This window comes from Oryctolagus cuniculus, chromosome 7, assembly GCF_964237555.1.
Source record: "Oryctolagus cuniculus chromosome 7, mOryCun1.1, whole genome shotgun sequence".
NCBI classification, from domain to species: Eukaryota; Metazoa; Chordata; class Mammalia; order Lagomorpha; family Leporidae; genus Oryctolagus; species Oryctolagus cuniculus.
Window position 1 is genome coordinate 142,059,007 of NC_091438.1, and position 995,661 is coordinate 143,054,667.

General features: G+C 51.4%; 8 protein-coding genes, 6 long non-coding RNA genes, 2 other non-coding genes and 1 pseudogene across 87 annotated transcripts; 11 read left to right on the forward strand and 6 right to left on the reverse strand.

Moving 5' to 3' along the window:
* The first annotated feature begins 55,281 nt into the window (after window positions 1-55,281).
* Window positions 55,282-55,383, forward strand: LOC127493806 (U6 spliceosomal RNA). The gene has a single exon (XR_007924347.1). It is a non-coding gene; the product is annotated as a U6 spliceosomal RNA (small nuclear RNA).
* Window positions 55,384-358,434: 303,051 nt separating this feature from the next.
* Window positions 358,435-360,941, forward strand: LOC138850327 (uncharacterized). Its single transcript, XR_011390042.1, has 2 exons — window positions 358,435-358,496; window positions 360,418-360,941. It is a non-coding gene; the product is annotated as an uncharacterized lncRNA (long non-coding RNA).
* Window positions 360,942-363,250: 2,309 nt separating this feature from the next.
* PTPRU (protein tyrosine phosphatase receptor type U) lies at window positions 363,251-450,254 on the reverse strand. 6 transcript variants are annotated; one of them, XM_051856778.2, is made up of 32 exons: window positions 450,057-450,254; window positions 434,076-434,207; window positions 431,608-431,879; window positions 431,082-431,163; window positions 430,878-430,993; window positions 430,560-430,734; window positions 430,002-430,295; window positions 416,265-416,573; window positions 406,141-406,250; window positions 405,702-405,903; window positions 405,359-405,461; window positions 401,989-402,262; window positions 401,411-401,447; window positions 400,529-400,667; window positions 395,694-395,723; window positions 393,367-393,524; window positions 385,145-385,335; window positions 384,405-384,480; window positions 383,926-384,002; window positions 382,345-382,362; window positions 376,792-376,828; window positions 376,061-376,158; window positions 375,858-375,974; window positions 374,940-375,094; window positions 372,065-372,200; window positions 371,574-371,723; window positions 369,519-369,692; window positions 366,873-367,013; window positions 365,420-365,545; window positions 365,164-365,321; window positions 364,619-364,754; window positions 363,251-364,410 (listed from the first exon to the last, which is right to left on the reverse strand). In XM_051856778.2, exons 1-32 carry the CDS (start codon window positions 450,127-450,129, stop codon window positions 364,348-364,350), a joined length of 4,359 nt encoding a protein of 1,452 aa, XP_051712738.1. In that variant the 5' UTR covers window positions 450,130-450,254; the 3' UTR covers window positions 363,251-364,347. The 6 variants fall into 6 exon arrangements, with proteins under 6 accessions (XP_051712738.1, XP_069935003.1, XP_051712740.1 ...); XM_070078902.1 differs by lacking the exon at window positions 395,694-395,723 and adding an exon at window positions 399,699-399,803; XM_051856780.2 differs by lacking the exon at window positions 395,694-395,723.
* Window positions 430,104-434,081, forward strand: LOC127493487 (uncharacterized). Its single transcript, XR_011390809.1, has 3 exons — window positions 430,104-430,242; window positions 430,544-431,871; window positions 432,109-434,081. It is a non-coding gene; the product is annotated as an uncharacterized lncRNA (long non-coding RNA).
* Window positions 450,255-454,962: 4,708 nt separating the features above from the next.
* Window positions 454,963-485,658, forward strand: MECR (mitochondrial trans-2-enoyl-CoA reductase). Of its 3 annotated transcripts, none has more exons than XM_002716066.5 (10): window positions 454,963-455,185; window positions 469,846-469,943; window positions 470,360-470,491; window positions 476,790-476,933; window positions 480,092-480,194; window positions 480,987-481,089; window positions 482,645-482,718; window positions 484,594-484,654; window positions 484,789-484,861; window positions 485,329-485,658. In XM_002716066.5, exons 1-10 carry the CDS (start codon window positions 454,971-454,973, stop codon window positions 485,484-485,486), a joined length of 1,161 nt encoding a protein of 386 aa, XP_002716112.5. In that variant the 5' UTR covers window positions 454,963-454,970; the 3' UTR covers window positions 485,487-485,658. The 3 variants fall into 3 exon arrangements, with proteins under 3 accessions (XP_002716112.5, XP_017202017.3, XP_069935008.1); XM_070078907.1 differs by lacking the exon at window positions 454,963-455,185 and adding an exon at window positions 461,119-461,137; XM_017346528.3 differs by lacking the exon at window positions 476,790-476,933 and having other exon boundaries at window positions 454,970-455,185.
* On the forward strand, window positions 465,450-465,568 carry LOC127493852 (small nucleolar RNA SNORA32). Its single transcript, XR_007924390.1, has one exon. It is a non-coding gene; the product is annotated as a small nucleolar RNA SNORA32 (small nucleolar RNA).
* Window positions 481,357-492,417, reverse strand: LOC127493643 (uncharacterized). The gene is made up of 2 exons (XR_007924110.2): window positions 492,173-492,417; window positions 481,357-481,746 (listed from the first exon to the last, which is right to left on the reverse strand). It is a non-coding gene; the product is annotated as an uncharacterized lncRNA (long non-coding RNA).
* Window positions 492,418-492,550: 133 nt separating this feature from the next.
* SRSF4 (serine and arginine rich splicing factor 4) lies at window positions 492,551-522,360 on the forward strand. Of its 6 annotated transcripts, XM_070078905.1 has the most exons (9): window positions 492,690-492,899; window positions 504,138-504,436; window positions 505,195-505,377; window positions 506,027-506,200; window positions 510,918-511,060; window positions 511,946-512,058; window positions 516,468-516,682; window positions 520,507-520,596; window positions 520,829-522,360. In XM_070078905.1, the coding sequence occupies exons 4-9, from the start codon at window positions 506,079-506,081 to the stop codon at window positions 521,700-521,702; spliced, it is 1,557 nt and encodes a 518-aa protein (XP_069935006.1). In that variant the 5' UTR covers window positions 492,690-492,899; window positions 504,138-504,436; window positions 505,195-505,377; window positions 506,027-506,078; the 3' UTR covers window positions 521,703-522,360. The 6 variants fall into 6 exon arrangements, with proteins under 6 accessions (XP_051714018.2, XP_069935004.1, XP_051714016.2 ...); XM_070078903.1 differs by having other exon boundaries at window positions 492,649-492,899; window positions 504,138-505,377; XM_051858057.2 differs by lacking the exon at window positions 504,138-504,436 and having other exon boundaries at window positions 492,666-492,899.
* A 5,044-nt stretch (window positions 522,361-527,404) lies between these two features.
* On the forward strand, window positions 527,405-528,929 carry LOC108177739 (keratin, type I cytoskeletal 18 pseudogene; annotated as a pseudogene).
* A 13,382-nt stretch (window positions 528,930-542,311) lies between these two features.
* TMEM200B (transmembrane protein 200B) lies at window positions 542,312-546,676 on the forward strand. Of its 3 annotated transcripts, none has more exons than XM_070078951.1 (3): window positions 542,422-542,546; window positions 543,869-543,953; window positions 544,450-546,676. In XM_070078951.1, the coding sequence occupies exon 3, from the start codon at window positions 544,470-544,472 to the stop codon at window positions 545,391-545,393; it is 924 nt and encodes a 307-aa protein (XP_069935052.1). In that variant the 5' UTR covers window positions 542,422-542,546; window positions 543,869-543,953; window positions 544,450-544,469; the 3' UTR covers window positions 545,394-546,676. The 3 variants fall into 3 exon arrangements, with proteins under 3 accessions (XP_008264077.3, XP_069935052.1, XP_051714048.2); XM_051858088.2 differs by lacking the exon at window positions 542,422-542,546 and adding an exon at window positions 543,081-543,221; XM_008265855.4 differs by lacking the exon at window positions 543,869-543,953 and having other exon boundaries at window positions 542,312-542,546.
* A 453-nt stretch (window positions 546,677-547,129) lies between these two features.
* Window positions 547,130-778,928, reverse strand: EPB41 (erythrocyte membrane protein band 4.1). 50 transcript variants are annotated; one of them, XM_070078913.1, is made up of 22 exons: window positions 778,764-778,928; window positions 675,204-675,664; window positions 671,360-671,569; window positions 668,265-668,369; window positions 654,224-654,266; window positions 645,221-645,296; window positions 641,207-641,425; window positions 631,832-631,919; window positions 628,435-628,587; window positions 624,597-624,694; window positions 622,123-622,295; window positions 607,572-607,765; window positions 603,594-603,650; window positions 603,391-603,432; window positions 602,430-602,492; window positions 596,774-596,950; window positions 564,897-565,346; window positions 563,550-563,678; window positions 554,225-554,326; window positions 552,761-552,841; window positions 549,851-549,955; window positions 547,130-549,194 (listed from the first exon to the last, which is right to left on the reverse strand). In XM_070078913.1, the coding sequence occupies exons 3-21, from the start codon at window positions 671,411-671,413 to the stop codon at window positions 549,857-549,859; spliced, it is 2,403 nt and encodes an 800-aa protein (XP_069935014.1). In that variant the 5' UTR covers window positions 671,414-671,569; window positions 675,204-675,664; window positions 778,764-778,928; the 3' UTR covers window positions 547,130-549,194; window positions 549,851-549,856. The 50 variants fall into 50 exon arrangements, with proteins under 50 accessions (XP_069935014.1, XP_017202023.2, XP_069935038.1 ...); XM_017346534.3 differs by having other exon boundaries at window positions 607,572-607,768; XM_070078937.1 differs by lacking the exon at window positions 564,897-565,346 and adding an exon at window positions 594,795-594,830 and having other exon boundaries at window positions 607,572-607,768.
* On the forward strand, window positions 778,048-785,289 carry LOC138850694 (uncharacterized). The gene is made up of 2 exons (XR_011390811.1): window positions 778,048-778,184; window positions 784,777-785,289. It is a non-coding gene; the product is annotated as an uncharacterized lncRNA (long non-coding RNA).
* A 7,662-nt stretch (window positions 785,290-792,951) lies between these two features.
* OPRD1 (opioid receptor delta 1) lies at window positions 792,952-838,381 on the reverse strand. Its single transcript, XM_002716071.5, has 3 exons — window positions 837,919-838,381; window positions 801,907-802,256; window positions 792,952-798,562 (listed from the first exon to the last, which is right to left on the reverse strand). Exons 1-3 carry the CDS (start codon window positions 838,143-838,145, stop codon window positions 798,018-798,020), a joined length of 1,122 nt encoding a protein of 373 aa, XP_002716117.1. The 5' UTR covers window positions 838,146-838,381; the 3' UTR covers window positions 792,952-798,017.
* Window positions 838,382-872,393: 34,012 nt separating this feature from the next.
* LOC138850695 (uncharacterized) lies at window positions 872,394-884,790 on the forward strand. The gene is made up of 2 exons (XR_011390812.1): window positions 872,394-880,904; window positions 881,086-884,790. It is a non-coding gene; the product is annotated as an uncharacterized lncRNA (long non-coding RNA).
* YTHDF2 (YTH N6-methyladenosine RNA binding protein F2) lies at window positions 884,387-918,609 on the reverse strand. The gene is made up of 5 exons (XM_002716072.5): window positions 918,244-918,609; window positions 917,722-917,746; window positions 917,083-917,162; window positions 912,678-914,261; window positions 884,387-885,226 (listed from the first exon to the last, which is right to left on the reverse strand). Exons 1-5 carry the CDS (start codon window positions 918,268-918,270, stop codon window positions 885,203-885,205), a joined length of 1,740 nt encoding a protein of 579 aa, XP_002716118.5. The 5' UTR covers window positions 918,271-918,609; the 3' UTR covers window positions 884,387-885,202.
* A 14,533-nt stretch (window positions 918,610-933,142) lies between these two features.
* On the reverse strand, window positions 933,143-982,906 carry GMEB1 (glucocorticoid modulatory element binding protein 1). Of its 9 annotated transcripts, none has more exons than XM_051858083.2 (10): window positions 982,789-982,906; window positions 973,248-973,405; window positions 957,319-957,401; window positions 956,511-956,635; window positions 953,912-954,015; window positions 946,779-946,936; window positions 945,301-945,432; window positions 944,178-944,315; window positions 939,801-939,923; window positions 933,143-935,459 (listed from the first exon to the last, which is right to left on the reverse strand). In XM_051858083.2, the coding sequence occupies exons 2-10, from the start codon at window positions 973,373-973,375 to the stop codon at window positions 934,759-934,761; spliced, it is 1,692 nt and encodes a 563-aa protein (XP_051714043.1). In that variant the 5' UTR covers window positions 973,376-973,405; window positions 982,789-982,906; the 3' UTR covers window positions 933,143-934,758. The 9 variants fall into 9 exon arrangements, with proteins under 9 accessions (XP_051714043.1, XP_051714039.1, XP_069935061.1 ...); XM_051858079.1 differs by having other exon boundaries at window positions 957,319-957,431; window positions 982,789-982,903; XM_070078960.1 differs by having other exon boundaries at window positions 973,248-973,402; window positions 982,789-982,900.
* LOC127493644 (uncharacterized) lies at window positions 982,822-984,001 on the forward strand. Its single transcript, XR_007924111.2, has 2 exons — window positions 982,822-983,431; window positions 983,528-984,001. It is a non-coding gene; the product is annotated as an uncharacterized lncRNA (long non-coding RNA).
* Window positions 984,002-995,661: the final 11,660 nt, after the last annotated feature.

Consider the following 995,661-nt stretch of genomic DNA (forward strand, 5'->3'; position numbering starts at 1 on the left):
GGGCTCATCCTCTGCCTGCAGTGCCAACATTCCATATGGGCACCAGTTCGAGTCCTGGCTGCTCCACTCCCAATCCAGCTCTCTGCTATGGCCTGGGAAAGCAGTGGAGGATGGCCCAAGTCCTTGGGCCCCTGCACCCACGTGGGAGACCTGGAAGAAGTTCCTGGCTCCTGGCCTCAGATCGGCGCAGCTCTGGCCATTGCAGCCATTTGGGGAGTGAACCAGCAGTTGGAAGACCTTTCTCTCTGTCTCTACCTCTCCTTGTCTGTAACTCTACCTCTCAAATAAATAAATAAAATCTTTAAAAAGGGGGGGGGCAGATTCGGAGTAATAATCATCTGCTGTCACAAACATAAAGCCACGGTCCTCCGTGGACTCCGAAGCACTCCAGCGCGGTCATGTAAGCAGGGGGAGAGAATGAAGACCCGGCAGCTCCACCTCCTCGCATGGCCTCTGCTAGGGCTTTGCTGCGTTCCCTTGCAACATGCACATGGGTTCCCACACTCAAACACAGCCTACAGTATGCAGAAAAACGGACAGATCCTGCTCTATGTGCTCTCGCAGACTTTCACTTCATCTCATTTCGTGAGCTTTCTCCTGCATGATTGAATATTCTTTGCAGACCAGGGGCTTCACAAACATTCCTAGGTGGTGCCCTGCATCGCCTGGGCACACAGCCGCCTCCACGGCGGGAGCTGCTGCCCGCGGGTGGCTGCTCTGCATCTCCAGTGAGGCTTCTCTGAGCTGAAACGTGTGTCAGTGCAAAACACACAGCAGGGTTTGAGAACCTGGCCCCTACTACTCATTTTTCTACTGATTACACAAATGAAATGATATCTTGGACATAGTGGGTTAAACCAGATGCATTCTCAAAATTAATTTCACCTGTCTCTCTTTACCTTCTTAATACGCCTACAAGAAATTAAAATTTCCACGCATGGCTTGCTGCTGTGGTTTGCATTACATTCTGCTGCGATTGGATGGCACCGATCCAGACAGTCCACTCCGGTTAGACACTTAAGCTCTTTAAGATTTCGTTCCTCTGTAAACGACGCCACCAGGGATCACAAGACAGGAAGAGCTGCCGCGGGCTGAGCTGCATACCAAGCACTTCCCCTGCGTGGCCTCGCGCGCACCCCAAGCGTCCCTCTCTGGATGGTACAGGTGCTGTCCCCATTGACAGAGGGGACACCAGGGCTCAGAGATGCCAGGAACTTGCTCAGGCTTGCAGACCTGAGCGGCTGCTTAAGTTGGCGGAGCCAGGACTAAACTCCAGATCTGATGGATTCTCACGGTTTTTACCGAGCTCCCCCGGTGCGGCTCTCTCTCCTCCCTGCCTAGGGATTGATTCCTGGAAGCCGGCGTCCCAGGTCAGAGGGCTTCTCTTTTCCTGCTCTCAGGGCATTTTAGCAACACATCATCCAGGAAGAAGGCACTGGGTGAAAACACAAACAAGAGTGCATTGAGTGCACCCTCATCCACGGGCGTCCACTGTGAGCTGAGCACTGTTCCGTGCACGGGCAGCCACCTCGGACGACACAGGCAGCACTCTGCCCCGCCCCCCGGGCTCACGCTGGGGTCAAGAGGCAGCCCCCAGGCTGAAAGGGAGGGAAGGCATGAAGAGGGGACCCATATTCTCAGACTCACCAAAGTCTGCACGGGAAGTGAACCGGGCAGTGGGCTGTGAACCGGGCGGTGATTCCCCAGAGAATCCCAGAGAAGGTGGCCTCGGCCTGAGCCCCCAAGACCAGGAAGGAGCACTGGGGGAAGCAGTTCTAGGCAGGGGATTGGGCAAAGGCGCAGAAGCCAAGGCCGGACTCTGCTCTCAGTGAGAGGCCCCGGGAGAAGCCCCGGCTCCCTGGACGCAGTACCTGGGTTCAAGTCCTGGCTCTGCTCCCAACTCCAGCTTCCGCTGTGCACCCTGGGAGGCAGCCGTGGGGACTCAAGTGCTTGGGTCCCTGCCCCCCAAGGTGGGAGGCCCAGACAGGACTCCCAGCTCCAGGGCAGCACGGAAAGTGAACCAGAGAATGGGAGATTCTCATTCTTTCCCTCCCCCTCCCCCCTCCCCCTCCCACTCTGCCTTTCTCTCTCCCTCTCTCTCTCCCCTCCGCAAAATAAAACATGTAACTTTTAAACATATTTTTAAAAAGAAAAGATCTCTTTTAGAAAAGAATTAGGAATAAATATTAACTGTGTAATTAACATTTATTTAAAATAAGAAACGAATTCACAATAAATTAAGGATTTAAAAGCTGGAAATTACCAAAAAAATAATAATCACAGAATGCAGGGGGAAAATCACACGACGTTTCCAAATTGGCCTCCCTCGCAGCTCCACGCTCCTGGCAATGGCGTAGTAATATCATTTTACCGCAGAGAGCAGAGAGATAACTTAGTTTTTTCTCTAGCAGAGTTTGATGGAAATTGATTTTCTATTATTGATGCTTTAAGGAATGGTTTCTTTTCATCATTGCCATTTGTTTGTGATAATGTCCTGTGCATCTTCAGGAGGGTTGTGAGATTGGGGAAAACCTCTTCATATGGCAGCCGCAGGGTTTCGGGGCGATCCTTGAGTTAAGGATGCCCACTGGGCGCTAGGGCCCCTCCCAGGCCTTAAAGGGGCCCAGGCCTTGACTCAGAAGCTGAAGTCACCGTCAACTCCATCTACCTGGAGGGGTTTGCAGGGGAGGGAAGGCACCACCCTGCTGATTACTCTGCAGAGGACGGACCATGGGGCAGCCAAGCAGCTGGGCCACGGACAGGGCAACATGACCAGAAGAGGAGGGCGCATTCCGGGAACGTCTGGAGCTGGCCCGGGAGAAAGAGGCCTCCAGGGTGCCCCGGGACGAGGGCTTTGCCCCACCGCAGCCTGGATTGGCCTGGCCACTTGGTGCTTCTCTTTCTTCATTGTGGTTGGAGCCCCGGGTCGCGGCTGCTCTCCCCGCACCCCTTCCTCTCTTTGCTGCCAGAGGCCTTTGGATCTGCAGGAACCAGAGCCTCTGCGCACAGGTAGAGTGAGGATGGAGGAGGAGAAGCAGGCCTGGGATGCAGGCAGAGCAAAGAGGGGCATGCAGCTCAGCCTGGCATCTGACAGAGGACTGGTTTTCCACGTAGGCTGCAGAGAGAATTCCAGCAGGGAGCTAGGCCGGAGGCTGCAGAGGCCAGAGGCTCATTCCACCCAGAAGAGAGGGGACGGGGTGGCTGCCCAGGGTCCAGAAGCCGGGCCCAAGCACACAGCCGCAGGCGCACCGTGCAGTTTGGACATGGGCCTGCTGGTGGCAGGGGAGCTCCGTCTGTCACGCTCCAGGGAGTAAAGACGTGGCCATGAGGCTGCTGGGCCCATCACATGCAGGAGGAGCCTTAGCCGTGCGTGCAGGTTGGCCAAGCGGACGGGCCCACGTCAAGCCGGGACTGGCATCATGGGGAGTGAGCTTCCGAGGGAGGCTCCGGCCGCTGTGGTTCCTCTGTGCTTCGCTGCTGGGCTCTTGACTCGGAGCACCTGGCACCCGTGCCCAACACAAGCTCCTGGCCAGCCGAGTGGCATCCAGGACGACGCAGGGGCTGACGAGAGGGGCTCTGGGCCAGGAGCAACCGTCCTGAGCCTCTCAAGGACGTTAGGTCTGGTGTGGGTCAGTGCTGCTTTTCCCATCTTTATGCGGCTTTGGTTCTAAGAGCAGGGAAAGTTAGTCAATAAACAAATCAAAGAGGAGGATCTCCGCAGAGCACCAAGGACAGAAGGAATGGTAAGGCCAGGCCAAGGGCAGCGGGGACGCAGAGGGTGTGGGAAAGATGAGCTGCTCACTCCCGAGGTGGGCCTGACTTCAGAAAGGAGAGGAAGTCAGCTCTGCACGTGGGGTGCACCTGCTGACAGCAGCAGGTGCCAAGGTCAAGGCGGGAGCTTCCTGGAGGAGCCAGGGGACCGTGGGGGTGGATCGGTGGGAGCACAGGCAGAAGAACAGGGAGAGGGAGGAGGGTGCAGAGTCATCCGCCGAGTCCAGGGTGCAGAGGGCTCCAGCGGCCTGAGTGTGAGCGGGAGTCCCGGCAGGGTTTGGACGCAGAGGAATGAGACGACTTAAGGGAGAGCGGAGCAAGGGAGAGAGGGAGGCTGGCCATGGGGCAGCTGCCATCGTCCAGGCTGGAACTGTGGTCCCCGGTGTCCATGTGGCATGGACCAGGGCGGGAGCAAAACAGGGGCAGGAAAGGGAGGGGCTCTGGACACAAGCTGAGATGGAGCCAACAAGATCTGCAGGAGGAGTCCTCATGGGACGGGAAAGAAACGCAGCCGTCAGGGCCGGCGCGCTAGCACTGGGAGCACCAGTTTGTCGGGAAACAAGAAGTGGAGCCACACTGGGAGCACTGGACTGAGAGGCCTGGCAGCGACCTTTTGATCTGCGGGAGGAGAGGGGACGAGGAGGACTGGCTGCAGGGGATCTACTGCCCCATTCAAGGCGGCCGGGGTGGGGGCCAAGGAGGTTTCAGGCTAGAAAGCCGTCGTCACGGTCCACCCCTGGTGCCTGGGTCAGACCAAAATGAAGAGACCAGCAGAAGGGGCAGGGTGGACGCGAGGTCACAGCAGCCAGCCTGGGACTCTGTGAGGTTTTCCGAGAGCCGCTCTAAATCCTTGAGCACCAAAACCCGAGGCAGCATCATCCCTCTCCCTGCCACAGAGGGAACGAAAGGTCTGGGGTGAAAACGTTTGCAGGACAAACCCAGGCTGAAACCAAGGACCGCCCTGCTTCCGGCTTCTTCTGCTCCAGACAACTGGTCCTGTTCAGAAACAACTGAGAGTCCACAGGAACCCTCACGAGAACTGGCGCAGCGCCTCCGAGCGGGAGAAAAGAAGCGAGAGAAGGTACCTGATGAACTTGACCGTGCGAGAGGCGTTACCCACAAACAGGAAGCTGCCTCCCTCGATTAACACAGGACCAAGAGAGCCACGGCCCCGGGAAGAGTTCCATTGATGAGAATTAGAAGTGCAGAGAGAGGAAACGTGAGCTGCATCCCTGAAGAAAGACACGGACAAAATTAATGAGAGCATCTCAGAAATTCGTCAGTAAACACGAAGGGAGCCTGCATCAGGAAGGCAGGAAATCGGTCTCGGGAAAGCACCCGAAGAAAAGCCGAAAAGAACAAAGCTGTGGCAACGAGCAGACGGGTTCCTCACCTGCCCCGCAGCCCAGGCCCGGCTTGTCGTGGTCGCGCTGAGGGCCGTATCCAGGCGGGCTGTGGCAGCAGGTGCACCACCCTAGGGGTCTCACCTGCAGGGACCTGTTCCACTCCGACAAGGCTGCCTTGAACCCACTTCACAGAAGCCCGAGCTGCAGCCCCTCGTGCACTGGCCAGAGGATTTCATAGCCGCAGCGGCACTCGGGGAGTTCATGGCTTATAGCATGGCCAAAACAGGAGTTGGGATAGCTAGGGACGAATGGCTCGGGCACGTCACAGATTCCTCTGTTGTCCTGGAAATCCCATGGATGACCACTGCCACCCCATCAGGAGAAAAATAACTGTAGGAAAGATCTGCTCTTCAAATACATCATGTGTGACGTGGGTGTCCCCAGGTCTGTAGCCTGCCCCCACACCTGGGAACCGGGCAGGGAAGGAGGCCCACTGAACCCCATCGAGCCAGCGCAGGGACATTCTCGGGGAGCGGGAGGAGAGGAGGGAGAGACATCAGGTGACAGGGGCCTCAGGGGAAGTGCCCCTCCCACACTGTGGCACCTGCCCAGCGTGAGTCAGACTCCATGGCTCTGAGCTCAGGGTAGAGTTGCCTCAACTGGGGTTGGCATGGGGAGCAGGGAATCAGATGGGGCTCCTGGGAACTATGGGCTGTGGGGTGTCTGGGCCATGTGGACTGTGGGGGATCCTGTGCCTGGCTGGAAGACTGCCTGCCTAGCCTATGCAGGAGGTCAAGAAGGCATGGCACACCATGCCCCCCGGGAAAAACCCTGGTCAAGGACTCAGCACACTGAGATCCCCATATATGACCTGACTGCTGGCAGGCAGCAGGGCTCACAGGCTCATTTCCCCCACCTCCGCTTCCTGTTGAGGGGCCTTGTAATTGTCAACTAGGTAAACAGCTCCAGGGTGTGGCCCAGACCCATAAGACCACCTGGAAGGCTACCTGGACTATGTGACCTTCAAGCTGACTGGAAAACCATACTGGTGCCAGCATCGGCTTTATCCTACAGAATTAGTGTTGCTCCCCTGAGCTAGCTACTCCTCTTTGCCTGCCCTATAAAAGCTTGTGCCTAACTGCTAATAAATGGAAATGTTCACCGAAACTGTCTCGGGTGCTTCTTGTCAAAGAACGCTGTTGCCTCACCATCCCGACAGTGTGGGCCTCGCAGGATGAGCCCACAGTGGACAACACCTCCTGGCCCCTGCACTCACAGCCTGCGTTCTGGAGAGAGATTAGGAAGCCATAAGGCCTCAGCCCCACATTCTACCTGGCACCCCCAGCTTGCCCAGGCGTCCCCTGCACCTGCTCCATGGGACTCCCTGGGGAGGGACATTGCAGAACTCACCCCACCCCCCATCCCCTCCGCCCCTCCTCCCTGCCTCCCACTCCCCGCCCTCCATCCTTACCTCCCCTCTCCCCTCTCCCTCTCCTCCCCATCTCCCCCCTCCTCCTCCTGGGCCTGGGGTTCATCCTCAGAGCCTCAGAACACTCTCCAGGCCTCCGACACTTCCTGTCTGGAATTGAACATTCCCTATTTCTCTCTCCCAGAGTGGGGGAATGTGCCCTTCAGGAGGTGAAATGTGGGGGTGGAGCTGGCTCTGGACCTGGGCAGGACTCTTGGAAGCGCTCGGCTGTTGCAGCAGGGTCCTGTTTTCCTGCTTGCTTCATTGGGTCCATTCATTCTTCAGGTCCAGCTCCCAACCTCCGAGGCCTGAGCCACAGCCCAGCCGTCCTGACACCTTGCTCGCCAGATCCAGCCTTCAATCCTGGTGTCCCGCTTCATATACGGCCCCCGTCCAGGCTTCAGGCTCAGCCGGTGGTGTTGGGGCGCTCACCTCAGGTCCCAAAATCTGTAAGCCAGCTCAGGGGCCTGAAGAGGCCGGCTGAGGTCAAGGGCAAACCCGCACCTGGCCGCAGTTCCCCATTATCGCCACCAGGTGGTGCGAGGGAGGCGGCAGGGGCAGCGAGGGGCAGCGAGGGTCCGCTCTGCCCCCAGGGGAAGCCTCCTCCAGCCTTCCTGGAAGATGGCAGAGGGAAGAGAAGATGCGCAGTGGAGAAAATATTTCTGGGCCTTTCCTGAAAGAGCAGGTCTGGCTTATTTCTGCAGCTGGTGGGCGAGGGCAGCTGGGGACTCCACCCATCACCCACAGGTAAGAGCAGGTGCAGTGACCTGGCAATGTTTTCCACAGCACGGTCGTCAGGGGCCCAGCACCCTCCTGCAGTGGGTAACCTGGGAGCCTCCCAGGGCAGCTGCCGCCTGGCTCCAGTTTCTTCCTCTCGCCCCACAGGTTGCCCGGGGTCTGCCCGCGCCCCCTACATTGAAGTGCTCGGAGGAAATATGCCTGGAAGCGGAAGTCCCATAGGACAGAGGCACAGCTTGAATGGGGGTGTGGTGGGGGAGGGGTCTCAGTGCTCTCTGTCCTTGGAGGAGGGTCCACGGAGACTCATCTCGCTGTGGAAACCAACACTCCCTGCTCAAAGCTCTCAAAACACTCCTGCGCTTTACAGGAGAGCTGGGATTTCCACCTGGGTGGGCCCCAGCCTCTGCCCCAGCCTTGCCTCTCCCCACCTCACTCCCCTCCATAATCTGATCCACCCACACCTGCCTCCTCATCATGCTGACCACCTCTGATCCACCCACACCTGCCTCCTCATCACGCTGACCACCTACCCCAGGGCCTTTGCACACTCAGTTCCCTGCACCTGGAATGCACTCGGAAGCAGTTCATCTCCCAGTGCTCAGCTCCAACAGCACCTGTCTGGGGGGTGCTCCCTACCCACAGCACTGTGTTCTTCTACCTTGCAGCTCTGAGTCTCAGTCTCACATGGGCTGGTACAATTTTCCCCCTCTCCCCCATTGAAATTTGGCCTTTGGAAGGACAAAGTGCCTGCGTTCTCACTGGCTGCTGTGTCCCATCCCCCAGCGTGATGTCAACACAGAGCAGGTGCCCAGTGAAGCCTGGGAGAAGGGCAGTGTGCCTGCAGGCCTTTGCAGTGGGCACTGGGGAGGGACAGGGCGCCAGCCGGGGAAGGAGCACCCATGTCCATGAAGCTCCCCTCTCTCACAGGTGGTCTTGCCAGCCTGGGGGATCCCAGAGCCGAGACCAGAATGTCCCACTGAGAGCCAAAGCGGCGTCAGAAAAGAGGCAAAGCCAGGAAAGCAGAAAGGACGCTCCCAGAGAAGGGAGGGGAGACTTTGGGACAGACCCCAGGCAGCCCCCCACTGCCAGCCACACCCCAGTACACAGACACACCTCCCCTGCCACCCCCCCCCCCCCCAGTTCGCAGGCGTGTCGGCCTGAGGCAGTCTCTTCTCTCCTGCCAATGTTAGCTGCAGGTGTGTCCGCAGCTGCCTGGAGCAGTGGCTACAATTCCCAGCTTCCCCTGCAGTAACATGAGGGCATGTGGCTAAGTTCTGCCCATGGGCCTTGAGCAAAAGTCATGTGTGTGTGCACATGTGTGCACGTGTGTGTGTGTGTGCACGCCTCTGCATTGTGCCCTTAAAGTAAAGACTGTGCCGCCCATGCCCTCGTCTCCCTCTGGCTGGATTGTGGCCATGGCTCAGGACTGGAGGGGTGATGAGACGGAAGGGTGAGGTCAGGACAGAGGACACCAGTGTCGCTCCCTGAGAAATAAATCTTCTTTGTTCTTCTGCTCTTGCTAAACCACCTGCTATGTTGGGCTTTGTTTCCCGTCTCATCATAATGGGTTGATCAAGGCCATCGGCAGCTTTCCTGGAATCGCTGAAGTCTCTGGCATTTCCTGAACTCTCTGGAGTACGTCCGTGAAGCGCCTGTGTATCCGTCTAACCTACAGGTCGCATGCGGCTGCTTGGGATCCGTGTGCGTCTCTGTCGAGGAGGTTAGGGCTCCAGAAGACCAAGGGCTCTGGGACACTCACTGGGAAATCACCTCAAGCGTCGGTCCCCGCCAGGACTCCAAGACGCAGCAGAAATGACCAAGCTGGGAGGAGGCCGGTCACATGGCCACGGGGAGACGTCCTTGCCAGCCACGCCTCGGTCCCTGCCTGGGCATGGGATTCCAGAGGTCCCGGCCAAGAGCATCAGAGGTTTTCCAGCCTACCCTGCACCTCTCTGCTCAACAAGAGCCCCGGGCACCCACATCCCCTCCCAGCTCGCGGGACCCTGCTGGGCTCCTCTCTTCATGGCCCTTGCTCATTCCTCTGGGGGGAGCTCTCACTTCCCTGGTGACCCTGAACTTGAGTGCCTGAAGCTTCTGCTTTGGTGGGGCTGCTCCATCCCTCAGTGACTGAGAGGATACCGATAGCATCTCCCTTGTGAACTTGACCTTTAAGGCAACCTCCGAGCATCCCGGAATGGACGGAGACCCGCTGTCAGTCCCATGTTCTAGGTAGCGGTTCAGTGTGGGAGTTTCTTGGATGCATGCTACGGTGCTGAACCTGCGTTGACCAGAGCTGCTTGCTGGTTAGCAAGGACTCCTCCAGGGCTCAGCTCCCCTGGGGAGGCCTTCGTGGATCTGCCCTGACCCCCAGGCCTGTCCTGGGTGCCCACCCACAGCCCCAGTCCCCCACCCTTTCCGTTCTGCGGGTGGCTCCTCTGTGCCTCCGTGAAGGCGGAGTCCTTGTTTCCTCACTCTTCCGTTCGCCCAGGGACTTGCCCGAAGTCACACCTACATAGCTGGCGCTCCACATACGCTCTGAATGAATGCATGAATGGACGGGAGCTGCTGCCTGGCCACGCCCCCCCACACTGTGCACATGCGCAGTGGCCGCGTGGCCCCGCCCCCAGGCGCTTCCTCTCTGGTTGGTTCGCCCACTCTCCTGCGGTTCTTTGCTGAGCACCTGCTAAGCGCTGGGCCCCCTGCTAGGTGCTGGGGTCTGCTGGGGAGAAAGCAGGTGTGGTCCTGCCACAGAGCGCACACGACGCCTGTGACACGACGGCTGCCTCTCCCGCCGCCGCATTTGCGGGTCCAGGAGGGGTCAGGGAGCGGCCTGGATTGGCACCTGCCCGAGCCAGGACTCCCAGGGAGCCACTGTGTCCACGTGGCCTCCGCTCTGGGCCTCAGCTCCGCATGTGCACAAGGCGCTGTGAGGAGCAGTGGGGAGGGAGGGCGCGTGGAGCCCGTGGCCGTGGCCCCGGCCTGGACCAGGGAGCGCATCGGTGTTTGCTCTGGTTGGTGTCAGCAAGGACTCTTTGTCCACGCGGCAGACGGGAACTAGTAGCCTCTCCCCCCAGGGCACCGGGGTCTCCCTTGGAGATGCCCCTCCCAGACAGCACCCCGGAGAATTCTGCGCCTCCCCTCTTCTCAGTTGCCGTGGGTGAGGGCGCATCTGGCCCGTAGAGCAGAGGAGGGACACACAGGGGCAGGGGGTGGGGGTAGCGGTCAGGGGCAGCTGCTTCCCGGGACCTTGCCCACCACAGCACAGAGGGCGCCCTCGGAGCAGGTGGCCCAGGGGCCACGTCCTCCTGACCACAGGGCACATTCCGGCCACCAATAAGTCCAATGTTCGGATATCAGTGGCCTGCAAGGACACTTTCCTGAAATGCAGCAGTAATAAAAGAGAAAAATGGACCGGCTCGTGCCAGATAAGCATGGCCAGAGACATAATCAGGCCGCTCCCGCCCCTAGCTGGGTGCTGGCGGCCGAGGGCCCTGCCCAGGTCACTCAGCAGCCCCGGGTGGATGGACTTCCTGGGAGCCGCCGGCGCACTCCCCATCCAGCCTCTATTTAGATTCTGTCAAGATCACCGCTCCTCATCGCCATGGCCACGGCGGGGAGGCAGACGCCACGCGGGGTGGCACGATGGAATATTGATTCATCAGCACTTACACAGAAGACAGGTCCCTTTCCCGTGAACCAGCTGTGCCCAGCTGCCCGAGACCTCCCAGGGCCTGGTTTCCATGGCAACTTGCTGAGCCACTGGTGTCACATCCAAGGAGCGGAGCGCGCAGGTGCAGGCACTAGGAGGTAAGGCATGGTCAGGGGGCAAGGGCCGGTGGCCTGGGATCCTCATCTGGAAACCGGGAACGCAGGGCACAGCACTATCGGACTCTCGCTTTCTGGTATTTATGGTTCTCAAATATTTGAATTCTTTAAAATAGACGTAGTTTCCATGTGGCAAGAAAAGAAAGCACAGTGATGATCCAAATACGGAAAATTCAGAATCAAGCAGGGGACTCCTGAGAGGCAGTGAGGGTTAGAGAAGAGAAGACGGTGTCCACGGCCTAGGGCCAGGCTCGTGCTGGGCGCCCAGTGCCTGTGCCCGGGCTGCTCCTGACGGCTGGGGCTCAGCTGCTGGAGACAGGGCTTCCTGGCAGGGTGTGCGGCTTCGGGCACGTGGCTCAGCCCCTCCTCCCTTCTAGTCAGCACTGTCCTCGAAGTGGCAGCCAGCGCAATTCCCCAAAAAACAGGGGGAAGAGGAACGCATCCACATTGGAAAGAGAGATGTGGAACTATCTCTTGTCACAGAGGACATAATCTTGAATATAGAGAATTGTAACGATTCCACAGCAGGGAATAAAACTATTAGAATGAGTGAATGAGTACAGCTAGGTTGTAAGGCCTAGGAACAATCTACAAAAATCAGGGGTCAGCACTGTGGTGTATTGTGTACATTCACCACCTGCAGCACCTACATTCCCATATGGGTGCCGGTTCAAGTCCCTGCTGCTCCACTTCCTATCCAGCTCCCTGCTCCCTGCCTGAGAAAGCAGTGGAAGATGGCCCAAGCGCTTGGATCCCTGCACCCGGAAGAAGCTCCTGGCTCCTGGCTTCAGGTCAGCTCAGTCCAGTGCTTGCAGCCATTTGGGGAGTGAACCAGTGGATGGAAGACCTCTCTCTCTCTCTGTCTCTCCCTCTGCCTCTCTGTAACTCTGCCTTTCAAATAAATAAATATTTTTTAAAAATAAATATAATTAATTTTTGAATATTTATTTGAAAGGCAAAGTTAGAGAGAGAGAGAGAGAGAGAGAGAGGTCTTCTGTCCACTGGTTCACTCCCCAGATGGCTGCAAGCACTGGACTGAGCTGACCTGAAGCCAGGAGCTTCTTCCGGGTCTCTCACACGGGTACAAGGGCACAAAGACTTGGGCCTTATGTTGCTGCTTTCCCAAGTCATAGCTGAGAGCTGGATCAGAAATGGAGCAGCCAGGACTCGTCTATATGGGATGCCAGCATTGCAGGTGGCAGCTTTACCTGTTACACCACAGCACCGATCCCCAGATATATTTCTATACAGAGGTAGTGAACAACCTGAAAAGTAAAGCAGAAAAACAATTCCGTTTGCAATTGTGCCAAAAACAATTAAATTTACAAATAAAGGTAATTTATGGTCAGTTAGTTTTGAAAAGGATGCCGAGATAATCAATGGAGAAAGAATAGTCACTTCAACCAGTGGTACTGTGTGGGGAGCAATTCGGACTAGACTAAGTTACTGGAATTAAGACTTATTCTATGCCTCTGCTCTCCCACAATATGGCGCTGAGAAGGGAGAAACAGCTTCTACACAGCTGCCTACAGTTCAACCAATAAACTGTAGGACCTACTCCTGATTGGAGGAGAGCAGCGTACTCGGCATGTGGGTAGCAGAGTTGGGATTGGTGGAAGAGGACTATAAAGGAGGAGAGAGACAACATGCACCGGGAACATCTATCTGAAGGAACACCTGTGCAGCCCCCGAGAGAGCCGGCCGGCGGTGTGCCGCTCCCCCGCGGAAGTGGGGAAAGTGGCAGGGGGAACCGCCTTTCCACGGAGGTGGAAGGGACGGTAGCCAACCCGGGAAGAACCAGCAGCAAACCCGGGAAGGGCCGAGCAGACAAAAGAACAGCGCAGGGTCCTGTGTCGTTCCTCCATGAAGAGGGGGAGCGACAGTACTGGTGAGAGGTTTGATCCCTACCTCACACAACATCCACAACTCAAAATGGACCACGGAGCACATGTTAAGTGTCAAAATTATAAAGCTTCTAGAAGAAAACATGAGAATAAGTCTTTGTTACCTTGGCTTAGGCAATGACTTTTTATTTACAATACCACAAGCACAAAGAATGGATTCATTAATTTTTTTTAATGTGCTTTGCAGAACAGCATCTAGGGGATGGCGCTGTGGTGCAGTAGGTTAATCCTCTGCCTGTGGTGCCAGCATCCCATATGGGCGCCGGTTCTAGTCCCGGCTGCCCCTCTTCCCATCCAGCTCTCTGCTATGGCCTGGGATAGCAGTGGAAGATGGCCCAAGTCCTTGGGCCCTTCCACCCGCATGGGAAATAGGGAAGAGGCACCTGGCTCCTGGCTTCGGTTCGGCATAGCTCTGGCCGTTGTGGCCATTTGAGGAGTGAACCATTGGATGGAAGACCTCTCCCTCAGTCTCTCCCTCTCTCTGTCTGTAACTCTATCTCTCAAATAAATAAATAAAATGTTAAAAAAAAGAACAGCATCAAGAAAATGAAAAGGCAACCTGCAGAATGCAAGAAAATATTTGCAAATCATGTATGTGCCAAGGAGTGGTGTCCAGAATATATACAAAATTCTTACAACTCAACAAATAACCGCTTTTCCAATGGGCAAAGGATTTAAAGGGCTATTTCTCCAGAGAAGGGCTATAAATGGCCAATAATCACACGGAAAGATATTCAGCATCATTAGTCACTGGGAAAATGCAAATCGCAGCCACAGTGGGACACCGCGTCACAGGCAGCAGGCTGGCTGGCCAGGACGCAGGGAAAGGAGAATTCTCACGCGTCGGTCGGTAGTGGGGCGGGGGAGCGGCGCAGCTGTTCCGGAAATGAGCTTGGCAGGGCCGCGCGGCGCTCACCACACGGTGACGTGAGACCTGGGGTCCCGCTGCAGAGCGCGTGCAAGGGGAGGGGAAACATGTCCACAGAAACACACGCACACACACACACGTTCCTGGGAGCGTTGCTCATAACGGTGAGAACACTGGAAACTGCTGAACTGACCCATCAAACGAGGAGTGGGAAAATAAGACACGCATGGCTTGAATACCGGGACCTGAAGTGCCTGGCACCAGAAGCGTTTCAGATTTCAGATTTTGGATAGCTTGTACGTTCCTAATGAGATACCTTGGGGCCGGTATTCACAGCAAATCATGAAATTCATTTGTTCCACACACATAGCCAGAAGGTCATTTTTATAGACCATTTTTAGTGCACTCGTCACATGAGGTCAGGGGTGGAACTTACCGCCTGGTCTCGTGTTGGTGCTTACAGTTTTGAAACTCAGATTTTCTTTTTTTTTTTTTTTAAGATTTATTTATTTACTTGAAAGTCAGAGTTACACAGAAGGAGAGGCAGAGAAAGAGAGAGAGAGAGGTCTTCCATCCACTGGTTCACTCCCCAACTGGCCTCAATAGCTGGAGCTGAGCTGATTCGAAGCCAGGAGGCAGGAGCTTTTCCTGGGTTTCCCACATGGGTGCAGGGGCCCAAGGGCTTGGGCCACCTTCCATTGCTTTTCCCAGGCCATAGCAGAGGGCTGGATCAGAAGTGGAGCAGCCAGGGCACGAACCGGTGTCCATATGGGATGCCGACACCGCAGGCGGCGGCTTTACCCGCTATGCCACAGCTCTGGCCCAGATCTCATAATAAGGTTTCTCTGGGAGAGTATTCGACCATATAAAGGGGGGAGCCCTGAGACGTGCTCAGAGTGCGCTGAGTGACACAACCCAGTCACCGCAAACCCCGCACGGCGCAGTTCCATTTGTACACAGCACACGCAACAGGCGACTGCAGAGAAACTGGAGAGAGGCGGGTGGGGAGGGGGGAAGGGGCTGCTCACGGTATGGTACGGGGCTTTTGGGGGATGAATGTTCCCAATCAGACAGCGGTGGCGGCTGCACAGCCTCGGGAGTGCACTGAAGCCCCCTAGTATGTGATTTAGAGGAGCGACTTCACGGCTGCACCTTCTAGCTCTGGGAAGTGAATTTTTACGAGGCACAGCAACACTCCCTTGTCCTGCCAATTGCAGCCCCTGGAACCCGGCTCGTGGATCGCTGCACCTTGGGAAGGCGGCCGGTGTCTGCAGCGCCGCTCAGCTTCTCCTGAGTCGTTCACTCACCCATTCATTCGTTCGGTCTCCCGACCAGTCAGGAACATTTGTAAGCCACAGCCAGTGCACTGGGAGCTCTCTCTGGCCAATGGGGCCACGCAGGAACAGGCGTGTTCCGGGCAGTGGCTTGTCTGAACGTTCCCAGGGACAGCGAGGGAGCCCCAGAGGGAGGTGACAGTGAACTCAGCCACAGAGCATTCACGGTCAGGCACAGTGGGAGAAAGGGCGCTCCAGGCGGCAGGCACAGCAGGTGCTGCTCAGGGGCTTGCGGGCATCTGGCCTTTCCAAGGAAGGGTGCAGGTCCGGATGCTGGAGCATGGGGCGTGGTTTAAGGGGTGGATTAAGGGGTGAGAGTGAGAGTGCGAGGGTGGGCGTCCGGGGGTCCTTCTCCCCGTCTTCTCTGGGTGCTTGCAGGACCCCATCTGAGCTGTAACGACGGCCCCACTTACTCTTCCCTCTGCCCACAGCACGGCTGCCTGCTCTGGACAGGAACCTCCGCCGCCTTCTAGAGCGCACGCCACCTGGGCCACCCCCCTCCCAGGCTCCCCTCAGCATTCCCCGAACCCTCAAGGCAGAGCCCAATCCATTCTCCAAAGGTGAGCACTGCATCTTATTCATTCGTTTTTTGTTTTTCTTAAATTTTCAGAATCTACCCTGAGGCTCAGTGCATCACTGATATCTAGGTGATTCCAAGTGAAGCCATGTCCATCGGGAGCCTGTGGAGTGACAGGCAGAACACAGCAGTCACCAGCCGTGACCCTGGACTAGTGGCACAACCTTTGTGCACCCCGCTTTCTATGCCCATAGCCTGGGGGTGACAATCCACTGGGTGGGTACTGGCTCTGCAAGTGTTCGCTGAGTAGCTACTACATGCCTAGCTCAGGCAGAGGACGTGGCGCGGGCCTCCCTGCAGGTGGTCAGCAGTCCAGCAGGGCCAGGGCACAGGGCACAAAGATGGTGCTTAGTCGTAAAATAGCACATGACGGCGAGGCGTGGCTGATGGCCCCACACTTTGGAAAACTGCAATGAAGCAGCCACATGCAGCAGGCGGCTGCTGAGCCAGGCAGACAGCGGTGACTCCTCCTTCTCGATGGCCCAGTCCCCACTTCCTTCCCAGCAGTGAGGGGAGGCACAGAAGGCGACCTCAGGGACTTCCTGCTTCCTGGGATGGAGACGCAGCTCCAGCCCAGCCCAGCCTCCCTCTCTCTGGGCTCAACAGCCACCACCACCCCAGCCACACAGGCCATCTCGGAGGGCATGCTCCCTCCCACCCCAGGGCCTTTGCACGCATTCTGCCCTCCAGCAGGGGCGACTTCTCTTTCTGCCTAGTTAGGGCCTGGGTTTGTTTAAGATCTATTTATTTATTTGGAGAGCAGAGTGACAGCGAAAGAGGAAGATACAGAGAGAGAAAGATCTTGTGTCCTCTGGTTCACGCCCTGAATGGCCACAACAGTCAGGGCTAGACTAGGCCACAGCCAGGCGCCAGGGGCTCCTGCCAGCCAGGTCTCCCATGTGGGTGGCAGAAACTGAAGTATTTGAGCCATCCATCACCTGCTACCTCCCGATGCACTGGCAGAGAGGTGAATGGGGAGCACAGAGCAGCCAGGATGCGAGCCGCACTCTGACATGGGATGCAGGCATCCTGAGCATGGGCTTAGCCCACTGCACTAGCACACCTGCCCACAGGGAACCACCCTGTGGGTCCCCAAGTAACTAAGTGCCCCGGGAGATGAAGGAAGTGCAGGGTCCCTGCCTGGCTGGCCGAGGAGAACCAAGGCTGTGACAAGGCGCCACTCCCCTCACCTGGGCCACGCCTTCTCAGCCTTGCTCCAGGATCCTTCCTTCAGAGCTTAGGCCTAAGACGCCTGCCCGCCTCGCTCACGCAGCCCATGGCGGGGCTGGGAGCCTCCCCTTCCCCACAGCTACCCCTCTGCTCTGCGGGCAGCTGACACCCAGGAGCGCGGGAGGCCTCTGCTTTGGCGGGCGGGGTTTGGAGGCAGTCTGGAGGGGGCTTGCTGAGCTGTCTGCAGCGGGCCGCAGCTTCCAAGGGGCTCTCCCCTAAAAGCCGGCGCTGGGACAGGGGTGGCAGCGCCAGCTTCCCCTCTGAGCTCAGCCCCTGTCTTCCTGACTTAGGCTCCCCGCTTGGAATGGGACAGAACCAGAGCAGAAAGGAAAGGTGCTCTCAAGGCTGCTCCCAGGGCAGGAACACAAACCGTGGGCCTCTGGGGTGCACAGCGCTTCCAAGGAGCCCTCTGCAATCCCCCGCGGAGGGCGGGCTTTCTTCCTGCTGGGAGGCATCCCTCTGTCCTCACTACTGCAGCTGCCTCCGCCCCCTCCCTCCCCCCGCCACCCTGTGTTTATACAAGGGGGTTCTTCAAAAAAGCTCACAAAAGATGTGAGTTATGTAAAAGTGGCTTGGATTTCAAACCTTTTTGCACCAGAATAAAATTGTCTCCTAATTTCACTTGCCACACACTTTTTGGAGCCCCATCGTGTATATACACACATATGGCCGATGGATGCACACATATGTGTGTGTACACACATATGTATACACAATGAGTCATTATGTACAATTTCTGCGTTTAAAAACTTTCCTGCTTGGGGCCAGTGCTGTGGCGTAACGGGTAAAGCCGCTGCCTGCAGTGCCAGCATCCCTTATGGGCGCCAGTTCAAATTCCAGCTGCTCCACTTCCAATCCAGCTCTCTGCTGTGGCCTGGGAAAGCAGTAGAAGATGGCCCAAGTCCTTGGGCCCCTGCACCCACGTGGGAAAAGCTCCTAGCTCCTGGCTTCAGATAGGCCCAGCTGATGAAAGATCTCTCTCTCACTTCCTCTCTCACTTCCTCTCTCTCCCTCTCTCTCTCTCTCTCTCTCTGTCCTTCTCTCTCTGTAACTACCTTTCAAAGAAATCAATACACCTTTAAAAAAAAAACTCTCCCACTTGCTAAAGTGTATTTGTAATCCAAAAATTGATAACCTCACAGCATAAAGCAGAGAGAACTTTGAGTCCCCAGAGGCGTAAATTCCCAGCTGGGGTCAGCCAGGGTGTGGCACCGCCTTCCCGTCTCAAGTCCTCTGCTAGGAGCCGCGGCCTCCGCACAGCCAACCCAGTGCTGTGGTGGGCCCTTTCCTGCTCTGTGCAAATGAGTTTGCTGCTTCCAGAAGCTCCCACGTGCTGCCGAGGTCCTGGCCATCATTCCGGAACACAGGGGGCTGCAAAGCTCATCGGTCGTTTGGACATGAGTTCAGGTGCGGATGCTGGTGAGTTCAATGCCAACGCGTCGTCTAAGTGTTTTTGTTCCAACAGAAACTTTCCTAAAACGAGGCTGTGCACCGATCAGCTCATTCTGTCAAAAGGGTCGCTGCGTCACGACTCACCCACCAGCTGCGCAGTGAGTTTCTGCGCACCAGTGTCAATGAGCCATTGCGGTAGGTGTGGGGGAAAGCGACCGCTGGCGATGTGCAACACCTTTGCGTGAGCTGATTCTCCATCTGAGATGTCTTCACTGAGATGTCTCGTTATACTGCGCAAATAAGCAAAGATCAGCCGGAGGAGGAAACGAAAGGCTGTTTATTCTGAGCTCACTGGAGCAAGGGAGGCGGCCGCCATCACTTGCATTTTGGCTGAGACTCCAAGGCACACAGAGGAGCAGGAAAGCAGAGGAGCAGCCAAGAGGAACCACCTCGGCTGTGGCCTGGTTGGAGGCTGTTGGGTGGGGAGCTGGGCACCAGCTCACCAGTACTGGGGCATCTCATGTGGCTGGCTAGGGTCCTGTGTGTGGGTTTCTCTACTCTACTTGGAGGCACAGAGCAAAATGAAGAAAGCTGTCGGGGACCAACCAAGTCCTGGGGTATGCATGAATGTTGAAGATATTCCTAACTTCCCAAGTTATTGCTAGAGAGAGCAGTGTGGCTTCCAGCAGCTCTGGTTTACAACAGGTCGGCTTCCTGGGTTTGATAGGTTTCCTGAGCCGATTGCTACAGGTTGCGGGTCAAAAGGTCTATTTTTATGCATGGTGTGGTCACCAACCAGTGCTGGTCCCCTCTGCAGGGAGAGACCTCAATCCAGGGTCCTTGGTGCATGCAGTGACAAGGAGCCAAAAACGAAGCTGCAGTTGAGTGCGAAGCTGATTCAAGGCCAAAGACCTGAGAAGCAGGAGCAAGGCTTGCAAAGCGGTGTCGGCCCCGGAGGGCAGCTCTGCCACAGGGCAGAAAGCCCTGGGAGGTGGGTGAGACCATGGACCGAAGGAAGATTCAGGCTTCTCCTGGACACAGCCGCCATCTCTCAGAGCCTGGGCGCCACCTGTATTTCTTTCTTTTATGGTTGGTGTTTCCTGTCATGGTGGCCAGCAGGTGGCAACCAGCTGGCCAGGGGTCATGGAGGCAGCCAGCTGGGATCCAGCTGGTTCTGAGCGGTCAGCCTGAGCAGGACCTCTGACCTCAAGGCAGCCTGTTCTCCCAGACTCCTGGCTCCAGCCTGGCCCAGGCCCAGGCCCGATTGTTGTAGGCATTTAGAGACTGAACCAGTGGATGGAAGCTCCCTCTCCTCTCTCTCTCTGTTTTTTTCTCTCTCTTACTCTGCTTTTCAAGTAAATAAGTAAAGTTTATAAAAGAACAAAAGATCAACAATGTTAGGGTGGGGTGTGGCGTTCCCCTGGGACAAGGGACATCTGAGTTGCCTACTGGCCGCCCAGGTGGACGGCTGATTGGGCAGTTGGATGTAGGAGCCTTGGGATCAAGGAAGGGCCCAGGCTGAGGCTGGAATCTGGGAGCCATCAGCGCAGACAGGGCCTGTAAGGCCCCCGGGTCTGGCGAGGCCCCCAGGAAGTGAGGCAGAATAAGGAGAGGAGGACCCGACTTGGAGCCCAGAGACAGCAGGAGGTTTGCTACCAGCAGCCGAGAAGGAAACGGAGGAGAGGCCAGGGAGGCAGGAGGAAAAGCAGGCGTGGACAGGATCCTGGGAACCGGGTGGGGCGGTGTGTGGTGGGGGTCCAGGAGGAGGGAGCAGGGGACTGAGAGGACACCTGCGGCCGAGCACCAGCTGTGACAGCAGCGGTCACTTTCCCAAGAGTAGTTTGGGATGCGGAGGTGAGGGTGAAGTCCCGCTGTGAGCGAGTCAGAGGATCAAGGGGACGGGAGCGCAGAGCAGTTTCAGAGGCTGGACTGAAAGGGCGAAGCAAGGCGAGGCATTTGTAGCAGGAGAGGGTCTTATTTTGCTGCTCCGTCTGCTTTGTTCTTTGTGCTTGTAAGAACACATGGTGGCATGTTTGCACACGGATGGGTGGGATCCCGGGCGAGGGGGGACTTTGATGGTGCAGGAGGGAGGGAGGGTTGCTGGGCGAGGTGCGTGAGCAGACAGGAAAGGATGGGATCTCATGCTCAAATGGCCTTGGAGAGAGACAGATGAGTCTCAGACCCACGCTGCCCCTCCCCGCGGGTCTCCTAACAAGGTGCGCATCCTTCCAGATCCTTCATCTGGGCACAAACCAAGATGGATAGAGTGGTTTTTGCCTCGTGCTGTTCCTATTTTTCAAACTTGTTTTTGCTATTCAAAAATATGTCATGGATCTCTGCCCATGGCAGTGCACAGAAAACGAACTCGGGCTTTGGCATGGCTGCTTAGTATTCAGTAGGACGGACGGCCCATTATTTATTTAGCCCATCTCCTGTTGTTGGGCATTTAGGTTGTCTCCAATGTTTCCTTTGGCTTTTTATTTTCTGCTATTACAAATCACGCTAGAGAGCACCTCCTTGCATAAATGCATGCATATTCTTCAACTTTTCAGAATCACAGAGCTCTTGAAGTCAAATCGCTGGGTCAAAAGACAGGTGCATTTTGAATGTGACAGTCACTGCTCAAGTGTCCTCCACAGCGATTCCTTCAGAAAGCATCCCCACTTGCGGTGCGGGAGTGTGGGTGACATGTTTAATAGCAGGCTTGTTTCAAGTGCAATTCACCCTTAAAGTGGTGGCAGGAACACAGCTGATAAACCACAGCTCCCTCCTCCCCACGCTGCAGGAACCTGCTCCCCCAACCCTGGCTGCTCTGGGGAGCACTGGGGCAGACAAAGGGGGCAGGGCTCAGACTGGGGGAGCTGCTGGGTGCTCAGGGCAGGGCGGTGGGCGCAGCCACGCTCAGCCTCCCACCACCCGTTCCCAGCAGCCAGTGGGCCCACAGTGCGGATCCAGGGAGATGGGGAGGATGGGAATGCGGGAATCACACGTGCACGGGAGAGACCACAGCCCACCCAAGGACATTACTGGAAGGCTGGCCCTCCGCAACGGCCACACCACCTGTAGGGGAGAAAAATAAGCCCCCAGTCTGTTCACACCTCTGTGGGCGGCCTTTCCTGGCTCCTGGAGTGTTGGCCCACGCCTTCCGCAAACACCAGGTAGCCGCTCTGGGTTTCTCTTTGTTCCGGTGGTAAAATGAGCCCACAGAACCAAGAGTTTGTTCTACAAGAGTTTAGATTTACAGCTTGGCCAAAAGCATACAGAAGACCCCGGTGTACCCTTCCCCCGTGTATCTCAGATGCTGGCGTCTTAGACATCCGGGGTTCTTTTGTTAAAGCTGGAGACAGCAGCGGTGCGCCACGGCCACTGAACTCAGGAGTCTCCTGGGGCTTCACTAAGTTTCCTCTGACACCCTTTCTCTGGCCCTGGGTCCCTGTCGGGATTCTGCCTCGGCTTCGTCCGTCCCGGGTCTCCCTGCCGCCCTCTGCTCTGGGTCCGAGTCTCCGAGGTTCTGTGCCCCCTGTTCCCCGTGTCTGGAGGAGCACAGGGCAGGGGCTTTGGGGGATGCCCTTCCGTATGGCTCGGCCTGGTGTTGTCTTCACGGACATCACAGGGCTGTGAGCTGAGGGCAGGAGTCGCCCGGAGGAGAGGGCCCTGCTCCTGACATCGGACCAGGTGACAGGTGCCCTCAGGGGACTCCTCACCGCGACCTTGGCTTCCACGACCTGCTTGTGTTTGGCCAGCTTTCCCTGGGCCTCCACCCCTGCCCTTCCCACGCTCTGTGCTCTTGGCAAAGCCAGTCAGGAGGCCCCCACGCTGGTGCAGGTTAGGGAGTTAGGGAGTCAGCCCCCACAGCCTAAAGGCTTTGCAAGTCTTCTGTCAGCAACATTGTATTTACTTATTTACTTATCTGCCAGTGTAGGCTCATGGATACCTACTGTGTGCTTTAAGTTAGAATCCAGGGCTTGGCTGTCTATTCTGCTACTTAAATCAGTTCAGGCTCCTGGGTCCCTTTGGCCCACCCCCTATGTTTTGCATTTTAAGGGCTTCTTAGCTTTCATCACTACACAATGCTCCAGACTCCTCCTGTGCGTCCCCTTCCTGGGACATAGAACCAGCCGTTCCTCTAAGGATCTGTGGTTCTTTTTGTTAGAGAAGAGGATCAGAAACTGGTCTCTGGGCGCTAGACCAAGGGGCATTGAAGTAGCTTCACTGGGATTCTAGACTTACGATGGGAGCACTCAAGTCACCAGACTGGTGTTGGCCTCTTCTCTCTGCTTTCTAATCATAGATTTCTGCCCCTTGTTCCCCCACCCCCCCAACTCAGTAGAAGGCACCTATGAGTTTTCACCATTAACTAGTAAAATAGTACCGAGAAATTTTTTTTTAAGATTTTTAAAAATTTTTAATTTATTTATTTATTTGAGACGTAGGGTTACAGACAGTGAGAGGGAGAAACAGAGAGAAAGGTCTTCCGTCCACTGGTTCACTCCCCAAATGGCCGCTAGGGCCAGCGTTGCGCCGATCCAAAGCCAGGAGTCAGGTGCTTCTTCAGGGTTTCCCACATGGGTGCAGGGGCCCAGGGACTTGGGCCATCTTCTACTGCTTCCCCAGGCCAAAGAAGAGAGCTGGATCAGAAGTGGAGCAGCTGGGACTAGAACCGGCACCCATATGGGATGCTGGCACCGCAGGCAGAGGATTAACCTACTGCCCCACGGCGCCGGCCCATACCCAGAATTCTCTTTGCGGAAACTCCAACATCCCATCTCTGCTCACATAACTTGTGTGGGGGAGGGTAACTACACCCCTAACTCAAGTGCTGAGCTCTGATTAACTTAAGACAGTTGGGGCATTCCATGCCTTTGGTCTCTGATGGATGCAGAGCTGGGCCTGTGGCCCTGGGGATCCATGGGGGTTGGGGCCAGGATATTTGATCTGTTACTGGATAGCAGAAAAAAAAGGATTCTTAAATGTGTTAAAAATGCTAGGAAAGAGTTTATTCAAGATAATTGCAGTAGGGAAGAGGGACTGAACTCAGCTCCAAGCACAGCAAAGACAGGTAGGGGTTTCTAGGCCAAGGAGCAGAGGGAAGGACCAGTGCACAGGACCCCTGGGAGGAGGCTGAGTAGGTACTGAGGGTAGGGATTCTTGCTAAGGACAGGCCAAGACGGAGGCTGGCAGAGAAGAGGGCTCAGAGCACCTGACTCAAGTCTGGCCAAGGAGGGAGTCTCTGCCAGGGGGCGGGGAGTCTCTCTGGGGCTGGAAACCTCGTGACAGCCGGGAAGAGGGTGCCCGGAAGTGGCTCTGCATGGAGGAGTCGTGCTAACTACGGAGAAGGAAAAGTGTTTCCTGGAGCATCCTGGGAGCACCTGAATCAAGCTACACCTGAAGGCCACCCCACTCCTGAGCTATTCGATAGCACAAATTCACGCCTTTATCAGTTGGCAATAAAAAACCAACAGATAGAAACTGATAGGAACGGGCTGCCCTCTTTCTCTTTCTCTGCGAGTGTGAGTCCACCTCCCACTGCCCCTCTGTCCCTTCCTCTTCCCAGAAAACTGGAGTCACCCAGAGCCACCCAGGCATGTTTAAGGGCAAGGACACTTAGCCTCAGACGCTGTGTAGCCCCGTCCCCGCCTTGTGTCGGCGCTAGGGGTTCTCCATGTGACCTGCCTCCCTCTGGCCAGAAGCTGACTCAGATGGCCAGGCGTGGGACAGAGAAAGCATCACACAGAATCATAGCGCCAAGGCCTGAGCTGGGAGAAGTCTAAAGGGACCCAGTAGATGAAGCTGTCATTGCACAGCTTCCCGCTAACCCAGAGAGGGCGCTGTTGCCACCACCCGCGGATCTAGAGACTGGTCCAGGGCCCCCGATTCCTGACTCGGAGCTCGCCGCTCTTTCTATTCCACATGCTGTTCCCCACAGACTAAATGTCCCCACCCCTTTCTCTTTGCCACCCCCACGGTTCTTGCAAGACGTGATCTGAAGCAGGGACCACCCCCAGTCTGCTTTGAAATGTCCATGGCACACGAGACCCCCCCCCCAGGTGCCCCCATCATGGCCTGCACTTCTCCAATGTGCCTCTCGTCCCCCAGTCCCTCTGCCACTGTCGCAGGAACAGTCCTCACATCTGGATTCTGCATCCTGCCGGTCGCCCGCCCCACCACCCTCCGCAGCCTTGTGGGACCGTGGCTCATCCCTGTCCCTGTAGGGAGAGTGTGGAGACATTGGAAGCAATCTCTGTAAGAGCTGGAGCTTTCCACCTCTGTCCAGGGTGTCCCGAAGTCGTTCCCCCTCGCCAGGGTCAGGGACACGCTCAAGGCAGAACATCCATTGTCCCATGTGTTTGGGAAAAGCTGCAGATGGCCTGGTTCTCAGAGCCTTGATGCAGCTGGAAGAGGAAGCCATGCATCTTCATGGCTGTTCGCCCAAGGGATGGCCAGCGGGGTGGCAGGACCGCTGGCAGAGCTGTCCCAGCTGAAGGACAAGGAGGACAGTGTTGGCCTCCAGTGCCCAGCCGTCACCAGCTGTGGTCCCAAGCATCAGCTCCCAGGTGCGCTGACCAGAGGGAGCACCAAGGGTGCGTGCCATCAGGGACTCAGCCAGTGCGGAGCAGGGAGTTGGAGGGCAGGAACCAGGGGCATCTCCTTCATACCCTGGTCCCTGCAGCCCAGCCTGTGTCTGAGCTGGGGAGCTGAGCCAGGGACACTGCGTCTCCTCTTAGATTGGTGCACTGGGCCACACCCCAGTGCCATCAGGATCTCCCCTCGTCACCCAACCCCAGGGCCCCATGAAGGGTGCAGCAGCTCCCACCTGCTGGCACTGCCTGGCCTGTGAGGCCTCCTCTCCCTGGTCACCAGATCTGTGCGGGCTCAGTTTTTCACTCCTAGTGTGGGGGGTCCCAGAGCCTTCCCGCCCACCCTGCTGGGACAGCCTCACCCACATCCTTGTTTTTCCAGACTTGGAAATGCTGCACCCACCCCTTCCCCTCTGCCCCCGTCTGCAGAGACAGGGTTCCCGTCACCTGAAGATGCACCAGCACATTGCGATCCCTGCACCTCCCCCGGCCTGTCTAGCTGTCATGAGCCCAGAGCTCCTGATGAGGGGACGTGCGGACTGAGCCCCGCGCCCCGGCTGTGCCCAGCGCCAGGTTGTGCAGGGGCCTCGGCCGCACTCCCAGACCCTGATGGGCTGACTCGGTGATGATGAGTTCATTATGTCTGCAGTGCGTCTTCCTCCCCTAGGCCTTGCAGTAGTTACACGGAGGTGTGAGATTAAGAATGACTTACGGAGGCTGAAAGCGCTGGGGGGAAGATCTCAGTGGCTGGAATGCTGGGCCCAGCTTGGAGCTACAGCCCAGGCTCTGACCCACTCCGACCCCTGCGCTGACCACTGCATGCACTGCCCCTCCCCCCCAGCTCCATGTGTGCAGTTTCAGGGCTCCTCTCGCAGCCGCCAGGGAGGAAGAGGCTGATTGAGTTGCCAGCCCCATCTGTGGGTGAGGAAACAGGCCCAGAGAGGGGAGCATTTGCCCAAAGCCATGCAGCAGGGGCGCGGCCGAGCCTGGGTGGGAGGTCCTGTGTGCTGACTCCTCCTCCAGGGCTCTCTCCCTGCTCCCCACTCCCAGCCTCCCTGGGGAAGGTGCAGAGGTGAGGCTGGGGCCTCTGCTCCCCTGCAGTGGAGGAGCCTGCACATCTCACGGTCTCCCCCTGCTGGCCCAGCCCCTCCCTCTAGGCCAGACCACGCCCCCTCTAGGGACAGACCACGCCCCCTTTCTCCCTGCAGACCTGGGGGACTGCAGAGGCTGTGTTCCCAGTGCAGTGCAGAGCTTGGCTCCTGGCAAAGGCCTGTTCTCCCCTGGACTCAGGGATGCCTGGCAGGCCCAGCCTGGTCTGGACCCTGTGTCCAGCTCGGTCTGCAAGCGACTCTGTTCTTTTCAAAGCCTTTGCCTTTTCTTTGAACCCAGCCCCAGGCCTTCCCAGCAGAGCAAACCCTGTGTCTGTGGTTTCTGACCACTCCTGACAGCGTCATGACCTGGCCCGCTACACGGCTGTGTGCTACTTAGCACCTGCTGGGACCTGGTCTCTGGATTCTGTCCACACTCGTGAATCTCACTAGCAGGTGCCTCCCGCTGCTTCAAAGCCAGCAGCCCTGCAAAGCTCCCCGGGAAGGGGCAGCAAAACCAGGCCAGCCCCCCCGGCACCTCTGCCTGGCTCTTCTCCAACCGGGCAGCAGGTCTGGAAAGTTCCGACGAGAGCTGAGGGTCAAGGCAGAGGGCAGGAGCCCCTGCCCCAGCTGCCCTCCACCTGCAGGGGCTGGGCGACAGCCCACAGTGGAGCCAGGGCCATGGCAGCACCCTGAGGGCCCCGTGGTCTCGGGGGGCTGCTCAGGTGTGGGCTGCGGGAGGGTGAAGGTTGTTCTTCCGAGACCTGCGTGTTGCCTGTCCAGCTGTGTCTTTAGCGGTTGTGGTGGATGCCCGGAGACCACCCATGTCCCGGAGGCGCCCACTCTTCCTGAGTCTCCAGGCTGCCTGTGGCCCAGCACAGGCTGGCCCCAGTGAACGTCCACAGACTGAGCATCTAGGTGGCCTGCACCCCATACCCTGCCTCCTTGTGTGGGGGAGAGCAGGTGTCCAGAGGCCACAGCTGGGTACCCGTCTCGGGCCAGACATCTCTACCCACCCTCCCCTTGCCCTTCCGGCCCGTTAGGAAGCCCAGGGCTCTTCACTGCTCCATAGCGCAGGTGTCCGGCACGCGGCTTCTCTCCGCTTGATTAGAGTGTAATCCACTTAGGGCTCTCTGATGGCTACGTTATGTCTCACAGGAAGGTCAGTTCCAAGAAAACACTTAGAGTCCGAGGAAATTAGACCTATTAAGAAGTGAGAAGTGGCCAGTCATGCGGAGTGTGATGGGAATCGGGCAGGCATTCTGCCCGGGGGGCCCTGCCTGGGCTTCGACGGCCGGTTCATGAGCCCCCATGTTTTCTTTATCCCCAGCAGCTGAAGCTCAGCGTCCTGTCTGAGTCCAGAGAGGGCAATCAGAGTCCAGAGCAGCTCAGGCCCTGCAGTGGACAGAAAAGCCCTCCCCACCACGGGGTCTCTGTGGCTGCAGCCTCTGGTCCCCACAGCCCCCAGGCCTGACAGGGCCCAGGGCCCCATCGGCTGCCCAGGGCCGTGGGGAGGGAAGAGGCCTGACAGCACTGCCCATCTAGGTTCTGAACAGATAGAGATCATTTCCTAAGGCCCAGAGAGAGGAGCAGGACTGGCCCCCAACCCCCCCACTTCTAGAACATTCCAAAGATTCTACATGCTGGAGAAGGCCCTGCTGGACAGCTTCAACCCTTGCAAGCCTTCCCTTGGGCACAGTGAGGACAGTTACTTCCCCTCCCCCACCCCCAGCAGTCCTTCCTGCTTTTTCTTATAAAGCTTTTGTTGAATAAATATACATTTCATAGGTACAGCTTTAGGAATGTAGTGGTTCTTCCTCCATACCCCCCACCCCCACTCCCATCGCACCTCCTACTCCCTCTGCCATCCCATTCAAGAAGACATTCTGAACCATTCTGAGCCGTCTCCCTCGGACTTTGCCTCTTCGGTTCCCCTCGCCTTGAGCACTGTGAGCGCTGTGTGTCTTTACGGAGCCTGCTTCTCTGACCAAGCTCGGTTTCTCCTTTCACTTCGCCTGACAAAGTCAGTCTCCCCACCAGCCAGCTCAGGATGGAGAGAAGCCCACAGCAGGTGTTTTCCTGGTGCCCGGAGTTTGCAGCGAAAGCGAACGGGGTCCAGGCACCAAGGCCAGCAGGGAAATCGTGGCCCTTGAGGCCACACTGTCCCAGGTGTGCATCACAGCCGATCACCAGGCAGCTCGGAGCCTCCGCTGCCTCGCCGGGCTCACGGGGCTGAGAGCACCCGCCCTCTGGGGTGATTTTCTTTGCAGTCATGAGTGAGAGCTTCCGTGCGCTCCTCCATCTGCCTGCCCGGCATGCTGCCCTCCCTCACGGATCAGTGGTGAGAGGCCTCGGGCTGGGCTGGGATTCTGGAAGGCTGGATGTGGGGATTTCTACTTTTCGTTCTCTTAACTCAACCTTAGACTATGGCTCTGGCGGATGGGCCCGTTGCACAGGGAAAGGCCGACGGGCCCAGTGCACACCCACAAGTCACCTCTCGCGTGCCTGCGCCTGGGTGTCTTCTGCACCACGCCCAGCGGTTCCTGCTTCTGTCTCCAGACCCCTCCTGCTGTCTTCTGCTCCCGCCTCCTGTCCTGGGCTCTCCCCAGTGCTCACCGGTCATCTCGTCTACTCAGCTACGAACACCTGATGTAGGGGATCATGCCACAGCCAGGTCTCTCTCAGAGTAGCGGGCCCTCGGGAAGTGTGTGTGGACCGTGCGGTTCAGGGCTGGAGGTCAGCTCAGCTCCTCTGCCTTCCTCCTGCCTGGTGCCTCACAAGGATCCAATCCAGCTGGAGGGACCCGAGCTTCCTGAGTCTGGCTGTGACCTTGCCCTTGTTCGCTCCTTTGACCCTCCCTGCATGCCTGTGGGGTTGGCAGTGCTCATCCCATGTGGATGACGAAGGAGCTGAGACAAAGCACTGACAGCCTCGGAGCTCACGGCCACCGCCTTCCTGAGCCATGTTGAAGTCATGGTCGCCTTGGCTGCCTGCTCTGAGCTCTTTCTGCCAGCTACACCCCACGTGTCCCAGAGAGGGGCTCAGGAGGGTGCTGGACACAGAGCCCCAGGGGCCAGAGGTGGGGCTGGGAGCACCCCCCATGGGGTGGCTGTCTCCATGCCCCCATGAGCCCAGTGACATCGGGCAAGTCACTTAACCCCTCCGAGCCTCCGTTGCCGCCTCGTGGTCCCGGGCCCTAAACGCCCATCAGGCTGGGTTTCTGTGAAGGCTGAAGAGCCCAATGCTTGTGTCGGAGCCCAGCACAGCCCTGGGCTCGGGACAGAGGTGCTGCGGCCGAAGCCCGTCGCTGGGAGAGGCTTGGACTGGGCCCTGGGCTCTGAGGCCCGCCCTCACGTTTCAGGGGCTGCTTTGGTCTGTTTTCTGTTGCTGTCAGCAAACTTTCAGAGAGCAGGTGATGTACAAAGAACAGCAGTTGATGTGGCTCCTGCTTCTGGGGGCTGGGATGTGCAGGAACACAGTGCGGGCGTCTGGCGAGGGCCTCGTGCTGCGTGGCAGCGTGGCAGAGTCCACGGGCTGCAGGGCCAGCACGCGGCTGCAATGCTCCGCCTCTCTCTTGGTAGTCGCTGAGGCCCTCCTGGGGCCCCACACACCTCCCAAATGCCACGCCTCCAATGCCAGGAGCACCTGCATTGGGGAGGAAGTTTTCAACACATGAACTTCTGGGGAGCAGCATAGGAGAAGCTAACCCAGCTTCTGTCCCCCAAAGGCCCACGTGCTGAGAGCTCCCCCTCCCAGAGTGCTGCCGCTGTGGACCAGGCAGGGCGACAGGTCCCCTGAGGGCGCTGCTCTCTCCTGGACAGCCCCTGGGCGGTTCTCCTAAGACAGGTGTTGGAAAAGCCCGAGCTTGGCCCCAGCCAGCCTCTCTCTGGCTTCCTGCATCTCGCTCATTCCCCACGTGGCCGTGACCATGTGCAGCTGCCCCAGGGCCAGCATGATGACTCGCGAGCTGCTCTGACTGAAGATGGCAGCCTCCATCATGCTGATGCAGTGACACGCAGGTGACCGAAGGCAGTGACCCCGGGATACTGTACCTGGAACCACAGGGTCTCAGCAGGGAGCAGATGCCGGAGGTTCCAGGCAGTCTGCTGGGAGAGCCAAGACCAGCGACTCCTGAGCTGAGGGCCCCGGGTAACCCAAAGACTGATTTCCCTGCACGACTTGACCGGTGAGTCCAGCCCCATGCATTTTTCTGACCAGAGACTTCCTCTGATTTTGTGTCATTCTCCCCATGGGCACTCAGCCGCTGCCAGCCCAGGGCCACACTCCTTCCTGCCAGGCTCAGTTGAGTACCCTCCCCACACCCTCCCTGCACCCCTCTCGCTGGCTGGCTAAATGACAGGGACCCCGTCTGAGAGCCAGGCCAGACGGTTTGTTGTACTCATAGGAATGGGTAGGGGTGTGGAGGGCTCACAGGAGGCAGAGCTGTGGACTAGGGGAGACCAGGCGGCTCTGCCAGTGACGCAGCAGGAGACAGTGGCGGCGGGGGGGGGGGGGGGGGGCGCAAGATCCTTCCCCGCCGCAGGGTTGAGGGCTGGGTTACAGGCCGGCACAGCAGCTCGCACACAGTAGGTCCTCAGGGGGCGGCCGCTGCTCAGTGAGGATGCTGGCGCTGCGACTTCTGAAATGCACACTCTCAGCACCCTGGCCCTGTGTCTCTTGGCCCAGTGGCTGTGTCCTGTCTCTCCAAAGGGGCCCAAATGGACAAAGGTCCGGCTGCAAAGACAAGTTGACGTTGCCCTGCAGGGTGCCTACTTCCAGCAGGAGGGGATTCCCTGGTGTGGGAGGCAAGGTCTGTGCAGTGCAGAAAGACGGGGTCAGCCAGTGACAAAGCACCTTTCACAGGGACAGCGCGGGCTACGTGACTCCGGCCATTAGTGGGAGAGAAGTGGAGCTGAGGCGTCGAAGTACAGGCGGTGACCTGAGTCCTCCCAGCTCGCACTCTCCTCCTGTAATCTCGCTTCTCCGCGGTGTTGTAAGGGGCGTCGCTACATCAGTTGCATACCACGCTCCCGCCCTGACAGATCACACGCATTTCTCTTGGAGCAAAACTGACAGCCGCTTTGGATCAGCAAACGTGGTGTTTAAGTACGAGTGTCGGTGGGCGGGATGTGGTGGGGGGAGTTCTAGAAAGAGAAGAGCCCCAGGGCGAATCAGCCTGGAGCTTCTCACAGGCAGCAGCTTCCCGCTTGTTGGTTTTGTTCTTCCTGCAAGGTCAGAGCAGCAAGGTCAACATCACCCCAGTGGGGGGGGGGGGCGTGTCTCAGCGGGGGGCGGGGGGCGGGGGGCCAGGGCTGGGTGCCCCCCTGAGTGGGGGTCGGGCTCTCCCCGCGCCAGCAGGGTCATCTCAAGCCGGTTGTTTCCCTTGTTTAGGTCTCAGTTGGCCCGATGCGTAAAAACAAAACCATGGAGGCAGTGGACGTGGAACCCTCCTTCCTGGTGGGACGCTGGAAACTCGAGGGAGGCCCGGGTGAAGGGGGATCCGTGAGCAAGGGAGGCCCGGGTGAAGGGGGATCCTTGGTCAGGGTGGGGGAAGGCGGCCGGAAATCCGTCCTTGCAGCCCTTTCAAACATCACCTCCACCAAGTAGTCCAAGGCCAACTTCCAGCCAGCAGCCCCCTGCATGTCTCTGACCAGAGACTTCCTCTGATGCCCAGTGCGGCACAACTGAACTCCAGGAATTACAACTCTCCAGGCAAAACCTCCCAAGGAATGACTGAAGGAAGTTGGTGTATAAATAGCCCAGCTCCCTCCCCGATGGTGTGGTCACCCTGAACCGCGTGCGTGGCGTGGGCTGCCTGGTTTCCCCGTCTGCCTCACGTGTCGTCCTCCGCTGTGTAAGTGGCTCCCTCCGACAGCTGTACTGCGCAGGCTCCCCCACCTGGCTCTTCTCTCCCTGCCCTCGGGGCCCCTACCATTGGCAGGTAACGGAGAGCAGGCAGGGAGCCCTTCCCTCCAGGTGTGCAGTGAGCGATCCAGAATGAAGACAGCAAGGGGGAGCGCAGAGGGCACTGCAGGAGCCCGGCAGGCGGCCGCGGTCTGCTCGGCCTTGCTGCGGGCTCTGTGAGCTGAGCACCTGTGCTGCGTGGACTTCCCTCCATGTGTGCTTCACCTTACTCCGTAGGAACACATGTGCTTGGAGAAAGAACGTAGGCATTTCTGTTTGCAATGTGTGTGTACTTATTTATTTGAAAGACAGGGGAGAGAGAGTAAGAGAGAGAGAGAGAGAGAGAGAGAGATCTTCCATATGCTGTTCCCCTCCCCAGATACCCACAACAGGCAGGGCTGGGCCAGGCTAAAGCCAGGCGTGGGGGACTCTGTGTCCCAAGTGGGTGCCAGGCATCCGAGCCCTTGAGTCACCGCCTGCTGCCTGCCCGGTGGGCAGCACCTCAGTATGGTGTGGGGGCGTCTCAAGGGGCATCTCGATTCCGTGCCGAACACCCGCCCCCAAAAGCAGGCTCTTCCTGCCAAGAGGCTCAGAATATTCTGGAAGAGTGACGGTGGCAGGAATCTCCCAGAACAGACACCCAAAACACAAAGGACTGTGACAATGAAGTTAATAGTTAATTAGGGAGCACAAGCTTTCACAGATAAGCTGGTTCATTAGAAAATACATAAAGCATCCAATAAAGCAATGCCGCGGGGGAGGACGGATGACTGTGTGAATGAAACCACTGCAGTGAACTTGCAGGTTGGGGAGCGAAGCAAGTAAAGGGTGAGAGATGAGCCCCTGGGGGCTGAGCCCAGCGTGGAAGGCACAGATGGGCCGCGGGCGCGAAGGGAAGGCACGAGCGGATGGGCACGCGAGTGAACCAAGGACGGGACCAGCCCGAGTGAACGAAAACCTGAGGGCAGGCAGCGGGGGGAACGCACCGATCTGGAAATGTAAGAAACGCGCCAAGGGGCAAGGGCGCAAATCCGTGCGTGACCAAGGGGCCCAGTGGGAGTCATGTAAAGACCAGAGGGTTGCAGCTGCCCAGAAGGCCGTGTGCCGGCTCCGGGCTGAGGTCTGGCAAATGGGCTGTGAGAGAGCTCCCGACAGTGACAGTGAGGGCGGTGACCACCGAGTGTATTTAAAAGCAGGTGAGTTCCCAGTGTCAGCGAGGGGAGGGGGCAGGCGCCCCCTGGGACACCCACTCCAGCAGAGAGAGCAGCACGGAACACGGAAGTGACTTCTGCTGTCTCAGGTCACAATCGCCTATTCCTATGTAGCAAACGTCACGTACATAATCGTTTTAACAATTATGATTTTAATAATCAATATGTAAATAACACATTTTCATTGTCTTATGAGATGCACCTAATGCAGCTGTCTGAGGTCCCCTCAGAGCAACCATGTTGGATGAGCAGACGTCCTTCTCTGTGAGTCCTCCTGTCGCCTGTCCCCTCATCCCATCTTCCAGCACTCTGCAGCATCACTCGCTCCCTGGGCTCTGTCAGTGGCCATCCCTTCCTGTCCCTGCCCGTCCCTTCCTGTCCCTGCCCGTCCCTGCTTGTCCCCACCTGTCCCTGCCTATCACCACCTGTCCCACTCTCCCGCTCACTCTCTGACACCTGCTGGCCAGAGGCTCTGGGCATGGCTACTGCGATGCAGCCACAGAAGTACCCGGGCTTGGAGTGAGGACAGGACACATCTCCAGGTCCCCCCACTGACCCTGATGTAGGCGAGAGGGGACACTGGCCTGAGTCCCAGGGGGCACCTGGAGCTAGGGGAGACTCCAGTCCCCCAACAACCACACTGACACCGCCCCTGTGTCCCTGGCGTGGACGGAGCCCTCTGTCGGGTCTGCCTCCATGGTCCTGGCCTCCTCCCCCTGCAGAAGGCTAAGCGGTCAGCTCACTGGACCGTTTCTCACTCCAGACACCAGAAACTACCTGCAGGCCAGAGACTCGTGTGCAGGGTCCGGCTGGGGCACCGTCCCCATCCATGTCCTCTCTCCCAACTGCCTTCACTTCTTGGCCCAGCACCCGCTTCTGGCTGGGGCCACAGTCAGCCCCTCCCCCATCAGGCCGGCCAGCGTGAGTGGGAGTGGGGGCACCAGTGTAAGAGGGAGGCGGGGGTCGGTCCCAAGGGCCTGGACCCGGACACCGAGGAGAGGCATGTGGGGCAGGAGAGCAGGCAGGAGGTGCAGCAGCAGCCGGTTCTGTGTCGTGGACCCAGTAGTGCCTTTGTCCAGGGCTCAGGAGTCTGGAGGTGACCCCAGTGGGCCCTGGGAGCCAGGGAGTCCCCTTGGGGTCCGTCATCTGAAAGAGCCTCCAGTGGTCCCAGGGCCTCCACGTCCCCCACCTCAGCCGATAGTGCTGGGCGCAGAGACCCCGAGACCGTCCCCAGCTGGTCACCTCCTTGGCTCCACCCAGCAGGCTCATTCTGCCTTGGACTCCTCACCCCTGCACTCCCACCTGCAGTGCAGGCAAGAGCCACGGATCCCCAGCATCAGCCCTGCAGACAGCCCCAGCCGCATGCACCTAGCAGCACTGTGTGCGGGGACAGCACCCAGGGCGCACAGCTTCATCTCCGCCAGCCTCGCAAGCGCCCTGCACCACCAGGCACAGGTCAGGAAGCTGAGGCCCAGAGAGGTGACGTCAGCTACTCCAGGTCACAGGGTGGACAGCGGCCGGAGCGTCAGGGACCCCAGGCCATGTCCAGGCTCAGCTGTACCCAGTGTGAGCCCCCAGCCAGCCTCTCCCCCATGGTCTCAGCTCCCTCATCACAAACTGAACAGCACAGTGGTCCCTGCCCCATGTTGGGAGGGCTGCTGGGGACAGTGTACAGTGCAGTGACACCGGGCAGAGTAACCTGGTGACAGTGACAGAACTGCTCTCCTGTGGGGATCACTGAATTTGTTCCTGTCAGTTGCTCTGAAATGGACGGTGCCATTGCAGCCTTTTATTTAAAAACTTTTTTTAAGGTTTTATTTATTTATTTGAGAAGTAGAGTTACAGAAAGAGGAGAGACAGAGAGAAAGATTTTCCATCAGCTGGTTCACTCCCCAAATGGCCACAACAGCAGGAGCTGGGCTGATCAAAAGCTAGGATCCAGGAGCTTCTTCTGGGTCTCCTATGCAGGTGCAGGGGCCCAAGTACTTGGGTCATCCTCCGCTGCTTTCCCAGGCCAATAACAGAGAGCAGAATCAGAAGAGGAGCAGCTGAGACATGAACCAGCACCCATATGGGATGCCATTGCCATAGGCAGGGGCTTAGCCAACAATACCACAGCACCGGCCCCGTAACAGCCTAGTTGAAGACAAGGAAACTGAGGACCTGGGGTGGAGTCGTTCACTAACATCACAAGAGCAGAGCCAGGCTCCTTCCATCTTATTTGTCCTCTTTTTTTAAAAAAGATGTATTTATTTATTTCAAAAACAGGACGAGAGTGAGAGAGAGCTCTTCCATCCATTGATCCATTCTCCAAATGGCCACAACCGCTAGAGCTGGGCCAGATTGAAGCCAGGAGCCAGTAACTCCAAGCAGGTTTCCCATGTGGTTGGCAGGGGCTCAAGCACGTAGGCCATCTTCTGCTGCCTTCCCAGGCGCATTAGCAGGGAGCTGGATTGGACTATGGAGCAGCCAAGACTCAGACCAGCACTCAGCCTAACCCTCCTCACCACAACCCTGCCCCCCGATTCTGCTTTGTCTGCCCTCGCTTTTCCCCTTGCTTTGTTCTTTACTTTTGCTCCCACACTCTTTCTCCCGTTCACTTCATTGGTCGAGTATTCCTGGTTGCCTCTTTGGTTTTGGCCACCTGCATTCTATGTCTCTCTATTTATAGCCATAACTCAACCTAACAAAGTCTCTCTCCCCTCCTGGAGAACACCCAGGCTTTAACCCTGATCCCCTTCCCCCTCGTGTTGGTTTTGAAAGAGGCTGTGACTCCGCCTCCTTCTACACCTCCCCTGACTCCTCCCCCACAACTGCTCCTCCTACTTGGTGAGTGCCAGCTTGACCCTGGCCGTGCCTGCTGGCCAGCCGTTGTCCCGCCCCTTGCTCTAGCTCTGGCATTCCTGAAGTGCTCTTCATTGATTCCTTGGGCAGCAACTCCCGAGCAGGAGCTGTTTCCATCTAGAAGTGTCTGGTTACCCCTCTCTGTCACGTGATGGTGTGCCCAGCACTATGTAACCACTGTGGTCCCTTGGCGTGCAAAGCAGCCTCCCATTGTTTTCTGGTCTCCAGTGTTGCTGCTGGCCCGTCTGCTGTCAGTCTAACAGTCTTAGCTGTGACCTGGCCTTTCTCTACTTGCCTTCTTTCCTTTCAATGTGAATCTCTGTTTATTATAACTAAAAGCTCATTCATACTCCAATCTGGTCACAACCTTCCCACAAAGGATAGCTGCTTCTAACACTGTATATATTAATTTGCTGTTTCAGGACTTTTTATAAATATAGTATACGTTATGATTTGCATTTATGAATAAATATATGTTCTCATTTGCATCTGGATTTTTTTCTCAACATTATGTTTTAATTATAGTTTATAGGTTCCCACTGATATATATATATATATACACACATATATACATGCATACATATGTATAGGTAGATCTATGTATAGATTTAAATATAATTCATTTTGGGGTCGGCACTGTGATATAGCAGATAAAGCTGCCTCTTGCAGTGTTGGCATCCCATATGAGCACCGGTTGGAGTCCCAGCTGCTTCCCTTCTGATCCAGCTCTCTGCTATGGCCTGGGAAAGCAGTAGGGGATGGGCCAAGTCCTTGGGCCCCTACATCCACATGGGAAACCCAGAAGAAGCTCTAGGCTCCTGGCTTCAGATTAGTGCAACTCCAGTGCACTCTGGGGAGTGAACCAGTGGATGGAAAACCCCTCTTTCACTCTCTCTGCCTCTCTGTAACTCTGCCTTTCAAATAAATAAATAGATCTTTAAAAATAAATAAATATAGTTCATTTTATATCCTTAGTAGTATTAGAATTTATTGAATCCAAAAATCATCTTTTGTGAATTCTAGAAAATTCTTGGTCCTTACTGATTTAAGTATTGCCTCTTCCATGCTTTCTTTTCTTATCTTCTAGAACACTTACCTCGTATGAGTCAGATCAATGTTCTAATCCAATGTCTCTTAATTCCACTTTCAGACTTTCCAGCAATTTGCATTTTTGACCTGGAAAGTTTCTTTTTGTTAATGTTCCTGTCCACTCTTTTTTCTCAGGCTTTGCCTAATCTTCTACTTTATTCATTTCTTCAACACTTGGCTTTTATTTCAGATGATCCATTTCACTTTGAGGGGGATATCTCACTTGTCCGTGTTTCTGACCTTTATTCATAATATCCGTCTATGCTTTTGATGCTGCCTTTCTTTCATGTCTTTATTTTCTGCATACTTATCTTAGAGCTTCCCTTAAATTATTCTATTATTTGAGGTTCTCTGGATTCGCTTCCTGTTCTTCCTTCTGCTAACTTTTCTTTAAAGATACATTTGTTTATTTGAAAGTCAGAGTTCCACAGAGAGAGAAGGAGAGGCAGAGAGAGAGAGAGAGAGAGAGAAAGGTCTTCCATCCACTGGTTCACTCGCCTATTGGCCGCAATGGCTGGAGCTACACCAATCTGAAGCCAGGAGCCAGGAGCTTCCTCCAGGTCTCCCACGTGGGTGCAGGGGACCCAGCACTTGGGCCATCTTCTACTGCTTTTCCAGGCCATAGCAGAGAGCTGGATTGGAAGAGGAGTAGCCAGGACTCAAACCGGCGCCCATATGGAATGCCGGCATTGCACGTGGCAGCCTCATCCACTAGGCCACAGCACCGGCCCCTGTTTTGCTAACCTTTATGCACAGTACCCAGTCTTCATTTTGGAACTGTGGGTGTTGAGCTCCCGTGTGCCGGGGTCTCATCCACGGAGTCCTGTGTAGGCTGTCTCCCTGCTGAGCTGCTCCAGGGCTGCTGCCTCACATGTCCCAGAAGCATCACCATCAGCCTGGGACTGAAATAAAACTTGTCAATCAAACCCCACGCTCAAGGGGAGCACAGGCCTGGGTCTATGGGTTCCCAGGGGTCATCCCTCCCTCGGTGCTCCGGAACGGAAGTTTTTAATCCAAGCTTTCACTGGGGACGGACCTTCTCAAAGTCCAGCTCCGCATGGAGACCAACTACCCAACCCCTGGCTCTCACGGGAACGAGGCCTCCTTCAGGGCTCTGAGGGTGTGAAACCCAAGCCCTTGCGTTACCAAGACTCACAACCCACATTTACACACCTCACCCAGAAACACTTCCTCTCCACACTTTCCCTCTTGGCTGCGTTTAACCAAATGCTGCTATGGTTCATGGAAAAGATTCCAGGACCAGAAGTCAGGACTGCATCTCCGGGCTGGGTGGGTCCCTGCTCTGCTCACCCCTTCTGGGCTCGTCTGAGGATTTCAGGGGTCTTCTGGGGGCAGGTGTCCAGGGCAGGGGCGGGGAAGACCTGGATATAAAGAGTCCCAAAGGATGCAGGGATGACGCCAGGGCGGAACCAACCAGCCCCTGGGTGGAATGAAGTTTTCCCTCAATATTGTATTGGTAATAATTAGCATCTAACAGCTAGCACATGCTGAGGGCTTCGTGTTATGAGGGCTTTTGGCTATCAAACGACCTCAGAAGGAGCATCCTAAGATTGTCCCCATTTTGCAGGTGAAGAAACTGAAGCCCAGAACAGGTGAGTTCATTGGAGAGAGGGAGCTGCGGGTGGATGGCTCAGGGATCCCAGTTCACTGCTGTTTGGCCGCAGTCAGCTGTGCAGCCTTGGACCAGTCACTCAGACTCCGCCTCTGTAAAACGGGACATGGGGTCTGACCTTGCAGGCTCCCAGCAGGGGCTGCAGAGACCCCAGCGTGCCCTCCTTCCTCGAAGCTGGGGTCAGCACCACGCCTCCTCCAGCCAGCTCTGGGCAGGCACAGGGGTAGGATGCCCCCCTAGGGAGCGAGGGGCTGGCTGAGCCACCTTCTGGGAAACACCCCACAGTCTGTGGGTGGGTCACAGACAGCCTGGGGATCTGGATCCCTGTGGGGCTGCTGGGGCCCACGGCCACCCAGCAGGGGGCAGCGCACACTCAGGGGGCCAGCCTGGCGTCTCCCAGCTGAGCCGCTGAGCTCCCGCAGATGAGGCCGGCCTCCCCAGCACCAGCATTCCTTTGATGACTTCCTAATGAAAACCACATTTTCTTCCAGGATGGAATTATATTGTCAGTAGTTAATTATCACTTGTTAAACAAGCGTGTGCCTGGATTGCGGGTTTCATTTCCACACAGGTTTGTAGACTTCTCTCTCTGCTATTCATGAGGGCTTGCTGAGAAAGAGACACTCGGTGTTGGAAAGGGAGCTCCTTAACGCAGATCCTTCAAATACACGGGTTTCCTTGCCTTTGAATGGGGACTTGCGTAAGGACCAGGGAGACGCACTGCCTGTTGAACCAGCAGGAGGCGAGGTGGGGTGGGGGCCGGGTCAGGGAGTCCAGGGCGATCGGGGAGCTTGAGGGAGCTGGAACAGCGGCCCAGGCAGCCCTGCCGGTCCCCCCTCTCCGGGTTTCGTCTCTGCTTCCCTGTGTTTCTGCTTCCTTCTGCAGCCGCGTCTTCCCACAACTGCTCCTGGTGCAGCCGGGACCCTCACCTCCACCCCTGTCACAGCCAGCCAAGGGGAGGGGCCGGGCCCAGCTCATGTCCCCATGCAGCTACCGACTCGCCGGCACCCTGGGCAAACCCTTAGCCTCACATGTCTGTCTCGGCCTCTAGGACCGACTCCTGCCTTGCACAGTATCTTAGGTGTGGATGCACGGCCCCATGCGGGCTCGGCAAGGAAGGGCTGCCGTGGCCGTGGCTGTGGCCGTGGCCGTGGCTGCTGGGGGTGGTTATTTCGCTGACACCAGCAGCAGCCACAGCAGCAGCCACCGAACTCCCTCCTAGGGGGACTGGAAACGGTGAAAGACATGGTGGTGTGGGTGGCCACAGGAGCTGCCGCAGGCGCCGTGCGAGTGATCCCGGTGCAGACGGGTGGACCTCACTGCTTTCACTTTCACTTGCATTTATTGATCCGAGAGAGAGGAGAGACCGAGAGACAGAACTCTCACCCACCGGTTCAGGCCTCAGAAGCCCCCCACGGAGAACCGAGGCTCCAGCTGAGAACTCAAGCCCAGTGTCCCCTGTGGGTGGCAGGGATGCAACTACTTGAGCCATCTCGGCCACCCGTTGCAGCTGCCTCCCAGGGTCTGAATTAGCAGGAAGCTGCAATCAGGAGCCTGAGCCAGGACTCGAACCGAAGCCAGACGCTCTGACGGGTGGCACAGGTGTCTTAGCTGGCATCCTAACCGCTAGGCCAACTGCCCGCCACAGCCTCGCCTCCTTGCCACGGGGACGAACTGAGGTCGCGATGGCCGGTGCATGGCAGCTGCACAGTGAAGGCTGCTGCGCTCTCCAGCACCACCTCCCGACTCCGGCAGCACAGGGGAAACGTCCGGTGAGGGGAGGAAGGGAGGGGAATGGGTGTCCTTTGGGGCGAAAGTGGTGTCATTTAACTGAAAGCACTCCGCTCACATCTGGGAAGCATAGGCTGTTAGGATCCTTAGCTTTCCAAGTTCAGGGTGAAGCACGGGGCTGGGGAGGGGAGAGGGAGGCTGGGGCGCAGGAAGCTGGCGAGAGGGCGCACTGAGGAGTGGGCAGGCCCTCGGCCGCCTTGTGTGCAGCTCCAGTTCTAAGTGATGCTAGCAGAGTTCTCTTTCTCATCCCGTTTGCTGTTTGGGAGAGGCTCCCCATGGCCGCTGCAAGCACAGGTGCGTGGTCAGCTCCCCTGGGGATCTTAACAAAATGCATCTCCCAGCTAAGCAAAAAAGAGGAAGGGGGAGGATCTGGGGAGCCAGTGCGAGCAGAGACGCGGGGTCTTGACCGTGCCCCAGAGGTCCCAGAGCGAGAAGGGAAGACCCGTCCCTTGGCCTCTGTGGGGATGCTCCCGGTGGCTCCAGTGGCTGTGCCCAGTTAGGAGGGCGTGGCCCAGTCCCTCGCTGCATAGCAGCTTCCTCCGTGGATGGGTTGTGACCTCTGCTCCACCTTAATGGCCCAGGCAACTGCGAGCAGAGCAGGCAGACCCTGTTCACAGTCCTCAGCAAACCCAGATTTGTCCCCCAGGTTCCCACGACCCTGTGCTCTGTCCTGTCACTCCCTCTCCCACCTCACAGTACGAGGGCAGGTGGGCTTGCTGAAGGAGACCAGAAGGACCTGCAGGTGCCGGGAGGTGCAGAGGTAGACAGGTGCAAAGGCTCAGAGGTTGCTGGCAGAGCGGCCAAGGTGACTGGGTCTTCTGGAACGGGCGAGCTGCTGTGGCAGCTGAGGCTGCAGAGGTGGGCAGGGCCAGACTGCGGAGGGAGGGCAAGGCCAGGTAGGTGACTCCCCCAAGAGCCACAGGAAGCCAACACAGGGCATGAGCTGTGCTTTTAAAGCTCCCCCTAGTGGCCACGTGGAGAATGGGCATCTGAAGCAGGAGAGAGGCCCCTCTGGGCAGGCTGGGCGGGTCAGGGCTGCAGGGCAGCGGGGCAACGAGGAGACTTGGGAGGGGGACATGCTGGGAGTGGGTGCTTTGTGAAAATGTGGGTGAAGGGGAGGAGGACGGAGGATGAGCTCGAGCCTACGGTTACCCCAGGCAGCAGGATGGCGGGCAGGTGACCCTCTTGCCCTAATGGACACCCATGTGCCCTTTCTGGACCTCTCTGAAGCCGCGTCACACCTGCGTGAGAGCTGAGACCCAGCCCTGGACTAGACGGAGCCAGTGGGGAGACCTGACCCCACCCATGTTTAGCCGTGGTCAGCCAGCGGGCCAGGCCACTGAGCAAGGCCAGGACACCACTGCTGTAGAAGCAGAGGGCTTCTCACTGAGGCCGGGGATGCCCACCTGCACTGCGCCAGGGCCCAAGCCCCTCACCTCTGCAGGCGCCCGCTGAGAGGGGCTAGGGCAGGAGCTGTCCCAGGCCAAGGGAAGACGCAGGACCCAGCAGACAAAGCCCTGTACAGGCGCAGAGTCTAGAAGGAGAAGCGCATAGGGCGGGCACTGGGGGTGGAGTCACCGAGGCCTTGGGACAGGGGAAGGGGCTGGGTCACAGCTGTAAGTAGGGCACCCGGGAGGGCCCTCAGAGCCAGGGACACTGGGGCGGGCAAGGACCTGAGGGAAGGGAAGGAGGGAGCGGGGCAGCCGCTGGGAGGACAGGACAGAGGCGCAGCTGGATGTGGGCAGGGCCGGGGGCAGGTGGGGAGGGAGGGGCCGGGCTGGGAGCAGGAGGCAGCTCTTGGTGGCTCTGAAGCACAGGGTCTCACTGCAGCTTTTTTTTTCTTAACTTTGCACTATTTTACTGAGTATTCCTTTTTTATTCTTTTAAAGATTTTATTTTATTTATTTGAGAGGTAGAGTTACAGACAGTGAGAGGGAGAGACAGAGAGAAAGGTTATCACTCCGCTGGTTCACTCCCCAGATGGCTGCAACGGTGACAGCTGCACCGATCTGAATCCAGGAGCTTCTTCCAGGTCTCCCATGCGGGTGCAGAGGCCCAAGGTCTTGGCCATCTTCTACTGCTTTCCCAGGCCACAGCAGAGAGCTGGACTGGAAGAGGAGCAGCCAGGACTAGAACTGGCCCTATATGGGATGCCGGCGCCACAGGAGGAGGATTAACCAAGTGAGCCACGGCGCCGGCCCTACTGAGTATTTTTTTTATAGGGGAAAGACTCCAGAATGAAATTCATAGCCTGAAACCTGAAATTATCCAAATTTCAGCGGTCGGAGTTCAGTGTCCAGGAAGAGGTGAGGAGGTCAGCTGGGCGGCATGGGGTCGGAAGGCCCCGAGCCGGGGATGCCCCAGGCCACAGCCGGGGCCACAGCCGGGCTCCCGGGAGGCCCTCCTTGCGGACCGAACCAGCAGCAAGAGCGAGAAGCAAACTTTGTGGTTTCAGGGGCTGGGGGAGGTGTGCACACCATCGCCCAGCGATGCTGCCACCTGTGCCATAGGCCCTAGCATGTCAAGCGCTGCCTTGGTATCTCTGCACCCCAGAAACCTGGCTGGGAGTTCCCTGCCCCCGCAGGCATGCCCCCACCCAGCTAGACCCCGCTTGCTCAGCCAGCCCAGTGGTGTGCCACCTGCTTCTCACCAATTAACTCACCAGTTAACACCCTCCCCTGGGAAGCCCCCCACTGTGGCCCTGGGGGACCTGCCAGGTTCCCCTCCCTGGGGCTGTGAGCACATATGACTAATCATTACATCCGGGCAGCAACAGGGGTGTGAGTGCCCTCTCGGGAACAGGAAGTGAGCTCCCATGGGAAACAAATCCTGCAAATGTGCACTCCGACGTGGATGGGGAGAGGCGCCCGGACGTGAGCGGCTGGGGAAGGGGGACGCCAGAGATGGGCACCAAGGCCTCAGTCTCAGCTTGGGCTTTCCAACAGCTATGCGTCCCTCACGCTAACAGAAAGCTCCACGTGATGGACGAGAACGCCTGGGCCGGCGGGGCGGCCTGGCCCCTCACTGCACCTCCCGCTCCCTGCTCGCCGGCTCCGGCTTCACTCAGCATCTGTCCCGCCCAATTAGCCCCGATTATGGGTCGTTTTGTTCCCTAATTGTCCGCCCTGCGTAGCTTAGCAGGGTCGCAGCCCATCTCTAACGGGTAATTCAGCGTGTCTCGGTCTCCACTCCTTCATCTCTAGTGCAGCGGCGGCAGAAAGGGGGTCTCCAGCGGCCCCTGGACACAGATGCCCCTGCAGGGGCTGGAATAATCCGAGCTGGCCCTGGTCTGGCCCTGCGGGCTGCCGAGCCCCGTGCTGAGCGCCTGGCGTGCGTCGGTCACTTCCCTCCCGCAGCGCCCAGGAAGGGGCCCTGGTGTCGGCCCCACCCCCACCCCACTCCCCCCTTTTACGGATGAAGATGCTGAAGCTCAGCTCAGAGAGGCTGAGAAACTCACCCAAGGTTGCTCAGCTCAGGAGCGGTGGGGCCGGGCCGGGACCCCAGGCGGTCTGGTGCCCGAGCCCTGCTCCTCCTGCTGTGCTGAGCGCCGGCCTTTCCTGTGCCAGGGGCTTGGTGCGCAGAGGCCGGGCCGCGGTCACCTGCAGCAGGGGACAAGGATGGCGGCGACAGTGACCGTGCCTTGAGGGCTCACGGCGGGCCCTGGAGTCCTCTCTCCGTCCCGCGCAGCAGAGACCACCTCAGTCTCCACGTTCAGGCGAGGGTCCTGGGCACAGAGGGGCCCCGTGTTTTTCCCAGAGTCCTATCTCCCGGGGCCCCGCCAGCTGCCTGCCACCACTTCACTTTGTCAAACCCTTGCAACAACTCGACGTCCTCAGAGGCACTGTGCCCATTCTACAGAGGAGACAAATGGGGCTCAGAAAGGTTAGGTAACTTGCCTGAGGTCTCACAGCAAGGAAGCGGCAGAGTCCAGACCGTACATCCGAACCATTCAGAGCCTGTGGTCTGACCCCTGGGAGACACTGTCTGGGCCCCAGAGCAGCTCCTCCATCAGGGAATGGAGGCAAAATGGACCGAAGTTCTGGAGAGGCCCCAGGGATGGACACCCAGGTGGCGTCCCGAGAGCAGGAGCGCTCAGAGGAGGAGAGGAGGAGCCCGGTGTGAACGCTTGCCCACAGCGGCCCAGGAGGTGACACTGCGCAGCCGCAGCAGCTCTGACCACTGCACAGAGGCCCCTCAGGCACAGTCGGGAGCTGGTGGCCTCCTCAGCCCTAGGGGCCAGGACTCCCCGGGAGTTTAAGGCCGACGGAGTGGCCTGCAGTCATGGCCAACATCCCGTGCCAACCACCAACTCCAGTGTGGCGAGGGTTCCAGAAGCTGGCTGGGTCATCACTTCAAAAGGAAGCGGAGGGCCCCGGCCAGGGGCTGCCCGGGCATTCCAGGGGCAGGTGTCTCTTCCAAGGCTCCCTGGAGGCTCCCTTGGCGGAGGACGAGAGCTGGAACCCACTCGGCATCACTGGGTGATGGAAGGTTAATATCGCCGGACATCACGGGAGCAAAGCTGGGGGTGGGAGTCAGAGTCACCACGTGGGGGGTCCCAGAGCAGGAACGGGGCGACACCAGCCCTTGAGGCAGCACCATGGGCCCGTGGAGTGACACGAGCGGGGGCTGGCAGCACCTGCAGCACAGACGCAGGGGCTGCCTGGGAGCCCTGGGGCTACTCCCGTGCCCCGCTCAGACCTGGGGACCTGGAGCCCTTCATGAAGGAGCAGGTGAACACCAAACGGCGAGAGCTCCGGGCTCCACTGTGGGCGGCACACGCCGTGTAGACACCACGCAGTACAGCTGTAGTGTCCAGGCTGCATGGAAGCCTCCGAAATCTCCAGACCCCAGAGGGCTCAGAAGCAGCCCCATGGCAGGCCCTGTGCCAGCAGGACTGGCCAGTATGTCCCCAGTACCGACTCGGAGCCAATGCACAAGACAGCTGACGAGTGGGAAGAAGAGAGCGCGAAGAATTCATGGAACTCCAGAGGCAGCGGCAGGGGACTGGCCTTGGAGGAGGAGATGACAGTCGAGGCCCTTGCCCTGGGGGCCAGGGCCCCTGCTTCCCCGACCCAGCCTTCTGGGGCACTGGGGGTCGCAGGCAAGCAGTACAGCCTGGTACGGAAGCTGTGCCGGGCTCGTGGTCTCGCCTCCAGCGTGCCCCATCTGCCACCCAGCTGGGAGTTCCGCAGGCGTGCGGAGGAGGCGAGGCCCATCCTGGCACCCGAGGTGCTGGCACAGGCCTATGGAGTGCGGGTGGGGGTGCAGCAGGCAACAGGAGGCCTCTGGGTCCCGAGCAGAGCAGGGCTGGGAAACCTGAGCTGGGCAGAGGAGCCCCCAGAGGAAGCTAACGGGGCTCATCTCTGGCCAACACCTGGAAGCTCCCTCCAGTGAGACTGGGGTGTACCTCACTCCCACCCCACCCCCTCCTTTGTCCCCAGCGCCCCCAACACAGCGGTTTCTACCCAGCGCTGGGGAGTGGGGGCTGCGCAGCCTCAGTGCCTCCCTCCTCCCCGACCTTGCTGCAGACCCCACGCACCAGGCCCCATGGGCCGCTCTTGCCCACTGCACCCCCAGCCTCTCTTTCCTGAGCCCCTCAACCCACTCCAGCCACACAGGAGGCCTCCTGTGTCAGGACCTGGGCACACCCTTCTCCCTCTGCCCCTACAGGCGACCCTTCTTCCCCTTCCCTCCCCCAGCTCCTTCCACCAGGCTGCACCTGCCTGAGCACCAGGCGGGCAGGGCCATGCGCAGGGCATCACAGCCCGAATGGAGAGACCATTCGCTAGCTGGGGCTCCCGCACCATGCGCCTCCCAGCCCTGGGGCCCAGCTCAGCAGCCACGCGATGCGGGAGTGAATGACTCACTCGGGGAGCTGGGGACGCAGGCTGGTGGGTGCAGGGTCCCAGCACTCAGGTCCCATGGGAGGAGGTGCGCTGGGGTCTGGAAGGAAGGTCAGACCTCACGTGGAAGGGGACAGGGCCTGCGCTGGCTGCTCTGCCAGAGCTCAGGTGTCCAGCTCAGCCGGAGGCCCTGGGCACCAGGGACACAGACCTAGGCAGCCAGAGGCTGGGGGCGGAACCCCGGAACTGGCACAGGGCAGGAACCGGGAATCCCCCAGGGCCCGGCTGAAGGCAGATCCCAGATCTTTAAGCCCCAAGCCTGAGGTTCCAGTCCAGGCCCCCGTCCCGCTGGCTGTGGGGGTTCCCTAGGTCCCTGTCCCGCTCGGAGCTGCCCTGTCCTTGTCCATCATATGGAGCTGATTCCACTTGCACAGTGCAGAGGTCAAGGTGAAGCTCAAGGAAGCCAGCCCTGTGAGGTGCATCCCAAAGGACTCAGAGCCACGCAAGTGCCCCAAATCCCCGAGCTTGCACCCTTTGCACCCACAACTGCGCATTGCTCTCCTCCAAGAGAGCCCTCCTCCCTGCAAACCCCATGAGGCCGTGGTGAACGCGTGTGGCTGTCCCCGCTTCCTCACTCACAGAACAGCGGGCCCAGAGCTGGCGGGAGCAGCCAGGCCTGGCATCCAACACTTTCTCCTGAGATTGTTTTAGGGGTGCATGTGTGACCCAGACCTGGCCGTTGAGGTGCCAGGAGAAATCTCTTGGGAGACAACCCCTTCTAGAAAGCATATTTTCCCAATGAGATGTCCCCCTAAAAAGCACCCCCCTTTCTGTTCCTTCTCATCCTGTTCTTGACTGGGATGCTGTGGAGTGAGCATGTGATATTCGGAGCTGGAGCAGTCATCCTGTGAACAAAAGGCAATGAGGAAGGTAAAAAGACAACCCAGGTAAGGGTGACAGAAAGGAGAAGGGTGCCTGCTCGACCCCAGACTCAGCTCCCTCCAAACATTTGGGGCATCGTCAGGGTGTATCTCCACACCTCCAGCCACTCCAGCTGGGTCTCCTGTCTCTTGGTACCCAGCACATCCTAACTGACAAAAGCACCCAGTGGGTCCTGCACCTGCCTCTCAGCGCCAGCAACACATGGGTGGGGTCCTAGCCGCTTGCCTCCTCGCCCACCCTCCCCCGAGTCACACCCCAGGTTTTTGTCCTGCCGAGCTCTGGGGCCCCAGGGTGTCACACAGGTCACAGCCCACAGTGAACGCAAATGACCAGGAGCCAGAGCCCATGGATGAACGGATGAGCAAAGGAAAGGAATGCGACGGACATCAGAGCTCTGCAAACACGAGACGGGCTCCTGCAGGTCCGCGGAGGCGGCATGGGAGCAGGTGCTGCGGTGGGAACAGGGACAGCAGCCTGGGCTCCAGCAGGAAGGAGGGCTGAGCTGGCCCCAGGACAGAGGCCAGGGCTGTGACGTCCACTCCACCTCCGACCCCCGGTGGCATCCAGTGCCTCTGTCCCTTCCCCGCACCCTGAGAGACCGTGCTTTGTGCCCTGTCATTTTCTCCCTAAAAAACAAAAAAATTAGCGTGAGTCGCCACAAGTCACCTCCCTGCGGGCCGGCGGCCATCTTGGCCGAGAGGCGGGGCAGGTGCGGGAGGGGCGGGGGGCGGGCGGAGAAACCCTCCAGGGCCCGCAGGCTTTCACACCGGCTCCGGGTTGCACAGAGGAGACTGAAATAAAGGATCCTTTCCGGTGAAATCTGCCAGCAGAGCTAGAGACGTGCCTGGGCGTCAAGGAATCTGACAGAACTCATTTTCCCGCAGACAAGCGAGAAATCAAGGCCCTGAACCCAGCGCTGCCCCTCAGGGGGCTCTGTGAACGCCTTCCCGCCGCTGCGGCTTTCCCAGGGCAGAGAGCCAGGCTCTGCAAAACCCAGGAGCCTTGCTGCTGCTGCTGCTGCCCCAGGACAGCTCACGTGCTGGTGCCGGGCAGGGCCCTGGGAGCAGGTGCAGGCCAGAGCCCTAGCGCAGCTCGGCCCCGCCCCCATCGGCCCCCAGCCGTAGAGAGCGCCAGGACGGTGTAGCATGTCTTCATTCCTCAGTGTTCTGTGCTGCCCTGGTCTCTGACCGGAGGCCCTCCAGGTGCTGGCATTGGACGCGGCACTTGCACCTGCACCCACGGGTGGGGGACCGTCTGAGGTGTGCCCGGGCTTTGGTCAGATCCCGCAGCAATGGGCACTGTGCTCCGTGCTAGACACCGGCAGCCACCGGCAGCAGGTCCAGCTGGACCGCCGTCAGGCAGAGCCGGCCCAGGGTGGGTGCAGCCAGGGAGGCTCTGGGCAGCTGCACAGAGGAGACAGCTGGGGCCAGCTGGGGCCCAGGGACCAATCATGGCCCTTTGTCCAGTGGAGACGGCGACTTGGGCAGCCCTGTGCCACACCCCTGAGGAGAGACCCCTCCTCCCCAGGTCAGGAGGAGTGAAGCTTGGGAGTCCTCTGTCTGCTTGCGTCACTGCTGTGTCCAGCCCATCGTGGATGGTCAACAAGAGTGTGATGAATGGATGAATGGGTGAATGAATGAATGAGTATCTTCCCACCAGCAGCGTAGCACCAGCAGCCACAAGAGGTGGTTTTGTTTCTCTCTAATTTTATTTATTTGAAAGACAGAGACAGAGAGAGCTTCCATCTGCTGGTTCAGTCGCCAAATGGCCTCAACAGCTGGGGCTGGGCCAGGCGGAAGCCAGGCGACAGGAGCTCCATGGTGGTCACCCACGTGGGAGCCAGGGACCCAAATGCTGAGCCCCCGTTTGCTTCCTCCCAAGCATATGGGCAGGGAGCTGGATTGGAAGTGTGGAGCAGTCGGGACTCAAATCAGACACTCTGATATGGGGGACGAGGGTACTGCAAGTGGCAGCCGGACCAGTGACGTCGCCACGCTGCTGCCCCAGGAGGTGCTGGTTAAATGGATCAGTCAAGGTCAGCAAACGTCCTCAATAGCCAGGGTGATTGGAAGCTGAAGCCAGAAGCCATGGTCGGGGGAGGGGGAGGGGTCAGTAGCCTGCAGTCCTGTGGCCCCGATGGCTGGAGCAGCAGCTGCTCTTGTGAGAGTTGGGGGTCTTGTCCTCCCCCCACCTGCTCATACCTGAGCCCACTTCATCACCCCGCCCTCACCCCCACCACCTGGCAATGGCCACAGGTGTAACTGGGACGCACTGGGGCTTGCATGTGGCCTCGCCCCCAATGGGACTGATGAAGCTGCCGCGTGGCCGGCTCAGCAGCCGGGCAGCCAGGGGAGGGCTCTGCTGGAGGCTGCAGCGGGCTTCCTGCCTGCGCCGCCCCTGGGCTGCACTTGCTCCCCTGGCCTGTGGTGGGCCCTGACCACAGCACCTGCCTCCTGAGGGGCCCTGGACTCCCAGGCTCAGAGTCACCGGAGCTCCCCCTGCAGGGCTCCGTATCCAGTCTGCCAGTCTCCAGGTCCCCAGGGCACGGGCCAGAGCAGCTTTGAGACCCCAGTCCCCGCACAGCAGAGAGTCCCCACCGATGCAGACAGGGCGCGCTGGAGACCCGAGAGAGGCAGATGGGAATCCCAGGCGCTGGGCTCCCGGCAGGTGCTGCCCCGCCCCCTCCTGCCCCAGACCCAGGAGAGGCCAGCCAGGAGTCACAAGCCCCGAGCAGTGTCCAGAGGCCTTCAGCGTCTTACTCCCCATGTGGCTGGAGCTGTGGGTGGAGGGAAGGCAGAGTAAAGATAGGAAAGGGCTCCCCTCCTGGAGGCAGGAGGTCTCCGAGCTGAGGTCACAGACTTAAGATCTCAACTGAGATCCCAGAAGGCTGCCTGGAGGAGGTGTGATTGGAGCTAGGCCCAAAGGGAAGATGGGATTAAGTCCAGGGCTCATGGAAAAGGAGTATAGGTAAGTGGGGAAGACATCTCCTGGCAGAGGTCTCGGCTTCAGAGGATGCAAGGTGGCTTGTGGGAACACAGCTGTTCCAGGGAGCCAGCAGCCCAGGGAGGCGGGGAGGATGGTGGAGAGAGAACGGGAGGCTACAGAGCAGAGGGGTCATGACCTCCCTTTCCAAACTGGTGGGCTCTGCTGCAGCTGACCCTGAGTGGGGGTGGCTTTGGAGGGAACAGGGACACCTCCCCCCATCCCTGCTGCCCAGACCTCCCTCCCTACCTCCCAAATGCAGCCTCAGCACCAGCCTGGGCTGGGAGGGGCCAGTGAGGCTGGGGCCTCCCCCAGAGGCACTCCAGGCCCATTACATGGTCTTGACACATGGGACGGCATCGGCTGTGCCAGGATCAGGGTCGATGCCTCCGCAGGCCGTGCCCTTGACCAGCGTCCCCCCGAGCATCCGATGCTCCACCCTCGCCAGTCACCCAGCAGCCTCCACAGCCATGCCCCGGCCTGTCCCCTTCCGCCTGGGCATCAGGTGCCTGTGGGCTCCCTCCCAGCTCCTCCCCCAGGCTCCCAGGTTTCCGGCCCCTGCTGTGCAATCTCGCAGAGCCCCCGTGCCCTCTGTCCCAGCCTCCTCCTCAGAACACGGCAGCGGGCTGGCTGCTGTCACTGCTAGCATGCCCCGCCCCTGCCCCCACCCTCTCCTGCACCCCAACTCTGCACCCAGCCCCACAGGCCCCGGCTCACAGAGGTTTTGGGGTGAGCCCTCAGGGAGGGCCGTGCTCCTCAGTGCTCCCTGGAAGCCGGAATTGTCCCCGAGGCCCAAAGGGATGCGGCCCTCAGCCTGGGCGACTCCAGTCTCCTTCAGTGCGTAGCTTGACCGGGCAGTCCAGTGCCAAGGAGGCCCCTCCTCACTGCCGTTTGCTTGGGCCTCTGCCACCACGTGGGAGACCCAGAAGAAGCTCCTGGCCATTGAGGCCATCTGGGGCCAGTGGATGGAAGACTCTCTCTCTCTCTCTCTCTCTCTCTCTCTCTCTCTCTCTCTCTCTCTTCTCTCTCTGTAACCCTATCTAGCCCTGGGCTCTGCCCTGGGTCCCCGCTCCTGGAATGCACCCCCCATCCTCCCCACCTCCTGGAACTCAGGTCACCTCCTCCATGAAGCCTTCTCTGATTCCCTCGGGTGCTGACTTTGCTTGTCCCTCCCTCTGACAGGCTGGTGTCAGTCACCACGGGACCAGGAGCTGCTCCAGGGGATGGAGATTGTCTTCCTCTTTCCCCGATGCTGGGAGCCAGCCCGGCACACAGTAGGTGACAGCCTGGCCTGGGTGAAGGAATGACCATCACCGCCTCCCTTCACTGAGCGCATAGGCGGCACCGGGCTGAGCGGCTCACAGGCACCGTCTCTTCTCCTGCCTCCACCCCTCGCAGCGCACTGACCTTTGCCCGCGCGGCACAGGGGGAAACTGAGGCTGGGGGAGGTTGAGTCCCTTGCCTGGTCATGCAGTGGGCGCTCCCTGCTCCCCCACCCTGCCTGTGCCCTCCCCCCCAGCTGAGCCCAGCTTCCTGGCCAGGGCGCCCCTGCAGATCCAGCCACCCACCGGGGCTGCCTGCGACTGCGTGTGCTGAGCGCTGCTAAGGGCTGCTCACAGCCACTCTGGAGCACCCAGAGGGACCCCTGGAGGAGGGGGTGCCCGGGGGTCTCTGCACCCGCAGGAAGCCCTCGCAGTCCCACGTGGACACCCCTCCCCATCACCAGTGAGACCCCTCCCTGGCCCGCACAGACGCTGGCCGGTCTCTGTCCTCGGCCCCGGGGGCGTGGTTGTCACTCACAGGATTCAGGCTGCAGAGGTGGGGCTGTGGGGTCCCAGGGTCCCCAGGAGCAGGGGCCAGGTGGGGGCGCTCCCCTCCCAGGGATGCTGGGGAGGGAGGGAGCGCAGACAAAGAGAAGGGGAAACAGGGAGACGCCAGGGAGATTAATCCACCCTCAGACATGAAAGAAATATGTTCAATTATTTTTTATTGCGTTGCATGTGAATGTGTACGCCGCCCTCGGCCGCCTGGAAGCCTCGGATTACCCAGAGAGAGAGCACAGCCGAGATGAGAGAATTAAAAACGCAGACAGGAAATGCTCCTGAAATCGGCATCGCGGGGGGAGAAATAAAGCCAGACTGAGACCAGAGACCCCACTTGGCTCCGAGGCCCTGCCAGCCCTGACCCCGGGTCCCTGTGGCCATGCGGCCAGGCCCACACTGGCCCCAGCCGGGTTGTCCTGTTCAGTGAGCATCAGGAGAGACTCAGGGCACAGAGGACCAGGCTGGAGTCTTGAACCTGCCCCTACATGCTGTGTGACTTTGGGAAGGTCACTGACCCTCTCTGAGCCTCTTTCCCCAGGGGAGAAACAAGATGACTGAGCCAGGGAAAGGGGAGCTGGGAGCCGCACCCTGGGGCTGCCGTCTCCCCAGCAGCGGGCTTGGGTGGCCCGGGATCCACGGGTGTGGGAGGAACCTGGGGAGGAAGGGCGGGTCTGCTGAGCACCTCTGTCGTTCCCCGTTCCCCGGAGTCATCTCTGTGAGATTTCTGCCTGCCCCTCGCACCCACTCTCAGGAGAGACCCTGGAATCCTGTCCCACTGCTCTGTGGATGTCAACGGGGGCGGGGGGCAGGGAGCAGGTGCCTGCCTCCTGGGGGCAGCGCCCTCCCTCTTCAATAAAAGGGGCACCAAGTGGGCATGAAGAGACACCCAGAGGAAAGGATCTTGAAGGGAGGCGATGGGGAGGGGGCTTCCTAGAGCCATAGGTGCCTGGAGGGTGATCGGGTGATCAGGTGATCCCACCCACCCTAAAGGCCAGAGAGGTTCAGGAGCCGTGTGCAAAACGGAGACACTGGTGCCCTGTGTATGTGTGTGTGTGAGTGATGGAGATCACTCATCCACTGGTTCACGCCCAAATCCCCCCAATAGCTAGGGTTAGGCCAGGCCAAAGCCAGCAGCCTGCAGCTCAATCCAGACCTCCCACATGGGTGACAGGGACCCAAGCCCTGACCGTCGCCTGCTGCCTCCCAGGACGCACAGTACAGGAAGCCAGAGTGGAGAGAGGCGCTGGGACTCAGGCCGGGGCACTCCGTATTGGTCTGCAGGCGCACGGCTGTGCCAGACCCCCCAGCCGAAGGAACACAGGGAAGGGCAGGACTAACAAGGCTCCCACATTCCCCAACAAGCTCTCCTGATACCTTCGGAAGCAACACAGACTCTTTTGAAAGGGATGAAAAGGAGCAAACTACACCACCGAGAACCCCAACTCCATCTAAAGGACGAAGACCGCGCCGCTACAGCATCTGTGAGCTCCGGCTTTCTCTGCTCCCTCCTGCTTCTCTGGCGAGCAGCCACTGACACCGGAGCCCCAGCGCATGCCTGCCAGCGCAGGTCCCGCCCACTCCAGGTCACTGCTTCTGCCTGGGGGTCTCGGCTCCATGCCCTGGTGGGTGCCCACCGAGGGGCTTCACGGCCCAGCGTCTGCACACCTGGACTCTACGGGAACCCAGCAGTCCTGAGTCCCACCCCAGCTCTGCAACCTGCCATTGGGGCTGAGCTCAGGAGGCCAACCTTGTGCCTCAGTTACTCATCTCTAAAATGGGCGTCAGAACAGCGCCTACCTCGTGGTCTCTTTGAAGGATTTAATGAAGCAATGCCGGCGAAGCCCTCAGCCTGGGCCTGGCGCCCCGTGGCATTCCCACCATGCCAGGGGGCGCCTCTGTGTCCTCACGGTTTCATGGTTCCAAAGGGAGGCTGTGGAGGACGACGAGGCAAGCCGCAGACTGGGAGGACGGGCTCGCGTCTCGTGAAAGTACACGAGAACTCCTGACGCTCCCCCGTGGGAAACAAACAGCTCATTTAAGGAGTGCTCCAACAGGGCAGGCCTCCGCCTAGCGGCTACCATGCCAACTAGGACAGCCCTGTCTCGCACGGCGCTGCCCGGGTTAGGTTCTCGCCTCTGGCTCCCGACTCCAGCAGACCCTGGGAGGCAGCAGTGACGGCTCAGGCAGCTGGGTCCCTGCCGCGCAGGTGGGAGACCTGGAGTGAGCTCGCAGCTCCCAGAGGCAGCCCAGCCTGGCCTCCCAGACGGGACTCGGAGAACACTTCAGGGTGAGCCAGCAGATGGAAGACCTCTCTCTCTCTCTCTCTCTCTCTCTCTCTCTCACTCTCTCTCTCTCTCTCTCTGCATCTCAGACAAATAAATCACTTTTTTTTTTTTTAAAGAAAATACTTATGGCCAGCGCCGTGGCTTAATAGGCTAATCCTCTGCCTTGCGGCGCCGGCACACGGGGTTCTCGTCCTGGTCGGGGCGCCGGATTCTGTCCCGGTTGCCCCTCTTCCAGGCCAGCTCTCTGCTGTGGCCCAGGAGTGCAGTGGAGGACGGCCCAAGTACTTGGGCCCTGCACCCCGTGGGAGACCAGGATAAGTACCTGGCTCCTGCCATCGGATCAGCGCGGTGCACCGGCCACAGCGTGCTGGCCGCGGCGGCCGTTGGAAGGTGAACCAACAGCAAAAGGAAGACCTTTCTCTCTGTCTCTCTCTCTCACTGTCCACTCTGCCTGTCAAAAGGAAAGGAAAGGAAAGGAAAGGAAAGGAAAGGAAAGGAAAGGAAAGGAAAGGAAAGGAAAGGAAAGGAAAGGAAAGGAAAGGAAAGGAAAGGAAAGGAAAAGAAAGGAAAAGAAAGGAAAGGAAAAAGAAAATACTTATGTGTTCACTTCTGCACTCATATGAGAGACCTGGAAGAAGCTCCTGGCTCCTGGCTTCAGATTGGCCCAGCCCCAGCTGTTGGAGCTATTTGGAGAGTGAACGAATGGATGGAAGACCTCCCCCACCCCCGTCTCTCCCTTCCCCCTCGTCTCTCTCTGTCTCTCTCTCTCTCTCTCAATCTCTCCCTCTTTGTAACTCTGCCTTTCAAATAAACAAATCTTTTTTAAAAACCTGTACACTAAAATTGGGCCAATACAGAGAAGATTAGCGACTCTGTTCAAGGAGGACATGCAAATTCATGAAGCATTCCATATTTTTGGCAACATGTTGAAATTTGTTAATTAAAAAATTTAGTTTTTGAATTTAAGAAAATAAGAAATATGCCAGAGACCTCACAAAGCACTCAGCATGGAAGATTCGCAGGTGGCAAACGAGCACTGTGAGGAGACAGTCCCCACCACGGCCTCCGGGGAGCGCCAGCTACCGCAGAGGCACCACTGCACAGCTGCTGGAAGTGGCCAAAGCCAGAACCCCGACAGCACCAGGCGCCAGTGGGAGCTGGAGAAGCAGGAACTCTGGACACACGCCTGCCATGGAGGACACACGCCTGCCATGGAGGATACATGCCTGCCATGGAGGACACTCGCCTGCCATGGAGGACACCCGCCTGTCATGGAGGACACTCACCTGTCATGGTGGACACACACCTGTCATGGTGGACACATGCCTGTCATGGAGGACACACGCCTGTCATAGCAGGCACACACCTGTCATGGTGGGCACTCACCTGTCATGGAGGACACATGCCTGTCATGGTGGGCACATGCCTGCCATGGAGGACACACACCTGCCATGGAGGACACACACCTGCCATGGAGGACACACACCTATCATGGTGGACACATGCCTGTCATAGCAGGCACACACCTGTCATGGAGGACACATGTCTGTCATGGTGGATACACACCTGCCATGGAGGACACACACCTGTCATGGAGGACACACGCCTGCCATGGGGGACGCACGCCTGCCATAGAGGACACATGCCTGCCATGGTGACCACATGCCTGTCATGGAGGACACACGCCTGCCATGGAGGACACATGCTTGCCATGGAGGACACACGCCTGTCATGGAGGACACACGCCTGTCATGGCAGACACATGCTGTTACACGTTCATCTAAACTCACAGAATGTACAACGCTAAGAGTGAAGCCCAGTGTAAAGTGCAGACATGGAGTGATGGCCGTTCTAATGAGAGCCCCACTCTGGGGGCTGTGCATGTGTGGGGCTGGGGGCTACGTGGGACAGTCCCTTCTTCTGCTCAGCTTTGCTGTGAACCTGCCTACAACAGTGCTAACACAAGAGTGGAATGTGTCTTACAAAGGAGAGTAGTCGTGTGTTCAAGTCTCTCAGTGAAAGCTGACTGCACTGCTGCACACGTTTCCAGCCGTCCTTGGCATTATTCACGCTCCTGGGAGTGGCTGCAGGCACACACTGGAGAGGGAAGGAGGGGTCTGCCTGCCCTTCTGAGGAAGCTGGGACACTCTCTTCCCACGAGCGTGGAGGAAGAGGGTCTCGATTTATCCTCCTGCTTGGAAACAAGCAAAAGCAACAAAGAGTAGTCCGCAAGACACTGAGCGCAGGTGACGCTGACGGACAGGGGCCCAGGACCGCTGCAGCTTCACGGTCCTGGGAGGGAGACTGGGGGGCAGTGGACTTCCTGAATTGAGACGAGGGCGCTGAAGGCCCCAGGAGATAAGGCAGCTGGGTTTCTCGGGACACAGCGCAGTCACACGTGTGGGATTTCAGCATTGCGTGAGCCTCGCAGAGCACACTCCCTCAAGCGCAGAGGGCGACGGCGTCACTAAGAAGACAATCTTACGGGACCACCCTGTGCGTGTGGTCCATTGTTAACCAAAACACGATGCAGCTCCTGACTACTGTAGAGGACTGCAGAGAGAGTGGGGTGGGGGCTGGGGGGGTACAGAGAGATGGGGAGAGAGAGAGATGGGGGGTGGGGGGAGACAGAGAGGGGGAGAGAGGAGGGGTGGGGAGAGCTCTTGGTGCACAGCTGTGAAGAAGACAGCCGAGGAGGTCTGAAGGAGGAAACAGCACCCAGTGTTTGCCCCGAGCTGGGCACTGGGCTGTCTCGCTGTCTAGGCCAGGAAGCATCCCCGAATCACCCAGCATCAGGTGGCGCACTCTTGTGTCAGGAGCGGGGAAAATTGGCCCCAAGCTCAATGCTGCTCCTAGCAGTGGTTAAGGGAATGCCCAACCGCTCAAGCCATTTCTAGGCAGCTTAACTACAGATCAAAACAAAGCTTAAAAATACATGTTAGGCTTCAAAAATATCCATTACCCGTCAAGGTCAAATGGAGAATGTCTAGCACCCGATTCAAGGTCATCAGACTGTAAAGCAGTGAAACATGGCCCATGGTGAGAGCAATGGTCACCCAAAGCTGACCCTGAACTGACAGAGAGATTCACTTTTGCAGGCAAAGGCATTAGACTGCTGTTAGTACTGTATTCCATGTGTCCACAAGTTAGGTAGAGATATGGAAACTATCAAGAAGAGACGGGTGAAATTGAAGGCATGGCAATAGAAACTATCCAAGACGAAACACACAGAGAGAAAAGAATTTTATAAAGACGAACAGAAGCATCGGTGAACTGTGAGGTGGCCTCAGGACGGCTGATGCACAGTTGCTGTGGTCATTCCACTTTCAACGACTCCAGCTACTCATGGTCAAGTGTCATCTGAAAATATTCGATGGAAACTCTAAGCATAAGCAATGCGTATTTTTTAAAGTGCATGCCACTTTGAGCAGTGGACAAAATCTCACACTGTCCCTCTCCACGATACCCAGAACCTGAATGATCCTAGTTGGGTGTGTACATACCACACCCTTTGTCCACACTGTGTCCACACTGTACAGAACATCCCCTGCAGGTGACCAGGGTGGACCCCCTCCCAGCCCTGCCTGGGCCGACTTGGTGGGGAGGAGCTGAGCTGGGGAGAACTGTGTCTCCCACCCCCAACCCTCCCCACTGCAGCCGGCCCCGCTGTGCCACGTCCACTACCGCCCAGGCCGGAAGACTGGGCCCCAGGTGTGTCAAGCGCACACGCGTGAAGCCCTGCATGGGGGGTGTGCATGGGAGAATGTGGACAAGCGTGATACGAAGCCCAGGACATGGCTGCACTGGCGGGGAGCATCTTCTTCCCAAGGCCCCAGTCTGAACCCAGGACATCACGCATGTCAGAGGTCTCGCGTCGGCAAGCCCACAGTACATGCAGCGTCCCGAGGTGTATGCTGGGGCGGGAAGGGCCAGCTCTGTGTGTCCATCTGCTGTTGGCCACCTGCCATCCACAGCTCTGCAGTCATGGGGTGGCCCCACTGGGCTCCCCAACACCCAGGACCCGCGGCCCATTAACCATTAGTCACTTAGCAGCCATCTTGGATATCAGAGCAACTGTAGACCTGGGCTCAAATGACCCTGATTTTTTTTTTTTAATTAATTGTACAAAGCACAAGAGTGATGATGCTAGTGATTCAGTTATGCCAAAGAGAGACTGTTACACGCTTCCTTTAAGTGAAAATGTGAAAATTCTTGACTTAATAAAGAAAAAAATCTTACACTGAGATTACTAAGATCTGTGGTAAGAACAAATCTTCCATGCATGAAACTATAAATAAGGAAAAAGCAATGTATGCTCGCTTTGCTATCAACCTTCAAACTGCAAAAGTTATGACCACAGTGTGTGATAAACGTTTAGTCAAGATGGAAAAGGCATTAAGCTATGGGCTTCACACTATCTGCGGCTTCAGGCATCTGGGGCGGGGAGGGGGTATTGGAATGCACTCCTTGTGGGAAAAAGGAGAACCCTGTAATTCAAGTCCCTAATGAAGAGAAGTGAGAGAGAGTGGGTGTGGGGAGCAACTGAGACTAGACTAAGTTACTGGAATTAAGAGTTATTCTGTGCATCTGCTATCCCACAATATGGCACTGAGGGAGCAAACAACCTCTACACAGCTGCCTCATCAGTTTGACGAGCTGCAGGAGCTGATCCTGCTCCTGATTGGAGGAGAGCAGCATGCTCAGTGTGTGGGTAGCAGAGTTGGGGTTGGTGGAAGAGGACTATAAAGGAGGAGAGAGACAACATGCACCGGGAACACCTGAGGAACATCTGAGCAGCCCCCGAGATAGCCGGCCGGTGGTGTGCCACTCCTCCGCGGAAGCGGGGAAAGCGGCAGGGGGTGCCACCCCTCCACGGAGGTGGAGGGGCCGGCAGCTAACCCAGGAAGAGCAGGGCAAAAAGAACAGCGCAGGGTCTAGTGTCGTTCTTCTGCGAATGGGGGAGCGACAAGTGGGAGCAGAAAAAATACTTAAACAAATTTTTAAAAATTTGATGAAATCTCTAAACCCAGAGATCCAAGAATCTCAACAAATTCCAAGCACAAGAATCAAGAAGGAAACTATAACAAAGCACATTATATCCTAATTTCTTAAGGTCAGTGATTAAGAGATCCTAAAAGCCAACAAAAAAAAAAAAAAAAAAAAAAAAAAAAAAAAACTTCAAGTACCAAGGAACAAATATAACAATGGCAGCCAATTTCTCTTCAGAAACACAGAAGGCAGTGAGGCAGCATTCTTAAAATACTGAAAGCGAAAAAACAGTCTGTGAATCTATTATCCTATAACCAGTGAAAAGATCTTTCCAAGGGAAGGTGAAATAAAAACTTTTTCAGACTCATAAATATTCTCCATGCAAGGAATGCTAATGAAAGTCCTTCAGGCAGAAACAAAATGATCCCATGTGGAAAATGAATATACACAAAAGAATAAGGGGCACACAAAATGTAAGGTTTTTCTCTTATTGTTTAAATGACTTTAAAAGTTCATTAAAACACACACAAAGGGGTGAACCTATAACCTCATATCCAGTGAAAATTATATTTAAAGCAAAATACCATTTACAATAGTTCCAGGAAAATTTAAATATAAATGGAAGACTTAGATATAAATCTAATAAAATGAATATAGTAGCTATATATTGAAAACCACAAAATGGTATTGAAAGAAATAAAAAAGACCAATATCAATGTGAAGATATACTATGTTCATGGATTGGAAGACTCAACAGAGTAAGAACTCAATCTATCCCAAAGTGATCCTTAGACTCAATGCAATACCAATTAAAATTTGAAAAGAGGGGGCCTGGCGCTGTGGCAGCAGGTAAAAGCCCTGGCCTGAAGCACCAGCAACCCACACAGGCGCTGGTCTGAGACCCAGCTGCTCCACTTCTGATCCAGCTCTCCACTATGGCCTGGGAAAGCAGTAGAAGATGGCCCAAGTCCTTGGGCCCCTGCACCTGCGTGGGAGACCTGGAGGAGCCTCCTGGCTCCTGGCTTCAGATTGGCGCAGCTCCAGCTATTGCAGCCAATTGGGGAGTGAACTATCGGATGGAAAACCTCTCTCTCTCTCTCTCTCTGCCTCTCCTCTCTCTGTGTGTAACTCCGACTTTCAAATAAATAAATAAATCTTGAAAAAATTTGAAAACAAATCTTTGGATGAAGACGTTAATTCTAAAATTTATATAAAAGAACAAAGGAAGTGGAATAAGCAAGTTTTAAAGAAAGAACAAAGTTGGAGGAATTACACACCTCTGTTTTAAGTCTTACATGAAGCTACAGTAATGCAGACAATATGGTTCTGGCAGAGACGGACATATAAGTAAACCAGTGCAACAGGGCAAACACTGTGGCACGGTGAGTTACGCCACCATTTGTGATGCCTGCTTCCCATATCAGAGTGCCTGTTTGAGTCCCAGATCCTCTACTTCTGATCCATCTCCTTACCAACACATCCTAAGAGTCAGTGGATGATGGCTCAAGTGCTTGAGCTCCTGCCACCCATGCAGGAGACCTAGATGGAGTTCCAGACTCCTGGTTTTGGCCTGGCCAAATCCTGCTTTTGCCAGCATTTGGGAAATGAACCAATAGATGGAAGATATTTCTCTCTCTCTCCTCTCTCTGTTCTTCTCTTTCAAGCAGATGAAAATAAATATTTTTTTAAATAAAAAAAAATCAGTGAAAAGAAATAGACAGTCCAGAATAGGCGCACACAAATGCAGCCGTTTGATTTTTGGCAAGGATGCTGAAGAAGAAAATCTTGACCTAAACCTCACTCTTTACAGGAGACTCATTCAAATAGATCTTAGGTTCAGACCGAAAACAAAATTTTTAGAACAAAATATATTTGTGACCTGAGTTTCAATGAAAAGCTCTTACAAATGACAACAAAACACAATGCATAAAGGAAACAAGTGATAACTGGACTCCACCAAAATTTATAAATTTTGTTCTTCCAAAGACACTGCCAGGACAATGAAGAGATAAGGTACCAAGGAGGGCAGGGGAAATATTTGTAAACAAAAAGATTTGTAGGCAGAATATCAAAGTTCAACTGTAAGAAAGTAAAGAACTCAGCCAAGATACAAGAAAATGCATTTCCAGAGGGATGAACAAATAGACAAATGGAAGAGAGCAGAGAATCCAGAAACAGGTGCAACAAAAGCATGCCCACTGATTATTTGACATGATACAAAGGTAAATCAATGGAGAAAGAAAGAGTCCTTCCAACCAGTGGTGCTGGGCCAACTGAACACTCATAGGCAAAAATGTGAACCTCATCCTAAACCTCACACTTTAGACAAAAATCAACTTAAAATGTATCACATATTTAAATTAGTATTTATTTACTGTTAATTGATTGGAAAGTCAGAGAGAGAGAGAGAGAGAGAGAGAGATTCTATCTACTGATTTACTCTTCAAATGCCCACTGGACAAGCACTGGACCAGGGCTTGACCAGGCCAAAACCAGGAGCCCAGAACTCAATCTGGGTCTCTTAACACAGGTGACAAGAATCCCACCACTTGAGCTATCACTACTGTCTCCTGGGGTGCTTAGTAACACAGAGCTGGAATGGGAAGTGGAACCAGACTGGAACCCAGGCCCTTCAATATGGAACGCTAGGGTCCCGAGGAGTGCCTTAACTGCTTCATCCAACGCCCACCCTGGATCACGCATTTAAATGTAAAATGTAAAGCTATAAGTTTTTTCAAGACTTATTTATTTATTCGAAAGGTAGAGTTAAAGAGATAAGTAGAGACAGACAGAGAAGTCTTTTCATCTATCAGTTCACTTTCCAAATGGCCACAACAGCAGGGCTCTGCCAGGCTGAAGCCAGGAGCTTCTTCTGTGTCTCCGCATGGGTACAGGAGTCCAGGGACTTGAGCCATCCTCCACTGCCTTCCCAGGTACATCAGCTCGGAGCTGGATCAGAAGTGGAGCAACTGAGACTCAAACCAGCACCCATATGGGATGCCCACACTGCATGCTGTGGCTTAACCCACTATGCCACAGCACCAGCCCCAAACTATAAAATTTTTAGAAAACAATATAGGAAACAAATTTTTAGGATCTAGGTGCAGGCAAAGAGTTCTTAGACTGGAAACCAATCTATGAAAAGAAAAGTGGATGCACTGACTTCATCAAAATTAAAAACTTGTGCTCTTCAGAAGATTTCATTAAGGGATGAAAAGACCAGCTACAGAGCAAGAGAAAATATTGGCAAACCACACATTCAACAGGGGACTAGTGTCTAGAATATGTAAAAACTCTCAAAACACAATAGTCAAATAAGAACACAGCCATCCAATGAGAAAATAAGTAGAAGTCATTTCACAAATATGCATAGACAGATGGCACATAAGCACACGGAAGATGATCCACTCGGAACTACGGACTGAAACCACCGTGACACCACTATGCACCTGTTGGAATGATGACAATAAAATACCAAATGCCAGCAAAGAAGCAGGCAGGTAAAACTTCTCCACGCTGCGACTGGAATGCAAAATGGTGCAGCCACTGTGGAAAATGCTGTGGCTGGTCCCCATAAAGTTCCGCATAGCATATACTTGCTGTGTGACCCAGGAATCCCACCAACAGCACAGACAAAGGCGCAATCACCTGGAGGCACTTCAATACCTTTTCTCAATTATTGATAAAGCAAGTAGCCAGGAAATCAAGAAGTACACAGAAGATTTGAACAACGTTATGAGCCAGATCGACCTAAACCAACATTTTACATCATACCCAGCAAAGTGCACAGTGGACAGAGAACCTTCCGTGCCGACCCTGGACTGTCGAAGAAATGTGAAAGGGTTCAAGATATCTGACCGCATCTTCTGACCTCCGTGGAAAGACTTAGAATTCAGCAACAGAAAGGCGTCTGGGAAAATGTCCAAATATCTGGAAATTGAATATAGCACACTTCTAAAACACCCTTGAGCCAAAGATGGAATCAACAGAGAAATTAAAAAGTGGCTTTGAAGTGAATGAAGGTGAAAATACAATTTATGGGATGCTCCTGAGGGGAGCTTGTAGCACTAAACATCTGCATGGGAGAAGGAGAAAGATCTCAGATGAATGACTTCAGTGTCTATGTTTATAAATGAGGGAAAGACCAGTCAAACCCCTACTCAGCAGAAGGGGGCAGGAACACATGACAGAGCAGAAATCTAGCAGAGGGAAACAGACAGGCAATACAGCTCAGCAACAGCTGGTTCTTTAACAGAGATTCACCTCTAGGCAAATGGTGCAAGAATAAGAGAGAGAGAGATAAACTGCCAATATCTGTGGGGAGCAACTCGGACTAGACTAAGTTACTGGAATTAAGACTTATTCTATACATCTGCTCTCCCACAATATGGCGCTGGGAGAGGAGTAAAAACAACTTTTACACAGCTGCCTCCAGTTCGACCAATAACCTCCAGGAGCTGATCCTGCTCCTGATTGGAGGAGAGCAGCATACTCGGCATGTGGGTAGCAGAGTTGGGATTGGTGGAAGAGGACTATAAAGGAGGAGAGAGACAACATACACCAGGAACATCTAAGGGGACCATCCGGATAACATCTGAGCAGCCCCCGAGAGAGCCGGCCGGCGGTGTGCCACTCCCCCGTGGAAGTGGGGAAAGTGGCAGGGGGAGCCGCCCTTCCACGGAGGTGGAAGGATTGGCAGCCAACCCGGGAAGGACCAGCAGCAAACCCGGGAAGGGCCGAGCAGACGAAAGAACAGCGCAGGGTTCAGTGTCGTTCCTCCGCGAAGAGGGGGAGCGACAAATATCAGAGGGAACAACATGACATCATATAGATCCTGAAAATACAGGAATCGTAACCAGGGGTTTATAAACAACTTGAACAAAATGGGCAACTTCCTGGAAGACACAAACTCCGAAAGCCAAGCAAGAAGAAGTAGACATTGCAGGCATTTTTAAGTTGAAAATGTAATGTCCAGTCCCAAACTGTTCCACTTGAGAACTTTACTAATTATTGAAGGAACAAATGATGCCAATTGCACACAAGCATTCCCCACCTCATTCTGCCTGTCAGGCCAGCGTCACCTGGATAGCAAAACAAAAGACGTTCCAAGAGAGGAAAGTCACAGACCAATGTCCCCCAGGGACCCAAGATGCACAAATTTCATAAAAGTGGTTTAACAAGTCAAATCTATTGGGACTGTAAAGAAGGGATATACACATCAAGATGAATCTGGATTTGTCCCAGGAAAACACGAGTCATTTCCCACTTGAAAACCATGGAAAGTCAGCATTTTAAGGAACTGACAAAAAGAGAAATTAAATGACCATCACAAATATAGCACTTTTTTTTTCCTACAAAATCCACCATTAGTTAATTCTAAAAACGGTCAGCCAACTAGGAGCTCCCTGAAGCTGCCGAAGGGCATTTATGAGCCACGCCAGCTGGCATCATCCTCAGTAACGAAGTCTTACTGAGCTCAGGAACAGGAGCAAGAGGACTCCTCTCCCTGCTTCTGTATGGATCTGCACCCGTGGTTCTGGGTGAGATAAGACGGCAAGAAGAAGAAGAGCCAAAGGCAATGAAATCAGAGAGGAAGAAATGAAAGTCCTTGCTCACAGATGTCATGATCGCCATTCAAGAAAAATCTAATGAGCTCCACAGGAAAAGCAGTAGAGCAAACAACGGGGTTCGGCAAGACTGCAAAATAAAAGATCGATACACGAGAATCAATTGTATTTCTACATACTAGCAATGAAAGCCAGACATTAAACTCAAAAACACTATTTACAATAGCATCAAAAACAAAACAAAATACCCAGGAATAGATCTGTCCCTAAGATTAAGTGGGCTAAAACTTGAACTCTGTAAACCATAGAACATTGTTGAGAGAAACTGGAGACTTAAGTCAGTAGAAATCCCGCCCACCATATACTTGGCTGGAAGATTCCACACTGCATCTCAAGATGTGACTCACCCCAAACGATCAATACATTGGACATGCTCACAAGTAAAAATTGACAAAATGAGTCTAAAAAATCATACGGAAATACAAAGGACCTGGAGTGATCAAAAAGAAGAAATGTGGAAGGCTGGCACTCTGTGCTCTCAAGACTTCGTGAAGAGTTTCAGCGACTGGGGCCAGCACTGGGGAGTACTAGGCTCCCCCCATAGGAGCACCAATTTGTACTCTTGGCTCCTGGCTTCAGATCAGCCCAGCTCAGGCCACTGTGGCTGTGTGGGAGCCGAACTAGTAGATGGAAGACCTCTTTCTCTGTCTACCTCTCAAATAAATAAATAGAAACTTAAAAAAAAAAGTTTCAGTGTAGCTTTGATGGAAAGACATATACGCTGATCAATGTTAGGGAATATACAGCCTAGAAGAAAACCACACATATGTGGACAACTGATTTTCTATATACGTGAAAAGGGAACTCAGGGGAAATCATCAAATCTTCAGTAGAGTCTTAATGACAAACTGAGCTGAAAAATTGGACAATCATAGGCAAAATCAGAATCTTAATGCCACCAATATATACAAAAATTAACTCAAAATGTTTTACAGGCCTGAATTCAAAACCTAAAGTCATTAAACTTCTAGAAAAAAATAGGAAAGATAGTTAAGACCTTGGATTAGACAAAGATTTCTTAGCTACAACCCCAAAAGCACATCCACAAAAGAAGAAATTGACAAATAGGATTTTATCCAAACTAAGAACTTTGGCTTTGCAAAACTATTGATAAGAAAAGCACAGAGTAGGAAAAAGTATTCACATATCAGACAGTTAATCTATTTATGAATGCATTTACGAAACAAAAAAAAAATCTGAAACTTCAAAAATCAAAAAAGTAACAATCCCATAAAAATGGTCCGAGAGTTGTAACAGAAGCGTCCCCGAAACAGGAAGAAAGGATGGCAAGGAAGTGGATGGAAAGACTGGGACGCCGTCAGAGGCGGCGGGAAACCCGAGCCCCAGGACCCCAGGCTGCAGCCGCCAATGCGGAGGACCCGAAGCTGGCACGCGGAGCCATACAGAGGCGGAGGAGAGCCGGTTCTTAAAACCCTAAGCACCTTCCTACCACTTGAACCGTTCGTTCTCTGTATCCGTCTGGAAGTGAAGAACGCGTCTGCGCATGCCAACCAGCTCGGCCATAAACGTCTACGGCAGTTCTATCCGAAACAGCCCTGAACTGGAATCAACTCAGGTGTCCGTGAGCAGGCGCGCATCCCTGCCACGGGTGACAAGAAATGAGCTCAGCTCGTGCCAGACCCAACACGGATCGAACTCAGACTCCTCATGCCACCCGACAGAGATCAAGCCAGCGCAGCAGCACCGAGGCACGCACTGCGGTGGGATGGGAGGGTTCAAAGGGGTGCAAGGGAGGTCTGGGGCGAGGGCTTTGCCCGCACCTGGATGGTGGCTGTGACTTGATGGATGGATACATGCAGGGGGTCTTCAAAATATTCGGGGAATGAATGAAAGCTCTACGCATGGATTTCAAAAATATTTGCACTGAAAGAAACTTAGCTTTTAATATCGCCTCCCGCCAACTTTTTAAATTGTCCTCTCACATCAAACTCACTAAATTGTATGCTTTAAATTCAAGCGTCTATTGTCACATCCTCATAAAAACACACATAAAATTGAAAATGGAAAGGACTGCGGGCGGCCACCAGCTGCCTCTGACAAGCACCACCCAGACCCCGCGTGCTGGCTGGCGCTCGCTCCTCCTGGCCGACGCACACGTCCAGCAGCCTCCAGCTCTCATTCCGAGAAAAGCGCTTCAAATTCCACAGGTGCAATTATGGAGCAGGGCATGGAAAATGAGCAAGGCCCTCGGAGCGCAAGACAGGCCAAGGCGGTCCCTCCCCACCAGGGCACGGACGCCTCCGGGGACCAGGCAGCAGGTTGGTGACAAGTGTTCTTTTATTGCTCACTCAAGCCCTGTAATTTAATATAGTTTTGACATTTCTCCAGCTGAGTGGCAGCCAGAACTTCAGCTGCATTAAATAAGGTGGATAAAAACCAGAGCAAAGGGCACCGAGACCTTGCCTCCTTGTCACTTTGCAACCAGTTCTGCTAGAGTTCAGCTGGCATGGACATGGGAGGGATGGAGGGATGGAGGGAAGGAGAGAGGGAGAGGGAGAGAGAGAGAGAGAGACCCATGACACTGCCTCTCACTTGTGAGTCAGTGGTTCCGTGGCAGGCAGTTTGGCCCAAGGGCAGCCAGGCAGGTGCCAGGAGCCTCGCCCACCTGTGCAGAGGGGACCCCGACCTCCGGCAGTGGCTCCAGTCCCACGCTCTGAACACCTGCTATGTGCTGGGCTGGGTGCATAGGACACAGCAATGAACTAGACGGAGAGGTCCCTACCCTCACAGCAACACCTGATAACAGCAGGAGTGAGTGAGAGTCCTGTGTGCTCCCCCTGCCCAGCGCTGAACCAACCTAGAGCTCTGGTCCAGGGCCCTGGGGGAATTCCGGGTGCCTGAAGACCCCTGTGGCTATCCCACTGTCCCTCCCATTGTCTTCTCTGCTGGACCCCAAGCCCACAAGACCAGAAGTTTCTGATGAATCCCTGAAGGAACAAGTGAATGAGTGAATGAATGAGTGACCAAACCTCCGAGGCTGTACCTACTGAGAAAGAGCCGGGGCCAAGGAGCAGGCGGACTTGCGCTCCGGGAGCCTCTACTTTCCCTCCTGTGCCGTGGCAGGAGATGTGGGGGAGGGCCCGGGCCTCTGCACACCAGCACCCATGACGCCAGCACGGTGAGCATCGGGGCTCACGCTCCATCTCAATGAGAGGTGGCAGATCTAGCCTCAGCTCCCTCCTCCCTTAGTGTCTCCCTGCGTCCCTACTCCTCAAGTCAGTGGTGCCGGCCAGCCAGGGGGTTGTGCAGGGAGGGGCCGCCCAGGGGAGACACAGCCACAGATGGGAGCCCTGGCTTCATCGTTCATATGTGGGACCAAGGGCTCAGGGCAGAGGGCGCTGCACCTGCCCCCTTCCCACCATCAGGAAGGTGGAGGAGGGGGCAGGGAGCTGCCAGCATCTGCCCCGGAGGAGCCTCCCTAATGGCTGCCTGACAGGTGGAGAAAGTGAGGCAGAGGAGGGGGCTCCACACAGGGAGCCCCACAGGGAGCTCCCTCCCACCCACCCCCCACCTCCACCCCAACCATCAGCCACCACCCCACCCGAGCCAGTTCTTTGCCTGCACTAAGTCCTCATTGGTTAGGGCTCTGTGTTGGGAGGAAGAGGAAAAAGGCCAGTGCGGGGCATCCCCCGGAAGGGCGGAGTGTAGGAATGCAGAGGAGGAAGGCACCCTTTCATTTGGTGGGTTTCGCCCGATTCCAGCATCCCCCCATCAGAGCACTCGGAAGTCCCAGCTCCACCCCCTGACTCCAGCTTCCTGCTAGCGCGACCTGGAAGGCAGCAGGTGATGTCTCCACAACGGGCTCCTGCCACCCCGGTTGGAGGCCCAGATTGTGTTCTGGGCACCTGGGGTCAGCCTGGCTCAGCCCCAGCAGCTGTGGGCATTTGGGGACAGAGCCAGGGCATGAGCAGTCCTCCCTATGGATACTGGCTCCCACCTGGTCCCTAACAGGGGTGCCTGTCCTGAGGCCCCAGCAGCCCTGGTGGCCCCTCCATTCCTTCTGCAAATCAGGCCCAGCCCCTCCACCAGGCAGCCACAGGGCTTCTTCACCGGAGTAGCAGCTCCAGGAATAACAAAGGCGTGCATGCGCAGTCCTGTGCTACGTTCATCAGTTATTTCCTCATTTAACCCTCTCAGCAGCCCTCAGAAGCACAGATTCCGAGTGAATTTGCTGCGAATCCATTTAGCAAATAGGGGATTCATCAAACGACCAATCTACCAAAAATCGGCTTGCTCCGTGATCTGTTCCGTGCCCAGTGGTGGGCGTGGACCCAAGCCTGGGGCTGGGCCCAGAGTGGCAGAAGCAGAGGCCAGACAGTAACCGCAAGGGGCAGGGCCAGGACAGGCAGCAACTGTGCAGGCAGGGAGCCCTGCCTGGGGGACCTGCTTCCCAACCGTGGGCCCCTCAGACAGCAAACCGAGGGCCAGAGCTCAGACCGCCCACGGAGGGGCCCCGGCTGGTGCAGAGGCCCCGGGATTGAGGGCCACCTGGGTGCTGATGTGATGTGCCGTGGGGGGAGGGAGGGTGGTTATGAGGATGAATGGCGATGTGTGAGTCGTTTAGGACAGCCAGGGTACGGGAAGAAATCCACGTTTGCTGCCTGCCTCCTACGTGCCAGGGACCACATCAGACAGTGTCTGAGAATGAGGGTAACTGGCAAAGCACGTGGGAGTCCAGCCTGGGACGCGGTGCCCGCCTGCCTCAGAGCCACGGGGACAGAGCTGAGAGCGCATGCCCGTGGGGCCTGGAGGCCAGGGACCCCCTCTCTCCCGGGGTGGGGAGGAGGCACAGGTGCTGGGCTCTAGCAGGCAGGGGAGAAAGGCCCACTGAGCTGCTCATGGCCAGCGCTGGGGTAAGCGAGGCCCGGTGGCCTCCCAGGGGCTCTGGGGAGGCTTCTCCACTCGGGGGTCTTCACCTTGCCTGCTCGGAGCTCAGCCTTCAGGGAGAGCGGAGCCTGCAGCTCGGAGGGCAGAGCCAGAAAGGCATAGGGCAGACACTTTTTGAAAGATTTTATTTCTTTAGCTTCATTTTATTTGAAAAGCAGAGAGAGAGAGGGATCCCATCTCCTGGTTCAGTCACCTGCTGCCTGCTGGAGTGTGCATTAATGGGAAACTGGGATCGGAGGCAGAGCCAGGACTCGAACTCAAGGACTCTGATACGAGATACGGGCATCCCGGGCAGCAGCTTCACCTGTGCCCCAACTGCCCGCCCAGCGCTGTTCTGCTTCCCCCGCACGGCCTCCTGGGGTGGGTGCCAGCAACATCCCTATTTGGCATCTAAGAGGTGCTACAGCTTACCCAAGGCCATCGCCTCCCCCTTGCGGGGAGTCAGAAAATGAACGCAGGCGCTCTGGCTCCGGGGCCCCGCACACATCACTGTCACCCCTGCCTCCCCTGCGACGTGGGCGTGGTTGTACACAGACCGTGCAGATGAGGGGACAGAGGCTGAGATGGTGTAGTGGAGGTGCAGGCACGGCCTTAACTCCCTTGCACACTCGACTCCGCCAGTCCCCCGAATGCCCTGAGTGTGAGTAGCAGTGCTGGCCCATTCCACAGAAAAGGCAACCAAGGCTCAGGTCAGGTAAATGACTCGACTAAAGCCCCACGGCTGAGACGTCGTGGAGTCGGGGTCGGGATCCAGGTCCACGTGACTCCAGTGACCCCAGGAGGCTCCGTCCCCTTCTCCACGCGCTTCACCCGGGTCACAGGGGGTCCCGCCATGACCACCAAGCTGTGGACCCTCCCTCCCCTTCCTTCCTGCGCCCACTTCTCCCCTCCTGCAGCTGAGACCCCAGGAGCTGCTCCTCCCTCCCCTCTTCCCCTCCCCCCTGCATGCTGATCACACCTGGAGAACGTACCCCTCCCAGACCTGAAGCCTACCCACCTGCTGTGGGTCCACTTCTCTGAGTTCCCCTGGACCCCTCCCCTCCCCTCCACCTCCTTGACCCTTGCTCGCCTCTCATCCCCCATGCACTTCCTCGCCCGCCCGTCTGCACTGGCCCTGCTTCCCGCCTCCTGGTGCAAGGCGACCTCTGCGGGAGATTTCCTGCACTCCCATCAGGGACCCACCCTCCGGCCTGCCACCGCGCCCTCACCCTCTGCCCTCTCCATTATTCAGAGGACTCCTCCCCACCTGGTCTATGTGCTGAACTCCTATTCATCCGTCAATACCCAACTACAGGTCTCCTTCTCAGCAAAATCCCCCTGCCCTCTCCCATCCCCATGAGTAAGCATCCCCCCTCCCCTGCTCCGAGCCACCTGACTTCCTCTGTGGGGTCTGTAATCTAGAGCCTGCAATGGACGCTCCCTTGTGCGTGCGTTCCCGTCCGGCTGCATGGCTGAGTTTATGGCACAGACCCTGGGCGGGCGAGTGGAGCCTCAGCCCACTCGGGGCACTGTGGGCCCTGCCCCAGGCAGCGAGGGGCTTAAGGATGGTGGAGCAGACTTTCTTGTTCACCTGTGTGACCTGGCTGCAGGCAGAGACTGGCACTTGGGACCCAGGAGACGAAGGTGTCCCGGGTCTGGGAGCGGCATTCTCCCCGCCTCTGCGTGGAACCCAAGTTCAGCTCTGCGTCTGCAGGAGGGGAGAGAGCAGCCGCACCCCAGGGCCTGCAGCTTGCCCGCAGGATGGTCTCTGCGCGCCTGACTCTCCATCGCCCCCCAGCACGGGTCTGCCACCCCCCTCCATTCCCTATAGAGCAGGAGGCCCCGGCTCCACCTGGTACCGGCTGCATGTCCATCCCCCGGCCGCGAGGCCCACGCACAGGCAGAGGCCGTGACCACCCAGCCAGGAGCGCCCTTTCCCCACCAGCCCCCCACCAGCCCCTGCTGTCCCAGGCAGGCACCTGCCCTCAGCCTGGCCTCTTGTCGCCTGGGGGAAGGGTGGGAGGGCTGCCCTGGTATCAGCCCTGCACCTTGGAGGGGCAGAGCCTGGCTGCAGGGAGCCTCGTGAGCACCCAGACGCACCTGCTCTCCCTGCCCACATCTGCACGCAGGACACGGAGAGCCTGGCGGTACATTTTATTTTCTTTGAACAAATCAACTTTCCACCACCACGTGGAGAGCAGAATGCGTCCAGAGAGCAGAGGTCCAGAGACAAAAATCCAATTCCGCCGGCGTTATTGGTCTCACCCATGGTCAGCCACCTGCTGTCCCCTCTGTCCCCTCCCAGGGATCCCCTGAGCCCCAGCAGCGAGTTCTCAACTCCCTGTGCCCCCACCTCCCGGGCTGAATGGACCCCTCCTCTCTCCTCTCATTTTCTTCTCTCTCCCTCTCTCTCTCATCCTTCCTGGCTGATTACAATCTGAGAACAGGCAAACACAATTTCAGAGTGATGCTGTCTTATTAATTAGGATTTAGTTCCTTTATCACACAGCTCTGAGACGGAGGGTTTTTTTTTTTTTTTTTTCCAAAGCGACAGGCACGGGCAGTCATTACCATTTCCTGCTCTCCGGGAAGCAGGATGAAACCCAGGGTGTGGGTTTCTTTTTCAGGAGCCCCAGCATGGGAAAGCCAGGGAGCCTGGCCCGCGGATTAGCAGGTGCCACCCCAGGCAGAGCAGAAATTCCGAGGAAATGGGGGTTGCCAAGCTGAGAGAGCGAGGGGGTGCCCTGAGCCCGGACAGAGGGGACCCAGGGACAGGGGCTGGGAGGAGCCTGGCCCCCTGCCGAGGTGGTTGATGCCCTGGGCTGTGGAAGGTGGGGAAGGAGGAGGAAGAGGGCACTTGGCCTGCTTTGCAAAACCTTCCCATGGGGCTTCCCCTGTAGCCGACGGGAACCCAGAGCCCAGGCCTGCAGAGCTGGCCGTGTGGGGCACCGTGCCACTGCCCACCCTGTGCCACAGAAGCCTCCCCGGAAACAGCCCTGAGCTGGCCCGGCCTGAGCCCCTGGGAGCTGGCCCGGGGCTGGGTGGGGCTTCCCAGGCTGCGCAGGCCCAGGCTCTGGCTGGGCACTCCCAGCCTCTCCCAGTGCGGGGCTCCGTGCCGCCACCCCCACCTCCAGGACCAAAGGGCCACGGCCCCGCAGGCTTTGCGGGTTCGATATCCGTGCCTGTGCTAGGCAGGGGATCCGGAGGGCAGGGACCTGCTGCCTCGCCAGGGGCTGACAGCGCCCGGCTCCCCAGGAGTGTGCAAGGTGGGGGGAGGAGGGAAGTCTCTCACCTGTGAGCTGCTGGCATCCTGGTCCTCCCGGAGCTCACAGGGGGTGGGGCAGACAGAGAGCAAACACTCACAAGATGCAGAAATGACACAGCGCAGCATGGCCGGGCAGGGGCGTGGGGCCCCGCGGTGGAGCCCGAGAGCCTGGCCAAGAACCTGGACTTTAAGCAAAGCTACGTCCTCTTGCTCACCATCACCCCGTCCCCATTTACAGATGAGGCTCAGAGAGGGTGAGCATGGGCCCTGGGTCACACAGCATGAGGTGGACGCAGGGTGTCGGCGAGGATCCCCCCCTCGGCCATGTTGTAAGCCCCATACGCATTACGTCAGAGGGTCCCTGCACCAGACCTGTGACAAGATACATTCCCCACGTAAGCCATGGGGAGACAGACCCAGGCAACCAAGGCAAGGAGCCTCAGAGCCAGGATTCAAACCCTCCATGAGCTGCCACTCAAAAGGAAGCCACATCTGGCCCCAAAGTGGGGTCTCAGGCAGCCTGGTGGGAGCCAGCAGCTCTGCTCAGAGACCTGGGCTCAGTGCCAGATCCAGGAGTTGAGTGAAACTTCAGGAAACCTGGTGCAAGAGTGCGGGCAATAGCATGATTCACTGTAGGAGGATAAAGAAAGGGACTTCCTGAGGCCTGAGCCATAGACAGACCCCACCCCACCCCTAGATCACAGCTGGGCCCAGGGGCACCTGGTTCATGGCCAAAAGGATCTCACTTGGCCCCTTGGGAGAGAGGCAGCTGGGGTCCCAGATGTCAGCCCCCCCCCATACAGACACTCATCACCACCAGCAGCCCCCATGTACACACTCGGCTCCACCCCCTACCTGCCTGGAGGAGGGAAATGGGGTGACCTCACAGCCTCTTGGGGTGCTGAGGCTTGGATGGGAGAGGAGTGGGAAGAGTCAGGGCCAGGCCCGGGGCACCCGTCAGTCTGTGGCCTGCAGCCTTGTGGCCCAGCTGGGCGCCTCCTGCAGGTGCTGGCCTCAGGGCCTGTGGCCAGCGGGAACAGAGGGGCTCCCTCCCGCACCCCGCCGCAAGCCGGCCTCCCAGTGCTCACAACGCAAGGTGCTGCTCCGCCGTCTGGAGCCCCAGCAGGCCCGGCACCTGGCGCCCTGCCCCTTATGTGGTGGGGAGGGGAGGGATTTTTCTCCTGGGGGAGGGAACAGAGCCCCGGGGGGCGGGGCAGGGTGCAGCTGCTTGCCCACCACGCAGCAGACAGCACGGAGCTGGCGTCACCCCCAGCCCTGGGACCGCGACCGCAGGGTCTTGGTTCTCCCCAGGGTGCCTGGGGAGGCCTCTGGGTCAGAGCTCGACTGGAGAAGGAGCCCCAGAGCGACTGAATGGGGCACACTTGATAGCAGGACTGAGGACAGGAGGAGGAGGCGGGGCTCCCGGGAGGTGAGGGCCCTGCCTGGTGCCCAGGGCTGAGGAGGACCAGCGTGGAGGGGGCCCTCCCGAGGCTGGGGTCCGGGGTTGCTGGGGTTCCTGTGGAGCCGGACACAGTGCGGGCAAGGGACCCCTCTCTGAGCCCAGGCAAAGGGGTGCGCGGCGCTGGTGCTGGTGGAGGCGTCCGGTGGGCCACAGTGCAGTGGCCACAGGTCCAGGTGGGCTGCCAGGTGGCAGAGGGACCGCGGCGCCTGGCTGCAAGGCTGGGGCTAGGCCCCACCTAATGCTTCTCCCCCACATATTCACTCCCGGTAGGGAAAGCAGCAACTGGAACAAGGAGAGGCTGGAGGGAGCCCTGGGCCCTGCGAGCAGAGGCCCCTTCCTCCGCGGCGTCCCGCCAGCGCCCTCTACTGTCCAAAGCTTAATAATGCCGCCCGGCCCGCTGCTGTGGTCTGGTCCAACCCCAGGAGCAAGGGACTCCCCAGGGAGGGGGAGCTGAGCGCAAGAGCAGCAAACCCGGGTCTGCGAGCCTGGCCCGCTGCCTGCTGTCGTGTGGCCCGCCGGCGAGGGAGGGTTTTCTACCATTGTTATATGATTGAAAGATAATCGGAGGAAGAGTGATCGTCCCATAGGTGCCTGTACTGTGAGAGGCGCGTGCGCACAGACGCTTTGCAGCCCTCAGCTAAAGCTTGTGGTGACCGGCGCCGCGGCCCACTAGGCTAATCCTCCGCCTGCGGCGCAGGCACTCCGGGTTCTAGTCCCGGTCGGGGCGCCGGATTCTGTCCCAGTTGCCCCTCTTCCAGGCCAGCTCTCTGCTATGGCCCGGGAGTGCAGTGGAGGATGGCCCAAGTGCTTGGGCCCTGCACCCCATGGGAGACCAGAAGCACCTGGCTCCTGCCTTCAAGTCAGTGCGGTGCGCCGGCCAGCCATTGGAGGGTGAACCAACGGCAAAGGAAAACCTTTCTCTCTCTCTCTCTCACTGTCCACTCTGCCTGTCAAAAAAAAATAAATAAATAAAAAAGCTTGTGGTAGGCTGTTTGCCTCATGGTCACCGGGTGCCTACACTGGCCCCCAGGCCTGACGTATGGATTCCGTGGCCGCAGGTAACACGCAAGCCCCCCCCCCCCCCCCGTCGCCCTCACTGGCCCAGCTCCTCGGCGGGAGCCCCTGGAGACCCTCAGACAACCCCTGGGAATGAGAGGTTCTGGAGGACGACAGGGCGGGGGTGCAAACTGTTCTCCAAGGAACTCGGTTGGCTTGTAGGACCTGCCCCGTGCCCCAGGTCACTACCTCTGGGAGCCTCTGGGGGAAGAGGCTCAGGGGACCAGATGCCGCTGATGGGCCTCGACTGGCAGCGATGAAACCAGCTCCCTCCCACCAGCTCGGAGCCGACTCCCGGTGCTGAGGACTGGAGCCAGCCCCCGCCACCTGAGCCAGCCACACACCCGCCGTGCCAGGTCCATCCTCTTCCAAGCGCTCCACCCCGAAGCCTCAGACACCTTCCTGCCCCTCTTGCCTGGTCTCTGGAACCCATTCCGCAGATGGGGAGACTGAGGCCCAGAAAGGTTCACCAAACTAACAGCAAAAAGGAGGTGGAGGTAGAAGGGAATTCCGAAGGAGTGGCGCTCCCTCATCTGTCATGCCTTCGGCTACTTCTGGACTTCGCCAAGTCTCCATCCAATAGCTGTAAAACCCTCAGCACCCTCACTACACCCTGTACCTAGCCCACGGGTGTCTGCAAAATGGGTCTGTAACACAGATCGCCGCGACGTACGAGAAAATCCATGTCAAGGGCCTTGACAAGGGCGCCCTGATCCAAAGCCCCAGCTGTGGTGTCCCGGTGAGCACAGCGGCCCCTCCCCTCCCACGGCCTATGCGCCCGCGGAGCTCCCACTCGGGAGAGGAGAGGCAGGGTCTCTCGGCTGGAAGCCCCCGAGCGGCTCCTGTCTGCTGGATTAATTGTATCCAGGCCTGGAGCAGATGGGAGAGATGTCGCTCCTCCCCCTCCGTTTTTCACACGGCTTTGGTCCAGGAGATCACTGTGTAATTAAAGGAGAAGACACGCAGAACAGCCCTCTTAGATGAACCACACCGTCTCCTAATGAATGACCTTTCCCAAGGTCAAACCCTTCTTGGAACCTGGGAACCGGGTTGCTGCCGGGCGAAGATTCCCATTATAGTCCAGACCCAAAGAGGAAGAGAAACGTGCATATCAACCAGCACCAAAATCAGACGAGAGATCGGTTGCTTAGACGCGTGGCGGCTGCCCCGGGAGACGCTGGTCTCACTTCTCCTGGTGCTTCTCCCTGACCTGTGCTAATCAAAGCGCAAGCAGAGGGCTTCCCAAGGACCCGGAGCCGACACGGGGCCGGGGGGGGGGGGGGGGACAGCAGGCGTCTGGGTGTGAGGGATCCTAAGACGGTGCCTGCTGCCACCTCAGAGCCTGCAGAGACAGGGCTGATCCCCCAACGCAGGGAACAGCATGACCCAAGGGGAGGCCAGCACAAGGCAGGTGCAGGGATGAGGGCAGCAGGGACCTCCGCACAGGTCGGGTCCCACAGAAGCAGAGTCTGAGATGGGACAGGGAGATTTGAGACAGTCGAGGGTGCACACTCAGAAGGAAAACCCGGGGGGCAGTCAGGGCAGGCTCAGCCTGAGCCCCGGGGGAGCTCGGGAGCACAGGTGGGATCCCCCTGCCAGCCAGGGATTGGCTGAGGCCCTCCTGGGGAGAGGTGAAATCTTCCAGGTGTCCCCAGGTGAGCTGCTGCCAGCTCTGTTCAGCCCGGGCCGATGCTGCAGAATAAGGTCTGGCTGCAGGAGGCAGTCAGGGCTCTGGGCAGGGCCCAGGGCGTCTCCTCCAGTTGCCCTGACAACTCCTGCCGCAGCAGTGAGTGACGCATGGAGACTCCGCCCTCCCAGTGCCATTTTCCTTGGGAACAGCCGCACAGCCTTTTCCCTGGTCTTAAAGTAATCAGGCCCCCAGCCCAGGCTCAGGAAGGAGGGGCAGAGTGCCAGGCCTTGCCCGTCAGAGTCTGTGTCCCCTAGGCACAGTGACTGGTCCCGGCACGGGAACAGAGGTGGGTGGCAGCTGTGGAGCGCGTGGTTTCTTGTGCAGTGACTTAATGAGAGGTTGTCGGGGGGCAGGCGGAGGCAGCCGGAAAGCAGTGCACGTTTGCATTGCCTCCAGTTTCGGGTTGATACAAATAAAAGCACCGTGGCCCTGCTGGTAGCGGATGGCTTATGGCCGTGTTTTTCGTGCCTCGTGACTGGGGAAACAGCTGGAACCGTGAGGTCACGCACAGGATGCGTTTAAGTCTGGAAGAGGCTGCCAGGCTGCATCCCGCAGTGGGCGCACCTGCCAGGCTGCCGCCAGTCATGGGGGAGACGCAGGGTCCCCCCCGCCGTTCCTGGCACCTGGTAGCCGTGTTGGTGGGGGTATGGGACCTCGTGGCGGCTGTCCTTGGCGTTGCCCCAGTAGCTAGGAAGACTGCGTGCCTTGCCATGAGCAATCGGCCATCACAAATCTACCCTGAGGTTCCCAGAGGAGTATTAGGACCATCTCTATGACTTTTCCTAAGGAAATCCCGTGCCTCCATGGGGTCGAGCCTCTTGCTACACATCTGGGCGTCTTTTTGTGACCCAATAGTAGTGCTATTGCTCCTGCTCCTTTTTCTCGTGGTGGTACAACTGCCTTGGAAGTGGTGAACTGCACACCCTTCAGGCGCCGGCCAAGCTTGGGTCTGGGAGCATTCTGGCGTTGGTTTCTGCCCTCTGGATGCACTCGGGTTTGAGAGCCCAGGAGATGGGAAAGCATGGAGGGAAAAGGGATCTTTCCTCATCTGCCAAGAGGGCACAGGCAGAGAATGGTCACTCTGCAGCCATGAACACATCACTCTCTCAATCCTTGGGGCCACCCTGAGGTCGGTGAGATCACCCCTTGTTCCATCTTACGAGAGGAAACTGAGGCACACAGGGCTCATCTAACTCAACATAGGTCATCCTGGCCTTCAAGGCTGTGTTCCCAGCCCCAACTTCACCCTGTCTCCACTACAACCTTGAAGATGACCCTGAACATTGATTGACACATGTCTGCCAAGGGCGGGTCCCTGTCCTGGCGCACAGTTGTGCTCAGTAACTGCTGGTTGGGGTTCAGACTCCACCCTGCACTCTGGGGACACGGATCTCCCGGAAGCAGGGCTGCCCTCCGGGGGCTCCCAGTCCATGGGGAGGATGCGCAGGGAACCATTGCTCACAGCACAGGGACCAGAGCTGGCACTGGAGGGGCTCAGGGGCCATGGGAACCAAGATGGAGAGGTGGGGACAGCAGAGGAGAAAGCAGCAGGTGCCAGGGTGCCTGGTGGTGAGAAGAGAGGTGGCAGCTGGGTGGGGGTATGGAGTCACGGGGGCATTTGAGGAATGAGCCAGGACTAGATGGGGGGGGGGGGTGAGTCAGCGTCCCCCGGGAGCTCCTAATCCACTCTGCAACCGCTTTAACCACTTTCTTCCGTGGGCACGGGGGCTTTCACGGTGAGGACTGCAGGCCATGGAGGGCAGTCCTGTCCTTTCTCCGGCTGAGCCTCCGCACCCTGCCTCTCCCTCCTCCCCCACTCCTCCCCTGAGGCAGTTCCTGCACTAAATGATGAAGCAGCCTCATTATGGGAGCTTCCAGCTCATTAACTGGCAAGGTGGGGAGGAGGGAGGGAGCACTCTCAGCAGAGAGCTCTAGCCAAGAGTAACCCCCTCCCCCCGGGCTGCAAGGGGCTGGAGGAGCACCGGAGAGCTGTCCTGAGACCCCTGGTCTGTGCGTCCCGCTCACCAGGAAAGGTCAGCCCCGCCAGCTCCCCCTCGGAGACCCTTGTGAGACCATGCAGGTCATGGGCTCCGAGGGGGGGCTGCTAGGGGCGGCAGAGGGCGCCTGGCAGGCGGGGGATCAGGAGGGCTCCCCTACTGGCCACGAGCCCCAGCGCAGCCTGGGCTCCTCTTCCCAGGCACCTCCGTGCAGGTGCACATGGGGGCCTGGCAGGGTTGGGGCAGGCCTGCGGAAGGGCCACGGGAATGGTGGTGGCCAGCCGCTGGCTCTGGACTCTGTCCTCGTGGTGAAAGACAGAGAAGCAGAGACAACCGTGGAACCCCACTGGCCACGGCCAGGCAGAGACTGGGCTCCATCCTGGTGCCTGAGCTGCCCAAACAGAGCCTGGGGCACAGGCCACCTGCTCCTCAGCTCCAGGGGTGAAGGGAGGGGGGGGGAAGAGGGGGCCCAGGGGTCCTTGCCCCTCCCACCTGCAGGACAATGGGGAACATGGGAGGGGAGGGAAGCTCTTTTAGGCAGAGGGGCAGAGTGAGTGAGCAAAGGCCAAGAGGTAGAAGTGCAGATGGCGTAAGGGGACGTGAGGAGGCAGTATGTGGACGGGGTGAAGGACAGATGTTGCCACCTGTAGGGGTTGTGTCGGCCTCACATCCAGCTGGGCACAGAGGCCTGGGGAACACCGAGGACCCGACGGCTGGGGACGGGCGAGGCAGCCAGGCTGGGGGTGACACTGCAGGTGGAACAGCCGGCCTGGAGCCCGGGTCTGGGGATGCCCGTGGTTGTCCAGGGAAAGAGAGCTCAGCAGGGGGTCAGGGCCAGATTAAGAGGTTGTGATGGAGCCCCTGAGGATCCGCCTGCCCATCTGCTCTGACTCTGGGGCTCAGGGTTCCAGCGCGGGGCAATGTGGGTAATGCGGAGTCCCCTGCAGGCCCCCCTCAGAAAGGCAGGCGTTTGCAAGGGGTGGGTTTCTCAGTGCTTTTCATAGAGGGCAGCTGGAACCTCAGGACACCCTGGAACCCACAGCCTAGCCTCGCAGACTCCTGGAGTTCCACAAACCCCAAATCTGGATCCTAAGAATCTCAGAATTTATCCCGATGGAGGTCAGATCCCTGCCGTGGGAGCTGCCGGCAGGTTGGAGTTTCCGGTCTAACAGACTCACTTTCAAAATACAGAAAACACTTAAACAGCCCCCAGGACATGGAGCAGGTGAGGGCTGAGCAGCACTGGGGGCTCCTGTAGCCCCTCCCCCACACTCCACAACAGGCAGCCCTGGCACCCTGTGGGCCACACACTTGAACTGAGGGATGAGGATGCTGAGGTGCTGAGGGGCCACACACCTGCTCAAGGTCAACAGGGAGCCCGAGGCAGAGCCGGCCCCACCCCCTGCCCCACCCCACCTGGGCTCCGACTGCTGCTACCAGGCTGGCCCACAGGCCAGTTGGCGCTAGATCCCAGGGCTGCTGGGAGCAGAGAAGTGAGGTGCAGGAGGCAGATGAGGTGGAGAGACAGACTGCTGGGCAGGGCACCTTTCGACCCTGGCCCACGGCCCTGCCCGGGAGGACGGAAGACCTAGCACAGGCAGAGCGGGGGCGTGGGCTGTAGGAGGCTCCAAGCTCTGAGGTTCCCCTGTCCCCGTCTTGGCAAAGCTTCTAATACAAAGTCTGTAAATCGCCAAGTGCAGGGTGAGCGCTGGTGCCAGGAGCTGTGACTGCGCCAGGAGCGCGCCAGCCGCTGAGCGCCCAGCGAGCCTGCTCTGTGCCGGCGCTCAGGGTCCACCAGAGACCCTGGATCCCGCCTGGATCCTGACCCTGAGGCGGATCCACTTCCCTTTTCCAGTGTGAGAAAACCGTCATTAAAGCCACCTTCCCGGACGCTGCACGCCCCATCAGAGTGCCTGGGTTCAAGTCCCAGCTCCGCCTCCAATCCCAGCTTCCTGCTAATGCACACCCTGGGGGCAGCAGGTGAGGACTGAGTACCTGGGTCCCTGCCCCTCATGTGGGAGACTAAGATTGAGTTCTGGCTTCCTGGCTTTGGCCTGGCCCAGTTTTGGTGGTTGTGGGCACTTGGGGAGTGAATCAGTGGATGGAAGATCTTTGTCTCTGTCTTTCTGCCTTTCAAATAAATAGAAATAAAGAAGCAAAATTAATTGCTAAACTTTCTTTAAAAAATAAATAAAAGGAAAGCAACTTGGCCGTGTGAGTCAGTTGGTAGGGGTTGGGGCCAAATTTCAAGTCCAGCATACAGCAGGGGCTTTGCAGGTCCCAGCAGGGGGCCTTAGTGGGGGTGGGGTGCAGAGGGCTCCAGGGGAGGAATCTTATCTTGGCAATGGGGATGGTGGTATTCAGAATTAGACCTCTACCACTGCAGAGAGAGGACTGGCGGCCTGGGGCCGAGGTGGGTGGAGGAAGGGAGGCTGCCATCAGCCCAGCAGAGGTGGCCTGGACTCAGTTCTCACCACGGATTCCTCACTGCAGCCTGCGAAGTAGGAGCTGTTATCACTCCCATTTTACTGATGGGAAGACTGAGGCTCGGAGAGGTGAAGGGACTGGTCAGAGGTCACAGGAGTTGTTAAAGCTGGGGTTACAGTTCAGGCCCCTGGCTGACTCCATGACCTGCCAGTGCTACTCTGCCTCTGTCTTCCCTTACTCTGGAAGCCTTCCAGAACACTCTCCCCATGCCTGGTCCCTCCCCTGCAGAGCCCAGAGGACGGCAGGTCTCTCACCTGCTCCTCCAGGACCTGTCACTCAGGTCGCTGTTTCCCCGCCCCAGCTTTCCCGGCAGCCACCTCTGCATCCTGCACCCGAGCCCACGCGGCTGTCACAGAACCGCTGACCAGGCAGCTCTCCCTCCCGCGTTCCCCACGCGGTTCATTTGTGAGCCTGCAGAACCTCTGGCAGTGTCTGTGCTCAGTTCCACCCACGCAACCTCACGCCGGGATCAGCGGGTCCCTCCTGGCCCCTGCTCCTGGGGACCTGGGCTGTGTCTGTGTAGACCAGGAGCCCCGCTGGGGACAGAGCCCCGTGTGCGTGGGAGGTGGCCGCCCAGGCCAGCAGCACTTGGTAAAGGTCCTCTCGGGCTGTCACTGAGCCCACTGGGCCAGCTGTCAGCTGGACGGGGCCTCTGTCTGCCCTGGGGTTCGCTGGGGTCTGGCCTGTCCCTCCCGCTGTCCCCTCCCCCATCTCTCTCGTTGTTCCTGTCCCTTCCCTCTCTCTTTCTTCCTCTTCTTCCTCCCTCTCTGCTTCCTCCTTAAGTACCTTAAGTACTCCTTAAGTACTCCTTAAGTCCCCTCTCTAGGTGGTCAAGGTCATGGCCACAGAACCTTTCCCCCACCTGACCCCCGATGGCTCTTTGGCCCTGTCCTGGGCCACAGGGAGGGTGGTGCCCAGAACTGCCCTGGGCAGTTCAGCCGTCTCTCGCTCGGGCTGGGAGGGCTGTGCCCACCTCGGTGCACAGCAGCAGTGGTCTCGGCGTGGACACAGCTGTCTTAGCACAGGAAGCACACGTGGTCCTGGTGCCCAGAGGTCATTGTGTCCTGCCCCTGCCCCCTGCAGCTCTGGAGTCCAGGGCAGGCTCGCTGGAGTTTGCTGCCTGGGAGACGCCTGCATTGGTCGCCTCACCCCGTGGGTGATCATGGTCCCTGAACCCTCGTACCCTGGAAATGCTTTCTTGGGTCTGTCCTGTGTCCTGCATGCTGGGGGCTGAGCACGTGATCGGCTGTCTCCTCTTGAGCCTTCCGTGTGGCTGGGGCCCTGGGGTTCTTCTCCAGCCTCCACGGGGTCCCAAGTTGCTTCCCCCTCTCTTGGTTCTTGGCCCCTTGCTCCCTGAGCTGCGTTCCCCTGTTCTCACTCCCACCTCCCCCCTAGCTCCTCTGGGGTCCCCACTGCCGTTCCTCCCTATGGAGCTGGGCCTGAGTGGGGGGTGCCTCGCACTTCCCCCACTGTTGCTCTGGGAGGGGCTGGGCTTCCGGCAGTGGTGGGAACATGGACCCCACGTGGATTTCTTTGCGAGCCCGCGTGGTCCTTGGTGGGGCTGTCCTGGGGTGATGGAGTACGACGGAGCCCAGGCTGCAGTTTGCTCTGTGCCCAGGGCACTCCTGACCACGGCTGGGCCAGACCCTCCGCTGTGGAGGGGCACGTGGCGTCCCCACTGCGGGAGAAAGGGCTCCCGGGGCAGGTGTCTCAGAGGACAGGGGTGGGGTGGGGGGTGACGTGCTGGGGCTGGGGCTGCCTTCCTCCTGGCTTGGGGTTCAGCGAGGGTGGCTCTGCTGTGACACAGGTCAGGCCCAGGGACTTTTCTGCCCATTTCCTGAGCACCTGGGGCCAGTGAGAGTTAGGGTCAGGGTCCCAGCCGAGGTCACTGTGCCCGTCCCTTGCTGCCAGCAGAGGTCTCAGGCAGGGACCCTGCCAGCCCTGTTTGGGTCTGGTGAGTGAAGGATGGAGGCAGAGCCCCCTCCCCATGCAGAGATGCTTCCAGAACAGCCGTCTGCACCTGGTCCCAAGGCCCCTCACTGCTGGGCCTCCCCACCCACCTCTGGCCGCTGTCCAGCCTCGCACAGCACCTGTGTGCCCCGTGGCTCCCCATGCAGGAAGCCGGTGAACATGACCAAGGCCACCGTCAACTACCGCCAGGAGAAGACACACATGATGAGCGCCGTGGACCGGAGCTTCACGGACCAGAGCACCCTGCAGGAGGACGAGCGCCTGGGCCTGAGCTTCATGGACGCCCTCGGCTACAGCCCGCGGGGTGAGTGTGGCCCCTGCCCCTGCCTCGGGGCTCCGCAGCTGAGCCAGGGGATGGAAGCCCCGGGGCCCTCCTCACATCAGGTGGGTCCTGCAGCTCCCTGACCCCAAGTGGAAGCATCCATTGAGCTCCTGCTGGATGCTGCCCTGGCACTGGAGGTGCAGGAAAGCACGGGAGGTGGGGAGATCTTTGTGTTGGTTGGGGTGGGGGCTTGCCAGGAGCTGTGCAGGAGTAAGGGGGACACAGGGATGCTCGTCCAGGAGCAAGTGCTCAGTGCTGCTGTGTGGACAGAGGCATCAGAGGCCTCGCCACTCCAGCTGCTGTGAGGGACAGATGCTGAGCCACACAGCCCTGGGCTTGCCTCCTACATCCTCTGTCAGCAGTGTGCCACGTTGCTGAAATCCCTTGGGTGTCCGTTTCCTCGTCTGTAAAATGGGTACACACCACAGAGCCTCCATGAGGACCAAGTGAGACTGTGCACGTAGGTCATGTGATGCAGTGCCTGACTCCAGAAACCACTGTGTGAACACAGTGTGCGCGGTAAACCCTGTGCAGGGAGCTTGGATCCATTGCTGCTTTCACTCTCTCCTTTTTACGATGCCATTTTTGATCTATATGAAAATTCCATATTGCAAAATGCAGCTGATGAAGCACAGTCATAAAGTAACCTGCCACGACCCCGAGCTGGGGGAGCCCCCAGGGGATCCTCCACAGCGCCCCCCAGCGGGCACCGCTGTCCTCCGACTGGTGTTTCTCCACACAAGCGTCGTGCAGTTTCACTTGTGTGGGACCTTTGTAAAAAATGCCCTCACTGTGTGCCTGTTCTCAACATCATTTCTAGATAGCCACGTGGGCCCCCGGCTGCTGGGCTCTGCTCACTGTGCTGGCCTTGGTGCCGCACCAGGGGGATGCACCACAGTCCCACAGTCCACACATCTGCCTGTGGCACTGTGCCTGCTTGCTCTGTTTCTGTTTGCTTTCTTTGTTGTTGTTGTTGTTGTTTATTTGACAGGTAGAGTCACAGAGTCATAGACAGTGAGAGGGAGAGAGACAGAGAGAAAGGTCTTCCTTCTGTCGGTTCACTCCCCAGATGGCCGCTACGGCCAGAGCTGTGCCGATCCGAAGCCAGGATCCAGGTGCTTCCTCCTGGTCTCCCATGCAGGTGCAGGGCCCAAGCACTTGGGCCATCCTCCACTGCCCTCCCTGGCCACAGCAGAGAGCTGGACTGGAAGAGGAGCAACCGGGACTAGAACTGGCATCCATATGGGATGCTGGCGCCACAGGCGGAGGATTAACCAACTGAGCCATGGCGCCCGCCCCCCTTCTTTGTTGTTGTTGTCATTGCCAAGGCTGCGGTGAGCACTCCCCTGCAAGTCTCCCTGTGTGCTGACAGGAGAGTCCCTGGGGTATGTTCTAGAAGGCTCCTGGAGGGTGTTGCTGCTCAGCTTTACAGACAGTGCAAACGTGCGTGGCTGCATCTCCTGCTCCTCTCTGCAGAGGTGTCTAAGCATTTCTGTGGCTCCACATCCAGACCCAGCTTCGTCAGGCTTCTAAGTTTTTTGCCAGAAGAGTGGGTGTAAAATGAGAATTCTGTGTTCATAATTTTCATTTCCCCGATGACAGTGAAACGAAACATATTTTCAAATGATTATTGGCAGCTGGGCTGCTTCTGTGAAATGCCTGAGCATGTCTTTATCTAATTTCCCATTGTTTGTTTGGTGCTCGCCTAGTGATTTTTAACGGTCTTTTATCCATTTAGTAGATTGATTACACGTTGCAAATATCTCTTTCCCATTTGAGGCTTTCCTTCCACCTTTTTTGTAGACTTTGAATGAACAGCATGTCTTTGCAGTAATGCAGTCAAATTTTTTGATCTTTTCCTTTTGTGGTTTGCACTTTTAGTGCCTTGATGAAGAAACTCTTCCCTCCTCAAGGTCATAAAAATAGTCTATTATTTTCTTCCACAATGTTTGAAGCCTTGCATTTCACATTCAGAGCTCGATCCATCTGGAGTAGATTTCTGTGGTGTTCTGAGTTGGGGATTTGATTTGTTCTCCCATATGGACAGTCCATGCTTGCAGCCAAGAGCGTCTTCCCCAACTGGTCTCCAATGACAGCTCTGTCACAGGCACCCTCCGCATGCACCTGGGTCTGTTTCCTGGTCTTCTGCTCTCGTCCACTGATTTTTTGATTAGATCGATATACTAAGGCTAATCCCGTGGCTTGAGTGTCTTGACATCTGCAACGGCAAGACACCTGCCTTTCTCTTGGCTATGTCTCCCTTGATTCTACTTATTATAAATTTTATAATCAGCTTGTCAAGTTCCTTGAAGCATGCTACTGAGATCTTGACTGGAATGTTTCTAAATCGATAAAACTATTGAAGGAAAGCTGTCATGTTTGCAAGAGTCAGTCTTCTCATCTACGCATATAATAGACCTCTCCACATTGAGGTCTTGACTACCTTTCAGTAATTTTTCTGGAAATGCTTTGAACATTTTTATTTGACATGTTTTCTGTTGATATGGCAAAAATCACTGATAGGTTTTCTGTGTTAATTGATCCTTAAATTCTTGAGATAAACCAAATTTGGTAATGCACAATTATGTTTCAGTAAGTTAACAATACAGCAACTTCATAGCATTAATGACTTTTACAATGTGGTCATAAGAAGAATTGGAATTACAATTTTTTTCTTATAACACCCTCTTCTATTTTTCACTTTGAAAATTATACTAGTCTTACTGAATCCGCAGGGAGTTCTACCTTTCTATGTAATTTCTAGAAGTCTGGAATGATGTGTCCTTTGAAAGTTTGTGGGAACTCATCTGTAAAGGGATGGTTTCAAAATTTTCATTCAATTCATTTACATTAGCAGGGACTATGCAGTATTTCCATCTCTTTTGAGTCAGTTTTAGTAAGCTACACTTTTGTAGGACGATGTCCACATAATCTAAGTGTCAAGTTTCTTGGCATGCTCTAATTCATCATACTGCCATTCTGTGTTATCCCTCCCTCTGTTAGTGTCCCCCATTAGATTTCCAACAGCCCTTCACAGAGGTCATTACCAACTTCTCAACTTGCAAATGAAGAAACAAAAGGTCAGGATGGGCAGTTGTGCACCCAGGCTGCCCACATGGGAAGTGACAGCACCAGGATTCAGAGGGCTCTATTTCCAAGTTACAGCCCCATGCGGTATCCACTGCCTTGCAGAATGGGTAGGATTCACACAGACACTGCTGGGAAGGACAGGCATCCAAGCTGAGGAACAGCAAATGCAAATGCCAGCAGTGGACAGGAACAGGGGGCACGGCGAGGTCTGAGGGGGCTGGAGGGCACGGCGAGGTCTGAGGGGGCTGGTGGACAGGAATGGGGGACACGGCAAGGTCTGAGGGGGCTGGTGGACAGGAACGGGGGCATGGCGAGGTCTGAGGGGGCTGGTTCTCTGTGCGTGTGGAAGGCAGGGGAGGTTGGGGGCAGCAAGATGCAGTCCTGCTGTTGAGTCTTGCTCCAGTGCTTGCAGCAGGGGCGACACAGACCTTGCCCCCAAGAGTCCCTGTGTCTCACTGTAGGGACAGAGCTGACTCAGGGGAGGTGGGGCCAGACAATTTGACACTGATGGGGACCATGAGTGCTGCGGGAGTTCTGAGAAGAGATGGTGGGAGCAGGGAGATCAGGCAGGCTGGCCTCAGGATACAGGGCTTGGACTGAGACTGGCAGGATGTGACTGGAGAGCAGGTGAGGGAACTGAAGGCAGGAGGCAGAACATGGCCGAGGGGTGGCATCAGGGAAAAGAAAGGGCTTTGGGGACCAGTGTGGAGCCCCAGCCCTTCCTGCTCCTGTCTCCATGTGGCACCCACGGGCCCAGCCCCTGCCTTTTCTCCCACGAGCAGCAGAAGTGAGGTCGAGCTCTTGGACTTGGCGCCTGGGCAATTGCACAAGACCCCGTGATCAGCAGGGCCTTGTACTTGGTGAGGTGCTGCTATCGCCACTCTGCAATTCTTAATAATTTCATCTTTGAACTTGAGATTTCTAAGTCAACTTCAAAGGGGCAATGGACAATGCGCATGAGCCAAGGAGATGAACATTCCACACGTGTCTGCTACTCCTTGCTGCCCTGTGGGCATCAGAGTTCATGATGCCCCCTGAGCACAGAATCCCAGTACACCCAGCATGCATGGGAATTCCAGATACCACTGCCTATCTGTTGGAATGGACGACATCAGCAAATGAACAGAAAATGACAAGTGTTGGCAAGGGTGTGCAAAAAGTACCACCATTGTGTGTGGTTCCTGTGGAAAACTGTATGTCAGTCCCTCAAAAACGTCAACACAAAATCACGATATGAAAACCACCCTATGATCCAGTAATTCCACTTCTGGGTATGCACCCTAAAGATCTGAAAGCGAGGACTCGAATGCTCGGTGCAGTGCTGTTCGCCATAACCACAAGGGGGAAGCGACCCAAGGTTATCCACAGAGGAAGGAGCCCCGCGGCCCACACAGTGAAATGCCGCTCAGTCTGAGAAAGGGAAGAGAGGCGCCGGAGTGCAGGTGCAGGCATGCTGGGTCCTGACCGCTACTCCACGCCTGCTCTGGCTGGCTGCTGGTGCACCCTGGGAGGCAGTGGGTGATGGCTCTCCAGTGCTCGTGCCCCTGCCACCCGCGTGGGAGAATCAGGATGGTGGACTATGAACCTAGAGATTTTTGAGATCATCAACCCTTGAGCTCAATCCAGGAAGTCCCGTCTAGGATGAAGGCGTATGGAGATTCTTATATCAGTTTGAAAAGTTGAAAGAATGTATTAGTGGTAGATGCTCATTGCAGGAAATTTGGGAAGCATAAAAAAAAAAGAAAAAATCAAGATCCCTTGCAATCCGGCATGAGATAATGGCTCTTGGTATCTGTGATACCTCCCCTCATAACCTCATTGCTCCCAGGGGTATAGACACAAAGTTGGAATATATAGCGCTTTTTTCTCTAGCTCTTAATGCATAAGCGCTTTCCAAACATAAAGCACCCTTACAAGTTTCATTTGGACAATATTCTTTATTCAAATATTGTGTGACAGCTCAATCTGCCGCCACAGTTCAGCCAATCTGCCGTGGTTTGGCATGGAGATGGTCCCGGCATTCGGCTGTCATGAAAGATTCTACGACCAGCAACTCTGCACAGAGACCTCTGTTGCCATCCTTGCCTCTTTCCTTTGGAGACAATTCTAATGTCACTGGGTCAAAGGGCATGGGTGGCTTTAGTACTCTGGACTCCAATGGTCAAATCACCCTCCCGGAAAGCTGGCCTGGGTCCCCTGGGGCCTGAGAGCATCCTCAAGCGGTGTCTCCAGCCAGGCTTCAGCGTCCTCACTCTGACTTCCCTGCCTTAGCCTCTTCTCCTCCGGCTCCCTTGGGAAACACAATAAAGCAGGTTCTATTCGGAAATAATTATGTATTTATCTGAAAGTGTTTTTAAAAGTCAACATAATTACTCCAGCCCCATTAAGTTTAATTGGCAGTAAATTATGCATCTGGTGTAGAGCAAGGATTGCTCTGCTGGGTGGAGTGGAGATCGGGCTTGGGTATTTACAACAAGAGTGACAATGACAGCGCCAGCTGGGTGAGTGGTATCAGGTTGTTCCCAAGGAAGGTGCTACTCCCAGGTGGGGCGCTCTGGGACCTTGAAGCTCTGGAATTGCACCAACACCCTGGCCGACACTGGGGACTGAGTGTAGCAGCTATCCCTTGCTGCGTAACAAATTACCCCCAAAATCTTAGTAGCTGGAAGCAGTAATATTTACTGTCCTGCAGTCCCAGTGGGAGTGGTGCAGCTCAGCAGCCCTGGCTCAAGGTCTCTCTGGAAGCTGTGACCAAGGTGTCCAGCAGGGCTGCTGCATGTGACAAGGCTTGAAGCATCCACAGAGCTGCCTCACGCCGGGGGAGACCACCAGTCTTCCCATAGCGCAACCTCAGAAGTGTCACACCACCATTTCCCCCCTGTCATCCAGCCTACCTCCATGACAGTGAATACAAGGGGCAAGGATCCTTGGGAGCCACCTGCAGGGCTCCAGGGCTCACGACAGAGGAGACAGGGAGGAGGCGGTGGCCTTTGGGTCACCAGGCAGATGGAAGTCCAGGCTCTGGCAGGTGTGAGGGGCTGCAAGGCTGGAGCTGAAGACGTCAGCGTGGGCAAGCGCCGAGGAGTCGGCCTCAGTCACGCCGTGTTCTGATGCCATCCTCCTGACCCCAGAGCCACCCGGAAGTGGCAGCAGCAGGGGGTTGACACAGCCAGGCTCACCTCTGGGGAGACCCACTCCTGCTGCCTTAGGGAGAGGGATAGGACGCAGAGGTTCAGGGGTGTCAGGGCGATGAGTGATGGCCGAAGCACACAGGGTGACGCCTGTGGCTCCTCGCCACTTCTGCTTCAGCTGCAGCTGTCACGCCAGGGTCCTGACAGCTCCCTCTTCAGACACCTGCTCCCCAACAGCTCTACCCTGGGCCTCTCCAGTGCCCGGAAGTGTGACCCGTCCGGGGCAGGGACTCAACACCCCAGGCGTGCCTCTCACCAGGAGGCAGGCAAGTGGGGGAGTAAATGCACAGCCTCCCTCCGAGGGACCGTCTGAGCCGCGTGCCACACTGTGCCTCAGACTGTTCCATGGCGGACTGAGCCTGCAGTGCCACCTGCTCTTGGGTTCAGTCTTTCTTCTCCTTTGCTGCCCCCACTGTCCCCCTCCTCACCAGAGCTCTGGGATCCCTGTCCAAGTAAAGCCGCTGTGCCGTGGGAGGAGCCACGCGCAGACAGCAGGGTCAGTGCAGAGCGATGATAGGGTGGGGTGGAGTAGAGCGGACAGCCTGCGGGAAGTGGGGACTGGGGTTGCACAGGAGGTGGAGGAGCCTGGAAGGGTCAGCAGGTGGCCGGTGCTCCCTTTCGCTCACTCGCACCTGTGTGTGTACAAACGTTTGATGCACACCCAGGCGTGCACACCCAGCAGGCATCTCAACAGAGGAGACCACGTTCCTATTGCTTCTACAGTGTCTGGGGCCCAGTGGCCACCAGTCTCACCCCTTACCCCACTCCATTCTCGGGGGTGCTCCATGCCCCCCACTTCTGAGTGTTCCTGAATTTCAAAGAAGTGGGAGCAGCTGGTTAGTTTCTGGCTTCTCTCCCTGCACACCGTGCCATCAAGGTTCCTGGAGGCTGCACCTGTGTTAGGAGTCCCTCCTTTCTTGGTGCACAGGCCTCAGAGTGGTCATCGCTTCAATTCCCAGGTTTGGGGCTGTTACACATAAAGACGCTAAGGAAATGTCAGTAGGAGTCCATTTGCGGGATGAGAATTTTCATTACTTTTTGGGAAATACTTAAAGGTGAAGTTGGTGGGACATGGTATTGTGCATTTCACTTTATAAGAAATTGCCAAATTGTTTTACCAAATAGCTGTATCATTGTACACTCTCAGAAGCAATAATTACCATTTTTATTTTTAACTCATGCATAAAAATTGCATATATGAAAGGGCTTCAAAAAGCTCATGGGAAATTCAGAATATTTTTAATTCGTTTTGCATGAATTTTTTAGAAGATTTATTTATTTATTTGAAATGCAGAGTAGGCAGAGGCAGAGAGAAAGAGATAGAGAGAGAAAAAGGTCTTCCATCCACTGGTTCACTCCCCAGATGGCCCCAGATCAGCTGGGCTGATCTGAAGCCAGGAGCCAGGAGCTTCTTCAGGTCTCCCACACTGGTACAGGGGCCCAAGCACTTTGGCCATCTTCTCCTGCTTTCCCAGGCACATTAGCAGGGAGCTAGATCTGAAATGAAGCAGCCAGGGCTCAAACCAGTGCCCATATGAGATGCTAGCCCTGCAGATGGCAGCTTTACCTGCTATGCCACAGCGCTGGTCCCATGAAATTTGTTAACCCCTTCATGTTCATGAGGTATCACGTAACATCTCGATGCAGGTGCATATTGTGCAGTGTTTAATTCAGGGTCAGCATAACTTTCTCCTCAAATATTTGTCACTTGGTGGTTCAGCCATGCTTTATTGAGTTGTTTGTGCTTTTAGTATCTATCTGTACATCTGTAGGTAGTGTACATATGGTATGTAAGAATTCTGTGGCAGACTAGGCAGTGTGGCTAGCTCCTCCCAGCCTGTGGCTTGTGGCTTCGCTTTCTCAATCCTGTCTCTTGAAGAGAAAAAGTCTTTAGTTTTGATAAAGGACATTTTATCTTTTTTTTCTATTAGTGTTTTTTGTGTCCCATTTTAGAAATGTTTCCTACTCCCAAATTCTTGAGATGCTCTGCACTTTTTAATCTGCAAAGTGTTAGTTTTTGCACTTAGGTCTGTGATCCACCTCAGGTTAACTCCTGAGTATGGTGTTAGGCAGGGGGCTGCACCGGGAGCTTCCACAGGGACTCCAACCAGTGCAGCAGCTTCTGCTGAAAACGCGAACGTTTCTCTCCCTGAGCTAAGGCATGATGATCACTTGTGTGACCTCTTTTCAACATCTCTGTTCTGTTCCATTGACCTAGTTGCCCATTTTCACTCTGTTTTGATCACCATAACCTTAGTCTTGAAACCAAGTAATGTGCGCCCTCGAAGTCTGCTCACTTTTCTAAGACTGTCTTGGTTTCCACATCTCTCTCCCAGCCCTTTTATTTTTTTTTTAAAGAGATTTATTTGTTTATTAGAAAAGCAGAGTTACAGAGAGGCAGAGAGAGATCAATCTTCCCTCTTCTATTTCACTCTCCAAATGCCCACAATAGCCAGAGCAAGACCAGACTAAAGCCAGGAGCAAGGAACTCCATCTGGGCCTCCCATGTGGGTGCAGGGGCCCAAGCACTTGGGCCAGCCTCTGCTGCCTTCTCAGGTGCATCAGCAGGGAGCTGCATTGAAAACCGAGAGCCGGGACTTGAAGCAGCGCTCCAGTAGGGATGCCAGCATTCCACACAGCAGCTTAGCCTGCTGCACCACAACACCCACTTCTCCTATTGGTTTCTCGTTTGTCATTTTTCTCACAGCCTTGTTAGGATTTTATATCAAGGTAATGGTGGTTCCGTATCAACTTGTAAGTAGTTCCTCTTTATTATCTAAAAAAAATTTGCACAAGGCTAGTATGGTTTTTGACTTAAATGTTGGATAAAATTCAGTGGGAAAGCCTGGAACTTTCATGTGGAAATGCTTTATATTACACATTAAAATTGTAATTGTATAGGGCGGTTCGGAGCTTCGATTCCTTCTGCTCCTTCTGACAGGTTGCATTTCTCAAGAAACTGGCTCACTGCATTGACGTTGTTGAATTTATTTGCATGAAATTGCTCGCAGCACAATCTTTTCTTACAACCTATTGATGACGGTGCTATCCAAGTGATGTCTCCTTTTTCTTTTTCTAATTTTCCTTGTTTTTGTTATTGTTGGACACAGAGGCTTATTAATTCCATTCTTTTCAGAGAACTAGATTCTGGCTTCATTCATATTCTCTGTGGTTTGCCTGATTTGTGCTTTTTCCCATTCTTTCTCTGACTAAAGAAACAGATTATTGATTTTAAACCTTTTTTTAAAAAAATTTCAATGTAAGTATTTTGACCTCAATAATCCACTCTAAGGATTCTTTTCTTTTTTAAAGATTTATTTTACTTATTTGAAAGACAGAGTTACAGAGAGAGGTAGAGACAGAGAGAGAGGGCTTCCATCCTCTGGTTCACTCCTCAGATGGCCACGACGGCTGGAGCTGCGCCGATCCAAAGCCAGGAGCCAGGAGCTTCTTCTGGGTCTCCCACAAGGGCGCAGGGTCCCAAGGACTTGGGCCATCTTCTACTGCTTTCCCAGGCCATAGCAGAGAGCTGGATCAGAAGAGGAGCAGCCAGGTCTTGAGCCAGCACCCATATGGGATGCCAGCACTTAAGCCCAGGGCTTTAACCTGCTGCGCCACAGCGCCAGCCCCACTAAGGATTCTTTTTATTGGTCCCACACATTTTGACCAGTTGCACTTCTATCTCTATTTAGATCAAAACATTTCCTAATCTCTCTTGTGATTTCTTCACTGACTCACAGTCAGTTATACAGATGTGCGCTGTTTAATTTCCAAATATTGTGAGGTTTTCAGATGCATTATTTTCTTCAATTTCTAATTCAATTCTATCGTAATAAGAGAAAACACTTTCTACATATTTCAGTTCTTTTAAACTTATTAATACATATTCTACAGCCCAATGCCTGGTCTGTGTGGGTGCATATCTCACGTATACTTAAAAAACAGAACCATTGGCAAATGCCAAATGAGGTTTCATCTCCATGTCAACTAGTCTAAGAGCACAGGGCTGTCTGGTGGGACAGGACCAGGCCTCTGTACTCCGATCTCCTGAGCCTGGCAGTGCCCATCGCATGGTCCCACCCCAAGCTGAACGAGTGAGGAAGTGGCAGGCACACATCCCCGGGGCACTGGGACTCAGGGACACACCAACATGCAGAGCGAGAGTCACAGGCACAGACCCATAGGAGAAGGTAGGAAGGCACAGACCCACAGGCCATGCGTGCGCAGGTGCTCAGGCACACACGGAGGCTCAGGGCCACGAAGAGGTCCACACAACACTCAGCCAACCCAGACACATGCCTTCAAAGACACAGAGACACCAGCACGGCAGACAAACCCTGTGCCCAAGTAGCCCTCTCAGACTCCAACCCACGGACACAAACACATGAATACAAAAACTCATACACAAACGCATCAGATAGGCACAGACATACAGACATCACAACGTAGGGGACAAACACAGGCACACACACCTATAACGCAGCAATGGACACTGAAAGACACAGCTCTGCAACCAGGGAGCGCCAACTATAGAAAAACCCAGAAACAGAATAGATGAAGGGACAGGTTCACTCAATGAACCACGAAGAGATACCTACAAAGATGAGAGTGCACACACACGCGCACACACACAGTCATACAGCACTCAGACATGCCCACACCTGGGATCCTGTGCCTCACATACATGTCCCCAACCACACACACACTCTCCTGCCCTGGACACATGGAAGCCTGCAGACATAAATGGATCTGCACACAGACACACAGACCCCAGCACGCTTTCCCACCCAGCCGTAGAGGCAGTCTGGGGCAATGGCAGCCCGCAGGCAGGCAGAGGCATCCCCTGCAGGAGGGGAGCAGGAACCTGGCGCATCTGGAACAGAGCAGGTGACTTCCCAGTCCTGCCCCTGCCTTTGAAGAGGAGATGAGCAAGGCTGAAGCTGCTCCCTGGTGTTCTGGGTCTCCCCTGGGCTGTGTGGCTGGAATCCCTGGGGGTGGGGGAGGAAGCTTCTGCCATCCAGCGGCAGTCACAGCCCACAGTGCTCTTTCTGGCCCTGCAGGATGGGGACCTCCTGCCGTGGCCCCTGCACTTTGCCCCTCCAGCCCGTGCTCCCAGGGGCCCAGTAAGCCCAGTCCAATCCCCAGCTGTGGAAGCTGTTTGCATGGTCAGGGCGAGAGCCCGACACCACTCCTAGGCCGGGGGCTCTCTGAGCCATTACTTTGCTGGGTGCTTGGTCGCCTTCAAGGGCACCTGAGAGTCCCCAGCATCTTGTATTTATTTACCTGTTGACGGCCCCTTCCTGACTCTGAGCTCGGGGCTCATCTGCCACAGCCTGGGCTGCGTCCCCGGTCGCTCCGGCTGAGCCTGGCGCAGAGCAGGGCCTCACAGAAGCCTGGAACTGATGGGATGAGTGAGCGTGTGGGGCTGAGCTCCAGCTGCAGTCTGTACACAGCTCTTCAAGGAGTTCATGGAAGACGCATATTAGGAAAAAGCCACGCGTGGACTTCAGAATGTCGGCACCAAAACAAAAATTCTTTATTTTTTCAAGTTTTATTTATTCGAAAACAGAGCAAGAAAGAGAGAGAGAGAGAGAGAGAGAGAGAGATCTTCCATCCACCATTTCACATCCCCCCCCAACAAATGCCTACAGCAGCCAGGGCTGGGCCAGGCTGACCAAAGCCAGGACCCAAGAACCCCGTCCAGGTCTCCCACAAGAAAGGCAAGGAGCCAAGCGCTTGAGCCATCACTGCTGCCTCCCAGGGTGTTCAACAGCAGGAAGCTGGATCAGAAGCAGAGCGGGACTCAGCCTAGGCACTCCAGCATGGGTGTAGGTACTCCAAGCAGTGCCTTAACTGCTTAACTCAAGTGCCCGCCCCTAAAGTTATCTTTTAAGTCCACTTACCACAAACCTACTGAAGTCCCCTCATACTCAAGCGCACCCCACTTATCCAGAAACCAGGCACCCGGCAGCCTCGGAGCTGGAATCATAGAGCAAACTCAAAAGCCCTGGAGCTACCAAAGGGCAAACCACAAGACCAAGTTCCCAAAGATAAATCACATTACTCTCGATAATCCTTATTTTAATTAGAAGTGCCTCTGTCATGTCCTCACTCCGAGATCTGGCTGCCCACCCAGGGCGGGTGAGGGACAGGAAGCGGGGTGGGGGTGGGGGCTGCCGGAGGGAGGGGCACTGGCACCAGCGAAGAAACAGCTGCAGGCCCGGGAGACTGGGCCCGCAGGAAAGCAGGAGCAGGGACTCCAGGAGGGGCCTCTTTCCTGGATTCTAACCAGCTGGGAATGGGAGCCTGGGTGATCCGGCTTCTGCATGTGAGGATGCGCTCATGTTTGTGTGTTTGTGTGTACATGCATGTGTGTGTGTGCTCATGGGCGCCCAGCAGCCCTCGGCATGCAAGGTGCATTTCTCACCCATCTGTGAAACCCTCTGTGCAGCGTACAAGGCACGTATACTGCTCCCATTTACAGGTGGAAAAACTGAGGCACAGAAGCCGTGTATCATCCAGTAGGAGGAGACCTGAGCCACCACTCAGTGACCTTGGCCTGTGTCTGCCCCCGTCTCTGAGCCTGTTCTCCTGGACACAAAATGAGGGCAGAGCGCCTGCCTGTCGCCAAGTTAGGTGAGAAGTTGGGTGGGAAGTCTCTGCACAAGCTGAGTCAACAGTAGATGCTCGAGCAATGGGAGCTGGGGGCAAGCTGAGCACACAGTAGGTGCCTAAGCCATAGGAGCCGTGGTGAAGAAAACCACTTCCCCCAAGTCCCAGAGGTGAGGCAAGGGCCCCTGTTTCCTAATCCTGAGCCCAGCACTGCAGGACGCTGGACTGCAGGCCTGAGGAGGAGAGGCCGAGCGCAACCCTCCATGTGGGGTTGTGCATGCTGGGCCCCGGCACCCACCTGCCGCGCTCCACGGGGACACAGCTGCCCCACCTCAGCCACCTGTAACAGCGCAGCCCACTAAGGCAGTGGCTGTCCGCTAGGAGTGGGAGGCTTTTTCACGCTGAACAGAGCCTGAGCCTGTCTCAGTGTCCTCCCGGTTCTGAACGAGGACAGCCTGCAGTTGTCCCAGACCCTGGACCAGAGGCACCAGGGTTTGCTGACAGCAGGGATGAGCGGACCCTTCCTGCACGAGGCTCCAGGGAGTGTCCCCAGCTGCGAGGCCACCCTGGGGAGCGAGGCCTGGCTCTAAGGCTCTCTGGGAGCTGGGCCTCCTTGGTCTGCTGCGGCTGCAGCTCCCACTGCCCTTTACAAACCGCTGATTAAACTCTCACAGCACAGGCCTCCCCGTGGTCCCACACAGCTCAGGCCCCAGCAGGCAGCTCTGCAGGGCCCCGCCCCGGGGCCACCTCCTGGAGTGGTGAGCAGGTGCCTGAGGGGCAGGAGGGAGGAGGGGGCTGAAGCACTGGCCCCGCCCCCACCCCAGGACTGATTTGAGAGTAGAGCTCTGCACAGCCGAGTGTCTTCAGGCTACTCCGTCACCCTCACTGTTTGCCGGCTTCCTGCAGGGTGGAGAGGCTGGGGGCTCCATCCACCAGTGGAGCCTGGGGTCTTTTCCAAGAGGGGGCAATGTGATCTTGACCTCCCTCTGTCTCCTGCTGGGACCACGTGTGGCTGGGTGGGGAGGCCCCTGTGGAGCAGAGGGGAGCACGGGCCCTGGTTGAGCCAACAGAGAGGGGGTGCCTGTCACCCAGCGTCCCCTAGACACCAGCACTGCCCTGGGACTCCACACGCAGCATCCCCTGCACCAGCCTCACAGCTACCGTGCATGGAGGGGGTGTCGCCCCCACTTCTCAGCTGATGACACTAAGGCTCCCAGGGGCACCAGGTCCCGGCCGGGCTGAACTTAGACATGTCCAGTTCCAAATCCCAAACTCACAGGCAGAGAGCCCCAGAGGGTGGCCTCGCCTTGACCCTCACTCCTCCTCCTGTCTCCCCTCACAGATCTCCCCCTCCTCCACCCAAATCCTACCCAGCTCAAGGCCTGGCTCCTCCAGGAAGCCTTCCCTGATGCCCTACAGTCAAACCCCAGTGACCACACAGCCAGGCCTCGTTCAATTTCCCAACAGCTTCAGACCAGGGCATTAGCTCATCTCATTACCTCACCAGCTTAAACCGCAGGTGCTGGGGGCTGACATGGAGCCAGGTGCTGTGGGGGCTGCAGAGGAGACAGGAATGAACCCCGGCTGTGCCCTACAGATGCCCCTCCTGTGCCTGGGGGGACCCCATGTGTGGCCCCAGGTGGGAGCTCTGCCCCGTCTGACAGATGAGGGAATTGAGGCCCAGAGATTGGGATGAAGCTGCTCAGGGTCCCACAGAGAGCCCACGGCTGGGATTCAAAGCCAGGTCTCCAGGTGCCCCTGTGCCTTACACTGAGTCCCAGAGTGCAGCATGGGATGGTGCATTGTGGGTTCTTTGCTGGGATCTACCTGCGAAGGGGTGTGGGGGTGGCTGCCCTACAGGCTGCTAATCATTTCCCCCTTAAAAAACTCTCTGCTTACCAACACAATCCGGTTCACAGGTCTGTAAACCAGCCAGAGTGTCAGAGCTCACAGGAGGTCATGGCGGCTGCCATTTCTGGAAATCCCTTCCATAGATCACCTGCAGAGGGGCTGGCAGTTCTCTCCTCTAGACCACATCCCAGCAGGGTGGCCTGGTCACCAGGGGGAGGCAGGAGGGCACCGGGAGGTTGGAGGGTGGGAATAGCAGACCCCTCTGGTCCTGTGGGTCAGCTGCCCGGGCCTCTGAGCTCAGTTTTGTCCCTGAGCTCCCAGTGTGCAGACTGGCACCAGCAGAAGCCCTGGTATGAGCAAGGAGGACACCTGCTGGCCTCCATTGCAGCCCCTCTTTCTGCCAGCATCTCGGGGCTCCCTGCACAGGCACAGAGCTCCTTGGGGTGCCAGTTATGTCCAGCTGCCTCACACCTCAGCTCTGCTAGCCCTGCTGGCCCTTCTCCCTGGAGCTGCTTCCTCTACCCTTCACTTGCCTAATTCCTACACACCCTGATACCTCTACTTGGGTCTCCCTCCTCCAGGAAGCATGAACTCACTCCAGGAGAGGATTGAGCCCCTCCTTGGGGTTCCCACAGCTGCTGGAGAGGGAGGGCAGGTCCACCTGTTGTCCCCTCCCCTTACTACCCCTGACAGTAGCTCCTCAGGGGCAGAGACAGCCTCTGAGACAGCCCAGAACCTGAGAATACCCCAAGGGGAGGCATCTGTCAATGCAAGTTGGGTGTGGGGTTCTGGCTGCTGTGCCTTCTCCAGCTCACAACTGTGGGGCCAGGTTCCAGGGCAGCAGAGGAGCCCAAGACTGGTGGGAAAGAGTGGGAGCAAGATGACCATCCCGCATCAGTCTTCTGGCACGTGTCCAAAACTACCAGGTTCCTTCTACCATAAAAGTGTTGGTGAGGGGTGGAGGTGGGGACAAGTCCAGGAAATCTGGCCAAGTAGCTCAGGGATTCTTGGAGAGATTGATTCCTGGCCACCTGTTCTGAGTCATCCCAGACTTCTGGGGCTCTACCTGTGACTGACAGTCACCATCAGAGCCATGGTGGACACTGCCCAGCCCAGCCTCAGCAGCTGCCCTTCACCACAGCAGGAGGGTGTGGGGGCTCCATCCCTAAACCCTGGGACTCCTCACCAATCATCACCCTGGGATTCACCCTCTGTGCCAGACGTCTTGTGGACACCATCACCAAGCTCCCCTCTGCCACTGCCACCCGCACTCACCTCACAGTCATTGAGCCAGTCCTGTATCTGCCACTGCTCTGGCCCCAGGAGTGCAGCAGACAGCACAGCAGACAAAACACCTGCCTCCTTGCTGCTGACAATTCATAGGGAGAGATATACAAGTAACACCAAGTGAAGAAATACCAAGAAGGCTTAGTGTGATGGGTGCTCGGAAGAAAATGGGACAGGAGCACATGCAGAAAGGGACTTTCTCTGTCTTTGGCCAGCAGCCATCATTACCCCTGGGGCTTCCTCAGGGGCCTCCTGGCCTCCAAATTTGTCCTCTGAGATCCATATGTGGTCATGTCAGTTCCTCACTGAACACTTGCCAATGGCTCCTGGATATGACAGAATTAAAATCCCCCAACTTGGCTCATAAGATCCTGGCCATGGCCTTGTCCACCCCCAGACTCATTTAGTGACAACATCTGTTGTTGAATTCAACACTCCATCCTAACAGGTCAGATGCTGATGCAGAGGTTGATGGTGTGTCCTGGATCCAGACTACAGGCAGGCTCTGGGATGTCTCAGAGGCTGCCTCCGCCCCTGAGGAGCTCCTGGACCCTGGCAGTAAGGGGAGGGGACAACAGGTGGACCTGCCATCACTCTCCAGCAGCTGTGGGGACCTTGAGGAGGGGTGCTATCCTCTTATGAAGTGAGGAAATGCTTCCTGGAGGAGGGAGACCTGAGCAGAGTTATCAAGGATGTGTAGGAATTAGATTAGACCTAGCAAGCAACGTTAGAGGTAAGAGATGACTTTGAAGTAGACCCTGCAGAGCCTCCTATGTTATGCTTAGACCTTGACTAATGTGTCCCCTACCTCCTTTATCTCCCCAAATTGGCCATAGCTGTTTGGGGGCAGTGAATATGTCTTTCTCTTCTCTTAAGCTCAGAGGTGAATAAAAACTCAATGGGTGGGGAAAAAAAAAACAATAGAAATGTGACTTAGCAATACAACTATTGGGTCAGGACTCATCTTGAGCATCTCCTGGGAAAAGGAGTGACCTGGTATCAAGATGAAATGCGCAAGTATTACCAAAAGTGGCCAGAACCAAGGGGGCCAAGTTCAAGAAAAACACTGAGGTCAGCAGGAGCTCTGTAGAGCTAGACTCCAGCACCCTGGAGAGCTCCAAAGGTGCTTCATGGTCTCCAAGTCCTGTGTTGGGGGCTACTCACTAGGTTTTGTCCTCTAGGTGGGATTATCTTCTTGCTAAAGAAACTTGCTCTTCCAACTGTACTCTGTGGCCAAGGAGGCATAGACTGCGGGGTCAGACTCCCGGTGCACAGACTGTGGATCTGCCGCTAACAAGTTGGGTAAACTCCTCCCTATGCCTTTGGTTCCTATGTCTGGCAAATGAAGACACTAAGGGTGCCTACTTTGTGGAGTTGTACTGGGAGTTCCATGAGGTGATGAGAATATTGAAGTCAGACTAGACACAGATGCATGGCAAGTGCTTCGAGAAGTGAGTCATCATCATCACTATTATCCTCAAGAGCTTATCTACACAACAGAGTAGGGCCTGTGTTTGGAAGGTATTCATGCTCCCAAGGTCTGAAACCATGTTTGGGAGTGTGGGTTTTCTTTGGGGGTGGGGGACGAAGATATTGGCATGTTTGAGGGGGTAACAAAAGCCAATCCAGGGTCTTAATACCAACTGTTTTTTTTTTTATTTTTTTTTTTTGACAGGCAGAGTGGACAGTGAGAGAGAGAGACAGAGAGAAAGGTCTTCCTTTGCCGTTGGTTCACCCTCCAATGGCCGCCGCGGCCGGCGCGCTGCGGCCGGCGCACCGCGCTGATCCGATGGCAGGAGCCAGGAGCCAGGTGCTTTTCCTGGTCTCCCATGGGGTGCAGGGCCCAAGCACCTGGGCCATCCTCCACTGCACTCCCTGGCCACAGCAGAGGGCTGGCTTGGAAGAGGGACAACCGGGACAGAATCCGGCGCCCCGACCGGGACTAGAACCCGGTGTGCCGGCGCCGCTAGGCGGAGGATTAGCCTAGTGAGCCGCGGCGCCGGCCCAATACCAACTGTTTTAATGAGCTGTGCTGATTTACTGAGTCACAACCTCTCTGAACTCCTCCCTCATATGAAAATAAGACCTGATTTTATCTATTTTCTTTTCTTATATATCCTTTCTCTTCTCTCCCTCCCTGTATTCCTAGCTTCTTTCCATGAAAATATGTTCATGTGTTACGCGGCTGATTATAAACAAGATATATGGAGACATTCCACCATGTGGCATTTAGGGGCCTTTGCAGCCCTAACTGTCCCAGGTTCAGTGACTCTCAGCCTCTCAGTCTAGGCAATGTTTGAAATATTTGTTTATTTATTTGAACAGCAGAGTTTGCAAAGAGAGAGAGAGAGAGGGAGAAAGGCAGAAAGCTTTCATCTGCTGGTCCACTTCCCAGATGGCTGTCACAAACAGAGCTGGGCCAGGCTGAAGCCATGAGTCAGGATCTCCTTCAAGGACTCCCAAGTGAGGCCAGAGCCTAAGGACTTGGGCCATCCTCGCTGCTCTCTAAGGCCAGTAAGAGAAAATATCACCAGCAGAGAGCTGGATTGGAAGTGGAGCAGTCGGGACTCAAACAGGTGCCCATATGGGATGCTGGCGTCACAGGTAGCAGCTGTACAGACTACGTCACAACACTGCTCCCCTGTGAAAACATTGAACTGTGAAAAGAAGCAAGGCCTTTGGGAGGGCCATGGGGGACTCCTAGTGATGGGAGTCAGATGTCTTTGCTTTGGCTACTTCCGGTCCTTCACTCCCTAACCTGGGCCCCCACTCTCTCCTAGCTTATGCCCAGGTGCCAGGCCCCTGCACCCCGACACACAGCCTTCCCTTCTGCAGAAAAGCCAGTGTTCTCACAGGCCATCCTTCTTCCCTCCACAGGGCCTCAACCTACAGTGGTACTTCGAAAGGTCCCTGGAAGGGGGAATCAAAAGACACTGCCCAATTTCCACTAAAACTGTGCCATTCCACTGAAACTGTAGGAATAAGCAGGAATCAGCAAGGGGAACCGGGAAGGGAAGCGAAAGATAGCTTTTCAAAATGTTTCATTCTGCCCAGCGTCTTTTTCTCTTGCACTCAAATGTTCCCAGCCAGGACAATAAGAGAAAATATCAGGCACTTTTGCTAAGCTCTCAGCAAAGAAGTGTGATGAGCCTGGAGCTGCCTGTGGCCAACTCCCACCCAGAGTGTGGAACCTCCCTGAGATAAAACTGATGCAGAAGGACTAATCTAAGTGATGGAAGGGAACGCCTTGGTCCCGGCATCCATGCAGGAGGTGAAAAAGCCAGCTAATCGCCCCTCCCTGTCCACTCATGCTTCTGCATTTCATTTCAGTAGTTCTGAGCTGGGGTTCTGCCTCTGGCCCCGCTGTGTGATACCACACCTTCCCATTAAAGGGAGAGAAGTATGAGGGCAAAAGCACAGGGAAAATGGAACACAAAGATAGTTTTATTTTGGTGCATAAGATTTTGTGAATCCATGCACACCAGGGGTCTTCACAAAGTTCATGAAAAAGTGGATATTATGAAAAAGCTGTGCAGGGAGACAGGACCCCATATCATCCCTCGTGGTGCCCCAGCGCCCTTCGTGCCTCGCGCCAACACCACCTGCGGCCTCACTTTTCCAGCGGCAACAGTGAGGCCCCCCCGCCCCTGCCTGCCACACGAGGAGGCTTTGCAGAGTGAAATGTTCAATCATAATAGGATCCCATCTCTCCCGCCCCCTTCCTTGCTCTCTCCCTCCTTCCTTTCCCACCCTCTCCCCTCATTCCAGGCCTCCCTCATCCTCCCTGCGCCTCCCCTCTGCCTGCCTCTACCCCACACTGTCTCCTCCCCCTTCCCGCTCCCCACCCCCAGCTAATTAAATGATAGCACGGAACATGTTTCATTTGCATTTGGCTCGGAGGCCTCAGTGCCTTCGGCTGCATGTTCATTAAATGGCTCTGTGTAGAGGATGTAATGAACCGATTTGATTAGCGCTGCCGTCTCTGCCCATCCTGGGGACCATTACACATTCACTGGGAAGAAAGAGAACCGCAAACCTCAGCTGACAATGCTCGGCGTTTGGAGTGAGGAGGTGGAAGAGGGCCTGGCTCTGACTCAGGAGAGGACCTGGGCAGCCCGGGGCCTGAGCTCTCTTTCTTGGGGTCAGGGGGAAGCTGAGGTTAGGTGCAGTTGGCCCCTGAAGTGACAGCACCCTGGTCACTGAATGTCGGAGGTCCCCTTGGCCTTGACTAGGGTCCAAGACTCCTGGCAGTGGCTACGGCAGTGGGTCCTGAGGTCACCTCTGTACCATGCACGGTCTGCAGGGAGGTGACTGGCTCACCAGCCAGGTCACCGTTGTGTTACACATCTGTGCTGCTGTGATTATGATGACAGTGAGCTATGCTGCAAGGCACCATGGAAGAGTGTTCTGCGAGCATGCGACCTGGTGTCTTTCCTCGTGGTCTCGGTGAGTGACAGTGACTGCACCAGCCCCGTGCAGGGGGCCCTGGACCTGGTGTTTAGCAACATGATCTCATTCAGCTCTCACAAGAAGCAGACAAGCACGGGATGGCTATTAGCCCCAAAGAGAACTAAGGCTCAGAGAACGGCACATCCAAGGCCATGTAGCCAGGGGCAGGGCACTCAGAACCCAGGTCTCCCACCTGAGGACCCTCCCACTTCCCCCTGGGTGCTCGGTTGAAAAGGGCAGCTCACAGCGGGTAGGATGCCGGCACATGATTTCATCAGTGCTAAGGAACGCACCCAGAACTTACAGCCCACTGCTGTGGGCTCTGCAGATTGCTCGGCTCCCTCTGCAGGAGGAACTTGAACCTGGTCTTTAAAAGCATCTGGTTTGAGGCCATGAGTGATGTGTGTAGGTACGGAGGCCTTGGGGAAAGGGGATTGTATGCATACGAGGGAGTGGGCATTGGATCTGGGGTTCTGAGGGCAGTAATTGCTCTGAGCCCTGACTCTGCCTAAAACTTGTTGAGTGACAAACGAGAATTGTAACACAGAATAACTAGCACTGGGCTCCTGGTGCGCATCAGGGTTTGGACAGCAGTGAATACAACAGATGAGAAATAGGTGACATTCAGGGTGGGGTGGACTCACGATGCCTTATTCCGCCTTGGGCTCCGTTTACCCACTGGTAGGGGGCAGGCTGGAGTCTCTGCAGCCAGGTCACAAGTCCAGGGGCCGAGCAGCTAACACAGTGACAATTGCAAGCAGGCGGGGCCATGGAGAGCTGGAGTTCCCAGCTGGAGGCTGTGCACCCCTGCTCCAGCGACTGCTGCTGAGTGAACGGCGGGGGGCTTCTCTGATGTGGTTGGATGTGAAATATTTAGACTTCTAAAGTTTGTCAACAAGCACACATATGTGCGTGTGCATACACATATATGTGCTGGTGGGGCGGGGTTTAGAACAGGGGAATGGCCTGGCAGACCCCAGAGGAAACCGTGAGGTCTTTAACAGACCACACGGACACAAAGGCGGCCTGCAGGGCTCTGCAGGGGCCACCAGGAGAAAAGACCAGAGAGCAGCCATGGAACTGAAAAGCACACACAAACCTGGAAAGCTAACGCCAGTGGGACTTCACCTTCACCTAGGAGGGAGGCGCTGTGATCCCCCTGTAAAGATAAGAACACTGAGCCCTAGAGAGGTCTGGTGGCTTCCTGCAGCCCCCAGAACTGGCCCAAGCCAGCCAGGACTGACTGCCCCAGCCAGGCTCCCAGCTCCACCCCTCATGGGGCGGGGCTACGGCTCCCTGGATCCGCCCTCTGTGGAGGAGGTGCCCTGCTCAGCAGGTGCACAGGCTTCACCCACGCCCCTCCCTCCACCGGCTCAGCAGCCATCACCCCCACTTCACAGGTCAGAAGGCGACAGAGGGCTGCCGGTACTGCCCAGGGCCAGCCTGGATCTTAGGTTCTGCTGGGTTCTGGCAGGTCCCGCTCCAAACCCCCTCTTTAGGGCGCCAGGCCTCTGGTTTCTGATCCTGCCTTCCCGGGCAGTGGAGCTCACTAGGGTCCTTCGGCTCATGATGGACCCTTCCCACTCACTGCCACCCAGTTCTGGGCCCAGCTGTGCCCCAGACAGGTCAGGCCCTCATCAGCTAACAAGGTCAGCGCCCTGTAGTCCCCCCAGGTTACTAGAAACCAGACAGCTGGAAGCGTTCTGCTGGCCCCCACCCCCGCAGCAGAACCTCAGGCCATAGAGGCCCCTTGCTGGGCCAAGGGCCCCTTCCAATAGCAAGAGCCAAGAACGTACAACCAGGGCAGTGCCATGGCTCATGCATCCCCGGGCTCACGCGGCGCCGTCTGCACCCAAGGCCCAGCCAGTCTGCTCCTCCCACGGAGGCCTGGGTGGGGCCGGCCTCTCCAGCTGCGGTGGAGGCAGAACCTGCCGGAAGAAAGCCCAGAAGCCAAGTGTGGCCGTGGCAGGCAGGGACTCCAACCCAGGCCTTAGTGAGGGGTAGGCCCACCACTCTCCCCACCACATGGTCTAGGTTTGCTCTGCACTGTGTGGGGACCCTGGGGCTCTCTCCACTGCTGTTTGTCAGCCCCCCATTTACCTCCCAAGCACCCCCAGGCACCAGGCAGATCCCTGGAAGAGGGGAGCCCCAGTGAGCTCCAGCCTTCGAGGAGGTGGGGCCTAGACCTCCCGGGGAGAAGCAGGATCCCCCACAGAGCGGATCCCCTGGCCTCTCGGTGATCACAGGTGTGGGGGGCCCCCTCCTCCCTGGAAGCCTGTGCAGCACCGGCAGACCTGGACTCACGGGACCTGCCGGGGGTAAGGACAGCCACTGAGGGATCTTTGCCCTCGCCTGCTGCCCCCAGGGCATTGGACCAGATGATTCCTGGGATCCCCACCACCCTGACCTTCTGTGTCCTCCTGCCCAGGTGTCTGGGGGCAGCTGCAGCAAAGGGTCTGGGGCTCAGGGATGGAGGCTGCAGAGGGCGGGGCATTTGGTGGAGTAGGCGGGGTCGGTGGTGACAGAGGAGGGGGCTCCCAGCAGGGGCCCTGGGCCAGGGCAGCTGGGAGAAGGCAGAGGGGTGGGACTCAGACCCCCGGACAGGAGTCAGGCCCTGGGTCAGGCCTGGGTCTGCTCCCCACTTGCTGTGTGACCCTGGGCAAGTCACACAGCCTCTCTGGGGATGCTGCATGTGTACTGGAGAGGATGACTCCCACCCTCGATGGGGGGCTGTTGGGAGAACTGGCAGAGGTCAAGGAGGGAAAAGCCAGCTGGGAAGGCTGTAGGAACGCACAGTGGGTGTGGCCTGGGCCTCTCCTCCCACCTCTGCTCCCAGCCTCTTGGTGATTGGTTGGTCAGGCCCTGGTGTCCCCACCCCTGAGAGCCTTACTGATTGGAGAAGGTGGGGGCTTTATGCAAATGAAGCTGCTTCCTCCTCCCCAAGGCCATCTCCCCAAGCCTCACAGACTAGGCACTGGCTTGTTTCCAGAGTGGTGGCTGCAGTCCTGGACAGCGTTTGGTCTCTCATCCAAGAGCAGGAAGGCTCTGTCTGTCCCTCACCCTGTCTGTCCCTCCCCCCCTGGATGCTGTTGCTCTGGGCCCTATCACTTCCTGCCCCACCCAAGCCCCCTGACTGGCTGTGTGACCTTGGGGGAGTCACTCCACCTCTCTGGGCCTCAGTCCCCGGCTCTGTGACATGGGGATAAGCACGCCTACATCAGGGCTCTGTCCTGTTTCTCTTTACTTCCTTGGAATCCTGAAACAAGTATTTCTTGGGAGCCTCCCACATGTTGGGGGTGACAGAGGGGGCAGCAGAGGAGAGACCCTGCTCTCTCAGAGCCCCGTCGGGAGGGACTGCAGGTGGCCGCGGTGAGGAGCCGGCTGGGAAGACGGCATGAAGTTGCTGAGAGCCTTGAATATTCGGGGGGGGGGTACACTGCTGCACCCCAGGGCAGTAAAGCTACACAGAGGATCGGCAGCAGAGCCCAGGCCTGCCCGACCTGCAGAATGACCTGTGGCCGCAGCTGGGGGGCTGGAGGCTTGCACCTGCTCCGTCCCACCCAGAAGCCAGTGGTGAGCGCCTTACCAGATTCTGAATTATGATCATCACCCGAGCCATCGCATTGCTGCTATCAACAATTAAAATGAAGCAGCTCTGCTTTGCCTATCTCTGCTACAGTTTTAAATCATCGCAGGCCAGGAAACAAGAGCTAGGATGAGGAGGTCCCTGGGAGGCCTGCATGCAGGGAGAACCAGGATGTAAAGATGTGCATGCGTGTGCACAAGGCTGTGTGTGTGCACTCGCATGTGTGTATATGAGCAGGTGTACCCACAGGTGCATATGTGTGTGAGTGCCTGTGCGTGTGACTGCATGAGTGTGCCTGAGGCTGTGCCCACAAGCGTGTGTTTGTGTGAACATGCAGGGAGGGGCAGGAAGAGGAGTGAGGTGACAAGATGCAGGCAGCATCCTGTCAGGATGCCAGGTGAGCAGGTTGCACTTTACTATTTTATTGTTGGCCATAGGGAGCTATGGATGGTTTTTGAGCAGGAGCCAGATATATTCTCTAATGAACTGGCTCACAGGATAATGGTGACTGACAAATCCAAATCTGTAGTGTGGCCTGGCAGGTGAAGACCCAAGAGAGTGCCCAGGGCAGATGCAGTTGGGGCATCTCCCCTCACCGGGGAAGCCCAGTCTTTGTGTTCTAGCCAGGCCTGGCTGCACATGGCCAGGGAGGGGGGCAGTCTGCTTACTCAAGGCTCACTGGTCCAGTGTTCATCTCAGCAAAGACACATTCAAGTAGCCACTAAGATTGACCAGCACAAGGCTTGGCCCCCAGAATAACAAGATGGGGCTGGCACTGTGGCGTAGCGGGTAAAGCTGCAGCCTGCAGCACCAGCATCCCCTGTGGGTGCTAGTTCATCTCCTGGCTGCTCCACTTACGATCCAGCTCCCTGCTCATGCACCTGGGAAAGCAGTAGAAGATGGCCCAGCTGCTTGGGCCCCTGAACCCATGTGGGAGACCTGGAAGAAGCTCCTGGCTCCTGGCTTTGGATTGGCCCAGCTCCAGCTGTTGTGGGTTAGGACTGGGAGACTCCTGGTGCTGCCTCTACCCCCACTCTGGCTTCTCTCTCCTCTCATCCTTGTCTGGACCCCCTTCTTCTTCCTACCCCCGACTCTTGATTCTGCAAAAATGGGACCGGGAAGCTGGTGAATTGTCTGGGTCTGGATTTGCCGAGTGAAGAGGCCAAGTGGACGACCCCTTCTTCCACCCCGTTACCCACCCAGTGACATCATCGGACGACTCCCTCACTTCCACCCCCTTTGTCATCAGAAATGATGACTGGATGGCCACCAGAAACGCCTCTTTCCCATACTAGCTTCACCCAGGGTGTCAACCCCTCAGGCACCCGGGGTCCTCCCTGGATGTCTGTGCTCGGAATTCCAGCAGGGGTCCCTGACCCAGACCCTCTGGCCCTTGTGCAACCTTTCACTTGCACAAGGGTCAGCACATTCAGTTCTCCTTGGCAGTACAGCTTTGAGGTTGGGAAAACGGGCCCAGAGGGTCTCCCTTCTGCCTGGGCAGGAGGAGCAGCAAGTGACAAGGTCCTATGACCTTCCAAGCAGATCTGTGGAGCTCCCCTGGGAGGATTGCTCTTCCTCTCCCCACCCCCACTGCAGAAAAGAGACCTTTGGCCCAACTTGAGGGAGAATGGGGACTGACAAATCCACTCACACACATATGCACCTGTTGATACACCTGCTCATATACACACATGCGAGTGCACACACACAGCCTTGTGCACACGCATGCACATCTTTACATCCTGGTTCTCCCTGCATGCAGGCCTCCCAGGGACCTCCTCATCCTAGCTCTTGTTTCCTGGCCTGCGATGATTTAAAACTGTAGCAGAGATAGGCAAAGCGGAGCTGCTTCATTTTAATTGTTGATAGCAGCAATGCGATGGCTCGGGTGATGATCATAATTCAGAAGCTGGAAATTTTGGGGGGAAAAATTTCTCCTCCCTCCCCCCAAAGCTGATGCAGGATGCAATGTTGATAAATCACACAGTAACGATGCAGAGTGAAAGAAGCCAGACAAAAAATGAACATTCTGTGTTCTTCCACTGTGAGTAACTCTGCATGATCTAGAGCAAGGAGAGGCAGAGGAGCACTGGCCTGGGTGCCTGGGAAGGTGTGAGGGAGGGATCACACAATGATTGCAGTTTGTCCAAATGTATCCGATTGTATGGGTTTGGAGTGCAGTCTCTATGTCAATTACACTTCAAAAAAAATACATTGTTAAATGTAAGTTGTAACTTCAACCAGGAGTGAATCATTATCAGTCAATTCTATTTCAGTAAAGCAGTGAAAAATCAATACACAAAAATCTGCTTTCAGGGCCAGGGTTGTGGCACAGCAGGTTCAGCTGCTGCTTTCGACATGGACATCCCAAATGAGTGCTCCGATCCAGCTGTCTGCGAGTGCTCCTGGGAGACTAGGAGAAGACGGCCCAGGAGAGCCCAATGGAGTCACTGAAGAAGTGAACCACTGGATGGAAGATCTCTCTCTCTCTCTCTCTCTCTCTCTAAAAGATTTATTTATTTGAAAGGCAGAGTTAGAGAGAGAGAGAGAGAGAGAGAGAGAGAGAGAGAGAGAGAAAGGTCTTCCATCGAATGGTTCACTCCCCAGATGGCTGCAACAGCCAGAGCTGAAGCCAGGAGCCAGGAGCCTCTTCTGGGTCTCCTACATTGGTGTAGGGGCCCAAGGACTTGGTCCATCTTCCACTGCTTTCCCATGCCATAGCAGAGAGCTGGATTGCAAGTGGAGCACCCGGGACTCGAACCAGTACCCATATGGGATGCTGGCACTACAGGTGGCGGCTTTACCCACTACGCCACAGTGCCTGCCCCAAACTCTCTCTTTCTATGACTCTCCCTCTCTCTGTGTAATTCTGCCTTTCAAATAAATAGGTAAGCATTAAAAAAACCTCTGCTTTGCAGTGTGTCTTCCTTCAGTAAGTTCCATCCTGGCCCCCGGCAGGTACCTGAGCAGATGTGTTCCCCTGCAGTGAGCCGTTAGGATGCTGAGCTGGGCTTCCTATGAACATCTGTACCTTCAGGCCTTCTCCAGGAGGGCAGGTGCTGCCCGTGAGATGCACATATTTGCAGTCTTGCTGTTGGCTCCTTTGCCAAAGCACCTCTTCCTCTGTCCGAGGACCCTGGAGGGGCTCACAGTGTGGCTTCCCCTGGCCACCTGCTCTGTACTGGGTACCCACAAATACTCGTCCTGTTCCATCTACATAGGAGCCCTGTAACCTAGCTTCTCAGCATGTTTGTGGGTGATGAAACTAAGACCACAGAGGTGAAGGAACACAGCTGAGGCTCCCAGCTAGGACGAGGTGGAGCCAGGATCCCCACCCTCACTCCATCAGTGGTGACACGCATATCCCCCATGAACACCCTAGGCTGCACGCACCTCCTCTACTCTGCCCTCAGCAGCGAGGGCCTGAGCGTGGGCCACATGGGGAGACACCACCCATGCTTTTAAGATGCAGTGAGGAAAGGCGAGGCCCAGGCCAAGCCATCACTTCTTCCTTCTCTGCTTTAGACAATGGGAGCTCTCGTCCATGCATCTGCTCGGGGAAGATCGACCAAGAATGACAGGTGTGTGAAATACATAAACTTCTGGGAAACTGTGGCTCTTAAAAGTGAACTAATTGTCCATGTGGACTGCTGCCAGGTGTGAGTGTGTAAGGCCAGGCCATTCCATGGGGCAGGTGCATTGCTCAGGATTTCCATTTCCAGCTGCAGTGCTCACGGTGGTGAAGCTGGCCTGGCTGGATATGTCAGGAACCCGAAAAGAACTCCCTGCACCTCCCACCTATCTGGGTGGATGTAGCGGGAGGCTAGGGGAGGCCAAGGTTTCAGATGCTCCTCCCTTGAGCCTGGATCCTTTTTCTTTTTTCTTTTTAAAAGATTTTATTTATTTGTTTGAGAGACAGAGTTACAGAGAGAGGAAGAGACAAAGAGAAAGGTCTTCCATCCGCTGGTTCATTTTCCTGATAGCTGCAATGGCCTGAGCTGGGCCGATCCGAAGCCAGGAGCCAGGCGCTTCTTCTGGGTCTCCCACACAAGTGCAGGGGCCCAAGCACTTGGGCCATCTTCTACTGCTTTCTCAGGCCACAGCAGAGAGCTGAATTGGAAAAGGAGCAGCCAGGACTAGAACCAGTGCCCATATGGGGTGCTGGTGCCACAGCCTTAGCCCACTGCACCACAGCACCAACCTTGAGCATGGACCCTTTCTCTGCCCAACTCCACCTTTGGGGCTCGTAGTCCAGCTCTGGTCCTGTCTTTATATATATATACATACACACACACACATATATATATATATAAATGTATACATATATATCTTTATACATATGTAGATAGATAGATATAGATATAGATTTATTTTATTTATTTGAAAGTCAGAGAGAGAGAGAGAGAGAGAGAGAGAGAGAGAGAGAGAGAGAGATCTTCCATCTGCTGGTTCACTCCCCAAATGGTTGCAATGGCCAGGGCTGAGCCAGGCTGAAGCCAGGAGCCAGGAGCTTCTTCCAGGTCTCCCACGTAGGTGCAGGGGGCCAAGTACTTGGGCCATCTTCTGCTGCTTTCCCAGGCCATAGCAGAGAGCTGGATTGGAAGTGGAGCAGCCAGGACACAAACTGGCATCCACACAGAATGCTGGCACTGCAGGCAGCAGCATAACCCATTATGCCACAGCACCAGCCTCTGGTCCTATCTTGACCTTTGTCAATGGCCTTGACTTTGGATCTGTGAGTTTTGCTCTCCATAATGGCCTGTCCAGCCTCTTGTGTCCTGTCCACTGCAGACCCAGGTAGATGGTAAGCAAAGAAGGGGCTGGATTTCACAGCATCATCCTTTGGGGGGCAGGGTAAAAGGGAGCCTTGTCCTGGGTCCCACACTGGAGGACTCCATGCTTCTCCCTGTGGGACACAGGACACAGCTGAAGAAAGGTGCCCATCTGAGACAAGGACGCTTCTCATACGTTCAGCCTCAGCCTCGGTTTGGTTACCCAAGACCCCGCGAGTCTCTGCCCACATGGCCTGGGCCCCTCTTCATGGGTAAATCGGAGCTCTGGAGAACACCCTGGGCCCGAGGGCAGGCTGGGCTCAGCTCTCTGCAGAGTTTCTGGCAGGTGTTTAGACACACTCAGTGCATGTGTGAGGCCTCTTGTGCTATTTGGAGCTAGGTGTGGGAAGACAGGGAGGAGCTGACAACCAAGGCCAAGGCCAGTTCTTGTCTAAAATAGATCTCCTATTTTTATAACAAACCTAGCTTCCCAGTCCATCACAGCGGCATGTGAGTAAGGAGAGCAGAACTGGATGCATTTCATGCGATGGTGAGATTTATGCCTGTAAAGTCCCGTGTGCGATTCGGGCATCCATTTGTGCTCTTGCCTTGGTCCCTCCAATGAGGGACCTGAGCGCCTCCTGGACATGGGAACTGGGCTCAGCCCGAGGGGTCACGGGGCAGAAGCACCACCAGCGGCTGCTTCCTGGGCACGTTGCCAGGACTGGGAGGTCAGCGCGGCCTGGTGTGGCCTGGTCCACTTCGATCAAGAAGTCCCCTGCAGGGCTATGCACAGGCCCGAGGTCCCCCCACCAAGGGCACCCTCAGCACTGTCCTTCCGAGATTTGTGGGGCTCCGCCTCATGCCCCCACAGTCTTATCTGTCTTCACAACCACCCTGGGAGGGGGCACCATCATTCCCCATTGCTCAGGGACTGGCACTGAGGCCCAGAGAGGTAAAGACACCTCCCTGGGTCCCATTGGCACCATATGCACCCCTCCCCCATTTTGCTCCAGACCACAGCCCCTTCCAGGGCAGGAAAAAGTCCTGAGCTGCCGCCTAGAGCTGGGGTGGGCAGGGGAGGGCCCTAGAGACAGCAGAGGGAGGTCTGAGTCACTCCTGGGTGCACCTGGGACAGGCAGTGTTCAGTGCAGGGGCACAGGTGGGAGTCTCCACCATGGCCGCCCCAAGCCCTCTCCTTGCTCAGCCTCGCAGGCCCGAGGGCCTCCCCTCAGCCCTCCAGGAGGCTCCAGCCCCTCCCTCCTGCTCCCTCCTCTGGCAGCTTTTCTCCTGCAGTGGGAAGATGCCCAGCCCTGGGCCCATGAGTCTGGCTCCACTGATCCCAGAGAAATACCTGTTCCCTCCACGTGTCCATCCGTCAAATCCCAGGGGAGACTTGGAGTGGCAGATGCTGAGTCATGTACCCTCCCCCAGTGGGATGGGAGGGGGGGTCTGGCTCCCCACCAGGGATTCCACTGGCTGAAGAGGGAAGTGGGGACCCCCGATATGACCTGGGCGCCTTGCTCCATAGGACCCTGGGAGACCAGGGCGTCCTGGGCAACTGCAGCCCCTCATGCCCAGGGAAGCTGCCAGTGAAGTCCCTTAGCCCATCTCAGGTTCAAGGGGTTCAGGGGCTATGCTTCATGGGAAAAGTGGGAACCCCTTCTCAAGTCAGCTGCCCCAGCTCTCCACTTGTGGCAGAAAGGGGTGGACTGGAGGCTGGGCCTCGACCCCCACCATGGTCCCATTGGCCCCCAGGCACAGCCAAGTGTCCCAGGGGCTTTCAAGGCTGCAGTAGGTTCTCCAGCCCAGGTGAATACTCAACAGGAAGAAGGTGCTTATGACAGGGACTGGGGAGCCTGGGATTCACCAGCCAGCCAGTCCCAGGAGGAACCAATCAGCAGGGAGCACTAGTCCAATGGACCAATCAGGTATATTCATTTGTCCAGGTACTCTTGGGCTGATTACTGTCATGGGCTCCTAATAGGAGACAGGTGAGCTGGAAGTAGGGCTACGTCCAGGATCCCAGTGACCTTGGGCCTCAAGCTGCCTCCCCACAGAGGTGCAGCCAAGGGGTCCCCACCAGAGGCTAACAGAGCAGGTGGCCAATCTTGGGCATTCAGCCCCCAGATCTGTGAGCACCACAAACCTCTTTCCTTTATAAAACACCCGGTCTCGGGTGTTTGGATAAAGCAACAGCAAACCGACTGACACACCTGCCCACCATGCAAAGGACAAGTGGCCTCCCCCCGGGCGGGGCCCTCTGCAGCATGGCAGCCGAGCTCAGGGGCAACAGCTTTGTGCAGGGGGCACCAGACCCCGGCAGCGGCACAGCTCTGGGGTCAGCCGCCTGAGCTTTTTATAGTTCCTAATTCCTAACCGCTTCCACTAGGCCCCGCCCCTTAAAGGTTCTGCCACCTGCAGACATCACCACTGTGAGGACCAAGGTCCCCAAACGGGAGCCCTGTGAGACACACTGAGCTCCAACCCAGACCACAGCAGTAGGACGTGGGAGAGTGTGGGGTGGGCGGCCTGACAGATCGTGGAGTGTTGGTCTACTCTGGACAGTAGACACGGGTTCCTGAGAGGGGAGCCATGGTGACAGCTCCCCTGCTGACCTCTCACCAATGGGGACACGGGCATTAGTGGGGAGAAGGAACTGTTGCAACCTCTTGGGGACGTTGCCTCTGGGTCTCTGTCTCACTCAGGGAGCCCGTTGCCCATTCATTTATTCACCCATTCCATATGTTTGTGTCCTAAGCACTGTGAATAGAATGTTCCCTGCCTCCACTAAACCTATATTCCGGGAAAGTGGCCAAGGTAACTAGACAAACAAATGAGTATATAAAGAGAAACCACAATGCAGATTACTGAGGGAACAAAATACGGAAGGGCCCAATGTGACAGAAAAGTGTCAGAGGAGCAGCCAGGCAGAAAGGAAGGGAAAGAGCTTTCCTGAATGTCAGGGGCTGCCTGTGCAAAGGCCCTGAGGCAGGAAGGATCCTGGGCATCATGGGAACAGAGTCCACTGGGAGACTGGGATGAGGCTGGAAACCCAGTCAGGACCAGGTCCAGCAAGACCATGCTGGCTCTTCCAAGGGAAGTACCACTGTATTCACCTCCAGGAAGGTTCTATTCTCCCAACATGGATCAGAACTTCTTGCCTGAACAAATCAACTATGCCCAGAGCGTAGGTCCTGATGTATTCATGAGAAAGGTTCTGGGGGTCAGCACTGTGGCACAGCTGGTTAAGCCACTGCTTGCAATGCCTGCATCCAGAAATGGAAAACTGGTTCAAGTCCCAACCACCCTGCTTCCTACCCAGCTCCCTGCTCATGCACCTGGGAAAACAGCAGAGGATGGCCCAAGCACTTGGGCTCCTGCTACCCACATGGGAGACCCAGCTGGATTTCTTTTGCTTCAGCCTGGCCCAGCCCTCCATTTGGGAAGTGAACCAATGGATGGAAGATTCATTCTCTCTCTCTCCCTCCCCCCCCTTTTGAAATAAATAAATCTTAAACAAAAAGAAAGATTCCAAGATTCTGAAATGAGCGAGTGGATGGATCAGGATAAAGGCAAAGCTGGGGCCACACTTCTTTAGGGCTGCTCTCAGTTTTCCCTATCCATTTTCCAAGGGGTTCCGAGAGGTTAGGTAACTTTCCTGAGGTCAAACAGCCAAACTGCAGACCTTCCAAAGCTGAGCCCAGAACTCTCCCTCTTCCCTTTGCTCAGCTGTTACAGTGCTGCGAGGCTTGGTGCAGGATTTCTTTCCCAAAGGAAACTGCCCGCCTCAGCCGTTCCAGCATTCCTGGAAGGACTATGGGCATGTGTGCGTGGGCCCTTCTGGGCTGCTGCTCCTTTGGTGAGTGAGCTGGTCACATGGAGGGAGGAAGGGCACAGTTCCTGGACCACCGAAGTGGTTGTGTCTTCCACAGCCAAATCCCAGGCCACTTTGTCGGCAAGGGAGCAGTGGAAAGGTTTGTGCATCGTCTCTGTAGGTGTGAGCTGTGCCTTCTCAGACAAGTGTACCAACTTCTCTAAGTCCATCCTTGTATTTACAACACACAGGGCTGAACTGTGCATAATAACATGCAAACGCCAGCTATCATATCACCTGGCACTCAAGTCATCACGTGTGGTTCCCTTCCCTCACTACCAGACCTTAGGAGCATTTCTGCCTGTCCCTAGGAACAGCCTATTAGAGCCCCATGCCAGCTCAGAGAGGAACAAACTGGATCCAAGCTAAAAAATAGTCTAAGTGGAGAGCAGCAGAGGCTTCTATGGCAACCAGCTTTTAGCAAGTTGCTGTGGGAACCCCTGCGGCTGCTCTTGGGGGCAGGAGGTGGGGAGAGGCAGTGGCCAGAGTCAATCAGAGACAGAGCCCCACTCTGATCATGTGGGCCAAGGACCCCAAAGGACCACATCATGCGAGCTGGAGTGGGTTAGGGACAGGTGAGTTACAGGGGAAGGACAGAGGCTGGAGGGAATTTAAGGCCAGCGGGCTCTCATTTGCAGAAATGACACATCCCGCTTCAGCACCATGGACAGAGCCTGCACCCTGGTGGCGCCTCTGGAGAAAAAGCAGGAAGGGATCAGAAGCCCTGGCGGCACCAAGAGAAAGCCCAGGTCATGAGTGAGAATTCGCCTGGCCAAGCCCGCTGTGGCCAGACAGACTTCACACCTGCAGTCATTAGCTGGATAGGGAAAGAAATGGAAGTGGGGCCAGCAATTCAGAGTTCTTGCCGCCAGCACCTGCCCTTAGCACTGGCTCCTCTCTGACCTTGAGGGTCACCCCCTGCAGTATGAGATTCCCCCGCTTGAGGATGAGGGTGCTGCAGCATCAATGACCCCTGGTGAGCTCTCACCCAGCACACTCCAGGAACCTAAAGACATTGCAACCCCTCCGGAAATGTGCTCCTTCTCACACCCAGCCTCCTGGCCTTGTAGACAAGGCTTCTGGCCACGCTTCTTGCACCAGCCCAGTAGCACTGGACAGCAGGACCCCTCACTCTGGCTCCCTCTGCTCCTTAGTCACATTGCTCTTCCCCTCATCTTGCTGGGACCAGGAAGGTCCAGCCCACAGACCCTTCTGATGGGCAGCCAGGGCCTGGGCAGCATGTGGAGCTGTGCTGGAGCCCCACTGCTCACCCACTGCAGGATCTGGGAGGTGCTGTTTTCCTGCTTCCCTTCATTTGATATCGAATGCCAGCCCCAGTGAGTCCCCGGGGTGGCCTCTGCACACCCAGCAACTCCTCACTGTGGCTCCTTCTCTATCTCCCTAACAGCAGATGTGACAGTCATTGGCTCACAGTCCTCCTCTCACATCTCTTCCTGATGGATTTGCTGGCATGAATTATGCCCTCAGCTTCTTGCTATGATTGACATTGAAATGACCAATAGTCTGTGAACTCACAACTGGTCGGTACTCAGCCAATGCAGTAATGCCCGCCCTCATTAATGTAATGAAAAGGTGTTAGCTGTACTGCTTCACACCTGGGTCTCTATGTCTGTCCTGACCTCTGTCCACTTGGACAGACTCATTTCTATCTATCTCCTCATTTTATAAATTGGCAAACTGAAACCCAGAGAGGGGAACAGACTTGCTCTGCATCATGCAGCAAGTGAGAAACAGAGCTGGTACCACATGGCAGCCTCTCTGATTCCCGGGCCAGCATCTTTAACTCAGTGTTAGGCAGAAGCCTGTAGACCAGCCCGGCGTAGTCACTGGATTTTATCACAGTCCTGCCCTGCCTGCCTTGCAGAGAAACACAGGGGCTGGAGTTGTCTGGGTTAGGGCTGATTCCCAGCTCCGCCCCTCCCCTAACTCCATCACAGTGCAGGCTTGGGTCATGCTGTTTTCTCTGCAACCCCTTTCCTCCTTAAATGATTTTTGTGGGACACGGGTGCCAGATTCTGGACATGCATGGGGTGTCCAAACACTCCACAGGGCATAAACGCCCACGTGGGCTGTGCAGCTGGGCCAGCCTCACCCTGTGAGCAGCTGCTTCAGTTCCCCAACCACAATTTTAATTGCTCCTCCAGAAACCAAAGAAAGGCAGATCCATTCATTTGCAGAGACACTCTTTCTTGGGTTCCATTATCACTGTCTGCAGACAGAAGGTTCTTCTGGGTGTTCCTGGATGAGCTCCAACGTCCAGCAAAACAAAGCTATCCCTCACCACTGTGGGGAACCTTTAATTCTGCCAAGGGCCATTGGGATATTTATACCAACATTCACAGGCCATACAAAGTTATCAACTTAAAAATGAGCCAGCTACAGATGGATTGAATTTCAAGGGTCACCTGCAGTTTCCTTGGCAGGGCCAGACCAGATGATTTTGCAGGCTTTATACAGGCTAATCTTCCTGGGAAAGCAGTAGATGGCCCAAGTGCTTGGGCCCCTGCACACACATGGAAGACCCAGAAGAATCTCCTAGCTCCTGGCTTTGTATCAGCCCAGCTCTAGCCATCACAGCCATTTGGGGAGTGAACAAGTGAATAGAAAACCCCTCTCTCTCCCTCTCCCTCTCCCTCTCCCTCTCCCTCTCCCTCTCCCTCTCTATAACTCTACCTTTTAAGTAAATAAATGACACAGAGACTAAGAAAAAAATTAATCAATGAAATGAAGAGCTGATTTTTTGTAAAGATAAACAAAACTGACAAACCCTTAACTAGACGAAGAAAAAAAAAATAGAGAAGTTCCAAATAAATAAAATCAGTGATGAAAAGGAGACATTACAACTGACAGCAAACACAAGGGATTATTAGACTGTAATGAACAATTATAAGGCAATAGATTTGTTAGCTTAGCAGTAAAAGATAAACCCATGGAGACATGCACCTTACCAAGGTTGAATCTAAAAAGAAACAGAATACCTAGACAGTCCAGAGAGGAATAGTGAGATTGAATCTATCATAAAATGTCTCCCATGAAAGAAAAGCCCAGAGGCCGGCGCCAAGGCTTAATAGGCCAATCCTCCACCTAGCGGCACTGGCACACCAGGTTCTAGTCCTGGTCAGGGCGCCGGATTCTGTCCCGGTTGCCCCTCTTCCAGGCCAGCTCTCTGCTGTGGCCTGGGAAGGCAGTGGAGGATGGCCCAAGTGCTTGGGCCCTGCACCCCATGGGAGACCAGGAGAAGCACCTGGCTTCTGCCTTCAGTTCAGCGCGGTGCACCGGCCGCAGCGCGCCAGCCATGGCAGCCATTGGAGGGTGAACCAATGGCAAAAGGAAGACCTTTCTCTCTGTCTCTCTCTCTCACTATACACTCTGCCTGTCAAAAAAAAGAAAAAAGAAAAAAAAAGAAAAGCCCAGAGCCAGATGACTTCACCATCAAATCCTACTATACATTTGAGGACAGTTAAATTATTCCAAAAAATAGAAGGGGAGGTAATTCTTCCAAACTCATTCTCTGAGGCTGGTATTACATTGAAACCAAAACCAGACAAAGATACAAGAAGAAAAGAAAGCTACAGGCCAACATCCTTGATGAACATAGTGCTGAAACCCTCAACAAAATACTGTCGAACTGAATCCAAGAGCACATTAAAATATTTTTCGCCGTGATCACAGGACTCACCCCAGGCATGCAAAGATGGTTAAACATATGCAAATAATGTGATGTACCCTAGCAACAGAAGGAAGGACAGATGTCACCTGGTCATCTCAATGGGTGCAGAAAATGCGTCTGATGATACCCAGCGTTCCTGCATGAGCAAACCTTGAGTAAGCTGTGAATGGGAGGAATGCACTTCAACACAGAAGAGGCTGCACATCAGAAGCCAGCAGCTAATGTCACATGGGACAGAGAAAAGCTGACGGCGTTCTCTCCAAGATCGGGAATAAGACCAGGATGCCCACCTTCACCACTTTCATTTGGTGTAGTTCCTGAATCTTAGCCAGAGTGATCAGACAGAGAAAGACATAAGTTATCCAAATCGTAAAGGAGGAAGTTGTCTCTGCAGGTGACATGATCTCTTTTTTTAAAAAAATTTATTTATTTATTTGAAAGACAGAGTTACACAAAGAGGAGGAGCAGAGAGAGAGGTCTTCCATCCACTGGTTCACTCCCCAGTTGACCACAACAGCCAGAGCTGTGCCAATCTGAAACCAGGAGCCAGTAGCTTCTTCCAGGTCTCCCACTTGGGTGAAGGGGCCCAAGGACTTATGCCATCTTGTACTGCTTTCCCAGGCCATAGCAGGGAGCTGGATCGAAAGAGGAGCAGCCGGGACTAGAACCAGCGCCTATGGTGACATGATCTTGACTCCAACAAGACCATGAGAACTAACAAATGAATTCAGCCAAGTTTCAGGACACAAAATCAATGTAAAAATCTGCAGCATTGTTATACACCAATAGCGAATCAGCTGCAAAATAAATCAAGAAAGCAATCCCATTTCTAATAGCTACAAAATGTCCAAATAAAATACCTGGGAAGAAGCTTAACCAAGGAGGTGAAAGGTCTCTATAATGAAGACTGCGGAACATGAATGAAATTGAAGAGGACACAAAGAAACAGGGAGACGGCACTCACGTGTATCTGCATGTCCAAAGCGATTCACAGATTCACTGAAATCCCTGTGCAAATGCCAATGACGTTTTTCATAGAAATAGAAAAGAAACAAAAAAAGTACTAAAAAAGAAGAAAACTATAAAATACTAAAATTTGCATGGAACCACAGTATCACAAATAGTCAAAGCAATCTTGAGCAAAACCAAACAAAGCAGGAGGCACTATGCTACCTGAATTTATCTCAAAGCTACAATAACTAAAACAACACATAATGAGCATAAAAGCAGATTTGTGAACAAAAGGAACAGAATAGAGACCCCAGAATTAAACCCAGCCAACTGATCCAAGGTGCTGAGAACATGGGCTGGAAAAGTCTAACAGCCTTGTCAATAAATGGTGGTGGATAAGCTGGATATCCACCTGCTAAGGACTGAAACTAGACCCGTACCTCGCACGCGTGCAGCAATCAACTAGGCACAGATGAAAGACACAAACACGAGACCTGAAACGTTGAAGCTATTACAAGAAAGCATAGGGGAAGTTCTATAGGACGTTGGCATGAACAAGGATTTTTTTGATCAGACCCCAAAGCATCGGAAACAAAAGAAGAAATGTCCAATGGGATCTCCTCCAAGAGCTTCCGCACAACAAAGAAAGGAACGGAGAGAGTGAAGGCACAAGTCATGGTGGGACGACACATCTGCAAGGGACGCACCTGACCAGGAGCTCGTAGTCAGACTACATAAGGAATTCAAGCAACTCAAGAACAGAACACGATGATCTAGCTTGAAAATGGGCAACAGACTTAGACATTTCTCAAAGGGAAACATGCAAATGACCTACAGGTAAACAAAAGCTATGCTCAGCGTCACTACCCGTCAGGGAAACGTAAATCAGAACCACAGCAAGATAGCACCTCACTCGGCTAGCACGGCCAATATCAGAAACCTGAAGATGACAAGCGCCAGCCAGGATGCGCGGGAAGGCGGCTTCTTGCATGTTGTTGGCAGGGCCGTACGTGAGTACTTCCATTGTGGGAAGGCAGTGTGGAGGTTTCCACAAAATCCAAAACAAGAACTCCCACGCAATCCAGCAACTCCACTCCTGGGCACACACCCGCGGGAGACGGACTCGCGCTGCAGAAGAGACGGCTGCACTCATTGTCCAGCAGTGTTCACAACAGCCAAGACGTGACAGCCACCTGAGTGTCCAGCCAGTGCCAAATGGGCAAAGAGGGCGTGGTGCACACGCACGCTGCAGGGCAATCCTGCTCAGCCGTGAGGGTGGCGTCTTGTCATCTGGACAGTAAGGACGGGACTGCAGGCCACTGTGCTAGCCAGGTACGCCAGGGCAAGTAGTGCACCATCTCACTCCCGTGTGAAGTCCAAGCAGTGGACCCCATGGAAGCTCGGGGTATAATCATGGTTGGCAGCGGCTGGGACGAGCAGGTGGGGGGAGGGAGGGAAGCAGAAGGTTGATTAATGGGAGCTAAGTCATAATCAATAGGCATAAGAAATTCTGCAGTTCTGTTGCTCAGTCAGGTGGTTCCAGATAGTAATAACATACTGTATATTTCTCTTTAAAAAAGCAAGAGGAAAGGATAAGTATAAAGAAATGTAAACACTGGCAGAGATCAGACACTATGCAGTGTATTCATGTAGAGAAACCCCACATGGCACCCAGTAACCATGAACAACTTGTATGTGTCGGTTAAAAATAATCTTTAGAAAATATAGCATGTAATACATTTTTAAAAGAGCAGAACCAGACCAGTTCACATCACCCTCTGAGCCAGCCCAGCAGCACGTGGCATTAACAAACGTCCACTGAATGGACCCACAGGGGCACTGGGATACACATCAGGAGACCCGCAGATGTCTCTGAGGGCTGGGAACAGTGACAGAGGTGGCCCAAACCCTGGTCCCAGCCTGGGCAGGCAGGCAGGGAGCACCGTGCGCTTGGCTAGAATTTGTCCCAGGCCCTCTGATCAGAGTGGAGCCCCCTCTAGAGGGAGAGGAGAGCAGAGCTGTCCTCTGGCCTCAGCGGGACTCCGCCTCTGTGCCGGGCTGATTGGCTCCATCACCTGTCAGGGCAGACCTCCCCCCTCCCCAGAGGGCTGCAGGACCACCCAGAGGCAAGGGCAGCGGCTTCCTGGGAGCAGGTGTTTCTCTTCTGCTCCCCAAAAGCCACTCTGTCCCTGGACTCGGCTGCTCCTGCCACCCACACGGGCTCCCCCTGCCTGAACGCCCTGCAGGAGCCCCCTCCTCCACAGCCTGCGCCTGCACCTGCCCTCCTGTCTCTGCTGGGGGCAGGGGCCAGGGAGATCTTGTTTTTCAAAATGCCCTTGGACATTCTGGTCCCAGAACAAAAGGCTCATTTCAACTCTGCCACGCCCCGACGTGTCTGTCATGTCAGGACCATCTGTCCCATTCCAGAAGAGCTGTGTGTATCCTCTCTCCTTCTCCATCTCTCTCTGTCTCTCTGTCCCTCGCCGTCCAACCCAATGTCAGGACCATCTGTCCCCTCGCAGAGGGATCATCAAGCAATATTTCAACACACGGAACCACAGCGCCTGGCCCTCTGTTCTCTGCACAGAACAAGGGCAGTCACCAGAGCTGCGTGTGACCAGCTTGGGTCTGGCTCAGCGCTAAAGTCTCCTCTGCCTGCCTTCCAAGCTTCAGATACAAGGTCCCTTTATGTCACCTCTGTGGAGGACCTGGCTGGAGAGGGGCGAGGGGGGCTTGGGCAGTGGACTGACCATCAGGGCTGAAGGAGACACCCAGGGAGTGGACAGGCACCTGGTGCTGGGGGAGGGGCCACACAGGCAGCAGACAGGTGCAGGGGCTGCCAGAGCTTGGCTGGTGTCTTGGCCTCAATGCTCATGGCTGCAGAGCTGGGGTGCAGCTTGCCTGGCACTCATTGAAGGGGTGGTGACTGCACCCCCTCCCCACTGCCTTGCTTATGGACTCGGAGAGAGGGCGCAGGGGTGATCAGCACCATGGCCAAGAAAGCATGGTTCCAGTGATGAAGGTGATGGTGGCTTCCTGTTCCATCCCCCGGGTAGCCCATGAGGCAGGTGTCACCAGTGAGGAGTCCGATGATTGTCCCCGGCATTAGCTGCAGGGCAGAGTGCCCGTTTCTTAGTCACAGGAGACACTGGTACTTAAACCTGCGTGTCCGGCTTCAAAGCCCAGCCAGATAGCCTGGTGCGCCCACGGGGCACAGCTGCCTCCTGCACTGGTCCCTGGCTGGGAGCTCTGGGTCGCAGTGGGGGGCGTTCACCAGCTCCTGTTTGCCGGCCCAAAGTGGAGCTGACGACCATGCAGAGGGGCCCTCTCCCGGGGCAACGTCAGGATCTTGTGGGCTGCCAGGGCGCTGGTCTCCTGAGCCTGGAGCTGCTTGCCATCCCGCAGACACCTGGGGCAGGTGTGGCTTGGTTCTGGGGTCCCAGCACCCAGGGCAAGTGAGCGCCAGGGCTCTGCATGGCAGCCTCCCCTCCAAAGGAGCCCCTCCCGGGCCTGCGGCTCCCAAGTTCACTGGTCCTGGTCTGTTTCGGGGGTGGCCGAGCCTCTGCTCTGCCCTCTGCTGCTGACCAGGCCCTGACCCTTGAGCCACTTCCTGACCTCCGGACCTCTCTGCCCCTTGCTGGACATTTCTCTGTGAAAGTTCGTCCCATAGCAGCCTGCAGCCTGGGGAAGCGGGCTGTGGGAGCGGGCACCTCTGGGCAGCTGAGTCCTTGGGTACTGGCTGGGTCAGGTCCCTCACTGTACCCCTCACAATGCCCGTCCAGCATGGACACATCAGATCCATAGACACGGTGGGACGGATGGAATCTTGGAGGGGGTCAGAGGTCATGTACTTGACAATGAAGGGGAAAGAGGAGAGAGGAGAAAACTGGTTCCTTAGCCCTGCCTTCCCACTGGATCCAAACACAGCAAGCCCCTTCCCCTCTCTGGCCTCAGTTTCCCCCTAGGGGCCACAACAGGGGTGGAGCAGAAGGCCACTGACAGGCGGGCGCGGGAGTCTGCTGCGAGCTTCTCCAGTCACTCGGACAAAAGCAGCAGAAACCGAGCAGTGGTTATGGCTGTGAGCTCAGGGCTCGGACAGCCCTGCAGCGCATCCAAGCGGCACTCGGAATTTCGGACAAAGTTTCCCTGGGCCTCAGTTTCCTTATCTGCACATTGGGGGCCAGGCAATGGGGAAGGCAGGAAGCAGGCTATGCAGAGCCTCATGCTGTGCTCCATTGTCTGGGGGGGTGCTCCTCCTCCCCAGGGGCGACGGTGGTGATGATTACAGTGTTGCTGGTGCTGTTGACAACTACCATGCTCCCACCTGCCCCTCTGTCCTGAAGACCCCGGAAGCTTCTGTCCCATCCCAGCTGTTCCTGAGAGTCCCTCATCCACAGGGACATGGAGTTGGACAGCACCACCCACAGGGCTGAGCAGGTCAGCCCCTTCATGCGCAGTGGAGGAAATGGGCTTGTCCAGGGTCACACGTCCAAATGAGAGCACTCAGGGGGTTCGGCCCTGCCCAGTCCTGGTCATGTCCCACCCTCAGCTGTTGGGCTCCTCCCCCCTGGCCCCCAGACCCTCTCTCTGCTGCTCAGGCTGCCACGTGGATTTCCTGTGCAGGCAGAGGTGTGAGATGGAGCAAGACTGATGGAGAAGTCAACACCCAGTGCGCATCAGCAGATGGGCACTGAGTGGCGGCCCCCCATGAAGACGTGGGCCAGACCCCCCAAATGTCAGCACCTGCAGAGGCAAACCAAGTCCTTCATCCCCGCCCCTCCTGGTTCCGAGCTCTGGAGATGAGCGCACATAGGGGACAGGCAGGCTCCCCGAGGTCACAGGCCAGGCAGCGCCAGGACCGGGACAAGAGCCCATCCAAAGCGGCTTCCACACGCCACCCTGCCCCACGGGCTGCCACGACACTGCCAGGGCCGTGTCAGCACCAAGGGTGCCTCCTGCATGTGGGTGCCCGCGTTGTATAAAACAACGCCAGGTGGAGGGTGCCATCACAGCCCCCGGAGGAGCCCAAGCCTGTGAGATGGGGACCCTGGAAGCCCTCAGACGGGCACGCCGTAATTAACTCTTCCACGGTTTTATTTTTTTTTATGCATCCTGATAAATGCCATCTGTGAAAACCAATGGGCACTTTCTGTACTTAATGCATAATAACTGGTCGTATAAATCGCAATTATCCCTGTAAATCTACATAAAAGACCCAGGTTTAAAGGCATTCAGGATTTATTAATAAAGTGCCAGCTGGAGCCGTGCTAACCTGCTTGCTTCAAGCCAACTTTCATTTTCAAAGGATGCATTTCTGTGCCACACACGGGTGAGCAGGAGGGAGTCTGAGGGTCCCCACTGCACTCAGGGGCAAGGCCCAGCTCCTCCACGTGGCTCTGAGGTCCCTCGGGTCCAGCCCCTTTCTCTGCCTTCTCAATCCCTGATCTGCTCCCCACCCCAAGCCCTCAAGGACCCACTTGCTGTCCTGCTGATGTGTCCCACTCACTGCTCCCACCCCTGGGCCTTTACACGAGCTCTTGCCTCCACCCTGAACACTCCTCCCCCCTCAGACCCCCCCGGGCCTCTAGGTCTCCACAGGGAAGTCCCCAACTGCCCCACACTGAGAGGGGGCGCCCTCTGAGCTCCCACAGTCCATGCGCTCATCCTCATTGTAGAACTGGCTGCTCTGAACATCCCACCCTTTCCTCCATCGCCTCCCCCATCTGACTTAGGGCAGTCTGATGGCAGAGGTCATCTCCCTCAGTTCTGTAGCCTCAGGATCAGGCCTGGCCCAGTCAGGGGCTTCAGTGTCATGGGCTGAGGGGTGGAGAATGTCAGGTAAGCGGAGCGTGGAGGGACAGTGTGTCCCAGTGGTTACCAGGGTGACCACCTCTATTCCCCCCGCCCCACACTCCCATCAGCTGAGACAGTGGCAGACACTGGCTACTGGAGAGGGTGGTCCTGACCCAGCTGTGAGCAGTGAGTTTGACTGGTTCCCGCCATGGTGATCTCACCTCCTTGGGCAGCAACCGGCCCGGGATTGCTATGTCCATGCAGCAAAATTCTCATTCATGCCACCCAATCGCTGGGAAGGCTTCTAGGAGAGATTTGCTTTCCTGAGTGAAACAGACAGACTCAATATGTACAATTCTATTTAAAAAAAAAAAAAGATGTATTTATCTATTTGAAAGGCAGGGTTACAGAGAGAGAGAGAGGGAGAGAGAATCTTCCATCCACTGGTTCGCTCCTCAAATGGTTGCAATAGCCAGGGCTGGGCCAGGGCTGGGCCAGGGCTGGGCCAGGCCACGCCAGAAGCTTGGAATCCCAGGTGGGCCTCCCACATGCATGGCAGGGGCCCAGGCACCTGGACCATCATCTGCTGCCTTCCCAGGCATCGAAGCAGCTGGGACTCAGACCAGCGTGCTGATATGGGACGTCTGCATCACAACGCCGGCACTGGTACAACTCTCTTATCTTTTGCCAAAACTCTTTCCACTGCCTATTCTCCCGATGTGATGTCTGCAGCTGTAGCAGCCACTGCATGACCATGAGGTACAAACCCCAGGGCAATGTGCTATGTACTGAAGACGGCGGAGCACGTGGAGGGTCTCAAGAGCTGGGCCAAGGCCAGGAGTCACCCACATCCACACCTCTTTCAGGGTAAGGAAAACATACAGCTAGTTTTTCAAGCCAGTGTCTGCAGATTCCTCACGGCTGAGCTCAGCTTGGACTGATACGAACAGCCCTCAGGTCAAGTCGCTGCTCTGACCTTGACCAGCTCAGTGACCTAGGAGCAGGAGTTAGCACACCCATCCTTACGTTCCCAAAATGCAACCCTCTGGGGCTGTTATCATGGAGTTGATGATGCCTCCTGCTGCAGAGATGGGCGGCCCAGTGGGAGCCCAGGCGGGGGGTCTGGGAGGCCACCCCAGAGCAGAAGGGGCATTCCCTGGGCTGCACTGTGGGGATCTGGCTTTCGGGTCTATTGTCAAATAAGGGAACCCAGGGGGTCCTTTGCCTCCTGGAGCTCGGTCTCCTCTCCTGTGCTCTGGGACAGGAGGCGCTGAGTCCGCCTCACTCGGGATGAAGTGAGTGACGCACATCCAGAGCGAATCGCGTGCCGACGACAGTCTAAGCAGCTAGCGTGAATGGTCTCCCTCAATTCTCATCACGTTCCTGTCAGGTAAGGTCTCCTATTAGCACACCCCACTTTGCAAACGTGACCATCTTGGCGCGAAGAGGTTAAGGAACCTGCTCTGGGGCACACAGCTGGGGAGTGGCAGAGGGGAGAGGGGAAGCCAGGCAGTGAGAGGCCAGAGCTCACACTCCTGCCGCTGGGCTAAGCCAGCCTGGCACACAGCAGGTGCTCAGTAAACCTCCACTGAGTGCATGAATGGATACCAGATGTGCTCAGGGCCGCGTGGGCTTCCAGGCAGCCGCTGCCCCCACCGCCTTGGTTGGGAGGGGTGCTGAAGAGCCCATTGCACTCCCAGCCCCCATCCCAGCTCCCACCCCACACCGAGGCAGGGTCTACACTCCCAGGCATCACTGGGCTCCGCGCGGCTCACCCAGCAGACACTGTCTTGGCTCCTTCTGTGAATTCGTTTGCTGCCTTGTTAACTTTCATTACTTATTGATTTTCAGCAACCTAACCCGGCCCCGTCTATTCAGATCTGCTCAGAGAAGTAGAAGCCACGCAGCAGCGGGAGAAGCGGAGAGAGAAATTCTGGGACCAGGAGAGCCGGGGGAGGGAGCTGCCATCCGGAGGAGTGGCTGGGGTGAGCTCGGCCTCTCCTGGGTGACCTGAGGACCTCACCATCCTGAGGGCCATGCAGGGAGTGTCAGGGTGGAGGCCCCAGCAGTGGGGGGACAGGACGGTGGTCACAGGACACCCCTTCTTTCTCACATGAGGAGCCAGACCTGGGGCAGCTCCGGCACTTGTCTAGGGCTCAGTCACGCAGTGTAGATGGAGCTGAGAGCCCAGGTCTGAGTCCCCGTCCCCAGCCTTCATACCACACTCTGGCTGAGGGAGCTCTCATGGTGGTGGGGGGTCAGCCTTTGTGGGGGCCCCCAAGAGGGAGGGGCTGGGAAGCTTGGTAGAGCAGGAAGAGCCCTGTCCTGGGCGTGGACACCTGCCCCCCCACCAAGCTCCTGTTGTGGAGCAGGGACCTGGGCAAGTCCTTCACCTCCCTGGACTTGGTTTCTTCCTCTGGGAAGGGAGAATCAGCTGCTGCCCTTGGGGTGCTGGGGAGGAAGCTGGAAATGAGGGCTCCTCGCAAAGTGCTCCCTGCCCGGGGCCTTGGGCCCACAGGTGATGATGATGATGATGGTGATGGTGATGGTGATGATGATAGAGGTCGTGGCGGTGACAGAGGAGGAAGACACAGGTGGGAAAATGGGCAATCCCTGACCCGCACGCCTAATTAGCCCTCCCCATGACTCCTCCTACAGAGCGCCAACCCCAGCTGCTGTCCCCTCTCCTGTGCTGTGGGGGGGTGACCTCTGACCCTCACTGGATGGGCATTTCCGAAGCTGCACAGACTGGGTCTGCTTCACTCACAGCACCGCGCTCTGCGTCACACAACAGGTGCACACCGGGCATCTGTCCAGCGACCTGGCAGGAGGCGAAGCAGCAGGAATCAGCCCCTCTGCGGCCCCTGATCCTGGAAGGGCCATGGGCTGCTCTCCCCACACTGCTCCCCAAGAAGGGCTGGGAATCCCCTGGACCCTTCCTCTCAGGGTTCAGACTTCCAGGCCCTGCTGCCCGGGTGGTGGCCGCTCATGCTCCCGGCAGCTGGGGCGCGCAGCTTTGTGGTGACCTTGACCTTCTCTGGTGAGGAGGCACTGTTCCCCCTGCTCTCCATGCAGAACACAGCAGGGGGCGTGAGTTCCCAGTCTTGTCAGACTTCAAGGATGCCCAGGATGTCCAGTGTGAGCTCCACTGGGTGTCCCCAGGAGCCCTCAGAGAGCTGCAGACTCCACCACCCCCAGTCTCCCAGGAGCTGGCTGGGAGGAGGCTGAGCAGGGAGCCCCTGCCCTCTGCCCCGCCCTCTGGGGCTTGGACCCCTACCCCGCTGCCCTCCCCTGGGTGATGCTGCACCCCAAGTGCTCACATCTGTGCTCTCTACTCCCCAGCCCTGCAGTTTGTGAAGGGGTTGTGAACCTCACTGGAGGCCCCGGTATCTGCAGGGGCCGCCCGCCCTCCTGCGGCCAGCGGGGACAGGGTGGGGACAGGGACAGGGTGGGGGTGCCTGCTCTGCTGAGCACTGGGACCTCAGAGTTCATCTCATCTCTCATTTGACTGACAGTTGGGAGCCAAGATTAGAGGGCAGCAATGGCAGTGTGGTGCCAGGCACCCTTCTGAGGGAGGGAGGGAGGGAGGGAGGTCATTTGGCTGGGGCGTCCTGGGGCCCAGGGTCAGGGCAGCAGACAGGCATCTCTCCACACTTCAATGAAGGAACTCAGATCAGAGAGGTGAAGCAGCTTGCTTGAGGCCACACAGCAGCTTGACAGCAAAGCTAGGCCCAGAAATCTGCTCCTTCCAGGACAGGGCCCTGCCCAGATATGAACCCTTCCTGGGGGTGGGGGTGGGGGAAGGGTTTGCTGGTGGGGACTGGCCCACGTGAGGGCAGAGCATATCCAGCCAGGTGTACTCTGTGAAGACGGGGCCTGGTTTTCTGTTGCATCTGCTGGGTCTGGCATATAACAGGTGCTCAATAAGTGTCTACTTCCTGTAGAACCCCCAGGGTTCCCCAAGGGCTGCTGGGAGCACTTGCTGTGGCACTCGCTTGTCCTCCCCACAGCCGGGGACAGTCTCCCAAGCCCCAGTGCTCCATCCCTTAGGGGGGGTCCCTGGCATAGCTTCCCAGGCTCCTGGCCTTCCAGCCCTCCCCCACCTGCTTGCACCCTGTGCCCCCCAGGCTGCTCAGACTGCCATCCCCGTAGGCGGGGCTCTGCTACCAACCTGCAGCCTGGTCCTCCGCAAAGAGCCTCGCAGACACCCCTGGCCAGCCAGTCGCTCTGACCCAAAGGCCAAGCACCTGGGCACCCGGGGAAGCAGACGTGTCCAGCCCCGGTGCCTGCTGGTGCCCTGGGGGTAAACAGCGCTGGGCCGGCTATCGGCAACCCCTCCACCCAGCGGAGCTGACACCCCAAATCCACCCCATGTGTGTCCATCACCGTGGCTGCCCACAGACGGAGAAATGGACAAACAAAAGGTGACGCGCACACGCAATGAGGTGTTCTTTCACCTGAAGGAGGGAGGGAGTGCCGACACAGGCTACAGCGGGGGCAACTTGGGAGCATTATGTGCAACAAGCCAGTCACCGCAGGACAGAAACTGGGATTCCCGCCCGCCGGCCTGGGCGCGGTCACGGCAGGGTGGCGGTGTGCAGGGGCTGGGGAGGAGAGGACGGAGAATGGATGCCTGGGGCTCCTTAAGGGCTGGAGACGCCGTGGTGTTGTTTGCACCACAGCGGCAATGTACTGGAAACTCGGGCCCGGGGCTCAGGCAGGGCCCCGCCAAGCCGCAGTGTGCTCCTCCGTGCAGTGGGGCAGCGCCCGGAGCCCGAGCAGAACCACAGGACCAGCTCGCTGGCTCCCCCTTCCTCTGCTCTACATCCCCTTGGATGCACGAGCGGACCTGAAACAACCGCGTGGGCGAAGCCCGCCACGTGAGGGCGCCCGGCCAGCCTGCCGGCGGGGCCCGGCTCCCAGGCCGCCCTGGCTCCACACAGGCAAGGAAGCGCCAGCGAATCCGCCCCGCGGCTGGGATACGACCGAGCTGGGATCGGCACCGAGCCGCCGGGGCCCCGCGTTCTCCGTGGGGGAGGTCCGGGAATGGCTTCCGGGAGCTAGGAGTTCCGCAAGGAGCGCCAGGGTCCAACTCTGGGAGACCCCAGCCAACCGCCCCCGGCCCCGCCCCGTTATCCAGGCCCCGCCTCCAGACCTAGCACCCCGCCCTGGCACAGCCCCTCCCAGCCACCCCGGCCCCGCCTCGGCCCCGCCCCCAGGCTCACGCAAGTGGCCTAGGCCACGCCCCTGCCCAGGCGTGTTTGTGGCGAGCCCTCTGAGCCCTGGAAGGGAGCAGGAAATGATTCATCCTCTCTCCCAGCCCGGGTACACACGGACGCTTTATTAATGTTTACTCGCCGGCCGCTCGGAGGGCCACAGCCGCCACCCGCGGGGCAGACTGGAGTGGAGGAGGAGCCCTGCCCCGGCGAGGTGGTGGTCGAGGGCGTGGGGGGTGGGGAGAGGCGGTCACCCGAGGAGGACCGGAGGCCGCCTGGCCACAGCGGGGCTCTTCGCGCAACATCCCTGGGAGGGGGCCGTGCCCCTTGCGGGAGCCTTGGGTCCCCCTTCAAGTGGGCACATCCGGCTCCCCGGGCTGGGAAGGGGTCACCCGTGCTGCTGCCCGCCGCCCCCCACAGGGGCGCCACCCCCTCGCAGGCTCTCTCCGCCTCCAGCCCGGAGGAAGCTCTAGCTGGCAGCCCTGCTGACAGCTGTCACTCGCGGCCGTGACTGCGGCTCCCTCCCTCCCGCGCGTGTCCCGCAAGCTCACTTTGCCTTTATTAAGCAGTTTATTGACAGCTGAAGAATACTGAGGCCAAGCTCTCTGCTGTGGCCCGGGAGTGCAGTGGAGGATGGCCCAAGTACTTGGGCCCTGCACCCCATGGGAGACCAGGAGAAGTACCTGGCTCCTGCCATCGGATCAGCGCGGTGCGCCGGCCGCGGCGGCCATTGGAGGGTGAAACAACGGCAAAAAAGGAAGACCTTTCTCTGTCTCTCTCTCTCACTGTCCACTCTGCCTGTAAAAAAAAAAAAAAGAATACTGAGGCCGGAAGGCAAGGGGAGATTGGGTAAACCGCGACAGCTCCCGGCCCCTCCGTGGTTCCCCAGGCCAGCCGTGGTGGGACAGGAGGCAGAGGCTGGAGGGCAAAGGGGCTGTGCGGGGACCCTGGCTGGAGCAGGGGCAGCGAGACTCAGCTGGGTGGGTGCATCGTGGTCACCAGGCTTCCTCCTCAGCACAAGCACCGTAGGGGGCCCTGGGGTTCCACTGTGGCCACAGCCCCAGCCTCCGGGAAACCATGAGGGAGAAGACAGACAAGTAAACCCAAAGCACAGGGGACCGTGAGCATTCGTTAAAGGGATTCTTCATCTGGGCTTGGCAACCTAGGAAGGCTCCCTGGAGGAAGCGGTGTCTCACCTGAGACCTGAAATTAGCAACGTACAGTTCTGGCCTCTTCAGGGAGAAAGACTGTGCTGGTACTTGGGTTGTTACAGGTGGGGACAGGGCTGGGGTTGACACCAGCATCAGCCCACAGCAGCCAGGTCTCAGAGCAGGGGCCCAGCTACTGCCCCTGTGGTGTGCAAGATCAGCTGGCCCAAGTCCGGAGATTCTGGCCTCTCTTCTCTAAAGTGTGTGTGTGTCCATGTGAGTGTGTGCATGAGGGTGTGTGTACCCATGAGTGTGAGCGAGTGTGAACACATGAGAGTGTGTGTGTCATTGCTTGGCAATGCATGTACCCATGTTAGCATGTGTGCATGTGTGTATGTGTCACTGTGTGTCTGCATGCATGTGTGCGTGTGTGTGCCCACCCTGGAGACTGAAGGGCGGCCGTGGGAAGTTTCCAGCTGAGGGTGATGCAGAGAGGAAGGACAGCGAGCCGGGTGGGGGAGAAACAGGGAGGCCCAAGGGCGGAGCCTGGGTTCCCGGTCCCTCCTGAAGCCCCCACCCTCCAACCCCTTTGCATTCGAGAGTCAGGGGTCCTTACAGCAGGCCCCTTCCCTGCTACTGAGCAGATTCTACTTCTTGTGACCCCAGCGAGGAAGAAGAATGGGGGGTCAGGGGCGACCAGAGCTATCGTGGGGGAGCGGGCCTCAGGGGGATCGCTGAGCAGGGCAGGGCCCACACACCTGGGCTCGGGGGTTTCCTCCCCCATGGTTCCCCCACCTCTGTTATTAGTCACCCTTTCTCCCCCATTTCTCTTCCTTATCCCCTCCTCCGATGCCCCCTCCCTTTCTCTCTGGCCCCCTCCCCACCTCCAAGCACCTGCTGGTTCCTCCACGCAATACTTATGAAAGCCTGCAGTGCCAACTTCAGGCCACATCCAAGGGGACACTGGGCCAGGGTCTCTGCCTCCCAGGGCACATGGTCAGGTGTTACCCACCAGGATGTCCCAGGCTCCGCCTCCCCGCCCCTACCCACTCTGGGCCAATGCTGGCATAGGTGCCAGCTGTCTCCGTATCCCTGAACAACCGTCATTACCAGCCGAGTGTGGCTCCCCAGGGACCAGGCGCCAGAACGGATGAGTTGAATAACAGAATCCCTTCCTTGGCTCAGCCCTGCCCTCAGGGGCCCGGCCCTAGGATGCCAGCGGCTCTGACGTCTCAGACAGGGGAGCCAGCGGGAGAGCAGCTCCGGGCCCAGGGGACCTGGCTTCTGCCCATTTGCTTGTTCAGTCTCCCGCTGTGCCCAGTAGGGCTCTGGGAGCAGGGACACAGGTGAAAGAGACAGAAATGCAGCACTTTAAGTCCACGGTATCTTTAAATCACGGATTTTTGGAAACAAGATCTTGGGAGCTGAAGTTACAGGGAACTCAGATGCCCACTCCCGGCTCCATCGTCCACCCGCTGATGTCTTTGGGCACTGACTTAATCTGTCTGTGCCTCAGTTTCCCTTTTTTTGTTAAGTGGGGACAATAAGACTTTGGGTTTTTTTTGTTTTGTTTTTTAAAGATTTATTTATTTATTTGAAAGAGTTACACAGAGAGAGAAGGAGAGGCAGAGAGAGAGAGAGAGAGGTCTTTCATCCGCTGGTTCACTCCCCAGTTGGCCACAATGACCAGAGCTGAGCTGAGCTGAAGCCAGGAGCCAGGAGCTTCTTCCAGATCTCCTATGTGGGCACAGGGGCCCAAGGACTTGGGCCATCTTCTACTGCTTTCCCAGGCCAGAGCAGAGAGCTGGATTGGAAGTGGAGCAGCCGGGTCTCGAACCAGCGCCCATATGGGATGCGGTCACTACAGGCAGCAGCTTTACCCAATACGCCACAGGGCCAGCCCAGACACTAAGACTTAAATTAACCTAGTGCACCTTCTCTTGTAATACAGCCTAACCAGTACCCATCCCCCACCACCCAGCTTCTGAGTAAGAGGCCATTCAACCTTGGCTGGATCCCTCCTCAGGGGAGCTGCCACACCCACAGGAAGTCACCTTTGATGACTCCCAAACCTGTGGACCCCAGATCCTGGTGCTGGCCTCTTCCACACCCACACAGCCATGGGGGCCCAGCCTCTTCTCCCAGGTGGCCTGATGCAGCCCTGCTCCATCCAGCTCCTCCTTCCTCCCTTCCCTAGCGCCCAGATTTCCTGGCAGCTCTGCCCACCTGCCTTCCTCCGACAAAAGCATTCTTTCATCCTCCTGAAGACCAGAGGGTGTGCACTTTGTAAAGGAAGCCGGGAGAAGGCAACAGTGAACCTAAAGCCTCAGGTATTCCCTGGCATCCCCTGGGACAGGTGGATGCGGCGGGGGTGTTCAGCAGCCGCACCCCAGAAGCACAACGCCCATGGCCGCTGCCTCGGCTGGGCTGCTCCCCTTCCTCCCCGTGCCCCAGGGAGGAGCTCTGCTGACATCAGCACCCCTGCGGGGAGCAAGCCGAGCATCCCACTGCAGTCGCCGCGTACCCAGCACCAGCAACTCCCAGCTTTGCTCCAGGGGCTCCGGGACGGGGCACCTCTGAGCAAGCTGGGGCATCTGCAAGGCTCCCATCACCGCAGGAGGCTTCTTCGGGCTGGACAAAGTGGGGGTCATTGCCAAATTGGGCTTGTGACTGTCTGACTTTCCCTAAAGGGGGCGCTTGAGCTGTTACCATGGAACCAGTGGTCTGGGGAGACAGAGAGAAGCAGCAATTGGCTTACTCTGGGAATTCGTTGAGAGTCTGGGCTGGTTCCCTGTCTCTAAATGGTTTCTTGTTCCCCTCCTCTTCTCTGCCTCTGAAGCCAAGACTCCATGCACAGGAGTTCACAAGACAAGGCTGCTGGAGCCAGACTGGACCTGAATGTGAAGAGATCCAGCCTGCATGGGGCTTGGGAAGATGGGGAAGAAGGAACAGCATGGAGATAGGCTCACGGAGGGAAGGGACAACCCAAGGCCCAGCCCCCTCTTATCCCTGCCCTCACCCACTTTATGTTGCAGGTGCAGTGGGTGGCCCCAGCTCCTCCCTCCATGCCCCGGGCCTTTGCACATGCTGCTCCCCTGTGCTAGGAATGCCCTCCTCCCTCCTGGTCAAGGCCCCTTCATCCTCCAGCACAGACCCCTCCTCTGGGTCCTCTTCTGAGACTGCTCACCCCCCCCCCACTTCCCCATGCTCCCCGTCCCACCATCATGCTTGTGAGACTTTCCCAGCCCCAGATCCTCTTACTGCTGGAAGCTCCTTCCTCCAACAAACCAAACCTATTAAACTTCCGCATTTCATCAGTGTTCTCCACTCTTGGATGGAACTGTGGAAGAGCCAAGTAGAGCGGAAAGTGGCTCAGGGACAATGTTACACTTTGTAGACATTTAATTAAACATGTAGCAATTGCAATGTTGCCGCTTTCTGTTTATATTTTAATCCCACAACCTTTTTCAGGTCCTCAACATTTTTCCTAGACCTGCAAGAACTAGGAGGTCCTGGCACCGTGCCCAGAGCAGAACAGGTGATGGAGAGGACAGGAGAGAACATTCTCTCCCAGAGCCAGGGTCTCCTTTGAGCCCTGCACTGTACCATGTGCTGATGTGCCCATTACCTCTGTCAGGGTTCTTCCCTGGATGCAGTAGGGATCATGTCTTGGCATTTCCTTTTTTAATTTATTTGGTTCATTTGAAAGTCAGAGAAACAAAGAGAAAGTCAGAGACAGACAGACAGAGATCTCCTACCCTCTGGATCACTCCCCAGAACACCTGCCGCAGCCAGGGCAGGGCCAGCCTGAAGCCAGGAGCCAGGAACTCTGTCTGGGCCTCCCACATGGATGGCAGGAGCTCATGTACTTTAGACATCACCGCTCCCTCCCAAGGTGTGCATTAGCAGGAATTACTGGACAGGGAAGTAGAAGCGGGCCGTGAACTCAGGCGCTCCTAGGTAGGGTGCGGTGTCCGAAGCAGCACCCTAACCACAGTGCCACACACTCACTCCAGTCTTCTGTTTCTTCACCCCACGAGCTCTGCCCCGGGCCAGGCACAGGGAAGACCCCTGATGTCCTGAGAGAAAGCGAGCCTGCCCACAGCCACCTCCGGCAGAGCCGGCCCGTAAGAACCGCCGGTGAACCGCTGGATGTCAGAGTCCAGGGGTGTGGGGGTGGACTTGGTGAGCCCAGGCCAAGTGGATGGGACAGCTGTAAACAGTCTCCCGCTCTGACTCAGTGGCTCTGCACACCTGTGACAGATCCCACAGCCCAGGGAACTGAGAGCGTGCAGAGGTGCGGTGGCTCACGGTCCTGAGGCCCGGAAGTCCAAGATCAAGTTGCTGGTGTCTGGCTAGGGCCTTCCTGGCATCATGTGGTGGGACGGCGAGGCGGGAGCCCTCTTGTGAAGCAGGTGGCCCACCTGTGAAGGCAGAGCCCTCCTGGCCTCACCTCTTAAAGGCCCCAGCTCCTAATACCATCGATCAGCAATCAGCTTTCAACTCAGGTTCTGCAGGGGGAGGACGTGTCAGTTGCGCTCAGTCCCTTAGACCTGGATTTGGGTGTACCCAGGCCATGTCACATCAAACCCTGAAAAGAGGCCTTCCTATCCCCCACAGGCTAATGTCCACCAGCCCTCCAGACTCTTCCTGGCTGGCCTTCCCTGCCCCCTCTGCACTCCCATTTCATACCACTGTCTGCCGTCACCACATGATCAGGCTCTTTGTTAGGTGACCTGATGCTCCCATTTGACATGAAAGCTGTGCCTTATCCCAGGGAGCACAGAGAGGTTGGACAAAGCTGGGCACAGCAACAGCGGGATGGCAGGAGGCTGACAGCACCAGGAGCCAGTGTCTCCACATCCTAACCTGGCCAACCTAGCCTCAGTTTCCACATCTGCACAATGGATGCGTGTGTCCAACCACCACGTCCAGCAAACAAAAACAGAAGGGAAGTGGCCGCTCAGAGGTGCTGTGTGCCCACAGCTCACGCAGCTATGATGTCAGTGCCCAGGGCTCTCCGTCCTCCATTCTCGCCCTCACCCACCCCCCTCACCAGTGGCGAGGCCAGGGATTTTTCCCCGCCAAGCCTCAGCTTTCTCATCTGCAGACTGGGGATAATGATGTTCTCTTGCAGGCTTCCCTTCAGCGTTCGCAGCCTTGTGTTTAAAGGGCCTGGCACCCAGCACCTCCCATGACCTGGTACTTACCATGCAGCGGTGACTTGAGCAGCACGAGTAGGAGACGAGAGTTGATTAAAGAAAGACACGACCCACGGGAGAAAGGGCGGGCTGACCGCACGCCTGTGCTCCCTCCCATGCTTTGCTACTCTTCCTGACCCCCCTCCCCCCCGCCAGGAGGGGCTCCAGGGAGCTCCTGAGGAAGCCTGGAGGGGAAAGCACTGCCTCCCCCCTGGCTCCCCCCCCACCCCGCTGGCCTTGCTTCTGTAGGGGATCTGAGAGGGCTGCCTGGTCCTGCTCGCGGTCCCTCCCCAGCGCTAGGGCTGGAGCATGGAGGATGGGAGCTGTGTGGGCAGGGACAGGCGGGGCTCCACCCTCTGGCTTGTTAGTGGGTGACCCTGCACCAGCCCTGCTCTGAGCCTAAGCTCTTCTGCTGATCTCATTAGCATCACTGAGAATTACGCGACATGGCCCTGGAGGGAGCCTGCTCCCCAGAGAGCCTTCCAGAACTAATACTGATTAAATATGAAAGGGTTTCTCTGTTCAGGGCCCAGAGTGTTGGAGGCGCAAACCAAAGCTGGAGCTGTAATTGCGGCCTCTGATCACGCAGCATGCCGTTTCCCAAACAATGGAATGGATTGAGATGGACTGGACTGGACTGGATGGGACTGGACTGGAGCGGAATCCACCCATGCCATCCCACGGGTGAAAACAACTCACAACACTCTGGGGTGTTTGTGCTGCAGGAACACAAGCATTTTTTCTTTATTCCCCTCCCATTCTTGGGATTCTTCTGCCTCATCCAGGGAATCTGCTGTGCAGCGCCCCATGCTAGAAATGCCCTGGGCACAGGGGTGAGGAATAAAGTAGCCGAGAGGGAGGCATTTAGCCAAGTGGTTAGGTTGCTGCTTGGGACTCCTGCATCCCATACCCCAGGACACTCCATGTGCCTGCTCCAGCTTCCTGCTAATGAACTTGGGAGGCAGTGGCTGGTGGACTACTGTCACCCAAGCGGGAGAGCCAGGTGGAGTCTCAGGCTCTGGCCTGGCCCAGCCCTGGCTACTGCGAGCATTCGATAGATTGAAGATGTGTGTGCTCGCTCTCTCTCGCTCTCTCTCTGCCTTTCAAATAAAATGAGAGGGAAAATGCCCCCAGAAATAAACAAGTCAGATAAGGCTCGACTTTCCTGGTGCTCGGGGTCAAAGCAGACACATGATCCTTCAAGGAAAATCCCAATGATGAGTGCTGCCACATGAGGACAGCGAGGGAGCCACACACAGGAGACAAACGAGGGGGCTGGGGGGGGGCGTGGTGGCAGGCTTCTCAGGAGCTGAGGTATAAGGGGAGGGCCTGCACCTGCTGCTGTTCCCCTGCCTGGAGGGACGCTCCCTAGGGACCCCACGGCTCCCCCCTGCATGCATGCCAGTGTTGGCCACGACCCCACCTTCCCAGGCCCCTGCCACGCTGCCCACATCCCTGTGCCACACACCGAGTCCATCTGGTCTCCGCGATCATGGTTCCCCTCCTCACTAGAAGACATGCCTCCCACAGTGGCCTGTGGCTTTCTCTCTGTCACATCCCCTGTTCTGGGCACGGAGCAGGGTTTATTCACTACATGGCGAGTGCATGAATGAGCGTACTCAGGCTCGGGACACAGCCCTTATCCTTAGAGCACAGGGAGTCCCCCACAGCAGAGCCAGGTTGAGATGGACTGGCACACAAGCAAAAGGCCAGGAGGTCCTGCAGATGCGTGCCACTGGGGCCCGGAACAGAGTGGCTGGGGAGAGGCTGCAGGGAGTGAGGAGGAAAGGGGGACACCCACAGAGGGGGCTTCACATCCCGTGGGCCCGGTGGAGTGTTGGGGAACCTGGGGCAGGGGCAGGGTGCAAGCCGACATCCCGATGTTGACCGCCAGTGCGGAAGGGAGACACACGGCAGCGTGACCCTGAGAGCACAGAGAGAGGTTCAGTTTTGGCACAAGCAGCAAGGTGGGGGCCTGTGCCAGCCACACTCACACAACAGCACCCAGGACGACCCCCAGGATGGGGACGGGGCTGGAAGGAGATGAGTGGTCCACTTGGCCTTGTGCGCTGAGAAAGCACAAGGAGCCACTGCCCACACCAGAGCCTCCCTGATTTTCATCAAAATCCTTGAGGGGGGGGTGGTCAAGGAATCAGCACTGTCACTGCCCTCCTCCCCCAATCCCAGGCACGGATCTCCCAGCTGACACCCCAGGCCGGGGCCCACCTGTGAGGATCCTGTCATCCTGGCTCACCTGTAACAGGCACAGCCCTGGGGGAGGGGGGAGGAGCCAGCCCAAGGCTGTCCCTTCCCAGAGGCAGGGTCAGGGTGGGGGTAGGGCTCAGCCCAGCCACATGGCCTATTGCCATGGAAACGGCTGGCCCTAAGCAGAGGTCCCTAACCCAGGCTCCAGCACCCAGAGCAGGGTCCACCAGGCAGGGTCTCAGCCCCTGGGATCTGTCATTGTCCCACTGTGCAGGTGGATGTGACCCCTCTCGGCTTCAGACTCCCCAGGACAGGGGACCCAGGCCACTTCTAGACAGCCTATCCTGTCACCACAGGTCCTGCGGCAGAGGCAAAAACAGCAGAGCTCTGCTCAGCATCTTTGGGCTTGGAGGCCTCCACGGCTGGGACTGGAAACTGAGGCTGCCTGGGAGAGGCCCAGGAAGGACCCAGGACTTCGAGCTCGGAACAGACCTGCAGGCCTGGGGCTCAAGTTGCCCCTTTCGCTGCAGGAGAGCCTAGGCCTCAGGGGGTGGGCAGTGCCCTCTCAGCCCCCAGCATCAACTTCCCCCACGACCTCCAAAGCCCTGAGCCCTGGCCAAACCTTCAGGGCTGCCGTTGTCTCCTGCCTCCTCCCAGGCAGGCAGGCGCCAGGCTGGTCAAGTCCATGTAGCCCAGGGTCTGCCGGCTTCCAGACAACACACGGACCCGCCCTCTGTGAGGCAGCCAGCGCCACCCGAGCCCCCTGCAGCTGGGGCTGTGACTCCAGGGGCGGGGGCAGGACAGTGTTTTGTGCAGTCTGGACTTTTTTTTTTTTGACAAGTAGAGTTACAGACAGTGAGAGAGAGAGAGAGAGAGAGAAAGGTCTTTCTTCTGTTGGTTCACTCCCCAAATGTCCGCTAGGGCTGGCGTTGTGCCAGGTGCTTCTTCCTGGTCTCCCATGTGGGTGCAGGGGCCCAGGCACCTGTGCCATCCTCCACTGCACTCCTGGGCCACAGCAGAGAGCTGGACTGGAAGAGGAGCAACCGGGATTAGAACCCGGTGCTCATATGGGATGCCGGTGCCTCAGGTGGAGGATTAACCAAGTGAGCCATGGCGCCGGCCCCTTGGATTTTTCACGGTGTTTCCAGTGCCCAGAGGGGAGCGATTGGAGGAGGCGCCAGGAGAGTCACAGCTTCAAGAGTCCTCGGAGCCAGCTCAGCAGGTGGACACCGCCCCGAGACCGTGGCAGCCACTTAGGGTGTTGGCCCCGTGACCATCATGGGCTGGGGAGGTTGATCCAGCAACGCTGAGAACCCTGCAGCAAGAGAACTGGGGGGCCCAAGGCCAGCAGGCTAAGTGTGAGAAGCTGTAACTCAATCTCACAAACTTAAATCAAATGAGCTCTAGCCTCCAGGCTCAATGAATTCCTACAGTCCGCACTGCAAAGTGAAGAGCAGAGAAAGCTACCCTGACCCCTGTCCCCTGACCTCTGACCCGGCCTAAGCCAGCCTTGCTTGCCTTCCTTCCCTATGGCTCAGCTCCAAACCTTGGACTCAACACTCCGGGGCCAACACCCCTGCCTGCAGGCCCCAGCTCTGTCTGCACCTCCCACAAACAGATGCACATGTGGGGCCCAGGAGCGGCACATGGGCACCAAGAGAAACGCCCACAGGAGCCGGGAAGTAGGCTCAGGTCAGTCAGGAGAGGATTCTGGGACTGGGGGTGGGAAACCAGGAGCTGGAGCAGGAGCCCCTGAAGCCTGGGTCCTGGCAGAACTCCCACGCTCAGGGTTGAAGTGTGCAGGTGGACAGAATGCAGGGCAGCAGTGCGGCTGCATTCCAGTACGAGGGCATTGGGACATCTGGGGCCGGAAATGTCTGAGGTCTGAGATGGGGCAAGGGGTGAGGGTGTGGTGGAGATGGAGGGGAGCTCCAGAAGTCGTTGGCAGGAGCAGGCAGTGCCTGTGGCCTCAGGGAGGAGAGTCACAGCGCCCCCTGTGGAATTGGGGTGCGCAGGTGCATCAGGGCAACACGGAGACAGGCAGGAGGCAGAGGAGCAGCTGGTGGGGAGATGAAAGTCCAGAAGGAGGCCATGGCCACCCCGAGGGCAGCGGATGCAGGAGCCCAGACTGAGAGGTCCACGAAGTAGGAGTGAGTGTCCTGCTCAGCACTGTGAGTGCAGCACTTGGGACACAGGGGTACCTCCCGGTCCCTCCATAGAGACCACAGCTCAGGAAGAGGCTGGCAGCAGTGGGAGACCAGAGACCATCACCAGCCCTGTGGACAGTGGGTAGGGCTCCCTGGCTGCAGGCAGTGGAAGAGCAGGGGCGGGAGGGAGAGAGTCTGTCCAGCCGCCGTCGCTGGCTGCACCCTGACCCTGCCTAAAAGCAATGGTGGCTCAATCAATGTCCTGCCTCTGACCAGTGCCACCTGCACCTCCCTCCTCCCAGCAGAGAGCGGCCAGTCTTCCAGGGCTCCAGAGGAGGGGCTGCTGGAAGGCAAGGGGGAGTCCCTGGCCCTGGACAATCATAGTGACTCAGTACTGACAGCTCTGACAGTCATTCCAACAAAGCCCACTGGGAGAGCAGTGGCTGGGGCAGTCCTCTCATCCTGGGGGTGAGGAGGGGCTGTGGACTTTGACCTTGACCGTGGGGTAAGATTATGATAGGCAGAGATGGGGTATGGTGGGGGAGTGGGACAAAGTGGAAGAAGACAACAGGTGATGGTGTGTGTTCAGGGTGCTGTGGGCCAGGTGCAGTAGACAAGGCTGGAATTGGAAAAGGGGACTCTAGAGACATAGCAAGGGCCAGCAGGGGACAAAGCTGGGAGATCTGGAATGGGAATAGGGACCGAGACAGGCGCTCGCCTGTGGCCCAGGCTGGGCCAAGCTTCACGGCAGATGTATGGGTTTAGAATGCAGATCCTGCCTCTCAAGCCTAAGAGCTCTGAGCCTGCATTGAGGTTAAGAACAAAATCATAATTTCCTGAAGCTTTGGAAACTTAGGGAAGCTTATAATCAAGATAATTGAATTATTGGATCTCAGAGTCTTGGTTTATAAAATGACAGTGATTGTGAGTCTTAGATTGTTTCAGGGTCTCTCTCTCTCTCTCTCTCTCTCTCTCTCTCTCTCTCTCTCATACACACACACACACATTCCTATATGACAGTGTACACACTGTACACATTATGTCTCCATGACAACCCTGGGAAGCAGGGCCATCATCCTGCCTGAGTTTCCAGGTGACGACAGCGAGGCTCAGGGAGGCGGGCCGGTGGCTGAAGGTGACACAGGTGCAGGCCACGTGGCCAGGCCTCCCCAGGGCGCTCAGCCAGAAAGCCCTGCCCTCAGCCTCTGGGCTGCTCTGCCTCCTGCGGGGCCCCCTGCTGAGTGCTCACCTGGCCTCTGTGTTCCTGCAGCCGGGGGAGCTCAGGACCCCCCCCCCAGGGCCGCCCCCGCCCCAGCTGTGGCCACGTGGCTCCTTCCAGGGCTTCTGCCCCTGGGCCCCACAGCTGCCCCGGGAAGCCCCGCAGAAGGCAAACCTCCACCCAGGCCCCTGTGGGGAGAGGGAGCCACTGCCCCAGGTGGAGCCGCGCTGGCACCGGGGACGAGAGTGGGGTGAGGAGAGTCCCAGACGCGCCCGACCTCGGGAGGGGGTCACCCAGAGAGGGGACAGCAGAGCGGACACAGGAGAACCAAGCCCGAGCCCTGGCCAGAGCCGTGGCATGGATCTGATTCAGAACCACGGCCCCCACAGGCAGGATGGGGCCTGATGAGCCCGGAGTCATCAGCGCCGCCTGGGGCTCCATCTCCCTGCAAACGCACTCAGGATCAGGTGCTGCGCTGTCTCCTCCCCATGGCTCCCGAGTGAGACACTGTCACCTGGGGGGGGGGCACTGCAGCCCCCACCCTGCGGGGAGGAGGGGCAGCAGAAACAGAATGGGAGGACGGGGAAGGCACAGGGTAGGACCTCCAGGCAGGACCCTCAGGCACAGCTGAGTCTACACATGACCAGGGTCCTAGTGACAGTGGCTGACAGTGACAGGCCGAGAATGGCCAAGAGCCCCGGGTCCCGCACATCCTCCCACATTCCCGGGGCAGCAGGGACCATGACTGCCGGTGCCCAGAGAAGCTCAGAGAGGGGTAGGCACTTGCCCAAGGCCTGTGGCTGGGGAGGAGCTGACCAAGGTGTGGAGCCCGGAGATGTGGGGCTCCCGGGCCCTAGCTCTCACTCAGGGTGCTGCCCAGTTTCTCCCAGGCTGCTGGCTGGGAGGGCCTTGGACACCCAACTCCTGGAAGCTCTCAGGCCCCCAGGGTGTCCACCCTTGCTTCTGTGTGCTGAGCTGGGCGGCAAAGCCCAGTGGCTCTGAGCGCAGCTCCACATCAGAGTCTCCTGGGGGCTTTCAGTGACACCAAGCCCGGGCCACACCAGGCCAGTGGAGCCTAGGAATCCAGACTAAAAGTCCTGCCCAACAACCCAACTGCTGGTGAGGATATGGAGCAGCAGGACACCGCACATGCCCCTGGTGGGAGCAGGCAGTGGCACAGGTGCCCTGGAGGACTGTTGGCAGCATCTGACCAGGTGCTTCCCAACTGAGCTGCCCGCATGAGCCCACGAGAACCCGCATGTGAACCTCACAGCAGCTGCAATCACAATGCCAAGGACCGAAAGCGACCCCGGTGCCTTCAGCAGGTGCACAGAGACACCCGGACATCAGCAGGATGGAAGTAAGTTACTGAGGAGTGGGAAAGAGTGAATGAACAAGGTGCACAGGCACGGATGAGTCACACACAGATTGCTAAGGGACAGGTTACATGAACGACATCCTGGGAGGAGGAAAAATGATGGAGGAGCCCACCAGGTCAGCCAGGGGCCTGGGAAGCAGGGAGGACTGGAGAGGTCGGGCGCGGGAGACAGTGTGGCCAACAAGCCTATCCTGTACGTGCTCTAATGGTGGCTAAGTGATCCGATGCATTTGCCTAAAACCATGGAGATTTACAGCACCTAGAGAGAACTTTAATGCAAGCAGATTTTTTTCAAAGATCATTTCAGAGGTCAGGGGGCCCCTGGATGGGATGGATATTGAGACAAACGGATCTGACCACAATACAAATGGATGAGACCACCTCAATGAAGCAGGGGACAGAAAGGAAGCTGACCTGTGTCACTTCGGGAATGAGTGGTGTTTTCAGACTATGGACAAAAAGAACTGCACGTAAGCCCTGTGCTGCGGCTGATAAAGCTGCTTCCCCTGGGGTGTGGGTTCATGACATGTGTTAGGGGATAACAGTTATGCACACAGATGGCAGTGGTGGGAGCTGGCTTGTCCCTGCTGGAGCGCAGGGCTCTAGACAAACAGGGAAGGAGGCTCAAGCGGCCCCTGGGGTGACTGGTCAGAGCTGGGGGTGGCAGCATGGACTTGTGGCTCAGACAGATACAGATGTGCACACTCAGAAATGTCGGAACACATGCGGATATGCATGGGCTGCATACAGAGGTCTCTTTCCCCACTCTGTGACCCAAGAGGGCCTGGAAACCATGGCACCACCAGAGCCGAGAGCACATTCACCATCCAAATTCCCAGTTTCGGCAACCATTCCCCAGTAAGACAAATGGAGGATTCTAGGACAGGGTGAGACATGTGCAAGGTGAGCTCAGGCATGGCTTTTAGTGCCAGAATATAAAGATGCACTCAAAAAAAGAAAAAAGAATCTGCGGTGAAATGGCATAGCCAAGGTACATGGGAGTCAGCTGATAGAGCTCAACAGCCAGAGCTGGAACAACCTGAGTCGAATAAATACAGTAGTATTGTATGACATGAGCACACACAGACCCCTGTTGAAAATAATCAGGTAGGTAGGTAGGTAGATAGATAGATAAATGGATGGGTAGGTAGATACATAAATGCGTACAAAGGATTAATGGATGGATGGGTAGGTAGGCGCATATATAAATATGTATATATATAGACAGGTGGATGGATAGATACATTAATTGATGGACAGATACTAGAAACATACATATATATGTATATACATATATGGATGGATAGATACATAGGTGGATGGACAGACAGGTGCTAGCTAGATAGGTATACACTTACATAAATGGATGGGTGCGTAGATAGTTACATGGATGGATAGATAGACAGACAGACACACAGGCAGACTGGTTGTTAGACTGATAGATATATGAGCAAAGGCAGACCTTCCTTGCCAAAGAACTCCAAGTAATTGTGTAGAACGTGTAATGTTATCTGTCTCATTCCTGATATTGATAACTGGTGTCTTCTCTCACTCTCTTTTTTCCTGATCAATATATCTAGAAGTTTATCGATATTATTGATCTTCTCAAAGAATCACCTTTGGTCTCATTGATTTTCTCCATTGTCTTTCTCCTCTGACTTTCTCCCTGAGACTTCCCTGCTACCTACGTTGGATTTAACTGACTCTTGTGTTCTGTTTCTTGAGGGGGATGCTGAGCCCACTGAGCCATTACTTCTTTTTTTATAAAAGATTTATTTATTTATTTGAAAGGCAGAGTTACACAGAGAGAGAAGGAGAGGCAGAGAGAGAGAGAGGTCTTCCGTCCACTGATTCATTCCCCAGATGGCAGCAACAGCCAGAGCTGGGCTTTTCCGAAGCCAGGTCTCCCACATGGGTGCAGGGATCCAAGGACTTGGGCCATCTTCCACTGCTTTTCCAGGCCATAGCAGAGAGCTGGATCAGAAGTGGAGCAGCTAGAACTCAGTCACTCATATGGGATGCTGGCACTGCAGGCAGCAGCTTTACCCACTACACCACAGCGCTGGACCCCACTACTTGTTCTCTAACGTCAGCATTTTGTACTACAAATTTCCCACACATTTTGGTATGTTGCATTTTCCTTGCCTTCCGGTGAAAAGTACTGTCTAATCCCTTTCTGATGTGTTCTGTGGCACATGAGTTACTCAGACGCACGCTGTTTCCCCTGGAAGTACCGGGAGACCTGACGGTGCTGTCATGGGCGAGGGCACACTTGGTGCCGCGGCTCCCCTGCCTTTGCTGAGACGCCCTCCAAGGACCCAGTTGGGGGAGGGTGTTCTCCACCGTCTGGGGGGCGTGTCTGGGCTGACCATGTGGATCAAGTCTCTCCGTCCTGATGGCTTGCACTCTGCTTGTTCTGCGGCTCCTGAGAGACAGCTGCTGAAGCCTCTAACTGTGGGCTTGTCTGTTTCCCCTTGCAGTTCTGTCCAGTGTTGTTTCGTAAACTTCGAGTGCTGTCACTGGGTCCAGGAACATTTAGAGTTGCTACATCCCCTTGGCAGATCGACGCTGTGGCTGGGTTTATCTCTGATACAGTTTTCTCAGAAGCCTACCTTGTCAGCCACCCCAGCTTTCTCACCAGACGATATGAATGTTACCTGATTGGGTGATATAATATAATATAATATAATATAATATAATATAATATAATATAATATAATATAATCTCTGTTGTATTGTTATGTTATGTATGTATATTAAAGGTTTATTTATTTGAAAGGCAGAGTGACAGAAAGGGAGGAAGAAAGAGAAGAAAGAAGTTCCACCCACTGGTTCACTCCCCTTGGCCACAAAAGCCAAGGCTGGGCCAGGCTAAAGCCAGGACCCCAGAACTCCATCTGAGTCTCTGATGTAGGTGGCTCAAGTCCATGAGCCATCTTCCACTACTTTTTCCAGGAGCATTATCAGAGAGCTGGATCAGAAGAGGGGCAGCCAGGAATCAGCATCCCAAGATGAGATACAGATGTCACAAACCGAAAACTACTTAATCCTCTGTGCCACAGTGCCAGCCCCAGGTACTGGATACTTTTGTCTAGCTGGACATAGTCTAGAGCTGTGTGATCCTGGGTGGGGGGTCTTCTTAGATGAGACCACAGCAGTTCTCAGTCTAGGATTTCCCCTGAACTGAGGCAAGACCCCTCTCTGTCTCCCCAGGTTCTCTCTCTCTCTCTCTCTCTCTCTCTCTCTCTCTCTCTCTCCCTCCCTCTCTCCAGCCCTCTCCTCTGGTACTATGTGCCATAAGGTCCACCCATGGAGTCTTCTGCAATCCTGGCTCCCTCTCTTCAACTCTGGGACCCCACTGGCTCCTCCTGGGTCCTCCCGCCTCTCGCAGGGCTGTGAGCCAGGCCAGTTGTGGGGCTTGCTTCAGTGTTCTGTGGCCTGAGACCTGGTGTCTTTTTTTTTTTTTTTTTTTTTTTGGACAGGCAGAGTAGACAGTGAGAGAGAGAGACAGAGAGAAAGGTCTTCCTTTGCCGTTGGTTCCCCCCCATCCCGCAATGGCCGTTGTGGCCGGCGCACCACGCTGATCCGAAGCCAGGAGCCAGGTGCTTCTCCTGGTCTCCCATGCAGGTGCAGGGCCCAAGGACTTGGGCCATCCTCCACTGCATTCCCGTGCCACAGCAGAGAGCTGGCCTGGAAGAGGGGCAACTGGGACAGAATCCGGCGCCCCGACCGGGACTAGAACCCGGTGTGCCGGCGCCGCAGGCGAAGGATTAGCCTAGTGAGTCCAGGCGCCGGCGGAGACCTGGTGTCTTACAGACCACTCTTTTCTATATTTTGCCAGGATGGTGTTGGGGGTGGAGGGACTCCAATCCCTATTACTCCATCCTGCCTGGAAGAGGAACTCCCTGCGGCTGGAGCCACTCTGAGAGCCTGGTTCGGATGGAGAAGCCAAGGCTCTGAGTGCAGTACGTGTCCTGGGTACGCAGCAGGCTGGGGAGTGCAGCACCTGCATCGCCCCACCCACGGGCTGCTCGTCAGCGCTCAGGGCAATTTCTTGTAGAGACAGCAGCCAGGGAGTGACGAGGAAGCAGACATTGCTCTCAGCGCACATCCGCAGCAACTCAGAGTGGGGGCTCCTGACGGACTCTCTCCTCCCCTCCCCTCACGGCGTGGGGCGTGCTCCCCCCTCTCTTCCCACTACCTCGGTGCAGCCCAGGGCTGGGTCACTGGGGGGTCCCCTGACCACTCCCACAGCAGAGGGCAGACCCAACCTCCCAGCCCCACGTTCACAGCTATGGTCCAGCCAATGATGGTGATGATGGTGACGATGGTGATGACAGCTTCTTGGGTGTGAGGCCTCTGTGGGAGCAGAGCCTCATCGAGAACCAGGTGGGAGGCTTCCCGCCCCTGCCGCAGCAGAAAACGGGCTCTTGCTTCTCCCCTCCCCCGAGACAGGAAGCATGCTTGACTGCGCCTGTGGCTGTGAGGCTTGGCTTTGGGTGAGGAAGGGTCTTGGAGCTGAGAAGGTTTTCATATTTTTAATAATTATATTATTTATTTATTTAATTTATTTGAGAGACAAAGAGAAAAAGGCAGAGACATCTCCCATCCACTGGTTCACTCCCCAAATACCCACAGGAGCCAGGAACTCCATCCAGGTCTCCCATGTGGGTGGCATGGTACTTCAGCCATCACCTACTGTCCCCGGGGTAGACATTGGCAGGAAGCTGGAATCATAAGGAGAGGCAGGACTTGACCCTAGGCACTCTGATCTGGGATGTGGGTGTCCTGGGGTTCATTCCTTGTGCCATGGGAAGGTGTCTCTCCTTGTCCTGACCTGGCATTCTCCTGACCACCCCAGCAAATAGCTGGGGAGTGAATGCGGACTCCCCGTGGGTCTGGGGGCACCTGATAACACTGAGCACCGCCAGCCCACGCGGCCCCCATGGCCTCTCCTTCCGGGATCCCCTGCCAGCAGCCCTTCTCCCTCTCCACCCTGCCAAAGCTGGCACTGTCCCTGGTGCTGCCGTTCGTCCCTAGACTTGTGCCTCTTTGGACTCCCGTTTCCTGGCTGCCTCCCAAGCCCAGCCCTCCTATGGGCTTCAGAGAAGTGATGATTTTGTAAATGACCTGGGCTTTTTCTCATTTTTCTCCTTGTCTCCCTTGGGTCCTTCCACAGCCGGAGTAGAAGCGGAAATTCACGGGAAGACCCGGGGAGTAAACAGAGTGTCGAGAGCCTGAGCAAAGGTTGGAGGCAGCATAATGAGGTGGCAGTGGTTTTCCTTTGCAAAGGTCACCTTGTCAGTTCAGTGGTCAACAAATATTTGCTGAGCACGCATTGCCTGCCAGTCACTGCTCTGGACGGCAGAGGAGCTGCAGACAGGGAGGTGACTGTGGCCGGCAAGTGGGGGGAGAGCAGCCCCAGGCCACACACTGAGTGAGCAGAGCTGGGAGGGGACCCGCTTCTCGACTGCTCGCTCAGGGCCACCCCCACTCCCACCCCCAGCTGCCTTTCACTGTGGGCGTGGCTGCAAGCCCCTGTTCATCAGCCTGCTGGGCTTGGGCGCTGCGACTCCAAAAGACAACAGGAAATCATCAGGCCAGATGCGAAGGGAGCAACCGGCGCTGGAAAGTGCGTGGTGAGACTGGTGTCCTCGCACACGCCAGAAACCTGGGAAGGCAGCGCTCTGCTGCAGCGAAGCCTCAGTGGGAACCGATCTGAGGGCGTGGTCAGGGATGGGGCAGGGCTGCTGCCTGCAGATGTTTGTTGTGGCCTGGTTGTCACAGGGAAAGGCAGTGGCTGCAGCACCCCCTCTCCCACCGTGAAGGGTGAGAGAGTATACTGTGGAGCACCCCCAAGAGGGGCTGTTCTGGAGCCGTTGGCCTCGTCCATCAGTACCTACAGTGCACATCCAGAAGGCCAGGGGACAGCACTGACAGTGACAGTGACAGAGAGAGAGAGTGACACTCTCCACGTGCTAGTACACTCCCCAAATGGCCTCAACAGCTGTGGCTGGGCAAGGCTGACGCCAGGAGCCAGGAACTCCATCTGCATCTCCCAGATGCAGGGCCCGAGGACTGGGCCATCTTCCGCTGCTTTCCCAGGTGCATTATCAGGGAGCTGGATGGGAAGTAGAGCACCAGGACCGGAGCGAGCGCCCCCGTGTGGCAGGCTGGGGGCCGTGGTGGCAGCCTGCCCCCCTGCACCACAACACCAGCCCCTTCAGCCCAAAGCACTCGCTCTGCACCTGTTGCTTTGCTCGGGGCTCTTCCCAGGATTTGGCTCATTTAGCCCAAACGGGCCAATGTGGAAGGAAACGAGGCATGAGAAGTGAAGTGACATGTCCCATGCACGCAGCTCAGAGAGCCCAAGCTGGCATTTGAACTCAGATCTGGAAGACTCTGGCCTCAGTCCCAGGGTTACCATGGTGCCACACCCCAGAGTGTCTACATGCTCCATCTAGGGCGTCGACTGACACTCTCCTGACTGTCCTGACAAGCTGGGGTCCAAGCAAAACTGGGTCTGTGTTCCTGCTTAGCTACATCTACCTGCTTCCTCACCCAAAACACACATGCACACACACACACATACACACACATGCACACGTGCACACACGAACCACCCCGTATGCATTCACACGGACACACACAGTATGCACACACATACATGCACAAATACACATGTGTGCATACACATACACACACAGAAACCCCCACATGTGTACACAGACTTGCAAGCACACACAAACCTCCTATATATATATACACCCTGACATACAGTATGCACATGCATACACACAGACACACATATATACAGATGCACACATGTATGCATACACACACAAACCCCCATGTGCATGCACAGACACACAAACACACTCACAGTCCTCAGAGCTCCTGGATGTGTGCCGTTGGGCAGCCCTGTGACTGTCTCATGGCCCCAGCCCTGCTCGTGCCCATCCATCACCTTCCACAGAAGGCAAACGCCGAGGCAGGAGCAGCCAGGAGCCATCACCCAAGGGCTCCCTCCCTGACCTGCTAGTAAATTGTCCTTTGTTCCGTCAGTCCTGGGTGCGCTGTCCCAGCCTGGGGTACAGGGGCTCTGGGGAGACACACGTGGCAAGCACGCTCACGAGGTCTCCCTGGAGTTTATCTCCCCCGCCCTGAGCACGCGGATTCGCATCCACTCTTGTTTGGAAGGATCTGGGTGTTCTCATCTGAAATGTGGCACAGCGGCTGAGCGGGGAGGAGGTGGAGGGAGCAGAATCGCCAGTCAACCTCGTGTGCCGCCGTCCCTCCCCACCCCCGCCACCTGCACCTGCCTCCCGTGGGGCTGTGGAACAGAGGCTGGACTGGGTGCACGCTGGTGTGAGCGCCTTCCCAGCAGGCCTCTCCCTGTCCCTGTCAGCCTGTGCCGACGGCACAGGTGAGAGCAGAGAGAATCTGAATCAACTCTGTTTGTGTTTGTCTTTTACTCCACAGCCCTGCGGGTGGGGGTAGTCAGTCAGCAGTCCCATGTGATAGAGGAAACTGAGGCACAGACAGCAAGCTTTTTACTACCCGGAGGGACCCACTTAAGGAAAGGACATTGAAGCCTAGCTCTGGTTTAACTGTGGCAAAGTCCCTGACCTGTGCTATGTCACAAAATAGATTCCTTTAAAAATTTTTTTTTAAGATTTATTTTATTTATTTGAAAAATAGAGTTACGGAGATAGAAACAGAGAGAGAGATAAAGAGGTCCTCCATCTGCCAACTTACTCCCCAAATGGCTGCAATGTCTGGAGCTGAACTGATCTGAAGCCAGGAGCCAGGAGCTTCTTCCAGGTCTCCCATGTGGATGCAGGGGCCCAAAGATTGGACCATCTTCCCACTGCTTTCCCAGGTGCATTAGCAGGAAGTTGGATCAGAAGAAGAGGAGCCAGGACTCAAACTGGTGATCCTATGGGGTGCCAGTGCTGCATGTTAGGGCTTTAACCCACTGAGCCACAGTGCTGGCCCCACAAAATAGATTCTTGAGGAGTTGGCATTGTGGCATAGCAGCACCTGTGATGCCGGCTTCCCAAATGGGCGCCAGTTTGTATCCTGACTGTTCCACTTCTGATCCCACTCCCTGGTAATGGCCTGGGAAAGCAGCAGAAGATGCCCCAAGTGCTTGGGCCCCTGCACCCATGTGGGAGACCCAGATGAAGTTCCTGGCCCCTGGCTTCAGCCTGGACCAGCCCTGGCCATTGCAGCCATCTAAAAAGTGAACCAGCAGATGGAAGATCTCTATCTCTCTGTCTCTCTCTGCCCCCCCTTCTCTGTAACTCTGACTTGCAAATGAATAAACACATCTTTTTAAAAAATATATTTCTTGAGACGCAGACAGTGAGGAGTTGGGGTGAGGGGTGATTCTTAGAGGTCATCGGGAGGCGGAGGGGAAGGAAGCAGGTGGAGGAGAGGCAGTCAGCCGGATGGGGCTAGGGAGGGTGTGGCCCAGAGAGCAGGGGTCCGGCAGAACTGGCCGCCCAGACTGTGGGCTCCCTAGAAGTGAGCTCGTGGTGGCACAAGCAGAACCAAGGGGCACAGGGCAGGATGAGTAGGCCGGGAAGGTGGAGGTGCCAGACATCTGAGTGGCCTCTCCTTGTCTCTCACAGTCCACCCCAGTGCAGCGCCCACCCATACCCCCACTTACAGAACTCCTGGAAGAACTTTCTCAAGCACTCCAGGGGCCCGCCCTGCCTCCTAGGGAGAGTCTCCAAAGGAGGGAGCGGGGCTGGCCCAGCCAGGACTTGCCAGGGCTAACGCCGCCCTCCCCTGCCTACCTAGGTCTCGTGCATGCTCCATGGCCTCTCTGGGGGTTTACCTGGTCACCCTGCCCCTCTCAGGCACAGCTATGGCACCAGCCCATTTTGTCAGTTTGTGCAGAGAATGTCAAAACTATCCAGGGCTGCACCTCATCCTTGCTACCCCCACCAGCCCGCTGACCCTACCCCATCACCCTTTTGCCTGCCAGCCCCAGGATACCAGAAACTCAAAGCACCCAGCCAGCCAACAGGGTATCCCTGGGCTCTTACTTTTGTGCCCTCTAAGCACACAGAGCCCAGAGTTTGCCGAGGGGAGAATCTGAAGCCCCTCTCTCCCCATCCTGTAGAGAGACACTTTGGGTTCTACCTGTGTTTCTTTTCTTTTATTCTCTTTTCTATTTTTTTTTAAGATTTATTTGAAAGGCAGAGTTACAGAGAGGCAGGGGGAGAGACAGAGAGAGAGAGAGGGCTTCCATCCACTCATTCACTCCCCAAATAACAGCCAGGGCTGTGCCAATCTGAAGCCAGGGGCCAGGAGCTTCTTCTACTGCTTTCCCAGGCCATAGTGGAAGTGGAATAGCCGGGACTTGAACCGGCACCCATATGGGATGCCGGCACTGCAGGCGGTGGCTTTACCCACTATACCACAGCGCCACCCCCGACCCTGTGTTTCTTACACCTGTGCGTTCTCACTGGGAACACATCCTTTTATAAAAGCCTTCCATGTGACCTGCAGGTCACGGTTGTTCCCTGCTATCCAAAGGGGGTTGTTTCCAGGACCTGCCCCGCCCCCTGCTACAGATCCCAAATCCCACAATGTTCCAGTAAACAGCACAGAACGACATCTTCCTGTATGCCCTGAATCACCTCCAGGTTCCTTATCATGGCAAACCAGGTGCAGACCATGTGAGCAGTTGCCACACTGTGCTGTTTAGAGAATAACAAGAACAGAGGTGCGCACCTGTTAGAACAGGCACGATTTTTAAAAGTGTCTTCCGGCCCTGCAAAGTTGAATCCGTAGATGTGGAACCCGCAGGTGAGGAGTCAGCTTTCTCTGTTGCTGGGCTGCAGCCGGCCACTCCGTAAAGCTGGCAGCTCTGGGGGTGATCACCACCGCAGAGCCCTTGGCCATGAGCCCGGCCCTGCTTCGTTCTGCTGCACGGCGGGTGCCCTGGTCTGACGCACTGTTCTGCGGGTCCCACACCAGTGGCCATACTCTCCACAAGGCCTTCCGTAGTGGTACTGCTCTGCCTGCACCCTGTAGGCAGAAAGGAAATGCCTCCCGGGTATCCATCCCAATCCCTGGGAGAACGAACCCCAGGGCCCTGTGCGGGCAGCATGCGGCCCTGCTGCTGGCAGGTTGGCTTGCAGAAGCAGCAGGGGCAGGTCAGGCGTGGCGGGCAGACTCCACGCTGCGGCCACCTCTGCCTCGCCAGCTCCGGGGGCTGGCGGTGCAGGCCGATGGCAAGTGGGCGGGTCGTCCCTGAGTTGCTTAGCTGTTCTTCCTGGTGGGCGGAGGGGGGGGCTCCCTCTGGTGAGCATGAGCATGTGATACAAGGATCCGGGCACCTGCTGAGCGCTTACCGTGCATGAGGTGCGAAGAGTTTCACATCTGTTTGTTCCTTCAGGGTGAGACAGGAACTCTCATCATCCCCATTTTACAGGTGGGGAAACTGAGGCACAGAAAGGGGCAAGTACTTTGTCCAAGGCTGCTCAGCCTGGGAGTGGAAGAGCCAGGCTTCGAACGCAGGCATCGGCCCCCCAGGCAGAGCCCTGACCTGCGGGCTCCTCTGAGCTCCCCGAAAAGTCGTGGCCCTGCTTCCTTCTCCCCGCAGCAGATGCCTCGCACCCGATGCTCCTCCATGGGTTAGAGCGGACACAGCGTTGGGGGCACCATGGCCAGGGGTGAGGCTGCTGTGCAGGGCAGAGCCTCCAAGGCTGGGGGTGCCTCCGGCCGGGCAGGGGATGCTCCTTGAGCCTCTGCTGTGTGACAGCACCTGCGCTGGGGCTTCCTCTTCTCCCCTTGTGGGCTCAGTGGGGCCAGGGGTCAAGTGCGGAATGACACCCCGGTGGGTCTTACAAAGCAATGCAAGGGAGTCTGTGATGGGGTGGAGGGTGGGGAGGCTCTGACAGGGCTGGAGAACTTCCCAGAGGAGGGGACTCCGGAGTGAGCTCACAGACCTAGAAACAGCCTCGCTGGACGTCGTGAATGGGCCAGGAGTGCTGGACATTGCGAATGGCCCAGGAGAGCTGGCAGAATCCCGCAAGCCGGGATCTGACGCAGTGTTACACGGCTTTACGCGTCTGTTCGCTGCAGACTCTCAGAATTAGAGATTTCAGATTCTGGGAGTCAAGGACCCCCAGGCTCTCAGCAGCTGAGGTCCCCGCCGTGAGCTTTGCTGCTGGAGAAGCAGCCGGGCACCTGCCCTGGGGGAGCTGGCTCTCCCCCTCCCCGGCTCCAGCGGAACCCAGAACCCAGGTGTATGCGGTGTCTGCAGCTCAGAGAAGGTAAATTTATTCTGTGTTCCCAGCACCAAGCCCTCACCTTATCTGCTCGCTCTTGTCTCAGAATAAATATTAGGCGACAAGTTGGAGGAGCTCGCCTGTGTGTGCACGCGCTAAACTCATCCAGGCAGGCTTTCACAGCAGCGCCCATCTTACTTCCACTGCAGGGGGCACTGGGGGCTGGGCGCTGGTGTCCTGCCGAAGGGACTGGAAGCAACCCTTGTGAGCAGAGGGCGAGCGGGGGCCTCCGTCAGAGAGGGCCGTTTCCTACCAGATGTCTGGGGGTCTCTGCAGGACCCCACGTTGGAGCTCACTAGGGCTGATGTGGGCACTCCCACAGAAGGGTGGGAGAGGCAGGCAGTGCAATCAGACCCCCTGCTGGGTTCCCAAGTCCTGCAGAGCTTGGCTCTCCCTGTACCAGCCCTGCCAGCGCTGCCATCTTTAAGCCACTTCACCTCCCACCTCCCTGAGATCGGCTTCTTGTGTTTGCCTTTTTTTTTTTTTTTAAGAAAAGATTTATTGCTTCATTTATTTGAAAGATGGAATGACAGAGAGAGAGAGAGAGAGAGAGAGAGAGAGAGAGATCATCAATCCACTGGTTCACTCCCCAAAAGGCTGAAAGGGTGAGCGCTGGGCCAGGCCAAAGCCAGGAGCGCCATCCTGGCCTCCCACATGGGTGCAGGGGCTCAAATACTTGGGCCAGCCTCTGCTGCTTTCCCAGGTGCACCAGCGGGGAGCTGGAGTGGAAGGAGAACAGCAGGGACTCATCCAATACAGGATGCCAGCGTTGCAAGAGGCAGTTTAACCCGCTGCACTACCACGCCAGCCCCAGGCTCGGTTCCTCTTGTGTATGTCTTTATTAAAAAGACTATCCAGGGGCCGCACCATGGCACAGTGGAGCCGGCATTCCATATGTGTGCCAGTTCAGGTCCCAGCTGCTCCACTTCCTATCCAGCTCTCTGCTACGGCCTGGGAAAGCAGTAGAAGATGGCCCAGGTACCTGGGCCCCTGCACCCATGTGGGAGACCAGGAAGAAGCTCCTGGCTCCTGACTTTAGATCAGTGCAGCTCCAGCCATTGCAGCTACATTTGGGGAGTGAACCATCAGAAGGAAGACCTTTTTTTCTGTTTCTCTCTCACTGTCTATAACTCTACTTCTCAAATAAGTACATAAAATCTTTAAAAAAAAAAAGACTATTCATTGTCACACCCTTCATTAGCACTACAGCTCACTGAGTATACATACAATAAATATTCACACTTAATGAAGAGGAGAGGGTCAACATTGCTACCAGCGCGTCAGCCTCAGCATCTCCTGAGGCGCTCTTTTAGGCATCTTTTTGTTTAAAAAAGAGAGACTTATTTATTTATTTATTTATTTATTTATTTGAAAGGCAGAATTAGAGAGAGAGAAAGAGAGAGACATAGACAGAGGGAGAGAGATCTTCTATCCACTAGTTCACTCCTCAGATGGCAGCAATGGCCAGGGCTGGGCCAGGCTGATGCCAGGAGCCAGGAGCCTCCGCTGGGTCTCCCACGTGAGTGGCAGGGGCCCAAGCTCTCGAGCCATCTGCTGCTGTTTTTCCCAGGCCGGTAGCAGGGAGCTGGCTCGGAAGCCGGCTATAAACACTGCACCACAATGCTGGCCCCTGCGCTAGACATCTTAGCTTCTTTTAAAGGGTAATTCCAGGTCAGAAAATAGTTCAAGAAGATGAAAACAGTAGGTTTTCCTAGAATCACAGGACTCTCCCGTGAGGAGATGTCTATTTCTGTGGGCAGACATCAAACGATAGGGATGTGAAATCTGCAGCCGATTTCCTCCAGAACATTCGCGCGGCGGTGAACGAAGTCTCCCGTGTCAGCGCGTCTCCGGAGGGGCCGCAGCACAAACACGGGCTGCACGTCTTGTCCATCACACGCTTTTCATCTGCCGTCTCCCCAGCCCTTTTGAAATCTCTCACCTTGGACAAACATGTAGCGCACCTGATCTGCAAGCAGCGTCACTGGGTTTGAGCGCCACCGGCACCTCTGGCTGGTTATAGAGAGATTAGCTTTAAAGTCTTTATTTATTCCATGTAAGGACCGAAAAACAAAGTCAAACAAGATGCAGGAAACCTAGAGGGGAAACAGGCAAAGAGATCCTTCTTCCCAACCGTTTCCTCTGTGAGTTTTAGAATGAGAATAATTGGCATAAAACAAGCGCTCGTTCTCTGATTGTTTTTGGTCTTAATAAGTTGTTTCCAAGAAGAGGGGACCTACGTTGCCAGTTCAAATGAAAAGGAGCCCACCGTGGCCAAATTCAAGTCATGCGAGCTGAACGTGGATGTGGGGGCAGCCTGGGGCTCTTCACCCTGCAGGACCCACGGCAGAATGCTTGTAGTCGCTGCGCTGTGGGACTTTGGGAACCTCGGCCCCATGCTTTATTTTTTTTTTTTTAAGATTTGTTTATTTATTAGAGAGGTAGAGTTACAGATAGAGACAGACAGAGAGAGAGACAGAAAGGTCTTCCATTCACTGGTTCACCCCCTCCCTGCCCATGGACCCCCCGAGGGCCTCTCTGTGCTGTGGGGATGGCCCCTGGTGAGAACCACACCTGTCCAGCCCGGACCTCTCTGCCAGCCAGGCACTTTGCTCTGGTCGCTGCAGGTGGGGAAGTGGAGGCATGGCAGGGCCGGCCCACCTGCTCTCGAGAGACTGCGCCCTGATTCGCTGTTGGTGCGCGTTTTCTTCCCGCTTCTTCCCTTCGGTTTTGTTTCTTCTCCTTGCTAAGCAGCTGGCAATTTCGGTACCCGTCTTCTAATTTTCCCCACACTCAGGTCAAGCCTGCGCGCCTGTAGCACAGGGGAGAGAATCAGGCGATGTTTGCTCTGCGGGACCGGAGCTGGGACAGCTGCCCTGGGATAGGGAAGGGGAGCCTGGGAGTCCAGGGGTTGCTGAGGGCTGGCTGGGGCCTCTCATTCTCCAGGCACTGGGACCCTGGGCAGCCCGGAGGGGCTGGGGTCGCTCTCTCCTGTGGTCTGGGTTTTTCCTCCCTCCTGGCAGTTTAAAGGTTAAAATCCCAGGGAAGCTGGGCATCTTTGATCTTCTCTTTTTGCCCCCCCCCCACAAGCTTTGCTTCAGCCTCCCCTTCCGCCTTCTTGCTGTCAGCCACTCCGCCCTCCCCTGGCAAAGGCTGTGGGGTTGCTTCCAGGCTCTTGGGATTGCAAGAGTGCTTCCTGGACCAGGAGGGGATCCCAGGGGGATCTGGGAGGGGGAGGGGAGCTCTCAGCCCCACTCAACAGGGTTGGCTGCCCACGCCCCAAGAAGGGGCGATAGAGGAGGGGGGCTCCCTGTGTCTCCCACCCCAGCAGGTGTTTCTAGAGCCCCTGCTGCATGCCAGGCAATGTCAGCACCGAGATAGGATGACGGTCGCCACTGCGCTGCGGAGCTGACAGCTGGGGAGACCAGGGTGTGTCGCGCCAAGTGCGCCTCCTGGACGTAAATGCTGTTCACCTGTAGACAATGAAGACAAGGGGTCTCTCTGACTCCCTCTGTTCTCCTGAAGAGCAGGACAGAGATTCACAAAGTCTTCGCGTGTCCGTGCCCCTGCTGCACACACGAGTGACCGCCCCTTCCATCCGGGTCCCCCAGGAGTCCATGCAGCCTGCACATCATGGGCGCCCTTCCCATGTGTTTCCCTCCCCCCAGTTTCCCGCCTCTGCTTCCCTTTCTTCTGCCACTTTGCGAAACTTCACCGTCGTCCTTTGTGGAAATCCTTTTAGGACAGATTCCCCCCACCCCCCCAATGTGGAGAGCTGTCCCACAGTGCCCCCTGCGTGCACATGCCTGCCTGCTCTCCTCTTCTGACCCTACCCCAGAGGTGCAGGAGTCTGCCCAAGTGGGGACCTAGGAGGGCGAGGAAATGGTGCTTTCTGGCCTAGTGAGGGAGACGTGGCATGGTCTATGTGGCATGGTCTGCGCTACTTGCTACGGAGAAGGGGAAGTGGGGGAGGCCAGGAGGGGGTTGGGGGTGAGCCATTGGGGGTTGGGCTGCACCTGCAACAGAGGGAGTCAGAGCAAGCCTCTGGGAGCAAGGTGTGGGGCGCACCCAGCAGATATCGGGAGGGTGCAAGGGGCAGAGGCCAACAGCGAGAGCAAGGGTCCTGGGGTGGGAAGGTGCCGGAGTGTCTGGGGGGAGGCAAGGCGGGGGGGAGGAATGGGAGGAAAGGAGGCAGCGGGGGAAGCAAGAGTTAGACTGCAGAGGGCTTTGGGGGTCCCTTGGAGGAGCTGGGCGCTGCCCCAGGACTTGAGCAGCAGGGTAAATGATGTGACTTCTGTGTCAAAAGATCCTTTAGACACGAATGGAAGAAGAAGCTGCTGGTGGCCCAGGGGCAAAGCAGGCGATATGTTGGGGGGGAGGCAGAGAGGAGATGGGGCTGTAGAGGGGGTTCACAGGACTGCCAAGTGGCCGTGGCTTGGTTGAAAGAGGGGGGCCGAGGTGACCCTCAGGTCTGGGGCCTGAGCCACAAGGATGGGGTTTCCCAAGCTGCCCTGCACAGGACCCCTCCCACGGGACCTCTCCCCCAACCTCAGCAGTCACCGGCCTTGAGGAGTTGCCCCTCCCTGAACCCGAGCATACAGCCACACTCTGGGCCACTGGCGCTGCGGCCGTGGGTGGGGCAGAGAGAGAGCCCACGTCCAGGAGTGGTGGCGAGGCCTAAGTGAATTCATCCCCTTGGGTAGATCAGGGGGCCAGCAGGTGCAGACATGCCTGCTAGGAGAAGGCCAGCTCGAGGGGTGCCTGACAGGTGCTTCCTTTCAGGGCCTGGCAGAGGCCCCGGTCCCTCTCACAGACTCCCCTCTTCTCTAAACCCCTGGGCGTATGTGTGTCTCTGTGCGTGTAAAAAACATGTGTGCACATGTATGTATCTGTGTGTACATGTGTAGCCGCATGCATATACATGTATGTGCATGTGTGTAGTTTGTGTTCATGTGTGTGCGTGCTTGTGTCTGTGTGCATGTGTGTACATACACCTATCTCCGTGTGGGTGTACACATGTATGCATGCGTGTGCACATGTGTGTGCTTGTGTCTGTGTATGTGCATGTGTGTGTGCATTCTTGTGCCCCAATCACACAGGCAGAGGGCACGTTCTGGTGTGCTCCACCTTGTGCCTGGCGTGGGAAAACAGTCATTTGCCCAAGGTCACAAGGCTCAGATGGCAGGCAGGCTCCTCGCAGGCCTCTGTGCTGAGGCCCACACTCCTGCCCCGCCCCACAGAGCAGGAGAGAAGTCAGGGAAGCAAGAGGCCAGCAGGGGCTGGAGGCATCAGGGAGGGTTTCCTGGAGTTGGGACCCCAGCTGGACCCTGGAGGACAACCAAGAGGGGAGGAGCCTGAGGGAAGAGGGAACAGGTGCTCTGAACGTGAGCGAGGAGCGCTGTGCCTGTGGGGCAGCAGGGTCTCCAGAGGGCTCCCAGGAGGCCGCCAGCCGCGACAACCCTGGCTCAGGGCCTCATCAGCAGTGAGCTACACCACCCACCGCAGTCCCCGTTCCGGTGTGAATTCCTGGGGCAGGCGGTGCCCCCAGAAACTGGAAACTCCCCTTCCATAGGCCGCGGGCACAGCAGCATTGAGCACCTCCCCTCCCTGCGCTGCTTCGAAGCCTTGTTCGCATACAGTGAGCCCGCACGAGTGTCCATGCGAAGCCCCCAGTGGCGCACAGGGCCGCTAGGTTCACTAGCTCAGGCATGGGCAGGAGCCCCGATGGATTCTCTGCAGGATCCGCTCTCCATTAAGGCCCAGGAAGCTGAGTGAGCGAGGCCTTTGAGTCCCCATGCCCCCGCCCGCCCTCTGACAAGCGCCTACCCAGGGGGCTCAGGCGAGGGCTCCCGGCAAGGCACCCTTGGGGGTCTGCCTGTCCTGGGGGACAAGCGCACTGATAGAGGGAGACCCCGCAGCCTGAGGGTGGCCTCGCATCGCAGTGTCCATGCCAGCACTGGCCCCTCACCCAGCCCCACTCCCAGGGCCTCAGAAGGGAGCCACGCACGGAGGGGGGCGAGGGGGACGGAGCCACATCTTTGTCTTTATCCCGTGTCATCTTCCTTCACCCCGGGAAGCTTGGAGCGGCTTCCTGGCCTGTGCCCTTGGGGAGCTCAGAGACCTTGGAAGCGAGGTAGGGGGTGGGGGCAGGACTCAGGGCCCGGCTTCAGAGCTCAGAACCAGAGCCAGAGGCGGCGAAGAGCCTCGGCAGCTACAAGGCACGAGAATGAGGGCTCAGGCACGTGACCTAGCAGTTAAGACGCTGGTGTCACGCTGTGACGCAGCGGGTAAAGCCGCCGCCTGCAGTGCCGGCATCCCATATGGGTGCTGGTTCGAGTCCCAGCTGCTCCACTTCCAATCCAGCTCTCTGCTGTGGCCTGGGAAAGCAGTGGAAGATGGCCCAAGTGCTTGGGCCCTTGTACCAGTGTGGGAGACCCAGAAGAAGCTCCTGGCTCCTGGCTCCTGGCTCCTGGCTTCAGATCAGCCCAGCTCCAGCCATTGTGGCCATTTGGGGAGCGAACCAGCACAGATAGAAGAACTCTCTCTCTCTCTCTCTCTCTCTCTCTCTCTCGGTCTCTGCCTCTCTGTAACTCTGCCTTTCAAATAAATAAATAAATCTTAAAAAAAAAAAAAAAAAGACACCCGTGTCCCAGACTGGGTGCCTGGGTTTCGTTCCTGCTCTGGCTCCTGAGTTCAGCTTCTTGCACTTCTGGGAAGTGAACCAGTAGATGGGAGCACACCCGCTCTCCTGCACGCTCGCTGGCTCTCTGTCTCCTGGCTTCTCAAATCACACACACACACACACACACACGCCCACACACACACACACACACATGCACACACGCACACACACACATGCACACGCCCACACACGCACACACACACACACATGCACACACGCACACACACACACACATGCACACACGCACACACACACGCACACGCCCACACACGCACATTTCAACTGATCACACGGTGACCCGGGGCATTTCCCTTTCATCAGGATCAAGTCCTGGCCCCCTGAGTAGATCTGAGAGCTCTCAGCGCTGAGCCGGATGCAGGCAGCAGAAGCCAGGAGAATCCCAGTGTCCGGGCCCGGGGATGAGCAGAGGCTCCCAATGGGGCCTGCCCAGTCTCTCCTCAGGAAACTGGAGTCCCTGCCTCTCCCAGCAGGCATCAAGAGGGCTGCAGGCCAGGCCCCACCCTCTGCCAGGAAGCCACTGCACTGCCTGCCCTCTGGACAGAGCGCCCAGTGCCTGGGGTAGCAGGTGAGGTCCCAGCACTGTGTGGGACCTGCTGGCTTCTACGTCCCGGCATCTCCTGACTCAGGGTGGTGCCTGGCCAAGGGCATCACCTGGAGGCCTTTAGAATGCAGAATGCCAGGCCCACCCCAACCCAAACCCAGACCAGCTGCTAAATGCGCAGGAGACTTTTCCTGGGGGCCAATGACAGCCAGAGACACAGCTGCAAGGGAACAAGGGAGACAGTGACCTGGAGGCTGGAAGCAGGTGGCCTCAGGTCAGGGCTGCCCCTCTGTCTCTGTTGGGACCTCCTCTGCCCTGCCTGCCAGTCCCTCCTGCCTTGAGCAGGAGCCAAGAACTTTGTCCGGGTCTCCCACGCAGGCGCAGGGGCCCTAGGATTTGGGCCACCTTCTACTGCTTTTCCAGGCCGCAGCAGAGAGCTGGACCAGAAGTGGAGCAGCAGAGACTTGAACCAGCGCCCATATGGGATACTGGCACAGCAGGCAGCAGCTTTACCCACTCCGAGGACTGCTCCCCGACTGGCTGGGGAGGGACCCCTCCCCACGTGGGAGCTTCAGGCTGTGTGAATCCATGGCGTTTGCAACCTCCTGCTAATTCAGGAGCCATCATCCTGCGAGCCCAGCTCCAAAGCCCTGGGATCATTGCACTTTCACCTGTGGCTCTCAAAGTTTAGGCAAGGGTGTGGAGAGAGGGTGAGGGCGGCTCGGGGACCCTGTTCCCCGAGGAGGAGGAATCGCTGCCCTGCTGGGCCATGAGGGCTGTGGTGCGAGGTGCAGCCGGCTCCGAGCCCCATGAGAACCATCTGAGGTCGGCGTCATCAGCCCTACTGCACAGGTGTGGAACCGAGACCCAGATAAATCACAGAATTTGCCTCTGTTAGCTTTGCACACAGCGGGACCCCCTGAGGCATCGGTGCCGTCCACTGGAGGAGGCCTGCCCTCTCCCCTCCCTTCTCAGGCCCTTCCCCAAGTCCGGGAAAGCTCAGACCTGCAGAGGAGGCTGGGGGTGATGGCGGGGGGTGGGGGGCAGCACAGATCTGGCATGCTCCACACTCCATCATGGGCTGGTTATGTGACCCCGTGTGACCTGAACAATAAAACCTGTCCCTTCTCCATGCCGGGACTCAGGATCCCCACCCCCTCCAGGAACCCTGAGCTGCTCCTCCCACCCCCGCCACAGAGAGTTTCTCCGGAGAATATCTTTACTTTGCAAGGCATAGGGCGTCAGTGTGATTTGGGTCAGATATAGCAACCAGGGCAGGGTTTGGAATTTGCCCCGCAGATCTCTGCTGTCTTGTTTCTGGAGTGAAATTAACTCGGGAGAAAATCCCAGCACTGTCACTTGCCAACCGCGTGACATCACCCTGTCACCGCGCTATGCCCACCTGTGCTCGTTCACAAACCCAGATGCGAATGGAATCACCCTCACATATTATTTTAAAAATGACCAAAGTACAACAGCTCTTAGCACCAAGCTGTGAGACAAAACGCTAAGCATAGCTGAGACTTATCTTTAAAAGCCTGTTGAAGCGGCAAACGTATGACTCTGAAACACCAGCATCACCACCAAGATACCCAGCAAGCACTGGGCGTAAAGTTTCCTTGGGCCTGTGACCTGCAGAGGTGCTGCTGACCCCACTCTGCTTCCAAGCACTCACCATCTGCTTAAAGAATTTTACATTATTTATTTAAAAGGCAGAGTCACAGAGACAGAGAGGAGAGAAGGAGAGAGGGAGAGGGAGAGGAGGAGGGGGAGGGGGAGGGAGAGATATTCCATTCCATTCACTGGTTCACTCACCAAATGACCAAAACAGCCAAGGCTGGGCCAGGCCAAAGCCAGGTCTTCCACGTGGGTGCAGGAGCCCAAGCATTAGGTCATCTTCAGCTGCTTTCCCAGGCTCATTAGCAGGGAGCTGGCTGATCTGCTTTTTTAACACTAGAGTTTGCACGTTCCCAGATTGTATATAATGGAAACTATACACTATACCATGCATAATCTTTTTGTCTGGCTTCTTTCACTCTGTATAATTATTTTGAAATTTATTCATCATGTTGCAAGTACCAACAGCTCATTTTTCTTTTGTTTATAAATGGCTCTGTCTTGAATGGGTACCGCCCAGTCTGTTCAAAGCATCAGTGACACTGTTGACGAGTGCCTGGGTTGTCTCGAGTCTTGAACGATGAAGACAGACAGAGGACCGTGAACACGTGGGGACAATTTCCCTCTCACTTCTGCCTGTGTGACATCTCACAGTTATAAGTGACATTTCAGTCCTCGTTCAGTTCAGGATGTGTCACTGTTTCCCTTCGCATTTCGTCTTTGCAGCGCGGTGTGTTATTTTGTTTCTAGACATTTGGGGATTTTCTAGATATCTCTCTGTTATTGATGTTTCACTTAATGCTGTTGTAATTAGAGAACATGCTCTGTATCACTTGAGTTTCTCTGAAACTGTTTGTTTTAGGGAGCCCAGAAATGCACCTGTCTTGGTCAGCACTCTGTGCGTCCTTGGGAAGGATGTGCGTCCTGTTGCTGCCTGCAGAGAGTTCTAGAAAAGCCAGTTAGGTCACGTTTGTGGCTGGCGTGGTCCCAGTCTTCTATATCCCTACTAATTTTCTGCTTGTTCTTTTCATTAGTGAGCAAGAGGCGGTGCAGTCTGCATCCCATTGTGATGTGTTTGTTTCTCCTTGAAGTATTATTCACTTTCCTTCATGAATGTTGAGTCTTTGCCTCCAGGTTTGTAAACACTTTGGAATGATACCTCCTCTTGAGTTCACATCTGCATCATTAGGAAATGACCCTTGTATCCCCCCTTTATCCCAATAACATTGTTTGTGTTGAAAGCTACCATACCTTTTGTTGATTTGAGCATACTTTGCCAAGGTCATGGAAAATGGAATTAAAAATAAGTTCAGGAGCACACATTTGATCTGGACGTGAGAGCCCAGCTGAGACACCCACATCCCACATCAGAGTTCTATCTCACTCCCAACTCCAGCTTCCTGTCAATGTGTACCCTGGGAGGCGGCAGACGATGGCTGCCTTGGGTCCCTGCTACCCACGGAGAGGCCTGGATCGGGCTCTGGGTTCCTGGCTTCAGCCTAGTCCAGCCCCAACCGCTGCAAGGTTTGGGGAGTGAACAGGGAGGTGAGAGCTCTTTTCTTTCCTCTCTGCCTCTGAAATTTTTAAAAAGTCTGTTTATGGTGCAAAATACTCTAAAATCCATGCAATATATTCTTCATATTACTCCTTTTCCATGAACTTTTGGAAGTTATTCTCTAACAGAAAGTTCAGGTTTCTTTTGACTAATGTTAAAGGGTATAATATATTTTTCAGTTAATTTCAGGTTTTCTTTCAGTTATTTTTCAGATAATTTCTTTTTTTAAGATTTATTTATTTATTTGAAAGTCATAGCTACCCAGAGAGAGGAGAGGCAGAGAGAGAGAGAGAGAGAGAGAGAGGTCTTCCATCCTCTGGTTCACTCCCCAGTTGGCTGCAACAGACAGAGCTGCACCAATCCGAAGCCAGGAGCCAGGAGCTTCTTCCAGGTCTCCCATGCAGATGCAGGGGCCCAAGGACTTAGGCCATCTTCTGCTGCTTTCCCAGGCCATAGCAGAGAGCTGGATGGGAAGTGGAGCAGCCAGGTCTCGAACCAGTGCCCATATGAGATGCTGGCACTGTAGGCCAGGGAGTTAACCTGCTGCACCATAGCATCGGCCCCTATTTTTCAGATAATTTCAACATATTTCTATCATCATTCTTAAATTGTGCTTCTTGGGGTGAGGATTTGGCACAGCAGTTGGGCCGCCACCTGAAATGCCCACACTCTGTCTCAGAGTATCTGTGTTCAAGGTCCTGCTGATGGGCACCCTGGGAGGCAGCAGTGATAGCTCAAGTCCTTGGGTCCCTGCCACCCACCTGGGAGACCCAGATGGAGTTCCCGGCTTATGGCTTCCGTCCGGCCCAGCCCTGGCTGTTGTGGGGCGTTTGGGGAGTGAACCAACAGATGAAAGATATTTGTCCCTCTCCCTCCTTCCCTCTCTCCCCCCTTCTCCCTCTATTTCTCTCTCCCTCTCTCTGCTTTACAAATAAAATGAAAATGAATTTTAAAAACCTAAAAGGGGTTCTTGTTGACAGCCCATCGTCTCCAACACCAAATCTCTGCCTTTTAAGCAGGTCTGTTTAGAGGGCGCCTCCCGCGGCTGGGTTTAGACTTGCCCACTGCTGGTCATTTCCTGTTCCCATCTGTTCTTTGTTCCCATTCCCCTGGTTTTCCTTGATTTCCTCTGTAAGTGACTTTTATGACTCCATTTCATCTCCTTTGTTTGCTTCTTCATTGCCTCTCTTTGTTTCGTTCTTGAGGTCTTTGCTTGAGGGTTTACCACAGACATTTTTAGCCCATCACAGCCCATTTTCTTTTTTTTTTTTTTCTTAGAGATTTATTTATTCATTTCAGTCAGAGTTACACACAGAAAGGAGAGGGAGAGGGAGAGAGAGAGAGAGGTCATCCATCCACTGGTTTACTCCTCAAGTGGCTGCAACGTCTAGAGCCGCGCCTATCCGAAGCCAGGAGCTTCTTCCAGGTCTCCCACACTGGTGCAGAGGCTAAAGGACTTGGGCCATCTTCTACTGCCTTCCCAGGCCACAGCAGAAGTGGAGCAGCGGGGACTCAAACTGACACCCATATGGGATGCCGGCACTGCAGGTGGAGGATTTACCTGCTATGCTACAGCATTAGCCTCACAGCCTTTTTTTTTTTTTTCTTTCTTTTTTTTTTTGACAGGCAGAGTTAGACATGAGAGAGAGAGAGAGAAAGGTCTTCCTTCCGTTGGCTCACCCCCCAAATGGCTGCTACAGACGGTGCTGCGCCAATCCGAAGCCAGGAGCCAGGTGCTTCCTCCTTGTCTCTCATGCGGGTGCAGGGCCCAAGCACTTGGGTCATCCTCCACTGCACTCCCAGGTCACAGCAGAGAACTGGACTGGAAGAGAAGCAACTGGGACAGAACCAGCTCCCCAACCGGGACAAGAACCCGGGGTGCCGGCGCCACAGGTGGAGGATTAGCCTAGTGAGCCGCGGCGCTGGCCACAGCCCATTTTCAAAGGCTCTTGCACCAGTTCGTATTTAGTGTGAGAAACTCACAATAGCCCCTCCCAGTCTTAATGCCAAAATCAGCATACTTTTACTTCTAGATTACAAATAGGAAACAGCCAATTATCTTTTTTTTTTTTTTTTTTTTTTTGACAGGCAGAGTGGACAGTGAGAGAGAGAAACAGAGAGAAAGGTCTTCCTTTGCCGTTGATTCACCCTCCAATGGTGGCCGTGGCCAGTGCACTTTGGCCAGCACACCACGCTGATCCAATGGCAGGAGCCAGGTACCTATCCTGGTCTCCCATGGGGTGCAGGGCCCAAGCACCTGGGCCATCCTCCACTGCACTCCCTGGCCACAGCAGAGGGCTGGCCTGGAAGAGGGGCAACCGGGACAGAATCCGGCGCCCCGACCGGGACTAGAACCCGGTGTGCCAGCGCCGCAAGGCGGAGGATTAGCCTAGTGAGCCGCGGCGCCGGCCCAGCCAATTATCTTTTAAAAAGATATAAACCACGAGAAAAATGTCTCTTCTATTTAGCACACAGTTATCACTCAAAGTTCTGTTTTCCTAAGTGCCGGGATCCACAGGAGGAGCCTTTACAAAGGTCATGGGACATGGGATTATAATATAAGTTTATTTTTGTGAAAAATGATTGTGAAATCCCACATATGAGAAGCCTTTAAAAGTTCATGAAAAATGCCAATTATGAAAATATACAAATTTCAGGCCGGCGCCGCGGCTCACTAGGCTAATCCTCCGCCTTGCGGGGCCTGCACTCTGGGTTCTAGTCCCGGTCGGGGCACCGGATTCTGTCCCGGTTGCCCCTCTTCCAGGCCAACTCTCTGCTGTGGCCAGGGAGTGCAGTGGAGGATGGCCCAAGTGCTTGGGCCCTGCACCCCATAGGAGACCAGGAGGAAGCACCTGGTTCCTGGCTCCTACCATCGGATCAGCGTGGTGTGCCGGCCACAGAACGCCAGCCGTGGCGGCCATTGGAGGGTGAACCAATGGCAAAGGAAGACCTTTCTCTCTGTCTCTCTCTCTCACTGTCCACTCTGCCTGTCAAAAAATTTAAAAAAAGAAAATATACAAATTTCAAATATTTTCACACTGAAATAAACTTATCTCTTATTTCCAATTTTCATGAACTTTTCCGAGTGCCCTCAATGTTTCCCTGTGGTGTTCTCCTTAGCCCAGCTTTGGCATCTCTTACAGAGCGTACCATCTAGCGATGAATCCTTTCAACTACTGTGCATCTGTATTTAACAATTTGTTTTATTTATTTGAAAGGCAAAGTGAGAGAGAGAGAGAGAGAGAGAGAGGGAGAGAGAGAGAGAGAGAGAGAGAGAGAGAGAATCTTGCATCCACTGCTTCACTCCTCAAATGGTAGCAATGGCCATGGCTGGGCCATGTCAAAGCCAAGAGCCCAGAACTCCATTCAGGTCTCCCACATGGGCGGCAGGGGCCCAAGAATTTGAGCCATCTTCTGCTGCTTTCCCAGGTGCATTAGCAGGGAGCTGGATCGGAAGTGGAGCAGCCAGGACTCAATCTTGTGCTCAGATACAGGATGCCAGCATCGCCAGTGGCAGCTTCACCAGCATGCTCCCCAGCTTCCGTGTGTCTGAAAACAGCTTGGTGTGGCTTCCGCTGTGACCTGTGTTTGGCACCTGCAGCCTTCCCTCTACAGGTGCTCCACTGCCCTCTGGCTGCCATCGTCTGAGCCAGGAATCTGCTGTCTTCCTTGTTTTTGCTCTTTTCTAAGTGATGTGTCTCCTCCCTCCGGTTGTTTCTCAGGTTTCTGTGTACCACTGGCTTTGAGAGTTTTATGGTATTAAGCCTTGGTGTAATTTTTTTATACTTCTTGTACTTGAGATTTGTTGAACTTCTTGGATTTAAGGCTTTAGATTAGTCAGCAAATGTGGGAAAAATTATATCATTCGTCTTTTTAAGTATTTTTCTTATGCCGCCTCTTGCTCCAGTGACACACATAACAAACAGCTTGAAGTTTTCCTACAGCTCTCTGATGGTCTGTTCATTTTTTATAATATTTTTCTCTGTGTGCTTAATTTCAAATAATCTTGTTACTGGTGGCAAGAAACTGTGGGTTCCTTCTCACCAGCAGAGTTACAAATTATAGTTAAGAGAAAAGAAAATAAGGAGAGTGAAACAAAAGTTCACTGAAATACATTCCAAGGAGTAACAGGCCAGTTGAGAGAAAACATCCCATCCTTTCTTCCTGGTTTGGGGCATTTAGACCTAAGGTATGAGCGGCATTGACTAGTGCTGTGGCCATGACACTCATGATTGGCATTTGTGATTGACATCTGGGGGTTGCATACCTTTGGGGTCTCTGCACATATAGAGAATAATTCTCTGGTTGAGTTTGGGAGCTGAATGCTACACACTCACTCACATACACACACAGAGAAAGAAGAGAGAGAGAGAGAGAGAGAGAGAGACTGCCCATCAGGGCAGGCCTAACAGAATTTTAGGGCAACACTTGGCTGGTGGGCAAGACCAGCAAGGGGTTAGGCCCAGGGCTGGCACCTGGACTCTGCTCACTTTTTAACAAGTTAAACCACAATGTGGGTGGTCTTGGGTATGTCCCAGTAGAGAGCAGGATCCTTGGGTCCACCCTGGAGGAGGGTCTTGTGGCCTCTCACCAGTCGCCCATGTCTGATTACCTGCCTGATAATCTGTAATGTAAAAGTGACCAGCCTGGGGCAGGTATACTGTCTGCAGTTAAGATACCAGTTAGGACACTTCTGCTCCACATCACAGCACCCAGCTTCAGCTCCTGATTCCAGCTTCCTGCCGACACACACCCTGGGAGCAGCGGTGATGGCTCAAGCAGCTGGGTGCCTGCCACCCAGAGACCTGGATTGCATTCCTGGCTCCCAGCTTTGACCCCCAGTCATTGCAGGCATTTGGGGAGAGAACCAACAGGTGGGAGCTCACTCTTTCTTTCTCTCTCTCCCCTTCCCCCCTCCCTCTCAAATAAATAAATATTCTGAAAGTTATTACCCAGTCATTTTTTCTGGGATGCCTGCCATTGCGGCTGCCCAGTGTGATGTGCATCTCACATGTTGTCATTTTCCTCCCCAGAAGCTCAATTTCAGCTTCTATCACATCTCTCAAGGCTCAGCTTATGATTCGCGATCTTTTTCCTGCATTTCTGAACACATGAAGTAATTTTATAACTGTGATACTCTTCTTGTCTGTTAATTATATCATTTGTGTCAGATCTGTGTCGGTTTTGATGGACTGATTTTTATACACTCTATCGATCATATTTTCCTGCTTTTTGCTGGCCTAAAATTTTTTGATTGAATGCTACACATTGTGATTTTCATCTTTGGGGGGGCCACTCAATATCTGTGCCCTTGCACACACTCTTCAACTTTGTTCTGGGGCATAGTTAAGTGACATGGGTGTGTGGTTTTAAAGTCCGGTTGAAGCGATTATTAAATATGAATGGAGCAGCATTTAGGCTAAGGCCAAGTCTCCCCCTCCCTGCCCATGACTGCTTTGTCTTTCCACTCTCCTTGGTGAGAGTGAGAACCTTGTGAGTTTTGGGGTTATCCCACCAGCCTGCTTGGCCATCTTCTGTCTCCCAGCCTCAGGCAGTTTTTTCACATCACATGGGGACCAGTCCGCAGATCAAGACTGGAGCAGCGCCCAGCAAATCTTCACTGTCGCTCCATGTAATTCATCTGTTCTCGTCGCTGAGAACCCAACTGCCTCACCTTCCCCACGTTATAGCTCAGTCTCCTCCACTCAGGAACACAGGTGGACTCTGCTGGGTTCCCCTCCCAGCCCCGGCCGATGCCTCTGCCCCAGAAGTGATCTCTGGAAACCAGAGCTGTCCCCTATCTCTCATACAGCTGTCCCCTATGGCCCGGTGCCTAATTTTGCCCATTTGTTAGTTGTCACGGGCAGGCTGCTGAGTGTAACCCTGTTACCCCATCTTGGCTGGAAGCAGAATTCTTACTAACATTTCTTGGGCATTTCTATGCCAGGCACTGTTCACAACTCTTGTATTAAATCACTTTGTCTTCATGGCACATTATGAAGCTGGGACCCCCTATCCCCAATTTACAGAAGGGGAAACTGAGGGCTAAGATGTGGAGTTACTGCTATATCTTCAGAGCTGGTAAATGTGCAGTCAGGATTCTGACCTGGACAAGATGCTCCAAAGCCTAGCTCTCCACCCTACCCTGGTGCCTGCCCCAAGTTCACGGGCAGCACTTCCCACGGGCAGTTCTCCTACATAGGAAACAGCTCCCCCAGGTGCTAGAAAATACTGTTGCTTCCCCAGGCAGACTCTGACAACAGAAGTGCAGCTGTGCCTGTGATGTGTGTCCTCTCTCAGTGGGCCCTTAACAAAGTAGCTACCACTGCTGTGGCCCATGTTACCACTGTCACCCCCACAGCCACTCCACCAGTGACTCGGGACGTCTGTACCCACTAGCAAGTCAGGAAAATGCACCTGGGGCTCGGCTGCAAGTTCCCCCTGGGGCTCCTGCTCTGGGGACTGAGCCAGGCCACCTCTGATGCCCTTTCAACCAGGAGCTCCCGGTAAGGAGAGGGTCCTCCCAGCCTGCTCTGGGTCACCAAGGAGTGAGGCTGGGATCTCGAGGCCAAACAGATCTGCTGTCCTCCCTCTGTCCCTTTAGGTGACCCTGAAGCCGTCCCACACCCTGTGGGGTAAACAGTCATTCGGGTAACTTGCAGCTCTCATCAGATGCCTGCAAAGTTAACACTTATTTTAGTATTTTTAAGGATTTATTTATTTATTTGAAAGAGTTACACAAAGAGAGAAGGAGAGGCAGAGAGAGACAGAGGTCTTCCATCCACTGGTTCACTCCCCAATTGGCTGCAACGGCCAGAACTGCACCAATCTGAAACCAGGAACCAGGAGCTTTCTCTGGGTCTCCCACGTGGGTGCAGGGGCCCAAGGACTCAGGCCATCTTCTCCTGCTTTCCCAGGCCATAGCAGAGAGCTGGATCAGAAGTGGAGCAGCCAGGACTCAAACTGGCTCCCATACGGGATGCCGGTGCCGCAGGCAGAGGTTTAGCCCGCTACATCACAGCGCTGGCCCCAGGCCGTCATTTTATTAGCCGTCTCCACCTGTCTCATGACGTGACAGCCCCTGACCACCCTTAATCTGGGGTTTGTCCTCCGCTTCCTTCGGCCTCGTGCCCTCCTTCGATGGCCGGTTCCTGCCCACTGCAGGGCGCAGAAACAGAGACATACTGGGAGCGTTGGCTTCGTAGCCTTTGGGGTTAGAGACACAGAGGCTCAAAGCCCAGATTTTGTTGAGCCCTTTGACCCCAAGCCTCAGCCTTTTCACTGACAGATGTTGGGGGGGGGTTACAGTGTTTGCCCGTGGTTCAGGTTAAGCCAGATCGCTGAGGAAGGGTCTAGCCCAGTGCCAGGGTGACAGCCGCAGCCAACGCCCGCCGGCCCCATGATCTTGGATGGTTGTCCTCTATCTCTGAACCTCGGTTTCCTCATTTGCCAAACAGGGAAAAAACGCTGATTTCCTTCACAGTTCTGTGGAAAGTTGACGCGAAATCGCGCATCCCCTGGATCCCGACATCACTCACCTCAGCCCCTTGCAGGCCAGGGGGCCCCTCCCGCCCTTAGCGTCCCATCCTTTGCAGCCCCAGGTTCTGGGGGGGGGGGGGGCTGGGGCAAGGGTTCTCCATGCCTGTCGCAGAGCAGACTGGGCGGCCCCGCCATAGGCACGGGCTCCGTGCTTCCCTCACTCCCCGTGAGGCCACGCAGCCTGCCCCTGTGGGAACAGCAGTATCCTCTCTCATTTCTCTGGTGCTCCATCTAACTGAAGTCATTACCCGGAGGCCTCCTGGCATTTATAGAAACAACCTCACAATACGGCCACCACCGTCTGTGCAGGCGGAACTATGTTCTCCCTGGCATTCCATGCATGCTGCACATGTTTATTTTAAAACCAAGTGGCTCAGCCAGCACCGCGGCTCACTAGGCTAATCCTCCACCACTTGGGGGGTGAACCAACGGAAAAAGGAAGACCTTTCTCTCTGTCTCACTGTCTAACTCTGCCTGTCAAAAAAAAAAAAAAAAAAAAGGCCAGCGCCGCGGCTCACTAGGCTAATCCTCCGCCTGTGGCACCGGCACACCAGGTTCTAGTCCCAGTGGGGGCACCAGATTCTGTCCTGGTTGCTCCTCTTCCAGGCCAGCTCTCTGCTGTGGTCCGGGAGTGCAGTGGAGAATGGCCCAAGTGCTTGGGCCCTGCACCCGTGTGGGAGACCAGGAGAAGCACCTGGCTCCTGGCTTCGGATCAGCGCAGTGTGCTGGCCACAGCGGCCATTGGAGGGTGAACCAACAGAAAAGGAAGACCTTTCTCTCTGTCTCTCTCTCTCTCTCTCTCACTGTCCACTCTGCCTGTCAAAAAAAAAAAATGGCTCACAGCTATGAGACACACGGGAGACTCCACCCCAGCAGACAGGGGCCCCACACATGTCCTGACATAGCACATTTCAGACAGTCAGGGCTCATGTCCAGTGCCCCATCTGGTCCTGGGGCTCTGAGTCAGCTGACATGAACTCTGGGATCTTCCGAGGCAACCACCATGCAAGATCACAGTGTTTCCTGAGCACATACCATGTACACTCACTGACCCATTTAGCAGATGAGAAAACCGAGGCCCAGAAAGGTAAAATAACCCATCCATGGTCTCACAACCTGTAAATTTGAACTCAAGTCCCCAGGTTCAAAGCCAGCACTAGAGACACTGAAACGAAGTCCAAACTCCTCAACCTGGCACAGAAAGTCAACCCTCTCCTCTTTACCTGTGCAAAGTAGCTGGGAGGATGGTGGGGTGGGGGAAGGATGGCTGGGGGAAAACACGGGGAATCTGCCCCCTCCTGGACACGAAACACACTGCAGGGTCCTGCCCCGTGGGAATGCTCTGAGCTCTGGAGTCTGTTGACGCCCTCACTTTTTCCAGGTCAAGGGTGGGTGGGAAATCACTGCACATTCCCTGCCGCGCAGCGTGCATCCGGCAGCTGTGCACCTGTTCCTGGAGCAGTTCACACACTGCTGGGGGGGCCACCCTGGGCAGAGAGGGCTCTTGCCCTCCAATCTTGGGGATCTCCTCGCTGCTTCTGACCACAGAGGCACCAAGAGGCAGGGGCACTGTTGCTGCACCTCCCCCGTGATTGCAAGGCTCTGTCCTGGCTAAGGTGAGCACCAGGGGATTTAAAGAGCCAGCACCATTCTTCCATTTCAGTTTCCTCTTTTTCTTCCTTTGGAGAAACACCCATTAAAGACCAGGACACTCAAAACCAGCTAAGTATTCAGGGAAAACTAGTGAGTCATACAGACTCAGTGAAAGACTCAGAAAAGACGCAAAGGAGCTTAAGTGTGCACCTCCCTCTGATCCTCAGCAGAGAGACAGCCTAGAACAATTTTTTAAAAATTTAGAAAAACCAGAAGACAGCATTGCAGAAAAATTGGGGACAAAAAACTACAAGGTATGTAGAAAACAAATAGCAAAATGATGGAGGTAAGCTCCTTTTCATCAGTTATTACTTTAGGTGTAAACAGATTAAACTTTCCAGCCAAAAGACAGAGATTGGCAGAATGAATGAGACACGACCCAACCGTATGCTGTCCACAAGAGACTCACGTTTGATCGAAAGACACAAATCATTGAAAGTGAAAGGAGTAGGCCGGCGCTGTGTCTCACTAGGCTAATCCTCCGCCTGCGGCGCCAGCACTCCGGGTTCTAGTCCCGGTCGCGGCGCCAGATTCTGTCCCAATTGCTCCTCTTCCAGGCCAGCTCTCTGCTGTGGCCAGGGAGTGCAGTGGAGGATGGCCCAAGTGCTTGGGCCCTGCACCCGCATGGGAGACTAGGAGGATGCACCTGGCTCCTGGCTTCGGATCGGCGCTGCGCGCTGGTTGTAGCAGCCATTTGGGGGGTGAACCAACGGAAGGAAGACCTTTCTCTGTCTCTCTCTCACTGTCTAACTCTGCCTGTCAAAAAAAAAAAAAGTGAAAGGAGGAGAAAAGCCATCCCATTTAAATAGGAACCAAAAGGCAGTAGGGGTGGCTATACTAACATCAGACATGATCAACTTTGAATCCAAAAATGGCCAACAAAGGCATTACCTATTACTAAAATTTCAATATGGGAGATTCCATCATGGTGTAGCAGGTAAAGCCACTGCCTGTGACACCATCATCCCATATGGACACCAGTTCATATCCAAACTAGCTTGCTGCTAATGACCTGGGAAAAGCAGTGTAGGATGGCCCAAGTGTTCAGGTCCCTGCCACCCACGTGGGAGACCTGTAAGAAGTTCTTGGCTCCCAGCTTCGGCTTGACCCAGCCCTGCCTTTTGTAGCCACCTGGGGAGTGAACCAGAGGATGGAAGACCTCTCTCTCTCTCTCTCTCTCTCTCTCTCTCGCTCTGTGACTCACTTCCTAACTCGTCCTATGAGGCCAGTACAACCCTTGTACAAAGCCATCTACGAGAAAAGAAAACTACAAGTCCATTCCCCTTATGAGCTTCAATGCAAAGGTCCTCAACGAGATACCAGCAAACTGAATTCAGCAGCAGGCTGAAGGGACCAGACACCGTGAGCAAGTGGCATTTATCCCTGGGATGCAGGAGCAGCTGGACACAGGGAAGTTGATGAGGACACCCCAGCACCTTGACAGAGGGAGGAGGAAAACCACACGAGCCTCTCAGCTGCTGTGGAAACACCACCCTGTCGGGGGGCAGACACTGGAAACTAAGAAGAGCACGGAGCTGCTGCAGCGTGATGAAAGCCATAGCTCTGTTTTTACAAATAGAGTGGGCGTTTACTCTAGTGGTTAAGATGCCTGCATCCCACATGGGAGTGCTTAGGTTCAAGTCCCGGCTCCAGCTCCCGGCTCCAGTTTCCTGCTAGTAGAGCTCCTGGGAGGTAGCAGTAAAGCTCAAGTATGGTGTTTCTGCTGCCCTTGGGAGACCTGAACTGCATCCCCATCTCCTGGCTTTGGGCTCTGCCCAGCTCCGACTGTGGCTGACATCTGGGAAGTAAACTGGCAGATGCAAGTGCTGGCTCTCCTCCTCCTCCTCCTCCTCCTCCTCCTCTTCTTCTTCTTCTTCTCTCTCTCTCTCCCCCCCCCTCCAATTCCCTCTCTCTCCTGCCAACAAATAAAAAACAGTAAAGCCCATCACAGAGGCAGACATCTGGCTCAGTGGTCAAGACATCACTCATCCCACATCCAAGTTCTTGGTTCTGGTCCTGGCTCTGCTCTTGAGTCCAGCTTCCTGCTAATGTACACCCTGGGGAGTGGCATTGAAGGCTCGAGTGAGTGTATCCCTGCTGCACACATGACAGACTCATGGAATTTTTGGCTCCAGGCCTCAGTGTTGCCCAGCCCTGGCTGTTGCTGACATTTGGACAAAGAACCAATGGATGGAAGTTTCTCTCTCTCTCTCTCCCTCTCTCTCTCTCTCTCTCCCTCTCTCTCTCTCTCCCTCTCTCTCTCTCTCTCTCCCTCTCCCTCTCTCTCCCTTCTCAAATAAAATAAATATTTTAAAAATACAAAATCCGCAGTAAGATCATGCTCAATGATGAGAGACTGATGTATTTTCCTCTAAGAGCCTCACTTTTGCAACTTCTACTCAACAGAGTACTGAAGTAGTAGCCAAATCCATTGGCTAGAAAAAGAAACAAAAGACTTTCAAAATATCAAGGAGGAAGCAAAATGTTCTCCGTTAACATTTGATGTGACCGTACATATAGAAGATTTTAAATATTTCAACATACAACTGTTAGAATGAATAAACAAACTCAGCAAGGTAGTGGGACAGCACAAAATTCACTGTGCTTCCCCACACAAACAATGAACAATATGGAAGAGGAGTAACAAAAATAATCCATTGACAGCAACATCAATAGGAATAAAGTACTTAGGAATTAGTTGAACTGAGGAGGTGAATGGCTTGTACAATGAAAATAATGCATTACTGGGAAAAAAAAAAAAAAACGAGGCTAAAGAACTGGAAATGGACCCCATGTTCATGGGTCAAAAGACTCAATACGGTGAGGCTGTCAGTACTGCCCAGAACAACCTGCAGATCCAACACAATCCCTATAGAAATTCCAAGAAAAAAATTGCAAAAATTAAAAAACATCCTACAATTCATACAGACCCTTGAGGGGCCCCAACAGCCTGTGCCATCTTGAAAAATGAAGAGCAAAGCCGGAAGACTCACTTTCCTGCTGGGCAAAGGCAGAAGAGGCCCATCCGGGCTCCTCTCCCAGGGCTGTGGCTCTGGCATCTGAGGATGGCTGCCTCCTGTGGCCCCACAGTGCTGGCTCCCAAGATCAGCCGGAGGTGCCATCCACCCCTTGTTGGTTTCCCCTCGACTTGGCCACACCTTGCTCGATGACACTTCCTGCAGCTGCCCTCTCCCGTTTGCCCCCCACTCCCTGCTGAGCCCCTGGCTGATACCCTGCATCCCATGTTGAGAGCTCAGATTTCACTTTAAAGTGAACCGGGAACCAGCCCACTAGGAAGTTTCAGCAAGGAGGGGCCAACCCTGGCTGCCATGGAAATGAATGGGAAGAGGCAAGAATGAATCACTGCTGTGTCCAGGCAGGTTTAGTGCTGTTTGCTGCAAGGTGGAGGCCATAGAGACAGGAGCCAAGCCAGACAGGACCAGTAGCTTCAGTTACTCAACCTGTGCATTCTAAGTGCCTTGTCCAAGGTTCTGAATTCCCCAACAAACAGAAAACTGGGTGGTGGGAATCAAGAATCCTGCTTCAAGCAGGGTTAGGGGCCTTTAGTGTGCGGGAGTGGTCCTCTGGGGTTTAAGAAGGCAGGGTGCAGTGGGGCATCAGTGCGGGGGGGCCAGGAGCTGCTCCAGGTCTTGGGGAAGACTGAGCAGGGAAGCCGGGAGCCCACAGAGTGCTGCAGCCCTGTGCAGCCTGCACCTGCGGGAAGGGCCCTGAGGCTCTGCACCAGCAGCGATAGCCCTGTCTCATGGCTTCAGCGTCCCTCTCAGTGGGAGGCGCTGGGCATGGCAGGGACAGGACAGAGCCATGACAGACAGCCCTCCATTACTGCTTGGTGGGAAGAATCCAGATCAGCACCCCAGATTCCAATATAAGTACCCAGTCCTGTTCCAAGTCCCCTCTACCCTCCAGCTCTGGGGAGAAGAGGCAGTGGCGTTGGGGCATCTGGGGCTGGCATGGAAGCCACGAGTGAAGGCAACTTTTCCAGACTCACCAGTTTTGTACAGAAGAGGTGTTAGCTGTGGGATGCTGCGGCAAGTCGCTTAACCAACCTAGATCTCACTTATCTTGTCAGAGAAATGAGTCAGTGCCCACCTCACAACATTGTTGTGTGATCCAATTGAGATGACGCATGCCAAGGTCAAGTGCTGTGCCTGGCACTCAGCAGGGTGAGGTCTGTCTCCAGCTCAGAGAACTCTGCCCTGATGGTTCTTCCTAGAACCCAGCACCCGTGTGACAGCCCTCAACAGTCCCGTACCTGCCTCCATTCCCTGTGGGGACACTCATGGCATGGGGCAGAGTCCTGGCCAGATGGGGGTATTTCTTTCCTGAGTAACAGCCTCACACTGGGACCTTCCCCCCTGTACCCCCGGCCTCAGCAGCCTGCGGGGTCCCTCAGGAAGCCCTGAAACCTGGTGGCTCCGAGAGCTGCAGTGGGAGGCAGGACCCAGCGTGGGTCAGGACCCACTGGGCCCCAGGACTCGCTGGAGCCTCCAGCATCCCCATCCCTCGGAGAGTGTGCGTGGGCAGAGGCCATGTGCCTGCAGTGCCAGGCCGCCCCAGGGAGCCAGACGCCCACCTAGAGACCAAGAATAGACCCACCCAGCGCCACTGTGTAAGCGTGGAGCGGCCGTGGCTCTGCTCCACAGCTGTCAGCGCCCGGGGTGATTAGAATACTGGAAACGCCCTCATTATCTCTCCCAGGCCTCGGCGCCCCTGGAGACTTGGATGTTTCTGGAAGATGCATTTGTCACGGGCTATTGTGCGGATCCGTGTCTGACCCATTTAACAATGTGATTATGCACGTGTGTGGTCCTCACCCCCACCTGAGCGCTCGGATGTGGCTGTTATTGGACCCAGAAAGTCAGCTGAGGGCTCCAAGTGCCCCCACTGCCTGGGAGGGTCAGAGGCCGGTCCAGGGTGGGGGAGGGGGCTGGGCGTCCTTGTGCTGGGGGCTGCAAGGCACTCGGGAAGCAGCCCAGTTAGTGAGGGAATAAGCCGGGGGTGCCCGAGAAAGACCCGAGTCCTGGCTCAGTCGTTCCAGCGGGGCTCACTGAGACCCTACTACGTGCAGGCCAATGTGGGGCTCAGTGTGCAGACAGGGATCCTGCCCCCCGGGAGCCAAAGCGCTGGAGCAGGGAGGCGGGGAGAGACAGGTAAGCGATGCATGGCAGGATCATTCCAGGCAGGGATAGGTGCTGGGAGAACGGGGACTCCAGGTTGGGGCGGGCCCTGCCCGATGCATGGCAGGGTGGGGGGGTTCCCTGAGGTCCTTCTGAGAAGGACTGAGGGCTGAGACCTCAGTGGGAGTTCAAGAACAGAGCACTTAATTCTGCCTGGTGGGGAGGGAAGGTTCCAGAGAGGAAGCGCCTGGTCTGCTCCCAGTGGGTGCGTGAAATGGCTGAGGCAGGAGCGAGGCAGAGGAGTGCAGCCGGACAGGACGCAGGCGCAAAGATCCAGAGGCTGCAGCTTCCTTACACGTTGGGGAAATGAGCATGCAGCTCTGAGTGGAGTGTCTGGGGCCCCACAGCTGACCAACCTCCAAGGTGGCACCAAAGAGAGATGGGACTTTCTCCCAAGGCGAGGGGCACTGTGCACAGGTTACCCGTGACCCCTCGGAGCTCGTGCAGCCAGATGTTTCCATGAGTGAAAACTGGAGATGAATAAACCAGTCCTCAAATAGACTTGGGTGTCATAAGTCCTGGAGTTCACAGAGACCGACGTGGGAGACGGAGCTTTAGTAGCCGGGGCTCCCTCCCGTGGCGCCCGCACACGGAAGGATGCAGCCAGGGCCACGACCTCCACTCTGCACCTCTGCGGCCTCACCACGCAGCCCTGCCCGCCCCCAAGTGCCAGCAGCACCCACACCTGACTCCTGGCCCAGCACCCTCAGGAGCCACCCCAGACCGGGTCAGCCTCCTCCCCTCCTGGTTCCGATCAGCCCGGCCAGGCTTCTCCCTGGGAGCGGGAGGCGCTGCTTTCTCTGCCGCGCTCCACATCAGAAGGACCTGCGACTCTCACAGCAGGCGGCAGGGAAGTTTTCCCAGAGTTTCAGCCCCTTTGATGGGAAGTGGGCCTGATGAATCATTGAGATGCTGGGCTTCCTGGGGACGGAGCTGTGCGGGGAGCTGCCCCAGTTCCTAAAGCAGAGACAGCGGAAGTGAGAGGAGCTTCCGCCTATGGAGGGTTCAGGGACAGCGAGGGGAAGCGGCGGGAGGGGCTGGGGGCTGGGGGTGGCTGGCAAGGCAGGTGCAGGCAGGGGACCGTGGAAATATATAATCAGGCAATTAGTGATTAGGAGAGGGCTCTGCCCTCAGATGGACGTGGGAATGAAGCTCCTTGTTGTGCACATGACACAAGCTCAAAGCCAGCTCACCCTCGTTCATCCACATGGCCAGAGAAATGGACACCAAGGTGGAAGACAACACCAAGCTTACAGCCCCCCAGCAAGGGGCCCCAGAGGAGAGAGGGACTCTTCTCCATGCTCCTGAGAGAAAGGCATCTGCCTGGCTTGAACCGTGAGCCGACCCTGCACCGGCCATGGCTGTCTCAGGGATGGGGTGCTGTGGTTGGTCACTTCCGGTCACATATTCACCTGTGCAGGAAGGGAGGTCTCTGTAACACGACTGGAACCGCTGAGAGTGGAGAGCTGGGAGGCAGGGTGGGGGAAGTGCTGCTGGTCACGTGGCCGAGCTTTCAAAGCCTTCATGACCCCACCCCAGGCTCCCTGTGCCGCCCATCCGGCACCCATCCCTGTGCAGTGCTCGCCATCCCAGCACCCCAGGGTCCTGAATGCCGTGGCCTTTTCCCCTCTGTGCCTTGCCCGTGTGCTCCCGCAGCCTTGGATGACTTCTTCCACCACCACGGTAAACTGCATTTTTTTAGGAATCAGCTAACCCTCCCCTCTTGCCCTCAGCGTGCCTTGCCCACTTTGCCTCTGCTCACAGCCTCACACTCCACCCGACACCAGAGTGTGCACTCCCGCGGGCCAGAGTCCTTGTCCGTCTTGGTCCTGGGGGCATCCAGATGCCCAAAACAGTGGTTGCCATTTGGCCAGGACTCTTACCAAAAGCTCGGTCCCTGTCCCTGGTGCTGACTTAAAATAACGACCAGGCTTGAGGGTGAAGGAAACGGAGTTTAATCTATCGATAGGTGAGGAGGTAACAGACCTTCCATCTCAGAAACTACTGCCCTCCTGAATGGGGGTGTCTGGTGTTTTTAAGGAGGCTGCAAGGAAGGAGGGGTCAGAAATCCAGGGAACAAAGCACAGGGAAGGCTACATGTTGGCCTCCAGCCAGGGGATAAGGGGCTGGCTGGAGTCACAGTGGTCATTTGGTCCAATTACCTGTTTAGCTCACGTCGGTCAACAATGCTGCCTTCTTCAGGGAATTTTTCTGATGGCCAAGTGGACATCAGTCAGTCTGGGGGCTACAGGGAGGGGTGGTCACTTTCTGTCTCGGGCTGGAATCCACCTAAACAAAACCCAGCGAGACAGACAATCTGCCCACCAAGGTGTTATCTGTTGGAGAAGGAAATGACCTCATGAGTCCGGTGATGAGGATCCTTGCCGGGCCAGCCAGGCCACTCCCTCAGTCCAGTGGGTGCAGCTGAGGGAGGCTGGGAGCATGACACCTGCCAGGATCTCGCCTCGGTATTCAAGGCACTGTTTGGGGACTTGGTTTTAACACAATGAGTGGATGAATGAGAGGTGCAATGAATTTCTGTTTTCCCCAACTCCAGCCTTGCCCATGCTGCTTTCCAATAATGCTTGTTAAATCAACAGATGGATGTAGGAAGTATAGCAGAAATGAAATAACAGAATGTAGCATGAGCCAGCCACGAGGTTCATCTTGGCTTGGTCCAACAAGTTTTCTTGAGTCACCAAAAGCTTGCAAATGGCCTGTTAGTTGCATTCCAAGGACTGCCTCGTTTTCTGGACATTGCCATTCAGAAATTCACCACCTGAAATGATTTCGTGATAGAAGAAGACCATGAGCTTATTTAGCAGATGACAAAACTGAGACTCAGAGAGAGGGACGAGGATCCAGCAGACTCGTGTGTGGTCGGGAGATGACCCTGGACAAGGAGCCAGTTTGCTCTAATTCATCACAGCCCTGACCCCAGCACCCGGAATCTACTTTCAGAATCTGCTATCTGCTACAGGGTTAGTACAGCTTTTCTAGAGAGGGTCGGGAAGTAGTAACAAAGTAACAAAGCTGTAGCTGTGGTAGCCAGAATGTTGTCTGTGCTTTCTGGGGCTGGGGCCGGGTAGGAATCACTTCACTCCTGTACAGCAGCCCCAGGAGGTGGGCACTACTGTTAGCCCCATTTTCCAGATGAGGACAGTGAGGCTTAGATCGTGAAGCACCCTGCCTGCAAGTCACCCAGGGGACAGTGCGGGGGTGTGGGGCAGGGCAGCCTGGCCATGGGCGTCAAAGCGTTTCTGGGACAAGTCCACTCCTGGGGATTTCTGAGGAAACGTCCACGCCCAGGGACCGATGCTTCTGTCGAGCGACCTTCGTGTCTCAGGACTGCCAGGCCACAAGGTGCCTCCTGGCCCCAGTCTGAAGTTCAAGCCCCCAAGTGGCTGTGTATTTACTGCAGGTACTGTGGCCCAGGGGACCTGGTTTGCAGGCAGACAAGGATGAGGGGACAGGAAGGCGCAGGTGCTGAAAAGGCAGAACACTCAAGGCTGCCCTGGGCAGGGAGGGGCGGGGGGGAGGAGGACAAGAGGCCCAGGCCCCCTCACCCACCGCCTCTCTCCCCAGAGCAGGGGACTCTCTGTCCCTGCTCTGGGTGGGGGGAGGGGAGTCCTGGGGGGTCCTGGAGCGCCTTTACCATTCTCACCTCACCTGATTCCATTCCCCGAGACTTTAAGGAGCACGAAGTTCCCCAGCCTCCACTTTCTGCTGACTCGCTCACTCTTTTCTTTTCCATTTCCTAAAATGTCAAGTAGGTCTTTTCTAGAAGCAGTGAGTGGGAACAAAGAGGACTGGAGGATAATTTTATCCCATTTAAGGATCACCTGGAGCGAACGGGAAGCAACAGACGCACCAGGCCATCCCCGGCTCACTCTGCTGGCTCCCCCGGCCCCGCGAGCAGAGGCAGGCTTGGGAGCTCAGCCCCAGGGTGGGGGAACCCCTCCGCCAGGGCTGCCTGGGAGCCACGCCAAGCTGGCCAAGACGTGCTGCGTGAGAGGCTCTGGTGGTCAAGCCTTAGCCAGAGCCACTGCCAGCAGCCACTCTGTGATGACAGACGGCCGTCTCACCTCGGTGCTTTGGCCAGGGCTACTCCCCGCATGCCTCCCATGCCCCCTGAGATGAGGCCAGGCTCTGACGGGTCAGCGGAGGAAACCCACTAGAATAGCAGGGCCAGGAGCTGCCTGAGTCTCTGACGCAGGATGGCGAGGACCCTAAACTCTCCAAGAGTGCTGCTCCCTCCTGGGAGGACCAGCAGGGCTGCAGAGGGAGCCCGGCCTCCCAGGATCGTCTCCTGGGCTTTGGGGCTCTGCAGCAACCAGCAGGCTGGGGCCCCTGCAGTCACCCCGAACAGTGGGCGCTCTCATTGCCCAAACACCATGGAGGTGCTGAACGCTGTATAAGGCATTGTTGATTTTCATATCACAGTGATTAATTGGGAATTCTCAGGTCGCAAGCACTCACATCACAACTTCAAATCGTTGAACCTAGCACATCCCTTGGGTCGTCTCCATGGTAGCCCTTTTTCCTGGACTCCACAGGCCTCCCTGCACCGGCCTTGTGGTCCTGCTCCTGGTTAGAGATGAGCTTGCAGCCTGGGCCAAGAGAGAAGGCAGAGCAGGGCTTGGAGTGTGCAGAAGCGGCCTGGGCGCAGGGAGTGGCCCTGGCCAAAGCCACAGGGCTGAGATGGGCAGCACGAGTACTCCACGGAGCTGGAAAGCAAAGGAGGGCGCGTGGAAAGGAGACAGGCGGGGGCCTGCAGGGGGTGGGCATGGACAGACTGAGAGGAAAATCTATTCTGGACACTAATGATTGTCCCCTTACCCCGTCGTGTGCTTCCTCTGAGTAGGTCCATGGTGGAGTTGTCAGATTTAGCAGACGAAGTTGTATGATGGACCCTCAGTTACAGAATGTCAGTGAAACAATGAGCAACCCTTTAGCCCCAGTCTGCCCCCCGGTGCCGCGGGCACTGATCGAAAACTGTACTCACTGCTCTTGTGGATTCAGATGCGACTGGGTGCCCAGTACTTTACCTGCAGCTGCACTTGCAGGCTCGGAGCAGGGCGAGAGGAGTGAGTGCGACACTGATGAAAGGCAGGCCAGGGCTGCTCAGGGCTGGCCAGGGACACAGGTTTGCTCAAGTGGCTGGCATCTTTGCAGGGAGGGGGGGGAGGGACAGGCAACTTTAGCCTCAAAAGTGTCCCCTCCCAAGTTTGCAAGTTAGCAGGTGAGGTTTCTTTGTAAGATTTATTTATTTATTTGAAAGTCAGTTACAGAGAGAGAGGGAATGAGAGACAGAGAGAGCATCTTCCATCCGCTGTTTCACTCCCCAAATGGCGACAGCAGCCAGAGCTGGGTCAGTTGAAAGCCAGGAGCCAGGAGCTTCTTCTTGGTCTCCCACACAGGTGCAGGGGCCCCAGCACCTGGGCCATCTTCTGCTGCTGCCCATATGCAATAGCAGGGAGCGGGATCGGAAGTGGAGCAGCCGGGGCTTGAACCAGCGCCAATGCAAGATGCCAGCAGTACAGAGGGTTAGGTTTCACAGGCTGTGCCGCAGCCCCAGCAGGTGGATTTTTTAAGGTGGATGGGGAGCTGAGGAAGGTGTCCCACAGGAGTCTAGTGTTGTCCCTGACAGCGCTCGGTGAGGCCTCGTTGACAGGCAGCTCGGCTGTTTGGGCTGTAAATTTCCTTCTCCTCTGAGGTCTGCTGTCTCAGCCACTTCCCACAGTCATCGATCCAGGCCTCACGTCGTGCCGACCACCGTGGGCCAGATGGCTTAGCCACTTCGGCTTTCTCAAGGCCAGTCTCTGGAATCTTCCAGCAAGGGTGATATGTCTGTTGAATTGAACAGACACTGTAACTAGCCACATGAGCGGAAGTGAGCTCTTGCCAAGGAGAATGTGACAAGGAAACACAGATGTCCAGCCCAGGGGGGCCCGGCCCTCCCCCAGGGGCCAGCCGTGTGGCTTTGGCCACTGACGCATTCCGCTTTGGGGAAATCCTTATCCAATTCTGTTTGAAAACCAGCATCAGACGTCGAATAATGTTGAGGTATACGTCGAACCATTGCAGACTTCCTCTGGCAAGGGCCAGATTTGTTATTCATTACAAATATTTTGGTATGGACTGTAAATATTTTCGACTTTGTGGATCGTATTGTCTCTGCAGGAACTGCTCGGCTCTGCAGTACACAAGCACGCGTGGCTGTGCTCCAACAAAGTTTATTTACCGATCCAGACTATGCAGCCAGATAAGGTCCCTGGGCTACAGTCTGTTGACCCCTGGCCTGGGTGCTGGGCCCACTCAGCGCTGGCTCTGTGTCCTGGGCACAGAGATGTCTGTCTCCCTTAGAGGGCCCCTGGCTGGGGACCTGAGCCCACTGGGTTACAAGAGGGCAGGGATCAGCTTGCCTTCCCTCCTGACTCCTGGGTCTCTGGAGACTCCCCCACCCCAAGATGAACCAGCTGGAACCTCAACATCTTGCCAGATTCAGAGTTGGTGGCCCGTCCTACCAGAGACACCCTGTGCCTGGGTCACACGTCCCAGGGGGAAGACAGCTGCTGTTCCACCCACTTCCACCTGGAAGGACAGGCGTTTCATTTTCATTGTCCAGGGCTCCAGGCCCTTTGAGACCCTGCACCCTGCCACGTCTTCAGCCTCATGTGGTGGACAGTGCCCTGATTCACTCACTCTCACGCAGAGAACAGGTGCCAGCTCAGTGCCCGAGGCCCAGGGCCTCCTGGCGGGAAACTTGCCCAGAACTTCGAATGTCTTTAACCCCCTGTGGATGGCTTCTCCCACCCATACCCCGCCCCATCTCTCTGCACCCAGCACAGGGCATCAGTGTCCCAGGACTGAGTTGGAGGCCAAGGTGAAGGCAGGGCAGGGGGCGTGGCTATGTGGTGCAGGGGGCGGGGATGCCAGTGGCTCTGAGCAACAGCGGATCTGTATTTCCCGGGGACACTGGAGTCGAAGATCAGTGATGCTTCTGGACGCTTTGTGCAGTCCCCGGGGGCAGCTGGGCCTGGTGAGAAGCCCGCAGAGAGGCCGCACAGACGGCGCCACTGAGCCAGACACTGGCCGCGCAGGCCCCGCGCCGCTTCCAAGGTGAGGCTGATGCTGACTCCCATTGGCCTCTGGGGGCAGGGCCTCGCGGGGAGGTGACTCCTCTCTGGGGACTTGGAGTCCCCCGCAGCCAGGCTCTGAACTTTGCAGACCACAGTGTGGGAGAGGAGGATGGCGCCCCCTGGCTTCCTCCTGAGCGTGGCTGTCAGGGCTGCGTGTGCTTTGGGCGTGGACTTCCCTGGCCTCCATATCCTCATCTGGAAAATGGGGCCTCACTAGGGGCTGGCTCTGAGGATTTGATGATTTGACTGATGCAAGCGCATTGACACAAAGCAAATGCTCACCTCAGTGGACGGGAGGCCAGGGCTCCCTCTGCGAGCGTCCCAAATGCCAGGCGCTAGGTTTTCATACACACTTCCCATCAACGTGAAGACCCCTTGGTCAGCACGGAGTGCAGCATTTATGCACCAAAATCAAGTTTTGTTGTACTTGCATTTTCCATGAGCTTTCTGGAGCACACTCGCACTGGGACCCCCCTGCCTGACCCTGTTTCAACCTCCCAGCAACCTTAGGAAGTGTGATTTCATCCACACCGAGGAGCGAGCTTAGACCAGTGTCAGGTGCACTTCCACCGAGGAAGGGCAGGGCTGGGCTGCAGGCTCAGATCTGCCGGGTGCCTGGATCCGCATCTCTCTGGGGTTTCCCGCCTCAATGGCTGCTGCTGCAGCTCCTCCCGCGGCTACTCCTCCCACCTCATCACAGGGCTCCTCCTCCCTCCCCAGGGACCCCCCTCCCATCTCTGCCCAGCACCTGGCGGCCCTTCTCTCTCCCTGGCATCTCCCTGGTCCTCACACTCACCGTGGCCGTAGCATTGACTGTCTGCCCCCCAGCGTCTCACTGTGGCCTCACGGCAGCTTCACCGTGTTCTCTGACAGTTGTGAGAGGCACCATGGTTCAGAGAGAAGAGGACCCAGCTCCCAGCCAGACAAGCCTGGAGTTCAGTTCCAGTCCAGCAACATACATGGAAGTTGCTAGAATCAAAAGGAGTCTCTGTTCAACCTTGGACTGCTGCCGCCCTCGTCATGAGTGCGGGGGGACAGTGGGGAAGGGCATTGTTTCACCTTTAGAACGCCCCCTGCCCCAACCTCTCTGCCCACGCCCCTGCTTTCCTGTGGCCCACACTCCCTCGCAGGGCCCTGGGGTCCGGGAGCAGCAGCAGCCACCTGGGAGACTCTCCGAGTGCTGTGAGGCCCGACCCTGCCAGCACTACCAGTGCCATCAATTCATGGAGTTTCTGACTCTCGGTCCCTTGGGATAATTATGTCAGCCAAGCCCCAGGGCCCGCGGGGGAACAAAGTCAGCACAGGCGCCCGCTCGGCTGCAGACAGAGTGGAGGGGGCATGAGGAGGGCTCACACCGCAGTGCTGGGGTGGTCACACATGTTGCCAAATATGTGCCCATCCCCCACTTCCTTCCAGTCATGGCAGGGCTGTCTTCCTGTGCCCCTGTGGCCCTGTGGGACCTCGTGCACAATCAGTTCTGGATGGTGAGCTGTGTGAGCAGAAGTGCCACGTGTCCCTTCCCTGTGCAGCATTTCAGGAGCCTGTAGGGGCCATGCTGAGCACAGCCACCCCCACCCAGCCCCCGGTGCGCCTGTTGGATTAGCAGGAAACGAGGACTGGGTTCTGTAAGCCCCTGTGGTGTGGGCTGTTTGTCACTGCCGCACCACCTCTCTGATCCTGACCTATACAGTGCTTGGCATGTGATTGGCTACTGAATTTTCCTTTTTTAAAAGATTTATTTTATTTATTTGAAAGGCAGGGTCACCGAGAGGGGAGAGAAAGAGAGAGAAAGCAATCCTTCATTTGCTCCCTAACTGGCCACTTCAGCCAGGGCTGGGCCAGGTGAAAGCCAGGAGCCTGGAACTCCATGCAGGTCTCCCACGTCGGTGCAGGGGCCCAAGCACTTGGCCCGTCTTCTGCTGCTTTCCCAGGAGCACTAGTAGCGAGCTCCAATATGGGGTGCACAGTGGCTTAACCCGCTGTGCCACAGGCCCTGGCTGCTGAGTTAAGTGCATGAGGGAGGCAGCAGCGGGGACAGAAGGCCCTGGCCTGGCTGTGGAGAGGACGGCTCAGTGACGGGCAGGCCCCCTGCTCCGTGTCAGAAACTGGCGAGTGTAGCTGGGCACGCCACCGGAGAAGTCGGACAGAGGGAACTGCCTGCTCAGCGGTTGAGAACAAGAGCCCTAGCGTGGGTTGTCTCAGCCCGGCTGTGGCCTTGGGTGAGTCCCTTAGCCTCTCTGCTGTCACCTCAGCTGTAACAGAGAGGAGGAGACTCACCTGGGCAGGTTTTCAACAGGCTTAAGTGAGAAGGCGCTTGAGGGGGCGCAGGTGGACAGCTGGCACCCCCTGGCTCAGGGAGGCCAGGACCGCGCACGGGACAGTCCAGCCTGTTGAGCGCTCGTTGTCCTTGTCTATCTGTACTGGAGTGATCACATGTCTAGAAAAGCACAGAGAATAAAGAGTGAGTGAGAAGAAGGCACCAAGGCGACACTGTGCCCCCAGGAAGAGCAGAGACCCGGGACACCACCAGGCACGGCTCAAGACCCGGCACTGCCATTTTCTCATCACGTAACCGGGGGTCCCAATGTCCTCATCTGTGAAATGGGGACAATAAGGAGACCTCGCCGGTGGAGGCTGTGCAGGTGAGACGCTGGGTGCTGGAGGAGGACACGGCTCAGAGCAGACCCAGGTGAGAACAGGGTTGTCGGACTGCAGCTGCTAGGTCGGCCCATTTCCATGGCGAACCCAGATGGGGCGCACAGGGTCTTCCTGAGAATGGGGGGTGGGGGAGATGCAGTCCTGTGTTTACAGAGGACTTTTTGAGATATGTATTTATTTATTTATTTATTTATTTGTGAGACAGTGAGAAATCGCCCATCTGCTGCTCCACTCCCCGAATGCCCGCAGTGGCCAGGGTGGAAGCCTGGAGTTCTACACAACCCAGGTCTCCCATTGTGGGTGGCAGGGACCCCACGCCTGGACCTCCACCACTGCCTGCAGGGACCTGCCTTAGCAGGAAGCTGGAATCAGGGAGCAGAGCCAGGACTCGAACCCAGGAATGGTGATCTTGGATTCAGGCATTCTAATCAACACCTTAGCCACCAGGCCAAACTCCTGCCCCCGGGGTTTTGATCCTGGAGAAGCATCAGCGGCCAGGGCCGAGGCCCGGGTGCCCCCGTCCCCAGGGAGACAATGTCAGCACCTTCCACGGGCTCCACAGGGAGGAGCCACAACAAAGCAAAAGGGCCCTGGTTTGCATCTGCCAGGGGAGAACCCTGACCTCCGCTTCCCGACTTGGCATTCAAGGCCCTGCAGGCCCTGCCTCACGAGCCCTTGGCCCTGGCAGGACCCTTTGCCCTCACACCTCCCTGCTCCTGGCCCCCTGGTCACCTGCCAGTGGCCTCTCTCTTCGCAGTCCCTGGCTCGCTCTCCTGGGCTCTCCAGGAAGCAGCTCAGAGAGACCCTGCCCTCCTTGTCCACCTCCCCGGTCCCCGAGGCCCTGTGAACGGGCACGGTGGTTCTCTTTAATCAGCTCATCCTGGGCTCAGATGGAGGCTCTGCTACTGCCTGGCCCTGCGTTTTTGGGTGGCTCAAGCCCTCCGGGACTCCGCCTCCCAGGGAAAGGGTTGAGCCCCTAAAAGGCAGTCAGGTGTGGAGGCAGCAACAAGACAGCTGCTCCACGGGGAGGAGAAATGGCACCTCCCACCAAGTCGTTCGAGGCCACAGTCGCGGGCGCTGCAGGAGCACAGGGCAACTGCACCACAGTAGGCGATTCAGGGCAGTGCACGCCGCATGTGCAACGGCCCTGAGCCCCTCCCAGCACGGGGATCGCAGGAGTAGAGGTGCCCAGACGTCCATGGACACGGTGGGCCGCCAGCTATGCCGAGGTGAAGCAAGGCGCCCAGTAGCGGCAACAGCACCACAGGAATGACAGCATTGGCCCGGCCGAGCCCGTACACCTGGGCCCAGGGAGGGTCTCACCTCCCACCGCCAGCGCCAACACTACAACCCGAGCCGGAAGCTGTGGGAAGGAGACGGACAAAAAGCCCTGCCTGAGTGGAGCTCCCATTCTGGCCGTGACAATGACCTCCTCACACGTCCTAGTTCCAGAATGCAAGCTTTGAGTTCAGGCAATGGGTCTGCCTTCCTCGGGCGCAGGCTTGTGCTGGCACACCGTAGACACCTTCTGGTTTAACAAGGGAAGTCCTTGAGCTCCTGTTTGCCTGGCACCTCTCACTCCTGGACCAGACTGTGACTATCAAAAACGCTGTTCTAAGGCCCAGAGAGGGGAAGCGATTTTCCCAGAGCTGCACAGCAGCAAGGTCTCCACCCAGCCAGGACTGGAACAAGAGCACTGGCTCTCAGTGCAAGGCAGCTCCCGCTCATATCCACTCGGCGTGAAACAGCGAGGTCAGTAGAGTGCAGAGACAGTTTATCCCTCCCAAAATAACTGAAAAATCAGTAACAGAAGACATTACCCAAATGTCGAGAGACAGAAGCACCTCGTCAGCGCGCCAGGCGCACACACGTAAACAGGAAGGCAGCTCCGGCCCGGCAGGCATTGGCTGAGCTGGCCCCGAGGGTGCCGCCACGCCGAGTGGGAGATCACGCACAGCGAGCGTCAGACGCAGCAAAGGACAAAGCCTGCGTCGTCTGATCAAGGTGTCAACCCAGCCTCTCTCCCAGAAAACCCCCTCCGCTTTTCCTCTAAGGGAGAGACGGGCCACATCTCCTGTCTTAGGGGACAGGTGCTGAGCGAGAAAAGAAAGCGGCGCAGAAGCGGGAGGAAAACACAACACCCGTGAGAATGAGTGCGACAAAACCATGGGCAACTGGGCCTTCGCCCCCAAGCCCAGCCGGGTGCCTGCTCCCCACCACCCGCTGCCTCCGCGCCCCGCTGCGCTGCCAGCAGACCAGGGGCGTGCGATGCCTGCTCAGCTCCACACCCAGCCTCTGTGGAATCCTGCCCAGGAAGGAGCGCCGGCCGAGGGCTTCTCACACAGGCGCTGCTGTGTCCCAGGGTCACAGGCATTGAACGCGGAGTGTGCCATGCCTCTGGCGGGGGACCTCAGCCCAGCTGCCCTGCCTCATCGCCCAGCTCCGGGGCTCCATGGACAGGGCCCGGATGAGGGTCTGCAGGTCTGTGCACCAATCCTGCCCCTTCTCCCTATGCCCTGTTTGTCCTTCACTCGTCCCTTGGAGCCTCAGTTTTCTTGTCTATAAAATGGGGATAGTGCTGCAGGATGGGCATAAGGATGAGGTGAGGGTACTTAGCAAACGCTCAGTAAACACTGCTTCTCCCCTCCCCTTCTGTCCCCTGATTGGAGGAATAACACCTGCCCGCTGCAGAAACTCATCTGCTGGGATAGCCACAGAACTAGGAAGACACGTGTGGTCTTACAAGGCAGAGGGATCCTGCAGTCATGATTAAGGTCATGGATCTCACAGTGGGAAGTGGGCCCACTCCGATCATATGAGCACTTAAAAGCAGAAGGGGTGGGCGTGCTGGGGCAGGGGTGAAGCTGCTGCCTGTGGCACCTGCATCCATAAGGGCACTGATCCGAGTCCCAGCTGCTCCACTTCTGATCCAGCTCCCTGGATCAGATATGCACCTGGGAAGGCAGTGGAAGGTGGGCCCCTGCACCCACGTGGGAGACCCCCAAGGAGTTTCAGGCTCCCGGCTTCAGCACGGAGCACACCCTGGCCATTGCAGCCATTTTGGAGTGAACCAAATGGTTCACTGGGACCTGCATCGGACTTCCGATTTGTGCGAGATCTGTAAACGCAACAAGGGAAGAGGAACACACCTTCCCAGAGGGCTGGGGCTGGCGGGGAGGGCACTGTGGGATTTGGCCTCGCAGTTAGGACCCCCACATCCCACATCAGAGCATCTGGGTTCAAGGCCTGGCTCTGGCTCCTGACTCCAGCTTCCTGCTAGAGCGGATCCTGGGAGGCAGCCGTGATGGCTTCAGTAATTAGGTCCTGCCACCCATGCGGGAGACCCGGATCGAGTTCCAGGCTCCTGACCTCGGCCTCAGCCCAGCCCCGGCTGTTGCAAGAGAACCTGCAGATTGGGAGTGACCTGGCAGATGGGAGCCCAAGCTCTGTGTGTGTCTCTCTCTGTCTCTTAAACAAATACTTTTTTTTAAACTGAGTAATACAGCTTCCCCCTCTGCCCAAACTCTCAGTGCAAACTCGGCTGCAGACACAGGAATGTGCTGACCACTTCCAGACCCAGACTCTTTCCAGGCAGATGCCTCAAGGCTTCCTTCCATCTGTAGAACTCTTACTCACCCTGCAAAGCCCATCACACAATTTCCCCACTCCCCGCAGGACTCCTGGGCCAGGACAGGCCCAAACGAGCAGTGCCTGCAGTGTTGCTGCTCCCCACGCCATGATCTGCAGGTCCACAGCACCCACTTCCCTGCAGCTCCCTGAACCTCAGCCATTCCAGCAGGCACCCAGCCCTGCTCGGGGCCCCAGGGGCCAGGCCTGCTGCAACAAGGAGCGCGAGTCTACCCCAGGGCTTGGGCAGCAGGGTTCGCCCCGTCGGCTGCAGCAGCAGTGAAGGGGACGGCTTGCTTTCCATCTGCCTGGCTCCCGAGTTTGGGGGTGGAGGAGACCACAGGTGCTTCTATGGAACCCCAGCAGCGGGCCTGAGACACCCCTCATGGATGCCTGCTCCTCGCCGTCCCCACCGTGGCTGCCAAGCTCTGGTCTCACCTGAACCTTTGCAGGCAGCCAGCGTCTCCGCCCTGTGCACCGGCACCAAAACCCAGCTGACATAAAACAGGAAGTAAGTTCCGCAGCCACAGGTGGAGGTGCAAACTGCGCTCAGCTTTCAAGCCCCCTCCCCACTTCCTCCTGCTGCTGCTCCAGCCTCCGGCGCTGCTTCCTCCTCCCAGATCCTAAACTGCACCCATGACACTCGCTGCCCTGCACGGAGACTGCACATCCTGCCCCTCAGCCCCCCGGGGCCTCCCCCTTCCCTGTCAGCAGCCCAGGAGTGACCCCTGTCCTGCACCCCATCAAGACAGCGGCTTCTCTGTGCCCCAACAACAGCCTTTACTGGGATGGTCCACGGGGCCCCCACGGGCGAGCCCCCAGGGCCGGAGAAGGGCGTGTCTCCTCTGGGTCCTCAGGGCTCCCCCAGCCCCCGACTCTGCATCTTGTGTGGAGTCTCCAAGGCCCCCAGACTGCACACGCACACGCCCAGCTCTTGTGCTCCCCCTGCAAACCCACTGCGCTTCCAGGCTCCCTCCCTGCTGCGTGAACTGGGCTCCGGGCGTCTACCCCAGCGTGGAGGCCCCGCCCTCGGCTCACAGCCCTGGAAGCTGAGTGATCCACCTGCCCCTCTGCCCCAACTCTCAGTCCCTGGCTGCAAGCTTCTAGAGCCCGCAGAGGGCAGAGAGGAAGCAGCAGCAGCGGCACTGTCCTGCGTGCCTGCGTGCCTGCGAGGAGGGCCAGGCCCATAGATCTTCAATGAGGAGCCCAGGAGGCCTCCAGCGGGCCTCTGGCTGGGACTCAAACCGCCCGGGGTCAGGAATGATGAGTTCCATTCAAAGGCACGGTGACCTCTGCGAACAGCGCCACACATCAGAGCCTCCCACGCCTCCCACGGCTCCCTCCTGATCCATGGATGTGCGGAATCAGGGGGAGCCAGGGTGCCCAGGGGAGCCTAGTGCCGGCAGGGTGGGCACAAAGCCGGGGGGTGTCTCTCTCTCTCTCGCACACACACACACCCATGCACATGTATGCACACGCATGTACACGCATGTACATGCACATGCACATACATGCACACACGCATGCCAGCACATCCACACACGTAACCCTCCTGAACGCACTAACCTGGCAGCATACGCAGCTGAGTGCCTACGACGTGCGGGGCGCAGCTCCAGGAGCAGAACCGGGCTGACGGAGGCCCACTTTACTCGGCAGCTCCAAGTCCCTTCCCCCTGCCCTCAGGGGCACTGGTGACTCAGGAGTCCTGGTGGCCACAGCATCCACGTATGTCCCTGGCAGGGTAGGACACATGAGCCATGGGCTGCAAGGGACACACACCGGGCGGGCATCCCGGCTCCGGCACACAGGGGGCAGTGTCACCCGGGCAGGTGGCTCTCCTGCTCTGAGCCTTATGTCCCGACCCTCGGATGAGGAGCGTGACCCCCAGCACAGATCAGCAGAATGAATCCCCCCAGAGACAAAGTCCCGGGTGGCTCAGCACACGGGGGTCTCCCCCAGTCCCCCAGCCCTGCCCAGGCCACTGTCAGGGCCCCCCCCCAAGCATCTTTCCAGCCCCACTAGGACTCATGAAATGCGGTGTGGAGGAGGAGGTGGGGCAGTCAGTCCTGCTTCCCTGGGGAACCCCAGCCCACCGGGCCCTGTCTGCCCTGGGAGGGGCGGAGCCTCTCGCTGACTGACAGCTGGGCCGTCCATCTGCTGGCTCCCAGAGCCCAGTGTTTCCTGAGGCCTCTGAGGGGGGAGCCTCGCTCTGTGAGGGCTGAGGGGCTAAGGGGTTGAGCCCCCACCTCCCCAGGCACCCAGATCCCAGGCTGGGGCAAGGGTCAGTCTCAGCTGTGTGAAGTGGGGTGGGAGGATTTTCTGCTCCTAGGTTGTGCAGGGAATAGGAATTCCCACTTCTGGGGGTGGGGGGGGGATCCAGAGAAGGCAGCAGGGGTGGAGCCCTGGGAGCCGGGGAGGGTGGGGCCGGTTCCGCAGCAGCCACTGGCTCCTAGGAAACTGATCCTCAGGCGCCAGCCACAGCCAGGCTTGCTGCTCCTGGTGAACAATGGGGAGGGAGCTCAGGTGGTCCAGGAAGGCCTCTAGGTGGAGGTGGCCTTTGAGTGAGACGGTCATAGAACCATCTCTGGGTTAGATCCTCCAGTCCAAGGTCACCACCTGGAATCCCCCAGGGGCCCGGGGATCACTGGGCAGGCAGAAGGAGCCCAGCAGGGTCCACTGGTTCAGGCTCAGCCTCTGAGCCAGGGGTGAGAAGCGGGGTGGGGCGGGGCGGTTGTCAATGCCAGGCGGAAGCTGGCCGCTGTCTCAGCAGAAAGGGAAACCCGATCTCCAGGTGTAGAATCTCAATTTGTAAACGCCATCAGCTTGTTAGATTTCTTCAAAAGACATTTAGAGGGAAACAAAGTATATTTGCCAACCAGACGTGTCTTGCAGCTGTCCCCTGAGGCACGTGATGGGGGCAGCCCCTCGCCTGCCCTGGGGGTGGCGCTGAGTCTTCCCTTGTTGGGGGGGACCTTGAGTGAAGAATCTCTCTCTCTCTCTCTCTCACTCTCTCTCTCTCTCCCTCTCCCTCCCTCTCTCTCTCTCCCCCTTCCTCTCTCTCTTCCTCTCTCTATCTCTCTCTCTCTCTATCTCCACCACCCTCCCTCCACCCCTTCAATCAGGCTCAGCATCTGCCCTCTGCCCCCTCCCCAGCCACCACCTCTGCCTCTTCCCCCCTCCCCCTTCCCCGCCTCCCCCCTCCCCCAGCCTGGGGTTTATTTTCAGAACCTCAGAATCCTTCCCAAGCCCCTGACATTTCCTCTTTGGAATTAGAATGTTTTCTCTTCCTTCTCCCCAGAGTGAGGCTGCTGGGTGAGCTCTCCCCAGGGAAACCCGGCCCTCCTGGAGGCGGAGCGCAGGGGGCAGAGCCAGCTCGGGTCGGCCCAGCCCCAGTCCTGCCAACCAGCGATTATTAGGCACCCACTGGGCACCCGGCCCTGATGCGAGCCGCAGTGTTCAGGCCGCTCCGGGCCCCTGTGCAGTGGGGCTGCCTGTGCCAGGTGCATGAGCCAAGGCTGGGGGAGGAGGGATCATGATCTGTGCTCAGGGAGCGAGGAAGGGGCAGAGCCAGGGTGACACCCACCCCTCCCTGATGCAAGCTCCGTCTCTTTCCTCCGTGCCCCGCCCTCGGGCTTCATGGAGCGCAGATGGGAAACTGATGCTCAGAGAAGCCAGTGTCCCGCCTCTCGGATGCTCAGCGGACCACCACTGGCGGCGCCCTCTCCCTCCCCTGCCTCGGGTCCGGCCGCCACCTTGCAGGTGTCACCAGGCGGGGGATGGGGGCTGAGCATCACAGCAGCTGCAGAGGTCAAGATGATTGACAGGATGGGGGTGACTGTCGGGAGATTGTCCGTGCAGAAGGCACAAAGCCGGGGAACAGCGGTCAGCGTGAGTCAGAACTCTCACACTGCGGCCAGCTCCTCCCACAGCTCCCAAAACCCATTCGGCTCTGGATGCCCCCTTGGCCTCTGCCCCAGGAAGGCTCAGACCCACCCTTTGTGGATGAGGACAGCGATGCTCAAAGAAGCGAGGCCAGACCTAGGGCAACTCAGCTACTGAAAGCAGAGGCCAGCAGGGGCCCCACGCTGGCTGGCGAGCAGCTCCCAGGGCCAGGGGTCCCAGCTGCACCGGACACACTCCACAGCCACCCTCCTTGCTCTGCTGCAGGTGACGGGAGCGTGGCACTGTAAACGCCTCTCCTTTGATGCAAGGTGTCATGAACAGAGGGGCCTGGGAGGAAGCTACCAGCGTGCGGCAGGTGGGAGGTGTCCTCGTGCCCGCTGCAGGGGTGCAGCACTCAGCAGGAGGCCTAGGAGGCCCCCACAAAGTCTCCAGCTGCCCCACAGGTGCCCACGATCGGACCCTCCACGCCCCATCCTCTCGCGAGCTCCCCCACCTGCTGACTCTTGCCTGCGGACCAGCTGAAAGTGAGCCTCGAGCAGCTTTCTCTGCCACTGGCATAAGGGGGAGGGAACAGCTGTGGCTTGAATAGGATATGAGTCCCAGATGCACGCACTAGGTCAAGGCCCAAAGTCAGGGACTGAAGGCGAACAGGTGGTGACGGCTTCACCCAGTCTTGGTATCTAGGAGATGGGGCTGGCAGCAGGGCCCTCGCATCATGGGGGCCGTGCCCGTGGAAGCCGGTCCTCACGGAGGGTGGATATGGAAGCCTGAGCCGGCCCAGCTGCCCTCTGCTTCTGGCTCTCCCAGGACAGTTCCTCCAGGCACTGAGCCAGTGCTGCCTCACCACACCCCAACCCCCTGCCCGGGGCCCGCTGTGGCCTGCGAGCCTGTAGAGCAGTGGGCGCGGCTGGGTCCCCTCCTCCCTGAGTAGCGGTCCCAGGGACTTGGGAAGGGAAGGCTCCAGACAAAACGGATGGGGCCAGGGCGGGTCTCCGAGTTCTTGCTCCTTCCCTGGCTCTCTCACCTCACCCCTGCAGGCAGCAGGTGCTCCCTGCCTTTGCTTGTCCTGGGCTTCCTCGCCTGCTATGGTCTAGAAGTTGTTGGCTAGGTAGCGGTCATTTATATTCAAACTTCCCTGGTCGAACTCCGGACGTTTCTGTCTCCTGAGGGACTCCTTCCTGCTGCAGGAGAGAAGTGACCCCAGGAGAGGCCCCGGGACAAAGACGCCATCGTGACATTGGCCGGGGTCACAGCTTTGGCCTTGAGCAGTGCTGAGCTCTTTCAGAATGGGAGGTGGGTGCTGGTGATTGACAGTAGACAGCGGTGGGGGTCACCTCCCCGGGGATGGAAGGGACGAAGCAGCAGGGGGCACCTGGAGCACAGGGCCACTCTTTGGGAGTGGGGCAGGGGGGAGGGGACCACTGTGCCAGGAATGAGGGGACAGGTGCCACCGACTGCCCTGTTCTCCTGAAACTCAGCTCTGAGAGCCGGAGACCGTGACAGTCCTTACGAAGTCTTAGTTCTTAAAGCCACAGGACAGACAGTGTAGAATCAAACACAGTGAAACGGAGCAGACCAAAGATCATGGTGTGCATAGAATTCGCTCATCAGAAAACCCCGCCTCCACCCTCAAAGAAGAACAAGCGAGAGGGGGAAACCGAGGCAGAAGCTTCTGGACAATGCTGCCAAGCAGATGACGCTCCTGTTTCAAGGGGGAACGGGGAGAAGGGGAGCGAGAAGTCCCCATCCCCCAGTTATAACATGACATCAGTGGTGGTCACATGGATGCAGCTGAAGCCCCACCCAGGCCCCGCCCATGGCCAGTGCGGCCTTCTCCTCTCCTGCACTTGGGCCAGCGGTGGTGAATACAAGGGAAGAGGAAGGGCAGACAGAGTGTTTGGCCCACTCCCAGGCCTGCTCACCCCACACCTTCCTGGAATGGGACGAGTGGCTTCCCACAAGAGGAAGCGTGCCGGCTCGTTGTGCCCTGGGAGGATTGATGGCTCCCTTTTGATGCCAAGCTTCCAAGTGGAGAGAGCATCTCCCTCCACCCGTGCCCCCGGCACAGCCACTGCAGAGGAAGGCTCTGAGCCATCTCCACTCAGACCTCAAAGTCAGGGTGTGGTCGGGTTCAAGGCCAGGTTCAAGGTCGGGGTCAAGGTCGGGTTCAAGGCTGCAGCCAGTGCCCTGCTCTGTGTTCTCTTTCCTAGCCCGTGGGCCGCTCTGGGAGCCCAGGGAACCAAGACACCTCCACCTTCAGTGGAGTGAGAAAGAACCGCAGCGGCTTTGGCTCTTCCTGGGAGTCAAGGAGGGTCTGGTGGACGGCCCGGTGACGGGGCCGGACTTCCCCTCTGTGATGCCCCCAGTGCTCCAGCCTCACTCCATCTGCACCAGCCCAGTGGCCTCCCGGCCATGCCGACCTGCCACCCCAGGGCCTTAGTGCGTGCTGTTTATGTGAGTGCAGTGCTTTTTTCCCTCCCCTCTTACCTGAGCAACTTTTATTCATCCTGACCGCTTCCCACAGCCATGAGTGCACGTGTGCTTGTGACGGATTTCCCTATCGTCTGCTCTCACTATAGCAAGCCCCAGCTGGGCAAGGACCATACCTGATTCTTCTCTCTATCAAACCTCCGGCATCTAGCATGGCACCTGCCACATGTATTTAATAAATATTGAGTGAGTGAATACATGAACAGAGTTTCAACCCTGGTTACCACAGAGTCGAGGCTCTGCCAGTGTAGACATAGCCAGTTAGGTAAACATTCGGGTGGCCTTACCAGCTCAGAGGAATATAAACAAGCAAGTGGGTTGCAAGATCCAAATAAGGCAGCCTCAGAACCACAAGGCCAAGAGTCAAGATTGGAAAGACCGAGGAGACTGGAGGCCTTGGGATAGGGAGGGGGCAAGGGTGGAGAGGACAGAGGGACCCGTCCGCTTGCCCCCCAACTGCCAGCCTCACCCCTGCCCCCAACAGCACTCCCCTTCCCCCACAGTCTGCCAGCGACCCCTCAACAGGTTCTCCCTCCCCACCTCCTCCTCCTCCTGATCTGAACCTCGATCACAGCTTTGCACTCGGCCGTTTAGCAAGGCCGGGAAGCCTTCCTCTCAGCCCACCCCAACCACCTGAAGCTGGGCATGCCCGTGGTCCAAGCCAGGAAGGAACAGGGAAAGGTAGGGGCAGGCAGGGGATGACGGTCACGGCCAGCGGCTGGCCAGGAGCCCACCCCTCCCGGGACCAGGACCGCTCTCGGCAGGCGGCCCCCTCACCACAGAGCTGGCTCAGGCCCTGCCACCAGGCCTCACAGAGCCATCAGACAAATCACTATGTAGATAAGGGTGTGTGTGTGTGTGTGTGTGTGTGTGTTGGGGGAGGGGCTTAGGTGACATCTTGCTGATGGCCAAGGGCAGTAAAAGAGAAGAATGGGTCAGCTCACTCTCAGTCAGCTCTGCCAGAGAGGTAACGATGCCACTGCTGGCGCTGCTGGCAGAGGCACCTGCCCGGGTCATCCATCAGACCTGTGAGCCCCTCCGTGGTCCACTGGCAACAGCACTGCTTAGATTAGTCCAGATCTCTGCTGTCCTCCACCCTGCCTGCGTGGCGAAGCAGCCGCCTCCCCACGTGGCCCCACTGAGTACTGATATGCTGGCACCGACTCAGAAGCAAACTCCCCACAAGTGAGCTCCCGGGGCTGCTCCGGGCCTGGGTTTCCCCCATCACTGAGCTGCTGCTGTCCCATCAGACAAGCAGAGAGCGCAGCTTCCTGCTCCTAGGGAGTAAGTCTGTTTCATATTGACAGTGCCCCAAGCCTCAGTTTCCTCATCTGTAAAATGGGACTAAAGGGACAAGCTGATGGATGCTCCCACTTTCTCTAATGCTGGAAATCTTTTTAAATGAACATGTAGTTCTCTTCTATGGAGGGAAACTAAGCCACATGGAAATCCATAGATAAAAAGAAGGTCCAGGCCGGCGCTGCGGCTATCACTAGGCTAATCCTCCGCCTGCAGTGCCAGCACCCCGGGTTCTAGTCCCAGCTGGGGCGCCAGTTCTGTCCTGGTTGCTCCTCTTCCAGTCCAGCTCTCTGCTGTGGCCCGGGAAGGCAGTGGAGGATGGCCCAAGTGCTTGGGCCCCTGCACCCACGTGGGAGACCCAGAAGAAGCTCCTGGCTCCTGGCTTCGGATTGGTGCAGCTCCCGCCATTGCTGCCAATTGGGGAGTGAACCAGCAGATGAAGACCTCTCTCTGTCTCTCTTTCTCTCTCTCTCTGCCTCTTCTTCTCTCTGTGTGTAGCTCTGACTTTCAAATAAATAAATAAATCTTTAAAAAAAAAGAAAAGAAAAAGACTCCTGCAATGCTGCAACCCATACAGGAGCACCAGTTTAAGTCCCTGCTGTTCCACTTCCTTTCCAGCTTCCTGCTAATGCACCTGGGAAGTCACTAGATGATGGCCCAAGTGCTCGGGGCCCTGCCACCCACATGGGAGACCCAGGGGGAGTCCTGGCTCCAGGTCTCAGCCTGGCCCAGCCCTGGCTGCTGCAGGCATTCGGGGAGTGAACCAGTGGATAGAAAATTGATCTCGCTGTGTCTCTGAGTGTGTATGCGTCTGTCACTCTGCCTTTCAAACAAATAATCTGAGAGAGAGAGAGCACGCACTGGCGATGGCCCCCGCACAGGGACACACGGTAACTGGTCACTAGTGTCAGTGCACGCAGTGTTCACCCCACGAGCCCCTCCCAGGTCTCACTCTGGCTGCCCTGTCTCCCAGCCCTGGGGCTGCCACTCCCCACCTGTGCACCAGGCCCTTGACTCTGCCCCGAGAACCTGAGCAGCTTTAGCCCAGCCGTGCGCCCAGTGACAAGCCCGGCACGCGCTGCAGGTAAACCATGCTGCTGGGACAGGACCCTCTCACCTGCGGCCCAGCGCCACTGAGCCTCAGCCGCAGCCCTGCTCTGCGGCCACCCCTCCCCCGCCAAGGGTGCCCAGCCCCAGCCTGCCGCTCTGTCCCAAGCCCCACCCCCGAGCCTCAGCCCTGTGTCTGCGTGCAGCAGACCCCAGGGTCTCTTCCTCTGTATCCCACCCTTCCCAGCTCGCCTGTCAGACGGCCTGGGCGCAGAGTTGGTGCGGGGCTGCCTGGACCCTGGACGGCTACAAGCTGGTGGCAGCACCCTGGGAATCAAAGCTCATCCTCCCACCCGCTTCCCTCCACCCAGGCCCCCTGCTGGCCTGAGTCCCAGCAAAATGGGCCAAGGTGAGGCCGCTGCTTTCTCGTCTCCGCCCACTCTCAGAATGCGGCAACTTCTAGGAAAAAGCAGCCAAGAGGCGACAATAACGGAGGTTTAAGTCTAAGTCCCAGCTTCAGACATCTAAAATAAGCCACAGGCACAGGGCACCCATGGGGGCGCTATAAATATGAGGACACTTGGGGGGACGTACAATACACGCAGGGCAGGACTGACGCACTGAAAGCACAGACCTCGTCCAGGTCCGGGAGCAGGGCTCCTGCTAAGCAGACGGTCACGGCCAAGGGCTGCGAGGCTCCGCCTCTCACGCCGCTGATTCTCCCCAGATGAGCTCCACAGCCCTGCAATCCCCGTCAAAATCCCCCCGCCCCTGGCTTTTTTTTTTTTTTTTTTTTTTAGAAATTGACACTCGCTGACCCTAGAATGTATATGAAAGGCAAAGGAGCAGGAACGGGAGACAACTCGGAAGAAGAACGAATCAGAGGACTTCCCCGCCTTTCTGAGTCCCTCCAGGACGCTGTGATCCAGAGCGCGCGGCACCGGCGCAGGACAGGTGCGCAGAGCCGCGGAGAGGAACGAGAGTTCGACACCCAGCTCTTCGGTTTACAGCCAATTGCTTCTCAGCAAAGACACCAAGACCATTCACGCAGGGAAAAGACAGTCAACCCACAGTGCCAGGCCAAGTGGACATCCACTCAGCTCGCACTGTGTGACTGCAAACCACTGACCTCCTCCCTGCCGCCCCCGCCCCCGCCCTCAGCGGGACGCTGAGCACCTGCTGGTCTAGCCTCTGCCCCTCCCCAGTCACCTCTGTGGGGCAATGAGCACCTGCTGGTCTAGCCTCTGCCCCACCCCAGTCACCTCCATGGGGCACTGAGCACCTGCTGGTCTAGCCTCTGCCCCTCCCCAGTCACTTCCATGGGGCGCTGAGCACCTGCTGGTCTAGCCCCTTCACCCCCACCCCCTCCCCAGCCAGAAAGGCTTCAGTGCTGTCACAAGGCTTCCTGAGGTCAGGGACACCACGCGACACCTAGAGGGCTCCCACCCGAATGAACGACACAGGAAGAAGCCCCTGTACCGCTGAGTCCCCGCTCAATCCGTAAGGGCACAAAGTGTCTCCCGATCCGGCCACGTTTCCTGTCCACCCGGCCCTGGAGCCCCGCACGTGTGTCGCCCAGACAAACCCCGCGTCCTCCCTGGAGCACCTTCTTCACTTGCCCTTCTCAGTCCGTGCACCAAAAGTCACTCAGAATGGATCCAAAATGGCAAGCGCTAAGACTACGATTTTCCAGGAGAAAACAAAGCATGATCCATTAAAGTAAAAAAATCAGTAAATTACTCTACAAAATTCAAAGCTTTCATGTCAAAGGTCACCCTTAGGAAAATGGAAAGACAGTCTCAGACGGGGAGGACCTACTTGTCAATTACAGATCCGATCGATTTGTATCCCAAGTGAACCAAGTACATTTGCGATCTGATAATAACACAATTTTTTAAAATGGGCAGCACACTAGGGTAGACATTTTACCAAAGAAGGTCTACAGATGGTTAAGTTTATCTTGTAAAATAAGCCCACGTAGGCCGGCTAACCAGACAGCAAGGAGTCCATCCATGCCACCACTTTAATGGCTTTAGTTTTTCAAAAGGCAGAATCAAGTGTTGTGAAGGAGACGGTGACCATGACGCAGGAGTTCTCACAGGAGCACAGAGAGGCTGCTGGGAAGGTAAAACAATGGAATCAAACTTGCCGGAAGACCCAGCCGCTCAACACCCAGGAGTCTCCCAAGAGAAATGCGAAGGCGCAGCCACGGAGGGATTGACACGCAAACCTTCATAATAGCCGATATGCAAAATTACCCCAGCCAGCCACCCCCGTGCGGGATGCCCACACACTGTAGCTGCTTAGTGAAACAGGGCAGCAGCAACAAGACCTGAAATACTAGCGCAGGCTGCACACAGGTGCACCTCGGACACGTGGGGCTGAGAGGCCCACGCAAAAGACCACGTGCAGGAGGCCTGCCCCATGCAGGACACAACCGTGAGGGCAAACAGAGAGCAGACCAGCAACTGCAGCGGGTGGGGGGAGGAGCCACTGCCCCCGGATGCAAGGACGGGGAGACAGAGATGGCCACTGCTCCACTCAGGTAGCGCTGCCCAACTCCACAAGGTTAATAGAGATCACTCAACTGCACTCTGAAAACAGGTGGAGTTTATTGTGAATCATAACTCAATAAAACTTAATTAGGGACCAGGGCTGTGGCATAGCTGATAAGGCCGCCGCCTGCAGTGTCAGCATCCTGATCGAGCTCTGCCATGATCTGGGAGAGCAGTGGAGGAGGGCCCACGTGCTTGGACCCTGCACCCGCGTGGGAGACCCAGAAGAAGCTCCTGGCTCCCAGCATCAGCCTGGCTCAGCCCTGGCTCTTGTGGGCATTTGGGGAGGGAACCGGACAATGGAAGAAGATCTTTCTCTCTATTTTTCTCTTGCTTCTTTTCAAATAAAATAAAAATAAGTAAATAAATATTTTAAACTAGTTTTTTAAAAAGAATAAAGTAATGGTATCTTCTCTCACCACTCACACTGTCCTAGAAGCCCTAATAGTGGAATGAGAATAGAAAAGTAAATGGTATAAATAGTAGAAAGGAAGAAATTAAATTATTCCTCATGGTATGATTAGCTACAAAGTCCTACAATTTTTGCCCAACAAACTCCACCTAGAACTAACAAATGAGGATAGCAAAGTCACAGGACACAAGATCAATACACAAAGCCCAATTGATCTAACGATCTAAATAGAAGAGCTATCCCACGGATTTAATCATGGATTAAAAGACTCAGTGTCGATGTCGGAGTCAGTGGGGGATGGATTTGGCGCAGCAGTTAAGGGGCCCCTTGGGAAGCCCCACATTGCATACTGGAGGCCCGGGTTCAAGTGCTGACTCCTCCACTTCTGATCCAGTTTCCCACTGACACGTACCCTGGAAAGCAACAGATGATGGCTCAAGTGCCTGGGCCCCCGCCACCCACCTGAGGGACCTGGATTAACTTTCCAGCTCCTGGCTTTGACCTGGCCCAGCCCTGGATGGGGGAGATCTAGACTGAACCAGGAGATGGGGAAGATAGATCTCTCTCTCTCTCCCTTCCTCTCTCCCTCTCTCTCTCTCTTCCAAATAAAATAAATAAAATTTGAAAAGACTAAACGCTGTTAAGATGTCACTTCTTCCCAGCTTGCTGTATAGATCAATGCAACACCAAAGTCCCAGTAAAATATTCTGCAGACAGTGACAAATTGGTTTTTAAATGTACGTGGAAAAGCAAAGGAGCCAGAACAGCGGCCGTGGTAATGAAGAAGAAGAAAGTTGAAGGATTTGCACAATCCAATTTCAAGACTGACTACAGCGCTGTAGTAATCAGGAGAGCAGAGGCAGACACGGAGATCAATGGCTCAGCCTGAGAATCCCGAGGCAGACTCACCGTCAACTGTTCTTTTTACAAAGGAGCAAAACAATTCAGCAGAGATGAGAGGCTTGTCAGCAAACGGTCCCAGAACAACCGGACTTCCACATGCACTAATAATAATAAGTGAGCCTGGGCACAGGCCTTCCAGGGTTCATGAAAACAGATTCAAAACTGGACACAGGTAAGATACAAAACCATTAACTGTCGAGAGGAAGGTGTCGAAAAAATCTAAGTGACCTTGAATTTGGCAATAAGATTATAGGTGAAATGTGGTAAAGCAGGAAGCATGGATAAGTATTTAAAAGTTGGATTTTAGAAACTTTTAAAATTGTGATGAGAAACACATTTAAAATGGGGAGGGAAAGGAGTCAGCGCTGGGGCAATGGGGGTAAAGCCCCCATCTGAGGTGCTGACATCCCATATGGGTGCCGGTTCGAGTCCCGGCTGCTCCACTTCTAATTCAGCTCTCTGCTATGGCCTGGGAAAGCAGTAGGAGATGGCCCAAGTGCTTGGGCCCCTGCACCCACATGGGAAACCCTGAGGAAGCTCCTGGTTCTTGACTTTGTTCTGGCCCAATCCCAGTGAACCAGCAGAGGGAAGATCGCTTTCTGTTTCTTCCACCTTACCCTGCCCTTCAAATAAATAAAAAATAAATGTAAAGAAGAGTAAAAATAAATAAATAAAATGAGGGAAAAAATGCAGAGATTAGAAGAAAATATTTGCAATACAAAAATCTAGCAAAGGATTTGAATCCAAAACCCACAAAGAACTCTTAAAATCCAACAATAAGAAAGCAACCCAATTTTAAATGGAAATAAGATCTGAACAGACTCTCCACCAAAAAAAGTCTGCAGATGGCAAGTGAGCATATGAAAGAATGCCCCCCTGCGTTCGTCATTGGGGAACTGGGGGCAAGGGTGTGGACCCACGGGAGCACTCACTCAGCACCCGGCGATGCAAATGATGCGGCCGTTTTGGAAAACAGTCTGGCAGTTTTCCCTAGGATTGGATATTATTCACCAACAAAAACAAGTGAGCTGTCAAGCCTGAAAAAAAAAAAAAAAAAAAAAAAGGTGGTGATGGGAGATGGGGCCAGTGCTGTTGTACAGCAGAGAAAGGCACCGCCTGCAGCGCCCGCATTCCCTATGGACTGCAGTTCAAGTCCCGGCTGCTGCACTTCGATCCAGCTCTCTGCTGTGGCCTGGGAAAGCAGAAGAGGGCGGTTCCTACCACCATGTGGGTGATCTGGATCTGGCTTTGGTGTGGCCCAGCCCTGGTTATTGCACCCACCAGGAAAGTGACCTGTAGATGGACGATACCTGCCCCCCACTCTGTAGTTCTGACTTTCAAATGAATACATAAATTTTTTTGGCTTAGGTCCTTGGGCGTCTGAACCCATTTGGGAGACCCCGATGAAACTCCTGGCTTCGAGCCATTGTGGTCATTTGGGGAGTGAACCTGCAGATGGAAGATCTCTCGCTCTACCTCTCTCTCTCTCTCTCTGTAATTCTGCCTTTTGAATAAGTGAAATTAATCTTTAAAATTAATTGGTGACTTTTAAATACAAATTGCAAGAGAAAGGAGCCTACCGTGATTCTACCCATACGACATTCCGGAAAAGACAAAGCTACGGAGATGACGCTCACTCAGCTTCCTCGTCACGCAGAGCTGCCCGTCCGCAGGCCGCCTCGGACCTGCCAGAGAGAGGACGCCGGGCTTCCCTCGCACACTGCGCTCCCGCGGGCATCCCTTCACCCCCGTTACCCGAGAGGAAACTCAGAGTCACTTTTTAAAAATATTATGCATTGATTTGAAAGGCAGAGAAAGAGAGAGAAGTCTTCCATCTGCTGGTTCACTCCCCAGATGCCTACACGGTCCCTGGCTGGGGCCAATGCCAGAGTGAGCTCAGTCCAGGTCTCCCACGTGGCTGCAGGAACCCAGTCTCTTGAGCCAGCACACGGCCTCCAGGGGCTGCACCAGCAGGATGCTGGAGTCGGGAGCATGGGCCAAGGCCCTCCTCCTTCTGCCTTTGATGGAGACTGTCAGGCCCCAAGTCTCTCCCTCAGCCTGCGCCGCCTCTGTCTTCCCTTTGATGCTATTATCTCACCTATGAGGGAGGGGCATGGGGTAAGGCCGTGTGGGGCCCCAGTCACGAAGACTCGGGGTCTCAGTGATGGACTCTATGCTGAGAGTCACAGCATCTGGCAGGTGCCAACCAAGCAAAGTCACAGCCATGTACTCACAGAGCCCGGACAGCCCCGGGCCCACACGGCTGTTAGGTAAGGAACGCATTGCACCCATCCCTGACCAATCAAAGGAAAGCCAGGAGCAGCGCGGACCAAGGGGCTGACCCTGAGCTGATCAAGAACTGCTCAGCCCCAGCTTGGCAAGTCCACCACCCTACTCCCTCAGGGAACTGAGCGCGTACTGCCGGGCTCCTCGCTCTGTGCGTCGTAAAATCAGCTCCCAGACCAAGCCCCCAGTCTCCTAGCCTCCCTCCCTTAGCTTAAAGTGCCCTTGCTCTGCCTTTGGATAGCAAAGCAAGCACTTGCTAAAAACTCACTGAGGGGCCTGTGCTGTGGCAGAACAGGTTAAGCCACGGCCTGCAGTGCTGGCATCCCGTATGAGCACTGGTTCGAGTCCCCGCTACCCTGTTTCTGATCCAGCTCCCTGCCAATGCATCTGGGAAATACAGCAGAAGATGGCCCAAGGGACCAGCATGGTAGTGTAGCCCGCAACATCAGCATCCCATATGGATGCCAGTTCGTGTCCTGGATGCTCCATTTCCAATCCAGTTGCCTGTTAATGGCCTGGGGAAAACAGCAGAAGATGGCCCAAGTGCCTGGACCCGTGCTAACCACATGGGAGACCTAATCTTGGCTCCTGGCTTCAGCCTGGCCCAGCCCTGGCCATTGTGGCCATCTGGGGAGTGAACCAGCAGATGGAAGACCTCTCTCACTCTCTCCCTCCTTCTCTTTCTGTAACTCTGTCTTTCAAATAAACAAATAAATCTTTAAAAAGAGAAGGCCCAAGTAGTTGGGTCACTGCCACCCACATGGGAGACCCAGATGGAATTCCAGACTCCTGGCTTCAGCCTGGCCTAGCTCAAGTCATTGTGGCTATTCAAGGAGTGAAACAGTGGACAGAAGATCTCTCTCCATCTGTCTCTCTTTCTCTGTAACTCTGCCTTCCAAATAAATCTTTAAAAGATTAGATTAAATTAACTCATTGGCTTGAGACAGTGGCATAGTCCAGCCAACTCAGCAAGATTCTAATCATCAGAGGTCATTTGCTTCTCCAACGGATACCCTGATGGTTGGTATTGTCCCAAGGGGCTTCTTTTGGAGAAATTTCAGGTCCAGGACAGAAAGTACCAATGCCCCACACTGACAAGCCCACTCGGCCATCATAGAAATCCCCTGAAGAACACAGTATCGCTGAGCGGCCAAAGGGAGGCCACGAGCACTGACCAACCAGGAGTCCAGCCGCGTGCTGAACGAGCACCCCTCATCCCAAACTCACCCCATGAGAGCCTTCACTCCTATCCCCTCAGGAGCCCGGAGCTCCATGCCTGCGTTGCAGGAGGCTCCGGGTCTTGTCCTCCTCTGGGTTGTTGGTTACGCAAACTCAAAGACCGAGGAGCATGGACAAGGAAGAGTGTGCAAAGCGAGGGGAGTTTATTGGCAAAGCAGAGGCAGTAAAAGCTCCCACGGGGCCCAGAGGGAGGGAAGCACTGAGGGCTGCCTGTCCTGTTGAGGGGTTTATAGGCCATAAGGGGGCGCTCTCACGCCTGGTCCTGCGGAGGCATTGGGAAGTGAGGGTTTTGATTAGTGAACTGGGTGAAAAGTTAAGTCTCCAACTGAGACTCCATAAAAACAACAAGAAAGATATGAAATGCTCCCCCCCCCAAAAAAAAATGCATGAAGTTCCTGTCGCCTAGGGCAGTCAGAGCAGCACAGAGACCCTTGGTTAAAGGAGTAGCACTGTCCTCAACACGCTTCGCAGAAGCCGCCTGCTCAATTTGTCTCAGGTCTGACTCATCTCTGGATGGTGCCGAGGGCCCCTGGGCCTGTCTGCCTAGCCAGAAGTCTGTCTCTACCACTGGCTGCCCGGCTCCTGGCTCCGTGTCTTAAAGGAGACTCCTCCCTTCCTCCACCTCCCTAACAACAGTGCTTGGCTGTCTGCATGTCAGGTGAGCGGATCCAGTTTGGGGTTCTACAGCACCGCCTTGACCAGTTTTAGGAGTTGTTCCACGTCACTCTTCCTTTCTTCTCATGCAGGACGGGCAGGGACTCAGCGAGGGACGGAGCTGAGGACTGCCAATGCCCGAGCCCCGAGCTGACCCAGCAGGGCTGAAGACTCCCACACCCACTCCTCCTGGAGCAGCTAAGCCTCCCTTTCCGACAGGCTCTGGAGGCAGTGACCGCTTCCTGGAGACCACCCCAGGGCCACCCTACCTAAACCCCGCCTCCTCTGAATCTTCAGTCAGGCCCTGTACCAAGCCCCACCCCTTACGGTATACGAAGCTCCACCCCAGCCTGGGTGTGAGGGTGCCTGCACTCGTGTCTGAGTGTGCACTGCCCCTTTGCCTTTCAACAAATCCTGCCTCTCCGCTCACCTCCGCCTATGTTCACTTTCGTCTCCCTACACTCAGGAAGATAAGAACTTGAACCAAGTCGAGCTGGCTGGGCAGGGGTGTCTCTCCAAGCCCAGCTGGGGCTCTTGATCCCCACGACATAATCTGGGGTTCCCTACCTACCCCCACAACCTTTCCACAACCCCCATGTCAGCAATTGGCTTGCAGCACATCAAACAAGTGGACCCAGGTTTGGGGGTTCTGCAGCAAAATCTGCCAGCCAGGTCTGGGGGTGCTATACGTGGAGTCAGGTGTGGAACACGGCACTCCAATACGGGAAGCAGGCATCTGCGCGGCCGAGCCCAAGGCCAGTCCAGGAGTCACAGTAGGACTCCCTCGCCCGCGCCCGCAACTGCCAGCCTCTCACCGGGCCTGGCGTCACTATCTCCAAAATGCCTCTCAGATTCACCTGCATGGCTGCATTTCTGTGCTGGCTCCCCTACACCCAGCCCCATCATCTCTGGGCAGCACCACGTGTCCTAGCTGGCGTCCCTGCGGTCTCTGTGGCCGGCCCCACTCACCAGCCACTACGATGCTGGAACGGCGGTTCTGATCACATCTGCCCTCTTCCTCCAGGCTCTCCAGTTTTGTCCTGCGTCTCTCGACTTGCAGAGCGCGTCGCCCAAGAACACGTCAGCTGACCCATCTCTCTGGGTCAACTCTTGGCACAACCTGTCTCCACCCTGGCCTCTGTCCTCGCCGACCATGTTGTGTTTCTTCTCACCACAGGGCCTTTGCACATGCCGCTCGCGCCTCTACAATCAGTTGTTCCAAACATTTTCTACCCCAGTCATTTCAGCTGCCCTCTGGGCTCATTGGCCCAGGTCCACACTCCTGCAAGAAAATAAATGAGACTTCTGCCGCCCCTGCAACAGTAGACGTGCGGGAAGGGCCCCAAGGAGGGAGACCTCTTGAAGCCAAGGAAGCACAGGCTGTGTGCAGGTGGGGTTCCTGGAAACCGAGCAGGCCCAGCTCACGCCTCACTTGCCGGCTCCGAGACTCGTTTTCATTTGCTTTTGATGGTGGCTTCAAAGGCTGTCAGGTCAAAGTGTCACCCAGCGGTGTAACTTCGGCGCGAGATGCCCAGCGGTGGCAGAAGGGCCCCGAGCAGCTGCTCCCCCTCCCATCTTGCAGCCACTTCCTGAGGCAGACCCCAGCACCCCTCCTTCCTGCTGTGGGGATCGGCTTGTGCAGCTGGGGTGCTGGCTGAATTGCCTCTGGCGGCAGCTTTCCAGGGAAGGTCCTCCCAGCTTCCGGCGTGGGGGAGCCGGCGGCATGCGCTACCTTTCAGGCATGCGCATTCATCACCACCTTTCCCCCACTGCGGTGCCAAGCACTGCACCTGCCTCTGAGGAGCCACGTGGGGGACACGTGGGCTGCATCGCCCGGCGCTTGGCAGAGGGCTGGGGCGTGGCCTTCAGGGCTGCACTGGGGCAGGAAGGAAGCCCGCTCAGGAACCAGGGAGGTGCCCTGGAGGCCCCTGGGGTGCTCAGCGCTCCTCGGAAGGCTGCGGCAAGTCCTTTCCTAAACGCTGCCTAGCATAGCCTGTGCTTAGTTCAGAGGGCCGTTCATCCACATGTATGTGCACAGGTGCACACGTGTGTGTGTGTGTGTGTGTGTGTGTGATGTATAAGGGTGACGTATGCGTTTTCTAGGAGGGGAGGAAGGAATGGAAGAAGGGAGGCAGAGAGAAAGAAGGGAGCAAAAATCAGGAAGGAGAGAGGGCAGCAAGAGGAAGGGCATCGGTCAGAAGCAAAGCCCGGAAGGCAGGGGCTCAGCTGAAACGGGGATTTGGGAGTTGTAAGTCTGGGAAAGCAGAGGGAGGCCTCGGGTCTGGCGGCAGGGAGTAGGCATTAGACCTGGCGCCCTGGAACAGTCTGGGCTGATAGGTGAAGGAGCCAACAAGGGAGCGGTACAGTAGAAGCAATAAGGTGGTCAGAGGGAAGGAAAACACAGGAGCCAGGGGGTCCCCGGAGCCTCGGGCAGACAGGGCTCCCTAGGGGAGGAGTGGGCAGCTGCGCCAAGTACACACACACTGAGCATCATTGAAAGCTGGCCGGAGGAGCCAGCATTGTAGTGCAGCAGGTAAAGCTGCCATCTGCAGCGCCGGCATCCCCTATGTGCGCTGGCTCAAGTCCCGGCTGCTCCACTTCCGATCCAGCTCCCTGCTAATGTGCCTGGGAAAGCAGCGGAGGATGGGCCAGGTGCTTGGGCCCCTGCACCAGCGTGGGGGACCTGGAAGAAGCACCTGGCTCCTGGCTTCAGATCAGCCCAGCTCCAGCTGTTGCAGCCATTTGGAAAGTGAACCAGCAGACAGAAGACCTCTCTCTCTCTCTCTCTCTCTCCCTCTATCTTTCAAATAACAACATAAATGTAAAAAAAAAAAAAAAAGGTTGACCACTAACCCAATGCCCCAGTGGGTGGGGACGTCGGAATGTGAGGGGTGATAACCTAGGTGCAGTGGAGTGAGGAGGAAGCAGCCAGGGAAATGGCTGGGGGGAAGATGAGCCACCTGGGTTTGAATAAAGAGAGCAGGTGGTTGGAGAAAGCGAGTGGTGTGCCCAAGGCCCTGAGCTCCAAATATGGGTGATTCTGGGCTTCACGCACAGGCAGACATCTGCAAGGCCATGCACCTGCTTTGGGACAGGCTCTGGGAAGCTGAGACCCTCGGGCTGGGGGCATTCTCACTCCGCTTGTGTGAGATCACCAGTGCAGAACAGCCTCTCCCCTCCACTTCCTTGTCAGTGCTCCCTCCCTCCCTCGCTCCTCCCTGGAGTGCACCCAGGCCCCGTTCACTCTGTCCTGCACCTGTTGGAAAACTCATCCCAAACTGACGAAAGGGCATCCTCCACGCTTTGTCTTCACTCTTGAGCTACAGCCCAAGGCGCTGGCCAGAGTGCACCCTGGGAACATCTAGGTGGCAAAGAGCAAGAGGAGGGGCTGTCGTATTCCCTTGGTTCCACTGGGTCAGATGCCCCTTCTGAGCCAACCACTGTAGCTAGAAAGATCCATTGCCCAGAGTTCCTTCAGGCACCCGTCCCTTGGCCCACCCTGAGCTGTGGGTGGAGCCCCACCCACAGAGTGGGATAGGAGTGGTCCACAGACAGAAGTCAGCACCCAGGCAGGCAGCCTGGTCCCTGGAGCCCTCAAATGTGGTGCTGAGAGCAAGTCGCTAATGGAAGGCATCTGTGCAGTGCGGGTGCTGATTTCTCCTCCTTGCTCCCACGCTGGTGACTTTTCTTGCTCTTCCTTGAGGCTGGGAATCCAAGCCCTTCTCTCTCACCATTGAAAATGGGCCAGGGCTGTGGTGTAGAGGGTAAAGCCGCTGCCTGCAGTGCCAGCATCCCATATGGGCGCTGGTTCAAGTCTCTGCTGTGGCCTGGGAAAGCAGAAGAAGATGGCCCAAGAGCTTGGGCTCCTGAACCCACGTGGGAGACCAGGAAGAAGCTCCTGGTTCCTGGCTCTGGATCAGCTCAGCTCTGGCCATTGCGGTCATTTGGGGGGAGTGAACCAGAAAGTGGAATAGCTCTCTCTCTCTTCTCTCTTTCTCTCTCTCTCTCTGCCTCTGCCTCTCTGTAACTCTACCTTTCAAATAAATAAATACTAAGAAAAAGAAAAGAAAATGGGCCTTTGGAGGCTATGGGCCAGTCCTCTCACTGTCCTTGGCGGAGACCTCGGATGTGGCCTTCTGGCCTGCCCTTCCCGCATGCACCTGTTCAGAGCTTGAGATGGAAGATCCGGGAGAGTTGATGCTGGTTGCTGAGGTGGGTGGCACTGGGTGACCTTAGAGGCACAGCAGGAGGGTGGAGCCACCCAGTGCCTTGGTGGTGGTGGCAGGTACCCAAGCTAACATCAGTGACACACCTGCTCAGAACTCAGTAGGCACACATGCTCACAAACAAGTGCAAGGGAGAACCGGGATGCTGGCAATCAGACCAGTGGGTTGCAGTATCAGCCTGTGGCTTCACAAAGTGTTAGCGCTGGGGAAACTGTGGAGGGTACGTGGGACCTCCCTGTTGTCTTTCTTTCTTTTCATTAAGGTTGTGAATTCTCCTGCAAGTGTGAAGAGTAGTTCTGAGCTGGGTGCTTGGCACAGGACCCTTTTCACTGTCACCTGGCATCCTGGGTGGGGCTTCCAGTGGACCCAGATGAGGGAGGATCCTACTCAGGTCAAATTCTGGGGTCCAGCCGAGGGCAATGGAGAAATTCTGGGTTTGGGTCTCCTCCTGGGTGGGGCCTTGAGGAACCTGGCTGCCTGTGTGCTGCTCCCGGCCCTGGGGTTCCCACCAGGAGCCCTCCTCCTCCCTCTTGGAAAACTGCTGCTTTGATTGACAGCTGCATGCAGAGAGGAGAGGCCCCTATTATTTCTCACGTTTCACAGGACTCTACTGATATCTCAAAGTCAAAAGGATAATTTAAATAATAAAATAAATGTATGCAGGAGGGAACAGTAGATAAGCCAAACACCACCAATCTCACGGCGCCTCTGCGGGAAGGCAGGGATGAGCACCACGGGGGCAGTGGCCCAGGACAGCCTGCGCAAGGTGCATGGTGGGCATCCATTCCTTCTCGCGCGATTTAGGGATGTGGCGTGGCTTTGTGATTCTGGCCACGCTTTGTAGACAACTGTTGTGGCTGAGGTCGGGGAAGCTCCAGCGGCTGTTAACTGGTAGCAACCACGAGGAGCAACGCTTCTCTGACAAACTGGAGTCCAGACCCTGGGCCTGAAGAGTTAAAATTGTATATGTGTGGGTGTAAAAAGTTAAGCTTAAGCTTACAGGTTTAAACCTTCCTGGTACAGCTGTAAAAATAAGACAGAGTGAAGTAGCACCTTGACAGTAGGGACTCCATTTTGGAGCACTTGAGACTCCATTCTGAGAAAGCACCCCCCACACACACACCGTGAGACTCTGGTCTGAAACTATGATCTCAAATAGTCGGACAATAGCAGTGCACTACATCACCCTTGGCAATGCACAAAAACCCCCTAGCATGATTGCTCAAGCTTAAAAGTAGAAAGGTTGCACCTGGGTTACCTGGGCTAATAATAAAGATGTGATTTGTCTGTGTCTTACATTAATGTCAAGTCCTAATTGCTAATTGTAATATTGTAACTGGTATTGTCAAGATTATAATAAATATTAATTTCACTTAGGTTTTAGGTTATGTTGACCCCAGTAACCATATACTCTCTTTTGATTTTATGTACTCTCTTTTGATTTTAGCAACTGTGTATAGCAACCGTGCATAGCAACCATGTATTCCCCCCTTCCCGGTTTTGCAGTTTTTGCCTTTATAAACCCTAACCTTTGGTTATTCGGGGCTGCTCTGTTCATGTATGGTCAGACAGCCCCAGCATGCTGGATAATCAATAAATCTTTAACCCTTTGCTGGTTGCATCAGAGAAAAGTCTCTTGGAGTCGTTCCTCGGGCGGTGGGCTTTTTCAGACTCTAACAGGCCCAAGCACCTATTCTGCCTTCCACGGGCTCTGCCAAGGGGCGAGGGTGGGACAGTCCCTCTGGTGCGCAGAGCCGAGTGGGGCAGGCTCTGCAGACATAGCGGTAGCGGGGGGTGCGGGGAGCGGGGGCCAGGTCAGGGTCAGTGCGGAAGGGGAGCATGAATGCAGCTTGGGTTGACATCACTACAGCGCCAGGGACGCGCCCACCGCCACGTGCGGCTCACTGCACGCCAGGCTTGGGTACACAGTAATTCTATGTAACCTATGTTACATAAGGCTATGTAATTCTCACAGCCATCTCGCAGCAAGGGACTGCTCTGAACCCATTTTACAGCCGAGGGAGCTGAGACCTTGAGAAGCTAAGGAACTGGCCCAGCTCACAGCTTGGATCTAAATCCCAGGACTTGACCTGTGACCTGCCCCAGCCCTGCCCCTCCCCCACTGCGTCCATTTCTACAGTTGCTGGGGTTCATCTCACAGCCACCTGGAAGGGAGCGGCTCATTGATGAGGACATGGAGGCCCAGAAAGGGGAGGCGACTTCCCCAAAATCTCACAGCAGGGAAGCGGCAGAGCCCGGGGTTGGAAGCCCTGTGTAGTGGCCTCCTCCTCCAGGGTTCCCTCCCAGCAACACACTCCCCACAACAGCAGTCAGGGAAAGGCACAGTCCGCACCCCCCGCCCCGGGCGATGATTCTCAGGCTCACAGAGGAGTGTCCACGCCACAGGGGCTCCCTCTGCTGGCCCAGCCCCTCCCTCAAAGTCTACCACATGCCCCCTTTCTTCCCGCACAGCCCGGAGCTGCACCTTCCTGGATTGCAGCTTTAAGGATCACCTTCCAGGAGAGGATCCGCGAGGGGAGCTCGAAAGACCGCGTGCGGCCACTGAAGGCGCCGGCCCGCCTTGCAGTCCTGCAGCAGCCGCCCTGGCCCGTGTGACTCCCAGGGCCTGCTGGGAATGTGTGGCTCTGAGGAGGGAGGTGTGGCCTCAGCACTCTGTCAAGGATCTGCTCCCTGCCTCACCCAGTGTCTCGGGACCTCATTCCCCCATTGGGGGCCCCTCCCCACCTCCACTCTCGAGGCAAAGCCAGCAGCCCCAGGAGGGGACTGGAGAGTGGCTCAGATACCCCTTGTCCCAGAGAGGGGCAGAGCCGGCGGGGACAGGAGCAGGGGACGCCATGCCACACAGCAGAGACAGAGATTTGGGCTGCAGCCCTGCTGGGGTGGCGACTCAGGCTAGCCACGCCTCAGCCCTGCACTTCCCCCACCCCCACAAGGCTGTTTCAGGCGCCTTGTTTTGCTCCCGCTTGCTCAAGTGCAGCTCATTGAAGGCTCTCAGATGGTTATTTCCGTCTCCAAAATGTCCTTTAGATGGAAAGATCAATCCCAAGAAAACACAGTCTGGGGAAGTCGGATCCATTAGCACGTGCTAAGTGGCCAATCAGCGACATTTGCAACCAGGGCTAAGATGAGGCTCTTTGCTCGCTCCTCCTGGGATTTCATTTTGGAGCTCCTGGAAGATGATGGAGAGGGAGGCGACGGCTCTGTGCAGTCCGAGGAGGGGACGCTCTGAGATCGACCCTGGGATGGGGGCTCTGCTCCTCAGAGAGAGATTCCAGGCACGGGGAGGCCCTGCTGGTGTGCATGTGGGCGGCGTGAGTGTGGAAGCCTGGGGCATCGCCCTGGCACCCAGCTCACTGGGAAAGGCCCGTCAGCCAGGAACTGTGCTTGCACGGCCACTGCCGAGGAGGAGAGAGGGCCAGGCACTTGTTCTCCCAGATAAACAGCAGTCTGGACTCCAAAAGATCCAGCCTCGTCTGATGAGAGAAGCCATCTACAGAAATAACACGCCACGCCGTCGGCTCCCAGACCCTGGGGTCTCTTCTGTGCCCAAACCCACGGCAGGGCTCTGACCCTCAGGATGACCCAGCAGGTTATGGGGGCGATGACCCCAGCTTACAGATAAGGAAACAGAGCGTCAGAGAGGAGTGACCTTGCCACCCAAGTTGCAATTCAAACCCAGGCCTGCCTGATGCCTGGGCACCTCACTTGCACACCCCCCAGGACGGGGAGCTCAGCCCCTCTGTCTCTGGACAGCCCTGCCTCTGGATCACATGGGTGACACCTGCTTCCTCGCCTGTGTGCAGCCCTTTCTGTGCCCAAGGACGGCTCTTGGGAGCTGGGTTGAGCCTAGCAGTTCGGATCCCCACAAACCACATCAGAGTATCTGGGTTCAATTCCTGGCTCTGGCTCCTGACTCCGGCTTCCTGCTGGTGCAGACCCTGGGAGGCGGTGATGAGAGCACGAATGAAGGTGCTCCTGCCACCCACGTGGGAGACCTGGATTCTGTTTCCTGCTTCCAGCCAGGCCCTACAACCCCCCGGAATTCCTGTTTAAATAGCCCAGCCCTCCTGCCAAGCGCAAGGCCCCGCACCCCTTTTGCACTGTCTGTCTGGAGGTCTGTCCCGGTCACAGCCTCCGCCAGCCCCAGGATCCAGCAGGGCCCCGGGCCTGGTTTCTCATTTGCAGTAGTGTAGGCGCTTTCTGAACGAGGGGACGACAGCACAGACACGGGCTCGGTCGCGGACACTGCGGTGAGTTCTCTGCTCCCGGCCCTGCTCAGCTGATTCCTGACGGAAATCGGCCCTCTGCTCCACAGCTGGACATCAGAACAGTGAGACTATTTTGCCCCTAAAGGGAAAACTGCAGTGTGAGGGGCACAAAACAAAGGGCACAGGCGGAAAATGCCTGATGCACTGCCCACTCGCTGCCATTGGCAGGCTAACAGGCACGCCCACCACCCTGTCTCCCACACTCCTTTATGATCCCGCTCGCCTGTCCTTCTCTTCCTCCCTCCCCACTCCGGGACAACCATGGATCTGCTTTCTGTCACCACGGGCTGGTTCGGATTTCTTAGAATCGCATGTACTTCGTGCCTGGTTTCCATGTAATGATCGGAGCTGCCTCCGTGCTGCTGCGGGTGTCCCAGTTATCTTACGGCTGAATGGTGTCTCCTTGGTGGAGGAATGGAAAGCCAGGATCATAAGGTTCATGTTCACTTTTGAAGAAACTGTCAAATAATCCTCCAAAGGGGTTGGACCATTTGGGGGCAGGCATTTGGATCACAGGGAAGCCCCTGCTTGAAGTGCCTGGTTCAAGTCCCAGCTACTTCACTTCTTATCCGATTTCCTGCTAATGTACATCCTTCAGGACAGCAGGTGATGGCCCAAGTAATTGGGTCCCTGCCACTCCTGTGGGAGACCCAGATGGAGTTTCAGGCTCCTGGCTTCAGCCCGTCTGAGTCCTGGCTATTGCAGGCACTTGGGGAACCAACCAGCAGACGGAAGATCTCTGTGTCCTCTCTCTCTCTCTCTCTCAAACAAAATGAAAGTAAATAACTACAATATTTTTTAAAATTTTATTTATTTATTTGAGCTGTGGAGCTACAGACAGAGAGAGACAGAGAAAGGGGTCTTCCATCCTCTGGTTCTCTCCCCAAGTGGTCACAACAATCGCAGCTGGGCCGATCTCAAGCCAGGAGCCAGAAGCTTCTTCCAGGTCTCCCATGTGGGCGCAGAGGCCCAAACATTTGGGCCATCTTCTGCTGCTTCCCCAGGCATAGCAGAGAGCTGGATCGGCAGAGGAGCAGCCGGGACTCGAACCGGTGCCCGTATGGGATGCTAGCACCACAGGCAGAGGCTTAGCCTGCTACACCACAGCGCTGGCCCCCAAACAAAAATTTAAAAAATCACTAGTTCCTCCACATCCTGGACAAAACTTGATATGATCATTTTTTTAAAAAATTCCAGCCATGCTAATACCTCAGGTATAGGGAGGTGTCTCGTTGTGGTTCTAACCTGTGTCTTCCTAATGAATAATGATGGTCAACATTCTCCATGCACTTGTTTATTTGTCACTTGCATATCTATCTTCTTGATGAAGTGTTCAAATCCTTTTTATTGGTCATTTGCTTTGATAATTCACATAATCTGCATCTAAATACATCATCATGTACGATTTGTACATACTTTCTTCCAATATATGGATTGTATTTTATTCCTCTTAACAGTGTCTCTCAAAGAGGCAGGATTTTTAATCTTTATGAAACCAATCCATAAATGTTCTCTTTATCATTCATGCTTCTGGTGTCACAGCCTGGAAAGCTTTGCCTGACCCAGCGTCACAGACTTTCTTCTTCGTGTTTAGGTCGATGGTTGACTGCGAGGTGAGTATTTAGGTGCTGTTAAAATACGACTGCTTTCTCTCCCCTTTGCAAGCGAGGACCCAATTGTGCCAGCAGCACTGGCTGAGAAAACTCTCTGCCCGGAGCCGCCTCCGCACCCCTGTCAAAAGGCAGCTGTGTGTGTGGCCTGTTTCTCCACTTCCCGTCCTGCTGCACTTCTCTCCTTTTGCACATTTCTGCCAATAATCCGGGAGTCTTGAAATCAGTGCGAATCCTCAACCATATTGCCTTGGCCACTCTAGGTCTCTGGCATTTTCCCAAAGAATCTTAAAACCAGCTTGGAAGCGCCGCGGCAGAGGCGCCCCACCTTGTCTGCGGCCTGTCTCAGGAGGCCTCAGCAGTCAGGCCACACTGGCGGGTGCACGGTGGGCAGCTGGGTCCGCAGGGTCACGGCCCCGGGTCTGGAAGGGCCTCTCTGTTCCAAAGAGCCCACTCTGCGTCCAGTCTCTCCTGGCTTCAGTGGTGCGGAGCGTGGGCCCAGAGCCCACGAGCAACAACCCTTGAGCAACTTTCGGCCATCAAAGGGGTTCCAGTGACCCCAGAAGGCACGAGGAGAGGGTGCCAGGACCTCCTTAACCGAGGGGTCCCTCAGGGCCCCTCCCCCCCGGGAGAGCCTGCTGCTTGTAATCTGGAAGCAACATCTGTAAGTGAGGAGTGCGCCGCCAGAGCCCAAGTGGACTACACGGTGCTGGCCTCGTGTGTCTTTGGTGGGTGTGCAGGGAGTCCCCTGGAGGCGGGTGCCTTTAATGTGACATCACACCCGGGCTCCTGGGGATAGGCGCACGCAGTAAAGGGCTTGGCTGCGAGGGGTGTGGACGACGCCAAAGCTGTCCGGGTCCCCGCCTGGGCACCTGGAAAAGGCGGTGACTGCAACCTGCAGCCCCAGGGCTGTGGAGGAAGCACCGAGCGTGGCACCTGGGCCAGACCTCTGACAGCCAACTATTGACCGGCTGCCGATGGGACAGCGTCAATCATTTGAATAATGGCTACTGGGTATGGGGGCCCCACAGCATTAAGGGCACCATGAGGTGCCCTTTAGTTAGGCCAGGTTTGAATATAGGCAGACAGGTGACACGGAGAGGCGGTGAGACGGGCACTGCTGCGTTAACAGGGCTTTATGCCGTGCACTTTAACCCTGGAAGGCCTGGGGTTAGCCGACATTAGCCCTTCTCACTGGGAGGCTCTGTGGGGTCCCATTTATCAAGTCAGTTTCAAAATACCAAAGATTTATTTTACTTTTAATGTATTATTCATTCGTGTGTTCGAGCGTCCATGCCCAGTATGGGAGGCCGGAGAGCCATGGGCGCTGTGGGTGCGGCGCATTGAGGCATGGGTGACGCTGATCTGTGCCGCAGTCAGCCACTTTGCAAAGATCACTGGGGACACCAGTTTAAATCTGGGGTGTCGCTCCCCCTCTTCATGGAGGAACGACACTAAGCCCTGCCTAGGCTTCATATCCGAGTCACGGCACCATTATGTCGCTCCCCCTCTTCGTGGAGGAACGACACAGGACCCTGCGCTGTTCTTTCGTCTGCTCGGCCCTCCCCGGGTTTGCTGCTGGTTCTTCCCGGGTTGGCTACTATCCCTTCCACCTCCGTGGAAGGGCAGTTCCCCCTGGCCACATTCCCCACTTCCGCAGGGGAGCGGCACACCGCCGGCCGGCTTTCTCGGGGGCTGCACAGGTGTTCCTTCAGCTAGATGTTCCCCTTAGATGTTCCCCGGTGCATGCCGTCTCTCTCCTCCTTTATAGTCCTCCTCTGCCAATCCTAACTCGGCTGCCCACATGCCGAGTACACTGCTCTCCAATCAGGAGCAAGTCCTACAGTTTATTGGTTGAACTGGAGGCAGCTGTGCGGAAGCTGTTTACTTCTCTCCCAGCGCCATATTGTGGGAGAGCAGATGCATAGAATAAGTCTTAATTCCAGTAACTCAGTCTAGTCCGGTTTGCTCCCCACACTGGGGGGCTCCCCAAGCGTAACTGCGCCTGAGCCCCAGTGTGGTGCCCGCGAGGTCTTGCCGCTTGAGGCATTTTAGCAAATGCTGAAGTTACTCTGGACCCGGGTCACAGAAGCACAAGCAACCAACAGCACTCTTTTCGTCCAGTAGGTTTTCTTTTGGATTACAATGTATTTTATATGTGCGATTATTATCATATACAGCGTGTGTCATACACGTAAGGAACTTGAGACCCTCGGACCTGCGTGCAGAAGTGTGCGTGTGTGGCTGCATTATCTACGCCCACACAAGAGTACCTGGGAAAATCGGTGGAGAAATGGAATAAAAAATAAGCTTATTTTGGTTCCAGAAAACATCGAAATCCATGCATAGGTTTTTCTCACAATATGCATTTCCATGTATGTCTTGAAGACCCCTCATACACCTGGATTTCAAAAAATTTGCCCCAAAAGAAACTCACGGGTCAGATCCCTTCTCCGTAGTTTGACGCGCCCTCTCGCGCATGCGTATACGCACGTGTGTGTAGCTTACCCGGTTACCTTTTCTTCCCTGTGTTGGCGCTTTCTTGTCCCTTGCGCGCTCACGCTCCTCTTTTGTCTGTTTTAAGCTTCTCGCCCTGAGGCCCAGTGTCTCGTCTCATCCATCTCTGGCTAAGAAGAGGAAAGGGGGCGGGGGAGGAGCCTGCTGCGGGCTGCTCCCGGGACCCCTGCCTCCCCGCCCCAGCTTTGGTTTTTCTCGAACAAACCGGGCCGGGCCACTGGACAGCAGGTGTTTGTCCTTTCCTGTGTCCCCGTCCCCCTTCGCCTTCCTTTCCCATTCCCTGCTCCTGTTTTTCTGTCTGCCCTGGTGCTGAGCTGCCGACTCGCCAGGAGCCTGTGCGTGAGGGCGGCCTCCCTGGCCGGTGCAGGGGTTCTCTTCTGAGAGCTGTGACTTCACCACTCACCCTTTGCCATCGGTGTGAACTCTGTGTACCGACGGGCAACACCAGCCAAGAGAGCCTGGGCACACCAGTTAGATAGTCTCCAATATTTTTTATTAATTAAACCATAACCCTGGGGGCTTTGAAGTGAGCTGGAAACCTGTTTCCCACGTTAAAAAATTTTACTATCATTGTTTATTTGAAAGGCAGAGAGACAGAAAGAGATCTACCTACTGACTCACTCCCCAGATGCCCACCACAGCCAGGCCAAAGTCAGGAGCCAGGAGCTCCATCCCAGGTCTCCCACGTGGGTGGCAGGGACCCAAGGACTTGAGCCATCACCTGCTGCCTCCCAGGGTGCACATTAGCAGGAAGCTGGAATGGGATCCGGAACCAAGACTTGAACCCAGACCCTCCAGTATAGGATGTGGGCATCCCATGGGTAGCTCACTGCGGGGCCAAACACCCACCCTCTTCTCCCATTTTTTTTTTCTTTTTTGAACATTGAGCCAGTTCTCCGAGGATGGGACCTTTTAAATCCCACTGGGTAGGACACGGGACAGACTGAGACAGCAGCGACAGACAATAGCAAAGACCTCTGCTGAACCACAGCGCCTGCAGGTGCCACAGTCCCCGTTGTTCATGGCCACAGCTAGATTACCCTGAGAGAAGCTGCTTGGGGGGAAGCTGGTTGGTTGCAGCTCATGGTTCTGGAAGTTCACAGTCCAAGGTCAGCTGACCCTGTAGTTCTCCCATATTGGAGTGCCTCGATTCTAGTTCTGCCTCTGCCCAATCCAGCTGCCTGCTGATGCCAGCTCTGGGAGGCAGCAGGTGACGGCTGATGTACCTGGGCCTCTGCCACCCATCGGGGAGAGAAACCCAGATTGAGTTCTGGCCTGGTTTCAGCACGACCCAGTCCCGGCTGCTGCAGGCATTTGCGGAGTGAACCGAGGGATAGAAGACCTCTCTCTCTCTCTCTCTCTCTCTCTCTCTCCTGCGGCTCTGCCTTTCAAGTAAGTGAGCTTCATCTTCATGGTAAAGATGAGTCTGGGATGGCCTGCTGTCAGTTCAGAGACAGAGAAGAGCCGTCTCGGCCGAGGGCAGGGGAAGCCAGCCAGCCCCCTGCCAGCCCGCAAGCCGCCGGCAGACACACGAGCCCACCCAGCTGAGATCAACCAAACCCCAGACTCCCGCGCTCAACAGATGCCCTTGTTTCCAGCCGGTCAGGTTGTGGCTGGTTTGTCAGACAGCAACAGCCGGCGCACCGCACCTCCCGGGGATGCCGAGACCTGGCAGCGTTTGGTCCAGCATCTTGACTCTTCCCGGTTCTCTCTCCACCACCACGCTTGTTCCTGACATCCCAGGGGTGTTCCTCTTGGGCCTTGAGAGACTGTAACTGAATTGCTAGAACCAATTTCCCTTTCCAGGGCGGCCTTTTCGTAACCACTTGAGAAACATTTAAAGTAGGCCTGTTCTAAGAGGGCACTTCAAAATGCTCGGGGGAAAGAGAATTAAAAAATAAATTGAGGCAGGCATTCGGCTTGGTGTTTGAAACACCAGTTAGGACACCTGCGCCCATCTCAGGGCCTGGGTATGAGCATCGGCTCTGCCTCCTGATCCCAGCTTCCTGCTAACGCACAGCCTGGGAGGCAGCAGGTGATGGCTCAAGGACTTGGGTCCCTGCCACCCACCTGGGAGACCTGGACTGAGTTTCGGGCTCCTGGTTTCACCTTGGCCCAGTCCTGGCCATTGCAGGCATTCAGGAGAATGAATGAGCAAGTAGAAGGGTTTTTTGTTTGGTGTGTGTGTGTGTGTGTATGTGTGTCTCCAATTGAAATAATGCAATGCTTTTTTTAGAAAGAGAAATTTATTTTGGTACAAATTTTTTTTTAAATCCACTCCTAGTTTCCCCACAACTCATATTTTCCATAAACTTTTTCAAGAGTCCTCCTATGCATGGATTTTACATTCTTTGCAGCAAAATAAAGCTTGGTTCTGTTTTCCACAAACTTTATGAAGTACCCATATATGTCCTAGGCATAGAGTAACAGATAATGAATAAGACAGACACAGGACCTGGCACCATGGAAATTACAGATGTAAGAGTGGAAGAACTGCAGGAATCACTCAAGCGGAATGAAACCCAGGGTTTTATCCAGCATTTGTGTCATTCAGCAGATGGAATACTCCAGTCTGCAGCCTCACTCTCAGCCAGAGTGTCCAGTGCCCTCGAAATGACACAGCAGGTGCTCACAGAGAGGGGACTGCCCAGCCAGCCTCGCCCTCTGAGGTGGGAGCACCACTCCAGTTCACAGGGGTTGCTGCAAGGCTGTGCCAGGACCCCTGGGCTTGTGCCAAGGTAGAGACACATGGCGGCAGGGCCTGCTCCCCCCCCCCCCCAGGCCCTGCCCACAGATGCTCAGGGAGGGAGAGAGGCCGGCAGCAGGTGTTTTCCAGAAGCCTGGAATTTGCAGGGAAAGCAGCTCCAGTGGGACCTACTGAGAGAGGCACCATGCTGGTGCCCTTGGACCAGACAGGCCCAAGTGTGAGTGCCAGCTCCCAGGAGCTGAGTGACCCTAGGCCATAATCATATAGCAGCCTTGGTTCCCTCACCCACCACATGGGGCTCAGAACCACCCCTCCCAGGGATGGGCAGTAGCAAATGGGATTATGCGAATGATCAGATCAGCCTGCCAGAATCTGTTTCCTTTCCCCCAGTCAGGTTCTGGTTGTGGGGACTGCATCCTTGCAGGGGAAGAAAAGCGATTTCCCCAGGGCAAAAAGTGGCTCCGCAGCGGCTGGGACTCCCTGTCTCTCTGCAGGAGGTGGAACCTGCACAGCCAGGGGCTGCCCCTCCTCCCGCACCTAAACAGCTCAAACAAATAGGGAACTGGAAAGCGCCCCGCCCCCGCCCCTGCCCAGGCCCCGCACTCTGCTGCACCGAGTGCTCTGCTTCTCAGAAGCCAGCAGCAGAGTGCACAGCACTGGGGGTGGGAGCAGGCCCGCCACAGTTGCCAAAATTTCTGTTACTGAACGCTCAGTTCCTGGCCCTGGTGCCAAATAAAAATGTTGAGGACAAGACTTGAGGGTGAAGCAAAGAGGAAGATTAACCCACCACACAGCAGATCTCCGAGTCTGGAGAGCTACCGCCCCCACCCTGAATGAGGGTATTTGGGGTTTTTAAGGAAGTTGGGAGGATCAGGGAGCTGAGAACAAGGACACAAAAGAGGGGTGGCTGCACGCTGGCCTCCGGCCAGGCAATGAGGGGATGCCCGGAGGCACGATGGCCATTTGGTTCAGTTACGTGTTCAGCTGTGTCCAAGATCCTGGTTGGTCAGTGATGCTGTATTGCTCAGGGGATGTTCACCGGGGCTAGGGGAGCTTCGGGGCTTTCCACCCTGGGCTTGGAGTTGCCTGCCTGGGGCTGCCCTAAAAATAATCCCTGGAGACAGCACCGATCCTTGCATTAGGTGTTATCTATTGGAGAAGAGCTGACCTCGTGGGTCCAGTGGCTAGCTCCTTGTGGAGGCTGGCGTCCCACGCCCCCTGTTCACTGAGTTGAGCTAAGAGCTTGGGAGACTGGGGGCTGGTGGTGTCCAGCATCTGAGTTCAAGGCAGCATCTGGGGGCTCAGATTCTCTCTGACCTTCCCAACCTCCCTCCTCTTTCAAAGACTAAATACAGCTCCCTCCCCCTGGGCCCACCCTGAGTTGTGGCTCCTCCCTTGGCCATGGGCCTCTCATGAGCAGTCAGTGACACCGGAACTAATCCTCGAAAGGAAGACGGCAGCCACCGACAACTCCTCTTCTGCCCCCTCCGTCAGCTCCTCCGCGCCCGTCTCATGACAGCCCAGTGCATTTGCAGAGCGCCTGATGGTGGGCCGGCTGCCTCTGGGGACCACTGTGCGCCCCTGTCATGATATTCGCAGTCTGTGACGTCAGCCCTGTGCTCGGGCTAACATGCTGAACTCAACGAGCCTTTGCTTTCTGTTAGGAACGCCCGAGGAAGCGTGTGTGCTCCCGATGGGCGAAGCGGGGGAGCAGATTCATCCTGGCTGTGAACACGCTGACTCAGCAACGGAACCCAGCCTGCTGCTGCTGCTTCAGGTATGGGCTAGACCTGAATTAATGTGAGCTTAAATTGTCATTTTTTTAATTTATTTTATTTTATTTGAAAGGCAGAGTTACAGAAAGAGAGAGACAGACACACAGAGGAGGGGGGGGAGAGAGAGAGAGAGAGAGGTCTTCCATCCTCTGGTTCACTCCCCAAATGGCCGCAATGGCTGGGGCTGGGCCAGGCCAAAGTTAGCAGCCAGGAGCTTCTTCCAGGTCTCCCACATGCATGCAGGGGTCCAAGCACTTGGGCTGTCTTCCTCTGTTTTCCCAGTTGCATTATTAGGGAGCTGGATTAGAAGTGGAGCAGCCAGGACTTGAACAAATGGCCACACAGGATGCCAGCACTACAGGCAATTGCCCAACCCATTACACCACAGAGCCGGCCCCAGATACTCATTTCTTAGACAGGAACAAGAGGATTTGTGATTTGTTCTTCGCTCAGTGATTTGTTCTTCGCTCACTTGTCTGTGTCCCTCCCCACCACCAGCTCCAGCTCCAAGGACCAGCACCCGATGTGGCATGGGGGTGAGGTGCTGACAACGAGCAGCAGGAGAGGTCAGGGTGGGACAGGGAAGCTCTCAGGAGATGACAGAGGACAGAGCAGGGAGCCCAGCTGGCTGGTGCTGTGGTTACCAGCTTTGCAGGGTTCACTGTTGTGGCCCCCGAGTCTAGCACCTACTGGGCACTCACTGCTGTTTGTTGAATGATTAAAGCAGAGCCAGCCCAAAATACTTGAGCCGGGTAGGGGTCAGCTTCTTGTTCCTCCCTCTAAGAAATGAGTATTTGGGCCAGCTCCGGCCACTTGGCCAGCGGGTCCCCCCACGTCACCCTCCCCTGGTCATTTAGTCACTCTCAGCTGTGAGCTGATGGCCAGCATTCATTTCTCCCCCCAGGAGTGAGCTCCAGAACCGTCCCAGCTCAAGGGCTTCCTCTGACCCCTTTCCATATGCCCTTTGCTTGTTCTGTAACCAAAATTCACCCTGCACAAGTCCAGCCCCATTTCCATGGCTTTCAGAATGGGAGGGTGTGCCGTGGAATGAAGGAGGTTTTGTAGGCAAAAAGCGGTTTGTTTCAGACTTCCCCTCCAGCCACTGAAAGAAGGCAGGCAAGTTCCCTACTGCTCTGAAGCTACCTTCCTTATGATCTGGCAACAGAACTGCGTTCTTTATTGGGTCACTAAATGGGCTAAATAAGCCACAGGCATAAACCAACACTGTGTGTGTCCAGTGACTCAAAGCAGGGCTGACGCCAGCAGCACCTCCCAGGATGTTGCCTTCCAGCTTCTTTAATTCTGTCTTCCTGGCTGCTGGTCTGTTCTGCAGCCCAGCTCATCCCAGGTTGAGGCTGAGCCATGGGGTTCTCCTGCCCTTTCTGACCCAAGCTTTTTGCCTTCCTGGCCTCCCACCCTGTTAATTGTACTTGCTCACCAAGGGTCCTGGAGGCCAGCCCATGTAAGGTCTTGGATAATAACCTGACTGCAGCTCACAGAATCCAAGGATCTTCCTCCTCTCCATCATAGGAAGAAACCAAGGCTAATGGAGAGAGCTTGGTTTCAGTGTCATTTCTACTGGGTCACCCACACTTACGACAGACACAGCCTCATTGTCTTCAGTGAGAAAACAAAACCACCAAGTCACCGCCCACAATGCCATCCTGTCTCCAAAGAGCCCTGCCATTCGCAGTCTCCAAGTGGGGGAGGGCACACTTGGGAGCGGTGGGTGGGATGGAACAGATGGTGATGCTAGCGTGGTGGAGTGAAGCTCTGAAGCCAGTCGTGCCTTCCACCTCTTGGTATTGGAGGCTGGTGGTGGGGGACCAACACAGTCTCCTGTTCAGCACCTTGGACAGCAGATGCTATTGCCCTGCGTTCCAAATGCCAGCTTCCATTTGTGTTTTTTAGGACTCAAGGAATTCAACATGAATGTAGTGGGGAGGAAGCTCAGAGACTACCCTCCTTCATCTACAGATAAAGAAATCCCAGGCAATAAAAATACCAGCTGTGTGCCTTCTTGGATGAAACGCTAGAACTTCTCTCTGGAAGCCACAGCACCCCTAAATCCTGTGACCCCAGGATGCCTGCTTTGAGGTGCAGTGGCTTCTACATCCTGAATCCTGTCCCCACGTGGGCAGTAGGGGTTGGGGAATTTGAACACTGCCCACCATATTTTGCCACGCAAGTATTTCACTCTCATAGGTAGGAGATGCTTGATGAGTGGGTTTTCAGAATGGCCAGATTTCTTGGCACTAGACCAAGTGAATGAAGAGAGTATGTTAGATATTTCTTTATCAGGCACCTCAAGAAGCACTGACATAGTGTTCTAGACAAGAAAGTGCCTCCCAGATTCAGGAATGTTCCGCTGGCCATGCTGAGGTTCTCGTTCCGTTCAACCTCCATCACTTTACAGAGGAAGGAACCAAGGCCATGGGGAGAGATGGACTTGCTCAGGCTTCGTCTGTGAGTCAGCGGCAGAGCCAGAGCAAGAACCAAGGTCAGTATTTTGTCCCCAGGCAATTGCCAGCTGAGGATATGGACCTAAAGCATTTCGGTCCCATCCCTGACCCACAAAGCCAGCTCTGGGATGGCAACAGCAAACAGAAGCAGTGACGCTGCTGCCAGTGTTGGCCGCTCCACACAATTTATTCTCTCTCTGCACAGCAGCTCCCGAAGTCATCCTGGTGCAGGCTCCAAGTTCAAGATGAGGTCAGCCAGGCAGAAACACCCTTCACAGGTGGAGGTGGAAGACGAGATTCACGCGTGGTCATAGCAACCCCCAAACCAGTCCTCTTCCCCCCTGTGCCAAGGCCCTCAGTGCCAGCCTTACTCTGCCCACGACCTCACCCTGCCTCACCCACCCCGGGCACAGCAGTCTTTCTAGGACATCAGATGTCTTTCTAGGACATCAGTGTCACTCAAAGATTTGGTAGAAGTCTTTTTTTTTTAATCTAAGCAAACATAAATATAGTATTGAATGGAGTGAAAATGAACACAGCTTTGTTAAAGCTAAGAGATGAGTTCTCAACATGCTGTGTTCTCTGGTGTCCAGTTTCTCCCCAGGCATTCATCAGAGGCCCCGAGAGCATCACTACCCTTGTCCTAAGGGGGCTTCATAGAAACAATTCAGGAGCCTGCATGGCCCTCAGTACTGACCAACACGGAGGACCATCCACACCCTCTCCCCCGCCACGTGATCACAAACGTTCTGAACCACGAGTCCATCTAGGGAGGACATCACAGGCCACAGGGGCCACAAGTGCAGAGGCCTGGGGGTTCCTTGAGAGTTTGCAGGGGGCATGAGTGTCTGGGGCATTGTGGGGGGGGGTGCACTGAGGGGGTGAAGTCAGAAAGGTTGCAGAATGCAGAGGACCAGAGGGTGAAGGGAGCCATGGAAGGTGTGGGAGAGGTGGCACTTGCATTTGTAAAGAGTCTGTCCTGCTGCTCAGTGAACAGGAGACCACAGCAGGCAAGAGTGGAATCAGGGAGGCGCCGACGCTCCTGCAGCCCAGGTAGAGGTGGCTGTGACCAACCTGGGGTTTAAACTAATATGCATTTTAGGGCTGTGGTAAGGGGTCTACATAACAAATAATAATGAAATGGAAAAATACCCAGCACATAGTAGGGCCTCAGGAGGTAACAGCTATTATTGTTATCAGTTAATGGGTTAATGATAAATGAGCTCCCTGGCTGGCCTCACCTCCCTGTGGCCAGCAGCTCTGGGCAGACCCTCAGAGGGAGTTGAGGGAGTTGAAAAGGCAAAACAAAAAAGGCCCCCGCCTGCAAAGGGAAATTGCTGGTGACCCAGCGCTGGCGGAGCCTCATGCCCAGGTCACCCCCGCCCCCAGCAGAGAGAGGTTTGCCTCCTTCATGAAACAGCCACATCGCACAGGTTCCACGAGCACCCAAACCACACACACCTGTATCTTCCAGGGCCCACACTTCACATCACAGACTGGGTAATTCAGAGAAAAAAGAAATTGATTTTGGACAATTCTAGAGGTCAGGAAGTGCAAGATCAAAGGGCTTTGTGTGGCTGGGGCCCTCTTGCTACCTTGTAACCTTGTAACTCAGGGGCGAGAGAAGGAGGGGCCAGCCCAGGTCTCTCTTCTCTCGTAGAAAGTCACTCATGCACCGTGGGGCCCCACACCACTGACCTCATCCAAACCTAATACTTCCCAAAGCCTCTCCCTCCAAACACCGCGGATACATGGATTTGAGGACTGGACTTCCAATGCATGAACCTTGGGAACACACTCAGATCACAGCCAAAGGCAACCTGTAAAAATTATTTCCTCTTTCTTGGCTTAAAAATTAAATAAAAAGCTGGGAAAACACACACACACACACACACACACACTGAACTCTCCCAAATCAAACCCTTTCTTCTGCAACAAACTTTCTGGAGTCAGTAAATCTTTTTTATATTTTTTTTATTTTTTATTTATTTTTTTTTGACAGGCAGAGTGGACAGTGAGAGAGAGAGACAGAGAGAAAGGTCTTCCTTTGCCGTTGGTTCACCCTCCAATGGCCGCCGCGGCTGGCGCGCTGCGGCCAGCGCACCGCGCTGATCCGATGGCAGGAGCCAGGAGCCAGGTGCTTTTCCTGGTCTCCAATGGGGTGCAGGGCCCAAGCACCTGGGCCATCCTCCACTGCACTCCCTGGCCACAGCAGAGAGCTGGCCTGGAAGAGGGGCAACCGGGACAGAATCCGGTGCCCCAACCGGGACTAGAACCCGGTGTGCCGGCGCCGCTAGGCGGAGGATTAGCCTAGTGAGCCGCGGCGCCGGCCCTGGAGTCAGTAAATCTTAAAAATAAATAAGGACAGTGCCGGCGCCGCGGCTCACTAGGCTAATCCTCCGCCTTGCGGCGCCGGCACACCGGGTTCTAGTCCCGGTTGGGGCACCGGATTCTGTCCCGGTTGCCCCTCTTCCAGGCCAGCTCTCTGCTGTGGCCAGGGTGTGCAGTGGAGGATGGCCCAAGTGCTTGGGCCCTGCACCCCATGGGAGACCAGGAGACGCACCTGGCTCCTGCCATTGGATCAGCGCGATGCGCCAGCTGCAGCGTACTGGCCGCGGTGGCCATTGGAGGGTGAACCAACGGCAAAAAGGAAGACCTTTTTCTCTGTCTCTCTCTCTCACTGTCCACTCTGCCTGTCAAAAAATAAAAAAAAAAATAAATAAACAAATAAATAAATAAATAAGGACACTGTCAAGCAGGGTAACTCTTCTTTCTTGGTCTGGGCGCTAACTCCACAGGTACGTTCAACTTCAGCGAGTCCTTGCAGCCATCCACGTGTGGTGTGTGCTCTCTTCTATGTATATCTTCTATTACATTGAGAGGAGATGGAAGAGGTTACAGCTGGGCAGGTGGATAAGGTATTGGTTCCCACTCTCAGAAAGAGAAAATGAGTGTGAAAAACTGTGTGCAAGGCTGCTTCCTGGAAAACCCACTAGGCACCCACCAGGAGTTTGTTTCTGAGAAACAGATAGATGCTAGCAAAGTATGAGCCAAGCTCAAAAACCTCTGAGCTGCAAAAGTATCTGGCTCATTGCTGCAAACTCCTCATTAAAAAAAAAAGAGTTGGCTGGGGCCGGCGCTGTGACGAAGTGGGTAGAGCTGCCGCCTGCAGTGCAGGGATCCCATATGGGCACCAGTTCAAGTCCTTGCTGCTCCACTTCTAATCCAGCTCTCTGTTTTGGCCTGGGAAAGCAGTGGGAGGTGGCCCAAGTCCTTGGGTCTCTGCACCAGTGTGGGAGATCCTGGCTCCTGGCTTCAGATCGGCACAGCTCCAGTCATTGCAGCCATCTGGGGAGTGATCCAGTGGATGGAAGACCTCTCTCTCTCTCTCTCTCTCTCTCTCTCTCTCTCTCTGCCTCTCCTATCTCTGTGTAACTCTGACTTTCAAATAAATAAATCTTAAAAAAAAAAAGTTATCTGACAGCAGCTAACTAACCCTATGATTGGCTGAGACCTTACCTTCAGGACTGACATCTTAGCCAGCCAATCACAAGTCCCCATTTACGGGGCCTGTGCTGTGGTGCAACAGGTTAATGCCCTGTCCTGAAGTGCCAGCATCCCATACGGGTGCTGGTTGGAAACTCAGCTGCTCCACTTCCAATCCAGCTCTCTGCTATGGCCCGGGAGGGCAGTGGAAGATGGCCCAGGTGCTTGGGTCCCTGCACCAGCGTGGGAGACCTGGAGGAAGCTCCTGGCTCCTGGCTTCAGATCAGCTCAGCTCTGGCCGTTGCGGTCATTTGGGGAGTGAACCAGCAGATGGAAGACATCTCTCTCTCTCTCTCTCTCTCTCTCTCTCTGTGTGTGTGTGTGTGTCTAACTCAAGTAAATAAATAAATCTTTTTTAAAAAAAAGTCCCCATTTACGAAGAAAAAACTCTGTCCCAAAACGAACCAAATGGCTTCCTCCCCCAGCAGCGCCTCTCAGTGTTGAGTCTTTCCTGCCTTTTCCTTTGACAATAAACTCTCTTTCTTGTATGTGACTCTCCTTCTCCCTCAGTGTGGGACAGAGCCCAGTCAGAACACACCGGAATTCCTGCATCAATGTGATGCTGAATTGAAAGTTTGCTGTAAAGATAAGCCCCAGGCCCCTTGTGTCTGAAAGGCTCAGAAAATGCCGACGGGTATGGCCGCAGGACACAGGAGACACACCTAACACATCGTCTGGGAACACCTCTCACAGCTGAACGCTGAATGAATGAACAGTCATAGCCAGTGAATGAACCAAGAGATGTCGGACCAGGGACAGAGGTGATGAATGAACCAAGGGATGACGGACCCGTGACAGAGGTGATGAATGGAAGAGCACACTTGTGAGTGAGAAGTGGGTGAATCAGTGAGATGGGGGAGGGAGGTGAAGAGATCACGGGTTGTCTGAGGAACTGAATACATAAATGGACAAGCGGGGATGAATAAACCAAGGTGTGCAGCAAGGCAGAAATGAACGAGAGATGAGCGTGTGGGTAAATGAATGGAAGGAGCAGTGGATGAATAGGGAGAAACAGATCAAAGTGGTGAATGAAGGAATTTAAAGGCAACAAGTAAATGAGTGCTATCCAAACACAGAGAGGAATAGTGGTCCAGTGAGTTCTGGCTGGCGTGAGGGGCAGTGACAGGTAGACCAGAAAACTCCAGTCTCAGCTAACAAGCATGTTCCTTTCAGACAAGGTTCCTTTCCTATCAAAGATCTACTTACTTACGCATTTATTTGGAAGGCAGAGGGACAGAGAGGGAGAAACAGAGATCTTCCACCTGCTGGTTCCCTCCCCAAATGACTGCAACAGGCCAGGGCTGGGCCAGGCCAAAGCCAGGAGCCAGGAGCTCCACCCAGGTCTCCCACACGGGTGGCATGGGCCCAGGCACTAGGGTCATCTTCTGCTGCCTTCCCAGGCGCTGTCACAGTGAGCTAGACCAGAAGTGGGGTTGTGGGATTCGAACTGGCACTCCCATATGGGTTGCTGGCGTCCCGGGCAGAGGCTTCAGCTGCTGCACCACAATGCCCACCTCCGAGGGAAGATGCCTAAAGTGACTTCAAAGGGGATGTAGTAAAATGACTGAACAAATTCCGAGTACGCACTCGCTCCCCAGGATTAACTTCTTTTCCTAAGGATGTTGCAGACAAATGCCTATTGTGTAGCAGAACCCCAGAATGATTTTAATAATCATGATTTAAATAACACATTTCCACCGTTGCCTGACAAATTAACCTCCCGGGGCTGTCATCCCTGTGGGAGGGGGGAGGCGTGGGGAAGGGGCTGAGGCTGACCTCAGGTAAGGGACTCAGAACACCGGCGCCCAGGATATCTGATGTCCCCCACCCCATCTGGGCCTGGGGTGTCCCCAAATTCCTCTGTGTCCTCTGTGTCCCCAAATTCCCGACTTCACGAGAATGTCGGGAGCGCCCCCTGCAGGCCGGGAGCAGAGTCAGTGTCAGCCTCGCCCAGCCCCAGACTGAGGGCCGGGATTCAACCTCAGCGCATGCTCCGCCCCCAGCGCTACGCCCCGGCAGACTGTAGGTGCTGGGAAATGCGGGCCGAGGGGGCGAATGAAGCTTATCATACACGCTGTGCTTTACGAACTGCCTGTGTGAACAAAAGATGGCCGGGTAAGCACACAGGTGGCTCAGCCCCCGTCTCACGGACCGGCTGTCCCTCAGCCTCAGCCCGACTCTGCCCTGTGCTGCCTCCTGGCTGACGCCCAGGCCGTGCAGAGGGCGCTGCTAGGCCGCCCAGGCCTGGATACGGAGCAAGCACCAGTGGGGTCGGAATGAGGGGCCCGAGGCTCTGCTCTGCAGAGTCGGTGAGTAACAGCCCCACCACTCCTCCCAGGACAGGACAGCGACAGGGTCCCACAGGGACCTCGCCAGCCGACCCCACGCCACCGCCGCTGTCCAGCCTGTGGACTCCATGCTGTGAATCCCGCCTGCACCTGGGATGGGGAGTCTCTGCCTCCCGAAGAGGAGAGCTGGCAAAGGGCCCCGAGGCGTGGGAGCTTCCACCTTCTTCACCTTGCCCTTGACCCTGACAGATTGCTCTTAGAGGAAGAACTTTTCAAAAGAAGAGGGCGTTGGCGTTGTAGTGCCGCAGGCTTAGCTGCCGCGTATCAGAGCACCAGTTCGAGTCCCAGCTACTCTGCTTCTAAGCCAGCTTCCTGCTGATGCACCGCGGGAGGCAGCAGGTGACAGCCCAGCTCTTCAGGCCCCTGCCATCCACGTGGGAGACCTGGATAGTTCCGGACTCCTGGCTTTGTCCTGGCCCAGCCCTAGCTTGTGCAGGCATTTAGGGAGTGAACCAGTGTATAGATCTCTGTCTCTCTCTGTCTCTTTCTCACTCTGTTACTCTGCCTTTCAAAGAAATGAACGTTTTTTATAAAGCAGTTATAGGGACCCACATTCAGTGCAATGATTAAGTTGCTGCTTAGGATGCTCACATCCCCTACCAGTTTAAATCCCAGCAACTCTGCTTCTGGTCCGGCTCCCTGCTAATGTGCCTGGGAGGCTGCAGAGGATGGCCCAATGGCCCAAGTGCTTGGGCTCCTGCCACTTGTGAAGTCTGGGCTCCTGGCTTTGGCCCGCCCAGTCCTGGCTGTTGCAGTCATCTGGGGAGTGAACCAGAAGATGGAAAATCTCTCTCTCTCTCTCTCTCTCTCTCACTGTGTGTGTGTGTCACTCTGCCTTTCAAGTAGATGAAAATAAACACTTAAAAAATAAAAGGAAGAGAAAGGGAAGTGGCTCCCATGCAATGAGGTCGGGATCCTTCCACACGCTGAGACGCGGGCCGGGGCAGTGCCTGCTTCTCACTGCTGGCTCCCTCAGTCTAAGTGGTTGGAGGCTCTGGTGGTTAGTGAGGCCAGAATCGCCGAGTCTCAGATGTCGGTCCTCAGGGGAGTCCGACCTTACCTCACCTGCTCTGCATGCCACAGAGCCGAGAAACGACTACAGATTAAAAGGAGATGAAAGGGAAGGAGCCACCGGTTCTGCCAGAGGGGGACACGAGGTGGGCATGACGTCCGTTAGACAGACGAGTTACAGAACAGCCAGAGACTGGGGGACCCCACGGACCAGGCTCGGCTCTGTGTATTTTTAAGATTTATTAATTTATTTAACAGAGTGACAGAGAAACAGGAAGAGCCACAGAGAAGAGAGAGCTTCCATCCACTGGTTCACTCCCTAAATAGCTGGAGATAGACCAGGCCAAAGCCAGGAGCCTAGAACTCCGTCCAGTCTCCCATGTGGGCAGCAGGGGCCTAGGAACTTGGGCCATCTTCTGCTGCCTTCCCAGGTGCATTAGCAGGGAGCTGGATTGGAAGCAAAGCAGCCGGGACTCCAACCAGTGCTCATATGGCTTAAACCACTAAGCCACAACACTAGCCCCTGCTCTGTGTATTAACTATGCAATTCTCATGACAATTTCATGGCCGAAGTCCCACTGTTACCCCCATTATACAGATGAGAAAATTGAGGCACAGAAAAGTGGGATTGCTCAGAGGAAAGGGAAGTGGGCAGGGAGTGTGCACAGACCTGGGAGTCAGACAGTCTCCTTCTCTCCTTGTGTATCCTCCCCAGCTGAGTGTCCTTGAACAAATGAGCCCATACCCCAGAGCCTCGGTTTCCTTCTCTGGACAATGGGGGTGGGGTGGGCTATGTCCCCTGTAGGATCTGGGGTGTGGTAGGGACTGGAGAGATGAGATGTCTGTCTTCTTTCCTGGAGCTGGGGTCACAGCCACGCACTCCAGCAGGTGGCTCTGGGCACATGCAGGCTGGTGGCTGAGGCTGGCCCCTTAGCCAGAGCCACACAGGCTGAGTCACCTCCCAGGGGCTGGGTCCATGAGGCACAGATGACCCCAGGACCCTGTATTCCAATGCTGCTTCCAGGACCCAGGACCCAGCCCACCGGAGTGCGGCAGACACACAGTAGCCACCACACAATAGCACAGGAACAGACTTCCCAGTGGAGTCCAGCACCCAGGTAAATAGCCGAAGGGTAGGACGCCTGGATCAGCCGGCAGGTGCAGGTTCCTCCCCAGATCCCACCAGACTGCTCGCTGTAGTCAGTGCCATGTCTTGTTTTCCCAGCAGCCCTGGGTGAGGATTCTCCCACATCCTCACTGATACCTCTTACCTGCAGTCTTTTCCGAGCCGGCTGGTCTCCAGGTGCACGCCGACGGCATCGCGCTGTAGCTTTAATTTGCATTTCCTTGCTGAGTAATGGCGTGGAGCATCTTTGCTCCTGCTCTGTGGCCATTCATACGTCTTCTTTGATTGCTTTTTAATGGAAACTATGTCTGCATCCAGACTGAAATGATGTTGTCAGCAGTTAATTATCACTTGTCAACAAGTGTGTGCCCGGGTTGCGGGCTTCATTTTCGTGTAAGTTTCCACACACCTCGTTCCTCTTATTTGACAAGTCCCTTCTGAGAAAGAGATATTCATTGTTGGAAACGATGATTTTTTTAAGCCATTTTTAAAAATAAGTAGGTTTCCTTGGTGTCTGGAAGTATAGGAAAGCATCAAGTCCAGCTCAGGCAAAGAGCAGTGGAGTGGGGGGGTTGCTTTGGCACAGAAGTGTAAGTTGCCGCTTGGGACACCACATCCCGTATCAGAGTGTCCAGTTCAAGTCCTCCCTACTGCACTTCCAATCCCACTTCCTGCTGATGCCCCTCCTGGAGGCAGCAGATAATGGTCCACGTACTTGGGCCCCTCCCACTCACATGGGAGATCTGGATGGAGTTCTGGCTCCTGGCTTGAGCCTGGCCCAGCCCTGGCTGTTGCAAACATTTGGGGAGTGAACCAGCAGAGGGAAGTGTCAGGAGGTAGCTGGGTCCAGGTTCTTGAATCAAAAGCAGGAAGGAATTCAAGGACAAGACATAGGCAAGGTTCAGCAGAGAAGCATGGTTTGTTTGCATGCAAAGAGGAAGTACACACTCCAGGAGTGCAGGCAAGCTCAAGAGAGAGCCGCACGCCACGGCGTCTGAGTCCATCCCTTTATAAATCTGGAAGCACAGGGCGTGGTGTCTGGGCGGAATTTAATTGAATGTCATAAGGAGCAGAGTCTGGGGTGAGGCTTGATGCCACTCATTCCCTTGTCCTGCTTTGGAAATCTCGGAAGTGTCAGATGCATGATGGGAGAAGGAGTGTCAGCCGTGGTAATTTTATCCCAGTGGAATTATAATGAGCCAAAGGTCATTGCCTTTACATCGTCGGCAACCATACTGGATGTTTTTGGCCAGTGCCGGTTCTCAGTGGAGGTTTCACGGAAGCCACAGGTCCACAGTGAGGCGGAGCTCAGGGAGGGGCTGGCGGCCTCAGGTCCCCCTTGCTTAGCTACTACCCACCCATGTCAGATGATCGCTGGCTCACTCACTCTCTTGATCTGTCCTCTCTCTCTCTTTCTCTCTTTCAAATAAGATGAAAATAACTAAATAAAAAGTTTTAAAAAGAGAGACAAGTCGTGTGTGGTTGTGTACTATACGTGCTGCAGGATTTGGGTTCAGGGTTTGGAGCAGGCCTCACCAGAGCCTGGAACTGGGACCTGGAGCCCCTGCTGGGACCCCAGACAGCCACTTGCCTGCCCACTCCACCCTGAGCCCCCCGGGGCTTCTCCCTCCGCACCTGTGGCAGCCTCTCCAAGCCAGTTTCTCTGCTCCTCACCTCTTGCTGCCAGAATGGCCGACCCCTCACCCTTGAGATCCCAGGCCCTCAGGTCAAGGGCTGCAGAGCCTGACCTGATGGATGGGTCATATCTTCGTCACCTTCACTTGCCAGTGCCCTGGGAAATCCTCAGCCAGGGGCCCCTGCACCTTCGAGCAGAGCCAAGTCCTGTCTAGCCTGGTGGCACATGTGCTGCACCTGCGGCCACACAAGTATAGCTCTGTAGTCCCACACAGGCACCCCCTCCCGTCACCAGTGGAGACCCCTCCCTGGCCCACATGGACAGACGCTGGCAGGTCTCTGTCCTCGGCCCCGGGGGCATGGTTGTCACTCACAGGATTCGGGCTGCAGAGGTGGGGCCGCGGGGCCCCTGGGTCCCTAGGAGCAGGGGCCGGGGGGTGGGGCGCTCCCCTCCCAGGGATGCTGGGGAGGGAGGGAGCGCAGACAAAGAGAAGGGGAAACAGGGAGACGCCAGGGAGATTAATCCACCCTCAGACATGAAAGAAATATGTGCAATTATTTTTTATTGCATTGCATGTGAATGTGCACGCCGCCCTCGGCCGCCTGGAAGCCTCGGATTACCCAGAGAGAGAGCACAGCCGAGATGAGAGAATTAAAAACGCAGACAGGAAATGCTCCTGAAATCGGCATCGCTGGGGGAGAAATAAAAGCCAGACAGAGACCCCACTTGGCTCCCAGAAGGGCCTGCAGGCGAACCTGCAGCGAAGGGTGCAGCCAGGTCAGAACCACCCGCCTTCCTCCCAGCGCCCCCTCACAGCAGCCCTGACACCCCGTGCCCGGCACCCCCATGGGAGGCCCTGGAAGGCCCCTCTGACTGCAGCTGATGGGGGACAGCCGGTGCCTGGGCTCCCAAGGCAGTGTCTTCCATTTCAGAGAACAGGGAGGGTGCACAGGGCCAGGAATCAGGGAAGGGACCCCAGGTCACAGCCAGTGACCGTGTGCGCGTGCGTGCGTGTGTCTCTGTTTCTGTGTGCAAGTGCCCAGGAACAGTGCACACTAAACAGCCACTCCGCCATGCTTTAAATATATATATGACCAAATGACCAAAAATAGCCAGGGCTGGGCCAGGCAGAAGCCAGGAGCCAGGAACTTCCTCCAGTCTCCTACGCTGGTGCAGGGACCCAAGCACATGGGCCATCTTCCACTGCTCTCCCAGGCGCATCAGCAGGGAGCTGGATCAGAAGCAGAGCAGCTGGGACTCAAACCAGTGGCGTCACAGGCAGTGGCTTAATCTGCCGCTCCGCAACGCTGGCCCCTCAACTGTGCTTTTTAAAGCCTGGTGCCAGAGACTTCACTGGAGGACCCTTGAGCTGGCCTGAGCCCAGCCCCTGAATGGACGCCACACACCACACAGCCATGGTCCAGGCTGGAGTCTGAGTCTGGCCCTTTGTGTCCCCAGCTTGGGGTGGGAGGTCACGCCCCTTCTCCGAGCTGTGGCTCCCCCACTGTGAGATGGGGAGGAAGATGGAGACCTGAGACACGGTCGGGGCTACGCAGGCTCCATTCTTCTGCTTCCCATGTCCAAAGCTACAACTGCCCTCCACAGGGGATGGCACCATCAGTCCTACTGTGCATGTGGGGAAACTGAGGCTCCAACTGGGGAAATTCCTTGTTCGAGCTCAGCCAGGAAGGGAGAGGCAGGATCCGAATGCAGTGCTTCTGGCCCCAGGGTTCCCACGCTCGCCGCTGCTTGGGTGGCTCTGAGGACCTCTGGGCTGAGGTGATGCGTGGACTCTGCCACTCTGACATGCTGTTGAACGGCCCGACGCGGTCACCTGCTATGGGACAGAGAGTTTGAGCCTCACAGGTACAGCTGTTCCCAAAGAGGGGTTGAAGTCAGAATCCAGGGCTGAGGGGCCTTAGGTAATCAGGGCCGGCTTCCTGGAGGGGTGGTCCTGCACATGGAAGGCAGAAGTGGGAAGGCCTGGCCAGCACCTAGGCCAGGGAAGGTGTTGGGGAGATCTTGGGTCTCCCAGGGCTCCCTTCAGACTGCAGGCAGGTTTCTCCAGTCCCTTACTTGGCTGGAAAGCCTCAGACCTGTGGCTCGGTCGCTGTCACCTTGGCGGATTTCTCTCTGTAGCTGGGAGGCTGCACGCTTTCTCTGCTTTCAGGGTCCAGGTTTCATCAGTCGGTGCCTCAAGGCCTGTAACCTGTAACCAGGAGTGAGCTGGGACTTTCCCCAGTGCTAGGGGCCTGGCCTTCCGCGTGACCCGGCTGGGAACTCCCTCAGCAGGCGCCGCTGAATTCCAGCTGGAAGCATTGCCCGTGCTCTTTGCTGGGGGCTGGAGTCAGGGTGGAGCGCTGCCTTCCGGGCCTGCTGAGTGCCCTCCCTGTGTGGTCCCCACTGCAGACACCCGAGCCCGGTGCCCGGCAGCTGACAGCGGCTCCACATCCCAGCTCCTCCTGTGCGGGTAGCCCCGCCCTCGCGGGGGCTCAGTGCACAAACACCCCCAGAGCAGGTCAGAGCGCCCCGGACAGAGTCTCTGGACTCCTACCATGAGGCGTCGTTGCCCGCAAGCTTTCATTGAGCACCAACTGTTTGCCCAGCCCTGTGCTAAACCTGGACAGAAAGGATTCTGAACAAGAACGGGTCCCGGGCCTCCCCTCACTGAGGGTCAAGTGCAGACTCCTTTCCATGGCCACAGAGGTGTGTGGCCTGGCCCCCACCCACCCCCGCCCATTCTCTCTCCCCTCTCCCAGGCTCTCTATTGTCCCTCTGCCCCCAGAAATCAGTGGACACACAGGTGCAAAGTCCACCCTGTTAGGCAAGATCCTAACCCAACACGGGCCGGGGTGGGGCTCCCTGCAAAGGAACACGCCCTCCTGGGGACCCCAGCTCCCCAGACCTGGCTTCTGTCCTGCGTCACCAGGGCCAGACACCACTGGGGACAAAGAGCAGTGACAGCAGCTGCACAGTCCCGGCTAGGGCATGGGAGACGAGACCTGGCCACGTCTAGTGTGGAGCCACCTGCCCCGGCTTCCCACAGGAGGCCCCATCTCTGGGTCAAACCCGCCAGCGCCATCCCCATCAGCTGCCTTGGCTGTTCTGAAGGACCAGAGCTGCCTCACGCCCACCCGGGTGGACAGGGCCAGGCTTCTGTTCCAGGGCCCAGGTGATTCCCCATGAACCCTGTGGGACCTGCTTGGGTTCCAGAATGGAAAAGCAGAGGCCCCGTGCGTCTGGGAGTAGAGATTTGGGAGGCCCCGGGCACGGTGCTTCACATTCCAGGGAAACCCTGGGCCAGCTCTCAGCAGCAGCAGCAGCCCCATCACCAGCCCTGGTGAGTTTAAAACAGGATCGCACATCCCTTGGCTTCTCTGCCCACGGGCAAGTGCAGCCTGTGCCCCTTCCCCCGGCAGGGGGGAGAGCTGGGACTGCTTTGGCCCAGAGGGGACAGTGGAAGCTGAAGCCCAAGTGAGAAGTACAGCGACACACTGGGAGATCGCCCCAGCTACCCGGGAAGACCCAGCCTGCCCAGGTTCAAGGGCAGGGGAGGAGACTCCTTCCATCACGTGTGTCCTTTATCCATTCATCCACTGATGGACTCCTGGCTTGATTCTGTCTCTTGCCTATTGCTGATGTGCTGTAATGGGGGTGGGAGAGCGAGAATCTCTTTCTTGTGCAGGTTTCATTTCCTTGGGGTCAGCTGGGACAGCTGGGTCACGTGGCAGACCTGTTCTCCATCCTGACTGCCCTAAGATTCAGTCCACCAAGAGTGCATAGCCTAAGGGTGGCCTTTGCTTCACATCCCTGTCAGCATTTGTTACTTTTTGTTTTTTTTTTTTTTTAAATAGCCATTCTAACTGGCAGGTGACGGGACCTCACTCTGGTTCCATCCGCATTTCCCTGATGGCCAGTGATAGCCAGCACTTTTTGTGAATTTTCTGATCATTTGTATTTCTTCTTCTGTGAAATTTCTATCCAATCTTTTGTTCATTTCTTCTTTTTTTAAGAATTATTTTTATTTATTTGAAAGTCAGAGTTACACAGAAAGAGAATGAGAAGAGAGAGAAAGAGGTCTTCCATTCCGCTGGTTCACTCCCCAAATGACCGCAATGATCAGCTGAGCTGATCTGAAGCCGGGAGCCTCTTCTAGGTCTCCCATGTGGGTGCAGGGGCCCAAGGATTTGGGCCATCTTCTCCTGCTTTCCCAGGCCATAGCAGAGAGCTGGATCAGAAGTGGAGCAGCCGGGACTAGAACCAGTGCCCATATGGGATGCTGGTGCTGCAGGTTGGGGCTTTAACCCACTGCGCCACAGCGCCAAGCCCTTTTGCTAATTTCTTAACTGGGGTTGCTTAGTATTTGTGGTTGAGGGTTTTTTGTTTTTTGGTGTTTTTTTTTTCCGTTCCTTCTATATTCTGGGTATTGATCCTTTGCCAGATAAATAATTTTCTTTCTTTTTTTTTTTTTTTTTTGACAGGCAGAGTGGACAGTGAGAGAGAGAGAGAGAGAGAAAGGTCTTCCTTTGCCGTTGGTTCACCCTCCAATGGCCGCCGCGGACGGCACACCGCGCTGATCCAAAGGCAGGAGCCAGGTGCTTCTCTTGGTCTCCCATGGGGTGCAGGGCCCAAGCACTTGGGCCATCCTCCACTGCCTTCCCGGGCCACAGCAGAGAGCTGGCCTGGAAGAGGGGCAACCGGGAAAGAATCCGGTGCCCTGACCAGGACTAGAACCTGGTGTGCCGGCGCCGCAAGGTGGAGGATTAGCCTATTGAGCCGCGGCGCCGGCCCAGATAAATAATTTTCAAACATTCCCTCCTATTCTGTTGGTTGTCTCTTCAGTCTGTTCATTGTTCCTGCGGCTGTGCCTAAACTTCCGAGTTTAACATAATCCCGTCTCTCTAGCTTTGCTCTTGCTGCTTAGGCTTTTGGAGTCTTATCCAAAGCCTTGCTGCCTATGCCAGTGTCGTAGAGCGCTCCCCGTGTGCTTTCATTTCATAGTCTGGTCTTGCATTTCGACCCTTGATGCGTTCTGGGTTGGTGCTTATAGAAGGAGGGAGGCGGGGGGTCTGGTTTCCATCTGTTGTGTGTGGACAGCCAGTCTCCCCCCGCCGGTTTATTGAAGTCTGGCTGTGCATGCAGGGATTCCTGCCTGCGGTTTCTGTTCCGTTCCCTTCGTCTGTGGACCTGTTCTCACAGCAGTGCCTTGCTGGTCAGGCCCCAGCAGCTCAGTGTGGCACGGTGCTGCCTGCAACAGTGGTGCTGTTACCAGAGAAGCAAAGGGTTCTTGTCTTCGCGCAAGAAAGAATTCAAGCGTGAGACAGAGAGCAGGGGAAAGCATCACAGCAAGGTTTATTAGGGTAGGGACATCCATAAGAACGGATGGGCACCTCTCCAGACAGGCCCTGAGAGAGAGTGCAAAGTTAACATCTAGGCTGGGGCTTTGAAGGGGATGGGTCTTGCCTTCCCTCCCCTTCTCCTGCTCCTCCTAACAAAGGACTTGTGGGATGTAAATATGAAAAATTCCTTTCTGAGTTAGCAGACAGGGGAAGCCTGGCTGGCATCGTCGCCCCGCTTTAGAGGAAGGAGGGTAGAAGGGGCAGGACGTTCGAAGTGCAGATATTGGGCTGCCCCTGGAAGGTTGTCGGGATGACTTTGAGACGCAGATGCTGGACCTACATGTCAATTCCTTGGGCCTTTGTCACACATACATAAGCTCGTTTCTGACTTCCTACCTAACAGTGCCTCCAGCTTTGCTCCTCTTGTTCAAGTTTGCTGTGGCTGTGGTGAGTCTTCGGTGTCCCCATACTTGTTTAATGGCATAGGTATGTCTGTGGGGATTGCATTGAATCTGTTCATGGCACTGGGTAGTTTGGACATTTGAACAATGGGAATTCTTCCCACCCGTGAACATGCAGGTCTTTCCATTATTTGATGTCCTGTTCAATGGCTTCCATAAGTATTTTTGTAATTTTTATTGCAATGCTTTTCGTACCCTTGGTTAAATTTATTCCTGGCATCTTATATTTTGTAGCTATTGTGAATGAGATTGCTCTTATGATTTCTTTCTCAGCAAGTTTGTTATTGGTGGATAAAAGCGGTATTGATTTTTGCATGTCGATATTGTGTGCTGCAACTTCACTGAATTAGTTTCTCGGTGTCGACAGTCTCTAAATGGAGTCTTTCAGCTTTTCCAGACCCAGAATCATGACGTGGGGAATAGTTTGGTTTTTTCCTCTCCTAAGTGTGTGCCTTTTATTTCTTTCTCTTGCCTATTTGTTTCTCCTACAACTTCCAGTACCATATGGAACAAGAGCCGTGAGAGTGGACTTCCTTAGCTGCTCCAGATCTAGAGAGAACGCTTTCAGCTTTTCCCCATTCACTGTGATGTTGCCTGGGAGGTGTCATTATAACCTTCATGGTAAGGTATGTTCCCTCTAGCCCTAGTATGTTCACGGTTGGTTTTAGTTTTTCTAATCATGAACGGGTGTTGAATGTTATTGAATGCTTTTCTGCGCCTTCTGAGATGATCACTCTTTTTATCCCTCGTGCTGTTGATGTGATATATTACATTTATTGATCTGCAGGGGTTGAACCATCCCTGCATCCCTGGGATAAATCCCATTCAGTGAGGGTGAATGATTGTTTTGATGTGTTGTGGAATTTGATTTACTAGTATTTAGTCGAGAATTCTTGCATCTGTGTTCATCAGGGATGTCAGCCTACAGGTTTTTTTGTGGGGTCTTTGTTGTTGTTGTTGTTGTTGTAGTGTCCTTTTCTGGTTTGGGAATCTAGGTGACACTGGCAGTTTTAGGTGACTTTGTAAGCACCCCCTCCCTTTCAATGCTTTGGAATAGTTTGAGAGGCATCCACGTTAGTTCTTCAACGTCTGATCAAGTTCTGCAGCAAAGCGGTGTGGCCCTGCTGGACCTTGCGGGAGACTTTCAATGGCTGGTTCAACCTTGACACCAATTATTTGTCTGCTTGGCTTTCCTATGTCTTCGTGGCTTAATTTGGGCAAGTTATATGCATCCAGAAATATATATAGTTTGTCTCAGGTTTTCCAATTTGTTGGAATACAGTTGTTCATGGCAGTCCCTAATGGTTCTTTGTATTTCTGTTGTATTTGTTGTAATGTCTCTTTTTTAATCCTTTATTTTATTAATTTGAGCTTGCTTTTTTCCCCCCTTTGGCTAAAGGTTTATCAATTCTGTTTAATTTTTGAAAAAACCAACTCTTCATTTCATTCCATTAGTTTTGTATCATTTTTGTAGTTTCTACTTCATTTACTTCTGCTCTGATTTTTACTATTTCTTTCTTCCTACTGGCTTTGGGTCTCATTTCTTCATGTTTTTCTAGGTCACCACTAAATTGCTTCCTCAGTGTCTTCCTTGTTTTTGGATGTTGGCACTTACTACTATTCACTTTCCTTTTAGTACAGCTTTTGCTGCATCCCTAAGTCCTGGTATGTTGTGTTTCCATATTCATTAGTTTTGAGGAATGTTAAAATTCCACTTTTGGGGCCGGCATTGTGGCATAGCAGGTTAACACCCTGGCCTGAAGTGCCAGCATCCCATATGGGTGCCGGTTGGAGACCTGGCTGCTCCACTTCCCATCCAGCTCTCTGCTATAGCCTGGGAAAACAGTAGAGGATGGCCCAGGCCCTTGGGCCCCTGCACCCACTGTGGGAGACCTGGAAGAAGCTCCTGGCTCCTGGCTTTGGATCAGTGAAGCTCCGGCCATTGCGACAATTGTGGAGTGAACCAGCAGATGGAAGACATCTCTCTCTCTCTCTCTCTCTCTCTCTCTGTCTCTCTGCCTCTCCTCTCTCTGTGTAACTCTGACTTTCAAATAAATAAATAAATCTTTTTTAAAAATTCCACTTTTGATTTCTGCAATAACCCATTCTTAATTCATGAGCATGTTGTTCAGTCTCCATGTATTTGTACAATTTATGCAATTTCTTTTGTTATTGATTTCTGATTTTACACTATTGTGGTCAGAAAGATGCCTGATACGACTTGAGCCTTTTTAAGTTAGCTGAGACTTACTTGGTGGCCTAACATATGGCCTACCCTTGAGAACGTCCCATGTTCTGGTGGGAAGGATGTGCACTCTGCCACCGTGGGACGGAATGTGCTGTTCGTGTGCATTGAATCTACAGTGTACATTAACCCCAGCATTTCTTTGTTGATTTTTGGGCTGGATGATCTCCCTGATTAGCTGCAACAGCCGGAGCTGCGCCAATCCAAAGCCAGGAGCCAGGCGCTTCCTCCAGGTCTCCCATGTGGGTACAGAGGCCCAAAGATTTAGACCATCTTCCACTGCTTTCCCAGGCCTTAGCACAGAGCTAGGTCGGAAGTGGAGCAGCCAGGACTCGAACCGGCACCCGTATGGGATGCCGGCACTTGCGGGCAGTGGCTTTACCCCCTACGCCACAGCACCAGCCCCCATCTTCATTCTTTTTTTATTTACGATGTTCTCTGTTTCCCTGACCGTCTTCAAGTCTCCCTTCAGCTTGATCTAGCCTTTCATCTACATTTTTGTGTGATTACTGAGCTCTGCCTCGCTCAGACCTTGAATGATTCTTTCTCAAGCTCTCTGACTTCCCCAGATGCTCACTCACATCGTGCATCGCCTCCCTGCTCCATTGGACTGCGCGTTTGTGCTCTCTTGTGCCAACTTGAGTATCCTTAACATCATGCTCTGAATTCACCACCAGGTGTCCCATGGGTCCCTCTTTCTGTAGAGTCTGATCTTAAAGCCTGACCGTGCTCCTGTGGGACCATGATGTTGCCCGGTGTGTTCAGACTTCGTGTGATCCACTTTGGTGGATCAGTGGTCCCTCTCACTGTTAAAGGCTGAGGTGTATCTTTGGGTGCCAGCTGGGTAGCTTCTTCGGCTTTATTTCCAGTTGGATACTGAAGTATAAGTCCCTGGATCTTCTTCCACCATTAATGATGGCAGTGACAGCAGGGGCACGTGGGGCCTGGTGGCAGTGGTACCTGGGGCCATGTGTGCTCTGCCACCTGTGTCCACCAAATCCAGGACTGGCCATGGTGGGGCTGGAGCCCAGAGGGTCAACAAGGCCCCAACAGACTGGGGATGGGAGTCCCACAGCCCAGGTCGGAGTGTGCAACCAACCACATGCCCCACCAAAGCTGGAGTGGCTCAGGTCACAGTGGGACTGGAGTCTGGGGAACTCAGAAAAGTGGGACCCTGTGGAAGAGTAGAGCTGCACACCCCATGCAGGTGCACACCAACTGCACCCATCAGAACTGGAATGACTTCAGGCTGCACTGGGGCTGGAATCAGCAGCACTCGCCAAACCCTGCTAGAGAAAGGAGCCATGCAGCCCAGATGAGTGTGTGCCACCAAACACCCCAGCAAAGTCACAGGGCTCAGGTGGAGGTGGGGCTAGGGCTCTGGGCACTCACCAAAGCCAAGGCTCACTGGAGAAGGAAGCTGTGCAGCCTGGCAGATACACAAGACCAACCGCACCCACAGCACTGGGGTTGGGCTCAGAGGCACATGTTGAATCTAAGGCATGCTGGAGAAGGAGGTGCGCAGCCCAGTGGGCATGCGTGACCAAACACACTCCCCAGGGCTAGGGCAGGTCCAGGTTGCACTGGGCTGGAGTCAAGGGTGCTCACCGAAGATGAGGCAGGCTGGAGGAGGGAGTTGTGCAATCCAGATGAGGAGACGCCACCGACTGCACTCACCAAAGCTGCTGCGAGCTGCGGCTGTACCGGGGCTGGAGTCAAGGGTGCTCACCAAAGCCAAGGCCAGTGGGAGAAGGGAGCTAGATGCTGGCAGGTGTGCCCAACCGCTGCACCCACTGACACTGGGGCTGGAGGCTGGGGACAGCAAAGTCGGACATCACGCAGCTCAGGCAGCAGTTCCTGAGCGGCCATGGCCCCTGGAGCCCAGTGAGCTCGGGGAGTGAGTCTTGGTGGGGCCACGGCTGGCATGCAGTGCCCCGAGGGAAAGAAGGGAGTGCAGGGATGGGGGGGCAGCCTCGAACCCACAGAGCCAAGTGCCCTGGCTTCTAAGGTTCTGGGAGCAGGGCCCACGTGCTGCAGGGAGCCATGTGCCCTGCGTGGTGAGGCCACTGCTTGGGCTGAGGAGTAGGGGCCGCTATTGCCTCCAGGACGGACTTTTGCTGATGTGGCAGGACTGTCTGTGGGCCCCCAGGATTGAGAATGAGCAGAGCCTTTGGTCCCCTAGGGCAGTGTGGGCTCCAACAGCGACTTCTTCCCAAGACAGGGTCCCGCGGGGAGTTCTTCCTCTGAAGCAGAGATACCAAGTGGGCCGCAGGCAGGTCCTGGTGACGGCAGTGCTGTCACTGTCCCGGAGCTGGGGGCTGTTGGGGCTCTCCCGCTTGCCCCAGCTGGTGCCCTGAGTACCCCCACCCCACTGCAGTGGGGCTAAGGTCTCAGCCGGTGCACTTTGCTCCTTGCTGTATGCGGCTGCAGCCACACACCACAGAGTGCAGCCGTCCATTTGTTACTTTGTTTCTGTCTGCGGACCTGGAGGCTTACCCGGCAGCCCCATGCAGGCATCTTGGAGCTCCTCTCACCGCCCCAGGTCCTCAACTCCTAATGCTATTTCACTGGAGGCTAGATTCCAACAGCTGAATCAGGCAGGGAGAGGAGCACGGACAGGAGCCTCAGAGCACAGCAGAGATCTTCCACAATCCACCGGCACCTACAGGGCTTTGTATCAGGCTTGCCTAAATTCTCAAGGGTCTGCTAGCTGAGGGCACCAAAACCGATTACATAGTGGCCCAGGAGAAGGAGTGAGGTCCGAGAAGACAATGGGAGCCCCCACTAGCCCCTCGTGGAAAGGGGAAGAGGGCAGGTGGCCCAAGGAGGAAGAGGCACCGGGGCAGTTCACTCCCATTTCCCAGATGAAGAAACTGAGGACCCCAGAGCACAGGCGCTTGCCCAATGTCATACTGTGCTCGGGAGGCCATTCTGCTCTAACCACCAGGCTACACAGTCTCAGGCTGCAGACTTGGGAGACCCTGTGTGGGGCAGGGGTGCTGCAGGGTCAGGGGCAGTGGTGGAGGGAGGAGAGGGGAGTGGCACAGCACTCTCAGAAGGCCTGGCTGTGTGAGAGTCTCCAGGACGTGCGGGTTGCATAAGGGGAATGACTCGAAGCTTCCGATCCTTACAATCAAAGCCAGTGCCAGCAAGTGACTCCCAGTAGTGGAAGTGTTTGCTCGGGAAATCGAGGGGGCAGCAAACACTTGACAAAGTAATCAAGCACTCACGGTGCACGCGCCGGCTATGCCACCCGCCAAGCTGCTCCCGAGTGGCTCCCTGTCCTCAGGGTGAGATGAGGTCGCTGCGCTGTGTTTGTTGTGCGAGCAAATAAGAGTGAGAGAATCAAGGAAAAGGCAGAGAGAGATGGGGTCAGGGGTAGGTGACCTTGGAAACCACTGAGTAAAACCCCCTTGGTTTACAGGTGGGGAAACTGAGGCCCAGAGAGGGCAAGAGACCTGCCCAAAGGCACACAGTAGGCTGCAGGCCGAGGGCGGTCAAGGCTACCTCCAGCACACCTGGCTGAGTGCAGGGTGGAGGTCACGGGGTGGTGGGTGGGCTCCAGCAGGTGAGGAGGAGGAAACAGACTCAGGGAGGGGAGGAGCCTTGCTCAAGGTCCCCAGCATCTTTTCATGGGCTGCGCTGCCGTCCTGGCTTCAGCCGTGGGAGTGGGAGAGTCAGGAGGAGATCCCCAGAGGCACGGGAAGCTTTCCAGGCTGGGGGAGGAGGCCCCGAGGGGGTCCTGCCTGTGGCTGGGTCAGCCCTCCACATGGCGAGCCAAAGCCCGGCTCCGCACAGCCCGGATGGCCAAAGGATGCATTGTTCACGCTACCGAGAGGGCGAGCCAAGCTGGGGTCTCTTCCACGTGTCTGCCAGGCTCCACCCACGCTGTCGGTGCCCTAGAGGCTGACCCATGTGGGTCACCCCTGTTGTCCCCATGCTTCCCACCCATGGGGCACACTCCAGGGACCCTGCAGGGAGAGAAGAGTCTGACCAAGGAGCTTGGTGCCTCTCTCCCCAGGCAGGACCTCAGCACCCTGGGGTGGTGCTTCTCCCTCTCCCTTCCCTTCCCAGGTCCTCCTCCCCACCCTGAGCCACCTCGCACCACCAGGGGAAAGACAGACACTCTGGGTCATGGGGAAAAGTCTGATCAGTTCCCCTGATGTCAGATGTCCTGACATCTCATCGGCTTTGACCTGATTATGTGCCCGACCCATGGCCCTCTGGCTCCAGCCCTTGGGCCTCACCTTGGAGCTGTGAATGGGTGTCCTGCCCAGAGACAGGACTGAGAGAGGAAGGAGGGGAGCTGGAAGAGGGCTGGAGGGGCTGGCAGAGTGAGGCAGCCACCGGGAAGCTGTTGTGATGGCCCCGGGTGGGTGCTGATCGGGCCTGGCCCAGGCCGGGCTGGAGCGGTGAGAAGAGGAACCAGGAAGAAAAGAGCGCGTGTCCACTCCTGCACCCCAAGGGCTGGGGGAGGCCTGGGATTCCAGAGCTGGCCCCATGTGGCCCAGGGTCTACCTCCCAGGGGCCTTCCCAGCCCACGTGGACGGATGCACAGCAGCTGCAGGAAGTGCACCTGCAGAGAGGGGCCCAGTAGCCACCCACACCCGCACTCCCAGCCAGGATCATGGGGCCAGGGCCGAGGGGGCAAGGGAGGGAACTGAACACACAGATGCCCGTGAGACAGTTGAGGATCCGCCGTGAAGACAGACGGCCGCACAGGATGGGGAAGCCTGAGCCCACCCAGGCTCTGTAGCCCCAGGCAAGTTACCGGGTCTCCTACAGGCCAACTCTGAGGGAGGTGGATCCCTGACAGCAGGAAGGAGGAGGAGACACTCCTTGCCCTGGGCCCAACTCATCCAGCAAAAAGGAACCCCAGCGCGTCCCGGGCGATCCAGGCATCAGACACCATGTGAGCCTCAGCCTCTAGGCGTTTTGTTGAGACCCGTGTGTAAACCGCGACCAGAACATCTGGGGCAGGTATCTGGCACCTGGTCAGCAGGGGACGCTGGAGGTAGCACAGCAGGGTGTCTCAGTAGCTCTACCCTGCGTCCCCACAAACACCCAGGGACCTTGGTCACCGGCAGGTGACCGCTGCCCACTACAGATCCCTGGTAAGGGAGGTGGCCTTGGCCTGCAGACGCTCTCCCTGCCTCCCTGCCCCAGTGACCCCACTACACGCCACAGCGCCGGCCCACTCCAGGACACCCTGGAACCAAACTCCTCTCACAGGCTCGCCAGGTAGCACCACCTCATAGTCCCGTCTCAGCCTGCATCCCCTAACAGCAGCTTGGGAGAGGCACAGCTTAAATAGCGTGTTCAAGGGGGGGCAAGCTGGCCCCACAGGTGCATCCCCCATCATGGAAAGGGTGTGGCCACTCCTTAGGGTCCTGGCACCTCTTCTCCACCACCAGCAGGGGCTGTTTTTGGCCCCCTGGAGCTGCCAGCTCCTGGTTCCAGGAAGTCCCTGAGGGTGTCTGGGAGTGGCTTGCTAATGACCAAACAGTCAACTGCTGGTGTCCACTGGGCGGCTGGCCAGCCCGGACGACAACACTGGGAGCCAGGGCCTGTGACCACAGGAGCCAACCTGCAAGCCATCAGCCCTACCCCAAACCAGACATTTGTCACCAGCTCTTCTGGTCCAGCTCCAGGGTGGTGACTAACTGGCAAATTAGGGACTCCCTGCTGTGGACCTGGAAGCCCTGGGAAGCCATTGTCACCACCAACAGGACGCTTTTTAAAAATATTTATTATATTAATTTGAAAGGCTGAGAGTCAGAGAGGGAGAGGGAGAGATCTTCCATCCACTGGTTCACTCCCCAAATGGCTACAACAGTCAGGGCTGGGCCAGGATAAAGCTAGGAGCCTGGAACTCCATCCGGGTCTCCCACATGGGTGCAGGACCTGGATCAGAAGTGGAGCAGCCAGGACGTGTGCTGGTGCCCATACGTGCAGCCCCTGTCCAAGGTGGAGACAACCCACTGTGCCACAGTGCTGGCCTCCCAACAGGGCACGTCTAAGCCCTGTGGATGCCACACTCGCCTGAGACTGGACGGAGCAGGCGGTCAGCATCGCTAGCGGCAGCCATCACTGGACTGCACCCGGCAGTCCTGCACGGTACCTGCCAGGCCTGAAAAACAGGGCTCTGTCTGCATGCCAGGGAGGGGCCTTGGCAACTTCCTGTCCCTTGTAAGAAGCCAAGCCTTGCTGCGTGCCTGCTACAGTGTTTGCTGCTCACTCAAAAACTCTTGGACCCTGAGCCCTGCCCCCTGCCCCAGCACAGCTGCATCCTGGGTGGCCTCCTCCCTAGGCTGTCACTTTGCCCTGTGGGAGCTGGGGTGAGGGGCTCAGGGGCACTGGTGCCAGTCCCGCTGTTTGCTGTGTGTATGTAAGAAGCCGCCTGTTCTGCTCGCCTCTGCTCAGTTGATTTAGGACCCCCGGTGGCAGGCTGCTCCCTGCATCCCCTGCGGTCAGGGTTCTTCCAGGCACAGCACAGAGAAGGGGCAGCTCCTACAAGAAGGGTCCTAGGACAGCAACTCCGAGTCCCTGCCCCGAGGTTCCTTCTCCACCCATCTGTTGGCTCTGCTTCTCTCTGCCTCCTTCTGCAAAGTAGCTCAGCCTCTCTAGCCATACCCCATGAGCACAGGGAAGGTGGCCCCAAGCAGGGCTTCCAGGCCCACGAGCCCCAGGCCAGGAGTTTGTCCCAGATCAGCCTGTCTCAGCCGATCACGGTGTCTCAGAATGGAATGCTCTGATTGGCCTAGCCTAGGGCACAGGCCAACCCTGGGCCAGCTCAGGTAAGGTGAGGTTAAGGAAAGGAGAGATCCCCAAATCACAAGGAGCCATTGCCAAGTTCTCACAGAGGGGAAGTCAGTGCGTTCCTAGAAAGGGGGAGTGGCTTTCTAGAAAGGTAGACATCCCACACACCTGGCCCATTCCTCCTCGCTCCGCACACCGGGCCCATTCCCGATGGACCTCCAAGACTCCACGCAGAGGCGAGACTTTCCTTTGGCTCAGCAGTCAAGACACTGCCTGGGATACCTGCATTCCGTGTTGAGTGCCTGAGTCGTAGTCCCAGCTCCACTTCCAATTCCAGCTCCCTGCTAATGCGTAGCCTGCAACACAGTAGGTTTTGGCTCAAGTACTTGGATCCCTGCCACCCATGTGGGACCCTCAGATTTTGTTCCAGGCTCCTGGCTTCTGCCTGGCCCAGCCCCCAGTGTTGTAGGCATTTGGAGAGTGAACTGGCAGATGGGATGGGAGGTATTTCTCTCTTCTCTCTCTCTCTCTTTCTTCTCTCTCTCTCTCTCTCTCTCTCTCAGGGTGTGTGTGTGTGTGTGTGTGTGTGTGTGTTTCTCTCTCTCTGTCTTTCTCTCTCTCATAGATAAATAAAATGAAATGAGACAGCCCAGACTTCACCACTGCCAGAAGTCTTCCCCATCTCTGCTCAGACTCAGCCTGAAGCTCCTCTTAGGTGTCCCAAGTGCATCCTGCACCTGCACTGTCACAGCGCCGGCCAGCTGGTGTGACACGTCTGCCCCACTGGGCTGACCCCCAGGGGACGGGGGCTGTCTCAAGGGCTGCACACAGTCAGCACAAGGGGGAAGGTGGCTTTCGACACTTCTCTCCTAAAGGCCCCCACCCACGAGCTGTGTGTCACCAGAGGCTGTCCTCAAACATGGCCACAGATGGCGACCACAGCGAGAGGGACACCCCCGCCCACCCACCCCTCCTGGTGCTTGCTATTTGCTCAAACAACCACGTGGGCTGCAGCCCGCGTCTCCCCAGCCTCCTAGAGCCCAGCTCAGCCTGGAAAACCCTTCCACTCAGCAATTTCACATCAACATTAGTTTTTTGTTTTTGTTTTGTTTTGTTTTGTTTTGAATCACTCCAGTGTGCACAGAATGCTTATTACAGTACTTTCGAGAGAGAGAGAGAGAGAGAAAAGGAAACCAGGTAAATAGCCATTGATGGAGGCACACTGCTGGGACAGAGGGAGGAGGGAAAGTGACCGCAAACGCCACATGCCTTGTGCGAGGGAGCGCGGCAGCGCCTCCTATCCCCGGCAGCGCACAGCGCCACAGTCTCGTGCCTTGGAATGCACGGGGCGAACACTCACAGCAAAGGTACGTGTGCACGTACAGAAGTGCGCATTCAGGCTCCTTTAGAATCGCGCTGATAACGACGGGCAGCGGGGAGGAGACGGCAACTGGAGGTGCTGGTGCAGGAGGCGAGAACAGAGGCGCTTCTGTCTCAGTGTTGGAATCAACAGTCACCAGACCGCCTGCATGCAGCACCCGTGCCATGTAGCACCATTTGAAAGGGATGGAGAGGCCAGCACTGCGGCTCACTAGGCTAATCCTCCGCCTGCGGCGCTGGCACACCGGGTTCTAGGCCCGGTTGGGGCGCCGGATCCTATCCCGGTTGCCCCTCTTCCAGGCCAGCTCTCTGCTGTGGCCCGGGAGTGCAGTGGAGGATGGCCCAAGTGCTAGGGCCCTGCACCCCATGGGAGACCAGGATAAGTACCTGGCTCCTGCCATCAGATCAGCGCGGTGCGCCGGCCGCAGCAGCCATTGGAGGGTGAACCAATGGCAAAGGAAGACCTTTCTCTCTGTCTCTCTCTCTCTCTCACTGTCCACTCTGCCTGTCAAAAAAAAAAAAAAAAAAAGGATGGAGAAGCTCACTGTGATGTGGCCGCGACAGCAGAAAAGCCAAAGCCAAAACGACCTCCATATTGATCTAAGGGGGGGAAACAAAATGACGGTGGCGCCTATAGCAGCAGAGTCCCAGGCAGCCAGCATCCAGGCGGAAAGGTCAAATGGAGCAGCGGCTGGAGAAACGGGCATCTTGTGCAACCCCATTTCTGTAAGAGAAAGTTTAGAACGTGCAGTACAGAGTGTCTCCTCTACAGTGTGGGCTTTGGCATGGCACGGAACAGGAGCTACATCCCACGGTGACAGTCACCAACTGGTGGCTTAGATGCGTCCCTCCATGTCTCAAGGCCCATTAGCCCGTCTTGCTGGCAAGAACAGAAGCCACCTCCTGGGCTCCTGGAGGGCCTATGGATCGGATGCATCCAAAGTGCTGCCCCAGCAAAGGCAAGGGAGGGAACTCGCGTGCTGCTGTTGGCAGTGCCTTGCGTGGGAAGCGGAATCTGTCCTTTCCGTCTCTCTGAGCTGTAATTGAAATGCACACAGCTGCACATTTAAAGGGCAAAGCTTGGTACGCTTTCAGACCCCACAACAGCACCACGGTCCAGACAATGAACAGAGCCACGGCCGCCGACAGCGCCCCTCCCACACCTGATAATGCCTCCCCCTGCTTTCTACCCCGAAGCAAACTGGGATCTGCTTCCGCCGCTACGGATGGGCTTGTGTTTCCTGGAATTTAACATAAATGAGCTCACGCAGTGTGAATGCTTCTTCATCGGGCTCCTTCCACGCGGCGTAATTATTTGGTGACTTTAAGTCGTGTTGAGAAATGCATGGGAGTGCCTTCATTTTTATTGCTGAGTACTATTCCATTAGCAGGTGTATATAAATCTCCTGTCAGATTTGTCCCTAAGTAGTCCATATTGTGTGCCATTGTAAATGAGATTTTTAATTAAATTTCTGATTGCTCATTATCACTGGAATGATACTTTCACATTTGTTAAAATGGTGACTCATACGGATGCTTCTTGACTATGCATGGGAATACACTGTCTATTAAACTGTAGTATCTGTTTCATCTTGAGTATGTTCGGTAATCTAGATCTTTCGGAGAACCGCTCCGCTCCGTCTAAGCCCCTGAGGTGACGAGGGTGTGCATCGAGTTGTTCTCAGCGGTGCCGCGTTTCACTCGTACTTCCCACGTGCTCAACACCCTGACGCTGGTGGATTTGTGCTCCCTCTCTCCCTCTCTCCCTCCCCCACTTCATTGGCCTGATGAGAAATTTTCCAATTTTCTTTGTATTTTCCAAGGACTCTCGGTTTCACCGACTCTGTTGATTACCTGCTTTCAACGTCGCTGACTTATGCTCGGATTTGCACTTTCGTCCCTTTGGCCAACTCATTCTTCCTTCTGTCCAGCCTCAGTCTCTACTTTCTCAAGGCTGCAGATGCCTAGATCTTTCTCCTTTTGGCTTTTTGGGAGTGAGGAAGATCTTTTTTGTTTGAAAACATTATGGAAAAAGCAGGAGAAAATAGTCTCTGTAAGACCAGCCTCGTGGGCCGGCGCCGCAGCTCACTAGGCTAATCCTCCACCTTGCGGCGCCGGCACACCGGGTTCTAGTCCCGGTCGGGGCTCCGGATTCTGTCCTGGTTGCCCCTCTTCAAGGCCAGCTCTCTGCTGTGGCCAGGGAGTGCAGTGGAGGATGGCCCAAGTCCTTGGGCCCTGCACCCCATGGGAGACCAGGATCCCGCCTGCCACTCACCAAGCCGAGCGAGCCAGGACAAGTCAGTCCGTCCCTTGGGAACGCAGATGCCTGTCGGGAAAAGTGGGAGTAGCCATGTCCACGTAGAGGTCAGTGCAGGGCTGATGGGGCGTGGCTGGTACCTGGCACACAGCAAGTGCTCAGTGAACCTCGGCCACCACCTCTCCCCGATGAAGCCAAAGCCGCACAAACTCACTGAGTTGCATCCAATCCAAAACTAACCCAAGAGGCTTCTGAATGAAGCCTTTGTTGGAGCAACCGTGGACTCCTCCAGCCCTGCTCCTTCAAGGACCCACAGGCAGCCTGGGACCCACCCCTCGCCCTTCCACCGAGGCCCCCAGCCCTGCATGGTTTGTGTGGTTTTGTGCAGCCACAGGCTACATCCATTACACAGAACAAACTTTCCAGGCTGCTCAAATCCCAGTAAAAAAAAAAAAAAAAAAAAAAAAAAAAAAAAAATTCTCCCCCAGAGAAATGGCTGCACAGCAAAGTCACTCATCAAACACTCACTGCACTGTGGGACAGGAAGAGGGGACGGGGACTCACTGAGGGAGCAGTGGCCCCATCATTAGGGCGAGGGAAGCTGGCGCTTCCTACAGCGATGCTGTGGGTGGTGCTTGGTGAGCCCGGCTTCCTCGGCCCCACCCCACCCCATTATGATCCCCATTGCAGAGATGGGGATGGGGACAGGCAGGCCCTGGAGCTGAAGGGACTCAGCCAAGGTCACACACGGCAGGAAGAGGAGGGCCAGGACTAAAACCTGGTCCCTCCAGCTCCCGGCCCTGCCCCTTTCTCCCCACTCTGCTGGGAACGCAGAAGATTTACCATTGGAAAGGCAATCAAGGAATCAGCCCCGCCCAGGCCCACACTCCCACACTCTGGATTCAGGCCAGCCCTCTGCTCATTTGCATAGATTTGCATGCCGTGTCTCCAGAGGTCTCATGTATAGGCAATAAAATCCATTAATTAGTGCAACCAGCCAGAGAATGCTCAGTTGCAGAATGCACTTTTCCAAAGGGAAAAATGGAATGGATTTTGGGGGAAAAAATTATCTCTTTCCTCGCCCTAGGTGCAATAGGATTGACCCTAAATCAGGCTCTGCTTCCACCAGCCACACCTCCCTGTCCAAGTGAGATTTTCAGGGAAAAGATTTAAGGGAGAACAGCTTAGCTGTGGATGTAGATGACATAGATGTGGACACATGCATAGATGTAGGTGACCTCTGCTCCCCACGAACTCACCAGAAGCAGGGCCTCCTCCCAGCCCAGAGCCTCCAGGGTGCTCAGACCCCCTCCCAGGGGTGAAGTCTGCAGAATGAGGCAGGGGGTCAGCTCTGACCTGCCCTCCAGGATCCACCCATTAACACCCAGTCCCTGAGCCACCAGGGAGGGAGAGGCAGGGCAGGGAGCTCGGGGAGTTGAGGCCCAGATGAACTCACCCCAAGTTTTCTCTAACAAAGACACGGAAGTGGGCACAGTTGTTCACAGGGAGGCCAGAGCCACGCATGGGCTGGGAGTGCCTGTCCCTCCTCTGGGCAATGACTAGAGGGTGGAGCTGAGCCAGGATGGACACAAGGTGGCCCTGTACACTGAAGGGGAGGAGCCATCACTGTGGGTAGGGAAGCCCAGGGCTGGGAGGAGACGCCTACCCCCTTCCAGGCATGAAGCTCCGCCCCCACATCCCAACACTCCAGGAACGCTGCATGCCGCTCCCCGCTCCCCGAGCTCCCAATGTGCTCCTGGCTCAGCCTTCACACAGGCTGTTCCCTCCACCCGGCATACGCTTCCCACCTCTTCCCTGTCTGGGGAGATCCGGATCAACAGCCCTGCAGGGCCGAGGACGGAGGCCGGGGAGGCGCCGCCCTTGTCCTGACCTCTGCCGAGGGCCCTGCTGAGAGGTGAGAGCACTCAGCGAGCACCATGCAGCCTGGCACCGACCACACCCGCAGGGGTGGGGGACTCAGCCCATTGCACAGGTGGAGAAACCGAGGCTCTGAGACACTGAGAAACCTGTTCAAAGTCACCCAGAGGTCAGTGGCAGGGATGGGTTAATGGACAGGGGGCCCAGACCAGCCTCATCCACTTATCCCTTGCTCTGGGCGCCCTCTGACTCCAGGAAAAGGCCTCACTCCTTCCTCCCCACGCCCCACGCCCTGGGTGCTCGGCCCAGGGCTCCAAGCTCCAGTCGTTGACTCCACGCCCCCTCCTTTTCTTCGTGGCTGCCTGGCTCCGCCCCTGACGGGTCCCTCCTCCAGGACAGGAGCCGGCTGCATTCCTGCCTTGCTCATTTAGGGGAACTGGAGTGGGTTGGGTTGAGCCGAGTGCCCCATCCCACTCCCATGTCTTAGAGGCCGACTCTGCCCTGGAGGGAGACGGACCCCCTGTGGCCAGGGGTCGAGCTGTGCTTGTCCAGGTTAAGCTTCTGAGTTGGTGCCCTGGTCGCTTCTCTACCGGTCAGCTCCTCATGGAGGAAGGGCCAGCACAGAGGAGTGGGAGAGTCACGTGGGGACACATTTGGGTTCTGCAGCAGCGAGATCTGCCCAGCAACGGGACAGGTGGCTCCGTCAGGTGGTGAGCTCCCCATCCCTTCTAGAGTTCAAGTTCCTGCTCTCAGGACAGTGCAGGGAGGGCCTGCTGCAGCACTGTGGGGGTTGGGCCAGGGCGGCTTCCTTTGCTGAGCACAGGCCCAGGCTGTGGGTTTCATTCTGTGATTCCTCTGGTGAGATGCCAAGACTTCTCCAGAGATTCCTGAATGTTGAGATTTTCAGGTCTATACAAATGATTCTGTGATTCTAGAATTCTGGGAGAGACCAGATGCTCAGATTCTGAGATTGGAAAACGAGGAGAGCGCCTCTGAGCTGTGAGAGATGCTCAGGTTCCAAAGCTCCGTGCCTGGCAGGTGCAGTGGGCGGGGCCGCAAGATCCTTAGGGATGGAAAGGCCACAAGAGGGCGTTGGGCCCAGGGCTCCAAGCTCCTCACTGCCAGTCTTCAACTCCACGCCCCCTCCTCACCTACGCCCTGTGTTCTCTCCTGCTCAGGACCTCCAAGCTGAGTGGGCTCCAGGCCCGGAAGCCCCCAGAGGCACAAGCCCAGGAGCCCAGCACACCCCTGAGATCAGATGCAAGTTGGGGTGCTCACCATACACTCCTCTTCCCCCCACAAAAGAAGCTGCAGGAACCCACCCAGAGCAGAATTTCAGGCTCTGAGCCACCCCAGGAAGAGATGCCCTCTGTCCGGGTGCCAAGGGCACAAAGGCAGGAAACCACAAAAGGGAGCAGAACCTTCCAGAAAGGCGACCACATCCCCAACAGTGGGTGACCCTGTGCCTGGCTGGGAGCCTGCCTGCCTAGCCCATGCAGGAGGTTAAGAGGGCACACCATGCCCCCCCCAAGGACCCTCTGACCTGACTGCTGGCAGGCGACAGGAGCTCCAGGCACATTTCCCCTACCCCACCCCCCACCCCGCTTCCTGCTGAGGGGCCTTGTAATTGTCAATCGGGTAAACAGTGTTAGGGTTTTCGACCCTAACAACAACCAAGACCAGCTGAGCAAGGAAAGAGCTTTAATAGGGTGAAGAACTGTGGGGAGCAGCCTCAGGGGGAGAGCAGCCAGGGGCTCTATAGGGAACTTGTGTGGAGGGAGGAGGGAGGAGGGAGATGGGTGGGAGATGACTTGGAGTGGCAGGGCCGGACAAAGGGCTGTGGGATGCAGGCTGGAGCAGCTGGAGAGGATCCCAGATAACAGGGGGTCCCTGACACAGGAGCCCCCGGGGCTGCCTGATTCACAGCCGGGGCAGTGACAGGGACCGGAGGCACAGGGCGTTTCCCTGATTTGCAGCTGGGACAAACTGGGCACAATGAGGCTCTCCAGGTGCATGGCACCTCTGTGTTTTTGTTTTCCTGACCCCAGGAAAGAGCGGGGCAGATGTCTTGGACCCATGTGGATTCAAGACTGTCACAAACAGCTCCCAGGTGTGGCCCAGACCCGTGAGGACCACCTGGATGGCTACGTAGGCCACTCAACCTTCAAGCTGATTGGAGAAGAGAAGAGACGCCATTGTTGGCTTTATCCCACAGAATTAGTCTTGCCCTGAACTAGCCACGCCCTTCTTTGCTTGCCCTGACTTCAAATTTCAGTTCCACCCCCGGTGCCTAGGCAAGTCCCACACAGTTGAATCTCCTCGAATGTCTGTGAAATGTTCAGCCACCTCCCTGTCCAGAGCCCTGCACACATCCGTCTGCCTCTGTGCCTCTGACTATAAAATGGGCCTAGAAAACACATCACCATGGGGTTCCATCAGGAGATCTCCATAGAGCCCTTGGGACGTAGCAGGTGACCAGGAAACATCAGCTGGGTAGAGGAGCAAGGCCACAGGGACCCGGAGCGTCAGGTCTGCATCGCCTGCCACCACGTGAGCTCCGCGAGCCCGGCCTCCCAGCCACGAGGCCGCTCCAGAGAGGAGGCGGGCAGGGTCCCCGCGCCCAGAGGCCCCTGAGCAGCTCCTGTCTTCTGCTGTGTTAATTGCCTTGCATCCGGAACAGATGGAGTAGTGGGACTTCCCCGCCGCCACCGCATTCTTCCTGGCGCTTTGGTCCAGGAGATAACTGTGTAATTAAAAGAGAGAAATGCAAAATAATCCTCTTAGTGGGAACTGAGCACCCTCCCTATGTGGTGAGGCTACAAATGAACTGTAATCGGCAAGACAGACCCTCCATTGAAACACAGTAACAAATTCACAACCAGGCCAAGAGGTTCCCAGGGCCTGGGAGAAGAGGAAAGTGTATATTAATTAGCTTAATGTTTTATCTATACGGAAATCAAGGAAACAAAAATATTGGTAGCGAGGCAATTTGCTGTCTGCCGATAGACTGGCTGCCCAGGGGAGACGCTAGTTTGCTTTTTCCTACGATTTGTTTATAACTTCCTGTTAATCAAACCCAGAGCAGACAGAGCTGTGGAGATGACATAGGGAGGAGAGATTTCACGAGGACCTGGAACAGACTGTGGGAAGAATTGGGAGAAGCGGTGGCAGGGGTTTGCAGGGTGCTGGCTCCTGCTTCCTCCAAGCCTGGCACCATGGTCCGGCCAAAATCTGCCCCCCACCAAGAGAGTGGAGGTGACCCCCAGAACAGCAGGTGCAGAGGGGAGGCTGATCTTGGCCAGGATTCGGGGTAGGGTGGTCTCCCTGGAAGCAAGAGGCTGAGATGGGGTTGCATGGGAAGATGTAGGATTACTGAGGGCATATTCATAAAGAAAGTGGTCAAAACATGAAGTGCACAGTGGATATCACCAGGGCTGGGAGCTGCCTGCACCCAAGTTTATAGCCACAGTCATCTGAAACAATGTGACGGACAAGATGGACCAAACCGACACAGGGCCCCGCTGCACAGGCAATCACCCAGAAAGCCCAGATTGTGGGGGCGTAACTCCACCCAAGTGCAAAGGCGGCAGAAGCAGGAAAGCCCGCGGGGTGGCTTGGTCCACGGCTGCCAGTCTGAGTTCCTCAGGGACTGCTGGTGTAACTCCCGCAGTCCGGAGGCCAGCAGCCTGGAGGCTGAAGTCCAGGCCAACAGCAGACTCGGGTTCGCAGCCAGACACCTGCCAGCCTTCTGTCCTTGTTCTCTCTGTGCGCTGGCTGGTCAGATGGTGGTGGCCATCTACACTGAGAGCGACCTTCCCCACACAGGCTCCTCCCGCGCGTGCACTGATCTCCTCTGGGAACTCCCTCACAGACATACCCAGAACAACCACTCTGCCTCACACGACACCTGTCCTGCCCACCTACACCTGGATAGGCACTGATGCCCACCCAGAACCGGGCTTTCTCCCGCTCCGAGCAAGCCTTTTTCTCCCAGTGGGAATCATGGTTTTCAGGATTTGGGCTTCCGGGATTTCATCATTTGAGCTCTTAGTCTTTAGGAGGGGTGATTTCCAAGATGGTGGACTTTGGGGGGCAGGGTTGGTCTTTGAGGATTTCAGACTTCAGGATGGTGATGTTTGGGAGGTCTCCGCCCACCCAGCACCCAAGACTCACCTCTGACAATGGCTCCTTATTTTCCATGAGGAAATACTGAGCAGCCCTCTTAGTTCTTGGGGATCCTTCAGAAATCATTCCACCTGGGGCCAGTGCTGTGGTCTAGTCAGTAAAGCCGCCACTTGCAGCGCTGGCATCCTATGCGGGCACCAGTTCCAGGCCCAGCTGCTCCACTTCTGATCCAGCTCCCTGCTAATGCACCTGGGAAAGCAGCAGAGGATGATCCAAGTTCTTGGGCCCCTGCACCACGTGGAAGACCTGGAAGAAGCTCCTGGCTCCTGGCTTCAGCCTGGCCCAGTCCCAGTCATTGCAGCTATTTGGGGAGTGAACCAGCAGATGAAAGACAGCTCTCTCTCGCTCTCTCTCTCTCCCCACCCCCAGCCCCCTAACTCTGTCTTTCAAATAATAAATATTCCTCAATTAAAAAAAAAAAACGGAAGGAAGGAAGAGAGGAAGGGAGGGAGGATGGGAAGTGGAGGGAAGGGGAGGGGAAAGGAGGGAAGAGGAGGGGAGGGAAGAAGAAATCACTCCACCCCAGGATGGAGAGGTGTCAGGACTCCAGGCCTGGCCAGTCACCAAGGACACCCCTCCCACCTGCCACAATGATTGGTTCAAGGATGAGCACATGACCCAATCCAAGCCAATGAGGCTGAATTCTGGGACTAGCTGTGGACTTTGGAGACCACAGCATGTGAGCGTGCAACCACAGGGCCATTGGAAAAGGAGGCCTGTCCTTGTGCAAGACCAACACGGTTGAGCCCAGAACCAGGAAGGGGCAGAGCCCCGAGGACAGCGCATCAGTGACAAAGCTTTCTTCTCCCCCATCTCCTTGATTTCTTTATCTATACTCAAATGTATAAATATAAGCTGTTTCAGATCAATTTAAAAAGATATAAAAATAGTTTGATTCACACTGCAATGCAGGGTAATCTTGAATTAAAATGTGAGGCTGAAGGCGAATTCTGTGCCCCAGGCACCAGACATTAATGCAATTATTTTATACATATTACTTGAAACCTCACGACCCTCCCTATGAGATAGGGTCCACTACTCCCCCCAAACCAATATTACTCTCAAGCAGCCAATCCTCTACCCTGATACAGAAACAGACAAAGCCAGCACACTCCTGCCTGCCTGTATTTTAGATTTCAATCTGTATGCACCTGCGCTGTTTTGAGTGTGTCTCTTCATAGAGCACCTGCAGTGGTTGCTCTAGGGATTACACGATTTCAGTTATCCAGGGTCAACTGTGATCCGAAAATAGTAACCAGAGAATTCTAGAAATGAACAACTCTTAAGATTCAAACTGAGCACTCTTCTGAGTGGTGTGATGAAAGTTCACGCCGCCCTGTGACATCCTGCCCCGGAGCAGTGCGCCCACACAGCCTGCGCTCCCCACCCCACCCCGTCCCTCTGCAGTCTTCTCCGTGCCCACACTGAGTGGGACAGCAGCACAGTCCTGAGTTGGGGTTAGGGCCACCACGATCTCAGGCAGCCACTGGGGGTCTTGTGTCCCCCATGGATAAGGGGGCCTACTGGACACACCTGCCCTTTGCCCTTTCTCACTCACAACACGGACATCTCGCTATTTCTTCTACACAGAGTTGATACAGCCACACTGGATGGTGGTAGGATGCTTGATTCGACCATCAGACACGATTTAGGAAACTGAAGAGGAGGAGTCTGTCAGACTTGCCCATATTTGCGCTTAGTGTGTCCTCTGCCCCTCCTGGTGTTCCAGGACCTTCCTGTGCGGTTTCGTCTCTGTTTAGAGAACACATCTAGCCATTCTTTCAGGGTCGTCTTGCCAGCAACAGATTTGCTTTTCTCCATCTGAGAATGTCTTCATTTCCTTCTCATTCATAAAGGATATCTCCAGTGAATATAAGTCGCTCCACTTCCCCCATGCTGCTTTTCACGCTTCCATTGCCTTGCCAGGGCGTCTGCTGTCCTGTTTGCGTCAGGAGGATCCTCGGTAGCTTCCCGAACCATCTCTGTGATGACGGCTGCCAGCCACGGCTCGTCAGGTCAGCATTTCATCCGTCCCGACTTCGGCATCTGCTGCTTCTCTCCCCTCGCTCAAGCTGGGATTCTCCTGTTCTTGATGTAAGGAGTGGCTCTTGTGCTTGGTGTATTCCAGACACTTTTAATATCACAGGACCTTGGATTCTATTTGTTTTATGTTTACCAGCCGTTGTAGCAACACAGCCAAAGTAACGTGCATGCTCAGCTTCCCCAGACCTGCCTGCAAAATGGGGTGCCAGCTCCACCGCTGTTGCCTGCTCATGGAACACCGGGGAAGGAGGAAGCTGGGGGCTGGCTCACCCGCTTGGTTATTATCAGGTGAAGGCAGGATCTCAGCTTCCCCTTAGGCTCTGCAGACATCAAGGGAGGGGCAGGGGCAGGAAGGAAGCAGGAAGACCAACAGGTGTGCTGGCCAGCGCCCCCCGCCCCCACCTTCACACTGGCAGCAGAGGGCGGAGGCAGAGTTTCTCTCTGGACTCAAGGAGGCATCCGCATGGATGCCTGCCTCGCTTCGCCATGGCCATATGCAGGTGGGGTGGTGGCTCAGCCCCTGCCTGGACACGCTGACTCCACCCTGGCTCCATGCCTACTCAGCTGGGGCAGGAGTAGGGCAGGATGGAACATCTGCTGCCTGCTCAATCCTCCTGAAAATGCAGGGCTGGAGGAGTGGAGAGTGAGCTTTTTTTTTTTTTTTTTTTTAATATGTGTTCTACTGTGGTGTAGCAGGTAAAGCCTCTGCCTGCAGTGCCAGCATCCCACATAGGTGCTGGTTCAAGTCCTGGCTGCTCCACTTCTGATCCAGCTCCCTGCTGATGCACTTTGGAAAGCATTAGAAGATGGCCCAAGGACTTGGGCCCCTGCACCCATGTGGGGGGCCCAGAAAAAGCTCCTGGCTCCCGGCTCCTGGCTCTGGATCAGCACAATTCTGGCTGTTGCAGCCATCTGGGGAGTGAACCAGCGGGTGAAAGACCTCTCTCTCTCTGCCTCTGCCTCTCTGTAACTCTGCCTTTCAAAAAAGAAAAAATAAATTAATTAACTAAAATCTGTGTTTACTTATTTGAAAGGCAGAAACAGAGGAAGAGATCTTCCATCAATAGGTAGAGGTGGGCCAGGTTGAAACCAGGAGCCAGGAGCTCCATCTGGGTCTCCCACATGGGTGGAAGGAACCCACGCACTTGAGCCATCATTGGCTGCCTCCCAGGTACTTTAGCAGGAAGCTGGATCAGAAGCGGAGGCAGAACTTGGGATGTGGATTCCCAAACGGTGGCTGAACTCACTGACCATGTCACCCTCCCTCAGAAAAAGCGTGTTCTGTAGGTGGTTGGCTGGAGTAAGGCAGACTTTTTTTTTTTAAGATTTATTTTTATTTATTTGAAAGTTATTTGAAAGTACAGAGAGAGAGAGACAGAGAGGGAGATCTTCCATTCACTGGTTCACTCCCCAAATGGCCACAACAGCATGGACTGGGCAAGGCCAAAGCAAGAACCTGGAACACCATCTGGGTCCCCCACGTGGGTGCAGGGGCCCAAGCACTTGGACCATCTTCCTCTGCTTTTCCAGGTGCTTTAGGAGGGAGCTGGATCAGAAGTGGAACAGCCAGGACTTGAACCAGCGCCCATATGGGTGCATACATTACAGGTAGCAACTTAACCTGCTGTGTCACAATGCCAGTCCCCCCTAGGTATCTTAATGTCACTCTTGGATGGGACAAGAGAAGCTCACAGAGCAGGTCCCCATGACACACTTCCATGGCAACCTTTGGCCCCAGTGGCACCATCCATCACTGTTGTATCTATTTCTATGTGCAGGCTCACGCATGTCTGTGTGTGTGTGTTAACATGTGCAGCGCGTGTCCTCCACTAGGACCTGTTCCCATCCCGAGAGGGTCTGAGCACAGGCAGAGCACGGAGCCTGAGAAGGGAGCAGCAAGAAGCCAGGAGCGCAGGGCCTGAGCGGCAGGGCTGCTCGGCGTAGGAGACCAGATGGGGCCTCTGCAGTGGTCACTTCAGGACAGCGGCGCCAGACAGGCCACACTTGGAGCTTGTGGGGCAGAGGGACAGTCGGGGGACAAAGCCCTGGGCCAGGCTGTTTGGTGGATTTTCCCAGAGCAGGGAGGAAGCAGTGGCTGTAGAGGGAGGTGTGGGCGTAGACAACACAGCTCGGTGGGCGGAAGAGAAGATGAGGAGACCCACAAGGGATGCAGGGCCTGCTCTGACCTGGCGTTTAGGAAGATCTCCTGCCTGCCGTGATAGCGTGGCCACGGGGATGTCCAAATGCTGCACGAGAGGTGGCGTTGGACGCCCTGAGTGGGGTGAGCGAGAGGGGCTCGGTGGCAGCATCTGGGACAGAGGGCTGTGCACCTGCTAAGCGGCCTGAGGGAGGCAGTGGGACTGGGTGTGGAAAGCATCGGGCACAACAGGTGCCCCCATCGGAATCTGCTTCTCCCCTCCCGGGGGCCCCTGCACGCTCCTCCCCGTCCCTCTCAAATAAATAAATAAACAGTAAACTTCCTTCATTCACTCACGCACTGCTTCATCAGCTGTGTACAGAGGCCCACACCGCTCCAAGCACCACGCGGGCACGGAGGCCTCAGTGGCGAGGACAGCAGGCCAGTGGTCAGCTCCTCCGTGGCTTACAGGAGAAAGAAACCAAAATACTTCACCCCAGATACAAAAGATGGTGAAGCTGGAGGCCAGCGCTGTGATGTAGTGGGTAAAGCCACCGCATGCAGTACCGACATCCCATATGGGCGCCGGTCCTATTCCCTGCTGCTCCACTTCCCATCCAGCTCTCTGCTATGGCCTGGGAAAGCAGAAGATGGCCCAAGTCCGTGGGCCCCTGCACCTGTGTGGGAGACCCGGAAGAAGCTCCTGGCTCCTGGCTTCGGATCAGCGCAGCTCCAGCCATTGCAGCCAATTGGGGAGTGAACTATTAAATGGAAGACCTCTCTCTATCTCTCTCTCTCTCTCTCTATCTCTCTCTCTCTCTGCCTCTCCTCTCTCTGTGTGTAACTCTGACTTGCAAATAGATGAATAAATATTAAAAAAAAAAAAAAAGGTGGTGAAGCCGAAGGCAGTTAGATGCAGGGAGCTCCCTGCCTGAAAGCAGGACGGAGACGACTCCCAGAGGCAGCCGCTCCCTGGCCTCCTCCACTTCCGCCCTCCTGGCAGGTGTGAACTCACCTCCCTTCTTTAAGATTGATTGATTATGTGAAAGGCAGAGTCACAGAGAGAGAGGGACAGACAGACAGACAGAGAGGTCCTCCATCCTCTGGTTCACTTCCCAAATGGCCGCAACGGCCAGGGCTAGGCCAGGCCGAAGCCAGGAACTTATGTCTCTGAGCCATTGCAGCTGGTCAGAGGCTGTGCTGACCTCAGAACAAATCCACCACCGTCCCCCTGGTCTGGCCCTGGAGCCCGTGGCCCACGTGCACTTGTATGTGTTGAGGGGGGAGAGAAGGGAGCTGAAATGACCTCTCCCCACAGTGCAGAGGACACTCGGGTCCCCAGGAGTCCGTTCTCTGGCCAGGACCCACCACATCCTGGGTGCTTCCTTTGGGCCCAGCCTTGGGCTCACTTCTTTCTGCAGAATCCTCACAACCTGTGAAGTAGGAGCTGTTATCACGCCCATTTTACTGATGGGAAGACTGAGGCTCGGAGAAGTGAAGGGACTTGTCAGAGGTCACAGGAGGTGTCAGAGCTGGGGTCACAGCCCAGGCCCCTGGCTGACTCCACGACCTGCTGGTGCTACTCTGCTTTTTGTCTTCCCTTACTCCAGAGGTCCTCTCAGGCCTGTAACTCAGCCTGCTGGGCCGGCTGTCGGCTGGACGGGGCCTCTGTCTGCCCTGGGGTTTGCTGGGGTCTGGCCTGTCCCTCCCGCTGTCCCCTCCCCCATCTCTCTTTGTTACTGTCCCTTCCCTCTTTCTTCCTCCTTCTCTGCTTCCTCCTGATCGTCTTCCCCTCTCTAGGTGATCAAGGTCACGGCCACAGAACCTTTCCCCCACCTGACCCCTGATGGCTCTTTGGCCCTGTCCTGGGCCACAGGGAGGGTGGTGCCCAGAGCTGCCCTGGGCAGATCAGCCATCTCTCGCTCGGGCTGAGAGGGCCGTGCACTGAGGTGCACAGCAGCAGTGGTCTCGGCGTGGACACAGCTGTCTTAGCACAGGAAGCACACGTGGTCCTGGTGCCCAGAGGTCATCGTGTCCTGCCCCTGCCCCCTGTGGCTTTGGAGTCCAGGGCAGGCTCACTGGAGTTTGCTGCCTGGGAGACGCCTGCACTGGCCTCCCTGTTGCCAGGGACGGCCAGAGGCCCTGAGCCCTCAAACCCAGAAGTGTTTCTCAGGTTTTCCCTGTATATCCTGCATGCTGGGGACCCAGCAGGTGACCAGCTGTCTCTTCTCCAGCCTCTGCTACGGTTCAGCCCCTTGAGTTCTCCTCCAGCCTTGACAGGGTCCCACATGGGCTCCCCTCTGCCCACTGCTTGACCCCTTCACTGCTTGGCCCCTTGCTCCTGGAGCACACCTTGGTGGTTCCATTGGTTCACTCCCCAAATGGCCGCTACGGCCGGCGCACTGCGCCGATCCGAAGCAGGAGCCAGGTGCTTCCTCCTGGTCTCCCATGTGGGTGCAGGGGCCCAAGCACTTGGGCCATCCTCCACTGCCTTTCCGGGCCACAGCAGAGAGCTGGACTGGAAGAGGAGCAACCAGGACAGGATCCGGCGCCCCGACCGGGATTAGAACCTGGGGTGCCGGTGCCGCAGGCGGAGGATTAGCCAAGTGAGCCACAGTGCCAGCCCAGTTCCCCCCTCTTCTCCCAGGTTCCTCTGGAGTCACAGGCGGTGGTCCTTACCTACAAAGCTGGGCCTGGGGGTTTGGGCCATGCAGCGCCCTTGCCCAGCTCTGCCCCCAACACCACATGGGCTGATGGGAGGTGGCATGAAAATGGACCGTGTCTGGTTTCTGTTCTGAGCCATTTGCTGCTGGGGGACGTTGGCATGGGACCAAGGAGGCCAGGTCAGGGCTCAGGCCCTGCCCACGGAAGCTCCCTCTCTGTCACTCGGCAGACTCCTGGTCAGGAAGCAGGTGGAAGGACAGGTTCACACAGGCCAGCCCATCCCTCCTGGGGAGGAGTCAGCGGAGAACACAGGAGGGCTGGAGCCGGGGACCTGCTGGGCATGGAGTGGCCAGCCAGCACCCTGCCTTGGCGGCTGTCTCCTGTGACACCAGATGAGGCCCAGAGTGAACTTTATCCCCAGCAGCCAAGACCCTGGAGCCCCCAGGAAGCCCCCTGAGTTCCATCCCTTGCCACCAGCAGAGGTCTCAGGCAGAGACCCTGCCAGCCCTGTTTGGGTCTGCTGAGAGAAGGATGGAGGCTGAGCCCCCTCCCCATCCAGAGACACTTCTAGAACAGCCGTCTGCACCTGGTCCCAAGACCCCTGACTACTGGGCCTCCCCACCCACATCTGGCCGCTGTCCAGCCTGGCACATCACCTGTGTGCCCCATAGCTCCCCCTGCAGGACGCTGGTGAACATGACTAATTCCCAATAGAGGAGACCGCATGATGGGCACCATGAACCTGAGCTTCATGGACCAGAGCACCCTGCAGGAGGATGGGCGCGTGGATCTGAGCTTCGTGGACGCCCACGACTACAGCCCGCAGGGTGAGTGCGGCCCCTGCCCCTGCCTCACGGGCCTAGGGCTCTTCACTGAGCCAACCAGACCAAGCCCTCCGAGACCCGCTGCTCCCTGGGTGAGACATTGAGATACACCCAAAACTGAGACAGCCATTGTGCGCCTGCCGGCCCTGCACCGGCAGCAGAAACCCGGGGGAAGCACAGGCGGAGTCCAGGCAGATTTTACACAATCAGTGCTGAGACACACACTCGGACAGAGGAAAGCAGTGAGCCATCGTCAGCCTTCTGTGGGGTTCCGGTGCCACCCAACAAATGTTAAAGCAGGCTTGAACTGTTTCCAAGTAATGCAATTGTGTCCCACAACAAAGCTCCAGGATATTTACAAAAGCAAAACCACTTTGCCTCCAACTAAAATAAAATAAAAAAGAAGCAGAAAAATAGGAGAAGTAACGGGAAGAAAACCCTCCCCACCGAAACGGGGCCAGGCCACAGCGCAGATCAAAGCTGGGGACTTGCAACACTGGGGCCGTGTCCAGGGAACAGGGAGGGACCTCAGCGCCTCGGTCTGCCTTCCCCACCTCCCACCCATGGTCCAGACCCCTCCCCGTCCTTTCTTCTCCAAGGCGTAGAGACCCAACCTCACAGCTTAAGTTTGAAAAGCACATTCATTTTGACATTTCTTCAAGATACAACTTTTTATAATGAGCCTCACAAACACAGTCAGAACTCAGATTTGGATTCTACTGCGATTGTCCAATAAAGGAATCAAGGCTTCCTGGAGAAATGGCTGATTCTAGATTTTTTACAAATTTATTTGAAAGGCAAATTGACAGGGAAGCAGACATACAGAGAGAGAACTTCCCCCCACTGGTTCACTCCCCACATGGCTGCTATGGTGAGGGCTGGGCCAGGTCAGAGCCAGGAGGCAGGAACTGCAGCGGGGTCTCCCATGAGGGTGCAGGGCCCAAGCTCGTGGGTTACCTTCTGCTGCCCTCTCAGGCTCATTAGCAGGGAGCTGGATCCGAAGTGGAGAAACCAGGACTTGAACTGCCACTCTGATGGCGAGTGCTGGCGTCACAGCGGCCTGTTTCACCTGCTGCACCACAGCACCCACCCTAAAATGGCTGCTCCTAAGACTGGGTTGGGAAACACACAGGATGAGCCCAGGGCATCTTGTAGTGCCAGAAAATGAGCAGGAAGTGCTAAGTCCACACGCGCACGATGAGGGGAAGGTATCAGAGGGATGCAGGAGCCACCCGAATGCTTGCAGTGCCCAAAACCAGAAAACAATGTGCAACAGAGTAAGTAGTGTCAGACTACACCCCAAGTATGAAATAAATGCCCGTGCCCATGGTCACCTAAATAAATGATTGACTAAGTGAATAGGGGAGAACGCACGTACCTCCCTTGCAGAAAAACTCCAAATAACTCAGCTTAGCACTCATGGAAGTAGCATAGGCTGCATAGAGTGACTCCCTTCTAAAGACAGCAGAACAGGGGCCAGCACTGTGGCGGAGCAGGTAAAGCCACCGCCTGCAGCGCCAGCATCCTATATGGGTGTTCATCTGAGACCCGGCTGCTCCATTTCCAGTCCAGCTCCCTGCTAATGCGCCTGAGAAAGCAGCAGAAGATGGTCCAAGTCCTTGGACGCCTGCACCTGCGTGGGAGACCTGGAAGAAGCTCCTGGCTCCTGACTTTAGATGGGCACAGCTCTGATCATTGTGGCCAACTGGGGAGTGAACCAGCAGATGGAAGATTCTCTTTCTCTCTCCCTCTCCCACTGTCTCTCTGTAACTCTGCCTTTCAAATAAATAAATCTTTTTAAAAAAATGAACAGCTAACACACCTGAGGGTGTGGGAAAACTGAAACCTTCAAGTGCTGTGTACAGAGCACTTGAATGTAAAGTGGTTAAAGCTGTGAATTATATTTCAACTCTAGAAACTCCCATCGAGGGCCATTCTACAAACTCTCTGACCAGCAAGTGGCACAACTATCAAGTTCATGAAAATAAGGGGTTTGTGGGGCTTTCACTGCCTCCTGGGACACCTGCATCCCAAATCAGAGCTTCAGGTTGAGTCCCAACTGCTCCTCTTCCTATACAGCTCCTTGCTAATGCGCCTGGGGAAGCAGCAGATATGGTCCATGTGCCTGGACCCCTGCCGCCCACATAGGAGACCCGGGTGGAGTGCCCGGCTCCTGGCATCAGCCTGGCCCAGTCCTAGCTGTTGCAGCCATTGGGGAGTGAATCAGTGATGAAAGATCTCCCTCTCTCTCTCTCTCTCTCTCCCTCTCTCTCTCTCTCCCTCCCTCCCCCCTCCCCCACTGCCTCCATCTCAAATAAAACTCACCAGAAACCTGTGCCACGCTCTCTGCCGTGCCTCTGTGTTACTCCATGTGCAAAGCAATCCGCTCCGCACAGACCACGGCCTTGGCAGGAGCAACGCTGGTGACCACACAGCAACACCGCTCTCCAGCCAGCCTGTAACCGTGCCGGCTTCCCAGGGCGAATGCGGCCTTAATTCAAGGGCATCTCCCACAATTCCAGACGGCTGATGGGTTTGTAGACGGAGGTTTGTGCTGTTGCAGCACCATGTGGCCAGTCCCTTCCCCGGAATCCAGCAGGCTTTCGGCCCCGCTCGCTCGTGTGGCAGCCTCTCCCCCTCCTCACCTGTTTCTCCCCCAGCCCCCTGCCCCGCCCATGGGAACTTGGGCTTTCAGGATTTCCTCATTGAAGATTTTAGTCTTTCAGGCTTCAGCATTCGGGATTCTAGAATTCAGGACTGGATCTTGCAGGGATAGGAGTGGCACTGAGAATGAGGAGAACGGGGGGGGCAGATGCTGGCAGAGGGTTAGACTGGGCCTTCGGGTGCCCATACCCCATACGGGAACACCGCGCTGGGTCCCGGCTGCTCTGCTTCCGATCCAGCTTCCTGCTACCTCGCAGGGGAGGCAGCTGATGATGGCTCAGGTACTTGGGCCTCTGCCTCCCACGTGGGAAGAACCGGATGGAACTTCTGGATCCTGCTCTCAGGGTGGCCCACCCTTGGCTGTAACAGGCATTTGGGGAGTGAACCAACAGATGCAAGATCTCTTTCTCTCTCTCTGCCTTTCAAATAAATAAATAAATCTTGAAAAAGAAGAAATATCTTTAAAACTGCCACAGCCAAGACAAACCCCAGGAGACAAGAGGATTCGGCACAGATTGCAGTCTTACAACAGAAAAAAAAACCATGAAGTTCAAGGCTGGGCACTCTGAATCAAGTGCAGACTTCAGTTGACGAGAGGTAGCAGCATCGGCTCAGCGTTTGCGAGGAGTGTGCCACACTCAGTCACAGGGGAAGCTGGGGTGCACTGGAGCTCTCTGTACTGTCTTTACAGCCTGTCTATAAATCCAAGTCTGTTCTCAAATAAAGAGCTTGTCAGTGTAAAAAGTGATGAACCGACCCAGGCAGGCAAGGAGGATCTGGCTGGGATTCTCCCCAACTATTGCAACGCGAGCCTCTCACCCCAAGGCACCCTCAGAAAACCCCAGGGCCCCCCGAGCCCAGGAGGTGCCAGTGGGTTGTCAAGTCAGGGCCAGGGGCACTCGGGGAAGCCCGAACAACGGGGTTCCGGAGTCAGACAGGCCTGGGTGCCTCTTGCTCGCTGTGTGGTCAGCACAGCCCCCTTCCTGGGCGCAGGGTGGGCAGAGCCGAGAGCAGTGTCACCAGTCGTCGTCCTGTCCCCGCCTGCCCTCCCGCCAGCTGTGCGTGCAGAGCGTCTCCTGCTGTCCTTGGCCTCAGCAGGGAAGCTGCCCAGAGCTGGCTCAGCCCTTGACCTTGTCCTGTTCTGGTGGTGCTCTTTGCCCGCTGTCTGAGCGCCGAGCGTTCCAGTGCTCCAAGGAGCCCCCTCACCACTGGACAGCCAGCACAGCTCCCACGAAGAGTGGAGAAGCCCTAGTCTCCCCAGCCCGCTCTCCCGAGCTCCCAAGAGCCTTTGGAGCCGGAGCACGGCTGCGCTTCCTGTGCTGGCTGTAGGTGCCTCCTGCTTTCCTGTGCTGGTCCAGGCATCCCACAACACGAGATTAAAGACAGGGCAGGCTCCCCGCTTGTCAGTGCCCCCTCCGCTGAGGAGCTGCGCCCGGCGGCCTGGGCTCAGGAGATTTCTGACATTACAAGTCTAATCAGAACACCAACAGCTGTGAACGGCCGCCCCTCACGGGATGCCAACAACAGACTGTGCGCTTCGCATGCTGCACCTTATGAATGAGACGATTAACTGTGTAATTAATAGCCACATCTCTCGGGATAGGATCCTCACTAGACATGCATGAAGCCAGAGGTGCAGAACGGTTGGTAGCCTTCCGAGGACACAGCCCCAGGAGGCAGCAGCTCTGCGATTCAGGCTCCACACTGAGACTCAGGCTCCCCGTGTACCTAATCCTGAGTCCTGGCTCTCAAACACTGCCTCGCCCAGCCTTCCTAAAGATGTTCTGTGAAATGAAACTTGGTAAAGGAGCATGGGACATTGCTGCTTGCTCTGTCCACATGGAAATTCACCTGCCCAGTATTGGGGTGGAAGTCCTGCGACGCCCTGTATTTGTCTAAACTGGAACTTCCCTAACTCATTGTTAAAGACTGACCAAGTCCTCTGGCTTAATTTGTAAAGGAGCTACCACGCCATCACCTTGCCTAGGTAGTGTTCTAGGCTGGGACTCAAAGCCTTGTCCTTAAGGGACGGGGGCAATGCAGAGGGGGGCTTAACCCGCCGTGCCACAGCGCGGGGCCCAGAAAGCTGTTTTCAAACCCCAGGCAATAGACAACTCAGACTGTGATCCTGGAGCAGAGAGGGGCGGGCGCGCAGGGCATTGTGAACCTCCTGTCTGCCCCCCTGGCAGAGGCCGCCTGGCCGACAACGGAAACGCTGGCGCTCGGGGCAGGCTTGTCACCAGGTGCCTTGTGCCGTCTGCAGGGAGGGTGGAGGGGAAGCTCATTTGGATTCGTTTGTCTCTGAATGGCTGTGATTGCAGGGCCTTGTCCGTGTTCCAGATTGTTCCCTGGAAAAGAGGGAGGCAGGAGGCTGTCCTGGGTCCTGCTGAGTGCTGCCCCCTGCAGGCAGCACATGGACGCCTCCCAGGGTGGGGTGAGGGTGTCACAGGATCCCAGTGTGGCAGGGCCGCAGGGGCCCTCGGAGGTCACGTGATCTAGGGAACACCCCCCCCACCCCCAGGGGAAGGGGCTTGCCCAGAGTCCCAGGAGGGCCTTGCCAGGCTGCAGGCTCCCATGTCCAGCCTCCGGCACATGGGCTGCAATGCCAGTGCTCTCCAGGCTGGCTGTGTGTGTGGCAGGAACCCCTCTGTCTCCCCCTCCCTGCAGGCCAGCAGCCTCCTGGGGGGCTCTTGGTACCACACAGGGCAGCTGTACCCCCAATGCGTGTGGCCAGCCTCCCACAGCGCATCCAGCGAATGGACAGTAGACGGCTACGGCTTCAAGCAGGATGCAAGGTGCACGCTCAGCCCCACTGCCGCCAGCACACCCACTGGGCCGCGCCTGCTGCCTGCTTGTCAAGAGTCCTGACTCTGTGCTGACCCCAGTGTGACTCTGGTCATCAACCTCATCATTTCTGTTTGACCTTGACCCTGAACCTCAACCCCATTGCCCCCTGACCTGAGCTCTCTCACCCTCACTTTGACTCATTGCAGGCTCTATGAGAACACTGACCCTGACCCTCAGTCTCTCCTAGTCTGAGGCTGACCTTGCCTCCTGCACTTTGACCTTGAACCGTAGCCTCACACTTATCTAAGTGTCGATGACCAGAATCTGACCATCATGCTGCAATTTCTCTGGCTTTGTCCTCCTTTCAACCCTCGTCACTTCTGTCTCCTCCCCTTCCTGGTTAAGGTAAACACCGTGACCTTCCCTCGAGCCGGCCCTCGTGGGCCCTGACCCCAGCCCTTCCTGTGGCTCGGCCCCCAGCCCCCGTCCCCCTCCCCAGCCACAGACCACTTTCCTTCTTCCCCGAGCTCCTCTGAAGGCTGGGATGCTGTGAACAAGAAACAGCTCCGAGCTACCCGGTCTGTGGGTCCCAAGGAAGGGCCTGGGCCCCCGCCCCCACCCCCACCCCGAGCAGGGGATGAACTGAGCCTGCCCCACCGGCCGATGCCCAGCGCCTCGGTTTCCCTGTCGGTTCTCTGGAAGGTGCAGCCTGCTCTGACCACCTCAGGCGTCTCTGAGCTGAGGGCTTCTGTGAGCACTCACTTGTCCCCAGTGGCGATGCTGGCGTTGAAGGGACACCTTGACAGTAGGGACTCCAATTTAGAGCACCTGAGACTCTGGTCTGAAACTATGATGGAAAACTCAGAGGTGAACAGTACTCGGACAATAACAGCACACTGCTTCCCACTTGGCAGAGCACAGACACTCCCCAGCATGGTCGCTCAAGCTTAAAACAGGCTGCACCTGGGTTCACATTAACATAATTCGTCTACTGTCAAAAGTGTAATTGATATTATTTTCTCATAGGCCTTAGGTCAGCTTGACCCTGGTAACCATGGATCCCCCCAGCCTAGCAACCATGTATTCCCTCCCCTCCTTGTGGCTTTTGCCTTTATAAACCCTGCCACTTTGAGCTGCGGGTCAAGAGTTCTTTAGGGCATGAGCCCGCTCTCCATCGCTGGCAATAAAAGACTGTGGTCACATTTATCAATGTGCAGTGCTCCTGTCTGCACTTGCTCAGGCACGGCAATGTGCTCCTCTTTAAGACGGGACTCCGGGCCTTCTGCCTCCCCCCACACATACCCCAGAAGCCTCTGTCCACGGGTGGTGGGGGGGTGCCCAGACCCACAGCCTGACTCTCGCTAATCCATGGGCTCCATGGGTTCACCACTGACGGCTGGGAAGAAAAGCGAGTGTCTGGGGCCGAGCATCCCCGCAGGCCCAGGGCCACAGATCCGACTCCCATAATAGGGTTTACCACGCAGCGCAAGATGAACCAGCAGCTCAGGTACAGAGGCGGCAGCCGGGCTCTGAGCCATCGGGGGGCTCAGTGTGAAGCCACAGAGCTGGGGCTCTCCAGTCTCCTGGCCCTGCCTTGTGCTCCTGCCCCCAACGCAGTCCATCCCACAGAGGGCCTCCGAGCACACCTGGCTCAGGGACACCAGTGCCCGTGGCGATGGCCGCCAGTCCCCCAGTGCTGGCTCTGCTGTGTCCCTGGCGAGCTCTCTCCTCCCGAGTTTGCCTGCCTGGCCTGGTGAATACCACGTCGCACCAGGAAAGCTCAGGGCGCGGAGTTAGTAAGTGGCGCAGCTGAGATTTCTACTCTTCTAACTCCAAAGCCGACACACACCCCGTCACCTTCCAGGTCATATAAACAGAGGTCTAAAAAAGGAAGGTGAGCGTCTGCACTCCCACTCTGCCGTGCTGAGGTGACTCCAAGAGGATCCCAAGTGGATTAAATCTATCCCAAAGGCAGGGCCTCTGGATGGAAGGGAACGCGAGAGCGAGGTCACAGCGACTAGTTAATTAGTTCAAGAAGTGACCACTGGGATTCCATTAGGTGCTACGCCATTTTCTAAGTGCCGGAGATTCTAAGGGTGACGACAAACACATGGGCCTGTTGTTCCGAAAGAAGAAGGCGAAGCCGGATTCTGAGCAGATCACCGACCCCTCCCCTTCAGATGCTTCAGATTCCTGCACAGACAGAGCCTGGAAACCGGGCTTGGGCCATGGAACTTCCCGCAGGAAGTGCCTGGATGCTGGTGGGAGGGGAATCCCTTCTGACTTTTTATTTAAGATTTATTTATTTATATGAAAGAGTTACGGGGTGGCAGGAGAGAGAGGAAGAAGGAGAGAGAGAATCATCCATCCACTGGTTCACTCCTCAAGTGGCCACAAAAGACAGGGTTGAACCAGGCCAAAGCGAGGAGCCAAGAGCTTCATGCGGATCCTCCACGCAGGTGCAGGGGCCCAAGCACTTGGTTCATCCTCCACTGCTTTCCCAGGCCATTGGCAGGGAACTGGATGGGAAGTGGAGCAGCCGGGATGCAAACTAGCCGGCCTCACTGCTCTACCTGCTACACCACAGCGCCAGCCCCACTCCTTCTGATTTAAATCTGCTTACAAAATAGCAAGAGCTGTTTGCTGCATCCATTTTTTTTTTTTAGAACATGAGAAGCAGAAAGGAAGGGGCAGGCAATGAAGATGCCCACATCCAGGGCAGAGCGCCCGGCTTGGATGCCCAGCTCAGGCTGCTGACCTGGGCTTCCTGCTCCTGCCGGCCCTGAGAGGCAGCGGTGGGGCCTCAAATAGGTGGGTTCCTGACACCCACGGGAGAGGCCTGGGCTGAGCTCCTGGCTCTGGGCTTTGGCCCAGCCCAGTCTCAGCCTTGCCTGCATTTGGAGAGTTCACCAGCGGATGGCATCTCTCTCCCTCTCAAATGACAAACCTCTTAAGAAATAGAAAATAAAATCGAAACTCCTGTTAATCCCGAGATGAAAGCCTGCTGGTGTTTCTGAGAGTTCCTTTCCTGGGTATATTTAGAAAGTAGTTTATATCCACATCTATATGTCGCTTTTTTTTTCTCTTGCTGTTTATTTTATCAGCAGTTTCCCAGTGTGAGTCACTTGTCGCCTGTCTCCTTGTTAGTGGCTACGTTCCGCCACGTGGCTGCTCTGTTACTGAGGGGCTGACCCCTGGGGCTGGCACTGGAACTGTGCCACAGCAAACGACACCAGGGGACCAAGCCCTCCTGTGACTGCATCTTAGTCTCGGATTATCCCTGATGCCGGGGTCTTGTCAGGTCAAAGGGTGCAGGCGTTCAGAAGCGACTTTTACCAGGTTGCTTGGCCAGATGGCTGGCCTGAGTGCTCCTGGCCTTGTGGGGTCCGAGCATCCTCAGACGGGTGTCCCAGCACGTGCCCCACCTCGGCCTGCGGCACTGGCATTCCATACAGGCTCCAGTCCCAGTGCCGGCTGCTCCACTTCTCATCCAGCTCCCTGCTAATGCACCTGGGAAAAACAGTGGAGGACGCCTCAGGTGCTTGGGCCTCTGCCACCCTCGTGGGAGACCTGGAAGAAGTCTCAGCCTGGCCCATCTGGACAGTGAACCAGCAGATGGAAGATCCCTCTCTCTGCCCCCCCCCTCTCTAACTTTGCCTTTCAAATAAATACATACATCTTTATATGACTGCTGATGATTTGCACTACAGAAAGAGTGACCCTCAAAAATGTGCTAAGAACTCCAGGCACAGAAAACCACAGAGTACATCATTCCTTCTTGTAAAACGTCTAGAAAAGGCAACCGATAGGGACAGGAAGTGAATTCGTGATTGCCTGGAGATGGAGGTGGGGAGAACCCCAGGGAGGACCTGGACCCGGAGCTGCCACTGACTGTGGTGACAGCTGCCCATGCAAGGAACTTACTGGAAAACCACTGGTTGTTCTCTTAAAGGGAGCACCCGCTACCCTGGGGCTGATGGCAAGGCGGGAGTGCAGCCTGTGGGCGGGCGCGTGTCTCGCCGCTGCTTCAGAAGCCCCTAGCAGGACAGCAAGGCTGAAAGCACACAGGGGAAAGGCCTGGATGCTGCCAGACCTGACCTCGTGGCTTCAGGTCCTGTGAGCCAGGAACTTCCATCCTGCTGCTGGCTTAAGCCAGTTTGAGTTTCTTTCAATTAGAAACTTCCTGACCAAGGCTGATTCCATTGACTAACCCTGAGAGGTGTCGGATTTCACCTCCTCCTGTGTGTTCTGCACAAAGAGCTCCCTTGGTTGGGCAGAAACCTGAGGTGGAGCCAGCAGTGACTTCCGTCCCCCTGGCTAGGAAGCGCAGAGCCGCGAGTGGAAGCCAGCCGCGTCTGAGCTCGCAGCCTGCCCCCCGGCCCTGGACTAGGCTGCCTCTCCCAGCACCAGGGCGCGGCTCAGAGTACACGCCTGCCTGGGGACTGGAACTTTCTTTGCTGACCCCCAGACACCCTCAGAGGAGCAGGAGTGAACCAAGGCTGTGGCTCCGTCCTCCTGGGCACCACCCCATCCCGGGCAATCAACTCCCCCCTTCTCCCGGGGGCACCCCGCTGTCCTCCCTGACCACAGCTGAGGCTCCTGTTGGTGGCTGTGCCTCCCTCTGAGGCTCTGCCTGGAGTCCTCTCTGCGCAGACAGTGGCCTCCCGTCATGCCCACTCCACAGCCAGGCCCCGGGCCCGGTGGGGCAGCTCGTTACCCCCGCCTGGACTGAGCTTTCCCTGTGCTGCTTTCAAGACTCCAGCCGCGCCACCCCCCCACCGCCGCCATAATGGCTCTTCCCAGGTGTCAGGTTGAAGGATGTTTAGCACTTAAATCCGGGAACTTTGAGTAGGCATTGTGCCCTGCTTCACGTGGGTGGGGCTCATCTGAGCAGGTGAAGGCCTGAGCAGCCCCCGGCCGACGCCCTCTCTCCGCACCCTCGGCTCTCCTGGTTCTCCGCAGTCAACCCGCACCACACGACCCGGACTCGCCAGCTCCACCAGGGCCGGAGCCAATCCTTGCAACAGATTCCTACAGAGACGCACGCTGTGGGGAGGGGGGAAGACCCTGATCAATAACACTGTCCCTGCCCCAGAGCCCAGGGGCTGGCACTCAGCAGGGAGCCCCCCACAGCCAGCTGTCTGGGGGGGTTGGAGACCACACCTGTGCTGAGTCCTGCTCTCCTCTCTCCCCCTGCCTTAAACCACTTCTCAGGGGTCCTCCCCGGGCCCCCGCTCCTGGGAAGCCAAGCTGAGCTCACTGAGAGCGGGAACGACTCCCAGATGGGCTTATGGGCCGGCCTCTGTCCCTGGGGCAGGACCATGACGGTCCCCGAGGACACCAACGTGAAGCAGCAGGGCCCTCATTCAGACATCAGGGTCACAGTGAGGGGAGGGGACACGGGTGGGGCGGCTGCTGGCTGGCCGGGGTCTCCGGCCCAGAAGAGGACTGGGCTGAGTAGTCAGAAGGAGCCTGGAGTTAGAGGCTGGGGTTGAGCAGCACTAACACGTTGGAGACCGGAAGTTGCTGACATGACCAGCAATGGGAACCTCCCTGCCGGTATCGGGGAGACAGCCACCTCCTTCCTGCCGCAGCCGGACGCCAGGCCGGGCCCTCAGGCAACAGCGGCCGGCCTTCCGAGGGTGACTCCTGGCCCTGATGGGACAGCATGATCCTGAAACTTGGGAGGGGGTGTCTAGATGAATAGACTTGAGAATCCAGACTGCCCCAGCCCCCCAGAGGCCACACCCCTTCCACACCAAGGTGAAGGCCCCCTGCGGGCAGACTGCAGAGGCATCTGATGAAGCAGGCTTGGTAAAACAGCATAGCATCAGGCCCGACCCCCACCTAGGCCCCCTGCCCGGGTACCGCGTGTCCCCAGGGAGGACAGCATATACCCGCCGGCTGCACGGGCCAGCAGGAGCCAGGCAGGCTGGCCGGAAGTGGATCGTGGGGGCACTGCATGAAGGAGGGCAGGCTGGAAGGCTGGGTGGGGAGGTCCGTGGGGCTGTCCCGGAACCGGGTGGCGGGCGCTCCGGGAAGGGCCAGGGGTGTTACCGTGCCTGCGGAGTGACTGATGCTGCAAACAGCCACTTGCCCTGAGCAGAGCGCTGTGGCCGACTGCGGAGGAAGGGCTCCGAAGGAGCAGGCGGGCTACAGACAGGATGCGACGCAGGCCCAGGAAGCCGAGGCTGCCAGCCTCTGGCCCACTGGGACGGGAGCTGCCTCTCTCTCTCTCTCTCTCTCTCGCTCTCGCTCTCGCTCTCTCTCGTGCTGAGCACAGTACCAGCCTGTCCTGTGTCTTCCCAACCTGTCCTCGCCTGCAGTGAGTGTTAGAAGGACCTTCCAGGCTCTGCTGTTAGCAGAGATGAGAAGACCCCTCCCCCACTGAGGCAGGCCCCTGGGAAATTCTGGCTCCCCCAGGTCTCTCCTCATTGTCAGCTGGGAGCTGCACCCTCCTGCGTCTGCAGCAGCAGAGTCCCTGGGAGATGGCACGTTTGCTCCCACCTCACCCCCACTGTTTGCCAGCTACCTGCAGGGTGGAGGGGCTTGAGGCTCCACCCACCAGTAGAGCCTGGGGTCTTCTCCAAGGGGGACCGTGTGTCCTTGGCTTCCCCATGTCTCCTGCTGGGAGCACGTGTGGCCAGGTGGGGAGGCCCCTGTGGGACAGAGAGGGGCAGAGAACTTGGCTGAGCCAACAGAGGGGAGGGGTGCCTGTCACCCAGTGTCCCCTGGACACCAGCACTGCCCTGGGATCCTCACCCAGCATCCCCTGCACCAGCCTCACAGCTACCGAGTGTGAAGGGGGTGTCGCCCCCACTTCTCAGCTGACAACACTGAGGCCACCAGGTGCACAGGGTCCTGTCCTGGCTGAGCACCTGCCTGCCCCCTTTCTGAACAGGGGTTAGTTGATCTCTTTTTGTATATAATTTATTTATTTACTTGAAAGGCAGAGAGAGAGAGAGGGAGAGAAAGAGAGAGAGAGATCTCCCATCCTCTGGTTCATTCCTCAAATGGCCTCAATGGCTGGGGCTGGCATGGTCTGGAGGCCAGGAGCCAGGAGCTTCCTCCAGCTCTCCCAATTAGGTGCAGGGGCCCAAGGACTTGGGCCATCTTCTACTGTTTTCCCAGGCACATTAGCAGGGGGCTGGATTGGAAATGGAACAGCCAGGACTCGAGCCAGCACCCATAAGGGATGCTGGCACCACAGGTAGCCGTTTTACCTGCTATACCACAGCACCAGCCCCAACTAACCTTTTTAAAAAGCCTATTTATTGGGCACCGGTTTGAGTCCCAGCTGCTCTGCTTCTGGTCCAGCTCTCTGCTGTGGCCTGGGAAAGCAGTAGAAGATGGTCCAAGTCCTTGGGGCCCTGCACCCACGTGGGAGACCTGGAGGAAGCTCCTGGCTCCTGGCTTCGGATGGGCATGGCTCTCGCAGTAGCAGCCATCTGGGGAGTGAACCAGCGGATAGAAGACCAACCTCTACCACTCTCTCTCTCTCTCTCTCTCTCTGCCTCTGCCTCTTTGTAGCTCTGCCTTTCAAATAAATAATCTTTAAAAACAAAAACAAAACAAAAAAGCCTATTTATTTATTTGAAAGGTAGAGTGATAGAGAAGGCAGAGAGACATCTTCTATCCCCAAACTGCTCATTGCCTACACCAGCTGGGGTGGGTCAGGCTCCATTGGGTCTCCCACATGGATGCAGGGGTCCAGGGACCTGGGCCATCCTCTGCTGCCTCCCAGGCACATTAGCAGGGGTCTGGATCAGAAGTGGAGGTGCGACTCGATCCCAGGCCCTCCAAGGCAGGAGGCGGGCGCCCCGCAGCAGCTTCACCACGCCTGCCCTGGATTAATCTCTCTTTCAGCTTCAGCCTCCAAGTCTTCTCCGTTCTACTGCCTGCCCTGGGCTGCTGCTCCTCGCCAGCTAAATTCTCCAAGAAATGTGACAGGACCAGATGGTGGGCACCGATCCCAAGTGGCGGGAAGGGGAGGGCCCGGGCCTGGCGTTGGACGATGGATCCCATCCGTCACTTGGAGCTGGTAATGACCTTCCCCGCAGAGGTGCCGCCACAGGAGAGCGGCGTGTGTGCACCGTGTGTCTGAGCGCACAACGGGGGCCGCAAATCCTCTCCACCTTCCCAGACCTGGGCCCGGGCTGCTGCAGTGAGCTTCCAGGTTGCCGACAGAGGTTACTCACCAGCATCCGCTGAGACGGCTGGGGCAGCTCAGGTTGAAAGGGAATCAGGGGTGGGGGGAGAGGGGAGGGGAGGGGAGGGAAAATTAAATCCCAAGATGCCGCAGCCAGAGAGTTCCCTGAAAAACTGAGTCTGTCTCTCTCTGGATGGGGAAACAGGAGCCCTGAGACGTCCTCATGGGGACCATGCCAGGTGGAGAGTCACCGAGTACCCGCAGAACAGAGAGGGGCCCAGCACTGAGGCCAAAGCCCAGAGTCCAGGACTTGGTGCTGAGCCTCAGGGGGTGTGACTGCCACAGGTCAGGGCTGATCCAGGGCTCGGGCAGCCTCAGTCCTGAGGGGTGGGAGGCAGAGGGTTGTGGGGGCTCTGCTGTGACCCCTTTCCACAGGCAAAGCTCACGGGCCAGGCTGAGCCAGCACAGGGCATCAGGTGCCTCCCAGGCGCTCTCTGAATTCCTTAGGCAGCAGCGCCAAATGCCCTGGCATTTTGCCTGCTGCCTTCCTGGAACCACGTCCCCATCCCTGGTGATGGCAAAAGGGGGCTCTGGGATTCAGGACACACACAAGACCTGAGGTTTGTGCAGTGACCGCTGGCTGCCCGGGGAGGCCAGCCCCTCACACCTCCCTGGGCCTGACCCCAGTGCTGTAACCCTCCCAGGCGCGGGAGGCGCCCTCCAGTCAGTCATGGGATGGTCCAGGCTTGCAAATCAGACAGACCCGGTTCAATGGCTGGTGGGGTGACCATGGGTAAGTCCCTCACGTGGGGGACACACGTGTTCCACAGACAGGCCCCACACTGGGCTCCAGGGCATTGGGGGTGCCCCAGTACCACTCCTATCCTCAGAGAAATCTGTCTCCTTCAGTTCATCCAATCAGAAGTCAGCAAGCTCCGGGAGCAGAGCCCGGGAGGAAGGGTTCAGGACACAGGAGCATTAGCACCCTGCGAAGGCTCTGAGGTTCCCATCTGTGCCTGCAAGGTCTCAAAGCCAGGTACGGAAGGGCGGCTCTGGCCCTACCTCACTGGCCAAGCCTTGCTGAGGTGGGGCAGCCGCTGGGAGAGGGGTCGGACCGCAGCCAGGAGGGCAGGAGCCACAGCAGCCCTGTGGAAAGAGGCAGTCACAGCTCTGGGAGGGCTGCGCTGTCTCTCAGAGACGGCCACGGCCCCACCCCCGGGCATCTGGACCACAAAAAGCCACACCCTTGACCTCCAAAGCCTTCTTCTCCTCTCAGCCAGCTGGACTCCTGCAGGAGGACCCGGGAGGCCGAGGGAGTTGCACCGTGTGTGTGTGTGTGTGTGTGTGCATGTGTGCACATGTGCACACGCACGTGTGCTGGGGAAGGAGCTGCAGTGACCGCACTGCTTCCTGTCCGTCACTTTCAGGGGAACAGAGTGAGCGTGGTGGAAGCTCCCTGGGACCATCACTGAGGCAAGCTTGGACAAGGGACTGTGGATGCGACCCCGGGCACAGCTGGGGCAGGGCAAGGGTTACACAGCGCACTTCCAGCGCATGTTCCCTGCTTCTCCGTCTGCTGAGGACAGGTCCCTGTCCAGGCCACCTGTGGCCTGGGGCACTGACAGCCTGGCGCTGTCATCCCCAGCCCTCCCGGCTCAGCCTCCACACCTCCTGGGGGCAGAGACCGGGAGTGGGTGCAAGGTGCATAGCGGGTGGGAAGGGATGGGCAGAGCCTGCGGGGGGCTGGGGCCGACCTGCTCCGGAGGATCTGTGGGGTGGCAGGGCCCCTTCCCTCATCCCCAGTACCTGCTTTTGGATTGGAAGAGGGACACATGGGACTCAGCACTCAGAACCGTGGAGTCCCAGCCCAGGGCCCAGCAGGACAACTCCAGCCCAGAATATGGAATGCAGAGTCCAGCACCTTGGGTGAGAGCTGAAAAGCTCAGAACCACAGAAGCTCCAGGTAGAGCCCAGCGTTCCACACCCCCACAGGCAGCACCCTTGGTCCCAGAGACAGGGAGTCGGGAACAGCGTGTAAGAGACCCCGAACCCACAACCAGCGGCCCTAGAGCAGACTCCGGGGCCCTCAGCCTCCTACACCCTCGCAGCGCCTTCCAGGCCCCCTTTGTGCGCTCTCCTCCAGGAAGCCCTCCTGAGGCCCCAGCTAGGCAAGGCCCTCCTTCCCCTGCACCCTCCACTCTGCCTTCCAGGACCCTGAGCTGCTGTCCATGCCTGACCCCCTGCAGCCACGCCCCACCCCTGCCCTGGCCTGGGTGACCCAGCCCTTGCTCGTGGTACACACTCAAGGCATGTGTGTGGACTGAATTCTTGAATCGTGTCTTGTAGCACACGCTTCCTGGGGTCACACGATGTATCTGGTAAATTCCAGACAAGCTCTCAAGGCTCCTGGTGCCGAGCCCAGGGCTCTGTGCCTGGAAGACTGAGAGGCTGGCACCGAACGCCACCATGTCTGTGGCTTTATAGCATCTCCACTGTTGTCAGCTTCACCTCGAAACCCTCAAAAGTTTGGGTGAGGCTCCATCTGGGAGTAGGGTGATGACAGTAGGCTGCCCGGAGGAGGCGGCACTTCAGCGTGCAGGAAGCTGTGTGCGTCAGAGGAGAGCCAGTGCAAAGGCCCAGAAGCAGGAAATGCACCTGTGCTGAGAGACTCCAGGTGGAGGGAGATCACGGAGACAAAGGGGACGGCGGGAGGTCCCACGCTGTCCCAGGGGCCAGGCCTTCCCTGGACGGACTCCCGTATTAGCTAATCTAACTCTCCAGCTCCCTGAGGAGGTGGGCACTTCCACGTCTGTGTTAGAAAGGAGGAAGCTGAGGCCTGCAGGTGACCCGCTGAGCTCACGCAGGAGCTGAGGGCGGGGCCCAAGCCCCGGCGGTCACCATGCAGCGCCCCGCACCTGCGCCCCGACCCCCACCACTTCTTCTCGGCACAGCTGCAGGAATGAGCAGAGGCTTCCTCCAGCTCCGTGCACCATGGCCACGGTGACAGCCGAGCGCCCGTCTTCCCGTTCTCTGTGGACCCCGTGGGGTCAGAGTGGTCGCCTGTACCCTCCAGCACACACCACAGTGAGCAGCACAGAGAAGGGGTTTGCTGTCCTTTCGTCTCCAGTGGGAACATGGAGCCCACGCAGCACTGCTCTCCCCATGGGGGGATTCGGGGGTCAAGTCCAAGACCAGGGCCCCTCTCTCCTCCTTGCCAGCCCTCCCTTCCTCTCCCCGCTCCTTGGTCCTCCCTGCCCCCGCCCCGACACCCCGGCCCCTCTCTCTGCCTCTACCCTACCTCTCTCCCCATCCCCTCCAGCTAACCAAGGGATGCACATTTGGCTCAGGAGCCAAGGAGGGCCCATGGGGAGAGATGGAACAATCTGATTTTACTGTAGCTCGTTCCCCCAGACAATTGTGTGTTTATTGGGCAAAAAGAACCATGGACCTCAGCCAAGAGTGCCTGGGCCTGAGAGGTGGCCGAGGGAGGGAGGGAGGGAGGGCCCGTCTCTGACTCCCTGAGGGCCTGGGAGGCCGACTTCTCTTGCTGGGTGAGGGACAGGTAATGAAGCTGGACCCAAGTCATTCCAGAACTCCTGTCACTACAACACTGCTGTAGCCTGCTGGTCAGAAATCCCCTCTCGGGGCCAGCACTGTGGCCAGCAGCTTAAGCCGCCACTTGGGACACCTGCATCCCACACTAGAGCTCTGGTTCAAGTCCAGCTGCTCTGCTTCCAATCCGGCTCTTTGCCAACGCACCCTGGGAAGACAGCGGACACGGTCCAAGTGCTTGAGTTCCCTGCACACCTGCGTGGGAAACCCGGCTGGCGTTCCCGGCACCTGGCTTCAGCCAGGAGTGAACCTGTGTGTGGAGTGAACCAGTGGCTGGAAGATTCCTCCCCACCCGCTCTCTCTGCCTTTCAGATAAATATATGCTTTGAATTTTTTTTAAAAGAGCCCCCATGGGCTTTGATCAGAGCCAGAACATGGTCATCAGACTCCTGGGAAGAGTATTAGAAGGATGCCCAAGTCTGTCCCTTGTACGCCCAGCTCTGTCTGCAGACGGAACCCTGCCACGGAGCAGACCCCGCGCTGTGAGTCTGTGGTTCTAACAGCCACGGGATCCCTTCGTAGCCCTGCAGAACTCTGGGTGGCTGCTGTCCGTAGTGCGTTTCCTCAGTGGTTGGTGCTGAACGGTAGCAGCTGTAGTGCTAGTGTAGTAACAGCAGCCGCCATCCATTGAGAAATAACCCGCGTCCTGGGTGCTGGGCTCGGGGTGTAGCAGATGATCGCATTTCATCCTCACGGCGGCTGCGGTGGCGGGTGAGGGGCGGGGCGTTAATTTTATTCCCCTGTGATGGGGGAGGAAACTGAGGCTTCGGAGCACCGAGACCAAGACGCTGCACGTCGGACGACGCAGGGCCAAGATCCCGGAGGCTGGGACAGAGGACGCGGAGCAGGGCGCCCCCGACCACCGCATCGTGAGACACGTTCCGGTTCACGGAGGAGCGGCCAGGGAGAGCGGAGCTGAAGGGACGGCGCTGAGAAGGGAGGGGCGCCACAGTCAGCTCTCGGGACGGAATTGCAAAAGGAGAGGGAAAACCTGACCTGGAGGGCGGAGGCAGGGGCACGCGGGGATCAGCTGAGCAGAGGCACGCATGCCTCTAGGGCAACTGTTAAGCTCTGGAGAAGGGCCGACCCGGAGGATCGGGGTGATGGGGTGACCGCGGCCAGTGCTCACGCAGGGCTGGAGGGGCGCCTGCAGCCGCCTGCCAGGCTGCAGAACATCCTGGCTCACACGGGACTGAGCAAAATACGCAGAAGGGTCTTCCCTGGAACCCAAAACTTTATAGAATGTCCTCAAGAAAACACAGGAAAAAACTTCAGCAACTTTGGGTTAGGCAAGTATTTCTTAGATGCAGTTGTCAAAAGCAGAGTTCACAGAAGAACTACTTGATAAATTAGACTTCATCAGAACTAAAAATTTTCTGGGTCAGATGTTGTGGTGCAGTGGGCTAAGCTGCCACCTCCCATGCCGGCATCCCATGTGGGTGCCAGTTCGAGTCCTGGCTGCTCCACTTCTGATCCAGCTTCCTGCTAATGCACACGGGAAAGCAGAGGAAGATGGCCCAAGTGCTTGGGTCCCCGTTACCCACATCAGAGACCTGGATGGAGGTCCAGGCTGCTGCCTTCAGCTCGGATCACCCCGGGCTGTTGTAGCCACTTGGAGAGGGAAGCATCAGATAGATTGTGTGTGTTTGTGTGTGTGTGTATGTGTGTGTGTGTGTTTATCTTGCCTTTCAAATAATAAAATCTTTTTTATAAACTTCTCTCCAGAAGTCACTGCCAAGAGAATAAAACCAACAAGCCATATGTGTGGAGGTGGAGGGGAGGTCGTGGTGGAGGTGAGGGTGGCAGAGCAGCCCCCAGAGGAAACCATGGAGGGCTGCCGCAGTCCTTGGAGCCACACAGGCAGCCTGCAGGGGGCTAAGGAGCGGAGAGAAAAGGCTGGACGCTGACCACCGCCAACACCGCAGTAAATGGGGGGCATGTGGCCCAGTGGTTTAAGTCTCCGCTTGGGGCACCCTCATCCCTCTCGGAGCTGCTCCACTTCCGATCCAGCTCCCTGCTAATGCTCCCAGGAAGGCAGCAGCTAATGGCGCAAGTGCTTGGGCCCCTGTCATCCATGCGGGAGACCCCAGTGGGGTTTCTAGCTCCTGCCTTTGGCCTGGCCCAGCCCTGACTACCACAGGCATTTGGAGGGTGAGTCAGTGGATGACAAATCTTGCTCACTCTCTCTTCCTTTCAAATAAAATTAAAAATAATTGAAATTTTTACAATCAATTTATTTTTCAAAAGATTTATTTATTTTATTTGAAAGTCAGAGTTACAAAGAGAGACAAGGAGACACAGAGAGATGGAGATCTCCCACCCACTGGTTCACTCCCCAGATGGCTACAATGGCCAGGGCTGGGCCAGGCCACAGCCAGGAGCCAGGAGCCTCACCAGGGTCTCCCATGTGCGTGCAGGGGTCCAAGCACCTGGGCCATCTTCTGCTGCTTTTCCAGGTGCACTAGCAGGAAGCTGAATGGGAAGTGGAACAGCTGGGTCTCTAACCAGCGTCCATATGGGATGCCAGCATCGCAGGCGGTGGCTTAACCCACTATGCCACAGCGCAGGCCCCTACAATCAATTTAAAAAATTCACCATTTGGCTGACTTTGTGCCTGGCTCTGCTATAAAAAACTCTTTATGAAGATGACTTCACAGCGACCCTGTGAAAGAGGCACTGTTATTGCCCCATTTCACAGAAAAGAAAACCAAGGCTCAGAGCGGTCAGCCTGCTTCCTCACAGGGCTCGCGGAGGCCAGGCCAGGGCTGAGTCCCGCAGTGGAGCGCCCGTTTCCACACCTGCCCCGGCTCGGCCCTTCCCGGAGCGGTCCTCTGTGGCCGGCACAACAGTGCCCTGGCTCCCCTCACGCCAGATCGCTTAGCCTGTGCAGCAATCACACGGGGAGCACCCGCGGTCCCCACTTCATAGGTAAGAAGACTGAGGCGCACGACTTGCCCAGGACCAGACCAGGTTTCTGGTGGCCCCGCTCCAAAGCCTTCACCTCCCAACACCGTCCCCGCCTCTGGCTCCTGACTTCAGCCTCCTGCTAATGTCGACCCGGAGAGGCAGGAATGATGGCTCAAGTGATGGGGTCCCTGCCACCCACGTGCGAGACGTGGATTGGGTTCCTGGCCCTACCCTCGTGCAAACCTCATTGCCCAGGGAGGCAGTTGTCACGCAGCCCATTATGAGACATACCCATTCTGCAGATGAGGAAACTGAGGCCCAGAGAGGTTAAGTGACCTGCCCAAGGCCACACAGGTTGGCTTGTGGTGGGGCAAATATTCAAATCCAGGCCCCTGGTGAGCCTGAAGCCCATCTTCCTCTGCCCAACCACACAGTGTCTTGGGTTGTTCACTTGTGGGGCACCTTGTTGCCCCACCCCCACCCCCAGCCAACAGGCAGTTCCCTGGGGTAGAGGAGCCTCAGTGAGCTCCAGCCTTCGAGGAGGCGGGGCCGAGACCTCCCGGGGAAAAGCAGGATCCCCCGCAGAGCGGATCCCCCGGGCCTCTCGGTGATCACAGGTGCAGGGGGCCCCCTCCTCCCCGGAAGCCTGTGCAGCACCGGCAGACCTGGACTCACGGGACCTGCCAGGGGTAAGGACGGCCACTGAGGGATCTTTGCCCTCAACTGCTGCCCCCAGGGCATTGGACCAGATGATTCCTGGGGTCCCCACCGCCCTGACATTCTGTGTCCTCCTGCCCAGGTGTCTGGGGGCGGCTGCAGCAAAGGGTCTGGGGCTCAGGAATGGAGGCTGCGGAGGGCGGGGCACTTGGTGGAGCGGGCGGGGCCAGTGGTGACAGAGGAGGGGGCTCCCAGCAGGGGCCCTGGGCCAGGGCAGCTGGGAGGAAGGCAGAGGGGTGGGACTCAGACCCCTGGACAGGAGTCAGGGCCTGGGTCGGCCTGGGTCTGCTCCCCACTTGCTGTGTGACCCTGGGCAAGTCACACAGCCTCTCTGGGGATGCTGCGTGTGTAGTGGAGAGGAGGACTCCCGCCCTCGATGGGGGGCTGCTGTCGGGAGGACTGGCAGAGGTCAGAGGGCAGGGCCTGGCCTGCTCCACCCACCTCTGCTCCCAGCCCCCTGGATGTTGGCCAGGCCCTGGTATTTGTGCCCCCAGAGCTTTGCTGATTGGAGGAGGTAGGACCTTTATGCAAACGAGAGTGCTCTCTCTCTTTGTCCCTCCCCCTCTTAGGACTCCCAGGCGGTGGCTGGTGCATCCCCAGGATCCACGAAGCTGCCCAGCCCTCTCAGTGACCTTCCCCGCCTCATCCCTGCCCCCTAGGAGCTGTGCAGCCTTGGGTGAGCCCCTCACCTCTCTGGGCCTCTGTGACATGGGGATAAGCATGCCTAGCTTGTGGTCTGTTCTGTTCACCTACACCTCTTTGGAGTCCTGAATATTTAATCTTTAATACTCCTGGGGAACCACCTGTACGCCAGGCGCTGGTAAGGGTGCTGAGGACACAGTGGGTAGGCAGTGGATCTGAGGCTCTGGCCTCTCGGAGTTTCCATGGCAGTGCGTGGTCAGCGAGGAGCTGGCTGGAAGGCATTGGCAGGTGGCCAAGAGCCACACCAGCGCAGAGGGGGTGGGTGACACTCCAAGTCACACTGTGGGTCAGAGGCAGAGCCCAGGCCAGCCTGGCCCCAGAGCACACCCAGGACATAAGCCGGTGATGGGACCTACCCTGCGGGGGTCTGGACCCACGACCCAGCGAGGTCACCCCTCCTGCAGGGACACCGGGCCCCCCCCAAGCACCAGCTCCTGGGTGGGGGCCGAGACCTCCCGGCTCCTCCTCTCCTCTGGGGCCCAGCCAAGGGCTCCTGAGCTGCGCAGGGGGAGGAGCCGCCCTCACCTGCCTCTTCCCCATCCTTGTCACCCTGTCCTCTCCTAAGTGTCCGGCAGATGTCCCTTGGACCCTGGGGAAGGCCTGGTGCTGGATCTTGGCATCAGAATTCGGTTCATTCATCAACCCACAGCAGTACCCCCCCCACACACACACACACAGCAGCAGAAGTTTTAATTATCCTGATTACCACTTGCAACGTTGCTTTCCTGGCACTGATTAATGAAAGAAGATCTGGCTCTGCTTTCTCTCTCCCCAGCTCTAAGTCGGCTGGCGAGTTCCACAGCAAGGGCCGGTAAGCCGGGCCCCCGCGGGGTCCTGCAGGGAGGAGGCTGGGGGGCAGTGTGCATGACGTGGAGACACACGGTGGGGGTGGGACCCTCGTGTGTGTGAGTCAGCAGTGTGCACGGGCCGGTGCTGTGCGATGCCTGGGTGGCAGGAGGAAGTGGCCCCCTGCCGGGGCAGGTGCGGTCAGTGACAGCCGATGCCCGGAGGGTACCTGGGGGTGGGTCTGCCCCCGGGGGTAGCAGCGGGGGCCCTGGAAGCAGGTAGGCCCTGTGCCTGCTTCCTGGCAGCTCCTTCCTTTCTCCAAGCCTCTGTGTCCTCAGCCCCAGCGGGACACGGCAGTCTTGCGAGGATAGTCGCGGGCATTACTGAGGTAGGGCTGTGCACTCCAGTGGGCGCTCAGGGGGGCTTCCCCAGGAGCGCCGGTGACAGGCTGGGGGCACAGTGCAGTGACCATGAGCCGGGTCCCGGCGTCCAGGTGACAGCGCCCAGGCATTGGGTTTGCCTAGGTGTTGGGTGGGGGGAGCAGCCAGCCTCTTCTCCAGGTGCCAGAAGTGCACCTGTGGAGCCTCTGCCCGCAGGGTGGGGAGGCACAGCCGTCACTGAGCACCTACTGTGTGCATGCACCAGTGCCTGCCCCTGCTCCTACCCCCCACCAGGCTACTGCTGCCCCCACTGTACAGAGGGGGAAACTGAGGCTCGGAGCTTGAGTGCCCTTGTCCTGGGGTGGGTCAGGGCCCTCTGGGAGAGATCAGTCCCTGCAGGTTCACAGAGACCTGAGCACACACTGTCCTGTCACACACCACCTGCAAGAGGGTCCCTCTCCGGGGGGCAGCCCCCTCCCCAGTGCAGGATGCAGCTGGGGGAGGTGAGGACCCCTCTCCGACAGGTGGGCCCTGGGGCAGAGCTGCCAAGAGCACCCCTCCTCCCCGGCCCAGTGGTGGAAGGCCCAATCTATCCCCTCCCCGTACCCAGTGGCTTCACAGCCAGGGCTGGGTGCCCCCTGATGCTGCCTCCACTCCCGCAGGACCCGCCCTCCTGTCCTCGCCTCCCCACACCCACCCCTGTTCTGGACCCCGCACTCATCCGGATCCAGCAGAAGCCCGGCTCAGGTCTCGGGCGCTGAGTCGCCCAATGGGGAAGCTGGGTAGGCGACCCCGCTTCCGCTCCGCCGCCCGCCCTAATGTCATCTGCCACTTTCCAGTGACTTTTCAATTCCTTTACCATCAGAAATGATTAAATTTCCAGCATAAACACCGCTTTACCAAACCGAGTTAATCACGGCCAGGAGGGGTACGCAGGCCCCGCGCTCTGTAGACCGCGCAGGCGCAACCCCTGGGGTCCTCACCGAGGCCCCTGGGGGCCGGCGGGGGCTCCGAGTCCCTTGGGCACCAGGAGCTCCCTAGGGGGTCACGAAGCCACGCCCCTCGGCCCTGCTGCAGCCTTTTCCTGCTGGGAGTCCAGAGCGGAGGCGAGAGTGGAGGAGAGTCCCGGCTGGACCTCCCACACCCCCGCCCCGGGCACAGCTGGGGGCACCTGTCCCTCGTCCCCACCCCGGCTCCTTCTGCCCAGGTCCCCGTGGCCATCAGGGCGAGGTGCGGAGTGTCCAGGGCTGGACACTTTCCAGGCCGCTACCATCCTGGGCTCCTGCAGGCACAGGCGGTCCCGGTGACCACGGAGCCCACAGAGCCCTAGCCCCCACCCCGCCCCCAGCCCAGGCCGTCGCCCCTCCCCACCGGGGTCGCTGGCTCAGTCCAAGCTCAGCTGGAGGCTCCCGCTTCTCCTTCCCGACCTCAGCCACGGCGCAGCCCCAGCCCCTTGACTCCAGCTCCCAGGGGCCTCCCCTCTCACACACCTGCCGCCGGCGTCATGGTCTCAAAATGCGAACAGGTCCCGTCACTTCCGGGCTCGAACCCCTCTGGCCTCCCTCTGCTCTCAGAACCCCCCACCCTTTCGCGGCCTGTGAGGACTGGTGCCCCCGCCCTGCCACTGGGTCCCCCAGGACTCTCCTCACCAATCCCCCTCCTGGAGGGGCCTGGGCCTTTCTGACCTCAGGTTAGACATCCCACCTGGGGGCCAGAGCCGAGGGCCCCCCGAGCCGCAGGCTGAGATGTGGGGACGACAGCCCAAGGATCACAGAGGCAGGGGGTGCTGGGAAGGGATCAGCTGGCCTGGGTGGGGCAGAATCCAGGAGCCACAGTTCTGGGAGGAGCTTGTGGGTGGCTCCTTCCCAGCCACGCCCCTAGGAAGTGGCTCTGTAGTTCAGACAGATCTGTGTGACCTGGGCTGAAGGCGCTGTGACCCTGGCAGGACTCTCAGTCTCTCTCCCCGTCGGTGGGGCTCTGCAACAATCCAGGGGAACCCGCCACAGCACCCCCACCCCCCGTACACACACACCTGGGGAGATCCCGGGAGGCCTCTCCAAGGCGACAGCACCTGAGCACTCCCTGCCTCTGGGCCCTGGGAACTTGGGCCCTGTCTCCAGCTGTCCCCATTCTTCCCTGCCAGGGTCTCTGTCCCTGATGGTTTCCCCCTCCCCATCTCCCCTGGGCCCCCCATCCCTCCCCACCCCCAGCAGGGCAGCCAGGCCGGAGCTGACGATCAGCGTTGGCTTTGTCGGGCCAGCCTGCAGTTCCCTGCAGCGTCTTCGCAAGGTTCATGGAAGATGAATTATCAGGAAAGTAGATCATGAGAAACTAGGCATGCACTTCCAAAATTGTTTGCACCACCATCAACTTATCTTTTAATTCCATTTTTTCCCTGAACTTTTTTAATGTCTCTGTTCTTTTTTAAATTTTTATGTATTTATTTTCATTGTATTTGAAAGGTTAGGGAGTGGGGAACAGAGGCAGACAGACAAATCTTCCGTCTGCTGGCTCACTCCCCAAATGTTTGCAACATCTGGGCCCAGGCCAGGTGGAAGCCAGGAGCCCAGAACTCAGTCGGAGTCTTCCCACGTGGGCTCTCACCGCTGCCTTCCAGGGTGTGCGTGAACACACAGCTGGATCCGCAGCTGGGCCAGGACTCACACCTGGGCGCTCTGATGGGGCCGCAGGTGTCCCCACGGCATCTCAGCCACAGCCACGGTGCCAAACGCCTGCCCACCATCCTCCTCCTCCTCCCCAGTGCTTGGGGTGGGCGCTATGACGGCTCCCATTTGCAGACAAGGAGACTGAGGTAGAGAGTGAGGGGGCTCATCCAAGGCTACTCCCAGCCGCTGAGAGACTCAGAGCTGGCAGGTCCAAGGAGTCTCCGGGAAACTCACGGAAAATGCATGCTATGCAGAACTGCGCACAGTTTCAGAAATGCCTGCACGCGCAATAAGCTTACCTTTTAACGCCGCTTGTACGTGAGCTCTGTGGAGTCCTCTCACACGTGCAGATGGGCCAGCCTCTGAGCCCCACTCTAACCACTGCCCGGCTCTGCCTCGGGCAGCAGCTGCAGGTGCACCTGGGGAGAATGAGACAGCAAGGACCACAAGGGCACCCTCTTCTGTTTAGCACTGCTACTGGAGGGCAAGTCCATTTGGACTCAAGTGGTACTGCTTAAAAATAAACAGGGGCGAGTGCTCTGGCGTAGCGGGGAAAGCTCCCGCCTGTGACGCTGGCATCCCATATGGGTGCTGGCTCACGTACCAACTGCTCCTCTTCTGATCCAGCTTCCTGCTAATGCGCCTGGGAAAGCAGCAGAAGATGACTCAAGTGCTTGGGCCCCTGCAGCCACATGGGAGACCCAGATGAAGCTTCTGGCTCCTGGTTTCAGCCTGGTCCATTGTGGCCACTTGAAGAGTGAATCAGAGGATGGAAGATCTCTCCCTCCCTCTCTCTCTGCTTCTTTCTTTCTTTCTTTCTTTCTTTCTTTCTTTCTTTCTTTCTTTTTTTTTTTTTACAGGCAGAGTGGACAGTGAGAGAGACAGAGAGAAAGGTCTTCCTGGTTCACCCCCCAATGGCCACTTCAGCCGGCACACCACGCTGATCCAAAGCCAGGAGCCAGGTGCTTCCCCTGGTCTCCCATGCAGGTGCAGGGCCCAAGCACTTGGGCCATCCTCCACTGCACTCCCATCCCAGGCCACAGCAGAGAGCTGGACTGGAAGAGGAACAACCAGGACAGAATCTGGAGCCCCGACCAGGACTAGAACCCAGAGTGCCGGCGCCACAAGCAGAGGATTAGCCTATTGAGCCACGGCGCCAGCCTCTCTGCTTCTTTATTTCTGTCTCCCTCTCTCTCCATCGCTCTGCCTTTCAAACAAATAAATCAACTTTAAAGAAAAAGAGCTCCTCCCTGGCCAGGGGCAGAACCAGCCCTCTGCAGGCTGTAGACCAACAGTGAACAACAAACTCATGCACTTAGTGAGTGCCCGCTGTGTGCCCAGCCCTGTTCTAACAGCCTTACATCTGTTTATTGCTCTAAGTCCCACGACAATCCCAGTGGAAAACCTGGACTATGAGCCCGGCAAGGGAACAGTTGGCAGTGCTCACCGCTAACCTACAGATGGGGAAACAGGCCCAAGAATGGAGGAGATGCTCAGAGACAGACCGCTGGGTTGGGGACCAGAGCCTGCATTCAGACAAGCCCCCCGGGTGATTCTGGGGCATCACAGGAGTGGGAAACCCTAGCAGGTGGGCTCAGGAAGACCCAGGTCCCACTCTGTCTCCCCAGCAGGTTGGTGACCTCAGGATCTGGCTTCATTTCTCGGAACCACAGTTTCCCCAACAGTGCCTTGAATAGTTGGGTGTTCAAGACCACAGAGGCAAGTGCCTGAAACACCGCATGGCACGGCAAGGGGTGGAGAACTGGCGGCTTCCTTGTGAATATCATCACCCAGTGATGGGCAGGAGGCCACACTGGCAATGCTCACTCTCTCTCCACCCCCACCTCAGGGCCTTTGCACATGCAGTCCCCTCTGCTGGAATGCCCTTGCTCCCTTCTAGAGTTCAACCCCCAAGGAAAGTCCCTGCCCCTGGTAGCACTTACCCTGGAGAATAATTATCTAGAGAGTGATTTACTAATGGCCCTCCTGGCTAGACGCTCACCTCCAGAAGATGGCCATATTGATAACCCAGCACCCAGCACTCAGCACCCACACAGTGCCTGGCCCCTGCACAGTGCTGAGTAAGAGTTGGGGGAAGGAACAGAGCTAACGTGGAAGCAGATGCACAAAGCAGCTCCTTAGGAAAGCGTCTCCCAGAGGGCACTGACCCCAGGCAACAGCAGGCACCGCCTCCCTCCCCCAGGTGCCCACATCCACCACTGCTAAGTAACTGTCCGGCTTGGAGGAGTTAATATCCCAAGCCCCTGGGTTCTGCAGGGCTGGCCTGCTTGACAGAGCACCATAATTAAGCCCTGTGTGGGGAGGAGCAGGCTGCTGGTGGAGGACTCCCCCACCCCTACTCTAGGGAAGACAAGGGAGCCCCTTATTCTCCCTGAGCCACCACATCCCCCCTCCCTTCCTCTTCGCACTTGAAGAAGGGGCCCAGAGAGGGGAGGTGATGGGCCCCAGGACACACAGCTGTTTAGCGATGGAGACGGACCCAGGCCCTGCTGGGTGACTGAACGCAGGCCCGGCTTTCAGAGTCCCTGAGCATCCCCTACCTTCCTGGGATCCCCTGCACAAGCTCTGCCTGCACACTTCTCTCAGAGCCCGCCTCCCGTCCCCTTCCTCCCAGGCCTGTGAAGGGTCTCAGGTCACAGAAGCAGCCCTGGGGGAGCTGCAACCCTGCAAAGCCCTTAGAAAGGAGAAGACTCATGCTCACTTCCTGTTTCACAACTTTCCATTAATTTACCCACTCACCTATCGATCCATCCACCCACCCACCCATCCATCCATCCATCCACCCATACACCCATACACCCACCCACCCATTCACCCACCCACCCATCCACCCGTCCATCCACCCACCCATCCACCCATTCACCCACCCATCCATCAGTCAACCCATCTGCCCACTCATCTACCCACTCATCCATCCGACAAACACGTGATGAGCAGTTGCTTTTGGCCAGGGACTAGACCAGGCTCTGGGACAGAGCAGTGGGCAGAGAGCCGTCATTCTTCCCCTCAAGGAGCCCACATGGTAATGGGGACTGGGGATGGATGCTTAAAGCTCCAACCTACTACGGGGCATGCCAGGTGGTGATGAGGGCTGGGACCCAGAACGCTGAGAAGGGGCAGGGGAAGGGGGGCACTCGGAAGAGGTGAGGACGCTTCAGCTGAGACCTGGAGGGGTGGCAGAGCTGCACTGTCCAGGGGTGGGGGGCAGGGTGGGCAGCGGGTCGTTATTAGTAGCACCCCTCTGCTCACCCAGCTCACCCCAGTGGGCTGATGAGCTGCGCGGTCACTTTTCCTCATGGGGTTTGGGAAGCTCCTGTGCACACGTCCTGAACTTGAAGGCAGCACACAGTAGGTGGTCGGGGCGTCCTGAACTCCAAGGTCGCCATCAAGGTCGTCTTCACCGGTGCTTCCCACTCACTCCCTGTTCTGAGGGCTCTGAAACTTCAAGCAAGAAGTATTGGGGTGAACACCGCCCTGCCCCGTGGAGCTGCCCCACCCGGGGGATGCGGGCGCCACGGAGCACCCTGGGCCCTTCCTGGGACAGGGGCGCTGCGGGAGATGCGCAGGCGTGGCGTCGATCCCCCGGCTTCCCGCACCACGCAGACTGGGAGGCAGCGCGGGCTGTTCTTGGCCCTCAAGGCCTCATTCATTATGATAATTGGCACCTTCGCAGATGTCTGCCGTGTGACGCCTGCTCTGGGGACAAAAGGTTCCAGTAATTCTGTTGGAACAGCACTCTCCAAGCAATATGTTCTGCATTTGGACCGCGAGCAAAACAGTTTATTTTTCAGAACACTGGCGCTCGGCCGCACTTGCGCCCCCTCCTGGACGGTCTCAGATGTTGCAGAGCTGCAGGGCTGGGGATCAGATGTGCGGCGCTGGGGTGGGCTGAGAGCGCCAGGTCTAGGGAGGCCGTTTGCAATCCCCTGGGGACTCTCACCTCTGCCCTCATTTCCTCCTGGTCCGTGAGGTCGCATAACTGAGCAGGGGACTTCACCAGCTCACAATCCCCCACCCCCTGTGTGCCCCTGACTCGCGTCTCACACAGGGATCTTTGTGTAGCCCAAGCTCCGGAACAGGGCCTGGCCCAGGGTAAGTGCTTAAAATGAGCGTCCTCGGGGGGAATGCTTGGTGCACGGGTAAGTTGGAGAGCCTGGGTTCGAGTCCCAGCTCGGCTTCGGATCCAGCTTCCTGCCCCTGCACACCCTGGGAGGGAGCAGGTGATGGCTCCGGGACTTGGTCCCTGCCCCCCACATGGGACACTTGGACTGAGTTCCTGTCTCTTGTCTTTGCCCTGGCCCTGGCTGATTCAGGCATCCGGGGAGTGAACAAGAGAATGAGCAAACCCTCTCCCTGTCGCTTCGCCTTTCCAGTGAGATGAAAATGAATAAATGGACACATTTGTGTTCCAATGTGACCTCCTTAAGAGGAGCAGCCTGGGCACACAGGTGCCCGCCGGGTGCCGGCACATGTCCAGCCCTGCTCGGGCTCACCTCATCCTCACGCCAGCTCTGAGGGTGGCTGCGGGACCCCAGCTGGCGTGTCTGTCAATCGTAGGCGCGTCTCCCGGATCCACGCCCTTGACCCTCACAGAGCCCCTCCAGGTGGGCATTGTTCACTCACACTCTACAGATAGCTCCAGTCCCTCAACTTCCCGCTACAGGAGACTTGGGTCTGACAGAACGTTCTGGAACCCTGAGTCCAAGGTCCCTGGATGACAATGGTGTTTTTTTAAGAGCAACTTTGTACCAGCCACACACACTTCCTCATCTGCGCCGCCTGGTGTAACCCCCACAGCAGCCGCAGGGGTCCTCTTTCTCTCTGCAGGTGCCGGGGAAGAAACTGAGGCACGGAGATGTTGGGCTCTTGGCTCCGAGCCACCCACCCTGCCCTCTCACTGTGCCGGCTTCGCGGCTGCCCCAGGGCTGGGCAGTGGGTAAGGCCGGGGCTGCCCTGAGCAAAGCCAGGACGAGGAACCACGAGGAACCACGGCCAAAGGCCAGATGTGGACGCGACGCACCGCACCGGCTCTGAAAGCGGGGTGGGGGGTGGGGGTGGGGGGTGCCCTGGGGCGGAGCCGGGACGCAGCCCCGAGGCCCCACTTAGAAGCTGTTCCTTATTTTGAATCTATTTGCTCTGTAAATTTTCCCGTGGCCTTTGGCCAAAATTAATAGAATTCTGACCCCGGAAAGCTAAAAGCACTTGGGAATGAGGAGCCTGGAGCCCCGGCGCAACCTTTGGGCGAGGACAAGGTGACCGCGGAGGGGGCCACTTCCCTCCCCGCTCCTCCCCCAGGTCCCCATTAACCTCCCGGCCCCTCGTCCTGACCTGCAGACACCCAGGGAGAGCGAGGGGCCGAGAGGCAGGGCTTTGCCAGGGGGGCTCCCAGCACGGGGCCCAGGGCGCAGGCAGAGCCGCTGCAGCCTTGCCCGCCCACCGTCAGCTACTCCAGCTACTCCAGCCGGGGGCGGGGCGGCCGGGAGCAGGGAGCCGAGAGCCGCTGCCTACTTGACGCAGTCACGGTGGGCCTCCGTGTGTCGGGGTTCACAGCACCCTGGAACTTTGGGCAGCACACACCACGACATGCCCTGGTACCCCGGCCACAGCACAGGCCCCAGCCGTGGCAGGATGGCGTTCCCAGCACCGCGGTGTTCGCCGCCGCCGCGGGTTCTCGCTGTTTCCCTGTCCTGCGCTCTGGAAGCTTCCGCACGCCAAGCCGCCGTCCATGCTGGCGCGCACAGTGGCTTAGGCTCCAGGCTCTCGAGGGGCCTCCCTCCCTGTTCTCACAGGACTTGGAGACGGGCTCACCTCTGGCTGACCACAAGGAGAAGAAAGTCCAGGAAAAGGGGCTGTAGGGCCCAGCCCATCGCTGGCCTGACTCCCTGCCCTCCTCGTGGCCCCGTGGGACCCTGGCCTCCGACCCCCCTGGATCAGCTCAGCAGCTCCTGCTGGGTGGGGGAGTGGGGGGGGCTGGCTGAGGGGGGCAGTCTCAGAGCGCAGGGACGCTGTCCCTGTGCTATCCACGTCCCCTGTCCCACGTCCTCCACCAAACCACCAGGACGTTCCAGCAACTGCCTGTGGCACTCCATCTCAGGGCATCCGCTCGGCCTTGCCTAGGGTGGGTGAGGTCTCAGAGGACGCACGCCCCAGGCTGGGGAGCCAGAGGCAGGGGCTGCACCGGCGGACGGAACTGCAGTGCCTGCGCAGGTGACCGGTTCTGCCATGGGCTTCGCACTGAAGATGCGGAGCCCGCCTGGCTGAGTGGCGCTGGGCCAAGCCTCGCATTCCGGCTTCAGTGTTCTTGTTTGTAAGGATCCCACGGCGGGGGGGGGGGGGGGGGGGGGTGGTATTGGGACGCTGGCATCCTGCAGCGGAGTGCCCAATTCCAGCTTCCTGCCCGTGCTGGGAGGAGGCGTAAGTACTTGAGTCCCTGCCACTGATGTGGGAGACATGGATGGAGTTCCTGGCTCCCAGCTTTGGCCTGACCCAGTCCTGGCTGTCTCAGGCATCTGGGGAAGGAACCAGCAGAATTTTTAAAAACGTTAAGGCTCCCAGCAGCAGCTTGCTAGGGTTTTGTGGCTGTAAGCATCACGTACCCAGACCACACCCATGAGCGGAGTGTGTGTGCCCAGCCTCCCCCAGAGCCCACGTCCTCTCGATTCAGCACAGCCCGGGATCTGGGCCCATCCGTCTCCTGTTCCACGCAGTCCAGGGTCCTGAGCCGGGGCTGCACTCCAGGCCCCAGCTGATTAGGGCAGGGCGTTAACATGGCTGGAGTCACTGGCTCAGAAATGGAAGGAGATGCCAGCGGGGAATGCTGGGACCGAGGCGCAGGCTCTTTGCCTCAAAATTGAACCCAGGGAAACCAAGGAGGCGGACGCAGCCGTCTTGCCGCCACGTGGTGTCTGAGGACGGAGGAGAGAAGGAGGTCTCCAGAGGAGACTCCCGGAGAGACAGATGCCATGGTTTGAGCTCCTGATCAAGCCATTCCTGCAGTCCAGCTCGTTCCCGTTCCAGTTGCTATGCCAACACCTCCCCTTTGTGCGGAAGCCGGCATCTGCAACCAAAAGCACCGAACCAGACCTTGCGTGCTGCTGCTGCGGTGCCATCATGCGCTCAGGACCCAGTGTCCCCTTCGGCACAGCGGCAGGGCCAAGCCTGGCAGTCTCCAGGGGCCCAGCTCTGACCTGGTGGGGTTCTAAGGAGCCCGAGCACCAGGCAAGGTGTGGTGCTCTCAGAAAAACCCAGGGCTGGGCCTTTCTCGCTCAGTCCCCGGGGAAGCTGGGACGCCAATCACAAACGGATCCCAACAAAGACAAGTCAATCACGCTGGCGCCCCCCGCTCCTGCTGAGGGATTTGGTTCAGGAAAAACCAAGCCAGGGAGGGAAAAAGAACTAAGAACTTCCTTCTGAAGCTGGGATTGCTAAGAACGGGGGAGGCCCTGGTGGTGATACCGGCTCCCATGAATCCTCTCTCGGTATTGTAAAACGTGTTCTTATCCACCTGTACCTGCCCAAGGCACAGGGCAGGACGGGGGGCCCAGGGATAAAGAGCAGCCCAGAGAGACTAAGCGGCTCACCTGAGGTCACACAGCCATTACAGGGCTAGCCCAGGGCTTCAGCCCCCTCCACGTGCTGCATCTCCAGTCTCCGCCGACAGCTCTGCTGCCCCGGCTCGGGGGCTCAAGAGTGGCTGAGTTGAAGGTACCTGCCTCTGGGTGCCCACACGGCTGCAGGTGGACTCCACTGCTGTCACCACCGGGGCTCCCCGGGGCCTGGCAGGGAGGAGAGGGGTGGCCGTGGCCTCCTGGCTAGGAATGTGTGTGTTGGGGCCCCCTGTAGGATGGCCACTGGGGACGGTCCCCACGCTCCAGGTCAGGCACTCCAGGAGTGGCCACGTGGGTCTGCTCTGCAGAGAGCACCTGCTCCACAACAGCTGAGTCCCTCCAGGGCCTCAACTCCCGTCAAAGACCTTGGCCGTGACGTGGGGGCCCCTGCCCAATCCCAGGCCTCATGGGCCCCAGCCTCAGCTGAGCCAACCTGTCAGCCCCAGGCCTCGTCCATCGCCAGGAGGGCCAAGAGGGCAGCGGAAGCCCCAGGAGTCCTGGGTTCGGGCAACACAGCACCTCATCCTCCACTCAAAATTAAACATTTGCTGCTCACCCCGGGGCTCCCAGCTCGCTCCTCCTCCTGAAGCCCCCAGGATCTTCCTGTATTTTGTGCTAAGATGTATCCTGAGGGGCTGGCATTGTAGTGTAGCAGGTTAAGCCTCTACCTGCAGTGCGTCATCCCACATGGACACCGGTTCTAGTACCAGCTGCTCCACTTCTGATCCAGCTCTCTGCTATGGCCTGGGAAAGCAGTAGAGGATGGCCCAAGTCCTTGGGCCCCTGCACCTGCATGGGAGACCCAGAGGAAGCTCCTGGTTCCTGGCTTCGGCCTGGCCCAGCCCTGGCCATTGTGGCCATCTGGGGAATGAACAAGAGGATAGAAGACCTCTCTCTCTCTCTCTCTCTCTCTCTCTCTCTCTCTCTCCTATCTTTCTCTCTGTAAATTTGACTTTCAAACAAATAAGTAAATCCTTTTTTTAAAGATTTATTTATTTACTTTGAAAGTCAGAGTTACACAGACAGGAGAGGGGGAGAGAGAGAGAGAGAGAGAGGTCTTCTATCCGCTGGTTCACTCCCCAATTGGCTGCAACGGCCAGAGCTGCACCAATCCAAAGCCAGGAGCCAGGAGCTTCCTCCGGGTCTCCCACGGAGGTGCAGGGGCCAAAGAGTTTGGGCCATCCTCCACTGTTTTCCCCAGGCCATAGCAGGGAGCTGGATCGGAAGTGAAGCAGCCAGGTCTTGAACCGGTCCCCATGTGGGATGACGCACTGCAGGTAGAGGCTTTAACCTGCTGCACCACAGCGCCAGGAATAAGTAAATCTTTAAAAAAAAAAAAAAAAAGATATCTCTCAATACCACTGACTTTTGTCAGACACCAGCTTTGATTTCATTGAGCAAAGATAATCCAACTGAAACAGTAAAAGGAATGGATTTTGACTTTGTAAACACAGCCAGTGTATAGTACAAAAAGTTTAATCATAAACAAGTGCTATCCCAACAAAGATTTTTTATTTAGTGAATGTCATCCTGGCTGCCTCTGTGAACACATGTACACACTGGAAGGAGAGAGAGAGAGAGAGAGAGAAATGAGGAAAAATGAAAGCATAGTCCCTACCTGGGGTTTCCATAAAACAATAGTGGATAGAATCTTATTTAATAGAAGAATTGGAATCGGCGTGAAATTGAAAAGGCTAACTTTAGTTAAATGCTGTTTCACAAAAGATTTTTCCCCCTAAAAACACTTTTACAATAAGGAAGAAAAAAACTTGAAAACTCTTCAGCTGCCGTGGTCATCCTTTTGGAGGATAACGTCTGCCTGGATTTGGGACCGAATGTGCTGACTCCCTGGTAATACAGCTGGGAGGCCAGGAGCGTTCCCGGAGCCGCCATCGCCTCTCCAGGTTTGCACTCTGCCACCACCATGCTCCTGGCACTCAGGGCACTTCTGCATTCAACTGGAACCAGTTCTAGGCCAGGATACTCCTCCCTTTCTTCTTTCCTCCCTTCCTCCCTTCTTTCTAATTTTTTTTAAATTTTATTTGAGAAGCAGAAGGAGAGAGGACCTCTCTCCCATCCTCTGGTTCACTTCCTGGGTGCCTGCAACAGCCAGGAGCCCAGAAGTCCATCCAAGTGTCCCGTCTGGGAGGCAGGGGCCCAGGACTCGGACCATGATCTGCCGCCTGCCGGGGGGAGCAGGAGCCAGAAGCCAGAGTTTGGAGCCAGGGAGGCTCTGTGGTAGGGATGCAGGCACCCCAGGCGGCACCTGGCCCACTGTGCCGAAACCTGCTCCACCTTAACTTTTTTTTTCAATTTGACAGATAGAGTTAGCAGTGAGAGAGAGAGACAGAGAGAAAGGTCTTCCCTCCGTTTGTTCACCCCCCAAGTGGCCGCTACGGCGGTGCTGTGCCGATCCGAAGCAGGAGCCAGGTGCTTCCTCCTGGTCTCCCATGTGGGTGCAGGGGCCCAAGCACTTGGGCCATCCTCCACTGCTCTCCTGGGGCACAGCAGAGAGCTGGACTGAAAGAGGGGCAACCGGGACTAGAACCCGGGGCCTATATGGGATGCCGGCGCCGCAGGCAGAGGATTAACCAAGTGAGCCATGGCACTGGCCCCTTCCACCTTAACTTTTAAGCCCCTCCTTGCCTTCCCTGTATTCTCTCAAACGTGACATTTCTGTGACTCGAGCTTCTTTCCTGGACAGATCCCTGAGCCCTCTGTACGCTTGGGAATGTCCCCATTGCTGGGGAGAAGAACCAGGGCCTCCGTCTCTCCCTCGGAGCCTGGGGCCCAGTGCCACCGCCTTCCAGTGTCAAGGAGGAGACGTTCGCATCCTCACCCCCCACCTGTGCCGCGGCTGTGGTGCAGGGTGACTGGGCACACCTTCTGATCTGAAAGCGCAAATCTTCCTTCCCAGGCTTGTCGTGGAGCCGGTATTCTTCCCGCGGTCACGTGCGCGCTCCTCACTGCAGCTTCCTGTCGAGACTTGGATTTGAATGCGTCGTCAGCATCTCCACGCGCCTTGTCCCACGGGATGCTCCCTCCCTGGACACCTTTGTCTGCCCTCTATGCCTCTCCTCGCTCTAGTCTTTGGCCAAATAAGCAAAGGTTCTCCTTCCCGCTAATGCCGAGTGGCTTTCCGGAGCTCAGCCACCACGCAGCGGAGCCCTGCTACTGTTGGCGCTCCTTTTATGATTTTATTCACTTGGGTTCATTTTATTTGAAAGGCAGAGAGCACAGAATGAGATCTTCTGTCTGCTGGTTCACTCCCCAGATGCCTGCCATGGCCAGGGCTGAAGCCGGGAGCCCAGAGCTCAATCCGGGAATCTGAGGACTTGAGCCACCACCTGCTACTACCCAGGGTGCGTATTAGCAGGAGGCAGGACTGAAGGTGGAGCAAGGTCGTAGACGGCCTTACTCTGATGGGGGGGTGGCCCAAGGAGTGGCTTAAGCACCCCACAAAACACATGTCCTTATCTGTGGGTGTTTCAAATGTGGGTTTAATCTCTTCCCCCTCCCTCCCTCAGCCCACCCTCCCCCTTGTCTCATCTCCCTTTCTACCTATCTGTCCACCCATATTTCATCTCATTCCTAAGAACAGCCCACTTGACGCTCTCATGTGCAATGATTTTGTAACCCCTCCTGTCCACCCTCGTCTTTCCCGAGTTTGTTGACGGAGTCACGCGTCACCCAGCAGCGGCTGCAGCCGTGACTGAGCAGCAGGTGTCTTCCCTGTGTCTCTGGGCTGTGTTTGCTTCATCTGCCTTTGTTTCTGTTTCTGTTCCCTTTCTCCCCTCTCCCAGCCTCTATGCATAGTTGATGTGTCGGTTTCTTCTTTTTAATAGATTTATTTATTAGAACGGCAGAGAGGAAGAGAGAGAGAGACTTTCATCCACTGATTCACTCCCCAAATAGCCACATCAGCCTGGGCTGGCCAGGAGCCAGGAGCTTCATCGGGTCTCCCAGAGCCCAAGCACTCAGGCCATCTTCCCAAGTGCATTAGCAGGGAGCTGGATAAGAAGAGGAACAGCCAGGACTCGAACCAGCACCCATAAGGGATGTTGGTGCTGCAGGCTGTGACTTTCCCCACTACGCCACAAAGCTGGCCCCAGTCGGTTTCCTCTTAGCCCATCTTGGAGTGAGGCCGGCTCTCTGTGGGAGGCCGGGGCAGCCTCTTGGAGTCACTGACCGTCTCTTGCCGCATCAGTCACTCCCTCGGCCGTGAGCCCGGCAGCCAGGGTGGCCCCTGCAGAGCCCCTCAGGGAGCCTCGTGTGGCCGGCGGTGCTGCACACCAAGGGTTCTGGGCTGGAGTCTCTGGTCTGGGCCACTTGGGATGCAGCCCTCCAGGCCCCGCCTTCGCTGTCGGGGATGCTGTGTCTCCTGCGTTCGGGTCTAGAGGGCGCAGTATCTGCGGGAAGCCTTCAGGGTCTGTGCTTTGGAGCTGTGGTCATTTCTGGCGTCCATATACAGATAAGGAGAGGGGCCGGTGCTGTGGCATAGCAGACTAAGCCTCCGCCTGCCGTGCTGGCATCCCATAAGGGGGCCACTTCAAGTTCCAGCTGCTCCACTTCCGATCCAGCTCCCTGCTGATGGCCTGGGAAAACAGTGGAAAATGGCCCAAGTCCTTGGGCCCCTGCACCAGTGTGGGAGACCTGGAAGAAGCTCCTGGCCCCTGCTTTCGAATGCGCCCAGGCCCGCCCTTTGCAGCCATTTGGGGAGTGAACCAGCAGATGCAAGACCTCTCTCTCTCTCTCTCTCTCTCTCTCTCTCTCCCTCTGTAACTCTGCCTCTCAAATAAATCAATAACTCTTTTTTAAAAAAATAAAGGGAGAAATGTATTTCCTCTATTTTCTGTATTTTTGTAGTTGCTGCCTTTGGTTCATTTTGAGAGGGGGTTGGATCCCAATGTCAGATGCCATCATTTTTACCTGGAAGTTAAACGCTTTCTCTCCCCGGTAAGTGAGCGAGACTGTGCCACCCTGGGCGGGATCTTCGCGGCAGCCGGGCTGGCAGCCCGAGGGCCAGGGCCTGAGCACAGAGCGGGCTCCGTGGTCATCTGCGGTAAGAGCAGATGGTCCTCACGGCGGCCCTGCTCTGCCTCTGGGCCCAGTCCTGACGTGGCATGAAACGGATGAGACTCCCACGGCAGGCGCACTCGCACTGAGGCCTTGAGTCATGACCTGAGGCAGATGTCACTAACCGATCCCAGCACTCCTCTCCCTGCCCCCTGCATCTCTTCCAGACATCAGCACCGCACGCCATCACCCGCTGACGGCCACCGCAAGTGACCTGCCACCCGTCGGCCTCCACCCAACTAGCAAGTCTCCAGTGACATCAAACACTGGCAGAGGAGGCAGATAGATCCCAGCTGAGTCCGAACTCTGTGGTTGCTGGCAGGCTGCTTACTCCCCTGAGCCTCAACTTTCCCAGCTGTAAAATGGGTATCATTGTTACCACACAAGGTTACTGACGAGGCCACCTGGAAGAGTGCACGTTATAGACTGCAAAAGAACGCTCGGAACCTAGCAGCTTGAACAGTAAGCACTTTGTTTAGTGCATGCGTCCCTGGCACGCCTGCTGGGGGGAGGGGTGCGTTTGGGCTGGACAAGCTCCGCTGGTCTCAGCTGGACTCGCTCTTCCGTCTGGGGTCAGCTGCAGCTGGCCAGTCTCCAGGGACCTTTCTCGCATGCATAAGGCTGAGCCTGCTGTCACCTGGGGCCATGGGGGTGAGGTCACAGGGTCCCTCCTCCTCTGCAGGCTGGCCCAGGCTTGTTCCCATGGCGGCAACAAGGACCAGGACCCTGAGATGGCCTGTCGTCTGAGGCCGCAGCCCCACCCCTCTGTCAGTGACAGCCCAAGCTGCCTACACGCAGGCGGCTCCGAGCTGAATCCTCACAGTGACACTGGGAGAATGGAGACCAGGCAGAGATGGTGGCAAGACCAGCTGTGTCTGGAGTAGTGGGGCAGCTTCAAGGTCAAGTCCGGGAGTGGCGCGGGAGGAGGTCAGGCCCCAAGTTCCCAGCCGGGGAGACCTCAGCCCGAGAGCCTTAAGCTGCTTCCCTCAGCCTGGTCCCTTGGTGTGCACCACCATTGACTCTTCTCGCTCTTCCCAACAATGTCATCCCCGCCTGCTCCTGCCTGTGACGCCCTGGGGTGCTAGGCCAGCATCAGGCACCGATGGGCGCCACATCAATGTTGCTGGCCTGACGCTGGCACAGACAGGAGGCCTGAGACCTGCAGTTAGGAAACACCACAGCCCAGATACGGGCTGGAGAACACACAAAGGCCCAGCCGGGCAGTCACCCCCAAGGGCCCCACGCTGGCTGCTGACGCCTGTGGCTGATCTGAACAGTGGCACACCCCATTAGCAAAGGCTCCAAAGAAGAAATGGATAGGGCCATTGCTGTGGCATAGGGGGTAAAGCCGCAGCCTGCAGGGCCAGCATCCCATATGGGTGCCAGTTCTAGTCCCGGCTGCTCCACTTCTGATCCAGCTCCCTGCTAGTGTGCCTGGGAAAACAGCGGAAGATGGCCCAAGTGCTTGGGCCCCTGCACCCGCCTGGGAGACCCTGAGGAGGCTCCTGGCTCCTGGCTTCGGATTGGCCCAGTTCTGGTAATGGCAGCCACTTTGGGAGTGAACCAGTAGATGGAAGACCTCTCTCTCTGCCTCTGTCTCTCTGTAACTCTGCCTTTCAAATAAATAAATAAATAAATCAAAGAAGGAGAAGAAGAAGGAGGAGGAGGAGGAGGAGGAGGAGGGAGGGAGGGAGGGAGGGAGGGAGGGAGGGAGAAGAAGAGGAGGCGAAAAAGAAAAAATGGGCAGAGGCCAGCTGAGGACACTGCCAAGGCTTTGAGCAAGTGTGGACCAGGAGGACGAGGCAGAACAGCAAGTGCTCACCCGAGCACTGGGTAGAAGACAGAACCACAGCCTTATTGGCTGGAATCAGTAGCCACGCTGGGCCCCAGGGCACTCTCCCTGGGAGCTCTGCACCTCCTCACTGTCCAGCAATGTCTCGGTTAATTTCCTACCCCGCCTCCCTTCTGATTGGTTAGCGCCCTGGGTCTACTGCTAGGTAGACAGCCTGCCTCTCACCCTGCTTAAGAGGCTGTTGTTGCCTGCCGGGCACGCACCTCACCTGCCTCTCTCAGAGTTACGGTTGCTTCACCTGCCTTTGGGGAACCACTGCCACCCCTCAAAGTCCCTGTAGCTTGGGTTCCAAGAGTCTGGTGCACAAAGCACCCAATCCCCTGGTCAGAGTGATTGGCTTAGCAGTGGACCCAGGAATCAGCAGTAACCTAGGAAATTCTCTCCGGGGACTTCGGGGAATCACTGAGTTTGTGTTCAGCTGGGATTTCTAGGGGTCTCCAGAGCAGGCAGGCCCGCCTGGGACGCAAGTGAGAAAGGGGAAACCAAGCCAAGTTCCAGGGAGAAGAAGGATTCCTTCCTTGAGCACCTGGATCCAACCATACCTGAAATTCCCCCCAGAATTTTCACTTAATGCCCCTATAATTATAATCAAAAGGGTCCTGACTTGCACAGTTATTGTTCCATGAATTATGGTTCCGTGCAATAACGCGTCTACGGTCGCATACCTGGTCACGCGTGGGGATGCGGGTGCAAATCCCGCCGTCTCTGACAGTGACAGTCTTCCAGCAGAGCTGCGAGCTGGGGCCGAGGGAACAGACCAGCAGGCCGTGCGCGAGATTCAATTTGCAGAAATCACTCACTGAGGCAATTTCATCCGAGGCGGCCCAAATTGCAGGCAATCGCCACGATTTCCCGGAATCGTCACCATCGCCTCCCAAGGCCAGCGTGTCCGCGGACCGTGACAGTCCTGTTATCAGGCTTGGCAGGACACAAGCTGTTGCTGGGACTGCCGGTCCAAATAGGCAGCAAGGTGTCAGAGAAGGTAATTTCCCTCCCTCCCACTTCCTGGGGAGCAGCTCTCCTGCTGCCGGGGGCTGTCTGGTGGGAGCTGGGGGGTCCCCAGCTCAAATGAACCCTGACAGGTCATCATTCCCCAGGACAGCAGGTGATCAGCAGGAGGAGCAGCCTTGTCTCCACCAGCCCCCGAGGAGTCTTGCTGGAAGGGGTTCGAATCCGTGCAGGTGTGGGGGTGAGCCTCCCGGTGCTGGGGATCCTCTTCCTGCCTGAGCCCCGGAGCCTGGTCTTTGCAGCTCATGGACTAAGGACTGGAGGTCAAGGTGAAGCTGAGACCATGACCCCTGAGGGACCCCCTGGTCTGTCCTCCTTGAGGGAGGGTAAATGTCCCACTCAGCGCGGCTCCTCGGGTCCCCCCACGCCAGCGCCCATGGCAGGCTGGGTCCCTTCTGAGTGGCTGACTTAGAGGAAAACCAGTGGACCTGGAGGCCCTCATTTCACAGATGGGGAAACTGAGGCCAGCACAGAACCCAGAGCTTCCTCGCAGTCTAGTGTTGGAACAGCTCCCACCAGCTTCGGAGTCAGTGTGTGGGGTGATCATGTGTCTCTCTCTGTCCAGGACAGCTCAGCCCATGCCCACTCCCCGGGTGTAATCATTCACAATGCTCCCTTCCACTCTGAGAACGCCCCCATTTGGACAAGGCGTCCAGGGTCCCCTCTGGGGGTGGTCTCCGCAGAGGAAGGGGGCCGACCCCTGAGTGCCTGAGGCAAGTGTCCAAAGGTTCGCCTCCACCATCTGACCTGCACGCAGCTCCTTTAATCACCCTCAGCAACTGGGTGTGGGGGAAGACAGCCAATGGGTGCCAGACCACAGAAATGTTGAAATTATCCAAGATCTAAAACGTTCCGTGACGTCAGGGAAAACTTTCTTAGAACAAAGGGAAATGCAGAGATTCTCAGCACAGGCACATAAGCTAACGAAAAAGAAGCAAGTAGGGAGCGGACATTCGGTCAGTCTGATCACTAAGCTGCCCGTCTCCCACACTGGGTGCTTGGGTTCAAATCCCAGCTGCAGCGCCTGACTCCAATTTCCTGCTTGGGAGGCAGCAGTGATAGTTCAAGGACTTGGGCCCCTGACACACATATGGGAGATCAGTGTGGGATTCCTGGCTCTAGGCATCAGCCTCTCTCAGCCTCGACTGTTGTGGCCATTTGGAGAGCGAAACAGCAGATGGCAGATCTGTCTCTCTCCCTGCGTCTCCCCCACCCTGGCCCAACCTTTGAAATAAGTACATTAAGGAAAACCACGGCTAGATATATAAATAACTGAATATCAAACATAAAATCTTGAAAGCAGCTATAGAAAGACGGCACATCGCCGGCACTGCGGCTCACTAGGCTAATCCTCCGCCTAGCGGCGCCGGCACACCAGGTTCTAGTCCCGGTTGGGGCACCGGATTCTGTCCCGGTTGCCACTCTTCCAGGCCAGCTCTCTGCTGTGGCCAGGGAGTGCAGTGGAGGATGGCCCAGGTGCTTGGGCCCTGCACCCCATGGGAGACCAGGAAAAGCACCTGGCTCCTGGCTCCTGCCATCGGATCAGCGTGGTGCGCTGGCCGCAGCGCACCGGCCGAGGCGGCCATTGGAGGGTGAACCAACGGCAAAGGAAGACCTTTCTCTCTCTCTCTCTCTCACTGTCCACTCTGCCTGTCAAAAACAAACAAACAAAAAAAAAAGACGGCACATCATCTTTGGGTGGGGCGGGGATTCTTCAGAAGGCTACAGCTTTCTAACTGTGATCCACAGAGCCCGCGAACACTCGGACATGTTTAAGCTATCCAAAGAAAAAGGGCTCTCAGTGCCGAAATCTCTGTCTACTGGAAAATATCCCTCAGGAATGCAAGCAAAAGGCAGAGCACCTCAGCTCAGGAAAACGGGCAGAATCTGTCAGCAGCGAACCTTTTCTGAAAGAAATGCTGAAGGGAGCTCTCCAGACGGAAGGGAAACTTAGACCCTCGGGAAGGAGGAAGAGTGAGAGACTGACAGCCAGCTGCACAGAAGCAGTGAATGTCATTCTCCCCTTCGTTCTTAGTTCTGCACAGGGTACGTCAACATCCATGGAGAAAACGAAATGATAAGATACATTTATTTGGGGGCAGAAAAAATGTGAAATCATGCATACAAGGGAGGCTTCAAAGCATTCATGGAAATGCATATTGTGAAAAACTATGCATGGATTTCAGAGATTTTTTGCACCAAAATAAACGTATCTTTTAGTTCCATTCCATTTTTCTATGAATTTTTCAAAGTACCATCTTGTGTCAGCTGAAAGCAAAAAATAGAACATTACTTGGTGGGACTGACCGTGCACATACTTATAACATACTTGACAACCATAACACAAGTAAGCAAATAAAGGAACTGATAGGACTGTGAAATTTTAAATTTCACTTGAAGTGGTAAAATGATTTTAAGTAGACTGTTAAGTATATACATGGTTACATATAGATACTATAATCCGCAGAGAACCAAGAACATCCATTCAAGGAGATACAGTGAGAAGGCCAATGTAGGGATTGAAATAGTAACTGGGACCATGTTGTGGTGCTGCAGGTGAAGCTACCTCTTGCTAAACCAGCTCCCAGAACAGAGCACGGCTTCGAGTCCCTGCTCCACCTCCTGTCAGCCCCCTGCTGATGCTCCCGGGAAAGCAGTAGAGGATGACCCAAGTGCTTGGGCCTCCGCCACCCACGTGGGAGACCCAGAAGAAGCTCCTGACTCCTGGCTTTGGCCTGGCCCAGCCCTGGGCATTGTGGCCATTTGGGTAATGAACCAGAAGACAGAGGATCTCTTTCTCCCCCTATCTCTGTCACTCTGCCTTTTAAATAAGTACAAATCAATCTTTTTTAGAAAAACAAATAATGAAAATCTCTAGGAATGGGCATTTGGCCTAGTGGTTCAGATGCCAACGAGGGCGCCCACATCCAACATCAGAGCGCCTGAGCTCAGCTCCTGGCGTCAGTCCTGACTCCAGCTCCCTGCCCCTGCAGACGGTGGGAGGCAGCAGCACTGGCTCCAGTGACCGGGTTCCTGCCACCCCGGAGGGGGACCTGATTGGGCCCCCACGCACAGCTTCCAACCCAACTGCGGCCTCTGTTGGTGTTTGGGGTGCAAGCTAATAGATGGGAGTTTCTCTCTCTCTCTCTCTCTCTCTCTCACTCTTTCAAATAAATAAAGCAATGTAAACCAAAGTATAAAGATATACTATATAAATACCAAGACAAAGAAGGCTGGATTGACTCTAAATATCAGATAAAAAAAAGTTACTGGAGATAAAACACAACATTACATCATGACAAAAGGTCAATTTACCAAAAAGACATAGCAATCCTAAATATGTGAGCTCCAGAACAGATGAGGCAGAAGCCTACAGAACTGTAAGGAGAAGCAAAGAAATCAGTTTTAGTTGGAGACCTTAACACTCTCTTTATAATTGATAGAACAAGTGGATAAATCAGCAGAGATGGAACTCAACAACCCTACCAATCAACTTGACCAAATTGTCATTTAGAGACTACGCAGCAACAACAGAAAAGGTATCTATGTCTACATGCACACAGAGCATTTAACAAGATGGACGCCACCCGGGGTCGTAAAGCAGAGCAATAAAGTGCAAAGAATTGGAAAGTCAAGTCTGCTCCCTGACCAGAACGCAATTAAACGACAAATCAATGACCGAATGAGACTTTGAGGTTCCCCAACACCTGGCACCCAGTGACACACTTCTCAATAGTCTCTGAACCAAAGAAGTCTAGGGTAAGCCAGAAAAGGTTTTTAACTTAATTTGAAGCATAATTTAAATTGATAGGATGTATCTAACACTGTGCATGTAGGAATTTTGTGTTAAGTGCTTATATTAACGGAAAGAGAAAGGTCTTCAATCAATAATCGAAACAGTTGCATTAAGAAAGTAGAAAATCAAGAGCAAAATAAGCCCAAAGAAAGAAGAAGGAAGGCAATAACAAAAATAAGAGCAGAAATAAATGAAATTGGAATCAAAAATAGAGGGGGAAACATAACAAAACCAAAACATGGTTCATTGGAAAAGTCAAATCAGTGGACAAACCTGTGCTCAGGGTTACCAGGAGTGAAGAAGAGAAGCGACACCATTACCAATATAAAAATGAAATCCAAGACCTCATCATTGGCCCCACAGACATTAAAATGAGAGCAAATGAATCATGTTATGCCCACAAATCTGACAACTTAGATGAAATGGACCAACTCCATGAAAGATACAAACTCTGAAAGCTCACTCAAGAGGAGAGCTGACCTGAGCAGCCCCACATCTACACAACAGTTCTGTGCCGCGGAGCCCAGCTGCCGCCTGCAGTGCAGGAATCCCACCCCGCAGCACCGGCTGGAGCCCCAGCTGCTCGGCTTCCAACCAGCTCCCCGCAACTGTGCCCAGGAAGGCAGTGAGGATGGGCTCCTGGCTTCAGCCTGGACCACCCCCAGCCGCTGAGGCCATCTGCAGAATGAATGAACATGGAACATATCTCTTTCTCATTCTCTCTCTCTCCCTCTCTCTCTCCCCACTTAAAATAAATGAATAAATCTTTATTCTAAAAATAAATTAGGGGCCGGTGCTGTAGCTCAATAGGCTAATCCTCCACCTTGCGGCGCCGGCACACCAGGTTCTAGTCCTGGTCAGGGCGCCGGATTCTGTCCCAGTTGCCCCTCTTCCAGGCCAGCTCTCTGCTGTGGGCCGGGAAGGCAGTGGAGGATGGCCCAAGTGCTTGGGCCCCTGCACCCACATGGGAGACCAGGAGGAAGCACCTGGCTCCTGGCTTCAGATTGGCGTAGCTCTGGCCGCAGCGGCCGTTTGGGGGGTGAACCAAAAGAAGGAAGACCTTTCTCTCTGTCTCTCTCTCTCATTGTGTAACTCTATCTGTCAAATAAAAATAAATAAATAAATAAAAAGAAATTAAATTTGTGGTCTAAGGATCTCCCAAAAAAAAAGAAAATTCCAGGAACAAATGGTTTCATTGGGAAATTCTACTAACGTTTAAGGAACGCAATACCAATTCTATACGATCTCTTCCAGAACATAGAAGAGGAGGGAACATTTCCTACCATGCTTAATTTGTTTAAGACTTATTTATTTGAAAATAAGAGTTACACACAGAGAGAAGGAGAGGCAGAGAGAGAGAGAGAGAGAGAGAGAGAGAGAGGTCTTCTATCCACTGGTGCACTCCCCACTTGGCCGCAACAGCAGGCAGCGGCTTTACCTGCTACACCACAGCACCGGCTCCCTTAGCAGACTTTATAAGGTCAGCATTTTCATGATAACAAAACCAAACAAAGACCATAAAAGAAAAGAAACTGGGACTGGTGCTGTGGCATAGTGGACTAAGACCCTGCCTACGGTACTGGCATCCCATATGAGAGCCAGCTTGTGTCTCGGCTGCTGCTCTTCCAATCCAGCTCCCTGCTATGGCCTGGGAAAGCAGCAGAGGATGGCCCAAGTGCTTGGGCCCCTGCACCCGTGTGGGAGATGGAAGAAGTTCCTGGCTCCTGGCTCCAGATCAGGCCAGCTCTGGCCATTGGGCCATATGGGGAGTGAACCCGCAGATGGAAGACCTTTCTCTCTGTCTGTAACTCTACCTCTCAAATAAATAAATAAAATATTAAAAAAAAAAAAAGAGGGGCTGACACTGGCACAGCAGGTTAACTCCCTGGCCTGAAGCGCTGGCATCCCATATGGGCACCAGTTCAAGATCCTGCTGCTCCACTTCCGATCCAGCTCTCTTTCATGGCCTAGGAAAGCAGTAGAAGATGGTCCAAGTCCTTGGATCCTTGCAACTGCATGGGAGACTTGGAAGAAGCTCCTGGTTCATGGCTTCGGATCAGCACAGCTCCAGCCGTTGCAGCCAATTGGGGAGTGAACCTTCAGATGGAAGACCTCTCTCTCTCTCTTTCTCTATCTCTTTCTCTCTCTGCCTATCCTCTCTCTGTGTAACCCTTTCAAATAAATAAATGAATATTTTTAAAAAAAGAAACTAAGGGGGCTGGCGCTGTGGTGCAGCAGGTTAAAGCCCTAGCCTGAGCGCCAGCATCCCATATGGGCACCGGTTCTAGTCCTGGCTGCTCCTCTTTCTGTCCAGCTCTCTGCTACGGCCTGGGAAAGCAGTGGAAGATGGCCCAAGTCCTTGGGCCCCTGCATCCACATGGGAGACCCAGAAGAAGCTCCTGGCTCCTGCCTTCGGATCAGCGCAGCTCCAGCCGTTATGGCCATCTGGGGAGTGAACTAGTGGATGGAAGACCTCTCTCTCTGTCTCTACCTCTCTCTGTAGCTCTATCTTTCAAGTAAATAAAATAAATCTTTAAAAAAAAAGAAACTAAGGTCATAATAGCCCTTATGAATATAGAAGTAAAAATATTAGCAAATAAAGTCCAAGAATATATAATAAGAATACCTCATGACCTATTTTATCTCAGCAAAATAAAAACTGGTTGAAATGTGAGACTCAACTACTATAATCCATCACATCAACAGACCAATGAAGAAAAAGCACATGATGGTAACAGGTACAGAAAAGCGTTTAACAAAATTCAATATCTTCTCATAACAAATAAACAAATCCTTTCTACAAAGTAGGAGTAGAAAGGAACTTCCCCAGCCAGGCAAAGGACACCTACAGACAGTTTGTAGCTAGCGTTGAGCTGCACAGTGAGACACTGGAGGCATCCTGCTGAGCTGAGGACAGGCAAGGGTGACTGCTGTCATGACTCTCACTCAGCATGGTCCTAAAAACCCCAGCCAGTCCAACAAGGCACTTTTTTTTTATTAAGACAGTTAGATTGGAAAGGAGTAAATAAAGCTGCCCCTACTGCCAAGTGACATGATCGCCCTGTAGAAAATCCCAAAGAATCTACAAAAATAGCTCCTGGAACTCAGAAGTTGCAGCAAGAACATAGGCTATAAGACTCACATACAAAAATCTCTGTGCACTGCAATGAATGCCTGGATACCAAAAATTGTAAAACAGAACCATTTACAATAGCTCCAAAAATTAGAAATTCTTAGGTATAAATCTAACAGAACACATACCAGATCTATATGCTTAAAACTATCCCCCCCCAAAAAAAATGATGATGGAAATCAAGGAACATCTAAATAAATAGAGAGTATACCACGTTCATGGATTAGAAGCCTCAGTAGTATTAGTACATGTTATGGGTTGAATAGGACTTGTCGCTCCAAAACTCATAAGATGTTTAAACTCTGATATGTTAAAATTGATGGTTGATGGAAGAAGAGAGGAGACTCAATGTAGTTATGGCCTCTGAGAGGTGGGTCTGGTGGGAAGACTTTAGGTCACACTTGGAGAGTTATCCTCATAGGAGCGTTGATTATTGGAGTTCAAATTCTACCTGCTGAGCTTCTCTGTGTGTTTCCCAGCTCATTATGTGGTCACTCCTCCGCAGCTGCCAACGCAAGCTCCCACCAGACACCAGACTGTGAAGCATCCAATCCCGAACCGTGACTGCCAGTCTATTTCCAGCTGAAATGGTCTTGTCTTTTCCAAGAAGCTCCTCTCAGGTGTTTTAGTTAAAGTAATGAGCAGTAGACGAATACAATATGTTAGTTCTCCCCAAATTGATCTAGAGATTTAACACAATCACAAGAGAGGTGGAAGAACATGTTCAAGATTTTGCAACTGCCAAGTAGCAGAGATGGGAATGAACCCCTGTCCTGTGTTTCCAAAGAGTTTTCTCTCGCCACTGATTCCTGGACGTCTCCATGTGGAAGTCCCAGGGATGAGACAGGAGAAAGGGCTGGTGCTGTAGGGGCAGAAACCGATGAGTCTAGGCCAAGGCCAAGTCCTTTGAACTTTCACTTAAAATTGTGATCCTGTGACATAGTTACCTTGGCTTTAATAACACATGCCTTATATTCACCACGGGTAAGGGAATGTTTGTGTCTGTCGTGGTACAGATCCTAGGGGTAAGCCTGCCCTGGGTTGAGAGTCCCAGAATAGACTTCCTTCCATTCCCAGTGGTGGGAGGAGACTTGCAGGGGCAGGGGCAGGGGTAGGGGCAGGGCAGACTGCCCTGCTCTTGGGAGCACAGCAGAATTCAGCATAGGAGGAAGGGCAGTGTCTGGGTGTCACCCACCAGCACCAGGAGCACAGACCTGAGGATTGAGCCTAGAAAGCCCGGGGAAATATTCTGGGCTCTGACAGCTCCACCGTACAAAGAGAGAGAGAGAGAGAGAGAGAGAGAGAGAGATGGGTAAAGTGAGGCCCAGCGAGGGAAGGGGCCCTGTCCAAAGTCACCCAGAGATGCAGCAGCTGAATCCTGGCCAGAACCTTATCTCCTCCAGCCCAGTCCAGGACTCTTCCCACCCGCAGCCCAGCCCTGGGCCTCGGTGGCCTCACTGCTGCTGACCAGAGCTGGGTAGTTATGGGCTCTGGCTGTCCCAGTTCTCACAGGTCAGGGGTGGGAGGGAAGAGAGGGGTCAAGGCCAGCTCACTGGACCCTGCTTGAATTTTTGTCGTCACAATCCTTCCTGGAGATAGGTTCAGGCTGATAGAGGCTGGGACCAATGGGGTCCCACAGCTTTCTGGGGAAGGCTGCCCTGAGCTGAGCCCTGGAGCACACTGGGCAAGAACAAGAGCTCCTCGGTGCCGAAGGCAGGTGGACCCAGCAGACAGTAAAAGCTTTGCCCTTGAGCTTGGCAGGGAGACACCAGGCCCCGCCAGGAAACCAGTGACGGCACCAGGGAGAGCCAGTTCCAGTTCAGCACTTCGTCTGCAGACCATGGCTCCCTCGCTGCTTACGACGTCCCACATGGGGAACGGAGGCTCCGAGAGAAGTCAGGCGTAAGATTTGAGGTGGGTCTGTTTGCTCCCAACCCGTGGCCCTTTGATCTCAAAGATCTGGGGCTCTCTCCACTCTCCCAGACTGCAGCAGAATCTGGCTCCCAGACTGTGCCGTAACAACCTGGAAATCTCCTAGAAATACAGACCTCGGATCGCTCTTGAAAAACCAGGCCTTGGGGGCCCTGCGTGCTAGAAGTCCTGCACTGCAACAGTCACCAGGAGTCAAGTTCATCATCAAGAGCAGCACAGGGCTGGGACCTGCGCAATGAGGGAATCGCCTTGGCGAACCCGTGTGAAGGGCTTGGCAGGGCCCGGCTCCCAGGAAGAGAGGCCGCTGTGCTAGCTCCTGTTCCCACCTCCTCGTCCTGTACACCCCTGACTCCCCCTCACTCCCTTATAGGACCCGCCCACTCCCATCCGCTTAGAGCATGCAGCCGCTACATCTCCGGGGCCATGGCCCAGCCCAGAAAGATTCAGGCCGGAAGGGGCGGGACTCAGCCGAGGGTGGGAAGTGTCCAGGCCAGTGCTCTCAAGGTGAGGGCTGTGCAGGATTCGGCCTCCAGCCTGTGTGTCTGAAACTGCTCCTCTGCACCTGGGGGCTCCCATCTGCCAGGCCTCTACCCCACGGGTGGCCAGGGGTCCCCCAGGGCTGACAGGGGCAGAGGCCCTGGAGGACCCGCCTGGATCCTGGAGTGGCACCTGCACGTCGCTGAGCACTGGCACGTGGCCTCCCTCTCAGGGCTCCAGCTCTGGGCTCTCACCGGGAGCTCCCTGCCAGGGGAGGAGGATGCCCCCTGCTCTGCTGTCCCCAGGACCATCTGTTCCCACGGGTAGGGTGGTAGCAACAGCCCGTCAGCTCCCACGGTCACTGTCAATGGAGCCAAGCAGGGGGCCTGGGCGAACTTGGAGAGAGAAGATTGATTTTCAGATTATCTCCCAATCCATACTTGTCAAGGAAGAAAAAAGACCTAAACACTCGTGAAATTAAGTCAAATGAGTTTCTGGATGCTCAATAGCTCCTCTCGCACCCGGGGAGGGGCTGATGAATGAGGCGCCACGTGTGGGCTCACCCGCTGCTCCCTCCGACTGCCCACGCATCTCCGCAGCCAACAGAGATTTATCGTGCCCCTACTGTGTGCCTGGCCCTGTGCCTGGTGCAAGAACCTAGGGATGAGTACAGACACCGCCCCTTGCTCCTGGACCGCCTGAGCAGCGGGAACAGGCAGGTGCCTCTCAGCAGTGAATGCTGTGCCGGGGGAAGCACAGGGCTCCAAGGGAGTGGGCAGAGAGGACTTCCTGGAGGAGGCTGGGCTCTGCAGTTCCAGCACCAGTGAGCGGGGCCGCGGCTGGGCCACATGCGGGAGGAGAGCGGCGCAGAGGCACGGGAGGGTTGTGATCAGCAGGGTGTCGGGCGTGATCTGATTTGCTTCGGGGCTGCTGTGGGGATGAGTGTTTGGAGGACAGGGACATCTACCCCCTGCAGGCGCCAGGAACGGAGGTCTCGGAGGTCTCGTGCAGGTATGCGGGATTCCTAGCCCCCAGGCGTGCCTTGCTGGGCTGCCAGCACACGGCAGTGAGCAAGAACACCCCGCCCACCCGGCCAGGCCCCTCCTGACCGCCTGCAGCTCCTCCCCCAGCTCCTCTGCTTCCCCCTTACCGGGCCCCCCTCATCTTTCCAACGTACAGTGTGTTTACTCTCTTACTGGATTTGCCGTTGGCTGCTGCTGCTGCTGGGCGCACACACACACACACACACACACACACGTGGGAATGTGTGCACCGGGGCAGCAAGGGCTTGGATGTGATGATCTGTCCTTCAATGCATCACCAGCACCTGGAACAGTGCCCAGCACTTATATGTACTCAGTAAATGTTTGTTGAGTGAATGACTGACGGCCGACCTCGTCACCATGACCATCACCCACGAGAAGGAGGAGGCAGCTGGCTGTCGGGAGTCACTGACAGCTGTCTGTTTGTCCCTTCCAGGAGACACCTCTGTAGAGGATCCAGCGCCACCTCTTACAGACCAGACTCACCGTCTGGTCTGTGATACGCAGTGTCCCATCTGAGAAACAGGACTTGGAACGCTACACTGGCCCCAGGTGACCTCAGGCTGTCCACAGCCGAAGCCACAGTGGCACCCTCACTACAGACCCAAGGCAGAGCCTGTCCCCCAGTGGGTGCTGGGACTGGAGCCTGGCAGGTGCGGGCCGCTGCCCCAGGTGTGAATCGCGGACAAGCCCAGATCGGGGCTGGAGGGCAGCAGCTGCTGGTGGGACCCGATGAGAAGAAGATGGAGAGGGGTGACCAGAGACCAGGGTCTCCCAAAAACCACAGGGAGCAAGTGAGCCCCGCAGACTCCAGGGCCGGGGTGGGCAGCAAGTCCCTGCCACGCGGCCTCTGACGCCAGCCCAGCACGGGCCGGCCGCTGTGTGCAGCGCTCTCGCCCTCCCTTCTCTGGGCAGAAGCCCTCTTCTGTGACTGTCCTGATTGGGCCAGGGAAAGCTGAATTCTCACCGCCAAGGGGGGCAGGGAGCAGGGAGCAGGGAGCAGGGCGGGCTGGTCTCTTCCCCTCCCTGAGGGAGCGGTGAACACTCAGGGCGGTGCCTCCCAGACTTTGCCCCCAGAACTAGACCAGCACAGGGACTGCTCCCTGGGTTCAAATCCTGGCAATACCAGTTACTACCAAGCATGCGTTGGCCTCAGTTTCTCCATCTGTAAAATGGCATAGGATCATACAGATGCTCTTTGTCTTACAGTGAGATGACATCCTGATACAGTAATTAAAAACATTTGAAGTCAAAGATGCGGTTTTTTACACCTAACCCAGCAAACGTCCCAGCTGCGTAGCAGTGGCTCGCCCCGGGGACCACGCAGCTCCGTGTCAGTGCCCGGCATCGCGAGAGCGCCATGCAGCGAACACCAGCAGCCCAGGGAAAGGACTCTGGTTCCAAACTCAGTGCATGCTTTCACTCTCACACCAGGGCAAAGTCGAAAACCCCGAGTCCAGCCCTTTAAATTCGGGGGTTGTCTGTACCTACCCTGAAGGTTGCTGAGAGGATAAAGTGAGTTAACACGCTTAGAACAGTGTGTGTGAGCGGTCTACAGATGGTTAAAAGATAATCAAGTGGGCCCGGCACTGTGGCCCAGATAGTTCAGCCGCCACTTGCAACTCCGGCATCCCATATCAAGCACAGCTTCAGGTCCCGGCCGCTCCACTTCCCATCCAGCTCCCTGCTAATGCACCTGAGAAAGCAGCAGAAGATGGCCCAAGTGCTTGGACCCCTGCACCCACGTGGGAGACCAAGAAGAAGCTCCTGGCTCCTGGCTTTGGATCAGCGCAGCTCCAGCCGTTATGGCCATCTGGGGAGTGAACCAGTGGATGGAAGACCTCTCTCTCAGTCTCTACCTCTCTCTGTAGCTCTGTCTTTCAAATAAATAAAATAAATCTTTAAATATATATTATATATAAAACCATGTCCTTTCGTTTTTAACAAAGAAGAGATTACACTACACCTATTTTTTTTATTTTTTAGCAAGCTGAGCACAGAGGTTTGGGGATTTTTTTTTTTTTTTTTTTGGACAGGCAGAGTGGACAGTGAGAGAGACAGAGAGAAAGGTCTTCCTTTGCCGTTGGTTCACCCTCCAATGGCCTCCACAGCCAGCGCACTGCGGCCGGTGCACCGCGCTGATCCGATGGCAGGAGCCAGGTACTTATTTATTTAAAAGGCAGAGTTACAGACAGAGGAGAGACAGAGATAATCTTCCATCCACTGGTTCACTCCCCAAATATCTGCAAAGAGCCAGGCTGGGCCAATTCGAAGGCAGGAGCCAGGAGCTCCTTCTGAGTCTCCCACATGGTTGCAGGGGACCAAGGACTTGGGTCATCTTCCACTGCTTTCCCAGGGCTGCCGTCACCATCTTCCTCACTGCCACTGTGACTGCCATCCTCATAGGCACAAGACTGAGCCTTGGGGACGTGATCTGCCTCGGGCCACCCCCAGGACGCACCACACTGGAATCCAAGCCCCAGCCAATCTGGCCCACAGGTGCCCTCTCTCCACATACCAAGCAGGAAGCCCCAAGTCCCGTGTCTGTGGCAGACAGGTCCAGAGAGGGAGAGAGACATGCCTAGAGTCACACAGCAGGAGGGGCAGGAGGAGCCCAGGCCTCCCTCCTGGCCTTTTACAGGAAGACCCCTGGAGCCCGCAGTAGTCCTGGTCACCTGCGCCAAGGGGAGCCCGCTTGGCCACCACCACCAGCGGCTCCTGTCCCTGTCCCCTCCCCCTCCCCCACCTCTTCTGCTGTTGACTTAACCTGCGGCTTTGCAGTGGATCGCCTCACAGTAAATCTCTATTTTAATCTCCCGTCGGGTCAGCCAGCCTGTCTTTTTATTAGGACATAAAGAAAGCAGACCCTTGAGGCTGCGCGGAGGCCGGCGCTGGGGGCTGGGCGGTGGGAGGTGCAGGCTGGAGGAGCCCCTCAGGCCCGGCCATGAAGAAGGTGTGGGAGTAATTTCCAGACGACAGGCACGCAGCCGATCTCCGCGAGACGCAGCGCTGCAATAACCTCGGCTTCGCCGCCGGAGCGCCAAGAGAGACTTTCAATGACAGCAATCGGCTCGGCGGCGCTGGCTGGGCCGGGAGACCCGGGCTGCCCACCCGAGGCCGCGTACAGGCTGAGCTGCCGGCAGCCAGCCAGGCCCTCTCTGGGCCACAGCACCATCACCACCAGTTGGGGGTGACCCGTCCACGTGGCCAGCGAGGCTCACAAAGAAGTGCCACCGGAAGCCGGCGCCGCGGCTCACTAGGCTAATCCTCCGCCTTGCGGCGCCGGCACACCGGGTTCTAGTCCCGGTCGGGGCACCGGATTCTGTCCCGGTTGCCCCTCTTCCAGGCCAGTCCTCTGCTGTGGCCAGGGAGTGCAGTGGAGGATGGCCCAGGTGCTTGGGCCCTGCACCCCATGGGAGACCAGGAAAAGCACCTGGCTCCTGGCTCCTGCCATCGGATCAGCGCTGTGCGCCGGCCGCAGCGGCCATTGGAGGGTGAACCAACGGCAAAGGAAGACCTTTCTCCCTGTCTCTCTCTCTCTCACTGTCCACTCTGCCTGTAAAAAAAAAAAAAAAAAAAAAAAAAAAAAAAAGAAGTGCCACCGGAGACCCCCGAGAGCCCCGGAGGTCGGCAGGGGAAAGAGCACTAACGGAATCAGGAGTCTTGGAGCCCCCACCCCAGCCTGGATGACCACGTGCTGTGTGGACTCTTCCCTTCGTGGGGCCCCGCCTTTAAACCGGGGACGAGCCGGACACGAGTGTCTTCTCCAGTGTTCCAGGCTCTGGGGGTGCAGCCTTGCAGGGGGCCTCGGCCCGGCTGCCCACCGCCCCTCCCCACTGCTCCCACTCCGCGTGCCCCTGCCTTTTTCACCACCACCCCCTCCCCGGAAGCCCCGTCTGGCAGCGGCTGTCCAGATGCCCAGGGAAATATTTCCTTGCCTCTCAGTCCGTGCAGAGAATGGAGTTTCTGCCTCCAGGTGGCGACATCATCCCCTGTTCCTGTCCTGAATCGCAGTACAAAAACCACAAAAACCAGAGGCTCCTAGGGCGCCTTCCCAGGGCTGTGCTTGGCAAAGAGGTGGCAATTGAGACTAACGACACCACCAGGGGTTCCACTGCTGACCATGGCGCTCTGCCCATCTGAGCACCGCACCTGCTGCAAGCCAGCCCCACATTCGTGCAGGTACTGCTCACAACAGCCTGTGGGAAAGAAACTAGCACCCCCATTTTACAGATGAGGAAACTGAGGCCCAAAGCAGCCCAGATGGCTGGAAGAAAGCCCAGCCAGGAGACGGCCAGACACGCCGGTCCTTGGAGCCTCAGAATGGCCCATGACGCAGCCCCCAGCACCTCTGCTTTCCCGGACTGTCCGTGGCTTTCTCCCGTGAGGCCCAGAGGCAGGCTCGGGAGCAGCGGGGTGAACAGATGTGGGTTCCAAAGGCCGAAGCCCGTCCCCGCCTAGGCCCAGAGCTCCCCCTGAGCTCTCCCTACCCAGAGCAGCCCCCGTCCTACTGGGGTCACCCTGGGAGTTAGCCCCCATCCTATTGCCAGGAGGGCAGGGAGCACCGGGCACACCCTGGGTATGAGCCGGGCACACCCTGGGGGTCAGGCAGCTTCTTCATGGCACAGAGCAGCCCAAAGACCTGGCGACCCCGAGAAGGAAAGCCCCTGTGATTGACGGCTCTTAGTGCAGGGAGCTGCCAGTGCCTTCCCGGCCAGGGCAGGGACAGCTGGGACGGGCTTCCTTCCTTGTTCCCGGCCAGCCCCCAGGGACCACTCCCCTGCTTCAGAGATGATCATGACCTCAACAAGGAAAGCACGGAGCTGACTTCCGGGCTGTCCTGAGATGGAGGGGGCCGGGAGGGGGCAAGGAGCCGCCAGGGCGTCAGGCAGTTCTGGGACCCTGGGCAGGGGAGTGAACTCACGGCCTCAAACAACCCCCACCGCCCACCCCGGAGCCTCAGTTTTCACGACAGTAAATGGGACCGGCGACCTGAGCTCTCGGCCACGGTGGCCATGGTGAGAATGAAGTGAGGACACTTGGTGGGGCTTTGCTTGCTCCTGATGGGAAGCCGTGGCGTGACCCGGAGGGCGGGCGCAGCAAGGCAGTGAGCAGCCAGAGGGTACACACACGCGGCGGCTCTGCAGCCCTGCCTGCCCTGTGGGGCTCGGGCCGGGCCCCTCAGCGGGGTGCTGGCTCTCCACCCCCTTCCCCACACCCAGGGCGCCTGCTCCGCCTCTGTGCCTGGGCCAAAGCAAAACAGACACCTGGAGCCTGGCCAGCACCCAGCTGCTGCCCGGAGAAGGGCCGGGCGCCCGGGCAGCAGGAAGGAGCTGGGAGGGAGGCCAGAAGCCAGCAGGGACACCGGGCCTGTGAGTGTGTGTGAGTGTGTGCATGTGTGAGTGTGTGTGTGAGAGTGGGAGAAAGCTAGAGACACACACACAAGAACACCGAGGGAGAGACACACACAGGAAGTCCACCTGGCCTGCGTGCCTCCCCATCCGTGCCTTGGGCGCCCCTCTGAGCCCCAGTTCCCCTCCCTGGGGCATGGGCTAGTGCCCCCAGCGAGGGGAAGATGCGAGAGCAGAGACCAGGGGTGTCGGGGCCTGCTGGGCGCCTGGCCCAAGAGCAGCTCACCCCTCATGCCCAGCCCACTGGGCTGCCCTGGGGGACCCACATTGGCATGCACAGTTGAGCCCCGTGCCGGCTCCTCACTGGCCTGTCCGGGCCACTCGTGGCCCTTCCACCTGCTCGCTGGGGGCCCAGGCACTGCCCGGCCCCTGCAGCTCAGCCCCTCCTCTGTGCGCCCGGGGCTCGGTGACTGGACACGAGCAGGTGCTCAGCCGACGGTGATGGTAGCTCTCTTGTCACTTACTCCCCATGCTCGGGGAAGGGTTTGTGGGTGATCAGTCAGCTGGGGGACTGTGTCCAGGCCACCTGGGGTCTTGTGACACCGCTGTCGCCCCTCCAAAACACCGGGGCTGCTTCCCGCAGGTCATGTCTTGGTCAACACTGTGAGTCTCGCGCCCAGCATCACAGCTCTCCAGAGACCGGAGCGAGGGCCCTAAGGAGAGCTCGGGCCTGTGGCCCTGGGCAGCTCCAGGGACGCTGCACCTACCCTCAGCACAGGAGGTCCCAGCCCAGCCCGCACAGAGGTGGTCACAGAGGTGGGGGCTGGGGTCCCACTGCAGGGTCACCGCCACCTACACGGACATGCAAGGGCTGCGTGGCAATAGCAGTTCAGACCTTCCTGAGCACACAGTAGGTGCTCAGCAGGGGTTGTTGAATGAATGAGTGAACAAATGAAGGACGTCCCGTTTGCAGAAGTGACTTGGTTCCCAGAATGCCCCTGTGGGCTGGGGAGGGTTGCTATCCCTACCTGCTAGACAAAGTGACGCCTTCCAGGGAGTGGAGGCTCAGAGAGGTTAAGTGACCCATGCAAGGACACACAGCAGCAGCTGGCCCAGGAGCCCTGAGTTCAGCTCTCCTTTGACAGACAGAGATGCACAGACGCAGAGAGCAAGTGACGAGCCCGGGGGCGTGGGCCAGGCTGCCACCAGCACCTCTGCCCCCAAGCCCCTGTGAGCCCCCACCCCTGCTCCCAGCCCAGGCCTGTGACAGCCCTGGTCCCAGCCACACCCCGCTCTCAGCCATGGGCGACCACGTCTGGAGCCTGCCAGGCCAGTGCAGCCTCGAGGTCCCGAGAGACGCCCTCCTGCCCTATCCCCATGAATGCTCAGAGAACAGGGGCGCCCCCTTCAGACGCTCCCGGAAGCAGCCGCGGCCCCTCCTGACACTGTTCTGGACCCCAGGCCTCAGCGCCCCGTGGTGAGCAGCCCCTCTGTGCGCACGGTCACCCCAGGGCGGCCCCTGAGTCCTGACTTCTGTTGATTGTCGTGCCCCACACCGTGTCTGGGCATCCAGTTTGACAGAAATGGATGCACTGAATCTTTACAACAGCCCCCGTTCTCCTAACAAGGAGACAGATTCAGAGAGGTTACGTTTCTGGCCCAAGGTCACACAGCAAAAAGCAAGACAGTGCTGACTCCGGCTCTGTGGGACAGGAGACTCGGGGCTCCCCTGGGATTCACGACCTGCTCCTTTCCTGATGACCAGCTGAGAGCCGCCTGCCTGTGCAAAAACGGATTCCTCCTTCCTTGGAACCAGAGCCCCCCAGCCCCAGTCTCCTGGATTTCATGTTGGCACAGCATGGGGGAGGGGAGCGGGAGAACAGGGGGGAGGGAAAAGGTCGCTGATCTCTAGAGAAATGGGAACAGAGACACTAAAGTGAGGTGCATGCCCCCCACACACCCAGAGAGAGAAACACACACACACACCCCGGAGAGAGAGAAACACACACAACACACACACATACACACACACACACCCCGGAGAGAGACACACACACAACACACATGTGAGCTGCATGCCCACACACACACACACACCCCACCCCAGAGAAACACACACAACACACATGTGAACTGCATGCTCACACACACCACACACACATACCCCAGAGAGAGAAACACACACAACACACATGTGAGCTGCATGCTTGCTCTCTCTCACACACACACACACACGCGCGCACGCACATACACACCCCACCCCAGAGAGAGAGAAGCACACACGAGGGAAGATGAGAGAATGCACACGACCAGAAATGCAAGGGAGGGGGAGCGAAAGGAGCGCAGACTCACACTGGGGAGGAAAAACAAAGAACATGAACTACCCAGAGGGAGCGAGCAAGAAAAACACACACAGATTGAAAGACGCAAAAACACACATATGGGGGCTTCCAGAAGTTTATGGAAATGTGATTTATGCAGAAACCATGCATGGATTTCAAAACTTTTTCACAAAAATAAACTTAATTCCATTTTCCATAAACTTCTTGAAGTCCCCTTGCACACACACGAAGATGGAGCCGCATGATAAGATGTCAGTTAGAAAGAGACCGGGAGGACGGGTGACAGGACAGAAGGAGACGGGGTGGGGGGGCAGAGAGGGGCTTCAGTGCAGGCAGGCAGAGGCATCGGGAACAGCGTCAGCTCAGGGAAGAGTGGCAGACAGAGTGGCAGAAAAGCTGGACTGAGACAGAAGAGAGACGGTGGGGCAGGAGTGGACAGAGAGCAGGTGCACCCGGGAGTGGGAGTGAGAAGCCAGGCACAGAGGTGCGCAGCTGGCCCGGCTGGTGAGAAACTGAAAACCAAATGGGTGAACAGGGCTGGCGCTGTGGCATAGGAGGCTAAGCCTCTGCCTGCAACCCTGGCATCCAATATGGATGCTGGTTCGAGTCCCGGATGTTTTGCTTCTGATCCAGCTCCCTGCTGAGGGCCTGGGAAAGCAGTGGAGGATGGGCCCCTGCACCCATGTGGGAGACCTGGAAGAAGCTCCTGGCTCCTGGCTTTGGCCTGGCCCAGCCATTTGGAGAGTAAAGCAGAGGATGGAAGACCTCCCTCTCTGCCTGTACCTCCCCCTCTCTCTGGGACTCTGCGTTTCAAACAAAATAAAATAAATCTTTGAAAAAAAATAAAGGCAGATGGGGGTGTTCAGTCAACACTGGCTCGCTTTTGTTTTTTGAACTGGGAAAGTCTGGAAGCTACAGAAAGATAGGCAGAAGTGAGGCGTCTACAGCAAGACTCAGCCAAGAAGCAAGGGCCTGGGCAGGGAAAGATGGCTCCGGCTGGGTCAGGGGTGACTTCGACGGCTTTTGAACCAGACCTCAGAGATGCAGAATCTCCACTGACAGGGAAAAGGTGGAGATGGACAAAGGGCACGGCCTCTTGGCAGAGGGTCTGGCGCAGTGAGGGCAGGGAGGCGGGGAGGTGGAGACTGTCTGGCTTGGCAGGGAGGGGCTGTCTGGTAGAACACTCCCACTTCACAGATGGGAAACTGAGGCCCAGAAACCTCCAGTGACTTGTCCAACCCCACCTAGCATTCGAACCCAGGCCGGAGTGACTCAGGGCTCCTCCCCCCCAACCCCGTGCCAAGCTGCCGGCCAGCCCCTTGGGCGTAAAGGCGGAGACTGGACCTGCAGAAGCTGTTATCACAGCGGAAGCCCCAGAAGCCAAGCCCCGGGCAGGAGGATGTGCTGTGGTTCCTGGAGCCAGGGTCAGTGCCCACCACTCAGCACGCGGTGGCGCGTTCTTGCAGCCTGCACTTAGCAGGCGATGCTGCTCAGAGAGGGAGTCCCCCTGTGGCCTGGGGGTTCACCCCCTCAGGGCTGTGTGCCAGCCCAGGAGAGGTTCCCATGAGCCTCAGGGAGATTCCTGGCCCTGGGGTTGCAACTGGGATTGTTCATCTGTGGCTTATGAGTGAAAGGCAGACTCAGGGAAATTGCAGTAGTCAAGGCTTGGTCAAATTCAGTGTTACAAACCCACACGTATGTGATTGCAGTCCCGTGGCTCTGGGTATAATCCCGTAGGACCCCCGAGGAGGTAGAGCTGACAGCTGAGCCCATCATTCCCCTCGCCCCCCCAGCTTCCTGGATGCATTTGCACCCACGCAGGGCAGCGGGGAGCAGACACCTGGAGACCCCTGTGAAAGGGACCAGGGAACAGGAGTGCGGCAGGGGAACGCCACTGTTGGCGTAAACCAGGCCATACAGAGTGAAACTGGCAGTGCCTTGAGCAGACAATTCCTAGAGCTAGAGCTTCCCGGCCTTTTGGCCATGATCAAGTACACAGCTGTCTAGATCTAAGGGAGAAAAAGGACCCCAGGGCACGGGCGATGGACCCGCAGCTAACACGCCGCTCAGCACGCTTCAGCCCACATCAGATACGTGGTTCAAGGTCCAGCTCCAGCTCCCACTTCCAGCTTCCTGCCAGGCAGACCCTGGGAAGTAGCAGGCGATGGCCACTGCTGTCCACGTGGGCAGTCCAGGCTGAGCGCCCAGCTCCCAGCTGCAGCAGCTACATGGCCAGTGTGGGCATTTGAGGCATGACCAGTGCACGGACTCCCACAAGCTCACTCGTTCTCTCTCTCTCTCTCTCTTTCAAATAAATTCTGTGTGAAGGGGCTGCAGGAAGGTAGCCACAGTTCCCAACTATGTTCAAGAGCAAGTCTTCCTAGGCAGGGTTGGGGTTGGGCCCCCTCCGGCCCGGAGCTCACGGCTGCCTCTGTCTCCCACGGACTGCATGTGCGGCAGGGACTCCAGGTGCTGACCCCAGTGGTCAGGCAGCTGTGACCTCACCTCTCAACCTGCTGCCTCCAGCACACAGGGAGGTCACCATGGGTGCAGCAAGCGCCACCTCCACGGTGCATCCCGGAGGCTCACTGGGGAGGGCACAGTGCGTCTGGCCCTGGCGCGGCACCATTCGCACGGGTGTGATGTTGTGAACACCTGCCGGAGACAGCCCTAGTATCGTTCCTTGCCCCACTGCTAACTCGTTCCATGATGCTTCTCTGCGCCTCAGTGACTTTCCCCGTGGAGTGGGGACAGCAACAATGCCCTCTTCACAGAGTTCCGGGGAAGGGCTCCGTGGTCTTGAGTCACGATCGGTGTTATTGTCACGGTGATCGCGTGACTTCCGGGGTGACGGTGGGAGGGGGCGATGTTGATGGTCCCCACGGTGAGCGAGCCCCTGGGCTGCTCCCTCACTGCGTGGAGACTTGTGCTCGTGGCCACAGGGGAGACCCTCCTGTCACATTCCGGGTGCTATCCCGCCTTCCTCTGTGGCACAGACGTTGAGGACTTGGTGCCCGGCCAGGAGCAGGGAGAAGGGAGAGAGGTGAAGAGCTGCTCCCCCAGGGCCAGAGCACCTGGGCTTCCTGCAGAGCCAGGGCCCTGCTTGGCCAGATGGGAAAGTGGTTTGCAGCAGCACGTGGGGATGCACCCACGAGAGAGCCGGTGCCCAGCCACGGGAGGGAACAGCCCAGGAAGAGCAATTTCAAGACATCCATAGCAGGGCGTGCCTGCCAGGGCCCGGGCTTCCAGGCACTTGGAAGGCAGGGGCCGCGACGCAGGTGCCTTGCCCGGCTGATGTGGAAGGGGGAGCGGGTCCCTTTCCTTTGCCAAGATTCACTGAACTGGGCTTCAATTTCCTTTCTTGTGGAGTCAGAAATGGAGACAGCTGGCATCGTGGATGTGGGATCCCAGAACCCTGGTCGGGTCGGTACTGGAATTTCTCTGGAGTTGAAGGGAAGGCGGAGTCCCACTGGGAAGGAAGGTATGTCTGGAGCTGGATGGCTGGAGCAGGTGTCAACGGCTCAGGAGCGAGCACAGCTGTGACTGGCAGGGTATCCGGGGCAGGTGGGCTTGAGGCCAGCGGATGCTTCGGAGAGAAGGCTCCTCAACTAGGAGTGAAGAGAGAGGGGCAGCTTGGGGTGCCAGGTTTCCGAGGGGCCCAGCAGCTTAAAGAGGAACAAAGGCCTGGGTCTTTATGCCCCCAGCCCAACCCCAGCTCACTGGGGCTCTTGGACCTGGGCAGCCCTGGGCTGACCGCAGTGTCACAGGGTCACAAGACCATGGAGGACTGGGGAATGAGCCCGCCCGTGACCAAACACGCGGAACTCCAAGGGTAGAATCGGGGAGGGACTGGCGCCAGGTCTCCCCAGGAGCTTGGGTTCTGTCCAGCAGACAACCACTGCCCTCCCTCATGGGGCAGAGCACGTGGCGCAGAGCTGGCCCTGGGGCTTGTGTGGGCGGGACGATGTGAGTGGGCATGCCCACTGCCAGCTCCAAGCTGGGAGATCTCTGGGAAATCCGGGTTTCTACTCACCCTCGGTGCTTCAGCTGCTTTCTTTTCTTTCCCTGGCCAATCCACAGACCCGTGAGGGAGAGATAGAAGAGCCTGCGGCTGGCAGCTCATGCACATGGCATGAGGGACACAACAGCCAGCAGACCCAGACACACAGCAGGTGGAGACTAAGCTGGATGCCCTCCCGGGCAGCCCGTGGTGCATACAGGGTCCTTTCTCCACCACCACCTCTGTCCCCGGCCAGGGCAGCACCCTAGCGCCTCCAGACAGCATCACAGGGCTGAGTGGACGCTGCAGCACCCTGTGCTGTCTCCAAGGTCACCTGTTAGAGTCCCGCTGCCTGGGGACGTGTGGCAGTGACACTGTGTAGTGAGCTCAGTAGGGGCTGGGAAGCAGAGCCAGGAGCAGGGCTGGCCCCTGGTGAGGGGCATGGCCTGAGGGCTGCAGGGGCGGGGATGGAAGGAGGAGGGGCAGGCACCGCACCTGGTGGGTGCTGCATCCCAGGGCCACTGTCCCGCAGCGAGGCGCTCTTGGGCGTGGAGTGAGCGGATGGAAGCCGAGCTGCTCCCTGTGCACTGCTCTGTGGCCCCGGGCAGTCACCGCCCAGCTCTGAGCCAGGGATGGGGAGGAAAACACCCCCTCCTGACGCTGCGGCAAGGACTAATGGAGCCCGAAGTGTGAAACACGCTGGCCAGCGCCTGGCAGATGAGGCTCCCTCCTCGGCTGCCCTGCCAGGACACCCCGGGGGTCAAGGTCTTCCCTCCTGTCTCTTTCCTTGCTGCAGGACCCTGGACCTCAGTTTCTCCATCTGCAACGTGGGGTTGAGAACTCAGGGCCACCATCCTTGTGAAGTACCCAGCACTGAGCCCCACACAGCAGGTGCACGGAGGCAAGGACAGTGGGCAGTGCCCAAGCCAGAGCTCTTCAGGGGCCCCTCAGACCCACAGGAGGGGTTGCTGCTGCCATTCAGTCCGGTGTCCCTTCCAGAACCCCACGTAGGGTCCATGGTCCCCCTCCTTCTCCCATCACCTTCTCTCTCCCTCTTCGTCCTGCTTGGAAGCCGCCCCGACACACGGGAGGCCGTTCTGCAGGGCTGGAATACTTCAGCGGTGGCGGCATCAGGAGGCACTGCGGTGTGACAGCTTTCCGCTGGCCCCGTCCCCTTGAGGTCTGGCATCTTAAAATTCATGGAATCGTGGTGTCTCGGGGCTGCAGGGACTTCCCTGGGCACTTACTGATAACCTGCCATTGGGGAGGAGTGAGTGACTGTCAGATGCACTTGTGCGAGCGTCTACATACGCACAGAACCATTTCCTTCCCCACTCCGCTCCTCCCCTTGCCCTGGGCTCTAAGCGAGACGAAATTCTCTGCGACATGGCTCCTGGCATGTGTGTGCCTGCACCAACAGACACCGAGCCAGGAGGCAGAGGAAAACAAAGCAGACAGCGGCGAGGCGAGGCTGAGCTCTGTGCACCTGTCTGGGCGGCTCTGGGAGCCGGGGCTTGCCCGAGGCTCTGCGGCTCTCCCTCTCCACAGGTGAGGAATGGGTCCCAGCCAAGGCCGAGGGGGCCCAGGCTGGAAGCCGTTGTTTGCTCAGGAAGTGGAAGTGAGACAGGAATTCCTTCTAAGATGACTGTGGGCACCTGAGCCGGACCAGGGCAGGTGGGGTGGGAGTGTTGGTCCAGAGCCCAGGACCTGCCCAGGGGAGCGGCTTAGCAAATAACCACTGAACAAACAAAGACAGGGGAACAAAGGAGAGTCCTTCCTTGAAGAGTTCATGTCATGGTCAGAGGCTGGTGGGTCGTAAACAGTAACTGAAAGTCAAGTTCATGTGTACCCAGCACCTTACAGATAGTCAGGCAACCATCCCCATCCCACAGATGCACAACCAGGCTCAGAGAGGGCAAGAGACTGGCCCCAGGGCACACAGCAGGCAGTGCAGAGCTGGACGCAAACCCCACCTGCCCGGTTTTCCCTCCAGGCCCCTGTCACTCACCCCTGAGCAGAGGAAGGTGAGGTGACCTGCGGCTGTGGGGGGACGGGGCAGGGGTCAGGGAAGGTCATACGGAGGAGAGAGGCGTTGGGACACGGGTCATAGGTCACAGGGAAGGAAGGGCACCCCAGGAAAGCAAAGCAGCAGGAGGGACAGCCCGGAAGTGGGGAAGCCCAGAGCATCTTGGGGAAGACAGACAGGTGGAGATTGGTGGGCACCGCACAGGGACACAGGGACTGAAAGGGCAGGGCAGGCCTTGGCCAGAAGCAAGGTCACGACTTTGTACAGCGACCCTGGCCACCGGAGTCCCGTGCGTGGCCGCGGTGTGGCCGTGCGATCCAACACCTGTCTTCTCAGCCCCCGGTCACTCTCACTCCCTCTGCTCCACCGGCTGCCGACTCCCGGCCCTGTCGTGGGGTCCAGATCTGCATTTGTTTTTTAAGATTTTTTTATCCATTTGAAAGGAACAGCTACAAAGAGAAAGAGAGAGAGAGAGAGAGAGAGAGAGAGAGAGAGAGAGATCCTCCATCTGCTTGCTGGCCCACTCCCCAAATGAGCACAATGGCTGGAGCTGGGCCGATCTGGAGCCAGGAGTCAGGAGCCTGCCCTGGGTCTCCCACGTGGGCGCAAAGGCCCAAGTACCCAGGCCATCTTCTGCCACCCTCCCAGGCACATTGGCAGGGAGCTGGATGGGAAGTGAAGGAGCCGGACCTGAACCGGGGCCCACATGGGATGCCGTCATCACAGGGAGCAGCCCCGCCGGCCCCCAGACCTGCATATTGACAGGTCCCCTGCCTCCGTGTGCCCACCCGGCCGCCTCAGGCTGTGTAAGTCACAGCTGGGGTCAGTGACCAGAGAGGCCATTGGTAGGAGCTTACCCCTCCTACCCATTGCCTACATTAAAGCCACAGCTTCCTGAAGCACCCATCAGAACAAGCCAAGCCCCCTGCCTGCAGACCACCCATGGCCGCCATCCTGCCCCACTGTGGCCATGAAGGCCACTCACACTCCCCACCCCCACAGCACTGTGAATCTCCCCGGGGAGGACACTGATTTTTCAGGCGGTGCAGGGACCTGCCCACCTCTCCTACGCCAGTCACCAGTCCCCGCCATCGGGCACGGAGCGAGGACGCCAACAGGACTCCCTGGCTGATTCATCATCCGCTCCCCGCCAGCCACACGCCCGATGCCCCTGTCATTTGGCAGTGACCTGGGCTCTCTCCTAGGATCCAGGTCTCACGCTTTCCTGTAGCACGTCTGCCAGGCTCAGCCATCACTCCTCCCTGGGGGCCGAGCACAGGGCTCTCTGTTGCTGTCGCTGTCTGGGCAGCTCCGGGCCACGCTCGGCATCTGTGCGAGGAAGGGCCGCCTGGCAGGTCGCAGCCACCGCCTGTCAGAAGCCTGGCTCCCCCTCAGGACCGTGCAGCGCCTCTTTGGAGACCCCCGCGAGAGCATGCGCACCACGTGCTCTCGCCCGCCGGCTTTCCTCCGGGCTCCGGAGGCTCTCGCCTTGTCACAGGGGGTCAGGCGTGACACCACACGGCCTGCGGCGCCATCCCTGACAGCCCCGATGGCAGCCTGGCATCTGCGCTCGGGACACAAAGGTGTGAGAGAGAAGACAGGGTGCAAGACAGCACCCACGGAGGGAGGGGAGCCCCGCCTGGCACCCGGCCTCCGATGCGCTCGCAGCCTGTGCGGGCGTCAGTGTGCTGGCAGCTGCGGCGCAGTCAGCCCGGATGTGAGTCCCAGCCACGTGAGCCTGCGGCGGCCCCCGAGCACCGCACAGGGCATGGCTCCAGCCAGCTCAGAGACGGGGCGCTCACCTCCGCCCCCAGCTGCTGCGCATCTCAGAGCATCTGTGCCCCGGGGAGAGACCTGACCGTGTCTGAGCCTCTGCCCCGCACGTGGGCAGGGTAGGCACTGGGTGGGGACTCGGGTTCAAGTCCTAGCACTGCATCCACCAGATCTGCTGCTTCCCCCCAAGGCCCAGCCCCCCGCTGTGCAGTGGGGTCCTCGACCCTCCCTCTCTTTTGGGCTTGTTGTGGATTTCAGGCGTATCAAGGCTGCCCGGCTCCCCAGAGCCTCCAGCACTGTGCAGCCCCACGTTCAATGCTTCCTGCTGTCCTTGACGTTCTACCCACTGTCCCCACAGCTGGGAGCTCCTACCCGGGGAGGTGGTCCCTGCTCTTGGGACCCTCCTCCACCTGGGGCCCTCTGTACCCCCCACAAACTCCAATCCTCCTTTTCTAGTGCAAGGTTCAGGTTTTCTATTTGCCATTCAATCCGGAGCAGCATTGATTGCAGAAATCATCAGGTCCAGTCACCCAATTTCCAGATGGGAAAATAGAGTCCCAGGAGGTCACCTGGGGACACAGAGCTGGGATAGATCTGGGACAGTTCAAGGCAGAAGCCAGGGCCCTCTATCTCCATATGTTTCTTTTTTCATGTTTATTTTTAGTCCACTTGAAAGGCAGAGCAACACAGAGACAGGCAGAGAGAGTGAGATTTTTGATCTACTGGTTCATTCCCCAAATGGCCACAACAGCTGGGGTTGGGCAAGACCAAAGACAGGATCCTGGAACCCCATTGGGGTCTCCCAGGTGGGTGACAGGGACCATCATCTGCCATCTCCCGGGATGCCTTAGCAGGAAGCTGGATCAGGAGTGGAGAAGGCAGGACTCAAACTGGCTCTCCACCATGGGATTGGCGACATCCCAAGCAGCAGCTTAGCGTGCTGCCCACAAGGCCCGCCCAGCAGCTTCCTTCCCAGCTGGGGCCCCGCCTCCCAGCATAGCTGCTCCAGATCCCGAGAGCACAGGTGCACCTCCCAGCCTCAGGCCCAGTCTGGCCCCCTGGTGGCAGGCAGCGGAAGCTGGCGGGGGGGGGGGGGCGCAGTGGGGCCCAGACACAAGCGTCCCTCCTGGAGGTGGCACAAGGTCTGTTCTCAGAGGTACTGGGAGGCGAGGCCTGCTTGCAATCATCCCAGTCCAGGGGCCATGCCTGCCTGAGTCTGGAAAAGTCAGGACCGGATGAGCAGGGCAGGACGTGGTGTTTCAGAGGGAACCGACAAGTCAGCCACAGTCCCTCGGGGGCACCCAAGACTCGTCCTCGCTCCCTGGATGCCCTTCCTCTGGGATCCTCTCCTCCCTTCTGGCTGAGAGGGTGGTTAATATGCAGCAGCCTCCCCCCATCCCACCCCTTCCCAAGTGTACACAGCCTCAGGCTCACGGCACGCACGCCTGTGGCAGGGCCAGAATAGAGATCCGGGCCAACCTCCCCTCTGCGAGCAGCCACAGTCCTGACGGTGGCAGCTGCTGTTTCTGGGGTACCCACTCCGTGCCCCTGTATGCTAAGTACCCAGGAAGATCACGAGTGTCATTTCACAGAGTTGCACGAGGGCCAGAGAGCGGCACGGAGAGAAGATTCTAGACTGACGCGGGGCTGCTGTGAGGCCTCGAGTGAGTCATTCCACCCTCCGAGCTGCACTCAGCTCGTCTCTGGAGTGGGAAGCGGCGAGCACACGGGGCTCCTCGGGGCATCGCTGGGCAGAGGGGCCAGGGTCTGGCATGTGGGGCTGATTCAGCCCACAGCGGCGTGGCCCTTCGTGCTGCCACAGTTTTATTCCTGCGTCCGTTCTCTCCCCTGCGCCATCCCCGCCGCTGTGCTGGGGAGAGCTGTAGGACTGAAACCAAGCAGACAGAGCATCCAGGCTTCTCGTGAATTTTGTTGTTAGAGAGTTAAGACTTCCCGGCTGGGAACACACACACACACACACACGCACACACTTCTTCCAGCAAGGAGCAGAAAAGCAGAGTGGCGGGGACTCCCTCCCGCTGGCAGCCCCTGGGACATCTGTGGTACACAGTGGCCCCACGCCCCAGGTTCCTGTATGTCTGAACACCAGGAAGGGGACCCTATTTGCTGGCACTGGGGGGCGGGTGGAAAGTGCGGGGTGGGGCGTTCGCTGAGCCCAGGGGGCGTGGCCAGCCACAGCAGCCTCCTCTCCGGCTCGCAGCCTGCACGCCGCCGGCATTCAGGCCATCCCTTCCCACCCTGCCAGTTGTAGGGTCACCGAGCCCGGCACCAAGTGGGCACTCTGAGAGTAGGTCTCGAACGAACCAGCCGAGTAAGTCTAGGATCCTAAGACTCTAGGTGTCTAAGACTATGGCTGTGATTCGAGAATCTTCCACTGCTACTGCTCTTAACAGAGGATCCCCATCCCGAGTGCTGGCGGGGTCCGGGCAGGGAAAGTATGGGAGTGAAAGGGGCAGAGGCAAGGGCAACGCAGGCGCTGTGCACATGGGGCAGGCGGGAGGGCATGGGGAGCCCACTCCCCACCAAGACTCGCACAGCCTGAGCCAGTGTGGCCAGGTCGTCCGAGTTTTCCCGACACAGCAGACACATGACTTTTCCTAGAGCAGCCTCATTTTTAAAGATTGGTGTTTTTTTTTTTAATATATACATATAATAGTAGCAAATGGAAAGTAGTGTAGGGTTAATGGGAACTCTGGGCTATCTGCAGCTTTTCAGTAAGTCTAAGTCTATGTTAAATTACACATTGTTCTTAGGGGCCAATGTTGTGGCCATATGGGCACCGGTTCCTGTCCCAGATGCTCCACTTCTGATCCAGCTCCCTGCTGGGAAACACAGCAGAAGATGGCTAAAGGGCTTGTGCCCCTGTGCCCATGTGGGAGACCCCTGATGCCTGGCTCCTGCCTTCTGTCTGGTCCAGCCCCAGCTATTGCGGCCATCTGTGGAGTGAATCAATGGATAGAAGATCTCTCTCTCTCTTTCTCCCTCTCTCTCTCTCTAACTCTGCTTTTCAAATAAATAAAAACAAATGTTTAAAAGAAAAACTGTTGTTAAAGGACACCACCACCACAGTCGGGTCTCCAGGTGCCACTGGTGTCGGGATGTTAGCACCTCCCAGAGAGGGGATGAGTGGCAGTGGAGGGAATTACACAGTCCTGACAGGGGCGGGGCTCCTGAGAGTGGGTGGCCATGGTAACAGCCCCCCTGGGGACCTCTCCACTCACCATCAAGGATACGGGCACCTGGGGACAAAGATGCCTGTCGGGCCCCCCTGAGCCCCACCCCAGAATTTCTGTAATTCAGGAGACTGTGGACACTGGGCTGTGTTTGTCCGCTCCCTCTCCCGGTCCACATGTTTAGTTAACACCTGCTTCGTGCTAGGCATCGTGGACACTGCCATACGCTCCCCGTCCTCAGGGGCTGCACAGTCCTGGGCGATGAGGGAGATGTACACAGACAAGCAAGTGGATGGACCGTAAACCCAGGATGCAGAGAAGGGAACCACAGGAGGGAGGAGAGACGGCTCGACCTGGGAGTGGGGGTGGGGGCAGGGAAGGCCTCCCAGACAACGGTTAGAACTGAGATCAGAAAGGCCAGAGGAGCCGCCAGGTCGAGAGCAAGGGGAGCGCTTTCCAGCAGCAAGAAGTGCCTGTGGCAGGAAGGGGCGCGGGGCTTCCCAGAACTGGAGCCCCGGAGTGGCTGCAGTGAGGCAGGACCAATCAGGTGGGCTTGTGCGAGGGCAGCAGGGGGCCACGGGGCAGTTTAGGCTGGATTGTGATGCCCCAGGCTTGTGTTTCTTAAGATCCCTGTCTGCAGCGTGGAGAGTGGGCTGGGGGAGAAGCGTGGTACAGGAAGAGGGAGCAGCTGGTGGGCGTGCGTCCCAGGGGCTGGGCACTGTGAGGCAGGAGGAAGGGGCCTGGGAGGAGTCAGGGACGTGGCGGAGCCAGGCTGTGTGAGGCATCGCAGGTGCTGGATCAGGGCATGACTGAAAGGCAGGCGCAGGACTCTGTAAGTTCTCCTTAAGCTCAGCCTTACGTTGGCCCACGCCCAGCCCTGGCCGGAGTATAAGGAAGTCAGCTCCTGCAAGATGGGGCAGGGGCAGAGAGATGAGGGCCTGTGTGTGGCTGTGGCCGAACTCCTAAACCTCTCTGAGCCTCAGCCACACCCACAGGAAACAAGGCTGAGACTCCCTCCTCCACGGCACTTGTGTGAGGGCCCGGAGAGCTCCCGTGTGTGGCCCGGGACCGGTGCTGTGTCCGTGTTTCCTCCCAGGGGAGGGAGCATCACAGCATCCCATGAGGAGTCGCCACTTCCACTGGGGTCTGGGCAGAAGTGACCCTGTCAGGAGTGGCCAGCAGTGGGCCGTGCCCAGGAGACCTAGAGACCACGGATAGCGGGGTGGTTAGAGCTGCTACTTGGGACCCCATGAACACGAGCTCCAGATCTCTGCCTGCCACTTGCCAGCTGGTGCCTAACCTCTCTGGGCCTCAGTTGCTTCATCTATAAAATGGGTATTGTGCCCCCTGCCTCATGAGGAGGTGCCTTCCCTTGGACTCTCAGTCAGTGGTACCTGCAGTAGTAGAAGCTGGGACTCTGCCCAGACTGGCAGAGGGGTCAGAGGGACCCTGGTCACATCTGGTGCCTGGGACTGGGTGGAAACTGCCTAAGGAGCTGGCACAAAGAGGAGGAGCGTGGGGGCAGGGTGGGGAGCACCTGGCCTCAGTAAGAGTTGCCCACCTCTCTCGGGGAGCAGCCACCCAGCCCCCACACTGGGGCTGCTCCTCTCCCACATGGCTCTGGGTGAAGCCTGCTGAAATACGAATGATGATCACAATGCCAGTTTGCAAACTCTCACCAGCACAGGGGTGGGAGAGCAGCGTCGGCAGGGTTTCCAGCGCCAACACTCCGTGTGAGCCTGAGCAGCTCTTTGCCCATTCTGGGCCTCAGTTTCCCCATTTGAACAGCACAGGCATTGGAGCAGAGGTGGGAAGAGTCGGTCAACACGAGCGGCTGTGTCCCGTGAGGACGCTCAGAGGACATGTGTATGGCTGCTGTGCACCGGGCCTACGTCCGTGCCTCCGCGTGGCTGCTGCACACATAGCTAACATTGGTGCCTGGACCGTGAGCCAGAGCCCCGGGGGCCTGGGCACTGCTCCCAGCTGGAAGGGCCTCCCACCAGCCGAGTGCTGCTGACCATGGCTGTGGGCAGACAGGAGAGGCTGCAAGGGGAGGAGCCTGAGGGCAGAGAGGCCGTCTGTGCCCAGCGCAGGGGCGAGCAGGGTCTCAGCCAGCATAAGGGGAGGGCACAGGTGGCCAGGACAGCCTCCAGGTGGGCTGGGGACAATCTACTGGGCCAGGGCACTTGACATTGAAGAGTCTGAACTGCAGCACAAGGCTTCTTCTAACTCCTAGCTGACCTGGGGGTGCCCCCTGCCAGGCAGAGCAGGGCGCGTGACTGCGGGGTCAGAGAGCATGGCCCCACAGTTCCCAGGGATGTCAGGAACATCCTGTCCACCGGAATGTGGGCAGGAAAGCTGACAAGACGAGAGAGGCTTCCTCCCACAAGACAGCCAAAGGGAACACATTTGTTCCCGTGACACAGTGTGCATCCAGGAGACAGCGGGATTGCTTCTTGCACTGAAGAGCCATGAATAGAAAATTCCACCTGCCAAGACCGCCGCTTCCTCCCCCGGGCCCTGAGAGACAGAGGAAGCTTCTGCCCCGCTCAGGGGCGCCTGACACCACCTCTGGAGCTGCATTCCTGGGGCTTGAGGCTTTGCTGTTTGTTAAAACGCAAACCACTTCACAGAAGTCATGTCTTCAACACGAACTTACTTTCATTAATTCCACAAATATTTATTGAGTTCTTTCTCCAAACCAGCCAGCACCTGGAGGCTGGCAACAGAGAGATTAATTAAGACTTGTCCCAAGCTAAACCTTCAAAGCACTGGCAAGCTCTGAGTTTCGGGGAAGGGGCGGTAGGGGCAGGGATACAAGAAGGAAGCCAATCCCGATGGTGTTGCCAACAAGGGTGAGGGCAGCAAGGTGCTGGGGACCCCACAGGAGGGCAGGGGCTGCTCAAGCCCCTTTCCCTTGATTAAAAATCCATCCACAGTTCTCTCTGCAAGGCAGGCTCTTTGCCCAGGAAACATCTTCAGCCCCTAACAGCGACCAGGCACCTGGAGGCCAGGGACAGGCAGCCTGAGTGTCATGAGCCCTGGGCTCTGTCCTAGCACTGCCCACTGTCTGGCTGTGGGGCCTGGGCTGAGTCATATCCACCCTGGGGCCTAGATCTGGGATCCACCCCCAGCTGTTGACTGTGTGGTCCGCAAGGGCAGGTGCAACGCACAGCCCAGCCCTGTGGCTCCAGCGCCCAAAACGGGCCAGGCACAAAGAAAATGTCGGGGTGGGGGGGAGCTGGTGAACAATCAGTGTGGGAGCAGCGCCTTCCTGCTCTCAGCTTCCAGGCCCAGGGCCATGTGTGGACACCCGCAGGTCCACCTGTCCACCCTGAGAGCCTCCTGGAGCCTCGGCCCCAGGGTAGAGCTGGGGGAAGAAATCTCATGGGAAAAGATATCACTTGCAGGCTGCACGGCGGAGGCAGCAGCCACACAGACCCCTGCTGCTGTCGAGGGCTCCCGGGGCCCTGACTGCACTGTAGCGGGAAAGTCCCCCAAGGCACAACCCTTTCCTCTACTGCTGTTGCTGCCCTGTGTGGTCAGGCTCTGGGGCCTCTCTCCCCAGTCTGCACATTGTAGGCAGTGACGGGGGGCTGTGCACTGGGACAAGACTCAGGGGTGAAATAAATCCAGGGGAGTCAGGCCAGGTTATTCCTTAAAACCAGCAGAGGCAGTGCAGGCCACCCCTCAGGGTGCTCAGAGGGTGAGGACCCCTGTCTGTATCCACAGACAGATACAGAGAAGCGAAGCCACCCCCTCCCACAGGGACAGGAGGCAGCCCACAGAGCACTAGAGGAGGGTCTGGGGCCCCACGAGAGCCCGTGTGTGGGTGAAAAGCTAGTGGGGAAGTAGTCCTTGTGTGAAGAGTGAGAGTGGGCAGGGAGGAAGGCCGCAGAGGGAAGGCGCAAGTGGTGGATGAATTCCCAGTTAAGGATGTTGGATTTCACCTGTGGCAGTGTACCTCACACCTCCCACACACACACACAGATGCACACACACACACACACATCCCGGGGAAATTGGGCGGTGTGCCCAGCGTGAAGATATACCATAGGTACAGAGCATCCTCTGTGTCAATTTCACTCTAAGATCATGGAAAATGCCCAATATTTTGTATTTTAGGACAATCATGGATCTATTACGAAGGGCAAAGTATACATGCATTTGAAATATTAGATGGGAGACTTCAAAGACCTCTTGAGCTTGTGTCTTGGCATCTAGAGGAAGCACTGTCTGGATGGTGACGTGGGAGCCCCCATGCCCTAAGGCTCTGTGCAGGATTCCCAGTTTCTCCCTCCTAAACAGGTGGAACTCCAACCTCAGCCCCATCCAATAGTGGGAGGGGCTGTTTACTGTCCGTGGTGCTGAAACTGGATTCTGCCATTCCAGCAGGTGAGTCCTGACCTTGAACCTTCTATTCTGCCTCCACTCCTTGGAGGCTGGAGAGGGAGGGCAGCTCAGAGAGCTCCCCAGAAGCTGAGCGCCTGTGAGGTCTGAGGAGTGAATATTCCACTTCTCTAATCAGAGGGGGTACGTCTGGAGGTGGGGAAGGGATTTGGGGCATCAAGACAAGAATTATTACCATATGCAGCACTCATAGATCCCAGGAAAAAATATTTTCTTGAGTTTGGAGACTTTACTTCTATGTCCTAAGGGTCCTCAAAGAAAAATAAGACAGGCATTGTGGCACCACAGCTAAGCCTCCACTTGGGGTGCCCACATCCCATATAGGAGTGCCTGAGTTCAGGTCCTGCCTTCGCTTCCGATTCAGCTCTGGCTAATGCGCATCCTGAGAGGCAGCGGTGATGGTTCAGGTACTTGGGACCCTGCTACCCACACGAGAGACCCGGATAGAGCTCTAGGCTCCTGGCGTCAGCCTGTCCCAGCCCTGGAGAGGATGAACCAGCAGATGGAAGATTCTCTCTCTCTCTCTCTCTTCCTCTCTCTCTCTTTCTCTGTCACGCTGGGCCTTCGAGGTCCAGCAAGACCCCGCCACAGACATGGTATGGGCCAGCTCTGATGAGAGCGCGGGACCCCAGCCTCCCACAGAACTCTGCTAGAGGCCAGCCTCCACCACACCCCCACTGTGGGATTTGGGGGTGCAGTTTCCCCTCCTGAGCCTCATTTGGTGTCAAATGCTGACCACAGTGAGTGCACCAGGTGCCTGCCCCACAGGCAGTGCCACGAAACCGTGAACCCCCTCTCTCCATCTCCCTAAGGGGGACGTGGCAATCGCCTGCTCAGGGGTCTCCACTTACATTGCTTCCTGACTGATGTACTGACAAGCGATTTGCATTTAGCAAATCACCTTAGCTGCTATTAGCACAGGAACCATGCCCTTGCTAGTCTTATTGCTGGTAGCCAGGTAAGAATAAGGCCTGACATCACCAACACAAAAATGTGTCACCTGTGTGCTCCTGCATGCGTGAGCTGGGCCCTCCAGCTTCTCAACCTGGACAAATCCATCGGCCCCCTGCGTGAACAATGCTCTTACCTGCCTGCACCCAAAGGCAGTGGGGTGGATTTTGTGGCCTCCCCCTAAATAACACAGTAATTTACAGACTTCACAGCTCTTTTCCCAGCGTCCGTCACACCACTCACTACGGTGTGTCAAGAACTTGCTCAGGGCCAGGCCAAAATTGTCCCTAAGTAATAGGCTCTACTGTTATTCCCATTTTACAGTGTGGAAACGGAGGGATAGGGCTGTCGAGTGATCAGCCCAAGGTCCCCCCTGCACTAAGCAGAGCAGGCGGCCTTTGATCTTGGAACCCACAATTTCTGCTTGCATCTTGTACCACAGAATGGAAAGAGTACTCCTCCTCCCCCAAGCGCTCCATCTTCTCTTCTTCCTCTACCTCCTCTTGCCTCCACCCTGCTCTTTTTCCTCCCCCACCCCTTTGCAAACCTCTCCTCTCTCTTCCCCTTCCCCAGTGCTGCAGTTACAACCCCACGCTGCAGGGCCTTGAGGACAAGCAGCCTGAGACCGAGATTCCGCGTCACCTGCTGGGACAGTGAAGGGGCTCTGACTTCAAAGACACCGCCACACTAGGGGGAGGAAGCCCAAGGCCTCCAGGCCCGCAGCACCACCCCACCCCCTGCCATGCCTTGGCTGGGATGACACACTGGTTTCTCCTGCTCTCCCTCCAGCAGCGGGGACATGGAGCTCCCCCGTCCTCAGCACTGAGACACCACAAATGTGTGGGTGATGAGAATGTTGTGCCAGGTTCACTCTCACACCGCGTGCCAAGGAGCTGCTTCCGGGTCTTCCACGAAGCTCACAGCGCCAGGGAAAGTGTGGCATTGTTATGCATGTTGGATGGGGAGGTGAAGTGACGCGGGAGGTAAGGGACACAGCAGGTATCAGACTCCAGGGTCTCTAACTCTCAGGCCAGCATCTGCGGCAAAGCAGCCAGAACAGGATGTTGGTGGTTTCTTTTGCAGCCTTTTGTTTCAGCCCGAGTCGCACCACCTGCCCTTCACAGCAACTGGGGAGGGTGGGGGCAGAGTGGTCTGGACTAACTCAGAGCTGCAGGTATGCGGCTGGCTCTGTGTATGTGTGTGTGTGTGTGTGTGTCTGTATATGTGCACTGGTGGGTGTCTCTGTGTCTGTGTGTACAAGCCTGTGTCTGTGTGCATGCGTGGCCTTGGGCAACCGCCCATTTGCCCAGCAAGCCTGTTTCCTCATCTGTCAGAGGCTCCCTCACAGGACACAGGTACTGGGCGTGCCCAGAGCCATGGCTCCCTGGGTCTCACCTCAGGACGGGCCGCCAAGACCCTTGGCTGGCAGCAGCCACTTCCCCCACAACAGCGATCTCAGATCCTCCCGCTGGGGACCAGGTCTGTGCGTTTGGCTGAACACGTGGATTCGCAGACATGCCGTGTGCCGGGGCTGCTCCCAGCAGAGGCCTTGTGTGTCCTGGGCTTCATCGCAGCAAGCCCAGTGTGGCAGGGACAAAAAGCCCTGCCTGCACCGCAGCACCAGCTGATGGCCGCGCAAGCCACGCCACGTGACGGCTATGTCCTCTCATTCCTGTCCACTCTGGTCTGCTCACCCGGCGTTGGAGTCCCGGGGCCCAGAGGCCACTCCTCTGTCCTGGGCTTTTCCTGGCATGGGGCGTCCTGGGCCGGGCCGAGCGTACTGCACAGTGGATGTGGCCAGGGGATTGGTGGAGGAACCGGCTCCAGTCCCTTGGGGGATGCATCACCATTTGTCCACTGCCCCCAGAGGCGCTGACTCCACCTGCCCCTTTTAGCTGGCCCCTGCTGCACAGACAAGCAAGTTCCCTGGGTGCGAAGCAGGTGTTAGGGTGGGAACTGTCTGAACTGCAGCTCTCAGAGAGACGAGTGGTCCCCCCGGTGGGGGGGGGTATCGCTGCACCCACCAAGGCCCCGTAGAAAAGCTGCCGCAGAGCTGGGCATGAGGCACAAGCGGGAGTCCAGCGGCCGGCATGGGCCCGGGCAGAGGCTAATCCAGGCGGCTGGAACAGTGTGCATGCACATCAAAGGGGACAGTGAAAGCGGCTCAGGGGCGCAGAAGATTTCGTTGCAAGACAGGAAGTGTGGAGGAGACGCCGCAGGGAACCCGGGGAGCTGACCAGTGGGGTGGGGAGAGACAGGGGAGGGGGGGCAGCCTCCTGCCAGGGCGGAGGCTGTGGCGCCGGAAGGAAGCACACAGGCGGGCCTTCACCCCGAGCCGGCCACACGCGGGAAGTCAGGTACTTGCTGGGAGGGGACGAGTTGATGGTGGGGGTAAGGGAGCAGGGTTTGAAAGTCCTTGAAGTGGCCGGCAGGAGGAGGCAGGAGGGACAGGTGGCGCAGGAGCCGCGTCAGCACTCAGCCTCGGGAACGCTGCCAGCGCCCCACCGCGGCTTCCCAGCAGCTCCCAACAGGAGCTGAGCACGCAAGGCGGCCACCTTGGAAAACGGCTGGGGCCTGGGGAGGCAGGGGAGACGGCAGCCAGCGCACACAGCACCCTGGGGTGCTTCTGCAGGGCCAGGCTTCCCACCGCCTTTGCTGTCCTTGGGCCGGGGAGCAGAGGGGGAGAGGGCTGAAAAGACACCCCGGGAGCTGGGGGGCTGAGCTCTCATCCGGGCTCTGCGGCTCACTTTCCATGGGACCCTGGGCAAGTCGCCTCCCCTCTCAGCCCCCCTGCCTCCCCCCCCACCTGTGAACTCAGAACTTGTCACTCTGACGGGGCCAGGCCTCCCTTGCTGTGGGATGTCTCCCAGCATCCCAGGGGCATCCCCTCTGTGATACTCAAACGTCCCTGGGAAGGCAAAACCACCAGTAATCAAAACCCTCGTAATGTAATTGGAATAATAAAGATAAGTCTATCCAACCCAGGCACGAAGAGAGGAGTTCCCATGCGGGTCACATAAAATAATGGAAACCGGGGCCAGCACTGTGGCGCAGCAGGTAAAGCTGCTGCCTGCAGTGCCGGCATCCCATATGGGTGCCGGTTCGAGTCCCGGCTGCTCCAGTTCCAATCCAGCTCTCTACTATGGCCTGGGAAAGCAGTGGAAGATGTCCCATGTCCTTGGGTCCCTGCACCTGTGTATGAGACCCAGAGGAGGCTCCTGGCTCCTGGCTTCGGATGGGCACAGCTCTGGCCATTGCGGCCATCTGAGGAGTGAACCATTGGATGGAAGAGCGCTCTCTCTCTCTCTCTCTCTCTCTGCCTCTCCTTCTCTCTCTGTGTAACTCTGACTTTCAAATAAATAAATAAGCCTTTAAAAATAAATAAATAAATAAATAATGGAAATTGGGGTGGGGGAGGGGGCACTGTGGCAGTTAAGCCGCCACTTGATATCCAAGTGCCTGGTGAAGTTCTGGCTGACGCAGTGCTTCCGATCCAGCTTCCTGCTAATACGCCTGGGAGGCAGCAGATGTTGGCCCAAGTATCTGGGTTCCTGCCACCTACATGGAAGACCCAGGTCAAGTTCTGGACTCCTGGCTCTGGCCTGGTCCTGCTGCACTGCCCACCATACACACACACACACACACACACACGCTGCTGTGGGCATTTGAGGAGTGACCCAGAAGATGGAAAATCTCTCTCTTCTCTGCATCTCCCTCTCTTAGTCACTCTGCCTTGCAAGTAAATAAAGAAATATTTAATGCAAATAATAATGGAAATTGAGGAGGGGAAAAAACCTTTGCAGCTCATGAAAGCAGCTTGGATGGGCCAGTCACCCAGCACAGCGTCTCTCAGTTTTCCCACCTGTGAAACACACAGGTGAGAGGCCGAGCTGGGGCTAGAATCCGGGCTCCCCCCACCACCACCAGAATTGTAAGTCCCAGAATGCATGCTACCAAAAGCATTTTCCCAGTGCATGCTGGGAGGATGTTGCGCCATCACTGTGTGTTCTCAAGGTGGGTCTGAGAGGTGGGGGTGGGCGGAGGGCAGGGGCCAAGAAGAGAGGAGCCCAAGTCAGCCAAGGACTGAGATGGAGGCAGCTCAGGGAGCCAGAGGGCAGGGGGGGGTCCCCTGGGGAGACACAGAGCACACAGGTAGCCAGACACCGACAATCCACTGCGAGGAACTGTTCATCTGCCAAGGGGACTCACCAGGAACCCCAAGTGTGGGGGGAACGCATGCGGCCAGCCCTGCCGAGGGGGTGGCTGTGGGGGAACAGAGCCTGGCCCAAGGGTGCAGTGGCACTGATCCCTGGTGGCTGCTGCAGGGAGGGCCACGGACAGCTCTCACAGCAGTGAGCGGGAACAGAAGGCCCAAAGCCCGAGAAGAACCCCCATCAGCTGCTGTCACCGCGTGGTATCCCCCTGGGACCCCCATCGGCAGAGCTCCCCCACTGCAGCAGCCAGCAGAGAAGAAATGTTTCCAGGGTCCCGCCGCAGGATGGCGAAGCAGGGCAGAGAAGGGTGGGCCCGGAGCCCAGGAGCAAGCTGGGGCCAGTGCACACGGTCCTTGCCTTTGGCCAAACTGCATTCATAGACACCTCCAGGCACCCTTGACCTTGCACTCAGAGCCGAGCAGCTCTGCTTCTGCCTAACGAGACACAGGATCCTTTGCCCAAATAAGGACGTTCTCACAATTGCCTCTAAGTGTGGAGACAGCCTGCCGACATCACTGCTCTCTGCAGCCCCTCACTGCAGTCCATCACACAGAATCTTCTAAAGGCTGAGCTGTAACGGTAGCTTGCAATAGCTGGTACATAGATAATAATGAGAAGGAGAGAGCAGGAAATGATTAACGTATAGATATGAATGCAGGGGCTGGCGCTGTGGAGTGGCAGGTAAAGCCACCACCTGCAGTGCCGGTGCTGGTTCAAGTCCCGGCTGCTCCTCTTCTGATCCAGCTCTCTGCTGTGGCCTGGGAAAGCAGTAGAAGATGGCTCAAGTCCTTGGGCCCCTGTGCCCACATGGGAGACCTGGAAGAAGTTCCTGGCTCCTGGCTTCGGATCAGCGCAGCTCCAGCCATTACGGCCAACTGGGGAGTGAACCAGTGGATGGAAGACCTTTCTCTCTCTCTGCCTCTCCTTCTCTCTCTGTGTAGCTCTGACTTTCAAGTAAGTAAATAATTTTTTTAAAAAGTATGAATGCTTACACAGAACAAAGAGAAAATGAGCAAAATTGCCATAGCCCTCACTTCTAGAATCGGTCGTGAGGCCAGAATCTATAACAACGATTTCCCTCTTCCTTGACTGTCGCACGTTTCGCCTGCCCTCCACCAGAACCTCAGCTAGTTAGGCTTTTTTTTTCCTTTTGAGAGGCAGAAAGTGAGAAGGCCCATGAGGGAGAGAGCTCCCATTCACCAGCTCACTCCTCCAAATGCCTGCGACTGCCAGGGCTGGGCCAGGGCCAGAGCCAGGAGCCAGGCATCAATCCAAGACTCCCACACGGTGGCAGGAACCCAGTCGCCTGCGCCATCACGGCTGCCTCCCAGGCTCTGCATCAGCAGGAAGCTGGAGTCAGGAGCCAGAGCCAAGAATGGAACCCAGGTCCTCCAGCACCGGATGCAGGCGTCCTACCCACTAGTCTAACTGCCTGCCCTCAGTTGGAATTTCTTCACTGGGAAGAGTGAGCCAGGGCTCCTTTTCTGAGTGGTACAGATCCTCAATTATAAATTTTCCCACTGACCTTGGAAGTCAGAGGCAGAAAACGCGCTGAGCTCCAGACACAGCTCTCCCTGCCCGCACTGTACAGAAGTAACCTAACTTCCCCTTGGTGATTGGCATCGATCATTCCATCCAGGAGAGTCGCCGTTTTGTTTCCTGTTTGGTCAGTGACACAAGGACCCCAAAGGGCTGGCTGGCAGTCCCACCCTCCCATTCATTAGAAACCACGGTGTGACACCACCACGCCCAAGCCCCAGCTCACTTCCACTCGTCTTACCAGTGACGGCTTCCTTATCCCCCAGCCCCAACACTCTGGCTTCCCAGCAAGTTCAACAGCACCCCGACAGGCAGCCTCCTGATGGCACCAGCACCTCAGCAGACAGTGCGCTGCCCATAACCTTGGCCCACCGCTAAGGCCTTCTCCCGCCCAGCAGCCCAGTGAACTTCTATACCATGCAATGCACACTCTCCAGTGCTCTGATCCCAGCCACAGAGGCTCCTCCCTCCCAAGTTCTACTCCTTGTATGCTCTTTCCAACTTAGCAGTGGTCAACCCAACATGTTCTCTGTTTCCTGGTGTAACCTTGACTGACACAGGGCCACCCTCCCCTCCCTTGATCCACCCGCGTGTTCTCACGATGAAGGAGGCAGCACTACCCAGTGGTGTCAACTCAAAGTACCTAGTGCATCTTCTCAGGGTGTCTCCCAACTGGCGCCACTTCTGAGCCTTCTGTAAGCCGTCCCAGCCTTTAATTAGGCCATCCTCTTCCAGGTGAGGAGTTATGTGATAAGACCGGTTAATTCCCCCAGGAATGAGCCTACTGTTGTGTTCCCTTTGCTGTGAAATGAGTTGCTTGGGCAGAGGCATTTCTGTCTGGGAGACCAAGATGCTGGGTGGGATAGTCTCTGAGTACGTGGATGGTGGTGTGGACAAGAGCATTCCAGGCAGGCACAGCCAGTCCCTATCCAGAAAATGATTCTATTTCCCTAAAAAAGAACCTCTGTAAGGCTGGCATTGTGCTGTAGTGGGCATAGCCGCCCACTGAGACCTGGCATCCCATACGAGTGCTGGTTCCTGTGCCTGCTGCTCTACTTCTGATCCAGCTCCCTGCTGACAGCCTGGGAAAAGCAGCAGAAGATGGCCCAAGTATTTGGGCCCCTGCTACCCCAAGTAGTATACTTCTCACCGGCTTAGTTAAGAAAGTATATTTTGGGAACTGTCTGGGCACACAGTTTTGGTGAGACCATGCAGGTCACACAGGATAAATCCACTCCAACATCCTGCTCTGTCATCTCAAACATAAGCCACCTGCAAGTCCAAGTTTCAGTAAACCAACGAAGTCAGCTGTGAGGGCCAACTTCAGCTACACAGTTAACACACTGCATACCTAATCCACATCCATGCAATCAGAGCAATTGTGTATCGTCTTAGAATTAACTTCCATATATATTCCCCAGGATTTTGCCAAATCCTGCCATTGGCAAGCTCTTGCCTGCTTCTGTTGTGTACATTATCCTCTTTGGGGTCAGAGAGTGTACCTGACCCCTTGGAGCATGCCCTGGTTATGAACCTAGTGGCAACAAAGTTGCCATGGCATAACTGGAGGGGAACTGTCAGCCCCACTCAAGGCATCCACCCCGTAAGCTTACCACAGTTTCACCTCCTGAGACACAAAAGAGAAGCTATTTCCACGAGCTGGGGAGGCTCAGGGTGATTCAGGGATTCAAGATTTTCCATCCATCTGAGTCCAACCAGGTGTGTCTACTCCAAGTTTCAGGATCTTGTTCTTTCTTAATTTACGCCTAAACGTTTGCCTGAGGAACGTCGTGCTGCTGTAAGTTGAACTGTTGTTTTAATTCTTCACCCACTCAGCCAAATTCCGTTTGATTTTCAGTGGCATCAGTCCCGCAGCTACATGAAACGAGATTCTTTCATGGGTGACACAGAAGCTCTGTGGGTCTCGAGCCATGACAGGAGTTGAGAATTAAATGACCTGAGCTTGTCATTTTCTCTCCAGCAAGCGTATTCAAGAATCGACCCCATACCATAGTCCTTGCAGTCAACGTTACTGATCGGCCACGTGCAGGACACATGGGGCTCCCAGGAGGCTGGCTTCACTTGGCATCGCATCAAAATCCACTACCAACAGCACAGCTCCGGTGCCACCACGCCACGGATCACAAGCATCCCACTTCTCAGCACTGTGCCCCAACTCAAGGGCACAACGAAACCCAGCACAACCCCGTTCCTGAAGGCCTGTCGCCTGGGACCCCTCCTGCTCCGGTCCTGTATCAACTAGGATTCCTGCCGGGAGAGGGCGCTCCACTCATCATTTGAAAATGAAAAATTCAACATAAAGAAGTGTTATCTAGCAAAGGGTATTTAATTACTCAAAGGGATAGAAAGGGCTCTCAGAGACCCAGATACCACAACGGCCAAAAAGGAGTGATGGTATCAAGGCCAAGAGGAAGTAAATAATGGAGGATTCTGGAGAAGGCACCCGCCGCTCAGACCCCTTCTACGGGGGAGTGGCAGCCGCAAGACCAGGCAGCCTCTCGCCAGGGACTGTGGGCTCCCCTGGTCAGTAGCCGTGCCTCCCGCGTGCGGGCATGACCCGCGTATGTGAGTAGGGCAGGTCTTTAGCAGTGACTTCCAGGTGGGGAACGTGGGGTCTGCGGCTGCCTCTGGGGCCAGCTTTGTAAGGCACAGCCCCATATGTAATGGCGGCCCCATACTGGTGCTTTCCCTTGTGTGGGACTTTGATGCAAACAGTGCCAAGTGAAGCAAGGGTCTTGGGAGCCCAAGCGACTCCTGCATTTGACCATTACATGGTGACTGCAAGGACTGTGATGTGGGACCCACGGGCCTGGAGCCTTGGCTGCCGTGGTGAGGAACGACAAAGACAGAAGGACCACAACCCAAAAGGGGAAAGACCTCCCTGCGGCTGTCACCCTACAGTGACTCTCTAGTGCCCTCTACTGACCAAGCCCAGCAGTGCTCCCACTGACAAAGGCACTGTTAAGGGTCCAGCTCCAGCACCACAAAGCAGGGCAAAGTAGGAGGGACTGGGGGGGAGCTCAGGGAGATAACTAACAACTTGGCCTATCGAGGAAGTCAGACGGGGAGGGAGCAGGGGGTTTATGCAGGAAGAGGTCAGGGGTAAGAGTTGCTGTCTTTGGGGGTGGGGGAGGGGCACGCAAGGGCTGGCGCCGTGGGGCGTGAACAGACAGGGCTTTCTTCAAAGAACACAGTCACATAAGAAACACAGCTCAAGAAAGCCACATTGTTCTGCTTCCAGATAAACAGAAACTGAAATTCCTGGACAGGTTCCCTCGTCCCACCCTGGGCGGGAGTGGGAAGTGGGCTGCGATACATTTCACTTTTCTTGAAAAGCCTTTCTGAGCTCCGTGGCTCCTGCTGACGCAGGCCACCCCCGCCATCTGCAGAGTCAGGATTTGCAATCAGCCATTCAGCAGCGTGTTCCGCAGGCCTGCTCGGGGCCAAGCACGGGGCCTCCGCTAAGCCTGTGCCTGGCTGGCTGTGGCTGTGCCTGGCTTCAGTGAGTGTGGACAGGGCAGGTGGATGCGTGGACCCGGGCCATGTCTGGCTGTTAATGCAGGTCAGGCTTCGCGCTGCCGGGATTTCTCTGATGAGGATAAGAGCAATGGGTTTGTAACTGAGTGACACGAGCTCTTAATCCTGTCTTGATTCTTTTCTAGCTGTGCAACCTGAAGCAATGCACCTCTGCTCGGTGTTTCCTCATAGATCAAGTGATTTTGGTAAGTCTACCTCTCGGGATTTCTGGGAAGATGAGGACCACGTCTGCATTTGCAATAATGCAAGGACGCCAAGGTGTGCAGGCCAACCATCAGCCACGCCCAAGATCCACAGGGCTTAGCAAGCAGGTGCTGAGACCAGCGGCCTGCACACCCCTGCCCAACACCTGCCCCATTGTTGTGAGATGTTGACCTTGCCGCTGCCCTGCCGGCCATGGGTTCCTAGTCCCACCTCCTCCCAGGACAGAGACTAAGGCCCAGAGAGGGCAGATGTTGGCTCAAGGCTGCACAGCGCAGCATGGCCCAGCCAGCACTGGCACCCAGAAAACAAAGTGGCCTGCCCGGGAGTGTGGGCTTGGGAGCCAGACAGACCCCAGCTGGAGCCCAGCTCTGCAAATTCCATTCATTCAACAAACACGCGCTGAGTGTCTGGCACGCGCCACACACCACGCTCAGCACAGGGACCCAGGGGGACAAGATCGTGTGACCCTGGCCAGCTCCCTGCTCACAGTATGATGGGAGAGGTGGTGAACCAACAATCAACGAATACACAGCCATGGCCCCACCCCCGTGAGGAGCAGTGAGGGACACACGGGGCGGGCCTGAGAGTGACGGGCTGGGGTGGTTGCCGAGGTCACTTGCGAGGCCTCAGTGGAGAGGAGCCGGCCATCCTGTCGCTGGGCTCTGCTGACCTCCTTGGCTGACCGGTGAGGGCCTCAGTGAGTGTGGGCGGCCCGAGGCGGAGGCGGGGTGGCCGCGGGGGCGGAGTCTGCAGGCTCAGGCTGGGCGTGTCCTGCCCTGGAGGATGAGCTCCGCCCACGCGATGCGCAGAGCAGCCCCTGGGGCGCTGGTGCCACGTGTGCCGCGTGCGCCACGTGCTGCGTGTGGGTCCTCACACGTCAGCCTCCAGTAAGCCTGGGGGGTGGGTCCGGTCATCACCCCATTCCACAGATCAGGAGGACGAGGCTTGGAGCTTCAGCAGCCTGCCCGGGGTCGGCGAGCTGTGAGTGTCACACAAACGGCAGCAGCCAGGGCGAGCCTTTGGAGAAAACGGACCACAGGGCATCGCCCTCCCGCTCAGACCCCCGAGACCTCGTGCGGCTCTGTGCACGGGAGCCAGGCTCCTCCCTGCGACCCCCGAGACCCCGCCCAGTCTGGTCTCCGCCCACTGCCTTCCCCCTCCCCCATTCTCTCTGCCCCTCCTTGGTCCTCCTCGCTCCAGTTCTGAGCCTGGCCGCCCTGTACCGGTGCCCGTGTGGCTGGCTCCTTCCTGAGGACCAGGTCCCAGCTCCGATGGCCCTCCCTGGACCAGCCCGTGTGCCGCCCCCGGGGCCTGAAGTGTACACCGTGTCCTCAGTGGGCCAGCAGGGAAGCCCTGAGAAGTGCTTGCCGCCGTGGCCGCTCCTGCCGCCGGATTTATTACAGCAGGAAGACACAGCTGGGCCGCCGGCGCTGGCAGGCGGTGGCCTTGGTGCTGGTAGACCTGTTTGCGGGACCTGGACAGGTGGAGGCTTCTGACCATCGTCTCCCGTGATCCGGGCCATCTTGTCTGAGAGGCCACCAGCCCTGCCACATCTCACAGCCTTGGTGATCATGCCCAGGTCACAGCCGCCACCCCTGGTATCCCATGGAGGGTTCCTTGGTGTCTGACATCAGCCAGGCGGGCCACAGAACAGAGCAGGTAAAGACCTGGGCCTTGGAGTCAGCCACAAAGAGAGTTCAAATCCCAGCTCTACCACTTGACAGCCACGTGCCCTTGGCTGAGTAAACTCCACTCTACCCTCCACTTCTTCAGCCCTGAAAGGAAAGGGAGCGATCCCCACCTTAAGGAGTTGCTGTGTGGATCAAGGGAGAGATCAAGGGTGAAAGGCATGGAACACAGCCACAGGCACCAAAGGCAATGACCGCTGTTTTTATTCCCCAGGGACTTCAGAAAGGCGTGCGTAGAGGGGATGCTCAGCCTGCGATGCAGTTAGGCCCTGACAATCCCACCACCAGCTGAAAACGTCCCAGGTGGGAAGACGCGTGTGCCATCCAGCCCACCGAGTGTCACAGCTCAGCCTCTCCTGCCTTGGACGCCCTCAGAACACTCAGGTCAGCCTGCACTTGGGCGGGAGCATCGAACACCAAGTCTAGTCCATGATGAAGGACTGAATGTTTCATGGGATTCACCTGCATCCAACACACCTTGGCAACACGGCACACCGCGGAGCATCAGGGAGTGCGCCCGTGGCCGCGGACCGGCACCGCCACGCAGCGCCAGGCCGGGGAAAGGCCAACACTCGGACACATACGGTTTCTGCAGAACGTGAGTCGCTGCCGCAGCACTGGGAAGTCAAAGGGTTCTAAGTCAGGCCCACTTGTCCCGTGCTATAAGACGCCTTTTTTGTGAAGGCCAATTATGTCACCAGCTCTTTCTAAATATTTGATCGCTGCTTTTTTAAAATATTTGATCTCTCACTCTCACAACCCACGCAGCATGCAGGTATTGTGATGTTCCCTGTGGGGTAGGAGAACTGGCAGGTGGATGGGGGTGGGGCTGGGCGAGCCGCCCTGTGGCTTCTGGAGCCAGTGCTCCCCCTACACCCCCACACTTCCCAGCTCCTCGGAAGGCCAGGCGAGGCCACTGGCCAGGCAGGCAGGCCAGCCCACACGCCTGCCTGCCTGCCTGCCTTCCCTCTCTCACACCAAACTCCCCAACACCAGTGCCAAGGCAAGCCCAGTGCCGGACAACCGACACAAGACAAACACAGAAACACCCCCTGGCCTCGGGGAGCTCAACATCTTGCAGGGTGAGAGTAAAAGCACAGCTACACAGATGTACCCGTGAGCTCTGGGGATGTACAAGTGACCCCCAAACTCACCAGGGGCCGTGTATTCTCTCCCGGTGCATGGGTCGGCTGGGAAGTTTCCTCTCTGCTGTCAGGCAGACAGGGCGATTGGGCTACAGGTGCCCAGACGGCCCACCCTCAGCCTGGCGGTTGCACTGACTGCTCACAGGGTGCGCTGGTTCGCTGGGTGCCCGACTCACCCAGTCGTGTGTCCTCCCACGACAGAGCCCCAGGGGGCACAGCGAAGACTGCATCGCCTCTCTCGGCCTGAGATCCAGGACGCAGGGGCTCTCCCCTCTGCCACAAGCTATTGGTCAAACAAGTCCTTTGCTTGGCCAACATCTGATACTTCCAAACGTTTGTGGAAAATGGAATTATGCGTTGATTTGGGTGCAAACAAAACCTGGAAATCCATGCACCGTTTTTGCATGTGGCACATTTTCCACGAATGTTCTGAAGCACTTTTGACTGTCCTTGGCCCAACGTAAGAATGAGAGTGAGGAATCAGTGTGCCCAACCCAAGTAGGATCGTTTCTACCCAAATCTATTTAAAGATTTATTTTTTTGAATGGCACAATTGGAGAGAGAGAATTCTTCCATCCATTGGTTCATTCCCCACAGCCAGGGCTGGGGAGCTTCTTCCAGGTCTCCCACATAGGTGGCAGGGGCCCAAACACTTGGGCCATCTCCTGCTGCTTTTCCCAGGCCATTAGCAGGGAGCTAGATGGAAGTGGAGCAGCCAGGACTCGAACCTGTACCCATATGGGATGCTGGCATGGCAAGCGGCGGCTTTACCCGCTATGCCACAGTGCCAGTCCCTGTCCATTGAATTTTTAGCTCAGGTCAAAATGCTGAATTGTGAGGTCATTAGGATGGGTCACATCCTTTGGCCAATGGAGAAACTGAGACATGAAAGTGTGAAGAGCATCCGGTCATTTTTTTTTTATTTGAAAGGCAGAATTACAGGGAGAGAGACAGAGAGAGGTCTTCCATCCACTGGTTCACTCCCCAATTGGCCACAACATGCAGAGCTGGGCCAGGCCAAAGTCAGGAGCCAGGATCTTCTTCTGGGTCTCCCACATGGGTGCAGGGGCCCAAGCACTTGGGCCATCTTCTGCTGCTTTCCCGCCATAGCAGGGAGCTGGATTGAAGTGGAGCAGCCAGGACTTGACCCTGCACCCATAGAGATGCCGGCACTGCAGGCAGTGGTTCTACCAGCTATGCCACATCGCTGCTTTTCATTCTTTCATATAGAGAAACTGAGGGCTTGCCAAGGGTCACAGCCAAGTTCATGGCAGAGCCAGGAGTGACAGGGGGTCCTCACAAGCCAACCCACTCCTTGTGCTTTACCCCATGAGGAAACCTGGTGCTGGGGCGGGGGCTGGGCCCCAGCAGGACCATATCCCTCTCCCCACCTCTGCCATGTGTTTATAAACGGAGCCCTTCCAGCACACCTGGCACCAGTATCTTATCTGATGCTAACAGGATCATCCCCATTTAACAGATGAGAAAGTGAGGCCCAGAGAGGACAGCTGACTCCCCCAGGGCCTTACAGCTGCTGGAGTGCAGCGACACCAAAGCCTGTGCCTCCCAGGCTGCCCCAGAAACAGCTGAGCCCTGCCGCAGGCCTCAGGTGCACCAAGAGGCAGCACTGTGGCCTAGGCAGGGGGGGGGGGGGGACGGAGGAGGGTCTCAAGATCAAACCCCAGCCTGAGGATCTGCTTCTGAGGCCCGGGTGGAGGCAGCCATGCCCAGGGTCCCTGGGAACCACTCCTAACAAATGCAAGGACCCTGGGCCACATTCTCACCAGGTTAAGAGCAGAAAACCACAGTCAGACCAGAACCCAGACCTCTGACCTTGGCTGCACTGGGAGGCTGGGGGCAGGTCCCCACATAGGCCGGTCAGACACACACAGGGCCACACGGTGGCATTCAGACAGCAGTTTATTTACAAAGCACTTTACAAACGTCCGCTTTTGCCTCCCCACAGCCCCCTGCGAGGTAGGTCAGTAGTCATATCTACAGTTTACAGATGGGGAAACTGAGGCACGGGATGGGGTTGTGGCCCGCCCCATTGTAAAGAGAACTGCACACCCGCCCATCAAAAAATAACAAAGTCAGTCAAGAAAAGCACTGAGCCGCCACCCCCAAACCTCCCTCTGAACTCCAGGCTGGCAGCCCCACTCTGGGGCTGGCCCTCCCCCCGCAGCCTGGCCAGGAGCCACGGGGGCCCCGAGCCCAGAGGCTGTGGTGCAGCCCTGCAGTAGGTCACCGGCTCCAACTGAGCAGGACCGTGGCGGTGAGGCCTGAAGCTTCCAAGAAGAGCAGGCAGGGGAGAAGCCCACTCGGGGCAGGCAGCGACGGGCAGAGCCCGGGTCAGGGATGTTCATAGCACGTGTCAGGGAAGCCAAGTGGGCAGGGATGGTGAGCAGAACACCCCAGGGGCTGGGAGGGCACGGGGGCACAGAAGGATGCTGCTGCCCCCTGGGGGAGGATGGGCACATCCGTGCAAGCCCAGCCCCCCCCCCCCCGCCCCCAGACTCCCAGGGTCTGGCCCAGACTGGATTCTGGATGCCACCCCCAGGGCGCCCTCCACCTGCACGCAGAGGGAGCAAGCTGGGTGCACACCACAGCCTGGGACTCTGTGCCGGGCCCCACTCATCTCCGGGGAGGGCTAGATGTCAGCAAACGGCCTGGCCTGCGTCCCCCAGAGCAGGCTGCTCTGAGCCCTGTCACACTGGCAGGCAGTGCCAGTCTCTCAGCACAGCCTGCAAGGCCCCACGAAGCTGGGCGGGCTGCAGTCTTGCCGCGCTCGTCCTCGGCCCACGCCTGCCCCTGGGCCGCAGTGGAGGACTCGCAGTGGAAGGGACACCAAGATGGCCCAGCGTCGTGGGCCCCAGAGCTTCCTCCATGGAGGCTGTGGCTGAGCTGAGCTGAGCTGAGAGCACAGGTCTTCCTGGCCAGTCCTGAAGGGGGGCTTGGGCCTGAGTGCGAGGTGGGCGCCTCAGGCCAGGGGCCCCCTGCTATCTCGACTCCAACCCCTCCAGGTACTCCAGGGCCACGTCGTAGCAAAAGTGGTACTGATCCTGAGGAGAGGAAGACAAGGGGTCAGAGGCTGAGCGCCCCCTAGAGGCGGCAGGGGAAGGGCAGAAGGGCAGTGGGGCGAAGTTGTGACGTCGCGGGACTAGACTCAAGGCCCAGGGGGAGGGACCAGGCAGGGGAGAGCGGGCGCTGAGGCCTGGGGGCCAGGCCGGCCGAGAAGGCTGAGTGGCTGGGCTCGGGGACCGGCCTCACCATGGTCTCCACCATGTTGGGTTTGTAGTTCCGAAGCGTTTTGGCAGCGAAGAAAACGTCCACCAGGTTGTGGCAGCGGATCATCTCCAGGACCGTGGCGCAGGCGCAGAAGGTGCCGCTGCGGCCGCCCCCGTTTCTAAGAGACATCACAGGTCTGGGGGAAGAGCTTGGGCCGAGGGGGTGGGGCTCAATGTCGGAGGGGCGGGGCGGGGCAACCAAGGAGGGAGGGGCAGAGTCCAGGGGCCAGGGGGTGCGGCTAGGGGACAGAAGGGGGGAGGGGGCAGACAGCGAGCGGTGACCGCAGGCCCACTGGGTGGGTTAAGGAGGAGGATCAGAGGCCAGGACCGACTCCAGCACGTCCTCAGTGGACACTCAGAGTGTGGATTCTGAGGGAGGTGGCCAGCACATCCAAGAGAAAGCCACTGGGCAAAGCAACAACCCAAAGCCCCCAGAGCAGGGCGCAAAACGAGCGCTGAGACCAGTCCCCCCAGGCAGGCCCCCAGCCCTCCCGCCGGACCTCTGCCCTCGGCCGCCGCAGCACTCACAGGCAGTGCACGACGGTGCGCCCGTCCCCGCTCTCCGCCTGCCACTTGTCCACCTCGGCCAGCAGGTGCAGGAAGGCCTTCTTGGAGTCGGGCGTGTCCCGGTACGCAGACCAGCGCAGGAACTGGAAGTGCCGCACCAGCAGGTGCCCCTCCTGCAGCTGAGGGCGTGGGCGGCGCCGGGGCCACTCAAGAGGACCATCAAGGCTGCCCCGGCCTCCGCCCAGCTCCTCGCCCCGGGGCTCCCCAGACCACTCACCCGAGAGACGTTCTGCACCCGGAACACGCGGGCCACCAAGTCCTCATCCGCTGTGCCCGACACAAACTCCACCTCCATGAGGCCATACTGCTGGCGACCCGGCTCCGGCCAGTACTGGAGGCAGGGCTGGGGGCGCGGGCATGGAGAGAGGAGAGCTGAGTGGAGCCAGGCCAGGGGTCATTCCCACGGTCACGGCCACCCCGGGGCTGCACACAGCCTCACTCCAGATCCCCTTCAGGATCCCCCAGCACCGCCCGCCCCTGGGCACCCTGCACCGATCAGATCAGCCGAGACAAACCCTGCAGACAGGGCGCTGCCACCTGCCGCGCTGCAGGCGGGAATCCACACATTAACGTGCTCACCGGATGCGTGTGCACAATCCACAGACATGCACGCCTACATGAGGCCGTCTCCTTCCAGGGACACTCACCCCGGAACCCCACCCCCACCTCGTCTCTCACTTCCTCCCAACAGAGGTGGGCATAACTCAGCTCAGCACCCTCTGCTGCCCCGGGGCCCCATCCACGGGAGATGTTGGTTGACTGAACGGGCCAACAGGGAACCATGAATGATGTCACGGCTGGGTGACAGAGGCCCCTCTGCCCTCCCCTCTACCGTAGCAGGGATGGGCTCCTCTACAGCTCGGATTTGCTCCAGACTCCCCCTCCCCATCAGCACCTGGAGCCCCTCACCCTGCAGTCCTGGGTCATCCACCCCAAATGACAGACTCGAAAGAACGCAGGTAACCACGGCTCGCCCAGGCAGCCAGCAGGGGGCTGTGGCACAGCAGATCTCCCTGACCTCCTGGGGCAGGGCTGGGGTGCTGGGGGCGTAGTTAGCAGAGCCTCTGCACTTCCTTCACACTGCAGCCTTGCGAGCCCGGAAGGGAAATGAGGAAGGTCCGAGGGGCTGCCCCCAAGCGGAGGTCACCAAGCCAGTGCGAGCTCAGGCCCCGAGGTGACTGCCACCCTCCTCATCCCCACCCCTGGCACGCGCTGGGCCCAGCACCTGGTCTCACAATAACCCCGGCAGCACAGGTCCATGTTACAGAGACGAAACAGAGGCTCACCGAGGGAAATCAACAAGGACCAAAGAGAAAACAGGAGGCTTGGCTGTTCCTCTCCCGCAAAGTCTCCAAGGTGGGCAGTTTTGTGGAGCAACCAAAAAGCAGAGGCCCTGAAAGAAGCAGCCAGCGTGGGCCCGGCTCTGCCACCCCCCAGCCCTGCGGCCTTGCAGAGCGCAGAGGTCACATCCTCACACTCCCGCCTGAAGACCCTGTGCCCAGGTCACTGGAGGCTGTAAATAAGATGCTAAGAGCAAAGCAGAATCCCGGCTTCCGCAGGTGACCAGCAGAGAGCTGAAACTTCCTTACAGGTGAGGAAGGGGAGGCCCTGGGAGGGAGGGAGACTCTCCAAGGTCACACAGCAAAGAAGTGGCCGAGCTGGGGGCTCACCCAGGCGGAGTTGGACTGGTTCAGCTGGTTGAGCATCACGATGGAGGTGCACCCGTAGTCGTAGACCAGCCGCCAGAAGTCGGGCGTGGTGCTCTGCAGTGGGTGCAGGGTCACGATAAAGGCCGCGCTCCGTGTGTAGCTCTGCGGGGAAACGGGACTTGGCGGCGGCCCAGCCCTGCCCTGGGCTGTCTTCCCCTGCCCCACCCCCAGCACCCCAAGCTGGACAGCTGGGCCTCACAGGACCAGGCTGCCCGCAGTGGCCCACTTCCAGAAGCTGGCCGGCACACGAGGCCTGAGCTGACCAGGTGGGCCCCCAGGCCTCCGTGCCCAAGCCCTTAGCCCCGGGAACGAAACAGCCACAGGTTCCCCTGTGCGTGGCAAGGGGCGTTTGAGCGTGGCGGTGGGGGCCGGCCAGCCTTGCTCCCTGCCTCACCACCTCTGCATCTGCTGGTTCTGCAGCCAAGACCAAACTGCTCAAACATCTGCATGGCGCGCGCGCGCTCTCGCTTCTTCTGGGATTTTGCTTAATTGTCACCTCCTCAAAGAGGCCCTCTTCACTGCCTCATCAAAAATACGTGCACACGCACGCACACACAAAACCAAATCACACATTCCTTCTGCCTCGTCGTTTTCTGTAGACATTTCCAGTGCAAGAGCCCACGCTGTACAGTTATTTACCCACTGTCCCACCCTAACCCCCCCCCACAGTTCAGGGGAGCACAGATTCTGGGACATGGCCTCTGCCTAGCATGTGGTAGGGGCTCAATGAATATTTCTGAATAAATCAATCTACAGGTCCCCTCCCACTCCACGGACTGCACCCCGAGCACCGCAGACAGCGGCAGGCACGGGCTCTGCTCCCCGCTCCTGACCCTGTCCTCCTGGGCAGGCTGGCACCGGGCTTCTCCCCGTCAGAGCTCCTGCCCCGAGTCTCCCCTGGGGCTGTGCCCTACCCCACTCCTGCCTTGTCCCCTCCTTCTCCTGAGCTCTTCTCCTACAACACTGCTCCCCGACCCCAGCCCTCCTTCCGACCCAGGGGCTGACACAGGCTCCAGGGACCTGCTCTGGCCTTGACCTTGCGCCATGCTTTGGAATGGAAGGGCCCTCGCCAGTCTACCAGCTCCCCGGGGACAGGGCTCCCCGATGCTCGCAGAGCGCCAGTTCCTCAAGGCCCAGCTCAGGCCTGGCTACCCGACAGGGCTCCTACAAACACCCCAAACTGACCCAGGCTGGCCCCCAGTAATCAGGGCCTCTGGCTCCGGCACCAACAGGACCCAAGTGGCTGCGATCAGGCGTCAGAAGCATGAAGGACCCCAGTAAGGGGGCAGGAACATCTCAGCACCTCTCTGGCTGATGGGCCCTTCCCCACCCAGGGCCCAGGAGCCGCCCCACCACTCTCTCCAGTTCAGAGACTCTCGGCCCTCAGAAAGCCTCCTTTCCAGGCCACCTGTGGCCAGATGAGCACACTGAGGCCAAAGAAGGGGCTGGGAGGGAGGCCGCAGAACCCTGAGGCTCCATCACAATCTCCCCAGACCCTTATGCCACCCCCTCGGGGGTCCTGCAGCACGCCCAGCCGCTTTGGGCAAACAGAGGGGTGTGTGTGTGTGTGTGTGTGTGTGTGTACACACGCACATGCAAATGCATGCATAAGCACACACACACACCCCACGCTCCAGCAGACTGGGTGACAGCGGCCCCGCTCTCCCGAGTGAGCAGCCTGGGAAACCACACCCAGCATACAGCATCCTGCCCAAGGGCTCTCGGCCAGGAACCAGGCCACAGAAGTCCCGCCTGCCCACAACCTGCTGTCAGGGGCCTCCCTCACCCCCACCTCCCATCTCAGCATGGGAGGACGCCTGGGGACGGCACACCCAGCCCTGCCCAGCTCCGTGGAGTTGGCACCACCCTGCTACCCACTGTCTTCCAGGCCCACCTGCCCCCAGAAGGCGCGCATTCTACCCAGCCCTGCTCCTGCCACTCGGAGTGGCCCATCCCTGACACCAGGAGGGGCTGGTGCACAGATGGCCCCCTTGGCCTCCAGTCCAAAGTCAAGTTTGAGCTGTAACACCTGCATGTCTGCTCGCGGCAGGCAGCCAGGGGGACTACCACAGCCTCCTCCCTCAGACAGCAGCGTCTCAGCCCCCACAGCCCCAGCACCCACCTCCTGCTCTGCTGCCACACGTGGGAAAGGAGGCGGGGCCCCTGGACTGAGAGCCTTTAGATCCAGGAGGTACCCGGGAGGAAGTCACCGTGGCAGGCCGGCCCCAGAGCAAGCTGCACTTCATCTTCCAGGACAGCTGCCCAGGCTCCGGACATCAGGCCTCAAGTCCCAGCCCCAAACCTTAAGGCCACCCAACCAAAGCCCCTGAATCACTCCCCCTACTGCAGGAGCTGCTGGTCTGGGCCTGGGAACAGCCCTGCCTGAACTCCACAGCCCAGACCCCGATTAATACCTGAGGGGGGCACCAGCTTCAACCTCCTCTTTAGAAGTTCAGTGAGCAATGGGAGGGGCCTGGTCCCCGGAACGGGCAAAGGTCACCGCCAGCCCAGCCCTCTGCTCTGCTCCCTGGGCTCCGGACCTTGCCCAGTGCTGCCGGGAGGGGAGTCCTCAGCCACCCCCCACGCCCGCCACTGCCCCACTCGTACGTCTGTAAGAGCCGCATTGATGTAGTTGTTGGGGTCCCCGTCGGTGGAGAGCAGGAGGGGCAGGCAGCGGTCGGGCGGCAGGACGTCCATGCTGCGGTTCTTGTCGCGGTTCCGCGGCAGCAGGGCGATGCTGCACTCCTCCACGTCCAGCGCCGGCGTCACCGAGTTCAGCGTCTGCGGGGCAGGGAGGACATCGTGACATGCTCCCGTGACGGACACCGGGCTGAAGATTGGCAGCCGAGATCCAGGGAGAAGGGACAGAAGGCGGGGGCCCGGCATTCCGGTGTCCAGGCTGTGCAGGGCCTGGGGGGAGCTGTCTGCCTCCTCGCCGCCCACGTGACCTTAGACAAGCTCCTGCAACTCCCAGCCTCAGTGTTCTCAACTGTAAAATGGGAAGAACATGGACCTACCATGTGGGGCCGCTGGAGGGCTCAAGTGAGAAAACAGCGAGCGCCAAGCAGAGCCTGGCACACGCGGGGCTCGGGATGCAGGCGGCACGGTGCTCTCCCAGCTCCTCGGTGCCCCCGCCACAGGGCCCTGAACCCCACACCCTCCACAGCCCAGGACCTGGCACAGGGGTCCCCTTCCTTGGTCACAGGCCTTGTCTCAACAGGATGCAGGACCTGCGCAATCTGTACTAAGCCCAGCCGTGGCCTCCAGCCTCTCCCGCACCCTCTGTCTAAAGTCACGGGGTCTCAGTTTCCTTCTCTGGCTCTTGGGGATCCCTCGCAGGGAACCCCGGTCTCTCAGGACCCTCCAGACCTGAACCTTTTGCCCAGGGGACCACAGGAACACTTCCTGTGAGGCCACCCCGTGCCAGCTCTGGAGAGGCAAGACCCTCGCAGGAACCACAGGGTGGGCAGTTTTCCTGTGACACAGTAAGGCTCGGCTCCCCGGGCACGTGACCAAAGCCTCGGGCCATCAGTGTGTTCAATCCCTCTGGCCCTAGGAACTGGTTCAGGGCTCGGCATACGAGAGCTGGGGCCAGCCCCTTGCTGGGGCTGTTGCGAGCAGCAAGTATCTTTTTCACAGCACCGTGTGGACCCGTCCTGCTGGGAGCCAGGTGCAGGTCTGAGAATGGAGCCCAGAACCGGGGGCGGAACCAAGAGTGAACAGGGACCATCATCGTCTAAGCCCTTGGATGCGGCCACAGCTGAAGCTGCACCATCCTCAGACCCTAGAGCTAGATTTTCATCACTTCAAAGAATCCTGAGAATGCAAACGCTGTGTGGGAGGTACTAACTGTCTTTCTTTCCTGGGTGACAAAACTGAGGCACAGGGATCGGTGCTGTGGTGCAGCAGGTTAAGCGGCCGCCTGCAGTGCGGGCACCCCATATGGGCGCCGGTACGTGCCCCGGCTGCTCCACTTCCGATCCAGCTTCTGCTGGGCTTGGGAAGCAGTGGAAATAGCTCAAGTGCGGGGGTCCCTGCACCCACGTGGGAAACTAGAGCATCAGCCTGGCCCAGCCCCGGCTGCTGTGGCTACTGGGGGAGTGGACCAGCAGATGGAAGATTCTCTCTCTCTCGCTCTCTCTCTTTCTCGCTCTCTGTAACTCTGCCTTTCAAGTAAATAAAATAAATCTTTAAAAAACAAAAAGCCTGAGGCACTGACTTGTTAAGAGGACACGAGCGCTCACGTAGGTTAAGGATTTGGACCAGAGCTCAGAACCACGGCTGTCTCTCCAGCTGTGGACTCGGGCTGGTCCCTCCTGCTCAGTCCGCCTTAGTACCAAGGGCTTCTCAGTACACACACACAGACACGCACACACCTTGCACACACTCATACTCACACACCGCACATGCACACACAGACATGCACACACACGCTAACCACACACATACACAGACATGCAGACACGCACACGTCTCACACACATTTACTCACACACTTCTCATTCACACACAGAGACATGCACACATGCACACACACTAACCACACACTTGCAGACACACAGCTCACACGTTTACTCACACTTGCACACACACCTCACATCTCCATGCACTCACACTTGCATGCACACTCACGTTCTCACCACACACACACTCACCCCCTACCTGGAACTCTTCCCGCAGCTGGGAGGAATTACTCTGAGGATCAATGCGGATCATTTCCTTGTAGGTGGCCTTGAATTCACTGACAGGGATGGTGGTCTCCCCACACAGGCAGGCCTCCAGGATCGCATCATGGATGAAGATGTACTGCTCCTGCAATGGGAACATGAGGGGGAGGAGACAAGAAGCAAGTTCAAGGCCAAGGCATGGATTGGACCAACCCTACTTGAACGACCTTCACCCATGTTGCTCTAAGAGGGGAGGGACAGCCAAGGTCGCATGCCTAGAAGGATGCAATCCTGAGTGTCTTGGCTGCAGAGCCCATTGGGCTACCTTGCCCAACAGAACACAGAGGGACTGGGTTTGGGGAGAGCACAAGAGGTTGACAACCCAGGTTCAGGGATGATCCTGGGAAGGACGCCCAGGACAGCCCAGCAGCTCACGAGAGACCCAGGTCCTAAGGGAAGCGGTGGGGACGGGGCTGGGTCCCGCACCTCGGTCTGGATCATGTTGACACGCCGGGAGCAGAGGGTCTTCACGCAGTTGTAAATGTCCACGACACCCTCACACTCGGCCATGTCCAGCATCACATCCAGGACGATGTAGCAACCTGTGCGGCCAGTGCCCGCGCTGCAGACAGAGCGGCCCCAGGCCCCATCAGAGCCTTGGCAGGGAGCGTGGGACCAAGGAGAAGTGGGGCGGGGTGGGGGGGACACTGGGACTCCCAGCCTCATCTACACCACACAGAGGACAGGGACACAGAGCAAGGAGCCAGGAAGCAGGTTGTTGGAAGAGCTCTGGGGTCAACGGACAGAGAGGACAGAGTGAGGGATGGGTCTCCCAGAAGGAGCAGAGAGGAGGGGAATGGGAGGCAGGGGTGAAGCCAGCCTGGCTGGGCTTAGCAACTTAGGAGAGAGGGACAGAGGACACTCACAGCTCTAGGCAAGAATGATGCTTCCTCCTGGGTACAACCCACCACCTCCTGCACATCCCTCAGAACCCCACACATCACACCCATTCTTGCACCCAGGCGCCTCCCCACTCGTTGGCACTCTCAGCACTCTGGACAGGTTTTTATGAACACACGCCCCCTGCTATGCGGCTGCTGCCGACTGACTGAGCTGCCGTGCCCTAACCCAGCTGGGAGCTCAGCTGTGCTGGGCGCGCACTGTCTGCCTCCTGCCCAGCGCCAGGTGAAGCAAAGTAGAGGGAGCAGGAGTGGACAGAGGAGACACGGAGATTCCGGGTTTGGAAATGGTGGTGTCCAAGTGGCAGTGAGGACGTGCAGCAGGTGGCATCCCTTACAGCTCGGGGGGCTTAGATGAGCACAAGCACCTTGGGAGACCGGCAGAGCCCACGAAGGCTGCATATTCACACGGACGGTAACCCTCCTCCTCCGCGTACACCCCACCAACAACGCGCGGCAGGATGTCCGGGCAGCACTATGCACGAGAGCTCAAAACTGGACACACCCCCAGCGCCCATAGCAGCAGCAGGGACACGCACGTCGTGAGCTATTCACACAGTGAGATGTCGCGGTACGGGTAAGCCCTGCAGACACGGGCTGGGGGGACGAAGTCACACAGCAAGCAGCACGCAGGGCACGGTTCTACTTCTACAAAGCTCAGAGACGTTCAACACGGCCTCCGGTTTGGAAATCAGGATGGCATTTGCTGGAGAGGGAGCAGGGGCAGAGCAGAACCTGGCTCCAGGGACTGCTGGGAGCTGAAGGCCGGGTTCACGTGCTGTCCCCCAACCTGGGTAGAGCTGGCTATTGCACACGTGTGGTCAGAAGGTTATAAATACACCTAGTGTGTGCTTCAAGTATGCACTTTAAGTAGTTTATATATCATTAGTTTTTATTTTACTTTATTAAAAATTTATTTTACTTTATTTATTTTATTGAAAAAGATGGCATTTCAGGGCTGGTGTTGTGGCACAGTGGGTGAAGCCACCTGCTGAAATGCCAGCATCATGCACATTGAGCACCAGTTTGAGTCCTGGCTGTCCCACTTCTAATCCAGCTTCCTGCTGCTGTGCCAGGGAGGGCAGGGGGAGATGTCCAAGTGCTTGGGCCCCTACCGCCCCTGCGGGAGACCCGGATGGAGTTCCTGGCTCCTGGCTTTGGCCTGGCTGAGCCCCAGCCATCACAGTCATTTGGGGAGGAGACCAGTAAATAGAGGATCTCTCTCCCTCTCTCTCCCTCTCTCTACCTCTACCTCTACCTCTACCTCTGCCTTTCAAATAATAAGTTTAAAACAATAAATAGGGTCTGGCGCTGTGGCATAGCAAATAAAGTTGCTCGCTGCAGTGCCAGCATCCCATATGGGTGCCAATTCAAGTCCCAGCTGCTCCACTCCTGATCCAGCTCTCTGCTATGGCCTGGGAAAGCATTGGAAGATGGCCCAAGTGCTTGGGCCCTGGCACTCGCATTGGAGACCCGGAAGAGGCTCCTGGCTCCTGGCTTCAGATCGGTGTAGCTCTAGCCATTGCAGCTATTTGGGGAGAGCATAAGTGGATGAAAGACCTCTCTTTCTCCCTGCCTCTGCTTCTAACTCTGCTTTTCAAATAAATAAATAAAAATCTTTAAAAAAAAACAAATAAAATAAATATTAAAATGGTATTTTAAAGAGACTTTAAAGAAAGTCAAAGAGAGGCTGGCTGGGGGTGGCAGGGCAGAGAGAACATGGCTGCCACGGGAGACCAGCATCTGAGAAGAATCCAAGCACAGGAACCGGGACAAGGAGGGAAGGCGTGCACTGGTGGGCCCAGGGCACTTGCCAAAGTCACAGGTTAAAGGTTAGGCTCTCTGGGGGTAGACTGGGGGCAGGCAGGGCTGGGACAAGGCCCCATATATGAGGTAGGAGCCAGACAGAGGCGGGACATGGGGAGGAAGGCAGCTGGGTCACCGGTGCCAGTCCAGGTGAGCTGGGACTCGAGGGCAGGGGGCGGGAGAAGACCAGGGGCTGCAGAGTATGTCACAGCCAAGGGACCAGCAAGGCCACCAGGGCTGCAACGAGAAGCTGAAGTCCTTCTCAGCCCCCAGGCCAGACCCCCACACAGCAGGTGTGCAACGATCCCCTGCTGGAGGCCAGCAGTCTGAACCCCGTGGTGCCCAGCACCTTACCAGCCTCGGGCCGCCAGTGCCTCCTCAGCACCTGGCCAAGGGGTAGCACAGGAGGAGGCCACCCTTGGAGTCAGAGCTCAAAGGGCAAAGGGCCTTCTGGGAGCTCATGCCTCTCTCGCGTCGTCTGTCTCCAAGCAGGATGATCCAGTCCCCTTCTGGGACCTTGAACCAGCCCCACGCTGGCACCCACCTCCCCGCCCGCCACTGGCCCCTCTTCTCCTTGGGACTCCCGGAGCTCCCACCTGCAGTGGATGACAACGGGCCCTGCGTCGGGCGGGGTGGAGGCCTTCACGCGCCGGATGAAGGCCAGCAGCCCCGTGGCGTGGTAGGGGACGCCATGCTCTGGCCATGCTGTGAAGTGGAACTGGCGGACTTCGTGCCGGGCAGAGTAGCCTCTCTGTGGAGACAAGAGCAGTGACAGAGGCACTGGCAGCATCTATTAGACACCTGCTGCATGCCAGGCACTCTGGTGAGAACGTCATTGCAGCATCTCAGTTGACGCCAACGGCAAAGGCCCTGGTGGAGGCGGGGGTTTATGTCCCGTGTGCAGCAGGAAAACTCAGTCTCAGACGGGAGATGCCACTGCCAGGAGGGCAGACAGATCGCACAGGATGTGACCAGGGGTCAGCCCGCTGCCCAAACGTATGCAGTTCAGCGCCCACCTCCACCTCCAGCCCGCCGTGCAAGCAGAGATCACTACGACTCTCCAAGCCTTAAGTTCAAGGGGAAAAGTCTTTCCTCTGAGGATTTCACAGGGCAGATCAAGTAGGAACACACACAGGTCTTGCCTGCCAATCACAAATCATGGCCTCTGGTGAGTGACACAAGCACTCCAAGCCTCATTTGCCTTGTCTGTGAAATGGGCTAATGGCAAACACTGAACCCCACAGAGCTTCCCAGGATTGAACCTGTGCATGGCGCGGGCACAGAGTCAGAGCCAACACGTGGTAGCTGACGTCAGCATCCTCACTGTCCTAACTTCCTGTTGGCGTGCCCAGCAAACACTTGCCCTCCCGTCCTTCCACGGTGTTCCCACCAAGTTACCCAGCAGCCTCTGTGCACAGGAAGGCCCCGGCACCCTCCCCACCCCCACCCCCGCTGCCTACACTGAGGCCGGGGTGGGGGCTGCCCTGCAGGGGGCAGGGGACAGGGAGACTCACCCGCTCCAGGGCGAAGGTGCGCACCACATACTCAGCCAGGGTCTCCGTCTTCACCAGCGTGATCTTGATGTCCCCATACATGTCTGAGTCCTCCGGCCAGTACCGCGAGCACTTCACCTGCCGTGCCCACAGGACAGCACTCGGCAGGCGCTCCCCCCACCTCCCAGGGCGCGCCACGCCCCCCAGCCCAGCCTGCAGCTTACCCTGCCCACCTCGACCAGCTTGGTGATCATGACGATGCTGGAGCAGTGCTCCTGCCACACCATGCGCCAGAAGTCGTAGATCATCTCCGGCTTCGGCCCTGGGGGCGCAGAGGTGCCTGTTCCTGAGGCGAGACCCCTGCCCCAGGGCCAACGCACTCTGCTACCCAGCAACACCCAACCCAGGCCAAGGGCTCCTGGGGCCCCAGTGGGGGCTTTGTGCACACCCCACTCATACCCCACCGTTGCCAACTAACACCTGCAGTGCCCTGGGTGTGGGTCTTATCAGGGGAGGGCCTGGCCCCAGGCATCCTGAATGGGATGCAGGAGGCAGGGCAGGAGGGCCAGCCTACAGGGTCAGACCCTCCATCCACAAGGCGAGTATCCCAGGGGGACGGGCAGATGGACAGTCAGAGAAAGAGACACACAGCCAGATGGGCCAGGTGGCCACCAGACCCAGGGGTACAATCTGTGCCCACGAGGACCGAGCCTGGCTGATTCTATGCGTGCAGCACCTTGGAGACGGAGGGCTGGCCCGGGAGCTTCAGGTGCACAGATCACATGGGGACACACAGACACAAGGAGGGGGCAAACGTGCCAAGGCAAGAGCCAGGTTTCAACAGGCCTGAGTGGGGATCAGAGAGGCAGACGGCAGGCAGGCTGGCAGGCAGGCAAGGGTGGTTCCAGCACACTGGGGGCACACAGGGGCGTACATGGACAGAGGGGCCAGGTACCTTGGGTGGCTATGAAGTGGTTGGACCGATGGTAACCCTGGAAGAGGAGGAGAGGGGGTGTTGAGACCCCAGAGAGCGGCCCTCACTCCCTTAGACCTCCTCTGCCTCCCCTCCCATCAGGGAAAGGCCCCACCCTCGTCCCCAGGCCTCCTAACCAGGGCAGCCTCCAGGAAGGAGGCAGGTGCACAGGGACACCAGGGTCTTGTTTCATCTCAACTTTGCTGTGGGACCCTGGGGAGGCCAGGGTTTCTCTTGGGCCAGAGGGTCTCCCTCCCCCATAAAACGGGGAGAGCGAGCTGCTTGCCACCAGGCCTTGTTTGCAGATACTGGTCCAGGATGACCCTGCCCCATTCCCAGAGTCCTGGGTCCCAGGCCAGGGGAAAGCAGAACTTGTCAGCTACCACCCACCCTCGGGACCACCAGAATGGATGGCATCCTTCCCTCTAATTCAGCACTTGGGGCCTGGATGATGAAGGCTTCAGGTTTAATATGAATTAAATTATGAAGTAATATGAAGCAATGAGAATGAGATCTACCCATGGCCCTGAGATAAACACTGCAAACCTTGATCATCAGGAACAACAATGAGGGACTCATTCTGACACCTGTTGGGCTCACTAGCTAAGCACACTACCCACAATACCTCCTGCTAAAGCGAGGCCAGGCGCACCTGCAACCTCCCTACCCAAGACCTCGGGCTGGAGAGAGCAAGCAAGCAGGCTCCCTCCACCACACCTGCCCTGGGGGCCACAGGCATCCTCCTGGGCCACAGGGCCTGCCTGACACCCAGGGCATCAGTGTGGGCCACGTGGAAAGGGGGCCCCGCATGGCAGGGCTGAGGGGAAACCCACGCAGCTCAGCACAGCTGCCAGCGACTCCTTCCCCCAAGGACCCTGGGAGCCAGACTGTCAGAGTTCAGATCCCAGCTCGACCTCTTGCTAGCTGTGGGCCCTCAGGCAACGAACCCTTCCCTGTGCCTCCACACTCACATCTAAGAAAAGGAATAAGGATTGAATTTCCTTCCTAGGGCTGTTGTGAGCAGCCAATATCATACACACGTCAGGGTGGGCTTTGGTCTAGCGGTGAGGACGCCCACGTGCCACATCAGAGTGCCTGGGTTCAATTCCCGGCTCCAGCCCCCGACTCCAGCTTCCTCTCTTGGATGGCTAACGGTGTTCCTGCCACCTGGACTGTGTTCCCAGCCCCCAAAGTCGTGCCTGGCCCAGCCCTGGCCCTGGTGGAATCTGGAAAGTAAATCAATGAATAGGAGCACTCTCTGAATAAGCAAGGAGATAGATAAATAAATACATGCTTCAAACAGCCAAGGCTGTTACAAAGTAATGTCTGCTAACTGTTGGCACCGTGTCAGACGGAAGGTCAGGACACAACACTCTCGCACGGCGACCTGCAAGGGTAAAGCAGGATCCCTGGAGATCCAAACAGCAAGCGTGATAGGAACGGCTGGGGCGGGAGGGGCTTCTCGGCCTTCCGTGTGCACGGCAGTCTCCTAGGGTCTCCGGAGAGGCGGATTCGGAGTCAGATCTGGGGCAGGGCCTGGGAGTGTGCATTTCCAGCCAGCTCCCAGGGGCTGATGCTACCAGCCTCAAAACACCCCAGGAAGCCAGCCAGGCTATCCACCTCTCTGTCTTGATTTTCTTCTGCAAGACACGTGCTGGGAGACTCTGCTGTCCCCTTGGAAAGGACCACAACACAGCCAGAGTGACCCACAAGGAACAGCGCCCTCATGTCACTCGGTCCTCCCCGGGAGTCTTCCCAGGTCTGGCCTGGTCCTCTCCCACCGGCCCTCCCAGCCACCCTCTGTGCTTCAAGTCCTCAGCATAGCAGCTGGGGCCAGAGGGGAAGGCAAAGAGGGGGATGGGCAGGGCCAGGAAGGGGCTGCGGGGGCTGCCCTCCCACGCCGGAGCGAGAGGAGCTGGGAGCAGGCACCTCCTTAAACGAGTCTAAGAACTCCACCTGAGAGCAGGGGCCTCACCCGATTCAGCCTCCCTGTCCCCCCAACCCCAGGCCCATGCCAGTGCCAGCACTCAGGAGCCAATCAGTAAATAACGCAGGAATGAAATTCACCGGACACAGGTCAATGACGAGTGGCCGGTCGGTCCACAGTGCAGCTCTAGGACAAACGTGGCCACTTTGTTCCTGTATCCCACTCTTGTAGTGTTTGGGGGCACGAGGATGGTGCAGGGGCTACAAGACCTGCTTTGTCACATGATGTCCTTTGAAACAGGCTTTGAGGAGATACCCTTCAAAATCTGCATTTAAATACATGCATGTATTATTGCAAAATTATGTTACATGGGACTGGCATTGTGGCACCGTGGGTTAAGCTGCTAGCGCCAATACCAGCATCCCACATAAGCACTGGCTACTCTGCTTCTGATCCAGCTCCCTGCTAATGCTCCCAGGAAAGCAGTAGATGGCCCCAGTGCTTGGGCCCTGCCACCCATGTAGGAACCCAGATGGGGTTCCAGGCTCCTGGTTTCAGCCTGGCCCAACCCTAGATGTTGCAGCCATTTAGGGGAGGGAACCAATGGATGAAAGATCTCTTGCTCTCTCTGTCTCTCCATCTCTCTCTCTAACTCTTTCAAATAAATAACTAACTTATCTTTCACACACCCACGTTAGAGTCCAGGGCTTGGCAAGCACTAGCAAGCCCTGGTCCTCAAGCTGCAGGCGGGAAGCAGACAGGTACCAGGAGTGGGCAGAGCGCTCCTGCGTCTGAGCTCGCCCCGGAGTGGGAGTGGGGGATGGGGCACATGCATTGCAGGCAAGACCACCCCTAAGGCATCCTGATGCTCCCCAAAGGGCAAGAACCACAGTCTAATGTGACAGTCAAGGGCGAAGGCTGGGTTTGCCAACCAAGAGCCCTGTTACCTTGAGCAAGCCACTGAACGTGACCAAGCTTCTTTTTTTTTTTTTTAAGATTTATTTATTTATTTATTTATTTGAAAGGCAGTGTTAGAGAGAGGCAGAGGCAGAGAGAGAGGTCTTCCATTTGCTGGTTTACTTCCCAAATGGCCACAATGGCCAGGGGTGGGCCAATTCAAAGCCAGGAACCTGGAGCTTCATCTGGGTCTCCCACATGGGTGCTGGGGCCCAAGCACTTGGGCCATCTGCCACTGCTTTCCCAGGCCACAGCAGAGAGCTGGATTGGAAGTGAAGCAGCCGGGACTAGAACTGGTGCCCACATGGGATGCTGGCATTGCAGCTTTGCTCACTACACCACGGTGCCAGCCCCATGCCTCCATTTTCTTATGTGTCAAATGTGGCTCAGTAAGATCCCTGCCTCGCAGAGATAAGGAGCTGAAATGACGCATCGAAGGCGCCTGGTGCACCACCAGTGCCAGGCAGGACACGACTGTTAACCGGCATTTGAAGGAGTGTGAAGCCAAGGCTTCTACGGGTATTTCTCAAGAGTCTGAAATGATGAGCCAGCGGGTGGGATTTCCGAACAGGTGGGTTGCTGTGTAAACTCAGATGTAAGGAAGTGCAATATGCACCACCTCCTCATGGGGGCGCTGCGGCTCAAACACCCACTGCATCTTGGGGGCCCAACCTTCCTTCCAAATCTGAATACTGGAGCCGGCCTGTGGCCCAGCCCTGGCCACTGGGGCCATTTGGGGAGTGAATCAGCAGTTGAAAGATCCCTTTCTCTCTATCATTCCCCCTCTCTCTGTAACTGCCTTTCAAATAAATAAAACATATCTTTAAACAAATTCCCACATACATACAGTTGACAGTTTTACAAACCAGATGTTTAGCCACAATCAAAATGAGGCCTATGTCCAGGATAACCGGTCACCTCCAACAGACGCCGCCGAGGAAAGCGTCCACTTTATTGTATATTATGTTGCTAGAAATTCTGATAATGAGGAGTATTTTTAGCAATACTTTTAAAAGGAAAGAAGAGATAAGCCAGAAAAGGTAGCTGCAACATAGTGGAGTTCCATCTAGGGGACGGCATTGTGGTGTACCAGGTTAAGCAGCTGTCTACAATGCCAGCATCCCATACAGACGCCTGTTCGAATCCCAGCTGCTCCACTTCCAATCCAGCTCCCTCTAATGTGCCTGGGAAAGCAGCAGAAGATGGTCCAAGTACTTGGGCCCCTGCCACCCACATGGGAGACCCAGATGGAGTTCCAGGCTCCTGGTTTCGGCCTGGCCCAGCCCTGGCCATTGCAGCCATTTGGGCAGTGAACCAGCAGATGGAAGATATCGAGAGTTCTCTCAATCTCAATCTCTCTCTCTCTCTCTCTCTCTCTCCCATTCCCCCTCTCTCTGTAACTCTGCCTTTCAAATAAATAAATAGTAGGTCAGCACCGTGGCACAGTAGGTTAAGCCACCTCCTGCAATTCCAGCATCGCATATGGGAGCCGATTTGAGTGTCTGCTGCTCCACTTCTAATACAGTTCTTTGTTAATGGGCCTAGGAAGGCAGCAGAGGATGGTCTAAGTTCTTGGGCCCCTGCCACCTTCGTGGGAGACCCAGATGAAGCTCCTGTCTCCCGGCTTTGGCCTAGCCATTGCAGCCATTTGAGAAATGAACCAGTGAATGGAAGATCTTTCTCTCTCTCTCTCTGTAACCAATAAATAAATCAATCCTTTTAAAAATAAATCTTTTTGAAAAATTGCATTTGTCATCAAGTTTTATGACTATATATATATATATATATGCATCAAAATCAAATCAGAGGAGCCAGCATGTGGCAGGGCAGGTAAAGCTGCTGCCTGCAACACCAGCATCCTGTTTGGGTGCTGGCTCTGGCCCCAGCTGCTCCACTTCCAATCCAGCTCCCTGCTAATGGCCTGGGGAAAGCAGTAGAAGATGGCTCAACTGCTCGGACCCCTGCCACCCACATGGGAGACCCAGAAGAAGCTCCTAGCTCCTGGCTTCGGCCATTACAGCCATCTGGGGAGTGAACCAGCAGGTGGAAGCCCTTTCTCTCAGTCTCTCCCTCTCTCTTGCTGCAACTTTACCTCTCAAATAAATAAACAAAATTAAAAATCTTTTAAGAAAAATCAAATCAGAGGATCACTGGGTAAATTAGGTTTTTTTTTTTTAATTCTTAAAAGGCCAAAAGATGGCACAAATTTGAGAATATTCAAACTGTCCCCCCAGAAAATATCCAAGTTAGGACTAAATTGAGGTTTGGGCTGATTCGAGCACACTGATCACGAAGGGACCGGATCACCAGGAAAACCAGTTTAGGGGCAGAGGGGTGGGCACCGACTGGAAGCTTCTGGCAAGCACCAGACACGGGGCCACCAGGGCAGCTCCCCAAACCCCAAGAGCCCTGCAGAAGGCGTGGCTAGTGAGGGCTGCTTGGGGGAGGCAGGCGCCCCCACACCCGAGGCACTGGAGGACGGGAGGACGGGAGGGACCTGCTGGCAGCTGCTGACATGGACGGCTGGTGCCCGGCGCTCGAGGAGAGGGGGAGGACAGGGACAGAGAGAGAGAGACAGCAGAGACGGCGAGAGTCTGAGACACGGCCAGTCAGACACGGGGAGGAGCAGGAGGAGGGGGGAGGATACTTACTTGGCGGTTTATCCGAATCTTAATGATTCCAGTGAGGAACAGTACAAAGCAAAAGAGACAGAGATTAGGCCAGAGGCGGATGGAGGTGGACGGAGCACGGGAGTGGCTGTGAGCCAGGGGGGCAGAGCAGACATGGGTGGGCTGCGCTGGGGAGGGGCACGGCCCTTAAGCTGGCTGAGGAGAGGCCCCAGTGCCACCAAAGCTGCCCACATCTTCAAGACCCAGGCCCAGCTCTCACCCCAGGCGAGGGACAGGGTGGCAGATGGGGGCGAAGGCAAGGGCTTCTGGGAAACTCAGGGTAGCACCTCCGACACCAGGAGGAAATAAGAAGCAGGAGCACACAGATCACCTCCAGAGCCCCCACGCTCGGCTCCCAGGACAAGCCTTGCTCCTCTGCCTGGAAGCGCCTTCCCTCTCCTCGCCAGCCCCCCGCCACCCGCTCACGCCCTACTCGGTGGGTCCCCGCAGCCTGCTGCAGCCAGCCCTGGCTCTGTGAGTTCTTCCTCCGACGGACCTGCACTGCACACCCCACCCCACCCCCGCCATCTGAACTCAAGGTTATTTTGCCAGTGTTGCTCTGCCTCCCCCACTAGAATGAATGAGTGAATGCACATATACAGGATGCACACGGCCAAGGAAGGCAAGGGCTGGGCCTGTCTGGTTCCCATTGAATCCTGCTATCCAGCACAATCCATGGGAAGTGCTTGAAACTGACCTGATAAATGACCAACAAAAGATGCTGTCCCAAGCTTGGTGTGCAGGGAGCAGGGGGAGTGTGACCAAAGTCCCCAGAGAGCTGTCTCCTCTGACTCCTTACTCACATCAGGGAAACAGACCCATCGCCCCTTCTTGCTACCCCAGCCGGTCCTCCTGGCTCCCTTCCCTGTCATTGGCTACCTTCCTTCCAACCCAGCCCGATCCAGCCGCTGCAGCAGGCGGCAGGACAGCCTAACGGTTAGCAGCAAAGGCCTGGAGACACAGACACAGGTACTTGTCGCGAGACCTAGGCCAAGCAGCCTCACCTCCCTGAGGTCCTGCTGTGACTGCCTTGAGGGTTGTTGTGGGGACCGCACACAATGAGGCCCCAAGAGTGTTCTGGGCACACAGCACACGCTCAGTGAACACGCATTGTTTCCCTTGAAGCACCACTGTGGGCTTGGTCACACGCTTCAGCCACTCCCCGGGGCCCCTCGGGAAAGCCCGCTGACCGAGGCCCTCACGGTTTGCCCCCTGCCTACCTCTGCAGCCTCCCTGAGTATCTGAGAAGCCCACCCTCCAAGCCTCTTGGCCCCGCCCTGCGCGGGGAGCCTTCCTTTCCGCCTCTGCCCTTCGCCCAGCTCACAGAAGCCCCCATCTCGTGGGCTGACTCCGGCCTGCAGGAGCCTTCTAGAAGGCCCTCGCCCATTCACTCTGTCCTCCTCCTCCTCCGAGCTCCCTGGCACCGAGAGCAGGAGGCAGGGGGTGCTCAGACCTCGGTCCTGGGAGCCTCCCCTACTCCCGGACGGGTCTCTACCCGGCCTGGACAGCGAGCCCGGAGTGGGAGGGCCAGGGCAGCAGGAACGGCAGGGGCGAGGCACTCACGTCTATGTAGTTGGCGTTGATGTAGTCGGCGTTGGGGTCTCCCAGCATCGGGTGGAGCTTCACTCGGTGCCGATCGTCTGTAAGTGCAGAGCAGGTGGATAGGCTGAGCTGGGGCAGCCCAGGCAGGGCAGGGAGGGAACCCAGAGGCTCAGGGCTGACCAGAAGGCTCTGAGCCTCATGGGAGGTCGGACAGGCCGGGGGGAAGCCTGTACCACGCAGCCAAGGAGGCCCAACAGTGTATGCTGGCAGGTTATCAGCTGTGCAGCCCTCCTGTGCCTCAGTCTCCTCATCTGTGAAGTGGGGACACACTCACTCCACAGGGCAGCTGGGAGGACATGGGCACGACAGGTATGACGCTCAGTGCAGGGCTGGCCTCAGTCAACAGTGGCCATGCTTCTAGAACCTCCGAGGCTGTACTCCCCCTTCCTAGGCCCCTCCCCACTGCCGCCCTGGACCCCAGCCCCTCCCCCTGGACTCACAGGCAGACATCGGCTCCTGCCGGCCGCCCTGGAGCTTGTCTTTCTTCTTCGTGGCATCCCAGCCTTCAAAGAAACTCTGCCAGAAGGGAAATGGTGATCAGTGGGGGTGGCGGGACCCCCATAGGACCCCCCCTCCAGCCTATAGGACTCCATCCCTCCACAGGGGCAATGGGGCAGCCGTGAGGGTCAGGTACAGCGCTGAACCAGTCACCACGGGTCCCTCCATCAGCAAGGGACCAGGTTCAATACCAAGAAGGGTGGGAAGAAAGGAAGTAAGAACAGAGACGTTTCAGGACAAGGGTCAAGTTTAGAACAAAGGTCAAATCCAGACTGGGGCTACAAGGAAGGCAACAGGAGGCTCAGAACGAGGGTGGGCCAAGGGTGTGTCGGAGTCTAGAGGGAGGCAGGGCGGGACCCACAGAAGAGCTGTCAGGAGCTTAGGATGAGAGGCAGAGTCCACACTGGGGAAAGGTCGAAGCCAGGTCCAGATTAGGGACAGCGTGAGGGTCACAACCAGGATCCAGATGGAGACTGAGATGGGACTCAAAGCAGAGTTAGGAGGAGAGTAAGAAACCAGGGCAGGGTGAGGCCCAGATGCGGGCCAAGGTCAAGGCCATAAAGGTGGGGGGGGGGGGGTGTGGCCTCTGTCAGAGCCAGGGTGCAGCCAGGGCTGGGCCCCTGTGAGGCGGCAGCAGGCGAGGCCCAGCGGGCGTGCTGGCGGCACCGGGCTGAGCGTGCACCTCGTACTCCTGCTTGAAGCCGTAGCCCTCGGCCGTCTTCATCTGGTTGATGTGCTGCAGGAGGTCGGCCACTCGCACTGCAGGGTGCAGCTGCCCTGTGTGGTATGGGGAGCCCTTCCGGCCACACGGGCGCCGTGGAGAGCCCCCCAGCAGGCTGCTGGCCTCGGTGACCCCGCCGCTGCGCTGCTCTCCTGCAGTGAGGGGGAGACAGAGGGGTTCCTGCCACAGGGAGCACCGGCATCACAGCCTACATGCGGGAGGCTGGACTGCTTGCGGGAGCCCACAGCCTGGCAAGGCCTGCCTGGGACCCCAGGCAAGCCCCTACCCTTTGGTGGGCTTCCCAGATCATGTGACCTCCAAGGGCCCCCCACGTCCCTGCCACTCTGGGATCCTGTGATACCCTCACCTCACCCCGGGTGGTGTCCCCACACTGCCTGCAGGGACAGAGCTCAGCAGGGCCTAGGACAGCCACCCCGCCTCCCTCTCTTCCAGGGAACAATCTGGAACACTGGCAACGCCCCGTAATCACCGCCATTCAAAGAGGAGCACATCAGAACGAGCTGCAGCCCACCCTCCCTGCAGACTGCAAGGCACCTGATCAGAAGCCTCCCTTGTGCGCCAGCGTTTCCATGGGCAGCCATGCACGGCCTCTGCCCGTGGGGGCAGGTGGGAGGTTCACAGTGCCCCGCACTCCCGCCCCTCCCCACTCTCCCCACCAGCATCCCCAGGCTCAGCCACACCCACCTCAGGACACTCACTCCCACTGACTTACTCCTCCCAGCCTAGCACTGCCCACAGCCCTTCTCTGGCAGGTCTGAGCTGGCAGGCGCCCGCGGGGGACCCCCAGTGGAGCTCAGGTGCCTGCCCGCACCCTCCCATGCCTTCCCACAGGCTGCTCCCTCTGCCTGGGGCACCCTTCCTCCCCCCACTCTCAGCTCACACTCATCCTCCTCAGGGACACCTCCTCCCGCGCCTGGAACTCCTACTCAGTGATACCCAGCAGGACCCCAGGAGAGACCCCCCCCCCAAGAACCCGACCTCCCCCAGCTGCACTCACATTGGGGAGCTCTCCCTCCTCTGCCGGCCTGTCCCGTCCGGCCACGGTTTGAGAACAGCCAGCAGGTGGAAAGGCAACGCGCCTCAGGGCTCCTTCCTCCCTCCTCCCAGGAATAGCAGTCGTCAGCTGCCTCTGGGTCAAGGTCTGAAAACGGCTGCTTTGCACATCGTTGGATTTCAGGGGCTCCGGTGGGAGGGCAGCTCAAGTGCAGTGACACTGTCGCGGCCGGGTGCCGCAAACCCTTCATTTCATAGGTGAGGAACCCGCGGGCTGCAGAGAGGACTGGCCTCCCGCAGCGGCTGCCAGAGCGCGTTCCAGAAAACACCAGGCATGCAGGCTGACGCCAGCGTTCCGTGAGAGAAGAGCAGGCTGGACGGGGTCTGCGAAACCCTGGGATACACAAATCAGCTCACTCTCTTCCCTCACGGGGCTGGGGCGCGTTATTCTGCCAGGGGCCACGTGGATACTTATGACGTCATTTGCAGGCCATCCACGACAATCAACTTAGAAATGAGCCTGCTATAGACGTATTGAATTTTGAGGTCCACCTGCGGGTGCCTTGGCAGGGCCAGACCAAAGTGATTCTGCAGGCCGAGCACGGCCCGTGGCTGGACGCTCCCCACCCCGGCGTCTAAGACCTCTTGGGGCTTCCAGCGTCTGTGTACATCTTACGTCTCTCAGACATGAGTGGAAACAGCACAGCTGATGAACACCTCCCCACCACAGAGGGCTTTCTGCATTTGTTTCATGAAATATCATTGGGGGGGGGGGGCACAGCATCATGTGGGGACTGCGAGGAGGCGGGCTCTGGAGTCAGACCTTGCCTCAAACCCCAGTTCTGCACGTGACCTTGCCCACGTTCACTGACCCTCTTCTAACTGCCGTCCGCACACTCCTGCTCTCTGATAGGATGACGTCACCAAGGTGATGGGCATAAAGCAGCCAGCCCAGGGCCTGGCACACAGGGACCACCTGCCCGTGGCAGCTGCGGGCATTCCCAGGATGGGGGGAACGCCTTGAGCCCAAGAGAGCCCGGGCAGCCGACTGACAAGAGCCGGGTCCTTCCCCACCGTGGGCTCGTCGGGCAGGGACCCGAGAGCAGCCTCTCCCATGATTCTCAGGAGCATCCACCACAAACACGAGACGAGCGCCGCGATTTCAAGGATTTCTCCCGGCTCAGGGAGTTCAGGGAATCGATGGGAAGGAGCAGCCCTAGTGCTCTCTGTGGAAACCAGGCTGACAGCCCTGCAGAGAGCCCTTCAGGTGGAGGACGGCGCAAGTGAGGGCGCCAGGGCCCAGGCAGCTCCTCGGGCGCTGCTGCAGGCCGGGCGGCCCTGACGTGGCCTCACAGTGGGCGTGCAGCCAGCTCGCCGTGCCCGGGCGCCAGCGAAACAAGTCCTCCTGCTTGAGATCCCAATGGGCAGCCCGAGCCAAGTCCACAGCTCACCACATGTCCTAAAGCCACCCACCAGGAAGTGACAGGGTGGTGTTCCCGAGGCGACCCTGCACTCCCTGGGCCCAGGAGGCAGCTCCCCACGGACCTGGCCCATGAACCCCCTTGGCAGAATCAAAACACACTTCCTGCCCTGCCACAGCCCAGTCCCCAAGGACCAGCTCGCCCGCAGCTGCCAGCCCGGGAGGGAGGAATGGGACAAGTAGCCCTCAGCTTCCATCTGGCCGAAGGCTCTTCCCTGCTGTTGTGACCATGGCACATCATCTGTGAGCACTTGTAGGGAGGGCTGAGGCCCTGAGCGAAGAGCACCGGGTCTGGGGTCAGAAGACCTGGATTCGGATTCTGACTCAAGTCCCCAGGCCCCCGGGGGTCTCGGTTTCCACATCTGGAATTGAGAATCCTCAGCCTTCCTTGGACACAGAAGACACACACGCACCCCCAGCCCCCACCCAGTTACACAGTCCGCTAGCACCCAGACTGTTCCTTTGCAGCCTGTGTGAGCAAACAGCTTTCCTAAAGAAACCCAGCCCCCAACAGCGGACGGTCCCTAACGTGTTGAGCACTTTCACAGGCCCGGCATGGTTCTTAAGTCACTTAACACCTAAAACACCCTTACAAGCAGACACTATCGCTACACACAAAGGAAGCAACTGAGGCACAGCAGGGTGGATTCCAACCCAGGCCCCTCTGACTCAGGGACCCTGTGGTCCACCCTGCCATCTCTGCTTCCCTCTCCCTGGTAAAAGAACCTGGCACTTACATGACAAACCCACGGGTACCCAACAGGGCTCAGCAGCTCCAGATGGACAGGAGGGCTTGAGGGGTTCTGAGGGTGTCTTGGGCAGGGTTCAGAGCTGGGGGGAGGAAGGTCCCAGCTGGCCTCCTCACACCAGCCTGCCCCCACTCACCCCATGTGGGAAGCCCCTGTTTTAGAATCTGCACCTAAAGGATGCATCACACCCAGCCTGGTTTTCTAGTCCAAACTACGACTTAGCCTCTACCGTTCAGAAAAGAACAGAAGAAAGGCAAATCTGGACCAGCGCGTGGCGAGCAGAGACAGGGACAGAGGGTGCAGAGGAGATGTGTCTCCAGTCCCCCAGACCCGCCTGGGGCTGCCTGGCTCCAGTCCCCCAGACCCACCTGAGTTTCCTGCCATCCCACCCTGGCCCGTGCTCTGCATCCTGCCCTCAGTGCCCAGCAATGCCATCACCACTAGTCAAATCCTATCCAGTTCAACCCAGACACCGGCCACCCCTGCCCAACGGTGCATGCTCGCAACGCCGGGGCTGTCCTAATCACTCCCATCACCCACAGGGCCATGAGCCTCGCCCGGGTCGGCCTTGACTCCCAGCTAGAAAAGGAGTTCCCTGGGAGCAGCGGCCAAGGTTCCTGGCCCCTCTGTCCCTCAGCAGCGCAGGCCTGTTCCCACGCCACCCTCACCTCCCACCCTCCTCACCCCCAGCAGAGAGGAGACGCAGCCCACTGGGATCTCTCCCCAGTGCACACCTGCAGGCCTTCGCACGCGCTGTTCCTCGTCCCCACCCCTCCCTGCCTGGAGGCCCAGAGGCGCGCTGTGGAAACAACCGCTTGCCATTCAGAGAGGCTGGCACTTTCTGGACACGTGGCTCCCCCTCTCTGAACCTCTGATAGCTCATTTGTAAGATGAAGGATTTGTCCCGACTGCCAAGCAGGGCGAAACGGTGAAATTTTAATGACAGAGATTACAAAGAGAACCTGTGGATGAAAGATCTCTTTCGTGCTTTCTCTATCCCTCCGTGTCACTCCACTTTCAAATAAATAAATAAATAGTTTTTAAAACATCTTGACTAATCAGTAAAAATGAGACATCATAGGGGGTGGACACAGCCAAGATGCTGCTTGTGGCTTGTGACACCTGCGTTCTTTACCGGGTGCCTGCATTTATCCCAGTGACAAACCCACTGGTACCCCCGGGGCTCAGCAGCTGCACACGGACAGCAGGGCTTGAGAGGGCTGAGGGTGTCACAGGCAGGATTTCAGAGCTGGGGGGAGGAGGGGACACCAGCCTGCCACCACCCACCCCATGTGGGAAGCGCAGTTTCCTGCCAGTGCGCACCCTGGAAGGCAGCAGGTGAGCATTCTAGTAGTTGGGTCCCTGCCACCCGCAAGCGACATCTGGATTGAGTTCTCAGCTCCTGGCTTTAGCCTGCTCCAGTTCCAGCTATCACAGGCACTTGGGAAATGAACCAGCAGATGGAAGGTACCTCTGTCTCCGTCTGTCTCTCTCCTTGTCTCTTTGCCTTCCAAATATGTATTATATATAATACATAATGACCAAGTTGAATTTATTCCAGGAATGTAAAATAATGTTAACATTAGAAAATCTAAAAATGCCACTCACTCCATCAACAGATGAAAAAAAATGACCATCGCAAATAACCGCAGATAAGAGCATTTGGCAAGTTTAGTACACATTTAAAATAAAACCTCTCAGCAAACTAAAAACTAAAGGGAACTTTGTTAACCTAATAAAACATTTCTACCGCAAACCCACAGCAAACTTCATTCTCAGTGTGTAAATGTTACAAGCATTCCTCTTCAAGTCAGGAAAACAAAGCCAGGATTCCTGCTATAACCACTGCTATTCAACACCGCACTGGAGGTCCCAGCCAGTGCTGTGCAGAAAAACACGGTGAGGCAGGGAGCAGGAGAGGGAAGAAATGGAAAGAAAAAAAAAAAAAAAACAAAAAAACAAAACTGCAGATCGTTTTGAATCTAGAAAAATCTGAAAGATTCTACACATGGGAATTAATAAGATATATAAGATCAATCCGTACACAGAAATCAACTGTAAAATCAACTATATTTCCCTATACAAGAAACTGTTAGAAACGTAACATTTTAAAGGGTGTCATTTGCCAAAGGAGTTAAGAACAAGGGACCTGGGGATGCAGCGCCTAACAAAATACGTACAAGATTCTGTGGAGAATTATCATTGAGAGAGGTTCAGGATCTAACTAGAGGGAGCGATGCATGTCGTGTTCACGGACTCAAAGACAGCTTCGTCAGATTCCACTCCCCACAGTGACTCACAGATCTGGTACGAACCCACCCAGCGGAGTTTTTCAGGAAAAGTTTTTCAGGGAAAGATGGTTGTGAAATGTTCAAGGAAGAGAATGAGGGCAAAAGTAGCCAGGACGCCCCCATGAAGAGAGGGCTGGGAGGGCTCGCCGTTCCCCACAGCAAGACTCAGCGCGCTGCAGTCAGACAGCGTGCTTCTGCCTGGTGACAGAGAACAGGGAGCAAAACAGCGCACACACGTGTGGAAACCTGCAAAGCAGCAGTGAGAGCATGCGCTACAACAATGACGCTGGCATGGCTGGTACCCCCACGGGAGAAAAAATAAAATCCTTCATTGACAACACACACAGGAATCCATCCCAGAGCAGCCCTTGAGGTGCTGCTTGTCACACCTCCACCCCACGTCAGGGGCCTGGGTTCGGGTCCCGGCTCCGCTCCCTGGGCCAGCGTCCTGCAGGTGTGCACCCTGGGAGGAAGCAGGTGACTGTTCAGGTGCTTGGGCCCCTAACCCCAAGCAGAGACCTGGATTGCATTCCCAGCTCCTGGTTTCAGCCTGGGCTAGCCCTGGCTCTTGCAAACAATCTAGGGGTGAACCAGCGGGTGGAGGATCTCTCTCCATTTCTGTCTCTCTGCCTTTCAAATTAAATAAATAAATAAATAAAAGCAATTCCAGCTAAGGATTTAAATGTGAATGTAAAATATTAAAAGTTTCCAAAAGAAAGTAAAAATACATATGAACTTGCCTAAGGAAGAGATTCCTTAAGAAAACCCAAAAAGTAGAAATCAAAAGAGGAAAACACTGATGCATTTGACTACTTTAAAATAAAAACCTTCTGTGCATCCAAAGACACTATAAATAACCAGGAAAGATGAGCCACAAATTGGAAGAAGATATTTGCAATTCGTTAAGTGACAAATCTTTATTATCCTAAATATATAAAGAATGCCTAAAAACCACTAAGAAAGCAACCAAAAAAAATCCATAGAAAATTAGGTAAAAAAACATGAACAGGCACTTCACTGAAAGAGAGACCTGAATGGCCAGTAATGACTTGAAAATATGCTCAACCTCATTAGTAATCAAAGAAATGCAAATGAAGACTATAGAAAATTACCATCTTACATAAACTAGTTTGGCAGAAGTGAAGGAGGCTTGCAAATCTTGATCTTGATGTACAGCACTAGAAAGTACTACACACACTGCTGGGAGCGACACAGGCAAAGCCGCTCTGGAAGACAACTCACCTCGCCTTACCAAGTTGAACAGCCGCGCCCTCCAGGTTCCAGCAATCCTACTTCCAGACCCTGACATGCAGGTGCAACGGGAGACTCACGTGAGAATGCTCACGGCAGCCTCACTGATGACAGCGAGAAAGCTAGAAATTAACCAAATGTCTACGGACGACAGAACAGAGACGGCGCCTGTAACACAGTCACACACAGGAAAGCCATCCATCAGGGAAAGTAAACCGACTCAGCGAAGCAGTCCCGTGGGTAAACGTTAGAGGCGTTGAGCTGAAGAACAGCATAGCCTAGCAGTTAAGATGCCCACGTCCCACGTGGGAGAGCCTGGGTTCAGTTCCCAGGTCCAGCTCCCAACCCAGCTGCCTGTTAATGCAGACCCTGGGAGGCAGTAATGATGACCCAAGTGACTGGGTTCTTGCCGCCCATGGTGTTCCCAGCTCCTGGCTTTGGCCTGGGTTGTTGGAGATATTTAGGGAATGAACCACTGGATCTCTCAATCTGTGTCTATCTCTGTGCTTTTCAAACATTTACTCTAATACACACACATGATTTTTATAGAGCTCAAAAGTGAGAGAAACTATGTTATGCGTTGTTTGGGGATATAAGCACACTTGGTGAAACTATGCCCAGAAATGCAAGAAAATTATCAACATACATTTCCCGAGAATCTCGAGGACTATGAGGAGGGGGGGGACGCAGCCAGGTGGCGTGTTCTCACTCACCAGTGGGGTGCACTGCCTGAGTCACAAGGACTCTGTGACCTGCACAGACATCACACATTCTCCTCGGTACTAATCAACACCAAGCAAAGCACGAAGACGAGGGACGCAGGCACTCATGACACAACCCTAGCACGGGGCCGCTGAAGGACCTGCACACGTGATCTCCTCTAGTCTTCCCACCAGCCCCACCAGCAGAGATGATTCCTATTGCTATTGGGTACGTGAGAAAACGGACGTCCAGAGAGGTTAACCAGCTCATCCCAGGTCTCACAGCTAAGAAAGGATCTGAGGCAAGCCCAGGGCTATGTGACTGTGCATGAGTCCTCCCCAGCCACTGGGTCCCCGCCGCTCATTCAGCAAGCACTCAATAACCAGCGAGGCCTCTGATCCCTCTGTCCACACAGCAGCACTGAGCACTTGCTCCTGGACGAGCATCCCTGTGTCCCCCTTACTCCCGCACAGCTCCTGGCAAGCCCCCCGCCCCAAAACCAACACAAAGATCTCCCTGCCTCCCGTGCTTTCTCTACACCTCCAGCGCCAGGGCAGCATCCAGCAGGAGCTCAATGGATGCTTCCACCTGGGGTCAGGGAGCTGCAGGACCCACCTGATGTGAGGAGGGCCCTGGGGGCTTCCATCCCCTGGCTCAGCTGCAGAGCCCCGAGGCAGGGGCAGGGGCCGCACTCACCCCGCGGGCTGTAGCCGTGGGCGTCCATGAAGCTCAGGCCCAGGCGCTCGTCCTCCTGCAGGGTGCTCTGGTCCGTGAAGCTCCGGTCCACGGCGCTCATCATGTGCGTCTTCTCCTGGCGGTAGTTGACGGTGGCCTTGGTCATGTTCACCGGCTTCCTGCAGGGGGAGCCACGGGGCACACAGGTGCTGTGCCAGGCTGGACAGCGGCCAGAGGTGGGTGGGGAGGCCCAGCAGTGAGGGGCCTTGGGACCAGGTGCAGACGGCTGTTCTGGAAGCATCTCTGCATGGGGAGGGGGCTCTGCCTCCATCCTTCACTCACCAGACCCAAACAGGGCTGGCAGGGTCCCTGCCTGAGATCTCTCCTGGCAGCAAGGGACGGGGCACAGTGACCTCGGCTGGGACCCTGACCCTAACTCTCACTGGCCCCAGGTGCTCAGGAAATGGGCAGAAAAGTCCCTGGGCCTGACCTGTGTCACAGCAGAGCCACCCTTGCTGAACCCCAAGCCAGGAGGAAGGCCACCCCAGCCCCAGCACGTCACCCCCCCACCCCACCCCGTCCTCTGAGACACCTGCCCCGGGAGCCCTTTCTCCCACAGCGGGGATGCCACGTGTCCCTCCACAGCGAAGGGTCTGGCCCAGCCGTGGTCAGGAGTGCCCTGGGCACAGAGCAAACTGCAGCCTGGGCTCCGTCGTACTCCATCACCCCAGGATAGCCCCACCAAGGACCACGCAGACTCGCAAAGAAATCCACATGGGGTCCATGTTCCCACCACTGCCGGAAGCCCAGCCACTCCCAGAGCAACAGTGGGGGAAGTGAGAAGCACCCCCCACTCAGGCCCAGCTCCACAGGGAGGAACGGCAGTGGGGACCCCAGAGGAGCTAGAGGGGAGGTGGGAGTGAGAACAGGGGAACGCAGCTCCGGGAGCAAGGGGCCAAGAATCAAGAGAGGGGGAAGCGACTTGGGACCCCGTGGAGGCTGGAGAAGAACCCCAGGGCCCCAGCCACACGGAAGGCTCAAGAGGAGACAGCAGATCACGTGCTCAGCCCCCAGCATGCAGGACACAGGGCAGACCCAAGAAAGCACTTCCAGGGTATGAGGGTTCAGGGACCATGATCACCCACGGGGTGAGGCGACCAATGCAGGCGTCTCCCAGGCAGCAAACTCCAGCGAGCCTGCCCTGGACTCCAGAGCCACAGGGGGCAGGGGCAGGACACAATGACCTCTGGGCACCAGGACCACGTGTGCTTCCTGTGCTAAGACAGCTGTGTCCACGCCGAGACCACTGCTGCTGTGCACCGAGGTGGGCATGGCCCTCCCAGCCTGAGCGAGAGACGGCTCAGCCACCCAGGCCTCTACTCCTCCCCACCAGGCAGCTCTGGGCACCACCCTCCCTGTGGCCCAGGACAGGGCCAAAGAGCCACCGGGGGTCAGGTGGGGGGAAGGTTCTGTGGCTATGACCTTGACCACCTAGAGAGGGGAAGACGATCAGGAGGAAGCAGAGAAGGAGCAGTAACAAAGAGAGAGATGGGGGAGGGGGCAGCAGGAGGGACAGGCCAGACCCCAGCAAATCCCAGGGCAGACAGAGGCCCTGTCCAGCTGACAGCCGGCCCAGCGGGCTGAGCGACAGGCCTAAGAGGACTTTCTGCGAGTGCTGCCGGCCTGGGCGGCCACTTCCCATGCACACAGGGCTCTGTCCCCAGCGGGACTCCTGGTCTACACAGACACAGCCCAGGTCCCCAGGAGCAGAGGCTGTGAGGGATCTGGCTGATCCTGACGTGAGGTTGCATGGGTGGAACTAAGCACAGACACTGCCAGAGGTTCTGCAGGCTCACAAATGAACCGCGCGGGGAACGCGGGAGGGAGCGCTGCCTGGTCAGCGGTTCTGTGACAGCCGCGTGGGCTCAGGTGCAGGATGCAGAGGTGGCTGCTGGGAAAGCTGGGGCCGGGACACAGCGACCTGAGTGACAGGTCCCGGGAGGAGCAGGTGAGAGACCCGCCGTCCTCTGGGCTGGCCTGCTCTGCAGGGGAGGGGCCAGCCCCAGTATGGAGAGCACAGTGAGGCTCAGGAAGGGGATGTGACCTTCTCAGGGCAACTCACAGAGCCAGCCTTGAACACTGCGACCAGCTAACTGCAAAGCCAGCACGGGTGGCCACACTCAGGGGGAGTGGGGAGAGGAAGACGGAGAAGCAAGAGACACAGTAGAGAGAGAACAGAGGATGAGAATCAGAGCAGAGGTGGCCACCGAGAGTCCAAGGCCAGCCAGGGGCGGGGGGCAGGAGGTCTCGCCCTAAGAGGGGACTCAAGACCAGTGGGAGCTACTTACGGGTAGTAGGAGTAGGCATAGTGGTCTCTCCTGGCCGCGTGCAAAGAGAAAAGAGCACAGTGTGTCCCAGACCTTCCAGCAAAGCTGGCCTGAGGGCCATGCCCGACCAGCACAGGACCAGCCAGGGACCACAGGTCCAAAGGCCACCCTACCCCAGGGGCTGCCCAGGCTCTGACACTGAGGACCAGAGCCCAAGGTTCTTCCAGAACCTTCTGAGAGCCTGCTGCTGTAGCTAGAAGGCAGGGAAAGGGCCCAAAGCTTTCATGAAGTCATACATACACACAGACTCAGAAAAACACTCATATGCACATCCTCACACAACATGTATGGAAATGCACTCACACTCATGCAGGGGGAAATGCACACCGACACACTCACGCACACACACGTAGTCAACACCCTCGCAGACGCGTATGCATAAACACAGATATCATCTGAGCACCTGCGCTCACCCAGGGCTGCCTCACCCCTACACACAGCCCCTCACCCGCAGGCCCCTCTTCTGAGAAGCCCTCTGCACACACCTCAGCTGGGAGGGAAGCAGGCACTGAAAACAGGGAGGGGCAGGGTGGGGAGGACTCCAGCTGGACACCCAGGGGTGTGGGGTCAAGGTCAAGGAGCCAGGTCACCCCTTCATAGAGGGGTCAAGAGTCCCACATTACTGCAAATCACTCCCAGTGAGAAGCAGAGCAGGGCTGAGTCCCACTTCGCAGATGGGGACGCTGAGTCCCAGGGAGTCGCGGGTTGCCCCGGGACTCTGAGGGTCAGAGGCAGAATTCAGAGCAGCCCCAGGCCTCCTGCTGCCGGGCCCAGGTCTCTGGCCCTGGACCCCACCCTGCACTCCCTCCTGAGGTCCCATCCAGGCAGGCTCCAGGGTCTTCCATGCACCACCCCCAATATCACCCATCAGCAGGGACCTCAATGATGGCTCCACAAGGAAATCCTGCAGACTGGGGGCGGGAAGGAGAGAGTAGGGTAGGGGGGGCTAAGCTCCAGGACAGGTTGGCTCCAGGTTACACAGCCTCTCTCATCCATTCCAGGGAGGTGGGAGAGCCCAGGGTGTAGGGGTGGTCACAGGGGCCCCAGGGGGGAGGAGGGGGCTGAAGGAATGGCATTGTTCTAGTCCCAGGTGCCGTGACTTCCAGAGGGCCTATCCTAACCCCTCCCTAGTTACTGCCAACCACAAGTGTCCCCTCATTCCCTCTGCACTGTCCCCCCCATCCCAGCACCCAGTCCTTTTCACGGTTCCAACCACCTCATGCTTGTGTGCTTGAATTCTGTGCCAGGCTGCCCACCAGCTACGAAGCACAAGAGGGCAACATCCGTGCCTCTCTGTCCACGTGTGCACACGGCAGGGCCCAGCACGTCACAACCCTGGACTGGGGAAGGGGCAGGCATTTGGTGCTGCTGGGAGGACATGGCTTGGGCCATGCCCATGCCACACTGGAGTGCCCTCCCAACTTCAACTTCCTGCTAACGCACACCCTGGCTGGCAGTGAACAGGAGATACCTTTCTGTTGGTCTCTCTCCCTCTCCCTCTTGCTTGCTCTGCCTTCCAAATAAGTAGTTTTAAAAAAAAATAATAATGAACACAATGAAAAAAAATAAGAAGACATCACCTCCACAAGCTTCCATTTCCTCCTCTAGAAAAACGAACTATTGGGGCCGATGCTGTGGCATGCCGGGTAAAGACACCGTCTGCAGCACCAGCATCCCATATGGGCGCCAGTTTGAGGCCCAGCTGCTCCACTTCTGATTCAGGTCCCTGCTAACGTGCTTGAAAAGCAGCAGAAGATGGCCCAAGCGCTTGGCCCCTGCATCTCCATACAAGACTGAGATGAAGCTCCTGGCTCCTGGCTTTGGCCTGGCCCAGCCCTGGCCATTGCAACCATCTGGGGAGTGAACCAGTGATGGAAGATCTCTATATCTCTCCCTTTCTCTTTAACTCTGCCTTTCAAATAAATAAAATAAATATTTTTTTAAAAAGTGGACTATTTGAGACATAAGCAACAGGAAACCGAGGCCCAGCAGGTGCCAGCAAGCAGCTTCCTCCCTGTCCCCATGCCTGCTGAGCTGGGGGGTGGGGTTCAAGAGGACCTGACCCCACAGGGAACACCCAGCCCTAGCACAACTGCTGTTGCTCCATTGTGGAAGACGGCACTGCGCCAGGACCCACAAGGAAGTCAATGAACCGTGCAGGGCGAGTCCAGCACCCCGAAGGGGCAGGGCTGGGTGCTGGGCACTAGCAGCACAGCTGGGGTCTGAGCTGCACAGGGTGAGCAGGCCTCCCTGCCCTGCCCTAGAACTCCCTGCAGGCGACTGACCCCAGTCTGACTGTCCCCACGGGCAGAGCAGGATGGAACCTCTGAAATCTCCCCCACCCCACTGGCCCGTTTCCCAAAGTCCTCCCAGGCCCCTCCTACCTCCAATCAGGCCTCAGGGGCCTGGAGGGCAGGGAGTGGTGACTGTCTTACCTCAGCAGCCCCCAACTCTGTCCCATGATAGCCACAATGCAGACTTGGGGAGCCCCAAGGAGCTGAGCAGGCCCTGACGGCCAGGGGAGAGGCGGGGACACAGTGAGGGGCCAGATGGGACCGAGGCTGTTAGAGACATAGCAAGCTCAGGGTGGGGGCCGAGGGGCTCCTAGGACAGCCTGTGTAACACAGGGCTTCCGAGTGGGGCCCTGACCCTGTCTCTCTATGCAAAGCTGAGTGAAACCCCCCACTCAGAGCAGGGGCAGAGTACTAGGGTTTCAAGGGACCCCTCCCTTACAGCCCCCTCCACCTCTCGGGCCCCCTGCTGGGGAGAAGCACGGGAACCTGCTGCTTGCTGAAGAGGCCCCTACAGGACACCTGACGTGGTGAACAAGTGACACGGGCCGTGGCTTTCATTGGGATTTCTGCATCCAGGAACGGGAGGCAGGTCTGCTTCATGAGTCAGCACCCAGGAGGAGGAGAAATTCTCCGACGGATCCCAGGCATCAGAACCGTGCCTGGCATGGAGCAGGTGCTCAGTCACTAGAGTACTAACGGCACACGGTAATTACTCACTAAATGATAGTGAAAATATTTCCTCATGAAGCCATGCAGGGACAAGAGAAGGGGAAAACCAGAGCCCTTGGCCAGCGCCGCGGCTCACTAGGCTAATCCTCCGCCTTGCGGCGCCGGCACACCGGGTTCTAGTCCCAGTTGGGGCGCCGGATTCTGTCCCGGTTGCCCCTCTTCCAGGCCAGCTCTCTGCTGTGGCCCGGGAGTGCAGTGGAGGATGGCCCAAGTGCTTGGGCCCTGCACCCATTGGGAGACCAGGAGAAGCACCTGGCTCCTGCCTTTGGATCAGCAGGGTGCGCCGGCCGCAGCGGCCATTGGAGAGTGAACCAACGGCAAAGGAAGACCTTTCTCTCTCTCTCACTATCCACTCTGCCTGTCGAAAGAAAGGAAGGAAGGAAGGAAGGAAGGAAGGAAGGAAGGGAAAAGAAAAAGAAAAGAAAAGAAAAGAAAAGAAAAGAAAAGAAAAGAAAAGAAAAGAAAAGAAAAGAAAAGAAAAGAAAAGAAAAGAAAAGAAAAGAAAAGAAAAGAAAAGAAAAGAAAAGAAAAGAAAACCAGAGCCCAACACCAGGACGTGCCGACCCCCCCCCCCCCAGCCGTGCTGGCACACCCAGCCCCAGACGCTCCTGCTGGTGCCTGCCTCAGAGGCCCTGGCCAGCTCTCTCATCTTCCTGGATCCCACTTATCTGCTCCCAGCAGCCCAGACAGCCAGTGCCAACTCACCCACGTGTGCCAGCCTGGCAGCAGCAGGGACTCCGCAAGCCAGAGCCCCGGAGGGTGGGGTGGGGCTGGCTCTGCCTCTGGCTCCGTGGGTGACCTTGAGCAGGTGTGTGCCTCCTGCCCCACCCCCAGCCCGCATCCCTCAGTTCAGGTGCTCGGACCACAGTGTCCCGGGGCTGCCTGGTGGGGAATGGGGAGTGGGGTTGCAGCCCGCAGGCAGAGGGGTCTCAGAAGCCCCTACCCTGCCTCCAGCCAGAGCTGCTGCTCAGCCTTCACCTGCTCCATCCTGGGGCTCCCAGGGCTGGGTTTTGCTTTTTCACTTCCATTGGTGCTTTGAAGACAGGTTCTGTCATTTTAAAAAGGTTTGGAAACCATTAGACTGGATATCTTTAAACTACCGGCAGCTCTTACTCTCTGGAGCTCAGAGCACCCTTGGTTCTAAGTTCTGAGATTCTTAGAATCCCAAATCCTGAACTTCTGGTCCTCCAAGATGCTAGGTTCGGGATTCCCAGAGGTGCTGGGGATGCATCTGATCTTCGCAACATGCATCAGGAAGCCAGCGCTAGGAGGCCCAGGAGGACTCCCCGGGATGCAGGGTAAGCCGAGCCCAAGAGAGGGTGGGACCCAAGGAGAGCCCCGGGTCTGTAGGAGAGTGAGCACCACCCCCAGCTCACCCAGCCCCATGTGGTGGGAGGTCTGCAGGGAGCCAGGGAAGTCAAGTCAGGTCTGTTCCACACTCTCCTCATTACGACAGCCCGCCCAAGCGCAGGAGGGGAGTGTCTGCTCCCCGCACCGCCCTGGGCACCCCGGACTGAGCACCTCCCCCGGGTAACGCACCTGGCACCAGCCAGACCTGTGTTCCAGCCACACTGCTCTGGGGCAGTGCCGTTTGCTGAGTCTCTGGCTTCCCGGTACCCAAGTCAGAGCCTCTGTAGGCCCAGTGCCCAGTCTGGCAGCCCTCCAGACACCTGCCAGATGGCTGCCCCGCCAGGCCCCAGCCACCACACTCTGCGCCCACCAGGCCTCTGTGGGGCGGCGGCCGCAGTGGGCCCGGAGGCCAGCCCCACTCACCCCTTGCGGATGATGACGATAATGGCCCCCAGCAGGAGGATGAGCACGGCCAGGCCGCCTGCACAGATGCCCAGGATGAGCCCCATCTCCTCCGACCTCTGGGACACCTCCAGGGGCCGCTTGCTTTCCTTGCAGGCAGCTGGGAGAACAAAGCAGGACAGAGGCCCAGAGTGGGCAGAGGAACACTGAGTTCCCCGCTGCAGCCACACGAGCCCCAGCGGCAAACCTGGGTGGCAGGAATACACGTGTGCCAAGGCCACCGGCCCTCAGCTCACCCCAGCACTGCCCGCCTTGCAGCAGACCCGGCCCCCTGCATCAGAGGCTGCCCACCCTGCTCCCCACCAGGACAACCTGCCCTGCTCTACCCTCACTCAAACCCTCCCTGGCTTTCAGCAGATGGGGATGCAGGACACCTGGGGCCTTCAGATCCGCCCTTCCCGCTGGGGAGGTAATAGGGAGATGGAGAAAAGCATGTGCCTAGGGTGCAGTTAGGGCCTCTCCAGGTGAGAACCAACAATGACCCTCCTTCCCCCACCTCTCTCTTCCACCACGAGAAAGGGAGCCAAGACACAGAGCCCAGGGCCAGCGCCCAGGAAACATCAGCTCCAGCCTGGCCACAACGGCTCCTCTCCGCAGGCCTTTTCCAGGCCCTTGCCTGGGACCACAGTGAGGGCGGGGGGTGGGGGCGGGAGGGTGCACCCTGCCGTCCAGCCTGGGAGAAGGGGCCCCTGAGGTGGGACACGTGGGAACCCAGAAGGGAAGCTCTTCCTGACCCCAGGTCTCCAGCCACCCCCTCTGCTCAGGATTCACCCTCCCCAGTCCCGGGGCTGCACAGGTGACAAACCCAGCATGGGAGGGCTGAGGGGACCCAGAGGGACTCACCTTTCCTGGCAATGCGAATGCAGTTCAGCCGGGTCTCCTGCAGGGAAGAGGGGGCGGAGTCTCAGCCACTGAAGCCCTGACCTCCCCCTCCCCCAGGAAGGGACCTTAGTCAGGGTCTCTTGGCGAGGACCACCCGTAGGAGGACTGAGGAGACCCGGGGGCCGGGCTAGAGGTGAGAAGCCTGCCACAGGTTAGTACCCTAGGCGATCAAGGAAGAGCATGGGGAAGGGGCAGGGCATAAACCCGGGGTCTGGTTAAGAAGAGAGATTCGGGAAAGGCGGGACTAAGGAGGGCGGAGCCTGAGGAACAGGGTGTGGCCTAGGGAAGAGGAGGGGCCTAAACCCAAAGATGGGGAAGCAGGGTAGAAACAGAAGGCGGGGCCTCAGGGAGGGGCGGAGACGAGACTGTGATCTGGACTGAAGAGGAGTCAAGAAAAGAGACTCAGAAGGAGACCGAGCTCTGTGGGAAGGAGGAGGCGGGGTCATGGGGCATGGCCTGGGCCTTAGACCTCTGCGGTAGGCCCACTGCCTGGTGTCCTGCACCCCCAACCTCCTGCACACGGCCCTGCAGCCCCTCACCCCCTTCAGGTGGCTTGCCGCCTGGAAGTAGATGAGGTAGGACTTCCTGGGCTCCAGCGGTGGGTTCCAGAAGCCTCGGTAGGTCTGGTTGTCCCCCACAGTGAAGGGCATGGCCTCAGGCAGACTGCTGGCCGCCAGTTCCGCCCCGAAGTAGTGCACCAGGCCGCGGGCCAGCGCCGCCTCGAAGGTCAGAGGCACCGGGAAGCAGTCCTGGGCGCCGGGCTCCCGCCGCAGCCGCCGCGGCCGCTCCTCCTCCACGATCACCTGGTACACGCTGCGGAGGCAGGGCAGGAGGCAGGGATCACGGCAGGCCGCCCACAGCCATCTGGTCCCTGGGGCCAGGCCCATCTGAGCACCGCTCTGAGCCCCACCTCTTACCACCTCCCAGGCCCGGGTGTCCTCCTGTGTGACAGGCAGTGGGCAGGGACCAGTGCACATCAGCTGATGCTCCTGTCACCGCCCATCCGCCTCCCCAGCTGGTCTTCCTGCGTGCGACGCAGGACGGGAAACCCAAGCTACCAATGGCTCCCTTCCCAGCCTCAGGCAGCTGCAGGCTTTCATTCATTCAGCAAGCAGTTACTGAGCTCACAGGAGGGGCCCTGTGCTGGGCGTTTAGGGGCGGGGCTTCCGGTGGAGGCCCTTCAGTGTTGAAGCAAACAAGTGGCATCTCTAGGCCCCTCTGGACCCTGAGGCGCCGCTCGTCTGCAAGCCAGAACCCCTTTCTCTCCAGGTCGCTACCACCCACTCTGATTTGGAGCGTGTGTTTCTGTTGATTGCAAAACCCCACTGAGGGGCTGGCTCTGTGGTGTTGTAGGTTAAGCCTCTGCCTGCAGCACCAGCATCCCGTATGGGCATCGGTCTGAGCCCCGACTGCTCCTCTTTCAACCCAGCTCCCTATTGATAGCCTGGGAAAGCAGTAGAAGATGGCCCAAGTGCTTGGGCCCCTGCACCCATGTGGGAGACTCAGAAGAAGCTCCTGGCTTCAGACCAGCCCAGCTCCAGCTGTTGTGGTCATCCCAGTGAATGGAAGACCTCTTTCTCTGTCTCTCCTTCTGTAACTCTGCCTCACAAATAAATAGATAAATCTTTAAATTAAAAAAAAAAAAACTCTACTGATGGGCTTTCGCTGTGAGCACCTCCAAGCCCTCTGTGGACTAAACCAAGAGCAAATATGCGAGTGCTGATGAATTCACCTGTTTCCTGTGACAGCCCCAGTGATGGCCAAGACCTCTGCTCTATTGAACGGAAACACCTTTTTCGGGCTCCCCAGCGGCTCCTTTGGAGCTTTCACACAGTGGGGAGTCATCCCAGAGACCTGTCACCAGCCCAGGGCCACCCAGCCTCCATCTCCACAGGCTGAGGTCAAGGGCGGTAATTAATACTAGTCAGGAGCACAGCTGTCTTCATCTGGAACGATGTCCGCTGTGCAGACAAGGAAAGCAGCCAGCCTAGGACAGGTGAAGGGACACGCCCAGGCCACACAGCCACCCTGCCTCTCCCCTCCCAAGGCCCACCCTGTCATCATCCCTGAGGGACCTGGCCAGCCTGCCCCCAGTATCACTCAACAGGTCAAGGAAATGAGAAGGGTTTCCCAACCCCACCCAGAGTCAGCTGTGCTAGGACCCCAGTATTCCCGGAAAGAGCAGAAAGCCCAGGCTGGCACTGTGACACAGTGGGTTAAGCCACCACCTACAATGCTGGCATCCCATATGGGCACAGGCTCAAGTCCTGGCTGCTCCACTTCTAATCCAGTTCCCTACTAACGTGCCTGGGAAAGCAAAGAGGATAGCTGAGTACTTGGGCCCCTGCACCCACATGGGAGACCAAATTGGAATCCCTGGTTCCTGGCTTTGTCCTGGCCTAGTCCTGGTCATCGTGGCCATTTAGGGAGCGGACAAGTGAATGGATGATACCCCCCCATAATATATATATATCCATCTCTCCCCTGCCCCATCCCTGAAACTCTGCCTTTCAAATACACAAATAATTTTTTTAAAGGGGGTGGGGGTAAATCCACTGCCAGCAACACCAGCATCTCATATAGGCTCCAGTTCATGTCCTGGGTGTTGCATTTCTGATCTAGCTCCCTGCTAATGCCCTGAGAAAACCAGCAGAAGGTCCAAGTCCTTGGGTCCCTGAACCTATGTGAGAGACCCAGAAGAAGCTCCTGGCTCCTGGCTTCAGCCTGGCCCAGCCCTGGCCATTGCAGCCATCTGGGGAGTGAACCAGTAGATGGAACCTCACTCTCTCACTGTCTCTCCTTCTATTTAAAAATAAATAAATCTTAAAAAAGAAAAGGAAATGAAAGGAAGAAAGAGAGAAAAGAAAAAAGCAAAATGCCCTGCTGTGCTCTGAGTTCTTCCTGGGCCTCCCCTGAGGGTCTGGGAAGCCCCCGGGGATGGGAGTTGTGATAGCAAATATGGGGGAGACAGAGCAGGAGAGGAGCGGAGCAGGAAGCAGGGGCAAGGAGAAGAAGGACCGCCAAGGGCACAGGCAATTCACCGTCTCCTTGGAAGCTGACTGGGACCCTCACCCCCTCAGCCCAGGGCCTGCACCTTCGTGGAAGGAAGGGGTAAACCCAGCAGGGGGTTCTGTGGTTTCCAGGAAGGGTATAGGCTTTGAGGACAGACCTGGGTCCCCAACCCCAGCCACACCCCTTGCTAGCCATGTGGCTTTGGGGGCCAGGCACTGAGGCTCTCTGAGCCGGATCCTGATGTGTGAAACAGCGCCAGGGCGGCTGGATAAAACGACTGTGCACACCCTTGCAATCACCCTCATGTTCTCACACGTGTACACACTCCATCCACACCTCGCACACACATCACATGTCTTTATCCACACCTTCATCTACACCTTCCGTACACAAAGACACGTCCAGGCTTACACTCCACATGTACACACACACACACACACACACCAGCCATCTGGTCCCCAGCACCTTCTCCCTAGCACAGGCAGTCACCACAGAGAGAAGAAAGCACAGAAGCCAGGCTCCGGGCCCCTCCGCAAATGGCCCTATCTGACAAGCTGCCCCCGCCTCCTAGAGAGCCCAGCCCTGTGACTCCTGGGGACAGAGGGTCTCCAGGGTCTCACGTCTCCCAGGGATCCTGGAAGAGCCCTCCCTAGAGGCCTGCACAGTCCCCCTCTCCAGAAGCCTCATGACAGCCACCAGCGGGGACCCCCAGGCTGAGTGGGGAGCGACCATGGGCTTTCCACCCACCCAGCACCACAGAACATCCTCCCCCAAACACTCAGAGCCCCGAGTGGTGGACAGAGAGGACACAGGCATGCTGGCCTAGACGGGGGTTGTGGGTCAGAGAAGGGGCCCTGGCCTGCCGGCCACCCGCAAGGTGCACACAGGCTTCCCCACCTGATGGGCGCGCCGCGGCCCTGTGCCGGCCTCAGCAGCACGGTGATGGTGTTCTCAGACTCACCCAGGGGCGCCGGCATGTCAGCATAGTCAAAGCTGGGGGCTGCAGAAGAGGGCGGGTCACGGGTGGAGCCTGGCACTGGACCCCTGGCCACTGCCCTCCCAACACTTCCCCTCTCACTTAAGCTTCCCTGACCCCGACTTCAGTCCCTAAATGGCACATTCGTCTCAGCAGGGGCCCTCCGTCACCATCCCCAGGACGGCCCCCAGGCCCTGTGCCCACAGAACCCTGGGATTCTGGGTCCCCTCCAAAGGGCCCGGGCCAGGGCCAGGTGGGGCGCACCTGAGATGTTGGTGGTGATCTCGGTGAGCGCCGCCTGGCCGAAGCCCTTGCCTGTGCGCGCCCGCACAGAGAACAGGTAGGTGGTACCCGGGTGCAGGTTGGAGAAGACGTGGTAGGTCTCGTTGCGGAGCTTGGAGATGGTACGACGTGGGCCTGGCACGTTCACCGCAGGGTCTGATGACTCAATGCTCTGGTAGCTGATCTGGGGGCAGGGGTGGGGATGGAGAGGAGCAGCACTCACCCAGCACTGGGTTCCCCCTCAGCCAGCCTTCGGGATACCTTCCCCTCCCTGCTTACTGCCTCCAGGACACAGAACCAGGCCAGAGTTAAAGGAACCATGACAATCACCTCCGTCCTCCCCATGCGCCTCCCTCTCCGTGCTGATGTGGCAGAGGGGAGGAGGGCTGTCCTCCCACCTCCCCCCACAGGCCCCTCTCACCTCGTACTGAGTGATGAGGCCGTTGGGCTCCTGGGGCTCCTCCCACTTGAGGAAGATCATGTCCTCCAGGGGAGTGAAGGTCAGGGACTCGGCTGCAATCCCCCCAGGCACTGCAAGGGAGAGGGGCAGAGAGCAGGGGAAAGTGGGCTTTGACGACCCCGAGGGTTTGCTTGAACTACTCAGTCCCTCTGGGCCTCAGTGCCCTCAGCTAGGAAGTGGGAGTGCTATGACATCCCCCACACACACACACACACCAGGATACAATGCTGTGACATTGACAGGCCCAAGTGTTCGGCGCATGACTGAGAACTCAGACAGCAGCTGGTGCCTTCACCACCGTGCACATGGCATTCAGCGGAGAAGAAGGTTTGAAGGTTTTGTTCCATTTGGACGGTTTTCAGAAAATAGAGACTTTTGCCAGAGAATTGAAAACAACAATTGCATTAAGGTCTCGGGATGATACATGCATTTTTTTCTTGTCTAAAAAAAAAGTCTCATTACAGAAACTATGTTCAATGCAGAACATCTAAATGAGTTTAAGAAAAGTAATGGCACCTACAATTGCATCGCCCAGAGATAAATACTGTGGGCGTTTTAGCACAAACACTTTCAGGCATGGTTTGGTTTGGGCTTTAACGTATAGTCTCTGCAGCAGACACACAACTTGGAGCCCTCTGTCTGGGGAACATCTTGATAAAACACTGTAGGGAAGGTGAAAGTCAAAAGCGAGGAAAGCCGACATCGCGATGGCAGTCAGCATCCAAGTTCACGAGGCCACACCACCATCCATGCAACAACACGGCAAGAAGACAACCATAGGGATTGGTGAGGAGGCAACCAGGTGCTCCCACACTGCCGGCAGGAGCAGACACTGCCACAGTGCCTTTGGAAGTCGTCTGGACATATCCTCTAAAGACAAACGCATACCCTGCAACCTAGCCATTCTACTTCTGGGCCCAAGCCCATCAGAAATATGGGACAAGTCTATAAGAGTTTTATTTGCAGCATTATTCAAAAGAGCCAATGGGCTAAACCAATGTGGCCCATTAGCCTGAAGAACCAGACAGCAGAGGAATGAATTCTCTAGAAACGAACACACAATCCGGCTCCGTGACTCCATCCACAGGCCCCTGTCCGTAGTCCCAGCCTGCCCCACATCCCAGGTACCCTGCCCTGGGGCTGAAAGAAGCTAGTCATAAAGAGAACACTCACAGTGTGATCCCATCTATAAAAAGCCCAAAGCCAAGAAGAAATCAACCTGGGATGCCCCAGTCAGCGTAGCAGCCCCCCTGGGAGGCAGTGACTGGCGGGGGGCCTGGCGGTGGGGGACTTCTGGGTGCCGACAATGCTATTTCTGGGTCTGGGCATAGGTCACCTGCATGCATCCAGTCTGTGAGAATTCCCTGGGCTGACCCTCACACATTTTGTACTGACACTCAGGTGACAAGTAAAATATCTTCAAAGTAACCCCGTAGCAGAGGAGGTGGGAAGGGAAGAGAAAGGCCAAGTGGTCCAAGTGAGGGCTGGCCAGGGGTGGGGGGAAGCGGCCACAATAACGTCCCTGGGGATGAGAGTAGGGGCCAACAGACTTCAAGAATAGAGCAGTTAGGGCGGCAGCTGGGGTGCAGGGCAGTGGGGCTCTCCGGGTGGGCTGGCCCAGCCGCCTGTGGCCACTTGGAACAACAGACAAGAAGGGCCAGAAGGCAGTGTCCTGTGTTGGGGAGGGGGCAGGGTACCTGGGGTGCGGGCCAGGCCAGGACAATGGACAGAGGCCTATGGATGGGAGGAAATGCCATGCCTTTCTGGGCTCCAGCCAGCTCGCCTCCCATGTCACATGGGGCTATAGAGGACTTGGGCCCACGGGGGCAGCACGGGGAGTGCCAAGGGCTGCTGTGGCCGGCCTCTTGCGGGTATCATGGCTGGACCCAGTGCCACATGCATTCTGAAGTGGGTGACATGACGTTTGGCAGTGGATTTAGGGCACAGTTCAGGAGGTTCCTTAATCTCTGTAGTTTAGAAATGTGGCTTTAGCGGCTGGTGCTGTGACGTAGTAGGTTAGGCCACTGCCCACAACTCCAGCATCCCATATGGGCGCTGGTTTAATTGCTCCACTTCTGATCCAGCTTCCTGCTATGGCCTAGGAAAGCAGCAGAAGATGGGCCAAGAGCTTGGGCTCCTGCACCCACATGGGAGACCAGAAGAAGCTCCTGGCTCCTGGCTTTAAAAAAAAAAATTAAAATGTGGCTTTAATTACAGGCCAGAGTAGTTGGTAAAGAAATTTGGGGAGAGAAGGGGGGCGGCGGGGCTAGCGCCATGGCATAGTAGGTTAAGTCTCCATCTGTAGTGCCAGCATCCCATGTGGGTGCCAGCTCGAGTCTCAGCTGCTCCCTACTGATCCAGCTCTCTGCTAATGGCCTGGGAAAGCAGCAGAAGATGGCCCAAGTGCTTGGGCTCCTGTGCCCATGTGGGAGACCTGAAAGAAGCTCCTGGCTCCTGGTTTTGGATCAGCTCAGCTCCGGCTGTTGGGGAGCAAACCAGCAGATGGAAGACCTTTGTCTTTGTCTCCCCCTCTTTCTGTCTATAACTCTACCTCTCAAATAAGTAAATCTTCAAAAAAAAAAAAAAAAGAAATTTTTAGGGAGACTGGAAAAAAAGATGTGGGATAAGTTCTTATCAAAGTAGAAAATGGGTTTAGCGAAAATGTATAGTTTTCAAATAAATGCTTCTTTTTTAAATTTTTTTTATTTGACAGATTGAGTTAGTGAGGGAGAAAGACAGAGAGAAAGGTCTTCTTTCTGTTGGTTCACCCCCCAAATGGCTGCTACGGCCAGCGCTGTGCTGATCCAAAGCCAGGAGCCAGTTGCCTCTTCCTGGTCTCCCATGCGGGTGCAGGGCCCAAGCACTTGAGCCATCCTCCACTGCCTTCCCCGGCCACAGCAGAGAGCTGGACTGGAAGAGGAGCAACCGGGACAGAACCAGCACCCCAACCAGGACTAGAACCCGGTGCCCATATGGGATGCTGGCGCCACAGGCTGAGGATTAACCAAGTAAGCCACGGAGCTGGCCTAATAAATGCTCCTTAATCTCCCTTAAAAAAAGAAAAGAAAAGAAAAGAAAAGAAAAGAAAAGAAAAGAAAAGAAAAGAAAAGAAAAGAAAAGAAAAGAAAAGAAAAGAAAAGAAAAGAAAAGAAAAGAAAAGAAAAGAAAAGAAGAGGAAAGAAGAGGAAAAAGAGGAAGAGGGAGAGGGAGAGGGAAAAGGAGAAGGACAGAACAGGCTGGTGTTCAATTTGAGGTTGTGTGCAATGCTTCATGGTAAACTCATCCAGTCCCCACTTTTGTCCCAGCAAATCCTCAGCTCGGGGCGTGCACACTGCCTGGGTGAATGGGGTCTTGTGGAAACCAAGGCAGGAGCTGAGTTTTGTGTCTGGGCCAGTGCTGTGCAGAAGAGAAACTGCACATGAGGGAGAACAAGGAAAAGCAGAAGCCAAGGAGCTTCAGGGCACCTGGGGCCTGGCGGGACCCTGAGCAAGGCTCCGGACCTGGGCAGGCGCTGGAGTGCAGCTGCCGAGAATGACGACTCTGAAGCCAGGTGGCAAGGTTTGAAATCCGGCTCTGCCATCCATGCACTAACTGGACAACCACCTGCAAAGTGAGGACAGCAGCAGGAGAGAAGGCCACACAGGGCTGTCGTGGGGATCTCACTCGCGAACAGAGAGAATGCATTCAGAAGAGGGCCTGACACAGAGAGTGCCTGGCAGTACACGTGGACATGGATAGAACACTGCACCCAACGACAGAACGCAGTTTTTTACAAGTACGTATGGAATACTTGCCAAAATCCTTAACCATAGGCTGGAGTACATACTCTGGCCCGAGGGCCCCTAAGCTAGAAATCAATAACCAAAAGATAATCAGAACAGTCCCAATTGCTTAGATTTTAAGTGACCTAATAACCCTTGAGTCAAAGAAGAAATCGCAACAGAAATCAGGAAATGTTTCAAATGGATGATAATGAAGGTAGGACACGTCCGAACTGGTGGGATGCAGCTAAGGCAGGGCTGAGGGGGGATTTATGGCTTGAAAGGCTTATTGAGAAATGAAGAAAGGCACAAAAATAAGGACCTAAGAAGTATCCATCTTGGCGCCGTGCTGTGGTGTAGTGGGTAAAGCCACTACCTGCGGTGCCGGCATCCCATATGAGCGCCAGTTTCAGTCTTAGCTGCTCCACTTCCGATCCAGCTCTCTGCTATGGCCTGTGAAAGCAGCTGAAGATGGCCCAAGTCCTTGGGCCCTGCATCCACATGGGAGACCCAGAAGAAGCTCCTGGCTCCTGGCTTCAGATCAGCACAGACCCGGCCTTTATGGCCAATTGGGGAGTGAACCAGGGGATGGAAGACCTCTCTTCTCTCTCTCTCTCTCTCTCTCTCTGCCTCTCTGTCTCTCTCTGTGAAAATCTGACTTTAAAATAAATAAATAAATCTTAAAAAAAAAAAAAAAAAAGAAGTGTTGGCCAGCGCCGCGGCCCAATAGGCTAATCCTCCACCTTGCAGCGCCAGCACACCGGGTTCTAGTCCCGGTCGGGGCGCCAGATCCTGTCCTGGTTGCCCCTCTTCCAGGCCAGCTCTCTGCTATGGGAGTGCATTGGAGGATGGCCCAAGTGCTTGGGCCCTGCACCCCATGGGAGACCAGGAGAAGCACCTGGCTCCTGCCTTTGGATCAGCGTGGTGCGCCGGCCGCAGCGCGCCAGCCTTGGCGGCCATTGGAGGGTGAACCAATGGCAAAAGGAAGACCTTTCTCTCTGTCTCTCTCTCTCACTATCCACTCTGCCTGTCAAAAAAAAAAAAAAAAAGTGTCTATCTAAAGATACTAAAAGAACAGCAAATCAAATCCAAAAAAAGCACACAAAGGAAATAAAGAATTAAAAAATAAACATAAACATAGACGAAAGAAAATCAAGCCAAAATTCAGTTCTTTGGCACGATTAATGAAATGTGTAGCAAGAGTGAACAACAGGCCAGCACCGCGGCTCACTAGGCTAATCCTCCACCTGCAGCGCCAGCATCCTGGGGTTTTAGTCCCGGTCAGGGCGCCGGATTCTGTCCTGGTTGCTCCTCTTCCAATCCAACTCTCTGCTGTGGCCTGGGAGGGCAGTGGAGGATGGCCCAAGTGCTTGGGCCCTGCACCCACATGGGAGACCAGGAGGAAGCACCTGGCTCCTGACTTCGGATTGGCACAGCACGCCGGCCGTAGCAGCCACTTGGGGGGTGACCCAACGGAAAAGGAAGACCTTTCTCTCTGTCTCTCTCCTCTCTCTCACTGTCTAACTCTGCCTGTAAAGAAAAAAAAAAGAGTGTCAACATAAAAGAGAGAAAAATATAAATTACCAACATCAGAAATGAAAAAGGGGTTATCACTACAGATCCTACAGACAACAGATATGATAGGAGAATATGATAAACAACTTTATGTCAGGACATTAGACAATTTAGGTAAAATGAACAAATTCTCTGAAAAATACATGACACCAAAACTGATACAAGAATAGATCATCTTCTATATGCAGGGAATCCAAAAGACTCCACTAAGAGACTATTGGAGCCCACAGAAGAGTCTCATAAAGTAGCAAATATAAAGTCAATACACAAAAATCAAAAGCCTTCTACATACAGACAATGCCACGGCTAAGAAAGAACTTCTAAGATCAATCCCATTCGCAATAGCTACAAAAAAAAAAACACCTTGGAATAAATTTAACCAAGGATAACAAAGATCTCTATGATGAGAATTACAAAACATTATGGCCCAGGAGTGCAGTGGAGGATGGCCCAGGTCCTTGGGCCCTGCACCCGCATGGGAGACCAGGAGAAGCACCTGGCTCCTGGCTTCAGATCAGCACGATGCGCTGGCCGCAGTGCACCGGCCGCGGCAGCCATTGGAGGGTGAACCAACGGCAAAAAGAAGACCTTTCTCTCTCTCTCTCGAGTGAGAAAACTGTCCATTCTGCCTGTCAAAAATTAAAAAAAAAAAAAAAGAATTACAAAACATCAAATAAAGACATAAAAGAAGACACAAAAAAATGGAAAAAAGCTTCCATGTTCATGGACTAGAAAAACCAATATCATCAAAATGTCCATACTTCTGAAAGCAATTTACAGATTCAATGTGATACCAATCAAAATACCATTCTCAGATGTAGAAAAATGATGCTGAAATTCATATGGCGGTACAAGAGACCTCAAATAGCTAAAACAATCTTACACAACAAAACAAGTCAGAGCCGGCGCCGCGGCTCACTAGGCTAATCCTCCACCTGCGGCACCGGCACCCTGGGTTCTAGTCCAGCCGGGGCACCGGATTCTGTCCTGGTTGCTCCTCTTCCAGTCCAACTCTCTGCTGTGGCCCTGGAGTGCAGTGGAGGATGGCCCAAGTGCTTGGGCCCTGCACCCCATGGGAGGTGCTCCTGGCTTCAGATCTGCGCAGCGCGCCATCCATGGCGGCCATTTCGGGGGTGAACCCATGGAAGGAAGACCTTTCTCTCTGTCTCTCTCTCACTAACTCTGTCAAAAAAAAATAAAAATAAAAATAAAAATAAAAATAAAAATAAAAATAAAAAAACAAGCCAGAGGCATCACAATACTATATTTCAAGACATACTACAGGGCAGTCATATCAAAACAGCCTGGTACTGGTACAGAAACAGATTGATAGACCAATAGAACAAAATAGAAACATGACAGAAATCAATCCAAGCATCTACAACCAACTTATATTTGACAAAGGAGCTAAAACCAGTCCCTGGAACAAGGACAATCTCTTCAACAAATGGTGCCAGGAGAACTGGATCTCCACATATAGAAGTATAAAAGCGAGACCCCTACCTTACACCTTACACAAAAATACACTCAAAATGAATTAAAGACCTAAATCTATGACCCAATACCATCAAAGTATTAGAGAACATTGGGAAAAACCCTGCAAGACATTGGCATAGGCAAAGAGTTCTTGGAAAAGACCCCAGAGGCACAGGCAATGAAAGCCAAGATTGATAAATAGGATTACATCAAATTGAGAAGCTTCTGTACTCCAAAAGAAACACTCAGGAAAGTGAAGAGGCAATTGACAGAATGGGGGAAATTCTTTGCAAACTATTCAACCAATAAAGGATTAATAACCAGAATATATAAAGAGATCCAGAAACTCCACAACAACAAAACAAACAAACAACTCAGTGAAGAAATGGGCAAAGGACTTAAAAAAACATTTTTCAAAAGAGGAAATCCAAATGGCCAACAGACACATGAAAATGCTCAGGATCACTAGCCATTAGGGAGATGCAAATCAAAATCACAATGAGGTTTTACCTCATCCCAGTTAGAATGGCTTTCATACTGGGGCCGGCGCTGTGGCACAGCAGGTTAACGCCCTGGCCTACAGTGCCGGTATCCCATATGGACGCTGGTTCGAGTCCCAGCTGCTCCTCTTCAATCCAGCTCTCTGCTATGCCCTGGGAAAGCAGTAGAAGATGGCCCAAGTCCTTGGGCCCCTGCACCCACATGGGAAACCCACAAGAAGCCCTGGCTCCTGGCTCAGATCTCACAGCTCCGGCTATTGCGGCCATCTGGGGAGTGAACCAGCGGATGGAAGCTCTCTCTCTCTCTGTCTCTACCTCTCTCTGTAACTGTCTTTCAAATAAATAAAAAAAATTTTTTTAAAAAAAGAATGGCTTTCATTCAGAAATCAACAAACATCAAATGCTGGCAAGGATGTGGGGGAAAAGGTCCCTAACCCACTGTTGGTGGGAATGCAAACTGGTAAAGCCATATAGAAGACAGTATGGAGATACCTCAGATCTGAATATAGACCTACCATATGACCCAGCCATCCCAGTCCTGGGAATTTACCCAAGGGAAAGAAAATCAGCATATGAAAGAGTTACCTGCACCCCCATTATTGCAGCTCAATTCACAGTAGCTAAGACATGGAATCAACCCAAATGTCTGTCAACTGAAGATCAGATAAAGAAATCATGGGATATGTACTCTATGGAATATTACACAGCGGTAAAAAAAAAATGAAATCCGGTCATTTACAACTAAATGGGTGAATATGGAAAACATCATACTTAGTGAGATAAGCCAGTCCCAAAGGGACAAATACCATATGTTCTCCCTGACCTGTGATAACTAATAGAGCACCTAAAATGTAATCTGTAGAAGTGAAATTGATACTTTGAGAAGCAATGACTTGAACAGCCCTTGTCTTGACTGTTGAGGAACAGTTTTTTATTTTTTTACACTATTTGTTGAACATATGTGTATAAAGTCCATTGAAAATTGATCTCTTGGGGCCAGTGCTGTAGCATAGCTGGTAAAGCCACCACCTGCAGTGCCTGCATCCCATAGGAGCGCCAGTTCGAGTCCCAGCTGTTCCACTTCCAATCCAGATCTCTGCTATGGCCTGGAAAAGCCATAGAAGATAGGCCAAGTCCTTGGGACCCTGCGCCCACATAGGAGACCCAGAGGAGGCTGCTGGCTCCTGGCTTTGGATCAGCGCAGCTCCAGCCATTGCGGCAAATTGGGGAGTGAACCAGCAGATGGAAGACCTCTCTTTCTCTCTCTCTCTCTTCCTCTGCCTCTGCTTCTCTGTAACTCTGACTTTCAAATAAATAAATAAATCTTGTTTTAAAAAATGGATCTCAGTGAAAAATAAGAGTGGGAATAAGAGAGGGAGGAGGGAGGTGGTGAAAGTATGGGTAGGAGGACGGGCACAGTGAAGGGAATCACCATGTTCCTAAAGTTGTAACCATGAAGTGTATGAAGTTTGTAACTGTAAAGCTGTAGAGTTCTGCATACATTCCTATTACTTATTTTTAAGGGTACAGTTTAAAAACTTGCCACAGGACCCCAAATCCCCTTAAGCTGTGTGGTAAAAATACCATCTTAAGTGTTAAAGTGATCATATGGATAGGATTAAGTGTCTGGCAATAATAATAGACAGAATTAAAAAGGAGTGAATGCTCCAACATGGGAAGCAGTTCACATAGCAGACTCATAGAATGACAATCGCTTTAAATAGCACTCTGACCTCAAAAATCAGCCCTTAAGGTGTTCTGGTCTGGCTAAAAATCCCATGAGAGCATTTTAGGCATGGAAAGCCAAGACACTGGGGGCCAGCACTGCAGTGTAATGGATAAAGCTGCCGCCACCAGTGCCAGCATCCCATATGAGTGCCAGTTTGAGTCTTGGCTACTCCACTTCCAATCCAGCTCTCTGCTATGGCCTGGGAAAGCAGCATAATATGGCCTATGTCCTTGGGCCCCTGCACCCACATGGGAGACCTGGAAGAAGCTCCTGGCTCCTGGCTTCAGCCCTGCCCTGCCACAGCCATTGTGGCCATCCGGGGAGTGAAAGAGCAGATGGAAGCTCTCTCTCTCTCTTTTTCTCCATAACTCTGGCTCGCAAAAAAGTTTAAAAATCTTTTTTAAAAAATAGATCTTGGTACCTGCATGTGGCATAGTAGGGTAAGCCTCTGCCTGTGGTGCTCTCATCCCATATAGGCACTGGCTAGAGTACCAGCTGCTCCACTTCCAGTCTATCTCCCTGCTAATGTCCTAATGTCTAATGCAGTAGAAGATGGCTCAAGTGCCTAGGCCCCTGTACCTATGTGGGAGACCTGGGAGAAGCTCCTGGCTCCTGGCTTTGGATCAGCCCAGCTCCAGCTATTGCAGCCATTTGGGGAGTGAACCAACAGAAGGAAGATCTCTCTCTCTCTCTCTGTATGTCTCCCTCTTTCTGTCTGTAACTCTGCCTCTCAAATAAATAAATAAATCTTTAAAAAAAATCCCCCATCTCAATATTTCAATATCTACTTAAAAAATTAAAACTGTTGATAAAAATACTGCCACAAAGGAAAGATCAGGCCCAACAGCTTCACTGCTGAATTCTCCCAACACTCAGTGAAGAGACTGCCAATCTAAACGTCGTCCGGAGAATAAATACCAGCCATCGTGAGTGTGTTGCTCCCCAGCTGCTTTAATCCCAAGCAGAACATTCCCTGCTCACAGATGTGCAGACTCTCATGGATGTGGGGGCTCGGGGCTCTGGGAGGCAGCCAGGGACTCTTACCGTCCTCGTCGGTCTGGAAGGTGACCTCCTTGCCTTCCTTGCGTCCCTCGGGGTTGGTGAGGACCAGGCGCACGTGCACGTTCCGGTAGGGCAGCAGGTTCTGGATGGTGTAGCGGCTGACGCCCCGCTCCATCTGCACGCACTCCCGGATGCTCTGGTTGTGGCTGCCGCCCGGGGTGTAGTGATAGCACAGGGCCACGGTGTAGGTGTGGCAACGCGTCACGTTGTAGCCCAGGGGTTCCCACTGCAGGGTCAGCTGGCGGGCCTGGATCTCAGCAAAAGCCAGGCCTTTGGGGGCCCTCATGGGCTCTGCGAAGCAAAGAAGCAGAGAGGAGAAGGTGGAGGAAGTGAGAAAGGGAGAGGAAGAGGGACGTGGAGAGAACACATCAGTCAGCCACCCGCAGCCCTGCTGCCCTCGCCCACTGAACAGGGAGGGAGAGCGCACGCTCTGCGTGACGCCGGCCACCCGGGCACCCTGGCTGCCAGCTGCCACCTGCGTCGCTTCCCCTCTCCGAGATGGCTTTGGTTTCCTCGACTGCAAAATGCGGAGCTACCAGCCCTACCGCACGGGGCTGCTGTGAAGTTTAAGGAGATACAAGCAAAAAGCATGCATGGCATTGGCTAACACACAACAGGCCCTCAAAGTGGCCCGTGCTGTGGCACGGTGGGTTACACTGAGGCCTGCAATGCAGGCATTCCATATCACAGCACGGCCTCGAGTCCTGGCTGCTCCACTTCCGGTCTAGCTCCCTGCTAATGCTCCTGGGAAGGCAGTGCTGGGCCAGGCTGAAGCCAGGAGCCTGGAACTCCACCTGGGTCTCCAACATGGGTGGCAGGGACCCAAGCACTTGGACCATCCTCTGTGGCTTTCCTGGGCATATTAGTAGGGAGCTGGATTGGAAGTGGAGCAGCAGGACTTCAAGTTCATATGGGATGCCAGCATTGCAGGCAGTGGCTTAACCTGCTGTAGCTCCTGTTTTTGTTTTGTTTTGTTGTTTGTTTGTTTTTCTTTAATAGCTCAACTCAACTCCTAATTCTGGTTCATCCTAGACTATATCATACCAGTATGAATCAAACTATTGCTGTATTTTTCATAATATTGATTTCAAACTTGTTCTGAAACAGCTTATAGTAACACAGGATACAATCATATATAATAATCAAGATGGTGGGGGAAATGAGAGGCAAATAGTTAAACATAGGACCCAATGCGTACAATGCCAAGGCCTAAAGAAAAGGTTCCAACTGGGTGGTGAGTTCCCTGGCTGCCAAAGCATAAAAGAGAACACAATCTACCGCACGATGAGGATAACAACAATGGCAGTTTGCACTTTGGAGGCTCCGGATATGCCCGGCACTGTTCAGAGGCTTTCAAATCCTTTACCCACTTACTCCTCACTGTAATCCAATGAGATGAGGGCTCTTACCAGCCCTGTCATACCAGCGTAGAGACAGACACAGAGAGATCACAGTCCCACAGTGAGTGACAGGCTGGCTCCAGAACCCATGCTTCCACCCATCACTATCCGGCCACGCACACACCCCCCACGCCCCCAAGTGACAAATTCACTGTCAGAAAACGTTTTGTAGCCATGCCTCAGCAGAGAGGCTGCACAGTGCACCGCCTACGTCCAGATCACCTTGGACCACACGAGGCCACTGGGAATGAACCCATTGCTACATTTTTCTGATGTCACTAATTCCACACTGAACTCAAGGCAGCTTCACTCTCATCCACAGCAGAGGGGAGGGAGTGGTCTCTGGATGACCCTGTGAGGCAGGAAGTTGTCCCCACGTCCCAAGTAAAGGAACCAAAGCCTCTGAAGTGGGGCTCAGCCTGAGTCCTGGGTCCACACTGGCCAGCTGCACGATCCCACACCAATCACTGGGCCTCAATTTGGAAGACGAGAGAAGAAGACAAGTTTACTTTTGTTTTTAGTTTTTTGATTTGAAAGGCAAAGACAGATCTTCATCTACTGGTTCAGTCCCCCAAATGCCTACGACAACCACGGCCAGGCCAAAACCAGAGCTCAATCCGGATCTCTCATGTGGGCGGCACCTGAGCCATCACCGCTGCCTCACAGGGTGCACACAGGCAGGAAGCTAGAACAGGAAGCAAAGCCAGGACTCGACCTCAGGCACTCCGATATGGGATGCCAGTGCCCCAAGCAGCATCCTGACCACTGTGCCAAACACGCACTCTGCCCATAATACTTCTCCCTCCTGCACCCTGTGTGCAAGGCAGCTTCATTTCTCTCCGGGTGTGTCTGCCCTTGCAAAGCCTCTTCGTCAGATGATCTCAGGGTCCCTTAACAAACAGGTAAGAAAGAACTGCTATTTAGCCTCTTAAAGACAGTGAGTACGAGCCTGGTATCGTTGTTTGATGACTTATTTGCCCAGAATGTCCTTATAAAGACACACAGGGAAATAGCAGTTCTGGCTGCTCCCCACTGAGGCGTGCGCGGGGGACCTGCCCCAAGCACACAGCACGGGACAAGCTGCCATTCCCACTCAGGAGCCTGGCCCTCTTCCCTGGGCCCCAGGCAAGTGGCTCGAGTCCGGACACACAAAGAGCCATTGAAGACAGACTTCAGACTTCACCTGCTGGGAACAAGGCCTACCTCCTGTCTGACTGCCCTCTGCCCACAAGCAAGGCACACTCCAGTCCCAGCCTACGTGGACACTACCTCCCACTGCTGGCTGCAGCCCAAGGGTTACAGGCTGCAAACCCACAGAGAATGCTTATGCTTTCTCTCTTCCCCAGCCTAAAGAGATTTTCCTATTTTTGCTTTGTTTGACTCACCATTCTTGTGTGTTTTCAGAGGAGGGGGCAGGTTGTGTGGGATCTGCCCAGAGACCCTCAGTGCACTCCCTGACTGCCTGGCTCTGCACTACCCCTGGGTGGCTCTGCTTTCTTGCACTGGGGAGAGTGGAGGGAGGACCTCGGATCCCTGCAGCTCTGCTCACAGACGCCCACCCTGGGATGCCAGCGGTGTATTTCCTTCCATCTTCCCAGGCTTGGCAGGAGCACACTGCTTCCCTGCCCTCCTGCCGCACTTGGAGACGAACCAGTGACGTGGCTAGGTGGAGCCCACAGCAAACAGGACAGCTGGTGCCCCACCCAAAAGGCGATGGATGCTGTGCAGCACTACGGGCCCAGTGTTCCCAGATCTTCCTGTTTCTCAAGAGAAGCCAGAAATTCAGATTTTCATGTGAAATCTCTGGATTTCTAAATCCTGGCGACCTGCTCAAGTTTCCCAAAACCCCCTCCAGGGCCCAAGATGGCAATCTCTGATTCCCAACTTCATACCTGGGGATCTCGTTCTCCAACAGCTGTGCGACCTCCCAGCTGCCTGCTAGATTGAGGGGGTCTCTGAAAACAAGGCCTCTCCTCGCTCCCTCCCTGTCCAGGCCAACTCTAGGCAGAGGCAGGGGCTGAGAGAGTGTGTTGACTACAGACGGATACGTTGATTGAAGAGTGTGAATCCGTGAGTCTGTGTTTCCAAAAGACCATCTGGCACCCAGACACTCTCTCTTCAGCTGCCAGCCCACGCTGGCAAAGCAGAACAGGGGGCCCTCGAAGCTCCACCCCACCACATTCCACAGAAATCAGAGAGCAGAGCCACTCAGAGATGCGCATGGGATCCAAGAGGGTAACACAGAACAATCGCCAAACAAGGCTCAAATGTGTTGAACTTTCACAATGCTAATGAGAACGCAATAACTCTGAAGCCTGGGGAAGCGAAGGAGCTGCGGACTGGGGTCAAGGGCACCAAAGGTCATGTCCTTGCTCTCCTCCTTACCAGTTCTGTGACTTCAGGCAAGTGCTTCACTCCCTTTGAACACTGATGCCAAGTTGATGTCAGGTTCCTGGACTACAGCATGGAGACAACAAGGCCTACTCAGAAGAGTGAGTGTGAAAGTCCCAGGAGGTGACGTGGGGCAAACTGCCCGGCCTGCAGGATGTAACAACCTCATGTGCACTAACGGGCGGCACCGCAAGCAACATAAATTACAACAGCGATATTTTTAAAAAAACAATCTATGTCTCCAGCAGATAGAAGATGTCTCTATGGCTGTCTCTTTCTCTCTGTCTCTCCGCCTTTCAAATAAAATGAAAAAACCAAACATCAATATACATCAAAGCCTTTTCTTTGGCCGGCACCATGGCACCTGGCTCCTGCCTTCGGATCAGCACGGTGCACTGGCTGCAGTGCACTGGCCGCGGCAGCCATTGGAGGGTGAACCAACGGCAAAGGAAGACCTTTCTCTCTGTCTCTCTCTCACTGTCCACTCTGCCTGTCAAAAAAAAAAAAAAAAAAAAAAAAAAAAAAAAAAAAAAGCCTTTTCTTTAACTATTCCTGACCATATGCACCGAACAATATGCTTAGGACAAAAACTACAAAACTTTGAGCACCGTCTTTTTCAATGCAGCACGATTTATAACAACAACAGGGATCTGGACACTCAATAGATTCCCGTGGCCAATAAACAATGATGACAAACAACACAGCACAAGTAACAGCACCAAGGAAATGCACCTGGATCCTCCCCACCACCTCATCCCGAGGGCGGGCGTGCAAACGCGTGGACTGCGCAACACAGATTTGAAGACAACGGAAAAATCAAAACAGCTGTTGGGCTGGGATGGGGAGATTGAGAGTAGTTTTTTAAACGCCTTTTACTGATGCTATATTATTGTTTTCACAGCAAATAATATAGTGAGAGGGGAGCTTCATGGGGAGGGAGAAGACAAAAACACAGCTGCCAACAGCAAAACAACTCCTGGCCAAGGCGCCCAAGCTGGGAGGGGTGGTGATGCCAATCAAGAGGAGCATGTAATTACCAGGGGCAGGATGAGGTTGCGCCTGCCCAACCCTGCCCAGGTATCGTGTGTGGCAGCACCTGGTACCAAGTGGGCAGTCAGCCCGTGGTGGCGGGAGCTGCAGCTGCCGCCGCTGCTATGGCTAAAAACACCGCGCAGGAAATCAGGAAATTCAAGTCTGGTTCTGGCTCTGCTGCAGACTCACTGTGAAGGCTCGGGCAAGAGACTCAGTCTCTAACTCTGCCTCCTCACCTTGTAAAGCAGGAGCAATCAAAAGCCGGCACCATGAAGCCTGGGTTCTACCCTACCACGGGAGCCCAGGCTGCCAGCCTCCCCACCTGCACAGAGAAGGGGCCACACCAGATTCCCTGTGACCCCCGAGCGCTGGTTGCTTCCATTCTGAGTGGCGGACCAGGACTGCCTTGGAAGATTATAGCACTCTAACGACAGCTGTCATTCACTGAGTGCCTACTGTGTGCTTCACGTGCATTTAATACAGTTACCTGCATTTACCTGTGCTGAGCCCAAAACACTGGAGGCTGCCAGGTTCGGGCTTCACAACTCCCCTCTTCCATCTGAACCTATTCCCTAAAAACCCAAGAGCGGGGGGTGGGTGTTTGGCTCAACATTAAGATGCCACTTGAAACACCCGCATCCCGTATCAGGCTGCCTGGGTTCCAGTCTCAGCTCTGCTTCCGATCCCAGCTCCCTGCCAATGCACACCCTGGGAGGAAGCAGCTGACGGCACTTGGGCCCCTGCCACCCATGTGGGAGCCCTGGATGGGGCTCCCGGCTTGTAGCTTCAGCCCGGCAGGGGAGGAAATCAGGCATTCTTGACCTCAGCACCTCTGCCATTTTGGACTAGATTATTCAGGGGCCATCCGGGCACTGCAGAATTCTTAGCAGCTTCCCTGGCCCTGACTCGGGTGCCAGCAGCCCCCCATCACTGCCCAGTCGTGACAACCAATATGTCTCCAGACAGTGCCGAATGTCTCCCGGGAGACACAATCGCCCCTGCTGAGAACCACTAGCAAAGAAGATCTCCCCCAATCCCATGGCTTTAAATACCATCCACGCCATCTACCCTGACTACTTCCAAATTTATGTCTGCGGCCTGAACCTCTTCCCCGAACTCCACACTCATATATCCATCGGCCTGATGGATATCTGCACTTGAATGTCTAACAGGTCTCTCCAAGTCAGCATCTCTGACACGGAACTCCTGATCTATGAGGCCCCTGTCAGACCGGCACCTGCTGCAGCCTGCGCCTTTGCAGCCAGTGACAACTCCATCCCTCTGCTGCTCGAGCACAACACCTTGGAGCCGTCCCGGACGGACGCTACCTCCCCTCTCTCATCTCATCTCCAAATCCATCAGCGAATGCTGCTGGCTCAGAATAAGCCCAGAATCTGACCTCCTCTCCCCGCTGCCGTCACCCCCACTCCGATCCCAGCCCCAGCTCTCTCTCACCATGATCACTGCCCTAGGCTCCTCCCTGGCCTCCCCCCTATACCTTCGCCCTCCCAGAGTCTCTTTCCACGAAGGGGCCCAGGAATCCTTGATGTGTGCCGGGTGTCAGGCCCAGTGGTTAAGACGCCTGCATCCCACTTCAGAATACTTGAGTTCAGAGCAGGCGTTGTGGTGTAGCCTGTGAAGCCTCCACTTGCAATGCCGGCATCTCGTATGGGCGCCAGTTCCTGTCCTGGCTGCTCCACTTCTGATCCAGCTCTCTGCTATGGCCTGGGAAAGCAGTAGAAGATGGCCCAAGTCCTTGGGCCCCTGCATGCATGTGGGAGACCCAGAAAAAGTTCTTGGCTCCTGGCTTCGGAAGCACAGCTCCAGCCATTGTGGCCAATTGGGGAGTGAACCAGCATATGGAAGACCTTTCTCTGCCTCTGCCTCTCCTTCTCTCTGTAACTCTGACTTTCAAATAAATAAATCTTAAAAAAAAAAAAGTAGATCATGTTCACTCCTGCTCTCCAAACCCCGCAGCTGACCCAGCATAACACAGCAGAGTCCCACATGCCCCTCCACTTGGAGCTCTCTCCTGCCCTCTCCTCTCAGTCACTAGGCCAGGTACACGGGTCCGCTTGATGCCTCCAGGCCTTTGCACCTGCTGTTACTCAGGCTGCCTGGAAGGCTCCTACCCGCAGCACCCCACCCCAGCTCTGCCAGGCTTCGTCCCTTGCCTCCTTCACGTCCCTGCTCCAGTGTCACCTCTGAGGAAGAGGGTCCCTTGAGCCTTTTAATATCTTTTATGTTTTAAAGATTTATTTATTTACTTGAAAGGCAGAATTAGAGAGAGGGAGAGACAGGGAGCAAGCCACCCTCCATCCACTGGTTCGCTTCCCAGATGACCACAACAGCCAGGGCTGGGCCAGGCCAAAGGCAGGAGTCAGGAGCCAGGAGCCAAGAGCCTCATTCAGGTCTCCCACGTGGGTGCAGGGGCCCCAACACTTGGGCCATCTGCTGTTGCTTTTCCCAGGCACATCAGCAGAGAGCTGGATCAGAAGTGGAGCAGCTGGGAGACACCGGATGCCAGTGTCGCAGGAAGCAGCTTTACCCGCTATACCACAACGAAAGCCCCAGTCTTTTTAAATAACAACCCAGCACCCACACCCGCCCCTTTCCCTTCCCGGCTTCATTCTTCTTCCCAGCACTCATCACCATCTGACAAACTGTGTATCTCACTTGTTTACTGATTTACGGTCTGTCTCCTCCTACCAGCACGTGAGCTTCTTGCTAGTTTCACAGGAAGCAGGCAGCATTTGCCTAGCCATCGTATGTTCCTAGCAACCACACTAGCACCTAGCATATAATAGGCACTCAGCAAACACACGTGGCATAAACCTCCAAACTAACACGATATGGTAAAGAGCACTATCAGAGCTGATATTGGGGGGCAGTGAACTAAAGTCCACGCTGCTCCGGTTCTGATCCAGCTCCCTGCAAATGTTCCTAGAAAGCAACGGAGGACGGCTCAAGTACTTGAGTCCCTGCCACCCACATGGGAGACCAGGATGGAGTTTCTGGCTCCTGGCTTCAGCCTAACCCAGCCTGGCCACTGCAGCCATTTGAAGAGTGAACCAGTAGATGGAAGATCTCTCTCTCTTTCTTACTCTGCCTTTCAAATAAATACATCTTTATTAAAAGAGAGTATTATTATTATCTGTATAAAACAAGGGGATTGACACTAAAGAGTGGTTAAAGAACTGGATCCAGATGCCTTAGCTAGAAAGCAGTTGCCACAGACACACTCAGACCCACCCCCAAAGAACCTCCCAGAGTCTAGCATTAGACAGGATTTTTGGATGATTGACAGATCAGTTTTTTGTTTTTTTTTTTGTTGTTCTTGTTGTTTGTTTGTTTGTTTTTTTGACAGGCAGAGTGGACAGTGAGAGAGAGACAGACAGAGAGAAAGGTCTTCCTTTGCCGGTGGTTCACCCTCCAATGGCCGCCACGGCTGGCGCACTGCAGCCAGCACACCACGCTGATCCGATGGCAGGAGCCAGGTACTTCTCCTGGTCTCCCATGGGGTGCAGGGCCCAAGGACTTGGGCCATCCTCTACTGCACTCCCTGGCCACAGCAGAGAGCTGGCCTGGAAGAGAGGCAACCGGGACAGAATCCGTTGCCCCGACCGGGACTAGAACCCGGTGTGCCGGCGCCGCAAGGCAGAGGACTAGCCTAGTGAGCCGCAGCGCTGGCCAGCTCTTTTTTTTTTTTAAGATTTATTTATTTATTTGAAAGTCAGAGTTACACAGAGAGAGGAGAAGCAGAGAGAAAGGTGTTCCATCTGCTGGTTCACTCCTCAAATGGCCGCAACAGCCAGAGATGCACCAATCTGAAGCCAGGAGCCAGGAGCTTCCTCCAGGTCTCCCATGCAGGTGCAGGGGCCCAAGGACTTGGGCCATCCTCCACTGCTCTCCCAGGCCATAGCAGAGAGCTGGCTCGGAAGTGGAGCAGCCGGGACTTGAAACCGCGCCCATATGGGATGCTGGCACTGGTGGCGGCGGCTTTACCCCCAACACCACAGCGCCAGCCCTGACAAATCAGCTTTTAAAAACATTTAAGAGGGGCCAGTGCTGTGGCATAGCAGGTAAGCCGCCACCTGCAGTGCTGGTATCCCATATGGACGACAGTTCAAGTCCCAGCTGCTCCACTTCCAATCCAGCCCTCTGCTATGACCTGGGAAAGCAGTAGAAGATGGCCCAAGTCCTTGGGTCCCTGCATGTGCGTGGGCCAGAAGCTCCAGGCTCCTGGCTTTGGATAGGCCCAGCTCTGGCCATTGAGGCCATTTGGAGAGTGAACCAGCAAATGGAAGACCTCTCTCTCTGCCTCTATAACTCTGCCTTTCAAATAAATAAATCTTAAAAATAAAAAGTGCTTACTTTTAAAATAAACAAGCACTTAAGAATATTAATTACCCAAGGTAAAAAAAAAAAACCTTGACTTTAATCTCACAATTTATACAAAATAGATAATGGACTTATATATAAAACTTATATGTAAAACTATATGTTTCCTTATATGTAAAACTTCTTTTAGGGAGAAAAAAATAGGAAAATTCTCTGGAAGTTTAATAGGCAAGGAGTTCTTGCACTTGATACCAAAAGCACCACTCATAAGGGAAATTTGATAAATTGGCTTCATCAAAACTAAAGCTGGTTGCTCTGTAGGATGAGAAGACACAAGCCAGGAGAAAATATTGGCAAACTAGACATCCGACAGCAGACTGATACCTGAAAATCCAATAGCAAAAGAAATGAATAATCCAATTATAAAATGGGCAAAGATATGAACAGACAACACCAAAGAGGACATAGAGATGGCAAATCGTGTGTGAAAAGATGTTCAACAGCACCAGGCATTAAAGAAATGCAAATTAAGACCACTAGACACCTCTCAGAATGTCTAAATAAAAAATAGTGACAACATAAATGCTAGAACGGCTGCAGAACCCTGGATCATTCACACACTGCTAGTGAGAATGTAAAATACTACAGCTACAGTGGTAGTCTTAAAAAAACTAAACATGCGGTTAGCATAAGACTCATCAATTATACTCCTGGGCATTTATCCCAGAAAAATGAAAACTCAGGTTCGTACAAAAACCTGCAAACTAAAAACTGGAACCAGACCAGATGTCCTTCAACAGGTGAACAGTTAAACCAGCTGGGGTATGAGCCACTTCATGGAATATTACTCAGTAACAAAAAAGAATGACCCGGCTGGCGCCGCAGTTCTCTAGGCTAATCCTCCGCCTGCGGTGCTGGCACACCGGGTTCTAGTCCCAGATGGGGCACCAGATTCTGTCCCGGTTGCTCCTCTTCCAGTCCAGCTCTCTGCTGTGGTCCGGGAAGGCAGTGGAGGATGGCCCAGGTCCTTGGGCCCTGTGCCTGCATGGGAGACCAGGAGGAAGCACCTGGCTCCTGGCTTCGGATTGGCACAGCACGCCAGCCGTGGCAGCCATTTGGGAGGGTGAACCAACAGAAGAAGACTTTTCTCTCTGTCTCTCTCTCTCACTGCCTACTCTGCCAGAAAAGAAAAAAAGAAAAGAAAAGAAAAGAAAAGAAAAGAAAAGAAAAGAAAAGAAAAGAAAAGAAAAGAAAAGAAAAAGGATGACCCATTGATACACACAATGACTTGGATGAATCTCCAGAGAATTATGTTGAAAAAAGTTCATTTCAGTGCCAGGATAATTCAACAGGAAAGAATAGTCATTTCAAAAAACGGTGACAGGAAAACTTGATGTTCACATACTAATGCATGAATATCCAGGAATCTAGGACCTCAACTTCACCCTATATACAAAACCAACCCAAAATGGGTCAAGGACCTAAATGTAAGACCTGAAATTACAAAAATCTAAGGGGAAAAAAAAAAAAAACATGGCCATGAGCCCTCATAACTTTGGATTAGGCAATGGTTTCTTAGATACAACATCACAAGCTAAAGAAAAAATAGATAATGCTCCACTTCCACTCCAGCTCTCTACTACAGTCTGGGAAAGCAGCAGAAGACTGCCCAAGTCCTTGGGCCCCTGCACCCACATGGGAGACCTGGAAGAAGCTCCTGGTTCCTGGCTTCAGATTGGTCCAGCTCTGGCCATTGCAGCCATTTTGGGGGTAAACCAGTGGGTGGAAGACCTCTCTGTCTCTGCCTCTCCATAACTCTGCCTTTCAAATAAATCTTTAAAAAAAAAAAAATGGGTAAGTGATCTGAATAGACATTTCTATAAACAAAATAAATGACTAATAAACTCACAAAAACTACTCAACATCATTAGCCACCAGGGAAATGCAAATCAAAACCACAATGAGATATCATTTTACACTCATCAGGATGGTTAAAATCAGAAGACAGGCCTGTGGCACCAGCATCCTATACGAGCACCAGTTTGAGTCCTGGCTGTTCCACTTCCGATCCAGCTCTCTGCTATAACCTGGGAAAACAGCAGAAGATGGCCCCAGTCCTTGGCCCCTGCACCCACATGGGAGACTCAGAAGAAGCTCCTGGCTCCTGGCTTCAGACTGGCCCAGCTCCAGCCGTCGTGGCCATTCGGGGAGTGAACCAATGAATGGAAGATCTCTCTCTCTCTCTCTCTCTCTCTCTCTCTGCTTCTGCCTCTCTGTAACTCTGCCTTTCAAATAATAAATAAATAGATCTTTTTAAAAAAAAAATAAGAAGACAGATAATAACAAGTGTTGGCAAGGACGTAGCAAAACTGGAACACTCGCACACTACAGGTGGGGATGTAAAATGGTAGTTGCTTTAGAAAACATTCCAGCAGTTTCTCAAGGGTTAAACAAAGCGTTACCACATGACATATGGTATATACACAAGAGAAATGAAGATCTATGTCCACGTAAAAGCTTACACATGAGGAACAGGCCCTTGGCACAGCAGTTAAGACAATGTTTGGGACAACCACAGCCCCTATCAATCAGAGTGCCTGCATTTAAGTCCCAATTCCAGCTCCCTGCTAATGTGCACCCTGGGAAGCAGCAGTGACGCCTCAAGGACTTGGGTCCTGGCCACCCCCACAGGAGACCTGTATTGAGTTCCAGCCTCCTGGCTTCGGCCTGACCCAGCCCCAACTGTTGCAGGCATTTGGGGAGTGACCCAGCAGATGGAAGATCTCTGTGTACCTCTCTTACTCTTTTCCTTTCAAATAAGTAAAAATAATTAAACATTACTTTTTAGAAAAACTTGTATGTAAAAACGAATAGCAATACTGCTAGTAGACAAAGCTACAACCCAAATGACCACCAGCTGATGAATGGGCAAATAAAATGTAGTCTACTTCTACAATGGAACATTACTCAGCAACAAGAAGGAATAGGTACTGCCACACACTACAGCTCGGACAAACCTGGAAAACATCATGCTAGATGCAAGCAACCCGGCACAAAGGACTATCATTTGTACAGTTCTGTTTCTATGAAATGTCCACAGAGAGGCAAATCTGCAGAGACAGAAAGTAGATTGGTGGTTGCTAGGAACAGAAGTACTAGGGTGAAATGGGGGGGACTGCTAAAGGTCACCAGGCTTCCTTTTGGGGTGATGAAAGTGTTCCAAAATCGATTCTGTTGACGGTTGCATTACTCTGGGAGTATACTAACCACCAACAATGGTGTACACTTCAATGAGAACTGTATGAGATGTGAATTCTACTGCAATACAACTCCCACCAAAAAAGCCAATTCCAAAAACGTAGATACTCTATGATTTCATTTACATAACATTTTTGAAATAGAATTTTAAAACTGGAGTGATTACAAAGGGTGAGGGGGTGGAGGAAGAGAAGGAGGTGTGTGAGGTCATGAAAGGGGAATGGGGGAGAAAGACCTGTGGCACAGAGGGCTAAAGCCTCTGCCTGTGCCCTGGCAGGCCATATCAGAGCCCTGGCTGGAGGCCCAGCTGCTGCACTTCTGATCCAGATCCCTGCTGATGCTCCTGGGAAAACAGCAGAAGACGGCCCAAGTGCTTGGATTCCTGCCGCCCATGGGGGACACTGGGAATGGAGTTCCGGGCTCCTGGTGTGGGCCCAAGCTGTTGTAGTCATTTGATGGATAATCTCTCTCTCTCTCTCTCTCTCTCTCTCTCTCTCTCTCGCTTTCTCTCTCTCGGGATTCTGCTTTTCAAATAAATAAATCTTTAAGAAATTAAAAAAGGAGGGGGAAACATTAAGTGCTTGTAGGGTGACCAGACGGTTCAATACTTCTCTGCAGTGGTGAATACAAAAACCAGCACATGACAAACTGTGTAGACCAAACACACACACAGACAAGTGAAACTGGGGAGGCCTGCACGAGACCCGGGGAGCCTACCGACGTCAGCGGTGACCTACGCTGTGGTTCTGCACAACGAAAGGGGCCACGGGAACAGAGAGCTCGCTGCAGCTTCCTCAGAGCAGCAGGCAGACCCACACTATCTCAATAAAACTTCTAATTAAAAAGAAACGCTGACATCACAAAGAAAACCATTGTGTTCTCAATTTCCCTTCTGACTGCACAGAAGAGAGCGCTTCTGGCGCAGGTGTATCATTGCTCTTAACAGCTGCTTTATCCCCTTTAACAAGGAGGAACAGGCTGCAGGCTCAATGCCCAGGCAAGGGAATCCGGCTAGAATTTAAAATGCACGTTGATTTGACAGTGTTGTTTATTTTATCTGGATGATGGAAGGCAGAATTAAGAACACAGATTCCAGAGCCTGCCAGTCAAAGGGTTCCAATTCCAACTCTGCCACTTGCTAGCCGCCTGCTCTGGCCCTGTCACCTTGTCTGCAAGATGCAAGGGACACCAGTACCTACCATGCACGCCTGTGCGCGTGTGAGCGCCTGACACCCGGTTTCAGCCACTGCTGTCAGCACCCTAACAAGGGCTCAGCCCTCTGCCCCTCCCCGCTCACCTGCGCACTTGGTGCGGCTACGCAGGGGCGGCCCGGGGCGGCCGGTGCCGCCGTCCCCGGGCCGCGTGAGCAGCACGCTGATCTCGTACTCCGTGTCGGGGTCCAGGTGCCACAGCTTGTAGGTCTGCAGGCTGACGGCGTGCACCTCGGCCCAGGGGCCGCGGGCCATGCGGTACTCGATCTCCTTGCGCACTATGGGCCCGTCGCCGATGATAGAGTTGGTGTTGAGCTGGATGATGAGGTAGGTGGGGCCGGCCCGCAGCAGCTGAGGGGGCGCGATGGGGGTGGGGGGCTCTGCGAGGAGATGCGGAGACCTGGTCCCCAATTCTGCCTCCCATTATAGCCAAGCCCCAAGGGCCCCCTGGGTCCTTCCAGGCCCCTCAAGCAGCTACCAAGCCCTCGACCAAACCCGATCTGGAGCCCCGGCCCCACCCCGGGGCGGCCCTAAGGCGGACCACACCCTCAACTCCCGCGGCCTCAGGGAGCTCTCACTTGACCCCGCCCTCTCGGACCCCGCCCCCTCACAAGCCCCGCCTCCGCAGGCGTGGGCGCGCTGACCCTTGACGATGAGCTCCGCGAAGTTGGAGACGCCCGCGCCGCGCGGGGCCTGAGACACGCAGCGGTACAGGTCCTGCTCGGCGCGGCCCACGGCTACCAGCGGGAAGGTGGCCAGGAAGCGCCGGTGGCTGATGTGCCGCACGCCGGCCGCGGGCACCAGCGCCCCGCTCTGCCGCTGCGGGGGGGAAAGGGGGTGGCGGAGTCGGGCAAACGCGGCGGCCGTCGGGGTCCCGTGCTCGCTCCGGCCCGGGCCAAGGGAGGGGGTCACCGACTTTGCTCCCTGTGGCCGTCCTGGGGAGGCTGCCCGCCCGTCCTCACCTGCAGGAGGAAGCGCTCGGCCTCGGCCGCTCTGCCCGCCGCCATGCACTGGAACGACGCGTTCTGGCCGGCATTGACCTCCACGTCGCCCAGGCGGGAGAAGTGAGGGGCCTTTGCTGCGGGAATGGAGCGCGGGGTTGAGCTTGGCAGGGGCGGCGGCCGCGGGCACCCCTCACCCCTGCGCCCCGGTGGGCCGGGACTCACCGCAGGGGTAGCTGAGAAGCAGGATGTCATCCAGGCCCATGTAGCCCCTGCGGTCGGGGGAGATGAGGGCCTCAAACAGCACCTGCCGAGGCAGAAGGGCCCCCGTCACGCCCACATCCCTCCTGCCCGGCCCAGGACGTGCCCTCAAGGGGCGTCCTCAGCCAGCAGAGGACAGCCCAGCCTACACCGGCCCTCCCTACCAAACCCACCAGCGGAAGCACCCACAGCCAACAAGGTCCAGGCCACAGGTGCCAGTCCACCTGCATAGTTCCCTACAGGCAGCCAAACCCTTCCAGACAGGCAGGGTCTCCATGTGGGCACAGTTCCAACTCATCCCTCACTCCTCCTATGAATCATGACCTCTCACGCTGGATCCGCACTGACCCCTGCCCGTGACCGCAGATGGACTCCTAATACCTAACACAGACTAATGCCAGCCTCAGCTGCTCCCCCGCTCTGACCTCAGGCTGACACCCCTGCCCGCCCCCACCAGGTTCAGGCTGACCACAGACTGGGCCCAGCCCACCTGATATTCACTGGGCCAGAAGGTGCTGACGGCCAGCTCCGCCTGGTGCCACTGACGGCCGTGGGATCCAGTCATATTCCAGACAGCGCTGCCCAGGGGGCCCCCGTTAACACGCACGTAGACGCCCAGGGTGCCTGGGCTGTGTCCGTCCCTGCTGTACAGGAAGTAGCTGAACTGCACACAGTGGGTGTCATTCTCGCTCAGGCTCTGGAAGATGACGTGGGCCCGCTCGCCCGGGGCATGCTGGGAAGCATTGACCATCAGGTAGGAGCCTGGGAAGAGAGGAGGAAGAGTCAGGAGGTGAGGCCATCTCGGGGGTGGGGGGAGGGACACAGAGGAGGAGCAGAAACAAAGGAGTCGGTTCTGAGTTCTGGTCCCTGTTCTGCCTCCCTGGGGAAGGCCCTTCTAGTCCCAGCATCTGTTTCCCAAAGAGGAGGCAGTGCAGCAAAAAACACAGACCTGACTTTCTAAAAACCCGTTTCGGCCCCTCACCGGCTACAGGACACAGTCCAAGGCCCCACGGTTCCTGAACCACAGCTTTCCCCTGGCTCCAGCTGTCCCCGGCGGCACGGACTTAGCTCAGGAGTCACATGGCTGGCATAGACAGCACCCCCCCCCACCAGGCCGCCTCTTCCAAAGGCCTCCCTCCTGGCCCCGGGATCATGAACAACGTCACGTCTGTGAGGCACCAGGCTGGGAAGTCTCGGGGCTCTACTCCATCCCCAAGCAGGCTCTGAACCTACACTGAATGAAATGTAGGACAGAGCGTGAATGAAAGGACATTCACTTCCAGTCCGTACCCCCCGGGTCTCATTTCCTGCAATACAGATTCGCTAGATGTCCCATGTGGAGAAAGGCAGCCCGGCCCCTTCCGCACAGATCCAGGCCGTGTGCTCTACCACATGGGTAGAAGCTGACGGGACCCCTCAGGACCTGGCTGGGAAGAAGGCTAGGGAGCTGCCACTGGGGCTCCTCCCACGGCAGCCACTCAGCGCAGCCGCCTCCCAGACCTGGCTGCTGGCCAATACAAGCTCATTCAGATCCCGCCCCAGGAGGGCTCCCCCGGGACTCCACAGAAGGGGCTCCTGCTCATCTCTGTGAGCCAGGAGGAAGCTGCGGAGGCAGGCGGCTCCTGGGTCCATCCTGGCCGGGAGGTAAGCACAACTCGCAGCCCAGGACGGGACAAGATCCAGGTCTCCCTGGGCCATGTCCTTGAGCACGGGGGTGTGCCCTGCTACTCCTTCCCATCTCATGTGCCTCTTGCCTCTCCCGCCCCTCGGCCTCTCTCTGCTGTCACTCCGCACCCCTCCGCCTCCGTCCCATGCATTTCTGTCCCTGTCCCACTTGCCACCTGCCCCAGAATCAGCAGCAGGTACATTTCTTGCTCCCCTTCCTCACGGGCTGGGTCTCTGAGTGTAAGAGAAAGACAAGCAGTGCCCACCCAGGATGGTCGGGACTGGAAAAGGTGAAGTCAAATCCTCTCTCTTGGACGTGAGAGCCCACTGTGTGCCAGGCGCTGAGGAGTGGCGAGGCCCACCCAGGGGCCCTGCCGTGGTGGGTGCCGTGCCACAGCAGATGCCAGCTCAGCCATGCTGGGAGCCCTGGGTCACTACGATGATAGGGGAAAGGTGAGGGATCTTTAGGCTGCCCCGTCCTGGGGTTCACTCAGAAAGCCCATTAGGTTCTCACGCTGTCATGTCCTCTGACACAGCCCCTATCAGTAACCTCCGTCTGCCTTATCCTTTTCCTAATTCCCAGTCGATTCTGCACCCAGTGAAGAGGGGTACTAGTTATTGGGTCTCCTCATATACCCCCAATAGCAGCACCTAAACAGCCAAGCCCCAACACCCCCGCCCCGGGTGCTCTGCACTTTATATGTGCTATCTAGTAACCCTGTAAGTAGGCTGCTGTTCTCCCCATTTTTGCAGTTAGGATCATGGGGGCTCAGAGAAGGGAAGTGACCTCCCCAAGGTCACACAGCCGGTAAATGTCTTCGAGCCTCTGGAATGACTTCATAAGGGCCAAAATCAGAGTAGGAGGCCCATACTAGAATCCATAAAATGAGTCTCCTGGCTCGCAGTCCAACGCTCAGGATGCCCAAAGTACCCCAGCCCAAAGTGGGGGCGCAGCAGGGTAGAAGTCAGGGAGGATCTGGGACTTGCAGGAAGATGAGACAGAGGAAGGTTCTGCACACATCCGGCCCTGATGTCACTGCTCTGTCAGCATCTGCCCCAAGACCCACAAGACGGCCTCCCAGGGGAGGACAAAGTAGGGAAACCTGGCAGAGTGGGGCGGAGCCTGAGCTAAGCTGCAAGGGGTTTAACCCTCAGCTGTAAAGGCGTTGATTACTTGAACCTGCACCCGCTTGACAAGAGACACTGCCTGACATGCAGGATCAGACAGCGCCACCGGAACTGCTTCTGCAAGAGAACAGAGCGGGACGGTGCGGTGCGGGAGAGGAGGCTCACCGTGGGGCAGGTCCGCAGGGGCCCGGGCGCCAGGCTGGATCCGCACGCGCTCCCACTGGAAGTCGTCGTCCTGGGCCTGGCTGTACTCGCAGGGTGCTGCCGGGTCACTCACCTCCTCGAAGGTGCAGCCGGCTGGGAAGGCAGAGCCAGCTCAGCCCAGGCTGGGGCAGGGCTGCCCACCAGGAAGGCTCCTGGGGCTGCTCTCCCGTCCCTCCACCCAGACCCACTCCCCTCCTCTCCCTCTCTCCAGGACCCTCCCCCACTGCTCCCTCCAACTCACAAAACTGCCCCTCTTCCACCCTCTTCCTCTACCCTGCCCCCATCCCAATACCAAGACCTCCCCCACACCACCCACTCCCAGGCACTTCCCAAGGACCTCCCACTACTCATCACCCTCAAAGACCCTCTTCAGGAACCGGCGCTGTGGCGCAGTGGGTAAAGCTGCCGCCTGCAACGTTGGCATCCCATATGGGCGCCGGTTCATGTCCCCACTGTTCTGTTTCCCATCCAGCTCCCTGCTAATGTGCCTGGGAAAACAGCACAAGATGGCCCGTGTGCTTGAGTCTCTGCACCCATGTGGGAGACCTGGGTGAAGCTCCTGGCTCCTGGCTTCGGCCTGGCCTAGTGCTGGCTGTTGCAGCCATCTAGGGATTGAACCAGCAGATGGAAGATCTCTCTCTGTTCCTCCCCTCTCTCTAACTCTTTCAAGTAAATAAATAAATCTTTAAAAAAAAATTAAAAAGTCCCTCCTCAATACAGACAGTTATCATTATTGCTGTGTCATCAGAACCCCACGACAACTCATGAGACGGACTAGAACCAGCCCCATTTCACAGACAAAGCAACTGAGGTCCCAAGAGGCTGAGTGACTTTCTCAGGGCCACCCAGCTAGGGACAGAGGTGAGGTCTGAACCCAGGTCTCCTGACTGCTCCTTGGGGTTCGCCCAGAGGACAGAGTAGGCCCCAAGCCAGCCTGACAGCACCTCCAGGAAAACAACCACTGCCACCCCCAATCGACTCAGGCTTAGGACAAGCCCAGCACAACACCTAACACCACAGTGCAGCATCACATCCGTTGCCCCTGGGGGTTCTGGACCCCTATGTGAGGGTCCTTCAGAATGTCCGTGGGAAAACAGAATTGCAAGTCTGGGCTGGGGCAGGCATTGGGCCCAGTGGTTAGGACGCATCCCGTATCAGTGTCTGGGTTTGGCTCCATTCTCCATTCCAGCTCCCTGCTAATGTACACCCTGGGAGGCAGCAGGTAATGACTCAAGTGCTTGCCACCCACGTGGGACCCCTGGATTGAGTTCCTGGCCCCCAGCTTCCGCCTGCTCAGCCCCAGCCATCACAGGCACTTGGGGAATGGAGATGGGAGCTTTCTCTCTCTCTCTCTCTCTCTCTCTCTCTCTCTCTCCATCTGAAATAAAAAGTACAAATTTATTTTGAGGCAAAAAAATTTCAGTACAAAAAAAGTTTGCATATAATATGTAGAAAATGCATATTACAAAAAAAACCATGCATGGACTTCAAAATTGTTTTTGCACCAAAATAAATTCATATTTTTAATTCCACTCTCCCAGGAACTTTTTGAAGTACCCTTGTATATAATGTGCTTTTTCCTGTATATACCTACCTATGCTAAGGTTTAAGTTTATAAATGATGCACAGTAAGAGGTGAATTGCAAAAACTAATACTAAAATAGAACAAGTCTAACAATAAACATTATTTAAAACTTAGGAGATTTTTATTTCTGGAATTTTCCATTCAATATTTTTGGACCACAGTTGACCCCAGATAACTGACACCATGGAAAGCGAAACCCCGTGTGGGCTGAGGGGAGGATAAGGCATTATTTGTACTCCACAGATGGCAGGGGATTCAGGCCTTGCCCAAAATCAGCCAACTCAGGTCTCTGCATGCGGGAACGGAACACACAAAACACAGTCTTGTGTGCACTGAGCAGTGTGTGACTTGAGGAAGCAAACAGCCATGATTTGGAACGGATATGAAGCCGTTTAAATGAGAAGGGGAGGGAGGGAGGGGGGATTGCAATGGAGGTGAGGCCGCTGGCTGCTGACGAGGCCCAGGGATCGCAGCTGGCTCATCAAAGCCCTGAGCCCAGCACCTAATAAAACCGGGAACATGGCCGGTTCAGAGAGGAGCTACAAACCGGTGCCTGCAACCACCCCCAAACCTCAGTGCCTGCGAGGCGGCCGAAGCATCAGAGAACAGCAAAACGCCTGAGCAAGTGGCGAACAAGCAGGCACGAGCTGGCCCAGGCTCTGTCCTGGGTGCCTGCCAGCCCCTGGTACTTCCATTGGACAGACGAGGTGACAGGCTTCGAGGAGTGCAGGGATCTGTCCACAGTACAGCATGGCAGCTCGTGAGGGCACTGTGGCACCAGACAGACTTGGGACAGAACCCTGGCTCTGTAATTTGCTAACTCCTGTGACTGTGGGCAAACTGAGCCTATTTCCCCACGCAGAGACGGGGTTGGTAAGCACTCGAAGCGGTGGCCCTCGTAGCACAGTACCTAGCACGTGGAAGTGCTCAAAAAAGAGCAGCTCCTACTATGTGCTGCTGGCGCCTCCATGAGGAACAGAGGCGGGGTCTGAACTCCAGCGCCAAAGTCCGTGCCTCCTACAGGGAAACGATTTTGTAGGAGGTGCAGCAAACCTGGGCTGCTTCCCAGCCTCAGGAAGAGGAGAGAAAGGGGGCAGACGGGAACCAGGGAGCAGCAGGTGCAGCGCTTGGTGCTGTCGCTTCGGGGGCTCCATGGCTTCCTCGGCTTCTCTAGCTGCTTCCATGACGTAACACAGAGGAGCACGCCGCTGTCGGGGCCTCTGCTCGTCTTGCACTCCATCAGTGTGCAAAGATGAGATGCGGGCATGCAGCTGGCACCAAGCGGTGCAGAAAGTAACAGAAGATTCTCTGCAGGACCCGGAAGGCCTGGCTGCCCCTTCAAGCCTGCAGAGCCCTGGGGGGCAGCATGCCCTATGACCTGAGAGGGACCGGTAAGTTTTAACCCCATTGGTGCTGGAAGGGCCTCAGCTCTCCCTCTAGAAAATGACCCACAGTGCATCACAGAGAGAGGACATGGCCAATAGGGATGGCCAGGGAGGGCTTCCTGGAGGAAGAAGACAGCTGACTTCTGCCTGGGGCTCAAGTCCTTCTTCCTTCAAAAACTGCAAGGCAGCTACCCCAAGATTGCCCACTCATGGCCTGGGGTAAACCTGAGAGTGCTGACTCCTTCACTTCTTCTGGTCCATCCTGAGCCAGGCCATATGACCTGCCTGGACTACAGACGGATCTCCAAGTGACACTCAGACCATCTGACTTCAGCCAGAGCAACCCCAAGATGGAATGGGCCCATTCACAGGACCCCACACCGACTGACCCATACTGGTGACCAATTAGTAGGCTGGCCTCAGCCAGAGTGGTTCTCAACTGACTGTCCCTGGGCAGATGACACCTGGGCTATCTAATGTCAGCCAAAATGACCACCAGACTGACTGACCCCAGGTCGGTTGATCCCAGCTAGTATAACCCCTGACCCCAACCAAATAATCCCCACGACTCATCCCCACCAGGGGGGTAGCCCAGGCTGACTGAGCCCACCCGGAGTGCCACCCTCCTGCCGATCCACGTCCATCCAGCACTGTGTGTCTGGGCCAGGCCCAGCTGCAGTTACAACCCTTACAGATTTCATCTCTGGAGAGCCCTGACACCTGCTCCCCAGCTCTCACCGGGATAAAAACAATCAGCTCTCCCCAGCCCTGCCAAAAGCCCCCCTCTCCTCCAGCCTGGACAGCTCCAGAGCCCCAAAGTCAAGTCCCAGCCCACTTTAAAAGACCCAACTCCTGCCAGAGGCCAGGGGCAAAAACTAACTCAGACCTTGAGTTCAGGGCAGAAGTGCAGCTTAGGATCCCTCTGGGTCCCACTAACACTGACAAGGGCACCGACACATCCCCCACACTCCACCACCCCAGGGGGCTGCCAGTCACCGCATGACCACCTGTGCGGGTACGCATTCACAGTCGCCCCAAAGACAGAGAAGTAGGCTTGGAGAGATGCTGCCATTTGCCCAGGCCACGCGGCCACAGAGAGCAGAAATGGGTGTTTAAACCACCCACTTTATTCCAGGAGGCCAGGCACAGAGAGAAGAAAGCCCTATCTCCATCCCCTGTGGGCCACACTCAGTGTCATTCCCAGGACATTTGTCCCTGACACAACAAGGCAGGTCCCAGCAGGTGTATTACAGATGCAAAGATGATCGAGATTCACCTGGCTTCAGGGGCCTCACAGTCTGAATGGGGGTACAGGAGTGAGACCAAGAGACCGGGCAAGGCCAGGAAGGGGAGGGTTCATAGAAGGGAAAGGCTTCCTGGAGGAGGCTGCCCACCAGCAGCGCAGGTGCAGGTATTGCTCTGGGGGGTGAGGTGGATGGGAGGGCGTTGAGGGAAAGAAGGAAGCGGTAGTAAACACACAGCCCAGCGCCCAGACTGGCTGGAGACAACGGAGGGAGGGGAGCTGAGGCTAGATCATGGAGGCCTTGAATGCCAAGGTGAGGGGGCCAGCCTCATTTTGAACTGGGGAGCCACAGCAGGTGTGGAGCAGGGAAGGGCCCAGAGTCAGGTGAGACAAGTGCCACCTCCCACAGGCCCTGAGCAGTCAGGCAGCCTCTCCAGAGATCACACCAGGACCCAAGCCACCCAGAGGTCCCCGGAACCAGTGAGGGAAGGGGCTTCACATTCCTGTCCTGGATGCAAACAGCACCCACTCCAAGTCACACCAGAGAGGTGCACAACACACACATCCACTCCTACTCCCCAGCCTGGCCAGAGCCTGGAGACATGGTGCCACTGAGGCCAGGCACAGGGCGGCCAGCAGGTCTCTGCCTGGGCCCCCCATATCTGCAGAGGCCTCCGAAGCAGCCAGGACCCCCGCCCACTGCTCCCCCAGCCCCAGCTCCAACTGGCCCAGCTACATTCCTCCGCTAATCTCCCCAATCTGCCGGGCGGTTGCCTGAGCAACCGCCCGCCACAATTTGGGAAGCAGGGGGATGGTCTCTCCACATCCGGCTGGGCTGGGCTCTGGACGGGGTGAGCTAAGGGACAGAGCTCGCTCTGGAGGCTGGCAGGAGGGGAACGCACATCTCCACGTGCAAGTTCCCACATGCTGCCCGGTGTGTTTGTGTGTGTGAGCGCGCATGCATGGCTGTGGGAGTGACAGGAGAGCCTGGCACCAGGTTTCAAGTCTTCAACAAGAGACCTGGTTCTCATTCCCGCTGAGCCTCGGGTCCATCTGTGACCGCTGGCAGGTGACTGGCTCTCTCTGCCCCTTGCTTCCTCACCTGTGAGATAAGGAGGGCACCCTGCTATTCCAACTGCAGTGGTGTGAAGTGCCCATGAGCAAGGATCATGTGAGGGCAGAGGGGGCCCCTGGGGGGACGGGTGTGGAGGTGAGCGAGTGTGAGCACTGGGTGTGCAGACGCACACGTCTGAGCAGCAGCAGGCATGTGCCTAAGGGGTGCACACATCTGTGGTGGGGTGAAGGGGAGCCATGCATGTGCGTACGTGTGCACGTGTGTGTGTGAGTGTGCGCCACGCTTCCTCTGCCCACCGTAGCTGCAGCTGCTCCTGTTTTCTGAAGACCCTGGGTAAGCACAGCCTGTTCACCATCAGATGTCTGTTCCCTTTGCTTTGTTCACAGAACATCCAGTTCCCAAGGGTGGCCCTGGAGAGAAATAAAACTTCTCCCAAATGTAGGAGCTAGGATCTTACCGCATACCAGGCACAGCCCCCCATCCTAGCCTAGGAAACCCAAATATGATCCCGGTGACAAGGCTGGTCCATTTCATCATCCGGAGCTGTCCCCCTGTCCTGAGTTGGCCCATTCCAACCCGGGAACCAACACAGGTCCTGCTCCTGGACGTCCTCACCCACCCCAGCCCTACCCTGGATTCTCCACCCCAACGACTTACAGCTGCATCTCTACCTCCCAAGCTCCTCCCTGTCCCTCCTGCCTCTGAAGCCCTCCCCAAGCCCTCTGGGTAGAAGATGGCTAACAATGGCTGCACTAATGGGGCCCACAATTCCAGATAATAGGACACTGGCCAGCCGCACCCAGCTCCAGAACTGTGACTCCAGCTCAGAGGCCTGGGCCGGCCTACCTCACCACACTCACTGCCAGGTCAATGCATCCAGACTTGCGCTGGGGTTCCCAGAGCTGCCCACCAGAGCCCCAACCAACTGATGAGCAATGATTCATGGCCAGGGCTGGCAGCAACATACCCACCTTCTAATCACCCAGGGCTCAGCATGGCCACAACCAGGAAGATGTCTCAGGGTCGGGCCACAGGGAGAGAAAGCTGAACTGGCACCACCCAGCAGAGCTAACACAGAGCCCAGCAATGCCAACTTCCTACCATCTCCACTGAGGATGCCAGAAAGCCAACTGCAGCAGGTGAATCTATGCCACGCCCACCCCTCATCTCACTGATATGCATTGCAAATCCCGGAGTTAGTAACAGGACAGCCATATCGGCAGAATGAGGGGAAGGTCCTGCTCAGGTGTACACAGAGGCAAAGCATCAAGGCAAGGTGGGCAGAGTGCACAGATCCCTTGCAGTACAGACACCTGGGTCAGATAAAGACACCGGGCAGGACAGAGGGGCATGGGGCAACGCCACAGCCTGTGCAGTGCAAAGCCTACACTTTGCGAAGGAACTGTGGACAGACACGGCTGTGCAGTGCCACAGCACCGTGTTTGGAGGGTACGAGGCAGCAGTTTCACGGTGCACAGAAGCAGAATGCAGTGAGACAAGGCGGGGAGCTGCACACAGTGTGTACACGCCCCCGGACAGACACCTGGGCTGGTGTGGCAGAACCAGGCAGAACTGGGATGCAGCGTGGAGATGCCACATGCATGGCAGCACTGCGGCCAGCCCTGCATGGCCTGCGGCCACCACTGCAGTGCACTTCATGGCACGCTGGGCGGGTGCTCGGGGCCGCTGCACCACAGGTGTGTGGAGAAACACCTGGCTCTTCTCCCTCTCCAGGCACTAGCATGGGGCTGGGGGAAAGGGAAGGAGCTCCATGCATTCTTGCAGCAAGGGTGTGACCAGTGCAGGCATGCAGGACAGCACAGAGACACGGACAAGGGAAGGATGCAGAGGGTTACAGAGGCAACTGCTGGCTGCAGCAACCCAGCCCAGAATACAAGTTCAGGGAAGTCCCGAGGCATAGACAGCTGTAGACTCCAGCGCAGCACAAGAAGTGGCACAGCTAAGGTGTGCAGTGAAGGCGCGTTTGGAACAGTGGATTCAGTTCAAAGGCTCTGGGGACGGCACACAGCCCTACAACGAGCAGGGATGTGGCAGGAGAAAGGCCCATCGCAGTAACTGTGCAGTGCACCGACACCATGACCGGGAAAAGCCCAGGCCAGACCCCCAGCACAGCAGAGTGGTCCCACACTGCAGGGGAGGCACAGCCTCCCCGAGGTCTGTGCAGGCTGGGGCACAGGTGCACTGCGGGGAGGACATTTGATGCAAACACAGTGCCCACCTGGGGCTCTGAGGGAAACCTGGGGCAGGATCCCAGACAACACCAGGGTGCTCACACAGCGGAAGGCTGAGCTGCTGCCGAGGGCGGCGAGGGCAGTGAGCAGCAGCACCAGGCTGGACCAGGAGGCAGTGACCTGGGCAAGCCCACATGGCCGACGCCGAGCAGACGCCCGCTGTGGGAACGCAACACAGGGCGGAGATGCCCCGCCAGTCGGCGCAGTGCAGTGCTGCAGTGAGAGGGGCTAGGCCCAAATCCCTAGAAGGCCCACATGCCCAGAGCAGTGTAGACTGCCCAGTGAGGTCCTGCAGTACGGCACCAAAAAGCTCAATGAGGCCGCCATGCAGTGTGGCTGTCAAAAAGCCTAAGGTGGTGGCAAGCAGAGGGGCAGCAGGAGGGGCTCCATCCAGGACGCCAGGAGAATCCACCTTCCCAGTGCGACGCTCACCACCCAGCAGAGGACGGCCGCACAGAAGGGGGCTGCAACACTCCAGCGGGCAGGACAACTGCTGGATGGAGGCACAGGTCGGGGGGCAAGGCAGAGGGAACTCAAGAGCACCCACACACCCCTAGCAATGTTAGATCCCGGCACGGTCACACACACAGTAGGGCAGTATGAGCGTGCTGGGCCCCAGGAACCCAGAGAGCACATGCGCAGGGCGGGCCACAGCTGTGCTGCCATGCAGTTAGCTAGTGGACGACAATGAAGTGGCACTGCAGTGTTGCAAAACTGCAGATGCCACCCGGGGGTACACTGGAGGCGTGGGGAGCCCAGGCCCCCCAGGGGTCCTGTGCCCACAGCTCTGGCCAGCTGGGCTGCCTTGGAGGCCTCATCTGCCCTGTGGGTTTCCTCCCACCTTGACCCCAACTCGCCGACATCTTCCGCCCCAGTGACTCTCCAAGGGCACAGGATGAAGCCACTGTCACCCACGAGGCCGGCAGTCCAGAACTGAGCCCATTGTACAGTGCTTATGTCTAGCCAGGCACCAGCAGGCTGGCGGGCAAACAATGAAGTCAGATTCTGCTGAAAAGCCTTTGGATGACTAACGCTCAGCCCTGGCCCCCAGCCCAGGGCGGGGCGGTGAGGGGCAGGACAGGGGAGGGAGACCTACTGGGTTAGGCCCTGGCGCAAGGTGGGAGGAGGTGAGATGAACAGTGGGGAGTAAGTGAGAGGACAGCCAGACTCACCCAACCTGGCTGGTCACTGCCCCATCCCTCCAGCCTGGCCACCCACACTCCCTCCAAGGCCCAAACTTCATCAGAAGCCAAGAACAAGCTTTTCTGAGCATGCAGGCTGCCCCCACGCACGCTCGCACACACACACTTTAATAACAGCAAACACACAGTGCTTTCTGTGTGCCTGGCTGGTTCTAAACCAGACGCATATAAATACACAATGCACCCCCACGGCAACCCCATGCAGAGGGCCCAGTCACCATGCCCGTCTCACAAATGAGAACACTAATGGCTCCGAGAGGGCAGGACCTGCCCAGGTCTCACACAGCTAGAAGCAACAGAATCAGGATCAGAACCCAGACGGCCTGGACCCTGAGCCCATGCTCTCCACTACCTCACTCTCAACACAAACCATATTTACACACACACAGCCACGCAGGTCCACATGCACACGTTCTGAGTAACCCCCTTCCTCCTCTGCCAGCTCAGACCCGCCTCTCCTGTCCAGATAGGTTCCTGACACCTCCCAGTTGTCACCTCCAGCTGTCCCACATCTGCGTTCTCTCCATCCCTACCTGTCCCCAACCCTCAGCTGTCCTCCCAGCACCACCTGTCCCCTCATTGCCTGAGCTGTCCCACCCCCAGATACATCTGCACCATGAGCTGTCCCCCAGCCCCAGAGGTGACCTTGCCCACCACATAGCCCCAGCGAGGCCTCTGTCCAACACCCCCACCCCAGTCTGTCTCCCCAGCTTTGGCCCTTACATTGCCAAACTTCAGGAGCTAAACAAAACCCCTTCCTCCTCTTCCCTGCTGACTCAGCACTTGGCCCTGGGGTCTGCACCTTGGGGCTCTGGCCAAGACCTCCTGAGTCATCCAGCAGCAGTGTCTTCTGAGCTGTCTCCTCCGGAGTCCTCCCCCAGCCATCCTGAAGGCAGCAGGAGCCCCTGCCCAGAGCTGGACAAGGAGGCTCACCCCTGCCTGGCCTCTGGAGCCCCAGCTCCTCCCACCACCCCCTCCAAGCCTTGTCCATGCACCAGAGGTTCACATCGATGCAAATGCTTAGAGGACACCTGCCACGTACATCAAGGTCCTAGGGACCAAAGACGACAGAGACTCAGCCTAATGGGGAAAGGAGATGGAGGATAGTGGCATCACACTGTCACGTATGCATTACGGGAGAAGGGCGACCCACTGTGCATAGCAGGGGCTGGGAAGGCTTCACAGAGCAAGCGACTGTGGACCTGGCCTCTGAAGGCTGAGCACGTGGGCAGCCCCAGGAGGGGAGGAGGAGGCTCTCAGCAGAAGGCACAGCACGTGCCAAGGTAGAGAGGTGAGAAAGGGCGTGGCAGGTGGCCTGGCGAGCCGGGGTCACCCGGTGGGCAGCAGGAGTGGGGCCATCAGAGGAAAGGCATAAAGTGAAGCCATGTGGAAAAGAAACGGCTGGCCCTGCAGAGCCTCTTCGGCCACGTGCGGGGTGGGTTTCATCCTGTGGGGGCTGGGGAACCTTCGGCTTGAGGCACAGCGTCCTGTCTGCCTTAGAGGGGTCACTGTGGTCACAGGGTGTCGAAGCATCGGAGCGCAAGAGGCTGGTGGCAGAGTGGAGGAGTGGAGACCAAGGAGGGGGCTCCTGCAGGAGCCCAGACAGGAAATAACAAGGCTGGAGAGGACGCTGAGGCATCAACATAACCTCCTCCACAGCTGCTGGGGGGCGGTCCATGCAGACCGAGCTACTCCCTGCAGTGCCCCCCCCCCCAGCCCCCGACAATGCTGCAGCCCTCGCGCCTCTAGACCAGCACTGGGCAGAACTTTCTGGGCTGGTGGAAACATCCTCCCCCTGCACCAACAGGTCTGGCGATGGCCATGAGTCACACGTGACTTCTGAGGACTTGAAATCTGCCCAGTGCAACTGAGGGGTCCATGCTTATTTCAATTCACTTCAACTCCATGGAGATGGAACATGTGAACGAGGGTTACTGCCCCAGAACATTCCCACAGAAAGTTCTGACACTAGCGACCAGCCAGGGAGACTGCAAACCCTGGCCTTGGGTCTGAAGACCGATCAGGAGGCAGGCCCAGGGAAGGGGGTGTCAGGACACTCCCACCCAACACCCACACATGCACACCGCATTCCTGAATGGAGACTCTCACGAGACACCGGGGCTCTTCCACACCTGAACACACAGACACAGGGCCCCAAGCTCACACTCAGCAGGACACTCCATTCCATGAGAACCCTGTGGCTAGGTGCATGGCTACCCTGGCACTCAGATACCCAGGCACCTGGACAGAACACAGAGGCACTCCACACTGTCCACACCCTAACGTGAGCGCTCTCAGACACCTGGGCACACTCACCTCCACACCCACAGGCCCTGTGGGATCCTGTTTGCCTTCCCACACCCTGACCCTGGGACACCCTCACCTAGATACTGAGACATCAGCCACTCAAACAGCTGCCTGGGGCCAGCGCTGTGGCACAGTGGGTTAAAGCCCTGGCCTGAAGCGCCAGCATCCCATATGGGCGCCAGTTCTAGTCCTAGCTGTTCCTCTTCTGACCCAGCTCTCTGCTATGGCCTGGGAAAGCAGTAGAAGACAGTCCAAGTCCTTGGACCCCTGAACCCATGTGGGAGACCCAGAAGAAGCTCCTGGCTCCTGGCTTCAGATCGGCGCAGCTCTGGCCATTGCGGCCATCTGGGGAGTGAACCATCAGATGGACGACCTCTCTCTCAGTCTCTACCTCTCTCTGTAACTCTTTCAAATAAATAAAATAAATCTTTAAAAAAAAAAAACAAAAAACAAAAAAAAAACAGCTGCCTGCCCAACTCCAGGAACTTGAACCTTGGATCTTCAGCCCCCTAGGCTCCCCAGGGCCCAAAGCCTAACCCAAGCTCAGACTCTACCACACCAGGGTAACCAGATGATCAGATGCCCTGCCAGATGCCACAAGCCCTGTTCCCACAGCTACAATCATACACACACACACACACACACACACACTCCCTGACAGCTTAGATGTCAGGGTCACATCCACACACCTGCAAGTGTCACCGCAGGAAGCAGGTCTCCTTCCTTCCCTCCGGCTCTCAAGCAGCCGGGACAGGCCTGGGGCTGACGGAGGAGGGGCTGCCAGTCAGCTCCCCTCCCGCTCCTGGCCCAGGGCTCCTCCCCCAGAGGCTCAGGATGACCGTTGGGACTCAATGCTTCCCCAACTGCCAAGGCCTCATCACAAAGGGCTGAGCCTGGGGGCCGGGCCCCGCCAGCTGCTGCGGCTGGGGCCAGGGAACAGCACACAGAGAGGGCGGAGGTGAGCACGGCAGGCAGAGGACCTGCTCCCTTCTGTCTGCCAGGGACTTAACCTCAAGTCACAGCTCCCGATGACCCTCTCTGCGTGGCCTTTCCACAACACAATACCATCCCCCAGCAGAATTTTCCAGATTCCTGGAGGGAAAACCCTAGCTCTTTAATCTCTACCTTCAGTGGAGTCAGTGCGCCCCCGTCTGGCATCTCCAGCTCCGAACTTGACCCACTCCACTCCATCCATTCTCTGAAGCCACACAGATCTACTCTGCCTGGGTGGGCCAGGCCGTACTGGGGCACTGAGGACAGTCCCTGTCCTCGCTGAGCCCATGCTCTGGTAAGGGGGACAGGACAGATAAACTGTAATCACAACAATTACAGTGCTGTGTGAAAATTCGATCAACCCCCACCGGCCTCCTGGGCCAGGACAGGGCATGGCCAAGGGAAGCTTCCAGAGAGCTGAACAAGATGCACCAGTTCACCGCGAGGGGGTGGAGCTAAAGAGTTCTGGGGGGAAATGACAGCCAGTGCAAGGGCTGGGGGGGGCAGGCAAGGGATTTTTAGGGGGGCCTCTAGCAAGTGGGGCAGGCTGGCCAGGTCACAGGATGCAAGGGGCAAAGGACACAACACAAGGGGCTGGACAGACAGACAGGCAAGAGCTACAGCAAGCAACGGAGCTGGCGAGAGATGGGGAAGGACTGCACCCCAAAGGCAATAGAGAGCCTCCAAACAGGTTTATTTTTTCAAGATTATTTATTTATTTGAAAGGCAGAGTTGAGAGAGAGACAGAGAGACAGAGAGACAGAGAGAATCTTCCATCCACTGGTTCACTCTCAAAATGGCCACAACAACCAGGCTGGGCCTGGCCAAAGCCAGAAGCCTGAAACTCCATTCAAGTCTCCCACATGGGTGGCAGGGGCCCAAGAACTTGTTCCATCCTCTGCTGCCTTCCCAGGCACATTAGCAGGGAGCTAGATTGGAAGAGGAGCAGCCCAGGGCTGGAACCAGCACCCATATGGGATTCTGGCATTGCAGATGGGGGCTTAACTCTCTGTGCCTTGACGCCAGCCCCTCCAAAGGGTTTTAACCCAAGGTTTAAACATGAGTTTTAGGAAAAGCCCTGGTACCATGAGGGAAGGAAGAAGCCAAGGGGAGCCTCCCTGCAGGTGAAAGATAGCTGAGGCTGGAGAGAAGCCAGCCAGCCAGGGGGACCTGAGAGGGCTAACGGTCAGGACGCATGAGCACACAGGGTCGGCGACTCAGAGGAGGGCAGGGTGGAAGGAAGAAGGGGACATGGGTCAGGCCCTGCAACAATGGCTAGCCCATCCCCCCATGGAGGGGCCACCCCACAAGCCAGCACAGCTGAGGGAATCACGGAAGGGTAACGGCACGCACACCTCCAACAAGCAGGGCATCCAACCTGGGTTTCTCCGTCACCAGGACTGGGCAGGCAGCCGCTCAGCTCAACACCCCCAGCCTGGCCACCCTCACCAGGTCCTGCCGAGTCCCCTCCCTCCAGCCCCAGGAGGACAGGCTGCCTGGACAAACCCTATTGCTCAACCTGAAACCACTAGGCAGCCTCTCCCTCATTCCTCTGTCCACTACCCCTAAAGGACAAAATGAGCTGGAACACAGTGGAACAGATTCCTGCGGTGTGAACATCACATGCCCCTACCTGGGAAACCCAGGAGGTAAGCAGGGAGCTGGGCTAAGTCGACTGAGACCAGGGGCAGGGTGATGCCACCTCTCTTCTACTGGGGGCTTCTGAATTCCGCTCTAACAGTGACAGCAACAGAGGTGATGCCAGGGACTTTGGGAGTCACATGGGCAGCAAGTGGCAGTGGCAGGGTTTGAACCCAGGTCCCCGCAGCGTCCAACCACAGCTTCACACCCATGTGCTGTCCCCAGGCACTCAGACCAGTCACCATCACAGCAGTGCCCAAGAGGCAGACGGGGAAACTGAGGGACAAGTCCCCCTGCTGGTGGAAGTTAGGATGCCTGAGTATTTGGGCAATCAAGAGGACTGGTAGGAGTGGGGTGGGGGGATCGGCAGAGCACCCCTTGGGCTTGACTCAGGGTGGGGGAGGGGCAAAATTGCGGCAGGGCAGGGCAGGGAGTGGAGGAATATGGGGAGGGAGGTCTCACTGAGTCACCGTCCTGGGCACCGGGCAGTCGAAGCTAAGGCTGCGCCCCCCGGGCAGCTGTGGGAGGCCCGGAGCTCCCGCCCGAGACACGCTAGAGGGCGGCAAGCGGGGAACTGGATCCTGGGGAGGCCGCCGTCTGGGGCGGGCAGCCGGGAGGAGCCTCTCCCTACCAAGGCGGCCCCGGCACGTGTCTCGGCTCGGATCCCGCCCCGGGCGTCTCCCCGTTACTCGGTGCCGGTAGAAGGCGTCCCCGGGAGCAGGGCCGAACCAACGCGGCCGGAGGGAACCAAGGTCTGGGATCCCAGGCCCTAGGGCAGGCCGTGGGACGCGCGCACGACACACGCACGCACACACACGCGCGACACACGGCGCCCAGCTCACGCGCCGCGCAGACACAAGCTCGGGACACCACGGGCAGGTACGCAGCCTCACACGCCACACATCCCAAAGACTGCCGACCCCGGCCGACCGAAGCGCGGGGCCGCACGCCGGCACTCCCATGCCCACGGCAGGCAGGCCGGCAAAGTTGCCGAGTGGAACCCACGGAGTGTCCCGGAAGACCCCGGCGTCCGCGGCGCCTCCGGCGCGCCACGAGAGGGGGCGCCGGCCCGCAGCCGCCGGCAGGGCCCAGCCCCGAGCCCCGACGTCTCAGCCCCGCCCGCCTGGGGCACGGCCCCCGCCCGGCCGCCCTCCGTACAGCCCAGCGAGGGCCACCCGGAGCGCCCTCCCGCCCCCCGCCCCCCGCCCCGCGCCCCCCGCGCCGGCCCCCGCCGTCCTTCCCCGCCCCGGCCGGGCCCGGCGCCGGCTCGGATCAGCCGCCCGCCAGCGCCGCGCCGAACTTGCGAAACAACAAACAGCCCAGCTCGTCGGAGTCGGCGGCCGCTGGTCCCTCCGCCCCCGGAGCCCCGGGCCGGGCCAGACCCCGCGGCCCCGCGCGGCCCACGGTCCACGGCCGCCGCCGCCGCCGCCGCCGCAGCCGCGACAACTTGCTCGGGCCGGGCGCGCCACACTCGCGCCCCCGCGCGCACGCACACATCTTGCCCGCGCCCCCTCGGAGGCCGGGCCCGGGCACACCCGAGCGCGGCCCGGCGCGCACCACACTCGCAGCACTGCCGGACGCGCAGCCAATGCGCACCGACACTCACACTCGCGCACACGCACGCCTGGCACTCGGGGCACCGCTCGGACCCACACAGCCCCCAGCGGTGCACACACAAGCCACGGACACTCCCACACGTACACACCGAGCACACGGCGCTCGGACACACACAGACCTCACACGCACACACACCACGCATGAGTTCCCGGACCCGCACTCGGCACACGCATCTCTCTCTCTCTCTCCCTCTCTCCCTCTCTCCCTCTCCCCCCCCCCCCCCCACCACCAAACACACAGCGCTCCCGGCCAGGGCAGGCAACATGCAACACAGAAGCGGATCCAACTCCGGCCACACCACCAAACTCGGATGCACACGCTGCAGGCACACAACCCACTTGGCCGCACAAACACGAGCCACCGGCAGACACTCGGCGCACACCCACGCCTCGAGGCGCACAACCTTCACCCAATACACTCGCCGACACAACGCACAGCCCCCTTGCCTTGCACGCACAACTCGTGGACGCACATTCGCAGCCACACAACACCCTGAGCACGCCACTGACCTCCCACTCCCGCACACGCGCATGGAGCACGCCCGCACCGCCCGGCCACACAACACTCACACTTTCTTCCGAGCTACGCCACGGGCCCCGCGGGCTCGGCGGGGCAAGCTCGGTCCGACCGCCGCGCGCTTACCTGCCGGAGTCTCGGTCTCCGGCGCGCAGAGCTGGAAGGTGAGCGCCAGGACGAGCGCCTGGGCGCGGGCCATGGTGGATACGCCGCCGCCTGCCCCGGGGGCCCGGTGCGGGGGGCGCCGCCGCCGCCGGAGCCCGAGCCGAGCCCGAGGCGAGCCGGAGCCAGAGCGGAGCAGCGCGGCGCGGAGCGGGACTGGCGCCGAGTCCAGAGCGGGAGCCGGAGCAAGCGGGGCGCTGACGTCAGGCCCGGCCGCACGATCGGCGGTCTCGCGGCGCCCCCCGCTGGCAGCCGTGCGCGCTGCTATCGGGGTCTGGACGCCCGCCGGCCCGGCGCGCCCCTCCCCCACCAGGCGCCCCCTGCCTGGAGGCCCCTGGGCCCGGCGTGGAAGCCCACTGGCCTCTGCTCGGAGTGGGGAACCAGAATTCTCAGGTGAGCACGCACACTGCCCGCGCCTCGCGGGCGGCCGGAGAGCGCTATCAGGACAGTGACCCAGGGACACCGGCCCTCTCTGCCTCATGCGATGCGTGGATCTCCTCTGCAATCATACGGACCTACAAGGAGCAAGCGCACGCCGCCTACCAGGAGTGGTCGTTGAGGCCTTTGGAGACGCTGGCGTTTAGAAAGTTCTTCCTGACGTGTGGTCCCCTCCCTCGCTAACCCTCCCTGGTCTTACGCGACCCTTTGGCTGCACAGGTCAGATCTATTCGTGCTTCTAGCCGGTGCCTTCACGGCATAATGGTCCACAAACTAGGTGCCTTCTCTATGAAGACCAGGCATTTTTAGGTGCTGCACCCACCCGGACTCACTCAAAACCTTCAGCTTGACAACCCCATTACACAGTTGAGGAACTAGAGGCACATAGAAAGTGACTTTTCCAAAGTTGTGCTTTAGTGTGAGCTCGCACCAAGATCTGAATCAAGATGGTCTTGCTTGGGGCCAGGTATGGTAGCTCAGGGGGTTAAGCCACAGTTCTGGCTGCTCCTTTTCCAATCCAGCTCCCTGCTAATGCCTCTGGGAAGGCAGTGGACGATGGCCCAAGTGCTCCAATCCCTGCCACCCATGCAGGAGACCCGGATGTATTTCTGGACTCCTGGCTTTGGCCTGGCCCAGTCCTGGACATTTAGATAACAAGACAGTAGACCTCTCTCTCTCTCTCTCTCTCTCTCTGCCACTCTGCCTTTCGAATAAATGAGCTACATCTTATTTAAAAATCGTCTTGCTTGAATTGAGCACAGGCTAATGCTGCCTCCCATGGAAACCCGTCACTCAACAAGCACTGTGCCTGGTTCATTTGTTCAACAGTTAGGCCAAGGGGGAGACACCACACAGACACACCCTCATCCCTACCTTCACGGACCCTACATTCCAGCGAGAAGACAAGAACCACAAACAGCAGAAACACACAAAGAAAGCAGATTCCATATCCCTTATCACAGTCCCATCTAGTTCGCCAGCGAATTGAGGAGGGACAGCGCAGGGAAGGGATTGTTGCCATTTTCACCGGAGCCGCTGCTGCAGAAGGGAGTCATCGTTTGTCTCCACCACTAGGAGGCCTTTGTGGAGCCCAGCGGCATGTGCTGGGCGCTCCGCGAATATTGAATGAATGACTAGAGCCAGTCCTTGCCTTCAGGAAGCTTGTATCCCAAGGGAGAGACCCACAGCAAACCCAGACAGCAGGTGTCACAGTCTGAGACAAGCAAGCTGAAGGAATGGAGGGGGCGTGTGACAAGACATTAGGGTTCCTCTGAGCTAGGGGGTCCCAGGAAGCTTCAGTGAGGAAGTGACCTGGTGACACCTGGGCTGCGACCTCACGTGTGGCAGGGAGCCAGCCTCACACAATTCGGGGGGAGGAGCAGCGCAGTCACTGGGGACAGCCTGTGCAGAGAGGTGGGAGGCAGCGGGTTTGGGAGCTACAAGGAGGCCAGGGCGGCGGGAACGCAGTGAGCGGGGCGGGAGGGGCAGGACGGGAGCCTCCTGCGGCAGGGACCACGGGTCGGGTCGTGGGCAGGGACCACAGGTCATGGGCCGAAAGCCTGCAGCTAAAGGCAAAGGGAAGCTCGAGAGTAAGGAACTCTGCCATTTTGTTCAAGTCCCCCCAAGCAGCAGGTGGGAGAACCCCAGCGACGTGCGACAGAGTCTGGGAGTTCAAGGTGTGTACAGGCCCTCGTGTCCCCCGCCTCCACTGCCAGCTGGTTCCGTGCTGAGGCGGGCACACCCAAAGCTGCCCTGGCATGCAGGAGGCACAGCAGAGGGCTCCTGGGCTCCTTGGGCTCCTTGGGCTCCTGGGCTCCGTTCTTGTGAGCGCCAACGAGCTCTAGGTTGAATTGGGGATGGATCCAAAAGGCACAGAGGTAGAGAATTAAATAGTGAGAGTCATAGGGGGAGAGAGAGAGAGAGAGAGAGAGAGAGAAGAAAAAAGTGCAGGGAAGAAACCAAGGCAGCAAGACAGAGAGCCACTGGGGCAGACAAGAGCCAGAGGGGGCCACCCAGAAAAGGAGATAAAACACGAAGCAAAGAAACAACCAAGGCTGCGGATCCCTCAGGGCTCTCAAGGGAGCCTGGCTCCATGTTGTCAGGGCGCAAATCGGGGCTCAGAAACCAGCAGACGCTTGCCCAAGGTCACCTGGCACATCCGCGGCGGGCCTGGCACTTGAACCAGGTCTGATCCATTTCCCATCCCTTTGCTCTTTGTGCCGGGGAAAGTGGCAGAGACTACGACGGGGGGAGAAAGGGCATGGGCAACAGGTGGACGGAGACACAGACAGCACCTGCTTTACTTTTCCAAAGCCACAAACTCCTATAATCCTTGAAAGAGGAAGGCAGGAAGAAAAACAGTCCTGGCCTGAAGGGACCAGCCCAAATCTAGGGGAAAGGGGATGGCCCCACAGACGGCAGCAGATCAAGAGGAAATTCAATTACCTGCAACTCATGGAATATTCATGACCCCTGCCCTGTTCCAGGCCCCACACGGAGCGCTGGCGTCATGGAGATGAACCTAGCATGGCCCTACTCTCGCCTGCAGATGCAGGCACACAAATGACCAAGAGACAATGTCCTAAAGGTCATTAACACCAGTCCAGAGAGAACACAGAGGTGGCAGGGTTGACTCGGGCTGCAGGGTGGGGAAAGTGTATCAAACGATACTTAACCCTGGGGTTTCCCAGTTTGGTGAGGCAGGCAGGTGACATCTCAGGCAGGAGGAGCTGCCATGATAAGGCCCATGGCAAGGAAATGCCGGGGAAGGTGGGTATCAGGTGCAGTCGGATCATGGGCTGTGCTCAGTCCAGTAGCAGAAGACAAATCAGGAAACAGCGGGAGTCCAAGTATAAACCCTTTTGAGTACAAGGCCAGGCCAACTGGATGTGAACCCCTCAATCAGTGGTTCTCAAATTGAACCCCTGGGGGAACCCCAACGACCTGGCCTAAAAGTGACGGCTGAAGCGATGCAAGAGGGGTGAGGTCCAGGCCCACAAGGGAGAAGACATGCTGGCCGATGCTCCGGGCGTCTTCCTGCCTCGGCTGCCCCGGGATTCAGAGGAACCAACGTGGCAGAGAAGAGAATGTCAACGGCACAATGTCACCGTCAGAGTCTCACAGCAGAGGGTTGTTTGGCACCTCCGGGCACAAATAGGCCTGTGTGTCCAGGTGAGTGCCATGTGGTGTTTCTCCTCTATTCTTCACATCTGATTAGATGCCCCCATGTGCCAAGCCTGTGCCAGATCATATGCCACTTGATCCTCACAACAGCGAAACAGATAAGTTTGGTTCCCTCAACTCTAAGAAATGGAGACACAGACAGGCCGAGAGACTTGTCCAGAATCGAATGGCTGGAAGTGAGCAGAGCCAGGACTCGAAGCCAAGAGCGCCAGCTTCCAGCTCTCGCATCCCTAATCGCTGGCCTCGGGGGACAGGCTCTGAGATGGCACGCTCTGGCCAGCAAAAGCCAGGGAAAGCCTCTTCCTTGGCCTTCGAAGCCCTGGCTGGGTGTCTCCCAAAGCCTGATCCCCACCCACCTGCAGCTTGTAAAAAGAGACTCCCGGACCCTTCTCCAAGATTCTAGGGCAGCGGGTCTGAAATGGGACCTCAGACGACTTTCATGCACACAGAACATCCTCCCTCAGGGCTGGCTCCAACAGCACCTCTACCAAGAGCTCCCACCCAGAGCGCCTCTCTTCAGACTACAGCAAACCCCTCGCGTGCACCCCCCCACCCCCGCAACTGGGACGTCAGCTATGTTCCTATCTTCCCTCAACCACAAAATCTGACACCTTTACCAGGCTTTTTACAAAGCACTTTCGGGGTCCCACTGAATCCCCTTCTGCACGGTGAGCATCCTCTCGGGGCTGAACACGCTAAACGTCCTCACAGCGTGTTCTTCCATCCATAGGAACATTCCTCTATTGTTGCATCCAAGGCTCACGACAATCTGGGAGGAGACAAAATGTTCCCATTGCACCGATGAGAAAACAAACGCCAAGTTCCACCCACTTGCCCAGCCAGGGCAGTACACCTGCTTCCCCATCCGTTTTCGTCGGCTCTCCTAGGTGTAGGGAGGCAAGCTCTACCTCCCTATGCTGTCACTCGGTACTGCAGGTTCAACGAGATAATGCTGGCAGGCGCCTGGCACCTCTATGGAGAAAACTCAAGCACCAGGCTGCGCACACGGCTTTAGACCAACCCCATCCTCTCCTTGCTGGAAGAGCAGCTTTGGCGGGCTCGGAAGCTCCGCAACTTCCTCAGGTCTCCCCACTGCTCACCACTGGCCCCCACTCGGGGTTCCTCACGCTGAATCGCGAGGCGCCACCGCGTGGGCAGCGAAGGAAGGTGACGGCCCTTTAAAGGAGAATGGGGGCGTGGTCACGCGGGGCAGGGGCGGGGCTGGGGGGCGGGCCGTAGGCGCGCGGTCGCGGGAAGATGACGTCGCGGGGACGTCAGCCTCAGTGTTGGCCGGACATGTGGGTCTGCAGCGCGCTGTCCCGGGCGCTGACCCCGGCCAGGTTGCGGCGGGGGCTGCTCTCGGCTTCTGACTGCCACAGGGCTGCAGCCTCTCCCTACGCGGCGTCGGCCGAGCCCTCCCGGGTCCGGGCGCTGGTCTATGGGAGCCACGGGGATCCAGCCAAGGTCGTCGAGTAAGAGACGGCGCCAAAACCGGGGAAGGGCGCTGGGGTTTCTGAAGGGGTTCTGGACGGGCTGTGCACGGGGAAGGGAGGGTCAGGGCCCGAGGAAGGGGGCGGGGGACAGCAGGACCGTAAGCCTGCGGTGTGTTTCGTGGTTGGGAAACTCGGTCCCTCGACGTAGCCAAAAACCCGAGCGACACAGCCTACGGCTGGAGTATTGATGCGTAGTGGATGATCTCGCTAAATTGTCGCAGCAGTGTTTTGGAAAAGTTACTTGACTCGCCCAGTTTTGCAAGTGAGAAAACGGAGACCTAAGCGGTAAAATCCGGCGAGCCAGGAGGTGACAGTCGGAATTCCGACGCGGGCGTGACTGACAGGGCCTGCGTTCTCAGAGTGCTTTTCTACTCGTTTGCGTCTTCACTTCTCAGTTATGAGGTCGCAGATCCTTGTTTGTGTTTTACAGAGGGCAGAGGCCTTGTCTGAAGTGATATACCTGCCCCCTAAGTGATCGGGCCGGGGCCTGAAATCCCTGGCTTGTAACTCCTCTCTCTTGTGAGTTCCCCTTAGCCTAGCGAAAAAGAGCAGTTTTGCAGCTAAACAGACCCAAGGCCAGATACAGCGTCTGCTCCTGTTGGAGCACTCACCGTCGCTGAGCCCTCAGCTTTTAGGATTCTGTCCTCAAATCCTAATGGCGCTTAGTTCACGAGTTTTGCAGGAGGCTGATAAGAACAATATGTGGCCGGTGCCGCAGCTCACTAGGCTAATACTCCGCCTGCGGCATTGGCATCCCGGGTTCTAGTCCCAATCAGGGCGCCGGATTCTGTCCCGGTTGCTCCTCTTACAGTCCAGCTCTCTGCTGTGGCCTGGGAGTGCAGTGGAGGATGGCCCAAGTACTTGGGCCCTGCACCCCATGGGAGACCAGGAGGAAGCACCTGGCTCCTAGCTCCGGATTTGGGGGGTGAACCAACGGAAAGAAGACCTTTCTCTCTGTCTCTCTCTCACTGTCTAACTCTGCCTGTCAAAAATTTAAAAAAAGAACAGTATGTGAGCTGACAAGCCCTTATGAAGCTGTGCGTGAATAACCCGCCATTGGAAGGGCTGGTGGGGCCACTGGAGTAGTGCTAGGGCAAAAAGTTCAAGTCTGGGGATCAGAACACTTGGGGTCAGATCCCTTCCTCAGTCTGCCCTGGCTGTGTGTGTGTGTGTGTGTGTGTGTGTGTGTGGTAAATTAGTGAGGTTCTCTGAGCCTCGGTTTCATCATTGGAGGCAATATAGACAGACATAGCTCGTGGTGCTGATCAGCTAAGACCGACCTCGTGTTCCAAAAAGAACCTGCAGTGTCTTGGTTGCAACTCTTGGATTCCCAGCAAATAGTTTTGACTGTTTTCCCAGGGAGACACAAACATGGAATTATTTTAATGATTAAAATACAGGCTGCATGGTTTGACAGGTGGGAAAGATAAGCCTCAGTTCGACTCAAAGTCATGCACTCAGCCTTCCCACACCCACCTTTAGAGCAACGAAAAAGAATATGGAGAAGACAGAATCAGTCGGTAAACCCCACACTGTGTAAGTCATGTCGGGGCCCTGGTTTCCCTGAGGGCTGCTCTGATGTGCTGGCTGAGCGTTTCCAGGCGTGTACCCTGAACACGAGCAACGTCGCACCTCTCCCACACGCTTGTGTTACATTCCTGGTGCCAGACATGCCATGAGACAGGTGCTCCCAACATAAATGCGAATCTAATTGCATTTCAGGAACGCACCTTTTATTGAGTTCCATGGTAGTGGTAGTGAGGAAGGCATCTTTGATGTTCAAGGGCCCCCAGGAAGGTGGGACAGCTGAGTGCAGTTGGCTCCCGATTGATTGTCTCCTGTTGGAGAGCCAGGGAAGCTGGAACAGACTGGCAGAAGCCACTTGGGAAAAAAGTCTCTCGTCCTTGTTTGGAACCTGGTAATTTCCCTGAAGTTCAAAACACGATTCCTCCGCAAAGCGTTCTGTTCAGCCGTGGCTTGCACAGCTGGGTCACCTGCAGTGCTTTTAGAAAGTGCACACTCCCCAGCCCTACCTCGCAGTACTCGGCAGATCTGAGCTGGTCTTCAGAGCTCTCCAGGGGGAGCCTGCTGCCCAGCCACAGCTGAGAACCACTGCCAGTGGGAGAGTCTCAGGCGAGCGTCATTGCCACCCTCACCTCCGCCCCCCCCCCCATCCCCAGGGGACCCTTTCCTCTTCTGACCCAGATTCGGGCAGCTTTGAGCATGGACTGAGGCCAGAGGCCGGGATTCTCTTTGTAGTCTTCTGAGGTTTAGGGTGACCACACTGTCACAGAGAGAACCAGGTGTCCTTTACACAGCCAGCGAGCGGGTGTCTGGGTCACGTTACACCGGGTCGGGTCATGGAACCACTCAGAATCTGAACAGAGCATTCCCTAGGCTGCTGTGGTTTGTGGTGCTTGCCTTGTAGACTGGGCGCCAGGAGCCGAAGGGGGGGGGAACAAGGCCCGCTGCTCAGGTCTGAAGGGTTGCAGAACTCAGAGAGAGACCCGGGCCTGCTGCTCCCTGTCAGCTTCCAGCTGTTCCTCCCCTGCTAGCCCACTTTCCCTCTCTCTGTTTCTTTCCCTTCCTCCCCAAAAGGACTCTCTGAAGTAAGCACTTGGCCTTTTCTGTGAACAACAAATGTAAATATGAGACTGCAGAGAATGACAGACATTCTAGAAATTTCCCAGGCCTCCTCCCCCAGGACCATTTTTCTGGATTCCCTACCAGTTAGTTCCCAGAAATCCCAAAGTCATTCTCCCTTTTTTTCCCCTGAAAATCCCCTCAGAATTTTGCAATTTTCTGGGTGTTAGGATGAGAAGAGCTCTGATTCATCGTACAGGCTAAGTTCTCCGCATGTATGAGGGTACATCAGAAAGTTTGTGAAAAATATTTTCCCCATTTTATAAACAAGGAAACTGAAGAACTGAGGCTTGAAAAAGTTAAAAGGCACTTGCCCAAGATCATACAATTAAGATGCTCCTTTTTTTTTTTTTTTAAGATTTATTTATTTATTTGAAAGGCAGAGTGATGGAGGGAGGAAAAGACAAAAATCTTCCACCCACTCATTCATTCCCCAAATGGCTACAACAGCCACGTGCAGGCAAGGCTAAAGCCAGGGCTAGGAACTCCATCCTGGTCTCACATGTGGGTGGAAGGGACCCAAGCACTTGGGCCATCGTCTGCAGCTTCCCCAGGTGCATTAGCAGGGAGGCGGATTGGAAGCAGAGCAGCCAGGACTTGAACCGGTGCTCTGCATGGGATACCAGTGTTGCTGACAGCAACGCTGAGCTTAGCTGGCTGGGCCACAGTGCCAGCTTCAGGATGCCCTTTCTTTATTAAAAGTCCTTGAAATAGACCTAAGCCTGAAGAAATAATGACAGTCACCTCAAGTGGTTTTTAAGAATGAGATCGAGTATAAAGTTGTAAATTAGTAGGAAGAGGTAAGATTATGGGCCCTTCAGGTAACCCCAAGTTTCTACTGGGAATGGAGGGGGCAGCCCACCCTGGGGAAGCTAATAGAAACGCCAGTAGCCTCTGTCTCCTCCCCTTTTCAGGATCTTCATCATGATGGATTCCTCACCTGCCTGCTGCTATTGCAAAATGCCACTGAGCTGGAAACCCACCCCCCTTTTTTTTTAAGATTTATTTATTTTTTGAAAGAGAGATCAATCTTTGATCTGTTGGCTCACTCTCCAGATGGCTACAATAGCCAGCCTGGGCCAGGTGGGAGCCAGGAGCTTCATCCAGGTCTCCTATTTGGATGGTAGGGGCCCAAATACTTGGGCCATCTTCCACTGCTTTTTCCAGGCCCTTAGGGAGCTGGATCGGAAGTGGAGCAGCTGGGACACAAACTAGTGCCCGTATGGGATGCCGACACTGCAGGCAGTGGCTTTACCTGCTACGCCACAACTCCAGCTCCTGAGCTGGAAACCGTTGAATCATGTACCCATTCTGTCTCGGGGGAGCAGGTCATGAGCACCCAGGCTGTATCGGTTATGCTTTCTTGCTGTGGGACAGTGTCTGCTCTCAGAGTTCTTATTCTTATTTATTTACTTTTACAGTTGATGTCAGTGTTTGAAATCAAGCTGGTTTTGAAATTAGAATCACAGTGCTTTGAGAAAACTTGTAACACGTTGTCTTGGTGCTCTGCTGAGGGCTCTTCATTGTTGTCGGGATAAGAGTGGAACTGACCGATTTCGTAAGTTCGTCTGTGTTTATTCTTTGAGGCCCTACTAAATGCTAGGCCCTGAGGCTGCAGGGAGGAGGCATGGTAGCCTTCGCCTTCCGGAGACCCAAGGCAAGGGGCCACCCTAGTCCAGTGGAGTAAGTGCCATCATGGGGTAGGTTCAGAGCTATGGACTCCCCCAAAAAAGGGTCCCTTGCCCTATGCGGTTATCAGGGAGGTCTACACTGAGTGCCCCAGGAGAGCTGGAGTGTTCCAGGCTGGCAGCCATTCGCTGCGTGCCTGCTGTGCGCTCAGAGTGGGCTCCTGTGAGGGAGGTCTCTGCTGAATGCCACTCAGAGGAGATGGGAGGATTCCAGCCGTAGCGGAAACCACATCCTGTGAGGCAGTGCCTGCTGCGCCTTCCAGCGCCTGTCACTCTAGGAATCGCTCGGTAGTCTGGGACCAGGGAGGCGCGCTGCCTCGGCCCTAACTCCCCGTGGTTAGTGTTGCCTTGTCTGTCCTGGCTGCTCTCTGACAGGCTCTCTGGCCTTGCCCACCCTCAGTGAGAAGGAAAAGCAAAGATGACACAAGGTTCGGCTGGGTGTTTCACTGGAGCCCCCCTGCAAGAGCCTAGATTCTGGTCCTACATCTGCCACTGATTACTGGAGTCAGAAAACCACTCCGGTCTGGGTTCTCTTCAGTTACTCTTTGATGAAGGGGTTCGCCAAGGTCAGCAGTGCCAAATCAGGCACACCCGCTGTCCACTGTCTCCCATAAGCCTGCAGCCATGGACGTGGTACAAGCCGTGAATCCTCTGTGTCCAGCAGTTGTCCTGCTGCCACAGTTCTGGGTATGGCTGCAAAGCTTGGGCCTTGGGCACCAGAGTTCACCAAGGATCCCCTTTGCCCTTGGTTGATTCTATAATCAGTAGCCTCCAGCCAGGCAAGGGTTCATGGTCATGTTTGTCCCTGAGAGACAAAGGTAGCCTCACAGGGACTCGGCAGCTCCCTTCAGTGAGTTTCCCTAGAATGAGACATGTATGTTATGGGGCTTGCAGGCTTCCTGATGATCTTTGTTGAAGCAAAGTAGAGGATTGAGAAGGCATGGAGAGAGATTCTTTAACAACTCGGGGTAGAAGTCGCCCTAGCTCTCTGTTTGTCTTGAGGTTAAAATGCTTGTGCTAAAGAACCAAAAGATGATTCTTGAATGGAAGGAGGGTGGATCCCTTGGAAGTAGGAGGGCCAGAGGAGGCCCAGGGAGGCAGATGGGTGTGCAGTGCAAGCCTCGTAACGTGGAGCTCCGCTCAGGGAAACGAGTTCTCCCTGAGAGCCCAAGACCCCAGATCCCTACCGGCTGAGGCCACCAATGTTCCCTGCTGGGACAGGGGGCAGCAGGTGAGCTGAGGGATGTGGGGCCCTCACGGCTGCCCAGTCGCACCCTCCTGGCCTCCAGGTGCCAGCACGAGGGACCCAGCACACCAGCATTTCACTGAGTCACAGGAGGCCGCTTGCCGGGGACCACGGGTGCCCAGTGATGAGACACGTACTCGGCTCTCTGTACCGAGCAGTGGAGGAAGTCTGGTCACTGACCTCTCTCCCTGCCTGTTCTTCCTGCTGCAGATTCTGTTACTGTTTGAAGTGATTGAGTGGAAGATGAAGATGAATACAAACGGCGCTAATTAACTGGGGAAGGCGGGAAAGAGATCTGAGCGGAGCTGGCGGCGCCCACCGTACAGAGCAAACAGAAGCGAGCCAGTCTCCAGGGTACTAGCCTCTCTTCCCGCCTCTCAAAGGGCTCTTTCTTCTGTCTGCTTTTGTCTGCCTTGTACTTCGTATGGCATCACAGGTATACAGCGTCGGCCTCAAAGGAGCCATTGTGACCTTATCCAGCCTGGGATCTGTCGGCTAAAGACAGTGGCATGCCTCCGAGTTGCATGGCGCCGCTGTTACTCTCACTGGGGAAGGCCGGGAATGGTCCCGGGAAAGCAGCTTGGGATCTTGCCATGCTGTGTCTGGGTGCCTCCTTTGCACTCTGTAACACAGCAACTGTTTCTTCTGGTGAGTTAAAAAAAAAAAAAAAAAAAAAAAGAAAGAAAGAAACAGGGAAGAAATTGCTATCATCACACAGAGGTCCAACTCCTGGAATTCAGACTCGCCCCCGTTTTCCTTCCTGTCTCGGCAGAACGGTATCCTTGGCGACGCTGGGAGAGCTATCTGCAGGAGCAGCAGGGTCTGCACTGTCCCTTGCGTTCCTCGTTCCTCAGGCAGGCTGGGGCTGGTCTCCCTGCTGAGACGCAGCTGGACCAACACGCCTCCCCCCTGCCACCACCTGCCTGTGTTTGCAGCTTTGCCGTCTCCTGATCGGCCCTGCTTGCCCTCCCCCCCGAACTTCCCTCCCACTTCTGATCTCAGTTGGCACAGAGCAGCCAGGCTCCCCAGGTGCCAACAAAGAGCACGCAGAGCAGTGGGTAGCCCAGCGCGTTGTTTCTCAGACTGCGGCTCCGGGGCAGCCTGTGCTGGGCAGTGCAGGCCGCGTCCCCAGCCTGTGTAAAATCTGGGAAGCCCTGGATTGCACAGAGCGACGTGGACATCTTTATCAAGGGCTTCTCCCAGCCTTTGTGACGCTGATGTGGTGTGTGGGCGGTATTTCCCAAACATAATGGGTCCCAGGGAATACTTGGTAACAGCTCCCGGAGGAGAATTCCACCAGCGCAGGGCAGCGGGTGTCAGCATAGCAGTCAGCAAGGCTTGCCACTTACCTGGAGCAACTTGCCCGGCTTCGCTGAGCCTCAGTTTCTTCATCTGTAAATTGCCCTCCACATACGTGTTTTGGGGACTGCAGAATATCATGCACATAAAATCCACATAAAGCCTGGAGCTCATTAAACTGTCAGCATTTGTCATTTCGTTGTGCAGCCGAGTTGTCCAGAATCTGTTTTCCTCCTCCCTGGACCCCACCTATACACACCTGACAGCTCTGTCTGTCTAGCCCAGAGAGCCCCCTGCTCCAAAGCCATACCGCAGGTCACCTGCTTCAGACTTGAAATCCATCGTCCAAATGCCCTCCTCCTTCCTGCCAACGTCATGTCCAGCTGTCCGAGCCAGAAGCCTGGACACCATCCAAGACTTCCTGCTCCTTCGCCCCACGTGCAGTTGGTCACTAAACGACTTCGATGGCGCGTGTTTACAAGATTCCGGGCTATGGAGTTTTTCTCTCCACTGCCCTGGCTCCATTCCAGGCCACACCCGTCGCTGGCCCTCTGTCAGGTCAGAGTCTCTAGGCAGTCTCTAGGCAGAGAAGCCTGCCTTCCGCTCTGAGTCCTCCCGGGAAGCTCCTGTTTAAAAACCAAAGTCCAGCTAAGAGAACCTTTCTTCCGAATCTTTTTCTTTTTTAATATATTCGAGAGGCAGAGAGAGAGAGAGAAAGAGATCTTCCATCCGCTAGCTTACTCCCCAAATGGCTGCAACAGCTATGGCTGGGAACTCCGTTTGGGTGTCCCACCTGGGTGGCAGGGACCCAAGCACTGGGGCCATCTTCTAGTGCTTTCCCAGGCGTGCTATCAGGGAGCTGGATTGGAAGTGGAACAGATGGGACTCAAACCAACGTTCATGTGGGATACCCGCATTGGCAGGTGGCCGCTAACCTGCTGCACCATAAGGCCAGCCCCTCACGACCCGTTTCTAACCCTGTTTTCCTCCCCTGTGGGGTTAGATACTCTCAGTTGGCCCTCACACCACAAGCCGGCGTCTGAGTGAGCTCCACGTGTTTCCAGACATACAGCTGCTGTGCAGGGCATTTGATCTTACTGATTTTTAAACTCCTTGGCACAGTGCCTGGCACGTGGACTGTGAATAGATAGTTCTTGAATTAAATTGACTTGAATTATGCCAAAATTGCTCTCTCCCTTTCAGTGATCTGGTGACTCTTTTTATTTCATTTATGTATTTATTTATTTTGACAGGCAGAGTAAACAGTGAGAGAGAGAGAGAGAGAGAGAGAGAGAGAGAGAGAAAGGTCTTCCTTTTTCCATTGGTTCACCCTCCAATGGCCGCTGCAGCCAATACGCTGCAGCCGGCGCACTGTGCTGATCCGAAGCCAGGAGCCAGGTGCTTCTCCTGGTCTCCCATGTGGGTGCAGGGCCCAAGGACTTGGGCCATCCTCCACTGCACTCCCTGGCCACAGCAGAGAGCTAGACTGGAAGAGGAGCAACCAGGACAGAATCCGGTGCCCCGACCGGGACTAGAACCTGGGGTGCTGGCGCCACAGGAGGAGGATTAGCCTAGTGAGCTGCTGCGCTGGCCGCTTTTTTTTTTTTTTTTTTTTTTTTTTTTTTTAGGCAGAGTTACACAGAGACAGAAACAGAGAGAGAGAAAAAGAAAAAGAGAGGTCTTCCATCTGCTGGTTCACTCCCTAAATGGCTGCAATGGACAGAGCTGGGTGATTCAAAGTCAGGAGCCTGGAGCTTCTTCTGGATCTCACATGCTGGTGCAGGGGCCCAAGGACTTGGGCCATCCTCTACTGCTTTCCCAGGCCATAGCAGAGAGCTGGATCAGAAATGGAGCAGCCAGGACTCAAACCAGCGCCCTTATGGGATGCCAGCACTGCAGGCATTGGCTTTACCTGCTACACCACAGCACCAGCCCCATGGTCTGGTGACTCTTTACAGAGATGTGTCTCGGTAGCCGCGCCAGAGGGGCTCAGTGGAAAGTCCTGCTGTGTTACTGCCGCCGTTTTCTCCATGTCTGCTGTGTACTGAGTGCTGTAGTAGGCACTTTATGCACATTAAGTCATTTAATGCTGGGATTAGCGAATCGATCCTGGGTTTCAGTATTGTCTCCATTGTATAGAGCGGTATTCTGAGGCACATCCACCTGGTAAATAAGGCAGGATTCGAAACCAGCACCGTCCGTTTTACTCCAGATGCATGCCCTGCCCTTCCTCAGTAAACTGAGATCTACCTGGATTCTCATCTTGACCATAGTCGCTCAGATTTTTAAGTGCAATCTGACTGCACATTTGATCTGTATGCCTAGACTGAACCCTTTTAAGGATAATCATTTTCGTCTTTTTTTTTTTTTTTAAGATTTATTTATTTATCGGCCAGCGCCGCGGCTCACTAGGCTAATACTCCGCCTGCAGCGCTGGCACACCGGGTTCTAGTCCCGGTCGGGGCGCTGGATTCTGTCCCGGTCGCCCCTCTTCCAAGCCAGCTCTCCTGTGGCCTGGGAGTGCAGTGGAGGATGGCCCAAGTGCTTGGGCCCTGCACCCCATGGGAGACCAGGAGAAGCACCTGGCTCCTGGCTTCAGATCAGCGCAGTGCGCCGGCTGCAGCACACCGGCCACAGTGCGCTGGCCGCAGCAGCCATTGGAGGGTGAACCAACGGCAAAAAGAAGACCTTTGTCTCTCTCACTGTCCACTCTGCCTGTCAATAAAAAAACAAAAAGATTTATTTATTTATTTGAAAGGCAGAGTTACAGAGAGGCAGAGAGAGATAAAGGTCTTCCACCAGCTGGGTCACTCCATAAATGGCCGCAGCAGCTGGAGCTGAGCCAATCCGAAACCAGGAGCTAGGAGCTTCTTCCAGGTCTCCCATGAAGGTACAGGGGCCGAAGGACTTGGGCCATCTTCCACTTTCCTGCTTTCCCAGGCGTGGATCCAGCACAGAGCTGGATCGCAAGTGGAGCAGCTGGAACTAGAACCGGCGCCCGTATAGGATGACAGCACTGCAGGCACCGGCTTTACCCACTGTACCACAGCGCCGACCCTCAGGATAATCATTTTCATTTGAGCCCATCCCTCTGGAGTATTTCCCTGGGAGAACAGGTGCAGGTTGCTGAGTCCCTGTGGTTTGAGCCCCTCCCCTGATTCCCTGAATGACCGGCATTTCCATGCCACATTTTCTCACAAGGGACAAAAGTGCCGTCCCAGATCGCTGCTAAACAAGAGCTAAGCTGAAGGCTCTCTGTCCTCCGTGAGCTCACAGCCATAATGATGAGATGGCACACACACATTCTGACTGCAGAACTAGGAGGTGAGGGGAAAGAACCCTGCACTCAAATCTAAAAGACATGGTTTGGTTTTTACCAAGGCTTTTAGAATGTAATTTCTCATTTGCTGTGGACATGACCACAAAAAAATTTCTCACCAGGCTTTCTCTACTACCTTGATAGCAATCAGCCTTTTGGGAACATTTTCACAAAAAAAGAAAAATAAAAGACCTGGTCCAAATCCAAATGCCTAGCTGCAGTTCCAAAATCCAGAAAGTTCTGGAAACTGACAGCTTTTTTCTTTCTCTATGCTTATGTGCGGTTTTTACGTGATCTTTATCCATCCCACTTGGTGTGAATGCCCATCCATTGTGCTACAGACACACCCAGGTGTCTGGTCACTGGGTACTGTCCACATGGCTCTACACTCAAGTACATCTGACCCCAAGAGCATTGGAAAAGAAATTGTGAACCTGTGTCTTATCGTTTCTTTAAACATTTATTTCCATGTTAATATCACTTAATATGTTGTTGTTAAAGATTTTATTTATTTATCTGAGAGGCATAGTTCAGACAGAGAAAGGAAGAGACAGAAAGGTCTTCCATCCTCTGGTTCACTCCCCAAATGGCTGCAACAGCCGGAGCTGAGCCAATCCGAAGCCAGGATCCTCTGGGTCTCCCACGCGGGTGCAGGGGATAAAGCACTTGAGCCATCTCCCAATGCTTTCCCAGGCCATAGGCAAAAAGATACAGGTATGAAGAGGAGCAGCCAGATCGAGAACTGGCGCCTATATGGGATGCCAGCACTGCAGGCAGAGGCTTAGCCCACTGCACCACAGCACCGGCCCCTTGTGTCTTACCTTGATCAACTGAAGAAAAAAAAATGTATTGGGAGAGCTGATAAACTAAAATAGAACAAACGATGAGTGGTCTTTAAAAAAAAAAAAAAAAGATTTATTTATTTGAAAGTTACACAGAGAGAGAAGGAGAGGCAGGGAGAGAGAAAGAGAAGCAGAGAGAGAGAGAGAGGTCTTCCGTCCGTTAGTTCATTCCCCAGTTGGCTGCAATGGCCGGAGCTGCACTGGTCCGAAGCCAGGAGCCAGGAGATTCCTCTGGATCTCCCATGCAGGCACAGGGGCCCAAGGACCTGGGCCATCCTCTACTGCTTTCCCAGGCCATAGCAGAGAGCTAGATCGGAAGTGGAGCCGCTGGGACTCAAACTAGTGCCCACATGGGATGCCAGCACTGCAGGTGACTGCCCCACCTGCTACACCACAGTGCCGGCCCCTAGGAGAGGTCTTAAATACGGTAGTTAATCAACCCCCTTTGTGTATGGTAGCCCGGAGCAGGAAAAGCCGCAAAAGATTAGGAAAGTAAAATTTGAGCTGGGTCTCAAAGGGTGAATTGAATTTCTCACTTTGTAGAAAAGAAATACTGGGCTGAGCGAAGAGTATATAGAAAATGTGCAGAAAAAAATGTCTTTAAGCAGCTTGAGCACACAGACTTCGTCAGCTTACTGAAAAACTCTGATTATCTGTCACAGCACAGGAGAGAAGCAGTGGGGATAACATAAAGGGGCAGCTAGTCTGAAACCCATTTGCTCTGGGCAGGATTTTTCGTTGGAACACAGACACACATCCGGTGGAAGAGACGCGTTCCTCTCCCTGCGGCAGAGAGACTGGGGGGCCCGACACCTCCTCCTGTAAGGCAGGTGCAGCTCCAGCCCAGGCTGGGGCTCATTTCACTGCCCTCTACGTGGCTTGGGGTCCACCCCTTCCTGCCTGGCATCTCCAGCTTCAAACTGTGAGGTTCAGATCAGGTCAGCCACTGACTGGTAGTGGCCTGGCACACGGTGTTTACCACTCCTCAGCTGTGAAAGCAGAACAATGGTGTGGAAGCTGTTGTTAGCGGATGAAAGCTGGCCTGCAAAGTGCCCAGCATGGACCCAAACTGGTACTCACAGACCAGGCCTTGCTGCTAGAAGCACTCCCCCTGCTCCAGCTATGTGTACACACAGGCCTGCCCATGTGCCTTTTCCTAAAAGGCCCCTCTATTCTTTCTGCTCTGCTCATCCACCTCCTTCCTACCTAACCGTTTTCTGCAGAGACTTGGTCTCTCCCGGTTTCTTGCCGGTATTTCTCATGCCTGGTGTGAGACGGCCTACCTTGATTTGGTTATGATCCAGTTCAGGGGGGTCCTCAGGTCTTCAGGGGTCCTTGTGGGCACGTGGGGATTCCCTAACCAATTCCAGGGTGCTGATGTAGAGCAGAGTCCGCAAGAGCGAACTTTGTGGAGTTAGATCAGCTCTGTCCCTTTCAGTTACCCTAGCCTGTGTGGATTCCATAACCCCTAGGCACTTGGTCTCCTGTTTGCTAGCATGGAGGCGTCAGTCTTTGCTCATGAAGTTAGTCTTTTTCTTTCTTTTTTCTTTTTAAGATTTATTTATTTGAGAGGCAGAGTTACAGAGAGAGAGAGAGAGAGACACCGAGAGAGGTCTTTCATCCTCTGGTTCACTCCCCAAATGGTCGCAACGGCCAGAGTTGGGCTAATCCAAGGTCAGGAGCCGGGAGCTTTCTCCGGGTCTCCCACGCAGATGCAGGGGCCCAAGCCCTTGGGCCATCTTCCACTGCTTCCCCAGACCATTAGCAGAGAGCTGGATCAGAAGAGGAACAGCCAGGACACGAACCAGGCCCATATGGGATGCCGATGCCGCAGGCAGAGGCTTAACCTGCTGTGCCACTGCGCCGGCCCCAAAATGTTAATCTGAAATCAGAGCATGTACCTAAAGCCCCTAGCACAGGGCCTGGTGTGTGCTGGGTACCTGCTCCGGTTGTACTCTTCGTGCTGAGCACTTCTGGAAAATCATACTTTTACCTGCTGCAAGAGCCTCGGGTATAACTGAAGTCTGAGTTCTGCAGAAGGTGGGTGGGATTTTCTCCGTTTACTCTGCTAATGCGCCCGCCTAATGCTAAGAACCTCTGGTGGGCATGTTAGGTGTCTTTGCTGAGTAAAAATGAGATTTATTGCTTAATGAGTGTTTTTGGCAGAGAGAACATTGCAGACATGACGTCTCAGAGGTTTGGGAAAAAAAGGGGGGGTCTCATTAAAAAGTCACAAGACAGGCCCCTTCCCCAGGTCCAGTGCACTGGTCATTGCTGTCTGCCTGGTGGGTCTCCTTTTTATAAACTTTTTTTTTATAACGAGGAACACATGGACATTGTTACCAGGCCCCTTTCAGAAGCCCTCCGCAGGTCTGAGTGGCTGAGCAAATCTTGGCGGGGTAAAGAGGCTGGTACCAAGGTGTGTGAGGGCCCTGTGAGCAGGGGTCTTGGCACAGGCTGAAGGTGAGAGAGGAGCTTGGAAGTGATCAGGTCCTAACCACCACCACCCCATTGTACAGACGGAGAAGCAGCAGCCTAGAGTGGAGAAGGAACTTGCCCGTGGGGACCCAGCTGTCCTGTCGCGGAGCTCCCACCCATGGCCCTGACCCCTGCTGCCTCCCCTTTCTGGCAGACGGGGATCAGAAAGGATGTCACTCTCGGAGGGGTCAGAGTCACCAGGGAGTTCTCATTTCCCCACGGTGTCTATATGTTGGGGCCAACAACAAGATCAGGGCAGGTGGGCTAGCCCAGTGTTTCCCAAGGGTGCCTGTTGGAGGAACTACTTGGGGTCTGGCATTATAGCAAAGCCAGCATCCCATATGGCTGCTGGTTCCAGTCCTGGCTGCTCTGCTTCCAATCCAGCTCCCTGTTAATGTGCCTGAAGAGAGGTGAAGATGGCCCTAGTGCTAGGACTCCTGCCACCTATATGGGACTCCTGGATGGATGTCTGGGCTCCTGGCTTTGGCCTAACCAGACCTGGATGTCACAGCTATTTGGGGAGTAAACCAATAGATAGAAGAGTCTCTCTCTCCCTTTCTCTAACTGCTATTCAAATATTTTTTTAATTTTTTTAAAGATTTATTTATTTATTTGAAAGAGTTATACAGAGAGAGAAGGAGAGAGAGAGAGTGCGAAGTCTTCCCTCCGCTGGTTCACTCCCCAGATGGCTGCAATGGCTGGAGCTGTGCTGATCCAAAGCCAGGAGCCAGGAACTTCATTTGGGTCTCCCACACGGGTGCAGGGGCCCAAGCACTTGGGCCATCCTCTACTGCTTTCCCAGGCCATAGCAGAGAGCTGGATCGGAAGTGGAGCAGCTGGGACACAAACCGGTGCCCATTTGGGATGCCGGCACTGCAGCTTTACCTGCTACGCCACAGCGCCGGCCCCCCTGGGTCTGAAATCTGTGTCACTAGGGGGCACACCACAAGGTTCTTATAACCATCATGGGCAGTGGAATGGAGAGGTAACCTGTTGCCTGTGCTCCTACAGCACCTGTCCCTCTTGTAACACCCGTACACAGCCTGACCTACGCCAGAGAGCCGCCGTGAGCCGAAGACGCCCAGTCTAGCCGGGCCGATGGTAACATGTCTGACTCTGCTTAGGTTGAAGAATGTGGAGCTTGCTGCCATGGGAGGATCCGACGTCCGGGTGAGGATGCTGGCGGCCCCCATCAATCCGTCCGACATAAACATGATCCAAGGTAACCTTGGTTTCTGCAGCGGACGGTAATCGGCGTTCATGCTCAGCCTTCCGGCTCAGGTGTGGGAGGTTCGCAGCAGCTGCTCTCCAGATGGGCCGGCTGCAGGCGGCGGCTTCAGTGACCTCCCTTCTCCGGAATGTGAGGCTTTGAGAGTTAGAGGGATGGCAGCGGGGAGTGAGCCAGCCCCACGCTGGGCTCCTTTCCTACATGACCTAATCCTCATAATAAGCATGAACACATATGAGCACTGGGCCCGGCACCCCAGGCACAGAGCAGGAAGCTAAGGCTCAGAGGTGGGTTCAGTCGCCTGCTAGCGAGAGCAGAGCCTGGCTCAAGCTGAGGTCCGTGACGCTAAGGCCCATGCTCCTCCACTGCCCAGGCTGCCCTGGACCTCCCCTTTTGTCCTTGTCCCGCAGGAAACTATGGCCTCCTTCCCAGGCTGCCTGCTGTCGGCGGGAATGAGGGCGTTGGACAGGTGGTAGCAGTGGGCAGCAACGTGACCGCGCTGAAGCCAGGAGACTGGGTGATTCCAGCCGGTGCCGGTTTGGGTGAGTTTCACCGGGTGCCAGCAGCCTTTTCCTTCTTCCAGATCCTGTTTGACCCACTCTGGAGCCTTTCTCTCCCTGGCCCAGGGTAGCTGAGAGGTGCAGGTCTTGTTATTAAGTCCCCGTACCTGCCGCAGTGGGGGGAGCTGAGCGGGGAGGTGATGGGCATGTGTTCTCCCCTTGGGTCCGTGTTCATTGGAGCTGTAATTCTCTGAAGCCCTTCGCCCCTAAGCCCCTGCCCTCAGGTGCAGTGGAGACTAGAACAGGAGCCTCAGGAGGTTCAAGTCTCACTGAAGAAATCTTCCTAAGCCAAAGCCTCCATAAGGGAGGTGCAGCAAGTCCGCAGGCAGCACAGGCACTTGGGCCTCCTCCGGGTGCGTGTGAGAGACAGTCTCGGGAGCAATCAGAAAAGGCTTCGCGAGGAGGTTTTGCTGGATCGGACCTTTGATAGATGGTGGAGATGAGCCCAAAATCCTTCATGTGGAGGAAATAAAAGGAGCAGAGACACCGCGCTGAGTGAGGAAGTGGTGGAAATCCAGTGTAGCCCCAGCAGAGAGGATCTGCATGTGGAAGAGGATGAAGTGAATGAGGAAGCCACCAGAACGGGCAGGCGTCATGGTGCAGCTGGTTAAGCCTAGGAAGCCACACATCCACACCCCAACCCGAGTGCTGGTTCAAATCCCCGTTACTCCGTGTCCAGTCCAGCTCCCTGCTGTTGTACCTGGGAAGCAGCAGATGATGGCTCAAATGCTTGGATCCCTGCCAGCCATATGGGAGACCTGGATAGGGTTGTAGGCTCCTGGCTTTGGCCTGGCCCAGCCTTGGCTGTTGCAGGCATCTGGGGAGTAAACCAGCAGATAGAAGATCTCTCCCTCTGTTTCTGTCTTTTTTTTTTTTTTTTTTTTTTTTTTTTAGATTTATTTGTTGCCGGCGCCACGGCTCACTAGGCTAATCCTCCGCCTTACGGCGCCAGCACACCGGGTTCTAGTCCTGGTCGGGGCGCTGGATTCTGTCCCGGTTGCCCCTCTTCCAGGCCAGCTCTCTGCTGTGGCTCGGGAGTGCAGTGGAGGATGGCCCAAGTGTTTGGGCCCTGCACCCCATGGGAGACCAGGAGAAGCACCTGGCTCCTCTCCTGCCATCAGATCAGCGCGATGCACTGGCCACAGCACACCGGCCACGGTGGCCATTGGAGGGTGAACCAACGGCAAAGGAAGACCTTTCTCTCTGTCTCTCTCACTGTCCACTCTGCCTGTCAAAGAAAAAAAAAAAAAGATTTATTTGTTTAAGAGGCAGAGTTATAGAGAGAGGGAGAGACAGAGAGGGAGGTCTTCCATCCTCTGGTTCTCCCTAGATGGCCACAATGGCCAGAGCTAAGCCGATCCGAAGCCGGGAGGCTGGAGCTTCATTTGAGTCTCCCACGCGGGTGCAGGGGCCCAAGGACTTGGGCCATCTTCTACTGCTTTTCTAGGCTATAGCAGAGAGCTGGATCAGAAGAGGGGCAGCCGGGACTCAAACCAGCGCCCATATGGGATGCCAGCACTGCAGGCTGGGGCTTTAACCCATTGCACCACAGTGCCGGCCCCCAATAAATATTAAAAAAAAAAAAAAAAGAAGGAGAAGAGGCACAGCCAGGACATGAGCCTGTGCCCACCTGGGATGCCAGCATCACAGACAGAGGCTTAGCCCACTGCACTACAGCGCCGGCCCCTCTGCCTTCCAAGTAGATGAAAATAAATAAACACAAACACAAGAAGTAGGTAATTGATCAGTGTAACTGAGAAGTTCAAGAGACTGAAAGCTTCAGGCACAGCTGAATCCAGGAACCCCAATGATGTCAGAGATCTCCCCCTCTCCCCACTACCTCCTTCCCCTCTCCCCCTCTCCCTTTCCCCCCCTCCCTCTTCCCTCTCCCCCTCCTCTCTCTCCCTCTTTTACTCTCTCCCCCTTTCCTTTTTCCCTCTCCCCCTCTCCTCCTCTCCCTCTCCCCCTCTCTCCTCCTCTTCCTCTCCGTCATTCTCAGGTGGGGTTTCCTCTGATGGTGATAGCAGCAAATATTTACTGGCCACTCTTTCTGTGTCAGGTGCACTTCTAGGCACTTTACATGCATTAGCTCAGTTATTCCCACACCACGAGATAGATGCTTTATTATTCCCATTTTGCAGATGAGATGAGAGTAAATATAAAGGATTCAGCAACACTGTTGCCTGCCTGTCACGGATGGCCAGCAGCAGCCTGGGGTTACATCCTCCTGAGAGCAGTCATACCCAGCACAGCCCGCCCCATTCCCAGAACCACCTGCTGGTGTCCTTGTCCACCTGTGAGTCAGTTACTGGGAGGGGCAGGCTGGGCCCCTCTGGTTGCCCTGGGTGAGGAGAACAGAGCATGGGCCTGGTGCTGGAAAGGAGCCTGGCAGGGAAACGCAGGGTGCTGGGTGGGCCAAGTTTACTGCCAGCTCTGAGATCAGGGAGGCTGCCTGGAACGGCCCTGCCCTCTGCTGCACCTTGAAAGCCACAGGAATTTGCTGGATGCTGTCAGTGCTGGGGCCAACCCCTGTGCCGGCTGAAGGGCCTACCAAGATGGGTCAGACACAGATCCTGCCCTCAGAGGGTCCTTGGCTGGAGATGGGAGACCCCAGAAAGGAAAGACAGCTCTGAGCGCAGAGTCCCCCGTGTGGGGAAGCATAGGAAAGAATTCTTAGAGGGGATGCTGGAACTCAGGCCGGAAGCCCCCTTGGAAGTGCCACTAGGGGGTTGGTGAGGGCGTGCAGCGCGTGCACCGGTAAGGCGATGAGAGAAGGCACGCGCATTCCCGCCAGAGGCTGAATCCTGGGTGGGCACAGGAGAGAAGTGGGAGGGGAAACTGAGGGCGGTCACGGAGGGCTGGCAGTGGTGCAGAGAATGGGCTGGAAAGGCGGAGGGTGAAGGCGGGAAGCCTTTGCGCGCGTGGTGGTGTGGTGTGAGCTGGAACAGGGACCCCTCCCCTCCCCCCACCCCCCGCCCCGGGAAAAGGCATCTTTAAAGCAGGGTGCCAGTGGGAGGATGCAGATTTTAGAACTGTGAGGACTGGAATGAGCTCCATTTATTCAGTACACGTTTTGTGAGCACCCGCACTGTGCTGGGCTCTGGGTAACAGCAGGGAACAGACACAGTCTTCTCGCGAAGACTGCGGTTTAGTCCGAGTGGCAACAGGTGAATATCTGAGTCCTCAGGGGCCACATCTGGGTCATTTGTCCTGGGACCAGCTGTCTCTGCCCATAGCTACCTTTTCCCCACCTGCAGCCGGTCCCAGGGGAGACCGGGCCACACAGTGTGGAGGGAAATCCTGACCACCCTCCTGAGACAGCCCTGGGTTCGGACCCCTGTCTCCTTCCAGCTCCACCAGCTGTGAGCCCTCATGCAACTCACCTGAGGGAAGACACGCATGGCTCTTTGCAAATGCCATGCTTTCCATCAGGAGTTGAAAAGCTTTTCTCTTAAAGGGCTGGGGAGTAAATATTTTGGGTATTGCAGGCTGTACCCAATTCTGCCACTACAGCAGCCATAGACAGTACAAAAACAAGGAAGCATGGCTGTGTTCTACTAAAGCTTTCTTTACCAAGGTTACAGATTGGCCCACGGACTCTGGTTTGCCAGCCCCCTGTTGGATGCAGGAGACGGTTATGGGTCAGATGCACACGCACGGTGAGGAATGGGAGCCCTCATCGCTGGGGCCTAGGAATTAGGATCAGCAAAGGAAAGCAGTGCGTGCGACACACCCTCCGTGGGCTGGGCACAGCAGTGGTCTCCATGCAAATGTCACTTTCCCTTTCACTGGGCCGTAATTGTTGCTCTTTGCAATTCATGGATCAGGAAACACTGAAACTCAAAAGGTGGGGACGCTTGCAAGTCACATCACTAGTGAGTGGCAGAGCTGGGGTTTCCCAGCAGCTCTCCAAGTCCTGAGTCTCAGGGCTTCTACTTTCAGCCCCGAAAGCCCCTGGCGCTGACCACAAGCCCTGCCCCCTGCCACCCAGGCTCTCTCCAGAGGAGGATTAGAGATGGCTAAGCCCCAGAAATCCACGTCAAGGGCTGCGTTTCCGCTGCCCTGCCGTAAGCAGAATTACAAAACACCCTGAATCCATGCGTGGAAAGCCCTATGCTGAGCTTTTGGCGCAGAGCAGAGGATGGAAGGCGTGAGCTCGGAGGAACCGGGGTGGTGACCAAGAAGGTTTGAGAACAACCTGGGGGAGGCCTGGGGGTACCCGGGCCCCTTCTCCACCCTCTCAGGCCCTCGGTGCTCAGCCACACAGCACTCTGGGGTTGCCACAGCCTTCCATCAAGAGGCTTCCTGGCCGGCGCCGCAGCTCACTAGGCTAATCCTCTACCTAGCCGCGCCAGCACACTGGATTCTAGTCCCGGTCGGGGCGCCGGATTCTGTCCCGGTTGCCCCTCTTCCAGGCCAGCTCTCTGCTATGGCCAGGGAGTGCAGTGGAGGATGGCCCAAGTGCTTGGGCCCTGCACCCCATGGGAGACCAGGAGAAGCACCTGGCTCCTGGCTTCAGATCAGTGCGGTGTGCCGGCCACAGCGCACCAGCCGTGGCGGCCATTGGAGGGTGAACCAACGGCAAAAGGAAGACCTTTCTCTCTGTCTCTCTCTCTCACTATCCACTCTGCCTGTCAAAAAAAAAAAAAAAAAAAAAAAAAAGCTGGGCCATGCCCAGGGTACAGTTAGGATCCCAGCAGCTGGATAGGGAGGGGAAGTGTAAACCTAGGGCCGCTGGGCCACACAGGCTCCAGGTGACCTCCCCAAGGTGGCAGAGTGGCATAGTGAGGACGTGACAGAGCCAGGCTTGCGTCTGCTGTGCAAGGCAAACCCTCTCCCTCACGTGGGACCCTGCTCGCCCAGACCTGGCTCCATCCCTTTGGCCCTGTCAGAACAGAGCTTGAGCCCGTCTTCTCTTCTTGGTCCCCTTGCCAAAGTCGTGGCTGAGCAGCGGTCATCTCGTACCTCAACCCCTGCAAAAGCCTCACGATTGGCCTGCCCGCGTCCACACTGCCCTGCCCGTCTTCTCCACTGCAGACTCCTTCGAAAGCTTGCCAGAGCCCTCCTTTCACTAAAATATAATCTACCCTCCACACCACACCCCTGCGCCGCAGAGCACAAGCCAGCAACTGAATCAGTCTAGCGGACTGGAAGCGGCACTTGAGTGAGCGGAGCATCAGATAGAGTATGTCACATACCATAAAGGGAAGCTGGGGCTTCTGGGAACTTTCATGTGTGTGTGTGTGAGTGTGCTGACGCACAGTGGGACTCCTCGGGACTGGGGGTACTGTGCACAGTCACCGGCCCGAGCCCCCCTTCCCCACTCTGCCCTCTGGTGCGGATCCTTCCAGTTCCTTCTGGGGTCTGGCCTGCCTCTTCTCCTCCACATAGAAGGTTCTTGCTGTACTTGGAGTGGTAAGCACCTCTCCGCTTTCGCCTGAACCTGTCGCCTCCTCAGAGCAGCTGTCCTTGTCTTCCATGTAGTCACTGTTGCCACTGTCACTACCTGTCTCCTACAGTGTATAATGATCGTATTTGCATGTTTCTCTTTCACCGGCTCCACCCCTTTGGAGTTGTTCAAATGCCTGGCTCAAGGTGGTGGCCTAGCTATGCCCAGGCTGGCTGGGAGCCGGGGCGAGTCACTTCCTCCCCCATTGCCTGCGTTATGCGTCAGCCCCGACATTCTGTGATTCTCTGGTCAGGAACTGGCATGTGGGCTGAGGGTTAAGGGTGCTTTCTTTCCAGCTTGCAGGGGGTTTGCACTTCCTGGGTCTCCTTGGACTTAAACAGCAGCTCCTGGGGGTGGGGCGGGGCAGGGCGGGGCATCTGGGCAGGCTCTGGCTGCCAGTGTTGTTCACAAATCAGAGCTGGACTCAGTGGCCTGGGAGTTTGTTCACAGCAGCAGACTAGCCCAGCCCAGGCCAGCGACTTCTCTGTCCTCCCTCTTCCCTAAAGCCACCCAAGCTGCCTGCCCTGGATGAGAAGAATGTCCCTGCCTGGGACAGAGGGGACGTTCTTGTGTGGCCCTGGCGGTGAGGTTCCTGTGCCACCCGCAGAGGCCAGTTGTTTGAGCTCAGCTGCCCCCCGCCCACGTGACTTAAAGGAGAACGACAAAACCTACTCTAGGAAACCATCATAAGGACCCAAGGAGGAAACCTCAGGGTGTCCTTTTTCCCTTTACACACATTTCCTGAAGTCTGCCCACAGACCCAGGGCACTGAGCTGGCATGGGCCGTGCAGAGGGGCCCCTCCTCACTCCCCCGGCCTCATCCCCCACCAGGAACCTGGCGGACAGAGGCTGTGTTTGGCGAGGAAGCGCTGATCGGAATCCCGAGCGACATCCCTCTGCAGAGCGCGGCCACCCTGGGGGTCAACCCCTGCACGGCCTACCGGATGCTGATGGACTTTGAGCAGCTGCAGCCAGGTAGGAACCCGCAGGTGGGGCCAGTGGTGCCAGCTGGCACGTGACCCAAGTGCTGACCCGAGGCCACGGGGACCTGCCAGTGAGGGGGATGGGAGGCTGGCGGGCTCCCAACCCGGGAGAGTGTGCCTAGCAAGGTGACAGCTTGCTTCCTAGGGCACAGGCTGGGGCTGGTGAGGAGCAAGCAGGCCCTTGCAGACCACTAAGAGGTCACGTTCCCTCGCGCCTGGCTGGACTGCGTCACTCAGCAAGAATGTGCCGAGCTGTGCTGAGGCCTGGGGACACAAAGCCAGACAAGACAGACGCGGTCCCTGTGTTTCCAATAAAGCGCTGAACTCGGTGTTAATAACTCCACTCAGCATTTCCATCGCACTTTCCGGCTCGCGGCAGTGCCTTGCAGGCATTGTCCCGTGGAGTCCATTAATCTTCAGAACAGTGCTGTGAGGTTGGATCACCACTGGGTAAGAGCTCCAGCCCCAGGCGGACAAGCTAGGCCTGAGCGCAAGCTTCGCCTCTCGCTGGCCGTGTGAATTCACTTCGCAAGTCTACGTGTTGTTCACCCGTGCAGTGGTGGACAGGAGTCCTGAGGGTCCGTGGGCAGCCCAGTGACTGTCAGCTGCTGTTTGTGTGTGTGTGTGTGTGTTTAAGATTTATTTATTTATTTGAAAGGCAGAGAGGCAGAGAGAGAGAGAGGTCTTCCATCTGCTGGTTCACTCCCAATTGGCCACAACGGCCGGAGCTGCACCGATCCGAAGCCAGAAGCCAGGAGCTTCTTCTGGGTCTCCCATGCGGGTGCAGGGGCCCAAGGACTAGGGCCATCTTCCACTGCTTTCCCAGGCTATAGCAGAGAGCTGGATCAGAAGTGGAGCTGCCGGGACTTGAACTGGCATCCATATAGGATGCTGGCATTGCAGGTGGTGGCTTCACCTACTATGCCACAGCCCTGGTCCTGCTGCTTGTGTTCTTTCTTTCTTTCTTTTTTTTTTTTTTTTTTTTTTTTTTTTTTTTTTTTTTTTTGACAGGCAGAGTGGACAGTAAGAGAGAGAGACAGAGAGAAAGGTCTTCCTTTGCCGTTGGTTCACCCTCCAATGGCCACCGCGGCCGGCGCGCTGCGGCCAGCACACCGCACTGATCCGAAGCCAGGAGCCAGGTGCTTCTCCTGGTCTCCCATGCAGGTGCAGGGCCCAAGCACTTGGGCCATCCTCCACTGCACTCCCGGGCCATAGCAGAGAGCTGGCCTGGAAGAGGGGCAACCGGGTCAGAATCCGGCGCCCCGACCAGGACTAGAACCTGGTGTGCCGGCGCCGCAAGGCAGAGGATTAGCCTAGTGAGCCACGGTGCCGGCCTGTGTTCTTTCCTTTTAACAGTGGGGAAACTGAGGCCAGACAGATTCGTGATCTGCTTGAGCTCACTCAGCAAGTCAATTCCAGAGCAGGTGTTTGGCTGGGGTTCTTCTGATAGCAGCGCCTGAGATGGCGACCAGGAGCAGACAGTTTGATTCCAGCAGGCCAGGGCTGAGGGAGTGAGAGGAGCAAGGAAGGCCAAGCCCACAGGCTGCTCACTGCCGTGGGTGACGGGGGCTCAGTGCTGCCGGGACCTCACGAGCACCCACGCAGGGTCAGGCCCCAGATGGTGGGGGCAGGGCCAGTGTCCCCCCAACTCATCTCTAGTGGTTCAGAGTTCCCCAAGGGGCATCCGTTTCCCAGGCTGCCCCTGCCAGCGAGGACACGGAGCTGCTGGAGTGTGATAACACTGGGTGGCCAGAGCTGACCCCAGCTTCACACGCAGAGAAGTGTAGCTTCTCGCTGCTGTGGTGGTGGGGCCCTGGGAGCCTTCAGTGCAGAAAGCCAGCAGCTGCAAGCAGGGATGTTTTCCGGAGGCCTGGGGCAGCAGATACTTTGGTTGCCTGTGTCTTGTCCCCGGAATTCACCTCTGATGGCCCACAGCAGCAGCGACAGATCTGGGCATTCTCACACCCCTGGAAGTGCCACTGTGTATCCCTCCACTTTTCCACTCAGGGCCAAGCGGCACAGGCTCAATCCAAGCTAAGCAAGCTAAGCTAAGCACTCCTGACCCAGAGTGAGAAGCACATTTCACATTATAATCCAGGACAAAGACCCAGGCTCCTTGGGGCAGCTTCCTAAGTCCGATGCACTCTATTATTTTTTATTCTGTCTCCTGTGACCTTAACTAGAAAAAAAAATTCTGCTGGATAGATTGATCATCCACTAGTGAGTGACGCCGGCAGAGGAGTCGCCTTCTCCCAGGAGTCCTTTCTGTCTCTCTGGCTGCAGCCCATATTGTGCCAGGTCCCTGCTGCCTCAAAACACCAAGTAGCGTTTCAGACTCAGCCAAGCACCTGCCTGGACACATGCATTTGACTCTGGTCAGGGCCACCTGACTGCTGCCTGAAGGTCAGAGAGGTCCTGAGTTGCCCCTTCTCACTGAGTGGCAGTCCTTGGTGAAGCTGGGCCTCACAGCCAGGTCCATCTCGGCCCAGAACCCACATTTTTCTCAGCATGGTCCACTGCCTGCTCCATGGGAGAGACCTGGGCCTTGACCATGAACTCTGTGGAGGACCCTGTGTCAAAGGCTCCCAGTTTCTCTGGTGCCACTCTGATCCCCTGTCAAAGCAGTGCCACTTTATTAAACAGTACAGAGAGGCATAAGGCATGCCCCCCCTCCCCCCGGAAGCTGCAAGCTGCTGATAGAAATGGGCCCATCAACACAACCAGGTACAGGATAGGACAGGCCAGGTGTGTCTGCAGAATGTGGCGGAGCCCCAAGGGCAGAATCAGGAAGGAAGCCACACTGAGGTGAGTTCACAGAAAGGAGCGAAGGAGGCGAGCATTGCAGACCAGGGAAAGAACCCAAGCAGAGACTCGAGGGCATAAAAATTGGGAGAATAACGGAGCGGGGGGAGTCATTTACATAGGAGTCTAAATTATGCCCACTGTGGATGCTCAGTGGCCAAGTACTGGAAGGCATTTGGGGTGTTGCGAAGTTTGGGGAGCCTATAAGCAATGGGTGAAGGTCTAAGAAGGCACAGTAACTAGGTCCTGGAGCCTGAGGACTCCAGCTGTAATTGGACCCCAGGCGGGAAGCCCTTGACCTATCCCAGGTCTGCAGGGCCTGACTGGAGTCTCTTCCTGGCTCCACAGGGGACTCTGTCATCCAGAATGCATCCAACAGTGGAGTGGGGCAAGCAGTCATCCAGATCGCCGCAGCCCTGGGCCTGAGGACCATCAATGTGGTCCGAGACAGGTGCGTGGGGAGGCCTAATCCCAGTCTACCGCTTGGGCCTTTCCACGGAGCATCCCTGCAGGTGCCCAGCTCTCCACCAGATGGCGCCCTTGCATCAGCATAAACGGCCTGCTCTGTAGTTGGCTAACAGTTGGCAGGGGACAGATAAGTCAGAGCAAGAAACCAAGTTGCAGACAGCTTTGGGCTGTAGAATGAGCGAGTCCACGGCATGTGAAGGGAGACCGGGAAGGAGAGACCGCCCTTTACTGAACAGCCAAGAGCTGGTGAGACGCCTGACTTAGGATAAAACCGCAGTTCATCTGGGGGACTGTCTTAACCGTGCCGCTGTCCTGTGAACTCTTCGCCAGGCCCCCTGCCCCTCGCGTTGGCACTGACAGTCCGAGGCACACTGAGTGCCACCGTGAGGCTGGTCGCGGCTCTTCTACACAGGAAGATGCCAGAGTTGCTCAGGAGACATGAGGCAGTCACGGACTCAGCTCCTCTGACTGTGGGGTCCTGCAGCTCAGATAAGCCTCACTATCCATGAACATGGGTGGTCTCTAGCCTCCTTGAGTTGCCAGGGGCTGTGGCAGTCACCCCTGCCCCTGTCTCGCATCAGGGAGGACAGGAAGCCAAGGACGTGGGAGTGTGATGCTAGGAGGCAGCAGGTGCCCCGCCCAAGGCCTGGCTTAACCTCTGTCCCAGCCCTCAAAGAGAAAGGTAGCTTTGCGCAGCTGTGACGCAGGGCCCCGGGAGTCCTGGGGGAGAAAGGCCGCAGGTGTGACCGGGCCCTGGATTGTGCTCGGTTTCCAGGCCTGACCTCCCCAAGCTGACCGACAGACTGAAGGACCTGGGGGCTGAGCATGTCATCACAGAAGAGGACCTGAGGAAGCCTGAAATGAGACACTTCTTCAAGGTACCAAGGGGAGGGGCGTCCTCCCTCCGCCCCACACTTCTCCCTGAGGAAAGTTGAATTGGGAATGCTGGGGACCCCTCTGAAGCCCCCCTCCACCCCTTCCTGGGAGGAGAGAGCCATGCCTGTAGCCAGGAGCCAGGGTGCGTCAGGTGCCCAGCTGTTGGGGGAGGGGGCAGGAGGAAAACAGAATTTAGGAAACACTCTGTGATTGGCAGTTTCAGATGTCTGTGGTGAGTCCCAGCAGCCCACAGGTGGCAAGAATGAGTCTTTTTTTTTTTTTTTTTTTAAGATTTATTTATTTATTTTGAAGTCAGAGTTTCACAGAGAGAGACAGAGAGGAAGAGAGGCAGAGAGAGAGAGAGGTCTTCCATATGCTGGTTCACTCCCCAATTGGCCACAATGGCTGGAGCTGCACTGATCCGAAGCCAGGAGCCAGGAGCTTCTTCCAGGTCTCCCATGTGGGTGCAGGGGCCCAAGGAATTGGGCCATCTTCCACTGCTTTCCTAGGCCATTGTAGAGAGCTGGTTCGAAAGTGGAGCAGCTGGGACTTGAACCAGCACCCATATGGAATGCTGGCACTGCAGGCGGCGGCTTTACCTGCTGTGCCACAGCGCTGGCCCCGCGTGAGTCTTACAGCTGGGAGAAGACCTGAGAAAACTGAGGCATAGAGGGAGGGGCAAGAAGTAGTTTCCTAAGCACACTTCTTCCGTGTGTCTGATACTCCCCTCTAAAGCTCCGTGGAGTTCCCTGTTGTATAAGTGAGGACTTACGGAAGACACAGCACTTGACCGAGACCATAGTAGATGTAAGCGGTCAGGGCTGACCCCTGGTCTCTCTGAACTTAAGGCCTCCTCTTTTTACCCCTCACTTTATTTGAAAGGCATAAAGATAAAAAGATCTCTCATCCACTGGCTCGCTGTCCAAATGACTACAACAGCCAGGGATGGTTCAAGCCAAAGCCAGGAGCCAGGAACTCAATCTGGGTCTCCCCGGAGGTGTCGGGGAGCCAAGTGCTTGAGTCATCTGCTGCCGTCCAGGGTGTGTGTGTGAGCAGGAAGCTGGATTGGAAGTGGAGGAGCCTGGACGGGAACCCAGCCACTCCCAGTGTGAGATGCAGGCATCCCAAGCAACACATTAATCACTGCACCAAATGGCTGCCCTCCAAGGCCTCTCCACCCTCCAGAATGTGTACGCCCAAGCATCCCTAGCGGGTGACCAAAGCCAGTCTCGGCCTCTTCTCACTCAGCCCCCTGGAGAAGCCGCCTGAAGCAGGAGATCAGCTCATCTCCCGCGGACAAAGTCCTGCGTGCCGGGAAGAGGTGCCCTGGAGAGCTAGAGTCTGCGGCAGCTGAACAGAGACGCTCTGTTCCTTCCCAGAGACTCCTGGACCCAGTCTGGACCCGCACGGCAGGGGTAGCTTGCCCAGAAAAGGCATCAGCATCCCGTTCCCTGCACTCCCTCCTCCACCGCAGCCGGGGCCAGGGAGGTGCTGCTGGAAGCGAGCTCCAGAGCCCCCGAGAGAGGAAGCCCCCTCACCCCCGGCTCTGTTTTCCAGGACATGCCCCAGCCGCGGCTCGCTCTCAACTGCGTGGGCGGGAAGAGCTCCACGGAGCTGCTGCGGCACTTAGCGTAAGTCCCCGAGGCCCAGTGACCGGTGCCGGCCAGGGCCAGGTTGGCGTGTGGGGTAGGAAAGTGGGACTGAGGTCACCCAGCTCTCTGGGCACTGCTTTCTCCTCTCCCCCTAGATGACCTCTGGGGAGCCTGACCAGCTTCATTTTTCCAAAGGAGTCCAGGAATAGGCTGCTGAGCTCTCAAATAAGGGAGTGGTCAAGAATTCATGACCCAAGGGCACCCTAAAAGGCACTCAGTCCTGGTTATTAGCTCTTAAAGCTTTTATTGGCTTTTAAAAGATTTTCCTCATTTTAGAGGTAACATTGTACCTATTAGACAGCATTTCGAAAGCATGTGAAAGTACACAGGAAAGCTGAAGCTTGAACGCCACCTGTCAGCCCTCACCCCTGGGGACAGCGCGTCCTTGTCTTCTTCAATAGAAACTTCTCCAGCTAGGGGGCGCCCGAGAGACACTGCCCTGCCACATGCGTTCACCGGGCGCTTGGTACCAGGTCGAGCAGCGGAGACACTGAAGTGCCCCCGAGAACTGCGGGCTAGACGCTAGATGTGCAGATGGGCTGTGTGGCCACACAGCTGTGCTGAGACCCACCGGGCACTTCCTGTGCACCGGGGCCTGACCCAGCCCTCCTGCAGCCCCTGGGCGGGGCACACTCTTCTGGTCTGCATTTCCTAGCTATGCGTAGCCCAGAGAGGGCCATCGCCTTGCCCACGATCTGGTAGGCAGAACCAGGCTTGACTGCAAACGTCGGTGACTCCGGAAGGCACCCTTCAGACCTGGCAGCCTCTGGGGCCCACTGCAGCCCCCACGTCACTGCCGGAGGAAGCCTTGTGCTGTGGCTGCAGCCCAGGCACTGGAGTCAGGAACACCGGGGTGAAGCCCCAGCTCAAGTCTCTTCATCCGTAAGACTGGGTGATATCAACCTGTTCTGCCCGCGAAGGCTAGTCTGCAGGACATGGAGATGATGCAGAAATCGCTGTGTAACTCAGGGCCGGGCTTTAGCTTCCTCGGGTGCAAAAGAAATTCAGAGTGCTCCCTGGGGTCACTGACAGCTAACAGCGTGCTTAGAACGGTGCCTGGCCCACGGGACACGTTAGCTCTTCATATGGACCAGGTGTGGGGGATGGGGGAGGGCATGGCTCCTTGGGAGCTGCAAGTGCCATGGAAGAAAGCTCGGGCCCAAACTCCCCAGAGCCTCAGGGACAGAGACTGCCTCACACAGCAGCTGCTGTCACCTTGTCACTTTGTCGTTTACAGTGGCTGGCTTCCTCCCCATTGTCCCCAAATGTGCCTCAGGTCATCCTTCATCCACAAACTCCCGAAGGAGCCTGGGGGGGCGGGGGGGCACGGGTTGAACAAGCAGCACCTAGCTTATCAGCTTCTAAGCACAGCACCCTTGCTCCTGTTTGCTGAGGTGGGCGTGTGGATGGCAGGGGTCACCCCTGCCTGTTAGCTATTCACCACACTGACCCTTAGAGTGGACACTGACAGACAGATGAGGTCTGGACCCTTTCCCAGGTACCCCCACGGTCGCCTGCCTGGAAGGGGACCAGGGCTGTGCGTGCCTGGGGCTGCTCTCTGTAGAGCACACTTCCTTGTGGCACTTCATCAGAGCCTGACCAGGGAGATTGGCTCATTCGGCTCCCAACCCTCGCTAAATATCCAGGTCACCTGGAGGGTGTGTGTTTCATACCGATTTGTGCCTCCTGCTTGATTAGGTCTGGGGTCAGGGCTAGGAATCTGTACTTTGAAACCCTTCCCCAGGGATTCGGAGCACAAGCTTAGGCACAGGGGTAGGAACTGAAGCACCATAGCAGGTTCCAGATAGGCTGGGTCTCTGCCTGCACCCACTGTGTTCTCTCTGGATTCTCCAGGCCTGGGGGCACCATGGTGACCTACGGCGGGATGGCCAAGCAGCCCGTCATAGCCTCTGTGGTAAGCTGGTGGGGGAACCTGCTGGGAGTTGGGGGCCCAGATGCCTCAGCCAGGCCCCTGCCCTGGGAGGGACTCAGCCTTAATGGGCCTGAAGTCCTGGTCCTCAGAGCCCTGTGTCCCCTCCCTGTCCGCAGAGCCTGCTCATTTTTAAGGACCTCAAACTTCGGGGCTTTTGGTTGTCCCAGTGGAAGAAGGACCACAGCCCAGGTGAGTGGATGATGGCCCCAGTCCCGGGGTCACAGGACAGCTCAGTGCCTAAGAACGGCTGCAGAAGTGACCCACCTACTCTGAGCCCTGCAGAGGTGACTGGGTCTGCAGCCCACGGCGAGATAAAGGAAAGCAGCCTCTACCCACACCTGCCCCTCCACCACTCAGCAGCCGCCCAGCTCCACCCTAGTCCAGGTCTGTGGGTCGGAGCCATCACTGCCGCCAGTCTGAAGGATAGCGGCTGCCTGCCCAGCAGCTGGGGGCGGGGGAGGGGGCCCTCCCACACTCCTCCGTCCCTTCCGGGATCTCACTGTGCCGGATACAGGTGGGGACCAGACTGGCAAAGCTGGGACTCCCATGCTCTCCTGGAGCTCCGCACCAGCCCTGCCACATGGGCAGCCCGTGCTGTGCCAGCTCAGCAGGCTGCAGCTCCCTGTGCCCGGCTGACTGCCTCTGCCCTCCTGCAGCCCAGTTCAAGGAGCTGATCCTCACGCTGTGTGATCTCGTCCACCGAGGCCAGCTCCGCGCCCCTGCCTGCACTGAGGTCCCGCTGCAGGACTACCAGCGTGCCTTGGAGGCCTCCACGAAGCCCTTTGTATCCACAAAGCAGATTCTCACCATGTGACCGTCCCGGAGAGGCAGAGTGGAGCGGACGGGCAGACTGGCTGCAGGGCCCCGTCCAGCCCTGCTGCTCCTCACTGCCTCTTCCTGCCAGCAGGACTGCGAAGCCGGCCAAGGCTTCCCCGCCAGCCAGCCTTAGGTTGTCTAATAAAGTCTGAATTTCCTAAAGACACAAAGCCCTCCCTGTGCACCCGCCCCCTCCTGCCCTTCCCTCATCTGGTCCCCAGCAGCCCCCTCCAGAGCAGCCTGAAGGCAGAGCCTGGGTGGGCACTGGCAGGTGCAGCAGCCAGTAAGCTGTGACCTCTGCCCTCAAGCTCTGCCAGCCCACAGGGAGACCAGTAGAATCTCACTTCCCGGGTAGTGTGTGGCTCAGTCCCTGGCAGGGTTGGCTGGGCTGAGGCCCTCAGCCCTGAGAACCGAGGACAAGCTGCAGCACCCTCATGAAGCTCACTCTAACGCTGCACCAGTGGTTCCCAGCCAGAGGCAACTTCGCCCCCTGGGGTGGCTAGGGACATTTTTGATTGTCATGACTTGCAGAGGAGGGGTTTGTTGGCATCCAGTGAGCAGGGGTCGGTGATGCTCGTGAACATCCCACAGTCCCCAGGGCAGCTTCTCGCATCCCAGTGTTCACGTGCAGCTGTTGGGAAACCCTGTGTTCAACAATCCCGGCATCATGACTGCCGTGACCAGTGCTACAAAGAAGACATGTAAGGGGCTAAAAGAGTGCACCTGGGATCCTGGCCTTGGCCCTGCGTCAGGGAAGGTGTCCTTGAGGTGAGGTTTGAAAGGCTCTGAAAAAATATAGATTTGGGAGACAAGCTTTGTGGCACAGAGTGAAGCCACCACTTGGGACGCCTGTGTCCCATCCTGGAGTGCCTGGAATTGAGTCTCAGGGCTGCTACCCTTGCAGTCCAGCTCCCTTGGGAGGCAGCTAATGTTGGCCAAGTACGTGGGTTCCTGTCACCCATGTGGCAGATGTGGATGGAGTTCCTGGTTCCTGGAATTGACCTGGCCTGGACCCAGGTGTTTCAGGCATTTGGAGAGCAAACCAGCAGATGGAAGATCTCTCTTACTTTGCCTTTCAAATAAATAAATTAATTTAAAAAAAGCTTTATTCAGGCAAAGTATGACAATGAGACTTTCTCCATGATCCACCTGCTCAAAGCAAAGGACAGGTGCTTTGGGCTGTTTCCCTTATCACCTGGCCCTCCATACCTTGTCAAGAGCCTCATTCAGGGTGTACGAGTGCCTAGTGTGTGGCTCGCAGTTAGGGATACCAGTAAAAAATGAGGTGCTGGCCCTCAAGTTGCTTGGTCTGGTCCAAGATACCATGCCAGTGAAGCGATGAGGCCACTGATAACGGAGGTGTTTGGAGGGCCAAACACTCAACGTCCCAGCTCTGCCCGAGGACGTCAGGGAAGGGTTCCTGGAGAAGTGCTGTCCGTGGGAAAACGGACCCAACAAAGCACCCGGGAGGGTCTGAGGGCCTGGTGCTCGGGAAACTGCAGACAGATGCGTGCTGCAGCTGCCTGAGATGTGCGGGGAGTCGAGAATTGGAGTGGAGTGTGGGCTGCGGGGTCACAGCACCAAGGGCCACGAGCTGAACTTGCCCAGAAGCCTGCGGGAGGCAATGAGAGATTTTAAGCAGCCAAGCAACGTGGAGAAAGTGGCCCGGAAGGTTTAAGTGCAAGTGTGTGTACGGACTCCCAGCCTGACAGTCTTGCCTGCAGGAGCCCTGTGTGCATGTTCTGGGAGAGGACGCAGCTTCAGCCGTGGACAGAGAAAGGGGTCTGCAGTGGCTTCTGGGTAGAATCTGTCACCTTGTACCCCTGGGCTCAGCCCGTTGCTTCCTGTTCCCTATCCTCTGTCCTCTATGTTAGTGGGACAGGTGAAAAAGGCCTGAGAGGGAGGGAAAGTTGTCCAAAGGCTACAGGAGTCAAAGTTCCCGTTTCTTCAGGGGAAATCCCAAGGTTGGGGGTAGGGAGAGTGCTGAGCCTGCAGCCACTGTGAGGAGGCAGGTGGGGAGGAGGAAGGTGCCCAAGCTCACGCCCAGAGAGCTCATGGGGGAGTTTACAGAATGCCTGGAGTACAGGGAGGGGAGCCCCACTGCCCCTTTAGAGGCCTCAGGGTGACACCTGAAGGTCTTTAAAGGATGACTGTTGGGGCCAGCGTGTGCACAGTGGAATAAGCTGCTGCTTATACCAGCCTCCCAGCTTGAGTCCCGGCTGCTCCGCTTCCAGTCCAGCTTCCTGCTAATGTGCCTTGGAAGGCAGCAATGACAGCTCAAGCACTCGGGCCCCTGCCACCCATGTGGCACATGAGGATGGAGTTCCTGGCTCCTGGCTCTGGCCTGGCACAGACCCAGCTATTGTGGCCATTGGGGGAGTGACCAGTGGATGGAAGATGTCTCTCTTCCTCTACTACTCTGTCATTCTGCCTTTCAAATAAATTTTTTCAAAGGATGCTTATAATTTATTCAAAGGAGAAAAGCATTACAGAATAAAAGACCACATTTAGCAAAATTATATAGGCAGGACATTTGGGTCAGAATTTTCTCATTTTCCCCAAATACACGGTCTTCCTTTGAATGAAAACCTACAACTTTAAGGTGAGCACATGGTAAGCTGGAATAAACACTGTAAAAGTATTTCCCTGCCTCCCTTACCTCTTCAACTGCCCTTTTTCTGTTCTAATATTTATTTATTTGAAAAGCAGACTTACAGAGGCAGAGAGAGAGGTCTTCCATCCACTGGTTCACTCCCCAAATGTCTGCAATGGCCAGAGCTGGACCGATTCAAAGCCAGGAGCCTGGAGCTTCTTCCAGGTCCCCAACATGGGTGCAGGGGCCCAAGGACTTGAACCATCTTCTGCTTTTCCAGGCCATAAAAAAGAGCTGGATTGGAAATGGAACAGCCAGGACTCGAACTGGCATCCGTATGGGATGTCAACTGCTCCACTTCTAATCCAGCTCCCTGCTGATGGCGCTGGGAAAGCAGTGAAGATGGCCAAAATGCTTGGGCGCCTGCCCCCATGTGGGAGACCTGCAATAAGCTCCTGGCTTTGGCCTGGTTCAGTTGGCCATTGTGGCCATTTGGGGAGTGAACCAGCAGATGGAAGACCTCTCTCTCTGTCTCTGCCTCTCTGTAACTCTGCCTTTCAAATAAAATAAAATAAAATCTTTAAAAAAAAGCTGGAGAAGCCAGGAATCAAACCAACACCCATTGATGTTGGAGTCACAGGCAACAGCTACGCCACACACCAGCCCATCATTGAGATCTTTTAAAAAAAAAATAATGGTCATCACACCACACAGTCCCAATTCCTGTGGCCCAGCAGTTGGCCGGGGGGCTGACTCCCTTCTCAGGATGCCTTGATTTTATTCTTGACACATCAAGCGAAGAGTTCAGATCTCTCTACATCTGTATCACGAGGCAGAGGGAGAAAGTGAGACTCTGCAGTCTTGAAGCAGTCCAGGTGAGAGATCATTTAGTCAATCGATCAATATTTTGAGCGCTCGTGTGACAGGCACTGTTGTAGATGTTAGGAATGTAGCACAAGGCAAAACAAGTGACCCGCTACCAGTAAGCTGCTAGCAGAAGATGACACTGAATGAACAAGGTAATAACCAGCGTATGTTGGTATAGGAAAGAAAACACAGAGGCACCGTAACGGCCGAGGGTCCCTGACAGGGCAGGCAAGTCGGGTGTGAGGCCTGAATGAGGGGCCAGCTGCACGCAGGCAGAGGGGGCAGCATCCGTGCGAGCCCTGAGGGGCAGACAGTGTGGTGAGACCCGGACAAGGTGAGGCAGTGGGCACGGGGAGAAGTAGCTGGACTCACGAACATTCACAAGCACAGACTGAATGTGGCCGCGGAAGGCTGAACCTCGGCACCTGCCAGACAGAAACGCTGCTTCCTAACCCTGGAACAGGGAGAGGAGCAGGTTCTGGAGCAGGCACTCCCCTGCTGCGGGCAGGACTCTTTCCATCTGTACAATAGGTTTATCAGAGACAACCAAGGTATCAGAGACAACCAAGGTTAGTGCTGGTGATAAAGGGTACTATGATCTTCACACCTCACTAACATCCAAATGACGGAAAGAATGCAAAATAAAACTCAGCTCTAAAATTAACAGACTAAACCATGGGAGTTTTTTTTAAGGATTTATTTATTATTTGAAGGGCAGAGGTTTTTCAATTTTTTGTTGTTGTTGTTGAGCGTGAGGGAGAGGCATCTTCCATCCACTGGCTCACTCCTCAAACAGCTGCAACAGCCAGTCCAAAGCCAGGAGCCAGGAGCTTCCTCCGGGTCTCCCACGTGGCTGGCAGGGGCCCAAGGACTTGGACCATCTTCCGCTACTCTCCCGGGCACATGAGCTGGGAACTGATTAGGAAGTAGAGCAGCCAGGACTCAAACCAGAACCCATATGGGATGCCGGTGTCACAGGTGGCGGCTTTACCCGCTACCCACAACACCAGCCCCAAGATTTCTTTTTTTAAAACTTCAGAGTGAGGAAGGACTTTCAAAGTATAACACAAAACTAGAATCAAAGAAAAGGGGTGTCTAAATTCAATTCCATAAGTAGCTAGTGTTTTTGCATAGCAAGACACACCCTAGAGAAAGGCATTTAGCATTTAGCCTAGGGGTTAAAACGCCCACATCCCACAGTAAGAATACCGGGCTTCAGTTTCTGGCTCTAGCTCCGGATTCCAGCTTCCTACCCAAGCAGCGCCTGGGAAGCAGTGGTGATGGCTCGAGTAACTGGGTGCCTGTCACCCACACGGAAGACCTGCACGGAGTCCCAGCTCCTAGCTTCACCCACGCCCCCACCACCTCTGATGCAGGCACTGGGGAGTGGGCACACAGATGGAAACTCTGTCTCTGTTTCACTGCCTCTCAAAGTAGGTTGAAAAGTCAAACAACAAATGAGAAATATTTGTCTTGGTAGACAGTTGATTTTCCCAATATACAGTGAGCTCTTCTGACTCAGTAAGAGAACAGGGAGGGCGCCCTGGCGCAGTGGTTAAGTCCCTGCTCGGGACACCTGCATTCCTGTGGGAACAGCTGCTTCCGGTGCACTGCAATCCAGCTCGCACCATGGGAGGCAGCAGACGATGGCCCTGCACCCCTGTGGGAGACTGGAACCGAGCTCTGAGCTCCTGGCTTCGGCATGGCCCAGCCCAGGCTGTTCAGGGTATTTGGAAAGTGAGCCAGCAGATGGAAGATCTCTCTCTGCCTTTCAAGTAAAAGGAAGACAAATAATTTTTTAACAAGAAAAATGGGCAAAGGATATAAACAGACACAGAGAGGAAAATATAATTTTATCTTAAACATATGAAGAGAGGCTCACTCCAATAAAAATAACTGCAAATTAAAAAAACTCAGAGATACTATTCTTCACCTACCAGTTTGACAAATAACAAAAAGTTTCCTAAGAGCGTGGACGAGGATACGGGGAAACAGGCACTCACAAAGAACTGAGCAATAGCGATCAAAACAACATATGTCCACACCCTGCGATTCAAATATCCTACTTCCAGGAACCCTACACATATTTAGTCATTCACTGCAGCTTGCAATTAAGACCAAGGTCCTCTGCTGGTGCAAGCAGCCAGTGTGTGTAAAATGCTATGAGCCTCACAGACAGGCCCGAGGACGCCCTGGTTGTACTCCTGTGGAATGACCTTTGGAATTTACTACGTACAGAACATATGCATCCTAGTATCTGCTTCATTTATATGGGTACACTAACTGATTATTTAGAGAAAATAAATGGCTAGAAAACAGCAAGGCAGAGTTCACGGCGAATCACTGACAGCTAGACGAAGGCCACCGCGAGCCCCACCCTATGCAATTCCATCACCTACCTGTCAGTCAAGCCGCCCCTTCAACTCCGCCCCGGGGAAGTCCGCTCTCTCACCTTTTAAATAAACTGCACCACTCTGCGCCTTCGCTAAGCAGAAGACAAGAGCCTGGATTAAAAGCAGACCCTACGTCTCCCGCTTTAATTTGAATCTCGAGTTATCCTTACAAAACAAGCCAAGAAGCAAAATCCTCCTGTGGCTCTAGGCACACTGCGTGGGCAGGGGATCAGTAATTACTGAGCTCCCAGGACATTCCAGACACCGTCCCAACCACTTCCACTCATGCTACCCGACTGGACCATCCTGCTAGTCCACCGAGACAGACACAGATCATTTAACAGGACAGAAAACAAACTCCATGGGGCGTAGCGGGTAAAGCCGCCGCCTGCAGTGCCGGCATCCCATAAGGGCGCCGGTTCTAGTCCCAGCTGCTCCACTTCCGATCCGGCTCTCTGCTATGACCTGGGAAAGCAGTAGAAGATCAACCAAGTCCTTGGGCCCCTGCACCCTCGTGGGAGACCCAGAAGAGGCTCCTGGCTTCGGATCGGCACAGCTCCGGCCGTTGCGGCCGGAGTGAATCAGCGGATGGAAGACCCTCTCTCTCTCTCTGCCGCTCTGTAACTCTGTCTTTCAAATAAATAAATCTTTAAAAAAAAGAAAGAAAACAAACTCCCCTGCTCAAGTAGTTTACCCAGTGTCACCGCCAGCCTAACTGCAAAGCTCTAGGCTTCTCCGTGTCTCCCCATCGCTTCCATGTAAACTAAGCGTCCAGTTTATAGTTTATTGGGCACTAACGAGGTGCCGGGAAGTACCAAGAGCTTAACGTACCTCTTCTCCCAAACGAGTAATCCTCACACAACTCAAAGAGGTGGGAATTCCTGTCCCCCTTTCACAGAGAAGATGGAGAAGCCTAGAAGATATCGCGCGAGACGAGCCCCAGGTCAAGACAATGTAAACATTTGGAAGCCAGGTTGAATTCCAAAGTTCCTGCTCTACAGCCGAAACCACTCCCGGTTCAAAGGACAAAGGCACGAACGCTCGCCGGGCGCCGGCAGGCAGGCGCATTTCCGGGGGGAGGGGCGAAGCCGGGGCATGCGGAAGGCGGCCACGGCGAGCTCGCGAGAAGACGTGCTGGGAAGAGGGTGGTCAGCGCCGCCTGTCGATCACCTGGTCCCGCCCCAACGCAGGCGCGCCCCCGGACGAGCCCCGCCCCCCAGCCTTGGTCGGGCGGGAAGCGAACGCGCGCTCCCTCCCGTTACCCTCCGCCTGAGGGAAGGGCGGGGGAAGCGGAGGCGCGCGCTCGCGAGCTGCGTGCCCGCGTACGTCGCCGGGGTTCGGCTGCGTCGGTCCCGCCGCCCGCCCGTTGCCGCCGCCGCCGTGCTCTTGCTTCGCCGGCCGCCGCCTAAGGGGGGCTGGGGCCGGGGCCAGCCGCCACCACCATTGCCGGGATGCCGCGGGTATACATCGGCCGCTTGAGCTACCAGGCCCGGGAGCGCGATGTGGAGCGCTTCTTTAAGGGCTACGGGAAGATCCTGGAGGTGGATCTAAAGAACGGGTGAGGAGGGCGAAAGAGGGGCCGGCCGGGTGGGGACCGGGCTCCGGAGGTGGCAGGGGGCCGCGCGGACGGGAGAGGGTCCCCAGCGCGGCGCCCAGCAGCTGCCGGCCTGGTCCGGCTCCGCCATGGTGGCGGCGCCTCGGGGGCGCGGGTAGGCCCCGGCTCCCACTGCGCCTGCGCGGGTGGGGGTGGTGGCGGGATAATGGGAGCGGTGGGGAGGCCCGGAGTGGGACCGCGAGAGGGAACCCCCGCGTGGGCTTGGAGCGGGCGGGAGGGCGCAGCTCCCGGGCGGCCGGAGGCCAGGCTCTGGGAGTGGGGCCTGGTTCGTCTCCGGCCGGAGACCGACCTTTCCCGCTCCGGGGGCTGCTGGAAATAAACAGGATTTCCTCCTCCTCTTCACCTCTTGCCCAGTCTGGTGGATCGGACGGTGCCAGGGCGTCTCTCCGGGACGGGAGCTCTGGAGGGAGGCCTCTTTTTTCCAGACTTGCCATGTGCCACACTTTTTTTGGGCGGGAGACTCCAGTTTGAGTAGTCTGGTTGACAGTTTCGAAAGTATGGTCTTGCCGCGCTGAGCGCTTTCGCCGTGCCCTCCCTATCTGAGGGTAAAGTCAACTTTTAGCTTGTTATCTGTCAGACTCCGAGCAGAGCTTCCATTCTGTAGTTTCCGCTCCCTAGCTTGCAAAAAAAAAAAAAAGGCTTTGCTTTTGTAGAATGTGTTGGAGAAGAGGGGCCACCCTGGCTAGTGTCTGCTGGTTGGTGCAGGGGGAGCCCCACGGTCTGCGATTGCTAACTTACTGCTGTCCCGGATATGGTCTGTTGGTTGTGTTCCTGAGCTACTTTGGCAGGGGGAAATGGGTGAGGAAGGAGGCCTGAAGGGGGACCGGGAAGTGTTAGGTAGGACTTGGAAAACGTGCACATAAAAACTGGGGGCAACATTTTAGGGCACTAAGCCTTGGGTGTTAGAAACACCCTTGGCTTTTAAAAAAAAGGTCCCTCTGCGTCGCAACAGGTCTGATGTGACTGCAGCTTGCTCCCCAGTGTGACATGAGCAGCTGGACTTGACAGGTCCTGAAAGCACGTGTCCTTAAGTTGTCTGGCTGTTAAAACTTGGCCATTGGAAAGGCTCACCTTGAGGAGAGCAGTGAAGAAGAACACTGCTGCAATGAACTGCTTATTGTGTCTACTGATTTCTTCTAGCATCAATTAAAAGGCTTAGAAAATTACTCATTTTGTATGATGGAACTTTCAGTTCTTAAGGAATGTGCTAGATAAGGGGGGGGGTGTTGTGATATGTATGTGAAAAAATTAGAACTCCCCCTTTTTCCAGAGCTTTCTGGAAGTTGACAGAACAGCTAACTTTTGTGGAGGAAATGTGGATCTGGAAGCCAGACAAGCCTGGGTCCGGCCTTGGCTGTGCTACATAAATACCTGTAGACAGGTTCTGTCTCTGAACCTGTTTTTGTCATGTACATGGAAAAGGAAGATGGGAGATAATAGCAGGAAGTGATAGCTACAATCGTTTAAAAAAAGTCATGAGGAGGCATCTTAGCTTACTGGTGTTTGATAACATAAGGCACGTGTGTTGAAGTTCCTTTTCTAAGATACTCCGTAATAGTAAGCAGGAAATGGTGTGGATGGGGGTGGGGGGAGGGGGCTGGTTAATCGATCCAGTGTGTTGATAACTCACCAACAAGATAGCCACTGCTGTGCAAATTAAATGGGGGGGGGGGGACAGAAGAACAGTTCTGCTATCCAGTGAATTGTTAACAACATGCACTTTGGATTAAGGAATGATTGCTCTCTAAAATTTGGAATGGCTTACTTGAGAAGATGTGCTTGAGATGGACTTGAAGTCTGGAATGGATTGTCTAAGAAAGGAATTCAGAGGCTCTGGAAGGCAGGATTGAGCAACCCAGGAAATGGTGAGATAAAGAGGAGGGAGACTTCCAGGCCCTTTATACTGGGGTCTTTTTTTAGGAACTAAACCTGGATAGGCATGAAATCTGTCATTGAAAAGTCAAGGTTGAAATGAAGACTGGGGAGTCATGTCAGGGATTTGAAGCGATGATAATCACCAAATGGCACACAATATGACCTCCTGGGAACATTCAGGAATCATTGCAGAGGAAAATGACTTCTGAGAAGAGGACCAGTAGTAAGGATGTATTTCAACCAAGAAGAGACGGGTAGGTGGTCTGGAAGGAAGGAATAACTACAGAAGAAGACATTTTAGCTACATTTGTAAGCTTGTAGTCCCCAAACTGAGAAGTATAGCAAATCTCCCTGCTGAGAAGCGTCTTTGAACATAGCTGGATTGTGATTATTAGTCATTAAAACTCAAAAGCAGATTCTGAATGAATGGGACTTGTGGAATTGCCGAAGAGTTCAGATTTGTTGAAATGTGACATCAGTAGATATGTTAGGCTAAAGGGGTCAGTAAAGTTCAGAATTAATTAAATGAAGCATAAAATACTTGCATAACAGAAAGGTGACCAAATGAGGGCGCATATGGGCTCTACAGAGAAGATTGGTGTCCGGGAAAGGATTCCGTGGATCTACAGGTTGGGAGAAGAAGTGTATGTGCAGTGGTTCACCATGTGCCATTTCATTGTACCGGAGGGCCTGTGTTTTAGAGAACCTCTCTTGAGTGTTCAGTCTGGGACCACAGACATGTTGTAGATCTACCAGGATCATAAGGACCATTTCAGATCCCCTTACAGTCTTCCGTGTTCCTACCTGCAGCTCTGACTCCAGCAGGATCCACTGTGGAGAGCAATGGGGAGGGGCAAGGAAAATCCTGGGATTTTCATATAAAGTGTAGAAGGCTTTTTAGTACAAGAGTTTATCTTTTGTCACAAGATCTTGTAGTTTCAGAGATGTGTTAATTATTCTGTAATTTAGTTAATGAATAAAACATATCACATCCTAAGATTATTTTACCTGCCTAGTAGCTGAAAGGATAAACTTCAAATTTTTGAAGTTTGTTTTGTTTTGCGTTCATTAAAGTCATGAATTATAACTCTCAAGGTGGGGCAGGCGTTTCCCACATTGAATTGCCAGGGTTTAGTCTCCTGGTTCAGCCTCCTGACCCTAGCTTCCTGCTACTATAGCCCTGGGGAGACTGGGCTGTGAATTTCAGAGTCCCCAACCTGAGAACTATAGCAGATCTTGTAAATAAATTGTAAATAGAATGAAATTGCAGATACAATTTTCAGGGGATGTTCTCTACTTAATTTGTTTTCATGATCTATATGACTATGAAATTTTTGTTTTCACTCTTTTTTAAAAACTGTTCAAGTAGAATGCACCTTAATTTTTAAAATATGTAGTTTAAGTCTCCTTTCAGAGTCAAGTCATTGTTCTGTGTGGATCACTGTAGGGCATTGTTAGGCCTGAGAGCCCGAGGAAGCTCTGCCAATTCCAGAACCTACACAGGGATTTTTCTCTTTGACTGAATCCTTGATGGGAGCTTGTTTTTTCCTTCATCTTTCCCTTTAAAAGGCATTTGGTTAGTTTGATGTTCCAGGTTATTGGTTTCTGGTTAGTTGAGTTATTAATGTATTCTTAACCATGTGAGATTATTTCTATCCACCTCCCAAGTGACAGATATATACGTTTTCATTTTATGATAATACTACAACTAATGAGTGACAGTAATTATAAAGAAAAAGCAAATACTTTCCCCTAAGGGAGCCCACCACTGCTATGTTCATAGGCCGATCTGCCAGCCCCAGTCGTCATGTCCCATTTAAACCCACATGAACCAAGGTTTTGAGTCTGTTCAGAAAAGTAAAGCATTTGGTTCTGGGTTACTTTTATGGTTATCTAAGAAGAAATTAAAAAGCTTTGATTTAAAGGAGTATGCTGTTTAGATGTAATTAAAATTAAAGACCCATTCTTTTTGTATTTTAACATTTCAAAGTAGCACATATTTCTGGTCCTAAAAATTTTACATGTTCATAAAATTTTTTAATATTGAGGACAGAAAATTTTAAATGGCACTGTCTGCTTTTTGGGTACATGATTTTGCCTTTTTCATACAATGTTTGTCACTTCCTTCTTTCTAACAGTCTGATGTTTTCCTCTATCATAGGTATTTCCACTGAGAAGTGCTTCTGAATGTACTTAATTAAAATGTTATAAGACAGGTTATAACACTGGTGAATATCCTTATAAAAGTATACAAAGTATTATTACCTTAAGGCAGGTTCCTGAAACATACTAAATTTTTTAAAAAGATTTATTTATTTATTTATTTGAAAGCCAGAGTTACAGAGCTAGGGAGAGAGACAGAGAGAGAGAGCTTCCATCCACTTGTTCCCTCTCCAGATGTCTGCAAAGGCCAAGGCTGGCCAGACCAAAGCCAGGAGCTTATCCAGGTCTCCCATTTGGGTGCAGGGGCCCAAGCACTTGGGCCATCCTCCGCTTCTTTCCCAGGCATATTAGCAGGGAGCTGGATTAGAAGTGGAGCAAGGGGCTGGCGCCGTGGCTCATTTGGTTAATCCTCCATCTTTCTGTGCTGGCATCCCATATGGACACCGGGTTCTAGTCCCAGTTTATCCTCTTCCAGTCCAGCTCTCTGCTGTGGTTCAGGAGAGGGCAGTGGAAGATGGCCCGAGTACTTGGGCCCTGCACCCGCATGGGAGACCAGGAAGAAGCACCTGGCTCCTGGCTTCAGATCGGCACAGCGCGCCAGCCGTAGCAGCCATTTGGGGAGTAAACCAATGGAGAGAAGACCTTTCTGTCTCTCTCTCTCTCTCTCACTGTCTATAACTACCTGTCAAACACATTAAAAATTTTAAAAAAAAATAAAATAAAATAAAAGTGGAGCAAGCAGCCAAGACTTGAATCAGTGCCCAAATGGGTGCCAGCTCTGTAGGCAGCGGCTTAATCCACTGTACTACAATGGCAGTCCCTTTTACTCTCTATTTGATTTCCATTACCTTCTAGACAGTGTTACGTTTGCAACTGCTATGTCAAGATTTCCTATTTTCTGGGGCCAGCGCTGTAGTGTAGTAGATAAAGCTGCCACCCGCAATGTTGGCATCCCATGTGGGCACTGGTTCAAATCCTGGCTGCCCCACTTCTGATCCAGCTCCTTCTGACAGCCTGGGAAAAGCAGCAGAAGATAGCCCACATGATTGGGCCCCTGTCACCTACTTGAGAGATCCAGATTGGCTCCTGGCTTCAGCCTGGCCTAGCCCCTGCCATTGTGGCCATCTGGGGAGTGAATCAGCAGAAGGAAGATATTTCTCTCTAACTTTCAAATAAATAAATAAATCCTTAAAGAAAATTTTCCTGTTTTCTAAACTTTGAACTACCCTTTAAAATATTTTTACATGTTGTAGGTTTTTTTAAATATTAAAATATTTAAAGTTATAAATGAAGGCATCATCTTACATTGTTTAAGGCTCATTCATTCAGCCTACTAGGAATAAAGGATTCAAGAACTTTTTTACAAAACTTTTTGAGTAGAATATAATGTAGGTTCCTTTTAGCCCATTTATGAAAAACAAAGTAGAAAAGTGATAGCGTTAAGAATGCTTCTCAGTGGAAGATGGCCCAGGTCCTTGGGCCCCTGCACGTACTTGGGAGACCTGGAGGAAGCTCCTGACTCCTGGCTTTGAATCAGTGCACTTTCAGCCATTGCTGCCAACTGGGGGAGTAGCCAGCTGATGGAAGACACCGCTCGCTCGCTTGCTCTCGCTTGCTATTGCGCACTCTCTCTCCTTCTCTCTCTCTCTCTCTCTCTCTCTATGACTCTCTTTGTGTAACTCTTTCAAATAAATAAATCTTTTAAAAAATACTTTTAACATAAGTGAAGTCTTAAGTACAATTTCATATCCTACTTTTTCTGTAACATTAAAATTGCTCTTGTTAACATTTTATTGGATGCATAAAATCCATTGTATGTTATATTGTGATTTACTCAACTATTGCTTAATTCTTGCATCAAAAATAACCCTGTGAGGCTGGTGCTGTGGCATAGTGGATAAAGCTGCTGCCTGCAGTGCTGGCATCCAATATGGGCATCAGTTCAAGTCCCGGCTGCTCCTCTTCCAATCTAGCTCTCTGCTATGGCCTGGTAAAGCAGTACAAGATGGCCCACGTCCTTGGGGCACTGCACCCATGCGGGAGACCGGAAAGAAGCTCCTGGCTTTGGATCGGCACAGCTCCAGCCATTGCAGCCATCTGGGGAGTGAACCAGTGGATGGAAGTCTGTCTGTCTGTCTCTCTCTCTCTCTCTCTCTGCCTCTCCCTCTCTGTAACTCTGCCTTTCAAATAAATAAATCTTTTTAAGAAGTAAGTCTGTGATGGATATTGTGTGCATAAGAATTTTACTTTTTTTTTTCAGATTTATTTATTTATTTGAAAGGCAGAAATAGAAAAGAGAGAGAGAGAAACCTTCCTTCTGCTGGTTTACTCCCCAGCCTGGGCTGGGCCAGGCCAAAGCCAGGAACCAGGAGTTTCTTTTAGGTCTCCCATGTGGGTGCATGGGCCTAAGTACTTGGGCCACCTTCCACTGCTTTCCCAGGTGCATTAGCAGGGAGCTGGATTGGAAGTGGAGCAGCCAGGACTCAAACCTATGCCCATGGGGGAGGCTGGCACTGCAGACAGAGGCTTAACTTTTTTTGTTAAGTTTTATTTATTTATTTGAAAGGGAGAGACAGTGAGAAAGGTCCTCCATCCACTGGTTCGTTCCCCCCAGATGGCCACAACAGCCAAATCTGGGAGCTCCCTCCAGGTTTCCCATGCGGGTGCAGGGGCCCAAGGACATGGGCCATCTTCTACTACTTTCCCAGGCCATAGCAGAGAGCTGGATTGGAATTGGAGCAGCTGGGACACCAACCAGCACCCATATGGGATGCTGGCACCACAGGCAGAGGCTCAGCCCACTACACCACAGCACTTAACCCCAAAGGCTTAACTTTCTAGGCCACAGAACCATGTCCTTGTTTGCATTTGTATTATGCCTAGAACAGATTCCATGGAATAAAATGCATACATCACAGGAGGACTGAACATATTCAAGGTTCTCAGTGCATATTTTAAAGGCAGAGTTACAGAGAGAGATCTTCCATCCACTGATTCACTCCCCAAATGGCCACGACAGCTAGAGCTGGGCCAGTCCAAAGCCAGAAGCTTCTTCAGGGTCTCCCATGTGGACCATCTTCCTCCGCTGCTTTCCCAGGCACATTAGTAGGGAGCTGGATCAGAACTGGAGCAGCCAGGACTTGAACTGGCACCCATGTGGAATGCTGGCCTTGCAGAGTAGCAGCTTGAACTGCCACTTTACAATGCTGGTCGTTTTTTTTTTTTTTAACCAGTTTCCCCTCCTGCCTTTTTTTTTTTTTCTTCCTTATTTTTTTCTTTTTTCTTTTTCTTTTTCTTTTTTTTTTTTTGAAAAGCAGAGATTGACAAAGATCTTAAATTCACTGGTTCACTCCCCAAATGCCCACAGCAGCTGGGGCTGGGTCAGGTTGAAGCCAGGAGCCTAGAATTCGGTCCCTGTGGGTGGCTGAGACTTATGCCATCACCTGCTACTTCCCAGGACACTCATTAGTACAAAGCTGAAGTCAAGCAGAACCAGGACTTGAATCAGCTACTCCAATATGGGACGTAGTCGTCCCAGTGGTTGAGCCAAGTGCCTGCCTTTCATGTTGTTGTACTGAAGTCTCTTGTTGAAGTTAGCCTGTCTTTGTTTTATTCTGTTCTCTTTTACCCTGAGACTTGGGTGATTTATTTTTCTGTCATTTTGAAAAAGTAGTGCAAAGAGAATACCATGTTGAGATTTCTGACCACATGTTATTAGCATAAATTGCCCAGCTTGTAGTATGAATAAACCGCATTTGTAATTACATGGCAGTCATTTTAAGCTCCTATTGCTAAGTTTTATTTCATGTTCCTCCTTTTCTCATTGAGGTATTGCATGAAAAGGGCAATATGAAGTACTGTCCTTTCTTAAAATATAGGCACAAGGTGTAAACTGGACAATAACATGTGGTTTGTATTCCCAGTGTTTTTGGATGCTTCCAGGTAAGCTGGACAGAAAATTGTGCTTTGAGCGCCTCAGAAGAAAGGCGTTCCAAGCATCTGAGAGAATTCTGCTCAGGGTGGTATTTATAAATGTGTAAGCTAATAGTAAAATCTTAAAATTCTAGAAAATATTAACAGCATGTATTTGTATGATTTTGTTGTCAGCTGAGTATATTCAAACAAGTGCTATCCCTGGTTTGTGCTGGTGGGTGAAGAGGGGCGTGGAGCAGTGAAGTGACTCTCCCAAGGTTGCAAAACCCTGACGGCCCTGCAAACTGAAGAACTCTTTACTCACATGGCAGCATGGGCAGGAGCAGCCAATGCTTCTCTCATGCTGTTTCCTTACAGATAGCTTAGTCCTAGCCTTTCGGGACTTGTCTCCAGGGGTAACAGTTTATTAACCTGTTCAGCCTTTAGTCTGCAGAAACTTCCAGCAAGCTGACAGGTTACTGCCGAAAGTGAAATAGCTGGTCCTTATGATGATGGTGTGCCTGGGTCAAGACTGCTAGCGATTGCCCTCCTCTGGCTGCTTTTCGAAGAGCTCTAAGGTGATGTCAGCTCTGTCATGGCTGGCTGAGTAGGATTTGTGTAAGTCAATGTTCTCTGTCCTATCCCTAAGGCTGTCTGGTATGGAATTTCCTAAAGGTGAAGGATCAGATTGTGCTGTGGGTTTACCTGCACGTGACTTTCCTGTGTCAGGATGAAAGTCTCCCAGGCTAGAGATCCCTGAGCTGCAGGTGATACCTAGGGAAGTGCATAAAAGACACTTGTTACCCTTCCACCAGCTCTCCAACCTGTATTGGGACTGTATACCAGAAGGGAGGCCTTCATAGACAAACAGGTCCAAGACCTGGGAGCAGGAGTGGAGGAAGGCGTGTTGAACTGAGCTTCAGGAATGAAGAGGCTGAGCAGGGGCTCAGGCAGGGAGTCAGGAATTAAAGACAGTGTTCATGTGGATGAAATGAAGCTACTGACCCATTCGTATCAAGAGAATTTGAAAACCTGTTTAAATATCTGAATTAATGAAATGGCCAATTTCACAGGAAGGCCATGAAGTAGTGTTGGGGGTAGCATCTTTAACCAAAACTAAACATGAAGGAAATTGAGACTGCAGCCAGGACCAGGGGTGGTTATGAGGGACATGGAAACAGACAGGGTGATCCCAGAGGCCTAACCTTTATGAGACTGGCATCTGGCAGCCTATTCATTGTGGTGTTTTAGAGGTAGGCAGATGGGCTTTGTTTCTTTTGTGTGGAAGCAGGTAGTGCTGGGTGCTGAATTTAAACCTTTATTTCAATCAATAAGTAACAGATATGGTTAACTCCCAAATTTTGTTATAAGTTGGTTTGTTTTTTGTGATTGAGTCTTTTTTTTTTTTTTTTAAGATTATTTAGTTAGTTGAGAGGCAGAGTTACAGACAGAGAGGGAGAGTCAAAGTAAAAGATCTTCCATCTGCTACTTTACTCCCCAAAAGACCACAACAACCAGAGCTGAGCCGATCCAAAGCCGGGAGCTTCTTCCAGGTCTCCTACACGCATGCAGGGGCCCAAGCACTTGAGCCGTCTTCCACTGCTTTCCCAGGCTATCAGCAGAGAGCTGGATTGGAAGAGGGGCAGTTGGGACACAAACCAATGCCCATGTGAAATTCAGGTGCCACAGACTGAGGCTTGGCCTACTGTGCCACAGTGCCAGCCCATGTGATTGAGTCTTTATGAACTTTATTGTGTCATCAGAGAATAGTTGACCCCCTTTTTTTATGATACCTGTTATTTACAGTAATGTTTATAAGCGTAAGAATATTAAAATGGATGTAGGTATGGTTATATTTAAAAAGAGCAAACATGTTCGCTTTAAAAATATAGTTAATTATGATGGGGAGTTATGATTATGATAGTGTGATTCATAAGCTGTTTACAAGTACAGATGTATTTTGCTTTTTGGGTAGTCTCACTTTATGGAATAGTAATATGGCTCCTGGTAAAAGTGAAACAGTTTAGCAAACAGGTTTGGGCTAGTTGAAACAAATCGGCAGGTAGGCTCATAGAACAGTTACAAAGAAGACGGTGCTCTCTGGTGGCTTCCTTTCTGCCTCCTCTGCTACCAAGAATGTTGTTTTACTAGTTAGTTTTTAGTGTAATGATTTTACTCCATGTCCCTCACCCAGTGAGTATTTGTAGTGTAGAATCAATGCCGTGGGCCTGAGTTTGATTGTTGCTTCATCATTAGAGGTTTTCCAGTGAATTAATTGAAGAGAAGGAGAAATGATGAGTTTTCCACTAATTCATTGGCTGAAATAACAAGTTTCCTAATGATTCATTTCCACTAGTTTCTTAGTTCAGACTAAATATTCACAACTTAATTGCATTAGCAAAATAGGGTGCAGAAATGATACTTCCTTGTCATTGAGTATTTCCCTTAAGATTATAATATAGCCACATCAACATTTATCTGATGAAACTGATTTTCTGTGCTCCTAGAGCTTGTGTTTCTGCAACCTCGGTCTCAGAGCTTCCTTCCTTCCATTGGTGTTAGGAGACAGCAGATCCTAGTGGTTGGATGTAGGCTTTAGGTTAGCCCCTGGGTTTGAAATCTCTTAGGTGTTTAGGTAATCTTGGCAAGTTACTCAACTGCTTTAAGTGTTAGTTCCTTCATCTGTGAGATAAGAGTAAGTCTCAGAGCTGTGAAAATTGACTATGATATGTGCAAAGCATTTAGTATAATGCTTAATACATAGTAAGACTTTCGAAAGCAGGAGTGATTATTATTAAAAGGATTTGAAGTGTAAGAGTCTAGCAGGCTGGAGTAACCGTGTTAATAGTTGTTTGGAATTAATAAAAACTAAGATTTAGATGCTTCTCATATGCAAAGTACTTTTCTGGTTGCTGCTGTAATCCTTGTGTAGTTGCAAATCTGAAAAGCTTCTAGTATTCTTTGATTTCTGGCCCATCATTCTCCACCATTCATGCTTATATTTTTTGGTCCCAAATCACCATTCCTTATGAAACCAATCAAATGCATTCTTATGTGCGTGATGTTGTCAGTATCCATCTACATCTACCATGTCCAGGTCCAACTCTATCTTCTCTATGGTGGTCTAATTTTTGCTGAGCCTTAGAGCCAAAGACAGACTCTAGGGGTTGATATGGGACCTCCAGGATGGGGATTGCACAGAATAATCTTATTTTTCCTCTATTCTTCTAGTCTGTTATGTTCTGAACCCACACATGTTTTCGGAAGGACCAGATGGCTGACACTGGCTAATGGGAACCAAAAGACAAGAGTGAAAGTAACCTGGTTGTCACATACCCCCACCTTAGAGGTGCTTCACCCTGCCCCAAGGTCAATTCCTTTTTCCCTGGAGACTTCACCCCGCTGTGTCAAAAAACTGTACTACAGCATGGCTTATCTGAGGCTAGAGCACCACTAAGGCAACTACATTTGTCAAATGAGAAAAGACTGTACTCGGGACCATGGAGAGAAGCATCAGCCTGTAAAAGGCAGTGAGTGAGCCTTACGTTTTCCAGTCATGGATCTGAGTTCAAATGCAGCTCCACCACTCCTTAGCTTGGGGACAAAAAGCTACTTGTTTAGCCTCTCTAAGCCTCAGTTTTCTCATTATAAAATGGAAATAATAATAATAATATATTCATATTTGATATGAGGAATCAATGTAATATTATGGATAAATTATTTACCATGTGCTAAATACCCAACATGCACTAGCTCTGTTGTTATTGAAGAGCTCATAATCAAATGAGAAGGCAGGCACAACGGAAAGAACAAGGCTTGAAGAGCCACAAAAGCATGCACGTAAAGCATAAAATTGAAATGCTAAAATGTTTGAACTCAGGCAGTTTTCTAGGGACTCATGAAAAGAGGTAAACTCTCAGACATGGGAAAAGATTGACGTGATTTAACTTGTGTAGTCAGGTGTTCCAGGTTTAGAGAATGAATTTAAAAAGTTCTTCAGGGGTCATTCTAGATGTCTAAGCAAAAGAATGATTTAGCTGAGTTTCGCTGATATAAAGGGACACATTGATTAAGTAAAAATAGCTGCATCCTAGAATTACATCTGTTGGTCAGACAGGTAGAGACAGCCCTGAGTGCCCAGCAAAATGAGAAAACTGGAACTTGTCAGTAGACCCAGTTCGAAACCCAAGAGAACTTGTCAAAAGCGATTTCAAGGTTGTTGGGAGTGAATTAGATGGTTAGGGGATCCAGAAGAGAGAAATCATGAGGTAGGTTTTCTTCTTTGAAGGTGGGGAAAGATCAAGTGCAGACTGAGCTGTGGCCAACGTGTGCAGACCAGGAATCCACACTAGCTCTAATCAGAAAGCTCTTGGTGTGCGGAACTGCCAGTTTGCCGACGTGAAAAGAGCCCCAGACTGGGTAATGGTGAGCCCTGAAGTCGCACCCCAGCTCTGCCACTCAGTGAGCACGGGTAAGTCATCCACCTTCTCCGGGTGGCCTTGATGGCCCTCCCTCCTTTGAGGCTAAAGAAAGGGAGGCCAGAATGCCCAGAGCAGCCTCCTTCCCATCTCAGGATAGGCAAGGGTCTCAGGAGCCTACTCCTGTGTTTGCAGCTCCAGTAGTGGGTTATAAAGAACCCTCCGGCACTGGGAAAGTCAACTGCAACCGTAATCACTGGCCCTGAGCGGTCGAGGCGGCATCTGTTAATGCTGTGAGGGCCCCACGCTGCCGGTCCCCGAAAGCTGCCTGCCTTTGGAATCGGGAGCAGCTACACCGTTACGTTCACGTGCCTCACGTGCGCATGGGAGTTGGTTGCAGACGTGTCTTTCTATGTTCTCCAAGCACTTGCCTTAAGCAGACAGTGAAAATTACTGTTTTTATTGCCATCCTGTCCATGTGTCCTAACTTTTTTCACCTCCTAAGACCAAGTTGGTTGAAGTGTAGGACCAACACTGAGTGCTTTGACAGAAAGCTGTTTGATTCCTGTTCACTGAATGCCATTTCTTTCAGGGCAGACTTAAGGGCCCTGCCCTTAAAATACAGTGCTACTGACTCTAGATTGAGGGTTCAAGCCACCCGTGGGTTAACTTCAACAGATGAACATTTTTCCTTGGCTACAGCAACATCCCTAAGCCTGACCAGCCATGGAGAGGTTCGGTTCTTACCAGGAAAATGAGTGAATGTGGGAATGGCTCACCACATTGGGAAAACAAAACACATCCTGCTGATGGTTGGCTGAGGACTGTCATGTCCACATACAAAGAAAAAGCATGTGGCACAGTTTTAGGACAAAGGTGAGCAGAGATCCACCGTGGAAAGGGGCACATTTTTCTTTTAGAGAGAATATGGAAGGCATGCCCCTCGGTAAGCAGCGTTGGTGGGTGACGCAGTCACACGCATGGAGGCTTGCTTTCCCTGCTCCTCATGTCCACTCCCCAGCAGATTCTGGTGGCGCACCCTGGTCACCTGCCCGTTAAGCCACTGACCGGCCTGTCTCCAGAGCAAGTCCTGCTGCTTGCTCCTCGCTGTTGACAGGGTTCTCCAGTCTCCCTGCTCAGGGCAGGTGTGTGGAAGACAGAAGAGCCTGCACTGTTCTGAAAGGGGGAGTCAATTCCACATTCTTTTCTGGAGAACTTGCAAGCCTGAGGGTGTTTGGGACCCACCATTGGTGAGGGTTGTTAGGATAAGAAAATGCCTGTTTAACAACAGTATGGGTTCAGGTAATGAACCTTGCGTAAAGAAGCATGATTAACATTTCTAAAATTGAAATCTTGGAGTACCTTAGTTTAAAAAACATGTCCCTCTAGCTCTGCCTTTTCAGGGTTCTGACTGCTAACTTGAGCAGTATACCATCTATTACGTGAGGAAGACTAGAGCATTGGCACAGGGACAGGAATGGAATAGAATTCAGAACAGACCATGCAGTGCAGTGTGGCTTGTTGGTTTGTGGCATCCAGATACCTGTCTATTCTTGGTAAAAGTCACAGTGCCCACTTTTTTTGGGGGGAAGACAGCAACTTCCCTCTCTCCCCCTCATTCTTTTGACCATACTTTTCAGGATAGAATGTGACCAGAGAAGAGTTTGGGAAGAGGCAGTGATAGAGAAATGAAGAAAGGAGTTGTGTTTTTTAATGGAAGAGTGTTGTGCATTTATTAATAAGGCCACACTTTTTAGCCTTTCATATAAGATAGGGGGAGAAAGATTGAAAGATGGGGCACCTGAGAGTAAGATGAGGCATATTGGAGGCTTCTTTGTGTTTTTATCAATCCCTGGTATAGAAGAATTTTTTAAATTTGTCAGATTCATTCTCCTGACTCCTTCATCCTCTTCATTTTCATACTAAAATTACTGAAAAATGTTCTTCATTTTTAACAGCAGAAGAGGAAAGGTGTCTGTAGTTAAAATTAGAGAAATGTATCTGTTTGGTTATGTTTTGTGTAGCTTTTTTGCAGATCCCACAGACATGCATACCTATGGTATACATATGCGCACGCACACATCCAGCCGTGTACATGTGCACGTGTGTATTGTATATCACTCCTTACTTTGACCAAGATTGAAAAGAAGCTAGCTTTTGGAGAGAAGAGACTAGTATCATTTTATTTACTGACAAGCACAAAGGGAATGTTAAGACTGATTTCAAAAGACTCTGATGTTACTTACCAAGAAGTGCATTTTACTTTGTTGAATGCACTAAAATTTAATTCAGGGACAGTTAAAATGTTTCAATAAAAACTAAAATTGGAACCCATACATAGTATTAAAAGGTATTTTAGATAACAAAAATTAAAGTTACCCTGACACTGTCTAGTGTCACCATCTTGGTACAGGCCTGCCAGACTTTAAATTATCCATTGTTAACCCACAGGAATTTGTTTTTAACATTTATCTATGATACTTTTTGTGTTATGAAATACCTTACATTTAGTATAGCTCCCACATTTCATAGTAAACTAAGACTCAGAAAAGTAAAATGATTTAAATATGCTATTTACAGTTGGTTTCTGACAGAACCGTAACTTGAGCCCAAACTAGTTCCTTCATTTTTTGAAAGAACAACAGAGAGAGAAATTCCCATACACTAGTTCACTCCCCAAATGCCTGTAATAGCTGGGGCCAGGCCAAACCAAAGCCAAGAGCCAGGAACTCTATCCAGAATTCCACATGGGTGGCAGGGACCCAGGTACTTGGGCCATCATCTGCTGCCTCCCAGGTGCACAAAAGCACAGTCTGCTAGGGGATGCAGGTTTCCCAGGTGGCAGTTTAACTGCTGTACCAGTGCCCACCTGAGATCAGTTCTTAGTTCTCCAGTCTTAATAGTTGTGAGTTTGAGCTCTAGACTTTGAGTGCTCTGATGGTTTTTTCCATGCAAGTTATTTAACACTGCCTCAGTCTACTCATCTGTCAAATGGGAATAATAAGAAATGGCTCTTGGATGCCAAGAATATTAAGATAACATTGTCTAGTACATAGAGATTATTTAACAAGTGTTAGGTAACATTTTGTAGTTATTTAATATTCCTGCCTTATTTGAGGGACTTAGTCTGTTTCTTGAAGGCAACAGTCATTCCTCAAGGAAAGCAGATGTAACTAGACAGTAACTTAATAAGAGCAACAGTGCTGGTCTGGAGTTGGCTTTACTCTCAGCAGGAGTCCCTGCTGGGTATGGTTTGGTACTTGTTTCAATCTTCCAGACTACCCAGCATGTTAGTGGCAGAGAACAGTGATAGTCGGGTACCCAATTTGATCCTTGGTCTGGACTTTGATATTAAAATGTTCCAAATAAATTTTGTGGCCTTTCTTTGAGGAATAGCCAAAATTTTTCTGAAAAATAAAATTGGATCTCAAGTCAGCTATTTTAATAACTGACTTGGATACCCAAAAAAATTGGCTAGTGAATGACCCATTTGTTGGAACTTTTCAGAAGTGAATACTACCAAGGAGCTGTAATAGGCCGTTTTCTTCTAGCAGTAATCATCCCTGTAGCTCAGGGACCAGTGTTACTGACAAGATTTGCTTTGGTTCAGCCTCAGCTTACAAAGAAAGATCAGTCTGAGCACTAATTTTTATTTTAAAATAATTGCACCTCTGCTGAATAGATTGTCTTTGCTTTCTCTGAAAGGCCAGAGTAAGTTGTACATGTCCACCTTGTATCAGGATGGGCGTGCGCAGGGTGATCTTTGAGTGTGGGAGAGGAAATGCCATGGAGACCCGACAGAGGCCTCACCGGTCTCAGCAGCAGCCAGGCTGTTAGGTCAGGTGCCCTGCAGAGCTTAAGGCCCTGCATTCTGTGACACACTTCCCCCCACGTGGTTAGAAAGCTTAAACATGTTAAAGAAAACAGTTTGGATTTTCTGTCCTCAGGAGTCAGTGCTGTCCTTCTCACATCACACTAGGTCATTCTGGTCATGGAGTGGTGGCAAGCCAGCGGGTCCTTCTTAGGGGAGGGGAAGTATTGCATCACACTGGGTGGAGGGTTTCCCTCATCCCTGCCCACTTGGTGTCAGGCTGTCACATGGTGCCGAGAGCAAATTCAGGATTGGTCTTCACAATGAAATTAAAGAAGGCACATTTTCTGTTTCCAGTCTATTTAGAGATAAACCAAAGGAGAAAATGGGTTTTTGTTGTTTAATTTTTGTCTCTGAAAATAATAGTGTAACTTTTCTGATGACCTGTTCTACCTAGGAAAGGAGAAAGCAGCTACATTATAACATCTCTTAGAGATGTTTAGTGACTGAAAACCACTTTTGAACATAGTGATTTGGAGAGGCTTTGCTTTCCTTGACAACTATAATAGCAAATTCAGAATCATCCTTACTAAGCTGCTTAGCAGTTCCAGCCTATGGAAGCGTGAAGCCATGTTGCAAAGACTTCATAGCCCATTTACTGAGCAAGTTTTATGGGTTTCTGAATTGTGTTACAGCAAAACACTTCCCATTAAATAATGGATGTGTCTGTTAATTTTTTTTTCATGGAATTGAGAGGCAGTGGCCCTTAGAGTTTGAATGCCACTCAAACATTTCCATATAGAGACCCTTCCAAACCTAGTACATGGTCACCTTGAGAGACTCTTAGGAACTCTTCAGTAAAGGAGAACTTGAGCAATTGGATTCCCTCATTTATTTAACTTTGTCAACAGCTTGGATGAGCCCCTGCAAGAACTGAACTGTTTTTAGAGTATCAGTATGTTTCAGTGCAGGGCAACACTAACCAGTGCTTGTGTGTACACAGGGCTTCTTAGGGTGTCCACAGATTGCTTGAACCTTTCCTTTGTGATTAGGTGTGATCAGTAAATGGTTTATCGATAAAAGCCATGATCACACTTTCCACAGCTGTGCTAGGTGAAACTAAGTATTTATTGATTTATTGATGACACAGTTTGTAGGACTTTTTTTAACCTTTCTTGGAGGTACCTTATAAATTTTGTGCTTTACTTTTATAAGTTATATTCTATAATCAGCAGGACTGGGGGGAGGGTCTTTCCAGAAATGTATTAAACCACCAGTCCTGCTAGGGAATTGCTAGAAGTGCATAAAAGGAAGTTTACACAGTTTTCTGTAGATTTTAGAGAATCTAGCCTATCTATAACTTTGTAAAAATAATTTGGAATCTCTCAGAGAAGTAAATAGCTGCATTTTTTTGTCTGAAATTTCTAGAACAGTTAATTGTCTTGTTACTAATTTGAATATTGACACCTTATATCAGGCATCCCCATGGAGGTCTTTGTAGTTGCCACCAACCACTCTGGGGGAGGGGGGCCAACCAGAGAATTGTTCTGTATATCAAGCCACTCTCCTAGCAAGATAGGAATCGGAAGAAGTCTCCCTGCCTCCTACAGTGCCTATTGGCACAAAGCAAAGTGGTTTCCACTAAAGAGAAGAGAAAATTGATCCTTAGTTCGCAAAACCCACCTAACCTTTGCTAAGCATGAACCTCATTGCTCTCTCTTGATGTTAGTGAAGCCGGATGTCACAGTGATACCAACCTCGGTTTTGTTTGCTCTCTCCTAGGTATGGTTTTGTGGAGTTTGATGATCTGCGCGATGCAGATGATGCTGTTTATGAACTCAATGGCAAAGACCTTTGCGGCGAGCGAGTGATTGTCGAACACGCCCGGGGCCCACGTCGGGATGGCAGTTACGGCTCTGGACGCAGTAAGCATTCACAGGGCGTATTTGTATCCATGACGTGCTTGGTTATCAAATGCTAATTTTTTAAAGAATTAGTATTATATTTATATTTAAATGTATTGATGTTTAAGCCATTTGTTTTATAAATTATCTTTTTTAAATGTAGAATTGCAAGTATTTTTGGTAATGTGTAATTTTAATTGGCATAAATTTCTTGTTTTAATGCTTTATAAAATGTTAATGATGTGTTTGTGTTATTTTTTTTCCCTCTGTAATGCAATTGTTTAACATAGATTTAACAAAGACCTCAATGTTTTAATTAAAAGAATCCTTTGAGGCTAAGATGACTGCCTGTTCCATTTGCTGACCTTGGGTTACCTTTCCATGCGTGGCTCTTTGAACCATTGTGGCCCTTGGCTGACCAAAAACAGGAAGCCATGTGACGACCGCAACCTTTCCCCATTAGACCTGGGTGGTGAGGATCCCAAGGGTTAGACACAGATGAGATTAAACTGAAATAGGTGCCTGAAAATCTTTTTTCTATAAAATTTTCACAAAAACTTTAATCACTGAGTAACACCAGTAACTGATAAAGTAACTTGGTTACTTATTTCTAAACTGTTAATAGCTTTTAATTTATGCATGTTAATTTTTAAATATAAATATTAATGAATATATACTTACAACATTGTAAATTAAATTTTTGTGTTTAACTCATAGCTTTCTTAAAACTTAGTTTAGAACTACGGGTGGGTTTGGAGTAAAAATACATGTGCTGTTGTTTGGGTAGAGATAAATCATAAGTGTAAGGGGTTAAAGGGACAGGGTGTTGTCGGGAGTTTTTTGTTGATTTTTTTTCTCCCCCTTTTCCTGCACTGAAGTAATCTCATCTCTTTGACTCTTCCTAAGGTGGCTATGGTTATAGAAGAAGTGGCCGAGATAAATATGGCCCTCCCACCCGCACAGAGTACAGACTTATTGTGGAGAATTTGTCAAGTCGGTGCAGCTGGCAAGATCTAAAGGTTTGGGCCTCATTAGCCTTCTGGGATAAAATTGGGCAGGACTTAAGGTTGGGAAACAGGTACATTTATGTAGACCAGGCATACACAGACTATAGTGGTGGTGTTTATTTGAAACCTTCTCAGAGCATTTTGGATATTCTCCAATTAAAGATTCTGTAGGAGTACAAAAGACATGAAAATTTTCATTCATTTATATATTGGACCATCGCTCTAAGAACAAATATATGTTACGTGAGATTTTTCTCTGCAGAGAATCTTATAGGGACATACATGTGTGGTTCTCAGTAATAAGGAGGAGGTTGGGTCCACCAGTGTTGCCCATGTTAGCTGTAACATGAAACTTTAGGTCAGCTTCCAGCATGGATCCTCATTGGTAGACTTGGTCATCTGACCTGGTTCTCATGAGATTTGTTTTCCAGCTGTTATTTGTCCTGAATCTCAATGAGAAACTTACAAGTAGTATCCTAAGCGGAGTGATCTTACGAAGACAAATGAAAGGGATATTCAGTTTCCTGGGTTACTTCTCAGCTTTTTGGTCCTTCATTAAACAAGTCATTTTTAACAAACTGAGGTAGTATATTTAGGCTAAGAAAAATTAGGGGAACTGGCACTGTGGCGTAGTTGGTTAAGCCACCACCTGCGATGCCAGCATCCCATATGGGCACCAGTTTGAGATCCAGCTGCTCTACTTTTTTTTTTTTTTTTTTTAAGATTTAGTTATTTATTTGAAAGAGTTACACAGAGAGAGGAGAGGCGGGGTTGGGGAGGGGGGGAGTCTTCCATCCACTGGTTCACTCCCCAATTGGCCTCAACAGCCGGAGCTGCACTGATCCGAAGTTTGGAGCCAGGAGCTTCTTCAGGTCTCCCATGTGGGTGCAGGGACCCAAGGACTTGGGCCATCTTCTGCTCTCCCAGGCCATAGCAGAGAGCTGGATCTGAAGTAGAGCAGCCAGGACTTGAACCAGCACTTATATGGGATACCTGCTACGCCACAGCACTGTCCCCATTGATCCAGCTCCCTGCTAATGGCCTGGGAAAAACAGTGGAAGATGGCCCAAGTCTTTGGACCCCTGCCACCTATGGAAGCAACCTAGAAGAAGCTCCTGGCTCTTGGCTTTGGCCTGGCACAGTCCTGGCCATTGCAGCCATTTGGGGGGAGTGAACAAGCAGATGGAAGATCTTTATCTCTGTAACTCTGCCTTTCAAATAAATAAAAAACTAAATCTTTTTAAAAAAAATTAGGACTTTTTCTCAGGCATATAGTTTTAATTTAAAGCACTAAACATCCACCGCTCCCCCCACCCCCCGCGCCGCCTTTTTTTACTTTGTTCTCAACAACCTTCAGCTGATGAAAATGAAATCCAGAAACAGTTAAGTCACACACTTGGTCTTAGCAAAGAGCTGCCACCAGGACTCTTGATTCCTAGTCTGATGTTTGCTCTAGTACAGTGTGGTGATTGTCGGCTTTATAGCAAAATCTGTACTGAATGTCTGCCGGCACGATCATGCTTGCTAGAGAAATGACTCCAGCATTCTGAGAGTTAGAGGTTGAACATTGTGGACGAAAACTGGAAAAGGTGGAACCAGCATTTTGGTATAGCTGGCAAAGCTGCCACCTGCAATGCCAGCATCCCACGTGGGTGCCAGTTTTGAGTCCTGATTGCTCTACGTCTGATCCAGCTCCCTGCTAATGCTCCTGGGAAAGCAGAAGATGGCCCAGGTCCTCCTGGCTTTGGCCTGGCCCAGCCCTAGCCATTGTGACCATTTGAAGAGTAAACCAGTATATAGAAGATTTTGTCTAACTCTGTGTTTCAAATAAATATATCTTAGGAAAAAGAAAAGTTTATTTTGGTACAAAAAAAAAAAACTTGAATCCACACATGGCTTTTTTTTTTTTTTTTTTCCATAATATACATTCCATGAACTTTTTGAATACCCTGTGTATGTGTGGATATCAAAAAAACTTTGCACCAAAATAAGCATAGCTTTTAAACAACTTTTAAAATTACATTTCTTAGAGAGAGAGAGCTCCCATTCACTGGTTCGCTCCGAAAATGCCTGCTGTACCTGGGGTTCAATAGGGACCAAAGACAGAGCCAGGAACTCAATCCAGGTCTCCCATGTGGGTACCAGGGCCTATCACCACTGCTTCTCAGAGCCCACACTGGCAGGAAGCTGGAGCCAGAAGCCGATTGTCAAACCTTGATACTCAGCAGAGAGCATGGACGTCTTAGCTGCATTGCCAAATGCTGGTTCCTCTTTAAGTAGGGATACTATTAATTTCTACTCAAGGTTATTTTTTTTTTTAAGATTTATTTATTTATTTGAAAGTCAGAGTTTTGCAGATAGAGAAGGAGAGGCAGAGAGAGGTCTTCCCCAATTGACTGCAATGGCCAGAGCTGCGCCGATCCGAAGCCAGGATCCAGTAGCTTCAAGAACTTGGGCCATCTTGTACTGTTTCCCAGGCCATACATAGCAGAGAGCTGGATCAGAAGTGGAGCAGCCAGGACTTGAACTGGCGCCCATATGGGATGTTGGCACTACAGGCGGCGGCCTTACCCACTAGGCCACAGTGCCGGCCCTTCAAGGTTATTTTGAAAGTGAAGTGAATTTTTATATAAGCCTACAGTGGTTCCTGGTGCAATAATATCTAGCTATTAATAAAGGAAATGTAAAAAAAAAATATTGTTTTAATTAAAGATTCATTTATTTATTTGAAAGGCATTTACAGAAAGAGCATAATGGAGAGATAGAGAGATCTTCCATCCACTGATTCACCCCCCCAAAATGGCCACAATAGCCAGGGCTGAGCCAGGCTGAAGCAGGGACCAGGAGTTTCTTCCAGGGTCTCCCACATAGGTGCAGGGGCCCAAGCACTTAGACCATGTTCTGCTTTCCCAGGCACATTAGCAGGGAGCTGAACCAAAAGTGGAGCAGCCGGGTAGGACTTGAGCTGACGGCCATGTGGGATGCTGGTACTGCAGGCCCCAGCTTAACCTGCTGCACCACAGTGCCAGCCCCCAAAATAAAACAAATTTAAGGGCTCTTGTGGGGCCGGCCCTGTGGCTTAGGAGGTCAAGCCACGGCCTACAGCTTCAGCTGCTCCATTCCCTGCCAATGGGCCTGGAAAAGCTGAGGAGGAGGCCCAAGTGCTTGGGTCCCTGCATCCCTATGGGAGACCAGAAGAAGCTCCTGGCTCCTGGCTTCAGCCTAGCTCAGCCCCAGCCTTTGTGGCTGTCTGGGGAGTGAACCAGCGGATGGAGGTTCTCTCTTTCTCTCTCTCTTCCCTTCTCCCCCTCCCTCTCTTTACCCTCTTTCTGTCCTCTCCTCCCCTTTTCTCCCCTCCTCTCACCTTGTCTCTCTCTCTCACTCCCCTCTTCATAACTCTGTCTCTCAAATAAGTAAAAAAGAAACCTTTAAAAACAATAAAACCACTTTACCTACAATCTTTTTTTTAAAAACCTCGTTAGTTTTTTAAAAATGTATAAATTTATGCCCAAGATGGTCACATTGAGAATTGGCAGTTGACCCATAGTGCTACTGCAGATTCCAGAGGCTCACGGCTTCTGTTCAGACCTTGGCTCATTCACTTACTACCCTCATTACCTTGAGAATTTCTTTAATACCTCTGTTTTACTTCCCACACCTCTAAAATGGAGTTAGTGATTGTATCTTTCTGATGTGATTGTAATTAGGACTAAATTAATTGAAACTCACCTATCATGCAGTATACATTCAATATGCTAGATGCTCTCATTACTAGTTCAGAAGTTTGGCAGTCTAAAACAAAGTGGGCGGGCATTGTGGTGCAGCAGGTTACACTGTCTCTTGGGTTACCTGTACGCCACAGAGCAGAGTGCCGATACATCTAGTTCCGACCCCTTCATCTCCAATCCAGCTTCCTGCTGACGCTCACCGGTCAGCACTTGGGTTCCTGCCACTCATATGGGAGACTTTAGGCGGAGCCAGCCCAGCTGTTGCGGGCACTGGGAGAGTACACCAGCAGATAAAAAGTCTTTCAGTCTCTCCCTCCTTTGTCACTCTGCCTTTCCAGTGTATAAATCTTTTTTAAAAATGTATGATTTAAAATATAAATTTTAAAAATACAAGTTGTATGATCTTGTATAAATAAAGAACTTACTACTGTAAAATTAAGAGAATGATAGTTAAAACGTTTATATTCTTACACAACTGTATTTTGAAAGAGCAGTATCATCGCCGCCGCCCACCTGCTCACCTGGTCCTTTAGAGCCTCGGGAGGTGGCAGGCAGACGGCAGTGTTAAGGAGTAAACTTCATTCTGAAGAAAGCGGGCATCTTCCTAAAGGGAAGGAAAAGCCTTTGGTTATGGGGATTACATTAGAGGTTTTGGCAAAGCATGTCCTAACTTGCGCATTTTCTTTTCTCTAGGATTACATGCGTCAGGCAGGAGAAGTGACCTATGCAGATGCTCACAAGGGTCGCAAAAACGAAGGGGTGATTGAATTTGTATCTTACTCTGATATGAAAAGAGCTTTGGAAAAGTTGGATGGAACAGAAGTCAATGGCAGAAAAATAAGATTAGTTGAAGACAAGCCTGGCTCTAGACGACGCCGATCCTACTCCAGGAGCCGGAGTCATTCGAGGTACTGTGGTGTGTTGGCGCTCTCTGTGAACTCACCAGTGAGCAGCACACAGATGAGCTGTGGACATTCCCCTTTGGAGTTCTCAGTAACACGATCCTGTCTGGTTCAGTAACGCAGAACTTTGAACTGAACATTCGTTTGTAGAACTCTGAAACTCTTACGTCATGCGTACAAACAGAAGTCAAGTCCCTTCTTTGACGTTCTGACTTGACTCCCAGGTCTTTCCCTCTCTGGGGACACACACAGCCACCGGGCCCTTGGGTACTCTCCCAGATAGACCACCCACTCACAGGTGGAGACTGCGTCAGGGCAGACAGTGGACTCAGCATGTGTGAGCAAGGCAAACATGGTCCCTGACCTCAGAAACTCAGGCCAGTGGAGAAGACAGGCATTGAGCAGATAATTGCCATTGGGACAGGCTTGTCACAGGAAATGCACACAGTGCAGCCGGTCGAGGCTGGCAGAAGCCGAGCTGTAAGAGATGGGTGGAAAGAGTGAGCAGGAAGCAGAGGAAGAAGTGCCTTTGTAGCAACACGAAGCACGTGGGGGGGAGGGGCAGAGAGTCTCCCCGAGGAGACTGACGTAGGGAGGGGCCAGGAGGAGAGTGGCTGGGGATCAAGTGGAGAAACAGCCGGGTGAGGGTGTAAGCAGAGCAGGGTTCTGCAGACTTAGAAGCTTTTCTGAAGTTGTTTAGGTTTTTAACCCTTTAAATACATAGAGCATTGGAAAATATCATCTATTGAATGCTGAATCCCATTAAACTTATCACGCTACAACTGATTTTCTCAGTGTTGTTTCATGACCCCCTCCTGCTGGGTTCATTTTAAGGCAGATCTGAGCAGCCTGTAGCTCACGTGTAGGCACTCCCTGTCTCTAATGTGCTACAAACAGGTGTAACAACAGCATGGCTAGCAGTGATTCCGTATTATTGTTTAGTACCCAGTTTGTATTCTGATTTTCCCAACTGTCTCAAACACATATTTTTGCAGTTGGTTGGTTCAGACTCAGATCCCATGTAGAATCACATTGCACTCATATGATGTGTCCCTTAATTCTACATCTAATCATTGGCATATCTATCAGGCTTTTTATTTGCCATACATTTAATTATCAAAGAGACAGGGTCGTCTGTTGTAAAGATTGCCCAGGTTTAGCTTGCTGAGGACACCCTTGTGGTAAGAGTTGAGCACATTCCCGTACCCTGCCCCTGTGTTTCCTGTGAGCATAGTTAGATCTTGAGACTTCAGAGAAGTGGCAGCATTTTATGTATCAAGACTTCATTGGTAGAACTCGTACCTCCTGTTGACCACTTCACATACCGTGTCTGCACGTCCGCCTTGGAATGTTGGAGCTGGCTCAGTGCAGGGCTGGTATTGTATCAGCAGCACCCACATCAGAGCCTGTACTGCTTCCCTTCCCATGCAGCGCCCTGCCGATGCCTCAGAAAGCAGCAGACTGCGCGGGCCCCTGCTACCCACCTAGGAGACCCAGATGGAGTTCTGAGTCCTGACTTTGGTCTGGCCCGGCCCTGGCCATTTGGGTAGTGAACCAGCAGGAAGTCAATCAATCAATCTCTCTCTCTCTCTCTCTCTCTCTCTCTCTTATGTTCTTTCTCTCTCTCCCCTCTTTTCAAATAACAAATAAAATCTTAAAAAAAAAAAAAAAAAAGAAACTTTGCATTCAGGCCAGGAGCCAGCCCAACTTCACCAACTTGCAGAGTGTTAGATGCCCCCTGGGAACCTCCAAAGATGGTGACAAGCGTGGTTGCTTGGTATCAGTATGAATGAATCCTTGGATGCTTATACATTTGTAGTTCGTCTGTTGGTCATCATTTGCCTTGTGCAGATTTGGTCATTGGGCATCCCTTCAGCTGGCTCCTGTGTCTTCAGTGTCATTTTTGTTTTTACTGTTTCCCTTTTCCTTTTATTTTGAAACATACAAGGTGAAGGAATGGTTTGTGAATACCTGTGTGCTCTCCTGACTAAAGCATTTTGCCACCTTTTCTTCCCCCCTCTCTGTATTCATGTATGTATATATTTACACACACACACAAATATGCTGTACATTTATTTTGCCGTAATATTTGAAAGCGAGTCATAGAAATTATGACACTTTACCAATAAATACTTTAGCATATGTGCCCTAAAATGTCAATAACCACAGTTCTATATTGTCACCTAATAGCATTAACAGTACAAGATTCCATTAGTCACCCAATATCCAGGCCATATCCAGAGTTCCTCAGTTGCCCCATGTGTTTTGTTTTGTTTTGTTTTGTAAGATTTATTTATTTGAAAAGCAGAGTGACAGCCAGCAATCTCCCCAAATGGCCACAGCGGCTGGCGCTGGGTCAGGCTGAAGCCAGGAACCAAGAACTCCACCCAGATATCTCATGGGAAGCAGGGGCCCAGTATTTGGGCCATCTTCCACTGCTTTCAGGCGCATTAGCGAGAAGTCGTGTTGGAAGAGGAGCAGCCAGGGCTGGAAGCCGCATTCCACTATGGGGCGCTGGAGCGCCAGGTGGCAGCTTGATCTGCTGCACCAACGCCAGCCCTTCAGTGGGTAATCCAGGCCAGTTACGTGCTGTGCAGAGTTTTTAGGTCTCCAGTCTGGAGCAGTCCCACTCTCTTTTCGACCCTGTGACATTTATGTTTCTCTGCTGGGGAGGAGCGTTAGTTTGTTTTCAAGAGGCAGAGACAGAGACCAAACAGAGCTCCTCAGTGCCTGCAAAAAGCCAGCAGAAGCTGGGAGCTAGGAACTCAGTCTGGATCACCTGTGTGGGTGGCGGAGACTCAACTGCTGGGGCTGTCACCCGCTGCCTCCTGAGGTGTGCGTTAGCAGGAAGGAAGCTGGGCTGAGGAGTTGCAGCCAGGATTGAACCCAGATGCTCCAGGATGGCATGTGACTGTCTTAACTAACAGCCCAAACACCTACCCCTTTCTTAGGATTTTTAAAATTAATTTAAAAGGTAGAGAGACTGAGATCTCCTATCCTCTGGTTCACTCCCCCAATACTTGCAATACCCAGGTCTCCCATGTAGGTGGCAGTGGCAGAGACCCAATTACTTGAGTTGTCACCTGCAGCCTCCCAGAGTGTGCATTAGCAGGAAACTGGAATCAGAAATGGAGCTGGACCTGGAGTCAGGCACTCTGAAATGGGGGCAGGTGTCCCAAGCAGCAGTGTAGCTGCCAAACCCGACACCCACTCCAGTGTTGAATACTGTCACACTTTCTTCTTTTATCTGTTTCCTCTTGGTATCATTGAACTAATGCTTTATCTCCCGAACTTCTTGTAACCTGTGCAAGTCTGGAGAGGTGTAAGGTGCGGGCTGAATGTTGTTGGCAAGCGTCCTACACAGGGCCCCAGAGTTTTCTTATTTGTGATGTGATGAGGTGGTCTAGACCCATCTGTGCATTATTGCCCTCCACCTGAATCAGCCATTTCCCCAGAAGACCCTGAAACGATGAGTCCACAACCTGGGCTTCTAAGTATAACAGCCCTCGGGTCACAGTGAGGTCAGAGCCCGTGCTTTTGGGAGGCTCTTGTGGTGCCAGGAACGCGATGGTAGTGGCTCACCCAGGGAGCTGGCAGCAGAGAGAGAAGGGCGAGAGCAGGACCATCAGGATCTGAGGGGTGAGGGGAAGCAGTGGAAGGTGGCTCTGGTTTCTGGTTAAGGAACCCAGTAAATAGCAGTGGCGCCTGGTACAGTGACGGCAGGAAGGAACCCAATGAGAGGAGCAGGTGGAGGGAGGGAGGGCTTCAGGGGCCAGCTCAAATCAACCAGCTTTTTGCAGCAAGCATTGACAGTGTGTCTGTTCTCCTAGGTCTCGCTCTCGAAGCAGACATTCTCGGAAGAGCAGAAGCCGAAGTGGCAGCAGCAAAAGCAGTCATTCTAAGAGTCGATCCCGATCCAGGTAGGTCCAGCTGGATGTGTGGAGGCGGTCAGCAGGAAACTCCTGTGGCACGTCTCACTTGGATTTTGATCATATGCACAGCCCTCGGGCCAGCCCCTCCAGCCCCAGGAGGGAATTGGGGTTCAGAACCCAGTCCCTGGCCACTGCCAGCATGCATCATACTGCTGGATGTGCTCGTCCTTAACACGAAGCCTGGTCTCAGGTGGCTCAGCAACCTGCCGTGTCTCCACAGGTCAGGCTCCCGCTCCCGGAGCAAGAGCCGCAGCCGCAGCCAGAGCCGCAGCCGGAGCAAGAAGGAGAAAAGCCGGAGCCCCAGCAAGGATGACAAGAGCCGCAGCCGCAGCCGCAGCCGCAGCGCCGGCCAGAGCCGCAGCAAGAGCAAAGACCACGCGGAAGAGAAGGCGCAGAACAATGCCAGCGCCGGGAAGTCCAAGAGCCGGAGTCCCAGTCGGCATAAGAGCAAGAGCAAGAGCCGCAGCAGGAGCCCAGAGAGGGCCGCGGAGGAGGAGAAGCGCAGGAGTGGCAGCCCGGAGCCCAGCCGGAGCCAGGAGAAGAACGACCCCAAGAGCAGGAGCCGCAGCCGGAGCAAAGGGGGCAGCCGGAGCCGCAGCCGGAGCCGCAGCAAAAGCAAGGACAAGAGGAAGGGGCGGAAGAGAAGCAGGGAGGAAAGCCGTAGTCGCAGCCGCAGCCGCAGCCGTAGTCGTAGCCGTAGTCGTAGTCGCAGTCGCAGTCGCAGTCGCAGTCGCAGCAAGAGCGAAAGGAGCAGAAAACGCAGCAGCAAGCGGGACAGCAAGACGAGCAGCAGCAAGAAGAAGAAGAAGGAAGACACCGACCGCTCCCAGTCCAGGTCGCCATCCCGCTCGCGGTCAAAGGAGCGGGAACATGCCAAGTCCGAGTCTGGCCAGCGGGAAGGCCGAGGGGAGAGCGAGGATGCCGGCCCCAAGCAGGAGAGCCGGTCCAGGTCAAGATCCAATTCCAAATCGAAACCAAACCTTCCATCAGAATCACGTTCCAGATCAAAGTCCGTGTCGAAAACCCGATCGCGATCCAAGTCGCGGTCCAGATCTGCTTCTAGATCACCCTCACGGTCTAGATCCAGGTCCTAACTGGTTACGGCCGCAGCTGGAGCCGCCGGAGAAGTCTTTTGTACATGTTCGGTAGCCGTAGCACAAGTGATCGAAGTAGAACACGTCACTCTGTACATTTTTAACTCCCTTGATGGTGTGTCTGTAATTGTTAAATCTAAGTGCTTCCTCTCAGTAACGCCTCCTGGCGCCAGGCCTCCTGCTCGACTGAAAGAAAAGAAAATCTCTCTGAAACCCCTTTTCTCATGGCCCACGGTAGAATATCCAAAATGCCTTGGCTTTCAGGCCTGGCTTTTCCTACAGGGAGCTCAGTACCTGGACGGCTTTAAGGCTGGATGATGACATAGGTAGGTACGGTGAGTTCAACCATTTTTGCCCTTGAATTGATGCCCTTTGATGTATGCCATTTAGTGAAAGTGCTAAGTCTTAAGTTTCTTACCACTTTGAGTTCATATTTTTGGACTTAACAAAGTTGTGAATAGCACAGTCGAGGAAAATTGATACCTGCAGTTACCCATAGGAAATAAACTAGAGTTCCATATTCTGGTATTGTGATTATATTGTTTTATATTAAAAAAGAAAAAAGAATTTTTTTTAATTTTATTTTTCCCCGTCTTGCAAAGTATAGTGACCCCTGTTTCCATTAAATTTGAATAAAGACTATTTTTGCTTGACAAAATTCCATGGTGCTTGAATCAAGGTTGCATTTCCTGATACATCTTTAGCACTCTCTTCTCAGCATAGAGCTCACGTGTGCTAGCTGGTTTTCCCCTTGGAATCACCCACGGCAGGGAGCCACACTTAACTAAAGGATTCGCACCCAAGCAGGAGAAAGCAAGCTTCCCAGGAGTGCATGATTCCTCCTGTCGTAGGAAACTTAGTTCCAGGCTGATGAGGACGGAGTCGGCTTTGGAAGCAGAGCATCGCTGCCGAGTTCCTCACGAACAGCGTGCACTCCCCGTGCTGCTGGCTGAACTTGGCACGAGCGCAGTGGCGAGCTCACCGTGTGTGGATGAGAGGTCTTTGAAGGCCGAGTCAGGAAGGCTCTGGAGGACCTGTTTCCCTGTGGCGCTTGGCCCTGCTCATTTGGCCTAGCTCCGTAGGAGGTCCCAGAGACACAGCGACGGCCGCGTGCTCTCCGTCCTTGAGGAACGGAGGAGAGGCCGTCATTGCATGCAGCAGGCCTGAGCCGCCCAGGAGTTCTCGCGGGGCTGTCCCTGTTTTTAGCGCGTCCGCCTGCAGAGGCGACACTGCGGGCGCCCAGGGCGTACAAAAGCGGAGTGCTTCCTCGCTCTTCTGAGATGTGGTCCGTGGTCAGCACAAGAGCCAGGCGGACACGGAGAGACAGGAGTTAGAACGTCACCTGTGGTGCAGGCAGCTGTCGGCTTACGTGACGGTGAGGGAGTGGCGCAGGGCAGCCCCGATCACCCAGGAAGCCAGATGACACCCTCGTCGAAGGCAGCGATAGGTGGGTGCAGGAGAGGAGAAGCAAGACAGGGAACGGGGTGATCCCAGGATGAGGAGGCAGCACTGGGAGCAGGCAGATCGCGGGGAGGCAGTGCTGCCTGGGAACGCGGCATTTCAGGAGCAGACTGGGCATCCAAGCCCGGGTACAGCGTCTCCCTAGAGCCTCCGGACCCTTACGTGGGCCTGTCGTGCCATCATGATGTGACGCTCAGTCAGAATGCCTGCTGCCTCGGACGATCTGTTGAATTTTTTAGACACAAATTTTATTTTAAAGTTTACCTTAATTCCACATTAACTGCATCTCCTTTTCCAAATTCCATTCTAAGCTCTGTTCCTATTCACTCATTCTACACAAGGTTCTGTTCGTGTAATTTAATGTCATCACTTAATATGAGCATTGGAAAGTTCTTGCTTAAGTGTTTAAGGCGCATTGATGCTGATCCAGTTAGCTTAGCTCGGTGGTCCTTAAGAACGGTGGTTCGGAAAGCCCGTGTTGTGCACTGAAAGGATCCCCAGCCTTTTTTCCAGCAATGTTTAAATCCATTTGTATTAGATTCTGAATGAAAAGAGGCTAAAGAAATCTGCGAGGGGCAAGTGGAAACATCTACTGAGACCCACACAGATAGAGCCAGCTGATTTTGGCGAAGGATCAGAGGCAAAATAGTCTTCAACCAGTGATGTGGAGACAACAAAATCCACATGCAGGAAAGTCTCTCAGAACTCAAAATGGGTCATAAATGTATAAAACTACGGCTCAGTGAAGGAGAAAGCCTTAGTGACCTTGGGTTTGGCCATGACTTCAGATAAGGTACCTGTATTACGATCCATTAAAGAAAAATTGATGTTGGATTTCATTAGAATACAAACTATGCTCTGAAAGGTACTGTTAAGCCACAGACTGGGGGGGGGGGGGGGTGCAAAACATGGCTGAGAGCTCCCATGGGGCCAGCATTAATTGTGGCATAGTGGGCAAAGCTGCCAAATGTGAATGCCAGCATCTCATGGGTGCCTGTTCAAGTCCCGGCTGTTCCACTTCCCATCCAGCTCCCTGCCAGTGTGCCTTGGAGAGCAGCAGAGAAGGGCCCAAGTGCTCGGGCCCAGCATCCATGTGGGAGACCCAGAGGAGGTTCCTGGTTCTTACCTTCCATCTGGCCCAGCACTGGCTGTTGTGGCCATTTGTGGAATGAACCAGCAGATGGAAGATTTCTCCCTGTCTGTAACTGCCTTTCAATTAAATTTAAAAAACTTGTATGTAAAATACACAACGAATTCCTAAAACTCAGCATTAAAACAACTTTAAAATGGGCAAAAGATCTGAATGGACACCTCAGCAAGAATAGACAAATGGCAGATAACTAGCCGGGGAGCTTAGCAAGTTGCAAACAGACTACAGTGAGATACCACTGTACACATACTGCAATGGCTGACATCCAAAAGACTGACCAGCCAAACGCTGAAAGGGAGGTGGAGCAATGGGATTCCTCATGAGAATATAAAGTATAGTCAAATGGGAAGATGGTTTGCTGCAAAGCTGAACACAGTCACCATCCTGGGGTTGCTTAGTTTTGTTAAGATGCCTCAGACCAGTGTAGCAGTTTATTTGAGCAAAGAAAAAAGTAAGGATAGGCCCAGCACAGTGGGTGGAGCCACTGCTTGGGATGCCCTTACCCCGTATCAGGGTGCCCGTTTGAACCCTGGCCACTTCCTACTTCGGATCTAGACTCCTGGCAGGCAGGCAGTGGCTCAAGCGCTTGGGTTTCTGCCGTCGTGGAAGACCCAGGTGGAGTCTTAACTCCTAGCCTTGACCTGGCCCACACTTAGCTATTGCAAGGTTTTAAGGAGTAAGCCAGCAGGTGAATAACTTGTTCCTCTGTCACTTGACCATTCAAATAAAATGAGTCTTTTAAAAAGAAAAGTCCAAATAATTGGCAAGCATGGCTCAGCAGGTTAAGCTGCCGCTTAGGGTGGCCACACTGGGGTGCGTGCTCTAAATTCCAGGTACTTTGTGCTTCCAGTCCAGCTCCCTGCTCATGCAGGCTCAAGTTCTTTAACCTACTGCCCGTATGGGATACTGGTGCTGCAGGCAGAGGTTTAGCCAACTCTGCCACAGCACCGGCCCCTGAACATACCATTGTTGCACTGGAGTCTTGCTGACCACCTAGTTCTGAGTTCTTGCTGTTATAGCTGAAGAACATGTATTGACAGCAGATGGCTGCACGTAGACATTAAAAACTGAAAAGGGGTGGGCATTGTGGCACAGCAGGGTAAGCTGCCGCCTGCAGCCCCGGCATCCCATAGTAGCACCAGTTTCCAATCTCGGCTGCTCCACTTCCATTCCAGCTCCCTACAAATGTGCCTGGGAGTGCAGCGGAAGATGGTCCAAGTACTTGGGCCCCTGTGGCCACACAGGAGACCCCAATGGAGTTCCTGACTTTGCAGCCAATTGGGGAGTAAACCAGCAGATGGAAGATCTGTCTCCCTTTCTGTTACTCTTTGCCTTTCAAATAAATAAATCTTAAAAATAACACACACACACACACACACGTTAAGACTGAAAATACAGCACACCAGGGAGATTATAATTATTAGGAAGATTAATTAAAAACAAGAATTTGGGTTTGTATCTTAGGATCCTCATGAAATAAATTAATCAGAATTGAATAATCAAAAATGAGGCTGAGGGACAGTGTTATGTCCATGTCTGGACATTGGTTCAAGTTTCAGCTGCTTGGCTTCCGATCCAGCTCCCTGCTCATGTGCCCGGGAAAGTAGCAGAACATGGCTTAGGTGCCTCCCGTGTGGGAGACCCAGATGGAGCTCCAGGCTCCTGGTTTCAGCCCTGACTGTTGTAGCTATTTGAGGAGTAGGCCAGGAGATGGAAGATCCCTCTCTGCCTCGCCCGCCTTTTCTGTAACTTTGCTTTATGTATAAATGAACGAATGAATTTTTGAATAAAATAAGAACTTCTTTAAGGGCAAAGAGGAGGCAGTGCTATGGTACAGCAGGTTAAAGCCCCAGTCAGGACTTGAACTGGGCACACCCTCATGGGATGCCAGCATCCCGGGTAGTGGCTTAACCCCCTGCACCACAATGCTGGCCCCTAAAATGCTTTCAAAGTGAGCCAAGGGACCAGCATTGTGAGGGCCGGTATCGTGGTGCAGTGGGTTAAGCTGTTGCCTGCAATGTTGGCATCTCATATCAGAGCCCTGGTTCTAGTCCTGACTGCTTCAGTTCCGATCCAGCTCCCTGCTCATGTGCCTGAGAAAGCAGAAGATGGCTCGAGTTCTTGAGCCCTTGACACTGACATGGGACCCAGATGGAGTTCCCGGCTCCTGGTTTTGGCCTGAACCAACCCATGCCACTGCGGCCATCTGAGGAGTGAACCAGCAGATAGGGCAAAGTGGAGAGATCTTCTCTTCTTTTTTTTTTTTTTTTTTTTTTTTTTTTTTTTTTGACAGGCAGAGTGGACAGTGAGAGAGACAGAGAGAAAGGTCTTCCTTTTTTCCGTTGGTTCACCCCCCAGTGGCCGCCTTTCAAATAAATCTCTCAAAAATGAAAATGAACAAGATGAGGAATCTTCCTTTTCAGCAAACAGCCTGTAGGGTTGTGTTTTTGTTTGTTTGTTTGTTTGTTTTTTGCAAACAAGTCTACACAATACTCTGTATTTATCCACATGCAACAAAAAATATTAGCAAGACTTCTCCCTGGTCAGCTGGCAGATCGGCTGCTCCTTACTCGAATTCAGCCTGTTGCAGTTCTACAAAGTGCCCACGATTCAAACAAGCAGCCGCATCAAGCATATTCCTCTAGTTTGCTACTGAAGGGACTAAAGCATCCCTTAGGTCAAAGAAAGCCCCAAGGTTAGCACAATAGATCCAGCACCTCATCAAGTCTCCGTGAAAGTCACCGGGTGTGAAGCTACAGTTACAGCACTGTCCCCTTAAGCAAAGAACCAATAAGGGCGGAAGCCTCGTTGGATGCAAAGTCTCACTGCAACATCCTGGGAAAAGTGTCCACATCTGAGGATGCCATCTGCTTCCGGGAAAACCCTGCTCCGTTTGCCTGGGAGGCCGCTCGCGCTGTGAGACCAAACCTGTGATCCTAGCCTTCGAGGCTTTGGCGCAGTGCAGGTGGTGCGAGAAGACCCTGGGGTGGACCCTGCTGCGGGGACTCAGGAGCCGTCTTTCTCCGATTTCACTTCCAGAAGACCCAGTCTCCAGGGTCTAGGTCGAGAGAGGTCTGGCTGCCGCCGCGTGATGGGCCACGCAGAACTTCCTTCCCCAGACGAGACTGTCTCCGCACGGTGCGCGCAGGCCCTGCAGCGTTCAGCCCTGTCAGGACCCAGGACCGGTAGGAGGAGATCTGTATTTCTAAGGATGGAGAACTTTCAGTCTTTGAGCCGTTAAAGCTAATGATCGTGGGCCAAGGGAATGCAACTGACAATTTCAAATTCCAAATGCTGTGTCTCCTTTCAGCCTTTCAGAACACCAAGGATCCCAGGGACAGTGGCGGTGCCGCTGTGGGAGCACTGCCCTGTTTACCTTTGGTCATTCCATCATCGGCCCACACCTGAGTCCTGGCCTCTCGCCCTTCTTCCCCAGACAGCGTGTGCATCACCACCCCACCAACTACCAGTCCCTGGGCTCAGTGTGGTCCCCCTGCTAACCACATCCAGCCCCCAGTGGCGTGGCCAGCATCTGTGCAGGCACCTGCATCTCCGTGACACCGCCCCCCCAGCTTCCAGGGGGCATCCAGAGCCAGAAGGTCACGTGAGGCCCGAATGGCTGTCTGGCGGACCTGGGCGCAACGGGGAGCTTGGGGAGCAAGACTCAGGAACACCTGGCGAAGCAGGGGCCCCACGTCAGAGGGGGGCGCTACTTCGAGACCATTGAAAGGCCGAGGGTGCAGGGTTTTTGCAAATCCTGTGGGCAATGCCCATCTCACTGCTGATTACTTTATAGAGTCCAGTATGAGATGGAGCTGGTCATGCTATGGGCTCCGCAAGGTCAATGATGACGCCAGTGTCCCCTGGCTGTAGCTGGAGACGGAAATCCAGGCTCTCGAGGAGCTGCAGTTCATGAAGAGAACCACCAGGAGGCAGCTCTGGGCTGACCGTGGAGGCAGATGCCCCTAAATCTCAGGACATCAGCAAAACCATGGCAGACTTCTGGACGAGCAGCTGGCCAAGCACTGGTCCTGGCAGATCCCGGAGAGCGCCACGTTGGTCACCTCACAATCTGCCACAGTCAGCACCGCCGAGACGCTCCCGGAGCTGAGGCGGGCATTCCAGTCCTTGGAGATGCACCCGGTGTCCAGGAGGGATCCGAAGGCCACCTTGGAGAATGTCCTGAGGGACTAGGTCCACTAGGCTGTGCAGATGGAGCAGCTCAGCACAGTGCTGCTGCACCTGCAGGCAGAGCTGGCACAGACCTGGGCAGAGGGGCAGTGCCAGACCCAGGAGTCGGAGGCCCTGCTGAACATCAAGGTCAAGGTGGAGGCTGAAATTGCCACGGACCGCCACAGGGTACCCTTCAGGGAGCAGGGGACCAATAAAAGTTCAGAGGCCACTGGATATCAAAAAAAATTTAGATGGGTATCTCTGTTACTGGAGATTTCTCCAGGAATGCCCCATTCAAGTGTCCCCCCCCCCCAATAACATTTCATTTTTATTTACTTATTTATTAGAGAGCCCCTGGCCACTGGCCCACTCACCAAACATCTGCATCCACCACCTTGGCCAAGTCCGTGTCTCCCATGTAGGTGGCCGGAACCCAGCGACCTGAGCAGCCACCACTGCCTCCCGGGGTCTGCACAGACAGGAAGCTGGAGGCAGGAGCCAGAGCCAGGACCTGGCATGCGAGCATCCTAACTGTCCTAGCCACCAGGCCAGACACCTGCCCAGGTTCTGGGGATTCTGACCCATGAAATTGGCTGGCGTTCCAGAGGGAGCAGTTCCAGACCCTGTGCCCAGTCCGCTTTCTGTCAGATGCAGGCTTCCACCACAAACCCCAAAAATCCCACGGGCGGTCTGCCAGCACTCCGACTTGGTACCCACCGCGAGGCTGCACACTCGCACACAAAGTAGCCCTGGCGGGATGCTCAGGAGGTGGCGCTCTGGAGTCCCTGGGCCTAGGTGCACCCACACTCACCTGTCCCCCAGCCACCTCACCTGGCTGCTGCGCCCAGTGGAGGTGCTTGCTTTGGCCTGAGCCAGCTGAACACCTGAGGGCCCTCTATAGCACCCAGTCCTGTTCCTACTGAACTCAGTTCAGATCAAACTTGCCCAGATACACGCAGCTGACTCAAAACATCAAACGTGGGAATCCACCCACAGCCCAGATGCAGCCAGGACACAGGTCACTCGGGGCCCCTAGGGGTGGCTGGAGTCCCTGCTCCGGAACTTGCCAATTACTCCAGATCTGTTACAAATAAAAGTCCGTAGGGGGCTGGCATCCTGGTGCAATGGATCAAGCAGCCTCCTGCGATGCCAGCATCCCATATCTGAGCACTGGTTCAAGTCCTGGCTACTCCACTGGTAAAGCAGTAGAAGACGGCTCAAGTACTTGGGCCCCTGTCACCCTTCAAGGGAGACCTCGAAGAATTCCTGGCTCCGGCCCGGCCCAGCCCCGGCTGTTGCTGCCGCCTGGGGAATGAACCAGCAGATGAAGATCTCTGTCACTCCCTCCCTCTCCCTGTCCCTCTGCCTTTCAAATAAACTTAAAAATTAATCTTTAAAGAATAACAATTTTTAGACCAATGATAGTAGTTCATTTGAGCGAAAAAAAAAAAAAAAAAAAACACGAATCAGGCAGCCCTCAGAACCACAGCAGCCTCTTAGAGCGTCTATAGGAAACAGAAGTGAGGTTCGGAGTCGACTTCATTGGTCAGTTGTTTACAGATCGCGCTGTAACTGACCATGATCAAACAGTATCAGTGCAGACCGTAGCGTTCAGCGCAAGCGCCTAGTCCGAGTCAGCACCTTCCTGGGAAGCCTGCATTGAACAGCATTGGTCCTGGTGAGTTGAAAAAGTCTCCGCGCACATGAATGTTTATAGCAGCGTTATCCACACCGTCACAACTTGGAAGCAGCCCAGATGTCGGTCAACGGATGAGCGGCTAAACCATGACAGACCCGCACAATGAAATGTTACCCAGCAGTAAGAGTGAGCCGTCACCCCCCCACCCCCCCAAAAACAGACGCGGCGGAAACCTCGGTGCACACCGCTCAATGAGAAGCAGCCGGTAGGGAAAAAAAGCTGGATTCCGGCTAGAACATTCTGGAAAAGGCGAGACTAGGCAGACGCTTCGGAGATCGGCGGCTCGGAGGCTTGGCGGGACGCATGGCGCTTCGGAGCCTGGGAGCGGGAGACCGGGCTGCCGCGCGCTGGGGAGCCCCGCGGGCTGCGGGTAGAACAGCGCCCGGGATTAGCTGTCAGTCAGGACAGCTGCCCCGCCCCTCGCAGGTGTTAGCGGCCGGGCGGGGCCGCGGGTGGAGCGCGCACACCTGGGAACTCCGCCCCGCCCGCTCGCTGGAAGCCTAGAAAGTCTCTCGGGTTTTCTTTTTCTGATGTCCGCTGGATTTCTTTTGTTAAAAAGATTTTGTTTGAAAGGTAGAGTTCCCCCAAAAAAACATCTAAACAACTATGTTTTATTGATAAAAATTTAAACAGATACAAAACTGCCGCGAAAGTGTTTTCAAAATGCATTTCTATAAGTAGACATTAGCTCTCCATCAAAGAGCAGTTATCTAGTAGCAAAGATGTATGTCCAGGCCTCCCCCGTGGGTGGCAGGAACCCACTGCTCCCCGCCAAGGTCTGCAGTGACAGGAAGCTGGAGCGGGGACTGGAGCCAGGAATCCAACCCCCGGGGGGGCTGTGGCACACGGTGCGGGTGCCTGAAGCCCTAGGCTAACACCACCTCTGGCTGCTTGTTTTTCTATGGCCCTTGACCTGAGAGTCGTTTTTTCATTTTTAAATGGTTGAAAAAAGGCGAAAGGCTATTTCATACCAGCTGAAAGTTTTGCACAATCTCAGAGTCCACGGTGGGGCCCCGTCACACTCACGGGTCTAGCTGTGGTCTACCCCAGCAGAGCAAGCTACAGAAACAGGACTGAATGCCCGAAAGGCCTAAAACATTTTTTTTAAAGATTTGTTTATTTGAAAGGCAGAGTTACAGAGACAAAAAGAGGGAGAGACGGAGAGAGAGAGAGGTCTTCCATCTGCTGGTTCACTCGCCAGATGTTTGCAACGGCCAGAGTTGGACCAGGTCAAAAACAAGAGCTTCTCCAGGTCTCCCACAGGAGTAGCAGGGGTCCAAGCACTTGGCCCATCTTCCACTGCTTTCCCAGGTGCATTAGCAGGGAGCTGGATTGGAAGTGGAGCAGCCAGGAATCAAACTGGCACCCATATGGGATGACAGTGTTGCAGGTGGCAGCTTAACCCGTTCGGCCATGGCACTGGCCCCGAAAAGTTTAAATATTTATGAGCAGACTTTGTACAGAGAAAGTTTCCCAACTCCCATACTAAATGGCAAACTTAGCCACAGCCTGTATGCACCAAAGGAGGACTGTTTAAAACCCATAAATTAATGGATGATGTGTGCAAAATGAGATGGTGGAGGCTGTGGTCCTTGGCCAATGCTGTTCTCACCTCTGTGATGAACTGTGATGTCCTGTGTAGCCAGGACCTCAATGGAGCAAAGATATTAAAAAGGGATCTGTGGGCTCCCTGATGCCAACTCCAGAGCCACCCTCGTGTCCTGGTGGGAGGGGACTCTTTTTTGGTCTCCGTGGAAACTGGGGGACTTGTGTGGGCCATGGGCGAGATCAAAGCCATCCCAAAGGCCAGGAAGCAGCTGAGCGGTTAGGCCTTGGGCAGAGTCCGGGGAGCTGCCGAGGTGTGTGTGTGGGGGGGATCTTCAGGCTCAATAAAAAGGGTCCAGGCACTTGCCTTCCTCCCACCCCACAAGGAGCCACATGAAGAGGGAGCCCCCGCTAGAAGCCCAGGTGGGGGCAGGCTGAACACTGATGTCGGTACTGCAGAACGCCGAGCCACTGAGCTGCGTCCCCAGGAGGATTCAAAGACAGACCAACGTTGGAAGGAGCTTGTCATCACCAAGCTGCAGCTTCTTAGCAAGAATTAAGCTAAAAGGAATCCCCGCCCACGGTGCAGGAACACCGGTTATCAGAGGCAGTGTCCCAGGATCCACGTGCGGTTGTGTTTGGTTTCACCACTGAAACACGAGGCGGGCAGAAGAGGCCCCAACCCAGCACTGGCACCTCTTGGTCCGGAGGTTCCAGCAAGTGGGCAGCGACAGGCACCCACGCGCACAGGACAGGCTTAGCCCAATCCAGAACCACCCAGACGGCTTTGCGATAGAATGGATGAGCTGTGTACTTGTGTTCACTTGCCAGACAGCAATGGAAGTGGGCAAACTACAGGGACCTGAAACACATGGAAGAACTAAGAAGCGAGACAGGCAGGCGTTGTGGTGCAGCGGGTCAGGCCCTCCTGGGACACCTGCATCCCGTATCGGGGCGCCAGCTTGAGCCCTCCCTGCTAATGCGCCTGAGAGGCAGCAGGTGACGGCTCACCTGGTCAGCTGACCCATGTGGGAGATCTGGTTTTAGTTCTGGGCTCCTGGCTTGGGCCCGGACCAGTCCAGGGTGTTGCAAGCATTTAGAGAATGAATCAGTTGGTGAGCTCTGTCTCGGTCTCTCTGCCTTTCCAATAAATAATAAAAATGATACTAACTCAACTCCAGCCTCCCACAGGGGTGCTGACTCTGGGTCCCAGCTGCTCCACTTCCCATCCAGCTCCCCGCTAATGGACTTGGGAAGTCAGTGGGTGATGGTGGTCCAAGTGCTTGGGCCCCTGCCAATCGTGCAGGAGACCCAGATGGAGTTCTGGGCTCCTAGCTAGCACGTGGCCCAGCCCCCACTGTTGCAGCCACTTGGGGAGTGAACCAGCAGATGGAGAGCTCTCTCTATCTCCCTCCCTGTCACTCTGCCTTTCAAATAAATAAATACATTTTAAAAATTAGAATAGTATATACCTTTGGACAGGAGGAAGAGGTAGCACCTGGCCCGGGGCTCGCGGGCCCTCCTGGGGGCCGGCTGTGACCTGTGTCGTACCTGGCGGGTTTGGGCCGCACTGGGCCTTTGCCTTCCTAGACATTGCTGATTTTCAGCTTTGAGGCAGTTTCCTGAAGGGGTATCATATTCACAAGAAAATATTTTTCCAAAAGGCAAGTGGAGATGTAATCGGATCCCACTGGAATCAAAATTCCTTTTTTCTGTAAGATGAAATATTGATCTTACTGCATACTCTGCAGGCACCCCGGGTGCTTCTCAGAGAGTCTGAAAGAAGCCTGGGCTGGTCCTGAAGAAATGCAAATCAGAGCAGCTCTGCTTTATACCTGGGACCTGTCGGGAAGCCCAGGGCAGGTGGGCTGCGATCTGTGATCGCAACCTTGAGCTGCCACACTGCTGGCACAGAACCCAGAGGATCAGAGGGCGACGTGGCAGGCAGGGGCCAACACTCCCGCTCCTGGGCATCGACCCCAAGGGGACAACTCCAGGGGGAAAGTTTAGAGTCCAGAGGGGTTTATACCGGCGTTCTTTATAGTGGCTCAGAAGATGGAAACCATCCAGGCGGGACACCCACGTGGTCTGCAGTGTAAGCCCCTCCCCCTTCCTGAATCTACTCCCAGCCACAACATCAGTGAGCATGTGTGGGCCACAGAATCACCTGGGGCTGCAGGTAAAGCTGACTCTAGATTCCTTCACTGATTTTTCCAAGTAGGTTTTTTTTTTTTTTTTTTTTTTTTTTTTTTTTTTTTTTGACAGGCAGAGTTAGAGAGAGAGAGAAAGGTCTTCCTTCCGTTGGTTCACCCCCCAAATGGCCTCTACGGCTGGCGCACTGCACTGATTCGAAGCCAGGAGCCAGGTGCTTCTCCTGGTCTCCCATGGAGTGCAGGGCCCAAGCACTTGGACCATCCTCCACTGCCTTCCTGGGCCACAGCAGAGAGCTGGACTGGAAGAGGAGCACCGGGACAGAATCCAGCACCCGACCGGGACTAGAACCCGGTGTGCTGGTGCCGCAGGCAGAGGATTAGCCTAGTGAGCCGCAGCATCAGCCTCCAAGTAGGTTTTTAAAGTTTACATTTATTTGCAAGTCAGAGCAGCAGACAGACACACACACCCGATAAAGATCTTCCATTTGCTGGTTCACTCCCCAAATGCCTATAACAGCCAGGGCAGGGCCACCCTGAAGCCAGGAGCCTAGGACTCCAACTGGGTCTACCACATGGGTGACAGAGACCCAAGTTCTTGAGCCAGCACCTGCTGCCTCCCAGGGTGCTCATTGGCAGGAAGTTGGAGCCGGGAACGAGGGAAGCCAGGCCTTCCTTGCACCAGGCAACACGGGATGCGGGTGTCCCAAGAGGCAAGTTAATCACCGCACTGGCCCCCTGCTGTGGCGCCGCCCTCCCGGTCAGCGGTCAGCGGCAGCAGAGGCTCCGCCCAGACCAGGCCCCCAGGCGCCCACCACGGGCAGCGGGCAGCCTCCGCTTGATACAGTGTTCAGCCCCAGGTACTTGGTTTTGGTGACGCGTGTTGAAGACAACTCGTGCCTTTATGCCTTTATCCCCCACTTCCGTGTGCAGAAGGGCTGTCACCCAGGCTTGTCCATTCTGGGGCGGGGTGTCATTTCACCCCAGAGCCTTGGAGCAGCACCTCACGGACAGGGAAGGCAAGGTTTACTGCAGACCTGGCTCACAGACGGTGCTGGTTAGGGAGGGCAGCTCCCACCAGCCTCGGGGCCCCTCCTGCTCCTCCACTGGGGCTGCCTCTTCAGGTCCCCCTCCTGGTCCCCAGAGTTTTGAGCTGGGAGGGAGGGACTCTGGTGAGCCCACGGTCTCTTGTGGGTAGCACGCCCAGCAAAGCTCGTGTGGCGGCAGCGGGCCCGGTCCCCTGCTCGCTGCACTCCCAGCCCTGGAGTGAGGGGAGCAGAGGGGTTTGTAGTGAGAGCTCCCGGAAGCCTCCTTCCCCTTTGCAACGGTGGAATCGTGGTTGCAAACCTGGGCCGGTGTGGGCTGGATGCCAGGCTAGGCACCAGGCTCTGCCAGCTTAGGGGTGCGGGGGCGACAGCAGAAGCCGGGGCAAGCCACCCCGGGCCAGGATTTGGGCTCAGGCTCAGGCAGTCCCGGCGCACGCCTTGCTCTCACTCAGGCGCCTGCGTCTGCGCCTCGGTTTCCTTGCCTAGGTAGGACAGGGATAGCGCTAGTGCTGCCCTCACTGGGCTAATAAGAGAATTACAAGGGACCCCGCTCGAACAGCACCTGGCTCAGGCCAGGTCAATGCGGCTCTACCTCCACCCCACGCGCTGGCGGGGCTAGTCCCAGGGCTTAGCCAAGGCGGTGGGCGGTTTGCAAGGGAGCTCATCCGTGAGGTCCCGGAGATACCGGAGGGGGCCCGAGGCCTAGAGCCGGGGGCACGTGACGGCGGAGAGCCGGGTAGGGCCCACGCCTGTCTGCCCCGTCCGCGCCGCGCTCGGGGCCCAGCCTGGCCGCTAGGGGGCGTCCGGCTTCTCTGAGCACCGCGTGTCTGGCCGGCGCCGCCGCGGGCTTGGGCAGAGGTGGGGGGTACCTGGCCTGGGGGATTCTCAGGAGCGCCGGCCTCTGCTGTCCCACCCCCCAGAGACACGGGGTTCACTGCGGCGGCAGCAGTGTGTGATCCTTCCCCAGGCAGAGGCGCCACGTCCTCGTGGTTCCTGCTGCGGAGACCACCCCCACCCCCCAGCTGTCTCCCACTTCCCTGGGAGCTAGGTGTAGCCAGGTGACCCAGTTCTGCGCGTTTGGGCCCCCGCCCCATTCTCTCCGGTCGATTTGCAGCCCCAACCTCAGCCTCTCAACCACGAGACAAGGGGCGAGCACACCTGGGCGATGGCAACGCACCCTGACGGGGAGGGCTGGAGAGAGCCCAGACCACCCGACAAGTGAGCTACCCTGCCTTTAAAAAGGTACTCACACAGACAGCACCGCCCCCGCCCCCGCCCCCGCCCCCGCTCCCGCTTCACCCACCCTGGGGAACTCAAGCCAGGTCTTACCGCTCGGGGTGCCCACAGCGGGAGGCCGGGGGCAGGAGCCAGAGTGCGGACCACTCTGATAAGGGAGGCGGCTGCCCCAGCCCCAGCCCCAGCCCCGCCCGCGGGACCCTTCTTAAATTCTGCGCTAGCAACTTAATGATTCCATTTGCTGATACCGAACAAGTATCCTTGAACAAGTATCACTTGAACAAGTGCTTTTGGGGCCAGGTGTGCTCACTGCCCGGGGAGCAGCACCAGGCCAGGTGTGAACCCGGGAACCTCCAGCGGGCTTTGCAGCACTGACAAGCCCCTCCGCCGGGGTGGTCTACGGCACACACAGTTTCCTGTCAGGGTTCCCGGTGGTCGCTGCGAGCTGACTGTAGCCCCTCGGCGGCACTGCGTCTGTGCACCATGGGCCGTGTGCCTCATTTTCAGTGGGGGAGGAAGCATGCAGATATTCTCGAAAATATGCAGTTTTCTCAACTGAGGTTTTTCCTTTTTTTAAAAAAAATTTATTTTATTCATTTGAAAGAGTTACAGAGAGAGGTAGAGCCAGGGAGAGAGAAGTCTTCATTCCATTGGTTCACTCCCCAAATGACGGCCAGAGCTGCACTGATCCAAAGCCAGGAGCCTCCTCCTGGTCTCCCATGCAGGTGCAGGGCCCAAGCACTTGGGCCATCCTCCACTGCCCTCCCGGGCCACAGCAGAGAGCTGGCCTGGAAGAGGGGCAACCGGGACTTGAACCAGCGACCAAATGGGATGTCACAGCACCAGTCCCAGGTTTTTCTTTTCTTTTCTTTTTTTTTTTTTTTTAATAATTATTTATTTGAAAGAGTTACAGAGAGAGAGGGAGAGACCAAGAGAAACCTTCCATCTGCTGATTGATTCACTTCCCCTAGATGGCCAAAACAGTCAGGGCTGGGCCAGGCCGAAGCAGGGAGCCAGGAGCTTCTTCCAGGTCTCCCACATGGGTCCAAGGGTCCCAGAACTTGGCCCATCCTCCACTGCCTTTCCCAGGCCATCCTCAGGGAACTGGATCAGAGTGGAGCAGCGGAGACTCAATTTGGGATACTGGTGTTGCAGGTTGTGACTTTACCTGCTACGCCACAACGCCAGCCCTGGTTGCAATTTTGCTTGCCATGTGGTTCCAGTTGTGAGCATGCCAAGGGGAGGAGGCACAGCAGAGTTCACAGGCACCCTCCAGCCTTCCTTCCTGGGACACACGCAGGCGCTCACGGCTGCACCTGCAGCCAGCAGCCCGATTTGGGGGCCTGGTGAGGACATCACCCACTCACAGGGAGCTGTTACCATCTCCCTGGCTTTGGAGAGGGTCTGCATTTCTAGCTCTGACTCCTTTGGACTTCCTGATCCTGTCTCTCCCTAGTCCACAGCTGATTGGACAGGGAAAGAGCCTTGAGCTGATGACAGAGATGGGTGGAACATCAGAGCTGATCATAGCAGAGTAACATCAGGGAGCCAGCAGCAGCTGAGGTCTATTGGGCACCCCTGGGCAGGGCTCAGGGAGCTCTTGGTGCCCCTCATGTGGGTACCTGGCGTGTTGCCTGATGACTTGGGCTCAGAGAGGTGCAGTCGCCGTGTAGCCTAGAGGGTGGGATTTAGGAGAGGTCAGAGCCTGAGGTCTGCACAGTTCCCTGCTCAGAGAGTTGCAGAAGGCTTTCAGGCACATTGGACATTGGGCTGGGAGGGGCCGGACCACCAGCCAACCAAGGGAAGCTGCAGGAGGCCAACCTGCACCTAGGTGTGAGCACACCTAGCAAGATGCAGCTCCTGCTCCCCACCCCCTTTCTTTTTTCTTTTTTCTTTTTTTTTACAGGCAGAGTGGACAGTGAGAAAGAGAGACAGTGAGAAAAAGAGACAGAGAGAAAGGTCTTCCTTTTGCCATTGGTTCACCCTCCAATGGCCACTGCGGCCAGCGCACCACGCTGATCTGAAGGCAGGAGCCAGGTGCTTCTCCTGGTCTCCCATGGGGTGCAGGGCCCAAGCACTTGGGCCATCCTCCACTGCCTTCCCGGGCCACAGCAGAGAGCTGGCCTGGAAGAGGGGCAACCGGGACAGAATCCGGCGCCCTGACCGGGACTAGAACCCAGTGTGCTGGCGCCGCAAGGCAGAGGATTAGCCTATTGAGCCACAGCGCCGGCTTTCCCCACCCCCTTTCTAAAGAAAGATTTATTTGTTTATTTGAGAGGCAGAGTTACAGACAGAGGGAGGGAGAGACAGAGAGAGAGAGAGGTCTTCCATCTTCTGGTTCACTCCCCAAATGGCGCAACAGCCGGAGCTGAGCCAGTCCGAAGGCAGGAACCAGGAGCTTCCTCCAGGTCTCCCATGTGGGTGCAGGGGCCCAAGCACTTGGGTCATCTTCCACTGCTCTCCCAGGCCATAGCAGAGCTGGACTGGAAGTGCAGCAGCCAGGACACAAACCGGCGCCCATGAGGGATGCCGGCACCACAGGTGGAGGCATAGCCCACTAAGTAGGCCACAGCGCCGACCCCGGCCCCACACTCCCCCTTTCCTATATCCTGGACCCTCCCCTAACCCTTGCTACAGAAGTAGGGACAAACTGCCTTTCACAGAGGTGGTTTCTTAGGCAACTCTCCCTCCTTTCCTTGTTACAAGCTTTCCTTTGAGCCACTCCCACTTGAGGCTATTTGGCGACAACCTAACTGGCAGCCCAGAGGAGGTGGCCGAAGAGACCCAATCAACAGCCTCAGGTCCGCGTTTCACAGGGGAGAGAAGGGAGAGCCGAGCGCCAGCTTCAGGCCAGGCACCCGCAGCCCACTGTGTGCTGTGTCTGCTGTGGACTGGCTGGGGCGGGGTGGGGGGCAATCCTCATTGTCCCCATTTGTAGAGGGGGAAGGAGACGCCCTGCCTTGCCCAGTCATGGCGCGGTGGGCAGAGGATAATGGCGTGGTCAGAGCCCGGTTCGGAAGGCAGCTGCTAAGATACAGCTTGAGAGACCCGTGTCCTCTGTTGGAGTCCTGCCTCCGCGTCCAGTCGGGCTTCCCACTGATGCACACCCAGGGAGGCAGAGCCTCAGGTGGTAGCATCACTGCCCCCCCCCCCCCCACCGTGGGAGACCTGGCTTGGTTTCCCGGCTCAGCTGTCGCGGGTGTTTATGGAGAGAATCAGCAAATGGGACCTCTTTCTCTCTGTCTCTCTGCCTTTCAAATAAAATAAAGATACGTGGTTTTTTTGTTTTTTTGTTTTTTGTTTTTTTTTTTTTTGTTGTTGTTGTTGTTGTTGTTTTTTTAGGAAAAACCTAGTTCTGACCCTGGCTCTGCCACTGACCAGTGTGTGACACACACAAGCCTGGACCTCGTGGAAGCCAGGGTCCCATGCGAGAGACAGGTGAGGGCTGCTCCCGCCTCCCAGGATGGTCCTGCTCGCTCCAGTCCTGGGTCCCTGGGCCTGGTAGGCAGGGGCAGCGGGACGAGAGGCTGTCATCCCTCCACCTAGGGACTCAGGCCGGGGCTGGCCTCGCCCCGCCCCGGGACGGTCTCCTTTCCTTGACCTGCCCAGCGTTACCCAGGCTCTGCCTCCCCGCCCCTCTGGGCTTCAGACACTGGTGACGGGGAGCTCACTCTCCCTGGGACTGTGCCAGCAGCTCCGGGACGTCGGGGAAGGAGTGCACAGTCACTTGCCCAGGGCTTCCGTGCAGTGGGAAGAGGTGGCTTTGGGGCTCATGTCCAGGACCACTGAGGACAGGAGCCCCAGATGGGACCTGTGGCTGGGTCACCCTGAGCAAGTTGCTGCCCCTCTCTGGGCCTTCACTTCTGGGACACTGGGGCTGGGATTCCGGATCCGCTTCTCAGCGAATCCAACCCAGTCCTGCCGGTGAAGGACTCAGGACAGAGGCGGGGCCTGTGGGAAACGCTGTGACTCCCCTGAGGTCTCAAATCCAGCCCCGCCCAGCAGCCACCCCCTCCTCACCCCCCCCCCCAACCCAGCTCTGAAGGCTCAGCTGAGGTTGAGGCCTCTCTGGGCAGGAGTTGAAGGCAGGGCGTGCAGAGGCCACACTGGCATCCACTGTGCCTTCTGGGTGTCTCCTAGGACACCCCGAGACGAGAAGCGGGGCTTGAGCAGGAAATCCAGCCCGGGGTTCCTATCGTGGGGAAGAGAGAAGGTGAATTCTGTGGCCTGGGGCAGGGCTGTGCATGCAGCAGGTGGCAGCTGCTCCCTTCCCAGGGGCCGCGGGCACCTCAGGTCCCTTCCAGGCATCTGCAGGCATCTTCCAGGGTGTAGAATGGCCAGGGCGAGGAGGGGTGGCTGGGTCTGGGAGCTGGGAGCAGGCTCAGATCTGAAGAGAGTCGGAGCGGGCAAGGGGAGCACCAGTGAATGGGTTTCTGTCCCAGGACGGTGCCAACCCCCGGGGGCCACAGCACAGCGCGTCTGGGGACAGAAACAAGTTCAGCAGCCCACGAGGGTGGTTTGTAGAGGCCAGAAGGGATTGTCACTGTACTTGGACCACCCTGGGGAGCTACTGAGAGTTTTAGGCAGGGAGTAGCGGGTCAGATTCAGGGAAGAAACGCTCGGTGGCTCTCTGCGGGACAGGAAGAGATGACAGCTGGGGCAAGAGAGTGGCCACGGGGGGACCGGCTGATGCCAGATGCAAGGGGCAGGGTCCCCAAGATGTGGATTGGACGGAAGGGGGAGAGGAAGAAGCTGCAGGTGTCCCCGAAAATGGACGGTGGGGCCCCGCAGTGGGGAGGAGCAGGGACAGGGACTGACCAGGGTCCCACCAAGGCGTGGGGTCGCTGGCACTGAAGCTGGGATGCTGGCCCAATCCGAGGGGCCAGGAGGACCAGGGAGCCTAAGAGCAGGCAGGAGCAGGGGGCAGATGGAGCCCTAAGGACCGGGGGCCTGTTCTGGCGCTGGCCCCAAGGCGGGTATCCCCGGGGAGGAGCCGGGAAGGGCTCAGAGGTTGGGTGCGGGCGCTGAGCGAACCCAGAGGTGAAGGGGCAAGTCGTGAGGGAGGGGGTGGGCAGCGGATGGAGGCCGCCCGGATCCCGGGAGACAGGGGCGGGTGGCAGGAGACAGCAGCCCAGGGGCTTCCCCCGCGCAGGGGCGCGGGGTCTCTCCGCGACGCAGGCCTCAGGAGCTTCCAGTTCGACACGCGGAGACGCGAAGGGGACCCTGGCCTCGCTCTGGGACCCATAGGGATGAAGCCCGGGAAGCCGAGGCCCGGAGGTGGCCTGGCTCCTCCCGAGGGTTCCCGGATCCCGGGGGCGGGGAGAGGGCTCCCGGACTCCCTGACGCACCCAGTGTCCGCGCAGTCGAGGCCTGAACCGCGCGGCCCCGGCCCCGGCCCCGCCCAGGCCCTCGATGTCCTCGCGCCTCCCGCCCCAGCACAGCCGTGTCTCATTACCGCCCCTCCCCCGCCCGCCGCGCGAGCCGGGGGTCCCAGTGTCGGGGGAGGGGCGGGCTGTAATCAATCCCAGGCCGGAAATTCTCCCCGAGGGGCCCGGCCGGGCTGCGGGTGGGAGGGGGCCCGTGCCGCCCCCGCCCCCCGGGCCCGCCCCCCGCATCATGGAAACTGGGCAGCCGGCCCGACCCCAGCCGGCTCCCGCCACATTCCTGCCTCCGGGGGCGCGCGCGGGGAGCCACGCGCCCCCTGCAGGCCCCCCAGCGCCCTCCTCCTCCTCCCCTCGTCCGTGGCGAGCGCGTCTTCCTAGGGGAGACGCACCCACCCTGCTCCCTGCAGATTCAGGCCGGGGCCGGGCGCCCCCTCCCCGGGATTCCAAATCGCCGAGGACTCGCGGGCTGCGCCCGGCTTTGGGCTCAGCCCTTGGCGCCCCCTGTGCGGGGCAAGCCGCGCTGTGCCCGTCTTGCAGATGAAGGCAGTGAGGCTCGCAGCGGGGAGGCTGTGGGGCCGGCAGGGCCAGGCTCGGGCCGCCCCCCCCCCCCCGGGTGCCTGGACGGAGGCTCCGCAGGCGGGGCGGCAAGCGGTGTAGGGGCCCTGGGCTCAGGCCTCAGAGTCCCGGTTTGGGGAGGGGGCGCCTTCCCAGGGCTTTGAGAACGGCGAGAGATGAGGGTGAAGGGTCGTGGGGGTGGCGGGACTCGGGCCCCGTCCCCAGAATCTCCAGGCGCACGACCCGCGCTCACCTGCGACCCTCAGCTCTGAGCTGCCGCCTTTAGGTCGGGGCCCACCGGGGTCGCAGGGTCCCCGGGACTCCCAGGGGCGGGGCCTGGCTGAGTGGGGCGGGGCCGGGGGCGGGTCCCGTGGAGATAGAGGCGGCGCGCAGGACGGCGGCGCGCGGACTCGGACCCGGACCCGCCTGGGCGCGGCGGCGCCAGGTGAGCAAATCAGGGTGCATGGACTGCCCCCCCAACTTTCTTTAACTTTTTGCTCGGCCCCTCCAACGGGAAGGGACCCTGGGGGCGGGAGCCTGGTCCTCCCTTTGCCCCATCTTAGAGTGGGGTCGCGGACAGTGGCCGGCCCCGGGGGAACCGGGAAGTCGGCCCCGTGCAGAATCCCGCGGGGAGGGGCCACGGCTCCAAGCGCCCGCCTCCCTGGGCTCCCCGCGTCGGCGCACGCCCTGCCGAGGCTCGGGCTCTCTGGGCTTGGCCCCCTCGTTCTGTTCTGCACGTTTGCGCCCCCCTCCTGGCGGGGACGCCGCGGCTCGGGGTGACCTGTCTGGAACTGGGGCCGCAGTTCAGGGTGGAGGCGCGGTGGCCATTTCCCGGGTTCCGGGCTGGGAAGAGGAACCCCCTACTCAGGCACGGCGGGTAACGGGCCTCACTCTTCCCAGGACGGCCCGGTGGCTGCGCCGAGAGGTGCCGGTGCCCAGGGCCGGAACCCGGGGGTCCGCGGCGCTGTGACCCCAACGGGCAGCTCGGCCTCGAGGGCGACTTTCCATCCGTGAGAACCAGGCTCGGACGCGGTCGGCGCCGCGGCTCCGTCCAGGCTCTGGGCCTGCGGCGCGCCCCTGGGAGGCAGCAGGGGTGGAAGCCCTGCCTGGATCTTCGCGGGTGCGGATGGGGCCGGGAGGGTGGCAGGGCCTCCTCCCCAGCTCCTGAGCTGCGCCGCCCGACAGCCAGGTCCCGACCCTCCTCTCGCCCGTGGCCCCGGCGCCCGGGCGGGGGCCGCGTGTCTTCCCACGCCCTTCTTTCGTGGGGGCCACACCACGCGCTGCCCGGCTTCTTGGTCTCGGCCCGGATCCATAGCTCACCCCGCAGGCCGGGCGCGATCGGCAGCCAGGAGGGGCCAGGGCTGTGCGGCCCCGACCCCGGGCGGCCCGAGGCGCAGGGGCGGCGCTGCTGTCGCCGGGACGCGGGCCACTGAGGCCTCCGGCGGAGGAGGCCGGGCGGCGGGATGATTCATCCCGAGGAGCCCGACTCGGGAACGCGGCAACCTGGGAGCAGCAGCCCTGGCGGGGCCGCCGCGAGAGCCGCGAGTGGAGTCCAGCGAGGCTCTGCGCCCAGTCTCGGCCGCCGCCAGCCTCCTGCCGGGGCCCCAGCCCGGCCGCTGGGGGGAGGGGAGGCTCCTTCTGTGCGGAGTTGAAGAGGATCCCGGGCAGAGGCCGCCGCCGCCGCCGCCGCCGCCTCGCCTGCTGTCCCTGGCTGCTCTTGGTTGGAGCGGTCTTCCCGTTGTCTAGCTCGAGTCTCTCCTGCTGCAGCTTCAGCGCTGACCGAGACGGTCTGCAAGGAGGGAGCGGGCGGGGAGAGGCTGGAGTCTGGGCCACCCCCTCCTCCCACGCTGCGGTAAGTGCGACGCGGTAGGGGGGAGCTGGGACCCGCGGGCGACCCTGCGGCCCCGGGCAGCCGGAGCTCTCCTCCCTCCAGCACTCTGGGGTGGCCACGTGCGGGGGTGGGGTGAGCCCGCGCGGTACTTACCCCGGGACGCGGCTGCCGGGGCCCCGCGCTGCCCGAGGCCGCGGACTCGCGGGCTGCCCGCGCCGGGAGCCGGGAGCAGGGGATGCGCCAGGGAGCAGCCGGCGCGCCCCTCCCACCTCCACGCGCGGGCCCGGCCAACTCGGGCTTGTGCCGCGCGTCTCTGGCTCCGAGCTCCGCTGCGGAAAACCCGAGCGGGGGCGGCTCCCTGCCTCGCAGCCCGGGAAAGTCCGGGGGCGGCCGCCAGGGATCTCCAAGCGGCCTGGGCGAGGCGACCCGAGCTTCCCTCCCGGATCTGGGCCCCGAGCCTGGCGCTCCGAACCGGGGCCCGTCGGATCACTCCCTGCCTCGCATCTTCTCTCTGCAGAGCGCCCAGACGACGGCGGGATGACGGCTGGGAGTCCCGGAGACTGCGCCGAGGTGCGGAGGAGCCCCGAGGGCCGCGTCTCCCGCCTGGGCCGCCGCCTGGGCCGCCGCCGGCGCCCGCGCTCCCCACCGGAGCCTCTGCGGGTGCGGGCCCGGCTGCGGCTGCGCTCGCCGTCGGGGGCGTTCGCGGCGCTGGGGGCGCTAGTGGTCCTGGTGGGCATGGGCATCGCCGTGGCTGGCTACTGGCCGCACCGCGCGGGGGCCCCTGGGCCCCGGGCTGCCAACAGCAGCTCACACCCGGTGGGCGAGCTCCGGCGCGAGGGGCGCGGCGCCGGCCGGGCTCACGGCCCGCACGAGCGGCTGCGGCTCCTGGGGCCGGTGATCATGGGCGCCGGCCTGTTCGTGTTTATCTGCGCCAACACGCTTCTGTATGAAAACCGAGACTTGGAGACGCGACGGCTCCGTCAGGGGGTGCTGCGCGCCCAGGCCCTGCGGCCCCCCGACGGCCCAGGCTGGAACTGTGCGCTCCTACCCAGCCCCGGCCCCAGGACTCCGCGGGCCATAGGCTGTGCAGAGCCAGACAACTGGGACCTGTCCCCGCGTCGGGGAACCTCGCCCGTCCCATCGGTGCGGAGCCTGCGTTCAGAACCTGCTAACCCTCGCCTGGCCTTGCCTGCCCTGCTCAACAGCTACTCGCTGAAGGGCCCGGGGCTGCCCCCACCCTGGGGGCCGAGGGCCCAGCCTGGTCACGTGATCATCACTGTGCAGCCCTCTGGTTCCTGCATTGAACATTCCAAGTCTCTGGATCTGGGCCTTGGGGAGCTCCTCCTTGGGTCCCCTGCGGCTCGAGACTGTGCGCACCGAAGCTGGCCTCGCCTGGACCGCCTCAGTCTGGGGGGCTATGCCAAGCTGGGAGGAGGAGGGGACTTGGGTGCCCGGGTCTGAGGACGGGGAGGACAGCCTGCCGTGAGGCTGCAGCATGGACCATGGAAACGGGACCACAGGACCAGGAGTCTCCCTGTGGAGCAGTCGTCTGTCACATCCCAGCTGGAGCTGGGTGCTCTGATCACAAAGGCGCCCTGACCTGCGTGCGGGCAGGGAAATGCCAGTTGCACTGGGTAGGTCAGGAGCTGGAGAGGGCTTGTTTCACCACGGAGAGTGGAGACCAGCACACCTCAGCCTCCGGAATTTCTTCAGCCTCCAGATGTGGCTTTAGCCCTGGACAGGTACCTGAAGGGGCTGGAGGTCCAGGCCAAGGTGACTGGGGGAGATGCACCCGGTGTCCTGGCACGTCCACAGGGGTAGGCAAGGACCGCTAAGACCTGGAAGGTAGGCTGGGATGTGCCAGGCCAGGCCAGGCCCCTTCTAAGGCGGCCTGGAGGTGGAGTTTGGGCCTCGGGGAAGATGGGCAATGAGTGGAGCTGAGACCCTCCACTGCCATCTGGGATGGGGACTGAGCCTTCAGCTCCCACCACCTCAATCCCCTCCTTCCTCAGCCATGCAGGGTCTCTCCCACAGGCCCGCACCACTGCCACTGCCTCCAGGGGGGCCCCAGCCCCTCCCCACAGCCGAGGAGCCCCTCTCTCCTCTCTTAGCTGTGGTCTGTGCTGCACAATGCCCAGCGGGGCAGAGCATGTGCCAGTTCCCAGAAGTTCCCGCGCACGGTGCTGGAGCTGCATCCTGTCCGATGCCGCGCGTCAGAGAGCGGCTGGAGTTCAGGTCTCCCGGAGCAGTGTTTGCTTTCCCAGTTACCAGGAGATGAACGGAGAAGTGGATCAATCCTCAGCCGGTCTTTTTTTTTTTTTAAGTTTATTGAAAAATGCAATACAAGAAGCAAGACCAAATACATATCTAAACACTACAACCACTTCTTTTACTACAAAAGGCCGAAACAGCAGACCTAATTATTGCCTATTTACTCTAAAGATTTTGCCAATTTGATTCTGCTGCCATAGTTCCTATTTTGTCAAGAAATGTAAACAACTACCTGATATGATTTGTAATTTTTTAAAAATTTACAAAGCTCCTTCATTTTTGTCACCAAAATAATACATTTGCGAGATTTGTAAAAACAACCAGCCTGGGGCTGAGACCCTGGGCAGACGTCCCAGGGGCATTGAGGGTGCTGGTCAGGCCGCAGCTCTGGCGCCACTTCCCGAGGTGGAGTCTCCTCCCAGCAACCCAGGGAAGCCTGGGGGAGGAGTGGGCAGAGGCACCCGGCAGGGCCCAGCATTCGGCTTGGGAATACAGGTCTTGCCTTTGTGGGTGGGTGGCAGCGATCTCATGTGGCTTGGGAGAAATTTTTATTTCTCGAGTGAAAATAAAATTGCAGCAGGAGTTGTCACTGTGGTGTGTCTGAGTCACTTTAGGAAGACTGCTGCCAAGTGCCTGGCCCTGCAAATGCGCGCTCTCCTTCCCCTCCGCCATTTCTACCTGGACAGTCTGATTTTCTTCACACACACACACACGCACACAACCGCAGAAAGAAAAAAACCCAAACAACTGCCAAGCCCCAAGATTTGGTGCCAGAGAAGAAAGGGGAAGAGACCTGGAAGGCGTGAGCGTTCCAGGCGAGGAAGCCCCGGGCAGCAGCTGGCTGCAGAGCTGAGCTACAGTGCAGGCCTCCAGATCCACGCGAGGAAGCTGCCACCTGAGCTGAGCACAGGATAGTCCCTATGCTGTTTTTTTTTTTTTTTTTAATGTTTACTTATTTCCATCTACTTGAAAGGGAGCGGCAGAGGAGAGAAAGAGAGATTGAGATTTTTCTATCCATTGCTTCATTCACCAAATGCCCACAACAGCCAGGGCTGGGCCAGGCTGAAGCCAGGAGTCAGGGACTCCATCTGGGTCTCCCAACTGGATGGCAGGGGCCCAAGCACTTGAGCCATCACCCACTGCCTCCCAGGATGCACTAAGCATGCGAAGACTTCCGATGGACAGGCTGTGCCCTCCTTTCCCCCACCTTCATTCCACAGGTGGGTGCCCCAGGACAGCTGGCCATGGGAAGTGAGCTCGCGTGGCATGCTGGTTTGGTGTAAGTCAGATTCCTAACTTGCCACTGCTCCTGGAAACATGGCTCTGGCCTGAGCACCACCCCGAAAAACCCCGTCCCTTCAGACCCCAAGCTTGTTCCTGAGTTAGGACAGTGTCCTTCCCCCAAGCCTGTCATCCGCAACCTGTGCCCTTCCTTCCCTCCCCAGGGAGAGCTGCCTATTGGCAGGACAGTCTCGGATGAGAAGTAAAAGAAAAATGCACACCCAAACTCAGTTCCAACAGTTGAGTCTGTCTAAACTCAGCAGAAACTGGACACAGGCAGCGGCTCCCATGTCAGGGCAGAGGCTTGCACCGCCTGCTCCCTGCCCTGAACCCCCAGCAGTTTCTGTCTGTGACCCACTGTCTTACAAAGTTCACGGCTAGCCTAGAATTAGGATCCTAAGAAGCTTCCAGGCAGCTCTGTGGGAAGCAAGCTGGAAGATGAGAGATTTGGGGACACCAGTCCTTATTTCCAAAACCAAAACCAAGGGGAAAAAAAGAAACGAAAGCCCAAACCTACCACAAAATCAAGCATACAGAACCTGACGGACCTCAGATGGCCTGTGGGACTGAGCAGAGCTGGGGCTTGTACCCCTGTCATGTTTGTCCTGTGGGAAGGGTGAACCCTAAAAGCCAATCCTCTTGCTCCAGAAAGGTGGCCTCAGGCAGGTGCCCATTGGGAGAGGAGAGTTCACAGAATACAGCCCCTCCCACCACATTCTCTCATCACTGCTGGTGAAAGAAGGAGGCCCAGCCACCCGGACCTAGTTCTCAGCAGGATCCGACAGGGAAACTCCACCATTCCCCCTGTGGAGTGCACACGCCCCGGACATACGTTAAAAATCTCATTAACTTTCTTTTCCACATCACCACCAAACGTGTTCCATTACCGCTTTTGGCCAAAAGTGCCTCTTTTCCCGTGAGTTCGGTCTCCTGAGCTGGGAGTGGGGACAGCACTGAAGAGTCACTGCTTCTGATGAGGTAAGGGGGCGGCTGGGGAGGTGAAGGCCACAGATTTGTTCCAACATTCACAGTATCAGATATATCAGGAGCGACTTCTTATGTCCTTGTTATAAAGAATCTCCAAAAAGAAAGACTAAGAGGGAAGGAGAAAAAAATACTACATTCTCAGCAGAGGTCTTTGCCTCACCAGACACCCTCAGCAAAAGGACAGGGACATCGTTCTGAGGTCTGTAGGTCAGGCAGTTGTCCTGCTGGCCACTGTGGGAAAGTCACGTCACTGGCTCTGGGAACGCTGGGTCAGGCCGTTTCTGCTGTTGTCCAAAGGGCATAAACCCAGGGGGAAGCAGGAGTCTCTCCGAGCTGGCTTTGGCCTCCAACAAAGGTGGCAGAGTCTGGAGCATTTCCTGAAGGAGTCTGTGGACCCTGTCGGTATCTGGGTTGGAAATCAGTGAGGAAAGGCTAGGCTGAAGGGGTTACAAAGTACCCCATAAAAAAATTCTTTAAAAACTGTCCATAGAATGAAAAGTTGAATAATTTCCGGTATCACAATATAGAAAAAAGGTCTTGAAAAGGATCAGTGATATCTAGAATCTCTTGATATAAACTCCAAATAGAAAAGGAAATTCAGTTTCTGGTGGTTTAGGATAATCTTGAAAATCTGAAGTCTGACTATTGCAGGTTAGCTTCTTTATAATTTCGCTGGTTTCTCTTGGATGGGAGAAGGGCAGGGAGGTGGGGGTAGGGTAGTTCCTAGAGGAAACAAAGCAGCACATTTTTAAATCCTGCAAAGGAGAAAGCTTCCCATCCCACTGCCAGGCCCTTGCAGTCATGAGTGACATTTCACAGAGCTCAGTGAGGATACCTGGTGATGGATGGCTTCTTCCAGTCATTTGTACGCACTGTCCATCTGGTCCCTGATCCCCAAAAGCGGCTTCCTGCTTCCAACTCTCTGGTTTGTTCTCAGAGCCTCAGTCATCCTCCCGCCCCACTCCTCCTCCTCCATTTCTAGACAGTGCGACCCTGCTCTTGGTTTTTTCTACTCTGGCTGTCCCAGGGCCCGTGACACAGCAGAACAGCAAAGGGGAGGGAAAGGGGAGGTGGAGAAGCAGGAGGGGGCAGAAGTTGTAGGAGGTGAGTGGGCGTTTGCACCCAAGTGCGGGGAAGCTCCTCCTACCCACACTGCTGGCACTGCTGGGGGCAGGACACAAATGACCCGGCTGCTTTAACTGGAGCCAGTATGTAATAATCCCCCCTCTCCTCCCTCTCACCACTCCCCTGTCTTTGCTTTATCAAATCCCAGCGTGGACCGCTCTAGGAGTGTGGCCCTGGCGCGTCCAGGGTTCTTGCCGGTGCTCTCTCAGGCTGGAACAGGGGCTGCCCTGGAACCCAGCAGGAACACCCCCTACCTGAGCTCACTCCTCAGAGATCTCGGTCTCCTGATGGACGACCACCTTGGTCACTGACATGTCCGGGTGCTGTTCCTTTGCCTCCTTGATGGCTTGTACAAGGACCTATGAAAGACAGAAAACAATCTCATCAGTCAAAAAGCAGCCTCGCTGGTGAAGGCAGGCAGGGGATCACAGGACATGATTTCTCTGATGCCCTGACAGATTCAATCTTTCTCTCTGCAGTGGCAGGACAGCACTGAGGTTGCACAAGCTGACAACTCCCCTACCCAGCCTAGGAGGGTCTCAGACTGGCAACAGACAGGGGAGGCAGCACAGCCTTCGAGGAACAGCAAAGGGCTCCGCGGATGACAGCGGCACGGCCCGCCAGGTGTGAGAAGATGCCCTCAGGAAGCATGCAGAGCCCAGAACCAATCTGTGCCCAACACCAGGCGACCCGGATGTTCAGGACAGGAGAGGAGGGTAAGAAACGTGCTAGAGAAGAGACGTTTTCAGCTAAAGTAGAATGACAGAGGGAAGAAATGAATCGTGATAAAACACACAGGTAAGTAGAAGTCTCTTATAAATAAAGTATCCTTTTTGTAATCTTGATGTAACGTACCTTTTAATAGAGATATGAGATTGCATGTAAAATTTCTGTAAGCAATTTCCAAAAAAAAAAAAAAAAAAGGAGGAAGGCCTATTACATGCCATGTACCAGCATAAGCACATCATTCGCTTAATACATGAGGGTACTACCATTATTTCCATTTTATAGATGAGGAAACTGAAGTTCAGAGGTTAAATAAAGTGCTGTTTTCACACCTAGAAAGTAATGCAACAGCAATTTAAACCCAGGCTTTCCTCTCTACCATACTGTCCTTTCGTCTCCAAGGTGAGCATCTGGAATAGTTTTGGTTGTTCTAGAAAAGCTAATGAGAGCAGAAAGGAAGTCACTGGAGAGCCATGACATCACTCTGCATGGTCTATAGCCCCCATCAAAAAGGACTCCAGCTGGAACCGATCAACTGACTGCTCCCCTCGGCTCTTAAGAGCCATCTCCAGGAGGGATGAAGTTAAGAAGGAAGACTCCTCTGGTGGTCCCTTGGCTCCATGAAAGGCATTCTTGGAACGGCCACCTGTGCAGATCCCTGTTCATCCAACCTCATCTGCTCACACTGCGGCCTGCTTCAGGCCCTTTTTTTAAAAATTTATTTCCCTTATTTGGAAGGGAAGAGTGACAGAGACAGAGAGGGAGAGAGAGACAGAGAAGTTTTGATTTTTCCATCTGCCAGTTCACTCCCCAGATGGCTGCAATGGCCGGGACTGGGCCAGGCCAAAGCCAGGGACTCCATCTGGGTCTTCCAAGCACTTGGGCCATCATCTACTGCCTTCCCAGGTGCATTAGTAGGAAGCAGAGCACTTGAACTGATGCTCTGATGTGGGATGTGGGTGTCCAAAATGGCAGCTTAACTGATTACGTCACAACCCTGCCCCTTCAACTCCTCTTCTTGGTTGACTCTGCCTACTCTCAACTCTAGGAAGCCCTCACTGCACCGCTGTCAACAATCCTTTCTAAAGTGCCCCCTCCCAGCCAGACAGCATCATATCTTATTCCTCTCATGGATCTCTCAGTACCTAGAAGAATGGGGCCCTGGAGCATGTCTCTGGGCTATCAAGTGTACTCGTCCCTCTGTCACAACAACCCTGGGAGAAACCTGTGATGATCTTTATTTTATACATGGTGGAACTACAGCTCAAAGGTACACGCCCAGTTTGCAGACTAAGCAATCAATCCAGGCCTGTGTCACTCCAACCCAAACACCTGTTCCCCATCAGGACTCGCGCTGTCTCGTGCAGACTGAGCAAATAGCTGGCGCTCCCATCACATCACACTGAGGGAGGGTCCAGGCTGGCACCGCAGCAGGGCCCAGGGAGCTGGGCAAACAGAAGCTTCTCCCTCGGCTTTGCAGCCCTGCTTCTGGAATCCTGAGCCCAGTGTTTTCAGCTGTAAGTCTCAGCCTGCTACCAAGGGAACTGCCAGCACTGCAGCTCAGTTTTTTTTTTTTTTAAAGGCACTCAGCACATCAGCATAAAGGCCACAGAATTATTGCTCTAGCAATCCTGTCAATGATTCCAGAAGCATTTGCATGCAGTTTGTCCACCCCCTCTTCTCTGCAGCTTTGCTGTCCTAACCCCACCCACTAGAGAACTGGGAACATTAATCTTGACCTTATTATTTGCTAATTGCTTGTAGCACACAATTAGTACCTAATTAACATAGAAATATAGGATTTTACTCCTCAAAGCGGCCCAGAAAATTATCTAGATCAACCTATTCCCTTTTCGGGAAGGAAAAAAATCATCAGAGGTAAAGTGATTTGTCCAAGGTCACACAGCAAGTTGGTGCAAGATCTAGGACAGAAGCCAGGTTTCAGCCTGCTGGTGTCTCCATCACACCATGTCCTCCGGTTGCCTCCTCAGCTGGGACAGGGCTCTGGGGGTAGGAGCTTGCCTTCCTTTTGTTTTGATACCGTCTAGCACAGGTTTGGGTACACTCAACCTCCTGGATAACAACTGCCCCACTGGCTTGGAGCCCACCAAGTGCCACATGTTACTTGGTCCTTACAACAACCTAGAGAGAAAGACTCAGTAATCTCCAATTTACGGGTGGGGAACTAGGGGGTGGGTGAGTTAAGAACTAGAATAGAGGGAGAAAACAGCATTTGAGTGCAAGTGTTCCCACTGCACCCCTGGTTCCCATCTGCAGCCCCACCCCGCTGGCCTCTGTGCCTTTGATTCCCTGGGTCCTTACTTCACTTAGAAGCTAAAGTCACCCAAGAAGCTTTCTGGGGAAGGAGACGGCAGAGAGATCCTCTATCTTTCTACCCGTCCTCCAACCCCATGTCTGCAATCCCCTCAGCATCCCACCTGATCATGGTCAATATCGGCGTCTCCGGTGATCACGATTCTCTTCTCAATCCGGGTCTCTGAAATCCCGCCTTTGACAGTCTGTAACCACAAGGATGTAGCCACGTGAGATCAACAACATAATAAGAAAGAAAAACAAAGATTGTGCTGAAAGCTCCGTTCCAAGTTTTCATCTGCTCCTGGGCACTGTGCAGGGACGCCTTCTTACCCACTTGCCCTGCTAAATGAGCACACCTCTGCTCTCATGGGCGGCCAATGTCTTAAGCTAGGCAGGAAGCCACAGTTCTCTGTTTATTTACTTCTCCTTTTTTTTCTTCCTCCCAAACACCAGAGAAACAGAGCAAGTAAACACAACGGTTTCTCTCTTTGCTCTCCCCCTATACGTTTTATTTTTGATTATTTTTAAGGAAGACAATTAGAAGACCAAGAACATATATGTCACACAGCTAGAAACTGGGTCTTTATTTTAAAACATTTCATATTATTAATATCAAAAGATCTCCAAATAATCTCCTGAGGTGGGTAGAGCTCTTTGATACAGGAGGAAAACCAAAGTCTAGACACATTAACTAGTGTGCTGATGACAGAGCTTGGTCGAGAATAAATTTCTTACATATAAGAAAATGTTTTCCTCTAGTGCTATAGCAAACATGGTTTGCCTCTGACTTTCTGGGGGGCAGTTCCAATTTTAGATATTTTCTGCTTCTTGCTTCCCATAAATCATACTCTAATAACTCCAATATTCCAACATCACAACATCTAAACTATAGTTCCCATGGCCTTGATTCTCTAGATATAAAAATTCTTTGTCAGACCACAAATTCTAATTTTTGGCTAGGGAAATGATGGCATAATAATACCAAGAAACCCCTGCTCATTTGCTGAATTTTTAATTTATTTTATTTATTTCAGAGACACAAAGAGAGACAGAGAGGGCTCTCTTCTATCGGTTCACTCCCCAAATGCCCACAACAGCCAGGGTTGGGCCAGACCGAACCTGGCTGCTGGAAACTGAACTCAGGTTCCCCACATGGCTGACAGAGACTCAACTACCTGAGCTGCCTCCCAGGGTGCACATTAGCAGGAAGCTGGCACTGGAAGCAGAGCCAGGACTTGAACTCAGGCACTCTGGTGTGGATGTGGACCTCTCAAGTGGAGAGCCAAACGCCCGTCCTGGCTGACTTGTTAAATTTATCTCCTCAACTAGATGGGGGACTCACTCACCAGATACGTACAAATATGTAAAGCGGACAACCACACGTGACTTTATGAGGCTACTAAGTAGGCGGGGACGCTCCCAGGGTCTCCCCTCCCTAGGTTTATTGCCGGGGGGAGCAGCAGTCTTTCCTTCCGGACTCTTGGAATAATCGGGCTCAACAGGGAGGGGACTGAAACCTTCAGAGAGGTAGCAACAAGCTCGGCATGACACTGGGGTCCACGAGGAAGCTCCGCCTGGTCTGTTACCTTGGTAATCTGAGTTGTGGTGGTGCTGCTTGTGGTCTCGGATGTGATGGTTTGAGCTGTCAGCAAGACCCCTGGGTCCAAGTCCCCATTGCTGTCATCAGCCTGCAGAAGAAATCACAATGCACCACGGTGCCTTTCAGGAAATCCTGTAGGTAAATGCAGGCTGCAGCTTTGCTGTTCAGCTGCACATTCGAATGCATAAATCTACTAAAATAAATCAGCTGTGAACAAGGTTCCTTCTAAAGAAGCTGGATGGGTATAGTTTCCTTAGCACTGGGTCAGCGGCAGGAGTAGATCAGAAAGAGGAAGTGGGAGTGAAGCCACAGGTTCCATCACTGCCTACATGTACAGCATTTTATAACTCACAAATGGCTTTTGAAACACTGTCTTTATTGATGCTGATACTGGCACTCTGCAATTTAGAGAAAGGGCAGGAATGTATTTGCACCTCTGTTAGGAAAACTTAGGCTCACAAAGGCTGTTGGATGATTTGCACAAGGACTCAAAACTAGTATTTATAGTTGTTTACAGATCTGGTATTCTTTATACAATGTCCAAGGCAGGAAAAGTGCAAACTGTTTTGTTTTTTGTTTTTTTTTTTTTTGTTTTTTTTGTTTTTTTTTTTTTTTTTGACAGGCAGAGTGGACAGTGAGAGAGAGAGAGACAGAGAGAAAGGTCTTCCTTTGCCGTTGGTTCACCCTCCAATGGCCGCTGCGGCCGGCGCGCTGTGGCCGGTGCACTGCGCTGATCCGACGGCAGGAGCCAGGAGCCAGGTGCTTTTCCTGGTCTCCCATGGGGTGCAGGGCCCAAGCACCTGGGCCATCCTCCACTGCACTCCCTGGCCACAGCAGAGGGCTGGCCTGGAAGAGGGGCAACCGGGACAGAATCCAGCGCCCCGACCGGGACTAGAACCCGGTGTGCCGGCACCGCTAGGCGGAGGATTAGCCTAGTGAGCCGCGGCGCCGGCCTGTTTTTTTTTTTTTTTTTTTTTAAACTTTGGTTGCTAAGACATGAGTAGGTTTTGAATCATACGAGAGAACTTTCCAGAAAGAATTGGGAATGGTTCTTGTTGGGGCTTAAGAGGCCAAGGAATGAATCTCTGGACATCTTCTTTAAAGACTGAGATGGGAGATTTCAGTTAATGAGGTAGAAAATGTCCTGATAAGGGAAAGTAGGTTAAAATACATGTAATATATCTTAATTTCATTTTTGACAACAAAACTATGAAGGACAGGGAACTCAGGAGCAGGGGCTTTGAAGTAGTTAATGTATCAGGCTATATGAATAATCTATATAGAGATGCTATATAGGGCTGGAGCTACTCCGTTTCTTCAGAGGGTATTATTTTATGACCAAACATGCTATGATCAGGCTGAGAAATGAAATTAGAGAAAGGGAAAGAGATGGTTGGCAGGGGCCAACCCCAGCTTGACAGTGATCAGCAAATGTCTGAGCTATTAGTGGACGTGGAGTAGCTTATAACCCCATGACCAAGATGGAAACTGCACTAGAAGAGTGGCGTCTGCAACACGCTTTTCAGATAACAGAGGCCTAAGACGCCCGGTCTGGTATTGTACACTGTCTCAGAGAGGGATTTAAAGAAACACAATTATTCCCATAAAGAACCTTGCAGCAAAGAATTTGTTAAGCTGCTATCTTCTGCCTCTTTATGTGGGCCACTTGCACTATAAACAGAGGCCTCCAACATTTTTACGAACAGGGCACATTTCAAGTCAAAACTTTGAAATATTAGGGGGGGAGGGGCAGAAGGAAAATATAATTGGAAGGAACAGAGTCCTTGGCTGGGTTCCCCTCCATGTGGGAATCTGGACAACACCAAAGAAAAAGAACACAACATGACACCTGACTATGTCTTACACGCCACTACCATACCAGGCATATTAGTTACTTCACTAATATTCTTCTTCAGCCATGACCACTTACCTTAGATTCAGACTCATCTGAATTTACTGTACTCCTACTGTGTGCCAAACAGGTCATGCAATTGTATTCTCAATTATGCTTTTTAGGAACTGAGGTTTGTATTGTTATTATACTCACTGAAGAGTAAGAAAACTGATATCCAGAGCAGTCAAACAATTTGTTCAAGGTTTTATGGCTAATAAGTACTTGAGCTAGGAAGTAGGACAAGGGTCCTAGCTCAGACAGTAACTAGCTGTGGGCTCTTCAGAAATTCATTGTGACTTCTCTTAACTTCAATTTTCTCATTTATAAAAGGTAGATACTGTACTATTTTCACTTGTAAAAGGCAATACTGTTATCCAAGGGTTTTTTTTTTTTTTTTTTTTTTTTTTGACAGGCAGAGTGGACAGTGAGAGAGAGACAGAGAGAAAGGTCTTCCTTTGCCGTTGGTTCACCCTCCAATGGCCGCCGCGGCCGGCGCGCTGCGGCCAGCGCACCGCGCTGATCTGATGGCAGGAGCCAGGAGCCAGGTGCTTTTCCTGGTCTCCCATGGGGTGCAGGGCCCAAGCACCTGGGCCATCCTTCACTGCACTCCCGGGCCACAGCAGAGGGCTGGCCTGGAAGAGGGGTAACCGGGACAGAATCTGGCGCCCCGACTGGGACTAGAACCCGGTGTGCCGGCGCCACTAGGCGGAGGATTAGCCTAGTGAGCCGCGGCGCCGGCCCCAAGGGTATTTTTTAAAAGTCTGTGGAAGTAGCCAGCACTGTAGCACAGCTGGTTAAGCTGCAGCCTGCAATGCTGGAATCCCACATGAGCACTGGTTTGAGTCCCAGCTGCTCCACTTCTGATCCAGCTCCCTCCTAATACACCTGGGAAAGAAGCAGAAGGTGGTCCAAGTGTCTGGGCCGCTACCACCCATGTGGGTGACCCGTATGAAGCTCCTAGCTCAGGACTGCGGCCATCTGAGGAGTAAATCAGCAGATGGACGATCTCTCTGTCTCTCCTTCTGTCTATGTAACTCTGACTTTCAAATAAATAAATAAATACAATTTTTTTTTTCAAAGAAAAAAATCTGTGGAAAATGGAATTAAAAGATAAGGGGTAGGCCTTCAGTATAGTAATTAAGACCACTTGGGATGCCTACAGACCATACTAGAGTGTTTGGGTTCAAGCCTTGGCTCTGTTCCAATTCCAGTTTCCTGTTACTGTGTACTCTGGAAGCCAGCAGGTGATAGCTCAAGTAGTTAAGTCCTTGTCACCTATGTGGGAGATCTGGATGGAGTTCTTGGCTCTCAGCATTGTTGTGGCCCAACTTTGGCTATTGCAGGCATCTAGGAGTGAATCAGTGGATGGGAGCCCTCTTTCCATCTGTGTGTATCTCTAGCTCTCCTTTCAAATAAATTTTTAAAGAGTGACTGCGTCTCCGTGTCTGTCTGTCTGTCTCTCTCTCTCTACACACACACACACACACACACACAAGATAGGCTTATTTTGGTGCAAAAAAATTTGAAATCTTTACTTCATTTTTTCATAATATACATTTTCCATAAACTTTCCATGATCTTTCACATGCCTGGATTTCAACAATTTTGTACCAGGCTTCTTTTAATTCCATTTCCATACAGTCTTTTGTGAAGTGCTCTTGTGTATGTTCTGCCTACATCACAGCATTGCTGGAGATCACAGTAAATTATAGAAACAAAAGCACTTCACAAATTGTTAGAAGAATATAAACTTGCAGGCCAGGAGGGCTAAACCTTTTTGAAGAGCGTGCCCTCCATAAACTGGTGACTCTCCCTGTACCACCTCCCACCTTTCCCCTCTACTCTCCTTTCTGTCTGAAGAAGGTGGAAGGTAGAGGAGACACTGTTATGGTTTCCACTTACACTCTTCCCACATGGAACCCCCTTCCTTGACTCTCCTACCAGTGTTGCCTCAAAATGGTACTGTGGCTTTGGCATTTGCTTAAAAAGTTAAGCATCCATTATTCTACAATCCAGCAATTCTACTTTTAGGTGTTTTCCTAATGCCCACAGAAGGATTTGTACATGAATGTTCATAGCAGCTCTATTCATATTTTCCCCAAACTGGAATTAACCCAGTTGTCCAGTAACAAATAAAAGTATAAACAAACTGGGGTATATTCACACATGGTATACTATTCAGCAATAAAAAAGTGAACTAATGATGCATGTAATGTGGACGAACCTAAAAAAATTATGTTCAGAGAAATAAGTCAGATACAAAAGTATATCACTGTATACTTCCATTTATAGGAAGTCTAAAAACAGGCAAAAATCAGTTTGCTGGGGTAGAAATCAGAGCAGCGGCTGCCTGGAGGGAGAGGCACCAACTGGAAAAGGCTGTGATGGAAATTTCAGAAGATCTAGAAATATCCTGGATCCTAAGACGTAGACATTTGTCAAAAACGATCAAATCGAGCAATTGGAATCTGTGCATTTTCCTGTATGTAGAATCCCCCACATACACAAATAACTACCCTGGTGGTTAATACTTAATGTGTACCAGGTACTTTGGAAACATTTTCTGTGCATTAATTCACTGATTCCTCCTAACAGCCCTATGAGGTAGACCTACAAGTGTTATTAGCCACATTTATTAAATGAGGAAACTGAGGCACAGAACAAGCAATTTAGTAATATGACTGCACACTAGTTAAGTGATGGAGCAAGTTCAAACCCAGGAAATCTGACTCTAAAGTCAACTCTCTCCCCTATTCTACCCCACGTCTGGTACAAGCAATTTCTATCTTGGCTAATTGTTTTAAGTCTGAGTAAAATGAAACAAAGACATATAACAATGTACTACAGTAACAGCAATCATTAAAATTTTTAAAGTATTTATTTTTTATTTATTTTAAAGGCAGAGAGACACATAGGGATCTTCCATTTACTCCCCAAATGCCCACAATAGGTGGGACCAGGCCAGGCTGAGGCCAGGAGCTCGGAAGTCAGTCCAGGTTTCCCACATGGCTGGCAGGGACCCAACTACTTGGGCCATCATGTGCCGCCTCCCAAGGAGCACATCAGCAGGAAGCTGGACTCAGAAGCACATAAGGAACTCAAACTCAGGTACTCTGATAGGAGATATGGGCTTTGCTGAGCCAAAGACCTGCCCCCAGTAGCTACCATTTTTTAATAGCTCCTTTGTGTCCAGCAAATATCTTTATTTCCATAATGCTGTAGAAATATTTGTCAGAAGAGGTTAAGTCACTTACCCAAGGTCACACAACCAGCAAGCACTGGCTCATTACAAGCACATGTGCTTCGTCTGCACATCATGTACTTCCTATATATTTCTCTTCCATGTTAGGAGCTTTTAGGTGACTGTTTCCTTCTCCCCTACCTTTCTCTAGGTCCGGGCTACACTGGACTACCTGGGCTTCTGTGGGCAGCTGTGACTCTACCTTTTGAAACAATTTATCTTGAAACATTAAACATTTTTTGTATATGTACTCATATATGCTACAAAAATTTAAAACTTCAAAATGGTGTACAAGGAGAAGTCAGTCTCCCTCCTGCTCCTGACCAAAGCCTTGCAGTCTTGGCCTCTTTATCAGAGGTTACTGCACTTTTTTTTTGGTTGGAAGGGGGTTCCCCACTCAGAGTGTTTTGATATACAAAAGCCTACGCATACACAGCGTTTACATGCATCCTTTCCCTCTCCTAAATGGTGCTGCACTATGCACCCATGTTTACTCCCTTGCTACTTAAGCAGATCGTTCCCATTTTATGGCCACACGGAATTGCTTTAATTGACTATTCTGTAATTTATTTAATCAGCTCCCTACTAATGGACATTTAGGCTGTTTCTGCGGTAGCAACAACTTAAAAGTATTTCGTTGCATATGAAAGCAATGCTTTCCCACATCCTCTTGCTAACAGTGTGCACAATCTTAAAGTGATTTCCTCTCCCTTCCTTCTCAGTCCCCTTCACTGTCAAGTCCAATTCATCTGTCTCTTCCTTTCTCGACTGACATTATCTCTTTCTTCTCATTTCCTTTAGGCTACACTTCAGTTCTTTACAGATCTGCCTTCGTAATACTGCTGTCTCTATCTTGCTATAGTCAGTTCACGGCTTTAGGAATCATTTTCCAAAATTGTTGCTTTAATTATGCCACTTTACTACCACTGCTGAAAAACTCTAAGAAATCTCTCATTATTTACGAAATTCAAATGCCATACTCCAGGCCACAGGAGGGAGAAGGGAGAAGCATGCTAACACTAACTGAACGGCTGTGAGTGCCCGGTGCTATTCAGATGTCCTCGCCCCACATCCTGCAGCAGCAGTTACTGTTACCCCACATTTTGCAACAAATAAACTGATGTTTAGATTAACAATCTGTCTTAGGTTATCTAGCTAGCATCTACCTGGCTGGGTTAGGATACAAAATTCTGAGTAATTGCAAAGCACATGCTTTTAACTGCCAAGCTACACTGCTCTCCAAGTGGAGATAACATCATTCAGTCCGTGGTGATAGGAGGATTCCTGGAAAGGATTTATGTGAAAGCGCCAGCCAGAGCTTCACACGGTTGCCTCCTTCCATCATTCGAGTAGTGGCCAAAATGTTATCTTTTTTTTAAACCTGAATTTTTAATTATTATTTTTTTTAAAGATTTATTTGTTTATTTGAAAGGCAGTTACAGAGAGAGAGGGAGAGGCAAAGAGAAAGATCTTCCATCTGTTGGCTCACTCTCCAAATGGTCGTGACAGCCAGGACTGGGCCAGGTCTCCCACGTGGGTGCAGGGGCCCAATCACTTGCGCTGTCCTCACCTGCTTTCCCAGGTGGGTTAGCAGAGCAGCCAGGACTTGAACCTGTGCCCACACGGGAATCTGGTGCTGCAGGCAGTGGTTTAACTCATTGTGCCACAGCGCTGGCCCCAAATGTTATCTTCACAGAAAGGACTTCCCTGAGTTTCTTATCCCACAGTAAGAACCTTTCATGTAATTCTTTACTCCATTTGGTTAAAGATACTTGATATTTTAACTTTTAAAATTTTATTTATTTATATGAAAGGCAGAGTTACAAAGAGAGAGGAAGAGAAAGAAGAGACAGAGAGATCTTCCATCCTCTGGTTCACTCCCCGAATGACTGCAACAGCAAGGGCTGGGCTGGTCCGAAGCCAGGAGCCAGGAGATTCTTCCGGGTCTCCCATGTGGGGTCAGGGACCCAAGCACTTGGGTCATCCTCTTTTGTTTTCCCAGACACATTAGCAGGGAGCTGGATCAGAAGTGGAGCAGCCAGAACAGGAACCAGTGCCTATATGGAACGTTGACACTGCAGGTGGTGGCTTAACCTGCCATGCCAGAACACTGGCCCCTTAATTTTTTTTTTTAACTTTTTTTTTTTTTTTTTTGAGAGGCAGGGAGAGAGGGAGAGAGGGAGAGAGGGAGAGAGGGAGAGAGGGAGAGAGGGAGAGAGGGAGAGAGAAATCCTATTCACTGGGTCATTCTTTAAATGTCCAGGAGCCAGTAACTCAAATTAGGTCTCCCACGTGGGCAGCAGGGACCCAACAATTCGAGTCATCACCTGCTGCTTCACAGGATGTGCACTGGAAGGAACTGGATTCAGGAGTGGAGACAGGACTTGAACCCAGGCATTCTGATACAATATGCATGTGGCCCAAGTAGCATTCCAACTGCTGTGCCAAACATTCATTCCTATTTTAGTTTCTTTATAGCACTTAGCCCTGCCTGAAATTTATTTATACAACTGCTTAGATGTTTTATTGCCTGTCTTTCCTTACTGGAATAAGAGTTCCAGAGGATAGGAACTGTATCTACCTTGTATAATGCTTGCCTCAACAAATAAATGTTCAAAAAATATTTCTTGCAGGAAAGAATTAGTTCAGTTTACAGAGGGAATAGTTTTTCTTACTTTCGGCTTCTGTGAATAATTTTTAAAAAATCAACATTAGCCTAGCATATTCAAATTGCCAAAAATTAAGAAGAATTTTTACAAGCAGTAAGTAAAAAAATTTAAATATTTTAATCCTTATAACAACATCTTATGGTGGAAGCCAAGATTACAGGTGGGGGAGATGAAGGCTCAGAGATGTTCAGTAATTTCTCCAAGTTGGTAAATAAAGGAGCCAGGGCCTGAACTCAGGTTGCATGGCTCCAAAGCCCATGCTCTTTTTTTCAGTATAGTATTCACATTTTTATTGAAAAGTGAAAAATATATAGAGATAATACTATTAATTCATTTGCAAATGAAATAGCTGAGAAGTATAGACTGGAACGTGACTTTTATCAAAATTACCCATTATCAAATTATTCATATCCAGTTTTCTGCAGATTTTGGATCTTTTTTTTTTCCCTCCGGATTAATAACATGTAGTGGGAAGTCTAACTGATCATGCTTTCATTAAAAAAAAAAAGAATCAGCAAAATCAGGTTTTCTTAAGAATTTCCGGATTTTGTCCTTGGAGGAGGTCAGGATCTTCCCAAGGCCTGGGTCCTCGAATCATCAAGAGTAGAGTCCTTTATTTTCTCATACTCTGACTCTAAAGAAACTTTATTCATTTTCAGGTTTTTTTTTTTTCCAATTCAGGATCAATTTTCTTTTCTTTTTTTCTTTTTTTTTTTAACAGGCAGAGTGGACAGTGAGAGAGAGAGTCAGAGAGAAAGGTCTTCCTTTGCCGTTGGTTCACCTTCCAATGGCCGCCGCGGCCGGCACACTGTGTCCGGCGCACCGCGCTGATCCAATGGCGGAAGCCAGGTGCTTCTCCTGGTCTCCCATGGGGTGCAGGGCCCAAGGACTCCACTGCACTCCCTGGCCACAGCAGAGAGCTGGCCTGGAAGAGGGGCAACCGGGACAGAATCCGGCGCCCCGACTCGGACTAGAACCCGGTGTGCCGGCGCTGCAAGGTGGAGGATTAGCCTATTGAGCCGCGGCGCCGGCCCAGGATCAATATTAATCTTCACAAAATCATATTGGATTTGTAAAAGCTCATGAAGACCAAAAGAACCTCCAACGATCAGCAACAGCATGGGAACTCCATTCCGAAGGGTCTTGTTCTTGCAAGGTGCGCATCACCACAGGGGCAAGCACGGCCGAATTCTCCCACCCGCTTAGGCACTCTGCCCTGCTGGCCCAACCCCACGCTCCCACCCGGTGCGGGACGTCCAGAAAAGACCATGTTCTTAATCATTACACTAGACTGTCTTCCTCCAGTGATTTGGGCAGATCCAAGCAATCCAATCCAAGACAATTTTGCTTTTAATATAGTATTAGATCAGTTATCTCTTCTACAAAGAACTGTCCCAGACAAACCTGAAATTATATGCAGCAAATGAACAGAAACCCTGTGAAGAAAGAAGGTCACCGACTGGGTTTACTCCAGTCTTTGATTCTGAAGCATCAGACCATATCCTACCTGGGCAGCCTCGTAAGTGATGGTCTTGGTCTCAGTGTGGACAATAGGGACGTCTTTGGTTGGGATTTCACTTTTCATGGCGTTGGCAGTGTCTGAGATGGTGACAGTCTGAGTCTTCACCAGGGGAGGCTGTGAACCAGTACAGAAGCAAAGTTATCGGAGTCTTTCTGAAGGCTGTGGCGCACTAATCTTCTGACATTGATCTGATCAAAGTGCTGGCTTTAACCAAGCAGGGCAGCTCAGTCTCCAAAGGTGTTTATTCCACGCTAGACTTGGATACTCTTCCAAAGTAGCCCCGACAAGACGTCACATCATGAGGGGTATTTAAAAAGCAGCATTACTGTAATCACTTTCATAAGCTTAATGGAAAGCCATAAGATCAGTGATATACAACACTTCAGAATGACCTTCATAATTTGAATATAAGACTATTTGCCAAATAGCAATCACTTTCATTTGTCCTAGTGACTGTATCATCATAATTAAGAAAATCAGCCACATTTCCTCTGCTAAGTACAAATGGACCATGAAACAGCAGTGGCACTGGAATGCATTACCCTGGAATTAATTAACTTCTTTCAAATCAATGTCAGACATTCACTTTGGAATTACTGAGAGAAAAGAATATTTGGAAAACTGAAAAGAAAATAAATCAGTTTTACCATCACCTGGTGATTAATCTCAGAATTTTAGAAGAATGAACACTAGTGGGATATCAAAGGTTTTTTTTCCACCTGCTCACCCTCTCCAAGCTATAAATCACCCCAAAACTGCAATTTGACTTAGATAAGATTAAGTGGCCATCCACCTTAACAAGAGAAATCAGTCCCTATGATCACAGCAGCCTCCGTGGGTGGGTCAGTGGGAGCGGTGGGCTGCACAAGGTGGCCACAGTATGTACATCGTTTCTTGGGATCTGACATCTCAGAACAAAGGTCAGTTGCCCCTTTTAATTAAGAATGTTGGGATTTTGGAGCACAGACTGAGAACACGGAAGGCTCCTCACCATAGGCATCTCCCAAATTCACGTCCTTCCTTCCACAGTCAATACTCAAGCAAGGAAAGATGAACACCAGCTTCATAAACATAAATCGCTGGGGTTTACTCCCAAGAGTTTTGTCATGTCATCAGAGAAGGAAGCATTTCTAGCCATGGAGTTAATTCTTCTGAATGAGTTTCTTTACAGCAATCAAAGACTTTAATTTGATTGTGTGATTTTGAAAAAAAGCAGAGAGGCCACTACCCTTACCACCACCACCACTACCACCACCACCAGCACCTCCTCCACAGAATAGATTTGGCCCTCTCCCAAAGAGAGTCATGAAATCTGCATCATCCAGTTTCTACCTGGAAACTTCGAATGAGGGCAGGGAACTGGCTCCCCACGTGAGAGTCAAGAAATGATCCATTATGCTTCCCACGTGGCTCTCCTGGTACAACATGCTCTTCACTACTCTGCGCCTTTTTCTCACCAAGTTGCAGCTGACAGGAGGCTGGTTTGACTGAGAAGTTTAAGGCACTGGCCTGTTCCTCCATTCCTATACATTCCCCACTTGGGACTCTTGGCATTTCGTCAGCATCAAAATAACCAGCCTCCCCCTGCTCCTTCTCTTCTGTCTCCTTGCTGCTTATGGAGAGGGAGCCAAAGTCAAAGCTTTGTGGAGACTCCAATGGGGTGGTCAGCTGGCTCTTACTAGGAACTACGGAGTGCTTGGGGCCCTCCCACTCAGAGTCAGGGTTAGTAGATAGCACCTTTGTCCCGAGAGCCACCTCCTCTGTGTGAATGCCATTTATACTCTACAAATGAATGAACAACACAAACGCAAGATTAGGAATGATGGGGCGGAGAGGGGGAGGAATACAATGAATGCTGAAAATCAATAATAATTTCTAAGAAGCTTTAATACCATTAATATTAAAATAAACTAAGAATCTTAGCTCCTAAGGTAGACAAAATGTTCTGTTCACTACACACTATCGCAGCTTAAGCAGTTTCAGTATCATTCTGGTCATATTTCTATACATTGTTCACCTGAGAAATAATTCCACAATAATTTCACAGAACCTGGCACCTATGAGTATTCCCATAAGCTTCCCTGTATAATATATTTTCTTCATACTTAAGAGAGCTACTTTGCCATTATGAAGTCTCTAATTCATTACCATGCAAAGGACAGAATATAATTTACGAGGCAATCAAAACACATTCTTGGGGCTGGTGTGGCACAGTAGGTTAAGCCGCAGCTTGCAACACTGACATCCCATACTGGAGTGCCAGTTTGAGTCCTGGCTACTCTGTTTCCAATCCAGTTTCCTGTTAATCCACTTGTGAAAGTAGCAGAAGAAGGCTGAAATACTTGGGACCCTGTCACCCATCTTGTCATTCTTCATCTGGAGACCTGGATTGAAGTTCCTGAGGCTATTTGTAGAGTGAACCAGCAATGGAGTATCTTTCACTAACGATCTGTCCTTCAAATAAATAAATATTTTTAAAATATAAAACACGTTCTTTATTTAAGATCTATTTATTTATTTGAGAGGCAGAGTTACAGACAGAGGGAGGGAAGGAGGGAGAATCTGCTGGTTCACTTCCCAAATGGTCACAACGGCCGGAGCTGGGCCAATCCGGAGGCATTTGGGCCATCTTATACTGCTTTCCTAGGCCATTACCAGAGAGCTGGATCGGAAGAGGAGCAGCCAGGACTTGAACCGGTGCCCATATGGAATGCCAGCACTGTAGGCAGAGGCTTAACCTACTATATACCACAGAGCTGGCCCCTAAATAAAATATGTTCTTGAGGAGCCTGATCAAGTTGAAAAATATTTCATATCTCTAAGCCATAATATCAGTACTGGTCCCTAACACAGAAGCTAAAACCCAGCTTTTGGTTGGCAGGAAGACAGAGTTGAGTTACATTCAGCACAGACACTAATTATTGTCATGACATAAAACATGGTATCAAAAATAGTAAAATGTCAGGGCAGGGATTCACGTTAGCAGTTAAGATGTCTGCATTCCATATTGGAGTACCTGAGTTCAATACTTGGCTCTGGTTCCTGACTCCAGTTTCCTGCTAATGCAGACCCTGGGAGGCAGCAGTGACGGGTCAAGCAATGGTTCCTGCACCCATGAGGGACTTGGATTGAGTTCCTGGCTCCCCGCTTTCAGCCCCAGTGCTAGCTATTGCAGGCATTTCAGGAATGAACCAGTGAATGGGGTCTCCTTCTTTTTGTCCCTCTTTCTCTCTCTGCCTCTCAAATAAATCAACCATCTATATAATGAATGTTTCTTTGTAAGCAGACTACAAATGACCCAGCAGCTGAGATAGACTTCTTCACAGAGGAATGCCACAATACCTCCAACCTCTAAGAGAAGCAAATCCGGAAAGCACAGTTCTCTTCTGGACTAAGAGCGTCATATAACAGGAAAAATAGTTCCACAATGAGAACATCAAAGAGAACATGTATGAGAAGATACCATCACCACGGATGAACCTATTCTGAAAAGCTTGAAGAAAGTTGTAGGTAAAGGAAGAAGAAGAAAAGAAGGCAATCACACTAGTAGAAAAGAACGCGAGCCATTTGAAAATGAACAGCCTAACAAGCCAGGTGTCATGGCAAGTAACGTATGCATGTGCTCAACAGAAAGCTGTCAAGAGTCATTCAGGCCTGAAGTCTTGGTAAGATGATGTTACCATACTACATACCACGTAGGAACTTAGTAACAAAAAGGGGCTCTTTTAAGAAGGTATTCCTGGCCGGCGCCGCGGCTCACTAGGCTAATCCTCCACCTTGTGGCGCCGGCACACCGGGTTCTAGTCCCGGTCGGGGCGCCGGATTCTGTCCCGGTTGCCCCTCTTCCAGGCCAGCTCTCTGCTGTGGCCAGGGAGTGCAGTGGAGGATGGCTCAAGTGCTTGGGCCCTGCACCCCATGGGAGACCAGGAGAAGCACCTGGCTCCTGCCTTCGGATCAGCGCGGTGCGCCGGCCACAGCACGCCGGCCGCAGCGGCCATTGGAGGGTGAACCAACGGCAAAAGGAAGACCTTTCTCTCTCTCTCTCTCTCTCACTGTCCACTCTGCCTGTCAAAAAAATAAAATAGAAAATAAAAAAAAAGGTATTCCTGACACAGCTTGGATCAAGTTATATGTATTTAAAAATTCACTGCTTGGGGGCCGGTACTGTGGTATAGCAGGTAAAGCCGCCACTTGTCATGCCGGAATCCCATATGGGTACCAGTTTGAGTCCCGGCTGCTCCACTTCTAATGCAGCTCTCTGCTATGGCCTGGGAAAGCAATGGAAGATGGCCCAAGTCCTTGGGCCCCTGCACGTGCGTGGGAGACCCGGAAGAAGCTCCTGGCTCCTGGCTTTGGATTGGCACAGCCAATTGGGGAGTGGACCAGCGGATAGAAGACTTCTCTCTGTCTTCCTGTCCTTCTCTGTGTAACTCTTTCAAATTAATAAATAAATCTTTAAAAAAGAGAAAAAATTCACTGCTGTTCCTTAAGTTGTAAGCTAGCTTACGTTGTGATGAACATAAGCCAGTGCTCTTCTAAGCCAAGGAAAGACATTGCATTTAAGAACTTCAGATGAGGGGCTGGTGCTGTGGTGCAGCAGGTTAAGCCGCTGCCTGCAGTGCTGACATCCCAAATGGGCACTGGTTTGCATCCCAGTTGTTCTACTTCCTATCCCACTCCCTGCTAATGCACCTGGGAAGGCAGCAGAGGATGGCCCAACTACTTGAGCTGCTACACCCATGTGAGAAACCCCGATGAAGATCCTCACTCCTGGTCTCAACCTGTCCAGATGCGGCTATTGTGGCCATTTGGGGAGTGAACCAGAAGATGGATGAGTGCATTTTCTTTTTCTCTCCCTCCCTTCCTCCCTCCCTCCCCCTCCCCCCCTGGTACTCTTTCAAATAAATAAATTAAAAAAAATTTTTTCAGGCCAACATCACTCCTAATCCATCTTGAAACATGCAATTCAAAGCACCTCAAAACAGGACAAACTGACAAGGTGGTGTTGTGGTGCAGTGGGTTGAGCTGCCACTTGCAACACTGGCACCCTATTATTCATTGATGTTTGAGTTCTGGCTGCTATGCTTTCAATCCAGATTCCTACTAGTGTATCTGTAGAGGCAGTGGGTGAAGGCCCAAGTGCTTGGGCCCCTGCCATCCACATGGGAGACCTCCCCAATAGCTGGAGCTGGGCTGATCCGAAGCCAAGAGACAAGAGCTTCTTCTGGGTCTCCAAGTGGGTGTAGGGGCCCAAAGACTTGGACCGCTGCTTTCTCGGGTGCATCAGCAGGGAGCTGGATTAGAAGTGAAACAGCTGGGACTCCAACTGGCACTCATATGGGATGCTGGCACTGCAGGTGGTGGCTTTACCCGCTACACCACAGCGCCGGCCTCCTGGCTCTGCTTCTTTTTTTTTTTTTTTTTTTTTTTTTTTTTTTTTTTTTGACAGGCAGAGTGGACAGTGAGAGAGAGAGAGAGAGAGAGAGAAAGGTCTTCCTTTTGCCGTTGGTTCACCCTCCAATGGCCACCACGGCTGGCACGCTGCGGCCGGCGCACGGCGCTGATCCAATGGCAGGAGCCAGGTACTTCTCCTGGTCTCCCATGGGGTGCAGGGCCCAAGCACTTGAGCCATCCTCCACTGCACTCCCTGGCCACAGCAGAGAGCTGGCCTGGAAGAGGGGCAACCGGGACAGAATCCGGCGCCCCAACCGGGACTAGAACCCGGTGTGCCGGCGCCGCAAGGTGGAGGATTAGCCTAGTGAGCCGCGGCACCAGCCCGCTGCTCCTAATCTAGTTTCCTGTTAATGCACATCTTAGGAGGCAGCAGGTAATGGCTCAAGAACTTGGGTCCCTGCCAACCACATGAGTGAACTGGATTGAGTTCTGGGCTCCTGGCTTTTGCCTGGTCCAGCCTCAGCTGCTGTGGGCATTTGGGGAGTGAAGAAGCAGATGAAAAAAAAATCTGTTTCTCTGCCTTATCAAATAAAATACTAATAATTTAAAAATTATAGAAGGAACTCTATGAATTTAACATTGCTTAGGCCAGCATTTCTTACCCAAAAGCTGCTTAGCAAAATTAATCATTTTTCCCAAAACGCATATAAGAGATCGAAGGTAAAAGTTTAAGCTATAGTAGTCTCAAATGAACAAATATTTTTAAGTGTCTTATATGTGTTAGTTACTCAGAATAAAAGGTAAATTGGTAATAGCTAGGTTGAATCACCACCATTCACAGCAATCTCCCGTAAGTCATAACAACCTCTCCAGTTGGCTCTGCTATCCAGAACCCTTGAACAGAGACAACAATTCACTGGACATCCTCCCACATATGTAGAATGCAACATGACCCAAACTACACTTATCTCTGCCGCTGCTTGGGCTTCTATTATACCTATTATTATCATTATTTAATTTGAGAGGTAGAGTCACAGACAGAGGGAGACACAGAGAAAGAAAGGTCTTCCATGCACTGGTTCACTCCCCAAATGGCCGCAACGGCCAGAGCAGAGCTGATCTGAAGCCAAGAGCCAGGAGCTTCCTCCAGGTTTCCCACAGGGTACAGGGGCCCAAGCACTTGGGCCATCCTCCACTGCTTTCCCAGATCACAAGCAGACAGCTGGATGGGAAGAGGAACAGCCAGGACATGAACCAGTGCCCATATGGGACACTGGTGCCACAGGCAGAGGCACTGACCCCTATTATTCCTACTACACTGGTAAGTGACACCATCATCCATCCTAGTCTTTCATGCCCAAATCCCAAGAATCATCCTCAGTGCCTTCCTTACAGTCATCCGCCAGCCCTGAGATTATGTCGAGTCACTTTTATCTTTATCTATCTGCTTGTCTTTATTCCCACATTGACTACCTTAAAATGCCTCACTCAGATTACTAGTAACGCACTCAATAGCCTTTCTTCTTTCCTCCCTTCCTTCTCATCTCAAACTTTCCTTGGATATATCTTCTATTCTGCCAGTAATGTTGATTTCTGAAGTGAAACACTGAAAATTCCATTTTCTAGCTTAAAACCCTTTAGTGGTTCTTCATTGCCTTTTTTTTTTTTTTTTTAAAGATTTATTTGCAAGTCAGAGCTACACACAGAGAGAAGGAGAGGCAGAGAGAGAGAGAAAGAGGTCTTCCATCCACCAGCTCACTCCCCAACTGGCCTCAACGGCTGGAGTTGTGCTGATCCGAAGCCAGGAGCCTCTTCCAGGTCTCCCTCGCGGGTACAGGAGCCCAAGGACTTGGGCCATCTTCCACTGTTTTCTCAGGCCATAGCAGAAAGCTGGATGGGAAGTGGAGCAGCCGAGACTGGAACAGGCACCCATTTGGGATGCTGGCACTGCAAGCGGCAGCTTTACCCACAACACCACAGCCCCCCTTCATTGCCTTTTGGTTGAAGTCCAGACCCTTCAGTGATATAGAAAATACCACAAAATCTGACCTGTACTTCTCTCTCCAGTTTCATGCTGTTATACTGCCACATACACATCTTTCTTCCCATTAATTTGAAACTATGTGCAATTCCTAGAGCATAGACAGTATGCTTTCTTTTGCTTCCATACCTTTGTAAACACTGATCCTTCTGTCTGGAAGTCCAGCCTTAACTCAAGTGTCAGTTCTGTGAGTTTTCCCTGGGCTGCCCAATCTAAACTATGGTTAGATATTTTCCCGTGTTCTCATTGTACCCTGTCATTGCTGGCAAATTCATCTGTCTTTTCCACTAGACCATGCTCCCTGGGGGGTAAGGACTGACCAGGTTTTTTTTTTTTTTTCCCCCTGACAGGCAGAGTTAGACAGTGAGAGAGAGACAGAGAGAAAGGTCTTCCTTCCGTTGGTTCACCCCCCCAAATGGCCGCTACAGCCGGCGTGCTGCGCTGATCCGAAGCCAGGAGCCAGGTGCCTCCTCCCGGTCTCCCATGTGGGTGCAGGGCCCAAGCACTTGAGCCATCCTCCACTGCCCTCCCAGGCCACAGCAGAGAGCTGGACTGGAAGAGCAGCAACTGGGACAGAACCAGCGCCCCAACCGGGACTAGAACCCCGGGGTGCAGGCAGAGGATTAGCCTATTGAGCCACGGCGCTGGCTCTGACTAGGTCTTACTTAGCTCTGTGTTACCTTGTTTTTGGCATGTTAACAACTCTGTTAAAAACTTGCTGAGGGGCCCAGCGCTGTGGTGCAGCAGGTTAAAGCCCTGGCCTGAAGCGCTGGCACCCCATATGGACGCCGGTTCTAGTCCCGGCTGCTCCTCTTCCCATCCAGCTCTTTGCTATGGCCTGGGAAAGCAATGGAGGATGGCTCAAGTGCTTGGGCCCCTGTACCCACATGGGAGACCTGGAAGAGGCTCTTGGCTCCTGGCTTCGGATCGGCACAGCTCCAGTCATTGTGGCCAATATGGGGAGTGAATTAGTGGATGGAAGACCTCTTTCTTTGTCTCTACCTCTCTCTGTAGCTCTTTCAAAAAAATAAAATAAATCTTTATAAAAAAACTTTCTGAATAAATTCATGTTACTCGAGAACTTCAGCTAGCTTTCTCTTATGCTATCTAATAACTGAACTGTTTAGAAAGAACAAACGGTGGCTCACTTGACAGGCCCTTTGTCTAGTCTAGCATTTTATCTCCTCCATCAGTAAAATAAGGGGAAAACTAACGTTGTTAAGCTGAACATGTGCTAGGCACTGTGTAGTCACTTTAACATGCTTTCTCATTTACAGTCTGACCATGAAGACATCGTTATTCCTAATTTAGAGATGATGGAGTGAAGAGGCGCATCAGCTCCGAGCCAGTAACTGAGGGAACAAGGGTTCAGACTCAGGTCTGGTTCTAAAGCCCATCTTCTTCCTGTGGCACCAGAAGGTATTTAAGTAGGAGCAAAGGACATAACCTGTCGTGCTCAAAAGGATACAAACCAAACCCAAATCTAATTTTGAGAAGCACAAAGATTATCCAAAGACATCTTAGCAGAATCTGATCTTAGTGGCTGACACTATATTTTTAAGTATACAGAGCAAGCTGAAGAGCCAGAAGAAAAGACTAGCCAGAAGATATAAAGTCTTAATGACATAAGACACCCAGAATTTGGCATATACTATCAGTGAAGAATTTTACTGACAGTGTTGCTGCCTTTGGCTGTGACCATCAGCAAAGCTCACTGGATTATATAAAATTGCGCAACTGCACATGGCAAATTAGCCTGGAAACTCTAAAGAGGGTTTTCTCAGGGATCTGAATTGATATTTGGGCTATATGCAAACCAACTGGCAACAAAAACACAAAATTGAGACTTAATGTTACTTAAAGGAGTTAATCTAGATGTTATCTGGACTGATGGGTGACTAGTAACAAAGAAGCATCAATAGAAAGACGGCAGCTGCCTGGGGCCAGCACTGTGGCAGATTAATCCTCCGCCTGTGGCGCCGGCATCCCATATGGGCAATGGTTTGAGTCCCAGCTGCTCCTCTTCCAATTCAGCTCTCTGCTATGGCCTGGGAAAGCAGTAGAAGATGGCCCAAGTGCTTGGGTCCCTGCACCCATGTGGGAGATTGGAAGAAGCTCCTGGCTCCTGGCTTTGGATTAGTATAGCTCTGGCCATTGTATCCATTTGGGGAGTGAACCAGCAGACGGAAGATCTCTCTCTCTCCCTCTAACTCTCCTTCTCACTGTCTGTAACTCTAACTCTCAAATAAAATCTTTAAAAAAAAAAGAAAGAAAGAAAGATGGCAGCTGCCTATACAAAGGACCACAATGCTATCTAGTTGGTTTCAAGAACATGAAAAAGAAGAATATTGACAAGCAATTAATTGAATATGAACACAATTTGAAGATCCTGAATTTTATAATTTTATTTAAACAATGGTTCCTGCTAAGTATAATAATTCGGTATTTTTTTTGTTTCATTTTGGGAATACAAGATTTTTTTTCCCCTAAAAACTTTCTCTTGAAAACTATTTATTCAAAGGTATTATGTCTCAGGATTGTTAAACCCTGTGTACAAGGATAGCTCAAAATGTTCATGAAAAAATAGAATTAAAAGGCAGGTTCATTTTGGTGCAAAAACTGAAAGCTATGCATACAAGGGCTCTTAAAAAAACTGTGAAAAAGACTATGGAAAAGCTATGGGTGGGGCCAACATTGAGGCACAGTAGGTCAAGCTGCCGCCTGTGATGCCTCCCATACAGTCACCAGTTTGAGTCCTGGCTACTCCACTTCCAATCCAGCTCTCTGATAATGCACCTGGGAAAGTAGTGGAAGATGGCCCAAGTACTTGGGCCCCTGTACTAACATAGGAGACCTGGATGAAACTTCTGCCTCCTCCCTTGGCCTCTCCCAGCCCCGGCTGTTATGGCCATTTCGAGAGTGAACCAGTGGATGGAAGATTCTCTCTCTGTATCTCTGCCTTTCAAATAAATAAATAAATCTTTTGAAAAAATAGGTAAATCTTTAAACAAAAGAAAAGCTATGCATGGATTTAAAAATTTTTTGCATCAAAAATAAACTTATTTTTAAATTCTACTTTCCTAAGAAATTTTTTGAAATATCCTTGTATATATATCCTCATATAAGTTATAAATTACTTCTTCCACTGACAGATTCCAGTTATCATTAAGAGCAGGATAAGTGTGTTTTACAGGTATTTTCCTGCCATTCCATTAAATGTAATCTGGAGTCTTGCTTTTCAGGTTATTTTTGAAGAGTTACATACCTGAAAAGACTACCAAAAGAATCTTGCTTACGAAATTATCTTATCCTATACAAGATCACAGTGAAAATATACCTGAAAATCCCACATACGCAAGAGCCACTTAAGTTTTTTCTGGAGAATTTATGTATTTTCTCACACACCTTTGGTCACTGTTCCCTGCTAGTGAGGACCAATCCTATCTTTGGTTCACAACAGAAAAACAATTCTTTTCTCTGTTAAGAAGAGAAAAGAACCCATAACGGTCTCATTTTACCTTTCTATGTATTAGAATCCTTAGTGGGGCCAGCACTGTGGTGCAGTGGGTAAAGCCACTGCCTGCAGTGCTGGCATTTCATATGGGTCCTGGTTCGAACCCCGGCTGCACTACTTCTGATCCAGTTCTCTGCTATGGCCTGGGAAAGCAGTAGAAGATGGCTCAAGTGCTTAGGCCCCTGCACCGGTGTGGGAGACTTAGAAGAGGCTGTTGGCTTTGGATCGGCACAGCTCCAGCCTTTGTGGTCATTTGAGGAGTGAACCAGTGGAGAGAAGTCTTCTCTTTCTCTGCCTCTGCCTCTCTGTAACTCTGCCTTTCAGATAGATAGATAGATAGACAGACAGTCAGATAGATAGATAGATAGATAATCGATTGATCGATCGATCTGTTTTTTAAAAAATGAAGAATTCTTAGTGGGCAGAAGGGAACCAAGGAAGGAACAGCAGCAGCACTGCCAAGCTTGCCATGTGATGTCAGAGGAATTAAAAATGTAGTTGTGGGCCAGGCATTTGGGCACAGTGGTTAAGGCACTCGTGTCCCATATCAGAGTGTCTGGGTCAAAGTTCTGGCTCTGTTCCCAGTTTTGGTTTCCTGCTGGCATGCACCCAGAAGGCAGGTGATGATTCAAATGGTTGGGTCTCTGCCACCCATGGAGGAGACGTTGGAGAGAGTTCTTGGCTCCTGTCTTTGGCTTAGTCCAGCTCTGGCTATTGCAAGTGTTTTGGGAGGGAACGAGTAGATGGGAGTTATCTACCCCCCTCCTTTCTGCTGCTCTGCCTTTCAAATATGTAAAATAAGTAAACAAAATAAAAAATATATCTATGATTTAATTCTTTTTAAAAATGTCTTTGTTTATTCATTTATTTGGAAGGCAGGCAGCTGAGGAAAAAGGAACAGACACACGGGGACACATTCTATCTGCTGGTTCACTTCCCACATGGCTACACCAGTGAAGGCTGGCCAAGCTGAAGCTAGGAGCCGAGAACTCCATCAGGTCTAGCTGGTGACAATTACCCATTGCTTCCCTGGGCTCATTAGGAGGACACTGGATTAGAAGTAGAGCAGCTGGGACTAGAATCAGAATTGCAACATAGGATGTTTGCATCCCAAATGGCTGCTTAATCTGCTGTGCCACAACACCAGCCTCTGTAATTCAATTCCTTAGTAAATTTTCTTAATAGACATCTGCCTCAACAGGGAAGTCACTCAAAGGAAATTATCATTCTCTTGCCAAAGTCATAATGATACTAATTGGAAATATAAGATATTAAAGATAACAGTGTCCCCAAAATTGATGTAAACTATAACCCTTTAAAACAACAGTATATTGGACTTACCCCTAAGGGTAAAGCTAAAAACTTGCCATGGGACGCCAAATCCCATTAAGTTGGCAGGTACCAATGTCATCTTACTAGTTAAAGTGATCAGTGTAAGTTCATAACCAAGTATAAAAGATAAGAATAAGTGTCAAAGGGAACACACAAATAAGACCAAGTGTCTGCCAATAATAATAGATAGAATTAAAAAGGAGAAAACAATCCAACATGGGAAGCAGGCTACTCAGCAGACTCAGAATGACAAAGGCCCTAAACAGAACTCTGGCCTCAGAATCAGCCCTTAAAGCATTCGGATCTGGCGAAAAAGCCCATGAAAGCATTTCAGGCATGGAAAGCCAAGACACTGGCAAAAAATGACCCACATGAAAGATCTCTGTGAGAGAGAGCCCAGTGGAAAGAAGGGGCCATCAAAGAAGGAGGTACCTTTCTCTGAAGGGAGGAGAGAACTCCCATTTTGATTATGGCCCTGTCTAAATAATGTCAGAGTTTGTGGACTCAAAAGGCTTGAGTAGCTCATGACAAGAATAGCCTTGGCAGCTCATGACAAGAGACTCGGGTGATTACTGACGTCATAAATAAGAGTGTCAATTGTTAAATCAACAACAGGAGTCACTGTGCACTTACTCCCCATGTAGGACCTCTGCCCTTAATGAGTTGTACTATGAGAAGTAACAGTAAAACTTGTGTTCAAACAGTACTTTATACTTTGTGTGCTGTGTGGGTTCAAACTGTTGAAATCTTTACTTAGCATAGAGTTAATCTTCTGTATATAAAGATAATTTAAAATGAATCTTAATGAAGAATGGGATGGGAGAGGGAATAGGATGTGGGACGGTTTGAGGGTGGGAGGGCGGGTTTGGAGGGAAGAACACTATAATACAAAAGTTGTACCTATGAAATTTATATTTATTAAATAAAAGCTTTCTATAAAATAAATCAATGGTATAGTACTTCATATCCAGAATTATTTATATTTCTTAAAACATTTTTTTAAAAAGATTTATTTATTTATTTATTTGGAAGTCAGGGTTAGAGAGAGAGAGACAGATCCTCCATCCACTGGTTCATTCCCCAGATGGCCATAAGGGCCAGGGCTATGCAAAGCCAAAGCCAGGAGACAGGAACCCCATCTGGGTCTTCCAGGTGAGTGGCAGGGGCCCAAGCACTGGGCCATCCTCTGCTGTCTTTCCCAGGCCATTAGTAGGGTGCTGGATCCAAAATGGAGAAGCTCACACAAACTGGCACCCATATGGGATGCTGGCATTGCAGGATGCGCTACCACATGCTGGCTCCTCAAAACATTACTTTTTGCAAAGAAACATTAACCAGAGCAATAAAGACATGTAGTTCCTACATGGAAGTGTTTCTTGAGCAGTGACATGGACCAAGCCTACGATTTTACCTAGGCTGGTCTTCATTTCAGCTTTTGTTAGCAAGTTCTCAATCAAGTCCTCATATTCTTTAGAAAATATCACCAGGAACTGGCTTTGGGGAACAGTGGGTTAAGCCACAGCCTGTAATGGTGGCATCCCATGTTGGAGTGCGGCTTCAAGTCCCAATTGCTCCACTTCTGATGTAGCTCCCTGCTAATGTGTTTGGGAAGGCAATGGAAGATAGCCCAAGTACTTGGACCCCTGCCACCCACGTGGGAGACCCAGATGGAGTTCCAGGCTCTAGGCTTCGGGTTGGCCCAGCCCCAGCAGTTGCAGCCATTTGGGGAATGAACCAATGTGTAGAAGATCTCTTTCTGGAGGTCAGCGCCATGATTCACTTGGTTAATCCTCCGGCTGCGGCGCGGGCATCCCATATGGGCACCAGGTTCTAGTTCCGGTTGCTCCTCTTCCAGTCCAGCTCTCTGCTGTGGCCCGGGAGGGCAGTGGAGGATGGCCCAAGAGCTTGGGCCCCTGCACCCACATGGAAGACCAGGAGGAAGCACCTGACTCCTGGCTTCAGATTGGTGCAGCGCTGGCCATGGCTGCCATTTGGGGAGTGAACGAACAGAAGGAAGACCTTTCTCTCTCTCTCTCTCTCTCTCTCTCTCTCTCTCTCACTAACTCTGCCTGTCTAATTAAAAAGAAAGAAAGAAAGAAAGAAAGAAAGAAAGAAAGAAAGAAAGAAAGAAAGAAAGAAAGAGAAAAAATCTATTTCTCCCTGTCTTTCCCTCTCTGTCTCTCTGCCTTTCAAATAAATAAAATAAATCTTTAAAAATAAAGAAATAAAATATTACCAGCTAGAACTCTGAAGAAAGAAACTGTGATAGAAGAATTAAAACATGAGAATGCTTAATAAATATTCTTGAGCCACGATCTTTAGGAAGAACACTGTACAGGCTATTTTAACAGCTAGTTTTGTGATACTCATATATACTTTCTGTTAAGCAACAAGACAGGGAGAATACTTCTGATTAGTCACAAAATTTATAGCCATTTAAAAATGAAATAGATTTATTTCTGTACTGAATCTTAAAGCACATACATTTCCATATTTTTTAAAAGATTTATTTTTATTTATTTGAAAGACAGAATTACAGAGAGAGGTAGAGATAGGGAGAGAGTCTTCCATCTGCTCCCCAAATGGCCACAATAGCCAGAGCTGTGCCGATCCAAAGTCAGGAACCAGGAGTCTCTTCTGGGTCCTCCATGTGGATGCAGGGGCTCAAAGACTTGGGCTACCTTCTACTGCTTTCCCAGGCCACAGCAGAGAGCTGGATCAGAAGAGGAGCAGCCAGGACTAGAACCAGTACCCATATGGGATGCTGGCACTTCAAGTCAGGGCTTTAACCACTATGCCACAGTACTGGCCCCTTTCCATATTATTATTACCCAAACATACGCTTCTTCAGTTTGCAAAAATTTCCTCAAAAAGCAGCCTGAGACTATCTTAGTCATCTTGCACAACGTAATCCCAAATCTACCATATCTACTAAACTACTACTGTTTTTCACAGTCTCTGTATTTTCTTTTGCCATTCTGTCAAGTAAAATGAGACTTAAAATTGGCTCTGTGGGGTGGGTTTGGTGTAGTGGTTAACATTCTATGGGAGGGGCTGGGACTGTGGCATAGCAGGTAAAGCCGCCGTCTGCAGTGCCAGCATCCCATACGGGTGCTGGTTTGAGTACCGGCTGCGCCACCTCTGATCCAACTCTGCTGTGGCATGGAAAAGCAGGGGAAGATGGCCCAAGTCCTTGGGCCCCTGCACCCACATCAGAGATGCAAAGGAAGCTCCTGGCTCCTGGCTTTGGATCAGCTCAGCTCTAGCCATTGTGGCTATTTGGGGAGTGAACCAGCAGATGGAGGACCTCTCTTCCTCTCTCTGCCTCTGCCTCTTTGTAACTCTGCCTTTCAAATAAATAAATATATCTTTTTTTTTTTTTTAAAGATGCTATGGGATACCCACATCCCATATCAGAATGCCTGTGTTCAAGTCTTGGCCCTGCTTCTAATTGTAGCTTCCTGCTAATGCACACCCTGGCAGGCAGCAGGTTGATGGCTCAATAGATGGATCTCTCTCACCCACGTGGGAGACCTAGATTGAGTTTCTAGTTCCTGGCTTCAGTCTGACCCAGCCCCAGCAGTTGTAGGCATTTGTGGAGTGAGCCAGCAGATAGAAGATCTCTGTTAACTTGTCTCTCTGACTTTCAAATAAAAAATGAAAACAAACATTTATATATAAGACTAGCTTTGTAAGTACAGCATAGTGGTATGATCAGTTCTGTAGTGTCATCAAAGATTTCGTGGCCTGCTAAAATGCAAATATTCAGGGAAAGTTAATACATTAAACTTACTGTTTTTACATGTCAGGAAAAAAATTTGTTAGACTTTTTAATAAGCTTTATATGATTTTTAAAAATAAGTTTTATAAGAAAGGAGTAAAGAGAGGTGGCAGTGGGACTAGGGGTGGGGGTGCACAAACACGCATACACCCACAGAGCACATTACCCTTGCTTTGCAAACCCAGTAAGAAATGCTTTGCACTGCAAATGCTCATAGAACCAGCAGGAACCGAGGTTATCTTGCTAAGCACAGAGGAAGATACCCAGCAGAAGAGTCAGCTCCTGGTTCTTAACTAAAGTAAACAACAAATATTACAGTCACTTAAATTATCAACAACATACTTAAATGATATCCCCAAATGGTCTGCAACATGCAAACTAAAAATACAGAATCCAATCCTGATAAGATTCCTTAATTGCGAGTGCTTTGTTTCTACATTCTTAACTTTAATCAAACATGGCATGGTTAGTTCTCGGCACAGAATGGCTTTAGAAAGCCTTGGAGAAAAGCCCTTTATAAAAAGCAAAATATATGATTTATGCTTTCATGTATGACAAATATTTGTGATATCCTTATTTTGAAAAAATTATTAATATTCATGTTTCTTTTGGTTATAGAATAACCAGTAGGAAAATTAGCCTAGTGATTTAAACATTTTTTTAATTTAAAATAAATGCTTTCAAATGGGCACTTGCAATAAAAGATAACTCAGATGTAGTAATGGCTTCTTTTGCAAAAGCCATGTGTAAACAGCACATAAAGATGACAAGTCAAGCAGCAGTCGCCCATTCTTCAGCCAAAAAAGGAAACAAATGAAGAAAGAAGAACAAAAATTACCAAAATGAAAAATATCCCCTGATCCTCCACCCCCAAAGCTCAATAAATAATACTTTCAGTACATTTTCAGTGGAAAAATTAGGCAACAAGTGGTTTAAAAAAGGACATAAGAATCACAAACACTCAAAATGGGGATAAACTAACAACAGAGTGACTATGTGGCTAGCAAAAGATGATTTTAGAATTCTATCTTTTCTCTATAGTACGTCATTCTTTATCATACAATACATTTCTCTTCATTCTTTCTCACTTGTATATACCCTCCCTCATGTTTTTGGTTATTGTTGAGTTTGTTTGCTATGGATCCTTAGCTAAAAAATACTACCCTGGAGAACTCAATAGCTTCTCCATGGAACTAAGAGTCATTTTCATGGTCCATTGCTGCTCACTGGCATGAAAGATTACATCTGGATCAAGAGGGCTATTCAGGAAGACGTTGGTTTCTACTAAGGTGATAAAATTGTTTATTATTGGCCGGTGCCACGGCTCACTAGGCTAATCCTCCGCCTTGCGGCGCCGGCACACCGGGTTCTAGTCCCGGTCGGGCGCCGGATTCTGTCCCGGTTGCCCCTCTTCCAGGCCAGCTCTCTGCTGTGGCCAGGGAGTGCAGTGGAGGATGGCCCAAGTGCTTGGGCCCTGCACCCCATGGGAGACCAGGAGAAGTACCTGGCTCCTGCCATCGGATCAGCGTGGTGCGCCGGCCGCAGCACGCTGGCCGCGGCGGCCATTGGAGGGTGAACCAACGGCAAAGGAAGACCTTTCTCTCTGTCTCTCTCTCTCACTGTCCACTCTGCCTGTCAAAAAAAATTGTTTATTATAGAAAAATAAATCCACAGTGCAGCCTTTCTTTCATAAATCCCAGCAAATGAAAATTTCCAATGACAATTATTCTTCAAACATAGTTCTTATAATTTTGTAAATAGTGCTGTTATTAGATTATCCCCAAAATAGGCAAATGTAAAAGCGAACAGCTTCATAATCCATGCCTTATGCAAAATTTCATCTATTAGATAATAGAAAATTTTGCCTTTACTGCACTCACCAGCAAGGACTCCACAGATCAAGTATTCTCAAACCTGAGTAGATCTATAGAAGCCAAAGTGCTTGAGCAAACACTAAGGGTTATACTGAACACTTGCAGGAGACCAGAACCTTGGGTGGTCATGTTTAATTTCATCACACTATGAAGGGTTAGGGTGGTGGGACAGAGATGGAGAGGAAGAAGCTATAAGGAGTACAAAAACTGATCATTCAGAATGCAACAAAGTTAAATTTGTTGGCAGATTTTCACAGAAGTTCTAGTTCCAAAAATGATTAAAGTCATAATAAACACTTAAGAAAAGCACCAATTTGAGATCTAGAAAACAATGTCTATTCCACAGAACTAAATGCAACAGAAAATTATTATTAGATGCTGTGTCTTCTTTTCCTGAATATCCTAGAATAATGAAGATGGTTTTCTGTGTTAACATTTTCAAGAAACTCCTAATCGGAATGTGGCTTTGGAGAAACACTACCAGTTTTCATCCTACACAGACAAGGGCATCAGGTACGTAGCCAGAGCTAGTGAACAGACCGCTCCAACGTGGAGTGTTGGTTTTAAGCAATCACCTGGATAATACAATAAAACCTAGAACTTTGAGAGTAAGATAAGAGAAGGTTTACCCAAGGTGAAGTAGGAGAGAAAGTGATACACCTTTTGTAAATTTCACATTATAGGAACAAGCTCTCCTCACACCCACAAATCCACACCCACTTCCCCTCTTCAATATTCAGTATGATCAGAGTGGCAATACTGGATGCTTCATGACTACTAATTTGTATAGTGCTTTCAAAAAACACACCAAAGATAAATTCAGCATGTTAAAATGCTAACAGATGAGACAATTACATGCATCGTAGTTACTGATTAAATGACAAGAAAAAATTTTTTGACAGTATAAATAAGTCAAAGCTGATTTAAAACAATATTTTGAGATCTGAACATATACCAATAGGTTGTCTCCTTCTTAGCAAGAAGCAGAAGACAATTACTGGCCTACAGGGGCCAGCATTGTGGCTTAGTGGGTTAAGCTGCTGTCAGACACCGGCATCCCATGTGGGTGCTGGTTCATGTCCCAGGTGCTCCACTTTCAATCCAGCTCTCTGCAAATGGCCTGGGAAAGCAGCAGAAGATGGCTTAAGGGCTTGGGTCCTGGGTGAAGCTCCCAGCTCCTGGCTTCAGCCTGGCCTGGCCCAGCCCTGGCTGTGTGGCCATCTAGGGAGTAAACCAGCAGGTGGAAGACCTCTCTGTCTCTCCCTCTAACTTTAAGATAAGTAAATAAATCTTTTTTAAAAAAATGACTAGGCAACATTGAGTGAAAATATGGAAAACCAGGAGAACTTTTCCAGAAAGATTGGTTGACAGCTATCTCTTGTGGATCAATTGAGGTAGAGGTTTTTGGTTGTGGGTCTGTTTACCTACAGCATTACTGGCTTCTACTTTCTTAATTATCAGTAGCAACCAGAATTAAATTTGCATTAAGATTTATTTATGATAAATTTACATATTAACAGACCAAATAATGTGAGCAAAATATCAAAGAAAAGGTTCCAAAAGAGAAGTTCTTTAGCAGATTTCTTCAAGCTGAAACATCTTGGCCCAAATCCTTGGGCTCCTGCACCCAAGTGGGAGACCTGGATGGACTTCCAGGTTCTTGGTTTTGGCCTGGCCCAGTCTCTCCATTGCAGCCATTTGGGAAGTGAATCAGTGAATGGAAGATCTCTTTTTAGAGAATGAACTAGAGAACAGAAGATTTCTTTCTGCCTCTGCCTCTCTGTAACTATGCCTTTCAAATAAGTAAGTAAATCTTAGAAAAAAGAAGAGAAAGTTCATCCCCAAACTTATTGCAGATTAGAGAATCCTTCAAGATACAACCATGTCAAATAGGGAGTAAAGGTGCTTCACAAAATGTTACTTTATTTTATTCTGTTTGATAAATATTGCTTAAGCAGGCTCCAAATTGGGAAATTTTCTCAGAGAAATCTCTTATTTGGAAAGTAACAGTAACAGTTAGAGCAAGAGACACTTCTAAACTATTTTCCTAAACTATACAATGTTAAATTTATATATCTATTTGAGATACTAAGGTGTACCATTAAGTCAGTGAAAATCACTCCCCTTTCTGTACCATGTTATTACATATATCTTAAACTTGGCTGAAGAGAAGGTGAATTGGGAATTGCTGTTTCTTTATTCCTTGGAGAAAAATGGAGGCAAACCCTTAAAAAATAAAATGAAGGAACCATCTGAGCTTATCACTGTATATATATATATATATATATATATATATATATATATATATTTTGGACAGGCAGAGTTAGACAGTGAGAGAGAGAGAGACAGAGACAGAGAAAAAAGTCTTCCTTCCGTTGGTTCACCCCCCAAATATGGCCACTATGGCCGGCGCACTTCGTCGATCCGAAGCCAGGAGCCAGGTGCCTCCTCCTGGTCTCCCATGCGGGTGCAGGGCCCAAGCACTTGGGCCATCCTCCACTGCCTTCCCGGGCCACAGCAGAGAGCTGGACTGGAAGAGGAGCAACCGGGACAGAACCGGTGCCCCCAACTGGGACTAGAACCTGGAGTACTGGTGCCGCAGGCAGAGGATTAGCCTAGTGAGCCGCAGCACCGGCCTTAGCACTGTATATTTTAAGACTACAGTTAACACAGCAATTTGGAAAATGGATTGACGGAGTGCTGTATGGCTACAGTATTTTAGATTACATTTTGGGTGTACCCTAACGCCAGATAAACAGAAATGAACACTTTTACTTTTGTGTTTCATTTCTCATCATAAAGAAGACAAAAATATGTTGACAAAAAATATGTTGACAAAAATATGCTAGGGCCGGCACGCCATGGCTCACTTGGTTAATCCTCCGCCTGCGGCACCAGCATCCCATATGGGCGCTGGGTTCTAGTCCCTGTTGCTCCTCTTCCAGTCCAGCTCTCTGCTGTGGCCCAAGTGCTTGGGCATCTGCACCTGCATGGGAGACCAGGAAGAAGCACCTGGCTCCTGGCTTTGGAATGGCACAGCGCCAGCCGTAGCATCCATTTGGGGGTTGAACCAATGGAAAGAAGACCTTTCTCTCTGTCTCTCTCTCTCTCACTGTCTAATGCTATCTGTCAAAAATAAAAAAAATAAATAAAAAGAAAGAATATGCTAAGATTTCAACAATAGTTCTTCAAAACTGTACAAAGACTAAACACGTACTCAGTTTTCTGATCTGTATCAGAGGTCAGCGAAATCCTGCCCTCTACTTGTCTTTATATGGCTATTAGCTAAGAATGGTTTTACATTTTTCTATGGTTTTGAGAAATATACAATGTTGTGACAAATAAAGCACATGTGAAATTTAAATTTGTGTGTCCATGAACAAAGTGTGACTGGAACACAGTCATGCTCATTCATCCTAGGTATTGTCTATGCTGCTTTCACTCTACAATGGCAAAGTTGAGTACTTGTGACAGACTAAATGTCTGCAAATCCTAAAATACTTATTGCATGGCCCATTACAGAAATGTTTGCCAACTCTTGATCTATATGATGTACAAAACTCACAAGCTTTGATACATTTGGCATTTTTAAGGGTGTACCATGTAAAACACAAGAGAAATATATCATATTGTTCTCTGCAAAGTATTTTAGATAAACACAAATATGTTTCCCTTATGATACTTCACTCCAAGATGAGTTAATGCATACAAATATGCATTCAGTATAGAAAATACCTTCTAGAGTGAAAATATTTGACTATTACTTGTGGTAAATGGATAAGAGCTTTTAACTGAACTAAATTATAAGACATTAACAAGAGAGACTGACACCTACTAACAGAGAAATACATGGAATCCTTAAACAAACCAAGGACCATATTACAGGACGAACAAGAAAGACAGTAGCCATGGGCTACATACAGGCTTTCTTTACTACCAGCATATACTAATTAGGCACACTGTGATTAAGTTGGCACAAATTTATATCTCAAAACAAGAGATTGTATGTGAAAAGTTAGAGCTTACCCATTGTTACTTGTAATTAATAATTTAGTTTAACAAATATTATTTTTTACATACAAGTGGTAGCTGAGATAAAACATAAAAGAAAGATGAACAGGATGAACAAAATCAGCAAGGCCTCTCACTTTTGAAATCTCACTGTTGGGGCTGGTACTTTGGCATAGCATTAAAGCTGCCATTTGCAATGTTGGCATCCCATATGGTTACTGGTTCATGTCCTGGCTGCTCCCTTCTGATCCAGCTCTTTGTTAATGGCCTGAGAAAAGCAGCAGAAGATGGCCCAAGTGCTTGGACCCCTGCACCCACATGGGAGACCTGGAAGAAACTTCAGGCTCCTGGCTTCGGCCTAGCACAGCCCTGGCAGTTGCAGCCATCTGGGAAATGAACTAGTGGATGCAAGATATCTCTTTCTCTCTCTCTCTCTCTCTCCCTCCCTCCCTCCCTCCCTCCCTCCTTCCCTCTCTTTCTCTGTAACTATTTCAAATAAACAAAATTTTTTTTAATAAAAAAAGAGGAGAAAGGCCCAAATAAAGAGTTGGATTAATAACATTTCAAATATAGGTATTTCAAAAGTTTGTGGAAATGGAATTAAAAGATAAGTTTAGGGATCTGTAGTTAGTCTAGAGGTTAAGACATCCATGTCTCACTTGGGAGTACCTGGTTAAGACATCCATGGCCCACCTGGGTTCAGTTCTTGGCTCTGGCTCCTGACTCCAGTTTCTTGCTAATGCTGCCATCTGTGGGAGACCTGGATTGAAGCCTTTGGCCCCACCCAGCCCTGGCTGTTATGGGTATTTGAAGAGTGAACCAGTGGATGGGTCTCCTCTTTCTCATTCCTTCTCTCTGCCACTCAAATTGGCGGGGGGGGGGGGGGGGGGGGGTGAGGAAGGCAAGTTTATTTTGATGTAAAATGATTTTGAAATTCATGCATATGAAGAGTCTTCAATAAGTTCATGAGAAACAGTATTATGAAAAAACTATGCATGGATTTCACATTTTTTTTTTTTTTTTTTTTTTTTTTTTACAGGCAGAGTGGACAGTGAGAGAGAGAGACAGAGAGAAAGGTCTTCCTTTGCCGTTGGTTCACCCTCCAATGGCCGCCGCGGCCGGCGCACCGCGCTGATCCGATGGCAGGAGCCAGGAGCCAGGTGCTTTTCCTGGTCTCCCATGGGGTGCAGGGCCCAAGCACCTGGGCCATCCTCCACTGCACTCCCTGGCCACAGCAGAGGGCTGGCCTGGAAGAGGGGCAACCGGGACAGAATCCGGCGCCCCGACCGGGACTAGAACCCGGTGTGCCGGCGCCGCTAGGCGGAGGATTAGCCTAGTGAGCCGCGGCGCCGGCCTGGATTTCACAATTTTTTGCACCAAAATAAACAGTTTAATCTACTTTTCCATAGACTTTTTGAAGTAAATTCATATTTAATAACACTTTTCTGGTGAGGATCTATTTATAATCAGAATTAAACAGAAAGTATGTTTCTAAATTTTATTATATTGCCTAGGTATAATTCAAATCACCTGGGGCCACTCAAGTTCTCCAAGTTTAGTGAGACTGTCAGAGAAGTCAAGCAAATTTAGAATGCAGGCTCCAGTAGTATTCTCAAAATATAACAGTGATGTTATCATGGCAACAGGCTCTGGAGATGAGAAGTTTCCAAAACGACAAAAACTATCCCATTCCCTACTTCTATTCTAAAAAAACTCCTAGTGTCTGCTATCTACAAAGAAGTTGAGAACACCAGACATTTTAAAATCTCTCAGGCAGAAAAAGTCACTGTATAGGGACATAAAACTCAGTAAAGCATAAGGGAGCAACCTGTGTGCAATATAGCCAGGAAGAAAAAGCTGCTGAGACAAAGAAATCTAGAGAAAAGAAAGAAGAAAGCAGGACAACATACTAGGAGGAGGCTGAGACAGATCTGGGTGTCAGGGAGTTATCTGAGCATGAGAAATGTGACTAATTCCAACATAAGAGTTATCTTTATGTGAAGAACTCTAATGTGAAGGAAGAAAATTCTTTAAAACACCACCATTTAGGATCAACAAGTGAAAACTGTAGTGAAAAAGATTTTGATTTAATGTAAGAATATACTGTATACACAAACTCAGAACTGTCCAAAGATACAATGTGTTATCTTGGGAGATTAAGCACAGGCTGCCAGACTAGTCTAAGTACCTAGATGTTATGTATAGAAGAGTACTGGAGGGGAGAGGAGATAGATCAGGATCCTATTCAATTAGGATCTTCCAGTCCTAAAAATCTGATAATGCTACCTCTTGGCATCCCTGCAATGTATTGCACAGCACTTTGCTAGTGTCCACTGAATAAATGCACAGCAGTGACCATGTTTTCCCCTTAATTCATTTTCTCTGTTTCACTGAGATGGGATCATATGTATGTGTGTGTATATATATATATATGTATATATAAAGACTCTTTAAAGAGACAGTAGAGAACAAGAGACTAAACTGTTTTTACTGATTTGGGGACCAGAAGGGAGAGTTGGGACTCTGTACCTCCAGCACCCCATCCCATCCCTCCCACCCCACATACTCCTTTAATCTTTAAAATGCTAGATTTATTCCATTATTTACCCAAAACAGGATTCTCACAGTGGCAAAGGGGAGAACACTATTATCCTTTAGTATGTCAATCACAAAAAGAGAGAGAGAGAGAGAGAAAGAGAGAGAAAGAGAGGGAGGGAGAGAGGGAGAGAGGGAGAGAGGGAGGGAGGGAGGGAGAGGGAGAGAGGGAGAGAGAGAGAGAGAGAGAGAGAGAGAGAGAGAAACATCCCCAAACATGTTTCCTCAATCACCTGTCATTTAGGGGCCAGTATTGTGGCACCGTGGGTTAAATCACCATTTGTGATGCCAGCACCCCAAATCTGAATGCTGGTTCCATGTTCCAGATGCTCTGCTTCCAATGCAGTTTCCTGCTGATGCATCTGGGAAGGTAGTAAGAGATGGCCTAAGTACTTGAGCCCCTGCCACCCAAGTGGGAGACAGATGGAGTTCCTGGCTCCTTGCTTCGGCCTGGCCCAGCCCTGGCTGTTGAAGCTATTCAGGAAGTGAACCAGTGGGTGGAAGATCTCTCTCTCTGTCTCTCTCTTTGTGTGTCACATTGCCTTTTAAATAAAGAATCTTTTTTAAAAAAGGAAAATATTTTTAAAAATAATCTGTCATTTATACATTTAAGTGAAGCTATTAGTAAGGTTACTTAGCTTTTGCCTATATTTCTTTCTTGTTTTTGTAATTTAATTATTTATGTGAAAGGCAGAGTTACAGTGGGACAGAGAGAGTGAGAGGGAGAGATCTTTCTTCTGCTGGTTCACTCCTCAAATGGCTGCAACAGACTAGGCCTGGTCAAAACCAAGAGCCTAGAACTCCATCCAGGCCTCCCACATGGGTAGCACGGGTCCAAGTAGCCATTCTCTGCTGCTTTCCCAGGAAAATTAGCAGGCAGCTGATCAGAAGCGGAACAGCTGGGACTCAAACAGGTGCTCCCATAAGATGCTGGCATTGCAGGAGGCTGTTTAACTCGCTGTGTCACAATGCCGGCGCCTAGCCTGTATTTCTTATCTATGAAAATAATAAATTGCTTTTTCTTCTTTTTTTGTCTCTCAGGTTCTAAATAAGCCTCCCATGAATTTAAAATTATTTATCTTAGCTATCACTCTTCCTCTCCCAGCCTGAATTTATAAGGCTTCCTAACTCTGTAACCATTTTGGGTGTCCTTTCCTAGCCCCACACCAATGTTCCTTTCAGGTCATACGCTGCTGTCATATAAAGGAGTCCTAAGGCATGAAAGATTACAGCAGCAAATGAGGGCAGCCTTACTAACACTATCCACTGCATAGAAGAGGCAGAGGTAGGGTAATCCCACCTGCCATGCAAAAGGGAAAGTAAGGAGTTGTCTTAGTTTCTAGTGACAAAATGATAAACAACAGGGGTAGTTTGAAGGTAATGAAAAAATGTGAAATTTCTCAAAGCTGTAGAGAATGCTGTAAAGAAGTTTGGGATTTTAGAATTTCTATGAAGAATAGTATAGGGGAAGGCAACTTTGTAGAGATGTTCAATACATCTTTACTATATTCAAAACCTTTGGCACACACATACACACACAAAAACAACGAGAAAGTGTCTCATCTTACTTCTGCCTTTTCTGTTTTATTTTGAATATACATAACCACTAGGTAAACCACAAGTTATCATATTTGATTGTTAATATTGCCTAAAAATAAGTGAACTTCTAATGTCTGGTGTGTCCTACAAGATATATTACAGAAGAAACTTAGGAAAGTAGGCGAAAGTGTTAGAAAGCTTATATCCAAAGAAATTTCACAGTAAAATTTGTAATAGTATTTAATAGAAAGTGACCTAGTTTCTAGGATAACAAAAGGAAATCTACTCCACAGACCATCCCCAGTCAAATCTTAGTCCACAGAGTCAGAATATTGTCCCTCCAAAGCTTTTTTCAAAGATGTAAACAAGTACAAAACTGATCCATGCAAACAGAATCTCCTTCCTATTCCAAGGGTTGGCGTATAAGGAAATGGCTAAAAGACAGGTCTAAAATATAGATGCTGGGTTTATTTTCAAGTATGGCCCATTTTAAGCATACTAATTGGATAAGACAAATTTATTAAGAGTAAGATTACTTTGGAAAGATATTTTTAACCTTAGTTTTAAATGCTTGGTTAAATATCAAAAGTGAGTAGATGGAAATAAATATAACTATCTAATTGCTTTCTTTGAAACAAAAAAATTCCAGGAAGTTAATGTGTGTCTGTTTTTTAACTTCCATCTTCCTAGTCCCTAAAAGACCAAAATGGAATGACAACCAGAGCCTCTGGAATCTGGAACATGGTACAGATTAATTCTCATGAGGTAGGTTTATTTCCACATTCCCAAGTGGAAATCTGGGCACCAGTGGTTAAGTGAACAATTCATAGTTACTCTAGAAATGATTAACAGCAAAACCAATACATACATCTAGGACTTTACATTGGTCTGCCTTGATACCTATAGTTCAAATTGCTTTTAATTCATCAACCTGACATTAAGACGCTGAACCAGAATAAAAACACACAGAAAATGGTATTTGGCACAGCAGTTAAGACACTGGGATGCCCGCTAGCCATTTTGGAGTGCCTGGGTTTGAGCATCAGTTTGCTCTCTGTTCCAAACTCCTGCTATTGCATATCCCTGGAGGCTTAAGTACTTGGATCTGCTACCCAGGTAGGAGACCTGGATTGAGTTCAGGCTTCTGGGTTTAGATTGGCCTAGTCCCAGCTGTTGTAGGCTTTTGGGGAGTAAACAAGTGGACAGAAGACCTCTCTATGTCTCTCTCAACTAAAAATAAATAAACAAATCACATTTAAAAAGCAATGTACAGTTATTTGGATCTGCCTCTGGGACTGAGAATGGAATGAGGAAGGCGAAGAAAACCAAGACTATTTACAGCTTTATGTTACAAATACTGGCAGCATTAACGTTAGGTAAAACAAAGCTGGAATATCCAGCATTTTTTTTCTCTGATCACTGTGATTTGTGTGTCTTTTGAGACTGCACTGGTCAGTTTCATCCAATAGAAGAGCTTGACCATTTTCCTCTTAACATTTTTATCCTATTAATAGAAGAAATGGCCTCTCATTTGACTATCAGGATCTCTGAGGAGTCTTGCTGTATTTCAGAAAACTGAAAGGTATCACTGTCTTATATCTGAACTTTTAATGGACTTGGAATAACTCCAATACAAAGTGAAACAAAATTCAAGATGAAGTTTACAATTATAATTAATAAAAAAGCTGTGTACAAGGATGAAAACTGGAAATTCAGGAAATATAATCTGAAACAGTTATAAAAGTATCAATAAATTCCTAAGATTATCTCATCTTTAATTCCTTAAAAAAGATTTTAAATAATCTAACCAATGCTATCCTGTCATTTGTTACTTCATTAAAGGAAGCTCTTGTATCCATTTCACAGATAAAGGGGAACACTTATAGCTGTGCAATATCTCAGGTTGATTTGAGGTCTCTCTTCTTATATGCATTAATCAATAATATGCTTATTTACAAAAGAGTTGTTATAAGTACACATAGTCTGCAACATGAAACATGTGCATGCATACAGATTTTTAAATTTAACCTGGCCCTTGCTTCTTTTCCTATTTTTTGGGGGAAAGTTTATAATCTCAGAGTAACCATTTTCAAGAAATACCAGAGGATTATTTCTGCGTGCTTCCAGAGACAACAGAACATGGTGGATGTTGAAGGAGAAAAGAGTCTTGGCTGGCTTTACTGTTCTCTCTCTCTCTCTTTTTTTTTTTTTTTTTTTTGCTCTAATAAACCATCTTCTCAAAACCAAAAAGTCTTGTTTAGAAGTTTCATCAACTGAAAAGCATTGAGAAGTAAAACAAAGTACAATAATCTCAGTTTGATAACCCTATAAACTCAGATTTCAAAACAAATATTAGTGACATTAACCAAAACATCCATACTGGTACATTCAAAAGCCATTTTAAAAAGCTACATGCAAGTTTTCATCAATAATCAAGTAAAAAAGTAACAGGTTAGGCAGCTTAGTTGTGTTCTCAAGAGACAGTGTTCATATTTACTTCAGGGAAGACTTATAAATCCACATGCAAACAGAGAACACATATTTGTCACAACAGAACTTCAGCTCACAAAGCCATTGTTTAAAAACAATAGATTTCAACACAAGTGCAAGAACAAACAGATCTGAAGTGTATCAGGAAAACAAAGTATATCAATATATATTTTAAGCTTTTCATAATGGCTAACTATTGCTTCTAGCAAAATTACTTATGCTGTTAAGAAGTAACAGTATTTTAATTCGGAGAAGGGTTTGTTTATGTACAGATGTTGAATAAAGCTGTATTCTAGGACTTTTAAAGACAGTCTGGAAAATGCAGCCCTGGCTGGAGGCTAAGGGACACCAGCACCATTTTCCTTCCACCCTAACGACCCTCTACTTACGAGACGATGGCATTTAACCTTTGCAGATCTTTCTAACCAAGCAGGATAAAGTCATCTGTCCCTATACAGATTAGAAACACTCAGAAAAAGGCCACAGAAGTCAAAAGCCCTTTTCCAGAAAAGGCCTTTGTATTTACTGCTCTGATATTCAAAGAAAAGGAGTAGTTACGGATTTGTAGATTAAACGTTACCACGTTACCATTTTAAGGCTTTTGAAAAGTTAGTAAGTTGATTTTTTTTTTCTTAAACTATGGAGCCCATGCCACACAAATGACTACAGGAGGTTAGGAAAGCACTCTATCAATGTTTCGGGAGAGTATCCTGGTTTGTGTGAGACATAGGAGAGGAGGACATAGCGACAGTAAACAGTAAGAACATGCAGGATAAAAGTTAAAGCTTTTCGGAAAAGAACCAACCTGTCAAATGCCTAAATCTAATTTCTTTAAATTTGTTAAACTTCAGTGCAGCAAAGCTGGCTTGGGCCATCTATTACTACTCTTCTGTGCCCTGCAGTACGTACTCTACAAAGCGTAACATTTAATTAACAGAAAAATGATCACAGGAGCTCCCTTACGACAGTGAACTACCAGAGAGTATCATACAGGAGATACACAGTGGAAGTCAAGGACAAAAGTTCCATGGTTTTAGCGTTGATATTTCAGACGCACACCCTGTTTTCCGATCACAGAAAGACCAGCCACCAAACAGCCAATGCAAGGACCACAAGAAAAGACATCACGAAAGGAATACGAGGAGATGGGAAGGTGCTAAAGTGGAGGTGGCACTTTCTGAGAGGCTTGTGATCCTCGGGGATTGGAATGGAAACCTTGGGAAGAATCTCTTCATTTTCTTGCTGGGGCAAGGCTCTCTCAGGAGGTCTCTCTTGCCTTTTAATTTTCTCTTCACCCTGTACTAACAGAGCACGTTCCTGTGTCTGCTTTCACGGTAGAAGATCAAGAAAGACAGAGAAAGATGAACAAAATGACAGATGGAAAATGCTCAAAAATGATACTTGGGGATGTGCAAAGGATTTGGAAAGATCTTTTGGACATTCTTTATTTTAGTTTTACTTTTCTTTGGCAATTTATCTTGGCAAAGTTTCTGTAACACAACAGGATAATTTTTTGAATGAGTAAACAATAGAACTCCTAAAAGTTCAAAGAGCCACTGGATTTCCTTAGTTATATTATTTATTCCTCCTTTGAGGATATGCATACGTGAATTTGGGGTCATTTTTCGTTGCTTTGGTGCTATCAATTACTAATCAGTTGGGCAAAACCAGTAATGAAGCATTCTTCTTGCCATCAGAAAAGTTACTTTTATTACAAATAGAATGGCAGAATATAAGAAGTAATCTTCATGTCTCTTAATATAGGCTTAAAAAATTGCAACAATTCAGTATGGTACTTAGCTTTTGTGCAAGGGATTAAAAATTTAAATTTAAAAATTTTAAATATTTTAAAGATTGCAAAAGAAAACAAAAGGCATAAAAGTTCTTGTGTGCCTCCAATGTCTAACAAAAAAGAGAAAAATGAAACCCACCAACAATTGCAAATTCTCTTTCCATTTCTTTCAGAGTCATGATTAAAAATAGTAACATTAAGGTGAAGGTTTATATATTACATTAAGCAAATAATTTTGACATTTTTAAGGAAAGTTTTTTCTTGCAATTGTCCAATTGAGAAGTTGTTCTCCTCCTGCAATTTCTGTATTCTGCTTTCCACAGTCAAGACAGTTGTTATCTATGAAAGGAAAAACTTGGCTTTAAGTTCTCTCAGTTGAGCTAGTCTTCTCTGATCAGTTTGGAAGTTCAACACTGGTTCTTTGCACACCCCTAAGTGATATGTATCAGGGAGAAAGTAGCTAGGGGACTGGTCAGCAAAAGGAAAAAAGGAAAAGAAAGGATGCAAAATTATAATGATATTTAAAATAAAAAGGGAGAAGAAAGACAACATAAAAAGAATAGGGTATAATTAAATTCATTTTCTCTCTGAATACATATTTATATCTTCATGCAGCTTTCAACCAGCCATGCGCCAAAATAAGCAAATTGAAAGCTGCAAAAGCTGCAGCCATGAGGTGTTATATGTTAGGCCAAAAGGTTGTGGGTGTGAATTGTCTAGGATAGCCAAAAAAAAAAAAAAAAAAAAAAAGATCATTTAGCGGCTGTTGTCCGGTTCTGGGGGGTTATCTGCTTAGTGCCATGACAAGAGCAAATTCTGGTTGAGAAGCACAAGTCATAACAGCAGCTTTACCTCTGGCCCACCAACCTTTCTTTCCGAGGGAAGGATAGAGGTTTTCTTCACCTGGTCATACACAAATTATAAAATTCAGTTGCCTCACATGCAACAATGCTGTCAAAGGTGGAAGAGGTATCCCCAGAGAACAGAAATAGTATCCTAATTACTTAAAAAAGGTAAAAAATGCCAGAAAGTAGAATTATCCCAACACAAAAGATCATAACAGTAATTACTATTTATTCCATTATTCATTTATGGGGTAATAAATGTAAACACAGAGCTAAAATTATTCTATTATTACCCAAGGTGCTAATTTAGTTTATAAAAAGTCATTTCTTTAAAAATCCACAGAATGATATCACCATTCCCCAAATCAGTCCTCAGATGGTTTCTGTTAAAAGGCCTAACATATTTTCTGGAAATGGAGACTGATTCAAATTTATCCAAGAGAGTACAAAGTCATTTTTTCAAAGTAGCTGAGCATCTTTTACCACTTGTAGAGAGTCATAGAACTTTTACAATTTGTAGGTAGGGTTAATCAGGTGAGATAGCAACAAGGCATTTTCTCAAAGTCATAGGCTCACAGGATCCTGGAGTTAGCAAGGACATTAATCATCTACTCTATAAACTAAGACTGACAAGATAAATGATATGTTAAGAATCATTCAGCGAGGCTTGGATTAGCCATATCCTCACAGGCAAATGAAGCTACAGTGACTACTAGGCCCTTTATGGCTCTTACCACCAGACACATATCAAAATGAATTATCTGCCTGGCACTGAGAGTGGTCTCACCCAGAAGACAGAGTTATTGCTACAGTTCAGGGTATGCACTCTAGATTTAGAACACAAAGCCAGTGTCCATTTTATTCCGGGAATGGTGGCTGAGAGGACAGGAAGTAGGAATGGCATTTGATCATTCTGGTAACTATTTAGCTGTCTGTTGTCCAAGTATTCTCTAGCATTACTTGTGAAATGAATTTAACTCAGGAAAATTGCTAACCAATTTTATAATACTTTAAAAGTACAAAAAATATACTTTGTGGGCCAACTTTATCACTTTCTCCAGTTCCAGAAACTAAACAATAATTTGGATAGTTTACCATGAATTCTGAAAAATGAAAAAAATCAGCTTTTAAATTATGAAGGTAACACTTTACCTTTCTTAACTAGAACTGCTATCACTTAGGGGGAAAATAAGTATGATTTAAAAATCATTGTAAACACTGAGTCATTGTGAGCATTTTTATAACTATTTCACCTGTACTGGATAAAGATTTTTGGATATATGTTCATGGCAACTTTTAAGATATTTTCATTAAATAGATTCATTGACTCAGGTGTAGTATTGCTAAAATAAGTAATGACAACAATGACAAATAAAAGTCCCTGAAAGACACTTCAGGCCTGCTCTAATTATGAGTATCTCATGAAACGGTGTATTAAAACTTTCATATTACTTATAAAGATAAAAATAAACTATCTTTTTTTTTCTAATATAAAAATACATTTATTAATACTTGATGTTCTGGATCTTCTAGCTTAGTGGTCTTCTTGGTTTATTATATAATTGTGGGTAATCATTTCAGACATTCCTAAGTTGTGCAAATATTCAAATAAAGTTTTCAAAAAAATGCTAATCCTTTTCCAATTTTGGTCTTACTAAATTTAGTAAACTTTCTGGTCCTGGAAGGCACAGTTTGAATATAAACAAAGTTCTATTGGCTGCTGGTCAACTTATAAACACACACTAGGCCAGAAGCACGCAGCTCAGAATGTTCTCAGAGCCTGACCATCTACTGGTAACTCTGAATGGCTCCCATAATTGGACTGGGTAGCCTACATGATTTAAAAAACATGTGTTTGATTATGAATGCCTTAAAGCTACAATGAATAAGGAATCAAAGCTGTATTTCAACTCCAAACTTTTTCTTAGATGCAGAATGTTAATATACAAAAACATTTACTCCATTCATTCTCACATTTGGTCTTGTAGACAAAATACTCACTCCTTCTCCTGTAGGGATTTGTCCATTGATGTTAAGAGTTCGGAAAGGTGAATGAGTAGATAAGCGCTTATCCCATTCACTAGGCCGTGGTTCCGGTACAGATTCCATGAAATTCTTTTTCAGCTCACTGATGCTGGCATGATGTTTTTTGATCTCTTCTTGACTCTTATCTAAATCCTACAGTTGAAAGGACACAGATGTAAAATAATAAATAATCAGCACAAAAAACACACCAAGGGCAACCCATCAGAGACTGGGTACTGGAAGAAAACATACCACATCCAGGATAGATGTTACTAGTCCATAAAGTGCATTCAAATTGTAAATATACAACATGGTCTATTTGTTTGTTTTTTTATTAAAACAAGGTTCTTTCCTTGGAATCAGTGAAGCATCAGAACCCCACAGCTCTTAGCAGTTATATAACCCATAAAGAGCTTGCTTCTTAATTTTATGACACTTCTAAAATGATGAAGTACCAGATCTCCAAGTCCTCATCCCCAGAAGGTAATCCTACAACTCAGTTGGCCTCGGCTGGACAGGAACCAATTTAGATTCATCTCAGGCAGGATGGAGACAGTGACAGATAGAGAAACTGCTAGGGGGGCCGGTGCTGTGGCACAGCAGGTTATCACCCTGGCCTGCAGTGTCAGCATCCCATATGGGTGCCAGTTCAAGTCCCAGCTGCTCCACTTCTGATCCAGCTCTCTGCTATGGCCTGGGAAAGCAGTGGAAGATGGCCTGGGTTCTTGGGCCCTTGCACCCATATGTGAGACCTGGAAGAAGCTCCTGGCTCCTGGCTTCAGATCGGCACAGTTCTGGCCATTGTGGCCTTCTGGGGAGTGAACTAGCGAATGGAAGACCTCTCCCTCTCTCCCTCTCTCCCTCTCTCTCTGCCTCTGCCTATCTGTAACTCTGCTTTTCAAATAAACTAATAAAATATTAAAAAACGAGCTAATTCCAGCACACCACTGGATTATTGCTACTTAAAAAAAAAAAAAGAATTTGTTACTGAAATTTATAGTTAAAGCCTCCATAGCAGGTTGTTACTACTTTCAGAAAAATTACTCAGGGGTATGAAATACAATCAGATTTTGTTGTTGTTGGCTGTTGTTAATAGTATTCACACAAACTAAAAGCCTTATATTTTCCAGCTTTTAACAGCTTCATCTCATCCCTCACTATAAACCAAAATAGGGGCATTCTTTCTATGGACTACAGTGAGTTAACAAGAGTTTACCAAATATTTTATATGTCTCCTTGACAATGTAAAATAATTCCATTGTTCCAGCAGATTTGAATATTGGGTTCCTAAAGGTAGGGGCAGGCTCTTACAGGGGACATTCCAGGGAGAAATGATCAAAACTAAGGATAATGAAGCATGAGCTAGAAGTATATTCAGGTTTATATGAAAAGAGGTAAATAACAACTTTCAAAAAGAAGATGACAAAAATAATCTGGCAAATATAACTTGATGACAAAAACTTGAAGTTTCTATTCCAGCAATACTTACACTCAAAAAGATATGTGCTTGGGATCAAAATACGTGGAGCCCATCATTTTATGACTGCAAAAGAATCTGTTTATGTATCAAAGCAGTTCTGTGTCCAAGAAAATCATAATGCTAAATATATTTCCTAATATGCTGTGAATGTTAGTATTTTTTCCTTGGCTCTGTGGGAAACAGTTTAATTTCGGGTGGTGGTGGTGAAACCTTAGCACTGATTTAAATCAAAATTTGTCTAAAAGTTTTTTATAAGGGCAATATATGCTTCAACTAAATAAAACTGCTTCAAAAGCAGTATCAAAAGCGAAAAAGCATAGGAAAAAGAACAAGTAAGACAAACTATAACTTTGATTTTGGAGGTATACATTCAGATAATGCATTTATTAGTGTATTCTTTATATGTTGCAAGACTGAACCATGTATATTTGCTTTGAGATTAGTCAAAAAAAAAAAAAAAAAAAAACTAACCCAAAAAGGGCAATCCTGTAGCTCCCCCATAAGAGCACCTCTGGTTTGTTGGGATGAAATGCATTTTGGGAATACAGGAATACAAGTTTGCACTTTTATTTTAGCTGAAAGCAAGATGAGCATAACTACTAGCTAAAGAAAAGCATGAACAAGCTCACTCAGACTCAGCTCTGGGCCAAGCAGCTGGGACCTACCAGGCATGTAAGGACCCATGATCCAGCTCCTGACTGGAAATTAAATCTGTTTGGGTCAAGACCAATTTAACACATTGGAGAAAGTTAAAAGTGTGAATGAGCAAACAAAAATGAGCAAGAGGCACTGTGGAGAAACCACATAACTCTCTCCTGAGCTGGTCTCTTAATAGTGATGAGCATCTTGCCTAGCTATTGACTGGCTTGGAACCTGAGACAATAAATGTTTCAATTAAACAAGTAGCTTCTGAGGGAGCTTTCTCCATCCTTCTTAGCTGGCTTTGTTGGAAACCTGTGGGGGCACAGAATAAAATTAAGATCTCAAAGGGACCTGTTCCAAATAGAATTTGTCATAGACACTTGCTACTGGTACAGGTTCTCTCTGGGAGATGGAGGAGGAGGCGGCAGATCTAAAAATGAACTCGACCTTATTTGTGCCAGAACAAAGCATTAGTGGGGGTGGGGTAGGAGAAGGGAGAGAAGGGATGCTTTAAGGGGAACAAAAACCCTGCTAGAGTGACAGATAACTTGAGAGAACTTCTTTAGTGGAAAAAACCACCTTTTATAACAACTAAAGAATGACAGTCCAATTTTTTGGGCTGTGTTCAGGTTAGACATCTTTTTATGCTTATCATCTTAAATTTTAGCAGCAATCAAACAAAATACGCATTAAATACAAAATGTTCTTTAAAGTCAGTTAGTAGTTTTAGTTTTCAAACACACTCTTATTTAGAAATCCCCTCTCATGGCTGTCAATGAAATGCTGGGGGGGGGGGGGGGACACACCACACAAAGGGATTCATGAGTCTTAGAAGCCATAACACACCTCATGGGACAAATGATAAATATATGATTGGTGCTGTAGGTTCCAGGTAAGAAGAGGCACTGAAGACAGATTAGTCAGGAACTGCATACATGATTAGAACTGGGAGACATAATGTTGCTGAGTAACAGAGATCAACTGACATCTATTATCCTACTCAATCTCTGAAGATGGAATTAATTCAGGTCCAGTGTTGGATATGGGTTAAAACAGAGAGATCCAATTACTAAGTTTGAAATATCCAAGGGGTTAATCCTCCACCTGTGGCGCCAGCATCCCACATGGGCGCAGGTTCTAGTCCCGGCTGCTCCACTTCCAATCCAGCTCTCTGCTATGGCCTGAGAAAGCAGTAGAAGATGGCCCAAGTGCTTGGGCCCCTGCACCCACATGGGAAACCGGGAAGAAGCTCCTGGCTCCTGGCTCTGGATTGGTGCAGCTCCGGCCATTGCAGCCATTTGGGGAGTGAACCAGCAGAAGGAAGACCTTTCTCTCTGTCTCTATCTCTCACTGTCTGTAACTTTACCTCTCAAATAAATAAATAAAAATCTTAAAAAAAAAAAAAAAGAAATATCCAAAGGGCCAGCCTTGGAAAATACATGTTACATGGGACAAATGTATGTAAAACATTTGGCATTATGCCCATCATGTAGTACATGTTTAATAAAGACTGGCCATAATTTTTATTACTTTTATCATAGTACTTTGTGCATAGCAGATTCTCAAAATAGCAAAGATGAGGTTAAGGGACCAGCATGGCTGCATAGTCAGTTCAAGACCCAGCTGCTCTACTTCCTACGCAGTTCCCTGCTAATGTGCCTGGGAATGCAGTGGAAGGTGGCCCAAGTGCTCCTGATTCCTGGCTTCGGTCTGGTCCAGCCCCAGCCATTGTGGCCATTTGGGGAGTGAACCAGTGAATGGAATATCAACCCCTCTCTGTCTCTTCTCTGTAACTCTGTCTTTCAAATAAATAAATCATTCTTTTTTTAAAAAAAGATAAAGTTTTGACAGGATGTCATATATTAAACCAGAGACTTATTTTAAAAAGCTTATTCAAACTTCTAGTTTAATATTTACCACATTTAATCCATGTTTATCTTTCATGTCTCAGCTGAAAAGTTACCCTAAAGATGGGGCCGGCGCTGAGCCATAGCTGGTAAGCTGCCGCCTGCAGTGCCGGCAACCCATTTAGGCACCAGTTGGAGTCCAGGCTGCTCCACTTCCGATCCAGCTCTCTGCTATGGCCTGGGAAATCAGCAGAAGATGGCCTAAGTCTTTGGGCCCCTGCACCCATGTGGGAGATCTGGAAGAAGATCCTGGCTCCTGGCTCGGGATTGCCCCAGTACTGGCCATTGTGGCCATCTGGGGAGTGACAGCAGATAGAAGACCCTTCTCTCTCTCTCTTTGCCTTTCAAATAAATAAATAAAATCTTTTTTTTTTTTAAAGTTACCCTTGTAGAGAGACCTTCCTTGTCCATTTAGAGTAGATCCCCTTTGTAAGCATAGCATACTGTTTATTTCCCATGTACCTTTTATAACAACTTGTAATTATTTTATTGCTCCTTGTTTACCCATTTACTGTTCCTCTTCTCCCTAGTTCCCCCACTGTAAACTTTCAAGGGCAGGAGCCCTTCTTATCATCTTCCTAGATGCTTCTATTTCCTTTATATTTTAGTTAACTCCTTGGTTTAACAGTTTATGCCCACTTCTTTTGGCTTTGTCTTGAGTTTTTAAGATACACAGGTCATCAACTCCTATGTTAGAGTTTTTTTCTGACATGTAAACTAACTTGGCTTGTGTTTTTTCCCTATGTATGGTAACTCCAGTTTCCTTAATTTTTTCTCATAGAGTTCCCTTGCTTTTCTAATTAGTTTTATATTTCTCTAATGTAGAGCCCACAATTAGGTAAAGTATACTAATACAGATCTGGTAAAAATCTGACCACTGATTTCTACAGCAGACAAAATGTTGCTATTTCTGAATGGAAAACAATGTGGTTTAATAGGATTAGATAGATTCCAACTCACCAGTATCATGACTATGGGGAAATGACTTAATTTCTCTAAACTTCAATTTTCTCATCTTTAAAATAATAACCCCTTACTCATAGGCCTGTTTGTCTGATTAGACTATTGTGTCATAGTAACTACTTATTAAATGCTGTGCATCCTTCTTTCTTCTTGAATCACACTTTTGTCCCCTGTCCTTTCTTCTGTTGTTTTTTTGTTATTGCCAGCATTTTAAATCCACTCTGAATATGCTCATTTTTCCTACTTTTCCACACTCTCTCAGTTCATAAAATGAAAAAATAGCGCGAATTTGCTTCTTTGGACATACAGAAGCTTATACACTCGGAAAATTTAAGGAAGTTTTAGCAGTGATGTAGAACTTCCTGAAATTGGATAAAACAATGGAACCATGCAAGGTAGAGGTAGTCCCAATCATATATTTGTTAAGATAAGTATGAGAGATGGAAACTAAAAAGAATCAGAAAGAGAGATGGTTGCGTATCTTCATGTTTACCAACATGCAAAAGCATTTTAAACCTAAAATTCTCTCATGCAATGGCATGCAAAACCAAACATAGCATAGAATGAAGAAAAAGGGATGAGCAAGGAATGCAGAAGATTCCAGGCAACCAACTGAAATAAGCTTCAAGTTCATACAAACCTCCAACATTAAATTGCTATGTCTGATATAAATGTTTTCACCATCTAGTCTCTCTCTCTTTTTCTGTGAAAATGAAAGGGGGGAAAAACAGAAAAGCATAAAAAATTAAAATGTTGTTCTTGCGGGAAAAAACTGCAAATTGGCAAACCAAAAAATATTTAAAATTAAATGTCCGCAGCACAGCATATGCCAACATGAAATGGTCACAGAATCACAAGGACATACAGAGAACACAATTACCATTAGAAAATGCATGACCTTGTTTATAAATGATGAAAGATGGTGATGATGTTATTTAAATAGACAGTGCTCCTGGCTTCATTGGCTTCTTACATAACAAGCTGTTTTATGATCATTTTTGAAATTGAACTGCTTGAATTACCTCAAAATATATGACTTTAAAAATATTTGACTTCACGTACCATGAGTGGAAAAATACTTTTAAAAAATCATTTAGCTTTTGGACATATTTCATGCTTAGTGAAACTGCAGTGTCTAAATTTCTAATACCCTTTTATAAGAAAGATTTAAAGCATTTTATATACAAATATACTACATTCTTCTGTAGTTCAGAAGAATGAGGCACAGAGCAGTCAACCCATAGTTATTAACAAACTGGGAGTTGCTGCTATGATGGTTCTTATGATAAATAGATTTTATAAAGTTTAAACATAAAGGACAGGTTTTGACCCTAATTGAATATTTCATTTTGTTAAAGAAAAGATATTTTCCTAAAGGAATGTTTACTTTAATGAAATACTCCACTATACAGGATAAGATTATAATTTCTTTGATTTATGTATATGTATGCATCTATAGACACACACATATATATGCTATTTGAAAGTAATTTCTGATTAACAGAAATCAATGAAAGAATGGATCACTGTCTGTTTAATGCATTCTAAGTCAGCATGGGTGAAATGGCAATGTAATTTTGTGGAAGTGAAAAATGGCTAACCTTCCTCATTCTTATCAGATCTTCATTTTTTTCTGCAAGCTTCTGTTTTGCCATAATTAAAAAAGAAAGAAAAGTAATAAAATATTGGCTCACTGAAGTTTGTTTGAACCTTCATTTTATAATTTTTTTAAGGTGAAGGGAGAGGGGAAGAAGAAAAATCTGAGGGGCAGAGGGGTAAGGAACAAGTGGCTATTGGCACAAACCTGTGTTTGTTCACCACTTGAGGTGGGTACTGTGACCTCGATGTGGGTTTTTTCCACCTACATTTAAGAAATAAAGTAGTAGAAACATTTCAGGTTAGTAGGTTTCTTTCAGTAGCATTGTTTCCAAATAAGCTGCATCCTTAGGCTGGCTGTGAAACATGCGGATATGTAATCATCAGGATGCAGTCTTATGGTGGGTGTTACAGGGAAGGATCCTGCTCTCAATAGCAATCTGTTAGATCACCATCACATTTTCAAGGCTGAAGAAGTAACATGGATATCCAAATTATCAAAAAAAGAAAATTAAAAGGATTATTCTTATTGATAAAGAAAATATTTTTATATTAACTTATAAAAATCTCATTAAAAATAAAAATTTATTTAATGCTACAGTTCTATGTTCTTATTTTACCTCTTTTTTTGATGATCTGGAAGTATTTTAAATAACATTTAAAAACAATTTACAAATGACAACATCAATTAATAACATACATAACAGAAGTAAAAAGAAAGCCCTTACAGTTAAAACACAGACGCAATAAACCACACATGACACAAAACAGGTAAATACATTTACAAAGAATTTTGTTAGTTGATCAATTTATTTAAGGCAATTTCACCCCTCAGTTTACCACACAACAAAACATCAAAATTATTTCAATCCAAATCATTATTGACACATGCAATTATTTCCAAGAGCTCATTCAGAAATGAGCACATACAGGTCTCAGCTGCAACATTCAACATGCTGCAATATCCTCTCTGGGAGTTGGTGCCCATGTGTTTGGTGAAAGGGCAGGATTCATCCTTAATAGTAGGAAGGGGTGAGCCAAAGGCTTCCTGTCTGGTGTTGAAATACCTCTAGTAACAGTAATTTCTACATAAAGAATATGGAGTATTAAAAAAAAAACAGGCAGATTATTAGGAGGAAGCATAATAGAGTGAACAATGCCCAAAGTGTTGGAGATTTCAAAAGGAGAGCTTTTTAATTAAGAGTTAAATCAATCACCTTAAATATTACACTCTTTACAGAACCTCATCAATCTGTGGGGGTTTTGCTGTAACTTTATTTGAGAGGCAGAAGACAGACTGACAACCAGAGCTCCCATCTGCTGGTTGACTTCCCAAATGCCTGCAATGTCCAGCAGCAGGCAGGGCCAAAGCTGAGATTGGGAAACTCAATCCAGGCAAATCTCAATTACTTCAGCAATCACCACTGCCCCCCAGGGCCTGCATTAGCAGGGCTTCATGAGCCAGCTCCAGGCATTAAAGCCAGGCACTCTGATTTGGAACACAGGCATATTAACTGGCATTATGACTGCTAGGCTACAAGCCTGCCCCCAATCTGTGGTTTTGACATAATCTTTTTAATCACACTATGTAGCATTACTTTCCAGGACAATGGAATTGTGCTATTTTCTCTAGGACTGAATGTAAAAATCATAACTCAAACCTTGTGACACTGTCAAATCATAAACTCCAGCTAAAGCACTTCTAACTACCAAGAGTAATTAACAATGTGGGCTATTTTTCCTCTGGATCCTGGTATACTTGTCCTGTAGCTGTAAGCAACTTAATTCATCTCTCTGAACTTAAATTTTCTTATTGATAAAATGGAAATAATGTCACCATGGAATTAAGTACACTTAGCAATATTAGTTTTAAATATTTTACATTATTTTATGAAGATTAATTCCTTGTTTAAAAGAATAACAATTTCTTTTTGATTTGGGTCCTTAGCAATCCAACAGTAGGAAACTGAGGTCCTCTACTTAAGTTCCGAGGCCAAGCAGCAACAGTAATGTGCCTGTACAGAGAACAGTGAGCAAGACAAAGATGTACCTGGGGGAGTAGTCCTACCTCCACAGCTACAGAACAGATCTGCTCAAATGATTCAAGATGACAAGAAGCTTTCTCTAGAGGCTGACTGTGGGTGTTGGTTGCATCCCATGTCAGAGTGCCAGTTTCAGTCCCAGCTGCTCAGCTTCCAATTCAGCTCCCTGCTAATGCATCTGGGGAAGCAGCAGGTGAGGGACCAAGTATTTGGGCCCCTGCAGCCATGTGAGAGACCCAGATGAAATTCTTAGCTTTGGCCTGGCCCAACCCTAGCTGTTGCAGCCATTTGGGGAATGAACCAGTAGATGAAGATCTTTTGATATTTCTCTCTCTCTCTCACCCTCTCCCTATAATTCTGCCTTTCAAATAAATAAATAAATCTTAAAAAAAAAGTTATCTCCATCTGGCACCAAACAAGTGCTAGATGATAAAATTTATACAATCACAAGGCTACTTTATTACTACTGTTGCTTTACATAATAAATATGGTTTTAGGTAATTGCTATAATTATATAACTGTTACATTTAAATTTACTCAGTCATCCTTAATTCTCCCATTACTATTACAATAATAGGTTACCAGACATAGCTTTCAGTCTTAACTCAACACAAGTATCTCAAAACATACATTTATATAGAATCAACCAGATCCCCTGTTGGCACTTAAATGGATGGCATAGACCAAGCAGTGATCTCTACTCTGCTGGGCTCCCAAGAGCAAAGGGAACCTATTTTTGTGGACATTTGAGTCCACCTTATGGGCAAAAGGAGAACCACAAGTCATTAGCAGAAAGGTAGAGGAATTTTAGCCACTCAGGAAGATTCCTGAGATCTCTTTCAATTCCAGTAATCTCTATTTTTTTTTTCAGATTTATTTATTTATTTGAGAGGCAGAGTTACATAGAGAGTGGGAGAGATAGAGAGATCTTCCATCTGCTGGTTTACTCCCCAAATGGTTGCAACAGCCAGAACTGGGCCAGGCCAAAGCCAGGAGCTTCTTCCAGGTCTCCCGCACAGGTACAGGGGCCCAAGTACTTGGGCCATCTTCTGCCACTTTAGCAGGGAGCTAGATCTAATGACACTTTATAATTGTATAACAAATGGAGGGATAGTCAAAAGTGCCAGCAGCAATACCCTAATGTTAAAAATTGGGAAGATATTCTAACATTAAAAATGCATTATTGGAGCAGGCATTGTGGCACAGTGGTTAAGCTGCTGCTTAGAATGCTCACATTGTATATTAGAGTGCCTGATTTGAGTCTCAGCATCCTGTACAGGCGTTGGTTCTGAGTCCCAGCTGCTCCACTTCCAATATAATACCCTGCTAATTTGCATAATCTCTCCTAAAAAACAAATTATTTTTTTTGTAAAGCTACTTAAGATTTTAACAGTCACATAGATATGCTTTATATAACACTTGTCATTTGGAAATACAGTGCATCCATCCATATAAGAAAATAAAGTTAATTTTAATCACATTAGTAGAGTTTACTCTTAAAAAGCAACTTGGAGAGGGGGCTGGCTCTGTGGCATAGTGGGTAAAGTGCCAGCATCCAACATGGGTGCCCACTTCTTATCTAGCTCCCTGCTAATGCGCTTGGGAAAGCAGTGTAAGATGGCCCAAGTATTCAGCCTCCTGTACCCACATGGGAACCCCAGAAGAAGCTTCTGGCTTCTGGCTCCTGGCTCCTGGCTCAGCCTGGCCCAGCACTGGTCATTGCAGCCATTTGGGGAATGAACCAGTGGACAGAAGATCTCTCTGTCTCCCCCATCTTCCTCTCTTCTCCTCATAACTCTGCCTTTCAAATAAATAAATAAATCTTTTTTTAAAAAAAGCAATTTGCAGATTCCTTCTGGATGAGTAGAAGAGTAGAAATTACTTTAAAAAGCAGATGATCACTATGCTGGTGTGCTTTATAAGCCCATTTAAAAAATATTCATTTGGGTCACAGTGTGAGTCATTGAAAACTGGGATAACTTACAGCTTTAGTTACACAGAAATATATCATAACTCTATGAAAAAAATTGTATAGTTTTGTTAGGATTCTATAAGAATCAATTTCATTGGAAAATTCCTCATCAAGGAGTTAAGACCTCTAACTAGGAGAGTGACTTAGCCAGATGTCTGGATTTACAACTTACCTTCCATGCTTCTGTAGGCTCTGGCTCAGTTGGCTCAGGGGGCTCTTCTTCCTTTTTCACTTCAACTGTCACTGTTTCCTTCTGGGCTGTTTTTTTGACAGGTGCTCCTGGGACACTGCCTTCTGAGATCTGACTCTGAGCAATGGCTGGTGCAGAGGTGGGCCGAGGACTCCGGTCTGCTGAGTCTGCAGCTGCTGCTGTGTGAGAAAGGGATGAGGGAAGAGTAAGTGAAGGAAAGAAGCACTATGAGAGTCACCAGATGAAATACTGAACCCAGGACACACAATGAACACTACGGGAGACAACCATGCAGAAGGTAAAAAAATACATGATTCGTGATCTGCCAGGTAAATACCAAGTAACAAGTAACAAGAAAGTTAAAAGTGTGCTTAATAGAAAAGCTTAAGATGTGGCCGGCGCCGTGGCTCAATAGGCTAATCCTCCACCTTGCGGCGCCGGCACACCGGGTTCTAGTCCCGGTTGGGGCGCCGGATTCTGTCCCGGTTGCCCCTCTTCCAGGCCAGCTCTCTGCTATGGCCAGGGAGTGCAGTGGAGGATGGCCCAGGTGCTTGGGCCCTGCACCTCATGGGAGACCAGGAAAAGCACCTGGCTCCTGGCTCCTGCCAGGATCAGCTCGGTGCGCCGGCTGCAGCGGCGGCCATTGGAGGGTGAACCAACGGCAAAGGAAGACCTTTCTCTCTCTGTCTCTCTCTCTCACTGTCCACTCTGCCTGTAAAAAAAAAAAAAAAAAAAGAAAAAAAAAGAAAAGAAAAGCTTAAGATGTGTTAAATGAGGGCGGGCATTTGGCATAGTGGTTACTGTGTGGTTTGGGATGCCGGCATCCCAAACAGGAGTGTCTGGGTTGGAGTCCTGTCTCTGCTCCTGATTCCAGCTTCCTGCTAATGTGCACTCTTGGAAGCAGCAGGTGATGGCTCAAGTATTTGGTTCCTTCCTACTCACACTGGAGACCGGGACTGAGTTCCTGGCTTCTGGCTTTGGCCTGGTCTAGCCCCAGACATTGTAGGCATTTGGTGAGTGAACTAGCAGATGGGAGTTCTGTCTTTCAAAAAAATAAATAAATAAATAAACTCTTTAAAAATGTGTTAATGATCATGTTCCAGAAATGCTGAATTTAGGAGGGAAAAGATCAAAAAAGGAAAAGAAATTGAAAACCTGTCTGGTGATCTGTTAGTTTCAAGAACCTGCAATGAAGTCTGCGGAGAAAAAAAAAGGTTTATTAAATCTGGTTTCTTCCATGAAGTCTTTTCAGAATGAGGATCCATTTATTTTAGGTGATTTCAAAAACCTAAAAACATTCTAGGAAAAAAGAATTCAGTCTGGTTTCTTCTGTGACGCCTTCTTGGAATCACTACAAAACAATTTGATAAATGGCTTATCTAAGACACGTACTACATACATTTGGTGCTTGTAAGGGCAAATCTCTGAACCAGACATTTTCCCTTTAGTAATAAATCATTTATTTAAAACGTTATTTCAAAGCCTTTGGTTTTAAGTTCCTAAAACAAAACAAAAACACCTTTTGTGTTCTGTTCTATCCTTGCCCAGAGTCTTAACAATTTGTGGTACAGCTTCTATCTCTAAAATACTTAGAGCAGTGGTTCTCAACTGGGAGTGATTTTACCCCCCCCAGAACATCCGGCAGGATCTGGAGACATATTTGGTTGTTACAAGTGGGAAAGAGAAAAGGTGTGCTGACATCTAATGCATAGAGGCCAAGCTGCTGAGGCTGAGAAACTCTGGTTCAAGGAAGACTGTGTAGACAAATTTGGCTTAAAATAAAAGCTTCCCCTTTTCAAAGACTTAATTGTTTTGGACTATTTGGTATCTAAGTTTTAGACAACCTATTTCAAAACAATCATATACTGTTCTTGTGGTTTTATCTTTATTTTTTCAGGGATTAAAAGAAAACATCTATACGCTCTGTAGTAAGAGCTCACTCATCTGACACTGTCTAGAAATGAAGGTGTTTTCCCACATGATTTAATATTTCTGAGAACAGATCAACAGCCTTTCATGGACTGAGATGGTTTAACTTTAATCATTTGTTTTTGCAAATCTTTACAATCTTGTGTGGTAGGTATTTGGCCTAGTGGTTAAGATGCTGGTTGGAGTGCCCACATCCCACATCAGAATACCTGGGTTCAAGTCCTGATTCTGGCTTCTGATGACAGTTTCCTGATAATGCAACCCTGAAAGCAGCAGCGATGGCTCAAGTGGTTGGGTCCCTGCCACCACTTGAGAAACCTGATTGAGTTCCAGGTCTGGCCAGCCCTGGCTGTTGTGGGTATCTGGGGAGTGAACCAGCTGATAGAAGTACTCTGTCTCTCTCACTTTGTGTGTCTCTCCACATCTCAAATTAAGACAACAACAACAACAAATCCTCTGGGGCTGGTGCTATGGCTTTGTGGGTAAAGCTGGCACCTGCAGTGCTAGCATTCCATAAGGGGCGGCTGCAGTCCCAGCTGTTCCACTTCCAATCCAGCACCCTGCCAATGCACCTAGAAAGCAGTGAAAGATGGCCCGAATCCTTGGGCCCTTGCACCCACATAGGAGACATGGAATAAGCTCCTGGCTTCTGGCTTCAGCCTGGCCCAGTCCTAACCATTGCGAGCATTTGGGGAATGAACCAGTGGATTGAAGAGCTCTCTCTGTCTCTCTGCCTCTGTCTCTCCTTCTCTGTAACTCTTTCAGATAAATAAATAAATCTTTAAAAGAAAACTTTATAATTTTTATTACATACTTTTCCTGACTTCTTATGCTAATTAAAATAAACATAATTTACTCATTTAGATTTATAAGCTATAAAGATTAAAAATAAAGGAATCTCTTGAATCAGAACAGATAAAAAAGTTGAAATTCACAACTACCTCATAAATACAAAACCAAGAAAAGTGCTCATTAACTGTAATGATCTCCAGGAAAGGAAATAATTCCTCAGAGGATGAATGGGGAAAATAGCAGAGACATAAGAATCTACTTTATTTTCCAATGAAAAATCTGTGGCCTCTTAAAGTCCCTGCTACCCATGGGTACTCTAAGCCAAAGCAAAAATGGCAGATGGGATTAAACCTAACAACACAGAGGAATGTGACAAAATATTTTGCTCACAGTTGTGTTAAAGTATCATTATACATGTGTATTCACACCTCCTCTCAAAGAATTAATTCAACTCTGCCTGGCATCATAGAAACATAGCCCATGCTTTCACCATGTGTTATTTTGCCACTTGCATTTGGTTTTAATCCAATACTAATATTGCAGAGCCAAATGATTTATGCCTTCAGTATTCCTAGCCTTGGCAATCTGTACTATATGTGGAAAAGTAGGCACAAGTGTAGAAATTGGCAATTGGAAACAGAGGTACAAATAGAGTTCAGAAACTGGAAAAATAATATTATAATAAAACTCTGAGGCCAGCGCTGTGGTTAGAAGGTTAAGCCTCTGCCTGTGGCACTGGCATCACATAGGAGCACCAGTTTGAGTCCCAGTTGCTCCACTTCTGATCCAGCTCCTTGCTTATGGCCTGGGAAAGTAGTGGAAGATGGCCCAAGTCCTTGGGCCCCTGCATCCACGTGGGAGACCCAGAAGAAGCTCAAGCTCCTGGCTTTGGATCAGCCCAGCTCTAGCCTTTGCGGCCATTTGGGGAGTGAACCATCAGACAGAAGATCTCTCAGTCTCTGTCTCTCCCTATCTCTGTAGCTCTGCCTCTAAAATAAATAGATCTTAAAAAAAAATCCTTGACTGTGAAAGATAACATGGTACAGAAACAAAAGACAAATCATGAGTCCTGGGTTCCAGGTTATTTTGGTCACCACAGTAGTATGATCTAGGGAAACGAGCTTAACCTTAGCAACTTATGTTGCATCATTTGTAAAATGTGGAAGATATTAACCCTTTAAGATAGTTGGGAAATGGATACTCAATGTATATAAAAATACTTTATGAACTGAAATATCAATAACATGTAATGTCATACCTAAGTCTTATATTCCTTTGTTCTAGGTTAATATTATTTCAAGAGTGTATTGGATAAAAACTAATTGTGCACACACTGATATACAAATGAAAGATCACCTGGGAACCATGAAGACAGGCAAATTTTTCATTTTCTCAGTAAGGAGACTGAAAACTATGGATCACAATAGAATATAATGGTAATGATCATGTGTTTTTATTTTTAAGATTGTATTTATTTATTTGTGAGGTAGAGTTACAGTGAGAAGGAGAGACAGAGAAAAAGGTCTTCCATCCGCTGGTTCACTCTCCAAATGGCTACAATGGCTGGAGCTGAGCCGATCCAAAGCCAAGATCCAGGTGCTTCTTCCGGGTCTCCCACGTGGATGCTGGGGCCCAAGCACTTGGGCCATCTTCTACTGCTTTCCCAGGCCATAGCAGAGAGCTGGATTGGAAGTGGAGCAGCCGGATCTAGAACTGGCAACCATGTGGGATGCCAGCACCACAGGCAGAGGATTAACCTAGTGTGTCACAGTGCCAGCATCTACCCAGATATGTTGAAGATCTGAAGATGATAAGGATGTATTTCCTTGGCAGGAATCACTGCAACCACTACTGCCTGAATGGATGAACTACCTGTTTGTGTAACTCTAGTAAATTACGTAACTTCTTTTGTGTGTGCTCCAGTTTCCACATGTGTAAAATAAAAATACCTAAATGCTTCTTCTTGATCACTAGATTGCTAATGTTTTTTTTTTTTTTTTTTTTTTTTTTATTTTTATTTTTTGACAGGCAGAGTGGACAGTGAGAGAGAGAGAGACAGAGAGAAAGGTCTTCCTTTGCCGTTGGTTCACCCTCCAATGGCCGCCGCGGCCGGCGCGCTGCGGCCGGCGCACCGCGCTGATCCGATGGCAGGAGCCAGGAGCCAGGTGCTTTTCCTGGTCTCCCATGGGGTGCAGGACCCAAGCACCTGGGCCATCCTCCACTGCACTCCTGGGCCACAGCAGAGAGCTGGCCTGGAAGAGGGGCAACCGGGACAGAATCCGGCGCCCCGACCGGGACTAGAACCCGGTGTGCCGGCGCCGCTAGGCGGAGGATTAGCCTAGTGAGCCGCGGCGCCGGCCAAGATTGCTAATGTTAAGCAGATATATGTGGAAATGGTTTGAAAATCAGAAAGTATAGGCCAGCGCCGCAGCTCACTTGGCTAATCCTCCACCTGCGGCGCTGGCACCCCGGGTTCTAGTCCCGGTTGGGGTGCCGGTTCTGTCCCGGTTGCTCCTCTTTCAGTACAGCTCTCTGCTGTGACCCAGGAGTGCAGTGGAGGATGGCCCAAGTCCTTGGGCCCTGCACTTGCATGGGAGACCAGGAGGAAGCACCTGGCTCCTGGCTTCGGATCAGCGCAGCGCGCCGGCTGCAGTGCACTGGCAGTAGCGGCCATTTGGGGGGCGAACCAAAGCAAAGGATGACCTTTCTGTCTCTCTCTCTCTCTCACTAACTCCGCCTGTCAAAAACAAAAACAAAAACAAAAACAAAGAAAGTATCATAAAAATAGTAGCTGAAAAGTCCTTCTCTTCATTATTAGCTATCCTTGATCTTATTACTCCATTGCAAAACTGGAATCTGAGACAACTTTGGTCTTCCATATGGTGAAGCAGATGGTCTGAGACCAGACACAACAGAAGAGAAAGGGAATGCGCAGTTGTGTCATCAAAGTGAGGCCACTTCAGAAGCAGTCTTACAGAAGTTTCCCTAATATATTACCTCTAGCTTAGAAGTTCATGTATTTTGTTTTTTGTTTTATTTTGTTTTTTAAAGAAAAACAAAAAAACAGGGAGGGGGCCCTGACAGGGAAAAGTCTCCCTTTTAATAAAGATGGAGAAGAACCTAGGAACAAGAGGGAAAAAATAGTTCCATAGGCATGTTCATGTACCCAGTTCTTAAACTAAAATGATGGCACATAAGAAAAATAAAGATGTTTGAAAATAGAACTACAGGGGCCGGCACTGTGGCATAGTGGGTTAAGCCGCCACCTGTGGTGTCAGCATCCCATGTGAGTGCCGGGTCGAGTCCCAGCTACTCCACTTCCAATCCAGCTCTCTGCTATGGCCTGGTAAAGCAGCAGATGATGGCCCAAGTGCCTGGGCCCCTGCACCCATGTGGGAGACCTGGAAGAAGCTCCTGGCTCCTGGCTTCGGAATGGCGTAGCTCCACCATTGCAGCCAACTGGGGAGTGAACCAGTGGATGGAAGACCTGTCTCTCTGCCTCTCCTCCTCTCTGTATAACTCTGACTTTCAAATAAATAAATAAATATTTAAAAAAAAAAGAAAATAGAACTATATTTGGCCTAGTGGTTAAGATCCAACTAAGACTCCTGTATTCCTATGTTGGGGTACCTGGGTTTGACACCAGGTTCTGGCTTCTGGCTCTAGCTTTCTGCTAATGCAGACCCAGGGAGGCAGTGTGAATTGCTCAAATAATGGGGCTCCTGCAACCCACATGGGAGACTTGGACTGAGTTCCCAGCTCCTGGCTTCAACTCTGGCACAACCCAGCTGTAATGGACATTTGGACAGTGGACCAGCAAACAAGAGCTCTCTCTCAGTCTCTCAAATTAATAAATTGTAAAATGTATACTTCTGAGTTTATACATAATTCAGATATTTAAAAGATAGGCAAAACGCTTAGACTAGTAACTGGAACATACAAATGCTCAAATAATATTATTCCCTTTGATTCTCTTTCTTCCACAGAAAGGAAGTCATTGTAGTGAAAAGTAAAAATTATGGGTCTGAGAGCATAGTCCTAGATTCTACTTCTAGTTCTGCTCTAACTATGCAACCTTAGACAAGTCCCTTAAACTCTAGGGTTATACTGTAAGAATAATGAATCTCAATAGGTATCTATTTCAAGGTATCTATTAGATAAAGGACAACTCAGTGATGGTCATGTGCATCTAGTCTAGTGGTCAAGCTGCTAGTTAGGATGCCCATTTTCTACACCAGAGTGCCTAGGTTCAATAAATTCCAGCTTCCTGCTAATGTTGACCCTGGGAGACAGCACAGGCAGCTCAAGCAGGTGGGTTCCTGCCACCCATGTGGGAATTCTGGAGTGAGTTCCTGGCTCTCAGCTTCAGGTTCTCCATCCCCTACTGTTGTAATGGACTGAATCAAGGGTGGAAACAGTCAATCTCCCTTCTCTCTGTCAAACAAACAAATATTTAAAAAAGAAAACAAAGGTATAAGATGGTGTAAATGAAATTTTTAAAATGTACAATAGGAATAAACAAGAAAACCAAAAGTTGGTTTGGCCAGCACTGTGGGTTGAGCCACTGTCTGCAGTGCTGGCAACCCACATGGGCGCTGGGTTGAGTTCTAGCTGCTCCACTCGTGATCCAGCACCCTGATAATGCACCTGGAAAAGCAGCGGAGGATGCCCCCAGTCCTTGGACCCCTGCACCCATATGGGAGACCCAGATAAGCTCCTGGCTCCTGGCTTCAGCTTGGGCCAAGCCTAGCTAGTGTGGCCATTTGGGGAGTAAATCAGTGGATGGAAGACCTCCCCCCCCCCCCCAGTAATTCTTTCAAATAAATAAATAAACCTTTTTTTTTTTTTTTTTTTTTGACAGGCAGAGTGGACAGTGAGAGAGAGAGAGACAGAGAGAAAGGTCTTCCTTTTGTCGTTGGTTCACCCTCCGATGACCGCTGCAGCTGGCGCACTGCGCTGATCCGAAGGCAGGAGCCAGGTGCTGCTCCTGGTCTGCCATGTGGGTGCAGGGCCCAAGTGCTTGGGCCATCCTCCACTGCACTCCCGGGCCACAGCAGAGAGCTGGCCAGGACAGAATCCAGTGCCCCGACTGGGACTAGAACCTGGTGTGCTGGCGCCACAAGCGGAGGATTAGCCTATTGAGCCACAGCACCAGCATAAATAAATAAATCTTAAAAAAAGATTAATAACATTAACAGATCTCTAGCAAGACTGCTCAAGGGGAATAAAAGACAATTTATCAATATTAGGAATGCAATTAAACTCAAGGGCCGACATTGTGGTGCAGCAGGCTAAGTCACCATTAACAGTGCTCCACTTTTGTGTGAAAATGGAAATAAAAGATAAGCATATTTTGGTGCAAGAAATTTGAAATCCATGTATAGTTGTTTTATAACATGCATTTTTGATGAATTTTTGAAGATTCCTCATATAGTCAGTTCAATTCCAAGGAAATTTTGAACACTGGGGCTGCCCCTGCAATGCTGGCATCCTGTCTGAACACCAGTTTGCATCCCAAGTTTTGGCTGCTGCTCTTCTGATCTACCTCCCTGCTAATGCACCTAAGAAAGCAGCAGAACATGATCCAAGTACTTGGGCCCTTGCCAGCCACATGGGAGATTAGATGGAGTTTCAGGCTCCTGGCTTCGGCCTGGCTTGGCTCCAGCTGTTGCAGCCATTTGGGGAGTGAATGAATAGATGGAAGATCTCCCCTGCCCCGTTTCTCCCTCTCTCTCTAACCCTGCCTTTCAAATTAATTAATTAAAAAAGAGAAATTCCTAAGACTTTTTTGTGGAGGCTGAAAATCTGATTCTAAAATATATAAGAAAAAGTGAAGGGCCAAGAATAGATTATACAATCTTACAGAAGAATATAGTTGGAGAAATAACAATATCAGATGAAAACTTCATAAAACTAGAGCAATTAAGATAGTTTGGTATTGGCACAAGGTAAACAAAGAGATTAGTAAAACAGACTAGAAACATCAGGAATAAATTCCAAATGTGATGGTCACTTGATGTATAATAAAGGTTTCGCTAGACAAGATCAAGAAAGAATATTTTCAATATAGAGTATACAGCCAAGTGAATATACATATGAAAAACAAGTTAATTTTGACCTCCATTTCATTTCACACACAAAAGTAAATTCTAGATAAATTGATGATCCAAATATAAAACACAAACAATAAGAGTTTGAGAAGAAAACATCAGAGAATACCTTCATAACCATGGGTAGACAAAGATTTTTTAAACAAGGCTCATCATTTTCTCATAGCAAAGGAAAAAACTGGTAAATTGGACTATGCTGAAATTTAGAACTTCTATTCATCAAAAGACACCAAAAAGAATGAAAAAGCAAGTCATAGAGTAGAACATACTGACAATATTTCTACCTGACAAAAGACTTATATCCAGAGTGTATAAAATACTCCAACAAATTAGTAAGACAACCCAATAGAAATATGAGTAAAAGATCTTAACAGGTACCTAAGAAACAATGATATGTAAATAGCCTATGAACTAGGAAACGATAAACTTAATTAGTCATCCGGATTTATGTAAAGATTTGAAGAAAACAAAAATCTAAGATTCATTTATTTATTTATCTGAAAGGCAGAAAGAGGGGAAGAGATAGAGAAAGAGCTTCCATCCCCTGTCTCCCTCCCCAAAAGGTCACAATGGCCGGGCTAAGAGTCCTCAACTCCATCTTTGTCTCCCATGCGTTTCTAAGGGCAATCTTCCATTGCTCTCCCAGGCGCATTAGCTGGAAACGACTAGAAATAGAGCAGTCAGGACTAGAACTGGCACTCTGATATAGGACGGCATTGTTGCAAGCAGTGGTTTAACTAACTGTGCCACACTGTTGGCCCCTCAAAATTTTTAAATGTATTTTTCTCCCAAATAGAGAAAGTTAAAGGGAGGGATAACAGTTCTATTAGGAACTTTTCTCTTTTTTATTTTTTTAAAGATTTATTTATTTACTTGAGGGGCAGAGTTACTGAGAGAGAGAGAGAGAAAGGGAGAGAGAAAGGGAGAGAGAAAGGGAGAGAGAAAGGGAGAGAGAAAGGGAGAGGGAGAGGGAGAGGGAGAGGGAGAGGGAGAGGGAGAGGGAGAGATATATCTTCCATCTGCTGGTTCACTCCCCAAATAGCTGCAAAGACTGGAGCTGAGCTGATCTGAAGCCAGAAACCAGGAGCCCCTGTGGGTGCAGGGGCCCAGGTACCTAGGCCATTTTGCACTGCTTTCCCAGGCCATTAGCAGAGAGCTGGATTGGAAGAGAAGCAGCCGGGACATAAACTGGTGTCCATATGGGATGCTGGCGCTGCAGGCAGATGCTTAACTTACTATGCCACAGCGTCGGCTACCTAAGAACTTCTAATGTATTTTAAATGTCCCACAGAAAGCCTAGGACATAAAATTCTTCTCACATTCAACATATAGAAAAAATAATAATTTTATTTCCAATATCTATTAAATACTTACAATAGAGCAAGCACTGTGGTAATTACCAGGAATAGCTAATATTATTAATCATTAAAAACTTCTCAAAGATGTAAAGATAGGGAAGGCATTATGGGAAATAAATTCTTTCTAAGTTGGTATTAGCAGACTATGCTAACTTTGACAAATTACTTTTTTAGGCTTCAGGCTCCTCTTCTATAAAACTAGGTACTGGAACAAATTACTTCAAAACTTTTTTCCAGGTTCCAAAACTCTGTGATACCAACGGTAAAGCCACCAAAGCTATAATTATCCTCCTTCAGAATTGCCTTACCTGCTTTGGTTTGGGACTCTCAAGTGTTATGACAGCATTTTAAAAGTAAATTACTGGATAATCCCTCACCCCAGAACCACAGTGTATAACTCAATAATTTTTAAAATCTTAAAGTGAACTGTGAGATTTCTATAGCAAGAAAAATAGAGGCAGTCAAAGTATGACTCCCATAAGTAAACTAGATTTATAATTTGTTTGAGGTATCAAAATTCATTTGCACTTGAATCTTTGGTTATTTTTTGCTGTCAGAAAGAAATGATACAGCATGCCATAGCTTCTATATAATACCAAAATTCTATTTAATAGGAAAGCCATGGGATATGGTGTCAGATAGCCAAGGATTTCTTTCTTTTTTTAAAGATTTATTTTACTTATTTCTGGTTTTTAAAAAATATTTATTTATTTTATTTGAAAGGTAGAGTTGCAGAGAGAGAGAGAGAAAAAGATATGTTTTCCATCGCTGTTCACTCCCCAGATGGCCTCAACAGTTGTATCTGCACCAATCCGAAGCCAGGAGCCAGGAGATTCTTCTGGGTCTCCCACCCAGGTGCAGGGGCCCAAGGACTTGGTCCATCTTCTACTGCTTTCCCAGGCCATAGCAGAGAGCTGGCTTGGAAGTAGAGCATCTGGTACTTGAACTGACACCCATTTTGGATGCCAGGGCTGCAGGCAGCAGCTTTATCCACTATGCCACAGCACCAGCCCCCTGATCCAGCTTCTTGCTAATGCACCCATGAAAGAAGCAGAAGAAGGCCCAAGTCTTTGGGCCCCTACATCCATGTGGGAGACCGGGATGAAGCTCCTGGCTCTGGCATGACCCAGCCTGTGCCATTGTAGCCACTTGGGGAGTGAACCAGTAGGTAGAAGGTATCTCTCTCTCTGCCTCTGCCTCTCCTCCTCTGTAGCTCTGACTTTCAAATACATAAATGTTTAAAAAAAATTTCAGGGAGGGTAGAGGTTTTCACTATAATATATCCAGTATCCGACACATTATCTAACTCAAGAGATGACTAAACTATGAAACAGATAGGAATATTGCCAAGAAAAATCTCCTTATATTCTATTTAAAATTTTTCTCATACCATGGAAGGAAATATTTGAATTAGTATGGCATTTCCCAAATGCACCTATGGCTGCTGTAGGGTGTACGACATACTTCATTAGAGGGTCTGCATACATTACAGACCAGAGTATAGCAGCTGGTCTGCATGATACAAAACTAAACAATAATGCTGTGGCCAGAATGACAATAGCTTAGTGACAGCTAACAGTTTTGGGGGGTGGGGAGGAGGACTTCTTAAGCACCATTGTGCTAGGCACCATACTTATGTCATGTCATTATTCCTCATGAAAACTCTTTGAGGAAGTATAAACATCATTCCCATTCTATGAATGAGAAAACTGAGGTACAGAGAAATTAAGTAATTTGGCTAAAAATATAAATCATAAATGCTAAGGTTGATGGTTTGATTTACACTGTGTATATGTATTGAAATATTGGATTATATGGCCAGTGCCATGGCTCACTAGGCTAATCCTCTGCCTGTGGCGCCGGTATTCCGGGTTCTAATCCCAGTTGGGACACCGGTTCTGTCCCAGTTGCTCCTCTTTCAGTCCAGCTCTCTGCTGTGGCCCGGAGTGCAGTGGAGGATGGCCCAAGTGCTTGGGCCCTGCACCCGCATGGGAGACCAGGAAGAAGCACCTGGCTCCTGGCTTCGGATGGGCGCAGTGCACCAGCCATAGAGGCCATTTTGGGGGGTGAACCAACGGAAGGAAGACCTTTCTCTCTGTCTCTCTCTCTAACTCTTCCTGTCAAAAAGAAAAAAAAAGAAATATTGGATTATATCTCATAAAAATATACAAATATTACATGTTAGGGGCTGGCACTGTGGCAGAGTGGGTTAAGCCACTGCTTGCAATACTGGCATCCCATACAGTCACTGGTCTCATTCCTGGCTGCTCCTGTTCTGATCCAGCTCCCTGCTAATGAGCCTGGGGAAGCAGCAGAAGATGGCTCAAGTGCTTGGGTCCCTGCTACCCTTGTGGGAGACACAGATGGAGTTCCAGGCTCCTGGCTTCGGCCTGGCCTAGCCTTGGCTATTGTAGCCATTTGGGGGAGTGAACCAGCACCAGCAGATGGAAGATCTTTCTTTCTGTGTCTCTTCGTCTCTTCTCTATAACTGTGCCTTTCAAATAAATAAATAATAAAAGTAAATAAAAAACTAAAAGAAAAATGCTGAGGTTGAGATTGGAAGCTAAACCTAATACCATGCAAAGGAACATCAAAAAATTCATGGGAGGGCAGGCGTTTAATCTAGCAGTTAAGATGTTATGTCTCACATCAGAGTACCTAGGCTTGATTCCTCGCTCTGGCTCCCAGTTGCGGCTTCCTGCCAATGCAGCCTTTGTGGGTAGTAGGGCTCAAAGAATTGAGTCCCTGCCACTCATATGGGAGACCTCAATTGAGCTCCTGGCTCCATGCTTTGGCCTAACCCAACCCTGGCTATTATAGCATTTCAAAGTGAACCAGTGGATTAGAACACTTCACTCACTTTTCTCTCTCTCCCTTTCTCTCTCTCCTCCTCTCTTTCTCTGTCTCTCAACTAATAAATTTTTTAAATTCATGGAAAATTCACAATACCTTCTAATTCCATTTTCCTGCAAACATTTTTCAATTTGGTTGTGTGTGTGTGTGTGTGTGTGTGAGAGAGAGAGAGAGAGAGAGAGAGAAGAGAAGAGAAGAGGAGAGGAGAGGAGAGGAGAGGAGAGAGAGGAGAGAGAGGAGAGGAGAGGAGAGGAGAGGAGAGGAGAGGAGAGAGAGGAGAGAGAGGAGAGAGAGGAGAGAGAGGAGAGAGAGGAGAGAGAGGAGAGAGAGGAGAGAGAGGAGAGAGAGGAGAGAGAGGAGAGAGAGAAAGAAACACATTCCTTGCTTTTAAAGTAGATAGCACAGGGTTATGCACAGGTCAGTCCTTAAATATAATCAATAATAACCTATTTTGGTTTCTGCTCTCTTAAATTTTATTTATTAGTCTCCTGTTTTTTTTTTTTTTTTTTTTTTTTTTTTTTTTTTTTTTTTTTTTTTTTTTTTTTTGACAGGCAGAGTGGACAGTGAGAGAGAGAGACAGAGAGAGAAAGGTCTTCCTTTGCCGTTGGTTCACCCTCCAATGGTCGCCGCTGCAGCCGGCGCACCACGCTGATCCGATGGCAGGAGCCAGGAGCCAGGTGCTTTTCCTGGTCTCCCATGGGGTGCAGGGCCCAAGCACCTGGGCCATCCTCCACTGCACTCCCTGGCCATAGCAGAGAGCTGGCCTGGAAGAGGGGCAACCGGGACAGAATCCAGCGCCCCGACCGGGACTAGAACCCGGTGTGCTGGCGCCGCAAGGTGGAGGATTAGCCTATTGAGCCACGGCGCCGGCTAGTCTCCTGTTTTTAAGTGGCATGATGAACAGAATGTGGCTTGTTCATTTCAGGTAAAGATCTCAAATGCTTGAGAATAAACTTAGAACAGAAGATCCAGTCATAATTCATAAATTTAGACAGGTCTTCTGTCACTATACATATTCATGAAATGTATTTCCTTCTTATTTCATTTAAATAACATACTGAGACTCCAATAACAGGATTACTTTTTCTGCCTATGATTGTCATGTAACAAACTGCTCTTTTTAAATTATTATTTTAGTGAAACAGACCCTTTTCCTCTTTCCTACTAGAAAATAAATATTTATCAACACTTAAGAGGGATTTAGTCTCACACCATTAGATTTTTCACTCTGTGTAGAGATTGTGATAGATTTAGGTTTATTATAATTCTAGTGGGGTTTGATCCACACCACGTAGCAATGAGCCAGCCACTACCCTCTCAACCTCAGTTCTCCTTTCCCTAAGATAATTCCACTGAATCAGATAATTAGTAAGATTCCTTTCAATTTACCACTGAGATCTTTTAATCTGGTTTGCTTATAGATAACTGTCCTTCTTTTATCTCTCTCTATTGAATGAGGATCAAAAGAAATCATTAATATTCAATACAGACCTCCATCAAGGCTCCGGGATGCCCGTTTGCTTGCTGTACGCTCAAAGTGTGGGGCAGGTCTGTCAATCAGGGCACTAGCTTGCCTGGTCTGGGCTTGAGTCCTGCCACTGTATCGAAATTTGGATCCTAGGGCAAGAAATTTGCTTTTGGGAAGAGTGTCTGTAGATGTCAGTCTGGAAGAAAAAAAATCATAATAATCATGTATTATATATATACGATATACATATATCATCTCATTATCCCAACTGTAAAATTAAAAACAAAATTTAATAATAATGTTTCTTGATTCTCAAGGTTTCTTTAAAGTTACTACAAGATTTCCAATCAATTATTATTTTAGTTCTATGTCATTTCTCAATCAGCATAATTTAGTTGGGGCCTATATTTATATCATTTGGTATCTCTATAGATAGGGCCTGTGGCCTGTGGTTTTCCAAATGCTTTTTTATTATTATTATTCTTATTTTTTTTGACAGGCAGAGTGAAAAGTGAGAGAGAGACAGAGAGAAAGGTCTTTCTTTTTCTGTTGGTTTACCCCACAGTGGCCACTGCGGCCGGCGCACCGCGCTGATCCAAAGCCAGGAGACAGGTGCTCTCCTGGTTTCCCATGCAGGTGCAGAGCCCAAGGACTTGGGCCATCCTCCACTGCACTCCCTGGCCACAGCAGAGAGCTGGACAGGAAAAGGAGCGACCGGGACAGAATCCGGCGCCCCGACCGGGACTAGAACCCGGTGTGCTGGCGCCACAGGCAGAAGATTAGCTTATTGAGCCGCGGAGCCGGCACCAAATACTTTTATAGTACTGCAAAATTTTCATTAAATCCTGGTAATGTTTTCTCTATTTCATAGATACATGAAACTGAATCTCAAGTAAGAAATTACTTGCTTAAGATCCCATAGCTGGGGCCAGTGCTGTGGTGTAGCAAGGTAAAGCCACCGTCTGCAGTGCCGGCATCCCAAATGGGCACCGGTTTGAGTCCTGGCTGCTCCACCACTTCCTATCCAGCTCTCTGCTACGGCCTGGGAAAGGAGAAGATGGCCCAAGTCCTTGGGCCCCTGCACCTGGGTGGGAGACCCAGAAGAAGCTCCTGGTTCCTGGCTTTGGATCTGCGCAGCTCTGGACATTGTGGAGGGAACCAGTGGATGAACACCTCTCTCTCTCTCTGCTTCTGCCTCTCTGTAACTCTGCCTTTCAAATAAATAAATAAATCTAAAAAATTTAATAAAAATCCCATAGCTGGGGGCCAGCACTGTGGCATAGCAGATTAACCCTTCATCTGCATTGTGGGCATCCCACATGGGTGCCAGTTCAGTTCCCAGCTGCTCCACTTTCAAATCAGCTCTATGCTAATGTGCCTGGCAAAGAAGCAGAAGATGGCCCAAATGCTTGGGCCCCTGCAACCATGTGGGAAACCTGGAAGCCTACTGGTTTCAGATCAACCCAGCTCCAGCTGTTGTAACCGTTTGGGGAGTGAACCAACAGATGGAAGATCCCTCTCTCTGTAACTCTGCTTTTCAAATAAATAAACAAATCTTAAAAAGATCCCATAGCTGTTAAAAGATTGGGCAGTAACAAGGTCCAAGTCAGAGCTCTCTTCTACTCTCTTAGAATGAGTTGTGTCAAATATTCTCCACACTCAGCTAACACTCAGTAACCTACTTAACAGGGTATTTGGAGTATTTTCAGCTCAGCTAGGAACTCCACCTTCTGATTTATTCATCTTCATGTTTCTATTTCTGGCACCCAATAAACATCTATTGAATAAATAAACAAATTGCTATATCAAATACTACCAAAACAAGAAAAAAAATTCCAATTAATATAGTTAATTGTAATTTAGCAAACATGTGCTTTCTTTTATATAACTGAAAAACTATTTTCCTTAACAGGCTAGAAGTATCTCATGGTATATTCCCAAGGACTAGCACAGTGCCTACACAAAAGGTAAGCACTCATGAAGTGCTAGGTAAACAATACAAGGGGTTAACAACATGGACCCTTAAAAAGCAGATGAAATGACAGTTTCCTCTGTCTTCTGGGCTTCAAAAATGGCTCTGTGGGGTTGATTAGAGCCAAGATAAAGACAGCTTCACATCTTTAACACTAGAGTATAAAAGCCCCAGAAAAAGCAGCTAAGCTTTGCTTAGAGAAATTCAATGTGGAGGTAGGTGAGGATACCCCTCCTAAATAGGGCTGATTTTAGCAAAACTTAGGGCAAAGAGCTATTGGTAAACACAGGTTCCTGCTCCTCGCTTCTCTGCTTCTACCGTACACAGAAAGGTACTTTGAGAACTGAAGCATTTGCTTTTCAACCCGAAGAGGTAGAACTGGATTAATTTTGTCTTAAGATATTCTCATCTGAGCTATTTAAATAAAAGAGTGGCAGTCATACAATAAAGAGAATTTCAATAGCAGGTTTAAAATAGATACATGCATAAATAATTTACCCTTGAAAAATATTTAAATGAGAATACCTGAAAAATGTGTGATGCTCTACACAGACTTTCCATAATTTCTTAGCTGCTCGATAACTGGGAAGTTTGAACCCGATGGTACTTTCATACTGTTCTTGCTGTAAAAGCACAAATAAACATGGAACATGAAGTATTATTCAACTATGGTGATACAGTACCAGAGAAATATGGTGTCACAAGAAGAGGCCATCATACATGAAAAGAATGCTACAAATTTAAAGACATTTGAAATTTCTTCCTACTTACCATAAGAAATTTACTTACTGAGGATTGCTTTTTTTAAAATAAGATCACAGAATATATCTTATATTTATATATCTTATTCTTATTGAGAAAACACACACACAGAGAAAGTACATTTTTCTGAAATAAAATTAAGTCACCTTTTAATTGTTCAGACACTGCTTTTCTAAAGTCACTATCTACTTTTTGAATAATAAACTGTTCAATGATCAAGAAATGAGATATTAAATTCTTCCAATAATTCAATATTATGACACACAGGCAATTAGAAGCTTTTGGCTCAAAGTAGATTCTTTTAAAATAATGGATTTTTATAATGCAAATCAAAAGAATATATTGTGTATAACATTGTTCTGTGAGTACATTATAGAAAGGTTAATTGAGCTAATTAACACGTAACATGTATTATTTTACATACTTTGTATGTGTGTGTGAACACTTAAAATCTACTCTTTTATCAATTTTCAAGCATATAATACATTATTAACCATAGTTACCATGCTGTGCAATTGATTTTTTAAAATTTTATTTAAATGAAAGGCAGAGTTTAAAGATAAAGGGAGAGAGAAGGAGGGAGGGAGAATGGGAAAGGGAGGGAGAGGGAGGGAGAGGGAGGGAGAAGGAGGGAGAAGGAGGAAGAGGGAGAGGGAGAGGGAGAGGGAGAGGGAGAGGGAGAGGGAGAGGGAGAGGGAAGGAGAGAATCTTTCATCTGCCATTTCACTCCCCAAATGGTTGCAATAGCTAGGACTCGGCCGGACTGAAATTAGGAACCAGAAGCTTTTTCCCAGTCTCCCAAGGGGAGTGCAGGGGCCCAAGTACTTGGGGCATCTTCTGCTGCTTTTCCCAGGTTCATTAGCAGTGAGCAGGATTGGAAGTGGAGTAGCCAGGACTCGATATGGTGCCCATCTGGGATGCCAGAATCGCAGGCAGCAGCTTAACCCGCTAATCCACAATGGTGGCCTTGCAATGGATTTCTTGAATGTATCCCCCTGATTCTTGAATCACTGTTTTCTCTTTGATTGATCATGACTTATTAGAACTTCTTTGAAGCACATCATATGTTGCCAGGGCTACCAAAACACTGTCCTGTTGGTCTCTTTCCTTGGTCCTTTGGCCTCTTTCCTTTTTGTTTCTATTTTAAGCATACTTTGTAAATGAAAAAGAAGCTGACATTTATTTCAAGTTCCTGTTAGTGTCAACAGTATTATAGACAGTATCATCTGCATTTTTACAGATGAAGAAACTGAGGCCAGAAAAGTTATTCATTCAGTCTCAGAGCTAGGAAATGAAAGAACCAGAATTTCACTCTAATATGCCACGCTACTTCCACATCATCTACTGCAGGCATAATACTATACTGCCCAAAGACCTTCCAGCTGCAGGATGGCCTGCTTAAACAAGAATCCTACATTTTTGGCATATATTAAATAACTGATATTTATAAAAGCTAAGGACTTCCCATTGTCATATTTATTAATTTGTGCATGTATGTGTGTGTGTTTGTGTGTATGTGTATTTTCTGCTTAGCCACATTAAAATACAAGATTGTTGAGGGATGAGACTGTTAATCACTGTTATATTCCAAATTCCTAGAATAGTACCTGGGACAAAGAAATCCTTCAGTAAATACTAGTTGAATAACTCTTGGCTTTGATTGCTCTGTTAGGCACAGGTAAATAAAATAAATGCTGCAGTGATAATCCCTGTCCACCCAGAATTTTCAGGCTGAAATAATGAGCCATTTTTCACCAGTAGATGGTGGTATTTACACACTAAAGGCCACCTTACATCAGTATTGTTCTTTCCTGTTTAGAGCTTTTACAGCTTTTACGTCATTTCAGCTTCAATTGTGATGGAGGAGGTATCTCGAATAAGAAAGCTGAGCTCAGATTTGTTCAGGACCTTTTGTTTAGTAAAGTGGCAGAGAAGAGCTAGAAGGCTTACAAGAATGTGATTCCTGGGGCCGGTGCTGTGGTGTAGCGGGTAAAGCAGCAGACTGCAATGCCAGCATCTCACATGGGTACTGGCACAAGGCTCAGTTGCTTCACTTCTAATCCAGCTCCCTGCTAATGCACCTGGGAAGGCAGAAGATGGCCCAAGTCCTTGGGCCCCTTCACCAACATGGGAGACCCAGAAGAAGCTCAAAGCTCCTGGCTTCAGATCTGCCCAGTTCCAGCTGTTGTGGCCATTTAGGAAGTGAATCAGCAGATGTGTCTCTGTGTCTCTCCCTCTCTCTGTCTGTAACTCTACCTCTCAAATAAACTAAATAAATCTTTAAAAAAAAGAAAAATATGATTCTTACTTTTTTTTAATATATTTATTTTTTATTTGAAAGGCCGAGCTACAGAGAAGCTGAGGCAGAGAGAGAGAGGAAGGGAGGGAGGGAGGGAGGAGAAGAGAGAGAGAGAGAGAGAGAGAGGGGAGATCTCCCATCTGCTAGTTCACTCCCCAAATAGCCGCAATAACAGAGCTGGACTGATTTGACGCCAGAAGCCTGGAGATTCCTCTGGGTCTCTCATGTGTGTGCAGGGGCCCAAGGACTTGGGCCATCTTCCACTGCTCTCCCAGGCCATAGCAAAGAGCTGGATTGGAAGTAGAGCTGCCAGACCTAAACTGGTGCCTATGTGGGATGCCGGCACCTTAACCTATTACACCAACATTCTGCTGTACATGATGGTTCTTCGATTTATTAGTTAAATTTGGCTATCATTAGTATATCCTAAAACTTGACCTCCAACTAATAACTGAGTTATTACACACAAAGTTAAACAACCAATAATATTAAAAATCTGGAACTTGATCCTAGAACATATTCCCAAGAACCACTAAAAGCTAATACATACAAATAAAGCATACAAGTAAATTTTAATGTTATGAGGTAAGGGATTGGTGGCACAAAACATGAGTAATTTAACTCCACAAAAGATTTAATGCTGCTCAGTTCGAAAAAAAAAAAAAATTTTTTTCCATCGAGCTTTCTCCTGGAGCAAACACCCCCAGTTTCACTTTTGGCAAGGTATGCTGACTTACAGGAAGAGAAATGTCAGGAGACCAGTAGTAAGGACAAGCAGAGCACCTCAGGACTGACAAATTTAGAAAACAGAATTTCCAGCTTCTAAATAGTTAGCTATAGAGACCTCTTAGATGATTTTTTTTTTATTTATTTTTTATTTTTTTGACAGGCAGAGTGGACAGTGAGAGAGAGAGAGACAGAGAGAAAGGTCTTCCTTTGCCATTGGTTCACCCTCCAATGGCCGCCGCGGCCGGCACACCGCGCTGATCCGATGGCAGGAGCCAGGAGCCAGGTGCTTTTCCTGGTCTCCCATGGGGTGCAGGGCCCAAGCACCTGGGCCATCCTCCACTGCACTCCCTGGCCACAGCAGAGAGCTGGCCTGGAAGAGGGGCAACCGGGACAGAATCCGGCGCCCCAACCGGGACTAGAACCCGGTGTGCCGGCGCCGCTAGGCGGAGGATTAGCCTATTGAGCCGCGGCGCCGGCCCTCTTAGATGATTTAACAAGGAAAATACAGAACAAAGGGGTACTTTAGATACAGTTTATGCTTGGTTTGGGAAGAAAGAAATACCAATTCTGTACCTCTCCAGGCCGAATCTTGATAAAAAAGCTGCTACGTTTGTAAGAAATCTTCAATACTTTAGGCCAAGGAAAGCGGTTAATTCTCAGCTTATCTTTGTAAACCAGAAGGCCACTAGAGCAGACACCCAGGATAATATCTACTCCTTCCAAGTCCTGAAAAAGAAAAGCATTAGCATTTAGTTTTGACCAAAGTGCTCAGCACACTATTAACTATTATTAATTTTAAAATATCAATAACCAAAACCAGTTACAAAGCATACAATGACAAATAAATTTTAACCTAACAATCATAATCTATTGGACTATTATGTTTAAGTCACCACACATGATTTCCTGGAGGTCAGGACTTAGCCCTATGGATGCTACCAAATATTCATGCACAATTATAATTATTTTTATGAAAAAAAATTGCAATTCCTTCAGAAAAGAAGATATAACAATTGACTCTATCCCTGTAAAATACAATATAAAAGAATCTTAGATTCTTATAATAATTGATGTTAAATATATTAAATTATAAAAATTATCCCTAAGCCAGGAATGAATATTAAGGCAAAATGAAGACATATTTACATGTTTCTTTATTAAAAATATTTAAAAATTAAATGTAACATATCTATGCAATCGAAGGAAAATAAAATTCACCTGTGTTAACCTCTAACCGATGACTACTTGTTCAATTAGGTAATCAAACTGAGAGTTAAATGCTGTTTCACTACTGTTTCTCAAAATGAGCAAAGTAAAGCAAGTGAGTGCCTACATGGACATGCATAAAAGGGAAGGAAAAATCACATACAGCTTCAATGACTACATAACTGTGATTTCCCAAGAAGCCCTCTTTAAGTTTTTAAGTCTGTGGGTGCAGCTGTATCTCTCTCTTAATTGTACGCTTTAGAGAAACAATTTGCTTTACAACATTTGGGAAAGAACATGTTGCCTGACTCCTCCACCTGTTCCTGATTTAACACCAGTGTCCAACAGGAACTGAAAAGCAAAACTTCACAATTTCAGTTTTGGAAGTGCACCTGATGTGAGGTACTGATCTTCCCATCATTTACTTTAGAGATTCATAAAAGTTACAGTTCCAGCCCTCTTTGTTCTCAAGAAAAACCACTAACATGCAATGCAATTTTATTAGAATAGAATTTAAGTAAGGAAGAGACTATCAAGATACTCAGGATAGGAGAATTCGAACAGTTTATTTTAGTCCAATTACACACCAGATGCTTGGATGTCCTTTTCTAAATTCCTGTCTAGTGCTTACTTTGCCCATCCTGGCATACTTCCAGTGACAGGGAGCTCACTGTCTACGAGGTAGCCCATCCCATCTTTGAACAGCTTTGCTAGGCGATTTGTCATGTTGAGATGAACAGTATATTTCCCTATAGTTTTCATCTCTAGGTTCTATCTTAAAGCCATAGTAAAATCTCACCTTCACATACCAGTCCTTTAAATGCCTAAAAACAGACATTTGTCTTCCCCAAACTTTCTCTTTCATGAGCTAACTATTCCTAATTCCTCTGATGTTTCTTACTGGACATGGTTTTGAGTCTCCTGATGGTATATTCCAGGTTAGTTCCTCTGAATGAGTCTCTGATCATTCCCTTGAGCCCTTTTCCCTCACAATCTACTCAATCTCCCCAGACATTTTGTATCTGAAGCTGAGGGGTCAAAGGACTTGCCTTAAGCATTCATTCTCTCGTGTTGCATTAAGCAGAATTAGGACTAAAGCTAGTTTCCAATGCCCAAGTCTCATAGTTCTCAAATGAGCCACTGTGGTTATGTGAAATGCTGCTGTCTTAAATGTATATATACACACACACACACACACACACACACACACTTGAAAGAGTTACAGAGAGGCAGAGGCAGAGAGAGAGAGAGAGAGGTCTTCCATCCAGTGGTTCACTCCCCAAAAGGCTGCATGGTTGGAACTATGCTGATCCAAAGCCACGAGCTTCTTTTGGGTCCCCAACATGGGTACAAGGGCCCAAGGACTTGGGCCATCTTCTACTGCTTTCCCAGGACATAGCAGAGAGCTGGATCAGAAGTGGAGCAGCTGGGATTCGCACCAGCGCCGATATGGAATGCCGGCGCTGCAGGTGACAGCTTTACCTTCTAGGCCACAGCGCCAGTTCCAGAAATGTTGCTTAGAGGTTACACTCTGAGAACCACTACCCTAGGCCAATGGTTCTCATATTCAAGCATGAATTAGAATCATTTGGGAAACTCACTGAATCTAGAGATTTAGTACATTTAGTACAGCCTGGCCTGCAGAGTAATTTTGTAAACGTGAAGACACCCAGGAATCTGCATATCTGCAGGGTTTCTGATATAGCTGATGTTGGCTGAGAAACATGCCTTGCTAACACTCTATTTTTTTTTTTTTTTTTTTGACAGGCAGAGTGGACAGTGAGAGAGAGAGAGAGACAAAGAGAAAGGTCTTCCTTTTCCATTGGTTCATCCTCCAATGGCCGCTGCAGCCGGCGCTCTGTGGCCAGCGCACCACGCTGATCCGAAGGCAAGAGCCAGGTGCTTCTCCTGGTCTCCCATGGGGTGCAGGGCCCAAGCACTTGGGCCATCCTCCACTGCCCTCCTGGGCCATAGCAGAGAGCTGGACAGGAAGAGGAGCGACGGGGACAGAATCCGGCGCCCCGACCGGGACTAGAACCCGGGGTGCCGGCGCTGCAGGTGGAGGATTAGCCTAGTGAGCTGCAGCGCCAGCCCACTCTATATTTTCAAATGAAACTGCATTTTAGGAAAATACAATTTCTTTTTTCTAGGTACTACATCCTTTGATCTCTGCAGTGACTTAGATGTGAAACTTTATTCTGATGGTGGAATTGTTAGTGGTCGATTCAGTTGATACTTTTGATTGGTTCAACTGATACACTTAAAATCCAAACAAAAACTACTATTTCTACCCCAGGTAAATATTGGTGTGACACAGATTTTTTTTATTAGTCTGTCTTTTATTGTTAAAACAAAATACCTGCGGTTGAGTACTTTATAAGGAAAAGAGGTTTATTTAGTTCAGTCTGGAGGTTCAAGAGCATGGGGTTGGCATCTGCCCGGCTTCACCAGAGCACGGTTTGCACCGCGGTGAGCAGCACATGCAGAAGAGAGAGAGTCAGGGAATTCGCTGCGCTCCTTTAATAAATCCATTCGTTATTACAGGAACTAACCCAGTCCCGTGAGATCTACATTAATCCCTTAAAAGGGTGGTACCGTCGTAACCTTAGCACTTCCACTATACCCCACCTCCTAAAGGATCTACCACCTCAACATTACCACACTGGGGACCAAGCCTCCAGCACCAGAACCTTTGGAAACACAGACTTTATCCAAACCACAGCAGATGAGATACACGCAAAGGCCAAAGTTACCATCAATTTACCTTTGCTTTATGAAGATCAACTCCATACATAGACAACTTTTTGGCATTCTCAAGAAATTCCAAGTCAGCCTGAGCTGGAGTCATGGACCTTTAATAGAATAAAAATTAAAAATTATTCAAGTGTCAATATGTATGGTAATAACATTTGTATATTCATTGTGTTTTATAGATTACACATAAACATATACATATACTAAAATGTATACAAGCTATATGTAATAGTCCTGAAAATAGATTGTTATGGAACAGGACTTCTATTGACACCTGTATCTAAATAATTAAAATATGCCTTAGAAAAAGAGTTCTTGGGGAAATGAAAGATCAAAACTTTATTAGAGAAAAAACGCTTCAATTCTACTCAACAATTTCCTTAAAGCTACCTCATTCATCATCATTTCTGCCCCCCCCCCTCTTCAGCCTTTTTCTTCAACACACATGAACTCCTCCCATTAATTTTCTTGCAAGGAGATGACCAAATTAAATCCTCTAAGGGCATGGCGCAATTTACAATATCCTCTTAGCTGCCCTTTTCTCTCCATATCCCTGAATTGAGTTATTATGAAAATTAAACAAAAGGGCAGCTGATGTTACTTAACTTGGGCTCTTAATAGGGGTAGGCTTGATGAAAAGAACATTCCTGGTAACAGATGGTGTCCTGCCCACTGATCTAAACAAAATAAATTGGTTAATAGAAGCACATAGATAATGCGTTCTCTGTTATTAAGATGTCTTCATTATTAAGCATATAATGAATTAGATTTGCTTGAAAACCATCAGTCTCACTGTAAACACTGTGCTGGTTTTTCTCCTTTAGAGTTTCATCTCTTTTGAATAGTGCACATGAGTTATGTTGTATTTTCTACAGAAAGAGATGACTCCTAATGCTGCATAATTCAGACCAATCAAATATAGTTTCTTGGTAACAATAACACAGCCTCAGTCCCCAAAGAAAAAAACACATAAATGCCAGTTTCCCATAAGACAGCCTCAAGCTATAGAAAGCAGCAGGGATCTCTTCATTTAACAGGGAAAAGTCTAGTCCTAACCCATCTGTCTTTACCCTCATTAAAAAGAACAAAAGATTCCTTAGAACAAAAACCAAAGGAAAAAAAAAAAATCCCAGGGGTGGGGATTTGTTATGACGCAGCTTCCAGAATAAACTTTTAACAACCGCTAAAGCATATCAGAATTCTACTTATTAATGGCCCTGAAGTTAAAGATGAACAAAGGACACTGTGAAAATGAACTCCTATGCAAGTCTGCCTATTCTGGTCATTAAAAACATCTCAGGAAAGCTTTACAGTTTCAATTTTTTTTCCCATTTAAGATATATACTTTTCTAGTTAAAGTTATTCCAAATTATTTTATGTTCTCTGTTGTTCCTCTTGTTGACAGGATGAATTTTGCGATTTTTGAAACTGGAGTAGAGCAAGAAGATTACAGAGTCCAACACTTTAAGAAATAGATTTGAGGGATCACACGGTCACAAGAGGGTTAAGACTTTTTTGTGTTGTTTTGTTTTGTTGTTTGAAAGAAAGAGTTACAGAGAGAGCTGGGGAGAGAGGAAGAGATCTTCCATCTGCTGGTTCATTCCCCAAATGGCCACGCTGCCCAGGGCTCTGCCAGCCTGAAGCCAGGAGTCAGGAGCTTCTTGTGGATCTCCCAGACTGGCGCCCATGTGGGATGCCGGCATTGCAGGCAGAGGCTTTAACCTGCTGCACCACAACGCAAGTTGAGACTCTTGGTGTGAGGCAGCAGACCTAGGTCAGGACTCCAGTCACAAGGGCTGGAAATCTACCTCCTGCATTTATGAGTAGTGAGTCGGTGTCTCCCTAATTTTCTCTGTAAAGGAAGAAATCATAATAACTATTTCCAGACACTAGGATAGGCGATGATTTTTGGGAGATATGGGTGGGGGAGTCTTTACTGAATGAATGAATGAATGAATAATGGTTGTAAAACGGCTTTGTAAACTATAAATGTTTATTATTGCAACCTGAGTTTTATAACAGTTCAGTAGTCCAACTATACACAGATGACAAAATAAAGAGAAATGGGGCTGGCGCCTGTGGCGCTGGAATCCCATATGGGCCCTGGGTTCTAGCCCCGGTTGCTCCTCTTCCAGTCCAGCTCTCTGCTGTGGCCGGGGAAGGCAGTGGAAGATGGCCCAAGTGCTTGGGCCCTGCACCCGCATGAGAGACCAGGAGGAAGCACCTGGCTCCTGGCTTGGGATCGGCGAAGTGTGCCGGCCGTAGCGGCCATTTGCGGGGTGAACCAATGGAAGGAAGACCTTTCTCTCTGTTTCTCCCTCACACTGTCTGTAACTCTACTTGTCAAATAAATAAATAAAAAATCTTTTTAAAAAAAAGAGAAATTATTTGGATCAGTTGAATTTGAAAATGAATTTTAAAACACTAAATTGGGGCCAACACTGTGGCGTAGCAGGTTAAAGCCCCAGCCTGCAATGCTGGCATCCCATATGGGCACAGGTTCGAGTCCCGGCTGCTCCTCTTCCAGTCCAGCTCTCTGTTATGGCCTGGGAAATCAGTAGAAGAAGGCCCAACTCCTTGGGCCTCTGCACCAGAGTGGGAGACCCTTGGCTTCTAGCTTCAAATCAGATCAGCTCCGGTCATTGTGGTCATTTGGGGAGTAAACCAGTGGAACGGAAGACCTCTCTCTCTGGTTCTAACTCTCTCTATAACTCTTTCAAATAAATAAAATTTTTTTCTAAAAAAAAAAAAAAACACTAAATGAAGCAATAATGATGAAAATCTCCCCTACATTCACTCCTCCAACTCTATGTGACAATTACAGGCTCACTTTGAATACAGATTTAAATTTCAAACTATGTAGATAAATGCTTCTATAAATAAGTGTTTTTTTTAAGATTTATTTTTTGTTTATTTAACAGGCAGAGTTTACAGAGACAGGGAGAGGCAGAGAGAGATCTTCCATCTGCTGGTTTACTCCCCAAATGACTGCAACAGCCAGTGCTGAGCCAGGCTGAAGGCAGGAACTTCTAGGTCTCCCACATGGGTGCAGGGGCCCAAGTACTTGGGCCATCTTCCTGCTGCTTTCCCAGACACCATTAGCAGGGAGCTGGATTGGAAGTGGGCACCCATATAAGAAGCTGGTGCTTTACCCACTATGCCACAGTACTGGCCCTCTCTCCAAATTGTTTTTTAAGAGTAAGCTCTGCTCTCCATTCAACCATGTAATCTTGCTTTCCCCCAGTCTGAGTGTGGGCACTTTCTCTGCCCTTTCCATTCTGATGGATGCCCTGTCCCCAATAAGACCTTGCTACTTTGCAAAAAAAAGTAAGCTCTGCTAATGTGATTAAAATATAACTTGATCTTCTTGCTTGGATGGATACACATTTCCAAAACACAAGTTTTACATGAAGCATATCTATGTGACTGTTAAAATCTTAAGTAGCTTTACAAAAAACTGAAGATTCATCTTTTAGGAGCAATTATGCTGCTGAGTTGTTCACAATTCTGTGTTGATTGTACTGAGTTATGGCCCTGTGTTGGAAAATAATTAATTTAATTAGCAGATTTCTCAGGAGACACATGAATTGGACTGATCTTTTATGTTGATAAGCTTTTTTTTTTTTTTTTTTTTTTTTTAAGATTTTACTTATTTATTTGAGAGGTAGAGTTACAGCCAAAAAGGTTTTCCATCTGCTGGTTTAATCCCCAAATGGCTGCAATGGCCAGAGCTGAGCTGATCTGAAGCCAGAGCTGCTTCTGGGTCCTCCATATGGTGCAGGGGCCCAAGCACTTGGGCCATCTTCCACTGCTTTCCCAGGCCATAGCAGAGAGCTGGACCGGAAGAAGAGCAACTGGGACTTGAACTGGCATCCACATGGGATTCCAATGCCACAGGCAGGGGCTTAGCCCACTATGCCACAGCGCTGGCCTCTTGATAAGCTTTAAGCCGTGATGGAGTTGAGGTGTTAAATCATATTTATTGAAGTAAATACTCATACAGGTCTCATTGTTGCCATCAAGAATTATGAGAAGCAGTCATAAGAAGAATTACTTTAAAAAAAAAATCATTTTTTTTTAAAAGGCAGAGTTACATAGAGAGAGAGAGAGAGGGAGGGAGAGACAGAGAAAGAGATCTTCCATCTGCTGGTTCACTCCCCGAATGGCCACAATGGCTGGAGTTGTGCCCAAATGAAGCCAGAAACCAGGAGCTTCTTCCAGGTCCCCCACATGTGTGCAAGGGCCCAAGCACTTAGGCCATCCTCTACTGCTTTCCCAGGAACATTAGCAGGGTGTGGAGGGAAGTGGAGCAGCAGAGACTTGAACCAGCACCCATACAAGATGTTAGCATCACAGGCAGCGGCTTAACCTGCATGCCACAGTGCTGGCCCCAGACCACTCCTGCTGTGGACAATTTCCTCAACCTGCTTATCTAAGTGGATGCAAAATACCCCAAAATGAATGTCCTTCTTGTCTGGCTTCATCTCTGAATCCTACCTTCAACCCAGGCTCCCATACACACTACCTTCCTCATCCATTTGAGCTCTGACTGCTCATGTCAGGAGGCTCCCCTGCTTAGGCCTCAACATCCCAAGCCAGCTCACCTCTCTGCATGGATGACTACTTTGTTCTGCTCCACCTAACGTTCTAGAAAGCTTTTTCTAATGATTAAAAATAATGCATATTTATTGAATGGAATATGGAAAATGTTAAGAGCACAAAGAAAATCTTCTATAATCACACCATTCATGGATATTTGCACATTTAAATTTTACCAATCAATTGATTTTACAAAACAATGTTGCAAATTAAATTTAAGTTATTTTTAAATGGGAGCCAGTGCTGTACCATTAAAGGTTAAGCCTCTGTCTGCAGTGCTGTCATCCCACAAGGCGACTGGTTCAAGTCTCAGCTGCTTCAGTCCCAATCCAACTCCCTGCTAATGGCCTGGGAAAGCAGCAGAAAATGGCCCAAGTCCCTGGGCCCCTGCGCCCATGTGGGAGACCCAGAAGAAGCTATTGGTTCCTTGCTTTGGCCTGGCTCAGCCCTGGCTGTTGTGGCCATTTGGGGAGTAAACCAGTGGATAGAAGATTCTCATTCTCATCTTCCTTCTCTCTCTCTCTCTCTCTCTCTCTCTCTCTCTCTCTCTCTCTCTCTCTCTCCAGTAGATAGAAGATTCTCATTCTCATTCTCTCTCTCTCACTGTATCTGCCTTTCAAATAAATCTCTTAAAAAATCTTTGAAATCATAACAAACCAGCTAGAAGAAATCAGATAGCCCTAAACCACCAAGAGTATCATCACAAATTTACTCATTAACAGCTAATAATTCACTGCTTCTGAGAATGGCAGCTTACAAAAGTAGCTAGGGAACTCTGAGCATTGGTTAACTCTTGCTCATTAAAAAGAGAAGTTATAGCCAGCTTTCCCTGTATTTATTTTTTTAAGCAAGTGGGGTCAAGATAGACCATTCAGTGAGTTCCAGTGTTCTTTGACAGCCTTTTTAAAATGCTAGTTGCACCTCCTAATTAAGGATTGTGATTTCAAATAATTAAATAGGGGACAACTGACAAGTTTACATACCTTACTAATACCCATAAATGGAAGGTAATTAATTTTAAAGCTTCATTTGCTAATGTAGATTTAAAGTGTTTAATTGTAGCTTCAAAATCCCTGTCTGGGCAAAGGGCCACTATTAAGGGTTTCACTCACATAGGCTGTCTCCTATTTGTCTTAGGAGCAGGGTGGTAATTGCTTGTTCTTTTCAATACATAACAAAATACTTATGTCTCAGCAGAAGTTTTCTGGGCTAGTGAAAACACCATGTTGTTGGACATAAATATTTCACTTGGCTTTCCATTAGAGAGGGTCACCAATCTTTCCAAAAAGGAGCACAGGAACTCCACAGTTACAGAACTCTACGTTTCCTAGTCATAGTGATCCATCACAGTTCAATCATACAGCTGACTGGATACCACCTGGACTGCAACCCTTTGTATTTTTATTTAGATTTAAAGTCTTTTAACTTCTAATTGTGGTTCCTCAAATCCAGACTCACATTCATCATTTGTAAAATGGGGATAAGAATTATGATTTTCCCAGCAAATATTTGAACTCTTATTATGCATATATGCTAGTAACTGTGCTAAGCATTTTACATGAATTTTATGATGTAACAATTACAAAATTCACATATCATCCCCATGTGAAGAAAACAAAAACCTAGAGGGCTTAAGTAACTAAGAGTCACATAGACGTTAAAGAACGGAGTATAAATTTTAAAATATTTCAAAGACTGACTCCAGAGTGAATGCTTTTAACCCCAGTGGTACCCTGTCACCTAACTCAGTGGCTCTTGAACTTCTTTGGCCACAGGACTTCTTTCGTCTCTTAATTATTGAGGATGCCAAAGAGCTTTTGTTTCATGTGGGTTATATCTATCAGTGTTTACTATATTAGAAATTAAAACTAAGAAAAAGTTAAAATATTAATTTTCTAAATAACACGCCTCTTCCAATCCAGTTCTCTGCTATGGCCTGGGAAAGCAGTGGAAGATGGCCCAAGTGCTTGGGTCCCTGCACCCACATGGGAGACCAGAAAGAAGCTCCTGCTTCCTGGCTTCGAATCGGCCCAGCTCCAGTCATTTGGGGAGTGAACCAGTGGATGCAAGACCTTTCTGTATCTCCTTCTCTCTGTCTGTAATTCTACCTCTCAAAAAAATAGATAAAATCTTTAAAAAAAAAATAAGAGGCTAATTTAGTTCATAACTCAATTACACCAGTGCATTTCCCCAAGACGACTTCAATTTGTAGTAGAAAGGCTTTCTGTGTACTTCCCATTTAATCACACAGACTATTAACCAGGATTTAATAAAATTAATATTTTACTGTTTTGTTAAGGTTATTCTTAAGTTTTCAGGCCCTTTTAATTTTTTATCTGCATGTGCATGTTGGGGAAGAATATGACATTAGTACAGTTTGGTGTTAACTGCCTTGATTTGCACTCTATCCATTTCAACCCAGTGAAAAAAGCAAATAACACTGTAGCATTATTATGAAAATAACTTTGACTTCTTAGCCCCTTGAAAGAATCATGGAGATCATCAGGATCTATAGACCACCCTGTCAGAACCCTTGGCCTAACTCAAAGGATGGTTATAAAGATTAAATGTGCAAGGGCCTCCAGGTGCTGGGATGTCTCCTGGCACCTACCCATCGCAGTCCCTGAGGGCTACTCCCACCAGCTGATGAGGGAGCTGCGTGTGCCTCGTTCCCCACCCCTCCAACGCGAGACCTGTCCTCAGGATGGAGCTGATAAACTCACTCTCAGGTACAAAAAAAAAAAAAAAAGATTAAATGTGATACTCTTACTGAAGAACTTAGCATAGTATCTGACACATAATAATAAATGGATAATAATTAGCTACTTGCAACTATAATGAATATTATGTAATAACACTGCAAAAGAAAGCCAAGCATAGGATGAGAGTTAGACTCTAGGCAGTCTTTTCAAACATGAGATTTTATTATAACAAATTAACTATAAACAGAATCATCAGAGATAAAGTATCAGTCATAATCTGAAACCACTATTTTTTGCAGTGCAGCTTTATGGCAGCAGTAAGATAATTTCTTGTACTATTTTATGACTGCCCAGTTATACTACTACTGTTAATAAAAATTATTTTAAATTATAAAATAAAAAGAATATTCCCTTACAATTATTACATTGTAACAAATCAATTATTTTGATTGTTTCTGTCCAATACTTGCTTTTGTATGTATAAGTTTTATATATATCTTATACAAATAAATTTTTAGAATATAAATAGTAGTTCTAAAATATATTCAAAGATAACATAACATCCTTCAGTTAAAATCATTAACGAGTTTTAAAATGGTTGTTTAGTGATCCCAGAAACCAGTGCAGTGGATTGTATAAGCCAGAACTTTAAAGCAAACTGTGGTAGTTCTCTACCCCTAGAGAGCTGGGTGACTCTCAGAAGCCTACTGTTTTGTAGGTTACAGACATTAAAGTCCTTATGGTTCTCGTGACAGGTGTCCAAACTTACTGGGGGCATCCTGAGTTAAACCTCTCTTATCTGAAGCATTCCTATCATTGCAACCCTATTGGTACCACAAGAAGGCATAAGTTGGTTCAAGGGCTACACTGAATGCTTGTTATTACCATGGCAAATGAACGGACAACTCTTTGGAATTCTCTTTGAGCCAACTGTAAAATTTAGTTATAGCAAGTCACTTGAATAAAAATGGATATATGGTAGAAAGAAACACAAATTACTCCAGCACTTTAATATCAGCTAACACTTATAGAATATTCTGTGAAAACACAGTGACATCCTAGTAAGCGTTTTACATATATTACCTTTTCTAAACCTAAAAAATCACACTATTTCTTCTGAGGTTTTAATCTCTATTAGACATAGAGAATCTGAGACAAATTCTAAGTAAATTACTTAAATCATAAGGCTCAGACAAAGCAGAGCCAAGATTCCAACCTAGCTCAGACAGGCTACATGCCCTTGCTCTGACATCACCAACAGGTTTCATGAAAAAAGCAGTACATGAATTTCATAAAAACTTTTACAAATACCTTCACAGGGGGGTTTCATGGACCTTCTGAAATCTATCCACATATGTAGATCTCAAGTTAAAAATCCCTGTCTTAAGATTCCAAGGCACATTATACAGCATAAGCTTAAAAATCCAGCGGGGGAAAAAGGCAAGGTGGGGGACTGTGTCCACTTGGGATAACCACATCCTATCACAGTGCCTGGGTTTCAGTCCTGTCGCCATTCCTGACTCCAGCTTTCTGCCAATGCAGACCCCAGGAGACAACAGTGATAGCTCAAGTAACTGAGTCCCTGCCACCCACGTGGGAGACCTGGATTGAATTTCTGGCCCTCCACTTCGGTCTGGCCCAGTCTCAGCATTGTATGCACTTAGGGAGTAAACCACAGATGAGAGCTCTCCTTCCTTTTCTCTCTTTCCTTTATATCTGTCCATCTCTGTCTCTCTCTCTCTCTCTCTCTCAAATTAAAAAAAAAGATTTCAAAAAATAAAGACTTTTTTTTTAAAGGCAATAGCAATAACAGCTATCACTTATTGAGTACCTATTATGTTCCAGGCACTGTGTAAAGTGATTTGTCTCACTTAGTTTTCATCCTACAATGCAATGCCCATTATTCTGCTGGAAAATATGTTCAGAGAGCTTAAATGACTCGCCTACCACTTACTCACAAAAGTTCATTCTGACTGTTTCTACGGCACCATGACCCCTCTTAGGCAAACACTGAATCAATACAAGGTCAAGGGTTTAAACTTAACGCCAAAGCAATATAGAACAAACCCTGGAGACATATTCACCTGTATGATTTATGCAGTTCCATGACCTTCTCTTCAAGTTCCTTGGTCTGATTTGGAGCCACTTTAAAATCACTAACATAATCCACTCCATGGAGTTCTGGGTCATAGTCTCCCAACTCAGACTGGATGGTGTAAGAACCCAATAATGCTAAGGTTGCAAAGGAACACGGCAGACGTCCTGAAACTATGTCTTGGCGAAGCTGAAGACATAAATAGTATCTACAAGTCAAAAAAGAAAAGATGTTATCAGGTCAATAAGAATAACAATAATGATAAAATAGAGAGAAAAGGAAGAAAATGGGGGGGGGGGAGAGAAGCAGAAAAGAAAAATAAGAAATAAGAAGAAAAGAAAGATTAAGTAACCATTAGATAATATAGGTATTAATAATTGTTCAATGTAGGTAGTGGCAGATGGTCATTCATTTACCATTGTTTCCTTTTTGTATGTTTGAAACTTTCCCATAAACAAAAAGAAATACTGTCACTGTGTTAGACTCATGGTAGAATGCAGATTAGGTAGAAAAGACAAAAAGCTGGGAAAGTCTGGAGGAGATAAAGAAACTAACATTTTGTTGAGAATATTATCACATACACAGTAATTTTCTCATCTTCACCAAAAAAACATGTGAGGCGGGTTTCAATGTCAGATTATAGAAGAGGAGGCAACCCAAGGGCTTGGCTTCTCAGTGTGACATAGTAATAAAGCTTGCTGGGCACCAAAGCCAGTCCTTTATTTTCTATTACTCTGCTTTGCCAAATGTACAAATATTGTCCTTCATACACAAAGATGACATTGGAGCTGGCGCTGTGGCGTAGCAGGTAAAGCTGCCGTCTGCAGTGCCAGCATCCCATATGGGTGCTGATTCAAGTCCCGGTCATTGTGACCATTTGGGGAGTGAACCACTGGATGGAAGACCTCTCTCTCTCTCTCTCTCTCTCTCTCTCTCTCTCTCTCTGCCTCTGCCTCTCCATAACCCTGCCTCTCAAATAAATACATCCTAAAATACATCCTAAAATACATCCTACATTTTCACTAGGCTATGACCCTTCTGGTATGTTTTTCCTCCAAGATGGGTTAAGTTGGATGTAACCTTCCAAACACTATCAGCCACCATATATGACTAATTTACTAACTTCTGGGAATTCAGATAAGCAGTTAAAACAGGTCACTCCAACAAACCAACCAAGTACTTTAACATACAACAGACACTTCTATCAGGGTAATGGTCACAGGGCTCTGACCTTGCTACTCATTCTGACTGAGTTGACTAGTTCAGCCTCTTTAACTAAACAGGAAAGTATAATTAAATTGAAAATTCCTAAACTAGAATCACCTGGTTTTTTACCATAAGATGTTGAGTAACACATGCATAAGTAATAATGTTTGCTATCTACAATTAATCATTGCGTTCTTTTTGTAAAGGGCATGAGGCAAGCATTGTGGCATATTGGAGTGCCTGGATCAAGTCCTGGATCCTCTGTCTAATCCAGCTTCCTGCTAATGCACCTGAGAGGCAGCAAATGATGCTCGAAGCACTTGGGTTCCTGACACTCCTGTGGGAGACTCAGATGGAGTTCCTGGCTCCTGGCTATTGTGAGCATGTTGGGAGCAAACCAGGAGATGGAAGATTTCTTTCTCTCCCCCTCTGTCATTCTGCCTGTCAAAAAAAAAAAAAAAAAAAAAAAAAAAGGCAAAAGCAATCCCAAACAAGTCACAAGAATCTTAAACTCCTGCAAAATGTAGGAAATTAGTAATGTTTATTAGGGATAAATTTTGTTTTACACAATAAGCCTGAATGAAGAAAGATAAGGAAATAGCCAACTCTGAGACAAATATTGCCTGTAACAAAGAAATAACCAAAACAAATTTTTCGAGCGAAGATAAGGCATTTCAAATGCAAGTGTACTAAAAGTGACTAGACAACAAAGTAATTTTTTTAAAAAGATGTATTTATTTATTTGAAAAAATTACAAAGAGAGAGGAAGAAACACAGAGACAGAGAGAGAGGAGGGAGAGATCTTCCATCCACTGGTTCACTCCCCCAAATGGCTGCAATGGCCAGGGCTGAGCCAGGCCGAAACCAGCAGTAAGGAGCTTCTTCCAGATCTCCCACATGGGTGCAGGGGCCCAAGCATTTGGGCTATCTTCCTCTGCTTTCCCAGGCACATTAACTGGATTGGAAGTGTAGCAGCTGGGTCTCGAACCAGTACCCATATGGGATGCCAGCGTCCACAGTTTTACCCACTGTGCCACAAGGTCAGGCCCCAAAGTAATTTTTTAAAACTGTACAATGGGCTGGCACTGTGGCTCACTTGGCTAATCCTCCGCCTAAGGCACCAGCACCCCGGGGTTCTAGTCCCTGTTGGGGCGCCGGGTACTAGTTCCAGTTGCTCCTCTTCCAGTCCAGCTCTCTGCTGTGGCCCAGGAAGGCAGCGGAGGATGGCCCAAGTGCTTGGGCCCCTGCACCCGCATGGGAGACTGGGAGGAAGTACCCAGCTCCTGGCTTCGGGTTGGCGCAGTGCCAGCCATAGCAGCCATTAGGGGAGTGAACTAACAGAAAGAAGACCTCTCTCTCTGTCTCTCTCTCTCTCACTGTCTAACTCTGCCTGGCAAAAAAAAAAAAAAAAAAAAAAAAAAAAAAAAAAAAACCTGTACAATGGGCACTTGGCCTATTGGCTAAGCTGCTGGTTGGGATGCCCACATCATGTCAGAGTGTCTGGGTTCAAATCCCAGCTCTGCTCCAGATTCTAGCTTTCTGCTAATGTGTAACTTGAGAGGCAGTAGGTAAGGGCTCAAGTGGTTGGGTCCATGCTACCCACATGGGAGAGCTGAATTGAGCCCAACTTTGGCTGTTGCAGGAATTTGGGGATGGAAGATCTCTGTCTCTTTACTTTTCAAACAAATATAAAAGAGTTTAGTCTCTTCCTTTATTTTAGAGATATGAAAACTGAGGCTAGAGATTGTAAATCTGTCTGAAACTAGACAGTTGACAGCAGAGAAGAATTAAGATGCAGTTTCTCAACAACCACCAGATCAATTTAACATCTGCCCAGGACCTACTGTGTACGAGGCTCCAGGAAGGATGTACATAATATAAACAGTTACACTCTTTACAATATATTACTTTTCTATTTTTCTGGTTAATATTTTTCTAGCATCCAATAAAAGCAACTTTCTTAAAAGAAATCAGTAGGCTGATTTTGAAGAGTAGAAGAGATCATTTCATAAATTATGTGGATTCAGTGCAAGATTCAGTTCATGAGGATCATACCTGATAATATACTGTGAAAGGGAGATAGGAAGAAATAATAGTGATACTAAGAATGTTAATGATTTTGTTTCCTGTAATGAGAAACATGGTAGGAGTATGAAAAACAAAAAACAGCAGAGGGGTGGGTGTTTAGTGGTTATGATGCTACTTGGGACGCCCATGTCCTATATTAGGTGCCCAGGTTTGAGCCCTATGTCCACTCTCCATTCCAGCTTCCTTGGGAGGCAGCAGGTAATGGCTCAAGTAGCTGGGTCCCTGCCACTCTTGGGGAAACCTGGACCGAGTTCCTGCTCTTACCTTTGCCTGGCCCCGACCCAGGTGTTGTGGGCATTTGGGAGCAAACCAGTGGATGAGTATATGGAAGATCTCTCTCCCTCAAATAAGTAAAATAAATGAATCAATAAAATTTTAAAAACACAAGCAGACTTATTTTACCACTACATTTGTGTCATCCCCTTTGGAGGATGGTGTGGTTCATAGAATCCCTGCCAACAGCCTGACATAACACCCATGATGAGCAAGGCTAGTTCCCCTACCAGTTCCTTCCAGGCAGGTCACGGATAAATGAGGCTTTTCTGCTAACTATTTGCAAGTGTACCTTGAACTGACCAAAAGCTTTCTATCTGAGGCTAACCACTTAATAGCTCATTATTTTTTCTCAAATTTGAGTAGGAAAATCCCCAGAGCTAGGGTGATGAGAATTATTACATATTTAACTATGAATAATTAATTAATTATTTACCTTGTTATGTCTTCAGTTAACTGTGCTGGGTCAGGTGGATAAAACTTTACATTAAAGGTGAAATTCCAAGGAATACCTATAAAAATAAACACAAAAAGAGTTTTATATTTATGTCTAAGATTCTGACTGTTAGAAGTACTTCAAAACATTCATTTTTTTCCTGAAGTATTTTGACATCTTTATGCCTGTGGGAAAAAAATTTTAAAAGAAGTTACTTAACATCCTTTAAATTAGAGTCAGAAGATCCCACTTTTTTTTTTTTTTTAACCTGCTTTAATGTAAGAGTTTTGTTTATAAAGGATTTAGAACCACACAGGAAAAGTAATGTGAAAGAAACTATCCTCTAGGCCACTGATTTGCAGCAAGGGTTTTCAGAATGTGATCCACATATTACTCTGGGTCCTCAAGGAAATGCAGGTGACAAATGGACGTTCTTGCTTTCTTTGAGCATTATTTACTTGTGGTATCTGTCAATATTATATATTAGAAATAACTAAGTAAAAATATTCTTATATTAGCTTTTTTACTTTTGTTAATAGTAACTGTAAAAAAAACCTGAAACTTTAGTGCCTATTTTTTCTTTTTTTTTTTTTTTTTTTTGACAGGCAGAGTGGACAGTGAGAGAGAGACAGAGAGGAAGGTCTTCCTTTGCCGTTGGTTCACCCTCCAATGGCCGCCGCGGCCAGCGCGCTGCAGCCGGCGCACCACGCTGATCCGAAGCCAGGAGCCAGGTGCTTCCCCTGGTCTCCCATGCGGGTGCAGGGCCCAAGCACTTGGGCCATCCTCCACTGCACTCCCTGGCCACAGCAGAGAGCTGGCCTGGAAGAGGAGCAACCAGGACAGAATCCGGCGCCCCAACCAGGACCAGAACCTGGTGTGCCGGCACCGCAGGCGGAAGATTAGCCTAGTGAGCCGCACAGGCTCTCTCTCTTGCTCACTGTCACTCTACCTTTCAGATATGTGTGTGTATATATATATTTTTTAATTTTTTAGAAGATTATTTATTTGAGAGGTAGAGTTACACACACAGAGAGAGGGAGAGAGAGAGAACAGTCTTCCACCCACTGGTTCACTCCCTACAATGGCCTCAATGGCCAGAGCCGAGCTGACCTACAACCAGGAGCCAGGAGCGTCCTCCAGTTCTCCTACATGGGTGCAGAGGCCCAAACACTTGGGCCATCTTCCACTGCTTCCCCAGGCCAGAGCAGAGCGCTGGATCTGAAGAGGAGAAGCCGGGACACGAACTGGTACCCACATGGGATACCAGCGCCACAGCCAGAGGCCTAGCCCACTATACCACGGCACCAGCTCCAGTGTGTATGTTTTAAATAACCAGATTGTACCCTTCAAACTATCAATGTTATGAAACATTTTAGCCGGCACTGTGGCTCACTAGGCTAATCCTCTGCCTTGCGGCGCCGGCACACCGGGTTCTAGTCCCGGTCGGGGCGCCGGATTCTGTCCCAGTTGCCCCTCTTCCAGGCCAGCTCTCTGCTGTGGCCAGGGAGTGCAGTGGAGGATGGCCCAAGTGTTTGGGCCCTGCACCCGCATGGGAGACCAGGGGAAGCACCTGGCTCCTGGCTTCAGATCAGCGCGATGCATTGGCCGCAGCGTGCTGGCCGCAGCGGCCATTGGAGGTTGAACCAATGGCAAAGGAAGACCTTTCTCTCTGTCTCTCTCTCTCTCACTGTCCACTCTGCCTGTCAAAAATAAAAAATAAATTAAAAAATAAAAAAAAGAAACCTTTTAAAGACACAGAAACTTCTCCAGATCAAAGAAACTAAAGAAATGTGACAATCAAATGCAAAATACTACCTTAGACTTGCTTTTGCTCTAAAGGATATCGCTAGGACAACTAACAAATAGGTTTACTGGTTAAAGTCTTGTTTCAATGTTAGTTTCCTGATTTTGATAATTGTGCTGCAGGTATATAAGACAATCCTTAGTTGTTAAGATAGATAAATTGAAAGATCTAGGAGCAAAAGGGCATTCATGATTACTGTTAACATTTTTTTTTTTTTTTTTGACAGGCAGAGTGGACAGTGAGAGAGAGAGACAGAGAGAAAGGTCTTCCTTTGCCGTTGGTTCACCCTCCAATGGCCGCCGCTGCAGCCGGCGCACCGCGCTGATCCGATGGCAGGAGCCAGGATCCAGGTGCTTTTCCTGGTCTCCCATGGGGTGCAGGGCCCAAGCACCTGGGCCATCCTCCACTGCACTCCCTGGCCATAGCAGAGAGCTGGCCTGGAAGAGGGGCAACCGGGACAGAATCCGGCGCCCTGACCGGGACTAGAACCCGGTGTGCCGGCGCCGCAAGGTGGAGGATTAGCCTATTGAGCCACGGCGCCGGCCGATTACTGTTAACATTTTTAATTGAGGTGAAATTCATATAACATAGTATCAATCATTTTAAAACACAGAATTCCATGGCATTTAGTATATTCATAATGTTGTACAACCATTACCTCAATGCAATTTCAAAATATTTTATCAATCAGTATACTATATTTTGTTTCTTCATTAAATGTTGATGAACATTTGGGTTATTTCCACCTTTTGGGTATTGTGAATAGTGCTATGATGCAACTTAACTCTTAAGTTGTTCAGGAAAAAACCCTGTGGCTGTACTCAAATGGAAAAAAAGTTAAAGCAAATGTAGTAAAATATTAACATTTGAGGAATCTGGGTGAAGGTTATCCAGGAATTCTTTACACCAATCTTCAAGTTTTCTGTAAGTCTGAAATTACGTTAAAAAAAATTCTTGGGGCAGGTGCTGTGGCAAATGGGCATACGTTTGTGTCCTGGCTGCTACACTTCTGATCCACCTCCCTGCCAATGGCATGGGAAAAGCAGCAGAAGATAGCCCTGGTGCTTGGGCCTCTGACATAGGAGACCAGGATGAAGCTCCTGGCTTTAGCCTGGCCCAGTGCTGGTTGTTGCAACCATGTGGAGAATGAAGAGGGGAAGGAGAAGATCTCTCTCGCTCCTTCTCTTTCTCTATAATGGACTTTTTTTTTTTTTTTTTTTTTTTTTTAGATTTATTGGGGCTGTCATTGTGGCATAGCGGGTAAAGCTGCCGCCTGCAGTGCTGGCATCCCATGTGGGTGCCAGTTTGTATCCCAGCTGCTCCACTTCTGATCCAGCTCTCTGCTGTGGCCTGGGAAAGCAGTAGAAGATGGCCCAAGTCCTTGGGCCCCTGCACCCATGTGGGAGACCCTGAAGAAGCTCCTGGCTCCTGGCTTCGGATCAGTGTAGCGCACCAGCCACAGTGCGCCAGCTGTAGTAGCCATTTGGGGGGTGAACCAACAGAAGGAAGACCTTTCTTTCTGTCTCTCTCTCATTGTCTAACTCTGCTGTAAAAAAAAAAAAGTCAAGAATCCTGATATATAATATTAACAGGGGTATAAAGAGTTACCATCAATCTAAAGGAGAACAATTTGGCAGTACCCTGTAAAGGCGAAAGTAAATATAACCTAAATCTCACAGCTCCATTTCCAGCTAAATTTCTTAAATCAGTTTTTTAAACTATGACCCATGATCCATTGTGAATTCAGTTTATTGTAGGGGGAAAAACCAATATTTAAAAACATGAAATCAGGATATCACTCTTATGACTCATAGTAGAAGATTAAGGATTGTTTTCTGGATTTTTCTCTTTCAACAGGGGTTAATTTCAAAAACCATCTTGAGTCAGAAAAGCATGTCACATGATCACCTGTTACATAATCCACATGACATTCAGACAAGAACACGGCACTCTGTTTAGGCATACATTCACAAGAAAAACCCTTTCAAAATGTCAATGCAATCATTAACACAAAACAAGACAATAGTGACCTCTGCAGGGGAAGGATGGGGGATACGTTAAGGAAGAGGTATGCAAGGGTGATAGATTTTATTTTTTTAACATGCACTGCGCAAATTATATATCAGCAATTTACAGTATGCAGAAAAAAGGTAAGGATTTCTTGCCTTTGCTCTATACTATTCTATAAAGGGAATATTCCAGGTGGCTAGCCTGACTCAGTAAGAGAGAGTCCTCTTATTCAGAACTAAGGAAATAAAGAAAGTTAAAAATTAAGCTGAGAGAAGAGAGAGGTTGAAAACCCAAATTGGTCAGGCTTCATCTACATTTGTCACAAAAATAGACAAAGCAGGGCCGGCACTGTGGCGTAGCAGGTAAGGCCACCGCCTGCAGTGCTGGCATCCCATATGGGCGCCAGTTCGAGTCCCAGCTGCCCCACTTCTAATCCAGCTCTCTGCTGTGGCCTGGAAGGGCAGTGGAAGATGGCCCAGGTCCTTGGGCCCCTGTGCCTGCATGGGAGACCTGGAAGAAGCTCCTGGTTCCAGATCAGCGCAGCTCTGGCTGCTGTGGCCAGTTGGGGAGTGAACCAGCAGATGGAAGACCTCTCTCTCTCTACCTCTCCTTCCCTCTCTCTATGTAACTCTTTCAAATAAATAAATCTTAAAAAAAATAGACAAAGCAACAGTATCCTCTATACTGTATGTGGGAATGGATGAGAGAAGAAACAAAAATATATAGACTACAAGGAATCACCCTAAATTAATGATAATAGATCTCTATGTCTAGGGAGGAAACTCTTAGTGTTAAATATATAATTTTAAATATTCACAATTTAAAAATCTGATTCTAAGAATTTACCAATACTCATATAAGTCCACAGAGATGTGTACAAATAAATCCCTTGTAATTTTGTTTGTAATAGTGAACTATTGGAATTAACTCAAAATGTTCAACAATAGTACCAGTTATATATATTGTCTATATAATCATTAAAATTTTTTTATAGCACCTGCATTGTGGTGCAGCAGGTTAAGCCACCACCTCTGGTGCTGACATCCTATAGAGGCACCAGTTCAGATCACTGTTGCTCCATTTCCAATCCAGCTCCCTGCTAATGTTCCTGAGAAAGCAGCAGAAAATGGATCAAGTGCTTGGGCCCCTGCCACACTTGTGGGAGACCAGATGGAATTCCAGGCCTCAGGCTTTGATCTAGCTTTTAAAGCCATCTGGGGAGTAAACCAGTAGATGGAAGATCCGTTCTCTCTCTCTCGTTCTCCCTCTCTCCTTTCTTCTCTCTGTCGCTCTGCCTTTCAAATAAAATGATTAAGTCTTTTTAAAAATTTAAAAAATAGGGGGTTGGCATTGTGGCATAACAGGTTAAGTTGCTGCCTGCAACTCCAGCATCCCATATGGGCACCAGTTCAAGTCCTGGCTGCACCAGTTCTGATAAACTCCTGGCTAATGTGTCAGAGAAAGCATTGGAGTATGGCCCAAGTGCTTGGGCCTCTGCATCCACATGGGAGCCCAGGAAGAAGCTCTGGGCTCCTGGCTTCAGTGTGGCCCAGTCCTGGTCACTGCAGCCGTTTATGGAGTGAACCAGTGATGAGAGACCTCTCTCTGTCTCTGTCTCTCCCTCTCTCTCTGCAACTTTTCCTTTCAAATAAATAAAAATAAATTACAATAAATATATATATATCGGTATGGAAAATACTTCAAATTATATTAAATTTTAAAATTATTTTCATATTTATATTAAGATATACACAGCACAAATCTAGAAAGGACACAAGAAATTAGTTTCTATGATGTTTCCAGGAAAGGAAACTGCATGGCCAGGGACTTGTGCTGTACTCATTTTCATTTTCCAATTTTATACCACTTTTTCTTGTACCTATTTTTTAAAGCTATTCTTAAAATTTTAGGTAAATATCTAAAAAGAATTAAAATTTAACCAAACCATTAAAAATGTCTGCCTATCTAGAGTGGGATAATTAGGGAGGGTGCACAGCTGAAGTCTCTCTTTACTATTAAAAGCTCGGAAGAATAAACCGACTTTTTAAACCATGTACATATATAACTTTGTAAAAATAAAGGCTATCTGAAAATTCAAAAAACTATTCTTAAAAACTAGGTATAGCACACTAATAACTTAATAATTTAGAAAAGTAAAATTTATATATGCTTAGAAAAAAATCTTGTAGATTGCACCCATTTAACAGTGATGATGTCCAGAGGATAGGATTTAGGCAACTTTTGTTTTCTCCATGATGTATTCCATAATGCTCAAAACAATTTTAAAAACAGGAAAAACAAATAAACCAAAAAAGCCCCACCCTTTCCAACAGATAAATGTTACTGGGTCCCGTGCCATGGTGTAGTAGGTTACGCCTCTGCCTGCAGTGCTGGTATCCCATATGGGCACCCCTGTGGGAGATCCAGAAGCTCCTGGCTCCTGCTCTGGATTGGCCTGGCTCCAGCTGCTGCGGCCATTTGGGGAGTGAACCAGCAGATGGAAGACCTCGCTCTGTCTCTCCCTCTTTCTGTAACTCTGCCTCTCAAATAAATAAATAAATCTTAAAAAAATAAATAAACATTATCCTTCTCTTTGGCTTAATAAAATGTTAATATTTTGATTCACTATTAAATTTTTGTTAGGAACATGGAGTATTTTTGTTCTCCCAGTGAAGGCTTTTCACTATTTCATATACTTTAAAATATTTATTTATATGAAAGTCAGAGTTATAGAGACAGAGGTAGAGATAGAAAGAGATCTCTGTCCACTGGTTCACTCCCTAGGTGACTGTAACAGCCAGGCTGGGATAGGCAGAAGCCAGGAACCAGAAGCATCATCTGGGTCTCCCATGTGGGTACAGGGTCCCAAGCACTTGGGCCATCCTCCACTGCTTTTTCCAAGCCATTAGCAAGGAGCTGGATTGGAAGTGAAGCAGCCAGGACTCAAACTGGTGCTCAGAAGGGATGCTGGTGTCACAGGAAGTGGTTTTACGCGCTATGCCACAATGCTAGCCCCTACTTTATAATATTTTAAGCTCTCTTTAGCAAGAGTTTTTTAAATTAATTAATTAATTAGTTTGAAAGCCAGAGAGAGATAGAGATCTTCCATCTGCTAATTTACTCTCCAAATGTTCACAGCAGCCAGGGCTTCTGCTGGCCAAAGGCAGCAGTCTAGAGCTTCATCTGAGTCTCCCATGTGAGGGGCAAGGATCCAAGTACTTAAGCCATCACCTGCTTCCTCCCAGGGTGTGCTTTACCAGGAAGCTGGAATTGGAAGCAGAGCCAGGACTCAAACCCAGGCATTCTGATGTGGAATGCAGCATCCTAATTGATATCTTAACCACTGTGCCAAATGCCTGCTCCAAGAGACTTTTTTTTTAATGCTCAGGAAGATAATCCACTAAGTTTATTTCATCCATCATAACTGTATTTTCTTCTTGAAGAGTCCTCTTGCATATCACTTATTCCTGAGTTATGATGGAATAAAAACAATGAATAAAAATAAGAGTATTTTCATTAAAAGTGACTTTTTCATTAAATTTTTCATTTTTATTTTAATTTTCATTAAAAGTAACTTTCTTTTTGTGTCTCAGATATTCTGACTATTTTGGTCATAACACGCATTTTAGTACAAGCTTTTATAGATAAGTCAAATATGGAGAGTTGTCAGTCCAAAGGAGTATTTTGATTCTCTAGATTAAGAAATTTAAAACAATTATAGGGGGCTGGTACTGTAGTGTAGCAGGTTAAGCTGCCACCTGCAGTGCAGGCATCCTATGTGGGTACCGGTTCAAGACCTGGCTCCTCCAATTCTGATCAGCTCCCTGCTATGGCCTGGGAGAGGAGTAGAAGATGACCCAAGTGTTTGCGCCCCTGCACCTGCATGACAGACCTGGAAGAAGATGCTGGCTCCTGGCTTTGGATCAGCCTACCTCTGGCCATTATGGCCATTTGGGGAGTGAACCAGCAGATGGAAGATTTCTTTGTCTCTCCCTCCATCCCTCTCTCTGTAACTCTGCCTTTCAAATAAATAAATAAATAAGTCGCTCTTTGGCATAACTGAATAATCAGTATCACTACTCCTGTGTTTTGTGGCCATTATTGTGTAAAACAAGGATAACTTGAATACACTGTGGTATCATGACAGTTGATCTTATAACCTAGATGGCTACTAATTGACTAATGATAGGTTGCATATGTAGCATGGATACACTGTACAAAGGGATGATTCACTTTCCAGGCAGGACAGAGTAGGATGGCATAAGATTTCATCACACTATTCAAAATAAGACACAATTTAAAACTGAACTGGGGACAGGTGTTATGGTACAGCTGCTTAAGTCATAGCTTGGGACACTCATATATCATAAAGGAGTGCTGGTTTGAGTCCTAGCTGCTCCAGCTCTGATCCAGATTTCCGCTAATACACCTAGGAAGGCAGCAGATGATGGCCCCAGTACTTGGATCACCCTCATGAGTTCCTGACTCTTGGCTTCAGCTTGGCCTGGCCCTAGTTGCTGTAGGCATTTAGGGAGAAAATCAGTAGATAGAAGATGTCTTTCTTTCTCTCTCTCTCTCTCTCTCTCTCTCTCTATATATATATATATATATATATATGTCTTTTTGCCTTTCAAATCAATACATAAATCTTTTTAAAAAATCAAATAGTTTATTTTTTAAATTTTCACTTAATATTTTGGGACTTCAGTTGGTATTTAACTAAAACTACAGAAAGTTGAAATTACAGATACCTACTGTATAGGAAGGAAGCTATAAAGAAAGTGAGAATTCAGTAATCCAAGACAATTCAGAACAAAGAGCATCCAGCAGCAAACTCTTACGAGTGAAGTTTCAGTCACTACGATCTTGAGACCTGACTCCCATATCCTTTTTCTGTTTGCATCTTTGTTCTTTTCTGCCTTCTGTTACTCTCAACTGTTCCTGTTTTCCCTGACTATGCCTAGTTATTAAAAAACATCGTCAAGATCTGACCTACATCTCAATAGTGTCCACCTCGGCTGCATTTTTCTAGTATGGGATCTCCTCCCACAGGGGAAAGCTTTATCTGAGTTTCAAAGCAATCTGCAACAGTCAGTATTCTGAAGTGACTGACTCACAGCCAGAAGTGGTTGGAAATCCTCTGACCTACTAAAAGAAAGAAAGAACTTAAAAGGGCAATATCCACTTACCACGAACCTGCTTTTTTATTTCTTTGGCAGAATCCAGCCATGTCTGTGAAAAGAAGAAAAGGTATTCACACAGAGCTCCAGAACACACAAACAACAGAGTACTAGAAGCAGGATAACTGGCCAGCTGCGAACAGTACCTCCAGCTCAACCTATATTTCCTCTGATAACCTGAAATTCATAAAACATACTGATTTTGAGCAGAGAAAAAACAGGAAGCCCAAAGTTCGGCTTGAATCCTAGGTTCCACTACTTCCTGGCCCGGGACCTCTGCATCTCAGTTTCCTTATCTGTAAAATGGGTTATTAATAGAATTTTTATAGAATTATTGTGAAGATTAAATCAGTTAATATATAAATCTTTTAGTAAATGGTAAATTCCAAATAAATATTTTTATTTGTATTATTCAATAAAGAACAGTAAGATCCACAACTTAATTGGCATCTTCCAAATCTTATTTTCCCCTCAAACCCTGACCTTTGGTCTCATTCAAGTTTTCTGTCACACAGCACTTGGTATATTGTTTGGGTCCGGTTAATGTTTACTTAATGAATATTTTGTTTTCTCTGAAGACTCTTGGCACTTCACTATCTCATACTCCACTGTGAGTCTCCATTTCATAAGGGTAGGGCTTCTTAACCCATGGTAGACCACAAAAATAATGGCACTTGAAAAGAGCCTTACCATTAACATCTTTGCGAGATATTTGAAGACGGAAATCCCCAAATTTCTAGACTTATTTAAAACATTATATGAATATAAGATACATATGAAGAAGCACATAGAACTTAAATATAGACCAATAAAAATTATAACACTACCAGCATCCCAGGAGCTCCTCTCTTGCCTCCTCTTACTCCCTTTCCTTCATCTAAGAGGTTTAATGTCGCTCCCCCTCTTCGTGGAGGAACGACACAAGACCCTGGCTGTTCTTTTGTCTGCTCGGCCCTTCCCGGGTTGGCTGCTGACCCTCCACCTCCGTGGAGGGGCGGGCCCCCCTGCCACTTTCCCCACTTCGGCGGGGGAGCGGCACACCACCGGCCGGCTCTCTCGGAGGCTGCTCAGATGTTATCCGGATGTTCCCCTTAGATGTTCCTGGTGCATGGTGTCTCTCTCCTCCTTTATAGTCCTCTTCCACCAATCCCAACTCTGCTACCCACACGCCAAATACGCTGCTCTCCTCCAATCAGGAGCAGGATCAGCTCCTGCAGGTTATTGGTCGAACTGGAGGCAGCTGTGTAGAAGCTGTTTACTCCCTTCTCAGTGCCATATTGTGGGAGAGCAGATGCATAGAATAAGTCTTAATTCCAGTAACTTAGTCTAGTCCGAGTTGCTCCCCACAGTTTAACATTGAATTTTAGTAGTATTTAGAAGAAAAAAAGAGTAACTTATCTCCTTCCATCCCCTACCTACAAGGGACAAGTATGGGTGACCATCCCATTTGCCCCAAAGGACTGGGCTTGGACATCACCATTTTATATCTGGTTATATACTACTTTGACTGTTAAAATAAACCTGGTTACCACAACAGACAATAACCACAAGACAGCAGAACAGTTTCTTCTGGTACTTACCCTGTAATTAACCCAGAGGATTAAGAAATATATATTACTAATAGCACTTCACACAAAACAATTCTTTAGTATAAAAACCAAGCACATACTTGTCTAAGCTCTCAGAAAGGGTGGACCTGGCAGTTTTCTTCTGTTTTAAATGACAGACTGAAAAACTTTAAATTATTGTAAGTCTAAAGTCAGAGGGAAAACTTTAAAAGCGGCCACTGAAGAGTTTTGGGGGACTCTGAGAACCCTGGTATACCATGCAATCCAGGACACTCAAGGAAAACTACCTTCCACCACTTTAATTAGTTATTACCCACCATAGTAAATGCCACATAATTTTAAGAGAATATCCCAAGATAATCGGAAGTTTCCAAACTCCTCTCAGTGATTACATAAAACATTCTATGACTCTGGGGCTATGATTCCCACACAAAGAAGACAAACCCAGAAATGGGGACTCCAAGAGATAAACTAACTGAATGAACAAATTATTGCTTTGGTATCCACACCTCCATATCAAAAAGAAAAGCATTAAACAAAACTTTCTGGAGATAACAGGAACAAGTACTTTTAAACTCAGTTTAACAGTGGAGGATGGCCCAGGTGCTTGGGCCCTGCACCCCATGGGAGACCAGGAAAAGCACCTGGCTCCTGGCTCCTGCCATCGGATCAGCGCGGTGCGCCGGCCGCAGCGCGCCGGCTGCGGCGGCCATTGGAGGGTGAACCAACGGCAAAGGAAGACCTTTCTCTCTGTCTCTCTCTCTCACTGTCCACTCTGCCTGTCAAAAAAAAAAAAAAAAAAAAAAAAAAAAAACTCAGTTTAAATTACTCCACTCCTAGTTCTTAATTTACCCAACAAATATTTGAAGAATGTTTCCAAGTGCTGGGCACTATGAATATAACAATGTTTAAATGGCATTTGTCCTCAAGGACTTGTTATTTTATTCACTTATTTATTTGAGAGGCAGAGAGACAGGATAAGAGACCATGGCTGTATCAGCTTGTTTACTTCCCTAAAGCCTGCACCAGTTCAGGGCTGCACTGAGGACGGAAGCCAGGATCTGTGAGCTCACTTGAGATCTCCACATGGATGGCAGGAACCCAATTCTTGAGCCATCACCTGCTGCCTCCCAGAGTGAGCATTAGCAGAAAGACAGTGTCAGGAACCAGCGGTGGGAATCAAATACAGGTACTACAATATGGGACACAGGTACTCTAACTGTTAGGCTAAACACCCACCCCAACAAGCTGTCATTCTAATGTGAGAGACAGAAACGACTAATCTGTTCTATGTGTGCTAATTCCTGTAAAAGAACTGTGTGTGACAGTGCTAAGATAGAGTGGAAAGCACCCTAACAGCACAAAGATGTGCACCAAAATGAACCAGAAGGTAGTTAGGAAATGTTTCTCAATAGCATGTTTGAGGGATCTAAATTGAATCCTGAAGGATAAGCAAGAGATAGTCACAGAAGAAAAGGAAGTAATTAGAGGGGCAAAAAAGTAAAAGAGAGCACGCAAGACATCCAAGTCACTGCTGTAGTTCAGCACAGCTGGAACAGTGTTGAGGAGGAGAAAGGAAAACCACAAAGAACAGAAAGGGCCAGAGCACGGAGGATATAGTACTCCATGCTAAGACACTTGGACTTTATAAAGTTCAAAGCTGAAAGATTGGAAATCAAGGAGTGATACGAATTAGAGGAAGCATGATTACAGATGAGGGAGATCAAATTAGGAAGCTGGTAGGGATTAGGGACAGTGACAGAGAGAGCACAGAAGGAGATTCTGGAAAAGTTCTCTTTACTGTAGAGCTTTACTACAGGTGCACGCACTCTGTAAAAACTCTCAGAAATGTACGCGTATGCTTTAGATACTTTCTTGTATTATGTTGTGCCAATAGTGAGGAAAGAGAGATAATATGTGTAAGCCAATTTTTCAAACAGGATGATTGTAAAAGAGAGGAAGAACAGTTGGACTTCACTGATAAAACAAGTTAGAGAACTGTATTTTAATAGGGACTGTAAGTTACTTTCTTTTTAAAGATTTATTTATTTTTCTGAAAGGCAGAGTTTCAGAAGGAGAGGAAGAGAAAGACAGAGAAGATCTTCCATCTTCTGGCTCACTCTCCAAATGGTCCCAACAGCCAGGGCTGGGCCAGGTGGAAGCCCAGAGCCAAGAGCCTTACCAGGTCTCCCATGTGGGTAGCAGGGGCCCAAGCATCTGGGCCATCACATCTGCTGCTTTCCCAGGCACATTTGCAGGGAGTTGTATCGGAAGCGGAGCAGCCAGGACATGAACTGGTATCCATGTGAGATGCTGGCATCACAAGCAGCAGCTTGATCTGCTATACCACAATGCTGGCCCCCACAAGTTACCTTCTAAAATGGCAGTTCTGCATAATCTTCTACTACCTGTTTAAATACTTTCAGTAGTAGGGATTCCCTTTCAAGGCTGATTTCATCAATTATATCTTGTGAGTAAAACAAAGTACACTAACATTTTAAGTTCACACATTACAAAGAATGACATTCCTTCTTTAGCTTAAAAAGTTTCCAAATAGCACAGCAATAAAAAGTAGCAAACCCTGATTCAGACCTCTGTTTCCTCAACTGAAGTATTTATCACAGGCCTCCCATGTGCTCTTCCATTTCAAAACACCATCCTCCATACAGTTTCACTGCTTGGGAATACTCTCCCCATCTATGCATCTGGAAGATTCCTATCTCTAAAAATTCTAAAAATGTCTGATGTTCCCTTCTGCAGAAAACCCTTTTTACACCCCATCTATGTGGGTACCTATCTTACTGCCAGCTCCTAGTCAGTCTGGGAGCTTCATGAGGAGAGAGACTATGTTTTTCATATCTCCACCCAGCACAAGGCGAATGCTATTTGCTCAATAAATGTTTATGAATGAATAAAAAAACAGTAAACTAGGAAAGAAATGATAAACTAGGACAACAGTATTTGAAAAGGAAAAATGAGGGGCCGACGCTGTGGCACAGCAGGTTAAAGCCCTGGCCTGAAGCGCCAGCATCCTATATGGGCGCCAGTTCTAGTCCCGGCTGTTCCTCACCCAATTCAACTATCTGCTATGGTCTGGGAAAGCAGTAGAAGATAGCCCAAGTGCTTGGGCCCCTGCACCCATGTGGGAGACCCAGAAGAAGCTCCTGGCTCCTGGCTTTGGATTGGCACAGCTACAGCCATTGCGGCCACCTGGGAAGTGAACCAGCGGATGGAAGACCCCTCTCTCTCTCTCTCTCTCTATACCTCTCTCTGTAACTCTTTCAAATAAAAAAAATATTTAAAAAACAAAGAAAGAAAAGGTAAAATGAATAAGAGCTTTTCATATTTTTATAGCATTTATAACCTTGTCATAAAGTTCTAAGAAAGAACTACATATCCTGAGTTAGCCATCAAATATCTGTATCTGGAGGCTCTATAATCCCCTATGTACACAAGTGACTTATAAAATATTAGTCTTTTGGGGTAAATAATTTATCTATAATCTCCAGAAGTCTGTCTTAACTCAAAGAAGAATCTTTGTTTATCCTGCTGCTTGGACGTTGACCTCAAATCACTTTCCAAGGTAGGTTTATAAAAACTTTATTTGGACCGACGCTGTGGCATAGCAGGTAGAGCCACCGCCTACAGTGTTGGCATCCCATATGGGCACCAGTTTGAGTCCCGGCTGCTTCACTTCCAATCCAGCTCTCTGCTATGGCCTGGGAAAGCAGTAGAAGATGGCCCAAGTCCTGGGGCGCCTGCACTCTCGTGGAGGAAGCTCCTGGCTTCAGATCGACACCGCTCCAGCCATTGTGGCCAACTGGGGAGTGAACCAGAGGATGGAAGATCTCTCTCTGCTCTCCTTTCTCTGTGTAACTCTGATTTTCAAATAAATAAATCTTAAAAAAAAAAAAGAAAAAGAAAAAAAAACCTCTATTGTGCAGGTAATTGTAGACCTTATTCCTTTAGTGCTAAAAAGCAACACATGTAAATACATCTCAACGATCAAAACAAGTTTCTCTAGCAAAAAACAAGATCCCAAATGCAACCTCTACTCTGCAAGGGTGTATTTAGTAAATCAAAAAGACTAAGATGGGGTCAAGACTGTGGCGCAGTGGGTTAACGCCCTGGCCTGAAGCTCTGGTATCCCATATGGGCACCAGTTCTAGTCTCGGCTGCTCCACTTCCAATCCAGCTCTCTGCTATGGCCTGGGAAAGCAGTGGAGGATGGACTGGGTTCTTGGGCCCCTGCACCCATGGGGGAGATCCAGAAGAAGCTCCTGGCTCCTGGTTTTGGATCGGTGCAACTCTGATCATTGCGGCCAATTGGGGAGTGAACCATCAGATGAAAGACCTCTCTCTCTCTCTCTCTCTCTCTCTCTCTCTCTCTGCCTCTCCTCTCTCTGTGTAACTCTGACTTTCAAACAAATAAATAAATATTTACAAAAAAAAAAAAAGACTAAGATGAATTTTGTAGATTCTAAAGATACAATCATCATGGGGCCAGCACTGTGATATACCAGGTTAAGCCACCACCTGCCATGCCAGCACCCTATATGGGTGCTGGTTCAAGTCCCAGCTTCTCCACTTCCAATCTAGCCCCTGCTAATGCACCCAGGAAAGTGGCAGAAGATGGCCCAAGTACTTGGGCCCCGGCCACCCAGTTGGGAGGCCTGGATAGAGTTCCAGGCTCCTAGCTTTGGCCTGGCCCAGCCATTGTGGCCAGTTGTGGAGTGAACCAGTGGACAGAAGATTTCTCTCTCTCTCTCTCTCTCTCTCTCTCTCTCTCTCTCTAATTCTGCCTTTCAAACCCATTTGAAAGAGTTACACAGAGAGAGAAGGAGAGTTAGAGAGAGATAGAGGTCTTCCAACCAATGGTTTACTCCTCAATTGGCTGCAACGGCCAGAGTTGCCAGGAGCCAGGAGCCAGGAACCAGGAGCCAGGAACCAGGAGCCAGGAGCCTCCTCGGGGTCTCCCACGCGGGTGCAGGTGCCCCAAGGACTCGGGCCATCTTCCACTGCTTTCCCAGGCCACAGCAGAGAGCCGGATCAGAAGCAGAGCAGCCAGGTCTCGATCCGGTGCCCACATGGGATGCTGGCGCTTCAGGCCAGGGCATTAACCCACTGTGCCACAGTGTGTGTGTGCATATGTATATATATAAACACTCATCACTGACACTGCCTTCAAAGACAGTCATGAATCAATGGAATACAATACAACCTTTCAGACGACTATTCACCTAAATTCCTCATACTCTTGGTTTAATATTCACCCTGGTGGCTATTTGTTCTTTGGTGCTTGTTCTTTGCCTTTGCAAGGTGAGAGAAACTCTTCTGGCTAAGACTGATTATCTTTTCAGAGTTGATTATCCAACTCCAAAGGTAAGAAAATCATCCACACATGAAATGGAGAAAGAAGACAACAGAGTACTGAACCAAACGTAATCCAAGCTTAAAGTGCTCATGATCTGCCAGAGGGGCTCAAGTTTCCTTGGAGAGGGAATTTGGAAAGAGGGGAATTAATGCAGGTGACTTTTCCCTCAAATAAAAAAATCCTTGATTCTTCATAAATAACTAAGCATGAATAAGGATAAAATATAGGAAGCAGCTAAGGTTGATTCATAGTGGCAATAAATTTCTGACAGGGCAATAGAAGTTTGCTCCTGGCCAGCGCCGCGGCTCACTAGGCTAATCCTCTGCCTTGCGGCGCCAGCACACCAGGTTCTAGTCCTGGTCGGGGCACCGGATTCTGTCCTGGTTGCCCCTATTCCAGGCCAGCTCTCTGCTGTGGCCAGGGAGTGCAGTGGAGGATGGCCCAAGTACTTGGGCCCTGCACCCCATGGGAGACCAGGATAAGTACCTGGCTCTTGCCTTCAGATCAGCGCGGTGCGCCGGCCACAGCGTGCCGGCCGCGGCGCCCATTGGAGAGTGAACCAACTGCAAAGGAAGACCTTTCTCTCTGTCTCTCTCTCTCTCACTGTCCACTCTGCCTGTCAAAATAATAATAAAGAAAGAAAGAAGTTTGCTCCTAACCACTTTTCCTCTCCTCCTGCCAGGCTCAGTCTGGCAATAAGCCCTTACCTGCAGTCAGTAGAGAAAGCAGGCAAGTCATTCCATAAGAGGGAAAAGTCAATTCAATTAACTTTCCTCTCTGCTAAAGATACCCCACTGCCTATCAATCAAATGCATGAATGCAGAAGCTCTGAAGAAGTTATTTATACAAAGGGCAAATCTTTATATACACAGAAGAGAGACACCAGAGACTAAGAATGGAAAGAAGATAAAATATTTATCTCATTGTATCATAGTTCACATTTTTCAACATGAACTAATTCTGTAGGTAGGAAACAAACAATAACAAAAACAAGCAAGAAACAAAGGTGACTGTAAAAATCTAGGAAAGAGGAATAAAAAGATGAAGAAGAAAATCACTTAGGAAGGAGCACAGGCAAGGAGCTACAGGACTGAATTAACTTTGCAACCTGAAGGAAGACACCTCTGCCTTTATATGCTTCTGCTTTCCGAGCTCCCAAAGACTTGAACTTCTGGTATTTTCTGTTTTCAGAATGATACACAATTTTAGATAGATGAATAACAAAGATTAAATATTTTACAAGTGTAATCATGTCATGCATAACTATGAATAACTATACATATATTTTCTAACAGGGGGTTATCTGGAAATTTGGCTCAATGCCAGCAGGTACACAGGGCATGATAGCATTAAAATTATAGGGGCCCACTGCTGTGATTTGAACTCCTTTACTAGGCCCCAACAGTGCTGAACAACCAAAATGGATTACTCCAGCCAAGTAAAACAACCAAAATATTACAGACACAGGTAGATATACAAACAAACCAGTTTTTATATAAAGAGGTGATTTTAGCCTACCTGAGTCAGCTTAATAAGGAAGTCTTCCCTGTTCTAATCCTTTCAAGAAAAATACTCTGATGTTAGCCAGTCAGCTTTTCTTCTATGAATCTGTTCCTTTTCCCCACCTTGTAAAACCCACTGTCTGCCACTGCCAGTGGGAGCTATCATTCTGGTCGGTAGTATGGAGGCTACCTAGTTCATGAATTGTGACTAAAAACCAATTGTTAACTTTAACTAAATTTATTGTAATTTTGTCTTTTTCTAATAGCTTAAAAGAAGTCATATAATCTGGGTAAATACAATTAATTTTAAATAAAAGTACACTGTTCTTTAATATACTCTGCTTGAGAAAGGATTGTATTCAACCTGAAATATGCTCTAGAATTCACCTCTGGTTTATGTCACACAAATCTATCAAATTCTTAAGCCAAAGGGTTTGGTTAGTGAATCATTTCATTTTGAAATAATTATATTATCATAATAAAAATACTGATTTTTACTGAGTACTTACTATATGTCAGGCAACATACTACATACAACATACTACATGCTTTTTCAAAGCATGTATCCATATTTTACCAGTGAGAAAACAAATGTAACTTACCTATCTCACCACTACTAAGTGGTAATGTGATTCTATAAAGTACAACAAAATGTCTCACTCTTTCAATAAACATTTATGGAACATGGGGCTGGCATTGTAGCTTAGTAGGTAAAGCTGCTGCCTACAACACTGGTATCCCATATGGGCACTGGGTCAAGTCCCGAGTCCTGATTGCACCATTTCCAATCCAGCTCCCTGCCAATGTGCCTGGGAAAGCAGCAGAAGATGAACCAAGTCCTTGGGCCCCTGCACCCTCATGGAAGACCCAGAGGAAGTTCCTGGCTCCTAGCTTTGGCCTGGTCCAGCCCTGGCCATTGCAGCCATTTGGGGAGTGAATCAGCAGAGAGAAAATCTCTGTAACTCTGTCTTTCTTTTCTTTCTTCCTTTTTTGTCCCCCAATTTATTTATTTATTTGAAAGCCTGAGTTACAAAGATAGAGAAAGGGAGAAGCAGAGGGAATCTTAAATCCACTGGTTCACTCCCCAAATGGCAGCAATGGCCAGGGCTGGGCCAGGCTGAAACCAGGAGCCAGGAGCTTCCTCCAGGTCTGCCACATGAGTGGCAAGGGCCCAAACTCTTAAGCCATCTTCTGCTGCTTTCCCAGGCACATTAGTAGGGAGCTGGATCAGAAATGGAGCAGCTAGTTTTGAACCAGTGCTCATATGAGATGCCAGCATCGTAGGTAGCAGCTTAACCCATTATGCCACAGCGCCAGCCCCTATATTAGGCACTTTTAAAAATACTTCATAATTATATAAATGAACATAAAGCAATTTAATATTGCTTCATTAAATAGTAGGGGCAGGCACAGCAGTTAAGTTGCCACGTAGGATATCCATATCTCATATCAGAGTCCCAGAGTTTGAGTTCTACTTCAACTTCTGATCCAACTTCCTGCTAACGTGTATCCTGGGAGGCAGAAAGTAATGGCTCAAGTTCTACCCACATGGGAGACCTGCTATGAGTTCTTGGCTCCTAGCTTCAGCTTCCAGATGCTATGGATATTTGGAGGAATAAACCAGCATATAGAAGTGTTCTCTCTCTCTCTTTCTCTCTCTCTAAGAAATAAAAATTTAAGGCCAGTGCCATGGTTCAATAGGCTAATCCTCCACCTGCGGCACTGGCACACCAGGTTCTAGTCCCGGTCGGGGCGCCGGATTCTGTCCCAGTTGCTCCTCTTCCAGTCCAGCTCTCTGCTGTGGCCTGGGAGTGCAGTGGAGGATGGCCCAAGTACTTGGGCCCTGCACCCACATGGGAGACCAGGAGAAGTACCTGGCTCCTGGCTTGGGATCAGCGCTGTGCGCCGGCTGCAGAGGCCATTGGGGGATGAACCAAGGGAAAAAAGGAAGACCTTTCTCTCTCTCTCTCTCTCTCACTGTCTACTCTGCCTGTCAATAAATAAATAAATAAATAAATTCTCAAAAAAAATTTTTTTTTAAATTTAACTGAAGGGCCGGCACTGTGGCACAGTAGGTTAATCCTCCAAATGTAGCGCCAGCATCCCATATGGGCACCAGTTCTAGTCCCGACTGCTCCACTTCCGATCCAGCTCTCCGCTGTGGCCCAGGAAAGCAGTAGAAGATGCTCAAGCCCTTGGGCCCCTGCACCTGCGTGGGAGACCTGGAGTAGCTCCTGTCTCCTGGTTTCGGATTGGTGCAGCTCCAGCCATTGCGGCCATCTGGGAAGTGAACCAACGGAAGGAAGACCTTTCTCTCTGTCTCTCCCTCTCACTGTCTGTAACTCTGCCTCTCAAATAAATAAAAATAAAGAAAATCTTAAAAAAAATTAACTGAAATAATGAAAACTGTTGTAAAGGAAATAAAAACGTGTTAACAGGGCAGGATATGGACAACATTAACAATGGTCCAAAGTGTTTAATGGGAGCAGGTGTCTGGCACAATGATTAAGGTGCTGCTTGCCTAGTTCAAATCCCAGATCCTCCACTTCCAATCCTGCTTCCTGTTAACGCACACTCTCAGAGGCAGCAGGTAATGGTCCAGGTGCTTAGGTCTCTGTCATCCACATGTACTGAGTTCAGTACCCTTGGCTTCAGCCTCATTCAGTCTCAGCTGTTGAAGGCATTGGGGAGTGAACCAGCAGATGGAAATTTTCCATCCGTATATCTAGCTCTCTGTCTCTTCCTCTCCTCTCCCCTATCTCTTTGCCTTTCAAATAAAATAAAAATAAATTTTCAGACATTTTTTAAAGTTATCAATACCACTGAAAATGTTCTCCAAATAAGGGCCCTAGAAACTCAACTGTAAGTGAAAAGGATTTCTTCTGTGGATACCTTTAAATGAGTCAGCTGCTAGACATTTAAGCATGCTTGGCTCATAGAAAAATTATTTCCAGTTATATTAAATAAGTAGGTATTCAGAGACTTTATATACTTTCATGCTAAATTCAAAGATTTTCAATTATTCTCACATCAACTTTGGAGGTTTATTTCCCACAATATAACAAAATTCTGTTTGGGGGACTTAAAATTATTTCACTGAGTTGGGGAAGCTAAAGTAATTCTCAGAGTATTTTCTTTGGTTTATAGGAGAATGTTCTAGTGCATGGCTGCAGAAAGTTTGTCACTGTAGTTTTAGGAGTGGTGTTTTATTTTTAACTAACTTCAACATTCTGTTACAAATGGGAAATAGAGACTTCAATACAAACTGGTTTGAGCCTTTAGGGAGACAAAGTAAAGGTTAAGAACTTAAAAGAACAATTATTAACCTAGTGCTGGTACAGTCATTCACAGGAGGAACAAGTTTTTGCAAACTACCAGATATATTGTACAAAGATATTTTGTTTAGGCAAAGGGTAATTCCATATCTTAGGTTATCCAACTCAAATAATCTAATCTATGGGCTTTGCTGTTGATTGCTGTCCCTCAACTTGTCTTAGTAAGTTGAAATCACCTTGGAGAAAGAACCAGCTAAAATGATTTGAACACGCTGTAAATACGACTCTCTCGAGGACACCCCATACCTCTTACCCCATGTATCTCATTAGATTCACCCATGACTCTATTCCCTACACTCTATGTTCAGCAAGGCTAAAAGTCTCTCAGTTCCTCAAATATCACTCTCTCAATTCCAGATCTTTCCACAAGCCATTCTCTCTCCACTTCATTTGCCCATTTTATTCTCTACAACTCAGCTTAGCCATCTCCCCAAAGACTTTCCAAGTCATACCTTCTCACGACATCTGTACTCTTTTTGTATAACACTCATCACAGCAGTAATTAATGTTCACTTCATACTAAACTAAAAGCCCCAGGCATCAGTGACCATGTCTGCCTTACCCACAGCTACATCCACATCATCTAGTAATATAAACTAGAATGAAATTTTCTTCATTACATATTAAGCTAAGTATTTGTCATTTTTAATTGGCCCAGGAAATAACGCAAATGTACTGACGTAAAAACCTGACTTCTAACCTTTCTCCATGTTCTCACACACTCTTTTTACTTTTTTCAAAAGTTAACAATTAGGGGCCAGCATTGTGGCATAGCAGGTAAAGCCACCACCTGTGGTGCTGGCATCCCATATGGGCACCAGTTCAAGTCTCAGATGCTCCACTTCTGATGCAGTTCCCTGCTAATAGCCTGGGAAAGCAGCAGAAGATGGCCCAAGTCCTTGGGCTTCTGCACCTACGTGTGAGACCCGGAAGAAGCTCCTGGCTTCTGGCTTTGGAACGGCCCAGCCCTAGCCACTGGGGAGTGGACCAGCGGAAGGAAGACCCCTCTCTCTGCCTCTCTGTAACTCTGCCTTTCAAATACATAAATAAATCTTTAAAAGAAAGATAACAATTGGCTTCCTTTTAGACTGAGGAATGTCAGATTCATCATGACAGTTTAATAACACTGAGACTTTACTCTCTTATAACACTGCTTCATGTCACTCCCCGCTGGCTCGCGGAGGAACGACACCGGACCAGGCGCTGTTTTCTTTCCCTGGTCCTTCCCGAATTTGCTGCCGCTCCCCCGCCTTCGCGAGGAGCGGCACCAGCTAGCTCTCCGACCGACTCTCTCAGGGCGGCCCTGCATGTTGTCTCTTTCTCCCTTTTATAGTCCTCTCCCACCAATCTGTGCTCCGCTGCCCACGTGCTCACACGTCGCTTCCTTCCAAACAGGGGTTGGGTCAGGAATCAGCTAATTAACGAAGCAGCTGTGTAAGATTTGTTTACTCTCTCAGCGCCATATGGTGGGAGATTAGACGCATAGAGTTAGTTTCAGTTCACAGTCTCAGTACTTATTTCGCCATGTTGCGGGAGACAGGCCCTGCTCCCCACACTTCAAACTATAATTATATATTATGATGTAATGATAATATTGATTCTAGACCATCCATTCAATTTTATGAACTTCCCATGTATTCAATACAATATTAATTGTACATGCAGTTATAAGTTATTGGTATTTACTTGTTAATTAGAGCATCATACCTCTTTGCTTTCCCTGCTCTTATTATTTTTAAAAATTTATTTGAAAGGCAGAGAAACAGAGAGACAGAGGAAAGATCTTCCATCTGCTGGTCCACTTCCTAAATGCCTGTAACAGCCAGGGCTGGACCAGACCAAAACCAGAAGTTGAGAACTCAATCCAAGTCTCCCACATGATAGGAACTCAAAACACCTGAGCCATCATCTGCGGCCTCTCAGGCTGTGGAAGCAGAGACAGGACTCAACCCCAGGCACTCCGATGAGTTGCAGGTATCCCAAGCAGTATCTCAACCAGTGTGCCAAATGCCCACTCCTCCCAGCCTTTCTTAAATATACAGAAGGTACTTTTTCTCAGTGAAGAAAGAACACGCTAGCAATGGTCTTCTTTTTTATTTTAATTCCAGAAGGAAAATCTGAGAAGCAAGAGTAGACAAGGAGTAACTCTTAAGTATATAACATGTCTTAGAAAGGCAGGCACAGAATACATTCTTAACAACAACAATTCCAACAACAAAAGAATTACATTAAAATTTTATCAGCTTCTCAAACTGCGAGCAGTCTACTTACCTTAGAGGTTGCATTGTCCCAAATGGCTAGGCCAAAATAGTCTTCCTCCAAAAGATTGAGGTGCTCACACACTCGTTTAAGCAAATCTTGTCCCTTAGCATGTTTCTGCAAAGACACACAAATTTCAGTTGAGGTTTGTTATTATTCTTGTATTCATCATTAAACAAAATAAAATGTGACTTTCCAATTTTCTCTTTTACCTTTAGTTATTAACGAACTTTCAGGTAGCTAAATAATCTAAGAACAATACAATTTACAAAATTCCTGCTCCTCAATTTGTCATCTAACAGATGCAACACATTTATAATAGCTGGGAAACAGTCTTACAATTCAAAGCAAAATTGTATCTTCCCTCCACCACCCAACCTCTAAATCCTTCCTAAACATCATTATCTTTATTTTTGTTGCAGTATTTCCTAAGGCATGATATGGGTCGCTGTCAGTCACTGTGACAAACTGAATTTCTGAATCAACTGTCAACAGTGACATTTAACTATGGCTGTGAAAATCATTAGACTCTTTATCCTTTTCAGACCAAATGTTCCAAGAGAATGAGTTATGCTTAACCTCTCTGCAATCTTTTTCAGAAAAATTCTTTAAATAATATTTTAGATAGCCTGTTGACGCTATCTATTGGAGTAGCTCTTTCAATGGTGCTACAAATCATTTTCTGAATGTTTGCTTACCTAAAAAGTCAAATCACTTCCAACTTTGAGTACCTACACTCCGTTTCTAGGGAGGAAATGCCCTATTGAAAGGCTGTAATTTAGAGTCAAAAATTCCTAGATTTTCCATTTACGAGCTACACAACCTGGCTAGATTCAGTTAACCTTTCTGAATATTATCTTTCCTATTCAAAAAATGGTAAGACTATTTACATCTGTGCTACCTACCAACTGGAACTGTTGAAAAAATTAAGTATACAAATGCCTTCTGAGAAATAAACAGAAAAAGACTTCAAAAAATTAGAATCATTTTGGTCACACATACATGACATATCTTCCTCCCAATTGCATGAGTTATTCTGAATGACTATTAGTACTTCACAAAAATGTTAATTCATTTCAGTCTTAACCTAGCTTTATTACATATTTTTCTTCATCTTTTTCCTCTTATGTTTTCACTCTAAACAATGAAAAATGATTTCAAGAATCTTCAGGTTCAGATTCCTAGTCCCTTACTCATCATTCCAAAATCCAGCAGTTCTAAAAAAAATTCTTTTTGTTATTAAAAATCATTTCAAGGCAAATTCTAACCTTAACTGTAAGAGGTTAATTATGATCTTAATTTACCCATCTTAGAATGAATCTTTATATATTTCATCACAGAAAGAATACATTTAATAATGTGGGTACTGTCACAGGTCAAGGTAGATTTATTATGATTTATAAGGAATATGTACTTAATGCCTTTTTCAAATTTAAAAATTCCTGAATTCTGGTGCTATAACATAGTAGGTTAAGTCTCCACCTGTGGTGCCAGCATCCCATATGGGCACCAGTTCAAGTCCCAGCTACTCCACTTCCGCTCCAGCTCCTGCTGATGGCCTGGGAGAGCAGTGGAAGATGGCCCAAGAGCTTAGGCCCCTGTACCCATGTAGGAGACCTGGAAGAAGCTCCTGGCTTCGGATCAGCCCAGCTCCAAGCATTGCAGCTATTTGGGGAGTGAATCAGTGGATGGAAGACCTTTCTCTGTCTGTAAGTCTGCCTCTCAAATAAATAATTCTTTTAAAAAAAATCATGACTTCTGAAACACATATGTTCCAAAGGGCTTCAGATATAATGGACCCAAATCTGGACTTTGTATGAACAGGAAGAATGAGTGTGGAAGAGTTTCATCATCTTTAACCTAGCCAACAGCAAGAAGCAATAAAAGCAGACCTTGGGACTCCTCTAGTTACCAGGTATGGTGGCTGTTTTCAAAGCACAATAAAACATTTTTCTTGATTCCCTTTTTACAACTTGGGGAGTGAATATCTATAGTAAATACAGCCCAATATTTTAGATTATCTATTTGCTCTTGGGTACATTTGCATTTGCACATAAATAATTCAATTTAGAAGTAATTTGTTGCACACCTATGAGAACAGCTGAACCTAAAATCAGAAATTGAGGTAATCTTGTAAAATCTAATCATGGAAGATCACTCTATAACAAAATATATATTTTGGCTGGCGCTGTGGCTCACTAGGCTAATCCTCCACCTTGCAGTGCTGGCACACCGGGTTCTAGTCCCTGTTGGGGCGCTGGATTCTGTCCCAGTTGCCCCTCTTCCAGGCCAGCTCTCTGCTGTGGCCAGGGAATACAATGGAGGATGGCCCAAGTACTTGGGCCCTGCACCCCATGGGAGACCAGGATAAGTACCTGGCTCCTGCCATCGGATCAGCGTGGTGCGCCGGCTGCAGCGTGCCGGCCACGGCGGCCATTGGAGGGTGAACCAAAGGCAAAGGAAGACCTTTCTCTCTGTCTCTCTCTCTCACTGTCCACTCTGCCTGTCAAAATAAAATAAAAATATATATATTTTTAAAACAAAATATTTTCTTATTATTAAAGTAACATATGCTCTATCCAAAAGATTTTGTCTGATTTCTTTATTGGAGTTTTTTGTTTTGAGAAGCAGAGACAGAGAGCTCCTTTCTTCTTGTTTGCTCCCTAAATGCCAATAATCAGAGCTGGGTCAGGGCTGGATCCAGGAGCTGTGAATTCAATCCAGGTATTCCACATGAGTGGCAGGAACCCAATTACTTGGACCATCACAGCTGCCTCCCAGGGTCTGAATAAGAGGAAGCAAGACTCAGCAGACTGAACCAAAACTGAACCCAGAGACTGTGATGTCAGGTGCAGTCTTCTGAACTACAAGGCTAAATGCCTTCTCCCTCAGTTCACAAGATTTCAGCAGACACAGTAAAACTGGAGAAGAAAATAAGACTCGCTTATAATCCTCTAGCCTCACCTCCAGGAAATCACTATTAACATTTCTGTCCAAAAAAAATAGTAGTTCCAGTGGATCTTACCTTGGGTAAAGGCAACACTTATCCAATTCCAGATGAAACGATGCACAAGAGGACTGACTACTGGAAATTAAAATGCACTCACCTCCACGACACATTCATAAACTGTGTCGTCCAACAAAGAAACCTTGCAATGCATGTTTCTGTGTCTTCTGATTGATTTCTCAGAAGCTTTTAATTCTTCTGCTTTTGAATGAGGATTTTCTTCTTTTACTTCTGTTTTGAAGCACTCTTCAATTCCTTCTCCTCCCTTAGTTTCAAAATCTGGCTCTTCTCTGTGTTCTTCCTGGGCAGGCTGCATATCCATGACCACACCAAGTCAGTAATAAAGACATCTCACAAAATGTGCTGTATACACTTTTATCTGCAATACCCCTAACTAATAAAAGCGCTAATCAAAGAAGAAAACTTCGAAAATAGAGGTGACATTAATATTAAATAATTATTTTTCTATAAAAGATAGGATCCTCCAGAACACCTATGGCCTTCACTAGCCTCAAAATTTCTCAGGCAGAGTTCTATCAAACAGTAAGTGAAAGATTCAGGTAAACCATAAAATATTGGCCTACTGTTCTCACTATTATATATTCTTCCTGACTATGCCATTAAATATTATTATAGTTTATAAAACCTCAGCATTTCTGTTCCATGCTCAATTTTAGCAAGGTGGTCTTATGAATTGCAAAACAAGATATAATTTATCACATATTATAAATTTTATAAATGGTTAGGAAAAGTGTTTAGGTTTAGAGCATTAACTTAACATAAAGTGCTAGGCTAAAAACTCCAACTACCAGTTAAAATTAATCCTTTCTACTAAGTATCGGTCATGCTAAATGTAAAAAAGTTTCAAAGATGGAAGAGACAGTTTGAAATCTGGGTCTCCTAGGTGATCATTAAAGTCATTCCAATGTAATACAGGTAAGTGGGACATTTTGGCAATTTTTTATTTTCAACATGATGAAATTGCTGAAAAATTTTTAAGTAAACCCCATTAATCCTTTTCCTCCTTTTTTTTTTTTTTTAAAGATTGGCTTATTTATTTATTTGAAAGTCAAAGTTAGAGAGAGAGAGATCTTCCATCCTCTGTTCACTCCTCAAATGGCTGCAATAACTGGGGTGAGGCCAGTCTGAAACCAGGAGCTTTTTCCAGGTCTCCTATGTTGGGTACAGGGGCCCAAGCACTTGGGCCATCCTCTGTTGCTTTCCCAGGCATATTAATTAGTAGGGAGCTGGATTGGAAGTGGAGCTGCCAGGACAAAAACTAGCATCCATCCAGGATGCCAGTTTCATAGGCGGGACATCATGGATGATCCTATCTAACCTCTCTCCCCTGTTTCTCATGCTAGTATCCTGTTTTTTTTCATCTTTATAACACTCTTCATAATAAATATTTTGTATTTACTAACTTTTTGTCTCCTCCATTAGACTAGAAAATCCACAAGAGCAAGGACTACATCTGTTTTACAATGATATAACAACAACGACAAACACTTACAAAGCAATTGTGATGCATCAGTTACTATTTGAAGAGCATTACTTATATGAACTCATTTAATCCTCATAACAACTATGTGGGATGGGTACTATTATTATCCATACTTGACAAATGAAAAACCGATGCTAGAGAAACTGAAGTAACTCACCTACAATCATACAGTCAAAAAGTCACATACCAGTCTGGATTCAAAATTCATGATCTTACCTCTTCACCATATTGCAGTTTTTATTTATCAAAGTATAATAAGTCTAGAGTTTACCACACATGACTGGTTTTCAATAAGTATTTGTTGAATGAATAAATAAACATTTTAAAAACTAGCAGTATCCAAAAATTCCAAGCTACTCTGGATGAAGACTGGTGCAATCCTATATAGCAAACCCACCTTTTAAGAATTCTGGATAGAAAAGGACCACCTAAATGAATTTCTACTACACTGGTATGGTTTGGATACAGTTTGAGAGTGCCCTAGTGCTTAATCCCCATTGTGAGGTATTAGGAGGGTGGAAGCTTTATCCGACATAGTGTCTTAGAGGTGCCCTTGGGATGTGATTAGGATTAAACAAAGTCATTTAAAAGACTGAATCCTGATGACTGCATAGAAGGAGAGCGCAGACATAGCGGCACACACATGCTTACTGTCTCTTGCCATGTGAAGCCCTGCATCATCTCAGGACTGTCGGCTAGAAGGCCATTTCCAGATGTAGCCCCTTGGCCAGGCACCTCCAGAACCGTGAGCAAAAATAAACTTCCTTTCGTTGTGACTCACCCAAAATGTGGCACTGGGTTATTGGCCACAGAAAACAGACTAATACAAACACAAGCATGAATATGGTCAGGCAAGTAAACCTCATTCATAGCTTCTGATCCACAAGGTTTTGATTGCAAATGCTAGTTTCCAAAGGCCTAAAATAGTTAACCAATATCCTTCCTTAACCAATATCTCCTTGAAATTCTACTAACAATACTAATTTCTTTTTATGCATATGTACACATTTTATAGATAACATTATTTCAATTCTAGAATTAAGTCAATGAGATTTTAGGTAACACTGAAATTAATTTTATCATCTGTTTCAATTTGAGTCCAAATCTATGGTCTTTAGACAAAATAAACATGTTCTAATTCAAATGCTTCCTAAAATAAGAAATGAATTTTCCCTTTCACTAAGTGTGTATGTGTAGAGTGGGAGGGGAGAAGGCCTCCTGGAATATAATGCAATTTCTTTCTTCAGGTATTCCTAAAGTAAAATTAAATAGGGCTTCTTTGGCTTTACTATTTGTGTTTATTTATTGAGTAATAATAACTAGAATGTATTACCAGGCAATGTTTTAAGAGCTCTATATTTTAAACTCTTTTAATTGTCACAATAGCCAAATGAGGTGGGTATTGTCTTTGTTGTGCAGAGCAAGAGATGGATGGAGTGAAAGTGTCCCTTCTCTGATTTGAATTCCCTGGCCTGGTTCCATAGCCTGCATTCATATGTAGTAAATCATCTTTCAACCTGGTTTCACTAACACCAAGTACATAATTATAACTTTATTCTAAATTTTACTTTTAGCAAGTAATATTTCCAGAAATATATGTAATATATTTAGAAAATTCAAATAAAACTACATAGCCCAAACCTTGGACCTATAACACACTTACACTCTTAATGCATATAGTGTTCACATGTTTTAGAAATAAGACTTTGAAAATAACATAATTTATAGATAGTAAGGCTGAAAACAAATGAGATTCTTAGAAAACAATTTGAGTTACAGCACTAACATTTTCCCATGTTTTCTGGACAAATGAACAACTTATACATAGTTTAACAACACTGCGGCAAAACTCTCACCCAGCATTAATATATATTGCATAGGTGATCAATCTAGACTTCTTCATCTGTATCTTATATTATGTGGTAACATGATCTAGTTGGAGACAACAACCAAATTAAGGCAGCGATGACTCAAATCTATCACATACCTACATACAGTTTGACTCCACCGTGCAGTTTTTATGAATATTTCCATAAAACAACATTTGTTGATAACTATCTCATTCCTAATAATTCCACCAAAATGAACTCTAAAGCACCTCACTGCTTTTTATCTCTCTTACTAAAATTAATTAATTTGTTCTGTCATTACAGAAGATGATATAGGCCCTGAATAAACTCATTTGATACTTTTCTTTCATTTTTTCCCTTTGATTTGTGGTGTTAAGTATCTTCTTAAAAAACAAGTCTCCATTGACTACAGTAACTTCTTTTGAAATTTGTTGAACTCCAAAAGCTTCATGCTACTTATGACTACCAACATCTAAAACAACTGGCTAATAAGAAATAAAGCCAAATATTATCAAATGAAAACCAAACTTTATAACTGCCTTTATTAAATGCACCTTACCTTACCCGTGTAAGTACTTACACATCCTTACCTGTGTTTCTGCACTGCTTAATGAATGGAGATCCAAGGATGGGTCTGTTTTGAGTTCAGGTTCAGGAGCTGCAATCGGGGCCTTTAAAATGATCTCTTCATCAAGACTGGTTCCAAATTCTATCTCTTTCTGACCTCCTTCACCTTTTTCTTTGTCTGACTCTCCTTCTTTGCCTTCCTCCTCAGAGACCTGGGATCTGGGCCTTTTGAGAAATGAGGAAAGCAGTCTTGACAGGCCCCTGCTTTCTGAAGTCCGCTCCTTGTTCCTGGTCAAGTCTTCATGTGTGGGGGTGTCTCCATTAGAGGCTCTCAGCTTCTGGTCACACTGATTGTCTCCCTCAGCTGCTGTGTGAGAAGACTCCTCCAGCTGAGTTTCTTGTTGGCCTGAGTTTGTGGCTCCTTCACCCTCTTCCTTCTGTTGTTGGTGCTGTGAATTTTCGGTCTCGGTTGCTAAACTCTTCTCTGTTGTCATGATGTTGCTATTTTTAAAAAGATGAAAGAAGAGGCTGTTAGTAACAAAACACATTACTGGAGATAAAACCCTAAATCCTAAAAACTTAGACTTGAAGGTACTTCCAAAAGTTCATGGAAAATGGAACAAGAAGATAAGTTTATTTGGGTGCAAAAAGTTTGAAATCCATGCATAATTGTTTCATAATATGCATTTTCCATGACCTTTTAGAAGAACTGTCATAAGTATGGATTCAAATTTTTTTCCATCAAAATAAACTTCTTTTAATTCCATTTTCTAAGAATTTTTTAAGTTCTCTTGTATTTAATCACCAACAAACAGAACTGCAATCCATTAAACATGAGGCTTTCCATTAAAGTACAAAAATATCTTACCTCTACATCCTAAATAATTAATATCCTAAGTCACTAAAGATATGCACACTGAGAAATGCTCTTAAAATAGCATCCAGAGGCCACATCACATGTTAAATTAAATGCTCAGAGATGTATATAGCATACAGTTTTATCCTTCCTCTAAAAAAATCTTATTTGTATATTGCTCTTTGAGAGTATAAATAAGATGGTTTAAGTTTTGCAACATTCTCTGAAAAATTCTACACACCCAAAGAGACAATGAAGTTCTCCAAGTATTTTTCCTTTTCTTTATATTTCTTGGATTGCATAGGCTTCTCTAAGAGCAGAAAATGCAGGATTCTGATAATTTGTTATCAGACTTGACAACAGCAATGACAAGCATACAGTTAAAATAGCTTCAAAAGTTCTCTCAAGTTTTCATGTTACAATACCAAATTACAACCTCTTCCAAAGGTATCATATCTTAAGCTCTTTGATGTTTTCCTTCTGATAAATGTGATTTTTGAAAGCTCAGCTTTTTTTTTTAAAGGCACAAGAGACCACAGGGAGCTCTCCCATTCATTGGTTCACTCCCCAAATGCTGGCAACAATCAGAGCTAGGCCAGGCTTAAATCAGGAGCCTGGAACTCTATATAGGTCTCCCATGTGGGAAAAGGGACCCAAGTATGTGAGCCATCATCTGCTGCCACCCAGGGTGCACATTAGCAGGAAGATGGAGTCAGAATTCAGAACCTGGACTCAAACCCAAGCATTCCAATACGGGATGTGGCATCCCAAGCAGTGTCTTAACTGCTATGCCAAACATTCCTAAGCTTGGAATTTTTAAGAGTAGGAAACAAGGGACCAGTGCTGTGGTGTAGTGGGCTAAGCCTCCAACTGTGGCACCAGCATCCCATATGGGCGCCAGTTCTAGTCCCAGCTTCTCTTCTTCTGATCCAGCTCTCTACTATGGCCTGGGGAAGCAGTCGAAGATGGCCCAGGTGCTTAGGCCCCTGTACCCTTGTGGGAGACCCGGAAGAAGCTTCTGGCTCCTGGCTTTGGATCAGCCCAGCTTCAGTTGTTGCAGCCATTTGGGAAGTGAACTAGCATATGGAAGATCTTTTTGTCTCTCCCTCTTTCTGTCTTTAACTCTACCTCTCAAATAAATGAATAAAATCTTTAAAAAAAAATAGTAGGAAACAAAATTATCACAATAGGGAAATAGTAGAAAAACAAGATAATGAAGAACTCTTAGAATACCAAAGTTGATTCATTTATAACAGGAGGAGAAGGCAGGTATAGATCAAACATATTTCAAACTTGCTGGTTTCTAGCCTCTTCATCTCAAAATCCCAGTATTAGCAGTCAAGCTTCACAATGATAGCCAAAGAGCACTCCCCCACCTAGTTTACTAAAGAATCACCAACACGCTAGGGGACTTTTAAAACACTGCAACAAAGTTGACTACTGATGATCTTTCACTTTGATTCACTGCTATAATTGATATTCTACCTTTTAGTCAAAAAACAGCATTCACTGTGTCACAGCATCTTCCACACACTATCTAGATGAAGTAATTCTATGTGGATGTTGACAATCTGAATTGCTGAAACATATTTAGCTCATTTTCTCCTCAGGCTGTTCTCTTTCCTCTGGTGCTTTTCCCCAGCTGTGCAAAGGCTGCTCCCTTCTCATCATCACTGTCTCAGCACAGATGCCATCCTCTTGAAGAGGCCTCCCCACATACCTAGCTAAAGTCGTGGCCCTCACTCCATCAGATAATACGTTTACTGCATTACTGCACTTACTTTTATCCAGAATTATCTTGTGAACTTATTGATTCACTGGTTTATTATTCTTGTTCCTTATCTCTCCACCCAATTAAAAGGTAAGTTCCATAAGGACAGGGGCCTTGACCCTCTTTTTAATCATGGTATATATCCAATGACTAGAATAGTATCCAGTATATAATAGGTATTAATAAAATTATCTGATAAATATAAACTGCAAAGACATTCTCTATGAAGTTTATTCAAGTAAATTTACTTCAATTGCATGTTATTCAAACATTCACTCAACAAATATTTCAATAAAACCTTCAGCCCACCACAAGTCCTATGCCAGGTGGTGGGACACAACAGAATTCAAAACAAAATAGGCAAGGCCCACGTCACCATCGAGTTTACACTTTTGTTTCAACATTAACAAATAAAAGAGAAATTGTATTTTAATTATGAGCTAAACCTAGAATCACTATACATACAAGTAACAAGGCAGTGAAAAGAGAAGAAGCTAATGTGCATTGGTCACTGTTTCTTTACCAGGTCCCAAGTCAAGCGGCATTGTCAAGAAAAAAAAAAAAAGAATTAAGTGATATTACAGTTGAGGAAATTGAAACTCAAAAAATAACTTGCCCCAGGGCACACTTCTAGTAGGCAGCAAACCACTATAAGTGAAGTAAAAGGTATACTAATAAAAGGAAAAACCTTAGTATGAGCTCCTGCTGCTGATCTACTCAAATTACTTTAAGCATTAAAAATACTTTAAGCAATAATATTTAAATAAGTACTTTTCTAATCCTATTTACTGTCATAAAAATTACTCTGAGCTAATAAAACATGCAATTCAATCTTTTATATAAAATGTTCCTATATAACAGACTTTATTCTAAAATCTCTCATAGAGATCTCTAAAAAAATTTACAAACCATTTGTGAAAGTTTTAGCAAGTATCGAAATCACCTAAACCCCACTTTTAAGTCTTTCTTACAACTTTCAATAAACAAAGAGTACTTATTCTGTGTTTTATAACTTTTTCTTATAGTTTATTTTTTTAAAGATTTTTATTTGTTTATTTGACAGGTAGAGTTACAGACAGTAAGAGAGAGAGAGAAAGAAAGGTCTTCCCTCTGTTGATTCACTCCCCAAATGGCCGCCACGGCCGGAGCTATGCCGATCCAAAGCCAGGAGCCAGGAGCTTCTTTCCTGGTCTCCCATGCAGGTGCAGGCCCAAGCACTTGGGCCATCCTCCACTGCCCTCCCAGGCCACGCCAGAGAGCTGGACTGGAAGAGGAGAACCGGGACCAGAACCCAGTGCCCATATGGGATGCCAGCGCTGCAGGCAGAGGATTAACCTAGTGCACCACCGCACCAGGACTTCTAATAGTTTAAACAATAGAAACTATCTTCTGAACGAAATACTGGGGCCCGATGCTGTGATGCAGTGGGTTAACACCCTGGCTTGAAGCGCCGGCATCCCATATGGGCGCCGGTTCTAGTCCCAGCTGCTCCTCTTCCAATCCAGCTCTCTGCTATGGCCTGGGAAAGCAGTAGAAGATGGCTCAAGTCCTTGGGCCCCTGCACCCATGTGGGAGACCCAGAAGAAGCTCCTGGCTCCTGGCTTTGGATTGGCACAACTCCAGCCATTGCGGCCATCTAGGGAGTGAATCAGCAGATGGCAGACCTCCCTCTCTGTCTCTACCTCTCTCTGTAACTCTTTCAAATAAGTAAAATAAATCTTAAAAAAAAAAAAAAAAGGATATACCTATCACTTTCTCACATGAAAGTGTTTCTTATCTGTAAAAAAGTAACTGAATGAGTATATGTCTTCGTTGGTTGTTTTATATACATATACATACACACACACACACACACCCCAGAGAAAAACAATCTGCTACATGTGTGCTTGTTAAATTTTAATGTGCATCAAATCACTAGCATCTTGTTAAAATACTGATTTTGATTCAGATTGTCTGGAATGTGGCCTGAGAATGTACATTTGTTTTTATTTTTAAAGATTTATTTATTCATTTGAAAGGCAGAGATACAGAGATAGAGATCTTCCATCTGCTGGTTCACTCCCCAAATGGCCACAATGGCCAGGGCTGGGCCAGGCCAAAGAGAGGAGCCAGGAGCTTCCTCTGGGTCTCCCCCATGGGTGCCAGGGACCCAAGCCTCTGGGACATCTTCTGCTGCTTTCCCAGGTGCATTACCAGGGAGTTGGCTCGGAAGTGGAGCAGGCAGGACTCAAACTGGTGTCCTTGTGGGATGGGGGCACTGCAGGCGCCAGCTTAACCTTCTACACTGTAGTGCCAACCCCAAGATTGTGCATTTCTAACAGATGTTGCCAATGCTATTAGCCACTGACCAACTATGAGTAACAAGGCATAGAAAATCATTTTGGGAATGTACTTCAAAGAGACAAAAATGGCAAAAAGCTGCCTTTAGAAAATGGAATGTGAACAGTGAGCAATACCTTGCACAACAAATACTTAACAGATGTTTACCAAATGCATGAATGAAACAAAAAATGCAATTTATTATTAAATGTGGGAGCTGAACCACTCAAATTTTTTAGAACTCTTGGTGCTTAACCAGATTTTGCAATTTTTTTTTTTTTTTTGACAGGCAGAGTGGACAGTGAGAGAGAGAGAGAGACAGAGAGAAAGGTCTTCCTTTTGCTGTTGGTTCACCCTCAAATGGCCGCCGTGGCCGGCGCACTGCGGCCAGCGCACCACGCTGATCCGATGGCAGGAGCCAGGTACTTATCCTGGTCTCCCATGGGGTGCAGGGCCCAAACACTTGGGCCATCCTCCACTGCACTCCCTGGCCACAGCAGAGAGCTGGCCTGGAAGAGGGGCAACCGGGACAGAATCCGGTGCCCCAACCGGGACTAGAACCTGGTGTGCCTGCGCCGCAAGGCGGAGGATTAGCCTAGTGAGCCACGGCGCCAGCCGAGGTTTTGCAATTTTTAACCATAAAGCTAGGGCAATTCCAAGTTTCCCATGAAGCCATGATACTTAGCCCAGATTCAGTGTTCTGGGTAGCTCCACTGATATGACTTCTCGACCATGTTTAAGAAGAAATGATTAAGACATAAGTTAGAGAATAACATTTCTCACTGTAGAATTGATACATTTTGCCACATAACTGTAAATATGTAAGAAACAAGGTAAACATTAGTGAAGAAGAGATGAGAACACACTATAAGGAACAGGTGCAGAAGCAGAGGGGCAAAAAAGAATTCTATTGGAACACAGTGAAACCAACATCAGGCAAGATCAAATATTAAATGCTAGAAAACAATCAGGAATTCAAACAATGCAGTATTCAGCAGAAATGCTACAACTCAGTCAATGCAAGAAGTAATAGATAATGACAAAGAATAGTTGGCATGTATGTTCTTTCCAGCTATGCAAGCATGGGTAGCAATGCTATTAGTGGGGGAGGGCAGAGGAAGGAAGGATATAAAAATCTGAAATGAAAACAGGCTGCTATCTTCAGTTAGTTCTGAGGTTGATCTGAATTAAACAAATAAAAAATAAATTGTAAAAAAAAAATAAACTATGGAGCATTTACTAAAAAGCTCTAAAGAACTTGTCTTAACAAATTGGTTACACATGCAACCCAAATTCTTTACTTTACAAATGACAGTCGAAATAACCAGAGGAAAAGATACAAAGAAAAGCAGCAAAAACAGGATAAATGCTCTACAAACAGGTTCCTCCTGTGTAAATGACACTGTTTTCATTCTAGATACAAAATCCAAAAAGAGGTATCTATTTACTTAATTGCAGAAAGAGGTCTTCTGACTTAAAAAAATCAGTATGGCACTTGAAAACAAAGCGATAAATTCCCATTCCATCTCAATTCGAATCCTCCAAACTCTACATATTATATCCCAACTAATATGACAAATACACTTGTTTTAATAGTATCTATTAACTTCATACAAATTGGGTCTTTTAAAACTCCATGCCAAGCAGATAGAAAGGGCCCAATGTGATCTTTTAACTGTTTTAAAAAATTTCTAACATTAGTACAGCCAGTGATCCATTAATGTTTCTTGAATAGAAAACTTAAAAAAAAAAAAAAAGCCTAGTTTGACAGCGTTAAGAAAATTTCCCTTATCATCAGCATTTCAGGATGAAGTTTAATGATTTAATTACCAGTAAGAGTCATAAAATTAACTCATTGAACAACTATTGATGTTTACTGGGTGCTAACCATGTGTAAGGTTTTGGCTCAGCTTTCTGAGAGGGACCAAAAAAAAAAAAAAAAAAAAAAACCACAAAATTCTTAAGGAAATAAGACATAGGCCGGCGCCGCAGCTCACTAGGCTAATCCTCCGCCTAGCGGCGCCGGCACACCGGGTTCTAGTCCCGGTCGGGGCGCCGGATTCTGTCCCGGTTGCCCCTCTTCCAGGCTAGCTCTCTGCTGTGGCCAGGGAGTGCAGTGGAGAATGGCCCAGGTGCTTGGGCCCTGCACCCCATGGGAGACCAGGAAAAGCACCTGGCTCCTGGCTCCTGCCATCAGATCAGCGCGCCATTGGAGGGTGAACCAACGGCAAAGGAAGACCTTTCTCTCTCTCTCTCTCTCTCTCTCACTGTCCACTCTGCCTGTCAAAAAAAAAAAAAAAAAAAAAAAGGAAATAAGACATAAACATAACGCAGTACCTGGTGCTTTTTTAAATTTTTATTTATTTAATTTATAAGGCAGAGACAAACAGGAGAATTCCCACCTGCTAGTTCATGCCCCAAATGCCACAACAGCTGAGGCCAGGAACTCAATCAGGGTCTCCCACGTGGAGAGCACAGACTCAAGTATTTGGGCCATCACAGGATACATTAATCAGGAGCACACCTGGGACTTGAACCCAGGTGAGATGCAGGTGTCTTAACCACTCCGCCTAAAACCCGTCCTGTACTAAGTGCTTAACCAGACAAAACCTTATGGATGACACCAACTAATCTAGACAGAACTATAAAGAACTTTCAGCTAGAATGATTATGCTGAAAAGGTGATTTGAAATACAGGATGAGTACAAATATCAACAGAAAAATACTTGAGGTGCAATGGGCAAAAGGAATTCCAGGCAGGGGAACTGACATTAGTAAGACTTTTGTTTGTTTGTTTAACAAGAGTTAGACAGTGAGAGAGAGAGGTTTTCCTTCCGTTGGTTCACCCCCTAAATGGTCGCTACGGCCGGCGCCGTGCAGATCCGAAGCCAGGAGCCAGGTGCTTTTTCCTGGTCTCCCACGCGGGTGCAGGGCCCAAGCACTTGGGCCATCCTCCACTGCCCTGCCCTCCCAGGCCACAGCAGAGAGCTGGACTGGAAGAGGAGCAACCGGGACTAGAACCCAGTGCCCATATGGGATGCCGGTGCCGCAGGCAGAGGATTAACCAAGTGAGCCATGGTGCCGGCCCCCTTAGTAAAAATTTTATAGTTCTTCAGGAACTAGCAAGAATTCCAGACTGGTTGGAATAGAGTTATAACAGGGAAGTAGGAAAAGTTAAGGTTGGAACAGAGGTAACTATTTAAAATTAGATTGCAACTAAAAGTATAATCTTAACAGCAACCATTTATTGAGTACTTTACAAAATGTCACACATTATTCTATATGTTTTACCGTGATTTTTTAAAATTATTTATTTATTTGAAAGGCAGAGCTGCAGAGGCACAGAGAGACAGAGACAGAGACAGAGACAAAGTCTCCCATCCACTGGTTCACTCCCCAAGTGGCCGCCACGACTATAGCTGGGCACTCTGAAGCTAGGAGCCAGGAGCTTCTTCTGGGTCTCCCAAGCGGGTGTAGGGGCCCAAGGACTTTGGCCATCCTCTACTGCTTTCCCAGGCCACAGCAGAGGGCTGGATAGGAAGTGAAGCAGCCAATACTCAAACTGGTGCCGATATGGGATGCTGGCACTGCAGGCAGTGGCTTTACCTGCTATGCCACAGCCTCAAGCCCATTACTGTGTTATCTTTGCAATCCTTTTACAGGATAGGTGTTTTCATTTCCCAGATAAATAAACATGTTTGTATCAGATCATAGCACTAAGCCATGCTTTCATGAAACTATTAATTTAGGACAGGGTGGTGATTTTGTTACAAATTCTGAGGCTAGTATCTATCTCTGCAAACCTGGTACTTCAGATACTTCTACCCCAGAGATGCTTCTCTATTAAAGAAATCCCTTTATGCTAAGAAATTCTAGACAGGCTATTCAATCTGGCCAAGACCATCTCTAGTCTCACCAGCTTCACATCTCCCACCCATGTCCATATTTCTCATATTTGAGAATTGTAGGGGAGGTGAATTGGGGAGACAAGGAGAGACAGGTAAAGACACAGATTAGAAAAGGAATTGAATATGACACTAAATAGTTTGAACCTTACTCTTAAAGCAGAGGAGAGCCATTGAAGGTTTTTTTCCATTGGGAAGAAGATAAATTAAATGGACATTGGAAAGGCTGGAATCAAGGAGATATTCACAAATGATTGAGTAAATTCAGGTTATCAGTGAATATTCACAATAGGAATCCCTAGGGAAGCTGAAACTAATACTGGGCAGAGAAACTTGAAAAGCCTTGCTACCAAGACTTACATTCTACTGCCCTTGGTTTCCCTATCTCATTCTCACTAGCATGCTTCTCATTAACCCAAGCAGTTTCATGTCTGAACCTAAAAGCAATTTTGTAATGTACCTTCCTTGACCCATGCTGATAAATAGTTCAATGAAAGATATACAGCGATAGAACCAAAATAGAAAAGAGATGACAGTGTGATCTCACCAGCATCTCAATACATGTCCAGAATTAAACTCTTAATTTTCTCTCTGGTTTTCCCATTCAGTAAATGCCTCAATCATACCATCCAGGACATCAAACAAGAAACATAGGCCGGTGCCACAGCTCACTAGGCTAATCCTCTGCCTGCGGTGCCAGCACTCCGGGTTCTAGTCCCGGTTGCTCCTCTTCCAGTCCAGCTCTCTGCTGTGGCCCGGGAAGGCAGTGGAGGATGGCCCAAGTGCTTGGGCCCTGCACCCGCATGGGAGACCAGGAGGAAGCGCCTGGCTCCTGGCTTCGGATCGGCACAGCGCGCCAGCTGTGGTGGCCATCTGGGGGGTGAACCAACGGAAGGAAGACCTTTCTCATTGTCTAACTCTGCCTGTCAAAAAAAAAAAAAAGAAAAGAAAAAGAAACATAGGCACTATTCTTGTCTTAACCTTCTTCACTTCTCTTCCCAATGAAATCTACCTGTTACTTCTAGAATCTACCTTCAAAATATATTTGGAACTGATCCATTTCTCATCTTTTCTACTGCTGTTATGTTTGTGCAAATGCCCTTTACTTCTCACCTGAATTATATGAATGATTTGGCTTTTGCCTACCTCATCAATTCATCAACCTCCATCCCTGGAGGTTATCCAGTTTGATGACGGTTCACAAGAAAAAGATCTTAAGATGGACTGAGTATGCCCCAACAAAAATGAAATTCTAAAACAGCTAACAGTTGTTAGCTGTATTTCCAGATTTATAGTGACCAGAGCCCTCATATGACTCTTCAACAATGTTCTAACCACTAGAGTTACATAGTAGAGCTACACTAGTAAGAAAGACAAACAGTCCCTGGCTCCTGGAAGTCCCTCTCCATTAAGAAGATTGTGGAAAGTAACAATCTCAGTATTTCTATTGCACCTTGAATCTCATATTTTGTTTCAGGCAGTTTTAAGACACCAGAATCAGGGGCCAGTGTGGTGTCATAGCAGGTTAAACTTCCACCTGTAACTCCAACATCCCATATGCACACTGGTTCAAGACTCAGCTGCTCCACTTCCAATCCAGCTCTCTGCTAATGCGCCAAGTTCTTAGGCCCCTGTACCCTCATGGGAGACCTGGATGAAGCTCCTGTCTACTGGCTTCAGCCCCTGTGGCTGTTTGGAGAGTGAGCCAGTGGAAGGAAGACTGACTCTCTCTTTCTCTCTCTCTCTCTCTCTCAAATAAATCTTTAAAAGAGAGAGAGACCAGAATCTGTCAGAGATAGAAGATGGTGATGATGGAATCTGAAATTATATCATAAAGTACAACTGAAAGATATTGGGATGCTTGGCCTAGAAAAGGAGAATCCAAAGCAGATGTGATTGTTCTCATAAATTTCGAGCTAAACTCCATGTAACTCCTACAGGAAGAATTCTTTAGTCCATGGAAATTACACAGATTTCACCTAAAATGTAAAAGGAAGAAATTCCTATTAGAGCCATCCAACTACCAAGTGGGCTGCTTGGAAATAGTAAGCTTATTATTATTACCAAAACCTATTCTCTCAGAAGCTAAATGTCCATCTGTCATCTAGCCCATGGAAAAAAAAATTCTTCTACTACATGGATCCAGTAACTCAACCCTAAGCTCTTGTCTTTCCAATGCTAAGATTTTACAAATAGGAAAGAAAGAAAAAGGGAATCATAAAATAGTGATACAAATGGGTCTTTAAAAAAAAAAAAGGCTACATAATAGAGTCAGAGTTACCATTTGAATTAGAAGAATAAAGGGGAAAAATGAAAATTTTAAAAAGGACCCTTTTACTTTTCTAATCAGACAAGAGAAATCAGTGGCATTCTCTCAGACAGAACTTCAAGTGGAAGTTTTAAAAATACAGAAAATAGCTTGTTTCTCAATGAAAATCAATTCCCACCAAAACCACAGGAAGTATCTTCCCCTTATAATTCAAGTACACTAATGAGCACTTTTAGAAAAATAGGTTAACCCCTGATGTCTTTTACAGATGCAAATGGTATATGAAATAGACAAGAATTTCTTCATAATTCTCTCACCCTCTTGAAAATCTAGAATTTAATTTTTTTGGAAGGCAGAGACAGATGGACAGAGATCTCTCAACCATTTGTTTACTCCCCAAATGCCTCAACAGGGGAAGCTGGGCTAGACTAAAGCCCAGAGCAGGCAGCATAGTCCAGGTCTCCCACATGGGTGGTAGGGCCCAGGTATTTGAGCTGTCACCTGCTGCCTCTCAGGTATGCATTAGTGGGAAGCTGGAACTGGGAACACGGCAGGGACTCAAACCCAAGCACTCCAATGCAGGATGCAGTAGTCCCAGCAGTGTCTTAACCACTGTGCCAAATCCCCACCTCGACTTCAAAGTAGTCTCGATAAAGACTTTCAAAGAATAAATGCCACACTGAGTGAATCAGGAATGTCACTCAGCATGAACGTGTTGTTCTCAATAACTTGGTTTTTAATTTAAGCCATCTCTATGGTGATCAATACCACTGAATCAACTCATTTAAAGGTGTTTTTAAATAAATAAACTCTTACTCATCTCCTTTAAAAAAGACCAAACAATATTCTTTACCTCTCTGTAGTATTCAAGCTTACTTAGAAGATGTCTAGATATAGTCTAAAAGTACAACACCTGGGCCCTCAGAATACACTATCCAGTGAGTATCAGGCTTCACTGAGGCACTGTAAAACAGAAACATTTTCCATAAAACCGAGTTTTATTCTATTCATGTATCAAAGTATGTTATTTCAGTCATTCTTGAGGGAAATATTTATAAAATGAATTATGTGCTTCCTTGATTCATGTTTTAAAATCTATATAACATAATTAACCTTTTGTTGATTTAGTCATCATTACAAACCTCAATTACTAGGCAGTGCTACTGTCCTCAAGCATTACTGAAGTCTGTGTGGATGGTTAGCTCTGCAAGAAGGGTACCTAAGTACTGTGCCTTATTTTTTGTATCTGCCTTTAACAGTCTTCCTGCTTGCTCATTTGCAGTTAACTCACATTTTGTTAGGTGGCCTGCCAATAAGTAGCATACAACCTCTCCTCTTCTAATCTGCTATTTGCTAATCTATCATTCTCTAGGAAACTGAACTGTGAAATGTGTTAAAATTATGTCTAAAATAAGAGTAAATGATAAAGAATTAAAGTAAAATCAATGCTTTACATTACTGGAAAAATTTCAATGCATGGATTTTATGAAATCTGTTTTAGTTCTTCAAATATCGCTACTTTAGGGTTTTCATTTTATTGTGACAGTTGAAGCTGTTAAATAAGTGGCCCTCAGATTAATCACACCAATGTAACAAACATTTTATTTCCAAGTAGAGGTCAAAAGTCTTGAATGCTATTATCTTTATAAGGTGGTAAGTTCAAATAAACTCTTCTGGAAAACGTAAAACAACGCACAGTAATAATTCAGCCTGAAAATGTAACAGAAAGGGAGGAGAATCTCAAAGAAAACACTTAACCTCATCACAAATCTTAAGGGAAATATAAACATGAAGATTTATAGCAACAAAGCAGTTTTAAGTAAGAATGGAACTTGTCTGTCTCTTATTTTAATTAACTTTAAACCAACTCAATCTAACAGTAATTACTTTAAAATTTCTAAACTAAATAAATTCCCTAACATTTATTATATTGGTAATTTTTATTGTAGCCAATAAATTAACTAAATATTAAATGTCATCTGATTAAAGTACAATGAATCAGAAACTTGCACTGGCTCATGGCTTATTTTAACAGATACTTGGGAAACTGGAACAGATGCAGTGGGTGTCTCTCACCATCGTTACATATGGAAAGCAGATTACAAACTACCCAAAAATATAACACTGCTATGGAGATATGTTTTAGTAACAGTTAAGTATTTCCTATAACAGTTAAGTATTTCCTATAAGTATTTCCATTTGCTAAAAACATTCAATAAAATTAATGACTAAATTTGAACATAATTTTCTCCCTCAAAATACAAGGGCTCTACTATTGTGAATATAATTCTGAGCAATAAAGAGTAACTTGTTGGTGACAAAGGTATACCAAAAAAACATTGGCAGAAAATAACAATTTCACAAAGTCTTTATACTGAGAAAAGAGATAGGTTATAGTTAAATACATATATTTATAAATATATTTTTAAACTTTTAAAGAAAAGTCAGGCATGATTGCATGGACAAGGATTCTAAAAGAATATACAGTGAGTTAAGATAAGGCAGTAGTGGGTAAAGCCACCACCTGCAGTGCCAGCATCTCATATGGGCCCTAGTTCATGTCCCAGTTGCTCCACTTCCGATCCAGCTCTCTGCTATGGCCTGGGAAAGCAGTGGAAGATGGTCCAATCCTTGTGCCCCTGCACTCGGGTGGGAGACCTGGAAGAAGCTCCTGGATCTGGATCAGCCCAGCTCTGGCTGTTGGGGAATGAACCAGGGGACAGAGACCTCTCTCTCCCTCTCTCCTTCTCTCTCTCTGCCTCTGCCTCTCTGTAACTCCACCTTTCAAATAAATAAATAAATCTTAAAAAAAAAAATAAGATAAGGCAGTTCTAGCAAATGACATTCATTTATTACATTTCACAAATATATTTTATTAAATTTTGGTTCTTCTAAGGTTTCAGAATATGGCAGCAACATTTCCCCTAAGCAGACTTTTTTTTTAATGAGGAAATTATTAAAAACACAGTCATGAGAGACAAAATGGGTACCCAAAATGAGAGATTACAGATACAGATTAAAAAATGAAGCTTAGGAGAGTGGGTGATCTGTGCAGTGGTCAAGTTGCCACTCAGGAAATCTGCATCTTATTGGAGTCCCTGGCTACTCCCTTTTCTGTCCAGCTTCCAGCTAATTTGCACTCTGGAAGGCAGCAGGTGACAGCCCAAGTACTTGGGTCCCTGCCACCCACATAGAAGACCCAGGTTAAGTTCAAGGCTCCTGGCTTCAGCCTGGCCTGGCCCCTAGCTGTTGTGGACATTTAAGGGGTGAACCAGATGAAATCTGTCTCTCCATTTCTGTTTCTGCCTTTCAAATAAAAAAAATGTTTAAAAAATATTACTGCAAGGGAATACCTAAAAAAATAATGGCCAAAGGGCTAAGGCCCAGTAAAGAATGGAGTGAAAATTAACAAATAATTTTTTAAAAGATTTATTTATTTATTTGAGAGGAAGAGTTACAGACAGAGACAGGCAGAAACAGAGAGAAGTCTTCCATCCACTGATTCACTCTCCAAATGGCCACAACAGCCAGGGCTGGGCCAGGCCAAAGCCAGGAGCCAAGAGATTCCGCTGCTTTCCCAGGTCATTAGCAGAGAGCTGGATAACAAGTGGAGCAGCTGGGACTTGAACCTGCACCCATATGGAATGCAGATGCTGCAGGTGGAGGCTTAACCTACTACACCACAGCACCAGCACCAGTAACAAGTAATTTTTAAAACATGTTAAAAATGGCAGGGGAGGGGAGGGAAGGATTGAATGAGAAAGGGGAAAAGGCAGAAGGAAGGAGATTAAATTCAGACAACAGCTTGAAAGAAAATAAGAGCAGAATTAACATGGTTCAGAGACAAAATCACCTATGCTCTTCCAAACCAAGAAAGATAAAAAGCAATTTACAACTATAGATATATAAATACATATAGATAACATAGATGAATCTCATGTTGCATGAAAAAAGCAGGTTGAAACAAATACTTTATGTAATACTGTTTATATAAAATTGAAAAACATCATTCAATGTTACATATTGCTGAGAGATACACAGGTGGAAAAAGTATGAAGAAATACATAGTTTCAAAATTTAGAATTGTTGTTACCTCTAGAGATAGGAAGGGAGATGAGACTGAGGAAGGGTACCACAGGAACTACGACTTCATCAGTAAAGCCTTATATTCTAAGTTGAGAATGTTTATTTTTTCCCATTTCTTAAATATTCTGTAATAAACTCTACTAGAATTATATAACGATATTATAGAAAAGACTTAAACTTTTTTTTTTTTTTTTTTAATTTGGGAGCAGAGAGACAGAGTTCCCATCTGCTAGATGGTTTCCCAAATGTCCCTAATAGGCAGGACCAGACCAGGTCGAAGTCAGAAGCCAGAAACTCAACCTAGGTCTCCCTTTTGAGTGGCAGGTACTCAACTACTTGAACCATCACCACTCCTCCCAGGGTCTGCTATTAGCAGAAAACTGAAGTCAGAAGCCAGAGCCAAGTATCAAGCCCAGGTATTCCAGTGTGGGATGCAGGTGTCTTAACAGCTAGGCTAGATGCCTACTTCTAACACATTATTTTTTTTAACGCTTCAGATGAGTCAAAAAGGCAATATGTTTCTAAAAAGATTAAGTTAATCTTGCTAGAAGTGTGGTGTCCACATTATGGGAAATAACTGAGTCACTGTATTCTTTATATTAAACATAGAATACTGTTTCATTCTAAGCCCTGCATTTTAATCAGTACATGAGCACAATAGTATACCCAACAACCAGAATATAGAAGTCCAAAGACCATGACCTCAGATAATCCATCCAGAAAAGTGAGAATTTTTTTTCAGAAGGATAATATAACTGAGGGGAGACACTATATAGTTTTCAAAAAATAATAAATAAAATGTAGTATATGCATACTATGGAACATTATTTAGCTTTTGAAAAAGAATGATACCTGATACACCTGCAACATGGATGAAACTTGAAGACATGTTAAGTGAAATATATCAGACACAAAAGGACTAATATCATATGACTCCACTTACATGAGGTACTTAGAATAGTGGTTACCAAAGACTGGGGAATAGGGGATGGGAAATTATTATTTACAGGTTGAGAGCTCCCATTCAAGATGACGCTTTCTCTATATTCCTTACATATAATTCTTACTGCAGATATTCTTTTCTAGTATAATATCATGAACCAGAAGCCATCAAAAAGGAATATAAGTTATAACGCTGTTTAAGTTAAAAATATGAGAGGTGGGTGGGTATTTAGCCTAGGTTAAAACACTGGTTAACACATCCATGTCCAACTCCGAAGGTTTGATACATAGCTTTGGCTCCTGAATTCAATTTCTGCTTAAGCAGACCTTGGGAAGTAACAATGACAGCTCAAGTAATTGGGTTCCTGACACCCACGTGTAGGATGCATGATTGAATTCCAAGTTCTTGGCTTCAGTGATTAGAGACATCTGGGGAGTGAACCAGAACATGAGAGCTCTTTCCCCCTACCTCTCTGCCTCCCTAAGTAAATAAGCAAATAAACAGTGTTTTTCTTTTTAAAAATAATAAAACATAATTTACAAGTGTAAAAGTAACAGCAGTGAAAAATAATGGATAATACTGTATGAGGGAAATATTGGCTGAGAATCCCTTATCCAAAATGCTTGGGATTGGAAGTAGTTCAGATTTCAGAGTTTTCAAATTTGGGATATTCACATAGACTTTACTGATTGAGAATCCCTAATCCAAAAATCTGAAATTTAAAATGTTGTGAAAAAGATTTTCAGATTAGGGATGCTCGGATCCGTACTTGCAAACGGACCTGAATTTTTCTATGAATGGAATTCAACTACCTGAAAGAAAGTATGTTGTGTAGAGGAAGGTCACATACTATAAAAATCAGGTTCAATTAGAAACTAAGCTATTGTGTTTAAAATAACAATTTCCCTATAATAACTTCAGTCCTTCAAAGAGTTAGATAAGAAGAAACAGTTAAACAGTAAGAAATAGTTTTTATACCAAATAGCCATTATATCTTCAATCTAGAACAACTCTCAGTGGGGTAGAGGAGGAGACAATGCTCAAAAAAAATCACTCCTTTGGGGACTGGTGTTGTGGCATAGCAGGTAAAGCTACCACCTGTGACACAGGCATCCCAAATGGGCACCAGTTCAAGACCTAGCTGCTCCATTTCTGATCCAGCTCCCTGCTAATGCACCTAGGAAAGCAGAAGATGGTCCAAGTCCTTGGGCTCCTGTACCCACTTAGGAGACATGGAAGAAGCTCCAGGCTCCTGGCTTTAGCTTGGCCCATTGTGGCCATTTGGGAAGTGAACCAGAAGATGAAAAATATCTTCTCGCTCTCTCTCTCTCTTTCTCTCTCATCCCTCATCTCTTACTCTCTATAACTCTGCCTTTCAAATAAATAAATAAATATTTTTTTAAAAAATTACTTCTTTGATGAAGGAAAAAGAAAACAGTTATGTTTAAGTTGAAAAAAAAATTTTTTGACAGGCAGAGTTGGACAGTGAGAGAGAGAGAGAGAGAGAGGGGTCTTCCTTTTCCATTGGTTCACCCCCAAGATGGCCACCACAGCTGGCACGCTGTGCCAATCCGAAGCCAGGAGCCAGGTGCTTCCTCCTGGTCTCCCATGCAGGTGCAGGGCCCAAGCACTTGGGCCATCCTCCACTGCACTCCCTGGCCACAGCAGAGAGCTGGCCTGGAAGAGGGGCAACCGGGACAGAATCCGGCGCCCTGACCAGGACTAGAACCTGATGTGTCGGCGCCGCAGGCAGAGGATTAGTCTAGTGAGCCACGGTGCCGGCCGAAAATTTTTTAATTCCTTTGATGGCCACAAGTAAATAGCATTATTTTTGTTCTGATTATATGAAGATTATAGACTCTTAGCATGGAAAGGAGTTTAATAAGTTATCTAGTCCAATTTTAAACTCACAATACAGGAATCCTTTCTGACACATTGCTAACCAACTCCACTTCTGATTCCAGCTTCCTACCAATGCAGATCCTAGGAGGCAGCAGGGATATCCCAAGTGAATGAGTTTCTAACACTCAGGCTGACCCGGATTGAGTTCCCAGCTCCCAGCTTCAGCCTTGGATCAGGCTCAGGCCTAGCCTAGCCCCAGCTGTGACAGGCATTTGGGGAGTGAACCAGCAGACAGGAGCATATACACACACACATACATATCATTTATACATATATAATCAGATATACATATATCTCATACATAATGAATATATCATTTATTATGGCTATATATACATAAATTTTTTAAATGCACTCATAGAATGCTTTTGCAATTTAATTACAAAAGAATAATTCATTAATTGATTGCGTGGCTGTAAAAGGAAATTAATATTCCATCCCACATGGATGTGGAAGTACACGACCCTGAAAGTGTGAGTGTATTCCAAATATTTCCTGTGTAATCGAGATAGTCCCTAACAAAGGCAACACTGAAAAGAAATCAGAGAGATTAGCATCTCCTCAAATGGCAGTGACTTTGAATTCCCTAAAGGTGTAAAGTTCTAGGTCAGCTCCCAGGAATTTGAGTCCACAGAGAGGTAGGTCTCATCATTCCTACCTAATCTCTAGGTCATTCTTCATTTATATGTGCTCTGAAGAACACAAGGCTGTGTTTGTTTCAATGGTGCTGAGAGGATCATGAACCAAACTAGACACCCAGAAACCCTGTTAGCTTATTCTGTACCAACATCTTTTTCATTATTCTCTTTGATAAGAGTCTCTAGACTAACACTTTATTCTCTTATGTAACACTACCCTGAGCTAAATCCCAGCAGGAAATAATTTTCAAAAGAATTTCTTAAAAATTAATTATACGGGGGCTGTTACTCTGGCATTGTGGGCTAAGTCTCTGCCTGCAGCAATGGAATCCCATATGGGTGCTATTTCTAGTCCCAGCTGCTCCTCTTTCAATCTAGCTCTCTGCTGTGGCCTGGAAAAGCTGTAGAAGATGGCCCAGGAACTTGGGCCCCTGCACCCACGTGGGACACCTGTAAGAAGCTCCAGGCTCCTGGCTTTGGATCGGCCCAGCTCTGGCTGTTGTGGCCATTTGGGGAGTGAACCAGTAGATGGAAGATCTTTCTCTCTGTCTCTCCCTCTCTGTGTCTGTAACTCTACCTCTCAAATAAATAAATAAAAATCGTTCTAAAAATTTTTAAATTAATTATACAATGCTTTCCTGGGTTACTCAGGTTCTATAAAAATTTTAAAATAATAAAATTCCCACTGGAGGCCAATGAAAATTACAGTATCAACAAAAGAGCTTTTTTCCCCATAATGCAACAATAAAACACTGTTCTTTTTTTCTTCCTGGAGGGAAAAAGAAAATCAAAGTTTTCTATAGTTACAAAAAATATTTAAAAATCCACTCACTAATTCAAACAAACCCAGGCACTAATTCAATAAACATTTGCTGAATATACCCTAATATTATAGGCATCATGCTGAGAGACAAGGTTACAAACAAAAAATATAGTTTCCACCCTCAAAGAATACACAGTCTATTTAAAAAGACGAGCAGGCAATTACAAGGTAATATATGCAGAAAGTAGGCAGAACACAGAAAAAATGCACTTGAACAGCTATCAGGAAAGGGTTTTCAGAAAGAACCTGTGTTAAATATTAAAGGACAAGTAGAAGTCAGGTGAAGAGCAGGTGACTGGGAAATAAGAAGCAGCTGGAATATAAAACACAGAATTATAGAAAATAATGGAGAGTGAGAGAGGTTTAAGATTGCAATGTTCAAGAATTTTTTTTAAAAGATTCATTTTATTTATTTGAAAGGCATAATGAGAGAGAGAGAGAGAGAGACAGAGAGAGAGAGAGAGGAGAGAGGGAGAGAGAGAGAGATCTTCTATCCGCTGGATCACTCCCTAAATGGTCACAATAATAGGGGATGTCCAGGCCAAGATCAGGAACCAGGAACTCCATCTGGTCTCCCATGTGGATGGACCATCTTCTGCTGCTTTCCCAAGCACATTAGCAGGAAGCTGAATCCAGAGCAGAGCAGGTGGAACTTGAACAAGTGCTCTGTTATGGGATGCTGGAGACACAGGCAACAGCTTAACCAGCTGTGCCACAATGCCAGCCCTATGTTCAGGAATTTATAACTGGGGGTTGGCATTTGGAGCAGTGGCTTAAGTCACCACCTGGATGCTTATATCCCATACTGGAATGCAGTTTGAGGCCCAGCTACTCCAGTTTCCAATCCAACTTCCTGCTAATGCACATCCTGGGAGGCAGCAGATGGCTTACTTGAGTCCCTGACATCCACATAGATACATAGAGACCCGAATGGTACTCCAGGCTCTTGAGTTTGCCTGGTCCAGCCCTGGATGTTGTGGGCATTTGGGGAGTGAACCTGCAAATAGAAGAGATTCTCTCTCATCCTTTTCTGCCCTTCAAATAACATGAAAATGAATAAAAAAGCATACATGTATATAAAGAATTTACAACTCTATATTAGAAGGACATTAAAACACTTTAAACATGGGGTGGGCATCTGGTCTAGAATTTCAAACACTGCTTGGGAGGCCCACATCCTATATCAGTTACTGAGTTTGAGTCCTGGTTCTACTCCCAGTTCCAGCTTCTTGTTAATGCACACCTTGGAGGCAGCAGGTGATAGCTCAAGTACTTGGGTCCCTGCCACCCACGTGGGAGACAGATTAGGAGATTCGGTGTTCACTCCCAACTTCAGCCTGGCCCAGCCCTAATTGTTGCAGGCATTTGATGAGTCACCAAGCAAACAGGAGCTTGTCTTTCAAATAAATAAATAAATTGAACTAAACAAAAAAAAAAAAGATATTAAAGAAGTACTATGGTAAAACCTGCATTAAGAGAAGTTGGAGGTAGGGGTGAGTGGCTTTAAGAGATGAAAGTAAATGATAAAGAAAGTAGGAGAAAGTTCTCCTACCAGATATGATAAAAGATCATTAGACGCTGACCCAAAGGAAAACGGAGATGAAATAGATTACAGCACCAGCTCAGAGTTAAGAAAATCATGGACAAATATATATGACCCTTGGCAAATTCCTTAACTTTGCCAAATCTCAGTTTCTCTATAGGTTAAATCATCCCTACTTCATGGTATTTTTACAAGGATTAAATGAGAAAATGTAAATCATATAGTATATTAAGTGACATTTGTTAGTTGTAATTTTATAATAGTGATCATTAGAGTTTTTAAAAATTTATTTATTTGAAAAGCAGAGTTACAGAGATAGAGAGAGAGATCTTCCATCTACTGGTTCACTCCCTAAATGGCCGCAACAGCCAGAGTTGATCTGGTCCAAAGCCAGGAGTCAAGGAGCTTCTTCTAGGGCACCCACATGGGTGCAGGGGCCCAAGCACTTGGGCCATCTTCCACTGACTTTCCATGTGCATTAACAGGGAGCTAGATCAGAAGTGAAGCAGCTGGGGTACAAACAAGTGTTCATATGGGATGGCAGTGCTAAGGTGGTGGCTTTAACCACTACATCACAATGCTGGCCCCTAACAGCAATTATTATAAAGTAAGGAAACCAGGCTTTGGGGAGTAAATGTCGGTAATAAAAGACAGGAAATCAGGGTAGGGGCTGGCACTGTGGCATAGCGGGAAAAGCCACCACCTGCAGTGCCAGCATCCCATATGGGCGGCAGTTTGAGTCCTGGCTGCTCTATTTCTGATCAAGCTCTCTGCCAAGGCCTGGGAAAGCAGCAGAAGATGGCCCAAAGCCTTGGGCCCCTGCACCCACACAGGAGACCTGGAAGAAGCTTCTGGCTCCTGGTTTCCGACCGGCACAGCTCCAGCCTTTGTGGCCAATCAGGGAGTGAACCAGCAAATGGAAGACTTCTCTCTCTCTCTCTCTTTCTCTCTCTCTCTCTCTCTCTCTGCTTCTCTGCCTCTCCTTCTCTCTCTGTTCAACTCAGACTTTCAAACAAATAAATAAATCTTTAAAAAAAAGAAATCAAGGTCAACACACAGATTTTTACTAAAGGGATAGATGGTTAAGTGCAAATGTATAAAAAATAGGTTGAAAGTGAAGAATGATTCTTCTGAATTTAGATATACTAAGGAGTCTACTGGATAATCAAAATAGTTTAAATGGGCTCAAAGTAATTCTGAAGAAGCTTCAAAAACAATGTTAAAGGGTGGACATTTGCCCTAGCAGTGAAGATACCTGCTAAGATGCCCACATCCCATACCGGAGTGCATGGGCTCAAGCCTAGGCTCCACTCACAATTCCAGCTTCCAATTAATGTGCATCCTGGTGTTAGGTAGGAAGTCAGTTATGAGCTTATGTGTGTGTGACATAAAGGCCTAAAGAGAAGACATCTATGTCCAGCATATGCATCTGCAACTCAAAGTCATCCTGACAATGTTTCAGGGGCAGCCCGGTCTTCGAATCCTGCCCTGCCCCCTTCTACCTGATAACCTGCCAGGTGGAGGTCCCCGCCCCTTCTGCCTGACAAATCTTCCACAATCTCCCAGATGCAGCCCAGTATCTGCATTTCAAACACCCTGCTCCGGATCCCCATTCTCTAAGGGGTCCTGCTCACCCTTCCACTGAACCCAGGATGGTGCCAGCTAGGCTTCCTCCTGTCTGATACCTTCAAGGGAAAACTCAGATAGGAGCTTCTTAATATTTACAGCCATAAAATCCTTTGTTCAGGAGGAGATGTGTGAAGACAAAGACCCATCTCCTTAAAACCCCCCCCCCCCCCCCGTCCTCAACTGGACTGCGCGCTCAGCCCTCTGCCTCTCTGCTGAGCCCCCCGCCTGGTCTGGCCAGGTGTACTCCACTCAACCATGTAACCTCGCTCCTTCCTTCCCCCGCCCCCCCCCCCCCCAGTCCGAGCGACTGCACTCTTTCCCAGGTCCTGTCTGGAGAGGTGCCCATCCATCCTTACGGATGATGTCCCTTCCCTAATAAACCTTGCTATTTTACCTCCCACTACTCTCTGTCTCACACCTGAATTCTTTCTTGCGCGAAGACAAGAACCCTGTAATTTCTCAGGTAACATTGGGAGACAGCAGGTGAATGCTCAAATACTTGAGCCTCTGCCACCCACATGGGAGACAGGGATTGAATTCCTGGCTCCTAGTTTTGCCATGGCCTGGTTTAGGCCATTGAAGGCATTTGGGGTATGAACCAGCAAGCGGAAGCTCTGTCTGTCTCTCTCAAGTCTCTCAAATAAATAAAAATCAATATTTATTTCTTTAAAAAACATAAAAAGTAACCAGGATATATAAACTAATCAAACCAGAATGATTAAGTTTTTTTTTTTTTAAAAGTGAAGCACAATGAAATGTTAAGTCTCAATCAGAATCATAAATCATGTAAAGTGATTCTTTTGTTGTTATGAGCCATCTTAGAATCTGAAGAAAGCTACAGACCCTCTCCTCAGAAATGTTCAAAACGAAATTTTGCAAAGAGTTAAGAATCCTTTCATCCAATTCTGACAGGAGGCACCGAGACACAGCCTGAGTAACTGCTAAGTAGAGACACAGCCAAAGTAAAATCCAGGCCTCTTAACTCTCAATTCCAGGTTCCTTCCTCATTACTATAGGCAACTTGAAATGATTCTTTCATATTCACATTTTATTTAATAGGTCATGCAGTGCTAAAATCACACACACACATTTGTGCAAACCCTCTCTCTAAATTAAAATGCTGACTGCAGCCTGTAGCCCTCATAGGCTGTCTACATTCAACAGCCATTTCTCAAGTCAGTTCGTATTGAAAGAACTGGCACTCAAAGTAAGCAGAGGAGTTGGTGGTGGGCTTTTTGCTTCTTTGACTTTTTTTAATAAAAAGTTATTTCATTTTAAAAACATTTCTTCCTAGTGGAAATTGGTTTAAGTGTAAAGAATACAATTACAATTTATTTCAGTTACACCTGCCAAGTACAAGGCACTAAGAACACAAAGATGTCTAAGAATTCCAAGGTCATCCACTACAAGGAAAAATATATATACATGCCCAAGCAAAAGAATACAGAAGATTTTCATTTGTTTCAACACTCATTTAATTTTGTACTGTCTAAAAGAAAAAAATCGCATAAGAACCTTCTGAAAGAGAAATCTATTCCCATACTACTGATACTTCAACACAGACCATGAGCAATAAATGTTTTGGCAGATGCATAAAGGAAAAATTATGGAGACTTGACTAAGAATGATGGCTCTGGGTTCTAATAGACTGAGTTCTAATCCAAGCTCTGCCTCTTCTAAACTGAAAGCTTGGCTAAATTATTTAACTTCTGTAAATCTCTGTCTTCTCATTTGAAAAGCATTACTGTACTTTAGAAAACTGCTGATAACATCAAATGAAAAATACATATGAATGTCAACTATCATAGTGACAGGAAAATTACATTAAGTTTGAAAGATTACATCTACAAATTACATAAATGGCAAATGTACAGTAGTAAATTCACTCTATTCCTGTAAAGTGGAATTTGCCTCACATCTACATATTAAGCAAGTTTTACAATGTTAACAAAAATATACTTTCTCCTAAAAATGTACTATTTCATAATTCAGTAGCTATAGGTAGCATGAACAGAATAATCAGATATGAGAATAATATAGGAGCAGAGTTGTGGCGCAGCAGGTTAGGCCACAGCCTGTGACATCAGCATCTCCTAACAGCCAGTTCAAGTCCTGGCTCCCCAGCTCAGCTTCCGTTCCAGCTTCCTCATGTACTTGGACCCCTGTCCACTCATGCAGAAGGCTAGGATAGAGTTCCCGGCTCTTGTCTTTGGTTTGGCCCAGGCCTGGCTGTTGCAGCCACTTGGGGAGTAAACTTGTAGCTGGTAGATTGATCAATATTTCTTTTTCTAGGCCGGCGCCGCGGCTCACTAGGCTAATCCTCCGCCTAGTGGCGCCGGCACACCGGGTTCTAGTCCCGGTCGGGGCGCCGGATTCTGTCCTGGTTGCCCCTCTTCCAGGCCAGCCCTCTGCTGTGGCCAGGGAGTGCAGTGGAGGATGGCCCAGGTGCTTGGGCCCTGCACCCCATGGGAGACCAGGAAAAGCACCTGGCTCCTGGCTCCTGCCATCGGATCAGCGCGGTGCGCCGGCCGCGGCGGCCATTGGAGGGTGAACCAACGGCAAAGGAAGACCTTTCTCTCTGTCTCTCTCTCTCACTGTCCACTCTGCCTGTCAAAAAAAAATAATAAAAAAAAAAATTTCTTTTTCTCTCTCCTCTCCTCCTCCCAGTAGCTCTGCTATTCAAATAAATAAACATCTTTTTTTGTGGGTGATCCTGTGCCTGGCTGGAAGACTGCCTGCCTAGCCTATGCAGGAGGTCAAGAAGGCATGGCACACCATGCCCCCAGGAAAAACCCTGGTCAAGGACTCAGCACACTGAGATCCCCACATATGACCTGACTGCTGGCAGGCAGCAGGGGTCACAGGCTCCACTTCCTGTTGAGGGGCCTTGTAATTGTCAACTAGGTAAATAGCTCCAGGGTGTGGCCCAGACACATAAGACTACCTGGAAGGCTACCTGGACTATGTGACCTTCAAGCTGACTGGAAAACCATACTGGTGCCAGTGTCAGCTTTATCCTACAGAATTAGTGTTGCTACCCTGAGCTAGCTACTCCTCTTTGCCTGCCCTATAAAAGCTTGTGCCTAACTGCTAATAAATGGAAATGTTCACCGAAACTGTCTTGGGTGCTTCTTGTCAAAGAACGCCGTTGCCTCACCATCCTGACAATGTAGGCCTCGCAGGGCAAGCCCACATTTTTTTTAAAAAAAGAATAAAATAAAAGGACAATATCAGATAAAAGAAAATAAGATTCCAAAAGATGTTAACAATTCTAGTTACTAATATGGCACAATATTTACATTTGCAATTTAATAATAATAGGCAGGTGGAAGAATGTGGGTAAAATTCTCTAGGGACCAGTCAATATAATTTATTATGTATCAGCACTGTATCATTTTTCTCTTTTAATAAAATACAAAATAGAGGTTAACTATCTGCCTTTGGCAGGTCATTTATGTCAAATAAAAAACTGGATTTTAAAATATCTTGACATTACTGAAAGAGACAGAAGCTGAAAAGAAGTTAAAAGCAGGCCGGCGCTGCGGCTCACCAGGCTAATCCTCTGCCTGCGGCGCCGGCACCCTGGGTTCTAGTCCTGGTTGCTCCTCTCCCAGTCCAGCTCTCTGCTGTGGCCCAGGAAGGCAGTGGAGGATGGCCCAGGTGCTTGGGCCCTGCACCCAACGTGGGAGACCAGGAGGGGGCACCTGGCTCCTGGCTCCGGACCGGTGCAGTGCACCAGCCGTGGCGGCCATTTAGGGGGTGAACCAACGGAAGGAAGACCTTTCTCTCTGTCTCTCTCTCTCACTGTCTAACTCTGCCTGTCAAAAAAAAAAAAAAAAAAAAAAAAGAAGTTAAAAGTATGCAAAAAATGTACAGCCATTTCTCCTAAACACATTTCTAGTAGCATTTTAAACTTAAAAAATAATATGTGATTCTTGATGCCACATGAACTGATCAGGAGATTCAAATGCAAAAAAACAACTGAGCCTCAACCTCATGTCAAACACAAAAATTAATTTAAAATGCATCAAATCCTAAACATAGATATTAAAACTACTAAAACTTTTTTTTTTTTTTTTTGACAGGCAGAGTGGACAGTGAGAGAGAGAGACAGAGAGAAAGGTCTTCCTTTGCCGTTGGTTCACCCTCCAATGGCCGCCGCGGCCAGTGCGCTGCAGCCGGCGCACCGCGCCGATCCGGTGGCAGGAGCCAGGAGCCAGGTGCTTTTCCTGGTCTCCCATGGGGTGCAGGGCCCAAGCACCTGGGCCATCCTCCACTGCACTCCCTGGCCACAGCAGAGAGCTGGCCTGGAAGAGGGGTAACCGGGACAGAATCCGGCGCCCCGACCGGGACTAGAACCTGGTGTGCCGGCGCCGCTAGGCGGAGGATTAGCCTAGTGAGCCGCAGCGCCAGCCTAAAACTCTTAGAAGAAAAGATAAGTATAAATATTCATGACTTTGGATTAGGTAATATCTTCTTACATATGAAATTTAAAGCAAAAGTAATCAAGGAAAAAATAGACAAATGGACTTACTTAAAATTTTCACTTTTGTGTTTCAAAGGATACCATCAAGAAAGTGAAAAGACTATCCATAGAATGGGAGAAAATATTTCCAATTATATATTTGATAAAGGTCTAGCCTATGAATATGTTAGAAATTCTTATAACTCAATAATAAAAAGGTAAATAACCCAATTTAAAAGTGGATAAAGGGACCAGCGCTTGTGGCATAGCAAATAAACCTGCTGCCTGCAGTGCCGGCATCCAAAATGGGCTCCAGTTTGAGTCCTGGCTGATCCACTTCCAATCCAGCTCTCTGCTATGGCCGGGAAAAGCAGTATAAGATGGCCCAAGTCCTTGGGCCCCTCCACCCATGTGGGAGATCAGGAAGAAGCTCCTGGCTCCTGGCTTCAGATTGGTGCCGCTTCAGCTGTTGCGGCCATATGGGAGTGAACCAGAGGATGGAAGACCTTTCTCTCTCTCTCTCTCTCTCTCTCTCTGCCTCTGTGTCTCTGTGTCTCTGTGTCTCTGTGTCTCTGTAACTCTGCCATTCAAACAAACAAACAAATAATAAAAAGATGGGTAAAGTAACTGAATAGACATTTCTCCAAAGAAGTCAAGATATCCACGTCCCACATCAGAGTACCTAGGTTCAATTCCCAGCTTCTGCTCCTGATTCCAGTTCCTGCTAATGCAGACCCTGGGAGACAACAATAATGGCTCAAATAATTGGGTTCCTGACACCCATGTACAAGAACTAGACTTTGTTGTTGGCTCCTGGCTTTGGTCCTGGCCCAGCCCCAGCCATTGCAGATATGTAAAGAATGAACCTGTAGATAGGAGTTGGCTTGCTCTCCACTCTCTGTGTGCTGTGTGTGTGTGTCTCAAATAAAAATAAAATTTTATTTGTTTGAAAGACAGAAGGACATAGTTATTTTTAAAGGTATATTTATTTGAAAGGTAGAGTTACAGAGAGGCAGAGAGAGAGAGAGGCCTTTCATCTGCTGGTTTACTCCCCAGATGTCCACAACGGCCAGTGTTGAGCCGATCCAAAGCCAGGAGCCAGGAGCTTCTTCCATGTCTCCTGTGTTGGTACAGAGTCCCGAGGACTTGGGTCATCTTCCACTGCTTTCCCAGGCCATAGTGGAACAGCTGGGACTCGAACCTGTGCCCATATGGGATGCTGGCATTGCAGGTGGCGGCTTTACCTGCTACACCACAGTGCTGGCCCCAATAGAATTTTTTTAAAAGATACATAGTGTGTGTGTGTGTGTGTGTGTGTGTGTCTGCGTGCGCGCGTTCATCTCCCCCTCTAACTCTTTCACATAAATTAAATCTTTTTTATAAAAAATGGGAGGCTGGCATAATGGTATAGCATTAAATCTCTGCATGTGATGCTGGCATCCCACATGGGCACTGGTTCATGTCCCAGCTGCTCCACTTCTGTTCTAGCTACCTGCTAATGGCCTTGGAAAAGGAGAGAAAGATGGCCAAGTGCTTGGGCCCTTGCCACCTACATGGTGGACCTGAATGAAGTTCCTGGCTCCCGGATTCGACCTGGCTCTGTCCTAGCCATTGAGGCCATTTGGGAAGTGAACCAGCAAATGGAAGATCTCTCTCTATATATATAACTCAGACTTTCAAATAAATAAATTAAAAAAAAAAAAAGCAGGGGCCAGCACTGTTGTGAAATAGGCTAAACCTCCGCCTGCGATGCTGGCATCCCATATGGCTGCCGGTTGGTGTCCTGACTGCTCCTCTATCAATCCAGCTCTCTGCTTATGGCCTGGGAAAACAGTGGAAGATGGCTCAAGTCCTTGGGCCCCTGTACCAGTGTAGGAGACCTGGAAGAAGCTCTTGGCTCCTGGCTTTGGATCAGCCCAGCTGTGGCAATTTGGGGAGTGAACCAGCAGATGGAAGATCTCTCTCCTCTCCCCTCCCCACCATAACTCTGCCTTTCAAATAAATAGTCTTTTAAATTTATATATATATAATTTTTATAAATGAATATCTACAGCAGTATTATTCACAATAGCCAAAAAGTAGAAGCAATCCAAAGGCCATCAGCTAATGAATGGATTAACAAAATGTGGTATATTTTTACAATGGAGTTAATTCAGCCACAGAAAGAAATTAAATACTGATACAGGCTACTATATAGATGAACTTTGAAAACATGTTAGGTGAAAGAAGTCAGACAGAAAAAGTCTCAGATGATTTCATTTATATGAAATGTCCAGATTAGGCAAATCCACAGAAATGTAGACTAGTCATTGCCAGGGGCTGGAGGAAAAGAATAATAGGGAATTACTGCTAATGGGTACAGGGCTCTTATTGGGATTATTCAAATGTGCTGGAATGAAATGGTAGTAATGGTTGCAAAACTTCTGAACATATTAAAATCCACAAATTTGACACTTTTATGTACAGCATATAATTTATGATATGTTAATTATATCTCAATAAAAAAGAAAAAACAGAACCAATATCAACTACAGAAATCTGTGGCATAGCAGGTCCTGCGGCGCCAGCATCCCATATGGGCTCTGGTTCAGGTTCTGGCTGTTCCATTTCCACTCCAGCTCTCTGCTAATACACCTAGAAAAGCAGTGGAAGATGGCTCAAGTGCTTGGGTCCTTGCACTTCCCTGGCAGACTCAGAAGAAGCTCCTGGCTCCTGGTTTTGGTCTGGCCCAGATCTAGCCATTGTGGCCCTTTGGGGAGTGAACCAGCAGATAGAAGATCTCTCTCTCCTCTCTCCCTCTCTCTCTCTCTCTCTCTCTAACTCTACCTTTCAAGTAAATAAATGAGGGGAAAAAAAACAGTATGCATACAAAAGTCCAATATGAAAAAAGCTATAAATTCATGATGGGTTTCTTTATAGAACAGGAACTAGTCTGGGGAGACTTCACCAAAGAAAAGAAAATTGGGGTGGGCATATGGTGCAGTCGTTAAGTCACCACTTAGAAACCCATATCAGAGTGCTTTTCTGCAGATCCAGTTTCCAGCTAATGTGCACCCTGGGAGGCAGCAGATAACAGCTCAAGTACTTGGGTCCCTGCCACCCACATGGAAGACCCAGATGGAGTTCCTGGTTCTTGGCTTTAGCCTGGCCCAGCCTGGTTGTTGCAGGCAACTTGGGGCTTGAATTAGCAGACAGAAGGTCGGTCTGTCTGTCTCTCTCTCTCTCTCTCTCTTCCTTACAAACAAATTGAAAACAAATAAATTTTTAAAAACAAAAAGAAAATTGATGGGCATTTCTGCATTTCCTCTAAAGATTGAAACTACAATAAAAATTTATTGTGGTTTTGAACCTGGAATGGGAGACTCAAACTTGAGTGATGATAGTAATGCATTTGGTATAAAGGTGAATTTTTCATTTTTGCTTTTCCTTTGTGAAGCTATGAGAGTTAAGCTAACATATTTATTCCTAGGTAATGTATTACATATTACCATACATGGAAGGATAAAATTTGGCCAGCAGTGTTAACTTTACTGGAAGTAGACTGAATGGGTATTATCTGCATTTTACAAAAGGGGGGAAAAAGATACCTCAGAGAAGCAACACAACCTATTTAAGGTTCTACAATGGTAGGATGGGAAGTATAACCCATGTGTTTGATTCCTAAGCTGGCTTACTTACATCAAGTCAATGTTTTCCAGCTTTAGAGTACTACTTTCCCCTTCATTCAACAAGTCTGTCAATCAATCACTATTTAATACATTATTTATAGGAAAACAAAGCCAATCTCAAAATGATGGTCTCATCAGTCCTTACTGTAACCTTTTTATAAACTAAAATATCCTCCAAATACAGAGAATACTACTTCAAGCACACAAATTACCTTATTCATTTAAGTTCATTTTAAAATTGCCAATATCACAGAAGTTAAACACTCTAAAATACATACTTATATAGGAAAGCCCCCAGCTAATTGTTTATTTATTGGACAAACTTAAAATAGAAAAGGTTATAACTTTTTTAAAAAAGATTTATTTGAAAGGCAGTTACAGAGCCACAGAGGCAGAGAGAAGTCTTTCATCCACTGGGTCACTCCCCAAATGGCAGAAATGGCCAGAACTGTGCCTATCTGAAGCCAGGAGCTTCTTCCAGGTTTCCCACGCGGATGCAGGGGTCCAAGGACTTGAGCCATCTTCTATTGCTTTTCCAGGCCATAGCAGAGAACTGGGTCAGAAATGAAGCAGCCAGGACTAGAACTGGTACACGTATCAGATGCCAGCACTGTGGGCAACTTTACCTGCTTTGTCTCAGTGCCAGCCACCGAGGTTATAACTTCACTAGATATACACTAGCTAAAGAAACAGCATACAAGGAGGCAGGTGTGCTTGGATACCCAGCTCTGGCTTCTGACTTTAGGTCCCCAGAAGTACACAGTCCTAGAGACCACATGGGAGACCAGGATTGAGTTTCCAGCTCCAGCTTCGGCCTGGCCTATCCCAGCTGTTGTCAGCATTTGGGCAGTGAACAAGTAATGGTGGCTCGCTCGCGCTCTCTCTCTCTCTCTGCCTTTCAAATAAGAGAGGGAAAGAAAATGAACACAAGTGGCCGGCGCCGTGGCTCAATAGGCTAATCCTTCGCCTGCGGCGCCAGCACACCGGGTTCTAGTCCCGGTCAGGGCGCCGGATTCTGTCCCGGTTGCCCCTCTTCCGGGCCAGCTCTCTGCTGTGGCCCGGGAGTGCAGTGGAGGATGGCCCAAGTGCTTGGGCCCTGCGCCCGCATGGGAGACCAGGAGAAGCACCTGGCTCCAGGCTTAGGATCAGCGCGATGCGCCGGTCGCAGCGCACTGGCTGCGGCAGCCATTGGAGAGTGAACCAACGGCAAAAGGAAGACCTTTCTCTCTGTCTCTCTCTCTCACTGTCCACTCTGCCTGTCAAAAAATAAATAAATAAAAAATAAAATAGAAAATGAACACAAGCAAGATAGAGACACAAAGACATCCAAAGCTATAGTAATTTTGACCATTTACTGGAAGGGTAATAAATCTACATAGCCCAAGATCTTTATTACTGTTCATAATAATCCACTATCCCCTTTTATTAAAGGATACCTCAATCCATCTATTTCACTCAAGAAGGCAAGGAAGAATTTACCTCTCATTTTCCCAAATTCAAAACCTTGAATTCCTCTATTTCCTGTTTTGTTCTTGCCAAATCCTATTGGCTCTACTTCTGAGTACTCATTTCCATTTTTATTGTTACAGCTGTAATCCACTCAAGATTACTACAAATAACTTGCCTATTTCCAGTCCCTACTGCTACAAAATTTATCTTCAGAAAAACAAAGATTTAATCATGCTGTTCTCCTATTATTCAGCTAAATATTTGTTGAAAGATCAAACTTTTAAGGGTCTGTAGTTTCTACCATATAAAATCCCTTGTCTTCCTGTAGCAGCTCTCACTTCACTGTTCTAGTTTCTTCTCCCACCAGCCCCACCTGGAACTACTTGCTATTTCCTAAATCATTGCCCTGATTCTCCCTCTTTTCACTGTAATACTCAGTGCCTTTATTTCTACCTATTGAAATTCTAACCTTCCTTCAAGGTCCAGCCTGCATGCCATGTTTTCCATTACATTTTCAGTGATCCTTTTAGTAAGAATTATGTCCTCTACCTAAGTATCTTTATTTACGTAGGTTGTATTGGATATATTTTCATAAATATTCAGTTCACTCTTTTTAACAGTTATATAGTATTCTATCAAAATGCCACAGGTTTTACTCAAAGGTGACTAATTTTTCAAAAAGCATTTTTAAATATAATGAACATAAAAATAATCCCACAGTCTGGATAATAACCGTTGACACTTTTTAGAAAAATAAAAGTTGGAGTGGGCATTGTGATGCTGCAGATTAAGCCACCCATCTCCTGTTGGAGTGCATGTTCCAGTCGGGGCTCCTAGCTTCCTGCTGATGTGCCTAGGAAAGCAGCAGGTAATGACCCCAGTATTGGGTCCCTTCCACCTTCAGGGGAGACCCAGATGGAGTTCCAGACTGCTGGTCTAGACCCAACTGTTGAGGGCATCTGAAGAGTGAACCAGTGGATGGGAGATTTCTCTTTCTTTCTCTCTCTCTCTCTCTCTCTCTCCCCCCCCTTCTCTGTCACATTGCCTTTCAAACAAGTAAATAAATCTTAAAAATAAATAGAAGTTATGTATGCTCATGTTTAGAAAATTCAAACAATACAGAAAAGTATTTTCTAAGGCCTGGCATTATGGTACAGATTAAGCTGCTTCTTGTAGCACCAGCAACCCTTATCGGAGCACTGGTTCAAGTTCTTGCTGTTCCACTTCCGATTCAGCTCTCCACTAATGCACCTGGAAAAGCAGCTGATGATGGTACAAGTGCTTGGGCCCCTGCCACCCAAGTAGGAGACCAGGATGGAGTTTCTGGCTCCTGAATTTGGCCATCCCCAGATCCGGCTATTGTGGCCATTAGGGTAGTAAGCCAGTGGATGGAAGGTCTCTTTCCCTCTGCCTCTCCCTCACTGTTGTTCTTTCAAATAAATAAGTAAATCTTTGTTAAAATAAAGGTATTTGCTAGAATTATACTTCTACTAAGTAACAAGCAAAGAGAATCATACCAGAAGAGTGTGAAGAGGGCATGATGAACAGGGGAAGAAGCACAGGTTCACAAAACTATAAACAATAACTGAAATTGATTTTTACCCCAGTGAAATGTACTATTTTAAAAAATCTATTCATAAAAACAATGGCCAAGGGGCTGGCACTGTGGTATAGCAGGTAAAGCCACCACCTGCAGTGCCAGTATCCCATATGGGCACCAGTTTGAGTCCCGGCTGCTCCACTTCCGATCCAGCTCTCTGCTGTGGCCTGAAAAAGCAATAGAAGATGGCTCAAGTCCTTGGGCCCCTGCACCCACGTGGGAGACCTGGAAGAAGCTCCTGGCTCCTGGCTTTCAGATCAGCACGGCTCCGGCTGTTGCAGCCATCTGGGGTGTGAACCAGCAGATGGAAGATGCGGCCACCCGCCCCCGCCTCTGCGTAACTCTGCCTTTCAAATAAATAAAATAAATCTTTAAAAAAAAAATGGTCCAATAAAAAATGTTCTAGTTGTGTTTCTGTCAGGCAGATTGAGCATCCTTTCTTCTTGTCTTTGTGTCAGTCTCCACATAGAGGGGAGGGAAAAATCGATTATCTAGAAGCATTCAGTCATGGACGAAATCCATGGGCATCCTCATGAAGATATATAAAATTATTTCTTTATGTTTAAGATTTATTTATTTTATTTGAAAGTAAGAGTTACAGAAAGGGAGAGGGCAAGGCAGACAGAGAGAGAGGAGAGAGAGAGAGATTTTCCACCTGCTGATTCACTCCTCTGATGGCCTGGCCAGGCCAAAACCTGAAGCCAGGAGTTTCATCGGGGTCTCACACATGGGTGCAGGGACCCAAGGACTTGGGCCATCTTCTGTTGCTTTCCCAGGCAAACTAGCAGGGAGCTGGATCAGAAGTGGAGCAGCTGGGACTTGAACCAGTATCCATATGGGATGCCAGCAGCTTTACCCACTATGCCACAAGTACCAGCCCCTGTAAAAACTATTTCTAAAGTTCTCTAATTTCCCCTGCATCATATCCACAGGAAAAGGTTTTTTTTTTTTTTAACCTGGTATAATATTATCCTACCAAAGCCAGATCTGATAGATACTAGCAGTACCTATAGAATACTCTGCCCACGACAACTCAAGCTTTAAAGCAAGTCTCTAAACAGCACTTACTCCAGACTCCTGTTCATTTGTCCTATTCATCCTACCACCTTCCTATTCCTTTGTCACAGTACATATAATCTAGGCTTTCTTAGGCAATGTTTTCTTTATGTCTTGCTTATGGATTTTTTTTTTTTTTTTTTTTTTTTTTTTTTTTTTTTTGCTATTTTTATTTGAGAGGCAAAGTTACAGAGAGAGAGAGAGAGATCTTCCATCCAGTGGTTCACTCCCCAGATGGTCACAGTGGTCAGGGCTGGGTCAGGCCAAAGCCAGGAGGCAGGAACTTCCTTATGGTCCAGGTTTCCAGTGTGAGAACTTGGGCCATCTTCCACTGCTTTCTCAGGTACATTAGCAGAGATCTGGATCTAAAGTGAAACAGCTGGGACTCAAACTGGCACCCATATGGATTGCTGGCATTGTAGACAGTTTTACCCATTACTCCACAATGCAGGCCCCTGAAGTTCATATTGCTAGTTCAAGTTGCAGCTCCCCTAAATGCTAGATTTTACTAATCTCTTTTTCTACTTGGAATTTAAAGAGCTTCTTTATACCTCATCATCTAATATTTCATTATGTTCTACTTTTTCCTCTATTATGTAATGTATATTACTAGAGTGTAAGCTCCTAAAGGTAACAGGCTTGCCTGTTTCTAAATGTATCTCCAGCAATACCCAATCAGTAGAACTTATAACTGGTACTCAATAAATATTTTTAGATGATTCCTACTGTGAATTATCTTGTAGAAATATCTTGTAACAATATAATATAATGCTCTAATAGTGAAATCCCTGAAGTTTATTTGTAGTTGTATTTTTTTTTTTTTAGATTTTATTTATTTATTTGAGAGGTAAAGTTACAAAGAGAGGGAGAGACAGAGAGGAAGATCTTCCATCCACTGGTTCATTCCTCAAATGGCCACAACAGTCAGAGCTGGACCAATCTGAAGCCAGGAGCCAGGAGCTTCATCTGGGTCTCCCATGTGGATGCAGGGGCCCAAGTACCTGGGCCATTCTCTACTGTTTTCCCAGGCCATAGCAGAAAGCTGGATAGGAAGAGGAGAAGCCAGGACTTGAACCGGTGCCCATACGGAATGCCAGCGCTGCAGGAGGAAGCTTAGGCTACTATGCCACAGCACCGGCCCCTATTTATGGTTTTATGTTATATAAAGGCAGTATTGGAGCCAGTGCTGTGACACAGTGGGTTAACACCCTGGCCTGAGGCGTCAGCATCCCACATGGGCACCGGTTTGAGTCCCAGCTGCTCCACTTCCAATCCAGCTCTCTGCTGTGGCCTGGGAAAGCAATAAAAACTGGCCCATGTCCTTGGGCCCCTGCACCCGTGTGGGAGACCTGGAAGAAGCTCCTGGCTCCTGGCTTCGGATCGGCGAAGCTCCAGCCATTGCAGCCAATTGGAGAGTGAACCAGCAGATGGAAGACCGCTCTCTCTCTCTGCCTCTCCTCTCTCTGTGTAACTCTGACTTTCAAATAAATCAATCTTTAAAAAAAAATGCAGTATTGGTGATACTGATTAGTCTATCAATAACGATGAATCTGTCAAGCAAAGAGACAACTCAATCTGTGACAGTGACCTAGTTTCAATAAAAAAGCACATCCACTGTCTTGTGTGTTTTGCTAAACAGCAATACCAACTTTAATTTTTAACACACTTTGTGGGACTGGAAGAAAAGGATTCTGTGATTGTTGAACTGAATTTGTTAAAAATGCAGAGTTGATAAAATATTAAAAAACATATTTTCAAGAAGAAGTCCCAGTTCTCGGAGACCTTAGTGGAGATCTGAACGAGCTAGCATTTACTTACTTTCAATTCTTCAAAACCAATTTTTCCATACAGCTGTGTTTACTCACAGCACGTCTCATTTATGCTGGAGGTGTAAAACAGCAAAGCTCAGATCCCTCCCTCTCTCCTCTTTTATATTTTCCCATCTTTGTTATTTGCCTTTCTGCAGTTTGCTAGCCAAAGCTGTAATTAGTACCCCCACGGGGATCTATACTTTTCTAATAAAGTACAGCCTACCATTCAATGACATTTATACACACAGAGCCATGTGTACTCCCAACAAATTAGGAATATTTTATACATGCAATCTTCAAAGGCTGTTAATAGCTAAATGGGAGCACTTTACATGGCAGCTGCAACTGGCTCAGAACACTGACTGCAAATTGATTCATCCCTCTCTCTTGCAGCATGTACATCTAATTACAAGCGGAGAAACAACTCATTTGAGAATGAGCAAAATTATTAATATGGTCCTAAAGCAAACTTCAGTAAGGAAGCCCAATTTGCTATGGAAAATTTTTTTCCCACACTATTACAAATATTGTGATGCTTGTTAAGTAACAGTTTTCTATTATTTTCTAAAAAGTCATAGTGTAACTACTATCACACTAAGATCAACGTTTTACCTTACAAAGAGGTCTACATGATTAATGGTTATTAATTAAGGTTGAAAAATCAGTTCACGAGAACCGGTTCCTTGAATTGGAACAGTGCCTGACTCACCTCTTTGTTTCCAGTGATAGGAGTTACCTAATAAATAAGCTTTTGAACTAAATTTGAACATGGCCTTAAACACAGTGACACCCCAATCACCTTTGTGTGTTTTTCAAGTTAGTGAAAGATTTTCAAACCCCAAAACTGGGAGATCTGTAAAGTGTAATGTAGAAATATATATATTTTTTTGATAGGTAGAATTTACAGACAGTGAGAGAGACAGAGCGAAAGGTCTTCCTTCCGTTGGTTCACTCTCCAAATGGCTGCAACGGCCGGAGCTATGCCAATCCAAAGCCAGGAGTTTCTTCCTGTTCTCCCATGCGGGTGCAGGGGCCCAAGGACTTGGGTCATCCTCCACTGCCTTCCCAGGCCACAGCAGAGAGCTGGACTGGAAGAGGAGCAACCGGGACTAGAACCCCGTGCCCATATGGGATGCCGGCGCAGCAGGCAGAGGATCAACCTAGTGTGCCAGAGTGCTGGCCTCCAGGAATATTAACATATTGTTAATATTAATTGCATGAAGTTCAAGCCTTTCCTTAGAAAATATCATTCAAGAACTAAAAATTCCAGGGCAGACATTCAGTGCAATGGTGAAGTCACCACCTGGGACACTCACACCCCACGTCACACTGCCTTCGTTCTAGTCCTGACTCTGCTTTTGAACCTGCTTCCTGCTCCTAAGGAGGCTGGGAGGCAGCCAATGATTATTCAAGTATCCAGTCCCCCCACCTCCCACCCCTTGTGGGAGGTCCAGGCTGAGTTCCCAGCTCCTGGCTTTGGCCTGGCTCAGCCCAGGTTTTTGTGGACACTTGGGGGATTAATCAGCAGATGGAGGAAATCTGTCTCCCTGCCCCCATATCTTTCTCTCTTCTCTTCCAAAAATAAATTTTTTACAGAAGAACTAAAAATTTCTTGCCACAGTAATTGGTATGTCTAATTTGTAAGAGTCTACTCTAAATATGATTGAAAAGCTGTCACTCATCATTAACTCACACACATTGGTTAATAGAAAGTTCAGGATCTAAGCTAAACAAAGTGGTTCTTTGCTTTGAGGAGTAGGAACCTCAGACCAAACTATTTTCAAATTCCTTCTGGGAAAAAATAATCATCTTATAGCCACTATGCTTTGCAGTAAACAAGAGCATTAATGTTGATTGTCCAGAGCCAACAGCTGTTATTCAGCACTTTTATTTTGCCATCTATAACAATGATAAACAGCATAGTTTAAAACAATGAATCTCTCTCCTAATCATGTCCTCATTTATAACAATATCAAAAGTCTACAATATTTTAAATACATAATATATTTTAAAATTAATGCATTTTTTGGAAAACATGTAGGGACAAACTATAAACAACGGTAGCAGTAGCTCTCAAACTCTGATGTACGTCAGAATCATCATATGTCAAAAATATAAATCCCAAGGCCCCAGTCTGGCATCTTCAAAAGAATTTTTGAAACTTTTTAAAAACTCCAAAGGTAATTCTAATGTGCACCCTTAGATAAACTTGAACCTAATGGCTCACAAAGTATGGTTTCCTGACCAGTAGCATCAACATCAACCAGAAACTTATTAGAAACACAAATCTCAAGGTATGCACTGACATACTAAATCAGAAACTCTGGGGATGATGCCCAGCAATCTGTTTCCACAAGCCCTCCATGCGATTCTGATGCATGTTGAACACTGAGAAGTTGGCTTTGGATCATGGTGCCCTAGCCACTCTTCATTAACTCTGTGAGATATAACTAACACAAGTAAACGTAAACCATGTTTTCTTCATTGAAAAAAAATTTAACTAATCAGTAAATTAGCACTAATGTGACCTTAATTGGAAAGCAGTTCAATTCATCTGATTCTTAGATCAAATTCCTTTTACAAAGGTGACCAAATTGGGCAAAAGATCCTAAGTCAGCACATCATTTTGTCTGTTTCATTCTGTCCCTGGGCAGCAGGAATTTCTTCTATCAATTAATTTTTTTCCCCTGAGATGGAAAAAAAATGCATGGTTTTCCTTTTTCATGTTAAGATTAAACTATGTCTAGATTCAACTATCAATTTACAAAAAATACAAAGAATCAAAAGCATGTGAAATTCTACCATGAAATTGAAATTGCAAAATCAGGACTAACAATTTTACAGATTAAATGACCTGGTTTCTTCAGCAACATATTTTAGAAAGAAAGAGAGGATAGCTATAGATTAAAAGAAATTTAATGGGGGCCGGTGCTGTGGTGTAGTAGGTTAAGCTTCCACCCACGGCGGCAGCATTCCATATGGGCGCTGGTTCCATTCCTGGCTGCTCCTCTTTTGATCGAGCTCTTTGTTATGGCCTGGGAAAGCAGCGGAAGATGGCCGAAGTGCTTGGGTCCCTGCACCCACATGGGAGACCCAGAAGAAGCTTCTGGCTCCTGGCTTTGGATCGCCCCAGCTCTAGCCATTGCAGCCATTTGGGGAATGAACCAGTGAAGGGAAGACCTCTCTCTGTCTCTCCCTCTCTGTAACTCTACCTCTCAAATAAATAAAATCTTTTAAAAAAATTTAAAAACACATATACAAAAAGAAATTTAATGGACATATCAATCACCTGCAAGGTATAGACCTTATTGGAATGCTAATTCAATCGAATTACAAAAATGAAAGCAAGATTAATTTATTCACTTGAAAGGCAAAGTGACAAAAAGAGAGGCAGAGACAAAGAAAGATCTTCCATCCACTGGTTCACTACCCTAGTAACTACAACAGCCAGGGATAGGCCAAGCCAAAGCCAGGGACTACTTCTGGGTCTCCCACATGCAGGACAAGAACCCAAGTACTTGAGTCTCATCTGCTGCTTCCCAGGTACATTAGCAGAAAACCAGGTCAGAAGGACAGAGTAACTGGAACTCCAACCAGGCACTCCAATAATGGGATGCAGGCATCCCAAGTGCTGGCTTAACTTGCTATGTCACAGGCCCACTCCACAAAAATCAATCAATAAATAATCTGTACCTAAAACAACTGGAAAGTTAAACACAACAGATATGTAACTGATACTAAAAGTTTATCATTTCTTAGATGCAACAATGGTATTAGACATTTTTAAAAAGTATCTTTCAAGAAATACCAAATTCCTAGATAAAAGTGATATGATGTCTGGGATATGTTGCAAAATAACACAAAAGGAAGAAAGGCAGGTAGATGTAGAGATGAAATAAGACATAAGATTAGCTGTGACTCAGTAACTGTTGAAGTTAGGTGAGAGGTACATAGGGTTCATTACAGTACACTGTCAACTGGTTTTTTTAATGTTTATTTTTTTTTCAAAGATTCATTTTATTTATTTGAAAGTCAGAGTTATACACCGAAAGAAGGAGAGGTAGAGAGTTACACAGAGAGAGAAGGAGAGGTAGAGAGAGAGATCTTCCATCCACTGGTTCACTCCCCAGTTGGCCTCAATGGCCGGAGCTGCGCCGATCTGAAGCCAGGAGCCTCCTCCAAGTCTCCCACTTGGGTGCACGGGTGCAAGGACGTGGGCCAACTTCTACAGCTTTCCTAGGCCACAGCAGAGAGTCGGACCAGAAGAGGAGCAGCCAGGACTAGAACAGAAGCCTTTATGGGATGTCGGTGCCACAGGCAGAGAATTAACCTACTGCACCACAGAGCCAGCAATATGTTTAACCTTATACCACATTTTTTAAAGTTTTAGGTTTTTAAAGGTTTAAACTAAACTTTTTTAAAAAAAGATTCATTTATTTATTTGAAAGTCAGAGTTACAGAGGAGGAGAGGCAGAGGTAAAGAGATCTTCCATCCTCTGGTTCACTCCCCAAATAGCAACAATGGCGAGAGTTGGGCCGATCTGGAGCCAGGAGCCAGGAGCTTCTTCCAGGTCTCCCATGCAGGGGCCCAAGCACTTGAGTCATCTCCCACTTCTTATCTTTTTTTTTTTTTTTTTTTTTTTTTTTGACAGGTAGAGTTAGACAGTGAGAGAGAGAGAGACACAGAGAGAAAGGTTTTCCTTTTCCGTTGGTTCACCCCCCAAGTGGCCGCTATGGCCAACGCATTGCGGCCAGCACACTGCGCCAATCCGACGCCAGGAGCCAGGTGCTTCTCCTGGTCTCCCATGCGGGTGCAGGGCCCAAGGACCTGGGCCATCCTCCACTGTACTCCCGGGCCACAGCAGAGAGCTGGACAGAAAGAGGAGCAACCAGGACAGAATCCGGCGCCCTGACCGGGACTAGAACCTGGTGTGCCCGCACCGCAGGCGGAGGATTAGCCTCGTGAGTCAAGGTGCCGGCCGATCCATCTTCCACTTCTATCCCAGGTACATTAGCCAGAAGCTGGATCAGAAGTAGAGCAGCCGGGACTTGAACCAGTACCCACATGTGATGCCGACGTCCAGCTTTACCTGCCGCACCATGGCGCCAGCCCCTAAACAAAACTTTTTTTTTTTTTTAATATTTATTTTATTTATTTGAGAGACAGAGTTACAGAGAGAGGTAGAGCCAGAGAGAGAGGGAGGTATTCCATACACTGGTTCACTTCCCAAATGGCTGCAACAGCCAGAGCCAAGCCGATCCTAAGGCAAGAGGCTAGAGCTTCCTCTGGGTCTCCCACAAGGGTGCAGGGGCCCAAGCACTTGGGCCATCCTCCACTGCCTTCCCAGGCCACAGCAGAGAGCTGGATGGGAAGTGGAGCGGCCAGGACTCAAGTTAGCGCCCATATGGGATGCCAGTGCTGCAAGCAGAGGCTTTAACCCGCTGCGCCACAGAGCCAGCGCCTAAACTAAACTTTTAACTAAAAGTTAAGAGAGAAAGATGTGACAACAGTTGTTTCATAAATTACATTAAATAGTGAATCAGAAAATGATTCAAAATAAGGATATTTAGGACTTTAAGAGCTTAAATCTAAAAATTCTACTTTGCAATTAAAGGAAAGAGATAGTTAAAGTACACTCTTCTGAGCTTTCTTAAATCTTCATTCTCTAAGAAAACAAACACTTGACCAGTGTCTTACCATCCCAGGGTCTAGGTCCATGCACATAATTATGTTGATGACCCCAGCTGCCCATGGTGCCATTATATGATTACAGAGTCTATACATATCATCTGTCCCTTGCCCTACTCCATCAACTTCTTTCTAAATGGAGTGATGGAGAGAACACAGCTGAGGTCCTGAAAGAAATCTCTTCACATTGTTTCCAGAAAAAGACAAGTTAAACCTTCATCTTCATCTCAATTTACACAAGAAATTTACAAAAAAGAAGAAATGGGAAAAAGCGGAGAAAAACTTCTAGATAACAGCCCTTGTCTAGAAATACTTAACTTCCAAAATGTACATGATACACATAATTGATAACCTAACACCATTAATGTGAATACATGGCGTCATAATAAAGCTCATGGAAAATGTATATTATGAAACTATGTATGATTTTTTAAGGAAAAAAGCACAAAATTTATCTCTTTTTAAACAAGGTTTATTTATTTATTTGAAAGAGTGACAGATGAGACAGAGAGCTTTCATCCATTGGTATACTCTCCAAATGCCCACAACAGCCAAGGCTGGGCTAAGCAGAAGCTAGCAGCCAGAACTCCATGCAGGTCTCCCACATGGATGGCAGAGACCCTGGTACTACGGCTTCTCCAAAGCATTAGCAGGAAGCTGGATGAGAAGCAGAGGAACAAGAACTCACACCAGGAACTCCAATTCAGGGTGCGGGCATCCCAAACAGTGGTCAACTTTCCACAGCGCCTACTCATAAACTTCTCTTTTAATTCTATTTTCCCACAAACTTTTTGAAGGCCCCTCATAAGTTTAAAAATAGTATATATTTATTTATAAATATATATTAAAATATTAAAGAACTATGTCAAGATAACAATAATTAACTCCCAGTGGAGGAGTGTTTTCCTTTACCCTTTATTATATTTTCTGGATTTACTACAGTGAGTATGAACCACTTTGAAAATGGGCCAGGGAGGGGAGAGACAAGGAATGTCTTCCTTACTTCAGGTAGGGGAAAAAATTAATTTTACCACATTAGGTAGTAAATTATTACACAATTCAATTAAGCCCATTTTAACAGCAGCTATAATCTTTGTTTTCCTTTTAACACTACCCCCTTACTTATATCTCAACATGAACTAGACATTTATTCTCAGGTCTCCAGGGTTGACTTCAAGGAGTAGGTAACACTAATCTTCAAGATACCCTCTACTTTAGGTTTAGCACCCTTGAGATCTCTTCATTTCAAAAAAATATCCATAGCATCTTTATCCTAGACAATTTCTGTCTGTCCAGGAAAAATCCTCTTAGTAGATAATCATTCAAGTTTTTTCTGATTTGCTGCTACTCTATTACTGTACTAATTTCAGTCTCCATCTTCAATTCCTCCAAAGCATACTAGATCATTTTGCTTTTGGTATCTTTTTTGCTCAATCCCTGCTCCTCCTTCTAAGCACTAACGCATTAGAATAACATAAAAATAAAGTTTCACATGACTTAGTATCAGGCTCAACCTGGTTATTAATTACATGAAGAAACAGGTTTTTATAAACACATTTTCTCAATCATTAAAAGACAAAAACTATAATACCATTCTCAATAAACTGAAGAGTCATATTTCTTTACTTGAACTTGACATTATACAGAAAATTATAGATATCTGGCTAAGATGTCTCTCACTTTTTCTTCTTAACAAAGTCCCCATAGAATTCAGGGCAGAATGTTGCCAACTAAAAGGCTCTCTCAGAGTCAGGCTGTAGGATATAAATGGAAGTCACTGCCCTTTGGCCTTCTGCCCTTCTCCCTATTCCTTCTTCTGAGGACACAGATGGCTGGCTGGGTGTGAGCAGCCACATTGTGACCTTTAAAATGGAAGCCATATGTTAAGGTTGACAGAGCATAAATTTAGAAGGAGACTGGGACCCTAACTTCATGGGTCCAAGAAAGTTTTTTGTTTATTAATATACACATAAAAATTAACAAATTAATATGCACATTAAAAATAGACCTAAGACTTAAACAGTTACACTAGAAAGCATCTCAATTATACTATATTTAAAACCTGTTTATAGACACCATAGAAAGGAAAAAAAAACTCACTGATCAAGAATCTGATCCTCAAGTTAGAGAAGCGTGGGTCTGAACTTTACAGCCACTTGCTACCTATGTGACTTCAGGGGTACATAACATCTCTAAGCCCCGGTTTATTAAACTGCTGATAATTATGGACTATTCTGATTATTACTCATACTTAGTACTATACCTGATATTATCTTATAAGGCTGGACAAGGAATCAGGGAATACTTAAGGAGATCATGAAAAAAAATATATTTCAATTTGTAGCAAACCAAAATGCATTCAACTCTGTGGAAATTGAAACAATTTAGGTGGCCAACAAGAATTCATATGAAATATCTTAAAGTTAAACATTAAGATGATCAACCTATTCTGTGATGTATCTACAATAACTATATTTTTAATGGCATCCAAACACTGGAAGAGTTCTCTAGTTGCAGCTAACAAAAAGGAAAGCCATTCACCCTCAAGGGATTAAGGGGCTCATTTAAGATTCATAATTAAGCAAAGAATTTAAAGTTACAGTGATCCATTAGTTTGGCCTTCCCTTTGCATACCGCAGCTGCTCCATTCTCACTCCTGAATAATTATGCACTCTCCCTTGTCCCTGCCTTGTTACTACACCATGCTTTGCATATCCTCTCTGCACACACAATCTTTTCTTTCACCACTCTCTCTTGTATGAGTTTACTCCATTCCACATTAAAAACACAAAACACCTGAAGTATTTGCTTACACCTCATGTGCCCTTAAAAATGTCTTGAATATATCAAACAGCATGAACTAGGTCCCTGAAACCCAGGCCAGCCTTAGAAATTTATAACAGCTAGCTATCATTTTGATATTTTAAGTTTTATTGCTCAAAGGTACATAATAAATGAGAGGCTGAGTATAGGCATAAAACAAAATGCAACTGTAATCTTAATGAAATGAAACGCAGAGACAACTAATCAAGAACTTTTTAATTTGCAATTATTTACACATAACAGGTATCCCAAATTACAACACACCAAAATAAAAATTGAGGTCTAAAAACAGCAAATGTCCTAAATTATCACATCATGCCTCATTATTCTAAATTATTTATTTCTACAATTTGGTTAAATTCCAATCCAACTGGCTATGGATAGATGTTACAGCAGAAGACTCATGTTTTGAATGAGAGGTTGAACTAGAAAAATCTTAATGTCTTTTTTCAATCACAAAATTTTATTTTTATCAATAGAAAGCAACAAACTTTAATAAAAAAAAAGTTACACATTATCATAAGCACAATCCAGGTCAGCACCATTTTACTCTCAACATTCATTCACATTATCTATTTGAAAGCCATAAATTAATCTTCTTCAAAGATGAATTTTTCATATATACATATAATGCCCACTCGCCTGTTATAGTCTGGACATTATCACTGATTCACAAGTATAACAGTAGCCCAAACCTATATCAATCAGCACTACTGCAGTCTTTCTGGGCAACCTTAACTGTATCATAGATGTCAAACTAATTCAGCTAGTCCAAAAGGATTTTGAATCATTCAAAGGAAATTTATCTTCTAATTTTGCTATCAAATTTATTTAAGAAAACCCACCAAAACAAACAATAATCAAAATGGGAAGTATTCAGATGTTAACATAGACTATACTATACCACATCCCATGAAAAACTTGTAAGAAGTCACAAAGAAGTAATATCAAAATATTTATCGTGTTATTTCTAAAGATTATTTATCTGAAAGGCAGAGTGACAGAGAGAGAGGCACAGACAGAGATTTTCCGTCTGCTAGTTCACTCCACACATGGCTGCAAAGGCCGGAGCTGCGCCAATCTGAAGCCAGGAGCTTCTTCTGAGTCTCCCACAAAGGTGCAGGGGCCCAAGGACTTGGGCCATCTTGACTGCTTTCCCAGGCCATAGCAGAGAGCTGGATCGAAAGTGGAGCAGCCGGGACTCAAAGTGACACCCACATGGGATGCCGGCACTGCAGGCGGTGGCTTTACCCACCACGCCACAGCGCCACCCCTTTCTTTAGTTTTCTCTTTATACTTCACTTTATTTTCTTTTTTTTTTTTTTTTTTTTTTTTTTGACAGGCAGAGTGGACAGTGAGAGAGAGAGAGACAGAGAGAAAGGTCTTCCTTTGCCGTTGGTTCACCCTCCAATGGCCGCCGCGGCCAGTGCGCTGCAGCCGGCGCACCGCGCCAATCCGGTGGCAGGAGCCAGGAGCCAGGTGCTTTTCCTGGTCTCCCATGGGGTGCAGGGCCCAAGCACCTGGGCCATCTTCCACTGTACTCCCGGGCCACAGCAGAGGGCTGGCCTGGAAGAGGGGCAACCGGGACAGAATCCGGCGCCCTGACCGGGACTAGAACCTGGTGTGCCGGCACCGCTAGGCAGAGGATTAGCCTAGTGAGCCGCGGCGCAGGCCCACTTCACTTTATTTTCTAAAAACTCCACAAATTAAAAAAATTTCATATTACTTATACAATCAAAGGAAAAGACATTTACATCATTTATTTCTCAGATTTTCTTTCCAGAAAAATTGTCTCTGCTGATACCTAATATCAGCAGCTCAGGTTAACTTTTGAAAAACATCTCTTACAACTCAATATAAATTCACCACCTACAGTTCTTGGGGCCAGCATTGTGGCGCAGCAGGTTAAATCAGAGTTTACAACACCAGGGTCCCCTATTAGAGCACCAATTTGAGTCCATGCTCCTCAGCTTCCATTCCAGCTTCCTGATGATGTGCCTGGGAAAGCAGCAGAGGATGGCCCAAGTCCATGGACCTCTGCACCTACATGCAGAGATCACAGGAGTTCCTGGCTCAGCTCTGGCCATTGCAGCCATTTGTGGAGTTTACCAATGGATGGAAGACCTCTCTCTCTTTTTCTGTCTCTACCTCTCTCTGTAACTATGTTTTCCAGATAAATAAATCTTTTTTAAAAAATTCTCTTCCTATTATTAATCAACCAGAAAATTAAAGAAAATGATACCATTTAGAATAACATCAAAAAGAATACTTAGGAATAAATTAACATAAGACTGCAATACTTTTACTGAAAACTACAATACAGTAATGAAAAAAATTAAATAAGATCTAAATAAATGGAAAGAAATCCCATGCTAAATCTTAACAAAGACTTAATAAAATCTGTACATCTAGGCCCAACTGGTTTCAAAAGAAGGGTGCCTAGGCAATTCAAGGGGTGAGAGGAAAATCTTTGCAACCAATGTGCTCGGGATAATTGGATACCCACATGCAAAAGAATGAATGGGGGGCCGGCGCCGCGGCTCACTAGGCTAATCCTCCGCCTAGCGGCGCCGGCACACCAGGTTCTAGTCCCGGTCAGGGCACCGGATTCTGTCCCGGTTGCCCCTCTTCCAGGCCAGCTCTCTGCTGTGGCCAGGGAGTGCAGTGGAGGATGGCCCAGGTGCTTGGGCCCTGCACCCCATGGGAGACCAGGAAAAGCACCTGGCTCCTGGCTCCTGCCATCGGATCAGCGCGGTGCGCCGGCCGCAGCGCGCCGACCGCGGCGGCCATTGGAGGGTGAACCAACGGCAAAGGAAGACCTTTCTCTCTGTCTCTCTCTCTCACTGTCCACTCTGCCTGTCAAAAAAAAAAAAAAAAAAAAAAAAAAGAATGAATGGGGATCCCTGACTCATCATAAAACCCCTTAAAAATGGCACCCATGATTCTTTATGATCTGGTTTCTTACTACTACTGCAGGTTGGCAAATTACTCAAAGTTCTTCTAATATGTGATAATGTTTCTCCTTTCATGCCTTTGTACTCAAGTTCCCTCTGTTAAAAAGCTCTTCACACACCCCTTTCCAATTGGCCTGGCTAATACCCACCTGTCTTTCAAGAATCTACTCAAGTATCATTCCTCTTGGAAAGCCTTCCCTAGCCACTGCAATTCTCTGTGTAAATTTGCTTTCCTCCCCTTATTTTTCTCCTCTGTAATCCCTTAATATTCTGTGCATATCCATCTCCTTACACAGCTATTCCCATTTTGACTCCTGGTTTCCTTGAGAATAGGAATTATATCTTGTTCAATTCTGAAATCCTTATTTCTAACCATTTCCTGGCAAAGAATAAGCGATTGGCTAAATGAAATATGGTCAGAGGTTATGACATAAAACATCCCAATGGGCTTATCCCACGGCGGATGAAAAGACAGAACTGGAATATAGGTATCAGCATTGGAAAATGTTGAAAAGAGTTGATTGCTTCAAGCAGTATTAGTAGTAGCAGAATAGATAAAATCTTACAGAAATAGAATTTGAAATTCAGAGGAAAAGGCAAAGAGTTTCTCAATGTGTAAAAGGTTCCTGTCTGCACAGCAAGTAAAATCAATCTGCCTTGGTCGCAAATTCAGCAGAGAACATTGTCTCTGATGAGAATCCATGATCTACCATTTGCCAGAACTTGCTTGTTTAGTTGATTAAAAATAAATTAAAAATATAAATAAGAAATCATTTGGATATTTTAAAGTTTAGTACTAATGGGAGCAAGGGAAACAAACAAAAATTATCTTAAAATCTACGAGTCTAAAGTGGGCACTTGGCACAGTGGTTAAGTGGCCACTTCTGATACCCACATCAGAGCGCCTGGTTCCAGTCCTGCCTCCTCTAGTTCAGATCCAGCTTCCTGCTAATGTACACCCTGGAAGGCAGCAGATGATGGCTCAAGTAGCTGGGTCCCTGCCACCCACATGGGAAGCCCATATTGAGTTCTGGGTTCCTGGCTTTGGCCTAGACCAGCCTGAGCTATGGCAGGCATTTAGGGTGCAAATCAGTGGATGGAAGATTTCCGTCTCTCTGCTTTTCAAATAAATTTTTTTAAATATTAAAAATCAGTCACATGTATTAACCACATCTAAGATATCATATTCCTCATCACTAGGGGCTATAAAGGAATGACAAAGAAGACTATTTACAATCTAGTTCGAAAGACATAATATATAGGTAAAATGCAAACGAGGCAATACAAGGTATGTCACAAAAGTTTTCAAAAGAAAATGAAAAATTCTTTTTCAATATGAATCAATTCTTCCTAATTTATCTTTTCAAAAACTTAGATTTTCAAAAATAGATTTCCTAAAAACAGTTATTACATTTATAATTTAATTACATAAAAATCAGAACACTGGTGGCTTCTGAAAGGTATTGATTGAGCAAAGATTAACTGGAAAGGACAAGGGAAAACAGCTCTATAAAAGTACTCAAATCCCTACACCAACACCACTGGCATAACGGAATTTGTTAGAAACCCTGGGAATAGGCCCAGCAATCCATTCTTAAAAGATCTCCCAAAACAGAAAATAACCACAGTAACATTATTGCAATGAAAATTCTTAATGATTGCAAAATCAGTCTGTGAAATTTTAAAGGACAAAAATGATTTTACACAGATTTAAAGTATTTCCCCTAAAATATATTAATTATTGTGATGGTTTTAACATGTTTCACAAACTCATTGACATTCTTCCCTCATGGAGGTAGGGCTTGGCTTGACTCTCTTTCCCTTGAATAAGAGCTGAACTTAGTAGCTCCTGCTTCTTCCTTTTTTTTTTTTTTTTTTTTAAGATTTATTTATTTATTTGAGAAAGGTCTTCCATCTGCTGATTCACTCTTCAAATGACCACAACAGCCAGAGCTGAGAGAATCCAAAGCCAGGAGCCAGGAGTTTCTTTCAGGTCTCCCATTCAGGAGCAGGGGCCCAAGCACTTGGGCCATCTTTTATGCTTTCCCAAGCCAGAGCAGAGAGCTGGATCAGAAGAGGAGCAGCTTGGGGCCAGCGCCGTGGCTCATTTGGTTAATCCTCCGCCTGCGGTGCCAGCATCCATATGAGCACCGGGTTCTAGTCCCAGTTGCTCCTCTTCCAGTCCAGCTCTCTGCTGTGGCCCAGGAAGGCAGTGGAGGATGGCCCAAGTGCTTGAGCACCTGCACCCGCATGGGAGACTGGGAAGGAGGCACCTGGCTCCTGGCTTCAGATTGATACAACACTGGCCATGGCGGCCATTTGGGGACTGAACCAATGGAAGGAAGACCTTTCTCTCTGTCTCACTCTCTATAACTCTACCTGTCAAATAAAAAAAAAAAAAAAAAAAAAAAAAGGAGGAGCAGGGAGCAACTGGGACACGAACCAGAGCCCATATGGGATGCTGGCACCAAAGGTGGAGGCTTAGCCTACTACGCGACAGCATCAGTCCCAGTGAGTAGCTTCTTAAGAAAGGGGGAAAAAAACCATAACTTCATAATGAAGAAATCTATCTCAATCAGTAATAATTAATATAACTAGTAATGACATGATGCAATGAAGGACATATTACCCTTGTGGTGTTCTTCCCAAAAACCCACAATCCACCTAATCATGAAAAAAGAAATCATACAAACCCAAATAGAGGGATATTCCACAAAATATCTGGTCAGTACTCTGAAGAAGAGGCAGAGAGATACTGAAAAACTTAGGAGACTAAGTCAGGCATGACCACGAAAAGCAATCTGGTATTCTAAATTGGAAAAACTGGGGAAATTAAAACAGACTGCTAGCCAGGTGAGCTAGCAGTATTGTACCAAAACAATTTTCTTGGTTTTGATAAATGTACTAAGGTTATGAAAGATGCTAATATTAGGGAAGCTGGATAAAGGGTACACATGAGACCTCTTCACTATCTTTACAAGGCTTCTGTACAGGTGATCCTGATGCAAACCAGAGTTTGGGAAACACTGTCCTAGATCACGTTCTATAGTTTGATAGGGAAGTGTGTTTATACAGGTACAAATGTGTCAAAACTCACTGGTCAATTTAAAATCTACACATTTTACTATATGTAAATTATACCCCAAAACTAAAAAGCTGAAAATCTAGTCACAACGTGTCTCTTTCCATCAACCTGTGCCCAAAACACAAAATTTTAGGATCTAAATTGCTACGTAATAGTGGTAACTATTTTTCTAGAACTGGTAAAGGAATAAAGGTAGAAACTCTTAAAAGTAAGTAGAGTATTTCACAAAGCAAAATATATTAATTTATGTAAGAGTAAATTCCATACATTAATGAGTTCATAATTAAGATTGGCTCTTTAAGGTTTATTCTAAAAAGTAAATCAGTAATGAAAATCGGTAATGAAAGGTATTTAAAGCAGTTCCCAGAACACAGTAAGAATTACCTACACTCCTGATTCCTCTTTAATTTTTCAATTATTCATAACAAAATGTATCAATAACCACTAATAAAGTAAATATTTCAACTGACTTTCAGTGACATAATTAAAAAATTATGAAAAAAACAGGTATTTCATCTATCTATCCTATACCTGAATTCTCACTCTTCATTTTAATCATCTTAATGGGGAGACAACTTTCTCTCATTTACCAAGGCTCTGCTATCCAAAATGTGGCCAGACCAGCAGACTAGGCATCATCTAGAATATTCTAGATTGCAGAATTATGACTAACATACTGTATCAGAATCTGTACTTTAACAATATCCTCACCTGTTTTTTTATTTTTTTTATTTTTTGACAGGCAGAGTGGACAGTGAGAGAGAGAGACAGAGAGAAAGGTCTTCCTTTGCCGTTGGTTCACCCTCCAATGGCCGCCGCGCTGCGGCCGGCGCACCGCGCTGATCCGATGGCAGGAGCCAGGTACTTATCCTGGTCTCCCATGGGGTGCAGGGCCCAAGGACTGGGCCATCCTCCACTGCACTCCCGGGCCACAGCAGAGAGCTGGCCTGGAAGAGGGGCAACTGGGACAGAATCCAGCGCCCCAACCGGGACTAGAACCTGGTGTGCCGGCGCCGCAAGGCGGAGGATTAGCCTAGTGAGCCGCGGTGCAAGCCCTCACCTGTTTTGCATACATATTAAAGTTTAAAAAACAGAAGCAGGTGCTATAGCTTAGCGGGTAAAGCCATATGGGCACCGGTTCGAGTCCCGGCTGCTCCACTTCTGATCAGCTCTCTGTTATGGTCAGGGAAAGCAGTAGAAGATGGCCCAAGTCCTTGGGCCCCTGCACCCGTGTGGGAGACCTAGAAGAGGCTCCTGGCTCCAGATCGGCACAGCTCCAGAAATTGCAGCCATCTAGGGAGTAAACTAGCGGATGGAAGATATCTTTCTCTGCCTCTCTGTAACTCTGCCTTTCAAATAAATAAATAAATCTTTTTTCAAAAAAAAGTTTAAAAATAGCAGAATTAGGCATAATTTCTTTTAAAAATTTATTTATTTGAAAGTCAGAGTTACACAGAGAGAAGGAGAGGCAGAGAGGCAGACAGAGAGAGAGAGAGAGAGAGAGAGAGAGAGAGAGAGAGGTCTTGCATCCGCTGGTTTACTCCCCAACTGGCCGCAATGGCCAGAGCTGCGCCGATCTGAAGCCAGAAGCCAGGAGCTTCCTCTGGGTCTCCCACGAGGGTGCAGGGGCCCAAGGACTTGAGCCATCTTCTACTGCTTTCCCAGGCCACAACAGAGAGCTGGATCGCAGCCGGGACTCGAACCGGTGCCCATATGTAATGCCAGCACCGCAGGCAGCAGCCTTACCCACAATGCCAAAGCACTAGCCCCGTGGGCATAATGAATTTTTGAAAATTTTGAGGAGAGGCTGCTGAGAAGGGAAGGGCTCCTTCAGCACACCCGGTCTTAGATAATCTGAAGGCTGAGCGTAAGCACGATGTCTCCACTGAGATCTCCCTGTGGAAATTTGAGACCAGCAAGTATTACGTGACAATCAATGATGCCCCCAGGATGCAGAAACTCATCAAGGGCACGTCTCCAGGCACATATCGGGCTGACTGCTGCTCTGATGGTTGCTGTTGGGGTCGGTCAATGTGAAGCTGGTGTCTCCAAGAATGGGCAGGCCCATGAGCACACCGGGTGTGAAACAACTCATTGTTTGTTAACAAAATGAATTCCATTGAGCCACCCTTTAACCAGAAAGGATACAAGGAAATGGTTAAGGAAGTCAGCACCCAAATGAAGAAACTTGGCTAGAATTCCGACATAGCAGCATTTGTGCCAATATCCATTTGAAATGGTGACAACATGCTGGAGCCAAGTACTACTATGCCTTGGTTCAAGGGATGGAAAGTCACCAACAAAAATGGCAATGCCAGAGGAACCACAAATCTTGAAGCCCTAGACTGCATCCTCCCACTAACTCATCCAACTGACAAGCCTTTGTGTCTGCCCCTGCAGGATTCCTACAAAACTGGTGGTATTCGTACTGTCCCGGTGGCCAAATAGAGACTGGTGTTCTCAAACTTGGCACGGTAGTGACCTTCGCTCCAGTCAACATCACAAGTGAAGTAAAATCTGTTAAATGCACCATGAAAGCTTTGAGTGTTGCTCTTCCTGGGAATAACATGGGCTTCAATGTCAAGAATGTGACTGTCAAAGATGTTCATTGTGGCAGTGTTGCTGGTAACAGCAAAAACGATTCACCAATGCAAACAGCTGACTGCACTGCTCAGGTGATTATCCTGAACCATCCAGGCCAAATCAGTGCTGGCTGTGCCCCTGTACTGGATTATTACACAGCTCACACTACTTGCAAATTTGCTGAACTGAGGGAAAAGATTGATAGTGTCTTGGTAAGAAGCTGGAAGATGACCCTAAATTCTTAAAATCTTGTGATGTTCCCATAATTGATATGGTTTCTGGTGAGTCTATGTATGTGTTGAGAGTTGCTGTGGTGTTGCTGTGGGTGTTGTTGTTAAATCAGTGGACAAGAAGGTTGCTAGAGCTGACAAGGTCACCAAGTTGGCCCAGAAAACTTAGAAGGCTAAAGGAATATTATCACTAACACTGGCCACCCCAGTCTTAATGGGTGGTGGAAGAAAGATCTCAAAACTGTATGGGCCAGCGCCGTGGCTCACTTGGTTAATCCTCCACCTGCAGCGCTGGCATCCCATATTGGTGCCGGGTTCTAGTCCCAGTTGCTCCTCTTCCAGTCAAGCTCTTTGCTGTGGCCCAGGAAGGCATAGTTCTGGCTGTTGCAGCCATTTGGGGGGTGAACCAATGGAAGGAAGACCTTTCTGTCTCTCCCTGTCTAACTCTATCTGTCAAATAAATAAATAAAATAAATAAATAAACCTGTATGTCTCGGGGCCGGCGCTGTGCCATAGCTGGTAAAGATGCCACCTGCAGTGCTGGCATCCCATATCAGCACTCTCTGTTATGGCCTGGGAAAGTAGTAGAAGATGGCCCAAGTCCTTGGACCCCTGCACCCATGTGGGATACCCAGAACAAGCTCCAGGCTCCTGGCTTCGGATCAGCCCAGCTTCAGCTATTGTGACCATTTGGGGAGTGAACCAACAGATTAAAGATATCTCTCTCTCTCTCTCTCTCCTCTGCCTCTGTAACTCCGCCTTTCAAATTAATTAATTAATTAATTTTTAAAAAGTATGTCTCAATTGGCCATTTTTTTGAAAGATGTATTTTATTTATTTGAAAAAGTTACAGAGAGAGAGGTAGAGACAGAAAACGAGGCCTTCCATCCACTGTTTCACTCCCCAAATGGCCGTAATGGCCAGAGCCAAGCAGATCTGAAGCCAGGAGCTTCTTCCAGGTCTCCTATGTGGAAGCTGGGGCCCAAGGACTTGGGGCCCATCTTCCACTGCTTTCCCAGACCACAGCAGAGAGCTGGATCAGAAGTGGAGCAGCTGGGACTCAACAGTGTCCATAAGGGATGCCAGCATTGCAAGCAGCAGCTTAACCCACTGGGCCACAATGCCAATCCCCAAGTTACTAGTTTTTCAAATCTGTACTTTAAAAAAAAAAAAAAAGATTTATTTATTTACTTGAATGTTAAAGTTAACATAGAGAAAGAAGGAGAGGCAGAGAGAGAGAGAGAGAGAGAGAGAAGTCTTCCATCTGTTGGTTCACTCCCCCAGTTGGCCACAACGGCTGGAGTTGTGCCGATCCAAAGCCAAGAGCCAGGAGCTTCTTCTGGGTATCCCATGCAGGTGCAGGGGTCCAAGGTCTTGGGCCATCTTGTACTGCTTTCCCAGGCCATAGCAGAGAGCTGGATTGGAAGTGGAGCAGCCAGGACTTGAACCGGCGCCCATATAGGATGCCGGCACTGCAGGTGGTGGCTTTACCTGCTACACCACAGCACCAGCCCCTCAAATCAGTACTTTTTAATGGAAACAGCTTAGCCAAAAATCTGTCACAGAATTTTGAGATCCATTAAAACAAAGTTTCATGAGAAAAAAAAAGTTGCACCAAGAATACCACAGTTCAATAATTTACATTACAGTAACTTGTGACTTATGAAAATGTGAATTGAATGACATGAAAGTTACCACTGCCTGACCATAACAAAAGGAGTATCATTATAATCACCACTATCGGCCAGTTTTAAAGTCAGCTAAACCCAGGTTTAAGTCAGCGTTCACAGTTATTAGCTGAATGACCTTACAGAAGTTATTTCACCACTCCCAGCAGTTAAGATGCCCCTGTCCCTCCTCAGGGTACCTGGGCTCCATGCCCAGCTCCGGCTTCTGATGCTAACTTCCTGCCAGTGTAGACCCTGGGAAACAGCAGGTGATGGCTCAAGTAAGTTGGATTCCTGTCCCCCAGTAGAAGACCTAAACTTAGTTCCTGGCTCCTGGATCTGGCATTGACCCAGCCCCAGCCACTACAAGCATTTGGGGAGCAAAGGGGTCTTCCCTCTCTCACTCTCTCTCTTCTGCTTTCTGAAAAGAAAAAGATAAACTCAAAGACAGATGTTGCCATCTAGTCAGCAAAATATAATACAACAAATATGTTTTGATCTAAAATGTTTTCCTGAAAATAAATATTTTATGGATTCAAGTCAAATGCTAAACAAAAAAAGACAATTTTTAAAATTAAAACAAAGTAAATTTACAAACTATACCCAGTTCAAAATCTAACTGTACTGTGCTTTCAACATTTAAATTGTGGGATTTAAAAATCTATCAAAATATCTAGACTTTTGTTTACAAAACAAGAGTGTGTACCTTGGAAAAAAGCTTCAGTTCTCTGTCACAAACTTATTTTTATGTTCTGTTGCAAAGCCTTGGCCTGCAGGAAGCCACCCCAAAAATAAAACTGTTAAATGACCATAATATTGATGATATGATACCAAGGTCACATCATCATGGAACAAGTTTATCTCTATGTGATTTTCAGAGCATATTGTCTTTCAATAATGTGCTTGATTTTCACTACTAGAAAGAGAGATTAAAGAGAACTATAGTTGATATGAAAGGGGACACATAGGGGCCGGCACTGTGGTGCAAAAGGTTAAGGAAGCCTCTGCCTGCAGTGCCGACATCCCATATGGGTGCCGCCGGTTCAAGTCCCAACTGCTCCACTTTCTATCAGGCTCCATAGTCCTTGGAACCCTGCACCCACGTGAGAGACCCAGAAGAAGATCCTGGCTTCGGTCTGGCCCAGCCCTGGCTGTTGTGACTATTTAAGTTAACCAGCGGATGGAAGATCTCTCTCTCCTTTCTCTGTATCTCTTTCAAATAAATTAAAAAAAATTTTTTTTGAAGAAAGAGAAAATGTATTGAGGGCTTGAAAAAAGAAGCCATTTAGTCTGCATCTGAACAGAGGAGATAAACCTCACACTGAAAAATATATATCAAACTCAGGCTTGGCCTGTTTTTCATCCCTACATTAATAAACACCAACTATTTGTAAAGCAAGAAATGTGTACTTTTTAAAGGGAGGTGTTTACAAAAAAAGACGCTTTCTGTACCAAGGATGACTAATTAGCAATGCACACTGCTAGAAGGAAACATATCATTAAAATGCAAAATACAAATAAAAATAATTCCTAATTGAACATTAATTCCAAGAAAGAATGATTCACAAAAAGCAATGTATAATAATCAAACAATTACAATCAATTATTAGAATACAGAATAGGCATATTACAATCTTCCGGTTCCTTTCTTAAGGTTACTTACTAAGCAGAGGTGGATTTTCCATAAAACTAAAGAACCTTAAGCTTTAGAGCCCTCCTTTGTGCTGGTCCCTGCCAAGGCCAACAATTATCTTTATATTGTCTCTACAGAAAGTGAATTACAAAACTAAAATATATAAATATTTAGAGGAGGAGTATAAAGCAAAAAAAATAGGAAAAGAGCTATAGCACTATATCAGGCAGTCAATAAAAATGTTATGCTGTTGCTCTGAATTTTGCATTTATACTACTTTTCTGATTTTAAAAATATATGATTTGTTATGATTTATTTTCTCATCTAAACTAAATGTTTTCATCTCTATATTCGTAATTTTATATTTTTTTCTTTTTTCTTAAAGATTTATATTTATTTACTTGAAAGACATAGTTACAGAGAGAAAGAAGGAGAGGGAGAGGGAGAGAGAGAGAGAGAGAGAGAGAGAAATCTCCCATCTGCTGTCACTCCCCAAGTGGTCACAACCTTGGCTGAAGCCAGGAGCTAGGAACTTCACCGGGGTCTCCCACGTGGGTGCTGGGGCCCAAGGACTTAGGCCATCTTCCACTGCTTCCCCAGATACATTAGTAAAGAGCTGGACTGGAAGTGGAGCACCCAGGATTTACAGGGGAGGTCTTAATCCATTATGCCACAATGCTGCCTCCTCTTTTTCTTTCAAAATTCTGTTATAGGGATTTTAAGTGATCAAAGAATAATTTAGCCTGCCACAGACTTTTAGCATCACATATTAAACATATGTTTAAGGATTGTTCCTCCTATCACAAATCATGGATATTATTCAACTCAAAGCATGGATCAAACTACAGTAGATTTTTATTGAGAATTTTTACTTTTTTTTTTTTTTAAAGATGTGTTATTTATTTGAAAGGCAGGACATCAGAGAGGGGGGCATAGCGGACCTTCCATCTAGTGGTTCACTCATCAAATGGCCGTCAACAGCCAGGGCTGGGTCAGGTTTAAGCCAGGAACCAGGAAATCCATCCTGGTCTCCCCATGGGTGGCAGGAGCCCAAGTACTGGAACCATCTTCCAATGCTCTCCCAGGAGCATTAGCAAGGAGCTGGATCAAAAGCACAGCAGCTGGGACTTACCTGGAGCTCTGATACAGGATGCCTGCATTACAGGCAGCAGCTTAACCCAATGCATCACAACACTGGCCTTGAACTTTCTTTTTTTAAAGACTTATTTATTTGAAAGAGTTATACAGAGAGAAGAAGAGGCAGAGAGAGAGATCTTCCATCTGCTGGTTCACTCCCCAGATGGCCACAACGGCCGGAGCTGTGCTGATCCAAAGCCAGGAGCCAGGAATTTCTTCCAGGTCTCCCACGCATGTGTGGGGGCCCAAGGACTTGGGTCATCTTCTACTGCTTTCCCAGGCCTTAGTAGAGAGCTGGATTGGAAATGGAATAGCCAGGATTCGTACCAGTGCCCATATGGGATGCTGGCACTGCAGGCCACGGCTTTATCCACTACACCACAGCACCAGCCCCTGGTCTTGAACTTTTATTTCTTAAAACCATACTCAGCCAGATAAAAACTACAGGTTAAAAAAAAAGGGCAATGGGCCGGCGCTGCGGCTCACTAGGCTAATCCTCCGCCTAGCGGCGCCGGCACACCAGGTTCTAGTCCCGGTCAGGGCGCCGGATTCTGTCCCGGTTGCCCCTCTTCCAGGCCAGCCCTCTGCTGTGGCCAGGGAGTGCAGTGGAGGATGGCCCAGGTGCTTGGGCCCTGCACCCCATGGGAGACCAGGAAAAGCACCTGGCTCCTGGCTCCTGCCATCGGATCAGCGCGGTGCGCCGGCCGCAGCGCGCCAGCCGCGGCGGCCATTGGAGGGTGAACCAATGGCAAAGGAAGACCTTTCTCTCTGTCTCTCTCTCTCACTGTCCACTCTGCCTGTCAAAAAAAAAAAAAAGGGGGGGGGGGGCAATGAAGTGGGAAAGAATGTCTCATAAATGATATATCTACAGAAAAACAGATTCATTTGCAATTCCATTATCTACTCAAGATGGTAGAACATAATAAAAAATGGTTTAGCAACTTGATGGTAACTGTAAAGACGGTTTTCAGAAAACAGGAAACTATGCAATCCTTAAAATATAGCCACGGAGATATAATAAGACCCCAGAAATTCCACATTTAGGTATATACCCAGGAAAATGAAAACAAAAGTTCACATAAAAAATTGAGTATGAATGTTCACAACAGCATTATCCATAATAATCAAAAAGTTGAAGCAACCCTAATGTCCATCAATGGATGAACACATAAATAAAATATGGTATTAATCATACAAAGGAATATTATTGGACAATGAAAAGGAAAGGACTGTTGATACATGCTACCACAAGGATGAACTTTGAAAACATTATGTTAAATGAAAGAAGCCAGTCATAAAAAGACCACATATCCTATGGTTCCATTCACATGAAATTTCAGAATAGTCAAATTTATGAAGACATAGTGGTTGCCTAGGACGGGAATTGCAATTTGGGGAATAAAGAATAATAGCTAATGGCTATGGACTTTATTTTCAGGGGGATAAAAATGCTCAAAAGTCAGGGCCAACACGGTGGTGCAGTGGGTTAAAGCCCTGGCCTGTAGCACTGGCATCCTATATGGGCGCCAGTTTGAGTCCCGGCTGCTCCAATCCAGCTTTCTGCTATGGCCTGGGAAAACAGAGGATGGCCTAAGTTTTTGGGCCCCTGCACCCACATGGGAAACCCAGAAGAAGCTCCTGGCTCCTGGCTTCAGATCAGCCCAGCTCTGGCTATTGCGGCCATCTGGGGAGTGAACCAGCAGATAGAAGACCTCTCTTGGCTGGCGCCGTGGCTCACTAGGCTAATCCTCCACCTGCAGCGCTGGCACACCAGGTTCTAGTCCTGGTCGGGGCGCCAGATTCTGTCCCAGTTGCTCCTCTTCTAGCTCTCTGCTGTGGCCCGGGAGTGCAGTGGAGGATGGCCCAAGTGTTTGGGCCCTGCACCCGCATGGGAGACCAGGAGAAGCACCTGGCTCCTGGCTTCGAATCAGCGCAGTGCGCCGGCTGCAGTGTGCCAGCTGCGGCGGCCAGTAGGGGGTGAACCAACGGAAAAGGAAAACCTTTCTCTCTCACTGTCCACTCTGCCTGTCAAAAGAAAAAAAAGACGACCTCTCTCTCTCTGGCTCTACCTCTCTCTGAAATTCTTTCAAATAAATAAAATAAATCTTAAAAAAAAAAAACGAAAAGATTTATTTATTTGAAAGAGTTACACACAGAAGGAGAGGCAGAGAAAGAGAGGTCTTCCATCTGCTGGTTCACTCCCCAATTGGCTGCAATGGCCGGAACTGTGATGATCTGGAGCCAGGAGCTTCTTCTGGGTATCCCACATGGGTGCAGGGGACCAAGGACTTGGGCCATCTTCTACTGCTTTCCCAGGCCATAGCAGAGAGCTGGATCAGAAGCAGAGCAGCCGGGACTTGAACCAGCACCCATATGGGATGCTGGCACTGCAGGCGGCAGATTTATCAGCTACGCCACAGTGTCAGCTCCTAAAATAAATCTTTAAAAAAAAAAAAGTTCAAAAGTTAAATTAAAGTGACAGCTGCACAAACCCTTAATCAGACTAAAATACAGAGGGAGGCATTCAGCCCAGTCATTAAGATGCCTGTGGCACACACTGGAGTGCCTTGGTTTAATTTCTGATTCAGCTCCTGGTTCCAGCTTCCTGCTAATGGGCACCCTGAGAAGCAGCAGTGATAGCTCAAGTAGGGTTCCTGCCACCCATATGGGAGACCCAAATTGAGTTCCAAGCTCCTGGCTTCAACCTGACCCAGCCCTGGCTCTTGGATATTTGAGAAATAAATCAGCAGACTGAAGATCTCTATCTCTCACTCTCTCATTCTTAGTCTCTTTCAAATAAATAAAAACAATTTTTAAAAATTTTGACTTAAATTGGATACTTTAAATGGGTAAATCATTCAGTATATTAATTATATCTCAATACAACTTTTTTTTTTTTAAAGCCAAGATTGGAACACACGTCAGTATAAGTTGGATTTTAAAGGGATGTTGTTTAAAATAATAATCACAGAGCAGGTATCGTGGCATAGGTTAAGCTGCTGCTTTGGACTCCGACATCCTATACTGGAGTGCCTGGGATCAAGTCTTGCCTCTGCTTCTGATCCAGTTCCTGCTAATGCTCACCAGAGAAGACAGCAGATAGCTCAAATACTTGGGTCCCTATTACCTATGTGGGAGACCCAGATGGGAGTTCTTGGTTCCTAGCTCCAGCTTGACCCAGCTCTGGCTGTCACAGGCATTTGGGGTATGAACCAATGGATGGAAGATTCTTCCCTCTCTCCATTACTCTGCCTTTGAAACAAATAAGAATAAACAAACCGCAAAAAAAAAAAAAAAATTACTTCCCATTCATTAAGTATATACTATGTGACAGGCACAATGCTAACCATATTACATATAATTTCTTTTTTTTTTTTTCTTTGACAGGCAGAGTGGATAGTGAGACAGAGAGACAGAGAGAAAGGTCTTCCTTTTGCTGTTGGTTCAACTTCCAATGGCTGCCACAGCTGTGGCCGGCGCACCGTGCTGATCCAAAGGCAAGAGCCAGGTACTTATCCTGGTCTCCCATGGGGTGCAGGGCCCAAGCATTTGGGCCATCCTCCACTGCCTTCCCGGGCCACAGCAGAGAGCTGGCCTGGAAGAGGGGCAACCTGGAAAGAATCCGGCGCCCCGACCGGGACTAGAACCCGGTGTGCCGGCGCCGCAAGGTGGAGGATTAGCTTATTGAGCCGCGGCGCCGGCCCACATATAATTTCTAACCTCAGCAATTCTAACCTTCTCAGGATGCATCATGTTAAGCATTATGTAAATTAGGGAGCACAAATAACTTGCCCAAAAAAATATAGCTAGTTTGTATCTGAACCAGGGTTCTAAGTCTGTGACACCAAAGGTTTTTAACTGTATTCTACTTTTCCTGTCTCAGAAACAAGCACAGGGCTGCCTCAATTCATCCCCTTCTGAAATCAATACTCAGAACACCTTCTTTAACATTTAAAGTTAGGGGCTGCACTGGGGCCTACCAGGTAAAGCCACCACCTGTAGCGCCAGCATCCCATATGGGCACTGGTTTAAGTCCCAGCTGCTCCACTTCCGATCCAGCTCTCTGCTATGGCCTTGAGCCCCTGGAAGAAGCTCCTGGCTCCTGGCTTCAGATTGGCACAGCTCCGGCCAAAGATGGAAGATCTTTCTTTCTCTCTTTCTCTCTTTCTCTCTTTCTTTCTCTCTTTCTCTCTCTCTCTCTCTCTCTGCCTCTCCTCTCTCTGTGTAACTCTGACTTTCAAATAAATAAATCTTAAAAAAAAAAAAGGCATTTAAAGTCAGCCTGTTCGGGCACCAAGGATTTCATCTTGATACCAAGCATGTTTATTACCACTATCCTCAGCCTAACTTTGCACCCAATTAAGTAGTAGGATCCCCTCAAGCAAAACTCTCATAGATAAAACTACAACAAACTAAACAATTGTTCCTTAGGGATCAAATGGAGTTAACATTTAACAAATGGGAAGGAAATACTTATGGACAGCTACTTTGTGTCAAGTTACTGAGTTACAATCAGAGATTATATGATCTAAACAGCTACAAAACAAACCTCCCTACCTCTACCCCAGCACCCTACATTATTTGTGTTCTCTTCTGTGAATGGCAATTGGGTATTCCGTGGGTAACTGTGGTCTCCCCTTAAGGTTGTATAAACTTGGTGTTGATCACACACAAGAAGTGCCTTCTCTCATATAAGCACTGGCTGCAAAGATAGAGAAACTGTTTCCTCTGTGGGCCTGCTCCATTGTGCTTACAGTGATCTGCATATACTGGAGGCACTCTAAGGCAGAAGAGTTGAAGATGGCTACTGCCACTGCCACTGAAAGGCAGACACACTATGTATGTGTTGCAGGTCAGGGAAGGGAGGTATCCCAATAACACCACTGCTAACTACAGAGGAGTGAGTTCCACTTTCCGAGCCAGATTATCTTGCATACTAGTTAGTCTATGTTTATTTCCCTTTTGTGTCTCCCAGCCTTTAGTAAAGCACTAAATGTTCCAGCCTGTTCTCAGCCGTGTACTGCAGGAGTATTAAGACTCTCCTCTGGGACAGAACATTAGAGAGAAAGCAACATTCCCTGAGGTCAGCAAGAGATTCCCTTGGAGAAGGTGAATCTTTAGGAACAAAAGTCCTTGCTGTGAGCTCCAATTCTCCATCCCAGGGGCAGAAACTCCTTTGAAAGCCAACTCTGGAGAACTCTTCCTTCATTAAGAAAGCAGTTTCTTCCCTATCAAAACCAGAACTTAACTATAGTCCCAGGTCCTGACTCCAAAACCCATAGCCTTACAGGTCACTGCATCACACAGATTCCCAAAACTGTAAGTAGAAAACTGTTCAGCAAAAGCATGAGAGAATCATTTAAGAGGAGAAGAAAAAAAGAAAGGGATGGGGGAGGAGATAGGAGGGAGAGACATCACCAAAGCAATAAAAATACATTGGGAACAGGATATCAGAGGTGGAAATATTTCAATTAGTTAATGTAGAGAGAGCAGTGCCTGATAATAGCTAACATTTGATATGCATTACCCTTCCTTAGGAACAAAGACAACAGAGCAAAGTAGTAAATGCTGTCTTAAGTTTTGGCTTTTGAAGAAGTTCTCAAGTGTAATTATATTAGAACAGGTATTCAGTAACAATAACAAACAGTTTTACTTTCTTTGTTGAAAAATTATTCTATAGATTAAAAAAAACACAATTGGGGTGACTATAAAATTATAATTATCAGTTCTGTTTCAGTCAAAAATAGGAACATAATATTCACTTCCCTAAAAAGCAAAAACATATGCTAATCATGAATTCATTAAACTGTAAAATTATTTGCTTTTAAATTCACTTACAACAACAAAGTATACTAACTCTTTGTAACTGCTGAAAGTCACAAAGATTCAAGGTATTTCAGATTTCAGGTGCCTTGAGCACAAGTTCCTTTGAAAAAAAAAAAAAAAAACTCCCAACTCAAACCCCTTCCTGTTTTTCAACCTTGCATGTTTACTTTCACATCTGCTGCAAAAAGATAAAAGCAACAATGGGGACATCAACCACATGACTGTGTCCTACAACCGGAAATGAGGCTATAAAGCCAGACTTGCTGTGAAATGGGTCTTTAGAATACTCATTTGCAGGCTTAAAAATGTTACAATATAAATCTGAATCAAGCCAAACAGCCCCACTAGACAAAATCCATGTTTTGTATATAGTTGTATTACATATATATTTGTATATAACAATCATATAGACACATGGATATTCAATTTAAGTAGAAAAAAGTATGGGTCAAGATGTAAAAATTAAAAATTATTCTTAACCAAACATTAATCTCTACCATCTCCATGAAGTCAAAGGGAATTTTTTTTCTTTCTTTCTTTCTTTTTTTTTTTTTTGAGAAGCAGAGAAACAGACACACACAGATACAGAAAGCTAGAGCAACAGTAGAAGCTGGGAATTCAGTCCAAGTCTCTCGTGTGAGTGGTAGATACCCAATTATTTGAGCCATCACCTGCAGCCTCCTAGGGTCTATAATGGTGGGAAGCTGGAATGTGGGAATCAAACCCTGGGACAAATGTAGGACATGGGAATTTTAAACTAGCCAAACGCCTGACCAGGAACTAACATTGATCTAGTATCTCTATATGGCAGGCACACAGCAAGGTTTGTTTCATTTACTTTTACTACCTGTTATGTGGACATCGTGCTCACCTCACAGAAAATGAAACAGGAACAGAAAAGCACTTTCATAGGATCACACTTACTAAGAAATCATTGACTTTGACTGGAGAAGGCTAGATCTAAATGTCTCCTTCCCCATTTGCTCATGGACATACTGGGTAAGTAAAGGTGTGACAGTAAAGAGTGCCAACTCTGGAGGCCAGTGCTGCGGTACAGGGGGTTAAGCCACTGTCTACAACACCAGCATCCCATATGGGTGCCAGCTGCTCCACTTCCGACCCAGCTCCCTGCTAATGTGCTTGGGAAAGCAGTGGAAGATGGCCTTGGGCCTCTGCATCCAATTGGGAATCCCGGATGAAGCCCCTGATTCCTGGCTTTCAGCCTGGCCCAACCCTGGCCCTTGTGGCCATTTGGGGAGTGAACCAGCGGATGGAAGATTCTGTCTCTTTCTCTCCTTTCCTCCCTCCCTCCCTCCCTCTCTATAACTCTGACTTGCAAATAAATAAAACAAAAATAAATCTTAAAAAAAAATGCCAACTTTGAAGCCAATTTTCACTTACTAGTTGTGTAACTACGGATAAATTACTTAACTTCTAACCTGTTAGCTAAAATATAAAATGGATTAATAACACCTACTCCAAACAGTTGCAGTGAGACTTAAATGAAAAAATAATAATGGCTATTTATCTGGTGCCAGGCACTGTTCTAAATATTTCACATATTATCTCATTCAATCATAACAACCTTAATTTATCATTGCAATATTATAGAATGAGTAAATTGAGGTACAGAAGTAGTTAAGTAACTTGCCCAAGGTCACTAGTTAAAGAATGACACAACTAGAATTTAAAACCAGGCATTCTAGCCCTGGAGCCCACACTCCTTAACACCTAACATCACACCTATAAAGCACACAGCTCATAATAAGTCATCAGTAAACACCAGCACTAGTAATACTTTACCTGGCACATAACAGGCACCCAGTAATAACAATAACATGAGCTGAACCAAGTAGAAGAGCACAATTTTACCCACATTTTGCTCCGTACCTTTTCCATAACTGTAGATCTTTCCATGACAGAGTCTCTATTCCTAAATTTTTATGTGTGTGCCCCATTATTTCTAATTAATGATAGATCATTAAACTGCCTTAGGGTAGAGGTCATATTTACATTTTTTGTGATTACATAAACCCACAGGGTACTGCTCAATGTAGGTAATTGGTTAATATGTACTAAATGAACGATCATGCCATTGTCGCATTCAAAATCCTCCCATGAATTCCTGTCTCAAAATGAAATGAAAAGCTTTACCACTGCCAACAAGGCACTAAATAACCTGCTCCTTGTACATACAATACCTCTGAACTCAAACTCCTACCATTGTCCCCTAGATCATTCTGCTACACCATGCTGACTTACTTAAGGGATCCCAAACACACCAAAGATGTTTAAACATTTGTGCTTGTTGCTCTGTCTGCCTGTAATGCTCTTCCTCCAGACACATGCACTGCTCATTGTCTTCATCCATTCAGGACTCTACTCAGATGTCACCTTATCAGAAAGGTCATCTCTGCGACCTAGATGAAGCTCCTGCCTCCTGGGTTAGGCCTGGCCTAGCACTGGCCATTGCAGCCATCTGAGGAGTGAACCAACAGATGGAAGCTCTCTCTCTGTCTCTAACTCTGACTTTTGAATACATAAATAAATCTTAAAAAAAAAAAAAAGAATTAAAAGATTAAGGCTGTGGTAGGCATCTGGCATGGTGGTTAACACACCAGATGCGACACCTGCATATCATATGGAGTGTCTGGGCCTGTTTCCGATTCCAGCCTCCTGATGATGCACACTCTGGGAGGCAGCAGATGATGGCTCAGGTAGTTGGGTCCCTGCCACCCATGTGAGAGACCTGGATTGGTTTCATACCTCCCAGTGTCAACCTGGTCCAGTCCCTACTGTTGCTGGCTTTTAGGGAATGAACCATCAGAAAGGAGCTCTTGTTCTCTTTTTCCACTTCTCAAATAAATGAATTAAAAGGTTAATTACATATACCTAATGAGCAAAATAAAAAAGTATATCACTGGGGCCAGCACCTGTGGCACAGGGGGTAAAGCTGTGGTCTGCAGTGCCAGCATCTGATATGGGCACCGATTTGAGTCCCAGCTGCTCCACTTCTAATCCAACTCCCTGCTAATGCATCTGGGAAAGCAGCAGATGATGGCCCGAGTGCTTGGGCTCCTGCACTCTTGTAGGAGACCTGGAAGAAGCTCCTGGCTCCTGATTTCCCACCAGCCTAACTCCAGCTGTTGTGGTCATTTGGGGAGTGAGCCAGCAGATGGAAGATCTCTCTTCTTCTCTCTAACTCTGCTTTTCAAATAAATAAATAACTCTTTAAAAAAAAAAAAAAAAAGCATATCACTAGAAAAGGACAACTAAATACAAACATAATTCTTATGGTCATTATGCTCTACTGCCAAATAAAATTTAACATAGAAGCCTAGTTTTAGGAACAAATCAGGGAAAAAATACAAGACATAAGATTTAGTAAGAATCCATTAAAGCCTATGTAATATAGTAGCGAAAGGCTTGCATTACCTTCCTTTCCCTCCCTAATATAAATTTTCCAAATTCATTTTCAAGAGTTGACTTCACCTGCAACTGCCAAGAATCAATGGATGCTAAAAGCAATGGGAAATTGTAACTGGGAATGGTATATCCACAGATGCCAAAGTAGCACACCAAATGTTAAATATATTACCTTTACCATGAAGAAACCTGATGATTATCACCTTAAGGAGGTGATCAAAATTAGAGTCACTAATTATAGGACAGTTAGACATTATGAACTTCCTGATGTGATGCAAAATGAAAAACACAATCATCACCTATGAAATATTCTTGCCAAATATGTATTACCTAAGCTTAATCAAACCTATAGAGATAACTCTCAGTTTACTGGAAGCAAAGCAAAGAAACAAATTAAACAAAACCTTGAGGAAACAATTAGACAACCCAAAATAAGACATTCTACCATCAACAGGCACCAGAACTCATCAAAGTTAAGAGCAGTTAGAGGGGGCGAGTGCTATTCTAGATTAAAGGAAATGAAAAAATTTAATATTATATAATTATATATAATACAAATTTAATATTTTAAAAAAATCTAGTGGAGAAATCCAAACGTGGATTGCATATTGGTTGACACTATGGAAACACTGTTAACTTTCTTAGGTATAATAACAATGTTGTGGGGCCGGCGCTGTGCCACAGTGGGTTAACCTGACGCCTGTAGTGCCAGCATTCTATATGGGCACCAGTTTGAGTCCCAGCTGCTCCACTTCCAATCCAGCTCTCTGCTATAGCCTGGGAAAGCAGTAGAAGATGGCTCATGTCCGTGGGCCCCTGCACCCGTGTGGGAGACCCAGAAGAAGCTCCTGGCTCCTATCTTCGGATTGGCGCAGCTCTGGCCATGGCAGCCATTGGGGAGTGAAGCAGTGGATGAAAGATCTCTCTCTCTCTCTCTCTGCCTCTCCTCCTCTCTCTGTGTAACTCTTTCAAATAAATAAATAAATCTTTTCAAAAAAAAAAAAAAAACAAAACAAAACAATGTTGTGGTTATGTAGGATATTAGTTTTACTTTTAGGAGAAGTATATTGAGTATTTCTGGAGTAAAATGTCATGCAAAAAGAGATCATCAGAAGCAGTGTCAGAATTATAACCCAGGTCCTACATCTTAATTGCCCTGGAATTCACATTTTCATTAACATCATGGCATGCTTTCTACGGTATGAATCTAGCTAAGGTACTAAACAACATCTGAATTTGGGGGAGTAGGAAAGGCAGTCAAAGACATAACAGTGAGCCTGTGTACTCCAGGAACTGACAACCTCACTGGGGAATACAAGTTCAATATGCAATATAACACATCACATGACAAAATCTGGCATCAATGAATAAATACAGAAAACAATGAACCAGAAACATCTCTGCAGTCTCTTTCCCCTAACAGGCTTCAGATTCTTGGCCCCTGTCCCTTAAGTACCTTTCCTTCCTTTATCTCCTTGGCAACAAATGACCGATTATTTTCTACCTAACAAAATTATCTGAAGACTATCTAAACATAAGATGCACATTTTGCCTGTTCAGAACACAGGATATGATTTTTAAAATAAAATACTATTGGCTGGCACACCAGGTTCTAGTCCCGGTCGGGGCACCGGATTCTGTCCCGGTTGCCCCTCTTCCAGGCCAGCTCTCTGCTATGGCCAGGGAGTGCAGTGGAAGATGGCCCAAGTCCTTGGGCCCTGCACCCCATGGGAGACCAGGATAAGCACCTGGCTCCTGGCTTTGGATCAGCGCGGTGCGCCGGCCACAGTGCGCCAGCCACGGCGGCCATTGCAGGGTGAACCAATGGCAATGGAAGACCTTTCTGTCTCTCTCTCTCACTGTCCACTCTGCCTGTCAAAAAAAAAAAAAAAAAAAAGGGCAAAAAAATAAAATACTATTTACATTTTCACAGGAAAAAACACTAATATCCTATGTGGATTTTCTTGTCTCCAAAAGCAATTATGTTGTTTCAAGTCTTGAGGATGCCAGAAAACTTGAAGATTTAAAAATAATCTCACAAAAAGCTCATTTCCAACACCAGATGGAAAGAAATTACTCTAAAAACACATGTGCAGGAGGACATACACACAATATCATATGACACTATGTAAAAGGTTTATCTAATTACATAATACCATCAAGATTAGCAAGACTCTGCAGGTAGTAAGCTAGCAACAGCGTTAGTTCTCTGAATCATTAGAGAGAGAGAGAGAAGGGCAAGAAACAGCAAGTGGGTGGTAGCAAAAAAAAAAAAAAGGTGGGAGGAGCCTTCTCTTTAAGCTGCTTTCCATGTGTCTCCCACTGCAAGCTGCAATGGTTGGCAGGTAAAACTTGAGGGCTTAAATCCTTGGAGCTCTTGACAGTTCTGCCTGTGTCCATATGGCCAAAAACTGGAGGGAGGAGGAGTTAATTTCAACAGTCTGTACCAAGTGTATTATCAAGGTGAAACACCATTGACTTGAATATATGCAGAATTTGAAGTTGGTAAATTAAAATATGTCTGGAATATAAATCAAAATAGGATTCTTTTATCAGGGAAAATGCTTAAATATATATCTTTAGATCTCATTTTTTTATTTTTGTAAATATTTATTTATTTGAAAATCAGAGTTACACAGAGAGAGGAGAGGCAGAGAGGCAGGCAGAGAGAGAGAGAGAGAGAGGTCTTCCATCCACTGGTTCACTCCCCAGTTGGTCACAATGGCCGGAGCTGCGCCGACCTGAAGCCAGGAGCCAGGAGCTTCTTCCAGGTCTCCCACGTGGGTGCAGGGGCCCAAGGACTTGAGCCATCTTACTGCTTTCCCAGGCCATAGCAGAGAGCTGGATGGGAAGTGGAGCACCCAGGTCTCGAACCGGCGCCATTTGGGATGCCAGCGCTTCAGGCCAAGGCGTTAACCCGCTGCGCCACAGCGCAGGCCCCTAAGATCATATTGTTTTAAAAATGATTGTAGTTCAGAGTTGGTGAACTCAAGGAGCTTCCATAGCCTCACCAGCTCATGGCAAGAGCCTCAGGTGATTACTGACATCATTAAATAAGAGTGTCAATTGTTAAATCAACAACGGGAGTCACTGTGCAGATGCTCCCCACAAAGGATCTCTGTCCTTAATGTGTTTTACTATGAGAGTTAACGATAACACTACTAGTCGAACAGTACTCTATATCTTGTGCAGGTGTGTGGGTGCAGTCTGTTGAAATCTTTGCTTAGTAAATACTAAGTTGATCTTCTGTATATAAAGATAATTGAAAATGAAACTTGATGAAGAGTGGGATGGGAGAGGGAGTGGGAGATGGGAGGGCTGAGGGAGGGAGGGAGGTTGGGGGGAGCCACAGCAATGCAAAAGTTGCACTTTGTAAATTCACATTTATTAAATAAAAAAAAAAAGATTGTAACAGGATTAGTTAGTGGCAGTTAAGCCACCTGTCAGTCAGAACATCCATGTCCCACACTGTGGTGTTTAGCTTTTTTTTTTTTTTTAATTTATTTTTTTTACTTATTTGAAAGAATTACAGAGAGAGGTAGAAACAGAGAAAGAGAGAGAGGTCTTCCATCCACTGGTTCACTCCCCAAATGGCCACAATGGCCAGGGCTGGGCCAGACTGTAGTCAGGGACCAGGAGCTTCTTCTGGGTCTCCCACATGGGTGCAGGGGCCCAAAGACTTGGCCATCTTCCACTGCTTTCCCAGGCCACAGCACCAGCCCCTTAGCTTCTTTTTAAGTTTGTTTTTGTTTTTGTTTTGTTTTTCAAATTATTTGAAAGGCAGAGTGACAGAGAAAGAGAGAGCTCTTTCATTTTGTTGGCTCACTGTTTCAAACCAGCACTCTGATAGAGGATATGGAGCTTCCCAAAGGGCAGCTTTACCTGCTGCACCACAGTGCCTGCCATGAAGTGCCCAGCTCCAGCCCCCAGCTCTGGCTCTTGATTCCAGTTTCCTGTTAATGCAAACCCTGGGAGGCAGCAGTGATGGCCTGAGTAGTTGATTCCTGCCATCACACAGGAACCAGGCTTTTTAGCCCCCAGCTGATATTGGCATTTGGGAAGGGAGCCAATGGATGAGAGCTCTTAGTCTCTTCTCTTTGCTACAAAATTTTTATTAGAAAAAAAAGAATTTATACAAGCAGATATATCATTCACAGCTAAACTTTGACATAGTACTATATATTCAAAAATAACCAAAAAATATACACTTCTACTACATTTTGGATTACAGGCTTAAATTTAACCAACTCAAAATAATTGTATACTTTAATGCAGTTAAATCACTGAGTTTCTCATTTGAAACTTTTATATCATAAATTTTTATGGTTTAATTCAGATATTATCAAAATAAAATGCATAGATATAACACTAATGTAGTGAGCATCTAAACCCCAGTCTGTGTTGTCCAGTTCTATGATAAAGACATATAGAAGACCTATCATAAGTTGATTTGTATTAGGATGACTGTCTGTTGTGGGGGACAGAAGGCATAAGGAGAAAGTGGGTTGAATTTATAAATCACAATTAACTACTGGAGTATATATTATGCCCTACTTTATTTTTTATTTCTTTAAAGAAATTGAAGTATTCCTATCCCTATTGATAGACATTATTAGATAATAAAATGGAATTATAGATATATATACAATAGATTAAAATAGAATTAGATAACAAATAATATTAAATAGAATATCTACTGCTGCTTCCAATCTAATTTTTCAGCATAAGCTCAAAAGTCATAGTTGTATCTATTCCATTAGAGAGAATCTGCCAGCTGGTTCACTCTCCAAATCCTGCACCAGAGCTGGGAGCCAGACACTCAGTCTAGGTCTCCTACAAGGGTGGTGAGGACTCAGCTACCTCTCAACAAGAAGCAGGAATTGGGAGCCACAGAGGGGACTCCAACCCAGGTACTCCAACATACTCGCAGGCATCTTAACCACTAGGCCAAACATTCACCTCTCAAAAACAATTTTAACTTCTACAAATAGAGGTCATCCTGAAAATTGATAATGGCAGGGAAGGTCCTAGGCTAACTGATATAAGTGACCCAAAGAGTCCTCAGCCATGGAAGGCAGAAAGTAGTGATTCAATGAGCAATCACAGTTTAATCCACTCAGTTTTTTTTTTCTTTTTTTTCTTTTTTTTTCTTTTTGTTTTCTTTTTTTGTTTGTTTGTTTGTTTTCTTTTCTCTTTTTTTTTATTTTTTATTTTTCATTTCCACTCAGTTTTATCTTAGAGATAATCAAGAGACAAGTGCAGGGGCTGGCGCTGTGGTGTGGTAGGTTAAGTCTCCACCTGCAGCAACGGCATCCAATAGGGGTGCCGTTTCGAGACCCAGCTGCTCCACTTCCAATACAGCTCCCTGCTAATGGCCTGGGAAAGCAGTAGAAGATGGCCCAAGTAGCTGGGTCCCTGCACCCATGAGGGAGACACACTCTTGGTTCCTGGCTCGAGTCTGGCCCAGCCCTGGCTGTTGTGGCCATTTGGGGAGTGAATCAGCGGATGGAAGACTTCCTGTCTCTCCCTCTCTCCATCTGTAACTCTACCTTTCAAATCAATAAATATTTTAAAGAGAGGAAGAGAGAACTAAATAAATGCAGTGACAAACATAATGCCAGAATTTCTACATAGAAAAGACTTTTATGGGAGTGATTTGATCATAAGGAGAAAGAAAATATTCATATATCAAGCTCCCAGTTGCTGCACAGATTGCACGTTTACTTAGGGTGACTTTGGGGGAAGCTGATAAGGATTAGGAAGTGGGGGGTAGTCAGGTCTCTTCAAGTCATTCCTTGAATTGCATCAGCCATGCCATAAAATGCTGCTTTCCTCCAAACTCAGAGAGCTAGCCTATTTATTTTCAAATGTTTCAAGGTGGGTATAATCACATTTGAACAAAAATTATTAGAAAAAATGAGTGTCATACGTCCATCATAATCAGATTATCTCACTAAGCTTTCTTAAAACCAATATTTGAAGAAAAGTGTCAGTGAAGCTGTTAGTTCTAAATGGAATCAGCCCTCAATATAAAGTTCTCCTTTTTAATGTCTCCAATCTCTGAGTACTATTCATTGCTCTAGCTTTTTTATATCCTGCTCACTGTGTAATCATTAAATAACAGCAGAGTAAACCAAAATACTAATCTAACTCTGTGTGTACACCAGAGTATGTTACAATGCATCTTATTGAACACACTATGAACTCACTCATAAGAAAAGACACACCGTAAGCCACCAGTAACATACTAAGAAACTTAAATGAATAAAATTACATCCCTGGCATCCAGCTCTCCTCTAACTAAAAGCTATCATAAATTAACCAACTACCCCCCAGTAATTCTGAATCACCTATATAAATAAGGCCTGTAACTGATCAATCCAGAGGAAAAAGGCAAAGTTGTTCATAAGAAAAATGATTGTTTGAGAAATTGGAGGAAAAAACAAGTTCTTTTGAAGCAGAGATGAATCCACATCTGAAAATGCATCTGACCAATCACGAACTTAATGAGACTCTTGGAAAAACACACTGGCAGCACTGCCAGCGCTGGCCTGCCTTAGATAACAGGGACACAGGCTGTGTTCTAAACATATGCTCCTCCTGATTTCAGAACCAGACTCAACCCCCCAACAGCCATTCATATTATAAAGTCACAAAATCAAATCACCACTATCAAATTGGTGAAAAGTACCTACAGAAAATTCAAGAATCCTGTAGGTTTTTAGCAAATGCTCCTGACAACCTTAACTCTAGAGTTTTCTGAGGAAACTGAGGAAGGAAACCAAATACTATCTTCACCTCACTATCTCTCATAAGACGAATGTGTTTGAAATTAAGACCATAAACTAAGGAATGAGATGGGAAGCTGGCTCTGTAATTTTCAAAAATGTGAAGTCCGAAACTGCATGCAAGAAAATTTCACACCAGTCAACTTTAAATATGGGGCACAAACCTGACAAAAGATAATAACAAGACAAACATATATAGGTCATGTCTCAACGAAATGCCACTATTGTTTCAGAGGAAAAATCAACTAAAATCATGTATTAACTTAGATACTGTTTAGATGTTTCTTAAGGAAATAGGCAGTAAAAGCAATTTTCAATATGCAAAGAAAATTATTTTTACAGTATTTTGTTATTATATAAAACATTGTATCATTTTGCATATTGAGGGTAGGCCTATTTAAAACATTTATTCCCCACATCTCCTACTTGAACACAATAAATTTTTTTTAAAGATTTATTTGTTTATTTATTTGAAAGTCAGAGTTACACAGAGACTGGAGAGGCAGAGAGAGAGAGGCCATAGCAGAGAGCTGGATTGGAAAAGGAGCAGCCGGGACTAGAACCAGCGCCCATATGGGATGCCGGCGCTTCAGGCCAGGGCGTTAACCCGCTGCACCACAGCGCCAGCCCTGAACACAATAAATATGACTTAGGTGTTTAACAAACATTCAGAATATATTGGCCCTTGGACCACAAGGAAAGAGAACAAATGCAGAAAGCAAACAGAGATTCGCCTAAAAGATGAAACTTTTTTAGACTACTTAAAAACAGACGGTTTCCACATATCAAACTTATCAAATGGAGCTTTTAGCTCTGTGTAGAATGGAAGCCTATTAAGTTTTTTTTTTTTTTTTTTTTGGATAAAGATAGAGCTCATCTGCTGGTTTACTCTCCAAATACATGGAGCTTGGAGCTCCATCCAGGTCTCCTACATGGGTGGTAGGAAACCAATCACTTGTGTCACCACTGGGGCTTCTCAGGGGCCACATTAGCAGGAAGCCAGGATCAGCAGCCAAGAATCAAAAGCAGGCACTTGGATGTGGTATGTAGGGTATCTTAACCCTGTCTTAATCACTAGGCCAAACTCCTATTCCCTAAAAGGTTTTCCTAATCTACCATCAGCCATCATCTACCACTAACTGCTGCACACATTAATGGGACACTTAGGGCCTAAATCCTTTTAACAAACAAACTAAAGAAAACTCAACTGGTTAGCCATACTAATGAGGCTCAAGGAAAATTCAAAGCAAAGCAAACAAAAAATTCCATCAAGTTCCCTTGCACACTGAGCACTTTGCCCCATACTTCAAGTTAACAATATACAGAGCATTCTTAAGGTAAGAAAACTGAAAATAAAAGTAATATAAATGATAAGCACAGTTGGAACTGTATGTCCAAAAGTGCAGAGACGGCAAAGCATGAGCAGGTCTATTTGGTTGGTGAGTGCAGGTGGACAGATAACTGGGCCATTGTGTGCAAGAATTTACCTGTAAGCCGTTCAACATAAAATAAAACACTGGTATAAATGTCAGGAGAATTTTGGTGAGACCTAAAGATTAAAAAGCCTGAATTCATGGAAAGTACAGTTTTGTTAGAGGAAGAAAGAATCAAAAGGTTAGAATGCTGAACTTGGATTCAACAATGAGTTCACTTTTATTAGAGGCAAATATCTGCCGTACTTTTCCCCGTGGGGATAGGACTATGCCCATCTTTATCTTAATTACAAACTTCTGATGGAGGACACTCTGAGCTAGTGCTTCGATTCTAAGGCAATCTGATGTCCAGGTATTCTATCCATTTTTCTTGCCATTTATCGAGTGCTTACTGTGTGCCAGTCTGTTATACAGTCCACAAGGAGTATATGAATATCACCCCCAAGAAACTAGTTTATCAAACCAAAAATTTCACACCTAACAAAGAATTTATGTTTTCAATTACAGAAAAGGAAAATGAAGAGTACATCAAGTTTCCATTAGAAGTAGGGTTAACGCTACCCTAACGTATCAGTCTTCCTTGATTAGAAGGATCAAACCAACTGAAATGTTTGCCATGACTGAGAATAGAGAAAACAGTAACGAACGACAGCAATGAGTACAATATATCCTCAAGGGAGTATAAATCCACTATCATAATACCCAAGACACAAAACACAATTCTTGCAATTTTCCCTAAAAACAGAAGGAAGAAAATAGCAGCTGTGAAATCACCCAGACGTCTAAAAAAAGCTCAGCATCTCTTAAAAAAAAAAAAAAAAGGAAATTAAAAAACCCAATCTCCTAATCAGCAACACTTGCCAAGAACCGACAAGTCTCCACAGACTAGTCATTTATGGGAGGAGGGCACAGTGAGAGCAACAACGGGGCGACAGTCGTTGTCACGGGGCCAGAATCCCGGCCTCAGCAATTCGGGGCGCGTGGTGCCCGGCCAGCGGGACCCCGCGCGCGGGCCAGAGCTCCCCCGAGGAAGGGCCTGGGGGCGGCGCCGGGCGGGCGAGCCCGGAGCCAGGTCTCTCGGCAGGTACAACCGCCCGGGCCAGCACCGGCACGGATTTCCAAGCCGACAGATGCGCGAACTGAAAAAGGAGGTCACGACGCTCGGAGGACCGACTTAACCCTTCGCTCGCCGGCAACCGTGGCGACCAGAGGAGCAAAGCAGCGGATCCCTCCGGTCCGGGGATTTTTTTTTTTTTTTTTTTTTTTTAACGATGCAGGTGTCTGTGGCAGGGAGGCCCGGAAGTCCTGCGAGGGCTCCCTCCACCCTGCAGATCCCGCCTGACTTCTGCAAACAGCCCCGCAGCCTGGGCATGAAGAGCCCGCTCTGCAGCTGCACCCAACACCGTCCCCGTCCGAAACCAGCAATTCTCCTCACCTGGCTCCCTTCCCCGGCTCCTGCCCACCGCACCACGGCTGACAAGACCCGGGGGAGCCCGTTTTCCCTCCTCAAAATGACACCCCAAGCCTAACTTTTTAAAAGGCTCCTCCGGCCCCAGTCCTCAACAGCACCGGGCCCTCCAGGGGCTCCTCAAGCCGCGTCCCGGCCCCTGCCCCTCAGCACTCCGGCGTGCGAACGAGGCCCCTCCACGGTGCTGCTAGCGCCCCCAGCCCGGGGCCTGCGGGGGGCTGCAGACAAAGAGGTTGCGGCGCCGCAGCGGCCGCCAGGACCGTCCCCTCGGGGGACAGCGGCGCGCCCCCCGCCCCCCACACCGCGGCTCGCGCGCCGCCGCCGCCTCGCCTCACCGGTAGCTCCCGGGCCCGGGCTCCCGCGCCCGCCGCTGCTACAGCCAGACGAACAATGGCAGGAGGAGGCGCCGGCGTCCGAGGCTCGGGCCCTCTGCGGCTCGCGGGCCTGCGGGCTGCTGGCTGACTGACTAAACCCACTGGCTGAGGGAGGGAGGGAGCGAGCGAGCAGCAGCCCTAGCGCGCGCCCTCCCGCCTTCCCTCCGCGAGGCGAGGCCAGGCCGGCCCGCAGCCCGCCCGCCCGCCCGCGCGAGCCCCTCCCCGCACCCCCCCCCCCGCTCGCCACAACATTGTAGTAAATTCCTATTGGGCCGCGCCGGAGGGAAGGAGGGGGCCGGGCCCGCGGCCCGCCAGCCCATTGGCTGAGGCCAAGTTCTAGCTCCCTCGTCTCCCCCCCTCCTCTAGGTGGGTCAGGAGAGGGGAGGGGGAAAAAGAGGGGGAAAAAGCAAAGGGCTCGCCGCGTGTGCGCACGCGCAGCTCGAACCCGCTCTGGAGCAGCACCCACGTGGGAAATGAGGCAGGTAGTGCTCTGGCCGGAGAGGCGGCCTTTTCCTTCCGGCGGAGGACCAGGTACGAAGCCTAGATTTGGAAGTTTCGGGAAAGGGGAACTCACGTTAGAGGCTGCTCCCAGGCTACCCGCAACGGACTGCCCCCGAGGCACCTGGCGACCCCAGGTGAGGCACTCAGCTTGTAGGAGCCTCGGTTTCCCTCCCTGTCATTCCGTGATCTCCTGGCGGCTGTGCTGACACTGAGGCCTGGACTGGAAGCTAAGTGCCGCGGCCGCGCCGTGATTCCGCCTGTTTGCTGCATTTAAGTGTCTCCTAATTCACCCTAGCACTCTCAGAATCATAAAGACTGGCTTCGGCGGAATTCAGCGCTGCTCTGGCAAATGCCGGCTGCGCATTTATTTCTATCCAGTGGTTTCAGAGGCCCCTTCGCGCTCCCTACCAGGCGGGTCTCCGCAGGCTGCCGCTCCGCAGGGCAGAAAGAAGGCTCCTTTAAGCATGATGCGTATAAGGTAAGATGGGTTCCGGTGTTCCTCTTTTGAGATGAGGAGACTGGAGCCTGGAGACTGAGACCATCTGAGCCTGCAAACGCCCGCTAAGCTGTCCCTGGGATGTCAGCTCGGCCTCTGAACACGGACTGCCTGGGTACTTCCCGGTCTCCAGCCCTCCCTAACTGCTTGGTCTTCCCTGTGCCATAGTTTCTGGTTGCGCGTTTGACTTGGAGGTTAAGACGGCCACACTTCACACTGGAGTTAGGTTCCTGGCTCCAGCTCCTGACTTCAGCTTCCTGCTAATGCGGACTCTGGGAGACAACGTGATGGCTCAGGTGACAGTTCCCTCACCACATGGCAGACCTGGATTGAGTTCCCAGCCAAGCCCCCAGTCTCTGCTGTTTCAGGCATTTGGGAATGAGCCAGCAGATGGAATCACAATATCTCTCTCTCTCTTCTCTCTTATTAATTATTCTTAAAAATAATAATAATAATAAAAGAAACCAGGGCAAATAAGAGCCACTGTTAGATTCTGAGTTCTGGGGACAGTGTTGTGGCACTGCAGATTAAACTATGGCCTGCGGGCTGGTGCCATTGCACAGGGAGTTAAGCTCCTGCCTGCAGAGCCAGCATCCCATACGGGCACCGGTTCAAGTCCTGGCTGCTCCACTTCTGATCCAGCTTCCCACTAGCATGCCTGGAAAAGCAGTGGAGAATGGCCCAGGTCCTTGGGCCCCTGGCACCCACATGGGAGAGCCAGATGAAGCTCCTGGCTTCAGTCTGGCCCAGCCCTGGCTGTTGCGGCCATTGGGGAGTGAATCAGTGGATGGAAGATCTCTCTCTCTCTCTCTTTTTCTCTCTTTAACTCTGCCTTTTAAAAAAAAAAGATAAATAAAAAAATTAAAAAAAAAAACAGGTTGGCGCCGCGGCTCAATAGGCGGCGCCGGCACACCGGGTTCTAGTCCCGGTTGGGGTGCCGAATTCTGTCCTGGTTGCCCCTCTTCCAGGCCAGCTCTCTGCTGTGGCCTGGGAAGGCAGTGGAGGATGGCCCAAGTGCTTGGGCCCTGCTCCCCATGGGAGACCAGGAGAAGCACCTGGCTCCTGCCTTCGGATCAGCCCGGTGCGCCGGCCGCGGCGGCCATTGGAGGGTGAACCAACGGCAAAGGAAGGCCTTTCTCTCTGTCTCTCTCTCTCTCACTGTCCACTCTGCCTGTAAAAAATAAATAAATAAAAATAAAAACAGTATGGCCTGCAACACCGACATCCCATATGAGTACTGGTTTGAGTCTGAGCTGCTCCATTTCCAATCCAGTTCCTGCTAATGCACCTGGGAAAGCAGCGGAGGATGGCCCAAGTGCTTGGGCCCTGCACCTGCATGGGAGACCAGGAGGAAGCACCTGGCTCCTGGCTTTGGATCGGCACAGCGCGCCGGCCGCAGCGGCCATTTGGGAAGTGAACCAACAGAAAGAAGACCTTTCTCTCTGTCTCTCTCACACTGTCTAACTGCTGTTAGACAAAAAAAAAAAGGCAAAGTGCTATTCAACACCACACCAAAATCTGTTACCCAGGCAATAGAATCTGAAAGACCTGAATTCTAAGACTGACTTTTAATTCTTAGTCTAGAGATGGAAAGGATTTGTAAAGCTCTAACCTCACATGAGGAATCCTTCTTATTAACTAGATATGCACCATCACCTGTTAGAGTAAGTGCTTGCTCTCCAAGTATAGCTGGGCCTATCACACACAGAGGTGGGGCTTTAAGTAGTGAACCCACCTGCCCTCCCAGATTCTCAGACCAGATGCCTGGTCCCAGCTCACCCCGCAGAGACTACCTTCAGTACCAAGGTTAGTGGTCCCAACTGCCCTCATTGAGGCTGATTTCCCAGGCAGAAACAGCTCAGCTCCATGTTTACATCTGGGTGGCAGCTGTGCCATGATCCAAGGCCCGAGAGGGGATCTCCAGGGGCAATCTCTATTCCGCCTGCCAGCTGAGCCCACCACTAACTCCCCCACGACCCCTCCTGTTCCCTCCTAGGGAATACAGGCCCTGCTGGCTGCCTGTTAGCCCCTGGAGCAGTCAAGGGCACTAAGCAAAAAAAAAAGAAAAGAAAGAAGATGCATGAAAGGGTCTTAATCCTTCCCTGTTGCAAACTGAGCTCAGCAAAAGCAAACACCAGCTGCACGAAAGAGGGGGAAATTAGATGGGGAAATTAGGTGGTGACCAGTAGGGAGGGCCAGGGAGGAGAGATGAGGCCTCCAATGACCTGGAAGAGATGAGATTGGAAGAAAGCGGGGATAAGGTGGGGGAACAGTTAGAGTCTGAACCATATCCAAATCTGGGCCGTGGGCAGATTAGAGACACAGCTGGCCTGAGGCCCCGGTGATAGGACTCATGGAAAACCTTTGTTGTAGAGGGCAGCAAGAGCTGAGGAAGGCTTTGAAAAGCCGGGCCCACCACGATGCGTTCTGAGCAGTCACTACTGAACTAAAAACCAATCCTGGTACCAAAAGTACCCGAAGAGAATGGCGTTCCATCCTGCCCTTGGTCATCAAAGTGCAGTCATTTTAGACCTTGTAAACAAAACTGATAAACAAGGTATAGCAACATGAGAAGCATTGTTCATCCAGTGGAATGCCTTTTAGGGGACTGTTTTTATTACAAGTACATGAACTGTTCCTAGAAAGTACATTTAAATAAAAAGAAAAATGCAAATCACCACAAAGCCACCAATCAAAAATAACTACCACCAATATTTTGGGAGGAGACTTTTCTAATACTTTTTCTTATACTTTTTAATTTACCTGTAGGAAATTACTTATTTTATAGGTAAGAAGCATCAAATTGCAAGAATAAGACAACCACTTAGGATGCCCTCAGTCTGGGTACCAAGCCCAGCTCTGCTCCTGATTTCAGCATCCTGGTAAGCTGCACCCTGGGAGGCAGCCTTTGACAATTCAAGTACGTGGCCCCATACCATCTACAAGGGAGACCCGGATTGAGTTCCTGGTTTCAGACACTGGCCTGGCCTACAAAAATCTCCCTGTGTCTCCATCTCTGCATTTTAAATAAATAAGTAAAAATAAGAATTTAGACTTACTGTTTTGGAATTTTCTGAACTTAATATATTTTGAATATTTGCATCTTTTTTAAAAGATTTATTTACTTAGTTAAATGCAGAGCTATGGGGCAGGGTGTGTGGGGAGAGACCTCCATTTGTTAGTTCACTCCCTAAAAATCCACACAATAGCCAGGTCTGGGCCAGGTTGAAGCCAGGAGCCAGGAACTCCACCCAGGTCTCCCATACTGGTGCCAGAGGCTGAAGCACTTGGGCCATCTTCTGCTACCTTCCCAGGTCATTAGTAGGGAGCCAGATGGTTGGTGGAACAGCCAGGATGCTGGTGTCACAGGTGGTAGCTTAACCCGCTGCACCATAACACCAGCCCCGCGTTATCATTTTTAACAGTACAAATGGCTAGACCAAAATTTAGTTAACCTGATTTAGATTGTTCCCCATTTTTCTCTCTCATAAATGATACTTGACAAACATCCTTTAAATTACATCCATGATCTTTTAAGGATGCATTGGCTACAGCATTTTTTAAAAATTATAGCACACCACACTAACTGTTCCAGTCATCTTTCAATAAAGTCAGAAGAATCCCATCAGATAGAGTACTGTTATTGAATACAAACAACTTGTCTTTCATATTTGAAAACACAGAGGGTGGGTGTTTAACCGAGTGCCTGCATCCCACATCAGACTACCTGGGTTCAAGTCTTGGCTCCAGCTCCTGGGTTCAGTTCCCTGTTTATGCAAACCCTGAGCAGCAGAGGTGATGACCCAGGAAACCAGGCTCCAGCCACCCACGTGGGAGACTTGAATTAGTTCCTGGCTCCCAGTTTCAGCTTGGCCCAGTCTAGGTTGTTGCAGGCATTTGTGGAGTGAATTAGAAGATAGGAACACACGTACACTCTCTCTCTCTATTTCTCTCTCTCTGACTCTCAAAGGAAAAAAAAAATAACAGAGCATGTTTTAACTTCTATGATAAAATGCACTTTGCTTAACAAAAATTGTCTTAAAGAATTTATCTGCGGGGCCGGTGCTGCGACACAGTGGGTTAACACCCTGGCCTGAAGCGCTGCCATCCCATGTGGGCACCGATTCAAGATCCGGCTGTTCCACTTCCTGTCCAGCTCTCTGCTATGGCCTGGGAAAGCAGTAGAAGATGGCCCAAGTCCTTGGGCCCCTGCACCCGCATGGGAGACCCAGAAGAAGTCCTGGCTCCTGGCATCAGATTGGCAGAGCTCCAGCCATGGCGGCCATTTGGGGAGTGAACCAGTGGATGGGAGACCTCTCTCTCTCTCTTTAAAGATTTTAAATAAATCTTAAAAAAAAAAAGAGTTTCTCTGCATAGTGTAAAAAAAAAAAAACACTAAATGTGGTTAAAATCTATAGATTATGGTTACCATGGAAACACTCCAAGAAACAGGGAGCAAAAGTAATTGCTTTGTAAAAGCGGATCTGCTGGACGGTGGCTAAGGCATTCCCCTAGGCCTCTAGACTCACAGGATGTTAGAACTTGTTAGGCCCTCGGAGATCATCAAGCCCAAGCTACTGACTTTTAAACAGATTAAGAAATAGGCCCAGAGACTGGTAGACACTTGTCCATACAAGGTCACACAGCACAATGATGGCAGTACTCAAAGTTGAGCCTAAATCTTTCAACCCCTACAGCACGAAACTGTATACAGCCTTTTTCCAAGTCTAGATAACTACATTTACTCTCCAAAGCTACAGACTAAGCTAAATTCTATCTCCATAAAACCTAGGAGCATCTGTGCTATGCCTCAAAGATAATTTATTATTAAAAATAGTAATAGGGGGGGCGGCCAGCGCTGTGGCTCACTTGGTTAATCCTCCACCTGCCACGCCAGCATCCCATATGGACGCTGGGTTCTAGTCCCAGCTGCTCCTCTTCCAGGCCAGCTCTCTGCTGTGGCCCAGGATGGCAGTGGAGGATGGCCCAAGTGTTTGGGCCCTGCACCCCATGGGAGACCAGGAGGAAGCACCTGGCTCCTGGCTTCAGATCGGCGCAGCTCCAGCCGTGGCGGCCATTTGGGGGGTAAACTAATGGGAGGAAAACCTATTCTCTGTCTCTCCCTCTCTCTGTAACTCTACCTCTCAAATAAATAAATAATTTAAAAAAATTAGTAATAGGGGCCGGCACTGTGGCATAGCAGCCAAAGCTGCGACCTGCAGTGCCTGCATCCCATGTGGGTACCGGTTCCTGTCCTGGCTGCTCCACTTTCCATCCATCTCCCTGCTAATGCACCAGGGAAAGCAGCAGCATATGGCCTCTGCATCCACATGGGAGACCCAGAAAAAGCTCCTGACTTCTAGCTTTGGATTGGCCCAGCTCCAGCCATTGCAGCCATTTGGGTAGTGAACCAGCGGATGGAAGATATTTCTCTATGTCTCTGTCTCTGTCTCTGTCTCTCTCTCTCTCTCTCTCTCTCTGTAACTCTACCTTCCAAAATAAATAAATAAATATTTAAAAAGAAAATAACTGGAGACAAGTATTTGGTGCAGTATTTAAGATACCACTTGGGATGCCCACAACACATACCAGAGTGCCTGGGTTAGAGTCCCGCTCTCAATTCCAGCTTCCTGCTGGTGCACACTCTAGGAGACACCAGCTAATAGCTCATATACTTGAGTCTCTGCCACCCACATGGAAGAATGGCATTGAATTCCTGGTTCCTGGCCTCAGATTGGCCCAGCCATGACTGTTACAGGAGTTTGGAGAATGAACTAATAATGACAGATCATTGCCTATCTCTGACTCTCTGCCTTTCAAATAAGTTAAATAAATAAATGTACTTAAAAAGAGAAAATTTATAGAAAATAATAACAACTACGTATTACATGAGTTAGTTACTATGTGCCAGGCACAGACAAGGGTCTTCAAAAGCTAATGGAAATACACCAGCAAAAGGGACAGCCTCTTGAATAAATAATGCTGGAAAAGCTGGATGTCCATATGCAGACGACTAAAACTTGATCCCTCCCTCTTACCCCATACAAAAATCAACTCAAAGGGCTGGTGTTGTGCAACAGGTTAAGCCACCACTTGCAACACTGGCATACCTTATTACAGTGCCAGTTTGAGTCTTGGCTGCCCCACTTCGAATGCAGATCCCTGTTAATGTGCCTGGAAAAGCAGTGGACTATGGCCCAAGTACTTGGGTCCCTGCCACCCATGTGGGAGACATGGATGAAGGGCCAGGCTTCAGCTTAGCCCAGTCCCAGCCATGGCAGCCACTTGGAGAGAGAACCAGCAGATGGAAGAGTTCTTTCTCTCTCTGTCTCTCCCTCTCTCTGTCACACTGCATTTCAAATAAGTTAATAAAATTTTAAGAATATCAAGCCAACATGGATCAAACATCTGAATGTGGGGCCAGCATTGTGGCACAGCAGGTAAAGCTGCCACCTGCAACACCAGCATCCCATATGGGCTCTGGTTCAAGTCCCAGCTGCTCCACTTCTAATCTAGCTCCCTGCTAATGGCCTAGGAGAGGAGTGGAGGATGGCCCAAGTTGGACCCCTGCCACCCATGTGAGAGACCTGGATGAAGCTCCTGATTCCTGGCTTCAGCCTGACTCAGCCCTGGCTATTGTAGCCACTTGCATAGTGAACCAGCCAATGGAAAATTCACTCTCGCTCTCTCTTTGTAACTTTGACTTTTAAATAAATAATTTTTAAAATATATATATAAATGTAAGACCCAAAACTATAAAACTACCAGAAAAAATCACAGGAGAAACACTTCAAGACAACAGTAGAGGCAATGATCTTTGCATAAGATCCAAAAAGCACAGCCAACAAAAGCAAAATTGGACAAATGGGTTGATATGAAACTCAGGGGGGCTGGCGCTGTGGCATGGTGGGTAAGGCCATTGCCTGCAGTGCCAGCATCCTATATGGGCACCAGTTCAAGTCCTGGCTGCTTTACTTCCAATCTAGCTCTCTGCTATGGCCTAAGAAAGCAGTAGAAGATGGCCCAAGTCCTTGGGCCCCTGCACCCACGTGGGAGACCCAGAAGAAGCTCCTGGCTCCTGACTTCAGATTGGCGCAGCTCCACCACTGCGGCCAATTGGGGAGTGAACCAGCGGATGGAAGACCTCTCTCTCTTTCTCTCTCTCTCTCTCTCTCTCTGCCTCTCCTTCTTTCTCTGTGTAACTCTGACTTTCAAATAAATAAATCTTTAAAAAAGAAAAAGAAAAGAAACTCAGAAGCTTTTACACAGCAAAGGAAACAATCAACAGTGTGAAAAGACAACCAAAAGAACGGGAGGAAATATTTACAAACTATTCATCTGACAAACGATTAACATGTGGAATATATAAGGAACTCGAAAAACTGAACAGAGTTGGGCTTTTGGCCTCGCAGTTAAGATGCCTGCTTCCACAGCAGAGTACCTGGTTTTGATACCTGGCTGTGGCTCCTTACATCAGCTTATTGCGAAATGCAGACGCTGGGAGGGGTGGTGATAGGGGTGACTGGGTCCCTGCCACCCATGTGGGAGCTTTGGCTTCAGTCCCATCCAACAGTCTAACCAGTGCAAATATTTGGGGACTGAAACAACCAATGAGATCTCTCTCTCTCTCCCTCTCTCTCCTTCTCCCCTTCTGTTTCTCTCTTTCTATCTCTCACATTAAAAAATTACAAATAAATACAAACTCAGCAACAATAACAAAAAATCCATTTAAGAAATGGGCAAAGGATCTGAACAGACCTTTCTCAGAAGAACACAAATAGCCAGCAGAGATATGAAAACAATGCTCAGTATCACTGCCATCCAAACCGCAATGAGCTATCATCTCACTCCAGTTAGAATGGCTTTTATCAAAAAGACAAAAACCAGCAAATGCTGGTGAGGATGCAGAGAGAAGGGAGCCCCCTGCACAGCCAGTGGGAGTGCAAATTTGCACAGCCATCATGGAGAACAGCGTGGCGGTTCCTCAGACAGCTAGAAATAGATCTACAACATGACCAGGCTGTCCCACTTCTGGGCATGTATCTGAAGGAAATGAAATCAGCATATGAAAGAAATACCTGCACTCCCACACTCTTCACAGTATCATTCACAATGGCCAAGACAGGGCATCAACCCAGGTGTCCATCATTGGATGAATGGATAAAGGAAAGATAGTATATACACACAAAGGAATATTATTCAGCCACATAAAAGAACGAAATCCTGACTACTGTAGCAAAATGGATAGAACTAGAGGTCATTATTATAAGTGATGCTAAGTGTCTGATAAACCAGGCACAGAAACTTAAGTACCGCATATCCTCTTTCATATAAAAAAGTTGATCTGAACTTAGGGTAGCAATTAAGAGGGTGAGCAGTGTGGGGGGAGGGGAATAGAGGGAGGTGGGATAAAGGGTACCAAACACAGCTTGATAGAAGGAACATGTCCTATTGTTCCCCAGCATGGTGGGACAATAATAGTTCACAAAAATGCACTGTATGAAGACCTGGAGAGAGGAGCTGGAAGGCTCCAAACATACAGGCGGGACAAGGAGACGGATGCTATGGCCTGATCTGATCAGTTTACGCAGTATACGGGTGTTGAAATAGTGCACTGTAGCCCACAAAAGTGCACAGTTATTGCATGCTAACAATGTTTCAATATAGATTTCTTTTTAAGATTTATTTTATTTATTTGAAAGAGTTAGAGAGGTAGAGACAGAGAGAGGTCTTCCATCTGCTGGTTTACTCCCCAGATGGCCGCAATGGCCGGAGCTGCGCCGATCCAAAGGCTGGATCCAGGAGCTTCTTCTGGATCTCCCACGTGGGTGCAGGGGCCCAAGGACTTGGGCCATCTTTCACTGCTTTCCCAGGCATAGCAGAGAGCCAGATCGGAAGTGGAGCAGCCAGGACCAGAACTGGCACCCATATGGGATGCCAACGCTTCAGGCCAGGGTGTTAACCCACTGCGCCACAGTGCTGGCTCCTGAATATAGTTTTAAAACATTTCTGGAAAATGCATATTATTAAAAAACTAAGCAGTAGTTTCAAAATTTGTTTGTACCACAATGAAGCTATCTTTTAATTCTGTTGTTTCACAAATGTTTTGAAGGACCCACCTACTAAGTGCCTTATATTGCATTTAGCCTCATAGCAAACTTTCAAAGTATTATCAGCCTCAATTATAGGGGAAGAGACCACAGACTAGAAATGTTCGGTGATTTGCCCCACTGCACACATGACACTGGGTCTGCATGATGCCCCCATGCCCTGCTCCACACTGTGTTCACAGCACTCTCAGGAAAGCGATGGGAAACGATAGGGGTGGGCAATGCCACATCTGTCCCAAGACCCCAGTGAAAGGCTGCTGTGACAGCTTCGGACTGTAGCCCTGGAACACCCAAGGAGGGACTGAAGGGCCTGGCGTTCAACCCCCCACCCCCTTTCTCACCAGCAGCGGTGAGCCCAGTGAGCCTAATGACCCTGATCCTGCAAAGCTTCAAGCTCCCTCGGGCTTAACCCACTAATTCTCTATCCCTAGGGCAGGAACTCAAGTCCTCCAGAGCTCCCCAAGAGACACAGAGAGGCTCAGGGCAAACTGCTAGCTGAGATGCGTCTCAAAGCATCACTAAAGTCAGGCTGGAGGGGAAGAGGACCGAGAAGGAAGCAGAGGGCACTGGGGACCCAGGCATGGACCTGCGCAGGGAGCCACAGGGAAGCAGAGGGCACTGGGGACCCAGGCATGGCCGCGGTCGACCTGCGCCCCAGGCCTTCGGAGCTGCTGCGGGAGGACAGTCCCTAAGCCCAGCCAGCACTCGGCATTCAGTGTCCAGCTTCCCAGTCGGTGACCGGGAGCATTTTAGCGAAGAAAGAGAAATACAGATGCCAAATACACTGCCGCCTTGGATCTGCCATATGTTCACTGTGGGACTCTGGGCAAATCACTGGTCTCCATCAGCCCAGGCTGCCATAACGAAATACCACAGGCCGGGGCCTTAAATAACCACGCTGATTTTCTGAGAGTTCCGGAGGCTGCAAGTGTAGGGTAAGGGTCCAGCTCGGTCCGATCCTGGTGAGGCCTCCCGTTGGGGCTTGCAGGCGGCCACCTTCTTCCTCCCCACATGGAGGCCCCACCCTCAAGGTCTCCTCTCACCCTAATCACCACCGCCGCCCCACCCCCCAGGCTCCATCTGCAAATCCGATGGCATTGGGAATCAGGGCTTCACCTGTGCATGCTAGAGGGACACAAACAGTCAATGACGGGCTCTCTGGGCTCTCTTTCTTCACCAGCCAAATGGAGGCGGCCACGCCTACCCAGGCTGTCTTACAGGGTAGCAGCGGGGGTGGGGAGAGTGTGAAAGGGTTCTGCAGATCACAAAGCCCCAAACCTGCACTGAGTGCGATTTTTCTTTTAAATCTGCTATAAGGGGCCAGCACTGTGGTGCAGTAGGCTAAGCCTCCACCTGCAGTGCCCGCATCCCACATGGGTGTTGGTTCGTGTCCCCGCTGCTGCTATTCCGATCCAGCTTTCTGCTAATGGTCTGGGTAAGCAGTGGAAGATGGCCCAAGTGCTTGGGCCCCTGCACCCGCTTGGGAGACCCAGAGGAAGCTCCTGGCTCCTGGCTTTGGATCCACCCAGCTCTGGCCGTTGCTGCCATTTGGGGAGTGAACCAGTGGATGGAAGACCTCTCTCTCTGTCTCTCCCTCTCTCTGTCTGTAACTTTACCTCTCTAATAAATAAATAAAATCTTTTAAAAAAAACTATCAACCAAGCAGAAAAAAATCCTCAACACCAAGGCGCAATCCTCCCTGGAGGTGAGCACACGCGGCCCCACCTTTCTTCGCACACATTCCCTGAGCAGTGTCCCAAGCACCTTCTGTGCAGCACATCCCTGAGCCTCACAGCGGCTCCTGCCGAGGCTCTCCCTACCACTCCCACTTTACACACCAGGAAGCAGAATTTCAGGAGAGAAAACCTCGCCCCCAAGATCACCCAGGAAGCAAGCGTCAGTAAGGCCTTGAACTCGCGTCCACCTGGCCCTTCTCACTCGTTACAGCTTGCCTTCGTTTCCGTGATGGTTACTATGATAATACCAACAACGCTGGGCACAGCGCTGCTGCAAGTCAGGTACTTAACTCACACTCTCTTCTCAAATTTGACAACAACCCTAGGGAGTGGGCACAAAGATTTAAATCCCATTTTCTGGCTTTGGGAATGGAAATCAGAGAAGTAAAGTAATTTACGCACTGTCACACAGCTAGGAAGGGGTATAGTAGGGAAAGCAGGTCTGACTGCAGAAGCCAGCACCTTGCCCACTCCACTCGCCTGCCTCTCTTCCCCAGGGAGGCCAAGCAAGCACGCCCAGCTGCCTTCAACAGATGAGAAAGTGGCGGCCCCAGCAGAACAGTGGGTGTGCTGAGGTCTCCCAGCAAGTCAGCAGCTGAGACTTAACCCCAGGCTCCCAGTTTCAAGCCCATTGTTCATGTCCCCCACTCACAGTGCCTGAACCCGGAGCATCAGAAAATGCCTTGCCCGCTGGATGTGTGTAACCCTCCTCCACTAGCTCTCCTGGGCCGGGAGGGGGAAACCCTTCTACACCAGGCCAGGAATGGAGAGCTGAGGCTGTGCAGGTACTGCCCGGACAGGACCACAGCTGAGCTGGGGACCCACGCACCCCTACCTCTGGGCACCTCTGTTCTGGTCTCCCCAAGTCAGACCCAGAGCTGGGAAGTGGGGCGCTCCAGAGGAAGCTGCTCCAGGCCTGGGCCCCCACTGGCCAGCACAGCTGCCTGCTGGGATTTCTGCTGAAAAATGCAAAGCTGGATCCTGTGGGCCTAAGTGCTAATTACCAATAATGACATAATCACCATTGTGGGCCCAACAGCCAAACAGCCCCAACTAGAAATTCTGCATAGCTCAGGCTCAGGAACAAAAGATTTGGGCACTGCAACTGAAACTGATGCCCTGGCAGAAAGCAGAAGCAGCCAAAGGGCCTGGGGTTGACCCAGCCAAAGGATTATCTGTCAAATGGAAGGGTGGATGACCGCTTTCTCTTCCTGTCATACATTTATTTATTGAGAACCTACTACGTGCTCAGCACTGTGCCAAAGCCAGATGAGGCTTCCTTGATTCATTAGTTCACTCCACAAATACTGCCAGGGCACCTACCCTGTGCCGTACACCCCGCTAGGTATAAGGGATATGACACTGAACAGGGCTGACCAAAGTCGTCATCGTCATCGCTGAGCGTCCAGTCCAATGGGAAAAGACAGTCATAAACAAATAACAAGTGTCCAAGAGTGGTAAGTGCTACAAAGAAAACAAGCCTGAAGGGGGGTGAAGGAGTGCTGAAACTGACAGAAGGGAAGGTGTCACATAAACCACACAGGTAAGGAGAAAAGACAGCAAGTCAAGAAAACGGATGGGGTTAGAGTATTCCAGGCCCAAGGACCAGCGAGTGCAAAGGCCCTGGGGTGGGAGTGTGCTGCTGGGAGTGCCTAAGAGCAGACCGTCATGATGTGACTGCATGCGATCACACAGAGCTGGAGGGTAAAGGAGTCAGACACAGGCTCAGCAGCCCCTGTGTTGCTCTTAAGCTCAGGACAGCTCTGGAAGGAACATTCTGCTCCCCGTCCGCCCCCATTTTACCTGTGATGGACTGAGACCCAGGTAGGAGAAGGGAAGATCTCACAAAACACAGCCAGAAGGGGCAGGTCTGTCTGAGGCCCCTTCTGCAGCCTCCTGCTCCTTTTGTCTCTGCAAATCCTAAATATTAACTGGGTGAGGGGCTGGCGCTGTGGCACAACGGGTGCTGCCTGTGATGCCAGCACCCCATTTGGACGCTGGTTCTAGTCTCAGCTGCTCCACTTCCAATCCAGCTCCCTGCTAATACACCTGAGAAAGCAGTGGATGATGGCCTAAGTGCTTGAGCCCCTGCAACCACATGAGAGACCCAGAAGAAGCTCCTGGCTCCTGGTTTCAGCCTGGCCATTGTGGCCATTGGGAGAACAAACCAGCAGATGGAAGATATTTCTCTCTCTCTCTCTCTCTCTCTCTCTCTCTTTCTCTCTCTCTCTCTCTCTCTCTCTCTAACTCTGCCTTTCAAATAAATAAAATACATCTTAAAAAAAATATATATTAACTGGTGAGTGAATGAATGAATCCTGCCCATTCCCCAAGCCCTGCCTTATCAGCGAGCTGTTTTCTGCTTGGCTTTCTGGTCTCAACTAATCACAGAGTAACAACAAGCCCGGCGTGTCAGCCACGGAGCGCACGCTTCACACAAATTACCTAACTCACCCTTAAATAATCCTGGGAGGAGGTGCTAGTACCTATCTCATCTGGTAGCTGAGAAATCTGAAGCTCATGGAAGAAGAACAGCTTGTGAGAGGTCCCACGGCTGGTAAGGGGTGGCACTAGGATTTAAACCAGGGCTGTGCGCTCCCAAATCCCTATTCGTAATCCTGTATTAGTAGAAACCTCTCACATCAATGCACTCCTCCCTCACAAATCAGAACGCGAAGGCTCAGGGACCGCAGATGATTCGCCCACGGTGGCCCGTGCTCCAGCCTATGGGACCTTTGGGGCCCACCCCCCAGCCCCTGCAGGAGTCTGGTGTCATCCAGTCCACCTCTGCCCCTGCAGCCCAGGCCTGGGTACTGCAGATCATCTCTCTGCTTCCTCTGCTTTCCCAAGCGTCCGCAGCAGCACCCAATGGATCAGAGCAGGCTGCAGGAGACCGCCCCAGCCGGCCGCGGGAGGAGGTGGTGGGACGGGCCGGTAGGAGGTGCTGAGCTTTTAATCAGGTGTGTCTGTTCACTAGGAAGCCTTATCCGATACACCGCGTTCAAAGACCCGGGGAGGGACGGGGCAGCAGTGACAACAGCGTAACGGTCGCTGCTTAGCGCCGCCGGGGACCACCTGCAGCCTCAGTCACACTATTTCCCATCCGCTCCCTTCTACAGCAGAGAAGCTGAGGCTCAGAGAGGTAAAGTGACAGCCAAGGTCACTGCACCACACCTGTGCAGGGGGCAGCGCACTAGGGATCAAGAGACCTGGGCTCCAGCTCCCTGACCTTGCACCATCAGCCACCGGCTCTGGACCCAAAGGTACCTGGTGACCAGCACCTGCTGGATGATCCAGGACCCTCAGGGATCCAGCCCTGCCCTGACCACGGGACCCCCAGAGACACAGGACATCAAGCTCACTCTTTTCCCAAGCACCAGGGAAACGGGAGCCTAATTATCAGCTTCCGGGGGTGGGGGAGGACATAAGGCCACATACTTTCCAAATATTTGTCCCTGTTTCAGGACCTGCAGCTGGTTTTGGCCTCCAGCCACGGAGCGCCCAGGCCTCAGGACTGAGAGTCCTTGGGCCTGAGGCCAAAGGGGAGCAGAGGTAGGAGGGCAGCCTACCAGGCACGGGGCCAGGACCCCTCTGGAGATTTGGGCTTGTTTCTTAATCTTTTCCTTCCTTTGTTGGCCAGAGCTGGCTGCCAGGCGAGGCAGGGGAAGCAGTGGGTGTGGCTGCGATTAAGGGGTCCAAATAATGACAATTTAATTGTAGCTCCTTTTATGGCTGCCCATGACATGTAGACACTAGCCCAGGCCATGTGTGGGGATTATCTCATTGAAGTTCCACCCCACCCTGCGAGGAAGGCCTGCTGGACCCATTTTACTGAAGTGGAAACTGGGGTGCAGAGAGGGCAAGTGCATGGCGGAGGGCCACACAGCAGGGAACACAGGTTGTTGACTCCTGAGAGAGGCAGCACCGGGTCTGACTTGGGGGTGGGGGAGGGAATGAGAGGAAGGGAGAACGGGAGGGAGCAGGGTGGGAAGGAGGAAGAGGCAGCTGTGAGGGTGCAGGAAGGAAGGGAGCCAGCGGCCGCCCCCAAAGCCCTGCATGATGTGGGCCCTGCTTCCCGGCTGGCCTCCAAGCCTGCACCTCCCTTTATGTTCCAGCCATACCCAATAGCAGTGCTCGTCCGCCTGAGTCCTTGCACGTGCCGTTCCCTACACCTAGAAGGTTGTTCCCTCCACTGATCACCTAGAGAGCTCTTATTCATCCTTCAAACCCAGCTCAGCTCGCTCTCTCTTCTCCTGAAAGCTTATTTATTTACTTGGAAGGCAGAGTTAGGGAGAGAGGGAGAGACAGAGAGAGAGAGAGAGAGAGGTCTTCCATCTGCTGGTTCACTCCCGAAATGGCTGCAACAGCCAGGGCTGGGCCAGGCAGGAGCCAGGAACTCCATTTGGGTCTTCCTTGTGGTGGCAGGAGCCCAGACACTTGGGCCATCTTCCACTGCCTTCCCAGGCACGTTAGCAGAGAGCTGGATCAGAAGTGAAACAGCAGGGACACGGACTGGCGCCCCTACGGGATGCTTGCGTCATAGGCAGCAGCTTAACCCACTGCACCACAGTGCTGGGCCCAGCTTAGCTCTCTTTTCCCCTGATGCCTCCGAAGAGTTAACCAGCTGCTCCCCTGGGCTCACTGCACCTGAGGAGCAGGAACTCCGTCTGAGTCACCTTTGTGTCCCCAGAATCTTACAAGGCAGCTTAATAAATGTTGTTTGTCTCTAGCTGTGCTGAATCTTCAAGGCAGGCAGAACAGGTTTTCTTTTTTTTTTTTTTTTTTTTTTTTTAATGTTTATTTGTCTTTATCTACTCGAAAGGCAGAGAGAGAGACAGAGAGACAGAGACAGAGAGAGAGTATCTTAAAACCACTGTTCATTCCCAAAACGCCCGCAACAGCCAGGGCTGGATCAGGCCAAAGCCAGGAGCTGGGGACTCCATCGGGATCACCAGCATGGGTGGCAGAGGCCCAAGTAGCTTGGCCATCACCTGCAGTCTCCCTGGATGCATTCGCAGGAAGCTGGATTGGAAGCAGAGAAGCCAAGGCTCAAGCCAGTACTCTGATATGGGATGCAGGTGTCCCAAGCGATGGTTTACCCCAATGTGCACAATACCCACTCCAACAGGTTTCCTCATCCTCGCTCCCAAGAAAAGGAGCCGGGCAAGAGAGCAGGAGTGAGCCCTGAAGTCACCCAGGCAGGCAGTGGCCGGCTCCTCAGCACCACACAGCCCCTGCCAGGCCCGTCAGTCACCCCAAGGAACACCCAAGACAGGAGCGGGAGCCATGGGTCCTTGCGGCCAGAGGCCTTGCCCTGGGTGTCCAGCTCAACACAGCTGCTGAGTGGGGAGCGGCTGCCCGGGCTGCAAGGAGCAGGTGAGGGGCTTTTACCCCTCACTCAGCTCTGGCTCCCCCTCCCAGATACGCGCCTCGGTCAGAGACCCCAGATCTCACTCTCCCCTCCATCCTCTCCTGCATGCCCACCACAGTCCACTATCACGTCCTGCTGGCTCTGCCCCCTACACAGACCTTAACACCTGCCCAGAGTTCCTCAGCCCTGGCACAGCCCCAGCCCTAAGACCTTGGCATCTCTCAGCTGGACAGCTGCTCCTGCCCCTGCCCCTGCCCCTTCCAGCTCCCTATCCAGTGGCTTCCCATTGTGTGGGTCAAGTCCCCCTAATTCTGAGCCCATCTTTCCAGCTGCCTTCCCCCAAGTGCAGGTCATGGCTCTGGACCGTGGTACACGCACTGGCTTCCACTGGCAATATCCTTTCCCCTGGTCTCTGCCTAAGACACGCAGCAGCAATCTTGCTGCTTTCTCAGCCCTTCTCCCCAGCTGTGCTCCAAGCTCCCAGCAAACAGATTCAGCTCTGTGCGCCCCCTGCCCAGCACAGGGCCTGGCACACACTGGACACAGGAGAAGAAGACAACCAGGAAGGGAGGCACCTTCTCACTTCCGAGAGACAGCCTCCCTCCCTGCACCCCACAGGTGCCTTCTGGAACCTGTCCCACCAGGTTGCTTTCCACCTGTCCCCAGCAGTTCCCTCCCAGACCTGATTACTGTCCCGAGAGAGACAGCTTTATAATCCCCAAATAATACTGATCGTTATAATTACAACAATCACTACTACCATTCATTGAGTGCTCACCAGGTGCCTCATTATGTAATTCTCACAAGAACCCTAGGGAGGGAGGGAGGTTCTTGTATTATCTTCATTTTACAGATAAGGAAACTGAGGTTCTGAGAGATTAAGCAGTCACCTAAGGTCACACAACTAGCAAGCAATAGACACAGGGCTCACAGCCAGGCCTGTCTGACCCCAACCGCTCTGCTGTCCCGCCTTCTGCCTTCTAAAATCTCCCCTCTTCAAAACTGTTAGAGCACCAGGCCGGGGGGGGGGGGGGTGGGTGTATGTGTGTGTGCCAGTGTCAGTGTGTGTGTGTGTGTGTGTGTGTGTGTGTGTGTGTGTAAACTCATTTCTCCAACAAACACCCCAGGAACTCACACCTCAGAGAATTACAGATAGGAATATGGGAGGTACTTTTAGATAAAACAACCAGCCCAGCCTATAGATGGCAATGACACACATAATGACCAGAGATCCTCAGGGCCCTTGCCAGCCTGCTGGGGAGTTCAAGGGCTCCTGCCTCTGGATTCTAGTCCTGGCTGAATGGGAAGTTAAAAGTGAGAGGATGGGGGCCGGCACCGTGGCTTACTTGGTTAATTCTCCGCCTGCGGCACCAGCATCCCATATGGGCGCTGGGTTCTAGTCCCGGTTGCTCCTCTTCCAGTCCAGCTCTCTGCTGTAGCCCAGGAGGGTAGTGGAAGATGGCCTAAGTGCTTGGGCCCTGCACCCACATGGGAGACCAGGAGAGGCACCTGGCTCCTGGCTTCGGGTTGGTGCAGCGCCAGCCCTAGCAGCCATTTGGGGGGTGAACCAATGGAAGGAAGACCTTTCTCTCTGTCTCTCTCTCACTGTCTATAACTCTACCTGTCAAATAAAAAAAATTATAAAAAAGAAAAGTGAGAGGAAGGAGGCAAATAGAGAGGCATTGGGGCCGGCACCTGCAGTGCCAGCATCCCATATGGGTGCCAGTTTGAGTCCTGGCTGCTCCACTTCCAATCCAGCTCTCTGCTATGGCCTGGGAAAGCAGTAGAAGATGGCCCAAGTCCTTGGGCCCCTGCACCCATGTGGGAGACCCAGAAGAAGCTCCTGGCTCCTAGTTTTGGCCTGGCCCAGCCCTAGCTGTTGCAGCCATTTAGGGAGTGAACCAGCAGATGGAAGATCTCTCTCTCTCTCTCTGTAACTCTACCTTTCAAATAAGATAAAATAAAATAAATAAAATTTTAAAGAGAGAGGCGTTTTCCTTAGTGCTGTCACAGAACAAGCCCAGAGCTGAGGGGAAAGCAACAATTACTGAGGGAAGCCCCATGCTGGGCACTTCTGTGGCACCTGTGGGAGCACGTGATGATGTGTGTGTCACAGACGAGGTCTCTGAGACTCAGAGAAGTTCATGACTTGCCTAAGAGCACACAGCCAAGACAGTGGCGACAGAGCTGCCCCCAGGGGAGCTGCAAGGGCAGCAGTCCCCTCTGACCTGCGGGGCATGTGTGCCAGGACCTCCACTGGATATACACACATATCTCCTATCAAGTTGAAGTTGTAAATCGGGCACAGTAAGAGATTAACAACAGTAGCTAACAGTAAAGTAGAACAATTACTGGGGCCATTATTAGAGTAACAGGAGAGAGGCTGGCGCTGCAGCACCACATCCCATATGGGCTGTGGTTCTAGTCCCGGCTGCTCCTCTCCTGATCCAGCTCTCTGCTATGGCCTGGGATAGCAGTGGAAGATGGCCCAAGCACTTAAGCCCCTGCACCTGCGAGGGAGACCTGGAAGAAGCTCTTGGCTCCTGGCTTCATTTTGGCTCAGCTCCGGCCATTGCAGCCATTTGGGGAGTGAACCAGCAAATGGAAGACCTTACTCTTTGCCTCCTTCTCACTGTCTGTACCTCTACCTCTCAAATAAATAAATAAAATTTAAAAAAAAAAAAAAGAGTAACAAGAACACAAGCTCACCCATCCCACAACAACAGACCTGGAAACCCAGACAGCTACCATGCAACTGGCAGGCAAAGTGTCCACAGCCTGCACACACTGGACACAGGGCCACTCACAACCCAGGTGGGACACAGCAAGCCGGCACAAGATTTCCTTGCATTACTTGGAACGTAAAACTTAGGAATCGTTTACTTCCACAATTTCCATCTAATAACTTCAGACTGTGATTGACAGGATAAATGAGATCACAGAAGCAAAGCTGCAGGGGAAGGGGAACTCACACACTGGAGAGAGCCCCTCCACACCCTTCCCCCACCAGGCCCCACCCCTTCCCAACTGCTGAAACCCAGAGACTCTGTCACTCCTGCCCCAGGAAGTCCTGGGCCTAGGCCTGTCTCTGTGCTGACTGATGCCTAATTAGTGCTTGGCCCCTCACTCAGTTAAGAGGACCCAGAGCCACTTTAACATGGTCCTGACCCCCAAGAAATTCACAATCTAATGAGCAAATAGAGGACTCACGTTCACAGAGCCCCCCTGATGCTGGGCATCTCATATTCATTGTGCATTTAATCCAATACAAAGCATAGTGATAGGTGCGTAGTAAATGCTCAAGAAATTCTTTCATAGATTCCAGAAGCAATTTACCAAGCACTAACCATGTGCCACTGTATCCAAGGTATGGAGATACAGCAGAGAACAGATAAACAAAACCCCTGTCCTCATACGGCCCACTGAAGTGAAGAGCAAATAGACTTGTGTCTGTTAGGTGTGAACACTCCCATTCTGCAGGTGTGTACCCATCAGGAAGTCGCACAACAAGGGTTCTATCGCAGGCCAGTCTGCCCCCCAAAGACCTGTGCACTCCACTCTGCGACCCAAAAGTCATACTCAGAGTGCCAAGCACCTAGAAAGGGCTGTCCACTCCCAGGCCACCTCAGGACCACAGGACATGCGGTAGAATCGAGCTCAGGTGACCTTCATCAAGTCAAACCAGTACTCACCCAGAAGCAGCCACCAAGGTCACATAGCCAGATGTGGAGAGGCCATGGAGTCATCGCCACCGTGACGCATGGAAGGAAGCAAAGGACAGGACTGAGACACACAGTACAGCCAACCAACGCGCTCTGGGCTCCCTCTGCAGCTGGGACTTGGGGACTTGGGGACTTGGGCCAGGGGGAACCCTGTCCACCCTCGGCCTCAGCAGACACCCTCCCCACCCCCAGGAGTGAGAACCTGACCCATGCATCTTGTGCCCTGGAGGCAGCAGGGTCCTGTCCCTGGGGACAAACTGAGCATCCTCTGTGTGCCCGATGCTGGGGAGCCACAGACACGGACCCTGCCCTTGTGCAGCCCACAGCACAGTGAGGGGCAATCGCACAGAAATAATTATCGAATTCCAATGGTGGTGAGACTTCAAGAAGGAGATTTAAGACCCTGGGTTCAATCAAATCCTGGGTCAACTGTCTGTGACATCGGGCCCATTTTTTAACTTCTCTATGCCTCATGTATTCATCTATAAAATGGGTACAGTATTAGTATCCGCCTCGCAGGATGGTGTGAGGATTATATGACTTGATACAAGAGTTTTCTCAAAAAGTTCGTGGAAAATAGAATTAAAAGACAAGTTTATTTTGGTGCAAAAAATTTTGGAAATCCACACATCCAAGGGGGTCTTCAAAAAGCTCAGGGAAGGGCCAGTGCTGTGCATAGCAGGCTAAACCTCCATCTGCAGCACTGGTATCCCCTATGAGCACCGGTTCGAGTCCCAGCTGCTCCACTTCTGATCCAGCTCTCTGGTTATAGCCTGGGAAAACAGTACAAGGTGGCCCAAGTGCTTGGGCCCCTGCACTCGTGTGGGAGTCCTTGAAGAAGCTCCTGGCTCCTGGCTTTGGATCGGCCTAGCTCAGTGGCCATTTGGGGAGTGAACCAGTGGATGGAAGACCTTTCTCTCTGTAACTCCACCTCTCAAATAAATAAATAAAATCTTCAAAAAAAAAAAAAGCTCAAGGGAAAATGTGTATTATGCATGGATTTCAGAAATTCTTTTGCACCAAAATAAGCTTGTCTTTGCATTCCATTTTCCATGAGCTTTGTGAACAACGTTTGGCCCACAGTCTGGTGGTCTTAAGGGAGAGCTACTATCATTGCAGAGCGGCTCCACATGGGCCACCACCTCCGTGACAAGGTGGCCGCAGGCTCAGAGGAGACACCGAGGAGTCAAGTTCTGAGCACAGTGGCTGGCCCATGGGGACTCTTTAATAAGTGGGGGTGTTATTCTCCGGGCCGCTTCCCCAGGGGCTACCAGAAGTGCCCCTCCCCACAAACACACACCCGAATGGTGGCTCTGGACTGAAACCCGCGTCCTCACCTGCTTCTGCAAACCCTTCAGCTCCTGCGACCTTCAGGGTAACTCAGGAAGCATAAAAGCAACACTGCTGCTATGCCCATGTCCAAGATGAGGACAGGAGGCAAAGGGACGCCTTCCTCTCTGTGCCCCTGGGGAGTCGCTTCACATCCCCAAGCCAGGTCCGGCTGGCATCGGCCGGCCGCTGTTCTCCAGGGCTTGCACGGACTTTCCCTGCTCAGTTCCTGCAGGTCCAGATGCGCAGCCCCAGACACGGCTCTGGGCCTTCTAACCTGAGTCCCTTCATCTGAAATTGTGGTTTACAAACAGCCAGGCTGGGATCCACGCTGTTGCTGGCCCAGACTCTCCCTCTACAGGCTCAGTCGCTGCCACCAGTGCTTTGGTCTCATCACGGACCTCGGCCACTAACCCACGTGTCAACGAATGGCTGCACTCACTTAAGTCCATTTTACAGATGGGGAAACTGAGGCCCACAGTTGGCCATAGAACCAAGATCGCCTTCCAGGGTGCAGCTCTCAAACCTGGGCCGTAGTTGGTGAGGCTGGCCCTCTGGGGAAACCCTGGTGGGCCCTGATCTGCAGACCGCTCCCTCTACCCCTTCCATCGACACTGGGCCAGGTGGGCACCCAGTGCTTGCAGCACATCCTGCTCCCACCCCAGCCGGAACACCCCAGGGCTCAGGGTTTGCTCCGCAGGGGTCAGGGAGTTCCCCAGGTGAGGGCTGAGCAATGGGGGGGCACCTCAGTACCCATGGGGTAGGGGCTGTTTCTCTCAGCATCTGGGCTTTGGAGTTGGACCTGAGTTCAGATCCCAGCTTGGCTACTTTCTGGCTGTGTGTCTTGGGTGGGCTGATTCCCCTCCCTGGACTCCCACAGACAGGGATGCTGCTGCTTCGCTCGGGAGGCAGCGAGAACTGAATGAGTTACGGCTAAAGGCTCACGGTCGAAAGCCATGCACAGCAACTGCTTACCAGGCAGGAGCTCTAATGAGGATTGGAGACCACAAGCCCAGAACAGCAGACTCTAGGCTTACCTCCCTCCCCATTTCACAGAAAGGAAAACTGAGGCCCAGGCAGAAAAGTACCTGGTCCACAGACTGCAAAGGGGTGGAACTCTGTCTCCTTTAACAAACACCAGAATCCTGAGCCCTGGGGAAATTCTTAACTCATCCCCCCCAGGGGACTGTCATACAGCACTCCTCTGCAACAACCCCCCCACCAACAACTCTCAGGACACTGTGACCTCTCCATGGCTCTTTGTGAGTATCCTGCTGAGCTCTGTGGCCGGCACACCTTGTAATGTGGTGCCCAGCGGTGCTCGGGAAAGGCTTCGGGAACCACCGAGTGGAGCGTCCTCTGGTCTCACTCCTCGGCTCCGGCTTCCCCTCCTGGATTCTCTCCTTGCATCTCCCCCCCACCCACCCCTACCCCAGCCTCTGTCTCACCCCACGGCCCAGGTCCCATCAGCTGGGCTCGGTTCCAGCCAGCAGAGCTCGGGGCCTCCACAAGCCTGCACAGCGTCAGCATCTTCCCAGCCAGGCTGGGACGTTCCTGCCCAGCCAGGCTCCTGGCCAGGGTCCACTCTGCAGAGAGGGTGCAGGCCCTGCTCCACCAGGGCCCCGCCCCCACTGCTCTAGGGGCTGGGGCAGCCTAGGAGCCCTGGGAGCTTCTCTTGGCACCCAGGGCCTACAGGAGAGAGGCCAGCCTGGTCTAGGTGGCACAGGGCTGAGCTGATCGGGAGACAGTGGGTGTGGAGCCGCCTGGCCTCGCCGAATGCCACCCACACACCCAGGCACTCCACCCACACCCAACAACGCTGCGAGCTGGCAGGCCCAGCCCGACTCTCCCGTCTACACAGGGGAAACCTCAGGGCTTCCCCACTCCATCTCTGCCTGGAGCACCCCCCTGGCTGCTCCCAGACCAGCCTCCCTTCGGGTTGCTGCATACTCAGGGCTCATTTGCTTCCGCTAATGGCTCTGAGGTCCAGGTTATGGACTAAGGGAGAAGCTGGGGCTCAGAAAGCTAAAGTGACTCAGGCAAGGTCACAGAGCAAGGAGGTGGCAGGGTGGGGATTCAGACCCAGTGCCGGGTCACGCAAAGCCTGGAGGACACTGGGATGTCCCCTCCCACCCCCACCCCCACCCCAGCCTCTGGCTCCCCTTCTTCCTGACCCTTCCAGTGCCTCTGCAAATGCCCCCTCCCCCTCCCTTGTTGGAAGTTAACAATTCCCACCTCACAACCGCTGTAACACCTTATCTCCAGGCACCAACAGCAGCAGGCACTACCACCCCAGGGCACAGGAGTTATTTCCGAAGTGTCAGCCTTGGTGGCAGGTTGTGACTCCAGTGTCTGTCACTTCTCTGCTGCCCCCACTCTGGCCTCTCCCAGCCCCCTGCCAAGTGCATCCTCCAGGGCTCCCCCCCCCCGGGGGGGGGTGTGCAGGTGTGGAGCCCGCTGGAGCCTGGGCTGGGGATCCAGCTCTGGGCCACAGCTCTCCCCCCACCGCGCCCTCCCTACCCCCTCCAGGAGCTAGAAGCCTGACCCTGCCATGACACAGGGCAGCTCCCACGGGGGCTCCCCGGCCAGGCTTTCTCCCAGTCTCTACTCCGGAGGCTTCAGGAACTGGAGGGGTCGCATTCAGCCGCTCCCTCCCGGGGAAACCGTGGGCGCTGGAATAACCTTGCCCAACCCTCCCAGGACAGTCCTCCCCGCACCTCTTCTGGGCCAGCTCGGGCTGGGGTCTGTCCGGGGGAGTCGCCCCCTCCAACTCGCCAGAGGGAAGGGGGTCAGGTCCGACCAAAGAGGCGGAGCCCGCCGGGAAGCGTAGGCGAGAGCGACACAACTCGTGCGGAAGGGCAGAGGACAGAGACCCGCAGAGACGGGAGAGGTGAGAGACGAGGGGAACCGAGCGAGGGCGGCGAGCAGGAACCTGAGCCTTCCCGGGAGGCCAGGCCTGGGCGCGAGCGTGCGGGGCCGGGCAGGCACCCGAGGGCCAGCCTGGCGGGCAGCCCGGCGCCCCCGCCGCGGGTCCCGGGCTCCGGAAACTCAAAGTCAATTACGTAAGGGCGGAGCGGGACGCGGGGCTCCAGGCCCGGGGCGCCCTCTGCCCTCTCGGGCCAGCGCTGCGGAGCTGGGCAGGGCGGGGTTGGGGGGCGTCCTCGAGCTGCGCCGCCCCGCGGGGACCCTCACGCTAGGACCCGGACCGGACCGGGACCGGCCGCAGCCTATCTCCGCACCCGAACTCCCGGACCTCCTCTCCTGACGCCGAGACCCCCGCCCCGCACCCTCAACTTCGAGACGCCCGTGTCCCTTGGGACCCCAAGTTTGCACCCTGGAACCCAGGGGCCCTTTGACCCTGTCTCGCTCCTCCCAAGACGGCTCAGGCCCTCGGGGGTGGGCTCCTCTGTCCCTCCCCCTCTCATTCCCAGGGGCCGGGGGTCGCCCCCCAAAGGTGGTCCAGGCTCACCTGGGCTGGACGGGGAGGGGACCTGGCCAGGCCGGGCCGGGCCGCGCGCTCGCTCCGCGCCGCTCTCGCCCTTTAAGAGCTTGCTGCCACTTTGCCCCGCCGGGGGCCTCCACCTGCACTGACAGGGCAACTCTGCCGCGACGCCCCGCCCCCGGGCCGGGAGGCCCTCTGATTGGCGTCGGCAGCTGCCAATCGGCACGGCGGCGGGCAGGCCCGGGCAAGGGAGTGGGAGTGTCGCAACCGGGAAGGGGCGGGGGCTGCAGGTGTGGGCCGGCCGGGACGCCTAGCCCCGGGCAGCCCCCGGTAGACCGAAGGGGTCTGAGCAGGAAAGGGAAGGGAGTTCCTGGATTGTCTGGAGTGGCCAGTCTGACGTCATATGGCGAAAGTATGATGCAATTTGCCACGTGGTGCTGCCCCAAGGGTGCTAGGTAGAAACAAGGGTTAGTCGTCGGGGATCTAGGGAAGGGACCCTGGCGAGACCACCACTCCCGGCCTGGGTGACCTTGAGCAGGTCAGTTCTCTGAATGTGTTTGCTCCACGGTAACTCAGTGTTTTCCTGAGAACCAACGATGTGTGTAAAATGCAGCACCAGTTAGCCACACAGTTAGGTGTTCGGTAAATACAGGTTCCTGTTCGGTAAAATGCAGGTTCCGGTTCTCCTGTGCTTGTCTCGCCGCCCGTCCCCGCGATTTCCCCTCGTGACGGTCCGTCTGATCAAGGCTGTAAGGGGCTTGCATGGCCGGTGGCCCAAGACCCTCCCTTCCATCTCCTTTCGGACCTGTGCTGGCTCCTGTGAGGCCCATGTCAGGAAGCCACCAGTCATCTCCTAGGGTGACCTCTCTCATTCCAAACCATCCTGAGAAGCCAGAAGTCTCTCTCAGGAAGGCCAAATCTGCTCCTAAGGGAGAAAACTTAATGCTCCCTCTTCCGTGTAGAGAACCGCAGAATGTTGGGGTCTTTATAGAATAGTCCATGCTGGGGAGCCACAGAGTCATCCCTTCTTCCGATGAGATGACCTGGGGAGGGAGGGGGCCAGGCCCCAGAGGGTGAGTGATTTCCTTTGAGTTTAGTGACCTTCCTATCAGATGTGCTAATCAGACTGCTGTCACTCACAGGATGCAAGCCACTGACCCACTCTGGTCTGGTTCCTACCTCTGCAGAGGCCTCATCCAAGCGTGTACAGCGGGGCCGGCATCATGGTGTAGCGGGTTACACCACTGTGCCTGCAATGCCGGCATCCCCTATGGGCACAGGTTCGGGTCCTGGCTGCTCCACTTATGATCCAACTGCCTACTGATGGCCTGGGAAAAGCAGTAGAGGATTGCCCAAGTGTTTGGGTCCCTGCCATCCATATGGGAAACGCAGAAGAAGCTGGCTCCTGGCTTCAGCCTGGCCCAGCCTTGGGAGCCAACCAGCACGTGGAAGATCTCTCTCTCTCTCTCTCTCTCTGTCTCTCCCTCTCTCTGTGCAACTCTTTCACATAAATATTTTTTTAAGAGTCGTACAGCAGTAAATGAAATAATCCATGTTAAGCACTAAGACCAGAGCCAATCCCAGGCGAGCACCCAGTAGGTGTTAGCAGTTACTATGATCATAGATGTTATAGGAGTGAAAAGTCACTCTTAATTCCCTGTAGGCTTTTCTGAGTCAGCTGTTGTTTTAGGCTTCGGAGCCCGGGTCCCCGCTTTCAAAGAGGAATGCGTCGTCCAGGAGAAGAGGATCAGACTGAGCCCCCAGATCTGGGACATGTCTTCTAACAGAAGGGACACACTTCAGGGGGCCACAGCAGCTCTGGCTTCCTTGACTAGAAATCTGGATACTTGAGAACCTGTCAGTCTCTGGGCATGTGACCTCATAGGGAAACCTGGCACGGGCGTGCACACACGCACACCCACACCCACACACACACACACACACGGGCTCCCAAGCAGATTCACACACCTTTCATTTAACTACATACTCACCTGCTCACCAGGCGGTATCGCCCAGAGGTTAAAAGCAAGGCAAACCACTTCCCCTCTGGGGTAAAATGGGATTAATAATAGGACTAACTTTATATAGACATAGTGTGATGATTCGATGCGAGTTTGTGAAAATATTTATGCAAATACTCTATAATGGGTCTAGTACTATTTTTTTAATTGCTCCCTGTGTATTCATGTACCCAAGAGAGAGCAGGCTGGAAACCCCTGCATTTGGCCTCTGCAAACAAGAACTCTGCTGCCCCCCCCCCCCCCCCCCCGCCCTCCGCGCAGTGACTCAATCAAAGGGCTGGAGAAAGGAAACCCCAGCCGTGGGTGGGCCGAACTCTTCTGAAGAGCTGCGCAGGCCCCGCCCCTGTTGGGCAGGCTCCGCTGGGCTGAGCTGCCTGCGGGTGACTCAGCAGGGCCGGAGGCTGCCCCAGCCTGATAAGCCTGTGTGTATGATGGGGAGGCCAGACAGGGCTCAGCCTTGCTGAGTTTGTGCGCGTGGAAATGTCTGATCTTGCGTGTTTCTCTCCGTGTGTTTGTGTGAGCTGATGGGGGTGTGCTCGGGATGTGATTCTCCCCGTGTCTCTCTGTGTCCTGTGCACAGGTTACCCCCAGGCCCCAAGCCTTGGGGACCTAGAAAGCTCCTCGTCACTGAGGCACCTGTGTGTGCTTCTCGGGGAGGTGACTTGTGCACGTGTGTGGGTGACTGTGCCTTGTCAGCCACTGCAAGAGTTGCAGGGGCTGTCACGGCCTGGACTTCCCCCCCCCCCCGCCCCGCCCTTGGACCCCGGGCCCGGGCCCACTACCTCTGCCAGCGAAATCCTAGACCTCTCCTCCCCTGTAGGGAGCTCCTCTGGTTCCTCGACTCTGGCTGTGGGCGCAGTCTCCTGCTGCCTCCCACTGAATCCTCATAACCCAAAATGTGCTGCAGAGGGTCTGCGCCTCAGAGAGCAGGAGTGACGGCCGGAGGTCGCACAGCCCTGCTGCAGAGGGTGCGCGGACAGGCAGAGCTCCCACGTGGCTGGGGCCTGTGGGGGGCTGATAAGCCTGGGGAGTGGGGGAAGAACCTGTTTGTGTCTCCCCTTCTGCCTCTGAGAAGGCCTGGGCCTCTAGCCAAGTCCTTATCCCTCCAGGGCCTGGGCATGTGGCTTCGCATGGGCTTGGGTTGAGTGATAAAGAGGCGGGGGGGGGGGGGGGGTATATGTATGGGAGCCTTAGCTTCTTCAGTAAAACAGAACATGTGAAAGGGGAAGAGAGTGGCAGATCAGAGGGGGAGACACAGGCCCAAGGCAGGGGCATGGCTGGAATCAGTTGCGGGTTTGAATCCTGACCCCACCCACAGGGTGTCTGACCTCTTCCAAGCAGGTCCATCCTCAGCTCTCTCCCTGCCTGCCTTGCCCAACCCAGCTGTGCTCCATGGACCAGGGACACTCCTGCCCCCTGGGGTGCAGTGGGGGCTCTGGAGGAGCTGAGCACCCAGAGCCCAGAGAGGAGAAAGCAATCCTGTCTGATGTTTGGCTTTAACTTTATTTGAGAGACAGAATGCCCCCATGTGAGGAATTAGAGGAGGCTGCCTGCAGGAAGGGACCTTCCAACTACACTTTGTTTTCTAAGTTTTATTTAGTATTTGAGAGGTGGGGGGTGGGCAGGGACATTGTGGCATATCGTCTCAGGCTGTGGCTTGGGTCTCATGCATCTCCCATCTGAGTTGGGTTGGAGTCCGGGCTACTTGCTTCCGATCCAGCTCCCTGCCAATGCACTCGGGAAGCAGCAGATGATGGCGCAAATGCTTGAGTCCCCGGCAATCATGTTGGAGACTGAGATGGAGTCCCTGGCTCCTGGCTTCAGCCTGACCCAGCCCTATCTGTTGCCAACATTTGAAAGTGGACCAATGGATGGAAGATCTCTCTCCCACTCCGCCTTTCAAATAAACAAACCTTTAAAGAGAGAAAGACAGACAGAGTAAGCTCCCTTTGCCTGTTCACTCCCCAAATGGCCAAGGTGAGCTATTGCCAGGAGTTGGGAACTCCATCCAGGTCTCCCACATGGGTAGCAGGGACCCAAGTAGTTGAGCCGTCGCCTGCAGTGGCAGGGCCAGGTTTCAATCACACCCAGGCACTGCAGTGCGGTGTGCTGATATCTTAACTGCTGGGGTAATGCACCCCACCCCCCAGAGAGGCTTTCAAGGATGAATTCGCTATGTGGAAATGGCACAGGGCACTCCAGCACAAGAACAGTTGGCACAAAGGCCCGGGGGTAGGCTAGCAAAGCTGTGCTTTGGGGACAGAGAATGGTCTGGCATATTGGAAGCGCAGGGTAAATCATGAGACCAAGTTATGGAAGGCCTTGAATGTCAGAGGGGTGGACATTTGGAGATGGCCAATGGGTCAGTCATGCTGTACCTGGGTGTGGCAGTCATTTTACAAGGAGGGTGAGGGGCAAGTGAGAGTTGGTGGGCGCTGGGTCAGGGACCCCACCCAGGAGAACTCACCTGAAGCCTGGGGCAAGTTCCCCAGGAGAGCAGCGAAATGGGCAGGAGGCTGCAGGGACTGCCTAGGCAGGGATGGCGATGGGCAGGGGTGGAAATAAAGCCAAGCCAGATACTCCAGGCCAGGGAGGGACCCACACTGGAGATGTGAGGCACCTGTTCAAGGCTCCGAAAGCCCCATTGCCCGGGGGCTCCTCTCGGTTTGCTGCAGCGTTGGGGGGGAAGGCGTAGGGCGTGGGGGGCCATCCTGGCAGGAAAACCCCTTCCCAGAAGCCACCTCTGGGAGCCCTGCTGAAACAGCTGTGGTTGCCAATGACTGATGGCCTCTACACCTACTGGTGCCTTTGCCTACCTGCTCCCGTGAGACAATTCTGATTTACAGATGAGTAAAAAGGAGACAGAGAGAGAGAGTGATCTGCTGCTGTCACACAGCCGGGGAACGGCAGGGCTGGGGCTGGCGCTGGGCCGCAATTCCCTGTACAGTGGGGGAACAGGAAAGCGCGGAGGTAGGTGTTCGGGATCGCTGACATCCAGGCTACTGGGGACCGAGAACAGGGAAGGAGCAAGCGCCCGGGCAAGGGAAAGATGGTGTCTGCCGCCACCTAGCGGTCACAGAGCCACTGGCAGGGAGGCGCAGAGCTGAGCCATCCAGCTCTGGGGGCTCTCAGCCGGGGACAGAGGCAGCTTTGAGCCAAGTGCCAGCTTGGAGGTAGGGGGTGTGATGAAAGGTGGACTTTCAGGGGTCGGTGCTGAGGCACAGCGGGTTAAGCCGGTGCCTGTGACGCCGGCATCCCATATGGGTGCCAGTTCCACCAGTTCAACCAGTGCCCATATGGGATGCCGGCATCATAGGCACCGGCTTAACCTGCTGTGCCACAGTACACACACACACACACACACACACACACAATTTGTGTTTTTAAAAATTATTATTCTTGGGGCCGGTGGGCACCAGTTTGAGTCCTGGCTGATCCATTTCTTCTTCTTCTTCTTTTTTTTTTTTTTTTTTTTTTTCATTCAAGAACTATGTATTGGTAAGATGCTGCGGGAGATACAAAGATGACTCAGACATAGACCCTGCCCATAAGGAGCTTACAGTCTAGTAGGGGAGATAGAACACACGTGGGATATGTGGTCAGAGCTTTTGTTTCCGTAAGATGAATCTAGTATGGTATATAAAGTAGCCTGGAGTAAGGGGTTAAGTGAAGCTGAGAGTCTACTGGAATCGCCTAAGTGAGGAGGAGGGATGGGAAGACTGTTGAGGTAGGACAGACAGGACTCAGCTGGGAGACGATACGGGAGTTACAAAAAAGGGCTGCTCCACTGCTGATCCAGCTCCCTGCTAATGCACCTGGGAAAGCAGAAGACGACCCAAGTGTCTGGGCCCCTGCCACTTGTGTGAGAGACCCAAATAGAGTTCCGGGCCCCTGGCTTCAGCCTGCCCCAGCTCCGGTCATTGTGGCCATCTGGAGAGTGAACAAGCGGATTGAAGATTCTCTCTTTCTCTGTCTCTCCTTCTCTCTGTAACCGCCTTTCAAATAAATAAACCTTAAAGGAGGAAGAGGAAGAAGAAGGAGAAAAAGAAGAAGGAGACAAAGAAGAAGGAGGAGAGGAGAAAGAAGGGTGGGCTCTCCGGGGGGACCACCCTGGGAGGCAGCCCCAGCTCACGTGAGTTGCCGTAAGACCCTGGGCAAGTGCCTCACCTTGCTCCTCAGCTCTCTGTCGGTGCCTTGAGTGGACGAAGACAAATCAGCTGGACTAGATCAGACGCTAGGTGCGCGGCCTCGTGGTTAAGACATCAGATGGGCATGCCCACTTGGGTTTGAGTCCTGGCTTCGCTCCCCCCTTCCAGCTTCCTGCTCACGTGCACCGTGGGCTGCAGCAGGTGACGGCTCAGTTGGTTGGGTTCCTGCCGGCTGCGTGGGGGACCTGGACTGAGTTCTCAGCTCCTGGATTTGGCTTAGTCCAGTCCCAGCCATTGCAGGTATTTGGGGGAGTGAGCCAACAGCAGAGAGCTCTGTCTCTGCCTCTCAAATTAAAATAAATAAATATAAATAATAAGCAGTCACTTTACTCTCATGAAGACCTTTATTCTTGTTTTGTCATTGGGCAATCTGCAGACCCAGTGGGTAGAGCCAGGCCTGTGGTGCCTGCAGCTTGTTTGGGGACCCCTTTAAGAAAAGGAACACAACGTTAGGAATCAAAATGCCGGTGGTCACTCAGGACCAGAGGACACAAGTATGGGGAGGGGAGAGAGATCTGAGGCAAGGGAGGCTGACACTTTCCAAAGGGAGAGAAACAGGACGTCCTGTGGGCACGAGGCACGGGGCCCTCTGAGTGCCTGTGCAAGCATGAGGCTGCCCGGGCCTGACACAGCCGAGTGCGAGGTCCCCCGCAGGAGACGGTGGGGTTCTTTTTTATTAATTAATTAATTTATTTGACAGTCAGAGTTACACATAGAGAGAAGAAGAGGCAGAGAGAGAGAGAGAGAGAGAGAGAGGTCTTCCATCTGCTGGTTCACTTCCCAATTGGTCACAACGGCCAGAACTGCACCGATCCGAAGCCAGGAGCCAGGAGCTTCCTCCAGGTCTCCCATACAGGTGCAGGGGCCCAAGGACTTGGGCCATCTTCTACTGCTTTCCCAGGCCATAGCAGAGAGCAGAGCAGAGAGTAGACAGGTCTCAAACCAGTACCCATATGGAATGCCAGTGCTTCAGGCCAGGGCGTTAACCCACTGCACCACAGCGCCAGCCCTGACTGTGGGGTTCTGTAGCTAGAGCAGGCGGTGGCGTCCTGTCGCCCAACCATGCCCGGGGAGGAGGGAGGCCGTTTCACCAGAGCTTCCCATCTAGAACCAAACCCCGACTCACTGCACCTGCTGTGTGGCCAGCTCCTGAGGGCTGGGCTCAGGTGCGCTCCGTTCCATGCCCTCCCATCGTTCCTCACGTCCCAGGTTTGGAGGGCCATCCTCGAAGGCCGCATGAAGTCCTCCCCATCTGCCTTGCCTCCCCAGGCAGAGCCAGCGCTGTGTGGGGCACCCAGAGGTCTCTGGTCGGGGTGGGTTGCTGCCGGCCTGCTGTCTTCCACGTGTGGTCTATGCAGGAGAACACCTCCTGGGCCCCCTTCTCGCAGCCAGGTTTTGTGATGGGAGGGGGAGGCAGGAAGAGGACTCAGCCCCAGTCCCAGTTCTTGCCAGCTCTCAGTCCAGTGGTCAGGTAAGACATGGACTGATTTTAACGTCTTTAGGGCTAAGGAGGACGTAGATATCAACTAGTCCAGTGGCTGTCGTACTCTTGCCCATAGAAGCTCAACGTGGGCTACAGAGGGAAGGGGGTGGGCACAGGAGCACCCACGTGCTTGGCGTCCCCCTATCCTACCCTGGCTGGGCTGCTCCCAGGCCTTCCAAGGAGCCATAGTTGGAAGCACTGCTCCACGGCAAGCTCCTTGCTTTAACAGAGAAGAGAGCTAAGGGTTGGCAAGGGCACCAGACCTGCCCAAGGTCACAGAACAAGGCCAACGCTGAGGCTGGACTCAGACCAGGTCTTCCATACCGGAAGCTCTCTAAGCTCAACCTCAACACAGGGCAGTCTGGGCTGAGCCACCAAGGCCCACCCCTGCCATGCTCTCATGTCAGATCCTGCAACCAAGTGGGGCCTGGAGGGTGAAGAGGAGCTCAAAGGGGTCCCCAAAACTCACGGGAGCAGGCCAGCAAGGACGGGGCCCATGGGGAGCCCCAGGGTGGAACTAGTTCACTCCCCAAATGCCCACAACAGCCAGGGTGGGGCCAGGCTGAAGGCAGGAATCAGGAACTCCATCAGGTCTCCCAGGGGATGGCAGGAACACAGTGACTTGAGCCGTCATTGCCACCTCCCAGGGTGCACACTGGCAGGAAGCTGCAATGGGAAATGGGGCCAGGAAGTGACGGCAGGACTCAAACCCAGGCGGTTGATGTGGGACATGAGCATTGGAGCAGCTTCTTAACAGGCGCGCCTCACGCCTGCCCCCTTCCGTCCGTTTGGTTCACGGCCCCTCCTCAGTGTGAGCACAGCCTGGCTCGCTACGAGCAATAGGCATGCGCTGAGTGAACGGATTTAAGGCAGCAGCTCGGGGTAGGGGTCCTTCCCGGATCGGGGAATCATCTCTCCAGGTGGCCCTCACCCGCTGCTAAGGGTTTCCCTGATCCTCTGAGCCTGGGGAGCTGCACTGGGCTTCCTGTAGATCGCAGCACAATTCTCACCTTTGGGGCCAAAGTCGTGTGGTCTCAGGTGAAGCCACCACCTGTGACGCCTGCATCCCATATAGGCACTGGTTTGAGTCCCGGCTGTTGCACTTCCTATCCAACTCCTTGCTAATAGCCTGGGAAAGCAGCGGAAGATGGCCCATGTGTTTGGGCCCCTGCCACCTGCTTGGGAGACCCCGAAGAAGCTCCTGGCTCCTGGCTTCAGCCTTGCCCAGCCCTGGCTGTTACAGCCACCTGGGGAGTGAAGCAGCAGAGGGAAGAGATTCTCTCTCTCTCTCTCTCTCTCTCCCCGTAACTCTCACTTAAAAAAAAATAAATCTTTGGGGTGCCGGATTCTGTCCCGGTTGCCCCTCTTCCAGTCCAGCTCTCTGCTGTGGCCAGGGAGTGCAGTGGAGGATGGCCCAAGTGCTTGGGCCCTGCACCCCATGGGAGACCAGGAGAAGCACCTGGCTCCTGCCATCGGATCAGCGTGGCGCGCTGGCCGCAGCGCGCCAACTGCGGCGGCCATTGGAGGGTGAATCAACGGCAAAAGGAAGACCTTTCTCTCTGTCTCTCTCTCTCTCACTGTCCACTCTGCCTGTCAAAAAATAAATAAATCTTTATTAAAAAAAAAAAAAAACTTCTCACCTTTGCTCCCTCTTCCTTGTCTTTCTCTTCTGAGCGGAGTTGTGTCACAGGAAGGTGTTGTATAACTTGAGCAAGTCACTTCCCCTCTGTGAACTTCCATCTCCTCAACTGTCAGAAACAGTGGCTCTCAGTGCCCGTGGGGTGTGGGTCTCGAGGTCAGCAGACACACGGGATCCGCCCACCTGGAATCAGCGCCGGGCGGGGGCTGCTCGGAGGAAGCCTGCACTGACTTACAGATACAGGCAGCAGTGGGAAGGGCTCCGCAGAGCTCCCTGAGAGTTCCCTGAAGAAGCTGCGTCTCGGAGCCGGCGTCAGGGTGCAGCCGGTTAAGCTGCCAGTGATGCCAGCATCCCATAAGAACGCTGGTTCCCGTCCCGGCTGCTCCACTTCTGGTCCAGCTCCCTGCTAATGCGCCCGGGAGAACAGCAGAAGATGCCCCAAGTGCTTGGACCCTTGGGCCCATGTGGGAGACCCAGATTGAGTTCCAGGCTTCCTGGCTTCAGTCTGGGTCTCCCTTGACTGTTGTGGGCGTCTGGGGAGTGAACCTACAGAGGGGAGATTTCTGTGTGTCTCTCCCTTTATTTCTATAACTCTGCCTTTTAAATAAACAAATCATCTTTTAAAAGTATTTTTTAAAAACTGCCTCTCTGAGAAGCAGTTTGCAGGGTTTTTATAGCAAGGGTTAGGGGAGTGTCCAAGACGTAGGAAATGGAGACCGGGAGACGCTTCCTGCTCCCACACCTTCACAGGCGGTATGCTTAGAGCTCTGACTCAGACCCTGCGACCTGCCTTAGCCTACTGCTGGTCTGGCTCCCTCCGACTGCCACGCTGCATAGCTTTCCTGCAATAGCTTGTGAAGAACAAGTTCAAGTTGGGGATCTGATTCAGATTCCCTCCCCGTCCCTGTGTCCCCCTTGCCCTCTCGGTTACACTGTGGGTACCAAAAATCCAAGGATGCTCAAGCTCATGGTATAAAAAATATATTTTCATATAATCTCTGCAAATTCTCCTGTATATTTATTTATTTAAGATTTATTTAATTATTTGAAAAGCAGAGTTACAGAAAGGCAGAGAGAGAGAGAGGAGAGGTATTCTGTCCACTGGTTCACTCCCCAAATAGCCACAATGGCCAGAGCTGAGCCGATGCAAGCCAGGAGCCAGAAGCTTCTTCCAGGTCTCCCATGAGGGTTCAGGGGCCCAAGGACGTGGACCTTCCTCTGCTGCTTTTCCAGGCCACAGCAGAGAGCTGGATTGGAAGTGGAGCAGCCGGGACTTGAACCAGTGCCCATATGGGATGCTGGTACCACAGACAGAGGCTTTAACCCACTACACCACAGCGCCAGCCCCTAGACTTCTTAGTACTGATACACAGTACGCGTCAGCAGCAGCAGCACATTTCAGAAGATATTTTCCAACTGTGGTCGTTGAACCCCTTGATGCTGCTGATGATCTATGCTCACTCTAAAGTGTTTTAATTCATCTAATTTAAATGGCTGTTAGGACTGTTTATGTGCCAGTCAGGGTCCAGGGCACATAGGATTGGGAAAATAAATGAGGCAACAGCTACTAAAGTCAGCAGCGCCTAACACATAATGGACGGTCAGACAGTGATGGTCTCCCCACTCCACTCTGGCGCCCTCATTTACGTCCCTCTTTCTGGAACCAGTTCCAAGGCCCAGCTTCCCGGGATGAGGAGGGAGCTGGCAGGTGGAAGCAACCTGGGGAGCGGAATGAAGCAGAAAATCAACGAGGTGCTGATGCAAAATGTGACCAGTAGGTGGCAGCAGCACTCGCGAAATGAGCCAGACCTCCGGCAGCCTTACCTACATTTCTTTACCCAGTTTGGCTGGGGGGGGGGGGGGGGGGGGGTTGGGGGAGGGGGGTTGATGTATGAACACAGGTGTATCAATGTGTGTGTCCGGTGGCAGATGTGGGTGCAAAGAAGTGCATTATGCATGTACGAGTCTGCATAGGGGAACAGAATGTACGCTGGGCGTGGAGTGGGATGGTGGGAGGGGTGCGAGGTTTGCACAGTCAGGCGATGGGTATGTGTGGCTTCTGTGTCTTTGTGGCCCTACATACAGGTGTCTTCTTAGTACTTAGCGCGGATCCTCCAGTGCAGCAGCTGTTAAATGCCTGCAAGGAGTGTGTGTGATCTTGCAGTAAAGTTGTACCACATTTCAGAGGGCTGCGAAATTATCTGTAGACCTCCCGGGGGTTCCTCTGGGTAAGGGAACACACCCATACATTAGTAGAATGGAGAACTATGGGTGATGGCTTTTCCGTGTTTATCATGTTTGTCAGTCTCTGTAACAAGCACATAATAGTTTGATACAGGACCAAGAAGCCCCATAAATGTCATTGAAGACAAGGCAAGAAAAAAAACCCTGATGGTCTTTTCCACCAGGCTCTCCTTTTGCCCCTAGGGAGCAGCAGGGGTCCCATGAGTCTGCTGATGGTGTGGGGGCCCAGCAGCCCACTGTGGGGGAGCAGATCTGGCTCGGGTGGGCACCCAAAGCCACTGCAGGAGGTCCAAGCAGGGATCCAAGAGTGTGGCTAGAGCAATCAGAGAAGGCTTCCTGGAGGCAGAGGGTGGTGAAGGTGGCACACGACAGACGTCCACTCTGCCTGCTCCACTTCTCTGACAATCTGGCCTTCTCTCCCTGCGGTGGATCCCGCCCCCGCAAGGGAACAGAGGTTGCCGCGAGCAAATCTGAACACAGGTTCCTAGAATCCCCCCACTGCACAGGGGGTTCTATGCAGGGGCCTGAGTGCTCATCTGCATTTTTGGGGCAACTGGGAGCTATGGAAGGTTAAAGGCAGGGTGTGCTTTCCCCATCGGCGGTGAGGGGCCCTAGTTTCCAGGCACAGCTGTTGTCTAGGTCATTCTCCTAGTTTACAATGCAGGACAGTGCAGGCCTGAGCGGCCACAAGGGTAAGATTTTCCCCAAGGTGAGTAACGAAATCTGGACCCTGGGGCGGATTAAGCCACCTGTTGGGACGCCGTGTCCCACGTGATGCTCTGGGGTTGCGCCCCAACTCCAGCTCCGTCTAATGTACCCCCTTTGAGGTGATGGCTCAAGAAACTGGGCCCCTGCCGCCCACATGGAAAACCCAGATGAGCCCCAGGCTCGCAGCTCTGGCCTAGCCTGGCCCCAGCTGTTGTGGGCATTTGGGGAGTGAACCAACATACAGGAACTCTGTCTCTCTGCCTCTCAAAGTAGTCATCATCATCTCCTCTCTCACACACACTCACCTAAACAGCCAGATGTACACACACACACACACACACTCAGTGCTCTCCTTCCCCCTCCTGGAGCTGCCAGGCCTCTGTGAAGTCTCCCAGCCCTCAGCCCCATCTGCGAGCAGGCAAAGGCCACTCAAGCCCCTGCCCACCCAGGGCAGCCTGGCGGCCCCATCTGTGCCCCCACCCACAGTCCACACTGGGGGCATTGCCATCCGCCTGGGTCCGGGCTCCTCAGTGCTCATCACCTAGACACAGGAAGGCCCAGGGTGGCCAGCCTCGGGCCAAGACCGTCCCTGAGTCTCCCAAGGGAGACGGCTGGGGTGGGGTGGGGGCGGTTCCAGGCCCCCGGCCTCTGAAGGAAGAGTCACACGTAGGGGGAGGCAGACGGAGGTCGGGAAGTGATTCCCTTCCGGAAAGCGGCTTGCTCACCAGCAACTGCGGGAGGAGGTGGCCTCCTGGGCCAGGCGGCTCTGCTTCCTCCCGCCCCAGGCTGCCCTGAACGCACACGGGGGTGGGGGTGGGGTTGTGCTTGGGTGGCCAAAGTCAGTGTCACTAAGGGGCAGGGGAATGAAAGGAGGTGGGGGTGAGCTGAGGTGCAGGGGCAGGGAGAGGCAGGTGAGCTGAGCAGCAATGCAAGGTAAGGGACTAAGATGGGGGCGGGGCATAGGGGACCGGAGGGGCCGATTTGGGGGGAAGGGAGGGGAGCCGAAGCCAGGTTTGGTTTGGGACTGGGGCTAAGAAATGGACACAGCTTCGTGCTTGTCTCCCCCACCAGGCTGGGGTGGGCGGAGAGGGGGAAGGCAGGGTCTAAGGACAATGCCGCATCACTCTCTGAGAAGGTGCTGAAGGTAGGGCTGCCTCCCCACAGGTGGGAGTGGGCAGGTCCACCACCACCACCACCCCGACTGGGCGCCCCCTTGCATGGGGGCCAGGGAAGGGGAGTTGACAAAACAGCTGGAGACGCAGAGGTCAACAGTGTACTCTTTATTGGAAGAATCCAAGCTTGGGTCTTCAGTGCCCAGGCGAAAAGCAGGTGTCCGCGTCAAGTCTCTGACACGCGCCAGCCTCGTTCAGTCCAAGCCGACGGCAAGGAAGCAGAGTCTAGACCGCGTCCTCTGTGTCCTGTCCCGGGATTCACTTCAACAGAAGATTCCTTTTTTTTTTTTTTTTTAATAAAGATTTATTTATTTGAGACACAGAGTGAGAGAGAGAGAGAGAGAGAGAGAGGTCTTCCATCTGCTGTTTCACCTCCAAATGATCACAACGACCAACGACCAGAGCTGCGCCGATCCAAGGCCAGGAGCCAGGAGCTCCTTCCGGGTCTCCCGTGCGGGTGCAGGGGCCCAAGGACTTGGGCCATCTTCTACTGCTTTCCCAGGCCATAGCAGAGAGCTGGATCAGAAGTGGAGCAGCCAGGACAAGAACCAGTGCCCATATGGGATGCCAGCACCCCAGGCAGAAGCTTAACTTACTATGCTGCAGTGGCAGGCCCCCCAAAAGAAGATTCTAGACAACGAGTCCCATCAAATGCATGTCACCTGCATTGACACCCACTAAGGGATTCCATTCCCGTGGTTCTAGTGTTCAGGCCAAAACACCCAGGCCAGCGCCCCTTTGCTCCTCTTCCAGGCTGCCCCCGCTCTGTCCCGGGTGGGCTGCTCTGCTGAGGACAGAAGAGTACAAAGAACTGCGGTTTGCTTCTCCAGTGCCCACAGTCCCCTCTGAGACCCAGGGACATGGTCAAGAGAGAAAGCCCTTTGCTCCTGGCCCTTCTACAGCACTAAAAACCATGGTTGGAGCAGGTAGAGCCCAAAACATTAGATCACATTTAAAAAGCTCCATGTACCAAGCCCTCACTCAGCGACAGGCACATTGTTCAGCCACGTGGAGGAAGGACCACGGTGTGCCCGTTGGCATCTGTTGCAAACGCCTCGGTGACCACAACAGACAAGGTCCTCCACCCATGCTGAGGAAACGGACGCAGACGGTGCAATATCTCACCCAGGGTCACACAACAGAGACCTGAGAGGCAGTGGAAACAATTACAGAACACGAAGGCTTTCCAGGGAGAGTGGACGGGTGAGAAACCTGCCAAGCTCACAGCAGATTTGCGGGCAGCTGACAGGGATGGCACCTGGCACAGGGAACGCTCGCTCCGTGGCTGTGAGCTGCACCTGGGCATCTTTGTGTAACCAGAGTGCTTCCACGTGGAAGGAGGAGGAAGTGAACTTGGACTTGACAGACCTACGATGAGATCCTAGCTTGGTCAATCACTGCCAACCCATGGGGCTCGGGCATGTTGCTCCTTTCCCTGAGCCTCAGTTTCCTCACCTGTAAAAAGAGGGTAGTAATAATAATGCCTCCGCCAGTCATGCCGGGAAGGTTAGTTACTCCACGGAGCTGGGCACAGGGAAACGCCATCTACCACCGCTCTAAAGTTACAGCGGCCGCTCGCTGGGCACTCTGCCAGTGGCTGGGCGCCGCGTGTGTTGCAGGGGGCGGAGAGCTCACCTCTGGTGTTGGCACTGGGGCTCAAACCTGGACCGCCTCCCAGGGCCACACCGCCCCTCAGCACCACGTCTCTGTTGAAGCACACCCCCCCCAGCCTCATTTGAATGCCTGCACCACCCACAGCGGCGCCACCCAGCCAGCTGGCCCAGTGTCCACTCCAAGCACCTGCACACCCGCTGCAGAGGAATGGATGCAGCCTCTCTCTGTCGGCCCACCAGCTCCCAGCACCCTGTGCTCAGCGCCCGGACATGAAATGAAAGGACTGATGATAACGAGAGGTGAGAGAGGTGAGCGTCTGTGTTGGTGCATGAGCCGGGCCTGGGCTAAGGATCTGTCACAGGTCTTTGGCTAAGCCCCAGCAGGCGCCTGGCCCACACTTCTGCTCCTCCAAGCGCTCCCAGGAGGCCAGGGCCCCTCTTCATTTTAAGGAGTTTCAAATTCCAAGCTAAGCAAGCCTCCGCAGGCAGCTGCCTCTGGCACCCACGGTGCTGAGAGTGACCCTGGCATGAGGGCCTCCCAGGTGCCACCACTTCACTTGCAACGGGTCAGCTTTAGGGGGCGCTCCTGAAGGTGAAGTGCTTTGTCTCCCATCACACTGCTGGCAAGAGGCCAAGAATCCAGCAAAGCAGGGTTCTTACTAGCGGCCAGCCCAGCCCTTAGATCTGGGAGGACCCCAAAGCTCAGAGTGGGCCATCCCTCGCCAGTTAGTGTCAGAGCTGAGATCTGAACCCAGCGCGAGCTGCTTTCCAGGCCACGGAGGAGACTGAGCTTGAAACTGGCTTACTCCCATCACCCTTTTGCCCTCCCCACCCCCACCGTCTCTATGACACTTGACATCCTCCATCACACCCTCCCCCTGGGAACGCCCTCCTCCTCATCTCCATGGCAACACTGTCTCCCCGTCCTTCTCCCACTTCTCTGGCAGCTTCTCCCTCTCCGCGGTGGCTCCAGAGCACAGCAGGCAGGGGCATCCCCGGCTGCCTCCCCAGGTTCTCTCTTCCCCGCTGCTCCTCCCCTCTCCCTCCAGCTCTGACCTTGCACTCCTGCTCCACTTTGAGTAGCAGCCACTTAGCACAAGCCAAGGGCTTCCTGTGTGGGCGTTGCAGGAGCAGAGGCATCACTTCATTCAATGCTCCCAGCCACCCCAGGCAGGTGGCCCACTCAACAGATGGGGAAACTGAGGCTGAGGGAAGGAAAGCGAGACCTGATGCCAGCCTTAAGCACTGCTTCCCAGACACCAAGAAGAGCTACGAGCCTGTAGGACTTCTTAAACCAGAGGCAGAAACCTCCCTCCCACCTCCTGGAGAGAGAAATGGAAACTGGGGGGAAACAGACTGCTCTGCAGTGCTGAGAGCCCTGTGATGATCTCGAATTGCACTGTCAATGTGCAGCTCCCAATGCATCGTGCACAGTGCATTCTGAAATCTGAAGGTTTGGAGCTCCAGGAGGAACAAAAGTTCATGGAAAATTGCCCTTTCCCTTCGGATTTTTCCATTTCAGTCTTTTAAAAACCTCCTGCCAGGGTGCCCACTACCACTACTTTAAGGATGCCTGGAATTCACTGAAAATGTGGACTTTGGAATTGTCCTGGAACTCCCCTAACCTCACTTCTACTGCTCTTGACAGGCTCTGTGACCCAGAGGCAAGGGGCTTGACCTCTGTGAGCCTCATCCTTCTTGTTGAAAATGGGGATGCCACTGTGGCGTCCACAGGGCGGTGGTGAGGACCCGCTGCAATGATGCGCATAAGGCACTGGGCAGCAGGTGGGACGCACAGGAGTGCTGGGTTAAGCCCCAGGCTCCACCTGCACCCACGTCTCAGGCTCGCCAAGCGCTTAAACATCCCTGTGCTGCTGCACTGTTCTCTCTTCCTGGTGGTCAACTGCTACGCTTCCTTTGAGGCCCCTGACCTTGACCCACCTCTTACAGAATTGCTACCCCGTGTGTTTAAGTAAAATGCTGGAAAAGGCACATCCTGAGGGACGTCCCTGGCTCCCTGTCACTGCTGATCACGCCCAGAGGCAGTCATCTGTCTGTCTCCGGGCAGGCCCGCGTCTGACTCAGCTCCGAGCCCCAGGCCCAGTGTGCACCGCCTGGCATGAAGCTGATTTCAACACAACCAGCGCACGTGGTCTGGATCCAGCCCCTGCTGGGTGGACAAACCAGCATGTCAGACAGAAAGAAAATCTATAGAACACCAGGGGTAAAACTCTGCCTGATCTGTTCTGGCCCCGGGAGACGGCAGTGAGCAGGCCCGCAGCAGCCTTGAGACAGGTCTGTCCTGAGGAGGACCAGAGAGGACACGGTCCTTGCAAGAATAAACAGCCCTGGCCCCGCGGTCACCGCCTGCAGCGCCTTCCCTGCTTCCTAAAAAGTGCCCTTTCCCTGCCATTGTCCCGAAGCATTAGCAGCAGGAGGCCCAGATGAGGAGTGTCCTGGCCTTGTTGACCCTCATGGTCGCAGGGTCCCTCTGGGTCACGGTGGCGGGTGGGTGTGAGCGCTGGCCACTTCCCTGCCACCTCTCCAGGCCCCAGGGGGAACATCCCCAGGCCTGGGGCCTCTGGGGTGTCACCTTGAGTGGGTGCTGTGCTTGGCTCATGGAGGGCATCCCTCCCCGTAATGCGCCCAAAGACCATCGTGGTGCCTAAGCACCCCCACCCCCCACCATGCTAGTTCAGCCTAGAGTGACAGCCTCCCAGCTTTTGTTCTGGAGAAATGGCTGTCAGAGGGAAAAGAGGTATATTGTGTCTTTCTTCTTTTGTTTGAGAAAAAAAGACGTCAATTTCTTTCCATCTGTCCCAAAAAGGGAAGAAATTAAATTTGTTTTTACAAGGATGTCAGCGCACTGCTTCCATGGGGAGTGAGGGAAGCAGGGCTGAGGCAGCGTCTGGGGTGGAGGGAGAGATGGGGCATGGGGGTGGCACGGGGCTAGGGCAGACCCCGGTCCTGGGGGAAGCCAAGATCTGGGAGAGCCTGGATAAAATGCTAACATAGGAAGAGAAAGGCTCCTATGCCCAGCTCTGGGTGGACACTGCCCTCAGCAGCTTGGGGGGGGGGGGCTGGGCAGGAGCAGGTAGAAGCCCTGGCAGGGGAGGGGGATGGAGCAAACGCTGGCTCTGCAGTTCTGAAAGCCCCCCCTATACCTCTTTCAAGTTCAGGGCCTGCAGGGCAGCTCCAGCTCCCTGGACACACGTCAGGTGCAGCCAGACACTGGGAGAAGGGAGGATGACTTTTTCAAGTTTCTCACCAGGGGCCCAGACCAGGCAGCACATGGCACTGGGGGCTTCTGACACCCTCCCATCCATCCCGGTGCCACTTAACCATCCATGGGGCTCTAACTAGGTGGTCCTCTGTCCTCCAGCACCTGGGCCAGAGACACCAGGGCTCTGGGGACCCTCAAAAGTAGCCACCCTTAACAGTAGTAGCTAGCCACTCTCTCAGTCCACCCGCCATCACCAGGTGGCACAGAGGGCCACTGGTGGTTGGGGTCTTAGAGGACCTTCTTGCTCCTTCCAGAGCCACTGGGCCCTGGTTAGAACTTGGATCTGGGGACCCTACCCCACTACCCTCTTCTGGAGGGGCTGGCCCCTGGCGCCACTATCCTGTGTCACTCCCCACCAAGACCAGGTGCTGGCGACACGGTGCTGAGGCAGCCCTGTCTGCTCCAAAGGAACAGTGGACTGCCAAAGAGAGAAAGGTGGATCGTTTCTCTCCTATTCTCTATGCATAAAGATGTCAAGTTGCGGCTAGACCCCTGTGAGTCCCGCCCCTTGCTGGGACTGGCGGCAGGCCTCCACCCCCAAGGCAGGAGAGTTGAAGCCGCATCCACAGCACACAGGCCCCCATCTAGCTCCCCAGATCTTGAGCCAGGCGTGACTGTCCTGTCCCATCCCTACTCCATCCCCTGTCCTGCTCAAGTCCAAGCTTGCAACTCAATCAAGCCACCGCCCCCACCTCGGTCCCCACCCACCCTGAGGTCCCAGGCCGGACTCCAACTCTCCGCTCCCGTGGAGAGCCCTTATTTGGGGGCCTGATTCTAGAGCCTCACATCCCACGCCCCGAAGTCTCCATCAGCTTAGAGACCCCGCCCTCCGCCCCGCCCGTCCCCGGAGGCCCCTCCCACCGCCCCGCCCCTCTTCCAGACCCCGCACGGGGGCATCGGGGCGGTCGGCTCAGGCGGCCGCGCCCCCAACGCCTGGGCCGTCGGACGGGGTGCAGGCGGTGACGCGCTCGCGGGCAGTGGCCTCGCGCCCGCGGCTGAAGCCGCCGGGCTCGGAGCGGCCGCAGGGCGCGCGGCAGAGCTGGCGGAAGCAGCGCTTGAAGTTCTCGTCGAGGAAGGCGTAGAGCACGGGGTTGAGGCTGCTATTGGCGTAGCCGAGCGCGATGCACAGGTGCAGCGCGGCCACGACGAGCGGGTCGCGCCGGTCGATGTCCACCAGCGTCCAGACGATGACGAAGATGTGGATGGGCGCCCAGCACACCACGAAGGCGCCCACCACCACCAGCACCATGCGCGTGATGCGCCGCAGCCCGCGGTCCTTCTCCTTGGAGCCCGACAGCAAGCGCACGCTGCGCAGGCGCAGCAGCATGAGGCCGTAGCACACGGTGATGACGAGGATGGGCACCACGAAGGCGAAGAGGAACACGCAGATCTTGGTCACCGTGTCCCAGTACCAGCTGGGGCTGGGGAACTGGAGCATGCACACCACCGCCCCGTCTGGGCCGAGAAACAAGGGAAGACAGAGAGGGGTGAGGGACACGTGTGCCTGAGGGGGCCCTGCCTGCTCGCCCCCTTCCGGCCTGGGCCAGGAGCTGCCCCCTACCCCCAGCCTTTGCTCAAGGTGATTCTTCTCTGCTTGGTGAACTCCCATTCATCCTTGAAGACCCCAGCAGGACCCGCTCTCCTCGGGAAGTCTCCTTCCATCTGCCCCCCACCCCGACTCTACAGCCTCTGGGTCCATGGGTGGCAGGAATGAAATCATTTAGCCCAGCCCACCACGTGCCAGCCATTGTGATAACTCGAAGCCAACTCCCGCCTCACTTCTGAACTAGGTCTAACGGGGACAGTAGGGCTCAGATGGACAGTTAAGGGCAGGGCTCAGGGCTGGCTGATGGCACTGCTATTAAGTTGGCTTAGGACACACACACCCCTATCACAATGCCTGATGGGAGTCCCAGGTACTCTGTTTCCCATCCAGCTTCCTGCTAATGCTAACCCTGGGAGGCAGCAGGTGATGGCCCAAGTACTTGGGTCCTTGCCACTCATGTGGGAGACCTGGACTGAGTTCTGGGTTCCTGATCCACACCTGGCTATTGTGGGCATTTAGGAAGTGAATCAGCAGATAGAAGTTCTCTGTGTGTGTGTGTCTGCCTTTCAAATAAAATGAAAATTAAAAATTAAATTAAAAAGCATGACTCAGGCCCTACTAAGTGTATGGTGTGACCTTGGACAGATTACTTAAGCTCTTGGAGCATTGGCAAAGTGGGACTTTTTTTTTTTTTTAATTTACAGACAGAAAGATCTTCCATCTGCTGGTTCACTCCCAAATGCTTGCAACAGCCAGAGCTGGGCTGATCCAAACTAGGAGCCAGGAGCTTCTTCCAGGTCTGCCACAAGGGTGCAGGGGCCCAAGCACTTGGGCCATCTTCTACTGCTTTCACAGGCCATAGCAAGAGTTGGATCAGAAGTGGAGCAGTTGAGATTAGAACTGGTGCCCATATGGGATGCCAGCACTGCAGGCGGAGGCTTAGCCCACTATACTACAGAGCCGGCCCCGAAATGGGACTTTTAATAGTACCCACATCTCATCACTGTGAAGATCAAGAGGGATAAGCCATAAAGCACTGAGCATGGTGGGCTTCAAGCTCTGGACACACTCAGGGGAGAGGGCCAGAATCCAGAGGCCAGGGCAAAGGCACCTCCCAGGAGGGCGGCAGATCTCAGTGCAGCATCAGGAAGAAAATTCCCACAGCCAGACCTGCCCTGGATGGCTTGAGCTCACTCTTTTGCGGTGGGGGCTGTGGGATTCTGACCCAGGCCTGAACTGGCCCAGGGGACTCCCAAGATCTCCCAGAATGCAAGGAGTGGCAGATCCCCACCATGGACTTGAAGCCCGAGAATTTTTAGAAGGTGACTGGGGACCCATAGACCAAGTAGCTCTACAGGACCGCAGGCTGGCAGGACTCCCAGGGGTGGCCGAATCCAAGCCCTTCATTGTACAGGTGGAAAAACAGACCCAGAGGGGAAGAGCACTTGCTTAAGGTCATACAGCAAGTGGCCCACTGAGCCAACAAGTGCTGATGGCTCGCCCTGGAGGTGCGTGCGTGTGTGTGTGTGTGTGCGCGCGTGCACGCGCAGGCCGAGGAGGCCCATCTGGTCCAGCCCCCAGCAGGGCTGCAGTTAATGACCTGTAAGCAGAAGGCTGATGAGCAGCCGGCCTTTCTGCTGAGTCAAAGCCAGTTGCTCAGCAGCTGTATAGGGCACCGGGGGCTCTGCCCTTGTGAGAGTCAAGGGTGACCAAGAAGCTTCCCACAGGACTGCGCTCCTCTCCCAAGCATGGTGCCAATCTTCTGCCCGCCTCCACTCAAGGGGCCAAAAGGAACAGCAGACCTGGAAGCAGGAACCTCAGAGGACAGGCCAACGGTCACCAAATACCTGGCTGTGTGGCCCTAAGTAAACCACCTGGCCTCTCTGATTCTCAGTTTTCTTACAGTCAAATGGAGTTGGAGTCCCTGCCTTGTCTGTCTCACAGGCTTAATCATTTGATGGCTGCTATTTCTAGGACCTTGGCAATGAGCTAAGCCTTGTGTTTTGCACCTATGACCTTATTTAACCTTCTCCACGCTCCATGATGCCATGATGCAGTGTGGCTCAGAGAGGTCAGTTAGTTCCTCGTGTCTTTGGCACCCTTCTAGACTATGTTTCCCACTTCCTTCCATCAACATGGGGCCAGGGGACAGCTATGTCCAGGAGGGGTGGACAACACCATTCTAAAGTGCTTGATTGTGCTTTGCCCCCCTCCCCTTTCCACATTGACCTTGCCAGCCAGACACCAGCAGTGGAAAATTCAGAGACTATCAGAGGGAGCTTGGGTCCCTGAAGGACTTGCTCCTCAGATACTGGATTGTGATGCGAATGAGAAATAAAGCAAGCAAGGGGTAAGCCCTGGAGCCTGGGGCTTGTTGCAGCAGCAGCTCCCCTACTGTGGTGAACTCTGTTGACACTGCTTTGCACTGAGGAGAAGCACGAGGCTGTCATCCTCTCCAGGCCTTCTTTAGGCCTTGCTTTGGTCACCTGGGACAATGACTTTATTAATTTTTTTGGAAAGATTTATTTATTTATTTGAAAGGCAGAGTGACAGAGAGGGAGAGATAGATCTCCATCCGCTGGTTCACTCCCCAAATCGCCACAACAGCTAGGGCTGGGCCAGGCCAAAGCCAGGAGCCAGGAATTACATCCGGGTCTCCCACGTGGGTGGCAGGGGCACAAGCACTTGGGCCATCTTCTGCTGCCTTCCTAAGTGTATTAACAAGGAGCTGGATCAGAAGTGGAGCAGCCAAGACTCAAACTGGCACCCATAAGGGATGCTGATGTCACAAGCAGCGAGTTAACCCACTGCAGCACACCCCCAGCCCCTGGGTGAATGGCTTTAAAACTGCAGTGAAAGTTTGGCACCACATCCTGTGGTGTCCACCGGTCAGTGACAGTAACCCTGCTGGCTATCCATCCATCTCCTTATAGGTCAGTGGCCCACACATTCCTGGCCACCCACCTACATGCACATGGACCAGCTATTCATAATCCCATTCACAAATTCCCATGATCACTGAGCACTCACTCACCCGCCCAGTAGTCAACCATTCACCATTGGCCAACCATTCCCATTTCCACTGGTTGACTTTCCACTCTGCCACTGACCAGTACCACACTTTCACTGATCCACAATCCATTCATAAATTCCCACGGCCACTGATCCTCACCCTGGAAAAGTCCCACAGACCCACAGAGGTCCACGTGCTGCCTCCCATGGTCGGTGCCTGTGCCACAGTTCCATCACTTACCCCGAGGACGGGTCACAGCCATGACCATGATGGGTACACCAACACCTGAGGCCAACACCCAGATGCAGATGTTGATCAGCTTGGCCTTGGCAGGCGTGCGGAAGTCCAGGGCCTTGACGGGGTGGCAGACGGCGATGTAGCGGTCGACGCTCATCATGGTGAGAGTGAAGATACTGGTGAACATATTGTAGTAGTCAATGGCGAGCACAGCCTTGCAGAGCAGCTCCCCGAAGGGCCATGTCTCCATCAGGTACTTGGCGCTCTGGAAAGGCAGTGTGCTGGTGGCCAGAGCGTCGGCCAACGCCAGGTTGAAGATGTAGATGTTGGTGGCCGTCTTCATCTTCGTGTACCTTAGAAGGGAGTGCATGCATAATTGATCTTATGTCACAGAATTCAGGGTCACGTGAAACTCAGGGAGAGGAAGTGATGTTCAAGGTCACACAGAAGGTCAAGAGCAGAGGGAGCTAGAACAAGGAACTATCTGATTCAACATCACGCCTTCCCACTACAACCGATTTCTCTGGCTGTGACGTCAACTGAAGGTATTTTAGGAAAAATCCTTATCTTCTGAAAGGCACTAAGCAATATGGTTAAAGACAAAATGGTGATACCTGAACCAGCTTCTCAGGAGGGTTGGGAAAATGTAGTGAGAGGACAGAGCCCTGAGCTCTGAGCCCTGCACGGTAAGCACCCAGGGCAGAATAAATGTTCTTTTCTTCATATGTGAAGAACAAATCTGGGGGCTAGACCCTCTAGCTTCTTTTTTTTTTTTTTTTTTTTTTTTTTTGACAGGCAGAGTGGACAGTGAGAGAGACAGAGAGAGAAAGGTCTTCCTTTTGCCGCTGGTTCACCCTCCAATGGCCGCCGCTGCAGCCGGCGCACCGCGCTGATCCTGGCAGGAGCCAGGAGCCAGGTGCTTTTCCTGGTCTCCCATGGGGTGCAGGGCCCAAGCACCTGGGCCATCCTCCACTGCACTCCCTGACCATAGCAGAGAGCTGGCCTGGAAGAGGGGCAACCGGGACAGAATCCGGCGCCCCAACCGGGACTAGAACCCGGTGTGCCGGCGCCGCAAGGTGGAGGATTAGCCTATTGAGCCACGGCGCCAGCACTAGACCCTCTAGCTTCTGCCACGGACTTGGCCTTTGGAGTATGTGCAAGACCAGCCCCAAGGAAGAGACAGTGCCCTGGACACTGGCTGGGATGTCCTCTTGTTAAGGCCCCATCCCTTCCTGGGGCCCCATCCGGGCCTCGCTATCCCCATGCAGCTAGACTTACTTCTCTGCAGAAGCCATGCTGCATCCCATCCCCACCCACAGTGACATGGGTAAGGGGAGCAGGCTACAGCGTCATACATCCAGCCCAGGACAGGAGCCCAGGTGTCTGCAACCAAGCGCTGCACCCAACAGTCCCCACACCTCTCCAACCTCTATGCTGCCACCCAGCTGTCTACACTGCAGCTGGCTCCTCATCCTGGCCATGCTCTGCAGTGATACTGTAGCAGGGCCTGGAGGGGATGGCGAACATGGAAGCAGACGATGCAGCAGCAAGACACAGGTGCACTGAGGTGGGATACAGGCTTCCTCCATGCCTCTGGGATGATCTCATAAGCCCAGAAGGTGGTGTGAGTGACTCCTCACACTTCTGGGCAGGAAGAGCCCCAAGAGGTTGAGGGAAAGTGCTTTTATTAAAGTATGGTCCCAGGACTTCTTCAGAATTACAGGAAGAGTCTATGAGAAGCAAACGCCTGGAGCACCCCACCTTGATCAGTTAAATCTTTGCTTTTAATTTTTAAGTATTTATTTTCATTTGCTTTGAAGGGCAGAGAGAGACAGAGAGATAGATGGGGAGAGATTTTGCATCTACTGCTTTACTCCCCAGATGCCCACAATAGCCAGGAATGGGCCAGGCTGAGGCCAGGAGCCGGGAACTCTACCCGGATCTCCCACGTAAGTGGCAGAGACCCATGTAATTGGGCCGTCACCCGCAGTCTCTGAGGATGTGCGTTAATAGGACGCTGGATAGAAGGCAGAGTGGCCAGGACTCAAAACTCAAATCAGGCACTCGGGTATGTAATGCAGGCCTCCCAAGTGGCAACTGTGCCATTGCACCACTCACCTGCCCCCTTGCCAAATCTTAATCTCTGGAAGTAGGGCCTGGGAATCTTCATCTTTAACAAGCACCCTCCCCCAAGGGATCTTACGAATTCCACAGTTGGGGAATCTCTGTGTAGCCTAAAGCCAGTACTGGGAGGGGTGGGGGGAGAAGGGAAAATACAACCCAGAGAGCTGGCACGACTCATCCTAGGTCACACAGCAACAGCTGCAGAGCTCAGGGGAGAACTTAGACCTTCTGCCATCCGAGGGCCTTTCTCCATTCTGCCCCGAAGGCGGTGCCACCTCCACTCCTTCAGAATCCTCCAATCCCAAGCCCTGCTCTGGGGATGGGGGTGGGTGGATGCTACGGCACAGCAGGTTAAGCCTCTGCTTGAGATGCCTGCATCCCATATCAGAGTGCCTGGCTACTCTGCTTCCATCTAACCCACTGATAATGCATGCCCTGGGAGGCAGCAGATGATGGCCCAAGTACTTGAGCTTCTGCCACCCATATGGGAGAACTCCATGGAGTTCCGACTCCTGGCTTTGGCCGGGTCCAGCTCCAGCCATTGTGACAATTTGGGGAGTGAACCAGGAGATGAATGATCTCTCTCACCCTCTTTCTCTGTCACTTTGCCTTTCAAATAAGTGAACTTTCAAATAAAACAAAACAAAACCTGCTATCTGACTTTCTACTCTGCTACTGTATTGTGTTGGCAGAAACTAATTTTGTAAGAAGCGATACTCACAGAGTGTTTTTGCATGATGGAACCAATCCATCCTCTAAGCTTAGGCCTTCATGAAGTGATCGACTTTTTTGTTTGTTTAAAAAAATTGATTCATTCATTGTCCGCCAGGGCCAGCATCTGTCCCACTGCCTCCCGAAATAGCCACCATTTGTTCTGGGGCTGGACGCTGCGGAAGTTCTACTCGGAGGCAGCAGCAGGGAAGTCTGTCTGCGGTGGCGGTGCGGGATCTGCGGGATCGCAGCTGTGTGGGAGGCGGGCCCAGCCCCGCAGCTGACTCGTCTAATTTCTCCGCTCTTACGCAGAACAATTAGAGGCTGTTCTTTGCCTGCTATTTTGATGTGTGAAGGCTCCTTCTATCCCAAGAGGGGGCTGGGGTGCTGGGAAGTGGGTGATAAGGCTGCTGTGGCTGGGCCAGGCGGGCCGGGGAGCCCCCTCCTCTCCCTCTCACCCCCACAGCCAAGCCCTGTCCCGCAGCCTCCTCCCGTCCTCCTTTCTCCGGCCTGGAGACCAATCACCACGCAGGGCTTTCCTGCTCTCAGCCCAAAGTTCCCTCTGCGCTCCCCGGTAGCCCCCTCTCCCCGGTCCTCTCTGGAGCCTCAGCCCCCGACCCCGACCCCCCCCCCCAGCAGCTGATGAGCCCTGCCCCACGCTGGCCTCTTTGCTGTTCCTTGGCCTGTCAAGCCCACCCCCTCCGCAGAGCCTCTGCATCTGCTGCTCCCTGTGCCCAGAAACTCTCGCTCTCAAATTTTACATGGTCTGCCCCTTCGCTTAATTCAGGACTCTATTCAGAGGCCACCTCCTCAGAGAGGCCCTCCCTGACCTCTTCTCTAAAGTACCCTCTCCCCATTTCCTCTGTCCGGCCCCTGACGTGGCTTTATTCCTGTTATGACACCAGCCCCTACCTGATCTGCTCTTAGCTTCTTGCCGCCCATTTGTCTCTTGCCTATGGAAGCTCCCTGGAAGCTAAAGACTCTGCCCATCTGTTCTCTGTTGCATCACTGAGCCCACAGTACAAACAGAAGGCTCCCCACAGACACACGTCACCTGCAGGTCACTTCCAAGGTTCCTTGGCTGTCCCTGGGACCACTGCAACAGCTCCTGACTGCTCGCTGCAGCAGCCTGTCTCCCCAGCTAAGTCAGGATGTGCACCATCAAGGCAGATTTGCCCAGGATTCTCTGCTGCTTATCCTGTACCCTCCCAGCTCCCCGTGGCCATCAAGAGAAAAACCAAAGTCCCCGGACTGGATCCTACCCAGGTCACCTCCCTTCCTAGGGTGGCCCAGGTCCGGTCACATCTGTAGTTCCCCCAAACACTCTGTCCACTGTGTCCTCTCTCCCCAGAGACAGCCACTGGGACAGGTTGGAGGAGAGTCTCCCGTATCACATCTGTGAATATCACTTCTTATTCATTTCTGCCATCACAATACAGTAGCAGAGTGGAAAGCCAAGTAGCAGGATTTGTTTTGAAGTTTGTTTATTTGAAAGGCAAAGTGACAGAGAAAGGTTCACTCCCCAAATTGTCACAATGGCTGGAGCTGGACCCAGCCAAAGCCAGGAGTCAGGAACTCCATGGAGTTCTCCCACATGGGTGGCAGAAGCCCAAGTACTTGGGCCATCATCTGCTGCCTCCCAGGGTATGCATTAGTAGTGAGTTAGATTGGAAGCAGAGTAGCCAGGCACTCTGATATGGGATGCAGAGGCTTAACCTGCTGTGCCGTAACTCCCATCCCATACAGCACTTTAGTGAACACAGCTGCACCTCAGCCCACACTTTCTCTGTCCCGCTCCTGAGAGGTAACCACTTTTAATACATTTAGCTATTCTTTGATAATTATTTCCATAATTATAAAGAATATGCCAACATGGATATTCTTATCAGTTTTATATAGTATTTGCTGAAGTTACTATTAGAAGAAATTTCTTTGAAACTTTTATTTATTTGAGGGGGGAGAGAGTACTCGTATTCACTGTTTCACTCCCCAAATGCCTATAATGGCTGGGACTGGGGCAGGCTGTAGCCACGAGCCAGGAATGCAACCCAGGTCTCCCACGTGGGTGGCAAGAGCTCAATTACTGGAGCCAACACCACAGCCTCTCAAGGTCTACACTGGCAGGAAGCTGGAGTCCAGGGCCTGAGCTGGCAACCGAACCCTGTACTCTGACGTGGGACACACAAATCTTAACCACTCTGCTAGACACCCACCTCGGACGTTTGCATTTGGTTTAGCCAGACTGCACAGCAGTAACAATCCCCAAAGCCTCAGTGGCTTAATACATTAAAGAGTTACTTATTTCTCACAAAGTCCATTGTCTCCAGGACAACCAGATTCCATGAAGCAATTCCAGACTGCTCCACTCCTGTGGCTCTGCCTTCTCAACCTGAGGCCTCCTTGGTCACTTTGGAGGGAGAAGGGGTAGCTGCCAGGTCATCTGAACTTTATGATTTTTTTAAAGATTTATTTATTTAATTTGAAAGGCAGAGTAATAGAGAAAGATCTTCTATCCACTGGTTCACTCCCCAAATGGCTGCAATGACCAGGGTTGGTCCGGGCCAAAGCCAGGAGCCTAGAACTCCATCTAGGTCTCTCATTTGGGTGGCAGGGGCCCAAGCACTTGGGCCATATTCCACTACTTTCTCAGGTGCATCAGCAGTGAGCTGGATCAGAAGTGGAGCAGCCGGGATTCGAACTGACACTCTTGTATGGCATACTGGCATTGCAAGTGACAGCTTAGCCCACTACACCACGACACCAGCCCTTGAACTTTATTTTTTAAAATTAAAGAAAAATTATTTGAAAGGCAGAATGACAGAGAGAGAGGGAAAAACAGAAATAGAGGGAGGGAGTGAGGGAAGGGAGAGAGAGAGAAATGGGGGGGTGGTGGAAATCAATCTTTCATCCACTGGTTCATTCCCCAAATGCCTGCAATAGCTAGGAGTAGACCAGGCTGAAGCCAAGAGCCAGGAATTCCATTCGGTCACCCATGTGAGTGGCAGAAACCCAAGTATTTGAGCCATCTCCTGCTGCCTCCCAGGGTACACATTAGCAGGAAGCTGGATCAGAAGCGTAGACAGGACTCAATCCCAGGCAGTGCAATATGGGACCCAAGCAGTTTAACCCAGTGCACCACAAAGCCTTGCCCTCATCTGAACTTTAGACTGGTGGCAAAACATCACTGCAACCTGAAGCCAACTGGCCAGAACAGTCGTGGGGCCCAGTCCAACTGCAAGGGTCAACAGTCCTGTACTCATTGTGGCCAGAGGGAGGGAGAAACAGATGTTAGTGAGCCCTATAATGTCCCTCAATTCTTCCCCTCTGCAATCTCCCAAGACGGTTTTATCACAATTTTTATCTAAATCAGTATTCAGGGTTGACCTTTATTTTTTTAGAATTTATAGTCTTGCGACTTTGCAGGTCTTACCCACCTCTAAACCAGATAGCATGCTCCATGCTACAATTACATTTATTTTTCTAGTACAGATTTTTTGTTTCCCTAGAGTTAATAATTGCCTCTCCCCCCCACCCCCATCTGCTTCGTTCTGTTCATATTGCTAAATCTCCCCAAACACACCAACAGACTTGTCAAATGCCTTTTCCATGCCAGTGGTAATCAACTCCCTTTGTTTCCCTAGTGACTCACCTCCTGAACCCTTCCTCCTCCCCTCCCATCTGAGACTCAGTGCTACCTAGACCAGCTGTGCAGCTCTCCTCCGTGGAAGCACCTGTCTCCCAGCTGCCGCCTCTTCCTCTGTCTTGGTTTATGTACTCATTCTGGGAAGGCACATCTCTAGTCATTTCCTGAGAAAGGGCACACAGGAGCTGCAATTTTCATACCCTTGCTTGTCTGAAAACGTCTTTATTTTAGCCTCGCTTCTGGTTTCTTTGACTATATATGGAATAGTAATTTGGAAATAATTTTCCATCAGAATTTTGAAGGAATGGGGGGGGGCATCTGGTTCCGTGGTGAAGACACCACTTGTGATACCTGCATCCCACATCAGAGCACCTGGGTTCAAGCCCCAGCGCTGCTTCTGAATCCAGCTCCCTGCCAATGCACACCCTGGGCAGCAGCAGATGATGGCTCAAGTATTTGGGTCCCCACCATCCATGTAGGAGATCTGGATTGAGAGCTGGACTCCTGGTTTCAACCTAACCCAGCCCCAGCTATTGTAGTTATTTGAAGATTAAATCAGTGAACGTGAGCTCTCTCCATTTCTGTGTCTCTTTCAAACAAAATGAAAATAAATAAGCATTTAAAATTTTTGAAGGCCCAGGTCCATTATCTTCCAGCTTCCAGTGTCGCCAATGAGGTGCGTGAACCATCTGGATGCGTGATCCGTCCTCTGCCCCAACCCCCGCGATTTTTCTCTTTTCCCCTGGAAGTGCGGCATTTCGTGCTGCTGAGCTTCGGGGGCTCCCTTCCTCCGGACCGGCCTCCTCGGCCGGCCCTGTCCTTCAGCGTGAATATTCTCACGCCCTTGAGTGGAGCACTTCCTCCCGCTCCGCTTTCTCTAGGGTCCCTGGCAAAGCTGGGTATCGTGACAGACACCAGGCCTCCTGCGCTGATCCTCGGATGGTCTCACACTGTCTTTTTATTACACCCTCTGGGAAGTTTCTTTTTCATTATCCTCAGCCCTCCTCTTGACATTTTTTAATTTCGACTCTCGTGTTTGATTTTCCCACTGCCTTCTCTTCTGATTCCCTTTCGAAGACAGCATTTACAGCACCTACTGCACGCACGCAGTATCTCCTCGTGACTCTCCGAGGATCATCTTTGCTTTGTGTTTTCTGCATGTTGATTTGCCTCCAAGCTTTTTGTTTGTTTCGCCTCTCTACCCGGCTCAAACATCGAATGATGCATGGTTCCAGGTTGCTCTGTGCGTGAAGGCCGCATGAGGAGCAGGCAGCTGTGCGTGCGGTCGGTGTGGGGACCCCACGGCTGGTGCGCCTCACTGTAGGGCTTCCCCGCGGGACCACAGGGACATCTAACTATGAGTTTCTGTAGGACACTTCTCTGGGGCCCGCCCACGTCCTGCCTGGGCACCACATTTCTGATGCTCTGGATCCTGGAGCACGGACCTGCGGGCAGTCTCCCGCTTTTCCGTTTGGTCTCTCACTGTGCCCTGTTCCGCGTCCACCAGCCCGGAGTCCAGAGTCCCTCCCGGTTAACTTCTCAAGCGATGAAGCCACTCTTTTGCAGAGGGAGGGGCAGGAACCTGGCTGAGCCAGGGGCAAAGGCAGGGGTCTCAGGGCCTGTAGCCCCCTCTAGAGACGTCAGTCTGCTGCTCCTGTTTCCAGCCCCCCTGCTTCATCCCTGCACAGTTTGTTACTCCTCGTCCCATTGTTTCTCATCATCCAAATATGTGTTGGCAGCTCTTAGAGAAGGTGAAGTGAGGCACAAGAGGTGAGGCCGTATGACTAGTAAGTGGCGGAGCTGTTACTGAATACAGGTGGTCCAGTGCCAACACCTGATACCCAGGTCACTCTGCTACCCCATGGCGCTCACTCACCTCTCATGGTAGAAGCACCAAGGGATGTGAACTTGGGATAAACCGAGGCTTCCACCTCAGCCAACAGGGAGGAACCGAGCTCCTGATCTGTGCAGGCACTGGGTAAGGGACGCAGGGTGCCGACAACTAGCTGGCATGCAACTGGGCTCCACGTGATGGGCCGACGATGGATAACCCCGGGGGGCCTGTGGGACATAACTAGATTGAGATGAGGTGGGACCAGGGCGCTTCTGCAGAGGCTCCAGAGAGCATGGGAGGACCAGGTGAGGACACAGTGAGGAGGCAGCCACGTGCAAGCCAGTAAGAAGGACCTCACCAGAAACCAACCCCACTGACACTCCTGATCTTGGACTTCGAGCCTCTTGAAGTGTGAGAAAATATGTTTCTGTTGTTTAAGTCACCCGATCTGTGGTATTTTGTTTGAACCAACTAAGACAAGGTGACCTTGCTGCCTAGTTGGTCAGAATGAGGAGTCAGCCATATGAAGACAGAAGGAATAGCAGGTACAAAGGCCCTGTGGCAAGAGAGAGCCTGGGCTGGCATTGTGGTGGAGTGGGTAAAGCTGCTGTCTGCAGTGCCAGCATCCTATAGGGGTGCCAGGTCAACTCCCGGCTGCTCCACTTCCCATCCAGCTCCCTACTAATGTGCCTGGGAAAGCAGCAGAAGATGGTCCAAGTGCTTGGGCCCTGTATCCATGCGGGAAACCTGGAAGGAACTCCTGGATCCTGACTTTGGCTTAGCCCAGCCCTGGCTGTTGCAGCCATTTGTGAGTGAACCAGTGGATGGAAGGTCTCTCTCTCTCTCTCTCTCTCTCTCTCTCTCTCTCTCTCTCCTTCTCTCTCTGTAACTTTGCATTTCAAATAAATAAATAGTAAATATTAAAAAAGAAACAGAGCGTGATGAGCTGCAGAGTGGTCAGTGTGACGGAAGTAGAGCAAACCAGAAAGGCAGCACCGGGAGATGTACCATGAGTCAAATCATGCAGGCCTTTGGGCCTGGGTGAGAAGTTCAGAGCTTCTCCTGAGTGCAACAGGAAGCCACTAGAGATCTTAAGCAAGGGAACGATGCTGTATGAGTTATGGGTGTTTTGTAAAAGATCACTGACTACTGTGTGGAGGCTGGAAGGAGAGCAGAGCAGGAGTAGGACAGGGGGTGAGCTTTGTGGCACAGCTCGTTAAGCCACTGCTTGCAGCACCCATGTCTCATATAGAGTGCCCGGGTTCCAGGCCCTGCTTCTTTGCTCCCGATCCAGCTTCCTGCTAATGCATCCTGACAGACAGCAGGTGACGGCTCTAGTGCTTGGGCCCCTGCAGTAGACCGCAGTAGAGTTCCTGGCTCCTGGCTTCAGCCTGGCTTGTTGTGACCATTTGGGGAGTGAGCCAGTGGATAAAAGATCTCACTCTCTCTTTCTCTCTCTCTTTCCTTCTCTCTGTCAGCCTTGACAATAAATACATTTTTAAAAGATTTATTTATTTATCTGAAAGGCAGAGTACAGAGTACAGAAAGGCAGAGGGGGAGAGAGAGAGAGAGAAGTCTTCCACCTGCTGGTTCACTCCCCAAATGGTCACAATGGCTGAAGCTGGGCTGATCTGAAGCCAGAAGCCTGGAGCTTCCTCCAGGTCTCCCACATGGGTACAGGGGCTCAGGGATCTGGCCATCTTCTACTGCTTTCCCAGTCCTCAGCAGAGAGCTGGATCAGAAGTGGAGCAGCCAGGACTCAAACCAGCAGCCATATGGGACGCCAGCACTGCAGGCGGCACTTTACCCGTTATGCCAAAGTGCTGGCCTCATCAATACATTAAAAAAAAAAAAAAAAAGATATACATGTAGCCAACCAGCACATGACAAGATGCTCAGCATGACTAATCACTGGGGAAATGCAAATCAAAACCACAATGAAGGGCCAGCATTGTGGCACAGCAGGTAAAGCTGCCACCTGCAACACCAGCATCCCACACAGTTGCTGGCTTGAGTCCTTGCTGCTCCACTTCCTATCCAGCTTCCTGTTAACACACCTAGGAAAGCAGCAGCAGATGGCCTGAGTGCTTGGGCCCCTGTCACCAACATGGGAGACGTGGATGGAGTTCTAGTCTACTGGCTTCAGCCTGGCCCAGCCATGTCTGTTATGGCCATTTGGGCAGTGAACCAGTGGATAGAAAATTCTCTCTCTTTTTCTCTCCCTCCCTCTCTTCCTCCCTCCTTTGCTCTATAATTCTTTCTTTCTTGCTTGCTTGCTTTCTTTCTTTTTTGGACAGGCAGAGTTAGACAGTGAGAGAGAAAGACAGTGAGAAAGGTCTTCCTTCCGTTGGTTCACCCCCCAAATGGCCACTATGGCCAGCGCTGCACCGATCCAAAGCCAGGTGCCAGGTGCTTCTCCTGGTCTCCCATGTGGGTGCAGGGCCCAAGCACTTGGGCCATCCTCCACTGCACTCCCTGGCCACAGCAGAGAACTGGACTGGAAGAGGAGCAACCGGGACAGAATCCGGCGCCCCAACCAGGACTTGAACCTGGGGTGCCGGCACCACAGGCGGAGGATTAGCCAAGTGAGCCGCAGCGCCGGCCTGCTTTTCATGTAAATAAAATAAATCTTAAAAAAAAAAATAAAAGACACTGCTTGGGATGCCCACATCTTATGCTGGAGTACCTGGTTTCAAGTCCCAGCTCTGCTTCTGCTTCTGATCCAGCTTCCAGCTAATGCACACCTTAGGAGGCAGCAGGTGATGCCCTGCGAACCATGTGGGAGACTCAAACTGAGTTCCTGGTTCCTGGCTTTGGCCTGGCCCAGCCCTGGCTGCTGTAGGCATTTGGGGAGTAAACCAGCAGATGGAAGATCGCTGTCTGCCTTCCTTTCAAACAAACATATTTTTAAAAAATGGGTAAACTGGTTTTTTTTAAGACTTTTTTGTTGTTGTTGTTTATTTGAAAGGCAGAATTACAGAGAGAGATTGACAGAAAGAAAGAGAGATCTTCCATTCACTGGTTCACTTCCCAAATGGCTGCAACAGCCAGGGCTGGGCCAGGCAGAAGCCACGGGTCCAGAACTCCATCTCAGTCTCCCACGTGGGTGCAGGGGCCCAAGCACTTGAGCCATCTTCCACTTTATCTCAGACACATTAGCAGAGAGCTGGATCAGAAGTGGAGCAATCAGAACTCCACCAGCGCCCATATGGGAGGCCCACATTACAGGCAGTGACTTAATCTGCTGTGCCACAATGCAGGTCCAAAAGTGGTACTTTCATGTTGTCCACATTTTACCTACAGGCACTAGATGAGGCTCAGAGTGCTGGGAGAAAAAGTCTGTTCACACAGACACAGAACAGCAAAGTCAGAGGAGAAAAAACAATTGCTGGTTTGAGGGCGGTCATACATCATCCACAGGATAAGGCAAAAACAAGTTATTAAAAAAAATTACTGGGGCCAGCGCTGTGGCGTAGCGGGTTAACACCCTGGCCTGAAGCGCTGGCATCCCATATGGGTGCCGGTTCACATCCCAGCTGCTCCACTTCTGATCCGGCTCTCTGCTATGGCCTGGAAAGCAGTAGAAGATGGCCCAAGTCCTTGAGCCCCTGCACCGATGTGGGAGACCCTGGATCCTGGCTTCAGATCGGCACAGCTCCAGTTGTTGTGGCCAATTGGGGGAATGAACCATCGGATGGAAGACCTCTCTCTCTCTCTCTCTCTTTCTCTCTCTCTCTCTGCCTCTCCTCTCTCTGTGTAACTCTGACTTTCAAATAAACAAATAAATCTTAAAAAAAAAACTGCTAAAAAGAATTAGTGGTTCCAGTCCTATCACAGCAGCAGTTAGGGCTTCAACTTGTGAATTTCTAGGGACACAGGAGGTAATCCAGAGTTGTCTCTGTGTTTATTTTCTAAGCTCGAGAGGATCCTTGAAACCACTCAGCTCTTGGCTCCCAACACACGGAGCTGAATGACCTTGAACGAATGGCTCCACCCTCCCGAGCCCGTTTCCTGGGTAATTTCTGTGTCATGATGCTTCAGGAGCCAACACACGTGAAAGCACCTGGCCGATGGGCCGGCATGGGGCTAGGAACTGTTTATGCCTCTTGTTCTGCCTTTTGCTCTTCAGGTCTAATCATCACCCACTGGCCCCTAGCCAGGGGCTGAGGATGGGAACGCCCTGGCTGAACCACCACTGATCCTGAGAGGCTTCGGGGAACCCCTGGGCCTGCTGCCTGCAGCTGAATCCCCAGCAGCTCGTCTTGAATCGTGCAGCCGCTGGGGAACTCGCTCCCAGCCATGCTTCCCAGCCCTCGAGAGGCTTCCTTCCCGAAGCATCCATCAGCGGGGGAGGGGAGCAAGTTCATCTGGATCCCTAAACCCAGTCCCTCTTCTGTAAACAAGCCCCACTGCGGCAGGCTCATGGCCACCTCCGTCGATTTCCTTTCGATTTGCTGGAGACTGGCTGTGCTCCGATCGAAGGGCCTGGTCCCACTGGGCCTGCACAGCAGGGGCCACATGCACTCCACACATGTTCCTGGGCCTCTGAAAAGCCTGGTTTCTGCTTGAATACTTTAGTGCCACCAACTAGACAGCTCTTCCCAGGCAAACCCAGAGCTCTTGGCCAGCATAGCCCATGATGTCTTGATGCTGGGGCCATTCCATCCTGGGCACCGGCATCAGTGGGCTGGGCCTGACAGCCTGGGGGCGTGGTTTGTTTACTTGAAACAGTGTTCCCTGAGAGTCAGACGCCTCATCTGCCCCTCACTGCAGCCTGGGCAATTCACGCTGTCCTCACGGGGCAGCTGGGCGAGGCTTCATGGCTCATCCAGACAGGCAGCCAGGAAGTGAGCATAGCACGGCCCAAGCCCAGATCAAATGCCTGGGTCTGTGCTTGCTAATCACCTTCCCCAGCCCCCTTGACATCTCCACTCGTTTTCAACCCACTAAGGGGTGGGATGACACGGGGAAGGGGCCCAGAGGGAAGCCAGGACAGAGTGGAATGGGTTGCTCCACATGCGGCCTGCTCCATAGCATTCAACTATTTTTCAAACATCCCAGACCCTGCTGGGGTCTTAGGGAGAGCAGACTTAAAAACTCAGGACAGGCCGGCGGCACGGCTCACTAGGCTAATCCTCCGCCTAGCGGCGCCGGCACACCGGGTTCTAGTCCTGGTCGGGGCGCCGGATTCTGTCCCGGTTGCCCCTCTTCCAGGCCAGCTCTCTGCTGTGGCCAGGGAGTGCAGTGGAGGATGGCCCAAGTGCTTAGGCCCTGCACCCCACGGGAGACCAGGATAAGTACCTGGCTCCTGCCATCGGATCAGCGCAATGCGCCGGCCGCAGCACACCGGCCGCGGTGGCCATTGGAGGGTGAACCAACGGCAAAGGAAGACCTTTCTCTCTTGTCTCTCTCTCTCACTGTCCACTCTGCCTGTAAAAAAAAAAAAAAAAAAAAAACACCTCAGGACAGGGGCTGGCACTGTGACACTGTGACGTAGTGGGGAGAGCTGCTGCCTGCATGCCAGCATCCCATGTGGGCACCAGTGCATGACCCTGCTGCTCTACTTCCAATCCAGCTCCCTGCTAATGGCCTGGGAAAGCAGCAGAGGATAGCCCAAGTGTTTCAGCCCTTGCTCCCCACATAGGATACTTGTTTGGAGAGTGAACCAATGGATGGAAGACCTCTCTCTGTCAATCTCTTTTTTTTTTTTCTTACAATTTTATTTATTTATTTGAGAGGTAGAGTTACAGACAGAGAAAGGAAAAGACAGAGAGAAAGGTCTTCCACCTGCTGGTTCATTCCCCAAATGGCTATAATGTCCGAAGCCAGGAGCCAGGAGCTTCTTCTGGGTCTACCATGTGGGTACAGGGGCCCAAGCACTTGGGCCATCTTCTACTGCTTTCCTAGACCATAGCAGAGAGCTGGATCAAAGTGGGGCAGCCAGGACTCAAACTGGCACCAATATGGGATGCTGGCACAGCAGACTGGGGCTCTAACCTGCTGTGCCACAGCGCTAACCCCAAATAAACCTTAAAAAAAAAATAAATATAAACCTCAGCACAAAGTAACACAGAATGACAGGGTGCACTGGGGCAAGGAGGAGAAGCCAGCTCAGAGCACAAGAGGGAGGTGGCCATGCTGACGGACAGCAAGTGCAGCCACGCCTTTCCAGATGTGATTTTTGTATCCTTGACTCCTGTGCTTTGCTCTTTCACAGATGATAAATATTCGTTGGACCCTGCAACAGTCTGAACAGGGTTAAACTCCCCAACTCATGCAGACAGATGAACCCTGAAGTCTCAGGTTAAATTACAGGATTAACGGTGACGGTAACCGGATTAAGGGTAGGAACAATGCACTGTGATTTATAAAGGTGGGGCCTGCGGGAAGTGACTGGATTGGATCAGTTGCTGGGTGGAGCCCCCACGATTGATTCAGGAAGGCTTTACTGAGACAAGGACGTGGGACATGAGCGGGCTCCCTGTCTTGACACTGGATCCTCCTTCCGAACACACTCCATCATCCAGCACCTTCCTCAGTCGCCAGACCAACGGGGCCACCTGATCTGGCACTGTGAGCCCCCTGAAACCCTGAGCCAGAATACACCTTCTTCCTTCCTAAGTAGCTTTTTATTTATTTATTTATTTATTTATTTATTTTTTGACAGGCAGAGTGGACAGTGAGAGAGAGAGACAGAGAGAAAGGTCTTCCTTTTGTCGTTGGTTTACCCTCCAATGGCTGCCGCGGCCGGTGCACTGCAGCCAGCGCACCGCGCTGATCCGATGGCAGGAGCCAGGTACTTACTTCTCCTGGTCTCCCATGGGGTGCAGGGCCCAAAGACTTGGGCCATCCTCCACTGCACTCCCTGGCCACAGCAGAGAGCTGGCCTGGAAGAGGGGCAACCGGGACAGAATTCGGCGCCCCGACCGGGACTAGAACCCGGTGTGCCGGCGCTGCAAGGCGGAGGATTAGCCTAGCGAGCTGCGGTGCCGGCCAAGTAGCTTTAAAAAAAAAAAAAAAAAAGATTTATTTATTTATTTGAAAGGCAGAATTACAGAGAGGCAGAGGCAGAGAGAGAGAGAGAGAGAGAGAGGTCTTCCATTCACTGGTTCACTCCCCAAATGGCTGCAATGGCCAGAGCTGGGCTGATCCCCAGCCAGGAGCCAGGAGCTTCTTCCGGGTTTCCCACATGGGTGCAGGGGCTCAAGGACTTGGGCCATCTTCCACTGCTTTCCCAGGCCATAGCAGAGAGCTGGATCGGAAGTAGAGCACCTGGGAATCGAACTGGCGTCCATATCGGATGCCAGTACTGCAGGCTGAGGCTTTACCTGCTTCGCCACAGAACCAGCCCCCCCATAAGTAGCTCTTGTCAGGTGTTGCAGTCACGAGCAGATGACTAATACACATGCTTACTCTGCACCAGACACCGAGATAAGCATTTTATATCATAGCACCCCTGTGAGGGAGATGGCATTTATTATCCCCAATTTGCAGACAGCAAACTTCTGTTATCCCCGATAGACAGGGAGGAGCTGGCTCAAGACTGCAGTCAGGAAGAGGCTGACCAGAGACAAACCCAGGGCCTGCATCTTGACTTCGGTTTTTGCTTCTCTCCTCTGGCCTCTGCATGCCCCTCACATACTCTCCTTGGCAACTGAGCTCCCCCAGGGCCAGGCAGTGTGGCCTTGGTCATCACTATGAGCATTTGACCCCCAACAATGCCTGGCACACAGCAGGCCACACAGATGTGGGCGCCGGCGCCGCTGCTCAATAGGCTAATCCTCTGCCTGCGGCGCTGGCACACCGGGTTCTAGTCCCGGTTGGGGCGCCGGATTCTGTCCCGGTTGCCCCTCTTCCAGGCCAGCTCTCTGCTGTGGCCAGGGAGTGCAGTGGAGGGTGGCCCAAGTGCTTGGGCCCTGCACCCCATGGGAGACCAGGAAAAGCACCTTGCTCCTGCCTTCAGATCAATGCAGTGCACTGGCTACAGTGCGCTGGCCGCAGCGGCCATTGGAGGGTGAACCAATGGCAAAGGAAGACCTTTCTCTCTGTCTCTCTCTCTGTCTACTCTGCCTGTCAAAAAAAAACAGATGTGGGGTGAATCCACGTTAATACATCTATCAGCCACGCTAGAATGTCCTTCAGACAGGAGCTGTGTCCATGCGACATCCCAGCACTGAGCACCATACTAGGTGCCCCAGAGTGGCTGCTGGCGGAGCCCTGGAGAAGGCCTCCAGGGGCCCCGTCCCTGGGCTGTAACGCTCTGCGTGCCCAAGAGCGCCAGTGCCGATCTCGCCTCCTCCTTCCCTCCCACCCTCCTTTCCTCTCCCATCTTCAACCTGGAGCAGCTCAGGTCCCCCGGAAGGGCACCTGGGCCTGACCCAGATTGCCCGGACTCTGAAGTGACTGTGCTGCCAGCGGCAAGAGGAAACATTTGCTCAGATCACTTATCCGAGGGAGCGCCTTTGTTTTTAACTGAACTGAGGGTTGTTTTGTTTTGTTTTGTTTTTCCCACTTATGCACAATAGCCCATGGGGTCAAAGTAAGGGCGAGAGACCTAAACCAAGGCCAGTAGCACTAGTAGCAGCCCTCGAGTCTGCCTCATTGGCCTTGTAGTATCTCAGAACCAAGCCCATCCTAGATCCAAACCTGTCTGGTCCCAACCACCCCACTGTGGGTCGCTGGAGCGTTTAGGACTGAGTTTGTTCCCAGCTTCTTTCTGCTCACTATAGAATTCTCAAATAACATAAAATCATTTAATAAAACATTTTAAAAACCAGTATTATTGACAGATCTTCATGGAAACCTGTCTTGTTTTACATAAGGGCATTTCAAAAAATTTATGGAAAAGTAGAATTAAAAGATAAGAGATCTGGGCTGGCACTGTGGCGCAGCGAGTAAAGCCACCGCCTGCAGTGCCGGCATCCATATAGGCACTGGTTCTAGTCTCAGCGGCTCCACTTCTGATCCAGCTCTCTGCTATGGCGTGGGAAAGCAGTGGAAGATGGCCCAAGTGTTTGGGCCTCTGCACCCACGTGGGAGACCTGAAAGAAGCTCCTGGATCTGGCTTTGGATCAGCCCAGCGCCAGCCATTGCGGCCATTTCGGGAGTCAACCAGGGGATGGAAGATCTCTCTCTTTGCCTCTGCCTCTGTCTCTGCCTCTCTTTCAAATAAATAAATAAATCTTAAAAATATATATATAAGGCATCGGCATTGTAGCACAGTGAGTTAAACTGCTGCTCATGATGCCAGCATCTCACATCAGAGTGCGGGTTTGAGGGCTAGAGAGTATTTTAAGATTTGAAGACCACATAAGTGCTCTCTTTTTCAAGATTTAGCTATTTATTTGAAAGGCAGAGCAATAAAGAGAGGATTAGACCTTCCATCCGCTGATTTCTTCCCCAAATGCCCACAACGGCCACAGACAGGCCATCAGTTTGTTCAGTCCTCAAATGGCTGCAACAGCTAGGTCTGGACCAGGTCAAAACTGCCACCTGCAACACCACCAGCTGCGACACTGCAGCCTGCAACACAGGCATCCTATATGTGCGCTGGTTCGAGTCCTGGCTGCTCCACTTCCAATCCAACTCCCTACTAATGCACCTGGGAAAGCAATGAAAGATGGCCCAAGTTCTTCAATCTCTGTCACTCACGTGGGAAATGCCCCCAGGGAGTCCCAGACTCCTGCCTTCTACCTGGCCCAGTCCTGGCCATGTGGGGAGTGAACCATCAGATACCCCACACTGTGTGTGTGTGTGTGTGTCCCTTGCTGTCTGTTGCTCTTTCAAATAAATGAATAAATCTTAAAGAAAAAAAAAAGACCCCACCCTCCTAGGGTAATGGAGGGCCTGAGACGCTCTAGGTAAATCTGCAGGTACACAGGGTGTGCAGGCCCTGGCCTCCTCCCATCTTTCCAGGAAGGAAGTGAGGAGGATCGACAAACTAAATCCATGAATGTGGACATACACCCCGGGCAGCAGGGCAGCCACTGTGGACAGGCGTCCAGTGTCTTGCCTCCTGGCTGCTGCCTCCACTCAGAGCCACATGCAGTCCTCAGTTTCCTGACCTCACTGGCATTGGTGCTGGTGGACACAGAGCCTCAGGCAGGGTTTCGCTGCATCATCACCACCCACCTGGCCTCCCCAGCTCACAACTTGGTTCATCACCTTCTCCTAAACCTCCCCAAACCCGCCTGTTCCAGTGTCTCCACATTGTAGGCCAGCAACTCTGAAGATACTGCCTTCAGCTGTGGTGGCTTGAAGGGTATCCCTTTGAAAGACATGTCCAGGGGCTGGCAACTTGGCATAGCGGGTAAAGCCACCGCCTGCAGTGCAAGCATCCCATATGGACACCAGTTCAAGTCCCAGCTGCTCCACTTCCAATCCAGCTCTCTGCTATAGCCTGGGAAAGCAGTAGAAGATGGCCCAGGTCCTTGGGCTCCTGCACCCACATGGGAAGACCTGGAGGAAGCTCCTGGCTTTGGATCGATACAGCTCCAGCCGTTGCGGCCATCTGGGGAGTGAACCAATGGATGAAAGACCTCTCTTTCTCTGCCTCTCCTTCTCTATCTGTGTAACTCTTTCAAATAAACAAATAAAACTTTAAAAAAATAAAAAAATACATGTCCACGGGGTTGGGGCTGGAGCATAGTGCGTAATGCCGCTGCTTACAGTGCCGGCATCCCATATGGGTACCAGTTCGAGTCCCGGCTGCTCCACTTCCAATCCAGCTTCCTGCTAATGTGCCTGGGAAAGCAACAGAAGATAGTCCAAGTCCTTGGACCCCTGTACCCACATGGGAGACCTGGAAGAAGCTCCTAGATTCAACCAGCTCTGGCCATTGCGGGCATTTGGGAAGTGAACCAAGATTCTCTGTCTCTCTGCCTCTCTGTAACTCTGCCCTTCAAATAAATAAGTAAATCTTTAAAAATAAATAAATAAAAGACCATGTTCATGTCCCAACCTCTAGTACCAGTGAATGCAGCCTTATTTTGTGGCAGTCTTTGTTTTTTAATTAGATTTGTTTCTAACTGACATCATTAAAGTTGTGGGAGAGGCCTTCCAAAGTTCTGAAGAAGAAGAGGGGAGGATCCTGTCCTGGGAATGAAATGTGGTTATTAGCTGTTTGTCTGGGAATGTTCCAACTGTAGTCCCTATCTGCTTTTATGTAACCATGTCAGGTTCTGCTCGTTAGTACAGAGCCATGATTTCGGTGCAGCTCAGTGTGTGGGTGGAGAGGTCATCATCAGTAATCATGCACACATGTGCAGTACTGCATCCATTCCTATGGCCGCCATGTGACATTACAGTTCCAACCAAATGTATACATGTAGCCATATAAGGGAGAGGCCAAAACCACATATAAGGAAATACCCCTCTTTGTTCTGGGTTCAGGCGATTGGATAAGAAATTCCACCTCGGGGCTGACGCTGTGGCGCAGTAGGTTAATCCTCTGCCTGTGGCACCAGTATCCCATGGGGTGCTGGTTCTAGTTCTGGCTGCTCCACTTCTGATCCAGCTCTCACAAAAGATGGCCCAAGCACTTGGGCCCCTGTGCCCGCATGGGAGACCTGGAAGAAGTTCCTGGCTCCTGGATTTAGATTGGCCCAGCTCCAGCCGTTGCAGCCATTTGGGGAGTGAACCAGTGGATGGAAGACCTCTCTCTCTGTCTCTCCCTCTCACTGTCTGTGACTTTAACTCTCAAATAAATAAGACCTTTTAAAAAAATAAATTCTACCTGGGCCTTACGCTGGCATAAATAATAAATACTATCTCCTGGTAAAAGGCCTTAGAGTCTTGTCTCTGTACACAAATCCTGCTACAATTTGGGAAATAGTCCTTTGTAGACACAATGAGATGAGGTTGTCCTGGGCTATCTGGGTAGGCCCTAACTCCAATGATAAAGGTCCCTGTAAGAGGCCTACAGGGACAAGGCCAAGGAAGAGGGACGCAGAGACTGGGGGGTCCTGGAGGGACACAGTCACAAGCTAAGCAACACCCACAGCCCCCAGAAACTGGAAGAAGCAAGGGCAGACTCTCTTCAAAGAGCCTTCAGAGGCAGCACAGCCCTCTTGGTGCCTTCTGGACTTCTGGCCTCCAGCATTGTGAGCGTATAGATTTCTCTGTGTGTGTGTGTGTCTGTCTGTCTATATATAGAGAGGTGGGGGGGAGCACGCACCAGGCCAAAGGCAGGAGCCTGGAACTCCATCTGGGTCTCCTATGTGGGTGGCAGGGACCCAAACCCTGGAGCCGTCGTGTGCTGTGTCACAGGATGCGCATTGGCGGGAGGCTGGACTGGAGGTGGAGTAGCTAGGACCCAAGCTAGGCATGCCAACACAGGACGTGGACATGCCAAGAGGCAACCCAGCCACTGTGCCAAATGCTCATCCCTAAATTTCTGCGTTAAGCCTAACAACAAAGGGCAAGGCGGCTGGTGAGAGTGTTCCCGAGCACTGACTGCCAGCTTCCCTGCCAGTGGGACCGAGTGCTCGTTATCTTGCTGAACCTGCACAGCCACCTCAGAGGCGAGTTTACTCCATTTTACAGGCAAGGAATGTTGAGGCCCACAGGGGTGAAGTCACTCATCAAAAGGTCCATAAATGGGTGTCACAGGATCTGTACTGGGCCTCAGTTTCCAGAACCCACACTGCTAACCACTACTATATCTTACCCCAAATATCAGGTTCGGTCCCTTTGGTTTGCAAATGAAGAGGCAAGCAGTGGACAATTCTGGCAGTGATTACTAAGGCTCTGCCCTGCCCACTGTGGGGAACAAGTAGCCTGTCCAGCTGGAGCTCCCCGTGTTTGCAAACAAAGGGGTGGCTGCCTTCCCCACTGGCAAAATACCCGCTGGGCTGGACAGCAGGGCCCTGCCCAGCATTTAACAGTATAGGCAAGCAGCCAGGGATTAATTAGCTGGCAAGGCCTGGGGGAGCACAGCGGTGCAGTGAAGTGGTTTACTACAGTAAAGCACAGTGACTAGGGGTCATGGCAGAGAGGGGGGAGCTGCACCATGGAAATAAGGGGCTACGGAGCTGAACAGGAGTGAGAGGCCACCCAGGTCTCACCGGTGCAGTCATAAACAGAGCAGATGCCTTGATGGGCTCAGTTCAAGAACCACGCGGCCCTTGCACTCCATCACCCGGCCCTGCTCTGGCTAAAGGATGGCTGGACTGGGGGATGGGGCAGCCGTCACAATGGGGGCCCTACAAGCAGAGCTCCCCACGGGTGGCCAGTCACTCCTGGAAATAGGACATGTCCCTCCCACCAACACCTGCTGACATGTGACCTACATGTGGGAAGCTTGGTGGGGGCTCCAGCTCAAAACAAGGACATTTCCTCTTCTTCACACCACTCCTGGGTGCTGAGGAGGCAAAGGCAGATAGAGATGAGTAACCAGGTGTAAGAAATAGTGCATGGGGCCTGGCACTGTGGCGTACCTGGTTGGACCTCTGCCTGCAGTGCCGGCATCCCATGTGGGCACCAGTTCGAGTCCCAGCTGCTTCTCTTCCTATCCAGCTCTCTGCTTGTGGCCAGCAAAGGCAGTGGAAGATGGCCAAGATGCTTGGGTCTCTGCATCCACTTGGGAGACCTAGAGGAGGCTCCTAGCTCCTGGCTTCGGATCAGCTCAGCTATGGTGGCTGCAGCCATTTGGGGAGTGAACCAGCAGATAGAAGATCTCTCTCTGTCCTTCCCTTTCTCTGTCTGTAGCTCTGCCTCTCAGATGAATAAATATATCTTAAAAAAAAACACCACAACAACAACAAAAAACAACCAATGCAGAGTGCATGGCTGGGCTTGGCAGGGCCCACAGGACACTGTGAGAACACAGAGGAGGCTCTCTCTTGGGGCAGGGATGCAGCAAGGAGAATGGAAGATTCCCTGGGGGAAGATTTACTGAGTTGAACAGGAAGGGGTCATCTGGAGAGGACAGCGGCCTGACTTTGCCACATATCTTAGTTCCTTCTTGTCTTGGAGCTGGGAATTTTATTATAAATCCCAACAACTCTGCAGAGGAAATCTCATTAATAAAGTGCCAATCAGATATTAAGAAATACCCAGTGATGTCTCCTTAGGGTCAGGGAAAATAAAATTAAGTAATTAAAAAAAATTTTTAAGGGAAGGCAAACACAGAAACAAGCAATCACCACAGTGATAAAACACAGGCCCAAGACCATCGATTTTCCTGTGTCCCCCCTTTCTAGGTGACAGGCACTGGACAAAGACACTATAGCCACATCCTCACATTTAATCTTGACAATCAATGGCAGTCGGCACTGCCACAACACTGGGCACAGGAGGGGACCAAGGCTGAGAGGTGCAGAAGTTTGCCCAAGGTCACACAGAACACAGGTTTCAGTACCACGACATGAGCCCGGGTCTGTCTGGCCCTGGGACGGTTAGTTTGATGTGTCAGCTGGACTAGACCAACACACCCAGTTATCTACTCAGCACTAACGGAGGTGCTGCAGCGGAGGTGTTTTGTGCATGCGGTTAATGTCTACAACCAGGTGACTCTAGGTAAAGAAGCCCAGCCTCAGTCATCCGGGCTGGCCTCGTCCACTTAGTTGAAAAGTCTTCAGGACAAAACCGAGGTTTCCCAGAGTAAGCGGCAACTCCAGCACGGACTGCAGCTTCCACTCTTGCCTGAGCCCTCCATCCTGCCGGCCTACCCTACCAATCCCAGGCTTGTGTGGCTGGGCCCTACAGGTGCATATGCTGAGTCCTTGAAACACAAGGGGACCTCAAAAAGTTCATGCATGGGGCCTGTGTTGGGGCACAGCAAGTCAAGCAACTGCTTGCAACACCAGCATTCCATGACAGAGTGCTGGTGTGAGTGCCAACTTCCCATCCAAGTTCTCCACTAATAGGCCTGGGAAAGCAGAGAACCATGGCCCAAGTACTTGGGCACCAGCCACCCATGTGGGAGACCTGGAAGACACTCCTGGCTCCTGGCTTCAGCCTGGCCCAGGCCCTGCCATTGCAGCCATTTGGGGAATGACCCAGCAGACAGACCCAGCAGGCTGTCTCTGTAATTCTGGCTTTCCAATAAATACTTAAATCTTTTTTTTCTTTAAAAAGGCAATGACAACCAAAAGGCTGGGTTGTTGGGAGGATCAACTGTGATGACGCAGCAGTGTGGTTAAACAGAAGGAGCGTGGGCTCTGCAGCCAGACTCTTACTAACCAGGTGTTCTTGGGCAGAAGTCTTCATCTCTGGGCTTCAGCCTCTGCGCCTATAAAATGGGCACATTTCTCTTCATTTAACAGATAAGAAAAATGAGGCTCCAGTTTCTACCTTCTAAAACTGTTGTGGCCCAGCGCCGCGGCTCAATAGGCTAATCTTCCACCTGTGGCACCGGCACACCGGGTTCTAGTCCCGGTCGGGGCACCGGATTCTGTCCCGGTTGCTCCTCTTCCAGGCCAGCTCTCTGCTGTGGCCAGGGAGTGCAGTGGAGGATGGCCCAAGTGCTTGGGCCCTGCACCCCATGGGAGACCAGGAGAAGCACCTGGCTCCTGCCTTCAGATTAGCGCGGTGCGCCAGCCGTGGCGGTCATTGGAGGGTGAACCAACGGCAAAAGGAAGACCTTTCTCTCTGTCTCTCTCTCTCACTGTCCACTCTGCCTGTAAAAAAAAAAAAAACCTGTTTGAAGATTAAAGCAGAGTTGGAGTGGGTATCTGGTGCAGAAGCTAACACTTGGCGATGCCCACATCCTACACAGCAGCACCTGACTCTACTCAATATTTCAACTTCTTGCTGATGTACACCCTGGTTGGGGGGGGGGGGCAGCAGGTGGTGGCTCAAGTGGGATGGGAGACCTGAACTGAATTCCTCGTTCCTGGCTTGGGCCTGGCCTGGCCTGAACTGAACTGTTGTGGGTGTTTGGGAGGTGAGCTAGTGGGTGGGAAATCTCTGTCTCTGTCTCACTGCCTTTCAAACAAGTAGCTTTTTGTTCAAAAAAAAAAAGAGAGAGAGAGATTTTGCCATAAGGTCTCCTAAACCAAGCCTTCTAGTCTTATGAAACACATATCCATTTCTGCCACAGTTGTAATTTCTGGATTCTTAATTTCAAGTCCTTCAGTGTGGACGCTACATGGTTTGTCTGGCCTGTCCATCACACGCCCCCCCACCCCACCCCACCCAGGGACATTCTCTGGGGACAGTGAGCCCATGCAGAGCACCTCACAAACACTTTCTCCTTTAAACAGCACCCACCCTGCAAAATGGGTTTCAGTTTATTGCCATTCTGCTCCCAGAAGGAAATGTGGCCCCCAAAGGAGAGGCAGGCAATCAGCCAGGCCTGCAGAGCAGACAGAACCAGGTATTCCCCAAAGCCCAAGTGGCCTCCAGGCCTTTGGCCGTGCTGTGTAGTTTACCATCTTTCTTGCTGCCTGGCACCCTTTTCACTTTTGTTTATGAACCACTGAATACTATAAGAACTTTACAGGGGCCACTGCCTGCAGTGCCAGCATCCCATATTGGCACTGGTTCAAGACCCAGCTGCTCCACTTCCCATCCAGCTCTCTACTGTGGCCTGGGAAAGCAGTAAAAGATGGCCCAAGCTCTTGGGCCCCTGCACCCACATAGGAAGAACCAGAGGAAGCTCCTGGCTCCTGGCTTGGGGAGTGAACCAGCAGATGGAAGACCTCTCTCTCTCTCTCTCTCTCTCTGTCTCTCCTTCTCTCTTTGTGTAACGTTGACTTTCAAAATAAATAAATAAATCTTTAAAAAAAAATAACGTTACAATCAGGTCTACTCTCCCAGTCCCTGGAACTCTACCGTGGAATCAGAGAGCAGTAAGGGTTTAACCTCTTTCCTGGACGTGGCTTCCTGGACCCATTACACAACTGGACCAACCCTGCCACTTTCCATCTGTGGCCCTGTGCCACGGAATGATCACCCTGAGCCTCAGCTTCCGTGTCTATCAACTGAAAAATGCAGTACCAAGCTCACAGAGTAGGGAGAATTAAATGAGATAACACACAGCTTGACAAGCTTGGCTCAGAGCTTGTTCGCACTCAGAGAAGATCAGCAGATCTATCTGCAGTGAGACTCCTGCCAAGTCAACATTCGCGCCTGGGCTCCCTCTTACCTGGATGACAAGGCCTGAGCAGGTGGAGGGGGTCCCCTGGGGCTGCCTGCCCTTCCTCTCAAGAAAGGATGGAAAATCACGAGGTGGGGCCTTTCCTAGCACCCTGGGAGCATGAGTTTTTGTAACCAAGGGAAACGGATTATCTCCATCCGTCCTGCAGGGGCATCTGGCCTGGCTAGGACAAGCATCCTCTGTCCCTTGCTCAATCCCTGCCCCCTGCGTCCCAAGGCCCGGGCAGTCAGCCAGAAGGTATCATTACCACTCATAGCTTCCTGCTGCAGGCCAGGCCTGCGTTAAGGCCACACGGGCATCCTCTCCTTTATGCTTTGCCTTCACTGTTCCTTGTGCCCGAAACACTCTTCCTTCAGCAGCAGGCCCCCTGCCCTCCTCCCCTACACAGCTGCAGCCTGACCACCAGCCCTCCCATATGGCAAGGAAGGACAACCAATGAACCATGGTGGTGCCTGTGCCTGGTGTTTGCCAGCCTTCCTTGGCTGGCACTGATGCCCAGTGTCATGGCATCTGGGCCTAAAGGGTCAAGGAACCTAAAAAACAAGATGCTGAAAAGAAAAAAATCAAGCTCTATTTAGGACTTGTAATAAACCTGCAACAAAACTGGAGGAGAAGAACTATGCCTGGTACCTAGGAGGGGCTGACAAGTGTGTGTTTGCCATAACCTTGGGATGTGGAGGTGTTCCCATCGATCCTTTCCACAGATGAGAAACCTGCTCAGCTCACTTTGGAGCTCTGTCTGTTTGCCTCTGGACAATGGGCCTCTCCTGCTGCAGGTGCAGCCAGTGGTGCCTATGCCAGGCTGCCCTATGCAAGAACCCACTCTCCAAGCACCCATGGACCACAACTTCCAGCTTCCTTTTGGCCCTCTCTTAGCTCAAACAATCCCAAGTGTATAAAGAGATGCAAGAAGAGGGGTGAAGGCTTGGGAACTGTGAGTTTTAGTCCATCCCTGGCCACTAACTCCAGAGACATGGAATCTCTCCAGGCCTCGAGTTCCTCATCTGCACATCAGAGGAACTGAACTTGACATTCAGAGTGGCAGAGGACAGGGCAATGGTTAACATGTGAGCCCTTCTGAGTTCAGCCAGACCCTGGGACTCTGCATGTTACGTCAGGGCTCTGAGCCTCGAGTTCCCCCATCAGCTATAAAATGAGGCAACAACATTCACCTCATGTGAATTACGTGAGCATGAAACAGGATGACATATGAGGAGTATTCAAAAAGTTCATGGAAAATGGAGTTAAAAGCAAAATGTGTTTTGGTGCAAAAAATTATGCAATCCATGCATATGGGGGGGTCTTTTTTTAAAGATTTATTTATTTATATTTGAAAGGCAGACTTAATAGAGAGGCAGAGGCAGAGAGAGAGAGAGAGAGAGAGAGAGAGAGAGAAAGTCTTCTATCCACTGGTTCTCTCCCCAAATGGCCGCAATGGCCAGAGCTGGGCTGATCCGAAACCAGGCGCCAGGAGCTTCTTCCGGGTTTCCCACATGAGTTCAGGGGCCCAAGGACTTGGGCCATCTTCTACTGCCTTCCCAGCCCATAGCAGAGAGCTGGATTGGAAGTAGAACAGCCACAACTCAAACCAATGCCCATATGGGATGCCGGCACTCCAGGTGGCAGCTTTACCTGCTACGCCACAGCATTGGCCCCTGGGGGAGGGGGGGTCCTTAAAAAAGTTCACCAAAGGGGCCAGTGTTGTGGTATAGTAAAGCTGCCACCTGTGGCATCCCATATGGGTGCCGGTTCAAGTCCTGGCTGCTCCATTTCTGATCCAGCTCTCTGCTAATGCACCTGGGAAAGTGGTGGAAGATGGCCCAAGTGCTTGGGCCCCGTGCCCATATGGGAAACCCAGAAGAAGCTCCTGGCTCCTGGCTTCAGATTGGCCCAGCTCTGGCTGTTGCAGCCATTTGGGGAATGAACCAGCAGATAGAAGAACTCTCTCTGTCTCTCCCTCTCTCTCTGTTAACTCTGCCCTTCAAATAAATACATAAATCTTTTTTTAAAAATTGTTTAAAAAAAAAGTTCACAGAAAATGCAAATCATGAAATAATTATGCACAGATCTCAAATTTTTGTGCATTTTTCCTTTTTGCCGTTGGTTCACCCTCCAATGGCCACCACAGCCGGCGCACCGCTCTGATCCGATGGCAAGAGCCAGGTACTTATCCTGGTCTCCCATGGGGTGCAGGGCCCAAGCACTTGGGCCATCCTCCACTGCACTCCCGGGCCACAGCAGAGAGCTGGCCTGGAAGGGGGGCAACCGGGACAGAATCCGGCGCCCCGACCGGGACTAGAACCCGGTGTGCCGACGCCGCAAGGTGGAGGATTAGCCTAGTCCCGGTCGGGGCGCCAGATTCTGTCCCAGTTGCCCCTCTTCCAGGCCAGCCCTCTGCTATGGCACAGGAGTGCAGTGGAGGATGGCCCAAGTGCTTGGGCCCTGCACCCTCATGGGAGACCAGGAGAAGCACCTGGCTCCTGCCTTCGGATCAGCGCAATGCGCCGGCCACAGCGCACCGGCCGCGGCGGCCATTGGAGGGTGAACCAATGGCAAAAAGGAAGACCTTTCTCTCTGTCTCTCTCACTGTCCATTCTGCCTGTCAAAAAAAAAAAGAGAGAGAGAGAGAGAGAGAGAGAGAGAGAGACCACGAAAGCTCCAGAAAGCAGGAATCTTCCCGCATACCTCCTTCCTGGACAGAGACAAAGCCGCTGATTTGTGCAGCTGCTCTGGGAGCCATAAATCAATAGAAGACAGCCCAGACGCCCTGGCCTACCCCACACCCACAGCTGGTAATGGGGCCGCTACAGACTGATGATGGTAAATTGCTAATTTAAGCCAGGCTTTCTGTTCTACCCCACCATGATCCCTCTTCCTGTGCGTGTTGTGATGTCCAGGCAGCCAATTTGATTTTGAGGTCCCGGGATTCTGAGGTTAATGAAGTCAGGCTTTGCCCTGGCACAGCCCCCGTCTCTCAAAGTCCAGGCATCTGCCAGGGAGGGGCAGCAGGAGCCCAGATGGCAGCATCGGAGAACCTTTCTTCTTTGAATCTCGGCTGTGGTGACAGGGCCCTGCAATTAATGTTTGTCCTATCTTTTCTCCACCTGAATCTCTGGTGCCAAACTTCTACCCCCCTGGTTTTCCAGCTTCGGCTTGCATACCTTCAGTGACGAGAAGCTCCCTACACATGACACAGCAGCCATATCTTCTTGGAAAGCTTTGACTGTGGGAAAATCCCACATAGAAATGATACAGGGGGTACTGTTATGGCACAGGGGGTTAAGCTCCCGCCTCTGACACTGGTATCTCATTTCAGAGCGCTGGTTCAAGTCTCGACTGCTCCGCTTCTGATCTAGCTCCCTGTTAATGCACCTGGGAAAGCAGAGGAAGATGGACCAGAAGGACCAAGTACTTGGGCCCCTGCCACCCACATGGGAGACCCAAATGGAGTTCCAGTCTGCTGGCTTCAGCCTGGCCCAGCCCCTGCCATTGCAGTCCTTTTCAGGGAGTAAACCTACACATAGAAGACCTTTTTCTCTTTTTGCCTCTCCTTCTTTCTCTGTTACTCTGCCTTTCACATAAATCTCTCTCTCTCTCTCTCCCTCTCTCAAGATTTACTTTCTTTATTTGAAAGACAGAGTTACAGACAGAGGTAGACAGAGAGAGAAAGAGAGGTCTTCCAACCTCTGGGTCACTCCCCTAATGGCTGCAAAGGCTGGAGATGAGCTGATCCGAAGCCAGGAGCCAAGAGCTTCTTCTGGGTCTCCCACATGCGTGCAGGGGCCCAAGAATCTGGGCCATCCTGTACTGCTTTCCCAGGGCCATTAACAGGGAGCTGGATCGGAAGTAGAGCAGCCAGGACTCGAACCAGTGCCTGTATGGGATGTTGGTTCTGCAGGCTAGGGCTTTAACCTGCTGTGCCACAGTGCCAACCCTAATAAATCTTTTTTTTAAAAAATGAACATCTGATAGCTTGAGATCATGCTCATGATGTAATGCTTCTTATAAAATATTATATAAAGTGTGCTCATGACTTCAACATGTGATCCTTATTTCATTAAAACATATTTTGAGAGAAAGAGGCAGAAAAAGAGATGGAAAGGAAGAGATGGAAAGGAAAGACATCAAAATGACAGAGCTTTTCTGGTTGTGCTAGGATTATGGATAACATCTTTCTCTGCTTTAACTGCTCATAGTTCCTGAAAGAACTACTATGTTATCTTTATTGAAAAAGAAAATTTCTAGTACTGAGCTGATACAGTTTCTCTCTAGCATTCACCCAATAATTCTGGTTCCTCTGGGGCTCAACATTCAGCGAATGAAAGAGAAGAAAGTCCGCCTTGTTGTCTAAACAGCTGTCATGACAGGAAACAGGGCCGGCACCCTTACACCTGGCTCTGTGCTGTGACCCTGCATGTCACACCCTGGCAGCTCCTCATGCTCGCTTGTAACCTGTTGCTGCTCCCGTTTCACAGATGAGAAAACCAAGGCTCAGAGAGGATGCATATGGACTGCTCAAGCTCACTCTGAGTAAACGGCAGCTGCAGCACGCCCAGCTCTCACCTCCATCCCCCCATGTCTCCCAACAGCAGGGGCACAGTGGGTGTGCAGTGGTTTTGCAGTCAAAAAGATCAGGAGTGAAGGCAGTGGAAGATGGCCCAAGTCCTCGGGCCCCTGCATCCACATGGACGACCTGGAAGAAGCTCCTGGCCTTTCTTCCCTCTTTCTTTTCTTTTCTGCCTCTCTGAAATTCTGCCTTTCAAATAAATAAATATTTGGAAAAAAAAAAAAAAAAGACCAGGGGTTGAGTCTGGGCTGTCAGAGGCACCTGCTCCCTCCGAGCCTCGCAACCTCGCCTGTAAATGAGGACCTGGAGCCCCTGTTGCAGGGCCTGTGGTGCAGCTTGGAGAAGCCACTGGCTCATGGCTCAGGAAGAAGCTCCTCAGAGTCCTCGTGGCTCCTCCATGAGTCACACATACTGCCCAGGGAATGAGCCTGAGACTAGGGAATAGCAGGCTCCAGGGCAAGCGTGGGAGGGCCCGGGGAAGGGGAACACGGCCTCTGCTACGTTTGCATATCCTGCTCAGGTTCCCCAGCGTCCTCAGGCAGAGCCTCCCGCCTTCTTCTCAGGTCCATCGCATCCCACCTCAGACACAGAACTGAGGCCAAGGTGTCAATGACCCGTCCAGGGTCCCACAGCTCTCTTTCCACTGTCCTGAGCCACACCGAACCCCTCCCCATCCAGTCCACCCCGCTGACACCCACACCAGATGCGTCCTGCATAGATTGTTCCCAAATCCTCTTCCCCATGACATGTAACCCAAAGCTCGCCAAAGCTGGCCATACTGTAAGTCCCAGAGACTCGACCAGCTTCAGCTCCCATGCCCAGCCTGACAGCCAGAGCCTGAGCAACCTTTGTCCCTCCACGCAGCCATACTGGCCTGGCTCAGGCCCTCCTCCAGCCTCTGGTTGCGCCTTCCCAGCAGGACGACTCCCTCCAGTTACCTGGGACTGGTCCATGGAGTTCCTTGAGCACCTGTGCCTTCTCAGGAAGCCTGGAAGGCAAGGACGATGCAGGCAGACTCATCAGTGCTCCCAGGCCCTGCTGAAGCTCAGCACGCAGGAGGTGTTTTGGCAACCACAGTGAGGACACCCACTTTTGTCCCTGCAACCTCTCCATCCCACAGTCCCTGGTAGCTCAGCTCAGCTGTGCTGAGTCTCCCTATCCCCCACCAGAACATCCCCACCATTGCTCATGCTGTTCTCTCTGCCTGGAATGTCCCGCCCCTCAGGACTCCCATGGCCCCAGGAAGATACCCCTGTCCCTGGAGTTGCAGCAAGGGCCAGAGGCTGGGCTGAGGCTTACTCTGAGAGCCTGCGTGGCGGGAACTGAGGCTGGACTGACTGGCAAGGTCCAAAGTCAGCCAATGCTTCTTGAATGAGTAAATGTGCAGCCCAAGTGGGGCCTGGGACAAGGCCCAAGGTGGGAAATGTAGACAATCAGACCTGGATGGCCACCTGCAGCAGCGGTAGGAGTGCTGTTTAGTCACAGCGCCCAGCACACACGAAGGCCTTGCTACAGGACTGACATGTGTGATCTCATTTACTCTTCCCAATAACCTGTCAGGATCACCCCCACATTTTCAAATGGGTCCCATCTGACCCCAAGCTGTGACCTTTGCCATGGTACTGTCACTGCACTGGAATTTCTCCTGGCCTAGAGGGCCTAGGTCAACCTGGGCAAAAGAGGGAAGGGAGACAAACAGGCAAGGAGCACAGGCTGGGCTCCCCCAAACAAGACGGAGGTGGGGTGAGTGTTTGGCTCAGGGGTTAAGACACTGCTTAGGACGCTCCATTATAAGAATGTCTGGCTGAATTTCTGGCTCCTCTGCTTCCAGTCCAGTTTCTTACTGAGCATACTCTAGGAGGCAGCAGATAATGATGGCTCAAGTACTTGGGTCCATGCCATCCACGGGAGAGACTCAGACTGATTTGGCTCCTGGCTTTGGCATGGCTGTTGTGGGCATCTGGAGTGAACCAGTAGATGGAAGATCTCTATTTCTCTGCCTTTCAAGTTAAGTAAATTTTAATTTAAAAAAAAAAATACAGAGACTCTACTCCCAATTCTGCAAAGTTGACCCTTGAATACCTTTCTTTGCTACTTGGGCAGTGGGCAAAGGGACAAGCAGCACCCACATTCGTCTGTTGTGAGCCGGCCCCAGCCCTGGCTGCCTGGCTTCACCTCTCCACCCTGCTACAGTCCCCTCAGACAGGAGGGAAAACTCGGTGCCTCACCAAAGGTACCTCTCAGATGGATGCTGTTCACACCCCAGGGATGGAGAGCCTGGGATGCAGAGAGGCAATCGATGAGCTGAAGATGTCCGCAGGTGTGGAGCTGGCTCTGGATACAGGAGACGTCAGAAGAGACACGGGCTCAGGAGAGATCAAGGGGCGGAGACACACACAGCCCCAAACAGCACAGGGAAGCAGGCTGGGGCTAGGAAGACGCTGGGGTGCCAGGGGGCTGTGCAGACACAGAAGGTTGCACACCTACTGAAACCAGGATCAGGGAGAGGCGGAGGCAGAAGGCTGCGGAACAGACAAGAGGCCAGGGGAAAGGGTCTGTCTCTGTTCACCTGCCTGGATTCTGGATTCTGGATCATGCAAACCAGTTAGTTCTAGGCCACAGAGAGGAAACAAGGGATCACCTGTCAGAGAGGAGGGGTCTGCTAAGCCCTTCATACTCCACTCTACCCAGCAGGTACTGTCTAAGACACCAGCCCAGCTGACAACATGGACTCTGCCCAGAAGGAGGGACGATCCAGCACCTGCTCTGAGGCCTAGGGCATCCCCAAGGCCAGCACCACATCACCACGCTGGCCAGATGCACACTGCAGGAGCAGGGGTGATGCTCTGCCCTTGGGACCAGGCATCCCAAGAAATCCTGCTCACCTACACAGAAGCCTCATTCCCAAGCACCATGTGCTGTTGCTAAGAGCTCAACTCCCAGGTGCCCTTCTAGCACATGCAGAAGGATGAGTGGGTTTCTTGGGGCCCTGAGGAGACCAGGGCTTTTCTCTACCCTGAACCACCCTCCACCACTGCTCTTGGGATTTTTCCAGTGGAAGCCAAGCCCCAGGCAGCTGCCTTGTCTTCAGCCTCCTCTCAGTGGGGAAGGACCAAGTGCTAGTCCCCATGACTCTCTATCCCCCAAGGACAGCATCTTAAAAAACATGTGCTGTGGGGCTGGCGCTGTGGTATAGTGGGTAAAGCCACCACCTGCAGTGCCGGCATCCCATATGGGCGCTGGTTCGAGATCCGGCTGCTCCACTTCCAATCTGGCTCTCTGCTATAACCTGGGAAAGCAGTAGAAGATGGCCCAAGTCCTTGGGTCCCTGCACCTGCCTGGGAGACCTAGAAGAAGCTCCTGGCTCCTGGCTTCGGATCAGCACAGCTCCGGTCATTGAAGCCACTTGGGGAGTGAATCAGCTGATGGAAGACCTCTCTCTCCCTCTCTCTCTTTCTTTCTGTCTCTCCTTCTCTTTCTGTGTAGCTCTTTCAAGTAAAATAAATAAATCTTTAAAAAAAAAAATACATGGGCAGAATGATGGCTAGTCAGTCCTTAGGCCTCCACCATCTCTGAGGATCCTGGGACAAAAAGGACAGGATTGTGACTCCTTTCATGCAATGTTTTGGCTGTCCCCTACCCTGACCAGCTCCAGACAATATTCTGGACTTGGAGCCACAAGCCCAGAGCTCTAAACCTAACAGACATCTAGTGCTGCTGTGGTTCCTTAGTGAAATAAGTCACCTTGCCTCTCTTTGAGCTGCAGATTCCTCATTTTGTTTTACAACAAGGGTGATGATGATGATGATGATGATGGTAATGGTAATGGTGATTCCAACGCCCAGCCCACAGGGCTGTGGAAGTGAGGATCAAGTCACTCAGACCAAGACACAGCTATCAGCAGATGGCTGGCCAGGGGCCTCCGGGGGCCAGCTACGCCATCTGCATACATCCCCAGTGCGATTTCCGGAAGGGCAGCTGGGAACGCACCTAGCAGGCTGAGCCCGGCGCCTGCCCAGAGTGGACAGTGGGAAGCCAGAGGCCCTTGCTCAGTGTTAGTTGGGAAGCTGCGCTCCTCAGCCCACCAGCCAGAAGGCTCTGGGGAGCAGGCTGGAGTGGGAACACGCTGCAGCTCAGCTTTTCCTGGACTGGAACACCTGGAGCTTCCCTGGAGACACTGTGTGCCAGGAACCTGGAATTCTCAGAAAGTCTCGGAATCGCAGCCCACCTTAGGACAAGAGATGCCCACCCATGGCTTCCTTTAATCAGCACTGGATTGTGTAGGATCTGGAAGATCACTCCTCTTCATTATACGGACAGCTTCCATGTATGAGGTGCAGGCACAGGGCCAGCTGCATCATATTAGCACTCTGTACTGACACCTCGCAACCACCCTACTGAAGAAGGTTCTACTACCCCGTTCTATAGATGAAGAAACTGAGGCTCAAAGATGATCATTGATTTGCCCAAGACATGGAGTCAGCTCCCAGCAGCGCGAGGATTAACATCCAGGTCGGCCCTCTCTAAGCCATAAGGGGGAAAGAATCCCCGACAACACAAAGCCAAGATCAATCCTGCCTGTGCTTGGGGGAGTTTTCCCACCGTAGCCGGTGATGAGTCATCGAAAGCACAGGAAATTCTCGAACCCTGCATCCTTTCCCGGGAGCACAGATGCCCTGGAGATCACCAATGACAAAGCCATCTGACACCCACACCTCCCATCCAGTGCTCCAACCCACGTGTCCTGCCCCTCACAGACCCATATGTGGAAATCCTGTTCCCCAATAGAGGAGATTGGGTCTCTAGTCTTCATGCGGGGAAATTGAGGCAGATGGGAGGTGGGACCTGGGGAATGGTGCCCAGCAACAGTGACTGGGCTGAAGCCACAGCCTCTCGGACCTCTGAGTCTGTGTTCTGCCCTCTGCTCTGCCTGGTGATACCACAGCCCAGAGAGGTTTAGGACAGGGTCCTAGGTCAACCAGCATGGAGGACCCATTCCCAATCAACAGTAAAGTCTTTGCTGTTGTAAGGATGGAGGTTTCCTTTCAACCCTTTTCGCTCAAGCTGGCAGGGCTGTGTCGGGAGAGCTACTTCTGGGGTGCCTTGATGCTGGTTTAGGCTGAGGAGCAAGCAGCACTATCCACAGACACCAACCTCACTCCCTAGGGTGGGAGCACACACCCAGCTGCAGCCCAAATACACCACTCCTGCCTGCAGCGGGAGAACAGACCCCTGATTCAGGGAGGAGAGAGAAACCCGGAGCCGGCGGCTGAGGGAAGGGTGGAAGTCTCTGCAGCAGAACCAGGGTTCCTGAGCAGATGGCCCCTGGGGAAGGGAGCAGAGGAGCCACTGGGCACCACAGCCATTGTCCACTGCATCCACAACACACAACACCCTGCTGGCAAACACACATCCAGCTGCACAAACGCGGGTGACCACAGCCACTTTGGATGCTCCCCTGGGGCTTCGGGGGGGGGGGGGGGCTGAGGAGAAGCAACAGTCACATGGTCACTTTCTCTAACACAATCACAAACAGATGGTTTGGGACAAGCACAAACCAACCTAAGGATGTCCAATATGACCCGGCAAGCGTCCCTGCAGCACGGTGCAGGCACACGCAACACTCCTGACCCTCCACTCCCACGATACCCACAGCGAGCTGGCTCCCCAGAGGCCCACAGCCCCTGAGAACATCCCCGCCCACCCCTAGGAGGCTTCAGGGGACCAGATAGACACCTGTACTGTCACAATCTCCCTTGCTAACACCACGCCAGACACACAAAACTGTTGCCAAACTGTCCCACAGCCCTGATGCGGCAGCAAGGGGATGCCCACAGATGACCGCACGGTACCTGGTTAAGCGCGGGGCCGGCAGGTTCGCGTGCATACACGCGAACACGGAGCCCCGCGTCCCGCTCTCCGCTGCGCCCCCGGTCGCCCCTGCAGGAAGTGCTGAGACCAAGGGAGGTCCCGGGCACGGCCCCAAGTCAGTAGACCCCAGCCCCGCAGCGCCCGCCTGCCCACAGCGGACTCACCTCACGATCCCGAACATGACAAGCACGTTGCCCAGCAGCCCCACGGCGCATACCGCCGAGTAGAGCGCGGTGATGGCGATGGCCAGGGCGAGAGACGAGGCGCTTCGTGCGCCCGGTGGCCCCGACGCATTGGTGCCCGCGCTGGGGAAGGCGCTGGGGTAGGCGTCCGAAGCGTTGGCGAGGAGCGCGGGCTGCTGCTCGGCGCCGGCGGAGGGGGCCGGCTCCATGGCGGCCGGGTGGCCCGCGCCGCGTCCCTCTCCACCGTGCGCCCTGGGCGCAGGGACCTGGAGCAAGGGACGCGCGAACAGCCGAGGCCGCTGCCCCGACGCCGCCGGCTGCAGCGCCCCGAGCGCTCCGCTTTCTCTGTGCCTCGCCGCCAGCAGGGGCTCTACCCCCGGCTTCCACCCGCTATCCTCGCCGGGAGCGCTGTGAGCCGGGAACCGCTGCGGGTTCCTCGGACGCGCCCGCCGTTCGCACCACGTGGCCTGGAGGCGGCCGCCAGTCTGCGCCCGCGAGCGGGGGCGGATGCTGCAACACCGGCAAGCCACGCCAGGGAGGCCTCTGGCCCCCGTCCCCAGTCAGGCTCCGTGGGGGTGTGCGCGCCCCTCCCCAACCCTGGGACGTTTTGGAGCCAAAAGGACCTGAATGTGAATCCTGTTTCCCGCCCTTGCACAGAGTGACCTTGGGCAAGTCCCTTAACCTCTCTCAACTTCATGCTCTTTGTCGGTGAAATGCGGGAGCTAGCTCAGCCACCTGATAGGGTTGCTGGAGAAAGGAAGAGGGTACGAAACAGGAACGTAGGTCAGCGCCAGGCACAGTGAGCGCTCCACAAGTGACCGTGGTCATCCTTGCTCTCCTCCCACCCTATGTACTCACTCAGCAAGCATCCCCAGGGCGCCTAACAGAAGACCTGAATACTGTTGCCAATACATAAAGCTAGTTGCAGCCTCTGCTTCCTGGGGCTCACGGCCCAGTGGGGGCAGGGATAGCAGCCCTAACACCACACCAGTGAAGACAGGCACCAACAGAGAAAAGCTGCAGAGTGTAAAACCTGGAGGCCCTGACACCTGCCCTGTGGAGTGACACTTGAGGCCAGGTGTGAAGTCTGGGGGGAGAACTAACTTAAGGAAGAGCTTGCCAGACAGAAGAACCACACAGGGCCAAGGTACTGTGGTCAGAGGACCAGAAAGGAAGCCAGGAAGTCAGTCCTGGGAGAACTGGTGAGGAGGTGTGCAGGGTCTTAAAGACCACCTTAAGGCTCCCTCCGGCTGCTACATGAGCACCTGGCTAACTCATCCTTCCACACTCCTTCCCCAGCCTGAGCAGCCTGGATCCAGAGCCATCCTCTCTGGATACCTTTCTGGAACATTCTCGTTACTAAGCTTTACTCTGTTCCAGGGCCTGTTATAAGCACTTTATCCATGCACCAATACTTTGGTGCATTGGACTTCTAGCTCTGGGCTCTGAGACAATGCTCTTGGCTTGTGGGGTAAGGACCACTCGTTCACTCCACCCTCTGGCTCAAGTCATCAACCTGTGTGTAAGCGTGTCCTCTTTCCAGAAAGAACAAAGAAGAATTCCCAAGTCTATCCTCTTCTCCACTCTCTCCACCTCACTCAGCTGCTGTCCAAGCCCCTCTACCTGTTACAGCAAATCCTCTACTCCAAGGCTTCTCCATTCAATATCTGAGAACTCATCAGATGGAAGTTTATGCTGCGGTCACATATGTTGCCGAACTCTCTCCCCTGTTCCAAAGGGTCTGGTCCTCAGAGACTTTTCTAGTGCCAGGGGAGAGAAATTGAGATAAGAAGGAGGAGAGCTACTTATTTGGAGTTCTAGCTTCCTCTCTAATCCTCCAACAAACCAAAAAAAAAATTTTTTCTACCTTAGGACATTTGCACCTTCCATTTCTTCCACTTGGAAGACTCAGCCACTTCCCTAGGCTAACTGCTACTGATTCTACAAGTTTTCACTTAAATATCACTTCCTCCATGAAACCGCTTTTTTAAAAAAAGATTTATTTATTTTAAAGAGAGAAAAAAAAAAAAAAAAAAACAGATCTTCCATCCCCAAATGGCTGCAATAGCTGGGGCTGGGTCAGGCAGAAGCCAGAAGCCTGGAACTGCACTGGGGTCTCCAACGTGGGAGGCAGAGGTCCAAGTGATATGGGACAAGGTAGCTAGCTGAGCGGAGGTCACCAGTCACAAGGCCCTGTCCCCATGTAATTCTATCCTACCTGTCAGAACACTCCCCTTCCCAGGATACCTTATATTCATCCAGGACCTGGGGAGAAAGTCACATGTACATAGGTGACCACATTACCTCAAAAGAAGGTGCTGGGAGGTTCTCACCCCCTCTTCCTTCGGAGACCAATGAAAGGAGGTGCTTAGCTGCCCCTGTCTTCCTCTCTGCTCTCCCCTCTTTTCTCCCACTCCACTCCTCAGCTATGCCCGTCTGTGTGTGTGTGTGTGTGTGTGTTCGCTTTCTTACCTTTTAAATAAATGTTATCACTTTGTGCACCGCATATGTGCCTGTACTTAAAATGCCTTTTATTCTTTTTTTTTCTTTTTTTTCTTTTTCTTTTTGACAGGCAGAGTGGATAGTGAGAGAGAGAGAGAGAGAGAAAGGTCTTCCTTTTCCTGTTGGTTCACCCTCCAATGGCTGCCACGGCTGGCGCGCTGCGGCCGGTGCACCGGCGCACCGCGCTGATCCGATGGCAGGAGCCAGGTACTTCTCCTGGTCTCCCATGGGGTGCAGGGCCCAAGTACTTGGGCCATCCTCCACTGCACTCCCAGGCCACAGGAGAGAGCTGGCCTGGAAGAGGGGCAACCGGGACAGAATCCAGCGCCCCAACCGGGACTAGAACCCGGTGTGCCGGCACCGCTAGGTGGGGGATTAGCCCATTGAGCCACGGCGCCGGCCTAAAATGCCTTTTAAATAAAAGGCAAGGACCTGGATAAAAATCAAAGCCTACTTCTCCCACAATACAAGTACTTGGGCCATCTTCTGTTGCCTTCCCAGGCATGTTAGCAGGATGCTTGATTGGAAGCAAAGCAGCTGCTAGGCCAAGAACTGGCACTGCAATATGGGATGCCAGTGTCATAAGCTGTGGCTTAACCCACTGTGCCACAAGGCCAGCCCCTAAAAACTGTGCATGTTATGTAAGGGACTTGAGCCTCTGTGGATTTTGGTGTCTGAGGGGGTCCTGGAACCCGTCCCCTGTATAGGCTGAGGGGCGACTGTGTTTTGAAGTAAATTAACTCTTACAAGGAGGTGAGAGTTGTCTATTTGGCTTTACAAGGCAGTCTCATTCATGTAGCTATGAACCTGCTGGCTGCCGATTATGGGGAGCTTGCCCTGGGCCAGGCGCTTTGTGGATCATTTCAGGTCATCCTCAACCAGTCCTCCAGGCGTGCGCTGCTGCCATTATTATTATCCCACATCACAGAGTTTCGGTGGCCTGCCCCACCCAGAGCCAAACAGCCAGACCAGGGCTGTGGGACTCCAAACAGCCGTCTCCTGACTGCTACACTATGCTGTCCCCAAAGCCACCATCTGTTTGACAGTTTCCTCCCACTGTGGAGGGCAAGGAGTCACTTGGAGCTGGAGATTGTGAGCCGGTGCCTATGCTTGGTGGAGTGCAGGAAATCTGACACAATGCTCCCCAGCTGGGCTCTGCTTGGGGTTGTCCCCATCCCTGACTTCAGGGGGGAAACAAAAACAAAAGTGGGTGGAAAATCCTGGGCCAACCCAGGGCATCAGAAGGCGGCAGCGGTAGAGAAACAGAAATCACTGAGGAGTCAGAGAGAAAGGAACTCTCCGGGGAAGCTATTAACAATTTAGTACGTGGGCATGTGGCTCCCACCTGCCAAAGAGACAGATCTGCCTGATGGGAACTACAGGGCCGCCTCCCTCCCAGCAGCTCCCTGGGCCATCCAGCTCCATCTGCAAGCCCTGGGAGGGGCAGACATAAAGGTAACCATAAAATAATAACCACTTGCGTTTGCAAAGTACTCTTTGACTCTCCAGAGCACTTCCAGATTGATGATTTCATCTTATCTTGACACCATCCGGATACTTGGGGAGGTCAGGTTTCATTGTGTTCATTTTATAGCTAGGAAGCCAGACAACCAGAGAGCCTGGGTGAGGTCCCCAAGGACCCATAGCAAATCAGTGAAAGAAATAGGATGGGAACCATCCATCTAGCTGCTGGAGCTAGAAACCTGAGAATCATTCTCTCTCTCTCTCTCTCTCTCTCTCTCTCTCTCTCTCTCTCAGCAATCAGGTCCTGACCACCATTCTTCCTTTATAACCCATGAATCTTGCCATTATATTTTATTCTTACCTCCATCCTCATCAGTTCTGGCTGAAACCACCAAGAGGGTCCCTGGAATGATCTCCCTGGACCCACCCTTGCTGCCCTCAAGCGGTGATGCCATGGCTACAGGGTGCCCCACGCTCTCACTTCTCTCTCTGCCTCCCCCCGCCTCTCTGCCCCCAGCTCCGGCCTCCTGTCCCCTCCCCACATGATGTTCCAGCCAAAAGGAATTCCTTGTGGCTCTCCAAGTCATTTACTTCTCTCACCTCCAGGTTTAGGCTTCAGCATTACAGTGCAGGATTTGAAACTCCAGCTGAGCCACTTACTGGTTGCATGACGCTGGGGAGTTACTTAACTTCTGTGAGCTTCATACGTGCATTTTCAGTCATAAGATGGGGACGACTTTAGAGTCCCTGGTGCTGGCTCCTCTGCTTGGAACACTATCCCTCCCTGGCCCCTTCCTCCCCTAACCCACTCCAACACCACCATCGGGTGTCAGCTGAGCTGTCACTTCCTCCCCTGCTCCCTCAGATTTGTTCATATCACACATTGCTCCCTGGGGCACGTCTGTGTGCTGGAAGCAGAGGCAGGGCCAGGATTCCATGAGGATCATCCCGTCCTGGTGAGGGATTGAAGTTGACGAGGGAACGTGGTCCAAGGCAGGACACACAGATGGGTTTCCTGACAAGCAGAGGACAGAGTGAACCCGGGCGGGTGATAAGCACCTGGGGAAGTCTGTTACGCATCGAGGGAGAGAGGCAGTCTCATCCTTTTGAGTGGACCCTGGAGCCTGGGCAAAGCCCCTCGGAGATGACTGTGCTGAACCAAATGGCAACGCTTTTTGCCCCATATTTCCTGGACCATGTAAACCTCAAGTGAGCAGAGGACTAGAACCCCTGCAGCACACACACACACAGACCCCACTCTCCAATGACTGAGACTAACTTCCCAGCCTTGCAAGGGATGGGGCAGAGGCAGAGTTCATTTGGTCTTTTAAATTCATTTTTGCAGTTGAGCGTCACGGAGGAAATACGTATGCCTGCTAGAGGACCCATCACAGGGTCTAGCAAGAGGCAGATGCAAAGCGTCCTTTCCAGAAGAGAGACGGTGACTTAGAGAAACTGCAGCTGCACAGTCTCCCTACGGCTCTTTGGGCCTGAGCTCAGCCCCTGTCCCACAATAGTGGTACTCCCCCCACCCCATTCCCTACAACACTATCCCGCTGATCAGGGCATATTGGCATTCCCTTGATCTGGGGAAGGGAGCCCATGCCTGTCTCAGAGAATGAACTGATCAAAATAAGCCACGGTAATCTGTGTGGGTTGCAAAATGGTCCCTCCCGACACCTCACTCCACTCCGTGCCTGTGCCCTTTGCAATGAAACATGGCAGCCCCCCCCCCCCCATCAAGCAGCAGAGTCTCACCCCACCCCTCGTACCAGCAACAAAGCATGACTTGCTTTGCCCAGTAGAATGGGATGGAAATGACATTGTGTTGGCTCAGGGCCTGGGTCTCAAGAGGCCTTGCATTCTCAAACCCAATTTCTTGGAACCCTGTTGCTGCCATGGGAACAAGCCTGAGCCAACCTGATGGATGAGAGACCCAGTCACCATCCTGGACAAGCCAGCCCCAGCTTCCCCAGCAGCTGACCACAGGCACCAGAGGAGTAAGCTGAGCCAAGAAAAGCCAGACCAGCCTAAGAGCAGCAGAACTACCCAGCTACCCATAGACTCATAACGACAAACGGTGGTTGTTTTGAGCCCCTGGGTTTGGGAGCACTTGTTAAGCGGGATCCATCCTAATGCGTATTTTCTACAGCAGTGATTGGCATAGGAGTAAATATGTGGCCAGTGAGGTGTAACAAGAAACCTGCTGGCAGCTTTTTTTTTTTCCAGAATAAATATCAAAGTCGCATCAGGAGAAAACTGTTTGTCCCTGACCCAGGAGATGCTGCTATGATGCCTGGTGCTGTAGCAGCCATCCGGCAGTCATGAAATAATAAGCATGTATGGTGGGGCCAGCACTGTGGTGTAGCAGGTAAAGACACTGCAGCACTGGCATCCCATATGAGTGCCAGTTCAAGTTCAAGTTCCGGCTACTCCACTTCCGATCCAGACACCACCTCTGGTCTGCCAGCTTCAAGACCTCTGACTGATGTCACTCCTGGTCAGCCTTCCTAAAGGATGTGCTCGTGTGTGGATTACATCCCACGAAGGGTGGCACAGGAATGAATGGATGTGGTCTATAGGCACTAATATATCTTTGGTGCCTGGGAGGTGGAATTCCATGATGAAGAGTGGGCTCTGGGTTCACCAGGGGTGGAGAGCATCCAGCCCGTGGGCCATATAGGGAACAGGAAATCATTAGTGTGGCCCTACCGAGGCAACTGCAGGCAGAACTTGAAATTCAATAAATATATAGCAGGGTAATTTTCAAGTTATAATTTTGTATGTTCCATGAATGATGGTATATATCCATATGGCCCTCAGCAGAAAAAAAATTTCCCCACCTCTGGTTAAACACTGGGTGGGCCACATGCAAGTCATGTGACTTTTTCAAGCCTCAATTTCCCCATCTATTAAGCAGCAGTGAAAGTAATACTTATTTTATCAGATTATGAAGAAGATAAATGAAGTAATGCAAATATACAGCTCGTTACAGGGCCTGGTACATAGGAGGCATTAACTAAAGTCTTGTCTTAGCTAGTACTCTTACTAACAATAACCATGCCTAATATTAAGAACAACAGACATGTTTATACCAACTCTGCTCTCTATGTCTTGCAGGTCAAAGTGAATCCAGTTTAAGACCAGCATATCCCTGGGATTTATCCCTTGTTGGAGACACATGCCACGTCCTGAGCTGGGTCCTTGCATGAGTCAAGTCGCAGGATTTGTTTGCTGTCTGTGTGATGTGGACAGTGATGAGGGTTTGGATTAGAAGAGACTTTAAGGATGAGTTGACAGCAGCAGAAATGGGACAGTGGCTGGGAGGAGAGAGTGGATGAGCTCAGAGCTCCCCAGCCCACTGCCAACTGCAGCTCCATACACAGAGGCTTATGGCAGAAGGTGAGGGGCCTCTGAGGTATGGGGCCCAGCAGCCAGGCCATCAGGTGTGACCCAGCCAGAAGGGGGGGCTTCTTCAGGCTCTGAGAATAGTGCAGGGTGCCTCCACTGCTGGCCTCCCAGGGGCTGTAAACCAACAGCCCAGAGGGAAGCAAGCATGACCGGAAATCCTCATCCTGCTCCTGTTTCATCTCCCAAGCTGTCATTGTTCTTAGGTGAAAATCAGTCCTTCCTTCTCTGCCTGCCCCCTTCAGCTCCCTGCTCACCCCAACAGGTCCCATCCCTGCCCACCGCCTACCCCTGCCCCGCTGGAATCGTCCTGCCCACCCACTCGCCTCCCTCTCCTCCTCCTTCATCTTCAGCAACCATCCCTCATCACCGTATTCTGAGGCCAAGGGCTCTAAAAGCTTTCAGTAGACCTTGTCAGCTGAGTACTCCCACTGTCAAGTCCTGAACTCCATCCAAGGCATCCTTCTTCCCCCTCCCCCTGGTCCTGACCCAGAGTGGTCACCACGGAGCCAGCCCTCTGGGTGAGGCCCAGCCCTCAGAATCCTCTCTCCCTCTCTCTCAGTGGACCCTGGGGTTCAAGGAACTCACTCACCACCTAGTAGGGCTCCAGGATCAATCTGGTAGTGAGGCAGGTGATGGGGTGAAACAAACATGGCTTTAGGTACCCTGGGATTAGCATGCTGTCCCCAAAAGCACAGAATTATAGAAATGAAAAGAAAGCTTGGTGGACCGGGGCTGTGGCACAGCAGGTAAAGCCGCCACCTGCAGTGCTGCCATCCCATACAGCTGCCAGTTCAAATGCTGGCTGCTCCTCTTCCAATCCAGCTTTCTGCTATGGCCTGGGAAAACAGTAGAGGATGGCCCAAGTTCTTGAGCCCCTGCATATGCATGGGAGACCCAGAAGAAGCTCCTGGCTCCTGATCTACCCAGTTGCAGCCGTTGCAGCCATTTAGGGAGTAAACCAATGGATAGAAGACCTCTCTACCTCTGCCTCTGCCTCTCTGTAACTCTGCCTTTCAAATCAATATTTAAAAAAGAAGAAGAAGAAAGAAAGAAAGCTTTGGCATTACCTGGATCACACTCTCTTTTATAGAAAAAGGTGCAGGGGCGAGCACTGGGCACAGTGGATTAATGCCCACATCCCATATCAGAGTGCCAATTCGAGTCCTGGCTGCTCTGGTTCAGACTCAACCTTCTGCTAGTGTGCCCAGGAGGCAGTGGATGACGTTCCAAGTATTAGGCCCCTCTCACCCATGTGGGAGACCTGAATGGAATTACTGGATCCTGGCTTCAGCCTGGCCCAGGCCCAGATGTTGTGGCCATTTGGGTGTGAATCAGTGGATGGAAGACCTCTCTCTCTTTCTCTGTGGCTCTGCCTTTCAAATAAAATTTTTTTAGAAGAAAAAGATGCTGAGGGTTGGGCATTTGGTGCAGCAGTTAAGATGCCACTTGGAAAAAAAAAGATGCCACTGGAATGTCTGCATCCAAACCAGAGCGCGTAAATTCAAGGCTCAGCTCTGCTTCTAATTCCGACTTCCTGCTGATATGCACCCTGAGAGGCAGCAGGTGGTCCCTGCCACCTGTGTGGGACCCTAGCTTGGGCCTGACCCAGCCTCAACTGTTGAAGACATTTGGGGAATAAACCAGTGGGTGGAAGATCTCTCTCTGCCTTTCAAATATATGAAAAATAAACAAACATATGTTTAAAAGAAAAGGGAAAAGATGCTGAGATTCAGGGTGGTAAAGGGACCCACCTCTGGCCCACAGCAAGTTAGTAGCATGGTCAAGGTCAGAACCTATGTCGTCAGACTCCTGTAGCACTTTCCCCAGCACTGGGCCTGGCAGTCTTGGACAAAAGCATCTCTTCCACACCAAGCACTTGTGAAGCACGTCATGTCCATGCTTTCATTTCACCCTTCAGGGAAAGAGAGTAATGACCCCCAGTTTATGTAGCAATAAGGAATCCCAGGCTCAGGCCGGTTCAAGAGCCCACCCCACATCACTCAATTCACACAGGCCTCTCTGACTCCAGACACCCTCCTGGCCAAGACACACACACTCTTTGTGCAACTCGAAGTACCCTGGGCCTCAGTTTCCTCACCTGTAAAATGGAAGGATTGGACTCCATGGAGCCACCTGAGACATTGAAAGGAATTTGGAAGAGAGGATGGCTTCTTGTGAGATGTCCACACTAGTGGGAGAATTTTCCTGTTTTCCCCGTTTGCTTCAAAACAGCTCGCCCCCAGGTTTCCACTGAGAGGAGCCCAGGGAAGGTGCCATGGCAACCACAGCAGCTCTGGGGAGCTGAATTTGCGTGACTTGGCCAGATGGGCAAACCGAGTGACCAGGGTCCTGCTCTCCCCGAGGAAGTCAGGACAATGCCAAGACCGGCCCAGAGGACATGAATCAGATCACTGGGGACCTGAGGGAGGGGTGAGCAGCTTATGTTCTGCCCTTGGAATCCTGCAGGGCACAGAGAACACAGATTTGCAGCCTGGAAGTAAGGCACTGTGGTCAGTTCTTGGATGTGCAAGTTGGGGATCTCAGGCCATGCGCTTCATCTGAGCCTCAAGATTTACCTCCGCTTCACAAGCACATAAATTATGCACAGAACAAATATCGACTGCAATGCCATCCAAATTCTGAACAGCTGAATGCCCTGTGATGATAATGAACTTGACAACACTTGATAGATTGCAGTACCACACCAGTGTCAGGGATTCTTACCAATGAGTAAGGATATTCACACTCTGCTGGGAACATCAGGTCCCTTATAAGCATTTTCCAAACAAAGGACATTTTAGACACTATGGGAGAAATGCAAAGATGACCACACGTGACACTTCACAGGCTAGCAGGTGGCATGGAAGATGTAAGGGAGGAAGCAGTAAGTGTTGGGAGAGAGCTGTTGTTGCTGGAATTTGAGAGGCAAAGACCACAGACTGACTCAGATGGATGGGAAAGGCTGTGCTGGGGACATAGCCAAGCATACAGGCCACTTCCTCACTGGCTGCAGCTGGACCCTGGGCTGCAGACACCTCCGTGAGGCACTACACTTCCCAGGTTACAGTTGTTTTTGGACATTGTCTCTGTCAGTTAGGACTCTGGGTGTAAGTAACACTAACCCACTGCCACGGGGCCAGCATTGTGATGCAGTGGGTTAAGCCTCTATTTGTGGCACTGGCATCCTATAGCAGAGATCCAGCTGCTCTGCTTCCGATCCAGCTCCCTGCTAATGTGCACCCTGGGGGCACCAGAAGATGGCACAAGTACTTGGATCCCTGCTATCCATCAAGATGACCCAGATGTGTCTCCTGGATCCCAGTTTCAGCCTGGCCTAGCCCTGGTTTTTGTGGCCACTGGGCAATGAGCAAGCATATGGAAGATCTCTCTGTCTCTCCCTTTCTCTCTGTCACTCTGTCCTTCAAATAAATAAACAAATATTTTTAAAAAGAACCCATTGCAGTTAAGAAGAAAATGAAGATTCATGGTGAGGGGGCAGGGATGTCTGAGAATGTACAGTCAGGGGTGTAGGCTGCCCCTAGGAAGGCTCGGTGGGGACAGGGGAGGCAGGTGCTGGGGTGCAGCAGATTAAGCCATCGCTTTGGCCACCTGCATCCCATATCAGAGCACCAGTTCAGGGACTGGCTCCTCCACTTCAGGTCCAACTTCCTGCTACTGCATCCTGAGAGGCAGCGGGTGACGGCCCAAGTATTTGGGTCCCTGCCACCTCCATGGGAGACCCAGATGGAGTTCTGGACTCCTGATTCAGTCTGGCCCTACCCTGATTGATGCAGACATTTGGAGAATGAACCAGCAGTCAGAAGATCTGTTTCTGTCACTTTGCCTTTCAAGCACATGAAAATAAACAAACATTTAAAAAATAAAATACATTTAAAAAATGTTTTAGGACCAAAAATATCATGTAGGGGACTCACTCTCTGCTTCTCACTGTGCCTCCGTTCCCTCTCTGCAGCCACCACGATGGGTCCAACCACCCACAGCTCCAGGCCCTGCCGTGAGTTCCCTCCTCTGTGTTTCATCTGGAGCTGTGAGTCTCAGGACTCACTTTCAGTCTGGCACATAGTATATCAAGTGACCACACACCCTGACTCTCCTACTTCACCACAGAAACCCAGAAAGCCAGACACTTGGTCACGCCAACAGCAGGTTCTCATGACATGTTTGTTGAGTGAATCAATGTTCTAATGCAACCAGAGGTTCTAATCTTGTCCATTTACTGGCTTGCATTTTCTCAACACTAGCATGTAAGCTCCAGAGGGCAGGGATCTTACCTCTCTTCCTCATCACCTTGTTCCCAGCACAAAGATAGCACCTACCCCCTTGCAGGTGCTTAAGAGATGTTTGTTGAATGAATAAATAAACAAGTGAAATATAGAAGAGGAAGGGAGGTGCATGCTAGGAGCAGGGACAGCTCCAGATGAAACACAGAGGAGGGAACTCACGGCAGGGCCTGGAGCGGGAACAGGAAGTTGAGCTGGAGGGTAGACGTGGGTGATGATTTGATAATGGGGTTAGTGGATTCCGGTCAAATCTCCACACCAGAGCCACAGCCTGGCTCTTAGCTTCTTCATGCCTGAAGCAGACATAGTGAGGCCCTGCTTTTTGTAAAAAAATAAAAATAAAAAATTAATTCTCAGATGTTTCTGGTCACACAGGGAGTGAACCCTTCTATCAAAGGACCTCCTTTATGGGCATTGTGACACAGTGGGTTAAGTGGTAGTTCCCAGAATCCCAATCCAATATGAGAGTGCCAGTTTGAGCCCCAGCTGCTCCATTTTGGATCAAGCTCCCTGCTAATGCAGCTGGGAAAGAAGTGGAAGATGGCCCAAGTACTTGGGTTCCTGTACCCATGTGGGAGACCTGGATATAGCTCCAGGTTCCTGGCTTCTGGCTGTCTCAGCCCTGTCCCTTATGGCCATTTGGGGATATTCATTCATTCTCTCTCTCTCTCTCTCTCTCACTCCTTTATCATAACTCTGTCTTTAAAATAAATAAATCTTTAACAGGGCCTACTCTGTAACAATGCCAGGCATGAGTGGAGACATTGGCCTGTCCCTGGGTCTCCAGACTACTGGTCCACTGTACAGATGTTGGGTTTGCTTCCATAATCAGGTGAACTAATTCCGCAAATCAAATTTTTATCTGTTCATAGATCCTATTCTGTTTCTCTGAATAACTAGAATAAGAAATACCACATTAGGGATGGGGCTTTGGCACAGCAGTTAAGACACTGTTGGGGGCCCGCACCGCGGCTCAATAGGCTAATCCTCCACCTAGCGGCACCGGCACACCAGGTTCTAGTCCCGGTCAGGGCGCCGGATTCTTTCCCGGTTGCCCCTCTTCCAGGCCAGCTCTCTGCTATGGCCCGGGAAGGCAGTGGAGGATGGCCCAGGTGCTTGGGCCCTGCACCTGCATGGGAGACCAGGAGAAGCATCTGGCTCCTGCCTTCAGATCAGCGCAGTGCGCTGGCCACAGCGCGCCAGCCGTGGCGGCCATTGGAGGGTGAACCAACGGCAAAAGGAAGACCTTTCTCTCTGTCTCTCTCTCTCTCACTATCCACTCTGCCTGTCAAAAAAAAAAAAAAAAAAAAAGACACTGTTGGGGCTACCCACTTCTAGTATCAGAGTGCCGAGTTGTGATGCAGAAGAAGTAGGGTCTGCTTTTATTAATCTAGGTACTTGCCTTTTACTTAAAAAGCATCTTAAGTACAGGAAAATTTATTCAGAAGGTAAGAAAGCAAATACATACACACACATACACATACACACACACACATACACACACATGTGGGCGTTAGAGTGGGCCAGAGAGGGTAGGGGATGGTGGTAAGGAAGGGAGGGGAACACCCTGAGCACCTCTTCTCATCCTTGTCTCTGATGGAAGAGAGCAAGCACCTCTGAGCACCTCCTTTTATGAGGTAGTATGGTCACCTGGGAAATTTATGATACCTCCTTAAAATTCCATGCGAGTTTAACATACATATTTACATGGTGGCCCTTCCCCAGATCTTGGATGAAAATAAGGCATCCTGGGAAAAGGAGTGTTCTGGCAGACAAATAGGATGGAATTACATGGGCTAGGGCCTTGTGGTTTGCCGCCTCCAGCCCAGCTACCTTATCCTGTATTAGTTGAAGTCCTAGCTCCTTTACGATCCAGCTTCCTGCTAATGCACCTGCCAGGAAGCAGGTACTTGAGTTCCTGCCACCCACAACGGAGACCCTGATTGATTTCCTGGCTCCTGGCTTCAACCTGGCCCAGCCCTGGCTGCTACTGGAAATTGGAGATTGAACCAGTGGATGTAAGTTCTGTCTGTGTGTCTCTGTCTCTCTGCCTTTCAATAAAATGAGAATAAATAAATAGAAAGACAGATAGACCACACCAAACACAGGAATGAGAGATGTTCTGAAGGGCACAGCTCAGTGTGGCCTGGAGGCCGAGCCGGGGACAGAGTTGGTGGCATGGTTTTTAGGCAACAGTCAAGACTTCCACTTCGGTTCTTTCTTCCAAAGATGGAAAAAATATCAGGGCCGGCGCCGCAGCTCACTAGGCTAATCCTCCGCCTTGCGGCGCCGGCACACAGGGTTCTAGTCCCGGTTAGGGCGCTGGATTCTGTCCCGGTTGCCCCTCTTCCAGGCCAGCTCTCTGCTGTGGCCAGGGAGTGCAGTGGAGGATGGCCCAAGTGCTTGGGCCCTGCACCCCATGGGAGACCAGGATAAGTACCTGGCTCCTGCCATCGGATCAGCACGGTGCGCCGGCCGCAGCGTGCTGGCCGCGGCGGCCATTGGAGGGTGAACCAACGGCAAAGGAAGACCTTTCTCTCTGTCTCTCTCTCTCTCACTATCCACTCTGCCTGTCAAAAAAAAAAAAAAAAAAAGAAAAGAAAAAAAAAAAAAAAAGAATATCAGCTCTGCCATCCTAGAGATTGTGTTGAAGGAGCCCATTTTTGTTTAAAAAAAATAAAAAGATGAATGTGTCTAGCGAGATGAAAGGCATTGCTGTCTCAACAGATGGCAGCAACTCCTTGGGGAGAGAATTGTCTCTCTTTAAGGTAACATTTTGATCAACCACCACAGGTGGAAAGTCTGAGCCCAGGGCGTCTGCTCTCAGGCAGTCAGTTAGAAATGACACGTCTGGGGTGGGGTGTGCCCACCAGCAATCACTAATACCCCTCCTTCCTTGTGCACCTTGGCAATGTCTATAATACACACATGGCTTCCGGTGAGTCTGGATTTTTCTGGAAATGGAGGAAAGCATATAAATCCCAGGTCTCAGGTAACACCGGGGTGTGCTAGCTCTGGGGTTCCAGAGCAGAGACCGAGAACACACTGGAGGCAGGAAGTAGGACCAAAGTCACTGGGCCCACATAAGCCCTGGAATATGAGTAAGTTTAGGAAGAGGGGGCCTGCGTTCTAGTTAACCTGCTGCCTGCGATGCCAACATCCATATGAATGCCAGTTTCAGAACCAGCTGTCTCACTTTCTATCCAGCTTCCTACTAATGCTCCTGGGAAAGCAGTGGAGTATGACCCCAGTACTTGGGCCCCTGTCACCCACGTGGGAGACTCAGATAGAGTTCCAGGCTCCTGGCTTTGGCCTGGCCCAGCCCCTTGCTGTTGTGGCCATTTAAGGAGTGAACCAGCAGATGGAAGATTTCTCTCCCTCTCTCTCTGTAACTCTGCCTTTCAAATAAATAAATAAATCTTTTTAAAAAATGTTTGGGAAAGGAATTAAAATTTCCACTAGGCACAGAATGAAGGGACAAAGCCCATCAGGTCTCAGTCCCAAGGCTGCTGCTAACGTCTTAAGGGTCCAGCTCTGAATATGAAGAAAAAAAAATGAGGGGAGGCCTTTAGTGCAGCAATTAAGATGCTGCTGTGGGGCCAGCGCTGTGGCATAGAGGATAAAGCCGCTGCCTGCAGTGCCGGCATCTTGTATGGGCGCCATTTCGAGTCCAGGTGCTCCTCTTCTGATCCAGCTCTCTGCTATAGCCTGGGAAAGCAGTAGAAGATGGCCCAAGTCTTTGGGCCCCTGCACCCGCATGGGAGACCCGGAAGAAGCTCCTTGCTCCTGGCTTCGGATTGGTACAGCTCCAGCCATTGCGGCCAATTGGGAAATGAACCAGCGGATGGAAGATTCTCTCTCTCTCTCTCTCTCTCTCTCTCTCCCCCCCCTCTACTCTGTGTAACTCTGACTTTCAAATAAATAAATAAATATTTAAAAAGAAAAAAAATATTCCGCTTGTGAGGTCAACATCCCATATCTAAGTCCCTGGATTCAAGTCCTTGCTCAGCTCTTGATTCCAGCTTCCTGCTGATGCACACCCTGGGAGGCCACAGGTGATGGCTCCAGTACTTGGGTCCCTGAATTCTGGGCTTTGGCCTGGCCTTGCACTGCTGTTGCAGACATTTGGGGAATAAACCAGCAGATGGAAGATAGTTCTCTCAATCTTTCTTTCTTCTTTTAACTTAAAGATTTATTTATTTACTTGAAAGTCAGAGTTACACAGAGAGAGAAGGAGAGGCAGAGAGAGAGGTCTTCCATCCACTGGTTCACTCCCCAGTTGGCTGCAATAGCTGGAGCTGCACCGATTCAAAGCCAGGAGCCAGAAGCTTCCTCCAGGTCTTCCACAGGATGCAGTGTCCCAAGGACTTGGGCCACCTTCTACTGCTTTCCCAGGCCATAGCAGAGAGCTGGATAGGAAGTGGAGCAGCCAGGACGCGAACTGGTGCCCATATGGGATGCCGGCACTGCAGGCGGCAGCTTTACCCACTACGCCACCATGCTGGCCCCATGCCTTCTCTTTTTTAATCAATGAATTAATTAATTTGAAAGGCAGATGAACAGAGTGAGAGAATGATATCTTCCAACCACTAGTTCACTACCCCACTGCCTGTAACAGAAAGGGCTAGGCCAGGCTGAATTCAGGAACTCCATCTAGGTCTCCCACATGCATTAGCAGGAAGCAGGACTCAAGCCGAGCATTGCAACCTAGGATGCAGGCATCCCAAACAGCAGTCTAACCCACTGTGCCACAATGGCCCCCTCCCCACGTTTCAAATAAATAAAATAAAATATATATTTTTTTAAATAAGAAAAGTGATCATCAAAATTCTAAGAGGCAGGGCCAGCATGTTGGTGCAGTGGCTTAGGCTGCCACTTGTGACACCCGCATCCCATTTCAGAGTGACAGTTCAAGTACTGGCACTTCTGATCCAGCTCTCTGCTAATGAACCTGGGAAGGTAGCAGAGGATGGCCCAAGGACTTGGGACCCTGCCACCCACTTGGGAGACCCAGATGGAGTTCTAGCTTCCTAGCTTTGGCCCGGCCAGACCTGGCTGTTGCAGCCATTTGAGGAGTGAACCAGCAGATGAACTCTCTCTCACTCTCTCTCTCTCTCTCTCTCTCTCTCTGCTACTCTGTCTTTCAAGTAAATAAATAAATCTTTAAGAAAAATAGGGGCCGGCGCTGCGGCTCACTAGGCTAATCCTCCGCCTAGCAGCGCCGGCACACCGGGTTCTAGTCCCGGTCGGGGCGCCGGATTCTGTCCCGGTTGCCCCTCTTCCAGGCCAGCTCTCTGCTGTGGCCAGGGAGTGCAGTGGGGGATGGCCCAGGTGCTTGGGCCCTGCACCCCATGGGAGACCAGGATAAGTACCTGGCTCCTGCCATCGGATCAGCGCGGTGCGCCGGCCGCAGCGTGCCAACTGCGGCGGCCATTGGAGGGTGAACCAACGGCAAAGGAAGACCTTTCTCTCTCTCTCTCTCTCTCTCTCTCTCTCACTGTCCACTCTGCCTGTCAAAAAAATTTTTTTTAAAAAATTAAAAAAAAGATAATTTAAAAAAAAAAGAAAAATAGGAAGAGGGCCTATTTCTGGATGATAGAATAACATGATTTTGTTTACTTTTAAAAATATCTTTGTGCAACAGTTTAAATCTTTTATAATAACCTAGGGTGAGGAGACAAAGCTATTTTTATCTTTTGAGAAAATAAATAAACAAACCTGTAGGGTCGGCACTGTGGCACAGAGGGTTTAAGCCCCAGCCTGCAGCACCAGCATCTCATATCGACACCAGTTCGAGTCTTGGCTGCTCCTCCTCTGATCCAGCTCTCTGCCATGGCCTGGGAAAGAAGTGGAAGATGGCCCAAGTCCTTGAGCCCCTGCACCCACATGGGAGGCCCAGAAGAAGCTCCTGGCTCCTGGCTTCAGATCAGCTCAGCTCTGGCCATTGCTGTCTCTCAGGCTCTACCTCTCTCTGTAACTCTGTCTTTCAAATAAATAAAATAATTCCTTAAAAACAAACAAACAAACAAACAAACCTGTACCTGTCATCACTGGTACAGAAGTAGCCAAGATGGCCGGCCCCTCCTCCCTCAGAGGGACCGCAGGAGGAGGGGGAAGCGGAGAGCTGGGCCTGCTTCCTCCACTGCATTTGGAAACATGACTCATTTCATTCTCCAAGCTTCTGTGAAAATGAAGAGAGCTCCCAAGGAGACTCGCCACAGCCCACCCCTTTCTGCAGCGAGAGTGAGCAGAACCCACAGTGTCCTGCCTGCCCCCTGGAATGCTCAGTCCTGCCCACTGGCCTGCCAGACCTGGCACTGCCTCCCGCTTGCCCTCCAGCCCAGGAAGGTTAACAAGGCAGAGTCTGCTCCTCTCAGCTCCATCCCCAGGCCTGTGCTCTAGAGCAGACTCCTCTTTCTGCAGCCTCCAGCGTCAACAGGGAGGCCCCAAGCCTGTGCTGCCCATGGGCCCTGATGTCAGGGAGGGTGGAGGCCTCAGGAGAAAGTTGGGCCTCCCTGCTGGGGATGCCCCCCTCACCCTTGCCTGGGCTCCTCCAGCAGCTCCTCTCACCTACTGCAGTCTGTCCTCCTCCTCAGAGCATGGTCCAGGAGATTTGGTTACAAAAAGCATTTCAGGAGCTGGCATTCGGTGCAGTGGACAAGATGCCACTTGGGACACCTGCATCCCTTTTCATGGTGCCTGAGCTCAAGCCCTAGCTCTGCCTCTGATCCCAGCTTCCTGCTGACATACACCCTGGGAGGCAGCAGGTGATGGCTCAAGAACCTGGGTCCCTATCACCCATGTGGAAGACCGGAATGGAGTTCCGACTCCTGGCTTTGGCCTGGCCCAGTCCTAGCCATTATGGTCATTTGGGGAATGAACAGCAGATGGGAGACCTCTGTCTCTGTCTCTCTGCCTTTCAAATCAAATATAAGTGTTTTAAGGACATTTCAAAAGGGCTAGAAAGAGAAATGAAGTTATGAAGAACCTAAGACTTCAGTGCAAGTGCACATTTTGTAAACCGTCCAAGTGAGAGAAATTACGATCAAGATGACTACAGCTGTCACCTGAGTCCTGTATTCCTCCCAGCTCCCACTTGCCCTTGATGTCTGAACCAAAGAGCTCAGCCTCCTATTCTCGGTGACTGCAGGAACCCACTCTTCTTGCCAATTTTTCCCAAGTTTCTTGAATATGAGGGACTCAATAATAGCAATAATAATTACATAAGGGATCTTCAACAAGCTCATGACATTATTACGTATTATGAACAAACTGTGTGTGGACTTCAAAACATTTTGCACCAAAATAAATGTATCTTTTAATTCCATTTTCCATGAACTTCTTGAGTTTTTTTTTTTAATATTGATTTATTTGAAAGTTAGAGTGATAGGAAGAGAGAGTGATAGAGAAAATCTTCCATCCACTGGTTCACTAATCAAATGCCCACAACAGCTGGGGCTGGGTCAGGCCAAAGCAGTAATCAGGAACTCCATCCAGGTCTCCATGTGGATGGCAGTGACCCAAATACTTGGCACATTAGAGGGACTGGACCAGAAGCAGAGGTGCCAGGACTTAAACCAGCACTCTGGTAAAGGAAACGGGTTTGACCCACAGCATCAAAGTGCCTGCCCCTCCATGAAGATTTTAGCATGCTTGTAGTATCCTGAATTTATTGGCTCCTTATTGGGTTGCCTCTCTTCAGCCATTTTTGACCCACAAAACAGCAATTTTTTTTTTTTTTTTTTTTTTTGACAGGCAGTGTGGATAGTGAGAGAGAGAGACAGAGAGAAAGGTCTTCCTTTTGCCGTTGGTTCACCATCCAATGGCCGCTGTGGCCGGCACACTGCGCTGATCCGAAGGCAGGAGCCAGGTGCTTTTCCTGGTCTCCCATGCAGGTGCAGGGCCCAAGCACTTGGGCCATCCTCCACTGCACTCCCGGGCCACAGCAGAGAGCTGGCCTGGAAGAGGGGCAACCGGGACAGAATCCGGCGTCCCGACCGGGACTAGAACCCGGTGTGCCGGTGCTGCTAGGTGGAGGATTAGCCTATTGAGCCGCGGCACCGGCCAGAACAGCAATTTCATGTGAGCGAACTGAATTCTGTGTGATGGCCGCTGTACCAAGTGATACAGAGACACAAATGGCACCAGATTTGATCCCCTCGGCAGCCTTCTGCGACAGAGCCTGTGAGGCCCATTAAACAAGGACTGAGATTGAGGATTACCGATGTTAATTAACTTGTGATCAAAATAAAACAGTCTGGGACCAGTGTTGTGGCACAGCAGGCTAAGCCGCCACTTGGGACATCCACATCCCATATCAGAGCACTGACTTGTGTCCCAGCTGCTCTGCTTCCGATTCAGCTCCCTGCTCATACGCCTGGGAGCAGTGGGTGATGGCTCAAGTGTTTGCATTCCTGCCACTCACATGGGAGAACTGGATGGAGTTCCTGGCTCTTGGCTTCAGCCTGGCCCAGCCCGTTGTTGTGGGCATCTGGGGGAATGAATCAGCATGTGGAAGATTCTCTCTCTCTCTCTCTCTCTCTCTCTCTCTCTCTCTCTCTGCCTTTCAAATAAATAAAATAAATCTTTAGAAAGAAAATCTTAATTGGAAGCTCACTATAAGGCCGCCACAAAACACACCAAACGCTGGAGTAAGAGAAAGGGACAAAGAAGGAAAAGAGGGAAGAGATCAAGAGAGAGTGAGAGGGCCGGCGCCGCGGCTCACTAGGCTAATCCTCCTCCTGCAGCACCGGCACACCAGGTTCTAGTCCTGGCTGGGGCACCAAATTCTGTCCCCGTGGCTCCTCTTCCAGTCCAGCTCTCTGCTGTGGCCCGGGAGTACAGTGGAGGATGGCCCAGGTCCTTGAGCCCTGCACCCACACGGGAGACCAGGAGGAAGCACCTAGCTCCTGGCTTCAGATCAGCGCAGTGCGCTGGCCGTAGTGGCCACTTGGGGGGTGAACCAACGGAAAAAAGGAAGACCTCTGCCTGTCAAAAAAAAAAAGAGAGAGAGAGAGAGAGCATGAGAAAGAGAGATCAAGAGAGAGAGACAGAGAGATGGAGAGAGAGAGCCACATGTCCAGGAACAGGAACACAGCTTTGCCGGGAGGCAGGGGCAGTGGGCAGGGAAGCAGGAGCAGCAAATCCCATTAGGAGGGGCGTGGAGCTGACACCGGCGGTTGGGCCATGGGGTCACCTGGCTTTCAGCAGTGGTGGTGGGGGTAGAGCCTAGGATGGTGTCTGGGGTGTAAATCACACCATAGACTGCGCCATTTCACTAACACACGGCCTGTGGTCTGAACAAGTGCTCTGGTTTCTTCCTGGTCAATCCTGGCTTTGTTGCAGTCACAATTTCAGGCCGCGATGGGCTCCCAATCACCTCGTTTCAGAGACAGTCACTGTTCCTCCCTTCTGTCCCCAAGACAGCCTGAGCCACAGGCTAATTCCAGGCGTGGCAGCTCACAAGCCTCGCTGACAGCTTGGGTACATCGGGAGGAAATCGTAATCCAGGAAATGGAACTGTGCAATTGCTGTTCCGCAAAAGAAAAGCCTGCTCCGACTGCCCTCTTCTGTGCCTGCCCCACACCCATTTCCCAGGTCTGCCAGAGAAAGAAAACAAGAACAAGGTCCAAACAAACAACAAAACCCATTAATCACCTGACAATGTCCCAGCCCAGAAAGACACCCTTTACTTCATTGTGCAAAGCAGTTTAGTTCTTCCGGTCTCAACTCCTCCTACTGCACTCATTCTGGGTCATGCTTTGTATAACCAGAAGGCCTAGTAAGTATGTTGCTTGTAACAGGGCAGTCATCCCCGGGGATGAAGCTGGCTTAGTATAGAAAATGCACTAGGCAGCACTTTTTTTCTTCGGTTAAATATACATCACATAAACTTTGCCACTTCAGCAGCTTTATAAAAATAGCATCCGCAGGGCGGGCATTTGGCTCAGTGGGTTAAGTTGCCACGAGGAACACCCACACCCCATATGGAGGTACCTGGGTCAGAGTCGCAGCTCTGCTTCTGATCCAGCTTTCTACTAATGCACACCCTCAGAGGCAGCAGGTGATGGCTCAGTGCTTGGTTCCCTGCCACCTATGTGGGTGGATTCCTTGGCTCCTAGCTTTGGCTTGGCCCAGCCCTGGCTGTTGTGGACATTTGGAAAGTGAAACAGTGGATGGAAGATATGTACGTGTGTGTGTGCATATGAGTGTATGTGTGTATACATCTGTTGCTTTTCCTTTAAAATAATAAACATAAAAAATAGAAAAGCATTTTTTCCTATTCCTGTTGCATTGTGAATAAGAAGGAGAAATGAATTCCCATGAGAATGTAAGTGGCAGGGAAGGGGGGGGGTCACATTTTGCCAGGTAGGTGGTTCCAAGTGCCGGGGAGAAAGCACACACATCTCTTTGGCATACTGCTAGCTCCTGCCTCCGTCTGTCCAGCAAATGCCCTGCTGGGAGTGACTGGTGCTGAGACTTCAAAGTTGGGATGGGGCCCTACGCTCAAGGCCTGAGCTGCTACTTAATCAACAATGCTGTCATTTCTAACCCACGGGGAGTCACTGAGTATGATCAGAGCTGCACTCTGCGTTCACCTGGTGGATGGTGCAGAATTGCATGGGAAGATTCCTGAGGTACAGAGGTGCTTGGATGACAAGAGGGTAGCCAGGGTGAGGAGACAGAATTGAGACCCTCCTAAAAATACTCATGAAAGAGGAGACAGGAGAAAAATCTCTCCTCTGCCACAGGAAAGCCAGGAAACTTGCACATCCTAGTCTGAGTTGGAATCAGGGTTGGGTTGGGTTGGGTATTTCCCTGTGAATGTATAATCCAAGTTCAAATTTGTTGTTTGACTTTGAACTAGAGCAGTCTTCTCTCTCTCTCTCTCTCTCTCTTTTTTTTTTTTTTTTACAGGCAGAGTAGACAGTGAGAAAGAGAGAGAGACAGAGAGAAAGGTCTTCCTTTGCCGTTGGTTCACCATCCAATGGCTGCCGCGCACCGCACTGATCCGAAGGCAGGAGCCAGGTGCTTCTCCTGGTCTCCCATTGGGTGCAGGGCCCAAGCACTTGGGCCATCCTCCACTGCATTCCCGGGCCACAGCAGAGAGCTGGCCTGGAAGAGGGGCAACCGGGACAGAATCCGGTGCCCCGACTGGGACTAGAACCCGGTGTGCCGGCGCCACTAGGTGGAGGATTAGCCTATTGAGCCACACTGCCGGCCCAAGAGCAGTCTTCTCTTATCTAGGGTTTCACTTCCCATGGTTTTAATTGCCTGTAGTCAACAGGGGTCTAAAAATATTAATTGAAAAATTCCAGGAGAGAGAAAAAAAGACTATATTCATCTAAGTTTTATTATAATATGTGTTATGATTATTCAAATTTTTAAAATTTTGTAAGATTTATTTATTTATTTAAAAGTCAGAGTTTTGAGCCCAGCGCTGTGGTGCAGCATGTTAACGCCCTGGCCTGAAGTGCCAGTCAGCATCCATATGGGCACCAGTTCGAGTCCCAGCTGCTTCACTTCTGATCCAGCTCTCTGCTATGGCCTGGAAAAACAGTAGAAGATGGCCCAAGTCCTTGGGCCCCTGCACCTGCATGGGAGACCTGGAAGAAGCTCCTGGCTCCTGGCTTTGAATTGCCGCAGTCCAGCCATTGTGGCCAATTGGGGAGTGAACCAACGGATGGAAGACCTCTCTCTCTCTCTCTCTCTCTCTCTCTCTCCCTCTCCCTCTCCCTCTCCCTCTCCCTCTCCTCTTGGTATATAATTCTGACTTTCAAATAAATAAATAAACCTTTTTAAAAATAAAGAAAAGTCGAGTTACAGAGTAAGAAGAGAGAAGACAAAGAGGGAGAGATCAATCCTCTATCTGCTGGTTCAGCCACAACATCCAGGACTGGGTCAGACTGAAGCCAGGAGCTTCATCCAGGTCTCCCACATGGTTTCAGGGGCCCAAGTAATTGCGCCATCTTCTGCTGCTGTCCCAGGTGCATTAGCAGGGAGCTGGATCAGAGTGGAGTAGCTGGGACTCAGACCAGTGCCCATAAGTGATGCTGGTGTCATAGGCAGTGGCTTAACTCCAATAGGCCACAATGCCAGCCCCTGATTATTCTATTTCATTGTAGTCATTGTTGTTTATCTCATATTGTGCCTAATTATAAATTAAAGTTTATCAGAGGTAGGTATCTGTAGGAAAAAGTCTAGTAAAACTACAGCTTAGTACTATCTGTGATTTCAGGCATCCACTAGAGGGGACCTCCCATGAACAAGGGGTAAATCCTGCACTCATCAGATCTTGGGATCAGAAACTAATGAATTAGGAGCTGGCATTTGGCCTAACACAGACATCGGCTAGGATGCCTGCATTCCACATCTCAGTGCCTGCGTTCAGTGCCCAACTCTAGCTCTTGAACAGTTTCTGGCTAAGGCAGACCCTGGGAGGCAGCAGTGATGGTTCCACAGTTGTGTCCCTGTTACCACATGAGAGACCTGGATTGGGTTCTTGGCTCCCAGCTTCAATCTGGCTCAGCTTAGCCAATGTAGGCATTTAGGGAGTGAATCAGAGGATGGGAGCTCTCTCTCTCTCTGGCTGTCTCTCTCACTGTCTCTCTCTAGCTACCTCTCAAATAAATAATTTTTTAAAGCAGCTGATGAATTTAAATGTGTCCTGAACCAATCAGACTGCTCTGGAGATACACTTTCTTTTTTTTTTTTTTTTTTAAGATTTATTTATTTACTTGAAAGTCAGAGTTACACACAGAGAGAAGGAGAGGCAGAGAGCGGAAGAGAGGTCTTCCATCTGCTGGTTCACTCCCCATTTGGCCGCATTGGCTGGAGCTGTGCCAATCCGAAGCCAGGAGCCAGGAGCTTCTTCTGGGTCTCCCACATGGGTCCAGGGGCCCAAAGACTTGGGCCATCTTCTACTGCTTTCCCAGGCCACAGCAGAGAGCTAGATAGGAAGTGGAACCGGCGCCCATATGGGATGCCGGCACTGCAGGAAGTGGCTTTGCCCACTATGCCACAGCCCCAGCCCCTGGAGATACACTTGCAAGTCTCGTATGACCAGGGGCAGTGCTGGAATTCTCCTTGAGAAACAGGGACACCCAAGAGGCAAATAGCTGGCTCAAAGTCTTTTGTTTTTTGTCTTCCTGGTTTTGAGGGTCTCATACTTTTGAAGATCACACTGAGGGTCCCAGAATCTGCACCCAGCACTGTCCTCAGGGTGAGAAGCACGCCTGGGATGAGAACTCAGCTTCTGGCCCGTGTGGCACAGCCTCAGCCCAGCGCCCAGCAGCTCCTCATGCAGGGTTCCTGGTGAGGGTCTGCAGGAGATGCTGAGGCAGAGGCTATTGGCCACAGAGGGTCTCGGTGGAAGACAACAACTGAGGAGTTTAAAGTTACCCATTGCATATGCAAAACAAACCAAAGGAATGCATGCCACAAGGCTGTGAGACAAAACAATGAAGGGGATCAGCTGGGACAGCTTCTCAGAAGAGATCTGTCTACAGCCAGAGTGGACCCCAGAGTGGACAGGGCCAAGGGGATGGAGTTGCACAGTTGCCACTGTTGCTTCCTGGCTATGTGTCCTGGGCCAGTCCTTTTCCTTCTCCAAATCTCCCCTTTCCCATCTAAGTCTCTTCAGATGCCAGGAGTGTGTGTGAGGCTCGAGGACAGGTTGCAGAGGGAGACTCACTACTGAGGCAGGGGAGGCGAGCCCAGAAGGACAGAGCAGGGACAAGCCAGGGCTGGTGGCTGAGAACTTGCACTTGATGCCTTCTTTCTCATCCTCCCAAAACTCCACTTCCTTGTCACCTATGCAGTCCCTAACACTTGGCAAACTGGCCCTGGCCCCAGAGCACTCCTAGAACTGCTTCCTCCCATGGCTACCGAGGACCCAGGCTCCAAATCCCGCCCTGGATTCTTATTCTCCATCTCCCAGGAGCCGCTGATGCCACTGCTCACTGTGTCAGCCGCTTGGGTCCAACTCTTCCTGCTTCACACGTGCCTCTCGGGAGCACCAATTGATTCCTCCCAAAGCACAAGCAGGAAATTTTGTTCAAAAATTCCCAGTTTCTTGAGCCAGTGTTGTGGCACAGCAGGTCAAGCTGCCACTTGCAATGCTGGCTTCCCATGTCAGAGCACCAGTTTGAGTCCTGACTGCTCTGCTTTCCATCCAGCTCCCTGCTAATGTACCTGGGAAGGCAAGGGATGATGGCCCAAGTGCTTGGGCCCCTGCTACCCAAGCAGAAAAGACCCAGATGGAGTTGCTGGCTCCTGGCTTTATTGTAGCCATCTGGGAAGTGAACCAGCAGATGAAAGATACATATTCATTCTCTCTCTCTCTCTCTCTCTCTATCTCTATCTCACCGTCTCTCTCTCTCTGAACTAGCAGATGGAAGATATATATATATATATATATATATATATATATATATATAAATAACACTTTATCTTTCAAATAAATAATGTAAATGTTATAAATCAAACCTCCAGTTCCTTAAAAAGCTATCTTAGGGTCCAGCTACCCCACAACTTAGACTCCAGCTACCCTATATATCCAAAGATGAAATCAGTCTGTCAAAGAGACATCTGTTCTCTGCGTGTATTACAGCACTGTTAGCAAGAACCAAGATGAGGAATCAACCAAGGTATCCATCAATGGATGAATGCATAAAGGAAGTGTAGAGAGGCCAGCATTGTGGTGTAAAGGGTTAAGCCATCATCTGTGATGACAGCATCCAATGTAGGCACAGTTTCAAGCCCCAGCTGCTCCACTTCCAAATCAGCTCCCTGTTAATGCACCTGGGAAAGCAGTAGAAGTTGGCCCAATCCTTGGGCCCTACACCAATGTGGCAGACCTGGATGAAGCTCCTGGCTCCTGGCTTCAGCCTGGCCCAGCCCTTGCTGTTGCAGGCATTTGAGGACTGAATCAGCAGATGGAAGATCTCTACCTCTCCCTCTCAATCTTTTTTAATTCTACCTTGCAAATAAACAAAATAAATATTTAAAAAAACCTTTAAAAAGAAAGGAAAATGTAGAGTACATACACAAGGAATATCATGCAGCCAAAAAAAAAATGATGAAATCCTGTCATTTGCAGCAACAAGAGGACAATATGTAAGTGAAATAAACCAAGCACACAAAGACAAGTACCACATGTTCTCATAATTGGAAGGTAAAAGAAGTTGAAGTAGAGACTAGAATAGTGGTCTAGTCACTAGAGATTAAGAAGAGGTGGAGGAAGGGAAGCTAGAGGGAAGTTGAACAACAAAAGACAGTGGCTGGCGCTGTGGCTGCCACTGTGGCATAGCTGGCTAAGCTTCCACCTCCAGTGTCAGCATCCCATATGTGCGCTGGTTCACATCCCAGCTGCTCCTCTTCCAATCCAGCTCTCTGTTATGGCCTGGGAAAGAAGTGGAAGATGGCCCGAGTCCTTGGACCCCTGCACCCATACGGGAACCTGTAGGAGGCTCCTGGCTCCTGGCTTCGGATCAGCGCAGCTCCAGCTATTGTGGCCATTTGGGGAGTGAACCAGTGGATGGAAGACTTTTCTATCTCTCCCTCTCTCTGTCTATAACTCTACCTTTCAAATAAATAAAAATCTTAAAATATATTTATTTAAAAAAGACAGCAACATAGAAGGAATAAGTTCACATAAGTTGTCACAGTAGGGTGACAACAATTTATTATTTGTACTATAGATTTAAGAGAAGAGTTGAAAGGTTCCTAAACAAAGAAATTATAAATGTTTAAAGAGATGGGGCCGGCGCTGGGGCATAATGAGTAAAGCTGCCACCTGCAATGCCAGCATCCCATATGGGTGCGGGTTCATATCCTGGCTGCTCCACTTCCAATCCAGCTCTCTGCTATGGTCTGGGAAAGCAGTACAAGATGGTCCAAGTCCTTGGGCCCCTGCACCCCCATGGGAGATCTGGAAGAAGCTCCTGGCTCCTGACTTCGGATCGGTGCAGCTCCAGCCATTGCGGGTGGTTGAGGAGTGAACCAGCAGATGGAAGACCTCTCTCTCTCCCTCCCTCCCTCTCTCTGCCTTTCCTTCTCTCTATGTGTAACTCTGACTTTCATATAAATAAATAAATCTTTTAAAAATTTTTAAAGAGATGGAGGGGGGGCCGGCACTGTGGCATAGCAGGTAACCTACCACCTGCAGCTCTCTGCTGTGGCCTAGGAAAGCAGTGGAAGATGGCCCAAGTTCTTGGGCCCCTGCACTCACATGGGATACCAGAAGCAGCTCTTGGCTCCTGGCTTCAGATCGGCACAGCTCCAGCTGTTGTGGCCAACTGGGGAGTGAACCAGCAGACAGAAGACCTCTATCTCTCTGCCTCTTTCCAATAAATAAATAAGTCTTTAAAAATAAAGAGATGTTGGGGCCAGCACTGTGGCGTAGCAGGTAAAAACCGCTACCTATAGTGCTGACATCCCATATTGGCACTAGTTCGAGATCCAGCTCCCTGTTATTGTACTTGGGAAAGCAGTGGCCCCTGCACCCACTTGGAAGACCTGGAACAAGCTCCAGGCTCCTGGCTTCAGATCAGCCCAGCTCCAGCCGTTGCAGCCATTTCGGCAATGAACGAGCAGATGGAAGACCTCTCTCTCTCTCTCTCTGTGTGTGTGTGTGTGTGTCTCCCTCTGCCTCTCTGTAACTCTGCCTTTCAAATAAATAAACGAATATTTTTTAAAAATATAAGGAGATAGAAATGGAAATTATCCTAATGTGATCATTACCCATTGTATACAGGTATTGAATTATCACACTGCACCCCATCAATATTGACAATTTTATATAAAGAAACAGAAAACTAGCAGCAGATGCCACTCAAGGTGCCCACACCAATACTGGAGTGTCTAGGTTCAAGTTCTGGTTCCACTCTTGACTCCAGCTTTCTGCTAATGTGCACCATGGGAAGCAGCAAGTGATGGCTCAAGTACTTGGGTCCCTACCACCCACACCAAAGACCTGAGTTGAGTTCTTGGCTCCTGGCTTCCACTTGGCCCATCCTTAGCTGTCGTGGGCATTTGAGGAGTGAAACAGCAGATGGATTCCCTCTCCCCACCCCCAGCCTCTCTCTCTCCCTCCCTCTGTGTGTGTGTGTGTGTGTGTGTGTGTGTCTTTGTCTCTTTCAAATCAAATCAAACAAAACCTCCAATGGATTCCCACTGCCCACAGGTTCAAATACAGACTCATCACCCAGGCATGAAAACCTCTCCACAGCACAGCCTCAGCCGAGCCTCCAGCTTCATCTTTCACTGCACTGCTCCCATGCACAACTGTGCACCCACAATACCTCACCACTCTTTTCCACCTTCCTGCCTTAGCTCACGCAGCCATTCCCTCCTGAAATCTTTCTCTGCTGGTGAAATTATCTTCCGTCACCCAGGTCCATGCCACCTCTTCCTTGAAAATCTATCTTGATCGATCTCAAACTTAACTGTGAAAGCTCATGAAATAAAGATGCTAAAATGCTTAAATAAGCCTCCTTTGATTCCTGCCTGTCGATTCAGTATCTCCCATTTTCATTCCCATTCTGTGAGCTCTTCAATAACCTCCCAACACATCCCCTCTCTGCTTAAGCTACGCAGAATCTGTTCTCGTGGCTTGCCATCAATAACCGTGCCTGACACCCCTGCCTCCCTACTGGATTGCTACTGGGTGAGCTGCTGTGCACACAGGTGCCCTGTGAACGGCAAAGCCCAGCAGAGATGTGGTATGTCCCCCATCCATTGCCGCCTGTCATCCAGCCACCTCTGACAGAAGAGAACCAGCAAAACAACTCACAATCACATTAGGGGATGCAGGACCAGAAGAGCCAGCAAAGAGGCCCAAAAATAGAACACTCATGTTACACTTGATAATTACCTCCCTGACCATGACTTTTGCAATTATGTAATCCCGCCACAAAGAAATATTTTTGCATTGTAAACAGATAGCAAATAATCTCTCAAACCACTTACTGATGATTCCTGACTCCATTAAGGGAGAAAGTGCCTTGTTCGGCTCCTGTTACTGAACCACCAAGGGAGAGAAAGTGGCCATTTCTCCCATGCAGTCCCTTCTTCAGCCACGTATCCTGCTCTGTCCCTTTAGAAGAAATCGAAAATCCTCTGGCAACTTTTCCCCTGCCAGAGTTTTATTTATTTACTTATTTGAAGGAAGAATTACAGAGAGGAATAGACAAAGTGAGAAAGGGGGGCGGGGGATCTTCTATCCACTGGCTCACTCACTGGCTACAACAGATGGGGCTGGGCCAGGCAGCCTGGAACTCCATCTAGGTCTCCCATGTGGCTGGCAGAGGCCCAGGAACTTGGACATCTCCTGCTGCCTTCCAGTTGTATTAGCAGGGAGCTGAACAGGAAGTGGAGAAGCTGGGACTCGAACCAGCACTCATGTGGGAAGCTGATGTCACAGGATGTGGATGACCTACTATGCCATCATGCTGGTCTTCTTCTGGATGAATCTTTATATCTCTCATACACTTAGGCATCCACTACTCAGCTCAAAGCAGAACATTTCCAACACCCCAGAAAGTCGCCTCCTGCCTCTTCCCTCTCAGCACCTCAACAGAAACCACTCTTCCGACTTCTACGGTCACAGATTGCTTCGCCAGATCTAGAACTTCATAAACACGGAACCACATCACGTGTTCTCCTTTGCCTCTGGCTTCTTTGACTCAGTAAGTTTCTGAGTCCCCAGGCTGTTTGCCATTGCTGATGTTTAGGAAGCCGCTCTTAGGCCTGCATCACTTGGCATGTGACAGCTTCATCATGGACATGTCTTCTCTCCTACAGCTGAAAGCCAGTCCATGTTGGACCCTCCAGGGGTGGGCCATTTGGATATTTATAACACCATTTGCAGGCTAGACAAAATAGTCAACTTAAAAATTAGCCTGCTACATGGAGGATGCTTCTAAAAATCTGTGCCTTTGAAAATCTCCTTTGGAGACTTAGGACTTGTTAAATTATTGACACATATTTCACAGAAGGTCACTCAAATGAAAGGTGATTGGAAATACATCTCTCACACACCGCTGACAGCAGAACATCAGATAATGGATGTCAGATTGCATCTCCATGTTAAATCTTCCCTGATAGTTGTGTTCATATAAATCACAAAAATTGTGCTTTTAAATACAGAGGTGAATTGGGGATAATGGCACTAGGCAGCATTTGTGTAGTAATTATAAAAATTCATGGGAAAGTATATATAAAAATTTTTCTTTGCAGTAAAGTACCCCTTTTATTCATGTTATAAAATATTATATAAATTAAATTATATAAAGTATAATATAAATTATTCATGTTAAAAAGTTATAATAACTTAGGCCAGCGCCGTGGCTCACTAGGCTAATCCTCCGCCTTGCTGTGCCGGCACACCAGGTTCTAGTCCCGGTTGGGGCGCCGGATTCTGTCCCGGTTGCCCCTCTTCCAGGCCAGCTCTCTGCTGTGGCCAGGGAGTGCAGTGGAGGATGGCCCAAGTGCTTAGGCCCTGCACCCCACGGGAGACCAGGATAAGTACCTGGCTCCTGCCATCGGATCAGCGCGGTGCGCCGGCCGCAGCACGCCGGCCACGGCGGCCATTGGAGGGTGAACCAACGGCAAAGAAAGACCTTTCTCTCTGTATCTCTCTCACTGTCCACTCTGCCTGTCAAAAAAAAAAAAAAAAAGTTATAATAACTTAACAATTTATATGACAATTAATCTCAAATAATATTTTTGTTTTGATTTCTGTATTTCCTGTTTTGATTTATTAGCATCTTAGAAGAGCAAAATGGCTTTGTATAATGAAGCCTGACTCCACTGGTCTGCTTTGACCTAGTTCAACAGTTCTGATAGGTAGTTGTAGCTATAGGGGGTGAAAACCAGATAATCTGCCTAGGATGTCACTGTATAATTTCCATTTTGGAGAAACTTATTCCTGGGAGAACAAGCTTTAATTTTATAGCTTAGCAGTAATGCAGAAATAGGAGTTCTAGTGCCTTTTAAAATTTGTTATGTAGGGCTAGCGCTGTGGCATAGTAAGTTAAGTATGCGCCTGCAGTGCCAGCATCTCATATGGGTGCCAGTTTGAGTCCAGGCTATTCCACTTCCGATTCAGCTCCCTGCTGATGGCCTGGGAAAGCAGAAGATGGTCCAAATACTTGGGCCCTTGCACCCACATAGGAGACCTGGAAGAAGCTTCTGGCTCCTGACTTCAGATCAGCCCAGCTCTGGCCATAGCGGTCATTTGGGGCATGAACCAGTGGATGGGAGACCTCTCTCTGTGTCTCTCCTTCTCTCTCTCTGTAACTATGCTTGTCAAATAAATAAATAAATCTTTTATAAAGTTTTTGTTATGTAGTTTTCTTTTAATAAGTTCCTAATTATTTTTGGAAAATAGTATTTATGTGTAAGGCAACTGTCCATTATTTGTGCATAAAATAAAATCATTTCTAAAGCAAAAAAAAAAAATAGCCTGCTACAGGATATATTGAATTTTGAGTCCTGTCTGCAATTGCCTTGGCAGGGCCAGACCAAACAATTTCACGGCCTTATACAACCCCCAGGCCAGATGCTCCCCATGTCTTGCATAAAGTAGATGCTTGATAAATAGTTCCCAATAAATGAAGTCACTAAGGAGGATCAGAACTATTGATCCAATTTCTTGGTCCTCCCACCATCTATTGAGCCCTCACTGTACACATTGGCTTCCTGTTTCGCTCATAACAGCCTTTATAATGCAGGATGGCTTTGTCCTCCTTTTCCATGGGAGGAAATTGAAATGTCACATTACCTCTCCCAAGGCAGTTTAGTAAGAAGTAATAGATCCTGCTCGGTCTGACCCAGAACCTAGGCTGCTAACCATTAATCCACACTATTGTCTCACTGTTAGGAAAGAAACTAATATGAATGGTCCAAGGGTCCTTTGTGGTGGCTCACAAACTCCTCCCATGGGCCCAGCAATGCACAGGATACCGGGCCTGTCTTCACAGGCAGGAAAGCTGAGGGTCAGAAACACGGAATGACGCGTGCACACAACCAGCAGTGATGGACTGGAAGCCGGAACCTCTCTTGTCTTAAAGCCCTTGCTGTCTGTGTGACAATGACCCTCCAGGCCTGCCTTTCTACAGGATGAGCCAAGTACCTGGAAGGGTTCAGCAGCAGATCTCTGCACAGCCTGGGCATTTACCTTCTCAAATCAAGAAGTCAGGGATTGGAGCCAGCACAGTGGCGTAGTGGGTAAAGCCGCTTACTGCAGTGCCGGCATCCCGTATGGGCACCAGTTCAAGTCCCAGCTACTCCACTTCTGATCCAGCTCTCTGCTATGGCCTGGGAAAGCAGTAGAAGATGGCCCAAGTCCTTGGGCCCCTGCACCCATGTCAGGGGCCCTGAAGAAGCTCCTGGCTCCTGGCTTCAGATTGGTGCAGCTCTGGCCATTGCAGCCAATTAGAGAGTAACAAGTGATGGAAGACCCCCCCACACACTGCCTCTGCATCTATGTAGCTCTGCCTTTCAAATAAATAAATAAATATTTTTTAAAAATATATTCACTCATTCACTTGAAAAGCAGAGCAACAAAGACAGAGAGAGAGAAAGAGAAAGAGAGAGATCTTCCAAATGCTGGAATGACCGTGACAGCCAGGTCTAGGCCAGGCCAAAGCCAGGAGCCAGGAACTCCATCAGGGTCTCCCACATGGGTGGCACAAGCCCAAGTACTTGGGCCATCATCCATTGCCTTCCCAGGTTCATTAACAGGAAGCAGGGTTGGAAGCAGAACAGCTGGGACTCAAATCAGTGTTTCAACCTGCTGCACAAAAACACCAGTCCCCCATTTGCATTTCTTCTTTAAGATTTATTTATTTGATGGGGCTGGCACTGTGGCATAGTGGGTAAAGCGCCGCCTGCAATGCCAGCATCCCATAAGGGCACCGGTTCAAGTCCCGTCTGCTCCACTTCCAAACCAGCTCTCTACTATGGCCTGGGAAAGCAGTGAAAGATGGCCCAAGTCCTTGGGCCTCTGCACCCACGTGCAACACCCAGGGAAAGCTCCTGGCTCCTGGCTTTGGATTGCTCCAGCACCGGCCATTGCAGCCATCTGGGGAGTAAACCTGCAGACGACTCTGCCTCTCTGTAGCTCTGCCTTTCAAATAAATTTATTTGAAAAGAGGGAGAAAGAGAGAGAGGTCTCCCATTCACTAGTTTACTCCCCACATGGCTGTGAAAGCTGGGCCTGGGCCAGGCAGAAGCCAAGAGCCTGGAACTCCTTCTGCTGCCTTCTCAGGCTCGTTGGCAGGGAGCTGGATTGGAAGTGGAGCAGCCAGGACTTGAACTCATATGGGATACTGGTGTCACAGACAGCAGCTTAACCTGCTGCATCACAATGTTGATCCCAACCCTGTTCTCATTTTTAATTTTTTTAAAGATTTATTTACTTGAAAGTCAGAGTTACACAGAGAGAGAAGGAGAGTCAGAGAGAGAGAGGGAGGGAGCGAGGGAGGAAGGGAGACAGAGAGAGAGAGAGAGAGAGAGAGGTCTTCCACCCATTGGTTCACTCCCCCAGATGGCTGCAACGGCTGGAGCTGCGCCAATCCAAAGCCAGGAACCAGGAGCTTCTTCCAGGTCTCCCACATGGGTGCAGGGGCCCAAGGACTTGGGCCATCTTCTACTGCTTTCCAAGGCCATAGCAGAAAGCTGGATTGGAAGTGGAGCATCCAGGGCCCTATTGGCATTTTTAAACCATCACTTTGGCTCCTGAGGGGAGAAGGGCCTGCAGTGTAGGCAGCTGGGATTATGGGAGTTGGGGAGGGGGCAGATTTGGCAGACAGAGTGGATGGGCTGCTCAAGGTTTGAATAAGGATGACTCACACGGCTCGGACTTAGGAAATGGCTGCATCATTCAGCCACTCGCCAGGACCTTGGAGGGAGAGCAGGTTGTTGGATGTGCGGGCTGGGGCTCAGAGAAGGTTATGGTGTCCCCGGTGACTGTCTCCACCTAGATGGTAACAGAAACCACAGGAAGAATGAGAAAAGAGGAGGAGAGGAAAGAGCAGGAGGAGGGCGGTGCCTAGAACTCATCCTTTCAGGGCTGCTGAGAGGAGGCAGAGGGGCTAGCAAGTGAAACCAAGAAGAGGAGGCTTCGCCACACGCCTCAAACTGAGTGCCCCTTTGCCAGGTCTCCCGTGGGCCCCACTAGCACTTCCTTTCTATATAGTGTTCATTTATGTGTGCAGCCACACTCTCCACAAAGTGTGCCTCTTTTTAAAATCCTTGAATAAATACGTCAACAATGAGCTAACCTCCACTCTCCTGGTTAATTCAGGGTTCTTCACCCAGAGTGTAAGGCTCAGGAGCAGCAGCCATCTCCACAAATGCTCCTCCAGCTCCCCCTACTGGCTATATGGGGGTATGACAGCCCCTCATTGCAGCCTTCCTCTGTTCAGGGGCCCCCTCTATCTGTATTCTTTCATTCATTTGTTCATTCTCTCCTATGCCAGGCTATGAGTAGACTGGTGAGCAAGATCCTGACCTCACAGAGTTTAGAATACAGTCCAGGGGCTAGCGCTGTGGCGCAGTGGGCTAAGCCTCTGCCTTCAGCGCCGGAATCCCATACAGGTGCCAGTTGGTATCACAGCTGCTCTTCTTCTGATCCAGCTCTCTGCTGTGGCCTGGAGAGGAGTGGAAGATGGCCCAAGTGTTTGGGTCCCTGCACCCACGTGGGAGACCCGGAAGAAGCTCCTGACGCCTGACTTCGAATCGGCTTAGCCCTGGCCGGTGAGGCCATCTGAAGAGTGAACCAGCAGATGGAAGATTTCTCTCTGCCTCTGCCTCTCTCTGTAACTCTACCTCTCAAATAAATAAATAAAATTGTTAAAAGAAAAAAAAGAATGCAGTCCAGATGGCAGTCTCGGAACTAGAGTGCCAGAGGGGCTATGATCCTGAGGGTTTTGAGGCCTCCGGAAAGGGGGCTGCTTTGTCTGTCTCTGAAGTGACCTCCCCCAGAGGCCATAGCTGGGCATGGGCCGAGCAGGACAAGACCCTCTTTTGGTTACCTGGGCTGTCACAGGAGAAGCCCATCTGTATCCACCCTCAATACAAGTCTTGTCACTTTTGAAAACAACACAGTAAAAGAGTACACCACACTACACAATTCAGTGTTCCCCTCAGTTCCTCTGAGTGGCTGGGTCTTGGAATTCATTTCTTAGGTACTTGAAGTCCTAGAATTAGAACCACAAGTTAGAGCTGGGAGAGGCAATCATTCATTTGTACACTCAGTAAGTGCCAAATTAGGTTAAATGCAGAGAATACAACAGTGAACCAGGAAGGACCTTGTGTATGCACTCATGACATCTACATTTGCTTAAGGGAGACAGGAAACAAAACAAATACACAATGTTAAAAGATTTATTTATTTTCAATAGGTGGTACATTATGATTCAAAGTGCAAAAGGGTGAGCAGTGAAAAGCCCCCACTCCTACCCTTGTCCACCTAGTCCCCCTAGAGGGGCAAGCAGTGTTATCAGTTTCCTCTATACTCATCTAGAGATAACACAGGCACATACAAGCAAACATGTCCCACGCCCTTATTATACAGTGGTATTCTATATACTCGGTACTGGACTTGAGTTTTTTCCACAATGTATCTTAGAATGCATTCTATATCAGTACATGGATTCCTATCTTTCTTTTTTTTTTTTTTACGCTTTTATTTATTTGAAAAAGTTACAGAGAAGGGAGAGGGAGATAGAGAGATGGAGAGAGAGGGATAGAGGGACAGAGGGAGGGAGAAAGAAAAAAAGAGATATTTCATCTGCTGGCTTATACTAACCCAGATGGCCACAATGGCCGAGGCTGGCCCACACTGAAGCCAACAGCCAGTAGCTTCATCCAGGTCTCCCACGTGGCCCAAGCACTTGGGCCATCATCTGCTGCTTCTACCCCAGGTCATTAGCAGGGAGCTGGATCAGAAGTGGAACAGCCAGGACACAAACCAGCACCCTGGCATTGCATCGCAGGTGGCTTTACCGACTATGCCACAACACCAGCTCCAATTCCTATCTTTTTTTTTTTTTTTACAATTATATAGTATCCCCATTGTATGAGAATAGCATGGTTTCAAATAACTTTACGATGTGATCAATGTTATGAGATAAACAAATTGGGAGCTGAATTTTAACTGACAGGTATGATCTGACTTTAGATAAGGTAGCCAGGAGAGGAAGCTCAGTCAAGAAATGACATTGATACTGAGTTCTAAAAGGGGAAAACAAAGTATGAATGAGATGCTGGAGGGCCTCAACATGACTGTAGCTGGAGTCAGAGGGCCAGGTGGCAAGGGCCTTGTAGGTCAAACTGAGGAGCACAAGAATCCCTGGAGGATTCAAGATGGAAAGGGGCATGCTCTGATTTAGATTTAAAAAAAAAAAAATTTCACTTAGGCAGGGAAGGTCAGCTATGTGGAGGGCAGAGGAGAAGACAAGACTGGAAGGTCAGCTGGGAGGACAAGACTGGAAGCAGGGTGTCAGTGAGGGGTCTTATGCAGCAACCCAGATAAGGTGGTGGCCGTGGGATGCTGGGCTTTACTTTGGAAGTGGAGCTAACATGACATGCTGACAGGCTGGTGATAGGTTAACTTCATAGAGCAATTATCCCAGGCCCCTCACTTCCCAAGCAGACCAAGCCTACTGATGCACCTGCCACAGGTCACAGAGCCTGGAATCCAAGGTTTCTGATCCCCACGTCAGCATTTTTCCACTCTAGGAAATTAGGAGTTAGGATTTGAGAATGGGAGAGAGAAGTATCTCCCATCTTCTGGTTTACTCCCCAGATCCAGGTGATGGGCAGGGCTGGCCAAGGCCAAACCTGGGAGCTGGGAATCCAACCCAAGTCTCCTATGTGAGTGGCAGGAACCCAACTACTTGAGCTATCACCAGTGCCCCTTAGGGTGCACATTAGTAAGAAGCTGGGACCAGGGCCAGAGCCAGATGTCAAACCCAGGCACCCTGATGTAGAATGCAGGCAACTTCATCAGTGACTTAACCACTGGATCAAACACCCAACCCTAGAAACTGCTTTTGAAATTCTACAAATCAATAGTTTTCCATTTTAAAAACTGGAGCTTTTTATTGGCCCTTCTGACTCCCTACCTCAGAGTAGAAAAGAGACAAATCTGGGATGGGTGTGATCTCGGGTCCAACTTCACCCTGGAGCAAGGGGGACAGACAATGTGGGAGATGGGGACGGGTGTAGACAAGAAATAAGGGGAGAACTCACTGGCAAGGTGCCCTCTGCTGCAATACCTGGAGGAGGTGAGGGAGTGAGTGGGCCCTGTGGGTACACCAGGTTATCCTGGGGGAAGCAGGGGGCTGGAGTGTTGAGAAGAGGAGCAGGGGGTCAGTGAGTGAAGCAGATAAGAACAGAGAGAAGTAAGATGGAAGAAGGAGTGGGAGTCAGAAGACTTAGAGCTTTCAAGACCATTAAAGGCTTTGGCCTTTACCTTGAATTAAATGGGAGCCATGACATGCTCTGATGTATGTTACCTTTTTTGTTGTTGTTTTTATTTTTTATTTGAAAGACAAATAGGGAGAGAGACAGAGACAGATATGCTGATTCACCCCTCAAATGTCTGCAGTAACCAGGGATGGGCCAGGCTGAAGCAAGGAGCCAGGAACTCAATCTGGGTCTCCCACATGGCGGCAGAGACCCAAGTACTTGGGCCATCACCTGCTTCCTCCCAGGGTATGCATTAGCAAGATACTGGAATTGAGAGGAGAGCCAGGCCTCAAATCCAAAACACTCCAATACAGGATGCAGGTGTCTCAAGCAGCATCCCAATCGCTGCACCAAACACCTGCCCCTCTGATGTACATTTTCTTTTCTTTTCTTTTCTTTTCTTTTCTTTTCTTTTCTTTTCTTTTCTTTTCTTTTCTTTTCTTTCTGTTATTTATTTGAAAGGTAGAGGAAGAGAGAGACAGACAAAGAAGTCTTTCATCAGCTGCCTGCAATGGCCAGGCTGAAGTCAGGAGCCTGGAATCCCTTCCAGGTCTCCCATGTGGGTGGCAGGGGCCCAAGCACTTGGGCCATCTTCTACTACTTTCTCAGGCACATTTGGAGGAAGCTGGACCAGAAGCAGAGCAGCTGGGACTCGAACTGGCACTCTGATAGGCCAGCATCACAGGCAGTGGCTTAACCTAGTGTGCAATAATGCCAAGTGCCATCTGATGTGCACTTTCACAGACCTTCCTGTTGCTCTGTGGAGGGAGAACAGACTAGGAAGCAAAGGTGGAAGAGGAGACTAGCTAAGTAATCACGCCATCACCTGGAGAGTCAGGGTAGATACGGTGAGACAGGGCAGCCAGTAAGATAAACTGACTAATACTAGAGATGGAGGGGCTGGCTTTTGGCTTAGCAGTTAAGATACCGCTTAGGATGCTGACATCCCACATCAAAGTGCCTGGTTCAAGGCTCAGCTCCACTTCCGATTCCAGCTTCCTGCTGACACACACCCTGGGAGGCAGCAGGTGATGGTTTAAGAAGTTGGGCCACTGCCACATATGTGGGAGATGCTGGTTAAGTTCCAGCCCCTGGCCGGCACCGCAGCTCACTAGGCTAATCCTCCACCTGCGGCACCGGCACCTCAAGTTTTAGTCCTGGTTGGGGCGCCAGATTCTGTCCTGGTTGCTCCTCTTCCAGTCCAGCTCTCTGCTGTGGCCCCGGGAAGGCAGTGGAGGATGGCCCAAGTCCTTGGGCCCTGCACCCCATGGGAGACCAGGAGGAAGCACCTGGCTCCTGGCTTCAGATCGGTGCAGCGCGTCAGCCGTAGCAGCCATTTGGGGGGTGAACCAACAGAAGGAAGACCTTTCTCTCTGTCTCTCTCTCTCTCATTGTCTAACTCTGCCTGTCAAAAAAAAAGTCCAGCCCCTGGCTTCAGTCTGTTGGAGGTATTTGAGGTGTGAACCAGCTGATGGGAGATAATCTCTCTCCCTCCTTCCCTCTCTTCCTTTCAAATAAAGCGAAAATGATTTTAAAAAAAAAGCATCCAGTAATATGTTTTTTAAAAGATTGTGGAAAACGAAATTAAGAAGTTTACTTTGGTGCGAAGATATGAAATCTGCAGTTTTTTGTAAGATGCATTTTTACAAACTTCTTGAAGACTTTTCATATCACAGTGAGAAAGGGAACCAAGCAACACTCCCGGGATTCGGTCTGAGGCACTGGAGGATGAGCTACTGAGATGCAGCAGAGGAAGGTGAGGTGTGAGACATCCCATGCAGAGGCTGGCAGTGGAATACTCCAGAGTTCAGGAGACAGCTCTGGGCTGTGTATGTTCAGGAGTTGTCGGTACCTAAATGGTGTTTAAAGCTACAGGACTGGATGGGATCTAGTCAGTACAGATAGAAAGGGAGGGAATGACTCCTGACATCAGGAGAAAGGAGCCAGGGAGACTGAGAGGAAACAACTGTGAAATGGGAGGAAAATCCAGGAGTGCTGCATTGTAGGATCAGGTGAAGAAAGGAGATCAAGGAGAAGGGCGCATCAAAGCCACCTGCTGTTCTAGGTCAATAAGACTGAGAATCAGCAACTAATGACCTAATGACCTTGCAAGAGCAGGCTCCCCGGAATGAAGAGGCTGACAGCCTGTTTGCGTGGGTTAGACAGAAGAGAAACGGCCAATGAGCAACAGCTTCCTCCTGTGGGTTTTGTTGCAAAGAGGAATAGAGAGACGTTTGGTGACCAGTGGAAGAAATGGGAGGAACAGCTCCACATGTGTATGCAGATGGAAACAATTCAGCTGCCGTAAAAACTGTGAAGTGGGAGAGGGAGATTTGATGGAACCATGTTCTTGAGTTGGCTGAAGACTGAGATTTGGCGCACAAAGGGGGGTTTACTCTAGACAGAAACATGCATCGCCTGAGAACACCGGTTCTCATATTCCAGGGAGAAATAAAGCACAAGTGTCTGGGTCGCACCGCGGGACTTTGATTCAGCAGGTCGGGGGTGGGACGAACGTGCATTCCTGACAAGTTCCCTAGTGGTGCTGCTGACCAGTTCAGTCTTGGAGAAGCGCTAATCTAGAACTGGTGGTAGGGCAGTGCATGAGACAGGCGGGGGCAGTAGAAGGAGTCTGATGTTTTGTTCTGATTGCTTCAATTTTCCTCAGGCAACTAGGAAGTCATCCAATGAAAGCAGAGATGGGAGAGGAGGCGGCTGAGGGTTGAGAAAAGCGAGGAGGCATGCAATGGGTTGTCTTGTGAACAAACAGATGAAGGAAATGTCGATGATCTTCCTGCTGAAGCTGACAATGACGAGTTCAAAATGAGACCCTGGTTGGATGGATCTCTCCAGCCATGCTACAAAATGCACAGGTGCTGGTGCTTTGGATGTAACTGGGATTGGGGCTCATCAATTAAATCTAATGAAGCAAAAGGGGCCCAGGAAGTGACAGAGAATACAGAGTGGAGAAGTGGGATTAGGAGACTACATTTATGCTAGCTAAGGAGACAGAAGAGGTATAGTGACAGAAAATGAGGTGCTTTCTTCGCAAAGCCTCACCCAACAGGATCATTGCTCACCTCTCTGTGCTTGTTAACCTGGCCCTCCCTTCCGGCTTCATATCCTTCGCTTGTGTCACTTTTCTCTATGCCACACAGAACCACCTGACAAATGCGTGTCTCTCCACCAGAACTAAAGTCCCACAGAACACAGGGACTTCTGGTTTTCTGCTGCAGCCCCAGCACCCAGAACTGCCACCCTCCTCCACATTGTTCTCCCTCTCCAATCCTGGCCAGCTTGCCCTTGCACCCATGCTCAGGACATGTCCTGTATGTCCACTCAAAATGCCTTGATCTGGAGCGACACTCATGTAAACACTGACTGTTTACTCTAAACCGGAAGGGAAGCAGAAATCTGTTAAAGCTGGGGTTCCAATTCTTCAGGGCAAGATTAGGACAGACACCACCCAAGGTGCTTCTGATGATGGAGATGCAGCCTGTTGGGATGCTCCTCTCCCCAAGATCCCAGAGGCCATGGGATGAGGATGCCACGGAAATTCTGGGTCCTTCTTTAGTGCGTTAGATTAGAAAACTCACGGAAATGTGAGTAAAGGGGTGAGCGGGAGAACTCTGCCAATTGTTTGTTATTCCATTTTTTAAAAAAAGTGTTTATGCACACATTTAGAAACACATACATGCTATATAAACTGTATGTCATACAGCAAATTTTTTGAGTTTAGGCTAGAAGGCAACAGGTGCACACATTTTTACTCTATATGTAACTGAACAGTTTGTGTTTTAATTCGTAAAGAACCGCTAGTTAAATCCCTGTAAAAATCACAACCAAGTGGCTTCAGAGGCCACTTCCTTTTCCCAGCAAGGCAATGCATGCACTGAGCGAGTCGCCGACTTGCCCAGAGTCACAGCAAGGAAGCAGAGCGCCTGTGAGTGACAGCCGAACCTGGGAAGGGGCTCACAGGGCACCCCCTGAGACGAGGGAAAGCTACGAAGAAGGGCAACTTCCGGACCCCCTCTTCTGTTCTCACTGCTCTCTATCTCCCACAACTCCAAATCAATCGTGTTCGTGTACTCCTTCAACTTTTTTCTGAGAAGAATTTTTCAATCATTTCTTTCCCTGGTGCCCAACAACAGCACCGACAAAAGGTCACAAAATACAAGCTGAATAACTACGAATGAGCAAGAGAAAAAGGGGAAAGAAAAAGAAAACCCACACACAGGTAAATGCACTCACGCGCAAAAAACTACAGCGCCGCACACCGGGAGTTTCCTCAGGGAGCCGCCCCCTCGCGTCAGCATTAGTGAGGCTGGAGAAAGCTGTAAGTACGCAGTGCCCGTCACCGCGGCCCCGCAGCCGGCCGGCGCCAACCCCGCGCCCCTTACACAAGACCCGGCACACCTGAGGGCGGGGGTCGGCGCGGGCCGGGGCTTTCGCGCAGGCGCAGGAGAATGGCGGGCACCATCTTGACCCCACCCTCCCTCGCGGTAAAGCAGCCGCTCCGCACGCGAGAAAGGGCTCAAAAACCGGAGGCTGCCGCGGTCGGGGGAGCGTGGAGACCCGGGCGTCCGCAGAAACAAGGAGAGCCCTCCTCGATCGGCGGGGCACGGCACGCGCACGCGCTGACCAGCCGCTTCCCGCCCCGCAGCCGGTCTCGGCCGCCGAGTCTGTGCGGGACCTTCTCCGGTTCACGGCCTGAAGACGGATGGTTTAGCCCACGGCCCTAGCGGCTTGTTGCGTGCAAACCCAGCAGCTATAATGACTAGTACAATTCCAAAGAAAAGCGTCTCAAGGGTAAGGAAAGTGCTCAGAAACCACCAGAGATAATGTCCTAAGAGTGGCACGACTTCCCAAATCCTAACGCCTAGGGACAGAATTTTCAGAACTCTGATGAAACACACATCACGTCCCTTTTCAAGTACGATAGGGGTAGTGTTCAAGTAAACACATGGCCTATTTTTTTACTTTCTCACAGCCAGAAAGAGATCTGAATCCGAACAAGTTTGGAAGATGTGGGAACCAGGACCTTTGGGTAGAACTTGGAAAATTTGGGGTCTCTATTACCGGACAAATACAAATTAGGGAAAAGCGCAAATCCCCCAATACTCAGAGCCCCATCCGAAAGTCGCGACTTCAGAAGATCATTGGTTCCTAAAAATTTTGAATTAAAATAACGTGAATTTTCCAGGAACTTTTTGAAGCCCTTGTATTATATGGCGTTATTTGAGGGGAGTAAGAAATTATGTGGTCAACTACTCTGATTAGACTAAACCCCCACTTTTTACTCCACTGGTAATAAACCAACCCCATTTTAATAATCCACTGCAGTTTCAAGAATTGCTTCAACCAAAAATGCTTTCTAAATATTCTTCCACAAAAGGAAACTTCCCAGGGAGAGGGGCAGGGAAAACCCAAGAGTAGCTTCAGAAAGGAAGCTCTGAAACGTTGGGAGAATGTCAGAGTGGGTGTTTAGCTTAGTACTCAACATCAGTCCTGGTCCCAGCGTGCCACATCTGAGTGCCTGGGTTTGATTTCCGGTTCTGGCTCGGGACTAAAGCTTCCTGCTAACAATGCAGATCCTTGGGAAGTAACCAGGATGGTTCGATTTGGGTTCCTGCCACCCATACAGGAGTCCTGGATTGCATTCCTAGCTCCTGCCTCGAGCCTTTCTTTGCATTATAGGGAGTGGATGGGAGAGCTCTCAAAAATAAAGAAAAAAAAAAAAAGACACAAGTGTCAACTTAAGGGAGCTCCCAGTGGCCAAAGATGAGACAATCTGAAGAACAAAATAGTATTGTCCCATGGAATAAACCATGAGTCCAAACTGAGGTAATTCAATAAATAAATGAGGAAAGCCTCTTTACAGAATTCTAAGTAGTAAACGGAATAGAAACAGTAAATTAACATTTAAGCAAGTGCCACAGTAATATTTGTTGCAGGCAACAGAAATCCAAAGATGCCAAATTAGGGGAGCAAAGAATGGTAATTTCAAAGTCACCCCCCAGTTACTTATTAATTACAAAAGGAAAATTGGCAAGAGAAATCTGGCAGACATCACTTTAATTCAGTGACCGAATATAAATCAAACTGGCAATGTGTCTGGTATACTGCACTGAGAAGGAAAAAGTACTTCTGCAATCTTACTGAAAAATAACCTCAATAGTGAGGTAAGTACAGTTCAGAAAGCATCATATAAGAGAATTGGTCAGTACTCTCCTACTAAAGCATACGAAAGATGAACACTAAAGAATTGCCACAAGCTACAACAGACTAAAATAAATGCAAAGTGGAATCTTATACTGGATACTGAAGCAGAAAAAAATATCACTGTGACCACTGGCAAAACTGAAGTAAGGGCTGTAGATTAGTTACTAGCACTGTGTCAGTACTTACTGATTTTAATAATTTTCCTGTGCTTATGCAAGATAGTAACATTTGGAGGAAGGTGAATGAAAAGGTATATGAGAACTCAATATTGTTTTTTGTCAAACTATTTAAAAACTAAGCTTTAAAAGAGGGGTTGGCATTGTGGCACAGGAGGGCTAAGTCGCCAGCTTGCCAATAGCATCCCATACCAAAGTGCCAGTTAAGTCTCAGCTACTTCTCTTCCAATCCAGCTTCCTGCTAATGTGCCTGTGAAGGTGATGGAAGATAGGTCAAGTACTTGGGCCCCTGACATTACTGTTGCAGCCATTTTGGGGGTGAATTGGCAGATGGAATATCTGTCTCTACTTCTCTCTGTTACTCTATCAAATATTTTTTTTAAAATAAAAGAACATGCTGAAGGAAGATGGCAAATCCAATGTAGCTAAAATTATAGATGTGTAATGTATACATTTTGTTAATATGAAATTTAAAATTCCTTGAATTATGACACTGATGTTAAGACTGCTTCTTCTCATCATCAACAAAATCATAATCGTGGCTATTCAAAGCTACTACTCTTAGAAATGACAGAACAAAGCCTTGGGAACAGTCAATAAATGTCATTGGCAAATTAGCTACATTTTGGGATCTTCACTAAACCAACCTTTAGACCAAATTCTTAAACATAATCTAGTCTTTTCATACTACAGAAAAGGCCAGTTTGGCTTTTTTTTTTTTTTTTTTAATATAGAAATCCAAGATCCAAGGTGAGTAACCCTGTTAGTGGGGCTTCAAATTCTGTCCAGTCTACTCCCAAAGCCATTAACAGTATTTTCTAAATGTGAGTTAAAAAGGAAGATTGGGAAGAAGTGGTTTCCACAACTTGAGGTACTGACATTTGAAATTAAGGAGAAAAAAAAAAAAACCACTTTGATTAATGTCATGGATATCTTAAATACAACACAGGAAAACATAGGTAGAATTACTTTTCTCTGGGTATTTCCCTGTTTGAGGGTGAAATATTAAAAGCACAAGGGAGTCCTATAGAAGTCACAGAAGTATGGGCTCAAAATGAAAATACCTTTGTATTTCTTGCTGGCAAATACTCAAACTAATGAAAACACAAAGAACTCCCCGGTTTTAGGGGATTGCATTTCAAAAAAGCCTGAAGTACTGTGCCTCTGGGCAGAAAAAAAAAAAACCTATTATAAATTTTAAGTGTCAGCTTCAATTATAATGCTAATTAGGAATCAGTATTTACTCATTCTAGTGGCACCTTGACTTAGTAAGTCATGTGAGGACAAAACTGTCCAACAGCATTAAAACCCATTTTCAGAATCTTTTTAGGAAAGGTGTTTTCACATATTTAGCCAAAATAGGGACATCTTAGAAGCCACAAATCTTTGTAATATTATAGGCAGAGAAGCTTCCATACCTTAGGAAACAAACAAGGGTGACTCAAGCATCAGGGTTGGATAGAAGGTTCACAAGGACCCAAACCCAGTGGGATACGATTTTGGAAAACTGAATCCATGTGCAATACTGTCTAAACAAGTCCTACTTCAAATTAAAACCTGTATCCCTTATCCAGGACACTATTTCTGCACAAGGGCAGGATTTGTATGAAGTCAGCACAGTGACACCTAGTAAACACTCACAATCAGGTACTTGTTGAATCAATGACTTTGTACTGGGAAGAACTCAGAAATAAAGCACTAAGAATACTGGGCGATCTTACTTGCTAGAGGTCATGGTTATTCAGTCCTGGGTACAAAAGCAAGCCTCAACTATTTCCTCTCAGCCCATGTTTCCTAAAATTAGTTGCTATCTCACATCTTAGATATTCTTCTAACACTCTAAATCTTTCATAAAATAGAGAAGATTCAAATAATACTAAATGGTACTAGAAGTGATGCTCAACAGGATCTCACGTTTATTGAGAAGTGATTAATGGTAAAAAGAAAGGCAATGCCCTTTCCTCATTGGCTGAACAAGAAACTGAAGAAACATTCACTACACGTTTTACAATATTTTTCTCTTCCAAAATGCATTTCTGTAAATGAGTTTTTACCACTGTTCTTAGCCTTGAAATCAAATTAATCCTGACTTAATCAGTATAATGTACAAGAACAGAACATTTCTTAGGACTCCTAGTACTTTGAGTAACAAAGGGCCAGAAAATGAACCACCCTTAAAGACACAACCTTGGGTAACACTGTTAAATTCTCCTAGACAAAAATTCTTCATAAAAATGTTCTTCCAGTTCGGAAGGGAAAAATCAAATTCCCACTTTCTGGGGTGGACACCTAAAACCTTCGCGACTCAAGTGTTCTCCAAGTGCAAATGTCAAAATGGGAAGAGGAAAGGGTTTAAAAATTAGAGAAAACTGTATGCACTTACGGACTTAAAAATCCGAAAAACATAGTAAAAAGACAAAAAAACAAAGCATTATGCTCTGAAATCACAACCGAAGCCAAAATAAAAGGGACATTTTTCATCTAAACTACCTAGAGGGATTTTTTGTTTAGTTTTTTCTTTTTCTTTTTTTTTTTTTTATTTTCCAGTTAAGTCCTATGTCTTTTGTGAAATTCCAATACTTAAACTGCAAATCTGCAATCGTCTCTGAAGTCAATGAAATTAAGAAAGAAGTCCTAATTCTCTTGAAGGTCATTTTTTCCTCTTAGGATATGCAGATGCAACCGTTGCTGCAGTAGGTGAACTGCCTTTTATTTTCCACGACCTTGACGTTCCTACAAAGGTAAGAAAAAAGTTGAAATGGTTAGTTAAAACTTACCCAAACTTGCTTAAGAATAAAAACTTCAAAGAACAGGCATTTAATTATTTTGTGCTAGACAATATTCCCACAAAAACTGGATTTTTAACTTCTCATATTTTAAGCCAAAGTAGTTACTAAAAATCAATCAATCCAATTAATGCGAAGTTATTTTTGACTCTAAAATTCATTATAAGACTAAACAGATTGCTTTCCTGATTACTAAACAGATTACACCTGATTCAGGTTAACAGTTGTCAGTCTCCCAAGATATGGAACTTCAGACATACATCAATGTCTCCTTCATACATAGTATGTGAGAAAAATCCTAAAAACTTAAATTAAAACCCATACTAGTCCCAAGGCATTGGACACATTCACAGACCTCAACTGTCTTTTCAATAAAATAAAGGTAACTAACAGGGCTGTGGACAATTAACAAGGACACACATACCATCCTCGTCTCCTAGGGAAATATCAAAATCTACCTAGAGATGGATTTTTGAAAACTGACAACAACACTGAAGTTCTCCCTGAAATAAATCTAAGTACTCATACTTTTAAAAAGAATCCTTAAGCCGGCACCACGGCTCACTAGGCTAATCCTCCGCCTTGCAGCGCCGGCACACCGGGTTCTAGTCCCGGTCGGGGCGCCGGATTCTGTCCCGGTTGCCCCTCTTCCAGGCCAGCTCTCAGCTGTGGCCAGGGAGTGCAGTGGAGGATGGCCCAAGTGCTTGGGTCCTGCACCCCATGGGAGACCAGGAGAAGCACCTGGCTCCTGCCATCGGATCAGCGCGGTGCGCAGGCCGCAGGAAAAAAAAAAAAAAAAGAATCCTTGAGTCATTCATAAGTTTATCCAGAACAGCTTTCCATTTCACTCACTACCTCATGTAATGGTTTTTAAAAAAATATGAATGAAGAAATCTGCATGGCTTTTAAAAGCAAAAGCATTAAGCTGTTGGGAGTGCATAGGCCTAAACTTGCATACTTACACTTGTTCTACTAACCCTGTGGTAACTTTTATTCTAACTCAGTATGATTCCTATGAAAAGTAGCAACCTCTACATAGAAATGTTCCAGTCACCATACATTATAATGATCTTCCAAACTACCCCGGTAGTGCTAAGAAAATTAAAGCTCTGAAGTTACTTCCCCAACTTATGACAAAAAAGCACCAATACTGAAACTTAGGACTGTATAGTTACCACATCTGTACCCTTCTTACATTATGCTATCACAAGTATTTATCCAAAGATAAATATCAACAAAGTAAAGCTTTTGTGATGAATCCCTATGCTACCACTAAATTACACCATGAATATAAAAACAGCAATTTATTTATTCAAAAAAGCATATGTTTTTATGATGTCTCACTTCATATCAACATTTTAGAGAAACAGATCAAGATCTGGAATACCGTTTTTAGAAAAAGTTATTTTGAAACTTCAAATTTAATAAAATAACTCATCCATACACTCCAGTATCTGAAAAATGAAAAAAAAATTCAGTCCAACATGAGACACTTCAAAAGTTTTGATGTATCTGGGCACCAGTATTAATTCTCTTCCCCCACCTCACCCTACCTTCTGAAACACTCTCCCAAAGTTTCCATAGATACATTCATTGTCTATAAAAGGAAAACTGCAAGAGGCCAATGTGTGGCATAGCAGGTAAAGCTGCCACCTGCCATGCCGGCATCCCATAAGGGCACCAGTGTGAGTCCCCACTGTTCTTCTAAACCAGCTCCCTGCTAATGTACTTGGGAAGCAGTAGAAAATGGCCCAAGTACTTGGGCCCCTGTACCCACAAAGCAGAGCCAGAACTCCTGGCTTCACTCTGGCCCTGCCCTGGCCATGTGGCCGGCCATTTGAGGAGTGAACCAGCAAGTGAAGATCTCTCTGCCTCATCCTTTCTCTAGCTCTACCTCTCAAAAAAAAAAAAAAAAAAAGTGATTTAAAAACAACCTTTAGTTGACGAAAGTCAAACGTTCAACAGAAGTATCAATCTCAATTTTTAATTTTCATTTTAAAAATGTATTTATCTGAAAGGCAGAAAGACATACAGAGAAGTTCCATCTGCTGATTCACCCCTCAAATGCCTACCACAGCCAGGGCTGGGTCAGGCTGAAGCAACAAGTCCAGAACTCAATATGGATCTCCCACATGATGATGGGGACCCAAGTACTTGAGACATCATTTGCTGCTTCCCAGGGTACACATTAGGAGGAATCTAGAGCAGGAACAGAGCCAGGACTCAAAACCAGAGTCTCTAACTTGAGATGCAGCAGTCTGAGACAATACACCAAATGCCAGCACTAATTTTAAACTCAATTACCGGGTTGATCTTTCATAATTTAGATGGATTTACCATTTCTCTGACCACTCTTCTATTCTGATGAACTACTTTTACTTTCAGGAAATTTGGACTTATGTTTCTTGATTAAAACTCAACCACATTCTTTATGTCCAGCCCCTCCCCTTTGGTCTTCAAGGTGCAATATAAAATCCCTATCTTCCTTAAGGCTTCCTTAAGGCAGTCCATAGAGAGCTGAATCAGAAGTGGAGCAGCTGGGACTCAAACCAGCACCCATATGGGATGCTGGCACTGCAGGCGGTGGCTTTACCCACTATGGCACAGCACCAGCCCCACCAATGCAGCTTTTAATGTCCTTCTCTTAAATCTACATCCACAATTTAAAACTAAATTGCAGTCTGCCTTGTTCCATGAATCCCAATTGGATCAAAACCCCTAGAAAGTTAACACCAGGTTTCAAGTACCTGTACTCCCCACTGAGAGCAACAGGCTAAAACTGACTTTTAAGTAAAATGCTGCCTATTATCTCTTCTTTTAATGTACTATAACCCCAGAAATAGTTAAAATCTATTTGCTCCAAACTATAACACTGTTAGAAAACCTAAACTATATAACACTGCTCTGCCACATCCACTTTTCCCCTAAGAAATATATTTTTGCCTAAGTTCAGCAGTATGCTAGCAACAGCACTTAAAAATTTTTAGTCCGGCCGGCACCGTGGCTCAATAGGCTAATCCTCCGCCTTGCGGCACCGGCACACCAGGTTCTAGTCCCGGTCGGGGCGCCAGATTCTGTCCCAGTTGCCCCTTTTCCAGGCCAGCTCTCTGCTGTGGCCCGGGAAGGCAGTGGAGGATGGCCCAAGTACTTGGGCCCTGCACCCCATGGGAGACCAGGAGAAGCACCTGGCTCCTGCCATCGGATCAGCGTGGTGTGCCGGCCGCAGCGCGCCAGCCGTGGCAGCCACTGGAGGGTGAACCAACGGCGAAAGGAAGACCTTTCTCTCTGTCTCTCTCTATCCACTCTGCCTGTCAAAAAAAAAAAATTTTTTTTTTAGTCCAAAAAACAACTTTGCCAAACTGCATTTTTTTTAATTGAGAGGCAGAGAGAGTAAGCTAACTCTCTCTCACTGGTTCACTCCTGCAGTAGCTGAAGGAGCATGTATTTGTGTCTAGTTGAACACACAGCTTTAACGTATGAAGATGCTACTGACTCATCATAGCAGTGGGAAGGGCTTATCCATTTTCCCCAAGTGCACTCATGTGAAGCCTACTTGCCACTTTTGTTTTAACTTAACGCTTCTAGGGGTAGGTGCAAGGCACCTGGTGGTAAATGTCACCATGTTGGAGTAGCCAGCCCACCTTAAGCTCCTGCCACAGACTGTCTATAGATGCAGAGGCAAGCATATGCTCCTCCAGTTCAAACACAGATTTTAATATCCCACCTAGCCAGAAACCAGCCCAAATACTAAAAATATGCAAAGATGCATTCCTAGACCTAGATATATCATGATGCTAATAAGCAAAGAATACAGAAAAACAAGATTTTATTGAAATCACTCACAGCCATACCCAAATTCCTAGTAGTATATTCAACCCTAATTTTGATTAAATTGATAGAAACTAATTTATATGCTTGATACTGTGAAGTATAAATTGTAAAATAGTTAAATTAACGAGTACATTTTCACTTTACATTTTTAAAGATTTTAATTTTTAAAAAGAAAAAAAGTTATTTATTTATTTGAAAGGCAGAGTTACAGAGAGGCAGAGAGAGAAGTCTTCCATCTGCTGGTTCACTCCCCAAATGGCCACTACAGCCTGAGCTGGACCAATCCAAACCAGGAGCCAGCAGCTTCCTCCGGGTCTCCCACACGGTTGCAGGGGCCCAAGGACCTGAGCCATCTTCCATTGCTTTCCGAGGCCATAGCAGAGAGCTGGATCAGAAGTGGAGCAGCCAGGGATGCCTGCAGAGCAGGCGGCGGCTTCACCCACTAAGCCACAGCACTGGCCCCTAGACTTTATTTTTTATCCATTTGAAAGGCAGATTAACAGAGAAGCAGAGAGAGAAAAAGATCAAGGGATTCCATCCACTGACTCACTCCCCAAATGCCCACAAAAGCCAGGGCAGGCAGAGGCCAAGAAAGCCGGGAGCCTAAAACTCCATCCAGGTTTCCTACATAGGGTCAGAGTTATTTCTGTTGTGAGAAACTTAAAATACTATACAATATATTGTCACTAACTAGAGTCACCATGCTACACAAAAGATCTCAAACTTATTCCTCCTAACCGTAATTATGTATCCTTTGACAGGTATCTCCCCACCCTAGCGCCCACAATCATTTATTTAAAAAAAAAAAAAAAAAAAAGTATTCACTAAGAAAATACAACTGGAGGGGCCGGTGCTGTGGCACAGTAGGTTAACACCCTGGCCTGAAGTGCCTGCATCCCATATGGGCGCAGGTTCGAGATCCAGCTGCTCCTCTTCCAATCCAGCTCTCTGCTATGGCCTGGGAAAGCAGAAGAAGATGGCCCAAGTCCTTGGCCCCTGCCCCCATGTGGGAGACCCGGAGGAAGCTCCTGGCTTGGGATCAGCGCAGCTCTGGCCATTGTGGCCAATTGGGGAGTGGACCATCAGATGGAAGACCTTTCCCTCCTCCCTCCATCCCTCCGTGTGTGTGTGTGTGTGTGTGTGTGTGTGTGTGTAATGCTGACTTTCAAATAAATACATTAAAAAAAAAAAAAAAAGGAAGCATGTATCTTTCAAAAAAAAAAAAAAAATACAACTGGAGCAAACATTTCCAGCCCTCAACCTCTCATCTATGGTTTAAAGAACTGAAGTAAAGGGGCCAGTGCTGTGGTGCAGCGGGTTAACACCCTGGCCTGAAGCACTGGCATCCCATAAGGGCGCCAGTTCGAGACTCGGCTGCTCCATTTCCGATCCAGCTCTCTGGGAAAGTAGTAGAAGATGGCCCAAGTCCTTGGGCCCCTGCTCCCGAATGGGAGACCTGGAAGAAGCTCCTGGCTCCTGGCTTCAGGTCGACATAGCTCCAACTGTTGCAACCAATTGGGGAGTGAACCAGCGGATGGAAGACCTCTCTCTCTGCCTCTCCTCTCTCTGTGTAACTCTGACTTTCGAATAAATGAATCTTTAAAAAACAAACAAAAAAAAAGAACTGAAGTAACGCCCACACCTCTGCATCCACAGCCACCTTAGACCCTCCTCACTAACTCCTGCAAACAGAAAATTTGGCCTCTAGAGGAAATACTCTAAAAGCCACAAGGTGGCAATGTTACATAAAATCCACACATATGAAATTAACCTAATATACATCCAGTTGTCCCTCCTTATCTTCTTCAGCCAGTAAGCTCCTTATTGGATGCCCAAAACCTCAGATAGTACTGAAACCTGTATAAACTGTTTTTCTCCTCTACATACATACATACCTATGATAAACAGTAACTGGGGCCAGCATCTTGGCAGAGCTGGTTAAGCTACTGCCTGCAATGCCAGCATTCCATATGAGCACAGGTTCCAGTACTGAGGTGGAGCAGCCTCAAGTCCTTGGGCTCCTGCACCCACGTGGGAGACCCAGAAGAAGCTTCTGGCTCCTGGCTTCAGATCGGTGCAGCTCTGGCCGTTGTGGCCATCTGGGAAGTGAACCAGTGGATAGAAGACCTCCCTCCCTCCCTCCTTCTCTCTCCCCCTCTTTCCCATCCCCCTCCCCCCTCCCTCTCCTTGCTCTTTGTAATTTTTTCAAATAAATAAAAATCTTTAAAAAAAAATAAAATCTTATTAAAAAAAGTTGATGACTTGAGAAAGTCATTAATATTAAAAATTTAAAAAAAGAGGCCGGCGCCGCGGCTCACTAGGCTAATCCTCTGCCTAGCGGCGCTGGCACACCGGGTTCTAGTCCCGGTTGGGGCGCCGGATTCTGTCCCGGTTGCCCCTCTTCCAGGCCAGCTCTCTGCTGTGGCCAGGGAGTGCAGTGGAGGATGGTCCAGGTGCTTGGGCCCTGCACCCCATGGGAGACCAGGAAAAAGCACCTGGCTCCTGCCATCAGATCAGCGCGGTGCGCCGGCCGCAGCGCGCCGGCCGCGGCGGCCATTGGAGGGTGAATCAACGGCAAAAGAAGACCTTTCTCTCTGTCTCTCTCACTGTCCACTCTGCCTGTCAAAAAATAAATAAGTAAATAAATAAATAAATAAATAAAAAGAAAAAAATAAACACAAAGCTCACCACATCTGGATGTAAATACAGAATGCTCAAATAAGGGGCTGGTGTTACAGTGCAGTGGGTTAAACTACCACTTGCAATGCTGCCATCTCATATCGGAGTACCAGTTCGGGCTGCCCCACTTCCGACCTAGCTCCCCGCTAATGTGCCTGGAAAAAGTACTTGGGTGCTGACACTCTTTGTAGGAGACCAGGATGGAGTTCTGGGCTCCTGTTTTCAGCCCATTCTAGTAATCATTTGAGGAGTGAAACAGTGGATGGAAGATATGTCTCTTCTCTATCTCCTCCACCATTCTGTCTTTAAAAACTTCTTAAACATGAAACAAACACAATTTGATTAAACAAATAAAATTCATTCCTCTTAATTTATAGAATTGATCTTTAGAGTTTCCAATGCTGTAAACATATTTAAAAAGTCTTTTTTTTTTTTCCAAGTAGAGTTATAGACAGTGAGAGAAAGGTCTTCCTTCCGTTGGTTCACTCCCCTAATGGCCAACACGGACGCTGCTGCGCCGATCCAAAGCCAGGAGCCAGGTGCATCCTCCCAGTCTCCCATGCGGGTGCAAGGACCCAAGCACTTGGGCCATCCTCCGCTGCCCTCCCAAGCCACAGCAGGGCTGGACTGGAAGAGGAGCAACCGGGACTAGAACCCGGGGTGCCGGTGCCGCAGGCAGAGGATTAGCCAAGTGAGCCATGGCGCCGGCCTAAAAGTCTTAACAGAACAAAGCTAGAGGTACATATAATAGTCTGCCTTCATCAGGGAATAGAACAATGTTCCTCCAATTTAAAGCAAAGCTGTAATATTTTATTAATTATTGATTTTTTTTAGGTACAGAATAGGAATACAGCTGGACTGAATTTCTGGGGACTGCAGTTAAGAGCACCATTAACTAATAACTTTTCATACCCTCTGACTCTTTCCAAGCCTTTAATTAATACCTTGACATCTCTATACATTTCACTGAAAGGGTGAAAAGTAAAAAGCCTGAAAATATTTACAGCTTCAATAATAAATCTGACTAGTAATTACTCAAGTCAGAACAAAGTATAGGATAAAAATTAAAGATTTTTTTTCAATGTTTTTAACTAAAAGTAGAATTTGAAAGCACTACTTCCAAACCAAATGAAGGTAGCTTGCCACGCTTGACTATACTCAAAATTATGCATTCAGGGCTGGTGCTATGGCGCAGCAGGTTAACGCCCTGGCCTGAAGTGACTGCATCCAATATGGGCGCCGGTTTGAGACCCGGCTACTCAACTTCCAATCCAGCTCTCTTCTATGGCCTGGGAAAGCAGAAGATGGCCCAAGTCCTTGGGCCCCAGCAACCCTGTGGAAGACCCAGAAGCTCTTGGCTTCGTATTGGCACAGCTCTGGCCGTTGCAGCCAACTGGGGAGTGAACCAGTGGATGGAGGACACCTCTCTCTCTCTCTGCCTCTCCCTCTCCCTGCGTAACTCTTTTAAATAAATAAATAAATCTTTAAAAAAAAAAAAAAAAGGCAGCTCCTGGCTTCAGATAGGCACAGCTCCAGCTACTGTGGCCATTTGGGAAATAAACCAGCAGATGGAAGACCTCTCTAACTCTGCCTTTCAAATAAATAAATAAATCTTTAAAAATTTAGACTCAGTTCCCTTGCTCAACAGTGACAGTGGTGAATATAAAACCAAATCCCATGCCACTCTAGGTGGAGGTCTCTGACACTGATAAATCTTGCTTTTAAATGTCTCTGCTTGTCCACTTGGAAATTCTTCCATGGGAAACAAAGGACCGAGGTAATAATATTTCCTCCACTGCCACTTCATCTATAACAATTTTAGAGAGCATCTGCTCTTCCTATAGCTTTGATTCCCATGTCTAGTTTTCAGCTCCAATGTAGATTTGAGCCCCAACTGTAATCATTGGTATTTGAAAGTCCCCTACTATATCATGATTTTTGTTTTGTAAATTTAAAACTATTTTCAAGTAAAGTCTTTTTTAAATGGCAACAACAACAAAAATATGCCAGAACCCCCAGACTTTCCAGTCTATACATATTATGTTAACAAGATCATGAAATCCACAATTCATGTTCTTGTCTACAGTATCAGCCATGTATATGTATGCCTAAATCTTTTAAGAAAAAAAGATAGGGCTCCATCATATATAATGTACTTAATAGTTTATCTATTCCCCCAAAACTGATCTTTTAAAAACAGCTTAAAAAAAAAAAAAGAAAGCAGCTTTTAGCATTATAGTCTGGACAACTTCAGGATAGCTAGTAGTCACCAGATCCTTGTAGTTTAAAGCTTATCTAACAACTCTCTTGAAAAGCAATGTGCTCGGCCGGCGCCGCGGCTCACTAGGCTAATCCTCCGCCTAGCGGCGCTGGCACACTGGGTTCTAGGCCCGGTCGGGGCGCCGGATTCTGTCCCGGTTGCCCCTCTTCCAGGCCAGCTCTCTGCTGTGGCCCGGGAGTGCAGTGGAGGATGGCCCAGGTGCTTGGGTCCTGCACCCCATGGGAGACCAGGAGAAGCACCTGGCTCCTGCCATCAGATCAGCGCGGTGCGCCAGCCGCAGCGCGCTGGCCGCGGCGGCCATTGGAGGGTGAACCAATGGCAAAAGAAGACCTTTCTCTCTCACTGTCCACTCTGCCTGTCAAAAATAAAAAAAAGCAATGTGCTCAAAAAGGAAAACACAGTAAGAGGAAAACTAATCTACAATCTAGGAATCCTCAAACTTTGAAACACGAGAATCTTCAGTAGAGTTCATAAAATGAAAACTCCAAGGCTTCACCTCTAAAGACGCTCATTCAGTACGTGATAGAAAACAAGAATCTCAATGACTTTCAGATAAGTCACAGAAAGTTTTCTTCAATCATTTCTAATTTGTAAGAAATATTTAAGGCACTAAGTAAAATCTCTCATTAAATAAGTCTGGAGATAGAACATCAATATATTTTTAAAACTTTCCAGACAATTCCAAGGTTATCCTATATCAGGTATTTTTTTTTAAGATTTATTTATTTGAAAGAGTTACAGAGAGAGGTAGACAGAGAGGTCTTCCATTCGCTTTGTCACTCTCCAGAGGGCCACCACGGCTGGAGCTGTGCCGATCCGAAGACAGGAGCTTCTTCCGGGTCTCTCACGTAGATGCAGGGGCCCAAGAACCTGGGCCATCTTCTACTGCTATCCCAGCCCATGGCTGGATCAGAAGAGCAGCCAGGACTAGAACCAGCGCCCATATGGGATGCGAGGGCTTCAGGCCAGGGCTTTAACCCACTACACCACAGCGCCAGCCCATATCAGGTACTATTTTTTGGAATTCATGCTTTGGAGCTCTCACTCAGAACCACCCTGCACTGCCCCCTCCTTTGTAGTCTCACTGACCCCAAGTACTTTTACCATAAATGACTATGAATTAAGAACTTGTGTGGGGGACCGGCGCCGTGGCTCACTTGGCTAATCCTCCACCTGTGGCACCGGCACCCCATGTTCTAGTCCCGGTTGAGCCGCCAGATTCTGTCCCGGTTGCTCCTCTTCCAGTCAGGCTCTCTGCTGTGGCCTGGGAGGGCAGTGGAGGATGGCCCAAGTGCTTGGGCCCTGCACCTGCATGGGAGACCATGAGGAAGCACCTGGCTCCTGGCCATTTTGGGGGGTGAACCAACGGAAGGAAGACCTTTCTAACTCTGCCTGTCAAAAAAAAAAAAAACAAAACAAAACAAAACACACAAACACTTGTGTGGGTTCTGATTCTTGCTCTGCCACTATAATGAAGTAACCTTAGAGTCTGTAACGTGGAAGTGGGACAGACTAAAATCTTCTCACTAGATTGTACTGTCTTTCAGAATACATTATGCAGACTGTTTGCACTCCTTATTCCTACTGCCTATAATTAACTTTTTGCAACCTTCAGCAAATGGTCATTAGGATACCTAGAGAAGACCCAGCTTGCTCCACTTTGATTCTCATGATAAGATTAAAGTTGAGGGGCTGGTGTTGTGGTTTAGCGGGTAAAGCCACTGCCTGCAGTGCTGGCATTCCATATGGGCACAGGTTCGAGTCCCAGCTACTCCTCTTCCGATCCAGCTCTCTGTTACAGCCTGAAAAATCAGTAGAAGATGGCCCAAGTCTTTGAGCCCCTGCAACCGTATGAGAGACCCAGAAGAAGCTCCTGGCTCCCAGCTTCAGATTGGCGCAGCTCTGGCCGTTGTGGCCATCTGGGGAGCAAACCAGTGGATAAAGACCTCTCTTCCTCTCTCTCTGCCTCTCAAACAAATCTTAAAAAAAGAAAATATTAAATAAATGTTTAAGTTTAATTATGTTGTCTCATACACCCATAAAGAGGTGACTAGCTACAACCACAAGAAGACAACAGAATACTTCTAGGTATTTTAAGTGATAAATGCAAAGATGTAAAATAACACAACATAAGAATAAACTCCAGTTTACTTCCTGCGTAGAGATTATCCAAAGTTCTTTTAAAAAAATACTTATTTGTGTATATAATTATTTGTAAGACTCTGCAGAGACAGTGAGAAACAGATCTTCCATCTGCTGATTCACTCCCCAGATGGCCACAACAGCCAGTGCTGGGCCAGACTGCTTCATCTGGGTCTCCCACGTAGGTGGCAGGGACCCAAACACTTGGGCCATCTTCTGCTGTTTTTCCTAGGTCATTAGCAGGGAGCTGGATCGGAAGTGGAATAGCTAAGACACAAACAGGCGCCCATGTGATATGCTGGCATCACAGGCAACAGCTTTATCCGCTATGCCACGATGCTGGTCCTATTTAATTCCTTCTTGAATTTCAGTTCCCCAACTAAGATAAAGATGATCTTAACTACTTTGCAAAATTACTTCAAGGGATTGGAGGTATATGAAAAGTGCTCAATATATACAGATCCAGTAAATGACTAAACAGTAAATATCTGAAATATTAAGAGGAAAAAAAGCACAATAAGAAAAATACCATATGCAGTACAATTATAACTGCATAAACTGTGTAGGTAGATGAAAAAATGTTTATCAAAATTGAGGATTACAGATTTTTCTATTTCCTATACTTTATAATCGGTTTTATAATAAAAAAAAAAACAAATACAAAACATTCCAACAAAACTTTGCACACTCCAAATTTTCCTGAGATGTACTTTAATGGTTTTACAGGCTATCTATACCTCAACAAAAAAGTTCACATCAAGGAAACAGCTTACACAGTCTTATCTTCCCTAAATCACTTTATGTATTACCTAAGTGACATGGCCAAAATTTGCATATGCAGCAGTCAGGCTACTGATCTTCTTATAAAACCCACCAGATAATCCCAAGAGCAAACACAATAGTCCCTTAATATTCTCAGGGTATTTGTTCCACGATCCCCACAGATAAACATTTGGGACTCTCACATTCTTCCTCCATCAGAGTGACTGGGTTTGGTTCCAAGCTCAAGCTCCCCATTTTCAGCTTAACCACTAGTGCAGACTATGGGAGGCAAGGGTGATGGCTCAGGCAGTTGGGTTCCTGTAAACCATATAGATCTGGTTGAGTCCTGGCTTCCAGTTTTAGTCATTTGGGGGAATGGGATCTTACTCTCAAAAAAATATTTTTAAAGATATATGTATTTATTTCAAAGGCAGTGACACAGAGAAAGGGAGAGACAGAGAAAGACATCTTCCATCCACTGGTCCACTCCTCAAATGCCGCTAACAACTGGGGCTGGACCAGGCCCAAGTCAGATATTCCATCTGGGTCTCCCACATGGCAGAGACCCAAGTACTTGTACCATTACTGCTACCTCACAGGTGCATTAGGAGGAAGCTGGAAAGGAAGCAGAGAGGCCATGACCCAAACCAGATGCTCTAATATAGGATGTGGGCAGGCAACTCTTCAATTTTTTTAATTAAAAATAAAATAGTCTGAGGCCAGCATTTTAACAGAGTTAAGCAGCTGCCTACAATGCCAACATCCATATGGATGCCAGGAGATTAAGTCCCAGATGTTCCACTTCCAATCCAGCTCCCTCCTAATGCGCCTGGGAAAGCAGCAACAGAGGGCCCAAGTGCCTGGGCCACTGCCACCCATGTGAGAGACCCAAATGGAGTTTCAGGCTCTTGGCTTCAGCCTGGCCCAGAGCCAGCCATTGGGGTCATTTGGGAAGTAAACTAACAGATGAAAGTTCTATATCTCGGGGGCTGGCTCTGTGGCACAGTGGGTTAAAGCCCTGGCCTGAAGCGCCGGCCATATGGGCGTCGGTTTGAGTCCCAGCTGCTCCTCTTCCGATCCAGCTCTCTGCTACGGCCTGGTATAGCAGCAGAGGATGGCCCAAGTCCTTGGGCCCCTGCACCCATGCGGGAGACTGGAAGAAGCTCCTGGCTTTGGATCGGCACAGCTCCGGTGATTGTGGCCATCTGGGGAGTGAACCAGCGGATGGAAGACCTCTCTTTCCACCTCTCTCTGTAACTCTTCCAAATAAAATAAATCATAAAAAAAAAAAGTTTTCTCTCTCCTTTGTAATTCTGCCTTTCAAATTAAAAAAAAAATCTTAAATTAAAACGGCCTGACATGTAATCTACACACACTTTCATGTCTAAATTACTTACAATACCTTATACAACATAAATGCTATGTAAATAGTGTGTTTATCTGTGTGTATGTATATATATTAACGGAAATGACAAGAAAAAGTCTACATGTTCAGAAGATGCAATTTTTTTAGAATTTTTATTTGCTATTTCATTTCATTTGGAAAAAAAAAAAAAGAGGAAAGGGGGAGAGGGAGAGAGAATGAGAATCCCCCTCCCCTGGTTCACTCCCCAAATAAAACAGCCAGGGCTGGGTCAGACTGAAGCCAGGAGCCTGGAACTCGGATCCAGGTACTTGAGCCATTGTGTACTGCCTTCCAGCTGTGCAGACTGAAATGGAAAGCTGAGCTAGAACTTGAATCAGGCACTCATAAGGGATAAAGGTGTCCCAAGTGGCAGCTTAACCATGTTCCACAGCACCTGCCCTTTTTGCAAATATTTTTGATCTGCTGATGTGAAATCCAGACATAGGGTCAACTTCAAGTGCATGAGTTGGAAAGAGTAACAACCCTTTATAGCCAACAGTTCAAACTTTGTTAGCTATTTTCTTCCTTATCTTTTGCTACCCATTCTTCCAGACTCAATTCAAATTGTCTTATATAAAAATTTCCTGATGAATCTAATCCTAACTGGTCTCGCTGTTCTTCTGCACTTTGTCTAATACTGTAAAATTAGCACTTAATATACACACCTATGAGATGGCGGGGATGGGTACTATGGCACAGGTTAAGCCACCTCTTGGGACACGTCCACCCCATATCAGAGTGCCAGTTTTCAGACCCATCTACTAATGCTCCCTACTAATGCACCTGGGAAGCAGCATATGGCAGCTCAAGTGCTTCAATCTGACACCCACAAGGGAGACAAAGATGTAGTTCTATCTCTGGACTGATCCAGCCCTGTTTGTTGCAGCTATTTAAGGAATGTACCAGCAGATGGACGATCTCCATCTTTCTCCCCGTCATTCTGCTGTTCACATAAACAAATTTTTTTAAATGAGATTTATGGGTGGGATAGGCATTTTGGCCACAGTGGAGCAGTTATGCTTCCAATCCAGCTTCCTGCTAATGAGCCTGGGGAGTCAGAAGATGGTCCCAGTGCTTGAGCCCCTGCCACCTATACAGAAGACCTGCATGGAGTTCCAGGTTCCTGGCTTCAACCTGGCACAGCCCTGGCTATTGTGAACATTTGGGGAGTAAACCAGCAGATGCCAAGTGTGCTCTCTCACTCTCTATATCCTTCAAGTAGATGAAAAAGAAATCATTCATGGAGTTCTCAGCACGGCCATTTTAGGGGGAGGGGAATTCAGTGCTATTGTGAGAATAATCTTTAATTTCAGTATTCTGATAACCAGAATGGCTCACATCTGGTTTAAGCTATTCAGAGCTTAAATGAATCCAGCATTGCCATAATAAGTTCTCGTCTGAAGAAATAGTAGCCCTTTCTGGATCTATCTTTAGCCATATCAAAAACTGAATACTTACTTAATTGAATTTCATACATTTTTATAAGGCTAATTAGGGAGGGAGAACACAGCCCATACTAGTGAAACAAAAGATACCTTTACTTTACTACATCTCTTTAAGGACTGGAACAGACAGGTTGGAAGATACTGAGATTTCACAGGCAGGGAGAGGTTGGAAAGATAAAATAGCAGCAAGGGTCTGTACTGTGGCAGGTAAAGCCACTGCCTGCAGTGCCGACATCCCATATGGGCAACAGTTGGAGTCCTGGCTGCTCCATTTCCAATACAGTTCTCTGCTATGGCCTTGGAAAGCAGCAGAAGATGGCCCAAGTCCTTGGGACCCTGCACTTGAGACCTAGATGAAGCACCTGGCTTCAGATCGGTGCTGCAGCCATCTGGGGGAGTGAACCAGCAGATGGAAGCCCGCTCGCTCGCTACCTCTACCTCTACCTCTCTGTTAACTCTGCCTTTCAAATAAATAAATCTTAAAAAAAAAAAAAAGGCACTTAGTCTAAAAAAAAAAAAGATAAAAATAACAGCAAATGCAACTTATATTGAGGTACAGAGATCAAAACCTCCACATTCCTTAACAGCAAGGATGGAGATCAGATCTTCACACTCCAAACCACAGCAAAGCAACCTTCTACTCAACAGTATCAATGGCATTTATAATCATTTGTAATTTGCAGTCTAGTAAGTTAACTATACCTCTTTATTCTAAAACTCAAACTATTCCCTGTCAATCTCTCTTTAACCTACTCTTTAAATTTTATTTTGTTGACTGTTTTCTTTTATTCCATGTTGGCTCTGGAATACACTGTACAATTAGAACACCAGTTCTCCTTTCTTGAGTGACTCCACAAAATCATTTACTCTTTTCTGTGTTTTAGTCTGTTGATCTGTAAAACTGAAATAGTTGTACCTACCTCATGAGAATAAAAACACAAAAAATATTCCAGACAACTGGTACTAGATACTGTACAGAACACTCAATTGTTAGCCATTTTCATTACTAATAATTTTGCATAATCATGAAATACACTCTCCATGCTTTTCCCTATACTGGGAGCTAAAATTTCCTCAACTTTTTTTTTTTTTTTTTTTTTGACAGGCAGAGTGGACAGTGAGAGAGAGAGACAGAGAGAAAGGTCTTCCTTTTGCCGTTGGTTCACCCTCCAATGGCCGCCGCGGCCGGCGCGCTGCGGCCGGTGCACCGCGCTGATCTGATGGCAGGAGCCAGGTGCTTTTCCTGGTCTCCCATGGGGTGCAGGGCCCAAGCACCTGGGCCATCCTCCACTGCACTCCCTGGCCACAGCAGAGGGCTGGCCTGGAAGAGGGGCAACCGGGACAGAATCCGGCGCCCCGACCGGGACTAGAACCCGGTGTGCCGGCGCCGCTAGGCAGAGGATTAGCCTAGTGAGCCGCGGCGCCGGCTAATTTCCTCAACTTCTGACAACAAATTTCTCCTCTGAGCTCTAAATCACAATCCTTAAAACGGCCTGTTTACACTACTGTCCTTCAGGTACTGCAAACATTAATTTCCAAAAGTCAATACATCTCTAAATCCTAACCCTAAACTGCTGGACCTCCCATATTCTAACATTTTACTGACTGACTGATTTGAGATACACACAGAGTGATACAAGCTCCATCAGTTGATTCACAACCAAAATGTCTATAGACTGAGACTAAATCGCAACTGTGATCCAGGAACTCAATCCAAGTCTCCCAACTGGATGGCAGGAATCAAACAGAGGTATTCTAACACAGGATGCAGGTATCCAACCAACTTCTTAACAGCTAGGTCTAACACCCACTGGACCAGACACTTGGCATGATGGATGCCCACAAGCTATATTATAATGCTGGTTTAAGTCCTGGCTATTCTGCTTCAAATCTAGCTCCCTGCTAACATACCAGGAAAGTAGATGATCAAGAACTTGGGTCCCGCCACCCATGTGGGAGATACGGATGAAGTTCCTGGTACCTGGATCAGATCTGGCTGCTGGGGGCATTTGGAGAGTGAACCAATGGATCTGTCTCTCCCAATCTGTCACTCTGCCTTTCAAACAATCCTTAACAAAAAATGCCTGTCCTGGGGCCTGCCCACTGTGGCACAGTGGGTTAAGTCACTACCTGCAGTATCAGCATCCAATATGGGCACCAGTTTGAGTCCTGGATGCTCCACTTCCCATCCAGCTCCCAAGTACTTAGGCCTCTACACCCACATGGGAGACCCAGATAAATCTCCTGGCTTCAGCCTGGCCATCCCTGGCTGTTGCAGCTATTAGAGGAGTGAACCAGCAATTCATTCTTTCACTGCCTTTCCCTCTCTTTCCATAACTCCTTCAAATAATAAATCCTTAAACAAATGCCTGCCCCTTCCCCAAAGTTTAAATAACCAGTCAGCAAACTGACTGCCACCTTTTCAAATCCAACTTTCCATTCTCATTACCTTGGTTCAAGTCCTCATTGTCTTTTTCTCCCAGACACCTCATTTAGTCTCTGAGCAGCAAACTCTCTCAAGTTTTGAGTTGCTAGTGTGCATTTTCGTTTCCCTGTCTCTATAAATATGGGATACAGGGTGGGTGTTGTTAGGCTGCCACTTGTGATGCCCACATTCCATATTCGAGTATCTGGTTAGAGTCCTGACTACTCCCTTCTAATCCAGCTTTCTGCTAATGCCCACCTGGAGGTAGATGATGGCTCAAGTACTTGGGTCCCTGCCAACCACATGAAAGATCTGGATGGAGTGCCTCATTCTTCGCTTTGGTCTGTCCCAGCCTGGGGTGTTGCAGACATTTGGAAAGTGAATCAGCAGATGGAAGATCTTGATCTATTGCTCTACCTTTCAAATAAATGTTTTAGGGGCCGGCACTGCAGCACAGCCAAGTAAAGCTGCTGCCTGCAGTGCCAGCATCCCATATGGGCACGATTTCAAGTGCCGGCTGCTCCACTTCTGATCCAGCTCTCTGCTATCTGTGGCATGGGAAAGCAAGTCCTAAGTCCTTGGGCCCCTACACCCACATGGGAAGACCCGGAGGAAGCTCCTGGCTTCAAATTGGCACAGCGCTGGCCACTGCAGCCACCTGAGGAGTGACCCAGTGGATGACCTGAGGAATGACCCAGTGGATGGAAGACCCCTCTCCCTCCCTCTCTCTGCCTCTCCTCTGTGTAACTCTTTCAAATAAATCTTAAAAAATAAAAATAGGCCGGCGCCGCGGCTCACTAGGCTAATCCTCCGCCTTGCGGCACCGGCACACCGGGTTCCAGTCCCAGTCGGGGCGCCGGATTCTGTCCCGGTTGCCCCTCTTCCAGGCCAGCTCTCTGCTGTGGCCCGGGAAGGCAGTGGAGGATGGCCCGAGTACTTGGGCCCTGCACCCGTATGGGAGACCAGGATAAGTACCTGGCTCCTGCCATCGGATCGGCGCAGTGCGCCGGCCGCAACGGCCATTGGAGGGTAAACCAATGGCAAAAGGAAGACCTTTCTCTCTCTGTCTCTCTTTCTCACTGTCCACTCTGCCTGTCAAAAATAAAAAATTTAAAAAAATTAAAAATAAATGTTTTAAAATAAAATATAGAATATTGCTTCCCAGAGTTGGTATGGGGATTAAGACTAGCAGGGTACACGACAAGGTCAGTTCTAAATGTTTCATCCTAAATTGTCACTCCCTAACTAGCTTCCCTTATAACCCAATTAAACAATGGTTTAGGATACAAACTCAAAATCCTTCATATAAACTAAGTCACATTAAATTAATCATTCCGTAAAGGTGCCATAAGCATTCACAAGATCACGTTTTTTGAACATCTTACCTCCTCCTCTACCAAGAATGCCCTCCTTCCCATTTTTCTATATGGCAAGCTCCATGTATTACAGAGTGGTTTTGGGTTTAGAGATTCAATAGCTCTCCAGCTGTATTCTAACATTTTAAGAAAAATTTTTAAAAACTTATGTGAAAGAGACACACAAAGAGAAACAGAAACAGTGAAGGTGGAGGGAAAGACAGAGATATCTTCTACCCACTGGTTAGTTTCCCAAACGCGCACAACTAAAGCCATGAGTCCAGAACTCAATCCCAGATCTCCCATACGGGTAGTAGAGACCGAAATACTTGAGCTATCAACAGCTGACTCCCAGGATGCACATTAGCAGGAAGCTTGAATCAGAAGCAGAGACAGCCCTTGAATCCCAGACACTCTTATAAGAGAGGGAGGCAAACCCAGTAATGTACTAACCCCTGCACCACCAAATGTCTGTTCCAGCCTATCTCATTAACCATTTATTAAACAAAAAATAGGAGCTGGTGCTATGGCGTAGAAGGTTAAGCCTATGCCTGCAGTGCCAGCATCCCATATGAGCGCCAGTTCAAGTGCTGGCTGCTCCACTTCCAATCCAGCTGTCTGCTACAGCTTGGGAAAGCAGAAGATGGCCTCCAAGTCCTTGGGCCCCTGTACCAGTGTGGGAGACCAGAAGAAGCTCCTGGCTTCAGATTGGCCCAGCTCCAGCTGTTGCGACCATTTGGAGAGTGAACCAGCAGATAGAAGACCTCTCTCTGTCTCAGCCTCTCTGTAACTCTCTGCCTTTCAAATAAATCTTTAAAAAATAAAACACAAAAACAAAGATGTGTCAGAACTTCACTGATTCGTCAATTTTTTGAGCACCTTCTTTACTAAACTGGATAACTTTTTCAAATAGAATACTTCCTCAAATTTTTGTTATTCAAAAAATGTACAAGCCACAGATACAGCACTAACTGCAGTAATTTTTTTCATCACTAAATCTAAGGAATTGAGACCTGATGTATACTGCATTTGCCAGTTTCCATGGTGTAAATAACATGGTTATCTCAAACTTCCAATGTGATGTCACTGAATTGAAATGTCCAGTAGCACAATATATACTGATATAACAGATGTAAATAATCAAGAGTAATGACTATTTTTAATACAATGGCACTTAATTTTATGCAATGCTAATTTGGAAACTAATGTACACAAAGATATTTTAATACATTTAATTTTGTTTGATTTGTTTTATAATCACTACTGTTTAACAAACAACTTTAAATTCTTGAAAGCAAAATAGATGGCTGGCAATGAGCTAGCTCCAGAATGAAACCAGACTTATGCTGAAATACACCAGCTGCACCACTATTTATCAGCCATGAGACCTTGAATAATTAACTCTTTAGGACCTCCTTTATCTGATGAGAATGACAGTATCAGAAGCACCATGTGCCAAAATACTGTGTATCATTTGAGTGCTTACTACTCTATTACTTATTTTCACATGGTTCAAATGCTCTATTCCATAGTCTTCCTTGATTCCACAAATGCATCACTCTTCTAACGATAAACATTTCTTCATTCCTCAATTTTAACTCTTATCCCATATTGCATCCATTTTGTTGTTTCAGAATACTGTCAATTTCTAAGGCAAAGATGGTGCCTTATTTATCTGCTCCATCCCAATAATTTACGTATTTCTTGAAAAAGATACAAAGGGGCCAGCGCCGCAGCTCACTAGGCTAATCCTCCGCCTGCAGTGCCGGAACCCCAGATTCTAGTTCCGGTTGTTCCTCTTCCAGTCCAGCTCTCTGCTGTGGCCTGGGAAGGCAGTGGAGGATGGCCCAAGTCCTTGGGCCCTGCACCAGTGTGGTGTGGGAGACCAGGAGGAGACACCTGGCTTTGGATCGGCGCAGCGCGCTGGCCGTAGTGGCCGTTTGGGGGGGTTAACCAACGGAAGGAAGACCTTTCTCTCTGTCTCTCACTAACTCTGCCTGTCAAAAAACAAAACAAAACAAAACGATACAAAGAGTGTAGTTCAAGAAATCCAATTTGGGGGTGGGCATTCAGCCTAGAGGTTAAAAACCGCTCTGCACTGCATACTGAAGTGCCTAGGCTTGATAACCATTTGCAGTTCCTAACTCCAGCTCTCCCTGCTAAATGGAGACCCTAACAGGCAGTTGTGAAGGTTTAAACAATGGTTTCCTCCCACGCACGTGAGACACCTGGATTGAGTTTTTTGGCTCCCAGCCTGGCCTGGTCCAATCCCAGCCACTGTGGGCATTGAGAATGAACCAGCAGATGGAGGCTCTCTCAAATTTTTAAAAGAGGAAAAAAGAACTCCAAATTCAATTTGTCTATTCTCATCTAGTTCTCCAGCTAAGGAGACTACAGAAAGGGGCCTTTCATCTATACACAAAACAAGGAAGGTGATGAGTAATACAAATAGAATTTCCTCAATCCCTTTGGCAAGGGGGCCACTTTATTTGCAAGACACAGTAGACTCCTCAGATAGCCTTAGGATTACCAAAAAAAAAAAAGTCAAGGTTTGCCATCCTAATTAAAACAGGATGCCTACTCATTAGTTTTTTGTTTTTTCTTTTTTTGACAGGCAGAGTGGATAGTGAGAGAGAGAGAGAGAGACAGAGACAGAGACAGAGAAAGGTCTTCCTTTACCATCGGTTCACCCTCCAATTGCCGCTGCGCTGCAGCCAGCCCACCACGCTGATCCGAAGCTGGGAGCCAGGTGCTTCCTTCTGGTCTCCTATGCGGGTGCAGGGCCCAAGGACCTGGGCCATCCTCCACTGCACTCCCGGGCCATAGCAGAGAGCTGGACTGGAAGAGGAGCAACCGGGACAGAATCCGTCACCCCGACCAGGACTAGAACCTGGTGTGCCGGCGCCGCAGGCGGAGGATTAGCCTATTGAGCCACAGCGCCGGCCGGACTAAAAATTTTTTAAGATTTTTTTATTTCAAAGTCAAGAGTTCAGAGGGGAGGGAGAAGACTGAAAGAAAGGAATCTTCCATCTGCTGGGTCCCTCCCCAAAAAGCCTCAACAGCCACAAAGGGGCCAGGCCAAAGCCAGGAGCTTTTTCTGGTTGTCCTTTATGGTTGCAGAGGCCCAAGCAATTGGGCCATTTTCCACTGCCTTCCCAGGCACATTAGCAGAGAACTGGATCAGAAGTGGAGCGACCAGGTCTGGAATGAGCACCCATATGGGATGCCGGTGCCACAGGCAATGGCTTTACCTGTTATGCCACAGTACCAGCACCTACATCAGTTCTAACCAAACAGTGGTGAGGCAGATGCTTGGTACAAGTAGTAAGAACGAGACCTGGGATGCCCCCATCCCACATTACAGTGATGGGTTTGAATCCTGGATCTGCTTCTGATTCCAGCTTCTCACTAATGCTTTTAGAGGCCACAGGTGATAAACCAGGCTCAAGTACTTGGGTTCCTGCCATCTATGTGGAAGAGCGAAACTGAGACTCCTGACTTTAGCCTAAACCAACAAAAGTTGATGCAGGCATCTGGAGAATAAACCACCAGTGAATATATTAAGATCTGTGTTTCAAATAATAAAATTTTAAAAACATTAGTGGTGGTGTGGGGTAAGGTAATGCCAAATAGGAAGCAACAATTTACATAGCTATTTCCTAAAGAGCTGCTAAGAAAACAATGTATTTGGTTAGAGATGTTTTCTTCCTCTGAATTTTGTATCATAAAAACTTGCATCTTTCAAAGTTGAAAATGGAGCCAAGGTAATTACTTCAGATATTTCTCAACAAGTGACTAAATGCCCAAATTAAAGGGCTAGAAGAGAAAAATGGTGGTAAGGTTAAAAGAGGAAAAAAAAATCACCTTCTTTATAAACTTCACTTACGCCAACACTAGGAAAATTTGGAATAAAAAAATTTTTCTCAGGGCCATCGCTGTAGCACAGTAAGTTAAGCATCCTTCTGTGGGGCCAGCATCACATATGGGCACCAGTTTGAGTCCCAGCTCCCGATCCAGCTCCCTGCTGATGGCCTGGGAAAGCAGTAGAACATGGCCCAAGTTTGTGCCCCTAGACCCGCTGGGAGATCCAGAAGCTCCTGGCTCCTGATTGCAGACAGAAGTCTTCTCTCTGCAACTCTGCCTTTTATATACACAAATAAACCTTAATTTTTTTCTCATAATAACCTCTAAATACCTATAATACACATATAGCAATCTCCCACATACCTAAACTGTACTGGAAATCCACAATTCTTTTATATCATTCCATCCTTCTGGCCTCAAGTCCTTTCTTTTTTTTTTTTGGACAGGCAGAGTGGACAGTGAGAGAGAGAGACAGAGAGAAAGGTCTTCCTTTTTGCCGTTGGTTCACCCTCCAATGGCTGCCGCGGCCGGCGCGCTACGGGCGGCACACCGCGCTGATCCGATGGCAGGAGCCAGGAGCCAGGTGCTTTTCCTGGTCTCCCATGGGGTGCAGGGCCCAAGCACCTGGGCCATCCTCCACTGCACTCCCTGGCCACAGCAGAGGGCTGGCCTGGAAGAGGGGCAACCGGGACAGAATCCGGCGCCCCAACCGGGACTAGAACCCGGTGTGCTGGTGCCGCTAGGCGGAGGATTAGCCTAGTGAGCCGCGGCGCCGGCCTCTTAGGTATTTCTTACAATAAATACTTTGGTCAGAAATTATGGAATAGAAACACCTTCCTAAAAAAAAGACTTGTGCAGCCAGTGCTGTGGCATAGCCATTAATCTACTGTCTGCAGTGCCGGCATCCCATATGGGTACCAGTTCAAGTCCCACTTGCCCCACTTCTCATCCAGCTCCCTGCTAATTTGCCTGGGAAAGCAGCAGAAGGTGGGCCAAGTCCTCCAGCACCCTGCACCGACAATGGGAGACCTGGAACCTGGCTCCTGGGTTCCATCTGGCCCACCTCCAGCCACTTGGGGAATGAACCAGAGAATTAAAGATCTTTCTGTAACTCTCTCAAATAAATTAACAAATTAAAAAAAAAAAAAATGACATGTGCAGCATTAGGCAACCTCCTTCAAGCTTCCAAATTGGTACCATGTGCATACTTTGAAAAAATACTTTCTATTTTGTACTACCTGCTGTTAATATATATAACCTGAGGATATTTCAAAAAGTTCAAGAAAAACAAAATGAAAATAGGTTTTGGTGTAAAAGAAACTTTGAAATCATTTTCCATGAGCTTTCTGAAGACCCCTCATATAACTTAAGGCGGCTTGACAATAGATTGCTGGTTTCTCAGTAGTGTCTAGTATTTAGTAAAAACATACAAAGAAAGGATAAACAGTTCATCTTAATTCCTAAAAGGCTTAATAAGATTTAAGTACATCCAAAAACATTTCCACGTCACCATTTTTAGGTCTCTGCTTGAACATGGGAATATTTGTAGAGGTATTCAAAAAATCCCTGATATTCCCACTTACTAGCAAAGACCATTAAAAACTTTAAACCTCAAGCTGCTGCCATCATAACTACATTTTCTCTGCTGTCTCCCTCTATTCTCCATTAGCATTCCAGTTATTCAAAAAAATAAGTTACCTAAGTGCCCAATTAAGTCATAACATTAAGGTAGGCTTAAGAGAATCAGAGTCCTTAGTCACCCCTACTAGATTACTTCCCTTATTCTTACCCGTAGTTAAAGGGCTAGAATTAGAAGACAAAAATTATACCAACTATTTTATGAGGTTTCTATAAATATCATTAGCTTGGAGACTAACTCTTGCTTTCTACCAAACTATTCCAAAATTAATTCAAAAGAGAAAGGGGTAAGGCATTTGCCTTAGCAGTTAAGCTGTTGGTTGGGATGCCCGCATCCCGTATTAGAGTGGGAGTCCTGGCTCTGCTGATTGCAACTTCCTGCTAACACATACCCCAAGAGGCAGCAGGTAATGGCTCACGCAGCTGGGACCTGAATTGAGTTCCTGGAATTTTGGAAGTGAATAAGCAGCAGCTCTTTCTCTTTTGCCTTCTCTGCCTCTCAAAAATTTTAAAACTTTAATTAAAAAAATAGAAATAAATGTTCTTAACTCATGGTTGCTTTCATCTGGGTAATAGCCATAAAGTAATTCCCTCAACAAAAAATTTCTCAGGAAAAATAAAAAAGGTCCATATGGCAATATAACAGAGCCAAGACCTTCAAAAAGAATCTACCCAGCTAACACTAAAAGAAAAACTGAAACAGTATTTATATAAAAGTATATTCAATGTGGTATTATTTAACTGGAAAAAGGGTAATATTTGAATTGCTGATATAGCCTATAATTTGGGATCAGTAAATTATAAATCTATGACAGAATACTGTTAAGCCATTTAAAGTGATATCACAGAAGAATATTTAACAATTGGGAAAAGATTCTAAAATGCAGAAAGCAGGTCACAAAACACCGTCTGTAGTATACAACCAAGCAGACCACACTATCAAAGATGACGCCAAAACTTGCTGGAAGTTTCAAGCCTGACAGATATTTGAAGGTTCTAGGATACAGAATTAATCACTTAACAGAAGTCAGTAATAATACTAGGCAAAAATGGCTGTGGCTCAACTTGTATGTTCCACCAAGATACATACCCATTTGGAACAGGTATGACATCTTCAGGATGAAGTTCAAGTAATTCCCTAAATTACTTAGTTACTGCCCTTATTTGGCATGAAGATTTTTGCAACCTTACAAATAGAAAGGCACACAAGTAAACACCCCACCTAAGAGAGTCTAATGCCTCAACGAACTATGCGTTCCATTCTCATTAAACTTGCTTATTCTTAGAAACATAAAGACTGTAAGAACAGCTTACAATCAGTTATTATAAGGATAACAGTAACCAAAAAGAGTGAAAGCAATACTGACTGAAATGGTAACCAGGCTTAGAAGCAATCAAAGAGACCTTCCCAAAACTGGAGCAGCTCTTCTTACAGAAAAACTAAAAGGTAATCCGACACGAATATAATGAAAGGTTTCATTTTTATTTGGTTAGTTCACCAGCCTAAGAACAATCAAGGTAATTCAATCATCAAGAGTATGGAATGGTTTTGGAAAAGGACCATTAGTTATCTTAAACTTTGATTATTGTTATTTTATTCATTTTAAGAAAACATTAAAAGGCTAGTCAATTCCCATTTATGAATCTTTCACCTACTTATAAGTTTAATTATCATTCACTGAACCACTCTAGTAAAATTAATCCAAATATACTCTTAATTAAAAGTTAACATAAGTTAACGTTTTTAAACCCACATTTCCCCACTGCTTCTAACAAATACAAGTTTACTTTAATATCTACACTGTATCTTTGCCTTTCTTCCTTTAAACATAAGATGTAGGACAGAATTTTCCAAGATGAAGGAAAGCAGATTCATAACAGGAGATAAATAGTAAGTTAAACCAATCATTTACATGCCCCTCACATATGTTCAGAAATGTGCTATGCCACTAAATGATGCTTAAAAAGTCATGGCCTCAGGCTGGCACTGTGGCATAGCAGGTAAAGCCACCACCTGCGGTGCTGGCATCCCATATGGGTGCCAGCTGGAGTCCTGGCTGCTCCACTTCAGATCCAGCTTTCTGTTATGGCCTGGAAAAGCCATAGAAGATGGCCGGAGTCCTTGGACCCCTGCACCCACATGGAAGACCCGGAAGAATCTCCTGGCTCCTGGCTTGGGATCAGCTCAGCTCTGGCAGTTGTGGCCATCTGAGGAGTGAACCAATAGATGAAATACCAACCTCCCTCCCTCCCCCGACCCCGCTCTGTAATGCCACCTTTCAAATAAATAAATAAATCTTTAAAAAAAAAAAAAGTCATGGCCCCTTTACTTGTTCCTGTAGAAAAAGGAACAAATAGAAAATATCTTTAGTCCTTTAGACTTCTAGCAAAAAAAAATTCATAAGCTATCTTTTTCTATAAGATTATGGCAGATTTTAAGTTAAACTGAAACTTTGGAGGAGGAAAACTTTAAGACTATCGAAAGAAGAAAACTATCAGTCAACTTTCAACACTCTGCCTCTCCAAGATCCCAATGCTTTGAGCACCCCTGATAAGTGTATCTTCATTTCTTATTCCTCTACTTTAGCTGAACAATGAACTTCCAAGTAGAAAGTATCAAAGGCTCTCCCCTCCCCCACCCAGGGAATCATGTTTTTACCCAATACTTTCAGGTCATATACAAGATTTCTATCAGTTCAGGACAAATTCAAAATATATTGATACAAGCGTATTGGGTTTTTTTCATTTTACATTTGAAGCTAACCAGCTCAATTCTCTTTCTATACAAATTTTTCAAAGAAAAATGTACTTATCGAAAATCTTTTCTCTTAACTTCCTACATTTAAGAATGACTCAGTCCTAGGTATTATGATCTGTCCCAGCCAGTTTTTTTTATTGTCCTCTTACGGTCCTCAGGTTTACATTCGCTAAATAACCACAGAGCAAGTACTACCAACTCTTTCAAATAAACTCTAATTGAATCCATTCTCCAACACTCTGCCCAAGATTCCCACTTGTTTAGAGGAATAAAGACAAACTGACTCTTTAGGAACACAAGATGTTAAAAGAATGAAAAAAAAAGTAATTAAGCTGAATACCATGAAGAACAGGACAAGGAAGAAAGAACTGGGAAACACTGACTGGTTAATGACACACTTATCCTTGATAACAATCACAAAATCCCAGCAAGGCCCAGAGTAATTTCCGAGAGAACTTTCACATTTTTCTGTTATACTACAGTCTCAGTACTATCTTATTTTAATTTCTACAGTTCTATCACTTCAGTTATCTGTTTATGTTTCAGACTTGCTCTACATCGTGTACCTTCAATTTCTCCGTATTGCTTCTGCTTTCCTTTAAGCTCCTGTTTTCTGTCCTCTACTAACATTCTCACATTCCTGTACACCAGGGTTCGAATATTATGACCAATCACACTTCCATAAAGCCTTGAACTGCTAAGTGATACTGTGTTACTGACAGAGCTTTTATTAACAGTTCATTATAATACCTTCCCTGTTCTCTCTACTCCCTCCTCCTTCCTGAAAAGTCTTAAGAATGGTAAGCTGGTTACCTTTTTAACACTTTCTTCTTCCTCTTGGCGTTTCTCATAGTGTGAGAAGTCATCAAAAATGGAAGTGGTGTGCTTGTAGCTGGCTATGATTTTCAACACCTGCTTAGCCTTTTCCAGAGGCACTTCCTGAGTGTCCCTAGAGTTGGTCACTGGTTTATTCTCGTTGTTCTCTAGACGAATGTGTCGCAGTTGGCTATTGGGAACGTCCTTCACGAAAATCCACCTGACATCGAAACGACCCTTCCACTTGTCCTGGGACCAAACACCAGCACATGTGTTGTAGTCCACAGCAGATTTCATTTCTGCAACGCCACAGAAGTGTCCACTGCCGTTGACACTGAAAAGTAAGTAAACGGGGCCTTTCCCGTTCATGGAACGATAAGCAGCATCCAGTCTCTTGTTACCATGCTCTGTGCTGCACCAGATGTTATACTTAATGGAACGGTGGATATCGTCCTCAGAGTAGCTCTTAATGATGAAAACCCGACCGTGTTTCAGGTTCCAGTCAAAATCCTTGGGGTTATAGTTATTAATGGACCGCAGCTTCTCCAACACTGGGTGAGGTTCTGATGGAGTTGATCCAGAACCAGCCTGAGACTGTCCTACTCCATTACCATCCACCCCGTTATGACCGAACCCACTGCCACGGTTCCGAGGTGCTACCCAGCGGGCTGGCTGAGCTGCTTGTTGCTGGACAGAGAGCTGAGCAGGCTGTGGTGGAGGTGGAGGCAATGGCTGTGTCTGTTGCCCTACTGATGCTTGAGCCACTGGCGGGCTATTGTTAGCCTGCTGACCTACAGGCTGGGGAGACCCCTGGGTTGGCTGACCTATGTTCTGAACCAAAGCCTGTGAGGGGGCTTTTGCCACAGGACCCTTGTTATCCCAAGTTCCAATATCCATGTTATGCTTTATTGGGGGTGGTGGAAGACTTGACCCTGCAATGCCGTTCTTGGTCTTCAACTTAGGTTGCTGTTTTGCAGGCTTGCTAGCAATATCAGCCCAAGATGCTGGTTTTGGAGGAGCAATGGTAGCTGGAGGCAAATTATTAGATGCCACGATGTTACTAGTAATGGACCCACTACCAACAGCAGAACCTACAACTTTTGGAACACTGCTTGCAACTTCTGTGCTACCCAACTTCAATGCTGCCATCCCTTGGTCTATAGTATTCATGCCAGGAGCCTTATTGAGGGTCTCATTGGCAAAAGCTGACTGTCCATCAATCATGGCTCCACCTAAGGAGCTAGGTGCATAAGCGTAATTGCTACTATATCCAGAGCTCTGAGTAGACTGTCCCTGAGAACTGTTATTTCCCCATGCTGAGAAGTCAATACCACTGGGAAAGAAATTAAAACCATGCTGACCAAGAAATGGAGTGCTACCTAGGGCTCCTGGTTGCCCAAACATTGCATCTGGTAGGAAGTGGGGCTCTCCGTTGCTCAGCTGTCCATAAGAAGTTAGATAGGGCATGGCTGTGTCACCCCCAGTAGACCAAGCAGCTTCACCCAACGAATAGGAAAAGCCAATGGAGGGACTGTAGTAACTGGGTAAGTAGGAGTCTGACATGGCAGTATATGCATTATTCTGTGGGAGGAAAAATAAAAGGAAAATCAAAACACGAAAATAAATAAGACATTTCCTCCCCCACTTAGTCACACAATTCAAATATTTCAGCCATTACTACAAAATAATAGCCCATGAAGTGATCTCTTCCTATATACTGGTATTTATAAAATTTGATGTAACTGAAATGTTTAAACATTTAAACTTAAGCTAATATACACAGTGAATATTAGTTTTAACTTTAACACTACAACAAAGGGAAAAACACTCAGCATTTCAACAGCAGTGTCAGTCAGTCTACAGAAGCACTGAGATGATGCTTTTATTAAAACCAATTATCTTTGATTTTAAAGAATGGGAATTTTGGCAGAATTCAAGTGTTTAAAAAAAACAGTTTCCTATCCCAACCAGATGAAAACAGATTTAAGAAAACAAGCAAACAAAAATAACTGGAAATTTAAATGTCTGTTCAGCCATTCAATCTGAAACCAAAATGCAAGGTTAGGTACATACGGTTTACAACGTTAGCCTCCTGGCAAATCATCCAGGAACATCAATAGATGACACTATTTATTTATAACCTGGAAAGGAAATGCTCAGTGGCTTCCAGAGGATTTTAAATGAGAAAAATATATTGCTATCTGTCTTGCTTCATCTATAAAGTTAATGGCTATAAGCTGAAATCCACACCTAACTTTTCCATTTTATATAGGAAAGTACAATTCTAAAGGCAATGTATGATCTGTATGCTCAAGGAACCCATCCTAATCAGAAATAAAAATTTATATGCAACTAGTCTGCACATCAGATACAGACTACACTACACCATCACTCTTGAACTTACTTTAGTTTATGCTGAACAGGTTTGGCTCAGGTTTTGTTTTTTACAAATCTTATAGCTCATAGAACAATTTTTCAGTGAGAAAGCCAGAGGTATAAAAAAATTGTTATCAGTAGATTTAGATACAGCTCAACTCAAAATAGAGTTTAACCTAAAGTGGGCTTTGTTTCCCATTAGTATGCCTATATCCCATCCTGAAATGCCTGAGATCAAGCCCCACTTCCACTCCCACTTCCACTCCAGCTTCCTGCCAATGCACACCTTGAGTCACTGCCATTCATACTAGAGACCAGGATGGAGTTCCTGGCCATTGTAGACTTGTTCCTGGCCACTGAAGCTTCAAACAGTGGGTAGAAGATCTCTTTTTCCATCTCTCCCTCCCTATCATTCTTTCAAATAAATAAATAAATAAATACAACTTGACCCTAACTCCAGAAACAGTTCTGGTAATGTAAATATCCATTAACTAAGCAACAGGCAACTTTGTCCTTAAAGAGACTTGGATGATCATAAACACTGTAGGCCCAAGGCTTGCATTACCACAGCCAACCGTACTTAGCCATTAAAACATAGCTCTTCAACAGTAAAATTTTCAACTAATGGGTTTGATGTAATGGTTATATTTTCCTCTGCCAATGTAAGTTTTTCCTTAAAAACAAAAGTCTTTTCACATACACCCTCTCAAGTTCAGAAATTCTTGAAGGTAGTGTTAAAATGCTACCACACCAAAATCCATTATGTCTAAGAAATTCAGTCTATTATCAGTGGATTAAGCTTGAGGCATTATTCCAACATTGGGCAATGAAAAACCAGCTAAAAAATAAATTACTCTTGACAGTAAACTACAAGAAAACAAAGATTCTCAGGTTACTCTTCATCTCCTCCAAATATTTTTAAACAGGAATTCAAGCTTTAGGTTACTTAAGAAAAACCAAATGACTAATTATCACAAGTTATGAAGAGACAACTAAGTGCCTACACCTGAACTGACAGGTTCCCACATGCCTCCAAGCTCAAAAAACTGAATTTCACAATGTTTTACAAGAAATAAAGAATTATGTTTCTAAATGCTCTCATTCTGTTATGATTATATACGCAAACTGCTTCAATAGCAAGACCTTATTAATAGTTCATTCCTTTACTTTCTTTTCTACTTTTCCCAGTTTACTAGTTGTCTTACATGAGAACTTTGTTCTAATCACTTACTTAGGTGGTCTACATACTTTCAATGCAGAAAATTGTACCTAAGCATCTACATTTTATATAATAACCAGGCCCAAATTTGTGCATGCACTAATATGTCAAGTTACTGGACACTACCAACTATACTTCACACAGTATATATTCAGACTTTATACAAATGCTCCATGAACTTGGTCTTTCAGGGTATTTTGGGAGTCAGTTTTCCTCTTCATCTATTAATCTGGGGATTTACATTAGCTACACCTTTGTGGCTGTCTTGCAGACTAGAGGTGCTAATACAAAAGACCTGCTGAATCAAACAAGTTTCGCCAAGAACAGGTTAACATTAACAGTATTTGAATCTACATGCACCTACTCTTCCTATAAGATTGACTACGCTGAAGACTCCTCAATTCTCAATTTTAGATTTTATGCTAGAATTTTTCATCACATCATTAATCTAATTTTCCTTAAAAAAAAAAAAGTTTCCTGGGACTATTTTCTAAATATTTAATAGCAGTAAATATCCTTAAACTAAATACTTTGATGGGTGGGGAGGGGGTCAATTACTCAGCTATTACTGTTAGTGCATGCTAAAATGTTACCAGTGTGAGTCTCAGAGTACAAGATGGTTGCTGACAAAACAGAGCTGGGAATCTTAAACAGCCTATAACATTTGCTTTAATTGTTTTAATTGCTTTATAACTAACAGACATTAGGAAAGTGAAATCCCCCTCAGAAAATTAATTTGCCATTAGAGTAGAAAAATAATGGCATAGGACACCCTTTAATCAGAGACGTAAATGATGAACTACTCACGGGCCTTGCCTGCGGACTCAAGTAAGGTTCAAAATCATCATCATTTAATCCATCCTTTTGATGTACAGATCCATTTTGCACTAGAGGAAAAAAAAAAACCTCATTTAGGAGTGTCCCAATGCTGCAATCTCCCTCCTAAACCAAACATATCCTAACCTGAAGGTAAACCTTACTCGTTAAGACGGCAAACAAGCTCGGACTTAAAGAGAAAGGAGATACTTAATGCTGAATCAACGTCCGTCCATGAAATGTCTCCCTCCACCCGGAGCAAGTTGATCTAAAAAAGGTCATTTTCTTGGCTCCTCCAGATTTCCATTCCCTCCCGCTTCCCCTCCCCCGTCACAAGTGAGTACTTCCAGAAAGTGATCCACGAGGATGAAAAACAAAGGCCTTCTGAGACCTACAGGAAACTCGGGACCTGGGGCATTTCAAAGCCGAATCCACCCCCACCCTCAGTGAACGACTCCCAGTTGCGGAGCAAGCGGCTCGCCGGCTGCAACAACACCCCGAGAGGGTCCCACGCCCCAGTGCGAGGCACCTGCGCGCCCGGCGGCGCCCGCAGGGTCCCCTCCCGGAGGCGCTGCCCGGAGACCCCGCCCCCGCCGCCCCCCGGCCGCCCGCCCGCCGAGCGGGGCTTACCTTTGTTTCCTTGACCTTTTGGTCTCTGCGGGCGCAGGGAGCGTCGCCGAGCAGCGAGTGTCGTCCGAGGGGGAGAAAGGGGGAAAAGACGAGACGAGTGAAAGCAGGGCCCGAGCAGGGAAGAAAGCAGCAGGCCCGAGGGGAGGCGTCAGGAATGGTGGTGAGGGGGAGGTGGAAAAATGGGAGGCGGGGAAAGGCGCTAGGCCGGCGGGGCCCGGGGAGAAGGAGCCGGGGACGCGCCAGCCGCGCCGCGAGGGAAGCGGGGCTTCCAGGAAGGGGAAGGAAGACGAGGGCCCGCCGAGAGGAGGAGCGCGGCGCGGCCCGGGGGCTGCGGGGCCCCGCGGAGAAGCGGCAAGAGCGGGCTGAGGGCGAGGCGCTGGGTGCGGCCGGCCCGAGAGGCCCGAAACCCGGCCCGCGAGAGGCGCCGCCTCGGCTCGGCCCGACCGGGGGCGGCGGGCCCGGGCCTAGTCGGGCTCCCTCTCGCCTCACACAATGGCCGAGGCATGCGGGCTGGGCCTGTACCTGCTCCAAGAGGCTGCTGGCCGACATGGCTCTCGGATCCTCACGGGCGGCGACGGCGTCGGACTCTCCCTCGGGGCGGCGGCAGCGGCGGCGGCAGCGGATGAGCCCCGGCGGCGCGGCGGCGGCTTTTGTCCCTGACACTCGGGAGCCTCGGCGGACGCAGCGGAGACACAGCGCGCGGCTCGGGCTCCGGCTCCGACTCGGCGACGCTCTAGCCCCAGAGCTCAACGCCCGTCTCTATGCTCCTGCGCGCGCGCCCGCCCCTCACAGCAGAAATAAGGGCGCCGAGAAGGCGGAGGCGGACGGCGCGCGCGGCGCGAGCGCTGACTCTCACATTCACTCACCCACGCGGAAGAGGCCCGGCGCGAAGCACCCCGGGAAAGAAGAGGCGGGGCTGTGGCGCCCTCTGCTGGGCTGGAGGAGCGGAAGAGGCGCGCGCGGCCTCCCGGCTCCCACCGCCTCGGGATTGGGGCCTAGGAGGTGGAGGGGGGCTAGGGTCTCAGCGCGAGGTTTTCGATTAACACCTGAAGAGACTGGTTTTAGCTTGAGAAGAACCACAAAAATCTGGTTTTCAATGAGGGGGCGACCCCCGCAGCCGGCGAGACCTTAAAATAAACCTACTTCCCGGTTGCAAATGACACCCCCGCCCCTATTTGGAAGGAAATCCCAAAGGGAAGGGGGCGGTATGAGAACCCCCAAGGGAATTTCTCCGGGTCTTTTTTGGAGAGAAACTGGACAAGGGATCTGGTCATCCTCCTCAGCGGACTGCAGAGAGAGTACCCAAAGAGCACTACATCCACACAAAATACATCCTGTCCCAGGCAAAAGCAATTCACCCCACCACGCTGCAGGCAGGAATATCTACAATTCCTTTTCAGAACCGTGGGCTATCTTTCCAAGAAAAATAACACCTCACGCAACTGTGCAAAATTGCACTCGCACTTTGGAGTCCAGAGAACCCCTAAGTGTACAGACCTCAAAAGGGAATGTCCTTGATCTGGGAAAACCTGCGGTGGGCTTTCAGCAACTGGGGAAACAGAGAGGTTAAGTAATCTGCCCAAGGTTACAAAGCTACTACTAAGTATGCTGGAGTATCTCACCCAAAAAGGATAGTGGTGTCCCTCCACTCTGGAGAGAAATACTGCATTCAGGAAAACCAGAATCCAAGAGATCCAAAGGGCGGGTAAAAGCATTTTTAATCAGAGGGAAACCCAATTCATGCAGGGATACTTGATAGCAGGATAGCCCATCTCCTAGTGGCTTTTGTTCAAATAAAATAGTAGTCACCAGATAAATAATGCACTGTGAATTATCAACCTAATACCATCTGCTCAGTGATGGTATACAGGAGACCTTGGTAGACTCAAGAATACATCATCCTTTTTTTCAAAGGGCTCAAGGCTCTTTGTTTCTGCCCATAATCACATGACAGCAATGAATAAGGTCAATAGTGGAGCCTAAAATGTTAAGTATCCATGTAGATCCTGCCAGAGGAAATCAAGTATGTTTTAGGAGATAACCAGCCGGTTACTCCTGTGGCCTGGATTCAAGCCTGAACAGGAAGCAGTTGCCCACACTTACCCTTAGAGGCAGCGCAGTACTGTAAAAAGATCAGATCAGAAGTCTTATCCTGGGAGGGGAGGCTCTAAACACCAGATGGGCAGCATTAGGAAAATTACCAAACTTTCCTCATTCCCTCCTTTAACAAAGGGATAATAATACTCAACAGGTTTGTTGTGAAGATTAAAAGAAAAGCATTAGAACATCTCTGGTACATTTAAGGTTCTTTTCCTATAATATTATTTAGGGATGTCGATAAAAAAATTCTTTCCTTGAAATATCTTCAGGTGCCAGAAATTTCCATTAGTTCCTTTGGGATTAACTTCTTTCCTCCAGGAGTTCTCGGTTAAGATACAGATGGCCTGGGGGAAAGGGAATCTCTTAAACTGAAGTAGTTTACCAGATTGACTTTAAATGTTCCTGGGGCTGGGGAGGGGTGGGTGGAGAATACAAAACAACAAAAGACATATATTTACTCACTGGGAAGAGGGAGGGGAAGTCTGGAATGGGTGGAAAAGAGCACTGAACTGGAAATGGGTTTAGGTTCCATTTCAGCTCTATCCTTGAGCGGATGAAACATTCAGTCTCTGTCAACATGTGTTGCTGAGAGCCAGGCACTGTGCCGTAGAGAAAGTCTGAAGACAGTTCACTTTCCCCTGCAGCTTACAGGTTAGTCAGGGAAACAGTATGCAAATCATTATTCAAGTAGTTATTCAGTGCAAAGTGCAATGAGGAAGTACAGACCTGGCCTCCACAAAGGAGCCAGGGAAATTTTCCCTGAGGAAATGAGCTTCAGCTAAGACCTGAAGCTGACCAGAAACTAACCATGAGGGAGGGACACTAGAGAACCACTCAATGCAAAGGACCTGGGAGAGAGGAGTTCCGCGCTGGTGAGCAGCCGGATGGCGGCATGATTGGCACATGAGGACAGAAAGGGTGGGTGGCACTGATGAGACTGGGCAGAAAGAAGAAAAAACAAGGACTCAGTCTTCTGCTACAGTGATCAGCTAATAACGGGCTGATAGTATAATTTGGGGAGACAGGGGCCAGCGCTGTGGCACAGTGGGTTAACTCCCTGGCCTGAAGTGCCAGCATCTCATATGGGCTCCGGTTCTAGTCCCAGATGCTTCTCTTCTGATCCAGCTCTCTGCTGTGGCCTGGGAAGGCAGAGGAGGATGGCCCAAGTCCTTGGGCCCCTGCACCCGTGTGGGAGACCCGGAAGAAGCTCCTGGCTCCTGCCTTCGGATCGGTGCAGTTCCAGCCGTTGTGGCCAGTTGGGGAGTGAACCATCGGATGGAAGACCTCTCTCTCTCTCTGCTCTCCTCTCTCTGTGTAACTCTGACTTTCAAATAAATAAATCTTTTAAAAATAATAATAATTTGGGGAGACAACAGATTAGGAGTTAGAAGAATACTGCAGAATCTAGAGAGACAGAAGGGAACCTAGAAGGCCAGCGCCGCGGCTCACTAGGCTAATCCTCCATCTTGCGGCGCTGGCACACCGGGTTCTGTCCCGGTTGCCCCTCTTCCAGGCCAGCTCTCTGCTGTGGCCTGGGAGTGCAGTGGAGGATGGCCCAAGTCCTTGGGCCCTGCACCCCATGGGAGACCAGGAAAAGCACCTGGCTCCTGCCATCGGATCAGCGTGGTGTGCCGGCCGCGGCAGCCATTGGAGGGTGAACCAACGGCAAAGGAAGACCTTTCTCTCTGTGTCTCTCTCTCACTGTCCACTCTGCCTGTCAAAAAAAAAAAAAAAAAAAAAAAAAAAAAGAAGAAGAAGAAGAAGGGAACCTAGAAGAATAAATCGTTTGCTTGCTCAAAATCTATTTCCCAGGGCTGCTGCCTTCAATCCTGGCATCCCATCTGGACACTGGTTCCAGTCCCGGCTGCTCCACTTCTGATTCAGTCTCTGCTGGTGTGCCTGGGAAAGTCGTGCAAGTGCTTGGGTCGCTGCACCCACGTGAGAGATCTGGATGGAGTTCCAAGCTCCCTGCTTCAGCCTGGCCCAGCCCTAACCATTGAGACTACTTGGGAAGTAAACCAATGGATGGAACAGCTCTTTCTCCCTTTCTCTGTAACTCTGGCTTGCAAATAAATAAAATAAATCTTTTTTTAAAAAATATATTTCCAGGAAGGAAATTGGACCAAATTTACCTCCTAGGTCTTTTCTAGATCAACTATTTCTCAGAGAATTGCTTTTAAAAAGATTTATATATATATATAGAGAGAGAGAGAGAGAGACAGACAGACAGACAGACTGGGAGGAGCAGGGGCTCCCATCTGCTACTTTATTCCCAAATGCCCACAACGGCCAGAGGTGGGCCAAGGCTGAAATTGGGAGGCAGGAACTCAATCCAGATCTCCCATGTGGGGGCAGGTACCCAACTATTTGAACCAACTTTGCTTGCTACTCACGGGGTCTGCACTGGCAGAAAGGCGGGATCAGGAGCAGAACTGGGACATAAACCCAGGCACTCCAACATGGAACGTGGGTGTCTCAACCGTCCCATCCAGTTGCTTAACTGCTAGGCCAAATGCCTGCCTTTAGACTTGTGTTGGAAATCAGAGGTCCTTCAGGATATTTGGCCATCTTTCAGAGCTTTCCCAGGCATACCAGTAGGGACTGAATCAGAAGTGGAGCAGCCGGCACTGGAACCAGTGTCCAGATGGGATGCCAGGATTGAAGGTGGCAGCCTAAACCCGCAGCACACAGTGCCAGTCCTGGGAAATAGACTCTGAGCAAGCAAATGATTTGTTCTTCTGGGTTCCCTTCTGTCTCTCAAGATTCTGCAAGAAAGAAGTATGGCAGGGCAGATTTTACATTTTTTTTTTCAGAATTCTGCCATGGATTGCACTGGGTAAAAGAACTCTAGCTCAGGGGCCGGCGCTGTGGCGTAGCAGGTAAAGCCACTGCCTGCAGTGCTGACAGCCCATATTGGTGCCAGTTTGCGTCCTGGCTGCTCCACTTCCGATCTAGCTCTCTGCTGTGGCCTGGGAAAGCAGCACAAGATGGCCCAAGTCTTTGGGTCCCTGTACCCGCATGGGAGACCTGGAAGAAGCCCCTGGCTCCAGGCTTTGCATCAGCGCAGCTCTAGCCATTGTAGCCAATTGGAGAGTGAACCAGTGGATGGAAGACCCCCTCTCTCTCTTTCTCTCTTTCTCTCTCTCTCTCTGCCTCTCCTCTCTCTGTGTAACTCTGACTTCAAATAAAAACAAAACAAAAGATTGAGGGCTTTGGGGTTAATACCATGGCATAGCAGGTAAAGCCACTGCCTGAGGTTCATATGTGTGGTGGTTTGGTCTCAGCTGCTCCACTTCCCATCCAGCTCCCTGGTGGTGCCTGGGAAAGCAGCAGAGGATGGCACCCACGTGGGAGAGCCAGAAGAGGCTCCTGGCTCCTGGCTCCTGGCTTCGGATTGGTCCAACTGTGGCCATTGCGGCCATTTGGAGAGTGAACCAGCAGATGGAAGATCTCACTCTCTGTGTCTCTCCCTCTCTGTAACTCTTTCAAATAAATAAATAAATCTTAAAAAAAAAAAAAAAAAAAGATTGAGGGCCGTGCAGCCAAGTGCTTGCAGACAGAGGAAGAGCACGTCAGCTTCCTAAGCTGAGATGACAGTTCTGTGGTTCATGATATACCTTCCGGCTCTTATGTGGAAGTTGTATCTCCTGCTTACAGGTTTGATCCTGTCCAAGTTGACATCACTTCAAAATGAAAAATGAGGGCAAGATACATGGATTACATCAGAAGCAGTCAGACTGCCCTATCCTCTCCAAATGAAGTCTTCAGGTCCGTGTTTATCAGAAGGGAGTCTTGGGGTTGGATGGACTTTCTGATCAACCCAATGGCAATGATAATGTTTCTTCCATTATCAATGTTCGTGCTTCTACCGCATGTGGTCAACACAAGTGATCTTGACACGAGACAGGAGATGAAAGAAGGAAGTCATTGGATTTGCTGGATTCCAACCATGAAGTTGCTTGATGTTTCTGAGGCAAGGCTAGGAAGCTACATGACAAATCTAGCAACGGCAGCAGTAAAGCAGGGGAAAGGGGGCAGTCATTTCATTCTGAAATGGCATGTGCACAGACCCAGCAACAGTGGATGGCATCTAAGACTTGAGAGAAAACTGTGTGATATAACTACTGTACACTTGAGTCATCCTGAAAGTTGATCTCCTGGGGCCGGCGTTGGGGTGTAGTGAGCAAAGCTGCCACCTGCAATGCCAGCATCTCATATGGGCACCAATTTGAGACTGGCTGCTCCACTACTTTTTTTTTTTTTTAATATTTTATTAATTTGTTTGAGAGGTAGAGTTACAGAGAGAGGAAGAGAAAGAGAGTAAGGTCTTCTATCCGCTGGTTCACTCCCCAAATGGCCCCATGGGCCAGAGCTGAGCCCATCTGAAGCCAGGAGCCAGGAACTTCTTCTGGGTCTCCCACATGGGTGCTGGGGCTCAAGCACTTGGGCCATCTTCTACTGCTTTCCTAGGCCTTATCAGAGAGCTGGATCAGAAGAGGAATAGCCGGGACTTGAACCAGCTCCCATATGGGATGCAATCTTGTTCTTGGCTCTTTGTCCAGTTTTAAAACTTTACTGAGAGTTAATTCTTCAAGCTACTTCTTGACAGGAAAGCGCAACCAGACAAATGCTTCTTATGCTCCTCTATGGGGTTGTCACCCAGCTCCCCGCCTGGCCCCAGCTCCTTGAAGCAGAAGAAACACTGGGCCAGGTCAGGCTCGTTCTCAGCAGAGCAGTGGATGGAGCAGGCCTCGGCCATCCATTCCAAGGTGCAGGCATAGCCCTCCAGGAAGGGCCAGTTCTTGAACGTTGCGACGCGGCGGTCTTTCAGAAAGAGCTACCAAGCCCGGGGCAAGACTGGACACCCATTGCCGCTATGCAGAGGGTCCCAAGATTCAAATCCGGCGTGACCATCCCTGCTGCTCCCCTTCTGATCCAGCTCCCTGCCAATGCACCTCAGAAAGAAGCAGAGGACCTCCGAAGTCTTTGGGCCCCTGGACCTGCGTGGGAGACCTGGAGACGCTCCTGGCTCCTGGCTTCGGATTGGCCCAGCTCCAGCTGTTGCAGCCATCTGGGGAGTGAAACAGCTGATGGAAGATTCTCTCTTTCTCTCTCTCTCTCTCTCTCCCCCGCTCTGTGTGTGTTTCTTCCACTCTTTGACTTTCAAATAAACAAAATAAAAAATAAAAAAAGAAAGTTGATCTCTTACAACTGTTGTACATGTTAGCTTTTTAGCATGTTTTATATATGGTACATAAGAAAACCTAGTTTCCTCCTTCTTGTAAAATCAATATTGATGGCACTGAATCAATTGGTGTATGCTATAGAAAATTATATCAGGGCTGGTGCTGTGGCACAGCAAGTTAACACCCTAGCCTGAAGCGCCGGCATCCCATATGGGCGCTGGTTCGAGAACTAGCTGCTCCACTTCCGACCCAGCTCTCTGCTATGGCCTGGGAAAGCAGTGGAAGATGGCCTGAGTCCTTGGGTCCCTGCTTCCGTGTAGGAGACCCAGAGGAAACTCCTGGCTCCTGGCTTTGGATCGGCGCAGCTCTGGCTGTGGCGGCCAATTGGTAAGTGAACCAGCAGATGGAAGACCTCTCTCTCTGTGGCTCTTCTCTCTATGTGTAACTCTGACTTTCAAATAAATAAATATTTTTAAAAAGAAAATTATATCAACCAATTATATGAAATACTATACATTATGTATCTTAAAATGAGTATTAATCCAGAAAAAAGAAAGAAAAAGAGCAAAGGGAGAACCAGACCAAAGGAAGACAGACTGACAGCTGGGCCTCCTGGCCTTGAGACACTAGGTATTCACAACTCTGCAAATCCAAGGGGTGCTGTTAGGGACAGAAAACAATAGGAACCAAGGAAGAGGCAGCACTGAGGTAGACTTGAGGATTCGATTCAGGGAGAGTTGAGAACAGAAATTTCCAGCAGACCTCCAGGACTGCAGAAAGGTAATGACAATGTAGTGAGTTCTTCACAAAGTGAAATGTCCTCTGGGGTTGTGCCTGCAGTGCTGACATCCTATATGGGCGCCAGTTCAAGTCCCAGCTGCTCCACTTCAATCTCTCTCTGTAACTCTACCTTTCAAATAAGTAAACCTTTAAAAAATAAAAATTAAAAAATCCATAGGGGCTGGTACCTGGTGTAGCAGGTTAAGCCGCCACCTAAGGCACCAGCTGGGGGCTAGAGTCTGACACAGTGGTTGAGGCACTGGATAAGACACCCATATCCCACACTGGAGTCCCTGGGTTGGATACCCACCTTCAGATCTTGACTCTGAGTTGCTGCTAATGCAAACCCCAGGAAGCAGGAGTGATGGTGCAAGTAATGAGTTACTGTCACCCCACCCACATGGGAGACCTGGATTGAGTTCTAGGTTCCTGACCTCAACCCTAGCCCATCCCCAGCCCTTGCAGGCATTTGGGGAGTCAATCAGCAGATGGAAGATCACACTGTCTCTTGGCCACTCAATTAAGTGAGTTTTTAAATAAATAAGCTTTCAAAATAACTCTGTTTTTGTACGTGGAGTGGCAGGATCTGTGAAGAAGCCATCCCTCATCAGACATGCCTCTGTTCCAGTCAATGTTACCACGAGGAAAAGGGGACCCAGAGTTGCCAGACATTCTAGTTGTGGAGATTTCCTTTTTTTTTTTTTTTTTTTTTAAGATTTATTTATTTGAAAGGCAGAGTTACAGAGAGGCCAAGGCAGAGGGAGGGAGGGAGGGAGGGAGAAAGAGAGAAAGTCTTCTATCTGCTGGTTCACTCCCCAGATGCCCACAACAGCAGGAACTGGGCTGATTCGAAGCCAGGAGCTTCCTCCCTTCTCCCACATGGGTGCAAGGGCCCAAAGACTTGTGCCATCTTCTACTGCTTTCCCAGGCCATAGCAGAGAGCTAGATTAGAAGTGGAGCAGCTGGGACTTGAACCAGCGCCCATATGGGATGCTGGCACTGCAGGCGGTGACTTTATCCAATATACCACAGTGCTAGCCCCCCCCCCCTTTTTTTTTTTTGACAGGCAGAGTTATACAATGAGAGAGAGGCAAAGAGAAAGGTCTTCCTTCCATTGGTTCATCCCCAAATGGCTGCTATGGCCAGCGCGCTGTGCCGATCTGAAGCCAGGAGCCAGGTGCTTCCTCCTGGTCTCCCATGCGGGTGCAGGGCCCAAGCACTTGGGCCATCCTCCACTGCACTCCCGGGCCACAGCAGAGAGCTGGACTGGAAGAGGAGCAACCGGGACAGAATCCAGCACCCCAACGGGATTAGAACCCGGGGTGCTGGCACTGCAGGCGGAGGATTAGCCTAGTGAGCCTCGGCACCGGCCCAGCCTTTCTCTTTTGTTTTAAAAGAAACTATCTTGAGTTTTTCATGTGAACTGTCCTAATGTCTGAAACTCTGTAGGCATAAATGCATATATATGCTCATCAAAAAACATAATTCATAAAGACATCATTTGTAATAGCCATCAACTGGAAACTACCCAAGTGCCTGTTAGTTGAATGGACCAGTTGCAGCATAGTCAGTTTCCACATGGTAATGAGAAGGACCCAACTACAATTTCACCCAACCATATGAATGTAAGCTACTGTGTAAGACAGTTAGACAGCTGTTACCCTTGCAGAGTGAAGTGCTGGTCATTCCCCAGACCCCCACCCCCATTCTGGAAGTTAGTTTCATCAATGTGTTCAGTCTGTTAAATTTGTCAAGTTTTACTGCTTGGGATACCTGCACCCTGTATTAGGGTGCCTAAATTTGAATCCTGATTCTATTTCCAATTCCAGCTTCCTGCTAATGTGCCTCCTGGGACTCAGCATTTGATGGATTGAGTTTTGGGTCCCTGCCACCCATGTGGGAGACTGAGATGCAGTTCTTGGTTCCTGGCTTCAGCCAGTTCTGACTGTTGTAGGCTTTTGGGGAGTGAACTAGCAGTTGGAAGGTCTCTCTTTCAAATTAATAAGTGTGTTTAAAAATACAAATTTGTCACATTCTTCAATTATGATGTGCATGTTCTTATATGAATATTCAATACAAAATAAAAAAGCATGCCAAAGTAGTCTTCAAGCTAAACTTCCTGTTTACTCTATAATGCATACACTTTAAAAGATTTTTTTAAAAAAAGATTTATTTAGTTTATTTGAAAGAGTTACAGGGAGAGGTAGAGCCAGAGAGAGAGAGAGAGAGAGAGACCTTCCATTATGCTGGTTCACTCCCTAAATGACCACAATGGCCAGAACTGAGCTTCTTCCAGGTCTCCCACATGGGTGCAGGGGCCCAAGGACTTGGTCCATCCTCCACTGCTTTCCCAGACCACAGCAGAGAGCTAGATCGGAAGTAGAGGAGCCAGGACTCGAACCAGCGCCCATATGGGAAACTGGTGCTGCAGGCTGGGGCTTTAACTCACTGTACCACAGCACTGGCCCCTAAAAAATATTTTTTAATGTTTATATATTTGAAAGGCAGAATGACAGAGATGAGAGACAGGTATTTCGCACCTTCTGGTTCACTCTCTAAATGCCAGAAACAGCCAGGGCTGGGCCAGGCTGAAGCCAGGAGCCAGCATCTCAATTCAAGTTTCCCATGTAGTGCAGGGAACCAAGGACTTGAGGTCTGTTGCCTCATAGAACGTGCATCAGCAGGAAGCTGGAGTGGAAGTGCAGTAGCGGCTCTTGAACCAGCGACTCTGAAATGGGCTGCAGGCATCCCAAGCAGGGGTTAACCCACTGGGCCATAACACGCATCCCTATAGACTTCTTTAGGGAAAACAACAGAGGGTTTAAAACAAACAAAATAGCAAAAACCTTACATGTTGCAATACAGGTAGCCATCGTGTGTGTGTGTGTGTGTGTGTGTGTGTGTGTGTGTGTGTGCGCAGTCTTTAGAGCAACTCCCACAGAGTCCAATGAGGAACTTGTCTTTCCTTCTGGGTCCTTACCCAGTCTCACATTTACTTTTATATGTGATACAAACTTATTTTTCATTCTTACTCTTCAAAGAGAAAAAAAAAATCCATGTGATGGTTAATTTTATGGTGTCAACTAGGTTAAGGGATACTCAGAAATCTGGAAATGACACTATTTTGGGTGTATCTGGGATGTTTCCAAAGGGGATTCCCATATGAATCTGAGTGGACAAGGTGGGAAGACCTAGCCTTGATGTGGGTGGCACCATCAACTGGGCTCTGGACGGACTAAATACAGAAGGCAAATTTGTCCCTCACTCAGAGCTTTGACGTGCTCAACTCCTGTCTTGTATGCAGTTGCTGGCTTTTGGACACCAGGATTCACACCAGTGGCCCCCCTTGCTGCCACTCAAGCGTTCAGCCTTGAACTTAGAATTATGTCAGACTTGGCCTGAGCCATGCTACCAGTGTCCCATGGCCTCCAGCTGGCAGATGACTGTCATCAGTTCTCACTAACAATGTGAGCCAATCGCCATACTAAACCCTCCTTCACATTCCTACATACTTATCCTGTGGAATCTGTTTCTCTCCAGAACTTAATACAATCCACATAAACCTGTACTGTATCCTAAGCAATCACTATCCAGGGTGGTGCAGAATTGGAAACCACAGAGAGCTGAGAGCCAGTTTCACAACATAGGGTGTGGTCTACATTAGGCTGACGGGCTCACAAAACTTAACAGAGGTTTCACATAACTGTGAAGATGGAGCAATCATACTGCACTGAAATAATTTATTCAAGAATGAGGTTAAATCTTGGCTTGGGCTACAGGCCATCCCAAGTGTAAAAGATTATTTATTTGTTCTTGAGATTTATTTAAAAGGCAGAGTTACAGAGAAAGCAGGGATAGAGATTATCCATCTGCTGGTTCACTTTCCAAATGAACACAACAGCCAAGGTTGTACCAGCCACAGATTCCATCCTGGTCTCTCACATGGGTGGCACAGGCCCAAGCATTTGGGCCTTCTTCCACTGCCTTCCCCAGTGCAATAGCAGAGCTGGACTGGAACTGGAATAGCCAGGACACAATCCAACACTCCAGTATAGGACATCGGCATCACAAGAGGTGGCTTAACCTGTCATGCCATAATGCTGGCCCCAAAAGACAGGTTTTTAAGGGTCTGTGTGGGGCTTGCATTGTGGCATAGGAGGTTAGGCCTTCACCTGTGACAATGGCATCACATATGGGCACTGGTTGGAGACCTGGTTGCTCCAACCAGGTCTGTTCCAGTTCCCTACTAATGTGCCTGGGAAAGCAACAGAAGACAACCAAGTCCTTGGGCCTCTGCACCCATGTGGGAGACCCAGAAGAAACTCCTGGCTCCTGCTTGGCCTAGCCCTAGCCATTGTGGCCATTTGGGAAGTGAACCAGTGGGTGGAAGATCTCTTTATTTCTCTATTTCTCTGTTATTCTGCCTTTCAAATAAATATAATAAATTAAAAACCTGAAACAGTTATAACTCAATGAACTAGGAATTCCATATTCCATGCTTGATTTTTACCCTTTTCATAATCAATATTCCCTATATATACTTATCTTTAGCATCATTCATGAATTTGGATAAAATGTCACCAGTAAAGATTGTCAGAACCACCTGAACTGTGTATTTTCAAGATATTTGGATTAACATTGGTCCTTCTTCCTTAATGTGAACAGGGACAGGAAAGAACTTTCACATGATGTTGTTTTAAATTGTGAATATTCGTGACTATGGTCCATTTTTTACTTTAGAATAATTGGGTGGTTATTTTGGGAGGGGGCCCTGAGGAGGGTGGGAGACAGAAATTAAGAAGGGGAAGACTATACTAGGCATGGATCAGAGAGGGACATGGAAAGACAAGGCAGTTATATAGATGATTCTGAGGCTCTCTGTGGAAACCACACGTTTGGAAGGTCTGGGGCATTCACACTGTACTAGCCAGACTCCAGGCCTGCGCTGGATTCAGCAATGGGTCCCATCTGATGAAAACCTGGAGTCCATACACGACTCCATTCTCCAGTGGGGCACTTTCTGGAGAGAGAGCCCGCCTTTGTAGGCAGAAGCAGCAAGAGACTAAAGATTTTTTTCTTCTTGTATAAATAAGCCCAATTACTTGAAAATAAAACTCAACAAAAGTGGGATCTCCTGAATCATCTCAGGTACACACCTTCTCGAAGAAATCCGCCCACATTTGCAGATCCACTGTTCTCCCAGCTCTCCCAGCCAACAGCCCCATCACTGCACTTTCCCCAAGATGATGGCACTAGAAGCCATCCTAGCCTTTTTGTGCCTTTTCTAGTCTGCTGAAACCTAACTCGATTCTCAGAATTTTTTCAATGTGTGAAATAAATACATAGGATTGCAAAAGAAACCAATTATATTAAAATATAATTCTTAACTCCAGACATCTGGAATATATGAACTCCTTGATTACAGGGACTGTGTCTTCATCTCTGTATGGCCAGTGCCTAGCACAAAGCCTAGCACATAGACGGGACTTATGTTTGTTTAAAGAATAAAAAGAGATCACTATCAAGTCAGACTGAAGAGTGATTCATTGCAAATGCGTATGCATATACCAATGGCTTGCCTATGTCTCACTCATCTGAAACCATCTAGACCATGGTTGTGAGGGAATCCACACTGAACCGCAGGTGCCATAGCATCCAGCAATGACAACAGGCTACTGGAAGAACAGGAAAACAACAGAGCTCATGCAGTATTTCACTGGCTAGAAAATTCAGATAGTGAAATCAATAGGCTCTGTGTTGAGGAGATTTTTTAGCTTTGGAAGTGTCATGCTCAGACTACCTTCAAACTCCAACAATTGCTCTGACAGAGCAAAGAAAGGAATCTGAGCTGGCACATTGGTGATCCTTTCAAATCTGGGAAAGAGAACAGTGTCATTAAAACCACATCAAGGCTGGTGCTGCGGCTCACTAGGCTAATCCTTCGCCTTGCGGCGCCAGCACACCGGGTTCTAGTCCCGGTCGGGGTGCCGGATTCTGTCCCGGTTGCCCCTCTTCCAGGCCAGCTCTCTGCTGTGGCCCGGGAGTGCAGTGGAGGATGGCCCAAGTGCTTGGGCCCTGCACCCCATAGGAGACCAGGATAAGTACCTGGCTCCTGCCATCGGATCAGCGCAGTGTGCCGGCCGTGGCGGCCATTGGAGGGTGAACCAACGGCAAAGGAAGACCTTTCTCTCTGTCTCTCTTTCTATGTCCACTCTGCCTGTCAAAAAAAAAAAAAAAAAAAACAAACACACACACACACACATCAGGGGGCCGGCACTGTGGCACAGCAGGTTAAAGCTCTGGTCTGAAGCCATCCGATATGGGTGCCGGTTCTTGTCCTGGCTGCTCCTCTTCCAATCCAGCTCTCTGCTATGGCCTGGGAAAGCAGAAGATGGCCCAAGTCCTTGGGCCCCTGTACTAACGTGGGAGACCCAGAAGCAGCCCCTGGCTCCTGACTTTGGGTTAGTGCAGCTTCGGCCGTTGCAGCTATCTGGGGAGTGAACCAGCGGATGGAAGACCTCTCTCTCTCTCTCTCTCTGCCTCTCTCTGTAATTCTTTCAAATAAAATAAATCTTAAAAAAAAAAAAAAAAAACCCTCAGGGATGAGGTGTGCCTTTCTAGGTTTAGGTAGTAGTTTCAGTCTTAGAAATTCTGTTTTTGGGGCCATCACTGTGGTATAGCGGGTAAAGCCACCGCCCGCAGTGCCGGCATCCCATATGGACACCGGTTCAAGTCTCCGCTACTCTACTTCTGATCCAGCTCTCTGCCATGGCCTGGGAAAGCTGTGGAAAATGGTCCAAGTCCTTGGGCCCCTGCACCCGTGTAGGAGACTTGGAAGAAGTTCTTGGCTCCTGGCTTCAGATAGCTGCAGCTCTGGCTGTTGGGGCCAACTGGGGAGTGAACCAGCAGATAGAAGACACACACACACACTCTCTCTCTCTCTCTGCCTCTCCTTCTCTTGTTGTGTAACTCTATCAAATAAATAAATCTTTTTTTTAAAAAAAGAAATTGTTTTTATGAACCAACAGAAAACATAAAGAGACAGGAAATAAGTTACTTATTTCACTAAAGATATATAAAAGATCCAAAGGTTTGTTTTAAACTGACTGATAAGCCTATTCAATACCTTGAAAAGAAAAAGAAAATCCCAGTTTTAAAGCTGAAACCCACAACTGTATAAGGTTCAGAAACCTCACTTTGTAAGACTTCTAAGAGTGCCCCTCCCAAGTTGGAGGGCTTCTCTGGCTACATGGCGGAATGCAGTTTTCAATTATTTGAGAGGGTTTCCAACATCTGTTGCAACAAACATGGCTTCAGGTGAGTACCTTCTTTTGGGAAAAAAAAAAATAAAGAAACCAGGTTAAAGTTTTGCTTTTAATTAAAAAACAAAAACAAAACCCCTCCCACTCCTAAAGTGTGTGCTTCCTTTTATGACCTATTCTTCCTTTAAATCATTTGCAGTTTCCCTATGTTTTTCCTAGTGCAGTAAACAATGCAACCAAAGAAATAAAAACCAGGGTCCACTCTTGCCCCAAACGCTGAGGAGGGCCAAAGAGAAGGAATCACAGCATGGAAAATGGCCCAGCTCTAAATATACAAACAACATTTTTTTAAAAAAGAAAGAAAACAAAAGAAGCCCCCCAAGGACATTATTACTGACATTCCTGGTACATTTCCTATAATATAATGTTGCAGATAATGCTTCTTTCCCAGGGAGTCCAGCTCGCTCAGGAGGAGACAGCTAGTTGGTGCCTCAGCAAAGGCAGGGGGTGTGGAGTCTTCCCTGCCAAGCCTACGGCTTTTTATGAGCTCAACATCTCACAGAAACATCTGTGGTATAAAAATCTAAACGGGAAGGAAGGCAGGCAGGCACCTGTCACTGCTCTCCAAATCAGCCAAAAAGCTGACAAGCGTGGGATCCAGGAGACAGATGCCGCTGGGAGTTGAAGGATGGTGGGGAGAACGAGAGGAAGCACCAAACGAGTGGCTGCTTTTGGTTCCAAAGCCAAATAATAATAACAACAACAACAACAATAATAATAATAAAGGCCCAGCAACCACGGCAGCTGATCTGGACAAGAACGCCTCTGCTCCTGAAGTCACCCGATAGAAACGCCAGCCCTGGGCCACACTCCCACGGCAGTCACAGTCCCAGACCCAGAGCAACTTCCACCATGTCACAGTGTGCAATGGTTGGACTGGTCCTAGTTCAGGAGGGTAAGTGCTTTGACAAAGTGAGGGGCAAGGTGGCTACCACCATGAAGACCAAAGTCACCCAGCTTCTACTTTCCCCACAGCCACAGGCCACTGCCTCACTGGCTCGGTGGGGATGTGCTCTCCCACTCATCACTGGCCTCCTCTCAGAGTCACAGCCATGGTAGCCTCAGAGATCTCAGGGGCACAGTCGCACCTCTGGAAGAAAGAAAATCCCCTTGCCCCATCTTCTTCAAAGCACCTGCCCTCTCAAGTGGCTGCTGGCATGCCACCTCCCTTCCAAGCAGAGTTCAACTTCCTTTTGTTTCCGAGTTTCGCTCTGGCCTCTGGGGGCCCCTTCCAGGATACAAAATAAAAGTGCCCTTCTGCATCCACATGCAAGTGGGTTGCCTTCCAGTGTCAGATCTGTGTTCCAGAGTTTGGTCAACACATCCTTAAAAGAATGAAACTACATGCGGACACAGACAGACTAGCCTGGAAGAGTTTCTAGTTAACTTGACAGCTCCCCTAAAAGAAATAACTTTCTCGGTATTAGGACACAGAGTGATCTGCTCTCAGCTTCTGAAAGGGTAGCTTGTTGCGTCCATTTTTCAGTGAGGGGGCAGAAGGAACCCAACATTTTCAGTTACAACAATGAGATTTTGTTTTAAACAACAAAAAAGAAGGATCCTATGTGGAAATGAATGGGACAATGATAAAAATAAACAAATAATTAAATTCCAAACCAAAACCTATCTCCTGGCCCCTAGATACCCAGTCAATCCTCCAAGACCACAATCTCCACGTTGTGGACTTGATGCTGGTGTTCTTCCATCTCAGCCACCACTTTTTCCTCAGTCCTCAGCTCTGTCTCCAAGATGACTGCTTTGCCCTCAGTATCATCAGCCTCTGGGTCTGGGGCTGGGTCAATCTCAATGATGGTCTGCCCATCCTCTGAAGTGCTTTCAACAGCCTGGATTGCTGAGGTCAGGCCAGACTCCATGGCCACTAGCTCCACAGGGCTCACCATGGTGGTCATGTTGCCCAGGGGACTCCCATCCTGCATGGTGGCGGAGCTCAGCAGTGCCAAGCTCGAGGAAGGGTGGATGGTCACTGTGTCTGGTGAGTTGCTCTTGGCCGAGGAAACCACTGTGGCATAGCGGAAGAGCTGAGGGCCGGAAGGCAGTGTGTGCACAGTCACAGGACTGGAGCCCTGGCTGAGAGTGGCCACTGGAATATTGCCCATGGAAAACGATTGGCCCACAGGCGTGATGGTGATGGGTGAGAGGACTGTGAACTGAGGCTGCTGGACAGGAGGAGAGGGGCTCAGGACGGTGGTAGAGGCTGGCCGCTGGAGCCGGGGCCGTTTAGGAGGCTTAGGGGTGCTCACGGGCATCAGCACCACATTTTGGACTGTCTGGGATTTCAGCCTGTGATCCTGAGCTTGCTTCTTCTGCTCTTCCAACTGGCGTTCCAAGTCTATGGGAAGAAAACAGACTTTGTATGGAGGGAATTATAATCTTGGGGAGAATACACTTGGAGTCAAGTCCTTGGGGTCTTGTCCTGATTTTGCCTCTGTCACAGACAAGTCACTTTTGTTTTTAAAATGAAGAAATTAGACTGGATGATTTAAAAATCTCTCTAATAACTTTTATTTTTAGTATAATTATAGGCAGGACAACAGTTCAGAATCCTTTGTTTTTCAATTTTTTAAAATTAATTTTGTTTGTATTTGAAAGAGAGAGAGAGAGGATAGGGAGGGGAGGGGAGGGGAGAGGAGAGGGGAGGAGAGGGCAGAGATCCTCCATACCCTGGTTAATTGCCCAAATGCCACAACATCCAGGGTTGGGCCAGATCAAAGCCAGGATCTCCAAATTCCATCTGGGTCTCCACATGGGTTTCAGGGACCCAAGTATTTGAGCCATTATTTGCTACCTCCCAGGACGCTGGATGCGAAGTGGAAGATCCAGGTCTCAAACCAGACACTAGATATGGGCAACAGGTGTCTCAAGTGATGACTTAACTGCTATTCCAAACACCTACTCCCAGAATCTGAAGCTGTGATTATACCATAACTCAATCTAGCAGTCCCTCTGTCAACAAAATACAAACCAAGGGTGGATGATTGGTATAGTGGTTAACACACTGCCTAGGGGGCCGGCGCTGTGGTATAGTGGGCTAAGCGTCTGCTTGCAGTACCAGCATCCTATATGAGCACTGGTTTGTGTCCTAGCTGCTCCTCTTCCAATCCAGCTCTCTGCTTATGGCCTGGGAAAGCAGCAAAAAGCCCAAGTGCTTGGGCCCCTGCACCTGCATGGTAGACCTGGAAGAAGCTCTCGGCTCCTGGCTTCAGATCAGCCCAGCTCTGGCTGTTGTGGCCATTTGGGGAGTGAACCAGCAGACGGAAGACCTTTTTGTCTCTCCCTCTGCTTCTCAAATAAATAAATAAATAGACACTGCTTGGGAGGCCTACGTCCCATATGGGAGTGTCTGGGTTTAAGTCCCAGCTCTATTCCTGATTTTAGTTTCCTGCTAATGTGTACCCTTGGAGGTAACAGGTGATGGTTCAAGTACTTGCGTCCCTGCCACCCATATGGGAGACCTGGATTGAGTTACCAGCTCCTCGCTTTGGTCTGGTCAAGCCCCAGCTGTAACAGGTATTTGGGGAGTGAACTAGCAGATAGGTAATCTCAGTCTCTCTTTCAAATAGATAAAATAAATTAAAGTTTTTAAAAATGTGAACCAAAGAAACCTCTTATAGCTTGAATATGCCCTGCATGGTCTATAAGTGAAAATAAGGAATATCTGCCTAATCCTTTTGGAACTGCCATGGACTACAAAGAAGCTACCACAATGGCTAGTCTGAAATACAATGGTTCTCCAACTGCCTTCCAAGCAAGCTTACCTTGCTGCACTGGCTAAAAATCTTTGCTGAAAATGCAGTCACAGTCTACTACTAGCCCAGAGAAGTCGATGCAAAGTTGCAGAGGAAATCCCTAAGATTATAGCACTGAGGGGCTGCTGTTGTGGCAAAGCAGGTTAAACTGCCACTTGTAACTCCAGCATTCCATATCAGAGTGAGGGTTAGAATTCTGATTCCAATCCAGCTTCCTGCTAATGTATGTGGGAAGGTAGTGGAATGTGGCACAAGTGTTTGGGCCCCTGTCACCCACATGGGAGGCCTGGATGGAGTTTCTGGCTTCTAGTTGTAGCCAGGTCCAGCCCTGGCTGTTGTAGCCATTTTGGGAGTAAACCAGCAAGTGGAAGATTTCTCTCTCTCACTCTGCCTTTCAAATAAATAAATCAATCTAAAAAAATTTAACAATACCATTTAACCTTAAACTTAGTCTTGGGAAACAGTTGAGAATGACATTTTAAAAATTATAGTAAAACAAACTGACTGCAACAAAGTAAGTTACTGAAGGAAACTTGGAAAATTTAAATGTCATTCCTAGATAACTGTCCAGGTAAAGTACTGTGTTGCAACAAAACGTTATGTATATTGTAGCTAAAACTAAAAAGACAGTATGGACAGGGACCAAGAAGCCAACATTTCTAACAAAAAAACATTTTTCTGATGGTTTTTTCATGTGAAAGAAAAGCACTGGATTTAATGAAGATGACAGAGTTCTACTCTGGCCTTCTCTGTCCAGTGTGATATGGCCTAGGCAAGTCATTTTTTCTCTCAGTTCCTCTAATGGGTCATCAGTAAAATATAAATTGTCAGTGCTGGCATTGTGGTGTAGTGGGTTGAGCTGCCATCTGCAGCGCTGGCATCCATCCCACCTGGGAGCCAGTTGGAGAACTGGCTGCTCTATTTCCCATCCAGCTCCCTGCTAACGGCCTGGGGAAGACAGTAGAAGATAGCTCAGGTGCTTAGGCCCCTGCACCCAGGTGGGAGACCAGGAAGAAGCTCCTGGCTCCTGGCTTTGGTCTGGCCCAGTCATTGTGGTCACTGTGGTCCTTTGGTAAGTAAACCAGCAGATGGAAGATCTCTCTCTCTCTCCCCTTCTCTCTTAACTCTGCCTTTCAAATAACATAAATACACATTAAAAAAAAAAATCTCTCTTTCTTTCTCTCTGTGTGTCTCCTTCTCTGTAACTCTTTGAAATAAAAATAAATCTTTAGAAAAAAAATGAATCCCCATCCTAGCATTCTTCGGGGGGTCAAAACTCAGTAAATGGAGTTTAAAATATAAACTAGGGTCCTAGGTTTGATAACTGACTCCAATTCCTGACTAGTCTCCTACTAATGCAGACGCTGGGAGGCAGTGGTGATGGCTCAAGGGAATAAGGTTCCCGACACCCATGTGGGAGACCTGTATTGAGTTCCAGGTCTTCCTGGCTGCAGCTTCAGCTGGAAGCTGTTGAAGGTACAAGGTTAATGAACTAGCAGATGGGAGCTTGCTTTCTTTGTCTTGTCTAGGTATAAAAATAAGCTTCAGGGCAGTTACTTACCTAGAACTTAAGATGCTGCTTGGGACACCCAGGTCCCAGATCAGAGTCCCTGGGTTTGCATCCTGGTTCTGCTCTCATTCCAGCTTCTAACTAACGTGCATCCTTGGAGGTAGCAGGTGAGAGCTCGGCTACCTGAGTTCCTGCCGCCCATGTGGAAGACCCAGATGGAACTCTGGACGCCTGACTTTCACCTGGCCCAGCGCCTGCTGTTGCAGGCACGTGGCGAATTAATCAGTGGATAGGAGATCTCTGTTTATCTCTTTGTCTTTCAAGTAAATAAATTAATCAAAAAATTTAAAAATAAGTTTAAAACAACTTAAATTATCCTTCTCTTGCCGAACGATCTTTCCTGTTGGCTTCATGACTAACTACATCACATTCTATATTATCTAAACACTAACAGTGCATACTTCTGACTTGATTCGTATGTTTCACCTGGCTTCCTGCCCCCAAAACCTTCTCTTGATTCTCTCCAGGGTCAAATGAAAACTCCATCATGGCTGGCGCCACGGCTCAATAGGCTAATCCTCCGCCTGCGGCGCTAGCACACCGGGTTCTAGTCCCGGTTGGGCGCCGATTCTGTCCTGGTTGCTCCTCTTCCAGGCCAGCTCTCTGCTGTGGCCCGGGAAGGCAGTGGAGGATGGCCCAAGTGCTTGGGCCCTGCACCCCATGGGAGACCAGGAGAAGCACCTGGCTTCTGCCTCGGATCAGCGCGGTGCGCTGGCCACAGCACACCAGCCGCAGCGGCCACTGGAGGGTGAACCAACGGCAAAGGAAGACCTTCCTCTCTCTCTCTCTCTCTCACTGTCCACTCTGCCTGTCAAAAAAAAAAAAAAAAAAACACCAAAAAAAACTCCATCACACTCATTATACATTCTGTCAGACTCTGCGTTTCTGGATCTGCTTCCCCTTAGGTTTCTTGAAAAGACAGAGGCTACCTTACTCAATAATATATTTCTAAAACTCAGCTTGGAGACTAGCATAAAATAGTTAATAGAAAATAATTACATTATCCATGTGCTCTGATTTCTGATTACCAGAAATAATGGAGTAGGTGCTAAATTTCTATCTACCACAAGAAGCAGTAGCAAAAATGTAAAAAAGATCCCGACATTTCTGGATTCATGGAGAAACAGCAGACACTTAATCCTCCACAGAACACAGAAGGAGGACCATGAGGCTGGCTTCTTTTCTCCTTTGTTTCCCACCACTCCTCACCTGTAGCTCTTTATTTTAAAAAACAAAATCTGACATCGTAAATTTTTTAAAAAAATGTCAATTCCAGTGAAAGTCAACAAGGAAATGACAAGATTCAAGAATACTAGCATAATATTACCTAAGAAGAAAGACAACTTATACACACCTGTCAGAGTATAGAGAAACTGCTCTTCCCCTTGCTCTACTTGGTTCCTTCTGTTGTCCAAAACCTTCTTGACTGTGTCCATTAGGCCAAATGTATGTGCTACATTGTTGAGAACAGCGGCATCTATTTAAAATAAAAGACATGCTTGTAATGTTAAACCTTCCTTTTGTGCTATTAGTAAATATAACTCAGAGATTATGGGACTCTAACTGCATTTTAATAAATTTTTTACAAAGATTTATCACATGTAGAACTAACTGATTTGTTATATCTCTGCAAGTCTTTACATATAAATCCGAAAACATCTTGCAACTGGTTGTAGGTTCTGACTTTAGTCTAGAAAACAGTCACGGGACCAGGCATTGGGCACAGCAGTTAACACATCACTCGGGACACCAGCATCCCATACTGGAATGCCTGGGTTCAAATCCTGGTTGTGCTTCAAGTTTCAGCTTTTTGCAAATGAATACCTGGGAGACAGCCCTAGTTGTTGCAGGCATCTGGGGAGTCAACCAGCTGATGGAAGAGCCATTTTTTCTCTCTCTCTTTCAAATAACAAATAAATAATTACATTAAAAATCTTTTTTTTTTTTTTTTTTTTTTTTTTTTTTTTTTTTTTTTTTGATAGGCAGAGTGGACAGTGAGAGAGAGAGACAGAGAGAGAAAGGTCTTCCTTTTGCCGTTGGTTCACCCTCCAATGGCCGCCGCTGCAGCCGGCGCACCGCGCTGATCCTGGCAGGAGCCAGGATCCAGGTGCTTTTCCTGGTCTCCCATGGGGTGCAGGGCCCAAGCACCTGGGCCATCCTCCACTGCACTCCCTGGCCATAGCAGAGAGCTGGCCTGGAAGAGGGGCAACCGGGACAGAATCCGGCGCCCCAACCGGGACTAGAACCCGGTGTGCCGGCGCCGCAAGGTGGAGGATTAGCCTATTGAGCCACGGCGCCGGCCTAAAAATCTTTTATTTTAAGAGTTTTCTGGTGAGGTATTCTTAAAAAGATTTATTTATTTATTTATTTGAAAATCAGAGTTACACAGACAGGAGACAGAGAGAGAGAGAGAGATCTTCCATTTGTTGGTTTACTCCCCAAATGGCTGCAACAACCGGGGCTGGGACAGGCCAAAGCCAGGAGTCAGGAGCAAGTTATCCCTGGTCTTCAACATGGGTGCAGGGGCCTAAGCACTTGGGCCATCTTCTGCTGCTTTCCCAGGCACATTAGCAATGAGCTGGATTGGAAGTGGAGCACTGGGTCTCAAACTGGCACCCATATGGGATGCCAGTGCCATAGGCAGCAGCTTTACCACTATGCCACAACACTGACCCTAAGGGCTATAATCTTAGTTTTTAAAAATAAGAAAACATGGGGCTGGCACAGTGGCATAGCGGGTAGAGCCACCACCTGTGGTGCATCCCAGGGGGCACTGGTTCAAGAATTCCGATTGCTCCATTTCTGATCCAGCTCTCAGCTGTGGCCTGGGAAAGCAGTAGAGGATGGCCCAGTTCCTTGGGCCCCTGCACTCATGTGGGAGACCTGGAAGAAGCTCCTGGCTCCTGGTTTTGGATCAGTGCAACTCCAGTTGTTGCAGCCATCTGGGGAGTAAAAGATGGAAGACCTCTCCCCCCCCCCCCCCCCGTGTAATTCTTTCAAACAAATAAATAAATCTTTAAAAAAAATAAGAAAACATGGTCACTGTACTATATACAGTTAAATTTGAACTGGTTTTGCTATTCCCTATCTCTGTGACCTTGTGTAACTCATTTCACTGTTTTCTCATCTGAAACAAATGGGACTAATGTTACTCTGAAAAATAGATATGAAGATTAGAAATACCATTTTAAGTGCCAAACATGGGGAGCGGTATACACTATTATATTAATGATATTATCTCTGCTCCCCACTATACAAAATATCTTCAGAGCTGTATTTGTGGTCATTACGTCCTTAACTAGGATCACTTCACTTACACTCCATGTCGATAGTCATCTCACCAAGTTCTATGGTGTTTTTTTGTTTGATTTTATTTATTTTTCATTTTTTTGAGAGCGAGAGACAGAAAGAAAGGTCTTCCATCCTCTAGTTCACTCCCTAAATGGCCACAATTGCTGGAGCTGCGCCAATTCAAAGCCAGGAGCCAAGAGCTTCTTCTAGGTCTCCCACGTGGGTGCAGGAGCCCAAGCACTTGGGCCATCTTCTACTGCTTTTCCAGGCCACAGCAGAGAGCTGGTTGGAAGAGGAGCAGCTGGGACACGAACCGGTGCCTATATGGGATGCTGGCACTGCAGGTGGAAGCCTCGCCCACCATGCCACAGTGTAGGCCCCTGTTTTTTTGTTTTGTTTTGTTTTTTGCTTTTTCAGTTCTATGGTTTTAAATATATACCTACTGAGAACTTCATATAGTTCTCTGGCCCTAACCTCTTTCCTACATTCCACATTCTTATTTTTAAGAGTTATTTTACTTTATTTGGAAGGCAGAGTTACACACACACACACAGATCTTCTATCTGCTGGACAAATACACCACAGCGCTGGACCCACATTCATATTTCTGTCAAGCTGGAGTGCCAACTCCATCTGAAGGCCTCATAGTCATCTCAATTTGACAGGTCAAAAACTAATTTGGGGAGTTGAAGCCAATGTCTCCCACATTGTAAGACAATGTTGTGGGGTTGGCGCTGGGGCCCAGCCAGTCAGGCCATCACCTGCAACACCAGCATCCTGACTGCTCCACCTCTGATCCCGCACCCTTGCTGATGCTCCTGGGAAAGCAGAAGACAGCCCAAATCCTTGGGCCCCTGCACCCACTTGGAAAATCTGGATGAAGATCCTGGCTCCTGGCTTCAGCCTGGCCCAGAGCTGTGGCCATTTCTGGAGTGAGCCAGCAGACAGAGGCTCTCTCTCTCTGTTTCTCTCTCTCTGTTTCTGTCTTTTCCCCTCTCTCTCTGTAAATCTGCCTTTCAAATAAACAAAACTAATTTTTTTAGAAAGTTAGATTTTTATTTATTTATTTATTAAGATTTATTTTATTTATTTGAAAGAGAAAGTTTCAGAAAGAGGTAGAGCCAGAGAGAGAGGTTTTCCATCCCATCACTCCCAAATGATGCAATGACTAGAGCTCAGCTGATCTGAAGCCAGGAGCCAGGTGCTTCTCCTGGTCTCCCATGCGGCTGCAGGAACCCAAGCACTTGGGCCATCCTCCACTGCTTTCCCAGGCCCCAGCAGAGAGCTGGACTGGAAGAGGAGCAACCAGGACTAGAACTGCTGCCCATATGGGATGCCGGCACTGCAGGAGGAGAATAAACCTACTGCACCACAGCGCTGTTGCCCCCGCCCTGCCCCCCCCCCAAGTGTTCTTTATCTCAATAAATGCTATTACCACTCACAGCTCAGGCCAAAACTTTATGAGTTGTTCTAGATGTCTTTCTTTCTCTTTCATCCTATATTCAATCCATCAGCAAGATTTGTCAGCTCCACATTCAAAATAAATCCCAATCTGAATACTTCTTTCCACGTACACTGTACACGTCTCTTGCTGGGACTAAGTCCTTCAAGAATCTCCTAATTGGTCTTCTTGTTTCTACTCTTGTGTCACCAACATTTAAAAACATAAGTCTGGGGAGGTTGGTGTGGCACAGCAGGTTAAGCTGCCGCTTGGGATGTCCACATTCCATACTGCAGTATCCTGAATCGAGTTTCACCATTGCTTGCAATCCAGCGTCCTGCTAATACACACCATGGGAGGCAGCAGGTGATGACTCAAGTACCTGGATCCCTGCCACCCACATGGAAGACCACATGGAGTTGTTGGTTCCTGGCTTCAGCCTGGCCCAGCCCTGGCTGTTACAGGCGTTTGGGGGTAAACTAGTAGATGGAAGATCCCTCTGGCCTTTCCTTCCTTCCTTCCTTTTTCTCTCTGTCTCTGTCTCTCTTGCTTTGCCTTTCAAAATAAATATGAAAAAGAATAAAAATATAAATCTGACCACTTCACTCCTCTGCTCAAAATCATCATGCTATGCCTTCACCAGCACAGAAGAGAAGAATAAAGCACTGGATTCAGGGTCCTCTAAGATCTCTTACAATGACTAAAGACATATCTAGTGTATCTTTAAAACTTTTTAATTTAAATTATTTTTAATTATTTAAAGGGCAGGGAGACAGAGACAGAATGAGATTGTCCAATCACTGGTTCATTCCCCAAATGCTCGCAACAGCCAGGGCCCATATGGGATGCCAGCATCGCAGGTAGCAGCTTTACCCTCTATGCTACAACACTGGCCCCAAAATGAAGATATTAATAACCACACCTCATAGTTGTTATAACGCTAACAGGACCTACCTGCGTTCAATAAATGACCACTATTGTTAGGACTAGTGCACCTACCTGTGACCTGGAAAGGAGCCTGGATGAGCCGCTGCTGAACTCCCCGGAGCAGCTCCTCTATTTCCTTCTGTATGTTGCAGACAACCTCTTCCATCAGCCCCACGTCAGCTATTCCTTTCCAGAACATCAAAGTGTCCTCTGGCACAAGAGGAACAAGACAAGGTAAGTAAAGGATGCCACACCTCTGCAATGTTACATTTAAAATCAGTTCAGTTCAAAAGGCTTCTTGTCAGCCATTGCTGAGAAAAGGGAAGGAGTCTGGAACACTAACTGCCTCCCTAAGTTGATACCTAATTGCCTCAATTTGTCATGACTCTTGTTACAAGAACAACATCTTCCTCCAACAAAGGTATTAAATTAAATATTAAGCAAACATTAAATATTTATCACTATTTAATTAAATTCAAATTTAATTTAAAATTAGATAATATTCAATATTATACAAGTTAAAGAATACAGACATTAAATTAAATATTAATTAAGAGATGTACTTCCCGTCATCCTATACTTGAGGAAACAACACAGTTGGGATAGGTTTAGTGATAGCGTGCTGAGGATGGGGACGATGTCTTTTAATCTGTGTACCTAGTGGCTAATACCTAGCAACAGCGCCAACTAAAAATAGGTAACAATACTTACTGAATTAATTAATAAGTTAAAATAATTTTTTAAAATGAACTACGAAGAGAATAATGAAGGTTCATCTTAGAGGGATAATTTCCTCTAATGAATCATCATTAATCACCATCCTGTCATGCTGCCTGCTACCAGTTTTTCCTTCTAACCTTTAAAAGCCTGGTGTAGCTAAGAAATGTGAGAGGCAATCTGACTGTATGAAAAGCACAGAGGACAGAGTCAAACAGTGCAATTCACTCTGACACTTATGGGTTGTGCAACTGTTCTAAGCTAAGGCAAATGACTGAACCTTCTTGAATCCTGATTTCTTCACAAAAATGTGACTTTGCAAGGCTGTTGCATGGATTAGAATAAAAGGTTTGTGGCTATAGTTAGTATTCACATTCATGAGAAAGACCATGAAAGTAATCAAGAGATCTGTGTCCACAATCACGATGGCAGTAAGAGTCATAAAACCAGCAAGGCATCTGAGCCCCATAGAAAGTACCTGAGATTTCCTCTGAGTCTTTCTTTACACCCTCCTCTGTGGCCATGGTGACTGCAGCGGTGAGAGCAGAGTTCCACTCCAGCCCTGCCTCCTCCATGCTCTCTTCTGAGATGGCAATCTGTGTGACGCTACCTAGAAGTAGTCCACCAGAGGTGAGGCCAGGAAACTCTATTAAAAAATCACAGCTATCTTCTGTTCTCATACTCATAGCCACAGAAATACAATTAGACTTCTAGGTGAAGATCTTCTAAAGAAATCCTTCCTTCCAAAAAAAAAAAAAAAAAAAAAGAAAACAGAAAACAAAAACAAAAAAACACTTTCTGATTTTTTCTCTACAAAAGGGAAAGCAGAGAAATGGAGAACAACAGCAACAAAAAAATTAGGTAATAAATTCATCAATAGATGTACAGAAGCAAAAAACCTGTTTGCTATCAATTGCATACCAAGATCTAAAACAAAGAGAATTGAGAAAAATCAAACTGATCTAGACAGCAGTACAGACAAGTGTGGAATCTACACTCGAGCATACCAATAAACAAGCAAAGCAATATCAATATGGATAATCAAGTAAAGGAGTTTTGGTCAAATAAAAAGGAAGCAAATAATTTCACAACATTTTTTACTTTTCAAGTGAAAAAGTCAAGGGTCCAAAAATTGAAACTGGTAGATATTTGTACATACTTTCCTGAAAGGGGTTTAGGTTCCAAGAGATTAGTTTCTACTCATCCAGTGGTTACCCGCAGAATGTTAGAGTTCACCAAAAGAAAACTCAAGAGGTCATTTTTAAAGCACAGTTTTCCCTGCCCTTTCAGACTCTGTAGCACTCTTGTGACTGTCAGGCACACTTGTAAATCTTACGACAACAGATAAAACACATTTTCCCAAACTGGTAAGTCTCCAGCCGGACTAACTGAAGCCTTCATAATAATCTCCCACCTGGGTCCATCTTTCCTGTATGGTAGGGAGCCCCATCCCAAGGTCCTGCCCATATTGACTTGAACGTGTGCCCATCTTGTTTCTTTTGTGAGGAAGCCACAGCTTTGTAATCTGGCGTTAGTCCAGAGCACTCCAAGCCATATAACAAGGTCTCCACAGTCTAGCCCAGCCAATGATACACTGTCTTTGACAAAGCAAAGATTCATCATTCTAATCTACCTTGAGCACTAATAGAGCAAAAGATTTTCAAAACAGTCTAATTTCAACCATGATATGCCAAGTAAGACTACTGAATAAGCATTCTAACTACTGACCCATCTTTCTAATGCTTAACCATGCTTTGTGAGAAAGAAGGAAGGAAGACTCATCTGGGGGAAAATGAAGAGCTCTGTTTCCAAAGCATGGAATCCCACCCTAGACTACCATACCTTACAAGGCCCGTCAAGGCTCCCAAGATTTGAAACTAAAAAACACAATGGAGAATGAAGGGGAGGTGCTGCTAAGGAATACGGTGGGTTTTCAGGTGGTTTCCTACCCCCTACCATCAGCCGAAGTGGGTGTCTGCACCACACTTGTCTGCTGTCCTGGCACTGGAGCTCTTGCACTGCTGATGAGAAGATCAAATTTGGTGCTTCTGCAGGTGTTGGAGCAAACTTTGTCGTGTTGGTAAAAATCAATCTGTCCAGAGTCCATCATTTTCCTGTGCAAAGGGAGACAAGAAGTACAGTTCACCCTGTACCTCATCTACAGAGACAAAGAGGGACAACATGGCTGAGTTCACTTTCTCAATTAGTGAAACCTAAAAGTATCAGAAGTCATTAGGTTGCAAAACTTTTAATTGGGACTATAAAATTTTCATTGGTCCTGTCTGCATTTACCAGTGCTCTGCTTCTCTCTCAAGTTTACTCATTATGAAGTACTCCTTTCTACTACCCACTATCTCCAAATCTCAGGCATACACTCCTGTTAGCAGCTAAGTTTCCCTACTGAAACCAAACTTGAAAGGAGAAAAAACTAGCACAACTGAGAAACACCAGAGGGAAATTGGAATTTTGTGATGAGATTCTGTTATATTAGTTTTCCAGACCAACAAGATCTGATACCATGCTTAGAAACATGAAGATTCAGCAGATGTCTTTCCATTTACAACAACAAAAAAAGGTAACAACTCTCAGAAATACAGAGCAAAGTTGATTGTGTTAACTCCACCGCCTCCCCTCTGGAAAATGTCCTCATAACTGCACGTACAAGATACTTGCAAAAACCACGGAGTATTTTAATTATAGTAAACTTTGTGTTATGTCACTTGGCTTTGATTAAAGATGAAAATTTTAATCATTCTAATTCCTTATTACATATGCGGAAAACGCATACGCTTGTGTTTCTGGGCAGACAAAAACACGCTAAGAGCAGCACAAATGAAAGAAGCATTCCTCCCCAATTTCATTCAGCTGTTGATTTCTGCATTCAAATGATCTGAAAACAATGTTTTAAAAAATATTCACGTGTCTCTGATGAAAAAATAATACATGAAGAAAACATTTAACAATTTCTGTGGAAAATGCAAAAAACTATAAAGAAAACAATTGCTTTTTTTTTTTTTTTTTTTTTTTGACAGGCAGAGTGGACAGTGAGAGAGAGAGAGACAGAGAGAAAGGTCTTCCTCTGCCGTTGGTTCACCCTCCAATGGCCGCCACGGCCGGCGCACTGTGGCCGGCGCACCGCGCTGATCCGAAGCCAGGAGCCAGGTGCTTCTCCTAGTCTCCCATGGGGTACAGGGCCCAAGCAGTTGGGCCATCCTCCACTGCACTCCCGGGCTACAGCAGAGAGCTGGCCTGGAAGAGGAGCAACTGGGAAAGAATCTGGTGCCCCGACCGGGACTAGAACCCGGTGTGCCGGCGCCACAGGTGGAGAATTAGCCAAGTGAGCCACGGCACCGGCCAAGACAAAAGATGTTTTTAAAAAGGCAAGCATTCAGCTTCACAGTTTAGATACTTACATCCCAGGGAACACATTTGGCACAGTGGTTAAGATGCTGGTTGGGACACCTGCATCCCATGTCAGAGTGCCTTCCACTTCAGATCCAGCTTCCTAGTGATGGGAACCCTGGATCAGCAAGTGGTGGCTCAGGTACTTGGGTTTCTGTCACCCACATAAGAAACTCGATTTCAGTTCTGGGCTCCTGACTTCAACTGGCCCAGACCTGGCTATTCCATGTACATGTACACGTACATGGTGGGTGAGCCAGTGAGTGGAAGATCTTTCCTCCTTTCTCTCTGCCCATCTCTCTTCTCTCTACTCTTCAAATAAAATTAATTAATTAATTAATTTTTTTAAAGACATTCACATCCCTTAGTGGAGTACCTGGATTCAATTACAATTCCACAGTCCATCTTCCTGCTAATTCAGACACTGGGAGGCAGCAATTATAGCTCACATAATTGGATTTCTGACACTCACATGGGAGACCTGGAATGAGTTTCTGGATCTGGGGGCAAGGTTTTGGCATAGCAGTTATGATATCCCTTGGGATGCCTACATCCCATATGGGAGTTCAAGTCTCAGCTCTGCTCCTAAGATTCCAGCTTTCTGTTAATGTGCAGCCCAGGAGGCAGCAGGCTTAAGTGGGTCCCTGCCACTCATGTGGGAGACCCAGACTGAGTTCCCAGCTCCTGGCTTCAAGCCAGCCCAGTTCCAGATATTGCATGCATTTGAAGAGTGAATCAGTAGATGGGAGCACAGTCTGTGTGTGTCTCTCTCTCTTTCAAAAGAATAAAGTGAAAAAAATTTTTATAAATGAGCCCCAGATTGAGTTTAAAAAAAAAAAAAAAAGGCCCACCCTAGACCCAGCCATTGCAGGCATTTGAGAAGTCAACCAGCAGAAGAGAGCTCACTCAGTCTATCTGTCTGCCTTTCAAATAAAAATTTATGAAGAAAAGACGTTTTTGGGGGTGGCATTGTGGTATAGCAGGTTAAGCCACTACCTTTGATGCCACATTCCATATTGACGCACTAGTTTGAGTGCTGGGGCATCTCTGCTTCTGGTCCTGCTACCCAATAATGTACCTGAGAAAAGCAACAAAGGATGGCCCAAGTAGTTGAGCCCCTGCCATTCACATGGGAGACCTGGATAGAGTTCCTGCTCTGGGGTTAGTTCTGGCTCAGGCCTGGCTGTTGCAGGCATTTGGGGAGTTAACTAGTGGAAGCAAGATCTCTCAATCTCAACCTCTCTCATTCTCTCACTCTCACTCTGCCTAAAATACATCTTAAAAAAAAAAAAAAAGAAAAAGAAAAGATGTGTTAAGGCTCTACATAGATGTTTTATGGAAAGCTTTTCATTCTTTTAGGTCCAGAACTTTTCATTTTAACCACATTTTAAAATTTTCTAGGGGCTGGCCTAGACGCAGTGGGTTAAAGCCCTGGCCTGAAGCGCCGGCATCCCATATGAGCGCCAGTTCGAGACCTGGCTGCTCCACTACCGATCCAGCTCTCTGCTATGGCCTGGGAAAACAGTAGAAGATGGCCCAAGTCTTTGGGCCCCTGCGTCCATGTGGGAGACCCGGAAGAAGCTCCTGGCTCCTGGCTTCATATCGGCTCAGCTCCAGCCATTGCAGCCAATTGGGGAGTGAACCAGCAGATGAAAGACCTCTCTCTCTCTCTGCTTCTCCTCTCTCTGTGTAACTCTTTCAAATAAATAAATAAATCTTTAAAAAAAATTTTTCTATGCTCAACAAATATCAAGTAAGATTGCTTTAAAAAAAAAAAAAAGAAAAAGAAGAAAAATACATGTAAGCTTATTGCATGCCAAGGGTTAGGAGAGGGGATCTGACATAATTCTGAGTTTGTATCTGTGGCACAGTGATGACAAGGACTGTACTCATTATGTATAATTGTTATTTATCAACAACACTCTTCTACTCATCTCCCTGGATTTGTCAGTTAGCCTACACTTCTCCATGTTTATTATGCACAGCCCTGCCTCTGCGTGTTGATCCCAGGTAGAACCGTCATCTCCTCCTCAGCAGCTTCTTTGCCTAAACATCACACCCAATATCCTGACACCCAAAATATCTGTCTTGGAGCTGAGAAGAATTAATTCAATCCAATCTCCCTTTTCTCACAGGTTTTTTTTTTTTTAACTTTGTTTATTTGAAAGGCAGAAAGACAGAGACAGAGAGAAAGAGATTATCTTCTTCTTCTTTTTTTTTTTTTTTTTTTTTTTGACAGGCAGAATGGACAGTGAGAGAGAGAAATAGAGAGAGAGAAAGGTCTTCCTTTGCCATTGGTTCACCCTCCAATGGCTGCCATGGCTGGCGCGCTGTGGCTGGCGCACCACGCTGATCCAATGGCAGGAGCCAGGTACTTATCCTGGTCTCCCATGGGGTGCAGGGCCCAAGTACTCGGGCCATCTTCCACTGTACTCCCTGGCCACAGCAGAGAGCTGGCCTGGAAGAGGGGCAACCGGGACAGAATCCAGCGCCCCGACCGGGACTAGAACCCGGTGTGCCGGCGCCGCAAGGCGGAGGATTAGCCTAGTGAGCCACGGCGCCGGCCGAGATTATCTTCTATCCACAGATTCATTCCCCATATGTGGGCAATAGTTGGAGTTGGGCCATGCTAAAGCCAGGAGGCAGGAACTCCATCCAGGTCTCCCATGTGGGTGGCAGCTACCCAAATACTTGAGCCATCACTTGCTGCTTCCCAGGGTGCCCATTTGCAGGGAGCTGGATGAAAAGCAGAGGCAGAAGTCAATCCCATACAATACAGGATGCATGTATCACAAGCAATAGCTTAATCCACTGTGTCACAACACCTGTCCTTTTCCCAGAAACTTTGAGGCATTTCTAATTTTTTTTTTTTTTTTTTTTAAGATTTATTTACTTGAAAGGCAAAGTTACAGAGAGGCAGAGGCAGAGAAAGAGAGAGGTCTTCCATCCGCTGGTTCACTCCCCAAATGGCTGCAAAGGCCGAAGCTGGGCTGATATGAAGCCAGGGGCCAGGAGCTTCCTTTGGGCCTCGCAAGTGGGTGCAGGGGCCCAAGCACTTGGGCCATCTTCTACTGCTTTCCCAGGCCATAGCAAAGAGCTGGATCAGAAGTGGAGCAGCCGGGACTAGAACTGGCGCCCATATGGATGCCGGCACTGCAGGCGGCAGCTTTACCCCCTACACTGCAGTGCCAGCCCCTATTTTCTTTTTCTTTTGAAAGGCAAAGAGAGAGAGAAAGAGAGATGGAAAGAAATCTTCCATCTGCTGGTTTACACCCTAAATGCCCACAACAACCAGGACTGGGCCAGGATGAAGCCAAGAGCCCAGGACTCAAACTACGTCTCCCACAACTGTGGCAAGAAGCTGGACTGGAAGCAGAGTAGCCAGGACTGAAAATAGGCACTCTGATATGGTCTGTAGGTATTCCAAGTAGCAACTTAATTGCTGTGCCACATGCTTCCCGCTCCCCCAGGGATCTTAAAAACAAGCTGACTGGGGCCTGCATTGCAAGCATCCCACACGGGCACTGGTTCAAGTCACAGCTGCTCCACTTCCAATCTAGCTCTCTGTTATGGCCTGGGAAAACAGTAGAAGATGGCCCAAGTGCTTGGGCCTCTGCACACGTGTGGGAGACCCAGAAGAAGCTCCTGGCTCCAGATCAGCCTACCTCTGGCCTTTGCAGTCATTTGGCCATTTGCCTCTGCCTCTTTTTTTTTTTTTTTTTTTTTTTTACAGGCAGAGTTATACAATGGGAGAGAGGCAGAGAGAAAGGTCTTCCTTCCGTTGGTTCACCCCCCAAATGGCTGCCATGCCTGGCACGCTGCGCTGATCTGAAGCCAGGAGCCAGGTGCTTCCTCCTGGTCTCCCATGTGGGTGCAGGGCCCAAGCACTTGGGCCATCCTCCACTGTCTTCCCGGGCCACAGCAGAGAGCTGGACTGGAAGAGGAGCAACCAGGACAGAATCCGGCGCCCTGACCGGGACTAGAACCCGGGGTGCCGGCGCCACAGGTGGAGGATTAGCCTAGTGAGCTGCGGCGCCGGCCTCTCTTTATTTTTTTATATAGTTTTTTAAAGATTTATTTTATTTGTTTGAAAGATAGAGTTACAGAGAGTTAGAGACAGAGAGAGAGGTCTTCCATCCAGTGGTTCACTCCCCAAATGGCCAGAGCTGTGCTGATCTGAAGCCAGGAGTCAGGAGCCAGGAGCTTCTTCCGGGTCTCCCAAGTGGGTGCAGGGGCCCAAGGATTTGAGCCATCTTCTACTGCTTTCCCAGGCCATAGCAGAGAGCTGGATCCGAAGAAGAGCAACTGGGACTAGAACTGGTGCCCATATGGGATGCCAGCATTTCAGACCAGGCTTTAACCCGCTGCACCACAGTGCCAGCCCCTATTTTTTTATATTTAAAATTTTTTTAAATTTTTTTTTAGCTTTTCAAATAAATAATTAAATTATAATAAAACACAGCTGATGAAGATAAATAATTCAGGGATTGTTCAAGCCAATCAAGAATATGAAATCAAAGAGAAAAGACAGGAAGCAGGAATTCCCACAAACTCCTCTTGGGATGCCTAGATCTCAAATCTGAGCAGCTGGGTTCAAGTTCCAGCTCCACTTCCAATCCCAGCTTCCCGCTAATATGTATCTTGGGAGGCAACAGGTATTTAAGTATTTGGGTCCCTGCCAACTATGTAGTGACCCAAACTGAGTTCCAGGCCCTGGTGTTGGCCTAGCCCAGCCCCAGCTGTTTCAGGGATTTGAGAAGTGAAGCATCAGATGGAAGATCTCTCTTTTCTCTCTACTTTTTTTTTTTTTTTTTTTTTGACAGGCAGAGTTAGACAGTGAGAGAGAGAGAAAGGTACTTCCTTCCATTGGTTCACTCCCCAAATGGCTGCTACAGCTGGCGCTGTGCCAATCCGAAGCCAGGAGCCAAGTGCTTCTTCCTGGTCTCCCGTGCAGGTGCAGGGGCCCAAGCACTTGGGCCATCCTCCACTGCCCTCCCAGGCCACAGCAGAGAGCTGGACTGGAAGAGGAGCAACCGGGACTAGAACCGGTACCCATATGATTGCTGGCGCCACAGGCAGAGGATTAACCAAGTGAGCCACGGCGCCGGCCCCAATGGAAGGGGAGAGGGAGTGGGAAAGGGGAGGGTGGTGGGTGGGAGGGACGGTATGGGGGGGAAAGCCATTGTAACCCATGAGACGTACTTTGGAAATTTATATTCATTAAATAAAAGATAAAAAAAAAAAAAAAAAAAAAACAGAAAACACTGCAATCAACCATGACCAAGTGCTCCAGTTTCTCTTTTTATTTTTTTTATTATTATTTTTTATTATTTTTTGACAGGCAGAGTGGACAGTGAGAGAGAGACAGAGAGAAAGGTCTACCTTTGCCGTTGGTTCACCCTCCAATGGCCGCCGCGGCTGGCGCATCGCGCTGATCCGAAACCAGGAGCCAGGTGCTTCTCCTGGTCTCCCATGGGGTGCAGGACCCAAGCACTTGGGCCATCCTCCACTGCACTCCAGGGCCACACAGAGAGCTGGCCTGGAAGAGGGGCAACCAGGACAGAATCCGGCGCCCCGACCAGGACTAGAACCAGGTGTGCCGGTGCCACAAGGCAGAGGATTAGCCTAGTGAGCCACGGCGACGGCCTCAGTTTCTCAACAGTTTCGAGCTTACCAATAGTACTTACCTGAGCATGATTCCACCCAGACGAATGGCTCTCTTCCAGTCCTTCAAGGTAGACTTTCCAGCCAGATGAACAAAATGCTTGGGGCTGATCAACTGATCATTGAACTAAAGCAGAAAGAAAAATACAAAATAGTCCATCTTAGCTATACTTATTAAGTACAAAAAATACACTGATGACATTGCAAGTCACAGTCCTGTATTATACAATCTCTGTCCTGTTGTGTCAAAAGAAGGTGATCCTGGGGTCGGCGCTGTGGCTAGTGGGTAAAGCCACTGCCTGCAGTGCCAGCATCCAATATGGGCACCGGTTTGAGTCCTGGCTGCTCTACTTCCAATCCAGCTCTCTGCTATGACCTGGGAAAACAGCAGAAGATGGCTCAAGTTCTTGGTCCCCTGCACTAGTGTGGGAGACCCAGAAGAAGCTCCTGGCTCCTGGCTTTGGATCGGCACAGCTCCAGCCACTGCAGCCATGCGGGGAGTGAACCAGCAGATAGAAGATTCTCTCTCTCTCTCTTTCTCTCTCTGCCTCTGCCTCTCTGTAACTCTGCCTTTCAAACAAATAAATGAATCTTAAAAAAAAAAAAATCCTTCTCTGAGCACAGTCACAGTCCCCTTTCTTGATAAAGCTATGAAACACACAGGAAGATGAGTGATGAACACATTGACTAGCACCTAAAATCCACATAGACCTGAAGCAGGTGGTTGGTCTAGCATTGTAAAGGATGGCCAAATAAATGGAAGGAATGTATCTAGCCCTGAAGACAAGATTCAGGTTGTAGTGGAAGAGTAAGTGTGGTAGAAACCAATATTAGTACTGCAGAACCTCAAAACTGGAATCTCTATTAGAAGATGCCACTATGGTTACTACTATCTATAAATATGGCTATACATAGCAATGGACACAGAATGAACAATTATTTCTACGTTATGCTCTCATGAAGATTATTTTTATCAATAATATTTTCAAATAAACTATCATAATGCACACCAGTGTGAGGCATTTTATATACAGTATTTAACCTAGCAGTCTTGTAAGACTCTATGGAGTGTTAATAATATATAATTATTCTCATTTTTATAAAGATTTATTTATTTATTTGAAAGGCAGAGTTAGAGAGAGAGAGGCAGACAGAGAGAGAGGTCTTCCATCTGCTGGCTCACACCCCAGATGGCCACAATAGCTGGAGCTGAGCCAATCCGAAGCAGGAGCCAGGAGCTTCATCCAGGTCTCCCATAGGGGTGCAGGGACCCAAGGATTTAGGCCATCTTTTATTGCTTTCCCAAGCCAAAGCAGAGAGCTGGATTGTAAGTGGAGCAGCTGGGACTCAAACTGGTGTCCATATGGGATGCTGGCGCTGCAGGCGGCGGCTTTACCTGCTGCACCACAGCGCCAGCCCCAATTATTTTCATTTTAATACATGAGGTGCTGATTCTTTTTTGAAGATTTATTTATTTGAGATGCAGAGTTACAGACATAGAGAGGTCTTCCATCTGCTGGTTCACTCCCCAAATGGCCACAATAGCCAGAGCTGGGCTGATCTGAAGTCAGGAGCCAGGAGGTCTTCCAGGTCTCCTACATGGGTGCAGGGGTCCAAGGACTTGGGCCATTTCTGCCACTTTTCCAGGCCATAGCAGAGCTGGGTCAGAAATGGAACAGCCAGGATTTGAACTGATACCCATATGGAATGCAGGCACTGTAGGCAGTGACTTTATCTGCTACACCACAGCATCAGCCCCAAGATTCTAATGTATTAAATAACCTGTTTAAGGACACCAATCTACTTCACTGACAGATGGGATTCCACTGATTCAAAAAATATTGATCACTTACTATACACCAAGCAACATTTTTTTTTATTAGACAGATAGAGATATAGACAGTGAGAGGGAGAGACAGAGAGAAAGGTCTTCCTTCCGTTGGTTCACTCCCCAAATGGCCGCTATGGCCGGCGCTGCTCCAATCCAAAGCCAGGAGCCAGGTGCTTCTTCCTGGTCTCCCATGCAGGTGCAGGGGCCCAAGCACTTGGGCCATCCTCCACTGCCCTCCCAGGCCACAGCAGAGAGCTGGACTGGAAGAGGAGCAACCAGGACTAGAACTCGGCGCCCATATGGATGCCGGCCCCACAGGCAGAGGATTAACCAAGTGAGCCACGGTACCGGCCCAACCAAGCAACATTTATGTGCTAGGGATAAACTAATGAACAAACAGATAAGTTTCCTCTCATAGGACTTATATTCTAGTGGGACTTAAATCCAAGTCGGGGGTGCTGTCATGGTACAGCGGATTAAGCTGCTGCCTGGGACTCTGACATCCCATATGAGAGCCAGTTCAAGTCCTGGCTGTTCCATTTCCAATCCAGCACTCTGCTAATGTACCTGAGAGAGCAGCAGAAGATGACCCAAGTGTTTAGGCACCTGTCACCCATGTGGGAGTCCCTGCTGGAGTTCCATGCTCCTGGCTTTGGCTCTGTTCATTGCAGCCACTTGGGGAGTGAACTAGCAAATGGAAATTCTCTTACTCCCTCCCTCTCTCTCCCACTGTAACTCTGTCTTTCAAATAAATAAATAAATCTTTAAAATGAAAAAAATAAGCTAATTACCTTGACACACTTCACATTTATTCCAGGACATACAAACTTCTTCCATAGGAGAATGGCTTTGCTCTCCCCACAAGTTATGGGATAAGCAATTTCCATATCCTCATTTGCTTCTATGGTGCTTGCATCTGAAAATGGAAAAGTATCAGTTATTTATCAAACAATGCTTCCCTAAAGCTGACATTCAGTTTCTAGTCTCCCAGGTCCCCTGTAGGGTAACAGTCCTCTCTTGCTGATGTTGTTTTGGAGTCCTCTGGAAATTTGGCTTCATAGCTATCTCTTACCAAGCTCTCACTATGTGCCAGACACCACTACACACTTTTACACATTTAATCTTATTTTTTACAATAATCCTGTCAAGGAGTGATTATTTCCTTTGTTATATATAAGTAAATGGTCCTCAGAAAGATAAAGGGACTCTCCTAAGGACACACAGCTAAGAAGTAAGAAATGGAATTTAAAGTCAGGTTTGTTTAATTTCAGTTTCTTTCTACTATCTGTCTTCCAGTCAATACTTCAACAGTCCTCATCAGCAACTTCCCCAATGATAGGAATTAACCTTGAAGCTCCAGTCTTTTTTGGCATTTTTATAGACAAAAAGTCTTTTCAGCCACCCTAGCAAATTGATATCAAACAATCTGAGAGCCCCAGCATCTTAGTCAGTGGTGTCTCTCGATGCACCACCATCAAACTGATAGCTGTGCTATTGGCAGGGCACTCTGGGTAGGGAGAAAAATGAAAGGCACAGAAGGCAAGAAATCTCAATCAAGGAGGCTAAAGTCAGAGATACTAGAGTAACAAAAAGGCTTACCAATCCCTTCTTCAATTTTGTGTATCGTGTGAGTTTCTACTGCTACAACTGCCGTGTTGTTTTCCGACCCAGCTTCATAAATCCTGTTGTAAAAGTGTCCATCGATAAACAAACTACATAAATCATGAAAAAATTAATATTCACAGCATGGGGTTAAATTTTGTCTTAATCTATCTTAAAAAAATGAAATTAATATACAAGTCTACATCAATGCTTTGACTAGTTCATTGCTGTATTTAAGCTCAGGCTGCCCAGATCTGCTCAGCAGCCAGTGCCACAAAAAGCAATCGACAACTGTGCTATAGACATTACGGGTCTATTCTGACAAGATTAAACATTAACATCAGCAGGCAGTTCAAGACAGGAAGATCTATATATTGATGACAGAAGTTGATGTTTATTGGAATCTAGACCTTCCAGCATTTTTAAAATACTTTAGCATTTCATAAGGTACCATAACCAAACTACTGACATGAACAAAGGCTAACAGAAAGAAATAGAGGGCCCAGTGCTGTGGTGGAGCAGGCAAAGCTGCCACCTGCAGTGCATCCCATATGGGTACCAGTTCAAGTCACAGTTGTTCCACTTCTGATCCAGCTCTCTGCTACAGCCTGGGAAAGCAGTAGAAGATGGCCCAACTCCTTGGGCCCCTGTACCTATGTGGGAGACCCAGAAGAAACTCTTGGCTCCTGACCGGCACAGCTCTGGCTATTGCAGCCAGTTGGGGAGTGAACCAGCAGATGGAAGATCTGTCTCTGCCTCTCCTTCTCTCTCTGGCTAACTCTGACAGGAAAGAAAGAAAGAGAGAGAGAGAGAGAGAAAGAAAGAAAGAGAGAAAGAAAGAAAGAAAGAGAGAGAGAAAGAAAGAGAGAGAAAGAGAAAGAAAGAAAGAGAGAGAGAGAGAAAGAAAGGGGAGAGAGAGAGGAGAGAAAGGGAGAAAGGGAGGGAGGGAGGGAGGGAGGGAGCAAGGCAGGGAGGGAGGGAAGGAGGAGGGAAGGGAAGAAAGAAAAGGAAGAAGGAAGAAGGAAGGAAGGCAGGGAGGGAGGGAGAGAAAGAGAAAGAAAGAGAGAGAGAGAAAGAAAGAAAGAAAGAGAGAGAGAAAGAAAGAGAGAGAGAGAGAGAAAAGAGAGAGAAAGAGTAGACATTTGGCACAGCAGTTAAAGACACCGCTGAGAACACCCTTATCTGACATTGGAGAGCCTGGTTTTGAGTTCTGGCTCTGTTTCCAATTCCAGCTTCCTGCTAATACACACCGTGGGAAGTAACAGATGATTGCTCAAATGCCTGGGTCCCTTTAACTCAAGGAGACCAAGAGTGAATTCCAGGCTACTGGCTTCAGCCTGGCCCAGTCCTGGCTATCACAGGCATTTGGGAAGTGAACTGATGGATAGAAGATCTCTCCCTGTCTATCTCTTTCTCTCTGACTTTCAAATAAACAAATTTTCAAAAGGTGATAGAGAAATTATACTGAAAGTAACTAGATGTCAACAAGAGGCACCACTTAAGGAAGGTTATATATCACAGATCGTTCTAAGATATTTCTACACATAATGGACTCAGATAACCTAACATGGTATACCATCTTTCTTCTTTTGTTTTTCTTTCTTTTTACTTGAGAGGGAGAGGGAGGTGGGGGGTGAGGGTGGAGAGAGAGAGAGAAAAAGAGAAAGCTCCCATCTGCTAGTCCACACCCCAAATGCCGACAATGGCCAAGACTGGGCCAGGCAAAGCCAGGAGCTGAGAGCTCAATTCAGGTCTCCCACATGGGTAGCAGGAACCCAATTACCTGAGTCATCACCACTGCCTCCCAGGGTTTGCATTTAGCAAGAAGCTGGAATCAGGAGTTGGAGCCTGGTACAAACCCCAGGTGCTCCAATATGGGACATGAGGATCTTCTAGGCTAAATGGCTGCCCCCATGAACATTCTTTGCTTAACCTCTGTAATAACCTAATGTGTTAATTATTACACCCATTTATTTAAAAGCACTGCCTGAATAATCTTCTTCGCATGACTGCCTGTCTATCTTCAAGGCGACACACCTCTAGCACAGACCTCCCTTCTGAATTTCACATCAGGACACAGCTAAACTGGATGAATAAACATATTTGGACGTCCCACTGTAGTCTGTTGAATTCATTATGTCTAATATAACCACCAAGGTTTCTTCTCCCATCCTCCAAACTACTCTTCTGCCTATACTCTCCATTCTTGTTAATAGCACCACCTGTATCTGACTGAAATCTGACCTAAGATAGGAATCTGGGAACTATACTAGATTTCTTCCTTTTCTTCTATCTCAATACCTACATAGTAGGGGTGGACACTGTGGCACAGCAAGTAAAGCTGCCGCCTGCGGTGCCGGCATCCCAGATGGGCATCAATTCGAGTCCCGGCTGCTCCATTTCCAACCTACCTTTCTCCTATGGCCTGGAAAAGCAGTAGAAGATGGCCCAACTCCTTGGGCCCCTGCATCCATGTGGAAGACCTGGAAGAAGCTCCTGGCTCCTGGCTTTGGATTGGCCCAGTTCTACCATTGCAGCCAATTGGGGAGCAAACCAGCAGATGAAGGACCTCCCTCTTTCTATCTGCCTCTCTATAAATCTGCCTTTCAAATAAATAAATAAATTTTAAAAAATATCTACAGGGGCCAGCACTGTGGCGTAGTGGATAAAGCCGCCATTTACAGTGCTGGCATCCCATACGGGCACCAGTTCGACTCAGGGCTGCTCCACTTCCGACCCAGATCTCTGCTATGGCCTGGAAAGCAGAAGAAGATGGCCCAAGTCCTTGGGCTCCTGCACCCGCCTAGGAAGACCCAGAGGAAGCTCCTGGCTCCTGGCTTCAGATCGATGCAGTTCCAGTCGCTGCAGCTGGTTGAGGAGTGAACCAGCAGATGGAAGACCTCTCTCTCTCTGCCTCTCCTCTCTCTGTGTAGCTCTGACTTTCAAATAAATAAATAAATCTTTAAAAAAATTCTACATAGGGCTGGCGCTGCGGCACACTAGGCTAATCCTCCACCTAGCGGTGCCGGCACACCGAGTTCTAGTCCCGGTCGGGGCGCCAGATTCTTTCCCGGTTGCCCCTCTTCCAGGCCAGCTCTCTGCTGTGGCCCGGGAGTGCAGAGGAGGATGGCCCAAGTGCTTGGGCCCTGCACCCCATGGGAGACCAGGAGGAAGCACCTGGCTCCTGGCTTCGGATCAGCGCAGTGCGCCTGCCACAGCGCACCAGCCGCAGCGGCCATTGGAGGGTGAACCAACGGTAAAAGGAAGACCTTTCTCTCTGTCTCTCTCTCTCTCTCACTGTCCACTCTGTCTGTCAAAAATAAAAATAAATAAGCCGGCGCCGCGGCTCACTAGGCTAATCCTCCGCCTAGCGGCGCCGGCACACCGGGTTCTAGTCCCGGTCGGGGCGCCGGATTCTGTCCCGGTTGCCCCTCTTCCAGGCCAGCCCTCTGCTGTGGCCAGGGAGTGCAGTGGAGGATGGCCCAGGTGCTTGAGCCCTGCACCCCATGGGAGACCAGGAAAAGCACCTGGCTCCTGGCTCCTGCCATCGGATCAGCGCGGTGCGCCGGCCGCAGCGCGCCGGCCGCAGCGGCCATTGGAGGGTGAACCAACGGCAAAGGAAGACCTTTCCCTCTATCTCTCTCTCTCTCACTGTCCACTCTGCCTGTCAAAAAATAAAATAAAATAAAATAAATAAATAAATAAATAAATAAAAATAAATAAATAAATAATCTACATAGTCAATAAATCCTGCCAGATGCATCTCTTTAACACCAGCCATCCTCCCTGTCTCCATCTCCCCTGCTATAGTCTTAATTCAGGCCTCAGCATCTGTAATCTGGACTATTCTCCAAGGATCAAACTGATATTTTCTCACACCAGAGTAATCATATAACTCATTCTCTCTAAATCCTTCAAGAACCCTCTCTCCTCATTTTAAAGCCCCAGGGCAGGCATTTGGCTGGCAGGTCATTAAGCCACCTTGGGATGCCTGATCCCATATCGGAGTGCCTGGGTTCAAATCCCATTCCCAATTCCAGCTTCCTGCTAATGCACATCCTGGGAGGCAGTAGGTGATGGTTCAAGTAGTTGGCTCCCTACCACCTAAATGGAAGACCTGGATTGAGTGCCCAGATCCTGGCTTTGGTCCAGCCCCAGGTATTGCAGGCATTTAGTGAGTGAACCAGTGAATGAGAGTGCTCTCTGTGTACTTCTGTTTTCTGCCTTCCAAATAAATAATCATTTTAGAAATAAATAAAGCCCTAAACGCTCAATATGACAATTGATCCCTTTCAGGATGTGGCCCCTACTTTCAACTCTCCCCAAACCCTACTTTACTATCCAAGGCCCAATAAAAACAGACTATTTGCAGTTCCCAAAATTCCCACCCTCTCTCACACTTTGTTTTTGCCTATTTTTTCTTTTCTTTTCTTTCTTTTTTTTTTTTTTTTAATTTATTTGAATTCAAAGAGTTACAGAGAGAGAGGGAGACACAGAGATCTTTCATCCCTTGGGTTCACTCCCCCAAATGGTTACAACAGTCAGGGCTGGGCCAGGCCAAAGCCAAGAGCTAGGAGCCAGGAGCTTCATTCAGGTCTCCCACGTGAGTAGCAGGGGCCCAATCAATTGGGCCATCTTTTGCTGCTTTTTCCACTAGCAGGGGGCTGGATCAGAAACAGAGCAGCTAGGGGCTGGCGCCACGGCTCACTAGGCTAATCCTCCGCCTAGCAGCGCCGGCACACCGGGTTCTAGTCCCGGTCGGGGCGCCGGATTCTGTCCCGGTTGCCCCTCTTCCAGGCCAGCTCTCTGCTGTGGCCAGGGAGTGCAGTGGAGGATGGCGCAGGTGCTTGGGCCCTGCACCCCATGGGAGACCAGGAAAAGCACCTGGCTCCTGGCTCCTGCCATCGGATCAGCGTGGTGCGCCGGCCGCGGCGGCCATTGGAGGGTGAACCAACGGCAAAGGAAGACCTTTCTCTCTGTCTCTCTCTCTCACTGTCCACTCTGCCTGTCAAAAAAAATAAATAAATAAATAAAATAAAATAAAATAAAATAAAAAAGAAACAGAGCAGCTAGGACATGAACCGGCACCCATATGGGATGCCAGCATTGCAGGCAGCAGCTTTATCTGCTAAGCCACAATACAGGTCTCCTATCTTTGCTCTGATACTTCTACCTCTTCCCAGAATGTTTTATTAAGTGGCCTCTATGATGTTTTTCCTTCCATTCTAATTCCTCTAACATCATCATCCACCTCTTCCTTTGTAACCCAACCACATGTTGGTTTTTGTCATAATACACAACACTTTTTTGTTAATTAATTAATTAATTTTTAAGGAATACAAATTTCATAAGTACAACCTTAGGAATATAGTTATTCTTCCCACCATACTTGCCCTCTCACCCACACTCCCATCCCTCTTCCTCCTCCCTCTACCCTTCCCAGTCTCATTTTCAATTAACTTTGTACACAGAAGATCAACTCTATATAAGATTGCAACAATTTTCACACACACACACACACACACACACAACTGAGAACTACTTTTACAGTTAACTCTCAAACTACAACTCAATACCTATGACATTTAACATATACTTGTTTATCTGTTTTCCCTTGGGCATAGTCTAGGAGATCCCTGAGAGCAGAGATTATATCTTTTTGTCTATTCAGTTGTGTAGGCTTGGCACATAGCATCCTAACCGGAACATGGCAAAGCACCTAATAAATAGTTGTTAAATGAATGAGAACTGTGATAAACATAACTTGATTTAGGTAAGGTAAATAAACTCATTCCAAGTTGACTAGTAAGTGAAACACACCTTAAAGGAATAAATTCTCACACATAGTTTCAACAACCAGTGAACTACACTTAGGGGTGGGATTTAGGGAGCAGAGGCCACATTTTTATGAGTAAAGATTTTATTATCCAAAGCAACTCAAGATAGTAGTGGATCTAGTTTCATTCTCTATACATACCAAATCTATAGTCAAAAGTCATAAAATTTGCATATTCAAAATGTTAAGGCACCACGAGATTCAGATATTCCTTATGAATTATCAAAATAAGATAAAATTTATGTTTATTCAAACTTTAAAGTTAAGCTTATATTATTGTAATCTAATCTTCTGAAAAATCAATCCACACATAGTTCTTATTTTTTCTTTTAGTTAAGTTCTTTCTATCTGAACATTAGGGGGAAATATTTTGATTAATTAAATGTTAGATAAATAATTAAAAATTCTCAAACAAGTAGATGATTGTGACACAAGGTAAGGGGTAACCTACTGAACTGAAACAATCACTACATCTTCCTATGACCTTAAACTTTCTAGTAAGAAGAATATGAGCATGAAAGGGAACACAGGGCCACTCCTCCTCCAACTGAACTATTCCGCTACACTTGGACTGAGTGTACTCTACAGAAGAAAGCCAATCAGCACACTGAGTACACCTACACAGCACTATATTCCTGACTGCCTTATGAATAAAGTTCTATTGTGAAACCAAAGCTAACTGTAAAGTTAAGAATGATGGTAGAGGCCGGCGCTGCGGCTCACTAGGCTAATCCTCCGCCTTGCGGCGCCGGCACAACGGGTTCTAGTCCCAGTCGGGGCACCGGATTCTATCCCGGTTGCCCCTCTTCCAGGCCAGCTCTCTGCTGTGGCCAGGGAGTGCAGTGGAGGATGGCCCAAGTGCTTAGGCCCTGCACCCCATGGGAGACCAGGAGAAGCACCTGGCTCCTGCCATCGGATCAGCGTGGTGTGCCGGCCACAGCGTGCCAGCCGTGGTGGCCATTGGAGGGTGAACCAATGGCAAAGGAAGACCTTTCTCTCTTTCTCTCTCTCTCTCTCTCACTGTCCACTTTGCCTATCAAAAAAAAAAAAAAAAAAAAAAAAAGGATGATGGTAGAATCCTAGTACCTTTATTCTGTTTGAGAATTTGTTTCTTTAAAAAAAATTTTTTTTCTGTTTATACCTGAGAACTCTATTTTTGTAAGATTTATTTGCTTATATATTTGAAAGGCAGTGTGACAAATGGAGACAGAAAGAGGGAGATCTTCCATTCGTGGGTTCACTTCTCAAACAGTTGCAATGGCAAGGGCTGGGCCAGACTGAAGCCAGGAGCCTGGAACTCCATCCAGGTCTCCCACATAGGTAGCAGGAGCACTTGCAGGAAGCTGGACTGGAAGAGGGGCAGCAAGGATTTGAACCAGCACTTCCACTAAGAACTTTTTTTTTTTTTCTTTTCTGACAAGCAGAGTAGATAGTGAGAGAGACAGAGGGAAAGGTCTTCCTTTTGCCGTTGGTTCACCCTCCAATGGCCGCCACGGCTGGTGCGCTGCGGCCGGCGCACCGCGCTGATCCGAAGCCAGGAGCCAGGTGCTTCTCCTGGTCTCCCATGGGGTGCAGGGCCCAAGCACTTGGGCCATCCTCCTCTGCACTTCCTGGCCACAGCAGAGAGCTGGCCTGGAAGAGGGACAACCGGGAAAGAATCCGGCGCCCCGACCAGGACTAGAACCCGGTGTGTCGGCGCTGCTAGGTAGAGGATTAGCCTATTGAGCCACAGCGCTGGCCAAACATTTTTTAAAATGTTATTTCTTTGGAGCGGGTGCTGTGGTATAGCAGGTAAAGCCGCTGCCTGTAGTGCCGGCATCCCATATGGGTGCTGGTTTGAGTCCTGGCTGCTCTACTTCTGGCCCAGCTCTCTGCTATGGCCTGGGAAAGCAGTAGAACACGGCCCAAGTCCTCGGGCCCCTGTACCTACATGAGAGACCTGGAAGAAGCATCTGGCTCCTGACTTCGGATCAGCGCAGCTCTGGCCGTTGTGGCCAATTGGGGAGTGAACCAGTGGATGGAAGACCTCTCTCTCTGTCTCTCCTTCTCTCTCTGTATAACTCTTTCAAATAAAAAAAATTTTTTTAAATGTTATTTCTTTGAAAGGTAGAGAAAATGTAGAAAAAGAGACAGAGAGAGAGAACTCCAACCCATTGTTTACTTCTCAAATGCGCACCAGAGTGGGGCTCTTTGGCCAGGCCAAAGCTTGAAGCAAGGAACTCAATCCAGATCGCCCCAGTGGGTGGCAGGGACCCAGCTATTAAAGCTATCACCTGTTGCCACCCAGAATGCACATTAGCAAGAAGCTGGAAGCAGGAAAGCAGCTGGAAAGCGAATCTAGGTACTTACTGGGCCAAATGCCTATTCCCCTGAGAACCTTTTAAGTATTCTAAAAGAGAGATTTTATTTGAAAAATATTGGGAGGGTGGTTATGGGGGGAAAACCACTATAATCCAAAAATTGTACTTTTGAAATTTATATTTATTAAATGAAAAAAGAAAAGTATTAACCATTTTTTGAAACAAAACAAATGCTGAACAACCCTTCAGTCTTCAAAAACTCCCAAAATAATTTAAGTCTTTTAGATACCTTAGTATATATTTAATATCAATTATGTAAATTAAATGATAGACATTTTAAAGCCAACTTACTGATAATATGAAAGTATCCTCTTAGACACTGTGTTAGACTTCATGTATTAATAGAAGATTGTTATCAGTCTACTTTTGACTTTTTTTTTTTTTTTTTTTCATTTGAAAGACAAAGTTACAGAGAGAGACAGGGACCATTATCTGCTGGTTCCCTCCCCAAATGGCTATAACAAACAGCACTGGGCAGGCTGGAGCCAGGAGCTTCTTCCAAGTCTCCCACAAGGGTATAGGGACCCAAGCACTTGGGTCATCCTCTTGTCCTTTCCCAGGCACATTAGCAGGGAGCTGGATCAGAACTGGAGCAGCCAGGACTTGAACTGGCGTCCATACGGGATGCCAGCATCAAAGGCAGCAGTTTAACTCATTACACCACAGCGCCAGTCCAATTGTATGATATATTCTAACATGTTTATAATGAATACCTGAAAATGTGTAAAATGTCATATAAATAAAAGTTAAAAAACATATACAAACAGAATTCTATCTTGAAACCTAAAAACGTTTATACAAAATCCTAATTATTTCTCGCGTTTTGGTTAATGTAATCTCACCAATACATTCCCAGTATTCTATCCATGATCTTGATTCTTTTCCTTCTTTCCTACTTGAATACACAGCCAGGTAGACTATGTGTGAATGAGGCTGAACACTGGCATCTGATAATTTGCATCTTTGTCTCAAGTATATTAAACTTAGGAGACGAAAGAAAACTGTTTCTCTGTGTTCCTTTTTAAAAATGCATTAGAAAGGTTGTAAGACAGACAGAGAAAAACAGAAATAGACAAGAAAAGACCTTCCATCTGCTAATTTACTCCTTAAATGCCCACAACAGTTAGGGATGCATCAGGCCAAACCAGGAGCCAGGAACTCTATCCAGGACTCCCAGCACTTGAACTCAGGCACTCTGATATAGGAAGCAGGTGTCATTCCAAGCAGTGTCTTTTTTTCCCCCAATCTCATTATGGCATTCGTTGTTTTTTGTTTGTTTTATTTTGTTTTTTAAAGATTTATTTATTTATTTGAAAGGCAGAGTTACACAGAGAGAAGGAAAGGCAGAGAGAAAGGTCTTCCATCCGCTGGTTCACTCTCCAGTTGGCCACAACAGCTAGAGCTGCACCAATCCAAAGCCAGGAGCCAGGAACTTCCTCTGGGTCTCCCACATGGGTTCAGGGGCCCAAGGACTTGGGCCGTGTTCTACTGCTTTCCCAGGCCATAACAGAGAGCTGGTTCGGAAGTGGAGCACCCAGGATTGGAACTGGCGCCCATGTGGGATGCTGCCACTGCAGGCAATGGCTTTACCTGCTACGCCACAGCACCGGCCTCATTTTTTTTTTTTTTTTTTTTTTTAAAGATTTATTTACTTACTTGACAGGCAGAATTACAGATGGAGACGGGGAGAGACAGAGATAGAGGCCTTCCATCCTCTGGTTCACTCCCCAGATGGCTGCATCGGCTGGAGTTGGGTTGATCCAAAGCCATGAGCCAGGAGCTGCTTCTAGGTCTCCCACGTAGGTGTAGGGACCCAAGGACCTTCCTACTCCCTCCCTCCCTCCTTCCCTGTCTGCCTCCTAAACAAATTTGAAGAAATTATTTATATCAACATTCCCTTATAGATCTTACAATATTTCTTCCATGCTTAACAATATTCAGAAATGTCAGCAAACATCTAGTTATATTTAAAAAAACTTAAAAAAAAATCCTTGGGGCCAGTGTTGTGGCATAGCTGGTAAAATAGCCACCTACTTTACCTAATATGGGCACTAGTTCGTGTCCTGGCTGCTTCACTTCCAATTCAGCTCCTGGCCAATGGCCTGGGAAAGCAGCAGAAGATAGCCCAAGCTATTGGGTCCCTGCACGCACATGGGAGACCCAGAAGAAGCTCTGGACTCCTGGCTTTGGCCTGGCCTAGCCCTAGCTGTTGCAGGGCTAGTGAACCAGCAGATTGAAGATTTCACTCCCTTTTTGTCTCTCCAGGTCTCCTACTTTATAATTCAGTTCACTTCCCCTTACCCCTACCATGCAACTCTTTCCTCCTAACACCTTTCTTAACCAGATGGTCTCACTGGAATTAACTCTGACATTCAAATAAATAAATATTTTCTTTTTTTTTTTTTTTTTTTTTTTGACAGAGTGGACAGAGAGAGAGAAAGGTCTTCCTTTTCCATTGGTTGACCCCCCAATGGCTGCTGCGGCCAGCGCACCGCGCTGATCCGAAGCCAGGAGCCAGGTACTTCTCCTGGTCTCCCATGGGGTGCAGGGCCCAAGCACTTGGGCCATCCTCCACTGCACTCCCTGGCCACAGCAGAGAGCTGGCCTGGAAGAGGGGCAACCCGGACAGAATCCGGCGCCCCAACCGGGACTAGAACCCGGTGTGCCGGCGCCGCAAGGTGGAGGATTAGCCTATTGAGCTGTGGCGCCGGCCCAAATAAATAAATATTTAAAAAAAAAAAAAAGTCTTCTTCAAAAAAGTCCTTGGAGCTGGATTTGTGGCAAAGCAGGTAAAGCTACCACTTATAAAAGTGGCATCCCGGGGGCTGGCACTGTGGCATAGCAGGTAAAGCCATGGCCTGCAGTGCTGGCATCCCATACAGGTGCCGGTTCAAGACCCGGCTGCTCCACTTCCAATAAATTAAAATATATATATTTTTTGGGGCCGGCACTGCGGCATAGTGGGTAAAGCCGCCGCCTGCAGTGCCGGATTCCCATATGGGCACCAGTTCTAGTCCCGGCTGCTCCACTTGGGATCCAGCTCCCTGTTCAGATACCTGGGAAGCAGCAGAAGATGGCCCAAGTCCTTGAGCCCCTGCCACCAATGTGGGAGACACAGAAGAACCTCCTGCCTCCTGGCTTCAACCTGGTCCAGCCTTGACTGTTGTGGCCATTTGGGGAGTGAAATAGCGTATGGAAAATCTCTCTCACTTCCTCTAACTTTCAAATATATAAATAAATCTTTTAAAAAATCCCTATATTTTTGAGAAACATACTAATGTATAGGATTTGCTTCCTAAAAATTCAGGAGTAGAAGCTGGTGTTGTGGTACAAATAAGTTAAACATGCACTTGCAACCCTGGCATCCCATACTGAAGTGATGGTTCAAATTCCAGTTACTCTGCTTCTGATACAGCTAATGGGCCTGGAAGGCAGCAAATGATGGGTCAAGTGTTTGGGTCCCTGGCACCCATGTGGGAGCCCCAGATGGAGTTCCTGGCTCCTGATTCTAGCCTAGCCCAGTCCTGGCTGTTGCAAACATTTGGGAAGTTAAATAGTAGATGGAGATTAATCTTTCTTTCCCCTGCTCTCTCTGACATTCCACCTTTCAAATAAAAATAAATAAATCTAAAAAAAAATGGGACTGGCATTGCAAGGTAGTGGGTAAAGCCACCCATATGGGTGCCAGTTCAAGTCCTGGCTGCTACACTTCTAATCCAGCTCTCTGCTAAGGCCTGGGAAAGCAGTAGAAGATGGCCCAAGTCCTTGAGCCTCTGCACTCTCGTGGGAGACCTGGAAGAAGCTCCTGGCTCTGAGCTTCAGGTAGGCATAGCTCCAGCCGTTGTAGCCATCTGGGGAGTGAACCAGCAGATGGAAGACTTCTCTCTCTCTCTGCCTCTGTTTCTCTGTAACTCTGCCTTTTGAATAAATAAATAAATCTTTTAAAAAAAAAAAGATTCCTCATAGGATTAACAGTTTTCCTGGGCACACATATAAGCCAGTCCTATGGGGCCGGTGCCGTGGCGCAGTAGGTTAATCCTCTGCCCGCAATGCTGGAGCATCCCATATGGGCACTGGTTCTAGTCCCAGCTGATCCTCTTCCAATCCAGCTCTCTGCTGTGGCCTGGGAAAGCAGTAGAAGATGGCCCAGATCCTAGGGCCCCTACACCCACATGGGAGACCAGGAAGAAGCACCCGGCTCCTTACTTCGGATAGGTGTAGCTCTGGCCGTTGCAGCCATTTGGGGAGTGAACCAACAGAAGGAAAACCTTTCTTTCTGTCTGTCTCTCTCTGTCTGTAACTCTACCTCTCAAATAAATAAATAAAATCTAAAAAAAAAAAAATGCAGTCCTAAGATAATTAATATAACTTGTCTTTTTGTTTAAGAAAGAGAGTCTCTCTTGGTAATTTTTTTTTTTTTTTTTTTTTTGACAGAGTGGACAGTGAGAGAGAGAGAGAGACAGAGAGAAAGGTCTTCCTTTGCTGTTGGTTCACCCTCCAATGGCTGCCGCGGCTGGCGCACCGCGTTGATCCAAAGCTAGAGCCAGGTGCCTCTCCTGGTCTCCCATGCAGGCGCAGGGCCCAAGCACTTGGGCCATCCTCCACTGCACTCCAGGGCCACAGCAGAGAGCTGGCCTGGAAGAGGGGCAACCGGGACAGAATCCGGCGCCCCAACTGGTACTAGAACACGTGGTGCCGCACCGCAGACGGAGGATTAGCCTAGTGAGCCATGACGCCGGCCACTAAAATGTTTTAAAAATTACCAAGAGGCGCCAGCCACTAAAATGGTTTAAAAATTACCAAGAGGCGCCATGGCTCACTAGGCTAATCCTCCGCCTTGCGGTGCCGGCACACCGGGTTCTAGTCCTGGTCAGGGCACCGGATTCTGTCCTGGTTGCCCCTCTTCCAGTCCAGCTCTCTGCTGTGGCCAGGGAATGCAGTGGAGGATGGCCTAGGTCCTTGGGCCCTGCGCCCGCATGGGAGACCAGGAGGAAGCACCTGGCTCCTGGCTTCGGTTCGGTGCAGCATGCCAGCCATAGCAGCCATTTGGGTGGTGAACCAACAAAAGGAAGACCTTTCTCTCTGTCTCTCTCTCTCTCTCTCACTGTCTAACTTTGCCTGTCAAAAAAAAAAAAAAAAAATTTAGTGTGGAACATTTTCTGTACACACATATACAAAAGAAAACACGTTATATATGCTATGAGGAAGATATACAGGATGTTATGAGAGAGAACAACATAAAATGAGGTCTTTATGTCTATCAATATAAACATAAAATGAGGTATTTCATCCACTGGAACTCCTGGCTTCAGACAGGCTTAGCTCCAGCCGTTGTGGCCATTTGGGGAATGAACCAGCGATGGAAGACCTCTCTCTCTTTCTTTTCTCTACCTCTCTCTGTAACTCTTTCAAATAAATAAATCTTTAAAAATGAAATGGGCAAAAGGATCTGAAAGAGGTTGTTTTTTTTTGTTTGTTTGTTTTGTTTTGTTTTTTACAGGCAGAGTTAGAGAGAGAGAGAGAGAGAAAGTTCTTCCTTCCATTAGTTCACCCCCCAAATGGCTGCCACGGCCGGCGCACTGTGCCAATCCGAAGCCAGGAACCAGGTGCTTCCTCCTGGTCTCCCATGGGGTGCAGAAACCAAGCACTTGGGCCATCCTCCACTGCCTTCCCAGGCCACAGCAGAGAGCTGGACTGGAAGAGGGGCAACCGGGACAGAATCTGGCACCCCAACCGGGACTAGAACCCGGGGTACCGGCGCTGCAAGGCGGAGGATTAGCCTAGTGAGCCGTGGCATGAAAGACGTTTTTCAAAAGAAATACAAATGGTCAGCAAACCCTGAAAAGATACTCAATATTAAAAAAATGCCCACATTCCATATCACAGGGTCTTGGTTCCAGCTCCTGACACCAGCTTCCTAGTAATGCAAACTTGGGTAGGCAGCAGGTGATAGCTCAAGTATATTGGGTTCCTGCCACCCATGTGGGAGACCTGGATTGAGTCCCTGGTTCCTGGTTTCAGCACAGCCCGGTCCTGGCCATTGTGGGCATTGGGAGAAGACCAGCAAATAGGATTTCTCTCTGTGTGTCTCTGATTCTGTGTCTCCCTTTGTCTGCCTCTCAAATAAATACGTAAAAATAAACAAGTAAAAATTTAAAAAGCAATTCCTTCATTTCTGATCCAGCTTCCTGCTAATGCACATCTTGGGAAGCCACAAATGATGGTCTACACATTTGGGTCCCTGCCATGCACATGAGGATTTGGATGGATTTTGGCCTGGCCCATCCCCAGCTGTTGCAGGCATTTGGATGGAAAATACCGTATTCTCTCTTTCCCCCTCTCTGACATTCTGCTTTTCAAATACACAAAATACATTTTAGCTCTTCTTCCAAATTTACAGTGATCCTCTGAACTCCAAAGCACTTTCTAAGTATACCACTCGGCATTTCTTAGATGTTGCCTATGTAAGTGATCTCTATATACATATGAGGGGGCTTCAAAAAATTAATGAAAAATGCACACTATTTTCTTTTTAATTTACATGAAATGCACAGAGACAGAGATAGCTGAAGATCTCCTACTTATTGGCTCACTTCCCAAATGCCCCCAACAGCTGGGGCTGAGTTGGCAGCAGCCAGGAGACAAGAGCTCAATCCAGGTCTCTCATGTGGGTGGCAGGGACTCAATTACTTGAGCCATCATCTGTTGCCTGCTAGGGTGCCTATTAGCAGGCAGCTAGAATCAGAAATGGAGCCAAGACTTGAACCCAGGAACTCTAAAATGGAATAGGCATCTCAAGCAGCATCTTAACAGCTGTACCAAACACTTGTCCCACATCACATCACCTTTTTTTCAATTTTTTTTTTTATTTCTTTTAAAGATTTATTTATTTGGGGGCCAGCACTACAACACAGTGGGTAAAGACATCACCTGCAGTGCCAGAATCCCATATGGGCACCTATTCGAGTCCCCGATGCTCCACTTCCAATCCAGTTTTATGCTGTGGCCTGGGAAAGCAGTGGAAGATGGCCCAAGTCCCTGGGCTCCTGCACCCATGTGGGAAGACCCGGCACAGCTCCGGCCATTGCGGCCATTTGGGGAGTGAACCAGCAGATGGAAGACTTTCTCTCTCTTTCTCTCTTTCTTTCTCTCTCTCTGCCTCTGCCTCTCTGTAACTCTGCCTTTAAATAAATAATTATTTAAAAAAATTTATTCATGTGTTCAAAAGTCGTAATTAGAGAGAGAAGGGAGACAGACAGTGATCTTCCATCTACTGGTTCACTTCCCAAATGGCTACAACAGCCAGAGCTGGGCTGATCTGAAGCCAGGAGCCAGGAGCTTCTTCTGGATCTCTCACATGGGTGCAGGGGCCCAAGTACTTGGGCTATCTTCTGCTGCTTTCCCAGGTGCACTTGCAGGGTGCTGAGTCAGAAGTGGGACAGGCAGGACTCAAACTGGTGATGCTGGTGTTGCAGGTGGTAGCTTTAACCACTATGCCATAGCACTGGTCCTGCCACCCACACAGGAGATGCAGATGGAGTTCTGGCTCCTGGTTTCTACCTGGCCCAGCCCCCAGCTGCTGTGGCCATTTGGGAAGCAAACCAGTGTATGGAAGATCTCTCCTCTTCTGTCTCTCTCTCTCTTACTCTGTCTTTCAAATAAATAAATGTCTTTTAAAAAAAACCACACTTCCCCAGTTTTTCAGAATATCCATATCTCTGGCCACTTACCCTTGTTGAACAGGCTGCAACTGCAAGATCACTTGGGTTTTAGTGTCTTCAGGGTTCTCCCCTTCATTTCCTTCTGTGGGTACCACAACCACATCCCCCACTGGGACGCTCACTTCTGCATTAGCCATCTTTCACATGAAGTCAAACAGCTGGGGCTGCTGTCAGAAACAAGAAGCACCAGTAATTTCATCTGTTTTGAAATGATGGAAACCACAGGAAGGTAATGTCAAGACGATGACTACCGATTCTATGCTTACCCCGGAGGTCATGGTCCTCTAAAAAGGACAGAAACTAGGAGAAGGAGCTGACATAGGCTCAGATCTTTCAGGAATGCCTTGGCACTCACTTGCTGTTACAGATTTTCTTAGTGTGACTCACCTAGTGATGAGCTGGAGCCAGCTCTATATGCTCTTGAGAACTCACTGTGTGCCTCTCATCTCAATGCAGAGTATAGTGACAGCAAGTTGGTAGACCGCGACAGCCATGTGTGAAATACACACACCACAGAAATTGACAAGCACTACAAACCAGGGTTTGTTCCTTTGTTTTCCAAAATGTGGATGCAGTCAACACAAGTCCCATCCCACTGCTCCTGGACAGTAGGAATGTTATCTATATTCTGTGAAGTTAGTCATAATACCTTACCAAGTGCTCTGTCTTCTGTAAATACTTAAAAAGAATCTGCTAATTAACTCAACTGATCTGGATGGTAAGGGGACTGATGACTGGCATTGGGAAGATCTCTAATAAAGGCTGAAGTCAATTTACACATGACATCTAGGAACTTCTTAATACCCCTTTGTCTCAGATTGAACACATATAATCTTCCACGACATCCTCACAGAGCTACTGAGGAAACCAGCGTCTAGCACCACGTACTCCTTGATTCTAAAGTAACTCAAAGCACGGCAGGTGTTGTGCAGCAGGTTGAGCTGCCACCTGGGATACCCAAGTGTGTCCCACATTGGAGTGCCTCATTCACGTCCCACCTATGCCATGCTTCTGATCTAGCTTCCTGCTAATATACCTGAGAGGCAGCAAATGATGGTCCAAGTACTTGGGTTCCTGCCACCCACATGGGAGACCCGAATGGAGTTCCTGGCCACTGGCTTCAGCCTGGCCTACTCCTGGCTGTTGGAGCATTTGAGAGTGAACCAGCAGATAGAAGATCTCTCCCTCTCTTCTCTCTCTCTGCCTTTCAAATAAACAAGAAAAAAAAAAAAAAGTAACTCAAAAGTATTGTCCCAATATTTAAAAAATATATATTTATTTTACTTATTTGAAAGGCAGAATTACAAAGAGAGAGGGAGAAACAAAGAGAAAAAGAGATCTTCCACCCAGTGGTTCACACCCCAGATGGCTGCAAAAGCTGAGGCTGGGCCAGAGGGAAGCCAGGAGCTTGGTACTCTACCCAGGTCTCATATGTGGGTGGCAGGGGTCCAAGTAATTGGTCCATCTTCCACTGCCTTCCCAGCAGCATTAGCAGAGAGCTGAATCAGAAGCAACGCAGCCAGGACTTGAACCAGCACTCCAACATGGGATGCCAACATTCCAGGTGGCAGCTTAATTTACTGCACTATATCACTGGTCCCCAATGTCCCAATCTTTTTTTTTTTTTTAGAAAACTTTTATTTAATAAATTTTGAAAGTACAACTTTTGGAGTATAGCGGTTTTTCCCCCCATAACTACCCTACCACCCACAAACCATCCCATCTCCTACTCCCTCTCCCATCCTATTCTTCATTAAGATTCATTTTTAATTATCTTCATATACAGAAGATCAACTTAGTATATACTAAGTAAAGATTTCAACAGTTTACACCCACACAGCACACAAAGTATAAAGTACTGTTTGAAGACTAGTTTTACCGTTAATTTGCATAGTACAACACATTAAGGACAAAGGTCCTACATGGGGAGTAAGTGCACAGTGACTCCTGTTGTTGATTTAACAATTGACACTCTTATTTATCGTCAGTAGTCACCCAAGGCTCTTGGTATGAGCTGCCAAGGCTATGGAAGCCTCTTGAGTTCACAAACTCCGACCTTATTTAGACAAGGCCATAATCAAAGTGGAAGTTCTCTCCTCCCTTCAGAGATTGGTACCTCCTTCTTTGATGGCCCATTCTTTCCTCTGGGATCTCACTCACAGAGATCTTTCATTTAGGTCATTTTCTGCCACAGTGTCTTGGCTTTCCCTGCCTGAGAAACTCTCATGGGCTTTTTAGCCAGATCCAAATGCCTTAAGGGCTGATTCTGAGGCCAGAATGCTGATTAGGGCATTTGCCATTCTATGAGTCTGCTGTGTATCGCGCTTTCCATGTTTGGTAATTCTCTCCTTTTTAATTGTATAAATTATTATTAACAGACACTGGTCTTATTTATGTGATCCCTTAAACACTTAATCCTATCTTTAAGATCAATTATGGGCCAGCACCGCGGCTAATCCTCCGCCTGTGGTGCCGGCACCCCGGGTTCTAGTCTCGGTTGGGGCGCCGGATTCTGTCCTGGTTGCCCCTCTTCCAGTCCAGCTCTCTGCTGTGGCCCGGGAGTGCAGTGGAGGATGGCACAGGTCCTTGGGCCCTGCACCCACATGGGAGACCAGGAGAAGCACCTGGCTCCTGGCTTCGGATCAGTGCGGTGTGCCAGCTGCAGCCTGCTGACTGCAGCAGCCATTGGGGAGTGAACCAACAGAAAAGGAAGACCTTTCTCTCTGTCTCTCTCTCTCACTGTCCATTCTGCCTGTCCAAAAAAAAAAAAAAAAAATCAATTATGAACTTACACTGATCACTTTAGTAAGATGGCATTGGTACATGCCAACTTAATGGGATTTGGAGTCCCATGGCATGTTTCTAGCTCTACAATTAGGATTAAGTCCGAGTGAGCATGTGCTGTACTGTACATCTCCTCCCTCTCTTATTCCCACTCTTATTTTAACAGGGATCAATTTTCAGTTAACTTTAAACACCTAAGAATAATTGTGTGTTAATTAAAGAGTTCAACCAATGGTATTAAGTAGAAAAAGAAAATACTAAAAAGAATTAAAATAGTAAGCTGTTCCTTGACTGGACAAGGGCTGATCAAGACATTGTTTCTCATAGTGTCAGGTTCACTTCTGCAGGTTTCCTTTGAGGTGCTCAGTTAGTTGTCACAGATCAGGGAGAACATATGATATTTGTCCCTTTGGGACTGGCTTATTTCTCTCAGCATGATGTTTTCCAGATTCCTCCATTTTGTTGCAAATGCATTGTCCCATATTAATGAAAACAGAAGGCGCCAGGATATTCTGCATCTGTTAGTCTTCACAGTTATAAAGAGAGAATCACTTAAGAAAAGTATAAGTAAGAGTACAGCCATATTTACTTCAATATGTGAGTATGTGAAGACCACTTGGACTGTGCCTGAACAAAGCAGGCACACAATGCATGCAAACTAGAATACGTAACTGGTAGTCAGACGACTTAATTTACACTTCAACTCTGCCACAGTGCCTGTTTGCCTGTAATATACATACTTAGGAATGGCATTTAAAGTCTCCCTCATTGATCTCAAGATACTTCTCCAGTCTTACATACAACTACTCATATCCCAAATATTTTAAGCTCTAGCCATAGCAATCACCCACTGCTCTCTGAACATATGATAATATACTTGCAGGTTTCTGTGCATTTGAGGAGAGCACTTGGCATAATAGTTGAGATCCCCGCTTGAGATACCTGTATCCCATTATCAGACTGGATTCAAGTCCTAGCTCCATTCCTGATGCCAGTTTCTTGTTAGTGCACCTCCCAGGAGGCACCCAGTGATGGTCCATGTATTTGGGTCTCTACCACCCATGTGAGAGACTTAGATTGGCCTGGTCCAGACCTGGCTGTTGTGGGCATCTGAGGAGTGAACCAGCAGATGGAAAACATCTCTCTCTTTTTGCCTTTCAAAAAAATACAATTAACTGTACCTACACTGCATCCTCTATGTGGACAGGTGCTCTGTCTTCTCTAAAAATCTGTGTACCCCCTCCCATAGTACAAGTTAGCCACTTTTTTAATTTTTAAAGACTTTCTTTAAAGATTTATTTTCATTTATTTTAAAGTCAGAGTTAGAGCAGGAGAGGCAGAGGGACAGAGAATTTTCCATCCTCTAGTTCACTCCCCAAATGTTCACAATGGCCAGGGCTGGACCAAGCCAAGGCCAAGAGTCAGGGGCTTTATCTGGGCCTCCCACATGGGTGCAGGGGCCCAAACACTGGGGCCATCTTCCACTGCTATTCCCAAGTAGGGAGCTTGATCAGAAGTGGAGCAGCCAGGACTCAAACCAGCACCTATATGGAAGGCCAGTGTTGCAGGCAGCGACTTTACCCACTACACCACAATGTCAGTTCCCCCATCAATCCTTTTTTTTTTTTTTTTTTTTTTGACGGGTAGAGTCAGACAGTGAGAGAGAGAGAGAGAAAAGTCTTTTTCCATTGGTTCAACCCCAAGTGGCCACTTTCAGGGACATTAGCAGGGAGCTGGATGTGAAGTGGCACAGCCAGGACACAAACCGGCACCCATATGGGACACCAGCATTGTAGGCGGCAGCCTTATCCACTATGCCACATTGCCTGGTTCAATTAATTTTTGTTTGTACATGACCTAGTTAAAGTTCCTCATATCTGGCTTCTATTTTTGCCCTTTATGATTCTCACATGTGAACCTTTTGCCAAGGAGGATGCTGTGGCACAGTGGATTAAGCCACCTCTTGAGAAAGAGAGAGATCTTCCATCCACTGGCTCACTCCCCAAATGCGTGCAGCAGCCAAGGCCAGGCCGGGCCGGGCCGAAGCTAGGAGCCTAGAACTCCATCCAGGTCTCCTACATTCCCTTCCTTTTTGTCTACTTCTTCTGGCGACTGCTTTCACACTCCACTTCTTTTTTTGTTTGTTTGTTTGACAGGCAGAGTGGACAGTGAGAGAGAGACAGAGAGAAAGGTCTTCCTTTTGCCATTGGTTCACCCTCCAATGGCTGCGCTGCGGCCAGCGCACCGCGCTGATCCGAAGCCGGGAGCCAGGTGCTTCTCCTGGTCTCCCATGCAGGCGCAGGGCCCAAGGACTTGGGCCATCCTCCACTGCACTCCCAGGCCACAGCAGAGAGCTGGCCTGGAAGAGGGGCAACCGGGACAGAATCCGGTGCCCCAACCGGGACTAGAACTCAGTGTGCCGGTGCCGCAAGGCTGAGGATTAGCCTATTGAGCCACGGCACCGGCCCACACTCCACTTCATGTGGAGGTCTTCTGTGACTTCCTCATGTGAATCTGAGCTGGTGTTCTTCCTCCCTCAGCACTTGCAGTACCCTAGCATAACCACCACTCTGTCCACCTCTCCCCATCAGACTGTATATCCTGGGAAAGCAAGGACTGCTTTTCTTTCTTATTATTTGAGAGGCAGAGAGAAAGAGACAAAAGGAAAACTCCTATTTTTAAATGCCCATAACAGATAAGGTTGGGCCAGGCCAGAGCCAGAAACTCAATTGAGGTCTCCCACCTAGGTGTTAAGGACTCAACTCCTTGAGCCATCACCTGCTGCCTCCCAGAGTGTACATTAACAGGAATCTGGAGTCAGGAGTAAAGCAAGGACTTGAACCCAAACACTAATATGGGATGCAAGCATGCAAATTGGTATCTTAAACCACTAGGTCAAATGCCTGCCCCAGAACTGCTTTTCTTATTCAGCAGCTCCCCTATGCCTAGCACAATTCCCAAATGGCCACGATGGCCAAGGCTGAGCCAGGCCAAAGTCGGAGCCAGAACTCCATCTGGGTCTCCCATGTGGGTGGCAAGGGCCCAACTACTTGAGCCATCATCTACTGCTTTCCCAGGAGCATTAACAGGGAGCTATATTAGAAGCAGAACTCAAACAAGTGCTCCAATATGGGACGTCAACATCGCAGGCAGCGGCTTAACCTGCTGTACCACAGGCTGGAACTATTTTGGATGTGGCTCCTTGCTAATGTACCTGGGAAAGCAGAAAATGATGGCTCAAGTACTTGAGTCCATGTCACCTATGTGGGAGACTTGGATGGAGTTTCTGGCTCCTGGCATCATCCTGGCCCATCCCTGGCTGCTGTGGGCATTTGGGGAATGAAACAGTAGATGGGAAGATCTGTCTCTTCCTGCCACTATCTTTCAAATAAGTAAATAACCTGAAAAAATTATCTTCATCAAGCTAACATTTATTAGACACCTAAATACTGCTCTGTTACTATGACATATTTAACTTAAATGATCTTCTCTGATAATCTCTCAGCTTAGAGGAACAGCCAGAACATTCCTCTTGTGTTGTAAGATTTGGGAGGATAAGGAATAAAATAAGACTTTTTATTGAGGAAGGTATTAATGAGGAAGCTAGCCAATCACTTAAGCAGAACATCACAAAGGGGACTCAACCTTAGCGTGGAAGACTGAAATTATAAGCATCCTTCTAATTCTGCTTCCATAGCCCATTATTTAGCTAAGCCAAGCCACTGATTTTTAAATTTTTTGAAAGTACCTTTTTGGAGTAAGAAATATTCCATAAATTTGCTACATGCTAATACTAGCTTTTGAAAATTTAAAGCACCTTTTTTGGGGGGAGGGAGTCATAAGTTGACAGCTATTTATTACTCCAAAAAAGTACTATAAATTTTAAAAACTTAGCAGCTTAGGTAAATTAATGGGTTATAGAAGCACAATTAGAAGGATGCTTCTCATCTCAACCTTATACCCTAAGATTGAGTCCCCTCTAAGACATTCTGAATAAATGGTTGACTAGCTTGATTAATGCTTCCTCAGTAGGAACTCATATTTTACTTCTGACCCCTCCCACACCTTGGAACCCAAGAGGAATGTGCTGGCTGTTCTTCTAAGCTTCTGAGAGTTTATCAGAGAAGACAATAACCATTCACAATGCTCAGTTTCAGAGACAGGAGTCTGATTCAACATGGCAATTCATTTATTCTTTAGGGAAGCAGGTTTGGGTTGAATATCTTCATTACCCTAAATACTATCTTCCTAGTGATAGAAACCAGCTCTGTAGACTACACTGGCTTAAATGGAAGGTCATCTCTTAAGAGTCTAATGTAAACTGAAAACTAGCTCTTGTTTATAGCAACAAAAACTCTGGAGGCAAGATGGGGGAGTTGGTCCTCTGGGTGTTTTGTGGAAGGGACCCTAGAGTATACACGGTGAAATCACACATTTCGTAATTCTAGGGGAATGCACACAAAGGAAGTATGTCAAATTTTTAAGAAAAGAATTATTTTGTAGTTACTTACAAAGACAAAAAGGATGTGTTCAAAGTAAGCACATAATTGCTCACATACGCTCTCAGAACATTAAACAAGTGATATCTGACCTATTTGGATTATCAATTTTTGTGTCTTGAAAGCCAACGTCTGAAATATGACAAGGTGCTAGGTTTGAAGTAACCACAGGTGTCACATGATTGCAGGAACACTGAAACTGGGAGTTGAAAAGAATAAATGCCAAACAATCTGAAGTTTTCTAACTCCAAAATGTGTTCCTACTCGAACTTTTGTAGACTGCCTATTCTCAAGAAATTTCCAAATTAAAAAACCTATTATTACTTAAAAGTCAAAACTCCCAGACCCCAGGCCAGTGTTGTAGTGTACCTACCCGATATGGGCGCTGGTGTGAGTCCCAGCTGCTCTACTTCCAATCCCGCTCCCTGCTAATATGCCTTGGAAACCAGCAAAGGGTAGCCTAAGTGCTTGGACCCCTGCACCCATGTGGGAGACCCAGATGAAGCTCCAGGCTTCAGTCCGACCTGCCCCAGCCGTTGTGGCCATTTGGGGAGTGAAATAATGGATGGAACATCTCTTTCTCTGTCCCTCGCTCTCTTAAAAAAAAATAAAAATAAAAAACTCTCGGTCCCATCCCTGTTTCCTCCTCATACTTTTAGTATGTGATCCAGAGTGCTACCAAATGTAACAAAGCCAACAGATTACATAGAATCACAGTGGGGGAAGCATCCAGAGCAAACGAAGTCCCTTGTAAATCACAGAATGGAGAGACACTAAGTAGGTGTTTGGGGAAAAGCAATGGGATAGAGAGTTCTTTGGAGAATCATCCCATTAGAGTCCAGGAGACTTCTCCTTAGGGCAGGACCAAAGTGAGGGCCAAACTTAATAGAAGTTAGCTATTCAATGTGTTGGCTAAAGTAAATGATTGAAAAGGGAATCATTTAAGTCAGTAGACATTAAGTATAACTAATTTGTATACAACTTAGGAGAGACGATCTAACAATAAGTTCCCCAAATGCACTTCAGGAACTCTCAGAAGAGAATCCCTCTAAGCTTACAATTATCCAGTAGTCCCTTTCCCTAACCCTGCAGGCAAAGAGGAAAACCACATTTCACAAAAAAACTTCAAAGCTCTTGTTAAGAAGTGGTTTTGAAAATTCTCTCATTTGTTTAAAGAACCCAGGGCTCCCCTGCTTCTCGAACAGCCAAGCCGCCTTCTGATGGGAACATCAAGCCGCACGCGTCTTACTCTGGGGGCCACTGGCCAAGACACGCAGTCACGCGCTGCTCTCACCTCTCCTTACCCCTCCAGTACACACCTGGCCCAGCCCTGTGTCAAAGCAGGGGCACCTTCATCTTTCCCTCAGTTATCTTCCCTCCAGCCCCCGGTACACCGGACTGCCCTCCTCTCCACCGGGAGCTGCTCCAATCTCCCCCGGCCCCCCAGACCCCGACCCTCCTCACTCCTTCCTTCCGCCCCCGCATCTGTGGGAAGGCCCAGGCCTGCCCACTGTCCCTGGGAGCGCCTCTTCCTAGTCCCCCCATCACCGGGAGAGCAGCAGGCGCCTTTCCCTCTGACTGAATGCCGAGGCCTCTAACGCGCCCTCCGGGGACGCCTGGACCCTCCCAGCCTCAGAACCCGGTCCCTGTCTCGCTCCCCGCCGAGACTGCCCAGGGTCTCCTCGCGGGCCGGCATCCGCGCTCCCCTAACCTATCGCTCCCCTCCCCCTGGGCGGGACCCAGGCCTCTACCCGGATCCTCACGCAAGGGCCGGTGCTCCCCTGGACCCCGCCTTTTGGGGATCCCCCAAGCTCTGCGGACCCCTCGCCCAGGCCCTGGGCGCCCAGGCCTCAGTCCGGAGTCGCTCTGGCCCCTGCTGGCCCCTTGGCCGAGGACTTCCGGGACCCTCGGTCCGGGGGCGCCGGCTCCCCCCCCCCACCCCAGCGCAGGGCTCGCCGGCCCCGCCGCCCTCGGACCAGGGCCGGAGCCCGAGCGGCGCGGACGGCCGCGCTGGGGGCGGCCCGGCCGCTCGGGCGGACCCAGCGGCAGCGTCCCCCCACCCCCCCGCGGCGCCGCGACGTCCGCTCGCTCCCCGGCGGCGGCGGCGGCACGCACAGGGCGTGGGGAGGCGCCCGCGGAGGCAGCAGCCCCCCGCCCCCTGCGCGCCCGCCCGCCCTCGCCGGCCGCCGCGCGGCCCCCGCGCCCGCCCCCCCGCCCCCACCCCACCCCGCGCCCGCGCCCGCGCGCCCACCCCTCCCCCTCCTCACCGTCTCCGTCGGGCGGGCGGGCGGCGAGCGGCCAGGGCGGGCGGGCGACGGAGCATGCGCAGAGGCCGCCACGGCTGGTACCGCCACCGCCGCCGCCAGGCCGGGCTTCAACACTTCCGGCCGCCGCCGGCGGCGAGCCGGCGCCTTAAAGGGGACGCGTCCCTATTGCCGGACCCGCCGCGAACAGCCCTCAGCAGCGGGATTTGGACTTTACCCTAGCGAAAGTCTTCGTGCAGCGTTGGAAAGGTCGCTAAGGACCCCAGTAACTCTTCTTTCTGCACTTTCATAGCTAAGGAAAAATAAGACCCAAAAGAAGGCGCCACCATAACTGGGGACCAAGCCAGATTTCTCGACTCCTCTGGAGGACTCTGCCCATTCTACTTTCCCAAACCCTGTTTAAGGACGCTCCTAGCTGATCAGACCTTCGAGTTGCGATCCAGCTATGAATTTGGAGTCAGGAGCTCCGCCTGAGCCTACCTCAGTAACTGGTCGCGAGCCCCTGAGGTGTTCTGACCCAGGCCTGGCGCAAGGCTCTCGTGCCTGTGGGGTTCTGGGTTCAGATGCTGACTTTGTTGGAAGTTCCTTGACGGTCGAAGCCTGTGGCATGTCATGTGAGTGTTCAGAGGAGTGACCCTCGAGGCCGGTAAGAGTGACCTTTCGGTGGTCAGGCCTTGGCCTGGTGTGGTGTAATCCCACAGCGACCCTACCTGGTAGGATTCTTTTCACTCCTGTTTTACAGATCAGGAAGAACGGGAAGTAAGAGAAGCGAACTAATCCCTCAAGGTCGTGTAACTTGGAAATGGTGAGGCCAGGAGCGTCCCTTCCTTCTCCAGAGTCCTTGGGGATCGCCACCGACATGTTGCTGTTTTACTGAGAACAAGTGAGAGGGCCGGCGCTGTGGCATAGGGGGTAAAGCCCCCGCCTGCAGTGCCTACATCCCATGTGGCCGCCGGTTCGAGATCTGGCTGCTCCACTTCCGATCCAGTTCTCTGCTGTGGCCTGGGAAAGCAGTGGAAGATGGCCCAAGGGCTTGGGCCCCTGCACCCACGTGGGAGACCCGGAAGAAGCTCCTGGCTTCGGCCCAGTTCCAACCGTTGTGGCCATCTGGGGAGTGAACCAGCAGATGGAAGACTTTTCCCTTTCTCTCTGCCTCCCTGTAACTCTGCCTTTCAAATACACAAATAAATAAATAAAAAAGAAAAACAACAACAAATGAGCTGGTGGTAGCCAGGCCCTTTTGAGAGGGGAAGGAGAAACTCCTCCTCTTTGCCTCTCCTGTGCCCTACAGTTCTGCTTTCTGTTCCCTCTGAAGAGACTACAAGTTCTTGATTCACGGAAAGGCCAGGCAGCCAGAGTCACAACTGGATTTAACCGTGAACAACCCGGGGCCAGCGCTGTGGCGCAGCAGGTTAAGCTGCAGTCTGCAGTGCCGGCATCCATATGAGCGCAGGTTCAAGTCCTGGCTGCTCCACTTCCCAGCCAGGTCCCTGCTGATGTTCCCGGGAAAGTAGCTAGAAGATGGCTCAAGATGGTCCCTGCTACCCACGGGGAGACCTGGAAGAAGCTCCTGGCCCCTCACTTTAGCCTGGCCCAGTCCTGACCATTTAGGCCAGTTGGAAGATCTGTCTTTCTCTGTAGCTCTGCCTTTCAAATAAATCTTTTAAAAAAGAAAAAGAAATAATAAGAGTGAACAACCTGAATTCTAACTATGACCTTAGCAATTCAAGGATCTTGGCCAAGTCAAAGCTCCCCTTAAAACATCAGTGCTGGGACCAGCACTGTGCCATAGCAGGTAAGGCTGTCGCCTGCAGTGCTGGCATCCCATATAGGTGCTAGTTCGAGTCCCAGATGCTCCACTTCCCATCCAGCTCTCTGCTATGGCCTGGGAAAGCAGTAGAAGATGGCCCAAGTGCTTGGACCCCTGCACCCATGAGGAAGACCTGGAAGAAGCTCCTGGCTTCAGATGGGCCTAGCTCCAGCCATTGTGGCCACTTAGGGAATGAACCAGCGGATTGAAGACCTCTGTCTCTTGCCTCTACCTTTCAAATAAATAAATCTTTATTAAAAAAAAAATTGCTGCCCTATGGTGCAGGCACTGTGGCATAGTATGAAAGACCTCTCTCTCTGTAACTGACTTTGAAATAAATAAATCTTTAAAAAAAAACACCTTTGGTTTCCTCATCTATAAAATACAGTTATCCCACTGTGTTTCCAGTATGTATGGACGCAGTTACCAAGATGGAAAAAGGAGACTCACTACCAGTGTTGGGATTTTTTAGTTTGGTTTTTGGTTTTTGTTTTTTTATATTTATTTTACATATTTAAAAGGCAGAGTGACAGAGAGAGAGAGAGACAGATCTTACATCCACTGGTTTATTCCCCATATGACCACAACAGCCTGGATTCCCTTTAGGTCTCCCATGTGGGTGGCAGGGTCTCAAGTACTGAGGCCGACTTCCACTGCCTCCCCAGGCTCCTTAGCCAGAGCAGTTGAGACCTGAACCAGCGTTCATTCCAGATGCCGGTGTAGGAAGCAGCAGCTTAAACCACAGGGCCACAGCACTGGCCCAGGATCTGTTCTTATGACCGAGAACTTACACATTAGTAGGTGATTTTGAATGTAAAAGGACCTGGCCATAACCAGATTCTTGTGTAAATTGTTCCTTAGCATTAACATCTATGATCTTTTGATTATGTCGAATACAGTCCTTGAACCTTGGCTACAACACTGTTCCTGCCTCCCAGGAGCTCTTGGCCCACACTCTATGGAGACATAATTGTAAACAGATACAGGGAAGCTGGCTCTGTGGCTTTAGTAGGTTAATCCTCCGCCTGTGGCGCCAGCATCCCATATGGGCACCAGATCGTGACCCAGCTGCTCCTTTTCCGATCCAGCTCTCTGCTATGGCCTGGGATAGCACTGGAAGATGGTCCAAGTGCTTGGGCCCCTGCACCCGTGTGAGAGACCCAGAAGAAGCTCTTGGACAGGACAGTGTGAGCAGTGTTATATCCTAGAGATACAGACCAAGCACTGTCCCAAGAAGATTCCAGAAAGGCTTCATTGAGGAGGAAGCATTAGAGCCAGATCCCAGAGGATGAGTAGAGGTTCATCAAAGAGAAAAGTGAGGAAGAACAACATATTCAAAGATAAAGAATAAATGATGGGGCTGGCCCCGCGGCTCAATAGGCTAATCCTCCACCTGTGGCGCCGGCACCCCAGGTTCTAGTCCCGGTCCGGGTGCCAGATTCTGTCCCGGTTGCCCCTCTTCCAGGCCAGCTCTCTGCTGTGGCCAGGGAGTGCAGTGGAGGATGGCCCAAGTACTTGGGCCCTGCACCCCATGGGAGACCAGGATAAGTACCTGGCTCCTGCCATCGGATCAGCGCGGTGAGCCGGCCACAGCACGCCGGCCGCGGCAGCCACTGGAGGGTGAACCAACAGCAAAGGAAGACCTTTCTCTGTGTCTCTCTCTCTCTCTCACTGTCCACTCTGCCTGTCAAAAAAAAAAAAAAAAAAAAAAAAAAAGGTATGTACTGGTTAGGAGAAAGACCAGGAAAATGAGCTATGAAGAGAATGCTATCACCCAGGCCAGAAAGAGTAAGGGCCTCACCCAGGATGAAGCTGGCCCCCATCAGCAGTGAAGTGTCTTAGGCTGCGTTAAAAATGACAAAGGCAGGCCGGCGCCGCAGCTCACTAGGCTAATCCTCCGCCTGTGGCGCCAGCACACCGGGTTCTAGTCCCAGTCTGGCGCCAGATTCTGTCCCGGTTGCTCCTCTTCCTGTCCAGCTCTCTGCTGTCCCGGGAGTGCAGTGGAGGATGGCCCAAGTCCTTGGGCCCTGCCAGGAGAAGCACCTGGCTCCTGGCTTCAGATCAGCGCGGTGTGCTGGCCGCAGCGGCCATTGGGGGGTGAACCAACGGAAAAAAGGAAGACCTTCCTATCTGTCTCTCTCTCTCACTGTCCACTCTGCCTGTCAAAAAAAAAAAAAAAAAAAAAAGACAAAGGCAGATCCCTCACATTGGGTCTAGAGGTGGTTGCAAAGTTTCTCTATAAGCACGATTTGGAACTTAAATAAATCCCATGTGGCTGTGTCCAGTGGCATCTGTTTCTTTGCTTTTTTGGTGGTCATACCTCCTGGGTATTGGCTTCTTTTCTTTTACAAGCTTTAAACTCTCAAAAGACATCACCACACTTCAGGCACAGTTCTGAATTAGAACCAACAATGCCTAGCAACCAGCCAGTGAGGGTGGTGAGGGAGAGATCGGGCCAAGGATGACCCCATGTGAAGGCAGAGAGCAGGAAGACCTGGTTTGACTGGGGACTGGAGCAAAGTGGAAACGAGGCGTCGGTTTGGACTTGCTGAGTCAGGGTGTTCCTGGGACATCCGCATGAAGATGTCCACAGGAAGTGGGATGGACTTGTCTCGGGCAAAAGGTCTGGGCTGGGATTTGTAGATGGGACCATGAGGCCAAGGATGAATGAGGTCACCCAGGGAGAATATGCAGAGAGGGAGGGGCAGACACCCAAACCTGGCAAGCATCGAGACTTGAGGAACCTGCAGACAACCAGAAGTGGTCAGAAAGGTTGGGTCTCTGGACAGAGGGGAGAGAGGAAGTCCATGAGCAGGCAGAGCTGCAGACAAGGGGAGGACACCGCCAGTGTCAGAGGCTTCAGAGAGCTCAGGCGAGGAAGAAGTCCCTGGATTTGGCAGCTGTAGGTCAGTGCTGAGCCTCCTAGGGTGGGGTGACCCCTGAAATGGGAGAGGAGGCCAGACTGTGGAGGATCAAGTGGTAAAGTTAGAGGAGCAGAAACAGTGGAGACAGTGATTTTATTTTAAAATTTTATTTATTTATTTGAAAGTCAGAGTTACACAGAGAGAGATGAAGAGACAGAGAGAGGTCTTCCATCCGCTGGTTCACTCCCCAGTTGGCCGCAATGGTCGGAGCTGTGCTGATCCGAAACCAGGAGCCAAGAGCTAGCTTCCTTTTTTTTTTTTTTTTCTGATTTATTTTTATTTATTTATTTGAAAATCAGAGTTACACAGAGAGAGGAGAGGTCCTGCATCTGCTGGCTCACTCCTCAGCCAGCTGCAGCTGTGCCGATCTGAAGCCAGGAGCCTCCCCTGGGTCTCCCACGCGGGCGCAAGGGCCCAAGGACCTGGGCCACCCTCCACTGCCTTCCCAGGCCACAGCAGAGAGCTGGATCAAAAGTGGAGCAGCCAGGTCTCAAACTGGCACCCACATGGGATGCCAGCCCCTCAGGCCAGGGCATTAACCCACTGTGCTACAGCACCGGCCCTGAGCCAGGAGCTTCTTTTCCGGTCTCCCATGTGGGTACAGGGGCCCGAGGACTTGGGCCATCTTCTACTGCTTTCCTAGGCCATAGCAGGGTTGGATCAGAAGTGGAGCAGCCAGGACTAGAACCGACACCCATATGGGATGCCAGCACACTGCAGGCAGTGGCTTTACCCACTACGCCACAGCACCGGCCCCAGAGACAGTTCTTCATTATTTTTCTTTAAAAAGTTATTTTTATTTGAAAAGCTGAGTTACAGGGCAGGAGTTGGGGGAGTTGGGGGATGGGGATCTTCTGTCTGCTGGTTCACTCAAATGGCTGCACCAGCCAGGGCTGGGCCAGGAACTCCATCTAGGTCTCACACGTGGATGGCAGGAGCCCAGGCAATTGGGCCATCTGCCACTGCTCTCGCAGGTGAGTTAGCAGAGTGCTGCATCAGAAGCAGGGTAAGTGGGACTCAAACCACTGCTCTGATATGGGAGTGGCTGGCAAGGTTAGGAGGCCTCCGTGTAGGATGTCCAGGGTATCCTGGGCCCACCTTGGGTAGATTTTGGGTGTGAGTAGGACACAGGCACTTGGTGGCTCCAAAGCAGTTTGGAAACAGCAGGGAAACTGAGGGATGGTGATGCCCAGGCTTGTCAGCCCACAGGCCCTGCCCTAAGCCCCTCACCAACCTCACAACTAACCCCACTTCCTGTGGGAGGTTACCTAACATCTGTGTAGTGCCAGTGCCTGGGTAGAATCTGAACAAAGGCCCTCCAGAGCCCTTGCCCCTAATTATTCCTCCTCTGTGGGGCTCTTGTTCCTGGCTGAATGTTGAATCACATGGGGAGTTTACAAAGTACGCCAGGGGCCCACCCAGATGAACTTAGACAAGATCTCTGGGGATTGGATCTAGACATGAAGATTTTTTTTTAAATGTCCTTGGATGACCCTGATGGCCAGTTTGAGAACCACGGCTCTACTGGCTCCTTTTTTTTTTTTTTTTTTTTTTTTTTTTGACAGGCAGAGTGGACAGTGAGAGAGAGACAGAGAGAAAGGTCTTCCTTTTGCCGTTGGTTCACCCCTCAGTGGTTGCTGCAGCCAGCGCGTTGCGGCCGGTGCAACCCGCTGATCCGAAGCCAGGAGCCAGGTGCTTTTCCTGGTCTCTCATGGGGTGCAGGGCCCAAGCACCTGGGCCATGCTCCACTGCACTCCCTGGCCACAACAGAGAGCTGGACTGGAAAAGGGGCAACCAGGACAGAATCCAGCGCCCCAACCGGGACTAGAACCCGGTGTGCCAGCACCGCAGGCGGAGGATTAGCTTATTGAGCCGCAGCGCTGGCCTCTACTAGCTCTTCTTTTCTTTCTTTCTTTCTTTCTTTCTTTCTTTCTTTCTTTCTTTCTTTCTTTCTTTCTTTCTTTCTCTTTTTTTTTCTTTCTTTCTGTCTTTCTTTCTTTCTGTCTTTCTTTCTGTCTGTCTGTCTTTCTGTCTTTCTTCCTTCCTCCCTCCCTCCCTCCCTCCCTCTCTCTTTCTTTCTTTCTTTCTTTCTTTCTTTCTTTCTTTCTTTCTTTCTTTCTTTCTTTCTTTCTTTCTTTCTTTCTTTCTTTCTTTCTTTCTTTCTTTCTTTCTTTCTTTCTTTCTTTCTTTCTTTCTTTCTTTCTTTCTTTCTTTCTTTCTTTCTTTCTTTCTTTCTTTCTTTCTTTCTTTCTTTCTTTCTTTCTTTCTTTCTTTCTTTCTTTCTTTCTTTCTTTCTTTCTTTCTTCTCAGAGAGAGGGAGAGAGCTCCCAGTTGCTGGTTCACTCCCCAGATGCCTGTAACGTGCTCTCCCTCCCCCCCCATCACCACTGCTTCCCAGGATCCACATTAGCAGGAAGTTGGGTTCAGGAGCTGGAGCCAAGAACTGACCCTAGGAACTCTGGTGTGGGAAGCAGGTATTCTAAGGCCAATTTTTATTAGCATGTTTATTTCAGCAGCAGTAATACTATGATGCCAGGTCCTGCTTTAAACATTATATATTATTTAATCCCCACAAGGTACTAGTTAGAGTCCCATTTTACAGCCAGGAAAACTGAGGTTACATAGTGGACAAGTAGTACAGCCAGTCTGTGCCATGACCTAACCATGCTGATTTCCTGAGAGTAGCCTTGCACAGGAGGTTTTTTGTACATTTTGTGCGAGCGCTGTGCTCTGAGCGTTCCCGTAGGAGAAATTCCAAGTAGGGAACTTCCTTTCAAGTATGGCATGTTATCTCATTTTCCTGAGAGGGCAGGACAGGTTCAGTGCAGGTAAGTGGCACACCCTGGCTTACAAGGCAGAGAAGAAACAGAACTACCACTTCTCACGGAGCTGCTGATCCAAGCTCTGTGCCCGGCTAGCTTTTTCTCCTCCTGTAATGTTACCTTAAAAATTATTTATTCATTTAAAAGGTATAAATAGAGAGAGAGAAGGGGAGGGGAGAGAGAGAGAGAGAGAGAGGGAGATTGCTCTCCGTCTGCTGGTTCACTCCCCGAGTGGCTGCTTTGGCCAAGATTGAGCCAGGCCAAAGCCAGGAGCCAGGAGCTTCTTCCAGCTCTCCCACGTGGGTGCAGGATCCAAGGACTTGTTCCATCCTCTGCCGCTTTCCCAGGCACATTAGCAGGGAGCTAGATCGGAAGTGGAGCAGCCGGGACTCCAACCGGTGCCCATATGGGATTCCAGCAACACAGGTGGTGGCTTAACCTACAGTGCCACAGTTCTGCCCACCCCCACATCATTTCTATTTTTAAAATTATTATTCTTGGCTCCAGGCTCCTGGCTTTTGGTTAGTCCAGCCCTGGCCATTGCAGCCATTTGGAGAGTGAGCCAGAGGATGGAGGATCTCTCTCTCTCTCTCTCTCTCTGTAACTCTGCCTTTCAGGTAAATAACTCTTAAAAATGCCTGCATCTCATATCAGAGTAACTGTATTCAATTCCCAGCTCCGGCTCCTGACTCCAGCTTCCTGCTAATGCAGACCCTATGAAGTAGCGATAATGGCTCAAGTAATTGCGTCCCTGACATCCACATGGGAGACCCAGGTTGAGTTCCCCTTCTACATCACAGCGCCAACACCAACATGCAGGCATCTTAACTGCTAGACTGAACACCCACTCCTGAATTCATCATTTCTAATTCCCCTCCCTGTAGATGCCCCAACACACCTCCTTCTCCTCCCGTGTTCCCCACCTTAGGGAGTGGCTCCTCCATCTCTCAGTCACCACCTCCAAAAGACCCCTAGAATTCCACCTCACCTCCAAAGCCACACCTGGTCCCAACCATCACCTGCTGCCTCTGTTAGGCCAGGGCCTCCTATTTGGTCTCCCTACATCCTGGCCTGCTGCCTTCCAGTGGACTGTGCCTGTGGGAGAAAACTGTAATTCCACGTCACGGTCTGGGCAGCCCTCGCCTGCCCTGACATTGCCATCTCCTCTCGTCTGGCTTGCTTTCTGGCACTCTGCTCTCTGACCGCACAGGCCTTCTCGAAGTTCCTCCAACACCTGTATTCAGGACCCTCGCCCACACCGATCCCCGCCACCCCCACCTGGCGCGCTCTTCCTCCAGATCTGCTACCCCCTTCCCCTCGCCCAGCTCTCAGCTCCTCAGCTAGGTCCTGCCGTTCTCAGTGTCTCTCCCCAGACGCTTCCTCTCTCCCATTTCCCCGTTGACCCATTCCTGTCTGAATCCCTCCCTCCCCTGCCATACAGTCCCCAGGAGAGCAGAGCAGAGCAGAGTGAGGTCTGTATTATTCACAGAAGGGTTCCCAGCTCCTACCACCTTGCCTTGCACATAGACAGCACTCCTTGCAGGCTCCTGGCTTCAGCCTGACCCAGCCCTAGCGGCTGTGGGAGGTAAACCAGTGAATGGAAAACCTCCGTCTCTGGTTTTTTTCCCCCTCTTACTGTCACTCTGCCTGTCAAATAAAATGAAAATAAATAAATCAAAAAATTTGTTAGTGGCAGCCTACACTTGTGCATCCACCTCCCAACCCCCACAGCTCACCCCACCCTTCTGCTGCCACATTGTTGGCAGCCATTAACAGATGGGGAGTGAATCAGAAAAGGAGGCAGAGAGAGAGAGAAAAGGAGGAAGTGCTGCCAGCTGCTGCACCAAAAAAAAAAAAAAAAAAAAAAAAAAGAGCAGGAATCTAGATAAAGTCCAGTGAATCACTCCCCCCACCCAGCCCCGCCCCACCAGGCCCCACTGCACCCAAAGCGGAAGGCTGACTTCCTGGAGGCAGAGAGGACAAGATCCAAGCCCCACTGGCTCTGTGGGCTCAAACCAGGCCCTGCTCCTGCCTCGGTTTCCTTGTCTATAACACGGAGATGGTAATAGAAGTCCACACGCAGGGGGCTGTGAGGAGTTGGCGGGGTCATCCACCTGCAGGAAAAGACTTGCAGTAACGTAGGGAACACGGGAAGCAATCAGGAAGTGCCAGCTGGGGGCGGGGCGGCCAGGGTGGGCAGCTAGTTAGCCTAGCGGTTCAAACACCTGCATCCCACATCCGGGGTCAGATCTCTACTGAGGCCCCTGAGTCCAGCTTCCTGTTAATGCGCACCCCGGATTGAGGTCCTAGCTCCCAGCTGTTTGCCAACTATTGGGGAGCAAACTAGGGATAGGAGGTTCCTTTCTCTCTCTTTTAAATAAATAAATAATTTTTAAAATACCTCTGGCTGGCATTTGCCTCCCAACTACCTTACAGAACTCAGATCCCAGTCAGTGCTACCTCCACTGGCTAAGGTTAAGGCCCACTCTGGGCCTCAGTGTTCCCATCTGTGAAAGGGGGCTCCTACAGTTAGGAGCGCTTGCCGTATACTAGGTACTGTGTGGCCACTTGGAATACACAGCTTTGCTCATGAGAATATAAGCTCCCTGAACCTGTGACTACCTCCCAGGGCCAGGGACATCAGAGACACACCCAAAATCTTGTTCTTTACCAGCTTCTCTTTTCCATTTTTGTTTTACTTCATTTAATTCACCTTAAAATATATGTAAGAGAGGCTGGCACTATGGCATAGTGGGTTACAGCGGAGGCCTGCAGTGCCAGAATCCCATCGGGGCACTGGTTCTAGACTCAGCTGCTCCACTTCTGATCCAGCTCCCTGCTAATGTGCCTGGGAAAGCAGCGGAAGATGGTCCACATGCTTGGGCCCCTGCACCCACATGAGAGACCTGGAAGAAGCTCCTGTCTCCTGGCTTTGTCCTGGCCCAGCCCTGGCTGTTGCAGCCATTTTGGGAGTGAACCAGGGGATGGAAGATCTCTCTGTGTGTCCCTCCCTCTCTCTCTCTCTGTAACTCTGCCTTTCGAATAAATAAATAGATCTTTTTTAAAAATGTAAAATTTAGCATTTTAGGGGCTGGTGTTGTGGCACAGCGGGTTAAGTTGCTGCTTGTGACAGCGTCCCATATTGAAGTGCCAGTTCCAGTCCTTGGCTGCTGTGATCTGCAGGCTCCCTGCTGATGCACCCGGAAGCAGCAGGTGATCCCTGTGGGAGGCCAGGCTGGCGTTCCTGATTCCTTGCCTTGACTCGCCCAGACCTGGCCGTTGTGGCCATTTAGGGAATAAGCCAGTGGATGGAAGATCTCTGTCTTTTAGATAAATAAATGAATCCTATTTAAAATTTTAATCATTTTTTCCAGTGGCAATTAAATATTTTATTTATTTATTTGAGAGGCAAAGTTACAGATAGAGAGGGGGAGAGACAAGAGAAAGGTCTTCTGTCCAGTGGTTTACTTCCCAAATGGCCACAATGGCTAAAGCTGGGCCAATCGGAAGGCTAAGAGTCAGGAACTTCCTCCTGGTCTCCCACATGCAGGGGCCCAAGCACTTAGGCCATCTTTTACTGCTTTCACAGCCCATAGCAGCCATTTGGGGAGTGAACCAGCAGATGGAAGACCTTTCTCTCTCTCTGCCTCTGCCTCTCTGTAACTGCCTTTCAAATAAATAAAACAAATCTTTTTCAAAAAGTGACGTTATATAATATTTGTCCTTTTGATTCTGGCTTATTTCACTTAGCATAATGGCTTCAAGGTCCATTCATGATTTAGCATGTAGTAGTACTTCATTTCTTTTTATGACTAAATATTCCCATTGCATGGATATCTGTTTATTTTGTTCATCTCTCTCGTTTTTAAAAAATATTTATTTTATTTATTTGAAAGACAGAATTACAGAGAAGCAGAGGCAGAGAGAGACAGAGGTCTTCCATCTGCTGGTTCACTCACCAGTTGGCTGCAATGGCCAGAGCTGCACTGATCCGATGCCAGGAACCAGGAGATTTTTCCAGGTCTCCCATGCGAGTACAGGGGCCCAAGGACTTGGGCCACCTTCTGCTTTCCCAGGCCATAGCAAAGAGCAGGATCGGAAGTGGAGCAGCCAGGACTCGAACTGGCAGCCATATAGGCACTGTAGGCCGTAGCTTTACCACGCTATGCCACAGAGCTGGCCCTTCATTTATCTCTTGATGGACATTTGAGTTGTCTCTGCCTTTTGGCTAATATAAATAACGCTGCTGTGACCACAGATGTGTAAGCATCTCTTCAAGTCTTTGCTTTTAATTCTTTGGGCTATATCTCCAGAAAAAGAATTGCTGGATCATATGAAAATTTTGTGCTTAATTTTTTTTTTATTTTTTTATTTTTTATTTTTATTTTTTGACAGGCAGAGTGGACAGTGAGAGAGAGAGACAGAGAGAAAGATCTTCCTTTGCCGTTGGTTCACCCTCCAATGGCCGCCGCGGCCGGCGCGCTGCGGCCGGCGCATTGCGCTGATCCGATGGCAGGAGCCAGGAGCCAGGTGCTTTTCCTGGTCTCCCATGGGGTGCAGGGCCCAAGCACCTGGGCCATCCTCCACTGCACTCCCTGGCCACAGCAGAGGGCTGGCCTGGAAGAGGGGCAACCGGGACAGAATCCGGCGCCGCTAGGCGGAGGATTAGCCTAGTGAGCCGCGGCGCCGGCTGTGCTTAATTTTTAAAAAGTTATGATTAATGGGGCCGGCACCATGGCGCAGTAGGTTAATCCTCTGCCTGCGGCACCGGCATCTCTTATGGGCACCGGTTCCTGGCCTGGCTGCTCCACTTTTGATCCAGCTCTCTGCTACGGCTTGGGAAAGCAGTGGAAGATGACCCAAGTCCTTGGGCCCCTGCACCCACGTGGGAGACCCAGAAGCAGCTCCTGGCTCCTGGCTTCGGATCAGCACAGCTCAGGCCATTGCGGCCATTTGGGGGAGTGAACCAATGGAAGAAAGACCTTTCTTTCTGTCTCTTCCTCTCACTGTCTGTAACTCTACCTCTCAAATACATAAAATCTTAAAGAAAATTAAGGCTGCAAATTCTTGTTTTTTAAAAAAGTTATGATTTATTTGAAAGGCAGGGCAACAGAAATAAAGAGGGATTTTTTATCCAGTGGTCCACTCCCCAAGTGCCCATGACAGCCAAGGTCGGGCCAAGGTTGAAGCCAGGAGCTGGGAGCTTCATCCTTGTGTTCCATGTAGGTGACAGGAACCCAAGTACCTGAGCCATCAGTACTGCCTCCCAGGATGCCTTAACAGTAAGCTGGATGGGAACCAGAGCCTGGCGATGCTCAAC

Excerpts from the sequence above, each read along its gene's own strand:
- PTPRU (XM_070078902.1), bottom strand. The coding sequence starts at position 450,129 with ATGGCCCGCGCCCAGGCGCTCGTCCTGGCGCTCACCTTCCAGCTCTGC. Across the intron at positions 431,164-431,607 it reads TCTGGCCCAGTGAATATCAG|GTGCTGTTTGAGGCCCTCAT; the intron begins GTGGGCTGGGCC and ends CTGCCTCGGCAG. Across the intron at positions 385,336-393,366 it reads CCACGGCTACAGCCCGCGGG|GAGAGCAGCGCAGCGGCGGG; the intron begins GTGAGTGCGGCC and ends CCCTCACTGCAG.
- MECR (XM_002716066.5), top strand. The coding sequence starts at position 454,971 with ATGACGTCGCGGGGACGTCAGCCTCAGTGTTGGCCGGACATGTGGGTC. Across the intron at positions 480,195-480,986 it reads ATCAATGTGGTCCGAGACAG|GCCTGACCTCCCCAAGCTGA; the intron begins GTGCGTGGGGAG and ends CTCGGTTTCCAG. Across the intron at positions 484,862-485,328 it reads GAAGAAGGACCACAGCCCAG|CCCAGTTCAAGGAGCTGATC; the intron begins GTGAGTGGATGA and ends GCCCTCCTGCAG.
- SRSF4 (XM_051858056.2), top strand. The coding sequence starts at position 492,793 with ATGCCGCGGGTATACATCGGCCGCTTGAGCTACCAGGCCCGGGAGCGC. Across the intron at positions 506,201-510,917 it reads GGCACAGTTTTAGGACAAAG|GTATGGTTTTGTGGAGTTTG; the intron begins GTGAGCAGAGAT and ends GCTCTCTCCTAG. Across the intron at positions 516,683-520,506 it reads AGGAGCCGGAGTCATTCGAG|GTCTCGCTCTCGAAGCAGAC; the intron begins GTACTGTGGTGT and ends CTGTTCTCCTAG.
- TMEM200B (XM_008265855.4), top strand. The coding sequence starts at position 544,470 with ATGACGGCTGGGAGTCCCGGAGACTGCGCCGAGGTGCGGAGGAGCCCC.
- EPB41 (XM_017346530.3), bottom strand. The coding sequence starts at position 675,674 with ATGACAACAGAGAAGAGTTTAGCAACCGAGACCGAAAATTCACAGCAC. Across the intron at positions 641,426-645,220 it reads TTAACTGAAGACATAACAAG|ATACTATTTATGTCTTCAGC; the intron begins GTAAATAATTAA and ends TTTGACTTGTAG. Across the intron at positions 552,842-554,224 it reads CCACAACTCAGATTACCAAG|ACTGTCAAAGGCGGGATTTC; the intron begins GTAACAGACCAG and ends TTGTGGTTACAG.
- OPRD1 (XM_002716071.5), bottom strand. The coding sequence starts at position 838,145 with ATGGAGCCGGCCCCCTCCGCCGGCGCCGAGCAGCAGCCCGCGCTCCTC. Across the intron at positions 802,257-837,918 it reads GTCATGTTCGGGATCGTGAG|GTACACGAAGATGAAGACGG; the intron begins GTGAGTCCGCTG and ends CTCCCTTCTAAG. Across the intron at positions 798,563-801,906 it reads GGCTGTGACCCGTCCTCGGG|ACGGGGCGGTGGTGTGCATG; the intron begins GTAAGTGATGGA and ends TTCTCGGCCCAG.
- YTHDF2 (XM_002716072.5), bottom strand. The coding sequence starts at position 918,270 with ATGTCGGCCAGCAGCCTCTTGGAGCAG. Across the intron at positions 917,747-918,243 it reads CCAGCAGCCTCTTGGAGCAG|AGACCAAAAGGTCAAGGAAA; the intron begins GTACAGGCCCAG and ends CTGCGCCCGCAG. Across the intron at positions 917,163-917,721 it reads AAAAGGTCAAGGAAACAAAG|TGCAAAATGGATCTGTACAT; the intron begins GTAAGCCCCGCT and ends TTTTTCCTCTAG.
- GMEB1 (XM_051858079.1), bottom strand. The coding sequence starts at position 973,375 with ATGGCTAATGCAGAAGTGAGCGTCCCAGTGGGGGATGTGGTTGTGGTA. Across the intron at positions 944,316-945,300 it reads AGACTCAGAGGAAATCTCAG|AGGACACTTTGATGTTCTGG; the intron begins GTACTTTCTATG and ends CTCTTGTGCCAG. Across the intron at positions 939,924-944,177 it reads GGCTCCTTTCCAGGTCACAG|ATGCCGCTGTTCTCAACAAT; the intron begins GTAGGTGCACTA and ends TATTTTAAATAG.